Source organism: Streptopelia decaocto (genome assembly GCF_964273445.1).
Source record: "Streptopelia decaocto genome assembly, chromosome: 2".
NCBI classification, from domain to species: domain Eukaryota; kingdom Metazoa; phylum Chordata; class Aves; order Columbiformes; family Columbidae; genus Streptopelia; species Streptopelia decaocto.
In genome coordinates, this window is record NC_138655.1 from 35,755,995 (window position 1) to 36,721,943 (window position 965,949).

Below are 965,949 nucleotides of genomic sequence, written 5' to 3' on the forward strand. Positions count from 1 at the left end.
AGCAGTTTCAATGCTGGTTTGTGTTTCCAATATTCTAGTTATGATAAAATGTCTGTATTCTGCATGGAAAAGCATCTGAACTATTAAACTTCAGTATTTCATGATACAGTGTAAGCATGAATGAAGGTCCTTGAAGAGGTAATTTAGCCAATGACCACACTGGACTTCAGATAAACCTTTTTTATTAATTGGTAAGTTAGGATAGATACAGTTTTGATGTTTTTGTAAGCAAAAGTCATTAAAAATCTACCATGATCTCTGTGGGATTTCATTGATAATGAGTAGGAAAAGAAATAGTGCTGTAATCTAGCCAGGTTCCATGGAGAATTCAATAACATGGTTTTCAAAAATATTCCATACAGTGATTAATAATATAACTATTTTCAATAGTTTCTAGATGAACAATAACAGAGAGGCCACAAACTCTAACTATGTTGGATAAGCTTAAGAACAGCCTTTTTATCTATTATTCACTATTCAGATATTGTTATTATTCACTATTCAGATGTTGTTAATTAATAAAAGCTTAAATCACTAAACAGTTTAACATGAACAATGTGAAGCATGCTATGGTGTATATTGTCTACACAGTCTCTTCTTTAAAATCAAACAGGAATGCACAAATGCCTTGCAGTGAAGCTGGTTGCCATTCTCAGTACATTTTATGTTTAGATTTTGAATAGGAAAGTGTATTTGAAAACAGATCTCATTTAGGTCACTAATGCTTTCAAATTTTGGCATTTGAATGGACTGATTTGTCTCTGCTACAATGCTGATTTAATATAATCAGAAGTATAGAGCAAACTGATCGCAAGGCTCATCTTTTGCTTAGGTTACAAAAATACATTTAGTTTAGTTTAAGGTTATCCTGTTTTATGCCCCAAGGACACTGGTAATCAAAAGAAGGGAGCCCTTAAAATGAGGCAAGCTAAAAGCAGGAACTATTCTGCATTCTTTAAATCTCATGGCATTCATCTAGCGGTTATCCCCTTGGAATAAGATAGCACCAGCTGAGCCAACAGCACATACGGTATCAGATGATTTGACCTGTCAAAATATTCTAAATGTGTACAAAGAAAGGCTAAAATCTAATCATTAGCCTTAATGGAATTTAGTTAAGCATTTTAACATATTTAACTGAAGTAATATGCTAAGATAAAGCTTTTTGAAGTACTATTTTTCTTAGCATGGAACTGTTTTTAAATGTTACTTTAATTTTAAATGTTTTACATGTTTTTAAAACTTTGCATTAAACCATTCATTTTTATATGCTTTTTGGCAACACACGAATCCAAAAGAGATTTTTCCAATTGATAGATAAATATGCCAATGGAAGAGACTGCTATGAATTGCAACAGTACATCCAGTTGGGCTTCAACCTTAACTATTATTGAGGCCATACCACATTCCATATTTCATTTGATTCTACTTTATTATCAGCCATTCAAAGGCAAATATTTTCTACTATAAATATAAGTAGATGGAAGATACTATGAAGGATATGTATCAGATCTATTAATACTAAAACCAGATTTCAACAGGAACTGACTTTCTAGTGTTGTACACTAGTTAAAATCAGAGCAGATTAGTTGGGTGCTATACTCATAAGGAACAGAAAGGCCTTGTCATTAAATATATTCACACTCTTGGTTAAGGAGGAAAAGCATAAGTGAAATTTGATCAAGAGCCATTCTTAAAACATGCCTATGACAAGAAAATACTATTGCTACTGTGTATCTAAGATAACCTTTATTTAGTGTTGAGTTCTACTCCTTTACAGTGTTTAAAATCAATCAGCATATACACAAAAACAAAGGCACACATCCATCAAGAGTAAATAAGGGTAATACTGGATTGCTAATAAAAGTAATTTTATCAGATCATAACCTGTTTTCTCTGGATGCTCTTGATTAAAATCCAGTTTTATACAAGATAACTCATTACAGTATTATGTTGTGTCTACTTAATAGCATGTTCGTGAACAAGTGCTACTGGTAACCAAAGTCAAACCAGCCTGGGGAGGTTCCAAAGATGACTAATTATTATTTTCTTCATGTTGCAATTTGGATATGTATCCTTCAATATCCACACTGCACTAGTACAGATATTTCTGGAATTGCCACATGAATCAGATGAGTGTAAACTAAAAAAAAAAAAAATTAATAATAATAATAAAAAATTGTTTGCTGCTTTTTCCTCCATTTTAGAAAAAAATTTTCTTCAGTTCAAATCCAGCTCACATCACAGCCACTACAAACTGCTTTGCCCACAAAACTTGGAGGACAGCACACACCAGCAACAGCAAATCTATCAGGAGTGGACGAGGGGCATCAATAGTTCAACCAGTACTGCTGCAAGAACTTTTTAATTAATTTCTGATTATCAAGAAAAGTCTCATTTGATTCTTGTAATAGCAGAAGAGTCCTACAGAGAACTTGTGGCTGAAACTTATGTCCAGGCCACATTTTATTTACAAGACAGGTGCCCTTCTTCCTTGTGCAGGGAAGCCGCACTAACTGCATGCAGCTCCAGGAACAGACTAACAAGACTGTCATCTTTTCCTTTATTTCCAGGTCTCTTCTTAGTAAGCACACAGTCAACAGTGCCACTTAGACATAGAATCCTTGGATAGAGTTCCCACAGCCACCAGTGGAAGTCCTGCAAACCAGAAGCGCTCAGTACATTCATCTGACAGCGTTCTGAAGCAGCACATTTGAAAGTCAGGAACGTCAAAACAAGTGGAGAAAGATCAAAAAGCCAAATCTGAATATTTTATGTGAAACAAAATACTTCTTAGACATGCAACGTCTCTGACTATTTTTAAGAACCATTCTGGGACATGAGTTTACAACTCCCGAAGGACTACTTCAAAACATTTCTCACAGGGGACACAGTGCACTTAGAGCTTTCACATATGAGAAAGTGTTCTCAGTGTATCTCCTGACAGTGGGGCATAGCCCATTTATCACACCGGCTTCTGAACTCTCTTTGACTTCAATCTGACTATAGGCATGAGCAAGTATCTCCTTGACAGGGACATTAATGGGCACTTGGCAACCTAATGAGGAATAGCAGATGAAAAAAAATGAAAAGCTTGCATGTAGAATTACAGACCACAGCCCTGGAGGTATCTAAAAGATGTGTAGATGAGATTCTCAGGGACATAGTTTAGAGGTGGACTTGCAGTGCTAGGTTAATAATTAGACTCAAGGATATTAAAAGTCTTTTCCATCAAAAACAATTCTATGATCCACACCTGAAGGCAGACAATAGATGTAATCATAATGCATGCTTTACTTAAACAAGTGACCTGGTTTTGCCTTACGGTTTGTTTTTTACATCCTTTCCACCATACAGGTCCAGGCTCCAAAGGAGGCAAAGGCCTGAGCTGTAGCTAGGCCAAGAAATCCTTTTAGGATACCCACAAAGAAGCAGAAAGACACAGTGAACATCAATAACTTGTAGGCACAAAGAGTCTCGTGCATACTTTTCCCACTGGATGCAATTTGACTATGAGCCAACCACTTTATCCTATAAATATGACAGGCTAGGTGAGCCCACTTTGTGCTCTCTCTGCCAAACAAGCTGGCTGTACGGTGATGATTTTCACTACTCACAGAACAGTGGATGAGCCTGATTTATGCTTCATATCAATCATTTAGCTTAAGTGAATGAGTACTAAATAGAAGGAATCACTTAGAATTATAAGGTTGTGTGATTTTTAATATACTGTCTGCTTCAAGTTACTTTGTAAGCTAAACTTGCTGAAATCTTAAACTGTACATTGTGAAGTTCTGCTCATGTTTGCCAAACTTGCGTTTACTTAATGTAAACAAAACAGCTACAAACCAACAACAACACCTGCAAGATGAGGTATGCTTTGCATCTCATTGAGAAAAAACAGAATTTACTCAGGCAAAGTTAACACTTTCAAGATCAGCACAAAGGAGCTACAAAAGACCATCAACAATGCCTGTAGCTAGACAAAACAAAGGTGAAAGACTCCAATGAGAAGTGAGAAGACCCCAGACTCAAATATTGCTATTGGACTGAATCATGATGGGAGGGGTGGGCAAATAGTCTGTCAGGGTATAGAAACCCAGGGATTCCTATGTGTGCCTGAGACCTCTGTGAAGGCATCCAGCTCAAGCTGATCCTGCTGTTGTACTACTCCATTAAATTATTTATTTCATTGAACTTTGATGCCTGAGAGTTTACTTCAAGAGACCTGGGATCCAGACTTCGGAGTAACCTGACACCAGGCCCCTGGAGGGGAGGTGAGCAGGTTGAGATGCAGAATGATGAAGCTTTGAAATCCTAGCCAAGCGATACAAAGAATCAGGTATGTACATATAACCCTTTAGCCATGAATATATATATATAATCCCTTACCTGTTTTCCCTTACCCTCTACATCTCTTAAACCATTGATCAAGTCTGGGGCTAAGTTTGGATCCCGCTGCACCTAGGCTCCTATCTGAGAAGAAGTTTAGAAAGCAAGGGGATCCATTCTGAACCTCGTCACCCAACAGGAGGGTCTCCCTCTAACCTTTTGCATCTCCTGTCTCCACAGAAATCAGTCTAAAGCAACTCTCACCTGATTCTCATTGGTACATTCTTCCATGAAGTACATAATAGAGTGAACCTTGCCATTAAACTCTGCTAGGTCGCACTTTTCTTTAAGTGATCTAAACACGTCTCTGTGGCAAACAGAACCCTAAATCACTCATCTGCGACACCACAGACAATCAGTATGTTAGGGAATAGTTTTGATAACAGTTATTTCCTATTCCACAATCAGAACTGATAAAGTATGGGCAACACAATTTCATTTAGCACAATCCATTTCTCTACCAAGTCACTTGAAAAAGTTCTTATTTACAACCTCCTCTGGTAATAGCAAACTGGTGGGTGAAGGGGATCAGGACTCCCTTCCATCAGGGAAACACAAACAGAATCAGCTGCTTTTCTAGCTTGCTAATTGTAAAGAAGATAGTGCTGTGCCAAAATTTATTAAAAACAGATTGCATTAGCTTAAAAAAAAAAACTAACAACTTGGAAATTTTCCAGTGACCCTTTTAGCTAATCTTTCAATACACTGAGCGGTTGTACATCTAAGTGAGCTAAGTTATTCAGCTAACTGGCAACTACGTAAAGTAACTTCTCTCTTCCTTTCTGCATAAAGAAGGAAATGATTTTGGGAAGTCTATAAATGTTGAGTGAAACACGCATTATATCTGACTTCAGATGTTCAACTTAAACCTTTTTTAAAGACTTCTTATTCTGCTAGGAAGAGACATCAGCATGCTGTTGGTATCATTTTAATTTTCACAGCACAATTATTTAATTTAAGAGATTATATGCAATAAACAAATTGGCAATAATGGTATTAGTAGTTTATTCTCCTTTCTGTTACATTTGTGGTATTGTGACCAGCTTGCTTGGCATCTAAGAGAAGCATCACTCTTTTTAATTAGTCCCAGATCACTAACGAAATCTGAAAGCAAAAGGTGTGAAATCCCAGTATGGGAAAATCAATATCAAAGCTCTTAAAGTTTTAGTGCTATTGGTCTACAGCCTATAGCTTGAAGTTTCTCATAACTTCAGTCTAAGAACTGTATTTCTCTGATCAGTCATGTTCCCTTTTTACTCTGTCTTCATCAAAGGCACTAAAAAGTGGCACTACCTGATAATAAAATATAGATGATTGTAAAGAACTAGAAATAAAACTCACATTCCTTTATTTGTTCATTTTCATCACAGTATTGTCTGCTTCTGCACCCAGTAAACACTGATGTTCAACAAGGGAGTAGTCAGTATATGTTACACTTATAAAGCCCTACTTGGCATACTTGGGTAGAACTTAAGATTCTTTTTCTAAAAAAAAATTATTGCTGAAAAAGTATGCGTCAGGCAAGGACAATGAATTGCCATCAGAATTCTGCTGAGGAAACATTACATTCAGTATTATCATAATTAGGAGCAGCAGCATTTTCTACCTTCATGACAAACCAGATTGGAAAACCTATGCAAATAAAGGACTTTCCTGTGACAAAACTACACTGGCTTCTACCAAAAGTGGCTCTTTTTGTTATGTAAAGACACAAAAAATGCACCTCAAATCCAACTTCCCAAAATGTCAGCAGAACCCATTAAAAATCTTTGTCATTAATATGAAACAAAAAATGAGTAACACTTTAAACACTATACATTTACACGTCATATATTAAGGATTCTAAAGATACTGACAAGTTGACGACAGGACTGAGGTACTTTTAATGAAAATGCTCCATTTTTATCTATTTACTATATTTTTAGAATTACAGATAGTATTAGAGCAAATCATTGTGATTTGATGTGGCAGAAATGAAAACACAAACAATAGGGTGTATCTAAAGAAAGTACTTCACTGTGTTTAAACAAACAAACAAATAGAACAACAACAACAACACACCCCCCAAAAATCCACTCATGGAAGTTAGACACATAAATGTTCCGGAGAGATAAGGAGCAAAAGTCCAGGGAGGTGCCCCTCACATGACTTACTGGTATGCTGTCACAGTGTATTCCCACTGTGACATCCTGCAGGGTCATTCAGTAAGTTTTGATAAGACTCATCATAATGAAAACTTACTCAAACTCAAACTCCAGACCCTTGTGCATACAGTAATAGGGAGCTAGGTGTGCAGGACCTGCAAACAACTGAATGTCTGAAAAGGCTAGAGTGAGTCTCACTGAGAGCCAAGCAGCGTCCAGTCAATCTTCATTAGCATTCTTGAGCTTGAAGGAGCTGAACGTCATAATTTTTGTTCTATCAGGTTAGCTTATTCTCCTTCTTCTTCACTACAAAAATTATTGCTCTTGTCTTTCCCAGAACTTATTTTTTCTCCAATTCTATCATTGCGGCAATTCATCCTCGCCACAGATACAGTAAATGTATTTTGAGCTCTCTGTCTCTCTTATCACTTAATTCCATTTTCCATTATAGAAGCAATTCTGGGATCAGAAAGTACCTGACAGAACTCCTAGTAAAGTCAATAGACTTTCATAATTGATTGCAAGGGAGCTGGGACCAGATGAGAGGTTGCAATCTTAGAGAATGTGTACTGACCATCTTGTCCACATGTGGTTTTACATTTATATAGACTGTTTGTTTACATTGGATCAGCATTTCTCCCGGTCACCCCTCACCTTCCACCCTCCCAACCCACCTCCATTTGCCTATAGTGCAATCCTGAAATCTGTATCTTGGATCCAAGATAGGACTGAGGTTTATGGAAACCTGGAGCTAGTTCAAATGCAAATAGTAGTAGATTCAGGAACAAATCTAGCTGAATGCGATTGACAAAAGCCAGTGGTTTGTTTTGAGGTCATCACACAGCCAGCAAAACATTAGTCCTGACACAAGGGAAGGGGTAGTTTTACAGCACTAGCTGCTGTAGACCCCGTATCAACAGAAGAGGCCCTGACAACCTGAGGATGCATGTACCAGCCATTAGTCACACTGCAGAGCCAGATGCTATCCAGCCTCAGTGAAACTGTCATGTCTAGCTCACAAAGCTTTAGGTATTCAATAAATCATCCAGAGTCAGTCAGCTGAAGGGCAGAGATCTACACACACCTTCAGCAAAAAAAAGTTGTCAAATGGGGGACAAATATGTTGAGCAGCATGTCCTCACATAAAGATGTGTGGCATGTCTACAGCACTGTCGCTAGATGGAGCAAAGAACTTCCCTTTTCAACTAGCCACACAGAACCAGTATAAAAATAATGCAGGTACAGTGAGGTACCAAACTGAGGTCCTTCTCTTGCACCACAATGCCCTCCTACAGTCCCGCACGGCAGCAGAGTCACTGACCTCAATGAATTCCAACAATGGGTACTTCCACGAATAATTTAAAAAACTGTTTCCTCTCCAAATTCTAGGTTAAGTTTTCCTACCTTCAGTTTTGTTCCAGTATGTGGCGCAGCAATTAGAACTGTAAAAATAAAGATAAATTGCTAGGATGAAAACTTTCACTGTAAAAGATCTAGGATGTGCTCATCTGAAGATGTGAGCTACAGTGTCAAGGACTCCCAGTAATAACATTCCCCTCCCATCTCTTGCATAAATTAAAACCATATATTAATGTAAATTAAAATAAGACTGTGGGTTATATCACATAAACTTGCTACATGATACCTTTTTGTTATCATATATTTCAAACACACCATTTGAAAACAAGCTGGCAGATTTGATAATTCAGTAGTGTCAAAATAATGCACTAAGGTTCAAAAGCCCACAGCCCTCTTATAAATGATTCAGAGAGATCTAATTTTCACTGCTTTGTGCTATCAATCAATATGCCACAATGCAGCATCCTCTGTCTTAGTCAAATTGCCTGGGAATAAGGTTCACTGCTTTGTGTGCTTACTGACACAGGTCCTGAACAATGTAGGTGGTGAAAATTGCCATATGGTCAATATTAAATGAAAGTTGTGCTGCTATAAATCAAAGAATGGTGCTGGCTGTCATCACTGGAAATACGCAACCCCTTTCCAGAAGGGCCAAAGGCCACTTCTTGTTTTGGTTTTGCACTGGGCTGCATCTCAAAAACTGATTTCCCAACCCTCACACAAAAAAATATATTAAATCGTACAGTGGTAGATTAAACACTGTATCTATCTACTTACTCTAGCTGTTTCCATGGTCCTATATGTTAGCTCTAACTAAAACTCATTCCTCTGAAATATGCCAGTATGCCAGTCATGGAAAATTATTCCACAGAGCAGAAAACTTCATAATGACATGTAAAGAAAGGGAATATTTTATTAAATCAACAATTTCAACTTCAAGGCAATACAAGCAATAAAAAAAGTCTTCATATCCAAATATTTCACCATAGGAACCTTAAATCTTACCAAAAGGAGTTTTGACAATGCCAAAATTCAAAGTGTGCAATAAATTTAGAATCCTGTATAATGTATTGACGAGTGTTCCTCCTCTCTGTGACATAAATATTGCTTTCCACTGCCATCAATAAAATGATTTCCTCATTCTCTAAAGTCACAGGATCTCTCCCCAGATGAATAACTGTTGCCTCCCTCACAAAAGAGAAAAGTGGTACCTCTTTGTGCAAAATACACAAAGTAAAGGGCAGATTTGAGCACTCTGCAGGTCAAAACTAGCTGACAGTAAATACTGTCTGTAAGTCAGGTTGTGGGCTTGGGGAAGCACTTTCTGCAGTGTTTCAGCACATCAGCGTCAAATAGATGGTTTTCAGAAAGCATCTTTAAATGCCCTCTCACAGCCCTGCCCAGAGTCAGATAGCTGCATGGCAGCAGCATAAGCAACACTGAAGTGCATAATTTTAAGCATAAGAACAGCACCCTTCACTTGTGCATTTAAGCCTGTTCTCAAACCTGAGACAGGATCATTCATCTTGGGGCAGTAGCAAGGCACCCTCCTGATACACGAGTGTTGGATGAGCAGAAGACTCAAAGTGCTGCCAACAGGGCAAGGGAACTGTAAGAAGACAGAGGATTTGGAGTGCAACAAAGGATATCAACAAGGATCTCTTTGTTTCCCAAACTGATCTAGCAATCTGCTTACTTGGGGGGCTTCTATTCACAGCAATGAAGTAGCCTAGCAGTAGTGGCACGTGCCCTTCAGAAATGTATGCCCAAGCACTTGAGAAAGTCTGAAAGTTCATTGTGAGCAAGATGGAGAACTCCCAACATGGTACACAGAGATGCCCACCCAGTTCCACTTGTTCAGAAAGACAGTAATAGAGAGATGGACAGAAACGTCCATATCCACACACAGCCCATACAGCAGTACAGAAACACTCAGGTACAAACTCCCTTCGCTTCCCAATGCACACAAACATTTCCCTACACATTAGAGGCCATTCCCATACTCCACCAAGGAGAGCTGCAATGGCAACAGAACAACCCAGCCTACAGGCAAAAGAGCTTCATGTGGCAAGCCCCATACTGAAGACAGGTCAGGAAGAAGACAAAAAATGCACAGCATAAATGCCATTACAGCAGCTTTAATGGAAAGGAACTAAAAGAGCAAGGGAGGACGGGAGGACGGGAGGGAGGAAGGGAGGAAGGGAGGAAGGGAGGGAGGAAGGGAGGAAGGGAGGAAGGGAGGAAGGGAGGAAGGGAGGAAGGGAGGAAGGGAGGAAGGAAGGAAGGAAGGAAGGAAGGAAGGAAGGAAGGAAGGAAGGAAGGAAGGAAGGAAGGAAGGAAGGAAGGAAGGAAGGAAGGAAGGAAGGAAGGAAGGAAGGAAGGCAGGAAGGCGCACAACCTTGTGGAGCTTAGGGCAGAATTCACTGTCCTTCAGTCTTGTACACTTGGCAAATGCCCATGGTTGCCTCTACCCAAAGGGATTATGGACCTGTGAAAAACTATTAAACAGTTACAGGTTGTCATAATACTAGCTCACACTCAGCTACATACTCTCTGTGACTAAATGCTATGTCTTCACTCAACTAATTTTTAAAAAAGCAAACAAATGATACAAACAAGAAAAGAACAGAAAATGTATCTTGTCTTGCAGCATGTGATTTCCTACCAAGAAATAACAAACTGATACAAACTAAAATATAAGCGAGACTACTCATTTTTCACTGAGGAATTCCGTAAAAATTCTCACTAGCCTGGGAGAGTGTTAAATGTTAGTTTGCTATGGAGAAAACTAAATTTGACAGTAAAGTGAACTATAGTCAAACTTCTCCAACAGTGAAAAAGCATGAAGACCATAAAAGAGAACACTACAGTATTCATATGACTTCAGTGCTACCATAAAGACATTATATGATAGATGATAGATAGATAGATAGATAGATAGATAGATAGATAGATAGATAGATAGATGATTGATAGATAGACAGACAGACAGACATGCTGAGATAAAGCTTACAGTTACAAGCTTAAGATGAACCCTACCAAGCAGGCAAAGTTTTCCTAAAAGGCCCCACATTTCCTTGAAATGCTTTCAGTAAAACTGAAGAAATACAAAACCGTAAATAAAATTCCACAAATTCATGACTTTATCATACTGTATCAAAAAATAAATTTGAAAAAGTCGAGCCATTTATATTTAAATGGTAGTTTTTTCATAATATCCCCACAATTTTATTCTTGAAATCCCTACATATTTTTATGGAAATTGCTTTTCTCTAACACAAAAGCAGAGGTGTGTTTTGCTTCACCATCTTTTATGAAAAAATAAAAACAATTCAGACCATGCCATCACACACACATTATTCACATGGTTCCGTTCCAGTATCCCTTATCCGGTATCCAGTATCCACTTCAGAACTTACATAGTCGCATTGCCTGGCATCCCCTTGTTGTTCATAAGATAAGTGACTCCGTGTTGTGGCAGTGAACATATTAAAATTAGCAATTAGACTCTCCAGGTCAGAAAGGTAAGGAAGGAGATATATTAGGACCCTACTATGTTAATTTTATTTAGGCAGTCATTGATTTATGACAAGTTCAGTCACATGCCTGTGGCTCTCTCAAGGGTATTGCCATCCATCGAGCTTGAGCAACCACCTGAACTTAGAGCACTGTATCAGTACTGTCTGATGCAGATAGTTATCTTGCCATCTGATGGGTTTGATCTGTATTTTCCTAAATATCCTTCAGAATGAACAAATAGGGAAAATAATAACATACTACTCTAAATTGTACTGCATTGGTGGTATGATAGCTCAAATCTTAAAACGAATTAAATATTTTAAACATTCTTATAAACAGCCTGTCATAGCTGCATTCAGACCAAAACGTAATATTGGAAAGAAGGATCTCAGCTTCCTCTTGGAAAGAAACACCCTAGGGAGCAGAGGTGAGTATCTCCTCCTATGCTAAGGTACCGATGAAACATAAATCCATGAAGGCTTGTTCCTTGTGCTGAAAGAAACAAACAGCTGTGTTCCACCTCAGTAAGCAATCTATTAAAAGTGTTGGGGAGATAGGGGCTGGCAGAGGGATGACCTAAAGATGTCCCTTGCCCCTAGGCACTTTTGTAAATTAAGCCAACTTAAGTTTCAAGTCTGTCTCAGTTATCACCTTAACTCTCCCAAAATCCCACAGTAGTGGTATATCAAAATCACTAGGAGGAAAAACTAACATCACTTCCTAGAAACTCTCAAAAATGCTGTATTTGGATTTGAGTAGCTACCTCAATTAAGTACTTCAAACAGTATTTAGTGTGGAGGCAGTGGGAAGGAGGAGAACAGATATTCTTAATGGAAAAATTGTCGCCCTGTAATTAATCTATGTCAAAGTTCTCATACCCCCAAAAGAAATAATTTGGAAAGAATGATTAAAACTTTCAGATGATATTTAATAAATGCCCAAGAATAAAACTGGATGACTTCCAAGCTCATAAAACATAAGGACTGCAAGAGCTGGAATTTCACTGTACAGTGCAGAATCTGCTGGAAACAGCAGCAAGGATGCAAATGATCCTTCAGGGTGCCAAGAGGCTGGAGCTGCTGAGAGGCTGCTCTCTGCCCGGAGAAGTTTTCCCACCAAAGAACAGAACACCCCAGGTTAAAAAGATAACAGGGCAATTTGGATATGATGCTTTCCACAGTTCAGAAAGCAACTGACTTTCTGAACACAGAACTTATTAATGGTATAAATAACAGAACATCATTCTAATGAATGTAGCAAAAACCATGTCATGGAAGTGAATACCATATTTGCAAAGGTTAATGGTACCATTTCCTCTGTATCAGTAAGTACAAGATAAAACTTTATCTCACTGTCTCTTATAATAGACCAACATATAGAAATTTTATAACTAGACTAACCATAGAGCTGAAAAGTATCATGAGTCAGGTAAGCAATTTAGCCAAAAGCATAATACAACATGACCATCAGAGGTTGAAGTCAAGCAAAAATCCATGTTGATATCCCACGTTCTCTGTAGAGCTTATTCCTTAATATTGATAACATCTTATTGTATCTCTTGAACGACCACTTTGAATGACAGTTTCCAAGGTTTTCCAATTTCTGAATCAATAGCAAAGACAGAATTAATATTAAAAGTATTATGAAGGGTTGTTGAAGTGTATCTTACATACTTGAACGTGGTTCCAGGGGAATGGAGCAGAAAAGGAGATACTGCACATTTTTTATATTGAGATAGATCATGCCCCAAATAAAACATTCTGATGACAGACACTTCATCTGGACATGAGAATAAAAATTTCCACATTCCTGAATTCATTCTCTTAGACTTTTAAAATCTACACGGTACAACATTTACCTTTCTTAAATGAGTTAACCTCTTCTGACATGCCTGAAAGCTGAAAAAATCAGCATTCCAGCATTTGGACATGGGCTTATTCTCTAGAAACATTTAGCATACAGAAAAATCGACAGAAGATAATGCTTAATTTGTCACACTGAATTAATTGCTTTTAAAGAGAAATAGTGAGCATATATATATGGAGGTTCGGCCATGTTTTTACCTGAAGAGCTTTAGCCCTGTCTTTTAAATAGCTTACTGTCTTTGCATAGAGCAGACGCAGAATTATGGATGAGGTTGATGCTACAGTGTCTCTCAGAAGGCCTATGCATCACAGTACCCCAGGCAAGCCCATCAGATGTTTTCAACACATCCTCATAGGAAAATATTTTAAATTCTGTAAGATCTGTGTCCAGATGAAAAGTCAATAACAGATAATGTGTTGTGGACACAGAAATGTAGCATCACCAAGGGGGATAGGAAGTGTAAGCTGCTTTTTGGAATCTCAGCTAAAGGGCCCCACACTTTATTAAACCTGGAGCTGTGACTGTATAGGTGTTGGATTACACACATCAATAGCAAGAGAACGGTTTCTGGAGGCAGTTACGGAGAGATTTTTGAATTACGGTACTTATCAGGCCCCAGGGAGCATTTTGGCAGGTTTTAGAAATGCACTCATGAATTCCTCATGCGTTTTTTGGAGACAGCTACAATGACTGAAGCATGGAGGCTCAAATGACCCTTTGCTGTTTCATCACATGTGATTTCCAGTGCAAAAGCAAGAATTCTCAGAGCAACAACATGTGCACCCTGCAGAGCACAAGTCCTTGCTGTCAGTAGCTGACACATCCCATAGCCTGTAACTGTGTCTGTAACTCTGGGGTGAAATCCTGGCCACATTTAAACCATTGCAAGTATTTAAAAAAATTTACAGGACCAGTATTTCACTCTGTTGCTTTGGGTGGCATCTGAATGCAAAGTTAACCAAGCTGAAATGAGATAAAAACAATTAAGAAAAGATCTTGTTCTGAGAAACCACTGTCAAGCAAAAAGTAGAAGCATTTGGATACATGATTTCCTAAAGACAAGGTGAGGGATTCTTCATCTTCAGCCATTCTCAGAACAGATTAGGCAAACATCTGTCCAAAATGGTTTAGCTGCAGCTATGCTACCTCAGGGTTAGCAACTAAATGATATCTGGATGTCCTTCCCAGCCCCATTTCCTAGTACACTCCTCTGTAGGCAAACACATGTACATTTCTGGGGGAGGAGGTCCCTGGTGAGAATCAGCAGCTCAGCATTCAAGTAAGTCAAAGACGAACCATGTATGTTTGCTCTCCTGTGGTGTCTCTCTAGAGCTGTGCTGTAACTGGTTTTGGTGGGCAAAAAGATTCCTATTGTCTCACAATTCAGAACAATATTCCATGACTAAGCTCTCTCTCAAAAAAAATCATAGAATAGTTTGGGTTGGAAGGGACCTCCAAAGATCATCTAGTCCAACCCCCCTGCAATGGGCAGGAGCAGCTTCAACCAGATCAGGCTGCTCAGAGCTCCATCCCGTCTGGGTGTCTCCAGGGATGAGACATCTACCACCTCTCTGGGCAACCTGGGCCAGTGTTTCACCACCCTTATAGTAAGAAATTTCTGCCTCATGTCTAGCCTGAAGCTCCTATCTTTTAATTTAAAACCATTACCCCTTGTCCTATCACAACAGGTCCTGCTAAAATGTCTGCCCCTTTCAAGTACTGAAAGGCCACAATAAGGTCTCTCCAGAGCCTCCTCTTCTCCAGGCTGAATAATGCAAACTCTCACAGCCTTTCCTCATAGGAGGAAGACATCAGAGGTTCCATCTCTCTGATAATTTTTGTGGCCTCCTCTGGACCCTCTCCAACAGGTCCATGTCTTTCCTGTACTGAGGGCTCCAGAGTTGGACACAGTACTCCAGATGATTTCTCACCAGAGCAGAGGGGCAGAATCACCTCCCTCAACCTGCTGGCCGTGCTCCTTTTGATGCAGCCCAAGGTATGATTGGCCTTGTGGGCTGCAAATGCACATTCACAGAATCACAGAATGGCTGGGGTTGGAAGGGACCTCTGGAGATCACCTAGTGGAACTCACCTGCTAAGGCAGGCTCACCGAGAGGATATCACACAAGAATGCATCCAGGCAGGTTTTGAATGTCTCCATAGAAGGAGACACCACAACCTCTCTGGGCAGCCTGCTCCAGTGCTCTGACACCCTCAAAGTAAGGAAGTTTTTCCTTATATTCAGATGGAACCTCCTGTGCTTCAGTCTGTGCCCATTGTCCCTCATCCTATCACTGGGCACCACTGAAAGGAGTCTGGTCCCATCCTCTTGACATTCACCCTTGAGATATTTATAAGCATTGATGAGATCCCCTCTCAGCCTTCTCTTCTCCAGGTCGAACAGACCCAGCACTCTCAGTTTCTCCTCATAAGAGAGATGCTCCAAACCCCTAATCATCTTCGTAGCCCACTGCTGGACTCCATCCAGTAGTTCCTTGTCCTTCTTAAACTGGAGAGCCCAGAACTGGATGCAGTACTCCAGATGTGCCCTCACCAGGGCAGAGTAGAAGGGGAGGATAATCCCCCCTCAACCTGCTGGTCATACTTTTCCTAATGCAGCCCGGGATACCGTTGGCCTTCTTGGCCACCAGGGAACATTGCTGACCCATGGTCAAGCTGTTGTCAACCAGAACTCCCAGGTACTTCTCTGCAGTGCTGCTTTCCAGCAGGTCAACCCCTGTCCACCTCATGTCCAACCCTTCATCCACCAGTACCCCCAAGTCCTTCTCTGCAGGGCTGTTCTCAATCCCTTCATTCTCCAGCCTGTCCTGATACTGAGGGTTGCCCCAACCCAGGTGCAGGACCTTGCACTTGGCCTTGTTGAAACTCATGAGGTTCATATGGGCCCACAATGCACTATTTGGAGAGAGTGTCAAATTCTACAGTAGAATATCACCTAGAATAGCAGCTGGCATAACATTAATCAGTAAAGCACTGCCATCTTTGAACAACAGAGATACGTATGGAGTATTGTAGAATAAATTCCAGTTCTCAATGAAGTCAGATATATACATTTGTACCATGTTCTCTAAGTGAAAACACCACTAGTCTTCTTTGCTGATTGAACTGAACTTAAGGTCCAGTAGAGTGTTTTCACTTGACAGTGCACCTTGACAGGTCTAGAGGTATCATAGAGGAAACTTATTTTGATAGTACAGATTAAAATTTGTTGAATGTTCTCTTAAGCTGACAATTCATAGAAAAGAGTATCTGACTGTACTATCCAAAGGAAAAAAAAAAGCTATAAAACTAAATACTATTATATAACATCTCAGGAAAGAAAGCAGCAATTAAAATCATAAGGAACAGTAGGAACAGGAATGTAAGAATTCTAACTTATGAAGATGTGTATTCTTTTAACTGGCAACCTGGTTATTAAAAGTAACTTAAACTAATTTGACTAATATGTCAGCAACATACAGATGTTGAACCCGCGGACTGTTTAAATTTTACTGGATTAACCCCAAGCTTTTGCACTTTCAGGTGAAATTGTAAAGGGCAAAAAATCTACAAAACTGGATGCTTGCATTGCCTATCTAGCTGATGCCTAATCCAAACAAAGCAGAAGCCAGGGCCAAGAGCAAAGGGGCACCAAAGTTTTATAAGCACAGAAGAGCCATTTTCCTCTGAACACAGATTTTTGCACATCAGTTTTTTTGTTGGGAAGCTGCCTGGAACTAGCTATAGAAAGCTGCTAAAAGCACAGGCACTCCACAGTTAGCATATTTGCTGCAGACAAGTCCAGGTTGCTGTAAACTATCCCCAGCAGCTCTTCTGTATCTTACATTAATAGTTCATTGGATTAAGTGTAAAACATGTCCACATCTAGCCAGAGCAATGAAACAATAGCATAACATATGTGCATGTGAGTTGCCTTTCATTTAGTTCAAGTATCTCTATGAGTTTAGTTGTTGCAATATAGGCTTTCCCTCGCTCTTAGGTAGTTACCTCTCTAAGTGAAATGTAGACATACCTGAAGCAATACTCCAAGGAGTGGGAAACAAGTCTCTCTCTCTCTCTTTTGTAATTACTGACTCAGCAGAAAGAAACTTAAACTGTTAATAAAGCCATATTTTTAGGAAGCATACTCCAATGGGACCAAAAGCTGTTGTTAATACTAAATGTGCACAGTAGAGCTGGTTGCTATGTAAGTGCTTTTAAATTATTGCTTAGGTTCTCAAGATAACAGTTTTCTCAGAGAAATCTTCCACTGGATAATATTTCAAAATAAATTGTTTAATTTTAGTAATTTCGGCAAATAAAATTTCTTCCCTATTTCCCCCTCAGCCACACCTACAAATCCTGGAACTAGACAAAGGGGTAGCAAGAAATCACTCTTCCAAATCTGCCCAGTGATGAAGTTATTTGAAATGAGCAGTACAGAAGGGAACCTGTTAATATTATTGTGTCATTGAAATGAATAGAGATACTCTAATGTTGCTTGTAAGATGATTCAAATAAAGTATCAAGGGTGTGAAGGTCTTAGAAGGAAACAGCAGAAACTCACATGACAATAGAATCATAGAATGTCCTGAGTTGGAAAGGACTCACAAGGGTCAATAGAGCCCAACTCCTGTCCCTGCACAGGACAACCCCACAGTTCACACCATGTGTCTGAGGACGTTGCCCAGTCTCTTCTTGAACACTGTCAGGTTTGGGGCCATGGCACCTCCCTGGGGAGCCTGTTCCAGTGCTCCACCACCCTCTGGGTAAAGAACCTTTTCCTGATGTCCAGCCTAAGCCTCCCCTGGCTCATCTTCCTGACACTCCTTTGGGTCCCATCACTGGTCACCAGAGAGAAGAGACCAGCAACTGCCCCTCCTCTTCTCCAGGCTGAACAAGCCAAGTGACTTTAGCCGCTCCTCATACGGCTTCTCCCTCCAAACCCTTCACCAACTTTGCAGCCTCTGCTGGACACTCTCCGGTAGCTTCGTATCTTTTTTCATAGTGCAGCACCTAGAACTGCACACAGTGCTCCAAGTGAGGCCATTTTTTTATAAAAGGGCATTTGAAAGAAAGACAGCTGCTTATTAGACAAGCTACATGCATTTTTATTTACTGAGATGTATTTGTATTTTTGTCATTAACAAGTACTGTTGAGAATACTCTGTCCCTACATCATTGCATTAATAAATGCATCTAAAAGCTAAGATGTAAGCATATGGCTAGGGAAAAAATGTATCTGTTTATCATGGCTCTTTTTCCATCAAAAAGCAGTAATTGAAGAGCATCAACAATGATCCATGAAGTATCTTTCTGAAAAGCACTAAATCTACTCTGTTCTATGCAACTAGAGAGAAGCACATTTCTACATAGCTTACTCTGACTGAACTTTTTGTGATGTCTTTCAAGTGCCTGGTGCAGAGTCAAAACCAAACCAAAACAAATCCCACTGTGATACTCTTGCCAAGCTAACTAGTGTAGCATCAACAAGAAGAACTTGCACAGCTGACTCTCAATTCAATTAGGCACCAAGTAAGCAGAGTTTATTCCATAAGCAATTGACAAATGGAAAATGCTTCCCGAAGCCAAAAAGGTCAAACAAAATGAGTAAGGCTTCTCGCAGCCCAAAGGTGAAAACAAGTTTATCACACATGCCTTCTGCATGGCCTTCCCAGCTGCTGTTTATACTCCCCAGCTCCCTAAGCCCAGCTGCTTGTTGCCTATTAAGCGCATCTCAGCTCCTCCTCAGAGCTCTCCTGACTTGTTCCGCTTCATCACCAGCTTGTCCACAGTCAGGGTACCAGGTGGCTGCTTCTCCTCTCCATGCCAGCAGTGGTTGCTCGGCTGAATGCTACTATCAGCCAAGACTGCTGGCATACGCTTTAGAGGGAGTAGAGCCAACTGCGACATCCAAATCATGAGAACAAAAAAAAAAAAAAAAAAAAAAAGACACGGCATTTTCTCGATGTTTTAGTGTGAAAATAAAGTAATATTTTCTATGGTTTTAGCCTCTACCCTTCAGTTTAGAAAGCGTCCCAGAAAAATACTACTGTTTTGGCCAGTCCCAAGAAAAGCCAGATCTCAGGAGCCCAAGACTTCACAGCTTTTACAAACTGGACTACTCATGTCAAGCCATCCTATCACACTTCAAGACAGTTGCATACATTTCACGCTTGCTAAATTATTAATCATTCTAATGAGTATTGATGGTACCCACCGTATCTGTAACTGAAAAGCTTTTTGCCCTCTGAAGACCAGAAGCAGGATTTATATTCTGCCTCCTGCATAAAGCTTGTGTTTCTTCACATGTAATCAAAATATAAAACCAGACATGTCTCTGACCAAATCTCTCTGCACTACCCAGCCAAAACTGTATTCAAGTTCTTAGACATGCAAGAGCTTCTAGAATTAAGATGCTGCCAAATTCTAATTTCTTTCTCAGCTTGTTTTGGGTAATCTTAGTTCCACTGAAGTCAGAGAGATTTTTCCCAGGGATTAAATAGGGTCATAATTTCACTCAATAATGGCATGAAGCAGAAAGAATGGAACTTAACAGATGTTCAGTGAAGCAACTGGAAGAAAAAAAAAAGGCAAACCTACTTTACATTTTTCAGTAGTGTCAAGGTAAAGATGAAATGCAGGCCAATAAGGAAGAATAAAAGCCATGAAAAGGAGATATTTGTTTCACAAGAATGCTTTACAGAGCATAATAGACTAAAGACAGCATATCAGTGACAATATGCTCTCCTATGTGCAAATGACTCTTGAAGTACATTGCAAATATAGACAGCATAACAGATTTTCTTTACAGATGACAAATTAATGAAGCCCCTTCCTGAAATGAAGTTCAAGGGACTTTCCCCATGGGGTTTCAATATGCTAAACACTTTACATATAGCAAGTCTACACTATGATGATACATATAGCAAGCACTTATTCATCACAATGTTACCTTCCATTTTACTTGCTTCTGACTCAGACAGACCAAACACTTTTTGTGTATTTAGCACTGTATGTTTGTGAGACAGCAAAAAAAGTTCACACTATGAAACATTCATGACAGACAATTTTTATTTCTTAAACAAATAGATGGTTTGTTATACTGTATTTTTAATAGCTGCAAGCAATTTCATTATATCATTATGTCTAAGATACAAGAACCAAGCATACATAATTGAAGACAAGGGAAATTGAAAATGCTTGACAGAATTAACAGGTAAATGAAATCAGTAACTGCAACTGCCACTTCCCTTCATTTGATGTCTGTGCGAAAGCATCTTCTAAAGTTCCAAGCACACAGCATACACCAGTTAGCTTATTTTAAACAGCAAATTTGTTTCAGTAATCCATAGGGATAAGTATGCTTTATCATATATATGAAATTCCTTTAGGTGCTTTATTTTTGCATGCATGCTGCAGTCCTTATTGATATGTTCCCTTTTTAACAGAGTCTTTATTTGTTTTAAAGATCAAAATAGATAAACTCAATACACAGCTATGTGGCAGGGGCGACACCTGTTTTGGATACCCACACACATCCCCCTTCCCCCAGTCCCCCTCTCACCCGTCCCTGCAGGTGACTATGGGTGAACAGCCAATTCTCTGTGAGACCTGAATGGGACATACACACGGGCAGATGTGGGCAAACACTTGAATGTTTATTAATTTAAAAAGAGTAAAGATTACAAAAATATAAGGAGTAGAAAACCTTAGACGAGTTAAAATACATAAAATCTCTCGGTAAAGTTTATTTTGGTCAGGCAGAGCTTAGTTTATCAAATGTCAATCCAAAATAACAGGGGTATAAACTAAACAAAACATTATAGTAACTTTATACTAAAAGGCAACAGTTACCCTTCTTTCCTAAGGCCACTGTACCACAGTAAGTACTCTGATTCAGTGCATTACAGCGGTTCCACTTATGTACTGCTGATCCTAGAAAAATAACTTTATTTAAAATCATTATGTATAAACTAAAGCAAATTTTCAGGTGTAGTTTTGATCACCGTAATTCTGTTTTAATTAAATTGTTCTTCAACAATCCCACTGATTTCACAAACCTGTGAAATCAAAGAGAAAAACACAGAAATTAGGGCTAAAATTTAATGTACACAAAAATAGGATAAAACTGAAAATTAAACCTTCGTCGTGTTTGCATTTTGTAAAAGATTTCCATAATGCTGAACTCACAGTTAAATGAGCAACATCGATCAGTATTTTGACAAATCCCGATTTGGTTTTATTTCTAAAATACTGAGAAGCAAATCACAGCTTCTTTAGTTATATTATTTGTTACAATTATTCAGTGTTTTGGAGGGTTTTTCTGCTGGTAGTGGTTTGTTTTGTTTTGTTTGCTTTTTTCAATAGTAGTGATAGATTGCAAAAAATGAACGGCATTGGAAAAAGCATCAAACATAATAGGCAACTGTGATGAATCAGACAAGCTGAGATAGCAATGTTTTCATTTCTGATTGTGTTTAGGTTGAAAACCTTCCCTAAAGCATAATGTAAGTTTAGCTTTTACAAATATTTACATACACATATAGAAATATTTTTTCTCTCAAATGTTGCTGACTGTAACACAGCCTCCCCCCGCAGACGTAATGCTGGAACTGGACCTATTATATGGATCCAGTTAGAGAATCAGGGTTATTAACTGGAAACAAATACCACAACCACATTTAATTACACAGCTGAAGGTATAAAGGTCTGTATGTTACCTTATAAGCCTACACCTTCCCATTTTTAAACACCAAAGGAAATCAGGCACAGCAGCTTCATGTTTATTCACCCCTTTTGAACATTAAATATGCAACCTCACCTTGGGAGACTAAAGAAACTTGGCAGGAACAAACTATTCCCATTATCTCCAGCTAATCAATTAAATACAATTGGAACAAGATCTTTAAGTTTCACTTTGCCAGGTGATATGCCTGGGCTTTATATCTGATGCTGTACTGGCATTTAACACAAATGCACAAAAAGGAAAAAAAAAAGAAAAAAAAAAAAAAAAAGAAAGGCTGGGAACTCTTAATAACACTTCTTACCCCTTATATGGTTGTCGGTGTTTTTTTTGTCATTTATATCTAATGTTTAAGAACTGTTTTCCTTGGAGGTACTTCATTTAGCAGATGTTCAAGCATTGTCACAGACTGATTCTTTAGTAACAAATTTGTCTTATAGGGGGGGAAAAGCAAAGCAAATACATGAAAGCCTGTTTCATTTGCAGATTCTTCTTGTGACTGTTACCCACAAAAACTCCAGGGACTGTGTCTTCCTTCCGCAGAAGGGATACCAGCCAGAAAATATATTCTGTGCTACCCTATATCCATTATGGAATTCTCGACTGATGAGAAATGGTATTAACAAGATCAAATCAACTTTCAGCCAACATGAGACAGAGATTTGTCAAACGGGAGACACAAGAGATGAAGGACACCCTGATGGGGTGATAGAATTCAGTGTACCTGTCTCGGTCCCTGACAAGATAGCTGTCCTCTGAGTTCCCTTTGTTCCTCTCCTTACTTCAGAGAAAAAATAGCTTGGAATAGACTCCTTCATTTTTATATAGCTGAAGGTAGGTAAGACCGGTCACACCCTGACAGGCTGATTTCTCCAATATAAAAGGGAATGACAGTAACTTAGCAGGAAGCCACCGACTTACCTGGGGAAAACAACTGAAAATCTACAGCCATTTTAAAGTTAGTGAAGTCACACCAGAAGGAAATACAGATAGATATTAGAATTTGGGCCCAGACTCATGACACATTTTAGAAACATTAACTGGTGATTTCTCATAGCTTTGCTGTGAGTTATCACATTTTATCATCTCGCTTCATGGACCAGGGAAATAAGACACAGAGAAAATAAGTGTTGCCCAGATCCTGCTGTAACACTCACACTGGCACTTGTTTTTTAAACAAAATGAACACAAGTCACGCATCAAGGATCAACCCTCCTCTCCCCCAGTCTTCACATTCATGTACTTGTTCTCTGAGAGGGTCAAGAACAGTCACAGTAATAATGTCACAAAACCTTAACCTTTTCCACTATAGAGGTTTTCCTGCTTGAAACTGAAATCCTTCCTCTTCATGATAAAAGAGGAACTTCTACAGTTTTGGCTTAGAATAAATCCTGGCCTTGTAAAACACATTTACAGCAATAGGATAATAATGAGTGTTAATCTTTCTTGGAGCTTGGAGAATACTGGGCCAAAGAAAGAAAATGGGTTTCTTTCATAGATCGTTCAACTCCAGGTCAGTTTTGCACCTTGGGATTACAGTCAACCATTCTACCTGTTTTTCTTTTGCTCCAGTTTATGCATCAATCTGGCCCTTCTGCTGAATCAGTCACCTATGGAGCCAAAAGCCTTTCAAGGCCTTACTTAATGCAAAGGGGTGTACCCCCTGTTTGCTGGTCCATGGCTCTTGCACTTCACGGGGTCATTTCATTCGCTTTCAAACAAATTGAGTGAAAAGCAGGTGTAGAACATGACCAATGTACTTTGACAGTACTTCAGGGCTACTTCATGCTCTTTCCTCACTGCTGCAAATGACTAAACAAGGCATTGCTGAAAGATGACTGGGTTTGATAGCTCTTGAAAAAAGATGGGACAATTGAATGGAATGAAAAGCACAAATAAGTTTTTAGCAAGATCTTATCGAATCAAATAAGGGTTTGGATTGGAAGAGATCTTTAAAGATCTTCCAGTCCAACCCCCCTGCACTAGGCAGGGACATCTTCAACTAGATCAGGTTGCTCAGAGTCCCATCCAGCCTGGCCTTGAATGTCTGCAGAGATGGGGCATCTACGGCCTCTCGGGGCAACCTGTGCCAGTGTTTTACCACCCTCATCGTGAAAAATTTCTTCCTCTTGTCTAGTCTGAATCTCTCCTCTTTTAGTTTGAAATCATTACTCCTTGTCTTATCACAACAAGCCCTGTTAAGAAGTCTGTCTCCGTCTTTCTTGGCCTGTAGGGAAAGCACTCAGCCAGCATGGCAAATGAAGGAATCAAGAAAGGCAAAAAAGAATGAGCCCATCAGTGTAATTTGGTCCCTAGCTCTTTCCAAGAGGAAAGGACACATGAAATAGCCAGGTCCTTCCAAGTCTAGGCAGCAGTCCCTCAGTCCAACAGCTCATTGATATGCTGCTCTAAGGCCCGATCACTTTGCATCTCGGATTTTCATAGGGTAATAGACAGTTGTCTTTACTAAAACCCTAAGTGTATTGCTTCACAAGCATTTTCTGGTTGAAAGGCCAGCTGAAGCAGTTTCAGCTCACTGCTGTCAGACTCAGATATTCTCCATAGCTCCTCCTGATTCATGCAGGACAAGTGTTGGGCAGCCACAGGGCTGAGCAAAAACACAGGAGTGAATTCTCTGAGTAAAAATATTCTTTTACTCAGAGATTTTGCAATGAGATCAGTTCTCAGTTCACTACATGCCTTCACTAAAAGTTACATTTAAGTTACCTTTAATCAACAAGTGTTTTGGAAGAGCGAAGTCTACAAGGGGATGGATCAATCTGATATACTCAAAACTGAATCAAGTGTTTTATTTAAAGTTCCTTCATCAACATGCAGCAAAATAGGCTGCATTGCCATTAAAAAGTTACATTTCTTCGTTATAACAGCTAGCCTTGCTAACTGGTTGTCACTGATTACTTAGTAAAAAGCTTTATTTTATTCTCTGAAATTCTTTAATATTAGAGAAGAGCTTTACTTTCCCAGAAGTTTATTGTTTGCTATTACATCCTTTCAGACTGATCTTCTAACAGCACAATATTGAACAGCCTGTGTTTCAACATATATGCTGTACTTTGTGATTCAAAGCAAAGTTCTTGTACCAATATATAGCCTGCTATACCAATATACAGCTAGTGGAGTATTTTTATTGTGATGTATGTAAATCAATATGTTTATGTACTTATTTTGGAACAAAATTCTAATAAAGATTAGTACAGTTTTTTAGTGATGAGCACAGATGATTATCTGTTGAACTTACCTGTATATCTATTCAGGGTGGTTTATACAAGGCATAGAACTCTGTGGAATTCAAAAATTGAGGACAGACAATATTTTTCTGGTGAAAGCTTAGAACTCCACTTGCAAATGTTTTTTTGAATAAAAAACCCCCAATGTTTAAAAGCAAAATATTTATATAACTGCTATTATATACACCACCATCTAATACCTGACATTCACACAGATAAAATTAGCATTAACATATATTTTGTACTTTGAAATCTACAGACTTCTATCACTATCTAGAGCACACTGAAGTTCAACAGTATTTTATTAATATCTTTATTATGGTAAATATTAACCCAAACTGTCACGTATTTCCCAGGTGTATATTTTTGGATAACTAAGGACAGATGTTATTTTACGCAGAGGTATCCTGCCTTTACAACTAATTAACTTTTATATTCCAAGGACTAAATTATGAAAAACAACTATGGGGAGCTTTGCAGTTTAAAATCACTAGAATAAACCTTAGCATAAAAATCACAAAACTGTGTTTACATGTACATACAGTTATGCACATTTTCAAGCATTTCTAAGAAAACAGGTAGCATAAATGTACACTCACGATTACTATATCATTTGCATCTTTATGCACAAACATAGTGTCCAGGAAAGCAACTGAAATCACACATCCAGATTTCTTTTAATGAGAATGAGTAAGTATATTCATAGACACTATGACAAAAAAATCCTGCTGTGGTCATCCAGTTTGATCTCCTGTATATCAGTACAGAGCCCACAGAATCTCCTGCTGGATTATCTATCACCTGTCATCAGAAAGCCCTATCACCTCATGTTAATGACTCCAAGTTCATTGCCTCCCTTAACTTTTGCTTACAAAGGTTAAGGGTCCTGGTTGCTAGGACATAATTTCCTTTGTTACAGTTTGATGAGTTAAATCTTTTTATTTAAATATCTATCTACAGATATCAAGTCATCTCCAGAGTTCCTAGTTGAATGCCTTTAGGTGAGGTAAACTCCCAACAGGGTTTCCCAAACCCTGGGTTGTTTTTAATCATCTTCCGAAATTTCTCAAGTAATTCCAATCTTTCTAATGGCAAGACACCAAAACCACAGGGTTTTTTTGCTGATATGACGTGCAATAATTACTTTGCTACTTAACTTTTTAGGCATTCAAGGAAAAGTCTACCCTTTGTTGACAGCATTATGCTGAGAGCTTACACTGAGATGATCTACTATGATCACCCTAAATCCATTAGGTCACTGCTTTCCAGGACAGTCTCATTATTCTGCAGCAGAGACAGATATGTTTCTCCAGTGCCAGATATATTTCATTTGGTTCAAATATATTTCATCTGGTTATAATAAAGTGCATTTTACTGGAATGTGGCCATTATACCAGGGGATTCATATCATTTAATAACTTCAACTTGTTCTTCCCACCAGTTATCCAAACCTATCAGATCCTAATGAGCCCCATTTGTCTACATCTTGCCATTAGAAACTCTAGATTTTGATGCCTCAGTGAGACAGCTTTTAATTCACTTAATGTGTGCCCTGACAATCCTCTATGCCATTTTTAAAATTACAGTGTCATTTTTTATTACATTTAATGTCTTTGGGAATCCAAGTTTACTATAATAATGCAAGTTGCAGAAAAATATATCCTTAAGTTTGGAAGCTGTACTGAAAACAAATTTTGAGAATTTTTTTTCTCACCACAATGGAAAATTCCCTCCACCTCCCAAATATTTAGTTAAATGTGAACTTTTCCGAGATGAACCCAAACAATAGTCAGTAAAGTGACATGAGCTTAAGCCTTAATAGTATAAGGAGATAATGGCAGCTTTGGATTTAAGCACATGCATTCAAAAAATAGGAAGCCTGAGTCTAGTTTCAACTCTTCTTAACTGCATTTGATCTCTCCTCTCACTATGCAACAGTCATCTAACTTCTGGTAGAACTAATGTTAATCTCTACTTTTGTTTCACTATTTGTAAATAATGAAATGCAACTGCAAAAGTTTCCATGCTAGAAAACGGTTTTATCTCATTTACAGCAAAAAGCAGTTACATGAAATGGTACAGCTTCATCTATGGGTATTACAAGGTATCTGGTCAAGACCATCAAACAGGCCTGGCAAAAATCTGTTTAGAGGAACACAATCCTTACTGATATCCCATTTCTGAAGTGGAGATAGAACTGTCTCAAACTAAAATACCTAGCTAGCCACTGGTAGGGTGAATGAGAGACAACACATCTTCTTTAATATATATAAGTGTGCACTGGAGAAATTTGGAAAAAGACTCATATACCAAGCAGACAAAAGCTTTATGACACTCCTTAGAAAGGTTATGTGAGATGGAGAGAGATGACTTTTTAAGTCCAGTTTATATTACCACTCCTGAGATATCAAATGAAAGAAAGATACCAAAAGTTTCTCCAGAAGATTCACGAATCTGGAATTAAAGTCCCCCAGATGTTCAACCCAGATTCACTTTCTGGACAAAAAAGCATGCATTTCTGCGGAATTCACTGCTCACTGGGAAAAATGTCCAACTACAAATATTATGTTGCTATTAACCAGATATACAATTGGTTAATATGCTTGAGCAACGCCTCATAACTACCTTACTCCATAAAGAAACCAATCTTAGCCTTGCTCTAAACTCACACACATTGAAAAAGATGTTTCCAGTACTGCCATTCTCTATCAAGAGCACAACACAAATACTGAATTTGACCGACAGAAATTGAATGTTCTTGTGCTAATGTCATAAAGGTTGCAATCAACATTGGCTGCTCTAAGCCTGATTCTGTCATTCTCATTCGTACTGAGTAGTACCTGACTCTAGCAAAAGGAAACTTTCATAGCAAAAACATATTGTAGAAGTAAACCCCTCCTTATTATCAATTCTGATGAAGCTGTTCTCCAAATCTTAGGAACACTTATTTTCATGATTAATGAAAACTGTTTAGCCATGTGAATTTGCTCAGTGTAAGGAATTTTACACACTAACAAATATTGTACAGTTTGGAATTTTACAGGAACACAGTCTGAATTTCTTGATTCTACAAAAATCTGTTTTTTTCCAAGGGTGTACATTTGTGCAGAATGGGAAAACTAAGTTTTTCTTCAATACCTGTTGAAGGCATCAGCAGAATGTCTTTGACTGAAGAGTTTGAAGACCAGTACAAGAATGAAGAGGGTGGAAATCCCACTTTCTCTCAACAATTAGTTTTGATCTATCAGCAGCAGACCTTCCACTGCAAACCTTAGAAAAGACTTTGCAGATGCATAGTGGCAAAACATTTAAGTTTCTTGCCACAGGTCACTAGGGAAGAGTTCAAGCCTTGTCCCAGATCAGATGAGCTAGAAATGAGCACCTAGTGCTCCTGTTGGCAGGCTGAAGTTAGTGAAGTAATAGTAGCCACACCACTTAGTGTGCCATTGACTGCACAAACTGGCACACCTTAAGTGGATTACAGCAAAGGAATGTATATACACATACATCTATACTGAATATGGCTTAACTGAGTAGCAAGTTTGCTAATTGTCTAAGTTATTCGCCTGTCATGTACATCTGCCAAATGGACTGACTGCAGGTGGGGATCCTCTGTGTCCAAGGCTGTGAGACCTGTGGAAATTTGCTGAGTGGGTTAGTTGAGTTCGGCACTCCAGACAGCAGACTCGGGCTTTTGAGCACCAAGTCCGTGCCAGGACTACAGATAGGTCACATTACGCTAAATGTCTTTGTCTTTTCAAGGTTCTTGGAAGCTAGTGATGCACTAGAAATTTCCAACCAGCAGTATTTGTAGGACCTGTTCTCAAGAGAAAATTCAAGCTGACTCTTGTCAGTCCCCTGAAAAGCCAAATTTCTTCTCATAAAAGCTGGCTAAGAAATGCTTTTGTGGTTGTGAATGCAGGTCTTCTGTTTCCTAGCATAAGTACCCCATAAAGAAGAAAATTATTTTGCCAGCTCAGAGAACTCTCTCCTAAACTGGACTATTGTGGAAGTGGTAGATATTTTCTCCAGATCCCTCCTTTTTCCAATAACAATCTGTATGTATCCTTTGAAACCTCTCCACAGAGAATCAGCACACAAGGAAACTACTACAGGTAATACGGGGGAACTGTCTTCAGAATGACAGCTGAGGAAGACACATGAGGCCCTGTCAACAGATGTTTTAGTGATACTAAAATCACAAAAGAACCACAAACCCTGATTTTGGATCGTACTGCCTTGGCCATCTTCATTCCTCTTTGCTCAGTGTGTACAGAGTATCAAAGGAGAACACAGCCAGCAAGCAGAAGAGATTTAATTACTAAATGACAGTAGTTCCTAAAAAAGCATGTGTTGGCTCCTATTTTTTAATAACAAAAATTACATTATGAGAGGAAATAATTATACAGATTCTTTCTTTCTCTGAAATATAGTCACAAACTTAATTAAAGACATAAAGAGGAAGGAGAGGATGAGCTGAAAACATCAGCAATGCTTCTTTAAAATGTCTTTCCTTCTTTAACATAACAAATATTTTAAGCTGTAATAATTTATACTCTTTTAAATGAATACCTATTTGATTTCAAATTTTGTCGTAATTGGTATAAAGCTTTAAAAATTATTGGCTTCCAGTTATCTTTGGACCCTACTGATAAGGATAAATTTTTAAATGCTATTAGAGAACCTGAAGGATTTAGAAAGTAAAGTCTGATGTAAAAGACCTGAGAACCTAGATCTCATTTCTGTAAGACAAGATGTACACTGTCATATCTCTTCTGCAAATGATGTTTGTTGGGAGATGTTGAGATGCCAAAGCGACCAATTTTTTCTCAGATACTGTTGGCTTTGAAAATAGCCTCTTTAAAATCCTACATCTGACTACATTTGGAACTGTTACCCCCATTTCTTTTTTTCATTTTTTTCTTGTAGAATACCAACCAGAAGGTATTAATTTAAAAGAACTCAAGGTGACTCACATAGCTTCTCTTTTTGCATTGTTAGTTTTCCCACTACCAAAAACTAGCTTTACACCTGGCTGCTATTATCTCAAAGTAGTCAAAGGATGTGGTAAATATTATCCATGTATAATTTATTAAAAGCTGAGTCAAAGAACAGGTGTTGCTATTGTAAAGATTAATTTTGCAGCTCTTCTGCTCAGACTCATAAATTATGAACTCCTGGGCCCCCTCACCACTAAATCACACACACAACATCCACACACATTTATTAACTTTAGGGTGAAAAATGTTGTGCAATCCTGCCAGATGCTCTGCCTACAAGCACTGGCATCAGCAAGCATGCCAAGGGCCCCACTTTACAACTGGGAATCAGCAGCTTCTCTTTGTCAGCAGTGGCGGTTCTGCACTTTCTGCTTGCCAACAACACTAGCATATAACCACAGATGGGGGTGATACCATTATTATTGTTATTTTTAGTAATTATCATTGTTAGATTTCATATACAGAAAGTATTGCTTTGATCACACATTTCTGTTCTACTACTTTAGTTATATTAGTAAAAAGACTGACCTACTATAAAGGGTGCAGCAGTTAACTACACAGGCTTATAGACAATCTTAAAAGAGCATATTACAGCTGCAAATCCCTCTTTGCTACAGAAACTATAGCTTACAGCTACCTTCTTTCTCTTCTCCATTCTCAGTGCCACCATACTGAGGAAAACCAATTTTTATTAGTTAGGTAAATATAATCTCTACTGATCTGGGTGTCAGGATCAACACTTTTATCTACAATTTACCACTCTGTCACAATGAGCAGTGGCAATAATCTTCCAGGATTCTTGGAATCTTACAGCACAGAGTCTTGGATGCTCACAAGTCCCCACAGCTGTGCAATCCAGGTGTAGGAGCAATAAAAGAATCATGCTGTGTATCTGATGTGTCCTGAAGCATCAGTCTCCCTGATCACATAATCAGCACCAGGCCACGTGTGTGCAGCCAGCCCTACTAATGTTGGTGGGACTGTACATTCATCAGCAAAAATACAAAGGAAAATTCACATGCACAGAGGGGGCAGGTACCAGGCTCTGCCTCTGGCCACCACTGGTGAGCTTCAGCCTAAAGTGAAAGGTTCAGGTGCAAGTCAAAGTGGACTTACCCATTTGGACTAAAATCATTTGGACCCATAGAACTTCATTTTAACACCGTACTAGTGTTAAAAAACTAGCACATGCTCTTCAGTATCTCACTAAGAAAACTGAAATTTCATAGTCAAACCCTGGACTACGTATGGCCTTGTGAAACTAGTATATAAATAACAAAAAATATTTTTTAAGTAGAAAAATTTAAAAATACATTCTGTTTATCTGGCATGATTATTATTAACCATCAGTCTCTTACACAGCTGTTCCATTCTGTGAAGAAACTGGCTTTTTTATTTTAACTGCATATTTAAAGCAGTTTTAGTATAATGCATTATGTTTTCTACACATGCTGATTAAATTGCCTATTCTTTTTAAGCATATCTCCTAAAATATGTTAGGAAATACTTTGCATATCCACCCTTGCAGATCACAAAACTAATGTGAATTTTAAAAGAAAATGCAAAACATTTGTTTTCAGCAAGATCATTTACAGGTACCTTATAGGTACAACTTGCTACAGTTTGAATGTACTGCAATTTATAGCATGTTACTTGCTTTTACTTGTTCTGTCATTTAGGTTATGATCCTGCTGACCTTTACTTTCATAATTAGACAACTGCTTCAAAGAGTGTAGGATATTAAGGATTACTTGTGTCACTAAAAACTTTTTTCCTACAGAGGAATTCAAAGAACACAGGCAAAATAGAGGTAATGCAGTCAGGAGGAGTCAGGCTCAAACTTTCAGAGCTACTGGGGTGTGGGGGGTTTTTGGTGGTTTTGTTTGTTTGGTTTGATTTGTTTGGGGTTTTTTGGATTTTTGTTTGGGTTTTGTGTGTGTATGTGGTTTTTATTTTTGTGGTGTTTTTTTTTTTTTTTTTGCCAGTCAGTACAAATTTACTAAACAGACTATCTATTGAAACTTCATGCTTCTTTTCTGGAACAGCAACATACAAATTGTTTCACTTAGCTAAGTAAACTGTGGTCTGTGATCATTTTGTCAATGTTCAGTGAATGTAGGAAAGTGTATGTAAATCAATTCCATAAAGTTCAGACCTCGAACAAATGAATAATTGGTACTTACAAGAATAGCTCCTGTGAGCAGGCATGACATCTTCACATGATCTGATGATATGAAAAATTGTAAAAGTTGGAGGGTTTTTGACATATTATCTGGTCCTAACAAATATACTTACATTTGTCTTGGTCAGCTTCCACTCCTTCACTTTCTGTGTCACTCGGCAATATCCAAGGCTGATGAGCAAGCTGAAGCTGTTGTAAGAATTCATCCTGCCACAAACAGATCTATTTTAGATAAAATGACAGAGAATGGTTCTATATAAATGCAGACTGTAGCAAACACTCTAGCCTCAACTAATTAGAGAGGAGAGAGCCTTTAATAAAAAAATCTTGCTGTGAAATAAAACCAGAATGTAAGGAATACTCAGGCTCCATAGAACTTTTTTAATTGATTTCTTTTTTATTTATCTATTCTGAAATAAAAAGGCCTCTTTAGCTATCTATCTGCTATAGCCACAGATATACACACACTCATCCTAGAAATGCAGTGACATGGAACAAAATCTTAATGCAGATGTTCCATCTGTCCCTGAAGTTTTTGGATTATGCCTAGACATGCCATGCACAATTTGCTTAAGTAAGGCTTTGATTTTTCAGAACTTACATTGTCTCCAATCTAGTATGAACAAAGACCTGAAACTTGATTTAGAACCTATGGTTTTATTGGAGAAGGAGAAAGCCTAGGAAAGAAGAATACTATGGAAACTTTCGTCTCCAAGATACCATAAAACTGTAAGCATCAAAATGTAAACGTTTTGCACAGTTGAAAATCCATACACTGCTGAATACATGCTTTAAAAAATGTTTACAATTGTCTCCTTTTTTACATAATGTATATATGTATGTATATAAAAATATTTTTGACACACATACGTATGTGAGCATGTACATACACAGACATATAAAATACTTTGACAGGTTCCTTTGCAATATTCAAGGTGAGAGATGAGACTTGAATGCATAGTTGTATATTCAAAAGCCATTCAAACATGCAAGTCTAGTTTCTAAAAGAGAACTTAAACATTGGCCAGATATCATAAAATTACTGGCCAGATTCTTGCAAGCACCTGAAAGAAAAGGGGGACAATAGCCCTCTCTTCTTTTATACCAGCTGAAAAACAGAATCTACATATTCAAATTTAAATTGTAATGCACAGCACTACAGCATAATTTTTATTGTTAGGCTACCTGGTTTAAAAACAGAACTCAGGCTTGTTTAAATCCGTTCTTGGAAATCCGAGGCCGTTCAATCAAGATCTAGCTCACTGGGAGTAAATTATTAATTCCTTCAGTAATCTGTTAAAAAATCCACGACTGCTGCAATGGCCCAACACTAAGCTCAGGCAGGAGCTCCAGGCCTGCAGCACGCATTGCCATTTCAAGTGTGCTCAGTGTTTGAGAAAGTTGAACTGGGCAAAGTTTTTTGTTCCATGGAACAGGATTCTTGCAGTAGGAGCCAGTGGCTCTCACACAAATCAGCACACTTTCTAAGCTTCCAAAAACACAGAGCAAAAAACTGAGCCAGGCAACAGAACAGAACGGAATAACTGACCAAAAAGAGACTTCTTGACATCGAGTTGTGCTCTGTACACCAGTAAATGGGAGAAGAATTTCTGTTAATCAATGCTGTATTTAAATAAGCTGAAATTTCCCATTGTTGACAACGACAGACCAGTAAAGATTACTGAATACCACTTTAAACTATCTGGGCAAAGTGATTGTAAAATTCCAAGTGTTCAGAAAATGAAATGGCAAACAATGGAGTCAGCAGTATTTTCATCTCAACAGCTATTGATAATCATCACAGAATTGTGTCACTTTAATAAAATCCATCCTAAAGAGATAAGCAGGATTCAACATTCCTTTGTCAATTTATACAAAACACCAAAGGATAACGTAAATGCATAAAAGTATTCCTGCCAAAGGATTTGGAACCCTGATTTATTCATTTTATAGAGATAATAAAACTATTTCTCTAGGTAGCATTTCTTTGCTATAATTCAATTCAGCCTTGAACAGAGCTGATAATAAAACACATCTGTTAGAACTTTGTAAAATTATGTGTGCCAAGAGGCAGAAAGTCATCCACAAAATCTCAGATCATTATAAGTCTTGAGCATTAAGAAACCCCAAAACATTCTTAACAGCTGTTACGTTAAGCACTCGCCAAATTATTTAAGATTTGTGCTATAAAAAGATTAAACCATCCTGAGCTATAGCATGAACTTTCCTAAAACTTAAAAAGAACTCTGAATTGCATTTATCAGTAATATTTTTGTATTTTAGACTTCTGTTACTCAGAAATACATGACAAACTAGGAAGCACATACAAAACCTACAGTGAAAGTTGCAAAATAATTTACATTAATTTACATTATCAGCTTTGAGTTTTACACACTTGTGTTCTGTAAAAGCACACAGAAAGACAGAACTTTGTTGTTCTTCTCCTACCCAGGACGCCTTTGACCTTTTGTCTCCATGGTCAGAGAGAAGCTGTGACACAGAGAACGAAACCACATGGCAACAAATAGGGGGACACCTCTAACATGGCAAAAAACATCACTGAACAGAGATACTTCCTGGGTATGTTCTGTCTAAACCCACTTCTCTAAGTGACCAGGAACTTCAGTGGGCAAAGATAACTTAAAAGACCTCCCAGAATTTCCAGTACAACACTCCAAACATGGGGCTGGGAGTAGCAGATTGGCCAGACCTGTTAGCTACTTTCCGACATTCAAGAGCCTTTACAGCTTGAGAGAGGAAGGACTTCAGTATGAATGTGTCATTTTAGCAGTTTTCCCCTTGGAAGCAGAGCTAGTCCCAAGATGAGTTTTCATTAAGTCAAAGGTCACTTGTGCATGTCAGGAAAGGATAAATAGGGTTTGAGCCAGGTCACTAGCAGCCAAAGTGCTATTGTACCCAGAGAGCAGAGAGAAAGAAAAGAATTTGTCGCTTCTAGAAGGGATTATAACAGAGGATAAGATCCTGCATAGAAATGCTGAGATTTAACACCAGCTTTACAGTGGGCTTGCTGGATGAAACTGGACATGCTATTCTAAATGTAAAACAGGGTAATAATATTGCTCATTTCTTAAAGTTCTTGAGATGTATATGTCTATAGATTAGAAGCATAATATGATACTTTTTGTAAGAGCTATCAGCAAAGCTTGGGATTTGGCAAACAGACATAACAAATCCCAGCAGTTGGAATGGGACTCATGGTTATTAGTACTACAACTACAAAAAGGCTGTGGAAGGAAGCATTTTTAATTGCCTGCCTTGTTATAGGAAAGATCAGAAGTGTTGGACAGACTGGATGTTCCTTGGTGGAGATGCAGTGCCCATTGCAAGGTGCTTTTGGGAGGCCAGACAATAATTCTAGTTGACATAATGTGACTACATATAAGTTAAGAACAGGACTAGGAAGGAAGGAAGGAAGGAAGGGGAGCGAAGTGTTTAGTGAGAAACAATGAAACCATTTCTTCTGAACATTTTTAGTTAAAAATTAATTTCAATTTTTCTTTTCTGGTATGTGAGAAAATTCCATCACACAAGCACACCCACCCCTCAAAACAGGAGACAAAGGGCTTTTGTTTGTCAAAAAAGCAAAATTGTTACAATTACATATTTTTTTCCATGGAAAACTTGTGGTTTGAAAATGCGTCAACTGTCAGTGAAGATACTTTCAACAGAACTGTAGTCACCTTCAGTCCTCGTGTCTTAAGTTGGATATCCAGTTCTAGGCAAAGAAGTAGCTCGAGTTACAGGATTAGGACACTGCCATTCAAACACCAAATGAGGATTTTTTTCTACCACCAAATTTAAGTAAGATTTCCTCTCCAAATTCTTTAGTTTTAGAGTAATGTGTGCCTCATTTCCTTTCTTTCATACTAAATAATGGAGGCCATACACTTAATTGCAAGATTACACTAAGTATCAAATATCTGATTTTCCTACAAGCATCTCTAAGCGATATTAACAACATTTTTATTTTTTTAAAAAGTCATTAGACTGATAATACATTGTGTCAAGTGTCATACCCAACCGATTTTTGAAACAAATTATACTTCTGAGAAACAATTCTCTAAAGGTCTGACATTTTTGTCAGTCTTGGAATAAAGTTCTCCAGGCATTGACAAATGGATTACAAGAGATTGGTAATAAATAGTGGGAACTGACTTATTCTGTTATTAAAAAATTAGCAATCTAGACATACAGGTCCTTCTCAATACAATATAGAAAGACTGGCATTTCCTGAGGAAAAAAAAATCACCTTTGTAAGGCATGTAGCTGAGATAGACAGCAGGGCTATTCTTTCACAGACAGGTGCTTTTATTTCCACTGCCTACACCCTAAAGTTATCCTTAAGGCAGCTAACGTTAGCAGAGGAGAATCCCACTCAAAATTTACAAGGTACTTTAACTTTTTGTTTTGTTTTGTTTTAAACAGAAACTAATCCTGTAAAATCCATTAATATGGGACAGGAAGTTTTATGCTCTGAATCAGCCTAGTTAACATGCACATAGTACCAGACAGTGATTCAATGAGGCTGGACATTTTTTCATTGCTGTTCTGTTTTGTGCTTCAGAGATTTTGTCCATTCAGTGATGCCCAACTGATCATTCCAATGTGTTGAAAAAATTAAAGAAAAAGCAGAACAAGGAAATATTATGCACCACCAGCGCAGCAGGGAAAAAGATAACCTAGAATCATTAAGATAAGATAAAAGCTGTGTTTAATAATCCAGAGGTATGCAGCTCTTAGAAACTGTTAGGCTAATAGAACTGCTATGCATCATGCAGGTAAAGTCCTACAGAGCCCATGGAAAATTTGGGGGGCACGAGTGTTTCAGTATGGTTTCTGTAATAATCCTGATATTGTCTAATCAGTACCTCACAAAGCTGAGCAGTATTTCCTTGCTAATTTTCTCATCCTTATATTTCAAATTCTTTTCAGAGTGGTAAGTTACTTTAGGTATACTGATGTTACTTCAACATAGGACACAATCTAGTCTTCACATTATAGGAGCTCTTAAACATAGCAAAAACATTAAATCGAAAATCTTACTTCTGATAAACTGCTTCTCTGAGTAGTGACAGTTCCAACAATGTCTCCACTCATTTGCACAGAGAGCCCTGAAGCAGCGCTGAGGGTCCTCCCCATTTGGCTCTTAGATGTCAAAGATCTGCTTCTTTGCATACTAATGATTCCTTCCCTATTTCCTTGGTTGCTAGGGGTAAGAGGCCGTGACAGCAAGCTATTCGGGGTCACAGGTCTGCTCCCCGGAGCTGATGGAGTTGGTGGCCTGTTGGTTTGTGTCCCAGGTGTTGGAGGCCTACTGTTAGCAACGCTGGAGACCTGTGTTCTGCTGTTAGTGGGCAGCGGTGGTGATTTGCTTCCTTGAAGCTGAATGTTCTTCCCCGTCTGAGTTGGCACTTGAGGCCTCGGATTTTGGCCTTGTGTAGTTTGAAGATTGCCTTGATGGTCAGATGTAACTAAACCATGATGTTGGATACTAGGGCTTCTTGAGAGCCTTGCTTCTTCCCACAGCGCTAGGTCCTTCTCAATTTCTGTGCACACACACACAAACAAAAAAGGAAGAAACTCACTTTCTGTTTCTCTCTGGTTTAAAACTCCTACTGATTTTCTCCAACGTAAGTGACAACCTGAAGCTGTGTAGAGAGCATCTATTCACCCTTAAAATAGAAAGCATCAGAATTAACAGTTCAAATGTTTGACAAGCATTTCCTCAACATTTATTTACATTTGATTTACGGCAAACACAGCTATCCCACAGAAACAAAATATTACCATTTCATTGGCAGTCAATACAACCTATGGAAATCCTGCTCATTTCTTAAAAGCTACCTCTCTGTGGCTTTTGCAGTTTCTCATTACTATCAAACCAAGATGGAGCAGTGAGCTAAACTTGCCATCCTCAGCTGCAGTGCAGTGACTTTTGCTTCTGGCCTATCTGTCTATTGCCCAACCAAAACTCTGGGGGAAATGACCCTTGAACTCCCGCACATCTGGATCTGTGATCCTGTTTCAATCTGAATTTTGTGCTCTGTCCTGCTGTCAGTGCCACAGCAGGTGATGGGGTCAACAACATCTAGAATCCAAGGTGAAAAGATGGCCACCATTTCGTGGTCAAGTCCCTACACAGCCCTTAAACAGCCATAAGGAATAAGATCCTATTTAAAAACAGAACAGATCAGGATAGCGATGAAAAGTGTCTTCTGAATTCATTTAAATCATATTAACACTTCTAATGAATTAAATCAGACACATCCAACAAAGTTAGGCAAGGGTCGCTGGAATTTATGTTAGCATTGCTAACATATTGAAAGTCCTTGCAAGTAAAAAGTCAAGCTTAAGAACAGTTTACTCAAGTTTATTTTATCTTACACAATTGTCATGAATTTTCACTCTTGCTGGCATGTACTCTACCATAACTTGGTTTTTGATAGGGACAGTTGGTTATCGTTAGAACAGCAATGGCATTTCCCATTAAACTGTGTAAGCCACAGTCCCAGAAGCTGTAAATCAGCAAGGTTCTATTGATTTAAACATCTATTAAGTGAACTTACATAAAATTAGCATTTCATCTTTATAAATATATAAAAAATTTCAGGTTCTAGAAGTCCCCAAAGAAACAGATTCTAAATTGCATATTGGAAAAATCAAATTTTCTTTCATTTGTGTTTACCAGTAGGTATAAAAGGAATGCTGTATGTAAAATAAAGACAGGCCACCTTTAACACTAACTTATTTTGTAGTAACATCTTGAAACTGGAAAATAAGCTCCGTTAATTTCCTGTTACTAGTCTAATCCAAGATATTTCACACATTTCAATTGCTATTACTAGAAAAGCTGATAAAACTAAAATGTTTGTGAAAGCCTCAGTTAAAATTGTATCAATTCATTAAAGATTAATTTTTGTTAGCTGTTGCTGTTAGCAAATTTCAAAGCATAGCTATTATTTCGAGCACAGAGTTGGTAATATTTCCAATTGCTACCTTGCTGACCTCTTAAAATTCATTATTTCCATTCTGAAATAATTATGTCTTGAAGTACTCTTCCATTATGCTTTTAAAAAAATCGATACACATCACTTCGGAACTTGTAAGATGCCTGGAAAAAAATCAGGGGCCAATAAATGACAATGTGGGCTAGCTGACTTAAACCAAATGAGGAATATGTTATTTTAAAGATTCATCCTAGCCTATGTCTTTGCAAAATTACAGACATCTAACTTCCCCACGATGATTCAGTATGCTAAGAAATTATCTAAATATTGAATGATTTAATAAGAGTTAAATAAACACTTCATTCTGGTTCATGTTTCCTTAATTCCATGTAGTAATCAAGCCTGCGGATAAACCAATTATTGTAATCATTTCTCCACATATAATTAACATCTTTCCATAGTGCAATTATTCAGCTTTATTTAGCACACATCCTCTTTTTGATTTTGCTTCAATATCAGCTTTTCATCCAGAAGGAAAAGGAAAAAAACATCACACATCTCCAACTTTTCAGTATTATCTGATCCATAGTAAATACCAGAACTGAATTAAGACTAAGGAATTTTTAAATCCCTTGTCAATGCCATTTAAAGGAAAATAAAATGCAGGCAACAGAGCAACACAAAGATATTTTACTTTCATATGAGAAATACCAGAACAAGGATATGATTAATAATTTGCTTACAAACTGTTCATATATTCAACAGTTCTTCTTGTGACAAAATATATTCTAGAAGTATCCAGTGACCACAGAGTCAGTGTAACAAACCGAATTGGCAAGATACTGCAATTAACTATCAAAAAGAAAAATATATTCTCCACTTGTGTGTGATATGAAGCAGCCGCAGTAATATAAGAGACTGGACCTTAGAGAAAAGTATTACCGATCCATATGTAGAGAAGGAAAAGCAAACTGATTGCTTCAATACCTGATTTTATAATCAGGTATGTAAATATCAAATATCAAGATACTGAAGCAGTTGCTGGCAGTTGGTGCTAGTCCCTAATTTAGGCACAGGCACCAAACTATGCCTTATGTTAGGAGTGAGTTTTATCCAGCACATAGTCTATAAGAGAAAGCCAGGCTCCTTAAGAGCGTGTATCTGAGACAGGGGACCACACTTCAGGATTAGACAGGTCTTCTAAGTCATAATTCAGGCATCTAAATGACTGCCAACTATTGCATAGAATTAATAGGTTCCAGTGTGTTGGTAAGAGAACTGAAACAGGGAGTCTTGCTGATATAAGAGACACTTGAACTTTTGCAAATGTATCAGACAAATAAGGCTAAGCAAAACCAGAGCATTATGAGCTGATTTCTTCATGGAAATGGCGTTATCTTTGTCTGTGACAGGAATGATTGTATCAAGCAGCATTGGGGTTATAATGAGACATGAATTATTAGGAATACAAGAGTTCAATGTCTAATAATCAGGTTGTTTTCTTGTGAATTTCTCAGGCAGGAAAAAGTTACTGAACGGCAACCTCAGGTTACAGTGTTACTGAAATAATGGGCCGCAAGCCAAATGACAAGAACAGTATTGATGTGAGAGAGAAGACCTTGCAGGTCCCACAACAGCAGACAGAATCTCAGAGACTGCGTGAATGTCAGCTTACAGTCAATTCAGTATTTAAAATTCCATATTCTATTAAATATGGTAGTTATTACTGTCAGCTTTGTCAAGGGAGATCTGAAGGAACTGCATGTTTCAGAGCACAGTGCATACCAAAACACCCTGTACGACCATAGAAGTGTGAGCAGTCAGGACATAAATCAAAGCAGGCAGATCTTCACCAGACCCCTCCTGAGGGTCAACTGCAGCAACACAGGGGAAGGCAAGTGCTACCTCAGTGCAAGAGGCCCCTGGGGTACCCAGGTCCCTGGTCGGCCACAGAAACCTGATGCCCACAGCAGGGCCTGCTGGTCTCCTGGTTCCTACTAGATGTTCCTGGCAGTTTCAGCTTGGAGAGGGGGTTAATGGATTTTCAGTCTAGTGTGTTAGTGGCTGCATCTCTAATAGCTACAATGCCTTGAACCTGTCAAAAAAATGGAATGACAGTATCTCTGTTGTCAGAAACAAAACCCGCCTAAAATAGTTCTTGTTCCATTACAAGCAAACAAATTTTCTAATGAGCTTCCCTCATTGTGCCCGTAGCTTTGTCTTCTGCCTTGACTTTAGCTGCAACAGTCCCTACACAGAAGTACAACAGCTGTATCTCTCTTTACAGAGGATACAGCTCCCAAGCCTTTCACACTAGCATTATTGGCAGGGTAAATGTCCAAAGATTTTTAGAAAATCACACTGGAAGTGGGAAGTTCTCTGTCTCACTCTCTGAAATAAGGGTTAGATACATTTCACATTTCTCCCTCCACCTTATATATACAGTCTTTACGTTCCAGTTTTGCATTATTTTTCACAGAGTTGGCCCATGAAGCACAGCTTTTACCATATGATAAATAGCAAGCATAATACAGGACTACCACGCTATAGGTCTATGTCATACCTTATAACTGAAGCTGAAGATAGAAAAATGCTGATTACATAAAGCAACAAACTGCAAACTATATTTTAGGATATCCCTTACTAATTTTCACAGAGCTCTGAAACATATTTTCATTGAAAAATGGGGTTTTGTTTGACCTTTTAGAAATGGATACCCCACTACACACAACAGTCTTCACTTAGCCAGAAGTCTCATGAACAAGGTGGGCTTTTCCTGCAAAGCCATCTATTCTCAAGCTAAAGGTCCACTGCAGCCTCTTCTCAAGACTTTTCAACTGTAGGTGAAGCATCAGTATCTCCTTATTGCATAAGTGTTGGTGAAATGTGAAAACAACAAAGGTGCACTATTAAGCTGCCAAACTGCAGTATATTTAATGCAGTTTAATTACTGTTTAATTACTGTATTTACTGTAATTACAGCAAAGTTCGTTATGTCTACAAACACAACTGTGATGTTTCTCTTCATTCAAGAAAAAGGGAAGTTTAAAGTTTTTATCTGTTTTCATCAGCATGTGAGATAGATAATTTTTTCCTTTGTCTAAATATTGGCAGAGCTAGCTGGGTGACTACTACAAGCCGTTTCATTATCCCTTGCTACCATACATACCAGCCAGGTGTTTCTCCATGGTCTGAAGTTCTTTTGCTGCTAAGGAGTCCTTAAAGAGTTTCTGCCTTGGGGAACTTCCAGGTCTGACAACCATGGCATCCAGGGTCCAAACTGTCTGAGACTTTCACAGATAAAAAGAAAAGGCAACACTTTTAATCTAGTTTCAAATTTACATGTGAAACAACAATTTAAAAAAAATGTCCTAATTTAGAATAGTGAATCTGGTGCTTTTTATACAGAATATATAACAAATTGCAACAATATTGCAAAATATTACAAAATATCATGTCTTACCTTAAATAACTTAAATAGTAGGCATTACTTAAAATCAACAGTTCTAAAGTAATTAAAATATATGCCTTCACACAAGCTCTTGTTCCACACTGAGACATCGTAACAGGACAAATTCTTCAATTATTTACATTCTGCACAGTTCCAGTTATTTAGTGGGGGTTGCACTTTAAACTACCATAACATTTGGCAACACATCTCTGTAAAGCAGAACTTCTGGAAACATCACAGAAATTCCTAATCAAAGTTGCCAGTGCTGTTTTATCACTGCAAGAAGTTTTCCTTTCAGGAACAGCAACTAAATCACCAGGGCAACACAGCAGTTTGGAAGGGATGCCAGCAAACAGACCACCTCCACAGGCACCTCACTATTGAACACTGTGCTGTTCAAAATTATCTGCACTTTCTGGAACCCACTCAATACAGTTTCAATAAATTATTTCAAAATATACTATGAGGTGAACTTGATACTGTTTTTTTAATGTTTTTTTGAAGTATCCCCAAAATATATGACCAAGTGTGCAAGGCTTGGTCATAAAAACAACAAACGAAACCATTCTTTTTTGTCTTCCTTTTTAGAAAAGTAAGCATAATTCTACAGAATTAATATGTTATATGGGATATATTTTACATCATTTTAATATGTTCCAAATAAACACTGCCTTATATGCGACCCAACACTGTGAACCACACATGTTTAAAATATGTTATCATAGATTCATATTTATAAAGCAACAGCAATACTGTTATGCTGCATAAGGTTACATTAAAAAGCCTAGTCATATTTACCAGCATATGAAATAGTTCAAAGCTGCAGATAATTCTGTTGGTATTAACTCACAACACTTTTAGAACACTAATGACATTTTTTGATTTGCCAATTGTGTTTTACACTAGTTCTGCTCTGGGTGAAGTTACCCATATTCAATCCCAGGTAAATACAACGGAACAGCTAAATAAAACAGTAAGTTACTCAAAGTGGAACTGATCCTGCAAACACGTGTATGCCAGACATATCACTACACCTGATTCACCCATTCCCTCAAGAGATTTTGAGAATTCGTTACTTCAGTCCTCATTATGAATTCTCCATCCAAACCATAATCTGGCTTGTTAAGGTTTCTACAGAATATTAACCTGTATTAAATTACTGCCATGTCTAAATGTCTAATACATATTAGTTACCCAGCATCAATCTCTAGATGGAAGAATATTTTATTCTGTGAACAATCCCTCTGAAATAAATGAAATTCATAAGGGATGGGAAGGGTGAAGAGAACCTGTAACAAAACTCTAATATTTCAATTTTCAGCCTATTGTTAGATATACTCTAGTCCTCAGACTTTTATGGCAGAAAAAGACCATTCTTATATACATTTTATAGTGTATATTTTTGTACAGGAGAAAAAACAGCAGGACTTCAATAAAGACTATGGTGGAAAAAATCCACAACATTGTTAGGATGAATCCTTTTTGAATATACAATTTCATGTACAAATACAACTCCGATTAAATATAAAATAAAAAACTAGTCAGTACTCCATGGTAATACTGGAAGACCAGACTGCTCTTCTAATATTCTTCACACTGACTATTCAAGTTCATAATAATCAAATTATTATGGGTTTTCAATAACTCCCTAATGTCTTCAAAACACCGACTTCCAAATGTTAGCCTGGTGAGAGGCTCTCACCCTCTGTCTCCTATTTTCTGGAAGTGAAATGGCTGATCTTTCTCTTCTACAAACCCCTACTGTTTCTTCTTACCTTCTGCCTTTTCCTCTACTGTACTTCTTTCCTTTAAGCATAGCAATCACGTAAGACACAACTAAAGTGACTGTCTAGGCAAAGGCAGCTCCCTACTGCCTGTAGCAGAACTTAGAGATAAATGGAGAAAAATGATTCTTCAATTGTAATCATCATAGTGCTTTAGCTGCTTATAAAAACATAACCAACATTTCAATTAAATCACTTGCAATTACGAGACTCCAAATCACAAGGATCATCAAACACAGCAATATCTTTCTATGTTTCAATACAAGTTTTAAAATCTTGGATACGTTCATGTGAGACATATGCCTGTGCATAAGCACATACAGGCATGCAAAGTCAGGCATACACAGGCACTTAATAAATATTTGTGTCTGTCTTCATCCTGTTAACACACAGCTACAAAGACACACAGAGTTTGTGTTCAGTTCTGGATGTAGCACAGATATTTACATTCTTCCTAAGAATAAATATTAATCTTGTAAACGATTTAAAACAAATACATTTACATTTATTCAGTCTCTACCATTACATATTGTTATATGTTCAAATAACCTTTCAAACACACAGTTTCAACATGCTGTGAAATTAATGAGGTCATTTTGGACTAATTTTTTCCTGAATTTTGCAACTCTTCCTGTGCACTTTTCTGTTGTATGTAATATCATACGCTTATGGCATTTTGTTAGGCTATAACTTCATAAAAGCTTCATAAAATACCAGAACAGTATTGCAATACTAGCTAGAGAAGATGAGATATTCAATATTAACGATTTAATGTAATGATAAATTATGTGCTTGTAATAGTGTCTTTGCTCACTTGATAGAAAACAATAATGATCTGGAAGAAAATGGCACAAAAGTCTGTGACATTAAAACTGTAGTGTAATCATTTTTTGTTCCTTCTCTGAAGAAAAACATTTCAGGGCTAGAGCCAACAACATTTTTGGAGGCAGGGTCCGGTAACCATTTTTTCTATATATCTTAATAATGCTGAACATAAAAAAAATAATTCTTAGCAATTTGAGAGTATGAGTTCATCTAAGTGAATAATGCATAAACACAGACAGAGGTTCTCAGTGTTTCCAGCACACAATTTATGCAACAGCCTTATTCCTAAAAGATAAACGCAAGCTGAAAGTAGGGGATGTTATTAAGGAGGCTTTGGAAGCACATCAGTTCAAATGCAAGGATAAATGAAGTTGTACAGCTCTAGCACAATTCACTGGTACCCCCTCTCCACCGGATGGATGGCAGCAGTTCAGATACGTCACTTAAGAAAGAGATTCAGCCTTCCAATCCATTTATTTAAAACTTCTTATTTGTCTTCTCCAAAAACTGTCCTTTGTCTGCTGGTCAGGAATTGCAGAGATAACACATGAATGTCAATTAACTTGTACTTTAATAACAATTACAGTAGACTGAATGTAGTTGAAAAACATGGCATATATGTATGAAGACTGTGCATATAAGTAGTCCTTTGAATTCCTTCACTATCTTTCAAACTACAATTGCCCTTGATCATTCATTAAGCTCTATAAATATTAGCACAAAATTTATAAATGGCCTATTTATATTAACAAGATTAACAAGATCTGAATATGAGGATGTTCCTGAAAGACACCCTTGACTTTCTAACTTGTAGAAACAGCTCTGGTCGCCATTCATCACCTTCAAACTTTGAAGGTGAAGCAATGTCTCTTTGCACCAGAAATATGTTCAAACTAAGCTCTCAGGATACATTTGTCAACTTGGAAGGTCAACTGTGTGTGCATTTCTCAAGTGGTCTTCTTTACATATCATAACAATTCATACACAATACACTCATTAGTGCTTTCTTTACTTAGATCACTTAGACAAACTACTGCTAAAATTAAAAACTACAAACAATAAAGCCAAAGGTAATCTCCCTCATCACTGGTTCCCTGAACTTCTGCAAAATAGCATAATTGAGTGGGAATACCACAGTGGAACAGAAATACAATTAAGGAGGTCACAAATAAAAAAGTTTTTCCAAGATCATTATATGTGCCTCAATATGCAGCACAATCTTAGTTTGACAACATACATCAGCATAGCTTTTAGCCCTAAAAAAATGCAGTGTGGATGTGAAATGTCTTGATCTTGCCATCAAGGCAAGACGTGACACAGGCTGTGTAACACCCACTGACATCTGGGGAGTTCTACAGAGACGCAACATTTCAGAATGGCTAAGGACAAGAAGAAGGCCTCCAAATTACCTACAATATCATCTGGAAATCAACTGCTTGTCAGAAAATAAATTACTCTTTCTTGCTGACCACAAAAAGTGTTACTAAACTGCAGCAATACGTCATTCAGAGTAAAACATGCAAATATTCATGCCCATTGCCGCACACACAACATCTCTTTTCAGGTATGGAAAGAGTCCCCCACCTCACAAGTGAAAAGACTTTTTCATTTTTAAAGATTATATGAACAGTATGATCACGATGAAACACGGGAAAGGAGCTGAAACCCGATTAATTAGTTCTTGGCAAGCTGAAAATATATGCAATGCATTTTGATTGAACTTTTTCTTCTAGTTTTGCTAATCAACTGCAAATTTTATTGATAACTTCAGGAGACAGTACTGTAGGAAAGACAAGCACACTTAGCTTTCTAAGTATAACCTACCATTTCTATGCTGAATAGCTTAAATATCTTAAATAGATACATTTGAGTGATATCCCTCCAGTTACAAAAAAAATATCCCCTTTATTGAATAATTTATTTGCAAGCATCCCTTCTGTTCTGACCAAGCAGCTGGCAAGGACAGTTGTTATTCAGGCAGCGGAACTTTTTGTGCAATGTTTTGTTTGAAGGTTCTTCACACAACATTCATCTTCTTTAAGAGCTCACCAAATGCTTAATCTTTCAGCTTCCGCAGTCTGTCCAAGGACATAAGATGAGCTAGTCAACATGTTTTTTTGGTACTGTAAAAATAATAAACCTCCTCAGAGCTCTGTTGCAATATTGGCAGAAACCTCTAATCCCCACCTTCCACATTAGGGCCTGTTCTACTTGAAATGCCATGTAATTGAAATTACAAGCTTTCTGCTTCCCATGGCAGTCAGCCAGGCACATTTTACGCTAAACCTTACACTACAAAAATGGCACTTCGAGTTAACTTACACATAGTCTTTCTGTTTACAGGCAAGAGAGGAGGTAATATATGGACACTTGGGAATCACATTTGTTTCAGTTTCTGAAATGGAACATTTGTTTTTTTCAGTCCTGTTTTATTTACTGTTTATTTTTTGTCATGCCCCAGAAAAGAAAATTTCAGACAGGTAAACAGAAGGCACTCCTTGATTTTTTTTTTATTTACATATTTTTTTTAGAAGTTCAGAAAACCCTTTCCATTTAAAATTACATTTGAGAGGATTCCATATTTTCAATAAAGAGCATCCGCCCTTCCGTCTGCCCCATGAAAAATCTCCTTGGAAGCACTAACCACACGCTGGATGCAACACCTGCAAGGGGGTCTGAGGAACTGCACCTGTGGGGAGCGGGAGCCCTGCTGGAAGCAGCCCCTACCCCTGGGGCAGGGAGATGGGGCACCCCCCACATCACACCCGAGGGGGCACCCGAGGGGGCTGGAAGTTTGCAATATGCAACAATATATCAGCAAAAATAATACCAGCAAGTAAGGAGTGAAAAAATATTTAAGTACTCCAGGTGCTCTCTGAAGTAAAAGAGAATTTTAAAAGTAAGAAATAATTATTTTGCAGCTGTATGTACAAAATGCTGTATCTATTTTATGAAATTTGTTTTAAAATAGGGAAAGCCACAACCAAAGAAGTCCAAGGTATGTAATTCAAACTACTGGCTTAACTACTTGCAGGAAATACCACTTATGTCCCAAGAACCTTAATATTATGTTCTTCTACTATCTTGTAGTGTTAATTTAGCTAATAGTAAATAAATGTACACATTTTCAGGGATTTTTTTGACTAGCTGTGGAAGAGTTGCACTAATCTAATATTATTATTATTTTTACAGAAGATTTAATGTTAAAAGTTAAAATTAAAGATTTTAACTTTATGTGCCTGCACTTCCACATACTTGGATTTGAAAACTTCTGTATCAGAACACACTACTTTTGTGTGTAATATATAAATATGACCTTTAAAATTCATACTACCTCACAAGCACACTGCTGTTGTTCCTGATGTGGTAGTGGGACCTAAAAATACTTGTTTTAATAACTAAGCTGCTAAATGCTAAACAGTGATCCCAATCCAGAAAACAGTTTGTAGATTTAGTTAAATACTAAAATTAAATACTAAAAGTTTAGGTGATTTAGAGCTGCCAATTATACTCAAACACATACAAGTAATTAAGTTACTTCTCAGCATTGTTCCCAGGCAAAATAGTGGGAAAAGTAAAAAAATTTCTGACAACTACAATTTAAATCATGTATCACTGGAGTATAGCTGTATTTAACATACACTGATAGCAAGATCTACCATTAAGGAATTCTGTATTTATCACAGAAAATCCGTGTGTGTATTCCTCCGAGGAAAGCAACTGGAAATTTCCAAAGCAGTATGGAAAACAGGAAAAAACTTATTTAAAACAAAACACCTTTATGAAACAATTAATTAGAGTATTTTTTCCACAGTAATAAAGAGCAAAAACCCAAGGCAAATTCATGCAGAAATGCCTTTTGCAGTTGGACAACTTTTTTTTTTCCACAGTTTCTGTTACACTTGAATTGGTTTGCCTTAGATGGATAATCTGCGAAGAAAAATATACCTTTTTATGTGCACAAGCAAGGCGAGTGAATGCAAAGATTCTCATAAAACTAAACAAAAAGAACAAATCATAAGTCTTGTTAGATCCAGGTGGTAAAAGAAGCAACTCAGAGGGAAGGCAAAGGCTACTCAATGTGAATTGCCCAGTGCACATACCATCTTTTTTTCTGTTAGTCACTGTAATTTAGGTAAATTCCCCTGATACCTTACCTTTCCATTTCTGTCAGAATTCAAGCCCACCTAATTTTTTCCTAATATCCCTTCAGCATTTTCTTAAAGCTTGCTAGCCAAATATTTATAAAACTCCTTCACAGAAACATAAAGAAAACAGGACTCTGAGTTCACCACATTGCAAAAATCTCAAGAAAAAGCTTTGCATTTTGCCTAGCACTTTTTGTTACACTAAATATTTGTCAGAAAATGAGCCCTGCAGTAAACGAGGATCTCTAAGGACATTTTGAATGCTTGCTTCCACTTGGAATCCTTGCAAAACACTTGGGAAGAGTGCCGATTCCTGTAAATACTTCAAACTGCTTTTTCCTAGCTTTACTTGTTTATTCATTCAGTACGCCTTGTTTGGGATTGTGCAGCACTGGAAATGTAGGTTCATTTTTCAAATATCGGCTCTCTTTGTGAAAAATAAAGCATAGCAAAAGATTCTATTAAAAAAGGCTCAAAGTGAAAAGGTCTAATTACATAAGCTTCCAGATTCTTCAGCAATATAACAGTAAATATATACAATGTTAAAAGGAAATCATAATGTAAGCACTGTGTAAATTACAGGAACCACATTATAGCCATAGATGTTGCCTATCTCCTCTAAGTTTGGCATCCAGATTGCTTTAGTCTCCGTATCAAGGACCTTACATGTCGACTTACACATGGGACACAAAAAAAGAACCCGCACAGCTCTTTTCTAAAGATCCTTATGCGTAATTCTTGCTGCTTTATCCCACATTTTTTCTCAAAACGCTTCTCCTCTGAAGGCTGAGAGACTTTTAAAGAACATTTGCCAAATATACATAAGTAGAGAGAAATTTATGATAATGATCCATTTAAATAGCAACAGACTCAAATTACCCTATTGGAATGCAGCACCAGTATTAAACGTGGCACATCTTGAACCAGATCAGGAATTTTTACATGTAATATGCACATTTGTGTGAATGCCATGAACCAATTTATCCAATTTATGAGAAATGTCTGATCAACATCATAGTTATTTTATTTTTCCCTCATCTTGTATCTCATATAGTATCTCATATCTCATATAATATCTGAAAATCATTTCAAGTCACAAGAATGTATTTTGGTATCAATTCTGAAGTAATTTTTACAGGCATATTTCTTACTGTTTTTGAAGGATTTGTGGGAATCCATTGCAAGAATGTATTTATCTTCACAGCCTTCCTATGAGGAACCCCAGTTTTACCTCTATATTTTATATGTCACAATTGTCAAAGAATAAATTATTAGGGGACCTTCACTGGAGGTTATTAGGGGACCATGGAACAGATCTCTATTCCTACAGAGCCCTAAAAGGCAACAACATTTGGAACATTTTTCTCTTTTTGAAAAGATACAGTTGCAGTCAAAGAGACTGTTGGACAGATAAACCTTATTCTGAATAACAAGCCATTTCAAAGAGCTAAAAGCACACAATCGGCCAGCTACACACTATTTAAGCAAGAGTTTAAAGACATGAAATGCAAAATAAACCCCAAAGCAGATGGAGTAAGAGTGATGGGTTTACGGCTCCTCAGTAACTTAAGCAAAGGAATTCTCCAAGAGCTCAGGGAAGGGCCACCAGCTGCCTTGGCCCCGGGGAGAGGGGGATTGTGGGCAGAGCAATAGCTGCACTGGCCATGACAACGACAGCCCGTCTGGATTTCAGGGATTCAGGACAGTCAACCTGGCTGCCTCTGTCAGTCTGCTGCTCCAGACAACCTCACCTGTGCCGAGGACTAGCAGAGCATTAAATGATGCATGTGCATATGGTTTGTCCATCTGTAAGCAGGCACACACAGAGTGTATATCTCAAAATACTCAGTTGGAGGCTGTATACTTCTGTAGTGAGATTTTGCTAATAAATCTAGTGATCTTTTGTTCTCCTCATATCTTTATTTGTCTGTGTAATTCAATTTATTTGACACTCTTTCCCTATGCTACTTCTGCAAAACTGCTAAATCAAAGCTGGTAGCTGTGGGTCCAGATCAGTAAGAAAAACAAGACTCTAGAAAGTGCTGCAAAATTTATTACACCTTTCTGTTCACTGGTGTGAAGAAGAAAGGAGGTTCGAGAAAGAAGCTCAAAGCAATAGCAACTAAAGTTCTGCTCCTTACTCCTTTTGCCCAATATCCACAAATGCCCTGTGAAGTTCTCCAAATGCTCAAATAGCTTTAGGGATTGATCTGGAACTCCCTGTCTGCCAGCTGCTTTGATAACTCTAGTTGGAAATATGTTCAGTATTTAGCAGCTTTAGTAGTACCTAATCAGCTGCCTGAAAGACTGCAGGATCAGTCTGTATTATCATTTTTCTTCTTTCTTTAATGCTGCCGTTTTCTCCTTAGCTGACAAATACCGAGTCTTTCTTTTCACTATCAACAGTAAAGTGTGCTATAAACCAGTATTGCTATGGTTGAACATGAATTAACATAGCCTCGTACAGCTACCTACAATTTTGCAAAAACAAACAACTCTTGTCAAGTTATTTGCCTCAGAAAAAGAGCAAATCCCTTCTTTAACCTATATTCAAATTTCTTATGCAATATAACTAGAACCAAATTCTGATTAGATAATATTTCAAAAATTACTTTATTGCTGGTTATATTTTTCTGCAAACTGCAAATCCACAAAGATTTTCTTGAATTTCAAAATAAAAGAACTGATGAAAATATTACCAAGCATAATACTTCATTCTTTTTAAAGCATGTAAATTAGCCATAGACTTTAAGTAGACACCTCTTGTTTATTAGTTTCCAAGCAAAAGATACAAAAAAGCTAAATTATAGATGAGATATTATCATGTCATCTTTCATAAAGAAATTTAGAGCTTGAATTATTTTGTTCTCTTATTTTTTTTTAAATGGAATATTATCTGGTAAAATGGATATTTGACTAATACTTAAGAACATACAGACATAGTATAAAATGACTGCACTTTCAATGGGAGATATACATGTAAGTCCAATAACATATGATTTTGTATGAGATAATAATTTATTTCAAAATATCATCATTCCTAGAATGAAAAATTTAAACAGCCAGAGGTAAACAGATAAATTAAGTTTTCTTCTCTCTAGGATGACAGTGCTGGCAAGCACAACTTTTATCTTTATGCAAAATCTAAGTTTATCAAACTGTTTTTAAGAATCAGTTTATTGATAACAGAAGATACTTACAGAACCTGCCACTTGAGATGTACTCTGAAATTCATCAATAACTTCCGTAAGTGTTTCAACCCCGGGTACTTGAGCTGTTCCAAAGAGGTAGAAGAGAAGTAAATCACTCTAATTAAGTAAGCATTAAGTCACTTTGAAAATAAAATGCCTATAAATCAACTGCTGGGAACCTAAATGTGGGTACCGTAAACACGCTGCTTTTCAGTTACACTTCAATGGATCTTATTTATGTCTGATTTTATATCTGATTCTAATTTATCAGCTTAATGCAATGTGGAACAGTGTCTCTAACACAATTAGGGTGATAAGCAAGCTACCTTCATCTGCCAAGGTGTCCCACAGGTTATTCATTATTTTTACTATTAGAACTAAATACTGTTCACCCTTTACAAAAGCGACTATTGGATCTTCAGCTTTAATAAAATCAATACAATAAAATTTAATAAATTCTGCTAAAAATTATAATATCGCTAAAATCCTTGAAGTATGAAGTTCTGGTCACTTTAGGCAATGCTTCAAAGCCACGCAAGCTATCATTTTTGCCCATACTGCCACATTTACATCAACATTTCCCAATACACAGTTTTCTCTCAGTAGGGTCATTGGTACTGATAAGTAAAAGCAGAAAATAAATTCAAATAAACCCAGTAAATAAAGCATGTCAGTTACTTTTTCATGATATAATACATTCTAAAGAGGACATAACTAAAAGTTCAGTGCAACATGATGCCTTGGTTACTTAGGTTTTCTAACAATATCTTTAGGAGTCTCTTTTATCATCTTCTGCTCATACATAATATTTCTTGGAAATAAATATCAGATGCACAGAAAACAAGCAATGTGCTGCATTTATAGGAAAGACCGATAGAATGGGCAGGTACTCGAGTTCTGTGCCTGTTTCTAGTCTGTGCCTACTTGTAAAATCCACCTGTGCTTTTTTTCAAATCAAAATGCATTTCTAGCCAACATTTTAGGAAAAGAAAATATATTTTAAAAGACTGAATATTTCTGAGAGGGCCTCTTGACAGAATTTTGGCAGTACCTCCCTGTTGACCTCAGTTTTTTGCCTGAGCGGCTCTGCTATTTTCTAGCTCTATGACTAACAAGTTCATGGATATTCACAGACATAAGATAGACAGATCGATAGATCAGTAGATCGAAAGACAGATGTGTTTATAACAACATGAATGTCATTGCCGCACCTACCTAACTTTTACTCCCTATATTCTTATTGGAGGTGTATTTTTAGGGAAACCATTCTCCATCTTTTCTATATCCATACTGATTAGAAAATATCCAGAAGCATTTAAAGTGGTACAAGTTACAGGGGCTATAGCACTCTTGTGCTCCATGCCCTGTGACCATGAAAGATCCAGGTTCATGATTACACAGCATCCAGCACCTTCTGACAGTTTCACTTTCTTTAATCCTGGTGTCTCTGCCCCTTAGCAACAGCTTACCATTTTATTCAAGCCTACAGATTCAGAAGACAGCATGGCAAAGTGGGCTTATTTCTACTTCAAGAACAAGAGAACACAGGAAGGAAAAGGGAAGACAGAGATCTGTTGAAAACAAATTGTTTCAGGAACTGTAGAAGTTTTTCCTACACATATGTCTTACCTCTCTACTTGTTTCTGCTGCAATAACCTCATGCTTGCATACCCCCTTACCTATCCCAAACAAGTCACCACCACCTCACTTTCTGGGGATTACTCTCATAACAGAGGAATTCTCCTTTCCTTTCACAAGGCTTGAGTGCAGTCACCAGTCTGGGTCTTTCTTGCTGACAATATTAATCAAGCTTGTAAGAACATCATATTTTGAGATTCTGAGTCTCCTATTAGTTGCTTGGTTTTGGTTTTGGTTTTTTTTTTTTATAAAGTGATGAATGGCAGATGACAGAAAAAAGAAATGGCGTGACTGCATGGAGCCAGGTATTCTCACAAAAGCAGTTTGAAAAATTTATCTTTAAAGACATACTAGTTACTAATGTTGACATAAGTTGGTTTACAAATGAGGCAAGAGAAATGAGGGAAAGCTCAGATTGCACTCATACCTAATAGCACACCCAATAGTACTGAATAGCAGACAGTTAGTAGGATAATTACAAACAACAAAAGCGAGTTCCAATTTGTTTTGCATTAATTAATCAACCTAGTTAACTTGTCTGTAAATGCTGAAGACTAAACTGCAAATCAAATCTTCTCCAATTAAGAGACTTGGCTGGTTCTGGCCAACAGTAAGAGAATGGACTGAAAGATTTATCTTTGCAGATTCTCTGTCCAAACCTCTATTTCCTTCTGTCTCCACTCCAGTGACAGCTAAGATAAAGTTCATCTTCATCAGCTTAATCCTTCATAGGAAAGCATGGTGTTCTCTGGCAGTATATCCCTTAGGAAATACCTTTCCATTAGATTTCAGGTGTTATTCTGTTCAAAAACCTCACCAGAAATTGAAATAAGGCCGAGTGTCCTCTAGCAAGTAGTGCTTGAAGAGAAGCATTTCTGACAGTTTAAAAATGGCAGAAATTCTATAACTTTTTATTTTTACTGTATATTGTTGAAATCCTGTGGATATATTGGTAGTATTAAATATTTCAAAGACCATTCTTGGGCATAGAGGCCAATTGGCAATGAATAGCCCATGTCTACGTTATTAAGCTATTTTACATCCAAAAAAGTGTGCTAACACGCAAACTGTCTACTAAGAATGAAACCTGGCCCAAGACGGCTCCCAAAATAATCCTAGGAATTATTCTGGAGTGCAAATTTGCCATGACAAAAACCATGTTAGAGTCTCCTCTAAGAGATTTGAAGTGTAAATGACTTAGTTCAAATGCCCAGGAACACTCTCTGGAAGTTTTTAATCTTCATTTACAGATATAACCTCTAGTCTTAAATTCAAGTTGTTGGTGATTTTTCTATGAGCAGCAAATATTTATTTAACTTACCATCAGAGTCTGACACTGCTGGCTCAGATGTCTGAGATACCATAGAGATATCTTCAGGTCTTTCTGCCAAATTATCTCCTTGCAATCTAAATTGTGGAAAAACAGAATGTAAACATTTGCAATCATATTCCATAGATAAGACACAGAAGAGTGTTATCTCTGACTACACACCCTAGTCGCAACATTGTCTTAATTAAAAGAGTAGCTTTACTGAAAAGCCAACATCCATGGTTCAATTATTTCATTCCAGATGGTTGCTTAAAAGCTACTTTTGGTTACTAGACAATTAGCTGAATCCCAGCTTATATATTTTTGTAACATTTAACTACAGCGTGGCTTTGGTGGCATCATATGCATATGAAACTGCAAGCTTCCTTCACTACATTCAAAAATATTTTAATTGAAGAGGACTGTATTGGGTGTCTGTGACAAAGTGTTGGCAGTGGGGGAGCTGCAAGGGTGGCCTTGGAGAGGAGAGGAGGGGGGTGCCCTGTGCTGGACACAGGTGGTTCCATCCGGATCCAAAAGACCCATAGCAGGACACAGCCGAGCCCCTCAGCCAAAATGGTGGCCCTTGGAGAGAACACAGTCAAGAAGAGCAAACGATGCCACACAGGTAGAAAGGCAGGGAACAGAAAGAGCGTGAAACAGCAGAGGAGGTCAGAGGAGGAGCTGCTCCATGTTCCAGAGCAGATACCTCCCCACAGCCCATGGTGAAGAGCCCACACCAGAGCCAATATCCACTGCAGGCCATGGAAGACCCACATCAGAGCCAGTGGACTTGTCCTGGAGGGACTGTGGCCCGTGGACAACCCACAATGGACCAGATTTTTTTCCTGAAGGAATGCAGCCTGTGGGGAGAGCCCATGCTGGAGCAGAGGAAAAGTGTCAGGAGGAAGGAGAGGCAGAGAGGAGCCTTTGTGGAGTGACCACAAACCTCCATTCCCTGTCGCCTCTTGCACCGCTCAGGGTGGGGAGAGGTGTCTGATGTGGTCAGGTGAAGCTGGGCCTGGGAAAGGGGGGAGGAAAGGTATGGTTTTAAAGTTTGTCTTCTTGTTTCTTGTTATCTAAATCTATTTTAATTTGCCATAAATTAAACCAATTTTCCCCAAGTGAGGTCTGTTTTGACCACGGCAGTACCTGGTCGACAATTACCTTGCCTTTATCTCAATGATCCAGCTTTTTCATCCCATTTTCTCTCCTTGTCCTGCTCAGGGCAGAGAGGGAGTGAGCTGGGGGGGTGAGCCCTTAGCCAGTGTTCACCCCCACCCTCCGGGAAATACATGCAAGAACTTTTCCTCCTCCTTTGTTACTTTTTAAAGAAGAATACCGTAATTAGGGCAGTCTTCCTTTACAGGCTTTCCCCCTGCACCAGCTGACTGCAATGTCTTCACAGCAATTTAGGGAAATAGTCCTTGTATCTGTTCTTTTATATGAGCATCCCAAGAGTCCCACCTTTCTTCTCCAGGCTCTTATGAATCCTGAGTACAGATTCTGCTCTGAAGAAATGGTTTGTAGCTCTCAAAACAGCATAACTGCCATTTACATAAATGTTATCTTGCCTTGATTTTATTCAGACATGAAAAAAATAAGAAAAATGCAGTTCCATTTTGCAAAGCCCAGGATTCATAAAAATTAAAACCTTAGGGAAAGAAATAACTTATCTCTTTAAAAAAGTTCCTTTTAATTTCTATTCTCACACTTTGCAGCTGCTTTACACTAAATTTTGAATTAATCTTTGAAACCAAGCAGAATCCCCTATCTGCCCTATCTGAATTTCACATTTTAAGACTCTTGCAGTTATCTGATATATTTGGACCTTAAGTAATCTATTTGTACCTTCTCAAAACCATTCCCTGCCATAACTGTTTTATTCCTTTTATTGCCCCTGGGATGGTTTATTTATGACAGAAAGCTCAATGTAAACTTATAATGACTTACCTGAGGAGGCAGTTCCAGAGAACACAAAACTCCTCAAGGCAACAAAAGTGCAAAACTTAGAAGCTGTAAACCTAATTTTAAAAATTACTTCTATGAGTCCTTTATAGCTTTATACATGGTTTGTAAGGCCCTAGTTACCAATTCTTTAAAAGACTGGTTCTTCTAAAGATGACAGTCTAAGAGAAGCAAATAACTTTGCACCATTATCATTAATATACTCAAATGGAGAGAAAACAAACTGCAAATGAAGTAATCATGCAAAAAATGAAGTTCTCAAAAATCACATCATTTTCCTTTGCATTAAGATTTACCTGTCCTCCTTAATTTTATATATACACATTTACTGCAAGCATGTATTCAAGCTTATAAGGATATGCATGGAATCACAGGAACCAGAAGTGATGCATGCTTCTCCGCAGCAATGTTGATAGTTTAATTAAAAACAAAATTACTCTAACCTTCTCTGCCAATATTGCAGTCATAAAAAAATACCTCTAGAAGTAGGAACTGCTTCTTTTATCCCAACAGAATTCTCAAGATTTTATAACATGTTCCCATGCTGAGTTTTCATAAATCCAAACCAGGTATGAACAAATAAAATTATTCTCATCTTATTCTAGAAATGACATATATTTAAGTGGCCCATTGCCTCATGAAAAACATCCAAAAAATCCTTTTCAATGCATCTAGTCAGAAAAGCCATTTCATATGACTTCCCTTTGTAGGAGGAAATGGCGGGGTAAACTGGGTGGGTGGATGGGTGAATAAGATGTTTGACCTATCTGGACCTCATTTTCACACCCAATTTTCAACTTCTTTATGTATTTCTTGCACGTGCATTTGTACTGGAAAAGATTCTCACATGACTCAAGCAACAAAATAAGTCCCAAACACTATTGCTCACCAAATGTTGTTACTTGGACCATTCTGGTTTCTTCTTCAATAATAATACTATTGATAAGACATCTCCACAGTAAAATGAAAAAACTTGAAAATTCTTAAGCATTCTTCAGAATGCTTCAGAAGCTCATTATACAATAAGAGATTTATTTTCTAATCTGCCCTCGTTTATGCTACTTTCCTCCCTGCTTCATTCTTGCTGAAGGTCTTTCAAGAAAAGTGTGCTGCACCATGCCACAAGCAATACCCTAGAGAAGTATCAGATCCTAGTTCATATTCTAGTTCAATTTGTTGAAAAAAAAAAAAAAGTGAAATGAAGCAGACTAATGGCCATGTTTCAACTTATTTCCATTTTCAAGCTGACAGAATCTTTCAGGGGAGTTTTACAGGGATTAAATATACAGCATGTAAGTATCTGTATCATGAATTTAGTGACAGGGCCATTGTACACCAGGCAGGTGGGAGAAGGATTCGGCTCGGATCAGCCTTTCCTGCCCAGTAGATGAGCTCTGTTGAGTGCCTGTTTGGTGGAGTCCAGCTGGACGAGACTGGTCAAGCGCTACAAAGTCTCAAGCTTCTCTCATACCTAACCATTCCAAAAAAGCCATCCTAGCACTCGAAAAAAGACTCTTGAGCTTTCCTAATGGCACAACTTAATGAGGAAATGCCTTATGGACTAACTTTATTTCCCTTCTCAGCAACCTTCTCATCCTCCCACCCTGTTTTCAAAGCCACGATAACATCCCTGTGGCAATCCAATCATTACTATCAGGAGAAAACACTGAGTGCATCTTGATCTTTTTCTAGCGTTACTTAGCAGCTGGAAATAAATTTGCACAGTATGAGCAGTCATTCTGCAAGATCAGCTTTGTTTTGAGCTTGGGACGGTCATCCAGAATATAATTTGTTTTAGATTGTACTGTCTCTTTAAATCAGCTTATTGTCAGATTCTTCCATGTATTTGCACAAACTAAAGAATATTCTGTAAGTACTGAAGAAGGAATGAATACATAGTATGAATGAATACATGTTGCAAGGCTTTTTTAAAGTCAACAATGAGATTTCCATAGCAGCAACATATTCTCCATTTTATGACTTTGAAAAACCGTTTCCCTTGTAGTTTCTGAAACTTACCAGTTAATTCTTTTGATACTATAGCATGCTACTTAAATATGCCAAAAATATTACAGTTGGAGCTATCAACACAATTATCTAACTACGAATATCTCATTACAGGTATACAGAAGCAGGCACAAGAAAGGACTCTTACATAATGAAGGTGTGTTCTCTGCAATATGCAAACCTTTGAAATGACATCTACTTTTTCTAACACAGTTCACTAGGACATATTCCTTTGAGAACTTTTATTCTAATCAAACAGACGTTACTTAAGCAGACTGTATGGGGAAACTTGTCACTAATATCTGAAAGTCAGTCCTTCCCAAAACTTGACATTATTTGACAAGAAAATAAATGGTGACAGTATCCAAAGTCTAGTTGAGCTTTTTTGTTCTTTTTAATTGTAATCAGCTACACGGCACGTCATTATACTTGCCCTTTCTTTTTGTCTGGCAGAACTAGTGGTCTTGTTTTCAAATCTCTCTGATACCCATCAACATCCAATTTATGTGAGCTATTAAGAGGACAGCTTCTTGACATTGTGGTAATTGCTGCTTTAGTAAGATGTTAGACTGATAACCTCACTTACAAGCTTAAAGGAAAGAGACACAATGATCCTACAAAACCATTGCTTATATTAATCTAAAATCCATCTAACAGCATCCTAAAATGACTAATTATAACAGGCACCTAATAAAGTGTGGTTATAGTGGGGAAGGAAGGAGAGAGCAATGCTAGAGGAGCTGTGATTTCTGAAACAATGCAGTAGGCCTCATATAGGTGCAGAGTTTCTAGACAATAAGACAATTTTTTTGCCTCCACAATTTAAAGTTGGCATGCACTTTCAGATTTGAAATTTGTCGAAAGATTTACACTTGCGCGAGATGGATTTTTAAGAGGCAAAACAAAGTCCTGTTTTGAGGGCAACTACGGATATGTCTGTACTTGAGTGTGTACATGACTGCAAGTACAGGTGCAGGACAAATTCCTATCTAAGAACTTCTCCAGTGCACTAAATGTAGACTATGATTGCCTTCTCTGTCAACACCATTGTCCTATGATATTCTTAGAATCAGCAGTAAATGAAATTAAACTCCATATTATAACACAATACTACAAATTAAAAAAATAAATAAAAAGTTCACTGCTGAACTCCATTCTTGCAATATTTATGGACTAGAGGGGAAAAAAAGTTACTTTTCAAGGACTACATCAGGTTTATAAAAATAATTCTAAAAACTTAACCAGAAGGATACATCCTTTCTAACATCAGGGCCTAATAAGAAGGAATAAAGTATTCTGAAAAAAAAAAAAGAAATTAAGCTTTTTTTTTATACCTAATATTGAGGTATATGCTCTTTAGTATTGGTCCTCATGTAGACTACTAATTCAAAGTATGTGCATTATTATTTGCTTTGTGCTAGTGCATAGTAGAGCTGGTGCTTCAGGAAATTTTTGTGTCAAATCAAATACTAAACAAGCGAGGAAATTCACCTTCAAGGAGGGCAATTTTTCACTCACAGACAGAGTAATTTTGATTATATTTAGAATAATACTATTCTGACATAGTCCTCCAGAAATAAGTCTTGTAACTCAAATAACCAAATTCCCATTCTATTCCTCCCAAAAAATGAACCAAAAAACCCCAAACAGATGAAGGAATATCATTTTTGGACAAACTCTCCTTCAATCCCCAAATGAACAACTACGTGCAAGCGTTTTGTAATTACCGTGTACGTGGCTGGCCTTCAAATTCTGGTACATAACTATGGGACTTCTTTTCTCATTAAACACAGTGAACTAGAGGTGGATAAATCTGCTCAAATTCTGGTGTTCCCAGAGGTGAAAAACAACAGAAACTTTGAAATTCTACTTGAGAAGAAATCCTGAAAACCTGTTATTTCAAGACAATACAAAAGCTTCTGCTGGCTTTTTAGTAATAAAGAAAAATTCCTTCAGGTGCTCCGAGGCGGTCAAGGGCCTTCCCCAAGGAGGAGATGGGGAATTACATTTCTGAGAACTGCGGCTCTAGCCATTCTCTTTGCTCTGTCTTGTGTCAGCTAGATTTTGTTGAATCTGGATACTTTCTGTAAAACGTTTTGATTCCTGTGAATCATTATTTCCTAAACAACACACATTTCATTGGAAAATTCCTGATCTGCTTTGCTGAAGACTCAGGTGACTTCTTTCAGATAAAATGGTGAGAAGTAGAGGAAAGTTCAGCAAAGAATCCTTAAATTTTTCAGCAAAAGAGCAGTAAAGCTGTTTTCATGTTCACCCAAGATCAGTGTACATTGTTAAGGCTATAACCACAAAGAAAAGTTCTCAACTCTGAAAAGTAGAGGTAATGTCATGTTTGTCTTAGAATCTTAGTTAAGCAGATTTTGGCTTATTGAATCACTGATTTTGCCTAAATTATTTCAAAGCGAGTTGACAATACTCTTGGAAAAATTCTAACAAATACTTCACTAATTTACAGATAGTTTCTTTATGAAGTAGCTATCAAGTTGAATCCAAAACTGTAATATACATTTTGTAAGAATAATGAATATCATGAACTTATTAACAAAATAAACGTATTAAAAATGTCACACCATAATGTTTCTTTGGCAACTAAACTGAATTTCAGTCAGAGGTGAGGACAAGGATAAATTGGACTCATTGGATTTCCTCTTTTTTTTTCTTTTTTCATTTCCAAATAATAACTGCTTCCTTTCCATAATTTAAAACATTACATCTACATCTAACATCTCCTCTGATATCGCTGTAATACTGAGTTATAATTTCCCTAAAACAAATACATAACTCCAGAGAAGTTACAGCAACAGAGATCAGACAACAAAAGTCCCAAAAGCGCACACATGCTTTTAGGTTACATTGAATGTTTTCCTGCATCTTCCCCTAGCAACCTCATCACCACACCAGTAACAGCACTCCATGCTTTATAATCATTTGTCCTGACTTGCCTATAATATTCTGAGCTTACTTCATTCTTTATTCTCAAACATACTGATCCAAATTCTGATCTCATGTACCTTGACTTACTGTCTCCACAAGTTCTCCACTCCTTTATTCTGGTGTAAAATCCAAAGCTTCCCCAGCACCTAAACATAAAGCCAGGAATTTCTGACCTATTCAATTTGTTCTACTAATATCTTTTACAAGAAGAAAAATGTCAAAACTGTGCCAGCTAAATTCTTAGTTTATTCACAAGTACAAAAAAGGATGTCAGTTTTCCAGTATGGCAGTTAATATAATGGTAAAATTATATTAAGTAAATATTAAACAATACACAGGCAAAAGTGCTCTTTTGCTGGTAAAACTCTCCATCTGCTTTAGCAACATACGCAAGCTTCCTAATGAAGATTAGATTTTAAAAGAAGTTTCTACAAATTTCAGATCAATAAACTATAGAAGAAAAAGGTCTTAGATCTATGGGGGTAAACAGAGGATTGTGAACTCAGTGAGTAATGAGAGTGCCTGGCACCTCTCAAGTCTGAAGTAATAATGGGAAAACTCTGCAGCTTGTCACCTTGTTATATTAAAAAAGCAGAGTCATAGCTTCTGTTTTCACCACAGACCAAAATACAGGAAGCATCTGCATTGAAGGGAAATGAAGCATGAGGACTATTGGATTAGCCTGCAGAACATTACCCAGGAAGGGAGACATTACCAAAATTAAACTGTAAGACTACATGAATAAATACAGATATTTAACAGAATTTCTGAATAAAATGTAGGAATATAAACTTAGTGACATATTCAGCATGCTCCCCAGCAGAGATTTATTATAGTTCCTTTAAATCCATTTTAAAGAAATTGTGCACAGCTCTCAGGCAGGAGTATGTTGTTACTACCATCAATTCTATTTATATGAGACACACAGCATTCGTATTTTTTGAATTTCACCCTGATCTAAGGTACAGTTCATCTAAAATAACTCAATTTTCACTGATACTATTTGGATCACAGTCTGTTTCTTACTTTTGCACTCACTCCCTTAAGGACACTATTTCTCAGTGCTCACACACTAAAACACAGCAAATGATTTGAAAATTCATTAAAACTGTAGTTAAAATGGATTTTGGTTGAACTTCATTCTTTTTCTGCAAATTAAAAGCATTATATTCCACTCACTTTTGAAGACTTCTGTGCAAAGTTTCCATGTTACCAACATGTAATTCACATCCGTAATGTTTTCAGCTGGTAAAACTAAAATATCCATTTGCTGAGCAAAACTTACAGATTGACACAGCCTGCAAAATAATCTTTTCTATGTCCTGTTTGCCTTTTCAAAATGTCTGAATGCAGGTCTTTGTGCATTTAAATAAGTACACTCTGCAGCTATTTCTGAAGCGAACCAAAAGTGGAAATATATTTCCCAGAGCAAGGAATCCATAAAGAGACTGAATTATCTAATCCTTTTACAAGATGGGGAATTAAGCCATTCTTATGGCAATCTTTTATCTGCTGCTGGCTTCAAACCATTATCTCACAGGAGAAAAATTACAGTCTTTGTCAGTCTTTTCAGACTTAACACTCTTTCTTCCCCTGTGAACCATTTTTTCTAGGACTCGGGAAAGAGTTTTGTGTGTGTGTGTGTGTGTGCACGCATGTGTGCCTTTAAGAGCTATATCAAACTGTTATCCAGAGCCTCAAATTATGACCAACAAGCTCCCCCAAGCTTATGATCTCCTGACTTCCTCCCTATATCATTTGCATCCAGAAGCAACTGCTATTGCTGATGATATACATCACAGTGTAGCACCAAACAGAAAGAATCTATAAACATTGCAATAAAGAATTAGCTTGCAAAGCACACATCAAAGAGAACAAGGGAAAAGAAGGGGGAAAGGCTTGGGAAAGCACTTGTCTTTTTAAATTATTGAGAGGGCTAGATATGTTTTGTAAGGGAAAAGAGAAAGAGATGTCTTGACGAGATCTACAAATGAAAGACAGGATGAAATGGGTGTTACCTTCTATTAAATTGAGAGACAATACAATAATTTTCAGGATTAGACAAAAAAAATATTATTTTCAAATATGTTCCCGCTGCTTTCATTATTACAAATCAAGACTGATACTTTCAAAAGAACTAAAAAAATCCTTTAAGTCTTTCAACAGCATTTTTAAATGTTTACAAGTGTACTAACCTCCTCATACCAGTTTTCTCTTTTTACAGTCAGCTTGAGATAAAAAAATACAGCTACTGTTGAACAGTATTTCTTAGAAAAGATGTTCTAGTTACACATCATTCATTCACAGTGTCTTATACGGTATTCTTCCTTCATAACCAAACCCATATACTAATTCTCTGTCAGTAAAGTTACAGTAGGGCCATCTCCAAATGAACTCGGTGCACTGAGTGCCACACTTCCAAAACCAGTCCTATCATAAGAACAATATGTTAGTATGTATGTATGTATGTATGACAGGCAATTCACATTCAACTTTTCTGTACCAAGTGTAAATGTTTCAAATTTAAGTCTATCTTCACTAACATGCAAACACTTATCTTTCTTCAGAGTTCTTTTCTTTCTCTTATGCTGATTGACATTTATGTCAAAAACAACAAGTCTACACCACATGTGCAGCCTTTAAGGAAATAAAATAGCTGTTAAATCAAACTCAGAGGGAAATACTTTATCTCTGAAAATACTGCATAATGCAAGGACACAGACACACACTGTTCCGTTTAAAGAGATTTATGCTTCATCTGCAAATACTGGTTTCTTCACAGCTTACATAGTGTTTGATAACAGATGATGTTTTTATTATCACAGTATTTTCTGGAATTTCTGATAGGTCTGAAATTATTGCTTGGTGGATTTATCCAGTGGGAAATTCTGGTAAAAAACAGGGAGGTAAGAAGTCTGATCCTCCTGGGATTTCTGTCTGAGAACCAGATATAAATTTCCTGTCTTATACTGTTCCCTTCCCACGACACAGTTAAGATTTTGAAAATAGAGGGACCTTGGCCATTCTTTTAAAACACACATTTATTGGGAGTTTGCCATAAAACCAATAAAGGTCTGGGACTAAAAATAATATCTCGTGCATTTTAGAGGTCAAACTTAGATCCATGAACTCAAAAAAACACTTGAAATCACATAGATATTCTGTATTTTGCATATAGTCAGATGTTCAAAAGAAACACGGGTTGGTGAAAGAGAAGGCAAGCCAGTGTGTTCCTCTGACAGGTCAGCAAATCAACCTACTAACTCTTAAAATTAATTTATGTTCTCTGTCTCTGACAGCCACTAGGATCACTAAAACCATTTTCTGATTTTTTTCTTTAGTATTTTCCTATTTTTCCAAAAGAACAAGTAAGATGCAGAAGTGCTACACCACTCCAGAAAAGAAAATATAAAGTGGTTTATTCTAGCCATATTTAACACTTATAAAATTAAGAGAAGACACTTAAGGCACTATTGTGGTTATTTGTGCGTCAAAACTGGACAAATTCCAAAGTGAAAGGAGATTTTAAAATGTTATAAAGCACTGCTATACAGGCTTTCATTTGCTTGTTTGCCACTCTTAAAAGGAAAAAGATGCAAATAAAACACTTTCTTTTTAGGACAAAGTCTGTGAAACTAGCACAAGCAAACATGAGGAAAACTCAGCTCTTTGAAATAAGAGGTCCAATAAAACTAAGGTTACAAAAAAAATTTTTTTAAAAAATATATAAAAAAACCCCAAACAAGTCATCTGGAATTGAGCACTTTCTCCTCTATAAGAATAGCCACTTAGAAACAGTAAACAAACAGAAAGCTTATATGAAATGCAAGATGGGAAAGAAAAATATATGCATGTATAATCAAAAGGTTTGGTAACATCTGAAGACATAAACTTCCTAACATTTTTTTCCCCAAAATTATTTCTTCGCCAACCACTTTAGTTTCAAAACACTTTTTTCCTGTGGTACTTTGAAGTAATTTGTTCCCACATTGAGGAATATTAACAAACCAGAAGTTTCTGCCAGAAACTGAATCACTAAGCTGGCTTCACCACTCCTGGGCAAACATATCAAAAGTATTCTTTATGCAGATATATGTACCAAACCACACGTATACCTGTATCCATTCCCCAGTGTTACATCACAGTGTACAGAGCCAAACCAGGGACTGTATGGAGGATCTGAGAAGTTATTCTTCCTACCACATCCATATATTATTGATTACTTAGAAATACAAATTGTCTGACATGATATTCTCCTGTTTCCTACCTTTCTGCTGCATGATTATATAGAAATCAGCTGTTTCCTTTAAAAGATTACATGTTTCAAAGGTATCTGCACATAGATAATTTTATATTCCCAGTAATCAGGTTCTCTTCTATCTAATTCCGTCACAGTTCGGTTTATATTAACACTGCAGTTGAAGGGATGATTATAGTTCATATAAACATACCTGAAGTGCCTATAAATATTTTAACTGCCTTTGCATTAGCATCTGCAGATGCTATCACTGAATAGTTTTGACAATTCATGTAGCAGCTAAGGAATTTTTGCACAAGCAGCAATCTCCCTGCCAGATTTCACTGGAGGCATAGCTTTTTATCATCTCATCCAGACTTCACACACTGTTACATATGCTCAGGATAAGGGGAAAACAGTCCATGGAGTTTTAATGTGTTTTAGTCCTGCATGCATTTTCAAGGTTCTAATCCCTCTGGAGTGACTCGCATCAAAATGGCTCAGCCTGGGAAAGAAGACTTCACACTCAGACTTGAACAGCAGTCTGCTGAAAACAGAGAAGAAGCACCTACAGCGATGGCTTGGTCTACTTTGGCAGAACATAAACTTAGACCACCTGTTAAAAACCACACCAGCAGCAAACTCGGCACCCTCCCTTCTTCTAGGATCTATGGCAGCTGCACAGGATGTCAGAGGTTGCTCCTCTTCTTCACTCTACCTGATCAGACTCTATCTCAATGTTACATGGTGCAGCACCCATTTCCTGACACCTTCCCATCCCCAGCGGTGGAGTTAGTCTGCGATTACATACCTGCACAAGATAGGAGAACCTACCCCATTTCAAAAGACAAGTCAGCCATCCCCGTGGTTTCTGTGTAGAAAATGACAACGAGAACAGACTCGCCATAAACAATAAGAAAGGGATCTAGGGCACAGCTGAAGCTGAGGAAGGTCCCTAGGCTTCCTTCCTTCACTTGAGAAGATCTTCCAGGAGCCCATCATCTTTAACTGTTGTTTAAATGTAGTCTTTCATCAGTATTTATCATCCTCCTCACAGGGGTAATTAAATTCATTAATTTTACTCTTTTGTTGTCTGATGGAGAGGACATAGAGTAACATATTGTCAGTGGAGAGGACATAGAGTAACACAGCTTGTTTAACAGTAGTTTTTTCTCTGTTTACAGTCATCAGGTTTTCTGCTTCTGATAGTTAAGTGAGATCCATTAGTCAAGCTTAAGACACTATTCTCTGAACAGGTCATTATTAAATTTTCCACCAAATGCTTCTTAATTACCTCAAGTCTCATTAGTATTGTTATAGCTTTGTGATAATCAGATAAAGCATTGGCATACAAACTCTTGCTCTGTAAGAAACTAAAATGGTCAAAGCTAGATGAACACCAGAGAATTCCCTCACCAAACAATTAATTCTTGTTCTTTTCTAGAGAGATGTGTCATGGCCTATTAAAACAATAGTTCTATTCTTTCCACCATTATTCTGCACTTTATGACAAATTATAGCTGGTTCCTTCAATTCTCTTGTCTCCCCTTCTGACATGTTCATGGTTCTCATGATTCTATGTCATGAAGATCTGACTTAAGTCATAGAATTATTTTGGTTGGAAGAGGCCCTCAAGATCATTGAGTCCAACCATAACCTAAGACTGGCACTAAACCATGTCCCTAAGAACCTCATCTGTACATCCTTAAAACATCTCCAGGGAAGGTTAATCAACCACTTCCCTGGGCAGCTGTTCCAATGCCTGAAAACCCTTTCCCTGAAGAATTTTTTCCTAATATCCAATCTAAACCTCCCCTGCCACGATTTGAGGTCATTTCCTCTCCTCCAATCACTTGCTACTTGTGAGAAGAGACCAACACCCTCCATGCTACAACCTCCTTTCAGGTTGGTCTCCCCTCAGCCTCCTTTTCTCCAGGCTAAACAGCCCCAGTTACCTCAGTTGCTCCTCATCAGACTTGTGCTCCAGGCCCCTCACCAGCTTTGTTGCCTTCCTCTGAACTCTCTCCAGCACCTCAGTGTCTTTCCTGTAGTGAGGGGCCCAAAACTGAACACAGGATTCAAGTGGGGCCTCACCAGTGCTGGGTACAGTGGCACAATCACTTGCCTAGTCCTGCTGGCCACACTATTCCTGATACAAGCCACGACGCTGTTGGCCTTTTTGGCTACCTGGGCACGCTGCTGGCTCATGTTCAGCCGCTGTCCATCAACACCCCCAGATCCCTCTCTGCCAGGCAGCTTTCCAGACACTCTTCCCCAAGCCTGTAGCGCTGCCTGGGGTTGTTGTGACCCAAGTACAGGATCTAGCATTTGTCTTGTTTAACTGCATACAACTGGTCTCAGCCCAATGATCCGGCTGGTCCAGATCCCCCTGAAGAGCCTTCCTACCCTCAAGCAGATCAGCAGTCCCACCCAACTTGGTGTCATCTGCAAACTTAATGAGGGGGCACTCAATCCCTTTATCTGGACCATTAATAAAGAGCTTAAACAGAACTGGCCCCAGTACTGAACCCTGGGGAACACCACTCGTGACCGTGACTGGCTGCTAACTGGATTTAAATCCATTCACCACAACTCTTTGGGCCTGGCCATCCAGCCAGTTCTTTACCCAGCAAAGAGTACACCTATTCAGGCCAAGCGCTGCCAGCTTCTCCAGGAGAATGCTGTGGGATACAGTGTCAAACACTTTACTGAAGTCTACATATACAACACCCACAGCCTTTCCCTCCCTCACTAAGTGGGTCACCTTGTCATAGAAGAAGATTGGGTTGGTCAAGCATGACCTGCCTTTCATAAACTCATGCTAACCAGGCTTGAAAGTCAGTGGTGTGTTTAAGACAACCTACATGTGATTCTTAAATTTCACATAGTACCATGTAGTTTATGTGACTATGTTCCAAGTATATATGAAAGTGGTGGAAACCACACTGTAGAAAACCAAATATTGCAAAAATCCAGATGGTTAAACAAAAGTTAACTGGCCTTGGTAAATAAACAAGCTAACTTGAAGATTGTTTAGAAGACAAGACATCTTAAAGGATTCAGAGATACAGATGATGAGCAGGGCAACAACGAAGATTTCACAGGCAAGGCAAACTGACATGAGAATTATAGAGGTTTTTCCAAAACAAGTTTTTAGAGAGCATCTGTAAATGGCTGCATGCACAGAGCATCTCACTTATTCCACACTGGCAGCTCAAGAACACGAGTTACTACACTTGAACTGTACTCCACATCCCGATGGTGACAGTTAGAAAAGCCACAATTACTTTCTTAATGTACAAACATTTTTAATGTACAAACTTGGTTTGTCTACACCTATATTTTTGGTTCATCTAATGCTAAAAGGCCTTAGGACATTGTGCTTTTGCTCTAGCTAATCTTAAAATATTAACTAAAATACGGCATTTCAAGCCTACATTTGTATGCGACTACTGCTCCCTCCCAACATTCTTGTTCAGAAGCCTTCAAGCTTGTGGCACAGTATGTTTTCTATAATCCCATTTCTTTTTTAATCACATGCAACCCCTTTTTTGTATTCTATTGATGTTAAGAAGAATGAATGCAGCCCTTGCGCTATTAAAAACAAAAAGCTTCTTACTTCCAGGAATGCATTGGCAAGACTCCACAAGAACAAGATTTAACTTTTGAGCATGGCAGTGGGCATACAAGGCTAATGGGTGGTCCTTATAAAAAAAAAAGAAAAAAAAGAAAAAATAAAAAGTGCTGAAATTAAATCAATAGTACGTTAATATTATCTTATACCTTATGCCTGATTAAAATTTTGCAAAAAGCTTAATGTGCAAGTCACAGTACACGAGAAAATATGGAAGTGTTGTTTGGCTTTTACAAATTGTCAATGTAGATCTTTATTTAACCCATATAACTTTTGCTTATGTGTGAGGGTGTATTGTGATTCATCGGCCAAACCTGCAATTAATTTGTTTTGCCTGTATATGAGAAAGGATTCATAAAATCATGTTATAGAATGAGTCACTTTATTCTCTAAGTCAGGCTAATTGTGCCTTTAGATGAAGAAGGAATTCTTCTTATAATAATTTTTGTCAAATTATCTAAATCCAGATCAGTTGTACTAAAAGTGTCTTTGTTAATTTTCTGGACTGAATAGCAAAAGCAAACCTTCCAAGTACAGGTTTTTGGTAGCTTTTTTTCTGTATCTATAAACCCTGTTTTGTTCCACCTTGTGAATGATGTCACCCCTTTATTTAGATGACTTAATATGCTGCTTAACTTGCACTGTATTCCAAGAGCAGCTTTGGCAATAACATTGTTCTGCAGCTACTTTCCCATTTGAAAAACCTCTTAAAGCTGTTATCCATCTGCATTTCGCTCATCGTGTGTGAAACATCTACACAGAAAACAGTAAGCTCTCTGTTTCTTACAGCTATATTCCAGTCTACAAACCAATTTATTCTCCAGGAGAATTAACCCCTCCTTTTATTTCTCTTTCGCTCTCTTTCTTTTTGGTTTTTTTGGAGGGTGTTTTTTGTTTGGTTGGTTCTGGGGGGATTTTTTTTTAAATCATATGCTGTAGAAGTGAACTTAGTTTGATAGCTTGAAAGAATCCCCCATTTTCACCTCCTAGACGTCTGGGTAGAGAACTTTATCTTTTGTTAAAATTGCTCCTGGGCTGTGATAACTCTATTTAGCTATTATTTGAAGATGATTGGTGAAATTATCAGCACTGAAGCTTAGGTACCAGTTTCTAAAAAAAACAAAAAAACCAAAAACAACTTAAAAGTTTGGGGGTTTTACTCTAGTTCAAATTATGTCCATTCTCAGTCTCATTTCTTACGATTCATGAAAACACCCTTTTGTCTATGAAGACTTCAGGCAAGGGAGAACGCTTTGCCAAATGCAGCACCTCAAGAGCATTGCAGGTTTCCCACACAATACAAACTGCATTTAATTTGCCTTGTAACAAAGTAGATCTTTATCTCTAACTATAGTCACTCCCATCTGGCATTCTTTTTTAAGATCTCTGACACTGTGTCAGACACTGCATCAGAAATAGAATATGGGAGTTCAAAGGGAAGAACTATTACTGTGTAGAGTAACAGCCTAGTGGCAGTCAGAGAAAACCAGCTACACAGGACATTTAATACCAGCTTGAACTAAATGCCAGGTACTAGCAACAGGATAAGTCTGTACTGACAGAGATAAAGGGAACCAGAAGCTGATAGTGTTATCCTCTTAGCACTACAGGCCAAAATTTTGGGTCCTGATTTTCTCATCTATTTGAGTAATACAATAGTGAAATGGGAGGTTAATGGGAGGTTAATGAAGTCTGATGACAAATATTAATATCTCAACATGTGAGAAACAACTGGTTCAGTCCATTCTTCTCACAAGTCACCGTGCTCCCATGTTGGGCCCATTTGTAGGAAGTTATAGAAGCCATAGAAGAGATAAGACACCTTGCTGCACTGTACCCTTCTGCAGGTGCTCCGAGTGGGCACACAGAATTCAGTCAGCACTCCACTCAGGCACAGGTAACTTACATGTGGCCATTGACCTGTTCTCTCTAATTCTCAAATAATGAGAGAGCTGTAATATTCTAGAGCAAAAAAAAAAGGCAATCCCAGTAGCAGGAGGGTCTGAAAATACACATTATTTTAATTAAGAAGTTGGGTGGAACTTTGATAAGACTTTGTCCTTTCCAAGTGAGACCCAAATAATTAAGCCAAATTAAGTTAAAGCTGGTACCAAGGAACTCCTTCAATTGTTTAAATAAATCCCTCTCAGAAGAGCCCCAATATGCCCAAGGAAGTGAGGAAGCTTCTGGAGGAGGTATCATAGAATGTAAATTGACTGAAGGGTAATGAGAGCAGAGTATTTTTAAAAAAAATACAGCAAAGTGAAAGAACTGAATTATGAAAATGCAAGAGTAAAATGAAACTTTTTGTCTGAGCCAAGAAGCACATTTCCTAACATTTGGAACTCTGCCAATCAAATTGCAAGTAAAAAGATGTATTCTTCCTACAAACAGCCAAAATACCTTCAGCAAACCTGATTTGGTAATCTGATTTGACAAGTCGTATTATCTACAGAACGCCTGCTGCCATTAAGAGGTGCATTCATTTCAAATCACTTTACACAACCAAAAAATGGATAAAACGAGGAGGAAAGACACCTGCTTAATTGTAAGTATGCAAAACAACAACTTCCACTAACTTCTTTTCCAACTGTATTCAAGTGTGCTTACAATAAAATCCCATAGTATTTATATATACATAAAATCTGTGAAGTACACAAGACTACTTAGAGAAGAGAATACAGAAAAATAAAAATAACATTTCTAAAACAAATGAATAGACTAATAAGTTATGTATTATGATCTTACAATAAATACTAGGCTTTGTCATAACAATGGAGAGAAATGCCAACACTGAGAAACTTTCAATGAGACAACCCAAATACTCAGGCTGTGATTTTATAGCACAGTCTTTTGAATGCCTATATAACTGCATAACACAAAACTGAATTGCTCTTGGAACCAGACAGGAAAAAAATCCTTGTCTTTGTGTCCTTCAGACAAATTGCTTCATGCAACTCTCCATACCCACTAGTTCAGCTGCTGCAAGAACGCCCCAGACAAAACTGCTGTGGAAGTACTGAAAGAGAGAGCCAACCGCACTAATAACTGTCTTGAAGTAAGAGAGGCAAGGTGTCTTCAGACTCAGTGAGGTAGGAATGTTCCAAAAGAACAGACAGACTTCATAATCTTGAAGAATAAATGCTAGTTTCCTCACTACTGAATACAAAAGCAATAACCATTTCTCTCTTTTGACTTCCCTTGCTACTGATGAGAAGGTACATTTTCTTAATTCCTTCAAAGTTTAAAGAAATTGCTGAAGTGCAACAGAAGTGAAAAGAACCAGTCAAGCTGGTATCATCCAGTTCCTCACCAACTTCATTAAACAGGGTAGGGAATGAAACGAAGGTGTATAGGCTAAATAAAGCACTGCTTTGCATTCTCTGTAAGTGAAGTGACAAAAAGGGATTTTATGAGATCTTTCTCTCACAACTCATATTTTAGACTGCAGAATCATGCAGCACAGCCAGTTAAAGGACAATAACAATAGCCAAGGTTGCTAGGTTTGGCTCAAGATCTGAGCCGTTTGTTCCCTGGTGTGCAGGATTGGGAGAATATATAGCATCTTGGCACCTGCTGTTAGCAGCTACTTTAGGGAATTTAAAATTTAATTAACCTTCATGGTAATCCGTACAAGATTTTATGTAAATTCAAAAAGACCATGTAGATATCTTAGTATTTTTCTTACCTTTCTACTTGTTAATCCATGGACAACAAAACCCAGTTGAAAAAAGGTGCCACACTTTAATGTAACTAGTTGTTCAGAAATATTTTACAACATAAGCAATTTGTTTCTAGTGAATTGGGAAGAATCTCATGATTAGCATGTTTGCTCCTTTCTTAAACCATAAGGCCATGCTGCCGACAGCAAAACTCCCTAGAATTACAAGGCCATCCAGCCATTGCTGCTTTGGCAGTACTGTGAGCTGAAGTTCCCCCAGGTTCCACAACCCCGCTAAAGAGATGCTATTGCATGGGTGATTCACTATGCCTGTAGCTTTGCTCCTAGAGCAGCAGAAAATGTTTTGAAGCCCCTCTTCCTCCATAAGTGGCTTTTTAAAGCAGTAATTTACAAGGAAAATGGGAAAAAGTAGAAACGTAGGGTGGCATATGGCCAAACTTTTGACTTAATTTCACCACAGGTTGCTTTTTATTTACAAGCGGCTAATCCCCTCTCAATCTACACAATAGAGCAGCCACCAGCAAAGGCAGGCAGATAAAATTGGCATGCCTCTGTATTGTTCTTGCTAATCTGAACCATTAACAGAAGGGTGAGAAGGCTAGTTTTGTCATTTAAACAGGCTTAAATCCCTTCTCCAAACGTGCTTTTGTCTACCTAGAAGAATGCATCTACGAAATTTAAGGGGTTTCTGTTAGTGTTGCGTTCTCAAGTTGATTTGGCTACAGGAACACCAACCTGTTTATTTGGCCCTCTTACTGTAAATGCAAGAATTATTTCCAGCTGTCAAAACCAAAAGGGGTTCAAGCCGATTAAATTATTTCACAGAGGTGAGGCAGGATGAGATTATAAAGTGCTAAGAGGCAACTATTTGAAATCCTGGACTGCACCTGTGCAACTAGATCTCCATTTATACAGGTGCTTTTCAAATTGGATTTGAACATTTAAATTCCCCGATTCATCCCCCCAAAAACCACAGAAGCTCAAATAACTAATGAAATTCAGAGACAGAAAGGCTTAAAATAGTTTCAAGCTGTGAAGTAAAGGCCTAAGACTAACCATGTTCTTTGATTCATTGTTGATGCGACATATCAAGCACAAACACAAGTTGCACAACCCAAATGTCAGAGGTCATAGGGTAGCCAGTAGCTAAGTAATTATTTTTTCTTTAGCACTGGAGAGGTCATCACCTGGCCCATAAGCACAACACACAGCTGAAAACCTGTGGAACACAATGTATTGGTTAGCATGATCTGGTTTTGTTTTCCTTTTTACCTGGCACATCTTGCACAGATATTCAATGTGACCTTTGCTTGAGGTTCAGCCATATGAGCACTTCGAGTTTGATTGAATTTGCTCCCGGAAGACATCACACTTGTTACTCCTTCCATTCTTAGATCATCAAGATCCTCTGCAACAAGACAGAATGACTGGATGAACACGCTATTAAATTCTGTAGCAATAAAGGTGCTTCACTTGTAGAATCACTAAAGAATGGAACAACGCAAAAATCAGGAAGACAACACACAGTTACTTGTATAAGAATAGGAAAAGGCATTTGAGAGGATTTATATATATATTATCACCCTGTTGTCAGAGGTTCTTTGAAAAATATTCAGAATAATTTCCACTTCAAACAGTGCTGCATATTTTTCAATCTTTATTTTTCTGATTAATTTATAAAAAACTTGTCGTCAAGAGATGCTGTTGTCCAATAGCTTCATTTGACACAGGGCATATGAAAGAGAAAATTAATTTTTTTGACTGTATGCTCCTCCTCTGATTTTTTTCATCGCCTATTCACTTAGCGATGAGAAAATATTGCTAAGATAAAAGTGTTCTGCTAAACCCAGAAAATGTGAAATGGATACATATATCACATTGAAAGAGACCGTAACCTGCATACTTATACCCACCGTATTGTTGTAGTATTTCGGCAACTCAAAATAACAACTACATTTTCTACTACTATAAAATCATTCCCATTTTGCAGGAAGACAGCTGAGGCTCTGAGAGGATTTTTTGCCCAAGATCACATTGGAAGAGCATAGCTCAGTTATACAGTAAATGAATTCTCTTGGTTTAGAGTCAGGACATTCTTTAGGGTTAATCTGTGTAATGTTTGCTAATATATAATAGACAACTTCTGTATTCACAATGCATCCATAAAGCCCAATTTTCAGTTGTTTATGAGATGGTTAGGTTCTAACAAGGAAAACACTATCTGCTATTAAATGAGCACCAATCATTCCATGTACTGACTGCTGCGTGTGGCTTATGGCATATGGTATGTGACAATCTAATTAAGATATCTTTCAGATAATGTATACACATATATTTTCATATATTTCTATTTACAAAAGAAAGCTGATGTTAAAGGATTTGAGTTAAACAGAAAGCACATAAAGGTGGAGTTGAAATCCCAACATCAGATGGGCAAAAGTCACAGAGAACTTTAAAATCAGAAAAGTCAATGTTTAGTTAGAACTTAAAATACACAACTAGTCACCATAGATACACAGTGGAGCACCAGGCTCCTCTTCATACACAAAAAAGGGAAGATACAATTCCCCAAATCATTACCTGAACTGTTCCTGGTTGTCCTCTACAGTTCATAGACACTGCTCTTACTGCTGTGCTTCAAACTCTGGGCAGTAAGGTCAGATTGTTGGGATTATGCCATGTTAACAATGCTCTTTTTGGGAGACAACCGTTTTAATAAGCAACATCCAAGAACAACAAGGCTAAACATAAATGAAACTCTTGTTACTAAAGTCGTTGAACTAGATTTTCTTATGTGCAATGTTTCATTTTAGCGCTTCAGAAAACTCTCCTCACCCCCAAAATTTGTTGGCTTAGCAGTATAAATTGACAGCTACACTGAGGTTTCTGGCATCGATTTATAACATTTCCACACCTTTTTCTTTAAATTTCATCGAATATACAAACTAATTCAAAGGACTTGGAAGGCTATATGATAAAGAATTACGAAATCAATCACCCATGAGTCATTTCAGAAAAAGGTATTACATATTTGGAACACGTTATGTATTAAAATAACAACAGTCTAATTGTGCTTTAAAGAGGTGTGAAAAGTCCCATATTTTCTAACAGATGTAAACCACTGGATGGATTACAGTTTAAATGAAATTCAAGCATATGCCTCAGGTTGTTGTTTTTTTTTTTTTTCCCTAACAGATGTGATTTCTTTAAATGATGCTTTCAGCTGTTTTCTGCTTAATTAACTTTTGGCTCTTTGATGACTAAAACTGTTTCAATAGAACAATGACACAGGCTGCCCTCTATCAAACCTTCTGTATTTGAATCTGTATATCAAAAACATGCCTTCTTTCATTTTTAGTCAACTACCAACATTTTTCTCTGAAAATAAAATCAAGTGAAAATTTGTGCAAGAAACATGGATTTCAGGGGCAGCTGTAGTGGTAGCTAACAAAGAAGTAGGTACAATATTTTGCAGTATTGATCCATTGTCACATTCAGTTAGACAAATAGCAGTAGTATGCACGCTAATGTGCAGATTGAAAAAAATAAATAAAACCCTACATCATATACAATTGTTAATTTTTCTCAAGGAATTCTCATTGATCTAGTTCATCATTGGATAGAATTTTTCCATGGCAAACTATGAAGAGCTGCTAATATTCAAACTAGACAGAGAAGTATAACCCCACCTACAAATCCAAAGAATGACTACAGCATTTGCTTTCTCTTTGATTACTGCACTTCTGCCTTAGAATTGAATTATTTCAGTTTCTTCTGGATGCCTCAAATTTACAGTGCAGATACTGCACCTTCTTCTCACTAAAGCAACTGGGCTTTGAGAAGCTGCCTGGTTCCCAATACCCATAACTTTGGATGAGAATGATTGACCACATTCATTTTCAAAGGCCCTTAATTAAAAAAGAAATCATACAGTAATTTTAATATTAAGCTCTCTGTGTGTATGGATTGTTCAACAATTGATGCATGTTTTGCAGAAGGATATTTGTTCATAAGTAAGTATGTTATTAAAATAAATACAAACAGCTAGTGCAATTATGCATTTTAAGAGTAAAAAAAAAAAGGTTTACGAAGGTTCAGACATTTCTATGTAACATCCAAAAGAATCAGTCTTAGCAAAAAAGGATTTCATTGAGAAGTCAATTCAGTTACAGGGTCTGGAACACTGAATCTTCCTTTGCTAGACCAACTAGGGATGATACAGCTGAGCAGTTCAGTGATTTTATTGAGCAGCAATGAGGTAATTCACTGAGAAAAGAGAGAAAGAAAAGCCAAGTTGATGACTGCTTATGTGATGGAAGACAAGAATACTGTGAAACGTCTGAAATCCTTAGAAAATGGTTACCTATCTTTGTACAGGGATAGGCTGGAAGTTCACATAAACTAAACAATCTCACATTAACAAAAGTTTGTTATTTTAATGCATGACTGTGCACTGTATTTCTTTGATTTAATGTTATTTCTCTGCTATTCTGTACATGAATAGAGTATGGGAAGACCCTACCTTGGTCCTATAGCAATTTCCATTAAGTAAGTTCTGTGTAATAAAAAAACCTACTTATAAAACAAAGAAAAACACTTTACATTTTTCTCAAATCAGCAATTCACCAAAATAAATTCATATGGTTGCAATCATCATGCATTGCCATAACAACAATACACAAAAATACTTAGAAGTGAGATAAAGATCACAAGTGTAATACAGCACAGCACAGCACCGCACCAGATGTTTTCTATGTTAATAATAATGCTGCACTAAGCTAATTTTTGTGTGGTTTCTGCTGGTTTTTTTGTTGTGTTTTTTTTTTTTAACAGACAAATTTCATCAAAAAGGGAAGGCGAAAATGGGTATCTGCTTCAGATAAACAAGAACATAGACATGTAACCAGGTAATGTTTTTAAATAGGATGTTGTTTGTAATAATTTACTTCCTTTCTTTTTGGGGAGGAGGGGCTGGGGAGAGGGAAACGGGCACAAATGCCAAGTATTCTAGACACTGTGCAAGATTGATTCATATCTTGCAATGAGAGGGTGTGGAATCACCTTACAAACTCTGCTACACAACTCGCACACCCTTCACTTTAAGGGCAGACCTCTTCTTACGCAAAACTCCTATTAAATGCAGTGAAAGTTCAGTTGCACAGAAAGCTCATCTAATCAGGCTACGTGCTATGTTGTTTGATATGATCCAGTCACTTTTGTCTCCTTCCTCCACTATAAAACATGTAGCAATTTCCCAGGAGTAATTCAAGAAGTATAAGATGCAAAGCAAGAAGAATTCCTGGTTCATCTTTTGAGAGGTTATGACAGCTCAGAGTTTGCCTGTTCAGTCTAACACTAAGAAAAGCACTAAATGTTTTCATGTGAGAGTAACAAATTCAGATAATGAATTCTGATTTATGTTCTTGCAGGCCACCAGTCAATTCTGATGCATCGTAGAATAATGCTTCTTTCTTTGAAGCAATGAATTTCTCAGGGCAGTGTTCTTAATCATGATAGACATTGATGTATTCCATATACACAGCATTGATTTGTCAAAGATTGTTGACTGAAGCACAACTCTCAATATGCACTACTACTCTCATTAAAACAAACAAACAACCCCACACACACACCTTCCCCTCCCAATCAACCCAAAAAAAGCCAGACTAAAAAAACCCACTGCCAACAGCAGTTCTGCTTGCATTACAGGCATTTATGCTGCTTCATATGTCATACTTGTTAACTTACTATGTTAACGAAACTTCTCTGTTCCAGATACATTTTCTTACCAATATCAAGAGAGCCCAATAAAAATCCCACCTTAATTTAAAAGAAAAAAGTTACAACAAACAGGAATTAAGCTTCCAAAGAAGAACCATTAATCTAGTTCAACTGATGTTCCACTCCTTTAGGATGTTTAATCATTTACTTCAGCAGAAGCAAAACTGGAGTTATCTTCTGCAATATACTAGCTGCAGGACGTGTCACTTTGTTTCTTCTTATTCATCTTTGACTTCAGTGTCATGAAGAAGACAATGCTATTAGTCTGGTACATACGTTCTAATATGTATTCCTATTAACATCTTCAAATATTGGAATTTGGCCCAGTTCAGACCCGTGCCATAGACTATGATGCAAATATAATCCTAAGTAAATCCATCAAGAGACTTTTACTCCTTACAGCCATTTGAGATTCCTGAACCCAATGTTCTGAAGATGTCTTACTTTATAAGCATCTCAAACTGACAATAAATTCCCTAAATGTTTGTGCTTCCACTGATGGAGGCATACAAAACCAGTTGAAGCCTGATGCTGCTAAATCCTTGAGCTTGCATATCCACCTCTACTTGTATCATTTGTCAGAGCAAATCCAGCAAGAATTCCACCTCACAGTCAAAACTGCAAAACCAACGTGGGACTAGAGAAAGCAGCACTGCTCGCAGGTACAGAAACACCCAATGAGTCACTCATGTGAGCTCTTACTTTTAACCAGCAAGAGTGAGAGGAATCTGTCTTCAGTTTCTCCACCTTTCTACACATAGGAAGCCTTTTCTGACAAAGATGCTCTACTTTCATTAGAGCCCACTTCAGTATCTTAGACAACTACTGGCCCACAGGGCTCCTGCTTATTCTCCCTTTTCCCACTAGGTGGGAACTTTGTTTACTACAGAAAATAAAATACTTGCAGGAAAGACTGCACTGACTTAGGGGATGAGAGTGTCTCCAAGACGCAATGTCTGGGCTTCAGACCCTTGCTCCAAAATGGGCAGATGATATTTATAAAACAAGTCTTGGATAACCCAACTGCCCAAACCACTGACTGAATGCAACATTATAGTCGCATTTCATTTAAATGAGTCCGTATCTACTGTTGAAAAGAACTGGCATCATGGCCTCTTCCCATTCCCTACCGGTAATCCTAGGACAAATGATCTAATACCACCAAATAAGCGCCACTCGCCCACTAGTTCATCAACAATAACTGACTACATAACCACTGTTGCTGCACACCAATACTGATTTTTAACTCACTGGTCAACACTATCAACTAGGTAGTTTCATTCAGTGCTAAAGAATTATTTCAAACGCTTTATTTTTACAATAACAGGAATCTACTGTTGATTGGAGAACAATAATTAGTTCTACATTTCCAATAAAATAACATTTAGAATATTTCATTTGTTACATCACATTCTATAATGTATTACTGCAACTGCCATATTTGTACAAAAGTACTTGCACTTTAATAACAGTATAAAACCACAAAAGAGTCGTAATAAGAAAATCCACAAAACAACCAAAAATTCTGGACTTCAGAAGACACATAAAGCAATGTATTTTAATGTTTTTCCTTGGCAAACTTTTTCTTTTTTGCACTTTAGCCTTAAGTAAAACAACTTGTAAAATTAAAAGCAAATTTTGATCACTATTTCTTAATCAGCTCCAATTCTGATGTCATTTATTTATGCAACCACTATATGTCTTTGAATATGCAATTCAGACCTCAGTCCAACTCTGCATTATTAAAGAAAACCACCAAAAAAAGCTTTGTCATAATAACAGAATAAGCCATGTTTAAATCAGTAACTTTTTTTTCAAAAAAATCAAAGCATTACAAAGGAATGTATATATTAAAGGTTTCATTTTGTTTTTTATTTCAGTTTGCTTTTATATTTTCTAACAAAGAGGAGCCAGCCATAATATTTTTCAAGTGTATTTGGTTAACATAGTACAGATGTTCCTTACAGTATATATCCAAAATACTGAATTTCACATTACACTGTCGCTTACAGTTTTATGAAATCTATTTTGAATTAAACTGATAAATTTGCATGCTGTTTATATGAAGTTTTATAAAAATGAGCTAAGATGAATAATAATTCATTAATTCAGTAGTACACCTCACTAAACTGCAACCAACTACAGTGAATTTTCACCAAGTCAGAGAAGATATTAAACGGTTCAGCTTTCTACAAATCCATTTTTGCACTGAGGGCCACATTCATATTTCTTTGCATCCACCTAATCTACTCGAGCAGCCCATTGGAAGGATCAAGCTCAGCTGGCTTGTCAAGAGGCCAGTGGCAATTCATCCACCCTTTATTGAAATGAAAGTTGAGGCATAGCATAATAATTACAAATAATCTTATGGCAAATATTTCCGGTCACACTGAACCTTCCAACAGCTTTCTTTGGAAAAATTGTTGGTACAAGCATTTTCGGAGTGCCAGTTAGCAGAGCATCTGTATGCTTTCTTTCACAAACCTATCTAGAGCAAGGACTCCTCCAGTGGAAATATCTCTCTTTCCTTAACTACTTTTTTTTTTTTTAATTAAAACTATCAAAATTAAAACTACCAAATGTAGTCAACCACCTTACTTGCCCTTCAGAGAACCTTCTTCATGAAGGGAGGAAAACACTAAGAAAGAAGCAAGATGCTTGTAGAGATTAAATTTTCTATTGAGAAACTAGTGCAACTCTTATTTTTAAAAACGGGCTTTTCAGTCACGCACTATACCCAAACACACCCAGCTGCAGACCAAGCTGTTGTGGTAGCAAATTTCCAGATAATTTAGGGACTCATGTTTGAGTGATCTCAGACTGGACAGTTTGGGCAGGCAGAGAGAAAGCAAAGAAATCTTTAAACTCTCTGTGTGCACAAGTACAGTTAGCAAAGGATAGTGTGTTGTGTGTAAAAGTTCATAGTAAGCTCTAGGTGCACTGAAGTCCTGACTGAGACAGTAACATGTCACTAATTCTATCATAAACTCCAAAACTCTTAGATAATAAGCTAGACAGAACAAAGTGAGGACCTTTGTTATTGCTCCTCAAACTTCCACTTAGCTGCAAAGGGCAACTGCCCTCCTTACTATCTCTGCTAACTGTGAATCAAAAATAAGATGGCATCCAACAACTGAAGTTACATCATTTCTTCCAGTTCCATCCTTCTATCAGCTTGCATCAACTCTGCTTTGTCCCGAGACAAGACCATCTGTTTTGTATCACTATTCCTGTTTTGGCCAGACACTGGGACATCTGGAAGACTGCACTGTCTACACTTGGAGAAACAGACACTGAGCTGGATACCATCAGCATACCAATGGCATCACAGCTGACAGGACATGCTCTTCCTCACTCATTCATTAAATTCATACCCCTGATGTCTTTTGAGAGAGGGTAGAACAAAATTCTTACATATAATTTTATCTCTCCAGCTGGGTCTAGCAGATAAACTAGCGGGTATGTCAAAACTGTCCCACATATCCAAGAGATTAGCTAGGTAATAAAGTTTCAAATAAACAATACAGTTTTCCAATTTTTTTTTACTGAAGAGAAGTAAATGCTTTCTAAAGAAACCTATGGTTACTGAGAAGCCTGTGTAGTTGGGGGTGTTGTATAGGTGCTGCTATCTAATTTTATTAGATTGTTTCGTGTAACCTACCAGTTCAGTGCACCATTGGCTTATGTTTGCTCATACTTTTGGTTTGGATAAGAGAAAATTAGAAGTCAGTAGGTTTTGCCACGATGTTTGCACAAGCACACTGCAATAAAAGAGAGAGATGGCTGAAATGGAAAATAATCTAGTGGTACATCTAATACATGTGTTTGCTACACTTTCACTGAATGTTGCAGGACAAGATTATTGCCTAAATAATAAATCAGGCATTGCAGAATGCTGGTTCATGTAACATTAGCTCATGCCTACTATCTCATACATCACAGAGATGCATTTTTTTTTACTCAGCACCACTTCACCTTCTGGATATGAATTACAACCACACACTTCCCCAGAAGATCTCCTTTCAGAACTGTAAAACCATCTTGTAAACAAATCAGAGAATGTTACCTGATAATTCCACATTTCAAGACACAATAATGTTAATCATGACTCCACTGAACTTAAGTGGAATTTGTCATGACTCCACAGACTGAAAATTTATCTAAAATATTGCAAGTTCCTCTCTTTTGGGATTCATCTCCTTAATATGAGAGCTGTGAAACTCCTGTAGATCTCAAGATGGTTAAATGTGGAGTCCCCAGTAGTGGAAGAGAATGTGAACCACAGCCCCTGGTGTCCCCTGTATGTCATCCTCTGCAGAATACCCAAATGGCAGGCTAACCATTCAAAGCAATCCTATCAATTGGGAATGAGACAGAGATGCTAGAATGGAAAGCAAATTCAACATCAGATAGCAAATGTTCCTCAAAGAATTGTAAAAAAAAGTGGATGAAAGAAACACAAAAGCCTAGGAAGCACACACTTCATATGCTGGAAGGAGGCAGCAGAAGAGTACATAATATCACAGAAGATAAATTACTAATTCAGTATATTTTCCTTCTCAAAAAGAACCATCTGTACTAAATTCCTAGAATGCAGGTAGTGTGACTGATAACTTAAAAATGAAATGAGGTCAAACTTGCAGTACATACCATATCAACAGGAGGAAGAGAGGGGAAAAAAAAGAAGTCTAAACTGAAAGCACCTTCCACAATAAACAGCAGAGGAGATACATTTCAAGCAAAAAGAAAACAGGTAGCATTGGAGTGGAAGGAAAGTTAGGTCAACACAAAAAGGCCAAGTGATTCATGGCTTTTAGTCTTCGGGGGCACTAGCAAAGCTCACTGGCCCTGAAATACCATGAGTTCAGATGGCAGATGAATGAGGTCAGACTCCAAGGTGCTGACCAGCAGTCACCACGGTGCAGTTGTTCCCAGTGACAGAGAAAGTTTCTCTTATTTCTGTGCTCTCAGCCTTTTCCACCACTCCCAGTCATTTTGGTGCTTGACTCTGATCTGACCTTGGTGTGAGCTCATTCAGGGCAAAAAGATGATGCTATTGCTGGAATCTTCTGCACATGGCTTAGCGAGTCACATGGGCACACTGAGAATCATAGAGTCATAGAATCATTTCGGTTGGAAGAGACGCTCAGGATCATCGAGTCCAACCATAACCTAACCTAACTCTAGCACTAAACCATATCCCTGAGAACCTCATCTACAGATCTCTTAAACACGTCCAGGGATGGTGACTCCACCACTTCCCTGGGCAGCCTGTTCCATTGCCTGACAACCCTTTCCATGAAGAATTTTTTCCTAATATCCAATCTGAACCTCCCCTGGTGCAACTTGAGGCCATTTCCTCTTGTCCTATCACTTGCTGCTTGGGAGAAGAGACCAACACCCTCCATGCTACAACTTCCTTTCAGGGGTCATACAAGCAGTAAAATCAGTTTAAAGCAAAAAGAAGAGGATACAGACTTGCATGAAGGGACAGAGTAGGAAGTAGAGTCATCTTCTTTAATGAAATAAATCAATCATATTCAATTAGGCTCAGCTCATCTCTCAGAGCCATACCCTAGGGGGTAAAAGCATTAGGTATTTAAGAAATACTAACAATTCAGAATATGAACATGTTTCTACAGGACTAAAGCATCAGAAGAGGAAAAAAAAAAGAGATGTTTATCAAAGAATCAGAAATAAAAGTAAGCAAGACATCATTGTTACACTGATGGAAGGACACTCCATCTGCAACTCACCACTGCTGCTTTTAAGGACCTTAAAACTTAATGTAATTTTGCTCCTCTCAAGACATGAGAATCAAAGTTTTTCAAAAGTAGTATTATAGCAGAATATTCAAGTATGTATTCAGGAAAGTGTGCCTAATATATTATCAAAATATGATTCTTAATAGTATGTGTTAGCACATGATTTTGGATTTTTTTTTTTTTAAATATTACATTTGCCAAATAATCACTGCCTTTCTGTTTTTTTCTTATTTAACTGACTAATGCCAAGCTGAAATAAACGAATATGACTGAACTTGTAAATAAGTTTGAGCATGAGAAGCAGGTTAAGATTTTTTGCTATCAACACAATGTCTTGCCTTCTCATCTTTTCTTCATCTGTTTTAGAATTCTTGAAATACGGTAATGTACATGAATTAAATGAATTCTGACATTATTATATGACTATAAGGATCTTTTTAAGTGAATGCAGATTTAATGGATGAGTCTTGCTCTACCAATAGCTGAAAGAAAAACTGAAGTTGCAGCCACTTTGACAGTTATCACAAATGAGAGAGGTCATCGATGTGCTCAAAGAAATTTTCAAATCTTAGTAATTTATCAGTTTCATCATCATGGATACAAATATTATTCTGAAACTAATGTACAGAAACATTTGCTTATCCACAAAACAACATCAAACCAAGCCAACTGTATTCCTCCAAACACAACAGCCCTTGTTTCCCAAAACACAAGAAACAGTTTGTAACAGCTGATAATGGTTCAGCAGATCCACAGAAATACTTTTTGCAGCTCCCAAATGACATTTTCAGTTATTTATGTACACTCAGAGTTCACTTTCAGATGAGCACCCCAAAACAGCCCTAAGCAAGCAGCTCTCCCAGCTGTCAAAAACTCTTATTGTTTCCTGTCACCTGAGCAGCTTAGTTTGTAGTTCTCATAACCCTTTCAATAAGCACCCTGAGTAAATACCCATAGCAGTTAACATAACTTCCCATCACACCACTGAAAATCTCCCATCTGTTTAACGTTTTTTTTCAGGTATTATCTACTTCTGAAACATTTATCTATGTGAAGATCCAATATAATGTGAAATATTGCGAAATTATTGCCTATAGAAACAAACTAGACCAATATATAATAATCCAGTTCTGAAGAACAGGTTATCAGAAATTGAATACTCAAGGCACTGGTGGTATAATTGTGATGTTTATAGAATCTGGAAGTTTTAATAGAAAAGTTCTGATTCCTTAAGCAAATACATTATTCAAACTTTTCACCAATGCTTTTGAATACATCACTAGCCAATCAATATTCAAAGATGAAAAAATAACAACTGGTCAGCAGCCAGACCTTAACAATATTTTCTCTCTGGAAACTAGACAAATATTTAGAGCAAAGATCACAAAACAAGTATTATTTTTATCAGATCATGATGTGAGTATTCATAAAAAAAATCAAAACAATAAATTCAGTCTAATTATTTGTGACTGACATAACCCAGTTGCTATCAGTTTCCTGAAAAATGCCAGGAAAATGACTTCCTCTCAGAAATACTCCAATATGTCAAAACATTTTTCTCTCCCTCTAAGGGCTTCCAAGTAAGCATGAAAAACATTTGATAAAATCCCCTGCAAAGACACATTTCCCCATAGAGCCAAATGGAGAAATAGGTCTGCAAACTATTGTCAGACACTTTGCCAAGTCTCTTCTATCCTAAACATTACTTGGAGTACTTCTGCATTTAGGTGATTGGGATTGAATAATTAAATCTATGACATGCTAAGGAATTGTCTCCTCACAGTCATTAATTCACATTTGCCTATGGTCATATAAACACTAACAAACTGTTACTAACTGAGAGTCAGAAACACAAATGAAATGATACATAAAGTTCCTTTGTATATATAAAAATTACAACCATTCAATCAGCTTCTGAGTGTCCTAACTAAAACACACAGTAATCCATACATCAAGAGAAAGCGTTTGACTTTGATGAACTGGAGTTATTTTTAGAGATGTGGCTGGTGAGCTAGAGGAAACAATTCCACAAATAAGCATTAATTAGGAATGACCTAATTAGGAATCAGGTCTTCTCTATGTGTAGGAGAGAAATGAGGACTCTGCCCTGCAGGTTCAATGCCTGAAGAAGCAAATATATGTTCAGTTGCAGTTACTTTTACTGTAAGAGGGAACTACCACAGTGAACAGTATCTTCTCCGCAAGGCACATGCAGGAGATACCCCCAGCTCTATAGTGTTTTGTGGATGAAACCAGCTGATTTGCCTTCAAGTGCTCAGAAACCAATAAGCAATGAGGAATGTTTCTACATAAAAAACTGTAAAACCTGCACATGGCAAGTATGGCTTACTTTCTCAGTCTCCAAGATTTATATTTTCAGTTGAGTTTAGCTAAGCAAAAGATTATGTACGAGAACAAAATTTGCATTTGCATTTCAAATAAACTATAAATAATAATTTAAAACCAATAAAAATAAAGGCAAATTTTATATAATACAAATGTTACTTTTTCCAGCCTATGGGATAACACATAATTTCAAAAATAGGAAAACTTAGAAGTCAATAACATATAAAAGTTCTGCAATAACGTAGGAATGTTTTGGAGAAAAACCAAAGTATGTTCTTTAGTTGGAAAGGATAAATACATTACTATCACTTTTTTATTATGAACTATGCCTTTAAGAACAATTTTGTACTCTTGTTTCATTTACAACATCTTTTCAAGTTTTTATTCTCATCATATTGAAAAGAAAACAATCTCTTTGTAACTTCTGGTTTTGATAAAGTAAGGGGAGAAACCTTTTTGAAGCCACAATTGGATTTGTCTCTCTTTGCATCTGGTTAAAAAGCAAAACCGAAAAATCCTATTATTTGCATATTTATTTATATTTAATTATTCCCAGGACTGTAAACTTTCTCTGAAGAAAATTAAAAACAACGGGAAGAGTGTAAGTCTTTTTTTTTCTATTTTATTCCTTCATTATCGGATACTTCAAAGATACACCATTTCTTTACAGAGAAGAAACTTGTTACCCAAAAACCAGTAAGCCAATAGATGTAATCTTTTTGTATTCAAAACTCCTCCTTCTGTCAACAAGACATAGCATAACCTCAACTGTTCAGCGCAGGAATGTATAAACTTCATGCGTTTAACATCACATGCATACATATATATCCTATTAAATTTTCATTTCTTTTTCAGCTGCTCAATATCTCAATATTTTACTAACCACTTCCATCTTCATTTTTCTATGTTCTTCTAAAGGTGACTCACCACCTCTCTTCCTATGCTCATACTTCCCTCCCCATAGCAAAACCTTGGCTTTAAACGCATCAGTGGCCAAACTCATATTTCACTGCAGTGAAGCCTGGATTTAACTCTTTTAAGTGTGTTTCCCGTGCAGCTCATTCTTCCTAGACAGTGATGATTTAAGGTGCAGTTTCACGATCAGTTTAAGCTGAATGAAGTCTGTGCTGCCACTGAAAGAGTCAAACCTGCCTGTCTGCCACTTCAGCTGACTGACACTTCCCATCCTTACACCTGCAGCTCTGCTTGTGTGGCCACAGGGAGCCGGGCCAGGCAGCTTTGCTCTTTCTTACTGGGTTGATTTTTTTTGCCCAGCTCAGACTCACTGTTCGATATTTTCTTTGAGACTTCTGGCTTAGACATGGGCTTTTTTAAACAGGTGATCACAAGAGCTGATTTCAAAAGACAGCTTTTTTTCTTTCTCCCACTTTGGTGTCTGGGGATGTAAAACCAGTTAAAACAGGGTCATGAATGACTATTGAAGTTAAAATAGAGGATGCCACCAGGAAGGACCTTCATAGAAAATAATGACCCTATGTCACCTTGAAATATCATTTTTATTTTGCTTGGAATATGAACCTGAAATCCTGTAGGCTACAATTTGCGCAAAGATTCAGTAGATATTAGAAACAAGTTTTTAGGACTTATTTTAACACCTCTTGTTTTGGATTTAGTTTATGGCAAAAATATTTTATGTCCTATCTTGAGCTCACTGCAGTAGTACAGAGACAACATACAGAAACTGCCAAAATTTTCACAGCTCCAAAACAAATTGTTAGAAAATAAATTTGCTAAAAATAGATATTAAGCTTAAATCAATACTCCTTTATACTCATTTCTTCTATGGGGGGTGGGGGAGGGCAAGGAAGAAAAAAAAAAAACAACAACAACAACAAAAAAAACCACTACAATGATAATTGTCATAAGGACTCAGAATACAGAATTACATACAGCAGCTTCCAACTCCATAGACTTCAAATTATTTAATATCAAAGATAATTCAGATCCTTATATTTAAATCTAGCATCTTTCCTCTTCATTGTCCCATCTTTGTTGTCTCACCTTTGCCCAGAGGCACATTTTAGGGTTTTGGTTTTTTTTCAGATTTGATATTTGGACATATTCTTACTGTATCTGCTTTTATTTATTTTCCAGAACTCTTACTGTGTGATGGTATAAACTAATGATTACCCCCGATTCCCTGATTTCTCTTATTAATTCTCCTGTTTCTGAATTTCTCATATCCTGAATTCTTTTCAGTCTCCGTAGACTCCCACTCCACCACTTCTCTTGCAGTCAAAATGTCCTACATTCAATTATACTTACTGCCAGTGCATTCTCATACAAAGAACTATGTCTTCCTGAGTGCTGGGTCATTAACCGAAGGGAGAGAAGCTGGCAACGCTACATCTGATGCCAGCAGGTGCACTGCAGTTACTTCAGAGAGGTGTCTAAGCCAGCACTGAACATGCAAACTCAAGGTACCATGAGCCACAGTGACCCTGTGAATCACAGCAATGCCTAATGAGCTGCTCGGTCCACTCAAAATTGCTACATACACGTCACAGAAGCCGGCACTGCTGGAGGTACCTGATTTGGACTGCTTGAAGATGTCCTTTGCTTGCATGGTAGTGACAGCACTTACTGCAGTATTCATAATTTTTACCTGACGAAAGTTCGTGTCATTTGTTAAGACAGCAATCAAAGTAGACAAATGCAATACTAGAAATGATAGGTGGGCTGAACAGCTGTTTAGAGGCCCTTTTATTTATTTTTTTATTTTCAGTATCTTCATTTTATCAAGGCTTTCCAGAACACTCTCAGAATCTTTTCACTGGCAAAACACAATTAGAAAGAATGGCTGGCCAAGCAACAGCCTTTTAATATATGTTGAATCAACATTTTTCAAGTAAGAACAGGTAACAGAGTTTGGATTTTGTCATGTTATTTACTGTTTGCAGCATTTAAAATTACATTAATGAATTTTACATTCAATGTTGTACTGGATATCGTGTTCAACAGTAGGAGCACACACCTTGCAACAAACAATAAAATTAAAATTATGCCTGTTCAGGGAAAGAAGCACACACAAACAAAAAAAAGTAGAGGTAGTTATTTTGTAAGCAGCAAACCTAACGACTCTTGAATTCTTATGGATTTGTGTTACATCCCAAGAATTCCTTCACACTAATGTCAGCTGTTTACTTCCATGTTTCTTACAGTATCACTCCTTTTCCTCTCCCTCCTTAACTCAAACAGCTTGTCCAAATTGCTTGAACAAGTCAGCAGATGCTTTGTTTGATTCAGACCTATAATACTGATCAATCTGTGATAGTACCTCTTTACTTCGTACTGCAGCTTCATGGATGGTACTAATGAGATTGTTTTCTATCCAGATACCAATTTTTGGGACATTTGAAGGAATTTCACGTATTAGAGACCTGAAAAATTCTACTGAAATTTGTCAGTAGATTTAAAAGTGACTAGGACTAAAACTTAAAGAAAGAGGGACACACCGTACATAATCATGTAGGTGCATATAAAACCAGCCTCACAGGAATCCAGGGGCTGAAAACCTGGAGGTGGAAAAGTGGTATGTATACAAGGCATATCGCTACTGGTTTACAACACACTAAGCTCATGGCTTTGCAACTACGTTACTGTGAACATTTCCACCAGTTAAATACACACTGGATAAAACAAGTGTTTCCCCTTATATCAGATTTCAGTAGCTGCAGTTTTATAACCTTTTGTCCTTGAAATATCAAATGTATGAGGTCTCTGGCAGACTTACCCCACCTGATGTTTCTACCAACCGAAACCATCTTCCCCTCTGACAAACATCTCCTGGGCAGAAACAGGCTTCCCAAATGCACCCTGCTGAACACAATGGTGATCCACAAGCTGACTTAGGAACAGTTCAGATGTCTCTGCCCTGAGGGCTCCCGTATGTATTAAAGGTGCAGGGCAAGGCAGATGGCTGAGGGTGGCAATAACTCCAGCCAAAAATCTCCCACCGCAAGTCTGTCAGAAGCCAGACACGAACCAGTTTATACTCATTAATGGTTTTGCATGCGCTTTTGCATTTCTTCTCTAAACTGGAATACAGAAAACTCTTCACCTTTGGTCTGTCTCCAGTAATTTCCATCTCACATTTTCCAGTCTCCTTCCCTTCTGCTGTATCCACTGAGATCAGGGTGACCAGAACCAACAGTCTTTGTATCAGGGACAGCTCACTGGCTGCACATGGGGACAACCGAAAGAACCTTGAAATAAGTTAAACAGGTTTTGCAGTGCAGACAATGCCACATTTTTACTTAATAGCATGGGCCAAACATACCTGGCCTATCACAACCATTCATGTTAATTTAGTAGTTTGAAAATTGTAAGAAAGAACAATTTGAACTACAGCTACATGTCCCCCGACATTTCTCAAACACAAAATTCACCTACTGTCATGTTGTTAATTTTAGAAAATTCTTACACTTTTTCTGGTCTCGACAAACTTGGATATTTTTGTGTAATGCTGTAAATATCAGCTTACTTATTAACTACCCCCACAGCAGAGAATGAAAATATATTAAACTATAACATTCTCTAAAAGTTATTCCACTGCTACTGGATTGCTAAAATAATAAATATAGAAAAGTATCATGTATTTATTCATTACTATTAGCTGGCCACATGAGCAGCTTCTAATACATGACAGCATTTTATTTCTCACTTTCTTAATATTTGATTTCCTTAGTATCCATTTGTGAGAGGCTTTGACAAAGGCTTTTTTATGAAAGTCCAAGTAAGTCGTACCTAGTGGCACTCCTTAGCCCATATTTTGCCGACACCTTCATAGAATTACAATTACATACACAAAAATGGGAGAGACAGCTGCACTCAAGCCTAGTCACTAGAACAAGCCCTTTTTATAGCTTTCTAGAAAGAAAAATAAACCTGACATCACTATGCACGATCACCTTTAAAATGGGGGTAAAATCCCTCCATGCTAAAATGATTGGTTTTCTAAATATTGAGAGAAAAGAGAAAGCAAGGATTAAGTATTTAGTGTTTGAGCCCAATATTAACCTCAGAAGCAGTGTTACAAGCTCATACTCAAATGACCCCTTTCTCATCTGAAGCTGCGAAATATTTATACGGAAACCTCTCTGATGTCTTCTTTCTCAAAACTGGATCTAGGAACTAGCTAACTAAAAATTAAACTACATAGGTGAACTCACAGAAAAAATTAAATACCGATTTTTAAAGTGAGTCATACCACCTGAAGCAAGTTTTCTAATAAATTCAATTTTTATTGTTTTAATTTAAAATAGGCATTTACCTTTTTTTTTTTTGAAAAAAAGGGTATTTTCTACTTTTATTACACAAGATGTTGGTTAATAAATAAGCACTGGACTTTGTAATGTTTCAATTAAAGATATTTGTAGAAAGATATTCAGTGGGAGTTAATGCGACCAGGATATTACATACCAGCTGACAAATGAACCAAATGAACTTGTAATTTTCCATGTCACAAAACTGATGCTAGTAATATAAAGAAAACACTTATTTTTAATTCTTTACAATTCTCGGAATACCAGAGTGGAATAGAAGTGTTCTGATGTATGCTGATAAAATGTGTGGGACAGGGGAGGTTAACAAGCAGAACTTACCTATTTATTCCTAATGAGACACTGAACATGTTTACAAGCTCCTGAATAATCTTCACTAATCTTCACATAGAGGTGACCTGCAACACTGCACAAATGTAATGCTAAGCTACTAAAAGTCCAAGTCTAACTTACGGTTACAAACTTTCTGAAATTTCATTCTGTGGCAAATATACAAGTAAAGAAATGTGGTTTCGCCCTGCATTCACAATTCCATCAGCAAAACCTTTCCTTGTATTAAATGGTTTTGTAAAACCTGGAAGCTTCCATTTTGATGCAGCCTGATTGCACCAACCTCACCAGAAGTATTTTAGTGATAAATGTCTTCACACTAACAGTGGATGACTGATGTTCAGATGTCCACGTTAATCCTTTCAGCTATATTCAAGAGTATTGTGTAATTAAGCTTAAACATATTTAATTCAAAAAATAACAGGTTTCCTAAACTTCTACCCAATCCAGAAGAAATTTACTCCAGCTTTTTTATGCAGCAGTGATCATTTTGTTAGGTCAGTCTCAGAGACAGTGATGTTGGAACCTGCTTGTTGCTGTCTTGCAAGCCTGACAAAGCCTACCTGGCACCAGTCAGCATCTGCCTCTCCGAGCACAGGGCCTTGGAGCTCCCAAGCAGCTGGAAGCCTGCGGTTTAAAGAAGCTCCAGCTCTAACCAAAGATCAGGTTTAAATGCTACACAAAGTCAAAACATTATCCTAACCCTCTCCTAACACCAAAGCCTGGGCATCCCTCAATCATCAATCCTGAGATGGGTGGCCCGGTCTGTAATTGCTCAATACACATCGGGGCTGCTTCTGAGCCCCAGATCTGGCCAGTCCCACCTGGCTCCTCCTCCGTGAAATCCACATTCTTGTCGATTTCACAGCCCCTATTAGCAGGGAAACTGACAAGTATGTCAACTGCACCGGCCTGCAGCAGAGGAACTGGGCATTCTCAAAGAGAAAACTTTAAAATTCCTGTTTCGATCCTATGCAGAAAAAAACAATCCAAAAATAATTAAAATATCTGCTATCCAGTCCAATCTAATACTCACACTTTTTCTTTAAGGCATGTCTAAATAGCCATTTGAATTACAAATGTTGCAATTTCAGAACTAAAGTGCATTGAAAAAATCTGCCACTTTCAGTGATCCCCAGGGTACAAGGAAACACAGAAGAAAGATGTAACTACTTGTCTCAGGGACTGCTCCATCCTTTTATTAGCAAGGACAACAATGCCACAACATTCATTCTTAAACTGTAATTCCTGACTTCAAATTCAAAATCTTAGAGCAATCCTCCCCTCCAAGGCAACATCTCTATAAATAATACCCTCTTGTGAGTAATAGAGAACACCAACATATGTGTATATATATATATACATATATATACAAGCATATACATATATGTATATATGTGCATTACAGACTATTCTGATGGAGATAACTCGAGGTCATTCATCTAAATATACTGAACTTCAGGTGGAAGAAGTAATGTGTATTTTCTCAACAGAGACTGATTCTGCAAATTACTTCAGAAAATGAATGATCTCCAGATTACCCCTCCAGCCATCTCCTTTAAAAAGTTATTTAAAATACAGATATTTGTGACAAATACAGCTTTAAATGCTGAACAATTTCCAGTGTACAATTATTTTTCAGTTTCTTATGATATTAATAAAAAATTGCAATTTTAGCTCATTTGATCCATTTCTAAGAGTTAGGAACATATAAAAGTTCGTTTGCCCATGTTGAGGGAATTAGGTATCTATTTCACCACAGAGTTCTTAGACTTCAGACACTGAAGCAGGAATCCAAAATTTTGTGGCAAGTCCATAAGAACTTCCTTGTTATCAGGAATCTTATTGACACTTCCATGGAAAACCCAGCCAATGTGGCCCCCTTCTAATTGTCTCAAAAGTCCAAGCTATGCACAGTTAGTAAAAGCTCTTAAGGTTAACATCTTATTCTGTCTACAATATGGCGGCATGGACAGGTGTATCTTATCTGGTGAATATTCCATCTCCACATAATACCTTGTTCCCAAAGGATCCAGCACTGGACAATAAACCAGTTTTTCTGCTGGGTGCTTGTCAGCTTTGTTCTACCAGGCACCAGAACTGAGACCATGCCTCAGTCAGCACAGAAAAAAGAAAATGCAGCTAAAATAGTGAGAAAGTGAAGGATGACCTTAGCTAGAAACACACACCAAGAACAAGAAATAATGCAATAATGTGTTTAAAAATTACCTTGTGACACATATGCACAAGAAGTTCAAATGACAGGCAGCAGAACCCCAAGCCTAGTATTTCTGAATTTCTGATTAAATGTCCCACCATTTTACTTATATACATATTTTTAGTTACATGTTTGATAACCCACTTACTAATGGTAGAGCTCACATAGTTATTGCTCTTTGAGGTACCCCTGCAGGTGTAGTTTCACCACAAATTAAATTCCCTACAAATGCACTTTACTTTTTGCCTGTTAAGTTATAATTATGCCTTTCTTTTCTCTTGCATTCTTTTCTTGCACATTCTAACTCACTTCAGTTAATATATGGTGCGCCCTGACAAACTAATTCACACTGTTCTCCATTCTGCACCCTTCTCTCCAAGGAATTATGGTTGAATTGCAGCAAAAGATTCAGGTAAATACTTTATTCTCCACAGTAAAGTTTAAGTCAAGCTACTGATGGGTTTTGACAGTGTTTTCTACACAAGCTTGCACCTGTTTATAATGAACACCTTAGCTTAGTATATATAATCTCACTGAAGGTAAGACAGGCAATGCTTGTGCTGTAGAAATTGATACTATTTAAAAGCATATTTTTAATGGTATTAGCTTGTTCTTTCACCTAATCTTCCATGAGGATGTGATCACTCACACAAAAAAAATTCTATCAGCACTGGCTTTCACATTATAGACTGTTGAGCCTTCCACATTCATAGGTCAAAAGCTTTTATTAAGATTTTGTAGAAAGATCCCCTTGAAAAATAGGTAATTATATCTCAATGCTCTATTTCTTTTGAACAAAATAATTTGAGAAACAATCCTTTACCTTACAAGATAAAGGGAAGCATTAATTTTTTTTTTTCATTTAAACCACAAGTTCTCTGAACACTACCTTTTTTCAAGAGACTTGACTAACTCAGCCAATTGTTTAATATAGGCTTTTGTATGAGCAAATCAAACAACAAAACAATCCAGAAGCTAAAATAGTCACACCTTAACTCACCAGAAAAATAGTGGCAGGATTAGAACTATTTAAAAGACAATTTTTTGCACGATTCTAACAAAGGACCAGGTGAGCTACAAACTAGAAGTGTGAAGTAAAGTCTGAAAAGACAAAGCAATACATAGACAAAGAAAGATGTGCTTTGACAAAGAGATGGAAGCCCTTTAAACTCATTGGACCTACAACATCTTAGAAAAAAACAAATTACATAACAAGTTCTCTAGGAGAGGTTTGACAGCAGCTCTATCAGTAACTTCTTCGATTTTAGAGATCAACATAAAAATCATAAGCTAATTGCAAAAGTTGCACATACATCACTACTTTTAATCAAAATTACAAAAAAAAACACCTACCTGCCCCATTACCCCAATGCAGTCTGTCTCTTGAACACATTGACTGAGCACAAATTCTGTTAACAACAAAACCCATTCTATTTTTATGAGAAAATATTAAATTGGTTAAAATTCTAAAAAGCTGAAATTAAAGACACTGAACCAACTTTTAAATTTCTATGCACTTCTGTACATTCTTTCAAAGAGTTTATTTTTCTGGTCTCTACATAGAAACTAGTTTTAAACCTTATTCTGTGATAAGCATTTTATAGCAATAATATCAATTTCATACCGAGGAAATAGTCACTGTAGATAAACAGGGATGAATTAAATAAATTTTGCAGTAGAAAGATGAATCAAAGATGACCATTTTAATGACCATTTTGTGTTTCACATCTCCTTTGTCCCACAAATTATTTCATTTATTCTGATACAATTAACTGTACTTTTGTACTACATACTAACATATGCTTGATTAAGCATATGTTACACCATATACAATGTCAGCATTTTGTAAATATCTGTAAATAATTTTCCAGTACTATCTAAATGTCACAATTGGCAAGTCTAGCTTTACCTAGATGCTAAGCTAATTACAGATGCTATACAATTAAGTTCAAATGCATCACAACAAAGTTTATCTTGCAAAAATTTAAACTCATCATTCTTAGCTGAATACCAGCACTACTTCTCTATGTATTTATTCCCTCGCCTAATACTTAAGTAACTGCTTTGCCAGCAGGTTTACAAAATTTGGGATAATTTACAAATATAAGTGGACAGCAGCAATCTTTATGAGCAACAATGGCTGATATGATTCTGCCACATTTTGACAAGTGTTTCTCTCTGAGTTCATTTGCTTCTACATTAATCAAGATGACATAATCCAGATATTCATCATTTGTATGATTAGATGAGTCATGCAACAGGTTTACAGGATCACCAATCCAGACTTGGAAAATTTGGCAAAAAGAAATACATTTTGTTAAAATGGACAAACCTGGTTAGTTTCAAAGATAGCTGCTATAACATAGTCTATTATGGATGTTTGTAAAGCCTAACTTTTTGCTGCACATTACATCATTTCTTGATTATACAGAAGAATAAGATGTTTTCTCCCTCATACGAAAATGTTACTTTGTAATTCCAAGGAGAAAAAAAAACAAAAAACAAAAAAACCTATTTCTCATTTATTCTGCATGTTTCTTTTAAATGATGTACACATATCTACAATCCCAGGTTTGAAATTCATGTTCACTACAAAAAATAGTTAAAGATTTTGTTAGAGTTTACAACAGTGAGCTACAGAACATGAGCTAAAAATTGCTTAGCAGTTCTTGCAGACACATGCAGTCTGCAGTGTGAATTTGCATACATCTCTTACTAGAATAAAGCACCTATTTTATTTCTATAACCTTTGAAAAGAAAAATACCACTGGTTTACAGTAGAAAGACTTTTCCCGTTTTCTTGTATGTATGGTATTTTTCTCCTCCAACGTTAAGTGTTTTGTTCGCATTTTAAATAGATTTAATCTAAGTCTACATTTAGGTTAATCAACCCACACAGAAAAACGCCAGTGCCCCCTGGTGGGCACAGTTTCCTTCTGCTAGTGCAGGCCTCGCTAGCCAGGAGTTTGTTCATCCAGCCATAAAAAAAATAGTTCATCAATAATCATATTTAATTCCCTTGCTCCCCATTCATATTTTCTAATTATCCAATAGATGGTGGAACTAGATCTGTAAAGTGGAGAAGTATTGTCTTGTTTATCCCAAATATTCACATTTCCATCTATTTTTACCATAAAATGCATGAGACAGGTTTACGGAGAATAATCTGTAACTAACTTAGCTCTATTTTAGCTGCATGTTTAAAAGACAATCCCTTTGTAAACTAATTAGAACTAGTAAATAACATTTATTATGTTGGCTGGTTATTCTAAAATAAGTTGAAAACTGTTACAAACTCCAAATGAAAGAGTGAACACAAGAATGACAGGTTGAATCTGTTGGGGCCAATCCTATTGCAAATGGACATAATAGTCCATACAATGTATAGGAGCATTAATGCACCAAACTAGTCTCACTGTTTTAGTAAGGCTGTTTGCAGGGTCAAAGCCTGAGTTTGATCATAGCATTATTCACAGTAAATAGTTTTGCATGGCTTTTGACATTGAAGATTCATGTAGAATGTAAGGTTATCAGACAGGACTCTCACCTGAACATAATTCCTACTGATACCATTGGAATTTCAGAGTAAACCGCAATCACGGTATCCCACTTAGAATGTCTTCAGTGTATAAAATGTTTGGTGCAGGATAAAGGTATCATTTCATCACCAATGAGACATAGAGCGAGTTGCAAAAGTAGAGCAGCACCTGGAAGCAGGATGCCAAAAGCTGTTACCCCTGACTCAAGAACCACTTGGTGCACTCTAGAGCTGTGTGCAGAAACTGAGGTCACACGCCAGGGCTCTCAGTGGTGCATCAGACAAGTCATTCTGCCTGTTATTTCCAGTGTACCACAGGAAACTCCATCATGGAACTGGAAATAAACTCTTCCACATTGTCACAGGTGGGGAATTCACGTCATATTCTACCAAACTTCCCAGTTGTGCCTAAATAAATCCATATGCTCTCTATCAGTTATTCACTGTTTTTTTTTTTTAATTCGCCATTACTATTGTTCTACCTGGAGCACAGGTGTTGATACTCCACTTTCACCTAACCTGTAACAAGTCTTTGTTTCTTCTTGCTAAACCTGTATTTCTATCACACAGTCTGGGATGCCTTCAACTTTGTGCTCACAGTACTGACTTTTCCATCTATGTTGTCATTATCCTATTCCCCAAAAAGCTGTCAGTTAGGTGTGTTTTCAGAGCTCAATGGGTCAAATGTATTAGCTCTACTAATGTTTACTCACTGTACTTCACCTCCTCGTTTTAACTTCCTGTTATTGTCCTCACAGATACTAAGATACTTATTAACCTTTAAAACCTGCTAACATTTTTTAAAGCTACTTGCTCTGAAGAGAAAGAAAAGATTGTAAGCCATTCCCTAACACTTAATTAGATAATTTCAGACATTTCAGTCCACATTAAGGACTCAGAAGAAGAAAGCAAATGTAATGGGCTATAGTTACTTTTCTAGATTGTTCTATATTAACTTCCCATGTGTACAATTTTAATATTAACATTAATCACTTGGGTATCAACTTTTAAAACATGGCATAAAAATGTTTTCTTCTGAGTGTTTATCTGGACAGGACTCTTCAACTTTTTTCTCCTCTTCTTCTTTAATCTGTTTTTCTTTCTAAGCACAAATAAACATTTTGATTTTGAATAAGCTTGCATCTTTTTTCTCTCCCCACCACCCCGCTTCTGGATATAACCATGGGGTTTGACAAAATTTTGGCAGGACTAAGGAGCTAATAGAACACCCGTCAGGAAATGAATCTCACTTCTGGATGACAGAGCTTGTAATCAGCTACTGGTTAGTTAAAAGCTCAGCTTGCCCCTGTAACACTTGTTACCAGATCTGAAACTGGCTTTTTATGTTAAGTGATATAGATATATCATGAAAGGAATAAGGGAGTAGAGCAATCATTCATGCATGTTTGCATGACAGATATACTCCTTATAGAGGTTATCCAAACCATCTAATATTTTAAACTTTTCTGCATGTCTTCTAATCACACAGAAAGCATTCTATCTCTTTACCTATTTCACTTTCCTTCTGAAGCCTAGATTTAACACTGGTAAAACATTTATTTGCACAGTAGTTTACTGAGGTATAGACCAACATTAAGCTTCTAATGGTTTCATTTTCAGTGTTTTAAAAGTAGAGTACAAGAAAATTACATTTCAGAGGCCTATGGCCCTCCCTGTGCTAGCAATTCAGAGAATCATTCAGGAGGTCTCTGGCTCACTTTCCTGCCTAAAGTAGGGTCACCCAAGTTGCTCAGGGTTTTATCCAACTGAGTCTTGAAAACATCCAAGGTCAATGACTTCACAACCTCCCCTGAAAACCTGTTACAGCAGTTAAATATCCACATACTGATATTTTTTTCATTTTATATCTAATCAGAACCTTGCCTGTTTCAATTTATACCCAGTATCACTCATCCTCCTGCTGTGTACCTCAGTAAAGAGTGTGGCTCCTCCTTCTTAGGAGCCTCCACTTAGGCACTGGGATGCTGCTCTTGGTACTGGTTTTGATGGTAGTTATATTACAAAGTCATATGATTTGCTGCCTATAAATGTTGGAAGATGAAACATCAGGTGCTGTGTTATCACGTCACATGACAAAAAAGCACCCTGCAAACAGAGGTCAAGTGAATTTGAATGACAAAAAGCATTGCCTTGTAACAATGAAAAAACTCACCAAGAGGATAATGGATCAGTATCCACACAAATTTTACATCACCTTACCATTAACTAAAAGCAGCTGGGGTAGATGAGGTGGGAAATCCTGGAATCACAATATACAGACTGCTGGAATGAGCAAGAAGCAACCTCTTTCCTGCCCAGAGAAAAACCAAAAATATTCAGTCCATTTTCTTAAGAAAGAGAGACAGGGAACCAGCCCTCGGGGAATACATTTTAATTTTATTCTGTGTCATTTTCCCATACAATTGGCAGAGCAGGAATAATTAATTCAAGAATGAACTCACGAGTGATTTAGGGGCAAGCAGATATCTTACAAGTATCACCTAAACAGTAAATATAGAAAAGGCATCACTTGACTTCAGACAACATGAGAAATAACTACCATCTCAAGGCAAACCATGTGTTATTACTCCCTACGAAGTCCCAAATTTTATCTAGTACTTAGTGATCAAACCCTACAGTCCACATCAAAAGACATCAAAAGATTGTGTGAAGGAGTGAGAGGACAGCGATGTATCAGATACCTAGTTTCTCATGACTGTGATGGCATGCATAAAATCCTAGCCCATGGCCCCATTCTAGCACTATTAGACTGGAGATCAACTCCATTAAATACTTCACCTGATACAGAAACAAATGTGACTGATCTACTGACACGCAGAGAGAGAAAGGTGCAGGAAACAATTAAAGCAAAGTAAGAAAAAGTGACTCTTTCTCGTGCCGCTGAGTCTTCTGACCTGCTTGGGCCTCACACTATTTTGAGCACAGCTATATATTTCAACCACACATATTTAGCTTTCACAAGGTTTTTTAAAAAAGAGATTCAGGCAGACTGCGCCTTTTCATGGCTTATTGCTTAAAAGCTGACTCTGTCTTTGAGACTAGGACACAGTTCTGTGATTCCCAAGTTCTGTGACAACTTGAGGATATGATTTATCAAAATATCATTTGCTACCTTCCAGAATCTGTTCATATGTGGTAAATTAAGTGATAACTCTGCATCAGTGGTTCTCCCATCACAAGCAAAGTGATTTCAGAAGTGTACAACTGAGTAGTAAGGAAGCCTCACCAGAGCTCACGCAGTTCCATTTCTGCCTTCTGAATCTCCAAGAGAAAAAATCCTGTTATTTCTTACCAAAGTCCGAGCTTGACAGTTGTAACTGACTCTTTCTTCAGTGCTTCCCTTCCCTGCATGCTCCAAAAGAGAATGAGATTCCTCCAAACTGGCAGCATCTTAGCACACAGACCAGCTTATGAAGGCTAACATTCATATTTTGAGCTGCAGTATAAAACTAAAGAATAAGTATACACAGAGGTTACTGCATTATTACTGATACTGGAGAGTCAGCAGCCTCGCTAAGACACAGGCACAAAAGAAATTATATCCGTCATTGGATTTCCTTACATATTGCCACTAAAGGATTTCCCAGCAGTATGTCTAAACTAATCTTAAGACATCCTGAAGATGTAAAAGTAGTTTGGACACCCATTTATCCAGCATCCTAGGAATATCCCATTCCTAGGGATGAGTACAAGAACAGGGCAAGTACATAACAATAATTTACCAACATAATCCCGAGATGATTCATGGCCAGGGACTGTCTGAAGCAGAGGTAGTATCTATATCTCGCAGTCCTTGATGTATTTTTCTTCCACTCCTTTTCAGCATATGTAAATTTTTGGCATCCACAGCATCATTAGCAAAAAGGTCCATGGATTAACTGTGCAGTACATTAAAATATATGCCCTTTTATTTGTTTTGAACTTGTCTACAAACAGTTTCAACTGAAGGCCCATGATTCCTATATAGGAAGAAACGGTAATCAGTTGTACCTTGTTCGCCGTAGCTCTAGTACTGATTGTTCTAACTTCAGTAACCCACCACAGCAATGATTGTTCATTTATGCCCTGATTCAACACAGTAAAACAAATGTTTAGCTTCTACGTGTAACATGAGCTTTCTATCTTTCTACCAAACATGTTGTCTGTCTGAGACAATTCACTAGTACAGTTCATCTGATATTTTCCCAATGAAATATGCTTTTATTTGGAAAAAAATAACAGAATAATCTAGGGAATGTTTAGCCTTATGCAAAGAGCCTCAAAGCAAACAGCAAAGCAGAATGTGTGACGCTAAAGACAATCACTATGAATTCAGAACACAAGTGAGGTTGAAGTCCTTATTCTGCCCTTATCACAGATGCAAATAAAGACCTATTATACCTATCATTTTTCCTATCCCAGCTCTTCTATGCTGTAAAAATAATGATTGTTTATTTAAAATCCTTGGCCATTTTCAGCCACTAAAATTTCAAGAAAGGATCAAAATTATACAACATGCAATCCTCAAATATACAGATTGAGAATACATCAGTGTGATAGTTGTACTCCCTACCCCCCCAAACTGAGAACTGGTGTGACAGTTGCACAGGGTTGTTAGGAGAAGAGGGGGGATGCAGAGAAGCCAAGAAGCTTCTGGAATGTCCATAGCCAGATCTGATCAGACTATTTATATGGGGTTCCCGCCAAAGATTCCCTGTGTGTGATCTTCTTGGAGCTGTGGGCCTGTCAAGCTGAGAGTCCTCCCCTTAGACTGGGATGCCACCTAAGGAAACTTCCTGGGTTTGGAAGCGCCTCACCTCCTCGTTTGGGTGAGTGATAATTTAAGTCCTTGCCGAACCAGGCAAGTGTAGTCCTTGCCTAGCCAGGCAAGTGTAGTATCCTGGAGTCCCAGGGCTTTGGCTTTGTTTCTTGTAAGTGTGTGCATGCACGCTGTGGATCCTCATTATTCTCATTTGCTGCACCCCAATAATCTCCTCAACTGATATCCTAACCTTTATCTTATGTTATTGGAGTGCTAACTAATTGTATAAACCCTGTTTTGGTCGGTTCGTTGCTGTACTTTCCAGCCAGAATAAAGTCTGGTTTGGAACTTGCTTTGTCGCCTAAAACTGACTTTGGGGTCCCTCCATGACAATCAGGCCATCAAAAAGGCTGTGGTAATATAGACATTTAGGTATCTGATCTGCACAGTCACTGGGATTACTGGGTGTTCCTGCTCTGTTCTTCAGGTATAAGCTTAAAATACACTGTTTCCTTGTGTAAACTGTAAACAAATGATATTTTAGGCTCATGTACATCATAATATTCAGTACACATCTACTTCTTGAAAATGAATCATTATTTTGAAGCTTTTTATTAGCTCATTAACTCATTTCAACTTAAGAATCTAGTATGTCTAACTATAATTGATTTTCTCTCTCCATTTTCCCTTCAGCAATATGAAGCACAATCAACGTCAGTTTCAACCCATTTTATGCTTATCAAACCAGAAATAACTACGTAAGTGTTGCATTAAGTGACTAATTCCATTCATAATTTATTCTAACCTTAAAAACATCCTCTTAAACTATAGAACTTACTAAGCTTACTAGAAGTTATTGTCAGCTGAAAAATTTTATGTAAACATCAATGACCTGTAGCATTGCTGGCAGTAAATTCAAAAGCAGGATTCCATTATTTTAAGACTTTAAATACCAAATCCCTGTTCCTGAATACCCACTTCGAGCTTTGCTTAAATCCAGATAAACTAAAAGATTCTCACTGATGTCTTTTAGCACAGGACCACAAGATGATCTAAAACCAATGAATTCCACAAATGATAATAAACAGACCCGTGTGTCTCTCTTGCTTCACTGACTTCATATATTAGCAGAAATAGAAAAAAATATTGAATATGTTACATGTTAAACTTTTACACAGGTGTTCAGTGGCAAGTTCGAAACAGCACAAGTAGCCCACTGCTGCTATCACCGTCTTGTTCCCTTTTCCCACTGGCTACAACAAAAAGCTGAGGCAGTTTCTTCTCCTATCACCAAGGAAAATGTCACTCCCTTGCAAGAAGCCTGTTCTGTCTCTGGCCTTCCTGCCAGAACTCAATCCCATAAACAGGGCCCCACAATTTAAAGAGGATGGGAAGGTACTTGAACATGTCCTAAGGAGAGCACCAAAGCTGGTGAAGAGCTGGAAGGCATGTCCTCTGAGGAGTGGCCGACAATACAAATTCTGTCACATTTGGAGAGATGGAGGCTGAGGGGTGACTTCATTGCTTTCTGCAGCTTTGAGGAGGTTCTGTGCTCTTCTCCCTGGTGCCCAGCAGCAAGACACGTGGGAACGGTGAAAAGCTGCATCCCTCAGGGGAGCTTTGGACTTGACAGGAGGAAACATTTCTTTACTGAGAGGGTGGTCAAACCCTGGCACAGCTTTCCTGAAGCTATGGTCAATGCCTCAAGCCTGACAGTGTTTAAGAGACTTTTGGACAATGGCCTTAATACTATGTTTAAACTTTTGGTCAGCACTGAAGTGGTCAGGCAGTTGGACTAGACGATTGTTGTAGGTCCCTTTCAGCTGAACTATTCTGCCAGCAATGTATTTCAGCCACCTGCATGTCTGAACACATTTAGAGAGTTACCAGCATGTTCACATCCCTATGCATCTATGTCATAAATAAAGAGTGATAACTGAAATCAGAATGTAGCACCATAATATTATTTTTTCATCTTTGCACATTTATTTCTTTTGAAATGTATTCTTCAGAAGTATAACAGCTTAACTGTTTGTTCTATTTGGAATGTTTTGTTCTAACTAAACAATTCTGATGTGAGTACTAGAAGGGTTTGTTTTTTTTTTTAAAGAAAATATACCAATAGTCAGTTTCATGCTTTTAATACCTAGATAAATCAACCAAATTCTGAAAAAGATTCTCTTGAACACACATTAAGATAGAAATTTGTGTTCTGCAAAAACCTGCTTTATAAGTATGGTACATATTAAAATCATCTGCTATAAATAGCAAAACTAATTTTCCCAGAATTCTGACTTAAGAGCATGAGAGTTTGCAATTTTTTAAGAAAGGGCTGAATAAGCAACCACTACTGAACTCTAAAGCGAACAAGTCAAATAACTATATGCAACAGTGCCCTGCAATTCAGTGATGGCAGAAAGCCATGATTTGAAATTAGTTGTAGTGTATATAAGCAGTGTAAAACGCATCAAAGCAGTTAATGGATTAATGCAGTACATAGTAAAAAAATTCAATCCCAGTATCATACAATTACTGATCTGGAAAATACAGCAATGAAACATAGCTATGTTTGTTGACAGAAACCAAAGTTATTTATGTTACCTTCAAAAGAAAATAAAACACCCTTCCTGTGTAACACTTTATCTTATTCTCAAATTTTGAACTGTTCTGCAGGGTGTAATTTAACCATTACATCAAATATAAAACATATACTGTCAGCAAACTGCAAAATGAGTATTAAAATAAAAACCAGCCTTTTAGAAGAACAGCAATTTCAATACCAAGATGTGCATATTGAACTTTCTATCAGTGGTACTTATTATAACATGGCTATATTATAATCACTATAACCATGGACACCCATCAAATATGCCGTGATTATGCTTCAGAACTTTGGAAAAAAACTATATATCATCTACCCGAAACAGACATCCTGTTTGTAAACTTTCCGAGTTTTAAGTTGATTTTGTATAAACATTGCCAGTTTCAATGAAATGCACAATAGAAACCAGAATGAATTCTTACAATCAAGTCCTTATTAAAAAAAAAAAACAACCACCAACCAAGCAAACAAACAAAACACTTGTTTGTATACTGAACTGTACACAGTTCTGCCCGAAGATCAAGACACTAGAAAATAAAAACTGTCTTTCCGGTTCCAGATACTTTCGGGGATTCAAGTGTCTGGAAGGAAAGGCCTACACATCTGCTGGATATCTCTTCCTCGGTATCTCCACGGAAGTTAACAAACTACTCTATTCTGTATGTGATACATAATGAGGCCAATAACATCACACACACACACACTCACTTACCTATTGCACCTTCCAGATGCCACAGAATCCCAGAGGAGTCCTGTGGTTTATGCCAGCACAAGCCACTCATTCAACTTTCTTTTTATGTCACATTGATCAAGTTGTAAAGATCTGTAAATTGCAGGAGGAAATGAGGAGGTAACGCAGCTACAGACTAATTATGCCCTTCACTGGAATCCATGGATTCGTTCTGGAAATGTCACCTCATTCCATGAAGACTGCAAGCCCACAGTCGCAAACACTGTAACTTCCTTCAAACATGAAGAACTAATTGACACACTGTGACACCTGAGTGACCCAGCACATTATCTCTTCTTTCTTGTAAAAACAAATGTATGCATCAAGCTTAAAAATAAATTGTGTATTAATTCACAATTACTTAAGCAGAACAGAAAACCTTTTTTACCATGAGCATGCCCAAGCACTGGAACATGGTGCCCGGAGACGTTGCAGAGTTTCCATCTTTGGAGAGAGTCAAAACGCAACTGAACAATGTTCGGAGCAACCTGCTCTAGCTGGTTGTTTTGAGCAAGGGGCTGGGCTAGATACCTCCAGCTGCCCCCTACAACCTCAACAATTCTATGGAGACTGTAGTAAGGAAGCAACATAAATATAACAGAGTAGAACACCATGTTTTTCTGATTTTTAGACCAAGGTCCAATCTGAAACAAATAGCTTGTGACAGAATTCATAAATGTAAGAATGCTGAGCAATCCTGAGAGTCCATATTTCCCATGCTTTGATCCCACATAAAGTTCTACATAGCAAAAACTAGGGGAAAAAATTGAAATCTATGACTACATTTCAAAATGAAGATTTTTAAAATGGCAAAAAAGAGACTGTTAATTAACTTTTTTCAATCACTTCCCTCCTTTCACACCTAGTAATTGTAGGAAAAGGAGGAAGAAGTGAGCACAAAGCCTTCTGGAGTGAAATTTAACATACAATCAAGTCCATGGGAAAATTACAATCACATCATCTGGAGAGGTTACAAATTCACGTTGCATAAGCTATTTGTCGCTATTACGTCTCAAATAAAACCCACCAAAGTAAGAAGTGTGATATAGCTAAGAAAAAGAAGAACCAGATGAAAGCCAGTGTAGCCAATTCTTACTCCTTGTACATAAATACATTCTCAAAGTAGAACCTGCAAGTGATTCATGTAGGAAATCAAATTAACTACTTTAAACACCTGAAGCATTTGATATTTCATGAGATTTTGATGCAGCTGGCAGCTTATTCATACACATACACAGTCTTCATTACGTTCACTCCTTAAAGTTGCAAGCTGAAAATTCTATGAACCTCCACACAGCTGCTGGATACTTTAGCTTCAAACATAGGGAGCAGTTTCAAACTAACCTGTGTTTGATCAGATACTACACTTTTCAGATTAATCTACAATTTTAAAAGTATAAGAAAATACACATAATTTTTTCAGTTACCCAGCAGTTCCATTGCATCATCTTCATTGTCAATATCTTCTTCGGTTACAGAGGGAGCTGTGCTTTGAGCAGAATCAAAGGAATCCTGAGAAAGCATGGCAGCCAGCAGTTTCTTATGTTGCTGCTGTTGTTGTTTTAGGCCTTTCGTCTTTGGCTCCATTTTTAAGCTGTGAGGGAGGAAAGCACAACTTTCTCTTACTGATACTCTCTATGAAATATGTCACACATTTATCAAATTACTGTAGCCCACGATGTCCTCTAGATCTGAAGGCTAACACCATCAGATCACTCAAAAAACAGCTGGTTATCACTCATTCCCTGATCATTGGATGTTTTAAGGCAGTTTGTGTTTTCATTTCCTATCTAAAGTTTTGCTTGAATGAGGATGAGAAGTTTCCCCTTGACTTTATGGGCATTAATCAAGTCTAAATAAGCTACATATACAGAAAAACAGGATGTCAATTATTGATCAGTTTTGCTAGGGCATTGATCACACAGCAACAAAGCTGACAACAAAGAACTGCTCCCTTGAGTGGTTATGTTATCACGACCCCACCGGATCATAGAATCACTCTGGCTGGAAGAGACCCTCAGGATCATCGAGTCCAACCATAACCTCATCTATACATCTTTTAAACACCTTCAGGGATGGTGAATCCATCACTTCCCTGGGCAGCCTGTTCCAATGCCTGACAACCCTTCCTGTGAATAATTTTTTCCTAATATCCAACTGGAACCTTCCCTGGCACAACTTGAGGCCATTTGCTCTTGTCTTATCACTTGCTATCATTTGCTACTTGGGAGAAGATTAGGATTAAGTATTAGGATTAGGGATTATATAGATACAGCAATTCTCATTGTTTGTTGACTTGTGTCCCTGACCTAACTAACAGATAACTGGAACTGCACAGAAGTCACCAGAAGGATCTAAGGCAGGACTTGCTTCAGTTAGCAATTTCTGATTCCTTACAATATGAACAAAGATTCCTTACTATACAATAAAGACAACAGGACAGAACTTTGGTTCCCAACATAAGAGTATCAGCAACACCTCAGAATGTCTTACACTGTTGCAGGAAGGCAGATCTGTTGCAAATTTATGAAATTCAGTATAATCAATGATAGTTCATTTCCCACTACAAAGATAAACACTAATAAGACAAAGTAGAACCTGGAGGTGAAGAATGGGTTTGGAGTTTAAGACATCAGGTTATGATGGGGCCTCTACAAGCTCTGGTTTGTTTTGGTCTCTAGGAAATAAGAGCATCATATTAAAAATCACTCAAATTCTCCACTGTGTACATAAATCATCCCTTGAGGAAGTTTCCCAAGAGCCTTGCTTCTTCTCAGAATTTCTTCAGGAGATTTTTCATGTAAAAAACTACTAACAATGACTTGGAAATGAGTTTAATCCTATTTTCACTGTGTTCAAAATTCTGAAAGATGAGCGCAGTACCAGCAGGACTGCCATCAACACTTTTATACAGTCTGTTATCAGCTATTAATACCTTGCCTTCCTCCCTTATAGCAGCAATAGAGAGCAGTACAGAAGCAGTGACAAATGCACTCTTTCCTCTGTAGTCATCCAGAACATTAAGGGCAGAAAGGTGGCCTTTCATCAGTTTGACAAGACACCATTCATACAGCTGCCTCAGACTGGCTACACTATCTTTCCCAGTCAAAGTAGTAGTGAAACCTCTCCTTTCAGTTGCTCAAAATTAATTCTCCCATGTTTAAGCAACTGGGCCTGCGTTTCAGATATACAACATGTGTGCTTCCATTGCTCATCATCACAAGAGGAAATAGCAGGTTCTTCTTCCTGTCCACTACTAAATGGAGCAAAAAGCAAGGTTCATGGTTGCAAAGACAGAAAAAGCAGACAACTCAGAGATTCCAAAATATCATGTACTACATAATACACACTATTATCTGCTTTATGCTGAAAAGACCAATATTGAAAATGGGCATGTTATCAACAGACCAGTGGTCCACGGGAATATGCCGTTCTCTGCAGCCTACTCAGTCCCCTATAGAACGCTATGAATGCATAAGGACCCAGGGCTTCCCCTTCCACCAAACACAAAGTAACTTGTACGCTGTGGTCTGTGAGAACAACGCAGAGAGAGAGAGGAAGTCGCATGACACTGACAGCAATTAGTCTACCAGTGATCAATGCCTAATCCTCTGGATATTTATATAGTATTTAATTTATATAGCATTTCCTTACCTTTAGTGACAGGTAAAAGAAAACATTTTACCTGGAAATAATGTGAAGATTAAAGTTTTCACTTCCATGTTCTTACACTGTAACTGAAGATTAGCATTAGTTGTGAGGGTTTACTGGCTTATCACATAAATCTTGATAATTAGTGATCAATAAACGATCATTTTTTAATAAAAGCGTTGCTAAATCCAATTTAACAAGATATAATTGGAAATATTTAATGTGAATTTCAAATTGCTCACTCTTACAGTTGCCAGGTAAAAATGTAACTGAATTATTTTAGACTACATTAATTATGAAGTAGATGAACAAAAGGCAGATGAGGTAGCCCCAAATCCTTTACAACTGATAACAGCTTCACCCTCTTCCGAGTTTCATTTAATTCCATAGAACCCATACTACTCCCACTATTTCTGTATGTACTAGGTATACGCTGCATTAAAACTACATTATTATTATCTATTACTTGTCTCTTGCATTTGGTGTACAGTCAATTCCAAATTCTGCTAATAGTACTTTAATTCCCAGTAACACTGAATCAGACCTTGAAGAAAGTGCCTGTTATTAATGAAGTATTATTAAACATTCAGACTAAATTTGATCAATACAGGCCTTTTAAACTTGCGTAGATATATGTGGCATCAATTTTAGTATCACCGTTATCTTGAAGTTCGGCAATTTTATTATTATTTTGCAAGACTGCAAACATTCTTTTAATAAATGCATTACAAAAGCCAAAGAAATGCTAATGAAGCAAAGAATTATCTCAGACAAAGTCAGTCATCCAAATGTAAATCCATATGCTGTATGTAATTTAGTAGTTACCCATTTCCACTGAAAATCAGTATTCCCACTTAATGATACATATTTTTCAACAGGTTTTCAGCACTTACTGCACCTAAAAACTAGAAATATCAGTGTGCCATGACTCTTTCCTGGTATTGAGTACCCCATATTCTCCTTATTTCATATGCCAGGCAACATGACTCTGTCATGATACCCACCAAGACTTCTCAAATACTATTATGAAAGCCATTACTCACATTTTTAATTATAGCATTAGCTGTGAGGTTTCTCACATCTCGTACCATCCTCTACAAAGTGAAAAATATGCTGCTTTGAATCATCTTTGTTACTCAGAACTAAACCTCTTTGCTCCCTTCTCGAGATTAGACAGAGACGCTTATTTCTGCTCCTTCCTATTGAGAAAAGGGATATAATATCCTCAGTTTGGTCTGCAACGTGGAACAGCTCTTTACTCAGTGTCTTTATGGGACTGCTGAATAAGGAAAAAGAAACCCAGGCCCTTCCAATCATGCTGCAGTGTCAGTTGCTGACTCCATCACTTTCACAGGAATGGCACTGCAGAGACCCAGTGTCCGAGCTCTGTTGGTTCCAGTCCATCATCTGGCTGAGGGATCTTTGCTACATGCTGCTGCTGCTTTGAAATACTAGTACTTGAAGCTTCCCCCACAATAATCTAATTAAAAGAAGAAAGAAGTACTCATGGATAACAAACATTCCCGACATGTGAGGAAATTTAATGAATGCAGCCTGTGAGAGTACAACAAGGGACAGACAAGTGTCCTTGTGACAGAGAGGTGAATTCCAGTGTAGAAGGCACATGAAGGACATTGTGAAGAAATATCTTAGACCTTTCCAAAGGGAAAGCAGAGGGCTTCTGCCTTCTTAAAAAAAAAAAGGAAAAAGGTGTCTGCTGCAGTCAGAATACTGGTTATAACCAAAGAGAAAAGCTACAGGACTAAGACAGAACCATAGGTGTTTAAGCCAGTGCACAAGCACAAATTCCTTTTAAAGGAAGGCTGTGAATACTTCACTTTCTGTGATAAACAGATATCTTCAAATCATGGAAAATGGACTCCCTGTAAAAATAATATCTTCCATGTAGTTGAAGCACATCAACAAACATACTCCTTCGTCCTCACTCAAGCAGAATAAATAGTCCGAAGTTATTTACTGCAGAGAATACTATTTTCCCTTTGAGAAAGAATTATTATTAACACCAAAATGCTAAGTATAAGAACTGAAGATTAATTCAAGAAGGCCTGTTTAAATTAACATAGATACTGTTTCCCTTGTCTATCTTTCCATTAAATGAGAAAAATCAGATTTATCACTGACATGCCAAGAAGATTAACAGAGCTACTACCAACTGCTGAAAGACAGAAGGGTTTGAAGTATCTGAAAAAAGCCGTATATCACAAAATTATTACACCGTGGACCCCAATCATGTCAACATAAACTTAGCTTTATACATAGGAATTAAACCTTGTGATTGTAAATGTGTATAATTGTATGTAAAAGCATAAGAAAAAAGAGTCGAATATCAATGTCTCCCATTTATTCTGCATGCTGCCACACTATGGCATAAGAATTTTAAAGCCCTGTACTCTGTTCTCATAAATGGGATGCTACAAAGACAGTTCTGCTTCACAAATTACAAAATTTCTAGGACAAACCAAAATCCCACCTTCCTCCAGGACTGCTGCTATCTTCGCTGTCCCATTGCTCATTTTTATTTCTTGGTATTGGTGGCTGCAGCATCTCAGCAGCCAGCGGGTCTGCATCATTCTCTTCACGGCCAATCCACTCTCCAATTACACGAGGTCTGAGAAGGGGGGTGTTAAAGCCTGTTGACTCCTGAAGAGAAATAACCAAAAAAAAAAAAAAAAAAAAAAATAGAAACACTGCATTACTTGTTCAGAACCACACCTATAAATAAGGAAAGAAAATAAGAAATAGAAAATAAGACTATTCATTAAAAAAGTACAAAACCAGTTCAGTACATTACCATTTTAGAGTGCTACAAAATACCCAGAAATCACGGGCTAATGAAAAGATTCCCATTAACAAAATTCCAAGACAGATTTGCCTGCCCAAATGCCTCAAAACTCTCCTATTTCTTACTTTTCAATAGCAACACTAGAAACCTGTGGTATTGTATTGAAAAATTATACTTTTTGTTTATAAATGCACAACTCTTAAAACCAGCACTATGTCAGTCCTGTTAAGCAACTGATGAGGTCACTTGTATAATGAACATTCCAACCAAGAAACTGTTGTAGATTAACAGCATCACTCTTATTTGCATTATGAATTAATGTAAAACTAATAAAAACATCTGCATTTGGCACTTTAAAAATAACTCCGCTGGGACTTACTTAATATACCTTTCAATTCCGACAATGATATTAACATTTTAATAAAATGCATTTCTGAAACTAGTACTCATCTTTTTAACCACTTGCTGGAAAAAAGATAGGTGGAGAGGATTACAAGAAGGAAGCAAAATGCAACTGGAATATTCAGAACTATAGCAATTATTTGCATCATTTTATTAGGAATCTAGATTGAGAAAACAAATTGTCCTTAAAGACTGTACGAAAAAGCTGTTCTGAAGTTGTGAGTACCTCTGTTCTCAATGTTATTAGAAGAGTTGTAGATAAAGGATCATGTACAACAGTGCAGCCAATCTAAAAGCCACGTATGTATGCAAAAAAAAATAGATATGAAACTATGGGATATGAATATTTATTTTGTTTTAATTACACTCTTTTCTAGGCTAGCAAAGACACTTCAAATAGAGTGTTCCTAATTAGGAGAGATACATTCTATTCCTATCCTCTAATAAGAGAAAAATTTAGGAAAACAAATCCTTGGCTGTTACCTAACTCAGTGTCTCAAATATTCCTGCCATAAATCACTCCTTTCCAAACAAAGAGCATCTGGAAAAAGTATAGCACAGTGATTACTTAGTTTAGCAACCATATTTTCTCATCTTCCTAAAAACAAACCATTTTTAAATTCTCTTCCTAATTGACACAGACATGGTAAAAGCACGGTTTGAAGTAGAGGCCTCTCCTGAAATGAAGCAAAGCAAAACAAGCTTGCACATTTTTCATATTAATATATTTACCCCGCTTTGGCTAGATACTGTAATTTTGCTCAGCAGAAATCCAAGAGTCCATTTTGACAGAGCCAAATGTGACTCCGGCCCTGGCTTAGACACATTCGCCCTTGTTCTGCTGTTCTGCTGTGTAGCATGCCCGAGCGCATCACCGCACTCCGTGCGTCTCGCCAGAGCTCTCCATCACTTGACTAATTCACTTTTTACACAAGGTCTGTTTTCTGCAGGGCTGACGTGACACCAAGGACCACTATAAATGGAATGCAGCCAGTACAGAAGAGAGAAATTTGAGGAAAACACTACGGCTTCAGAGGTTTTAGAATATCCAACCACTGGTGCCTTTCTTTTAGGTACTTACAAATACACCTTGTGTACATCTGTCTGGTGCTGTGTCATAGGTAATGTAAACTAGATGACAGTGGCCTCTCGTTACTTGACAGGTGTAACCTGTCACAGCTGTGACTACCATCATATGCCTATGAGATAGGAGAAAAGATGATTCCACTGCCTGCAATGCCTTCATTACACAAGGTGCTTAACTAAGGACCATTTAGCCTCTTCTGAGGTTTATTCTTGCTATTCTAGCCATTTTCTCCCTTCCCTTTCTCCCTAGGATAATTTCTAATAATTAATAAAAATGGTTCCTGGAGCTAGTTAAACTTGCAACAACTTGCAGTGTCAATGTTGCTAAAAGCTTTCAGTCCCTGAAGTGGAAATGAAAAGCACCTGAAAATTTGCCCTTTTTCAGTATCCTAAGTTTTTCCTGACACTGCGCACGGCACCATCAGCATATGAATAGGTAAACCATGAATGTTGTGTCCATCCTTGTTATGCTGATTTCTTTTCTAGACACTTTAGGGATTGCAGTAGCAGTTTCATACACTACTTAATAGAAATGTAATTCACATTATATAGTCACGCTTTGCCTCACTTTATCACCTTGCTTTCCTTTTTGAATCTTGTTAGATTAGTACAACACAGTTTCAGTGACCTAATTCATTTTCCTCCTCTCAACTGTATAAGCAGCCACAGTGAAAACAGTAAAATGGAGAATCAGAGACAGATTTATTCAGAACACCAGGACGTTTATTTGGCACCTTATTTCAAAAGCTTCACTAAATTCCAGTGAAGTATTTTGTTCTCAAACACGTTTTCATAGTTTTGGTTTGGGCTTTTTTGATATATAAAGCTTAGCATCTTAACTAATTTCCAATTTGTATTTCCCTGTAAATAACAGAAGAAATTGACAGTGACATTAGTGCACAGAAAATATTTTCAGGATAGGTAGGTATTTAAATCTGCACTAAATGAACCTAGAAGATTATTTTATGGTGCAGTCCAGGTGTCATCCACTTATCATCCACATCAGTGGCTACCAACTTGACACACTCAAGCCTCCTGTCTGTGGAGGCCAGGAGCAGAAGCAAAAGCCTGGAGGACAGCTGAATCTCATCTTCAAGTTGGGCTGAGATGTGGGTGCAGTATGGAACCCCTACCAGGGAGTACAACATGAATGCATGGTTATTTAAGCATAGTTTTAAAAGGCCACTATTCCTCATTTCTGACATGGATTTTGAGAGTACCTCCACAGTGAGAAATATTTTGGGGTGAGCAGAAATTTGTTTATTTTTATGTCTTAGGAGTAGTTGTTTCCTCTATTTTATCAATTATAACCTGTGTTCGTTGTAGTAATACTACATATAAGAACCTATACCCTATACGCAGCACAGAAAAGATGTTTTAATATTAACATTGAGGGTCAAAAGTCTGTTAGGAATTATTAGACCCTTTTCAGCTGAGCCCGATTCTGGATCCCTGACACTTAGGTGCCTCCCATTATTAATGTTTAAAGTGACTGAACAACATTGTTGGGAATTCCAGTCAAACCTCACAATGTTATGACAGGTCTCATATTATCTGTGAGAGCTCCACTGCATGAGTCTAAAGTAAAGCACCAATCCATCGAATATTTGGATTACATTAAAATCTCATTTGTTTAAAAATAAAATATTTCCAGTCTCTGTATTTGTAGTTTTAAAAAAAGCTTGAAAAATATTCACTAAGTATTCTTCAGAAAAATCACAAGCCAAAAGATAAATAAACTTTCCACTATGTCCTTTAAAATTTCATTAAAATGACAATATTTTAGTCAGTCTCTCACTGTGGCATGAGGTAGAAGGCATAACTCCTTTTTTTGCATGTCTGGTTAAGAAACATTGCTGAAATGGGTACAAACATAGAAGCCCATTTTAAACGTATTTTTGCATTGTAGCATCCTGGCTACATTTTGCCTCAACATGTCTTACAATGCAGACATTCTACAGTGCAACATACGTCACAGTTTATTTTGTGACATATAGACAAGCAGCATCTTCCAACAGCAGCAGATTCTAGAGGAAGCACATCATCGGTAGCCCCATGGTCAGAGCACTCACCTAGGACACTAGAGTTTCAGTAGTATGGCTGTTCTACACTTCAGTGTGTATTTGAGCTTTCACCTCCCATGGAAGTGTCCAAAAAGACTCAGGAAAAAAAAAACCCTGAAATTCACAACTAACTCAGTTTTTTTTTCTCTCGAATTTTTTAGTCAGCCTAGAATTCTGTGAATTTTGCAGAAAGGGCAACATCCTAGCTCTTTTCCTTTGTTTACATGAAATTCTTCACATTATTGAGGAGCTTTAGGAAACCACACACTTCCATGCGTAGTTTCTGTTCTTTGGTAAGAAGGATGAGCTGATTCAGAAATTTCTATTATATTAACTCTGCACTTTAGCCTTAAAATCTGTGAGTCACAAGGCACCCCTTCTCATTTTCTTTCTTTACACACTGTACTTGCCGTGTCAGTTGCTGATTTTACATAGCTTCCGTGGCCTAGAGAGGTGGGCTGATTCATCAAGAGAGACAGAACATCAAACTCTGCAAGTCTGAATTAAATGAGATGAAAAAGGAGTGAATCTATACAACAAATCTGTTTTAATTGCAGTAATTTTAGGATTTTTTCTTCTCTTTTTTTTTTTCTTTGCAATGACACAATTGAACTCAGAAATCCAATTATACTACATCGAACTGAAAGCTTCCATTGTGACTGAAAGACTGACCTTCTCTGCTTGTATTTTCTCTACCTCTGTCTTGGACTGAAGCCCTAATTACTGGCACAAAGCTAATAATAGCTGATATTTGACCAGAATCCGCTTAAATGAAACACCCTTCCACGAAAGCGATTGTGATTCAGAGCAAACTGGTTTTCCAAATCCAAATGCTGGAGTAACTAAGCAACTAACTAATTAACTGGATTACTTGGAAGAGGAGTTACATCAACCAACAATACTGCCCAATTACTCTCCTGACAAAGACATCTACATGTTACTGGAGCAAGAAAGAAAGATTTTTAAAAAATAAAATACTTACATAATAGCAAACAAAATAAACATACACAGGCATTTTCTGTTTTCCCCAAGTTCATAATCTAAACCACAGAAAAAACAGCAGGATCATGGGCTCTGTCCTTATCTCCTAAAATGTTCCTGATTGTCAGGAAAATACAGCAAGGAAGAACACATAGGGGAAATTATTCTTTAGTTTTACGTCTCTCATGACACCTATGTAATGCCAAAGTTCTAACAGAATCCAATGCCAAGTCTGGGCATGCTGTTCTAGACCCATGCCATGAACCTGAAGGGTTGAATGGTTAATCCAAACCATGGATGAATGTGGTTTGAAAAATGATTCAGTGCTGCCACAGCCTAGATAAGGAATCTGTCATGTCAGCATGTATTTCTGGGAAAGGAATTACAATGAACTTGACATTTATACTTGAAAAATAAACATCGCCTGGGAACATTCTACCATTATCAGATAGTCTTTGGCTGCCTTTGGCCCATGCAAAATAATACACTTTGAAACAAGTCACAGGAACAAGAATTAGCTCATACAAGGGACCATTCCTAGGAGGCAGGATTTCTCAGGATGGTCCTGGCTATGCTCAATTTCTTAACACAGAACTAGCTTTTATGTCCACTAAGAATCCTTAAGGGGCAAAATAAGAAATAGAAAATAAGTTCACTAAATCCCATGGAGACAAAAAAAATTGTGCTGCTTCTGGAAATCTATCCTGGAAGCCTACTGAGCAATACAGCACAAATGAAGCATGGTAAGAGCTTTATCGTTTGATTTTTTTTTTATTTTACAAATAACTTTTGATTTCAAGAACATCAGAAAAAAATGTTAAAGCAGATACAGTATTGTAAAGATGTCAGGTAATGTATGCTACTGAATGTATATAACATGATATCAAGTTTTATTAAGAAAAACCTACCACCTTCCAATTTTAAACCATGAACAATAAAGTAGACAGTAACAAGAATAAAATTAACTCTTTGCTCAGACTGGATCCTGAGTAAATTCAACAATTATATTCTCCATCTCAATTTTCATACTGATTAATTAAATTTTAAAAACATGAATGTTTTTTAACAATAATATATCATCATTTTAAAAAATAAAACACAAATATCTCCTAAGTAATATGTTAAAAGTATGTGATAACAAGCTCTAGCCCAAAACATCTTTTTCCTCCCACAAACAGTATTACACAGGTTTTTTTCAACAAATAAAACCAAATGAAGAAGAGTTCTTCATAAGTATTCTCAAAGATAAGGGTTCTAATGGAAGGACTTTCTAATTGCATTTCTCATGACTTCTGAGCACGGTTGAGGAAATGATAGGAAGACTTCGATACTGTTATACTCTTAAAATGAGCAAAAAGATAAAGCAAGATCAAGGGAAAAATGATAAGTAAAGACCATGGTTTTGAAACGTCAGCCCCATATGCAAATGACTGCATGGTAACAGTGATCAATCTTGTCTAACTGGCCTTTCCCAGAGAACCCAGTGGAGCTATTTTATATGCACTTGTGTCAGAAAGCTTCACGCCTTCATTTTATCATGAGAAAGCAAAGATATTTTTTAAATTGCCTCCTCTATTAGGCATTATTCCTCTGTCTTATATACCTTTTGTCTTATTTCCCTGAGCAATGGTTTCTGACACCAAGAACACAACAAAAAATTCTTGGCACTACAAGTGTACTGCTGTTCACTGATGAGAACAGGGAAAATAAAGGTGTTCTGTTTCCTTTAGAACTTTGAAAAATGAGCTTGATTACTCTTTCAGCATAGAATTCATTACAGGTAAAACTAAAATTCATGTTAACTGTGTAATGTATCAAAAGGACCAAACCAGAAGAGATAATTGTTTGTTGCATTCAGAAAGGAAGTAAAGACTGATCTTTATGCCCTGTGCGTTCCTCATCAAATCTGAGGAACAAAAATTATTCCTAAATATTCTCAGAAATCATACCTGAGAATACAGAATTCATGACTTCATGAATAAAAGGTATGTAAAGCTAAATAATTCCAAAAGTACACAAAGTAACCCAACAGGCTATAATAAGTAAAGATGGTATCAAGATCAACAGCACTTATATGGCCCCACTGAGAGTCCCTTAAACTCAGTGAGATTTTTTTTTTTCCATATTTGAAAGTCCATCCTGGATCAAGCTCTTAATGTATCAATATATACAGTACTTACCTATATACCCTTCCATACCCAAACTTCCTCTGAACCCAACAGAACTGAAGTGTTGATGCCAGGACAGGGAGATGCAGCTCTCATCATCTAAATTATGACAGTAATCTGTCTTTTTGTACTTTTCATCAGGCATATAGTAAATCTTACCTTATCAAGTTCATCAGAAATAGCAATGCCTGAAAACAGAACAGATTAAAAAATAAATAATTGGAAAAATTCTTTCTACACATGTATTTTGCTACAGTAAGTAAAAGTAGAGTTCACTCCGAAAAGTTTATATTTTGTTCTCTGCACACTGCTGTGCCAGACAGTGTATCACACTTTGGTCCATTAGTGAAATTGCCTGAAAACAATATACTCTTAACTTTCATCAGCTCCAATATTATCAAAATGAGTTTTCAAAAAACTATGCAAATGAAAACAGATGCCAGTAAAGTGACAACAAGCTTAAGTACACTTTGTAAAATTAAACTAGCAACATAATATTTACATATGGACACATTATTATGCAAATCTCACCCTGATCAGCATGCATAACATCATGCTGCAACTACAGGGCAACATGGACATAACTCTCCTCTCTTCATGGTTCAATGTAGAAACAATTCTATGAAACAGACAGAATTTAAAGAGAGGAAAGCGTCAAAGTAAAATTTCACAATAGAATGCAAATGGTTTATCTGAATCCTCTAAAAAAGAATTTATTTGTTCTTGTCCTTTCTGCTGATGCCTGCCTGAGGCTTTCCTATGCTTGTTTCATCATGTCATTTCACTCCTTCTTTCAGTTATGACTATCTCATAGCACATTAAATACGTACAGCTGGCCTCAGAATTTTTAACAGAGCTACATGCTACATGCCTCAGTCATATCACATTGAGAGATCAAGTAATCATACATTTAATGCTATCATGTTAAAAATTCTGATACATTGAAAGCAAAGCACTTCCCAGGTTCCTATGAGGTTTGATAAGAGACCTATCCAGGTTAGAATTTCAATTCAAAAACCAACTACAAGCATTTCTTGGTGGTGAAAATTAAGTGGAGAAGAACACGCATAGGAAAAACACACACTTGAAAGTTGTTTTCTAATTCATATCATATTATCAAGACAACCTCTTCCAAAGAATGTTAGAGATGATATGGCAAAATAAGTAGCATCGGCTGCATGAAAAGTTATTCTTTCTAAAATCACACTAAAGATTATAGCAGTATAAGCTTATTTCCATGGCATTTTTATTTCCTACTGTTTGGTATACCATCATTACATGAATTCATTAGCTTTTTACTGTACTTTTAATCATTAACTCTATATTGCTAATTTTCAGTTTCGATGATTTCCTTAAATTGATCTTTGTTTTAAAAAACAGTCAAATGCTAGGAGAACCGCAATTGCATTTTTGAGACCTCATCAACACATAAGAAATACGCCAGGAGTTAACAGAATATTTTCAGTCATTCAATAGTTCTAACGCAAATTATTTTGAAAAAGAACCATTTTACCTAACCCTCTATCCCTCACAGCAAATAACCTGTTTAACTAACTTCAGACTTTAATTTAACTCAAACACTACAGTGATATCCATACAGTACAATCAGCAAGTTGCACCAACCTGAATCATTCAACAGGACTTTAATGTGTTATTAATTCCTTCAAGCCCCAAACTGTATTTCTTAGGTAAGCACACAGAGTGACAGCAGCCAAAATAGAATTTTAGAAGTTTAGAAAACTTCTACCTGTGCAATCACAGAATGAAACCCACCAACCCATTTAATCTCTCTCTGATGTGGTATTAAGAGAAAAGAAAAAGGATTATTCTTGGGAAGAAATTTCTTAAGGAGCTTGTTCCAGTAATCTTGGTATGGTGATTCTTCTGGAGGCGGGATTTACCATACTGTCAGTCATACTGATCTTTATTTTATGGCTTGAACCCCATTAACATTAACAAAACTCCATTAATTAGTGATAATACAACTTAAATAGCAAAGACCGGGATAAATTCACCCATAAAAAGGTGGGTGCAAAAAAGCTTCTCATTTTCCTCCAAGATACTAATGCACCACACACTTGGTGTGTGCCCACTCTTACTAATTTTCTTTTGCAGTTGCCAAACTGACAAAATATCATGGCTAAAGTCGAGTGAAGGGGGAACTTGCAAACCACCTGTGTGCAGTGGACAGAAAATTACAAGTGAGGTCATTTTTTGGGTGCAGTTCTCAGGTGGAATAATATGGACTCCAGTTCCTCAAAAAATTAAACCCACTGCATACTTACCTTAACAACAACAACAACAAAACAAAGAACAAAACAAAACAAAAAGAAACAAACAAACAAACAAACAAACAAACAAAAAAGACAAAACACACCCAAAACTTAATCCAGAATCCTGATAGCCATAATTATCACCCAGGAGTATTCAGAATGCTGTCATTCTCTTAAACCTTAGCACACTCATGACTTTTCAGCAGCCAAATAGGTTACTGTCATTTACTTTATTTTCAGGTAATACAATGACAATTTCAAATAATTGGATACTACAAAGTAATAGTAACAGTGGTCGCTACCTCTGCTGCATGTAATTGCTAATATCCAGAGACCGGTGTTTTTCAAAAAGAAAACCCTCTTCTCACTTATTTTGTATATTTGACAACAAATAATGAAACTACTCTAAATGGAAATAGCTATGTTTCAGGTTTAGGCAAAACATAGCCAGAATGTCCATGCACTAAACACTTCTTATCTAACAAATCAGTCACTTCCTCAAACTAGCATTTTTTCATCACAACTTAATCCAAATCACCAGAAAGCTCTAATACCAGAAAAATGCTGTTCAAGCTTGAATCCAATGGCTTTGTTAGAATTTAAGTTATTAGGAATGACTGTTTCTGACTTTCCTGAGTTTAAAGCATTTAAAGCCTGAATGCATGATGGTGAACACACAGAACGGAAGTATCAGGGCTGCTTCATGATTGCTCTGCCTCAAGTCACTGAGCAGCAAATAAAAAGAGGACTGTTGAAAAAGTTCTCCTGCCTTTGTTGGGCCAGGTCTTCTGATGTCAGAGGCAAATCCTTCAGAAATAAAGGAGTATGCTTTACCCTTTCTCTCATAGCAGCTGTTTCTCACGGACAACATTTGCTATAGTTTTAGATCAGACTATGACTGACAACTATACAAAAGTCCTACCATTCTGACTTTTTGCATTGAGAAAGTGCAGTGTTCCAACTAACGGGGTGAGAGGTTTGCTTGCCACCATCAGCTAAGGTCTATACCGGGAATTAGTTAGGTATCTACCTAACTGCCAATTTTATGTCTTTAAAAATCCTCCCTTTTACAAGTAATTAAGGGTGCTGAATTTTGATCAGGCATCACAAGTACCGAGCCCACTCAGCTGGCTGGTGAATTACACAGACAGATTGAGGGCACTCGTTTCTACTTTTGAGTGTAATGACTCTCTGTGCTGTAAGGAGGCTGAAACAATAAAGTAATTGGTCTGAATACACTTTCACAATCCTTTAGAAATGCTCCACAGCCACAACTACTGCCATCTCTGATCAGCAACCAACCTGAAGTGGGGTTGTTCATGCCAACACAGCCTCTCTCAACTGGAACACTTCCATCCTGTCAATAGCTGGGTTTTTGAAGAGAACTGGAAGAACAAGGTACTCTCTGATTGCAAGAAAGGCCTGGCACACTAGAATTAAATGAAACATGACTACCAGACAATGTGATAACAATGCAATTTATTAATACTTAATATATTTTAATTACTATTATCATGCCTACATTAAGCAGATTGCCCAAAAGCATATCTCACTGTATTAACAATGCACCTTGTGGCTTTTTTACACCTAAAATATTAAACCAGTTGTTTGACAGGCCTTTTTTTTTTAATTGGCATGGATTATTAGAACCATTCTTTATACAGTTATCTCAGATTTCTGTTCCAAACCTTCTACTCCTATGGTAATCTGCAGCAGCACAATGGTAAGAATGGAGAAATAAAGATTGTTATAATTACAGCATCAGAACGTCTTTGATGAAAATGCCACCTCCCAAAATGTATTTGCACCATGTTTTAATGAAATAAAATCCATTTGAGTCTAAAATGAGTATATTACACAGTAAAAAAAAAGACTTTCTGCTTAATTTCTAGTTTACCAGGAAATTAATTCTTCTAAAAGAAAAATTAACACTGTCAAAAATAATTCCATGAGTCTTAAAAATGCCTAGCTCTTTTATATGTAGCTCTTAGCAGAGGAGTTTTATTTGTTGCTACTCTCCTGCAGCAAGTACAATGAATCCAGTACCTAATATCTCTCCACTCAGTGATATTATTCCTCTTTGAAGAATGATTTTTAGACTTTGATGCTCTCAATTCAACAGCATAAAATTAATTTTCGAAACAGTAGGCAGCATACTAGTTTGGGTGCTTTTGAAATACCAAGTCATAAAGTCCTTATCCGCTGCATGATTCCTGATCAGCTTTACAGTAGCTTAAAAACTTGAAAGATCTTAATATGCTATACACACCTGAAATCACAGAACAGGTGTTCTGATAAGAATGCAAGTTGTGAAACTTCAGAGACATCTATTCATTTTTGCTTTTTTGTGGTCCCTAAATAATTATAGGAAGAGATAACAGAAAATAAGAATTTGTTGCGATTTTTTAAGACTTGCTTTTTTGCAAATGCACAACGTAGATCTGACTAGTCTAATGTGCATCCAGTAATAAGAAAATAAAATGCTCCTACTTTAATGTATGCCAGACTACCATTATTCAGTTCAATGGGATCAAATAGCTTATGCACTTTCCTAAACATCCAGAAGATGGCCACAGAGCTCCCAACAGCCAGTTTTGCTACTTGCCAAACAAAGCCTGCTGGATTTGACATACAGGTTTTAACAGAGTTTAGCCACGTTAAGACAACCCCAACATAACTGTGACTACTTGACAAAATTAATTCCCAGGATCGGTCTAGGCCAGGGAACTTGTGGATGGCTGGACTGTCAACCTCACAGTGCATCACAGGTTCTGTAACAAACTTCGGAACAGAAGTTATTATTCTATCATTGTTAGTACTGCAGCTCTGAGTATGAACACAGAAATACCGTATCATGCATCAACTGGCCAGCAGTTAACTGTCCCAATACATTCCCCTACCCACTGCAAACCAGGTGAAGCATGTGTTCCCTCACTGGTGGGTCAGGTCAACTCAGATGTACTTGCATTTCTCACAGCAAAACCTCGTGCCATACTGCAGCTGACAGCACAGTAAATTCTAGCCCCCATGCTTTTTTATGCCATGTATTAAACACAAAGTAAATTGAAATTATTTATTTCACATCATCCTTGGATTATAAAGGACACAACATGGTTGCTCTGGTTGCACCAAACAAAGCCTTTCCAACAGAAAATACATACACATGAATAAAACCAGATCAGTCATTTTTGTATACGAACTTCTAACAGAATTGTTATTTACTGTCATAATAGATATTCTTATTATTTCCTTTACTTACATTGAGTCATTTTATAGCTTTCAAAATTAGACATATTTGCTCCAGCAGTAACTCAGAGATTTTCTGTGAAGGCATACTGAATTCACAGCCTGCCAATGAGGGGCATATGTCCTTACATTATTAAACAACTATGTACCAAGTTTCTGTAGTGGCATCTATCTTGAATTAGGATAATATTCCTCCCAATGTCCAGCCATGTAAGAACAAAGGAAACAGTGTCATCTTCAAGGCACCACACAATAACACTATACATCAGTACAGCTGCTATCTAGGAAACAGAGATTTAATCTCTCCTACATTTGGTGTCTTCAATAAGCTAAAAACATTTAATCCCCAGCAAAAGTATCTGTGCTTTAGACTTGCTGCATTTCTATATAAAAATTTCTGAGTAGCTCCAGTAGAGAATACAGGTATCAGGATCAGGTTTGGTGAGTAACAAATCAGGTAAACAGAAAGAAACAAAATGCAAAGTACTTAGTAAATATTATCATAGAATAATAGATTCATAGAATCATTCAGGTGGGAAAGACCTTTGAGATCATGGACTCCAACCATCAAGCTAACACTGACAAGTCCAGCGCTTATCCATGTCCCTTAAGCGCCACATCTACAATTCTTTTAAATGCCATTAGAGATGGTAACTCAGCTACTTCCCTGGGCAGCCTGTTCTAATCTTCACAACACTTTCCATGAAGAATTGTTTCCTAATATCCAATCTAAAACTCCCCTGCCACTATCTGAGGTCATTTCCTCTCCTCCTATCACTTGCTACTTGGGAGAAGAGACCAAGCCCCTTCAGCGATAAGGTCTCCCCTCAGCCTCCTTTTCTCCAGCCTAAACAGCCCCAGTTCCCTCAGCTGCTCCTCATCAGACTTGTGCTCCAGGCCCCTCACCAGCTTTGTTGCCCTTCTCTGAACTCTCTGCAGCACCTCACTGTCTTTCCTGTAGTGAAGGGCCCAAAACTGAACACAGGATTCAAGGTGGGGCCTCACCAGTGCTGGGTACAGCAGGACAATCACTTCCCTAGTCCTGCTGGTCACAGTGTTCTTGATACAGGCCAGGATGCTGTTGGCCTTTTTGGACACCTGTGCACATTGCTGGCTCATGTTCAGCCAGCTGTTGGTCAACACCCTGTCATGGTTTAGCCCAAGCTACCAATGCAACCATGACAGCCAGTCACTCACACTCCTCTCTACCCCCCAAACAGGGGAGTGAATCAAAAGGGAAGAGAGAAACTTGGGTTGAGACAAACATAGTTTAATAAAATAACAAAATATTAATATACTACTCATATATATATATATAAAAATAAAATAGAATATAAAATAAAAGATAGTGCAATTCCTCGCGAACTCCGTGCACACTGAGCAGCCAGTCCCAGGAAGCAGCACCTCGTCCCAACAGCCGATCCTGAAGGGAGAAAAGAGGAAAAACGCAGAAAGGCCCAGAGGCCTCTGCAAAATGGCAGGATGGCAAAAGACTGAACTAAAGAAAGTCCCGAATAGAACTCCCCTGGCTCTGACAAAGAGAGTGAGGAAGGCCAAGAAGTGAGACAGAGAAACCAGAAGATGCTGACTCTCCTTAAATATGAAGCATGATGCTAATGGGATAGAATACTCTTGTTGATCAGTCTGGATGTCAGTCAAGCTCTGCCCCATCCATGCCCCTCTTCCTCGATGCCTCACACCTGTGGGCAGAGCACTCAGAACATCCTTGGCTCTCAGACCTGAGCAATAAAAAACATTAACTCTGTGCTGGGTTGTTATCTCTTGTTCCCAAACTAACTCCAAATAATGACCACACTAGCTATGAAAAATAAAGATTTCAAACTGTGTGAAGAAAATTAACTCACTTTCAGTCAAACCAGCACACACCCCTAGATCCTCTTCCTCTAGGTTGCTTTCCAGCTACTCATCCCTGAGCCTGTAGCATTGCCTGGCATTGTTGTGACCCAAGCGCAGGACCCAGATTTTGTCTTGTTTAACCACATACAATTGGTCTCAGCCCAGCAATCCAGCCAGTCCACATACCTCTGTATGGCCTTCCTACCCAAAAGCAGATCAACACTCCCACCCAACTTGGTGTCATCTGCAAACTTACTGAGGGTACACTCAATACCTTCATCTGGACCATTGATAAGGAGGTTAAACAGAACTGGCCCCAACACTGAGCCCTGGGGAACACCACTCGTGACCGGTTGCCAAGTGGATTTGACTCCATTCACCACAAGTACTTGGGCCTGGCCATCCACACAGTTCTTTACCCAGCACAGAGTACACCCATCCAGGCCATGGGCTGCCAGTTTCTCCAGGAAAATACTGTGGAAAACAGTGTCAAAGGCTTTACTGAAGTCTAGGTAGACAACATCCACCATCCACAGCCTTTCCCTCATCTACTAATCAGGTAACCTCATCATAGAAGATCAGGTTAGTCAAGAAGGACCTGTCTTTCACAAACCCATTATGTCCCAGAAACTCTCCTAGGCCAAGGTCATCTCAGAAGAAAATAATTAACACTGGAGAATCTTTCAGAACTCCTGATTTTAGGAAAAGGTGAAGACTGCAGTAAGTTTGTTAAGGTGGGTAGCCTACAACAGCCAGTAGCCAAGGACAGAGTCATAGTTCACCCTTCTACTGCCTGAATGCCAATCCCTTTCTTCTAAGAATTAGAAAGTACCATATCCAAGATGACAGTGACACAAACACAGTTCTGCAATAGTGTTAGGGAAACTTTTAGCTAGCCAAATACTTTCCAGAAAAGAACACCGCAACTGAAAAAGAGAATCTACTCCTGAAACTTAGAGTAGGCTAGATCAGAATGGCAAATACCTCCTCAAAGGTAACTAAAAATTTAACATCTGTTGTAGGAAACCAATACTTATAAGTGAAGTGGCAGTGATCTCCTGGCCATATAAGCCCTACTTCATAATCGAACAGCAATAATTATGTTCACATTGTTCCTGTTTCAATCACAGAAAATACCATTATTTTCTATTATTACTCACACATCACACTAAAAGCAAATGGATTTTATGTGCAAAGGCAGTATCAGATAACAGCTGCAGTACTGAGATAAAATTATCTTCCTTAAAGGTTTGATTGAGCTTATCTAAAAATGTCGATCTCGAAATAAATCACAAACATTGATCTCACACTAGAATAACACAAATTTAAAGTTCAGCCTGAACAGAAGAAAGGAAAAATCCTCTACAGCATACTGATGACTGGTTTTGTGGTTCAATTAGCATAACACATTTAGGACTAGATGCTCAACTGACCATGGATAAGTCATTTTTACAGACTGAAGTCCATTTCAGATCAACACCTGTGTGTGACTGAAAAAAACCCTGAAGTATTATGTCTTAAAACAATGCCCCTCATGAGGTGATTGATAAAAGTCTAGTTACATGCCATGCAGGTGTGCATTAACAGTTATATAATCATCATCAGAAATGCCTGGTTTCAACAGTAAAATTCAGAGCCCTCTGACAAATATTAGTGGCATTCCATTCAAGTACATCTTCAATAACCACAGTGTATATCATTAATTGTTTCCTATAGTGTAGAAGCTTCTAAATAAAACCCTGTTCTAATGCTTTTCAGAGAATGCTAAACGCATTCAAGTAGTTCATGATGTATATATTAAACTTCTCACATCCCACATACTCACAGGTTCATCCACAGAACAGACTACATGATTTTAGTGGTTTCTTCACATATTCTGTCTTCTTTTCAACTAGTTTTACCCTTATTATTACAAGAGTTCTACTCATGTTGCTTGTCTCTTTCCCCATCTTTTATGTTTCAGGATTTTGTCTTTTTCTTAAAATCACGCTTGTCCTTCCTAAACTATGCATAAACAACAACAGATTCTAACATTATGAGAAATAACTGTTTGAGATACTCCGAAGGAACTCACAGATCTTTAATTCTTGGAGATATTCAAGAGCCACGGGCATTGTCCTGGACAACTGGCTCTAGGTGGCCTTGCTTGAGCAGAAGGGTTGGACCATATGACCTCTAGAGGTCTCTTCCAACTCAGTCATTCCCTGATTCCACAGTTCTTTATGGTTTCCAGCAATATTTCCTACTAGATTGCAGATGGCTTTCTTATTTACTGATTATTTATTGATTACTCCCCTTTCAAATTAAGAAACAAGAGTATTTTTTTCCTATTGGTTATAGCTAGATATCATTATTTCTGGGATTCCCTTCAACCAACTGCCTTGGATTGGTTAGCAAATAATTAATGTTAATTTACTACCATTTTCTGTCTTTAGAATGTCCATTGAATTCAAACAATGATAAATTTGTTTCTTTGCCTCAATCTGTGGTATACACCTGGCCATAACAAGGATTCAAACATTACTAACAAAATGCTGGTTCTCTCTTTTGAAAGTCTCACAGTAGAACACATTGTCATAAAATGCTGCTACTGCATGTCAATTGAAACATCCAATATGTACACATTTTCAATATGTACTCTAAACCTTAGCTTTTCTTATAAAAGATGTAAAGTCATTCACAAAACAGGCAGACTTCACACCTACTTTGCAGCAAGCTCTTGCTGATTTAGTCCTCATATTTTCCACTCACAACACTCATAATTCACTGTTTTCCATCTGTTGTTATCTATTTTTCCATCCTCAGAGATGGGGGCTGAAGACAGGTAAACTACACAGGAGATTTAACTTTCTTTGCAAGACAAACAGGCCAGAAGGAGCACTCATTTCAAACAGCATGGAACTTTTATTACTTATGATCCACTGAGGAAGAAGGATGACACCAATAAAGATGAGAGACCTTACAATCAAAGAAAACAAAACATGGTCAAGCCAAATGCAGCATATTCCTGTATGTTGCTTCATAATCCAACATCTCCCCTAAATAATTGACTTGATAGTTCAAAATCCACTTCAATGACACACAGCTGATAAGAGAAACAAACAAAATCCAGGTTTTCCACATGGGTAGGCCCCTGGAAAACCGCATACTTAAATCACCAAGCTCCAACACACTTAGACCACGATTATGGGAATACTCTTGTCCAGTCTCTCAAAATTCATAAAACACTTTTAACATTGACTGTGAAGTCACTTTTGGTTTCTCAGATCTACTGCAGCACAAAATTACTAACATATTGTCTTGCTGGGGTTTTGGAGGAGGGGCCCAAATATAATTAAGTTCAGTTATAATTAGTAGGAGGTGCCTGAGTCTCACTTCCAAAGATTCCAGGCAGTTCTAATTTTGTGTGAATGGCACAAGTTTGTCTCAAAGCAGATATCTGGAATGCATAGTGAATGAAGCAATAGAAACTATAAACTAGATTTTAATTCACAGCATAGCAGGCAATGAAGTTCTGGAACTCACTCCAAGATCTGAAGCTTATCTTTAAAAATGGAAATGAATTCCAGGACTTGATGGAAAATTCATTTCATTTCAAACATCTGTTTTACATGGCACTCTTCCCTGTTAAAATACTGAAGAATGAAACAAGAGGGTGCTGTAAAAAGCCATTGATAGTACATTATGATCATTAACATACTCAACTATTTGTTGAGCCTGGTGTCTGTCCCATACTGCTTTGAAAAAAGATTACTATCAAATGTAGCGCTAGACTCATAGACTTTACAGAACCAAAACACTGATTACACTGCCCAAAACAAGCATTAACAGTGGACAAGGTAGCTACAGGACCTTGTCATGTTTTTTTGTAAAATTCACCACGTGGGATGCTTGTTTGGGTACAGCACAGAATGACTTTCATGTGTCTCATACTTTTAAAGTTCTAGACATGTCTATTCACTGAAACCCTCTAAGATATTTTATATGTACAATCCATATTCTACGTTTGGGAGAATAATAAAAACATATTTCTTTTCAAAATTACACCTGTTTTTTCCAAACCTTTCACATTTTTCATTTTGGATTTTTATATCATCCTAACACATAAGAAATCACAGCACAGAACACATTTATTTCCTGCAATTATCTGAAAATCAGGAGTACAAAAACTGGAAGCAAGGACATACATCTTAGGATTAATCTGATGTAAGTGTTTAAATGATAAGGCTAACAAGCAAAATGAGTAACAACTATCAAAGAACAAAAAAAGCCACAAATACACCAGGAAAGGAGGACAAAGTAAAATACAGAACTATTATGTTGAAGAGAAGGAAAGCAAATAACCAGTGATACAAAGAAATCCCAGGATTCAATACTTCCACTGCTTCGGTCTTTATGAAAAAAAAATTAACTGTGGCCAGATGCTTAACACTAATGATTTTAAGATGAAAAACTGCAAGCCAGATGACGGACAGTTGAAAGATATTCTGATGACCTAGATACATTCAAGTTGGTAAAATCTTGTGAAATTCACTCTAGAGCACTTAACTAACTAGCTGAAGAAACCTCTAACCCACTAGCAGCTGTGTTTCAGGAATGTAGAGGACAAAACAGGACAAATACTGTATCTTTCTTTAGAAAAGAAAAAGGGAAGACATGGGGAACTACTAACCAGTAAGCCTAAGTCTGACAGCAGCAAGAATATTTGACAAAATTGTTGAATAAACAATTTATCAGCATCTAATGGATAGGAAAGGTGATAAGAACCAGCTGACAGGAATATATCAAGAATGAATTGCATCAAATCAGTCTAATTGCTTTCTCAACTGGGAAACTTGCCTAGTGGATGAGAGGAGGAAGTAGATGTAAAATTCTTCAGCTATAAGACTTCATTTACTGTCCTATATGGTACTATGGTAAACAAATTACATTCTAGGTGTAATCACTGCCAGATAGATAAACATCTCTTGGGAAAAAGCACACTTACTGAGTAGTTTTCAAGGGCTAGCTGTCAGATCTGAAATGGAATCATGAAGAGGTCTGACAATATTTCCATTAATGATCTGGATGAGGAAACAGAGAGCACATTCATGAAAGTGAACTTAGCATCAGGCTGCGAGTTAAAGTACTCTGGGATACAGGACTAAAATTCCTTATTATCTTGCTAAATTATCAGAAAACATCAAGTACTAGAAAGAAATAGCGAAGAATGTATCATTTGTGAAGTATCTCTATGAAAACCTGCCTCCAACAACACTGACCCGGTCATTTACCTTCAGTCCAAGTGCAAGACCCAGAAAAGCTGCAGTGTTTTGCACTCCAGTTAGAAAACTATGTGACAAAGAGAGATACAGAAAGCTGCAAACTGTATCTAAGGTATAAGGAAGCCAGAGCTCAGTGGAACCTCCACAATATTAACAAGAAAAGACAAAGACGTAAGACTGAAGAGTGGATTTAGTCTTTTATTACTGAACTCTCACATCTGATTGGTTTGTATCTCCAGACAGAGAATAAATCAACCTTTCTGAGGAAAAAAAGTTGTTTCTGGATCTGTGTTAAGCTTGGTTACAAATCTCTAAAGGAGAAAAGTTTGAAAACGACACACACATCCATTACAGTAACATGGTCAGGCAATGGTGGGGCTGATTGGACCCTGATTGGAGCTGGTTTAGGTCCTTAGAGGCAGACAGACCAATTTACTAGAAGTGGATTTGAAAACAGCCCTGTAACTATACTACTATAATTACTATAAATATGAAAATTGCTCAGAATATAATTGCTGTGATCAACCTAAAACATTTGGGAGAGAGGGAATTTGGACAAACTAGTTTTGGATATTTGACACAATTCAGAAAAATTATGCATCTCAAAATTCTCCCCAAAACTGATCTTCCATTCTTCATTCTGCTGTTTCTGACCTCATCATCTCCAATTTCTCCCGTGAATCAAGAAATGTCACGGGTAAAATTTTATGAGAGATGAAAGAAAATACTCCTCATTCAAATGTCTCCCAGACATCTTCATGTACCATGGCAAACAGTATATTTCATACTTAGATAATTGTTAGTCCACCTTCTCGATATATACTTCCAAATTACAATTCAGGCTGCATGGCTACATTAAAAAACTAAAATCAATCAACTTACTGCGAGACAGATTCTCAAGGGCTTTTCCAAGTTTTTTGCTCTCTTGAAGAATATGATTTAGTTCATCAAAATCATGGTTCTCCGGTTTTGTCCTCCAATCCCATTTAGGATGTTCTATTGACCTTGGCACTAAATATACACAGATATATAGATGAAGTTTAGATTTGGTAGTTCAGAATCCTACAGTAGGAAAAAAGCTGTACAATGAGTTTACAAGCTCAAGTACCTTGAGTGGAAATCACTTAACTAGCCTCGTGTTTTAACAGCTGGAAATATTTTCTTTGGTCCGTGAGAAGTAAAAATGAAAACATCTATGAACAAATGCATACTTGGGATGATTCTTGTGACTGGATTCATTGGGAAACAGCAATAATTAAAATTAGCTATTCAAAATAATGAAAATAATGCAATAACATAAAAATGTAATAAAATATTGCATATGAAGATACTTCATTTACATCAAAATAGAATTGTGTGTCCCAGGGGCCAACAAGGAAAAATGTCAAAATGAAAATGGGTAACTGGTACTTTCAGCTTTGCTAGTCATTTTATCAAAAAAGAAAAAAATAAATATTTTAGATAAAACTTTCAAAACATGTACATACAATTCTTTAAAAAAAAAAATCACAAAGAGTAGATAACAGTTCATAAAAACAGTGAAACAAAATATGTCCCTATTGTTCATGCTGTACAGCCTATAATCTTTATTTGGATATTTAAACAAACTCAATCTTTGGGAAGCAATCCTGAACTTACTGTGTCCTACTCATTATCTATCACTAAAAGCCTTTGATTTAACTTTCAAATATCGGTGTCTCAGCTGCTGAGCTAACTTTACCTGCAACAGTAGGGAAGAAGAGAAGGAGTTTCTGAGATATGCCAGACCCACAATGAACAGAGCTGCACTGACCAATGTGAACATTTTGAACATTTGTAGAAATGAAAAACAAAAATGCTGTCTCGGGAACTACAGTTTAACATGTTCCTTTTGGCAGTGTTCTGAACGAAGTGGTCTGCTGCCTTCACCTACAAATGCAATTTTTGGGTTGTCTCCAAACACAGCATTACCATACTGAGAAGTGCACACGCTGGTGTGAAGATAACAATGGCTAATCCACAATCCCAACAGAAAGGAACAGTTGAATTTATCAGCGGTTGCTAACCTCTCACTTAAAAATAACTTCAAAAACAAAGCCTATAATATCCACTATATCCTGGCCAGCTTTTAAATTTTTATTTACTATTTTGACAGCTGTAAACTAATTTATGCTTATGAACTTCATTTTGACTACATGCTAAGAAGGAAACCTGCAGACTCCTAATACAAAAATGTGATATCTTATAATAATTTGAAATTTCAGAGTGCTTTTATGATGGTATGGGGAAATTATACTCAGACTTCAAGTTCTGGTGGCTAATACAAAATGTGTTAAATAACTGTTGCTTTTGAAATTTACCTTATTGCTGACTGCCCTCTGTGTGAAGATAGAATCTGTTCCACTTTGGATCAAGTCCACAAGGGAAAATTGAAGTTAGGTCAATAGCCATCCATCCCAGGTAAAGAAATGGGACAATGAAACATTTAAGTCCTTCTGTCACAAAGAACATGACTCCATCTCCCGTAGACATAAACCAAGCCACCTTCAAACTGGACATCTATACAGAATCTGACAACCCAGAGTATATTCTGATCTGTAACACCCACTCGGAAACCTGGGTAACCATTAAGGAAGTTAATGCATTTGACTGTAATTCTCAAAAACTGAAGACAAAGGAGAGATTGAAAAGGAACTATAAAGATAAGACTAGGAGGAAAGAGACACAGGAAGCCTCATAAGGACAAGGGAAGAGAAGGGTAACTTGGAGTGTCAGAGTCTGGTTCTACTTTGCGTTTGAAAAAGACAAGTCATGTGTTTCCTCCTGAGGACAATGGAAATAATGAGCTATGGTGGTTCCTAGTGAATAGATACAGGCCTTCAGGCATTAAGTTATCACTAGCCTCTACTCAGATGGACAGCTTATAACTTTTGTTGATACTGTTGAATGCCAATCATTTAATTTATAATTCCCTGTGTTTAGAACCACTAAGTACCTTAAAAGTTATCTAAATTTTTGTGTAACCAAGAATTGCCTCCATTCATAGACCCTAGAACAATTAACTTAAGTAGCACAGTTTCAGTAATTCTCATCCTTTCTTATTTACAGAAAACAAAATGTTCCATCTAGTATTTTTTCTAAACTTTTACTAACTGTAAATATATAGTAAACTATAAAAGAAGTTCTATGAGGACTCTATTTTTGTTCACCTTTGTTTTATATTGTGATCACATGCTCCTTTACTGCCTGCTTTTTCAGCCATTTCATTTTCTCCCTTCAGTGCATCAACATTATATTCTACAGCATCACTCACTGTAGTCTGCTAGCAGTTTGACAGACTTTCCTTTCCATGTTTATACTGAACTCATCACACCATAGAAATCTCATAGTACCAACAGATACAAACAGGTGATAATTTAAGATAGTTAAACCATGTACAAAGATGACTAAACCTTAGAGCCTCCAGGTTGCAAAAAATTTCAACAAGCTGGAATTTGATATCATTTTCAAAGTACCAAAGGACAGAACATTTAAGAATCCATACAATTTTGAAATAAAATTTGTCATGGGACAGCAGCCAAATGAAACAAACATAAGTTCTACTCAACAGCTGTGGAGCTTCCAGGATCAGCAACTGTCGAGTATACGGACCAACCTGCATCAGGAAAAATGAGAGAATCAAGACTCTATTCTTGGAAAGTAGGGCAACTTGCTTAAAAGACAATGGTCTGGTCCCTGGTTTCAGAGAACTGTCCCACAAACACAAGAAGCTTGGATGGTGGGAAACCAGTCAAAAACAGGGTGGAAAATTGCTCTGCATGCTGGTGTACTACAGTCTGTGTTTCAGTGAACCATTTCATACTTCAGTGAAAATGTATCAAAACAGATACACTGTCATGGAACATTTCTGAGTTTCAACAGCATTTGTTTCAACAAGTTTGGCTCATTCTATTGAACTAAAAGTGAAGTGGAAATTAAGCAGAATTAGAACTGATTGAAATTTTTATTACATCTAGGGAAGACATAATTCTTCAGTTCTTCTTACCTACTCTTCCAACTAATGAATGGATACTAAAACTAAAATTTACTTCATTACATCATGTGGCATGTGTCTCACAGTTCAAGGTTCATTTTCTGCTTGCTTACAAATGTTTTTAAAATATAAACTTGTATCTTCCCAACTACAGGATCAACAAGCACCAGCCATTTTCGAATGGATGGCTTTGTGTAAAGCATGCAGAACTACATAAAGATCATATGACCCTTCCTTGAGATCTTTTGAAATACACAATCTTCTTCTGTATGTATGAAGTCCTTCATATATAATTTCCACGCATATGTCACTACACACTTAGTAACATCCTTTCACAATATTCTGACCTTCCCCTTTCTTTATTATACTCACTCGTTCCTCAAAATCATCATATCAATAATTTAAATCCCTCATCACGTTATCTGCCTCAATCACATCTCTCTTATTTGAGAGATTTATATAACACTTTCTCTTGAAATTGTTTGGCTATAATTCAGAAGATTTATTACACCTACATCACAGCATTTGTATAGAAATATTTAGTTTTTTCCTTTATGGAACTGAGATTTCCCCATCACATCTTAGAAGACTGCAACAACATGCTTTCCAGTATTTCTGATTTTTCTGATTTCCCTCCTCCCCAAGCAAATGTACATCAGATTCATTCACATGTAAGTTATGAATTCTGCCACAAATGAGCAGACCTTTATTTTCTACTGGATTATGGTATAGGATCAGTACTGTTTTTATCTACGTACACGTGTCTTTTCAAGACGTGATTTGCAGACAGAATCAGACCAGTTGCTCATTAAATCCTACCTTTCAATAATACATTCTACAACCATATTACATCTCAAAAACAAAAATGTGTTGCTATTTAGTATAAAATTATTCATGTATTTAAGTCTCACAATACCATTCAGATTAGAGCTCTTTGATAAAACAGCCAAATGGGTTTACACAGTGCTTACACATTAAAAGGTTAAGAGAATGATGGCCTACAGTCCCAGACTGACCAAGGGCAATTACAAGTACACAGCATTGTAACAGTAAATGGGACATGGTGAGAATGGTGAACAGAAGCAGAGTGAAACAGTAATCAGTGGTGAAGAGATTAACCTACTTAGCCTAAAAGCAGCTAGCTGGGAAGCAGGAAGTCTTTCACAAACTATTTAGAAACTTCCAGATTTGTTCTTCTTCAAATACAGAATGTGGTCATCTAAGCATTTCATTAAATATAATCATATATTATACAAATACACACACACACTAGAAGCCCTAGCTTAAAGTCTCTTCCTTGCCAGACAACAACAGCAGCTTCTGCTTAATTCTGCTCTTGCACACCCCAAACAAGTAGTCAGATCCCCTAAGTACCAGGGTTTCTTATTTCTGTGGGGTTTTTTTCAGGTGCAACTGAGATCATAACAGACAGGAAGAGGGACAGGAGGAATCTTTCCAGTAAAAAAGTTGAATGCATAAAGAAGAGATAACATGCACACTGCAGTCAACATCTGCTCTACTGAAGGAAAAAAAAAATAATTCCTAATTAAATAAGTAAATTCTCCTGGTGTTTCCAAAGATTCCTATTAAATGACCATTTTCAGTTCTGAATAAACTTACAAGTTCAGGATCATTTGAACAAGACAGTCATAAGACAAAAGCTCTACAACAGAACATATTGCAGCTGATGGTCTCCATTAAATTTTGAGTATGTTTTGGCAGATTTGGGGGACTTTTTATGTTGTTGGGTGTGAGGGTTTGTTTGTTTGTTTTGAACACAAATCTGAGAGTAAATCTTTAGATATCAGCGGGTCCAAAACAATCTGTTTCTCAGATGAGTCCTCACTACCTCTTTGGAGAAGCTTTGGAAAAAAACATAGAGTGGTACCCAAAAATGTTTTGAGGGACAAGCTGAAAGCACAAAACAAATGAAATATGCTGTGCACATCTGGACAGAATAATAAATGCCTTCTGAACATGCTTGCTTTCTGCTCCTCTGAGTGGCTGAAGTAGCATATGGTACTCACTGATTTCACATAAACCCAGAAAAAAAAAAAAACTTCAAAAATGTCAGTATTAATTTGGCTGTTGGCAGAAAATAAGAGAAGCAAGATATGGCAAAAAGGCATATGGCTGAAACCAGACACTGTAATAGCAATTTAAAAAACGTAGTTCAAATACACAAGGTATTTTCAAAAAGTTGCAGAGACAAATATTTGCAAGGGTAAGTCATAAAAATAACAAGAGGAATCGAGGTTTAAAACAGTGGCATGGACAAAAAAAATAGGAAAGGGCATAAATAGAAAAATATGGAAACAGGATAATTAGGCTGGAAAAGACCTCTGAAAGTCTTCTAGTCCAACCTGCTGCTCAAAACCGGCCCACTGACGGCAGGTTGTTCAGACTATCCAGTTGAGTTTTGAGTATCCTCCAGGATGAAGATTCCACAGTCTCTCTTGACAACCTGTTTCCAGTGTTTGACTACCCTCTCAGTAGAATTTTGTTGCTTCTTGTTCTTTCACTACACACCTTGAAGAAGAATGTGGCTATGCTTTCTCTACCACCCTCCAGTGTCATCGTTTGTGGTGAGAATGACGTCTCCCCTTAAACTTCATTTCTTCAGGATTAACAAACTGATTTCCTTCAGTTTTTTCCTTGTCCATCGCATGTTCTAGCCCTCTCATCATCTTGGTGGACCTCCACTAAACTTGCTCCAGTACAACATCATCTATCATGACATACTCCAGATGCCATCTCAATAGTGCAAAATAAGCACTGCTGGCTATACTGATGTTAATGCAGCCTCGTACACATCTCACCCTTCAGCACTGCAGAAGCACAGTTGGTTCATATTCAAGTTCTTGTCCATCAGCACCCGAGGCCTTTTTCTGCAAAGTTACTGTCTAGCCATTCAGACCCCCACTATACTATTGCTCACAGCTATTCCATCCAAGATGTGGGATTTTACACTTGCTTGTATTGAACTTCATGAGGTTCCTCTCAGCTCATTCCTCAATCCTGTTGAGCTCCCTTTGAAAAGCAGCCTTGCTACCCTGAATACCAAACACTTCCCACGATTTGGTCTCACCCGCAAACCTGCTAAGAGAACATTCTACTCCATCATGCAGGACATTGAGAAAGACTTTTAAATGGTATTGGTCTCAGTACCAGTCCCTGAAGCATGCAGCTAGTGACAGGCTTTCCAAGAAGACTTCACATTGTCAGTCACAACCCCTTGAACCAACTTTCCACACAACTTGTTGTCCACTTGCCCAGTCCACATCTCACCAACTGAGTTAGAAGGACACTATGGGAGACTGAGAAAATACAAAATGGCAATGCAAACTGAAACATCAAATCATAATTGGTATCTGAACATAAAATTGTGGATGATACTTAGATATTATTCTGGGGATTTTTTTTATCTATCTAGCATTCTATTCTATCCTATCTATAGATGACAACATAGAGTATTATTAAGTATTCATAATTCAAGTGAAAGTAAAGCAAGAATCAAATTCTTCTAACATATATATCTAGACATTTTAACTGCTCATAGTTTGCTTTCTGTTTCAATCATAATTTAATAAAATAGCATACTGTGGGCTTGGAAGTATGTATGAATAATAATGTAGTGAAGCTTTCTTACATGACTTGGACTCCGGTGATGGTGGAGAAATGTTGGACACAGCAAGGTCGCTCTTTGACTTTTTAGGTTTTTTTGCATTTACCTGCCAAGGTTTATCATAACTTCTAAAATCTCTCCTTGTTCCTTTATTTTCTGTTAAAAGAATCGAATCAGGCAATTAAAACATTTGTAGAGACATTTTTCAAAGACTTAATAAACAATTAATCCAGAAAAAACAAGACCTTCCAGTCTAAACTAAAGTCAGTTCTTTTTGTTCTCCTATTTCTGATTTATGTTAAATGACATACATTTCTTCCATGTCCTACACATCAAAATTTAGAAATTCATTTATACGTTTTTCATTAAAAACATGACATCTGATTTTTTTGTTACCAAAAAGTCCTTAACCTCCATTTATTCACTTACATGTTTGAGTGCCTATGCTTAAAACTTTACATTTTATATAAATAAAAAGGTGTTTGTCAAGCAACTAACATTTTGACTATCAGCAGCTGTTCCAGACCTGTTATAATCTGAAACAGATCACTAGTCAGTTTTTACAAACAAAACCAACATTCTAATAGTAGCTTGTACCAGAATATTAAAGCTAAAATTTCTACTTTAGAATCAGAGCAGATATTATTTCAGAATTTTTTTATGCTTCTGAAGATCTACAATCATAAATTATTCACACTGGAGTTCATAAAGTAGTAATAGCATCTTCTCATTAAGTGTTGGAATGACGGGTTGTTAAAAATGTGTATTATTAAAGAAAATACCTCAACAGAGGCTAATCTCAGGAACAAATACACCATGGGAGGGAAAAGAAAAACAAAGCAAAGAAAAATGGAAAGCAAGAAAGACAGCAGGGGAATCAAGAGATCTTTATATGCACCTTCTTTCTCACTGAGGCTGTGATTGTTTCCACTCTAACTCTGACCCATACTCACATGGCATGTACATAGGCTGAGCTGATAGCCAATAATATATATTAAATTCAGTACCTATTGGACAAACAGGATTTACTGTGCATGCTCAAAATCACAGAGTAGTAGCTGTGCAGTAGGTACATGTGCATCCAGGCAATCAGGGACAAAAGTGTGGGAAGCTTACACCAGAGACTAGCCTTTTCCAGAATACAGAACATACCTGATGTTTCACTCTCTGCCCAAAGGGCAGCAGAGCCAGACAACGTTCTCTGAAGCTGACCACGGTTCCCCTGTTTGGACTGAAGGTGATCAATTAGAAATGGGATTGGCTGGTCAGGTGTCTCTGTTATCAGCTTGGTCATCAACTCCTTTAGAAAATTAAAACAAAACAAAAAATTAGTGGGATATTGCACTTAAACTCACCTTGCGTTTACCAAAAAAGAAGCATTTATAAAGGAAAAGTCTGTTCTCAACTTTAAGAAAACCGGCGGCAACACGCATCTCCTCAAACTACTGTTAGCTTTGTCCTATGAAGTGCTCATATCTGAAGTCCTCTTGTCGTATACAGTCACTTATCCATTGAAATTTACATCAAACAACACAAGCCCTGATACCTGCTCAAATTTACCTAAGCCATTCTGAATTCAGTTCATTTAACCAATCACAACAAGCGCCTTTTCAGAGCAGCAAGTAGCTCTTCTCTGACCCATACACCCAAATTTCTTCTCATCGCAAACTGGTTTATGAGGAGGGTTGGTGCATTCTTTATCTCACCCACACGTGGAACAACAATTTGGTTAGAATATGCATTAATATCTGGGAACTCCAAGGTCTGATCAAACAGGTAGGTTTTTAAGAGCAAGTCCTCCAAAATATTATTGTATAGACATGAGCAAATATTTTACTACACTGCTGCAGGCACCGATACAAACCCAATGCTAACAGGAAACCATCTCCTATGCCATGCATTGATACTAAAATTGCTGTCATATATCCTGGCCTTGCAGGGCTGCAGAAAGAGAAGCCCTCTCCGTACCGCTGCTGAGGTTCTTCCTGGCTCCCTACACATAAAGCATAGGTTAGGAATCCAGAAAGAAGCTGTGGCTCTGTGATGGGCACATGCCCTGAGAGGAAATCAATGACTAATGTGGGAGGTGACCCTGAGATACACATAGTTCCAGAGGAAATCTGTGGCTACTATACCCCTTCATTTAACAAATTATTTTTCAAATACTGGTAGTTACTTGGCATTACCATCAGTTAACTGCATTGGAAAAACATGCTTAAGAGGGAGTATAGCAAATAACAGTAAACACGAGTAAGAGCATGCAGGATTATTAGGACACAGCAAGTTATCTCTGTCCACTCCAAGATTTTCCATTATTTTTATTCAACCAGTGGTATAAACCATTAGGTAAAAGTGAAAGTGAGACAAAAACAAGCTTTCCATTTCAGAAAGAGAAATCTAACTTCAGAAAACAAAAAGGAGAAAACATGCTCAATTTCATGTCTTGTGAAGACACAATCATCTGTGACATGATATTTGGTAACCATCTACAGGGAACCAAAAAAAAAAGTCTTTGGTTTTGAAATGGAACTCCACAGGGAGAAATTAAGCTACTTACCAATCTTAGAAATGGTAAAGATATGAAGTGCACCTTCATATAGACTGTGTCTCACCAAGGTGGAAGAAACCCTCTGATATATATTATACAAGAAAAATCCAGAAATTAGAGTACATTCATATTTCGGTTGCTTGGCAACAGTCTAACAGCAAACCTTTCCTTTTTTTCCCTGCCAAAATGCAGAATTAGTGACAAGTGGAAAGATGTTATCTTGTGCTTATAACGGACCACAATAGCTGTAGGAATTCCACTGCAGAGGACTCTGTTACCAAAGGAAAAGTGCCTATCTGTAATAACAGTCTTAATTTAAATATTTTCTCTGAATCATGATTTGAAAATGATTTTTCTGTCTTAGACTAATAAAATAAGATGATGATAACTGAGATACATGCATTGATACTATTAATTTTTTTGAAGACATGCATGGGTGACAAGCTACTAATACTACATTACAAAATTAATCTAGCATTTAAAAAGATAATGTGGAGATGAAAAATTTCAGAATGCCTATGTGTCAATGTAAGACAAATACTACTTGATTGCTGCCATCACTGACTTGCCTGTCACAAGGCAAAATGGTCTTTAATTAACAGAAACAAAAACAAAAAGGTGCTGTTCTGAGGTGATGTGAAATTAGCTTCTATTCAAAAGGACCACTTTTTTTTATCTACTATTAACACATCGATAATAGGGCCTGAGTGATATAAAGTTCTGTGCTGTCCCAGCACACAATCACTTCTATTAAGTGATAGTAGTTAGAAAAGTTAAAAGAATTATAGATATAGGGTACCTTTATTTATCTGGAGTAACAAATGAGTTGTATCAGTCCTGTACATCTAAAGCAAAAAAGAACTAACACTGCTGGAATCCTCATAAACTGAAAACAGTATGCAGTTCAAATAAATACTACTTGTGTAATAAACCTCAAACCGATCTGCCTCAAGCACTTTCAGACATGTCATTAAAAGTAAATACAACTTCAAGTGAACACAAATGTGACTCAGATTATGAAGTCTACCATTTAAGGAAGACATAGCTCTTTACTATGAGCATTCCATTGCAAAAGGGGAGTGAAGAAGCTCTTAGGGATTTGCTTCTCAAACAGCTCCAAGCAAGGTGTGAAAGTGGGCTCCAACTTAGCACAGCTGGGTTCCTGAACTCTGCAGAATTTCCGAAGAAAACTTCCACACCAATCAGTGATAACAACAGCAGTGGTAACAGCTTCAGACATACGCTCTGTGTAAAACCACATTCACATGCAGGAGGTGGCATCTCCTTCAATTTCCTCCCCACGCACACACGCAAGTAGGATCACAACTCACTGCCTTTGCCCTTCTACCAAATTCCGTCACCCAATCCACCAAGGGACCCAAGTCCATTTGTTCAGCCTCCTGGCCATGCTCTTCTAGCTCATGCTTCCTTTAAGACTCATGTCATCCCGTGCAAATTGGCAATTACAAGGAAATGCGTTACCTGCCTGTGTTCTGTTGCTTGGTCATGTCATGGGGTGGTAGCGGCAGAAAAATAAACAAACAAAACAAAAAAAAAAAAAAAAAAAAAAAAAAGGGGTAAAAAAGTGCACTTCACTGAAAATGAAAAGACATGACAAATTAGGAATGCCTGTCATCTTAGCACCATCCCCCAGTAAACTTAAACCTTAAACTTCCAACGAAGTTACCAAATTTTATTTGATGCTCTAATCTGTTGCTCGGATGACATCTTAATAGACAGAAGGAACAACATACTATGTGGTACTCTAAATATGCTCTTACAAGTCTGAGATGTTTAAAAAAAAAAAGATGACAAAAGTGAAGGTATTCAATAAGAAAATTTGAAGTGTACAACAAGTTACAAAAATAAAATTCTTTTTTGGTTAGCAGCAGTCTGATCTGACTCACTATGTGCTAAGTAGGCAGGGTTTCACAAGAAAAACAGAAGAAAAAAGACCATCTAGTCTCAATGAAGCCGCCTCTGCATTAACAGCAGAATAAAAACGGCACTAGATCACTGAAACTGAGATTCATTTCTTGATGAAAAATTCAACAGGTAAGTTTCAACCGCATGAAAACATGAAATGCAGCCACTTAAATGTCTCTTAAAAATATTAACCGTACTTTTTTAGCTCAAATTCCAAAGTTTTCTACCTGTTCTCAATTTCACGTAATCCAAATAAGAAAAATAAAGGCTTTGTCTACTTTTATGACATGTTCTTCTGCGCACAGTGTGCTCTATAACATCAAATAAAAAGCCGTGGTGGATTGGGTCTCCATGCTGCCAAATGGAATGTTCACTACCCACAATCTCTCTCCTATCTTCCCCCCACTGCTATGTCTTCCTCTCACTCTCTGTCCTTTTTTCTATCAGCAGGGCTCCCCTCAGTCTTTCCCTTCCAGCAGCGTATCAAGCGAAGAAGCCTGTTCAGATGTCAGCAGCTATTAATTTGCTGTGCACCCACGAGTGACACTGCAGCACAGAAAAGGGGTGAAAGGGAACTTCCATCATTACTACACACTAGAGCACTAGGGTGAATACATTTATTTCTGCTGCTTCCCCAATTGCATTGCCCCAGATTAGGTTCTGCCAGGACTAAAATGAGAAGGAACAGGCAGAAAGGTGATTACAGAAAAAAAAAACAAAACAACCCACACACCATCAACCTGGCAATTAACTCCTCTAAGGATTTTACCTTGCACTGTGCAAACCAGAAATGAAACAAATTATTTCCACTTTCTTCTGTAATGGTATCTTCATATGCTTTTACGTTCACTAGTTTTATTAAACTTCGTAAGATAGGCTGTTTTAAAAGAAACTTGCAGAAGTTGATCTGTGGATGTTTCCAAGAGAGAAATTCATGTGCATATTGATAAGGCTGCTAAAGATCTTGAAAATAAATAAATAAATAAAGTAGCAACTTAATATATTAATTCTTTATAAAGAGAATAATCTTTCACTATTGTGCTGTCCTGAGGTCCGCTATTAGTTATTCACTGCAGGTCCAGATTTTAATTTCCTTGTGACTGTTCATGCATTTAATACAAATGAAACAGTCTTCACAGTCTATTAATCACAGGCCAAATTACAAGCAAGCTCTAATTAGCTATGTCTAAACGTACCTATCGGGTTATTAAGTTAATTAAGAGACATTCTATCTTGCCCTGTAATTGATAACAGTAACCGCACAACAATCACAGGTTTTGTTTTTAACTATGTAGACTTCTACAGACTATGGCAGACTGTGCACAGATCTTGGCTGTATTATGCTCTCATTTCACGGTTTAAATTCGATGTTTAAAGAGGTACAGTGAATTGCCCTCAGAAGATGTTGTCTCTCTTTCTTCAGACCAAACAAAGAGATTAAGTGGTTTAGCTTAAACTACAAGGTTTTGATGGGATGGAGTTCCATATTAAGACAATTAAATACAGCAGTCTTCACACCAATGTCAATGGTGATCTTGTCAATGAAGAAGTCAAGGGATCCTAGAGAGCTCCCAGTTGCCTAGCCAGCATATGGTCCATTTAGGATAAGAAGAATTGCTTTCCAGGCTCCACTGACTGTACTGGCTGTATATCTATTGACTACAATGAAGCTTAAGACACTTAGAAGACAGGGAGAGAACTGAATTTAGGTTTGCTAATGAATTCATACAGGCTGAAAGTGAACAAAGACAACATAAAATTGAGTAAAAACCTTGGAATTAAAGTAAGCTTAATAAACATTTTAGTGATTGACATATTTTATTTATTTAGAATTCCTTTCTGATTTCCGCAGTAATAAAGCAAGGATTTATTTAAAAAGCATATTTCAACATTATTCTTACTGGCTAAAATAAAAGTCTGCAATTCTTAAATGAGAGCAGAAGGGTGAGCATCTCTGCTTCTACCACAAAAGATTATTTTCTACGGAAATGAAGGAAAAATACCAGCGTCCTTCTTTTGGAAAATAGCTAGGATTTAAGTCTTTTTGAGCAGTTCAGAATTAAAATAAGAAAACCACATTATAGACTATAATCAAAATGGACTTCAGCATATTTTAACCGTTCATGAAATTATCACATCTGCCTATGAAATAAAGCATTCAACGCGAAGCAAATCTCCACATAAACACAATTCACATGTCTGCACCATACTAGCTGTTTCAGAGTAACCAAGGTAGAAAACCAGCTGAGAGCAAACCTCTATAGGGTTAGTTGTCCGTTTGTGAAAATATCCAGACTTTTACCTAGAACTTACTAAAAAATTTTCAACCAACTCTTTCTTTGTTCAAAGCCTCAACACTATTCACTGCCACCATTTCAGCTAGCTGTGCAGCTACTTTTAATATAATATCACAAAACTGCATTACACAGCATGGAACACATCTCAGAAAGAAACTACTTTGGGCACACAACTAAAGAGAAAGTACTAAGCTGATACAGTGGCCCTGCTATTATGATGCAAACAAAATTCCACTAAAAGGTGGCTCTGGTAGGGAAAGCTGCAATATGGGACTGGTGACACTGGTAACAATTTCAGACTTGGACTAGCACCATTCCAACTCCCAAACTGGTTGTTGTTTTTTTTTTCACATCTCAAATCAGTGTGATATCTATGACATACAGTGGTAAACTTTTGGTTCATACAATGAGAATAATAAGAGGGAGTCTGAAAACAAACATCACTGAGTAGATAAGAATCCTCCTTAAACATTTATCTATTAAATATCTGTACCAATTCAATAGCAGAATATTAATTTTGGGGGCTATGCTATTAACCATATGTTTAGGAAGACTCTAGAGAGCAGAATAGAAACAACCTATTCTTTCCACTACAATACCTTTGCAAATCATATAATCAGTTCCCTGAGTTGGATGAACTAGCCCTATCCGATATAAATTCAACTTGTGTCTGTAAGAGTTGATAAAATATGCATCATTGATCTTAGTTAGCGATCCAGAAACAAAAACCTTTTGTATAGTTGACGTCTGGTGGACAATTCCGAAGTTTCACTGAATGAGTTTGTGACAGTTTATCAAACTCCACCATGCACATCTAACATGCAGTATCTACCCAAACCTCTTGCTGTGCTTTTTCACTTATGTATCCCTTGAGGGTTTCTTCCTCTTATCTTATTCTTGATATTTTAAATATCTTTGTCTCAAATGCATTATACCACTTCTGAGTTGACAAAATAGTTTCAAATACCTTTGCTCTTTGGCTTATTACTGAAAGATTTCTTTTCTCCCATTCAATCATTTCAGACAAAAATGCTGTCAAAAGGGAGGTCACTGGCACTAGATTACTCTAAAATATTAACTACTTCTCAATACAGGAACAAAAGGTTAAAGACATGCTCTCAGATATACCAAGCATATCAATAGTTATCACATTTTCTCCCATGTTTTTTTCAAATCACAGATATTTTCTACAATAGGTTACGCTTCTTTCAGCAGTCCTATATCTCTGCATAACGATCTCACACTTGTGGAATTATGCCTGCCATATCACTATCTGAACTCAGCAAGGGTTTATCAAACAAAGGTACTTGATGTTATGGCAGAAACACCGCAAGGTTTCCCTAACTGTATTGCAGAAATCTTGCTCGGTTTCTACTCACTCTGTCAACCACTAGAAATCACACCCTGAAGGCGAGACACTTCACAGTTCAACCAAGAGAAAATGAAAACGACTGGTTTTCTGAAAGGTCTGTAGGATTTACATCTAAAGGAATAGCCATAGATAAAGGCTTGGAAAAACTATTACAGCCTGGACTGATTTCCTTAAATTACAGCCATAAAACACCACTGACTGCACATCACTGCCTTTCCTAAAAGCTAACTCAATAGGGTAGAGCTGATCTTTCTCAATCAGCTGAAGTAATCATATTCCAATTTCAAGGTCTACGGCGAAGCCACTTGTTCCTCTGTGTTCAATGATTCATTACTGCAACTGTTAAAAAAAAAAACGCATTATATTTCCAGTTTAAACTTCACTGACAGCTCACTCACTCCCGCCCCCAGCAAGATGGGGGAGAGAATGGGAAGAGCAAAAACAAGAGCAACTCATGGGTCAAGATAAAGACAGTTTAATAACCAAAGGGAATAGGGGTGAGGAAAAAAAAAAAAAAAAACTAACTAAAAAATAGGAAAAAAAAGGGGAAAATAACGCACCACCACACCACACAAACAAGTGAACAAGTGATGTCAAGGCAGTCACTCACCACCTCCCACTGCCCAGCCAGCCCCCAAGCAATAGGTACTCCAGAACCTTTACCCCCCAGGCTTTTGTTGCTGAGGATGACATTATCCGGTATGGAATATCTCTTTGCTCAGGCTGGGTCAGCTATGTAGCCTCCCAGCCTCTTGCCCACCCCAGTCTGCTTGCTGGTGGGCAGTGAGGAACAGAGAAGGCCCTGACTCAGGGACTGACTCAACAAAGAATTTAAGTTGAGGTATTTTTTGTGCATGAGAATTAAATAATTATAAATCCAGATGCATGCTTAAAATGCCTTGATGAATTAGATCACTGCTTTGTGACTGCAGAAATGCAAGCATTTCCTTCCTTCCAGGAGCCTAATCCCCCAAAAATAGCTCTTTTTTAGAATCTAACTATGCAAATGTTTTGAAGATTGATGGAAATCCTTTCAATTGCATCCCATGGAAAACTTGGACAAGATACATTTTCAAAATGTGTGCAGCAACCAACCACACCTGTCAGGTGCTTTTCTCCCCCCCACCCCAGATCACTTATCCCAGTAAAGTTAAATTATCACCAGAATAAAAACTTATCAGAAACACATGTTGCACATTTATTACTTCTCATGTTTTTTTCTAGTTCCTGTTCTCATACTTTAGTGGAATTAAACTGATTTATTTGTGAGTGCTCAAAGAAAATTACTACACGATACATTATTTAACACTTTTTTTCTTTCACAATTACAGTCATATTATGATATCTAAAAGTACAACACCAAAAGTATGACATTGATAAATCTGGTCTAGGAAATGAGTCCCAATTTCTTATTACTTAAAACCCCAGATTTCAACACAGTTACTCTTATTTTTTCCAGCAGAAGACAGAAGGACCTAAACCTGGGGTCGAGCAACAAGTGATGAGTTAGCCTAAAGCTGGTGAAAGTCCTAGTCCTACCTAAACTCACGAGCAAGACGCACACTGTCCCACCCACTGCCTGAAACCACATCACAACCAGCAAGAGAACAGTCCTGGCTGTAGTGCAGAAGCACCATCCCCTTAACCCCCTGCTTGCTAAAAGATGTGCACTGGGGTTTGTTCCACCAGCAGCAGCACGGCCTCAAAACCAGCACTGTCAAATCAACTTTTGCAGCAGGTCTTCAGAGCCAAAGTTTGACTGCCTGGTGCTGTGCTCCTCTCTCCTCCATTTCACATGGCTCACTACTACTCTTTGGTCTATTGTACACGTAAACCATATACAAGTGAACAATAAGACTACATTTTTGTAGATAACCATGAAGTACCTAGTGGCAGCATGAAATTAATACAGTTGTGCTAGAGAGTCACTGCCTCTGATTGCTCCCATAAACTTCTCATTTAGGTCAGCTGCCAAAACACTGCTACGAGCACAAACAACTGGAAGAAACTAAACTTCAAAAAAGCTTAGGGCTCAGCCACACCTTCATAGGATACATAAAAACTGTTTTCTAACACCAAGAGTTTCAGCACTGCTGAATTTCACATTATGGAAATTTACTAATACTGCAAGTATCAGGTTAACTGAGCAAATGGCCAGCGAAACATTTTAAAGCAATCTGAACAAAAACAGGTCTTAAATACAAAAACTAAAATTCCTTGTATGAATAGAAGTTCTGGTCTCATGCAGAAAAAATACATACATATGGGGACAAAACATGCATAGCTGGAAATACTAAATATATTCTTTTCTTTTTTTTTTAATTATGGGTGCATATGCCAAAAAAGAGTGAGAAGATTTTCCAGTATTATGCATATATTTAGGAGAATACATTCATTATCATTGTAATGACTGGAAAACTGAAGTGAATGGTAGTTCATATATTCATTAATGTATTCATAATATGCAATGCAATCTCTCCCTAAAACATAACAGCATTAATTCCTTCTGTCTGTAAAAGACATTTATTTACTGTAAAATTACATTAACATAAATCTGATGTTACAGGCTGTGGTGTATCTTAGTAGTCAGAAACGCACATAGTCCATGAATTGCCCATGCAGACCAGTCAAATTTATATTGCTTATATGTAACAAAATGGCTATTCACATACATGAAATACTGACATGCAAAATGAAAAATCTGAATTTTCTCCTCTTCATATTTCATCCTTTAAAAAAGTCTGTCAAAATTTTGCTACCAGTATAACAATAACTGTAGTCACATTAGAAGGCCTGATGTTCTACTCAGGCAAGTTCCCCTGTTGAGAGTAGTACTGGAGTAAAACAAAACCTACAATATGACATTTACACAGCAACAGTTAATGTTAACTTTTTTAAAAAATCATTTTTTCTACAACTTTTTTTTTTTTTTTTTTTACACTTCTAGTTTAAAAGCTACTAACTACATACAAAACCACAGTACCCAAGGCAGAACACCAGGAAGAACCAGAGCTCTTCCGAAGAGCAACTTCCAGAAGCCACTGCGAGTCATGTAAGAGCATGTACCACCAGAGGAACTTCCCCACTGGGAACCGGTTGGCAGTCACAGACACAGCAGGGGAGAAGGAAAAGAAAAAAAAGCAGGCCAACCGTGTCCTGGGGTGCATCAAGCACAGCATCGCCAGGCGGGCGAGGGAGGTGATGGCCTCACTCTGCTCTGCACTGGTGCGGCCTCACCTGGAGCACTGAGTGCAGTTCTGGGAGCCGCAGGATAAAAAAAGATACTAAGTTACTAGAGAGAGTCTAGCAAAGGGCTATGAAGTTTGGTGAAGGGTTTGGAGGGGAAGCCAAATGAGGAGCGGCTCAAGTCACTTGGCCTGTTCAACCTGGAGGAGACTGAGGGGAGACCTCATCACAGTCTGCAGCTTCCTCACAAGGTGAGGAGGACGGGCAGGTGCCAAACTCTTCTCTTTAATGTCCAACGACAGAACTCGAGGGAACAGCAGGAAGTTGTGCCAGGGGAGGTTTAGGTTGGACATAGGAAAAGGTTCTTCACCCAGAGGGTGCTGGAGCACTGGAACAGGCTCCCCAGGGAGGTGACACAGCCCCAAGCCTGACGGTGTTCAAGAAGAGACTGGACAACGTCCTCAGACACATGGTGTGAACTGTGCGGTTGTCCTGTGCAGGGACAGGAGCTGGACTCAATGATCCTTCTGAGTTGGAAGGGGCCCACGACATTCTATGATTCTATTTACACACTGAGGACTCCTGGGTGAGCTGTGGACACACATTTCCAAATCCTAGATCCTTCACTCAAGCTGGTCATGAAACTTTGCCTACTCACTAGTTTCAGCATAGCAGGTACACAAGCAGACACCAAATGTTTATCCACCAGCAGGCATGAGGGACACTCCTGAGGCTTATCTCACACATAAACAAAGGAGACAACAAAACAACAGAAAACCAAACCAGCATTAATATATCTAGCATAAATATAATTAACATAAATACAAATATTTGGAAGTCTAAGTAAAGAAAAATAAACTCTAAGGTCACAAACCAAAGGCTTTAAAACATCGAATCTGGCCAGTGATATCCCATGGGTGTATGTATGTATATAGATGAAGAGATTTTCAGTATTTAAGTGATTTGCAGTTCTAGAAACATTAATTTTATTGGAATGTCCACAGTACAGATTTCAGCATACCACATCAGACCTTCTGGGCCATTTTGAGGCTGTCACCCAGTTCAGGCCTTGGACTGAAGTTCAAATCCTATCACTTGCATAGTGCTACTTAGGTGGTAGCTTTAATACACAGACAGTTTTGAAATTACCCATTGAACAAAGATACAAGAATCATACACTGACCATAAATTTAGAATTAGAAATAATGTTTCTGTTCATTCAAATATCCACTTTCTTTAATGAGGTCCCTTAAATAAATTTACTTCCAAAGTATGAACACAATCTAATGGATGGTTTTAATCTAATGGATTCTTTTTTTAAAGTATGGCTTATTACAAAAGAGACTGAATGAATGTTTAATTTTCAGTTCAATCATATAAAATTAAATTCAAAGATTTTATTACCAGAGTTCAAATAATAATTTCAAGGATTGTGGGGTTTGCATTATTTTACTAGCAACACTACGGGCCAGTAAACGATTTCAGTATCTAAACTGAGAGGTACAGAAGTTACCCCAAGCTAAAACAGCATCCTGACAATCTCTGTAGTATTGATACAATCAGTTTGATTTGAAAATACTCCGGGTACATAAATGGTAAGTAAACCTTTGTGATCTGATGTACCTAAGGAACAGGCCTATTTTATCCAAAACCTTCAGGATCAAACAAAGCCAGCCATGGGGAAGTGACCACAATGCAAGATTACTTTTCCAAGAGCCATGTTACAGTCTGCTGACACTTACCTGCAAGGAGGTGGGAGCTGTGAGTCTAATCCCTGCAACTGGACAGTTTACTGAAAACAGGGTCCCTGAGCAAGTGAATAAACAGGGATTCTGTGGCCATCTCTTCTGACCAGATTTTAAATTTAAGATGAAAGCCTTTATCAGTGCATTTTAGAAAGACAGCAGATCCCAATCTTGTAGTGTGGATTAAGTGCTCACAAGAAAACAAAACAAAACAAAACAAAACAAAAAAACACCGAACACAAAACCCAAACACCAAAAAAACCCACGCCAACAGCAAACGATCTGAGTAAATAGAGTTTTGCCGCCTTAAAGTTTTGGGTAGTGCTTTCGGATGCAAATATAATGTGGTACCTGGAGCAAAATGCTATGAAGTATAATGAAAATAACAACTGTGAACAGGCAATGTTGGACTGCATGAAGCTGCAGCTGGGAAGCACCTCTGAGCATTACATTAACATGAACAAAGTCCATACTTTGGTTGCATAAAAAGTTGTGGCAAGAAGTTTCAGTTATAGAGATAAGAGGAACAAAAATCTTTTAGAAACCTTAGGCATAATGTAGCAAGACTAGGCCTAATGTAGCAAGGCCAGGCATAATGTAACAGAAACCTAATAGAGAAAAAATAGCTCTATAGAGACTGGACATGAAGCAAAGAGGGATGTCCTGGGCTTGCAAGCTGGGAAAGCAGAATGTTCCACTAAATGAAGAAAGAGCTGCATGACTTTTGCTGAGTAGAAGCCAAAAATCACAATATGCATCCTCAAGAAATTAGGTCAAGAAGCCAATACTGGGGGGGAGCACCAGGCTGCAAAGACCACCAGGAACCACTAGAGACCCTCGATGAAGACTCTCAAATACCAAACATGGACTGCCGGCAAAGGGCGGGGTTATGTAAATAATTTATGTCTAATGCATTAACTAAGCAGTAGAAACAAATGAATATGCAATAGGTATATGTAATAAATACCAAGAAGTGTGAATCATGCACACACTCAATTAGACGAGTGATCCTCCGAGTGTCTGGCGCATTGTAATAGAAGTGCCTGCTTTTTAACACTTCCAAAATGCTGTTTAGGAGTCATTTTACTGACTTTTCAGTATCAATAGGAAGAGAGGGGTAAAGATGACATTGGATTTCAGGTTTCTGAAAAGGACTAGATTCATGTAGATTAGTTAGAGGTCTGTTCAGCATAAAAGATTATAATTTTTAAAGACTTACAAAACACATTTACCATATTTAAATTTCACATTTAAAGCTAAAGATGTAACAACACAAAAAATAATTTAGAATATTGGTTTACAAGGTCACTATGGGATCACCTGTCCATATAATAGAGTCTTTGGATGTAAACAGTTGTAGAGATTGGTAACTCAGGTGCTAGAGAAGATAAAAGGATCTACAAGAGATTCCTAAGAAAATCACAGAACTTTCCCAGCAACAAGTCTTTCAGATCCTGCAAAACCTGATGAAGACTAGACAGATCCACACCTAAGATTCCTGAGAGGTCTGACTGAGTTGCTGTTCTCTGACCATGCGAACGAGTGACCAATATTAGACCCCTCACAAATATAGTACAGTCAATGCCTGCCAGCTGCGTATTAGCCATGGTGCTCACTCAGGATACTGGAACCTAGACACAGCATAAACCTACCATCAGCCTAACGCAATTAAACCCACATCCCTCACCACAAAGGATACTGTCTTAAACTCAAGGCTTTGCTGTATCAGGGGAAACTTTCTAAGCTGCCTGCTAAATCTGTGCTACTGCACAGCAAGATATATACAGACAGACAGATAGATAATTCAGGCAGTGACATAAGAGGGAGCCTGATTTCACAACCCAGTGGCTAGCATTAAACAGCATTTAGATAAAATATAGATACAGACCTTTGACACTGTGGAGAGCTACTTCACTTTTAACCATGGCTGAAGAGAAAACAGGGAACTGTTATCTCCCAAACACTACACAGCAACACCTGCTTTCAACTCCAGCTTGACACTGTACACCTGGCTAATATTTCAGACACCGCTTTGTGCTTTGACTGTACACCTGGCTAATATTTCAGACACTGCTTTGTGCTTTGGCATTTAGTACTATGGGTGAGTTCTTGCTTAGTATGTGGGGTTTCTGGATCACCATTTTGAGACACATACTACTGTCCATGTGGTGTTCAGACCTAACAACGTGACTAACAAATCCCAGACTCCAATGAAATTTCAGCAATTTGCCCTGTAACTAAATGTATGTCATTTCTTCAATCACACCCTCAATGATTTTTGTATTGTTGGCCTTATTTCAAAAAGGAGGTCTTGAGAAATCCTATAACTGCAATCACAGAAATATGAACGTTAGCGAACCTCTTTATCTTAGCCTCGCTTTTACATAATAAAATCCCATTTGGACATCAAAGCTTTACTTTCAGCAGAGCCTTGGCCTTGTGCTCATTCCCTAATGTCAAGTTTGCCCCTGGAAACCACCACTGAGGTGGTCTTTCAGAGGTTTCACCAGTGCATGCAACTAATGTGTAACATACAAGCCCCAGGATAACAAGACACCAGGAAGCTGCAGACAGTCAAGCACGTGTTGGCAGAAAAACTCTGAGCTCTCAGGTGTCCATTAGCAGGCACTCTGCTCTGACAGCTTTTGGAACAAGACACTGTAGCTCTTGCATTATCTGAAAAAGGCAAATCAATATTACTTCTCCTGTTGAAAAAGGATACCACTAACACTGCATTGCCACAACATTAAATTCACTCAAGCTATACAGAAAGATAAATATGAGATGATGTTTTAAAAAGTTCTGCTCTCCAGTGTGTTGAGCCAAAGTTATTAAATATTCTATACAAGTTCTACGTAATAAAATATTTATTAAAATTGCTTTTGTATTTTTTAAATTTTGACCAAGAATTTTTAAACTATTCACATGGAAGTTCAAATAATAACCAGCAATTACAGTGACATGAAATGGAGAATGTGAGTTACCAGAGTTCAGGTTGGGGAAGTTCTAACACAGAATTAATTCTCCTGACTTTAGCTGCCTACATAAATTAACCTTGAATTTGCTCAAGTACTGATCACTAAACAAATTCCAATGAAGTTAACAGATGCTCCCTGATTGTTAGAATTTACTTAAATCATGTCATTTGGAGATGTTCTTTTAGTTCAGCAGCTAAACAACTGTTAGTAATACTCAGTCTAATTACAAGTTTTATTCACACAGTTGGAACAGATGAATATCTATTCAGATATGCATCTTAATTTCCTTTTATTTACCTGTGAGAGACTGACTTGGTCTCATAAGTCTTCACACCAATGTTGTAATCAGCTTTTTAAATAGAACTAAATGTTTAATATGCACCAATAGAACAGAGATTTCTGAACTGGAAATGGCAGAAGTTGCTGCCATAGAAAAATCTGGAAATTCATGTTTACCACAGCAAAATACAAAGGGTTCTTTTATATCTGCAGAATTTATATATTGCAAATGTGGCTGCAGCTCCTTAAATAAGAATAATGAGTATTTTTTATATAGCATTTTAGGAAGACAATAGGTTATTTCTTATATAAGTAGTTGCTTGATTGACTTAAAGGTACTGTACCCCCACAGGAAAGGTCACTCTGATTTGCCTTTCACAGGTAACATAGGATGCACAGTATCTTGTCAGAATAACCACCAAAGCCACTGCAGACTATCTGCAAGCAGATACCTGAGAGCTCTCAACACCTATGAGAAAACACAGTCACTTTCACAGCTCATGTTCAGTGCTTTTCTAACTGCAAGTGGACATTATAAAAATCATCTCTTTTACTATTACAAGTAACGCTTTTATATTAGTGGTTATTTTAACCTGTGTTCATTTAGGACTATACAACGTTTTTGATTAATTATATACTTGAACTTTGCCATCAACAAAAAAATGCAAAACCCACACTGAAATGAGAATGAAAAGACTTGGTCTCTTTAAATGCAAGAATCTTTGCCATGCAGAAGCCATCAGCCCATAGATGTAACAATAAAATTTGATTAAAAATGCATTAATTTATAGTATTATAATAGGTAGCCTAATAACTACATTAACTAATAAAAACGCAATATTGATCTTTCTTTTCTATACTCTAGGGGACTTTCCAGCATTTTGTGTACTATTACGTATTACATGCATAATACATTAAAAAATTACATTATGATGACCACTATGTTGTTTTGGTTGGATATCAGTGTACCTGAATTTACCTTCAGCCCTAGCTGGGAAAACACATTAATAACTCCAGTTCAGTTGAAAGTAAAATCCACCTATGATTGCTTTCATATGCATTTTTATTATCCATCAGTTAAGCCAAAATTACTTGTATGATTCTCCCCATCAGCGAGCAAGATGACAGAGAAACTGCTTTAATGATATCTTTTTTTTTCTTAATATTATTTTCACAGTTCTGACAGATTTCTAACATGCTCTACCTTCATGCATAATGTCTTTATTTCAAGTCAAATTAAAATAGATACTTCTGTTGCTCGAAGTAGAGAAACTTCTGAGAATGACTATCCTCTATCATAGCCAAACTTAAAAAGAAAAAAAAAAAAAAAGAAAATCAGGCACACATAGACATGCAGGTGTCCATTTTGACCTGAAGAGTGCAGGCTTGAAGTATTGCAGCTTGGAGGGCAACACGAACCACGAAGAATCAGGTATGAGAGACGCAGTAGCAGAATTGCCAGGGGAAGGAAATGTTAACACTGAGCACAGAGCTACCCAGGGTCTACACATCTCCAGCCACTTTCTGGGGTTCCCAAACTGCTTCCCACTGGCACTGCCAGGTTCATGGCCCTCCCTGAGCCCCAAGAAGGCACCGTCACTGCCTCTGTCTCCACCTAAAAACAGCCCAGACTTGTGGAACAACCCCCAGGCTGCCATCAAAGATTCTCCAAAAAAGCAGGCCCTTCAGTTTCAAGGCTCGAACACACACAGACTTGGGAAGGTGGAGGTCTGAACCCAGGGGAACACAGAGCCTCCTGAGGATTAACAACAAGCTGCTGAACTGACTGCTCCTACGAAGGAAAACCTCTGCTTGCAAAGCAGGCACAAAGCTCAGCTTCCCAAAATGCACACTCGTACTACTGCTTCTCCAGTAATCCCCTCCACACATTCACTTCCTTACCTCATCTGCTGGCTTTGTGCTGCCTTGAAATAAGACTCAGAACTCAGCGGGCAGAAGTTCTCATTTGCAAGATGTCTGGACCATTTCCATCACAATAGGGTACCTTTTCTTTGTTGTACCAGCAGGTGAAAATACACTGTTAAGATAGTGGAGTTTTTCAGCAGATAATTGACTTAACTACATATAGGAAGGATAACCTACTGCATTCCTTTTGCACATCTTGAAACACACCCAGAAAAAAAGACACCACCATATTCCCTGAAAGGCACAAAAAGACAGGAAATGGCAGGCATTATTTGGTAGTCATATTAAGAACAGCACTGATATCCAAGTAACATTTAGCTTTGTTCATTTAAAAAATTATTTATTTTAATCCTGGAGGATGTACTTTCAGAGACTCAATCTAAACACTTGTATCAGGACACTCCTGCATTAATCAAGTTATTTCCACATTCAAATCACAATTACCTATGCCAAAACATTACTACAATGTCTTGTGTGGAACTGTAACTTGGATGATTTTTGTCACCCAGGTTTGGCTACTGGAATCACAAAGGCAAAAACATTCCTTCAACCAGTGCACAACTCCATTTACACAGGTGATGTTACAGAGTGAGACCAGATCACCATCAGAAGAGACAGAAGCCTCGCACCCTACTCCCATGCCTTCCAGACTTGGTATATTGCAAAGCGTGTCCCTTCCTCCAGAGCACCATGAGGAAGAACAGATCCCCATTCAGCTTCTGTACAGAAGGAGTCACTGGAAGACTTGCTTCAGAGAAGACACTTTCTCCTCAGAGGCTGGATGCCCTACAACTGTGCCCAGAAGAGGGCACCCCAGAAAATGACTCTTCAGCGAAAGACAACTGATCGGCAGAAGGGAAAGAACAGTGCATCTGTTGTACTCTAGAAAGGAAAATATCAAACTTTGTCATCAATATACAGAGAATATGAGATGCAGTGGATTACAGCCAGGCAAGTGTTTAGCAGAAGAGATGGTCCAATGCCAAATGCGTTATTTCTAAACACTCAGCACTATATAGCTGCACCAACACTGCAGGCTCCACTTGCGGCCAGTGCTGTTAGCTTTCCCTGGACTGTAACAGCACATAACTGGGTTTTGTTCTCTTCATTTTTGATTTGTATAAATTTCATGTTTGTTTATCAAATCTCAATTCCTATGTAATGACAAAAGTATGCTTCAAAGTTAAAAAAAAAAAAAAACACCACATTGAAAATTAGGTTTATAATTGCTCATACAAACTTACTGTGGTTCACTTTTATACATATCACAGTAACCACTCACATGGACCTTTAGAAACACATTCTATAACACTCACTCAGCTTGACTTTCAACTTGAATGTCAGTATTTGAACAGGTTTTGTATAAAATATAAAAATAATGCTCAAGTATTGGATCAAATGCAAAAATCATCCAGCTGGTGGGAAGCATAGAAAGCACTCCCCTTTCCCACAAATATATATACTATACTATACTATACTATACTATACTATACTATTCTATTCTATTCTATTCTTGATCTACATGGGGCCAGCAAAATCTTTTGATATCACAGGAAACTAGAAGAAATAAATTCAATGTTCCACTGAATGGAGGGCAAAAAGATGCTATGAGAAAGGCTTCTTGATTATTACAATGGTATGAGAGACGCAGTAGCAGAATTGCCAGGGGAAGGAAATGTTAACACTGAGCGCAGAGCTACCCAGGGTTTTATAAGGATTTAAGAAGATGGCAAGATCCCATTTTATGTAATACTATGGTAAATTTTCATATGCTCAAATATGAGACAAAAACACTTTATAAATAGTCATTAAAAAAAAATAATCAAGCACTTTTGCAGTGTAACAGCTACTATTTGCAACACCTTCAACTCAAATGCTTCCAAATATTTTTAAATTGGAAAAAGCCTCAAAATATCTAGGGTTTAATTACAGCTGAACCCAAATGGTATTGTGACAGAAATAAGATACAGAAGTATTTTTTCCAGTGAATAAATGTTCACCTATTCCCAAACCAAAAATTTGGCCAAACACTCTTCTGAAGATTCTGAGAATAGCCAATTGACTTAATAGTCCATCTTCAGAAGAAATACCATCACAGGCGTAACAGCCTATTCTCATGGGCTTCTTTTTCAAATCTAAGGCAATAATCTAACTTTACCAAATACTACTGCTCACTTTTTTATCCATCAGCAACGGACTTTTTTGACATTACTTCCGGAAAACAAAACCTAAATATCCTACTTTTGCAATCTTGTCTAGCGATTTAATTTTATATAGATGGCCTATATTTGTCATCACTATTGGTCAATATGAAAGAGAACCAGGAAGAGGGAGGACAGAATCAATGTAATTGATATTTAAGGCCTCTGTTTTCCACACAGGATTTATCAGTTTGTTCTCAGCATAGTCAAGCCGCAGAAAGAGCTTGTAGGAGCTTGAGCCATCCAAACTATAATTTCCATCAAGCAATTCAGACAAATGAGGAAGTTCAGCTGAAAGTCAACTCATCACAAAAATACTACAGGTTGCTTTAACAAAACACTTCAGTTTATCAAACTTAAAGGTTTAAAGGAGCTGTGTTTTTCAACAAGAATAAAAAAAAAGGAATAAGATATTTCTGCCCAGCCTTAAGTTGTACATTGCTGTCAATCCCTGTCTACCAAAAATGACGGCTATAAATTTTACATTCTCAGACCTACTCACAACTGCTTATCAATGAGTCATTATGAAGGAATCTAAGGTAGCAAAACTTGCATCCTGAGGACAAACACAAAATACAATATATGAATACTTAAGCTAAAGTATAAGTGAGCCAACTACTGTTAATTGTTATTTTTTTATCTCTTTCTTTTGTACCTCTCAGCATAATAACAGCACTTATGGCTGAAAACAAGATTCATTCAAATGCAGATTCATATGCAATGCTACCAGAAAAAAGGTGAAGTATGCGTACAGTTCACTTTCATGATCTGTGGCACGGATTACTCATTCCTTGTTCCATTAAATAGTTACTTGCATGCTCAAGTCCTTATACCTATACCCAAGTAAGTAATGTGAAAAACCTTCCTCATCCTCACTTTAAAGAGAAGCTGAAAACTTAGAACTATGTCAATAACAAACTGGAAAAAAAAAAAAAAAGCCTCTGAAATGAGAGTATATTGGACAGTTCCGTTTGGCCTCTGGGAGGACAAATGCATTGGTTGCACAGGCTGAAGGCTGACACTTATCATATCGTACCTACAAATAAATTAGGTCTGAGATAATGGCCACAGCTAAATAAATATCAGCTTACATAAGCAGGATACAGTTTCCACTCTATAACTTATAGATTAACTAAGTTACGTATATGATAACAATATTAAAGCCATTTTCACATAATGCAAAGCATAAATACGAAATGAAAAAAAAAATTAATCTTGGTCTCTGTGTAACAAAAATACAGGCTAGTGAACGAATATTTTTCCAAGAGAAAAAAAATAGCAGGAAAAATGGCTTTAAAAGTAGCCATCAAAAAAAACCAAATTCAAATAATTATATCATATGGATCAATTTATTAAAATCACTTTCTAGCCCAAACAAGGTAACTTCAACACATACACAAAACTGGTATATTTCTAAAAACTGTTATTTGCACTTTGACTGTCTCTTCCATGTAAACTGTTACCGCAGATCTAGTCAGCATGTCCTGGCAAACCTACCCAGGACATGACCTGCAACATCCACTAGCTGTCCTCTGGCTTAGGTTTTCAAAGAAAGGACTAAAAGAGTATATTTTACAAGCAAGCTAGAAGCTGAAGTGGATATTTAAGTAAGTACTATTGTACTAGTGATTGAAAATTTTAAATGGGTAGCAATGGTAATTTTTAAGGACAGATCATTGAATTGTATCTAGAACTGTAGTTAGATCCATCATTTCTCATTAGACACTTCTACCATCAAGACTGCAATGGCTTAAGCAACTGAGAATCACTTCATTTCTAGAAGAGGAGATCTACATAATTTTAGATGTGATAGGTTTTGGGGTTGTAGAGCTATTTTTAATAACAGCCAAAGCATTATTAATCTTATTTTCTAATGCTTTTTATTTACAAAGCAATGCCTGCAAATAACTGGTGTATGGTTTTGTTTGTTTCTGACACAGTGAAGTAACTTCCCAACCCTGACAATTCCTGATGATTTGATTGCTAGGCTTGATCTGCCTGGTGAGGAGTAAAGGCCTCACCACCAGCAGCAGGGCTCCCTGTGGGGACACAACGTGCTGTAGCCTGGAGACCTGTCAGTGCTCTGAACCACCACACTAAGCAGGGGAGAAGGGAGGAGAAATCAATTTTTTTTTTTTTTTTAACATGTGAGACAAATTAATGGGATTAATAGCACCACCCGGCACTGAGGCAGCACAAAGGAGAAAGAGGAAGCAGAAGGGCCATGATGAGCTCAGGGCCTTGCTGTGAAAACTTCTAAACCATGTGAAGACTGTAAGAGCCAGAGGGGTTTGCAGTCTCTGTGCAGATAAACACCACAAAGGCAGGAGAAACACAAACACAGAATAATATGTGATAATGCAGCGGGACAGCAGTAGCAGAAGTGGGAACAGGAGCCAGATAACTGCCTACCCATTTCCATACCCTAACTACTGTATATTTTATTTGCTCTCCTGACTTATTAACTTTTTCTTCAGTCTTTAAGTAAATGTTAAGTGAATCTTCATTTTGGCTAACTTCGTTCTTCTAATCTTCTTTCTATTATCATAGGAAAACACTGAATAAAATAAATTCTCTTGAGTTTCTTATTCACCTCTGTTCCTTTTTCTCCCCTGCTACCTATTTTTTTCAGGTATTCCTCCTTCACAGGATAAGAAACCAAAAGTAAATCTGTTACGCTAGCAATTTAGTCTTTTCTTTGTGTATCCTTTCTTTGCTCCATATTGCTAAGTCTCCATTCAGCTTTGCCTCCAAATAGCTCCACTATCTTAAACTTTGTAGTAGACTACTGGCATTATTCTAAACCAGGGCATACTTAGGAAGAGCTCTGAAACATCTGTGGTTTGTTTGTTTGTTTTCTCTGGGAGTCTACATTGTGCAAAAGGATGTGTCTTAAAAAGACAGTGACTTGCGGCCTGCTGCCTCTCCAAGGTTACTTCTGTGCAGAATTCATCCTCAGCACAATTATGGGTAGTGTTCCATGATGGCACACCCAGAGGAATTTCTGCATCTGCAAACCTTGGTTTTGCCCTCAGCTTTTGCTTCCCTGGACATCTCTGCTTTGTCTTGATTAGGTAGGAAGGACAAGATTATTCAGAATATTTAGGAAAATGAATACTCAGGTCACATTCAGGGTATCGAGAGTGTCACGCCCAACTGGCCTGGACACGTGTAGTTGATACGATCCATCTGAACAGGAACATACAGCACCTACTGCAGTTATACAGGATCTTTGTCCAGCACACGTGGAATTCTCAGGTGTGTCCCAATGCTTCAGAGCATTTATATGCATTGCATAGCATGCGCACATGCACACATACACATTTCAGTCTGAGAAATCCCAGTAAACCCAGTTATCCTGTCTCTCTCTTCTCTTCTCCTTACTTACTGTTGCGTTACTTACACCCATGCCCTCCATATCCACCTCTACAGAACTATTACAGAATTTACCTCATTAACCTTCTTTTCTTCCTAACTGCCCTAATTGTTTCCATGGGGTGTTTCCTAAGGCCATCTACAGATGAAACTACCCTTCCTTTTCAGTTCTATTACATGAACAATCCCCCAAGTCTAGAGAAGAGACAGCTTCCACTTATTCAGGCTTCTAGCAGCTTTTCTGCATTAGTGCACTATCATGGAACTTATCATTCAGAATTCTTCTATTTGAGATAGATACCTGATCAGAGAAGTCCTTCACAGTCATCAATTTACCTCTCCACTTATACAAACGTCAGCAGAGATGCAATGCCTATCAGAGTGTAATGCAATCTTGGTGAAGGAGTTTGTGGCACAGTACTCAGCGTTAATAGTAGTGCTAAGGATGCATTTAACTCCCTGGCAAATCTATACCCAAGCAGTGCTGCCAAATCAAGTACTAAAAGTATGAGTCAGACACTGCAAAACATATGAGAAAATATAACTTCTTATCATTTAAAGAAATGTTTATTTGCCCTGTGTCTCTCACCCTTCAGTCATACTCTCACAAACCACAAGCACTGGAACCTTTCTTTAATTAAAAAAAGTATAGATCCCAGGTAACCATTTCACCATAGGGACTCAGATTACAAGCAAAAAGAAAAGAAAGAAAAACTAGGCATTAGCAATGTAGCATTAATCTCTGTCATCCCATCCCCTTCCACTTCCTATCCATTCTCACTTTCACGCTCAGTGTATTCATATGGTCCATTTCCTCCTAATTCGTTAGGCCATGCTCCCTAATTATTCAATTCCTTCTTCAGCTCCTTCACAGAAGGGACTGGGCTGAGCTCCATGACATTCTCCTGATCTATGGGGAACTGCCCCTTTAGAAGGCAAGGTCCATATGAAGCTAACTTAAGCCCACAAGCTCCTGGTATACAGGGCTGAGCAGTTAGTTAAAACCCATGGAGTGATATGGAGACCACTTATGCCCATCTAGAAGCTTGCTACTGGAGAAAGAGGTGGCTGTGGTCCTCTCCCTCCTTTTACCCTCTGGCCACCTACATTTTCTCTCCTGAGTCAATGCCATGCTTCTCATCAGACCATGTGGTGACCCATCAAGCTAAACCAAGAATCTCCACTCTTTTGCAGACTTTTCTTCTGTTTCATCTTGCCAAACTGGGTGACTGTAGCATGAGACAACTGCCAGTTCCGGAATAAGAACAGCAGGAATGGGCAGCCAGCAAGGAAGATGAACGGGACCGAAAGCAACTGACTATTAGATCAGCCTCACAAGCTGCATTGCTGAGTACTAAACCGTCAGAGTGTATGGAGTAAAACACCAAATTATTCAGTTCAAAAGGCTCCAACACAGCTGAAAGACCCAAACCCTCATGATTCCTGCCCCAGAAAACAGTTCCTCCAGAAAGCCGACAAAAGAGCTTGATAAGCATATTGTTCCAGCTACTATAGAGAAATCTGATGCATGAATAGAGTGATTCTACTCATTTAATATTGCAGGGAGCTGCAAAATGAGGAGAAATAATACTTCAAGCAAAGAGACAAGAAGGTAACAATTTCCACTCTCCACATGGACAGAATTTTTATAAGAGGTGGCTAATGTAAAACTGCTTTTCACTTACCATGCATGGGTAAGGGAGTTCACATGCATGCTTCGTTTTGTGTGGGCATTTCCCATAATTGTAACACACTTCCTCGTGGTGCTATTCAAAGTTATGTTCAAAACTGAGGTGTTTCACTGGAAACTATGTTTAATGCAAAGATGATACTTGAATTTTATGTGACTAGGGAAAGAAAACTGCTCAAAACGACAGAAGACCAAAACCAGCGGGGCATCATACCTTCAGCCTAACACTCTGCCTGAACACTTTCAGATGGAATAGGTATTCAGTGAATCTCAGTAGCCAAAGAAGAAATTAACCCTGAATGGCATATGGTACCTGACATAAAAGTTAAGACCGTCAAAAATGAGTCTGTTGTAAGCTTTCTAAAGGTATATTACCCTCTATACTGAGAGCAGATATGGATGTTGGGTTGTCTTGCCATAGGTACACATTTCAAGTGATCACGCTCTTTTCCAGTGTCCTAGAATAAAACTCATGAATTCTTGTTCCTCCTGTCAAGTAAGTGCTGCTTTTCATCATCTTCAGTAATGTCTGAAACTGCACGCTGCGTTAGTCAGGAGGCCAACAGTTTCTGAACAATTCTACTTGAAAATTATTTTGCTTTCAGCTGGGTTTTAACTGTTTTTCATGGTTTCAGATAGAGAAGCATCTTCTCTTAACACAGAAGGTATCACTCTAATACTTCACAACTAGGAGAATAGGAAAGTATGCATCTGTGCAAGGGAGATTATAAAGTGTACAGGCAATAACAGCTCATTTTTATCTGGCTATTACAGCCATTAATGGGTTTAGGTAGTCTTTGTTCCAAAAGTTGGGGAATATAAAAGTGCCTGAAGCCACCTCTCAAGTGCAGAGACAGTGGCTCCATTACCCTTCACTCATATAAAAGCACATATGCTTCCCCCCCCCCAAAAAAAAAAGACAAAAACAAACAAAAAAAACACTATACAAAAACAACCAACAATCACTAGACAAATGAGAATGAGAAATTATCGGTCCCCACCTCTACATAAACAAGACAGAAAATGGAAAGGACCGAGCATTAAGAAAAGACATTGAAAAAAGGGAGAGAGTATTGCTTAGACCTTCAAAATTGAGGAAAACTGAAAAGAACATGTTTAAATGCTTCAGATATTATGTTTCTAATTCTATTTTAATGCTTCTGTTTACAAAGTAACACTTTGAAATAAGTAAACACTAATAACAGGTGTATTTTTAGCCAATGCCAAGATAGAGAAGCTAACTAAAAAACCTGCTTACTCCAGAAGAGTGTAGCAGTGCATCACACATGGCAGAAATGCTAGTTAAGGTATCAGCTGCCCCCTTCCCTCTCAGAAGCTCCAGAACCACCAGAAGGCTGAGACTGTGCTGACTCTGATGTACGGATGGCATCCAGCCCACTTGGGAAAGTATAAACCAGTAACAGCAAAGAACACATTAAAAAATAAATAAATAAATAAAGACTGAGTTAAAACCATTACAGATTTTTATTTAGTATTTGATATTTACATTTGTCCTTTGTACCAAAAGATTGGATTAATCAAAAGAAAATAAAACAGTTGAAGAGCTTACTTCAGGTTTAATTAACAGCATGCATTAAATATCATCCAGAACTTGGAAGAGACTTCATAATGTGATAAAACCCAAAGAAAAAAAAAAAAGCTGTAGTAATGGTCTTGTTTTGATTCAAACTGATTCATTACTACACGGGTTGCCAGACAAAAATTCAAAGTCATCATTGTCCCAGTGCATGTCCTGGAGTAAAGACATGAAACTCCTGGCATTTTATTTTATTTTAAACAGGAACATCTGCTAGCTCTCGACCTCAGCATTGAGCAGCGAGGCTCTGCTGGTACATGGTGAGAGCAACTCAATTGAGAACTACCTCATTTTCCCAGCTATTTTGTATGGCAAGCTAGTTATGCCTCCTGCTACTCCTCTCAAGAAACAGAGTAATTGTCATTTTTAGAGTTCAAAAACATTAAAAGTTAATGTAACAAAAGCAAGTTATTATGATTCCTTCATTTCATCCTTCCGTATTTTAGGTAAAATTCTTCAAATTTAATTACTATTACACAAAGAATATAACTTTGATTTTTATTTATTTGTGCATCTTGTGCCCAGAAAGGATTTTTTTTTTTTTTTTAAGCAATTAAGAAACCCCATATTTCCCTCTCAGGAAAGTAATGTTTTTGTTGTTGTGGAAACAAGGTTTATGTGATTATGGTCTACGTTTGTGATCACACAAATGCATAGCTGTATCTGTGATCTCTTTCACTGTCTCATTCCAGTATTTTTTAAGCCTTTGAGTAATTTCAGACAAACTCCCAGAGGAGCAGACACCACAAAAATGCCAGTTCTTTCAAATGCTGATAGATAACTAGTCAGGTAGCAAGACCCAAAGATGTGATTTTCCTTGTTCAGGAACAACCTCTTCTCTTAAGCCCAGATTCCACAGGAGATAACTATGAATGCCTCGTCCACAGGGAAGTTTCTGACAACTTTTGTATTCTGTTGGTCACCAAAAAACCCAGGCAAAAAAAGCATTAAGTCATTGCTCGTGGAACTATTTGTTAATGGAAAGAGGGTCTGTCTATAGTTTCACTTAGGATTTTCCACTTGTTTTCCCTTAAAGACAACTATACCAAGGCAACTATCAAAATGCACAGTGAATTCTCTGAAAAAGACATCTCTGCACTATTTTTGCCATTTGACTCTCATTCCCCTTAAGTAGGTCTTTTACTTCAGTGCACATCAAGGCCACCACAAAGTCCTACTGTAGCAGGCAGCAAAAAAATATTAGAACTTATATACATTTCCCCCACCACCACTATGTAACACTGTAGCATTTCCAGATCACTGCTGGTTTCCACATACCCTTTGAAAAACAGCTGGTATTTGCTTCTCTGAAAGATGGAGCCAATGTCACTGGCTAATCAGTATGTAAAATTATATTCATGATGCCTAACTACTGAAAAACTTGGTCTTCCAAAGGCTCCATCTAGCTGCCTGAAATCTAATGCTTCTCTCTATATATAAATTCACATCATCCAGAATACAGACCCTTTCATGCTAGCAATAGAATCTAACCAATTAAGCATAATACCAAAATAACATAAAAGAGGATTTTAGCAAGCTCAAAAGAATTCTTTGAGAGCATTCCTCTTATTCACTTGGCAGATATTGCAGCTTAATTTGATGCTATGAAGAATCTTAAACTGGTAAATGAGACACTCAAGTTGACTGTGTCTACATTTCTGTATTTAAGAACTGAGAGCAAACGTTGCTTCTGAAGACGGTGCAAACTCCAAAACTTACCCCCAAACTTTGATTAACTCAGTCACAAGGTGCACTATAAATAATGTTAGTCACCAAATAGGTGCATTAGGATGTGTTAAGGCCTAAGTTAGAAGCACAGTGATTTTAAATTACATAATGGAAGCCCAGTATATAATATACACTAACAATGCCACCTCATGTAGAAAAAAACCAACACAATAAACTAAAAAAAAAATTTAAAAAAATCCTATTATATTTGCTTCAGGAATTTTGTCTGCTAAAAGAAAACAAGGTAAGTGTGGTAATATGAATAGAGCTTTTATGTTGTTCAAAATAAAAGTTACAGTCCTAAACCCACATTAGTTCAAGAAAAATTCTTAAGTAACCAGGGTTTTGAGACGTTTATTTTGAGAAGAGTTATTTTGGCATTTTATAACTCAAAGAATTACAGAGTTCTGGTTTGCATAACAACAATGTACTTGCGGAAGCTTTTTACCTGCAGTTCTATAAATAAGAAAATTCCAAAACACTAAATTTATCGCAGAGCTCTTGAAGATTTATTGCAGTCTGCTCTTAAGAATGCTGATCCAGCTTTCAAATTCACAGAAACTGTCAGGTTGCCCAAATGAGAACACAACTGGATGCTGAAGAGATGCAGTCATACAGAAGTCTAGATGTATGGATACTCACAGGCATCAGGATTATTCATTGAGATTATTAGCACAGAAAAAGAATTTGTGGGATTGGATGCTTGAAATGCAAAGTGGGTCAATACTTCACTCAGACAGAAACGAGTGGGTGCTGATTCTGAATACTCTGTCCCAGCCAATTTTAGGCACACACCTCCTGTTCACATTTCAGAAAGATGGGAAAAAACAACAGTGAAGCCTCATCACAATTCATATTTAGAATCCTTGTTACATTCCAAGTTAAATGTAAAAAAAAAAAAAAAAAAGCTAAAAAAAATCATGTAGTGCTATACTACAAGTTACCACAAAAATATCAGAAGAGAGGTGTATCTAAAGGCATTCCTCAAATCTAAACTAGGTATTCAACCACAGTATTATTAGATGCTAAAAATCTCTTACAGGACGATGCCTAAGCTTTTCACAGTGAAAGAATAAGGGGGAAAAAAAACCAAAAGGAACACAGAACAGCATAAGCCAGCTCATGAAACCTGACAGAATTTAAGGGGTTAACTAAAGACCTTACTGTCAGCACTAACAACACATGCATGGTCTGGGGCATTTAAAAGCTGACCTATAGCTTCACAGGAATTTTACCTGCAAAAAACTTAGGCACATGTAAGATGAACTGGCAGCAAAGTAACATTTTTGAAAAAAAAACATTATTTGAGGACATACGTTCAACAGGGGGAAATGATGCCAAAGCACTGAAGTTGTTTTGCAGTCTGTCTTAAACCTCCAAATTGACATAGTCTCAGATGCACACACGAATTCACACTCACCTCCCTTCCCACCTCTAAGCCACAAATAAGAATTTAACTAGTAAAAATGCCTGGAAACAAGCAAATCTCTGTGTTACCATTCATAGCTGAGTGGAGAGGACTTTCTACTACCTGCTAACAGGTACTGGTGGTCAGTAGAAGACTGATGCCTGCTGAGTCAGTCTAACCACATCAATTCTTTCTTCAGAAGGCTACTCCTACCTTTATAGACATGGAAGCAACTTTTTAACCAAGGGTGGGCCTACAGTCTTCCTGCATCTCACAAATCAGCACTTCTCTTGAAGATTCCTCTTTTACACAAATTAGAAAGATAACTCAAGTGTCACACAACACAAAACTCCAGCAAAGAAATAAAACTGAATTCATCAGCATATACAGCATGTGCTGAAGGCAAGAAAAAAAAAAAAATGAAGTCCAAAAGAGCAGATGTTCTTAAGCACATACTGGCTGGTTAATGAAGTACAAAAAGCCCTCACCACAGTTAACAGAAGGCCACAAGTACAGAACAGAACGGAGAAATGAGACACTACCAGGATAACTGCAAACAATTGTCATGGAATGACCAGCTAGCGACAAACAGCACCTACTGCTCTTGACTGTAATTCAATTGCACTTCATCGTCAGGACACCATCAAGTGTTCCAGCCATCAGCTAACTGTGCCTACATAATTGTCTAAGATCTATGGTGTAAAGCCTTCCCGATCACTGATAATTCATTACGCAAGTATACAATAAAATCTGTGCATCACCTGCCCTGCCTTCATCTCAAAAAGCCTGCACATCCTCTCTCCACTTTTGTCTTTCCTGTGACTGCCTTCAATCACCCAATATTATTTTATGTACTCCCTAAAATGTTGGCTTGAAGCATAGATTGAGTAATTACAGTCACAACCTGCTCAGCAAATAACACTGCGGAAAATTGAATCTAAGTCTACTACTTTCTGACTTGGTATTAGAAAATTAATACTCACTGAAAAAAAAAAAGATGACTCTCATCCATGACAAGTGGTGATTAATTAGCATCAAAACCAGAAGGGGTATAAGAAAATGCTAGCTATTTCTGAATGAAAGATGAAGCACAGATCTCTCTCCTCAATGTGTCAGAACTTTTACAGACGTGAAAAACTGATGCATTAGTGAATACACCTGACTGTGAGTACATGGTACTCTTGATACACCACAATGCATATATAATAGTAAAGAGCACGAGCATCACCCTATGCATAGTCCTTGATCACTTCCCGTCAACTTCAAATACATTATCTTGCCCTTACTAAAGGCTACAAGATGAAACATAGGTTGTAGATCTTCTAAAAACTGTTGAGAACAACAACAAATACATCACCAAAATAAAATACATAAGCAGATTTTAAATGGCTAATCAGGAAGTGGAGGAGATAAGAATTATGATCCTCTTCCTCTCAGTGTTATAGATTCAAAAAACTTCCAACAGCTATATGAATGCTACAGCCCTATATCTTGAATCCACTCCCTAGTATTCAGGTCTATGTGGATTTCACAAAAAAATCTCTTGCTGGTACCCAGGAGTGCACTAATAACTTGTAGACAGTGAAGAGCTTTCCACAATGAAACTCCTACATTATAGTGATTAGTGAAATATTCAGTAATATATGAAATGCTGTAAGAAATACAACTTCATTTTTTTCCTCCACTATTGATAACTAAAGCATCCTCCTATTTAAATAGAGATGAGCGTCTTACACTGAGAAACTAGGTTAAAACACAATGACTCAGAATAGTGATGTCAAGCAGTTTGTTTGAATTCTAATGTGTGAAACAATGAGTTAAAAAAAATGTACAAGAAAACAACAGCTGTCAAAGGCCCAACTCCTCAAAAACCCTTAGTTCCTATTGAAATATACAGGTGTCAGTTACGTACATAGCCCTAGCAACTGTGTTGATTGAACAGTCTTTTATTGAGAAATTGGACTACACAAATGTTTCTGTTTCTATGAATTCTAGAACTAGAAAAAAATCACCTGCTGTTCACTAGTACCTAGTTACAGTTCCATCAAAAGGGGGTTTATTTATTGCATGAACATAGCACCTCTGACACTGAGCCAACATAATCTGTCACAACAGGCACAGCCTATACAAAATCTGAAAACTGACCCTTAGCGGACAGTTTTCTAACAAAATTTGAACCTCTCTTATGATGGTTGGCAAACGCTACCCATATGCTCCACCAGAATAAAAGAGATTTCATACACAGTACTGATTGAGAACAAGTGAAATACTGAAAAGGGGAGACTTTTATCTTGGGATAATACTGACAAAGTATAATGTATGTGCATTTAGATGTAAAAACGGTATGAGAAACAGAATGATTAAATTATAATCACGATTGCTCTAGTACTCTTTTAAATTCTAAGCATTCATAGCTTATGCACAGAAATAGTAAAATATGCACACTGTGCATGTATAAACCCAAGCAAGTGCATCCTTGTAGGACCAAGAAAAATATATAGCAAAAATACGGTTCCCAAGTGTATGACTGCAAATCCAAATTTCAGAAAACACCATCGACATGGACTTTTCGCAGGACAGATTTCATCTCAAGTGCCCGGTCCAGCGGGCAGGCGTCCCGGTGAGGGGGCATCCACCTCTCCCAGCCGGTCACGAAGGGACGGCGCCTCGGGTCTCGCCCACGGGCCGTGCGGGCGCCCACCCCCCGCGGCTCGCTGCTCAGCGCTGCCGCCCTGGACACCGGGGGGCTTGGGAGCGCCACCCCCCCGCACGGCGCACGGCAAGGGATCCGGTGCGCGGCTCCCCACGGCAGGGGCCGGGCGGCCGTCCCGCCACCGCGGGCTCCGCGGCCGACGAGGCGAGGCGGGCAGCTCACCGCGGGGCCGCCTCCAGGGACCGGGGCCGCGGGTGGGAGGGCGAAGGGGCACCTGTTTCACGGCCGCTGCATGTGAAGCGGAGGGCGGCGCGTCCGTGGCGGGGCGAGGAAGCGGGGCGCATCCACGGGGTGGCCGGGAAGGGCTGCGCGGAGGGACACGAGGAGACAAGCGTGGAGCGGCGCGCAGGGCTGGGGGTGCCGGCGCTGCCCTGCCCTCCCCAGCCGGGCAGACACTCAAGCGGCACCGCAAACTCGCCCTCGCCCCTGCGCTCACCTGCGCTGCGCGGGGAGCCGCGGCCGCCGTGGGAGCACCCCCGCCCCCACCGCAAGGAACCGGCCGGCAAGAGCGCACGTTACCTCGAAGAGGGGACCGATCTTGTTCTTCTCCAGGTAGGCTTGGATCCTGGTCTGCTGGTGAGACGCCATGAAGAGCTCCGGAGGCGGGGGCTGGAGCTCGTCTCCCCCGGCGGCGGCTGCAGTCCCTCCGGCTGCTCGCGGCTCACTCCCCCGCCGCCCAAGGGCTGCCACAGCGGGAGCGGGGGGAGGTGCTGCGAAGGGGCGGCAGCCCGAAGTCCCCGGGACGGAGCTAACTCAGGTGAGCGGGGGACAGCCGGGTGGGTGCTGGTCGCCCGCTCACCTCGGCGCGGGGCGGCGGCGGGCTGTGTTCTCTCAGGGAGCAGCGGGCGGGCTCTGCCTGGAGCGGAGCATAGTGCAGGGAGGAGAAGGGCTGCAAAAGCGGCTCCGTGTGTGTGTGTGTGAGCACCCGTGTGCCTGGCAGCGCCTTGGTTACGGGAACAGCCGCGGCTGGAGCTGCCGCCCTCGCCACAGCGCGGCTCCCGAAGCCAATGGCCGGGGGCTCCTGTCAGCGCCGCCGCCGTTGGCGCCCGTTAACGGCCGGGCTCCGGCGCACAAAAGGCGGGAGCGAGGGGAGGGGGAGGAGAAGGAGAGCCGGTGGGAGGCGGGGGCTGCTCTGCTTCCTGCCCCCCCGCCGCTTGCATGCCCACCCGGGAACGAGCTTACACGGCGATGGAGTCGAGTTCCTGCTTTCTGGCGTTTTTCCAGGGCCCCCACCCGGCTGCGCTGCCCCGGCTGGGAGTTCCCCGGCGTGCGGGCGTGATCGGCTCTCGCAAACTTCACCTGGCGGAGGGTCGCGGGGCAGCCAAACGAGTCGCTCAGCGAGCGGGGAATGGGGATGCCGTGACTACAGCCAGCTCTTTTGCTTCATTTTTCTTTAAATTGTGTTTTAAAATGCTAGGGTTTTTTTTATGATACTGGTGAAGTTCCCAGTTAGCGACACCAGGCATCTTAATACAATAATTCGAGTAGTTATGTAGGTGCACCGTGGCCGCTGGTTGCGTTGAGTTCCCTCAAGCAGCCAAGGGCTCTTGCCCAAAACCCGGTGGAAAAAATGATGAATTTCGAGCTGGCTTCGGGGAGCAGCGAGTTAATGGCTACATCAAAGCAGCAGTATTTATTCTTTCTCCACTTTAAGTAATTAGTTCCCCACCTTTTCTGGAAGCACGGTCATAAACATCTGTTTTTTCTCTCTTCATTTAGAAAAGAACAAAAGCATTCTCCTGATTTGACACTTCTGTTCTTCTGCAATAACTGGCTCTGCTGTACCAGTATTCACCTGTTTTAAAAAAAAAAAAAAAAAGTGGTTTTTTTTTTCCTAAGTTATTAAAAAAAAAAAGCTTTGAAGAATTGGGAACATTCAGTACATCTGCTGAATCAAGCAACCTACTCCCAATCAAGCAGGTTCTACAAATGAAAGAGTACAAGCCTGATCCAGAAACAGTTAAAGGATTAATTTTCTCAGGAGTAAAAAGATGGTGAGTTCTGCTTCCACAGCCATTGACTGTTGTTTGACTTCGAAGTCCTCCTTGCTGACCTAAAACTCATGCCTCTATCTGGAAGGAGGTTAGGTGTAACTGTGTTTTAAAGAGAGTTTGCAGTGCACCCTGTAACATAAACAATAGCTTGCAGAATTCTGTAATGGTTTTGCTGGAACATGCTCGGTTACATTGTTCATCATCGTGTCAGTGAGGCAGTGTTTATTTTCCATAGTAGCCCCTAAAAAATGGCCTTTTAATATCTGGGTTTGTAGTGTGATGGTATTCTTCTAAAATTCATATCAGCTCAGAGTTTTAGCATATCATCTCGAGCAAAGTACAGCTGCTTTGCCTTGTGCCACTTAAATAATATGATGCTAAGCTAGTTTAATCAGCCTAATGAGGATCATACAATCATAGACGTAATTGCCAGTGATGCAGGTTCTCTATAGTGGCTCTAATCATTCTCATCAGATGAGGATGTTCGTAAAATTTCACAAATCTCATCAGAACCCAGACTGCTCCAATAGATAAAAGACTCCCACTTTGCAAAATGATGCTTCCCTCCTATGATCCAAAAATGACAACATATGTTTCTATAGCCCTAGACAGCCTGACTTTTGAAAGCAGCAGTGCCTGTAGACCTGCTGGAACCTGACCACGCGGAGGACCTGCAAACTATCACTGCTCTATGTAGCACCAATAAGAAGACTGAAAAAAAGAAACTACTATCAGCAAAACAAATAAAAAAGATAACTTGTTAAAGAAGATTTTAAAGATAGCATAAATGTCTCTGGTTGCATTTTGTGCAATCAGCTGGATCTTAAAATCTCACTGTTAAAACCTCTAGAGTTTGGGGTTTTAGTTTTGATTTTTATTTGGTTTTGTTGTTTTTTGTTTGAATCACAAAATGCTGTTTCTAGACAGCTTTTGAATATCTCCAACAGTTCTCGATCTTTCTGGTATCTGTTGTCATTTTTGATTCCTATTTCCCTAGTCCTTCTTTTCCCCCTCTTAATTCTCACCCAGACATATAATCTAGGCTTTCCAGTTGGCTTGGAAGACAACCTAGCAATCCTTCTGCAGCTGGGAAAGCTTCCAAGACCATATGCAGAATTCACTTTCTAAACAGACTCACCTCATAATCCCACGGCTCCCATAACACTTAACTGACAGGTTATCCTTTGATGTGGATTAGGTACTTCAGAGAGACATGAGCACAGTTCCTTACCAAGAGCTTCATGTTACTGTTTCCTAGTGGAAGGTCTCCAGGAGCTCCCTGACAGAATGCTCTGAGTGCTAAAGTATGGGAGTGCAGGTGTCTCCTGCAGAGAGCATAGGCTCAGTGACATGATAGAGTAGGTAAAGGAACTGCCCTGCTAGCATTTTTTCCTCTTTTTCCAAGGAAAGCACAAAAAATGTTTCTAGATTTAACACAAGCACACTAAGATAGCGATCAATAAATACTTGTCATTTGCAAATAACCACAGAGGTCTGGGTATTTACATTCTGTTCTCTCAGGGGAAAAACATTTTTTTAAATGTAATTGAGATACTTTAAATTAGTTTTAAAAATTGGTATCAATACAGATCTTTCAAAGTGAACTTTCATTGTAATACTGAAGCATCACAGATTTAAAAAAAAAACCCTCTTGGATTAAAAATACTGATTGGGGACATGCATAAATTTATATTACTCTCAGCATTTTTTTCACATGAACAACTGAACACTAAATTATTTTACAACCCAAGTAATAAAATATAGTCTCTGTATTTTGCTGTGCTATCATTCCTGGTTCATTTTGTAGATATTTTCTTTAAAGAATAGCATACAGCATGCATTCTATGTAACACTCAGGACTGACCTACAAGAAGAGAAATGACTGCGAAAATTTGCACACAAGCATAAAAAAAAAAAAAAGGTGTCCCAATTTCAAATTATATGCACCAAAGTTAAAACAATAAGATTCCAAGAAAAGAACAGGGAGAGGGACAAAAGAACAGAGGTCATTTTAAGATGCTTATGAGCACATGCTATTCAGTTCTTATTCTGTGTCCGCACTCATGATATCTGAGCTCCATGCTTACTACCATTGTCTGTGGTTTTGCCATCTTTCACCCTTCTCACCAAAGGAGCGTGCATGTTTTGGTAGGTTGTTTCTGGTCTAACTTATTAGTTCAAGGACTTCACTGGAGTAGGGGCCCATTAAGTAATTCCATAGTATTCTACATAATTTCAGTCCTGTCACCCATTTTTCAGGAATAAGTTTGCTGCAGTTCCAGCACTGAGCACTGAATATTCAAAGGTGTGGGCACTTGCACTACACCTTTGTCATTGCTGCAGTTAAGACACCCAGGCTTTACATGCAAAGAAGGTGCTCTTCAGGAGTCAGAGCTGCCACTGCCGAGCAGAAAAGGAAACTGATGACTTGGCTGTCTGTAAAGGTACTCTGTGGGTCACAAATGCCTGGAGCCAAGTCAACAGTTTTCTCCCTGCTGGCTAAAATTTGATCCATATGCTCTGTAGGAAGTTTATTTTTTGAGATGGCATCTGGAGTGCAAAAGAAACATTAAGATCTGAGAGAAATCTATAGTGGCAATATATGAATTTATTACAGGCCTTCACATGGCTTTCTAGCTCCTATTAAGTGTTTTATGTTTCAGCTGTCAAAAAGTATCAGAAATTCTTTAATGAACCTTTCAAAAAACAATTAGGGGAAAAAAAAGTTCATCTAGCAGGCACATTTAAAGAGGTAGTATTCATCAAAACATGGTGATATTTTCTTTATAAAGCTTTCAATTTTGTGAATGTTTCCTTTGATGTAATAACTTAATAACAAAGAATTCTTCTTCCATTACTGTGGTCTGTTTCTATTGAGTCTGAGATTCTATGCAAAGTCATTATCTACTTCATGAAGAGCTAAGAGAGACATTTGTCAACAGCTGACTAAATGTAGTTCTTACAGTATGCTTGTACTTTAAAGAAAATGCAACTGGAGTTACCTTCAGGAAAATAAAACCCCTGAGTTCCTGCACTTTATACATGAGGCATTATTTTTTATTGCAAAAGCATAGCCTTGGAACTTTACAAACCCCTGTTGTAAAATTTTCTAGAACAGCACACTCACACACACACACACATATACACTGGCTGAATATTGCAGTGCTTCAAGCTATTTAAAATAATGGAGGTCTAACAGTTCCTGACCTAGAAAGCTGCCATCTAGCTTTTTATTTAGTATTTCCCCAAAAATGAATCTGCCCAGATAGCATGTTGTCAAAAGAAATTGCAGCATCTTAGTTCTTTGTACCGAAATACCCAATTTACCTCTTGTCCCCTATCCAGTTAGCAAGACAGAGTGGGGAATAACATCACTGGAGGGCTCATGCCAATGATTTGGTATATTCAATTTTGTTTGGTGTTTGGTTTGTTTGGTTCATTTTTTAACCTGCTCAGTGAAGGATAATATCCCCACAAGCATCAGCTTGAGTTCATACAACCTTGATTATCCTTTCTGTGGTTTTCTATTTGCACCAAGGGCTAGACTCAGATTCGTTGTGAAGAGCAAGAATTCCTCTGCATCCTCATTCTTCTAGAGAATTCAACCTAAGTTTTGGATATTTTGTCCTTTATACATTGTGATCTTGGCCACAAACACTCAGCCTTTGTGGTAGAACATTTCCCAATCCCTGCAGGGCAGGAGCCCTTGGGAACTTAAAAGCTTGCACTATATTCAGGCTTTCAATAAGGACAAGAACAAATCACTAGAAAATCCAAGATTCATAAACCACAATGTGCTTAAGGAGGATGAGTGACTACCTCTTCTACTCCTCTTATTCTCAGATGTATTGTGTAATTTGTTTTCATTCATCATGTTCACTTTCCTGTTTCCAATAGTCTGTTTGGGAATGCTCTTCTCTCATGCTATTCAAAGAAAAATCCATTTCAACTTGAAAAATTTAGTTAATGTCATATTACCAATCCAACCATTAATAGAAATCACTACTCTTTCAAGACTTTATTGCTGCTTATATCAATTTTTAGCACTTATAGTTGTTTTCTTTCTGTTTGGCTACACATAAACATAATATGGTAGTAAAAGGAAAAGTACCAATACTTAAGAGTGCACTGATAATAGAACAGGACCTGACTGTGTACATTAAATGTGTTTCAAGGACAAATCTGCTCTGACATGTCACAGTTTAAGTGCAGTACAGAAGACTAGAGACAGGCATTATTAGGAAGCCAACTATGACTACAATGAAGCTTTGCTAAGCAGAACTCCCAGTACCCTCTTGAAGATGGAGAGGTCAGATTCATATTCAGCTACACTAACACCCAAAGACTCAAATAATTAAATAAAAGAATTACCACACCAACTGACAGTTACAATTCTTCTTCCTTTCTGAAGGATACTAATATTAATTTAATTATTTGGTAGTGGCAGAGAGCATAAAAATACAAGCCTTAGGAAACTGTTCCTTTCCCCTCCTTCTATAGCACTGCCAGACCACAGAGCATTTGACTGTGCACTGTTGGCATCCTGGTAGCATGGATGGCAGTGGGGACTGAGACAAGTCCTGCTGTCCCCAGAGTCTGGTCTAGCTCTTCTAGCCCATGACTAGTAACTGTAATATTATGCAGACTATCCACTAGAGGGGAATAAAGAGTCACACGCTACTAATCTGGATTACTGCTTTATACGCTGCTTTGCAGAAGATCTCAGAGATGGCGAAGTGCTGTACCTGACTCAGCTGGCAGCCCTGGCGCGTGCTCTGGGCAAATACATTTGTGCATGTATATTGCATTCAGACAGTAAGGTTTACTTAAGGGTCTATAAGCCTGGACTAAATTCGTATACTCGCTGCATAATTATTCTAAATGTTTGTATGCTAACTGCATCCTAATTACTTGCAGTGATGAAGTCATGCAGGCTCTGAACCACCAAGCATTTCAGCGTATTCTTGAGCTCAAAACATAGATGTTATTTAGGCTGTCAGATGCTTAAGGTAAACAGATTTATAGTGCATTGCTAGATGATGACCTTTTTTACAATTATGACGACCTTTTTTACAATGAAGGTGGTAAAACAGGTCGCCAAGAGAGGTGGGAGATGCCCTGTCTCTGGAAACATTCAAGGCCAGGCTGGGCAGGGCTCTGAGAAACCTGATCTAGTTGAAGATGTCCCTGCTCACTGCAGGGAGGTTGGACTAGATGACCTTTGAAGGTCCTTTCCAACCCAAACTGTTCTCTGATTTTCAAGGGGGTGGGGACAGCAGAGATCAGTCCCAGCTAACTCTAGCCTAGGAGTGCTCTTAAGCCTTGGCTGCCTGTAAGACACTCCTCCAGGAAGCTACTGAAACCAGGTAACGTTACTAAAGCTGCTCAAGAGTGAACCAGTGCAGAAGCCAGTTGAGGCAGCGGAAGTTTAGGACAAGTGGTTTTCAGACACTCAAGTTAGCTTTTGTGTATACAACCTGGGCTCCTCTTCTCTTAACAACAGATGTTAACACTAGTCAAGGATTCTCCTTACTCATCTGGAATCCCCAAGATGCACAGGAGACTGTTTTCCAGGTTTCTTTTTAATATCAGAACACACCTAAGAATGAACGGGATTATGCTCCATGAGCATACCAGTAATGCCAACTTCCAACATTTAAAAATGGGAAGAAAAAAAAGGTTCTAAGCCAAAATCATCAAGAGAGATCTTGAAATAGATTTTAAACCTTTACATTTCACAGTTTCAAGGCGTCTGGGCCCCTCGCCTCCCCTGTCCCCTTCCCTGACACAAAGCTGTGATCTGTAGTAACTCTTTTTTATAGTGAAAGCAAAGATTCTGTTGTAGCCATTTTATTGTAGGAACTAGAAGTAGAAAAAAAAAAAACAACACTAAACATAAAAGGAGTAATGGTAAAAAATATATGAGTAGGCAATGCTGCTGTATCTTCTTTTCCAGGCTTAATGGAGCCAGATTTGAAGAAAATACCTGGGGACAAGAGCTTAAAGATTGAAAATTTACTGACCTAAAGATTGCTATCTTCACAAAAAATCCAGGCAAAGAGGTATGTGTTGCTTTTTAGTGAGAGGGAGCCTACCAATGATCCCATTTAATTTCCTGTAGTAGGAAGCTTAACAGCTCTTCAGTAATAATGTCTCCTTAGGTGTTTACTGCTTATACTCAGAGGGATGTGAAATTAGAGGAAGTCCTTGAAATATTAATGCCAATGCCCATTATAGTCCTTGAAGAGGAGGACAAGGACCTTGGACTGAATGTGCCATTGAACGTTTGCCCTTGGCAGCATTGCAGCCACCACACACACATCTGATTCTTTCTAAAGGGGAAAAATTCTTGGCTTGGGATCCATCCCCTTGGGTTTGTTTCTCATGGAAAATGCTGGACACAAGGTTACATCATCATGGCTGATTTGCTTAAATGGAAAGGGGGATTGATATTTCTGCCATGAAAGCAGCTGAAGTTTAACCTTTCTGCATCTATCTGCTTTCCTAAAGTTTCAACTGATTTTCTTAAATCATTGTTGTGCAGGTCTTCATAGGCTACTGCCTTGATAATGAGTTGCATTTTCTACCTGATACACCAAATCTTAGCTGTACAGCTGTCTCCCAGAAGCAATTACGAACTTGGAGCATTTAAAAGAGTATGCATTACAATAAGAACGTACACCAAACAATTAGCAAAAAGGTAATTGAATTTGTCTCCTGTCCCAAAGTAGAGGGAAAAACTTGGTTTGTTATTAGTAACATGACATCCCTAATAACATATTTAAATGTATTTTTAATATGGGATTAATTTTTGAGCACTTGATAAAGCAATTTACATTTCATAAGCTTCATTGTCCTAAACAATTTTGAAATAAAGGATTATCTTCTGTAGCAAAATTGAAAGGCTCATTTGGAGGCTGGCTTAGTTATGTGCCTGAGCTTTTTTGTGAAAAGATATAGACGGTTGTTTTGCTGGAAACTTTTTTCATGCAAATAGAGGAATGTATTGTCTATTTTAGAGAAATGTTTTAGGTTCAGTCATGTTTGTATCAGGAAATTTAAATTCCAAACTGTGCACATAAAAAATACATGAGTTGGTACTGACTTCCCCTCAAAAGAACAAAGCCTCAAAATATAGGCCACAACTATTAACTGTATTTTTAGGTCTTGTAGGAGTCAAGATTTTAATGTTTTAGTAATCATTGGCTGACCCGCTTTAAATCTTCTTACTAGTAGGTTTACATTAATTAGACCATAGTTGTTCTATTCCAGTTGGATTTGTAGACCAAGTCTTGAATGTTTTGTTCTGTGGGAAATATTCATGCCAACTGACCCATGTCGAATTATACTGTATTTCTAATAATGCACAATAGAAATTCAGTATAGTGGTTTTCTTTACAGCAAGAACTATTTCCTAATTGTTAGGAACGCATTAATACATTATATAAAATACTGTAATTTAGGGACATCAGTATATTATCAAAGATAAGAATTTTTTTACATTTGTCTGGCTTTTAAAGCTTTTTGGCAAATCCTGTAGGGGGCAGGTTTTTAAAAAGAAAAGGGGGTAGTCACGATTGTGGATTTACATAAGGACTTTTTTGATGATGTCTAAACAATGGCATGGAAGCTGAAAAGGCACAGAGAGAAGCACAAGGCCTCAGTGACTGGAAAAACAATTAAGGGAGGAAACTGTGCGAGTATCTAGATAAATAACATAAATAGTGGGAGTGAGCAAAGTACTAGAATCATGAAGTCTACAACATTAATTCTCCAGAGAATTTGAAAAGGATCATAGACCAGGTATGATGGTTCATTAGAAAATGGTATTTATCACACTCACTATACTATGCTATGCTACCACTTTTGTGCCAATGGCAAAGTAAATGGGGTATTTGTCTACTTGTACCTGAGAGGAAAAAATTCCAAGAGGTTTGGAATCACCTGCAAGATTGAGCCTATGCCTCTACATTTAGTGGGATCAGTATCAGGTCCACAGTAAGGATACAAGATAAAAAGAACAGAAAGCCTGAAGCTTTGAAAGGAATTTTGAAAAGTTAGATGATCTGCCAGATTTGTTGGTGCAGCCTTTTTCTGAAGTAGCAATATGCTGCACTTGAGAAAAAAAACACATGAATGAACAGTCTGTTCAAAACAGAAAATGTAAGAAAGATAACAGCATTGTCAGTATCACCAAAAGATTGTGAGCATGTACACAGGTTGCTATTAGTGATCTTTAGATAAAGTACACTAGTAATTGGAAGATTTTGAAAGGTTTGAAGAATTTGGACAATCAGTTTAGATGTTTATTGGAGATTAAGTTGGGAGCGAATATTGTCCTCAACAGTTAATCCACAAATGCATTCAGGAATATAGTATCCCTATTACTCAAATGTTTTTCCCATTTATTTTTCTCCTATTCACTTCCTATTTATCATTTACGATTGCTATGAAGAGGTATTCAAAATAGAAGAGTACATTATCTATCAAAGCCAATAAGCAGATTATCTACTTCTATTTTGTTTAATAGTAAGGTTGCTCTGTACATTGAATGTTAGCATGGGGAAAAAACAAACAAAGATGACTGTGGTTTGGTCCCTGGTACCTAAGCACATCACACAGAACAATCCAGATGTTCACTGACAATGCATTTTCCTACCATAACATCAGCATCTCTCTTTTCGTACTTTGCACTGAGTTTTCTCTGTCTAGTCTGTGAAGGCCTCTTATACACCTCACTTTCCTTCCTACCCCTTTCTTTAGCATAGGTAAAGCATTCCTGCCACTAAAAAAATTCTTCATCCCAGAATCTACCCTGGCTACTCTCAGATATTAACATGGGTTCCAAAGATGAGAATCTCAATTTTTTTTACTTTTTCGCCCTTCTCATCTGCCTATTCTGAAACATTTGTAGTAAAGATATGTCTGTTTAAGGTTGCAAATCTGATGTTTCAGTTCAATTACAAAGAAGGTAAACAGCTTCAGTACAACTTTGTTTCAATGATATTAAGAAATTGTACCTCAGGATTTAGCCTTCTGTCTCCACCAATGGTAAAGTCTTGCTCCAATAAATCACCATTTTAGTCTTCTACTCAAGCTTCTTGTGACAGAAAAATTATTATAGTTATCTAACACCAGCTCTGTAGAAAGAATTATTTCACTGCAGATGTTCTCCTCCATTATCAAGTTGCATTCACCTCTGCACTGAGACTGAAGTTGCACTGATTTTCAAAATTGTCAATCCCCCTTCCCCCCACCATTCTTCACAGTAATTTTTCAATCTCAGTCACTGCCCTTATGCACTGTTGGTGCCTTCTCTTACCTGATCCATAGTCTGCAATAGAGAAAACTTTATATTCTGTGTCATTTATTTGAATATTAATTTTTTGAATATTTCCCCAAATCATTTATTTGCTAGCATCACAACAAAATTTTTACTTCTTTTTAGTTTAAAAATGCGTATCAATTTGAGTCATTATGCATGACAGCAATGAAGATATGTACAAATATATTTCCTTGACAGAGTTATAACTGACTGGTCCAGATTGATGAGCTGTCTTCTACTGAACTGCATTTTGAAAGAAATTCAAGTAGGATATACACTGGTACTAGTTAATAAGTCTTTTCATTACAAAATTAACTCTCACAGAAACAAAATTTTCTTCTTACTTTAAAAGTAGGTTAACGATAATAAATATTAATCTTTTAGTTTGTTAATATTTCTCATAATCTGAATAAACTGATGTTTCAAATATGAATTCCCATTCCACTAAAACCAGCACCTTAAAACAGTACATTCCAGTCAAAAGCTGTTTCGGACATGGGCCTCTTCTTCAAATTTTGATTCAGTAAATTAAAGAAAATACATAATATTACAAAATTATCTGGTTCTGGTTTCTGAAAGATGTTGAAATTACTCGTGTCTCCCATGAGGATATTATCTAAGGAGAGCAGGAGAGAAAACGCTACCTAAGAATTAATTCTGAAACATTGCAAGTGTATCTTAAAGTGTTTTTAAAGTACTTTTAAATGTTCACAGAAAGCATTGCATGGACAAAGGAAGGAAATGGAAACAGTACAAGGAGACATTTTCCTTACAAGTACAGAACAGAGTGTAATTCAGTTTCTGTTCACATTCAAGAAGCTTGAAAAACAACATATCAGAAATGCAAATGTATACAATATGTTTAAAGATAAATATAATGCAATTGGTCTGGGTAGTATCTAAATCAGGAAGTTGACTGTAATTGTAGCTTATTTTATGAGAATATAATATAATTAGAAGGCTGTTGAAGGAGAAGCTTATATACATCAAAATTACTGAGTTAAGACATTATGTTCTTTACATGAAATTCTGCCCTCAGGCTCTGAGGGAAAGGATAAAGTGGCAGAGAGTGGCTGAGTGGAGTTAAGAGCCCCACAGGGCTCTAGAGCAAACCACACTGCCAGAAAAGTTCTGAGAGGGCGCAGGGAAGGAATCAGAGCACCATTTCAAAATTAAGTTATGCAAGAACATGGGAGAAAGAAACTGCTGAGGCTCCAAAACACACCCTTTCTTTTTAAGGGCTTCAGACCAGCCCACCCCTATGCCCACATGGAATGCAAGTAAAGAGTATGAGGACACACATAGCCTGCAGTGTCCAGCCTGGACCGGTGGGTAAAGTTACCAGTGCGCAACAGATGATCTCCCAACTGATTTGGAGCTTGGAGATGCAAAAGTAAGGCTGTTAGTGCTCAACCAGAATAAGATTCGCCACCATGTATTAACAGGGAACTAACACTGATCCCTGAGAGTAAGAAAAGTGATGCTTGTTGATTTGCTTGGACATTAAAGTGACCTGCAAAAGGATTAGTTCATAACTCCTACAGAATTTCCATTAGATTTGTAGAGTAAGTGAAATAAAAATTCTAGCATGACTAACAAAATTTATGTGGAATACAATGGTGGTGATGAGCTGTGTGATAAGATCAGATGTGTTTTCTCATATGGCCCACGGAACAATAAGATCAGAGACCATTTTGCATATAGTCTAAGGACCATGCCAAGCAGAGCAAAAAAAGATATGAGCTGAAGGAACATTAGGAAATGAGTGATTACAATAAAATCAGATATAAGATGTGTGCAAAATGCATGATGCAAGAAGAGGTAGTATGCTTTTAACAAGTGAACTGGAACTGGTGTTTGGGAAGATATGATTTGCAGTGGTTGATCTATCCTGATGACAAAAGTAATGTCACTTTGAATAAAATAAGAGTGAGAAATTGGGCCACAGAGATACAAAATACTGTATTAGCACACTAGGAATCAAATAGGTTTCATATACATTCTGTTCAATTAAGTTTTCCTAAAGCAGCTGGACTGTGATTATAATTTGCAGTCTGATATTAATATACCACCCAAAAGATTCTTAAAATGCTACCCAACACTTTGGCAAGGTGACAGCCACAGCAGAATCACATTTAAAACATTTGCAAAGCGTTTCAAAAGTGCAGTCCAGGTGAAAAAAAGCAATTGTTATTTTTTACAAAGACATTTCTCTGGCACTGTATTTTCTATCAGCACTTTTCTTATGTTTACTTGAACTTTATTCTACTCCTGGATAATGTAGAGAAGCTATTCAGCTGTAAGAAATATAAAATTTCTTAGGTCAAGATTCTAGAAAGAACAATTTTCCTGTTCTGTACCCAGGCCACAAGACTACCAGGCAGCAAGTCTTCAAAAGAGCTTTTCCACATAAATGTGTTACTTTTCACCAGTAGCTGAAAAAGGCATTCCCTTTTCCAGTTCAGAATTTCTACCAAGTGAGCTTACTAGAAATCTTCAAAAAAGCTATAATGTACTAGGGAAGGGAGAGGGTAGTCAAGATCTCTGCTATACACATTTCTCGTTATGCAAAAAAATTAGAATGGTAACGCTTAATGCATTACAAAGAGGTTTGTGATCCTTACACACACCCCAAAGTTTTAGCTCTTCTTATAAGTTAATATAGAGTGAATGTGGATACAACTGTGTAGGCTTGGCAAAGATACAGATGTTCAGTTTGCTTGGATTAGCCTTGTCTTACGCAGTTCTGCAATGGAGACATACATTATTGCTTGCAGTAGAAATACGAAAAAAACAAAACAAAAAAACCCTTAGTGTTTCAGTTATAGCCTAAAAATCCAAGAGTTTGCAGGCAGTACCGTTAATGCTAACTCTTTTTGTCTGTGCATGAGGACATTTATATGGTCATTGCACAGAGAGTGGCAGAAACTAGTCAGTAGGTAGGAAAGTGTTTGGCTTTCACAGGTGTAATTATCACTGGATAAAAAAATACCCTCTGCCCTACATCTCCATCTTCTCTCTCCTCCAGCTGGCACTCAGCATGAACTTTCATCTCACAGTAAACATCTATACTAACAATTTGTCATCATTTTCTACTCCAAATAAGTACTTGATTTTGCAGCTTTTAATTATTTAGATGCTATTGTGCATATGTTAATACTGAATTATTTTATGTAATTAGCAGGTCCTTATGGTTCTCCTTTCTATAATATGGTAATTGTATTCACTCTTTTTTTAAGTGATGGCAGGAATGAACAGTAGTTCTCATTGTTCTGTGATCTCATCAGCTCACACAAACTAATTTAGGTCAGGCTGCACCAGGTTTGGGTGCTCTTCCCACATAAAGGGACTTCAGTAGGCTGCATTAGTGATTTTCAACTTGACAATCTAGTGTAATTTAATGCCAAAGGAGCTAGGAGACACTGGATTGCTGCAGAAATTATTTGCAAGGTAAAGAGTGGATTCCAGCTCCTGACCAAATTTGGCTTCCTTCAGAAGGGTTTATCCAAGTAATATCATTACTATTAACATATATAATAAAAATTTTCATTTACACATATATCAAAAATACTTGCGGACAAAGATGCTATCTGAGATGAATAAAGGTAGAAGAATTTGTTCCAAAGATTTATTGGGATCCTCCTTCTAATCACGTAAATGAATAGTGGCTATTGGGTACACAGAACTCTCCAAAGAGCTTTAACTTACCCTCTATTGCAGGGTCAAAGTACTGAACAAGAACCCCTCATGTCTGCTCTCTGCATGTCAAAATCAGAAATTAAAAAACAAGGGAGGAGGAAGAGGTAGGAGGCCTACCTTTTCCCAAAATCCTCAGTTCCCTTGTCTATACTTATAATGACCCAAATTCTCCACTTCACTTCATGAAGGTTTTCTAAATTAATCTCTGGACCTTTACACTTGCTGTTTTTCTGCCTGTGTGTCACCTGGCAAATTTTTACTAACTGTTCAAAACTGGTCTTAAAAAGAAGAAGGTTTTTTGTGGTAAGAGTTGGGGTTTTGTTTGTTTTCCAGAAAAAATATTGTCATTTTCTTGGGCAGCAGGTTCACAAATGTAAAATCTGCTACCTAAATTCAGGAGTTCCTGCAAAGTTGCAATTGATATATTCAAATGAACATAATATAACAACAAGGAACCGATACATCTGTAAGTGAATTGCAGTCCATTTATAAGACATGCAGCTCTACAGATTGGTCAAATATTGTTGAGAAATGGTTAAAAAATGTGATTGCTCTTATGGCAGGAATTTAAGGAGTATGGGAGAGAATACAGTATAAACTTATCAGCAAAACAAGGACTAGCATATGAAATTTAGTGGGAGATTGTTCATAAATTATCAGAACTGGGAGGGTGAATCATAAGACAAATAAAAGGATTTTTCAATCGTATGGGATCAAAACTCCCAGCACAACATCTACTACATAGTTTCAGCGTCTCATTTGTGAAATGTTTTCAACAGGTAATATGGACCAATATCAAAACTACTTTTATTCTTTAACTTTGTTGGGAAATTATGCATGTCTTTTAATGTGTATATAGGTTAATTTAAAAACCTTTCAAATCTTTTGAGGTAAGATCTCTCTATTCAAGGAAAACATCATATTATTAAAAGAAATATAAAAGTACATATGTGACATATTTCAACAAAACTAATGCCTTTAGTGGCAATCAGATTTTGGGGTTGGTGAGTTTGTTGCATAGCAAAGCCAAACAAATGCTGCATCTGAAGAGCAAGTAATACTGAGAAAAAAACCTCACATCATAGAACATAGTAAAATCCAAAACATATATACAAATGAGAAGGAAAACTCAGTAATTAGATCATGGAATCACAGAATGTTAGGGATTGGAAGGGACCTTGAAAGATCATCTAGTCCAATCCCCCTGCTGGAGCAGGAACACCTACATGAGGTTACACAGGAAGGCATCCAGGTGGGTTTTGAATGTCTCCAGAGAAGGAGACTCCACAACCGCCCTGGGCAGCCTGTTCCAGTGTTCTGTTATCCTTACTGAGAAGAAGTTTGTTCTCATATTTCAGTGGAACCTCCTGTGTTCCAGTTTGTGCCCATTGCCCCTTGTCCTATCATTGGTTGTCACCGAGAGGAGCCTGGCTCCAGCCTTGTGACACTCACCCTTTACGTATTTATAAACATTAATGAGGTCACCCCTCAGTCTCTTCCAAACTAAAGAGACCCAGCTCCCTCAGCCTTCCCTCATACAGCAGATGCTCCACTCCCTAAATCATCTTCGTGGTACAATATTCCAGATGCAGTCTTGTGATGACTAATGGATTCACTGCACAATTCAGCATGGCTAGAAGGTCCTAGATAAAGAGGGGCAAGTCAAACCAGTAAAGCGCACAGATAGAAATTGCTTACCACAATTCAATGAAAATCCAGAGTCTGGAAAATGTACTATATAAGTATTCGCAATATCTAACCAGGGAGCCAGGGCCAGCAGGAGCTCATAGGCAATTAGGTTAGCCTTTTAAAGAAAGCCATAGAAAATGTAAGATCAAACAGAAGTGGTATCCAGATGCTTAAATGTAGGCATCTAGAGACAGCTGAGACCTTATTCCTGAAAGTGTTTATACATATGCTAAACTTTACAGATGTTAATACCCTGTTTTCCCAAAACTAAGACCTACCCCAAAAATAAACCCTAGCATGATTTTTCAGGATTTTTGAGGATGCTTGAAATATAAGCCACACTCCAAAACTAAGCTCTAGCTACAGTTCATAAAAAAAGTCAATTTAAATAGTGTCCAGGCAGCTATACATGTAAAAAAGTAAGCATCTTTTGGAGCAAAAATTAAATAAGACCCTGTCTTATCTGAGGGGAAACAAGGTAACTTCATGAGCACAGAGTCAACAGGAGCTGAGTGGTGTGTGTCTTGGGAAACATGAGATCAGTCCACAGAGGCAGACAGGACAAATGGGAAAATAAACCAACAGGGTGATGATAGCAAAAGAACAGAACATATTTAAATATGGGCATACATACATACATATATACATTGACATATGTATGTATGTATATATGTACATATGCGTGCATATGTATTGCATGAATGAAGAAGAAGAAATAAGTACAAGACTACACATCTGGTTGTAAGTGCCTTGAAAAAATAACACTAAAGCACAGTTGATTTGACAAGTCTCCAGATTCCACAGGCTGGGCCAACAATTATTGATGTTTGCTACAGAGTGCAGAATACTCTCTCCAGTTCCTTTTGGTCTCAGTTTCAGTTTTTGCACAGGTAGACCCCCACTCCCCCTACTTTTCTTCTAATCTACATTTTGCTGGATTTAGTTCTTACATACTACCAAATTTATTTAAAATCCATGTAAGTAAAATAGCAAGAATCTTCCCAAAAGCAGTGGCAGACAATAATTTTTACTTCCATAATGCACACAGTTGTGTAGCAAAATGCTTATGATCAGATAACTTTCTGGAGCAGGCAGACATGATTTAATTAATTTCAATAATGCCATTCTTATTTATAGCAGCTGCAAGTGGGTATATTCATGTTCAACTTCTATTTTGCATTATTTTACATTAACATAAAACAACATAACCTCACTCAAGTCTAAAATAGAAATTTTATGGTAATGGTTGCTTTTGAAGTAGTTTTATGCTTGTTCTAAATGATCAGATATCATCAGGTCCAACGTGTGACTTTGAACATTCAAAGTAAAGAAAGAGCTTTTTTTCTGTTGATGCCAGATGTGCAAAACCACAAATTATACAAAATGAACATTAACTGCGTTTCATTATCAGCCTGTGGGTCTGGGCAAGCTCAGGTCCATGCTAGAATGTATACAAACACTGAAAATTAGGGCTAAAAAGGTTTTTGAGAAGTCCCTTATTCCATTATTTGGTCCAAAGGCAAAATCAGTGTCATCTGTATCACTTGTGATGTATGTTTGTCAAATATACTCCTTAATACCTGCAGCAGGAGAGGCCACATCTATCCCACTTCTCCACATCATGAAAGAAATCATATCCCGATTTTCACTTGTTTTTCTTCTGCTATTTGACATCTCTTGCACGAGGGGGAAAAAAAAAGATCCCTATCCCCTTTGCAGCAGCATTCAGTATATGTGAAACTCAGTTCTATTAAAAACAAACAAATAAAACAAACAAAAAAAAACCACCTGTTTTCTGGTCAATAAAAAATGTTTCACAGAAAAAGTGTACTTAGAGTAAACTAACAGCATTCTATAGTCTATTTGGACAGCTAAGAAAACAATGCTGTTTCATTCTAAGCAAGCATGTTTATTCTTTGCTATTTCTCTCTCTAATGATTCTTGGCTCTCTAAATCTCATTGAATCATTGTGCTGTGATTGATGGCTACACTGTAGGGGTGAAAGCATGTATTCTTTATCACCACAATCTCTGTATTGTTACCAATTTTTCAATAGGTAACCAAGACCATTCCAAAAAGGGAGGAAGCAGAGTCTTCCAGTCCTCATGGGGAGGCTCTATTCTAGCCATATTTCCATCTCTGTGTTCCCCTGAGGAATACCATTCACTATTTTACATTGGCAGCAAAGAAAACTAAGTATTCAAATATTTCTCCTTTTTATAGGAGATTTTAAAGCTGCTTTTTAAGAGTCTCTTATCCTTCTCACATCCAGGCCCTAAAACTCTGAAGATGAGTTACAGCCTTTTTCTTGATATATTCTTGGATTGAAACTTTTTATTATAGCGAAGAAGTTCTGACTTCTTAATCAGAAAGTCACGTTATATTTGTGGTTCAGGTAACTTCAGTAGGCAACTATTTGATGGCACTTGACTGTAGTTTGTAGTCTGGGACTTCCTGTTTCTCCCACTTTTGCTCTTTGTTATACTTTTTCTAAGTCCCTTTACTACAGAAAATTAAATCTCTTAACTCCCATGCAGGTGTCCAGGGCTATTTGAGAAGAACTGAGAATATTTTTTTTTATTTCAAAATGGTATTTACCTTCCCATCATTTTTTGTCGTTGAGTAGTTTTATCCAGAAGTGACGAAGCATTCAATCTTTATCTTTCTTTGCCTTTCCTTTGACAGTCTAATTAATTTGTTGACACATCCACCACACATTTGAAGTCAACAGTAGTAATTGGGTAAGTGGTATGTAACAATGTTTTTGGCATGCAAAGAACCATAAATATGAGTCTCCACCCACAGAAGGCCAAAGAGGCCAACCACTTACGGTAGGGCCAGGTTCAAGACTTGCACTTTCTTGAGCACGCTGACCCCATCCGCATTGCCAAGTGGCTGCAGTGCAGCTTGGCATACCACTTACCCTGCATGTCTCCACACCTGCATATAGGCCTCTGGTGTCACATCTGGTAAAAGACCATGCAGTAGACACAGCCAGAAGTATCCACAGCTACCAACTTCAGTTCATAAGTAACTGCTGCCTGCTGTTTCCCTTTTTGCTCCTCCTCCTCAAGATTCTGTGCCATGTTAAGTGCATCTGGCTCTCCCTAGCCTCCAGCATTTGTAAGATGAGCCATTGCTATGTAGATAGTCAACTATCTGCAAGAACTGGTGTTTGAAAACTGGCAGAGATAGAGGAGACATTTCCATCAGCAGCTCAGGTCTCTGACCACTGGATCATTTGACATCATTCTAGCCAGGCTTCCCATCACAAAGGGGAAGTTTGAGTCCAGAAGATCAATGTCATTTGTTGAAGACAAATGGTTCAACACTCCAGATGTGACCAGGAAGCCTTTTCAGAATTTTCCAAGGCAGACTGCCATATATGAGAATGTGGCTCACCACATCTAGCACTTTCAGGAAGCCTGTGGAGCCTACAGGCCTTAGCTTGTACTGATCAGCTGGCAACCAGTTTGGGGTCACCATGTCTGGAAGGAACATGCTGGTGGCTGAGGCCTTCATCTAGTGGTAATTGATTCAGCAACCAGAGTAATTTAGGTCAGAGGGGACATGAAAGCCTTGCTAACTTCAAAGTTAGATCAGATAGCTTAAGGCATTTTCCAGCTGAGTGTTGAAAATCGCCAAGGATGAGGATGGATTTCACAGCCTGTCTGGAGCAAACTGTGCCAGTGCTTAAGGTGATGAATGTTCTTTCCCTTAACACTGGTCATGCTGCATTTCCCATGTTTTATCTTGTGACCATCACATCTTGTGCTTCAGTTCTGCATTTCTCAGAAGAATCTGGCTGTGTTTCTACAACACCCTTCTCTCCTATCCTGAGCAAGCTCAGATCCTTCACCCTCACCTTGTGTGCCGTGTGCTCCAGCCCTGTCTTCTTTCTGCTGCATTCTCTGCAGTTTGTAGATGTCTCTTGTACTAGTATGGCGGGAGGTTTTGAAATTGGACAGGGTACTCCAGCTGTGGTCTCCTGAGTGCCAAGTAGGTGGGACTGTTTATTTGATCTGCCATTTATGAGCAGATGGTCATGTATGAGAGGAAACTTAATAAGCTCCCAGAAGCATTGTTAGACATGTTCAAATGTCCCTTACCTCTAGCCCTTGTGTTCCTTACAGAGCTCCTCTGGTAGTCACTGCCTTTGTGGCCAGTCACTATGCTACATCAGGCCCAGTGATTCTAACTGTGGATTTGCTCCAGGATGGTCTCCAGTACCCACTGCTTGGACAACCTGAATTTCACAGTCCTAGGCCAAACAATTGGTGTGTCTGGAGATTAAGTCTTCTCCTTTCCTCTACTTGTTATTGGAAAAGTAAAGATATGAAGAATGCACAATCTTTCTGATTTCTGAGGGTACACAATATTTTATACTGCTGCATGTACCAACTGCTTACGAATCCAGTATTCTAGTTTTGCAGCTATTGTGAGCATGGCTGGGGTGGGCTCATTCATCAAAAGATACGACTTGCATCAAAGCTTTAAGGTATGGAAATTAAAGTATAGGTTTTCAAAGATTTCCATCACTTAACTGTCATACGAAGTCAGGCAAAGTTTGAAAATGCCAAGGTATTAAAAAAAAAATTCCAAACCAAAGCAAAACACTTTACAAAAAGTGTTTTCATTGGTTTTAAGTTTGACAGAGCTAACTTTCACGCTAGTTTGGTTCTGTCCCATTGTTGTCCTCAAATTTATAAGGCAGCAGTTTACTTCATGAAAGGTTTTTTGGAAAGCTTGGAACTAATTTTGGCAATATATTAAAAAAAAAACAAAAACCACAACACAACAGTTAGAGTTACTTCTTTACACAATACATTGTTCTCTATAGAGCTGTCCTTTATAGAAATCAATGTAATAACAGCTTATTGAGGGTTGTTCTGTAACAGAAAAATTTTATTTTGCAGGCGAGGATGAGTTTCTATGATTGCTTGATAGCAGGCTTCATTATTTGGATTTATTCTTCTATTGCACTTCTTTATTTTTTAAATGTTTTAATTACATTACTTTAAAAAAAATTCTTCCTGTAACAATTGAATTTCAAAGCCTCTCAATGAGCCAATAAGCCTTATATTTTCATGTTCATTGTTTCACCAAGATGGAACTGTCTGCTTCAGTGAACACACTGGGATCCTGGTGAAATAAGTGGAGATTCTGGTTTTTGGTACTACTGAAAATCTGGTTCTAATGAGCATGTGCAGCTGTCACGTAAGAGCTCTGGAATCTATGGCATTGCTCCAGAAAAGAGTATCAACCATAATAAAACTACATAAGTATATATTTTTTTCTACTGCTATGTATATTTTTCAGAAAAGGAAACTACCAAATTACAGCAGGTTTTGCTTAAGTATAATAGAAAATATAAATCTTCCCTGTCTTCTTGGTGTCACAAATCTAACAAAATTTTAGATTGTCGAAGAAAATTCTACCTTCTGTCTGGCAAAAAAAAAAGCCTTTACAGTGAGAGCATTTAAAGTGTTTTTTACATGATATACAGCAGAACACAGATGCAAGATGGGATGTTGACAGTGCCTCACTTTACCAGAAAAATATTGTAGAAATAGTTGTAGTTTGGTTCTATATTCATAGCCATGATGCTCCATGAAGCCTTTCCTCAGAAGCTTTTTTGCTACAAGCCTTAAACTTGAAGGCTTATAGTAAAATACTTAGGACTCCTTAAAACACAGCCCTGCAGAGATTTACCAATGCAGCTGATATGCCCTGTTTTCAAAAATAACTTAAGCATTTAACAGCCTGCAACTTACTATTCTTCACTCAAGGCTTAAATAGGTTTTGATGCAGTGATCGATTTAGATGTGCAAAACTACACGTCGTACTTCTGCGTCCAGTGAGAGGCCACGGACCATGCTGAAATCCAGATTCAGCTCTGTATCGTAACTTCCATCTGAAAGGAATATCTTGACATTCTGGATAAGTACCATCACTAGCATTTCAAAAAGGTGGAATAAAATTGGAGTTACTTGAGACTTTAGTGAGTCAGCCAGAGCCAAAATCACCTAGTCCTAAACTAACCACCCCTTTTCTCACTGTTTCAGTACAGCCAAGTAGAAACATCTTTGCTAACACATATATTGGAAACAGCACAAGAGGCAGATACATATAAAGATGGTGTTCATGCCTCTGGAACCACTGGACCAGCAAATTTGTAGTCTACTGATGCTCCAAATGCACTCTTTTCTTTTTCCTTTCCAAAGGCAATAACACTGGTCTAAATCAGATTGCTCAGCTGTCTCTACTGCAAAGAACAAAGCTCTAGTTTTCATTAACTGATGTTCAGCTCTAGATGACGCTCCCAAATGGAGTCTGAAAAGCTGGAACAATTGTTGCAGTTCCTATCTTATAGCTTTATGTAATTGCTTAGCAGGTCTTCTCAACTGCTAAGTCACAATGATTTTTTCAACCTTTTCACAGCATATAAAATGCCAGCCCTGAGTTGTTTCTGAGATAGGTTGCAAGAAACTTAACTAGTGCCACTTGCTTGAACATGTTTCCCTCCAAACTTCTCTAGGGATAAGGAGACGGGGCAGCTCAGCTGCTTCCATTGGAATGACTTCCTTTTGCAAACTTTGAAATGAAAAATGGTAAGAAGTAGATTTTTATCCCTGTGTTTGTTTAAAGTTAAGCTTGAGGTTTGAGCCCTGAAACATCCTTCAGAGAGAAGAATTTGTTGTAGGAGACATGTCTAAGAATTTTGAAAATGCCCTGCAACAACAAAAAGCATCGTGTTTTTTTTTTTTTTTTTCCTAGGAGCGGTGACCTCTGATATTTTAAATGCTTCACTAAAAATACAGGAATCCTCTCCAAATAATCAATACCAGTCCAACATACAGTTCTAGTGATTTCAGTCTCCGGTACTTAGTAATTCAAGTTTTCAGTTGTCAATAGTTCTTCTCTCCTAAGGAGACTCTTAATAACTTATTTATCAGAGAAAAAAAAAAAATCCACAGCAGATAAAGCTCTTTGGTGTTGCATAAATTCCAGTGGTGGGAAAAAAAGAGGAAGAAAACGTATCAGCAAAGCAGACCTCCCTCCCCCGCCGCCCTTCCTGGAATTAAAGTTTGATTTAGTACACAGAAGCTCCCTATTCTTCACATTTCTTGGTGATTCATTTGCTTTTGCTTACTGTAATCCAACTATATAGAGTTTTCTACCTAAGTATTGCAGGAGAGGGCTTGCAGTTGTTTTTATGTTTTACACATGTATTGTTTCCTCAGGCATGTGGCCTTCTACCTCACTTTTCTCATTGTGTATTATAGAATCATGGAATCATAGAATCATTTCGGTTGGAAGAGATCCTCAGGATCATCAAGTCCAACCATAACCTAACCCTAGTACTACACCATGTCCCTAAGAACCTCATCTTAATATTCTGAAGAACAGTGAAAAAAAAAAAAAAAAAAGCCAATTTTTTCTTTCTTTGGATACTAAACAGCTGTGTCAACAGACTTTCAGGAAGAATGAAATTAAACAGTCCTAAGAACATCACATTTATAGTATCTGTACTTTTTAAATTAGTTTTGGAAATTAATAGGTAATTAATTTATTAATGCAGTACTTTCCCAGTGAGTATTCTGCAGTAACATAAAAGCAAATGCATATTTGCAATATAGTCCTTTTACCAATTTCTATCCTGAATAATCTTTCATTGGGATGCAATATGAAACTTCTTTTCCCTGCTTCATAACTTTTATACACACACACAGTCTCTACACCTACAGAACCCTAAATACCTAGAAAGTAAAAAGAATGTTTTGTTCCAGGTACACTACCTGGAGACATTTTTTCCAAACAAATTAAAGGAATCACACACTTTAAGGCTCAGTCAAATCTAAATTTAAACCACTGTCAGCTTGGCCACTTGAGCCTGGAAGACACTTCTGCACGTTAAACAGAGGACTCTTCAAAATACTTGCCACCAACAAAATATGGCAGAAATTCTGAAACACATTTTCTTTTGTGATCATAGGTGTGAGCCTGCTCCCAGAAACCCCTGCAGCATTAACCCCACTATGGCAATCAACTATGTATTTTTAATGTCGCTTCTGAGCAATGTCAATGGTTAAAGCTTCCACATCCTTCTTTGCAGAATTACAATTTATACCACTTACTCAGCCCAGATCATAATAAGACTACAAAGTTATGTCATTATCTGAGCAAACTTTATGATGAAAAAAAATCACCCTGAATTTAATCCAATACCTATTCAAATCTACAGATCTATGAAAGATTTATCTGTTGCTCTAGTTCTTCAAAAGTTGTCTTTCCTCCATGTAACACATATATCATAGAGTCTATACTTTTCCTGAATATAAAATGCTCTGTGTCCTTGCCCAGCTTCCAACCCCCACATAATATGAGAACTCAGCTTCGCAATGTTTTATACTGCCATTCTGATAATTCTTTTAGTTTAATCTAGGAAGGAGAGAGCTTTCTCTCTCATTCAAATGAAGGCTCCTTCAAAGCTGCCTGAGGCCAAAAGAGGTTTTGCCATTAATGTTACTGGGGTTCCTATCTAAAGAGCTTACTCATCTTCCTCAGCTTCTCTCTTCTTACTCATGGAGTTAGGTAATTAGGAGGCACCTAAGCAAAAAAATGATTCTGTATGCTTAGAGGATGAGAACATGCTAAATAATTACTACACTGATGCAAAACTTACTTGCTTTGCTCACTATGTAGACAGAATGCAGAAATATTGCTGAACGTATTTTGTTGCGAACGTCCCATTTGTTAGAACATTTAGGACAAAGCGGAACTAATTATCACCAGCAGAATTATAGACTCAGCAAATTCTCTTTTGATAGCTTCAGAATAAATACCATCCCAGTAGTTAGCCTGAAGAGTATCGACAAGGGCCTGATTTGGCATGTCTGGCCTATGTAAGCCCTTATTATAGGAATAATCTATAGTTATGTGGTGAAATAATTAGGGTTCAGCTATTCCTGGAAGCCTCTGCCAGAACAGTATGATTCAGCAAGTGCTCCCCCTCTGAGTTGGTGCTTCTGAAAAGTTAATCAGTTCTCCAGAAAGTCCAGAGGATGTGGATCTTCATCTCCCAGTTTCATGTACCTGTATATAGTGTTTTACTGTTAGTAAAATCGATAAACACAGGCGGGCTGGACTCTCTATCTGCTGGAAGATGACCTGGCTATACCACCTCACTCTCAAGGTTGCGTGTGAGCTCTGATCTGACATTTGTGTCCTAAGAAAACTCCTGCTAGTGAAATATGCCGAAGAATATCTACGTGGTGTTTCCAATGAGGTTAAATCATTTGCTAGAAAACAAGAGAGACTTGTGGAGTTTTGGGGATGCCCCAAAGCAGGCAGGAAGGTAGGCAGTTGACTATAGAATTTTACTGGTGCAAATATAGTGACTTTAAATGTTGGTTGGCATTAAGAGCATCAAAAACTTGGGTAGAGATGCTCATAAGCAGCATTTGCATGCTTTTATATGGAGAAAGAGAGAACAGAAAGACCTTAGAGGCTGATGGAATAGTATTATTCACGTTTCACAGTAAATAGTTAAGTGCATGTTAGTGACTGGAAACAGATCCGAGACTTACTAATTCCTTGACATGGTTGTGAACTATCCTCTTTTTCTAAATTAGCTACATTCCTGCAATAGGACAGGGAGACTATATATAACATTTCCACATGGACCTCAGAATGGTGTGGTATCTAGAAGACTGAACAACAGCACAAATATGATGACTGTACAACAATCCTTTAAGATTATTATGGTGCCTTTCATTATCCTCAGGGAATACTTGTTAGGGCTTAGATCTATTCCTGCTGCTTCAACAGAAACACTGACTTACGCGAGTTCTGATCTTCCAGATTATGCAAAAATTTTTAAAATCTTTGAATAGTTGAGGTATCTGGGAAACCGGTGCTATAAATACACGAGTAGTAAGGTTTGCAGTGGGTGGGAGCCAGCCAGCCAGCCTGACATTAGGTGGTTAGCCAAGACATATATTCAAGGACATTTGGAAGGGAGATTAGAGGAGAGGAAGCTCTGAATATAAGCCAGAATCTGTGGATAACTGATCATTTTGCCAGTAAGAATTTAAATATAACTTGCCATATGCTGGGATTGGCAGTTACAGGGCAAGGTCTCTACAGCCAAATTAGACAAATACGCAGTGAATTGAACTACAAGTGAAAGGATGTTGCTTTGACAATATTAAATACTTGAACTTCATGTGTGTGTGAAAAAATGTGCACTGCTCTTCTGACTGGAAAATCGCAAATGAAAGATAAAATTTGTTTATAAGAATTGGTATTTCGCTTCTGTTCTGAAGGAAGTTTATGACACCACAAGTATTACCTCCTTCATCTTACATTTTACATGCATCTAGATGAGACTCTTAAAGCCACCTCTTTACAAATGGTACAGATAGCCTGGTGGGATTTTCAAAAGCATGGAAATTATTTGGATTAGGCTTTAGAAATCTTAACAAGTGGTTGTCTTCCTAATTAGGTATCCAAATACAAGTGTCTCATAAAAGGGATTTAAGACTTTTCTCGCCATTAAGTCAGAAGAATTTTTATGTTCACTTTAAATTTATCAGAGCTGACTAATGGAACAGGAGCATTAGTTCTGTTCTCAGAAGTGACTGATAAACTGGGACACTTAGCATTTATTGATACCAGTGACTAAATGCATTGATGCCAGGTTGCACGTCAGAATCCAAGTCCAAAGCCGGATTAATTCCTTTGATGCATATCTCAATGCCAGCTGAAAAAAAAAAAATAAATATATATATATATAAACATATATATATATATATATATTTATTCTGATAACCTGGACCTGGGTCACTTCTGAAAAATATGACATAATTTTGCATTTTACTTTTAGATAATTACAACTTCAGTGCCTATAACCAGGATGTCAATCACTAAGTCCAAAGATGTTACTCAAAATGGCCTGTGAGTCTGCCTAAACTTTCCAGATACCTCCCTTCTGGCTGAAGAATCCCTTGAGTGACTGTAGCTCTGCTCTGGGTATGTTGATAGGCAAATGGGCTGGAGCCGAACTCTTGACTAACTGCCTCTAGGATCGGGAAAAAAAGCAGGATTGATCCAAAGCATATACATTTATAACATCTAACACACACGAGACTGGGCCACATGCTGAAATGGTATAAAAGTCTTCTCAGAATTTTTTGCCTGGCAATCAAAAGTTTTTAGTCCAAACTAAACGTAGTCTCTTCTGCCTGAAAGCAGTTGATCATGCTTATCCCAGGACTGCACAGCAGTGGCCTGGCTGTGCTCTAGAAGAGGAGCAATTCTTTGTCTCTCCTGCTGAAGCTACACAAGATGCATCGGCCTAACAAGAGTGCAAGCCAGGGGAACCTTGACATCATCACTCTCGTGTCCTCCCACATCTTCACGCTGCTATCCAGTAGCTGACACACCACACAACTGTCACCTCAGGATGCAGATAGTATATTATTTTTCTGTAGACAGACTGTTAATGTGCAGGTTGACAAAAAGTCTTATTTCCCACAGCAGCATATATGAACAGCCCTGTATGTGATCCAAACAGCAAATTTCACAAGAAGAGGAATCACATTTTTCCATTTTGCCCCACCTTATTCAAAGCAGACCTACTTCCACCTATCCCATAATCTGCTCTGCCCCAACAGCCCTGCTCAGTGACAGACATCAGACCAGTGCTGAATGAGACAGAAAATGGTCTGTGATTTTCTTTCCTTTCAGCACGAGTCGAATCCATTTTCCATGCTGGTTTGTTCTTTGGCCTCCCCACTGAGTCTGCTCGAAGGAAGGTTCACAGGGATTCTAAGTGTTTGAAAACAGGGAAATAGGACTTGGAGAGTGGAAGAATAGTAGAATGATTTCATCAGTTTATACCAAGCTTTTTATTTCTTCAGAGAAAATTTTGAAATGCTTTGAATTTTATTGAAATCCTGATTATAACGGGGGATACTTCCTCACTCTTTTCATCTGCTGTGGCCTAAAGGAAATTTAAATATTAAGGATACCTAGGGACAAAGTAGGGTTTTCCCACTCTTTTTTCTGCCCTTCTCATTCGAGCTTTATTACCATTCTAAAACATGATATCAGCAGTTGTCCCACTTTTATTCTAACTGGTGCAGAATACCTGTTTCCCATTTTTCTACCAATCAGATATATGAAAGACCATCAGTAAGGCTCATATTTTATTTTCACTATACTTGAGTGTGGATTTTGTTATAAGCTCATTTAGATCATAGCTAAACTGCAATGGAAACAGGGTGCATTTTTACCACAATCTCAGCAGAAAGCACTTCCGTCACTCCTCCATCTTCGGAGTCCTTTCTTTGCCTGACTGCTCACCACTGGGACAAGTGCTGCTGCAGGGAGCTCCAAACAGACTGTGGCCTTCAAGAGAGATATTGAAGGTACAACAGGCCCATAACATCAGTGTGGCTGGAGTCTTAACTTCTACTGTTCCTCTGAAAGGTATCTCACCTGAATCACAGAATCACAGAATGTTAGGGATTGGAAGGGACCTCGAAAGGTCATCTCGTCCAATCCCTCTGCCAGAGCAGGGGGATAAATTAGTTTACTAAATGAAATTAAACGCGTTCATTAAATGAAACGGGAAAGGAAATATAAAATCTTAAAATCACTTTTAACACCTTGTTTTGTTGCTGTAGACAGTAAATAAAATTGGAGCTATGAGTAGGTAGGGAATGTGTGTTTCTTTAAAGATAAGGATTAAGTTCTCTTTCTCTTCATGACTGTATTGTGATGAATATCCCAATAATGCAGTTTAGTCCCACGTTACAGTTTCAAGTATTAATGCTTTCTCTTAGTCATGGGAACTAGTCCAGAAATGAAAGCCTACTGTCTGTTCTGTCTGTATCAGGCCCACAAATGTCCTTTAAAATTGGCACATGGTTGTAATTATTTCCCTATGTTTCCCAAGCTACCAGTTTTCCAGGGTGTGCTGTCAAACTTCCTAACACCTACCCAACTTTTTAATATATAAAAGCTTTATGTATTTTCCTATTTCGGAACAGCATGTAAGATACTGCTAAACATTTGGTCAAGCTTTACTTTGTCTTGAATTTGAATTCAACTGTCACTCAACATATTTTGAAATGTATTACAATATGAGCAAATAGCACTGATCAGGATCAGACATTATTTCTGTCCTAATCTGATTGATACTTTGTCATTAAGTTTTGTGATGACGCACTGACTTCAGTTAACGCAGTACGGATGTTCATTTGCTTGCAATCATGCCCTGTATTGGTTTGATTAGAACTACTGTACGGCTGGTTGATGACAAAACCCCATTGATTACATGTGGTCTGCTTCTCATTTCCAGCCAAGGTTTCTGTCTTGAGACATGAATAGATTCATTAATTAGGTGAACTAAACATGTTGACAAGCATTCAAGCTAGTCCTGTTCTGTCCTAGTATTATGGATTCATTCTCTGTAGTCAATGAAAATTTGGTTATTCATTTAAATGAAAGCAGAATCAAAACCTATTGGTGTTCCTTTTATTTGATTATGCTCCCAGAATATATCCAGTACAATTTCCTCCTACTTTTAGAGGCTGTTATGCTTCACGAGGAAAGACAACAATTATTTGTTCCAGATGTTAAAATCCCTCCTGCTCTGATAAAGAAATGTAAATAACAAGAACAAAACATGACTAGCTAAAACCTAGAGCTCTAAAAAAAGTTCTGGATATTAGTAAGAATATTAGGAATTTACACTGAGTCTCCTATAAAGGATGCAGTTTTTTAATGACATATCAACTGTGCTAAAAACTTGCAAAAACTGAAGTCAAATCTTCAGGACATGTAATTGCTGTGTTGACACTGCAATTATGTCTTATCTTGCACACCTTTCTCAGTAACCAATATTGTTTTTTCTCCCCCTGTCCTGTCATGTTCTGGAGATATATTTTGAAATATTTTTCATCAAATTAGGTTAAAGAGCATTTTTGGATGCTACCCTTAGTCCCAGGATAAAAATCAATGGAAGATGCCTCCCATCCATCTTGTGACTGGAAATGGGCTTTTTTTTGACACCAACAGCAATCTAATCCATTAATCTGCTTTAATGCAACACAAGCCAGTAATATGTTAGACATGGCAGAACCTGTACCAGCACTGGGTGTTCCTCTTGAGGAGCAGCAAGAGCAGATCCACGCCCCTGAAGGAGGACAAGCCAAGAGCTGTAGGTGACCACAGCGGCCTCCCCCTGGCAGGACCAGGACAACCACAGGCTCTGCTGGGAATGATCAGATAAGGCAGAATCAGGACCAGGGTCCATCCTGAAAATCCAGTCAGAAACAGCAGAAGATGGGACTAGAGACAAAGCTCCCCAGAACACACATTTCAGTGTCCACCCAGAAGATGAGGCTGGAGACAGGAGCTGCCCAGGCCTGAGCTGAAATGCTGCCCCAGATCCACGGCCAGTGGGTGCATGGGTGAGGCTGGCTGGAGCAATTAGGCCTTTTAGCTCTTCAGGACCCTGGCAACTCCACCGAGGAAAATGTAAACAGAAATGTCCAGGGGAGAGGAATCAAGGAACCTGGGAAAACAGTTTTAGAGAATTAAGATTTCTACAAGCAAGAATGAAGTAATTGTTAGCAATTCCACTTCTTTAGTATAGGCAAAACATGGGTATCATCTATCCTCTTTCTCCATGACATAATGAGCTATATTAAAAAAAGGGCAATCAAATACATAGTACGAGTAAGCTTATGAGTAAAGGAAGGGTCTTAACTTTCAAAGATTAGCTGACACATACTTTGATGTGAGGCAAAGATACATTATCAATTTTGAATTGTGGACTTACGCTATGTCTCATATGACCTCTGACATGTATGTGTAGCAAGTCCCTTTGCAGACATTTTGACATTCAAATCACAATGACAGCAATACTTTCTCATGGAAGACAAGAAGTTACTGGACACCCATCATAGTGTCATTGATATCTTTCTCAGAAGTTGTTACGAAGCACTATATATTCCCAGTGTGTACACTGATCAAGAAAATAATTCTTCAGACTTTATTTCTGATGTATTCATGGCAGCAAGTCAAGACTACAGAAATGAGGAGCAATAAAAAAAGAAACCACTTACGATGGTAGAAAAGCAGGTCATGTTTGAAATCATCTGGTCACTTCAGCTTCTCAATACTTCTCAAAAATTCCATGCTGCCTTCCTTCGCCAAACAATGGAAAGAGGAATACTTAGGACAGAAGGGGAGGGGGGGGAAGTAATTTATATCTTGAAATCTACTTATCCAGAAATACTTTCATCCTAACCCTCCTCCCTGCTAGCAGAAGACTGAAAACAAAAGGGATCTTACAAAACCATTGTAGCTGCTTTTAGTTCTACCTCCACTGTTCCTCTTGGTCTTCATCACAACAACCGTGCAGAAATCAGAACTCCCTTCATGTAGAGACAACTGCTCAGTGAGGCCTAATATTTCATCAGCTTTCAGTCCTATGAAAGAAACATTCAGTGCAACTCCTCAGACCCCTGGATCCCACCCGCAGCCAGAAGCTCTAAAAGATCAAGTGGGTTGTGGGTTTTTTTGGTGTTTGTTTTGGTTTGGTTTTTGTTTGGGATTTTTTTTTTGGGGGGGGAGGGGATGCAAGGTATGCGAGAAATGGTGAATGTTTTGGATCTTCTTGGGGCGGTAACAGCACCGGGGCCCAGAAAGGGATTTTAATGCCCATGTCTGTTCCAGCATTCACAAAATACAGCTGCCGAAAGCTGGGGACTACTGCTCATGCAGGCTTCAGTTTTCTACTGGTTATAAAGAAACACTTGTCAGCAATGAACCTAGACTGTGCCTGCGTTCTCAGCAGAGATTCTTATTATAAGCATTTATTTCTAGAAGTTTAATTTCTGTTGTCTTGCAGCAGAATACGTAGGGCAGCTGCACTAAAAGGGTCAAAGATGCCCAGCCCCCTCCTCCCCCATTTATTTCTTGCTTGCAATAAAGAGATTTGCAGTGGCCATATTATGAATGGTTTTATTGCTGTCTGACATTTTGTAATACATTGTTACCATTCCAGTCTTTAATATGTAGACTAAAAAAATAAACCATAGATCTAGAAGTACACAGTATTAGTTTAACCCATAATCAATATAGCAACTGATTCAAAGTATGCTACCCAGGCACTTTACAAAAAAAAGTAATTTAAATCTGTGTTTCAAGAATATTTAACATTAAATTCCAAAGGTTACTTCTATCTACCTACTCAACTATACACAGAGCTGTTAGTTTGTTTTCTAACAAAGATCATTGAGAGATTCTATGTATGGCTGTACTTATATGTAGTATTTCAAAGCAGTAATGTTCTCTTGTGCTTAATGAGACGTTACAAAGAATATATTCTTCATTTGAAAAAAAGTGTGCAATACTCAATGCAGAAATTAAGTTCATTTTTAAAGTGTAACACAAGTATAACCGCATACATACACTATATACAGGGTGTTAAAAAGTTAAAAAGTGTTAAATCTGGTGCATGGTACAGAGAGAAGACACACACCCACAGGAGATGTTGTGGATATTCCAATGAAAGTCCAAATCCAAGTACTTGGCAAAAATGTCCCAGCTACTTCGAATACTCCACTGGACTTTCAAATAGAAGCAGACATTATTTCTAAAGTAGTTCCACTCTAGCCATATAGGATTTCTAGCATGGAAGTGTTATTTCTGGAGAAGAATGTAAGAAATGACTCCTTGACTGGCCTCTGGACAATCTGAATTTCTTGCTGGAGTGAGCATCTGCATGACTGTGCATGCTGTATATTCATTTATACATACAGAACAAGAAAACATAAAAACACATCTTCTAGCAGGAAAAGGGAAACATTCCTAATAATACATTTATCTTGAGGAAAACTTGATTGATATATACAGTATATATATAAAAAACCCTACACAACTGTCAGCATATAAAAATATGAGTTCAGTATCTTTTTATACTTCAAAACCTAATGATGAAAAATCCAGGTATCCTGAGACAGGTATGTACTGTGCATCTAACTGATCAATGCCAGTGTGCTGCTGGAGTACAATTAGAAAAGCACTACCTGCATTTATCAACAAGTACAGAGATAAAATACATAAGGCAATGCATTAGCTTGAGAAACTCTCCTCTCTCCATAATGTTAAACAAAAATGGTGCAAAATATGCGTAAAATGCTGGCGGACATATGAAATAGCTGTAAAGGAAAGAGTATGGAACAATATGTATATATACTACAGCTACTGATTTCACAATTTAAATGAAAATAAATGAAAGATACTTTCCTTTTTTAGCATCATGCTTAACCATGATGTATATAGTCACACTCAGGCAATTGTCTTAAATATATATATACACACACTACATCTGACAATGAATTAATAAAACCAAAAAAATCACTGTTGTTTGCTTGTGAATTTCTCTGGGTAAAAACAGATCAATAAAACTCCTTCATTTCTTTCCATTAGGGGATTCTAACAAATGAAACAAAGTATGCTTACTATGAATTCTCATCAACTTAAGGCTAATTGTTTTGACTCTAAAACACAGAAGAGCAGCTCTGACCACTATTCACTGCATTAAAAAAACCAAAAACCAACCCAAAAATCTGATGCATTTGCTAAAATGCAGTGAAAATTATCTAAAAAGGCCAGTAAAAATTGCAGCTCTCTCAGTGGACGTAAAATTGGTTGGTTGGTTCAGCTGATAGCAGGAATATTTATTTTCAAATGGATCCCTAAACACAAAAATGTTGGACATTGAGAAACTAGAGTATATACATTTTTGTATTAATTTACATTTACAATCTACAAGCAAAATAAATGTTACAAAACACTTAATTTGGGGAACTGGACTGAATCAATGGCCATTTTCATAGACTAAAGACTGTTTAGCATCCTATTGTTCATAGATGACAGTTACAAAGACAGGCCAAACATCACCAGCTCTACCTTAAAATCAAAATCGAAGTTTTCTCCAAGTATGAACCCTATGGAAACTTCACTGTTTCTTGGCCCTTAACCCTCCCTTCCCAGCTGTTAGATCTCCTATACTTCCCCCACAGACCACCACTGAATCACAGTAGTCAGTATTTGGTAATGTATGTCTCTAAATCTTTGAATTTATTCCCAGAAGAATTACACCAATCTTGGATCGGAAAGTAGAAATTACATACAGAATGCTTTCCCTAAATGGGTACAACACATTGTCCTAAAACCAGGCTGCAAAATCTGTTGCTGTAGAAGCAAAGATTTAACAAGTTATGGGTGTCACAGTTCTTGTAAATCATCAGTCTTGGTCATCTCTTCTTGTCATCTGTCAGTCTAAAAATTTATGAGAGGATAAACATACTGTGGTGAGAATGGATTTTTTTTTCACTCTCTAAGTGCACCTTGAGTAAGGAACAAATACATCGTCTACATATACCAAACAAGATAAATAGCTTTAATACCGAACAGATGTAAGTTTATAATTTAAGAATGGGATTCTTAGAGGTCTATCTGATGTTATCAGAAGCCAGCTGTGTTAGAATGTGCTGTGCGCTCTGAAAACAGAGGGACGAGAAAAGCAGTTTGAAAAGCTGCATAATGTTTCAAGTGAACACTGTTTTTTGAAGGAAAGTTTGAGAAATTAGGCACCCACTTTCCATAGACTGTCAGTGGGATATTTATGCCCATTTTTCTCTGGAAATCCTATCTTTACATACTACTTGTGATCCCAGAAAACCAGGCCTTGAGCTTCTCAGCCCCTTTGATGCTTGGCGAAAGAGATACTTCAATTTGCAGTATGGGTCACCAAGCAAGCTCGTAGTGCTGAGCTAGTTTTTGAAAACTACCTCTAGGGGGTGAAAAAGAATAAAGAGCTAAAAATCAGATACAAAAACAAGAGGTCAAGATTTCTGATGCACAATCATGAAACAATAGCCAAAGAGTTTGGTTCAGTGATGAGCTCATAACTATTTGTTCTTCAGTGTTTATAAATGACTATTACGCCATGTTTTCGACAACAAAATTAATTGCAAATTACCATACTATACAGGGAGACAATTTGGCATATTTGCACTCCTACCGTTTTCAATGCAATTAAGAAAAAGTGATGACTAGTTGCGTGTGTGCACGCAAAAGATCTTGTCCTCTACTTTATATTTTACAGGATTAGCAGCTCCATGCAGCTGACTTGCCTTGTTAAAAACCAAAACTCATGTGGGCAAATCTCAGAGGAAGACGGGAGCTCGTGGCCGGGGCTGACACCAGCCCATCCTCAGCACAAAGAGGTTGTGGCTTCTCTGGGCTCCCAGCGTCCGAACAAGCAAAAATGAAACATTTTTGCTGCTTTTGGCTGGATTGGGAATGACCCTCATCAATACTGCCTCTCGGAATTAAACACATCCAGAAATATGAGATCCTGACTAGAAGACCAATTACAGAAATTCTGACTCTTTCTTAGGTACAGGAATTAGGTCATCCTAGACAAAAAGAGTAAGCTTCTAAAGAGTAAAGCTTCGTTTTCTAGGTTGGTTGTTTGTTTGTTTAATAAAAACATTGTAGTCCCACAGCTTCCAGTAACTATGAAAGAGTGTAAACTTCAAAGCACAAAGGCAAAACTGTTACTGAAGTGTTCATTACTGCATGTCTTCGTTATAGTTTAAGGCAAACGTTCTACATTTAAGGATGCACAGGTAATTGATTTGACTATATAAATATATACATATTGAAACTCACATATATGCACAGACATATGTATCTGTGGATATATAAAATATTTTTTTTCTTAGCAAAGTTAAAGTCTGTGTAAAAACATTAAGAATACTGAAAAAGGTAGGAGCTCTAATTCCTCCTTTGGAGAAAAGTAACAAGTCCCCTAAATTTCCTATATATGAACACTCTCTGCAAGAGTACAGCTCATTTTGAAGTCTCATGTATTTCATTGTGGATTGATATACTTGAAGATTTCATAAATAATTAGATAACATGCAACGATTATAGTGAGGTTTGAGTGCTACAACATAACTATAGGCTGCTGTTGTACAAAAAATACATTTTATTCAGACAGTGTATGTCCTGCTTTGATAGAATGTGTAGCTACTGCTACAAGTAGAATTATTTGAGAATAGTTTTTGTTTTCACGTGCTCATAAATGAAACCTCATTTGGGGGCATTTTCTGTGAGAATTCTTTGGCCAAAAGAACAGCCAAACGCAGACATATTTTCCCTGGGCCCTCTAAATACTCAATACAATGTCAAAATAAATCTATGACAATTACCACTCCACAGAACTGTGCTACATGAAACAATTCTGGCAAAATATGGGAAATGGTCACATAAAACATCAAACCCCAAACTGTGATGCAACTTAAACCACAGACATTTCCAGTTAAACATAACAATAGCGCCTCATCCTTGCCTTAAGTAGATTTGCTAGTATAGTGTTATACAGGAATATAAACAACTCTGGAAAACTCAAAAATGCAGACAAGCAGTAATATCCATTAGACAGAGTCTGAAATTCAGTCTAACTATGAAGATCAGACTTATACTTCTCCTTCATTATAACGGCAACTAAAAAGGGCAAAAACTTCATGTCATATGCCATATATTAATAGGTTCTTCTCTAACGAAATATGAGAGAGGTTGCTTAAGACACAGCTGAGTTTACTAATTACAAGCACAGGTTCATCACAGCAGTCTGCCTGCAGCCTCTAAACACAATTGAGATGAGCTTTCCACCTTTAAACCTCACTTATCATTGAAACAGTAAAGTCATCGTTCTGAGAAATTATCATGGTGACAGGAAAAAAGGGATTATCAGTGCAAAGGGCCCCATATGAAGTGCATGCTCATTTCTGAGCCTAGTTTGTCCTGCCTTTTATTCCTTCCACAAGAACGCATTCTGTAAAGTGTACAACTGAATTAATTCTCTCTGAACAAAATGTTTGTTTTCAAGCTGCTGTCTATAGCTATCGTGTGGCTGAACAAGATACATCAAATGAATCCGATTCCAGTGTAAAATTCCCAAGGAAGATTCCTGTCCTACTAGTGTAAGGCCAGAGTGCACAGATTCCAGAAATGCTTTTTGGAAGTCATTTCTCAGTGCCAATAGAGAACATTTATGGTATTTCTTTCTTTATCCTGAGTAAAGTGTTTTTTTTTTTTTTCTTTTTTTAATTTATCAAAGCCCAAGGCAGATGCTGCTATCGTGCAGTTCAATTTTGTCATATGGTCCCAGTATCCTAAAGGCCATTATTGGATTATTTTCTGGAGCAATTCTCCTCATTCTTCTCCAACAGGTGGTGGTGGCTGGCATAGCTTGTATAATCTGCCAATGACAAAAGAACAAAGCAATTGTTATACCGAGAGTTTGGTCATTATTAAAATGAGTAAACTTAAGAAACACAAACTAAATCTAAGTCTTTCTGCACTGCAAAACATGAGGCACTGAATTCGGTTTGATAACGTTGGTGTGAGCCCAGTAAAATCTTGTTCGTGAGCATGAATGTTTGCTTCGAAAGTGGTTATCATTAAAACACACATCTTTAAGTAATCTTATAAAGACATTCCATTTAGTCAAGATCTCACATTTCTGCACTGAAGACTCCATTCTGGAGAAAGTTAAGTCTCCATTAATCCAATTAAGAGTTGCTGCTCTGAATTTCTAAACTGGAAATGCTGCTTGAATGCAATTGCCTCCATTTTTGTTTTGTTTTTGCACAGTCTGACCTCATACTAACACAGTTCCCCGTAAAACTGATGCTGTTTGAAGAACCTAAGACAAATATCAGACATGTGACATGCCAGCATAAAGATTTACCCTCTCCCCCTGCCCCACTTCTACATGTATGAAGTCAAGATCAGCAAGATTAAGTTTAAATGACTACCTGACTGAAATAGCCACTCCTTCATTTAGAAAGGCTTTTGAACTCCTATTAAACACTTTTACATGGACTTGATAATTAGCAAGTGTTTGAAACTTTACTGTTAGGAATACTGAAAATGAGTGGCAATCATTCTGACCTCAGGTTTTCTCTTCAGTAAGTATGTCCAGCATACAGTATCTCCCCTGCAACCACAGCAATTAGAACCAGCAACAGACATGATCTCATTTGGAGATTACATATTTTCCTCTGTATCATTGAAGGAACAGCAAAGAGAAGAGACCAAGTGTGTCACGGGAAGGAGAAAAAGCATCAGAATCCAAAACTGAAGATTCACAGCATGTGCATCAGCAATTAACATGAAGAATCTCTGTTATTAAATACCAAAGCAATCGAGATGGCAGGTTTGGTAGGTCTGGCTACAGGCAGGGTGGTGAATCACCCAATGGCTTTGGTGCTAGGGATATATAAGGTGCTCAGGGTTTCTGAGTTCTCCAAGGGTATTTTGCAAATTTGCCTGCTAAACGTATTAATTTATATGACTCCATTTTAACTAATAGTAAATTTTGAAATCATACTGCAAGTAAACACAGGAAACAAAGCTCTGTAAATGTGGCTGGGCTCCACAAGCAATCCACAATCAATGGGCTGGTGCCTTCTTGGCACGATGCTCTGCTGCTGAAATTATGTGAGGCACAGTATATACAGCTGGCCATGTGTATTGAAAGCCTCTTCAACATCCAGGCACATCTTGTCAGAAAAAGTCTCCTGTGGCTACGCAAGAGCAGGGCAGGATCGCTGCTGTTCAGTTTTCAGTTCCCTTAGGAGTTAAAACCCATAGGACACTGACAACACAAAATGGCTGTGGGCTAAATAACTTTCTCTGAATCTCAACTGGAAGTGATTATGAAGCAGTAGGAACAGGGAGCATCAGTTCTGTCAGCCAAACAGCAAGTGTAAACCTGCTTTCAAACCTCCACCATAATGTCTTCTGAACATCACTGGGCTCTTCCACATTGTCATCTGGCAGATTCAGAAATGTGATCCTTTAAGGTCACATTGTGCAGACGCCATGTATTTCTTCGGAGCCATACATCAGCCAATACACACGTATCTCGTATTTGTATACCAACGAGAGAATAAGATGGCCTGATCTTTATACAGAAAAGTATGCAGAGAAAAATAATCAGGGACTATTTGAGTTATTTGATTCTGCTGGTGCAATAAAACAGTAATATTCAAAGCTGGCAAAAGGCAGATAAAATTACTGTCAGAATCTCATCTAAGAATTGCAGTGGGATTAGTTCTTGATGGTGTTTTAACAAAATCCAATTTCTATGGAACAATGAGTAGAAAAACTCAGCCCCAAGTACCAAGGTCTGTGTATTCTTCAGCATAAACGGTAACCATTGGATTACTTGTCTTGGCATTACTTGTCTGGGAATTCTGAAGCAAACTAACAACAAGGCTGCATAAACCCCAAAGGAGCTGCAGTTGCTGAAGACGGTACCGAGCAGAAGCAGCTCTGGGTCAACATATATGGAACATCTATTTGAGACGGTACGAACAGATCAGCTGAGAAAAGACAGAAAACAGTGGCAACTGCAGAGAACTAAGAACACTGCCAAGTGATGTTAAATGGAACCAAATGTAATGGTAAAATTATTTTCAAGGCAAAGAATTGAGCACCCACAGTATTGTTTACCTATACATCAAAAATATTGCTCCTGCTGATAACAATTCTGACTTACATGACTTATCTCTCCCATGGAACACCAAATGCCCTGAACACTGAGCTCAATGAGATATTCCTGTGACATTGCTGTGGCTGCAGACTGGCGAGCGTGCTGGGTGCATCTGGATGTCTATTCTATGTTCCAGGAGCTCTCCCATAACTTTTCTTTAGCTTTGAATTGCAATGTTGTAGGAGTGTCAACTGGAAAGAGGCAATCTTTTCTCAACTGGTACAAAGCCAAAAAAATCTCATGGCTATAAGAACTTGGATTTTTCCTATATCACAAAAGCTTTGAATCTAGATAAGTGCTTTCTCATTTAGAGGTGGGAGAAGCTTCATTTGCAACAGTTCTGTGTCTGTCTCCAGAATTATGTCATGAAATAGAAGCCCATTTAAGGCCAAAACCATACAGTTAAAAAATGAAAAGGCTTCTAACAGCTTTTACTGTAATAAAATGTTACTTTACTGTCACAGGTTCCCACAATGCAAGACAGTTGCTTGGGCAGTTTTGGTCCTGGATTTCCTCTAGGCTAATCATTACTGCGAGAAGGGATGATTTCATCGGCTGGTAAAAGCCAAGTCTTTGTTGCTGATGGGTTTACTCTAGACTCAGTACTTCAGTTGGATCTTATTTAATCTCCTTTATGAGGCATGCAAGATGCATATATGCTCCAACAAATGCTGCTACTCAGCAACCGAACAGCAGCTGCTACTCAGATTTACATCTTGTACACTTAAGGTACACACTTTTCTAGAGTGAGTTTGAGCATGGGCATGGAACAACATGCAGTGATTTGTCACAAATGATGAGCAGTAGCCTGACTCCCTACTGGGAGAAACTGGGACACCTGAGAAAAGGGGAACAAACAGTGTAAGAAGAAGTTCAGACTGTAAATGGTCAGAACCCAGCAGACAGACTCTCTGTGAGGCTACGGATAGCGTATGCGTTCATTCACATGGTTACCTCCATCAGGTATTACTAATTCACTGCTTCCCTTCTGAAATTTAAACACCACAGTGGGTCTGTTATGTATTCCACATAACTGTTTAGCATTCAATGTGTTATTGTTAGTCAACAAAAAACATTATGTTTTAAATTGGTTTTAAAAAGTTTAAATTAGAGCTAGATTAATAAAACCACTTCAAGATAAATCTGAGAACATTCTTGTTTATTTTCATTTATAAATACTGGGCTTGTTAAGAAACATTTCAGGTACCTGCAATCCATCACAGCATTAAGAAGCTGGATAAATATAGAACAGCTGCATTTTTCATTCCAATGGATGTTTCAGAAAGAGACAAAGAAAGGCTACATCATCTCTAAAAGCAACTAGAACATGATTTTGCTGAGATACTGCAGTACACTATTTCATTAAAATGGGGTTATTGATTTAGTTCCAAATATTTCCCCAAAACCACTAAACATCACAAGTGATAAAGGACTTACTCCAGTGTTTGCATAATTAACATGAACAAGGCTTCATTTTTCAAAACTGGGCACATTTTGAAGTGCTACAAAGCCTGAACTTCTGCAACTAATTAAGTAAAATTGTATGGCTAAAAACATAGTGGATTTTATATACATTAAAAGCCAAATCTTACCAGTTAGTGCAAAATACAGTCAATGTCTCCTGTTAGGTTTGGAGTAGCTAGGACAGAATTTGGCACAACTAGACAAAATCAAGCTCTAGGACACAAGCAATCAGTTACCTTGGGACAGACTGTGGCGTTCGATCTCTCACTCCTAAATTCTTGGCTGTGTTTTGCACTCTCGCACCCTGTGAAAGAAAAATAACAGTTTCACTTCATTTATTCCAACACAAGTTAGAAAGTTTTCTGAGCCTTCTAGATGAACAGAACTATGATTATAATTAATACATATGCTCCATGTTCCGAAACAACTCTCTTCTAAGGTGGGTAACAAGAGAGAAGCATGCAGAAGAGAGACAAAATCTTTCCACTTGTCTTTAAATAAATGCATATATGTAAATCTTATTAACATAAAAGACTTAATTTGAAAAAACACATTCAAGATTTAAAACAATTCAAACACATCTTGCTTCAATTTGTTTGATTTTTGTCACCATTCTTAGTAGATGACATGGATAATAAAGTTATTTTCTGAAATGTCACTTATTTCCTATGAACTTTTGAACAAACAAATATTACAGATTATTTCCTATGAACAGCTTTCTAGTTCAATCTAGAAAAATGGCCTAAATTGAGGCACTAAATTAGGATTATGAAAATGCAGGTCTTGATCTTCCTTTATAATCACAGGATCACAAAGAAGTCAGGTTGGTAGGAACCTCCTGAGATTGTTTAGCCCAGAGGTAATGGAACTACTCCTATATTTGTACAGTCATCAAAGTAATTCAGCCCTTTGAAGGCAACTGCGAGGCTGATGAGGCCCCCAGCGAAAAATAAGCTTGACACCCCGGTTTAGTCCAACACCCCTGCCTAAAGCAGGGTCAACTAGAACAGCTGGTCTCTTTGTACCTCAGTTGATCCTTTGAGAAGCAATAGTGAAAGCACTTTCACCTGACTCGGCCAATAAGGAGGAAGTTGATAAAACATGCACAATATTCATATACCATGATGGTGAAAAATACAGACTTCTGCAAACAAATTAACTTAGACATATGAAAGAACTTAGTAAAATTTGTTTTTAAATCATGAGGTCTAGCTTTTGAAGTGCAATTTTAGATTTACAATCTCTTTATGTTTTCTAACATTTTAAAGGAGATGGAAACTACTTGTTCAGTCTGTAATCCATACACTAACGCTCCCTTTATTTCTCCTTCTGGACTACCTAAATTCAGGACAAAGTAACAGAGAACAAAAAAAAGATAAACTCAGAATTCTTACTGTGAGATCTTAGATTGGTGTGAAACACCAAGGATCATCTACATTCTAAAGAGAGCTGCAATGGCAGCTGCACATGATGTAAAAATGAGGTATAATCATTGAATCAATAGGTAGAGTAAGTCTAGACCTTGCATTTGACTGAAATCTGGTACCCAGGTAATTTAGAAAGTATTAGCTCACTGTTCAGGGCTCAAACAAAAGATGAAACAGGCTGTTTGGTTACACACAGGTGAGTTCTTACAGTTCATGTAAATCAACATGTGCCACAAAAAATACTGTGTCCTTACATTTCTTTTAGGAATAAAACAGCGGTAAAGACAGAGAAAATAACTAGAGCACCTACAAAACCAAAGGCTAAATATAAAAGTGATTTTACTAGCTTTAAATCTAGCCCAGTAAGCTTGACTCCAACAATTGCAAAAGACACATGACTACAGACCATCACAAACATGTCTTTCCCTATAAAGTCCCCCAGAATTCTTTCATTAGTCACTTGATATTTCCTCTGTTTAGCAGCGAGTATGGATTCAATAAATTTCAGTGATTCTCTTCTTTCCCATCTCATCTTGAATCCCCTAATAACTTCCCATCACTAACCTTGTGGAAGGAGATCTACATCTTGGGTACAATCTTTGCTTGCTGTGTCAAGAACCACTATTTTCATTTGGTTTGAAACTGCCAGTTTCATTTGATGCCTTTACTTCTGCACTGGAGGACAATGGTCAGTCCCTATCCATGCCATATGTTCTTTAGATCTCTGTCATACCCTTCTTCACTCATGAAGCTGAACAAACCCGGAGTATTTTGTCCTGTCTATAAACCATTCCCAACCACTGACTATCCAACCACTGATTATTTTTTTTCTGACCTTCTCTGTACCTTTTCCATTATTCTATATCATTATTGAAGGGATCAAAACATCAGACAGTTCAAAATGAAGGGTCATAAACCATTATAACTTCTGATTTGCTTTCTTGATAGTTACTGAGAACTGAGCCGATGTTCTCTATCATGTCCTGAGGTCTTAAAGATGAGATGCAATGGCTGACTCACAGTCAATTATTTTGAATGTGAACTCAGAATTTGTTTTTTTCCCCCATGTACATCATTTAAGAGTTATCTGCACTGATTTTCATCTGCCATTTTATTGCTCAGTCATGAAGTTCTGTAAGATCCTTTAGTAAGTCTTCATAGTTACTTCTCCTCTTTAATAAAAACTTGAAAAGGGTTCAGAAGAGAATAGGGAGAATGATTAGGTAAGAAAACAAAACTGAAAAGATCAGATGAACTAATGTTCTTCTATCTACAAAAGTGATGGCTTACCAGGGAAATTCCCATAAATTTTGGGACAGACATTTTAGCAGGGCCTGTTGCAACAGGACGGGGTAATGGTTTTAAATTAAAAGCAGGTATATTCAGACTAGATATAAGGAAGAAATTTTTTACAATGAGGGTGGTGAAACACTAGAGCAGGTTTCCCAGAGAGATGGTAGATGCCCCATCTCTGGAAACTTTCAATATACTAAAAGTCTACTGCTAAAAAGAGAGCAAAATCTGGTCTGTAAGTCTTATACTGTAGACAGAAAATATGAAACTTAGATTTAAGGGGAAAAAAAAGAAAAAAATCTCAAATGAGGCATTAAGTAAAACATCCTCAAGAAAAGGTTAAGAAAACTGTGAAACAGCCCACTTGGGCAGCACTGTGCAGGAATCTCCACTGCTGGAGGTCTGAGAACAGATAAGACAAGTGTCTGTCATGAACTCCGTAAGGAGAGCTGATGTGTTGTTGGTTACAAAGTTAGACATGTTGAGTCCAGATCTTCATCACCTTCAGTGTCCTTTCTTCAGTGCCATTTTCTAAGATTTTATCATAATAAAGAAACCTCATCATGACAAGACTGCTGAGACTGACATGTGATTAATGTAACTGAGAGCAAGAATATGCATATACATGGGAAAACTACCTAAATTAATCACATGTAGATCCTGGATGTCAGTACTGTGATTACCTTTGAGAACAAAATCAGTCTATTTTTACTTGCATCACTCACTAGACAAATTAATTTTAGTACCTTGCTCACATAATAAATCAAATGCACTGATAGAAAAAGGAGTCTATCTTTGTACAAGCATGTAATTTATTGTTTAGCAGGAGAACAAATTAGACTTTACTTACAGGCACTAAATTCTTATTTCTTTTGAGGAAAAGCCCCCAAGAATTACTAGCAACTTGTTACATGACATCTCTTTGTCTCCCCTGAGCACCATTATGCTATTTCTATTTCAATATACTGTTAATTCATAGTTCTCCAACACTATTCTTAAAGCTATGGCAATGTAAATATTGACACTTTTTGTATCATGTAGGCCATAAGGAGCAGTTGTGCTACGCGGGTCTAGAATGCTTCCCCCTGCGTACCAGTACTGCCAGGGCACTGGAGAAAGATCCCAGCAGCTCTGAGGAGGCACCACCATCCATCTGGACTCTTATATATGAACTAGTATTCTCACTGCCATGAAGAAAAAAATGATAGGGTTATTTTCAAGCTACACGCTAATTTAAGGATAGCAAGAACCAGTCACATAAAGAAAACAGATTCTCTTTATGTCCTGCTCAAAGAGTTGTAAATCAGTACAATTCTTATGAGAATTATGCAAAATGTAGGGCTGTTATTACACTCATGAAAAGGCATGAAAAATGATTACTCAAAAGACAACACAAATTCTCTCCTAGCCTTTTCTGTTTAGCAGCTTGTTAGTTACGTTTCTTGCTTGGATCAGAGCTCTGTGCCCCCCTGCAGCTCCTGCCCCAGGCCTCTGTCCCCTCCACACTTTGCTGCATCCTGAAGACACACTCCTGTCACAATGCTTTACACAGCATTTTGTGGGTACAGAAGTTTATGTGAATAAACATATATGAGCAAGTAAAGTTACTGAAAGATAGTGGGGCATTTTCTCAAAATTTTCATTTGAAAAATCAATCTAGACTCGATTAGCAGATGAAAAACAGAAACCACTTAACTATAACCATCCTACAAACCCAAATTCATTCCAACTCTCACAGGTTGGTCTCTTTAGTTCTCAAAGAACAGGTGCTTGTGAATACCTAATTATAACTGACAGGGCAATTACTTTGAAAACTATTCCAACAATAGATTCAGGGCTATTATGAGGCTTGTTAAACATGATCATGACCTCATTCAATTGAAAACCCCACAACACTTCCTGGGGCCATCCATTCAATCGGGTGTCTGCAGTTACTCAGCACTGGTGCCCAAAGCTGGAGGAGGTGTCAGCTTCCAGATGATTTCTCCTCATGGAAAGCTGATACTGGTAGGAGACAACGTTCCTGGCTTCTCCATAAAAACAGGTGGAGTAGATGTCCTTTCATGTTCACCTCCCTGTGGCTACTATCTTTATTCCACAAAAGATTCAGGGTGTAAACAGGATAGTAAAGTTTTTGTTTGGTTGTTGGTTTTTTGTTGTTTTATATTAAGCCAGGTAAAAGATGCACTTATTGCCCTTAACTAAATGTTCTGCATCAAACTCCACTTTTTCTTTTTCCTCTCTAAGTTTTATGGCCTGCATTATGCTTCTCACAGTTAAATCCTGCAGATAATTTAAACATTTAAACCAGAACACGTTTCTAGGAAATACCATAGTGTGTTGTTGAAATTACTCCAAAACATTTAGAATTTAATGGAGGGTTATATTTCTACTACAGAACTTCAAGACTAATTTAAAATTACAACAAAAGATTATTACTCTATTAAATGCTGTACTGGTTTCCTGCAAGAGGAAAAATGTGTGAAAAAAGTCCAGCTTGATACACCAGCAGACTTTTTTGCAGTGTCTGTGGGTGGTATTGAGATATTGGTATCTTTAACAGCTATTGATCACCTGCTGTTTTACTTCAGAGAATGCAGCCTCACTCAAGGCTTTTTTCTACATCTCTATTTGAGCAAGTACAGGAACAGCTGCTCAAAACCATGCAAGGTACTTTCATTTTTGTCTTTCATTTTCATTTAAGAAACTGCAGAAGATCCACAAATGAATCAGCATTTTTGAAAAGGGTCTAGAACTGTAGATTGAAAACGTACCCTTTGACAGCATATATCGCACAAGCAGACCTATGTGAAACTCTACGTCCATGTTTTTCGATTGCAAAATGCCCAGATCTTCCTCTTGTCTAGAACTTCAGGAGCAGACATATCAACCCACACAAGCAGGATACTCCTTATACAGCAGTAGCTTTCTTTTCAGGTCGAGTAAAAGCTGTAATTTCTGTGCAAACCTACACGATCCAGTTCAGGAACCCTGAGGGTATCTATTCACCACATAAACTTAATTTATGCACTGAATAAAGTGAAATATGAAAAGGAATGAGACTAAGTACTCTCATGTATCCATGTTAGGCAGCAGCACTTACATGTAATTGATCAGAATCTATGGCTTGAGAATATCTACACACTTGCTTTAACAGACTAAAGGTTTGATCTATGTGTATTTTTATCTACAGCATGTTAGAAGTAAAGTACAGCTGCTTAATCATTTTCATAACTAAACTGTGATTGCTGAACAGAACATGTAGCAGAATTAATGAAAACAATAAAATTAGATGCAAACTAAAAACCAGAAATTACAAGCCTTGTCTTATCTGTGATAAATTGTTCCAATAATTCATTATCTTTTTTTCCATGTCAAGATTGAGTGCCTCCTGTGTCTTGTTTATGTTTTTGTCATAAGGTTGAAAACTTCCACAGGCTGGGATATATGTTCCACATGCACACAGAGTGATTAAGCCCCCCACTCAAACTCTCTTTGATCAAATGAATAGGTTGAGCTCTTTAATCTTCACTTCATGAGCCTTGTCTAACAACCTCTGGATCAGTCGTGCTCCTCCTTTGAACACCTTCCAACGTTCTGAACAGCCTTTTCAAAGTATTTATCTGATAACAAGATATTCTAGGAAAAGTTGTGCCAATAGATTGTATCCCCCATTTTCAGTTGTTACTGTCTTTTAATCCAGCATTTTTTTGTCATACCTTAGCACTAAGAGTACATGTTGAGATGGTTATCTATCCACAGCAGTCTCTAAATCCTAATATTCTAGTATGACCAAAGAGTAAAAAAACACCATTTTGAAATAAGTATATTGTCCTCAGGAATCTTGCCTGGAAAATTAAAAACCATGGTATTTATTTTTCCCTTTCCCTCCTACACATCCTGTTCATTCAGTGTATGAGTCACCTTTTATGAACAATAGTTAATAATCTTAAATTATTTTTATGGATACTATATATTAAAATAAAGATTGTCTTACTCAACAGACTATTCTGATGTGAGGTGATGCCACAGCAATTACTATACAAAAATCATTAAGTAAAATCTTAAAATCATACCCCTGTAAAAATTATGATCCATGCAGGGAAAGAAGTATCTGGTTAAAAACAGTCTGTCCATTATTTAAAAAAATGAGCAAACAAACAAAAACACAACAACAACAACAACAACAACCACAAAACCCACCACAAAAAAAAAAAAAAAAAAGAACACAAACCCAAACAAAAAAGTTAATGTAAGTAGCTTTTAAACAAGGAATCACAGAATGTTAGGGATTGGAAGGGACCTCAAAAGATCATCTAGTCCAATCCCCCTGCCAGAGCAGGAACACCTACATGAGGCTACACAGGAAGGTGTCCAGGTGGGTTCTGAATGTCTCTAGAGAAGGAGACTCCACAACCCCCCTGGGCAGCCTGTTCCAGTGTCTGTTACCCTCACTGAGAAGTTGTTTCTCCTCAAATTTAAGTGGAACCTCTTGTATTCCAGTTTGTACTCGTTGCCCCTTGTCCTGTCATTGGTTGTCACCGAGAAGAGCCTGGCTCCATCCTCGTGACACTCACCCTTTACATATTTGTAAACATTAATAAGGTCACCCCTCAGTCTCCTCCAAGCTAAAGAGCCCCAGCTCCCTCAGCCTTTCCTCATAACGGAGATGCTCCACTCCCTTAATCATCTTTGTTGCCCTGCGCTGGACTCTCTCCAGCAGTTCCCTGTCCTTCTGGAACTGAGGGGCCCAGAACTGGACACAATATTCCAGGTGTGGTCTCACCAGGGCAGAGTAGAGGGGAAGGAGGACCTCTCTCGACCTACTAACCACCCCCCTTCTAATACACCCCAGGATGCCATTGGTCTTCCTGGCCACAAGTGCACAGTGCTGGCTCATGGTCATCCTGGTGTCCACCAGGACCCACAGGTCCCTTTCCCCTATGCTACTCTCTAACAGGTCATTCCCCAACTTATACTGGAACCTGGGGTTGTTCCTGCTTAGATGCAAGACTCTACACTTGCCCTTGTTATAATTAATTAAATTTTTCCCCACCCAACTCTCCAGCCTGTCCAGGTCTCGCTGGATGGCAGCACAGCCTTCTGTCGTGTCAGCCACTCCTCCCAGCTTAGTGTCATCAGCAAACTTGCTGATAGTGCACTCTGTTCCCTCATCCAAATCATTGATGAATATATTGCATAGTACTCATCCCAGTACTGACCCTTGAGGCACTGCACTAGATACAGGCCTCAAAATACCACAAAACAACAATAAAAAAACCCCACACAACACCTTTCAGTCAAGAATAAAGGAAGAGAATTTAAAAAAAAAAAAACAAAAACGCAAAGAAAACTCACATAGACTTTACACAACATTAAGATGAAGGTTAAAAAATACTCAGTCAAGTCACTGTTGTTTGATGCTAACCCATCTTGTTAGGAAACATCCACCTTACCTGTTTGCGCATGACATCTGTGGCCTGCATGATGTACCGCGGGGGCAGCCCGTGGCTGCGAGCCAGAATGATCGCCTGCTCCAGGGTGACGCTCAGAGTGCAGCTGCAATGGAGGACGGAAGTCAGTGACCTGACAGCAGTCATTTCCTTAAAATAACTGGGTTTAGATCCATTATCTTTTTAAAAAATGTTATGAATAAAAAGATTACAGAATAGACCTGCCCCCATCCTTCTTATGCAGGCATCAGTCTGAACACTGGAATGTTTCTTAAGTAGAAAGATTTAAGGATTTTGAGTGTAACAAGTGTTCCTGCTGACTTACAATCAAATGCATTTGCCTTGTTTTGCTGGGGTTTTTTGTGGTTTGTTGTTGACAAGCGCAGAGAGAATGACAACTGAAGGACAATAATTTTTTTGTAATTATATGAATCCTTTCCCAGGTGGTTTCTGCAGATGTTATCTCTTGTCCTCCACTGCTAATGCAGACCCAAGCTTTGGTACCATTATCCTGACCACTTGCCATTAATTTAGCTTTGTTATTCTCATGGACCGTTAGTGCAGTTCAGTCCAAAATTTAGAGACATTTACTCCTTTCAAAAAAGAAAATAAATAGGCCATTCCTTCAAATAAACTGTCCTCCCCTTCTTTGCCAATCTTTTTCAAGTAAAACACTTGAGGATAAAAACTGATCATGGTACCACATCCTAATGAAAATGCTGTAATTGCTTTGTCAGAGCAACCAGGAAAGCTTCAGAGCTAAAGAACTTGCTGGAGGACAACCTGTCACCATAGCAGACAAGAAGTAGTAGAGAAAGTAATTTTGGACATGCCATCTGATTTCAGCTGTCATGGGGTGGACAAGGCTGGAGAGTTGGTTTCCCATACAATCAAGACCAAAGCTGTAGAAGGCTCATAGCCAAAGGTAACTGAGTAGAAAAAGGTACTTTTGGGAAGTACAACATGTTTGAGGGCTGCTATCATCCAAGAGGTGAGAGGGGCTCCATTCAGCACCAGTAAGCTGCTTGATGGTTTTTCTGTTCACAACCAAAGTACCGCAACATTCAAATCTCTTCAATCAGAAACATGAGGTGGACAGAAAATGACCCCACCTCAGCAGAACCTGACAAGAGCTGCCTATATCAAGTTCAAATAATTAAACTAAGAGACGTGGTTAAAATATACTTTTGAGTAGCCTTTTGGCAAAATCCTGACCAAAAGATTCTGTATAGTTTCTGTTAAGCGCACAGAACAGACAATGTGTTTCAATCAAACACTCATCTTGCTGAGAAGATCTGTAGGAGGAAAAACGTGTCTGCACTTATTTTCTTATGGGAAAAAAACCCAAACCCTGACACATTTTAAATACCGCTTAAGTAAATTTATGGACTGTAAAAGTTTCACACTGGTGAATGTAGAAGATATTAAATTTGATCTGTAGCTTTATTAATGGCCTTTCATTAAAAATTTATAAGCTAAGTGATTTTCCTTGGTAATGAAAAATTTTTTATTCCCCAGTTTCTTGTATACACTGACCTCAGAGTTAACTTGAAGCAAAAATCTATTGATCGTTTGTGTTATATGTTTGATTAAGGTGCATAAGAGTTAAATATTAGACTAGAAATTCCAAACACTGTGTTTTCATCTTGTCTTTGAAAGGTGAAATATTGCACAAATAAAGTACATGCTCATAATATTTGCCGGAATCAAAATCTAAACATCTAACCTTCAAGACCAGATTGCAAAGGCAGATTTGTTCCATTGACAATGGGAAAAAGCAAAAATATCTGAAATCTAATTTGACAAGTGTAACCTAAGCCAGAGAAAAAGGGTAAAAAGTCTCTCTGCAGGTATAACAGGTTAATGGGCTCAAAGTACAGCTTTCAACCAACTAGTTACTGAGCCAACTTTCCCATAAATCCCATCTGCCCGGAACTCAAAAGACCGAAAGAACAGAAAAATCATGTTGTGCACGCATGAATCAAAACTAACAAAAGATCCTCCTAAATGAAGGGCAGCTTGAAGAATTAGGTGCAAATGCTGATCTTGTGATTGGAAAAGACCGACAGACTGTTCTCTGTCCAGAAACGGAGGAAATGGCTGCTGATCATGAACACTATGAGCCGCCCACATTTTGACAACGCCAACTGTGATTCAGAAACAAGGTTGCCAAGTGTGTAGATAAAGACATAAGAACAGTGGAAAAAGCAGAGAGAAAAACAGCAGAATTAGGATTTCCTTAATAGGCTATTATGGAGGTAGGCAACAATGACAATACAATCCTGAATGGTATAAGCTAAAATTTAAGATTTCACCTCAAGGCAAAAAACAAGAGTAATCCTAAGGACAATATTTTTAACATATCCCTAGGAAACTAGTAGTAGAGACACTCAAGGTGACAGCAGTGATGATGTTAACTATTATCACACCTCTTAATAAAACATTTTACATTCAAGGTGAAGTCCTACAGTAATGCTGGTTAGATACATCCACTGTGTCTTTTAAAAAACATTCTTACTTATTAATGTATGTTAAAAAATGTTAAAAGAGTATCAGTAGCATGACTGAATTTCAATACAATATCACTAGATTTCAGGTTTCTCTTAAGGCATGTAAAAGGTCTGATGAATGGCAGAATTAAATGTAAGTCACTGCTATGGCTTTTGTCGTGTAATAATGAAATAAGGCTATTACTTTCTAAATACAAACAACAAAACCACTCAAATTGCTTCATTTTGGTTGAATACTGAATCAATGAGATGGCATGTCTAATAAAACTGATCATATAAACCTTCAACAGTCCTATGCTAAACTGACTCACTAGGAAAGACACATTTACATACTAGTGCTTTCTTCCAGCTCTTCAAATATAGTTTTTTAATTACTACATATTTGTTATCACAATCAAATTGCCCTGGAAACCAGCTGTGAAAGAAACAAATGCACACACAAAACATCAGATGGAAACACGGAAAAGCCATAACTGGAAGTACTTCAGCAACAGGACAGCCAAGAACAGAGAGATCAACCAAACACAAATTTAAACCAACACAAGTTGTACAGTTTTATGAAATGATACGAAAGCTGGGAATTCTTCATATGGTAAGACTGTTCTAATGGTCTGAGCAAGGTTCAATATCAAGGATTGTCAAGAAATATGAGCAAAATGTAATCATCCACTCTTCTTCCCCATTTTGAGAGCTGATAAGCAGATGGTATTAAAGTTCACAAAGCAATCTGGAAGTAGTTCTGACCACTGAAAGTATCTGGTCATTTGGATGCAATCAGCCCAGACAAACCAAACAAGGAAAATATTAGGGGAAAAACTCCTTCAGTTCTCTCATAACATTCTGTTATGGAAAACATAAACCCCAAATCCATGTATTTTACTGTGTAAACAAATAAAAATCTGTTCTCATTCCCTCTCTTTTACTCTCATCCCTCCTTTTAAGTCAGAAAAACAAAAGACCCAAATTCATCATCTCAGAATTTATGTCAGAATCACAAATTCCTTGCCTTGACAGATTACCACAGCAAGGCAGCACAGACGTTTGGCTTTCCCAGCACAACTGGGCTGAGAATTCCTCATTTCACCCAGCTGGTTTCCAAGGAACAGAAGGGGCTGCAGCTGCTCCCAGCCCCTGCCTGCTACCCCCAGTCTCCCATCAGTCATGACAGTATTGATGTGAAGATTAAATACACACTTTCAAACATTTTCTGCATCATACCACCCTGAACAAAAGAGGTTAAAATATTTTCTATCACCAGTAGCCCATTTGTTTCTGACTGGATGTAATTTTTACTAACGGGCAGCAAATCGTCTGGATAGACGTACATTGACACTGAAAAATGGAGTTGTGAAAGAGGAAAAGAGACTCAAATTTTCTATGAAATGGATTATTTTGTGACAGCTTATTTTATGTCACCTGAAAGGAAACATAAGCTGAGTTCATGAACACTACCTACAGAGCTGCCACTCAGTGAGCTGTACATCTATGTTACTAGCATAAGAAGAATATAAATGATTCAATTCATTCCCAGGTTTCAATTAGGACTCCAGCCATCCTGCATCCAGAGATGCATCAAAACATCCCTTAGAAAAATGCCCTGAACAGAAAAGATGAGGTGAAACAAATTGGTTTAGTAGTTACCACAGTAAGAGGTGTTGAAATGAATTATGTTCTGACTATGTGAATAGGATAAAAATATGAAAAGGATGCATGTACAGTTAGTCTAATTAAAATCTAAAACTTCTACTCAACAGGTAATTAAATGCTGTTGTCTTATTTTAATTACTTTTTTCCCATGCATCATAAGTTAATCATACCTACATTTGATCATCTTTTAAACAAATTACACTATTAAGTATTCATTTGTTTCTGCTGTCATTTAAATTAATGCTTATAGAGCAGCTATCATTTATGTCAGCATATGCGGCAATTAAAAACTTAGTACTAAGTTAAGTCACTTTGGGATAAAAAGTTTTTGGGGTATTTCTCTATAATTACAAGTGATGGCTGGGTAATAGGTACTGATTCTGGAGAGCAACCCAAAGAAGAAAGTAGGCTATGATAAACATAAAAAAGAGAGGAAATGTTGTTCAAGACTATAAAGAAATAAGCAATAAAAGTGTAGACAGGTCTGACTGAAGACTCTCCCCCACTTTCTAAGCTGTTCTCATTGTGGGAATATGTCTCCAGGCAATTAAATGGAAGTTTGCAGTCCCTGTGCCCATATACTGAAGACTTTGCTGAACAGAATTTCATCTCAAAGGGAGACGGAACTTGGGCTAGTCGATAGGTATTAGAGAGAAAATAAGCAAGAATTTTGTACATTAAACTACAGTATTGTATTTTACAATTATAACAAAACTCTAGTGGAGTTCAGGAGAGTTTCAGTTCCTTTATGAACCTTTGTGAAGCTGAGAAATTCCCAGTGTGCTTTAAAATTAGCATTGCGCTGAACCCATCCATGAAAGGTTAGTCCAAAACTTCTCTTATTTTTGCCAACATATAGCAAGCTGTTACTCTGCATGTGAAATATATTTATTCTATTATGATGGTTCAGTAATCATAAACAAGGCTTCAAAAGTTGACTGTGAAAGATATTAGACCACAACACAGAAATATAATAGATAGTCCATGGTTAAGGGGACTTCTGCCTTTTATCATCCATTAACCATCAGCAACAAGAGGTTTCCTTCATTAGAGGCACCACTGTGATTACACAGTTGTGCCAACCTCCAAGTCAGTATATCCCAACTCCTGTCCCCTGACAGGATGTTCAAACCCAGCCCTACCAGGTTTGAACACAAGCTACCAGCACAGTTCTGACTTGCTCAAGTAGATGGCACGATCTTCTCAAGCTAGAGAATCAGTCTTGGGAGCTAAGTATACATTAGCCATATTTCAGACCTAACCTTGGTTAATGACTTCTTTTGTAGTTTACAAACACAGTTTTAATCAGGTTTATTCAATTCAAAATTAGTAATTTTTAATCCTGAAGCATGCAACATGCAGTAGGTAATGATGATTTTTTTCTGTAGCTTATTTGGAAGATTACTATCATCCAATCTATTTCCAGAAATAAAAGGTGACTGTTCCCCCTTTTCCAAGACAGAGAGCTTTTCAAAGAATAATGAAAAAATAAACTTCTTTTCACCACACGTCTTCTGTAATTGTTAAAATACTGCACAGAGCATCTTTTCAGAAACATTCTTCCTGTAAGATCTTGCCACCTTTAATCAGCTGGAAATGTTGCAAGGAGACACTTCTACCATTAAATGTTCTCTTTTTTGGATGGAAGAACAGCATTTCCAAAAGGTTCAAAGTATCTCATGCCTTTTCACAGTATCACAGTATCACAGTATGTTTGGGATTGGAAGGGACCTCAAAAGATCATCTAGTCCAATCCCCCTGCTGGAGCAGGAGCGCCTAGGTGAGGTCGCACAGGGACATGTCCAGGCGGGTTTTGAATGTCTCCAGAGAAGGAGACTCCACAACCTCCTTGGGCAGCCTGTTCCAGTGCTCTGTCACCCTCACTGAGAAGAAGTTTCTTCTCAAATTTAAGTGGAACCTCTTGTGTTCCAGTTTGTACTCGTTGCCCCTTGTCCTGTCATTGGTTGCCACCGAGAAGAGCCTGGCTCCATCCTTGTGGCACTCACCCTTTATATATTTGTAAACATTAATAAGGTCATCCCTCAGTCTCCTATTCTCCAAACTAAAGAGACCCAGCTCCCTCAGCCTTTCTTCATAAGGGAGGTGCTCCACTCCCTTAATCATCTTCGTTGCCCTACGCTGGACCCTCTCCAGCAGTTCCCGGTCCTTCTTGAACTGAGGGGCCCAGAACTGGACACAATATTCTAGATGTGGTCTCACCAGGGCAGAGTAGAGGGGAAGGAGGACCTCTCTCGATCTACTAACCACCCCACTTCTAATACACCCCAGGGTGCCATTGGCATAGTGCTGGCTCATGGTCATCCTGTTGTCCACCAGGACCCACAGGTCCCTTTCCCCTACACTGCTTTCTAATATGTAATTTCCCCGCCTATACTGGAACCTGGGGTTGTTCCTGCCCAGATACAGGACTCTACACTTGCCCTTGTTAAATTTCATTAGGTTATTCCCCGCCCAACTCTCCAGCCTGTCCAGGTCTCGCTGGATGGCAGCACAGCCTTCTGGTGTGTCAGCCACTCCTCCCAGCTTGGTGTCATCAGCAAACTTGCTGACAGTGCACTCTATTCCCTCGTCTAAATCATTAATGAATATATTGAATAATATTGGCCCCAGCACTGACCCCTGAGGCACTCCACTAGATACTGGCCTCCAACTAGACTCCGCACCATTGACTACCACTCTCTGGCTTCTCTCCCTAAGCCAGTTTGCAACCCACCTCACTACTCTATTGTCTAGACCACACCTCCTCAACTTAGCTGTGAGGATGCTGTGGGAGACTGTGTCAAAGGCTTTACTGAAGTCAAGGTAGACCACATCCACCGCTCTGCCATCATCCATCCACCTTGTTACATTCTCATAAAAGGCTATGAGGTTGGTCAAGCATGACTTACCCTTGGTAGAGCCATGATGACTGCCCCTAATAACCCTCTTATCCTTGATATGCCTTGAGATGGCACCAAAGATAAGCTGTTCCATTACCTTCTCAGGGACAGAGGTGAGGCTGACCGGTCTATAATTACCCGGGTCCTCCTTCTTGCCCTTTTTTAAGACTGGAGTGACATTTGCTTTCCTCCAATCCTCGGGCACCTCTCCCGTTTCCCAAGACTTGGCAAAGATGATGGAGAGCGGTCCAGCAATGACTTCAGCCAGCTCGCTCAGCACCCGCGGATGCATCCCATCTGGACCCATGGATTTATGGATGTCCAGACTATTTAATTGCTCCCTAACCCAGTCCTCATCAACTAAAGCAAACTCCTCCATTGACCTTTGTTTGCTCATTCTCAGTCATACTTTCAAAACAAACAAACAAAAATCTAAAGTAATCTGAAAACCCAGCTTTGGCCATTATCTTTTGTTCAGTGCAGAAAGATTTTCACATTAAAGGCTTCTTCCCATTTAAGCAGGCAAGTAAATATGCTAGAAAATTGCAATTTATTTTCTGTCTAGTACTTGTTAAGGTTATTCAGGTAACTGTCTTCCACCTCAGAATTCAAAGAACATTTGGATAAGTTTTTAATGTTAGATTGTTCGAGAGGATCTATTCTATTTTTCTCACATTTTACCGAAGACCTGGACTGCAGATAAGGTAATACTTCAAGAACTGAAGCGTGAGAGAACGATTTTACATAGCAAGGTGATTGAGCTGTGTGTCAGCCTTGGTGCTAAATGTCTGTCCTGGTCCATTATGTTAAAAGGAATCCAAATAGGAAAAAAAGAACACGTTGAAATCCATACTAGCAACAAATTAGATCCATCTTATCTGTCTCAGTGCATTTTATGCACTTCTCTGCATTTTCAGATTGCATTTTAAGCAAAGTAAGTGTCTCAGAATTTAAAACACGCAAGAGAACTCTAAGACAATAATCCTTCACGCACATATTAGACATAAACAAAGCAAACATGTGCCAGATTGGCTATGAAAGGCAAACATAAATAAAACTATCATCACTGTAGAAATAACCTATTTGTGCTAAATGCCTTGTTTATATTGTTTTAACACAAATTATCACGTATTTTACAAGTAAATAACTGTTTGAGAACAGTAACCAGCACAGGAAGTATGCCAGTATCTTAAATTATTTTATGAAAACAGAAGTTTATGTCTCAGTAGGTAAGGTATCAGAAAAATACACTAACTGTAGACAGACACAAGAAAACTGTCATTAAGAAAAAAAAAGAAGGGAATCTTGACTAAATGGGAAGGTAGCAGGACTAAAAGCATGGTTTAGACCAGAAGGCTGGAGACGAGCAAGGCTTAGTCCTCCAGCCTGTGCTGACCTGCCTCCTAAAAGCTGTCCCATCAACCCCAGAAAGCCTTCGTACTTTGGAACTAATACTCAGCCCAAATACAGTTGCAAAACTTCAAGGAGACTTTTTTTTTTAAATTAATATCACACAGTCATTGAGCTCAGAACTAAATTCCTATAGAGACGTTTCTAAAATAATCTAAAAGGAAGAATTTTTACTATAAAATGTCTTAAATAGTCAGAATCCCTAATTTTCACCTGGTTTTATCTGATGCACAGACAGGCAGCTGGCCGTGCTGGACAGCTTATGGCGTTACTCTGCTTCGCTGTGTGGAAGATGGAGCAGGTTTAGCGGGATGGCAGGAGCGGTGCCAGCTCCAGGAGATGCATAATCAACCCTTGGCAGAACCTGCCTCATCATTCAGCCGAGCTCCTGCCAGCCAGAACCCCACTGCTGGAGGGATGGCCACACTAAGGAGAGACTTTTTGGAAGGGAAATTAAAATTCAGAAAAGAAAATAAGACAGCGATTTTTCTGGGGCTCATCAAGCTTATGAAAGACTTCTTTTCTCTCGATCCTCCAGGAAATACAAAATTTTAAATAAACTTGGGATTTGTTTCATTTGGATGCTTTAAATGATTGCTTTGAGCCTGTAAGGCCTATGGTCCCTGAATAGACTTCTGCAGCTGCTGCACCTAATTTCATTTTGGCATGGAAAGAGGCTAAGGCATGTCTGTGCAGTGCAGTCTCGCTCTTCTCCCTCAAGCAGGAGCAGCATCATGACTCAATAAAATTTAAAAGTGCCTTTCATCACCTACATTTGCGCAGAGTGATTGCAACTTCAAACAGAAAGAGCACAAGTAAAGAAAGCAGAACATTGTTTACAGGGTGACAGCTGAGTGGCAGGCAGAAATATAATTATGGATGATAAAAAGGGGAAAACAGAAATGCGAACTATTGATTTCTTGGATTAATTTAGAGCTCTGTTCCTGATGTTGATCAACAAGGCATGTTCACTTACGATAATCCAAAGGGAGTTTGTATTCACATATCACTTAGGACAGTGAAGGTTAAAGGGACTTATTTTTCCCCCATCCTTGTTTTTCTGGACATCAAAATATATTTGAAAAGAGCTGCTGTCTGAAATAGATATAGGATTTCAGGCTCTAAAGTAAATTGGTAAACATATTGTCATAATAAAAATCAAAGCAAAGCAATCACGAGCAACTCAAAATCCCCAGTATTATCTTGGATATAGGGATGAAAATATGAACTCTGTCAAGCTGTTTTAGCCTAGTGCAGTGTAAAAAGCAATTTAATATGGATCACAGAGAAGTCAGAAACCAAGACACTGCTGATCCAGAGATCAGCCATCACTGTCAAAGCAGACAAAGCTGCTGTTTCATAGTTCTTGGCCTCTTCTGCACTGGACTGCCAACCAAGCACCTCCCTCCCAAGATATATCTGGGATTTGCTCCTGCTTAGAAGGAGAGGAAAGGTGGCAGAAACCTCCCCACTCTGTCAACCTAAGTTGAGGAAACACAAAAAGGGCTCTCCAGGCAGTTCAGTGAAAGACAAAGAAATTCAGTGAGGGATGGTTCATCTACATTTCAATTATATTAATTATATCTAAATTCTGACAGATTAATGGTTTGCTTAGTTCCCACTCCCCAAGAACAAAAGGAAGATGCTGACCAGCAGAGCATCCTGTGCTCTTCCCCAGACTCAGGGAGTCTGTCCCAATAGACAAGCACAGAAATTAAGCAAAGACTAGTTAGTTTGTTTTTACAGAAAGCATACACAGACTTTTCTCTGAGTCAATTATTCTTCATTTGTAGGATGATAAGATGATAAACGAAGAATATGCTTTCAAAGTTTAACCTGCAAGCACAAATCACATCACATCGCCCGCATCACATCACCCCCATTTGCTTGTCTGGTAGTATCTGTAGATAATACCAGTTTTCAACTCATTTAATATCCATAACATAGTGTTTGAAAACAGTTACGGATCCTTGGGTCTGGGCCTCCAAAATGCTGATTTCTGCAACTGATCACAATAAAACACTTCATGGCATTTCATTTCTAAGAACAGAGGAGGCCAGATACAATGCTGAACGCAGAGATAAATATCCTCTCTTGCTGCAAATCAGTAGCTTGAACTCTACAGAACCGACTTACAACACATTTTGCATGAGAAAAACAAGCATTAGTTTGCATTTGCAAATGAGCAATACTTTGCATAATTATCTGCCCTGATTAAATAATATTCCATCCAACAAGCAGAAGAATTAAGCCTTCAAGATTGCAGGCAAGAGGCAAAATCATCCGTGTCTACAGGACTTGATCCAGCATCTTATTCTTCCCTCTTCTGTCCTCCTGACAGAATTTCATGGTGCTGCAAGACAGTTTCACTCTGCAGAGCAGCAAGGGGAGCAGGTTGACAAGAACACAGTAGAATTTGGCAGCAGAAATCTCAGGAACAAAATTCACCCAGCAAGCCTACTAGCAGGAGACAAAACATGCTTTTTACCTGCGCAAAAGCAATTTCAGAATGCCAAAAAGCAGAGTCTGCTTAGTGCTGGACTGTAGAGATGTGGTCTGGGAGGCCAGAAAGAGAAAACAGCACACAAAGTGACTTTATGTGACTTTTTATTAATTTGAATTCTAAGGAAAAACTTCCTTATGCATTGAGTTTGTATGCACAAAAGTAACTTCAGGAAAACGTTGTTAAAAAAACATCCTCAACTTCTTCCACTTCGAATAACAGTACAAGAACCCCTTCCAGTCTCCAAATGCATGAGTTTTCTTCTGAATTTATGGAATTCAGGGCAAAATGTCTTTGAGTACCTATAAAAATCTCAACTAATGCACTCCTTTTTCCTGAAGGGCCTATCTTAAAATGTTTCTGATAATGCCAAGAGTTGATGTTTCTTTCTCTGAGCAGATGGTACCCACAAAGGCAGTTTTAATACAAAAGTGAAGTAACAGTATCTTGTATAAAAGCTCCAATGGACTCTCTGTAGAGCAGAACTTTGGCTTGAGAGAAAAGTGGTTTGGACCTTTATGTAAATAGGTGATCTTGAATACTTTAACATCTAGATCAAAAAACACACATTTAAACACTACTCCTGTTGCTCTTAATATAGGCTTGAAATTCAATGTGTTGGTTTTCTACTGTTTTGGGAGGGTTTTTTTAGATATACTTAAACAGACATTCAATAGTTGATACCTGCCCTAGTTTTGTGCAGAAATGTGATGAAGAAATTACATTCATCTAAGAACAGCTCACATTCAGAATCAACTATACCAGCACACCACCTCTTACTCAGTCACCAAATTATTCTGAATACTTTGTGACCCACACACTGGGGGTAATAGTTTACTGCGGCTATTAAAGTTGCTCTGACTTTATTCTTAAACTACAAGAATTTTTTGCTCAAATATACTGGCAAATTCAGAACATAATCCATGAAATCAAAGTGAAACCCAGAGGTAGTCTTTTTCAGCTTTATAAAAAATGGCAAAATTAAGCCCAAAGTCTTTTCTGATCACACAAGATGTTAAACTGAAACTGAGACAAAGAGCCAGAGAAAAGCTCTATAGCTTCATGGTCTTCTGGAATGACAACTTCATGTCAGCCCATGCTATGTAGTATTTCCATCTCCACTTGATACAGTGACTAGTGTTCAGTACTACAGCCTTTTTCTGTTACTGCCTAAAAACAAGTACAGTATAGACCATGATATACAGTTGTATCAGTGACAGAGAGTAAAAAAATAGTCTGTTGCAAACTTTGTTAAGTCTGTTAACAAAGAAATAGCAAGCACTGTTTTTATACAACTTAATTGTGTTGGCTATATATGGAGCTTCTCCGTTTTTCGTGCTCGATAATCTGCATTGCAGCTATGCTGCTGCTTCCCCCCCCACCCCGCCTCCTTCTCAAACCTCTTTTAAAGAAAGGACATTACTTAAAGTGAGGAGAAAGTAATGCTCATTCTAACACAATGCACCAACCAGGTAACCAAGTCTGCTAAAATAAGGATTTGCATAGATCAGAAACTAAGCAGCATATTTTTAACACATTGCTACCTGTAATCCACAGTTTGGAAGAGCAGATATTTAGCATCAGATTCTTGGTTATGTTTATTTTTTATTTGTTGTGTTTTTTCTCCCGTCTCCAATTGTAGTTGTGCTTTTTTGGTAAAATGTACAAAAAATTATCTGCTCGGCTGGAACATAAACATATTGCTGCCTTTGATGAATATCACTAAGTACTAGAGAGGTCTATAATGACACTGTTGTCATATATACACATCTATTAAAATATCTTAGCATTGACAAAGATCGGTTGATTACAGCTCAGTTCACTTTTTTATATTATATTAATCACAGCAACTGTTCTATAGACCGAACTTCTACTTATCATAAGGTACACCTGCAAAAATTTGTATCTCTTCTGTTTCATTTTTCTCCTTGAAGCAAGCTCTTCTACAACTCCCCTTAGTATATGAAGCAGATAAAAATTTCAGCATTTTTTGCCTGTATTAGGAGTTTAATATAGTATGTTATTCACCTAGGAAACATTCCTTTTTCTGCTTCAGCAATTAAGATTTCTGCCTTTTACTGACTTGAATGAGGAACAATCCATTACAAGTGCACAAAACAAAACTGCGTTGCTCATTTCTGTCAGTCACTGCAAATACAATTCTACATTTTCCCTACAAATCATTCAAGTGTACTAGACATTTAGTCTAAGATTATTTAGTGTGAGACCTCTCTAGAAATAAAAAGCAGCGGTTTCCAACCTGCAATGACTGAATGAAACAAAGGGAGGGAAAGAAATGGTCATACCGGTGAACTCCGCTGTTGCACATAATGATGTGACAAGCTCCAAGCCTGCTGCAGAGCTCGGAAGACACGGAGAGCAATCCCACGCCGGAGGCGCTGCAGGCGGTGTAAGCGCAGGCAGCCGTGCGCTTCGATCGGATGAAGGACCCGATCAGTCGGTAAAGTTCATCCAAGCAGTTGAGAGGCCTCATCAGCTGCAAGAGAGGAAGAGAGATTTGAATATTTGGTACCGAGAGCACATGAAATGGTCTTTTAGGGCAGGTCCTCACAGACACAGATGGAACGGCAGGGCTGGCTGAGAAAGCAGAAGCCAAATTCCATAACAAATACAGAGCACACAATCTTCTGTTACATGACCTATGACAACTTTTTCAGACTTTTAAATTCTTACCATCACTGACTGTTTCATTCCCAGTCCTGCCTACAGAAATGTTTTGCACTTCAACAGACCCATCCATCATTGCCATTTCCATTACTGGCATCGACAAAGAAGGGAAGCCATGAAGAGGCAACCTAGTAACTCACTGAGAAAATCAGCTTATAATTAACGTAACACTGTCCTTTATTTATGCAAATGTCTAGTTCCTAATTCTGACTAACAACATGGAAAAGTAAAAATGAACAAAAGTGACAAATATATACTAAAAAACAAGAACAGTTAACTGTAGTGAGATTTAAAATAAACTCAGCAGTACTAGGGAAAATATATGATCCACCTAGTAAAGAAGGCAGCTTCAAGTGGAAGGCTGCTCTCAGAAGAGGAACCTTCAAGAGTGGTTCAGCAACAAAAAAGCACCATTTTATGGTGCTTTGTGTAAAGGAGACATTCACAAGACAGTTTTGCAGACCTCATAACTCCAAATTCTCTATTCTCTTTATTCCAAAAACACCTGAAGATTCCAACAAACCGCCCTGCTACTCAAAGAATTAATCTTCCGAAAGACAGATTCATTCTCTGAATAGAATTTTGACTATTTAGGGAAACGGCAGCCTGACTTGCTCCTATATGAAGGTTGCTTCATAGGAAAGCACAGAGTTCAGGTAAATCAACTATAACAACCAGGATATTTAAACCTGGGTGCAAACCAGCACGTGTCCTCCTCCCCTCCCATGCAGTCCAGCCTGGATCCAAGAAGCAGGAACTATCAGTTGGATAATATCGACATAAAATTTTAGTCTGTCATAGGGCGCAGCTGATGATCACAGTATTTCTCAAGCCACAGCAGCTCAATCGCTTTTGAAGTCAGTGTAGGCAAGACCCAAGGAACTTCTTTTTTCACCCACTGGGCTGCAATACAGGCATTAACTCTCCAACAATAGGAGAGAGCATTAAATGAATTTTCATAGCCCCTGGGATCTCTCAGTCCCAGAAGTTTTAAAGATAGATGAAAGCATTTGAAGAAAGCCTAAATGAGGTGGTTCAGAAGAAAGCCTTCTGAGCAGGATGCTGGAGGAGTATTTAATTTGGAACAGCGCTTCCAGTTTTCAGAACAAAGAATTTCTGCCTGCACCTGCTCTCCCCCCCCCTCTACCCTTCTGCCCCCCACATACTCCCAGCACAACTGCATTGCTCTGAAAGCACGGTGAAAAAGGACAGCTACGGTTACCCTTCTCCAGTACACTGATGCCCTTCAGCAACACTTTTTGATACAGAACTACATGGCACCACATGGCCCTAAACCACAGGTGGGACAAAATGCTGCAAGAGAGCTCCTCCTTCCCTGCTTCCCCCTAGCCCTGCGTTAATTCAAATTTTAGGTGGAATTAAGAAAGCCTCGGGAAAGGATTACAATGACACAGTGTATAACATGCAAAGTTTAATTAGGCACTTGACATTTTTATTTACCTTATCTATATAAGCCGCTTTGGATGTTGAATTTGGAGGCAAGTTGGACTTGTCCAGGTAGAATGCCCTGAAAAAACAAACAGAATAAGGCAAAAACTATTAATTGTTTAAACGCCTGAACAAAATGTATGCAAAGTGACTATTCTTAGACACTATCCCAAGGCTGGATTTTTTATTATTTTTTTTTTTTTTCCCACTATTTAACCCTAAGAGAGGATCAAAGAATAACACATGGGTAAACAGGCACTACCACACTTTCTTTCAAAGTCATAAGGAACATTTTTTGTTCTGGAGACAAAAACTGTCCCTTTGCCCTTTGACAGCACAGTGCAAAGTTTTCATGTCCAGATAGCAGAAACACTGGATCTGAAAGTGATTTTCACCAAAGCTATCCATGAAAAGGTTTGTGGCAACTGTCTGGATTTTAATAGTGACTTTGGGAACTTGGCATATAAATAGTGCCTGAGCCTCATGCAGCACAGCTTTTCTATATTAGCTGTATACAACTGCAATAACATGAAACCAGAATCCCAAACATGAAACACATACTGACAGAGGAAACATACACAAGCTCACAATATAAAAAGGAATTAAAAGGCAAAAACCCTGCAAGGGGCAAATATGCATTATACAAGCAAAACTGCATTTGGAATGTGTGTGCTCATGCATGTTCACGCAAATAAAAACCAAACTGCCTTCCTTTACAATTCCTGCACACTTCTTTGAAAATGAATTAGTGCATGAAAACAAAAAAGCCAAAGACAGCTCTCATTCACCTGCAGAACACAAACATGACAGAGCAAGCATACTTACTGTATCAAGATTATCTATTGTGTACTAAAGCTTAGCTACCCACATTCTCCCACTTCCTTCTACAACCTTCTACTTACCAATGAACAGTACTAGAAAAAGACTCTTAAAAATGGACAAAGGCAACATATTTTGTTTTAAAAGGAAAAGTTTGACTAATTTCTGTGTGGCACGACGGAGGCTGACATTTTGTACAGATGGCTTTCATGCTATCCTTCTCTCAGAACACATGTAAACTCTTTTTCAACCCCAGAAAGGAAGAGCTTTAGCAAGGAGCACCCATGAAGCACGGAGCCCTTCACACGTCTCCTTCAACTCAGGAACCCTAGAGGATTTTTTTTTCTTTCTATGTTATAAGAAAATTAATTGCTTACCACAGATGATCTATCATTAAACACCTCATAGGCAGATTAATTATCTTAAATATCTGTCCTGGTTTTGTTAAAAACAAGACCAGTTTCTCTTTTAGTGAATTTTTCTTTCAGTGAAGTTCTTCTAAGTAATTGCACTTTTCTGAATTTGGTTGCATGTTTTTTTCAGACACTGAGCTCCGGAGCTGATAACAGTAGCAATGGTACGCAGAAGAGGCCCAGGTTTAGACTTATTGCTATGGTAGCCAAGGTTACTGATAAATTTTGCACGTCTCATAAGTGAGAAGGGCGTATTTGTAAGGCGGGGTGGACAGAACAAGTGACTAAAATTGACCAAGTATTCCATCCCATACACCCTATAAAAGCGGGAGATCAGGAGGGTCTCTCTCTCTTTGACCATGGCCAGCATCTGAGGAGGTCCCTGCCTGTCGTCCCTGTGATCCGAAGCCTGGTTCCAGCCCCTGCATCCCTGAATCCAGTGCCGGTTTGCTGCGGAGTCCAGCCCAGGACTTCCAGGTACCTGTCCTGCAAACACAGGCAATGCTGTGCTATGCTGGGAAATTCAAGATCGGTTTTGTATATTTTGTATTATTTTCTCTATTTATTAGAAGCATTAGTGAAGCATTTTTAAATTTTCCAACTTGCAAGTCTCTCTCCCTTTTCCTCCTATTACCTTTCCTTACTGGGGAGGGTTAACAGAGAGCATCTGCCACAGCTTATTGTCACCCTGCAGTAAACGCTGACAATATCTCTCCAACAAGATCACAGTTCCTCTGCCACTGTGGCACCACTTACGACAAAAAAAATAATTGTCCTTGCCTATTGCAGGGGGGTTGGACCAGATGATCTTTAAAGATCCCTTCCAACCCAACCCATTCTGTGATTCTCTGATCACAAAACTCTCATTCTCTGCTGCTTGAAAAGCTCCTAAATCCTGCTGGGGCAGCTGAAAATAGAAACACCTGGTAGGCTTCCCTGCCTGGACGAGGCACCCAGTGAGAACCAGGCAACAGCTACTACTGCAGCAATTCTGGCCAAGGATAATATAAAACAAAACAAGAAAAAAACCTATGGAATGTGTTGAGGGAAAAGAAAAAAAAAGAGAAAAAAAAAGGTTTCTCCAGTGGAAACCTCAAAACACCACTATGATCCAGCTCCGCTGCCTGTGCACAAGGAGCAGACCTGACTGAACGTCACAGCTGTGCCACAGACCCAGGCTGGAACTATGGAGTGTGGTAACCAAATTTCATTTGCAATAAAATATAAACACTGGTAAGTATGCATTCTTGCATCCTAACTCTCAAAAGACAGGATCACCTGGATCCTCCAGTCATTAAAACATTGATTCATATAATATACATGGATAAAAACTGCTCTCCTCACTTTTTTATGGTTTTATCCATCATAGAAGGTATTCACGTTGTTGCACACTTGGAGAGCAGGGGTGTAGCCTGCAGATTTGAAGAGACTTTTATTCTTCAATAACATGGAATAACTGAGCTGATAAAAAGATCAAGCCACCTTTAATTCTAGTAGAATTTGCTTCCCATAGCTTTGCAGTTTTGAAAAGCATCTCCTCCCAAATTCAAGGTTTGAATTAATCCTCCCAGAAAGTACAGAAAAGCAAATCAGTTATTCCATTAAGCCTGTTGCATGATCCAGAATGTACTCGGTGTCAAAGGAAGCTGGCGACTACTGGAAGGAAAAGAGGTTTGCAGAGAAAATTACCTATAAATCACTTTGAGTGGCCACAGCACATAAAAGCTACATCAGCAGCATCAGACCAACCTTTTTCTTTGTTAGCCAAGCTAAAAAACAAAGCTTCACCCTGCCATCCACTGAACATTATCAGACTGAAAGCCTATACTGCTTTTTCCTGTCATGCCACAGGAAAATCTGCTTCATTCAGAGTCTGTTCAGCACTCCCATTCTCTTCGGACTGTTATTTCAGCAAATTCAGCTGCATTAAATGAAACCAGAAACCAAATATAGAACAGTACACACATTAATGGAGTACATGGAAAATAATCAACTCAGGGTACAAATTGAAGCAACATGGACACTAGAAATGGGATATACAATTATAGGAATTACTCCATTAATTCAGTCAATAATTCATTAACCTAAAGAACAAAGAAAAATCAGCTATACACAACATTAATTTTAAATATCAAAATACACTGTTAAAAATGAAACTATCCCCCCTCCAATCAGATTACACTCCCAGATGTTTCTCTAGTGCTTTATTTTTATTGCTTTTCATAAAAACTGTCTTCAGTATTTTACAGAACATGACAAACTGTGGACAGCATATAAATTTCCAAAGCACTTCACTTAATTACTAAATGCTTGTTAAGGTCCTTAATCATATTTTATGGGAAAAGTTAATGGCAATCTTGGCATGGTGCCCAATTTGGACAATATTTTATAATCCATTTGAAATGAACAAGAATGAAATCATAGTTCTTTGTCTGCATGTGTGATGGTGGGTTTGCTTCTAAAAGCTTTACAATTTCTATAAGCTGTAGCAGAAAAGCCTTTCTTAAAAAAGAAGGTAGAAAATCCAATAGGCATTCAAACTATGGGAGATTATTGCTGTGTTGAACTTCTGTAAAACATCCCATATGTAACAATATCAAATAATGGGTCAACTATCTCAGGGAAAGCTTATACTGGAACAAAGTAACAAACATCTTAGGGCTCCAAAAGAAAAATTTATCATAAAATGAATGCTTTCCCTAGATGTTTTCCCAGAACTCAAGTACAAAGGAGATGCAGAAGTACTGATGTTCTCTTAGTGAAGCATTTTAAAGGGTACCCTCCAAAATTGACCCGGACATATAAAATCCTGAAAATTTGAAATACTGAACCCTACGGAGGCTTCAAATCTGTGGGGAGACACATTCCTGCAAAACTTTGTACATGCAAATCATTCAAACAAAGTCAAATTTCTAGTCTTGCTCTCCATTTGTTGTTCCGGGAAGCCAACAGGGTTATCCTAGATGGTGATAATCTTTTCTTCAAAATACAAGGACAGTAAATTTGGAGTGGGGGAGAAGGAGGAGGGCAGGTTACCGGGTTATGGCATTAAATAAAGGCAAGTTAGCGGTTCTGCTCTAGAAAGGTTTTGCTTTGATATCATAGCAAAGAAGAATTTAGTCTTTTATAGTTTCTTCATCACTGTGGCATACATATAAATAAATTCATACTGTCCTCAATGGAAGGATGGAAATATATTTCAACTCTACTTGATTTTCAGCCCCTTGATCACGAGATATTCAATACGATGTAGATAAGCATGGTCAACAACACAGCAAAAAATACATCAGTACTGAGGCGCAGAGTCAGGAACTGTTAGAATCAGTGCCTCTAATTATCTTCTTCAGCTCAAACTAAAAAGCATGTATTTATGACTTAGATAAATAATATCTCTGTGTATCTGCATAACTACACATACACATTTTTGTATTTCTTTAATAACAAGTCTGTGTTCTGCCATTAGATTGTTAATTATACAGGTGAGCATGTGTTGTGTGTATATTATACATATGTATACACACATTTGGAAATACATTTATATATATGTATAACATATATCAATTCAATTGTTTCTGTAGTACAAAGTATCCTCAGCAAAAAAACTATTTGCTGTCACAGCAAACAATGTAAGTATTTTACATGTTATTTCCACTAAACAGTAAACCTCAATAAATGATCAATTACCAAGTATAATTAACCTTTCAGCCCATACTAAGACCTAGGGATTTTAAACAATGCGTCCTAACATCTTTGTCAGTGATATAATCCTATGTACACTGTCATTAGTAGTTAGAGAAACGTTTAATTATAAGAAAACTTCTATGACAGTATCATGACTTTAAATTTTCAAAGAGCATACATGGTAACATTTTGACCTTTCACAACTATTGTGCAAACTGAAGCGTAGAAAAGAAAGTTTTAACACCTTGCGGCTCTGAACTTACCATGGGTAATTCACATCTCATGTGTAACTATCACAGTAAGTTCTTCTTTTGAACTCAGCACTGGTGAGGCCCCACCTCAAATCCTGTGTTCAGTGTTGGGCCCCTCACCACAAGAAAGACATTGAGGTGCTGGAGAGAGTTCAGAGAAGGGCGATGAAGCTGGTGAGGGGTCTGGAGCACAATTCTGATGAGGAGCAGCTGAGGGAACTGGGGCTGTTCAGCCTGGAGAAAAGGAGGCTGAGGGGAGACCTGATCGCTGTCTACAACTACCTGAAAGCAGGTTGTAGCATGGAGGGTGTGTCTTCTCCCAGGTAACAAGAGATAGGAGGAGAGGCCTCAAATTGCACCAGAGGAGGCTCAGATTGGATATTAGGAAAAATTTATTCGCTAAAAGTGGTGTCAGCCATTGGAACAGGCTGCCCAGAGAAGTGGTTCAGTCACCATCTCTGGAGGTGTTTAAAAGACGTGTAGACGTGGCGCTTAGGGACATGGTTTAGTGGTGGACTTGGCAGTGTTAGGGTAATGGTTGGACTCCATGTTCTCAAGGGTCTTTTCCAACTAAAATGATTCTACAATTCCTGGCTTAGTCCAGGCACAAAGTGATAAACCAGCTTTTGTCAGTCTCTGCTGTAACTAAGCAAACAGCACTGTGTGAAACAGTGTGGTCTGTGGGAAGGAGGATGTGACTGTAAGGTGGGACAAGCAAAATACACGGAGAAAAGATAAGAACAGTTAGATTTAGTTATTCATAGAAATACCTACAAGTGGGGAGGGTTGTTAAGAAAATTTCAAAAAATGAAACTTAAGGGCTTTCTTGGCAACTGTTGGCTTTAGTGGAGTAGACTGGGAGCATAGCTGGGACACCGACTTGCAAAGGAACAGCCCTGCTACCCCAGCAGGCAAATCACAGCCTTCCTCTCAAATTTTTACAAACACACAAGCAGGGGACTGTAGAAATGTGAGCATAGATATGTGTTAAGACAGAAAGTCAAACATGACAAAAAATGAAAGAAAATTCCCTTTGCTATATGTAACACTGCCCACTTTTCACATGCTAGATCTTAGTCCCTGTTTTTCCATGAATCTAGTCTTCAGCAACTCTAGCTACTTCCAAGATCACTTGAAACCACCCTATTTCATAGAATCATAGAATGGTTTGGGTTGGAAGGGACTTTAAAGATGACCTAACTCCAAGCCCCCTGTCTAGGAGACACCTTCCACTAGACCAGGTTGCTCAAAGCCCCATCCAACCTGGCCTTGAACACTTCCAGGGATGGGGCATCCAAAACTTCTCTGGGAAGCCTGTTCCAGTGCCTCAGCACCATCATGGTGAAACGGAAGCTCTTGGGCCACAAACCAGTTACAGCTGCCTTATTGCTTCTCCCACCATTATCCAGACAGTCAAATCCACACTGAACCCATTAGTACTAACTAATTGCTTCCACATTTGCCTTTCAGACAGCACACGTCTCCTTTTTGGCTCCTGATATTCCAGACATGCAATACACTGTTAAAAAAGACAAGATGCCAAATAGTCATGGGTGGTCAGGGTTTCTACTACAGCCACAAGCTGTACCAGCTGCAGGCTTGGGCTGGATTCCTACCAGTGACCAGGGGCAAAGGAAAAGGCTCCACCTCTGATCATTGCAGATAAATGTTCTCTGCATTTGCAGAGGACAAAGGAAGCAGAAGGAACCAGATGTCCACCTCAGGGAGCAAAGACTCAGTACGTATAATCTATCAAGACATTATTTTCAATTTCAGAATACTACCTATAACAAATACTGATCATACTTTGTCAAAAGTCTAAAGAAACAATGAATTTACACTCACAGAAAGAGCATAGCACTGGAAGAAAAAAAAATTAAGCTAAATTCAAGCCAGCTGGCAGTATCTTTTAGACCAGCTAGACAAATTTAATTTACTTTGTCCGGGATCTCTCTATTCTCTCTCTGGTCTTGCTTCACTTAGATGCAATGAATCTTACTTTCTGTTCTACCTAAAATGCTTCTCATTAAGTTCATCAAGAGACAAATTTAGCTATTATTTCCTTGTTATGTCCTTCAGAGTAAATGCTTAATTTTCAATCGTTCCTTCATAAAGATTCTGCATTTAGTGGGAGTTCAGCCATGAGTATCTAGTTCATTTGGAACCACATCTTAAAAAATCTAAAAGGCATTAGATTTCCAGTTTTTTTAGTCATATAAAGTACCTGATAATTTTGTGTATGTAGCACTGCTGTCCAGTTTGACTGTTGCCTTTTTAAGCACAAAGCAACACATCAAATACCTAGTATTGAAAACAGGACAACAGTTTTTCACCTGCTTTATAAATATCCCACTGTACCAAAAAGAATGTATTTTCACGGAATCACTCTCTGAAACCTGAAACTCTCTGCAGGTTATCTTTTCTGAATTTGATGGCAATGACAAAAAGTGTTAACATTGTTCATTAACATAACGCTCACTGAAGTGGACAGACATGAGGCAAAGCAGAGCTAAGACTAAAATCATCAGAGGACAACAGTGGCACAAGGAGAAAGAGCATAAGCTGCTTAACCACACAAGCAATTTGGTTTGGAAAAGCTGGAAACACTGGGGGAAGAAATCTGCCAGTTTCAAGGTGGGTAATGCATTTATTACAGGAGCTGATATATGATCTGGTCTTTTTGATAATGCAGGTATCGTCTTGAGGACCCATGACTTTGTTCCTGAGACAGACAAGTTCTTCCTTTCATTGTAATTAACTGTCTCTATATGGATATGTCCTTTATGTCATTGCATCTCATTTATACCGAAGTAACTATTAGAGAATTTTAGTTCAGCCTGAAGCCACGAGTGCCATCACATCTATTTTCTGCCTTGACTAAATTATACAGGATACAGAAAACATCAGCCTGCCAAGAAGCCTGCAGCTTGAGAAGCTGCTGTGTGTGTGTATGTGTATAAATAAAAAAGATGTTATATTCCTCAGACAGATTTTGTTCTGTGCTTATACAAATTCTAGGGGCAGAAATAGTTTCCTTTTCTTGTCTTTTTAAAAATTAAAAGAAACAAAAAGAACAACAACATGAAAACCTCATGGATTATAACAAGTTGACTCTGAATAAAGAATTGTATTAAATTTGCCATCATTCTGTGGAGGGCTACTTATGCAATAAAATAAATATAGAAGGCTTCAAGACAGAGAAACTGTTTCAAGTTACATTGTAAATGAAACACTTTAAAACGACAAATATTACATCCAACATAATCAGATGTTCAATGTAATGAGGGTAGTTAGCTAAATCATTTGTCATTAGATTCACTGATTATAATTGCTTCCTTAGCGTAACAGACTTGCATTTACCTCCTAAAATGATAACCAAGAAAGCAGCAACATAGAGAAAAAAAAACACACCAAAAAATGGCCTTTTCCCTTTACTGCTTGCTTTAATTTGTTTTTCTATTACTGCTGTACAACAGGCTACAAAAGTGGCAATAATTGTGGACACAGCTGAGTTCAAATAGTTCCAAATCAGACAAAATGGCAGGAAGGAAATTTTTTTCCAGACCCTTCTTTGTCTATTGATGACCAGGCAAGTTAATTACTACACAGTGGTAATTAGCACCCACACCAGGGGCGGGGATGGATAGCAATCCTCAGTTGTCTTTTCCACAGCATGATCCTATCTTTGGAGTGAAGAACTGGGTCATCATATAGTCAGGGGTGTCACAAGAAAGTGCCATGCTGGGATAAAAGAAAAGTTATGGGAAAGTAGAGCTCTCCTCACCTTTCCTCTATTATCTTGCTGATTCCCCTCTGAATATTCCAAATCCAAGCCACCATAACATCGTGAACCAAATTTTACAAGTGTTTAGATGTCTAAATACAAGCATAAGTGCTGAAAAGGCATTTAAAATGCTTATTAATTTAAAAGCCAGTGATTTCCATAATTTCTCCTCAGCTAAAAATTAGCTGCATAGACAGCTTCATAAACCAAACGGGTACATTGATGTGCAGTTTTAGGCACCTGTATCCCTCTATAGTTTGCTCTTGCTGTCTGAACAATGTGCAGCGAAGCACACTGCAGAGACCCAGGAGCTGGCAGCACATTTGGCGCAGCCCCAGCCCTGCACCCCACGGAAAGACCCATGCCCTCAACATCCTCTCTGCCTTTGAGACGCACCGCTCATGCACACAGATGCATCCAGCAAAAAACTCTTCAGAGCAGATGTTCCTGGACTTTTCTGATTAAGAAGCTAACCAGCAGCACCTGTAGAAAAATGCATTTTAATAGTATGTCATAGGAGGGACCCAATTTTCTTTTTCCCAGAAAGAGAATTCACACACGCACACACAAAAAGACTGATCTGATAAAATGTCAAATATTCACAGAAAAAGGAAGACTGGAAGATCAACCTTCCTTATTACTGTAGACTGAAAGTCCCATGCTGGGCCATCAAGTCCAAATCTCTGATGACAATTTAAACAAACATTACAAAAGTTGTCATTCCTACACTCATCAATGACCATTTTAAAAAGGATTTTGCAGGAAGCTAATCCAAAACCTGATTTCTCTGAAGACAGAAACTGTTCTCATATGCAACCAAATGTTTTATCCTAAGGTCCCTATTCAGACCAAGAATTGTCTGAGTTATGGCCATTCCACTAACCTGTCTGCCAGGGCCTGTCCCACCTTCCAAAAGGCCTGCATTGCAATCCATTTGGTCACAGTAATAATCAAGATTTATTTCTGTGAGACATAATAACTACCATACTGAATCTCACCCTGCAGGAAAGAGAACTTTATGAAATACTAAAATCATATTCAAAGGACAGAATGTATTTTAACTACATTTTTAAACTTCAAAAACTACAATTAAAGTTCACCCTCATGCTTTCACAATTACCTGACTCAAGATTTGCAGGAAAATACTTAAAACCAAATAAGCAGTCCAAGTAAATACAGTTCATTCCTGAGTTCTTGTTATTCCTATTGGCATTTGTAGTAGTTACGGATTCAAACACCATTGCGCCCTGCACTGTTGAAGGAAAATGGTCTCTGGTATCTGTAAAAGCAAAAGGACTGATTTGAGATGGAAAAAGCCTGTTCAAATGGCAAGGACCACCAAAGGAAGAAGATGCGGAAAAGCAAGAGGAGGCAGGAGACAGGTAACATCAGCCTCTGTTCAGGTCAGATACAGAGGTTCTTTCTGGCCCTCTTCTGCATCAGAAGACAACCGCTGAGCTACAAACACACAGTAATAAAGATCTTAAAAATCTCTGCTGACTTAATTATTTTCATTTGGTTGTACTGCATATTTCTCATTAGCAAACAACTAGATGAGGTTAAACTTACATCACTGGCAACCACCAGCACCAGCCCAACTTGCAAACAGAATTTGAGTATAATTGTTTTTTTCCTTATCAGTGTCAGAGAAACAGAAGTGGCAAAATATAAAAATAAGCACAATCTGGCTGACTGTGAAAAACAAATCCAGCACCATTAAGAATAACTGTGGGCCAGATGTTGAAGATTTCCCAGCAGTTTCAGAAATTTCATAAACTAGGTGTTAGGTTTTTTAAAAAATAACATCTTTACACAGTTAAAGGACTTCCTACATACTGCTGGGGCAGGGCATGTTGCCTGAGGAATTTTAGAAAAACTCAACTTTAGCTGGCCTAAGAATAAAAGTTACCTTAGGGTTAAGTTCTCTTCATTCCATGTAAAAATCAAACTCTTTAACTGGTTTTCAACTGTCTTTCATACATTCTCATAAATAGTTGACATAGCATTTGCAAAAGCCCCAAAGCAAGAACCAGGAAAGACAGAAGTTCTTATGATGCCCAAATCAATGTTATGGAAAGCAACTTTACACTTGGATTTATTGTATCACTTCTGGTACTGTTGAAAAGCTGGTCAAAGTTCCATAGTAATGAATGAATTTCACAATAAAAGCAAGGATTCAGCTTCTTGACTTGATATCATGAAGGTTATCGTTCCTGAAATGCACTGAAAATTTACTATTATACCCCTCGATTCATTCAAATATATAATTTGAAAATGAATTATTTTAAGGCATACATCAGTATCAGATTTGTGACCCAAAAGACACCACATTCCTCATACACATTCTATGTATTCGAAACTTTAACAAGACTTTACCACAAGTAATTAAGAGAGAGCCGAGCAAATGGACTACTTATTTTTTAATTTTAGTGTCCTGCTTGGTTATATCCCAAGTCAGGCCAACATGGCTGTTTGTGTGATCATACACAACAAAATGGTCTCATTATTATCTGAATGTGTCAGGAATAAGAGAAGCTGAACTTGCATCAAGAGTTCTCATCAATGGATGACTGCACTTCAGTGTCACTGCCAACCAGTGGTTTCATTCCCACTAGTCCCATCTTCTTCTCACACTACTTTTTCCTTGCTGTTGCTCCCATCTACTTTTTGCTGCTGTAGCGATGGGCAGATTGTAACATGGTCATCAGATGGTGATTTCACAAGAAGGCAATGCATTCCTTTTCTATGGAGAAAGAATGGTTTGTGGATTGTGTCTTGAATGACTTGTTTTATTACTAATAAAGTGGTTCTGCACAGAAGATTTCTTCCATGTGAAGAGTTTAAGACAGTATTATTGCACTTGAATATGTTTCCAGGGAATATTCAATTTCACTTTTTTGTTCTTCTCTAGAGCAATTACCCAAATGTTAATAGTTTTTGCTGCTGTAGTTAATTTAGTAGATTCTCCTGGCTAAACACCTACACAGGCTAACAAATGGCAGAACATGAATGAAGCATCTGCTTTTCTGTTTTTCCTCTTCACATTATGTCAGTGAATTCCTGAAGCTGTTTGTGCCTTAGTTAAGAAATGGGTAGAGTTCACCAGAAACCAACCAACCAAACAAAAAAAATCAACTACTGAATGTTCTCATCAGACATTAGATGGCTGGAAAAAAATCCCAATTTTTTCTATGCTTGTGACTGGATAGAGCCACTCACATTAATTTCTGTTGAATGCTAACTTTTTCATACTAACTTCTTGCAAAACTAGGCCTCAGAGGTTAGCAACTGATCAGAGCTGTGGGTCATGACCTCGTAAGTGGAATGTACCTCATTAGAGCCACAGCACGAACAGAGGTCCTAACACACAAGGTAAGTGAGGTCAGGGAACACTAGAGCATAAAGTAAGGAAGAATTTATTTAAAGGATTTTCATGGGGACTAAATTGGGCCTATTCATAGGAAAAAAAACAGCACAGAAAGTCTTGCCTTGTCCAGCTGATGGAAATCTCTCTCCAACACTAGCTGACTTCATCTAGGCCAAATACTGACATGACCAAAGTTTTCTGTAAAGCTAATTTATAACATAAACCTTGTCAAATAAAAAGTCAGGAGGAACTTTTTTTCCAAATAGCAAGTACTAACAAAAGAAGGTGGAAAACAGACTGAAGAAATACTACATTTGTCATTAACATAGAAGTGCACTGATACAGATGGCACCAAAAAAATTAATTATACAGTACTCACTGAATACAACTGGCTTTAAAATAACTTTTGCTATAGTACAGCTTAGATTAAAACACAATTTTAATTGTGTCCACTGTGTTGATAATGTGTTAGAGAAATACCATTACAAGATCCATGAAGAAAACCTTCCAAAAACAGGAATGAGCCAACAGGTGAAGGAATTCGAAGAAGAGATCCCCATTTATCCTCTCCCCTTCTCCACTGTCCATAGCCCCTTTTTTTAAAAAAAAAATCTCTTTTTCTCTGCTGCTTTCAAAAGCTGCCTAACAGTTCTAATGAAATGATGACAGTGTTTCTACCTGATTCAAGAATTTTAAAAGTGAATAGATATGATTTTACTCCAGTCCTTTGCACTCTTTTTCTTCAACTAATTCACAAATACATGTACGTAAATAGGTGTTTTTCACAGATACAGTAAGATGCAGGAGTGGTCTATGTACACCTTATCATCATTTTACTTCATAACCAAGAGATTATTTTGTATACCAGAAATTCTGTCTCTTTCTGCAACATAAATACACACCTTTACATACACTGGCAAGTATGCACTCTGTAATTCACACCCAAAGTTGATCCAAATATGTTTATATTCCCATTAGTATGGGGGGGAAGAGAGGAAGATTCTCAGCTTGGAGGAAAACAACACTACTTTTTAAGTCATATTCTACAGACATTAGGTAAATATGGTCTGCAAAATCAGATCATAATGTTTAGCAATTCCAATACTCCATTTGTGATCAAGTAGACATTTCCCTTTCTATATGCATTAGTAAAACAACCTGGAGGCAATTACAGCTATAGTTTTCATGGGAAAACAATTTTTTTAAAAGTAATTTAACAGTGCAGATGTCAAAAAAGTCAGAACCATATTCAATCATGCACCAAAACCAATCACCATACTATGCATTTCAGTATAAAGATGTGTCACAGAAACTAAGCTGAAAAGCAGAACTTGGTAAACTAATCTCAAGAAAGTTGGTTTATTACCCACCGTAGTTTCTGGTTATACTGCTTGACTTTTTCTAGTGAGGCTGCATTAATCTGAGCTTGAAATTCTTCTACTGAGACACTGTCTCTGTAATAATATCCTTCCATGCTCTCCAATGCTGTAAAAAGAGAAAGGATAATGCAGCAGAGAAAAATCAGTATTAAATATTTAGCATTTCCCTTCTTTGTAGTTTTGTTCACAGACTAGTGAATTACTTTTTAACCTTGAGGCTGTGACCCCACTATGCATTGCTGAGCTGTTTCCATATGTCATCAAATCCATACAGATCCCTCTAAGATTTCATTTACAAGAAAAATTATATTTCTCGCCCTGTGGAAAATATAAAGGAGAGAGCTAGTCTGAGTTCTGTTGCCCTAATTAAAGTACTCCTGCCCTATGAATGTAAATGTGGCTTTCCGTTCTGGAAGAAAACAGTATAACAGAACAAGCTGGGGGTAGAGGAAAGAAAGGATTGATGTACCAGCTACTTTCACAGAGGGAGATCTAACAACTTGCGAAGCCTGATTTTGGGATATGTGGAGCACTTGAACCTCTAGTTATTTGCACTATTAATCTGAATGCTGCCTTCTGGATCAAGTAAAGCGAACTTCTCTCAGTCTCTGAAAATGCCCTTTTCAGGGATCAGGTAAGTTTCTGAAGTCAAATACTATGTCCACCTTTGTTGTATTCACTTCACCAAAGCAAGGACGAATATTGCTACCAAAATTCAGGAACTAAACAAAGAATTCCATTAAAGCAAGGATCACATGTCCTCCTTACATGAGCATTGCACAGAAATTAGAAGAAGAAAAAAATGAACGCGCAACCATTCCATTGTGGCACGCTCTTCCTAGCAATAGTTTTCATAAGAAGAAAGAAAAAAAAAGAGCATTCCCCCAGTCCCTCCAAGTTAGATACTCAGGGAAGTTTAATCTTTTCTTTAGCCAAGCCAAAATTAGTGTTTGAAAGGTTCTCAAGAAAACTTGGACTGGGAATATCAAGATCTTCATATTATAGCAGAAAACACAGGTTCTTGGTGAAATAGGTCATCTAGGGAGAAGCATTAAAGATTCTGCAGTTAGGAATACTGCCACCTTAATAATCCATACACATTCTAAGAATTCATCATTCTATCAGAAAATGCAAGCAATAAGCAGACTTCTAATGGAAACATGCTGCGGTCTTACAGCTTTGGCTGCACACAGAGTATTAATTCTGCTTGTACTGCTTAATATGACCAGTTAATAAATAATTCATTCATTGTGAAAGAACATGCAAATTGCACTCCCCTTCTGTGATTTCAGAGTTTGTAATTCTACTTCTGCGCAAAAAAAAAAAACCACAATAAATTTCAACAGTCATTCTTGCTTCTTAACTTCCTTGGTGCTAAGTCACACCAGAAAGCCCTCACAAAAATATCCACTGAACTCCATTTATAACAGTATTTTAGTCCAAACAAAGTTGGTAATCTTAGTTTACTGGCATAAAGCTGGTTTTATCCAATTAGACCACCCAGCCCAGAAACTCAGTGGTCTGCTGGGACTGGCTGGAGCAGAGAGTTCTGCCTCCACAGGCACTGCAGGGCCATGCTCAGGGGTGCTGGCAGGGAATCTCACTGTGGGATTTGGCTCCCCCCTTTATGAAAGGGTTTAACGTTTTTTTACCTAATATATTAGAAAGCTCTTTGGTAAGGAAGCTTTCCTTACAAACAGACACGTGTTCTACGGTGTTCTTGATTCAAAGTTGGAATATTATGGTCTGAATGCATGGGCAACTGAATGGGAGAAAAACCTGGGGGGATGGTGAAGGCTCACAGGATAGTAGCTAATGCAACGTGATCTACACAGGGGACCATTACAAGTAGAACACCACAGGGATCTATACTGTTCAACATCTTCACCACTGACCTGAAGGAAGCCCTCCAGGGGCACTGACAGAGTGCCCCCTTGTCTAGTTTGCAGCTGATACCGAAGTTGGGGAAGCAGTGGACTTAATCAAGTGCACGGCAACCTAGAGAGGGACCTGGACAGGCTGGAGGAATGGGCCAGCAGGAACCTTGTGAAACTGAACAAGGACAAATGTTAAGTCCTGTACCTGGGAAGGCAGAGCCTAAAGAGCAGCTCTGTTGAGAAGGAGCTCAGGGTCATGTTAGACAGCAAGCTGAAAAAGCACCTGCAGAGTTCTCTGGCAACTAAGAAGGCTGGGAGCATCCTAAACTGTATTAACATAAGCACAGCCAGTAGACTGAAATACTGCTTTGTCCTCATTTTACTCAACACTCATTAGATAGCATCTTGAATACCGTGTCTAGTTTTGGGCCCCACAGTACACGAAAGCTGCTGATCAAGTGGAAAGAGTTGAGTAGAGGGCCACAAAGATGGTCATGGGATGGAGCACATGCTCTCTGAGAAGAGGCTGAGGAGGGACCTGAGCTTATTCAGCCTGTATAAGTGATGGCTTCAGGGGGGACCTACTAGCTAGGTGCCACTAGTGACCAGGTCAACAAGAAGTCAGAGCCAGGTTCTTCACAATGGTGCATGGTAGTAGGACAAGAGGCAATGGACGTAAAATGAAACAAGAGATACTTCAACTCAATAGAAAGAAAACACTTTTTCACCATTAGGGCAGTCAAGCAGAGGAACACGTTACCCAGGAGGTTGTGCAGTTTCTGTCCTTAGGTGTTTTCAAGATCCTACTTGCTAAACATCTGGGCAACCTGGTCTGATGTCACAGCTGATGCTGTTGAGAAAAGGAGGTTGGACTAGAGACCTCTTGAGGTCCCTTCCAACCTGAATTATTCTAGGATTCCATGAAAAACTAAAAAAAAAATGAAAAACCCTACATAATTAAGAAACTAAGCAGCAAATTTAAATAAACTGTATTTTAATTTTAAATAAATTTTCTTCTAATTAAGCTTATTTATTGCTGAAATCTCAGTTCTAACAGAGGAAATAGAAAAAAGTGAATACCAACAGCAGTACCCCAACATTCTCAGACCCCAATCCTACAAATCGGGATTCTTTTGACTGTATACACTTAATTATGTGGTTGCACAAAACTGTTTGTAAAAGTGGAGTGATACATAACATAGTCTAGATAAACATTTTTGAACTGTGTAAAAAGTCTACAGTCCCAGTCCTGAAAATACAGACTTGTGATTTTAGGCATGGAGCTACACAACACAGCATAGAGCAACACAGAGATGAAAAGACTGAAGTGCTCTGACTGGTGCCTTTGATAAAGTGTTCCAAAAACATGATTTTCTAAATATTCCATTTGAAAATATCATAAACCATTGTATTTTAGGAAGGAAACAGCTTAGCTCTGTTAAGCTTGGGAAGCAAGAATTCACTTCACAGTGGAACTTACAGAAGATTTCTACATTTGCAGCTAATAAATCTCAGTTAAAGATGGGGATGTACCGAACGAGTTTGATGGCAGCTCAGCCAAACCTCATAGGAAAGAAATAAGAAATAGAATACCAATTCACTCATTAATGAAGAAAAAAAAAAATTAAACACTAGGATTTAACTTCTTATCCAGGACTTCTTATTCTTGGAGTCTAATGGAGTATTTTGGAGGGGGATCCTTGAAAATTAAAGAAATTTGGTATAATAAAGAAAGAAGAAATCTTCTACATTACTGAAAATTATTAAGCAGATGTAACACTTGAATGAACACACTTTTCCTTTAGCTGACTACAAAGCAGCTTATCCTAAGACTCAAATATTTTGGGCTTCTGGAAACAGAAAGGGAAAAAATTCTGCAAAATAAATTCTGCAGCACACTGAATCCCCCCCTGAATCTAAAAAAAACCAAACCAAAACAAAAAACCCCACAGTATTTCCAGGTTTTCATCAGAAACAAGGTATTTTCTGTTCTCTTTCATGTTTTTTTTTATCTGCTCAGTGCTCTCATTTTCCTTTATAACTGAAGTCGGTCTGCTCAACAGAGATACGCTGAAGCCTGTGTTTATTAGTTGGTTTCAAAATCAGGGATCTTATTTTTAAAATATCACATGTTTTAAGTGTACAGTAAGTTCAGCTATTTCTCCATGTATCTTACTGTTTGCTATTTCCTTTTACATCCTCCTTATCTATCAGAGACCAAACCCTCCTCGAAACCTTCATTGTATGCCTGACGTCTGCATGTTCCACAGAGACCCAGGCAGCCTTTCGCAAGGTACGCAGTTACTTTCAGCCCCTTCAGAAATCAAAGGCAGCTCAAGGCAATCAGCACCTCGCACTCTCCATTTCAGTGAATCAAACCCCACGCTCCTGATGAGTGTAATGACACCACGGCTGATTCAGGCTGCCTGCCAGTTCTGAACAGGCTGAACATCGGCGCCAGCATTCATCCCGCTGGTAACGTTTGCAGTGTCGTAACTACGAAAGCCTGAAAACCTTATTTAAGCGTTCCTAACATTTTAAAGAAACAAAATTATCGGGGGATAACAATCTAGTGCTTAAATTTGAAGTAACAGGAAAAGATTTCGCATTTGGAATGCAAAACACTTTTAAAAGCAAGCTGCATTACCTGACTATGGTCCACTAATGTCTACAAAGAACAAAACAATATTGATACAAAAGGATTCATTCTTTGGTGTTGGAATCATACAACATGTATAAACTTACAAGTGTATACCCATGCCTCTATATTTTTATCACAAATCCCAGCATTTCTTAAATTCACATTTTAATTCAAAGTTCTCGATAAATGCCCGCATTAAACAACATATTTAAATATAAGCATCATGTCCTTATAGTCACTAGGGTTTTGAAGCAAGTTAAATATTATGTGAAAGACTTCAGGCAGGGGGAGGAATTCAAGTGCAAATTACCTTGTGAAAAAAGTACTGGGTGGATTTTAAATCCCCCTCCATTCTTCAGCCTTTGAGGAAGCTGCTCAAAATGGTAACTGTCAAGGTAGAAGTAAACCTTCAGAGTTTGCCGGCTTCCTTCTGCTTGGTATGTGATTGGTACATCTAAGAATACAGTCAGTGTTACTATTTCATTAAAAGCAATTACACCTTTTCCAGAAGCTCTTGCACCAAAAATTCACACTGTTAGGTAAAAATCATGGCAGACACAAAACTAATACATGCAGTATTTTACATTATACTCAGCGTTGCTGTGGTCACTTTTGGCCTATCCATTATCAGGAAGTAGAGAAACAGTGACACTGACACCTTTAGCCGTATTTCACATGCCTCCCTCAGGTGCATGATGTTAAATGTCAGTGTGAGATATAGGGTCAGATTCTTCTCCAATTTGTGTGTGACAGAACACAAATAGATATACAGTAGCTACAGCATATTCATTAAACTATTATTAAAAATTAGGATTCAACTGGGAAAACAAAAGTATTATGGTAGAAGATATGAAACAGTAGGAGCACATTTCATTACACTTTGAGAAGCCAAGATCAATGTATCAATTGGTTTAGAGTTCAGGGCAACTAGAAGTATTGGTTTTCAGTTACAGTGATTCCATAACATATTCTGTGTGCATTATACCAGATGATCAGCATGTAATGACCATTAGCAAAAGTCAATGAAAATTTTCTATTTAGCTAAATTTCTCAGAGGCAGTCAGTTTAATTCAATTTGAGCTTTGTATGTATTTCTTGTTTAAGCATCGTTTTGATACATAAGTCTCCAAGTTGTAAAAAAAGTAACAATAAAATTTAGTAATTTGCATTAATATATTAATATGTAGTTTTGACACTAAGTGCATAAATTATTTCGTACCTAGATGTAAAACACTCCAAAGGAACATTTTTCACTATTTTTGCTAATAAGAAATTAAGACTTTTTTTTTTTAATTGATTCTGTAGAATCATAAAGGGAAGGAAAACCAAATTTGCCAGTTGTCTTCTGTAACCACAGTCAGGATGACCCTGGTGGCAGCACTTAAACCAACAGGAAACACAGAGTTTATCACAATCCTAGAACACACAGACTTTCCAGTTATTTCTGGTTTAGCACAGACACCTCAGCTGGAAGATACAGCAATACAAACAGTTCATAACATAGGCACGAGGTTAACTCCCCATCAGCAGGCCCTCCTCTAACTGCAGTTCCATGTTGTTACCTGGCGTGGCAAGGCTTCTTTTTAAAACAAACACTCTGAACATGGTCCTTACTTGAATTATACAGAAATAAATATGGTCTCATATAGGCTAATTCCTACTTGACTACCAGCCCTGTGCTACCGAATTCTTTAGAGCACAGGCAGCTTTGTGGAGGAGTTTTGTGTCTTCTGGATTTGGTTACTGCAGAAGTTCTCTCATGTGTGGTCTCGATCCGGCAAGGGAATTGTTTTAGCAAAGCATGATGTGAAGCAGACATGCTTTCCTCCCTTCCCAGGGGATTTATGAGACTTATGAAAGAATGGGAACTTTTTGCTCACTAAACAAAGTTCACTGCAGGAAAACCTCTACTGGCTGAAAACATATTAATAAAGGAGCGGCTGAAAATGAGAGAAGGGTATAAACAGCAGACTGAGAAGACAGCCCCTTCCTGCGAGCTGGGCGAGCACTGGGAGGGAGGGTTCAGGACCCTGATCGTCTGCACCCGCAGGTCTTGGAGGAAGTTTCTTGCACAATTTAAAGCCATCCTAACAGTTTTTGTGCCTCCTTTCAAGGAACCCTTCTGAGATCTACTTTGTCCTTCAGACAATAAAATGAAATTATTTTTATGCTTCTCCATGTTATCTCAGCTGCATTCCTCTATTAAGACCTTCATGCTTATTTTACACACGACTCTTCAATAACAACTGGTCTTCCAGGGACTTTCCTGATGTAGTCCACGGAAAATGCACTTAAGCAAATAGTTTTGCCCTCAAAGTTACTGACACTGCCAGATAATGATTCTGCATTGTTACTGATGGTAGCTGTATTTCAGGAAATCTAGGAATATTAGGAGAGCTACAGATCTACTAATTCTCCATCATCTCAAATCATATAATAATCCCCATGGGAGGTAACGTTCTAGGAAAGAAAAATGGTACAAATACAAAAAATGTTTCCGAACAGTAAAACCCAGATATTAATTATAATTACTCACTTGCGACTAGTGGTTCTGGCTCTGATTGTCTGAAATAAAAAGTAACTTTCTCCAAGTCAAACAGTGCAACCAACGTATCTTCTAGCATGGCTTGCTCATCAGCCTAAAAAAGGCAAAAGAAAAAGTGAAACGGTCATTTCAGACAGACTTTTTCCCTACCAGAAATAATACCAGAGCACGACATAAAAATAACTTCAGAATGTTGCACAACATTTCACTGGTGCAGTGCATAGCCTAATTAACTCCTAGATAATGTTTCTATTGGCACTTTCCCTTTTATTACTAGTCCAAGATTATTAAAATGAGTGTTATAATTTCACATAGTAAATTATTAGATAATTTATAGCTGCCACTACTTCTCAAAGCTTTTAATCTAACAATACTGCAGTTATTCTTTATGTAAGAGTACAGAGCTCAGGGTGATTTGCACCTTCACCTGCAAAACTCTAGATGTAAATCAAGTATGTAGATAGACCAATATTCTGATGTGCACCTATGGTTCACTCTGTGTACTCCTGAGCTAAAGGGATAGCTGAAGAGATCCAGCATAATTTACCAAAAAAGCTTCAGGAAGCAAATTACTAACTTCTCAGGACACTTTACAGAACCTTTAAAAAGGAAAATAGTCATCTACAAGTATAATTACCTTGAGTTAAATATGCAGAGCAATTATAGCAGAAATCAATAATCACTTAAAGTAATTCTATTCTTTAGACAACCCTTCCCCTAGCACCTTAAGCTAGCAAGAGACAAATGGAAATTTGAGGCATGCTTTTTACCTCCTCCTAAACAGTAGGAATTCAAAGAATAAACTAGCTGCCTATAAAATGAGGATAAACTTTAACTTACTGAATTATAGAAAGGAAAAAAAACAAAACAAAACAAAAACAAACTAACAAACCCCCCCATGATTTTCCCTGATCTATAATGAAAGGGCAATCTCCCTTGTATTTATGAAAAAACACAAAGATGCTAGAAATGCCTTGTCTCCTGGTTGAATTTATGAAGTCCCTAGGGACAGAGCAGTTTTATCAGCAGAACAGTCTGAAAACCATTCAGTGAACATGGGAAATCTTTGCACAACTGCTCATTCTTTACTGAACTGTGGCCATAATGAGAGTAATTTCCTTCAAATACCCTTGTTTAAAATAACACATATCATTTGTAAGCAAAATAGTGCTGAGATGGTATTGAAAAAGTTGCCTTTAAATACTTTTCCCTTGGTTAAGAACAGTTAGAAGAGAATGTATTTTCAATTCAACAATGCATACTGCTGGTATCTGATCATGTGAAAATAGCTAAGTAGAATGCATTTTCACTACAAAAGAAATCTCTACAATGTTGAAAGAAAAAAACAAAAGTATTCGGTGCTATAAAGACAACAGTTATTTTGTGCACATGAAAATACATAACACAGGTAGCAACTGAACTGACTCTTGAACTATGAGGACTCCAGCACCAGGACATGTTGGTGCTGGATGGTGCTAAAAAGCATCCAAGACTCAAGACACGAGCCTGAGTTCCCCCTACCATGTCTTCACATATTCATCCTGTTTCTCTCAAGCACTCACTTGATCTGTTTTTAAGCTGCTCGCCTCAACCTGATGTACCCTGTCCCACACAAGCTCAAGTCAACACTCTCCAACAATACCACAGACTAATACTTTATGATTGTGATTTAGAAATACCTTCATTTTTATTAAGCTTTAGAAGCAGAAGAGATTATCAGGTCAACTTGTCAGCAATTTGGTAACAAGAAAGACGAGGCAAGAAAATATGACCTTTGATACTAGGAACACTGTCTGTTATTTGTGTGGACTTTTATACAGTGTAATGTACCAAATCAGTTATTTTCAGTGAGCAACTCCAGAGGCTGAGAAGACTGCCATGGAGCAGACTGCTTCCCAGTTCTTCAGGTTAGCAGGAACCAGCCTGGTGTGAGAAGCAGCTTAAATAGCTGAAGAAGCACTTTGGATAACAGGGGATTACAGGACTACAAAGCCATGTCTCTTTTTTAAATTGTTTCCTAAGCCATGGCTCTTTGCCATGTCTTATGAAGAAACAGCAGAATTCCAATTATCCTGACAGGCCATGAGGATTTGCCCTTCAACAGGAGCAAAACAGACCACCATGTCTACTCCCACAACCACTAGAGACCTATTGGGTTGTTGGTTTTGTTTGTTTGTTGGGGGGCGGGCGGTGCTACTAAAATGATCCATACCAGGTATTTTATTTATTTTGCATTGCTGCTTATTGTAAACTGAAGTGGTGGTTATCACCTAATACAACATGCACTCCTAGGGAACAGCTATGATGGGGGTGGGGAGTCAAGGATAAGCTCACTATCTGCTAACTCAAAACAAACATCATACTGTCTATGTGGAAAACCTATTTCCCGTATCACACACAAACACTTCCCATATCACAAACAAACACTTCCCATATCTGTAATTATCTAAATGGCAAATTTTCCAAATAACAACTAATTAAGTAACAAGCTAAGCACGAAGGGCACAAAAGATCACATTTATAACTAAGACTGTTTAACTGTGCCCCTGGTTCAGAGAACAAAGACGGGCTGTGGCCAAGCATGTCACACGAGGAGTCTTACCAGGTTAGGTGAGAGCAGGGACTGGAAATGAAGGAGAAGACCCGCGCTGGCAATCTGTTCCAACCACCTTCTGCTGGCCTCCAGCGTCTCCATTTCATATTCCTTGTTGTTGTCAAACATCTGATTTAAGGCCACCATGAGTTGCTCTGAAAAAGCGCAGACCGTGGCCACTAGGCTCTGACAGAAGACCATGTCTCGCCTCAGCTGTATCTCACTATCTGTGATGGGTAAAAGCCCAAAGAGGAAAAACAAAAACGGAGCGGGAGATTAACAAACAGCAAAGGACTTGGGCTGGAATATCTTTCTCTGTTTTAAACCCACGGCATTTTAATGTAAAGTAAATGACAAGTTTACAGCCTAATGTTATTCCCAGTAAACAGCAACACTGCCATTTTCCACATTAAAATATTATTTTACAATTATAAAATGGTATAGGAATGTATTTAATATCTGGAATTTAAAGTGGTTCTTTATAAACAATGCATGTTTATCTTGTAGATTTTAATGTATATACCATCAATTCTATGTACTTTTGATGTTACAAGGTGACGGATGTGAGCCACATCTCTTTGCTGCAAGGTGAGAACCACCTGGGCACAAAAGCATTTACTTTCCCAGGAAAGCAAGGACAGGCAGAAGCTCTTAACACGACTGCAGTACTTGGTCAATTCCACAGCTACCAGCTGGGTAGGTTAGATGAAGACTGTCCACTGTGAACTGCAGACAAGGCACATAGGAGTGTTGCTACCAAAACACAATATATCCAAATACTATATAGATATATATATGAATATTAAAATTATTAGATGAGCACAGAGCAGCATCACATATCCAGGAAGGAGCAGAGACTTCTGGTGTCAGGGAAGTCCAAGGCAGGTCCCTAGGTAGAAGTCTATGGAACCATTAGCAGTTGATTTAAATTAGGGACTAGCTAACCTACCCATTTAGTCTGAAGGGCAGAGGCATTAGATTAACTAAAGGTCAAAAAAGTGAGAAAGGGAAACACACTCTCAGTAAAGCACAAAAGTGTGGTGATAAATATTCAGTGCTTCCTTCTTCTTCCCTTTTCTGAAGGTCTTCAAATATTTTTATCATTATGAGCTGTTAGACAAACATCAATCACAAATGGTACAGGTAGACTTAATCTTTCTTAGAGCAAGAGACGAAGATTAGGTGACACTGAGGTCTTTCCAAATCCTACAGTCTTGTCCACACTTTTAGATTCCTCTGCCTCTAAGAGGCTTAGCTCTTTGCCCACCTTTCTCTATGGAGCTGGCAAGACTTTAGATGACCAGATAAGTAAGCAGAAATAATTCTGTAGTCACAAAATTAATATTGACTTTAAAAATATGGTTTTTTAAGACTCCAAGTATTTCTCAATGTAACTTCATTCTGTCTGTTTCCCTTCTGAGATCTTCTTCAATCTTTTCCTCGACCATTGACAACAGTGACCACGCTTTTACTGTCATTTTTATTCCATTTGCCAGCCTCTCAGGACCTCATGAATGTTTTCCATAAATGGACTTCTGCACTGTGACTCCTTGCTTTTTGTTTCAATTATTAAAATTAAGCTCTCTCCTCGCCTCTCTCTCCAGTCTCTCAATCTGTGCAGATTCCAGAACAGACAGAACCTTCATCTTTAAGAACTCCACCCATCTCCAGCTTCAAAAATCCACTGGCTTCTGCATGGTCAAAAACCTTCCAATGTGACAGCAGCGCTCAGGGATTTGAGCCCAACACACATTCCCTCTCCTCGCTTTGCTCAAGTCTATCTCTGTTTGTCTAACAGCAGCTGACCCTCCGTGCCTTCCTCTGCACTGCCTGCTGCTGAAGCAGTCCTCTTGTGTCTCCAACACCTCATTTCCAGATCTCATTTAATACTACTTGAACATCACATACCGCATGCAAGAGCACTAAGGGCTCTTTTTACAAAAAGATTTTTTTTTAATACAAAATAAACCGCAGAATTTACAAACTTATGAAACCATGTAAATAGGGAAAACTGCTTCAGAAAAGTCAAGCCTGAAGCATTTCCTCAAATGCTAAAAACTTTTATAATATCTGGAAGAAATCTAACAAAGAAATGTTTTATTCCTCTTTATAAAACAGATGTTATGTGTCATTTAAAAATCATGACATAATAACACATTCATATAGTGCTGCAAGACGGCTAAAATAACGAGCCTTTACAGCAAAATGTGACCGCTTACCTGAAGGCTTAGGCACCTACAAACTGTAGAGAATCTTCTGCCGTAAGTATTGTTTTCTAAATACTGATTTACTGACATTCATTTCGCAGACACACATATTTATTTTGTGTATCTGAAACTGTACGCTGTATGGGGTCATGACTGAATAATACACAGAATAATCAGACCCCTTCCAAAAAGGAAGAACTTTTAAAAAGGCATCCTTTAAAACAGACAAAAGGAAAGGCATGGGTTAGAATAGTAAGGTAAGTCTGGAAATAGATGGAAATTAAAAGAAAAAACATAGCAAATAGGCAAAAACCCAAAAAGAGAAAGCAGAAGTACTGGGGAGAAGCTCAGTGATTTAGTAGTTACTTCATCTGGCAAGATCCAAAGTAAATGACCAGAGAAGGTATTTTGCATTTTAAAAAAAGAATGTGCAATGTTTGTTAGAAATGTCTTTGGAATAGCTGTGTTCTTCAGGAATCCTCACTGTAAACACTGGGGTAAAGTTGTTGATTACCAAGTTTTTGTATCTGACTTTCTTCCTCTTTCTCTAAACACAGTACTCTGTCCAAAAGCAAAAAAAAGCCCTCAAAACATCCACATTCAAATCCCCCACTCCCAAAACAAGCAAAATTACCTGTATACTCAAGAAGTGCCAAGAGTATTCGTGCCTTCACCTCTTAAAGAGAAAAGAAAATATATTAAGGTCATGGTTAAAAGTTTTTCACCAACATAATAATGCATTTTCAGTTTCTCATTTTATACCAGCTTAACTCCAACTTATTGTACAGGCAATCCTGATTTATATCTACAAAACGGTAATGAGTCTCAACTTCCAATAGGTTTGAAATTTAAATAGTTTGAAATATGAATACAACTTGGATGACAGAACAGACATTGGAGTCGACCGTAACAACAGCACAGTCTGGATTCTGTGTATACTTGAATATCTCTATGAAAAGCCAGAATCTTCCCCCAAGGTGACTATGCTCAAAAACGAAAACATTTCAAGCTGATCTCCATCCGTGCTGTACACTCACTGCAAAAAGAACTGGCAGTGCCTATGCTTCTGAAATGCATGCCCATGGTATCTCAAATACAAGCATCAAAACACTCAAAATTACTGGTTTTGCTTGAAAATTGCCTGAAGATAGGTCTTTGCCTTAGCCTTCTGTCTTCTGGAAAAAAACTTGCAGAGATTAATAACTTCACATCTTGGAGTCTGAAAGTAGCTTAGTAACTGAAAATACCATATAGGGAAATACAGCTTTTATCTGAAGAATTTAGATATATTGAGGCTACTACTTGCAGCTTGTTTGCTATGAGATTTGTTGAATCTCTGAATTCAAAAGCATTTCAGGTATCTATAAATAATTATTTCCTGTTTACGGGAAAAACACAGGACATTGCAACTCTCCTTTATCACTGCTGTAAGTCTGCATTTCAAAATACACCCACAGGCAGGAGAGTATTTTTAGGTTCTTTGTGTAAGTAGAGACTTACCTGGGGTTATAAGTGAACCTCGGATGTCAACCATTTGCTTTCCAACAAATTCCAAATGCTATGGAAGTTTCCACCCCTTCCTACTACATGGCATATGGAAGGGAATAACTCCCTTGCGATTTTGCTTTAGATTATATGGTTTGCAATGCAAGATACCTTCAACTTCTTTTATTCTTAGACATTCTTTTGTACTTTTTTTTTTTAAATCGTGCTATTCTGCCATTCTGACCTTTGCCAGTAAAGGCTGGATTTTTGTCTTGTTTCTCACATTTGAAAATATTTTTGAAATAAGACTGAGATTTGCACCGCATGGTTTATGTTCTAAGTTGAAATACATTTTTTATACCTTTGGCTGAAAGGCTCCTTCACTCTTCACTTGTAATTTATATTATAACAGATGTGAACTCTCTCAATTGTGTAATATCTCCTGTTTAAACTTAGAAGTATTATGCTAGCAAAACAACTGCACTTCCTCATGCAGTTATAGGACTAGCTGACTAGAAATCTGACTTGCTCTAAAATATTTCTTCTTTTGACCAAAAACCTTACTTTTTTTTTTCTTTAAGAACAAGCAACAACAGGAATTCCTCCTCCTCTTTGTTCTCTTTATATCCTTCTGTTGTTATGCTGGCTGGCTTTGGTTTTACTTTCCTTCTGAAGGGTCCCTTTCTTTCCATCCATCGTGTTGATTTTCCTGGTTCCTACTTAAGTCATCCCTCAGCTCTTCCTCTTGCGCTTTCTGATTCTCATGTTACATATCTCACATACACCTAGAATCCTGTACCTACATTATTCTCTATTCAACGACTGTTAATTCCTGTCCTGATAACTGCTCTCTCCTTCACGAAAATCAAGCACTCCATCTTCAAAGATAACTTCTCTTTATTGGTTTAACAATTTAGTAGGCTCAGTCACTCCAAGAAATATCTTTAATCTTTTCTTTAGTTACTTAGCTCCAGATAAACCCTCCTAGAATCCATGTACTATTTCAGAGAATTCTGCAATTCTATCAACTTACTTAGCCTTCTAGGGCTGCTTTTTACTGCAGCCATAGAAAACTTTTCTATCTCTAATGACATGGTAATGTCAAAGAAGGTCTGGTTGCTGTTTTTTTCCGGGGTGTGTGTTTGTTAGGGTTTTTTTTGGTTGGTTGGCTGTTGTTGTTTTTCTTCTCTTTTTTAATCTCTGCAAACCTTCACAGCTTTTAAAAATTGTTCACCCAATCCCCATACTAATAAAAGGAAAACTGACAGACCAGAACAATCATCCCCCAGGCATTCTAATTTTTCTTCATACTTATTTAAAAAGGTAAGAATCCTAAGATCCAGGACTTAGGTCTCATTTTTGTGGGGCTCGCATGTCACCTTTTGCTTTAAAGCACTAATCCATCTATCTAATACAATGTGGCCCCTTCCAACCTTGTATTCTACAATACAATGCAACAGAACAATGAGTAAAAAATTACAATAGCCTGTGATATTTTTATGAAAATGAGTTCGTTTTCAATAAGGAGATGCATTCACTGAAAGCATTGTTCATTCCTTTAGCATTCACCAATAATGGTTAAGTATGTTCATAACGATAGCAGGTTTTAAGTACAAGAATTGTTTTGCCATGGCGAACAAAGCTGTGCCTGTGGTCCCCTTTGACTACTTCCTCTAGAACCTGCTAGAAGAGACAAATAGATCTGCTTTCCTCAGTTATTAAAATACTGCCTAAACAAACACGAAGATTCTCCTAAAATCCCACAACTTTGTTCGATTTGTTCTCATATGCCCAACTAAGCAGTAAAAATAGGAGGCATGTTTTGTTTTTTTCTAAATCAAGTGAGTAAGAGGGAATCAGGGAGCTAAATCTCTGTACCCCATGTTAGGTTTTCAGCCAGAAATAGCTCAGGGTAGTACTAGTGTTTCTTCTACATATCCTGACCATTCGTGAACACAATACATAAAGACTAGACTAAAAGGTGAAAAAAAGAAATGAAGATATGAAGGGAAAATTTAGCCACTAAAGCATTTTTAACCCTGCTACGTGTTCATCTGATTTCAGTTAGATCCACTGCTGGTTGTGTCTCACATTTAATTTACACAGGCTTAAGCCTGTCTAAATCACAGCAGTCTCCCAAAACTGCCTAAGGGGCACATCTCTGCCCTGAATATGTTCAACACATATACCTGTCCAGACATGCCTTGGAGACTAAGGCTTGAGAAGCAATTACTCACTTCCATTTTCCTGTTTCTCCTTCATGCTATTTGTGCCAGGGAAGCCACAAGAACCTGGGCTTTCAGGTATCCTTTACGTCACACCAACTCCTTAGTTTCACAGGCAAATCAAAGTTATTATGAAGATGTGGATCACGATTCTCCAGAATACTTTTTGGAACAAGTATTAGTGATACCAGTTTGAGGGGTGGTGATGGTGGAATAGGAATCAAATTAAAGAAAAAAAACCCACAAGAGAATAGAACAATGTAAAGAGTAATGGTGAATAAAAAACCTAAGATGATAATTTTACATGTAAACTCATGTATTTGTTTATGAAGATGGCACAAAAGCCAGTTGTTGGAAATCTCTGACAAAAGCTCAGGTGCCGTAGAGGGAAAGGGAGAGCCAAGAATATTGAAAATGGGCAGACAACTTCTCAGACACAGTGATGAAAGAAAGTAAGGCAGACTGTGTGCTCTCCTTGAATGGCACAAGAATAATGCCTTTTACTATTTATCTCTCTGAACCACGCACCATTCACAAGCATGACAGCTGCAATAAAGTTAGTTACTATAATTTATTAACAGGGAAAACCGTTTTTAATCCTAATTTCTAAAATACTAGAAAATGCCAACAGTTTTATTGTTCTGTAAACAGTGAAATTCCTTCTGATAAATGTCACCATTACATTAGTGTAGCATTGTAAAAAGAGCAGTTTCATATCATAGAGAGGCAGTAAATCATTTGGACCTTGCTGAAGTCTCCCACAAAATTTTGTGGTAGATTTAAAACTAAATTTAGCTGAATAACAACTCAGTACTGAGGGTATGGGGCCAATGTTGAAATAAGTTAAGTCTATTAATTCTATTTATGGGTAAACAAGTTGTGTGAAAATGGTCTGTTAGGCTTGGCTTCAGAACAGGCGCAATGGACTGTTAAAGACACATTTTCATTCTTCTTGAACTGTGAAAGAAAATGTGATTAATACTTGAATATAATTTGATTTAGGCTGAAGACAGAGGTGTAGAAAAAAGGATCCAAAAATATTTATTCATATTTCACTCAGTGACAGCCATCAATAAATTAGAAGATGTACTCTTAGTATTGGAGAGTCAACCCACTATGACTGACTCCAAAACCAGGAGATATTTTTGTGGTTGTTTTTACAATTTTCTAACCGAGGGTCTGAAAAATGATTGTATCTGAAATGAGAAATACCAGAAGTCAGAGAAGGAGGAGTTTGTTTGCTTTGGCCAGTTGGTTTTTGGAGGTTTATCTTAATAAAATATTCACAAGGTTCTTTTCCAGTGATCTGAAATTCAGCAGTTGATGAGACACCATGGAAATTGGCCAACAAAATAAAAGAAGCTAAGCACAAGCACAAATCATTTAAAGCTTGATCGGACAAGTCTTTGTTCCTATGTAGATTCCTACTGCAAGTAGTTTCATACAAATAATTTTGCTTATTATTTCTATTTCTCTATCAAACAGCATGGGAAATAAAGCACGAGCTATACGCAAGATTTTCTGAAGTGAAAATCCCAGTTACTTTCTTATGAAGCCACGGAACAGAGCAGAAAACCGCAGCTCACATAGTCACTTGGTGGTGAAGAGGAGCAGAGTACTAGGGAACTTGTGATGGAGTCAGTAAGTGAAAAGTAGTAGAAGACATTTGGCTTCACAGCAGAAGAGGAAGCATGATTTTAGTTGGATAATTATTTCAGATCAACAACGGGTAAGAGCAAGACATAGGAGAAAAGCTGTCCTGCAGAGTCTTCATCTTTCCATTTAAGATGGTAGAAAAAAAGGGAGTTAATTTCAAGGACAGCCTCATTTTGGTCCCACAAAGTTCTGGGACAAATCAGTCAAGCCCACTGGACTTCAGCAGCAATTGAAATAACGCTGCACATGCAACATATGGCTCATCTGTTTTCACTTGTCAGAGAGATGATTTTCTCTTTGGTATCTGAAGTCAGCAGGGTGAACGTGAGACAGACGAGATATGCTCACCTAACTTTGTTACTAAGCAAACAAAGTCCTGAAATTCAAGCATAGACTACACGGTGTTCAGCAAACCTTGCCTTGCAACAATGTGAAGCAGTTATAACTTTCCCCTTCCCTCCCCCAGGCTCTCTATCATTAAAAAAGCGTTTATTTATGATCATATTGTTCTTACTAACCTTCAACAAATTTTCTGATATTCTGGGCAAGACCCCGGACACTGCTGGGGAGGTTCCAAGGGTCTTGCTTGATGTGGAGTCGTAGCCTCTTTGGACAGTTAAGCTTTGGTTCCATTTCCTGCTGAAATTCTAAGCAAGGACAAAAACAATATTTTTGTGCTTAAATCTCCTGAAAAAGCCACAGTAAGACATTATTTCTTCCTGAATGTTTTCACAGCTCAAGGAGGTGTCAACTTATTTAACTCTAAAGCTAGGGTGACAGTCTTCTAAGCAACCTATGTAGTCAAAGGAGAGAGAGAGAGAGCAGCATTCCCAGACATGATTCTTTGTGAAACAGGTATGTTGGATAGAAGGTACCTGTCTCTATAGAGTAAGCAGGACCCTGGAATTTTTAGAGGCCAAATTATTTAAATAAAAAAATTAAACTTAAAACAAAATTACTTATTGTTTAACCTTGAAGTGCTCCTTGTATACTTCATGAAGATGGTGCAGATCAAGAATAAAATATCTGACTTGTTCATATCTTGTGTCTAACTGAACATTTATTATACCACTGAAGGATAACATTTTGTTGTGCGAGTCTGGCAGGTACTTCAGGTTTTGCAAAACCAGATAATTGGGGTACAGTAATTATGCTGTGTTGACTTCAAGGGATTTTAGTCATTTATAAAAACAAAAGATCCACCCTCTGATCATCTAAAATTAGTTTTCTTTGCTAAAAGACATATGCAGGATCAATGCAATCATAATCAAACCTACTATACATATTAATACAACCTCAGTCTCCCACTGAGCTTTTTTCTTCTTCTTTTTTTTTTTTTTTAAATCAAGACTAGTCAGTTCACTGAAATAAGTCCTTTGCAGTTTTCATCGCAATCTTATGGTTCCCACCAGATATCCATTTACACACTTAGACTTCAGTAACTACATGTTAGCAGAGTATTTTAAATTACATACAGGATTGTTTTGAAAAAAATCAATAATGCTTATATAAGCACATATTTGGCATAAATATTACTGTGACTATAAATTTACATTTACAAATCATTTATAAATCAACTTCACAAATAAAATATCTATTAAAATACTAAAATTCTGGCATTAGTAATAAAATAGATCAGAAATGGCTTCAGTAGTTGAGACAAAAATGTAATAAAAACACCTGCAATATACAAAATCTGTTTCTTTCTTCATAAACCTTAGCGATCCTTCAGTCAGTTCAGAGTCTAAAATTTAAAGCTAACTTTCCAACAAACCTGAAATTTTCAGCTGTGCAATGACAGTTTAATAAGCCAATTTGCAACTAAGACCTACTTAAGATGAATTTCATCAATCATTGCAAATTATGCCAACATTAAGCAACATCTGTTCTTCAACATTCAGATCAAGGAGTAGATAGGAGACACATCCATGTAGTCTTCAAGCTGCTTTTTAATTCTTGTAGATAGAATTAAATTTTACCTTGGAGGCCTCGACCTGGTGTAAAGTATTTTGTCTGCTCAAAGGCCCTCATCACAGCTGGTCCTTTCAGAAGATTGACAATCGAATCAACCTGTTGGGATCAAGGTTTTCTGAGAAAGATGTTTTTTATAACCACAATTAGAAATTCTTTCCTGAAGAAATATGGCCTACAGAAAAGCAGCTTTGGATTCTTTCTTACATAATGGCTCTAGTTAAAGTAATAAGCTCAGGAATGTTAGACTAAATCTAAGGACCTGTTTAATTTGCAGTTTTGAACTGTTTACAGAAAACTGAAGGAGAATGAGTAAATACATACCATCCCAGTAAACAGTGGAAAGCAAAGGTAAAAAGAAAAAGAAGTATTTGCTAAAGACATCTTAGCTCAAGGATGGACATTAGTATCAAAGCCAAGAAAAGTAATCTCATACTTGACCAAAAAGATGCTCCAAACAACTATGGAGCTTGTCCTGTTTATCATGGGAGATTCGAACACTTATGGGAAGCTCATCACCTGAAAAATATTTTGAAATGAAAAATTGTTGAGAAGTTTCAGCATATTTTCCAAACCCTTTGTAGCTTAGATAATCTGCTTTGCACACAGACTGATGTGTTGGCTTTCAGGATCATAGTAACTGTTCTCCCTACATATTTTGCATTTAGTAGTCACTCGATAATACAGAAATCTCTTAGAGAAAGGACCATATTCAAAACCCAACTGGACACAGTCCTGGACAACCCAGCTCTAGATGATCCTGCTAAGCAGGGGCTTGGCTTGGATGTCCCTTCCAACCTTAAACATTCTGTGACCAGAAAACATGATTCTTCTATGCTGGAGAACACCCTAAACACCAGACTAAATGAAACTAATATAGCAAGACCACAAAGTCACTGAAAGGCATTCACCATAAAATTTTTATATGGACTCTATAGACAATTCACAATCTTAATGTTCTTACTAAATAAAACATTCTGAGAGTTTAGTAATTCAACAAAAATACAGCATCCAAACCCTGTATTTGATATGAAGCTTTTAGTCATTTCCTAAGAAAGTACAAAGAAGGACTCCCAGGTCACTGCCTTCAGTCTCTTGCTCTCTCAGACAACAAGTGATGCAACCTGAACTCTTGTAAAAGGTGTGAAAAATTGAGCTTAAAACTGGTTTTCTTCCTGCAGTGACAGATAAGAAGTAGCCCCTTGATAATTTATAAGCCACATTTATTCATGGTCAATCTAGACTCATTTTTCTTACGTCAGTGATACAATTAAATAGCACTTTTCTCTCCCTGACTTTTTTTTAAGCTCCTTTAGATGTCCTTACAGCCAGTAGTTATAACTCTTCACAGGATTCTAATTGTAATAGATGGAGCACGGTGCCAAAGAGCCTTGATCTGGAGTTAACCAGGTTAGCTTTGGAACTAGAAGAAAATTAAGTTGTCAGGAGAGTGGGAGTTTCACTGAGCAGCATTATTTATCAACTCAAGCGCTGTATCTGTGCTTGGCTAGCACTGATATGTTCTTTTAGGTACCTCAGCTTGATGCTGCACAAGTGCATATCAGTTCATTTATGCCTAAAGCTGAAGATACAGACCCTAGGTCTCCTCTTTTATTTATGGTTCTTTATGTCCTTCATCATTTTCCTCTGCATCTGCTCAGCTCTGTAAGTGCCTATCATTTCTGGAAAGTAGTTGCCTAGAATTGCATTATTCACAAGGCATCTCAGATACCTTGCATAATGTCTTTAATACCTTCCTGTCCCAATGGAAAACACAACCTGATACAACCAGCAATAAAATCTGCCTTTTTTATGGCCAAGTCTCACTGGTGGCTCATATTCAACTAATATGCCCGGCTCTTTCTTTTCCTAAATCATTCCCAAATGGTAAATTCTCAGCTCAGAGCAAATATTTTTTGTTATTAGTCCCTGAGTATATGACCTTCTACTCCAGGCAGTTAAATCCCATCTCATTCCTATTAGCAGCTGCATTTATTTAAATTCAATTTGTCATGGCATAAACAGGAATGTGCTTCTCTGTGGTCTCACATTCCTTCCTACAAACATACACAGCCGTATCCTACCGTCTGGGTGCTGACGCAGGCCTGGAGAGCATTCCACACTCACCTGAAATGCTCCCTACTCTGTGCAACACAACGCACTGTCAAGGTCAAGGCACCAGTGTGGTTAAAAGCAGGGACTCTAAGAGCTCTGACTAATTCAGGCTAGTCTCAGAGAAGCTGGAATGTCAGCTCTCTTTCACAGAAGGACTTAAGTGCATCACTAGCCAGGCAGAAGCAAAATGATACACTTCTGTTACCAAGGAGGAAGCTTTTTTTTTTAAATAACAAAACTGCCAGGCAAATGAAAAGAATAAAACAGGATAAAAGGAACATATGACAGATTCATAGCTGACTTTTCTAAACGTACCTGAATCCATTTCATCACTGTGAAAATAAGAACTGCATTGGCTGCTACAAATGCTGGTGAATGAGGCAATGGAGTTCCTATTGCTGTTGCAATCGCTTGGAAAAACAAAAACAAAAAACAAAACAAAACAAGAAATAAGGTCAGGTCCTTTAATTCAGGCTCTGTATCGAAGTTATGGAAATTCTTTCCCTTTTCCACTTTAAATTTAATTATGAGATGGTTTGTACAATTCTTCAGCAACAATAAAGATCCCTATACTTTGGGTATCATATAATTTGCAATCCTGGTAGGATGCAGAGGACCAGATTCCCAAAACAGGTGATTAAATTATCTCCCTCCCCCTTTCAAGCAAACAAGAACTTGCAGAATTATAAAATAGCCTTTCAATGCAAACCAACTAACTTTTCTTACACAAGGGACAGTTTTTGAAACTGTGGCATCAAATGTTTTAGCAACTCCACATTTAAATTCTGTATTCCTAGTCCATAGCTAACACAAATCATTAAATAGTCTGGTTAATTACTTACAAACTAGAGTCCATAACAGGTTTAGAATAGACTCGATCCATTTGAGTAGCAACAAAACTCAAACTAAAAACTTATTTCCCTGCCAGTCAGAATATTTATTATGACCAAGTCTCTTCCAGTTTTTCATTTTGTTAGAGGTGCACAGACATTTGTATCTGTAACTTCAGGAAAAACTTCTATGCATACAAAATGTCACATCAGTCTATAGTTAGGAGGTTTGGGGATTAAAATGTCTATTTTTCTTCTGCTCATTTCTCTGCTGTAGATATTACACTAATTCACCTCATCTTCGCCCTCAAAAATTAATTGTTCTGTACAGAAAATAGACAGAGAACGTACCTACTTCCAAAGCACAAACAGAATAAAACACAGCCTTTTGTACTAAAACTCCTATTACAATAATTTTGAATTCAAAGTCTTCAACAGAGTTATTTAGCCACTTCACAATGATTGCTTAGTTTCAATGCAGGAAACGCTTAAGTAATTATCCAGCAGAGGGAGACTTAAAAAAACAAGAGAATATGAGATAATGTACAAGTATACCTGAAGGATATTTATGTATTATGATCTGGTTTTTCTTTTATGAATCGAGTATACACATTCCCCAAGATACACACATCTATATTTTACATATTATGCTGCAGGTATACATGAACCCCCTACTTGTTTTCTTTATTTTTGTAAATACAGAAATGATCTTTTACCGGTTTTGGCATACTGACTTACATTTTCTGGCTAAGTTATATGTTTTGGACCTGTAGCCAACCACGTAAATGAATAGGGAAAATTTATAAATGAAGCAATATGATATATAGTTAGTCATATCCATTAAGACATCAGTAACAATGTGTTCCTAACAGAGGGTCAACACTCCCAAGGAGTATTAAAAATCTCTGGCTGGATATTAAGAAATGTTCTCTAACTCTATTCACTTATTAAAGTCTCCAAAGAGAAGATGAAGGTTATTTAAAACTGGATTGTGCAATACATGATAAAATAAAACACAGGAAAATGAGAAACAGATTAGATGTATTAGCTATATCATACTGCATTTTTGTTGTGTTATATTGTGAAGTTTATAATGAGACCATACAACACAAAATGAGAGCACTCTAATGGATTAAACCAGCCTACTAGCTCTAATAATAACCACAGCAGTACTATGGGATCTGGAGATTTTAAGTATTGCCTAATGTAATTATTTAGGCAAAGAAACAAAAAAATCCGGTCTCACTCCAACAATTGTTCTAAATTCACAGATTTTATTATTATTCTGCATATGGAACCCTGGATTTTATCACCCCTAAACAACCACAATGGACTATATATGACAAGAATCAGACTAAATAAAATATTTTAAACTAAGAGACGCTCATGTCTTAAGTCACACCTCCTTTCTCCATACACGAATCTTGTGGCAACTGGGTAACTTCCCAACTGGAGCAAGCACAGGCCACTGGAGCAGCCCCTGGACAGTCAGTTTGACACAGCAGGGCTGTACAGAAAACCCCAAACACACTTCAGCACTTCGCTTGTGTGCTCACCATGGTTAGAACAAGATGGACAGATTCTGTGCAAATCATCTCTGTATTTATTTCTGTTCAAATTTATACGTATATTTCTGTTTCTACTCTGACAAAGAGTTCCTATCTACCATGCTGCAGTAATCAATTATTAGCTTATGAAAGAGATCTCAGCAACAGAGCATTCTGCAGAAACATGATGACCCTACTGAGATTCTACTTTCTGAGCATAATAATGAAACACGATAATGAACAAATAATGAAGCCCTGGTTTTACTTGCAGCTAAAATTTTAATTTAGATTTTGTATCATGTAGTTAACCAATTCTCTTTAAGCAGCAGAAGAGAATCTTTGTAAGACCTATGCTTGCTACAACTACTCCTTCTTTTTAAAAATACTATCTCTTTATTCACCAGAAACATGATGCATTATGAATTCTAGAGATGAGATGATGCTACAATATTTAGAGTGGAAGAAGGTGCAGAATATCTGTTGAGAAGCAGGTGTTTTTTGTTATTTAGATAAGCAAGAGTGGTGGCTCTAGCATATTGCTTTCCATAGCAGATATTTGGTTTTTTTGGGGGGAACACAGTAACAGAAATGATTTCTGCTTTTTTTAAGATGGGTAACGTAAAGCAAAGCTTTACAGCCCTGGTTGTGATATCCTAGAAAGCTGAGGGACACTAAGATCTAATAACTAATCTCTACTCATTAAGGTGTTTATTTTACACATCTTGTAACACAGTTAGTTATCCTCTGTTAGAAATGTCAGATGTCAGAATCATATTCCGATAGTCTTCACAGCCACCTGACAGTGTAAAAACTCACAGGTTTCATTCAGTTGACAAAAATATTATTAGTAAAGTTACCTGTAAGAATCTCTGTTGCTGATGGTGTCATGACCAGAATCTTCTTGTTCATCACCGGTCACACTGAAACACACTTTCTTCCCATTCCTTTCCCCCTTTTCATTATCACTGTCCGCTGGCACTAAAGGCTCAGGTGTTTTACGTTCTGATTTGGGAGAATATGTTATTGAAGAAAGAAGGCTGCGAGACAAACAAACAAACAAACAAACAAAATCATGTCTTATACAGTGAGCTAAGAACAGGATAACGTTTCCCATCAACATCCTTCACCTATTATTCTACAATATGTGAAGGGAACATCTTAATTCAGTCCATACCTATTTGAAGGAAGGGAAGAAAGTGACACATTCCACTGTTAAAAACTGTAACAGTGAAACCCACTAGCATTACTAAATACTCAGTCTGGTATGAAGGCAATGATTCTGGCTGGGGAAGAACTAATAGCACATCCTTGAACACTTGGGGTCAAATTTTAAATTAACTGCTTCTAAACAAGAACCACGTACATCTCAGCACAAATCGAGAAAAAACAAAGAAACTGTATCTCTGTGAAAAGCCTGTGTTTTATCAATTACTACTGCACTAGACATGCCAGCCTGCAACACGAGCTATTTTATGACGACATTTTAAGAATATTTATTAACATATCTGTGTATTTCCTGATATTCAAAGCGTCTGAGCCACTTTCACTAGTAAACCTGATGATTAATGTACAAGCTTCTGTGACAAACACAAAAGTGAAATCCAGTCGAGAAGAGAGAGCAGTGCAGACTACTACATTTAGAACATACACAAGTACTGGAAGCAAAAGATGCATATTCTTGGGTGATTAACTCATTGAGATCTTCTAATTTACTTTCAAGATCAGAACAGCTATAATGGGCAATTGTCCTTTAATTCCTATTACTCAAACACGTCATTAGAATGACATTTTCAAACTAAAATTTGGATTTGAGAGGCAGCGTTTTTCTTGAAAAAACTACCTTCTAACTACCTGAAATAAGAAGACATTGAATTTAGGGTTTTTTCCCCTGTAAAGCACTTGGACATGATAGCAGGGTTTTACTGTAGGAACTGTCAGAATGGTCAGCTGGCAAACTTTATACCAAAGACATGGTAGGATTCAAACATGTTAGATCTTTTTGTTACACATAGTTCTTATTTCTGAAGGGAAACTAAAAGGAGATGCATATCTTTTGTGAACAAAAATGCTGCCCTAATTGTTTTTAAAGGGCTGCACTCGGAATTCCTTCCTTTACTCTTATTTCGTATTAGCACTGTTACATTATGCAAGGAAGGAATTCTGATTTTAAGTGATTTATAGCTCCATCTTAATTTTGTGGGGACCTGCCAGCTGAGGTAATTAATTCTTAATCCCAACAAAGTTACGTTTGCTCAGATACAGTTTCATCAGTACTGAGCTACCGAGTACTCTGCCAGAAAACAACCTGATCACCTTGAAAGCCGAAGTTTCTGGACTCAGAGCAGTGACTTCTTGCATACAAAAAACGTATTCAATACCATGTTCAATTATAATGTTTTTGAGTATATACAAATCATTTCCTGACTCTCAGGAATGGAAAGAGTTTTAAGAAAAAGATTAAGAAACCACGTACTTTGGAAATGCAATTGGGTAGATTATCCCTATAATGCTGTCCATTGAATATATAGCAATGAATAAATACCACAAATGGTTTATCAAGCTTGGTTTCATTGAATTTATGACCTGATAGATGTTAGCACAGGGTTTGACATTAACTTTAGGGAAATACGGATTGTAATCAAAAGCTTTTTAGCAAATCCTTTCATCATTTCTGCATAACTTCCTCTGGCTAAAATCTAACAGATATATATTTATCCTATATACAGGAAAAAGTACTGATCTGAACTGCAAATGAAATATAGAGAAACTGTACAGAATGTTGACCTCATAAATTTCAGTTCTTCGTACTTTTAAAACTTATTTTCTAAGTATGAAAAAATAAAAGGGGTTCAAAAAGGAATCAGACAAATTCACAGCACACCATTCTAACAGTGCTCTTAAAAGAAAAGGTCCATTCCAAGAAGACCTTGTAGCACTGCCTGCTGGAAGATGAGATAAGGACAAGGATTAATCAATTCTATTGATTTTTCTTGTGTTCCCATTATCATCCACATCTAGGAAAACAAAAATGGGCTATGGGTAGATCCATTCTGGTAGGTTCTTGTGGGGTTTTTTTTTTGTTTTGTTTTTTTTTGTTTGTTTGTTTTTTTTTTTTTTTTGTTGTTGTTGTTGCAAGAAAATAATCAAGAGCAAGAAACAAGCATAATGAACTACAATTTCAACTCCTGAAAATATCTTCCCCTGAGTAATTATTTGCAAAGACACAGACAGGCTATTATATCCTCTTCTTTTATGTGACTGTTTAGTCACTGCTGCCAAGATCTCAGTAAAAGACTGATGAAGGGAGCTGGAGCTTTTCCTAAGGGAGCTTTTCTGTTTCTCTCAGCAGGCAGCCTCTTTTTCTAAGGAAAATTTTTTTTGCTGAACTACCATGTACGAAAACTGGAACTTTGGATAACAGAGTTCTGGAGCTGGTAGTTCTTGAGGGCACTGAAGTGCTCTTAGAAACCTAGTTCGGGGAGTCTAAAACACACAAACCCAAACCTGGATGAAAAAAAAATGTTAAAAAAAAGCTTTTTCTTCATAAACACAGCACATGCACATTATGTCTTCTTTGGAGTTGGGTCTGCCCCAAACAAAATTATCTTAGATGCCTATCTCTCATAAGATAAATATGTGAATATGTGAATGAGTAGTCACTAACAGCTAGAAAGTCCCTGTAACTCTGAAGACAATATCCATGAAAACAGAAATTTGAGCCCTGACCAAAACAATCCTCACATGTGGAATTAATCCTATTTGTAACCCAAATCAAGACAATCCTAAAAGTATGTCAGAAACAAACACAACCTGCTACAGTCAGTCGAAGCATTAAAAACTGATAGCCACAGGCAGTAACAAAAAAACCTATGCAACCTGTAACTGCTTTGCTTTTTCCTTACCCCACAGAGGCTCGGAAAATTTTCCAGCCTCTTGTATACTCCCAACAGACATATTTCCAAAAAGCATCTGGGATGGAGGGAGCACACTGAGTGCATGTGAACCAAGAAACAGCAGAATCACCAGGGAGAAAAAAAACTTAAAGGACTTATCTCTGTATAACACCTGGAATCAATGGTTGGTATCTGGCAATGGAACTAAAGAGGTACTGGGATACTACTGAACTACTTGAATGAGGAGACAGTGGAACTTTGAAAGGCTGTGGAAAGGGGATGTGGGTATTTTTTTTTGCATCTCTCTCTCCATCTGTACTGTATTTCTTAAAAAACTCTATCTCATCAACAAACCATTACAAAAGTTACTATGAAGATAATGTTAGGAGTACACCTCTTAGCTCTTCCCATAATACTCAAGCTCTCACAGACCTGCTTCACCCGCAGACGAAGTGAAACACTTGCTTTTCAGTTCACTTTCATTCACTAACAGATGGGAGAGGTTGGGCAGATAACACTGCCCCCAGATTTCAGGAGCTGAGAGACCACTACTGACCTCAACATAGAGCAGAGACATCTATAATAGTGACATGAAAGAACAACAGGTTTTCAACAGTCCTGTTATACAGGGTACCAAACAGTCATTCAGTAGGCCAATTGTTCTATCACTCAATAACACATAAATTTAGAATTGTGACGTCATGTTCATATTTTCTGTCCTGAGAAAATCATCATAATGACGATTGCTCGTAATGACTAACGATTTTATTACTGTCTTTTGTTTCTTAATAGTCCTAACTTTTCTCTCAAGAGTTAATTAGCAGCTGTAACTATGTTCTAATAGAACACAACAAGTACTGCTGACCTGCTCACACCCAGCTTCCCTCTTCCCTGTTCAGCACTTCTAAGTACTATAGGTCCCTTGGCTGTCCCGTTTCCTGTACAGAACTGCTTTACTCCACAGTAATTACGCTCTGGCACTCCACTCAAAGTCCAGGAGGAATAAAGCCTGAAAAATCTCAGTCTTACAAACAGCAAAAGGTAAATTTTTGAAATGTATGAAGGGAAGAAAATAAGCGATCCCTTGTAGTTACTGACGCGACTGTGCAACTCAAAATTAATATCTGTGTATATATATATGTATACACCTGTACACACAGTAAATATGTGTGTGTATTTATGTATACATGTGCATGAAAAAAAAGGCTCAGAACTTCCTGTGGTTTTGCATCATGGGCTCTAGGGAGTGAAAAGGAAAGGTGTGGCAGAGTGGTAACTGGAACTTCCTGAAACATTGACTGAACTTCCATATATAATTTTCTGACTTCCTTGAGGAAAAGTGACAAGACAGGCTTTACAGACAGTCATTTTTAAGTGCATCCAAGCACTGCAATTATGTTCAATTTAATTAACATCTTCAGCATGATACTTAGCAGAACTGCGTAAAGGCACACAAAACATTTTCTTTAAAAAATCTGAGGCCACTCTTACTTTCATTCCTATTGCAGTATATAATATGACTTATTACTGTGTAATGATTACATTATTACGAGAAGAGCATGAAAAAATCCCCACTCTGAAATAGCTACGAAAGGACAAATCACAGTCATCAAAATAACAGGAGAAGCAATGATACACCACTTTTCCACACTGGAGATCACGAAACATTGGCTTTTAAACTCAAAAATTATGTTATTTGTATTTTCAAAATGAGTAATTTCTGACATTTGCATTACATATGGGATCTTTCGAAACTGAAAGACCTATCATCCTTCTTCATCTTCATCCCAGCACAGCAAATAGCCTAGCAGTCAACCCACTTAGCTCACAAATGGAAAAGCCAGTTTTAAATCTGTCTCCTGAATTAGGACAAACTGTGATGAGACCCTGGGTCTCCCACATTCAAGTTAAGTGTCCTAATCACTCAAGAGTAGCTCTCCCTAGATCCATAGTTCTTCATTAAGGCCAATTTGGTTTTGGAAAATGTCCAACAAATTAAAATTGTCCTATGCATGAAAATGCCTTACTTGCAAAGTCATCTCCCAACTATTCAGCAGTACCTGAAGAGTTCAATAAAAGCTGTTTTTATACCTCTGCCCTTTGTTTCCATTCCTAGTGAAATTTTAGATGACATGTGGGCCTCCTATTTCTCTCACCTCAAAATAATTAGCATTTCCACATTCAAGAGAAAAGCTACAAACTAAAGTGGGGAAAAAAAAATCAGGGACGCTAGGGGAAAAGAACATAATATAATATTAGCTACACCTAAGTTCTTTGCCTTAATTCTGTCTGAACCCAACACTGATCCTACACTGCACAAAAACAGTTCCCACATGCATCAGTATCTTCAATGGAAAAATTAAAGGCAGGTCCAGAAGGTAATATTTACTTACTCATCTATTTGACAGACACATGTTTCCATCTCTTTCAGTGCAGCTTGTAATTTGAACAGTAATTTTTGATAGACATCTTGTGTTTCTAAATCTTCTTCTTTTAAGAGGTACCTCAGACCATGGCCCTCTTGCTGGCCAAGAGACTGTCCTGAAGGAGCAGCCATAGTAGTAATGGTATGTTGGACATAGATCATGGGATTCAGTTTACCTGGGAATAATCCAAATACATTACATCATTATCTTTTTTTCAACATACATTTTGAAGTTCATAAAATACCCAACAGACAGTGAACTTTTTTCCTGCTTAAAGCTTCATGTAATGATTTAATTTTGTATTTTATTTTGCATATCAAACTCAAGCTATTTAAGGAAAAAGTTACTGTGAAATTATGACTAGTATTTATTATGCTTTAAAACAGAAGGATTTCATAAAGCCTTGTCCTTAATTCTAATATTTGGGACATAAACCTAAACCAGTTACCTTTTAAGACTCTGTATAAGAAGCACTGGAAGTAGTTCTTTCAAGTGCGATGGACTTACCTTGATCAGTGTTCTTATTTTCCTTTTCATGTGAAGAATGTTTTCTGCTGTCTAACTGTACACCAAAGGCACTACCGAGGGAAGTTGAGGTTTTAGGGTAAGACACTTCCATCACATTGATATGGCAATTGGTTGGACAGAAATCACTGCTGTGAAGTGGTGAAATCTTTGACTTAGCTTGTTTGAAGGTAGGCCAAGCTCTGTTTTTTAATACTCTTGAAAACTAGAAGGGGGAAAGAAAACAACATTTTTATTAACAGCTTTTGATGTGTCAGCAGTTGGCTGACAAAACTTGTGTACCTGACTAGAAAACAAAGTATAAAATATTTCAGGCAACCTTGACTTCAGACATCTTGACTTCATATTTCCATCTTTCTCTATAAGGGAAAGAAAAAATAGTTTTCATTTTATATTTCTGAGAGGTTGGGTTTTGAAGTAGATTATATTTATAATTGTAATTAGCCTTGTAACAAGGAAATATAATTTATTTTCATTGCACCATAGTAAAATATTAAGTGTTTTCCTGGGGAGAAAGTCTGGAAATGCTCTATGATCCAGTGCTGTACTACACAACATTTATAAACATCTGCTGACATAGATGTTTTCAAGTTAATGTCTCGCAAAAAAAATCTTAAATTTTTACCTGAGGCTATAATAAAAACAGGATTGGAAGCTATGAATTATGAATTTCATATTCAGGAAGGATTAAGTCCTTCCTAATGGTTTCCTGGGCTGCATTAGCAGAGCTGTTGTCAGCACGTGGAAGGAGGTGACCCTGCCCCTCTACTCAGCACTGATGAGGCCACACCTGGAGTGCTGGGTCCAGTTCTGGGCTCCCCAGAAATAGAGACACATGGGCATACTGGAGAGTCCAGCTAAGGGCCACCAAGATGGTTAAGGGACCAGATGATCTCTCCTGTGAGGAAAGGCTGAGAGAGCTGGGACTGTTCAGGCTGGAAAAGGCTCAGGGGGATCTCATCAATGTATTCAAACACCTGAGGGGAGGGTGCAAAGAGGATGGAGCTGGGTTCTTCTCAGCGGTGCCCAGTGACAGAGCCAGAAGCAATGGGCACAAACTGAAACACAGGAGGTTCCCTCTGAACATCAGGAAACACTTTTTCACTGTGAGGGTGACCAAGCACTGGCACAGGTTTCCCAGAGAGGTTGTTGGATTTCCCTCTTAAGAGATACTCAAGTGCCAACTGACACAGTTCTGGGGCAACCATCTCTAGGTGGCTCTGCTTGAGCAGGGGTTTTGGACAAGACCTTTGGAAGTCCCTCTCAACCTCAACCATTCTGTGATTTGAGTGATTCTGCGAAGCTAATAAATGTTAGAGCATAAAAACTGCAAATACCATATTTTACAGACTTTGCTACTCCACTACCTCTTTTCTCCCCCATATATCAGCTCAGCAATGATGAAAATGTTTTATGGTATAATTCTAATACAGTGCTTAGCCACATCTCCTTCACTATAACATCAGAAATTTTGTGCACATTCTTGAACAGCCTTAGATACATTTGTTTTTTTAAGGTGGGCCGACTGACTGAACTGTACCAAATTTGGACACTTAGAAAATACACCTATTTTAGAATCACAAAAGTCATGAGATCAAGCTTTCCCACCGGAGAAGAGACTTGTCAGTCACAAGTAGGATTTTTGTCAAAATATGTCCTTTCCACTGCATTTTGTTGTTAGGGGAAATTTTTTTTCTGGAAAAGACACAATCAGTTCCAAGTCCCTGGTATTTTAATCACAGTATTTGTCCAGTCGAAATATTGCGCAGACCTAGCGCAGGTATGGAGCATAGCTCACGTGTAAGATTATTTTCAAAGCTAATTTGCAAAGTTCCCTCTCTAATAAATATCAGTACAAATTCAATCAGTCAAGTTTTGCCTAACACTTGAGTTGAACAAAGGTATATCCCTTCTGAGTAACAACATGTTTTTGTGCTAGGATTTACATTTCTGCTTATTTTGGTGCCATATTACTTCAGCCTGATGAACATTTGACTGATTAGTAACTTTTAAATATTTATATCAGAATAAGATCTGGAAGGTTACAAGAAATCCAATTATGGAATTGTTTGAAGGCTGAAGAATGTACAAATAGTTAAGAAGGGCACTAAGGACATTCAGTGATGAAAATGTTCTTGCAAGCAGTACATATTTCACATCTCAATCTCCCACACATCCTGCTCCAGAGAGACCAAATGCCTGGCTACAATTTAATCAGGTCATAAGTCAGGCCTAAAATTCTTTTCATATATGTGTTCAGAAACATCTGGGACTCATGGCACTGGACTCGAGGTCTATTATGAGCAAAATGTTCTGATAATAATAATAGTAGGAACTGCAGAAATCTACAGGGTTTCTATTTATAGAACTCAAACTTTCACAGTGAAACCAGGAACCAAGCTGGGCTCAGGCGCTCTGAAAGTCTCCTGTAACTATGGTTACCCTTACCTTGCCAAGAAAACGACATATCTATTCCTGAAATTCATTGCATTACTAATTGTCATTAAAAGCTGTAACTGTGAAACTACTGATTTTTGAGCAGATGAGCTTGGAAGTGCAGTTTGTATCAGCAAGATCTGCTTCTAGACAGTATAAGCACTATGAAAACTTCCCTGAGGCTGTTTGTTTCATACCCAGTATAATATAATAAAATTTCATATATCATCTTGGCCTCCTGTAAAGAAACTGTACATCATGCTCAAATTTTTTGGCTATGGGAAAGTTAAACCACCTACACATTACTTGAACTCTAAATACACTATTATTAATGTTAAAGCTAATAATTTTTTAAAAATATATTTCGAATTTTAATTAAATAGAAAAAAACAGAGGAGTGTAATTCAGGCAAACAACTGACACATCAGATGTTTGGTACTGCAGTATTAGAATCCTTTTGATGTCTCCTTCTGTTACTCAGCTCCTCAGTTTATTCGATTTCTTGTCAGAGAGCACCCTGGAAAGTCTTTGGAAAACCACTTTTTGGCCTTCATCCTACTGAAGCTACAGATTTTCCTTACAGTTTTCCCTCCTTTTCTTTGAAAAACAAGAAAACATTATCTGTTCTTTTCCATGCAACTTTAAGAACTGTGTGAAGCTCCTACATTGAACCTCTTTTTCCTTTTTGTTTCCTTTCAATTTTTTGCGTATTAACTCTCAGAACAGAGCAGTTTGTAAATGTCCCAACTCAGACCCCAACTGAGATAAGACAGGGCAGAGCCAGTTCTTTGTTACCATTTTGGGCTTACTTCAAACTAGTTCCAACCCCCAAGAACTAGCTTGTATGGGAGAGGAACCAGAAGCCAAGATGAGAATGTAAGTTTGCATTAACAAACTGGCGAATGGTTGATTCATTTATGCCCTGCTTAGCAAAACAACTACAGAGAAATACACTGACTGCAACTAGAGGTCATACTTTATTCATTCGCATCTCATTAATTTAGATGTCAACTGTATGAAAATCAGCACTTTCTCCTTTTTTCTGTGCTACATGTTTTATTAACCCAAGTTAATCTAACAATTTACAGAGCTATTACTATTAAGAGTCTTGCTAGAAAAAGTCATACCAATTTGAAGGACATAGAAGATGAATAAAAGGGTAACAATTTGGTATTTAAAATTAAGATGGAAGATTAGAAGGAAAAAAGCCAATTCAGCTGTTATTGCCTCATTTTGGTTAACATCTGCAAATTCACTAGAGTACTGGTTTAAGGCATTTAGAAGAATGCTGGGCCTTCTGTGGAAAATATGCAGTTGATTGTATCTGCAACTGAAGACAGCAAACAAGTAAGGATATAATCCACACAGTGTCTAAATAAGGGGTAATAAAGAGCACAGTTTGAAAAGAATTTTTGCAGTTACTCAGTTTAGGTATTCACACCTCAAAATAGCTAAACTTTCAGCCATATTTTTGTCATTGCAATAGACATTTTTGAAGAGTTATTCAAACTGTACTACATTCCCTTGTTTTTCCCTTAAAAGAGAAATATCGCCAAGCTTAGGACATGCAGGTTGTACCTTTTTATAACTAGAGATTCTTCGATAGATATGCTCAATTTTCTCGCTGCAGATGACACTGAATTTACTTTGAAGCTCGGTGGGGATCACTTCATTTAAGGAATTGAGGCTGTTGCAATTCTGCACAAAATGTTCATCGCTTTTTGCCAGTGCTTCAAGAATCTAAGATAATAAAAACAAAAGCAGTATGTTATGAAATAAGATGGCTAAGATATCCCCTTACTTAATATCCCTTAGAATTAAAGCTGAAAAGCCTGATAATCAGTTGCCTTTTAACATTACAGGCAATGCTGCAGAACAACAATTAATGAAACTGGGGAAGCGGTTTCTTTAAATCTATCCCCTGCATAAATTATACCTATAATAAGCACTTTTATTTAACTTCTCGTGACATTGTCTGATAATGGATTTACTACTAATTTCCTACTAATGTAACCACTATGGCTCCTCTGAAATACATTATCTGCTGTATTTACTTGAACAGCACATACTATGCAAAGCTGATGAATGAATTCATTACTTGTAGCAAAACTTTGGTTTTGCAGTAAAAGTGACACTAACACATTGAAAAAGCATAGAACAAAACTGAGTACGATCCTCTTATATATCCTGCATATATAAATGGGAGATGGGGAACAGAAGAAGCTATATTGCCCAGCAAAGGCTCAAGTTTTCCTAGGACAGGAGTACCACCAGCAAATGATGGTGATAGAGAACTGAAAGAAAACGCACGTTGAAGAGGTGAGGGTAGGATACAGCCCTGGTTTTGGAGTCAGGGTTACATTTCAGGCATTGAAATTCCCTGTGTTACAGAACTTGGAAGATGTCTCCTGCTAGTTAGGTCCAACTCTGAAGACATGTTTGAAAAACACACCCAAAATAACTTTCTAAGAGAGGCACCCAAAATCCAGATTAAGGCCTCTAAAGAAGAAAAGAGCTACTCAAAGCAGTCTGGACAAACACCACATACAGTACGACTCCAGCATGGGACTTAGGTCTGTAATTCACTTCTGCTATAATTCATTATTATACTATCCACCATCACAGACGTAATATACGATTTATAAACTCCACCAAGGAGTTCAGAAAAACATGATAACATACAGAAATTTTGAAGTGCAAAACTGAAGTTTTTAAGAAGTCACAGATTAAAAAGTAGTAGATCCTGAGAGATTTTTTTCCTCAGGTCCCCAGCAGGATGAATTAAGCAAAGTCTTTAACTCTTCTGCTACAGTGTTTAATTACTGTATTAAAACATCCCAGTCTCTTTGGTCGTACGTCTAAGCTTCCTTTATGTCAGGTTTAATTAATAATAGAAATGAAAATAATTCAGGTGAGGTTTTTTGCAGCTGTATATTAAAATAAGTACATTCAAAACCAGTAACTTTTGCAGCACAACTTTGGATGCCTTCTCATCATAACAACTAGCACAAAGATTTGCACAATACAGGAAAGCAGTCTGGGATTACTTCACTCCCCTCCTACATATGATGCAAACTACAGATGTTTAAAAATGCAAAGTAACAATAAATACACAACAAAGAAAGAAGCGTATGGAGAGAAGGATAAGACCCCACTGAATGCACAGAGAAGTTTATGTTTAGAGTATTTAAAACCATTTGTAGACAGTTATATTTGATGAAACACCACTACAATTTGTACTATCACCTTTGAGCTAAGGGACCTTCTTTTTCTACCAGTGGACCTTTTGTAGCCATTTAGACCACTATCACTTGATATAAACTTTATATTATTCTAACATAGTCACATTACATTCCCTTCTTGTTTTTTAATAATTTCTAAGTATTTATTTAACCAGCCTAAACACTAAGAGTGATGACACTGCATTATTTAAGGCCAGAATCAGTGTGCTGAAAGTACTTCTTTACTTAACTACTCCATACAGAGCAATGGAAAAATGTTTCATAAGCCATTAGAAAACAATACATTAAACGTTTTACATGAAATTGTGATTACAACAGGAATTAATATCTTTCAGGCCTATGACCTGAAGCACTGACTAGAACAGATCTAGCAAATCTCATCATGTTGGTGCATGAAGTTACTCCCATGTCTGTCAACCTGACCTGCTCCAAAGTGAAGTCAGGGAAAAGAAACAGGTGCCCATGCCTAATTAATTTCAGTAAGTGATCAGTACTTTAGTTTATACTTCTGATGGAAGATCAGCAGAAAAAGAAATGTGCAGATACCAAGGCACTCCCCAAAATGTAGGCTTTCATACTTTTATTAAGTGTACTTTGTTAGCATGCATATGTGTGTGAAAAGATAAAAACAAACTTAGTAAAAGCTATATGACTACATTATTTGTCAGTTTGGCTCAAACAATGACCCAATATAGATATAAAAAAAAATCACATCCCCTTTAGAGCAATCACAGATTTTGCCATTTAGAAATATTCACAAAATAAAAATTCCAAAGTAAATTCTGAAGTTGCACTTGTATTTTTTTCTTCCTCTGTGATATCACCAATATATGCACAGGTTTATTTAACTTTCAGACATACAAAAGCCCAATGTTGCACTACTCCTTTCACATTTTGAAAGTTGTACACGCAGTTATGCTGAGATTAAGTAACTTTTGGAAACTACAGCCTACCTTCACCAAGTTATGACACTTCAGTGAGTCTTTGACTTTCTTTCCAGTTTTATTCAATAATTAAGAAAAAGGAGAGAGGGGCAGGAGGAATGGAAGACTTTCACATTCTTTAACATCTTTTCAGTTCAGAGGCTCAATTTATAACCTCACCATAACTTTGTTTGCCTCCTGAGTACACAATCATCCTTCAAAATGCCACAGGGATAAAGGTGACCCAATATAAGGTATTAAATACATATAATCCTAAGAATAAGCAAAAGACAGAAGTTGCTCCACAGGTATTAAGCATAGTAAGAATTAGTACATACAAAAACTGCTTCATACCTTTGCAGTCAAGCTGAAAAATCCCTTTGGTTCAATCATCTTCTCTAACACGTGGCACTTTATTCCAGCTGTGCTGTCATACTCATAAACTACTCCATACTCCAGATGAACATTGTCAACAGTCAAACTCACATGATCTTTCTTCCCATCAATTATTGCCATAGTGTTAAATTTGTCAATTACCTCTAGAATAAGGAAAAGAACACAAATCAGCTGAGGAGGGCTGGCCATTGAACTGAAAAGGACAAAGGCATACGTTCTAGAAACAGGTATTTCAAATCATTCTATTTAAAAAACACTCATCAAAAGCCGCAGCTACCAGCCAAATGACTTAATAATCAGAACACCAGTAGGTTTATGGATGCTAAAATACTAGATTGCTGAAGAGGCATGAGCAGACAAGTCACTGTAGTCTCTCTTTACAAATAGTTATTGAAGGGGACAAATTCAATTTCGTTTATAATCAAGAGAAATAAAAATCAACAAAAAAAAAAAGGAAAACTGAGAACTTCTAAATAAACTAGAATAAAATGACCATGAAAAGTGTCAACATTCAGAAATGAAAGCACAATATCAGCATTTACCCAGAGAACATAAATACGTTAAGTGTCTCTTTAATCACCATGATGCATATGAATGCAACTTTATCTAAATGTTAATTGTCTGAAAATAATCTGAAGGATAGCTGATTTCTCATGCAGTAGTGACTAACACATCTAATTTAGCCTTAAATTATTACTAGTGGTGAAAATAAATCAGGTAATTCCTAGTATTATCTATTCTATGAATGAAAATTGAACAGATTTTCCCTTAAGTGTACACAGCAGCTTTTTCTGAAAATGGGAAGTAAAATAATTTTCAGACAACAGCATGTTAAATTTATATCTTTAGAATACATAAAAAAACAACTCCTTATGTAAATCACATCTTACAGTCTGCTTGCAATTTCCTTGCTGAAAACAAAACCACTGCCTATATTTTCCTAGCTACTACACCAACGTTCTGAGCAACAACAAAATCAAAACAAGCATCATATACCTTCCACTTTGCAGTCAAAGGCATCTCCTCCATCATCTCCAGAGGGCTTGGTGGTTGTTTTCTGAAGATCTTCCTGTGCACTTTCAATGCTGTTGTAAACCCACTGTATAGAATCTTGCTAAATAACAACAGAAAAAAGGCAGCTAGGAAAAGCTTTGCAAGGGCAATAGATAACAACTTATTTCACTGCTATGAAACATGAAACAGATGTTTGAATTCCCTGATTATTATCAGCATTATTGCCTTCTGAACTCCAAGTTGAAAATAATATTTTGAAAACTACGGAGAATTTTGGCTGTGTCTAAAACCATCTGAAGCATTTTGTTAACTAATTTTTTTTTATTTCAGAGTATACTGTCACGAGACAGTATGAAATCTGTGACAGCATGACATCTCTCAGTTGCATGTCTCTGCCAAAAAAAATTTAAGACATTTCAAATCAACCTGTACCTTGAAAAATATCTGGGAGAAGAAAGAGTGAAAAAACAAAGACAACCAATTTTTGCATTGCTCCATCTGCTGTGCATCCACAAATTTACTGGCAAATACGGAATACCAACCAAAGACACAGTATCTCCAGTTAATCTGTCACCTACACATCACTGGCAAGAAGAAGATACACTGCAGCCTTCATTACCTATATCTGCCTTGACTACAGTTATTTTACAAGAAGTTTTTCCATCTATCAAACTGATTTTCAAAACCCTCAAAAAAGAAAGAATCACAGGTCCCAAAAGTCCAGCATCTTATGTGACTGACATGTGAGGACAGGAATCGTGGCTTTGCCATACAGCCTATGAAGAAGCCACGTGTACACCTTACATCTTGTTCTCCCCCCTCACTTACTCAGCCACATGCCCATCACATCCTTGTGGAAGGGTCTGTCAAGTATGGCATCTCCAGACTTCACCTTACACTTCAAAAGAAGCTTGACAGTCATTTAATCACTGTCTCTCTAACAGCTACAGTAGAATAAATGACACAATTATGACCAATCTGAATTCACAGATGTCCTGGTTTTGTTAAAAACAAGTTTCTCTTTTAGTGAATTTGCCTGTCAGCTAAAGCCTTCATATTAACTGCATTTTCCTGGAGAACCAGACACATGTTTTGGTAAACCTAGCAATGGAATGCGAACTTATTGATAAGCATGGATGGACATCTCGCGAGAGGGGCAACGAGAAACTGGTGACCAAGAAACTGACCAACTGTGTATAACATTCCATTCACGTGAATACTTCATATAAAAGTGGGAGATCACGAGGATCTCGTTGCTTCTGCTTATGGCCGACATTAGGAGAGGACCTTGCTAGTCGTCCCTGCGAACTGAGGTCTAGTGAGAGACTGAATCCAGCTCCGGTTGGCTGCAGAGTCTAATCCAGGACTTTGTGTGCCAGCTCTGCAGTTGCTGAGACTTTCAAGATTGGTTTTGTATATTTTGTATTATTTTCTCTATTCTTATGAGTAGCATTAGTAAAACATCTTTAATTTTTTCCAACTCTCTTCTCTCTGTCCTTCTTTCCCTCCCGATCGCCTGCCCTGAGTGGAAAGGGGGGAGAGGGAGGGGCAAAGGGGGAAGTGGGGGAGGGGAGAGGGGGTTAACAATATATCTGCCAGGGTTTTATTGTCACCCCGCAATCTTAACCCTCGACAACAGACTTTAAAAGTAAGTTTGTGGAACAATTCAAAGTTAAGGAAGGATACCAGCATTTAAGCTAAATATTACAATTTTCACACAAAATGCCAAGTACCTCTGATTATGCTTTGTTAATATACAACATCCAGCTGCTATCTTCAACCCATTAATCATAGATGACAGAATGTTTGAAAGATTAAGCTACTCCTTCTCTCTAGTTTTTCTAGATTTGTCTATGCCTTACTTTTCCCCAAAAGGCACTGAAATATTTTAATAAGGAAGCTTGACTTTCAGAGCTCTCTGTCAATTGTTGGAGGACACCTGTGCACAAGCTGATAGTCAGAAATGCTTCTGAAACCCACACCTCTTCACAGGTACACCTAAAATCCTGCTGCTTGTTGATGGAGTCCCACAGGTCTGCATGCCAGTATTAAGACTGACATGCCAATCTCTAATAGGAGATTTACATTATGTCAAAGGGTTCCTCCATTATGTAAATGTAACATGGCCTCATGGAAGGACTAACTACTTAAACTGGAAGCCCCTCTTTCAAAGTTAACACAAGATGTAACACAATATGATTTAGAGCGATGTTCTCCACAAGCACTGCAGAGGCACAAACTAAGCATAAATCTGTCACATCATGGTTAGCATCACTGCAAAGAAATTTTAATTCCAAGAAGTCAAATCTGCTTTCAATTTTCTTTATCCAGACAGGACAGAAAGAATAGAAACATTGTCCAACAGAAGTTACACAGTTATTCACAGTGCAAGAAGCTGAAATGAAACTTCACTCTCCAGACAAGCAGGAAGATTCCTCACCCTGAGAAGTGGAACATGCAGGAAATATAAAAAGACCCCTTTCAATTATGCAATTGTCAACCACAGGGGAGCCTGTAGTATTCATGTTAATTAAATGATAGGCTAATGCACTGTAGTTACAAAATAGGAGAAATCCATAGTCATCTTCCAAATAATTAAAAACTGAAATTTCTGAATAGGAAATGAAATTTTAGCTGCCTTGACACCAGTGGGAATACTGCCACTTATTTCAGTCTAGACAGGTCTCCCATAGTATTTGATAGCACTATATACTAAATGAAGTTTTACTTGTCTGTCTGAGGGATTTTAGTTATGATTTGCTGAATTATGATCAGCTACTTTTTAAGATTGAAATAAAAAACAGTTATGGACTCCAACATATTACACAAGTGGATTAAAAAAACAAACAAACACACAGTAATTTTGCACAGCAAGGCATTCATGCCAGACAACATTAATCAATCCTCTTTGGATGTCATTAATCTCTATAGGAACTCCATAGTTACACACAGAGAACACATCTGCTGTAAATAAATTAATTTATCTTTTATTCTAGGCAGTTTTGCTACTAGTGAACACAGCACCTTCTCTTTATTAGAGCTCATCTTCCTTTAAAGAATAGGCGAGCTTGATCTTGATGTGCTATGTAACAACTTCAATTCTGTATCAGAGTTTAAACACAAACATCCGGACAAACATTTTCATAAAGACTGTACTTGCATGACACAGTTCCAACTACCGTTTACTTGTAATTCTTATCTCATATCTATGCAGTAGGTGTGGGAGAAGGATTTCACTCTTGATTTTAATTGGATTTTTCTTCTCAATTAACATGCACTGGAAGTGTTTGTGAAGTTAATTAATTATACTGGTTCACAGTTTATGAAAAATTTGCAGGGACTTGGAAAAATTACATTATAGAATCCAGCTGGTTTTGGTTTTCTTCCTTAAATTTGTGTCTTGGAAACTTAAGATTTTCTCCTAAACTAATGTGAAAAAGGTAATAACAACTGCATGCTTACACTAAAAAAAGGGAAATTCTGAGTCCCTCAATGTATGTTTATTCCCAAGATTGGAATGCAATGGGAACACAGAGACTTTTATGGATGGAGTATGTGCATTGTGCTCTCTATGTGCTGAAGTGTTACAAAATTGTGGAAGAAGTTGAGCTTTTTGCATTGCACTTTCCTGTTGCTGAGCAGGCAGTGAGCTCTGTAAATCACTCTCCATCATGATGGGAATACACCTCAGAATGCCTTCTGCACAGAACTGCAGAAGCATTCAAAATAATCTTTCCAATGTTGCATATGCAAAAAAAATTGCTGCAAGCCTAGATGTACTTCAGTGCAGAAATTAAACAGACCTTGATCATGAGCAAAATATTGAGCAATCTTCAGCTTTTCTAATTCAACTGGTTTCCCTGCTCTTTTATTCACCACTCATTTCCCCTCATCCCACTCAAACACAACAGATATGTGGACAGAGATACACAACACAGTGTTTGCTCTGACCAAAAAAAAATTTTAAATAAAATCTGTAAGGGTACAAGGTTGAGACGCACCTGCATTGGCCGCCTGTACTTCCTGCATGCCGTGACATGCGCAATAACACTTGCATGAGTCTCTTTGCTGACATTAATACCATTCACTTTGATTATGCACTGGCCAGGGTGGAGACCTGCTGCAGCTGCTACTGTTCCTATTAAAAAACAAAACAAAACAAACTTAGTTAACCGACTTCATTTCCTGAACATCTCCTTTAAAACTTACAGTCCAAAGGCCTCATTTTTTAAATCAGAATCTGCTCCCACTGATTCCTGCATACTTCCCCAGATCACAGGGTGCTTCTGCACTCAGGTGGACTCCATAAAAAATAGTCTTCCCCAGCAGACAATTTCATGAAAAGGGACCAGACTACTTTCAAAAGGCTGTTTCATAAGACCAACATTGATTATTGATATGAAAATGTGGAAAATATGTCCTAAAGGATTTTAAAAGGATAAAAAAAGCCCTAGCTTGAAACTCACTAATTGTAACTTAGACCACTTCTACTTCAAATTCTTTTATATGCTCCAAGATTATGAGTTTCTTTACTACTTCAGGTGTCTCTGTCTTACATACAAAGCAGAACATACTAGAATTTCTTGTTAAACATTAAGTGAAATATCCAAACGCAAAGACATTTCCAAGGATCTTGTTTCTTATTTTAATATTTTTTACCAACTCAATTACAGCGGAGTGCCTTACAGCTTTAATCAGAGGATAATGAAGTAGGATATCTCAAATTTAATTATTTTTTTTGGGAAAAACAAAACATTCCCTTTGAGCAACGTAAAATATATGGTTCGGTGAATTTATCTTCACAATGAAATAACCACCTTGGGAAAATCTTCCGTCCACTGAATAGGTACTGCAAAAATAGCAGCTGTCTTCAAGTCTTTTCAATGTGACTCAAGCCTACTGCTGAAAGACAGCCTGCTGGAGTATGACCTTAGTTCCAGCTACCTGAACATTCACCTCCTTCATGTCTCTCTTGATACTGCCACAAAGGTGCCAGGGAAGTCAAAATGTATTGCCTGGAGACTGCAAGGCTGAGGTTCAGACGCCAGCCGCTATGCAAGAAAGGCCACACTGAATTTGCAGGGCTGACAAAGAGAAAAACTACATCATGACTTGTCAGCTGAGCATATCTGACAAGGAAATAACTTAAAAGAATAGACATGGATTTCCTCATTTTTGGTACTATCAGCTTAGATGATAGCTGCATTTTAAATCTAATATCAAAAAAATCTTTGGAAATGACACCAGTACAGCTATTTCAATCCTCCCCCCGCAAAATATTTTTAAAATCCATTTAAATAGGCCTCATTAAATTTCTCTCAACCAAAAAAAAAACAACCCTCTCTCCAAAAAATCCAAGGTCAATTTAGCAAAGTATTTAAGCATATGCTTAATATCTCTCAGGTTTAGTAAACCACACATGCAAGCACTTACACACTGTTGAGGCTAATTGGAATAAAGTATGTGCTTAATGAATAAGGATAGGCAGTTGAATTGAGATCCAGGTGCAGAAATAATTATCATATCAGCTCAACAGTCTGTAGTTTATTAGACTTTCTCTTGAAAATCTAATTTCTGGCACCACAGGCTAGAAAAAGAAGTAATCGAGCTCTGTCCCAATATGGCTGCTTTGCAGTTCTGTTCTCTCTAAATTCCTCAGCAACAAAGGGAAGAGGGGGTAAAAAGGACACAACTGCCACACAATAGCTGAAAATACAGTGTCAGTTTGCTCTACCATGAACAACATGCAACAGCAACAAAGAATGCTTCAACTTCTTTTATCGCTGGTGCACCAGTCAAGAACATAGTGAGTTATGGATGGCACGCATTTGACAATCACATCACGAAACAGACAAAAGAGTATTTAGAGGGAACATCTGCAATTACTAAGACAGACTGGGTCACTAGCACCGTTGAGAAGATTTGTGAAAAGTACATTCTCTGTAAAACGTTTTCAGAACATTGCAGAACCATATGGCCACCTAACAAATTAACGCTCAGGGAGAAGGTGATTTTGCATCCATCAGCTATTCCTCAGTCTGTGAAGAATGCATGGCCTTAACCTTATTTCATTTTATTTCATTGCTTGTTATTGGAGGGGGGGGGATCTGAGCTGAATCACTGGACCTAATTTTGATTTATCCCAGCCATGCCTTTTTGGTATTAAGTGTATATTTACCACTACAGCTCTTACGGCTTACCTCTCCCAACAGCATGGACGACTGATGGCCCAAAACCCCGAATCTGGAATCCAAGTCCATCTGCAGAGTCAGGAATCTTCACTGTCCTGATACAAGCAAAGATTCAATATGAATGGAGCAAAAGGTAGCATTTTGTTATTCAAGGTAAAAGTGGACAGCAATAATAGCTCACAAAGGTGTTAAAGAGTCCACACTTTGATCCAGTTCGCAGTTTCAGATACAGCACCATTCATATTCCAGATATTCTACACCACTGACATCAAGAAGAGCAGCAAGCTGAGGTACCAAAACCAATCAGAGGAAGTCAATACTTATTTGCAGGGAGATTCAATATGCCATTTATGACCAAAGCATCACCATAGCTTTAAAATTCCTCCCAAAGGGACTGTGATTTGGGTAAGTTGCCACAGCACAGCATCACTGAAAGCCCTGGGAAGGCAGCTGGTGTCTCAGCCAAGAGGACAGAGGCTGGGGACCACAGAGCACAGCAGGCCTGGTCAGATGAGCTGCTGAAGACTGCAGAGACTAGATCCGTATTACAATTTGTTAACATCTAAGTCAGGGTATCAAACTCATTTTCACTGGAGGCCACATCAGCCTCACAGTTGCCTTCAAAGGCAAGTAGGTAACTATTCCTACATTTACACAGTCCTAAAATTACATTTGACCCTTTGAAGGCAACCGCAAGGCTGATGTGGCCCCCGGTGAAAATTATTTTAACACCCCTGATTTAAGTGCCTGCTTGGTGAGTGTTATTGAAAAAATATTTTGTTGCATAGCTGCTCAGAAATACTGCAAAGTATTGAGGTTTGTAAAGCAAGAATCACCTACTACTGTTCATTAACTTGTGAGCACATTGTGCTATGCTCTCATTTGGTCTAAGTGCGACAGTAATAAACCAACTGACAAACATGACCAACAAAAACACAGTTCTGAGAATCAAAATTCACATCTGTTCCTAAAAATGAAGCCCTGAGCTCACCCAAAGTAAGCAAGCATGCCCACATGATATCAGCTCGGATTCCAGATAAAGCATAGCTCTTATCAGAGCTAGTCAGGTCGTGCATAACAGTGCGCTGATTTAACTTTGTAGCCTTTACTTCCAGAGACAGCTCCGTTATTAGTTGAGGGATCTTTGCCCTGAACTCCATTTGCCAGTGCAAAAGCAGAAAAAAACCCCAAATCGATGCTGAAAACCGATTTTTAAATACATTTGGACTGTAATAAACTTGATTCACAGCTAGTTTTGAATAACATCATTGCATCATTTCTTGTACTGTCATTTTTTTCTGGTATACATAATGTTCAGCATTTGATGACTACTATCAGTGAGGGGAGATCCAAAACCCATTGAAGCATATAATTTTTTTTAAATATTAGAACATTATTGAGATAAATAAATTTTCATGTGAAATATTTCATAATTATAGCATTATATACTACACTTACATATAAACTAAGGTTGATACTATCCACATGGTTTCATTCTGAAAATCCTTTGTGAACATGCTAATGAGCTATGGAAGACCATCACTGGCCGTTTAGGCTAAGAATTAGGCTAAGACCTGTCTCTTCTGCCAACACAGCTGTGCTAGCAGCAGCTCCTGACAAAAAGCAGGCAGCACTGAGAAAAGAACTCTTCAGCTCCTCGGAACTCCTCATTCACGAGATCATCTCCATCAACCTTGAAATTCACCCACATTTTCACTGGCAAGTTCTATCAGAAATTAAACCAAGATCTATACTAAAGAAAGGCCAAGATATGGTTTTTATGTTTGCTACAACATTAATATCTACTGGTGTGGGGGTTTGTTGTTGTTGTTTTTGCTTGTTTGGGGGGGTTTTTTGGAGTATCAGTCCAGATGATGAACTTTATGCCATTTTTCTTTCTTTACTCTTCTCCCATTTCCGGGTGCCATTGTATTTCTCAACACACCTTTGCTTATTAAGAGGAAAAATAGGTTGTCATTCTAGCGTTGAACCAGAGCCATTCCCAAGGCACCCCATGTGTCCTTGCTGGTAACACAGGGTGGCTCCTCCTTACCCTACAAAATTTTGTTAGAATTACTCCTGACCACTGTTTCTCACTCCCTTCTTTCTTCAGTATGTACAAACTAGTAACAACTGCACTACCTTTATTAATAGACCTATGCCCATTTACATACTTACTGAACCCAGCCAGTAGGCCTCACTTTTTATTTATTTCACCTAACAAAAAATGCATTCAGGTAGGAAAGGTCAAACCTGTGTACAGAAATGCATCTGTTAGATAAAGATGGGGAGCTCTTTACTTGCTCCTGCTGTTTACACAACCAGCACACAGGCTGAAGTGGCCCATTAGATCACAGAGTCTGACTTCTGCCAGACCAGCAACTAAGTCCCAGGCAGAGCAACTTGTTTAGTAAACACTGTGAGAGATAAGTGGTCAAAACTATTCACATAGTCAAGGAAATTTCATTTACACTTGCAGTTCCTGCATGTAGTTAGAGTGGCAGAGCTGATGGTCTAAAGCGCTTTTACTGACTTGACAAATGTAATAAAACAAATTCAAAGCAGACCAAATGGCTTGAATTTACAAAGTCAGATTAGATACAGCATTTAAAGTAACTTTAAAGCAGTGCTGTCTGAAGTTCCACTGGTCTTTTAAAATTCACTTCAACTGTAGTTTGTAAGAATTCCCCCAAAGGCACAACAACTTACTCCCGTGGCTTAGTGCTCACAAGAACCCGCAGGGGCTTTCTGCTGTTCAAACACGCTTTCAGGAAACAATCCACTTCACTGAAGGGGCGCAGAAAAACCAGGTCACCGTTAATGGCAAAGATTTTTTTCCCAACTTCCAAGCCTGCCATCTAGAAAACAGTAACAGTTGTGTGTATGTTTGCCTTTTAGAATCACTAACGTTATATTTTCTTCTGCTAGCACGCAGTAGGAATAATGACACCTCAGTAGGAATAATGACACGCACGCTTCCTTTACATTCTTCACGTCTCCTTCACAGATCACGCATGAAAGACTTACACCACAAAATGTTTCTAGAACTGGTTAAATTGACGTGAAGGTACAATAAACACTCATTCTGATGAGACATAAATATAAGACTTAGTCTTAATCAAGATTTTATGACAGTGCTACAATATCAGTTAATATTTGGAATATTTAACACAGTTTTCACTGGGCCCATTTATTTTTTTATGACGTTACCTAGTTTGTCCATCCATCAATCTTCAAAAAAAGTAAAGCCTTTTTTCGTAAGGATCAATGATTGATATTTTAGTAAGTGAGCATTTATTAAGTGCCAGAACAAATCAATATCCTTAAATGTTTCATGGCCTTTGAGCCAAAGGTATGGCAAGCCAAACTGGAAACAGTTTTTAAACTCTGGTCTAACATGAAAGGAACTGTAAGCAGTTGGATGGCAGGAGTACACAGAGTGGCTCAGGGCACAGGGTAAGCCTTAGCACCATCTGAGGTGATGGTAGAACCTGACTGCCAGAAATCACCCTTGACACAGCTCTGTGGCTGTATTATATTATTGATTCGCTGTATTTATTTTTATCTTAAATTTCTATTCCACCATGAGATTTACAAAGGCTTGAAATCTAGGTCTAAATTACTTCTCTTGTGGAACAGACTCATACTTTATGTTCACACGTATAGAGACTCCCATGCAGTTCAGCAGAACATGAATTTACCCAAAGAGTATCTAGAGCAATACTAACAAATGGAAAGGCTGTAATTTATTCATTCAGATTCCTAAATTCTAGAGTTCACCCAAAGCTTGATACATCCTTTATTATGAAATATATCAAGTGCAACTCATAGACTAGATTTATTGATTTCATGTTCTACCAAAAATGTTTATTCCACTGGAATAATATAAACTGTATAAAAATAAAATGATAAATTTTGTATCACCACTCAGTATAACAATTTACCTGAGCAGAAATTTATAATGGTGAGAGCAACATTGGAAAAAAAAAAAAAAAAAAAAAAAAAAAAAAAAGAAAAATATTCATAATCACAGCTTTCTTGGAAAGTTGTCATTGTTACCTTCTACTACTATAGATTTTCCTAGCTGATGTACAACACATAGACTTGTGATCAAGTGAATAAAACAGGGAAGATAATTTATTATACTTGATACCTCAGCATTTGATCCTTTTTCCACCACTTTAATAATTGGCACCTTATTTTTATCTTCTAAACCAAAACCATAGGTGCCCTCATTAGATTTAATCTGAAAAATAAAATTGTTAAAAATATTGTTCAGAAAGGCATTAGGACGAGCTAAAGTAAATCCCCATTATTAAATAACAATACGTAGTGCTAATTTATTGTCACTACAACCAATTTTTTTACTCAAAGCAGACAATCATTGAGTTTCACTCACCAGTAATGATTTGGCTATGACATTTTCCACAACTTTCAGATCATGTTTCATGAGTCTGTGCTTCATATTTGACCCTTCCATTTCTTCATCCGCATAGAAACGGAACAGCAGTGGTTCATCCTTAAATTCACTTTTCTCTAACACTATATGATACAAAACCACACATATTAATCCTTTTTCTTTTCTTTTAAACTTCTGAATATCTTTCATGAAACATAAAACACTGAACGTGCGTACACATATTGAATGCTAGCAAACTGTCTTTGTGTGTGAACCTACGTAAATCTTAATTTTTAACATAAACAAGGATTTTTATTTGGATCTATTACAAACAGGTATCACTGAGCTCATCTTCAACTACAACATCTGGATTCCACCAAGCTGAGGAAGACACATTAGCCTGAAACGGTTCTAGTAAAAATTCCAAACACAGGGATTTTTCCTAAAAATATTTTTAAAGATTATTTTGAAAAGTTCTGTTGGACAGCTGCTGGAGATGCTCACCACCAAGTTCTGGCACCCCCCAGCTGGTGAAGCATGCCAAGTTCAGTATTAGAAATTGGTTTGGTGGGATGTGGACGAAACTGGCAGACGGATGAAGTTTGCATGTTCAAAAGTCAAAAGAAAAAGAACAAAGAGTGCCGGAGAGGAAGTTAATTCTCCTTCTTTCTCTATACAAGTTGGTGAGAAAACCATTTCTTCCTCTTTTCATTTCAGCAAATGACCTACTGCTTCAACGCTTTCACTGAAATCTTCCCTCTGATGGTATTAAGAGTGACCTTGTTCACCCCATTTTTGGTACTGCACATATCTCTCCTTTCTTCTTTGTTTGCCACTGTCCTTATGATTTTCTCATTTTTCTACAATCCATTTTCTCCTATTGTCATCACATCACTTTTCTAAAGTTGTGCTCCATACTTTATTCACTTCCTCCAAAATGTCTCACTTCTTTTCTACATATTTCCTAATTTTTTAAAGTCTCATCTGTGCAAACATGTATTACCTACTTAAGAAATCTCTTTCAAAGTGTCTAATAAAACTGCCTCCCCTAAATCTTTTAGAAACTGAATTCTTCCGTACCTGCTATAAAATCAACTGAAAACGCATTCAGAGCATACAAGAGCTATTTTTTCTTGAAGACTGTAGCGCAGGTCTCTTCAGCAATACAGTGAAATGACTTCCTATCCCTTCTGTAGTATCTTTACCAGCCCGTGCATTTCCTTCCAAGTATGTAGACAGCATTAAATAAAAGGTAAGCATAGTTTGTACAGAATGTATTTACTTACCATGGTGCATAAACCCATTATCACAAAGAGCTACACCAAATATCATCGCTTCCTCCCTCGTCCGGCAATCCCCCTGTTAAAACATACCATATTTTTTAAAAATATTTTTCAATATAGCAGCAAAATGGATTCTGTGCATAATGGCATAACCTCACAGGTGCAGCAATGATTGTATATTTACCACCGCCATCTTTATATATGCACTTATAGCATACACATAAAACAGTATATACATGTTTATCATAGAACCATAGAACAGTCTGGGTTGGAAGGGACCTTTATGTAGTAATACCTCTTTATAGTTACAAATAAATACGTAAACATTTTAGTAACACTGAACATAATAGAATCTGAAAGTGTCCAAGGTTTTAACGTTCATTTTATAGAACTGGTGCATGGTGACTGAGTGAATAGGATACCCCGTTCTTGTTCCTAGTCCCGCTAAAATAACACAGAACTGATGACAACAAATTAGTACTGACTTTTATCCATCTAGTCAGTAGGAGTTTTTCAGAGCCCATCCATTTCATTTTAAGCCATAAATAATATTACATGTTGAATCACAAAGCTAAGTCCCATTAACACATTTAAAGTTCAACTGCAAATAAAGAAGATAAGCACAAAAGGCATGAACAGCATGGCTGCTGACGGCTGATTTCTCTTACTTTAAGAAGATTACACTCACACACGCTGTTCTAATAACCCTTACACAAAGTGTTTCCATGTTATTCTGCTTAATACATCACTACTTTTCAAATTAGAACTAAAATGCAAAATGGACATAAATCTGAAGGTTTATACTTGCCTGTGCAATCAACCAGTCTATGAGTTTGTTAGCCATGACAACAGATTTGTAGGTTCTCAAGTGATAATCTTTATCCCTTTTTAAATAAAAAAAAAAATTAAAATTTAAAAAAAAATCAAACAAAACCTCAAAAGAGCCTAACAGGAAAAAAAAAAAAAAGTGTATTTTATAAACAAGTTAGTGCAAGGAATGAAACATTTTTTAACAGTTCAGAAGTTGCCTCTGGAGTAAAAAAGCAAGTTGACCCTTTCAGTGTGGACAGAAAGGAGGCTGACCAGATCTTACTTGAGCGATAGTGTCACTGGAGTAAAAAGTCAGTTGTTTTGTTAAAGCTGGGATTCTCCAGATCAGGTAATGGAGTGTATTAATACATACAGTAAGCATACAGGCATATCCATCAGAACCTAGAAGGCTCTAAAATTCTGTTAAAAAAGGTCATATTGAATGGAGTTTGCAATCATTTAATGATTCAGTTATGCTTTTTGTCATGATAGCCCTTCAATCTTGTTTGATTACTCCCAAGAGACCAATCTTGAAAGGATGGATTAGGTTCCTACATTCAAACACAGCATCTTCAGATTATATACTTCTTCCAAATGACTCCTTATGGATTTCCCAAGTGGACTCACCTAATTACTGGGGTAAACAGACTGTGAAGGCGACAGTACAGTCGTACACCCTGTTACAGAGAAAGATGAGGTTAGTTAACAACATGTTCACACCACTGAGAATATAAGAGGAACGGACGCAGTAAGGAAGCCTATATGTTCTAAATGCCTTCATTTGGATAGTAAAAAAGGTCTGTTCAAATTTCTACATATTTTCATGTGCCAAGACTTAATATTTCGAGCTAACAATATTGATTAAGAAATTATCGAAAGAAAACATTTCCAATCTAATCAAAGCTTCACTGAGACACATGCAAAAAGGATGAACTTTAAGGCAGCACTAAAAAAATTCTGCAAGTACAGTACTTTCAAAGAAAAGTACACCAACCCTGAAAGATAAAGCAATGTTTCCATGTATTAAGGTTTTCCCAGTCACTGGTTGCTATTCTACACACAAAGTGAGTAATTAAAGTAAAAACCACTGCATTTGATTACATGCATGAATACTTCAGGTACAAATTGAAATTACAACTAATATTTTTTTTTAAAGCAAAAAGATTCAAAGATTCAAAATGTTTTCAATTAAAAACAAAAAATAAAATATTTGATGGAGTTTAAGAAACTACTATCAGAATATGTTATTTTAAAACGAGATATCACATTAGTATTCCTTAGCAGACTATCAAAAAATAATTAAGTTTTTAACATGTGAAAGAACTGTGGCTGACAATTATAAGCTGCAGCAAATTAGATTCCATCTTCCTTTGCTGTGCCTGTTAGTTCGGCGCTGAACGTTATTCTAGATATACCTTAAGAACTGAGTGCAGAAAAGTGGATAGTACCGTAATGGAATACCCAGCTCTGACATTTTCTCAAAATCATGAGAGGTTTGAATATAAAGGAGTTTAAAGGCAACTTTGTTCAATCATTTTGTTACGCTCAGTAGTGTAGTTGGACAGCACTACCTATCTGTGCTTAATCTACATGACTGCAGATCTACTGCCTTGTTAATGCATTACTAAGAGACACTCAGATTTAAGATGAAATTAAAAAGTTTTCTACATACAACTTCATATCTATTAAAATGGACTGAAAAATACATTAGACTGAAACATCAGCTTCAGAATCCTTCAGAATCACCCAGAAACACAGGGAATGCATCCTGCATATGAAACCATTAACAACAAAAATAACTAAAAAATAACAAACTTTAATTTTTTTATTTAAAACATATAACAAGCCAAAATCTTTCCTTACAAATGGAAAACTGAACTTGAGTAACTTAAATATAGAGATAAGCAAGTGTAATGAGAAATTATTTATCCTAGCATAATTCTTTACATTATTTTTCAAGCAATCTCCATCTGTGATATGTTCTCCCTAACAACAGCAACTATTCCATTCCGTACCTTAGAGATCACATCCTGCATCTCATTTCTGGGGTAGTATGTTCCATCGTCATATCGGAATCTGTACAGCATGTGTTCGGGTTTAAATTGGTGCTTATCTGTAACTGAATTAAAAAAAAATAATAAAAATAGGTGAATTTCTGAAGAAGTCGACAGGAGAGAAGAGGATCAGCATCATTTCTTCTAATAACAGCAATACGTAGATTTCAGATAGGGAGGGCAGGAAGCCAAATTAGATCATCTGCTCTCCTTTGTGTCACTAGTGACAATATTTCTCACAATATTTAAGTAGTCCAGAAGAAACCAAACAATTTCAAGTCACAGGGCAAAGAGTAAGAAAGGCAAACAGGCAGGGAACAGCCTGAAAAATAAAGCACTTAAATCTGTTCTAGTCATTAGCAGTTTTCAAAAGCTTGTGGACCAAATAGCCAAATTAAGCTTCTTTTGCAACTATTCATACTATCGTCGCACATTATTCTCTGTTCTAATTCTTGCAGAGGCCAATCTCAGATGAATCAACAAAGTTATGAGCCCTCTACAACACATCTGACCAGTCTTGCACTGGGGAGTAGAGGGAGAGGCAAAATCATCCCCTATACACATCCAGCTGAAGGTCTTCAGTGCAAGAGAGGCCATCATTACAAAGGTGTCGATAATCATTTCCCCAAAGAGCTATGAGAAAGGATCTTAACATGGATTTCCAGAATTTCACAAGATTCTAACGACAGCCTCACAACTTCAAATGTTTTGTCTAAACAGTCACATCGCATGATATAAAATTTCTGGCAATGGTACTACAGCAACTCTTTCTGAAAAACACCTGATTCATTTGACGGCTGAGGACAGCACCAGGAATTAGCACCATCCTAGGATAACCATCTTGTATTAATTACTGGCTTGCTTGCAGATGTAAGCTTTAATTTTGAAACTAAATTTCCATGTCCTTAACTGATAAAGGAGGCTACTGTAATGTCTTCATTAATCAGAGTAGCAGACCTGACAGCGTGAAGTAATTCTTCTGTACGTGCCTTCCTATCCCAAGTGACTGAACCATCATCCCTTATTCTCTTCAAAAAAATTTAGTTAGGCACCATAAACTTTGTATATTAAGGTGCCTTCTGTCTGCATAATTTTTCATGCCCCTTCAAGCTCTTCAGTACCTCCACACATCATCTGATACATGGACATAAAAACTGGACTTCATATATTAAGTGGTTTCACTAGTGCCATGTGTAAGAGCAAAATAACTTCTATGCCTGCATTTGATGTATCTACTAACAGTAAAGCCCAGGACACTATTCCAATTGCCTTGAACTGATGGTTCACGCTAAGATGATTATCCAAAATAACGCCTAAGCTCTTTTACGTATCATTGCTCCTCAATTCATCAAATGTAGGCTACACAATTTTCACATACAATGCCTAGTATAGCTATCTAAATGAATTTTAATTGATTGAGACAATTTAACTCAGAAAAAAAAAAAAAAAAAACCTTCTAGTTCTGCAATTAAAAATAATTCTCTACTGTTGGAGACAAAATATATTACACTAGATTAGCATACATTGAGAGTTTTTAAAACCATCAACTACAGAAAACAGAAAAACAACAGCACCTGGGCAGTATTCCTTAACAGCAAATTGTTCCTCACTGTTACAGAGATGCTCAGGGAGAGAACCAGGAGCACAAAGCACTCCTCCATCCTTGCGTGCCCACAAGCAACAGAGCAGGCTCTGCCCTCTGTGGAGCACAAGCACCGCGCTGGCTTTGCAGCCCCAAGCTCTGGGAAGCGAGGAAACCAGACAAGGATGCTTCCAGCTACAGTACTGTGTAAAATAGCACATTTATCCAGGGAATGCTCTGAGAGAAGCTGTAAATCAAGGAATAATGGCTCCCCCCACCCAGGGTTATTTTCTGTGGTACAGACCTGATTTGGCTTGTTCTACTCACGAGGAAGGACAGACGATCTATCAGCTACTATACTAACATGGAAAACTTAAAAAAATTATTAAAACATTTAGCTTTCTCTATAGCCTTCCTTTTAAATAGATTCACGTATATATTTGTAAGGCCAGAGTTTCAAACACTTAAAGCTGATAAAACGCTGCATCATCACTAAAATAAGGAACTCCAAGTTGTTTTGTACACTACCTCTGACAATGTACCTACACTTTGTGTTGAGATAGATATGTATATGGCACACATTAGAAAAGGGAATTGATCCAGGTTTATTCTGGTCTGGTCTTTATCTTTTTTTGCATGGGTAATTTTGACTCAGATCAGCATATCATCCCAGAATACTGCACAGCCACATAAATACCTATTGATTTTAAAACATATTCAGACTATTTTTGTAACCACAAAGCTCGTTACTGCCTTGAGAGCAGGTGTCAATCTCTAATCATCAACAGCAAGTGACTGGACAAACTATCTCAGCCTATTGGTTGATGTAAGTCATTCCATGTATTAGAGAATTACACTGGATGGATTTAAAACAGCAACATATAAACACATTTTTCCATTTTGCAAAATGGAAGAAAGAAAGAAAAAAGGAAAACCATAACTTTTGTGCTTGCAAGAGTTCACACAGCAGGAAGCACAACAATGCCCATCACAACATGGGTCTGGCATTGCTAGAATAAAGTGAAATAATGTCCGACACAGTGAATATGCAAAGTCTAACAAAGCCCTCTACAACATTTGCAATGTGAATAACAGCCAAACTTTCTTTCTCCCTTGCTCCCTCTGTGAAAACAGATGGTTCATTCAACTTTATTTTAAGAATTCTATTTTCACTGAACCACAGCTGGATCCACTATACAAAGTAGCATGTCTGGCTCACATTTCTATGCTCTAATATAATTACCCTTTTATCTCATGAAATTACACAATATTCATTTAACTCTGTATTGAGAAAGTCTACGAGTGTATTTGGGATATGAACTACAAGATCAGGAGAAGAATATTTGGCAACAGAATCATTCCATTGAAAACAATTCTGTGTGTGTAGTAAACATAATAGCATCTGACATTTGAATGATGGTGGAGGAAAATCATGTAGACTGCCATTAAAGAATTAAAGACTACATGACTACTGACGTATAATGTTTTTCCTCCTAATCTGTGCATGTTTCAAATGCACACAGCTAAGTGGCACCCTGTTACCCTAGCTTTCTTTCCAGACAAGGACACTGAAAACATAGTGGCAAAGAACTTATTATTAGTGGCAAAGAAATTATGTATTAAATTCACTACTGACTGAACTACCTAAGTAAGTTTTTAAATGTATATTATCAATAATTCCATCTAAATTTACACCCTGGATCTATGCTGGAACTGAAGCTAACTTCACAACTGTTTCACTATTTTTTTTAAGGGACTGTAGCTATTGTAAGCCAAATATGCCTTCAAAACCAGAAATTTCTCCAGTTTATTTGTATGGTCCTGTTGGCCTATACCTTGTAAAAGGGACAGAGTCGAGGACCTGCTCTGGTAAAAGAAAAAAGCTGCCAATGCAAACTATCTCCAGAAATCAAACCTTCTTATTGGCTTAAAAATCATTTCAGTGATACTTCTCTCCAGAATGAACTAAACACAGTTGACTGAAAGTTTCAGCATGAAAAGATCAATGTTAGTAACTACAGAATGCAGTGAAAAATAAGGTCTTAAATTTCAAAATATTAAACTGTTGTGTTCTAGGTTGGATTCTCCCAGTTCCACTTGTAATACCTAACAAATGAGTAAGCACACTTATCAACAGTCAACTGTGGCTCGCTCTCTTCTACAATTCTTAGTTAAACATGTATGCCTGAAAAAGCCTGGCCTTAATAAAAGGTTTAAATCCTTAAAAGCAGTCTGTGGTTCTCTGTTCCCCCAGAATTTATTTTTGCTTACAAGAGAATAGCAACATTTCTCTAGGTGCCTGCTTGCAATGTCATGATGCCAACAGCATAGATGTAATCTGATTAAATCAATGGAGCCTCTCTCAGTAAATCTGCTAGGCAGGGACAATGGCCCCATGAGGTCCATGCAAAGATACAATGCAGATTCAACAAGCTGTCTTGCATTGTCAAACAAAATTAAGGTCATTCTAATTACAACAATTACCTTGAAAACAAGTAAGGTAAAACTGATTATATTTACCATGATGGATAATACCATTCTCTAATAAAGCTTGGCCAAGATGAACACCTTCTTCAGATTTGTGTATCTCTCCGATTTCCAACAACCAGGACACAAATTCACTGTATTAAAAACAGACACACACACAAAAAACATTTAGATGTACCACCATATCTACTACATTTCCCTCTTAGTTACTTGTGTTTCTTACTAGCCTAGTAAGTGATTCTTAAGCCTAGCGATCTTCAGAATGCCATATCACCTTTAAAAAACCCACTCATTTAAACTTTCTAATTATTTCAACATAAACACATATGGTTTCCCTTGAGATGTCTTGCCTTTTTTGTTTAGAAGTTTCACCTTTGCACATGGTGCACCATTAGCAAGTTTGCTGATGATACCAAACTGGGAGGTGCTGATGACTCTCCTCAGGGACAAGAGGTCTTGCAGAATGATCTAGATAGATTTGAGCATTGGGTAATCATCAATGGCATGAAATTTAACAAGTCCAAATCCCAGATTCTGCATCTGGGATGGAGTAACACTGGGCACAAGTATAAACTGGGAGAGGAGTACCTAGGGAGCAGCCCTGCACAAAGGGATGTGGGGGTGCTGGTCAACAGCAGCTGAATAGGAGTCAGCAGTGTGAGCCCTGACAGCCAAGAGGACAAACCACATCCTGGGGCACTTACTACCTTCTCCTCCTCTTGCATTTAGTCTTCCTAAGCCATAGGTATAGTATGACATTCTGAAGATTCTCCTGACAATTTTTAAACATGTAACCTGCATTTTGTAACTCTGGACCAGACATTCAGGCAAGAGGAGGATGGAAACAGTTTTAGAGACAGATTTTTTAAGTGGAATAAAGCAAAACCCTAAACTAGGCATTTCAGAGACAAAAACGCATTAAGCAAGTTGGGAATTATTTCTTTAAAGAAACTATTTAATTCATTTTCATATTTGCAACATGTCTTTGCAGTCTTGTTCCTTTAAAAAGCTACTTTGGAATATGAGTACACATCCATAAATTTCAGGCAGATCAATTTCCATTTTGGCTAAATTCTGGGAGGCAAATAGGCCTAGCAGACATTACAAATAAAGCGTGGTTTCCACAGAATCCCAAAGAAGATTTAAAATGTGTTTTTAGCTGGTTAAAATTTATGCTATAAAATGCACATAATACCTTCCAAGAAAGCATTTGGGGAAAGTGGTTAATTTCCTCTTCCTGTCTTTGATGAGATTCCCTTGTTTGCACATCATTTTGTAAAGTCTTTCTCCTTGCTCAGAGATCATCACCCAGGTGTCCTGTTCCATGCCCAATTTTAAACCTGCCAAAAATGCATTAAAATTTTATGAAGTGATATTGCCATTATATTTCAATATCTTTCCCAAAAGGGAGATGCAGTATTGGTATTTTACATACAAAAATAGTAAAGCAATTGTTTTCCATTATTTTTTTCAAAATCAAGATTCGTCTGTGAACATCCAAGATTCATAAAACATAATCAAATTTTATCTATAATTTCCTCATAGTGAAGTTAAATTGTTGCTGAAAATGTACATCTGTACTGACATCACCATTGATACTGCAGTAATAAATGCTAACACTGATTTTCAAATTTCAGTATATGAACATTTGCAAGCAAGTAGTCATGTCTTTCACAAGTTTAAAAGAAAAGTGCCTTCATTTTTTTCTTACCATGTGGTAATAAAAATGGACAAGTTATCTGTTATACATTTGTTAGTTTCACAAAAGATTGATTCACCCCCTTTCCACGAAAGCATCTACACAATCTCATTTTATTTGCTTCAGAACATTCTCAACAACTGACAACTATCAAGGGTTTTAGTTCAGTATTTATTATTGATCTATTTTTTCCCATTTCTCTTCTTGATAAGATCATTATGTTTTCTGAATAATAGATGATGAAAACCAGTTTCTGTTGAATTATGCATCCTATTTGCTACTCACAGAAGCTTGTGCTTCCAAGGAATACCACAGACCTTCACATCCCATGCACTTTCTCCATAGGCAATTATTAAGTCTGGACAAATCACACATTTCTGGGATGTCTTATGTATGTGTTCTCTGTTTCTGTTCAGATTTTCACATTTTTAAAATTATAACTGTACATAATAGATCTGAGTAATAGTCTGCCACTTCTTTAATTCTGAAAAAATAGCCACAAAAAATGTACTTGTCATGAGAAAAAGCTAACAATGGTATTGGAAACTGATATCAGAGTGTCTCTCTGAACCTGATAGTGGTGATGCCACACAAACAGCTAAAACCCAATTTATTTCCAAGAAAGGAAAACTTAACCAAAATACTGCTTTTGGAGCTTACTGGATGTTAACGTTTTTTATTTGTATTGACCGCATCAGGCCATCACAGCATCCTCAGCCTTAAAGATTACCACCTTTTAAAAAAATTGCTAACTTGCTGAATGTCTCAGGTGGTTACAGGAAAGCCCCCCAAAAGACTTCCGAGCAAAAAGTTTCCAATTCAGCTTGATTTCTCCTAGCAGGAAAAAACAATCTATTAAGTGGTCCCAGATGATACTTCAATTACAACTGCTGAAATCTCTGCTGAAGTACGTCATTTAGTGCATTCTCTCCCTTTTGCTCTCCTTTTGCTCTACGGATTCCAAATGAAAGTGTAGGTTGGGCTTCCCTAAGTTCTCTGAATCGCAGGGTCTCCCAATATGAATGGCCCAGCAAGCCCCAGCTACACAGCACACTCGAGCTGGGTTTCCCTGTCTGGCTCCTGCTCCACATGCTGCATTTCCCTGGTCTGCAGCTCACTGCAATCCGGAGTCACTCACACGAGCCTCACTCCCAGCCCAACAGATCTGGCAAGTCTGTGCATTTAATTGAGTTGGTCTCGGACTTGCAAAGGAGATAAAACACAGTTCTCGCATGTGCAGTCACTCAGACTTCAGTGTAATTGCCTACGTAGATATATATACACACACGAAAAGGCTCCTTGTCTCATTAAGTAAATATATAATTAAAGCATCTGTATGTTCACAGTGAATGAGAAAGTGTTTATATCTACATTCAGAGTATTTGAATTCTAAAAAAATAGCTGTTTAATTCCCGAGTCATTTGGCAACCTGCATGCAATTTTAAGTTAATACATCCTGCATTACAAGAGGTATTAACACAGAGATGGATAAATTTATAAGTTGACAGACAAACTGAGATATTCAAGAATACTTTTGAAAACACTGCGTTCCAAACTGAGTCTAAGTTTGTACCAAATCTTCTCCTGCTCTGCCCTTTTCCTCTTTCGCGGTTGTCTCCTCGATGGCAAACCCACTGCAAACACCAGAATTTAAACAATTCCCCAAGTCACAGGATGATAAAATCCTAGGTCCTGGCTTGACTTTGGGAAGGTCAGCTCAGACCTCAAGCTTGGCAAGGTTTACCTCAAACTCACCTCTGCTACCAAATGCTCAATAGAGTAGTGTGAAGTGGTAAGAATACATCAACATAAACTACTCCCACTTTTTCTATTTCCTACCTAAAGGTATCAAGAGTCAAGAGAGCCAAGAAATTTAAGAATGAAGTGAGATTTGGTAAAAATCTTTGTAGCCAGGTTCAGACAAGGCCCTACACAGAAGCAGACAAACCTGGGTTTTGTTTAATTTGAAACCATTGCTAGCACATTGATTTTTCATTTCTCATTTTAAACTGTCAATATTTTAGTCCTCCAAAGCATCTTTTTAGCTTTTCTATTATTAATTCCCATTGGTACTGTTCATTAGGCAGTGCTCTGATACCCTAGTCAAAACTCTGGTCCTGTAGCAGGGATGTTCCACAAACATCCAGTATTCAACTTCAGACGATCAGATGAAGTATTGTTAGTTTCCATTTACAACAGGGGCACAAAACAACGGCCGCTAAAACAGGCCACAGGAAATCTGAGCCAACCAGAAAAAGAATCCCGTATCTAACTACAAGGTCACATCTTCTTTCAATACCAAGGCTCCAGACATTGTTATTGATTAGGATATTTTAGCTTGCAAATGAAATTAGCTCCAGAAGATGACAATGTGTCATCTTTCCCTGGTTCTACTTTGTGCTGGTTTCACCTTCAATGCATGAGGTTATTTGTGGTCACATTTGAGATCAAGATTATATTTCATCCAAGTATTCTTCCACCATAATTCAGTTATTCAAAAAGATAGTTGTTTGTGAATGGTGATTTCTTACTTTCTTGGGTAGGGGAGAATACATGAAGGATGGAGTTGTGGGTATATTCTGTACCATTTCCTAGTGGATCATCTGCATGGAGATCCAACATCAAAAACTTGCTCATGTCAGTGATTCAAATGTCCAGTCATAAAAGGGAATCTATACATACAAATCCCACAAGGCATTTAGGACAGTTTTTGCTGGTTTTACTTCCCCTCATATAACACAAATCATAATACTACAAAGACCTCAATGAAATTATTACAATTTATACTGGATGAAGATAAGCTGTAAAATCGTAGGTTAAATCATCAGCCCATTTCCAGAACAGCTTTCACTACCAGCATACACGATTCAAGCCATTATGCCTTTCCCAGTACAAGTTTGATTTATTTTTTCCAAGCTGGTAATCATAAACCTTCAGCTGAACCTGACACTACAAGTTGGCTGAGCAGCTGGTTTTGCTTTTCATCTCAACATAAAAAATACCAGCAAGGCTTTCTGGCAAAGCAACACAAGGCAGTTTATTAACCTACCTTTTCTTCTCTCTCGTTCTTTCAAAATAGCTTCCAGCCATTCTTGCTTCTCTTCAGGGGTTTTTGCCATGCACACAAACCATTTGTTCTTTGCTGTGTTGTGGATCTTCCAGCCATTAATGACAGTGTGGCCGCTGCTGTGATAGTCAGCTGGGAAGAGATAAAATGGCTTAAAGAGCAACAACTCTTAAAAAAGCAATAGTCGTTACAATTATTAAGAGCTCCTATCATGATAAGCAAAGCTCAGGAAATACAGAAGAATAAAAATGTACCACTTGTGAACTATAAGTTAATAAGGTGTACTTTTAACTTTTAGCACATAATGTCCATTTTAAAATGTAACAGAGAATTGCCTAGCATAAGGAAGAATGTAGAAACTCATTAATAAAACAGGCAGAGCCCCATTGAAAGAACAGATCACGGTACTTAGAGTACTTTTGTTTGTGTTAAACTGTAATAAATAATTCCTTAAAAAGCAGCGTCATGGTTTTGCTCCTTAAACTACTCAGAGCTGCTCTGCTGATTGAATGATTTACTATTAAATTTTTAAAAGGCTAAATATTCAGTTTGAAGAGTAAGCAAATCATATGTATTTGATGTATCGTTACTGGGTACCTGAATAAATATATATATACATTTACTTGTTTCCACAAAATGAAATATAATAAAAGATTCACTATGACCTTAAAAGGATGCACTAGCAAAATGCATATATTTATAAATATGTTCCTAACAAGCCTGTCTTCAGCGTGCACGTTATGGGGAAGAGGTAACGACTGCCAGTCTTAGATATCTTGACCTTCTGACTCTTAACTTTTAAACCACTATGCTATTAAAAAAAAGACAATTTACTCCTTATTACTCTGACTTTATTTACATAACATTCTGTTATAACATGCTAGGCCATACATGTTAGTCAGAAATCAGCTAAACAGACTCCTCTCCAAAACTAACACCCTTGAATATTCTCAATTAGTTTTATAGGCATTTCCAGGAGGGAAACTTGTAAGGCATAGTGTTCCATGACAACAAATAGAATTTTTTGCATAAAATACAGACTGAAACTAGAACTAGCAACTATAATACAAAACATTAAAAAAAATCAAAGGTCAACATTCTCTCATCATGAAACTTCATTAAAAGGCAAGAAAGTCCTAGGGCCAGCCCAGAATACTGTAATAACCACAGAGCTTTTTATTTTGTATATACTTTTTCATAATTCAGTACTGTTCTGTCTAATGAGATGGGATTTTCTGAAACTGAAACCCTTGCTGAAATGCTTGCTAAGGTTTATCATAAATCTCAGCAGACATGCTAGTATCCTTTCAATAACTCTGCATTTTAATTACATGGAAAGCAGCCAAGCTTTGTATACTGGGCTGGGAAATGTCAGGAACTACTCGAAAATCACGAGACTGATGGCTAATTTCTAAACCAATGAAACTTTCTTGTACTCAAAGTGTGTAAGAAAGTGCAAGCATGTCTATGACAGGGAAAAGATGAAGTTATTCTTCCAACATCATGTTTATAGCACTTAATTTTTATAGCACTTATAATATTTTTATTCACATAACCTATGCACAATAGTGTTTGTCCCTTTCAAAAACTTTCTTGAAAGCCAGTCACCATATCATTTATGCACTGTCAGAAAATCAGAGTCAGAAGTCAGGGAAAATAAAGTCTCAGACAGAAGCTTTCAGCTGACAGACTACAGCATTTTGGAGATCAGAGGCAGGAGAGCTACTGGAGGAAGGAAGGTTAAGGAGCCTTCGTATTATTTAAGCATATACTTGTAAAGCTTGCAATATGGCACTAGTTGTGCCTTTTTGTTTATTTATTAAGTTAGAGGTAAATACATATAAAAATACAGGGTGATATTTCTCCTGCAGTCTTTGTTACTGTACATCCATCATCGCAACACCCGTGGCTGGTATTGAAATATTACGATCTCTAAAGCAGTGAACCACAGCAGTTGAAATTGCAGCCAAAAAAAACAAAAAAGACAGCTCAGGCTCATAAATGAATTGAAATCCTCCCATGCCATGTCACTCTGGACAGAAATTTGGTGTCAACTTAGTGGTTTAATTCAGAAGAAACGGCTCATCCAGCCACTTCAATAACTCAATGGGGAGGTGACATTTTAAACATGCAGCTTCCTTGGCACCTGACTTTCTGTAACTGCAGGGCAATGAGCAGAGGCAGTTTGACATTTACTTCATACCACTACAAGCTCACCGAATTCTGTGAAAAGCCCAATCACCTAGCCAGGTACTGAGGCTGTATACAGATGGCAATGAGTTCAGGTAGAGGAAAACAGGTAGTATTCACCCAGTTTTGCAAAAAGAACCCACCATGGTGATGCCCAGCTGGACTTCAGCTGCAACAGCCCTGCTTTCACTGTTGCTCCTCACGATCCTCATGACTTCAATTTCCCAAGGCTCCCATGAGCAGTTTGTTCTCACCAGTACCCTTTTCAAGAGGCTATGGGCATGGATTTCAGCATTACACTATCATCCCATATAAACTCTAACCTTTTTCGGACTGGCTGCTGCACAAAATCTGGCCAAGAGATGCAGATGAGCAGCCAAGAGGTGTGCCTGTTCCAACAGGCCAGCTGCACAGGATATACACACAGTATTCACCAAAAGGCAACCACAGCTGCCAGTCAGGCTAAAAAACTTATTTGCAAACCTGACATAATAGTTAGAGAAGGAAGAAGAGCATGAGACTTCAAGTTGCTCCATACAAAGTATGAACAAGCATGCTTAACAAGTCATTAAGCCTCCAGCTTCCCAAGGTGATGAAAGATGACATCATCTTCTAAGGATACTTGGTAATACACTAAAGCTTGTGATTTGTTCTGTAATATATTGTTCAAAATTCGAGACTCAAACCTTTGAGAGATGCATAACAAGCAATTTGTTACAGCCATATACAACAGAATTCGTTGCTTCCCTTAAAAAACAAAGAGAAACCTCTGTACTGAAGTACTTCTAAGTTTCTCAGGTTTAAGGTTCTTAGGAGCACTGATGCTCAGAAATACCAAGGAAATAATAGCTGTATAATATCAATTCCCTTCCTCCTCTGTATACTTTGAGATGCAGTCTCTGGTTTCTATTGTTATGTAGTGTTTTCTCTATTTCATGCCTCATTTAATGAAAGCAGGCAACAGAACTAAGATACTATAAGCAACCATAAATCTGGTATTTCCTAAGTCTCAAGTGCTTGTCTTCATAAACTAAATAACATTCATTTAATGGCTGATGAGTGCCTTTAGAAATACACTTTTCTCTCAAAACTGAATTTTTAAAAATGAATAAAAACTATACCATCACAAAATATACACCTTTCTAATACTTCCAAGTGGTTGTATAGTCACATTGTTTTAAGAACACAAATAGTCTGCCCTGGTAAGTAATATGCATTCCACTTTAACCAGTGCAATCAGAAAAAGGCAGAGTGCTTCATGACCCTGAAACAAAAAAAGAAAGCTTCCACCAACTGTACTGCTCAGCCAAGACCTAATTTCATCAAAGAAAATTTGCTTTTCAGAAAAAGCTTTGTTAATTTCTGTAGGCACGTCATTAGCATAACAATAAACCACACTGAGAATCTGTTTTCCTACTTCCGTGCTTCTACTTACAAACAACGCAGACGACATTCCTGTATCTATCTACACCAAGAGCAAATGCTCTTGGTTACCCTGTTCCCTGCAGCCCTGTGGTTCCTTATACCAAGTGAGCAGACGATCCCAAAATCTATGGTAAAGAACTGTGGAAGTGTCATCTAGACTCAAGTCATTAATGCAGAGACCCATGAAGATTACGTGAGAAAAGTCACGCCTAGGTATGAAAGCAGAAGCACGCTGCACTCAGAGTTTGCACTCTCAATTAAGAATTATAGAAAATGATGGGGAACAGATGATTAAGGATAATAAAATAATACAATACCAAAAAAAGAACATGCAAAGCTAATGTGAATGATGCTCAGACGACCAGACTACTACACTTGGCAATGAGATGAGACAAAAAGAACGCAGAAGAATAGTACTGGGTCACAGTTCAAATGCAGATGACTAGAGAGGATGAGAAACAAGACATCTGGGTGCAACAAATGAGAACAGTACAGAAACTGAGACAGCGGAAGGTTAAAGAAGGGCATCAGGATCTGTGTGAAAGAAAAAGTATCAGTGTGACAACAGGGAATACACTTCTGACTATAAGGAAGGAAAACAGGTTTTTCTTTAGAAAAAGAGTGAGGCAGTGTCAAGAGAAGGACATAAAGGTGCCAGGTCATGGAAATAACAGATAAATTTCCATATTTCAAAGAGAACTATAGAAAGGAGGAATAATTATTTTAGGATATTGGCCAAACTGAAATGGAGAAGGTGGGAAATGCGGGGATATGATTAAAACAGAAAAAAATGGCAGGTAAGAATAAAATCAAAATAACCAATTAACTGATGTCTCAGAAATGTGAAAAGGATGGATTTTAGAAATGTTGCATACATAAAAGTGACAAGATTTGATATGGGCCAGGAGAGCAAGTGGGAAGGAAGCACAATAGCCTCCAGTGCTGTATGTGAGGCTATAGGAAATAGGGACGGTAGCAAAATTTCCTGCGGTTGGAGGAAATCGGACTCCTCATATCTGCAGTGGAGAGGAAGATGATTTGTGCTTAGTCAAATTATACTTGAAGATTCATTGAGGAAGAAAACAAGGAAGGAAAATGGACCGTGTGAAACAGATCAAGGACTAGATAGCTAGGACAAGCAAATGAAAAAAGCTACAACAGATTTGAGAAATACAGGAGAAACATGAAAGGAGGAAGGAAGAAATATTTGCTAAAGTCAACGCTAAAAGCATAGCAACATCTGGGATCGGAACCAGCAAAAGAAAAAAGTTAGAGAATCCTCGGAATATGAAAAAGATGGCTTGCATGAGTCTCTGTGGCCACAGTAATGTCGAGAGTTACAAGTAAAGAGATGCCATCTCAGAAAGCGACATAATGGAAAGAGGAAAACGTTTTGTTTTATTTCTAAAGCATATATAAGGAAGATGAAGGAAAATAAATGAAAGGTAGTCAAATAATACAGGACATAAAAGACTGAAACACCTGTCTTTTTAGCATAAACAAAGTGCTGAGATTTCACACAAATAAAGCCAATAATTGGGCAGAAATACAAGCAAGGGGAACAGCATAATATGGAATATTGGATAAATTATATTTAAGTCAACAAGGCTTGATGAAATTCACTATAGTGCACCCAGAGATATCTAAACCACTAACTAAATCAGTGGGTCTGGTGAAGAACGTAGCCCCAGACAGATGTCATGGAGTTCTTACAAAAAAGTCTAGCAAAGAGTATGAATCAAGTGTGACCCCACAGTGCTCTACCTTACATTTAGCATTTTCCGATAGCTTTATCAAGAGTTTAAATGGTTCAGTAATAACATAGTTTGTTCATGGAATCAAGGCAAGAAGCACTGCAAGAGCTTTGGGAACAAGACTTGAACTCCGAATGCTTAATGAATTGTGGAAAGACTAAGATAAAATTCAGTACAGAAAATAAAGTAATTATTAGCTCCTATCCTCAGACATTGACACACTGTAAGATATAATGGGAGAGTCACCAGTACTGCACAAAGTGACCTGGTGTGGTATTCTAGAACACAAACTAAAAGAGAAATAATGCTCTCAGAAAAGCCAAACAGTCCTGAGATTAGTAACAGACATCCCACATGCAGCAATACAGTAATTATGATGTGCTACTTGGCACCAGTGATGTTTCAGCTCTGGACACCTCATAATACAAAAGATTCAAACAAGTTTAAAAAACAAACAAAAAAAAACAAAAAACAAAAAACAAAGGACACAAAAAATAATAAAAACTTAGAAAATACGACCCATGACAAGAGGTTGAAAGCCTTATAAAGAAGAGATGGAGGAAAGACAAAAAGCCTTCCAATAAACTAGTTTGTTGTAATAAGAACAACAGTCAAATTGTTCTCCAAGTCTACCCAGTAGAACAAGAAGTGAACAAACTATTTTAAAATAAGGAATTCAAGTTTAGGAAAAAAAAAAAAAATCTTAATTTTTAAGAAATATTTAACTCTGTGAAGGACTTCTATGAAGCTTCCTTAAGCTGTACATCCTTGTTGTTAACGTTAAATTTTAGAAAGAAGTTATATTAAAAAATGCTTGGAATCATAGAATGGCCTGAGTTGGAAGGGACCCACAAGGACCATCAAGTCCAACTCCTGTCCCTGCACAGGACAACCCCACAGTTCACACCATGTGTCTGAGGGCGTTGTCCAGTCTCTTCTTGAACATCGTCAGGCTTGGGGCCGTGACACCTCCCTGGGGAGTCTGTTCCAGGGCTCCACCACCCTCTGCGTGAAGAACCTTTTCCTATGTCCAACCTGAACCTCCTCTGGCTCATCTTTCTGCCATTCCCTCTGGTTCTGCCATTGGTCACTAAAGAGAAGAGATCATCTCCTCCCCTTGTGAGGAAGCCGTTGACCACGATGAGGTCTCCCTCGGTCTCCTCTTCTCCAGGCTGAACAAATCAAGTGACTTTAGCCGCTCCTCATATGTCTCGTCCTCCAAACACTTCACCAACTTTGTAGCCCTCCTCTGGACACTCTCCAGTAGCTTTATATCCTTTTTATACTGTGGCACACAGAACTAATCCGTCATAGACGTAGGGCAAAGCTAATGTTATTTTAAAATCAAGAGAAGTAATACATAACTTCCAGAAATTGCCTCCAGACCTACGTATTTGCAATGCCACCCACTGCAGGTTTCCCATCACTTGTTTTTCAGTTCTACATTGAGAAGCCAAAAATAATTACTAATTGTAAGGAAAAAATAATTTTTATGCTCAAGGGTTAAACTCAAGGTCCCAAAACAAAAATTTACATTTGTAGAAATACTTTGGGTTTTCACCTTTCTAATGTAAGCAAAATTTCAAGTAATCATATGGATTACATCCCTAAAGGTGTTAAAAAAAAACCACTTCTTTTTCTTAAAAAGCTGTGTTACGATTTCAGCATTTATAGTGTTTGAGATTTTAGTCCAACAGAGGTAGCTCTTCTATTTGCTTTTATTAATACATCACGTACCTAGGGATACTTTATTTAGGAGTGCTGGAATGATGTAAAGTGAAGTTAAATACACAATTTCAGTTGAGCAATAAATGTCACCTTATTTTATTATTATGTTCATGTTAGTGTAAACTAGTCATCTATGACCGCCCAGCTAATAATGTACAAAAGCAATGTTGTGTCACAGAAGCCCAACTTTCATATGAGCAGACAGTCCTTCTAAAGGGGCATCTTACTCTAAGCACAAGGAGCACACACCATTCTCAAAGAAATCATGAAGCTTCATTTGATTCCAGCACCTCGAAAACACTGCTCTGTAAATGAGCAACACGAATATATTCACCTGTTCCATCATCTACATTCTCTACTTCCATCACTTCTGTGTTAATTCTGCCCCGAAAAAGGTAACGATGGCCATCTGTAGATGCTTTGCTGTTCTTCAGTCGCCTGATTAAAAAAAAAAACAACAGAGGAGCAGGTCACCCATCACTTTTGCACTGTTTCTGCAACGCTGCCTGTACACGTAGCATTTAAAGACTGCTGTAAGGTCCACAACCCATTTGTACTTGTGCAATTGAACAGCGGAGACCAACTGCTGAATGGGACACTGCTGATGCTAAAACAAAGGTGCTACCTCTGGTAAGAGTAAGCTGCAAATTGCTGGTTGATGTGAGAGTATATGAAGTCTCATTCTGTAAATGCCCTGTTCCAGCACTGGTACTTTGCGCTGCTGCCTGGCACCAAAGATGAATTACCACACTGGGAGGACCTTTCCTGCTAACCGGTTTAAGCCTCCGTATGCCAGTCAAGAAATTCAACATAAGGGTAGCATGACTGAAAAAATAAAATAAGAACAACTTTGGATATAAATCTTGACCTACACACATTAGCGTCATAATTGGGATTTATGCATGGAAGAACACGAAGACATATTTACTTCCTCACATAAGAGTTAACCAATAATTATAATTAAGAATTGCTGAAATTTTTATAAAGTTTCACAGTGACATAGTCCAAAGCACTTTGCATTGCTATAACTCTGTTCCCAGAGAAGTCAAGGCTTTTTAAGAATTCCAGTTCTAGGCAGCTTTTCCCACCTCAGATAAGCAAGGGGGAACATTTTCTGTCCATTCTGCCCTATAATGATAACTAATACCATATACCAAACAAAGGGCAGTTCCTGAGAACTAACGATCATCTGAATTCTGACCTTCACTCATTCCAGAGAGGTACTAGTTTCAGAAAATCACCTGCCTCTCAGTCATTACTGTCTAACAAGTAACTCTAAGCTCCTTATTCAGAAACTGAACAATATTTTTTAAGAAAAAACAAAACAGCAGTAAGCATAAAGGTTCAGTATCATGCTTTTTCTCTCTCAAGTGAGGTAAATCCAATAACTCCAGCAACCTTTATACCTATGCAATTTGTACCAAATGTAGCAATCCATGTTTATACAACTCAGCAGCAAAAGGATGCTTAAAAATTACATAAAATACCTTATACCATAAAAATATGAAAATTTTTGTAAAATTCCCAAAATACAAACCTCCAGTGAGCAACACACTCTTTACCTACTTACCAATCAATACCCAAAGTATCTTGCTAGTATATAATCAATACATTTGATTAATCTATCCAGTAATATATATTCAGTGGCTACTCAATAACAGTTTCTACATCGAAGAGATAAACTCAAGCAGTTTCAAGAGGGAAGTCTATATGTAGGAGAACCCTTATTTTTTAGATGCATAAAAGCACCAGACGTTAACTGCAGAAGCTTTTTGCCAAACTAAGGAATTGCTCCTTGCAAGCAACAGCTTTCTGGCTGTTTTCCCTCATTAGAAATACAAGGCTTGAAATTCTTCAATCTGTAGAAACTAATTTTATAAACATAAGCTACAATATCAATTTGTTTGAACTAAAAATTCAGTTTGTTTACTACTCCTAGAAAAGGGTGATAGCATCACATATAACCTGTTGTGGAAGACTGACAAAACAGATTCTTTCTCACTGTACTTCACTATTTGGATTCTGCATCCATGCAATTTTTTTCAAATGTTTGAATTAAAATCATTTCTCTTTGGATGACAGGTCTCCTCTAAAAATGCTAACTTTTATATTGCAATTAACTGCAGCAAACACTTCGGTGTTGTTCAGATATTGTTATGAAACAGCATACAGAGAATTAGCTCTACTGTGAGAAAAAACAGATTATATTTTGAAGTATAAATTAATCATTTACCTGTGCTTTTTTTTGCAGTAGACCAAAAGGTTATCAAAAAGAAAAAATATCCTCTCTTGGATATTTCCTGCTGAAATTTTCAGTAGTAGTCCACTTCGGAGCATTTCTGTGCACGTGTCTGTGATGTTGGACCCCTAAAAACAATTGTAAAGAGATATATATATATTTTATCTTTTTCTGTGAGAACTGAAAGAGTCTGCATCAATTAAGGAGAAGTTTCTTATACAAATTCAGAACTGTAATGATCTTCTGGCAACAGCAAAAATCAAACTCATGGTAATTATTACATGATAATTAAATAATACTATCTAATGTTTACTCAATGCTTAACACCAGCTTTATATTCATTTTATTGCCATTAACTGGGGTTATTTGAATGGATAAAGGTTAATCACAAATTATACTACATCTGTGCATAAGATGTCTCCTGAAAAATTAGGCCAACTTTATACAATTACTCTTTTCCTCAGTAACTTCACTATTTAGTCAGAAGTGTCAGAAAATGGGGATCTACAGATATAATCTATGTTAAAATGAATTTGCAAACTGAAGTAATCTGGAACTTGAACATCATCAAGAGTATACACTTCTATACTAAATTAAGCTTAACACAAAACTGAAAAACAGCAAGATTTAAATTCAGGCAAAGTAAATAGTGGCTCATACAACTACAACTGTTCAGTATACTTCTTAACATACTCTGAAGACATGAGATTTTTCCTAAGCTTGAAATGTGTGGGATGAAACTTCCCATGGCTCTTTTTCGCTTCAGGCAGATCATTCTTTCATGTGAAAAGAGGCAGGCATTTTCATAAAGGTTAATGTAAAAGAAGCAACTTTAACAAAAGATAACATTTTCCCCAAAATATTTCTGTGAAGAAATCCTGGCATTTCTATGCCTTATCAAGAGAAGTTTACCTCTCAAGGAACTCTGCCTTGAATTCAGAGGTGTATTTTGCCATTCTGAAAATCCCTGCTCCTGCGGGACAGAGCTCCTGTCCGTGCACTATACACATCCAGACACACAATCCTGTGGATAATTCTGTGTGCTGGCTGCACCCAGAGCTCCAGGAGCTTCCTAACCAGAGGCAGTCAACAGTCAGCTTGGAAACCTGCAGAAGCCAGGACTTTCCTTTCATCTGCAGATGTTATGAATGACTTACGCCTGCAATAGCTGTAGTTACTTCCTCTGCTTGATATAACCACAGTAGCCCGAAGAAAAATGCGTCCAATTAAGAGTCAAAAAGCAATCATGGGTTCTGCTCTTCATCTTACCCTTCATCCTTTGTACGTCACAACCCTGAATATTGGGCAATAGCTCAGAGAGTTGTAAAGAGAATGCAGACTGTTTACAGAGACGATAAGAGAGATTGCACCATCACACTGGAACATAATTCAGGTCTCCAAATAAAGCAGCTTCAGTATCAGCACTAACCACTTCTGTTCCCATTTATGTTCAAATGAGCCCAAAATGAATGTCATCTATAGCCACTATACCATACTGCCCTTCTTAAGACAGCATCAGCACCAGAAGCTGGCACACAAATTTAACAGTTTTATTTGAAACCAAACACTGAATTCCCTTAAAAGCACACACAGCATTATAAATTAAGCATAAATTAGGGCTGCACTTGAAGTTTGCTGACCACAACTACAGGAAAGCAGGTCACTTCTTTCCATTCAGTTTCTTTGCTTTTGTGCATTAAAAAGGGTAAATTTGCTTACCAATAACTTGCATTTTAAAAGGCTGGATTTTTTTTGAAGTTTGTTTTTACAGAGAACTTCAGCTTCGCTAGAATTTTTTTTTGGTAGGGAATCTAAAATATTTCAGGTTAAGGCTTCGAAACTGTATCAGCAGTTTCAGCTTTCTACAAAAGGGTGTATTTTTTCAGCGAAACGGTCTTATAAAAACATTTTGTCTGTTTTTATTTCTAGAAAAATACATCCTTTTCGCAACAGTACTAGAAAGATCTGTTCCTGTACCAGCATCATGTCACAAAATACCGTATTTTAAATGTATATAATTTGGGCTACCTGAATTATCAAGACTCACCTCATTAATGATTCAAGTTCAACATTACAATATGCCAGCGAGTATTATCTGTATCACACTACTGTGCTTTGTTATTGTTTTCCCCTTCGTTTTCCTCCTTTTCTAATATAAACTGCTGGATGATTAAAAAAACACCCCAGGGATACTTTTTTCCCCTAGAGACCTCCCATCCAAATACTGAACAGTGTTAACTTTACCTCTTGGATACCTTTTGACAAGATCATAACCCATGCTGGCATGGCCGCAGGTCAGTGAATTTTGTTATTGTTGTTTTAACATTTGCTGAAGTCCAAGGGAATAACATAACAGGATAAGAGGTCACATCTGGCTGTCCTACGTAACACTGCTAGTGCAGAAAAAGCCCCTGCCCACCCCCTTGCCTATGTAGTGCTGTTAGGGTCAGCCTGTTCCCGGACTTGGGGTGGGCATGGAAGTGAAAGGGAGAAAAGAGGAAGGCATCTTATGTGAAAGCACTGCTGTCCCTATGCCTGGGGTGAGCTCTCAATCACAGAATGGTTGGGGTTGGAAGAGACCTCTGGAGATCATCTAGTCCAACCTACCTGCTCAAGCTCCCCTAGAGCAGATCGCACAGGAAGGCGTCCTGGCAGGTTCTGAATGTCTCCAGAGAAGGAGACTCCACAGCCTCTCTGGGCAGCCTGTTCCAGTGCTCTGGCACCCTCAATGTAAAGACGTTTCTCCTCATATTCAGATGGAACCTCCTGTGCTTCAGCCTGTGCCCACTGCCCCTCATCCTATCGTTGGGCACCACTGAAAGGAGTCTGGTCCCATCCTCTTGACGCTCACCTTTCAGATACTTATTGATGAGATCGCCCCTCAGCCGAGTTCTCTTCTCCAGAATGAACAGGCCCAGCTCTCTCAGTCTCTTCTCATAAGAAAAGTGCTCTAGGCCCCTGATCATCTTTGCAGCCCGCTGCTGGACCCCCTCCAGTAATTCCTTGTCCTTCTTAAACTGGGGAGCCCAGAACAGGACACAGCACTCCAGATGTAGCCTCACCTGGGCAGAGTAGAGGGAGAGGATAACCCCCCTCAACCTGCTGGTCACACTTCCTAATGCACCCCAGGATATCATTGCCCTTCTTGGCCACAAGAGCACATTGCTGACTCGTGGTCAACTTATTGTCAACCATAAATCCCAGGCCCTTCTCTGCAGTGCTGCTTTCCAGCAGGTCAACCCCTAACCTACAAGCACTGCCATACCCACCATACAATTCAAAGGAGGACTGGCAACTGTAACATTTTCATGAAAGATGTGGCTACACCTTGAACCTCCACATGGGTTTAGAGCAGACCAACAAGCTACAGTTGATATCCAGTCCAGTAGGATAATTCATTTATCCAGCTCTGAGATGCTCCTCTCGTTTGATGCTGCAGTAACAGATGAGAGGTCACCCTTGTCCCAGAAGCAGGTGAGATTATCTACTGCACAGCTAAAACTGATCTACACTACCCACAAGCAATACTTTTGGAATAAATATTACCAAAATCTTCTGACACAAACTTGTTTTCATTAAATGTTTGAATCGAAACTACCAGGGAAATCTCAGATATAAGCAACTTGAACCTGAAAAGTAATTTTCTGTTTCGAAGCTTGCATGAATATATATATTTATACTCAGTGCCTGCAAGGGAAGATTGTATAGTTGCTCAACCTAAACATAGAAACACTACTACTATCCTACAATTCATACTTCTATACATTTAAAGTACCTGCAATTAGAGCTAATGGGTTATTTTCACTGAAACCAACATTTTTCTAATACGTCAATTTGAAAATGCCATGTATTGCAGAAACAAGCCTGGTTTAATCATCTTACAACAAAATATATAAAGGACTTCAGTGGAAAAAAAATGACCTGCAAAGCAGGCTTATACTGTGAATCTAGACTAGTTTTTCCTTCATCTATCCTACTGAGTCATTGAAGACTCCAGACCTCTAACACAGAGCAGCCCTCTCCTGTGGGTAGCACTGGGGCCAATGACAGTGGGTTTTTTTCAGGATAGCTAGTGTGGAAATTAAAAGCCCATAAGACCTCAGAGCCTGCAGGTTATTTGGGTAAAACTGGCTTCTAGCAAACTTTGGTTGCCAGTCAGTCACCTATCATCCCACTAAGGCAATAGCTGAGGCAAGAGGTCTGAAATGTCAGCTACCGTGACCATATCACAAAACAAATGCATTTAAAGTGCACTAGAAGGAGAGAGACCATATGCAAGAAATTGAAAACAATATCCCCCTCATCCTTACGTCAATGAATACCCACCTTTGACATTAAAAGATTACCTATATCACCTTGAGATGAAAAGCAGTATTTGTTGGTTTTAGTTGTTACAAAAGCTACTTATGTACATATTCTGGGCAAATTTCAGTCAAATGAGGAGGATCTGACCATACTGATTCAGTAGCCAGCATGTTAACAGTGAGAAAGGCCAGGCTGGACAGGGCTCTGAGCAATCTGATGCGGTTGAAGATGTCACTGCCCATTGCAGGGGGGCTGAACTAGGTGACCTGTGAAGGTCCCTTCCAACCCAAACTATTAATATTCTATGATAGGTCAGTAATTACAGATATTAACTTACTCTTCGGTACTTGCACATGGGCACAGGAAACAAAATAGTGGAAAGCGATGAAAATCCTGGAGTATGAACCAGAATCTCTATTAAAGTACTACTTGATGAAATGGCAGAATGGAAAGGAACATAATCCCCACGCTTTGTCACTACATTGGCCTGTGACTCAGACGGGGTTGTTCAGTTTCCAGCTTACAAGTAATACAATTTTATTTTTTCTTCTCTCACTGAAACATCCACGCAAATTTTACTGACAGACTCCTTCAGTTGCTGAGCCATTCTCCAGCTGAGACAGCCACCTACACAAGTTCTGAATTCTGGCCAATAAATCTAACCACTTAGGAAATTAAGTGAGAAAGTCATTATAGTCAAAATTTTATTTCTTGAAACAGATGTTCCATTTTTCCATGAATCTGTATTTTTATCATAATAAACACAAGCTTCATTTTATGACACTTATGTATAGGAATTCAAGCCATGCTTTGATCAGATTCTAAAAATAGTCTTTATTTTTTTCCCTTTCCTTCTAGTTGGGGCCAAGCAATGTGCTAAGCATTTCCTTCTGGAAGGAAATCTCCAACAAGTTTGTCTCTTTATTTTTAGGCGATTCAGAAAACCAGATGTTTCTTTAATTAAATCCACTCTCATACATTGTATTCAAAGATTTTTTGCATTGTTGTCGGGTATCATTCAAAATACTGTTAGGTCTTATATATGTTCTGGAGTTCTTACAATTTCAAAGACTAATCATACATTATGTTTGAAAAAGATGCGCAATTTTGCCAGATTGGGCACCCTGTGGTTGCCATATGATCACAAACCTGATCAGCTAAAGTACAATAAACACCACATAACTCTACTGAAAACATGGTATTTTAAGACAATTAATTACACCATTTCAGAGTTCAAGAAGAAGTGAAATCTTAAAATTAAATTGGGGGCATAACAACAACGACAAAACCCCAAGGCTGGAAGGAAATTACTGTGTTATGGTTCACAGAATACATTCTGAGCACAGAGAGAATAAGTCTGTTCCGCATGTTTCTCTCCATAGTGTTACCCTTCCTTGTTACCTTTGCTCATTAATATATTTTCAACTGCAAACATATTTACTACTGTATGTCATATTAAGAATTCGGGAGAAACTTAATGCAGCGAAGTGGATTCCGTTTTCACGGTCACACGTTTGAGAACAGTCAGTTCTTCAACAACTTATATGACTAATAATGCATGGAACTTTATACTTGAGTGTGTTCATTAAGATGGATTTGGCAAATATTTAGAAGACTCAGGCACTGCAAGCAAGGAGGAGAATTTTAACCATTGTACTGCAGTAGAAAACTTAATTGAAAAGTTGAAAATAAGAGGAGTAATGTCAGTGATAGGCAATAAGAATTATTTAACAAATTTCCTTGCCATAAAATATCCAGCAACATAAGCACTTAACTTTCTACTACTTCTATCATGTAGTTATTCCACAAGCATGTCTAATGCATTTTAATATACACATATCTAATCCTTCCAAGTTATTGCTGATGACAGCGAGTTCAAGCAAATTGAAACTTATTTTCACCTGTCTACACAAGCAGCTGTTAAGATATTTGCTTCTTTTGGAAAGTGTTAGGTCAACTAGACCTCCTCTGAATTTAGAGGTTTCCTTTATCTAAGCAGTCTTTTATTTTTTAAAATCCTACAAACAGTATCATGCAATGAGTACACACTGTCATCTGTCTTTAATGGTGCAGGTTTTTTTTGAGATTGAAGATTACAATTAAATGCAGAAAGGTTTGTCTGAATACAGACCAGCAATTATATAGCTTTTGTACTGCCTGAAACTCTTTTTCTTGAGGCACAGAGAATTACTGTGGAATGTGTTATCTTGACTGTAATGTACGAGAAGACTATAGTGCCCTGAACTCTGGCATAAGAGAATTTCTCTGCTCTAAATTATACCTGCCCCAATTACAGAAATGGAAGAGCAGTTCCTGAAAATGCTGCTACACAGGAAAAGGAAAAATGCCTTAAGCAATACATTTCAAGTCCCACAATGCACTGAAAAAACATGAAGAATTTTGATTAAAGTAAAATTAGTTGCTTAATCCACGTTTTGAATGAACCAAATCTTCCCACACTACTCCATTAACAACAAACCAAAGGTTTGCGCAAGTCCATGGATCAGGAGACTTCACGTGGAGCGGACTGGAAACAATTCTGCAGTGTCACCGGCAGTACTCAGGAGGTTCTTTGTTCAATGTGATTTTTATGCTCCTTTCAGACAGTGGCTTGTTCTGCTGAACCCTCCTGCAAGGCAGGGGGAGGCTGAAGCCTCTGCTGCAGAAACAGAGCAGGTTCAACAAACAGCAGGCCTGGTAAAGGCAGGAGATGCAGGGAGAAAATAGAGCTGTGTATGAATTATTTTGTGTTTCTGCTCTGTTACCCATTACTATGAATGTCTACTTAAAAGTCGACTCTTCTAGTCAATATTCTAATTTTTAGTTGTCAGACTTCTTGGGCAACTGTCAGTTAAAGTTCAGGTGGGTCTATCTCAAAGCTTTCTCTAATTCAGTGTCCCATCAGCATCCCTGAACTTTTATCTTCTCTACGCTGTACAAAGGCAATTCCCCACTACATAGCTGAAAGATCGGTCTCAGTCTATCAGCCTAACATGCAAAAATTAAATTTCTCTTGCTATCTTTTCCAGTCAGCAAGCCTTCCACAAAGCTTAAAGGGATAAAATCTCTTCTTCTAGTTCTTAAGCAGCTCTCTCAGGAACAGAAGTAGCACATCTCAGTAAAGTATTCAAAAGAGCAAAAAACTACTTCCATGTTGAAATCTGTCTCTTAAAAAAACCCCGTGTATCATATTCAAAACTCATTAAAAAGAAAGTTTATATTACTTGCTTTAGATTTCTTTTACACTTTCATATATGTTTCCTTCCCACCTCAGCCTGGGCAGCTCAGACATTTTCATACAAAACACCCAAGGCAATTTAAAGATACACGTGTCAACATCCACCTTTTTGTATAAAACAGTGCTCGAAATGATACAAAAGGAAGATTTTGGCGCTACAACTTCTCCATCATGTTGTTATCTAGGGGAAAGGGTGACTCTTCTGGTTACTCCTGAAGATTTAACTCAGGAACAGACCTATGGTTACTCCATAAAACTAAAGCATTAGAGCTCCTCCATTTGCAAACCAACAAAAAAATAGTCTTACACAAATTCTTTTGAATATATTTACGTTAAGCTCAGCCAATAGTAAGCGACTACCTATGAGCTGACAAAAACTAATGGACTCAGGGCTCAATCAATAATAAACAACCAGAATTTTTTTTCAACCAGGCAAAATGTTGTTTGGCAGTCATTGACAGCAGTTAAATGAGAGCAGCAGTTTCATGAGGATTTACAGATCCGTATCTGTGCGCGCATACATGTTGATATAAATTATCACTATTCTAAGCCAAACGGTAAACATTTGCATTGTTTCCTGGAAGTCTGCTATTTTATACAGCCATGCTCCATCATAGATAACAATTTACAGAGTAGATCCCAAATAAAAGCTGTGATTTCACAGAACTGAGGAGCTGACAGTATCCTCAGGATCACAAAAACAGTGCAATACATGCTTGTCAAAAATGTTACTCACTCCTCAATAAAGAAAGCAACAAATCTTATGACAGTACCTCCCATCCTTCAATATGAGACTGCCATTCTTCCAAAAACTCTAATTTTTCCATTTGTCTCTTGGCTTCATTTATGTTGGAACAGACAGCTTTCATGGCCTGGAGGGCTTCCATTAGTGCCGCATAGTCACTGTGCTTCTTTGGAGTCCGCTTCAGTAACTCCTATTTAAACATTAGAAAAACATTAAACATTAGAAAAAAAAATAAAGTAAAAAAAGAGAAACCTGTCTTTGATCTCTACATGTAAATTACAGGAGGCTTAAATTGAGTAGGATCCAAAAATCAAAAAGTAGCCAGACTTCTCTTTTACTGGGTGGAAAAGTAACAAACCCTCCAGCACTGTGTCCTATTAGGACACTAAAACTCAGAGAAATAAATTACTAACAATAAAAGTAATTACTACTTATGAATAAGTTTGCATTTCAGCTACTTTCTCCCCTCAACTACGTTTGTTGGGTTTTTGGGTTTGGTTTTGGTCTTTTGATGGTGGTTGTTGTTTTTTTATATTCCACAGGATGGAACTGTTCAATGGCAAAGATAACAATTCTGCTTAAAAATGTTAAGTTTACTGACGTCAAAATTAACACCTGCCTTTCCTGCAACTCAGGGCAAACCCCATGTTCCTTTAGCTCCACACTATTGTTTAATCTAGTGCAAAACACCAGAGCACTGAACAATAGCTTAGGTGACTCACTGAGTTCAGGTGGTTACTGGTAATGGCAGCCATACCAAAAAACAAAAGGGGAGTTGCCAGTATTCATCTGAGATTTCCCAACTCAAACCACCACCTCCCCATTTACAGCTGGACAGACTACAGCCAGCCTTCAGTGCATACCCTGACTGAGGAATGGGTATGCTCCTCCTGGAGCCCTAACCCTGCTGACACCACACCCTGTACTTAAATTTAACATAAATAGATTAATATAAATGTATCCATGAAGTAATTCATTAGTCATTTTCCCTTGTTTTGTCTGTAGAGCCTTCACTCAAAAAATAGAAGACAAAAATAATGTTAAAATAGGCCAAAGGAACTGTAAAACCACAGATATCTGGGGATGACTCAAACCTCACTGCAGTTATTATGTTCTTTAACTTGTTTTAAAAACGCTTATTTTAGCATCTTCACTTTAAGATTTTTGTCAGTGCAATGAGATGCGTATGCTTCATAACTGGCAGTGTTTCAAACCTAAACTCACACATGGGTGGTGAAAAACATTGTCCAATAATCAGGTTTCAAGTAGCTTCTAGAGCAGAATCTGTCCTGGCTTTTCTCTCACAGTTTGAAACAATTCACAATATTAAACCTTACTTTGTTAAACATAAATTTGTTTTAAATGTTTACTTTCCTGATGATTGTATTATTTGATTTCCTAACATGCAAAAAATGTCAGTAACTCAGAGGTTTGAATATCAAATGTTTATCAGCACATAAAACTTAATTTAAAAAGTTGTAACAGTAAGAAAAGAATAAACATATAAATGTGCATAGAACCACCTACAGCATCTTACTGTTACTCTACAGTTTTTCTTACAAATAATTTCCATAAACATTTTTAATTTACAGTTTGGTGATGGTAAGTGAGAATCATTAAAGCATGTCACTAACAAACCCTGCTACCCCAAGCATTTTAAGCAAGGACATGGTCAAATCCAGTTGAAATCAGTCTCATTAAACTCCCTCAAATTGCTCCCTTCTGTTCAACAATAGAGAGGCAACCTTAGAACTAGATGCAGAAGGGAGCTAATCATCTTTCCCCAGCCAAACTCCTCAGTCCTTTTAATACTGATGTCAGAAGACTTGCCATTGGCTTTAATGAGAGCAAGTCTGGGTCCAGTATCTAATAAAGAGATTATTCACTGTCTAGAGAGATTGTTCCTGCAGTTTGGAATTATGCTTAGCAACCAGTTTTATACAGAAGTATAAAGTCCCAGATAAAATCTTGTAAGTACCTTCAAAAGAAGGGGATACTTGCATATTCTCTGTATTGGCGTTACTAGATATCCCTCCAATGGTACATCTGTGTTCTTGCGTCCTCCAAGGAGCATGCAATTCTAGATTGGGAACAGTTTCAGAAATTAATACAAAAATCCCAATAAAATTATCATAAATAAAGACAAGGGCACATGCATGCAGCAATATTGGCTAAGCTGTACATCAATTAGATACGTATGTTAACTATGTGATAAGGGAGGTTTGCAGGAGTGTCTAAAGAATAGGCCTGAACACACGCATAGGCAGGTACATTCACTATCATATATGACATGGAAGCTTCAGTGGTGTTATGCAGGCGTAGGTATCCCCTTCATCCCATCAAAGAGTTGTCTTTTTTAAAGTTTAGAAATGAAATAATGTAAATAAAATGCTAAAAATATGCTTTTGCACTTCGGTGAACAAAAATAAAATCAATTCAGGGCGACTGCTATAGGTGCTGTTTGTTCCAAAAGGTCTGTTCGTGACAGTAAGTAGTACCAAAGATGTTTTGGATAGTTTTAATATGGCCATCTAATACACACACCAAGAAAGGCCTTCTGTTTACATACTTATATATTTAAATACAGTGTGCAATGAATAAAATATCCTCAGTTGTGAGCTAAAGAATATCGGAGTTTTGCAAGACATGCAACTATGGAAGCAGAGAATGAGATATTGAGTGGAAGCATCCATGAAAAAGCATCTGCAAGAGAGAAAAGGATAAGGGCCATTTGAGATAATGAAGACTGCAAGGGACACTACACCAAACATTTGAAATTGCTGGAATTCAAGTGTAAGTACATGGAGACCTAAAGTGATGACGGAAATTATTTTTTTGAGAGATCAGAAGGAATTGTGATGCAATGATATGAGATAATCTACCGCTTCAAAGAGCAAGATGTCTAAACTGAGAACACTAAACAAAAGTAGTTTAATGCAGCCAGATGGTATGTTGACACAGGCCACAAATCAGGATGCTGACACATTGTTGATGGAATGGAGGCTCCACAACTGGGTGGTTGTTCGGCTCAGCACGTAAATCAGAACGCACATACCCCAACACCAGCACTGCCAGAGGGATCTCTACACCCACGCTCAAGTCTCTGCTTTGTACTTCATGGTTAACCAACTTCTGTCTTGTCCTAAAGGATCCTTTATCCAAAGGAATCTCACTTAACCTTCCAACAAAAAAGCTTAACTGATAAAGACTGAGCAGGATAACAGCAATGCAGACTACAGGGTTATACAATGACTGTTTCTATATTTAAAGGCTCCAAAGTCTGGTTTCAGCTCCTGATTATTTACAGATAATCACATCTCAATTGTACTTCTGAATTGCATAGTCAGACCTCCTGTTCTCTAGGTTAGACTGTTGCCACTTATTCTACAGACAGGTCCTGACTCTAGGAGGAACCCAAAGCAAATGTGAGAGCCCTGTGCATGCACCCCAAGTACATGACACTGACACACCATGAACTGCCACAACTACATGCTTGTCTTCCTTTCTCACAAAACAAGTTCTTTGCAATCTTTCTCAAAGTATTTTGCTTTTTGTCTCTGTAGTCAGCATTCACCCTGTCTTCTTGAGTCTGGCCATGCTGCTCCAAATACAAGAACCATGTGGGGAAAGGTCCTCAACCTGGGACAAGGTGAAGGATACTGTGTCAACTGCTAAGGAAAAATAGGTCAACCTTGAAGCTGCTTTTAAAGATGAATGGAACACTGCTGAATAAGAGGCTCTTAGCAAGAAGGCAGATGGCACTTCACGTCACCCAGTACCCCCTACAATGAGGAAATTCCCATATTGCTCATTAACGTGGCTGTAAGTAAACGCAGTTAGGAAGGGAGTCAGACCCAGTATCTTACAAAAATGTAATGAGCTGCAATAGGACAATTTCATTAAGGACTTTGTCAACAGCAGTAATGAAAGCCTACTCGATGCTAAAAATAATTAATAAAACTAAATAAAACTTGTGATAGTGACAGCACTGGCATAATTTTTTTTTAATCACATCTGTTATGCTTTACTCTCCAGTCCTAAAATGCAATAATGAGTTCTGCTCAGTCTGAAATCAGATATCATATCTGAGGGTACCTTTTCCAGCATTTAAGTTCCAATAAGGCCCCCCATGTCAAAGCTGACCTTGTTCTCACAGACACCATGAAGGAAAATACAACAATCATTCCATACTGAATCCTTTTAGCAACCAATGTCAGCTATTACAAAACTCAGTATTTACATGGAAACTGGTCTTGCTGTGGGAAAATCATGAGAACTGTCATACTTAACATTTTAAAACCCCTCTTTATTTGTCTTATAAAGTGAAAAACTAATTATGTAGCTGTTTCTTTTGGCCCCAGATTAAGTCAGCGTCTGACATCAGGATGGCTACTCCATGATCCATAGCAAAACATTTTTCTCTCTGGTGCAGCTGTGACTACAGTACCAGAACGTGGACCTTCTCTTTAGAAGTTCTGACGAGCCCTTAAGCTTCCTTTCTCTGCCCCTCCTTATATATCTCACCCTACTCTTTTTCATTTCTACAGACACGGCTGGATTTACACCTTTGCCTCTTGGCCAGCAAGCTCAAGGCACACTCGCTAATGCTGTATTATGCACAGATCCACGCGCAGCAGTGAAAGTGTGATAAACACAACCCCTTCCTCTGGAAACACCACCCCCAGCTGAAACTGCCTACTAACCACTTGCACATGGTGGAGGTAATAGTGCTAACAATTCACTACCCAGTGGGGGAAAAAAAAAAAAAGTTAGAACAGCAGTTCAAAGTTTATTTACCAAAAGAAACGCCCGCACTGTTCTTATTTTGTTAAGGTCAAGCAGAACTTTCTGTGCCTTCTCGTGGTTACTGCAGTATTCATCATAGATACGGAATTTCTCTTTCTGCAGAAACAAAGAAATACATTGTTTTTCACTTGCCATTTTGATTTTTTTTAATTAATAAAACATGGAATTAACCCTTTTCAAAGCTGAATAGCTAATATAGGAAAGTCAGCTCTTCCTCCTCCATTTACTATTTGAGGTCCAGCTTTAAATTAGAATTATGAAGAGTTTGGAAGCATCACTTGGGAATTTCAATCATAGAATGCCAGGTTGGAAGGGACTTCAAGGATCATCTGGTCCAGCATTTCTTGGCAAAAGCACCGTCTAGACAAGATGGCCCAGTACCCTGTCCAGCTGAATCTTAAAAGTGTCCAATGCTGAGGAATCCACCACTTCCTTGGGGAGATTATTCCAATGGCTGATTGTTCTCATTGTGAAAAATGTCCCTCTTGTGTCCAGTCGGAATCTACCCAGAAGTAACCTGTATCCATTACACCTCATCTTGCCCATGTGACTCCTTGTAAAAAAGAGAGTCTCCATATTCTCTGTGGCCACCCTTTAAATACCGGAACATGGTGATGAGGTCTCCCCTAAACCACCTTTTCTCAAGGCTGAACAAACTCAGTTCTCTCAGCCTTTCCTCATGTGGAGACTGTCCAGTTCTTTGATCATCTTTGTGGCCCTTCTCTGAACCCTCTCGAGCCTGTCCACATCTTTTTTGTACAGCCGGGACCAAACCTGAACACAGTCTTCCAGGTGTGGCGTGACAAGCACTGAGTAGAGCAGGATAATGACTTCTTTGTCTCTGCTGGTGATGCCCTTGTTGATGCAGCCCAGCATCCCGTTGCCTTTCTTTGCCACAGCAGCACACTGGTCACTCATACTGAGCTTGTTGCCCACCAGGACCTCAGGTCCCTTTCCACAGAGCTGCTCCCCAGCTGGGTAGGTTCCAGCCTGTGCAGCACTCCTGGATTATGTTTCCCAGGTGCAAGACCTTACACTTGCCTTGTTGAACTTTGTAACGTTTTGCTGAATCATTTGAGAGGCTGTACTATCACAAAACACAGAATTAAAAAAATCAGGAAGAAAAAATGCATGAATGGGTTATTTGCTGACATCATTACCTATTTTGTCTGCAAACACTTGTTTGCAAATATGATCCATACTTTTGCACAGTCAAAAATTAATGTTACTGAACTACTGTAAAATGTTTCCATGAACCTTTAGTAATTTTCTTCTCCCAAAACAAATAAACAAAGATGTAGCAAATAAATGAGACTCTAACCAGAGAGAATGATGAAACATAGACTTTTTGTTAGGCCTACAACTGAAAGCAAACTAACTTGTGTTGATTTTGCAGACCTCTGTAACACTGACATCCTTGTTTTGCTCCAACAGGAAAAATAATACTCCTATAAAACCATTACTACAGGACATACAAACATACTCATGGAGGCATTGCAGTTGTGAGAAGTAAAATATCTTCACAGTCCAGAACCATGGAGATATTTTACCCAGAATATGCAATTCTTTGTTAAATATTCACATTTTTTGCCTAGTATCAAGAGGAAATAAAAATAAAGCAAATTATTACTTTTCTGGCTTCACGCAACCCTGATTATCGTACCTCCACCTCAGGTATAGGCACCAGCCTCACCCACTCTGCAGGGCTCAGTTTGTCAGCATGGGCTAATTTGGTGAATACAAAATTGATGAAACAACAAAAGTTTGCTAATTTGATATCTTCTTTCTTCATTTTCCTCTCCCTGCCCTCCCCCCGCCTTTTTTTTTTTAAATAACAGTAACCAAGAGATGACCTCAAAGTGCTCAACATTAAGCAATCAAGTTGTATTTTGTTGTCATGACTATATACACTCATCACAATGACAGTAATTCATAAAAGGAAAAAAGTGAAATAAGGCTATAATAAGAGCTAGCATACATAATGAAGAAAGCAGGTTCCAACTTCGTGCTGCGCATTAGGTTCCGGCTGTAAGCACTCCTCCACCAGGGACAGGAAGTTTTTGTGAACTGCAAGAATATCTTCAATATTTGAAAACAACATCTGCAAAAGAATAAAACATACATAAATAAAACATCAGATACGAAACAGAAGAAATATGCAATTAGGAGACCAACCTTAACTGTCTCTTCTGTGACATTTTTATCCACTTTGGCTGTAGCCCATTGGATCATTCGGTGAAGGAAAGCCTGCATGAAAAAAGACAAATAAGGAAAAAGTTATTTCAGGAAGACTTGAACAACTTTTGGCGTTTTGCACTTATAATTCGTTTCTTAAATTTCTTATGCTTTGGATATAGAGTCACATCAGGATATTATCTGGAACCTAAGGAAGTATTTTATTTACAAAAAACTCGGTAGTCCTGTTATCCTAACATGATATAAAACCCTATCCACATAGTGTTAAAAAGAGCTAAACAGTAAAATATTAATGAAGCTGAGAAATTGAACATTCTCTGAAGTACCACTTCCACCTTGCACTCATAATGTTCTCAAGCAAGAGCAAAATGAGTCATTTTCAAAATATCACTCTAGCACTTTACAAATTGACTATAAGACAAACCAAAATAAGCCACTCATTTCTAAATTAAAAGTAGTCAGGAGATACTATTATGAAATGTAACTTTTACCACAGTAACCACAAGTAAGATTTTTGATCTATTAATAATCAAATCCATTGTAAGTAAATTGGCTTAAACAACGGTCAGCTGCACCTGGTTTTGCTTAATAAAAATGTTCACTCTTCCCTTGCAAAAAAACACATTCTTGGGGATCGAATGAGAAGTTAGTAATCCCACAAATGAAATACCACAGGAGTAAGTTTTCATATATTTAACATTCAAGAACTGGAAACAGCAAGAAGAAGACAGGTACAGTAAATCATTCCAAAAGACATAAATTACATTTCAGGTACAAAGGGTATAATTAATTTTTATGAATTAATTCCACTACAAAGACTTGGGTACGTTCTGAAAATTTCTACAGATGGCAGACTAAAATCTTACACTGATAATTCTTCGCACAGACACTCATATTCTTTAGTCATTAAAAACTGGCACCACAAGTGCACAAATGTCATGTCTTTCCTAGCCATTTAGCTCCAAGTCATTGTGCATTGTACACTGTACACGAACTCATCTAAATTCTGGCGTGGTGCAAATTCCATAAAAGAGGCAATAAATAACCCCTGTGTGGAAGGACAGCAGTCACAGCATCCCTTTTTTTCTCTCTGCTGGGACTTCAACATTTTCCTTCCCAAGTGCAGTGATCTTTTCTCTGTTAAAGCAAGCTATGTAACTGGCATTACACATTTATTACTGAAGAGACAAATCTAGTTATTCAGGACATAAACAGGACCAAGTTTGGAATATTTCCAGCATATTGTATGTTTTATATAACTCTCTACAGTGATGTAGATTTTCTACTTCTTTAAACCCCTCTCTTCCCTATCTGTGCTTTCTTTCTAATGTTTTATTGGTGGTAAAAAATGTCATTAATTCATTTGCAGCAGTTTGCTGCTGGTGGACAACAGCCCTTTCTATCCTTCCTTGCTACAAATATCCCCAGGGGTTATGGCAAATTTGCTGTGTCCATTGCCTGTACGGTGTACAGCCAATCCCACCGAGAGTGAGAAAGCCTGTTTAACTGTGTGACTAAATTAATTTTTGAAAGTTTTCACTAAACCAGCCAACAGTATTAAATATACTTCAGAACTGAGAGGAACAAAAAACCAAACCAAAACAAAACACACAAGAACTACCTCTGAAGATCATGCTTGTTTTTGCTATCTGTAATCTCTGTTCCCATTATTTCCCCACAGACCAAACATACTGCTTGTCCACATTCATGTTATCCCAGAAGATCTTCATTTCCTGGAACTCTGAAGGAAGGTGAATGTTCATTTGGCTGAAGACGAAGCTGAGCGCGATCTGAGAGCTCGGGGCAGTAGTTATTCTCAAGTGATTCAAGGCACCAGCCAAGAGTCATGAGGTCAAGAGGAGTATACATCAGCTGCAGTAAACAGAGTTGTCCATGCAGCACTGCCCCAGAGCCCACATCTGCAGAGGTTATCAGAAACCGAACCCAGGAAAATCCCAGCTCTCACAGAACCCAGGCACAGGTCACTAACAAAGGCAGGGAGACCCAGGATGCCTTCAGCCCCTTCCAGCAACTTGGTGCAAGCCAAGCCAAACCATGTCATGTTGCTGTACTCATACTGCAGGGGTAGTGTAGTCACTACCAGTTTTTCCTAAAGATTTGCCATCTGTTGTCCCTAAACACGTATTTCCTTCCTGGAAAGAAATAAAAAAAAACAAAACAAAACAAAATCCCACATAATGCTATGTCCCACTAATCAATTAATGTGACCGTTTTAATATTTCAGGGCACTTACACGAGAGAACTATGAAGCCACAAATACCAAAATAATTGTAATAATCTCTCATTTCTAGAAGAGTGGTGTAAGATAATTCACGGGAGCGCAGGTAGGGATGAGGCTGTCTACCTCCATCCGCCTGCCACCAAGACCCATCCTTGATGGAGTTCACCCAGTGCGGTGTGAGCAATGCAAAGCAAAGATGAAACCCAGGTTTCCATGATGCAAATGCCCCCATCAACTCCCTTCCTGGAACACAGAGACACCACTGACTCCATACACACGTCTGCTCTGGGACTGTGCCAAATAGAACAGACAGCTATCATCAAGCAGGAGGATGGAGAAGTAATTGCTTTTGTTACAGTGTAAAATAACTTTAATCCAGCACTGTGACTATGGAAGGATAAATGTCTCTGAATTTGAATGAATATACAGTAGGCCTGAAACAGAGATGACTATTCAAGAGACTCCAAAAATCACTTGAACATCAACTGAGGACAACCGAGAACAGTTCTTCAAAATCAGTAAACAAAGGAAAAGCAAGCAATTTGTAGGTACAGCTTTAAGGAAGATCCCAACACAGAAATATCAGACCTTAAAAGGAAAATATATAAGAATGCTCAGAAAGTACGCGGGAGTTGACAGCTACTGAGCTAACAGAAAACAGTTTATTGAAGCTTTCGAAGGTACACTGCATAAACTATTACTAATGGTAGAAAAACACATCTGTAAAAAAATGAAAGAAAAGCAAAATGGACACCTCAGCCAATTTAGGATTCACTAAAGAACCAGACAACACCAAAAAAAAAAAAAAAGTCAGACGTTCCCCTGAAATAGCACTGAGTGGTTTCTAAAAATTCTACCATAACTTCAAGTCTTCTGCTCGAAGTCCAGACTTATTACTGAGCACCACACTACACAAAGGAGCAAAGCATTACAAACTGCAAGGACACAGCTCAATAACCCCTGCTCCTGGACTGAGGGAAAAACAAACACAAAAAAACTCCAAAGAACCAGCTCAAACCTAAAGCAACTTCACTTGTCATGCACACATGTCAGTAAAACACGACTCAGCTTTGGTTCCTGGAGTATCCTGAATGTCTCGCAGGGGTTCTTTCAAGTTTAATCTGCATTAGTGTAGATGTTTCTCAGCACATCAAGCACCTGAGAGTAAAACGTTATCTCTCTGCACTCTGGGATTCCAGACCTTTGTCAGCTGGATGGCGATCCTCAACTTCCTCAAAGCTTTTTAAGTGGATTCTTGAGTTTCTTTTATATTACCTTCAATTCTTATTTTTCTGAAGCATCAGTAAAGCCATATAGTTTAAACGTCACATAATTTTCCAAAATATGACCTTGTGCTACCAGCATTCTGTGTACATTGCTACAGTAGAGGGATTCACCCTTGCAGCGCTGCCCCAGCAATCTCTGCCAGCCAGACTCTTGCAGATTTCCTGAATTCAGAGTTAAAAGAAACCTCCATGAAACCTTTCAGACAAGCAAGTTGGCTGAGTACCATCAAAAATAGTCTAAATTTAAAAGATCAGATGAAGAGGAAAGATAAAAGAGAGGATGTTTGTTACTTACATTAAAAAATAATCCACTTCTGTTTGTCAGTTTTTAGACCTGTCTGTGGAAAACTTTGTCATTCTAGGAATATCCTTGAGTCATTCAGATTTCTACAACCCCTGTCTCTGCAAAGTTTAGAATTCAAATTAGAGATCTAGACTTCCTGAAGCATCCTTCTGCAAACTTCATTAACAGAAAATGGCATCTAAATGATCACTGTATAGCTACTTTGGAGAAGAAATGGCCAAAAATGCTGAGAAAATTCTAAACACATGCACATCTTTAGAAGTCCCATGATTTAGAAGTTCCAAGTTTGATGACCTCGCAGACCAGAACATGGGCTACTAACTGAGCCTTCTGGAATAGGGGAGCAGCTACATGTGAAATATATAACAGTTTAGGGCTACGGTACCCTAACTCTACTCGGGTCCTGCTGGGGACATAAAAACTCTATTTCTGGCTGTGACTCAGGGTCTTTGTACCATGCTGGTAAGGAGCTGGGTAATTCACCTCTACCTTTGAGAAACATGGCATTATATATGACTATATAGAATAATATAGAACATTTGGAGAGGTTTCCATACTAATGATACCAATGAAGATAACTAAATCATTTTTTCATGACTGGGTCATGATCTTGCGAGGTCCCTTCCAATCCCTAACATTCTGTGATTCTGTACTAGACCCTGTTGTAACTCTTTTACCCTTTACCTAACTCTGCTGTAACACATTACAGGAAACACCAGGACTGAAAATTCAAACATAAAGACTGAAAATCCAAATTTAAAGAATTATTAAGGAATCTGTTCATTATGGCAAATAAACACTAACGTGTCTGCCTGTCTGTTGATCTGCTGCCGTTTCGCGATGCTGCGTGTTTCACAGAGAACACACACTGAGTTCCTGTTCTGGGGATTTTACTTCTGGTCTTATCAAAATAAGAGTAGCGTTGTTGGGTTGTTTTTCTCCATAGTTGCTCTGTGTGTTGTTTAAAAAAAAAGTATCACTGCTACAGATAGCACAAGAAGCGGCCAACAGCACAAACGACTCCTCTGACATCTGGAATGAAATCAGGGAAGACAAAGAAGTCTGCCTGCAGAAGAGTCCCAGGGCACAAAGAGTTTTTGCCTTCACAACAGATAAGAAATTAACTCCTGAAATTATGTTAGAGCACCTGGATCACAAAGTATATGTAACTATTTTTCTGAAAGCAATCATCCTACTTTCCTGAGACCAGAAAAAAAAATATTCTTTTTCATTTGAAAAAAGAACTAAAGAACTTCATATTTCTTTTAACGTTGTTTCTACCCTTCATACTATAACAAACAAAACCAAGGTGGACTGCAAAAACATAAATATTTTTTATAAGGTCACTTCCTGTATGTTTTCACTTTAAGAAAAACAGTTCAACTGAAGCCCCTAACCTATCATATTGAAACCTGCCGAATAAAACTAGCAAGATGTCCATTAAAACTGAACAAAATTTTATTTTGCACAATGAAAAAAGACACAATCCTAGAAGAAACCCACAACAAGGAAAATGTTCATATATTACAGTTCTTATAACTGTCTATGAGAATGGGCTTATCTTCACAAATTTAGAAACACAAAGCTGAAATACTTGCAGGTTTTGTATTTTTTCTTTACATTCTCAGTATAGCTATAGGTATTTGGATGGCAGAAAATATTTTGCTCTTTTCACAATATTCCAAATGATCCTAGAGAGAACACAGAGACCTAAACTTGGGAAGAAAACTGCTCAAAATTATAGGTGACTAGCCAAATGCGATTTCTTATAATGACTAATTGAGCTCACAGACATCGATGCAGTATTTTCCACAGCAGCCTGAGGTTTTGCACGCTATAATTAAGGCACATCAGATTCCAAGTCCCAGGAGAACACCGTGTCGGTTTTGTCGAAGCGCTTTTCCTTGATTTTGCCCCAAAAAAACAATTTCGGCAGAGAAGTCTCCAGCAGCAATAGCAGCTGTGGTGAGCGTTGTGTTCTTCCCCTCCTCTCCCCATTAACCTGTGCCAGGAGCAGAGGCAGTGGCTGCTCAGACTGGCTTCAGCTGCTGAACAAAAGACTCTTCTTCCCTCTCCAGTAACTCACCAGCTGAGGCACCACCTGTTTCTCCCATCTTGCCTGCAGGACGGGATGAATCACAAGCAGCAGAGGCAGCATCAGCCAAGGTCAGATGTGTTCTTTCTCCCTACTGTACTTAGAGCCACTTTCAAAGCTAGGACAGGGGAATAGATGGACCACATCTGCAATATTTTCCATTCTAGTGCTCATTTCCTTTCACAACTGACCAAACTATTCCCTTCTCCATTCATCTGACCCAAAGCAGCATCAGTCTGCTGAAAAGAGCATCCCTGGCATCCTTCCTTCAAATAAACATAAACTCAGAAGTAAACACCCACACAAAAAATGAGTGCATTGAAGAAACATGTATCTTCATAACCTTCTCACACATTGTAAGTATGCTGCCACATTAAGGGATAATCTTAACCCTTTCTCCCTCACTTTTTTTTTTTCTTGTTTAAATATTCTGCTAAAGCTTTTCTCTATTGTATCAAAAAACTTCTGCCAAGAGAAGAAAACCTTTCCTCACCCTGTCCACTTTCTCAATCACCTTTTCTGCATTTCCCTAGTCACTGACAATATTTTTCAACTTTTCAGTGCACATTTTCTTCATCCTTTCATGCCCACTGAGACTCCCAACTCAGTTTCCTCCTTTGACAAGGAAGTGCTCCCTAAACTGATCTCCCCACCTCTAAGATCACCTGAGCTATGGCTGCGCTTTCACTTTTGATCCCTTCCTCCCTTTCAGCTCCATAGCAGATGAAAGCAAGAGATTTATAGTGAAAGTCCAGTACCCCTCAGCCAGGCGGGAAGTCTGATGTCTCCACCCTCTTCCTTGTACTGAAACTATTCTCAAAAAGATTTAGTACAAGGTTTTCCTGGCCCAGATCAGAAGATATCTGTTCCTTTTTCTTCCCTGATATCAAGAAACCTGTCACCCACATCTTCATTTTGGGTTTTCTGAGGACTAGCTATGGTCTTGCTGGTCAATACAAGTTTGGTTGAAGAATAACAATGGAGTTACTCACATGCTTACATTTAAGATCACGCCTAAGTAAATTCCCAAATCAGAGGCTGGATGTCAGGGTGGCTCACACATGCTGCTGCAATCTGAAGCTATGTGCAGAAAGCTGCTAGAAGATCACCTACATTTTTTCTTCCTTAAAATATAGCTTAACTAGAGCTTTAGAGAAAGGCCACACACTGGCGTAAGGGGTGAACCCCATCTGCAAGCTGAGCAGAAGGCAGAGTCTAATATCTTTGGCAAATATTTTATGCAACATTGGTTGCTGCTAATCCCACTAAAAATGCAAACAGGTTAGATTCTGGTCTCAGCATCACCAACAGAGATTTTTTGGCAAGGATAAAGAGCTATGTGCCTGTCTTATGTGATTTTTGGAACAATCTGCTGGGATTGTAACAGATAAACTAAGCAAATGAGGCATCCATTTCAATAAATGTTTCTAGCATGCTACTGAAGAAGTATAAGATTAACCCTTATTGTAGTTTTAAGATTTCCTGATGAAGAAAAATACACTCCAGATTGAAAAAAGTTCACATGTATGTGGAATTCCTTCTGGTAAGACATCACGTGGTACTGTTGGTGCATGTTACAAAGTGAACAATACACTGCTCATCATACAACTGATCTTGTATCACTCGGGTGGGAGTGGAAGAGAAATGACATCTACAAACCAAGTTTACCTCTCATAAAAGTCAGCTGTTTCCTGAATTTACAGAACATGAAGTTCTTACTGGGAAACCTCCATGAATTCAGCTGTGTCCACTACCAGCACATCAAAACAAGAAACTAGGAAACCTCAGAGCATGTGTCCACCCGGAAGTAACAGCATGTTCCCGTTAAATTGCAATCATAATTAGAAAACAATTCATATGTTTGAAACCTTTATACTCATACTACAGCTTTTCCTTCTTCTATACAGACATGTCTGCTTATTCTAATCAATTAAAAAAATCTTGAATTTTCATTTAATTTTTAGTCCCCAAATGATGATTTTTCTAAACTTTTTCTTTTTAGTAGAACACTGATTTGGAAGAATTCGACATTTCCAAAATATTTTGAGACAAATTTTAATTCTACAGAGCAAATTTCATTTCTTTTAGCAACTCATTAATTTCAGAAAGTGTAAAATGGTCAAGATGATAAATATATTTGTCACAAATTACACCTTTGAAAGAATCTTTTAGATTTTCTGATTCAATTTGAGAAATAATAGTTAGAAAACTCAAAAATATTACAAGTCACTCTCTGATAATCTTCTTTATCTTTCTAAAGTTCATTAACAAGTTTGAAAAGAATGTTTAGTCTTTTCTGACTCAAAAATATCAACCAGAATTAAGAGACCTATAATCTTCATTACTGATTATAAGAAAGAAACCAGAAATAACACATCACATCTCTGCCTTCAGAATTAAAATTTAAAGCTGAATTCCTATTGCATCTGAATAAGGGAGGAAAGCTGACCCAGTACTAATTAAAATGAATTATTAAGTCCATAATTATTAAGGCAGCTAATTAAAAAAAAAAACAACTGTTTTACCTATAAACTGAGAAAACTTGAAAGTACCAATAGGTGATCACAATGGAAGCCCACCAAACCCTTTTTACCTGCTCAGTTTTCAACACACAACCCATTTTTTTCTAATATTGGATTAAACAGTCCTTAATTGTGAGTTTAATGTTTAATATGGTTAGATGCTAATTAGGAATTAGCATGTTTGAGAGTTCTACAATTTTTATTGCCAGAGCTGTATAAATAAAGTGCACTTCTCAAACAGTATTCAGTGCCAATTCTGGCTGCCATTTGGATTTGCACACTTACGCCAAGAAAAACACAAAGCGGAGAAGAGTATGAAACAGCAGTTTTCTACCGCAGTTTTAATTCTTCACAAAACCTACAGGGAAGCTGTAGTGAGTGCAGTACTTCTAAAAAGTGCCCTCCTGATCACAGAAAAAGAAAAGCAGAACCATCCCATTTAAGTTCTTTTCCGATCAGCAGAAATCAGAACGCTTCCCTACATAAGGAAATCTCTCTCACGTCTGGGATACATGCCCCCAACTCCTATCACTTCTCGTTTAGACAGGACCCGGGATGATCAAACGGTACAAAGTTATCAAGCTCGTATCATGCAACAATCAAGTGCCCCATTTCTGAGTCTTAATAAGACAGACTTATTTTTGAAAAACTCCCAGACAACGACATGAACTCTGCGTTTTCCCACAAATATACCAAACTGGGAACACATTTGAATTCAGGTAGATAAACCAAGTAGAAGTCCTGGCCTGCCCTGGTAGAATTGCATGAGTTTGCAGTTTTAAATGTCGTCTTCCTTCCCCCTGCCTCCAACTTTTGTAAGCCTGTGAAGTTCTCAGAACTTCCTTGGAAAACTAGATCTTCTTTACAAGATAATTCTAACACAGAGAGCAGGATCTCTTTATAATTAGGTCAGAAAGCAGTTTCAGCTCTAATGTCTGTCTCCATCCAGCAATAAATTTAGTGACAGACTACTTTTGAAGACAGTGTTAGTGACAGTGGGTATTTAAGAAAACACAGAAACACACATGCTTACTCACATGTAAAAGAACAATTCAGACAGACAATTATGTCTATTCTTGCTGTACCATCATATAGTACACAAAAGGTCATCATCAGACAAATACACTCCCACTGCACTTGCATAAAACAACTTTAAATCTTTAATATTTGTTTAAACTCAAAGTTTTCCTAGTTTTCACACTCTGAAATTTTAAATGCAATGTAACACTGTGATATGTATGACCCCCTGCCATCTCAAACCAGGAAACTGCCAGTCTGCAAAACCCAATCTGCATTCACAGCTACCAAGAGTAACATACAGCACCTCCACCTTATAACGTATTTGTCAGATGTTGGAAAGGAAACCGAATTAAAGGATTTCTCAACAGTAACAGGATCTTCTCGTCAACCAGTCAATGAACCCTTCCCAGGATAGCACACAACACAGAATTGGCTCATATCTGGTAAGCAAGGCTGACCAAAGCAATTCTTTCCAGCAAGGCTGACCAAAGCCATGGTAATTAATTAAGGCATGAAGGTCTGGGGAAAAAAAAAAAAAAAAAAAATAATAATAATAATAATAATAATAATTTCAAAGGAGAAACACACAGCCTTATTATAAAAGCTGACAAACTCTGATTCTCTTCCTGGAATATTTTAGCTAAATTTTAACTTTTTTTGTTTTTCCTTGGGAAATGACCAAGAATAGATAGGTTGAACAAACTGAATGACAAGCCTACTCTGAGAAATCGAACTGGCTGCAAGAGTGAACTGAGGTTTGCTATTTGCAAGTACCAGCACATACACAGCTCCCAGATCTTCAGGGTCAGACACCCAGAGCTTCTGATTCCAGATCCCACAGGAACCAGTGACATTCAATGAAAAAACAAGACCCCATTCAACTGGACCTTACTACAGTGTTAAAGGATCAAACTACCACCAGGACTGATTGTCCATCAAAGATATTCTGATGACAAGAAATGGGCTTAAAATTCTCCTTGAAAAAACTAGAAGTATTTTAATTAAATACATCTTGTTACAATATTTAATAAACACTGAAGTGGCATATGTATACTTACATGATTTGTGACTTTAAAACCCCATTTCCAAATAAATATTTTCAAGTGTTCGGGAAAAAAAAAACAAATTTATTGCACAATCCATGGAAAAAGGTCTGATTATAGCTATGCAAGTCTTGCAACCTGGCTTGAAATACTGTTGTTTTTTTTTTTTTACTTTGAACCGGGACTGAAATACAAAGAACAAAATCGGTAAATGAAGAAACTATCAGCTTCTGAAGATTAGATGCCAGCGTTAGTTGTCTCAACTCCATTCCAACAAGAATACAACCATAACAAAAATTTAAATTATTTAATTTTACACACAGCTTCCTACAAACAAAAGATTGTCACATGCTGCTATTGCCTGCCATGGACTGGTCTCATGAATTTTCATCTGTCTATATGGTTTTGAGCCAATTTCCATGGAAATACAATCATTAATAATATATTTTTCTGGTTTATATTTGATTCATGAGATGCTTGAACTGTGCAAATGCAAAGCACAGTTTATCTTTTACTCCTTTATTGTCTTGATAACTATCAGAAAATGTATTTGATTAAAAAAAAATTCAGCTCTGACTTTTTTTCTTCATGCTACCATCTAAACATCTGCTGAACATTAATTATATCACAGGACATTTACATGCCAATCTCAGTTTACATCCATCAAGGAGGTTTCATTTCTTGAAGGATACAATGATCACCAAGGACATGATTTTAGAAAAATAAATGGACCGTATTCACATCCAGAAGAGAACTGCAGGAATAAAGCCATGCCATTTGAATTTATCCACAGTGTATGAATTGCCTTATTGTCAAATAAATTTGTAATTTCAAGAAATATGGACCTAGATTCTACATGTGTACTGGGGAGAAATAACCCCACACACACTCTCATAGGCTTTCCTTCTCTCACTGTTCCTTTCCCCTCTTTCTATTCAAGCACAGATTTTTTTTTAGGTTTGTTTTGGGGTGGGTTTTTTTTTAGGTCTTATGGTCTATGGTCTGCCTTTGGCTTTGATGAGTGCCCAGTATAATTGCACAATTTCACTGAACTGTCTGTGAAGCATGTGTTCTCCAGGAACACAAAGATTGCACGGCTGTTCTAGCTCCTTTCATTAATTTTTATAAGGGAACAGAAGACAAAACCTGATTAACAGTGCAATTTTCACTGCCTCCTTAATGAAATTTTTTGTTTGAATGCTGGGACCTTTAGATGAGAGTTCCTATTATTACCTTTTCCTGAAATAAGAGCCTCATTCTTCTAGGTTATAATCAAAAGCTTTAAACCATCCTTCATTTGAAGCAGAGAGGATTGAGGCTTTTTTTTTTTTTTTCCTCTTTATGATATTACATCTGTAAAAAATAGTACAAGGAAAACTGCCTCTCCCAATCAGTCTGCAGGGACAGTTTGTAAGAGCACTACTTAAATCATTCGCATCACCCTCCTCACCAAACCGTGTGCACTGCAACTGCAGACAGCTACAAGCAGAGCAAGCTGGTGTCAACTGCCATCTGCTAATACTCAACCAGAGTTTGACAGCACTGAATACTGCTCATTCCGGGACACACTGCTGCTTACCAAGACACCCACATCGATTACACAAACTCAAGTCTCACCGAGTCTTTCCACATAAGGTTACACAAGGATACGGAACATTTTTTTATTCTTATTATTTTTATTTCATTCATTAATTTGCTGTGAGGAACGTACTTTCAGTTGCTATCCTGCAAAGAAAAAAAATAATTGTCTAAACCATTCAAAACCCCAGACACCAGACTTCTAAGAACAACACAAGGGAACAATGGTGTTAGTGTGACCAGGAAATCAAGAAACTATAAATAAATATCAAGTATTGTTTTCCAGCATCTTCAATAGTTTTGGATCCTGCAGTCCTTCCTCTGGGTGAGGAAATGACGCTTCCACAAGTTTTTCTTATGTCCGTAACAGACCACTGCAGTTTGCCATACCTGGGCAAACCGAAGGCATCCAACTTGCTGATGGTGAGCCAGGGACAGGCCCATCTGCTGGGCAATACGAGCCGCTGTGACCACAGATTCATTTGTTGACTATGAGGTGCTGCTCTTCCACTACAAAGCCCGATTGCCCCCTTTTAGGGAACGGGGTACAGTTGCCTCAGAGATGACCAGTCCATCTGAGCCATGGCACTGCATGAATGTACTGATAGAGATAGCTTGAAAATGCAGGCAAAATGGCTTCAGGAGCAATTTCATGGCTATGGAGCAGCTTTCGGAGAAGAGCTGACGCCAAGATTGGGTCTTACAGTCTGCAGGTCTATACATGATCATAGAATCATAGAATAGTTTGGGTTGGAAGGGACCTTCAAAGCTCATCTAGTCCAACCCCCCTGCAATGAGCAGGGACATCTTCAACTAGATCAGGTTGCTCAGAGCCCCGTCCAGCCTGGCCTTGAATGTCTCCTGGGATGGGGCATCTACCACCTCTCTGGGTAACTTGTGCCAGTGTTTCACCAACATCATTGTAAAAAATTTCTTCCTCATGTCTGGCCTCAATCTCCCCTCTTTCAGTTTAAAACCATTACTCTGTGTCCTATTGTAACAGGCCCTGCTAAAAAGTCTGTCCCCATCTTTCTTTTAGGCCCCTTTTAAGTACTAAAAGGCCTCAACAGGGTCTCCCCAGAGCCTTCTCTTCTCCAGGCTGATCAACCCTAACTCTCACAGCCTTTTGTCACAGAAGAGGTGCTCCAAGCCCTCTGATCATCTTGGTGGCCTCCTCTGGACCCTCTCCAACAGGTCCATGTCTTTCCTGTGCTGAGGGCTCCAGAGCTGGATGCAGGACTCCAGGTGGGGTCTCACCAGAGTGGAGCTGAGGGGCAGAATCACCTCCTGGTCACACTCCTTCTCATGCAGCCCAAGATGTGGGTTGGCTTTCTGGGCTTCAAGTGTACATTGCCAGGTTATGTCCAGCTTCTCATCCACGCGTACCCCCAAGTCCTTCTCCACAGCGCTGCTCTCAATCCCTTCATCCCCCAGCCTGTATTGATATCGGGGGTTACCCTGATCCTGGCAGAAACATCTTCATCCTCCTTCTTCCCTTAGATCCTGCCTATAGGAAGGACCAGTGGCAAGGAAACACATAACACAGCAAGGCCAGGGCAAGACATTCTATACTAACATCATTCCATATGTGCAGTATTCACAATTATACCAAAAATGAAGGGAAAAAGAAGAAAAACTCATGGGAAAACAGGTTTGTTTAAAATTAGGAAATACAAGCCCAGAAGAATAACTAATACTTTGCACATGCAAATGAAGCAGACACTTCAGTAATGGGCTGAAATCCTGTCAGAAGGAAGCAAAAAGAAAAGCAGATTGCTTGGTCTTTCAGGTTTAATCATACTTTCCCCAAACTGCCTGTTAAAAAAAGTTGCTAATTGCTACACTTTGATTTTTTCCAGTGGCATGTGAAAGAAACTGGGACAAGCACAGAGGAGAGTTGCCAAATCCACAGAGTTAGAAACTTTCCACGAGCATTTTTTTAGAAGAGATGGAGTTTCATTTCAAAATATTTTTCTGGCCTCTTCTACTGTAAGGATTGCAGTGCAATGATTTACAGAAGGGATGCTATCTCTATAGATAAACAAAACCGTAATTCCCAAGAGATGTGACCTTCACCATCCATCCTAAAATAGTGTGGCCAATTACACAGCAGCAGCCCACATCCTTAAAATATGTTTGACTGAATTATGACACTAAGTGCTAGTCTTGAATCTTAAGTTTGCTACAGACTGCAACTAACGACAAGAATAAAATATACAACTAATCCAAACAGTTATGTTTGTCAGAAAACAAATTCCAGCAACTAAATGGTGACATGGTAGTATGTACTGTTGAATTTATTGTTCTTGTTTAAAAGAAGAGCTCAAAAAATGCATGAACTGACTTATTGTTACATCAACTTAAGCATTAAACTACATGCTTCCAGGAAGTTTATCATCCTGTTTGCTGATTATAATTTGGCTTGTTGTGTTTTGATATCATGTTCCTGTTCCTTCAACTCACATCCTCCAAACCAGGCAAGCATTGGAGTCTCACTGCCTGTACTCCAAACACTTAACGAGCTCATAAGCTTCCTCATCCCAAAGATGCTGTAAAGAAAGTTGTAGGGCAGAAACAGCTTCACATCTTCCCTCAAATCTGAGAGAAAGACCAGAACTGTGACTCATTTGGCTAAAGAAGAGTAACAAAAATGCACCTATGTGAAAAGGATCCTAAATATACTGGACATTTACTGACAAAACAGTGCAAATATTTAGGTAACAGGATGTTAATCTGATAAATTGTGATTTAAAGAGAAAAACACTGCAGGTCCAACAAACAAAAAGATTTAAAGTTTACAATTAGGCTCTATTGGTTGGATGTTATGTTATATTTTAATCCTATTTTTAATGTTATTTTTATGGAATTTCCTTTCTTATAATACACTACTTCACCAGAACAACTAGTAATAAATATGCATAAGCACAAATCCACAATACAGTCTCAGCTCTAATATTGCCAGTATAATTTCTGCCACAAAGATAAGTCTTTGATGACCCATATGGGATACTGCTCACTACATACTTGATATTTTTCTCTTCATTTAAGTGGTTTTCTGCAAATTCTGTTCTAAGTCTGGGATAATAGGATTAACTCTACCACACAAAAGCTAAGAAAAATTTAAATCCTTATCAGTGATTCTGTAAGCCCTCTCTCGATGACCATCTCAAAAGCAGCAACTTTTGAAATACAATAGCCATCAGAGAAAACTGAGCTCCTTTTTCAATAAGAAAATCAGCTGAACAACATGAGTTCAAATGTTAGCATGAGAGAAAAATAATTTGGTATTAAAGAACATTTCTTTCTCTCCTTTGTATTCTCTGCCATTACCCACAAAGCACAATTAGCATTTTACTTTCTGTGTAAAGAAACTCAGCATCCAGGACTAAGACAACTGAACAGAAATAAAATTTCAAGGAATTTTGATAATATGGCAAATACTGCGGGCTTTCCTTCTGAACCCTGAGTGGACAGGCATCCTGGTTAGAAATGCAACATCCATTGTAACAGAAAAGCCTTCAACAGAACACTACATGGAGGCGTAAGGACAATATGACAAGGCCTTAGCACAGAGAGTTGTCATCCATGAGGGTGGCCTCATTTTCTGAAGGGATGTGTGACATCCAGATATTGTTTCTCAGCTATCCTTTTAGACAACAAGGACACTTCTTTTTCATTGTCATCCAAAGAAATGGACCAAAGGAAAACAGCACAATTTCCTGCCTATTTTGAAAAATCAGAGTTCACCTAAGGAACAAAGCAGGGTGGAGACACAACACTACAGAGTCCTTCTGGATTAGAATAAGTGATCGGAAATAGGCAACACTCATAGCACACTGACTTAGAGCAACCAGATATGGGTCAAATAAATAAACCTAACAGACAAATTTAAGAAGTCTCCATGCACACAAGAGGTGGGACAAACTGAAGCCAAATACCCGGTGAACACAGAGCTGCTCTTGGCTGAGCATCAGCATGCTTTGCAAGGCAAGTGCATTGGAGGGTTTAGTGGCCAACGTACTTTTCCTGGTCATGTGATTATTCTCCAGCATTGAACTGTGCGTTTTCAGACAAAAATGGGCCTTTGCCGTGGGCCAAGGCAGGAAAAGGATCAGATTAGCAGCTAGATGGGACTGGGAAGGCAACCAAAAGTACAAATCCTCTCTGTCACACAGCTTGTAAACAGGTAACAGTGACTAGCATGGCGTTACATAAATATCTTTACATAAATGTGTTCAAAAAAGCAAAACTAAGTCATTCTGTAAATACCCCACAATATTCCGTATTTTTGGTTCTGCTTCCAAAACCAGAACATCAACTTGGAAAGATTTCATGACACGCTCCCATTTAGCAAATGGGATAGAATATTATAATTGCACAGCCAGCTTCTCCCACAATACCTATTTTTGTCAAGTTTCTTCTGCACATGAAAAATTCCAGCAGCAAAATTCTGGATGAGAGCACACTGTGAAACCAGAGGGTTTCTGAGTGCAACTTGCACAGATCTCTGTGCAAGGCTGTCAGTCTGGCATCCAACCTAATAGTTACTTGACATTCTTCATTTGAGCAGTATGCAAAGGTCTGGAAATTTCCCAAACTCAAGAACAAGCAAAGTTGTCCACAGACATGAGCCTCCCGCTCCTACACAATCCTATACTTACATGCTCCTCTCAGACCACTATTATCAGGGAAACCTCTGAGAAAACACAACAAAACAAATCCCTCTTCTTCCTGACGCATTCAGGATTTATTGGAACTGAAGGCATGTTTCCCCTCCCCACACAACAAGGCAAGAAAAAGGGGCCTGTTTGCTTCTTGTCTTCGCCTCAGTTCCTCCATCACCTACAACATGAACAAAACAGGGCAAAGTTCTGCAAGAGCCCTTTTTCTAGTTTTCTCCATGAATTCCATGATCTAGATGAAACTTTTAAAGTTTACATCTTGTGTCCCTCCTTCTTAGCAACTAAGTAGACCAGTGTTTTTCCAGTGGGTCATCACACAATGTAGTGTAGGACAGGCAGATGGAAGCTTCTTAAAAGTCCAAAACCTCCTCTGTATTCAGTGGGAAAAGTCAGTGCATACTGCTGTTTTTGAGAAAGGTGCTCCTGGTAATTCGTAGATAGTCAGCTCACTGAGCTATGGGCTATTTGCAACTTCTTTAGATTAGGTAGTTAAATTCATACAATTCAGATAAAGTAACAGTCTGAATGAGCTTGGCCCACAGTACTGGACCAGTGAGTGCAACGTTCATATGAAAGCTCCCATGATCACCACACAAGAACTATCAGCAGTTCCTTCAGGCTATCCAGTCTCACAATTTCCAGTTACGTGAAAATCTTCACAAAGGTCTGATGTGTCTCGTTTCTGAGATTCCTGGGCATTAAAGACAAGCCAAGTAGACACAATCCTCCCAGCTCCTGTGTTTAGACTATGTATGTGCCTTGCAATCCTTATGAATGCAAATGGATTAATCTTCGACCACAGGAAAACATCCCGGGCTTTACTGTTTGCCTCTGGTTGGAGCGAGCACAAAACTGAAACAGCTTTGATAGGAAGGAGGACCTACACTCACCTACTTTTGCCTTACTTCCATGAACCAAGTCTTGCTCTCAGAAAAGTGCTGCATGCCTAGTCACCGATTTTACTGAAAAAAATTACTGCAGAAAGGTTAACATTTATTCATCCGTTTCCAATGTTTATCCTGAGTTGATAAATTTTATTTATTGACCACTTTATGAATAACTTGCACCAGATTGTTCTAAAAGCTGACTTTCATTGTACCTCCAAAGTGTTTTGCTAGCAGCCTTCACACTCACAGAAGCTGATAGAAATGTATCAACTGTTATCAGATCTACTACCATGGTAAATAAAATCCTTTATCTCTATATAAAATATATCGACTTCCTCATCAATCATTTTGAATGAGCTTTCCAAAGAAGTAAATAGTACAGAAGGGGGAGAGCCAAGAGTGTTACATGGGACATAAGGATCTTAGCATAACGGCCTCTGTTATATAGCCTGAAATACCAAATTTGTTACAAAGAGGAGTAATTTCTCACTGACTAAAGCCACCCTACAGGGAGGCTAGACTGCCAGATAGTACAGATTTACAAATATGCTGTATCACATGAGGAGGCCCTACAGACGAAACCAGCCAGGATATCTTTACAATGACACATAATTGAGAAGATAGTCTGTTCTAGGCTATTGCGTTTTAGTTTTGTGGTACTGTTGCCATTGTAGATAGCTGATTTGTTCCTTTGGTTGGCCTTCCAAATGGTCTAGTCCTACCCCTGTTGTTCTCATGCTACAAGATGAACCTCAGGGGAAAATAACTGAATTCAGCCACATATTTTTAATAAATACATCATGTTACCCATTTAAAGTATGCTGTCTGTATGATGTTAAGCTAGGTTATGCTAAGTAAAAAATGAAGCAAAATGTCAGTGCTGGATTTTGTCAAGACATCATCACTTGCAGCACTCCATCACGCATGCCCAGAACAGTAACACTGTTTCACTTTTTTTAGAATTTTGGTTAGATGATTACAGCAATTTTATAACATGTTTTAAAGTCCTCTTGCATGACTCCCAAGTATCTGGGTTAGAACTTCAGGATCAAGTTATTTTGCTAACTGGGTATTTTAGAAAGCATAGACACTCTTAATGGAATATATTCTTCAAACATGAACTTTGAGTCAAAGCCTATGCAAGACAAAATCCAGCATCGACATTTTACTCTGTCTTTTTGCTTATCCATAGAGCTTATCCATATAAACATAGCAGATTCAAGTCTCAAAATCTCATAAAAGTGCTGGTTAATTAGATATTTGGGATGCAAAAAGAACTGCTTTTCCACATAATTTAATGCAGTATTTCAGAAAGGGAGTAATCCTTGACAGGCTGCATTAATTTAACTTGGAACCACTGGCATGTTCCTCTTTTTTCCCCATCACAACACAGTCAGATTGAGGAACTTTCAAGGTCCAACATTTTCTTCTAAGCTCCCGAAATCAAAGCCCCCAAGATCATTTCGCTCAACCTTAAAAAAAAAAAAAAAAAGCCAGAGAAAGCAGCCAGAACAATGAGGATGTGCTGATGCAAGCAGGAACTCAACTCTCTTTTTCATGTTAGAGGAACACCCCTCTCAAAGAGGCATTAGGTCAGAGACCTCAAAGGTAAGAAGCTAGCAGCTATCTCCAGGCTGAAACAATGTCAAGGACAGTCTCTCCTTACTGTACCACACCAGAGAACACCCAGAGCTAGTGATGCAACATCAGAGAATTAGTACTTCCATCTCCTTTCATGCATTAGTCAATTATCTTTGCAGTTTGCAGAAATGCAGAGTTCTGCATTAAGTCTTACAAAATACCCAGGTTACATCTTAAAAGGAAAATACCAACTCCTGTGGAAAAAAAAAAAAAAAAAAAGAATGTTTAAATTATTTAAGACTTAGAAGCCACGCTTTCAGAAGCATGTCCACAGCCCAGAGGACAGAACCTCAGGCTGTGCTTTCCCTGGGTTCTGCTACACCAGCCAGCCCAGCACAGCTGGCCAGGCAGCACAATGGGATGGGGGTCCCTTGGGGAGCTCTGCTAAGGTGTTCACAAAGACGAAAAGAGCTCTGTGGTTTCTGTTCTGAGTGGGCCCCAGTAACTGTTCAGACAGTGCTACATATATTTGTATCTATATACACACACTGTACTTAGTGTACGCTGCAGGCTTTTTTCCTCTCCTCTCCCCCCCCCTCCCCTCCTCTCTCTCTCCTCTCTCTCTCCTCTCCCTCTTTTTCTGTTTTTGTTTGGGTTTTTTGAGTTTGTTTCACTGGTCAGTTGGTTTTGTGGTTTTTGTTGTTATTGTGGGGTTTTGTTCTTTTTGAGTTTTTAAGATTACTGGCAACACAAGTGCAAAATACATCAGCTTCTCAATATTTGGAGAACAATAATTTTGCCTCTGTACTGAAGCAGCATCATCCAGGGGTATGGAAGCGCTTCACAAACGCAATGAGCTTCCACAACATACTTGTAACAAATAACTTTTTTTTACACATCATAGCTGTAGAAGCTAGAAGTGAAAAAGGGACATTACCACAAATTTGCAAAAAAGCACCACTTCTATATTTATAATCAACTTGCAAAGAAAAGTGAGTTCTGAAAAGATGCAATTAAAAGGCGTAATTTCAATGGAGGACTATCAATACTGAGAGGAATAAAGCCACATAATTCATTAAATCCATTTATGTTCAGATGGAAGACTTACTAGGTCTCATGTTCCCATAACAGATCTACATAACTGTAAATGCACCCCAAATCAAACCCTTCAGTGCCTCATAACTCCAATCAGTGCAGAACACTGACACAAATCTGCAGCAAAATAAGCTGGATATATCACACCTATTCACCTTCTCTACAGAATTTTAATATGGCTCCAAGGAAGCACACAGACAGGGCCTTGATGAAGTAACAGATTGTCAAACTTCAGCACAATGTTTATGATGGACACTTCTGCTCTCCCAGGCTGCATGCAGCTCTCTGCAAGTAATGCTCTAATTAATTCATGTAATAAAGAAGAAACTTAAGAGCATAGTCAGTCATTGTACAACATTCCCTGATCTTCTTACAGGAAATAAGACACATCACTGTCTGGATCACCTTCTGCTTCAAGTGTGGAACACATTCCTTTGATTTTGTCTTCCCTTAACAAAAACGTAGCAACGAGTATTTAAACAAAACAAACAAACAAGCAAAAGACCACCATAAAACCAACGAACATCCTGAAACAAAACACTCAACTGCACATGCCTACCCCCCAACACAGAAAATATGGAAAAACAAAGACCATATGACAAATGTTAGTCACATCACTTAGTATATAAATGGAAGACACTCACCATACTGTCCATGATACAAGAACTTACATAGGGCAAAAAGCTTGAGACCACTCTTACTATCCTACATGGATATGGTTTAGCAAATAGTTATACAACTGATTCACATATTGAATTTCCATTGGTGTCCAAGATTTTTAGAGGAATGGAGCTTTTAAAACAGTGTTTAAGGGTGTATGCATTAAGTCATGAACAATGCCCATTCTGGAAATCTCTTAATTCTTGCATAAGAATTCAGTTGTTTGTATCTGTTTTCTCTGTGTTATTTTTACAAAATTTGCTGCAAGTCTGAAATGCAAAAGTTGTCAGTATAGTTCTTACCAATTGCTAACTTTTTCCTTTAAACTGCATAAAGGACAAAAAAAAATGAAATATCCCAGATTTCAAATAGGTACTTCTGTGAGGTTTTAAAATGAATTTTTATATAAAGTTTTTTGCTTTAGAAATGAATAGATTTTTAAGCAAGGTTTTGAACTCTGGTGATTCTTATGTCATTAGTTTGGAAAGATCATAGTCTTCCCCCCACTTTTTTGTAAATAATTAGTAAGAAGTTACAATAAAATGCCACAGCTAAAAAAAAAAGAAGTCACGGCGTCATGAATATTAACCACACGACCAGTTAACTGCTTCCACGGAACTGTGGGAGCACTGGGCAAAATGGTCCACCCTTCCTGAATTTACAGATCAGTCCCATAGACACCAGACCACTCTGAATTACACTTAGCACATGGATACAGCAGAGAGAGACACTCTGTAGATCTGTATAATGAATAACCGCGGTAATAGTTTTCTCCATATATAACATATTTGATGTAGCAAGGTAGATTAACTTGCATTCATTTTTTTCCATCCATTCCTAATCTCAAGACCATAAGGCTGTGAAATACACCTTTCTGGAGACGGTAGCTGTGAGCAGCACTTCCGAGACTAGTGCTGAAGCCCATCTTCTTCCTATTAACAATTCAAAGTCTCCAGAAAAATATAATCTACTGCAATAGCAAATGAAATTGAGATGTGAATGTTTCCTTCCTTTAAGTGAGTTAAAAATCTAAAGAAAAATGAACTGCAACTACTCTCCCTGCAGACAACACCGCAGGTAAGGACATGTGGGAAACAGCCACCTTTGCAGCAGGAAGATCTTCCATTTGCTTTTTCCACACAATGCAGGAATTCGGCACCCTGAGAGAAAAGTGAAGATAGTTTAGGCTTGAACTCCACCTCCAACCCTGCGATCAGAGCCAGGGAGCCTGGCATCAGGTCAGTCCCAGCCTTTATATTTTTTAATAATAATAATAATAATAATAGGAACTCTAGAGTGGATTATTAGAGGGGTTTTTTCTTTCACTCCCAAAACATTAGTATGAATGAAATGCCACTTCTTCAAAAGTATGGACTTGCTTTCAATGGCCTTCTTAATCTGCACAAGGCTCTACTTCTAAGAGCAACGTTGAATGATGACTAGTATCATCATCTGCCCTATAAAGGGCCAGTATTTGAGAATTCTGTCAACCTGCTTCACAAAGGTTTCTGACCCACATAAACCAACCCCTTCAACGGGGATTAAAGAATTGGCTAAAGTGGTGGGTAGGTTGCCAGAGATGATCTTTAAGGTCTGAAGACAACAGCAGCTGCTTTGGGTTTTTTCAAGAGTAGCACAGTCAGCAACCACCTTTGACTTTTTACACCACTTACTAACACAGTCTAAAGTACTAATAGTTCCCACTTCCTTTTGATAACAACATGATCTTTTGCTATATGGTATTATCTCACACATATACCCCCTACAGAAAAGTCCACTGGCTGACAGTGGAAGGAAGACAGCTCTGCCAGGACATCTCTGTGACAGGGCTGCCACTGCTGCCTCCCACATCTTTTCGTAGCAGGTGGGGAAGTTGGTACAATAAAAGGAGGAGCTGAAGTATATTTCTGTTGCTTGCTTAAAACTACAGTAAGATAAGTTTTAGTTACTTATTTTTTTCATTAAACTATCATTTTCATGCTGTCTTGAAAGCTTACAAAAACTCACATGCACACTTATAAATTACTACCTCAGAACTGAGGGAATTCTTTAAAGAGCATTTTTATCAACAGCTACTACGTTGCCCTGTTTCCTAAGATCACCATCATCTGCTGTATCTACAGTTCATTGTTAATTAGCAAGCTCACAGAATGTTTGGGATTGGAAGGGACCTTTAAAGATCATCTAGTCCAATCCCCCTGCTGGAGCAGGAACACCTGGATGAGGTTACACATAAACCAGAAATTTCAGAGTCAGAAATGCACCACACATGCCTGGAACAGGCTACAAAAGTGAGTCAACCACTCAATTTAAGGAACTTTGTGGAAGAATTTACCCACTGAGCAGTGTACTTAAGAGCACTTCTGGTCAAAAAAAAAAACTGCAAGAGAAGTTACAGAAAGATTAGGACGGGAAATAAATACTTACGAATGTTAATACTCTGCCTACAGACCAAATTCCAACGTTTATTAAGTTTAACCATAAATTTGGACTTTCTTCATTTACTGTAGCATGAACTGATCCTTGAAATAAAAATAGAAATTCCTTTGAATTCTTTTTCAATTAACTGAGTTGATTAGAGTATTCTATTATGGAAGTACTTCTGCCTGTGTGCACGGCTTTACATCCTCAGAATCTGAAGATTCAAAACTATTCCTAGTTTTCACCTCTCTGACTGGACTGTCGTCTGATGCAAAAAATAGTGATGTAGAGCAATTACATAAACCAATCGAACACACCCCTACTACTGCCAAACTCTGTCTGATAACAATATTATGACAAGCAGAGTTTTTTGTTGTTTAAAATCACCTTAAAGCAGAGAACTTCATACTTAGCTGTGATCATCCTATCAGCCAGACAGTACAGGATGCACTTAAGGGCATCTGCATATCATCACCACATCTCACCACAGATTTCTACAAATTAATTACTTTTTAATAAAACTTAAGTATAATATTTGAACTGTAACTTCCTATTTGATTTTTTTAAAGAAATCCTTGTAGAAGCAAAATAAAGATTCAGCATGCTGGAGCATTATAGTGTTCTTGGCCTCTCCTCCATTTTCATAGGTATTTACAGTTCTGTGGAGTAGGATGAAAGAGAAACAGTTGAGGCTTTTGGTGTTTTGGTTTGTCTGGAAATATCATTACAATGAAGCCTGTATCTCAGACCACTGGGGTTTGGTGCTGCAAAGAGCAGGACGGGACCTCTGTGCTAGAGTAATTTGTTAACAACTTTGTTTAGATAACACACATGCCTGAAAGTTTTCCTGTTAGAAATGTCAAACCCCTCATGGATCTTATCTCCAGTTCACAATGAATTTCAGTGGGATACAGTCTTCAGACCCCCGTGACCACGTTCAGAAAACACCAGGCTTCATTCTAAACAAGTTTAGGAGTCAGAGTATTCCTTTTATAAAATACATACAGTCTCATCATCAAGAATAATTAATATATTCTCTTTAACAAATTCTTGGGTGCTCCACTGAATATTTCAGGGGTTGAAAAATTTTACAAATGTTGAAAATAGACAATTTTGTTCCCAAGTCTATATGTTAAGAAGCCAGACAATCTGTGCAGCATTAGAGGGATGAGTTGTCCCTTTTTGAAGCATAACTAGGAAAAAAATATTTTACTTTACATTTGTAACTGTCAAACTATATGGAAATGAAACAAAGGAAATAATTCTCCATGTGTAATGAAGCAATGGCAAAAATCTTCAATCTTTAGTGGAGCCTGATTTTTTGAAAATGTAAAAAATGGTGAAATTCCGCAACTGCCTGTTGGATTTTGTAACGATAAAGAATTCAAGTAATTCTGCTAATACACTGAGCTTCATAAGCCAATGAACATGGTTGCTGATATCTCTGACCTTCAATTCAGGACTCATGGAATCTCAAGCACAACACATTGCATTCTCAAATATATTAACATGTTGGAGACATCTTTAAAGCATCACATCTGAAAAAAAAAAGATAAGTCCAATTCATATCCTAAGCTTCAAGGGAGGGAATGGAGAATCACTGCAGCCCAAATCGTATTAGAAAGGAAAATGCCAGAGCATAATTATTTTTAATTGGGTCCCCACTAACAATGAGAACACTTCTTACCACTTGAAAAATAAGGCAGAAATATTAGTCTAATCATCATCATCCAGGCCAGAGTCGTAACCACTGTTTCATTTTCAAACACTTTCTGGGGGCTTTTCTCCTCAATATCTTTTTTATTGGGTGCAAATAATTTAAATATCACCTCTCAACTGTGCTTTAGTACAGTTGAGTGTGTTTAAGGACTAACTAACACAGCTACACAAATATTACAACTACAAAGACTTATTTCCATTTTTAAGCGTCAGAAGAAACTGCAGACAGCTTAGTGCAATAGAGGGGAAGAGGAATGTCCTCAGATGGCAATAATAAACAAACACCCTTTTATTCTGGTCAGACCTAGTAACGATTGGGCACGACAGTACTTAGCTCATCCTATGAATTTAGATCACTAAGATCTTTTATTCTGATTCATCATCATCTTTAATTCCATGAAATATTTAGTTTTTCTCATGCACTGAACCCATAACTGTATCACTACTTGAATATTTCTGACCATGTGGTTTGGAAGAAGTTTTAGTACCGTTTACCTATCAGCCAATAAGATGATCCAGTCTCATTCCATACACAAAAAATTAATCTGTTGTGGCTTTAATTTAATTTTACAAAACAACTGAGGCCTAGACTAACCCAAAACCTGACAGTATACATCACATCGGTCATACAAAACAAGCCACAAAACTATTATAGAAAATAGAAAAAGACAGCATTTCAAAAGTGACTGTTACTCAGGCATCTAGGTAACAATAGGGGAAAAAAATCTACTCAAATTTCTAGCACCGCAGACCTAATCAAACTCAGCAAAGCTATGACACTACAGGAGAAAATTATTTGCTCCATGTATTTCAAGAGCTGATAAGCAAATTCATTTTCTAAGGCACACAGACTACTTCCATCTTTAGAGCGCTAATAGTGAATAAGTAGGAATGCTTTTTGCAATTTTTTCAGCTACCCACAGAACTCTGTGACCTTACTGGAATCAGTTTTGTCTTCCAATTAACAGCTTTCATTCATTAATGTAACTTGGGGGCGGGGGGAAGACAACCAACCCACACATTAAAAATTACACATTTCTAATTAGAGACATACACAAAAACATGACATATGAAAACAGGTATGGATCGTTTTCGAGGTTAAAGAGACACTTGACAAAAAGCTGATTACAGTCACACTGATCATTACAGCTTTATTCTAAATTCTCCATAGAGCTTTTTTTGTCTTTACAAAAACAACAACAGCATCACCGCCCATCCTCCAAACTGAAATCCCATTAATTAGCTAGGCAGCAAAGTTTCAAAGCATACCAAATGATTACTAGAGCTCACTCTGCTATTGTGTTTAACTTTGAAAACAAGTCATGATGAGGGACATCTACATGGAAAGCATCCTTCAGCTACAGAGAAAAGGTTTTAATCTGCCTAGAAACTGGCAACTGCTCACTGTGTTTTCTATACTTTATGTTATGTTTCTCTGCCCACTGGAACGAATTGGCTGCTATGAATGAAAAGAAACCTTGCATCTAATCAGTGGCATGAATTTAGACTGAAAGCTGCTGTGCAGGACTTCTGTGAAGAGTCTGGGCCCTTTGCCATCCTTGTGCTTGTGAATGAAACGGCGTGAGCCACATGCCCTCCTCCTCCTCCTCCTCTCCCCCAGCTGGGGCCTTCACCCTTCCCTTTGCTGGGGGGACTGGGGAACCAACAACCCTTTGCTGGTGAAACGACCGTGACCCAGAAAGGCATTCGGTGCCATCAACGCGTTCGCTCGAGACATCTCAGCTGCGCTTTCCATCCTGCCGCTGTCACTCCAGGTTTCTAAATCAACTTGTGAACCAGCAGCGAGGCAGCGCTCCTGACTCGTTCCAGTGATAAATAGGCCCCTAAAGTGATCTCTGACCTCCCTGCATGCTTTTCCTACGTTACTGCTGACCCCGGAGACTCTGCACCCCGCTGCCCATACAGGTTTGACTTTGTTTTTGTATCAGGACGTACTGATCAAGAAGAAAAACCAAACAAACCAAAGAAAACTTTATTACCAGACAATTGCTCTAACAGCAAAGTCCCTATTCTTCTATTCATTCATAAGAACTACCATATGTTTTTGATTAAAGTACTACAGCCAGCAAGTTTTCAGGAGATACAAAATAATACAAAATCTATTTAGGCTAACAAAATTTCACATTTGTTTCAAAATCAGTGATAGGCATGCTACTTAACCAAAGAAGTTCATAACAGGCTAAATTTTAAATTTAAAATATTGCTGAATCTGAATAAAAAAACAGCTGCTGTCAAGTAACTCATTTAATTAACTTAAGAGCCAAGTCAGACTTGGAGAATGTGCTATTAAATATTTCAAAGAACAAACACAATGTCTGTTACAGATATGTATTTGTTTAGCTCTCTTCTATAGCTTTTAACCTATGTTCAAATACTACCTAGAACAAGTTCAACAATCAACTTTTAAAACAATTCTAAATACAAAGACTTGAAACAGTAGAAATATAAATCACCACCATTTTCCGCAGAATTACTATATTAATGGTTTTCTCTCATTTAAAACACAAATTTACTAAACTTCCTAGCATGTCATTCAAGTTTACCACTTCCATTTTCAGAAACTTTTTAATATAATATCCAAGTTTTTCCATTCCAGGAGAAAAGTTCTTTTCATATATCTACCCCCAAAAATTATGGATATGTTTCCATTCAAATAGTAAATATTATTAAACCCTTGGGCTTTTGCATTTTTCATTAATGAACACTCGTACTTTGCTAAACTACTTTGAAAAGTAGCTCATTTTACTAAAAAAGTATACTTTACTGCATCTCAAGTAACTTACAGCAATATGCAAAGACCACAACAAGCTGCTAAGGAAGCTTGTGGCTTCCAGTGCGAGGAAGGTCACTTATCTCCACCACACATGAGAAACCTTCTCCAAGAACAGGACCAGTAATAGTCCAGAGGCAGCTTCCTCAGCACCTCTCTCCATCCAACACACTTGGCATCTCTTTGTCCCCTAGTCAAAGATACAGCAGACACCAAAACTGCTGGTGAAGCATGAGGTATTATTATACTTTGTCAGAGCTGAGAGACAGGACTCAAAACTGTCTTCAGAGGAAGATTTCAGACCAGAGGATTCACTGTAAAAACAATGGACTTCTACTGTCATCATTCCCATTCCATGTCACATGACAGATCCTCAATGAAGCATATTCCCTGGCTGTTGCAAAAAATTGGGATTGGTCAAGCAAAGATATGATCGTGGCAGGAAGTAGAGTCAGGATTAATTTTTGACTAACCAAAAGAGCAGAGACTGGCCTAATTGTCCCCAATGTCATAACACTCTTGCAAAAATTATGTCTTTATCTACAACACCAACTTGATCTTATATGTAAAAAAAAAAAAAAGAAAAAAAGATTGGTCATATGATGACAGTGAAAACAACCAAGAGGAAGAGCAACAGGGTTCACAGAACTTCAACTGACACCAACCACTGGCACTGCAATGAAGAGTGATCATGTCCTGCTCCTCTCTGTCCAACTCACTTGACATGAGCAATGAAGTATGCTAACATCTACTAATTGTTTGAGTATTTCTAAGCTGAAAAACATATGTTCTGCCATGTAATCTGATACATACCTCTGCATAAGTCATTAGCCTTTACATTCGGAGCAGAAGTCTCTACTGCTTCAGCAGACTAACGGGTAATAATAATACATTATGTAATCCTCAGAGTTTCCCAGAGCAAGAAGCTGCACTTTCCTAGTGTTTCACAACCATTTCTAAACAGCCAAGGAACAAGCAGGAAGACCTGGGAACCCAGCTTTTCAGTCCAAGTTCTCTATGCAGAGTGCACTCAAGTGTTCTTATGTATTAATTTCTGCTTACAACTTTTAGCTTTTCCTGCCTGTCTTGCCTTGCTCACCATTTCCACTCCCAGCTCATAATTCTGTTGATCTCTCCTTTTGTGCTCCTTCTCCCTGATCCTGCATTAATCGACGCATTCATTGAGTGGGAGAAGAGGCACAAAGTCTTTCCCAACCCAGCTTTAAGGTTTGGTACTGAAAGGGTCCAGGCTATCAGAGACAAAACTGCTTGGAAAATCCTGCTCAGGCCAGTGTCTCTGGACTGGAATAGGCTCAGTGGCTGTAGAGAGACGGCAGATGAGAAGTTAAATCAGTGCAGTGGTGTGCAGGACGCCAAGAACATCGAGTGCAAACAGATTGTGTGGGCAGCGACGGTGGAGGCTTCTAATTAGCCTACACCAAGCACTTCAGAGCTTTTCACTTGGTTGAACTGACTGGATCCGCACACAAGAGTAAAAGCCAATTCTCCAACATTAGGAAAATAACCCCACCCCATCCTCCATGTGCCTCCCTCTCCTGTATGTTTAATAAAGTTCTACAAAATATCAAGGTGCCAGTTTCCTGACCAAACACATGCAGAGCTCTATTTTTGCATCTTATCTTTTTATTAAAAGCAAATGTAGTGTGCTTTACTGACTTGGCCATAAAACAATAAAGATATGCCTTTCATTTTTGCCAAGTGCTTAAATACATGCAGAATGAAGTTAGCACTCAGTGTGCTGTACGAAGTCAGTACCATCATATTTTCTCTATACTTTAAAATTATTAAAATATGAAAAAAGTTTACATACCTCTTTTCACCTTAAAAACGTTAAATACTACATGAGATCATTAAAAAAAAAATTAAATGAATAAAGCACTATCTAGCTACCTTTTGCTAATCTCAAGCACATACATATCACTGAAAGGCACCAGTTCATAAACTGTTAACACCTGAAGTGTGTCTTCTCTCATCCCATTGTTACGTTTTCCCTGTACTACCTTTGACTTAACCAGCCCTCTCCTTTATCCATTTCCAGAACAGTTATCTCACTGATGTTCCCAAAGCCTGCTGCTCTTTCCCCCAGCAGTACCGATGGCTATTCTCTCATACCGGTGATCCTGTTCAACAGGACAGCAGATCAGCTGCTCTCATCATGTTTTCTTGTACTACAGCAGGCCAGTCTACCTCACACAAAAGTAGCCAGAGGTTCAATATTTCAGACACATCACTAGGAGACAGCTAAATTTACCCTTCATACTGTTCCCCTAACCAAACCATGGAGATCCGTAAAAAGCTTCCAGCGTTCATCGGTGGACATTCAAAATTAAAGTTACCCGTAATTATCAAAATGCCTGAGCTAAGAAAGTAAAATTCCAGACACTCAAGTCTCTCCTTTTGCAACTCATTATTGGCAGGGCTCGCAGCTGCTGTAGCATTCGGGCTCTGTCTCTGGTCCTCCCCGTATTTCATTCAGCGTTGACTGCAGATGGCAGTCATCAGAATACCCACCCGCAGCAAGAAGTGGCACCGCTGACTGCAACAGCATGTTGAGTTGGTTTGAGTTCCAGCTCTTCCAAATAATGAAAGCCTGAATGTACCATAAATAACAAGCAAACCTCAGAATAACCATGGCATTTTGAGAATGCTTATCCATTATGTGTTATCCAGCACTACTATCAGAATACACAATCTACAATACAATCTACAATGTTAACTTCTTAGGGGTTTTTTTGTGCTACAAGTACATACAATAGCTCCTGTAAAAGCCTTTGGAAACACAGACACTAACTGCACTTCTGGAAACTTAAATATTTTATTAATGGTCACTCAACAAATTCATTTCTGTGGTTACCAAAGAGAGGTGACAAAAACTGTCATCTTTTATCCACATTAGGGACAGACAGAAAAGACTGAAAGTAAAAAAAATGGAATTCTTTCCAGCATAAGAACAATTTTCAAGGGAAATCTACAGCTGGAAATGTATAGACAAATCTGATGGAAATCTTGGCTGCCAATGTAACATCAATAAAGGGATCACAAAAGGAAAAAATCTATTGGCCAGCATTTAGGAAGGGTATTTGACTTAATATGGTAACTGAGGGAAAAAGAGACAGAAAGCCTCCTAACAAGGGTGCTCTGAATCAGTCCTTGAAGTATTTTCTTCTCCCCCATTAACTACCAGATAAACAACTCTTAAAATAGGCATCTCTAGTAGATGCCTCAGGTTTAGGATAGATGTCCATCCATACCTACATATATACATCTTAATATTACAAAACCATAAGTCCTTTATTATTCTTATTTAGCATTGCTTTGTCCACCTCTATCTAAAAAGAACCTGGAAATAAAACTGGTATTAGACAGACTGGAACCAACAGCCTGGTCCCTACCTCCCTCCAGAATTTAAGGTAAGTTTATCTTCCTGTAATTTCCAATTAACAGGACAATCATAAGTATGAGCATACACATTTAGAAGTTTATTGTGCAAAAACTTGTTTACAGAAAATTAGGGGCAATCAAGACGTATTTTCATTCTTCCATTATCAAAGTACTTACCACCAAAGCCATTCTTTCTCATTGAGAGAAAAACTTGACACAGGCTTTTTAATTAAAAAATCAGAGCAGCAGTATCCAATTTCCCAAGGTCAGGTGGCAAAGTCCTGAACAGTGGTAATTAAAAAAACATTACAAAAGCGATAAAATGATCAAGTGCAGGTACACAGAGAGGCTGAGATGAAGCACTTTGCCCAAGTCCTGTCCCCACATGAGCAGGTGGGAGCAGCACGAGTGCTGGCAGACGAACTCCTTCACTCTGCACCAGAAGCGCTGGAGATCTGAAAAGAATCTGAAATTCAGCCAGCAGTCTGGTTCCTCAGCCCTTTGTTTTAGCCTGGACATACCATCAGGCTACATCATCATTTATGTTAACTATTCTTTTTTTTTCCCCCATGATATTAATCATCCCCTAGAAAGAACAGATTCACGTGGAAAGCTGATTTTTCCCTCTCCATACCCTGGACACAACCTATGCACATACAGCTATAGAAACCCAGAGGCGTAAGGACAAGCAATGGCAGGTTGATGGCTGCTATGGACGTGCCCATCCAGGGGGATCACCTCGGGATTTCACAAGGATTTTGAAATCTCCTTACACCATTTATCAGGGAACATGCTCCCAATATTGGCTGCAGCCCTTAAATATTTTGAAGCACTACCTTTAGCTCTCAAGCTCAAGTAGATTAGTTACCATTAGTCTATAGTGCTTTTTGAACAATTTTATTGTACACTTTTAATCAAAAAGAGAAAAACTATAACACACTCTTCCCGTGGATTCAAAAGATGGGACCTGAATTAAAATGAGATGTTATTAAAGTCCATGGACCAAGCTTCTTTTTTTAAACAAAGGAAGAAAAAAAAGACAAGCTTCCAGAAAAGAAAATATGTATATAATATTAAACGGACATAAAATAAAGGGTGAAAATCAAAGGCTTAAAATTTGTTTTAGCAATATGTTTCTCTAATGAAATGTGGTAAACAACTATACTTATACATGAGGTCTGGTAATGACCCACCATGGCTTTACAATCCATGTAATATTTTGGGATGTGTGTGAATTAGAATTATAGACATGCTAGGAATGGTGGGCTAGATATATCTGTATATGACAGTCTACTGAAGTAGAAACCTATTTATATAGTGATTCGAAAAGCCTTTGCATAGAAGGTTGAGATTTGACAGCACCTGTGGTAGCCACTTTAAGCTTTTCCTGTTGTAATTTACTATTTCTAAATGCAAATACTGAAATGTAATCAAGACAGGTAGAACAAACAGTAAAATGCCTGTGAAAAGTTTAAGAGAGCAAAGCATGGGTCTTCAATGGAGATGACCGCAACATCACAAGTTAATGAAAACCAGTTCTTTGTGCACTCAGACTGAAGAAAGCTTTACCTTCCTTGGGGCCAAAGACCTCTTCGATATCTGCAGAAAACAGGAAACTTTCTTTCCCATTGTTTCTGTCTGGCCTGACTATTGTAACAGTTCAGTATAGCTAAACATGGGAAAAAGTCCCTTTATTTCCTGTGAGGACAACCTCACAGCATATGGGAAGAAATTAACACACTCGTAGAGAATATAACTGCCAACTTCCAGGCATTATTCTTAATAAACAGAGTCTCACGCAGTGTCAAAGAGAAAATGAATGAGGAGTAACCTTAAAGTAAACAAAAATAAAAGTTATTGCTATCAGGTCTTTACTCTCCTGCCCCTGCCCACATAAATAATGCTTCCAGGTATATTACAACATATTTAAATGTTGTAAACACATCCAATTATTTTTTTTTATTTCCATTCATTAATTGCAATATTATTATTAATGGTAGTTATGTGTTGTCTTGTGTAACTAACTACAGAACCAACATCTTACTAGAAAACAGACCTCCCTACTTAGAGAAAACAGCAGAAAATATCCTTCTATTTAAAAAGTCTCCTATGTAATTCTAACTCACAGGAAGATCTCAAATCTGCCAAAAATATTTCCAACATTATGAGGCAATCTAAAACCTATCACTTTCAAAATGTTAAATCAGTCATTTCACCTGAAAACCCGGAGGTCTCTTTTACTGGTAAGCTTGAGATCAGCCAAAGACAGCTAATGTTTTGCTCTCTTTAATGACAAAATTGTCAATTATCTCTTGATAATTATTGAAACTTACTATTTTATTGTAAAACAAATGAAAATAAACACACAAGAACCAAAGGCAAAGATGGTATTTTCACACCTCAAGCTGACTGCATTTGAAGATGCCTAAGCAACTGCATTTCTACCACCTTATTGCAGCCACACTCACTTCAACCATCCGACAACAGAGTTAACTTCTGGGACCACAAGTGGCACCTAATTTAACACTGCAAAAGCCAGTGGTGCCTGTCCTGTTAACACAAATACAATACCAGGAAATCTCATCACATACTTGACATGTTTCAAAGGGGTCTTTTGTGTGCTTTCTCATTTTTCAAAGAACCTTTAACCATTCCCTCTTCCTTTTCTACCGTGTTCATGCATTTTTTTCTTCAATTCCAATATTCTCACCCTCCTATTTCCAGAGCATAGTTTCTCCAGAAATCTCACACTTCTCATTCTTCATATTAATTAGTGTTGCTGACTACTGATATCCTTCACCGAGCGCTCTTTCCACACCTTTTTCCCCCACACACTGTTTCACGCTGCAAAACAGAATGGTGAGAAGGAACAAACAGCAGCTGCAACTCATACTTCAAGCATCTTCCCCAACCTCTAAAAATAGACTGGTTGGTGAAAAAGTAATTGCAGTTTCAGACTGTGAATTTTAAATCATTATAACTAGGTTCAAACACATCTTTATCAAAATAGGAACCGTTACAATCAACACATTTTTGCCAACAAGAAATAAATTTGTTTATTCCGGTATTGTAAAAATCCATGCTTCGGGATGCGACCAACTCTTGGAAAGTATTTTCTGCATCCTGCTGGTTGTGGAAGCGTTTCCTCTGCAAAAAGTTGTCGAGATCCTTGATGAAGTGGTAGTCAGTTGGTGAGAGGTCAGGTGAATATGGCACATAAGGCAAAACTTCAGAGCCCAATTTGTTCATCTTTTGAAGTGTTGGTTGTGCAATGTGAAGCTGGGCGTCGTCGTGGAGAAGAATTGGGACCTTTCCTTCGACCAATGCCAGGTGCAGGCATTGCAGATTTTGGTGCATCTCATCGACTTGCTGAGCATACTTCTCAGATGTCGTGGTTTCACCAGGATTCAGAAAACTGTAGGGGATCGGATCAGCAGCAGACCACCAAACAGTGACCATGACTTTTTTTTGGTGCACATTTGGCTTTGGGAAGCAATTTGGAGGTTCTTCTCTGCCAAGCCACTGAGCTGGTCATCACCAGTTGTCATATAAAATCCACTTTTCATTGCACATCACAATCCCATTGAGAAATGGTTTACTGTTGTGTAGAAGAAGATAAGACTTCAAAATGATGAGTTTTTTGACTTTCGGTCAGCTCATGAGGCACCGGCTCATCGAGCTTTTTCACCTTTCCAATTTGCTTCAAATGCTTAATGACCATAGGATGGTTGACATTGAGTTCTTCAGCAACTTACGTGGTTCTAAGAGGATCAGCTTTGACAATGGCTCTCAACTGGTCATTGTCAACTTCTGATGGCCCACCACTATGTTTCTCTTCTTCAAGGTTCTCGTCTCCTTCGTGAAACTTCTTGATTCACCATTGCACTGTATGTTCATCAGCAATTCCTGGGCCAAATGTGTGGTTGAGATTGCGAGTTGTTTCCACTGCTTTACAACTCATTTTGGACTTGACTAAGAAAATTGCTCGAATTTGCTCTTTGTCTAACATTGTTTCCATAGTCTAAAATAAATATAAACAGCAAGTAATCAGTAGCACAATAACATAAAGCAAGAAAAGTGCATTCAAATGATATATAACATAACCACATTTATTTAAGAATGTATTTCAATATCAAATAGCAAATTTCAACAATGCAAAAACTGCAATTACTTTTGCACCAACCTAATACCACTTTCAGTATTAAAAGGTAAACTAATAGAGGAAAGCAGGGTCTGAGTAAGGTGCTAAGTACACTTTGCAAAAGAAGGATAAGCAGAATTCTTTAACATCTTTTGGTACAATAAAAACCATAATTCAGTACCTCAAACATCTTTTACACACATTGGGGGGGTTAATTTTTACCCTCGGAAAACTGTTGTGCAAAAGATTAAGAACCAATCCAGGGTGATGATCAATGATACTGACACCACAAAAATTCATCCCAAAGGCATTTGAAAGATGATCGGAAGTATGAAAGGGGTTTCAAAACAGGAATAATTAGACTTCGACTTTTAGTAAGAAAAATAGTGACACAAGTACTTCGTGAATTTTTCAGGCAGGACATTTAAAAGAGCAAAATGAATTATTCTGTGGGAAACACATTCAGAAGTCACTGTTGCCAAGAAAATACAAACTGTACAAAAATACAGTAGGAAAACTCAGAAATTACTTAGTTTGTATCCAGACCCTACATCCACAATCTCCAATATAGACAGCACTAAAACAGTGGTGCCTCAAGCGCGCCCTCCTTAAGTAATACTACTAACCATCATTACAAAAAAAAAAAATTACGGTGATAGACCTGTTAGTAAATCTATCACAGCAATTCACAGGTTCACTGCAACATCTCTCATTTTACATCTTAAAAATGAACTTGTAGTATACGATAAACTGGTATTTTATAAGCTTTCAGGAACAAAAAGCAGCAGAAACTGGAAGGAAGGAAGCAGCTATCATTATAAATTTACAGTGGCCATTTTTACAAAGGCATTCTATGAATCAGGATGTATTTACTGTCTTCCTGCTTTAGATGGCTCCTGCAAAGTAACTCCCCACCAGACAATAAAAGGATAAATAGGAACTAATCAGCAATTAATATTTTAGAATTGATAAAACACTAACGCTATAGGTATGTGCCACTTTCCCGTGCCTCTACCTTATAATGCATTGGTATCTTTTAAACATCTTATACACTGTATCTGTTTAAGTCTCAAATGCCTCCATGACTCTTAAAGCAAACCTCCTTCACTGCGCTCACACTACAGAATCCAGGGATGTTGTCTCAAAGCATCCATCATGTGCTATTTCTTTGGCGCATCTGGATACACCATATGCTTTAATTTCTTGGGTAAGGTAACTTAGCACATAGTACGCAATAAAATGAAGTGATTTTCCAGTCTTGTTACATAAATTCATAGAATCCCAGAGATCAATAGTTTTGGTTATACAGTACATCATTCCAACTTTATAGCTTTGTGCTTTTAGTACTCTTTTTTTTTTAATGTCACAGTAGGGATTAAAAAACGTGGCCAGTTAAGTTTAGAGAGGAACTCAAGAACATTCTGAAAGTGTATTAAGGGCCAGGGAAGAGAAATCTTGCTTACCATTCTTCTATTTTGTATCTAGAACTTTTTATTTCAGTAAGAAATGGGAAGTTGATGATTCTTACGGTATCTTTTGTTAAAGAAAATACAAACTAATGAATTATTTCAGGGGTTGCTCCACTTTCACGGTGTTACCTACTAATCAGTATTTAATTTGGTTTGCAATCTGGAAATTTTAGCTGAGTAATAACAAAAAAACAGCTTTGTTTTAGATACACATTCATCATGTTTTGAACTATCATGCTTTGGGGGGCGAGGGGCAGTGAGGACACAAATATAGACGATTCAGGGTCTGCCACTGGATATGACTCAAAGTATCTTGTCTACTTCATCAATTTGTGCCCATCACAACGTAGTCTTTCCAAAACAGATACCTGGCTACCAATCCGCCCTGCACGGCTTGTCAGCAAACTCTTCCTACACAAGCCCCAAGATACACATCTCTGAAGGCTTTCTGTAAGCACAGCTTCGTCAAGTTAGCAAGGCTAAAAAATTAGGCTTTTCAAAAAACTGGACAACACGTATAAAAACAATCCCAGCCCAAGTGAGAAAACTCTCTTGCAGTTTAGCCTTTCTGACTTACAGTTCCTGAAATATGCCCAGCCGTTTCAGCTGGGGACTCAGAGGTCACAACCACACATGTATTCGAAGTGTTACCTTCAGATTTGTTTGTCATGCTGTCAAGTACATGACACTACTCACTGTCCCTCAGCCACACAGACCTGGCCAGCCTATAAGCTCTGACCAGCCACTACCTATCTGTATTTTCTCAATTACTTTTTGCGATGCAAATAAAAACATCCTTATTATCTACCAAGAGGCTGAAGTCCCAAGTACAGAGCATTTCCCACGGCCCAGCTCATACCTAACCAGCTACAATGAGGATTAACTACATAAATCTCGTGGATAGCCCTGCCTGGTCTAGATATTCTCTATGTTGGCAGCTTCTTTCTCCTTTTAAATTCAGCCTGCTAGCTGATTGCTCTGGCCTAAACCATGCTATTTCAATGATTTATATCCCTCATGAAGCTCTTAACACCTCACATTTAAATATTACAGAAGACACCATGCACACATCTCAAGCAATTTGGCCCTCCAATACACTGCCACGTTCCTGTGCAGACCACCTATAACATGTTCCTAAACACGGATATCCAAGTTATTGTCCAAGACTTATCTAAGAGCGCTCTGTCTCCACTGATGCTCCTCTATCACAGAGTGTTTGATTCAGGCATAAGGAGGCTGGGATTGCTCAGTCAACATGTGAGAACACATCTATCCCTCACTCTAGGAATGACTCAATTTAAACAGTCTGAGAAATTACCAGTATATTACACAGGGTAACTTAGAAAAATCTGATTTAATGTAAATTCACCTGTCACTTGATCTAGCTTTTATAATAGGCAAAACTGTATTTAGAAAGCAAACATAGCAATACATATAATGTATTTAAACTTCAGGTGCAAGTATCAGCAACTACAGCCAGATTTCATTTTAAAGCAAGAATGCATATAAAACTTCCCAAGGAAAGTCAAGGAGTGGATTATTTACTCTGCTCCATTCAGCATAATATTACCCATTTTTCAGGAGGCCTGCATAACACAAATGACATTGAAATAAAGAAAGCCACCCATCATATTACTGTTCTCTCTACCACTCTTCAGTTCTAGCTGTTTCTGCCACCCATTCTCTTCCATGAAAATGTTCTCCAGCCTTGAACTTGAAAAGCGTAGAGAGCCCATGAGGTATGCCAGATCACTTGGCAGTCAGGCTGCCAAAAGCCCTAAGGAGAATCAGGAGGTTTCATGGGAAGTAAAATAAGTGTCAGCCCTTAATACCTCAGTTCTGTCCCTACAACTAGATAAATTCAGCTGTGGACAGTCTATGAGAGAATCACAGGAGCAAAAACTCTTGCACAAAATGAAGCTGGCTTTGAAGAATTATCCTTGCAGTTTCCCAGACATTTTAAGTAGACACCCGTTCTTCTAGCATCAATTATATATAAAGGGAAAGGACTGCTTTGCTGACAGAGTACCGAACTAAAAATCAAGACATCAGATTATATTTCTGGCTCTATATTTCTGATTTATTAATTACAGCAAGGCACTGAGAGATCTCCAAATAGAAAATATTACAAAAGCACCACATTATGTTTCCTAACCAAATATAATACAGTGGGAAAAAAAAAAAAAAATCTGTATATCTGTGTTTCCTCTTGGATGTTGAATATTTGTTTGCTGAACAGTATAGCCTGGCCATTTGCGTGGCAATTGCAGAGGACAGAGGAAACAAAGTAGAAGTGCAACCCTGGAAAATGTGTTCTCCTACAGAGCTGAAACTCCAAGACAGCCTACCTTTCCTTCCCATATCAGTAAACTGAAAAATGGATGTGTCATGCAGTTGGAAGGGATCTGTAGAAGTCATCTAGCTCAAGCACTTAAGCGAAAGAGTGTCAACTCAACAGGTTTCCCAGTCTTGCCCAGTTGAGCTTTGAACAAGATATAAATATTCCACAGCCTCTGGGCAACTTGTTCCAGTTTTCGACCATCCTCATGGTAAAATATATTTTTCCCCACAGACTGAGTTGGAACTTCCTGTTCTCCAGTACCTGTCCTTCAACTGTGCACCTCTGTGAGGAGTATGGCTCCACGTGCTCTATATCCATCCACTAGGGAGTTACAGACAACAAAAAAAATTCCACTGAGCCTCCAAAAGGTTGAAGAAGCCTTGTTCTGCCAGCCTCTCTTTGCAGGTAATATGCTCTAGGCCCCTCCTCACCTTGCTCAACCTCCACTAGACTTGCTTCAGTAGCTGAATTTATTTCTTGAAGTAGGGAGCTCAAAATTTGAGTCACAAAGGTCTCACAACTGTGGAATACTGGTGACACCCTTGCCAAAATGACTTGGGATGCTGATTGTTTTCTGCACTGCAAGGGTGCACTGCTTGTTTCAGTTCTTGTCCACTACCACACCCAGAGCCCTTTCTGCAAAGCTGCTTCCCAGCCCCCAGTCCGTCCTGGTGCACAGCATTATTCCATCCCAGATGCAGAACTCCATGTTTGCCTTCACCGAACTTCACGATGCTGCTGACAAGGACTATGAGTACTGCAGCCTGTTCAGATCCCTCTGACTGCTGAAAGTGCAGCTTCCTATTCCACCATCATTACTGAAGACATAATACAGAATTGGTTCTTGAGGGACACAACCAATAACTGGCCAGCACTTGTACTTTGCAATGTTGACAGCTGTCTCTTGAGTCTAACAGTTCCACCAGTTTCCTATCCATCTTATTGTCTATTTATTCAGTCCAAATTGGTGAGATCTGGATTTAAGGATACGATGCAGGACTCATGTCAAAGGCTTTTGTTAAATCAAGGTAAACAATATCCACAGCTCTCACCAAGTTCACTGAGCCAGTCATCTCCTTATAGGCGGCAAACAGGTTGATCAGGCATGATTCGCCCTTGATAAATCCCCAGAGGTAGCTTCTAATCACTTTCATTTCCACCAGTTGCATGGCAACAATTTTGAAGATGATTCACTGCATCGCCTCTCTAAGGACTGAAAATCCTCTTCCTTGACCTGCTGAAGCTAAGTTTGGCATCTGTGTTTTCCTAGTCATTGGGAGCTTCCCACAATCACCATGACCATTCAAAGATGACAGACAGGCCTCACATTGCCACTGGCCAGCTTCCTCACGTGCATCCCATCTGATCTCATACTTGCGTATATCCAACTGCCTTAAGTACTTCGTGCTTTCATTCACTGTTGGCAATGACACAGTCTCACAAAATCTGCAAGTAAGCTTCAAGAGGCCTAAGGAAAACGCTTGTCAGTGAAAACTCTAGGAGAAAAGGCGTGGAGTACCTCAGCCTTTTCTGTGTCCCCTTTTCACAAGGCTCCCTGCCCCACCAAGCAACAGGCACACATTTTCCTTAGCCTTCTCTTTACTACCCAGGTACTTAGTGAAGTTATTTTTGTTGCCCTTCACATCCCTAATTTCAATGCCAGGTGAGCTTTGACTTTGCTATCTCCATTCTTGCATGTCTTTATTTTCCTCCTAAATAGCCTGTCCCTAAGCCATCTCGAGTTCCACACCAAATCACAATCTGTTCACCAAAGAGAGTGATAATCCCGGTCAGTTAAAAACAGAACTGAACCATTAGGCATAGAGTTTAGAATTAAAGCAAAAGTAGTTAATTCCTGAAAAAGAATATACATAAGTTCATAAGTATACAAAGTTACTTGTATTAAAAGGTAGAGCCTAAATTATTCTAATTATTAATCTAAACTATTGGGTAATCCAATTCCTTTCAAACATCGGCACATACACTTAACGTACAGACAAGGTTATACCCTTCTACAGACCGGCAAGTTGCCTCTACCAGTATCTTAGGTCAACTATAGCCAGTTTTAATTTGTTTATTTTGGCCAAAATACAGTTCCTTTTGGTTTCCAATGTGAAGAACTTCTCAGTTCCTCCTATAGCATAATACTGTTACTAACTTTGACTTCATCTTCTTTGACAGAATTGTTCTTCCTGCTAGCCCTACCAAAAAAATAAAAACCAACCCTGGAATGCATCGTTTCAAAGCACTTGGTGTTGTAAAATGGTGACAAAAATTACTATGTAAGAGGGATGAAAAATATGCCTCCATAAATATCTGAAATCACTGCAAACAGCATACTATTCAACAGTGTTAGGCTCCATGGAGTAACTTAAGTCTGGATGCATTGACTGATGGTCCCCTCTAAATAGTCTACTCTAAATCAGCAGCTCATACTATGAACTTATGAAATATATGTGGCAGGAGAGTTAGGACTGAGCCATAAGGCAGGGCAAAGGAATACCTGGAACACTGCAAATATGATGAATCACAATCAAGAAGCTGTACAACACCCTTAAGCATATAATGGCCTTCAGTATGTCTTAGCCTACAATAAGTCTTAGGAACAGAAGTTTCTTAAATGGTATGAAACAGAGATTTCTCCTTTCAGTATTTAGACTTTTCACTGACCAGCTAAACAAACCACCTTCTTCTTAAAGAGCAGCTTTTCACAATATAGTCTAAGTGCATCTGAGAGCATAAGAGAAAATCCATTAAAAGTATGAAACATCTGTGTACAATATAGTGCAGCATAAGACCCTACACTCCATATAAGATAAGACTGTGCTTGAAAATTTGTCTGAAATATTCTGCTTTTGGCCACCCCCATATCTTGCATGAACTCTGTGCTCTAGTTAGTAGAGATGCGAATGAGCTTTCTTGCTAATCCAGTCCATAAAGCAAGCGTTCAGACTTGGGGGCGGGGCTTACAAAGAAATAAACAGCTTTTAAGCAGTTACCCTTACTTTGATAAAGGCCACAGGTGGTGCTATCGATACAGCCAAGCAAAGTCAAAGAAGAATAGAATACCACATTCACATTTTTTGTAACGCTTAAGCAAGTTAAAAACAGCAGAAAATGGAAGTGAATGGAAAAGATATTGACTTTCTATGGTAATTGTGTCTGCACTTCCTTTTGACTTTTTCTGATGAAGCAGCCATAGAATGTTGTTTTTCTTTTCCTGAAAGAAAGGAAATCACATAACCTTATCAAAAAATGCAGCCAGCTAAAACCCTTCCCTTCCATTCATTTAAATCCCTTTAATAAAATATAAATGCAATTATGCAAACCATTATGAAGTCACCAATCATTACTGTAATTGAGATACACATGTAAGATATTTAGGGAGTTGGACTCAATGATGCTTATGGATACAGTCCAACTTGAGATATTCTATGATTCTGTGATATATACACACACACACAAAAAAACAACACACACATGTTGTTACTGTATCAAACTACAGCCATAAAAGGTAATTTAAAAGTGGCTCTTTTGTGAAAGGCCCAACACCTAATTTCATCATCTAACATAACCATTTGAGGAGTTTCAATTCAGGACACAAATACTTTATTGCTGGTCAGGGTTAGCAACACTGAATTTGACTAAAGTTTACCTGGAGTCTCAATTACTATTAATCACTCATCCAACTAATTAGGCTGCTCAACAATCAGAGAAATATCTACTGAGCCAGGAGAGAGGAAAGGCTCAGTGCAACAGGGAAATCCCAATCCTGAGGAGCCACACAGCCTCTGAGGAAGCTGAGCAACAAAACTTATAAACAACAATCTCTTTATGCCCACTGAAAAGCAAGGATTCGTCTTCCCTTAACAAGCCACACATTTAAAGAAAATGAACCCTTGTTGCACTCCAGTGTAAGCAGAAGAGAGGGGAGAAGATAGTGCAGTAGGATCTAACGGAATTAAACTCAGATTTGAGAGTTAACTGGCAGAAACGTATATACATTCACAGACAAGTCTCTGCAAACCACACTACAGTCTACATAATAACCTAGCTTTTTTTTCTCCTCCCCAGCTGCTTCAGGATCTAACCAGTCACCCCAGCTGAGGCCATGGGGTTTTGGAAGGCTTACACAAGTGCTAACATCTGCTTCTATTCCCATCAACGTCAAATTTGTCAGAACACGAAAACAGCACCAGAAAAACAATCCCTGTCATAGAAAAATAAACTCTACTTCCATGGATATCCCCTGAAGTACCAAGTGTAGCAGATCTATTAAATTTCCAATTGTATTCCAAAATAAAATTTCCTTCCCCCAAACCCACCCCCCAAAAAAAAAAAGAAAAAAAGTTATAAATTTACCTACTATTGTGCCTAGCCTATTTCCCTGCGGTGTACCTACATTCTAAAAGTTTTTCATAGTCTGGTTTACCTTTACTGGCCAGTCAGCATAAAGCACAATCATAAAAATTAAGCCTTACCCTAAGTTACAACGTGACAAATTAAGCCATTCACTTTTTAGCAAATCTTTACTATTAAATACTTTTTAATTTCTCAGCAACTTTTACCTTCAGTTTTACTGGTCTCTTTACTACTGCTATGTCGAGGGTTCAGGTGAACATTCTGATTTATGCAATGAATTAAACAGAACTTATTTTTTAAAACATTTATTAAAAAGTCAAGTATATTACCCAGCATAAAATCATGGACCAATGAGAATCTTGGAAAAGTTTATGTAGTTTTACTCTAGTTAGCTAACTGTGCTTACAGAGCAAAGTAAGAAATTTTCATTATGTTTACACAGAGCATATGAAATATAAACACTCATTTGCTGTAAAGAATGAAATAGATAGGGCACATATTTATAAAGTCACAAAATGTTTTTTAAAAGCGTCTTTACCATGAACACTCAAGGCAATAGTAATGATTCAGTTGGATAACGTAATTATTTTAGACAGAGTATCCACTAATTGTTGCTTTTTCTCCAGAAAGTGCATTTTGGTTAATCCATAAATAAACTGATTAATTAATTAATTCTCAAGATTCTCCTTTATCCCTGCAAGTACAGCTTCTCTTTCATTGGAAGACAAATATTTTGCCATAGGAAGATTATATGATCACCAGAGAGGTCATTCAGCAGCAGAAAAATCCCAATTGCTAATTTAGCCACTAAAGTATCAATAGTTTATAACAGAAACCTCATAGTGCAGCTCATTATAAACTCCATCTGTAGACAGAGTTTTCAAAGATGCTTTAGCACCTTGGGTAAATTCCTCCTTCATAATGTTTCTTTAAGAAATGTTAAATGCTAACAAGAAGAAAAGCTCTGGTGTTGCAATGACACACCAAATGTTATCGTGAAATGTCTGAAGGAAAAGTTTAAGCCTTTCTCCCTAATTTCCTGTGCACGGCTCCTCCCTCCAACATTGCTGTGACTACTGGTGGATTCAAGTTTATCCACCTCATGTATGTTTACATACCTCAATCAAATGGGCCCAAAGTTGTTATTGCTCAGTATTACTGATGTCTCAACATACTGTGCAACTACAGTTTACTACTGAAGATTCAGGAGATCCGAAAGAATAATATTAATACAACCAGACCTTTCCACTCAGATTTGATCTGTGATGAGCACAGATTAAAAACAATACACTGTTATTTACACGGCCTAAAGCCAAAAAGAAGAGGTGAATGAACTTCATGTGGGCTAACTACTCAGCTACATCCACCTAATAAAATAAAGAATATATTAAATCTTCTGCTTTGCACTTAAAAGCCTTGTAGACTTTTGACAGAGAACACAAACCAAACTGCTTTCCACACTGACGGTAACTGGATGATGACGAATCACAGAGTAGAGGAACAAAACTACTTTTAATAACCAACCAGAAATCTGTCCTCAGTGAGACGCTCTTTAATTCCAATATAAACTGAAGAATGTGAATACACCTAACATATAACATACATGTTTCCAGTGCATTTCTCATGTTGACAGACACCAGCAAAGTCACTGCCTCATCACGATCTCTTGATTCTCCAGGAGGCCGCAAACCATACCTGGCAAAGCCCCATTTCCCCAACATGACAGGGGTCTCCTCCTCCCACCACTCAAAAATCAGGGTTACACTTCACTTCCACTCCTGTCTGTGTTACATACTGCCCATTGCAACCATGTAACTTTTCCTCAGACAAAGGGGTCGTGCATGTTACCAATTCATGTCACAAGATCTTATGAAGTACTCAGGAAAATCATGTGTATGATGAACACCATACTTCCACACAAATCCCACTTTCCCACACAAGAACAACTGATTCAAGGAAACTGAATTTTTCTGTTCCTTAATTTACATGCCTCCTCAACGGGGCATGTAAATTTCCACAAAGTGGAAACTGCAGTCCAAATCGGTGAAGAGTTCACTCTCTTGCCCACCACTACTATGCAAGTGCTAACGTAATTTTACATATGAACCATACACATCATGAAAGACTACATTCTGTAACCCCACAGAAGAAATAGGCTCTAACCCTGAAACCACAGGTTTTTTTTCACTTATCTAAGTGAATACTCTGTTCCTATTACCTACAGTGAAAACTGCAGGTGCTCCATATGAACTGTTATGAAGACTATAAACGGCTCCAGCTTCTCAGTCATAAATGAAACACAGTTTCTACCACAATGGGCTCCACTGATGGCGTTGAGGCGACCTGGAAGCCTAACTCTTAACTTTCATTGGAACTTCAACCCCTCGGGCTGCCTCTACTTTAACAAGATGTCCTGGAAAACAGGACAGGGGTTGGGCAGAGAAACAGTCAACGCTAAGACCCCACACTGTTGTGGGTGGTGGGGTCACTTCAGACTACCTCTACTCTACTCCTAGGAACTGCACACTCATTAGCAGCTGGATGTGCTCCTACAGAAAACCTTCCAGTTCACAGATACCCTAAAGGAACCCAGGCTCTGTGTCCAAGACGACCTCATGAGGTGAATCAAAATAACCTGGGACAGTGTTTGTGTCTCAGAAGAGGTGGTCCTAGGTCTGACAATGGTTTTAAGAAAAAGAAAGGGAACCATAAGCCTAGGACACCTAAATGAGAGGATCTAGCCTCCGGACCAAGAAGTAACCATAAGAAAAAGTCCAATGATGGCTTTAATGGCTTATATAAAATAAATATGATGGTGTCCGTACTGGCCCTAGTCCACTGGCCCTCAGAAATCCACCACCACGGCTGCTCTCAACAGCAGTCTGAGTGGGCAGACCAAAAGAAAGCTCAGGAGCTGTTTCCTCAAACCAAGGCTGAGGTACAGTTAAAATGCATGACATTTCCCTGGGAAGGATTGACTTCTTGAACCCTGTTCACAACCATGAATATGCAAAAGTTCACATAGAACCAGGTATTTAACTCCAGGCCTCCTCCCCTTCTCCACATTATTTAGATCATCTTGATCCAAACTGCAAAAAGACTTATCACTAAATTCAGTATATGGATGCAACTTCAAATATGTACAGTCTGCTCTTCAGAAGGAGCTGAGCACTTACTGCTTGAACACCAGTATCTGTTATGCCTTAAACTGTTGAGTCCAAAATTAAAGATATTACAAATCTTTGAATTTTCTGAAATGATCTAAGACTCTGACATACACCAAACTTGGGGCTTAAGATAAAATATTGAAGAGCATTCCCTTAGGATAGGTATTTTTTTTACAACTGGTAAAATCTGATGGTTAAATGGAAGCAAGTAAAACATAATCGCGTGGCCACTTTCTCAAATGTACATGTTAAAACTTTTTTTTTTTTTAATAGAAAACACATTGGACCATTTACCATTTTCATGGTTCTGCTGAGGACAAACATATGGAGAAAATAAGCTACTCTGTAGATCTTATTTCACTCCAGTGTCTGTGCTTTTATTCTCCCTGTCACAGCCAAGTTGAGAATGTCCTCTTTCATGATAATAAGCAGAAAGTTCACAGATCTCAGGGCAGCAAAGCAGGAAGTTTGCAGTTCGAAGGATTCCCCCTCTTCAGTGAGACAGGGGAAAGAAAAGTTTGAGGAGGCTACTGTGGAACCTTTCTCAAACTTAAGCATCTGATTTAGACATAGTTATCTCAACAGGGTCCTAAAGGGATGCTACCACGGCCATGCACAAATGAAACCCTGCCAGCATTTCTGTAATACTATGTCACTTCGTTTTTTTGAGAGAGTGAAAACTCCTGCCTTTCTGACTAGAGTACTACCTGGCACAAATAATCCTATCAACACTGACAGACAGATGTAGAAAGATGCTAAAACTGCTGCAACTCAGCTCTCACCAGAACGCGCTACCTTCCCAGCTGACCCCGCATCACAAGACAGGAGGGAATGCCACATGTGGCTTTAATGCCAAGCAGCTGCTGCACTCCAGCACCCCCTCCGGCCTCCTCCTCACCCCCCGCACCGCTCTGCTTCAAGGACTATCCCAACTAAGGGGGCTGCGGCGCCCTGCCATGAACACGAGCCCACACACCCCCGGCAGACCTGAACCCAAACACACTATCCCTTTAGCCTCCGTGCCCGGACAAGTGAGATCAGGCTCTCCCAGGAGAGCACCTGGGCTGGTGGAACACACGACCCCTCTCCCCAGCCATCTCAAAACCTGTTCCTCTCCCTCCCTTCCAAGCGGCCGCCCCGCAGAGCTGGGGACGGACAAGCGTCTCCCGGCGGCGGGTCCCGCCGCAGCCCGCCCGCTCCCCGCCGTGGGCGCCGCCTTTCCCGGGGGCAAGCGCGGCCCCACGGGGCCGTGGGGCGAGGCGAGGCCCCCTCTCCGCTCCGCTCACCGACACCAGGAACTCCAGCGTTCCCACGTAGTCCCGCTCGGTCTTGAGCAGCTCGTTGAGGACGCAGACGCGCAGGCGAAGCTGCTTCTCCAAGTCCTTCCCGCTTTCCCCCTTGCCTTCCCCTTTGCTTTCCTCGGTCATGGTGCAGCGATGGGGAGCGGTGCTCCCAGCCCGGCGCCTTTCCCGGCTGCAGGCAGCGCTGCCCGAACGCCCCGGCACTGCGCTGCGGACAACAAAAGACCCCGCTAAGTTACATAGCGGGGCCGGGCTGCGGCCGGTCCCCAAGTGGCGCAGCAGCCTCAGCCCCTTCTCACCCAGCTCCGGCAGCGGCCCGAGGTCCGGAGGCGAGGAGCCAGCCCTGTCCGCGCTGCTTTCCCGTCAGGAAGGGGACACAGCCTGAAGGAAACGAGCGGTCACTGGTTCCCAGCTCGCCCTGTTAGCTGAGAGGTTGGAAAGCCTCCGCGGCAGCACAGACTTGGACATTAATCAAAAGCTTTGTATCCATGTGACTCCAACCCCTTCCCCCCCTTCGCTAAATCTCAGGAAAAAGGAAAGGAAACAACTTCAGGGAGGATTGCGTGCCAGCAGCTGCCTGTTTCACACACAAGCTGCGAGCTCCAGTTTGAGGCTAATTGGAGATCTCCAACAACAGAGCACAAGAATTATAAAAATGTCCCAGCAAGTTGGCTGGCCGGGGAATCAGCAGTTGTTTTTGTTTTGGTTTAATCATCAGCAAAAGAGCCGTTTCGACCGCCCCTCCCACACCTTCCCACGAGATGTACATTACAATGTATATCGTAACTGATGTGTATTTACAAACACGTGCTTCGATACCCTTCTGAGCAAACACACAGAGCTAAGCAGGTACAAAAAGTACACTTTGCAACAGGTACAGGAAAGTTCCTCTGAGACGGGAGGAGTATTTGTTTATTGAAATAAAGTGCTGTAAAATCCTCAGGTTATACTGTTTTCCTGTCTGCACTGGAAGTTTAGATTTGCACAATGCATTAAAAGAGTAAAAAGTAATTCAGTACCCTTTTCAAACAGTTAGCAAAAGGTATGTCGCTACTTTATACAGGAGGAACCGATTTCTTGAAGACTCAAATACATCAGGGCACTTCCATGTGTATTTTGTGACCACTGTTGAAAGCTGCAGGTTTCTCTGCCTAGCTCTTCAATCTGTGACTGGAAAGAAAATCTAAATCTTCAAGATTCCATATCAAAGTATCTTTCTAAACCTGCAACATCCTAAGAAGAAGGAGTAAAATGAAAACCAGAGTGTAAAACTCTTCTACAGCCACAGTACAAGCTGAGGCAGCGAGAAGAGTCCTTACTAGGAGAGAATAAGCAGAGATATTCATGTTCTGGTAACCAGACATCATCTAGCTATTTGCCTCAGACATCTTTTGGGAAATAGAGAATACAGCTCCCACAAGATGCTTCTCAAAGAGCAGAAATAGAAAAGGCTGTTTCTTTGAATGTGTCCTACTTTCCTGCATCCTCCCGTTCCTAAGCACACACACTCCCTTGCATAAACCCTAGTCAAGAAGCAGCAGTTGCTGGCACTGGCTCCACTACATGTGCCCTGCTCGGCCATTTCTGCATGTGCAGACTAGCCTGCAAACTTGCATACTGACCCCAATGTAGCTCTTTCTTCGGTGGGACACTAATGCTCAATGGGCATTCCAAAAACAGACACTGGTTTTCATGAAAATCAGAAATTCATGCTTTTAAGGACCTTACTCCCCTGCCAAATCTGGTTCAAATGGGCTGATGTGTTGAAGACAGACTGGGGCAGAAAAGCCAACACCATTCAATCATTGAAACTTGTTTCCATAGGAGACCTGTCTAAAATAGACAGCGTGTCTGATGATGAGCTCAAAATGTTTTCACCCTCTCAGGTGGACTTCACCAGCGAGGCACAGAACCGAAGTCCCAAAGCTCTATGGCATCTGCCCTGATCTTACAGAGGAGATTAAGTGTTTCACATTTGCTTGCACTAGCACCAAGAAGACTGATGCTGTGGTGAAAAGACAAAGAGTGATCCACTGAACCCCATGCTGAAGTTTTCTCAAGTGATAACCAGCAAAAGCATCTGAAACCACTGGAGTAGAACACCACACTCTTGCTTTCTCACTCCTGAATTCATGTGGGTGCCCTTTCTCCAGCAGTCATAGCCAGATGCCTCAAACTAGTTGAATCTCCTGTCAGCAAGCACCCTCTTTCTTTTAGGAGATGAGAAATAAGGGACCACTACAATTTCTGATTTTGTTCATTCCCCTTTGCTCTTGGCTTCAACCACATGCCATTAGTTGTTACAACCCACGTGCACACTCACAGACCAAGGTGAAGGCTGAAAGAGGCAGGACCAGCAGCCTACTGTCTTTTTCTTCCCCATCATCTATAGTGGTAAGAATTCCTTCATGTTTGTCATCTCATTGCCAGGAGACCTTAAAGCCAAAGTGATGCCTGTCCCAGTTTACTCTCCTGCTGCCCTCACACAGCTGATCCGTGCTCCTTCATTCACGCAGGCAGCTCCAGCTATTTGGACCAGCAAAAGTATTACTGATGACACAGTTTTGTTTGGGTTTTTTTGTTTTTTTTTTTATGACTCATTTAAGGCCACTGAACCCAGCAAAGCCCACAGCAGATGTGCAGTGATAGGAAAAGTATTTCTGAGTAGCAGACACAATCTGCAGAAAACACACGTGCACACAAGCTTAGCCAATTTTCCTGACAACCTGCTTAAAGTAGTATACTAAACAGAAGGGCAAATTACTCTTTTCCCCTAGTTTCAGGAAAAAGTTGAATTGCTCCAATTGTAGTTTTCACTACACCAAAATTACGAGGAAAAAGGAATAAAAAGAAAGGTAGAGCAAATACACATAATCAAAAGTTTCAGCCTGAACAAAATATTTTGAGCAACTGAAGAGCAGATTTTACACTGTGATGTATCAAGGAACCTGACTACTAGATAACACCACTTGTCTTAAACATAGAAACAAGTTATTTAAGACAGTATATTGATTATGCTAGCATGTGAGAGACAGCAATTCTTGCTCCCTATGGGGAAGCCACAGGTTTGGAGAAACTGCCAAAATCAGATTGTTCCCATGGGAATGCTATACCTCCAGAATGCAACAAGAGCTATTTTGGTCCAAGGGTACGTGATGACCAGATTTGAACTCTATTTAAAAAGTCCTGTTGAAAAAAAAAATAAGGCACCACACAACTTTAGGCCTATTCACAAAATTACATAACTGAGGATGGATGGGACTTCTTAAGATTATCTAGTCCAATCCCCCTGCTCAAGCAGAGTCACCTACAGAAGGCTCCCAGGACAACAGGACAGGTTGTCCAGCCAAGTTTTGAGTATCTCCACAGATGGAGATTCCACAGGCTCTCTGGGAAATCTGTGTCAGCGTTTGACCAGTGTTCTGTAGTCTTCTCTTGACTTCAAATAGTGTCATGGTTTTCAATTTGTGCCTATTGCCTCTTGTCCTGTCAGCAGGCACTACTGAGAAGAGCCTGACTCCTCCTCCTTCACTGCCTCCCATCAAGAGATATTGATTTTGCCCATGAACCTCCTCCTCTCCAGGATGAACAATCCCATCTCTCTCAGCCTCTCCTCATATGCGAGATCCCTTAATTCCCTTAATCACCTTCATGGTCCGTGGATGGGTTTCTATTAGATGGAGATCTGTTATTGAACTAGCCAGGCCCAAAGGAATTTCAAGGCTATCTTGGAAAGCTGAAAAGAGGATCTGCTGTGGAAGTAAAACAGTTTAGCAACTACACAACGTAAATCAACAGACCTATCAGCAGTGAGACTCAGGCACGTGGACAGTTCGTGAACATAGATGATATCCAATCAATTAATGCACACTTGGAGCATGGACACGTGATCAGGAAATAACTGCATATATAAGGAGGCTTGTTTCTGTAATAAATGGCTTTGCATGATTCACATTGAATCGGAATGCTGAGTCCTTTATTCGCTCCAACAATGGTCCTATCTGATGATCTGGAAGAAGTTTCCAGGTATTAAAACCCTTACGCATGACAGATGGTAGTAATTAAACTTCAACAATCTGCCATGACAGTTGCATGCTCCAAGGGAAAGCCACATAGATTTGTTTCTGTGTTGCTACTGAATGATGGCTATCAGTGCAAGACAGCTCCAATATCACATGTGAATGAAATCGAACATTCAGCAGGGCATACTATCTTGTATCACAGCACTGTAAAGGACTCTTCAGTCCAGCTGGAAATTTAAAATTGTCTTCTGCTCAGAGAAAGCTGAAATATGTTTCTAAAGCCATATCGATAGATGGAATGGCTTACTCTGCTGGCTGCTCACCAACACTGAAGACTCTTCTCTCTCCATGGTTAGTTTTCCATAAGTACAAAAACCAGGGACCAAGTAAGATACACCAGCCACTTCTATTCGCCTTGTAGAAAACACTTCTGGGGACTACTTTTCTCCAGGTAATACTGATAATGCAGCAATTTCTTCCACTCTAACCTTCATAAATGGTCCATGGAATGCAGAAATGGCTATCAAAGCTAAACTGGCCATTTTCCTGTAGCAATCTTCACTACCAGAATTTAAAAAAGAAAAAGCAAATAATTCTTAAGAGACCCATTCAAGAAATGTGATTAACAAACACTGAAAAAGTTCACCAGAATGAATAGTTTGTTTACAGGTGGCTATAATACCATAATTTACAATGAAAAGGTTAAATGTACAGGATGAGCTGTAAACTGTTACAAATTAGGTGTTGGAGGGTGGGTCAATCAAGGAGTTATCTTCTGACACATCGCTGTCTGCTCATTCACCACAGAGTTTACACTAAACCAGCTTTGCAGCCACAGATTTTAAAGAGAAGTTATTATTTGTACAGAATGGACCAAAATAATCAGTTCTGTAATCTTCCCTTACGGCATTTTTGAAGGAAGATGGAGTTAGTTTAACCACAAAGACATTTAAATGGCACCAAGCACTGTACGTTTGTGCAGACAACGTAATATAATCATCAACCCAATGCTTACAGTGAGCTCATACACTCAAAAGATTCCTCCTGCAGGTATTCTGAATACCACTTGCTCCCCTTAAAAACAGACTTTTTTTACCCCAAACTGCTACAATATTCCAAGTATGAATGCACTGAACTTCACACAGTTTTTCCACCAGCCTCTAATAATGGTGCATGTCTATCCAGAAGTCTTTTAACCATTTTATTCCCACCAGCACAAGGGACACAAGAAACATCTGCAGCAAACAAAATCTTAACATTCAGCTTTACTTAGCATGTAAAGAACGACTGCATGACCCAAAGCTGATATATCCAAAAACAAATCTAAAAGGATATATACAGATAACTCTTAATAAAAGGGGTTATATGTAATTCACTTAAAGGAGCGTATTTGACTTTCCCTATAAGAATCGATTGGGCCTTTAAGAAATCCTGCAGCAAGAAGCCACCGAAGTGTTACAATGGCAAGTGATCACTATAGATGTTTTTTCTTCAGAAGGCTATCTAGCATGAGCCAGCATGTCTCCAGAACCTCAAGACAGGAGCACAGTTCGTTCATATACCTTTTGAATTTAAATTGACATTAAAAGAACATGAACTAACACAAACGAATGGCAAGATCTCCTCAGGAAACTTTAATTAGCTCAGGAAGAAACTGACCTTACATGGAACCAACACAAAGAAGTAAAAATGATCTCCCCAAGGTTCAACATCAGCTTAGAGCACCTTGACAAAAGCTATTTAAACTTAAACCTCACCCTACGTGGTATCTAAACAGAGGGACAGAATAGAAGCTGTGGACAATTACTCCACCTCACTTTCAAGAGGATACCTGATTACAGCTTCTTCACACTAGACATTTAGCAACCCTTTTTAAAGCTGATAGGAAACAAAACCAACATTAATTATAAACCATGCAAGATGAAATAAGCTGAATACAATTTACACAAGTAATCTCAAAAAACCTCCTACATCTTAGCGAGAAATAAAACAAATTCATTTCAGAGTATACAAGGACTTTAATGTTGCTAGCCAGATTTATATCACTCTGGATTCTCCAAGGGAAAGAAAGAATAAATGATGAATTAAACCATCTTTTTTTAAACTGCTCATGGGAGCTCTGCAGAACAACCAGAGACTGAGCACCAGGGCTTTATGTGGAAACAGTAGCAGAAAAATGACCACTACTTTGACTTTTGGATAACAGGCAGTAAAACAAAATTTGATATCAAGGAAAGCATACTGAATTTCCATTTGGTTTACTTCAGGGTAAAAAGAAAAACAATCTTCTGATAAGAGGAACCTAATTATAAGCTTTCAGGATAAATGTTAACTGACATACAGTGAGTTCTCCAAAGACAATAGCACATTTGTTTGTTTATAGTTAATCAGAGGACAGTAACTCATACATAAGTTTCCAGCACTCATGGTTGAAATATTATCTAAACATGCCCATCTGTTCTGCAGTATTTAGAAGGTGGAAAGAACATTAGATTTGTCAGCTGGTCCAAGCTGTAAGACAGACATCTTGTATCTGACTTTCATAGGCAGCCTTTATACCTTAGCAAGTGCACGACATGTAGATCCACTTGAAGGCACTTTCCACTCTGCTTGAAATACCTTCGATACAAGAGGTCATTTTATCACATCTAAGAACGTTTGTCCATCAAAGTGCAAAGATTCATTACTGTTATTCAGAGGCTAATACATTAAATATTTTACTTAATAAAATCTTCCATTTGCTGTTCAAAAAGTTGAATTTTTGTCAAGTATTTCAGTGTTCTTACTTGTGTACAAAGACTTGGAAGACTTCATTTCATCTTTTTTCAAAGTGTAAAATTGGTCAGTGATCTCTCTAGTCATTGCATGCACAGTGTAAGGTACTGTCCATATTTGCTGAAAACCTTAATTTAAGCAAGGCTACTAACTGGGTTATTTTTTTTTCCATCTTGCTTAAATTGCTGGATGAAGTGATACAGGAGCCTCAAATATCAATTGAAAGCCCAAGACAAAAAAAATCCCAGACATCTCAGTTCCCACTTTATCAGAAATTATTTGTTATGTTCACAAATGTCTGACTGAGAGAGAGGGTGGGGAACAGACACATAGAGGTAACATGAAGCAGATGTCCAGAAGCAAGCTATACATACCTGTGAGCAGAACACAAGTCACACTAGTAATACCAGCACAAAACAAACATCATTTGACTGGTCTCAAGATTTCCATTTTGTTTTAAGTAATCAGTACTTGCACTCGATCTCTGTCTCTGCCAAAGCAAGAGTAAATACAGACTGTTCAAGTTATGATGTGCTGTAAGGTATGTGGCAGCTAAGCTGCTTTCTTCTCCTAGTTTCTTTTGCCATACAAAAACTTGCAGAGATAATAAAAAACATCTGAGACACTGAGTTCACTGGTTAAAGCTGAAAGTATGGAATAAACTGCCATTAAACTCCAGAGATTTAATGTTGATGATGCCCAAAGCAGATATTTTGTATTTCTAACCCTGCAGAGAGTACAAGAGTAGAGAAAGTAATACTTTGAAACCACAACAAATCAGGGGTTCTAACATGACCTATCAATCAAGAAAAAATGAACTTTAAACTAAACTGAAAAATTAATTTGAATTTTATTATGGTTGACACATTTTCTTTATTAAGGAGCTGAAAGAATGATAACTACTACAGAGAAATCTAAATATATTCTTCCCTAGGTAGAATTGTTACTGTCAGAAGATGGAACTTCTGCCAAAATGAATCCTTTAAAAATCTTTATGTATTAGAGGTCATTACCAGAAAAGCAGAGCACATACAGCAGAGTATTCATTAGCTATAAGTTTATGTGAAAAACTGAAACCATTCTGTTTGTAAAAGCAGGCATTAAGAAAAATCTGAATGATAAGTTTAACACTGTGGCAACTTACTATTTTATAGCAAGGCATTTCACAAACTAATTTATATGTTCTGATGTTCTCTCTTCGTTTGTGCAAACAAGGAGCAAGCCAAAGCTCCACAGTCCAAGCCATGTGCTTTAACCATGAAACAACATGACACAAGGTTAGATCATCAGCTGACATAAAACACCATAATTTCATTAATTTCACTGACCATTAAAGACACAAATGAAATATGGACTAGCCGTCTAACCCTACTCAAACGATCACCTATTTATTTTAGCTATGTATGTGAAAAAGAACAAACATATTACCATGGAGTTGTAGTAGTTATCTGGAAGCAGTAATGTGGCTATTTTACAGAGTGTTCCTAATATGAATATATGTTTCTCCTCTGGGAAGAAAAGGACAGAAAACATTAAAAACAAATAGAAAATCACTACCCAAAAAAATCTGTGAACTAAACAAAATCACACAGATTCCTTCGCAAATATACTTAGTTCTTCAACCATAAAAGGCTAACACATTAATTTTAAATATTTGTAGAAAACTTTAAATAAAACATGATCATTTGCTCTGAGTCACTTTCTTTATAATATTCCCTTTCACTTTTACCTATCATACATATATGACTTGATCAATATATTCATATCATTTGCCTCCAATGAGCTACAAAATGTCAGTCATACCAGTACTAACTGCTTTCAGGCAAGACTGATTGAACAAGGATGTATAACTTTTTATTAAAAGAGAGACAATCTTCTTTATTCAGCTCCTCTGTCTTCCAGGCTTTTGTTTCCATAAAACAACGATTGATATATCACTTTAAAAACTTGCTATTTACTTACAAAAATGAAGATTTAGGCTGGAAATACTGATTTTATAAAGTAAAAAGTGAAAAGATGCAGTATTATGCTTATTTCTACCAGAGTTTAACCTGAACATCTAGATGTTGCAGTCAAGTCGTACTGACAGAACTCTGAAGTTTCTTCAGATTTTTTTTTCCCAGTTTGCTCATATGTGACACTACGAAAGTAGGTTACGTTGGGGGTGGAAGTATTTCAACCTGTCAATTATCTCACCTTCCCTCCTTAGCTGATGTTCCTCCAGAAGCCTCTGATGCACACAACTATAGTATCTTTTGGCTGTAACTTTTCCATTTTTCCAGAGTCTTCTGCACTGACTAAACACTTCTGAGACTGCTGTGTTTATTTTTTAGAAGCTGCTTCTATGTAGATTTTTACCTGATCCTTGTGGGATGATCCAAGTGACTACCACTCAGGCATTAAGCAACATGACCGGGGTCTGGCACATGTTTATTCTCTTACCCTTCCTTTAAGGGAAAAGGCCTATGCTGTTAAGTTTGGGATTAAAAAAAAATAAATAAAAGTAAAAATCACATACCAACACACAAATATCGGTATTTATAACGGAGGAAGAATAGTCAAAGCAACATTCCTTGCAATTCAGGCAGAAGCTGGTTAAGACAACAACGGTCCTCAATTTTGGGCCAAGTTAATTGCAGCCCTTTAAGACAGTCTCTTTTTTTCACATATACAACTAATAATAGAAGTGTTTAAGAAATACTTTGCCTAGGTAAACCTAGACTTTGAGGCTATATCTCTTCTCCCTGTACCACGAGACCTGATAAGAAACAGTTCTGGATCCAGCCAAGTAAATCAGACAGGATTCCTCCAATCTGTATGTTTTTATCTGTAGCTCTAAAATTCCTTTTGCCTGGTCCCTCTACCAGGTGTCTGGAAGGAAGTACAGGAACTGTTACAGTAGCATATAACCAAAAACATCATATAGGTGGAAGGGATATCTGAAGCATTTCTAGATCAAACAACCTGCTCAAACACATACAGATAGAGCAAGCTACATAGATGAATTTTTAATACCTACTACTCTGGGCAACCTGCTGCAGTGTTTCACCACTCCTATGTTTTTTTAATTTTCCCTTGTAGAGTCAGCATTTTCCATCTTCTAACTTGTGTCTGTTGCCCCTCATCCTTCCACTGTACAACTCAGAGATTCTAGCTTCACCTAGCTTCACATGTGGCCATCAGAGCGTTACAGAGAGCAGCACCACCGCCACCTACTCTTCTAAAGGCTGAATAAACACAGCTGGTTCTCTCAGACCCTCTGCATACACCATGTTGTCCAGCCCTATAAGCTGTCTGCTGGACTCATTCCAATGTGTCAGTGTCTCTCTGGTGCTGGGGAGCCCACACTGGGTACAATGCTCCAGCAGCAGCTTCCGACGTGCCAGACACAGGGGAAGAATCACTTCCCTCAACCTGCTGGCTACATTCTTGTTCTTCTCAGCCCAGTATGACATCCCTCACCAAATAACTTCACCTTATGAAGGGAATGCAGAACTTGATGACTATGCTGATTTTAAACCACTTTTGTTCTGCCAAGAAGAAAGAAAACCTGAACCAGAGGCAAGTGGTGTCTTAGTATTAATCTCCTCTTGGTTATTAGCTAAGTTTAGCATCGTTCTATGGCTAACAGAAGTGTTAAAGATCAGCAGCAGTATAATGCTGCTCTGAGACAAAAGCTCACTAGATGCAGGATATAAATGTGTTTGCTGGTGACAGCACACTGATTTATGGGTGCTGAAAAATCAGTAATTTGAATAAAAGTTAGGTTCAGAACAGCAAACATTTATGCCCCCCCCATAAAGGCTGTGTAGCAATAAGTGCAGTAAGGCAGCCATGGGAATGGATGATTGGGAATTTCCTGTGGAAGTAGCATTTTTATTTTCCACAGTAAGAACTCCCACTCAGCCACTATGACATTGTTTGGAATCTATAAAGTTTCCTGTACAGATGTTCCATGAACGCTGGAAGGAACTGCAGAAATGTTTGTGTGGCTAAACAGCACACAAACGCATTCTGTCAACAACATGAAATCACAATTAAAAAAATGTTTCAATATACTGATGAAGGCACATGGCTTACTGGCCAGGAAGCAGTAAACTAAGAACTGAATCTGGAGTCTACCACTAAATTGTTGTGGAAGCACCATTAAGTCATTCCACTACGTGGACCTCTAGGTTCTTACCAGCTATTAGCTCCACTCACACATTTAACTACCACTGACCTCAAATCAATACAGACTTTTTTTTTTTTTGGACAGCTGTTATGTTTTCATACGCCTTCATAACTCTCACTTCCTTGGTCTCATAATGTGAAAAATATCTGGTGTGTTTACCATAAAGTACCTCCCACTGAAAAGAGACACAAATTTGCTGCTGTTGTAAACTGGAAGTATCAGTGAAGGACAGACAGTTAGTTCTCTTATACTAGGAGGAATTTCACCACAGGAGATTAAACAGTAACACCCATGCAAATCAGCGCAAATTTTAACATCTGATAGGCTTTCCCATCTAGGACAACAGAATTTATTCTGTTAGAGTAATAGCGTTGCCTCAATATTTATAATTTCCATTATTTTTCAAATGATGGCAATAGATAACATTTTATTTTTACTTTATGAAGGAGTTTATATACAACAGTAGCTCAGCAGTATGCTCGACTGTCCCAGCGAGTTACCACAGATTTGCTCACCCCATGCTAGAGCAGTTGGCTTCCCTGTGAGAGAGCAGCACACAGCTCTGGTACCTAACTCCATGAATGCTTAATAACAGTGGGTGCAGGATTTGGACTTCCCACAAGGACTGGTGAACTGAAGTGTATCCAGCAAATGACAAGAATGATTGCAGAGTTTGATTTGAGGAGCTGAGCAGCATAGTTATATTGAAAAGTCTTTCTGAGATTCTGAGTAAGAAGCCCTGGATAGTCATGTTGCACGTAAGACAAAGAAATTGAGCCACTTCCAATGTACAGCTTCAAAACCTAAGGCTTGCACTCCCCTTGGTAGAAAATACTGTTTTTATTTTGTCAGTCTTTGATAAACCATGACACATTCAGGAACATAAGAACTTTATCTGGTATCATTACTATATATATCTGGGACTGTTTAGCATAGACTGGAACTTGGGAGCCTGGAGAAGGCTCAAGTTAGAAGGAGGGGCAGATCTTGTCAATGTATACACATACCTGAAGGGAGGCTGTAAAGAAGAGGGAGCCAGGCTCTTTTCAGTGGTGCCCAGTGCCAGGACCAGAGGCAACAGGTACAAACTGAAACACAGGAGGTTCCCTCTGAACATCAGGAAAACAAGTTTTCACTGTGAGGGTGACCAAGCACTAGCACAGGTTGCCCACAGAGATTGTGGAGACTCCATCCTTGGACATGAATTCAAGAGCTGTCTGGACATGGTCCTGGGCAACCAGCTGTACGCAGCCCTGTAGGCACAGGGGGGTTGGACCAGATGATCTCCAGAGGTCCCTTCCCACCTCAGATGTTCTGTGATTCTCAAAACTGCCAGGTTCAGAGTGTTTTGATTACTGGCACAAAGTCCAGGTGGAGGTGAGTTACTAGGGACATACCTGAGGGCTAATACTGGGTCTAATACTATTCAACCACCTCATTAATGATCTGGATGATAGGACAGAGTGCATCCTTAGCAAGTTCACATATGACATAAAACCAGGAGGAGTGGCACCTCAACAGGCTCAAGAAAAAGGCAGAGAAGAAACCATGAAGTTCAATGAAGTCCTGCACCGAGGAAGAATAACTCCATGCATCATTATGCACTGGCAGCCAACCAGCTAGAACACAGCTTTGCAGAGAAGGACCTGGGATAGATGAGATAACAAGAGCCAACAAGATGCTGCAGCTCTATGGATAAGACCAGCACAGAGCAGAGGAAAAATGTAAGAAGAAAGAAGCAGCAAAAGAAAAGAAATAAGGAGCAGCAGAAGGAAACCCCTATACACAGACCCCAGCTGCCTGTGTCACCTATCACCTCACAAAATGGACTGGGAGTAACCCACAGCAGTAACAAGGGGAGTGAAGTCTTTAAATGTTTGTCTTCTTTCTCAATACCCACATCAGTAATTGTTTATGTTAATTGGCAATAAATTCTTCAACCGGAGTCTGTCTTGCCCATGACTGCCTTTTGACTCCTGCACAGCCATACACTACCAGCTCTCAAGCCTCCCCTTGACAATTCTCCTCATGTGCACACACACAGCATGGGCCCTCAGAGTCTCAGGAGTCTCACCCCACTGTTTCCTACAGACCATCAAAACTTGCCTTGAGCTGCTCGCAAACAGCACCTGCATTCCAACAACTAACAAACCCACCAGAATTCTATGCTGCCAGCAGTGCCCCTGATACCAAACACTAACCAAGTATATTAGACTCTCTAGTTGGAAAACCTGTTCTGCATGTTAAGTCCTTCTGTGTGGAATTCAATCTCAGGTTGTTACTCAAGTATGTAAAAGTTGCTTTCCTATCTGAGTCTTGTTTCACTTGTGTGTTGCCACATCATCTGTTGCAGCCCATCTGGCATTTAGCTGTGCAGAGCTGGAGCAGAGCTATTGCTCCAGATTATCTCTGCTACACTGTCCTGATCCTTCCTGTTCTCTCAGTCACCCACAAGAAAAAACAGAATCAGTAAGACAACATCAGCAAGCCACCAAAACCTAAATATACTTGCTCTGATTTTTACCTAGAATTTAGCTGTATTAACTGCAGCACTTCCACAACCCAAACCCTGCAGTTTCTGCTCAGTAAACTCAAACTAAATACAACACAGCTGCTGTGTGATCTACCAGTATGTCACCTAACTGAACAATTCCCCTATCTAAAACAACTAGAGGAAAAAAAATTATGAAGCAACTTTACTATGAAAGCAATCATCAGCCTTCAGAATAAAGTACAAGGTCTGGTGTCTTCCCCTAAAACCGCACATTAAAAAAAAAAAAAAAAAAAAAAAGTGGGATACAATCTATTCCACAAGAGAAAAGAGAAAAAAAAGAGATATATACATCAGGAAATCAATAATCTGATCTATATCCATTAGAGACTATATAGGAGATAATGACAGAAATGCAGTCAAAGTGCTGTCTCAATGCTCAAAAACAGACTGGTTAGTTACAGTAGTAAGCTCAGGATAACCAAGGCAAGACAAAACCGCACCCAATTTCCTTTCTCATTTGGAGGTAAGAAGAGAGGTTTAGTATCCTCTGTCTGGGTTTAGATGTCCGGATGTCATCCTGGACAGCTGGCTCTGGGTGGCCCTGTCTAGCCAGAGGGGATGGACCTGAGGACCTCCAGAGGTCCCTTCCCACCTCAGCCATTCTGTGATTCTGTGTTCTTGCCTTTGTATAAACTCATAGTGATGACCCTGCTTTGCCATTTAAATCTTCAAAAATTCACAGACAGCAAGTTCAGGTTAAAAGTATTGGAACAGATACATTTTCTGTCGAGTACAGACACAGATTACTTTCTTGAAGAGACCAGCCCTCCTGGACTCCTTTGCCCTTTAGGACTGCCTCCCAAGGGACTCTGCCAACCAGCCTCCTGAACAGATCAAAGTCTGCCCTTCACAAGTCCAAAGTAGCAGTTCTGCTGACCACCCTTCTAAATTCTCCAAGAATAGAAAACTCAATCATTTCATGGTTACTGTGCCCAAGGCGACCTCAAACTGACACATTGGCCATGGGTCCTTCTCTATTTACAAACAACAGATCGAGCAGGGCATCTTCCCTAGCAGGCTCACTAACCAGCTGTATCAGGAGCTTGTCTTCCATGCGCTGCAGGAGCCTCCTAGACTGCTTCCTCTCTAGAGGAGGCTCACTCTCTAGTGAGTGCAGAGGAGGGTGACAGAGCTGGTGAGGGGCCTGGAGCACAAGTCTGATGAGGAGCAGCTGAGGGAACTGCGGCTGTTTAGCCTGGAGAAAAGGATGCTGAGGGGAGACCTTATCGCTGTCTACAACTACCTGAAAGGAGATTGCAGCATGGAGCGTGTTGGTCTCTTCTCCCAAGTAGCAAACAATAAGACAAGAGGAAATAGGCTAAAATTGTGGCAGGGGAGGTTCAGATTGGATATTAGGAAAAAATTATTCATGGAAAGGGTTGTCAGGCATTGGAACAGGCTGCCCAGGCAAGTGGTGGTGTCACCATCCTTGTAGGTGTTTCAAAGGTGTTTAGATGAGGTTCTTAGGGACATGGCTTAGTGCTAGAGTTAGGTTATGGTTGGACTCGATCCTGAGAGTGTCTTCCAACCAAAATGATTCTGTGATTCTACATATACTTTTTCAGGGTCCTGAGGGCACCTACCAGCCTTGCCCCATCTCCCTGTGTCTTCCCCCACCCTGCCCATGGTACAGGAGGCATTTCAGCTCCCTGGGGCTCCCTCCACCCCACCCACAGGCCAGGACTCCTTGTGAGCCCCCTGGGCCCATCAACCCCTGCTCCAGCAATGCCACAGCCAGGCTGGCGTCCAGCTCCCCACAGCCCTACCCAGCCATGAGCCCTGCTGAGCCAGGCCTCACTGATGTCCCAGCCCAGCCTTTGCCCAGTCCCATCATCACAGCACTGCCCAGCCATGTCTGACCCCTGTTCTCCTCCTCACCATGCCTGATCCTGACTCCCAGCTGCAGGCCCATGTCCCAGCCTGGCCTCATCACCATGGGCCTGCCTGGTGGCTACTGGACCCAACTGCAGACTCTCCCTCCATCACCTTCTGTATTTTTATTCCTATGCTATCAAAACATTAGTGATGCTGCCACTGAACTGTGTTTTTCACATGCGAGTCCATGTTTTCTTGAAAAGCAATCGCTTCTTTTTATTCTGCCCTAAGTGATCTGCGTGTGCTTAACAGCACTGGTCCCGATCACAGCAATGAATGTAGAAACTGTTTAGGAGCCTGAAATAATGAACAGCATGGAAAGACTCTTGAGTTAAAAGGTTAGTTACGTGATTGCTTCTCTCCCAGAGCTTTTTGCTTTGGAAGTGAGAATTCTTTTTCTTTGACACTTTTCTCCCAGCCTGTTATTACATGAAGACTCTACTTTGCTGTTAACGATATTTCAACTCCTAGAAAACACGCTTTTTTCCCTTCATAATCATTGCTTTCTTCGCTACTCATGCATCTGCTAAAAACTGCAAGTTTCCCACTATAAAAATATAATTGTACCTTGTATTTATAAACAAAGGAAAATGTATTTGTCAAACATACACTGTGCTACAGCTATCCTGTGTACTACTCAGCTCATCCTCCAGCTCTCGATTTTCAAGTACTTAATAAAAAAGATAAAAATAAATCATACTAAAGAAAGAAACATACAACTTCTAAATCAGTACTTGTGTAATCTACCCAAACATAATTCTCTGAAGTCAGTAGGGACCAGTCACACAACCTGTCTTCCATTCACAGTGAGGTCAACAAGAGTGCTTTAAGTTAGATGTCTGTCATTCATACACCCATCACCATGCATGTAAGTAATTTCCCAAGTAAATTAAATATTAAATATATTCTTAGTTAGCATCACTGAATTTTACACATTTCTTTAAGTGCTTAGAGTCACTGCCTTCAAGGCAGAAGAAATGACAATATATACCTTGTTAGAGGGTAATTACAGAGTATTTATCACAGAATGACAGAATAAATAATTGGGTTTTTTTTAAGGCATTATCATGATAAATTTTTGCAGTCATCTTAGGGTTCCAGAGACCAGGCCATGCATTTTCCCTATGTAATCCACATTTACATATCCTGAGGATATTTCTAGGGAAGAAGCAAAATTCAACTCAAACACTGAATGTAATTTAAAGCTATATAAATTAGTCTACATTTTAATGTTATAAAATTGTGGTCTATATTATCACAGAGTTATGCTGAATACACTCACATGGATTCTGATGGAGTTTTTGTGTTTGGTTTGGATTTAGTGAGGGTGTGCAGGAGCAATATACTTTCACAGAATCACAGAACAGCTGAGGTGGGAAGGGACCTCTGAAGGTTATCTGGTGTGACCCCCCTGCTCCAGCGGGGCCACCTACAGTCAGTTGCCCAGGACCATGTCCAGACACCTCCTGAATATGTCCAAGGATGGCGTCAAGGGTTTTGATTGCGGGGTGACAATAAAACCGTGGCAGATGTATTGTTAACCCCCTCTCCCCCCCCTTCCCCCTCCAGCCCTTCCCTCTCCCCCATTCCCACTAAGGACAGGTGATTGGGAGGGAAAGAAGGACAGAGAGAAGAGAGTTGGAAAAATTAAAAATGTTTTACTAGTACTATTAATAAGAATAGAGAAAAATAATACAAAATATACAAAACCAATCTTGAAAAGCCCCAGCAACTGCAGAGCCGGCACCAGAAGTCCTGGATTGGACTCTGCAGCCAACCGGAGCTGGATTCAGTCTGCCACTAGGCCTTAGTTCACAGGGATGACTAGCAAGGTCCTCTCCTAATGTCAGCCATAAGGAAAAAAGGGACGAGGTCCTCGTGATCTCCAACTTTTATATGAAGTATTCACATGAATGGGATGTGACCACTCAGTTGGTCAGTTTCTTGGTCACCTGTTTCTCGTTGCCCCTCTTGCGAGATGTCCATCCATTCTTATCAATAACCTCGCATTCCATTGCTATGTTTACCAAAACATGTGTCTGGTTCTCCAGGAAAATGCAGCTACTATGAAGGCTTTAGCTGACAGGCAAATTCACTAAAAGAGAAACTTGTTTTTTTTAACAAAACCAGGACAGATGGATACTCTACAACCTCACTGGGCAACCTGTGCCAGTGCTCAGTACAGAAGTTTTAATATGGTGGATAGCAGAATAATTACTCTGAGTATTTTTCCATCACTATACAGCCTTTTTTTTTCTTCTATTCTATCAACTAACTGCCAAACAGCACTTCTGATAATGTTTTGGGTTTTTTTTTATGCTTATTGAAAGATTTAAATACAACTTCCTCGTGTGCAAAAATGTCTGGAAAAAAAAAAGCAAAAATTCAGAGATTCTAATGTGGCAGCAGAAAGTGAGAAAAAAGTAGCTCTGAAGCAGAAACAGTTGTCATGTTCACCAGCACAGTTCACAAAACTAAAAATATATGAGAACTATAAAAAATGTTCATGAGGAACATTTGAGTAAAGCACAGAACAAGCTGAGTCATTTTGTGGAACTCAGCTGAAGGAACAAGAGCTCATTGATATGCCACTGGAAAATATGTTTTAAATGTAGTCAATCCACTGCCAATATTGTAATATTGTTGTAGCAACTGTAATTAGGAGAGAATAACATTTAAGAGCATCTTACGTACTAAAAACAAGTGAAGTGGTGATGGTGCCTCTCTCTGGTCATTAGCTATCAGATGCTGTTTGATCATATTTTTCATAGCTTGCAGACTGATTTACACTGTGTAGGAACTTAACCCACAACATTTTAGATATCTATCATTACAGCTCTCCAAAATGCATTTTAACATGATTTGATTTCCCAGTAGAGTTACAGACACATTCAGCGTATTTATAGATCTTCCAGTGCTGTCTAGTCTGGGAAATGAACTGTCTATTTTTAAAATGTGTTTGTTTTGGTTATATTTCTAAACTGATGACTGAAACATTTTAAATACCTAAATAACAAATAAGCATTTTTTGACATTTTCTCACCAAAAAAACCCTTCTCTGAGTTGTGTATGAACACAAACTGATAGCACCAACAACTGAAGAGCAAGTAAGAATAGATGTGCAGATAAGAGAACTGCCCAAATATCATTTGCCATATTCACTAGGGAACATGGATTTTTATCTGCAATCTTGAATTAAGTCTCTAAGTCCACATTCTTTGTTACAGATAACAGTCAAATTTTCAACATAAACGCAAAATAAAAGCGTGAATATACATCTTCTCTTATTTATTTTCTTTTTAACTAGCTAGGCCATAGAATCCTTATCACATAAATGTAGGCGAGCCACAGTGTTCACAGCTCCGCCAGCTTTTACAGGTGTAATGGCTCTGGCCGGGACAGGGTTAATTTTCATCACAGCAGCCCGTATGGCTCAATGTTTTACATTGGTGACCAAAATAGTGTTGAGAGCAAACTAATGCTTTAGCTATCGCTGAGAAGTGCCTGCCCAGCATCAAGGCTTTCTCCATTTCTCACCCTGCCCCTGCTCACCCTGGTGAGCAAAAGGCTGGGAGGGGACACAGCTGGGACAGCTGAGCAAAGAGATATTTCATACCAGATAATATCACACCTGGCAATAAAACTGAGGGGGAGTTTTTCCAAAGTAGCCTTTGCTCAGGGACGGGCTGGGCATCAGTTTGTGTGGTGAGTGATTACTTTGCATCACTTGTTTTCTTTTTTCCAATCTTCACTTATTAAACTCTTTATCTCAACACAAGTCTTCATCTTGCCATTGCCATTCGGATTTTCTCTCCCATCTAGCTGCGGATGAAAGTATGCAAACAACTGGAGGCAGAAGCTTGCCTGCCAACCAGGGACAATCCACCACAGCAAGTTTCACAATATCTCATTTTATTTCTTTTTTAATTGTCCAGTGTTATCTACTGATGGAAAAATCCCAAATTGTACTTACATAGTTCAAGGCCATTCTTAAGTTTCAAAAACCCTGGAGATTTAGTTTCATATTGAGTTTCTTTCCCCAGCATTTCCATTTGAAGAGACCATTTCACTAGTTCTTGACTGTTCAGATGTTATAGTATGTCATGCAACATTGACTTTTTAAGTCTGCTTTCAGTCTGAGCTGGAGAAATGAACTTCTTTTTCTATGATTTTTCAACTGCCCTGTGTTGCCTTGGGTTCAGAGAACATCTGGAGACTGATGCTCTGATCTGGGGCATTTATACAGTTTTATCTCTAACAGCAGCACCATTGATCTTAAAACCAATAAAGTTAATCAGATACATACTTGGCAAACATTCAGTCTTCAAGAAGGGCAACAGGGATGACCCCAGCAACTACAGGCCCATGAGTCTCACTTCTGTGCCTGGCAAAATTACGGAGAAGATTATTTTGGGAGTTATTTAAAAACACCAGCATGGGTTCATGAGGGGAAAGTCTTGCTTAACAATCTTATTTCATTCTACAACAACGTTACCCACCCAGTTGACCAAGGGAAGCCAGACGATATGATCTTTTTGGATTTCAGTAAAGCCTTTGTTACTGTCTCTCACAGTGTCCTCCTGGACAAGATGTCCAGCATACAGCTGGATAAACACACAATGCAGTGGGTGGGCAACTAGCTGATGGGCTGGGCTTAAAAGGTTCTAGTAAATAGAGTTATGTTGGGCTGGTGACCAGTCACTAGTGGGGTTCCACAGGGATCAATCTTAGGGCCAGTGCTCTTCAATGTCTTCACAAATGAATTGGATGCAGGACTTGAGGGAACACTAAGTTCGCTGATAACACAAAATTGGGAGGAGCTGTCAACACTCTGGAGGGAGAGAGGATTTGCAGAGGGATCTGGATGAACTAGAGAACTGGGCAGTCACCAACTGCACGAAGTTCAACAAGGGCAAGTGCCCAATTTTGGACCTGGGACACAGCAACCCTGGCTGTACATACACACTGGGGGACGAGATGCTGGAGAGCAGCTCTGTGGAGAGGGATCTGAGGGTTCTGGTCAACAGCAAGTTGAGCATGAGCCAACAGTGTGCCCTGGCAGCCAAGAGGGCAATGGCGTACTGGGGTGCATCCAGCACAGCACTGCTGGCCAGGCAAGGGAGGTAACTGTCCTGCTCTGCTGCGGCCTCACCTGGAGCCCTGTGTGCAGTTCTGGGAGCCGCAGGATAAAAAAAGACAAAGCTACAGAAGAGAGCTATGAAGTTGGTGAAGGGTTTGGAGAGGAAGCCATATGAGGAACAGCTAAAGTCACTTGGTTTGTTCAGCCTGGAGGAGACTGAGCTACAGAGGAGGAGGAGGGGCAGGTGCTGATCTCTTCTCTGTGGCAGCCAATGACAGAACCCAAGGGAACATCAGGAAGATGAGCCAGGGGAGGTTCAGGTTGGACATCAGGAAAAGGTTCTTCACCCAAAGGGTGGTGGAGCACTGGAACAGGCTCCCCAGGGAGGTGTCACAGCCCCAAGCCTGACAGTGTTCAAGAAGAGAGTGCACAACATTCTCAGACACATGGTGTGAACTGTGGGGTTGTCCTGTGCAGGGACAGGAGCTGGACTCTATGACCCTTGTGAGTCCCTTCCAACTCAGGACATTCTATGAATCTATATGTTCAAAACAGTTAATTTACAGTAAGATATTTTTCTGTCTGTATATCTTAGACAGCTAATTGCACTCTTACACAAAGACACACCGCGAATTCTGAAAGCATTTGAAAACATTTCAATATACATTTTCCAGTACAGCATCTCAAGGAAAAAAAAAAAAGAAGTATTTACCTTGTAGAAAATCTAAAAAGTGTGAGAGCAAAGGGCTGGCAAGTATTGGATTCTCCATCACTAATAAAGAAGAAAATTATATTCTCCAGTAGTTTTGATTCTCCTATATTTCTATATTTTGTAAGCCTTTGATTAGTAAGGTTTGGGTCTTCCTGCTTAAAAGTTCAAGTAAGAGAAAAAAGATGATTTATAAACACATGCTTTCTGAAAGTAATCTTTTGGTAAAGTAACTCATCAAGAAAGAGAAAACCCTAAGGAAGGAAAACAAACTAATGAAAACAAGTAAGGCCAAACAGCCTATAACAAAACTCAGTTTTAGTAACTGTAGATGTTCACTATTGTCATGGAGGCACCCCAAAAAAACAATTTAGGCAGGAAAGAAACTCCCAACAGACTTTATTCTAACCAGGGCTGTTTAGCAGAAAAACAACTACAAACAGAGTTTATCCAAAATTACTCAGCACTCCAACATCATAAACCACAAGGTTCAGATACTGGTTTGGAGTAAAATTACTACACAGCTGATTCAAATTCAGGGGGATCAGACCCCAGAACTCCTGAGGGATTATTCAAAATGCACATCTTCCCACTCTGTGTCAAAGTGAGGGCTCTCAAGGGTCCCCAGATCACTTACCAAGCCAGTAAGGTGCTTCAGTTACCCATGAATGCCCTCAAAATAGCCAGTCTGAGAACAACATACCTTCACTGCACAGCCCTTTCTGCCAAAACAAGTTGTCCCAGCAGGCTCTAATTATACCTGAGCTGTGGTCATTTATGGGCATGGTCTATAGACAATCTCTCAACCAGGGCATCTCATTGGTCAAGGGCCCTGTCTGTCAACCAAGGGGTGTGTGCATGACCATAGTGGTCCGTCAGCCTAGAAGTTCCTGTTGCTTTTAGAGGAGGGTGCGGGGAGCTGTGTCTGGCACACCGATGTCTAATATGTTTTAATGATCTTTTTCAGCTTGTACCCTTTAATTATTTCAAAGGCACCATCAAAAGAGAAAGAACATGGCAGACTAGCTCATTTTTGCATTCTTTTAAGTTAGTCTCCTCACTCTTGTTTACAAGAATCATAAAATTAACATTTCTTGGCCAAAGATGGCATTCTACTGTCTGTTTGAGCCTAAGTTTTTAACTTCTTTTTTTTTTTAACTACTTTTCTTAGTATTCTAAAATGAAGTCCTAGAAAATTATGAAACAATGCAGATTCATATCTGACCAAGTAGCCTATTCTTCTATGTGCTGAATTTCTAGCCACTAGCAGTAAAAGGAGAACTCAGGGGGTTTTATGCTTTTGGGAAAGGATGTTAACCAACTACTGTGCTTATCTGTAAACACAGGGAACACAACGTATTCACAAAGTTCTTTGCTGACCACATTAAGAATTTTTTTTACCTTCGCATCTTTATTCTGAGGCAAGGATTCATTCATCCCTTCACTAGCATTCAGCCATTACATCAACAAAATAATCAGAGCTTATCCAGTAAGACAAAGCTCCACGCTGTGCACCTACCAGCACTAGCGGACTCAGCTACTTCATAGCCATTACATGCATCTGTGACCACAATATGGTGTCACCTGAGGTCCTTACATAGATTTATCACTTCAGTACTACTTTCAATCCAACATCTCTTACCTCAGGTGAAAAGGGTTCAACTTTACATCACAAACCACAAAAATAACAGGCAGGCCTTGATTTGTCATGCAGTTTTAAGACACTGCTGACTTTCAGAACCAGCAACAGAAACCTACACTCCAGATGTCCAGAAAGGCATATACAGATGTATCTGTATAACTGGAAAGACAACTCCATCCAGGAGATAAAAATCATTCTTTCACACATAGCTGGTGTAGGAACGATTTGTGTTATAAATCTGATGGGAAGGGTCTCCCTCCTTGGAGGGGGAAAAAAAAAAAAAGCAAGCAGCTTCTGTGTATCATTTAGTACAAGGGCCCCCAAGTAAAATTCCTCACTTACCTCACTCTGTACCCAGAAGGGAATGGACTTAATAGTTCACTGCTGTAATTAAGGTTTTACATTTTTAGCTAGAGATGCTGTTTCATTGACCACAGAACAAAACAGCTGAAAAAAGATCTGTGTGCCTAAAGAGAGAAGGTGATTTACTTTTTTCCAGCCATATCAGTTAGTCTAACCAAATACATTCTCTTTCTTTTCAGTCATTGCTTCATGATAACCTTGATAGTCATGGATGCAACGGTTACTAAGATTATGGCATCATGAGACTATGGCCTCACTCCTCTCCTGTCCTTGCTCCCAGCTCTACAAACATAGGATCTGCTTTGGTTTCATCTTGTTATTTTTCTGTTCTTCTGTTTTGCTCAATGTATCTCTTCCATATACAGAAACCATGATAAAAACAACACTGCCATCTCAACACATCCACCCCTAGATACTAATTTCTTTACTCATTTCAAATAGGAATGACTCAGAAAAAACTGTTTTTCTTCTGGAACATGTTCCATCCGTTCTACTTGTCCTGCCAATAATGATTAGGAGAATTATTTCCATCAATAGTCTGTAGCTTAAACTACGTGTATCAAACAATACATGTCCTACTTTCATATCTATTTTTATCTGATTTTCATTAGGACTTATATTAACTTATTTCTCCTTTAATGATACAAATGTCACTTATTTAATGTCACTTGCATAGTTACTGAGGAAAAGGAAAAAGAACTGAGTGTCGTACATAATTTACAATTTCTTTTGATTAATCATCTCATGTTGGCAGAACTGCTCATCTTTCATGTAAAAAGCTTGGGTACGTTGCGTGGTTCTGCTGGACTGACACCATATAAAAGCTACTGATCAATTATTCATACACAGATTAAAGTTAATTAAAACTGTAATCTTGGAACATCAGGAAAATATAAAATGACCAAGAATTATTAATATAAAAACCTTCAAAGAAGTTATAAAAGTCAAATTCTCAGCTACAAGCCTACTGTTACCTTTTTGGTCAAAAAAATCAAAGGGAAACTTATTTTCTGGGTTTTTTTATAAGGTCATTCATTCTTTTGCAGTTTCAATTAATTCTGCCAAAGATTTCAGAGAATCTTGTTCCTATTAAAAGAGACTATTTCAAGGGAAAAATTGCAAATGTAGTTCACAGGATCGATTCACAGTTTTATGCTGACCTCAAGCCCTGTGCAGTCCTCTCATGACTAAACAAGGCAGTCTGGAGCTAAACATTTCCTTCTCTGTTCATGGTGTTTAGGATCTGTAACATTTATCTCTTCAGTTCTGTCACCAACTTGGGGGGCGGGGGGAGAGGGAGAAAAAGCCTAGCATTGTGGAGCAACATCATTCTGTAATAAGAGCTCCAAAGAGTTGTCAGAGACTCCAGTCATTCCTTTCTCTATAAGTTTTGGCACTCATTTTGGTAAGGCTGAGGGTATAATTCAGGAAATCCAGGTAACGTGCAGCCAGTCTCTCACATGGCACCTTGTTTTCCACCAAGAGTCGATGGTCTGTTATGATCCCAGTAAGAAAGGCACTCAGACTCTGAAAGGTATAATTTAAAATTCTGTTTATTAGAGATAACACTATAATGAGAGAAAAGCAAAAGTAATCTTACGTCCCATTAGATGCTGGGAACTCCGAGTGGTGTAGCATCAAATGAGCCTCTGATCCATGCGTGGCACATCATGCAGACCCCATCCGTAGAATTTTGGCCATTTGAGCTATTATATGATTTTATTGCAAGAAAACAATTTCTATTTGTCACTTCTACTGTCAGATAGGGAGGATGTTGGCATGAGAACTTCTTGCTGTATTTTTAGATAACGGCAAGGCCACGCAGGTGGCTTGATCGCTGGTCCGCAGTGGTTGCTGCCTGCAGGTTCCCTGTTCACAGTGAGCTGGTGAAGTCCATCCCAAAGCCAAGGGACATGGGCAGCACAGCACCAGCCTGCAGGCAGAGCTCCAGGTGCAGCACAGCGCAGGTGAGCCCTGGGCCTGCTCAAGTTGACACTTTGTAGATCACTAACTCCCTAATGTACAATGGTCTTCTGGTCAGGGTCGCTACACACATCCTTCAGCCTGTTTCCCCTAAAACATTTGTGTGGCTGATGCTGTATTTTTTCCAAAGGGACAATGTAATTCTGAAAGGCATTTACTTTTTTCTCCAAAAGCCATCCTGAGGGCTCCCTCTCTCATGGTTACTGTACTTCTGCAAAAAGAGCACAGCTCTCTTCATGGAGCTCACATACAGCTACCAAAAATTCTGCTTCCACCATCCCTTCTCCTTTCGTGTAACTGTAAACCATTAAATACATCATGCATAAATAAGCATTAAGTCAATTTAATTGCACAAACACACAGGTTGTTTTTTTCCACACCTTCTTGTTCAGTTGTATTCAGCGCTTATGCACCCTGTGGCTTTTTACTCATTTTCAGCCTTTCCATTCACTCCTTTCGCAAACATGCTCCTTATTTCTTCCAGTCAGTTCTACTTGTATTCACCTCTGCTCATCCCAGCTGTGCAGAAAGTGTGCACGCGTGCACACTTCACGTGCTCACAGCCCCTCTGTCTGAACACCCATCCTTCTTTACTTCTATGAATATAGGCAAGACCAAATATAGAGAGTGAATATGACGTTGTATGAACATGTGTGTATCTATGTGCACGTGTGTGCTTTGGTGCATTATAATCCACAGGCACACGCACATATACACATGCACTTGCCTGGGTCCTGGAGTAGAAGAGGCCACAAGCTCAGCGTGATGCAAAACCGCATCCCCATAGGGAGAGAAGGAAACAGAATTATTGTTCCACCTGCAAGCTGTGACATGTAGGATCTTTATCACTGCTGTTCTCGGGGCTGAACAGAGCTTAAATTCAAGGATACATTAAGCCTTCTAACGGCATAATCAAAGTCTGAAAATAAGGAAGGCTGAAGTACTGTACCCAGAACTCCCTGTACCTGACCCCCAGGGAGGGTGAATTTGATGTCCTGCCCACACAAGTCGCTGTTTTCTCTACTAATATTCAAATTGTGGTGCACCAGAAGTAGCCATAGAGAATAAACACTGTTTACCTCTAAGCAGAGCACATATAAGCAACCAGGGCCATATTCCAGCTTTCCTTATGCTGGACAATTAGTGCTGTCATGGTGCCTACTGTGGCATTTGCAGGCAGGAGACCAGCACCCAGGTTACACTGGCCACAGCACAAGGCAGCCACGTGTTGGTCAGTGCATGGACAGAAGTTGTCAGAAAGCCTAGGGTTAGGAACCTCTGGTAGGTATCTGTAGAAATGTTTCCATACCTGTTCTCACTGAAAGTAAACTTCAAGCCTAAGGTGTGGCGAATGAGGTATGGCATCTTCTGCCATGGGAGAGAAAAGTGAGAGGGGCATACAAAGACACCTGTCGTGTCTGTGAGATGCTTGAAGGGCCACATGCCATTTTGGCTTAAAACTTTGTTTAGTTTCATTAGCTCATTAACTAAGTAATATTCAGAAAGTCAGTGTCTGTTAGGGAAGACAAATTCCACTCAATTAATACTCAGAATTAAAATAATTCGGTCACACAGGTATGCTGATTTTTTTGGTGCATCTAGTGCATCCTTTTCATCACCACCACACTTCAAAGCCAATGTACTAGTGTCATAAGCACTGATAATTTAATCACTAATTAATTAAATACTGCAATCAGAAACCTAGCATACCAAGCCTTTGAGTCTAAATGAGAAATTATAATCAGATTTAAATAGTTCAGTTGTTCAAGTTACTGCAACAATCTTTGAATTCATACATTTTTTAATAGGATGAGACAATCTGACTGTCAGAAATGCCATTGCCCAAGCACAAACCTATGCATACTGTAGGCACTTCTCAGTTGCCTAGTTCCATTTCAAGCCTTCAAACAGCTGTTGGGTTTGTTGTGATAATTCATCATCACTAATTTTCACAGTTTTTATTTCACTTTTTCCCCTCCCCCCCATATTACGGTCACAACACCTTTAGTATCATGGTTAATTTCTAAATCCAGCTTGCCTCCTCTTTTCCATAAATATACAGAACTTGTACTTGTGAAAACAGGAACCAAGTATAACAATAGATTCTGATGTTCAAAGACAAAGTTCACCTAAAATGACACTAAATATCATTAATTTCGCAGACTTGGTTCAGCAGGTTTTATTAATACCGTGAGAGATGCTGGGGACCAACCTCCTTATTCTTTCAGCCTGTCTGGGTGCTGTTTGAAGAAATTGGCAGGAAAATGCATCTGCCATTACTCTTGCTATGTAGTGCCCTCTTGTGGTTTTGTGTCAGAAAAGAAACCCGAAAAGAAATCCTTTGGAGTAAGAATATGCACCCACTAGGTTGTTTTTCTAAGCCCTGTGAAGGCTCTGTACATGCTTGAACTCGGTCACAGTGGGTCCACAGGAATTCACACTTAGGCATATATGTAAGCGTTTACAGAACTGATCTGCAGTTAAGCAGGAATAAATATATTAACACTTTGCACTGTGTTTACTTTAAATTCAAATTATAGCTCTTTACAACTTCAGGGAATACCTACTCATGTTTTTTACATCAAAATAGCTCATAGATTGGAATTTGATAATTTCAGCTACAAAACTGTATCTTTGTATCCATTATAATTGAAAACCACTTTAATTAATGAAAGCCTTAAGCTACTTCAGAATCAAGACACATGTTTTAAAAAGAAGCCAAAGTCTACAGAGGTCTTTAATAGGCATTTATAAGTAATGTAAATAATTCCGAACTCATGTAAATTTATGATACACATCTTTTTAGGACAAGAATGGTAAAACATGCAAATTTGACTAACAGAAGGAATGTTTTATACAAGCTGCAGAAAAGAGTCACTTCAATACAGCTGACACATTGAGCAAGACAGATCTGCAAATATTCTCAAAAAAGATTCCTTTTAGCATAAACACTGTTGTTCAGCCCATGTGAAAATATGAGTTTCTCTACAATTCAGGGTGCTCCTGAAATTCACAAACTCTTGGCTTTTTTTTTAAGCATTCAAGCTGGGTAACTAATTTATCTCTAGTTGGGGATTTCATAGTTGACTGATTCTTTTTTTAAAGGCAAAATCCAAAATCAGATGTAGTCAAAGGCATGCCACAGGAAGGGTCCTTCGGTCTATAAAGCATATGGCTAAAAGTCAGTGTCAATAACCACATTCAGCCCAGTCCAAAAAAATCCCACATTCCCTTCCAACTCCTTCCCCAATTAATTGATTTGCAACTAATTCTGAGAGTCGCAAGGAAAAAGATCAGAAGTTCTTAATTAGCATGGTTCACTACAGAATGATGAAACAAGCCCTGCCACTGATCAAGTAACATAATACATATGTTGTTTCCACCATATTTTAAATCAAGGCTTCAGAACAGGGTGAATTCTTCTTTATTTGTCCCCTATCAAAAAAGTCTGCATCCCACAATGCTCTCACGAGGAGCAGATGGACATTTGACAGGAAAATCAAATGCTGACGGATGGATTTTAATGCATGTAGTCATCTCTGTTATCACTCAAATCAAGTGATCTCGACCAACAACTTCGATGAGAATAAAATCAGGCCTGTATGGAGACGAACAGTTCCATTGCAGACATGACAAGGGATAAGACAGTTCAGAGTTCAGTGCTGTACTGAAACTGAAGATCCAGCCCACAGTCTGACTTTGTTGCCAACATCTAGGGGCAGATGAAGGGTATGGATTGCCCCATGCCAGCAGCATATTCTTCCTACGTGCTGGAAAAAGCTCTACCAGAGCTTTTCTGCTACCCAGTTGAGTCTGTGCTCCTTTCTTCCGACTCCCAGGAACCAGAATTTGCAGGGCTTTTCAATGGCTTCATTTAGGATTTAGCTTTTGTAGGATTGCCTGTTTTTTAAAAACACAATGGGGAACAGACGGATAGGATGACAATTTTGCATATCTGTGCAATATAATTCTTTATGGATCAAGCTCACAGACTTAAGTATTTCTAATTCACAAAAGTGCTTTTATACTTTTTATCAGCATCAGACACTGAAGCTAACTTTCAGAAGCAGCTAGAAGTAAATAGCTATAGATTTTAGAATGAGTAGAAGACAAATGCACTTTAGGGAATTTCAAATTCAACAGAAGGCTATTTGAGCTTTCAGTTCTTTTATCCAGGCATCCTTTAGAGCCAACTAGAAACACTACCGAATAAGTGCAGGAAAGTTTTCCCTCTCCGGTGATCCAATCAAACTGAGTAGGTCAGCTTTAGAAAGGTGTTCTTCTGTTTCCTTTTGAGACTCATACTTGTGCATTGATGTGATATTCTGGTTTGTGCCTACTCTTTTCTATTAGCACAAGAGGTTCCAGGCTCAAGAATACTGGTGTTTTTGTTTGATCTCCCTCACAGTAGTAAAATCAGAGCAAAACCAGGATTCAGCAGAAGAAAGAGTCCATAAAGAGCTTTACAGACTTGTGAATTCCAATGATTTCCATGGCAGTAGCAGAAAACAAAATCAGCCTCATTTAATGTCCTTCTATGGTGCATTGCTTCCTTCCTATGGTAGATGGCACTAGCAGCATCTATTATCAAGATTACCACTTTCCACCTAAAATGCTTGGTTTAGTTGTTTATAGCTTTGCCAATTATCAGTAGTTTGGCCTTAAATTTTGTTTCCAGGACAAGTATCATGTCAGCTCGAAATCTGAGGAGCAGGGGAGAGAGAATGAAAGGAACAGACTTCGATAAAAATAGTTCAGCTGGGTAGTCAGAATTGGCTGAGGCTGGTTTTGCCTGTGTTAGGGGGAAAAACAAAAAAGTTATCTTGTTTTGTTAAAAAATCTAGCAATTTGTTCTTTGAAGTAGGGACTTGAACTTCAAGTAGGAAAAGGATGGGAAGGGGGGGAATGCCAGCCACTGTATCGAGAATGAGGCTTTTCATCCTTTTGAAAAATCCACACGAATTTGTAGATTTTTAAGTTCACAAAGAACTTTATGTATTAAGATCCTGCGCAGAAGCTGAGATCCTAGCAGTATATTTTCCCCTCCAGTCCATCTGTACCCAAGCATGCTTTAACCCATCTGAGCAAAAAGCATTTTGGGCATGGCGGTGGTTGGCTGCTGCGGGCTGGGTCTGGTCTTGGTTCAGGTGTGTGCACAGAGGCTGGGATACCTATGGCCTGTGTGCTTTCGGGAGCACCCATCCTGGAATAATTTTCTGCAGGCCAGGAACACACACAGGTACAAACACAGAGCAGGATCAGCATCCAGACATGCCCTCAGGGAGGGCTTTGAAGGAGCTATGTGAGAAAGGGGGGAAAACCCAGAGGCAAAGGGAAGTGCATAAAGAATACAAGATTATGGGGTGACCTATCTGTGGGCAAAAGAAGAAACACAAATTCTGAGACCCAGAAGAGTCTGAAAGTGGGATTTAAACAAGCACATGTGCTGAGTGCAGAAGTATGTGCACAAATCTCAGGAGATGCAGACAGTTGTCACTCAGCATTAGAGAGATAAAAAAAGACCATTTAGTCATCCAAATGTTTGCTGCTATAGTAGAGCACTGAACAAATAAGGGCCTTATAACCCTTTTTTGATACATGGACAATGTCATCTTCATTCTTTCTCCCATAGTACCCTGTTACTGACTAGCTAACATTCACTGTCAGGAAACTTTTCCTCTGCAGGAGAGGAAGGATTAGCAAGGTGCACTCACCTAAAGCCTGTAGGCAAAAATCAGAACAGAGTGCTATCAAGAAGAAAAACAGCATTTGCCATACTATTTGAGATGGGTGAGCTACATAGGACAACTTAGTAACTTCTCTTAAGTTTAACATGGCACGAAGGTGAAGTGCCATGGTCAGAAACAATAGCTATTTTCATTTAAATCACACAGCTGAAAAACTTTAACCCTTCTTTCCAAGTACATGCTACTTATCAATACTGCTCACACCAATTTTAAGAAAGTTCCCCTGCTTAGAAGCTGCTTTTCAAACACTGTAGTCACTAGTACTAGTGAACTAATATTTCATTTTTTACAAGGAAAACTAGAGCATCTTCAGGGGAGGTTATATTAGTCACAGCGATCATGTAAATCTAACACGTTCTTTATTTAATTTAAAAATGTTTATCATATTATGTCCTGCTGGCACATAAAAATGAATGGGGCTCCCCTTTTTAAAAAGCTGTTAATCATCTGTTTTAAAAGTAACCAAGCCCTACATATTTGTCTGACAATATTGCTCGGAGCAATGAGATATGCAGCCTTGCACCTTCCACTGAGGTGAAAATATGGCAGGGTAAAAGTTATTGTTCAAGTGGGTCAATGGCTCAATGTCTGGATGGACACTGCTAACAAGTGGTGTCCTTCAGGGGTTGTGCTGGGACCAGTACTGTTTAATATCTTCATCAATGACACAGACAGTGGGATCGAGTGCACCTTCAGCAAGTTTGTGGATGACACCAAACTCAGTGGTGCAGCTGACACACCTGAGGGATGGGATGCCATCCAGAGGGTCCTGGACAAGCTCGAAAAGTGGGCCCATGTGAATCACATGAGGTTCAACAAGGCCAAATGCAAGGTCCTGCACCTGGGTTGGGGCAAGCCCCAGTGTCAATACAGGCTGGGGCATGAAGGGATTGAGAACAGCCCTGCAGAGAAGGACTTCAGGGTACTGGTGGATGAAAGATTGGACGTGAGCCAGCAATGTGCGCTTGCAGCTCAGAAGGCCAACTGTATCTTGGACTGCATCAAGAACAGTGTGACCAGCAAGTCAAGAGGTGATTCTGCCCCTCTACTCTGCTCTGTTGAGAACCCACCTGGAGTCCTGCATCCAGCTCTGGGGTCCTCAGCACAGGAAAGACATGGACCTGTTGGAGAGGATCCAGAGGAGACCACCAAGATGATCAGAGGGCTGGAGCACCTCTCCTATGAGGAAAGGCTGAGAGAGTGGAGGTTGTTCAGCCTGGAGAAGGCTCTGGGGAGACCTTGTTGCAGCCTTTCAGTACTTAAAAGGGGCCTATGAGAAAGATGGGGACAGACTTTTTAGCACAGCCTGTTGCACTAGGACGAGGGGTAATCATTTTAAAATCAAGGAGGGGACATTCAAACTAGACATGAAGAAGAAATTTTTTACAATGAGGGTGGTGAAACACTGGCCCAGAGAGGTGGTAGATACCCCATCCCTGGAGACGTTCAAGGCCAGGCTGGACAGGGCTTTGAGCAACCTGATCTAGTTGAAGATGTCCCTGCTCAGTGCAGGGGGTTTGGACTAGATGAGCTTTGAAGGTCCCTTCCAACCCAAACTACCCTATGATTCTATGAAGTGCCAGTAAATCAGCACCTATAAATGATAATCTGATAAGTGAAGTGTATTCAAAGGGGATATTTCACAAAAGTGATGGAATGGTGATCAGAAGAGAGTGTGATGTTCCCAGGAGTTTTGAGAAAAGCAGGCTGTGACAAAAATCTTGAGAGTGCTTTGCATAGGTGAGAGCTCCAAGCAATTTGGAAAGAGACAACCAAAATATGGAAAACCATGACTAAGCTGTTTTTTATGAAGAGAAACAAACAGGTGCATCAGAGAAATGAGGTCTGCAGATTTACTGAGATTTTCTGTGTTGCTGATCCTCTATTTCATGCCAGAAGACAGCTCTGCTCTGCTCTGAAATGCTAACTGGGAAGTTCTTTAGCAGCATTGTTAAAGCAGAAAAAAAAAAAAAAAAGGGTTCATACTGATGGCTTTTGAAAGTCAGGTAAAACCATCTAGGAAAGCTGCTGTCAGTTTCACAGAATCACACAATGATTGAGGTTGGAAGTGACCTCTGAAGGTCATCGGTTCCAGCCCCTCCACTAAAGAGCTGGTTACCCAGACATCTTTTAATATCTCCAAGGATGGAGACTCCACAGCCTCTCTGGGTAACCTGTGTCAGTGTTTGGTCACCCTCACAGTGAAAAAGTGTTTCCTGATGTTCAGAGGGAACCTCTTGTGTTTCAGTGTGTACCCGTTGCCTCTGCTCCTGTCACTGGGCAGTCACTGCGAAGAGCCTGGCTCCATCCTCTTTGCACCCTCCTTTCCAGTATTTATATACATTGATAAGATCTTCTCTGAGCTTTCTCTGCTCCAGGCTGAACAGTCCCAGCTCTTTCAGCCTTTCCTCATAGGAGATATGATCCAGTCCCTTTGTTGGACGTCTCTGTTGTGCTGGGGAGCCCAGACCTGGACACAGCACTCCAGTTGTGTGCTCACCAGTGTTGAGCAGAGGGGCAGGATCATAGCCCTTGACCTGCTGGCAACAGCACTGTAACATAGCCCAGGACACTAGCAGACTTCTCTGCTACAGGAACATATTGCTGCCTCACGGTCAACTTGGCATCCACCAGGAACCCAAGTGCTTTTCCTGCAGGTTATCTTTGGTTTCTCCCAGTAACACTTTTGCTATGCTCTCTATCTTTCACCAGCTGCTTCACCTCTTTTTCCTTTCCTTTCCTTTCCTTTCCTTTCCTTTCCTTTCCTTTCCTTTCCTTTCCTTTCCTTTCCTTTCCTTTCCTTTCCTTTCCTTTCCTTTCCTTTCCTTTCCTTTCCTTTCCTTTCCTTTCCTTTCCTTTCCTTTCCTTTCCTTCCCTTCCCTTCCCTTCCCTTCCCTTCCCTTCCCTTCCCTTCCCTTCCCTTCCCTTCCCTTCCCTTCCCTTCCCTTCCCTTCCCTTCCCCTCCCTTCCCTTCCCTTCCCTTCCCTTCCCTTCCCTTCCCTTCCCTTCCCTTCCCTTCCCTTCCCTTCCCTTCCCTTCCCCTTCCCTTCCCTTCCCTTCCCTTCCCTTCCCTTCCCTTCCCTTCCCTTCCCTTCCCTTCCCTTCCCTTCCCTTCCCTTCCCTTCCCTTCCCTTCCCTTCCTCCTTTCCTTTCCAACTGAGAGGCTTCTAAGAACTCCACAAATCTTCAGACAGAAGACAGAAAATTAACCATAGCTTGCCTGAGGAGACATGAGTTTTCAAAAGCTGAATTTTCAAATAACAGAATATTTAGATGAGTTTGGTTAACCTGAAGTTTAAGTTGTAAATGTAAATACAGTGGGAGAAATTTAAATGTGACCCAGCTCATAATCAAACAGCTGAAGATGTGAGTGATTTGAATTGGTAAGTTTAGTAGTGATCATAGTGGTAAAAACAGATGCTAGATCATTTAAAGGCTGTTGTTTAATTATGCACACTTAAATTTTCCACACCCTTCTGTTATTTTTTCTGTGCATCTGACATAAATCCTACTCAAAAGTACCATGCCAAAGGCACAGCTTTAGCTTTAGACAGGGTTTCCCAAGGGAGGAGAAAGCAGAGAAGCAGTAAGACAGGGTCCTGACTAGCTCCCCCTTGCTGATGCTGGGGCAGGGAAGTGGGGTACGCTCCCCAACACAGAGTCTGTCCCACTGGCCTGGATGCCCCTCTGTTGTTCAGGGCCCAGAACAAGAGCAGAGTGTGAGGGCAGTGAGACCTGGAGCTAGTCCCAGGCCAACACCTCCATTACCTGTTGGCCCAAGAGAGCCCCCTGTCCCCCTGACTGCTGCTACAGCTTTGCTGTGAAGCAGCCTTCACCTCCAGCTTTGCCCAGCCATGTTCCATGTTATTCCTCTAAACCTATCATCTCAGCCATGCTGATCTGCACCCCACAAGGACTAGGCGAATGGCAGCTACCCCATATGAGTATCACCAAATCACAGAGTGGTTGAGGTTGCTGAGTACAATAAGGCAGCCAATACTGTGTATTTTTTCCTAATGCTGATATTTTGTCTATAAATGTTGTCGATATTGGGGGAAAAAAAAGGAAAGGAACAATATAAAATTTTAACTTTGTTGTTCAGCTTCAGCTGAGAGTTAGAAAAAAACATAAATATAATATTTATGTTCTTTTAACATTTGGAGCAGGGTGCTCAGGCAGAACCTAGTGAGACAGGGAAATTAAAATTAAAGAAGAGCGTGATGTACATTTGCACATATTCTGTTGGGATTTAGATACCAGTGATTCAGCACACAGTGTGAATTTAAAAAGAGAACTTTGCCCAAAACGTATAAATAAGTTTTTCTTACAAGGAGCATTGCAGTTTAGTACATACCCCAGCTTATATTGTATGCTCCAGGTGTTGAAGTCTACAAGGTCAATGATTCAGCTACACTGCCAGAAGTCTCCCTTGTGACAAGTCACCTTGTTCCCACATGGTTATGAAACCGCATTGGCGGTCTGTCAGAAATCTGTTATTTTTTTTTTCTCTCAATGTTTAGTTAAGTTACAGCTACAGGCAAGTGTGTGAATATCAGCCCTGGTGTGAATTCACAAAGAGGTTCAGCTGGAGCAGAACTGGCATGAACCTCCCAACAGGGTCTTATCAACATCCATCAGCCCAGGCCTGCAGTGACCTCTTCCAGCGCTGAGCTTCCTTTAAACCCAGTTTAGGCATTGGTTTCTGTGATAGCCAAGGCTTGCAACGCTGACAGCTCTGTTGATGTGGCCAACTGAATCAAGATCACCAGCACATTTCACATAGTTCTCCAAACAGTAGGTAGATGCTTAAGTGTTGGTCATTATCTATCCAACCTGAAATGTGTTATTAACTGATGTCTATGTCCATAATGACTATTATTTGCATCTATATTATTACCTTATTAAAGACAGCTCAGGGAACTATTCCTAGCAAGATGTTCAGGCCTTGATATTAGTAGTTAAATTATTCTATAAACCACTGAAAACTCTGCAAACAGCAGGAAGAAATCCAAAGGGATTGCCTAAAAGCTAAAATTATTCTGTGAAGACTACTGTCTCCATGCTCCCTCAGTGTTCAGCAGTGAAAAATAAGTTTTCTTGGGCACGGTTCAACACAAGACCAACTTTAGTCACCCTTCATCTCCCTCCAGAAGAGCCCCAGGGGAATTGTATTGTATTGGATAACTCTCTGATTTTGTTATTTCGCCAGGCCTCTCTGACAACTGCCATTTCAGTCTGACAGCCCAACATATCTGCAGAGAAATGCAACAGCATGAGTTAGAGAAGAAGATAACACCTATTTTTACATGACTGCCATATAAAAATAAATGAATAAATAAAAGATCTGATGTCTGGTTATGGGCGTATGATGTATATAACTATGTAAACCTAAGGTTTGGGTGGGGAACAAAGGAAAGGAGGAAGGAAAAGCACTGCCTGCCTGCACTCACTAATTCCACAATTACACTGCAGGCACTGTTGGGATCCCCTGTTGCAGAGACACACACCCACCCGCCTTAACTTTGTCGCAGCTTACTGGTTTCAACTATTCCACTCTTTTCACTTATTCACAATAAACCTCTTATTAAACTTCAACAGCTTAGTCATTACAATATGTTGACTCAAACAGCATAACAATATTCTACCAATAGAACTACTATTCTTAGACTATCATAGTTATAGCATAGGAATTCCCATACATTTTGAGGCAAAAAAATTAGAAATTACCAATTTGAGATGTATGTAAAGAAATTGATCCATAGAAGGTTATTAATAAAATGCTTTACACTGCTAAAGTGAAATGTGCTAATTAAACCTCTCCGTATCTATTTCATAAGTAGACTGTCTATTATTCATAGTATTGTGATTATCGTAAATATCTGAGATATATTCCCCAAGCCTTACAATATTTTAAAAAATATTATAAAAGTCTATTTTTTTTGGTGCAAATGCTTGTAGGTAAAGAAAATAAGCAACTTATAGAAAACAAAACAGATATACGGATTGCGAAACACAAGCGCTTCCTATAGATAAGTGACAAAACTGTATGGAAACATCTATAAGAATGTGGTTAAACATTGGTTAAAACATAGGAGACCAGATCCTCATCCCACACACATTATCCACAGAAGGTGACCTGGATGGTATGCTAGCATGTTCTGATGATCCAGATCCAAGCCACGCACACACATCCTAAGGCACTTTAAATGCTTCCCATGAAGGAACCTGAAGTGACATAGAATCAAAATAGGTCTTGCTGCAAAGTAAACAGTGCAAGATATGTACATACACATCATACATTAGTCCTCCATGGAATGGAAGAATTTTTAGCTGTGGTCTGAGTGATTTTATTATAATGGCAGAGGTATTTACAGGAATATAAAATTGTTACATTCAGAGGATTGTCTTAAAATATTTCCATAATGCTTAGAATTCTTCCCATATATATCAGAGTTACGATATCTTGCACTTGTCGAACAACTGGAATGATAGTTTAATTGGTTCCTTATAGAGAAGGTTGCCTTCATATATAATTTGGGTTATAATTCACTGGAAGCAGCCTAAAGGAGATTTATCTGTTATTTTAATCACCATGAATACGTTCAGACAAAGCTTTCTTTCAGATCAAATTAATGATCCTATCTGGTAATATTCCATGCATTTCATCTAAACTTTCTAGACTACAGGGACTGCAAATTTGTAATGCCATTGCAGAGTTCTCCATGGCCATACCAGAACGGTACACTTTAGGCAACTTTTCCTTATTTGGGTACCTGCTTATCCTATTTACACAAGTGGATTCCTAGTATCTCTTATACACTGACTGCTTAATTTTTTCTTTCTGACAAGCATTCAGCAGGTGACAAGATCTGGCTGTTTGCTAGCTTGTTCTCTTTGTCAGATCTGTTGAAATGATTAAACATCTTAGCAAACTATTTTTCGTCACTTTCAAAGCTGAATCCTGCTCCATGACTTTACATCAAAGACGATAAGGTTACAAAGGTGCCAATACATTAGTGACCTCTGAAAAATCTCTTCTATTTCTACCTTTATCTGCTATTGTATTTCACATCTTCTCTGCAGATCTCTTACCTTCAGTGATAGTGCCATTTCTTCTGAAAAAAAAAATTACATGCAACCAATTATAGAGAATAAACTGATGCTAAGAAACACTGTGGTGTTTCACCGTGGCAAAACAGTTGTTTCAAACAACTGATAGGCCCCGTTCCAGCATCACTGATATTTCTTAAGTTAGAGTTTCAAGACCCATGGTTTCTGTAAAATTCCTATTCAAGTAACCTGAATATCCTGTTTAGAGACTATATAATTATATTAAATGGTGTTTCCCATAAAAAGATAATACAAATGAATAGAGATTAACGCAACCACTCTTTGGCAAAGCTTTTTAAGAAGCTAGCAAAAATTAATTTGACAGATGAAAGATTAGACATGAGCTGGCAATGTACACTTGCGGCTCAGAAGGACAGTTCTATCTTGGGCTGAATCAGAAGGACTGTGACCAGCAGGTCAAGACATGATTCTGTCCTTCTGTTTCACTCTGGTGAGACCCCACCTGCAGTCCCACATCCAGCTCTGGAACCCTCAGCACAAGAAAGACATGGACCTGTTGGAGCGGGTCTAGAGGAGGCCACCAAGATGATCAGAGGGCTGGAGCACTTCTCCTATGAAGACAGGCTGAGTGGGTTGGGGTTGTTCAGCCAGGAGAAGCGAAGGCTCTGGGGAGACCCTGTTGAGGCCTTTCAGTATTTAAATGGGGCCTATAAGAAGATGGGGACAGACTTTTTAGCAGGGCCTATTGCGATAAGACAAGAGGTAACAGTTTTAAACTCAAGGAGCGGAGATTCAGGCTAGATGTGAGGAGGAAACTTTTTACAATGAGGGTGGTGAAACACTGGCCCAGGTTGCCCAGAGTGGTGGTAGATGCCCCATCCCTGGAGACATTCAAGGCCAGACTGGACAAGTCTCTGAGTAACCTGATCTAGTTGAAGATGTCCCTGCTCAGTGCAGGGGGTTTGGACTAGATGAGCTTTGAAGGTCCCCTCCAACCCAAACTATTCTATGATATCCATGCTGTATAAAAGCACCATGATGCTGCTCCCTCCTCAGCACATCTTCTTAGATTCCTACAGCAGTTGACAACGTAGAAAAATTCCTTTTCCATGGAATTTGTCCAAGAGACTTATCCTGTTTCTAAATGCCAGACTCTATCTACATAACTAGTAGGTCACTGTGAATTTTAGTTTATGTAAACAAGTTGGCCAGAACATGCAGAAGGTATCAGCGTTCAGTCTGCCTGTTGCTAGACCAAGGAAATATACCAAGGGAAAGCTCATCCTGCTTTCATTTTCAATAGCCATCATGATTTTCAAGTTTCATTTGAACACACATGTTTATGCATTTGCGACTCAGTTGAAAGAATAGCTATGTGGCAAGTAGAGAATAAAAAGCACCTAAAAGAGTCGCAGTCTAGAAGTATCAGTCAGTGGTGATCTCGTTTTTCCTACAGTGTTTCTCCTAGTCTGTCTTTAGACAGCCTTAAGAAAGGAGATGAACATGAAATATATTGTCCAGCAGCAGCCTGGAAAAGACTGTGACTTAACTGACATAAACCTCTCCAATTTCCCCTTGCTAAACGGGAAGGAATAATTTGTAGTTGATCTTTGCCTGTTATATATCCCTTCTACAACAAGTGTCGGGAAGATCTGAGGCTCTATTTATTCTCTAATTTCCTTCCCACATGGCTTCCTTGACACAAAAGCGCATTGCCATCTGCCTACTCATCAGAAGAGTATTACTGGCTGGCATAAGTGTTAAAATGTAGTCTCGTTAAAATTGTCTCGTCACAATGCCGGGCTACCTTGGAACAAAATTAAAATGTATTCTTCAGGTCAATGCTATATCATGTTTTGACCTTGTACCCTTTGAGCTCAAAGCAGAATGAAACAGTGACAGCAAATTTGAAAGGACTGCCAATCCGAAGGCTAGCAAGTACACAAGAAGGAGAAATTTGGGCTGCCTTAATAGCAGTGTAGCTAGTAGATTATTCCAGTCTGCTTGGCACTTGTTAGATGGCATCTAGAATACTGTGTCTGTTTTGGGGGCCCCAATCCAGGAGAGACATCAGTTAAATCAGTGAACATCCAATGAAGGGCATCAAGATGCTTGGGGGCCAGAGCACTCCTGTGAGAAGAGGCTGAGATATCAGGGCCTTTGGCCTGGAGAAGAGACATCTTTGGGGGAGACTGAATAATCCCCTGCCCGTACCTATGAGATCACTGAAAAGACAGAGCCAGGCTAATACAGCAGTGCATGGTGGGAGCACAAGAAACAACAGGCACATTGAAACAAGAGAAGTTCAGATGACACATAAAGAAAAACTTTTCACTTTGAGGACAGTGACAGTGAAAGAGGTTGCCCAGAGGGGAAGCACAGGATTTGTTCTTAGAGGTTTTCAAGATCTGACTGGATAAAACCATATATATGGCCCTTTTGAGCAGGAGGTTGGGTTAGAGAACTACTGAAATCTTCCCCAACGTATATTTTGCCATGATCCTATGCAATACTCTTTAGAGAAGGGAGATTAATCTAGTTGACTGTCCTGTGTGTACACTTACTCAGGATATTAATTTTTTGCTGCTAAACTCAATGTCATTTATCAGTTCCATTAGTGAGAGGTTTGGACACATTATCACAGCTACAACTACCATGATCATACTATTGAGATTTTAGTGTTCCTTGGACATACCACCACTAACCTAAATTAACTGCTTCAGCTAATAGTTCCATTCTGGCTCAAGTCTGTAACTCCCAGAGGTGTCAGTGGGAAAAGACTATTTTGAAAACATAAGGTTTGCCATTCAAGATTGAAACCAGACAGTAACTTTACATACAGTTGTAGTGGGAATAGTTCAGATGACTCCACAGACAACTTTTTGCCCAACAAGTTTCTTAATCTATCCTGTAAATCCTTGCACAATTTATTGCTGTTTCATCTCACCTTCTTTGCTGTACTTGCTGTGTTATTTGCACAACAGGTCCCAGAAAAGATCAATACCCATTGCACTAGCAACTGTATCAACAAATATTAAAATAAAGAAGTTTGGGGGAGGAAAAGAGTGGAAAATATTATCATTCATATATTGTTTCTTCACATTGTTTTCCATTACGAAGTATTATGTTGAAACCCACCCACCATAAATAACTTCCTTGCATAAATGTTTATGGATCTGGATGGAGCCTGCAATTGAACAGTCCCTCCTCCCCAATAAAATAGATTTAAGGCAGTTGAATTGCCAGTAATCACTGAGACAGGACAATAAAAGATGACATTTTAAAAGCAGTAAGTCCTAACCTTTACTTGCTAAGATCAAAGGGTAATTTGAGTTACCGTACTTTCCAGTATACCTATTTCCCAAGTACATCGACAAAATTTTTTTAAACCTCAGATCTTCCCACTTTTTCAGTTTATAACGAAAAGCAAGGTGTGCATACCTGCAAAAAATCTGCATTTAACAATGCATATAAATGCTATTATATTAAATAATGTTAGTATTACTTAATGACAGTGTACATTATTATATTAAATGTTAATTAAAATGCAGCCAGATAATTAAGAAAAGGTAATCTTCATCTCTGCTAATGATGAATCTTCCCTCAGCCTTAGGTAAGGATAGAAAAGAAAAATTATCCTGTCCTACTTATTTTGTGTTTAAATTACCACTCAGGTTGCCAGAGGATACTCTGAAAACAATTTGTTGCTTATTTCCTGCACTAAGTAATCCATCCTTCAGAAGAATTTTGGACCACCAGCTAGAATGTGGCAAATTGACATGAGGAAAATTCAGGTGATTTTTTTTTTTCAAGAGACTTTTGCTGAACAAAAAGATCTTTTGAGGAACAGGTAAGAACATGAAAAGAACTAAGATGTAATATACGGCCAAAAAGGCCAACAGCATCCTGGCTTGTATGAGGAATAGTGTGGCCAGCAGGACTAGAGAAGTGATTGTCCCCCTGTACCCAGCACTGGTGAGGCCCCACCTTGAATCCTGTGTTCAGTTTTGGGCCCCTCACTACAGGAAAGACATTGAGGTGCTGGAGAGAGTTCAGAGAAGGGCAATGAAGCTGGTGAGGGGTCTGGAGCACAAGTCTGATGAGGAGCAGCTGAGGGAACTGGGGCTGTTTAGGATGGAGAAAAGGAGGCTGAGGGGAGACCTTATTGCTGCCTACAACTACCTGAAAGGAGGTTGTAGCATGGAGGGTGTTGGTCTTCCAAGTAGTAAGTGACAGAATAAGAGGAAATGGCCTCAAGTTGCACCAGAGGAAGTTCAGATTGGATATTAGGATAAATTTCTTCACAGAAAGGGTTGTCAGGCATTGGAACAGGCTGCCCAGGGAAGTGGTGGAGTCAACATCCCTGGAGGTGTTTAAAAGACATACAGAAAAGGTTTTTAGGGATATGGTTTAGTTCTAGAGTTAGGGTATAGTTGGACTAAATGATCTTGAGGGTCTTTTCCAACCAAAACAATTCTATGATTCTATGAATATGAGGGAACTAAATGGGAGGGGAGATGAAAGAAAGCGAGAAACTGTTGTGTTGAGGGAACATAATCACCTGAGGGTGAGAGCTCAGGATGCAATTGGAAAAGGCAGTTAGGGTAACAGACGAACTTGAAATGAATCTGGAAAAACAAACAAACAAACAAAACAAAGCACCAAACTGAAAAACATACACACAAACAAACACAAAAAAACCCACAAAAACACCACTGCAAAGAGTGAGGAAGAAACAGAAGAAGATACAGATAACTAGAAAACTAGAAGACCTGGAAACTGATGGACAAGTAGAATGAATGAATAGACTCAGGGATGGGAAATTCTAACAGGATTCACCTCACTCTAAAAGGAGCATTGGCCATACCAAAGTGCCTCGGGAAGGTCCTACTTGCCTCCCTTTCTTTCTGGCAGCCCAATCTTGCAGTGAGGGAGCCAGTCTACTATGAGCCGATGCAGAAGTCTTCCAAAACTTTCACCCAGGCTGCTACAACAGCAGACTGCCTCAAGATACCACAAAGTCAGTGAAGAAGTTGGCAAACTATGTTTCACTAGCCACTGGTTAATATATTTCATATTACCCCTACAAATAAATACAAAAGTATACATGCTTACTTGATAAATCGTATAGGGTTTTCTTAAGCTATGCTATGTTCAGGTACAAACCTGCACCTTGTTTCAATGCCAAACAAATCCCAAAGACTGAAAGCAAGATGTGAGTGCATACATCAGATTCCATAAATACAGAAAAGTTCACTTGTTTTATATACAAATATATATAGGTACACCTATTTTTATCATGCCACGGTGCTGAACACTGACAAAAAATTAACTCCACGATATTTTATGGCTTTTGTCATGCACAGTTTAAAGTTGCAAGAGCCTGGGTCAGCTGCAGGAGGTGTGAATGTGTTATTTCTGACACTAGATGGCAGGAGATTGAAGTAAATTATTTCCAGTGGGTCAGAGTAGCCTTCTCAATAAATCAGTTTAAAAAACAAATGCCTGCTGCTTTGTAAATTGGGTAATAGAATCAAATTGAAAGATAAAGTAAAGATTCTGAACTTAAGCACAACAGACTTTTATGTTTTTAAAGCTCAAATGTTTATTGGGGGATGACTGTTCAAATACACACATATAATCTCAGTAATTAGATGTAGTTCAGCATGGGTTAAAAAAATGGTGGAACTGATTCTACAAATTTGAAACCCCAGTGGAGTTTCCCCAGATGTGATTAGAAGCCGAAGGTGCATGTAGCAACTAAATTACATGTAAGAAAGTTGTGAGACCTCAAACCTCAGTGTCCATGTTTGTTAGAAAGAGAGATTGGGATGAAACCTAATGGGAGAGACTGACTATTCCACACCAAGTAAAGTCTTTTTGTATGTTCTACTAAAGTGCTACTTGGCGCAGTTAAAGGAAGGAAGCTGAACTAGAGGGACTGAGGTTCTGGTAGGCACTTTAGATATGTTCAGACTCACCCTTTTCTCCTCTCTGAAAGTTTATTCTTCACAGTGTCTGGCTTAAACTTTCACTAGTTTTGGACAGAAATCTTCAGTGTCATCAGTGCAAAGAGGGTCCTTAATGCAATTCTTACAAGTATCCCTTGAGATGCGTCACACAGTGTCATGTTGTCTGAGGGGGACAGAAGTGCTACAAGAGCTTTCCTGCAGCACTGACAGGCCCTTTGGGCTGCAGGGAGATGCTCACCCCTTACAGCAGCTCTTGCTTTAGCACTGGCCTTGCAAATAGTTAGTGCCCCCTCCAGCCCCTCAAGCCCATGAGGCTGATGTGCTGCAGGAAAGCTGGAGAATGAGAAGTACCAGGTATGCCTTATGCATGGGGGATCTTTTTTTTTTAATTGGCTTATTTTTAAAAAATAATAATTCTTGATAGGATTTGCTCTGTCAATTTTTATGACTTCTCCAGAGATGTTGCTGTTGATGGCAATTGAACCTCAGGACAATCAGAAGAGGTGCCTCCTCACACATGTTTAATATAAAAGAGATTGTAAGGAAGGCAATGTGACATTTTTACTGAGAATTTTTTATGGTCAGAGTAAGTAGTTCCTTGTCAGCTGGCCAAAAAAGACCCTGAAGCTTGGTCTGCCACAAGTGATCTGCACTAGCTAGAAAGACAGAGTATGTCTCCCCAGCTATATGGGGCTACTCTGCAAAAACAGTACAGTGAGCTGTGGTGATACACAGTCACACTGATTACTTGGGTTTAACAACTTTGAATGTAATTGAATTATTGGAAGGACACAGGACCCCAAAAGACAGCCTCACTTTTGCATTCTTTATTTTGTCAGTATGAAACAAGTTTTAGAGCAGTTACTAGCTGCATCCACCACACAACGCTATAGTTAAGATAATACAGAGCCAGTAAGACTAGCTGACACTTTTCATTTTTCAATAAGTGCTCTCTAAAAATGGTATAATTACACCTCTTTTCTAGACAGGGAAACTTAAGCTGAGGAATATGATGTAATTTATGCAGGGTCATCAGAAGGCTAGCAGCAAGGTCTAGTCAAAAAGTTAAGTCCCTCTGACTCCTGGCCCCAGATTCTAGCCACTGTCTCCCAACAGCATGGTAAATACCCATAAATAGGTTTTGGTTTCTTTTGACATCTAATAACTTTTGCCTTCATACTGATATTTTATATGTACTGGGTGAGTGGGAGGTCAAATAACCCCTGGCAGTGGTAACTGAAGTAGTCCCAATTTCCTACTAAACCACCTCATCTGATGATGATCCCTTCCACATTTAATGTATGTCCTATCAAATACAAGATATTTGTCTCAGATGTTATGAAATATCCATCTACAAACAGGAAAAATGGGTCATACTGAACTTAAATCACCCAAATGATTCTCTGTAACTCATTGCTCCTCTGCTTATTGCACTGGTTGAATTTGATTGTAAGTAAATGCTCTCCACTAGTGACTTTACATTTACTTCCAAATTGCAAATGAAGTCCTATATCAAACTTACTTATGTCTATGAAAACCCTGCTTGGATGGTTCCTATTAATTACCATTTCCTAATAACCACCACTTTCTGTATTTATCTGTCAGCTAGTTCTTAAACTGTGAATTTGTACTTCATTGATATTGCATAGAGCTATTTTTTATTTGTGCTATTCAGAACACCAGGCAATATGGAATCATGTACTGTACTTCTCAGACGTCTAAATAAATTGCACCCATACAGCAATCAACCCAACTGCCAGAGGGTAGCTTATACTTTGTGAACAAATGCCAAGCATACTTGATTTAAATCTTATGATGCAGTTTTTTTTTCACAAACCATACTGACTTCCATTCCAGCCCTCAGAATTTTTTTCTAAATGCACCCTGTATAAACCACTCCTCTGTCTTCTTTAGAATTTGTGTCAGACCAACAAGCTTATGCTTACCTGGATCAGCCATTTTACCTTTGTAATATGTAATGTGGAACAGCATTTGACTTTTCCAGAAACTTTTCAGAAATCCAGTATTTATAAAATCATCAGAGGCCAGGATACAGCTCTTCTCACCATTAGTAATTTTTTTGGCCCTTGTTAGCTGTTGTTCATGTTCCTGCTTGATTACTGCTGAAATTACTTCATGATTCTTGTGTGGTATAAGGATATCAGGCTGCTTCTTGCTTCTTTCCAGGTACAGATTTTCCCGTTGACCACTTCTGCTATGTCTGCATTATTGTTAACAGTTTTTCCATCAAGCAGTGGCTCTTTGCCACGGCTAAAATTTACACTGTGCACAATAGATTTAAATCCTCTTGTTCTTAGTCTTCCCAAACATGAATGTCTTTCTGATGGCTTTAGGTCCTCTTATAATTCAAAATTTATGAAGTGTAGAAAATGTATATCCTTTGCTATGTATTTCTCATTTTTCTTATTGTGTATTGCTTTTTTGTTGTTGTTTAATTGCTACACCTATTTCACTACTGAACCAGAATGGGCTTTTTGACAGTACTGTCCTGTTTCCTGCGAAATACAAATAATTTAATCGTGTCTTCAGGCCACAAAATAACTTATTCTCAAAGAACATTCAGTTCAATACAGTTTTTATTTCCATATATTAGAGTGGTATCTAGGAAATAACCCACCTTTTTCATTGAGCCTTTAACAAATCCCAACCAGTACACTTCCTGGGCTTTGTTAACATGTTGATCTGTAAGTATTTAAGATGCACAGTTCCTTCTTAATCAACCTTCAAACAGGTAACAGTGTATTTAATGTGAAAGATCTCACCCTTATATGCTTTTTACTCTCTCCGCCCTTGCTACCTGAGTTCAAAGCAGTTTGTCTGCAGCAAGCAAACTGGCCTTTTTGAAGTGTTACAGGCGAAGACTGTATTACAGCTGTTGTAGAGAGGGTTGTCATCATTTATCTGTATTTCTGGCAGGTAACTGAGAATATTGACAGAATGCGCAACTGCTTCTAAACCACCCGATGGCACTTTGAACATCAAAGGTGTGTGGAATGGAAGGAAACACCATGGCACTTCTCTTGCTCAGGAGGGTAAGAATATAGTCCAGTAGTGGAATAGCAAAACCTTCAGATAGCTGTGTGGCAATTTGCTCTGAAGTACTCACCTTCCCAGCTGTTAGAGAAAGCTCTAGATTGTCAGTCTGAATCCTTGGATTTAATGCAGAGAGAACTGTCTCTGAGCTAAGAGATTTTTGCTATGGAAACAGTTTCCATGGTGAATAGATTGTCTAATTCTGACTATCAGATATATCAACCAATATGACAAAATTTGATCAAAGTACATACCGATTTGTTTTCCATTTTCATGGAAACAACAGTATTCTCCACTGTAGTCACTTGTTTACCCCCAGTGATCACTGCACCACAGGAAGCAAAATGGGATTCTGCCCAATTACTTCCATATTAAGGAAGACATTACTTGGATAGACTATCCCTGACACTTCACATGGATCTTCACAACTAAGCTTTGCACTAATAGAGGGCAGCAAAGTGTCATTCATTCCCAATGAAAAAGTCCCACAGTTCTTCTTACTTGGTGTCTTAGAATAAGGAGAGTTTTCACTTTATGGAGCCCAGGTTCAAAAATGTTCATTGCTTACCTGGTATGTCAGGTCCACGTTGTGGGCAGGAAAGCAGGACAACAGCTGGGCTGGGAAAACAAACAAACAAACAAACAATTACTAACTTTTAAAGTTTAGCAAGATAGTTGAATTGATCATTGAATAATCGAATTGTTAATCGAATCTGAGTTGAGTTTTTTCACCTGGAGAACTTATCTACTGTACTTACTTAAGCTTCATGTATACCTGGGTTAAGTGCTATCATAAAGGATTATCCCACTTCTTCAGTCACACAGAGATTGAAGAATGCTATGTGAAACACTTTTAACAGTATTGAGGAACAGCAGAGAAGGGCATCACTTACAGAGGTAGCAAGTTGCCATCCACTAACTGACTACTTAGAGGAGTGAAAGATGGTTTATCAGGCTCCTAAGGCGTAAAGGTATCTTCAACTCTGCTTGGCTGTTACTGCTCAGTGTCTTCATGTGTTTATGTTTGTGGACAGTAACACGGCAGCTGACCTTTATTTTTATTTTAAATACATTTCTTTCTTTTTTTTTTCTTGCTCCTCCAGCAGTGAAGCAGCCTATCAAAAGACAAGTACATTTTTACATTTGCAGGGGGCGAGGAGGAGGCTGCCATTTGCTTATGCAGGAAAGTTTAATCAGTCCAAGTGAAAATAAAGTGGAAAAAACTCACATTCTTGTGTCCCAGGCACTTGCTGTTATGCCTAAAATCACCATGTTTAAGAGAGCAATGAGTGATGAAGACTGCCTGCTACTCATTACCAAAGCTTAAGTACTTTATCTAATGAAGAAAAAAAGATACTGCATCAGATCGCATATTATAAGGTCTAGCTTAGACGTCACACTCAGATAACTCTCCCCATCAACAGCAAAGAGGAAAAGCTAAAATGTAATCTAAAATGTTCTTTAACTATATCCTGTGTCCTTCCTGCACTGTAACTCTGCCTGAAATAGCATTAACAATGAGGATGTCAGGTGAAAACAACTCTTGGTCTGCCCTAGAGGAAAATATATTAATGAGCATCTTTAGCAATTTTTTCTTTCTTTCTACAAACTGTTTTAAATCCTTTCTCTTAGTAAAGAGTTAGAAACAGTTTTATAGGTTGTCCTTTAAAATTTTTGAAGGGATGGGCCACAACAGCAGATTCCTACAGATAACTTTTTAGGCATGTTCTAATCTTTCAGTTCACATTTCTGGATCCCACAACTTCCACCAGATGACTAAATGATGAAATTCTTATGATGAAATTCCTTCCTGCACCAAAATTACATAAAGTCAGCTCTTGTCAAGTCAGTGCAATATTTGTTAAATTAATTCAATGACTGTAAATTCAAGCTAATCAGAAATATGAGGGTTTTGGTTCAGATTATTTTTTTGGCATGGTATTTTCATATTTATGATTATGCTGCAACTTCTGATACCTGAAAGCTTCTGCCACATTGTCTCTTCTGCTTGTATAACCACTCGCCTCTGATTTGAACTGCAAAGCTGTGTGTGTGTTCACTGCTTCAGTTACCAAGAGGGAGAAAACAAATATCAATTTAATGTCAGAGAGCAGCAAAAGCCGGCAGCTACCGGGGTTGGGAGCATCAGGGGCTCCCTGGGGTGACAGGGCACTGCAGGGCAGCCCCAGCATCAGGCAGCTCCCTGGGCATGAAGACAGGCCCAGGCCACGACATTGCCCCATGGGTGGGCCTGGCTTGGTGGGGCCCATGACTGGGCAGGGCTGTGGAGAGCTGGAGACCGGCCCTGCTGTGGTGTCACTGGGGCAGGGGCTAGCATGGGGCCCTGGGCTGTGGGCAGTGTGGGGGAGCCAGGGGCAGGCAGGGCTGGTGGTGCCGGTGGGTCACTGACTCTTCTCTGTCTCACAATGGAAACCATTTCCTCTCATGGCAGAGCTTGTGCATCCAGAGCTTTTTTTAACAAGTTGATGACAGACAGGTGGTGTTGTCTCCTTGTAATGCTCTGTTTGTAAGACACAAGAATGTTTGCTTTAACTATGCTTTTGGGGGCCTTCTTGTTTTCCTCCTTTGTTCTCTTTTCTGGCATATTTCACAGGATCTAGTCTTATTCCCTGTCTTTTTAACATTTCAGAACTGGAATGACAGAATCCTGTAATACCAGTATTTTTTACTATTCATGTTTTCCAGTCTTTTCAACATTTTTCAGTATTCAAGTTGCATAAAGCTCTGAAGTACATGCTACGTAATTATATACAGTTTCAAGCTATTGAGGCATCCAAATTTGAAGGAGGTCAATCAAAATATCATTCCAGGCACAGATGGTAAAATGACCTGATAATTATTAGGCTATGTTAAGGGCGAGAAAGGGAGGAGGAGGAAAGACACTTTCCGTGCCAGTGCAGCTGACAGATAAATTAACAACTCATTAGTTTCTGCTTCACCTCCAGTACCATATTCTGTGTAATGTTCCCTCTCCTCCCAGAAGATATAATGATAGTCCACTGCAGAATGTCTGCAGCTGGGACTTGTTTGGGGACTCACACATCACACCATTGCACTGAACTTACTCTTTCCAAAGCACCTTTTCCTTCTAAATATTTTCATATATGCACATATGGTAAATGCTAGATGATATAAATAAAACCTTAGCACCTGTCATCTTTTGTGTGCAGTAGCTGCTATAGAGCAGTTATAAAAATAGTTCACTGGTTCAGAAGTCACTTAGATTTCTCACAGTGTTTCAAAATAAACATTGTTATCATTTTTCCTTTCTTCTCAACATTATAAAAAATCATTACTGGGTATCAAAAGATTGCAAGTAAAGTGTATATTAAAACTAGATACTAAACATAATCTTTCATTGTTAATGTGCTGCTCACCTTAGAATAAAAGAAGTGAAACTGTATCTAAGCGCGACTATGCTCAGGCAAGTTTGAGAGTCTGGGAACTAGTATGTTTGCCTCTTAAATTAAAAATACAATCTAATCAAATTCACTAATGGTCTGTGCTCCAGTGGTTATTGTTAGGAGGCTCAGACGCTAGATTTACAGCTACCAATGACTTGCTGTTTCACCTGGGGCAAATCATTCAGCCTCCCCATATCTTAGAATCTCCGTCTGCAAAACAGCTCAAAAATACTGGTTACGTGAAGTTGGAGGAAGGCTGACATCTTTAATGACTGCAGAGTACAGAAGTTCAGAGAGGGCTGGAGGAATGTGCAGTACAAGTTCAATGTATTGCTAGACACAGATCATTTGTACAGAAAGTAAATACACATGATAGGAGGTGCAAGAAAATTTTAAATTGCCATCCTTATATTTCCCAGTGTGAAATTTGCACCAGGACAGAAAAGATGATAGACAAACTGCTTGCCTAATGGAAGGCTGATTTTTCACTCAAATTAAAATCCTTTAGGTTGAGATGTAGGAAATCTTTTTAATGTTGTTTCTCTAGGAGTGCTAGCAAGGATAAAGAGACATCTGAGACAAGGTCTACATACAGTCACACTGCAATTTGTTTATGCAGTTATATACATCTCTCACTTAAGAAAAAAAGGTTTGAGCAATGTCATGAGCAATGCTTTTTTTCAGAATTCTTGGACAAAAGTTTAAAACCAAGTGGCCACATGTGTCTTAAGGCAGAATCTGAAGACAGAACAAGCTTTTCTTCACAATGTTCCCTGCTGTGGATCCTTCAAAGAATTTTTTTTCTCCTATGGGTAGTTTTAAGAAGGAATTCCATATGTATAAAGAAAACTATGAACACAAGTTCAGCAGCCTTTCTGAGACTAAAACCATGCTAAGAAACAGAATTCATCAGGTGCTGTAATACTGTCATCTGACGGTGTCTATCAGCATGGTTTCTAAAGACTCCTGTGGGAGGTTGATCTGTTCATGGTTTGTCTGTTACACATCTAATTTCCTTTAGCTGCTTCTAAAGCACATCCATATTTAAATGTCTCTAATTCCTACAAAACAGAAAAAAAAAAACAAAACACAAACAACTAACCTGTGTTCCTGCCCTTCCAATCCCTAACATTCTGTGATTCTGTGATTCTGTGAATAGTAGCAGAAGATGGAAATACTTTAAGTGAGAGAGTTTCATCCTTTCACTCTTTCACTCAATTAAATAATTTTTTAGTAGTTCAGTTCCATTGACACAAGTCCAAATAAAATGACTCAGTTAAAGTAATGCAGCATCCCCAAGTAGGCTGAAGACAGAGTGCCAACCTTCTTAATTGCAAAACTCACCCCTTTTAAAGACACTTGTAACTCATTATATAATAGAAAGCTAATTACATCTGAATACCCTCAAAGGCAATGCTCACCCGTGGTTTGTTGTTACAAAACTAGCTGATTCTTTCCTGTGCTGCCATGTCTTTGGCCACAGTGAAAGCAGCGTGATGGTGAAACCCTCCTGAGCTTCAAGTTGCCAGCAGAGCCAGGACGGACCACAGGGCTGTGTTAGCTGGCTGAGCAGGAGGCTGAAGCAGCTTAAAGGAGATGGGAGTGGGGATGGAGAAGAATGTGCTCCTGTATGCAGGAAGAAATCCTACATTCAGAAGCACAGACACCCTAAGTGTCCTGCCTCTGCAGTGGTCTAGTATCCCAGCTAACTTCAGACTAGCTCAGGTACCAACAGCAACTTGTCCCTGACAGTACAAAGCTCAGCACAACCTGAATAATCAGCTCTAGGAGTGGGTAAATCCTTGGGCTATCAGCTCTTTGTTGCCACAGTAACACCCTGACTTCTCAAAGTGGTTAAAGTTGACTCAGTCATGGCACTCATGCATGGATTGTATCGCTTTCCTGTTCTTTTAGAGCCCAAATCTAATCTAGCACAGAATCAGCAGGATCACTTTTGCTGTCCTTTATCCCTCAAGGTCTCTGCGTCTGTTAAAAGAAATGGAGGCCAGATCTTGAAAAGGACATTGCACTCAAGCAATCGCAATCTTTTTTAGCTAGTTATAGCACTATAAATGCCAGCATGAAAACGCTTCTTCCAATTTATTATTAGCTGATATGATTTAAACCAGAACAACATAAACCTTGTTTAAACTCCTGTTTCTGAACCATTATGGTGCTAACAAATGTGCAGCAAAGATTGTTTATTCAGGCTAATGCAACCTTCTCATGAAGGTGAGAGTTGGGACCACTCAAAGGTGTAAGACGTGCTTATAAGAAACTATTTCTCTTTTTCTGCTCTTCTGTACAATTACAGGCTTCTCAATAAATGACATATTCTCAAGTTCAGGTACCAAATGTAGGCTGCCTGCCCACTCAAGTGAAGTGTTTCATGTTTTCAAGCCATGTCGAATTGCCTGTTTCAGCAGCCTGTGCTCCTTGTAAAGTTTGGGACGCTGTGATAAATCCCCCATCTTGATTAATTAAGAGGGAAATCATATCCCATTCTTCTCTGTCCTGTTCCTTCACAGAGTTTCATCATCTCCAAGACAAAGACGCACACCAGAAACCTGGTATTGGCAATTCCTCTTTTCAGCTCCAAGAAGTGGAAGAAAAGAAACTCTTAGTTTATTCGTCCAAAATCCTTTGCTTATCTGGGTGCAATTTGTAGCCCCAGACTGTCTGGAAAGTAGGCTTAATACATATGTAACTCCCAGGCTTGACTACAGTGTTTTAATCCTTTCCTAGCTGCTAGCATGACAGAGTTCCAGCCCTCCCTCCAGTCTGCTCTGTTGCCTACTATGATTTAAACTGATGGAGAGAGAGAGACCAAGGGATCTTTATTCCCCTCACTATCCCTACCTCTATTAAAGACATTTTTGAAACTTTTAAAGCTATTTCTCTTTCCAGCATCTCCACAGCTCTAAAGATGTATTTTAAAATTAATTTTAAAATTTATTTTAAACAGACAGAAGTCGTACACGTGCCATGGTTTAACTCCAGCCAGCAACTAAGCCCCACACGGCTGCCCACTCACTCCCCTGCATTGGGATGCGGGTGAGAATCAGAAGGATAAAAGTGAGAAAACCCATGGGTTGAGATAAAGACAGTTTAATAAGTAGAGCAAAAGCCACACACGCAAGCAAAGCAAGGGATTCATTCACTACTTCCCATCGGCAGGTGGGTGTTCAGCCATCTCCAGGGCAGCAGGGCTCCATCATGTTTAGTGGTTGCTTGAGAAGACAAACACTATCACTCCAAACATCCCACTCTTCTTCTTCCCCCAATTTTATATGCTGAGCATGTCACCATATGGTATGGAATATCCCTTTTGTCACTTGGGGTCAGCTGTCCCAGCTGTGTCCCCTCCCATCTTGTGCACCCCCAGCCTGCTCACTGGTGGGGTGGTGTGAGAAACAGAAAAGGCTTTGATGCTATGTGAGCACTGGTCAGTGGTAACTAAAACGTCCTTGTGTTATCAACACTGTTTCCAGGACAAATTCAAACCACAGCCCCACACTAGCTATTGTGAAGAAAATTAACCCTACTCCAGCCCCAACCAGCACTACATATTAACAAAGATAGCAATACCTTTCTTTGAGTGTTCCACATTCTGTTATTTTTCTTTACTATTTGGTTTCGGTGCTTGACCTCCATTTCTTTCTCATATCTTCTTGCATTTTACTTTGAAGGAACGTTGCAAAAAGGTGGGATTTAAGACTGAAATCTGGAGCCAAAGAAGCCCATAATAAAATTCTCCCTAACTCAAATGGAGCCAAGTTTTCCTCTTGAAAGCAAAAATTTTAGAATAGTAGCCAAACTATTTTGCAAACAGAAGCCAATAGTAAAATTCTCCCTAACTCCAATGGAGCCAGGTGTTCATCCTGAAAGCAAATATTTTAGAATACTAGGCAAACTATATTTTGCAAATAATAGGCAAACTATATTTTGCAAACATTTCGATAAATTGGTGTATTACCTGATGCACTTCAAATGTAGCAAGGATACCCAGTAAGACCAGACCACAAATAGCATATGAAATAAAGCAGTGGGTTTTGTTCCAATATCATACTCGTGCCCTCCAAAAGTCAGTTACTCAACTTTGTGACAGCTGACTTTTAACCTTTGAAGTCACCTCTGAACATACAGTAGAGCTTCTATTAAATAGGTGTATGTAAACTTAAAGTGGCACTTATTACAAGACTGAAGACTTGAGGAAAAGGTTTTGGGTTTTGCCTGCAGAACATGGAAAGTGTTTTCAACATGAGATCAACAACACCTTATGCTGAATACACATCTGTGTATAGACACACACACAAATTCAGCTCTGCATAGCCTGACCAGAAGTGAATTTGCGTTTTTAAGCAGGATATGTTATGGGGGCATGGGCAGCTCAAGGGAGAGAGCACCAGTAACCAAACAGAAGGGAATAATCCTGCCCTGGACCAAGTCTTTTCCATCCCCAGACTCTATCACACAACTACTGTCAGATTTGGTGCCAGCACAGAAGAGACAAAGGAAAATGTTCACTTGCCTTTCAGCCACAGAATATGAAGTGTGTGTGGTTTAATACAGTCCTTTTTCAAAAAGTTCCCTCTGTCTCTGATACATTAGCAGGGATTTACAGTAGTTCTCACACATGGTCAAATGTCAGCTGGTTTTATTTGTCTACAGCCCACTCTTTGCTCTCAGAGAGGCTGAGAAACAGTCATTTTTTAAGCACTTTTTGCTCTTTTGTAATGAAAGTCAACATAGAAGTATCAAAGGGGCTACCAGTTTTTTTCAATATTGGCATTATTTTTTTACCTTTAACAAGTACTCCATATGTTTTCTATAAACTACAATTATTTGCAACAAAATTCACTCCATTTTCTTTCTGTCGGTCTTTCATCCTCACCAGTGTGGAAAAGAGACAGCAAATCCCCGGTTTAAAAAAAAAAAAAAAAAAAAAAAGCTGAGATTTTATTTTATTTTGTTTATTTCAATAGCAGCCTGTCTTCCCCTTTTGATTACTCAGTCCTGAGACTTTTGGCCAACCCTGGTAACTTGAAATCCCACTTTCTCCTTCTTTCGTGGTTCCTAACGCACCCGCCACCGCTGATGTTCTGTGGCGGTGTATCTCTGCCCTCCCATCAGACTCTTTTGCCCAACCGGGAAAATCACGGCGCTAATCCCCGCTGATGCCCCTTACCGCGTGTTAACCGGCCCCTGGCCGGCTGCCTTCCCGCAGCACCTGCAGTCGAAGCCCACCCGCGGCACGCCGGTTCTCCACAGCCCCGACGGAGCCGCCGTGCCCGCGGGGGGCTGCTCGCCGCCGCCCGGCCCTTGCCAGCCCCCGCACCCCCCGCCCAGGGCCGGGCGGCGGCGGGGCCGCGCACCCCCCAGCCCTCCCCGGCGGGCGGGCGTCTCCCCGCCCCGTCCCGTCCCCGTGCCCAGGCGCGGCGGGGCTTGCGGGCGACGTCCTCCACAGACTTTCTCCCCTCGCTGCTGGCGACCGGCGACACCTCCGACCGCCCCGCTCCTCCCGGCCCCCGCCTCCGCGCCGGCTTTGTGTGCGCGGCAGCCGCCACCTGGGGCGGCGGTGGCTGCAGGGTCCCCACCATGCCGCTCCGCGGGCGCCCCGCCGGGCTCCTGCCCCTTTGTCTGCTCTGCCTCCAGGCTGCGCTGCCGCTCCGCGGCCACCGCGGCCGCTACGCCGGGTAAGTCCGCCCGCCGCCCCGCTCTGCCCGCAGCCGCGCTCCCTCCGCTCGTTTCCCCAGCGCCGCCAGCGAGAACCGCTCGTCTGTGCGTGTTCAGGCTTTTCTTCCCGCTCCTGAGCTGTTTGTTTGCTTCTTTCCATTCGCGCTCCGGCGCTTTGCTGCGATAGATGCTCTGAGTCTGATACCAATAGGAGGGATGCTACACTGAGGTAAAAAAAAACAAAAACACAACAAACTTTTAGTGTCCTTGTAGAAAGAGAAACTGCGACTGTACAGGGGGAGGAAAAGTTTTAGAGGCTTCATCGTGCTCTGAAATGAATGAAGATTTCTATTTTCCCTTGTGAAACGTATTTAGTAGAACTTGATAGTGTTGGGTTTTTTTTAAAAAAGCTAGGCAATTACTGAATGCAAAAAAACCCAAACAGTAAGGGGACCTAATTAACCTTAACAGTAAGCAAACGAAAACTTTTACATGTATTTCAAACTAGGCGCTTTTTTCTTTCCTTTTTTTTTTTGTTTGTTTCCCATTTAAAGTTAAAATGTGTGTTAGAAAGGGAAACACTGAACTAAGTAGTAGTAAAAGGTGAACTGTAGTATCGTTACTAGGCTTTGCCACTGAAGTGTGTGTTCTTGCCTAGTTTAGAGACTTCGTTTTTAGCAAGTATTTAACAATATAGTATCTGCAAAAGATTTATGGTGTAAATGAGAAATCAGCCAAACGCAGGAGCATTAGAGATACCGGTAGCATCTTTTCACATGTAGTACAAAATTCATTTAAACTGACCAGCAAATTCTTCAGGATAAGCACACCTCCCTGTGGAAGGAGGAGCTCTATTATTCTTTTTTTAAAGTAGCCAAGCCAGGCATATAAATTCTGCTACTAAAGTGAAGTTTAAAAAAACATTCCCTGAGCTTCAAGGATTTGGTAATGTGATATGAAGCCGTTCACCCCTTGGGTCACTATTAGTGATATAAAGTAGTTAAACAATTGACAGCTGTTTCTCCATCTCTGTTCAGGTCCTCGGGTCCCAGTATTGATCTGCAGTGTGAAACCAAACCATCCACCCCAGTCAGGAGCCCTCCTCGCAGTGCTAGAAAGGAACAGGACAGAAAACTAAGCTGTCCTCCAAAGCCAGGGTCCTGTCATAAGTTTTGTGCAGGAGCACTGTTCTCTCTGTCTGGAGCCCATTGCACAGTCATGGTCTCAGTAAGACCCAATTTTTTAAAAATCAAGATTGTATTCAATTTGCTTCCAGGTGACATTGAGATTAATAACAAATTCCCAGTGTTGGTATATAGCTTTTTCTGAATATTATTTACATAAGCTATCTAATAATCAGTGTATGAGATGTCAAAATACACATTTTAATATCCTCTAGGTTTAAGTAAGATTGTCTAATTTATAATCAAGTCTTTAAAATAGAAGAAAATGCATGCAGATTGAATTATCATACCTCTGCTCGTTAATACAATTCACTGATTTTGTTAAAGTTTTTAAATAATTTTATTGTTTGAGAATTTTATGTGCCCTGTGTGGTGTGTGACAGACCCACACAACTTCTCCCTGTTCATCCTTGTCCTAGAAGCTTTTGTGTAGAGTCTAGCCCAGAAAAATTAGCTTCCAGAATTTGGGCAAGCACAACAAAAATCACTAATCAGAAAAGGGGCTAGAATTCATTTTAAAAACTCTTGGTCCATAGGCAATTGTGGTAGGGGGCCAAGATACCTTTACAAGCCTTGCTGAAAATGTGGTCACATTTGTAACACAAACCAGAATGTGTACCACATGTGTAATGCAAACTGGAAAAATAACCTGGTATTTTTCCCACTCTACTAATATTTTCCATTTCTGCTATTCTGCCATTATTTGTGTCAATAAAAGATGATGAAAAATTAGTTTGAAGCAGGATGAAGGTTTCTTGACAATTTTGAATATGTCTTGTCCCTTCTGAGGCATCTGTCATTAGCCCAGTGTTCTGGGCAGGATAATTTAATTTCCTCTGTCTGTGCAATCGATTAGAAATTGTTGAGCAGGTATAGCTGTCACTTTTGAACCCGGTCTTCACTCAGGGGGAAAATGTGTTTGTTAGGGACTTTTTTCAAGAAAGTCAGGAGGTAAATATAGTTTTCTGACGTTCATCATTGAAAGAGGTGTCCCAACCATCTGACTTCATTTTGTGCTAAAAAATATGTCTCAGTCCTAGTAGTTTCTATCATGTCAGAAGCTGTATCATATAGGTGAAAGACATAAATATAGTTAGGGCAAAAGGATGAGAGTAAACAAAAAATAACAAATAAAGCAATGTAAAACACTTCTTATAAACCCAGGCCAGCACTAGAAAGTACAGAGCAATTGTAGCTCTTTAGCTGAGAACTCGGACCTAAGACAATTAATTGGCATTGCACATGTTTCTCAGAACTAACTTCTCCAAACTGCATTCAGAGCAGGGCAGGTATGCCGTACGGACACATCTTTAAGCGTATGTGTTCCAGATACCTTTGGGAAGTCAACAGACAGTTGGGAAGCCTGAGCAAAGAGGCAGCGGCTCTCATGCCCACTGAGTTCTTGCAAAGACTGAGGCACAGGTGTATTTGTCTTCTGCTGCCTCACACAAGGCACCTCTGTGCTCTTGTGCCTCCAGGAGCTCCAAAGGAGCTCGGACCTACTGCCTTTGCCTCTAAAAGACACTGCTAATCAGCCACCTCACAGCAAACTCAAAACTATACTCTGATACACAGTGTTTCCTTCTCCCATTTGTGTGCTCTGTCCAAAGGCTTGGGAGTTTGACAAGGGGAGAACACATGAGGGTCTGGAGAGAGTAGATATGGTATATTCAGGAATATTTTCCAGGAGGCCATTACCAGAGGTTCAAACAGGGTCAACAAGGATAACCAAATATGTGGAACAAGTCAAGTGCCTGAAATGACCAAGTAAGCTAGGACTCTGGTCTCTAATAGAACCAATTTAGGGTGTACCATGTCTGCAAGCTTTGAGTGACATGGAGGTGGTGGGCAGAGATCAACTGCTCACTGTTTCTTCCAGTTACAATAAGTAGGAGGCTTAAACTGAATCTAGTAGGAGCCAAGTTGAAAAGAAACTTCTTCACCCCACAGGTCTGAGAGCTGTGGAAATCCTTGTTGACGGATGTGAAATTTTTACAAGGATTCAGGGGGTCTTGACAGGTCCATTGGAGAGAGAGTTCCTAGGGATGCTACTGAAATGACATCCAGCCCAAGAGGATCACTGAGTTGAAAGTAACTGTGGGTTGGGACAGTGCTTAGTGGTAATACCATACACTTTTGCCTTGTTACTCTTCCTTGGGTAGTTGTCTTTTGACAGATTTCCATTGTAGGGAGCTGGAGCAGATGGACTTTTTTGTGGGGTTTTTTTGACCAAATGCAGCAGTCTTCCTGCTTTTAGGAATCCTTTGAAGAATGAGATGGCTTCCCATTAGCAGGTCAAGATTTCTTAGGACAAAAAGCATCTCGCTCATTTGTTCTTTAAAAATCACTACTACGGTCTTTTTACTCTAGCTCATTGACCTCCACCTGCACAATTTCTGTCCCACTCCCTGTTCTTCCGAAGCCTTTTCAGAAATGTGCTTCATCTCACTTCTGCTCTCACCTCAAATAATCAAATGCAGGCAAAGCCTGAAAAATCTTGGCCAGTTCTTCCCTAAGGTTTTTGCTGGAGGTTTTAGAGTTTTTGTAAAATATTTGATCAAGATGTTAACTCCTCCAAAATGTTATTCTTCTGTGGGTTGCAGTCCTGCAGATAATTGTCATTTGTCTTGGTCAGGTGAAGGCTAAAGTGCATTCTTACATTATCGTGTAACAACCGCATAAAATGACCTGGGAGTGATGTTGAGGTGGATAACAAGGAAACTGAAAACAGTAAATAAATCTTCTGTAATCCTAGATATAATATGCTGCAACCACTGGGACATCACATCCTGAAAACTGCATATACCAACTGTTCATGTAGATAAGCACAGATATCAAATCTGAGAGCATTCAGCGAATTTCAAGTATTTTAATGCCCATTAATATCCCTACATACCACAGCTAAGTGCCTCTGATCCAACAATACCTTACACACAATAGCTGAGAATTGTTCTGTTGCATGGAAAAAACACATGGGAGTGTGACGAAAAATAGTTGCTGAGGGAATTGAGAAGTGGAAAAGAACTCCTTCTGTGCTGTTCCTCTCTGCAGATTTTTTCCAAATGTTTTAATCAGGGACTACAAGATCTGCTTTGCTGTCTAAAAAATGTTCTTTCTCTCTGCTGCTTGGCTCTCCTTCCCCACCCCCAAGTCAAAGTAAAATGTCATACAACTGGCAAAAAAAGCATTTGGAAGGCACACCACCAGCATTAGATCAAAGTCAATAATATTAATTCAGATGAAAACCATACTTAGTGCTTCTCTGGATGGTGTCAGGAAGCTTCTAAAAGGTAAAGGGCTGTGAGCTCTCTAGCACAAACAATTTTAAGTATCCTCTTTTCGAATGTAATCAAAGCACTACTGGTTCCTGAAAAGAGCACAGATCAGTGAATTCAACAACTCTGGCACCTCTATACCCTTTCTCATCCCAACACCGCAACTCTTAATTTTGTGTTTTCTCATCACCTGATATTCCCCCTGCACAATATCCTTTATGTTCTGCAAGAGGAAAAAACTATAACTGCCAAGTTTTTATTCTTTTTCTCCTCTAAGTCCAGACATGTTAAATTTACCTTTTAAAATGGCTCTGCCCTCCTCATTATAAATGAGAAATACAAAGTGTTTCAGTTGCTCTTTCTTTCCCTTTTTTAATTTAAAAGAAAAAAAAAAACACAACAAATTAGAACAAGAGTGCACATCCACATGGCACAGGCGAAGTGAATGGCAGGCGAGGACGTTCCCTGTTCATTATGGCTGTGTCTAAACGGATCTCCAGGTTCACGTCACCATGAGAGCCTGGTCCCACACGTGTCCACCTTGGGACCCCACTGGATGGTGGTGTGGTTCCTGTCTGGACTCTGCAGGTAGAAGAGAGGGGCAGAGAGCAGGGGGAGTAAGGAAAGACTTCAAAAGATCAGGACATGGGCAAAATTTGCACCCATAAATGGGAGCTCTGAGCTTTTCCTAGGTTTCCTATATTACAGTATCACAGTATCACAGTATGTTTGGGATTGGAAGGGACCTCAAAAGATCATCTAGTCCAATCCCCCTGCTGGAGCAGGAACACCTAGGTGAGGTCGCACAGGAACATGTCCAGGCGGGTTTTGAATGTCTCCAGAGAAGGAGACTCCACAACTTCCCTGGGCAGCCTGTTCCAGTGCTCTGTCACCCTCACTGTGAAGAAGTTTCTTCTCAAATTTAAGTGGAACCTCTTGTGTTCCAGCTTGATCCCATTACCCCTTGTCCTATCATTGTTTGCCACTGAGAAGAGTCTGGCTCCATCCTCATGGCACTCACCCTTTATATATTTATAAACATTAATAAGGTCCCCCCTTAGTCTCCTCTTCTCCAAACTAAAGAGACCCAGCTCCCTCAGCCTTTCTTCATAAGGGAGGTGCTCCACTCCCTTAATCATCTTCGTTGCCCTACGCTGGACCCTCTCCAGCAGTTCCCTGTCCTTCTTGAACTGAGGGGCCCAGAACTGGACACAATATTCCAGATGTGGTCTCACCAGGGCAGAGTAGAGGGGAAGGAGGACCTCTCTCGATCTACTAACCACCCCCCTTCTAATACACCCCAGGATGCCATTGGCCTTCCTGGCCACAAGGGCACAGTGCTGGCTCATGGTCATCCTGTTGTCCACCAGGACCCCCAGGTCCCTTTCCCCTACACTGCTCTCTAATATGTAATCTCCCAACCTATACTGGAACCTGGGGTTGTTCCTGCCCAGATGCAGGACTCTACACTTGTCCTTGTTAAATTTCATCAGGTTATTCCCTGCCCAGCTCTCCAGCCTGTCCAGGTCCCGCTGGATGGCAGCACAGCCCTCCGGCGTGTCAGCCACTCCTCCTAGCTTGGTGTCATCAGCAAACTTGCTGATAGTACACTCAATTCCCTCGTCCAAGTCGTTAATGAATATATTGAATAATATTGGCCCCAGCACTGACCCTTGGGGCACTCCACTAGATACTGGCCTCCAACTAGACTCCGCACCATTGACTACCACTCTCTGGCTTCTCTCCCTAAGCCAGTTTGCAACCCACCTCACTACTCTATTGTCTAGACCACACCTCCTCAACTTAGCTGTGAGGATGCTGTGGGAGACTGTGTCAAAGGCTTTACTGAAGTCAAGGTAGACAACATCCACCGCTCTGCCACCATCCATCCACCTTGTTACATTCTCATAAAAGGCTATGAGGTTGGTCAAGCATGACCTACCCTTGGTAAAGCCATGCTGACTGCCCCTAATAACCCTCTTATCCTTGATATGCCTTGAGATGGCACCAAGGACAAGCTGTTCCATTACTTTCCCAGGGACAGAGGTGAGGCTGACCAGTCTATAATTACCTGGGTCCTCCTTCTTGCCCTTTTTGAAGACTGGAGTGACATTTGCTTTCCTCCAATCCTCGGGCACCTCTCCCGTTTCCCAAGACTTGGCAAAGATGATGGAGAGCGGTCCAGCAATGACTTCAGCCAGCTCCCTCAGCACCCGCGGATGCATCCCATCTGGACCCATGGATTTATGGATGTCCAGACTATTTAATTGCTCCCTAACCCAGTCCTCATCGACTAAAGCAAACTCCTCCATTGACCTGGCTTCATCCGGGGTCTCAGGGGTACAGGGCTCCCCAGGACAGCCTCCGGCAGAGTAGACAGAGACAAAGAAGGCATTCAGTAATTCTGCCTTCTCTGTATCTTCTGCCACCAGGGCACCCACCCCATTCATCAGTGGGCCTACATTGCCTCTGGTGTTAGTTTTATCTGCTATGTATTTGAAAAAGTTCTTTTTGCTGTCCTTGACCCCTCTCGCCAGCTGTAATTCTAAGGAGGCCTTGGCTATCCTAGCTGCCTTCCTATATCCTCTAACAGCAGCCTTATATTCCTCCCAAGTGGCCAGCCCCTGCTTCCATGACCTGTAAACTCTCCTCTTCTGCTTGAGCATACCCAACAGCTCCCTATCCAACCACGCAGGCCTCCTGGCTCCCTTCCTTGACTTCCTACGTGTGGGGATGCTCTGATCCTGAGCGTGGAAGAAGCAATCTCTGAATGCCACCCAGCTATCTTGGGCCCCTTTTCCTTCAAGCAGTCTTGCCCATGGGATTTCCCCCAGCAATTGCTTGAAAAGGCCAAAGTTAGCCCTGCTGAAGTCCAGGGTTGCAATTCTACTTGCTATTCTGTTCCTGCCACATGAGATGCTGAACTCCACCATCTCGTGGTCACTGCAACCCAGGCAGCCCTCAACCTTTACTGCTTCGACCAGACCCTCCTTGTTAGTGAGGATGAGATCCAGCAGTGCACCTCTCCTAGTCGGCTCCTCCACCATCTGCATGAGGAAGTTATCATCAATGCACTGGAGGAACCTCCTGGACTGTGGCTGGCTGGCTGAATGGTCCTTCCAGCAAACATCAGGGAAGTTAAAATCACCCACAACAACCATGGCCTGTGACTGTGAGGCCACTCTCAGCTGCCCATAGAAGGCCTCATCAACTTCCTCAGCCTGATCTGGCGGCCTGTAGCAGACGCCCACAACAGTGTCAGCCCTGCCAGCCTGCCCCTTGATCCTGATCCATACACTCTCAACTCGCTCGTCATCCACTCCTGGGCAGAATTTAGTACATTGTAGTTGCTGTCTCACATAGAGAGCAACTCCACCACCACGCCTGGCTGGCCTGTCTTTCCTGAAAAGGGCATAGCCATCCATGACCACATTCCAGTCATGTGAACTGTCCCACCATGTTTCTGTAATTGCCACCAGATCATAATCTCCCGACCGAACATAGGATTCTAGCTCCTCCTGCTTATTCCCCATGCTGCGCGCATTGGTATACAGGCATTTCAGGGAGCGAGCAGAGCACACCAGTTTCTCCCTAGGGGCATAGGAGGCCACCCGGTCCTCATCAGTTTTAGATTGCAGCCCCACTGGGACAAGCCCAGCTACAACCCCATCCCCCTTCGAGCCTAGTTTAAAGCTCTCCAAATGAGCCCAGCTAATTCCTGCCCCAGCATCCTTTTGCCCCTACGAGATAAACCTTTCCCACGTGACAGTGTCCGGACTGGTGTCTTATAAAACCAACCATTATCAAAAAATCCAAAGCCCTGCCTGTAGCACCAGTCTTGGAGCCAACCATTTAGAGAGTGAATTTTCCTATTCCATCCCACATCATCACTTGAAGATGGAAGGAGTGAAGAGAAGATCACTTGAGCCCCTGAGTCTTTCACCATCCTTCCCAAGACCTTGAAATCATTCTTCATCCCCCTCAGACTACGGGAAGCAGCTTCCTCCCCATCTGTCTGGAAGACCAGCAGCGGGTAGTAGTCCGTCGGGTGCACCAGTTTGGGGAGCTCTCTAGCGATGTCCTTGATCCGGGCTCCAGGGAGACTACAAACTTCCCTAAGATGAGGGTCAACTCTGCATATTGGGCCCTCTGTTCCTTTCAGAAGGGAGTTTCCTATTACAATCACCCTTCTTTCTTTCTTATCAGAGGCAGTCTTAAGTTGTGAGGTCGACTGCCTCTTCCTACGTGATCTTGTAGGCTTGTTGGCTTGTAGGCTTGGCACCACCTCCTCACCTACCTCTTCTTCAAGATCCAGGGCCTCAAACCTATTACGGAGGGGCACCTGGGGAGGCAAAGCAGGCAGGGAGGGGGGCTGCCCGCGACGCCGAACCGGAATACGCTTCCAACCCTTGTCGTCCTTTCGGTCCCCTACCTCTGCCCGAGAGCAACAAGGGTGGGGCCGTCTCAGGACTTCTGCCTCTGTCCGAGAGGGCAGGAGGTCCATCTCCTTTTGGGAGGTACCTCCCTGTGACCTTTCCGACTGGCACGTCAGGGTGTTACTCCACCAGTCGATCTCCCTTTCACACTCCCTGATGGTCCTCAGCGTCTCAACCTCCTCCTTAAGTTTGACGACCATGTCGAGCAGATCTTGCACCTGCTCACACCTGACACAGGTGGAGTGCTGGCCTCCCTGCCCCGGCAGCAGCAGGCTCTGGCACTCTCTGCAGCCGGAGACCTGAACAGCCACCGTTCGGGACAGAGCCTCAGTCTGTGTAGCCACAGTCTGTTTGAGGCAAGCTCTCCTTCTGGAGGCGACCATGGTTGTCAGCAGTCTGGGGCGCTGGCAGTAAGCTAGAAGGGCTGACAAGCAACAAGTGCTCTCTGCACCCTGCTGCACGAGCTACCACACCCGCTGCTACAGCACAGTGTGGGTGGGACTCACCCGCTACACAAGCTGGTTGCTCCTCCCTACACCAGGTGGGCAGCGACTAGTCGCTGCCCTCCCAAAGGCTTTTTCAAGGTAAGGGGAAGGGGTGTGGTCGCCGTCACCGTGGGAACGCCCCCCGCCACGTCAGCCGCTCTCTCGCAATGGCTGCCGGGGCTTTGGCGATCGGGACCCGCCGGGAATCAGGCTGTCCCTGTACGTTTCCCTCTGAGCTTCCTAATCTCGGCTGAACCTCGTGGTCTGCTGAACCCCGCCGGCTCCGGCTCTCGCTGGGCTGGCTCCGATCAGCTGACTGACTATTAGGTGCAATCTATGTTCTTCCAATAAGAATAATTCTTTGGGAAGTGCAAAACCAATTCCAGTACACATTTATGCTTTCCTTGTTTTTAAAAGTAGATATGTTATGAATGGGAAGGTAGCGTATTATTAAAGAAAATTCATGTTCAGGCTTGGTTTTGACTCCAACAGTTATGCTCTGAAAAAAAATCCAGGATACATTTAAGGTGTACTAAGACAAAGATACTTTAAAAAAAAAAAATATTCATATATCATATCTATCTAGACCCTCAGTCTAAAGCTTCCACTTCGAATCCACCAACTTTCACTGTTTCATGGAAATAAGTGGTCAAAGAAATACACTTTTCCCAGAGTATCTGGTACTAGTTGCAGTGAACTCCAAAGCTTCCACTTCCACACTACGTCCACTTCTAGCTGCTGCTGCTGTGAATTCAGAGTCACTTGTGAGCTTCTTAAAATGATGTTCTCAACTCTGAATATTTTGTACAGGAGCTTAACAAGCACTTAACAGGGGACAAGATACTAGAGTAATTACATACATACTTTCTCATATTAAAAACAATGGGAATCTAAACTATGTAATTCACACAAAAGACAGTAGAACTTACTTGTAGTCCAGAAGGAAAATCACAGTTCTGGAAGGAGCAAATTTGCAAAAGGGAAGCTAAAAATCTGTTTTTCTTGAATACTTTGCTTATAATTTGTAGAGAACTCTTAATTTCATAAACTGCATGGGACTGTATCCCACACTGCATAATACACAGAATCGCAAGGTCTCCTGAAATTCTATATCTGTAAAAATGTCATCCTTATGTCTGAAATGGCCTTACATGGTCAAAATGCCGTAGGAAACGTTTATTGCTCTATCCAGTTGAAGGTGAATGGCCTCCATTAATCATTTCTCTCTATCTCCAGGAGGTAAACTCTGTCATCTCTGTTTTGCAGAACTGTCCTTCACTTACCTTTTCTCCTTGATTGTACCTCTGAATACATAACAGAAATTGTACTCCCTCTGCTATTGTAGGATGTAGTATTTAATGGGTGCACCATGTTCATGCAAAAAGTCGAGAAAGAGACAGATATTTTTATCATATATTGGGCATCTGTTCAGTAGTCTTGCAAGCAAAACCTGCTGTGAGTGTGCATATAGCAGTAAAAACTGAAAACAGGCAGTGTAGTTTACCATTCAGTATTTTTACTCTTCAAGCAGTATGATTTATTTTGTGGACAGGCAGGAGATAAGTAGAATTTTCCTGCAGTTTGACCCTCTACACAGAAAAAAAGTTAAAATAAACAGTATTGTTACTGTCCTCTGCCCAACTAGTTTACATATTCATGCTATAAATATTATTTTTCATGCAGAAAACAACCTTCAGTTGATCCTGTACTCTCCATTCTATTTACAATGATAAGCAGGTTTAGTTGCAAAATGAGAACCAATAATTATAATTGTACATTAGACCGCTCTCTAAAAACCCTGCTGCAGGCAAGACTCCTTACAGAACTTAACAAGACTTTTGCTGGTCTCAGATTTGCAGGAACAGACCTACAGTCAGCAAACTTCTGGAGACAATTAAGCCCAATCCTATTCTCTTTCAGTAAATTTTGATTCTGATTTAAAGGCTTTGTTCTTATGGTTGAGTAGAAAGATGTGGTTCTGATTTGATACTGGTGTTATGGCAAAAGTGCATAGATTTTAAGGGCGCTACTAGTTTATACCTCGATATATCAGATCACAATCAGATGTTTCACAGACACTGATTGTAAGGAAGGTATCTGCAAAGAAAACCATAAAACTGCTTTTTGTGCAAGGCACCAAAGGGTAGGTGGGCCAAAGTACTCTGAACTGAAAAGATATTTGGACCCACAAATGGATGGGGACAATACATTCCGTTCTTTCTGATACTTTGCACCTTTTGAGCTAACCAAATGAGGAGGAAGGCCAAGGACCTTACTGCTTTGTTATGGAACTAGAAGCCAGGCATTGCACATCACCCAGGAGGACAAGGACACCTGTATCTTCTCAAATCAAAGCATTTTTTATTTTCTTTATGTTCTGCAGCTCAGTTAAGGCCTCTGTGCAGGGGAGGCTATCAAAGCAGGTCTTTGAAAGTGCTGTTTGTAGACGATTTATTACAGTAAGGTTGTTCTAAGAGAAACTGTTTGCTATACAGTGTATCGGGTACCTCAGGAGAGTAATGGTACAGTTTGCAGCACCTCATGGTCAACTCAGAGAGAGAAAAAGAGGCTTTTTTAATTTTAAATTTAGATTTTTGTCTTGCATTTGTATAATAACTCATGATTACAGTATCCTATAGGTTTAAGAACCTCAGGTAAGCAGTATAAAGGGTGGCACATCTTAAATACAAAACAACATAACAGCTGCTTAGGCCAGAAGACTAGAAAACTTTTTTTTTTTTTTTGACAGGTAGCATATATGATAAAACTACATCCTGTAGATGGATTTTAAATGTGAATGTTTTGACAATTTTCATTTGTTTTCTCCCAAAGCACTGAAGGTATTAACTTAGTTGAAATAAATGAACAGGTTAATGCATTTAAGTCAGGCACTGGATTATATGAGTATGGGATAGGACCTTGAAAGAAAGTCAAGCCTCAAGGACAGATGTGAGAAATTACTTTAGCAGGCCTGATGAAAAACTGGTGCACTCTTTGATTTACTCTGCCGTACACCTACCAAGATTACCACCAGATGCTACTCTAAGGCTGCAAGGCAGCGATACAGCCAAACCCTGCTCACAGCCAGCTGCTGCCAGGGCAAGCAGTCATGCTCCTGCTGCTCCAGATGTGCAGCCCCTGCTCAGGGACTGGCACTCCTCTGCCTACAGTGAGCCAATTCCAAGAGGAAAAAAAAGCACTTTTCTTTTTTCTAAACTAACTTTCAGCTTGCCAGGCTGTGATCTGGCTGCTGCAGTGCCTCTGCAGTGGTAGGGTTGGCACAGGGAAGGGGCGGGAATGGCTGTTTTATTGGTACCTGCCTGCGTACCTCAAGCCTCTCAGTCTCCCTGTGCCCATATGCACTGGAGATAGTTGTCTGAAACCAGTTAATTCCAGGTGTGAACTCCAAGGAGCACACTGTGGTTTTACCTCAGCAGAATTTGGCTTCGTGATCGATCACGACTGCCAGATTCCTCTCCAGACCAATGGCAATGAAGCAATCTCAAAAGAATGTTTCAGGCTCACAGAGAGAATAGTGGGATGCTTATTTTCCAAGAAGGACCTTCCTAAAAGTGCAAAAAAAGTTAACCTTGGTACTAGCCATCATCACATGTGGGCTTTTGAAACAAGGGGACTTCATCCTTCCTAATGCCTGAAGAAGCTGTAAGTCCTTTGTGTAACAAACAAGACTAACGTGATAGTCTCTACAGAACAGTAATCTCTATATTTATTAAATAGGTTGATGTTAAGCAAACAATAACTATATTTGTCAAGGAAGCAGGGAAGACATTTAAATAAGGATGTTATAGTAAGAGCTGTGCCTTTTTTGTCACAGTGGGGTTTCAACAGGGAAATAAACCTTGGCTTCACTTGAACTGAATAGGACAAGAAGTCAAGAACATACTCTGCCTGACATTTGTACCAAATAACAAGACTCACCATTTAAGCACACTGCCAAGTCTGGGCTAATAAGCTGAGTGTCTCAGACGAATGAGCTTGTGTCTTTGCCAGCAGTACACAGTGTGAACATACCCTGTGGCACAATGAGCTTGTCGTGTCTTTATCTTACTCCATTATCAACAGACTGGATCCTAAATCCATCTGCCTATGATAGTGACAATGCTTAAAAATATATATGGGGATCGTTAATAGAACATAACAGTGAAGTAATTTGCCTTCTTTGTGAAAAATGAAGTCGTTTCACCTTCAGTCTTCTTGGCATGGGCTATGCAGTGTCTGAGCACATTTGGTGTATCATATATCTTAGAGGTCCCAGGCAAAGAAACGTCACGTGGTTGACATCATCAGCCTCTGTCAGACACGCACATGACAAAGGCACTGATCTACCCTTGGCGGATGGTTCTGAGCAGACATGGAGACAGAAACATGAGTATCACAGGCTCAGATTTGGTGAGGACAGAATGAGGGGCTTCAGCCTTTCCTCCCCTCTATGGTGTATGCTGTTTGTTGCATGAGGTAGTTACGTCTTTGAAGGTCTTACACCTATCCTCACCTGCCAAAAATGCATATCAAATTAGGAAATAGGTGTCCAGTGAGTTCAAGTGCTTTTGCAGTTCAGAAGCGTGTAAGCAGGTGTCACAGACCTGGAGTCTTCAGGACCATCCATCTCTCACCGTTGCACCCAGGCCCCTGTCTTTCCTGTATGCTTAGTCCATAGCCAGTGGGTGGCATACAGCCCACCAGCATGTCTTTTTTCCTATGTTCATCGCTCTTTCCTTTGACCTACCATCTCTTCCTCATAACTGGCACGTTTTGGCCCAGTGTTGAGTGATGGACAAAAAGGCACCCAAGAAATATAGAGTCAGCACATGCTGCCACTGCCTGACCAAAGCAGAGAATGATTTGCGATGATCAGCACACATCACACACAAACAGATAGGGAAACAGCACAAAACAACAGAAGAATTAATTAGCTTAAGTGTCTGGGAGGTGATGGAAAAGCTAAGTAAAGCCAGTCTCCTACACAGTAAAGAGTCAGTATAGACTAGTGTTTAAGGTGAATTAAGCCTTATGTCTCCTTTTTATGAGGGGCAACCTCTCCAAATAGTATAAAAGCTCCACTGAGGAAAGGTGGGTGAAGGGGTCCAGGGACCAGAAAAACTTGATCTTTTGCTTCTGCTGAATTAAACTGTAAGAGAGAGAAGACCTGAAGATTTACCTTGTCAGGCCAGATCAGGCCTACCAATTTGCAGACAGTGAGACAGTGCCATGAATCAGTTCAGGCTTACAGAATTGTAGAGAACAAGGGATCCACACTATGCTCTGTGAAATCTGATCTTTCTGCATTGTTTTTCTTTAATCCTGTGTCCATTATCTCTGCTGAAAAAATAGGCGTGAGCTTTTATGTATGGCAACTGCACTGGGGGTGGTCTTTGAATCAGAAGGCATTTACTCGCGGAGCCTGCAGCAAGTCAGGCCGGCTGCAGGCTGCATAGTTATAATGGAAAAAACAAATAAAAAAAGAAGCAAATAGGAGACAAGATGCATTCCCCTGCGTGGTTAGAAGACAAGAGTGTGAAAACTGGGAGGTCTTAAGAAACAGGTTTCTAATATTCAGGTGTATTTACTTTGAAGTGCCATAATTAACTGAGGGAAGCACCATACAACACTTCAAAAGTTTATTCTGCAGGTAGTGGGTCTATATCAGATTTCAGTTTTCATGTTAGAGCTAATGAAATACAGTCTTAATGATGGAGTAGCTAATAGCTGGCCAATTAACATGCTAAATAATAATTCTGTTAAAACGTATCAAATGAACAGAACAGAAGAAAGGACTTCATGCAGGAGGAAAGTGGAGGGATCTCACTGGGGTGTGTTTAGCAACTAACAGTCCCTCTGCCCCACTGGAAAATGTTACTTTTTTCATGATAAAAAATAACACAAACTTCAAGCAAAACAAAGAAGGAATTCTTAAATCAGCTGTTGTATAGAGAATTTTGTTGCTTACAAGAATAAATAAATGGGCGGATTTAAGGTAATATTTTTTAAGTTATCAAATTGCATGCAGAGTATTTATTTTTAAACTGCATGGCTATAAAACACCAGATGTTGTACAATGAAGTAATGTCAGAAGAAGACTGGGATCTGTTGTCTATGAGGAACAGACAGATGCTCGCTCTTAGCAGGGGCAACTTGCTCATAAAACAAGGAAGTTTGCTCTCAGTGCAAGGACACCAAACACTCTTCAGTGCATTCAAGACTTGTGTCCCCATTGCCTCTGGGGTTTCATTGTTTTAAACTTAATTATTACTCATGTGAAACAGGAATGGAGGAGTTCAAAATTCAAGTTTATGATGGAAGAAGTAAGAGTTGTCTTAATGATAGGGATTAAGCGAAGGAAACGTTGCCTGTGGGGTGAGCATGGCAGCCAAAGCCAAGAGGCTTTTGCTGTTTTGGCCGCACGTTGTCTTGATGTATGGCTTAGGTCACTCCACTCTCTGGTTTACAAAATAAAAATGGAAGTACAATGAAAAGATAAATTTTTCATTTGAGATGGGAAAAAAACAAAACAAAACAAATTCTGAGGTAAATGCAAAGTATCATATCATATATTACGTTGCCTCTTGCATAATTGAAGTTTTTGGCAGTTTATTCCTAGCCATGTAATATGCCAGCTTTATTTTCCATTAAACTTTATGTAAGGATAGCTGGGCACAAAAAAAATATAACAAGAAAGAAGCTACAGAAATATGGAGCTGACAATTTAATGGTTTTGTACAGCTCTAAATTTGGGTGGTATTAATTCACATAACATATCAACTGTAGCTCAGTGTGTGCATATTTTGCATATCACAGCTTTATAGATTGAAATAATTGCAAATGAAAATTAATTGACTTTATCAATTTATCTCTGTGTACAATGTAAAAAATACAATTTAAATTGTAAGTGCGTAATTGCATAAAAGGAGAAAATGTGATTCTAGCTGGATTTTTTAAAAATTAACCACAAAAGTGAACACAGCTGTGTATGTAGGTTCTGATTTTAGTATTTAGTGGACATGTATTGGTGCTGACAATTTCCAAAAAAAACCTCTTCCATTTATAATTTTGCTAAAACCCATTCCTTCAGGTATATCAAAGTAGCTGTCCTCTTCTAGGACAAAATATAGAGCAAGGCCGAGGTTCAATATTGATCGCAGGTTTCAAAATTTGTTCACTCAAGGTAAAAGAAGACAATACAAACATTCTGTATTTCTTCATGTGAAATTTAATCTCGCTCTGCTGGTCCACTTATCTACCAAAAACTCGGCAAAATTAAACAGACCAAACACATCTTTCTCTTCCCTCGCTCCGGCATTTTACCTTTAGGTGGGAAGCGAGTACATGAGAGGCTCTAGCTGATAAAATCAATGTGTGCTACAGCAGCAGAAGCAGATTTTTAGTGAAAACGATGCTTGGGGGACATATCTTGGCAAGCAACAGCTCCCTGATGGAAATAGCATTTGGCATCAAAAGTTCTTTCACAGAAGGCCTCTGTACATAGTTTCTCAGTTGTCGTTTTCAAAGGACTTTTCCTTTTGCTGGCTGTGCAGGTGCTGAGCTGAGATTACAGCCTGCTGTGTAAAAACCTGCCTCTCTGTTCTCACCCCCTGTGTCTGCTTCGTTGTCCTCATGTCTCGTTGTGATCGGCCTGCAGAAGCGTTCTGGGGAGGGACCGGCATTTTACCACTTGCTGGATCAGCAGATAACTCCAGGTCTTTGTTGTCTTGTGTCTGCAGTATAACCAAGTAACAGTAGTTTCAGGTCTAATACAGTTCTTTTGGACAGTGGACCCAGCCAGTATGATAAATAGCAGTCTTATACTGGTGAAAATGAGCTTAACAATTTTTTATTAGTATGAACACATTCAGTTTAGGGATTTGTTTTCAGTTGGACGGAAGGCAACAAATGCTGTACAAAATTGCTTATAACTATGGATGGAGATTATTTGTTTAAGGAGACAACAGCTCTCTGGCATTTCGTTTGTTTTTGTGAATTATGGTAGCAGGAAATGACCTAAATTGCATTCATGAAAAAAACTGATAGTTTTCATCAGTTATTAAGAGACAAAGCTCCATTTTTCACTGTGTCGAGTTGTTATGAGCAAGGCTGAGAAAAAACTGATATCCAAGTGCAAGACTCTACCGACAGACTCTGAACTCGGTATCTTGTTCTCCTGTATCGCTTTGGACTTTCTTGGTTTATTTGCTTGCTGTTAGTAGTTTTCTGGATGTGAGAGTTGGAAAACGTAAAGAGTAAATTAATTAAAAGACAAGCAAGCAGGAGGTCGTAAAAGATAGCTCCAGGAGACATTACCTACCCCATTCATTTCAGCCCAAGGTAACACATCCTGGATGAAGTTGATAGCAATGTCCCTTTTCACTAAAAATTATATCTATGTTTTTATACATTCACAGAAATGTATGCATTGATGTTTCTGAAATGGGAAAGGCATCCATTATACCTCCAAACCTGTTAAGTCAAGGCAAAACACACAAAGGTAACTGTCTTTCATAAAGAAAGTACAGATAGCATGATGTCATTCAGTAAGGTAGACTAAACAATCTGTCTTTTTAAGATAAAAACTATAAAACCTTTAGAAACATTTACTGTATCAGGTATCTGATGAAAATTACAGTAATAAATCTGAGATGTTTTAGAAACCATATTCCCAGGACAATTACAGAATGCCCCAGGCATTTGCTGTCTGCCTGCTGTTAGGCAGAACATGTTTGCACCATGTTTCCTAAATCCAGATTTTGCAGCAAGGAGTGTTTTCTTCTAACAGCACAGCAGTGAATTGTCTAAATATAATGAATGACAAAAAAAATCTCAAATTGAGAGTTTGGTATTTCAGTGGCAAAGACATAATAGTTAAAGAAGATGTCTGCATTTGCGCTTTTTCTTGGTTTAGCAAAGCAGATTCCAGATTGATGTTTAACAAATAACCAGTGTGGTACATGCTTTTTAGCAACCAATAAACAAATGTAGGCATGTCTGAGGAAATCAGCTGTAGGTTTTTAGAGCAGAGGCTATAACATCTGCTTGCTACCAGAGATGCCACAGGGCTCCAGCTCTGAGTGTGGTACGTGGCGGATTAACGGGCTTTGCTGTGTCAGTGGCCAAGCTTTTCCAACAGCCCCTTCACCATCTTCTGCTCTTTCTCCCAGTAGAAGAGCCAAACTCATCGCGTCACATTCAGCATGAATAGTCCAAGCCATAACTCAGCTATAAGCACATCTTGAACTTTAAAAACGCAGAGTTGCTGCTTTGCCAGTTAGAGTTTTGGGAGGGCAGCCAAGGTACTGCAGGGCAGTTTAGATGGAGTTACTGCAATTAAATCAGAATTCAACCAGAAATGAATCCTTCTTAATTCAAGGGAAGAGTGATTACCAGGGAGTAAGTGAGGTTTTCACTATTATCAGTTCAGACCATTAAGCCTTCTTTTTTACCTGCATGGAAACAAAAAGCTTAGCATCTAATAAGAGCTCTGCCTTTTTTCCTTAGCCGAGCTCCTCAAAATCAGATTATATTTTTTTTTCTTGGTAACATAAGGGGCTCCCAAACCCTAGTGCATTAATTGTCTGCTCAAATAATGTTTTTCAAGTCACACTTTTTCTTCAAGCATAAAACTTAATTGTTCCTTTAAATTAAATGAATAACACTGCCACCTTATTTTTGGACTTTTTAGTTACCTATTCAATTGCTGGAGAAAAATGCCAAGATCTCTTATCTATGCCAGGGACCATGGTACCTCACATCAGATTGTAAATGATGTTCTATGTTGTCCTTGTGGGATATCAATCACAAGACCCACAAGCAAAAAGTCAGTACAGTCTTCCAGGCGTGGGACATCTGGTTCTTTGGCAGCCTACACAGACTTTATATTGCCAGCTTTAAATTGGGCCTTTGAGTTTGCCACATGCTTTAGCTAACGATGGGCTGTCTGGACTCCCATGTGTTCCTGGTCGCAGGATCTTTAACATTTAATGCTTTGGCTTATTCCCCTCCCTACTCTCTTCTGAGAGGATCTCCACACAGGTAGAACATCACACTCAGCCCTTGTCTTTAGGGCTTACAACATTTCTCCTCTAAGCCTCTAAATATGCATTTCTGGTTGGTTTTCTAAGGACTGGGACAAATTTACTGAACTACAAGAATTACAATCCCAAATATTCTTGTGCATCACCCAAACTTCTACACTTGCAGACATTCAAAAGAAGCGATTAGAAGATTTCCCAACCACAAGGCCATGAATACATCCATTGATCTCTCAGAAACATCGCAATTGCTTAATTTACTAAACTGAGTCTGAAGTTTAAATAATAGTTTCTAGCTTGAAGTTGGTCTTGATTCTCATAAATCTATTACTAGAGGAAGTCAGATGGAGGAATTGTGTTTGTCAGTTGGGAAAATGAGGTCTAGGATCAAACTGGGCATGTCATCTGAAACACAGATTGTAAATAGTCTCATTTATGTGTATCTTCATCTAAAGTATTCTGCAAAGAAGCCCCCTACTGCTTTTAGAAGTAGATGGAAGCTGCTGTTACGGAGAAAAAGAATATTTCTTGGATATTAAACCCTAATAAAAACATTAAATTGCTTAAAAGGAGGATCAGTTTCCAAATTTAGTGCGCTAGGAAACAGAGGAATTGAGATAGTGCATTCTTAATCCATTCCATTTGTGTATTGATTACAGCTTCCTAGAACTCTTGCCCCTACAGATGACACTTCAATGTGGATACAACATATCTGCTCTCCTGAATGGTCCAGGGCCATTGCATTGTCAGGCCTTGTGGAGCCATGGAGCCAGTTATATTCATACTGGTGTTAAGAATTACCTTTTTTTTTTTCTTTCATCTCAGATGATGCCATCAAGAATGTCTGATAATCTGAAATGTCATGGAAAATGGGTCTCCACTGTGAACCTATATACTCAAAACCAGCAGATAATGCCTTTGTTTTTCTGTACTCATAATTCTTTACACTTCTCTGCACAAACTGTTTGAATACTTGAACTCAGCACTGACTGGGAAAGCAGAGAAGCGCGAGCCCCGGGGACTGCGGTTGGCACTTTGCTCTGGCTCTGTGCACTATTTATCACAGGCATCACTGACTTCTCCTGCACCCCAGAAAACCATTAAACACCAGTATGTTCTGCTGAGTGACAGTCAAGTATTTTCATACAAATGCCTTCTAACCTCTATAAACAGATGTTGTTCCCCAGTTGTATTCGCTATAAAGATGTTAAAACTCCTGTCTTTATGCCAGTGCCTCTGAATGCCCACCTCTTCATGTCCAGATTCCCATTTTCTACTTCTTCACGTCTCTTCCTGCTGAGCCCCATCACCAGCCTTTCCCCTCACAGCCTCTGTCTTCTTCAATACCTCCCTGCTCTTGGGATAATGGTGCTCCCACTTCTCTTCCAATTCAGTGCTCATTTAGAAATCACTACTGCCCTCTAACCTTAGACCAGTGATGGGCCACACAGCAAGTTTTAAATCTTTAAAAATCTGATATTAAAATATATTTCCATACTACTAAGTATGCTATTAAACTGACTTAAAAACCATTAAAATAGTTTCACTTATAATATTGCTACCAAAGGGAGCATAAATAAAAGAGCTTGTGCTTCTTCCAGTGTTTTCACTGTGAGCAGCAGTGGGACAAGAGGAGTCAGCAGCTACTCTGCTCTTTAGAAGATGCCCGGAAGCAAGTTTTAAGTGTTGCTCGTTAAGTGTGAGCATTAAGGAGACTTTAAAGCATCAGGAACCTCTTCACTTTCACATCCAAAGTGACAGCAAATGAGAAGCCGTGGATCTGGAGCATTTCTGTATTATACTGTATTTATCTGGTCATGCGTGAGAGCGCAGTCATTTACAACGGTCGTAACACAGCACCAGGATGCCACTTACTGCTGCGGCAAACTCTATCAAGCTCTAGCAGATTACCAGGCTTCCTGCGGACAAAGAGCACCCAAATATTCATCTACCCAGGGAATTAGGCATCTGCTCACTTTATCTATAGAGCACCCAAATATTCATCTACCCAGGGAATTAGGCATCTGCTCACTTTATCTACAGAACTGATCCTCTAAGATCTATCAAGTCACTTAGTAAAATCCATCACTTTTGGCTCAGACAAAGTACTTCCTAATTTAAGGCTGACATTTATGTTACTCGAAAATGGCTAAACATGAATACTGAGAAGAAGAAATAAGCTAAACGCGTCAGAATTAGTAGTTAAACTTTTACAGCACTTAATTTTAAAAGTTAGACTAGTGCCATGATATTCTAAAATCTATAAGAACAGAGAATTTATAGTTTTGCAGAAGACCTTTAGAAAACTATGTTCATATATAGCTGGATCATTAAAATATTTTATGGAGAAGTTTTGAAGAGGAGTGCTTCAGCTTCATCGGCACTTGCGTAAAACTGTAATATTTCATATGAGTATCTCATGTAGGACTGAGAAAGCTTATTTTACACATTTAAGCACGTGCTGACTTTGATAGCATTCAGATCTCAAAACTTGTGTAACATAGTGCCCCTGTAGGCAGAAAACATCTGTCAAGCAGAGCTGGTAAGAACAAAAGTTACTCTGGGTGTTTCTTGATGAAATTGGCCTTCAACAGAACAGAAATGTCTGGGGGAGTTTTTCCAGGCTTTCACTGACCCCAAAAAAGAGACAGCATAGATGTTTAATATATTAAACAAAAAATCTTCTGAAAGGTAAATAGGTTAACTTCTTTCTTATTATTTCTCTGGAAATAACTAAATGTTCTGAGTAGTTATTGGCAAATCAGGATTTACCTCAATTATGATGGAAGTCTGAAGGTGTAACTTTGCTCACCAGAAAACAGGATGAGTTGTAGCTCATGTGTTAATGTCATGGGTTTTAGTGGGAAAAAAGTTTTCTGTAAGCAGTAGTATAGAATATAGACCCTCAAAGACAGTGGTCTTCTGTGGGAAAAAATGCCCTCCAGTAGTTATAGTACCTTTGGTAAATTTAAAGTATGACTTGAGACGCTCTGATAAAAAAGATTATGACCTTCTGATCCATGCTATCATTCAGAGAATCTCAAAGCAAATTTATATTGCATATGTCTTCCAGAAGCACCTCAAGAAGTATTTAAGGAAATTAAAGTACTCGAGGTATTAAGGAAAGGGAAGGGAAAGTGTGCTGGACACCTCACAAGATCAGTACTGTGGTAATTATTCATTTAGTACTTCTTTATACATCATTTTGGTGTGAACGTTTCGATCTGCTTCTTCCTTGTATTGTCCGCTTTCACTGTGTCCTGTTGTGCAATTGGGTGATATTAAAAACCTTGGAAACTTACTACTATAAAAAGTCTAAATATTTTACAATTTAATATTTATTAATTTTAATATTGATATTATATTGGTGCTATTTAGGATACTAAAAAGATTTAATAACATCACCTTTGCTGTTCCTATAAAAAGATAATAAAAATCACGTGATGTGGAATTTATTTTCCTGTACAGCTTGCAAAGGTTTATTCTTACCCGAAAAGGATTTAGAAAAGACTAGCTTGACTTTTCACCATTTTCACAAAATCAAAATGCTAAATGTGCCAGATGAGAGAAATGTGAACAATGAACATTTGCTTGGGCAAATGGGCAGATCTGAACAGCTTTATTGCAGCACTTACTACAAGCAGTTTATGCCTGTATTAACAGACCGTATAAAATACTTAATTGCCATGTTACGCACAGCTATATGGATCTGCTAGGAACAGGCTAAAAGTAATTTGCATTAGTCCAACATTCATAGTATAACCTAATCATCACTACTTATCACTAATCTTGCTACAGCCTCTTTTATGAGGTTAGAAGGCTGTTACTCCATATTTCTTGCAGACTGCGTTAGTGCGGATCATTCCCAATCCAGAGCCCCTTTCTGCCACAGAGAAACAGTCCGTGATAAGTTTCAAACTAAAACTGAACAGTGAAAACAAACAAACAAAAGTCTTTGAAATACACTTTGAAATACAGACTTCTAAAAGTCTGATGAAATTTAACAAGGGAACGTGTAGAGTCCTGCATCTGGGCAGGAACAACCCCAGGTTCCAGTATAGGTTGGGAAATTACATATTAGAGAGCAGTGTAGGGGAAAGGGACCTGGGGGTCCTGGTGGACAGCAGGATGACCATGAGCCAGCACTGTGCCCTTGTGGCCAGGAAGGCCAATGGCATCCTGGGGTGTATTAGAAGGAAGGTGGTTAGTAGATTGAGAGAGGTCCTCCTTCCCCTCTACTCTGCCCTGGTGAGACCATATCTGGAATATTGTGTCCAGTTCTGAGCCCCTCAGTTCCAGAAGGACAGGGAACTGCTGGAGAGGGTCCAGGGTAGGGCAACAAAGATGATTAAGGGAGTGGAGCATCTCCCTTATGAAGAAAGGCTGAGGGAGCTGGGTCTCTTTAGTTTGGAGAAGAGGAGACTGAGGGGTGACCTTATTAATGTTTATAAATATATAAAGGGTGAGTGCCACGAGGATGGAGCCAGGCTCTTCTCGGTGGCAACCAATGACAGGACAAGGGGTAATGGGATCAAGCTGGAACACAAGAGGTTCCACTTAAATTTGAGAAAAAACTTCTTCTCAGTAAGGGTGACAGAGCACTGGAACAGGCTGCCCAAGGAGGTTGTGGAGTCTCCTTCTCTGGAGACATTCAAAACCCACCTGGACATGTTCCTGTGCGACCTCACCTAGGCGTTCCTGCTGTGGCAGGGGGATTGGACTAGATGATATTTGAGGTCCCTTCCAATCCCAAACATACTGTGATACTGTGATACACTGTACTGAGGATATTCCTGTGACATGGTGAACTCCCTTCACTATATCATTGAGACCCGGCACCTGAACAGGAGTTTTCACACACTGCCTGGCTCATATCCATGGTCTGGGCTGCTGAGTACTTCTATTGGATTTAAAATAGAAAAGTTTTAATTTTCTCTCCATGCAGAATGCGGAAGTTTCTGGAATCTCCCATCATTTCCTGCTCACCTGAAATTATCATTGTTGTCAAACGGTGTTTCAGGTGTACACTGTTATTCCAATGTGCTTCATCTCAGTGGACCTTGTGGTATCACGGGGAGGACCTTGGGGTTAGTGGCTTTATTGAATATTACATTCTAACTGGACAATCAACATTAAAAAAAAGGGTTAAAATGTTGCTGCAAGAGCTTCTATTGTAGGGAGATTTATTTGCCCGTGTAGGGTAGGTATCTTTTAAATGACTACCAATAATGGACTTACGAATTTCAGGGCAATAAACGTCATGCAATAAATATTTTGCCCTAACAACTGCACATCACAGATGTCAGCAGATGTGAAAACTCAAGACCAGAGTCTGAGTTTATGCAAGCAGATGTCACTCCATTGACTTGAATAGAACAATGTACTATATAGGAACACCAACGAAAAATAAAAGAACACCAAGTTCTTCTGGAATATAAATTAAGAAACAGTTTTCTTATTTAAATATGAAATATAAATCTTGCTTCTTACAGTCATAAACACAGATCGCCAAGAAATTACATATCAGCCTCAAAATTCAGATGTAATATTCAGGTGGCATTTATTCCTTGGTGAAGTATTTTACCTCACTTTGGTTAGGTAAATTACCTCACCAAGCACTGTTAATTGATTCATTGTCTATTAATCCTTATTTGTCATCCATATTTTAAAAATATGCATTTATTTTTGCTAATGAGGAACAGGAATGAAAGCCATTCTCAGCTGATTCAAGGCAGCACGTCAGAATGTGCAGAGTGGTTGGGTCAATATGCAAAGCTCAAAATAAAATGCTCAAAGCAATCATGTCCCTGGAAGCAGAGAACAATCAAGTTTGGGTTCCTTAAAGGGAGGAAAAGGGCGATAAAACAGCCCTAAGGTAAAGCCGCTAGAGGAAGAGGAGATAAAGTAGCTTAACTATATTGTCCTTGAGACTGCATTGGTTCTGCAAGTATTTCACTGTGTAGATGACGGAGAGAGGACTTCCAGAGGGTGAGTCGTACCTTTGGTGGTCTGAACAGTCTTGAGATAACCACCTCTTGTTATGGACTTTATGGTGTTGAGTGGCCTGGCACGATGTGGAATGGACCTGGGCCTGTAACACAGCTGTAAGACAGCTATTCAAGAGGTGCTTTGTAGAGATACCAGCCAAAGGTCATTCTTTTTACAAAGTACCTCCTCTCAGCAATTCAGATTTGGTTTTGTGGCTGGCCTGTTCATGAGACTGTCACGATACAAAAAAAGTGTTCTGTCTATTCTCAGCACTCTGCTAGAAGCTGAGGGAGTGTTACCGTACTGCTTAGGGAGGACCTAAGGAGTCGGTCTCATTTTCAATTGTACTGAAATTATTATAAGCTAGGTAGGTGCAGTTAAGCAAACATTATTATTGTAACCACAGCCAGACTTAAAATTTTTTTGCTTATAGAAGTCTTAGTATGGCATCCTCTAAGGTCAGGATATTTGTAAACTAAGAGGTACAGAAATTTATGTAGGATTCCACACCATCTGGCCCAAACAACTATTAATACAATAAAGAAGTAAATCCCACGATTTTACCTCCACAATTATGCAACATGTATCTTCAATATTCCCTTAAGTCAGAAGTGATTTTTTACGTAACTGACACAGCATTAATCTAGTGGAGAAAAAATATTTCTCAAGCAGCTTATGAAAATGGCAAAATATAATTGCCTTAATAGCTGGTGCAGCTGCCTTACAGGAACTGTCTTCAGAGAATAAAAAATTTCATTTCGACTGAAATATTTATTTCAGTTTGATTTTGTTTTTTCAATTTGTATTCTGTATTTGGTGTGCTTTGGTTCTCTTCAGCACTGTACGTTGGATTTTTCAATGATATTACAGGAAGGCATGTCAGTTTTGTGTGAGATACTCAGGACCAGTTTGTGCCATGAGGAAAAAGAATAAAAGAATTAGCTTTAGAAAATCAAAGGAGAGTCAGATTGCATATATGCATATCAAGACTAAGTTCAAAGATTTAGACGCATCAAATTATGCATAGCTATCTTGTTTGTATGTGTGACGGTGTTGTATGCTTCCTTCCCATTCCTTGCCTGCTGTTAAGTGAGACTGCAAACTCGTGAACCACTATAAACATGTTTAAATTTAGCACCCTGAAGTCTTTTTTATCGAGACACGTATTTAGGTATGTACAGGAACCGTGACGTGTATTACAACATCTTTAGAGCTTAAGACTGTCTTACAGAATCATGGAACAGTTTGGGTTGGAAGGGACCTTCAAAGCTCATCTAGTCCAACCCCCTGCAATGAGCAGGGACATCTTCAACTAGATCAGGTTGCTCAGAGCCCTGTCCAGCCTGGCCTTGAATGTCTCCTGGGATGGAGCATCTACCACGTCTCTTGGCAACCTGTGCCAGTGTTTATGTGCCTACACAGGACCTCTCACAAGAAAATACTGAATATGACTCGTAGGAATGCACAGCTCTGAGGAGTGTCTGCATTCATCTCCTAAGCAGAGCTCTCTTGGGTCACATTTCATTTTCTGAAAGGAGCCTGGCCAGGAAGCCCCGCTGTGCTAATTCTTCCCCACTACTCACTCTGTTACTTATCATTTCGTTTGGGGTGGGTTTTTTAAGCTTTTACTTTTGCTACTGAAAAACAAAACATGCTGGATCCAGCTGAATGAACAATAAAATCTATGTCAGCCCATCTTAACAAGTTAACTGGTCAGCACAAACATCAGTCCTACTCATTGCAGTGTTGTGTGGGTAGTCTGCCCCCGAGAAACATTGTGCCAGGCTGCAACTTAAATTTATGGCTATAAAAATGCACGAGAAGGGTAAATTGTAGTATCCCAGTGGGCTAGAAAAATGCAAACGCGCTGAGTCTTGCACAGCCATTATGAAGGGAGCGCCGTGTCCATCAGTGTGAGCCTGGGTGGCCTCCACACCCAAGCTCCTACATACAGCTGACCTGAGGCCCTTACTGATACTTAAAACTGTTTTACTTTAAAAAACAAACAAACAAGAACAACAAAAACTCACTTTCCCCCTCCCCTAAAAAAAAAACCAACCAAACAAAATCCATTATGTTCAAAATGGAGGTTTTCAAGACAAAGGCACTTCTGCATGGCTATTGTGTGGATTTTCACAGCCTGTAAAATGAGTAATGAAGAAGAAAACTTTCATGATGATGACATTAAACACACTTTTTGGCTGTTGTTTATTTAATCCACTGATACATACAAATACCTCTTAATGTTCAGACTCTACACACAAGTGTACTGTTAATTTTACTGGTGTGTAAGGTGACATATATATTTACATGCAGGCCCTAGATTTGGTTCTACTGGAACACCAACAAACATTTCTTATCTTTATTCTTATCTAATCTTATTTATGCTTTTGACAAAATATTGCTAGCAGTTCTGCAGGCAGTGACCCCTCCAGCCGCCGCTGTGAGCAGTGAGTGTGACAGGGAGGACTCCCTGCCCGCACTCAGGCCGGATGGCCGGTTCCTCCCTTTGGACAGATCATCACATAACTCCTATGGTATGAGAAACAAATGACATGAGGTATAAAAGGATGTAAAACTCATATTTCCAAACAGCTCAGGCAGTGGGTTGCAGAGCCTGCAACTAGATTAAATGGCTGCATAAACAAAAAGACTATATGCATCCATAAAGCTATGTGGAGCAGCTGGACAGGTGTTTTCTTGTTTGTGTGATAAAAATGTTCCACCGTGGAAGGTTTCTAAACCTCATCTCTAAATTCATCGCCAGGGACAAGTGGTCCTCAAGAGGGGACATGTTGTGAGTCACAAGGTTTCTCTTTGTTGTACTACATCTAGCTCTAAAATGTTCACATTAAAAAAAAAAAAATCTGATTTTATCCAAAAATTATGAAAATGTTAACATTAAAATCTGTTATAGTTAGTAAAACAACATATCATGCTGCAGGCACATGTACACCTAATTTGCCATCCCAGGTAATTGGATTGATTTCAGGAAGGAAAGATGGTTCAGTAAATACACTGCAAATTGAAGTATATATGGTGCAGAATTGGAGCTGCACTTTTTTGTGTGCAATTCTTCAAAGCTCTAGATTTCTGCGACACAACTAATTAGAAACTGAAAATTTTTCATGAAAATTACTTCTCTCTCCTCCTGCATCACACATGTGATTTCTGTGTTCATAGAAAGTCTAAGTAAACATTTTTATTTTAATGTTTATTTCAAAATTAGTTTTGAAAGTTGACTTAAAGAAAACCCATTACATAATGAAATGTCCAAAAACATTTCCAAATTTTTCAAATAATTTTATTGCATAAAACCTGACAATGCTAAATGGAAAGTGTATTTGGCGAGATTTGTGTATATTGGTTCCCCAACAACATAGGTTGCTCCTGGTGCACACACAGGCTCCAACTGGTGACGTGCACCTTGCGTCCTTTTGCAGGGAAACGATGGTTGAACACGTTGAGGTGCAGGCACTCGGGATTCAGCCTTAAGCCAAAACACATCCAGGTTGTACCTTAAACTGGGAAATACTCCCAGGTATAGCTGTAGCTTTTGCAGGCAGCTAAACTCACTGCTTGGTCTGTTTGTCTCATCAGTCTCTTTATTCAAGGCAGTTGGTAAAGAGCAAAAATGACACTGTGTACCAGGGGTCATGGAGACCAACCATCTGGTGTTTTTAATTCAAAGACCCTTATCTAACATCTCTGCTTTATATATATTTAATTCACTCCTTTCCTGCAGTATCATTTTCAGCTGATGTGAAGATATTCTGCCACAGAGACTGTTTGGGGACAAATTTGCAAAGACTGTTTCACCTTGCTGTACTTGTGCAGGGTTTCGCCGTGCTGAGAGACTCCTCTCATTTGTTTTACTCAGAGGCATTCTACCTGGGCACAAAGTTTTACTGTGCCAGGTCAGCATTGTCACCTTGTTGGTGTCCCTGTGGGGAAAACAAGAGAGCTCCCTGTGAGACTCAGTCATCTTCTGTTGTGCAGTTTAGCAGTTTACATCATGTTCCTGGGCTTAGTGCTTGCAAATTTATGATTTCTTCTTTGAAATAACATACTGAGATAATGAACAGTTCAGCACCCAAGTCTCTATTACACTTATCTCAAACACAGGAATAACTGATCATCCTGTCATGAAAAGGAAAAACAGACAAATGAACAAACAAAAGAAACAAAGAGGTAACTCCCTTGAAATCAATGCAATTCCACCAGCATACTGGCAAAAAGCGAAGCAGACCAAGGGTTTTCCTTACTACACTCAGTAAATTTGGTATTTTTCCCAGCTTTGTAATCTATGGATCCTGTCTTCCTGCAGAACTGTGGAGAGGCATGTCCTGTTTTTCCTTTATATGTATGGTGGCACTGAATGTGTGCTTTTGATGAATTAAAATACAAAATCACTCTGTGGAAGCAAACCGGGTAATAAGGCATTGCAGAATAGTTGGGGGAAATTTAGCATGCTGCAGACATCTCAATGCAACAGTATGTCATGCCATAACCTTTTTTTTTTTTTTACTCCATAAATATTTTCATCCTTCTTGCTGTAACTTGCATAAATGAATAAATACATAGAAAACACTAATGATAAGTCCTAAATTAAAACTAAGCTCACCATCTTGACTTTTATTTTTAAAATATGTATGAGACGATTCCTCTGATCTTTTTTTTATATGCTTACAAACTCACACACTACCAGTTATTTGTGTTTCTTTGGCAGTACAGTAATGAGTATAGAAATCCTCCTGCTAACGCTGAAAGCCTTTATAGATTCATGAGAGCGTGAGGATCAAGGTCTTAGATCGAGCTCAAGAGATTGCCTATCAGGAATATCCAAATACTTCCAGACCTTGTCTCATTCAGCAACAGGAATTGCTTTATGCTTTTATCCGTCATTCTATATGCCTGGAGTTATTATTACCCACAAAAATAAAAATACAGTCTATCCCCAAATTATTTCTCAATTTATTTATTCCAGGAAGCTTCTAGGAATGTATTAGAAAAACTTGATGGCCTTAAAAACTGAATTAAAAGAACTAGGATGAAATTCAATAGTTCAAATTTAGAGATCATACATAGAAGAATTTCTCCTACAATTGCAAATCCTTGGGTTGGATTAAGGAGAATAAAAAAATAGCAATGTAGCATTCAGCCATAGCATGACTGTGGTCTCCAGTGTGTTAGGACCATAAAACTAAGATGGTAGGAGGGGAGACTTTTCAAAGGAGTAACAAAGTTTACACAGCACTTTTGATCCATGTTCAAAAGTGGAGAAGCAGGAACAGGTACAGAGAAGTGTGTCTGTAAGAGAAAACTGCTTGAAGAAACCTGCTCCATTTCTTGGCGTGGTGCATGTCTGAGTGTATATGGTCCTCTCTGTAAGATCAAAGGCAAGCAGAGGAAACTGAGAACTGAATGGCAAATAAGACCTATGGACCTCTGGAGGTTTCATATCTTTTGAGGCTTAGAGATGATCTCTGACAGTGCTTGTTACATCATTGAATTCTATTGGGTAAAAGCACAATATTTCAAGACTTAAAAGGAGTTGCAGAATTTTGTTCTTTACCTTCTGTAGAATGTGTATTTGCTGCTTTACATCTGTGGTCCCTGCATTGCTCCCATTACTGTAGCCATCTGGAAGCTTAAAAGTTGTGAATGTATTTATTGTCTCACTACTCCCACAACTGGAACAGGCTGTCCAGGGCAGTGGTTCAGTCACCATCCTTGGAGGTATTTAAAAGACATGTGGTTGTGGCACTTAGGGACATGGTTTAGTGGTGGAGTTGGCAGTGCTAGGTTAATGGTTGGACTTGATCTTAAGGGTCTTTTCCAACCTAAATTACACTATTTTAAGTTTGAAAGATGCTATCAGCCCCATTTATAGGAGTGGGGAGTGGGGAGCTGAGCCACACTCTCAGCTAAGCACAGCTCTAAGCCTAAGCTTGTCCATCATGCTCTACGGGGAAGTATGGACTCAGCTACAGAGTCAGGCTGAATGCTTTGCTTTTGCAAGCACCCATGCCTCAAGCACATCCACCAGGACAGAGCCCAGACTTAGGCTCTTGCTCAGGCTGTTGGAATGGATGGAGCAGAGAGGGACCAAACAAACCAGTCCACCACCAGATATCTCTAGCCAAATACAGTGTGTAGTTTTTACAACTGAATGGCAGCCACCAATGTGGATATAAAGCCCATGGAGCTCAGTATAAGAAACCTTCTGCCAAGCCTGCACTTAACCTCATTTGTAGATACCTGTGATGTTTTGCTCACAGTCTTAAAGGAAGTTGGAGCATAAAAAGTCTCATGTAGAACTCTATCACCAAAGCATACACACCTTCAGCCTTTTGTTCTTGACACCTGAATTCTGTGACAACCCTCTTTCAGACTTGGTGTATCTTTGATTTCACTGAGGTCAAGGGCACATCTCCTGGATAGAATCCCGAGATACTTAACTTGGAAACTGTTGCTGCAATTGTCTGAAAACATACATGAAGCTTAGGATGAACTGAAGCAATTTTGAAGTTCAAAAAAGCTTCTGTGTGAACTTTTAGCATGGAGGAAGGTTGGGGCTGCTGGCAAATGCAGATTGTGGACTAGACCCTGGCTTAAGGTGAAGCTAACTGATCAGGACATGGACAAACTATGAGACATGACATGAGAAATTGCTGGATATGATAATGTGAGAAGCTGGCAAAAATTCCTGATAGCACAGTGAAGTATGGCTGAATCCTGCAGAAGGTGGAGGAGTTGTGTAAGAAATGGTTGAATTTTCCAGGATATTGAAGGGGTGCAGTGGGGGCATTTTGCGGTCAACAGTACCTAGGTAACCATATCAGTAATACCATGTGAGGCTGAGATTACCTATACATATTGAATTTGGGTACAGATGTAGCAGATCTGGGATCAATGAGGAAAAAATAATTAGTGGTGAATTGTTTATTTGAGAGGAGATGGATGGAGGAAGCAAGGTACAAGCATAGTGAAAGGGATAGTCAAGAATGGGACAAGAGATAAAAATACATACAGCTGATGTAATCAGGTCTGGCCAGGGGCACTGACTGGGCAGCTCCGTGCTTGATCACCACAACTTAGAGCAGTAAGCCAAATTCCTTGGGTCAAAATGGGCACATCCCACATTTTTGCATACTTTAATCCTGCACAGGTAGCTCCAGGCCTCCTTTTCAACTGCTTTCCTTCTTTGGCCAGTTTGTTTCTCTTACACATGTGTTTGTCTTGTTACGTCTTATTTTATTTTCTGCCTGGAGTAACTGCCTTCTTTCCCTGTTCTGTTGCATACAACTGGGTGATGTTTGGTGACAGAAGATGGTATCATTATCACACACACACTTTTTTTTCCTGAGACAGTGACATACACTGAAGCAACTGGTTCCCACATTCCATGTGTGATCTAGACTACCATATAGGTAACATTCATGAGTCATTGGGGGCCAGCTTTGCTTGGAAAAGCATTGTCCCTTACTTGGAACTTAAACTGGAATTTTGGTAGACGTTGACCTTTCTGGACCATCTGTCTCCTGAACGAAGCTGTTTAAAGGATGAGTTCGAGTAATCTAGTATTAGTTTAGTCCCTAAAGTTTCCTGCATGGGTAAAGCAGGAAAACTTTTTTGTACTTAAAAAACATCTATCAAACTCAGATGTACTATGCCTGGAAATTAGTGGGCATCTTGCATATAAATTCACTTTTCAGATAAGTCGCCTGTGCTATACTGATGAATATCATGCAATAACATATTTTGCTTCCTCAGCATGTTTGCCTACGTTACCAAGGCAAATCTTTTTCATTCACAATTATCAATAAACTAGCTCTTCCTTATACCAGGAATAACATCAGTTTTCCTGTCTTAATAACTAAAAGGCAGAAACTATGTATAATGCTATCTAGAAAATACAAGTGCTGTACTCTTCTGTTTGAGTCAGCATAAAACACCAAACCAAAAAAATAACCAAAACACCACATTTGAATATTTCCTAACATTTGGACTAGAAGAAGAATTTAGCAGAGAAGAGGGAATGAAGCAATCAATCTTTCATCACAAGTGATATCTGATGGCACACTGGGAATTGACAAGAGGCTTTCATGCTGCAACATTTTTCAGATGTGTCTTTCAGTGTGTAACTAGTTCCCAAGACCTAATGAACCACTTAAGTGCAGCAGCTATGGCTGTTCTCAAGAACTATAATCCCTCCTCTACCATTAGGAATGGATGCTTGTAAGTGGGGATTTAGTTTCTTTCAGATTTTTCCTATAGGTATTTGATTTATAACATCTCATTCCTCAAACTGTGTTTAAAATACTTGTAAAGCCTTTGTAAACATACTTTTATTGAATTCCATGGAAGAGGAGAGAGCTGATTAAGGTTCACATTAGTCAGGAAAATAAAACAATAAGAAGGATTTTCCTGAAGGAAATGAGGAATTTACATAAATGCAGTTCGTGCATGTGACTTCAGCAGGGATGTTTCATGAGAGAGAACTACTGATTCCATCAGGAAAGAAGTTGTATATGTGCTGCAGAATGGCTTCATTGAATCCATCTGGTCTGTTCAGAGATGAGCTAAAATTACGAAGTAAATAGAAAAAAAGTAAATGAAAAGAGCCAAAGAAGTAAGCCCATGGGTTTTATTCTGCAGTGGAGGTAGGAATATCACCCTTCACAAGCCCAAGTAGCATATTCTGTGTTTCAAAAGCATCTGTGTAATTTTTCATGCTGTTCTTGAAAATATAAGGGAATAATGGAGGAAACAAAGATCATTGCATGCCAGTGCCAGCCAGCAGCTGGTCATCCACGTTGCTCAGAGACCAGGCTGTCCCTGGGGACACCAGCGGTCTGGCTTCTACTCTTTGCTCACCAGTCTCATCTGGTCAGTTAATTTCGTATAGCTGTGTATTGCTCTTTGCAAAGGCTTTCAACTGTGTTTACGCAAAATTCAAATAATCTTGCTAAATCCTAGCTTTAAATTCCATTAGCCAAGTTGCTAGTGGTAAATTGAAAGCTTGTCCTGGTTGATGTAAAGTTCTATATTCATTTCTACAAAATAGATCTCGTCTTGCTGTTTGTTTAGAAATATATATATATTTTTAAAAGGTTTAGAGCCATTATGGTTAGAAAAATAATCTTGCTTGTATAAACCAGCAGAGTGCTGACATATGTCTGCAGGCAAGACAATATGAATCAACTTTCCCTAGACATATACATGATGACTTGATTCTTCCTCCTCAACAGCTAGACATGAGGGACAGCAGGGACCTCACTGGGGTGGTTCTGAGTGTTTGGGGTACAGTTGCCATTTATCAGCCACAGTAGTCTGTGACCTGGTAGATTTTGTTGTTGGCTCTTAACTACTGGATAGGCTGTTGGGTTTCTACCCTAAATTCAATGGGTATGCATAGTGTTTAAGGTAATAGTTTGATTTCTTCAGTGTGAAATGTAACTAGGAAAGCTGAAAAGCTAAAAAATAACTTTAGGACTATGTTCTTTGACTGGTACGTATCAGGAGTAAAGGCAGATTTGGTATCTGTGCTTTTCTGAAGAATGTATAATGATTATCCACTGACTGGCTAGCCTACAGAAATATGTTAGCAGATAGTTCTCAGGAATTCAGTGTATTCCTGCATCTTGCATGCACAAAAAATAAAATTGCCTTGTCATAATGGCTTAACCGTCTTTTATAAAATAGTAACAACACTAGGTATGCTAAACTGCTTGCTATGAGCTCTCTAGCAGCAGACCCAGCCACAGCTTGAGGCATTTCCCAACAATGTGTCAAGTGATCAATCTGTCACAGCACCCATATTTTCTTCTTCGAGGTCTTTTCATCACATTGGAAATGACAGAAGTGCTGAGCTAAGCCAAGGCAGTTTAGAGTCATGTGTATTAATTCAAGACTGTACCTAAGTGATATCTATTCCTTCATAATTCCATTTTAGCCACGTAACACATGCTTAGCTATTTATTTCATTACAGTCTGGTTTTCATATGTCGGTTGTCCCGATCCGTCCAGAAATGTCCAATGAATATTTATTAGTTACTTCACCTTCACATGTCCTGGGCAATTGTTAGTTCTGTTTATTCGTTTTCTTCTTAATAGCAATTTAATATTCTGAAAGAAATGAGTAATGGAAAATAATGTCACTGTTGTATGTATGGTCAATTAAAAGCATTTATTTTCCTTTAAAAGATGCAGTAGTTGTAGTATTCTAGTACTCTAAGGGACTTATTCCTTTCTGTGTAAATTCCTATACAGGAGGTTAAACTTGGCTCAGAAGCATAGCAATTTCCCCTAAAATTTTAGAGCTGCCAAATTATAACAAGAGTGGCTCAGAAATCTTCTTTCTTATGCATAGACCATTTGTCAAGTAAGATCAACAGCAGCCAAGCAGAATGGACTGAGGTCCACATCTCTGGGTACATCAGTGTTACTGCAGCCATAACCTAGAGCCTAACTGGACCAAAAACTTTAAGGCCCTGAAGTTGTCAAAAGACTTAGGAGTTTTAAGGCTTAGAACCTGTCTGCAAGGAAAGCTCAGCAGGGGTGAGAACCAGAAGTGAAGAGCTTAGACAGAAGGATCAGAGGCTAACCAGAGGGAGCAGATGTTGACTGGAGAAAAAAGACTGAAGAAGAATCGGGGAAGGGAAAATGGCTGCTAGAAAGAGGCAGAGTAAGCTATTTCAGAATTCAGTATTTTTTAGTAGTACTGAACCCAACAACCAGTGCATTCTTCCGAACCACTTACTGACAATATTTAGTGCTTACCTATATATGCATTAAGGATTCTTGCAACAAAGGTGAGTCCTACCAGAGCTGTAGCTGCAGTACACCAAAGGCAAGACCTGGTGCCTGCTTGCTGAGAATAACAGCAGCTTCGAAGCCTTTCTGAAACAGTGAGGCCAGCAAATGCACCTTCAGCAGTGTTGCTTTTAGGTAGCCCAGTATCTTCTGAGTAGACTCAGAAGCTTCAGGAAAATAGGAGAGTTTTAAGGGACAAACTGCCCTCAATGCCAAGGGAAATTCTACTGCATAAAACTCCCAGATAATGAGGAAACTGGAGATAAAGAATTTTTTTAAAGGAGATTCTGGCTAGTGGGTGGAACTGTAGAAATAAAGATATGCATGATCTCCAAGGGCTCTTGGAAGAGAAGTAGTGATTATCAACAGTAGCGATCCAAAAACTCATAATGTAGGAAAATGATGGAATTAGCCTTGGCCACACAAATTTATTTCAGCCCTCTTGTTTATGGACTGTGATGGTGATGTCTTAGTTACGTTATCACCCCCTATATTTTCTATGGTCTCCAACCTCCCATAGTTGGCTGGTGGTCATTGAATGGACAGCTCTTCAGTTTTTTGTTTCCCATTTCAAAGTTATGTCTGTTGAGATCTGCTAAAGGAAGTGCATAAAATGAGCTGCTATTAACTACTACCTTGTGAGCATGTGTGAACAGCGATTTACTTCACAAAATTTGTTCAAGCTTTAATAGGTAAAGTATAAGGCATATCCCTGATGTGAAGGTCATCTCTATTCTAAATTCAAGTCCTCTCTTTAATACATGAAAACACTGGACTCTTCAAAGCCCATTAAATGTCTAAGCATGCAAAACCAATGTATCTTACCTAATCTTGTCCTCAGAAACAGATTAGTTGTTCTGGGAAAAAAAAAACAAAACTGTTTTGATCTGAGGCAGATCTTCAATATGGAAGATGTCAGCTTGAACGGCTTAAATTAGAAGGAATGAACAACAGCATTTACATAGAAATGGAGGGTAAGGTGACACCCTAATCTGGAAAGGGCAAATCATTTCTATGAAAGTGTGTATTCCAGGGAGCAGGTTTAAAAGCAGAGCTCTGGTTTGCCCAACATTCTGCAGATGCTGAAAAGAGCACGAGTACAGTAGCTATCTGAACGTTGTTTATTGTTGCATTTTGCTGCTGCAAAGAGCCTTAAAGTGTCAATTCAATGTTCTGTTATTGGCAGTGATAAAGTCATACGAATTGTTCCTGAGAGTGAGAGGGAAACACAAATCCTGAGGGCTGCATTTAACAGGCTTAAGGTGAGTTTGATTATTTTAATCTTCTTTTTCTGATCTGTGTTGAAGACTGTAGTGGGTTAACTGACATGCCTTTCATTTGGCACTTTAAGCTATTTTATACTCTGGAAAGCAACCTTTGCCTATTAAATTCCTAATTTCCCAATAAAATAGTGCAGGATTTATTTTCATTATGCCTGACAATTTTAACAAGAAACACTTATTGCCTTAAAATAATATAGGTGCCATACTTGCAATTTGCTTTTTTTGCTCTTCTATTTCTTGCTAGCATACATAGTTGCATGCTTCATTATCTAGCCAATGGTTTTATTTAAAAGGCTGAGTTAATTTAAGATGTGGACACACACAGGAATCAGATAAAGGAGGTGGCTTCAGCTTGAGAATCTCCCTGTCAAAATAACAGAGGCAGTTGAGAGAGCGTCTGCAAGACTCAATAGCAAGACAAATGGCCTTTTCCTGCAGATATAAGGGAAAAGCAGTGGTGCCACTGTAGCAGCACAGCCCTCTGCAGCATGCTGCTTTGCCAGCAGGGACAGTCTTTCCTCAGCAGGGTGTCCCATGACCTCAGAGGAGAATGGGGAGCACCCATAAGCCAGGCCTCTGGCATGGGAAGGACTGCACTACACACATGTGCTGACCTCAGTCCCTGGGATGGGGACAGATGTCATTAGTAGTCTCCAAAACATGGCCTAACCAAAGCAGAACCAGGGAGGTACCAACTTCATCACCATGTTGAGTTCGTTCCAGGAGCTGAACGCGAGTCCCAGGCTGTGCTTCTTCACCTGTGTTAGCTCATACTCCACTTCAGCCTGGCGGGCAATGGTTGACTTCTCCCTGTACTTGTGGAGTTTGATGGGCAGCCTTGCAGGCAGCAGGAACAGAAGCTGAAGTTGTTTGGCCCAAGCCTTCGTTTGTGTGTCGCTGGAAAGAGCTGTATGGACATACACAAAGGAACATGGTGGTAACTTTGGCAGTCCCGTGTTATGACTCAGTTTTGGGTCACAGCAGAACACCAGTGGTACCACAGTGTTGGGAGCATATGCAAAACCTCTGGGCTGCTCACTGCCCTCAGGTCCAGCAAACTCTTGAGCAGTCTGTGTGTTCCTCTGTCTTCCATGTTGAAACCTCATGTAAATTATTTTGGTCTCACTGATGCAAATAATGAAGGTGCGTCTAATTTTCTTATCCAATAGTTAACATCTGGATGCAAGTAAGTAAAACTTCAGTCCCCATACCAGATCAAACAAAATGAAGATCTTAGAAGAGCTCTTACACCCTCCCAAAAAGCATTCCATCTTTTAGTTATGATCAAGCTTTTTTGCTACCATTTTTTAAGAAAGTGGACAGAGCTACCTTAGGTTCCTCAGCCCAGGAGAAGGCTCACCGCTGCAAATACTCCAGCAGTCAAGACGTTGGTGCCTTCCTAGCTTTAAGTAGGAAAGCTGAGGCTCTCTTCATCACCTCTTAACGATGTGTTCAGTTAGTTCTCCACTCAAGATCCTACCTGTTGTAAATCCCGTTCTCAAGACATCCAACCTATGTACATGTTGCATGAGGAATTTCAATGTTCAGCAGAGGCTGTGTCTCAGTGCTATGTATTATAGCATTTTCTACTGTAATGCCCAGCTCTCCTAAAGAATATTGTCATATATTTGTTTCTGCAGTGCTTACTAAGGGGCTGAGCCTCAACTGTGAATGTTACTGTAATACACCGAAAAGGATAATTGTTTTACTCCTAATTAGGAAAAAAATCTTACCATAAACCCAAGAAATACCTGTGGAAGCTGGTTTTTGCATTAATTTCTTCCCCCTGGATGCAGGAACATAAAGAGAGAGCACATGTGTTTTTTCCTTTCTCCTCATATTGCAAGCCCTGCAAAGCAAAAGGGTTACTCACCTTCCTGCAACTGTTTCTCATTACAGAGCTCCCTTAGGCTCCCAGAAAGAGATTCCTTCACCCAATTCCATCAAAGTGGGAGCAGCAGAAACTTAAATAAATAATTGCATGCTGTAGCTCTGAGAGTAGGATAATAAAATTTTGGCAAACTACATCGGAATCTGAGTAGTTAATTAGAAAGTGATTGATTTTGATGAGGTAGTAAGCAGAGAAGATTGAAGGAAAGGCTAAAAAAAAGAGGGAGTATTGACACCCAGTTTCATGAAAACAGGCTGGATTTGGCTGCGTTTCAGGTCATTTGGCTGCGTTTCAGGTCTTGGGGCTCTTCCATGTGCAGCTGCTTCACTGCCCATCTACATGGGGTCAGACAGAAAGAGACACCTGGGGAGCTAACAAGTAATGGGTATGTTTAACATTAATTTCTCATTGTCTTCCCCCCGCTCTTGCCCCCTCCCACCCCCCCAAATAAATCTCAGGTTATTCACTCATGACAAAGTGGATTGACAGCGGCACTTCTCAGAAGTGCCAGGTACTCACAATACCAACCACAGGCAGTAGCAGCTGCAAGTCACCAACCCCTCTGAAGAACCATGTATTTACAGTTGTGCAACGTTTTCAGTCTCTGTGTCAGTCTCTCCTGTCCTTCCCCTGAGCTCAGACTTCCAGAGTTGGAAACAAAGCCGACACTGGACTTAGATTAAAATTTTTAAATATGAGTCTCTAAGCACAATGCTGATAATGTGCTTGGGAGAAAACTGAAGACAGTACTCCAAAAAAACCCCCACCAATAATGGAAAAAAATGCTGTGAACAAAGCCCAGCTATAGTCCTGCTGCTGTCTGAACACAGTATGCCTGACGAACAACAGAGATATGAACAGCGGGGTCAACGGGGATATACAAATTGCTATAATTACAAGTAATGGGCTTTGGCTTTTTACATTTTAGAGACAGAAAACCCAGAACTGGTTTAAGACACATCTCCTTTGAATCCATTTTGGTTTGAGCAGTAAATTAATACCAACCTGTTATATTGCTCACATGTTCTGTTCCTGAAGGGAAAAATAAAGCCAGAATCAGGATCCTTTGAAGACACAACAGTTTTGTATCTACATAACCATCAAATAGCACTGTTTGTTTGTTTTTTTCCAATGAAGTATTTTTGGATTAACTTCAAGTAGTTGGTCTATTGAAGAATGTTAATGTTTTATTTACAGCCATTTCAGGAGTTCCACTGAACCTGAGTTATGACATGGCCTGGTAGTATTCTCCAGCATTGTCAGGTTTAGAAGAACAAGAAAAGCCAGTGAAAATAAAAGTTACATCACTTTTTGTTCTCAGAGTGAGAGGGATGTGTGCACTTGGGTGTAAATTCAGACATATGTTTCTCTACCCTGGCAAGTTGGTCTATTATAGATGAGTTATATTTCAAAGGTACCAAACCTTATGCTCCATAGTGATGTCAGGATTAATCCCCCATTAGTCAACCTGAAGGATCACAGAAACTGGAGTGCAAAAGTCAAGTTTGGGGAGCACAGTTTGCCCCCAGCGTGATCCATGTTCAATGTTTTGAATAAATTCCCAGGAGAGTGCAAACACAAATGGATCATATTCTTGTTGCAGGATTTCCTCGCCTACCACAGACCATCTATTCTGGCAAGAGAAAGAGGAGACAATTCTGCCTTCCCCAGGTTCCCTCTTCACTGTGTCTGGTGCAGGGAGCTTTACTATAAACTCTTGGTGTTCTGTGTTTTTCCAGCCACTTCCTTCTGCCTTCAAGATCTAATCTCGTAATGCAGAGGTAGTTAGCCTTTGCCTCTGGCATATCTTTCATAATCCAGAGTATTAAAAGGAAAACTCATCTCTCTCCAGTTTAAATGAGCATATCCTTCTGAGGGCCTTTATCACAGAGAGGTCTGAGAAAATTATTCTGGTTGTCCGAATATAATACAAAGCAGTGTATTTCAGTGTCAAACAGAGAATAACGCAAATGCAAAGATACCTCTTCTTATCTTCCACTGATTTGGACAAAGGGAAAACAATCAGGAAGAAAATAAACAAGCACTAGAAAGAGTGGCAATGTATCTTTTCACTCATTTTGTTTTATATACCTATTTCTTAATGACTGCCCTCATCACTGATTTTTCCTGAGTAGACTTCGTCATTTACAGTCTAGTGTAGGTGCTTTATTTCTGTGGCCTGCTTGACATTTAGGGGCATTATATTTCATGGGAATAATATAAAGTGATCCCACTGCTGACAGATTTGCTTAAGGAAAACGCATGTCAGATTACAATTTTTAAATGCCCCATGTAGGAAAGTGGTGGGAAGGTACCAATCTGTTACATCCTTCTGGAATTAAGTGAGCTGTTGTTTGCCTCACCTGATTTGGCGAAAAGAAAGAAGCACCAGGGTAACGGGGAAAGAAGTGGGGAGAGCTTTATCTTCTGCTGTGCTGAAGTCAGTGCCATAGAGATCAGCAGGTTGCAAGGTCCGTCCCTTTTGGGAAGGGGATGAGACACAAAAGGAGTCCTTTCTTGAAGGATCATCTTGGAACTGACTGTATGGCTTGATGTATGTGAAGTATCTTAGCATATGCCCCCAGTGATTACCATGGGCAGCAGTGGCAGCCTTGCCACGGAGTAAGTGCAAAACTCACAGAAGCTGGATGAATACCTAGGGGCTTTAGTCCACATGGAAACCTTTTGCTCTCAAACAGGTCTGCTCTGGTACCAATACCTGAGCTGTAAGGCTAACTCATACACATTTACAGAAGATGTAGTCCCTTTGGACTATTTTAAACTTAGCATCTGGAGCTCCTTAGGAGGGTTATTTGCTCCTCTTTTTTTTAAGAAAAAAAAAAAAAAGCCCATATAATGCTTAGTGTAATAAACCCCTGAAACATGCATGAAATGTATAGGCTCTGCTTCAATACAAATGCCATTGCCTATACTGAGGGAATAATGGATAATGAATGTTTCATTCCACACATTTAACTTTTGGTTCATGAATTGCCCAAAGGCAAATCACATTAGTCATAATCACTTGCTGAGTAATTTCCACAAATTAGTTTTGGTCTGTAGCTCCATTGCCCACAGTTCTTTGTTATTAATCATTATTATAAATTGATTCCTTCATTGACTGGTTCAGTTAACTCGCAGGTGACAAAACATTGCTTTTTTCCTGATGGGGTGAACATAGCATGTAGACCTGCACCGCCAGTAAAAATAGCCTTACAGATGACAATTTGTCTGCTGTAAGTTCTGTAAAGTTGCTTAAACTTGCATGTATTCAACCAATAAACTCCTGCACAGTAACCAAGCAAGAAGAAAGTTGATCGACCACCATCGCAGCCTGCAGAGCCACTGCCTCTGACCACTCTTGTCCCTGCCAGGCAAAGCAGTGTCCCCTGCGTTCCTCCCCCACCAGCCCCCACTCTAGGGCCACAGTACCACCATCTTTCCAGAGCGAGTTCTTAGAAAGCTCTTAGGCTCATGCGGTGCCATGTCTGCACCTCCTTCTCAGAGCAATATGTGTCTGATGTCGTAAGAAATGAGGCAGGTGGGGAACAGAGAGTCGTGTTCTCTTCTGAGGTAGGAGATGCGAGTTTCTGGTTTTCACTAAGTGACAAAGGCAGTGGCAGCTGGGAGGTGCCATCAATATGTATACAGTCATATGGATCTCTTGTCTCCAGCATGTTCCTACATCACATTGCTTGCAGTTTTTCTGGAGAAGAACAATAAGAGCCTGGTAACTCTGCTTCCCACCAGCTGCCCCAGACCCTTGAACACCTTTCGCACAGTTCCTGTGCCAAAGACAACTGAAGCAGATATGATGGTGAGTGTGACAGGGGTAAATGATGATGGAGCTCTTCCTCCAGCTTTCATGTAAGATGACAAATATGTTGCATGGCAATGCTAAGGAACATTTTCATATGGTTGTGATAGACTAAAATGCAGCAAACTCTTCAGCAGTTGAAGTGCAGACTTGTGGAGTTCTTTGTTTTTCTAGCTGTAAATCACTGTCACAGTTTCTGGATTGGCTGCTGCTCTAACACAACTGCAGGCCCCGATCCTAAGTCTCAAATGTTCTGCTGCAGCCTTTTGCTTTTAAATATACTATCTCTTTTTATAGATACAGTACAAATCTATATTCCTGACCTAGTGTTTAAGACCAGAAATACCTTTTTGCAGGGTAACTGTTTTCACACTAATAATTTGCAAATGGTTACAGTAGTCAATACACAAAAGAGAATTATTTAGAAGGATAGCACCACAGTGACCCAAATATTACAGAGCTGCCCACTCTCTGTACCCCAGCACTTCTCTTGTCCATCCATTGTCCTTCTGCCTCATACGCCTCTCCAATGATTTTTTATTGTCTCCTGCTCGCTCTTGTTCAGGAGACAATTTGAGGAGCCTGTTGTTGATTTATGAGTCTTTTCAAGTTTTTTATTCTGTTGGACCCGACTGACACAAACAAATGTCACATTCCCAAGTGCTTTGCAAAGAAACCAGGATTTGCTCAGGCCCTCATACCCAGCAGATGCTGTTTATCTGCCCTGGAATTTTCTTTTGTAAGCGTTAGTTTTGAAGCACTACTTGATTTGAGCCTTGACTGATAATTTCTACTCCATCGGTGGTCTACAAGCCCTTTTATCATACACGGCTGACTGGTATCAGGCTGTTTGTATAGGCAGCAAAGAAGCTACTGCTCTGTGAGCATTCCTGGCATAATGGAGTTAGATCACTCATTCTTCAGTAGCTTTTTTTAAAAGAAATTCCTGGGCACAGCCAGGCACTTCTTTAACTTTGGGAGAAGCCAGACTTGGAGGCCTTGAAGCCACAATGCCAGTTGCCTTTTGTGTGTTTTCTAGCCTCTACAGCAGCTGCTTATCCGTTGTAATCCCTGAATTGATCCTGTCATTGCAGTTCAGGGAATCAGAAAAATATCTCATGGGGAAAAGGATCACTTGGCTATAAATCTGATAGTTTACAAATGCTGAAAAGGGCTTCAGAGAACAAAAGCCCATCTGAAAAAGCAGTAAAAAAAGCCTATCAGCCCAAATGGAGCCATTCCTGCTTTGCAGAAGGAAAGAATTAGTTCAGTGTCCAGGGCTGTGTACATTTTACTTTGCACACACAGCAAATATATCTAAATAGCCAGATGCTTTAGTCATCAGTCCAGATTTCACCCTAACTCATAGTTAGGGTTCCAGTCAGATGTGCATACAGTATTTCAGATGCAGAGGGAACTTCAGGTGACAACAGAGGTTATTCATCAATCTATCAGAATACATGTCTGTAAATCTCTTGTCAGGCTCAGAAGAAAAATATTGTTCCAGGAAAATGTTAGTAGGAAGGTGCAAGATGAAACAGGAGAGCCCAGGTAATGAGTGTATCACTCCCATGAGACACCGAAAGCCTGGACTTTCTGAGATGGAAGGAATCTGCTTCCTCTCTTTCTGGTGAGCGAGCCTGGATCCAGGCTCAGCAAAGCCATCAGCACAGCCCTATTGCTTCAGTGAGAGCAGGATCAGACCCAGGGCTTATTATCCCATTTCTCATGCAGTGCAGCAACAACTACAAAATGAACCAAGACGTATTTAGTTTAATAAGAAACAAAATAGGGTTTTGGTTGAGTTTTTTTAATGAGTCTGTTAAAGACTGTTTCACATCTTTCACATATACTTAGCCCAGTGGCATCTGTACTTGTAAGAACGGATATTCAATTACCGTATAATTGTGTATGAGTTTTTCCTCAGTGACTCTCTTGAGGAATAGCCTATGAGTTCTTTTCTGCAGTGTAAAATTATACTAGTGGAAGTAGAGTGGCAAGACCATTACTGTGTTACAGTTCCACAAAGACCCGCAAAACTCAAAACTTCAAGCTGTGCATTGTTCGCATTCTGTTCCTGCCAGTGTTATGGCTACTGCAATCCCATGAATCAATCCCAATTTATTGGCACAATTATTCTTACCATTCTCACTGAAAAGCAAATAAATACTGAAAAGTTAGAGCCAATAAAATGTCTAGTGTGCTCAATCAGAAACTTAAATTACTTTGCACCAGCAACTAGGGCTACCCTGTTAGTTGTTTTAGAATGCACAGGGAGTCCCACATTTAATTTGCAGTCAAGACTGTCAATTAAGTTCCTTCATTGACAGGAGAAAGTGAGGATGAAATCAGTCCTAATCCTGAAAATATTTGCAAGGGTGAGGACATTAGAGGTGAACAGCTATAATCATCCACCAGTGTCAGTGCCAACAGGAGTCTGTCTTCATTCATTTCTTTGTGAATGTACCAAAAGAAGCCTAAAATGTCATCTTGTTGCACCTTATACGTGTACATGTGAGGGCTGTTTGTGTATATACATATATGTAACTATGTTTCTCGCGTTTTATGTGATGAAGCCCTTGACAGTCAGACCGCTGACAACGTTATTGAGACTAGAGTGGTTTCCGCATCTATTCCTTGTGTTCTCCTATCAGATTTCTAATTGAAAACATATCTAATGAGTTTCAGCACTGCTTAGTTTGTTCACATGTTTATACACACACATGTGAATGTAAATGGAAAACCTATACAACCTGAGAGAGCTCATGACATGCTTCTGGAGCCCATGAGCAAAGAGCACCATAGCATGCATTACTGACTGTACATTCCCTTTTACAAGAGGCTCAAAAATGCCAAGCCAATTCAACTGATGGCATCATAAAATAATTATAGGTGGAACTTTACAGCTGACAACATTTCTCAAAGAAGTCTTTTTGTAGTGATGTGAATGGCAAGGCCAGTTTTGGCACATGTATTGCTGTGTACAACTCACTAAGTATAAAAACATGAATTGCAAGGTAAATAAAGCATATCAAAATTGCTGTCTTCATGGAGTATAACACAGATAAATCATAGAAGCAATTTTGTCCAGATACTAAGTGTAAAGTATGGCAGAATTATTCTAGCTGTTTTCAGTGACAAGCACGAGTCATGTCTTTTGATTGATACACGATCGCAGACTTGATGAGAGTGCTAAGCATCTTCCTTTCAGGCTAAATGGAAGAGGAAATTAAACACCCATTTATGAAAGGGTAGTGAGGAACAACTGGAGGCTACTGCTGAGCAAATGGCTTTTAATTACAAAGCGTGAGCTGGGCTAAGCCTTATGGTCTGAAGAAGCTGAGGATTTCTTTCAGTGACTTGAAGAAAGGAGTGTGGGATTTATGTAGCCATGAGTCTGTCTATTCCTGGGGAAAAGCAAGGAGACTTGTGTCCTCTTGGTCTCCCTTTCCACAGGCACAAAACAAGCTGGAGGAAAACCTGGAACTAGTGAAGAAAAAAACTCCCTGCTCTGGTTTCTGTCTTGGCAGGGCAACAGAGCTTTGTGTACACCATTTGTGATATGTGGGATTACACCAAGGAAATGTTTGTCTTTTTGGAAAATTACTTGTATCATTTTTAATTTCGGAAGAAATTCTGAATTATCTTAGCTCAGCACCCAAATCTTTTAAAATTAATTGTCCCCTTGCCTTGTGTTTACTTTTCATCACCACGCTGACCAAAATCCACAGACATGACTGATGAGTTCAGGGTTGGTGTAGTTTGGAAGGTGTCCAGGTAAGAGCTGATACATTTGTACTCTTCAGCTGACTTTAACACCTCAGTTTAAAAAGAAACTGCCTACAAGAAAACAAAGAGTGTTGGCTTTCCTAAGCACAAGTGGAATCCCAGAGACTTTTATAGGACGAGTGGGGTTGAAAAAGGAATGTGTGATTAAAAAAGCATATTTACTGTGGAGTCACGATCAATTATCTCTTATATTTGCCTTGTTAAATAAAGTGATAATGTGTTTATATCCTCTGGGAAAAGGGAGGTGTCTCTATACCATTTATTCTCATAGAAAGTGGGTCTGGATGTTCATGTTTCCAGTGAGATTCTGGGAAAGAGCATTCTCTAGGCAACTCCAGAGCCACCACTGTCCCCAAGAGCAGGTACCTGGAGTCCCACCTGAGTGCAGTAGCCAGTGCCAAGTAATTGGTGTTCAGGTCCCAAGTCTGAGCCTGCTGAATATCCTGCCTGGGCTCTGCTTATTCTCCAGAGATTTAAATCATCCCAAGCCACTCTAAAGGTAACCTGCGCCTGACAGGTAGGAAAGGACATCAAAAGGAGACAGTTCTGCAAGGCCCAGTCAAAGGAAATGAGAATATTTACATTTGCAGACATACTCTAAAACATATCTCCTTTCCTCTAGCCTCAAGATTGCAGGTGCATTTTGAAGTTCAAATATTTGGCTGTGTGCTCAGGATGTTCTGTAAGATTTCTGCATCTGTTGGTTTTGGTAGCTAGATAGTTTTCCCCCACCTAGCACATCCCACCACCCACACAGCAAATAAATGTCTTTTGGCACTGACAGGTACACCGTCCATAGAATACCTAATGTGTAATATGTGAGGATAACAACATCCCATTACAGATAGGAAGGAGAATAAGAGAACAATTGTTATCACTACCACTCGCTATCCAGCGGAGCCCAGCGTGGAAATCCAAGGCATGCTTGCCATAGGAACGATGCTGAAAGAAGAGTGATGACTCCGACAGAGCCCTCAGTATCCATGAGAAATGCAATGATGAAGTCTCCTAAAGTTGACAGTGAGTAAAGGAAAGCTGGACTTGCTCAGTCCAAACATGCCTGCTCTGAAATCCATCTTCTGTTTGTCAGTTTTCGTGCGCTGTCTCTGTGTCACGCCAAGGACAGGCTGAAAGCTGCAATATAAATAAGATGTCTGTTGGATAAATGTGCTGCTTCTTATATGCTTTATAAAGTAAAATCAAGTCAGCAATTGAAGTGGTGCTTTGGAAAGCACAGGTAACATCTCCCAGATGAGCACCGAATGCTTTGTTTACATTGCAAAGGATAAGAAGCGGGAGTCAAATGAAACCAAACTACCCAAATAGGGAACTGAATTGAAGAGCAGTGATTCATACTCTAAAAATGGGATTTTTTTGTCTCACTTCCAGGACAATGCCAGCAGTGAAATATTGCATTTTTGCCAGAAGAGGATAGCAGTGTGCAATATACAGCTGATTTCATTAGTTAAAAGAAGATTACTTCTGCTTTTGATATTCCCTTGAACCAGTATTGTGAGTGACAATTACAATACCTCCAAAATTAAAAAGCTCTGTGATGCTGTAGCCAGTAGTGTGAATATTGGTTGGTTTATCCCCTCCACAATGATGGAGAAATTCAACCAAAATAAATTATTATCAAGAATGAAGACAATTATCAGATATATCTCGGTTGTGATTTTTTTCATTTTTGTAGCTTTTATTTCCAGTTTTTCCTGCTTAGATAATGCAGTTGGCTAGGAGACACTTCACTTCTGTTGCCCTTAATTAGTGTATAACAATTTGTTGTTATTTTTATAAAGATGTCTTAGGCTGAGTTGATTGATACGCTGTTAAACCAAGAGCAACAAATATACCCTCTGTGATGTGTACTTTTAGGGGTAAATCTTAAAAAGTCAAATACACATTTCTAATTGACCATATGTGAAATCAACTGTGTTGAATTAGAGGGGAATTTCAGTGGATGCCTGTAATTAATCAAAATATGAAAGATAGATAAACTAACAAACATAAGGTGTTAGTGCAGTGAGAGGATCTTTATTTATAAGCTGCATTTAGCACCATTTAATTCATGAGTTCGGTTTCTGCTGACCATCTGTCATAGCTGCTCTCGGCCTCACGAGCCTCCTGAACTTTGCCAGTCCTTGTGTTAGACTTCAAAAGATGCTGCGCCAACCCACCACCCTCACATGGAGCCACAGACAATATTTTGGCTGCATGAAACAAAGAGTGGTTTTGACAGAAGCAGAAGAGGCTGCCCCTGCGTTTTGGTTTTTCTCCATCCAACATAGTAGGCATTTAATTGGATTAACTGGACTAAAGTCACTGCTGCTTGAAGAGGTAGCATCAGGTTCGGTGTCAGATGCCGTCTTGGTAATCAGAATGTTCTTACTCAGGGCCTCTCAAATGAGGTTCATAGCAAGACCAGGTGAAATGCATTAGATATTTCCAAAACAGTTTGTATGGCGTAGAAGAAGTCAGGAGCTTTTAAAATACAGATTATAAAAGCCTTCTTAGAAACCTGGACAGCAAGTAAGGCAAGGGACGCTCATGAGCTGTATCCATGACTTTCATAGGTGCGGCCTGGCACAGCTGTTTCAAATAAACTTCAGAAGATGATTATCAATTATTAATTCTTTCAAAATTCTCTTTAAGAAATGTGGGGACATGGTAGTCCCCACCAATTCACCTCTTTGTATTCATCTCACAAACATATTTTTAAGGCCTGTGCATCTTGACATGTATATTTGTCACATTGACACAGAGCTTGTTGCTGAGACTCCTTTCCATAGTCTCCTGTGACTATTCAGCAGCTCTGGGAAGAGGTTTCTTTGACTTGAGTTCTTGCCACTGTCCTCACACTGTGTGAGGAAGAACTGTTCTCACCTCTGGTGAACAGTATCTGCAGCGGTTGTTGGTGTGGCTGAGAGGTACACCACCATTTTGCTACAGTGTGCAGGACACTGGCCACCAAAACCTTGTTTGCAAAATTTCTTGCTTTCTTAAAAATTCATATTCTGCGCTAAAATTTCCAAGTGTATTTCGGTGGGCAAGAAGCATCCCTTAGGTGTGCTCAGATAGAGATAGCACATTAATAATTGTGCTATCATGTAGTAGCTGTTGTTTTTTACAAGATTGTAATCATTTTATCATCTTAATCCTGCTATTTTTTCATTTCATATAAAATTATTGGGTAGATCACAGCTTTCTTCAGAATATTGGTGACCTTCTCTTACCGAGCTCTGATCTCTTTATTATTAAGAATAAAACTTGAGTACACTTTGCAAACAACACTGGTGTATGCCACGCTTTCTACCTCTCTTTAGTGTTCAAAATACCTTTTGAAATAAAAAAGAGTCATGAACTCCATTGGAGCTAATACACAGGGATGCATAGTAGTGTGGGGAGGTGCATGAAGGTGGAGGTAGCTTTTGTTCCAAGCTGTTTGAGACTGTCCAAGCATTCTTGAGACTGTGCTCTCTTCCCGTTGGCAAGTCTCCCATGAGAGGTGTGGTAAGCTGGACACAATCATTCCTCAAAATCTGCTCCATTAGCGTAGATGTTGAGCTGGACCAGACAATGCAGTTTTATCGTCTGTACCATGCCTAGAGTGTTTGCCTACATAGGCTGAAGCGTGCCATCTCCTGGATTTCCCCACCTACACTGAATGCATATGAATTACAGGTTGGTTCCTGCACTACAGGTGGACCTGTGGCAGCCCAGCAGCCCCTTCCACATCGTTGAAGGTATGGTCACCGACGTGCGTGTACCACGGAACGCGTCCCGAAGTCTGCTGCCCTACCTCCAGCAAGCAAACATCCCATACACGTAAGACTGTGCTTCCCTTTCTGTGCCTCGCTCCAGAGACTGGGCCTCCAAGGCAGGGCTGTGGCTACCACACCAAGTGCACTTGAAAATACGTTCCACATCATAGCAATTAGACTGGCAGACAGCGAGACATTGCCAGGCAAACAACCTTTTTAATGGGAGAACAGAAAATCTCCCACAGGCAGGCAGTTTTAATTAAATGTCCTCCTTTGGAGTCAAGCTGAAGTGTTTTCAATGTATATGAAATCACATCTGTTAAGAGAGGGATGGTAATTACTAATTCTACCGCCTGGTTTGCCTCTCTCTGTATTTAACAGGAGCTGGGTTTGTTTACAAGTGTGCTGCACACACGGAGACAAGCCTTCTGCGGGAATTATACAGGAATGTACAAGTTCTGTTTTATAACTCTCCGTTGTGACCCAGCACAAGTCATACAGAACAAATACATGCTCAGGATCACATATCATTTATAGCATTTCTTAAAAGCATTCAAGACAGTTTTTGGAATATACTTCATATTTATTGATATGATCATACTAGACAGAGTAATGACCTTGTCATTAAAGCCTTTTCAGTGAGATGCTGACACATCTGAGTAATCAGCTGAGGAGTTATTTGAATTCTCAAACATTTGCTGAATAAAGCCCTATATGAAGCTATTTATACTTATTTCTCAGTGAGAAAAGAATGGCGCAAAGCACATTTTATATTATATGTACTATTATCAGAATTCCATTTTTATAATAGCAATGGTCTCTTTGTAATTTGTCATTCTAAAAATACAAAACCAAACATTAGAAATTTAATTAAGCAGGCCTGGTAGCCAAATTTCAGAGCAACTTTCATGTCAGCTCTACACTGCTTCAGGTTTTTTTGCATTTAGAAAGTAGATGGGGGTTTCTCTAATTGTTTTCCTGTGCTTATACAAAATAAAGTCCCCCTAATTACTATGCCCTGACAGTTGTACTCATGTCTGCTGCTGTTCCTGCTCACAGTAATCACCTTTCATGGAATGACAGAAGGTCACTTTATATGTGTTATAAATGCTCCCTGTAGCTGAAGACGTTTGCTTAGGTTGCAAGGCAGAGCATGCGAGGGCAAGAACTGCGAGAGCGAAGGGTCTCTGCAGTTTGCCTGAAACAGCGCGCTACAAATAGACGGACAACACTACATTCATTTTCCAAGGGAAAACGTCCTTTTGACACACAAGTCGTGTGTACCTAGAAGGAAACAGGGCAGCATTTTGTCAGCTCCAGAGCTACTTTGCCCTCCTCTTCGCCTCCCTGCTGCACGTTTCGGACTTCTTGCCTGCTGGGTCCCAGCCATCAGAAGCAAAACCCTGCAAAGCTTCAGATGAGCGTGTGCTTGTTCTGACAAGGCCTGAGATCTGTGACTCCGCAAGAGCTGGCAGGATTCACGTTTTCTTTTTTTTTTAATTTTATATTTTGACACACTGTTTGCAAAGGGGTTAAGTTGCTACATCCCTTTTGGAACCAGAAAATCTGAGGCAAACGCCATGTGAAGCTTCAGCCTGAGGGAGTGACGCTTACCTAAATTACGAAAAATATCTAAAGACAGGAAGCATTAAGCGGGTCTAATAATGAACAAGGTGGCCAGCCCTTGCCTGTAAGACAGGCGTATCTGTCCCAGTGTTTGACTTTATGACAAGAAGACAGTCATTAAAACAAGCCAGGCATCAGATAAACTCTTACCGCACCAAATTGCCTCAGTTTTATTAATAAGTTCTCTGGCAACAAAGCCACTTAGGTTGTATTCAGACCTGAGGCATTTAAGAGCCTTTGTATTATAAGCACACAAAGTACACAGTCATTTAAGAGTAAAGAAAGATTATCAAATCTCATTTGGAGTACAGATGCATAAACAATCTGGAATTGTGAAATTAAATCTATTATTGTAGAAGTGAATAAACAGAGCTTGATCCTGGTAGGTACTTAGACTAATCAGAATTCAGCAAAGCAGGCAATTATTTTTTTAACATATTAGATGTCCTAATGACTTCAATAAAACCACTGGTTTAATCTAACTACAGGCTTAAATGCTTTATACTGCTGGTCTTAGAGTTTATAGCACTTTGCAAGTCAAGACTACACACCCTTAGTTTGCTTAATGAAAGTTGCTGATGTAGAACAATGTAATTCCTAATTATACAATTACTTCACTAATACATTTGGAGATAGGAATAACATTTACTTCGATATTATATGTGGGTAGACCTAATATCTTTGAGGTATCTGTTGCACAGTTGAGCTGGGATCACAGTGAATGCAGTTTCTTTCCATCTTTTTCCAATCATTGCAGCTAATGCTTAATAAAACTTTAAAAGGTTGAATGTGACCATTGTTTTACAGGAATGATGAATTAGTGCTATGGTGATTACACATTGCCATGCTTTAGGAAAAGGTGGTGCACAAGGTTTACTCTCAGTTTTACAGTGGTGGTGTTACTGATGTCAGTGACGATATTCCCAGCTCCTGCCACTGTGTGATGGAAAGGATGGATGCTCCAGCTTCTTCAATATAGTTCTTTTTAGTTGTTTTCTATATTATATTTTTATAGTTGTGTCACTATTAGGTTTTGTCATAAAGGAGTAAAGTTTTCAGCTTACACCACTCTCTCCGCATTTTGCTCTTAACGTGAAGAACCTCTCACTTTTAATGCAAGCATATTTAATTTTCACTTAGTATCATTTCATATTTTTCCTGAGTTATTTTAAAATATCTGGCACAAAACTGTTACAGAATAGATAATGCAAATAACAAACCACACTTAAGATTTTTTCTTTGTTTGTTGTGTTTCAGATAAAAAGATAATGCCACCAAGTTCTTCATATTTTTGTTTTGCCTCTACAGCCTGTAGGTATACATAATGTCCCATGCCAGTAAAATAACTGCTGAGAGGAAGTATGTACATGTTCTTCTAAGCCTAAAAAGATTTTTATTTATGGTTTTGAAATCAATTTTTGAAGATTCTTAATTATGTAGTATAACAGGGTTATAAGACGAGCAAATGCTGCTCCGTAAACAGATTTCTTCTTCACATTGGCTATGTTATTTACATAATTCTTTTTTATTTGCTTAACAAGCTCTTTGTGTTTTTTGAAGGCAGTGTTACATGTCAAAGCAGCTGGAGTATTTATTTGGCAGCATATATTCAAGTAAGCCTTAAGCACTCTATTGTCAAAATATAACAGATGAAGTAATGTCAGGATAGTTTAAATTCTGCTGTATTTCCTCTAACAATGATTATTGTTCTGCTTATCCTCTGTGTTCTACTAGTTTTACAATTACACCACTATCTTTTTTTTCACCTAGGATTCTCATATCAGACCTACAGAAAGCAATAGAAAACCAAACTGGACAGAGGCCATACAGGAATAGAAGGTCCCTCTCTGCGTATAACTACGAAGTGTATCACTCTCTGGAAGAAGTACGTGAAAATTCATATTATTCCTCTTATCTGCTACACCGTTGTTTTTAATAAGATTAAAATTGCACTCTTTCTACAAGTTATGGTTACCTGTTCATCTTCAAAAGTGTTTTAAGTGTTTCTTCTTCAAAAATAGGCACCTTCTTGAAAATATATATATTTTTTTTATATTTATATTCAAGGTTTATCTTTACATTTAACAGTCTTGGACAACTTCTGAGTTTTGTTTTTTAAAGTACGTGTTCAATGGAATAAGAGATTTCAGTGAGTGATTAGTCTGGTAGTTCAAGCATGACAACAAAAAGAAAAACTACAGGAAAATCCAAAAATATACAGAGGACTCAGAGCTGAGATTAACAAATGTGTTACAATTGCGTCCCATGAAATGCGAAGATTGAAGCAACAATTTTATTTCTGTATTTTCAGATCCAGGATTGGATGGATCATCTGAATAAAACTCATTCAGATCTAGTTCACATGTTCTCTGTTGGAGAATCCTATGAAGGGAGACCACTGTTTGTACTGAAGGTAAAGATGAAATAGTCATTAACCAGACTAAAGTCTGGAATCAGGGACAAACACTTTGTTACTTTTGTTAGTGCATGAACACTGGAAATGCAGGTTATCAGTGTTTCCTGAGCACGAGTTGCTAAGATCTAAGTATCTCTCTGAATATCATCTTTAATAAACAAAAACATTAAAAGCTGGAAAACTAAAAGCCAAGTCCTGTTTATTTGGATTGGATATGCCTGGAGATAGATTTCAGGAGAAGTTCTATTGCCAGGATTTGGATTTAAGGGAAGTGGATTTTTTTTGTGTTTATAGACAAAATGGAAAGCAGTTATACTGTAGAGGGACCCCAGAGAACTGCGGAGCCCTTCTCAGCATGTGCCACATACGGTTCCTCTTTAGTTACTGACAAAATTTCAGGGCTGTGCACTCTCAACTCACTTTATTAGAACCACAAATTACAGGGTGTCAGCAAGACGCAAAAAAAAAATTACTTTCAATGTACTTCCTTTTCATCTGCTATTGCAGAGTTCTGAAGATTTGATTCTGCATCAAGCTATTCCTCTAGCATCATTTTTCTTTACCCAGCTCCGTGTGATGTTTAATGATATCATTCCTCATAATGAGGAACTGACAGATTCCACTTTTCTTGTAGTTTTTTTTAGTAGATCAGCTTCATTATCTTGTCATACCTGCATATCATTATCTTGGCCATACCTTTGAAAACAATAAATTTGTGTTCCTTCATACAGGGAAATTCAAAACGGCTTAGTGTTTCTAGTGTTGTATTATTTTGTCATTATTATGTCTCACTAATGTCATGAGATCTATTGTTATTTCTATGAATATTAACACGTCAAGTTAGGTAAAAGATCACGGCCCTACAAGAAAGCTGTGTGGATAGACTGTGGGATTCATGCAAGAGAGTGGATTGGCCCTGCCTTTTGCCAGTGGTTCGTGAAAGAAGTAAGTGTTTAATGATTTACAGTATGCAGTTCCTTCCGTTCAGTAAACATTTCATTTTTGCTATAACCAATCTAACATATTATTAGTGAGAAAAATAACCAGCTGTTATACTGGTTTGTGGGTTTTTTTTCATTTGTAGAACACTTAAGTGCTTGATAAACAAAGCTAATAGCACCAGCCAGACGCAGTTAGGCACAGGACAAAAATATGTGAGACATGTATTGGCAGAGATATGAAGTAGGGTTTTATTCCAAGACCTGAAAACATGAAGATTGTAATGCTGGTGATGGTCCAGGTAAATCACTGCCAGTGTGTACTACTTCACATCAGTTCAGCAACACCTTTGCTTTAAGGACTGAGATTATGAAAGACATTTCTCTTTCGTGCAATGCAAACTAAAATCATAGACAGATTTCGTCTAAAATTATGGATTTCTTATTCTCTGAATATCAAGTGGTTCCCCCAATGTTTCTTTGATCCTATCTTATTGGATTAATGCTGCCTTTATCTTCAACATCTAGGGTCTAGCCTTACATATCCATTCATTTGCCATTTTTCAAATGATAGTGAAATCAAAGCAATTGGAATTTTGTTTTCCACTTGTCCAGTACATATTTTTTTTTAATATCAGCACTTAATGTCTTCTGATTTCAGATTCATTTCAAATGCACAATAAATTCGCAGGATTTTGACATTTCCCCTTAACCAAAAAATTTTTGTTCAAGACAAGTTATTAGCTGCACAGTGGAGACTATTTTGCAATGCAATTTACAGAAGTCAAAGAAGGCTTCAAAAAAACCCTACAGATGTGCTTTGAGTATTTTGCATACCTTTTTTTTTTCCTCAAAATAACTGATACAAAATCTTTGTTTGCAAGGTTCTTCCTATAAACACACAATTTTCTCACTTCTCTCCTACCCCATCACTGTGGAATTCTACAATGTGTTAATGCCTCCTCTGATTTAAAGGATCTGCCTCTGGTTTTCTGGGATCTCTCTATTCAGCAGAATCATCCCATCCCTTTAAGTCACTTTTTGAGAGTAAACATCTACACTATCAACACACATTAGCTGAGATTATCACATAGCCACATGTGAACTTTCCTCAGAAGTCACAGCAGCCTATGGGGCAGGTACAGAATTGTATAGAAGAGGTGCAGCAGTGTATAGGGCAGGTGCAGAAATACGGAGGCCACTATGGTTTGGGTGAACCTGCCAGCACAGCTGCTGATGCATGGGCAGGCTAAACCAGATCCAGGAGCTGATCTCCAAGGTTCAGTGTAAAATGATGGTGTGTCTTCATATTATGACTTGTGGTAGTGTAAAGGCGAACAAACTTGCAACTATTTCTGAGCAGCTTTCCTACCCAGGAGAAGAGGCTGCAGTGAGGAAGGAAGAAATTTGGGTCAGGCAGGCACTGGTGGGAAAGCTGATTGCTCAGGTACATCTTCCTTACAAAGGTTTTCCCATCAATCTGGGAGACAGGTAAAAGTCACAAGGTTTTTATGTAGAGCTTATGGCAGAATACAGTCTGTGTATGTGTATATAAAAACCTCCTGGTTGTTATGTGAGATCCTCGAAGAGTAGCTTGCTAGTAAGACTGTTTTGCTAACTATGTAAAAGCATTTTCCTAGATTAAAAGAAGTTTCTGCAGAGCTCCTTGAGACTACAGGAGTGCACCGCCTTTGCACATCTTGGTCATGCATTGTCTTTGTTCACAAATGACATACATATTTCAATCCAGCATTAAAGCAAAAAGCATCAGGATAAGAATACAGTATTCTCATAGTCGCCATCATTATGCTAAAAATGGCTGGGAGAGGAGGAAACACAAGATTATTAGAGTGTGTGGTTTAGGATATTGCTTTTCTCATTAAATTAATTAGACTTTTTTTGTAAGAACTCAGGGAAAACTGAAGGTCTCTCCATGCTTTAAACTCTGCAATTCTCTTTTGCTGGCAAACTCTTCCCTTCAGCACCTCTGCAGCCTGGCAGCCCACTTTCCATCCTCCCTGGCACTTATGGGTAGCTCTGAGAAAGCAGTCAGCTTGGAAACAGATTTTTCCTGGCATGTTTGTTGACTTTAAGGAATAGCATCACAAACCCATTGATTTAAGGCAAGCAAAAGGAAATGTTGGATTTATGCTATGTTAGCTACTTTTCCAGCAGGAACAATATATGTGCATCTCTTTACTGTGCAGGCAGCCTGAAATACTTTATTGAGCTTTCACTTCACCCTGTGATCTCTGTCACTTGCTTTTTATTGAAATACCTGTACTCTTGTGTACAACTAGGCTTTTCAAGTGATTTAGCTTAGAAAGCAACCTCTGTGTGTGAATGTTGCTTAACATTCAAGCTCAAGACTGGGTGCTGCAAACTTGACCAGATATTCCCACCCAGCTTGGGAAGCCTTCGGTATCTCGCTTGCACCTCTGGAAGCGGTGGGTTTGGGGTGCCAGTGGCTTTGCTGCGAGCCATGGGGGACACCACCGAGCAGCTGGCTGCTGCTGTGGCTTGCTGGGGTATGGGCTCCCCGCTTTCTACAAAGCATCTGGAGTTACGCGGCTGAGAAGGACCCAGCTCCCATGTATCCAGAAATGCAAAGTGAACAAAGGCAGATCAGACTTGGGAAGTGAGGATGTGAGACGAGAGTGTGGGAAGGCAAGAGGCTGCCTGCTCCGCAGGCTTAGTGTGTCTATTGCAAATGCAGTAGTCAGAGAAAAAGAACAGATGAACTAGAGAAAAAGGGAGAAAGGTAGAGAAGTGTAAGTTAAGGATTTAAAAGGGGAAGAGAATGCACAGGAAAGAGTTTTGCATTATGTGATAATGTATGACTGAAAGTACAAAACCAGCCTACTCACAATTTTGAAACAAACAAAAGGAGAGCGAAGACTATTGTTTGGTTTGGGGGATTGGGGTTTCTGTGTGTTTTTTGGGGTTTTTTTGTTTTGTTTTATTACAATCTACTCCAGTGTGATCTCTAGCCATGGCTCTGTGTTCCATCGGTCTGGAGTTAATAACAACGTCACTGTTTCTGCAGAAGGCGCCTCTGAATGCCTGTAGTCTCTCAGCTAAAGATAATCAGCTGTTCTACCAGAGTTAGCAATACTGGTGGCCTCTGACAAACCCTACCTCAGGATCACTGAATTTCAACTCAAGAAAGGGGACACCTGTGCACACAGAATCAGAATTTTAGGTACCAGCTAACAAGCCACAGAGAAGTGTCGGCACCTGTTTTGTAGCGGAATACCAGCCAGGTGACAGTGGGGTCACACCAACTTCAAGCCTTACTCAGCTGGAAAGGGGTGGAAAAAGGGCCCTGACAGTAGGAAAATTAAGAGGCCTGTGGTGGAGTAGGGAAGCAAGAGGAACTCTAAAAGGAAACAGAACTGATTATGCATGGACAACTTTGAAGGGAAACTGCAATGACATGTGAATCTAATGTAAACCAGAATTTCTGTCCACAGCAAAAGATTTAGGGGAAAAAAAGAAGTTTTCTTAGCTTAGATTTTTATAAAGACTGCACAGGATCTAATGATACATTAAAAGGTGTTGGTAAATATTACAAACTGGAAAGAAAGGGACTTTATTATGTGTTATTATTTTGTAGAAAGCAATAGACTTCAGAAATAAAAGATGTTTATCAGACATAACATGTATTTATCCAAAATGAAATAGCTGTCATAGAAACAAAAAAACAAAACCTATAGACTTCTTGCAAAAGTACATCTATATATGTGTATGTGTTATATAAGAACATTTAACTCCTCTTCATTGGGTGTGCAATTGTGAGAGGAGAAGGAGAGTTCAGATATCAAATTATCCAGACCTCAAATTTAGGACTTTACCATTGTTTTAAAAATCTGAAATACGGTTCACAGGCTGCTATTCAAATTAACATCAAAACTAGACTCTGTTTCAGTTTTAGTGGAAGCAGATGAGGATTTCCATTGCATCTGGTTTGACTTTCTTCCCTCTAATAAATACTGCTATTTGATCCACGTCAATTATGTATAACCTTGAAATGTCATTCATTTTCAGAAAACAACACACAAGAGATGTGACTTTAAGATGCACTATTCTTTGTTTCCAGTGCAGGAATTTGTATTTCAAGAACGGAAAATTCAAGAAATGTAGTTAAAAACCTTTATGAAGCAAGCATTGATTGTACTTCTTGTTGACAAAATGTTCTAAGAATCCAATGGCAACTGTAAGGGAAATGTCCATAAAGAACAAGCACATCCCCTTAAGGGAGCAGCCTCGTTGGGGCCTCACGTGAAGGTGCAAATAGCTTTACACTTTGGAAATGCAGTAACCTCCATCATCACCTTCTCTCCTACCCTCAAAAGTGGGCCTTTTTAGGAAAAAAGGAAAACTGGCATATGTTGACCAGTTTCAGTATATCTGCATCTCAAAAGTGAACTGTGGCACGTGCTTCCGTAGACTCCGTAGGTTCCTATATTTTTCAAATGTTTCAAATTTTGAGGACTTTCCTGAAAGTAATATAATTATTCTTTGAATGTGGGTCAGCTTACATTGCATTGCATTGCACATAGCAACTTTTCTTTAATGTGAGACTGTTGTGGATTTTTTTCCTGGGTGAGCAGTGCTACTGTCTACTTCTGGGACAGAACCCAGCCAGTATCTATGGTCTTTGCTGAAAAAATGTTCAGAACTACTTCTGAGCTTTCTGGATTTGATAAAGGTGACTTGATAAGTCTGTTCAGGCGTTGACCTTGATAGACTACCCATGAATGTTCCCCCCTATCCATGGTCCCACAGGGAAGGAGCTGTATAGTGGGGGAATCCAAATCCACAGCTCCAAAGCCCCTGCAGCACTGTGTCATCCCTTAAAGATGGGCCATAATAGCTGATTCATCTCAGAAGAATCCCAAATCTGAAAATATTTGCAGTACACTCTGTATACTTCAATTTGTGATATGCATGGTCAAAATTCCAAATTCTGAAATGTGAGTGTTCTGTGATCCCAATTATGATGTGTTTGTGCTTCATCCTCCACCCAGGGAGCAGATAGGTAACCCCAGACAAAGAAGCTAAAGGCTGGGGCCAGATTTTTTTTTAAATGCTGACATTGGTATTGATTGCTGCCAAAATCAGGCCTGAAGCCCATCTTTTCACTCCATAATAATGAGCTAAGAGAGACACACAGACTGTCCAAGATGCAAAATGGCAACAGCTGCCCCCGCTATTCTAAGCTTGAGACTGATTTATGAGTCACCTTGTGGGTTGCACATGGGATGCGTACTGCCGGTTAGCCAGCCATTAGGCTTGTGGATCAGGCCCCAGAGACCAGTCTTTACCAGGAATTTTGCAGGGTTCAAGACCTCAGATTCTTCCTCAGGAATGCTTATGAAGTGCTTGTCTGTAAAGACAGGATACCTTAAATAACAGCACATACAGATATACAGAACTGAATAAGAACTAAAGTGTGATCAGATGCAGGTCCATGCAGGAGGCCCAGACAGCATCAGTGTTAAAAAGGGTTGGCTCTTCTTCTGCGCTGTGCAGGCCATGTGGTGAGAAGGCCATAAAGCTATAAGTATTCCTACTTTAAGGTCTGCTGAAAGCCAGTGTAGCACTTATTCTGCAAAATTCCATAGTCTGTGTCCTGATGGACAAAACATCTGCAGTGTGCTACATCAACACTCAGAGCAGCACTCAGTCATTCATTCCAGTGCTGAAGTCCATCCACACTGTCAGGAAAACAGCTTTGCATTCTGGATCATTTCTGGGTCTTGCTGAGCTCCATCAAAACTGGCAAACCTTTAGGGGTCAGGAAATTTATTTCCCCTTGCTATCCATAACTACCAGAGCCTCAAAATTACTGTCTGATTATAGAATTCAGATACCAGTTTTTCACCCCCTTCAGAAATAGTCTGATTTGGGGGTGCGCAAGATAGTTATGTGAAACGACACACTAATGTTTGTTAAAGATTATACACTTGACCTGTCACTTGTCAACAGACTTAAGTCTTTTGAACAGGTACAGCTGAAATGCCACATTCCCACTACCCAGGATTTCAAACTAATATTCATTTGAAGGATGCTTATTACACCTGCATTTAGTTATTCTTTGAGACAATGTAGATAGTTCACCCCTCACAATATGCTTTCCATTTTTTGGAGTTCTCCAATAAGAAGTTTTGAACCATAGAGGAAAGAAAGGATGGTCCTGACTGCCTCACCCTCTGCGCCATACATTTGTGCCACTCCTATTCCTGGGGACAGATATGCCACTCTTCTTAACATATCTTTGAGTGCTGGCTCTCAGAAACCTGAAGAGCTTTCGAAATAATTTGAAATATTCCAAAGTGAATCAGAGGCATGCAAGGCCAAAACAAATACGGTACCTGCAGCTTTTTCCTTTCACCCTTTAGCTGGATACATTCCTTTTTCCTGAGGCCCATCCCCTTCAGCCAAGGCTCTTCAGCTCATATTGGTTTGACTTGAATTTTTTTGTTGCTCTTTAAACCATCACGTCTTCTTGCTCTATGGAATCTTCCTATCTGGGTTTTCCTCCTGTTCATCAATTTTTAGTTCACCATTGTTTTAGGAAGGCCAGAAGCTTCTAATGGCTGTATATTGGCCCCCTGCAGCCTCCTTCACAGCTGCCAGCGAGGATCGCACCATGAAGACTGGGCTTTCTCCACCTTGAAGGACCAGTCACCTGGTGACAGATCTCTCCCCAAGCACTCCGCAGCTCTTTCAGTAAATGCAATACAATCATTGGAGCTTAAATTTTATTGTTTGCCAGACTCAGGTCTCCCCAGCCATCTTTTTAGTTGCCTAACCTCAGGAAAAAAATTGACTTCTCTGAGTGCTCCCTATATATCCATTATCTGGAGGAAAAATCCATCTGTTTCATCCTGCAGCATCTGTATTTGAAACATTCTGCCTTACTTATCTTTAGCTAATTCATTCTTCTCTGTCAGGAGCTTCTGCCTGAAACGTTATTTGTTTTTTCTCCATCAGAGAGATCGCCTCTTCCAGCCTCTTCACTCAGTACTTCATTCATCAGCCTTTCAACAGCAAGAGGCACTGGTACAAATGCAGAATCTGTTTTATCCTCTTAATTTTTTTCATCCTCAAATGTCAGTTGAAGTTTCTGTGCAGTAAACACATGTGTGTACGTAGTTTCTGCTTCTACTCAACGTCTCCCCTTTGCTCCAGGGCCGGTCCAGTTCTGCGTGAGTTCGGTTATTTCCGCAGGATGTATTTCTTACATCCCACTTCGCTCTGAGCATCTGTATCTCCCCAGCACGTCCCTGCTACTGAAAACCAAGGTTACTAATGTGCACCACTTCTGAGGGAAGGAAAATAATGTAGCAGTGAACACTATCAACAAGTTTCCCAGAATAGGCTCTCAGTTGTGATGCCTTTTCTTTATTTTTTTTTTAGTTGCTAAAATCTAAGCCAATGCCAAAAAGATGGAGTGCAGTACTGTAGTATCACCACAATGAGGCATGTGATGCATTGTTTTAAAAGCAGCTGTGGCAAACCATTTTTGTACTGTGCAGTATTTCTTTCTCCTTTTGTCCACAGTGGATTTTCCCAGGTTCTGTTCCACAGTAAGACAGTTTAGAGAAGGTCCTTTATTTTTCTGTGACATCTTCATAATGGAAAAAAACAACAGTTAAAATGGTTTCCAGTTCTCCTCTTCCAAAAGCAACTAGGTACTGTATTATTTCTTATGTGCACTTTCAGCTTCTCAGCTGCATCCTCCTGCCTACCCATGATCTTAAGAAGTTAAAAATTACTTTCATTTTACTTGCAGTTATTCATTTTTCACAATGCGAATACATCTTCATAAAATAAAGGTAACCCTGCAGCTGTGTTGTGCCTGTAGTAAGAATTCTTCAAAGACGCTTGCAAGTGCAAACTCTTAAAAGTATTAATCACTAACACATTCAAATGCTACTCTGCGAAAGTTTTTAAGGGGTTGAGTATGTTGTTCTTCAAGGCATGAAGAGAATTCACATTGTTGTTCCAACTTATTACTTGCCCTAGGGAAGAAATTCTGCTTTATATTTTAGCAATTCACTTCTGCATAATGATGCTGAATAATTAGGGCCTCAGTAAAATTACTGATGTGCAGAAACACTACTGACCATGAGAAAGGACTGTGAAAAAAGGTTCTGTGTGTTGAACAATTTACTTGTTCCAGAAATCAAATTACGAGGAATTATTTGCATCTTCATTATTTAACTGTGTCTCAACAATTTAACAGAACAATTTATTCAAGCAAGTTCTGTTGGGTTGCCCTCAATGGGTACTAACCTGGCCCAACATAACTAGGACATAAAATTCAAGAATTACATTTTTCTGTGGTAGATATCTCAGGGAAGGTCTCCACCAACTTGGTGGGCCTTAGTTTCATACAATTACTAGTAGAGAAATTTATGTTGCCCTTTTCAGAGTATTCACAGTGCTTCAGAATAACTCAGGCCCTTCTTTTCCCTGCTGGGCAGCCTTGACTTATTTGGGACCTATTAGGTTTTTTTTAATGTACTGTTTCTCTAAGTGGAACCAAAAAGTTACGTCTCCTGTTTCCATTAAGATCTGTGTAACTCTATCCAGCTTCTTCCCCACAAGATCCTACATTTGCTTGGGTGGTCCCAGGCATGTGCAAGCTTCCTGGAACTGCTGTTTGCTTCTCTAACCTGTCAATCATGCCGTTGTCCCTCTGCTTCAGCATCTTCTCCATTTGCATCCTTAAGTAGCAGCATAAGCAAACCTTTGGGGATCTTGCAGGTCCTTCTTTTCAGACTTTTCATGGGCTCTCTTCTGAGTCTTGTGGAGTAGTTGCAGTACACAGTCATCTTTCTCAGTGGTTTGTTTTGGGTTCCTCCTGCAGGATGTGCTTCCAAAGAAGAGGATTTTACCTGGTGGGAAAAAAAAGGCTTCAGCCTTAAAAGTTTGACTCTTTGTTTTAAGACATTTTAGATACTCAGTTGTATCTTACATTTAATAATGGGTTTACCACTCTGCTTGTGATTTGAGTGCAAAAGCAGGACACTAACAGTAAAAGGGAAAATGGAGATTAAAAGATGTATTGCTTCCAAGTACAGAGCCAGAGCTAACTACTAAATTGCCAAAAGGGTATAGTGGTGATGAAGGCCTGAATGGCAGATCACAGTGTTACCCTGCTAAAATGTAAGATATATAGACAATAGTAAAACATTCTCTGTTGCCATCAGAGAGGATGTTTCAACTGATATCTTAACAATTGCATGGAAGAGTTAGTCATGTTTTGTTGGAAGCAGTTTTATGTGATTTCTGGTAGAGCAGCAATGGAGTCAATTCCCCGTGCTAAAATAGTAACTGTTTAATTCAGTGTAATTGTTGAATTCAAAAATGGAAACAGCAAAAGCTGATTGTTACCTGAAATGTAATAATAATTAATTGTGGGACAGCAAATTGTTATTAAGCTTAACTGCAATTTTAGAGTTTCTCTCAGCCCTGTCTCCTTGCTTTGTCCTTCTCAGTCAATCTCTTTACTTTATAAAAAGCTCAGCTGCATCCTAAATCCATTTTAAACTCTTGCCTTTTATCGCCTTGGCAGTTTACAATATAGCTCTTTTGTTCACTTCAGCCCCCGAATTAAATTTACCATGGACCAGATCCTCAGCCATCCTATGCTGGCATAGCTGTCAACAACCACCCCTCTGCTGATCCAGATGATCGAGCCCTCTCCTATTAATCATTGGTCCTTTCCCCATCCCCCACGCAGATTGCTTGCACGGTGTTGGCAGGGTTCCTGCATCATCTGTTCATTCACTAATAACACTATTCAGCATTTATTGGGGCAGTCTGGTGCTCTGCACACTCAGCAGCAAAGCTGCTATTGATTGCATGATGGGGAAGCAGAATCAAGCCGTATAAAGTCGCATTGCTTTGTATTCTGAGGCCTCTGGGTACACTACAATGCAGTTAATTCACTAATGGTTTATATTCATCTTGCTTGTGCCATAGTAAAGAGAAAATGTTTCAGCACTGCTGGGGGGGGTTGTGGTTCACGTGATCATTGTTCGGAGGATTTCAGAGTCACGTCACAAAAGGCAAGTCATGGGTGATGCTCCAGCAAGGACACACCTTAGTAACTGTAGGGCACATTGCCAAAGACCTCCCTGATCAGGGAGGTAAGATTATACTGTCTGTGTTGCGTGATTACATATTTCAAATTGCCAGATAAAAACAGCATGAAAGACAAAATACTTTCAGCAGAAAAAAATTAATATGATATCGCTTACAACACATTACACCATCTACACTTTTGCTTTCCATGAAGCAGAAAGCCACATCAAGTCCATTACATTTTAAATTAAATGGTACTCTAAAAGGGTAACCAAATTATTAAGATAAACCATATATGCTTTAAAAAACACAATTGAATGGTTGCCATATTTGGCTCTAAATCAACTTTAAGACTTAAAATTTTGAAGAGTATTACTGGGGACTATAATGCTTTTCAAAGTCTCTCATGGCATTTTGTCAAAGACAGCAGTCATTAAAATAACAGAGTAGCTTTAAAAAGTGAAGGGGTACTTGACATTTTGCAGTCCATGTGTTGTTTCGTTTTTTAAATGGTGGTGCTTTTACCTAAGAAGAAAAACATATTATTCACTGGATTTAAAACATACTGACCATTAAAAATTATTAATTAAATTATTAATTAAACTATTTTCATTTTGTCACTTTTTGCAAATTTGGAAAGGTTCTAAAAATTTGTAATGCTCATCCATGCAATTTCTAAGGAATGTATTAGCTTAATTTGATTAATTATCTGTAGTTATTTTAATGAGATTATTTTTAAAATGTTTTAAAGAGTTTAATCTTATAGCATTGCACTTTATGATACACTACACTGTAACAAAATGAGTAATTACAGATGTAACTGACAGCAGAAGAGTGGCATACATAAATACAGATACAAGCAAATATGGCAATCTCATTATCACTGATAAGTAAAAACCCACCACGGAGACACAACTTGAGCTTAGTTGTTAATACTGTCTAAAAGGAGAAAAGCATTAAAAAGTCAAGGAAGTGGTATGTGGTGCCTTTTTTCCTCCCCAGTCAAATTACTTCTCCCTCAAATAAGCATGGGAATAATGTTCATTTTCCTCGACTCACATTTTGGAGCACAACTTCGTTCTGTTTCCACCGTAAGAACAGTCTTACAGATTCTGCATTCCTACTTACCAGATAGGCTCTCAGTCCTGTGAAGATTTAAGTGCAGGGCTAGCTTAATGCACAGAGTAGCCCTAGTTTCTTTAGTTGGTGTTTTCTGCATATGGAACATCAATGAAACAGAGCCCTTGTTTTCATGGTCATTGTTTTTGAGCAACCATTGCGTTGTTTTGACAAAATTACTTTTTACTATTTACTATAGCTGCAATTCCCTAAATGCCCATATTTTTATCCAGAAGTATTTGTAGCCTTGATACGGCTTCCTAATACAAGTATATTGAATTTAAATGCCATACCACTACAGCGAAGAATCTTTGGGGGATTTCTGGTACATAGGCCAGGGAACCTGTGACCTCTGCATTGGCTGGGGACTTTTTCCCAGGCAGCCCACAGCTCCACAAAGCTTCCCCTCAAAATCCCGCTGTCATCCTCTTCTACCCCGCGGTAGCTCTGTCTTCTTTCAGCATCTGTCCCAGCTGCTGCCCAGGTCTCATTGTGTTCTGTGCGGTGCCTCCTTCACCCTCTCTTGCGCCATCTCCTCTCGTCTTGTCAGGCTGAAAGAGAAGAGGAGCTCAGTGTGGAGTGGCACTGGGTGCCTCGGTGGCTTTGCACAGGGGTGACATGCTGCTTTGGATGCGCAGGTGAGGCTGAAGGACCTGCAGGTGCAGAGCACTGCTGGGTGGGAAGCTGAGGCTGGGTGAGGTGAAAGCACTACACAGCAGAGAGCTGAATGAACAGCCTAGGAAAAGCATTGAGAAATCTTAAAAAAAAAAGTGCAAACTCCTCCATGAGTAAATTTAAGCCCCAGGTATGTCCATTTGTATGGGGTTTTCATGCAGGTATTCCTCAAAAATTATCCATCAGCTCCTGTGGAAGCTTCAATAATCCAAACAGCTGCATGGTTAGGAGCGTGGAAGTAGCGGATTCCCATACTTCACACTGTTCCCTGGTATTTGTCAACTGAAAAGCTTTTAGCTTAGTTTATTTCAGAGCAAACATTCCCCTTTGTCCCCCAAACACGTTCCTTCTTGGATCTGGAAGGCCAGGAATACTGCAGAGCAGAAGGCTGTAGTTGCAGCACCAGGAGGAGAGGAGCCAGGCTCGGGCATCCCTCCGAACCCAGCGCCAGTGTGAAACGTGTTCTGCCTGCCAGGTGACACACTTGATTTCTCACCGTACAGAATCAAGGCTTAAAACTTGAAGGATGCCCAGCTATGGCAAGGGGCAGGTTTTGCTACAGCATGTGGAGTCCAAGCTTCCCAAAACTGGTAAAGGAGCATCTGTGGCATCAGCAAACAGAACTGCTGAGGAGCCTCTGGTTTGCTGCGCTTTTCTAAGATGTAGAATGGAAAAAAAATACTTTCCCTACTTAGACTTCCTCTACTAAACTTTATACTTGAGGTTCTCCAAAAGTAGAGGGTTTTTTAAATGATAAAGGAATATGCTGCATGTATTGGTGACTGTGCGCATAGTAAATTACTTCGACTACAACAAAAGCTTACATAATGTGAACCTTAAACACTTTGAGACACGCTCTGACCTCACCAAATCATCACCTGGTGGAAACAACAGCCCTTGATTATCTTACAGGAGCTAAACGTGTTTCCTCAACTAAAAATCAATTCCACTGACTTTCAGTTCCTGTGTCAAGAAACACTTTTGTATGCATTTGCTTTTCGGTAATATGGGTTGTATTTTCTTGGCTATTGAAAGTAACTGAGAAGCAGAGAATAGGCTCTTTTGAACATCCTTTTCACACATTCACGTGCTGCCTTTAACCACATTTGCAGGAGGATGTCAGCCTTTCAAGTACAGCTCTCAGGATGTCAGTGGTGCCAAAGGCCATGTGACTGTCTTAGCCTGTCACAATACTTAACAGGGAAATTATTTTTATTATGGAAACTACTTACTTTGTTTTTTCTGCTTTAGGCTCTTCAGACATACCAGACCGATCCTGCGATGAGAAAGATGCTAATTCAGCTGTATTTCTATATCATGCCTGTATTTAATGTGGATGGATATCATTTTAGCTGGACAAATGTAAGTAGTATCAGTAGTATTACTCAAAATATTGTTGAGACAGGAAAGATCAAATGGTGGCTACACCATTCAAAGATGACTTTCTGTATAAGCTGGTCCATCACTCAGTGGCAGGCAAAACGGAATTAAATTAGTCCAGTTAAAATTTAATACTGAATCTGTTTGCCAGTGTTGGTTTGTTATATGTACAAATAGATTTTTGCCAAAATATAGTAATATTGCTGTTTAACTATTTTGTAACTTATGTTAGGATCGATTTTGGAGGAAAACAAGGTCAAAGAACACAAGGTTTCGGTGTCATGGTGTTGATGCTAATCGCAACTGGAAAGTGAAATGGTGTGGTAAGTGTGGAGATACTTTGGTCCACCAGGTCAGATTACTCTTGTATTTAATTATCCAACAGAGTAAGTAGGTTAGGTCGCATCCATTGTGAAGTATTCTCTTTTCTATTTTTAAAGTTGAAGCTACTTTCCCGTAAAGCCACAGGCCAGGGCTCAAATCTTTAGCTTATAAAAGAGTAGCAGTCCTGAACTTTGGAAAAACACATCATCTCATGACAAGTAAAAAGTTTTCACGGCGAGTGTGGCAAAGTAAAAAAAAAAAGCACATACAGCAATTCTGTATTTCTGCAATCATGTAAAAAATTTGAAGCACAGTATTGAGCCTGGCCCATCATATTTAGGAATGTACTGGTCTACAGCTTTAGGAAACATTTCAAACTTAATTTTATTTAATTTGTCATTTCTTTGAAATGGCTGTAGCTTTGGAAATGTCAGACTTGCTTTGTTGGCCTCACAGAGAAATGTCTGATACTATTTTAAGGCCATTATTACTAGTGGTTTGATAAAGAAAGAAGGTGCTTATAAATGCATGAAGATCCAATTTTAAACTCCCAGCACTTCTGTAAATACTTTCATAAAAATTGACCTCAGTTTTGCATTGAGAATGCAGCAGTAATGAAATACTACCAGGAGATTTGGAATGGGGCCACTAAAGAAGAAATGGTATTTTATTAAATCTTATAGCAAGACTCACACAGGAGTAAGCTGCCGTGCCAGTTCTGGTGCAGCAGAAAGCAATAACACTTTGTTGTGAAATACAGCGATATATATCTCGTTCTTCTGATGACCTGTTTTCCAACCTTGAGCAACTTCCTTTGCCTCTCTGTGCAGCTGTTCTCCAGCATTCGGCCACCTTCCTTATTTACCTGATAAACTTATAAAGACAGAAATTGTGTTTGCGTAGCGCTAGTGCAACAGCCCTCCCTTCAGCCCATCCCTCTTCCCCTGGAAGTCTCTAGATGTTCCCACAATACTCCAATGGCTGCAGCGGGAGTGAGCACTGTACAGTCTGGCTTGTGGCGACTGGGTTCTTTAAGGAGATTTTTGAGAACTGTAAGGATAAAAGAGCGTAAATAATCTGCTAGGGTGTGTACCAATGAGGTGAGAGTGAACAGAAGCATACACTCAATGTATTACAGATTTGTGAAATATGCTTCCAGTTTTTCTGGACTCTAGTTGCAGTAAGGAGAGGACTGACACAGAAGCAGTTACAGAAAGCCTGTGTTAGTTGAGAATCCCTCCACTACAAAAGATGGTCCCAGGGCTGCTATCATGATCTTTAAGGCAATTTGATGCTGCAAAAATAATGTAAAAATGAACCAGAGTCCTGCATCACTGTTAACATCTTGTAAGAGAGTAAGTCACAACTGCAGGCATTTTGGGGACATACATTTATTGTTCAGAAGATAGCCACCAGCATGGTTGGAATGAACCGTTGTCTTACAAAGTCTTCAGAGCCATGTTATAGTTACCTCTCAGTGCAACATTATATAGTTACTCACAAAGTGCATTTTCTTTCTAGTCCTAATGAATCTTTCTTTGGTTCAAATTGCTCTGTCCTCCCTCTTCTTGCTCCCCAGCCACTGTATCAAAGCACAGTTTTCACTCAGTCCTGAAAATGTTTGCTTAGTTTTCAGTAAAAAACATTTTTTCTTGGCTGAGTGAGACTATAACAAAACACATGCACATCATGTGTTGTAATCCACTACTAGTTGCACTTCTCTCCTGCACTGAACATTAAAAGACAGGTCCCGCCCTAAGTTTAAAAAATAAAATTGATTCAAGGTTGCTCATCATCCCACCATGCACATGCTCTGCTTCCTACACTGGACCCAAACTCCATCTGATTATTTTGCCAGAGAATAAAGAGCTCTTTCATTAACTGGGCTGACTGGTGTTCAGAAGATCCTCACCTGGCACCCCATATTCTCATTAATCTGACACTAAATGAAGCAGAGAAGAATGTGGATCATATCACACTTTGAGGCTTGTATAATCATGGTCTGTTTAACATTTAATACTGCATCTGCTTATAACAACCTTTTAATTCAGTTCAGTTGCACTTACAGTTTGCGGACAAAGTTTGAACTTCACCGTGGGGCTTCCAGGCAGGCATGGTGTGGCAGAATCCAGCCCCAGCAAAGCCACTAAATGTGAGCTGCAGGGTAAAGATAACACAGCATCTGCTTTCCTCTTCCTTTCTAGTGTAGGACTTTGATGTAAGCTTTATGATGTTGCTTCTGTATTCTCTAGAGACCGAGAAAAGGGCCACATCACTGATGGTGGTAGATGTCGCTTTGCAGTGCGCCCTGTACCCAAAACAGTGCACAGAAATTGCACACAGCCCCAGGTGAATACTGACTGCAAGATCTCTGGGCCAAAATGCTCCTTGCAATATATATTTAGGTGCAATAACTGGCACAACAGTTTAATGTTCATTAAATAAACTATTGGCAAGTTTAAAGCAAATGAGATACTTAGAACTAAATTATGTCCTAGGGCAAATGCAGTTCAAATGGGTTGGATCCAAAGCCCCCAAGACAGCAGCAGTGGGAGTTAAAATTCCCATTGCATCCCAATTTCCAGTGCACCCCACTGCTCACTGAGAACAGTCCCACATACTGGCAGAAGAAATTACTGCAAGGAAGTCTGAGAATCATGCACCAGCTCATCCATCCTCACAGTCTACATTTTGTACCAAAGTATTAGTTTTATTAGTCTCTGCACACATTTCCTTTGTACATTTGACCTCATGATGGATGTTGGAGGGTACTTGTTCTCCTCCAGTATGCTATCAGGTAGAAAAATAAGGCAGCTGGGTGACATTTTGTGCAGTTCCATTTTTTTCTCGTGACTGTAACTCAGAAATTTCACAGGAGTTGATACCCACTGTATTTTTTTTTTTCTTCTGTGTTACTTTAAAAGAACTTCCAGTATGAAAATTGAGGGTATCCTTACATTATCCATGGAAACCCTCTCTTTTTGCTACCACCAAGCGTCACTTAAGGAAAAGCATTAACTGCAGCTGGGAGTGCAAATGGCTCACTACAATAGGCCAGACAGTTTAGAGAGTTTTTTCCTCATTGGAAGTCACTAAGCTGAGTCATATTTTACCAGTGGGTCATTTTACCATTAGCTTGTAGGATTCTGTTGTGTGTTAACAGTGATGTCCATTTTCATGATTCAATAGACAACACTGTTACAGGAGATGAAGTATCCATAAAAAAAGCAAAGACTCCTGAGGCTCTGTTAAATAGCTCTGCTTTAGCTATATTGCCTGACAAGACATCGAGGCAGAGCCCTCTTGGGATTTGGATGATTTGGTGGCCATCTGTTCTGCAGGGAGGAGACCATCTGCCCTCTATATAACCCTTCCATATCCACTGCAATCTAAGCACTAATACCTTTTGAAATCCTCACCTGTGGCCATTGCATGGTAGCCTCAATTTCTGTATTACAAATGAAGCTGCAGCATGAGATTCTTCCACTATATAATTTTGGGGGCATTAGGTTGATTGCATAACTCTGCTTTAATTCATATTATTATGCCTTCTGACACACTGCTCTTATTATTTGAAGAAGGCAGTACTTACTATACAAAGGAAAACTAATAAAACACTGCTTTTGTAATTCCCTGATGACACCAGGGAATGTAGTAAACAAAGTATTATTATTCTGTGGGTCAGTGTAAAACATGTGGCATTTTGAAATCACAGTGGATAAAAGAGCAGTAGGCATTTGCATAAATATTGTTCTTTTTAGATCCAGGCCCTAAGGTGTAAATGAGACGGTGGCTCAGATGCAGAATTGCTAAATGATCAAGGAGCCACTGCCACATCTCCTTTTCTGAGTTTCATCTTTCAGTGCCTCATGGGATATTACATGCAGGCTACACTTCTACAACTTACTGCCACCTAAGCAGGTTGATGTGGTGAAAGATGTCCCCACAACTGAACCCGTGCCCTAAACTCGAAGGAAAAATAAGCCCTGTGCAAAGTGAGATGATTTCAGTTTTAGCTAAGTCTGTGATCATTCCATGTGGCTTGTCATTTTTTTCCATAAAGTTTGCAAGAGTAAAAGTAGGCAGAAGTCAGGGACAATTCTCATGTTTTAAACCAGTCTCTAAGATAATGCCCGTTGAGGTTATCTACCTACCATTGTAACCATCACTGTAGTAGCTAGTAGGTTAATATGCTCCTAAAGGCTAGATTTGTCTTGGTAGTGACTAGTAAAAGAGGTATGGAATATATAGTAAAAGAAGTATGGTATGCAGAAAGCCAGGGAACAAAATACAATCAAGTCAGACTTTTTCTGTTGGGTTAAAAATATGTCCTCCAGGGACAACTGCATGTAGCTGGCCAGTTGGCAATTTGGTGTATCTACTAGATGATCGACCAGATCACTGTGCTGAGGTCCCACTGGCTCTTGCCCATCAGTCACAAGAAAGCAATTTGTTTATTGCTTTCCACACTTCTGTGCGCAGGCCCACACAGGCTGAGCCGGAAGTTGACCCTGAGAAATTTTCCGTGATCGCTTGCCATCAACTTTCTCTTTCAATCTCTAGATGAAGGTGCTTCACTTCACCCGTGCGATGACACCTACTGTGGCCCCTTTCCTGAGTCTGAGCCTGAAGTAAAGGCTGTTGCTCATTTTCTCCGCAAACATCGGAAACAAATAAAAGCCTATTTGTCCTTCCACGCATATGCACAGATGCTGCTGTACCCTTACTCTTACAAGTACGCAACTATTCCAAACTTCAGCTGTGTGGTAAGTTCCTTAAAACCTGGGATAATATGCTTCCCTGTGTATTACTTTTTGGTACTTCTTGTTTTGAGAGGAGACTTGTTCCTTCAGTACTTTGCACATATTTAATATTGAGCGGTATTTATTCAGGATCCGCTTGCAATCTCATTTCTGGTTACATAACCTTCACTCAAAGTGAGTCAGCAGTACCTTGATTAAAATGGTATAATGCCTTCCATCCATCAGTCCCTTTAAATTACTTTATAGGATAAATCCCTGGATTTTAATTATAGTTATTATCATTTTATTCAATTAACTGTAATGGGAATTATGTAGTTAAGTCCTTGGGCGTCTAGCTGAAATTCTGTCCCTTCAATGCTCAGAACTTAAACACAGAAGCACAAAGAAGATCATCTTCCATTTTATGAACAAACTAAAATCAAAATGGTTTATCAATCAGAGGAGGAATATCATAGATTTCAACAAAAGTAAAGCTTCTATTGCTTTACTTGTCATCCTGCTCAGATACAGTGGTTTTACCCTTTTAAGACAAGTTGTTACTTAACATCAGGTGCTTTGCAGTTTTTGTCTATTAGAAGAATAAATTAATAAGAGTATGGTTTTTTGATGCAAGCCTATTGATTTACAAATATGTACATTTAATATATTCCATGCTCATCCAAATGCAGGAGAACTATTCCGTCTGCGCACAGTTTGAAGTCTGTTTTTAGCCAGCCTCCTGTACATAAAACCCTCCCTGTGGCTTATTCTCTTAGGGAAATGAGTCTTAGGCTTCACTTTCTGTTTGCCCTTGCTCACAGACACACATTGCACCAACCAGTAGCAAGCCTCTTTCTTTCACCCTCAGTCCCTGGTAAAATTGTGTTGTCCATATATCTCCCATTTTGGCCTTGGAAGTTGCAGTGACACTTCACTTACTAGTTTAATCTAGTTTACTCCAAAAGGAGCTGAACTGCACCTTAGATTTTTCCTGTGCAGAATAAATGATGTTGTTAGACCTTGGAGCTTCACTGAAGTTTCACTCAGCTGCCCTCTTGGGGGCTGAGCAGCCAGTGCTCCACAGACTGAACTCTGTTTGTGCCTTTATTTCTCTTAAGACACTTAATTTCAGCAGGTACTAAAAGTTCTCCTGTCTGATGTCATTCTTGGGAAACAGAGAAAATTAACAGTTACCTAAGCAGCCAGAAGAGCTACAAATATGAGACTTGTGAGGGCTGGCCACCCAGCCTTGCATTGACTGTGAATAAATCCATGGGCCTTCTTTTTGTTCTAACTTCTCCACCCTCTTTGGAGCATGGCAAAGGGAAAGAAGAGCTCCCCAAGTGAATTGGTGACTGCTATTTACCAAAACACATAGACTGGGAATTGAAAACCACAGGATCTCATTCCTTTGAAGACCAGCAGGTGTGAGTATATTTTTTTAAGAACAGACAAGACAGCAGAAGTTAAAGACATGGTGTTAGGAAGAATGAGCATCAGCTCTGCAAGAATATGACTGTTGGGTGTCTTGATGAAAATACCCAGAGTAACATCAGGCAACAGCAGGAAATTCACTGTAAGGAAAAGGACTCTCTGAGAGTTTTCACACATACTGGTAAATCTTCAGTACATGTTGTTCTTGTTGCTCAAGGGCTATTTCCATTCTGAGACAGGGAGTAACCTCCCCTGAGCACACACACTCAACCTTTCCATCCACAGCTTTTAGATCAAAGGAATCCAGTTTTTGATGAGTAGTAGGTGTTCCCCAGGTCTGTGAGACCTTGGATCAGGCTTCTCATAAGAGGGAGGGGAGCACAGACCTACAGGGACAAAGACAGACACTGTTTTAGACAATGGCTCTGGACAAATGGAAGCCAAATCCCAATTCCAAATATTTTGCCAGTATTTGGACTCCATATTTCTTTGTATTGCAGCGTGCCAAAAAGAACAGGGAGGTTGTAATAAGAAACTGAAGTAATTTCCTGTTATTTAGAAAGCTCGTTATGGGGATCATAGTGAAAATGAATGGAATATTGTTGCTTATTTATTTGTATTTTTTAATATTTGCCTATGGCCAAAGGCTCCATTCCCTGGTGGTTCTGAAATTAATAGTCTTTAATATTTGAAGTGTCTAAAATGGTGACTTAGGCTGAGGTTTCAGATTCTCCAGTTCTCTTGGAGAATTACAGTGAGCTGGAAAGCAGCAGATCTCTATTTCCTGCTGCTGATGGAACAAACTTTGTTGGTCTACACGGACTGTGTACAGTGGACAACTGCAGGACTCCACGTGCATAGCAGATAAATAACATTTATCAAATAACATTTGAGGCCACAATTAATCTTAAGAAAGGATGTTTCTGTCTGGGTCGTATCATTCTAGTGAGCTGTCAGTTACCATTTTGATTAAAGTGTTCAATTATTCAGAGTTGCTTTGAAATTGGAGAGCTGTGTACTGATCACAACATGCATATTCTATTCTAATTTAGGCACAACTCTCTTATTAACACTCCTCTGAAATCTGTTCTTTTAAGATACTTAAAATGAAAGTGCACTTCTAGATTGAAAAAAAACCAGCAGAAACATTCATCCACCTCAAGAGTTCTAAATTTCACCTACTTTTCATACCTTTTCTTCCTGTACAGTAGTTTGCCTTAGTGTTTGCAATGAACTTACATGACATGACTGAGTTTGTTTATGTCTTTGTAAAAACCTGGTAATTCTATGTGAAGCTTTCTCCTTGAGGATGTTCGAAGACTGGTTGCTTGGATTTATTCAAGATCTGACCTGCATGGTATGATGCAGTTGAGAACTGTCCCCTTCTTTGGGCATGTAACCGTGGAAGCCAGCAGCACCCCTCAGTGCTAAGAGCATTGAGCTTACAGTGCCCAGGGACACCTGCTTGCATGGTGGACGTGGACTTGGGTCACTCCCGGGCCTTCAGACAGTTGCTGCCTCTGCACAGAACCCACTACTGTTGTGCTGGTTTCAAATGGGCATTACCAAACTATTTCTTCAGATATATTTCAACAGGGCTTGCTCCTGTTGTCTCATTGCTGTACAATGAGTAACTTGTGCATGGAAAGTCATCTTCTTTGTGGCTACGTTCTCATTTCCATGGTGTGTTTATTAGGGTGTTGCTCTGCACCCATCGCAGCTCCCCCAGCTGAGCCCTGCCTCCCACCCCCCGGTGTCAGGCCTGTTGTCAGGCTGTCCCAGCCCCACACCATAGCCCTGAGATGGTAAGCACAGCTGCTTGACATATTTCTGTTGAGCATCTGAGCCTGGCGCTTGGGACTTCAGTGCAGGCACCCGACAACAGCCCTGGGCTGCAGCTGGAGCTCCCCCCTCCCCAAAGCCCTGCGAGTTCCCACTGGCCTTCACTGCCCTCGTGGGGTACAACACCTCCAACCCCATCATGGGTCTTGTGTGTCATGACTCATGGAAGTTGAGGCATCTATAAGAGGAGGAAGAGTCCTAAGTGATACCTCTTCCCTCTTCCTCAGACATCCTCCCACCTCCTCATCTCTGGTGTTAGGGTGACTCAGAGGTTGCCCCTCTGCACCATCTGGCGACCACATCCCAACCCAGCAGAAGTTCCTGGCAATGCTGGCTGTAGCAATCCCTGCCTCCATACACTCTCTTCTGGAGGTGGCAAGAGGAAGAGAAGGGGCAAGCTGAAAATTCCAGTCTTGGGCACTATCATGGCTGTGCTGAGAAACAAACAAAAAATCGAGTTATGCCTAACAGATATTTATAATGGAGTAAAAAATTGCTCTTCCATTTGCTAAGAGCAGTTCTTGGTGTAAAATAAACTCTCCAAAGCCCTACTTGCTGGCCAGTAAGTGAAAATGGTTGTAGTTTGATTTTGTTTTTTTCTGGAATGTCATTTTAAGGCAGTTTTCTCTGGTTTATCCTGTGGTTCAAAGTCTAGCAGTTTGTAGCTCCAGTGGTGTTCATTTCTTGCTCTCTGGAAGATGGCTCTCTGGATGGCTCTAGATATTCCCAGCCTTCACTGTACCTTCTCCAAGATCCTTTTCTTCGGGATCATAATATTCCTTTTTCTTTTGAATACATGCATCTTTTCTCTGTGTTTGGATGCACTACCCATGTGTGACCCTTGGAATGTGCCATGGGCCAGGCCTTCCGTATCCAGTTTCACAGGATCCCATGAACCTCCTCCACAGACTGCATCCATGTGTATGATACAATGCAGGTGCAGATTTTCCCCATACAGTACTAAAATCACATTTCTGCAAGAGTTCTCTAAGCCTACATCATCTGACCCCAGAGAAAGTTAGACCAGCAGTGAACATTCATCCATCTGTCCATTAGAGATTCAGGAGTGGAATTTGTATCCCTCCTTCTTCCCACTCGGCTTACTGAACCACTGTAGAGTGTCACCAAGAGATAATTTCTCCTTCATAAGCCCAGCAGAGATGAGGTTTAGTGGACTGGGCAATGCATCCACGGGTACTGGCAGAAAATTCATGCATGGCTTTTAAACTGGATGAAAACAAGATTATTTCATCTCGTGGTCTCACATGTTTCCTGAATTTGTTGTGTCACTAAATTGGTATATATCCTTAGGATTAAAAATACTTAATGGCTGATCATTCACAGTGCAGTGAGCTTTTTTATGCCATGAAAATATAAAATCAAGTTTTTCAGGGGATTAGAGAATTGCTGAAAAAAAAAAAAAAGGCATTTATCCTTTAAAATAATTTTAAATTAGCTGTCACAGACTCATGGAACAGCATTGTGCCAGAAGTCGATGATCCATAGCTGGTAGGTTCCAATCCCATTACAGTATTTAATTCAAAGTCTAATTTATGTATTTGTTTTCTCTCTCACACAGGAATTAGCAGCCTATAATGCTGTTAATGCTCTTCAGTCAGCATATGGTATAAGATACAGATATGGCCCTGCGTCTACCACTTTGTGTAAGTTTTCCTTTGGCACAGGTTTGTGACTTTGACCTACCTATAGTAAGATGGAGATTACCCTTATTACAACAAAGAGAACAAACACTGTTTAAAGTGAACTTTGTTCCAGTTGTGGATGGTGAGGAAGGCGGAAGATGAAGTTTTGTAAATGATTCAGTCAGTTGATTGCAGCAAGATTAACTCAGTTGATGCAATAGAAGAGATTAAAATGCAATGCATTTGAGAGGTGAAATCCAGCAAATAACACATAAAACCAGATTTTTTTAAAAAGAAAGATAAAACAAAATCTTTAAAAGCATATCTTTATCAGATAATGCACTGCTAAGTGATAAAATATTTGGGAGGAAGTAATTCAAAGTAGGTTTCATTCTTCACCATTACTTTGCCTCTCCTCTGCAATTGCGGTAGGTACAGCTACTCATAGATACCATTCTAAAATTTAGGATGATCTCTTTAAAAGCTAGGTTTCTAATGTCTTTGTGTCTAGATGATGATAAATGACAGCAAGAGTATCTTTATCTGGACATCTTCCATTTTTTAGAGAGAGATTTAAAATACATTTTTCTCTATAACAAAATATCTTTGAAATATGCATTTTAAATATGTAACAACATTTGTCAGGCAAGCTCTCCACATAGACAGGTAAGGAAAAAGAAATTGAGTAGGCTTCAATGGGACACTTTTTTTAAAACTGAAACTATGAGGCCTGAATGTTCTCGGTAATTGTAACAGACATCAAAGGAGTGCGAACCTTAAGTAAATAGCAAGATTTTTCACAAAACCCCCTGCATCTCTTCTGCTGTTGCTGTGTTTTGGTTAGAGCTCCTCTTTATAGTGGGCCTCCATCTCACAGCATGGTCGTCATCTTGTGCTCGTTACAGTGCAGTCAGTTGCTGTGTCAAAGGACAAGCAGAGTGAATTAATTGCCAGAATTGCACAGAAGACAGCAGGCCACATGAGAGACAGATCTTTATATAAATATAAATGTCTTGGGTAATCAACATACAGAGATAACGAAAGCATAAGAAACACACTTCCTCGGGAAGGTTTGTTAATATTAGACACTACCTATGCAAATGCTCTCATGCTGTAAGGAAATGGTGAGAAAACAAGACAGAAATGAAGAGAAATAATTTTAAAAGCACTTGGAAAAGGAGAATGCAGATTGCCTTATCAACTTTCTCCCTTTTCTATGCAAAAGAATTGCCAAAAAACCCAAGTTAAACCTAGGAGCATGCAGAACTGTAGTCCAGCTGGGAGAACTTTGTGGAAGCAAAGCCTTAAACTGCACTCACCTGGGAACAAGAAGAGTTTGAGGCTTTATTCTAAATGTTCTCTTTCATAAAGTTTTGCTTTACACAAAAAAAAAAAAAGTCAGTTATTAATTTTTCTTTTTCTGTGAAAAGCAAAGGTCTAATCCCCTGGTGTTGAGCACCATTCACTGGGTGCCCACGCCCTTCTCTGAAGAGTGTTCAGGATCAGGGCAAGCAACAGCTGGAGTTGTATTCCCTAAGTTCTGGAGACAAAATGCCATGAGAACCCTCTAGTGCTTTCAACATGACCTGCATTTAACATTTTTAAAATTTTTCTCTGAATTCCCTCTTTCAGATGTGAGTTCTGGCAGCTCTATGGACTGGGCCTACAAAAATGGCATCCCCTACGCATTTGCATTTGAGCTGCGTGACACCGGCCATTTTGGATTTTTACTTCCCGAGACGCTCATCAAACCAACCTGCACAGAGACCATGCTTGCAGTTAAAAATATAACTCTTCATCTGCTGAAGAAATGTCATTGAGAGCTATTTCTAGGAGCTGGAAGTGAGCATTTTACTTCCAGTGCTGATGCCTTTCAGTGCGTCCAGTTACCATTCTAAGCTTGGCCACTTCAAAATCATAGAAGCTAATTGAAAATATGGTATTGTTTCTACCAGATTTACTTGGTGGGAAATGGAAAAAAGTAGTTTAATATCTACTCTACAAAAGTGCATAAAGTTTATATACTAACTTGGTTACCAGTTCAGTGTGAGATAGTCTGTTCTTTTTGCAATAAAGCTTTGATTCTGCAACTTCAGTAGGGCAGGTCCAGGTCCACATACAGGTGTCTGAAATAAAACTCCACTTCCAGACAGTACCTGGCCTTACTCCCTTCCCTAACAGGAAGACTTCCCTTACTAGAGTCTCTCAAACCAAGGGATAATGTTTACATTAATGTATATGTGTGACCCAACACAGGCCTGTACCTATAGCAGTTAATGGCATATAGCTGCAGCTGGCCATGCTGCAAGTGGCAATGTGGCTTCCTTCTGCATGTATACATACCTACATATATGCACTTTTGTGATTTTTTTTTTTTGTTGTTGTTCATGTAGTGCAAGAACTTGACCCAAGGTTTCCTTTAACTGTTCAGAGAAACCTATTTTCAAATGTATATATTGGGGTGGACTCAAAAATCAACATATTGCCTTTGAAATTGTAACTTCCCTAGAGATGTGTAAGAAATATAATGAAATATTATTGAGATACACAATATTCTGCTTTATGGAGAGACAAAGCAACTTGCCATGACTTGGAACTTGGAAGCCAGCAGTGGACTGGTGCATCTGGGTTCTGCTGTAGTTAGTGCCTGCCCGTTTCCACCAGCCGAGGATCTAGCCTTAAACCATAATTAACTGGTGTTAACTGATGTTGTATTTATCAGTATTCTTGCAGTGAGTTCCATAGCTCTGTGGCTATGTGGCTGTTCTTCTTGGAAGTTGTATTTTTTGCATGTTTTAAAGGAATTCATAATAGATTCTTAAGTTAGATGGAGGTGAAAGCAGAAGCTTTACAGCTGAAATACAGTGAATAAGCACCATGTTTGAAAGAATAATAATGAAAGCACAGAGGGGTTTTTTTGTATTTTTAAAAGAATATTTTTTGATCTTATTGTAAGTGCAAAAGCATATATTTTACTTTATTATTTTTGAGTTTAATCTTATGCCATGTTAAATAAAACGTATTTGTTAATAAAATCATTGAAGGCTTTTGAAGTACTCTTCATATTTCATTTAATTGTTAAAGCTTTAGTTCAAGGATTTGAAAATTTTACCTATCTGTAAAGCATTACTAACACTAAGGATGTGATATTTAAAAAAAATTACATCCTCTCTAAAGAAGTACTTGAACTTAGCAAATGGACAACCCTTTATGAGACTAGGGAGCACTGTATTTAATTAAGAATACCATTGCCTTTTGCAGTCTTGAAAACAATCAGTGAGGAAAGTTGACAGAATTGCATTCTATTTGTTTAACATTTTGTTAATAAAAAGTATTTATTTTAAACAAACTTTCTGAAAGTTTGTTCAGATTTGATTAGTTCAGACTTGTTTGAGTAATGCAACTTTCTATTCTGTTTAAAAAAAAAATCTAGGGGACAAAAGCTCTCAAAATATCTATCCAGTAGTCATTTCCAATTGCTTATGACCATAATCATTAAATATTTTGAAGACAGCAATAACCACATTTTGCTCTGCACAGATTCTTGACCAACAGTCTTGATAGTGGTGTAAATTAAATATTAGCACCAATTGTTGTGAGTTATTTTGCATTTAGGTGACAAGATTGAATAACTGCAAGGACATAAGAGACTGAAGTGAAGGACAGAAGGTGTGAGAGATTGCTAATCAACATGAGGCAAATTAACCTGTCGATTGCTACAGTACAAACCTTTCCAAGTGTGGGCCAGGAGAAACCAGATTCAGATGTGATTCCTGCTTATAGTCCAATAGTTTGTCATATGAAACATCTCAGTTTTATCTTCCTACCATCACATCTCCCCTGGTACTGAAAAGTATTTGAACTCTTGGAGCAAGAAAGAAAAAAAACAAACAACAACAACAAAACACAACCCAGAAAACAAACAAACAAAACCACAAAAAACCAACCACACACACACACAAAAACAAAACCAACCTCTTTTAGTTACCAAAAGGACCTAACATCGTAGATCTAGATGACCTCCTTGGACAGGAATAATTGCAAGCATTCTTACAGTTATCCAAGAAGCTTTGACATTTAGAAGTACTTGACATCAAAGCTACATCCTGGCACCTGGATGGACTCAGCCTGAATACTATGTGTTATGTGCAACTGAGAACTCTGAGCTGCTTTTTGAAGACCTATGAAGGGTAATTTAGTGCCCCATAGCTGAATACAAGCGTAAACAGTCTCCAAGCCCTTTAACTTCAGGGTCACTAAAGCTGATCAGAAAGACAGTCACTAGAAAAGAGCAAACTCTATTTCCCGAATTAAGAATTTGTAAGACAATTTAGCAGCAAGAGTGATTCTAAATAGAGTAGTTTACCCTAAGGAAAGAACTACTGGAAATCAGCTACTTGGATATGGAACAACAGCCTTTGTCACTTACGAATGTTACTTGTCTGAACAGCTCTTTTTTATCTCCGTAATCACTTACTTCTCTTCCCTTTGTACTTCTCTTCAGCAGCCTTTATTGCCTACAGGACAGAAGAATCAATAACTGGTTTTGAGAAAAGTGAATTTATTTTATGATTGTAGATAATATTTATCATTCAACACAATAAAAAAGACACTAACAGGAAAACACTGATTATTAACCCAGCAGTCAAAATCACATATATAATGATTATGTGAAATCCAAGAGTTACACTTTCCATTGACTATTGATAGAATAATTATAACCGCTTCCATAACTTAGAAAAAGCGCTCAGGCAAGCTTTTATGAACATCTGTTCTTTTTTTTTTTTGGTGTATAGCTTTTATGTTTTATAAACAAAACCTTGAGACTAATTAACATGAAGCAAAGAGGCCTATGCCTCTTCAAGTCACTCTTCTCAACAACAAAACAATAATCTCAAATTACCTTGAATCGTAATCTGTAAATTGATAAAGACTGGCCTTTAAATGTCAAAAAAGGTATTGAGTTTGGTTGCAAACCTTGAGGAAAGAGCACGGCTGATGGGTGAAAATCCCCATGCCTTTTCCAGAACTTGCTTCAAAAAGGTCAATGTATTTGTTCACTCAGGTAATGCATAAAGCCTATGGAAAAACTACAACTATTTTTTGTAATTTCTGAAGTTTGAATAGAAAGAGTCCAAACAACCTTGAACACCAACAGGCATTTACTTGGAAACATCCAGCGCCAGCCCACTTGCCTGTAAAGAACTGCAACATGCAGATTGTGCTGCCTACTCCAGGACTGCACTGCATCCAACTCTTAAAGTAGGAAAACAAAGCATTATATTTCCTACCAAAAATAGGCTACTAATCAACTATTCCAGTTTATTCATGTTAAGCAATCCTTTCCCTTTTTATGTTTCAGTTCACTTTAATGGTACCACTCAACAAGATATTTGGTAGCGTGGGTAGACTAATAAGTATTTTTGTAAGCCCTTTGACCTTTCCTTTGGCTTTGTTAACTGCTATATAATTTCCATAGTTCGCTATTATTAATATGTAGCAGTAACACTCATTGTTAAAAAATGTTAGTCTCACGCGTAGTGATTTCATGGTTTAGATTTCTGTGCCTAAAAGCCATATGTTACCGTTGTCATTAAGTAGTTAAGCGATGGTAAAACACCAGAATAATGTCTCACATGTGTAGAGATACAACTATCCCTCTGCTGTAGAAAATGGAACAAGAAAACAGAAATTCAAATAAATTACAGAGAGACTTTTAAAATATAAATCCTGTGACATTAGTTATACTTATTTAAAAAACATTTTAAAATGCTTACCACACAAAATACCTTCTGAGTTGCGAATCAAAAATCTTCTGTCCACTGAAAATGTAGACCATTTGGGATGCTTAATTTGTGCTCGATTCTCATATGCATTCTGGATAAAAAATTAAGGCCCAAAGAGCTGTAAGTGCATCCTCTTTCAGGGGCGCAGGAGGAAGGGAGGGTGGGGAGAGGGCTGGGTACACCCCAAGGCTTTCAAGCACCATGAAGCCAGGAGAACTAATGCTACTGGTGGGTCTGTCTTGGATGAAGGTGAACCACTCTAGCATGGTTTTCCCAGTCTTTGGCTGAACGTGCCTGTTGCCCTAAGCACAATGCACGGGGCGAGCAGCTTATCAGAAATCCACAGCCTTGGGCTGCATGTGCTGCCAAAAGGTCCTGCTGTTAATATCTGCAAATTTTGGATAACCAGAGTCAGCTCAGAGTAATGAGCTAACCATGGTTCTCCTTAGCAAATGATGTTTGGGGCAAGGACATTGAGAACAGGTGAATCTTTCACCCCTGAAAGCTTGTCCTTGGCTGACAGGCAGGAGCGGTCAAGCAGAAAGTCTGGGCTCTCTCTGCTTGCAGATCCTGTCGAGCCGTTTCCTAAAAGACCGAATCAAGCATGCCAGGGCTTGCCCTTGGATTTAGACATCAGGGAATACACTCATAAATAATAGATTCAAATGTTAATTAAAAAAAAAATCTACCACTGTCCCCAGCCATGCAGAAAGCGCACTTTGCCTGCAACAAAGAAAATCCATCCATTGCCATGAAGACATGTGGTAATAGATTTAATCCGTCCTGCCCGCGCTGAGACACCAGCCACCTTAGAACTGCTTGGCGATATTGAAAAAGACGTGCAGCAGAACAGCCATAACAATGAAATATTTTAATCTACCCCCAGGCCTGTAGGAGCACATACTTTATCTGAAGTAATAGATAACCACTTCTGAAATAAATATTGTGGTACAACTGCGAGCAGGTGTTTTAGTCTTTTGTGCTGACTACTATTAATATGTGCCAGGCTATTCCTCTGCATACCAGGATGGCTTGAAATAATGAATCTTTTATTTTAAACCAGTTCTGGGCAGAACATCAAGTTAGGCCTGAAGACATACATATATACACAAAAGAGTCTGAGAAAGTTTCATTTTATAACAGAATTTTCAATTATCTTGAAAATAATGCATCTGTTAAAATCACAGCCAGTGTTTTCAAGTGGCTTATTGTTTTCAGCATGTGATAATTGAAAAAAACAGTATAGCAGCCTGAAAAGCTGAGCAGAAATGACTGATCTGCTTACTGTTTCATTTCACTTTGTTTCTAGATTGAAAAAATCGGGGTTGATAGGGCTGGATTGAAGCAGTGCAGTCAAAAGCTGAGTGTAAAGGGTGCTTCTGTGCTTAATGAGATAGAAATAGCTACTTTGAAAAAAAAATAAAAAGGCAACTTGTTATATTTTAAATTCTTTATACAGACTAATTGCTTTACTTTGAATTAAATTATCACATTCACAGAACCTAGTATGGTTTAGAATGATGTATTGTTATTTTCCTAGGAGCCGGCCAGTTTTCTAAGGGTTAAATGAGTTAAATGTCTGCTAGTGTGATAGGGTAACCGGAGCTGCTCTTCAGCCTTGTTAGCACAGCATCTGTCAAAAAGGCAAAATGTACTTGAGCTGTCTCTACCAGGATAAATTTGCTATATCATGCTGCACGCATTTCCATTTCTTTTCCTCCATTTCAAAAAATAGGTGAATGCTGTCTGTCAGTGATGACTTTAGGCTATCAAATAGCCTAATTTTTGGTGCTAAATTTAAATCATGAACCCCGTTAAAATGTGTGAACTTCCCCACATACCTAGGCAGACCCATTCACACACAAACAAGATGTCTGTCTGCACAACGTGTACTGTGTGATGGTTTACGTCATGGTGTAGCTGCAGTTCTTGGCAACCACAGAGCTGCTGATGGCAGGCAGCATGTCTTTGGCATCTTCCCTCTGCTTGCTGTAGCTACGAGCAACTTCAGCTGGTTTGGCCAGAACCCAAAAAGCCCCTGACACTGTTTCACCAGTGCAACACTAGAAAGTCTCTTCCTGGGGTTGCTGCGGTGTATTTCACTGGACTGCACAGCACCTGCAAGCTTAGAGAGTGGGCAAGGCCCTTTGTGTGTTGCACTGTACAGAATTATTCACTATTGCGAATGCTTAGGGCAGAGGCCTTAAGAATCATAGAATGTCCTGAGTTGGAAGGGACCCACAAGGATCATCAAGTCCAACTCCTGTCCCTGCATATGACAACCTCACAGTTCACACCATGTGTCTGAGGCCGTTGTCCAGTCTCTTCTTGATCACTGTCAGGCTTGGGGCTGTTACACCTCCCTGGGGAGCCTGTTCCAGTGCTCCAGCACCCTCTGGGTGAAGAACCTTTTCCTAATGTCCAACCTGAACTTCCCCTGGCACATCTTCCTGCTGTTCCCTCTGCTCCTAAAGAAGATGTTACACCCTCAACTCCCAGTGCCGGCTGCATGCCAGAAAGCCTTCATTACCTTGTGGGTTACGAAGAAGGTCTTATATTGCTGCCCAGAGTGACCAAAGGGGTGTCTGAGGCTGTTCCTTTGAAGTCTGGTAGCACTAAGGAGAGCACTGGAGATCCTACAGGCTCACACCAGCTGCCACCAGGGTTTTCGGACTGCTTCAGCCCATGAGTAGTTCTTCTATATAAGAGTCACTTTCAGGAATACATTCGTAAAACAATAATTTTAGGAAAAAAAAACAAACAACAAACCCAACAAACAAAACAAAACATTTTCTTCTACATTTTAAAGTTTTTCTATTAAAGCTATTGTGATTATTTTAATGAGGTTTCTTTTCTGAGAAACAAGGTTTCTTTTCTGAGAAGCTGAAGTAGAAATAACATGAAGTTGCTGTCATGCTGAAGGCTGTTTAGGGAGTCAGTGGATGCAGTTCACTACATGTCAAACACACACCTACCAACACTGTGGATAATAAGTGCAACCTTCAGGAGATGTCTCAGCAGAGACCTCGCAGCAAACATGTCTGAAGACCAAGCTGCTCTTCAGAGAGCAGATTTGATGTGGACTGGCTAATGAATGTAGGGAAGCTCATCTCCTCTTGAGCTGAGAGCAGGAACATCACATTTCCACAGCTGTCAGGACTGCACTTTTCAAAAAATGCATTAAAGGCTGTATCAGAGTTTTAACAGAGAAAGGAAGGTCCCCATTCATTTCACACTTCTCTGCACGGCGCCAGGGGAAGGGCTCCTTCCCCAGTCTGCCTGGCTGCAGGTGTGCTGACACCCAGCCCACCAGAAACAGCATTATTTAAAATTGCTGGAATCACCGTCTTGTCTTTCTTTTGCCTTTATGAGAATTTTCAACAATCCATCAGTGCTAAAGCCTGAATATGCGCAAGAATAACTCCTATTTAGGTGTCTATTGAAGGACACGCAAAAAAGCTGATTTCCTAAAAATTCCTTTTTGGATTCACTGATTTCCATTCTTCTGAAAACTAACAGTTTCAGGGGGAGAAGGAGCAGAAATAATCCTGGAAGACAAATTATTTATGAAAAGTTTTATCCAAAACCATACTAAGTACATTATCTATCATCTTCATACTCTAATTCTGAACACACAGACAAAGGTGGAACATTCAGAGGATGTTTTCCATTTGTACTCGGTGTCAGGACTGAAAATAAAGACAAAGGACAGAAGTCCAGTAGAGGAAAAAGTCCAAATTAAATAGCAAGACTCTAGACCCCAAAAGCAGCAGAGATTACTTGGAATAGTATAAAAAGGCTTTTTTTTTCCTTAAACCAGGAATAAAATCACTGGAGCACCAATACTTAAAGATGAAAGGAAATAATATTGAATTATGTTAATATGTTGAATAATTAGAGGGCTGTGGGGTCCAATGGTCTACTGGGGAGAGTGACCCAACTATCTGTGACTAAACAAACAGATGGAAGAACAAAAGTTAGGAGAAAAATGGCAAATAAGCAGCGACTAATCATTTTAGATTGAATGACACTCTGTGGGAAGTATAAAAATATCTTCATCTCAAGTAAGTAAAGTAAGCAGATACTGCTGGGGTTATTGCTTAAAGTAACAAGCAGAGAAGACCAAAGGGACACTAAAATCAAGAGCATCATTTCTCCATTCATCTGATGGTGGTCAGAGCCCACAGTCAAGTTTCTCGTACCTAAAAAATTACCTGCCTTTGGGGTACTCTCATGCAACAATATTAAGTAATATTCAGGAATCCTGTGACATAATTAATTTTCAGTATAAAAGGATACTAGCAAAGAGGTAAAGGTGTCTAGTAATTCTTAATACCTTCCCTGGCAATTACACTGTTTCCCACTCCATGCAAGCTGGCACCTTTATCTCCACCTCTCCAGCTATACATGTGGATAAAGCCTAACACAGCAAAACCAGATGGTACCTGCTATGTGAAGAAGCAGAGCATGGAATACAAAACAGAGGTAGCAGAAGTCATCTGCACTATATTTGGGTCGTATTTCCAGAAGGGAACAGGTATACATGTATAAAGCACATGTATCTGCTACAAAATACTGGAGAAAAAAGGTAAAGAGGGTTAAGATCAGCTTCCTCTGTGCAAAGCTTCGCTTGTCATAAAATTAATCAAAATATTGATCCCATTGAATGGTAGAAGTGCACTTCTTCCACTTTTCATGAGACATCCATCATGCCACACGATGATTTTTCTCTGTTCTTCTGCATTGCAGTACATTTTCATAAGTATATGGTTTTTCAAGTATATTGATACCACGGCTGAAAAGGATAAAGTTGCAGCACAACCAATGAACAGTACAAAATTAAAGACATGCAATAAATTCCAATCAAAATGCAGCACTGGAACCTAGGAGATGAGACTTTTATGAGAATGTTTCCAAGGAAGGCTCTCTTAGGCTTCACTAAATCTTGACAATGTGTATCTATTTAAACCACACTATACTCAAATTCACTGGAGTACAGAAGTCAAGGCTGCAATGAAAGGGAAAACTATTGGATATGTATCATTTTACTTGCCATTCAGTGTGGGAAATTATTTTTTAACAGCCAGAGTCAGTCTACTTGCCTAGGATACTCTTTTTTTTTTATTGTTGTTGTTGTTAAAGGAACTATAAATAAATAATAATCTTTACACTCTGAAAATTTCTCTGTTATACAAAAGACTATTACTTGTCAAGGCTCACACACATTAATCACAAATGTGCTTTGCCTTAGGGTGTTCCCTGACAATTCTATACATCACCATGAAAAAGATCCAAACTTTTAACAGCCCATTCATTCACTATTATTCAGCATATTGACTACAACTGCCAGTAATCCTACAGCCAAAAGTGTCACTTGAGATTTCTGAGATATCTCAGTTAAATCCTTTCATTCTTTCGTGGCTGGGAAAACCCGGCAGCCCTTGTAACTCCTCCTGGCGGACAGTAATGCAGGTGCTGAGGAACAAGAAGGTGTGAGAGTTACACGTTTACTGACGCAGCCAGCCACCCCACCTGTTCTTTTTGTTCTGTATTCATCCCCTGGGGTGACAGGCCACAGCTTTCACCTGCCTGGGAGGAGAATTTCACAGTCCTGCTTTGAAGGTAGGATTTCACAGAATCACAGAACGTTAGGGATTGGAAGGGACCTCGAAAGATCATCTAGTCCAATCCCCCTGCTGGAGCCAGGAACACCCAGATGAGGTTACACAGGAAGGTGTCCAGGCGGGTTTTGAATGTCTCCAGAGAAGGAGACTCCACAACCCCCCTGGGCAGCCCGTTCCAGTGCTCTGTCACCCTCACTGAGAAGTTTATTTTCATATTTAAGTGGAACCTCCTGTGTTCCAGTTTGTACCCACTGCCCCTTGTCTTACCATTGGTTGTCATCGAGAAGAGCCTGGCTCCATCCTCGTGACACTCACCCTTTATGTATTTGTAAACATTAATAAGGTCACCCCTCAGTCTCCTCCAGGCTAAAGAGACCCAGCTCCCTCAGCCTTTCCTCATAAGGGAGATGCTCCACTCCCTTAATCATCTTTGTTGCCCTACACTGGACTCTCTCCAGCAGCTCCCTGTCCTTCTGGAACTGAGGGGCCCAGAACTGGACACAATATTCCAGGTGTGGTCTCACCAGGGCAGAGTAGAGGGGAAGGAGAACCTCTCTCCACCTACTAACCACCCCCCTTCTAATACACCCCAGGATGCCATTGGTCTTCCTGGCCACAAGGGCACAGTGCTGGCTCATGGTCATTCTGCTGTCCACCAAGACCCCCAGGTCCCTTTCCCCTATGCTGCTCTCTAACAGGTCGTTCCCCAACTTATACTGGAACCTGGGTTTGTTCCTACCCAGATGCAAGACTCTACACTTTTCTTTGTTATATTTAATTACATTTTTCCCCACCCAACTCTCCAGCCTGTCCAGGTCCCGCTGGATGGCAGCACAGCCTTCTGGCGTGTCAGACACTCCTCCCAGCTTGGTGTCATCAGCAAACTTGCTGATAGTACTCTCTGTTCCCTCATCCAAATCACTGATGAATATATTGAATAATACCGGCCCCAGTACTGACCCCTGAGGCACTCCACTAAATACAGGCCTCCAACTAGACTCTGCCCCATTGACCTCCACTCTCTGGCTTCTTTCCTCATTTAACTCATCCAACTCCAGCTCTGTGCAAGCTACTCATCTAGACTAAATGGACTTGGGTTCCTCTGTAGTAAGTAAAGGAAAACAAAGGATATAGAGGATGACAGGTCACATCTATCTTAGACTTGGTACCATCAGTACTGCATGAGCTATTCATTAGATGGTAAGTCTTTTTGCATATCAAGAGCCCAGATAACAGCTTAGACTAGGTGCCTAGCTTTTGTACCTGTTAAAATTAATGAAGACAAATTCCACCCTAGGATGAGACACATCCTTCAACTTCCAGCACTTCAACCTTGCTTACATACCAGTTCTGGCTGAATTCAGATGCCTGAAGTTCTTTCTCTCAAGGTTGCCCATGGCACATGAGACATTCAGGTCTTCTTAAAAAGAACAGTCTTCTTAAAAACCAATGTTATTTATTTTATCTGTAAATATTTGTCTTATAGAAAATAATGTACACATAATCAGCAAACTGTCTACATATATTTCTGCCATGTAACTTCAACTATAATTCAGGCAGACCTAATTTCTTCGGCCACCGCAAGTAAAGCCTGGCATTTTTCAGGTGCTGTGGACCATGAACGCTTCTCCCCTTCTGTCTCTCTCATGTCTCTTTTAATCCCACCAGTTATTTTTGTTACTCTACATTCACATTTCTCTTCTTGTCCTTGCAGTTTGCGGGAGAGGCAGCCAAACATGTAGGAGCCCCATTAATAACAACTAGCTGTCTAGCTTCAAGTTAGGTGCTTGATGCATTCTTTTTCTTCTTTTTTTTCCTGCACTGATTCTTTACTAGTTAAGCAAATGCTACTATACAGCATGCAGAAAATAGCAAAGACACACAACATACCAGTACATGAACAATCAAGCGATGTAAAGTATTCAAAACCTATCCTAGGGCAGTTCCAACTCTGTCACTGAAAGCAGCAAATTGCAGGGTTGGTGAGACCCTGTGGGTTTTCCCCCAGCAGCTGACCAGCTGCCAGCTGCATCCATAGGAGACACCCCTCTTGGCAGTCAGGCTTCTCTGTTAATTATCTCTTTTTCCTGCTTCTGGCAGGCGCCATAGGATATTTAAAGGCTCCTAAGTTTGAAGTGCTCCCTGAATTTAAAGTGAAAATGTTATCTTAATTTTATAAGAATGTATAAGAACTTCATGTTCATGCAGATGATCAGTAATTGAGACTAGCAAATGAATATTCAAAGTAAGCTATAGCCTCTTCAGCCTCCCACTGCAGAAACCAATCTTGTTCTTGCAAAAGCCAATACCTTCATTAGAAAGAAATCCGCTCTGAGCTTTTTACAGGCAAGAAAAATAAAAGCCAGTCATAGCTTCATGGTAAAACATTTATTGCAATTGTATCAGTGGATTAAATGCTTTCTAGCAAACAACATAGTAAAAACAACCTCAGAATTTATGCATAGAAATAGTGACTGCAGATTTCTGTGTTCTCTGAGTTTTTAAAATAAATTAATATTTGCAATTATTGCAACAACATTTACATTTGCAAATACACTAGAATGTTTTTTATTTCACACAGCAACGACGTTTACCAAATGTGTACAAATGTGCAAAGCCTGGTTATAAGACATTGCTATTACCTCTTGGATTTTTAAAACAGAGCACAGTCAGCTTTCATAGAGGGCTCACACCTACTTCAAAGGACACAACCTCATTCTTATATGGTACACTGTGAATTTAAAGCCAATTTGGATTTTATTCTTAGACCTTTGATCCAGCACTACAATGAAAGGAAGCGAAACCATTAATTTAAACCTCCACAAACCTGGGGAAAATTCTGGTGGGGTCTCACATTTTGAGACATGAATGCCTCAAATAACTATTTTAAAACGATGTAGAATTGTCTACCCTCCTTTATGTATTCTCCATGGACTATTATGCCTTAAGATTAAGGAAGCTATCTTGCAGGTGCTATACATGGTGCTGCACCAAAAGAGGCAGAAATTCCAGTTGCCTGTGCTGACTGTTCTGGTTTCTAAGTACCCAGATTCCTCAGATACCTCATCCATGTGAGAGAGTCTACTGCCAGCACACTCAGTTTCAAAAACCCGTAACATATTGTTTTCTTCTTACCTCTGTGTTCATGCCATTTGCATGCGATAATATCACATGTATTGTTTCTGTTCTAAAATGGTGGGCAAATGAAAAGCAATGTGCTGACAATAGTTTAATCCAAGATAAGATAAAGAACAAACTAATGAATAGAAGTTGTTTCGTAAGTGAGTATTTTAAGGGCAACACCTGCAGCTATCCAGAGGTGTGACCTCCATCCCATGCATATACAAGTAGACCAAATTGAGCTCCACTGCCATAACCTGCTATTAAATTCATGTAAGCTTTTATTGCAAAATGTATCTAGTCCCAGTGCTATCCAAGGAAGCATGTTTGGTTCAAGCACATATAAAACACTGTAAGAATTGTTATTGTTGACTGTATATTGTTATGTATCCATGATAAGAGCCCTGCACAAAGCCTACTCTTTACAGATCCATTGTTTAAGCAAGGGTTGCAGTTCTGGAAAGCACAACTTACCTCAAATCACGTTTGTCAGGAACCAAGAAGAGAAGCAGTCACAAAACTCAGCAGTGGCTCTATGGATTCGGAGGAACTTGGCCGTGTAGACCGTATGTCTCATAAATTATGATAAATGAAATTTTCACCAGCCCAAAAGCATTTGTTCTGTTTGGCCTTCTCAGCTACAAACAGTTATAAACTGCACCTCAACAGTCCCACCTGCAATATTTCCTCATAGCCGCTGTCTTTACTCCCCTGGGTGGAGGTCTAAAATTATAAAGCTTTTAGCTAGAAAAAGCACACAACACACCCTTTGAGATATCGAAACTAAACACTCCAGGTCTGCCTGGATGTGAATCCAGACAGCAGCAGCTTCGAATGTCACGAGAAACCATCCATCGTACATGTTGTGAACCAGTCAGTCCAGTTTTTAATGATCCAGATTGCACATCAGCTCTGACACCCGACTTGAAACTAGAAATATCTTTGAAGTCTAATCAAAACTGTTGTAGGTATCTCAAATGTCTCGTAAAGATATCTGAGTGAATACCTATCTAGTAAATGCTTAGTGAGTTAACTGTGATACTAGGATGAATCACTCCAGTGCTTCTTTAATGTCTCTGTTCCAGGCAAGCATATCCATAACTCCCATTCAATTTTAGCTTTCTAGTTATTCATATTCAAAATTTTTCCTTCCTGCCATGAAGCCCACAGTTTATAACGTACATGCTGAAATATCAGTTATTGCATTTTTGACAGGAAATAACCCGCTGTAGTTGCTAGAGGAAACAATCAGGCAGATTCAAAGATCACTTCATAGCAGTTAAAAGTGGTTATTGCTCCAGTCTCATTGCTTCTAACCTTAATTCACATGACTTTTATGACCTCTCTGTCTAAGCTTTTCAACACAGATATTAAAATACCTGGAAACCATCCTTGTTATTCATTTGACTTACCCTACCCACAGATTAAAGAGATATTTTTCTCCAGCTGAATTCCATTCAACTTTTCTCAGTTCCTTTTCATTTTCAAACCTTCTTTTGTTATTATCAGCTTACTAAAAGAGATCTGCATAAACCTTTGAAAACGCACAAGTTCTAAAATGATACGCTGAATTCACCTCAGATCAAGGGCAAGAGAGTCATTCAGCTTCTAAAAACTAGGTTAAAACTAGCACTTCATGCTCTCAATATATAGGATATTTAATGCCTAATCTGTAAGACACCGCAGCATGCATTTCGCTGGTCACGTCACATCAGTTACAAAAACCTGCAGGAGTCTGAAGCTAGGATATAAAGGTAGGAGAGTCATCATTTTCAGGAAATTTGTTACTCTTCTAATTTGTCACAAGTCAGAATATTCCCCTTTTGTAAACTGAAACTGGAGATTAAGAATTCGGGATAACCATACACTATAGTAGTCCTTCCTATTACAAATGTTTGGGCAGATAACTAACTAGCCAGGCTCACAACCACAGGGTAATCTAGGAAAGCTGTAACAGTAGGGACAGCATCTCCCAGGAAAGAGGGCAATAATCTTGTGCCTCCCCCCCTTCAATAGTTTCTCCTTAAAATCCAATCACAGTTCCTTGGCAATTTTATTAATATCTGCTGGAGGTGGCTAGGAGAAGCAATAAATCAGTGGATCTTACTGCTACCTTTGCCATACATCCTCCACATGTCTTCTTTAGCTGTGCAAGGCTCTCAGGAAATTGCCAGAACTTTGTATTTTTGGTACTCAGAGACAGAAATATTTGCCATTATGAAGGAGTCAAGATACTGGCTTGGATTTACCTTTGCACTTGCATAGCCTCACATACAACAGGAACTGTATAGTTGGTTCCTGGTTCAGGGTGAAGATACGCTATTTATTTCTATGTTCCCCAAAAGAAACACTCTATCTTTTCTCAAACAGGGTATCTCAGAAAATCACCTTCTCAGACAGTTATGGCTGATACATCCATAATCGGGTCCTCCAGATTGAAAAATTACTGAAGAAACGTTAAAAAACCCTGTATAACTAATTTTTAACAAATATATTTCCTTCTGTCTTTCAGATGGATACTTCTATTTCTTCTTCATTCACAATATTAAGGAATAGTATGCTGAGGTGCCATGGAAGCTGGGAACCAAATTATTAATCTATTAGCAGGAGCAAAATGCTGAAGAAAGAAGTTGGAAACTCCTGTAGGAATGCTAGAAGAAAATGTATTCCCACAGAAAAAGTCCTAGCAAAAAGGGATCGCATACCAGCAAATGCACTGGTGTAACTTCCAGTGCATAAATGCAAGTTATGGCCAGGATCGTTTGATATCCTCCACAGTGTCCAGCCACAATTCAAAACTTTAATCCATCAACCACAAGAGGTGGGTTTTTTTTCTTCACTGTTATCTGACATTTGTTCTGCAACTGTCACAAACTGACAAATATCATACTTTAATAGGAGTCCGTATGCTCGCTTAACTGTAGTATGCAGACTAAATTTCAACACAAGAACCCGTACTTTTCAGCTTTAAGGAATAAATTTGTCACCTTGCAAGAGCCTCCTCAAAGTGATGGATGTTTATTTTGTTATTGGTCACTCCAGAGTGTCATATGCTTTTGTACAAACATTTGGAAGCAACCTAGGAATTACCAATTGATTAATATTCCCTGTGCTAATAAACATTTGCATTTTGTTCTTTCAGTGCAGCAGTGGATATACTGCAGCCTGTTTTAACCTCTTAAAATACTCTTCAAACAAACTATGAACTCTTTATTTCAGTTCCTGAATTTATCTAAAAAAAACCTCCTCTTAAAAATATTAAAGTACATTTACAGTGAGTGTATCACTTGCAGTTTGGTTGACAGATTGGGATCCTTTGCATAATGGATACAGTATTTTGAATTATGCTTCATTTATTTTTAAAAGGGTGGCAGGCCTAGGACTCCACAAAGTAATAGAGGAAAGTTCCTTCTTTGTACCTCAGTCTTACATGACCAAGCACCACCAGCAGACCTGTCAAATCTTATGCATTCATTAAAAGACTCAGAAACTTCTCTATGAAGGTGCCTGCAATTGCAGAACACAATCTCAGTTTCTCTCCTGTTCCAGGTTCCCATCTGCCAGATCCATCTGGACCTTGTTCCATCACACACTGATTATCTGCATCTGGTACATAAAACCAGAAGGGGAGCGAATGCGAAGTACTATACTGCAGCTAAAGAAGGCGCCAACAAGTGAGCCACCACATTTAAAGGATCATATACACTGGCACTTAACACACTCATCCCCATCCATCCTATATACAGGGTCACATAACAGAGACTGGGCTGAGTGGTCTCTTGCACAATGGAAATACTGAAGAAAATGTATATCAAACCCAGTAGTTTAAACAATACTTAAAATTGTCATAAACTGGTACTGTTGCTAAAAAAATGCAAGCCTGCTCTCTTCTTGCCTGTTTTCTTGTTTCTGCCTTTGTGTTATCCCCTCCCTTGAGCTAACACAAGCATTTGTGAGGTTGCCTGATGTATCAGGATATGGAATGTATCTGGATTAAAAATCCTCTGTTTCTTGTTAGGTCAATTTCTACCTAATTAAATTCTGAATATAATTCAGCATATAATTCACATGACAATGCAAATGCTTATGCTGACCAAGGATGCAGGAAACATATAGGTAGTAGCAGGAAGAAGGATTGCTTGTTTTAAAGGCAGTTCTGTTTTATTCTAGCTTGAAGTGATCACAATCTAACCATTACTGTGCTGTTTCAAAGCTCACCAAGATGACTGAAGACGACACTGCCCTCATGGTCCTCCTCATCACCCTGACCACATTTCCCCACTCCCTTTCTTGTGTAGGAATTATTGAGTATTCAGGTAAGCCTGATCAATTCACTGATCTCACTGAAAACTAACTTTCTTGTAAGGCTGATTTTTGGCTGGACCACTGAATTGACTCACTGCCCAGCTGCAAAGCAGCACCAACACAAGAAAGGGGGTGCAAGCTCATAGAGGTGCAAGAGTCCTTTTCCACATCTTCAGGACTTCACCAGCAACCAAACAGGGGTCTCTGCAGCTACAATTACAGTCCTTGGGTCAGCCATTGACTGATGCAAATTATCAGGAAAGCAGAAATCTGTGTGTTGAAACTAATCCAATACAGGCTTGGGTCAGCCATTGACTGATGCAAATTATCAGGAAAGCAGAAATCTGTGTGTTGAAACTAATCCAATACAGGCATTGGAATCATTGTACCTAACACGCATTTGGAATTCTTTGCAAAACGCTGCTGTTGTATGGTGCCATCTGTTCCCCAGGGCTCAGTATTGGGGCTAGTTCTGTTTAATCTCTTTATCAACGACAGGATGAGGGAATCAAGTGCACCCTCAGTAAGTTTGCAGATGACACCAAGTTGGGTGGGAGTGTTGATCTGCTGGAGGATAGGAAGGCCATAGAGAGGGATCTGAACAGGCTGGATTAATGAGCTGTGGCTCATGGGTGTTGATTGACAAACAGCTGAACAAGAGTCAGCAGTGTGCCCAGGTGGCCCAAAAGGCCAACAGCATCCTGGCTTGTATCAGGAATAGTCTAGCCAGCAGGACTAGAGAAGTGATTGTCTTGCTGTACCCAGCACTGGTGAGGCCCCACCTTGAATCCTGTGTTCAGTTTTGGGCCCCTCACTACAGGAAAGACATTGAGGTGCTGGAGAGAGTTCAGAGAAGGGCAATGAAGCTGGTGAGGGGTCTGGAGCACAAGTCTGATGAGACGCAGCTGAGGGAACTGGGGCTGTTCAGCCTGGAGAAAAGGAGGCTGAGGGGAGACCTTATCACTATCTACAGCTACCTGAAAGGAGGTTGTAGCATGGAGGGTGTTGGTCTCTTCTCTCAAGTAACAAGTGATAGGACAAGGGGAAATGGCCTCAAGTTACGCCAGGGGAGGTTTAGATTGGATTTTAGGGAAAATTTATTCATGGAAAGGCTTACCAAGCATTGGGACAGGCTGCCCAGGGAAGTGGTTGAGTCACCATCCCTGGAGGTGTTTAAAAGACATGTAGATGAGGCTTTTAGGGATATGGCTTAGTGCCAGAGTTAGGTTAATGGTTGGACTCCATGACCTTAAATGCCTTTTCCAACCTAAATGATTCCATGATTCTACCTTTAGTTAGGAACCCATGTACGATAGAAATATTCTAAATGTTCAGCCCTTCTTTCTTGTGAGTTTTCTTATTCTCCTTTCCATAGAAGCCTAGCTTTTAAAGTAACCAGCAAAGAGCTAAGCATGTTCCTTATGGTCTGTAGCCTCTGAAGCAAAAGCGACCCTCAAAATGCTTCCTCAATTCCGTAAATTCTTCATAATTGACCAAACATTATTTTAATACATGGCTTCCCTAGTAAATAAAGCTGACATAACACCTGGCTCTACTCAAAGCACTGGGACCCAGTGCAGAAGCTGACAGTCATTCATATCTTGGCCCTATGGAAGGCACTGGACTGTCTTTTCATCTCCAATGCTTATATCATTGATTTCCAGCCTTATTGGCTCAGGTCTTGGAGGGAAACATCAGATCAACCTGCTGGACAAATGATTTACAGTAAGATCTTCCCATGCAATTTCAGAAGCAGTCCTTCAGTAACCTACAGGCTCCACACTCTTGCAGGGTTTAAGCACGGCTTGCCTTGTGACAAACATGTATATGTAGAGAACCAGCTGTGCCAAGCTATAAACTTGGTGAGCTGGTGAACTGAGCAGCAGTTGTTTGAACCTGAGAACAGAAATTGAAGATTCAAACCATATGAAAAAAAAAAGACAAAACAAGAAGTTTAATCTATTCACATCAGAGCAGGAATGAAAGACAAGGAACCAAGTGTCTTTTTGACAGGTCTTTTCCTCCAGTAGCTTCAGTAATTCTACGTGTAAAATCATCTTGTGTACAGCATATGAAAACAGACATTAATATGAACAAAACAGATAACTGCAGTTCTCAATGCTCTTTACATACAGATACCCATTGTCTTCATGATGTTGCAATTGCAAGTCTATTTCTGCCAAATGGACTGTGAAAATCAATAGCAAACTCCATTTGCTAAATAACACTTGCAAGCTCTGACTTGGCTAAGGATATTTGGACTCAGGTGGTTTGTGCAAAACTACCAGCAAGAACTCCATGGATATTCTTACTCTTGCCATGTGGTCACTAGCAGGCAGTTTTGAAAAACTGAAGTCTTTTTGACATCAGAATTTCTGGACTTGCACCTGTGTATTAAAAAAAAAAATGAGATTAAATCAACAGGTGAAAAGTTTTTCCCTACATAAATTACTAAAAATAATTAAATTATGCTTAGTAATTGTGCTGCTGAAGATGCAGTCTTTTGAATAAACCAACCCAACCTGAATACAGTCATTTAAAAAAAAAAAAAAAAAAAAAAGCCTGTGTATTTTTTTTCAAAAATCAATTGGCTTGGTGATGACTTCTAACTCTCTCCCAAAGCTGTCATAAGGTGAAAATCAGGTGTACCCCCTTGATATTTTCAGTAATCAGTTGGGTGACAGAACACTAGGTGGGTTCTAACTGATGGTGACCAGAAAATGTCCCTGGTTTCCAGGACTACCTCTGCTTTCTGCACAGTGATGCTGTAGCCCTGTCCCACGCTGCCTGAAAGGTACATCTAGAAATTCAGTGCTTTCCAGATTCATTTTTAATTAACATTTTCTGTTTAAAGTAAAAATATTCTAAACCAGACCCGGCTTCAGTTAGTGCCATAGTCTACTTTTAAATACTGGTGTGCCACCTCTGAGCGCTAAGACTTGCTCTATCTTGTTTTCACTACTTACCAGTAAGCTGGAGTGAAGACCAAGAGCTTTTCTTGCCCCAGAACCCAATCTTGAGGAAATCGCTCCATAGCACTCCAGCAAGGAAAAAGGCCAAAGAACACAAGAGGAAAAACAAACAAACAAACAAAAACCCACCAACCAACCAAACCACCAAAAAACCAACACAAATTTGTAGCAACAAAATAACAAACCACACAAGTCACTTTTTAGTTGTAAGTGAAGGTGCCTTTTTTTTTTTTTTTTAAATGCTTTGTACTCCGAGCGCATGCACGATGGGGAAGAAGTTTGGGATAACTGTATTTGAAGGGCAGAGGATGAAGGCGACAGGGAAAAGGCACCCGAGCAGCAAGGGCACCGTGAACACGCTAAGGGGACCCGTCCGTCACGTCCCGGGCAGGGCCAGCACTGCCCAGGGCAGGCGGCTGCCGCAGCCGCGCCGGACGCCCCTCCCGGCAGGCGCTGCCCCCGTGTCGGGGAGAGGCGGGGACGGGGCTGAGGGAGTGCCGGCGGGGCGGGCACCGCGCTGCCCGGGAAGGCCACGGGGAGCCCGGTCACGTCCTGCACTCTAACGCGCTCCTTCCGCGCTCGGCGCCGCAGTGCTGCTCTGCGCCCGCTCCTCCCGTGGGGCAGAGCCCCGGGGGCTTCTTGTCAGGGGAGGCCGCGGCCGGGGAAGGGACAGCAGCTGCTCCACAAAGGAACCTCCAGCGAGCTCCCCCTCAGGGACAGGTGGCGCTTCCCGGAGGAGCCATCCTCCCTCTCCTAGTGCTGGTGGCCCGGAAGGGAAGCCCTGCCCCTCCTTCTCCTCAGCCAGCTCCCAGGTGGCAGCGGCCATCTCCGTACCTCCCTCCCCGCTGCCCCCCGCCGGGCTGCTCCACCTGTAGCGCGCCCGCGGGGGCGGGCAGAAGGCGAGCGCCCCCCCTCCGCCCGCCCGGCCGGGGCACGGCCGCCGCTTCCTCCCGCTCCGCAGCCGTGCGGCCGCAGCCTTGACGTCGTTTCCTTCCAACATGGCGAGGGCAGGTTGTTGCTGCAGCCGCTGCCACCACCGCTACTGCCGCCGCCGCTGCTAATGGAGGCGGGCGCGGGCCGGGGACGGCTCAGGGACTGAGCGCGTCGCGGGCGCCGTCCGCGTACACACGCAGCGGGGCGGGGGGTGCCGGAGAAGGAAGGAGAAGGCTTCGTCCTCCCTCAGCCGCGGGGGTTGGCTGTCGCCGCCGCCTGGGCCCATCCCAGCCTCCCCTCGCGGGGAGCCTGCGAGCGGGCGTCGGGACGCCGCGGCCCGCCCTCCCTCCCTCTCTCCCTCCGCGGGAGCCCTTCCCCCGCGCCTGCCTCGGCCCGGCCCCGTGGCCTCGCCGCCTGCCCCGGGCCCTCGCAGCCCTCCCCCGGCGGGAGCGGCCGGTGCCCCGCTCTCCCTTCCCCACCCCACCCCTCCTCCTCCTCTCCCGGCTTGATTGCGCTCATGTATGAAGGGAAGAAGACGAAAAACATGTTCCTGACCCGGGCCCTGGAGAAGATCCTGGCCGACAAGGAGGTGAAGAAGGCGCATCACTCCCAGCTGCGCAAAGCCTGCGAGGTGGCCTTAGGTGAGGCGCAGCCCGGGGTGGGAAGCGGGGGCCGGGGCGCGCTCCGGGGCCCCCTTTCCCTATTGCCTGGTGTGCGTTCGTGCCGCGGGGCGGGAGGGGGAAGGGAGAGAGGCGCTTCGGGGCTCCTCTGGGGAAAAGAAGCGGAGGGGGCTGTCCGGAGGGGAAGGGCCGGGGGAGGTGGGGCTGCAGGCTGTGCCGTGGCAGAGGTTTTGGGATGGAGTGGAGGATCTGTTGAGTTGTATGAGACTCGGGGTCGGGGCGCAGAGGGGCCGAGGCCTGTTGTCGCCTGACAGCAGAGCCCTCTGGGTTGAGGGCAGAGCTTCGCCCCCGGCCGAGAGCGGCCCCTCCGCGCACTGCCCTGGCTGACAGGGGCGGTGAGGGCGCTGCGGCGCCCGGCGGGCTCTCCTCCTCCTCGCTCGCAGGATGAATAGGCAGAGAGACGGAGGCACCGAGCTGAGCTGACCTGGAAGCAGACGGCCGGCGGGGAGGGAGCAGGTGACAGGCAGCGGTGAGGGTGGAGGGAGGGGCGGGGGTGGCGGAAGGCGAGAGACAATGACACCAGGCCCCGTCTGGAGCTGGTGGCCCTTTGGAGTCGGGACGCTGTCCTGTAGGGAGGAAGTATAGAGAGGGAGAGGATGGCCCGGGGGATGTGCCAGGGAGAGCTTTATGCGTGTGGAGAAACAGCCTATGGGGAAGGGGGCTCCCTCTGTGCGTGGCAGAGTCGGTGCAGCCACAGAAGGTGCGGGAATGTTTCCCAGTTTCGGGCTGAGGAGCGGGGTCTGGTTTTAGTGCAGCTGTGTCAACACCACCTCGTCTAGAAGCCTGATGGAAGTACTGGGGCTGGACAGTGCAAAACATCCGTATACATGCAATAACAGGCGGCATAAAAGGAGAGCTTGGGCTTTAAAATTCTGGCGTGATAGGTACAGACAGGGTTTGAATCTTTGTGGCAAGACATTGACGTATTTACTGAGAGACTTCTGGAGAAGGGCCTGCTGTATTTAAATAATACATAAATGGATTATGTCCCTCCCATTCTTGTGTAATTGTTTCTGGGTTTGGAGATAATTGTCTTGATTTTGTACAGTAATATTGTCAGTTTAAATGGATTTTTCTGAAGAGATAGTATTAAACTGAAACTTGCTTGTTTTAAAAATGAATATAGGTGATTTCAAGCTGTTCTTTCGTCATTCCGTTAATTTGTCTTTTATAATACTTTTCATTTTTTCTTAAATAGAACAATTCTCTTACTGTTTTCTTTGTCTGTGAAAGGCCCTGTCAAATGGAGGGGGATAAATGGTAGTAGTTCAACTATGTATTTCTTAATAATTGAAATAGATTGGAAAGAGTTTTTTTCTTACATTACTCATTTATCAGTGGAATTATTAATAAGAATCCTATGACTTAGGCAGATGGGATTAAGCTGGTAACCCGTTGGCCTTTCCATTGACTTTAGACTGCGTGTTCAAGTTAGAAATAAAAGAGAGAAATGTTTTCTTATTATTACACTGAATTTATACCCAGCCTGTGTGTCATCCATAGAATTAGACACTGGTATTAGTCTTGTGTTTCTGCTGTACTTTATTTATGTAGCTTGATCTGTCTTTAGTATTATCCAGCTCCCTCCAAGCATGACTCCATTGTGTTACACAGATTATAAGGCGAGCTCTCTAGACTGTACAGTCTGCATCTTTTATCTTGTAAACTGATTTGTGCAAGGAGACCCGCAAGCACACATCCTCATGTGTTCTGTGCTGCAGCTTCATGGAAACCTTTTCCTGTGGATCCGATCGCGTGGTTGGGGCTTAAATAAGAAAACGATACGGTGTGTGGGTATAAAAGCCAGTGAAGCAGGAAAAGATAAATATAAAATTGTGTGGATTAGCTGATGTATATAGAAGGGCTTCATGAACTTGAAATATATCAGATGTGATGTTAATTACCATAAAATCTTACTGAAATAAATTTTTTTAGATTGCGGCACAATGAAATACAGTTGGCGATTGTAAATGTAGTATGGTCCATTGTCTGGTTTTGTGTGAGATAGACTCCTAATTCAAAAGTGGCAATATGTAACTCTTGAATAGAGTAGTGCTCATGTCTGACTATAGAAAGCTTTTCAGAGAAACGTGAATATCCTCCTTATTTCACATGTGGGCCAACTCGGTGTTTAAGCTGAGCTGTGATTTTTCATAGTAAAATTGGAAATGGGATTTATGTATAGTGCTCTCTCCATCTAGCTCTTCTTCATCTGTTGGAGAATACTCTTCAAGTAGTTGTTTCTTTGCCATTTTAGGCAAGGGGTACATACTTCTTATTCCTGAGAAATAGCTTTATTTTAGAGAGCAACAACATTAGTTCTAAAACATTAGTAAAATAGTAATTTCGAGTTAAGTTCAAGTTAGAGCTAACTCTGGCAAAGTCTAAAGTTTTATTGGAATTTAAAAAAATGGTTGTTAAATGGTAGCTTTTACAAGTCATGACAGTAATTACATATCCTCAGGTCTCCATCATGTTTTCTTCAGTCTGAATATTAATTGATTAGTCTTCAGTGAAATTATCTGATGTAATACAACACTCTGCCATTAAGATCTTTTTTTTCCAACTTCATTACTGTAGTGAAATGATGCTTACTATATAAAATATTCTGACTAGTATTTGTTACTAATCCAGACTCTCTTTTTTTGTTTTTTTCTAAGTCGAGTATTTACATTGTTTTACATTTTTATACATGACCAGCCACTATTGAAGTATTTCAGAAACAAGCAAGTAATAACCAGAAATACGGTATTTTTGTACAATAGGCAAACAAAACTCTAGTTTTTAGACTGCAGTTAACCAGCAGTATTTTAAGAGTGTTTAAGAATATCCCTTTAATCCCTGTATATTTTCTTACAAACCTGTGGTATTACATTTCATTAAGATTATACTTCATCTATTTTTGATTTGTGAATTGTGAGGGAGAAAAAATGCAGAGCATTCCTGGTATATGTTACTGTGGCAGTCTGACCTCTGAACAGGTGTTAAGATGAGGTCACTCTAGTATGACCATTTTTCTGGGATATTCAAAGATAAAAAAGCAAAATATGAATTAAATAATGCAACTCGAATTACAGATATTCTTTGGTGTTTAACAAAAAAAAGCCTGATACTCACATGCCGTATCTAATGATTCACCAGGTTGTGTCTGGATTAATACAGAATAGTTGACTCTAAGTTTAAGGTATTTTTTCATGTAATGTCCTTTTGGAAAGACATTCTTTGTATGTAAAATATGTAACATTTTTTTGTCTACTCTAGTCACCTAATGAAATACAGCTAATTTAGAACTTCATGTCATTTACTTGCATAGCAGCTACTCTTAATCTGTGTAAGGAGTGAGTTTATCTTTAAAATTGTCTACTTGCAGAGAGCATGAGGCAGCAAGCTGACAGAAGGATTAGATTTAGAGGTTCCCTTCCCAGTCAGTTCCCTGCACTGCTGTTTCTGTATCGCTTTTCAGCCATATTACAGTCTGGGAAACTTTACAATAAACATACTGCATTATGCATAGTCCACAAAAGATCTTGGGGGAAAAAATATTCATCTAAATATAAAGTCTTCAATAGACTGAACAAAACTGTCAGTGCTTTGTGTTAAAATCTAGGATTTGTCTGCCTGGACTGGTGGTTTATAGAAGGGCCAAGCTGAGCAAATCAGAATTCCCTGCTTGAATAAAGGCTGCTTAATTCAACTGCAAGTCAGGAGTCAAGCAACACTTCTGTAAAACTCCAAACCGCAAATAATGCAAAATGATACGGATGTGTACCTGGTATGTACTTTACAAAGAAAAGTGTGTGTACCTGGTATGTACTTTACAAAGAAAAGTGTGCATGTGCTGCTTGGAATTCTGGAAGTACCAACTGAAGAGGTTTGAAACTTGTTTCTAAAAGGTTCTTCAGTGATCCTTGGATTGCTTAGTCTGTCATGCAAAGATCCTGCTGGATGATGTAGGTCGCGTGAAATGTGAAAGTAACAGCTCCATTCAGATTGTGCTGCCATTACATGCATACATAGGATGGTGAAGGAGCAGGGTATAATTAAGCACTGAATCTTATTTTTTCTCAAAACAGGTAATGTTTGGAGTAGAACTCACCCCAGAGATGGGAAGATTCATCTGTATTTTTACCTATGCATGTGTATAAATGGCCTGGGAAAGTCTCAACCTGCATGCATTTTTCTTTCTTTTTACCCTTCCTAGTTTCATTTTCTCATTTCCTTTGCATATATAGATAATCGTGTTATATTTTTAGAATCAGCTAGGTTAACAATCAATACAGAAATGTGCGTACATGTTGCAAACGCTGGGTGCATTGAAAAAACCTTCCTAAACCTAGAGTAAACTGTTAAAAAATCATTTTGAAGACTGCTATCGTGTTACTCCTCTGGAATTAATTTTACTGTACAAGTGTTGGATGAGCTAAATTTATGTTTGTATTTTTGGATAATGCGGTTCTCAGTAGACTATCTTCCATCTTTCATCAAAATTAATTGTCCTTTTTTAGAAGCCAAACCCCAGAATTTTTAGTGTCTTTTCTGTGCTGAATACAGAGAGATTGGTATTGTGCCATTGTCTGTTGTCTGCATGTGCTATAGGCATTTATTTTCACAATATACAAGTCACCATTGTCTGTACAGTATTTATTTTCTGGTTTTAATTGTTCTTCTGAAACATGTATTTTAAAGTAAGCAAGCAGGATAAATGGTGATTTTTTTTTTTGCTGTTACAAACAAAGATTTATTAAAACAGAAAAAACAAAAACAAAAACACAAGCTGAAGGTTGCAGCAGCATTTCCCTCCTTTTTGCTCGCTTTGCTGAACTTCGACTTTACCTAGCAGGGTTTCAGTGTGGTTAAGATCTCATCTTGTTTTGCAAAGATCATAGAATCATTTTGGTTGGAAGAGACCCTCAGGATCATCAAGTCCAACCATGAAGATGTAAAACTTGACTTGATAACAGTAAGGTTTGGTTGGGCCTGTGAACTGCTTTCCAGGTTGCCTTCTGCATTGGAGATAACAAGTGTCATTTATGTCAAATTTATGGGGCTAATTTAAGAGAAGTTGTGTATAGTAGGAATTTTTATTGTTTAAATGTAATAAGTTATTGGCTGCGTAGAATGGCAACATTGATGAGCTTTAATATCCTTTGAGAAAGGGGGTGGTTGGCAGGGTGCACATCTAAACACTTTTATAGAAAAGTGTGTAGTATTTAGGTCTGAAAAATGTTAATGGAGAATGGGTATCAAATATTTGCTTTTTGTCTTGATAGGAAAAAAAAAACCTTTTTTTTTTTTTTTTTTCAGGTGGAACTTTGACTTTATCCTGAAACATGTCCTTACTCAAAGCTTTACATATTTTGAAAGTTTTAACATTGATTTTCAGTATTTTAAAAAATCTAATCTTGAAAGACTTCAGGACATCTTCGTGACACAAGGCAGCTTTTAAATACCTTTGTTCTGCTGTGTATGCTAGAGCACTGATTGTTAGGCTGAAGCATAAAATGAGAAGTTGTTGCCTTGTGACCAGAGTGCATTTATGTCTTATAATGAAATATCTTTACTGTTCTGTGGGTTTTTGTTCTAGTTGATCATTTTCTCTACCCTCTTCCAGTTATTGTTCCTCTCATTGTTATCTTTTTCTCTCTTCTTATCTCCAGTTAGCCATTGTTTCATTTTTTTCAGGATAACAACAGTACCCATTCTTAAGCATTTTCTTCATATACAATTGAAAATAAATTGGCTTGGTCATTGACGTCAGATGTACATTCCAGACCTTCTCTGGAGTCTTTCAGAGAATAATAGATATTGAGCTAGCATGTTGGTAATATGTTGATAAATATGCTAACTTGTTTAGTTGTCAGGGAGAATTATCACATGGGTGTTTACAGAAAAGGAAGCATCAGCCAGTGGTGGTCTAGTCATTCTCTCTGCCCTGTTCTTGGCAAAACTCCTAGCTGAAATCATGGACTCACAAAGCCTTCTTTGGTGGCATCTACCTGTCAGTTTTGGGCTTTTTGTTGGTGTGGATATTTTTATCAAGTTGCTGATTAGTTACTACTTCAAAGCAAACAGAGGCTGCCAGGAGCCTGGGAAGCAAGACCAGCAAACTTGCATGTGCCTCTCATTCAGTTCTGTGACAGGCAGCAGTAGCTCAGTGACTCAAATAAGCAGGGGGAAGGGAGTTTCATGTTTTCTGCATCAAGCCAGAGAGCTTTCCTGTGTGATGTGTAAATTGGTGGTTTGACAGGAGAAAATATTTTTTGCAAAGGAAAGACAGCTACGGCCACTGGAGCATCAGAGGCTGAAGTGACTTGGGAAACAACTCTGCAGATATGGAGGAAGATATCAAGGAAATAGAACTGAATAAGAAGCTTGATAGTTTGTATCTGTTAGAGAAGGCAGAACTGTAGTGTGCATGTCTGAAAGCCAAAAGTATTGTGATTTAACCGTGCTAGTCATTGATACAGACCAGGAAATAGTCCGTGTGTAGTTTGCAGGTATCACTGTGTCCTTTTGATGAGTAACTAGTAGAAGAAACTATAGGTTACTGTTAGGCAAACCAAACCTTTAAGAAAAATCACACACTTACAAAAAGTCTCCAAACAACCAGGGAAAACATAAAATACTTCTGTGGAATTTTACAGAAAGATAATATTGTACAAGGGCAATTGAACAAATGGTAGCTGGTGTGTTTAGTTTCTGTGAAAAACACCTAATGTCAGAATTTAAGAAAAACCTACCTGTCCAAAAAAAAAAAACAAACCACCCAGGATATATATTATATAGATATCTTAATGGAATGTAGGGAAGTGTTAAATAAAAATATCTGTTTTAAGGGAAAAGGTAGATGATACTTGTTATATGGTACTTCCCATTTTGAGTATAAAGGTAAAAGCTGCTAAAAATAGGCCTGACAAGTCCAAAGAGTTTGAAATACCTGGCAGTACTCCCTTATTGATTTCTAATCAATCTTAGGACACTGAGAAAATTCCAAACAACTGGAAGACATCAGCTACTGTGCCAACATTGTTACAAGGATGAATGGGATGACATAGTGTATTGACTAAATGTTGATCCCAGGCAAGGTAGTGGAGTAGCTGATACATGATGTGAGTGAGAACAGAAGTGCCAGTCAGCAAGGATTTGAGAAAGATTTATTTATTTATTAAAGCAAGCCCTCTACCAGTTTCAGGTTTTGGGATAGATTGTAAGGCATTTTCCCAACATTTTAGTCTTTTGTAACTCCTGTGTTCTTCAGTTCTTAATTTTACACAATTGGAAGCAAAAACTGCCAAACAGGTAGGAAAGGCTTGATAAAATTTCATTTGAACTGATGAATATTAAGGTTTTTTTTTCTCCCTGTTTTTCATGTTGCTTCTTTCTACTGTATCCATGGTCTTAGCTTTTGTGTGTTCTTGGTGTTGCAGATTTTGCTTGGCTTTCCTTGGGGGTTTCTGGGTTTGATTTTGTTTGGTGATTTTCTTTAACTTGAAGTTTTACAGTTTACTTTTCAGTGTGGACATATGAGTATTATGGACGGTGAGATTTAAGTTGGGAAGCGGGAGCTTCTAAAAGAACTTGAAGTCTTGAGGAATATGAGGTCTTAATATGATGGTGAAGTCAAGAGCCGCTTTGAAGCTTGGGTAGGGAATGTGGAGGTTATACTAACTGTGTAACTGATGCAACATTCAGAGTAATGCTATCCCTGGTTTCAGCAGTGTGTGGGTTTTATTATCAGTGAGATATGCTTGAAGAGCCATATGAATTAGAGAATGAAAAATATAGCACAAGAATCTGTATTAAGTCTGTTGTTTTTGTTTAGATGCAGCTACGAAAACAGTGGGTTGGTTTTATTCTCTGATGTTGCAAATCTTTGTATCATTCATTCTTTTCCAAAACTGTGCTATAATACAAGCAGAAGTTGTTTCAAATATGTCTTATATCTGGCTGTGCTTTTCAGGAGTTTGTGAAAGGCAGTTACACTGGATGCTTTTTCTTAAAGTGCAAAAGGATGATTCTATTTTGGAAATTCCTTTCTCTTAAATAAAAGAGTCACATTTGATTTTACGGGAATTGTAAGTGAAACTGTGCTTGCACTTTAAAACATTATACCAAGAATCTTGTGTACATAGTGTGTTGTGGAAGTGCTGTTTGTGTGTGTGTGAAACTCAAAAATGACAAGTAGAGCTTTGATTTTGAGGGGAATTTCACTTCTTCTGCCTTGATCACCTGTCCTTTTTTTTTTTTTTTCCTTGTGTCCTTTCCCTCTTCAGGAATGATGAATCTCAAAAACTTCCTGAAGTGAGTGATCATTGCTGCATTCTGATGGTGTTTATTCTCTGAAGGGGCTACGTGTAGCTTTTCTTTAAGCTGTGATCAAATGTAGTTATGCTCGTGAAGGATTCCAAAGCAGTAATGCATTTGGTTGTGGTGTTTGATTTGATACACAAGATATCTGTTGTTTTAGTCTTTTTTTTTTTTCCCCTCCTATTGTTATTGTTTGTTTTTTTACCTTGAACAAAGAACAATTTTTCAGTAGCATCTCAGCATTTCTATTTTAAATTAAAAAGACTAACCCAAGCCTGAAAAGCAGATTTACACTTGATCAATGTCATGGATGGTAGCCCCTGTCTAATTTGATAAACTCACACAGCTGCCTGTTTTCACCAGCTCACATTCTGTTTTTTGCAGGTATGTTGTTCTTGTTCTGTTGTAGTATTATTTACTTTTTCTGCTAAACAGGTTTCGTTCTAATTGCATTATCTAACCAGTGTTTTTGTTATGTTAGGTTGTTTTTTTGTCCTTTTTATTTTAGAGTTGTATATACACTCTGACAGCTTAACTAAATTTTATCAAAACCGGGAGAGTCTTTTAGTAAGACATCTAGAGCATGCTTGCTGATCGCCTTTTTTTATTATTGTGGATTTTGGTTTGGAATGTTTTATTAACTTCTGTTTTTTCCCCTCTTAAAATTTCTGGTACTCTATGTATCTTGTTTGCTAATGTGGTATGAGATTACATGGTTATTGATGTTATGCTATTTAATACTTGTTTTTGTTCAAATGGGTAATGTCTGCTGCCCAGTGCTCTTCAATCTTTTAAATTTCATTTATTTCTTGTGTCAGGAAAATAATTAAGTTATTGTTAAGATAATTGAGAATACCCTTAAGATAAGTGGGTTTATTCACACCCTCTTTTGTGTCTGCTCATAAACACGGAGGGATATAAGTTTAAAAAAGACGATCCAGTAATAATACAAATTCTGCACTCACTATCTGTAGCGCTTGCTGTTCTAGTAATCTTAACAGGTCTTGTAATGTTATTCCTTCTTTTCACTTAGAAATAAAAGTATAGTTAGGTTTGTAAGTATTTAATGTCAAGAGATGTTAGTCAGTGCCGGATACAGGTGTGTTTTATGGCTTTCTGTTTTTAATTGACTTAAATGTGGGACTCTTGAGTGTCAATTTGCGTTGCATTTGGTTGTCAGGAATATTTGATGACCAACGTACTTCAGCATTGCAATGTGCAGCTTTGCAGTTTGAGAGAAACTCAGGGGAAGATATTTGTAGAGTTTCAAATTGAGATTGAAATGTTGGAGTTTGTTAAAGGTGTTAAATACTATTTTATTATACAGGACTCATCTGTCCACTTGAATAGTATGAGGTACACTTACAAAGCTTCCAATATGTGAATTAAATATAAGTAGCATGGCACTGGTTTCATATATATATATTTTTTTTTTTTTTCCTGGCTTCCTATCATACTTTAATTTTAAAACTGTGCTACAAATTAACATAGATAGATGCTCTTTCAAATGCAGATGTTTTGTGCAAAGGTGTGGTTCTGTTGCATGTAAAACTAGTGCCCTGTGCATGCCTGGCAAGCAAACTTGCAGGTTGTAGCGGTGTATATAAAGCTCTGCATGGTGGTATTGCATGGACTGCAGCAGCTGGCATAAAATCACAGGGTTTTTTTCTGCAACTCGGGAAAGCCGGAAAATGCGGAGTCTTAGCTTGCTTCATTTGGCTAATGGACTGTGATATCTGCAAGAATGCTGTTCTGGATCTTGTGCAGCGGATGAGAAAGTGGATAGGAATAAATTAACCTCTGTTTTCATTATCCTGAAATGGAAATAGAGCTTTATAACTGCAGTAAGTAAAATTGCAAGAATAGGACAGCTGCATTTGCATAAAAGTTTGAAAGCTGGATAAAGACTGCCTAAGTGCCTGAAAAGTATGATTAAAATTTTCATCACCTGCAGTGAAATGAGACACTTGGATGTTTTCTCTTTGTGATTTAAGACATGACACTTTATTTTCTGTGATTATGTGTGCATAATTATGCATATAAATAGATCTCAAATGCTTAGAAATTTTGCTACAAAGAGAAATAGTTTTTTCCTTTGAAATTGTCTAACACTGTGGGGAAAATCAACTGATGGTTAGCGATGTTTGGAAGAGCCTTAGTTATGTCTTAGATGCAGAAAGAAAGAGAAGCGGGGATGAGTTTGACCTCCATCCCTAAATCTTACGTTGTATGCTTAAGCTCAAGACAAAATTCTGTGTTCAAATTATTAACATTGCCTTATACATTGAAGGTAAAGCAGCACTTGGGCCATTCTTTCCTGGTCGCCTCCTTTTCACATGAAAGCAGAAGCCGCTGTGTGTCTGCTTTGTTGCGCTCCAGGCCTTTCAATGATGAACTTGAGGCAGGTGACATGGCACTAAGACTTTTCTTACCTTCGCCCTTTGGGTGATTGGTTCATTTACACTTTGGCGTAGGAGTTCACTTTAATAACATTCCCACCCTGCCCTCCAAATCAAAAATCTCCCTTTCCCATGCCCACACTGCTCTCGGTAACTCAGAGAGGGTGGGCTGGGTCAGGGTGAAACACCCTCACAAGGAGAGGAACATTTTAAAATGTCTGTTTTAAAGAACAATAAAGTTTAATTTTGAGGACCTTTTAAAGCAAAGTTAGAGACTCTTCTGCTATTTATTGCCAATATCTTTAAAATGTAAGGGAAATGTGCAACTTCATAGGTTTATTTTTGTATACAGCTTGTACCTGTGGCAGTACATACACTAACTCTTAACTTACATAAAAGATTTCTGACTCTGACCTCTGTAGTGGTAGATATGGCCAATTTTATATACCAATGACTTAAATAAAATAAGTTATAATTTTAAAAAGCCTTGAATAGCACAGATAAGGTGTATTAGATGTAACCAAATAGATTCCTGATGGGCACTAGGTGGTGGTGGAAGATGGAAGAGTTATACACTTGCTTCTGAAATATGAAGAAACTTACAGTATTTTAATAACAGTTAGAAAGACCAAGTATCTTTTTGTAACAGAGGTGGTTGTGAAAGTTCTTTGAATGTTGTAGTTTATAACAAAGTTTATTTAATCACAAACAAAAAATGTCCTAAAATGGTCTTAACGAACAAATAGGAGGGGCACAGTTTTAGTGCAGTACAAAGTGTGATTACTGTTGAATAAAAATTGTGTATATGTGTATCTATATAAACCATTTGTGCAGTCAGTGCAAGTAAACTTTTTCATAATAGTTTATTATGAACTTGTGGATCCAGTAAATACTGAACTGAATACCTTAATTATCTTGTTCTCCGCAGCTTTGGTAAGCAATGGTAAAAAAAGCACTTCCTTAAAACACAGTGTGCAGCAAAGGTGGAGTTAACAATATTGTGTAGTGGTGACCTTTCTAAGTAGTCTTTTGCTGATGAGTATCTGAGAAAAGAAAGAGTAGTTGTTTTATGAGTGGTTGTCTTAATTTAAGCAATCTGAACTTTCAAAAATATTTCTTTTGGATGTAAATAAAAGATAGAAGATGGAAAAGAGTTTTCGTTGTATTAGTAACATAATGCATGTGTGCTGTACTGAAGGCAGCCACACTGGAGCTTTCAGAGTACTGTGATGCTAATATTCTTTCTTCTTGTGTTCATTCACACATCTTAGTCTGAGCTGCTTCCTGTATCAGAATCTAATGAAGAAATCAGGACTTTAATAACAGTGTGATCACCTTGAAAACTTCATTTGAAAGTTCTTACATCAGGACTTCTGATTTAAAGTTTGAGCTTTCTATTCCAAATATAAATTATAGTTTGAGTGAAAATTACAAAGCTGATATGGTTGTAACCTTTTGGGGAGGGCATAGCACAGACATAAAAATAAGCCCATACGTTTTTGTTATCCAGTATTTTTTTTTCCTCTGTCAAATGTGGCTCGATGAATTTTATAGACAATCATTAAATTGTAGTCTCCTGGCTATCTGGCTATCTCCTGGTTTGTATCTGGAAAAGATTATTATTTTCTGTGATTGAGAGCTATGGCAAGAGGGAAGTGGCATAATGCTTTTCTAATGAGAAGGTTACCAGTAGTATAATTCATATATAGACTTACATGTGACCTTTGAAGCTCTAGTGCTTGAAATGGGTAAGAGTCTTGCAGTGTCATGTGTTTTGCTTCTTGTTTTTTCATCCCTACTTGCAAATTGCTTTTGAAGTTACTGTAGTGAGTGGGCTACTTAATGGGTATATGTTTGGGGTTTTTTGCCATTTCTCAAGGTATCCTGAACTCATAAGGATCTTGTATTTAAGGCTGAAATAAAGCTTAGTATTTTTAACTTCTAAATTGTCTTTTAAACTGCCCATTTTCAAAAGGACAAAAAATAATTGCAGTCAGATATCTACAGCAAAAATGGAGGTTAAAAATAAAATGTAGATTTTCCCATATTACAAAGGGATCTTTTAATTTGATTCCAGTTGTTCTTAGAACTTCATACTGTGTAAGGGCTTGTTGTCCTCAGCTGCATCTAGTCTTTGACAATTCATGGGATTGATTGCTTAACAAAAAGGTGTATGAAACCTTCTCCATCAAAAATTATGAAGCAAATGATTGCCTCTGCCATCAGGATGATAATGAAAAAGCATGAAGTTCCCTTTTTGCAGGAAGTGGGAGGGGTTACCACAAACATTGTTTGATCAGTTTTAACTCTGGATTGTATTTAAGGAAGATAAAAAAAAAAGATTCTAGCAGTCAAAGTAACCACCTACTTTGAGATAAATATGCTCACACGCCTGGCTTAGAATAAGCACCATTAAATGCCAGAATTTATTTTATTCTATGAGTCTGTATGTGTATGACACCTATTTAATATGCTGTATGCTTGTGTTCATGGAGGGAATATTAGAGGTGTAGCTTTTTCTTATCTTGAATAAACTGTGAAATTTGAATTACATCAATCTATGTAATAATAGTTTGTCACAATTGGTTATGCTTTAAAACGTACGGTATATGGATGCATCATCATTGCTATGCATGTGTGCTTACTCCTGAAAAAAAACTTCTAAGAAAAAATAAAGTTTGAAGGGTCACATTACATGACAAATTATTACTGAAGAGGTGGGCCGTGCAAAAAGTGGATGTGTAGCTTTCGTTCATACAACCAAATGGTATGGAAGCAAGACTGAGAAATATAGTGACGGTCTTGTTCTGTGGCAGCAGCCTGTCCTTGCCAGGATGAATATAAAACATTAGTAAAACATTTATTTCAGTCTTCAGTTGTCACCAACCAAGCAAATGAGCAAGTACAACGTAGTAGAAAATAACAGGGTCTCAATAAATAGTTTCACCAGTAGGTAACTATGTCAAAACCAAATGGATCCTTGCTTATAGATGAACGCTGGAAGTCTTTACACATGGTCAGCTGAAGTATCAGTGGTTTTAAAATGAGAATGCTGTTTTAACAAGCCAGGAATGAGGAGGGATAATGTGTGGAAAAGTCTTAATTCCACAGCATTAATTAGGTAGGTATGGATGTTTAATTTGCTGTGCTATACAGAAAGCTTAGTCATGTTAGGTAAATAAATCAACTGCATTGACAGCTAACATGCAATTAGGATGTACTGAGCAGCTCTTGAGTCCTTCTCAAGCACTACCCAGGAGTTGGCTTAAGATGTAGCAATTGAAGAGCTGGTCTTGTAATAGTGCTCTAACATATGCTCAAATTCAGCTTCATAGTAGTCATGAAAAAGACTCATTAAAGCACATTTTTTTTCAAAAGGAGTAATACAGGATTGAGGACTCTTTGAAGGGAGCAAAATGCTTAGACCTAATGTGGTGATTCTTTGTCACATGTCTTATCAGTTAGAGTAAGTGTTTACCAGCTATCGATAAAACCTTATGAAAACCCTGTGATAAAGTTGGTATGAACAAATAGCAAAGAAGAGAACACACCCATATCTGTATGGCTTGTAGATGATAATGGTATCACAGAAGCATTAGGGGAATATAAAAGTGTTAAAGGAGACCAAAAAAAACCATTATTTGCCTTGCTGTTATCTATGGAAGCTGAGGAAATTTCCTATAGTAGAACTACAAGGAATGAGTCAGGAAAAAAAAAATCCTGATTTGAAGTTTAAACCAGAGTCCATATTAACTCATAAGAATTAGGAGTTTTTAAAGGGTCTCTAATCTGAAATTGCTGAACTGCTTAACAGAGCACGTAATATTAAAATGTTATTGTCTGCTAACAAAGTAATGGGAGGTACTAAATGTGTGAGTAGTGTTGGTCTTTGTTTTTGTTTTGTTTGGTTTTTTTTGTTTCATTTTGTTTAGTTGTTTTGTTTTTATTTTATTTTTTCAAAAGTGCCAAGGCTATAAGGGATGGAGAAACCTTGAGAACTTCAGAGTGGCAAGTCTGATCTGTAGCAAATAATAAAGCTGGTAGAGAACAGAATGGATGCAAGTGCCGCAGTGAGGAAGAATCAGCGCGGGCTTTGCAGAGGGGAAGCTTACCATTACAAATCCGTAAGGCAAAGTCGATGAGTGTGTAGATAGATGTATGGTAATACAATTTTATAGTAAACCTCAACCAGATTGCTTACCCAAGGCTCCTGAAGGTACTGAGCTTTCAAGGAGTACATGTTCTGCTTTCCCAACCAAGAGTTATTTCAGTTCTGTAAAGGTTCATGGTGGTCTGGAGTGAATGGTGAGGTGACAAAGGCTGACAAAAGAAAATATTTAAAAGAGTGAAAACAACCTATCAAAGCCCACAGTTGTGGTATACTGGCCCACTTCTTGACAAATGGCAGAAGTTGAGTGTTGATAAAGGCTTCTATCCATCAAGGGGGGAAGAATTGGAGTTACAGTTAATGATTCCATCAAAATATTGATTCTTTTGTCAAAAAGAAAAGTATGAAAACAATAGAGAAAAAAATGAAGCTCTTGCACCACTTTAGAAAGACACCATGTATTTCATGTGTAGTTCTGTTCTCTGCTGCCTCCGAAAGAAACTGTGGGCTTTGAAAGAGATGCATGGGAAGTAAACAATAATGATTGAAAGCATAGAATGTCTTCCAGAAAAGATCAAGCAGACTATGCTTCCTGCTCCCTGGAGGGGAAAAAATGAGGAAGATTAATGTAAAGGAAGCTGGTAAGATTTTAAGTGGCATACACATGAAGAAAGAATAGTGGATTGTAATTTCTCAAAATGCAGATCTGTAGATCTTGTAAAGACCTCAGTTTATTTAATTAAAGCAAAAAAAAAAAAAAACAAATCCTGCAGCTTGTAATCATATTGATTCCAAAAGTTTAAATGGTTTAAAAGTGATTAAATGAAAGCAAGGGTTGTCAAACCAGCAGGAAGAGTCTGTCTGTAGGAAGAGTGTAAGCCACAGATGGCTCGATGCTGGTAGGAGGGGACTATTGCAGCATTCTTGCCCTGCTTTTATAATCTGCATTTACTTAAGCATATGCTGTTGGCCACTTGTGGAAGCAAAATACAGGATACATATCAAGGCTTTAAGAAAAAACTGTCTTTCTTGTATCTTTTTGTGCAATACAGTCTGGTGGGTTTAGGTGTGATTTCTGGGTTGGTTCCCCAGTTCTCGAAGTCTGCATGAAATTTATTTAAAAATCTGGGATAGGGCTGCTTTGTTTCTGCTTGCATCTTTGGACACTGATCTGCTTATGTATTTCATGAAACATTCATTGTCTGTCAAGCTTGATTAGTTGCTTTTGTTCTTTCTGTTTGAAATTTATTTTCGTTTAGTTCCATTATGTCTACAGTCCGTGGTGAAACAGCTTTTGAGCTGGCTAGTGCAAAAGTTCAGAAATGTTTATGCTAAATTATTTGGTTTTTATTTTATGTATTAAAATGCATGTTTAACTAAAAAGGAGAAAGAAATTTGTTTTCTTAAGTAAATGAACTACAGCTACCGCATGCAAATCCCTGTCTTGTGACATGAAATGATGATGCAAATACTGGTTTTCTGGGAGTGGCATAATGAACTGAAGATACACTAATTCTGGAATCAAACTTTGCATGTAGGTGTAAAAAGCTGTGTTGTAGCTGAAGTAGGAAGAACAGAATGCTTGTATAACACAAGGAGAGTTCAAGTGCTGAAAAATATGCTGCAGCCTGATTTTCTAAGTAATGTTTGCTTAGGCCTTAAAAATTTGATTCATAGCTAACCCAAATACTTAAGTGAAAATATAGTCTTTTTTCTTTGTTTGGATGTCTGTAAAAGTTTATGTAAATACAGTGCTTTATGTTTACAACTGTAATACTTGTTGTTAAAATATGAGAGTATTGGTGCTGAGGAAAAATTGAGAAACTGGCTTTGCAACTTAAATTCATGGTATCCGTCACTTGTTCTTCTGTTACTAGGTTGTTGGTTCTGTCATTGGAGCATAAATTCTTGAAGCGGGACTCAGAGTAATATACTTAAGGTTAGAGGACTTCATATATATCACATCTCTTACATTCCACTGGTTATATTGATCATCTCTCTGCTGGCTTGGGGGATGCTTGGGCAAGTCCTGAAGCACCTCCTGGCTGAGCCACTGCACCGTGTCCTCTGCTGCTGGTGGCGTTCACCACTGGCACACATGAGAGGTCAGGCAGCACATGTGAAAACGCGCAGGGTGAAACATCTCACATATCAAACCAAATCCTACCTCGAATGTGACATCATCTGTTTCTAGATGTCTTGAATGTTTGGGAGGGTTTTTCAGTTGTCAGTGCAAACAATTGAAAATGTTAAATAAATTTTAAGAGAGTTATACAGATACTTGTAACATTTTTCTGTTAAGCCTTTTATTTATCACGTTGTTTGGCTGCAAGTGAATACTGAAGAGATGTTCTTGTGCAACAGAAGTCTTTTGAAAATGTGTAGAGTCAAGTCATAGAGAAGTCTAGATTGATGGGACCTGTGGAGATCATCTTTTAAAAGCCAGGCCTTTGCTTAGGTTGAGAGCCCTGTCGAGCCGTAGTGTGGGTGGTTCCAGTGAGGCAGACTCTACCACTTATCTCGGTGGCCTGTTCATTTTTTACGTATTACAACAGGTAGTAAATAGGCAACAGCACATCAGACTGTGCAGAAATTTCTCTCTTGCAGGGATGGATATGGTGGAAGAATCCAGCAATTACACTGCAGGGGGATGAGATAATTTTTTACTATCAGGTCTTTGTTTTTTTGTTGAGTCAGGCTGCTCGTGTTTGCCTGCTTTGAACTTAAAGGTCAGACCTAAAGATGATCTTCAGAAAGAAGCTCATTGTGTCCTTTCACATGAGTTACAAATTGCAGGATTTTGTTCTGGATATATTTAATTTCAGATATGCTTTTTCAGACAGATGGAAATGATTTGATTGAAAATGCTTTCCCTGTTTCAAAGATAATTTTGTGTCTGCAAAATTCGTTTCTGCTACTGTCATCTTTGGCAGAAACTCATACTTTTCCAAGCAGAGTGTGATGGATGTGCTTGAGTTTCTGATCTTAAAAGTGAGGGAAAGTAACCTAGTCTGTTTAGGGGAGGGAGAAGGCCCAACTTGACATGAAGAGGAGCAACGTGTGTTCCACAAGCTTGCCTTCTTTGTGAGAAATCATACTACACTTTTTTCATATCTGATAATTTTCACCAGAAATACATAATCAAGTCTTTTATTTGCCTGTATTAATGAGCTTCGATTTTAACTTTTCAAAATAAAAAAGAATAATCTATGTTGTGTTTGAGTAGGTAAGAGTACTTCTTATGAAACGTTTATCAGGATGTCTGAAACCAGTGGTAGAGGCTGGAAGTGTATTTGTGTTCTGACTGTTGTTTTGGTCATGACCTGGCTTCTGATTCAAACTATTAGTGAAATGCTTGTGGTTCTTTCCTGTGTTCTACTCAGTTAAAACTTCTTCTTCAAGTTAGATTAGATCTAGGGAGTAAAAATCACATTATATATGGAGATGTTCTGTCTGTGCACGTAGATATGTATAAAAAAAATCAACATTTTTGGGATACATAGTCCTATATTTCTACTTTCTACTATGAATCTGAAATAGCTATGTTATATTCAGTCCTCAAAGGGAGAAATATAAAGACCTAGATCCAAGTTAATTTCTTGAATGTTGCAGTAGAAGAACTGAGGCTGCTTTTGACTTCTCTCAGTTTCAGAGGACAATATATCAAGCTGCTGTAGCCAATTAAGAGTGATTGATGATTCATCATCTGTAGAACTAAGCAAACACATTTCACAATCTTAAATAACAGATCTACTGGTTTCCTTGTGGCTTTGAGGAAGTGTAAACCCACCATACTTGGAGAGTGTCTGCAGTCCTGCTCTTACGTGCAGTACCAGCTGCAGTTCTGCTGGCTGAAGCAAATATTCACTCAAATGAACTAGTGACTAATTGAGAAAATTGACAGAGAACTGGATGAATTGAGTCTCTCCTCAATATATCCTATTGAGAACTTATGTCTGTCCTGATTTTTTGCTCTGTTTTCTTTTTGGTGGATATGCTGATAAGCTGATGTGTCCCATCAGTTGAATCAGGTAAACAATATGGGGGGGAGGGAGAAGTCCAGTTATCTCGCTCAAACTATTCTAGAGAAACCAGAGGAGTAATGTATTATTCCAAACCGTAAAACTTTGTCATCCCTTAAGGCTTACCTTCCCCCCATCCCTTAAATTTGAAACCTAATTCAGTTAGTAGATTCCTAACTGTTTCTAGTGAAGTTACAGGAATTTCATGCACATAGAGTGCTTTGTAATGTTGAATTGCAATGACAAAGGGGATGAAAATATAAAGTCTCACTTCTATAAAGAATTATGATGATTATAATCCCTATATCCTGGAATTTGTAATTGGCAATTAGTTTCTTTTAACTTGTTTTGGGTTACTTAGATGGCAGTCGTGATTCTTGGCAAGAATATTTGGAAAATCCATTATTGAAGCAGAAAAGCTCAGGGTTTTTTTGTAACCAAAGACTTGCAGTGCTTTTCTTAGTCCAACATGTTGGTATTTTCATGAGAGACAGTTGGTAACAACCTTTTTATACACAGGTCTGTATACCGTTGCATTCCGTAGGTAAAATTGGTTTTTTTTCCTGTAAATTACGGTTATTCTGATCTGAGTAATTGTAGTATATCCTTTGATTAGATTCTTCTAGGGGATCTGTCTTAATTTTGTTGTTTCTCTTCAGTGTTTTGTCCTCCCACATTCTTTACTAAAGAAATAAATAAATGACCTGCCTCGACACACATTTTCATGTTTCCATATTGGATTTAATTTTCTGTTCTTTCTGTGATTTCAGTCTGTTATAATTAACACCCCGTATTTCTCCAGCAGTAGCAGTAATCCTGGCTAAAGCATTTGTTTTCTTCCTTATCCTACCCTTGGCCTTGTGGTAAAACTAGCTAAAAGAACTGATCCATATTTTTTAAAAGATCTTTTAAGCTTTAAGTTAAAAACGTCAGCTTTTACTTTCATAGTCCAGTGTAAACGTCCCTCTGCAAATTTATAGCAGATACATCCAGACAGTTGTACTGGTGTAGTATAGATAGATGATGCAGGAAGGAGGAAAGGGTTGTTCAGTAGCAAAAATATTTGTGCCATTTAACTCATAGAATAACTATGAGTTTTTCTTGCTGGGTAGTCTTTCTTTGTTCTGTGTAGTAGTTGACTCTCCTGTCTGCATAAGGTATATATGTTGCTTACTTTCTTTAAGCAGCACAAAATGCAAAAAGAAAGAAATATATCTGAGTCGTTAGTTTATGCTGTTTTCAAAATGTTGTGCTACCTGCCTCTTTATTTGGATAACTGTTGCTGTGTTTAAGTGCTGGGGTTGTAGCCTATAGAATCAGGATTTATACAAGTCACAAGAATTTTGACATGAGAAAGAAGGGTCAAAAACACTATACACATTGTGAATATGAAAAATAATATACAGCTGCAGGCTTCCCCCCTTCACCTGATAAAGAAATGTTGTTGTCCTTGCTAAACTTTAGTACAAAAAATACTAATGCTAATGAAACATAGTGGGTAAACTTCATATGGTTTTGCAGTATATTTATTCCAGTGTACCTGTGGGCATCCCCTGGCATGGGTAGTTCTGTTCCAGCTCTTCTTTCCTGAAATATGTGACATGAGATGTGGCGACTCATGATCATGAAGTTCTACAGTGTGTTGAAATGGCTCACTGACCCAATGAAAATGGAGATTATCAAGCTATTGAAAATTTGTGCCTTGGCAGTGATTGTGTAAGGGGTGTGCAAATAAATACAAAGAGATACATGAAATAGGAGGAACCATGTTTTTCAGTGATCACCCTCAGTTGGGTTGGATTAAAGCATGTTGGAAAACTGTACCTCTAGGCAAGATCCTTTCTATCATGTGGTTAGGTGACTATGTATTTGATAAGTAACCAAGTTCCTTGTATGCTAACGCACCTTTTCAGCAACTTGTGCCACGAGTTTTGAGCGTGAAACCAATATATGGCCGTAGGGGGAGGATGCCTCAAAAAAGGCTGGAACAAGGTGTTTGAAAGGTATGCCCTGCTTGATTAAAATAAACATACGTGACTATCCTCTTCTTGTAACTGTGTTTAAACATGTAAATAAAAAGTCTATTTCCATTCTCTGATTTTGATCTAAGCATAAGAAATTTCTTTAAAGGGTGAAAACACAAGTTTGGATACTGCTGGGAGTTTGCTGTACATTTAATAATGGGTGGAGACCCATGTAATATTGAGGGAAAGCAGAAGGTTTTACTGCTGCAGAAAATGAGCTTTTCAGCCACATGTTAAAATATAAATGCTACTAATAATGACTACAGTTCAGTTGTCCTTGGCAATGTGTGGCCTAAATGTGTGTCAGCTCTTCTTCAGTAAAGCAACTTGACAGGAGTCTCAACTTGGTTGAGCAAGTATAGAGTTTATTACAGAAAATATGGTTGTAACAACCCATTCGATTGAATTATTCTGAATTAATTTTAAGCAGAGTGAGGCCACTAGAGTAGTTTCTTCTTTTGAGTAGATTTGCCAGGGATTATCAATTTGAAAATAACACAGCTAATGAGCTGAACGAGCAGGCAGTGAGGTTGGCTGAGTGGAGACAGTTTGTACCTTCAAGTTTCTGAATTTCTGCAGCTCAGTTTCAGAGCTGCATATTCACAAATAATATTATATTGTGAGCAGGGTGGGGAGAAACTGTAGCTCTCTATGAATGACTGTCAATAAAGAAAATTAAGAGTGAGAATATTGCTCCACAGATAAAAAGCCCAGTAGGGACCATCAGACATATAGTTATTGGCTTTTGAATTGCAGATATAAAAGCAGAGAAATACTTCAATAGCATGTACTGCAAAGCTTTAGCAAATCAGAAAATATTGGATGGGAAGTAACAACATACAATGTTTCTTTCCTATATTAGCGCTATCTTCAGAGGATTAGTGTCATCTAAACTAGAAGCACCTCTACTGTACAAAGTCTGTGTTTGTGGCTTGTTGGTTGGTTGGTTTGGTTTTTTACTTTGTGTGTATGTACACGCAAATATTTCTGTTTGCTTCAAAGGTTACTACTCTGTGTTTTTCTAAGCTAAGGAAACATGACTTAGTGTTTCAGTCGATTAGAGGGTTTCAGCATTTTGCAGAGCACAATGAGGAGGATCTACACAGAATTTCATCAAGAGTTGTCAGGTTTAAAATATAACTTCTGTTTGTCTGGAACACTTCTTAAATAGTGTGATTAATCTGTGCCTCCTTAGTTGTTTCTTCAATACCTGTAAATGTGAACTTGAAGCATCATAATACATTGGAATGGAAAGCAAGTGTTCTTAAGGTTATTTTGTTTGTCTGTACAAGAATTATTTGCTATTATGTAAATGCCGTGTGAAGACCATAGCAATGACTTTCTTAAATCTGCGCAGAGTTTTGCTCTTTTTTTTGTCTGTGCCATAGCTGTGTGATCTCTAATCTTGCAGACAGAGGAAACTAAGTAGAATGAAAGGTTAATTGACCCCAGCAAATAACAGCAGTTGTAAAAACAAATGTGTAAACAAACTATAACTGAGGGTCTATGCTAGAATCTAGACTCAGGAATTTTGAGGGGAAGGACGTGTGTTGTTGTTGGGAATATAGCTGATTAAAGTTGTTTTCAAATAAGTACTGAATTTCTAGTTTTTTATTATTTACAGTCTTGCTAACTTTATCTTATAGTTTTAAGTTGACAAGTACCTTTAGTCTGCTGGGTCACAGAGAACTTCTGTATACATTGTACTGTTAATTGTTAGAGCGAGATAAGGACTTAGCAAAACCAGTCGATTAAATGTGAATCACGCTAAGCCATTTATTACAGAAACAAGTCTGCTTATATACGTAACTATATTCTAATCACGCGTCCACGCTCCAAGCATGGATTCGCTAAATGAGTATCGTGGGCTGTCCATGCTCTGGAGTCTCACTGATGATAGGTCCAATGATTCACGCCACGCCAGGACCCCAGTGATTGTGGAACGCCCCTCTTTCTCACAGCAGACTCTGATCTCAGCTTCTCGAAGAGACCTTGAGATTCCTTTGAGCCTGACTAATTCAGCAACAGGTCTTTATCTATCAAGACCCATCCACAGTTAATGATGAAAAATTTGGGGGTTTTAATGCATTTATTGCCATAGTGTTTTGTATGATATTGGAGACAGTCAGTAGAATACTTGGATGGAAGGCAGCAAACCAAATCAATTCAAGCAAAACCTTTAATGTTCTAATAGGATTTCACTTTCTTTTTCCAAATGTAGATATTGATATAATTTAAATTCCTCTTCAATGCGTGTTCCTTAGATCTCATCCACCTGCTTTGACTCAAAAGAATTGAATTAAAATTGCTTCCTCTCACAGTCTTCTATGGCATAAGTAATGTAAGCTCCAAACATTGACTTGTTTCCTTGGAATACTACATCCTATGCTACTTAGGCTGGTTCTACCTTCTGATTATCCAGGATTGTTGAAATTATTTAAAAGGCCCCTGCTCACTATCTTTAATTTTAATTAATGTTCATTATTTTTAGTTACCTCCATACATTTTTGGCATTAAGTAGAGTTCTGGAAAATGCAAATTTTTTTTTTAATACTAAGTGGAAGAGTAGCTTCTTCTGGCATATACATTTTGTGTGTAATTTTTATAAGGTAATTCTTTTTTTTTCCAGTGAAAATTCAGGATGTTTTCTGTTCCAATAGTCCTACTTTCTATTAGGTAAATAAATTTTAAGATGTTTATACTGACCATTAGTCTTCAGATACGCAGATACTCAAAGAGTTGAGACTTATGCATGTGCCTCTCTGACAGGCAATGCCAGTTGTTTGGAATACAGTATTCTAGAAATATAATACTCTTGAGTTTTAGTACAATTCTGATGTGAGAATAGAATAATATAATATGAGATCTGTTTTAGGTGCCCTTAAGTGTGTGGGGTTTTTTTTTCTAGCATCATGCTATGTAATGAACTTGTAAAATATTTTTCCCTATTAGGGTAAATAGTTTGCCCTTTTCCCAATAGCAAGTTCCATAAGAATTCTTTTTCATGTAATATAATGTGTGACCTGATGTTGAGTTGAAACAGTAGAACTTAGCTTTGTGTACCATTCCTGAAGGTAACCCTGGAGTTATCCCATACTTGATGAGAAGGTTATCCTTTACTTCTGCCCAAGTATAAATGTAGAATATTTATACTTTACATGATATTACAGCATATTTAGATAAGCAGAAGAAAATATTGCCTGAAGATAACCTAGAGGAGAGGGTCTCTTTCACATGTAGGGGGATGTTGGCATGGAAGCCAAGGGAATAAACAGGCATAAACAAGTTTAAAGTGGGAATTAGACATACCCTTCAGTGTAGTGAAGGTTTAAATCATCCTTTGAATCAGATTAGTGGGGCAAACAGTGAATTAGTTCTAACTTGGGGTTTGATCCACATTAGAGACCAGTTAAGACAGTATCGCCCACAGCACCTGCTGACCTACTTGGCCAATTTTGACCTTGCTGCTTGGGTGTTCTGTTGTTGTTACAGAGACAATTGTTAACTCTGTAGTCTCAAGTGAGATTAGCTGGTTGTAAATGTTAAAGGGAGAAAAGGAAAACTAGAAAGTAGCTTGTTTTTTTAATGCTAGAAACTACGAGTAGTCTGAAGACAGCAAGGAAAAACGTTCAAATGACATGCTGAAATAGTGAAGTGTGAGAGGTGAGAATGGAATTATGGGCACCTGTTGTGGTGGTTTACCTGTGGCTGACAGCGAAGCAAGTGGCTATGAGGAGCTGACTCATATCAGGGAGAGAACTGGAAGGGTAAAAGTGCAAAAACATTGGCTCAAGACAAAGACAGGTTAATAACGAAAAAAAAAGGGGGGGATTGGGTGTTAGGGAAGGGCGACAACAAAGGAAATACAAAACAAACACAAATGATGCAAAAAAAAGCTCATCACCAGGCAACCCATGCCCAGCCATTCCTCAATCAACAGCAAGAAAACTCCCCCTTTCCAAGTTTTTATTGCTGAGCATGATGTCCTGTGGTGTGGAATATCCCTTCGGTCGCTTGGGGTCAGCTGTCCCAATTGTGTCCTCTCCCAACCCCTTGTGTACCCCCAGATTGCTTGCTGTTGGGGAGTGTGAGGAGCAGAAAAGGCTCTGATGCTGTGTGAGACTGCTCAGCAGTAACTAAAATATACCTAAAGTATAGACTCTCTTCAGCACAAACCTAAACCACAGTAACATACAAGCTACTATGAAGAAAATTAACTCTGTCCCAATTGAAACCAGTACACTCATATAAAAATGTCTTTACCATTGTAAAATTAGAAAATAATACATCTCTTTGAGCTCTATCTTCTGTGTGCAAAAGCCACATATATTTCCATTTACTCCGTGACAGAACTGTATAAACAGGAGGGATTTATTTTTTTATTTCTGCTGTGCTTTATTTAAGGGTACTAAATATATCCCAGTTAGTTACATTTTAGGTTACATCATCCTTTCAGTACCATAGAATAATCTGAGCTATTTTCCATAGTAGTTTTGTGATTACATGCTAGGTATTATATCATAGAGGAAGACTCTGCGAGCTGTAGTCTTTTTCTACAGTCTTCTTCCCCGTTCCAGCTTCTTACATCCTCTGTTACTCTTCCTCCCAAATTGAATCATAATGCCGAGATGAAAAGCTTTTCCAGCTCTTGCATCCTCTCCTTTGTGGTTTTGGGTGTGTGTTTAGGAAAGCAGTGTATGTTTTCAAGCCTGGCTGCTTCTCCCCCTTTTAACTAATCTTTAGTTTTGCACGGATTACTCTCTCCATTTAAAAGAATGTATCAGTCAGTGTTTTGGTTCATCGTCTTTAACAGATTCTTTATCCATCATGAGAATTGTTAGTTACCTTTATTATAATCCGTTTTTTTCTGATAATGCTTCTTGAATTTTTATATGCTTCTTGCTGGGTGTGGTTGTGACATGACCATGAAATTGTAATGTGATTAACTTGTGTTTTGGCGTGGAGAGCAGAGGGAGCAATCAGTGACTGAAATTAGCTTTTCTCTGTTATAAAGGGTAAAAGTAAAGTTTAAGTCTGCTGTCTATCTCATTTATAGTAATCATATACTATCATGTGCTTATCTGCAATTTAAAATATTTTAGTCTTCTAAAATAATTTATTTCAGCCACTGTAAGAACCTTTCTTTTTATTTAACAAAGGTTATAAACCCCATACTTTCACATTAATAGACTGATGCAGTGCTGCTTGAAATGGTAGTAACATTTCATTAGATTGACCCTTGTATAAGCTCTTCCCTTTTAATTGTAGTGTACTTCCTTTAATTAGAAACATTTCCATTTTCTGATGTGAACTGTTGTGACCTTTCTTGTAGTATTTTAAGAAAGAATAGTGATATTTTTTTAGAATATCAGTAGCTCAGTGAGGCCTCTGAGCAGCTCTGATTGGATTTTTTTTATTACTTCGGTAATCTTTGCAAGTACTGTTACAGTTTACAAAGCAGAGAATAAATTCAGAGATAATCTCACCTAGCATCAAGATGACTCCTGACTGGATTAGATATATTGTTTTAGTTCAGGAGTAAAATGAGTTAGTGCAAAGCAGAACCACTGTTTCTAATCTTTATTTTCTTGAATGCTATTGCATGTTTGTCTGTTTGCCAGGTACTGTCCTTGTTCATGCAGCTGAAGAAATTTGTTTAACCACTGTCTTGGAACCTGTAAAGTTGACCAAGGTGTCTGAACACTCACTTGCTGTCACATCTGCTTTAAGTAGTGCTGGAAGAATATTTGCACTTGGAACATGTGATTTACTGGAAAAATAGTTGTTCATGGTGAAAGGGAGAGGGTGGGGAGCTGAGAACTGGCTAACTTGTACTTCCTTCAGCAATTTTCACAATAATTCAATGCTCACAACTGTTTCTATTCTAAACAATGTGCAGATTCCACTAGAATTTGCACGTTCCCTTGTAGGGAGTAGTTAGCCTCAGGGGACTGGTGTTCCAGTGGCGTAGTTCTGGCTGAGAAGGGCAACCAGAATTGGACACGAAGTGGAGCTTTGTATTCTGTTGGTTTACTTACAGCAATAGTCTGAAATAATTATTTTTCCAGATTTGTTTGGTTTGTTTTGTTTTTTCCCCAGCCAAAGTATAAAATAACTTCTAACTGCACAAATCTTTGTGTTGTCAATAGAGTAGTTGACTCCTGTTCCTAAGTGATCTTAAGTAAAACTGTTAAATAAGCCATTGTGTTTGTTTCAGGTTATTAAAATGTGATAAAACTGTAAACTGAAATTCATGTTTTAACAAGTTGACATTGTTTTATCTTGTAGTAAAATATCATCTTTCTTCATATTAAATACCATAAAGTGGGTTATGACCTTGAATTATAATTTAAATATAAACCAGTAGAAATGTTTGTTAGCATGACTTAAGTTCAGATATTATAACGAAGTGGTTTCTAAGTTTGTGTGTTAATCATTTTAAACAAGAACTTCATATATATAAAAAAGAGGATTTAAAGGAGTCACTCAAGCTAATCCAAATTCAGTAAGACACGATTTCTGCTTTTGTATAGTGTGTCTGTCTGCCTCCCACCTTTCTGACACTATTCTCACACCTTGCGTCATTTTACAGGCAAAATTTGTTAATATTTCATTGCTGCTATTAGTGGAATTACTATCTGAGCAGAGATTTAGGACTCCCTTAGTTTCTGTAGTATACTGTGTTTCATTCTGTGTTCAAAGTAGTTGGGTATTGGGTGAGAATCTGCTCAGTTTTGTTGCTTTAGTTGGAAGCTTTGACCTCAGAAGCCATTCTGCAATTGTACATGTTGGTTGGTGTTGTTTGTTGGGCAGACTTGAGGGCATCTCAGGGAAGAGAGTTGTGTGTGAATGCTAAGGGCGTGAATGCTAAGTTGGGAGGTAAAATAGTCAAAGACATGAAGATGCTGGAAGGGAGAAAAAGAGTTTATTCTCCTTGCTATTGGTCAGCAATTTGTCTTCAAGTGAGTACATGGATCAAGCATCATAGGAAGGCACACCTTCCTGAAACACTGCTGACTGTAAGCCAACTTCTTGTTGCTGTTACTTACTGAGGAGTATTCAGTATCTGGAATATGGAATTATTTTCATGTTTTGACTAGTACTGGGTAACACAGGTATGAACCACTTCTAGCCAGCTGTTTCTCAGATGAACCACTGACCTGCTAAACTGGGTTTTACTGGGCATAAACAGGAACATCAGTTGTATCAGAAACAGGACTTCGATTTTAGATTGATGTGCACTCCTAATGTTCACTTCTCTTGATGTTGAGCAAGTCTATTAGTAAGCATACTTGATACTAGTGATTTCTGATAAAATATCAAACTTAGAAACCTCTGCTATGTAAGTGAATCAGTATTACTGTGTAAAAAGGTAAATGAGGGATAGGACACAGAGTGTACTTCTGCTGCATGGGAGCTTAGTTAGAAATATTAAATTCTTTTTTTTTTTTTTTTCTTTTTTTGGTCAGAATCAATCCATTCCAGTAGTTTAAAGTTTAGATACAAAAATCAAAGTAAAGTGTTGGTTTTGGTCGATTGTGGTTTTGATGTAGTTTGGATTTCCTGACATGATTTCTTAAAACGTGTATATATTCATATTGATCCTGTACATCTTATTTCAAGGATGTATTCCTACAATATTGGAAATCCTAGTCTTTATGGAATTTCTTATGATTTAACTGTGCTATTTAGCTAAAGACTGCAGACATAAGCACTCTTGAAACTGAAGATGTTTCCTAAATCTAGTTTGTAATTTAGGATCACTTTTTAAATGTATTGTAAAAAGTTACTTAGAAGGTCTTGTCATCAACATTAAACTATTAAGTCTTTCTGGTTTAATATATTTTAAAATAGCATGAAATAGAGGCACTACAGGCTTTTTTTTCCTCCCCTCTAGTCATTACTGTTGTGTCTGTTTAAAAGCAAAGTTAATTCTTAGTCATCAAGGTTTCATGTAACAGTCAGCAATAGTGGATTCTTTGTTGTTTTTTGTATAACCCAAATATAACAGGCAGTATATCCTTTATTGATAGATTCATAGTTCTAATAATATTTGTGTTTTCCTTGTTACTCCTATGTACCTGAGCTGTGAAAAGGGCTTGCCACTGTCTTGGCAAAAACATTCTACAGATTTGATGTTTAGCTGGTGGCCTGATTTCGACTTGGATAGAGTTTATTTTCTTTCAAGTAGCTGTTATAGGGCTGTGTTTTGAATGTAGGATGAGAAGAATGTTGATAATGCACTGATGTTTTGGCTTTTGCTTGGTAGTCAAGGACTTTTCAGCTTCCCATGCTCTGCCAGGGCACAAGAAGCTGGGATGGAGCAAAGCCAGGAGCGCTGACCCAGACTGGCCAAAGGGCTGTTCCTTGTCATGGGACGCCATGCTCAGAACATCAGCTGGATTTGGGTGGGGGGCAAATTCCACTGCTTGGGAACAGATGGGCCATTGGTGTCACAGGTGGTGAGCAACTGCATTGTGAACCACTTGTTCTGTATATTATTATTGTTGTTGTTATTACTATTATTATCTCTTTTCTGTCCTGTTAAACTGTTATCTCAACCCACAAGTTTTTTTGCCCCTTTCAGTTATCTCCTCAGTCCCACTTGGGGATTGGAAAGTGAGCAAGTGGCCGTGTGGTCCTAGTTGCCATCTGGGATTAAACCACAACAGCTGGGATGACTGGATGCAAATATAAATATTAAATTTTGAATGTAGATTTCTAAAGTGATTTTGATACAGGTTGCAGCTGATACAGGTGAAGGGTGAAAGCTTTTATGAAACTGCTTATAAACATGTATTTTTTGTTTTAAACTAATCCTGGTTTCAAATGTTTGCCTAAATAGTTTTGCTTTCCAATCATTTCAGTTATTTAATGTTATATTTGTGGTTATGATACCATTTCCGTAACTATGCCTTTGTTTCATTTTACAGAGGAAATAAAGGCTGAAACAGAAAAGCAAAGGTATGTTGTAGTTCATCATATTGAGCAATAGTGCTTTTAACTACTTAAAATGTGTACCAAGCTTTTTCTGCATTGGGAGTATGGGCTTTCTCTGAAAAGCATTTTCAATGTATTTTGTAAGGTGGGTGGTATCTGGAAATGAGCTAAACGTGCTCCTTCTCTGACTGGCTATTACAGTGCAAGGCATAGGGCCTGGGAGTATAGGCAGAAGGTAGGTTAGAGGGAGCGGGCTGATATTTTCTGGCCAGGGAGGGTAGGAATGAGGATCAAGATTAGAAAAGGTCTTTGTAGGTGTCACAGAAAATATTCGTGGAGGGGCCTGAGCTTAAAAGGCTCTCTGGGTGGGTTCAGAGGAGGGGAAGAGCCAGGAAGGCAAATAAAATACTTGAACCGTGAGTGAGCAAGGGGAGGAGGTTGGGGTGAGGAGGTGGGAATGGGTAGAGAAAACAAGTGTAATTTGAAAAGATAGTGTCTGGAAAGGACCTTGTTGGGGAATAGGTGTACATTTTTGGAAGCAATTCCTCCGCAAGTGAAGGTAGAAGCCATAATTGACATTCAGCACTCTTCCACTATCTACAAGTACGTTTTTGAGTATTGGTAAACTGTGGAATCCATTATCAGTATTTAATTACACGTTCCACAGGATCTTCCTTGTTTAGCGTATGTTGCTAGCCATGAGTCAGGGCTGTGTGGTGAAGACTGTTTATACCGCTTGTTGAAAGAATTGCATCAGTGGTGAAACTGATGATCAAAGTGTTCTTATGGCTTAAGCAAATGAGTGCTGGTTGGAGACCTGTGTTCTGCCCTGTAACTGAATTTCTGGTTTAGGCACAGCCATCAAAACTGGCTGCTAATGATTTCCGCTTCATCTCCTGGGTATTTGAGTTGAAATCTACAAGTTTTGCTTTGGAAAATTTAAACACTTCTACCTGGAAAGGAAGCCAGTGGGAACTTTGTTTCCAAAGATGTAAAGGAAAATTTAATACCAAATATGCTGATCAATTTAGTCTTGTGGCCTACCAAGTTTCGCAGTTAAAAAATAGATGCATCTGACTGAGTCACTGTGCTTCAGTTTCCACCAACAAAATAAAATCAGTACCATCAGCTCATAGTAAGGTTGTAAAAGTGAATTTAATGATTGTATAGTGTTCAGAAAACTTTGCACCAAGCACCACGAGACAAGTCTCAGGCAGAAAGTAATAATGTGGTTTTATAACAGGTTTTACTTAGAGTAGTATAAATAAAGCAGAAGTCCACATTGTGAAGCATCATATGAAAAAGATATTTAATGTTACATGTTCAGTAAGGGATATTTGTTCTGGGCACTGAATAAGGAAAAAGTAATATCTGATCCTGTAGCTAAATACCATGATAAAACTAATGAGAACCCTGAATTATGATGATTTATACAAGTAGGGTTCAGCCATTTCTGATCTTTGGGTGCTTAAATTCTGCCCTATGAGTACCTGAAGTTGTGATTTTTGGGGGTATGAGTATGTCTTGCCTGCCTATGTACATTTTCTAAATAGATTTTGCTTTCTTCGGTGCTGTCTTTATTTTGAAAGTAGCCTTTTGCTGCTATTAAGGCATTGCTGGACTTGGAAACTGTGAATGGATTTGCCCTATTCTTACTGTAAAATAATATTTTTTAGATGCAGTACAAAATACTGTTTTTTTCCAGGCCTTATAATTGAGAAACCTCTTAGTTATCAAATTATTTTCAGCTTTTTATTTCTGTGATTGAGGTATGAATATCATGACAAGGGACTTTTAATGATAATTCTTTAACTTTTTCAAGACCCTGTTCAAGGAAATTGATCTCACAGTGAACCTGGAGTGCACTGAAAAATAGATCATTTCTACCTCCCAGAAATTTTGCATAGAAGACTGCTTTTTAAAACAAACAAACAAACAAAACAACAACAACAAAAAAAAACAACAAAACCAAAACCAGAACTGGTGTTCGGTAGCGAGGTGGAGGGAAATGGAATAGAAAAGGAAAGGCTGATTTGTGTAACCCTTACCTAGCAAATGCTTCCAAAATAGTTTTTGAAATTAATGGTTTGATACATACCTTAGCCTGTTTCTATGGCTGATACATAAGTATCAGCATACTTCATAGTTTTCATGCTTGGTAGATCAAAGCTTTGTTCGAGACAGTTTCTGGTTCCACAGTCTGCTGGAAAAAACAAAACAGCTCAAGTAATTTCTTCACTGACATTAAGAAGAGAAGATCTTTTGGGCTGCTTTTCTCCCCTCTTGTTGCTATCCCCTTCCATCATCAGCAAGGTGATGAGCTTATTGAATTATCTTTTTGGAGACAAATGGAGCATCATCTTCTATATTTATTATTTGAGGCATTTTTTAAATAGCTTTCAATTAAGAAAAGCTTCCGGCTTCTGCAGTGGCTTGCTGTGATATGGGTTCTTCATTTTTGTAATCACATCATGGACTGCTTGTTACTGAAAAATCCTGATTTTATTTCAAGAGTTCTTTTTTTTTAAAACTTAATTTTAATGGTTTCAATAGACATAATCACTAGATGAAGAACAATCTTGTCATAAGATATAAAGAAGAGATACCACCCTTCCATTCCTCAGAGAAAAGCTTTTGTAGGAATTTCAGAGCAGTTTAAGAACGTAGAAGAATCTTGTACTTCCTCTGCAACTTATCTGATTTGGGCTTTATCCAAAAGAGCTCTGTTTTTAGCATAACAATATTGAGCGGTAAGTAAGATTATGCATCCAACAGAAAAACCTTTGCTCTTCTTCAGGAAAAAAGAGTATGTATTGGTAAATCCTTAAACCTCCGAAAGGGAGGTTATTTAGGGCAAAGTAGAATCTTAACACTAATTATTCACTATTAATACTTAAAATTCAGGTCTTCTTAAGCAGCCTAGACAAAGAGGACTGTTTTAATGTGGTACCAAACATCTGAAGGAGTATCCAGCATGCTTCTTGAAAAGCTGAAATTCATAATGTATCATACTGATTTGTTTAAGGCTCTCTCCATGGTGCATGGGGCTGCATTCAGTCTTGGGATTTATAGTAAACTCTTAGCAGTTCATTGTTGTACTTCAGCAACCTGGAAAATATATATTTTCTACTATCTGCATTCCATGAAGCATCTGATTTAACTTGCAACAAAAGTTTGGATTTGAAAGTAGTTGTTCTGTAAAGATCTATTCAAATTACTGCAAGAATTTTTGATTCTTCACTACAGAATATGAAGTAAAGCTCTTTTTTTAATACCACCTATCAAGTCCCTGTAAGACGGTGTAGTTTACCTTTTATGTAAAGACATGTATATGTGCGTAATAAAGGTCAAGAATGATTTATGTAAAGGTGATGAGGTATTCTGTGAAATGAAAGATCTGACCTTCTTGCTTCAAGTCAAAGGCAAACTGCATTGATGCACACAAATTAGTGAAAAATCACCCATTTTTAATTGTCCTTTTTAGCTGAGCATTGTTGAGTATGCCCTTTCTAAAGGCACCATAAGCAATAAGACTTCAAGAGCAAATAATTTTCTCAAATTTTGTAACATTAGTTGTTTGAGATACGTTGCATGAGTGAGATACATTGGTAAGCACTCAACTCTTAGATGCCGTGGTGTCATCTGAAGCACAGATAGACCAAAGTTTTGGGGTTTTTTTAGACTGATTTTTTTGTTTGTTTTTCCCTGAGGATGTCCAGGATTGACGTTCTGATATGATTTAATCTCCAGAATAGATATACATTCTCTAAAGTACTGAATCTAAGTCATGTCATAATACAGTAGTTAGGTAGTTTTTAACTTCCAGGGTCATTAAAATTTTTGGCAAGTTGTATTTTTGTCTGTTCTAGTATAATAGTGACAGAGTAGACTTCTCTGAGTTATCACTTAATGTGGAAATGATACTGAAGAGATTTCCCTTCTTCTCCTCTGCCTATACCAACCATAGAGTCTTTTCCTGTGTTCAGAGGAAACAAGTCTTTATGCGTTCAAACAAATAGGGACTGCTGAATATCTGTTTAGTGTGCAGTGTGTCAATTTACCTGGTCCATAAACGAGACAGGTGAAGCAGAAAAGCTGTTTATACAACGATATTGCTGTGGTGTTAACTTCATAGAAGTTACTGTTTCCTAGTGTTAATTTTCTTGATATTTTATTTCATTCGTAAACGTTGCAGTGGTGAGAACTATTTGCGTGATCACTTACAACAATCTAATGCGATCATTCTGTTTAGTCCCCCTCATGGAGAAGCAAAGCCTGGTTCAAGCACTCTTCCACCTGTGAAATCAAAGACGAGCTTCATTGAAGCGGACAAATACTTCCTCCCATTTGAGTTGGCATGCCAGTCAAAGTGCCCCAGGATTGTCAGCACATCTCTAGATTGTTTACAGGTCTGTATGAAGACGAGCTTTAACTGTCAGCTATAAAATTCTGTTGGTTTGGAGGGGAAGTGCAGTTGTATGCAACAAATAATGCCAGTGTTTTTCTATTATTTTACTTCATTGCACACACAACCAAATTTAAATATATTTCTCACAAAAGGTGAATGTATGTCTTATTTATTATGCAGTGCATGTATGTGTTTATTTGTGTATATACGTATTGGCACAATTACATGTTTGAATCAGTTTTATAATGCTAGTGTACAACTACCTATTTTCATGTGTATATGTGTTGAACTAACAGAGCAGGTGTAGCATTATCAAATTGATGTTATGCTTTTTGTGATTGCAGTAAAATATTTTTCAATTTGAGATGTCTGGTCTCTCTAAACTCATAGGCTCCTGTAATGTTTTCAAAACAAATTCTACAGTGTGAAGCTTAGCCATTTGCTACTCTGTGTGTTTTTTAAGTAGGTGGGCCATGCAGATTTACAAATACTGTAATGCTTGAAGTGCTCAGAAGAGGATTTTATTAATTTTGTAATAAATTCCATTTCAAAGTATCGAAGATGTAGAGAGAGAAAAGGATAATAGAACACTTGAAAACAGAAGAATAGCCAGTGGCTTAAATAGAAACCATTTGCAGCTGGTTTATCTGGTGTATTAAAAACAATTCTGTGTTGACTACATATGAAGACTTGTGTGATGTGAATTAATTTCAGAATCCTGTTTGTTTTAAAACATTGTTAACTGATGAACAAAAGCATTAATGTTAAGCTTGCTGACAAACCTTGCACTGCAGTTGCTGAGTGAAAATTGAATAAATCTGGAAGACACTTTAAAAAAATCCTTGATGTTTTATGAGTCTTGGGGTAAAATGTACTGTTTTAATTATTCTGTGCAAGTTAGAGCTAGCAAGTGAATTTATTTATTATAACAAGAAGCGGAGTTATTTTTAAGTTCTTATTTATGTGATTTTTTTTTTCTTCCTCTTCTCCAGAAACTTATAGCATATGGGCACTTGACAGGGAATGCTCCAGACAGCACAGCTCCAGGCAAAAAATTAATTGATAGAATTATTGAGACAATATGTGGCTGTTTTCAAGGCCCTCAAACAGACGAAGGGGTTCAACTACAAATAATAAAGGTAATATGATTAATACTTACAGTATTTATAGTGGTGACATCAGGAAGACATTCATGGCCCCTGAGTTCAAAAGCAGAAGTGTTTAATTTGTAAATGTGATGGTAATTTTAAAACATTTTCTTGATCCTGTTTGAGATGGAAACTCCTTATCTTACTTTCCCCACTCTCTCCCATTGCATTTTGGGTGAATTTGTGGTTGTGACCTGAAGTTTTGTGCACAGACCCACGGGTTAAAATTTCATTCACAGCAGACCAGTGAAGCTCTCTAATTGTAAGGAATTACTATGAAATAATCCTGCACTCCCAGTGGGGAAGATGGTAATTAAGCAGCAGATTTTTAAATCCGTTTTGGAATTATGTTATGAAACGCAATTAGACCTGGCAGTCAGGCGTTACCATGGCAGCTTTGTGCTGCTCTCTCATGGACTTTTGCTTGAAGGAGATCTAGGGTTTCTTTCCATAGCTTATGTAAACATTGCATGTGGAGTTTGTACAAATAAGTGTTTCTGGGGAACCTTAGCAGTTTTTTTTATTTCACCCATTAATTATGGGCATTTATTACAGGAAATTATTATGCCAACTGGTAGAAGTTAGCCACCTAGTGGAAATACCATACCCTACTCATGTAACAGTAGTCTTTGAATGGTTGTGATGATGAGCAGTGCTGACGAATCCAATTAAAGTTAGTTATGAGGAATGAAGTGTTTGTTACTTTATATTCCTGTGTATATGTGTCCTGAGGTGTTGACATTTCTTGCAGATTGCGTTTACTTGTTTTACTGCAAAGAAGGTAATTTGTTCTCCTGCTCCTTTTCATAGCTCAGATCTTCATTCTTCTTGACACTCCACTTCTCCAGCAGATAGATGTTACAAATGTTGGTTTTATGCTGCTGTTGTCTAAATTTGTTGTGTTGTTTTGCCCAAGCATTTTAAGACATTTTTTATCTTGCAAAGGAAGTTTTTGTTGATGTAAAATTTCATTGGCTGAAACTATTATATCTCCCTCTCGCTGTAATAGCTTCTCTCTGAATGGTTTCTTATTCCTGTGCTCCCTGCCAGAAGGGGTTTATCTGTGAGCTGGTATTTCTTCTGTCCAAGAAAATAGTTGAGAAAGTAAATTCTTCAACAATTGTAATAGGTATTAAATATGTTAATTCATTTAGTGCCTTCATTTTCTAACTGTTTAGACTTGGCTAATTGCCACGTTGGAATGTCTGAGAAAGTGGAGGGTACTGTTCTGGCTATGATTTCATGTTGTCCAGTACGCTGGACACCATAAAAGCATCAAAACCAGAAATAACCTTAGCAAAGACCAGACCTTTTGATTTCCTTTGGGAGAATAATGAAACTACCAAGTCAGTTGTATTCCCTTAGGCTTCATAACTCCTCAGTCTGGGCTGTGTGTGGACGCCACTTTTCCAGTATGATTTGAAGGGTGGATCATGTGTCTTTTTAGACTCTTCTGTGGTCCTGGCGATTAGTATGTTCTCTGAAGAATTTTAATTCCATCAGGGAAACAGAAGGCAGGGCACCTGGGTCTCCTGCTTTCTACGCTGGTATTCCCAGGCTAATATTCAGAACATGAGCAGTGCTCCTGCAGGGCAGCCACATCACCAACACCACAGGAAAATGTGAGAGTGTCACTCAGACACCTTCCTCCCTGGAGGGCTGTCTGGGCCCTGCGTGCAGAGTGGCCAGCCCCGCAGTACTGTGCCGCCCTTGCTCTGAGATCTGGGAGCCGCCCTTGAGTAAGAGTTAGCATGTGGTGCTGTTTACTGGTTACTCTAGAGGTGGCTTTCCAGTGGTGGGTGGAGTCATCTTCAGCAGGTTCCCAACAACCAGAGTTGCTTAGTCGTTCTGAAAATACCTTTCTTTTGACTACCAAGGAAGCAATCTTGTTGCGTCTGAGGAGTGTTATTTGTCTCAATTTAAGTGTCTAAGCTTAGAGACATGTCTGCTGGTAGTTCTGACAGTTGGCGGCCAGTTTAACTTTTCTGCCCATGTTTCTGCTTACATGTTCTCATCTCTGTAATCCCTTCGTTCTTCATCTGCAGACTCCATGACGAACCAGACTGGGAAACTCCCTTTCCCTTTCCACCTTTTCTCTCCCCCTCCTTGTAGTTCAGTTTGATTTGATGTAGTTTTGATGGGAAGCCATGCAAATTCTTGTTCAGTTGTTACGGTGGGGATTGCTGGGGCAGAAAAAAACCTTATGTAATTACGCTACTGCTGCCTTTGAGAATTGTTTATTCAAATTATATTTGAAACAGCCTCCCTTGCTTGAGCCTTTTTGCCTTCAGACTTGCTCTGCTTAGGGCTGCTAGGGCATTTGGGGTATGGGGGTGTGTGTGCAAACTTCCTGTTGACAGCTGCAGAAGTTTTAGTTGAAGTTCTGTTTACATTTCTGTCTGGCCTTTTTGTTCCTGAAGAATTACAATTATGGCAAAAATTGTGTTAGTTTTTTTTTTTTAATCCATAAAGAAAGAATAGGGATGAGGAAGAAGTGTGGGACATGAGATCAACTGTTCATCCTCATCTGTTTTGTCTTTCCTTGGTCTGCTGTATAGTATTTGTTATTATCTAGATACTTTTACAGCTTAACTTGCTCACGTTTGGCAAAGAAAAATTTTTGTGTGCGCTTGATAGCTGTAGTTTGAAAGGTTGAATGTTATTTTAGCAACTGCTTTCTGAGTTTTCTGTGTGCCATAGACTGTTCGTAAGGTCAATTCCTGTATGGGTCTTTCTACAACTAGTCACACTGTTGGTATAACTGTTGTCCATGGAGGAAGGGAAGTTGAATCAAACATTGCTTGCACAAGTTGCCTTTTGAAACTAACTAAAAATACTGGATGACTCATTGTTGGATAACAGAATAGGAGGACTAAAAGCTAACAAATTCTGAGGAATAAGGAGAATTATGATAGGGTTGAAAGAATTTTAACAAAATCTATGTGAAACAGATTCCAAATTGAGAAGGCCCTTAAAAAAATTCTCCAGATCCATATCCTGTTGTGTTTCAGTAGTGTGGAATGCTATCTAAGTGACTTAATAATCGACAATATCATGTAGTAGTGTACTTACTTTTTCCTATAAAAAGATCATAGAAAGATTAGTTCTTCCTGCTGAGATTAAAAGGAGCTGTGGATTATGGAATTATTTGAAATGGGATCATTATGGAATGATTTATCAAGATAATGATGCAGGAGGTTTTATTTCTGATTCTTTGTATTGTGGGGCTTTCATCTTGGTTAATGGTTAGGATTGGTTACTTAACGAGAAAATGCTGTCCTGTCAGCTTGCAATTTTATTTTTTAGAGAAGAGTTACATTTTCAGAGTTGACTGTGAGATACTTCTGTTTTGCAAAATATGTGTCTGTTTAGTTCCATATTGGATTCTAGTTCATTTTGAACACCTAACTTTCTGATGATAAAACTAATTAAAACTTTATATTCTTGTATAATTCACGTTCTGTATATTATCCTCCAGAGGAGAAGCTGGAACATAGTTATTTCTGCAGTCTCTACAGTCATAATCCTTCACTGTTTTACAGGGCTAGTAACTGACCACATGCTTGTGAATATGGATTATTTTTTCTTAAAATTTATGTTAAGTAGGAAAAAATACTAGTTTTATTCACATACTGTTAATTAATGACCTGTTATTACTGAAATGTGCTGCAGATTCTAGGAAATGACACTGTTAATTTAAATCACTGTCTTGACTGTGAAAGCTTGCTGGAAGGAAATACTGTATTTTTCTATTTTTCATACCCTTACAGTGTATTTCCATAGGTCTTCAAAGTTGGTGAACTAAATTAGGTAAACATAAGTCTTTTAAAGCTATGACAAATGTGTAACATAAATGGCTGAATAATTTGGAAAAGGTAAAAAGCAAGAGATAATCTTATCACTTGCTCACAAAGAAGATGTTACTTGGAAAACTATATAACTGCACTCTCTAAGATTTTATCTTTTAGTGTCACTCATACAGAAAAATTATGTATCTAGGAAGGTTATTTGATATACCAGTCGCTCTATGGTTTAAAGACTTCAGTCTCCTGCATTTTTCCAAAAGTCAGTCCATATTAACACATTATTTCATGAGAAGTTAATGTTTGGACTTCAAGGTGACTTCTAAAAAAAATTTATTATAAAAAATAACCCTGTAGCCCTTCTCAAAGAAAACAGAAAGATGTGGTTCCAGTAGCTAATGCACTAGAGAGAGGAGTTGGGGCCGCTGTGTTTTATGTGCTGTCTCAAGTTCTCAAGAGCTCCAGACAAGTGAATTATCAGTATTTTGCCCAAAGTAAACCTGTGCTGATCAGATGACAGCTATACTGTGTCATAAATCTTCCAAAGATAAGATGATCAGAGCTGTCTGAGAGGAAGAAAAGAATGACCCTGAGTTGAAAACCAGGCTTCCTAGCAAGTCTGTGTGTAGTTGCATCTGCCTCTTCTGCATTCTTAAATTATTCTGGTAGTTACTTTCTTTCACTGTAAACATTTTGTTCTTGTAGAATATTCAGTGTGAGACAAACGGAAAGTTTACAGGTACAGATAGGCGCTGAATATTTTTAGTAGAGAATTGATGTTAATTTAATTTAGTTTTTAAACTAGATTCATTTTGCCTCACAAATCACAGTGCTTCCTCTACTGTTCTAATACACTCACTTCACTTCATAGGGAATTCAGTGAAGAGGCAAACATGCCTCTGGCTAAATGAAAAAGTACTACGGGTGTCATGCAAAGATATGATAATCAGTAACTCAAGAAATTATCCTGAAAAATTTTCTCCTTTCCCATCAAATGGTTGTTTATAAAAATGAATAAGTTTTATATAGAGTATCTAGGTAGAAGCAGAGAATAATAGGGTCCTTCTCAAATACAGAATAATAGATGTGAAGGACAGGAAGGAAAGCGTAAGGAAACAACCTCCCAGTCAGGATGATAGCCAGTAGTTTCAGGACAAGGAAAGTTCGATGGCTGTTAGTACTTTTGCAGGCTTTGTGACAAAAAAAGCTTTTGTGGAAGGACCTGAAGTATAATGAACGAATGCTAATGATTTTTTTACAAAGGTTTCCTTGTGCCTAAGGGGAGGAATACAGTAAAGCAGACTTTTTTTATCATCTTTCCATAGCTCACACAGGAGATACCGGATGAAAACAGATGAGCTAAGTGTGAGCAGAAGGGAACTCGGCTGCAAAAAGCCTTGAGCAGCAAATCTTTACCATGATAGGAAAGAGCAACCTAATGCTGTGACTCCATAGTTGGTAGAGCCACTGCAGCATCTTGCTGTTGTGACCTCTGCAGAGGGGCTTGCTGCTCTCCAGGCTTTGCTCCCAGATCTTGTCCTGCCACATCCTTTGTCCTGGAATGCGTTTAGTACTCTGAATCAACTAAAATCACTTTGAAAACAGACAAAATACCCCAAACCAAACACCGTGGCTTTTTTGTCGTGTCTTGTTTTTAATTGTGTGAATGTGTTGCCCTCAAAATAGCACAGGTGGCTTCATGCCACAGAATGCAAAGTAAGCAGTAAGAGTTGCAAAGTAAGCAGAAAGAGTGTACAGCTGAGGGGAAGGCAGAGCTCAAGGACATGCATTGCCCTGTACCATTTTGGGATTTTGTGTCATCCTGCCTGACTGGGGACTGTTGCTGAGGTGATTGTGTTCTACTCATCTGATTCCCCTCTGTTCCTCCTTGCATTGGACCCAGTAGCCATTTGACCACAGAGTTAATTTTGGGGAGTAATCTGAAAAAAAAAAAGTGATAAAGGGAAGGATTAGTTTTCTAATATCTGGGTTGACAAGGGTTTGGAGGAGCAGGACTGCTGCTCCTGATCATAACCTGTGGTTTCTCGGGGTTAGCTGTCACACCAGTTGTGGTAATGATGTATTCTTTTATGATACAGAATAAGATGTGACATGGTTTAGGGCATGCTGTCAGATTGAGCCTTAAATGGAAGCTGCCAAGAGGGAGGGACGTTGTCAGAAAGTGATTGCAAAATACTTCCTGTCTCATGTTCGTTCTTATTTCTGCTAGATTTTGATAGAAGAGGAAGAGAAGAGGCATTGAGACATGAAGTGGGCATGACTAATAGCCTGAGGATGGCTCTAAATTGGAAGGAATATGAAAGATCTTAGCAAAAGATCAAAGTTAAAATGCTTATCATTTTATAAGCATGTATTGTACTCATCAGGGTTCATTGTCTCTAGTGCCTGAGAAGGAAAGAATCCCAAAGAAGTGACTGTCAGGACCTCTGTAGCCAAGTTGGACTCGTTTAATAGTTAGGTATCTTCAAGGAGATCCCTTGCTGGAAAGACAGATTTCTCAGTCTGCAGAGAAGATGCAGTTATTCAGTGAATTTGGATTAATATGTTAAGGAGGTATGTCTGTGTGTGTGTGTTTGTTAACATTTCTTCACCTCCACATCCCCTTATCAAGTGGTGTGAAAAGAACCGAGCTTTAGTGGTCATAACAAGCATACTGAAGAAACTTAGGAAGTTCAGGCTGTTAAGCCAATTAAAACAAAAGAGCACAGAATCCGTCTGTAGCCTTGTCACCTTTTTATGCTAACAGACATTGTCTCCTATTATTGAAAGTTGGGGAAAAAAACCCAAAACCCAAAGACTTTACTGAACTGAGATGGAAATGAAAATTGGACTTTCAAATATCAAATTCTTAATCACACAAATTAAACAGGGAGACTGAAAGTAACACAGAGGAGTAACTTGATGAATGACATAGCTAGAACAAAAGAGATGGAGACTTGATTCCCCTGCCCCTTTCCATTAGTGTCCTAAATGCTACGCAGCAAGAGACCTTCTCTTTCCAAGTGAGAAATTGTAGGTGATTCTTAAACTGGTGTATTTAAGTGTGTGTGTCTCAGTGTTACATTTTGGAATTGAGTGAAAGAAGTCTTAAGTCTAAATATTTACTGTACTGGGCTGAAACAGTAGTGCTTTGGAAAAAAATATCTGTCTGTTTATGTCTGGGCTCCGATTGTTTGTTTTGTGTTCAAGAGTTACTGATTGTATTTTTTCAGACTAGTGTAGACAAGGTTCTCCAAGGTTAATTCTGTTACAGAATTATTAGTGAAAGATTAAGGGAGCTTTCTGGTTTGGCGTTTCATGACTTCATGACACAGAAAACTTGAAAAAGTAGAATACTAAAATATGTGCAGGTGTGCAGCCTTTCCAGCCGGATCAGAGAGTGCAGAATCTAATCACTGGGAGTTACCTGCCTTCAGGGTGATAGTGTTTGCTCCTGAAATGTGTAGGAAAGAGTTGGAGAAGTCAGCAGAGCTGTACTTTGGGGATAAATGTTGGAGTGTGAAAGTAATGTGGTATAGGGGATGTAGGTATGTTACCTAATCAGAAGGGATGTGCAGCTCTGATGGGGTTCAGGGTGCTTTAACTCAGTATCTGCAGATCTCCCCCCCCACCCCGGAATTCCTAGCAGTAAGGTAGAGGTGGAAATGTACAACACTTAATGAAAGACAAGTGAAAATATGACACACAAAATTGCATGTGTGGACCACTGTAGAAGGTGTTTGCATTAAGGGAACAGGTGATGAATGGTTCAAATATGTGTCTGATGAGCAGCTAAGGGAACTTGGGCTGTTCAGCTTGGAGGAAAGGAGGCTGAGGGGAGACCTTATCGCTGTCTACAACTACCTGAAAGCAGGTTGTAGCATGGGGTGTTGGTCTCTTCTCCCAAATAACAAGTGATCGGACAAGGGGAAGTGGCCTCAAGTTGCACCAGGGGAGGTTTAGACTGGATATTAGGAAAAAATTCTTCACAGAAAGGGTTGTCAGGTGTTGGAACAGGCTGCCCAGGGAAGTGGTGAAGTCACCATCCCTGGAGGTGTTTAAAAGGTGTTTAGACAAGGTTCTTAGGGGCATGGTTTAGTGCTAGGTCAAGGTTATGGTTGAACTCAATGATCCTGACCGTCTCTTCCAACTGAAATGATTCCATGATTCTATGTATTTCCTAGATATGTTGATTAAAAACACTGAGTATAACTGTATGTATGATGTCCTGGTATAGCTGCAAGAGTACATGGGGAAACTTAATTAAACTGCAGTTCAACATATGTACTTAGTTATATTTTTAAAGTAATCCTATTTTGATATTTATTCATTTACAAACTATTTGACTGACAAGAAAAGTTTTGACTGGAAAATATGTATGTGTTTATTTATTTTAGGCTTTGCTCACTGCAGTAACATCTCAACACATAGAAATCCACGAAGGAACAGTGCTACAGGCTGTGAGAACATGTTACAATATCTATCTAGCAAGCAAAAATCTCATAAATCAAACCACAGCCAAGGCCACTCTAACACAAATGCTGAATGTCATTTTTGCACGTATGGAAAATCAAGCAGTGAGTATCTCACTATCTTTATATAGAAACTAGTTCTTAACAGCAAACCAGCTTGCAAGACTTTTGTCATTATTATTAAAGCTTTTTGACTTTCCTAACTTATGTACTTTGGAAAAAAAAAAAAAGAAAAAAGAAAGAACCTGGTATCTTAAATTGTTCTTTTTGTGTTTTACAGTCTGAAATAGGTGTGAAATGTGTTTGGAAGGATGGGGACGGTGTACAGGATTTAAACTTCTCATAGCAATCTTCTATATTTAATGGATGTATTCAACTTCAGTTTCTATTGTCAGACTGTTAAGAGGTGCCGCGCTGCCTGTGTACGAGTACATCTGGAGTCACATGAGTGTTAGTGAAATGCTCTAGTATAGTGATGGTTAACACTGCAGAACTAATCCATGAATAAAACAAAACAAAACCAAACAAAGGAAAAACCCAAACCCAACACACCTTTCCAGTCATGCAATCATTTACACTTTTTAACATTTGAATGTGTAGTAGTCACTAACAGATATGTGTATGTCACTGAAATTGCTGTTGTGTGTTGTCAGCAGGGACCCCAGCATATGCCCTGTGCCTTCCACTGCTGATAATAAAGATCAACACAGCAAAGTAATTTGCCTAATTCTTATAAAAAAAAAATAGAAAGGCAGATGCCCAGACTAGAGAACTAGTGGAATTCCTAGCTACTTCTAAAAGAAATTTAGAAGAAATTCTGCTGTATTAATACAAACTCTTCAATTTTTCTTCAAGAATATGTAGTATTTACTTTCATCTTGGAAGCAACTGCATATTGGTACATGGTAACATCACACTCAAAGATTTATGAGACATCTTATTTATGATAAATCATAGCAGAATTCATGCAGTGAATGCTTTTGAGAAATCTATGCAGTTATTGTCCTTTTAAGCATCTTACTACAGAAGAGGATTATTATTATTTTACAATGGAAGTCTTCATTTTTACCAGACTATAACTCTAGTCTTTATGCAAGTTGAAAAGTAGTTTTGCTTGTTTTGCACACTCAGGGAAGTTATTTTAATATGATAACTGGCAAATACTAGAAGGTGTTATCTGAGCTGTAATTTGAAAGGTAATATCTGCTTGGATATCTATAGTACCCCAAAAGATGCAGAATAGAAAGCTTTAAGTGGAAGAGTAAAGAATTGAGATCATAGTAGCCAAAATAACAATATGAAAAGTTACAAAACTTTTGATAAAAGGTGGGCTCTGCAGAGACAGAAAGCCAGTTTGTAGAGCATCACCTCAAAGGACACCCTGCTTTGGTTTGACTTTAATGACTGTTGTCTTAATCCCTTAGACAAATTACAGAAATACCTCCCTTATGGGGGAAGATTCCAGATCAAGGAACCATGACACTAAAGTAGTCTTTGTCTTACAGTTTTAAGTATGATGATTTCTTCCTGAGGATCTGTCTTCTGTAGTGTTTTGGAAGTGCTGCTCTTTTCATTTGTAACTCTTGGTTTGGGTTTTTTTTGTTTTTTTCCCTGGAATGTTTTTAGTCTTTCCCTTAATACCATGTGTTTGTAGGATAACAGAAGATGCATAAGTTCTCCAATGTATTTCACTTTGTGAGAGCTTTCAAAAAAGAAAAAAAAAACTGCCTTCATGTTTCTCCATACAGTCCTTGTATATTGTCACATCTACAGGCTGAAATTCCTTATAGGGTAGGCAGACTGCTCTTGGTCCTATACTACATGTAGTTTAGTCATCCCTCTTTCTCAGTGAAGATAGAGTTAAGTCTAATGTGCATAGTTGGGAAGCAACCCTCTTGCAAAGGTGTATCCCATGATATTTAAATTATTTATAATAATACAAAGGATGCATTTTCTTAAATTGTTAGAGCTTTATGAAGGCTCTGTTTAAGCAGAGACATTAGAGGGTTCATGTTTATAAAATTATGTATAAAATATGTATACAGCTCATTGTTTTATTTTGATAGTGAAATTCTTGTGTGATTGCAATGTTTTTGTAGCTTCAGGAAGCCAAACAGATGGAAAAGGAAAGACACAGACAGCAACACCATTTACAGCAGTCTCCAGTAAGCCATCATGAGCCTGAATCACCTCAGTTGAGACATATTCCAACGCAGACTGATCAGCTGTCCAAAGAGCATGAGAGAGAGCTTGACCACAGCACGAATGATGTGGACAAGAACCTTCAAGAAGATATAGAGGCAGAAAACGGATCTGATATTTCTAGTGCTGAAAATGAACAGACAGAAGCCGACCAAGCCACGGCAGCAGAAAGTAATCAGTGTGTATTTCTGTTTCATGGAGGGAGGGAAAAGGTCTGTTAAAAGAAATGCTTGAGGATTGTCTTTTTTTCCACCTCTCCCAAATCGGGAGTCAGGCATATATTTTCAAATAGTTGACTAATGCAAAATGCCTGTTGTCCTTGTTACCACTGTTAAACTCTGTCAGGAGTATCCTTTGGTCCTACACACTGCCGTGGTCACTGTAGCAAAGATTCCTCTTTGTACCTATGTAATATTGTGGAAGTTTTGGGGAATAAAATCTCAAAACCAGTAAGTTTTCAGTTTTTAATGTACATGAAAATAGAAAATTGATGTCTTTTGTTGGCATAGGCCTGTTGATTACCATTTACAGGTTGTATGCTGGAATGCTTATGTTCTGTGAATACTGTTTGCAAAGCATTGAAACAGAGCTTTTTTAATGTAGACTCTCCTATTAATAGATTTCTAATTGAATTTTTAAATACTAAATGCAAGTGAAATATCTTATTCATTTATTCGTTTCTCATTAATATTTGTTTGGGTTTGTTTTTCTCTTTAAAGGTCTTTCTAAAGCTGATGGAGAAACATATGATGGTGAAACCAATGAGTGTGAAGAGAAGGCACAAGAAATTGTAGAAAGTATTGTGCAGGAAATGGTGAACATAGTAGTTGGAGGTATGATATTAATATCTGTCTAGTCAATAGAGACCAGTCTGAATCTTGACATTAAGAATTATTTTAACACTTCTGAATATTTAACTAAAATGACATTTAATTAGCACTTAACATGCTGAAGAAAACAGTTTGTTGTCTGACCTTAGCCGTGCATTATTTACCCTTAAAATGAACAAGATTTCATACATTTATTTACACTCTATATTGGAGACTAATGTTATTTTAAAAATACAGGTTCTTGTTTATTTTTTTTCTGTTTTGATTCCACAAACTCTTCACAAATGGGCCTGTGGCTGTAGTAGCAGTGTAGCACTATATTTTTCAGTTTGTTGGAAAGTGTATATCAAATCAGGGACGTTTTCTTCCCAGTGCTTCTTGGAAACTCGGTAAAATGCTTCACGTGGCAATGTAAAGTTGGAAGTCGTTTTTTCAGTGTAATTTTCATTAGTGGGAATTAAGAGTATTTGGATTTTTTTGTAGTTATGTAATGCCGTGTAAACTCTGCCTTAAGCGGCTCTTTATGATACTTTGCTTATGATTGTTTTAGTATTTAAATTTTGGATTAAAAGGCTCTTTTTAATTTGCATTCTTGTATAACATTTGTTTATAATTCTTCTTTTCTGATAGATGTGGAAGGGACTGCTGAAAGTGCAGGAGGTGATGGCACAATTGTAACATTAGAAGATGGCAGTGACAGTGAAAACATTCAGGCAAATGGAATTCCAGGGACTCCAATTTCTGTTGCTTATACACCATCTTTACCTGATGACAGATTATCTGTCTCTTCCAACGATACTCAGGTACAGGCAGTTATAAATTAGGAAATACTGGAAAAAGTAATATATTTTAATTGTTGTCCAACACTTGTGCAGTGTGTTTAATATAATTCCATAAAATAAGTTACTCAGATGCATTTCAGCTGTTGTGTTCTAGGCATTATTCTGTTTCAATGCACTATTTAAATTAAATTTTTGTCAAGTAAATTTTGCGTGTGCTGCCTTTTTTTATCCTAGTATTTTTAGCTGCCCTATAGAGTACACTGTTCCAAGATTCAAGAAGCCTGTTCCGCTGTTTTTTGAAGTGCCCCTGTGAAACTATAAAACTAGCATTCAGTACACATAGTGAAGAATATAGCCAATTATAGACATACCTGTATAATTTCAGTGTGCTCTTTTCAAATTAAAAATAGAAATTTCAAGCCTGTAGCATGACCTTACTGCAGTGGTTTCAGATTAAAAGTTTTATGTCTGAGAGGACTGTATTTTCGTTAACTAAAAAGATGTGAAAATACTCCCTCTGTAACAAATACCGGCATGTATGCAGTATCAGCTGACAGAGTGTATCTGCTATCAAAGTGTACTGCATAATTAGGTTTGGGAACAGTAGATTTTAAGCTTAAAAAATTTACAGTCACATGTGCTATAGAAAAGAAAAGATTAACATTAAACAAGTTTCTTATATAAGGAACAATAATACATAATTGCAAGAACTTAGTAACGGGGATGATTATTGTACTTTAGAAATTTTACGAAATCTTGGCACAGATACGTAACTCCTTGCATTCTATTAAAATGTCTAGGTGGCTTTTTTTAAAAAAAAAAAAAAACTAGTTATCTACAGAAAATATCTGAGGGGAATTCATTGCATGTTACCTTACTTAAACTTGACCTACCTAATTTCACAATAGTCTTTAATTAATTCTGACTTTTAATGATCTGGCAATTTTTATTAGTAAGTTTGTTCATTTTAACTGGACTGCAGAATATTTTCATTTGGTTTAGTCCTGAGACCATAAAGCTATGGTGAATTGGTTATATTTGTATAATGTCTTAACTTCTTGTTGCTAGGAAGTGGGGATTTCCCTACACACCCTGCTAATGCAAAATGGGATACTGAAATATGTTAACTTCTTTAGGAATCTGGAAACTCTTCAGGACCTACCCCTGGTGCTAAGTTTTCCCACATTTTACAAAAGGATGCCTTCCTTGTGTTCAGGTCACTGTGTAAACTCTCCATGAAGCCTCTGTCAGATGGACCTCCAGATCCAAAGTAAGTAGAATTTAGAGTTCTTATAATTAATCTTCTCTATTTGAAAATAAAAATAAATCATTTAAATATTTTTGAGAGTCCTTGGTTATTCAGAAAAAATAATTATATGGTAAAAAGAACTTAGAAGCTTTGAAAAGGTACTTTTAATGTTTTAATGCCTCTTTTGTGTGTTAAATGAAAGCAACTGTTGCTACCCATCTACTTGTTTAGAAGCTTCTTAAGAACACCTACGCTTCCTGTAATTGCATCATGTTGTTCCTAGTTGCTCTTTATATCAATTTTCAGAAGGGTTTGTAAAGAGAGTCTTCAGGTACTTTTGGTCTTGGAAAATGTTGCTCTGCTTTTAAGTAATACCTGGGTTTGTAACCGTTGTTGTTTAGGCCCCACAATTTCTTATATCTCTTGCATATTGGGTATCCAGTACACATACCCAACTCCATCTTAATACGAGCTCCTCACTTTGAGCTGATAACTGTGTTTCATTCTTTTGCTCAGGGTGGACACTTTTGACAGGCTCCTTAATCAAAACACAAATGTTTTGAAAACAGTCTTTATTTGGGTGTTTTTGAAATCTTGTCCTCTGACTGAAGAGATTGTGTTTTCAGTTTGGCTTAGAGAATTGTTTGTTGTAAACCAAAAATATTTTCCTTTATGGATGTGTGCCAGTATTAGCTGGTTGTGTTGGCAATGAACTTTGCCTTTTGGATCTTGGCTAGAATTTATATGAACATTTATTTTGCACATTAGGAGCAATTGGTGATCATTTTCAAGAGGAGTGCTTTTTTGTTCCTCAGATAGTAAAACTGTAGTATGACCTCTGATGACCATCAAAGGTCCAGTATTCTTCAAAATAAAACAAGCTTTACTGTTTCAAGGTCTAACTTTTTAAGCAGGTAACTTAAAGACAGTTTAATTTAATCACTGCTATTTGTTGTGGATTTACTAAGCTGAAAAAATGTATGATTTAGTAGAAAGGGTTTTGAAGGGTTAGTCTAGAACCATTTTCAAATGGTTATCTAGTGATTCACTGTGGAAAGTCAAGACATCCAAGAACGAAGACTGAAGCATGAAGTTTTTCTTCACTGTTTTTCAGAATTTGTCTTCCAGGAAATGCCATGACAATCCTGTGGTTTTAGTCAGTTCTCTGAGACTAAGACTGTCTAGTTATTAAAATGGATTAACTCTCTGGAAGAGCAGCATTAGCTATTGAGGCACTTGGAGCATATCTGAATCTGTGGAGTCCTTGACGGTCATATTAGAACTGATTAAGCTCTTCACGTAGAACAAATTGGAGGAAATGGCATTTAGGGCAACAAGAATTAGCTGTAAAGGCATTCGAAGACATCCTGTGTTTGGAGAAGTGCCTAGAATTCATCAGTGATTCTGAGGCATTCATGGCTTTTTGAACTATTACAAACATGCTGTAATTGGAAGAGAAGGCGTAGGATATCTACAGCATTTAAAAAAAAAAAGGGTTTAGCTGCCTCTAAGAAACATCTTGCCAGTGAAAGTATCTATGAAGTCTTTAATGAAAATATTTTTAAATTGTAAGTAACTGGACATGGAGCTTTAGCTTAAAAATCACAAGACTGGGAGTTGAGATCAAGGTTGTGCTTCTTACCTGGAATGTGCTTTTTATGTGCTTTTTACCTGGCATGAAATAAGATGGGGGAGAAATATCTTGAAGGTTTACTTCTTATAATATTAGTCCTTAAATTTGTTTTAAATTAAGTGGGCTTTACACATCATACAGAATTGGTAAGGCCAGCAAGTTAGGACTTCAGTGCTGAGCTGACACTTGCTGGAAGTAGGCAATATTGAATATTTTATTTATAATTGAACTTCATATTTAAATTCTTATGTTTCATATCAAAGTATGGTATGTTCATGTGCTGTCTGCACACTTGATAGAACATGATGCAAAAATCAAGCCTTTTGCATCAAAGGAGAGTCTCAGGTTATGTTCTGTGAGGTTGTGCTGTCCCCAGAGCCAGACATCTTCTTGAAGAACTACAGAGTTTGGAGTGTTTACTTTGACTTTCAGCGCATTAGGAGGCATGGGAGGAACATGTTCCTCACCCAACTTGGCCGATTACATTTTGCTTCTCAAAAGTGTCATCAGACTAAAAGTCTGAGCTTGGGATTATATTCTGTGAGTTCGAAATGGTTGCAGATTGACACCCCCCCATCCCACTTTGTTTCCAGTGTGCAGAAATAATTGAGTTTATTTGCAGCACACTTGCATTTTTGTTTTGAGCTAGATTGGAATGACTTTTTTAAATTAAGCTTTTATTTTCACAATATACAGCAAATATCCAGCTATTGTGTGTGTCACATGTTGGCTTGAAGCGCCCCTTACCCTGTCTGGGCTGTACTGTATGAGAACCTTCCTGTTGTTCCTTATGTTTCATAAGTGTCTTCTGTCAGTGGGTGGTTGTTCAGTGAAAGCTGTGGACCGTCTTGTTGGGAAAGCCATTTGTCTCTGTACCTGCTCTTCAGAAGAGCTGTGGGCTTTTTTGAGATGATCCGAAGTGGGAAGGAGCATCAGGAGACTAGGAAAGAATGCTTTCACCCAGAATGATATTTAAATTGCATGATATTTTCATAGATGCAGATTTCCTATAAACTTGGGGATGTGTGTGGTTTGGGGGTTTTTTGACAACACTAAAGTTGCCTGACTTTGCTATTGCCATGTTTAAAATAGGCGTGTTATATATCTTAGCTGCTCGTGGAGTGGGATGGGACCAATGACTGATAAACAATATAAAATACTATATTTGAGAAAAGATTTCAGTGTTTGGAGGAAACAGGTCAGGCAGAGCAGGTGTTGTCTTCATCGTCCTTCAGCTCTTTTTGGGTGCTGGTGGAAATGCGGGAGGAGGAATTTCCACCTTTTAGTAGTTGGGGTTCTGTAGATGGGGTGGATATTTTAGATAGGATCTTCCAAAAATCCTTTAAAAGGAAATAGTGCTCCCTTCATCCTCTGACTGAGCATTGCCTACTGTTGCTGCTGTTCTGTGATGCTGTGCTGCTGAGACAGTGGCTAAACAATAATGGAGAAAAACAGTAACTGGGGAAGGTTGTTCTTGCCCACCTCTTGACTGAAGAGTGACCTCTTCATCAAAAGACATGGAGATAATTTTGTGATTCTTTGCACAGCAGGTTGCGTCAAATTTTAGTTGATTTCATTAACATTCCACATACAAAATCATTGTGGTGTATTGACTTTACAAGAGACTTTTCTTTTTTATGAAGTACACTGGAATGATCTGTTGTATTTCTTTTTTATTCTAGATCTCATGAACTGCGATCAAAGATCCTTTCATTGCAGTTGCTTCTGTCCATTCTGCAAAATGCAGGACCTGTCTTCAGGACAAATGAGATGTTTATTAATGCTATTAAGCAGTACCTTTGTGTTGCATTGTCAAAAAATGGAGTCTCATCAGTTCCAGAAGTTTTTGAACTTTCACTTTCAATATTTCTTACCCTCCTCTCAAACTTCAAGACTCATCTAAAGATGCAGATTGAGGTACATACTTGAATTTCTAAGGGGTGGAGGAGTGTCAAGTGAACATTTCTTTATATTTGTGAGTAGCTTGGTGTTGCTTAGAGAAATTAGTTTTCTTTTCTGAATCTCAGCTTTTGCATAAGACTTGCCAGATCTCCTTGTGCACAGAAGCTCTTTTTCACCCAGTGGCAATGGACTTGCGTGCAACAATGCTCTTGAAACTCCCTTCAAATGAAAGAGCAGCATTTCCTTTGGAATACTTACCAATTAGCTAAAATTTGCTTTGTAACATCAGGAGTAATGTGACAGTTGTGGTAGTGCTGTTTGTTGAAGTGGAAAGTGATGGGAAAACTTTTTTAGGGCTGTTTAAAAAAGATTACATAATATTTTAACTACAACATGCAATGAAATACCTAATAAAGAAGTAAGCCATTTCATCACTTAATAATAGATATTAACCTAAACTAAGAAATTTTACAGTGTAAAAGATGCTTTGATTTACTCTGTGATTGAGATGAATTTTTACAATGATAACTTACTATGCTCATACTCTCTGTTGCTACTTGAGTTAGTTTCCTTAAGAGTTTCCTGGTTTTTGTGGTACGGTATTATCACAGAATGATGCTCAAACTCAGAAATTAGTAGATTTGTGGATAAGCTCGGTCAACTACTGTTCAATAATACGGTTAGGAGGTTTTAGTTCTGCAGTACATAGTACAAATTAAGAAAATGGGTACACTTACGAAAAGGCTAGTCAAGGCATGATTTTGCAAAGGAATTTTAGGATAAAAATTAGTGACTTGAAATGCATTTTGGATTTTCTTTGAGGTCACTTGAACAGATTTCTTTCTCTAGGGGAATCCCAACTATTTGATTATTGTAGCCACCTCCCTTTGTATATCAGGGCCTACATCAATATATGGTTCTGAACATGATAATCTTAATTTCCTCAGTTCTCAACAGGTGTATGCATGATTTAACTGCTTAGGCCATGTGTAGCAATAAATACATATTATTAGCGATAAGAGTTATCCATATCCTGACAGACATTGTGAATTTTCTCACTGGATGGATATAACTCATAGGGGAAAGCAAGATGTATAACATCTAGAGCCTTTGTTCTTTACTTCTAATTCTTATACCATAGGGTATGAGCAGCTTATTGGAAAGATTCTGTCCATTTGAACCACATGGGTACTCTCTTGTGTATCCCATGTGTAAAACATCTTAACTCCATGGTGAATAAAGTAGTAGTGTGCCAGTGTGTTCCTGCTGTTCATTTTGATAATTTTATGTTTTGGGGAGTTTACGTGAATACTGAGACCCAGAGATTGCCCCATAAGTGTGGACATTAGGTATGTGAAAAGATGCTGGGAAGTGTTGAAAATGTTGCTCCTGTAAGGACCTTGCATTCAGGGATTTCTTCATCTCTGGGATGTCATTGCATAAGTTGATATATTGTGGCATTTTTGGAGGAAGAACCTCATTTTGCCGGTACCATGTCAGGAGGGTATTGTATTCTGATCACTTTCCAGGTTACTTTGGTGCCTTTTGGGGAAGAAACAATAGGATTTCCAGTATTTCTTTGAGTATAGCTTGGAAAGCAATACATGTTTGGTGATTGCCTTGAGAAGATGATGCATTTTGAAGACAAACTGTGTGTGTCCAACCAGACTGTGGTGCATGTGCAGTGCTCAGCACATCAGACGGATGGGGCCGACCCGCCTGCTGCCTAGAATGTGTTGGACTCGCTGGGTGCTCACAGAGCTTACAAGTCAGCGTGTAGGTGGTAAATGCATCACGATTGAACTTCCCTGACAGAAATTTGATGAGCTTCCATCACTGCCATCCTTTCCTCAAATTCCAAACAGAAAATGAAAACTGGAGAGGTTGCCCTACACTATTGTAGCAGCTTCTAGAATATGCTAAATTAGGACCATCGCCACATAGCAGGGCTGCATTTCCTCCTCACACGTATTAAAGCCAAAAGCTTGATGCTGCCAAAGTATCCATCTATTACAAAGTACAGGGGACAGCAGTTTCTAGAAACTTTCTTTTTTTTCTGGTTGTGAGCTAAGAAATCCTCTTCTTTCAGCTACTGATCCTAAAGGTTATTCAGAAGATGTGGGTAGACAAGTAGACAACTTCACATCCCGTTTGTGTCTTGGAGCTGTAAGGAGAGCCATATGCTCTGATTTATAATACGAAAAATCTATATATTTTGGGATTGAGGCCGCATTCTTCATCTGTGTAAGAATTTTTTTGCATATTTTAAAATAATAGTTTCAGATTCTGTGGAAAGTGGCCTTCCCTTTGGTCCTTGGACTTAAATATTCAGCTAGCACTACCCTCTGACAGTTAAAATATTTTGAGTTGTGCCTTAATTGTATTTTAACTGTATTTCTAAATGGATCAATCAATATATTTGTAGGAAGTCAAGTCCTAGTTATCAGGGGACTTGGGGTGTCATGTATCTATAATTATATTACCACCCTTTCATAGCTGTGAATAAGCTGTCTTAAAACACTTATTTTTAGTTGAGCAAACTAAACAATGAGCTTTTTTTCTGGTTTACTTTTCCAGTACACTAGGAATAAAGTCTCAGCTCTGTGACATGAATTGCAATAAGTCACATAGTGATAAACAGAATTTTTAAATATCTGAAATGTAAATAGTCGATACGGTTTCGAGAAGCTGTTCATTCCAAGATATGCTTGTCCAAAGTTGACACCAGAAGGAAAAAGTGAGCTCTGTCTCAGAAGTGTAGAGATCTAAAGTGTTTTTGTAGTATGCAGACCTTCCAGATAACTTCCTTTCTAGCTTAGTTTTGGGTTTAATTTTTGTACGTGAAACTTTTTCCTATGCCCCATCTGTGACTTTTTAAAAGTTCCCTACCAGAAAAAAAAAATCTGATTCCAGAGCGTATATAACATTACTGTCATTCAGTAAAAAAATGAGAAAACAGCAAACATGTAACTAAGGATTGCTTATAACATGACTTTTATTAAAATTTTATGTCTTCCTCTGTTTGGAGTAGGTAAAATTGTGGCTAAAATCAGTCTAGTACTCTTGAGTATATTTAAGCACTTGAGAGTCTTTGATCTGTCATGTGTTGAAGTCCTTATGTTTTGTAGAGATGCTTTCCTTATTAAAAATAGTAACTGGGATTGTGCTGTGTGCCTCTCTCTGAAGCGGCTAATAAAATGGAAATATCGTTAGCACATTTTGCTTGAGGAAACAGTTTGCCATCGAAGCTGGTTCAAGTCAATGTTGCTGCTTTTCCCCGAATATGCGAGTTAAAGTGAAATTAGCTTTATGCTCTACGTGGCTAATAGCGTAAAATCACTGTGGTATGAGGGAATATCTGATATTAAAAACAAGGGCAGTTAGATATTTGAATGTTTGTGTGCTGCTGTCAGAGGAGAGGAGCTTGACAGCCTGGACTATTGGCAGCATTCCAGAAAAAGCAAATGTTTTTGGATTTGGTAGCCACAAGTGGCTGTGGAGCAGTGAGCTCTGAGCAGTGCAGAGTGGTTATGTCACGCTGTGTGGGATGGTGATGTCACACCACGTAGCAGGTCACATTTTGAGTTCACATGCTCTTGCAGCAATTGCTGCTGCTTAGGAAGAAGTGGGAAAAGGCTGCCCTGGCTGCTAAGCATGCTCCGCTGAAATAGTAAGCCTTTAATAGAAATGGATCCGATGAGGAAATCATTGAGAGGGGATACAACAGCCTCTGTTCCAAACAAAAGCATCTGTACTGCAGCAGTTTCAGGGAAAACTAATATCTCTTTTAGGGAAGAGTGGCTTGCCTGTCAATGGACCTGCTCCGTTTTTTATGCCATGCCTGACCAGTATCCACCTTCCAGTAATTTTATACCGTAGAGTGATTGTTTTGGGTCAAGATGTTTCTCTTCTAACGAAGGTCCAATACTTTTCATTTGCCTAAGTGCCTATGGCAGTTATGCCATAATGATCATTGTCTCATAGAGAAATATTTTGTGGTGAGGTAATATCTCCCCTTTCAGAATCCCAGATGGTTTTGAACTCTAACAGCAGCTTAGACTTCTTGTTAGGCTAAATTGTCATTCAGGATTTCACATCATTCCCAGTTCTTGTGGTTTTGAGTGACTGGAATATAAAACAAAATTTTGCAGCTAGACAGAACTCCAGAAGTACATAATAATTCAGATTCCTAATGTGAATGTATCAAGCATAAGCTCTGTTTCCTTATTTCCTCTGTTTTTGTTTTTTTTCTTGTCTCCTGTACCTCTGAAGTGCTGCTTTCAGAATTATGTATGTCAAAATATTGGCCATCAACATTAGTGACTGTGTTTGTAATAGATTTTATTTTCCCCCCTTCTTCCTGGAATATTTGTTAGGTTTTCTTCAAAGAAATTTTCCTGTATATCTTGGAAACTTCTACTAGCTCGTTTGATCATAAATGGATGGTTATCCAAACGCTGACAAGGATATGTGCAGGTATTAAGGACCATTTGTTTCTAGTTTTTACATTTTTATGCTAAATAACAGAATTGTACTTGCCTTGCATTGAATGGTCTAGTTTTTTTTGCCAAGTTTGACAATGTCACTTTGTTTATAGATGCCCAGAGCGTAGTGGACATATACGTGAACTATGATTGTGATTTAAATGCAGCAAATATATTTGAAAGGCTGGTTAATGACCTGTCAAAGATTGCTCAAGGAAGGGGTAGCCAAGAACTTGGCATGTCCAATGTTCAGGTAAAAGTTCTACCCAACTTTATGAAGCTTCATGTTTCTTGGCATGATATGTTAAGACTAGACTCTCAATTTCTCTAATGTATTCCTCTTTAAATCTTTTCTAGGAATTAAGTTTGAGAAAAAAAGGACTGGAATGCTTAGTATCTATCTTGAAGTGCATGGTGGAGTGGAGTAAGGATCAATATGTAAATCCCAATTCTCAAACAACACTTGGTAAGATATGAGCCATTGCTTTTGGCTTCAGTAAAGAGGTGCTGCAGGAATTCAGTGCGTTTTTCCAGTGTTTTGGTACTGTCAGTGTCCAGACTGGAAAAACCTCCTGCATGAAAAAAAGAGAATAAACTTTTTTTTATCCTCTTTGGTAGAAATACTGGTAATTTTGGATTGGTGTCATTTGAACAAGTTATCAAAGTTGTCTTTTCCTAATTGTTTGAATTCCTGTAAGGCTACTACACTAAAAGTTACTAAATCCTGTTATTTTCTGTATTTCTTTTTTTAAAAGGATCACAAAACTCACTTTAAAGCTTCCTAAATTTCATCAAATTTCATATTGATTAAATTACTACTAAAGCAAGCCGAATGGAGAGCATTTTTAAATTTTATTAATATATAGCTATAGAACTTCCAGTGTTGTAACCTGTGAAGAAAATAAATCATTGCGTGTTTTAATCTTGTTTCCATCTGACCTGAGATGAAAAGAGCTAAGGTTATGCCAGAATTTTCAGGTAAAGCACTCAAAGTTGGTAGGTGAAGTAATAACCTTTTTAGAGGTGGTTAGCATGGCTGTTTTGTGAACTGAGAGCACCAGCTCCTTGGCCTGGCTGATCATGAACACTTTTAGATAATTTATTTCCAAAACCTAGAATTAGAGTGATTCACTTCAGGTCAAAGCTAACACCAGACTTGAAAATGAAAGGAAAGATCTGTAATTTGGTTTCTGAATTTTCTACATTTTTTTCCGAATGCCTACAAATTATAGTTGTAACTTAAGATTTAGCGCGAATAGCTGAAAGAATCCTCCTTGATGTGTTGTAGTTTCGGGGCTTTTTGTTATTTTCCCAACCAAAACAAAAGCAGAATATTTATATAAAAGTAAATAGATAATTGATGATAACCCTAGTAAATTTTAGAAGCTTTCAGAGAGGATTTGAAGAATAACCTGTGATTTTAATTTCTTTTCACTGTATGTATTTTGTATGTATGTAACCCTTTCCAAATTTATAGGCCAAGAAAAACCAACAGAACAGGACAGCAATGAAACCAAACACCCTGAGACAATTAACAGATATGGAAGCTTAAATTCCTTGGATTCTACTGCTTCGTCAGGAATTGGCAGTTACAGCACACAGATGTCTGGCACTGACAACCCAGAGCAGTTTGAGGTCCTAAAGCAACAAAAGGAAATAATAGAACAAGGAATTGACTTGTGAGTGCCCTTTTCTCACCCATGGGAGGGTGGATTCTTTTGGAGCTATGAAGATTCCTGGGTTTTTCTTCCTTCTCCTCATAGATACTCATCTTGTGTTAGGAAAAAAACTCTGGATGTAACAGCACTTCCTCTGGTGAAAGAGTGCTGAATGGTGTCCCCTTTGGAGCCTGTCAACAGTGTTTTGTGTTAACCTAATTCCTCACAGCTAGAAGATGAGTACTCTGAATGTTTGTTTTTTTTTTCCAGACCTGCTTGTCTGAAAATAAGATTTTTATATTTGGATAAAAAGAACATTGAACTCATGTGATCAGTTGAATATGACCTGTTTTAGTTTACACATTATTGATGAAGGTGCCTATATGCTTAAGCTGGTGCTTCCTTTGGATTTATTAACTTGTCATATTTAGAACTGGAGGATAGTATAATTTCTCAGTGCAGTCTGACATGAATCTTCTGGGTGATTTCAGCCTTGTCACCTTACCTCCTCAGTGAGGTCACTTTATGTAAAAATAAGTCTTCTGTAGTATAGTTCTCAGACCCCAAACAAACATGTCTTAGTCCTTTAGCATTTCAGTTTCTTTCAGTTACCTGCCCCCCTGTCTCGTACATTACTGTTCTTACAGGCAACTCATGGATTTCTTGATTGTTTCATAGAGATTAAAACGAAAAGCCACAAAGCATAATTGTTTCTTTCCAAGACAAGACTTTGCTATTTTTGTGGAATATTTTTTTCTTCAAGAGTTCCAGAGTAGATGATAGTGTTTAGCTCTCCTTACTGGGAGCTGCTTACATGCCAACCTGGCAGTGATGTAGCAAAGAAAAAGAGGCGGGTCTTTACAGGGCGGGGGAAATATAAAATCATCCAACGATGAAGGGAATAGCTCATTCCTGTCTAATGCATAGTTTGATAAAGGAAAAGTGTTTAATACATAGATTTTCAGTATCTCATACAAAATTATTGAATCTTTTTTACTTAAGGGGGTAAGGTCTTGTGCATGAATAAAAGGGTTAACTCTCACTCAGTCCATCTTGATCTTGATTGTACAGATTCAATAAGAAACCAAAGAGAGGAATTCAGTACCTGCAAGAACAAGGAATGCTTGGCACTACCCCTGAAGACATTGCTCAGTTCTTGCATCAAGAGGAAAGATTAGATTCAGTAAGAAAATTGTTTTCCTGCTGGTTGTTTTTGCTCATGCTGATGTTTTTGTACCAATTGCAAATCATATGGTATTTTAAAGTTTTAAAGTGTATGACTTTGCAGTTCAGTAAAGTGTAAGAAAAAGACTGACTTACGTGAGCTGACTCAAGACTTGCACCTAGTTGCTAGTACAACTATGAGCAACTTACTAAACTGTATTTACTTCAGCCCAATATGGTACTATCAGAAGTAACTGTCCTTCAGAGACTGCTAAAAAATAGCGTGGTGGAACAACATGAAAAGCATTTTTTGCTGTATCCCAAAGGAAAGCTATTTTATCTGAATTAGTTATTTGATCTTATTTTATTTACAGCTAGCAGCTATTGCAATATCTGGTGGAGGGTGGGAATTTCAGTTTACTGTGTTGTGTTGACAGTGATCAGCTGGATGTATTTGAGTACCAGCTATTTATATTTGAGCATCACTTGAATCTATTTGAGGTCTGTACTCTAGTGGGAATAAAGTTGAGTTTAGCAAGGTTTTCATTCCTACAGTAAAATTCTTAATTATAAAAATCAATACAGCAGAGGACAATCAATCGTTGGTAATATTAACTTTGTCTTGTGCACATGTGGAATTCATCTAATAGAAAAAAATGGTATGTGAGTAAAACCAAAAGGAGGAAAGTAGGCAGGTATCAGCATGTAAGAGAGCATTATGAATATATTGCCAAAATACTTTGCTCTAGAGAGTAGAGAAGAAGCAGAATATGTCATACTTAACTACGTACAAGCCTCTGTTTTTGTGAGACATATGGTCAATATGACTGTTGTTCTTATTTACCATTTTTTTCCATTGTAAATACACTAGTTTCTCTTTTCTATTTTTATTTTAGACTCAGGTTGGGGAGTTCCTGGGAGACAATGATAAATTTAACAAAGAAGTCATGTATGCATATGTAGACCAACACGACTTTTCAGGAAAGGATTTTGTTTCAGCTCTGCGCATGTTTCTAGAGGGATTTCGTCTTCCAGGAGAGGCTCAAAAAATTGATCGCCTCATGGAGAAATTTGCTGCTAGATATTTAGAATGTAACCAAGGGTAAGCCATACTCTTATCTTCAGAAATCTGGAAAGCTGAATAATAAGTCAAAAATCATAGTATGTTAAATTTGCTGTTCTTTTTCTCCTTTCCCAATACAGGCAAACTCTTTTTGCTAGTGCAGATACTGCATATGTCTTAGCTTACTCAATTATCATGTTGACAACAGATCTTCACAGTCCACAGGTATGTTGCTAGAAAAATAATTTTACACAATTCATAGACATCCACCTTTCAGGCTTTGTGACGATCTAGTTGTAAAAGCTTGGTGTTAAATTTAACATCTATATGTGTGTAAGAAATATGATGGATTAAGTTTGTGCATCTTTTAAGTAAGAGTATTGTGTTTTATAGGTGTTGAGATTTTTAAGTTGCTTTGGTTAGACCTTTCTGTAAGGTATAACTTCACTGCTCTGTGTTGAACAGGAATCATGTGGATTTGCTTTCATATTGAGGCACTCACAGTAGTGATCAAATCTACAGTCAAAGCCAGAATTTGTGTAATTACGTAACTGTTGATATTAACACAGATCTGCTCCTGATTTTAGTCTGTTTATAAAAAACAATGCAGTTTTATTTTGACAAATACAGCTCACTTCTGCTGTGCAAAATATTCAAAGTTGCAGTGATTAGCTGTCATCATTTATTTAAGCAAAATTTGGGAAGAGTATTGAATTCTTATGAGATTATATAATTATGTTTAAAATAGCTTGGTCTGTATGACAAGATAGAGCACTTTTTTTTGGTAATGTTATATCTAATTCACATGCAGATCCTACTGAATGTTTATGACTGTTGTAATGTTCACGTGGCCTTGCGTTGTTTTGTAGATTTGACAATGTAGTCTTGCATACGCTGGATACTTTAAAATATTTTCTGAATCAGCAGGTTTGACCTTGATGGTATTTTTTCTTCAGTTTGTCTGCTTTTAGAGGCAGCATTGTAACTGCTATGAACTTGCCTCATTTGTTGATATGAATGACTTCTTTCTCGGTTTCAGGTTAAGAATAAAATGACAAAAGAACAGTATATTAAAATGAATAGAGGTATCAATGATAGTAAAGATCTCCCCGAAGAATATTTGTCTGCTATATATAATGAAATAGCTGGAAAGAAGATTTCAATGAAAGAAACAAAGGAATTAACAATACCCACAAAATCCAGTAAACAAAGTAAGTAGTTGCAGTGTTAGCTTTCTACAGAGTGTTGGCTCTTCAGTTTCATGACACTATCTCCATTTTAAAATGAGAGGTAAATCAAGTGAGCACCACTTAGTTAACTCTAAACGAGTCCTAACTTCTAATTTTGTATCGTTTTCCTTTTAACATAAAGGCATGATGCTACCTTCAAACCTGTGTTAAATGCAACTGCTTATTTTCACTTCCCTTTGCATGTGAATTCTTGGTGTTCGGTGCATTGGCCATGGAGAGCACAGGTTTTGCCTTTGAACAGCAATACAGGGGAATGCATTTGAGAGCTTTGCGAAGTACCAGTGTTGCTGTGAGGCATGGTGCAGAACACACAGTACTTGTGCCTTCTATTTCAAAGGCTAACCATTGTGTTTTCCTGTAATAACCAGTCTGTCATCTTCAAAAATTTTGCATAGTTTTGTTTGTAGAGTCACAATATATGCACTTATAAAATTAATTATCTTCTCTGAAATACCAGAAAATCTTTTCTGTATTTTGCACAACGTGAAGATTCAGAGGTTATACATTCTAGGTTTTCTACAGAGAACATGTAGAGAGACCTGAGTTTTTCCCAGCAAAGTCAAATTTGTATGCTTTCAAATCCTATGCGAGCCATATGAACAGATTACAGGAAATTTGCATCAGCAAAAAAGTCTCCTTTTTTTTTTTCCAATATTCATTCAAGTAACATGATGTTTTTACTGTAATTTTAAAGAAGCTGCTTATTACGTTCTACTTGGGCTTCACTTTCTTGATGAGATGGAGGTTCCATTACTGAAATGAAAAGTTAATTAATGTACTTCTCCCTCAGAAAAAGGATGTCCACTTATCTTTATTGTTATTTTCTGTGCTGATGGATTGCTATGAAATTTCTGTTCACTTTAAATTTAGCTTAGTGGATGTGATAGTTATGCTGTCAGTTGAGGTGATGGAGGAGAAATGTTTGTTGTACAAATCTAAGAATTTTCTAGAGGCTTAAAGTGAGGTTACATTTCATATCTAAGTTTACCTTAAGTTAAATTTTATCTATATTCTAAAAGAAATGGTGTGGTAATTTCAGAAAGTAAAGACATTACAAAAAATACATCGGAGTATGGCACTAAATGAAAAAATTGAAATGATATTACTGAAGACACTTCTGCTAAAGATGCACAAATGAGAGGAAAAAATGTGTTTGTTTACAGGTGTTGCTAGTGAAAAGCAGAGAAGACTCCTATATAATTTGGAAATGGAACAAATGGCTAAAACAGCTAAAGCTCTTATGGAGGCGGTGAGCCATGTTCAGGCACCTTTTACTAGTGCAACACACCTGGAGCATGTGAGACCCATGTTTAAGGTGAGTGACGTGTTTTGGTGTTTACCTAGAATATCACTTAGCTCTTGATGCAAAATACTGACTGACAGGATTTGTTGAAAATACTAAAGATTAGTGTCTGCTATGTTTTGATCATTTTTTAAGTTACCTAACTTGCCACAGGAAAGAAGGGATTTTGAGCCTTTTACTCCAGTTTCATTTACCCTGAGATATAAGAAGTTTCTCTGCTGATAGAAGCAGCGTCATGATACAATGCAGCAGTTATGAGAAGTGTGTTGAGGGAACAAAAGTATAAAGAGTAGTCAAAAACTTGATAGGATTTTTATTTTAGATATAGAGCAATAGTCAAAACAACAGATTTATAAAAGTGACAAGTGACTAATGCCAGTTCATTGTTTGAGTCCCTCCTGCTGTTTCTAAGGGAGATGACTTCATTGCAGTTTGGAGGTGCAATTATCAGAATAAACTTCTGTCTGATGTCTGTTGCAAATGTGTCAGAAGGACTAGGAGTGTCATCTAGTTTTGGAGGAGGTAACTGGACCATCATTCTGTGTGTTCTCATTTGCTGCCTTGTGCAAGCAGTGGTGCTTGTGTGACCCTTTGGTGATCTGCTCCAGGCAGGTGAAGTCTCAGGCCACTACCATAACAATCAACAAAGTGTTCACTAGAGTCTTGTGCTGTGAGGTCAGGTTGAGCTCCAAGCCCAGGCTCAAGAATTATAGAATCATTTAGGGTGGAAAAGACCCTTAAGGTCACTGAGTCCAACCCTTAATGTAACACTGCAAAGTCCACTGCTAAACCGTGTCCCTGAGCACTACATCTACACATCTTTTAAACATCTCCATGGATGGTGATTGAACTACTTCCCTCGGCAGCCTGTTCCAATGCCTGACAACCCTTTCTGTGAATAAATTTTTCTTAATATCCAAGCTGAACCTCCCCTGCTGCAACTTGAGGCCATTTGCTCTTGTCCTGTCAGTTGCTATTTGGGAGAAGAGAACAACCCACTCCTTGCTCCTTTTCTCCATCCTAAACAGCCCCAGTTCCCTCAGCTGCTCCTCATCAGACTTGTGCTCCAGACCCCTCACCAGCTTCGTTGCCCTTCTCCGCACTTTCTCCAGCACCTCAATGTCTTTCCTGTAGTGAGGGGCCCAAAACTGAACACAGGATTCGAACTGGGGCCTCACCAGTGCTGGGTACAGGGGGTCAATCACTTCTGTAGTCCTGCTGGACACACTATTTCTGATACAAGCCAGAATGGTGTTGGCCTTCTTGGCCACCTGGGCACACTGGGGATCTAGCTGTTAGATTGCTGTCCATGAGTAAAACTGAGTTCTTTATCGCCCTATTAATAAAAGTTGGTTAGTGCTCTGTTGGTACAGAGTAATATTTAATGAAGCTCTTGTTTGATATCTGCTTTCAGGGTGCCATTTAATAGATCTCTTTGACTTCTCTAAGGCTGAAATGAAATAACTTGCATGCAGACATCTGTAAAATTAATAGAATATTTTTCCTCAAAATACCAGCCCTGTTACTCTGATACATTCCTAGCCTTTAGTATCTGAAAAGTACATTTGCAAAATCCATTTTCAAAGGAGCAATATATGGAGCAACAGGATACATTAACACCTTAAACAACTTTTGTGAAGGTGCTAAGAAGTAGAAGTCCTCCTACTTGAGGATGTTAATAAACTAATTAAAGTAATGAGGACAATGTGATGTGTTGAACAGAGAACTATGAAATTTAAATATTTAATTTCACTTTTTTATTTAGACTTTTGAATTTTTGTTTCATTAAAACTTAATAAACTTCTGGGTATGTCTTTCACCCATTGATGCCGGTGTAAAATGTATCATTGTAACTATATTTACAGATAGATTGGCTAAATGATTAAAACAGAACAAAAATTCATATACCCACCTAAGCAGCACAAAACTCATTGTCTATCTTAGAGGCTTTATTTTCACTTTTAGTGACAAACCTGTTTATTATAAATAACAGTGTTAATCTAGTTATAAAGCATACTGTGCAGTTGTCTAGATAGTCCTTAAGAAAGTATTTCAGTTGTGTGATTTTTAAGATTAGTTTTGGTTTCAGTAGGAATGAAAAATTAGAAAAAGCATGGGGAAAGAAGAAACATACACTTCTGGAACATAGAATAATTTGGGTTGGAAGGGACCTTTAAAGGTCATGCAATAGGGAATTAAGTCCTGGATCTATGAATTAACCTGATGCCTTTAATACTCTCTCAGAGTTATCATTTGGTGTGTGCAAGTGTTAAACTCTTTTTTGAGATAGCGCTTTTGGAATTGCTGGCTTAAATGGAACAACAGCTCTGTGGTGCATCATTTTATTATGAAATTAGGCGTGAAATCTATTGCTCCCTGCTGTGCGCGCGTTGACTGTATTTCGTAGGGGGTGACTTCAGGTAAAATTATTTCTAAAATCGGTCTGGGTGCCCTGAGGTTTCCTCTCCATAACCACATGCAGTTACAGCAGGATCCTCTGCATTTTCTGTTTGGTTTTTCTGCCTGTGGGAGAGGGACCTTTGACCACAAGAACAGGACCATGTGGACCCTGCTGCAATAACTTTCAGTTGAGTGTGTTACACTCTGTCCCTATTAACGCAATAGGAATGGGAAACATTGACAGTGGCTTAGATACAAAAAGATGGAGGGCCAAGGGCAATAAAGTGAAGAGCAGAGACGTCAAGAAGAGGGTCCTGTCCTGTCTCTTATGGTTGTGGTCTTATCATAACTTTAGTGGAATTAATAAAAATTGCTGCCCTATTTTACCCTACCCTTTTGTTTTCCGTCTGGTATTATCAGGACAAATGTCTCATTTAAGTACATAGTTTTCATCATAGAGGAATCTGTCATAACCACATTGGTTCTTGCAATAACTATTGACTCTATCTGTCTCTCACTCTGCAAAGATAAAGGTTATCCTGGGAATACCAAAACTCCAATAGACATCTAAATGACATGGTTTGGGGGTTTGTTTTATCTGAAGATAGCTGGATGTGTGGGTTTGCTTTTTTCCAGCTGTCAGTAGATGGTTGTGTGTGATGTTTTCTGAGGAAGAGAGAGGGTGCTTCTGAGGGGAGCATCAATCTGCATTACTTCTATGCTATTCTATGTCTCATGTCTATTTTATTCCATTTCCTTTTTGCCAAAAGGCAACTTGAAGGTTAATTGTGTGAGTCAAGGACGAAATTTACGCTTTAGCAAGATGCTGAAACTGTAATGTTCCCTTCAAATACTAACAGCTGGTGATGTAACTTTTATTTTGCATACATTCCAGTTGGCGTGGACACCTTTTCTAGCTGCATTCAGCGTGGGTCTGCAGGACTGTGATGACACAGAAGTTGCCTCGCTTTGTTTGGAGGGTATACGATGTGCAATCAGGATTGCTTGCATTTTCAACATTCAGGTAAAAAAAAATTAAGATTGAGACAATACTTTGATTTAGGTACGAGCAAAATGTTAGTGGGGTTCTAAGAGTCCTTGTTGCTGAGGCTGTGCACTGCAGTACCTACCTGCCTGCTTCTGCAATTACTACTTCATCTGGTACGTGACAAAGTGTTTTAGATGAAGTGACCTTTATTTTTCCTGGTGTTTTGTGGTAAGTGCTGCCATGCCCATGTACTGAAGTTTTGTTTCCCTGCAAGTTGACTACTTGTATTTCAAAGTTCGTTCTTTCTTTGTTATAAAGCTCTTTAGCGTTGTTGTGATGTTTCATAAAATGAGTCTTTTCTATCCTGTTTCATAAGTAGAACTAATATCTCTGTGAACTGTGTTTCAAATATTGTTCTCAATTTCAGAGAGATTATACTAATCTGAGACGGCTATAATTGGATACTGTTCTAACAGTTATGGCACTGGAAATGTCATTCCTGATGTAATGCATGAATGTATCTTGCATTAAGCACCGTGCCAAGAATTCCAGGCTCTCTGGCTCCAGAGGATAATTCTGATTAAGCTTTGGTGCCATTTTTTGCCTTTTTTGTTTCCATTTTAAAATCATCAATAGTGAATGTACTATTATGTTATTGTAGACTATTAGTTAATAAATGGAGTACTAGTCTGCCATAAGTCAGCGACAGCTGAAGAGAGAGGCCAGCAGAATTAATGTTTGATGTTGCGTTATTTCATGTCTACATAGTAAATGTTTTTTAAAAAAAAAAAAAAAAAAAAGAAAAAACCACCACCTTGTAAAACTAACTTTAAGTAAAAACTGATGAACTATGATATAACAGTGAATGCTTTGCTTCCCTCTCCCATTGCACTTGCATTTAGTGAATTAGATAGCTCTCTATCACTAATGTGAAAAGGTGCGTTGGGGCCTCTGATACAGCTGCTTTTGAAAGCTCCATTGAGATCATGTAGGCTTTCCTTCCTCTGTCTTTCTACTTCATTTTTCTTCTCCCCTCCCTGAACAGACTTAAAAATTTGATTAACAAACCTTCCCTGGAGCCTGCAGCTGCTCAGTGAAATTCACATTCCTGGTTGGGTTTTTTTTTTTTGTTCCTAAGCTGCAAAAGTGGAACAGGTAGGAATATCAGTTTGGGGAGCTGCAGAGGGTAGGTAGTTCCCAGCCCTGCAGTGGTCTCCCTTGGGTGGGAGGGCAAGGGCATGTTTGCTCGAAGATGCTCGTGCTCCCAAGAATGTACCAGAATCAGTTGTCCTCTTCCATGGTCATGGGACAATCTTGATTGAATGGAGGTGTTTCAAAAACAACACTTCTTATTTCCTGCAGTTTAAAAACTTTTTTTTGGTGCATTTTCAATAGATATTTGTTCATGGCTTCCTATGGGAATTCTGTTTTGCTGATATCATTAAAACCAATACTGATGTGTTGATGATTTCAGTGCATTACAGGATGTTTCCATTGCACAAGGTTCTGATGAGATGGCAGCCTTGTCTGACTTCGTTTGCCAGATAGCTCTGGTGGTTCAAAGGTGACTGGCAAATCTGCACTTGAGTTGACTTTTCTGTTGGAAGCAGATTTTTTCCCTCTTGCACTGAAATGATGCTGGCAATTTGTTTTATTTCATTGAATAAACATACAGAAGATTGGCGTCTAAGAACAGTTAGCATTTGTTTACACACTTTGAGAGATAATGGAGGGAGCTGGAGGCTTTTAGGTTTAAGAAAATTCTCAAAGTACGCAATATAGTTTAAACTTATCATGTGCACCTCTAAGATATCAATTAGATATTCTGGTTTTCATTATTTATGCTTTTTATCTTAGATTGTCACATAGTCTGACTTTTGTCTCTAAGCATCTGGGACAAGATATGCATGAAAAAGTTGTACCTAGTTTGCTTATATCATATCTTTTTACTTTCTCATTGGTGGACATAATGTTTAGCTGTTTTTCTCCTGCTTTGATGGCTTATAAAAAGGGACAGAGGGAGAACGTATGGAGCAGAGAGGGAATGTAGGACTGAAAACATTTTCCTTTTACAGAAGATACACAGTTTGTAGACTATAAGCTTCTTTCCTTAGTATTCTTTCCATGAAACTTCCTTTTTTCTGTGCTTATCCATCATTTGCTGTACGTTTGGCAGCGTACCCTGGAGGAGTGGTTGGATTTGAACGCGGCAGCCATCCTGTGTGGCTCTGTGAGACTCCGTCCCTTCTGTCATTCCCCACTGTTGTGGCGTTCATGTTTTCTCTGTGAAACAGCTGTTCTTACAGGGATTTTAAAAAAATATATTTTATATTTGGTTATACGATGTGCTCAATGATTTTATTTCAAAACAGTCTTAAGTATCCAAACATTTAAATACATTTCATAGTTGTCATTTGTTTATCTGATGTACAGCTAGTTCACTTTATGGCCTTTGGATCTTACATAACAGGAGAGTAAAATGCATTTGTGAGCTCTCCTTCTCACCATTGTAATCAGTTCATAAGAGACCTGAGGAGTTTTCTTTGGTGTTTATGCACAAAAATTGGGTACCTACATGTGGAACATTCTCTTTTGTGAGATTTATTTCATCTGCCTAGATTATAGGTCGCTTGCCATTTACCCACCCATGACAGTCTCACTCCACAAGCTTCTGAGGTGCTTCAAACTGTGTACATTGAATCAAATACATTTTGAGCAGTTTTGTGGCATTGGCAAAACATGCTTTTTGGATATATTATATAGATTCTGTTGAGAGTAAAAAAAAAAAATTCTACAAATTGAATCTGCTAAGGCAGCATTTTCAGAGTAGGTCCAGGTGTAGTACAAGAATAATAAAAGCTTAGCTAGGAAGCCGTGTTTCTGCTGAAAGAGTATCCTGTTTCCCCCAAGAAGCACTCCCAAAAATGCAAAGTAGACCAAACCCAGAAGCCTAACAGCAACCTATGTGTTCTGTGCTATCAGACAGGACACTTCATGGTCCTGAATGGAGGGAGCCTGATTTTGTCCTACAGCTTACTACAGAAAAACATGAGATATTTTCACTATGTAGAATGCTTTAGGAGTTCAGTCCCAGGAAGAGAAAGGTGGATGATGTAGTCGCTGAAATCACATAGAATGAGAAACTGAGAAAATACAAGACTTTTTTGACCTTGGTTTTTGTTTTTTTGTAGCTTGAAAGAGATGCCTATGTCCAAGCATTAGCAAGATTTACGTTACTTACAGTGAGTTCTGGTATTACTGAAATGAAGCAGAAGAATATCGACACCATTAAAACTCTCATTACGGTGGCTCATACAGATGGAAACTATTTAGGAAATTCCTGGCATGAGGTATAAAAGTCATTTGCACTTAAACTGTAAGAAAGCGCATGTACTGATTTTGAACATAGTAGTGTACTTGTTTATGCAGAAAGAGTATTTTTTAAATAAGTTACAAGTATATACTTTTGTACATATATTATGTAGAATTGCACATTATGCAGCCAGTTAAAGTAGCAAAACATGTCCACATGAGAAATAAAATTGTGAGACTAATCCAACAGTATTTAAATTAGTATTTGTTTTAGACAGAAGAACAGAAATACTTGTCTGACCTTGAGTGTTTAGAATCCTTTTCTTCTAAAGATCTGCCTAAATATTTGTATTTATTTATTTTTTACTATTTCAAACTGGATTTTGTTGATAAACAACTTCTTCATTCTCTGGAACAGATTCTGAAATGCATCAGTCAACTTGAACTGGCACAGTTAATAGGAACTGGAGTAAAACCTCGCTACATCTCAGGGACAGTGCGTGGCAGGGAAGGTTCTTTTACTGGAACAAAAGATCAGGCACCTGATGAATTTGTGGGGCTTGGACTGGGTAAGTAATGCAGATATGAAGTCTTTTCATTTAACTGGCTTGGTTCAGACACATATTAAAGTTTGTCCTTTGTTTTCATTATTGTTGACTATGAGGTTTGGAGAGGAGACCATGAAGTAGTCCTTGTAAAACTGTTTTAGGCTTTCAATAGACCCATTCCTATTTCTGGGATATTTGTTTTGCTCTGTTAAGCGTTATTGCTAGAATAGGAGAGTGGGAAAGGTAAGCAAAAGATACATCATTCATTTCTATTAAAGTAAGAATGGATTGCTGATGACATGGCCAGATCTAATACTATTGCAACGTTAGTGCACCAACTGTTTTACCAAACAGGCAAGTTAGTATGTGTAGGGTAAGCATCCCGTTATGAAACTTTGTGAGAATGCACAGTATTAAACCAAGTGGGAGATTAGTTTAAATTCTGAAGTTCTCTCTTCTTCTCTTTTGGTTACTTTGGTACTCAATAAGTGCCTTTTTTTAGGTTGGCCTGAGAGCCAAAATTTACTTCATAAATGAGATCTTGTTTCCTGTTCTCCTAGAATTATATAGCTTTCGTATCATAAATTATCTTTAAAAGATTTTTTTTTTCAGCAGGAACACAGTTAAATACATATGGGTGTAGGGTTTATAGGAAAATATGGGAGCATCAAATAAGTATTTATAACTCAATTTGAATGTTAGAAAGTTTCTGGTTTAGTGTGATGCTTGGTATATCCTGCCTTTTGAACAACTTCACTTACAGCCAAGCAAAAGCTTTGTTTCACCTCAATTTTTCATGTAACTTAGAGATTTTTATTAAGCAGTAATGTTTATTTTACTAGTTTTCCTGATATTTGTGCTCAACTAGTCCTAATCGTCTGGCTTTGTATTCTCCTCATACAGCTCATCTTATTCTGTAGTCAGTCCTTTTCTTTGCACTGTGCTCTCCCTCACCTTGCCAGGAGTTGCTGAAGGGAAACCTTATTCCTGGAAACGAATGCGTCTGCCAATGTCTCATATACTGAGCTTCTTCCTGCCTTTCTAATATGCATCCTCCAGTTCAGTGTTCCCTGATGACCTCTCCAGCTTTGCTATTTCCAAATGCTGGCAGTTTCTCTACCCTGAAGTGATTGGCCTTTAAAGTCCTAATAGCTGAAGAATGTAAACTGTAGTCCAGCGTCTCTAAATCATACTTGCTAGTCATTAGTGTATATCCAACTCATAAAGATTTTTTTCCCTCTGTTAACTACATTTCCAAGGAAAATACTGTATGGCCAAATGCATTTAATGTTTCTCTCTGAATTGAATTTCTGGAATGCTTGTTACAGTGCACATATGGAAACTTAAAGATATTTTTTTTTAATAATAATACCACTTCAGTCGTATGGGAAAATACCTAACTCAAAGGAGCTTAGTTTTTCATACACTTAGGGGCTGTTAGAACATAGTAAATTTCTCAACTGTTTCAGTTTTTCGCTCTACGAATCTTATGTTGTAAATATTTTAATTTTCTTTCTGTGATCACTCTGAAGTATCTTTTGGAACTGTGGCTTTCTAGAAGTCTTCCTATAAACTTACATTCCTGCGAAGAATAGGGTACATATGCTCATACATAGAGACACATATTTAACAGGAAAATACTTGTTTAATTGAGTGAATTTAAGTGAAGCTGCAGTTGGGTGACACACAAACTTCATGCAGACGTGCATAAGCAGCAGCATTCACTCTTCTTGCTGAAGTAGTGTGTATGTTTAAAATAAAAAATCCTTTTCACATTTACTGCCCAAACCAGGATTCAGGTGTGCGCTCTTCAGGTGTCTACATTTGAATGCCTTCATCACTCTTGCATTATCTTCCTGCTGTGGCACTTTTTTGTTTTACTTGAAAATTCAAGGCATCACAGGCACTTCTGTTGTAAAAGAAAAGAAATTAGCATCTATTTCTTTGCTTCTTTGTAAGAGTGTGGGCTTACTTGGAGTTGTAACTGTGAAGTTCAGCTTTCTTCTACTCTAGTTTCTATGCACATAGTCAGAAGACAAAACCTACTGCTGTGTGAAGGTCATAGCCAAAGCACATTGCCTAGCTAACCAGAAATCTTCTTTGAACAATGGGAATCTGAGGGATCAGTTTGTTCATACAGGTGACTCTGTGTTTCATTGTAAAATATCTCATAACTGTTAGAGTATAAATCTACCAAGTCTTCCAGCATGGATTACGATACTATAGCAGTAAGGAATTCTCATGCAAACTGGCAGGGTTGGGCAGGGCTACCTGACTTCTTGGAAGTGGCCCTTCAAATTCACCTCACCAAGCTTCAAGTTTATTGATCCTGGCAGCTTGTGTGCTGAGAAGTTTTGATCAAACCCAAGAGTATAACAGGTTGCTGAAATACCAGTGTAAGGCTATGTATGTATGTATGGACGGAAAGGTTACTCCATAAATGCCCGAGAAAAATCCTTCAGATGCATCAGTTTACATTTGACAGCCAGTCATCTGCAGCTGCCTGTGAGTGCGGAGCACAGCGTGACTTGAGCAGGCTTTGGCAAGCAGTCTGAAACATGAGAAATGTTTCTCTGCGAAGCTCAGAGAATAAAACTGCTGGCCTTTGAGTCTCATGTTCTCCACTGTCTTTCTGATAGGCTGCCTAAGAAAAAAACCCTAAATACAGGGTAGGTGGAATTACACAGAATGATTGTAAGATTCCTGCTCTTTTTTTTTTTTTTTAACAGGGTGAGGGGTTAGCATAGAGATTGCTGCAAATTTCAGAGATTTACTCACTGTGAAGTTCTTAACCTGAGCTTTCTCAGGTGTGGACTACAGTTTCTGGCTTCCAAAACAAATATTGCTGGTTTTATCTAAAGATTTTTTTTTCTTATTGTTGTTACGTGGTAATTTTGTTGTACTTGAGATGTAGCTTTAGGATGGACTTTTGATGAGAACTCTTCTCTGTGAATGATTAAGAAGAAAACCTATCAGGATGGATATACTCATTCACTGCTAATTAAGTGTGAAAATTCTCCGTTGTGTGGTGGTGTCTGTCATATGTTATGTATTTTCAGTAGCAGAATTACCAAAGGTCCATTTAAATATGCAGAGGAAAAGCTGCATTTTGTGCTTTTGAATTTTTTCACTTTCATCTATTCATAGAGGTGTTCCAAATGTGGACAATTTTCTGCAACTAATACAGTTTATAGACTGATAGAGAATCTAGAGAATTAGAACTTAGATGAACATACAACTGTTCACTGTTGTGTCCAGCTCATGCAAAGAAAATTAATAACGTACTTCTCTTTTTTGTGAATTAAAAATATATTTAATTATACTGGTAGTGGCATGATTTCTCTTCCTCTTTCTTCCCAGCCCTTTCTGTGTTCTCTCTTACCCATTTTTTAAATTTTGTTTACTTGTAGTTGGTGGAAATGTGGATTGGAAGCAGATAGCAAGTATACAGGAATCCATTGGTGAAACTAGCTCCCAAAGCGTTGTCGTTGCTGTAGACAGGTATTGTATTATATTTGCTGTTGCCACCTCAAGCTTTTTAAACAATGTTTGAATACCCTGTGCTAATAATAGGACTTCTGTTTGGAAAAACTAGATAAATACTACCACATTAAAGGGCTTTTTGGTTTGTGGGTTTTTTCCTTTTTTTTTACAAAGCATAAGTATTTTTGCCAGACAGAACAGAATGAAGATTAGGCAAGAAGCCTTTTTACTGATATAAAATTATTATAGGACTGTTACAGAGTGAAGACTGCTGTACTGTCCAGTGAATTCGGATTTGCTCTGTGTAACATATAGCAAATCTCATTTTGTCTTAGTACAGGGAGCATTATTGACAGACCTTTTTTCCCATAAATGTGATTACTGACTCCCCACTTTCCTCTAGGTTATGTAGATGTTGTCTGAAATTACCAAAATTGCTATTCCAGTCTTCCTTTCTATGAATCTTATTTATCCTAACTGGATTTCATCAGGCATAATACATATCATAAACATTCCCTGGTTATATTGTACTGATCAGACGGAAGTGTTAATGCATCTTGCTCTCTCAGTGTACAAGAAATCAGAAAACATCATTTTCTTAATGGTTTTCAAAATTGACAGTCTCAAAGTGGAATCATTCCCGAAGTTTACAAGCATTTCTGGGATTGAGTGTAGGCAGCAAGATCAATGTCAGTTCAATGAAAGTTGTCTTGCAGTAAAATCACATCAAGCGAACGGGAGGCCTAATGTCAAACACATACTAGCTCTTTAGTTTTGCAGCATTTCTCCCCACTCCATAATGGGAAGTGTTTCAAGTATCTATTTGTCACAGCAGATAGGAATTCTGCACTCTGGAGAAGTTTTGCTTCTGTATTTGGAGCAGGGCTGAATAGTTTATAAAATACTGACATTGTTCATCAGTCTCTGTCAATGAACGGATAGTGGTAGAAACAATGCTCACCTCCCACTCTCCGCACTTGCTTCTGGGAATTATTTTTAAATAATAGAAGCCATTGAAATATTTCTGATTTTATTTTTAAAGTTCAGTATTTTTCCACATTTACTAATTGTTTATTTTAATAAATTAAAGTAGTTGGGATATCCATCTACATATTTTTTAATATTGAATACATATTTAATAGATGCTTTCTTCAGAAATTTTAATGATGTCTTAAACTGCACTTTACAGAATATTTACTGGATCTACAAGGTTGGATGGAAATGCTATTGGTAGGTTTTATCTTCCCCCCCCGCACTTCTCACCCCCATAAAATACAAAGCAACTTTGTCTTAAACCTTGGAAAAATACTGCATTAAATTCTGTGGTCATTTAACAGTGGATTTCGTTCGCTGGCTTTGTGCTGTATCTATGGATGAACTGCTCTCTGCTACCCACCCTCGAATGTTTAGTCTGCAGAAGATTGTAGAGATTTCTTACTACAACATGGGTCGGATAAGGCTACAGTGGTCTAGAATCTGGGAAGTTATTGGAGATCATTTTAATAAGGTATCCCTGTTAATGATTAGACATCATACTCCTTTTGAATTATCAATACAAATAAATTTTATTTAGAGATTTCTTGGAAAAGCATGTGCTCATCTGGATTAGAGAGGGTTTTTTCTGTACTTCTGTATAAGTAGCTTAAAACAAAAACATATTGTAAACCTGGAAAGGCCTGCAAGAAGGCTGAGGTACACAACATAATAAATGTAAAAGTAGGAGTATACTTGAAGTTACTTATCATGAGCTAGGTCTAGAACTGTCTGTGTTTAGTTATGTGTTGTAATTTTTGGGAGTGTTTCATGAAGCTTGGGGTAAGAGATTGTTTTCTGTTCAAGTCTAAATTGACTATTTATCAGGTGAATGTTTGACATGCATTTTTAATATGACTTGTTGAAGTCTTTCTAGACAACTTGCTTATTTTTATGAAGTTTTTAATACTAGGATAGATAATGTAGAAAACAGCTGGAATTGCTTAGGGATTATTGAATTGCATTAACAATGTGGTTTATGGAATAGGCTACTGTTCAGTTTTGTTAATTTTCTAGTACTGCTTAGTTCTCCATTATCAAATGTAAAGGTAGCTTGGTCTGAATCCATAAGAATTCTGATGCAAGCTTACTGTGCATTTCTGTTCTACGTTACCAGGTTGGCTGCAATCCCAATGAAGATGTAGCTATTTTTGCAGTGGACTCATTAAGGCAGTTATCAATGAAGTTCTTAGAAAAAGGAGAACTTGCTAATTTCCGATTCCAGAAGGACTTCCTAAGACCGTTTGAACATATCATGAAGAGAAACAGGTAATAATATAGAATTAACTGAATCACCTGGGATCATAAGCACCAACTTTTGCAGTTAATGTTTCAGATCGCTTTTGTAAAATCAGTTGCTGGAGAACTATACTGTTCTAATTTATTATGTCATTTAATTTAAACAATTATTGTTTATTCTCTTAATTTAGGTCTCCTACTATCCGAGACATGGTTGTACGGTGTATTGCACAGATGGTAAATTCCCAGGCTGCTAATATTCGTTCTGGCTGGAAAAACATATTCTCAGTATTTCATCTGGCAGCCTCAGATCAGGATGAAAGTATAGTGGAACTTGCATTCCAGACAACAGGACACATTGTCAGTGAGTACTGGTGATGCTCAAACATCATGAAAGGTCTATGTGACTCCAGAGAATGAGCAGCTTTGTTTATCTGTTGGCTCTACAGCCTGCACAGTAAAGTCCACTTCATGGTTTAGAACTAAATGCATAGTCACTTTACTCTAATGTTGTTTGCTTATCTTTTTCCTTGTTTCTGAATTTACTTATCTATGGTCCTGTTTAGGAGAAAGTGCTGAGCTAGCTGACACTATGATTTCCACCCCCCCTTCCCATTCTAATAATCTAGATCCCAGGCTTTAAGTGCCAAAAGGGATCTCTTTATTCTGTCTCAACCTCTGCAAGTTCCTGAAACTTTTTCAACATTGATGAAGAATGATTTATTTTTTTTCCCTCAAAAGTGATTATTTAAAATCAAGGCAACAGGACCGTATTGCTGAGGGAAGTCCTTTTGTGGATGTAACCGTGCTTTATATAGCCCTCCTAAGCTCTGGTCACACAGACCTATTGCTGTGTTCTTGCTTAACTGTTAAATTTCCCTCCTTTGGACTAGATGCTACCTTGATTTTAGACACTTATTTACTGTTAAAATAGAGTGCCCTCTAGGTGATTTTTTTTTTTGAGCATTCATTTTTTAGTTTTTATTACTACTCAAGCATTTGACAGCACCAATCGATGAGCCAGTCTCTCATGACTTCTGTTACAATCAGTTCAAATTAGAATTAATGGATTTTAAAGTATGACACTTTTTTTCTTTCTTCTGTTCACACTTTTCTCCCAGCAATTGTGTTTGAAAAACACTTCCCAGCAACCATAGATTCTTTCCAGGATGCAGTAAAGTGCTTGTCTGAATTTGCCTGCAATGCAGCATTTCCAGATACCAGTATGGAAGCGATCCGCCTCATTCGCCACTGTGCAAAATACGTATCTGATAGACCTCAGGTACAGTCTGTATTAACTAAGTGATAAGTGCTTTAATCAACAAGGCTTTTATAAAGAAAAAAATTACTCACGCTATCCTTATTGGCTTCCCTTCTAGTTTCAGAGATGAGAAATGTACTTTATTCAGAAGCAATAGGAGTGTAAAATGCTGCAGGCTTTGAAAGTATCAGTGATTTTTTTTCTCGCTTTATTCTCCCTGCCTATCCCCATCCACCCAGTTCAACTGGTAGCTACCTTTCCTGGGAGCTGCTGGAAATCAGCATATCTCAGGATCTGCTCTCTGCTGAGAAGTGTTGTGAAAAATGGGTAATACTTGATATCCTCAAAATATTATGGTAGATCCTCACTTTCAGTGCTGTCTCTATAAATTGTAAAGAGTAAGAAACTCAGACCGAACTGCAAGCAAAACCTGATGCTTGGATGTATCATGTAATTTATTTTTTTAGTTTATTTTTCATAATATACTAAGCATTACTTTGAAAAACACTTGACCTTCTCAGTATTATTGTTGTTATTATTTTGATTGCCAACTCACCTGAGGTATCAGGGTGTAATACTAGTACAGCAGAGATTGTTATTTATAGTCCAAAATGTGTTTTGAAGAATCTAACTCTTACGGCTCTGTATAACCCTGTGTTTTCTTCTAAAGGCGTTGAAGGAATACACAAGTGATGACATGAATGTAGCTCCTGAAGACAGAGTGTGGGTCCGAGGATGGTTCCCAATTCTGTTTGAGTTGTCCTGTATCATCAATAGATGCAAATTAGATGTAAGAACCAGGTAACAATGAGTATTTGTAATTCAAATTTTAAAAGGCTTTATTTTACACTTTTAAAATAGAAACAACTCTCTTAGTAAACATAACCATCATAAAATGACTTACATATTTAATTTAGGTGCTATCACTGCAGGAACATGAGATTCTTTAAAAACACATTTTAAACAGGTGCTAAAATGCAGAAATTAGATCTGTGTTCTTTACATATGAAATTTTTATCTTCCATTGTAATAAATAACAAGTGGTTGTAATTGGATTATGTTAAAAGAAAGATATTACATTTCCTTTAAGTTAAATATTCAAACAGTGCCTGTTTAGGATGAATAGCCATGAAATCACAAAGGTAAGAACTATTTAAATAATTCCTTTGAAAATAAATAAAAGCTTAAGTAAATTAAAACACAGTGACTGTTTTTCGTTTATTATGGAACCTATAAACTATTTAAAACAGCTCAGCTCAATCATATGGATTGGAGGCATCTTATGCATAGAAAACAGTAAAATGTAAAAGTCAACTTTTAACTTTCGTAACATAGAACAAGCAAGCATTTTTTTAACATGGAAGGTCAACTCTAAATGGTCAATATTCATTAAAGCCCCCTACTTTTATTTTCGTTTAAATAAGGTATTGCATTGGATTAATATCTGTATTTTTCCAGTGGCAATACTGATGTTCTCTATTCATTAGTAAATATAAATGTGTGATATTTGATTCCATGATGGATGCTTCTGTTACTTATTCCATTTTAGTGATTTGTCATAGTTGACCTGGGTATGTTACATTTTTGCTCAGTTTAAACAAATGTAAAATGCTTCATGCAATGATTAGGATTTGTTTCAGTAGACTCCAACTGCAACATTCTGTTGAAATCTTTTTGCTTTTAATTAAAACTCATTACCCCAGTCCTGACTTTCTGTGTCTTACCCATCATACTTACCTTGGGGATTTTAAAACTGTTTTTATACCATGATTCATTAACTGGTTGAGGGTTACAGAAACAGTTGGGAAAACAGAGCTGTACTTTCATTTCATGTAAAACCTGCTTATTTTCCTTGATTATGGCTTTTCACTTATGAATTGTATCCTGTAAAGTGTTTTTGTTGCAGTTCTGATGCTAAATATGAGGGGTTGTATACAAGTAATTTTAAGTTTACACATATACATGTGAGCTGTGCACCTGGGTTCCCTTTATAGCTGGTGAAGATTGATACTCATTTCCAGACCTCTGTATTACTTACCTGGAAATACCTGTTCCTTTAATTTTGTGACCCTTTCTAAAGAAGTTGTTTTCCTGTTTTAATTCTAAATTACCACAATTCTCAAAAGTATTTTCTGGCTATTGCCTGTGACTTTTAAAGTCCTTTTTAAAGAAGCTGATTTTTGATGCTGATTTTTGTACTGGCATGACTGATCCATATCAGATCAATATATAATGTTCTTAATAGTATTTGAGTTTGTTAAGGCTGTTGCACCTGGAGATACTTGGTCTAGTGCATTTCTTTTTGTAACTCTTAATATATGTTGGTTGTTCTTCATTTCAGGGGCTTAACAGTAATGTTTGAAATAATGAAGACATATGGCCATACTTACGAAAAACACTGGTGGCAGGATTTGTTTCGGATTGTCTTCAGGATATTTGACAACATGAAATTGCCAGAACAGCAGACTGAGGTGAAAAAAAGTGGGGCAAGATAATGTACATGAGATCTATATTTACAGTAGAAAACCTGATTAATAATATCGCTTATCAGGGAATGTCAGGCAAACCTCAACACTTCAGTGGTTGACCTGTGATTCTTGTAGCCTTATTTTGTTTTATTAGTGTTCTGTTGGACCTATTGTCACTCTTCTCATTTATTTTAAACTGTGTGTGTAAAAGGCCTAGTCGTTTACAGTATAGACAGTAGAAGAATAACATATAGTGCAACATATGTGGGGCTTGTAAGAAGAGCTGGAGCTTTTACAGGTGATGTCTGGAATCTGAGCTGCACATCATTTTGTGGCAGTGTGCTCCATGGAATGAGGCTCGTAATCAGCAGTGAAGTCACACTTAGAAGAAATAAGTTCTGCTAGTTCAAAACTTTTTGATGACTAGGGGAAAAAAGAAATTGTAATTAATTAAACAAATAAATTACAAGCACTAACTAACAAGCAAACAACCAAGCCCAAAAAACAGCACTGTGCTTTCACTGCACCCTTTTGACCAGTCAAACAGGTTTTGACCTCCCAGACCAAGACCAGGAACTGTTCTGACAAAGAAGTGTAACAGAAATGGACTTATTAATGTAAATTGCATATAAATGATTAATAGTATAAGTTTGATGAAAATTGTGAACTGTTTGGGAGGCTCTGACTATTTGTAGAAGGACGCAGCTCACTTCCTAAACTTTTATTCCCTGGAAAATATTTAGAAGAAAAATAGAACACTTAGCTTGGCCTTAAACTATTGAGCTCAGGTTAGACACCGAGTTAAGTGTCAAACTCAGTATATCACAATGCTTGTCAGTCCAATAATCTGTTCTCCGAGCAGCCTTAAACTAAGTTGTGACCTTTTTTTTTCCCTCCTCCTAGAAAGCTGAATGGATGACAACTACTTGCAACCATGCACTTTATGCAATATGTGATGTATTCACACAGTATTTAGAAGTACTTAGTGATGTTCTTTTGGATGATATATTTGCACAGCTGTACTGGTGTGTGCAACAAGGTAGGACTGTACCAAATTATGTTAAAAAATGTTAACATTTTACTATGCTGAATGTGAATAAACAAATGCTCTGTTTGTCTTTTCCAGACAATGAACAACTGGCACGGTCTGGCACAAACTGTTTGGAGAATGTTGTAATCCTAAATGGTGAAAAGTTTACCCTAGAAATCTGGGATAAAACTTGTACTTGTATGCTGGATATTTTCAAAACTACAATCCCTCATGCGTAAGATGACTGTTAATACGTATACTTTGTAAAATAGTTCAGCTAGATGACTTCTGATTTGAAGCTCTTAGATATCTAATAGGTGGGGTGAACAAAAAGCTGTTACGTGTGGACTAAAGAGAAGCAGACTTTCTTGGAACATAATGATAGATTATGTGCCAGATACACTACTTTTGTTTTGTAAATGATAAACTGTTAAAAACTTGAAAATACCATATGTGATTTTAAAAAAAAAGTTACCTGATTAGATTTTTAAATGTTGGATTTTTTGAGAAGTACTATCTGATTTTTTGGTCCTTTTCATTCCTTAACAGAAGAATGCTATTCATAGGCAAACCTTGCAATTTGTAATTACATTTGAAGCTTTTTCCACAAAATACTAAAATACTGCAACAGTCTTGCAGATTTAGGTCTCTGTGGTTGATGGTGAACGTGCATCATAGTTTCTATGAATCCTAATCTTCTCATGAAAATTATCTTGCATATTTGATAGATGCCTTTCCCTTCATGTTATAACTCTATGTGAAGTTTCTTGGAACAAGGCTGGGTTGTTCTGAGTAGGATGTTATTCACTTACATCATAGAGCAGAATAACAAGAAGTCATGACCAGCATTATATCAAAGATGAGGTTTTTCTTCCCTACCAACAGTGAGGTGAAACGCCACTTGTTTTCAAATCTTGTAGTCTTAATGTTAAACTTAATGTTAAATTGTTGTATTATTACTTGTCCTATGTCTGTCATCTAGTTTGTAGGATTTACTTCTGGGTGTCACCTAGTTCAGGTCTCAAGAAAACATCAGTCTTTCTTTGAGAGTTCTATATCAGCACTGTAAGAGAGCTTCATTCATGCTTAAAGGATAAGTTTATCCATATGTCACTATCTCACCTGCTTTTCTGTGTGAGTAGGTATGAATTGCATCTAAAAATAATGCTAAAGTAAAGACGAAACATCTGGGACCTAGCAAGTTTTTTTTTTTTCTTTGCACTTTGGTAACTGTTCGGGTTTCCACATAGGATCAAAATTTAGGTTTCTGGGTATTCTTTCAGTTGAATATTAGAAATCCTTCTAGAGCAGCATTTTGAATATCTTAATCTTTAGACACATCCAACATATTCTTATTGCCTTTAGCTATATCTGGTTTGAAGTATATGCATTATTCCCTTTGATGTTTATGGCATTCTGCTTTTCAAATGGGTTATTTTTCTTAGGAGGGTACCTGACTCCTTCCATAGATTTCCATTCTTTATTTCCCATCTCCTTTTTTAATCTTTCTATGCCTTCTTTGAGAACTTAATTATGTTATTCCTTCTTACATTTCTGGGAGGTTCCCAGCTTTTGCAGGGTGAGGTTAAACTTACTGGGATTTTCTACGTGAGTAATCCCTTGAGGGTATGTAATCATTCTCCTGTCCCATGGTGAAGGTACCACCTGCTCTTTTCCAAACAGTTGTTGGGGGACACAAAACTGCTCAAAACAGTCTTTTCACTTTGACCATATTTGATTAAAACTGAAGCTTTTTGGATGGGTAAGAAAAAACTATGATAACAGTATGCAAGTATTTGTTTGTATTTTTAATGGAGATGTTCTTCTTTTTTTATTTTCTTCTTCTCCATCTGAGCCCTAGGAGGATACATCTTCTTCCTTCTGTACACCTCCTTATTTTTTTTCCTCTCTTTATGGGATCTAGTTCTTTTTCTGTGACTCTGGGTCTGGCTGGCATTTCGTATCTGTATTTCTTTTTCCTCTGTCAGCCCTATTTTTGTGGTGGAGCTTTTTCTGCACTCCCAGCCTTTCTTTTTTTTTTTTTTTTTTTGACAGCACAGCTTTAATACCCAGCTTGCTGTGGAGGCTGCCCCGCTACTTAGAGAAGGTGGCAAATGCCCCTTTTACCTTTGCTTTCCCATGTTGGAAGTAACAGAGTAGTTATCATTGAAATGAGATAAATTGCACAGTGGTATACATGCAGGTTTTATGGGCAAATGCTTTATTGCTAGTTGTCTGGAACTAGTCAGATGCTATGAATCTCTGGAGTGTAAAGTATCTTCTGGCACAGGTTTTTATTAATCTGATCAGGTAGGATCATGTCTGTTCTCTTTTAGCATTCATATAAAACATCTTCCAGGTACTTGGTAACTTACTTCTTCAATTTAAGAGTTGCAGCATTGTCTGCAGGAGTTCTTATTTGCAGTACTAGCTTCTGCCGGTTCTTGGCAAGTCACCTTTTTGCAAAGAGAGGTGATCATATTATTTCCTTGTTTGGAAAATTAGTACTACAATATTTAGTCAGCTACCAAATTCAGCAAGAGTCACTTACTAGATAAGCCCAATCTGTACTCCTGTCAATCTTCCATAAAATCATTGAGGTGTTAATAGCTGAAGCTACTAACACAGAATCACATAGAATGGCTGAGATGGGAAGGGACCTCCGGAGGTCATTCCATCTGATAGCCCCTACTCAAGCAAGGCCACCCAGAGCAGTTTCCCCAGGACCGTGTCCTTTTTTTTTTAATATCTCCAAGGGTGGAAACTCCACAGCCCCCCTGGGCAACCTGTGCAGTGCTTGGTCACTCTCACAGTGAAAAATTGTTTCTTGATGTTCAGAGTGAACCTCTTGTGTTTCAGTTTGTGCCCATTGCCCCTCATCCTGGCACTGGGAACCACTGAAAAGAGCCTGGCTCCCTCTTCTTTTCATTTCCCCTTCAGGTATTTACATATACTGATGAGGTCTTCTGAGCCTTCTCTGCTCCAGGCTGAACAGTCCCAGCTGTCACAGCCTTTCCTCAAAGGGGAGATGCTCCAGTCCCATAATGGTCTTTGTGGCTTTTTGCTGGACTCTCTGATCTGTCCATGGACACAGTGCTGAGCAGAGGGGCAGGATCACCTCATGTAGCCCAGGGTACCATCCTCTTTCTTTGCAGCAGGAGTTCAGCTGTTGTCGAGGGTTAAGATTGCGGGGTGACAATAAAACCCTGGCAGATGTATTGTTAACCTCCTCTCCCCCCCCACTTCCCCCTTTTTGCCCCTCCCTCTCCCCCCTTCCCACTAAGGATAGGCGATCGGGAGGGAAAGAAGGACAGAGAGAAGAGAGTTGGAAAAAATTAAAGATGTTTTACTAATGCTACTAATAAGAATAGAGAAAATAATACAAAATATACAAAACCAATCTTGAAAGTCTCAGCAACTGCAGAGCCGGCCACCAAAGTCCAGGATTAGACTCTGCAGCCAAGTGGAGCTGGATTCAGTCTCTCACTAGGCCTCAGTTCTCAGGGACAACCAGCGAGATCCTCTCCTAAGGTCGGCCATAAGCAGAAGGGAAAAGGGACGAGATCCTCATGATCTCCCACTTTTATATGAAGTATTCACGTGAATGGAATGTTATACACAGTTGGTCAGTTTCTTGGTCACTTGTTTCTCGTCGCCCCTCTCGCGAGATGTCCATCCATGCTTATCAATATGTTTGCATTCCATTGCTAGGTTTACCAAAACATGTGTCTGGTTCTCCAGGAAAATGCAGTTAATATGAAGGCTTTAGCTGACAGGCAAAATTCACTGAAAGAGAAACTTGTTTTTTAGCAAAACCAGGACATTCCACCCCTTATAATATGCCATTCGCTGAATACTTAAACCTTATCAATACAATCTATCAACACAATCTAATTAATCACTACTACTATATATATATATACATATATACACAGGAGTAATTAATCAGTGGACCATCCTTTAAAAAGTTCATTAAGTTCATTTTGTCACGACAGTCTCCCAGGGCAGGAAAAATGGTGCAAGTGCATCTCATGACCACTGTTTGTAGGTTAAAGACATCAACTTCGAGGAATTTGTCAGGCGCCACTCGAAGAAGCTAGCTCTGGTTTCATCATCACTGTCTTGATCTGAAAGACACTTATTAAATGCTGTTAGTATGGTAATTCACAACATGCAGTTCAGTATTGAATATTTTCACCTAAACTCAAGTCCCCTTGAGGTACACACCGAACTTCTCCATCCTTAAGCATCACCCACCAGGTGCTGCCAGGTCCCTGGGCAAAAACAATCCCACGAATGGGCTTGCCTTTGCCTGAGGCAGGAGTAACCCAGACTGCCTTTCCTAGCATGTTTTTCATGTGTACTACAGGGACTTTATCTCCTTCTACAGTCCGTAGAATTTCTGGTTGGGCAGGCCCGGCTCGATTGGTTGATCCCCTGGTGTTGACAAACCAAGTGGCTTTTGCTAAATGTGAATCCCAGTTTTTAAAGGTTCCACCACCAAGTGCCTTTAGTGTAGTTTTTAGCAAACCATTGTACCTTTCAATTTTCCCAGAGGCTGGTGCATGATATGGAATATGATATACCCACTCAATGCCATGTTCTTTGGCCCAATTGTCTATAATACTGTTTTTGAAATGAGTACCATTGTCTGATTCAATTCTTTCTGGCGTACCATGTCGCCAAAGGACTTGCTTTTCAAGGCCCAAGATAGTATTTCGGGCTGTAGCATGAGGTACGGCATATGTTTCCAACCATCCAGTGGTTGCTTCCACCATTGTAAGTACATAACGCTTACCTTGACGTGTTTGTGGAAGTGTAATATAATCAATCTGCCAAGCTTCTCCATACTTATACTTTAACCATCGCCCCCCATACCATACAGGTTTTAACCGTTTTGCTTGTTTGATTTCGGCGCAAGTTTCACATTCATGAATAACCTGTGAAATAGTGTCCATAGTTAAATCCACCCCTCGATCGCGAGCCCATTTATATGTTGCATCTCTACCTTGATGCCCTGAAGCATCATGGGCCCACCGAGCTAGGAAAAGTTCACCTTTATGTTGCCAGTCCAAGTCCACCTCAGCTACTTTAATCTTAGCAGCTTGATCTGCTTGTTGGTTGTTTAGATGTTCCTCGGTGGCTCGACTTTTAGGCACATGAGCATCTACATGCCGAACTTTCACAGGCAGGCTCTCTAGCCGAGCAGCAATGTCTTGCCACAGTGTGGCAGCCCAAATGGGTTTACCTCTGCGCTGCCAGTTGTTTTTCTTCCATTGCTGTAGCCACCCCCACAAGGCATTTGCTACCATCCATGAGTCAGTATAGAGATAAAGTATTGGCCACTTCTCTCGTTCAGCAATGTCCAAAGCCAGCTGGATGGCTTTCACTTCTGCAAACTGACTCGATTCACCTTGTCCTTCAGTGGCTTCTGTAACTTGTCGTGTGGGACTCCACACAGCAGCTTTCCACCTTCGATGTTTTCCTACAAGACGACAGGATCCATCTGTGAACAGTGCATACTGCTTATCAGTCTCTGAAAGAGTATTATACGGTGGTGCTTCTTCAGCACGTTTTACTTCCTCCTCATCTGGAGACATCCCAAAGTCTTTACTTTCTGGCCAGTCTGTAATCACTTCTAAGATCCCTGGGCGATTGGGACTTCCAATTCGAGCTCGTTGTGTGATCAATGCAATCCATTTACTCCACATAACTTCGGTTGCATGATGTGGAGAGGGAACCGTCCCTTTGAACATCCAACTCAGCACCGGCAGTCGAGGTGCCAGGAGGAGCTGTGCTTCAGTACCGATCACTTCTGAAGCAGCTCGAACTCCTTCATATGCTGCTAGTATCTCTTTTTCAGTTGGAGTATAATTGGCCTCAGATCCTTTGTATCCTCGACTCCAAAAACCTAAGGGTCGACCTCGGGTTTCTCCTAGTGCTTTCTGCCAGAGGCTCCAGGTAAGTCCATTATCTCCGGCTGCGGTGTAAAGCACATTTTTAACATCTAGTCCAGTCCGAACTGGTCCAAGGGCCACCGCATGAGTTATCTCACGCTTAATTTGTTCAAAGGCTTGTCGTTGTTCCGGGCCCCACTCAAATTGGTTCTTTTTACGAGTCACTCGATAGAGAGGGCTCACAATGTGGCTGTAGTCAGGGATATGCATTCTCCAAAAACCTACAACGCCCAAGAAAGTCTGTGTCTCCTTTTTATTAGTAGGTGGAGACATTGCAGCAATTTTGTTGATCACATCCATTGGGATCTGACGACGGCCATCTTGCCATTTTATTCCTAAAAACTGGATCTCTCGTGCAGGTCCCTTGACCTTGCTTCGTTTTATGGCAAAACCAGCATCCAAAAGAATCTGAATTATTCTCTCACCTTTCTCGAAGACTTCTTTCGCTGTGTCGCCCCATACGATGATGTCATCAATATATTGCAAGTGTTCTGGAGCTTTACCTTGTTCCAGCATGGTCTGGATCAGTCCATGGCAGATGGTAGGACTGTGTTTCCACCCCTGGGGCAAGCGATTCCACGTGTACTGGATGCCTCTCCAGGTGAAAGCAAACTGCGGCCTGCACTCTGCTGCTACAGGAATAGAGAAAAATGCATTAGCAATGTCAATTGTAGCATACCACTTAGCTGCCTTTGACTCCAGTTCAAATTGCAGTTCTAGCATGTCAGGCACAGCAGCACTCAGTGGTGGCGTAACTTCATTCAGGCCACGATAGTCCACAGTTAGTCTCCACTCATCACTAGACTTACGCACTGGCCAGATTGGGCTGTTAAAGGGTGAGCGAGTCTTACTGATCACACCCTGGCTTTCCAATTGACGGATCAACTTCTGGATAGGAATCAAAGAGTCTCGATTGGTGCGATATTGCCGGCGATGCACCGTCGTGGTAGCAATTGGCACCTGCCGATCGTCAACCATCAGCAGTCCTACAACAGAAGGATCATCTGAAAGACCAGGCAAATCAGACAGCTGTTCAATTTTCTCAGTGTCCACAGCTGCTATACCAAATGCCCACCTATACCCTTTTGGGTCCTTAAAATACCCTCTCTTGAGGTAGTCTATGCCAAGGATGCACGGAGCATCTGGACCAGTCACAATAGGATGCTGTTCAGCTGCTTTTCAATCCATCTCACTGTTTGCTCATCCAGGCCATACATTTAATAATTTGATTCTTCTTTTTATTTAATTTGTGGGCTGTTTATATTTTATTTAATTTAAATTTTCTGAAGCTTCATGAGAGCAAATCTTGGCTCACTGGCACTGAGATAGCCAGGGTGAATGCCCTCTTGTCCTTGGGAAATTCAAGAATTAGAATCAGTTCCTTGCACAAATTAGGATGATCTGGCCTCTACTGGCTCGATAATGGCTCATTATTCCAATGCCTCCTTTGGCAGATGGAAGTTTACGACTTTATAGCCCCAAATAAATTACACTGTATTTAGCAACCTCTAATCCAGAATAATCTACAGTTTGTGTCCTGGTAGCTTTCAAAAATCGGTTCTCTGATTTACTTTATTTGTTGTCTCATTATATGCCTCAAGATTTCATCTTTTCTTATCTCCAGTTTGTCTTTTGAGTTACATGGTCTTCAGTTGTCTGGAGATCAGTGATATGTTAATTTAGGATCCTTAACACAGTAGGAAAGATCTCATATGCAGATACAAAAGTCCATCAAGTGATGCCTCACACAGATTGAGGCTAAATACTTGAGATCTTAACCACAACAAATAACTTTAATCTTACTTTATAGCAATAGATTTGATAGAACGAGAAACTCTGGGAGCACTTAATCCAATTTCCCTCAATTCTTGTCAGCCATAGCCAACCTCAGTAAGATGCAGTTAATGTAAAAGTTCTTCAGTGCTTAAGGTGAAGATCCTCAGGACAGCAACGTGCTAGAGGAAAACAGCAGGGAAGGGATCAGGAGAATTGTCAGTGGCTTGGTGCCTCGTAACAGCCATGACTCCTTGGTGAAAGTGTTGAATTCAAGGTGGAAATAGAACTACAATTGTGGAACATATCCCAGACAGAGAATGCAAAACATCTCCACAAGTTCATGCTGATTTGTCCTGGGGTAGATTCATTCCTTACTCCAGGTGAAGCTTGAGGCAGTGTGAGAGACCAAGGCCCGCTAATGGCACCAGAGCGCTGCCTAAACCAAATCCAGTATTTCTGCCAAAATTTAATCCACCTCCACATAATCCAGTTGTCTGTCCAAACAATTGGCACAAACGTTGAAGTTCAAAAAACGCAATACTTAAATTTTTTAGTATGTGTGAAAGAATAAAATATATACTGTAAACTGAAATTAGTTAGTTAATTTGTGGAAGTATCTACATCCGATTCTTCCATTAATTGGTTTCCATTAATTTAAGTTGAAATAAACAAAAAAGCCACCATGTTAAGGTGGCCTTTAAGAATATCAGTTCTAATTTGTATTTCAAACTTCCTAAATTGCGTGCCGGTTTTGTGTTTTCAAGGCTGCTGACTTGGCGACCAGTGGGTGGGGAGCTTTGCTCTGGATCTCCCTCTGATGCAAAAGAAAAACTGGTAAGCTCCTGAAATTAAAAAAAATATGATAAAACCTGCAAGAGTGTGGTACAATTGTGTTGTGATGTAGAGTAAATTAAAAGTGTACTCAATTTAAAACTGTTTTTGTTTACTTGAAAAAGTGTTTTTTCCAGATAAAGTGCTATTTAATGCCAAAAAATGGCAAGGAATTGAGAAAGATAAGTATGTATTTGTTGGCAGCAAAGTTGGCTTCCAGAAGTTGGCAGTTAGCTGTTGTCTCTGTATATTTTAGGTAGTGTCCTGTGTCTGGCAGGTCTCTGTAATACTACACTGTTTTCTGATTTGGAGTGTGGGTTTTGTTTCATTTTGCTCAATATTCTCTTCGATATATTAGCATGACGAGAAAATGCTGGAGGTGGAAAGGCTGCCAGGTAGATTGACTTTTTATTCCTTCAAATTTTCTCTGGTAACAGGAGCTTAGTCATCAGTACTTAAAATAGAAGATTTGTATAACCGTTGGATTTCTTAGAACTGATTGAATAAACTGATGTAAAATTTGGATTTACCTACAAGTGGCAACCCCGTAGCTACTTTACTACTGAAGAGAATTAGTTTGGCTTTGGACATTCTCACGAGATTGCTACATGAAGTTCTTCATAGATTAATGAAGCATTTGATAACAATTGTTCAAGGATATGGTCCCAGATGAGTTCTACTAAGAGCAGCCAAAAAAACGGTGTGCAGAATACTACTCATTGACTTTGCTGTGCAATTGAGTATTTGTTGCTTCTTGAATTTTCAATGCTTTCTTAGTAGCTCATCTCCTTAGTGCATCTTTCTTGAATGCTAATAGCAAATATGACCGAAGTGAATGAAATAGAGCAGTGTCTGAAGCTATGAGAGCACAACACTATTGACGATTACCTCGCAGAAATCTTCTGTAGGTTAATGGGGTTTTTTTGGCTTTCTTTTCAGGATACAATCTCACAGAAGTCAGTAGATATTCATGATTCTGTTCAGCCGAGATCTTCAGATGGGCGTCCGTATCAACCCAGCGCAGGGCCCACCGCAGGTGAAGAAATGAGTAAAACCAGGCCGACAGCAAGTGCGTGTTTTGTACTGATTCGACATTTTGTATCTGTTCATGGTAGTATTTAGCAGATGTTTGATATCTTCAGTTATAACCTCAGCTATAACTTTAGAAACATGATGTGGAGAAAATTACATTGACTAATTTTTTGTCTTTATGTACTATGACAGAATTCTGTTGGATTCTTGTGAGTCCACATTTTTGACCTGTGCTTTAAAAATCTAGAGTTCAGCTGCTGACTTGCAAAATATTAAAACTAGTACTCTCCTTATAATGCTGTGCAAATGAGTCATTTTTTACATAAGAGCAAGGTTCTTTCTGTGCAAAATGCAACAGAAGCAATAGCTAAAAAAAAAAAGGCGCTTATTTAGACTGATTTGAAGAGAGTATATAAAACTATAAAACCTTTAAGATACTTGTGCAAAGTTACGTGTTGGTGCTTTAAATGCTCATGCCTGGTGGCGTTAGAATTTGCCACAAGCACAAAAAAGCAGCAGTGATAGCGGTGCTGTCCTGAGCCACCTCTGGCTCTTGCCATTGCAATGGTGCCAACAACAAGGTCACTAATTTGGGGTATTTTTAGGTAACACTGAAAATTTGTCCAATACATGGCAGGTGACTTGAAAGTTAGGAAATAACTTTTTTAAAACCTGCCAGTTGTTAACATGGTGATCAGTCCTGGCTTTAGATAAATAATTCACATGGTGCATTCTAGGTATGGTTTATTAATGTGCTTGAAGTTAAGCTGTTGTTCAACTTACGCCCAAAACAACTCAAAAAAGAAAGTATTGCAGTGCTTTAGTTAACAAGCAATTTTCTTTTTCTTTTCTTTAAAGAGTTTCCAGAACAGAAGTTATTTGCTGCTCTTTTGATCAAGTGCGTTGTACAACTGGAACTCATTCAGACTATCGACAATATTGTGTTCTTCCCAGCAACTAGCAAAAAGGAGGATGCAGAGAATCTAGCAGCAGCACAAGTAAGTACAACTGATCAGTACCTCTCTTTTTAACAGCTTTTTCTCTAGTGGATAACATTTTCATAAACTCCTGTGACTTCTTCTAATTTACACTTTATAGAAGCACTTGAGAACTTCCAGCAGACTGTTGAGATCTTTTACATCTTGCATTAAATTGTATTTGCTGTGCTGGGGCAGCACCCTGTGGAGATGAAAACATGAGTAGTTCAAAGGGATTTATGTAACTGGGATTTGGATACAACTTCTAGTACAGTTTTAAGTGTAAATACAAATGCAGATGAAAACAGGGTAGGATTGATTTATCACAGGAGCCTGCTGAAGGCAATTATGCATTTTTACTTGAAATCCCTTTTTTTTCTTTTTTAATAGAGAGATGCCGTAGACTTCGATGTCCATGTGGATACACAAGATCAAGGGATGTACCGTTTTCTAACATCACAGCAGCTTTTCAAACTTCTCGATTGTCTGCTAGAATCTCACAGGTTTGCTAAAGCATTTAATTCAAACAATGAACAAAGAACTGCCCTCTGGAAAGCAGGTGAGTCAGTCACCTTGGAGAAATATGTTGCGAGAATTTGTTAGTGTGCTTTGAATTGACCCAAAAATAGGTCAGAAGTACTTTGATGCTGAATGTAGAATTGAATATCAGGCTGTAACTTTATAACCCTAGAATCCCTAAGGGAAGGAGAGACATCTGTGTGGGTGCGAAGATCTTTTTGATTTCCTAAAATGTTAAGGTTTCACAGGGCTGTGGCTGCCGAGCTGATCCCTGACTGGAAGTGTGAGTCCTGTGCTTGGAAGCTGCCAGCACAAAACCCCAAAACTCGCTAGCGGGGTTGTTTTGCCTACCACTATATGAGTGAAATATATGAAATTTTCTGTAATAGAAGAAAAATAGACTGTCTGTAGTGCTGTGTTTAATCTGCTTTTTGCACATAAGTTAGCTGTATTAGTATTTTGAATGGTGAATGCACACTGTGAATATGTGGCAAGCTGGTTTGAGCATTGGTGTTTGGTTACAAAGAACCACTTCTGCTTGAAGTGAGGTAGTGTTAATATCTATGGCTATGCTTTTTGCTAGTACAGACCTCCACTAGCAAACTGAGTTTAGTTATACAATAACAGCTTTGGAAACAGTAGTATTGTACATATTTTTATCAAAAACAAGCAATAAAACAGTATGCCCTGTAGATATCTGATTGAGACAAAATGGTCCATTGTTCAGGTGGTTAGAATGCACTGTAATCATACACCCAGCTTTCACTTCTGCCTGGAAGCTTAGATATAAAAACAGGTGCCAAACCCTATTCTGGTGTATATGCCTAGGTTAATTTTTAGCAGTACTCCGTTGTACTGAATGGCGTGAGCAATGAATCGCATAAGGTGGTTCTTCTGAATGTCCGCGTGCAAGAGACACTTAGAAGGAAAAGTGGGGGGCTGTAAAGAAAAGGTCAGCTGGAACAAAAATCTGAATGGCTGCTTGGAATTTCTCTAGGTTTCAAAGGGAAATCAAAGCCCAATCTTCTGAAACAGGAGACCAGCAGTCTCGCCTGTGGGTTGCGCATTCTCTTCCGCATGTACATGGACGAAAGCCGAACCAGCGCCTGGGAGGAAGTCCAGCACAGGCTACTGAAGTAAGGTCCACGTAGCTGAACCTCTCGCTGTGATTCTGATAGAGCTCCTCTGTTTGCAGTAAACTTCCCAGTGCTAGCACAGCGTGGTGGGGGTCACAGCTAATAGTAAAGAGTTTTTATGTTGTGTGGAGAGTGCTGGGTCTCCAGCTACTAATGCCGCCTCTGCCTTTTGTTCTCATTACGTGTTTTGCAGGAGAGAACAAAAGTTTTGTCTCACCTTTTTTTCTGTAGCATGTGGGTAGGTGGGGGATTGTTATAGCTCCTCTTGAAAAGCAACTATCACCTAAACCCTGCTTTTTTCTTTCAGTAACCCCAGATATTTTAGGGAAGTGATGCTGTTTGTGCTCATCTGCACCAATCGGCCCTGGGCTTGTGGAGCCTACGGGCACACAAAAGCTTTTGGTTTTTTGCTTATTCTTTACTGTGAATACTAAGGTTCGCCTACATTTTTTTAGTTTACAAAGTTGTTCAAGCGAGTGTTGGAATAACAGCGGGTTTAAAACCATGGCAGTAACACAGTGAAAATATGTTAAGGTTTATAGACCAAGGAGCAGAGCTGAAAACTACCCTGGTTACATTGGCATGAGATTAATTTTTTAAGGTCTATATATCATTTTGTCACGTGCCTTTTAATACCTCTCAAAGAGCACTTGATACACTTCAAATATGTGCACAAAAGCACAATAGTGTTTTTTCAGCATATTTAATTACAGAAGTCCCAGGATTTGGGGTTTGAGTTGAACAAAGCCTCTGCTTTCTATCACTAATGAAGCTCACAGTAGGTTTCATAAAAGGATGTTGTTCTACGCCGGTATAGTTGCAAAGCTGAAACTCCCTCTCTGCAGTAGGGTTCAAAATAGAATGTTAGTTACTAGCTTTTGTGGTTTTTCTCTCTAGTGTCTGCAGTGAGGCTCTGAGTTATTTCCTCACTCTCACATCAGAAAGTCACCGGGAAGCCTGGACTAATCTATTACTCTTGTTTTTGACTAAAGTCCTGAAGATAAGTGACGAGAGGGTAAGTAACTGGAATGGTATTTAAGACAATGTTTCCAGGTAAGAAGTAGTTGCAGACCGGTTCTTCACACACAGTTACATACTTGACTTTAAAAGCTCCTGCTGCTCTGCAGACACTCTTTGTTGAGGAAATGTGTGTTAAAACTGACAGTAGTAACGCAAAATGAGGGTGCAGTGAGTGACAAAATGTGTCTGAGAAAATTTAAAATATGCTAAAATCCATGAGAAGCGTGTGTTAAGCTGCTTTTACTTCTCTCCTGCTGAGGAAGAGGATGAGTGGCTGATATTTTAGTCAAAGAAATAGCTCCTGTTTCTGCTTTCAGTGCTACATGAACATCACCTTGACCTTCTCCAAAGCAATTCTCCAGTAAATAAATCCATATCTGGATCTCCCTCTACTTCTAACATAATTTGGCTGAAATATTAAGTGAAATGGGCCAACCACAACAAAAAAATTAACTTAAAAGAGAAAAATTCTTCATCCTGGATAACAAGTATCAGTGAGGATCTGTGTGTAGGGAGTGAGCATCTGTCTGGGTCCATCTCAGCTGCCTCAGCCTTTTCCAGCACTGCCAGCTTTAGTTCTGCAGGTGTTTCTGCGTGTCCCTTTGTGGCTTTCTCACATGGGCTTGGGAGAACATTTAAAATTCTTCATTTGCAAGATGCTTTTTGAGGTGTGTTGATGCGTAATAGAGCAATTTCTTCTGTGTGTTTCCTCCTCAGTTCAAGGCTCATGCCTCCTTCTACTATCCTCTGTTGTGTGAAATTATGCAGTTTGATCTCATTCCTGAACTTCGAGCTGTTCTACGAAGGTTTTTCCTGCGGATCGGTGTGGTTTTCCAGATATCCCAACCGCCAGAACAAGAGTCTGGAATAAGCAAGCAGTAGCAGATGGTGACCGAGTGTTGCTCTGTTCAAAAGTTTCTGTTCCTCAGCTAAATTAAAGGACCAGGTAGCTGAGCCACTCTCTGGATTTCCATAAAAACGGTTTGTTTGCACGGCAGCGTGTAGCCAAGGGTTAACGGTACAGATGCTCACAGCTGTAATTAAGGCTCGCGACACTCCGGCCCCTTCTTTCCAGGTGGATTCTCTCCATCGGTTCCTGTCCCCTGGCCCGTGCCGAGCACAGCGCCAGTTCTTAGCACAGTCCTCTGGTCAGCACGGGCCGCGGTTCCTCCCCTGTCCTCGGCAGCAGAGCAGCCACGGGCGCCTGTGGCAGGTGTGGAAGTCAAGTGTACCCAAAGAACTATATGTGTAAAGGTTTGAGCTTCTGCAAGAAGTACAACTCAGGAGAGGTGTATTTTGAAGGATAAGATGTTTATAGTGAAAAGCAAATGGAGATTATTGTTCATGGTAAAAGATATTTAGCAACTATGTCTGATATTCTAAGATTTTTGCACACTCAGGCTGTCTGAGACATTGGTAATCATCCTTCTGTGAAAAATGTACAGAGATGCAGGTCTGTAATATAAACTCTTTAACACTATACAGTTCTTCCTGAATTGTTTTATTTCTGTATTATTGATTTGCTGAAAACCCATAACACTTCCTTGTTTACCAAATGCACTAGAAGTTTGGGTTTATTTTTTTGGGTTCTGGGTTTTTTTTTTCCTTTTTCTCTTTGTTTTTTTTTGGTTTCGTTGTAGCCCATAAGTTAGTGTTGCTGACTTTTGTCAAGAACAGAGGTAGAAATATCACGACTGACATAACTACCTGTAATATACTTGGTTTAGGGCTTTTAAATATAATGAGCCATTGAAATGATGATTCTTCAAGGACTGGAACTTGAATCACTGCAAACAAGTCTAGGTTGTGTCTGCTGTCACATGTTTTTTGTTTGATGTAGATTTCACTCTTATGTACAGAATTTAATGTTGAATATATTAAAGTAAAAATCTGGCATGGTTTGGGGCTGGTTAAATTTATTGGAAATGTATTCATACTGTGAATTGTGCTCTGATGGATAAAAGACAAGATTGTCAAGCATTCTGTATTACAATGGATGTAGAAATTTTTTTCAGATGGACAAAATGTATATGGTACAGATATGTAAAGTTTTCTATGTAAAAAAAATTCTGTACAACTTTCTGTACAATATTTGGTTCTCATCTGGCATATTCTAATCAGGTTATAGGTCAATAAAGTTTTTGAACTCTTTCATCAGTGCAATCAAAACCCGTCTAATCCACAGCTACTTGTTGTACAGTTTCCTTGGACTCTCATGCAAACCCCAGCGCTTGGGGCAGAGGGGTTGGTGCCTTTTGCTTGACTGGGGTGGGTCTTCCCACTCTTGGGCAAATACAGGTTGAAAAAGAGTGTTAAGTTTTAAAGGAAAAAAAAAAAAAGGTGGGAAGAGTAAAACTGCTTGGAGGTGAACTAGTCAAATGAACCCTGTAGTGCTGCCCAAATAGAAACTCAGATACTGTGTTTTGCTTTCTGGGAATCAAAATACTAATACGAAAGAGACTGGAGTAAGGGTGGATGGGAGGGAAAGGCTGGGAGGACAGTTCCTCAGAATACATCAGCCAGCTCAGCCGTGTCCGTGTCTTTGCTTTTGTCAGGAAAAGTGGAGTTGGATTGTTCCCCAGTTCTCACAATTTGCAGAGAAGATGGAGGACTGAGAAAGTGACGATGGAGCCCAATCTCGCAGAGGAATCGATCGGCCGGTAGCTGTTCTCAGGCTCCAAAACTAAGCGTGAGCAGTTCGATTAAATGAAATAAGCTATGAAAAAGCCAGGGAAGGGAATTAAAAGGCATGACCTGAGACTAGGAGGCTTCCTAATGTTAATTGGGGTGGAGCAAAATCAAATTGCATTTATCAAAGACAGGAGGGGGATAATTGAGGTTATTTTGATTAATTGCAGTTGTACAGCCTTTCTTCTTGGGCTGCATTTCATTTTTTCAGCTTGTTGTGTGATGTTTAAATTTTAAACCACTGTACTAGGCCAGGCCTGAGGTCTTTCTTGCCTGTTAGTGATCAGTAATAATTCTTAGGGTAAGTATAACATGTATTTTTCCTGTTTATTTGAAACAGGAAAACATCCAAGTTTGTTTGTGAATAATGTAAGCTGAAGCAAATGATAAGAAAATTTAAGTCCTGCTTTTACATGTTTAGTAGCAAAATAATTTATTAACTCTTTAATCAGAACCATAAATTAAATATATGCAACTATATATGTATTTCCAGCACACAACAGGTTAGGGAACATAAGAGACATTGCTAATAGTCATTTTTCCATGAAACTGCTGAGCTTTCATGCAGAATAGCACTCATCACTGTGTGAAATGCAAGTGCCCTTCTCCAAGTCATTTACTGTTTTGGTAAAAGCTTAAAATGCACCTCTGCTGTTGGGTTGCTCTGTTTCCAGACAGTTTTGGAGTTTGACTATAAACAAAGCTAAAAATTAATTTTGATTTAATATCAAATACACACACACACACACACACTCGTTGTGGTAAGTCCAGCTCTGAGGCTGAAACTTGTATAAAAAGTGCAAAAAACGCGCAGGTGTTGCTCCCACTGCCCACATCCCTGCTCTACACCTCCATGACACTGCAGCTTCTGTTATCTCATTATTGCTACTGCAAATGCACACAGTCTGTACAGGGAAGCGCAGGATCCCCTGACGGACCCTGGAAAGTGCGGTAGTGCTGCGCGGCGCCGCCTGTCAGCCGTGGGCCGTGGAGAGGCCCTGCCAGCCCAGCGGGATTTCGGGTGACAGCTTTGCTGGGCTTGGCTGATCAGCCATGAGCCTGCGCAGCGTCTCTGACGTTCCCGGCCGCAGCCAGGGCTCTGTTGCAACCGTGTCGACGGAGCTGGGACGTCTGCCCTGGTGAGATGGAACGCGCTTCAGGAGATCATCCGCTGCTCCCAGGGAAAGAGAATCGCCTGAGGGAGACAGACAGCAACACAGGGATGGTAAAGGGGACAAAAGCTTTTCACAGCTTAGCACATTTTGTTGTATTGAACATTTTTCATGTTCTGGGGAACTGGGCCCATCTCAAGGCAACAGCTAAAGACTCCAAGTCTTTGATGTCTGAGGCCAGCAGCTCCTCCTCCTGCAGATCAACAAGGGGCTGACACGGGCAATTCTGGATGGGCTCAGCAGAAGGCTCTTGCTTTCCCAAAGCCTCCAGCTACAGGGAGAAGTCAAATCTGTCAGTGCCTATATGCATAGCAACCACATTTAAAAATAAGGCCATTAAATTTCACTGTTACAGCTAAACACTCCAGTAGAGACAGTCTCGAACTCAGCAAGAATTATTTTAGTGCCGGTGAAGAGTGCAAACGCAAACAAGCCTGGACATCACAGTCCAGCACAGCTCATAACCTCAAAGCAATGTCACTGGGAAATGCGTGCTGGGGCAGTTGCCACCTTCTAGCGACAAAACAAACTACACGCATTTCAAAAACAAACAAGCAAGCAAAGAAAACCAACCACCACAGCCAGCCTTGCCTTTCAACTCGGGGTTGTAACCACTCTGAGCTCTACTATTCCTTGTTTCAATTCAGTCAGCAATTGTACCTACCTGATACCTTTGACAGGTAGTTTTAAGTGAGGATTATGAAACAACATGAATTTTTATTGTATATAAAAATATAAAAGGATATAAGTGTATCATTTCTCTGCACTGTTCATTTTTTAGATTTGCAACATTTATTTTTTACATATATAAAATAAAAAATAGTGCAAAACCCCCATGCCTATAGCAACTGAAAACAGTAGTTTTCTTCTTTAAAGCTGAGTCATGTAAATGAGGAGGTTCTGGGTTGTTGGACTTTTTTAAGCTGGGCTGAAAAATGCTTGGAGACTCTGCATTGGGAAAAAAAATCACAACATTTTTTCAGAAACATACTAATTCCAGTAAAACGTAACAGAATTATATATTCTTTAGTGATTAAATATGTCACTTAAGCAATTCATAAATGTCATGTAAGTATTTGGATGACCTTTCCAAAGTGCAGGTTTTTATTTTGCACAAAAATGATGATTATTTAAAATTTGATTTTAAAACAAAGTTTCTCTGAAGTTCTCATTATAACTTGAAAGCCAATGGTCTCAGCATGGCTGTGAGAACCCGAGGCCCACAGGGGCAGCAGCCTGGTCTGTAGACGTGAAGGGCAGGACAGAAACCACATAATCCCACAGCCATCAGGAGCAAAGGCTCGGGTTTGGTGCCTAAGGCGGGATGCAGGTTCTAAAACAAAATGCCAAACACTTTTTGTTCCAAAAAAGAATTTGGCACTGAATCCACACGTTCTGTCACATCACAGACATCTGATCATCCTCCAAGCTTTCTCAGTCTGGTTAAAACAGAACCTCTCTGTAACACTTGGAAAAGCAAGCAGAGCTCTCCCTCTCTCAGGCCTGTCACCTCTGCGTGACGCTGGGTGTAAAGCTGGGTGTAAAGCTGGCAGAGGGAACCTCTTTGTCTCCTAAATCCTGGGTCAGATGAACTTGCCTATGGGCTGGAACCCACTGTTTTTACATACATAAGTTACGGTGGGATTAACAACAAGACACAGCGGGAAAAATAATACCTAAAAAGAAAATTAATTTTCTCTTTGCCACCTTTTCAAGAGATTTAGAAACAATAAAAATAAGGTAATGGATTTGTTTTGAGACAAACTGTGGGCTTTAAGGCCAGAAGCCTGCATTTCCACAAGTTCAACTATTGCTGCCTTCAAAGACGAAGCCATTCCACCTTCCAGCAATCAGAGGGAAGAACAACTCTTGTGTCAGGGATAAGATCACAGTGCTCATCACCATATCAGGCTCATTCCGTCCCGCTTTTAGAAAGCACAACAGATGGGCTACAGTACAAAGCTTGCTTCATCGTGGATTTCAACACTTTCGATCCTCCATTAAAAACTGTTCTTAATTGGGCCACATGTAAAGAATTTTCTTTGGAGTTGCCACTGATAATTCACTGTTTGTATCATAAAATCATAGAGTACTTTGGGTTGGAAGGGACCTTCAAAGCTCATCTAGTCCAAACCCCCTGCACTGGGCAGGGACATCTTCAACTAGATCAGGTTGCTCAGAGCCCCGTCCAGCCTGGCCTGGAATGTCTCCAGGGATGGGGCATCTACCACCTCTCTGGGCAACCTGGGCCAGTGTTTCACCACCCTCATTGTGAAAAATTTCTTCCTCATGTCTGGTCTGAACTCCACTCTTTTGGTTTAAAACCATTACCCCTTGTCCTGTCGTAACAGCCTCTTCTAGACAGTCGGTCCCCATCCTTCTTATAGGCCCCTGTTAAGTACAGAAAGGCCACGGTAATGTCTCCCCAGAGCCTTCTGTTCCGCACCTGCAGGCTGGGGATAAGCAGACCTCTTTCCTTCACATGAAATACTGATTGAGAAACCGAGTGGTGTCTGGACTGCTGCTAAACACTGACTGCACCACCCCCCAAACACAGCCCGCAGCACATCCTGTCCCCAGATGAGAACAAAGTCCTGCAGCATAATGGCTAAAAAGTCTCAAGCAATTTAGGCAACTTCTCTTACATACAGCAGAGTTTCAGCCACATACCTGATGTGCTCAAAGCTGTGAGAATTCTCTTCTGTATCTGAGCCTGCTCTTGTTTACACGGTTAGGAACATGCACACATTGCCTGCTGGAGAAAGGAGCTGCTGGCTTGCAGAGACTTAATTGCCTGAAGTAGTCACCAAGTCTACGTTGATGGGAATGCTTTGGATGGTTGCAAACAGAGGAGGAGGCCTGGCTCCAGTATGCACTAATTTTCCAATTAGGAAAACAATTCTAGGGTGGCCTTAGGATTCCCAGGTCAGTCCCATAAACTGCTGTGAACAGAGGCTCCTTACTGTGCCAACAGGATCAGCTCTTAATGTTTATCAAAGCTGGTAAATGGCCAATTCCCGGTCATTTAAAGGGAAGATAAGCAGTTCTCTAGTTATATATTTGACAGAATTGTTTTCTCGCCACAGTGCCTCTGAGGATGGAGGAGAAATAACAGCCCAAGCTGTTAGGAAAGCAAGAGGATGCCACAGGGCTTCTATCAAACTCCTCAGGAAAAGGAATAAAAACACATATACTGAGGGATGATTGATGGTGCCCATGTATTCCAAAGAAAAAGTTACATACAGACATAAATATATACGTGTACACACACACATAAAAATTATATCTATCTAATGGCCAAAGCTCTGGAGACCATGACAAACACAAGGCAAACAAAGTTAAAAGTGTAGTTCACATGACATGAGGTGAAATTATAAAAGGTGAGATAGAACAAGGGCAGACAAGTAGAAGTTCACATGGCAAAAATGTTTGGATGGAGTAAAATCAGTAAAGCATTAGTTTAGATCAGGTAACTACTCCTGCATTTATACAGTCCTAAAATTACATTCAGCCCTTTGAAAGCAACCATGAGGCTGACGTGGCCACCAGTGAAAATGAGTTTGACACCCCTGGTTTAGATTAGAGAAGAAATGAATATGAATGGGGATTTTTTTAGTGATTTAAAAATCACAGTGAGGCAGTTAAAACAAAGAAAAAAACAAAGATGAAGTGCTTGTAAGAGAACCCACGGCAGCAGAATCAGAAAAACTGTCAGCACGTGTACTCTAAGTTTATAAAAAGGATCCTGATACCGTTATTGCCTAGACAACATAGCAATAGCATCCTAAAAAAAGGGAGATTTCAGGCTCATATGAAAGAATGAATAGCACAAAGTATTCAACTAGGTCATAATCCCTTTGAGAAATTAAAGGCCATTAATGGTTGCCGTAACTGGTACCTCATACACAGTGTATCTACATCAGTCAGCCTGTGGAGAAGCTCTGAGATAACTCCCAGAGTTTGATGCATTATATGGTCACAAGATGTACACCATAAATTCAAGTGCATGTATTGTGAAAGAGGTATCAATATCAGCCTCAAATACTGAATGATCATTTACGTTAACAAAACAGTAGAAAATCCAAATTAACTAGAAACTGATTTACTTCTTTATACACCATTTTCTGGCATATCTTCATGCCAGCTGGACCAGACATCTGGCTCTCAGGAATGCCCATCAACTCACAGCACATCACCATTATCCACTCAGGAGTTCCATTTCTTGCCACTAACACTGCAGCTGTGCAGCTGGATCTCCACATCTCCCTGCCAGCGGTGACACGTCGCAGGGTTAGAAGTGGTACAGACAGGACAAGCATGAGTGGCTTAGGAATTAGAGCATCTTTTCCTGTTATCCTCCTCTAAACTTTTACTCTAAAAACTTGTGCTGAAGTTTGCTGAGGAACCTCCTGCACCAGCTACAGAGCTCTGTAAATAACTCCTATGTTTGAGCCAGCTGCTCACTGTTCAACTACAAGCAGTCTATTAATATTTGTTCCTTTAATTATTGTAATTACGTTGTATTCACCACACCATCTCTGCTACACAGAGCATACCTGAGTAAGCAGATTTCTGCTGGAGCTCAGTCAGCCTGTGCAATCGTTCTTCATTCTTGCCTTTCAGCTGATCAACATCCAGGCTGAAGCTGGAGTGCAAAGAGAAGCTGTCGGGCTGCAGCGGCGGTGTCTGGCCCGCTGGAACATCCTCCTGTAGAAAATCCAAAAATGCACAAATCCTCCAGCTAAACAGCATCCTTTTAGAAAGGGCAAATAGCTACATAAGCTATAAATGTACACTCTCGGTCTCCATCTGATCTAGCCACTAAGGTACCACAGGAACTGTCTGGTGTTAGATCTGTGGCCCACCTTCATATTTAAGCCAATCCAGTTATCATACGTACAGCGCACTCCAAAGCTTTCTGCCTCATTCGTCTCCTCTCCCTTGCAGAAGGTGGAAGCTGTGGTGAAAAATCAACTTCTCTTAAGGCAGGAAACGTTTCCCCATTAGCACCTGGAAAAACAGGAGAAATCATTTGCAAAGGAATCAAAACACTAGACCCTGCTCAAACCTGTTAATGTTTTTAAATGAGCCAATACACTGTCCTTGATTTAAGCACAGGAAGCAAAGGAATGTATTCATTAGGACATCTTGCATGGTCAGTAATAATCCCGAAGCAGATAGAACAAGGTACCACAACAGCAGCAAGGGATGAACTTCAAGCAAAAGCAAGGCACATCTTGAGATATTCTCAATATCTTGAGATCTCTCTTACATAGAGGATACGACATCTCACATCCTGCAAATCCTTCCTTCACCATATCTTGTTTATTTCTAGACCTTTAAAGGAAATGAGTACTCAAAATAGTATCTGTGCTTGAAAGAGAGAATCTAGGCAAATCGGAGGCATAAGAAGATGAAATAATGTAATAAATTATGTGAGTAAATATGCTACATGGGATATATGTTACATGGAATGATAATGTTACATGGAATATAACATAATCAATGCCTTAATCACATATCCTTAGTCATATTTTAGCCTTTTCATGTAAGAAAATATTAGAATCTGTTAATACAAAAATAAATCACTAAATACATTGTTTATCGTACCTCTATCACGTTAAAGTTGAGGGAGTTTAATGTATTTCTATAATAGAAATGACCCTTAAGGTGATGTCTTTGCTTCACACTTGTTTTGTGTTTCCCTTTCCTTTGCTAATTCTGAAAACAACTTAAAATAAAACTGTTTCAAACAGATAATTTTTTTTTCTCTCCAGGACCGGTAACTTGGGGGCTGGTTCATGGTTCTGCCACTGCTGGGTGGGAACAGCGGGATCTGGTTTCCAGTTCAGCTCCCTCCAAAGATGGAGCCTCCCAGATACAGAAAAGACTCCACTTAACCAGTATGAAATCCATTACAACCAGTTACTGTTTGTCACAACAAAGCCACCTTTTGGAAAGGCTCCTTAGTCTAGTATGACACATTAAGTTAAATATATATATATTAAAATGTGTGTAAACATACCTACAAACACATACAAACACAAAGTGCTGAACAATTCTGCAGCATTTGTCTGAAATGACAGACTGTGAGATGCAACATAAACCACAACCGTGGAAAGAATAAGTTTTTCATTTCCTAGCAATCTGAAAATAAATTTGAATTTTATATTGTTCACAAGTTTCAAAGATCTCCACAGGAAACTTTAAAAGTAAGAGTTAAGAATTATTTTGGTTGAAAACTGAAATGTTTAGGTTTGACAAATAAATTAAATTGATATCAAGGAAGTTCAGATAAACAGATATTTTTTAAAAATTCTTCCATATTACCAGTTGTTTTTTCCCTAGAAATAAAATCTGTATTGCACTCTCCCAGCTCCACCAAAGGCACTCACACTCTTATCCCAAATGTTTCAAGTAAAAAAATCAAAGCATAATTTTGAAATGGTATATGGCTAACAAGCCACTTATCATAATTCCAATTACAAGATCAGTTGAACTTTATTATATTCAAAACAGCGCTATTACTCAGAGCACTAAAAAATTGTTTAATCATGGGAATTTATCACAACAAAGTCCAAGTTAAAGAAGAATTTATTTGCACCTTTAGTGTAAGATGCCACCTGTTCCTCTAAGCATTGATCACTCAGATCCCGCTACGCAGACGCGCTTTCAAATCACTGCATTAACACTAACAAACTCTGGGGTTCCAAGTGAGGCAAAGAAAATGAAAAATAAGTTAATAAACCTCTTTATTCCTAAGTGTCTCAAATTTCTGAGCCCCAGGAGATGAATTCATTTGTAATGTTAACATCTATTAAAAAATTGAGTTACATTTTAAACCCACATCAAAAAAAAAGGTAGTCTTATGCTCTTCTTAGCAAATGAAAAATATTGTTAAAATATACCACAAGCATTTCACAAAAGAGTCTCAGACAGTGTGAGCAGCACAATTCACAGAGAAGGCAGCCCGCAGATAATGAGAGTTCTTATTTTTCATTTCAGGGATGGAAGTCACCAGATTCATATTCAGAATTTTAACAGCTATTTATAAAGTCCAAATACTGCAAAAGGTAACAATGTTATAGTTGGTGCCTACAGCTCATATTGGGGAACATGCTTTTCACCACAGTCACAAATGAAAAGGGGAAAAAAAGAAAAAGAAAAAAAGGGGGGGTTGAATACAATCATAAACTCACTCCATTACTTCAATGAGCAGCAAGAATCAGCTGGATGGGGAGAAGACAACAGGAGAGAGGACTATAAATGTCATGAACCTTGTGAAAGTGTTGAATAAAACCAAGGAGCACCCCATTACACAGGCGGCAGCTTCAGAGCAGATGACAGGAGACGGTTCACAGAAGGGGTAGGGTGGAAATCCGTCCACACAATACTGCTGATGGTAAACAACTAGAGGCATTAAAAAATGCTGATTCCGATTCTGATTCCTGAAAGACAAGCTGATAGAGACCCAGCGTAGCAAGACTTACTAAATGCAAACCGCAGCTTGTGAGCCAGGAAGCCCCCGAGCTGGAAGCTGCTGGAGGCTGGGAGAGCCCTGGCAGTGCCGCTCCACGCTGTGCTGCTGCTCATCCTCTGCCTCGTGTGCCTGTTCTGGTGACTATTAGACACCGGGTTTTTGGCCAGACTGTAGCCTGATGGACTCTCATTAAGCATCCTTTCATTATTTGGGCAGTTTACAAGCAATAGTGTTTTCTAACCTGAGGAAGAATGTATTGCAGACTACAGAGGGTACCAAAACATAGAATCATTTCAGTTGGAAGAGATCATCAAGATCATTGAGTCCAACCATTAACCTAATTCTGGTACTAAACCATGTCTCTAAAAGCCTCATCTATACATCTTTAAACACCTCCAGGCACAGTGACTCCACCACTTCCCTGGGCAGCCTGTTCCAATGCCTGACAACCTTTTCCATGAAGAATTTTTTCCTGATATCCAATCTAAACCTCCCCTGGCGCAACTTGAGGCCATTTCCCCTTGTCCTATCACTTGTTACTTGGGAGAAGAGACTGACACCCTCCATGCTACAACCTCCTTTCATGTAGCTGTAGACAACAATAAGGTCTGCCCTCAGCCTCCTCTTCTCCAGGCTGAACAGCCCCAGTTCCTTCAGCTGCTCCTCATCAGACTTGTGCTCCAGACCCCTCACCAGCTTCGTTGCCCTTCTCTGAACTCTCTCCAGCACCCAATTCAAATGCACTGAACAGCCTGAAAGGCCCATTCTGTGCCTTCCCCTGCCTGGTTCTACCCTGTGCTGCTGGACTTGCATGGTAACAGAATCAGCTTGAATACATTTCCAATTTTGCTTTTGAATAAAGCCAGAGATAACAATCATCAGTACACAGAAACACAACTAGTTTCATTAAAAAGCACTTGCAGGAATCTACTGCATCTCCCCTACAGAGAAGAATAAAACCTTGTAAGATTATTTCCCATAGATGACTGAAGAGATTTTCAAGGCACTGCAATGCCTGCTAATGGAAAATCAATGCGTACAGGCCTGAGTTGGTTGGGGTTTTTTTAAAAAAAAAAAAAGCGTTAAAGTTCTGACCTTATTATTTCTAGTGACTGGAAACAAAACACATCTGAAACAGCACTTTACATACATGCATATAAAGGTTGAATAAAGGGACAAAAGACAATAAGATATATAGTGCTCTATGTAAAAATCTTAAGAAAACTAAAAATCATCTGCTTCACGTGATTAAGAAGTGATAACTTTTACAAGTACAAAGTTGCAAGTTATGTGAAATGAAGCAATGTGTGAACAGCAGAAAAGTGAGTAGTTGCAAATGAATCACTATTTTATACCTATATTATCATATTTAAAAATCAAGCATGCTTGTAAAACAAATCAAAAATTCAATGAATTGCTGGCTCTTAACACCTTTACATTTCACAGTGGACAGCTCATAACTGTAAGCTGTGATTGCTAATAATTATTTTGTTTGTTGCAGAACAACAAAAGAGCATTGGACATTCTACCACTGCAACGCATTTGCTGAACAAATATTTGCTTTTCCTTATCTAAAGCTGGCAAGATGTCAAAAAGGGTTCCCTGACAAGGCCACCATCCCCACCAGAGCACCAAGTGCACAGAAAGATGCTTTCTCATGGAAAACGTGAAGTGATGTAAGGCAAGTATTGCAGTACGATTCCATAAAAGATTTGCATTTTCATTTGAGGCCATAATTTTCTAACACTTTAAAACAATCACTATAATTATACCCACTGCAACTTTTAAAACAGCAATAATCATTTTAGAGACACATCATTAGATTCAATGACATGTTTGTACACTCATAATGTGGTTAAAGGGAGGTATAAACTCACCAATAAAAGCGCTATCCGACTCCAACAGTGAGTTTTTCAAGAATTCATTAGATGCATTCCTGAACTACAAAAATGAAGCAGAAAACATGCAAATTCAGATGCCTCAATATATTTCTGGGGCCAAATTATAATTAAAGTAAATTAATTGCCAGACTTCTGCAAAGCAAACAGCAGCTCTACAGTTTTCTTTGCTATTCGTTATGACTATTAAAAAGCCCACATTTTAAAATACTTCATGTTTTCTTTAAGCATTAGCGTTTGTTGGGTTTTTTTTTTACTTTCCTGTAGTAATCCCATTTGATGAAATTGCCTTCACATAGCAACTGTTGTGGCAAAGTAACATAATAAACAAGAACTGCTTTATTCTTACCAGTCTCATGGTTTGTGGGTTATGGCCAGAAGCAGAATCATCTTGATCAACAAGAACCACACAGACAACGGACAAAAATTGACATAAAACCAGTTAATTGTAAAACATATTAAAGTTTGATCAGCATATTATTACAAAAAAGTAAGACTACTACACATTACTACTTTAAAATTACACATTTTTTAATGAATAATTTAAAAATATTTGCATGCAATGTTAATTCCAGTTCCTTTATGTCAATTTAAGTAGAATCAGAGAAATCAAACAGAATTCAGCAGTATATTATTTCTAAGAACACTGAGCATGTGCAAGCCCTTCTTAAGGCTGGATTCACCAATCTCTTCAGAAGTGCAAACATACTTTTCACAGTAGAACTATATTGTTCATCGCTAATAAAAATCAACCGCTTTCCCTCTTGTTCATAACCTGATTTATTACCCCACAAAAAGGAAGCATAACTATTTTTGTGGCTACTGAAACCCAGTTTTTTTTTAATAAGGTAAAAATCACCCTTCATTAAATGCTCAAATTGCACTAAATTGTGCTGAATTCTGAAAAGTTCTCTATATTGCAACAGTCAGAACTACTTTTGTGCTACGTTTACAACAATATTGTAAACACTCATTATAGAAAGGTCACGTCCAAGTGTTGACTGATTAATGTGAAAAGCAGCAGTTTGCGGGAAGGCAGCACGGTTTAAGCCATCAAAGCAACACATTAGGGCACGCTTTCTTTCATTTACCCTCTTACGTTTCATTTGTTGATACCCCAAGATTTTTTTTATTTGACTTAACGCATCCTAAACAAGATCCAGTCACACAGCTAGCAAGAATTTTTTTCATTATATATTCTACACACAACTGGAACATGGTACTAAGAAAACACACCAGATGTAACTTCAGATGACAAAGCACTTAAACAGAACCTGCTTTCCAAAGCATAACCAAGAACCCGAAGTCAATGGCCTTCTAACTATAATAAAGATTGTCCTCTCTTCCCTAGCATAGGCATTTTGGTTTTCTTGCCATCATCTTCACATATTAAATTTTATATGTCACATATTTTCCTTATATTAAAAACATTTGTGATTAAAAAAGAGTGGAAGCTAATGGTATTCAACATCCCAGTAATTGCAGGTGCTAAACTGCAATATTTAAACTCCATCTAAACTCCAAATCTAGGACACAAAAAAACCCAATACTGGCAAGAAAGCTCTCTAATTTACCAATTTCTGTTTAAACCTGGTATGATCCAAGTAGAACAAACCAATACTGTACCAAATTTCAAAACTTTGAGAGCTAAAAATAAGTTATATCTTCCATAGTTAGGGATCACCTGAGTCCTGTATTTTCTGACCCCCGTTTTAGTTTTCACCATTATTTTCAGTGGTCTGTCAAGAGCTAGACAAAGGGAGTCAGGAGTCTCATTAATACATAGATAAGCTAAACATGTCAACCGTTTTGTAGTTAAAACCCACGGATACTCAAAAAATATTTATTCTATATTCCAAAGACCTGTTTGCCAGGAACAGGCATGTTTGTGCAGCAGTATTTGTATCAACAGAACTCCAGACTAATGATGTTCTCCCCTAAGTGGGATGTCTCACCAGCCAGACTGACTGGCACGAAGGATGCGGTGTCAAAACAAACTCTGTCAGGTGAAATCAGTTCTCTTGGCTCCTGTCAGGGTGTAACAATCCCAGCAGGAGGCTGCAGAAAGCCCCAAGCGTCAATGTAGACTGAGCACAGCGCGGCTGCAGCTTTCAAAGAGGTTGAGAGGTTCAACTAGACAGTTATCACTTCACAGAGGAAAGTACTTGTCTATGGGTAAAAACCACCACCCCTGGAGAGTACTGAGAACCATTCTGAATGTTAATCTAATATGACCCACGCACGCTGGGGTCAATAAAACCACTCATCTATCTTCTGTGAGAGAAAGACGATGAACATGTCTCTGAGGAAAATAAACTGGAAACAGAGATGTACATAGCAACTAATTCTCTTGCTCAGTACACAGTGATAGACTATAAAGTTAAATGATGTTGTAAAACAGTAGAAGAGAGAAAGAGAGAGGAAAAGCTGCAAGGATCCTTTATAAGCACCAGTGGGAAATAACTTTAAAAATCAGTTGCTTATCTACCAACTAATCTAAATTGTCAAAGGAAATGCCTCATTAGGTTGTCACCATGTAAGCCTGCATTATACATTAAGCATTGGCATATATCTAAAATGACTGCTTATCCTTAAAATCAATGAAAAAAGGCAAATTTGCTTTCTAGCTGGTGGAGGCTCCTCTCCAGACAACATTAAATTAAAGCCTTCTCAGATGGGCCTATTGAAAAATATTCTAGTGGCGGAAAACTGAACCCAAAACCAAACCCCACACAGATCTCAGCTGAAGACAGTGAATTACTTTTCATCATTTCAGTCAATCTCACAAGGAAGACAACCCTATATATTCAATTTAGACATAAAATGGTATTTAGGAAATTGTAATTAACACAGAAGGTGGTACAGATATGCTTCCTGCCAACCGCAATGTTAGGTATCCATAAGCAATGCCGTACACATGGCTTGAAGACCAGCACATTGGTCCAGGATGGAGTAGGAATCATCTTCAGCACTCACCAGGTTACCAAACAAAACACCCTACAAGTATAATAACTCTCCCCCTTCTCATCTTGGTATCAATTTTGTTTATCTTACTCATGTACGTGTCTATTAACATGTAATGCAAACAAGCTTCAAAGGACAAACAGTGATAAGAAGAGGCATTCACTTTTCCTAAAGCACTATGGAAAGGTGTCACTATTTTCCTTCCATATGTATTTGGGTTTTTCAAAATTTCACCTCATCTCTAAGGTTAAAAAGGTCTAAGGAGCAATCTGAAGTTGTGCTGAGTGTCTGTGGCAAGGAGGGCTGCAAGGATGGCCGTTGTGAGAATCACAGAATAATTTGAGTTGGAAGGGACCTTCAAAGGTCATCTAGTCCAACCCCCCTGCAATGAGCAGGGACATCTTCAACTAGATCAGGTTGCTCAGAGCCTTGTCCAGCCTGGCCTGGAATGTCTCCAGGGATGGGGCATCTACCACCTCTCTGGGCCACCTATGGGCTGCCCTGTGCTGGACAGAGCTGGTACCACAACTGACCCACCACAGGACACAGCTGAGCCCACCAGACAAACTTGTGGTGCCTCTGTGAAAACGTATTTAAGAAAGGGCAAAACAAAGTACAACAGTGAGGACAGAAGTGTGAGAAATTGTCCTGTAGACACTGAGGTCAGAGAAGACAGAGGGGAAGGAGGAGCTCCAGGTGCTGAAGCAGTTTCCCCTGCAGCCCTGGAGGAGCCCATCATGGAGCAGATGGAATAGTGGAAGACGACAGAAGCAGCAAAGAGAAACTGCTGTGTCCTGACGGTAATTCCCCCCTATCCTGGCCTGACATCACTCATCGCTTCACTGAAGGGACTGAGCATAACCTGGGCTGGTATCAAGGAAGGGGAGCAGGGGTGTTGGCAGAAAAAGAATGAAGCTGGGCACAGGGAATGGGGTAGAAAAGGTGTGGTTTAGATGTTTGTTGTTTGTTTCTCACTACTCAAAATCAGTAATTATTTATTTAAATTGATAATAATGAGGTTAATTTTCCCCAAGTCAAGCCTGTTTTGCCCACAGCAGCAACAGGTAAGCAATCTCCTTGTCTACACCTTGGCCAACAAGCTTTATTGCTGTTTCCCCAACATTTTCCCCCATTCTCACCAAGGAGCATGAGTGAGGGGGTGTGAGTACAGGATCAGCTGGATGGGAGTCTGGCTGCGAGCCCAGGCTAAGCCCCCACACAAATAAAGTTCCCTTCTCTTCAAAAGTTCATTAGGCCAGGCTGAATTACAGTGACAAACACTTCTCTGAGAAATGTGTATCTTGCACTCAGAACTGAGTTCATGTGTATAGCTGCATCTGCAACTTTCGGCAAGGCTGAAGCAACTCTCATGATACTTTTGAATAACATCTAAAATAACTCAAGATACTGCTCTTTCATCACTGTTCATAAAAGATATCTGAATGAACATCACATTTGGAGTTAAGTGCAGCATAAGACCCAGGGGTATTACATTTGTTTTTCACTGCTTCTGCAATACACAGCAAAAATAGTGTGCTATGTTAAGATGTTAATATTTCACTATATTAGCATGATCTCTATCAGGCAATACAAGCAACATTTCATTCTAGAACCTCAAGCTAGTGATGATATCCTACATGTGGTTTCTAAAGCAAAGCCTGTTTATGGATACAGATTTCTGAAACTTTGAAATAGTCAACTCACGACTATGGAAATAAAATAAATTGAATCCATTACAAGGAGATCAAGGTGAAGACACAGTAGCTGTAATTTAACTAGCTCACAGTTTCACAGTCATCAGCTTCCTCAGTGAGAACCAAAGCAATGCCACGAGGAACTTACCTGCTAACACTTCTATCACAAATCAGCTGAAGATTTTTACGGCTCTGTAGTTTTCTTTAAGAAACAGTAACCAAACTACTTTTCTCTTCCATTTGTCTCAAGCATGAAGAACTCGTTAAGTTACTTTCAGGGAACCAAAGGGAAACAGTCACAGTAATTTACAAAAAAAAAGATTAAAAAAAAACAAACCAAACCAATTTTTTTTATGCTTTCCCTTATGAACGAATTTCAGCATTTTGGTATTTTACTATTTTGTACTGCAGTGCTGACACTGAACTTGATGGAAGTAAATCTGGAGTTGGTGTTTTTAACTCTTATCAAATAGAAAAACAAACAAACAAAAATCATTTCAATTATCTCGGACCATTCATTCCTTACCTTCTGTTTCTCTCCTCATTCTCATTCTGTCAAGTTTCTTCTGCTGCTCCCTCAACAGTGCCTGCTGTTGAATCTCTAGGGTCTGGTCATCTTTTGGAGGATCAGGATACATGTGTCTCAAGCCCATACGTGTTTCAGAATCTACAGCAAAGATATGAAATTTAAATTTTTCCCTAAACTAACATTTCTGAAAAACATTTTTGAAGAACCAGCTACACACACAAAGTCATTAAAAAAAAATTGCAATGATGGCCAAGAGGATGAGCCACTTTAGCAATGATTATACAGTTTTCTATATTAAAAAAATACATTTTCTGGAAAGGAGAAACAGAAACAGATACAGAATCATATTTTGTTGGTGGGTAAGAAAATCAAATTCACTGTACTTTCAGTAACATCATAATATCAAATGTAATGAAGTTTAAGCAGCAAGGACTGAAAGCTAGAGGAGTCCTCTGGGTGATAACAGCATTACAATTGTGTCCACTTGTGGAAATGGCCACACAGAGACACAGACACACATACACAATGTTGTCCACAGAATATGGTGTGTGTGGGTAACAGCTGTGAAGAGGCTGAGTTTTATTTTTAAGTCCCAGGTGGTGTGGAAGATGGAGGAAAAGACGTTTCACTGCCTTTATTCATTAATAACAATACCTGCCTTTGTATTTAAGTTCATTAAAGTCCCAAATATTCTGTATATTGACGGGATCTTGTGCCTCCTTTGATGAAGGTCGCCTTACTGGAGCCTGCATACGAAGCCTGGCCATCTCAAATATGTCCTTTGGATTTTTCTCTCTCCTCACACTTGAGAAGTTTGTAAAACAAGCAGAATATAATTTAACACTGTAATATTAAGGAGTTGGATGGAAATACAAATACTGATAAAGCTCACATCTTTTATCCTTAAATAAAGCTATCAAAGCAGGAAAATAAATTTGAAAGTTATCACACTGCATATTGTGTTATAAAAAGGGATAACCTACTTAAAATCAAAAAAAACCCTCATACTTTATGGAGTGGAACTAAGACTGATGATCTGATGAGACTTTTCCAACTAACTGGTATGATTAACTAATACATTTTGGAAGTAAACCAATTTCTTTTAAGTAAAAAGGACATGAATTTCAATAAGAAAGTACTACCACAGCACTATGCTATTCATAAGCATATACGTCAGCAGTAGCACGGCAGTTTACAGGTGCAAATTATGCCCTAGGAAAAAAGGCAATGAGATAAAATTCTGCCTTAGACATCTGTTTTGGACCACTGTCCAAGACAGAGTATTGCAACTTCCAACCTTACCAGTTCAGTCATTCTTACACTAAACGTTAGTAAGATTCTTGGAAAAAACCCCATACACATTAGAAAAAATGAAGAAAATTTTATGTACAAGTTCTATCTTTATATTTTCATTTCACTTATGTATATTTGCCAACTAATACTGGCTACTAATACACATTGAGTTCCTGTGCAAAATCTAACTTTTAAAACTGAAGATTAAATTCTTACCGGGTAACGGGTATATCATCATCACTGGCCACATTTAGCAACTGTTCTTGCAGTCGCTTCTCTTCACTACGAAGCTGTTTTCTCATCTCTGATAATTCATTTATCACATTCTTTCTTTCCTCTGGAATTTAACACAAATAATTTTAAAATAAAGAGCGTCACAGACACTTCTCTACCTCGCTTATAAATCTAAGGTGGAAAAAAGAAAAGAGAGATGACTAACTGTTAATTAAAACCAGGGTTATACAATCACAAGAATCGCAGCATTTCATACACTAGATATTAGGCCAGAGTTGTATTTTGAGACAGCACAAGGACCAGATCCCTTGAACAGCAGAAAGCATCCAAGCTTCAATGGAAATGTTTTGCCGTATTTAAAAAAGGAAAAGCTATGAAATACCAGCACTGCTAGCAAACAGCCTTATTTTGCAATTAGCCAATCTACACAGTCCTGGGAGTCCCAGAGGCAGATAACAGGAATCAAGGTGGTATCAGCAGGCACACAACCTCATTTCTTTTTCCTGACTCAAAAGTAGGATATCTGTCTGCTCAGTGCAGACTCTTAAGTGTTCAAGAGTTCTAACTTCAACACTTATTTTTGGTATGTGCTTGTGTTGACTTTTTAGACCTACTTTGGGTCTAAGCTGTTTTTTCTGCGGTGAGGACAGCATTCCTTCACAAGTTAAAACAGTTTCGTAAATTCCTTATTTTCCAAATAACACAATAATAATTTGCTATTTTACTGACTTTTAGTCTGAGTCCAGAACCTAGCAGGCAAGCAAGTTTTACTAGCTTAAATCTTCAAACACCAGATCTAATGCATACGTCTTCATTTCTGCCATAGCAGCTGGTCATGAGACCAAAAAAAGAAGAAAAATTACTGCTTTCCACCCACATATTGCCAAGATAACTAACATATCAAGAGCAGAATAGACCCTCCCAGCATGTCTGAGTTTTAAAACCACCAGTGAAAGCTAAGAGGAATGAGCAGAGGATCAGACAGATTAACAAAGGAAAGTAGAATTTAAGAGTTAGGACTGCAATGCTCTACACATTGTTGGTCCAACCCATTACTCAGCCAACACAAAACTCTCCCGTTCTGCAATGTTCTGGTCACAGTGGTCACCGCTGTCCTGACTGAAAGATCGGCACTTCCCATGTGGACTCTTCCATTATGAGAGTTTTTACAAAAGTATTTCCTGATGAAGACTCATAAGAAATGCATTTTTGCTTTGTATTAATACTTCAGGCATACCATTCTAATCCACTGATAATATTAAGACAGAGAGAATGCTCACATAGAAATGCAAACTTTATAAGACATTCCTTCGCAGGCAAGAAAGAGAACTGTAATTGAGAACGATTTTGTTGTAACACAAAGTGAGCTTGCAATAAAGACAACACCTACCAAATGCACGCAACTGATTTCTTCTAGCAGGGACCGGAGGAGAGGGAACCCTTGGTCGTGGAGGATCCTAGTGGTCATAACGAATAGGAAATGTTTATATGTCAAAGGAAGAAAATGTAGCAGACATAAGTACATTTTATTTCCTTATTTTATGTCCAATTTAAATTAACTACCAATACTACTGGAACACAGAATAGTAACCTTACAGGTTGTTAATGCCTGAGGTTATTTTAAATCTGATCTTTAAATGCGTAATCCAAATTACTATTCTAACTATCATGCGCTATTCAGAGATCTAGACAAAGCTACACCAAGTACTGCAAAGATACAGAAATAAACTGACCTTCCTCCAGATCATTCTTAACATTTAGGGAAAGCAATAGGTTTAAATACGGTTTAAAGTTTACTGGACGTTTTCTGAAATTGCACTCTAAAGTATTTTGCTGAATTATCCTTTTCATGTTAAATTCATTTTTTAAATTTTTAGCCCAGTTCATACAGATAGTTGGTAAAAAAAATATTTCAAATAAAAAGTCAGAAGTGTAGCCTGAGATTCAAATACCATCAACAATTATTTCATCTACTCTCCACAGGAGATATTTATTTTTTTTTTAAAATCACCCCAGGGAAGATTAAATCAAGTGAAAGAAATGAGTGGTCTTGGGGCCACCACTGTAACTCATTCATGATGCAAAGAAGAAAATGAAGTGTGTTAGGAGTTATAATCTTTTTGTACCTTCAAAAACATAAAACAATAACGTCTGTAGGTAGGAATCAACATGAAACTTCATGTCTGATTTAAGTTCTTCTCTGAGTGCACACAATGAGTTTCTAGATTAGATGTAAACTTTCTTATCTTAAACCTTGAGATTGCTTACCCTTGGTAAACTGGAGTCTACGTGCAAAACTGAGGTGCTCATCTCTACAGAAAACGTGCATGTGGGAAAAAAAATTAAAATGACACACCCCCAAAATTGTCTTCAATACTTTGAATAAAATTGAACATTAAATTTCAGAGCCACAAGACTGGCTTGCATAAAGAGTGTCTGCAAGTATTCATGGTATTCTAGTAATAAACAGGCAAACATTAAAAACCAGGTAGGATTTCATACACTGCACTGTTTTAAATAATTCAGTAAATGTTGACTATAAAAATCATACCTGTGCATAATAAGAGATATGGCTCTCAGCAGAGGGATTCCTTTCTTCTTTTCTTATTGATTTGTTCTGAAGAGCAGGAACGATGGGAGATGGCTGCCTTGAAAACTGCAAGGAGGAAAGCAAGACTGAAACTACATTCCTGGAGATTCTGAATAAAGCAGTATTTTGCACAGGAAGAGTTTAGCTACTATTTTTCATTTGACAGAAAAAATGCCTTTTATGTCTTAATTGAATTATTTTTGTATTTAATTTGTTTTCAACTCTTAATCACATAAAATTATTGCAAAAATTATTTCATATTATTTTATTTTCTACCTACCGTAATTTTAATACTTATTTTCTACAATGTAGTTTTTAGAATCTATGGTTATGTTACATAGCTTTTTTTCCTCTAGACACTTCCATTGTATCTGTCTATTTTAGAGAAATGACATGCAAAATTTCTAGAAGGGGAACAGTTCTGTAATTTACTTAGATTTTGGCCATCAGAATTCTATGTGATGGACTTCTTACACCATCCAGGTTCAATGAAAATCATTAAATTACAAAGAACATCATTGTTAAATAGGAACAGACCTGCAGTCCTCTAAATTATATAACTTTATTTGTATTTGGACCTCAGGAAAAGCAAGCCACGGTACTTCACAGCAGATACGAAAATCAACTACTGAGTGCAGCTTGCTCTCATTTATCTTGTTTTTATTATTTTTTAATGGAAATTTGATCAGCAAGATAAGTTTCCACTGAAGTATATCTGATTTTTCAATCAGCTGTTCTCTGTGTGGGGGATAAGCATACTGCAGATTGATAAACTAAGGAGAACAACACTGAAGGTAGAGGACTAAGGAATCATGCCATTTCTCTAAAATTCAGTTATTTTTAAAAGTTAGGAAGCAGTATTTGTATCTTAGAAAGTCACTGAAACATACCATTTTTTCCTCTTCCATCTTTTCTTTCTCAAAATATTGTCGAAGTTGTTCATCTTGCTTTTCTTCTTTTTCTTTTCTTCTTTTTTCTGCCTCTTTTTGCCTCTCTTCATCTAATCGAATTATTTCTTTATTTTTCAATCTTCGCTGTAACATAAACATTATTAGTACATAAAAAAGACTCAGCATTATTAAAGTTTAGCTTTGTTTTTCTTTGAGACGTTAAAATTACACATCAAAGTGATTAGGATGAAATGAAAAGCATATCTCATTAGGCTGACTTCAAATATTCCAATTAAAAACTATGCCATGCAAATTTTAAACATCTGCAGTACTGGCTCTGCTAAAATCATTTAACAGAATTCCTAATAACTTCAGTAAACACCATTTTGTGACCCCAAATCTGCTGCCAGTTAAGGCAAAACTGTAGGAGTCATTTCCAAAAATTCAGGTTCAAACAAAACATACTGCACTCATGCACCACAGTGAAAAGCATCATTCAGTTTCAATTTTAGTCTCATGCCTGAGAAAAGTGCTGATACCAGTTAGCTTCATAATATATACTAGACCAGCTCTAGCATCCAGAAGACAAGACTCACTCAACTAACTTACAGAATCACAGAACAGTTTGGGTTGGAAGGGACCTTCAAAGGTCATCTAGTCCAACTCCCTGCAATGAGCAGGGACATCATCAACTAGATCAGGTTGCTCAGAGCCCCGTCCAGCCTGGCCTTGAATGTCTCCAGGGATGGGGCATCTACCACCTCTCTGGGCAATCTGAGCCAGTGTTTCAACACCTGCATTGTAAAAAATTTCTTCTTCATCTCCCTACTTTTAGTTTAAAACCATGACCCCTTGTCCTGTCATAATATGTGCTGCTAAAAAGTCTGTCCCCATTCTTCTTATAAGCCCCTTTTAAGTACTGAAAGGCTACAACAAGGTCTCCCCAGAGCCTTCTCCAGGCTGAACAACCCCTACTCTCTCAGCCTGTCCTCACAGGAGAAGTGTTCCAGTCCTCTGATAATTTTTGTGGCATCCTCTGGCCCCTCTCCAATAGGTCCATGTCTTTCCTGTACTGAGGACCCCAGAGCTGGACACAAGACTCCGGGTGGAGTCTCAGCAGAGTGGAACAGAGGGACAGAATCACCTCTCTTGACCTGCTGGCCACGCTGCTTTTGATACAGCCCAGGATACAAATGGCCTTGTGGGCTGCAAGTGCACATTGCCAGCTCACGTCCAGTCTTTCATCCTCCAGTACCCTGAAGTCCTTCTCCACAGCGCTGCTCTCAATCGCTTCATCCCCCAGCCTGCACTGATATTGGGGGTTGCACCAACCCAGGTGCAGGACCTTCCATTTGGCCTTGCTGAACCTCATGAGGTTTGCACAGGCCTACTTCTCAAGCTTGCTAGAATCTAAACTAAGTGCTGTCATAGAAATCCTGAACTCCTACATCCTGAAGTGATCTTTCATAATCCCACAGGGTACTGAAACATTTTTCCATCTCTGATGGTCTTGAGTCCTTTTCCTACAATTATTCATGAGACTCTGGATTATGCAAATTCATTCAATTTTCCAAACATGATAAATAAAGCTTTTGGCTTTGAATTAAATCACAAGTTTGCCTCCATGAAAAGTATTCACTAGATTTGCTTGGCATTCTTCCAAAACAAGCAACATTCCTATCTATATATACTGGCCAATTCAAAGAAAAGGCTTTAAGAAATCTTCCTGCTCAGCTACATTCAGAATACAAATAATTCCATGAGAGCTAGACTTAAAAGGCTGAAAAAAAAAGACTCTCTTTTTTTTTAATTCACCAGTTTGAGAATGCTTGTTATTGGCCCCACAAACATTTCCTTTAGAAAGGAGAGCACCACTGTAAATTATAAAACCATACAATTTTTCTTAGAAGAATTAACAGTACTTCAAGTTGGCAGTATACCACAAATAGTAAGAAGAATGTACTACTTAATACTGTCAATTTTCTACCTCTCCTCTGGCTAACATAGAGCCATTTGTAAAACAAAGACCAATTCACAGGCCACTTCTCAGCTTACCTTCTTAACCTAGAAGACAAATATTACAAAGGGCTAGTTAGTTTAGGATGAAAAAAGTCAAGGCATCAAAATACCACACCTCCTCCTCTTTCTTTCTTCTCTCTTCTTGCTCATCTTCATACGCTTTTTTAATTCTCATCCTCTGCTCAGCTAGTCGTTTTTCTTCTCTTTCTTCTTCCATTCTAAGTTTTTCTCGCTCTGCTTCTTCCCTACGTCTCTTTTCTTCAATCTAGAAAATAAAGCAAAGTATTCAACTGTCAATAGCCATCATTAGTCTGATAAACAACATTTACCATTGTGACCTTCTACAGACGTTTGCAGTACCTACTTAGGCAATCGAAGATTACATGTGAAACTGAAATAACCCCAGGCCCGGACTTATATTTGAGCCTCAGAATTCCTTTAAAATGAGATGATATTTTACTACTTCTTTTTGGCTGCTCTTTACTGAATCAGCCTCCACTGAGAACACTAATTCTAAATGCTACTAATAAAACCTGAATATTTCCGAAAGCTTGCTCTACTCCGGATGTGCTGGAATAACACTTTTCTTCACCGATTAAATAATGGAAGATGAGAAACCAAAAGAAAAAAGACATGGCAATTATATTTTTCCTTTCCAAAATTATACTGTTTTTAGAAACAGCACTGACTTACTAAAGCCAAAAGTCTGCCCATTCTTTATTCTTTTTGGCAGCACTATACATGGAAAAAGCCTTGATCTTTTATTTTTAAGAGATCCACATCAAACTACCGCAGACGTGTACTCTTTTAATTACCTAGGACTTCATGAAATCACAGAATGATTTGGGTTGGAAGGAACCTTAAAGATCATCTAGTTCCATCTAGTTCCCTGCCCATGGCAGGGTCACCTTCCACTAGACCAGGTTGCTCAAAGCCCCATCCAACCTGTCCCTGAACACTTCCAGGGATGGGCCATCCACAACTTTCTCTGGGCAACCTGTTCCAGTGCCTCACCACCCTCATGGTGAAGAATTTCTTCCTTATATCTAATCTAAACTTATGCTCTTTCAGTTTAAAGCCTTTACCCCTTGTCCTATCACTACATGCCCTTGTAAAAAGTCCCTCTCCAGCTTTCTTGTAGTCTCTTTTAGGTACTGGAAGGCCGCAATAAGGTCTCCCCAGAGCTTTCTCCAGGCTGAACAATCCCAACTCTCTCAGCCTTTCTTCATCTGATAATCTTTGTGGCCCTCCTCCAGACTCACTCCAACAGGTCCATGTCCTTCTTATGCTGGAGGCCCCAGAGCTGAACACAATACTCCAGGTCAGGTGTCATAAGAGCAGAGTAGAGGGGAATCACCTCTCTCATACCTGCTGGTCATGCTTCTTGTGATGCAGCCCAGGATAGATACGGTTGGATTTCTGGGCTGCAAGTGCTCATTGCCAGCTCAAGTTTAGCTTCTCATCAACCAACACCCCGAACTACTCCTCCTCAGAGCTGCTCTCAATCCATTCTCTGCCCAGGCCCTATTTGCGCTTGGGACTGCCCCAACCCATGTGCAGGACCTTCTTGAACATCATGAGGTTCACACAGGACAATCTCTCAAGCCTGTCAAGGTCCCTCTGGATGGCATCCCTTCCCTCCAGCATGTCGACCACAGCACACAGTCTGGTGTTGTCAGCAAACTTGCTGAGGATGCACCCCATCCCACTGTCCATGTTGCCAAAAATATTAGAGAGTGCCGGGCCCAATACCAACCCCTAAGGAATGTCACTCATCACTGGTCTCCACTTAGACATCAAGCCTTTGACCACAACTATCTGAGAGCAACCATCCAGACAATTCCTTATCTACCAAGTGGTCAATCTATAAAATCTATGTCTCTCCAATTTAGAGACAAGGATGTTGTGCAGGACAGTGTCAAATGCTTTGCACAAGTCCAGGTAGATAATGTCAGTTGCTCTTCCTTTATCCACCTCATTGCAGAAAGCCACCAAATTTGTCAGGCAAGTTTGCCCTTAGTGAAGCCATGTTGGCTGTCACTAATAATTTCCTTATTTTCCATGTGCCTTAGCACAGCTTCCAGTAGGATCTGCTCCATGGTCTTGCCAGCACAGAGGTGAGACTGAACGGCCTCTAGTTCCCCAGGTCTTCCTTTTTTCCCTTTTTAAAAATGAGGGTTGTGTTTCCCCTCTCCCAGTCAGTGGGAATTTTGCTGGACTGCCACAACTTCTCAGTTGTGACAGATAGTGGTGTAGCAACCTCATCTGCCATTTCCCTCAGGACCAGTGGATGCATCTCATCAGGCCTCACAGACTTCGGCACCTTCAAGTTCCTTAGATAGTCTGAAAGCTGATCTTCTCCTACAATGGGTGGTTCTTCATTGTTCCAGTCCCTGCCTTCACCTTCTGTGACTTGGGCAGCATGGCTAGAGCGCTTGCCAGTGAAGACTGAGACAAAAAAGTTGTTGAGTACCTCAGCCTTCTCCATATGCTGGGTAACCACGTTTCTCATTTCCTTCTGGAGATGGCCCATATTTTCCCTAGTCTTCCTTTTATCATCAACATACCTATAAAAGCTTTTCTTGTTGCCCTTGACATCCTTAGCCAGATTTAATTCTACTGCAGCTTTAGCCTTCCTAACCTGATCCCTGGCTGCTCAGATTTCTTGGCCACAAGGACACTTTGCTGGTCATAGTCAGCCCGTTGTCTACCAGGACTCCCAGACTGGTGCCTGGGGTTGCTCCTCCCCAGGTGCAGCACCTTGTGATTTTTGTGATGTAAGATTATATGCAAGGTATTATGGACAGAAGACAGAAACTAGCAGAACAATTTTATATACCCATCAATAAATAACTACATTACTATTATCTTACTGATCACCATTTCATTCTGACAAGCATGCATTTGTACCATGTAGCATTCCAAAGGCAAACATCTTTGTTTCTTTACATATTTACGTATACAAACTTGTACTGTATGCCCACTTTGAGAGCTCAGTACTCTATTTAGAGAGCTGTACTCAGGAAAAAAAAAAAAGACAGAATCTAGATTAATGAAGCCAGCTATTAATAGCATCACTTTTATATGCATTTCTTATGTAAGGCAAAAATCTGAGACTCAAAAATATATAGTCCTCTGTAGACACCCCATGTACAGAATGGGCTATGACTGGATAAGGTCTTTGGTCAGCAGTGCTGATTTGCTTTTACTGTAATCACTCTTTTTTAAAATGTATTTAACAAGATGATAACTGGTGTGTACATTCACCTGTAGACGAAGGAAGTTCTTGTATGACTCCTGTCGCTTAAGATGCTGTGGAGATGGTGGTTCACCAAATACATTACCTCGAGCAAAAGGAGAGGTCTGTGCAAATGTAAAACCTAAGGGGGAGAGGGGAAAACCAATAAAATTACAGATAAAAATCAAAGCAAATTCAAGACAGCAAGCCAGAGTGAAGAAGCAGGAATGAGATACTTGTTTCAAAAGGTAGTTTATGACAGCCATAATTCAAGGCTATAGCTGGAAACAATAGCTGTGATTAAAAGTTCTTACAATGTCTGCCTAGAATACTGTCAGGTTCTAACTGGTCAATGATCAATGTCCAAGCCAGCTGCCTTGTAAAAGTAATATATTCTACTGTTCAATCTACCATTTAATATCTAAAAATGTTACCTGTAAATTAATTACAAGAGCAAAGCTTTTACATCTCATAATTGTACTGCTTTCAATTACTCTGACTTAGCACACACAGTTCTGTTCCTTAGGTTTATTCACTCCTTAAGAGCAAAACACCCTAACAGAACAAATGTTTAAGTAAAATAGCAATGGATGCTACAAAAACCAAAGCCCCAAACTGGTAAATAAAATTCTAAGCAGTCAGAAAATTTAATTCCGCCAGTATAAGGTGCCTTCCACACTATGAAGTTCAAAGTGTCAGGTCTCTTTCAGCTCAAGAACTTCTTCCCCTATACTGGAAGCGACACCAATGGGGAAAGCTTACAAAGTTTTTCTCAGCCCTGAGTCATGAAGGCATCATAACCATACAGTCCCAAAAGCTCCAGAAAGGATTATTAACTCAGATACCACACCGGACAGATTTGCAGAACAGGATCACTATAAAAAGTAGAGCAGAAAGGAAGGAAGTGCAGGAAGAGTGAGTTGTGTTCACTTTTCACCTGACACAACACATTCATTCGTACCATGTCTGCTTCAAAGGACTGTGCAAAGATGTGCAAGAGCCACAGCTCCACTGAGCTGAGATGAAACAGCTGCAGCTGTTCACGTGTTTCTGCTTTACTCTTCCCTATTTAGTGATGTACCACGTAGGCCAGATTAAAGCAGAAATAAAACACACACCTATTCCCATAGAAATGCACATGCTTACTGCTACAACCTGGCTCTAAGAGCATGTGCATGCAAACCAAGGAGTACACATAGAGGTTAGCATTATTTTTCCTGACAAGGAATCACTATTTGAATCCTTCTAAAGTATAACTGAATTTATATGTGGCTCTTGCAGAATGGATTTACTTCACTTGGGATATATTCCATGCAGAAAGTCAGAATAAAGTTTACGTACCATCTAAAAGGCATGAACACAAGACAGACATGTTACTATGGAATGCATCAAGGAACGAACTTACTGTTTACCAGCTACTAATCTGCAAGTTCCTCTTTAAGGGGATGGTGTAAAAAAACAAAAATAAACAAACAATCCCCCCGCTCCCAACACCAAAACCTACACAAAGCCACTTTACTGCCTAGATAATCAACTGAAAGGTGCAAGACTATGAAATTCCCATTGCTGATCTGCACCTCCTTTGGATCCCAAAACAGGTGACCTAAGCAGGGGACTCTTTGCTCTTCTGCATTATTACTTTATCAACTTCGCCTGTTTCACTTCTTACTATATGGTTAAATATACAGTGCACTGGGGAGAAAGAGCAAGAGGGAGAACAGAGGGAACAAAAAAACCTCATTCTGCGGCCAGAGGTCAGGATACTGAATTGCAATCTTAGGAAGTAGATCCATGCCACAAATACCATGGAATTCTTTATACAGAAGTATAACAGTTCAGACAGGAGAAAGAAAAGCAGCACCTAAGGTGACTTGAGGAGACCATCACCAATCCTGACCCAAGTACCACAGTTCTCTCATTTGAATGTCTCACAAAACATAAGAAGAATGAAAAAGATGCACTAGTTTTTAAATAGAAAAATAAAACAAAATCTCTCTACAACCTGGAGGCAGTGCACAGGGCTGCATGTGTACCCAATTTACCTGTAATTTTTGAGAACTTGTTAGCCTAGTTCCTGTATCAATTTCAACTTAAACTATAACGTCACACATCTGCAGACCCTCCACCTGTTTTATTTCATCTTCTTTCCTACTACATTCTTATATTTTACCGTATCATTTAAAACAAACGTGTACAAAGATTTGATTATATAACATGCAACCTAGAAAACTAATGTAGCAATCCTGACTGTTCAATGCTAAAACAATTATTATCTATCATAACTGACAAGGCAGAGAAGAAAATACATGATCAATTCACACAGTGACAGCAATGAAGAAGTTTGGGAAAGAAGCGTAATACCGACTTCGCAATACCGACAGCACTAACACTGTCACAGGACTACAAGAAAGGAGTAAAGGAACTAGAGAATTTTGATCACTAAGACCTAAAAATAGAGCTGTAATATGGTATTCTTAAAAACCTGCTATTTTATTTGTAGATGCTTCTGTGTTCTCAGGTCTCGGGGAGGCCAAACTTAGGTCAACAGACACAACAGCCCTTTTATCTTCATATAGTCTTGCCACTGGTTTATGAAATGCATCTTCATTTTGCTTGTGCATCATATTCAAGTCCGCTAAAGGAAAGGGGAAATAACTGTTTATAATGTTTTGTTCTCACAAAAGGCATGTTCACCATAGATTCTCAAAAATACAGGTATTTTTGAGAAGATTCCACTTTTTCTGGGCGTACCAACTATGGGAACAAAATCTTTAAGTAAATAGAAGAATTTAGAAGCTATAGGTAAAATACTAGTCATCAGGAATTCACTGATTAAAAGATTTATTTTTGTTGGTTTTCTTTTGCCAGGAATGATTCTTCACAACAAACCTCCCCTTCTCTCCCACACAAAATGCTATGAAATGGAAAGATTAAGAGCTCAAAGAAAAACAAAAAATACTGACAAGTCTGCATTAACATGTACTTAGAAACTACCCCTTCTTTTATTTCCTTAAAACTGCAAAATACTTTTGAGTTTAGTATTAGCATTTTAAGCACTGAATCTCAATTTGATTGCTATTAAGGGCGATAACAACAATGAACCATTAAAGTGTATTTTGGTCTTCCTGTCTTCAGTAATAATGCAGGTGCAGATTTCTGTATGTAAGCAAAACGTCATCCAGCATTTTCACCAGTTTATATAGTGCCTCTCAATTACCATAAAAATCCTGATCAAAGATGTTAATCTCAGCTCATTTTGAAGTGTTCACCACAGTACACCTAGAAGGCCAGTTTCAAAACAAAAAAGTACTACACAATTTTCAGATTATTTTTAAATAGTGTTCCTTATAATTATGAATGACTGTTGTCATTAAAGCACACAGACTCCAAGAAGTTTAAATTATATCCCTCTCACAGAGGATAAAAGGACAAGTCACACTGCATAAGAGAGACATGGTAGAAACAGCATGTTATGTTTCACGACATTTGACTCATAGCTTATCTATAATTCTGCTAAACTATGGTGGGAAAAATAACTTTACATATGTAACTTGAGAAAACAGGCTAAGACTCTTCTTCCTCTTGGTTTCTCATTTATAGACAGAGATGAGCTTCTCGAGCTCAGGCTAATGTAAGTGACCTACACTTTCCTCTGGCCCGCTCCACTCACCATGATAAAGCTCACTACAGTCCCATCTTGTATAATACAGCACTCAAAAAAATATAAATCTTAAAAAACATTACTGCTGTCTGATTGCTATTTATACAGCCATTTACTAGCAGTTTTACTTGGAGAAATGTAAATATTCAACTTAGCTTTATATCTTTATTTAAACATACTTCCATTTTCCATGTCACAAGTAGAGCTTTCTAAGCCTAGAAATTATTTTTAAAAATAAAAACAATTTAAAAACCTGATCTTGAAAATGTTTAAATAAAAGTCTTCACAACAGACTTTACCATATTTGTATTGCAGCTGATTTTAACAGCTTTTTTTCCTCCTTCTCCTGTTTACTATTGCATTTTGAATTCATTTATAGTTGACATATCCTCTATTTCCCATTTGTTCAACTTGTACATTTTGAACAGTTCTACTGAAATAAAAATAATTACTCACTTAAATATTCCTACAGTGCATCTGCTTGAAACAAGTACTTCTATTTGTCAAGAAAGGGCTACCAATGTAGCTGTAACACATCTGAATAACAAGGAGTAACATATCTGGATGGAGCCTTTACAAGAGCAAGAAAACACCAGTCTTAAAAAGACAACCCATAATTTTGGCAAACATACTTATCAGATTTCCTTTGACATCTCTGAGAGGAGCTCCACCACCTCCTTTTCCCCAGGGGTTGTAATTCCTCATTTCTGCTTCTAACTTGGCTTCGTAACGTTCCTTCTCCTCCCTCTCTTGCCTGCGTCGTTCCTCTCGCTCTCTTATCTAAAGCCAAACAAACCAGTCAGTTGCATAAAAACATCACATTAAGTCTAATTTTAATAAAAAAGTTAATGAAGCAAGCTGAACGCTATCATTACCCACTCCCCCATCCATATCAAGTAAATAACAAACATTTCACTGCCTATACTGCTGACAGTGCGCTGAATACTGCTGTCAAAATGTGCACGTCCAGTTGTGCATGATCACAGAAAAACATGCAAGTACACATAATGAGACATCCAAGTTCCAGAAAATGTTCACATCTGACACCTGCAGTAGACCAAAACTCCTGTATCCTTGGATCTTTGATACAGAAGTTTATACTGCTTGAAAATTAAACTGACAGAATTCTGCACTACTACTGTACATCTGGTATACTTTGTTTAATCAAAACCTAGACTAGAGATGACATGAGATAAAGCAAGACTCCTAGCAATAAATACCTCAATAGAATGCTACACAATTCTATAACCATTCACAAAACTGTTTTCTGCAGTAATACAATGATGTATGCAAATAACACAGAATTGTTCATATGGTTTGTTCTTCCTTTTCTTCAAAATCAGGTTAAATTTACATAAGTAAGTCTCCTAATAACTTAACGTAGCATTTATAAAGAGAATAGCTGTTAAAAAAGATCATCTTCTATCCAAAGCTTTTAAAACATCAGCTACTATTTATGTAACTCGAATATATTAATGTATTTTTCTTCAGTTGTTTCTTCTGAGCATTAGATAAACATTTCCCTTTATCAAGTAGTCAGACAATTGCATAAGAGATACAGATCAACACAAAGACCCAACCAGCCCTGTCAAGTGTTTACAAAAATGGCCAGCCAGGTTTGCCTGTAGGAAAACAAAAGCAGGATACATTCTATTCACTTTCAGCCATCAGCATCGCAACTTTGAAACATGCTACATTTATTAGACTTTTATGTCAAATTGTGTAGTCTCTCATATGGTAGAATAAAATTTACTTCTTAAGACTATAGTGAAAAAATGCCTTTGGAGAAGCCTAAGTGCAACATCAGACACTATTCCTCAATGCTTATTTTATTCTTAATTTGGCCTTGATTGGCAGCCTCACCATTATCCCTATGCGCCATCATAATTAAAACTAAAATATTTTTATAGGAATTATTTACCTCCACTGAAGAAATGCATGAAGACAAATAAAACAAGAAAGCGTTAGTGCCACTGAACTGCGTTCTAGCAAAATCTGTTCTGAAATAACATGTCCTAGCATGGTCAAATACACTTTATAAATATAAACTCCCACGAGGTCCAGCAGTGAAAGGCCACTAAAATGAGTAGGGGACTAGGACATCTACTGCAACACACCAGACTCAAGAAATTTGTCTAATCTATCGAACAGGAAGCTTAAAAAAAATAGGACACCATCCACAAACATGAGGCAAGCTTTTGAATTAGGATCCAAATGATCATGAAGAACTTAAAGAAATTAGTGTGTGCCTAGTAATTAGAGCACTAATGCTCAAAAGCACTCTTTCCATTGGAATATCAGAGCAATACAACTCATTGCTTTTACAATGTAGGTTCTTATGTTTATAAGTATAATTTATATAAAGCTCCATGCCTGCAACTAATCTGCTTGCTGTCAGTGCTAACATTGTCTCTACCTCTGACCAAAAAAAAAAAAATACGGAAGAGTTTGCTGTCCACCTGAAGAGCTAAAATAATTAAAGGAGGATCAGAGGAATGGGAGGAAGGAAGTGATAAAGGGAGACAGAGTTAAGAAAGCTTTTACTTTTAAACTAAATAAAGATGTTTGAAAGAGTGCTACAGTTACAACTATTATACCTTAAAAATTCAGAGAAGAAAGCAACAGAAGCTTTATCACTCAGTACCTGCTGTTGTAATTCTTTTTGATAAGATAATGTTGCTTCTTTGGAAGGTTTTCTGTTTTCTTCAGAAAATACTGCTGTGCTTCTTTGTCTGTCTGCTGTATTCCTCTGTCCAGTGTTACTTCTGAATTAGAAAACCACACATATAAAACCAAAATATCTAAGAGTCCAGAAGGGTGGGAGTTTAAAAAAACCCACAACCCTGCCGGAAATATTTAAGAGCCGTTGTTTTCCACAGCCTGGCAGTTTATAATCTCAAACATTTTCATAAATCCACATAAAACCAGAAGTTCAATGAATTATTTTTAGCAAGATATTCTTAATTAGAATCTTGAAGAGTTGTCTTTAACTCAATTTATTTCAAAGGTATATCTGCTGTCAGCAAAATACTCCAAACATAAAAGCGTATCAATACAGATGAATACTAACAAAGATTATGAATACAGATAATACTTACACAGATTGCTCTACTGGTGCCTGATCTAAAGGAGGGTCCTGATTAGGTGTGGGCTGCACTCCCATCATACCTGTACCATCTACAGAGTAAAAAAAAAATGCTATTCTAAATTTTGAATGCTCAAAAATAAACAGAGCTCACTGATCAAACTGTGACTGCAGAATTACAAACAAGACTCTAAACTTCTATAACAGTCTCAGCTAATCCTTAATGCCACCCCTCATACAAGAAACACAATGCCAAGGTATAAATTTACTTCTTGAATTCAACTAAATCCCTTTAAGACAACAAATGTTTCATTAGCATACTGCACAATGAACTAACAAAAAGAAAAAAACTCATTTAATGTAACACTTGCTTTCCAAACTTGTCCTCTACTGTGAGGAGAATCCCATCATCTCCTGCAGAACTACAGAGCATTTGGCATCTGCATTTTCACACTGAAATACAACCTGCAGCGTCCTGACACAGCAGGGCTTGAACTTACTGTGCACACTGCTGCTTGTGTTCAAGTGTTCAAGACAGTGAGAGACGCATCTCTCAAACAAGCTTTTATACCATCTCTCATACATGAATTTTAAATATTAGGTTTATTAATACCCTAAACTGCAAACCAATTGACCCTAGAGGTTATATCAACAGAATAGTAAAAACAAACAAACAGCAAAACAAACACACAAAAAAACCCCACACCAAACAACCCCCCAAATAACCCCAAAACTTCTGTGAGTTAAAACTTTGGTCTGAAAATAAGTTTACAAAGAAAAAGTAAAATAGGTGCCTGGACCTTTAAAACCAAAATAAAATTTTGTGTATATATATATATTTATCAAACCATAAACTATTACGTTTCAAGACAGGGAGACGTTTACACTGGAGAAAAAAACAAAAACTTTTGCTGTTAAATCTCTATCACTCCTGAAATTACCCAATGGACACAAATATCATTCAAATTAATCAGTAAAAGACTTATTCTTTTTCTCCTTTAACTTTTCCATGAAGATAGCACAACAACTTTTAAAACGTATTTCTAGTTTTTCCTCTAAAAATGAAAAGGAAAAAAAAGAAACACCACATAATCCAGTCCCTCCCCACACACATCACAGTTGTTTCACTTGTGAAATTTTCATGAAGCAGTCAAAGGGTAAATAAAACAGGAGTTCTTAAAATAAAAAGTTTGATTACTTCATACAGTTCCTTTAAAAATATTTAAAATTACATCTGAAATCGTACTGACACCTAAACCTGTAATCAATTATAATATGATTTAGGCAATTTTAGAAAATTAGTTTTGATAATCAAAATATTAAAGAAATTATCGAGGAGTAGCAATGGCTAAGTAGCTGAGACTAGAGCCTGTTGAAGTGATGAAAAAGATTCCTGGAAGCTGTAGCCCCTTTTGTAATTGGAGAAAACAACTTAAACCAAAACCAGTATTGAAAAAAAGTCTACTTTTCATTCAATACACATCTAAGAAATGGGTTGAAGTTGTTGTTACTAGTTCTATATCATTCATCATTTAACTAGACAAAAAGCAGTCATCTGAATCACCCCCACAACCAATCCACCTAAAATCATCAACTCACAATATGCAAGATTGGGATCCAAAGGATTCCTAGCGCCATAAAAGTAATATGCATCATCGTAAGGCGTTCTGTAGTTGTCTGTCAAAACTGGTGGTAGAGGTGGTGGCATCGGTACAACCCTTAAAGAAAAAAGGAACACAACTTTTTGTTTTGTTAGAATCATAGAATCATTTCAGTTGGAAGAGACACTCAGGATCATCAAATTGAACCATAACCTAACTCTAGCACTAAACCATGTCCCTGATAACCTTGTCTAAACACCTTTTAAACACGTCCAGGGATGGTGACTCCACCACTTCCCTGGGCAGCCTGTTCCAATGCCTGACAACCGTTTCCATGAAGAATTTTTTCCTAATATCCAACCTGAACCTCCCCTGGTGCAACTTGAGGCCATTTCCTCTTGTCCTATCACTTGCTACTTGGGAGAAGAGACCAACACCCTCCGTGCTACAACCTCCTTAAGGTAGTTGTACAACTGAAAAGACAAGGAAGAGAGAGAAAGAATTAATTCACTATGGGAAAATTCTAGACTTAGCTCAGCCCAAGACCTCTTATCAGTACCATGCAGGAACAAGACACAATAAGCCTCAGTAGGGAATTAAACTTCCCTTAGGGAGTAGTGCACGAAACCACACTATTACAGAGATCTGAAGAACTTAAAACAAGCACACCTTCTTTAACTGGTTAATGATACTTACTGTTACATCAGTAACAGTAAATAAAACAAGCCAAGGATTAGTCTCTGGTCAAAGGGCAAGTGGCACAGCACAGCTTCAGCCACATGCCTGAAGCTCCTTCTCTATCCCTAGACAGTTTAGTGTCAGTCTCAGGGTCTAGTGGAAGCTGTCCTTGTCTTCACTGCACTCCTGAGCTTAGGCCTGGGAGACTGCTTAACTGACAGGGGCCACGCTTACACCACACCAGCCTCCTAACAATATGGACACTGCTGGGCAGGTGCCCTCACAACATGGTTCCATATACAGCACAACCCTTATTCTACACAAACATCCATTAAAACAGAGGTGTCTTCACAGATAATCCAGCCTCCCCAGATTTTTCAAAATCAACTCTGAAGAAACAGACATTAAAAGTTTATTTCAGTGCGAAGCAGTTTAGTTTTCTGGTACTCATCTAAATATTATTTCTACCTCCATTAGTTCCTTGGAAAAGGATCCACAGCACCACTGACCTCAGCACTAGTAACGTGCTTGCCCACAATCTTAATATGCAAAATGAACACAATGGTGAAGCACCTGGGAGCTGCTATTTCACCAAGAGTGCTGGACAGTCCCCTGTGAAAGTCTTCGTTCAGTGGAGAGGCCGAAGGGACAGGCACTGGAGTTTGGAAAGCCACCCTAGGCCTTTCAGGAGGTACTTTCTCTTCAGAAGCTCCCGCTGTCACGCCAAACTGCTTCAATCTATTTGGCTGAAGGGAGAAAAAAAAAGGGGGGGGGGGGGCGGGGAACAAACCAAAACAGTTATCTTGTTATTACTAAGAAATATTCCAAACCTCTATTTAAGTTGCATTAAACACTTCTCTGGGTCTGAACTAGCTGTATAGATTTCTAGTAAACTGCATTTTTTTTCTTCCAAGGAATTACTGGAAATCTAATACTACCAGGAAATCTAGCATCTTTACCACAGATTTATAAAAACCAACCTCTATGACAGGTTTCAGGAAGCATATGGTTCTAGCTATAGTCCAGAAAAAAATAAGTCTTTCCACAGTTGTCTGTAGTACAGGTTATCTACAGCTGCCAGTTTCCTACACAGACTTATATTATGCATGGGAAAAGTTTCTGAAATCCCCCCCACCCCCAAATTATAATAGCTCATTAACAGTAAAACCTAAAAAACAAACACATACTGAGACTATTTCCAATAAACATTTCCGTGCAATACCATTATTTTATTTTTTAAGTTCCTTTGATTTTATTACATTTTTCAACCAGAATTAGAAAATTTGGGGGGGTTCTTTTTAAAATAAAAGTATCAAATGTTTATTGACAACTGGCAGCCCCAGCAGAAAGTCAAAGGCAACATGCAAATAATGCAAAGGCATGCAAGTTTCAGAACTACACTATCGTGCCCAGAAAAGCCCTTACACCAGCTGCTATATATATTTTGTGATTGTTTAAATGAGTCAGTACAACGTAATACCAGAAAAAAAAATCCATATATTGTATAAGTACAATGGATTTTGTTTCTGAATTCACTAGTCCTAACATTGTAGTGCTTCAATTAACATGCATTCAGACAAAACCAATACCAGCATACAGCTAAATATTAAATATCTAACAGCAAACCATATACCCTACAATATAGAATTATTTCAGCAAAATATTAAATGTTTACCTCCTCATCACTTAGCTGCAAGACAGTATATACAAGGCAGTTAGTACTCACCAATCATGAACTACAGGATTAAAATTCTGAAAATCTACTAGACATTAATGTTTTTAATAACATCAAATTTCAGATTTCTAGATGTGAATACAAAATTAGAAAATAGGTATGAGCTACAGTAACTAAAAATTATAAAGCTGTCTACAGATTTTTTTTTTAACTTCTCTTTTCAAATCCGGTGTCTGGAGCAGGAGAACATTTAAAACAGCCTTTCTAAATAACAAGTTTAATGTAAACTGCTCTCAAAGTGCCCCAGATTTCAGCTCTGTAGCTAATTTCAGATGTTACTATGGTACTCGGTTCATCCTGGGGATTGTTTTCTTTTAAACAAGCAGTATATATGGCAGTCTACATTTACAGATTCTTAATCAAGCGCTGCTATTTAACCAACCTGTAATTAGTCAAGAAATCCACCTAATTAGAATCTTTCCCTGAGAGGCAATTTAAAGCTAACAGTGACTGATACTTAATGAATGTAGCAATTCAACTTAATTGAAGGCTTTCGGATAAATTAATGGGTTTAAAACATCCATATATGCCCTGGACTTGCTCTGGATATAATTTTCTTCCTACAACAGGCACTTTTCAGTCTCTGACTGAGATGCACACGGTATATAGAGTGCAACAGCACAGCATGCTTCTGCCTAGTCAGCTTTGATTAGACAAAACTGTTTACAGTGACTTACAGCCTGCTGTGCCAGAAGAGCCAGCATCCTCTTGCTCAGTTTTCCCTCTTTCCCTGCCTGGCTCCCAGCTCTACAATCCATCCCTCTCCCTTTCACCACCTGAATCCCTGGTGAACCAACCGACAACTCTAAGTCAACTCAAGCAGCAAAAAAAGGTCCAGATAACCAGGTAACCAGGCTGAATCAGTCTGCAAAAGGGATCACGCAAGCCCCACAGATACTTCAGGCAGGGAGGGCAGGAATATGCAACCAGACCATTCGTCAGTGTTCTCCCTCCCCATTCAGAAGTAACAATTTTGATTTAGCTTCACGCTTATCTACATCTCCTGCCTCATATGCTGACTAATATCTCCAGAAAATAACAGCTCCTTCCACCTCTGCTGAACTCTCCAGAAATGCCACGAGTTTCTTTCTGTGTTGTGGCTTCCCTGCAAAACCAGCACCATTGATAATTTAAACTGGTAACCAGTTAAATTAATATCCAGTTTATTCTTGCTTGAGAAAGTTACCCAGCCTGCGCCTCCAGCAGCACATCTCTGCTGCACCCAAGATGCAATGGCTTTGGGCACGTGGCAAACACACGCAAGTCACACCAGCTGTGTGACAATCAGTCTGCTGCCAGCGGTACCAGTGCTGATGACCTGCTCCTTCAGACGTGCTCACCAAAACTCTTCGTGCAACAATCACCTTACCAAGGAAGTGGAGAGAGTAGTAACTCTGCACCAAGTCTTACAAGCAATACAATATTAAACACATTGCTTTTTAAAAAATCCTATTAAAATGCTTGTAATCCTGAACGCTACATTGGATAGTTTAAAAAATAATTACAAATGCAAAATTAAACATTGCTACAATGAGATCCACTGGGCTGCCAAACAACTGGATTTACTTTTTTAATTGAAAAAGAGCAAAAACTTTCTACAGCGTACTTTACGTTCCAAAAGAAAGGTTACTAATGTGTACATGTACGGGCTACCACTGGACACTAAGTATTTTTGCCGTGATACCCACTGCTTGTACAAAATTTCCACTTGGCCACAGCAAAAGAAAATGGTTGACAACTTCGGTGAAAATATTTTCCTCTAAAGCTGACAGCATGTTTAATGAGTTACATCCTTATTATGCCTGACTTTAATTTTATTTTGTGCTAATGCTCTATTAGGATAAAAACACAACAGTTATCATTCTATGAAAGCCCTATGGAGTTTTGATATTGAGCAACCATAGTGTACATCTAATAACAAAAAAGTCCACATAGGTGAAAAAAAATCCAAGTTTCTTTACCTTCTTTTCTGGGTCTTGAGCTCCAGAAGCAGCAACTGAGAGCTCAAGTTCCTTCTCACTGTTTTAAAAAATAAATAATTTTTTAAAAGGATAAAATCAGAAAGCAGTAACAACTATATTAATTCTTTAAAAGCACAGACATCGCAACCCCATAGTTAAAATAACTCCGAAAATATAGGATAACAAAGGACATTATTCCACTTGATTTCTTCTGGAATCAGGGAAGAAGGATACTGTCTATTATTTGCAAATACACAGAACTCTCAAGAAGTACCTGGCTACCATCTATTTCACCTAATAAAAATCCAACTACCATAAAAGCACAAACCACCACATTGCTTTTTACTACAACCTTTCTTAAACATTTCTTAAAAACAGATCTTTAGTCATGCTACAGCAAGAATTTTATAATAAACATATTGACATGAATTATTCAAAAGTAGAGGAATAAGTACTACATTGTAATTTCAGGGTGCAGGCTTGTTCAGCATATACAATTTTTCATCACACAGAAACTGTCAATAGTAACTTATTTTTCATTCCTTATCCCTTTGCTAATATCACTGTGTGTTTTTATGTATCCATGCTATTATTGAACAGGAGCTACTAGTAAATAAGCAAGAAATTCTTGTTTTATTATTCTGCATAAGGCAGATGGTCACGTGCTTTGAAAGTTAAAGGTTACATACCCAAACTGGAAGGCAAAACAAGATTAATGTTCAACTTTGCAAAGTAATTAGACACTCCTCTACCAGCAAAAAAGACAACTTCATTTAGAGCTTCTTTACAGTGAAGGAACTAAAAATCTTCTTTTTTAGATGAAAAAAACACCCTGTTTTTTCCTTTATTCCATTGAAAGCTGATTAATTTGTTTATTAAAAACTAAAGCTCACATACCAATGAGTTTAATTGGATGCAATATTACTGAGCCAGCCGGAATTCCTTAGTTATGAAAATTATTCTTACCACATTGAATTAATGAAATTCATTTAAGTTTCAGCCATTATATTTTAAAAATATAGTAACTTTCCATTACCGTCTCTTATTTCGCTGTTGCTCAGCCATCTGTTCTATTAGTTCTTGCCTGTATTTCTCTTTCTTCCTTTGGAGAAGTTCTCGGTCCTGATCACCTAATGGCAATGACCACACATTTGCATAAATGCTCCTTTAAATACTGGACAAAAACATTGCATTTCAGTCAATTTAAAACATGAAACATAGCATACTACCTGGGAATGTGCATAAGAACATTGGATGTTTACTGACTAAAAAAAAAAATAAAGCTAGTTTTAATATGCAGTTTCTTTGGAATCTGATGATCAAAACTACTAAAATTTTCATTATTATTTTCCTAGTTAGCCTGGTTTTGTATAATCAGGAAGCTACAAATTTCAAAGCTATGTGATATAATAGCAATTTTAAAAAGTTACTTCTTTTTTTTTTTCTCCCCTAATGCTCAACTAAGGAAGACACACTATGGCACTCCAAAATTATAGGGCACTGCTCTGGAAAAAAATGGAAGTTAAAACTAAAGAGAGTCAAACCCACAGGAAGGAAAGCAAATTGTTCCACTTTTAGGATGGTTCCCAGGACTACTAAGAATTAACAAAGTATTGTTAGATTTGTATATGTAATAACATCTCACGTGGATTTTACAGAACTCAAAAAACTTCCGATGTGTGGTAGTTCCCCACAATACACACAGAGTCTTCTATTATTTTTAAAACAAAACAAAAAACACATCGTCACCACTTTCTATATAGTATGACTATCAGACACAAGGACTCCTAACATATTTCCATACACAAAATCATTGTGGAACTCCAGTGAAGTAGACCTGAACAATAAACTGAAGGAAGAGGCAAGGAAACAACAAAACCAAAACCCACCACAAACATGATGCATGACTGACTGAATTTTTTATTCAGTTATTGTGCCAGGATGATGAAGTGGTCAAAGTATGCACGAGAACCTCACAGTTTGTGATTCTGGGGGAGTCTGAAATCACTTTCCGAAAATTTCAAATTTTAATTGACTTAATCCTTATGTAACATAGTTAACAATATTCTCCTAGCCAGGACTGCTAGGAATACTAATTCACAACTTTGTGTATCCCAGTTACTACAAATGAGATGACTGACCAGATCAGAGTGACTGACCATTGCAACACCACTCTTTTAAAAGTTCCAAAAAATTGACCTGCCACACATAACACCGAAGATCAAGTAAGCTCAAATGTAAAAATAAATTAAGTTATTCTGACAACTGTTTGTCAATTTTTCCACAATTCAAACCTAGCTCGCCTTCAAAGGCACCCATGTGAAGAACTACTACAGTTCTCCTATTCTTGCCTTATCATTTTCTGAATTTAGCTAGGAATGCTATATTCTCAAAAGTATTTTTCTCTACTATACTCAATAATAATGCTTCCTGCTAAATTTTATGGCTACATTTAAGCACTAAGATTATCAGAAACATTTGTTCTTCCACAAGGTTGTGAACATTACTGTTTCCCATGTTTCTGCAACTAAAATTCAATACCAATTTGTGTCTTTACCAATAATTAATAATTCTCCTATACTTCATTTCATTTTAAAAAATTAACAACATATCTGGACCTTAAGCTGTTAAAGAAGTCTACGAAGAAACTCAGCCTCTTCAAAATTAATTAGAAAGCCCTGTTACATTAAGGAGGAAAAGGAACTTTCTTTTTTCTCCATGTAAATAATACTTATTTACTAGTCCTGGGGACAATTAGCACAAAGAAAGCTAATTTTTCTAGTTTTTAATTATTCCCAAAGAAAAATAAAATATGCAAAGAAAGGTTAACTCGGTGTCATTAGTCAGGTTTTTCATACATACCAAGAACGAGGCCTGTTGCACACGGCGTTTCAGCTGCAGACTTGGCCTGTTCATTAGCTGAAGAACTAATTTGTACCTGATTTCTGGCAAAGACAAAAAAAAAAGCAAATGTGAAAATCAAACTTGAGAATTTACTTGCAGTCTGTGTGAAACATGATAGATGCACTTAGATCACTATGTGATACATTTATGACAAACAGTTTTCCTAAAATCCAAAGAAATACCACAAGCAAGAGAGGAAAACGCCTGGCAAAAAGGCGTTTCTCAAGTTCTCGTTTGCCTGTGTGTGTGAAACCATCAGAAACGCGGACTCAGTTGAGCAGTTCAACAATGCTGACAGACTGAGTGGTGCCAGCCAAGAGTTGATGGGCTTTACAAGTGTTCTGCTTCTGCCTCATCCACTTAGGTCACTTCAGGACTTGAAAAACCAAGACAAGTGGAAAAAACGCATTTTAAAACTACTATCAAAAAAGGATTCCATGTTATTCTAACAATTAAAAGACTTTGGTTGGAGAACACATGATCTATTGTTTCAAAAAGAAAACTGGCATGCAAGCTTCAATAGTTGTTCTGAAAGGAAACATATTTTTTGTGTTCTATTATATCCTAGCTGCAGGAAAAACTATCTTCCATTTCAGACAACACATTAGGGATTTTAAGGAAATATTTTCCTTTCGCCATGATTTTGCAGTGCAATTATCAGAAAAACAGACTGTATACCACACCTAGAATTTCCAGCTCTTGAGCTCTGCTGCACACGTGGTCTCTCCTTTAATTCGTCTTCATAATCTGCAGGAAGATCTCTTATTATTCCATCCAGATAGGGCCTTAAAGAAATAGAAAATATTCAGCTATGTTTGCCCAAAAACGTCAAATCTGAAATGGAAGGTCGAGCAGTTTTGTGCAAATGGATCCTCAGCCTGATTGCACACTGTTCTGAAAATATCACACAAAATTTCTAGAAATAATTCACTTTGCTAGCATTGTCAAGACAGCTCTCTGTCTGGAGTCTGAATTTCCAAGTGTCCCTTCATGCAACCTTTATCTGTTGAGCCTGGTTAAGAATTTTCAGAGCTGAAGAGCATTCAGTATGCACACTGCACTAATTGAAACAGATCTTGCTGCTCTTAATCCCCAGCAGCCAACAATGTCTACAACAGATTTCAGCACACAGCTGTTGCACAAGTCTGGTGAAATAGTCAACTGAGATATGAAAAGCTTCTTCAGTGACAACCTATCCTTCACTATGCACCTGATACCATTTAAAAGAGGTGACTTTTGATCAAGGTAAAGGACAGGTAACATGGTGAATACAAAAGTTCAGGAGCTAAAATCTGAATTATCTTATATGCGAAGTGAAGTAGTGTAATTCAAACTTCAAATAAAGCCAAAGATGCCAAAATTTGTATGGACACAAGGGAGCTTTTCCAGAAAAGGTCTGGGGTAGTTGAATTTACAGGCTCTTCTTGCCTTGCAAATTAACTACTCTCTAATGAGGACTTCAAGTTACCTTGATAAAATAAGGCAAGAATAAGCATTCAATGAAAAATAAAGTACCCAACAGATGCTAGGAAAGTTATGTATTTTCCAAGCTGGACAGAACCATGGATTTCCTATTAAGCAAACAAACAAACAAAAACCTAGATAAACAGTAAAAAACCTCATAATCTTATTCTTTTATTTAAAAAGATCCACAGCTCTGCTCATCTCTGTAATTTAAATAAAAGCCAGTAATCAAAGGCAAAAGGATGCAAGCAGATTATTAAACACAACCCACAAGAACAACAAGAAAGAACAACATCCATCCTCTTGGCACAACATGATCTTTTTTCATGATCATCTTTTTGATAATGATCAATCTGCTGCTTACAAGGCTGGTCACATAAGACCGAAACACGGGCAGTTCAGAGAAAGCTTTGTCTATAGAGCGATGAGAGGGTGCAGGGAGGGAGCAAAGAAACAAACCTTGGGATTCAACAGGCAACCTTTTTTGTAAAAAGCAGCAAGTTTAGCATGGCAGGGCCAGCCATGTGGGCCCAATGCCATCAAGAAGCTCTTGTATCATGTTTATAGGGCAGAGCTGGCTGCTGGGGATGGACTAAAGCATTTTGCTCATCAGAACCAGAGCATTTTGCAATCCTCTCGTTCTCCTGTCACCATTTCTGTTTGTTGCAACATGCCACAGTCCTTGTGCCTCTGTCAAAACAGAAACCTTTCTGAAAGGTCCCGTTACAAACACCTGCCTCTCCAAATCAATAAAGACCATTTAAAAACATAAAAAGTTTAGTACAGCAAATAAAAATATTACTCCTTATGAATTTAGTTTCTGTCATGAATCAAATGTGTTCTGGGAAAATCAACTTTGCCTGAAATATATAAAAAACAAAAAGCTAACTTTTCAGAAGCAGAGCCATCAGTAACGAATAGAGGTGTTTCTCCTTGAAGAGAGACTGATGTGGCAAAGGACAAAAAAATACTGGATTGCAACGCACATCTAATTTTTTAAAAACTAATTTTCAATTAAAAAAATCAGCAAAGTAGAAATTAGACACACCAAAAAAACCCAAACCTTAATTTCATGTACAAATTTCAGTTCAGGCAATTCAGGTGATGGTTCAGCAACTTCTTTTAAGAAGATGCACCAAGTTTGCCAATAAGAAAGATAACACTATTGTCTGTACTTTATTTTAAAAGAAAACTGGAACTAAAACTGTTTCAGAGACCTCTCCAAATAAGCAATGAATCGCCTATGATATACTGGTCACATTTGTTTATACAAGCACCATCGGTGTTTTCTGGAATAACTAAGAACCAGCATATTTCTATTCAACATGATACCGTCTACTATTGGTTCAAACATCATCCTTGCTAATATTCTACATATCTAATTCTGTGTATATTCTTTGAGAAACTAAATAAACCCTTAAACTTTATCAAATGGTCATTTTTATTTAAATATTTGACTTTGTGCCAATTGCATTACATAGTGGCAAACAGCTACCTAGTAAAAAGAGAACCTTAATCCTTCTAGGTGTTAATTACCAGAGGATTAACGTTGCCATTAGTCTCAAAAATATGGACATTTTGATTATCTTTGTTAGACACCAAGTCAAGCTCCTAATATTTTTCTTTCTGAAAAGCTGTAGGATGAGAAGACTCTACCCTAAACTCCCCTTTGCTCACTTCTATTAATATTACGCTACAGGATGGAACAAACTTTTGTATTTGCATGCTCTTCTTTGAATCTCATTCAGCAGGAAATGGGCAATCTTGTTCCTGCTATCTATTTAACCACTGTTTCCATTTCCTAGTCCTTTTCAGAAACATTGCATGAATAAATGCATGGTTTTAGAACCACATCTGAACATACAATCTGAAACTCTGAAATAATCCATTTATTTAGTCTGTATCTCCCAAATACTTCCAGGCATTTCATTTTCTCCACAGCTACTTAATTCCCCTATGATTTTTTTTTAAAAGGCTGAGAAAGAATACCAACAGTTATTTTTGTAGAGAAGTTATTCTAACTCTGTTGGCATTTGAAACTGGAAAAGGAACATGACTTCATTCAATTTAGAAAATGTTTTTGCAGTAGAAGAGCATTTTGGGATTTGTTTTTGCTCATTATTAATTTGCAGTACTATCCAGAAAATTATCCCTGCAAACAATGACTCAAAAGATCATTTAACCAGTCCGCCAGCAATTAACAACAAAACATGATTGTAATATTTAACACTGTTGAGAGTGATACAATTTGCCTTCTGTTTTTTCTAAAAGTGCTAATTCTAGGAGAAAAAAAAAAAAAGAGATATTTTGCTTAAAAAGGGAAAGACTCTGGTGTTTCCTTCACTGAAGCAACTGCAGTAAAATAATTCTGGCAACAGGCTTAACACAAAGACCAAACAAACAAACAACAACAAACCCCCCCCCACACACAAAAATACACACCAAAAAATGTATCTACAATACTCAGGTTCCCAAGATCTGTAGTTGAACAAATGAACACTCTTCAAGCACCTTTTAAAAATTTATTTACAAGAAACTTTACTGCTTCATTCCACTTGACTGTAGCTGTATAAAACACATCTGTTTAAAGTTTGGTACTACTTCACACCACAACCCATTTGTTTTTGAAAGCAACCGGTTCTTGCAATGGAATACGAGCAGATGACCAGATTGCCAAAGCGTGAATGATTGAGATGGTTATGCTTTTTGTTTGTTTGTTTGTTTTTTCCGTTTTAAATGAGGGAGCTAGAAGAGAAAGATTAACGCTTTATGCCAAAGTAACTAACCTGGTTTATCAGTTAACACAGTAAAGACTATTTAATAATTAACTGTACATATATCAGTTTTCCTCCTGAATGATTTGTCTAAAACACTTTTTGTTTGGTTTGGGTTTTCTTAAATTTTTATTCAAATTGTGTAGTTATTACTGAGATGAGCACCTACTAACACCATCAGGATTTGGTTCAACTATACATATGTTTAAAGTCTGCCATTTAGCAAGACAAAGATTATTTTTTAAAATATATTTTTACATTTTTAACACATAGTGGCATGTACCAAAAATTGAAGTTCAAATCAATTTTGGAATCTAAACTAAAAATTGACTTGCTATAAGTATTACAGGTTAAGAAAATACATTGCAATCTTGGGTTCCCAGAGCAGGGCTTTGCTCTCAAATACAACATGCTTTCCAGAAATCTACTTTTCATGAAAAAATAATTGTGGTGTTCTTTTTCTGGGGTAATTTCTCTAGTATCCTTGCTTTGCCATAATATATAAAACGCTCCCTTAACATATGATGTGTAGTCTTAGGTACTGGTCCATCTTTATAGTATTTCTTCTAAAAATTATTGCAAAGTTCCTTTTTAAAGTAAGTGCAAAAATCCTGCTCTCATATGTGTATCCTGTCTAATTTTCAATGAGCAAACCATAGGTGTCAGTCAACAAGCACTACAGAAATCAAGGAGAAAACAGAAATAAGAATACCTTTCAGCATAAAAAACCCGGGGAGTTTTTCTGTCATAAGTGCTTTCACATCTAAATCTAGGGTCCATTTCTTCACTTATCTCAGGATCATAGTCCATTCTGTAGTATCTTCTACCAAAATCACGATCCTCATCAAATCTGTGATGCTTCCTCACAGGAATTACAGATTGGCTAGCAAATCCACGATATCTTCGACTGGGAACATCTAAATCTTCATCAAGTCTTTTACTGAATAGTCGACTTCTTAATTCAACCTCATCATCTAACCTATGATACCTGTCTTCCTCCAGCCATCTCTTATTTAGCAGCTCTTCATAACCTTCTGTAGAAGTAAAGGCATCCTTCTTGGGAGGTTCTGCACCTGTATTACAGGGCTGTACTTCTGTTTGTAGTTCTGGCTGGGGCCTGGCAACAGCAATAGGGTTTTTATTCCTGTCCATCCTATTCTGTTTAATGGGAAAAAAAAAAAAAAAGTATTAAAAAATCTGAATAGAAACAAATCACATTGAGCAAAACTTGATTATGCATTTCTTTAAACAATCCCTAAACAGATAGTGGAGAAAAGGTAGCAGGTGAGCATGAAAAATACTTCAAGGAAGGCTTCAAAGCTAGGGATTTTTTTTTTTTCTTGAGGAAAAAAGAAAGCACTCTTTCTCTTACATAATGTTTTTCAGAAGAATGGCTATCAATCCTGAACAGGCCTTTTACAAACTCCAATTTGACCTTCAGATTCAGAGGTGCAAAGCATCAAAAAACACTCTGAACTTTATACCTCATCAAGAGACTTGGTATCTTTATTCTAACCAGATTCAGGCAAGTCTGTAATACTACTTGGCTTTGAGCACCACACTTTAACCTGATCATTTCTTAATCTATTTCTTTGTTCCCCAGGAGATGTCTCTACGAGAAAGGACAGCTTAGTGGATAAAAGAACAACCCTATGACACACTGGACCACTGTTCAATACACATTTCTACCAAACAACATGTTTTTGGGATAAATCCTGTAGCATTTCTGTGCACTAATCTCTCATCTGTGGAATAAAGACAACAGCAACTCATAATTTACAAAATGTAATGAAAAATAAAGATGCAAATGACACCAAAGTGGGAAGAGGGATCAATATACTAGAGGGTATGACTGCCACTCAGAAGGGGTTTAACAAACTGGAGAAACATGCTGACAAAAAGCTCATGGAGATCAACAAAGGGAAATGCAGAATTCTGCATCTGAGACAGAATAATACCATAAAATAATAATAACATAAAAGTTCAATGGGATGACAAACAAAGAAGAAATAAAAAAATTTTGGCTCCTTAAATAGAATTGATTAGAAAAGTCAGCTGAGGAAACATAAATGCCTATAAAACTCTCAAGATTTTTCTATGTGTTTAGATTCAGTTTCATAAACATAAGCTGCATTTTTGCCATGTAATTCCTAGGGATCACTGCTGTGCTGCACTCCAATCCTTGAAGAAGCCAATAAGAATCAGATATTGAATTCCAACATCTAAAGGATGCCTGAATACTGCCTTATAGCTGTCTTCATAGATTAAAATAGTTTTCAACTACATTATACTCCAATGCACTTGGAGGAAAAGATCATCTTCTCACAAGAAAACAGCCTTTCTGAAGACAGACAAGAAACAATCTTCTAGACAGAACTTAAAAATACATGGGTATTTGCACTTGCTGACTGCTGTAAGAAAGACAATAAACTTCCAGTTGTTGTGAGTACAAATACAAGTCCCTTCATATAATAACCTAGCTTTCACAGTACGGTACTCTTAAGAATTTCCATATCACAAAAAATGGAAGGCCTTCTTAAACCAAACTCGCATGAGATGAGAGTTCCAAACTATTGCAGTTCATCACTGAAGTAAGGCAGCTCTGCTTACACAGGGCCAAGGCCTTTTCTGCTCCTCACACTGCTCCACTAGCTAGAAGTCTGAGGGTGCACAAGGAACTGGGAAGGGACATAGTTGGGACAGCTGACCCCAACTAACCAAAGGGATATTCCACACCATATGACATCATGCTCAGCAATAAAAGTTGGGGGAAGAAGGAAGCAGGGGAGGTTCAGGTTTGTGGTGTTTGTCTTCCTAAGTAACCCTTACTTGTGATGGAGCCCAGCTCTCCTGCAGATGGCTGAACACCTGCCTGCTCATGGGAAGCAGTGAATTAATACCTCATTTTGGTTTGTTTGTGTGCATGGCTTTTGCTTTACCAATTAAACTCCTCATCCTACCGTGGAGGGGGAGTGAGTGAGCGGCTGGGTGGTGCTTAGCTGCCTAGAGCCACACAAATCAAAGGGCACAGCTCAGAATCTAACTGCAATTATGCATGTCTCTAGCTCATTTTCAGTACTAAAGACTTTTTTTTTTTTTAGTTCACAATTGCACAGCACCATACACTGGATAGCTAGCACTGAGGAAAAAGCAGCTACAAATAAAAGTGAAGGAGCACTGTGTGGAGCTCAACATTTTGTCCAAAGAGTCAGCTTTTTTGGCCACCACTTTTACCACCGAGAACAATCCAGGGACTTGCTTAAGACACATAGAAGAATGAATGCATCTTTCTACCAGACAGACACGGCTGAGGAAGGAATCGAGAACTGTACTGTATGACTCACAACCAGGACTTGCTAGATATATTAATAAAACTATGGCCTAATTAAACAACATGTTTTGCTTATTTTGTCTTGCTTTGTATGTCTTCATCAATGATAACACTATTGACAACACCATTTATATTCTTCTTTGTATCAGCTTCGGTAAAACTGCATTACCTCTGTGTTTTTCTTCCCTAATTTCCTTAGCCTTTCGTTCCATTCTTCTTTATCCCTGAGGTATTGATTGTACTCCTTGTTTCTTTCAAGCCGTAGTTTCTCCTAAAACAGGCATTGAAAAGGGCATAAAAAAACTGCATTTTTGAGGAGTGGCTTTTAACTTCATAAAACTGCAGTATTAAATTAATATATGTGAGCTGTGTGTTTGCACCCTCCTTCTTTGCAATATATATAAGTCTTAAATTCTTTGAGGTTTTGGTTCATTCTTAAACATAGTACTTTTTCTTAATCTGAAATCTGTAAGTAGAAGTCAGCTTCTCGGGCATAAAGTCTAGTCCCCAGTAACACTAATGGATATCAAGTTCGTTCTTAAAACCAGCTAGGTTTCCTCCTGCTGAAACTATTGAAAATTGTTCCAAAGATTCACCCCTTTGACAATTAGAAATCACCTTCTGATTTCCAATCTGAAGGTATTTATAGATGACTTTTTAACATTTTGTGTGTGTATGTTAAAGTTAGTTGTGACATGCTCCACTCACAATAAAAATAGGACAACAAATACATGTATAAAAAAGCTGTGTCAGTTGTAGCCTAGGATATTAACTTGAACTGTCAAATTCGAATGAGCAGTTAAACTGACTGCAAAAAGGGTCAGAAGTACAATGAATGCAAGAAAAACTAAAAAAACATTATCTATCCACCTTGTCCTAGCTACTTTTGCAAGGTGACATTTATAACCAGCTTGCTCAGGTCTGTACATCAACAGCCTAATCATATAATAAGAAAAACAAAAATCTCCAGGTAAAGCAAACTCTAATTTGCATTATTTCCTGATATTATTACTTTAGGCTTAGAGCTTGGGGCATCTCTTATACGACCTCATTCCAACCATCATATAAATGAAAAAGATTTATATTACAATATTACGAATCATGCTCTTCATTGCAGTGCTTTCCAATAAAAAAACCCAAAAGGTATTAAAAAAATCTGCACATCATATATAAATTTACTTTCCCATGAATAAATTTCAAACAAAAATAATTTATACATCAATCACCATGGAAATACCAGCTTAGTGATAGTTTTGCAAATGAGACCAATGCTCCCTAAAAATTATTTTTTTAGTAAAATTTGCGTCTACAGGTTTTATGACAGTGACAACATAAAACCTGCAGATATCTATGAAAACTGCCTGAGGGGTATTTTCCAAATCTGAGAAACTAGCACTGTCTTTAACAGGTGGCAAAACACAGCAGAAAATTCAATATGCTGTGTGACTGCACATTTTAGCTAATAGAGGAAACCAAAATGCAAATGTTAACCTCTAATCATTATCTTTTTAGAGGCTAACCATTTAGCAGGACACAGTGTGACATCTTCTGGTAGCTTTTAGGTTCTACAACAGCAATAAATAAATGAGTAAAAGGGATTCAGCATACTTGTACAGAAAATGTCAACAAAATTGAGCTACTATGATATAAAACCATCAATGATCAGACATGCTCCCAGTCCAGATGTCTTTAATTTCCACAGAATTACTCAAAGATACTTTATCCTTCAGTGTTTCAGCACAAATACTCACAAGTGCTAACACTAAGTTGATGAGAACTTGAACATAAACTCAGCACAAATGCTGCCACTGAGGAGGATCCTTTCCCCTTCCTGGGCATTCCATTCTTTCTGCCTCCCTTTTTTTTAACACTAGTATAATTTGGAGTTTGGGGCTTTTTTTTAATAACAGCAATTTTCACTTATTGAAGTTTTCACCTGTCTCCTCATATGGTCAAACATTATTGCCAGCACAAGAGAGGCAGAAAGTGTAAGTAAGCACAGCAAGGGCAAGACCAACACATTCCACAGCAGAAGTCTTGCTCCAGATTACAGTGACAACATAGTCCCAAGCACAGAGCAACAATGTAACTCCAAAGCAACAGAGGTTTAAAAAAACTAAAAAAAAACAAACAACCCAAACAAACAAAAACAACAAAACAAACAAACAGTGACAAACCAAACCAACCAACCAAAGAAACAAAAAAACAACCCTAAGAGTGCAACAGTCCAGTCCTCCTCCAGCAACAGTTTCTCACATCTCTGCTTGGGTTTGACCGATCCTACCAGCCAGTGGTGTTCATTGAGTCAGAACAAATATTTGCAAAATTACAGTGCTTCTGCTGGTTCAACTTCTTGGATCAATTTAGAAACAAACAGAATCACAGAATGTTAGGGATTGGAAGGGACCTCAAAAGATCATCTAGCCCAGTCCCCCTGCTGGAGCAGGAACACCCAGATGAGGTTACACAGGAACATGTCCAGGTCGGTTTTCAATGTCTCCAGAGAAGGAGACTCCACAACCCCCCTGAGCAGCCTGTTCCAGTGCTCTGTCACTCTCACTGAGAAGAAGTTTCTTCTCATATTTAAACAGAACCTCCTGTGTTCCAGTTGGTACCCATTGCCCCTTGTCCTATCATTCTTTGTCACTGAGAAGAGCCTGGCTCCATCCTCATGTCACTCACCCTTTATATATTTGTAAACATTCATAAGGTCACCCCTCAGTCTCCTCCAAGCTAAAGAGACCCAGCTCCCTCAGCCTTTCCTCATAAGGGAGATGCTCCACTCCCGTAATCATCTTTGTGGCTCTGCACTGGACTCTCTCCAGCAGTTCCCTGTCCTTCTTGAACTGAGGGCAAGAACTGGACACAAGAAAGGAACTGAGAATATAAAGCCGACAGCCTGAGGGCAGGAGGAGATGCAACCCCTGTACGGCTAATTCAGGCTTTCATAGAATCATACTATGCATCAGAGGAATGGATCAGAGGTTAAGGAAATCCATATATGCATGTTGCATCTTCATAGTCTAACTTCCATGAACCTCCAACAGCAGAGCCCAATAGGGGCTGGTACCTCTCTCCAACATAGGAAAGCAAGACCACAAAATGCTAAGAGATCTCAGGGAGATCAAAGGGGCTAAACACAGAGAGACAATGTGTTCTTTCAAAAAACACATTAGTATCTGTACTCTCAAAGGAACTTGGGAAGATTCCTGTATTAACAGCAGGCAATACATGAAATACCAGATCAGCTTTTATTCAGACTCCTGGATTCATCCAGTCAAACAAAAAAATATCACATGATGATAAGCAGGTCGGTTAAATGTACACAAAGACTTCAAATCAAATTGTGTACAGCAGAAAGCAAACTTTCTTTATTTCTGACAGGAACTGATAAGAATATCACTGTAGAAACAACTACAAACAAATATTTTTAAAATTATCCCCAGGCTGCAGTAAGAAGAGTAATAAATTAGAAAAGTATACCTAATAATAAGAAAAACAATGTTCCTTATTAGATCAGTACTTATTGCTGAACAAAACCCAAGCACAACCAGTAGAGCTTTTGAACACACCAAGTGCCCTGCGGGTGCGAATGAGAAGAAGTAAACCTCAAACTACCATCAGTATAGAATTACACATCTAATTGTATACAAATTAAGAGTACTGGTAACCTAGAATTAAAAATTTTAAAACAATAACAACAAAATATAAATATTTTATTTTTTGAAAATTATTCTAATGGCCACCTCTAAAAATGTTCCTTTTTAAAGACTGTGGGGAAAAAAAAACAAAAACAAAACCAAACCAAAACGAAACCCCAGACAAATAAACAAAAAACCTTAAGCGGAAATAATTTTGCCACAACAGGATAATTTTCAAGTTACACATCACTTACTTAATTTCCAGATATTTACCTTGGCAGACCTTCGCTCATCAATAGGAAGAGATAATCCCTGAGTATATGGATCTACTTCACCAGTAGTCAGATAATTTTTCTACATTTAAAACAAAAAAAAAACAACATTCAATATGTTTTAAAATATCAAATCTTACTTCCTAAATAGTTGCTAGGAATTCTATTTTCTGAAATAAATCTGATCAATGTAATGAAACAGACCAAAGACAACCTTCACATTTTGCAAATGTAGATGTTCTTGGAACACACAAATGAAGTGAAGTCAAGGAATGCAGAAAGTACAGGTCTTTGTCATGCTTTAAAAGCTTGAGTTTTAAAGTGTTAATCACTTCTTCCCTGTTACACTGTTTCAAGAATTACATAATTTAGTCTCTGCATACATTAAAAAAATGTGCTTTTTTATTCAAAACAACCCCACCACCCACCATTACTCAATTATCCTGTAAGCAAGAAGCACAGCACAAGCATCTGTACAAGCATAAGAGGAATTTCCCAACACACTACCTCATGATGAAAAACTGTTTTTTCTAACTGCAGAAAACTTACATCTACCTCTCATTTTAACAAATGGAACTCATGCTCACGCTAGCACAGTCACCACTCTGCATCTCAACACTATCTGTTTTCTACAACAGCAGTCCCTGGACCTTTCAGGATAATGACCCATCACCAAATCTTGTCATTCCAAATCTTGATCATCAGTCACTTTCAGAACAAAACTTTCAATTGAGAACATGGTGGTGTTGCTCCATGTATTAATAGCTCTCTGGGTTGCAGGTCAGGAACCGGGCCACACAGCAAGTCAAAGTACCAGCCCTTCAAACCAAACACCAGTGCTGGAACAGACCCTTGGCTTCCAGGCCTAGTGGTTTCTTCATACATCACTCATTTACTAAGAGCATCCCCTGGCCATTTTCAGTCAATCAACTATGTTTTATAAATCCAATTATCTTTAATAAAAAGATCACCTATTTGTGTGGCACAGGCTGATGAGGGGAATGTGTTAGATACACTATTTCACCAGCACTGTTTCCCTCCATTATCTATGTTGTAACGTAGCTTAAGAGCTTAGAGGCATGTCAACAGATAAGAGCTCTACCTGTTGCAGTACAAAACCACATCATTATGAATTATATTTCACAACTACAGGTTAAAAGATATAAGGAATTTCATAACCACGCAAATATTCAGGTACTGAGACAACTAGCTTAATATGGAGAACTAAGTTGTTATTTTTTTAAAATAAATTGTAATCCTCATTCTTACATAATTCTTTTCACTTTATGAACACATCTGTAGAGTTTACCTCTGATCTTAAAAAGGGATTTGCTAAAAATCAGAAGCCAATAAGGAAATTGCATATTCTACATAAGTGAGACTAAGTGAGTTATTAATAAAAATATTACCACTATGAGAGCTGCTAAAAGTTGCATTCTCTCTTTATGAAGGGAAAATAGAGATTGTTGTCCTATCTCTTCCTCAGGCTTTACAAGCTTAATATAGCTAACACGTATTGCATTTAAAAAACCAACAACAATAAAACCCACCATGTAAACCTAACTTTGTAAAACTGAATTTCAATTGATAGTAAAACACAAGAAGTTAATGTAAAAATACACATTATTTGGGTACTTTGCTGAGAATTATGAAACATGAACACTATTCTAATTTTGAAAATAATCTGAAGTTTAAGATTAAACAAGAAGCAACAATTATATAAGCATTATTTTGGTCAGAGGTTAAGCAGCCAGTTAATTCTACTGTTGCTATTGTTACTCAGGAATTCTAGTGCATGCTAGTATAGTTAATTTGTATTATATGCATGTTATTCAAAGCCCCCCCAAAACCAGAATGTTGTGTTTCTACTGTGTTACCTCCTGGCCTGTTACTGAAGTTGTTTAATTTGAACAATCTGGATGGACAGTGTTAAATTTGAAAATTATATATACATGACAGTATAATGATAAAAATAATTTAAAATTACTGTAATTGTACAAAGCTTGCAAAGATGTGCCTCTGGTATTCTTTTTTCCTCAAAATACTTGTAGGCTTCCATTCTGGCCACTAGGTGCTAAATAACTGGCTCTACTGCTTTCCTAAGCACCACTGATGAGATTTCACAGTGGTAGGGAAGAAAAAAGCCCTGACTCTCGTTCTGATGACTTATTATAATATTTCAGAGCTTACTATCTTATTCCAGCTTTCTAAAATGTGTGTATCAAGAATAAAAAAACAGAACTCATAACATCTATGTCACTGATAAGTCTTTAAGCAAATGCCTACTGAAAAACTTCCGTGAAGTCAGCGTTAGGCAGCAACAACAGCAATTGCAAAGAAAAAAACAGAAATCAACAAGTGTCCATATTAATAGAAAATAATAAATACAAGCAATCATTTTGCACAAACCAAACAATGCTGTTAATCACAACTAATCACTACAGCATGCACAAACACACAAAGCACAAAAAATAGCAATGATTTGTTTTAATTCAAAGAGCATAAAGCTTTCAAACAAAGCAAAAAGCAACTAATTTGAAGAAAAAAAAAAAAAAGGTATTGCAGGCACCCTACCTTTCTTTTTGCCTGTGAAATACCCTAAAAGTCAGGGAAAAGATACTATTCAAAATGAGCCTTTCATTCAAAAATATTTGACTTGACAAAAGAGACTTGTTTTCTTAAAGTCTATCCATTCTTTCATTTTAAGAAATACAGAAACTGATAATTAGCATTTTGAGACAACACAAATTATTTGGTTCCTGATTTTTTTTTTCCATTTGACTAAGAAGAGAGACAGAATATTCCCAAGATTATGACATTTCATACCTATAATTTCAATTTAACATTTAGTGTGACATTTAATAAATCACACTAAGCAGCACATTAAAGGTAGTTTTTATTTCTGAAGTGGAAAGAAACTGTCAAATAGAGTCACAATAATTATAGATATATTTTTACCTGAATTACGGACCACAGAATACATAAGTATTTAAGGAAGTAACAGACTGTGTTTTAAGAAGAAAATAAGAAAGAATCAGAGTCAAATAAACAAAACTATTCAGAGTAAAATGTACCAAGTAATATGTAGTCTCACGGCAATTAAATCTGTAGAAGCATAAAACCCTTCCCAGTGATGACATTTTGAAATTAGTTTTACTTGAATCTTCAAAATCAGCCATTGCTCATAGCAAATGTCTTCTTATAAAGATTTTCTGCAGATTTGATTAATTCTCATTCAATTAAAATGAGAGTAATTTTAAAAGACTCACTAAACTCAGGCAACCAGACAAGAAGCTTTACCTGAGAAAGATATCGCCTATAATCTTGTCGAAGTTCCTCTTTGAGCTTATGTTTTTTTCGTTCATATTCTTCTCCAAGGGGTAAACTCAAGCCATAGTCACCTGAAAGTTTAACGTCATTAAGTATTATTATCATTCCACTATTTTGTATCAAGACAAAGCACATCCTTCAAAGGCTACATCTGGATGCTTATTAGACATCAGTAACAAAAAAAAATGCAACCAGTAATTACAAAACAGCTGAAATAAAAAACCTTCTCTATATGAGTAGTTGAGTTGAAAGCATTCTAGAAAAAAAAATGGATGCTAGTTTTCCTCTAGTCCTTGTGCTTTTTCTCCCGACTAGAAAAAAAAAAAAAAAGGAACAAAAACTGATTTGATTTTGATAGTTTGATGAACACATACAATATTTAGGTTCTTTTGTACTATTTATTTTGTCAATGTATGTTTCAAAGGAAATCTCCTTTGACAAGTTAGTTTCTAAATTACTCTGATATTTTAAGTTGAGCTTATCACACAACAGAAAACATACTTCACACTAGAAAGCAACAAGCTATTTATTCAGCACAAAGCATGTGAAAAATGTTGGCTTCCACACAACTAGAAGGAACCTGACCATATTGTAATAATTATTATTTTTTTCCTTCCACCTCAGTGTTTTTAATTATCGTAGGCCCAAAACACACATTAAGTACTTTTCCAAGATTACTGTCATGTCTCATAACAGCTGTACTGGTAAAATATAATGCTATGCAAATTGTTTGTTATTCCCCAAATACATATTAAAGTACATTATAAGAAATATTCTCCAGCCCAGAAGCCCAGCTCTGCAGCCATTTTCACCACTCTCCATAGAAAGCTAATGAATTCCACAAAGCCACACAACAAGCGACATACATTGCAGCTGTTTGGGTTTTTTTTATTTCCTATTGTTTCTCTGAAAGCATCTCTAAATCTTGTGGTCTATATAAAATGAGTAGCATGGAGTAAGAGGGCAGAGGGAGGTTTACAAGATTTACTCTTATATCAGCCCCGATTTATTGCATGGTAATTTGTTTGACTCCTGTATTTTAAATGTTTAGGCCATCTATTGGTGTCCATACAGTAAAAATGACATTCTATAAATGCTGAAAAAGGTTAACTTGGGAATCACTCTGATCCTGAAACTGGTACACTTAGCTGAAACTACCTCGAGCCAAGCCAGCTAAGTCAGAATGTGTCCCCATGAGACAAAACAAGAGTCAGGCAGCTGTTCTGCAGAACCAAAGGACCTAATACCTGATTAAATATGTCATACGCTATTTTGAAACAGCTTGCAGAGCTCAACTACTAAAGAAAATCTGCATGGGAGGTTCTTCTCCAACTTGAAAGTTACTTTTCTCCTAATTCACACACAAGGTAAGTGTGAGTTCCATTAAAAAATACTGCATCACTTCAACCCTCAAAAAACAGGTAAGTGTAAAGAGGAATAGAATACAGAAGAAGAAATAGTTTTGCAGCTACTTGTTCTTGCCTTTCATTTCCACACAAAATTATTTCTGGATTAACTATAGGGAACAAAGAAAAAAAATAAAAGCAACTAACACATCAGAGTGAAGATTCATTCAATAATTTCACAGGAGCCAGTAAAATTCAGTACAGAAAAAAAACAACAAAAACAAAACAAAACAAAAGACTACACAAAACAACAACAACAGTGAGAATCATAAAATCATTTTGGTTGGAAGAGACCCTCAAGATCTTCGAGTCCAACCATAACCTAACTCTGGTACTAAACCATGTCCCTAAGAACCTCTTCTATATGTCTTGTAAACACCTTCAGGGATGGTGACTCGACCACTTCCCTGGACAAACCTCCTTTCAGGTAGCTGTAGACAGCGATAAGGTCTCGCCTCAGCCTCCTTTTCTCCAGGCTAAACAGCCCCAGTTCCCTCAGCTGCTCCTCATCAGACTTGTGCTCCAGACCCCTCACCAGCTTCATTGCCCTTCTCTGAACTCTCTGCAGCACCTCAATGTCTTTCCTGTAGTGAGGGGCCCAAAACTGAACACAGGATTCGAGGTGGGGCCTCACCAGTGCTGGGTATAGCAAGACAATCACTGCCCTGGTCCTGCTGGCCACACTATTCCTGATACAAGCCAGGATGCTGTTGGCCTTTTTGGCCACCTGGGCACACTGCTGGCTAATGTTCAGCTGGTTGTCAATCAACACACCCTCCCTGTCTGCCAGGCAGCTTTCCAGGCACTCTTCCCTGAGCCTGTAGCACTGCCTGGGGTTGTTACAACCAGAGTGCAGGACCAGGTGCTTGGCCTTGTTGAACCTCATACAATTGGCCTCAGCCCAATGATCCAGCCAGTCCATATACCTTTCTAGAGCCTAAATCAAGTGCTTTCATTCAAATACATAAAGTATTCAAACAAAAGAGGGATTAATTTCATTACAGAAGACCTCTTTTTGGCCACCAGAAAGCACTGAGAGAACAATTACAGGTAGTGATATCAAAAATATTTCAAAACTACCTACTTCAAAAACTTGCTTTAGGAGAGCCTAGCAGGGCAAAAATACTCCAGTTAACATAGATTCATGCTATTTTTGTCTGAATTCTTTTGTTGGAACAAGAGATACACTCTTTTTCATTGGTTTTCTATTCTGTATTTGCTGTATTTATTTGACAATTCGCATTCTTAATCACACACAATCACATTGTAAAAATGCATTTAAAAATCTTAACCTTTTACTAAGAAGAAAATTATCAAAATTTGCTTGCATTTAATATGTTGAGAAATAACTGTAACTTCATGCAGCCTGGTCCTCAACACTGCTGCTAGAACTATAGAATATACTGAGCAGCTAACAAGGAACAAGTCCCTGTCTGACTTAATCCAAAGGAAATTACATTGCTTTAGAGCAGAACCAGCCAAATGTGTCAGTGCCCAAATTATTATTATAGAAATACCTATTTGTGGCTTTTCACTTAAAGCCACCTGAATGCCCCCTTCTGCGATACTTCATTATATGTGTATTACTATATTTGGGTGTCAACAGTAAGTCCAAATTATAATAATACACAATGAAATGTGCTATTATAGCTGTCCAATGAGAGATAAAATTATTTTTACATTAAAATAGCATAATTGTTATGTAGTAGTCAGTCAAAGCCATTGGGATACTACCATGGACTGTATTGTGTGTTTCCAGTTAAACAAAGAAACATCAACACCAGGACGAACCTGCTGATCAAAGTGCCAAAAATGGAAGGTAGATACTTATTCAAGTGCTGTCCTCTAACCAAGTTTATCTATTATGACTTCTGGCAGCAAGCAATGTTGTAATCAACATCAAATATCTATTGACATATCTTCTTTAAAGTAAAAGGACAGCTTTTACTCCCACTGAAAGCTGCAGATTAGAGAATTACAGTAAGCACAGTATGAAAACCAATGAGGTACAAAACTGAAGTGCCTACACATTAAAAGAGTTACCTACTGACAAGAAATAGGATACAGAAAAGCTCTAAAGCTGTCAAGACACAAGTGTAACTATGGAAAAACAGCAGTGCCGACAGAGAGGAGATCGTAAGACAAGTAAGGAAAGCTAGCACATTACATTCTGCTCCACCCAAATACAACAGGAAAGGACAGATAATCTATCATGGACTGGCAAACTGCTTTTTCATTTGGTTTTTATTTTTGTTTTGTTTTAAATTGAGCTACTTTTACAAGAAGAAAAATAAAGTGGAGGGCATATTTTCCTTACTAAAAAAAGCATAACTACAAAAAAGAATTCCACACAATCCCAAAACATTTGGAAAACTTAAGAATTTGTATGCACTTGAATTATAATTACCTTCTTATAATTAAAAATCCAAACCAGTAATTCCCTTTCAAAAATTCTCTAAGGTAATTAAATGCTACTTAAATCTAGAAGACATATAAGCAAATATACTGTACCTGAAGGATAGTTCTGTTGACTATTTGGAGGTATATTTTCTTTAGACATGGAGATTAACATTTTGCTAGTCTCAGAAAGCTTCTCTGATTCCTTTTTCTGAAAATAAAACAAAATGTTTTGCTCCATCACAAAGTAAAAGAAATATCACATAAAAGAACAACATCATTAACATAATTATTATATTAGCACTGGACAATAGAGAGATTGAAGGTGATGCTGGATTAACACATTAAGCAGGTTACACACTTCACTAATACTACCAAAAAAGTAGTACTCCTCTACAACACAGGAATTATTAGTTCAATATATTCAATATATTCCATGTCATAAACAAGAATATCCATCGTCAACATATTTAATCTTATAAAGCACGTCATAATCCACAATTGTTTCATAGTTTACACATATCATCTCTGTTTTTTTTATGTGAGCTGATTTGAGGTACTGCACCCGGCTTCAAACTATGGAAGAATTATGGGGTATTACAGGGCAAGTTTAAACACACATGTTCCCTGTAACTATCCTTTACACCACACAGCTTAGGACTTTTTCAAATTATAGGCTGGAAAAATTCTCCTCTTTAGACTTGCTCTGAGCAGAGGAGGCAAAACTAAATAAAGCTCGACTCCTCATAGTTCCCTAAGAATTAAATTTCTGGAGTGAATTAATAAAACTTTCCAGATATAATCATTGTAACTAGGTAAAAATACTTATATTACCCACAGAAGGGAGTGAAAACTCAATATTATAATTGCTTGTTAAAAGCTCAAGCTGTTTGGGACTTTGTAAGTCAAACAACAGACAAATCAAACCTCCTTTTTTTTACTGAGGATTTTTTTTAGTTACCACATTACTAAGCTAGTTTGAATTATTTAGATAGAGCTTCTTGCCAGGTACTGGCACTATTAAACAACTTAATGAAGATCTGCAAATTATAAAATCTTTATAGCTTCTGAATCAGGTAATAAAATTTCTAATAGGAAAACTGCGATAAGAACAGATTTTGTTTCATTGATTAGATTACTTAATTAGTCTTTTATATTTCTTAGTTTCCCTAACAGCAATTTTGAGGATATTTACACCTTCTATCCCCATCCTAACACTCTGGAGTGGGAAGAGAACAGATCCCTGCTAAGCAGCTTCCCTAGGGAGTGGGCAAGGAACAATAATAAGAGCACAGTAAAAGCAAGCTTAAATCAAGACCCTAGCAACATAAATGTTTAAATTCAGGAAACCTATTAAATACTCTTACCTTTATTTCCATGTAAGGTGGATCATTTTCAAGTTCTGCCTTATCTTGTGCCAACTTGGCCTTCTGATCTTCAATAAATTTGTCTAAATCATCCGCCATAATTTCTAAGGTTATAGAAAAGACACAGAACATTTCCTCTACATCAGAACCTCAAAAACTTAAAGCTCAATTGCAGTTGCTTAAGACAGTAGTTTAGTAATATTCAAGTTTCTCCCTCAGAACTACAAGCCTTAAGATGTTTGCTGGGTCAATGAAACACCTGACTCAGGAAACCCACTCATGGAGGACATTAGTTGATGTTTTGCCATAGAGAAAATGCAAAGATTCCAGATTATAAAACTGAAGGTATTTCTCTAATCTTTTTTTCTAACTTGGTTAAAGTGTTTTAGGGCCATTTTAGCTGGAACTATACCAATGGCCCTTCACTACACACTAACACAAGCTATTGTTAGTGAATTATAATATAAAAAATGGACAACAGAAAAAAAAATAAATGGAATAAAGGAATAATAAAGTACAAAAAGTGTAAAATATATATATAGTCTGAAAAGACCAAATCATACAATCAATTCTGTGCTCAACTTACTACCACAAGAAATCTTAAAAAAACATCAAATGTATTCAAAGAAAAAAAAAACAGAACACCGACCCCATAAAACACAAAAATACATGCATAGTGTTTCTGGAATATATTTCAGTGTATCATTATCTCCTGTACCAATAAAATAGCAGAGGCAGTAAGAACAGCTACAATTCTGCAATAATTGTCAATATCAGGCAGCCCTGAGTTACAATCAGACATGCCACTCATCTGTAAGAAAACAGCAGATTACATCTCTTCCATTAGTTGTGCATCTTGCATATTTAACTGAAAGCCCTTCAGAGCAGAAATTTTATCATCTTATTTATGCCATTTACTGTATATTGCTTCTCCTAGATAACCTCAGAGTAAAAATTAAAGTGGATCAAATTCATTACAGTGGAACTGTACAGAAGTTAAGGCACACACTCAGACTTTGAATATTCTTTGTTCAGATAATCTTACCAAAAATAAAAATACTGCAAAACTGCATAGTAAGTAACCATGGAAAGAAGAAAGAGGAAAATAAAAGAACAGCTGCATACAAGCCTACTCATCCTAATCTTCGCTCAGCGCTTTTACCAACTTCACTGGAGAAGTTTTGCAAAACCAAGCATACGGATAAAAAAAAGCCTCCATATGTTATGTTCCACACTTAAAGAAAGCATGAAACGGAGAAGAAAATTATGACCCTCAAACGCTACCCACACAACTTAAGCAATGGGATTGCTCGTGCAGGTTCCTAGACAATCCCATCACATCCAGTATCTAAACTCAGGCTGTACAGCAGTTTTGTGGAGGCTAATTCACTGTCTTTCAAAAGCCCACAGATTGTATGAAGCAAACAACAGGCCAATGATAAAAGTATATTACAAAACATTTTCAGGAAGAGCATCAAGAATTAAAAAAAAAAAAAAAGTCATCAAAGACCAGCAGAATAAGATACTACAGGGGTAAACAAAAATTAATGTGTCCAGAGAGATTGTGATAAATGCTTACTAGAAGTAAGATGAAGAGAAAAAAGTCAAAATTCCACCAGATGAATTCAAGTAATTGCATGCTAACTTAATTTAAGGAATATATATACTTGATGTATTCCTTAGAATGTTTTCCTTTAAACTGTTTCTCTTACATTAATGCCATAGTTGGATTCCTAATATAAAATTATAATATTGTTTAAAAGGAGGCAGAACTAGGACAACCTATTTACAACTCCTAGTGGTAATACAGGACAATCAACTCCAAAAATAAATTCCCCCATCTGATTTGCCCTAAATCTTTAATCTCATTAGTTTTGCACACTGATAAAGGATAAAAGAAATCTAAAAGAGGCTAAGTTTCCAGGCACTGATAAATTTTATTTAGCCTATTAGGTTACATAAGAATAATGAAAAAAATGTTCTGAATGGATGAAACAACTTGTCATGCTAAAGAATTTAAAAGTTGGCTGCAGGGCCACCAAGAGCAAAATGACCACACGCAGAAGGAGGCGCTGTGAGAAGTCTTCCCAAAAGCTTCTAACATCTGCATTTCTTACCTCTATTTACAATAACATTTATAAACTCTAGAACTGTTTCCAAATCACTGTATTGAAATGGTACCAGACCCATTCTGGGAGAGGATACAAGTGAAGGAATATTCGCAGTATTTTTTCTATCTAGCACAAGGAACACAATGAATATTCTAGCATTTTGCATTCCTATCATATTTCTCAAAAAAGCAACATAATAATTTAAAAAACAAAGACAAAACAGTTACAGTTGAACTACACAGGCGATTCAATTGGTGTGAAGAAAGCTCATAACTCCAAGCCTTGGAGAACACTAAAACCACTAATGCTAGAGTACTGTTGATTCAGCATACCTTTAATACAGATAAATAGCCAGGAAATGTGGCAAAATGCCCCTCAGAAAAAAGCTAGATATTTTATGTCTTACACCCTTCTGCTTGAGTTGATCTGCTTAAAATATGCAAGGGTACAAACTTTATAAGATAAGCAAAAAAAGGTATATTACACTGAAAGAGAATGGAAAAAAAAAAAAAAGTTACATATCCTAGGCAAAGGACTGACAATTTGAATGTAAGGCATACACAAATACCTTACTGAATATTAACCAATTTTATCATCTGTATCAAGTAAAGAGATAGTGACTAATTACAACAAAAATAAAGAAACAATACATTTATATCTAAAAAGAGTGCTACTGCAGTCCCCAGTTAGGCAGCAAACTCTCTCGGAGGTGACAGCACTAAACTCACAGCAAACCATTAACTTCAGACTGGCTTCACATTACTGCATAAACGTACCCAGGTAAAGCCTGCCACTATAAAACCACTTCAATTCAAAATAAAATAATCTATTTTCAGTTTAGCAATGTGTCTGAATGCATTTTGTGCATTTCTAGAGCCTTGCAATTATTACATTTACTAAGTGACAGATTCAAAACTAAGCTTGGAGACATGGCTCCATGGGCACATGCACAGAGCAAAAGGGCAAGTCAGGATGTGCTGTAAACATTTGAAAACCCAAGAATAAACCATAAGGCCCCAAAATTACAAGGTGCAACACCATATTTTTCATGTTTGTTTGTTTTAACACAATATTATGTAAATACTAATAAAAAAAATGTTTTGTAGCATAGATCTATCAATCCTCCCTTTAGCTCTAGTATCTTTAAATCTTGGAAGTATTTGTATTCCCAAAACACTATATTATTCAAAGTGAAATTGCATTAAACATACTGCTACCATATACCAAACTACTGCCTGAAAGCATCCCATAAAATATATTTAAGAGATTCTCACTTTTGAGAAGACTTTAGTGTTTCATAACCTTTTTTTCTTTTGAACTGGGAGTTTTCACAAAAGCAACTCTGAGTAATTAGAGTCAGCCAGGCAGACTACAACTTAACCAAATTCACCAGGCAACAGAAAGGATATAGATATTCAACACAATAAGTAAAGTTTGAACATTATCTTTTTATTAGATCTATACTCAAATTGATTTAATAATGCACGTCTCTGTATTCAAGATATTCAAAACACCTATTTGCATGTGTTGTAGTGTGTGTACTATATTTGCATATTGTGTATCACCCAAAGGAACACTTACTGCATTCCTTTTTATTCTTTCCCTCCTATTTGCTCAAGAAAACAGAGCACAAAATTTAAAGTCAGCAGATGTTAAGTAGACTGATTTCATCTATTCTGTGCTACAATAACACTAAAATGGCACCAGAGAAACTGGCAAAATGGCAATTCACAGTCATATAAACTGCAGCGGGAGTGGCAAGGATGGAAGTGCTTTAAAAAAAGCAACTATATGAATATTAGGAAACATTTCTTAACGGAAGGGTTGTCAGGCACTGGAACAGGCTGTCCAGGGAGGTGGTTGAGTCACTATCCCTGGAGGTGTTGAAAAAATGTGTAGATAGGTCTCTTGGGACCATGGTTTAGTGCCCGAGTTCGGTTATGGCTGGACTCAACGATCTTAAAAGTCTCTTCCAACCAAAACGATTCTGTTTTGTAATTGTACTTACAGATTATATGGCCCCATAATTGCGTCACTAAGAAATACTTTTCAAAGTTTCACTCAAACTTCCTAAGGTCTTGTAACAGCTGCTTCCCTGTCCCTTTGAATGGCATTTAGAATAAGCTCATGCTGCCAGAGACGTATCTCCTGTACCTTTCACCTTACTTTCTTTTCAATTCTTTCCTGAAAAAACACAATAAAATCCAGGGCCTGGATATTCACAATCGATAAACTCTGACTAAAACTAACAGACTGCGAGGACAATTAACCCTCAGAACAACCAACAAGTTTGGGGAATCACTTCCCCTCGCCATGTGGGTGTATTTACTCTTCCAGAACACAGACTCTGACCCAAACCCGCGTTAATGTCGGAAAACTTTCAGGGCCAGGAGATCAAGTCCATTTCTCCAAGCGTGACAGCCCGGGGAAGCGCCTCTCCCCGAGCTCCGGCCGGGCCTCCCACCCTCCCTCGTGGGCAGCATTTCTCCGCCGGCCCCGGAAGCACCGACCCCCTCGGCCAGGTGTGAGGAGCCGGCGGCCGCGGGCCGGCCGGGGAGGCGGCACTTGGGACTCGGCCCCTTTAAGGAACACGGCGCCGTTGTCAGGCAACGGCCGCACAACAAACGGCTCCCACCGGAAGGCCTGGCAGAGCCCTGCTGCCCCCCACCCTCCCGGGGATACCCAGTGACCCGCCACCATGGCCCGAGCCCCGCCCGCCGCCCCCCAACGCGCTGCCCGCGCCGCCCCCCGTCCCGCCCGCCGCAGGGGAGAACGGGAGCGCGCCCCGGGCTGGGAAGCGGCCGGGCGTTCGGGCCCCGCGCGGCGGACCGGGCTGGGCGGAGCGGGGTCCCGGGCTCCATCCCCACCACACCGCTCACCGGCGCCGGCAGCCGCTGCTCGCTCCGCGTCCCGCGCGCGTTACCGCCTCCCCGGAAACCGGCGGGCGGCGCCGAGCAGCGCCCCCTGCTGCTCCGGAGGGGGGCGGGACGCGATACGGCCCGTAGCCGCCCGTGACTCGCCACCTCCCCGGGCGGGGGCAGCGCCGGGCTCGCACTAGCGCGGCTTCAACCAGCGGCAGGGAGCGGGAAGGCAGGCGGCGGCAGCAGCAGTCTCCCCTCAGCCGGAGCCTTCGCGGGCCGCTGGCTGTGAAACACTGCTTGGCTGGCCGACCGGCGCGGAGGGAGAAGGCACCGCGGCCCGCGAACGGCTCTGCAGGGCCGCCGCATGCTGTGACCGGAGCGGCCCCGTAGGACCCGCAGGCTCCAGCAGCCGCTGCACGGACCCGGCCGGGACACAGAGCCCAGCGCTCCCGCTGGGGGGCGCAGCGCTGCGTGCCCCGCGCCTGCGCGGACTGTACCACCTTTCCCCGCGCCCCCCGCCGCTGTTGGTTCCGCCGGCGACTCGGTGAGGCGGGCCAGGGCCCGGCCCGGGGCGGCGGGGGGCGATGGCGGCGGCGGGGAGCGGCCCCTCCGGGAGCGGGATGGCGCAGAAGACTTGGGAGTTGGCCAACAACATGCAGGAGGCGCAGAGCATCGACGAGATCTACAAGTACGACCGCAAACAGCAGCAGGAGATCCTGGCGGCCAAGCCCTGGACCAAAGAGTGAGTGAGAACCGGGCCGGGCGGGCGGCGAGGGCCGGGCGGCGGGGCCAGCCCTGACGGCCTGCTCGGCCTCTCTCTTGCAGCCATCATTACTTCAAGTACTGCAAGATCTCTGCGCTGGCGCTGCTGAAGATGGTGATGCACGCCAGGTCCGGGGGCAACCTGGAGGTGATGGGGCTGATGCTGGGCAAGGTGGACGGGGAAACCATGATCATCATGGACAGCTTCGCCCTGCCCGTGGAGGGCACCGAGACTCGCGTCAACGCTCAGGCGGCCGCCTACGAGTACATGGCTGCCTACATTGAAAACGCGAAGCAGGTAAGGGGAGGTGGCAGGGAGTGTTTCTCTCCCCCCGTGAGGAGGCTGCGGATCCGGTAATCGCACAGGAACATGCTGTGGGGCTGGCAGGTTTTCCTGCTGCCCCTCCTCCCACTGTGGGAAACTGGCTGTCCAGTTTCTTTTCAAACGTGGCTAAGAGGATTTGTGTCAGCAGCAAGGAGCACAGGCTCCTTTAAACATTCTCACGTATATATTTTGATGTTTTACAGGAGGTCATCAAGTACTCCTTTATAAACATTTTCATTGCTCAGGAAGTGTTTTTGTGGCTGCAGCTAATGGCTTGTGGATGGAACAAGGGCTGAGCGTGTTTCTAAAATTACCAATAGAATACACATTTCCAAAATCAGTATGCAAAACTAAATACAAAATATGTATGCGTCAAAGATACTATTTGTAGATAAGAAATATGACGTTTATTCTTCTTGCTTTTTGAAGTCTTACTGCATAGCCATGCTGCTGTTTTTCATAAAAATAAAGATAAAACATTTGCAAAGAAAATGCCCATGAAGGAATAAGTTTCAGTGCCACTTAATTATTCATATTTGTAATCTGGAAATTCAGATGAACTGACTCAAATGTCTGTTCCCCCTCTTTGTCACCTTTTATTCAGAGATCCGTGTCATATTAAGCCCAACTATGCAGTAGAATTCTCATATGCAGAAGAATAACACAAATATGAATCTGCTCTGTGGCTGATAAAGAAACTAGCATGGCACATCAGAGCACCTGCTGACATGCTGCTTTCAATACAGGGCAATCCTACACTATGTATAAGCATTGAATTAACTCTAACTCTCCAAGCTCAAGTAGTTTTGAGGCCCAGCTTACTCTTTGATTTTTCTTTAATCCTTTAAGTATTTTACACCCACCCAAATTAGAGGCCACTTACTTATTCACTGGAGATAAAAAAGAGCTGTATTTGGGTTATTTTGGAGAGGGGTACTTGTATTCACATCCTTATATACAGATGGAGACATTTAAATAGATGTGAATTAGGTGGGATCATAACATCAGAAAAGAATAAACTTAATCTAGAAGTAGGTATATTCTGAGACTTTTTAGTAATACACGTCTGTTTATTATAAAATTTAGAAAGAATTTATTTAGTTCCTTTTATCTGGATAGGAGTACTCATATGATAGGTGATGTTTTTTCTGGTTGTTTATATTGTACAGTTTTGTCTATAGTTGGTTTCACAATTTTGAAATGGAACTTGTTTGCAAATATAATAGCTCAGCTTTACTGGTGCTCTGGCAGAATTTGCATGCTGGTGGTTCCACATTTGATTTTGGCAAGCAGTTGTTCCTGGATTAACTTTTTGTAATATTAGATTGCAAGTTGATATATACCCCTGCTTAAGTGCTTTACAGATGCCAACATTACACTTTTTTGCTTCTTCATGGGCAGGATCTGGTGTTAATACAGTCAAAAAGTGTTATTTGACTTTGAAATACAACACGTGTTCTTTAGTGTTTGGTTGGTCTCTCTGTCTCTATTATGGGAGTTTTAAAGAAAATAAAAATATTATTCACCAATTCAAAAAGAAAGTAAGTGTTCCATTCAGTAGGCAGTTTGTGTGTTCTGTCTCGTCTTGTAATTTTTCTGATTTAACCTTCCTGGCATATTCGGCATTCAGCAAAACCAAGCAGGTGATGAATCCCAACACACAACTCTCAGTTAAGAACTGGCATATAGAGTTCTACCAAAATTACTGAAATCAATACAGAGCAGCCAGTAAGCAATTCCTGAGAGAGGATAACAAAATTAGGTGCAATGAGTGTGCATCCTCCTATGTTTTTTGTTAAGTTTGTTGGTTTTTCTTCCAGTATTTATGGAGATAGCCCAGGGATATTATTAGGAAACTCTTATTTTGAGTTTTTCTGATCGTAAAAATCTAAAAATATAAAATTATCTTTTGGCTTTCACAGCATGCACTGATAATAAATTCTGTCACTTCTTGTGTTCAAAAACTTGCCTCTCTGAAGTTATTTTTTAGACTTGCTTATAATCTCTTGCTATGTCTCTGAGATGTGTTACTGTACTAAATAATTTTCTAGTGACATACCATACATTAAGTGAGATTATATATGCTTATGTCATATCCACACTAAGATGCTGAAGAGTCCCAGCTTAGGTACCATCTCACCACATGGAATCTCCTCTGCACTTCACCTGTCATTGACGAAGGAGCTTCTGGCTCCTTGAAGTTCTTAGTTCTGTGGTAGTAGCTGCAACAGAGAATGCTAGTACTACAGATTGCATGATTTCTAGAAAATAGTTTAGCAAAATGTTTAGTATTTTGTTTAGTATTAGCAAGTTAGCATTGCAGGCTGTAGTATTTTTTTATCCTCTTGCCATGTTGTAGTAATGCTGGAAAGCCCAATAGAGGGCAACTGATACTTTGAGAATAGAGATTAACACTTGGTTTGTTTTCTTCTGCTGCTGGTAGGTTGGTCGTCTAGAAAATGCAATTGGGTGGTATCACAGTCACCCTGGCTATGGCTGCTGGCTCTCTGGGATCGACGTCAGTACCCAGATGCTTAATCAGCAATTTCAAGAACCTTTTGTAGCAGTGGTTGTAAGTACTCTTGGTCGTTGATAAAACCGCATAGCAAATGATGTTGGGAGGACAGGAGGAAATTTTTTCATTTCTGTCTGTTAACATTATACTAGTGTGTATTTTGCGTGATGGAAGTGTTAGATCCAAATTTTAAATTGGTATTGCTCCTTTTGCTTTGCTGGCCACATAGTGGTTGAACCAGTAGTATTGCTTACAGAGGCCATTTTCACGACATTGTTCCAGGTATGAATAGTTCTGTACAACTCCATTCATTACTCTTAAAGTTCTGCTTGGTACTTTTGCAAAAAATTGTTTTGAGCAGTCTGTATTCAACCTTCTGCAATAGAACAAAAATCTGTTTCTTTTGTTCTCCTCATTGTTGCTTCTGTCGAAACAGAGCAAAGCGTATTCACAGACTTCTGTTACTTTGCATCTAAATGACTTTTAAATTAAATCAGTGGCACAGTACAAGGTAAAATACACTAGAAAATCTGTCTTTGAAGAAAAAATCTGAGGAAATTCTCTGGGCCCTTCAGGGTCTACTTGGCTTCAAATCACATCTGAAATCAAAAGTAAACCTCATTTTAGATACTACTTGTATAACCATTGCTACTGAAGGAAATAAAGAAAAAAAGACTGAAATTACCCAAAAAGAAGGAATATACCTATGATGGTAGAACTGCATCAGGAAAGGATAAATCACCATTAAGAAGTATTTTCACCATGTGAGTTCTGTCTTATGGCACAATTTCACAGAACACTTTCCTTGGGGCTACTTTTTTTTTTTCCCCCAATTATTTTTAAAATTGAACAGAGCATTAGTAAATATGTTAGCAAGGAGATTCCTTCATCAGTTTCCTGTATTTTCCACCAAAATACATCAGATCACATAATACTGTTTCTTACTTTTAGTGGCTATAATATTAAAATACTGATTTTTTTTTTTAATTAAGGTTTATTGTAGCTCTGAAGTGCAATTTCTTTAAAGTATTTGGCAAATGAGGAAAATGAGTTTGAAAAAATGGTCCATAGAAGGCTATTGTTATTCCCATATTTTTAGAGAGTCTTATACCAACAGACACCAACTGAAAAAGTACTGTTTGTGACAAAACTAATACAATTTGCACTAATAATGTTTCTGAAATCAAATTATTGTAAGGCTAATTAATGCCTGTAATAATTTATGAAATGCATATACCAAGCATTACCTGTATTTCAACAGATTGATCCAACAAGAACAATATCTGCAGGAAAAGTAAATCTTGGAGCATTTAGGACATATCCTAAGGTAAATAGTTAAAATTATCTAGTGTGTGATCACTAGATTGTCTTTACATTAATAGATTGGTTCTAAAGATTACTGCAGTTTGATCATCTGACAGTTCAATCTGTTGTGCTGTATTGTATGTCACTGTTCATTCTAAAAGAAGGACATGCTGATATGCTGGTTATTTTGTGTCTTTGAATATTGATTATGTTTACAAAGGTTGACTGCTAGTTTGTTTTTCATAGATTTTTAGCAGTGTTAAATCAAACAGACTGTCTAGATAGTGGAGCTGTCCTAAAATTAAATAGCTGGATGTAGCTGTTTTTTAATGGATATAGTTGTTGATAGCATTTATCAAAATAGATTTATGTTAATTCTTCTCTATAATTTTTCGGAATTAAAATGTTAATAGTGTGTTTTATATGTTGTAATCTGCTTTTCATTCTTTCTTTGATATAAGAAATTATATAATTGTATCTTAGCATCTTGTTTGAAAAATCTCAACTATGACCATTAGTTTGCTTCCAACATGCTTTTTGATAGACCTGCAAATGTAATGACTGCTAATGAACCCACATGTAAATCTCAGATCCAAGAAAATTCAAAATTTCAGGCTACCAAGGGAAATTTCATTTTCCCTAGCAATTTTTGTCAAGTGCTTTCAAAGAGCTTAAACATTTTTAGAAAGTCTCAAAATTACTGTGTCGTCTTTGCCCTTTGAATTTTTAGGGCTATAAACCTCCAGATGAAGGTCCCTCTGAATACCAGACTATTCCACTTAATAAAATAGAAGACTTTGGTGTACATTGTAAACAGTAAGTAACATAAAAACTACTAACTCTAGCACGAATTCTCAGGTTTTGTGTTTAGGTTAGTGATTCAGTGCAGAAAAGTGCATTTCTCGGGGTGTTTCAAATCTTGAAGTTCTTTGTTGATTCAGCGCTGTTGGTTTGGTGAAAAGGTTTTACTGTCATTTATCTGGAGATATTTTCTGTTATGAAGATTAAGATGAAGATGGTTAAAAGCTTTTGCACTTGATTCCTCAACGCCTTTAAGTAGTGGTGCTTTCTTAGGGCAGGGGGGAAAGGGTCAGATGTAGATTTAGCAGCAGGGCTAATTGAATTAGAGGTGATACATGCAAAACTGCAGTCATCTGTAAGTAACAACTACAGTATTGAAGATCCCAGCCATGGAATGGGGCATCGTTGCATTGCACGCGAAGTTGTTAAGAGAATAATTTCAAAAACTTTCAATCTCATTAAATAGAACACAGCAGTGTGTGTGGGTTTTAGGTATGCCTGTATGAAAGCTATATATTAAATACTTACTGAAAATCTTTTTAGAGTTGGAACTGGAGGTAACTTTATTGTTCAGTGCTTTGAAGGTATTTGCCATTCATAAGGAATTTTTGAGATGCATGTACTTTGGGTGTCACAGCCGTACAACATATTTAGATGGAAGCTTATTTTGTTTGCATGTTTTTTTTAAAAGGTATTATGCTTTAGAAGTCTCATACTTTAAATCATCTTTGGATCGTAAATTGCTTGAGCTTCTGTGGAACAAGTACTGGGTCAACACTCTCAGTTCTTCTAGTTTGCTTACTGTAAGTACCATAATATGCTATCATGTACATATATTAATTCATTATTGCTGAAAGCCAGACCCTCTACTGTAAAATGCTTATTGGGACACTGATAGATACAGATCCCACATTCAGAATCTACTTGTCAGATTAAACAGCAGGGGAAGATTTTCCTAATCATTACCGAAATGTTCCTTATATCTGCTCTTTAAAAGTAGAAGGTAGGGAAAACTTATACTTAATTTTACAGAGTTCTCTATATGCTTAGATTTTGTCCTAAACACCTCTTAGCCTTATATATCTTTACAGCACTGTAATCAGTAGTGTGCCTTAAAATAACAGTATTGATTAAGTAAACGCGTAAAAGACCTAATGGAACTGTTAAAATGGCGTTGCAACAGAAATACTGCAGGTAGACCTTCAGTGTAACAGCTTAACATCAAAACCTGTTTTGTGCAAAAGCCAATTTTATACCTTTTCTCTTAGTCAAAATCAACTGACTTTTACTCTTTCATAACTTAGGGCATGGGTGTAAAGTAACAATGAGTGCCCATTTTAGCCTTTAGGTATTTGTCAGATGGTCAGCTTCTCTCAGCAACTCATGTGTCACTCATGTTCTGTATCACTTCAATTGCAGATACAGGTTAAAATGTGCAGTACTACAGTCTTAAGGGCTTTCTCAGATTGTTTGTTTTGTGTATAAAGGCTTGAGCTTATAGCTTTGCATTCCGTATGTTTATTGCCGTCTTTCTCTTAAGAATGCTGACTACACCACTGGCCAAGTCTTTGATTTGTCTGAAAAATTAGAACAGTCAGAAGCTCAGCTTGGAAGGGGCAGTTTCATGCTGGGTTTAGAGACTCATGATAAGAAATCAGAAGACAAACTTGCAAAAGCAACAAGAGACAGGTAAGATAAGACATACTTGTGTTCTTCCCTCTAAAAGGTGTTACTTTGTTTTAAACTTTTGTCATACCTTTAATTGTAACCTAACAATTAAATTGTAACCTACCAAGATTACAGATAAGAAGGATTAGATTATAGATAGGAATGAGAGACTCCACTAGTTATTTTTTAGAGTTTAAGAAAATCTTGCCTTTATTAAACCTACAGTGGCTTTTCAATCCTTGTTTCTGGGATAAATTCAGCTCTAGTACATTTATTAAACAAAAAATCCCTGTTAAATTCCACGGCAAATAAAAAAAAGATGTTTCGCAGTAAGCAGTGGGGGGGATACCTGCAAATATAATACGGTCTTTTTAAATAGAATCAGCTTTACTCTTGTGCCAGTGTCTTCTGTGCATTTGTTTCCTTGTTATGAAAAGTTAACAGCTAGAGAAACATGATGGAGTTGGGGGGGTTGACGTTATACAAGTTGATACCCATTTAGACTATTGTAGTTGCAGAACACGTTTGTCATGGAGTTAAGCCTGTTCCTAACTCAACAAGAGCGAGGTTGAGTGATATCTCCCAGGTCCTGTAGTGAAGCAGTTACAATAGCAATGCTTTAAAGACATGAGAAGGGTGGAGTTGCTGACAAGTTTGATTTTGATTCCTGTTTGGTGTCGTGTAATACTGACTGTGTTTTATGTTCACATTACTCTCACTTATAGTTATTCTAAGAAATAATTCAGTCTTTGGTCATCCTACTATATTATTTCTTGCAGTGTTCCTAGAGATAATTCTTTTCTGTTTTTATTTAGTCATCATTAGTAGTTAGTTTATAAATGGTTAGACTGGAGAGGATTTTTGTTGTCATCAGTTCTGTTTTCCTGTGTAACAGACGCTACTGCAGTTCCCAAAATGGATTGTAACACTAATACAGATGCATGTTCTTCTTCAACTAATCATCTTTCCTAAGGATAGAGAAAGGAAAGTGCAGACACCAGGACAATTTATTCAGTGACACCTAAATTACTTTCAATAAATAAGGTTGCAAAGTTTGCTAAGGGATTATTTGGTGTACCTGTTTTAGGAAAAACAATGCTGTAAGACATTAGCATAAAGGTGCTTACACTTGGCTATATGATATCTTCTGTTACTCCAAGAGCCATCTTCTAAGAGTACATATGCAATAGCCAAGCTCTGCTCCAAGCCAGCTTCCTTTGCCTCGGATTCCTTTCTCTGTGTAGTAGTAATTTGTCCCTATTCTCCATGCCTTCAGGGCTGATGGAGATCTTGCATTTGTATGTTCTCTTTGAGACATTTCTTATTTGTTAGTTTTACACTACACCCCTATAAGCCAGGCACACTGGATGAAATTTGGATCAGTAGGAATCCTCTCAGCTGTTTGGGGCTTTTACATATGTTAGCTATTTTGGCTAATAACTGTCTAGCTCTAGAAACTCTTTCTTTAATGTTCTCTGTTTCTCAGAGGAGCTGTGGTTACTGTGTGTAGCACTGGCCTGGGGTTGGGCAAAGGACATGAGGTAGAGAACAGTGAGAGTCTTCAGGTATTGGTAACAACTGGTAGCTCCGTTCCCTCTGGAATTTTTTTTTTTTGGTTCAGATGACCAGAGAGCTCACTTTTTATTGTTAATGTAAGATGTCCTGAATTGCCAGACAAATAAGTTTTCTGGAATTGGACTTTGTGTGTATAGTGCTCCTCAGCTTTTAAGCAACAAAAAGCTGTTGGCAACAATGGCTAAATTGCTGTGTTTGACTTTTCCTTTTTGGACAGTTTTTAAGATTCATGGGGTTATGGGCACCCTGAACTTCCAAAACAGCTGAATATCTTCAAATAAAATGACAGTTCAGTTCACTGTTGGGCCAACATTGAATTTATGCTTGTTTTTCAGCTGCAAGACCACCATAGAAGCTATACATGGATTGATGTCTCAAGTTATTAAGGATAAACTTTTTAATCAAATTAATATAGCTTGAAGTGCATCGCAGCTGATATGCATCTCCAAAACAGAAAAAGTCATGGTTTCTTTCGCTTGGACTTGCTCAATTTGGGAAATGAAGCTGGAGTGGAAAATTATTCATTTAATTTGTAGTACTTTAATATTTCCCACCTGTCTGACCAGTTTTAAGGAACAAAATGTCCTGAAATGTAGTGCAACTTTTTGTTCTTTGTCATAAAACACAACCAGTTTGGAGAATTGTTCCAAAAAACAAATGTGACATCCTTAATTTTGGTCTTAGGTATTTATCTCTGTTATCCAACTGCAATAAAACAAATTTGAAAGCGAGTGTTTTGGAGCTTTATTTTTTTGGCAAACATTCATCTCCTCATACTCTTTTTCTTATTGTTCTGTTGAAAAATTTTGTCCACTCAGGTAACCTATGCAGCATAAGAAGTTTTACTCAGATTTTCACTTCTGTGTTTAATTTTAAGAATTGAAATCCCCTTTGCTTGTCTTTTAACAAGTTATTAAATCTAATGGAGCCTTTCCTGATTTACTGGCCTAGCCAGAAATGGTTTCTTCTCACAGTGATGAAATAATTCATGCATGATACAACAATATTGTTCTGGTAGCTTCATACTTATGATGGATGTTTCATATTTCTGAGTAGCCAAGTAACAACCAGTTCCACAGTGAAACTAATAATATGGTTATATGCCATTATTTTCCTCCTGTTCACCTTCTGTTGCTTGTCATAGTCACTTCTTGCATGCAGAGGGACAAAATGAAAAATTATTATCTCTGAAAATACACAGTAGGCTAATTTAGGGCCAGAGATACTAAACTGCATTAATCATAATTGCTGGCTTACAACATGGTGCTGCTGCAGGGCAGATCTAAGTTTGTTTTGGAGGCTTTCATGCTGCATTTCAATAATGCAAGATGTTTGGATTTCTCTTAAGTTTTTATCCTTAATCCTGAGTTTCCTGGGGTTTTTGGAATGTTTACTTTTGGGATAATTTATAACATGCTTTATACAGTATGCCTTTACACTTTATACCTTGAAGTAACTGATATTCCTTTTCAACTTTAATTCTGCCTTGATGTGGGTTTTGTTTTTGTTTTGGTCTGGAAATTTTAATAGCCATTACTCATTTGGGGCTTTTCATCCAAATGGATTTCAATGTATTTGAAGCCAAGATGCAAGTTATACAATGGAAACTTATCATTCAGCTGGAAAATGCAGATACTCTGAAGCAGAAATTCATCAAGAGTGTTAAAGCAGCAGCATCCAACAGTATAGGAAAAATACATTTGATTTGAACTAGTAAAGTTGTGATAATTATCAGATGTGCAGTTTGATAGAGAACAATTTTAGGCAGATGTAGGACTTGTGCATGCACAATTCATTTATCTTGCATATACCTGTCATTTATCTGTCTGATATATAGATATATATAAATGAAAATAAGCACTTCAGAAACTTGTGAAGTTGTATTCCTGGATTATTTTAAAAGTAACTAATGGAAATAGAAACACCTCAAGTTTATATGTATATGGTATATGTATCTGAGGTAGAAATACCTCCAGATCTCAGGTTTTATATGTAGCCAAGACACTTAAAGTACTGAAATTTTGCTTTGAAGTCCAATGTAAACACCTAGATTACCTAGTCAGTAGATATATTCTTAACTAATCTGTGAAATGTAACATCTTTACTCTGGCTGCATTTTCTTTAGCAATGTCTATGGATAGTATTTAACAAAACTCTAAAAAGCTAAACTAGGTGATCAGGCTATTAGGGCCATCTTTTTTTTTCTAAATAATTGTGCATCCAGCAGCCCCCAGTTGTACCACTAAGCACTCAGATTTTCAAGAACTCAGCACTTACTCAGAGGGAAATGGAAGTTATTAGATGTTAAGACTTTCCCTAAGTCTCTTACATTAGATGTTTACCAGAGACTAAGCCTTTCTGAAGGATTACCCCTAATTGGGAGTTTCAAGCAATAATTTCAATACACTGAAGAAAACCAAATTTTAGAAAATGTTTTGGTCCCCAAAACTGCCACTGTTAGCCATCAGTATCTGGATTTTGTTACCAACTCTGTAATCTTTACTCTTATAAGCAATCTTTGTATGAACATCCTCACTGAAGTCAAGAAATATTTTTGCTTTAGAAAAAGCTAATAAAAAGACTAACCTTTTGCTTTTGAGCAGAGTCTGAGGTTCTTCAGTCATCCCTTACCTGACATTCACACCAGGCCAGAAGAAATATTCCTTGAGCTTTTCATAAATGATCTTTGATTCTCGTACTGGAATTACAGGCAGCTGTGAGCTGGCTACCACAGCTCTGTTCACTGCCTATCTTTGATATTCCCTGGAAAACTCACCTCACAGTGTCTCTGTTCAGACCCTATTTTACAAGGGACTCTGTTTTTCCTTGCCTTTGGAGGCAGTTTGTGCACCGGAGCTCAGACTAAGTAGAATGAGCTCTTTTTAATTTGCTATTTAGTAAATGAAGCATAATTTTTTTGCATTTCTATCACTTGTGCCTTTATAAAGCCTCGACTGCATCTGGGCTTGGATATTTTGTTTTGACCATTAACTTGTCTAGTGTTTCATGAAACTTAAGCGCAGCAGGCTGTTCCTGCAGATAAAGTAGCTTTACAAGGTGTAAGGTTGCCTTGAGCTTGGGTAGTGGATCATTCCTGCAAACTGCAGAGCATGGCCCCCAGGTATACACTGTTTCTGTATTACTTCTCGATTCATTATGAACTGTAAGGTCAGTTGATTATTTAATGTTGATTATTAAAAATGTCAGAATCCAAGTTGTAAAGCTAATTACTGACATGTTACTATTTTGTTCATAAGGTTAAAAATATACTAAATATAATTAAACACTATTTTACTTATTTTCTCCACTTTGCTAAATTTTGGAGGGTTTTTTAATCTTAGGTCTGTGTTTTACAATAAGCTTAGTATGTTACTTTCTCTTTGATAAACGTGCTATTTATTTTATCTATTTGCTGCACCCCAAAAAGTCCAAATCAGAAATGGACTCTCATTATGCTACTAACATATAATAAACATCGTATGTTTATTTACAATATTTAAAGTATTTCAAAGTATTTATCGAAATCCCAATATAAAAGGTTTTGTATATCATAAACTAGGTTAAGATAAAACGATAAAAACAAACACTTTGAAAAGTATAAAACCAGACAAAATTTAAATACTACAGAGTTGAGCTAGCATCATTTTAAGGGTGCAAGGCCCTAAGATGTGAAAATTTTTAGAATACGGGGTGATAATACATAAGATTAATTGCATGCATGTAACTTTTTTTTCTTGTGTCAAGTCTTGAAGAACTGGCATCAGAGAGTCTCCAGTTAGTTGAAGGATTATTCTGGTAAAAACAATTACACTAAGCCTTTAAGGAATTAATGAAGTATCTTGTTCCTCAGGGTGTATTTTTTTTATGAGCTGTAGTTTTACTTTTCAGAACCTAAGAATAATATCCACAAGGAAATATGTAATTTAGGAAGGTTAATTTTGACCCTCAAATGAAACTTCTAACATAGGAAATATTTGCTGTGACATTTGGTTTGTTTTTAATTATGAAAAACTGCTTCATACAGGGCTTTCTGAAAACTACAGTATTCTGGGAAGTAGCATGGTCCAGTGGATAGGTCACAGGACTGCATCTCGGGAGACCTGAGTTCTCTTCCTGGCTTTTCACAAACCAGGAGTGCAGAAACTTTAGCAAGGCATTTTTGCCAGAGCTAGTGTCTGTTTTCCTCTATGAAATAATAAGATTGATCTTTAGCCTTTTAAAAATACAGATGAGAAAGGATATGTATTAGCATTTTTATGCCCTAAAGGTCATAGCTACATTTCCAGTTTGTCAGACATTACCACCTTAAACAACAATATTTTTAATAATGCTGTTAGTGAAGAATGCTTACTCTTTCGTGTAGTCTGCCTGTTTACATCATCCCAGATAGGAAATGCCCAAGCCCTTTGAGGAGATTATAAATGAATTAGTTTAGGAAAACTTCATTTTCAGCTGAAACATGCATTCAACTCCTATGTAATTTGTCCATCATTTCCTGTGTGAATTTCTGTTTGGCTTAGACCCAATTACCTTGGGGCTTGTGTATAACTGCAGTGGCACTACTTTATTATAAAAGGAAATTAATTTATGTGCCTGCTTCTAATGACATGCAATCTTTAGTAATTACAACCATCTGAACTTTCTTCTTCAGCTGAAGACACATTGCATTTGCTTACGATGTCATTTGAGGTTGGAATTAAGCTTATTTTTTCAGTCTGAATTCCATGAAGCTGGAGATAGATCTGGAGAAACCCAGAGTTACTAATATGGCAGATATTCTTAAACAAGGTGTATGTATTCTCTATGGTGATACAAACTCCAAACTAGCTCCTCGTTATACCAAGTTTTTGTTGCACGTCTCCCTTTTCCTCTTTAAATATTCTTATGACAACTAGGTAAAATTCTGAAAGTGGCAAAAATGGTTTAACACAAACATCAGCCAGGGACAAATAACATGTAAATAACATCTTACATGTATTTAAGAACAAAGAATGGCTGTGTGAATACTCAGATTTGCTCTCCGTACAGTATTTGACAAAATAATGCTGAGATACTAGTACATTCTCTGACTTTCTGAATAATAGCAGCATATAATAGTTTTTATTTTCTCTTCTTCGTTCATCTGTCGAAGTTCATTACAATATTTGGAAAGCTGTTCTTTTCTCTATGATGAAAATTGTAAAAGCGTGTTTTGAATTATTTCTTATCACTCATATTTGGAGACAATCTTGCGTTTCCCAAATCAACACTGTAGTCTCTGCTGGAGGTAAGATACAGTGATTGTTAAAAAAATGTTATAAACACTATAAAGATAAAATGTTTGTTCTAACAAACAGATAGCTTTCTAATCACTTTTACTTCCAGGCTCTAACAGATTTTAATGCTGAGAGATGGAGAAAGACTATTTCACCTTTTTGGCATCTGTCAGTAATATTAATGATGATAACCGTTTGTACTAATAACAGACCTTAAAGTTTTGTAATAATAATTATCCATATTGGGCTTCAGGTGTTGTCTGGTATTGGACATATTTTAACTTGATTTTAGTTGTATTTGAAGCATATTATTTATCTCAATTACATTAGTGGTTTTCTGTCTTAGCTCCAGTTTTGCTAAGGCTTGCACAGCTCTATTGGTATCAACAGTCAGTATGAGCAAGTGTTAATGCAGTGAGAGAAGCAGCAATGAGGTATAACCAGTGAAACAGCAATAGCACAAGACACGAACTGTGCGTGATCAGCAAGGAGAAGGCAGCACTGCAGGGACAGAACTCCAGTCCAGCACTTCTCCAGCACAGGGAAAAAAAGTAGCTTAGCTTTGAATGTGTCTTCTGTTACTCGTGCGTGCATGAGGTCCTGCTAAAATCTAATCAAGAGTTGTTGTGATGCAACAGAACGAGTCCAAGAACTTGAAATGCTGCTTGCAAAGTTAGGGCTTTACATAATTATTCCAGGTACCTATGTAACCTAACCCACTTCCAGGATAAAAATATAAACATAGAGTTCTGGTGCTATACGCCTATTTCAGAGTAAGTTTGACACGTGGACAAAACTGAGGAAGCTACATATTTACCGTAATTATTATTCATGAGCAGCAAAAATACCGATGCCCTGTCTTCTGCGTTGTCTTATTCCCTGTTGACTGTAACCAAAAAGTTAGTGGGTCACAGTTGGTGCTGCCCTCCCCACATCTGTAACAGCCCCTCTGTGCTGCACCAGCTCTCCTGTCTGCCTGCAGGGCTGTGGTTGAGTGAAGGCTGCCACATTTCTGATGGAGACAAGTTACTGTTGAGCTCACACTTGGGCCCCTCCCTTAAATGCGGATGCTAGGCTGGGCATCTTTTTTTCCAAGTAGCTGTTGAATTTTGTTTAAAAAAGTAGAATTTACTGACATCCTATGCCTGTCCCCTTTGTCAGTTTTGGTCAGAGTTGGCTTGATGGGTTTAAAAGTTACTGGGAAGTATATAGACATGAAGGATGGATAAGCACTATGTCCTTAAGAAACGGGGCTGACAACATCAGACTTAATGGATTATAGCGTGATTTTTCAGACAAAGGCGTTTCAATACAGCTCTCTGCAAGTTTATTGAAATTTAAAAAAGCTGTTTCAGACATATTTTATGCATTAAAAAGACTATATAGAAGCAACTATGCTGAGTCTCTTTTATGTAGCTGTCTAGCCACAAAAGAGGAAGGCAAGAGACACTCAGGAAAAAGCTTGACTGAATCCAAAATTTGAAACCTGACCCTGAAAAAGTTTGTCAGAAATTGTTAGGCTTGAATTTAATGTTTTACAAATAGAAGTGTGCGTATCTTCTAAGGGTATTTGTCATATTCGTTATGACAAATAGAATCCATATACGCAGAAATAGCTCTATGCAAAATCCATGATAGTGTTTAGGCAAGGGAGACTCTTAAGATGTTTTATGTCCTTAGAAGTAAATTTCAGTTCAATTTTCCAATCTGGAACTGTAAGAAATATAGCCATCAATGATTTTACACAGGTATTTCCAAAAGCTTTTCTGAAGACAAGGACTTCTTGTACTCAGCCAAATTACTGCCATCCTGGAGAGTACACAGATGATTGTTTAATACTCTGTGCCACCAGATGAGAATCCTATTTCAAATCTTAATGAATAAATACTCTCTCTGAAACTTCCCATAGCTTTTTCTGCCTTTAAATCAAATTACTAACAGACAGCCCCAGACACCTGCAAGATCTACAGACATGAGGGAGAACAAACTAAGTCCAAAATTAACTTTCAGAATATTAACACAGTTTTTTTACAGAAACATTTCCCAGAACAAGCAGCTGCAGGGCATGCTCAGTTTGGATTCTACCACAGAAATAAGGACATCTTATGATCTCTCATATCCTCAGAGAGAAGGATATAGGAAATTTGAGGTAGGAGGGATGGGACTCTTTATACCTTGTCTGTGTTTCTAACAAAGGTCAAAGTGGAACATGCTTACTTGTAACAACATTTCGTGTCATTTTTCCAATGAGAAAAATAAAGTCCTAATCTTGGTTTCATTGGAAGCAATGTATTTTGTCAGCAAGCACATAACAAGTATAAAGTTTTGTTGACTTGTTATTCATATGTTTAATTGTTAGAATCACAGAATGGCCAAGGTGGGAAGGGATCTCTGGAGGTCATCTGGTCCAACATACCCACTCACACAGGGCCTCCTAGAGCCAGTTGCCCAGGACCATGTACAGTTGGCTTTTGAATATATTCAAGGACAGGGACTCCACAGCCTCTCTGGGCAACCTGTGCCAGGTCACCCTCACAGTGAAAAAGTGTTTCCTGATGTTCAGAGGGAACCTCCCATGTCTCAGTGTGTGTCCATTGCCTCTGCTCCTGTCACTGGGCACCACTGAAAAGAGCCTGGCTCGGTCCTCTTTGCACCCTCCCGTCAGGTATTTATATGCATTGATGAGATCCCTCTGAGCCTTCTCTGCTCCAGGCTGAACAGTCCCAGCTCTCTCAGCCTCTCCTCAAAAGAAGGAAGCTCCAGTCCCTTCATTATCTTAATGGCTTTTAGCTGAAGTCTTTCTGGTATATCCATGTCTCTCTCGTACTGGAGATCCCAGAACCGGACACAGTACTTCGTGTGTGGCCTCACGGGTGATGAATAAAGGGGCAGGATCACCTCCTTCCACAGCTGGCAGTACCCCTCTAATGCAGCCCAGGGTACCACTCACATTCTTTGCAGCAGGGACACACTGATGGCTCATGTCCAACCTGGTCTCCACCAGGACCCCCAGGACCTTCTCTGCAAAGCTGCTTTCCAGCTGGTCAGTCCCCAGCCTGTGCTGGTGCCTGGGGTTGTTCCAGCCCAGGGGCAGGACTTTGCACTTCCCCTTGTTGAAGTCCTCAGGAATCCCATCGGCCCATTTCTCCAGCCTGTCAAGGTGCCTCTGGATGGCAGCACAACCCCCTGGTGTATCAGCCACTCCTCACAGTTTTGTGGCATCAGTAATAAATTCATTTTAAAAGGCACCAAATGGGTTGATATATTAAAAACAAAACAAAACCACACCACACCACACATGACTAATCCCAAATTGGAATAATTTTTCAACATAGGAAAAATTATTAAACATTTGCTAACCTTTCTTATAGAACATTACTGTTAAATACAGTATCAACTGAATTTATTAAACTATTAATACTTCTAATTTAAGCATGTGGGACATAAACCATATCATTTTGGTTGCCAGTAATTCATGCTCACAAAAATGCCTGGCATGCAGGAAGAAGGGGTAACACCAAATGGAAAACGTTCAAGCAAATAAAATTTATGAACACATAGCATTATTAAGATATTTAAAAGGCAATGACCTCTTCTTAAGGGAGATGTTGTTCAAAGTCGATTTCCATCGTCAGGTTTCCAAGTTTTCTTCCAGGAAACTCCCCTGTTGCATTTGCTCTTCTCCAGACTCCTGAGGTGGGCTGACAGGCCCCAGCTTGCCCAGGGAGCACCCACACTGCCGTCCATGCCTGTGCCCCTGGCCTGTGCCACAGTGACACTGTTTTGCCTCAGCGGCATAGCCAGGCCCATGACTGCGGGCTAAAAAGCAACACCCGGTCCCTGACACCTGGGGACACACCAGGGGTCTGGCAAGGGGAAGCACAGCCACTAGCGAGCCCAAGCAGCGCCTTTCGAGGGTGACAAAGTTGGTGAGGGGTCTGGAGCACAAGTCTGATGAGAAGCAGCTGAGGGAACTGGGGCTGTTCAGCCTGGAGAAAAGGAGGCTGAGGGGAGACCTTATCGCTGTCTACAGCTACATGAAAGGAGGTTGTAGCATGGAGGGTGTTGGTCTCTTCTCCCAAGTAGCAAGTGATAGGACAAGAGGAAATGGCCTCAAGTTGTGCCAGGAGTGGTTTAGATTGGATATTACGAAAAAATTATTAACGGAAACAGTTGTCAGGCATTGGAACAGGCTGCCCAGGGAAGTGGTTGAGTCACCATTCCTGGAGGTGTTTAAAGGATGTATAGACAAGGTTCTTACGGACATGGTTTAGTACTAGAGTCCGACTCGATGATCCTAAGCGTCTCTTTCCACCGAAACGATTCTACGATTCTCTGACACGCCACACAGCACCTCAGGCCACCGAAAAACTCCCCCGCCCCGCGTGCCCTCCGCGATACCGCGCGGTGGCCGCAGCTGCGCACGCGCAGTCCCCGCCCTCTCCGCGCCCGTGCTCTCTCCTCAACGCTGATTGGCTGGGAACGGCCCTGCGCCGCGGCCGACGGCGGGACGTGGTTCCTGGGTGGCTGCTGGCGTGCGGTTGCCGTGGCAACCAGGGGCGGTGGCTGCGTCCCGGGAGGTGAGGGGAGAGCGGCGCCGGGCCGGACCGAACCGGGACCCTTCCTTTCGGGGATGGGCGTTCGGGGCGCATCCTGCCTCTTACCTGTCCCGCTTCGTTTACGGGCAGGGACCTCAAAGCCGCCTTCCCACGGGCTGTGCTTGGGGGCGGTGGGTCCCGGGCGTCCTCAGGCCGCCTGCTGTGTGCGCTGGGGCGAGGGGCCGGGGCCGTGCCGGGGCCTAGAGGGTGAAATGACAGGGCTCTGGGAGCCGGGGATGGAGGGAGACCTGCCGCAGGGACAGCCCCAAAGCTGGCAGAGCGGCTTCTCTGCTGCTACTGCTTCTTTGGGAAGAAGGTCTAAGAAGGGACTGCGAAAGGTATTTTTAATTAAAAAAGCAGAAAAAAACCACACTTCTCAGTTAAAACAAACAAACAAACGCACACACACAAAACCCACATGGATAAGGGGAACTACTGAGTTTCAGCCTTGCTTAGTATGTAAGGAAGTTTCTTCTGTCTTCACAGTTTCAATCTTTGCTTTCCCTGGGTTTCTTACAAATGTAGTACAAAGAGGAATCTCTGTGCTTTGGTTGAGCGTGAGTTTTAGGATTGAAATGCTTTTTGCTGTCTCCTCCATTTTTTTGATACATTAATGTGGGGGTATTATGTGTTGGCTAAAATACCTAATGTACATTCTATTATGTACAGCCAACCTTTTTATTTTGAGTTGTTGTTATATTTGTTAGGGTATTTTTATCCCCACATCCAGTTCAAACAATGTGTCTTGCATCTTCCCTCCTCTCTCCTTCCATTCTCCAGTTCATAAGCTCATTTGGGAACAATGGCCAGAATTAAAAAAAAAAAAAAAAAAAAAAAAAAGTTGGTATTGTTGTGAAAGCCTCTACAATATGTGTAAAACTCACAGTTTTTGACTGTACGTAACAAATGTACATGCAGTTGTGTGCGTGGTAAAAGGGCTCTGCACACATACAAAGAGTACTGTAGCTTTCTGCCACTTTTCATGGCCTGTAAAACCTGCTACAGAGAGTGATGTATTTTCTAACTTATAATTAAGCTATGAGCTGACATTAGTTATTTATTTATGTGTATTAATTACTTCTGCTGTGGACCACTGTGCTCATATTTCTATATGAAAAAGATGAAGACTGGGTCCAACCTTCTTAAGCACCCTGAAAAAAAAATCAAATATTAAAATGTTTTCCAAATGTTAGTTAATACACTAAAAATTTGAAAAAATGGCTGCAAGAAAGGGATAAGTTTTTATAAGCAGCAAAGACTATACATAAACGTGTGGCTAAGCAAAAAGGGAACTGTTGGGGAAACATCAGATCTGAAATATGCATGTCAGCTTTGTTGAAAACCTAGGGTACAAGCAGTATGATATTCTGATATTTTCCTTTCTGTTTTTAAGGTGTTTTATTAAACTACTTAAAAGAGCATGTGGAATACACTATTAAAAGAAGCAGTAGAGCAGTTTGGCCTATTACAGAATTATGGTTCGACTAACAAAGGACCTAATTGCTAAGAGTGTCAGTCACAAGAATCGCAATGAAGAGGACTTTGGACAGTATCTGCGGAAAATAACTCATCTGAATTTATCAGATAAAAATATAGACACAATTGTAAGATTTATTTTTCTTTATTCCTTTTAACCTGGCTACTCAGTTGTTTTGTAGTTACTCTTATGATTAATTGTTTATAGTTGGAGAGACAAACTAGCAAAGCCAAGTTTCTGTTTTATAACAGCTATAGTATGTTTCAACATTTGTATTGATTTGCAAGTAAGCGTTAATAATACATCTGTTTGGAAAACTGCTTCAACATTCACTGCTGTGTGGAACACTGCTTGTATGTAAAAATGCTTAAATGGATTTTAAATGTGTGGCATTTGAAATGTGAAAATCTTTCAACTGTAACTTTTCATATAAAACATCAAAGCGGGTGACTGTAACTCCAACAGTCTGCAGAGTTTCTTATTATTGACCTGATATTTTTTCTTCATGTGGCAAAAATCTTGTTGAAGCATTTTGCTTACCTGAAACTGTGGAAATATATATAATCTGTGTAGTGGACAAGAAGGATATTATCAGTACACCTCTATTTTTGTAATTAATTAAAATAGAAAACCCATGTAAGCAATTGCACAAGACAGATGAATTGAAGTGTTGAAGTGAAATATTCTTTGCAGTATTTCACAGAACTATTATAAAAATCTGCAGCTCTAAAAAAAACTCAAAACAATTTGCTATTTTGATTATTTCGTACAGTTGCTACATTGTAAAGGATCTTTCAGGAATTCACCAGAATGGAAGTGATAACTCTGTTTGCTTACCTCTTTCGCCACTTAATAAAGAGAATATTTCAAATTAATCATTTAGATCTGACACTTTTCCTATAGAATGGAGCCAGGCTGTTGCCATTGAATCAGTACCTGCAGGGCTTTGACAGCAGCGCTCTAGCCCCGTTGAAATCCAGCTATAGTGATCTTGGAGACTTTAGGTCTGAAGTTAAAAACCAAAGTTAATACTTTCAGCAGCAGTTTGGTGTTTTATTTAAAGTCTAGTGTTTATTGATGTGTTTATTCCACGCAAACTGTGGAACAGAAAATGAGGACATAATTTTGCAGATCAGATTTTTGTGTTAAAGGAAGCAGTAATTATATTACATACTATTAAGTGCAACGCTTATTTTATTCTCATTAATGCAAATTTTTTTGTAGTCTTGGGGAATTTTACAAAAAGTTGTTAACTCACAGCACAATCTTTTCAATCTATCTGTGATTTATTTCTTAGATTTCAGAGGAAGTCTGAGAAAGGAAAGGGGATTTCAGGAACAGGATATAAGCCAAGTGAGGTTAACAAATTTGGACTGGTATAGTGGCTTTTTCACATTAGTCAGGTTAAAATCTTCTTTTTTTTTTTTTAATTGCTCCCTGGGGCTTATTCATATAAAAAATAATCCACGACCTTTTCATTTTCAAAGGCTAAACCTGCAAACTTAACCTAGTCCTCCTTCCTTTGACTTTAATAATAGGAAATTTATACAGGTTTCAATAAGACCTGAGTAACTTCGAATCCCCTCAAGATACTGAGCACATTTTGAAATTGCTAAACCCTGAACAACGGAATTGTTGTACGTGGTGGATTTCTGCTTTAAAAGTGTGATTTCAGTCAAGAAGATTAAATAGCTTGTTCTATGTGAATGCGTCCGTGCAAGCAAATGGGTTTATTCAGCCCAGTCCTAGGAATGTGCACAGCCGTAGCGAGTCACTAATTTGATCAGTCCATTTGATTAGGACTGGTTCGTCAGATGCCATAGAGAAGTTTTACCGAAACCCTCATGAGAATATGTGTCCTTTCAGTTATTTAAGAGAAACACATTCAAAGAAACTTGACATTTGAGTGGAATCGCAGACTTGGAAGTGTATTAAAAATCTCCGAACTGCAAGTTTTTGTATAAATCAGGATTCCTTTACCGAGAACTAGTTCCATTACATCACTGAGGTTTGATGGAGATGACTACACTAATAATTGTGATTTTCTGAAATCCACGTCATCAAGACAGGGAAGGGAATGAAGTCACACAGGTTCTGATGTGCCTGCTGGTGATGGCTGTAGTCCTCAGCTTCAGTGTGGCAGAATAGTAATGACAGATTTCAGTCTTAAATTTGATTATTACTGACACTAACTCAGCTTTTCTAAGAAAAACAGTTGTGAAAAGTTTTTGTTAAAGGTAAAAATGTATAAATCCTGCAGCAGAAATTAAATTAAAAACGATCAACAGCTTCCAGAAGCAGCCAATGAGTTAAATCTATGTAGCATTAATTTGTTATTGTTTATTTCAGGGTCACCTCTCTTTGTGTAAAAATCTTCGAGTTCTGTATTTATATGATAATCAAATCCGTCAGATCCAGAACTTGGACTTTGCTTCAAATATAACACACCTTTACCTTCAGAACAATCGTATTTCATGTATAGAAAATCTCTCATTGCTGAAAAACCTTGAAAAACTGTAAGTTTGAAATTATGTATTTATTTCACTAAAAGAATAATTATTACACTAAGAAATTTTTTAAAATATGTAGCCATTAAGGTCCTCTCAGCTCTTAAATTTTACTTTTCAAATAAAAGTAATTGCTTATGATTTTTTAATGAAGCATTCTATGATATAAGTAATGACTTATCATCTTAACATACTTATTTGCATTTAAATTATTTTTTTGCCAATAATAATAATAATAATAATAATAATAATAATAATAATAATAATAATAATAATAATAATAATAATAACTGCCAGAAAAATCTTGGAACTGTCAGCTGTATGTTCTACTCGCATGCTAGGTTATTTTTTCTATTATAATTTCTAGGTATTATTCAATAATACTTAATACTTTTTTAAATATCTTGAGGCCTTGTGCTTGCTCTTACTTTCAAAGGATATTTAATCTATTTTGTGTTCTATACTGCAGGTATTTGGGGGGCAACTCCATCACTGTAGTGGAGGGTTTGGATAAAATAGAAAAAATAAGGGAGCTACATATTGAAAATCAACATCTCCCTCTTGGTGAAAAGCTTCTATTTGATCCAAGATCTCTTAGGTCCCTGGCAGTAAGTACATTTTGAGAATTTCCATGAGCCGTTAATCAGTAGATCAGTATTTTTAAGTTAAGTTATTAGGGCTTGATCACTGCATGTTTTCCTTTTCTGCCAATTGGTGGCATTTTTTCAAATCTACCAAGGGACTCCTGCCCCAGTTCTCATATAAGCACAGAGTCCAGCAGGTTCTACTTCATTTACTTTTCTGCGAAGGATGGAAATGAGGATAAAGAGAGAACGGAAGTAAGGAAATGTGTGGATGCCCTATACCAACAGAATGTGAATAAACTAAAAAAGGGGTAGGAATTCATCACTGTTAGTTATCTTAGTCTACTTAGTTTGTAGTGAATTCATTTCTTAGTATTTCTCTGATTTGATTGTTACATTAGTTTATTTACTGCCTTTTGTATTTCTCTAGAGAATGCAATGGCAACAGAAAAGAAAAATATGCCAACAGCATTTTTTCTGGATCTTAAGAACAAAATCAAAAGCATTCAGTTTTAGTTCTGCAAGATTTCTGTGTTGTGGTATGTCAAGATTTCAGGAAAACCAGCTTTTGAAATTTTCTTCCAATATGTTAATTGTTCAGTGAACATCAAATGTATTGTCGAAGTGGTTAAATAAATAGACTTTTTTTACTAATGGATGTAGTTCTATACTAAAAAAAAAGAAAAGAAATCATCTTGCTTTGTCTCCCAAAGTGTAGTCGGGGCTTGATGAGCTTTTCTTGTGAAGCTACAGAACTCACTGAAAAGCAAGTTCTTTTGTTCATGTGTATATCATAAACATTTGACCCAGCTCTAATTATTTCTGGTTTGAGATTTGTATTACCTAATACATTAGGAAAATGTATTGCCATTTTCCTTTAAAAGAAATGAGCCATTCCTGTGAGAGCATTTTTACTTTCCTCTTTCTGTATTAGATAAATGATGAAAGTAGAGGGAGATCAAATAACTTTATTATTCCCAGGATGATAACTCGTGTACTTCAGTGTTTTTCAGCATCCTGGCCTAGAGTCAGTAGCATTTTGTTCTTTGTGGCTTTTATTTAAGGTGTTTTGGTGTAGGTTTGGTTTGGTTTGTAAGAAATCCTTTGCATTATTGACCATGTAACATCTTTGTGGAAGCTACATGTAAAACATTCTATTTTTACCCTTTGGATGCTAAGTGTTTGGTCCCTCTTCAAGACATCACTTCTTACTTCATCTTCTGTGTCTTGCTCTTAATGCTGTCATAGAGGAAAGAGCCAAAAAGATGGGACCATATAGCTCCCTGTGTGCCACAAGCAAATGTTTTGATGATCACATCATCATTAATCTTTTGATTGAGGAGATTAAGTTTATGCTCTGTGTGTACCAGGATGATACTAGTCATTTCTGCCTGCAATGTTGGTCTTTGTCAGGTTTTAGAAGGGGGTTAGATGTCCTGTATACACCACTGAAATAGGCATTTTCTAACTAATGGTAATTGCCATATCTGGTATGGCACTGGATTAGGTGTCCTTTTTCATCTTCTAGAGATATAAGCTTCTTGGTCCTTTTACATGAAACTACATTAAGTATTTCCTGAGATAAACACCTGAAACTTATTTACTTTTTATCTAGAATGTAAGGATCTTTCTAAGCAGTGTCTTTTACAAATGGCAAAGTTCATTATATGTCTCACTAGTGTTTCAAAGAAGCTTCAAGGAATACAGGCATGTATAGCAAGAGGTTTGTAGGATCAAACCAGAAAGAAGAACAGCATAGTGCAGCTGTCAAATGGGACTACTGGGTATCAGATATGGATTTCAGCTCAAGGCAGGTCAGATGTAACCTTGGAAAAGGCAGTCAGTTTCTGTGGCTGATTCACACTTCAAATGTAGAGTTAGTGGCACTTGCAGAACTCTCTAAGGCATTTGAACACATTTAGAGAAAAACAACAATTCTGTATTTACTAAGAATTACTGAAATAGTTAAGAAATTATCTTTGGTTTTACTTCAAAACCAAAATAAACAGCATTTTAGGACAAGATGGAAAGCCAACATAAAACAACATATGAGGTACATGGTAGTTATATTTGCATTTGCATGATTCTGCTTCATATGCTTGTTCTTCCTTTAAGAGAATTTTCTGTAAGAATTTACAACTTGACTCATTCATGGCACAAAAAAAAAAAAAAAAACAACAAAACTTTTTCTGCTTTTCTTCCTTCAGAAATCTTTGTCTGTATTGAATATCAGCAATAACAACATTGATGCATTAGAAGAACTGGCAATTTTGGAAAATCTTTCTTATCTTATAGCAGCTGACAATCAACTTCAACGTATGAAGGTATTAAAATAAGTATTTGTTCTAGTAGTATGGGTGATAAGAAATTAGTCAATTCATCTTTATCACTAAATAGATGAGTAAAACAAAACTTTACTTCTACAGTTATTGAACCTCTGACTTTCCACGCATGCTGTCTTTTCTCATCCGAAAATTGTCTTGAGATTAAAAATGGAGAACCATTTATCTAGTACGTCTAAATGTCCTTTAATCCTATGTAAAGTGGCAGTTGTGCATACATCTGTTAACTGAGTAGTAAATGCACGGAAGTTATAACTACAACATAATATGTTCAATATGTAAAATTAGTGTGTATGTTTTGGCCATCCGAGTGACTATCAGTGGCTTAATTTACAAAGGTGACATAGCCATTGTTTTTTAACTCTCAACATTTTACCACATTACAGTTTTTAGTTCTCTGTTTTAACGTAAAAGCTGCTTCTTGGATATCAGATCATCTGGCTGATTTTGCTGCCGTTCTAATATCAAAATGACTGTGACTGGTGTTGCTGGAGTAGCATAACAAGTATTCATCGTGAAAGTATATATTGAATTTCATAATTTTCTGCTAAGGACAGACATCTTCATAGGCAGGAGCTCTAACTTCCACAGTAAAAAACTAAAATAAAAATAAAATAAAATAAAATAAAATAAAATAAAATAAAATAAAATAAAATAAAATAAAATAAAATAAAATAAAATAAAATAAAATATTTAAAATAAATTTTAAAATAAATTTTAAAATTAAATAAATGTGGTTTTGCTTTTCCTTTTGCAGTAGTGAATGTAGTTCACACAGAATGTTCTAGATTTACAATTTCTGGCTTCTCAAAACAAACAGTATTGGCCTTGTCACTTCTCATTATTTTTATAAGTTATGATGTCTTCTACTTCTTGACATAAGGAGCAGTTAAAAAATAATTTTAGTGTCATGCTAGGAACTGATTATCAAATTTATGTTGAACAGTATGCTGACACCATTACTGCACAGTGAAGGCATGGAACAAACTTTATATATTACTTAATAAGCACTGTTTCTATTTAATGTAAACCATAGGCATTAGTGTTCTGCTTTAAAAAAAAAAATCTATATTTCTGTTAATAAATAGTAAAATTAATTGGCTTCAATCATAATCCAAATCACCAAAGCAAAGCCTTGATTAAAATAAACTCTTTCATTACTGGTTTGCAGATACATTCCTTTTCCTTAGAAAAGGTAATTTTCTCTGGTTAGTAATTATTAAAATAATTATTCTTATTAATTCTAAGAACACTTAATACCTTATTTTTAATTTGGCTGTTCATTTACTAATGAGGATATTCTAGTATTTTGTGTGCATAACCTATCAATTATCTAGGTCAATATACTTTATGTGGACTCTTATTTTTTATTTTTTAATATTAAAAAATCTTGAATGATGCATTTTTTACTAGACAATTATTAGTGTATTGTATTTCACATTGTGTTTCTGTCTGGCAGTTGTGATTGAATTAATATCAAAATACAATTCATGTTGGCTTTTGCTGGGTAATTAAAACCATATTGACTGTGTTGGTTACATCAAAATAGCGGTAAGATTTTTTAAATAGTTAGTGTCTCCAAAGCTTCTCTTTTGAAAAGGGTTCATTTTCTAAATAAAACTTGTTACAGTGATTATTTTTGTCTTTTTTCTTTCTTATAAATACAAAATACTTCCGTTGTGATGATCTAAAAAGAAGATTGTCTTAGCCAAAGAATGAATTATTTTTAAGAATGGGGATGCCAGTTCAGAGACAGCGTTTTCAATGTCTCAGAGGAAAAAACAGTATCTTCTGAAACAGAATAAGGAGAGGACAAAAATACCGCATTATTCAGTAACTGTGTATATATTATCTAATAGTTATTAAATGTCGTTGTTTCATCATCAAGAAGACCAGAGTTAATATTTACCCGAATCAATTAGATATTTAGATTTCCCTGTTACATGGTCACAGCTTTTGAAGAAGTATGTGGTTAGCATTTGAATTTCCTGCTGCTGCTGCTGTCAGTTACACTTGCATCAAGCTCTGGTAAATTCTGAAAGTGACTGTCCTGTGTGTTTTCGAAACAATCTCCAGGTTTGGAAAATATGAAACAGATAGGATGTTTCTATTCGTATCTTTGCTGACCTGTAAAATTGATGACCAAATTGAATGCGTCTAACATATTGTGTAATGCAGCTGGATGTCCAACTTCCCAGCTACAATTACTGTGTTTTAGAGATTACATTTTAGTAGGCTTTACTTATTGCTAATATAAATTCTTATTTTAATAATGAAAAAAAAAAACAAAACAAAACACTGTTGAAAAAGCAGTGAACCATGTAAAGTATTTAAAAAAAAAGTCAGGTTTTGCTCTGTTTAAGAAGCTTTAACTTACAGTGGACATCTGGCAGAACAATCTCATGCATCCACTAACCATTTAAAAAAAATAGCTGACAGAAAGTTTGAGTGTGTTTCAGTTTTTTTACAACCCTGAATTTCATGATTCCTTGGCTAACATGATTCTACAACTGTGACAGCTGAAAGGATTTTAAGGGATATACAGTTATACTACATATATATATATACATATATATATATATACACATATAGAATTGCCTCTGCTAAGTGAACTTGTTACACGCAGCAAAGGCTCTTTCATTCCTACACCAGCTGCTTCCATTCTTCTCCCTCTTTCCCCTCTGTTTTCAAAACTCTGATGTGTACCTCTTTTTCATGCCATGGACCTCTTTTTCTATGTCCCCTGTTTTCCCATTCCTGCTTCCCCATCACTGCCATCAAGAACATCCCCAGGAATGTCTGGCCTTGATCAGAGACTGTGGTGCTGCTGCACAACAGAGAAGTGTTGGAGAGCTCTGTACCCAGTTGGGCTTCACCCGCTGGGAAGAGAAGCTGTAGAGAAGCAGGGCTGGTCACCACCAGTGAGCTGTGTAGCAGAGGTAGATGGCAGCAGGAATAACGTCAAAGGCACAAGAAATGCGTGAAGTACAATCTTCTCATGCAGGCTTTTCTCACTTTTGTATAACCAGTATAATTCTTTTATGGCTAAACATTTATCTCGATTTTTCCCGGTATTACGAAAACCCATATTCGCTTTTCAACAATGCCACGTTGATTTTGGCGTAGTTGCAAATTAGGGCTAGTAAATGGAAGCACTTAAGGTTCTGGATAATTTGCTGCATTGTTAGCATAATTAACAGACATCAAGGCATATGACCTCATTTCACATGACTAAAGTTTATATAACACAGTCTCAACAGTAGACAGAACAAAATTAAGTAATTTTTCTCACTTCATGCACAACAACTTACTATGACTAGCTACCACACATAAAAAGCATGTCGTAGGTCTATTATCAAGAACATAATTGATTTTAATAGGATTTGCTTTTCTTTGTTTTCTGTTGCTTGCTACTTCATTTATTTATCGTTTTGAGCTTCTGATTGACTTTAGTCAGGTTCACAAGGACTTTTAGGCAGTTTATTAGGGTTGGAATACTAAAAGATTTTTTTAAAAATACTATGCCTCTTAAAAAAACCCAAACACAACAACAACCAACAACACAACTGTTCCTGTTTACAAAAAGCCAGGATATTGTTTGTTTATTAATGACCTTCATTTTGGGAAGATTATGACTTGTGTATTTGGATAGATAGAGAAAATATAGCTAGAAATACCTACAAAAAATCTGTATTTCCTAAGTATTTTAATTTATTCAACCTCTGCCCAGTATTGATTATGACAAGAGGATATCACGAAAGATGAATTCATTCGCTTCAGAATTGAGTCAGGAACAAGAGAAAAAGTATAGATTTTCTCAAACAGATTATGACAGGTAGTCAAAGCTGTGACAAATTGCTGTCTGTAGATGTAGTTAGGGCAGTTGGACTAGACGTTTCCAATAAAAACTGGAGCATACTGGTCAAATACCAATTCTTAAATGGCCATCGTTAATTGGTAAGAACGTTCTTCCCAGTGCTACAGCTGCCTACTAAGGCACTTGCCCTTCCCCACTCCCCACCCCGATGGAATATAATTTGCTCGTCAGTATTTTGTAGCAGACCTCAAAGTGATAGCATGACATGATCATTTATCAAACGGAGACTGCCCAGAAGAGTGTCTGGTCCCCTTAGTACAGCTTATTGAAAGGCTGGGAAGTGAAAGCACTTTATTAGAGACAGGAAGGCAATGAACAACCAGAGCGTATCGAAAGGGTAATCATATTTCAGCACAGGATTAGTGTGCTCTTAGATAAACATACACTGGAGTAAGCATGTTCTGGGTCATTTATCAAGTAAGTAACAGCTAGCAAAAATCTACAGGACTCTTTGTATACATTCATCAATGTTAAACTGTATACATTTTATTTCAGTAACAGACAATTTCTTGTTGCCAAACTATTACTTGAAAAAATTATTTCTAGTGAAATCTAGAACACGTTCAAATTAAATGACAATGCCTAAATGGTTAAGTAAGAATAAATAAATACCCTTGCTAAATGCTATTTCTTTTCTAATGAGCCTGACCTAAAGCATTTTCCCCTAAATTGTTGTGTTTGTGATTAAATGTTAGCACCTAAGCTGTGGGGGTTATCATATTGCTATTCTGAGACATGCCGATGAAGCTTTGCTGTGTGACATTCTGAGATTTCTTCATGTGGACTGGTCCTCAGAGTTTCTTGTGTTGTTTTATCAGTCTTGCTTCTCACAGTACCAGACTTTTACTCTCTATTTTTCTAAAAAGATGTTATCATCACTGGATAACAATAGATGATAGTTGATATCACCATCATCATCAATAAAAAATGATATGGTTTGGAGGTGTGAGGCAGCGCTGCCACTTCCACATGACTTTTTAAAACATGTATTATATAACCCATAGAATATTCCCAGGAGGATTTTCTATCAAAGGTGCAGAGCCTGGAAAACCAGAATTCTATCTGCTTGTGTTACCCAGTTGATTTTCTAAATTTGAAGCAGCTAAGAGATATCTACATCACTAGATGCTTTATTATTGTCATAAACTACAAAATTCTACAGACTTTGCAGGTTAGAATCCATCACATCATGATTAGTAGATTTTTTCCAAATTATTACAACTGTAGAACATAAATTCTCCTTTTGTATTCATACAAATTGCTTTGAAACCTACCTTAAGTTTTTCACACATATAAGGAAGCCTATCAAGAATGAGAGTTAAATGAAATTTTGAAAAGAAAGTATTTCAGAAAGTAGGGTATCTGAGTGTAAAGGACCAATCTGCTAAGCTTTGCATCCTTTTAACTTGAATTTATTGTATTTAAAAGACAGAAGAAGTTTTATCCAGGTCATACTGCCCTTGGGTAACCAGGCAAAAAAAACAGATGAAGAAAGGTGTATTTCAAAAATTTCACTATTTGGGCCAATACTATAACTGACCACCCACAGTTCTCTAGGGGGGGATTACTGTTTCTCCTGTAAAATACAGTTACATATATATAAAGAGAGAGGCAGTCTACTGTGATTTGCACAATTTTTAGTTTTTTTTTTAGTGTGGTCTTTCTCTGTAAAGTACTGATTCTTCCAGAATTTTTTCAAAATCTATTCAGACACTGATATTCTAAGGGCTCTGTGAGACCATGGGGATGCATTAGCAGACATTACATATCACACAAAGTTTTTGGCTGGTAATTCCTCAGCTTTAGGTGCTTATAAGTGGGATTGTAGTGGTAATATTCTATAGCTGGCATTACTGTGTCCTTAAAAATGCAGAGTTTTCCAACTACATCACCATTTCTTCTGTGCAATTATCATATATTCAGGGAATGCTATGCACCACTCTGTTTGAAAATGCACATTCTTAATGTGCGTATTAATATATGAATAGTCTCATTGAAGTTATTTCTGTGTGCAGGATGTGGGCCTGGCTGAACAAATCACATTACTGTTGAATTTTACTCTGGAGAAGGAAAAATAATCACAATGTTCTGTCCTTGTATCAATTGCAGGATTTGGAGGTTGCATTAAAGAAATGGACGAAGCTACGCAGAATGGATCTCACAGGAAACCCCATCTGCCACAAACCGAAGTACAGGGACAGGATTGTAGTACAGTCACAAACTTTAGGTAAAAATAAACCAAATAGCCAGCCCCCGAAACCCACCCGTCACCCTCACAGTTTTAAAAAATAACTGATAGGTTAACCGTTCTTGAATTGCACTATGTATGTAAACACAACTACTGCCATAGGTATTTATGTCAAATAATATGTTTTTAATTTATGTAAAGATAATGTAGCTAAAACTGCTTATGAATCAACTACACATACTCTGTTGCTTATCTTTTGCTATTAAGAGTTGTAATTATTTGTTTTATAATAGATGATTGGTGAGACTGTTCTAAGACAAGACCTTGCTGTATTCACATTCCAGATGTTGTGAAACTGATTTTCACATTTAAGTTCAGTCTACTATTCCCCTATCAGCCTGTAGTATTTAGGTGTTTCAGTTGTACAGTTACAGTTGCACGGGTCATACCTTACCGTATTTGGAATTTGTTATATAACATTTGTCCTTAAAAGCAGTTTACACTTATGTTGTGAATGTATTTGTTAATCTTATCCTTACTGTGATGCAGTTTAAATTATTATTTTGAGATCATTTTAACATAAAAGGAAGGAACTTATTCTTCTATATCTAAGTATTCATACTGTAGAAAGAAGTAAAAAATATCTGATCGTTTTTCACTTTTTTGGATAAAGATGGCAATTATCATAAAAGCTGTAATTACAGAACTTGTCTTCAGTTTTTCTGAGAGTATAAAATGTTGGCCATTAAAAAAAAAGAAAAAGCCTGTCTGCACAATGAAAATAACAGTGCCTTAGGACACTTCTAACGCAACCTAAATTTGTGGCCAAATGAGGTACTTCATTTGGTCTGGCTCAGAAATGCAGATGCAACCAAGGAAACCCAGAGCATAAGCTTTATGGCACCTGAGAAAAGTTAACCTTAAAGAGCCAGATCTGTCTGTCTGTCTGTCTGTCTTCATGATCAGTAGGGTTCTTTGATTGGTAAGACATGCGGTCTCTCTCTCTTAACCTGAATTTCTGCACCTATATATATCTTGTGTAAGGGTATAGTTTTTCTTCAAAACATTCCATAAGGTGCTGCATGTTAACTATATGTGAAATACATGTATTTCCCTTGAAAGTTATAAAAAGAATAGATGCTTTCTTTTGTAATTAAGATGTGTCAACTCACTCTTGCTTCTTGAATGTGAACATCAAGCTGTATTGAGGGTGTTATTTTTAACAAAAGACTAAAAAGAGAAAAAAATATTTGAGGAGAGCAAATATAGAACCAGCAGACTTTATATACAGATTTGTACAGCCTGTTAGTTAACTTGGGGTATCACAGAAAGTGTTCTCTTCTCTTTGACAGAATCCCTCGATGGGAAAGAAATTAAAGAAATGGAAAGACAGTTCCTAATGAACTGGAAAGCCTCCAAAGCTGCCAGGAAACAACACAAAGAAAGAATGACAAATGAACATGCAGCCTATCTACATTTTTGTAAGCAAACTAATCAATTACTTCATGCTTATTTGCAATACTATAGAAACAATAAAATAGCAGCTAACAGTAAATATATGAGCAATGAGACTTGTGGTAGTGGTGAGATCAAAACACAGGAGTAGAAATTGAACTTTTCCAATATAATTTTTAACACTAGTTCATGTGCTGCTTTTTTCTCCCATTCTAATCTCCCAGAATTATGGAAAGGAGTAACTAATACATTTGGAATGTTTGTAAATATCCATTATTATTTTCCATATTAAAAACAAAAAGTGTTGGGCACTCTAGAATAAATATGCATGAAATACATCAGACTTTTAAAATCTATTTGTTGATACTTATTTGACCTATGTAAATTCCTAGTCCTTTTAAAGGCCTTCACAAGATCCATGTCTAGCAGAAGTAAAAGTTTTAAACTTGGAAAGAAGAAAAAAAAAAAGTCTTGAAGGAAAAAAAAAAGGCTCTTGCAACAGGTTCTTGCAAGCAGGAAAACAAATTAGTTTTGAAATTCAAGTACAACCCAAAGTAAACTTCAAGGTTTTTAAAAATTGATGGGGTGGGGGTTGTTGTTGTAGAGTTGACTGCAGGTTAAGACATAAGTGACTTGACAGCATGTCTTGCCATCTTGCAGAATTTGGAAATGGACATTAGACTTCAAATTACTCAAAATAGTTTGAATAACCATATCTATGAAATAAAATAAAATTGGTGGCAGTTCCGCTGTTGTTTTCAGAACATAAACCGCGATATATAACATGGGGGAGAGAGCATGTTCTTTATAGCCATGCTGTCTCAAATTATTAATTCATGACATCTCGTGAAGATCAGTTATTTTTAAAGACAAGAAGTGAAAAGCGCTCGGCCCATGAAGTTCAGCCCCAGTAATGTTGCAGTCTGCTCAGTGTTTGGAAGCCATATATGAATGGCAATGATTCTGAAAGTAATATTCTGTCATCTGAATAACTACTGAGACAAGGAGGTGCTATGAAATTGAATGTACTCCCTTTCAAATAACTCTACCTGAATATGAATACCAGCTTTAATATTCACCTTCATCAGTGTTTGCAGCACTTCCCATATTTTCATACAAAGTTTTCCATTCTCGATTATCAAATTGGAGGCATTTTACCTTAAGGCTTATTACACTGTTCTTATAGATAACAGTATAAATATCTTGTTATAGATATGTTGGAACCTGTGATCAATCATACTGAATATTAAAATAGATATGGTTTGACTTGAGATATTGAATTAATCCTTCTTTGTTTTCTTCAGCTGTCTCTGAAACATCTTATCCTCGACTTCCCTTTTACCACATTCCCTCTGTGAAAGAAAAAACAAATTTTTTAGTTTTGTCTGAGATGCCCAAAGTTAAAAGAAAACCTCTGCCTAGAATCCTGGGGAAAAAAAATCAGATGATAACTCAGGTATGTTCTTCAGACATCTTCCTCTTAGTTCTCTTAGTTATTGCTTTTACAGCCCTTACTCAATCAGTTGGAAAACAAGTACATGAAGGTACAATTTCATCTAAAATCAGTTCCAGGTTGTTTTAACCATGTTAATTTGTTTGAAAGGCAGGATAATAGACTTCAGTTTCTGGTTATAAATCAGTAGACTCACTAACAGTAGTAAGTGTACTCCAGTGTTACTAGTTTCTGTCATATGCATTTGACTGTAATCTTCCACAAAGGTAAGACAATATAGAGATTAATTCTTGGAAATACAGTTACTGTCAACAACATTGGTGAAGATTGAACCCATGCACATAGTAACATGCAGAAGGAGAAACAATCACTTTTCGTCTTACAGTTTACTCCTAATAGACACGTTCTGGTGAATTGTATACCTGAGTAGCATTTTCCTGTAGCATCAGCTCAAGATCATCAAGATAATCAAGAAAGAAGATCTCAGGTGTGTGCCTTACAGACGTGTAGGCGTTAGATGAATTTGAACAATTCAGAGTTTAGCATATGTATTTCTCATTCACATAAACAGCCTTGTGAACTCTAATGCAACTGTTTGTGGAAATAAAAACTGCTTATAGTGATTTGCAGTTTGGAACCTATAGTTTTTCCAGTTTTACGCATAATAACAGTTTAATTCAATATCTGGGACCTAATATCATTTCTTCCACATTTTTAATGCTACTTCTAGCCTCATTGGCCAACAAAAAAAAATCATTTATGCAATGCTGTAGATAAAATAAATAAATGTAGGTATTCTTTTGTAACTAAATTACTATATTTTGTAACTAAATTACTGTAAAATTAGAATTTATTAGTATGTTTGAAACTTTAACAAAATTACATTTAATACTATTTTGTTCTTGACAACTTACTACTCTCTAGTCCATCCATTTTGTCCCTACTTATTATTTGTTCGTTCTGACTAGAAATAGCTGCCTTTGCCTTGAGAAAGGAAAAAGAATTACAAATCAGAGAGCTCCTCTCTTCAAAAGTATTATTTTTGTTCTTCATATGACAATGGATATATTCTGGCCTAAAAAGAAACTGAGCTCATTGTGTGTGTGCCCATTTTTGATTTTTTGTCTTGCTGCAAGAACTGCAGGATCAATGCACTAGTTATCACAAAATAGTACTACTATGCAGTTATTTTCCAGTGAATAGTCCAGGCTTGTGAAATTTAGAGGGGTACAGCCCAATACTCAGGCCATACAAACATGCTTTTTTTTCTTTTAATTCCATTGTAAAATGAGTTTACCCCCATGCTCAGTGTTCTGCCAGCCTGCTTTTCATCTTTATTAGTATTCTGTCTTTTGGGACCGGCTGAACAAAACTACACTTTTCATTTACCATTCCCCTTAGTTCTAATAAAGGATGGACCATGTGTGTACAGCAACTCCCAAAAAGTTATTTTCCTCAGTGTTAAGAACTTCTGCTATCTCCTTGGAGATAAAGCATTCCAATTCTACTTTACCATGTTAAAAAGCTGTCCAATTGTTAAGCTGCTTTCCTTGACAAAAATTTTCCCAGTATTAAGAAGCCAGAGTACAATCCTGGCCCTGTTGAAATCCCTTTCGACCCCAGAAAGGCAAAGATTGCATCTTCCATACTTGATTGGAATAAAATGTCTATATTTATCTTAATTTGCATTAGCAAATTAAACAATTTGAGTGATTTTTATTTGTTTGTTTTTACTATTAGTCTAGAAGATTTTACTCTGACTCACATAAAGGGTAGAATAAAATACAATCAGATTACTTGCATTTAATATTTAAAACAAAATTTTAAGCAGGGCTTCTATCTTGGATGCTGAAGGTTGCCGTACATTACCATTTCATATGTAATCACTGATCTTGAGACATGTTCTAATCTTGTTACTAGTTGAATTCCATGGAAATCAAAGAGTCTTGGGAATTAGTTAAAGGTTTGTGAATTCTTTAAAATGTTTTTGGTTTGGTTTTTTTTGTTTGTTTGTTTTGGTTTGGTTTTATATTTGTTTTATTTGCTGTTTTTTTGTTGTTGGTGGTTTGGTTTGGGTTTTTTTAACTCAAAATCCATAAATATTAATTCTCAGAGTATATGCAAATATGAAAAGATGACAAATCACAGTATTCTCTTGCCAGATCCAGTAGCCAGGGATATGCATAAATGTGCCCACATGTAAGGCAAGGAAATTTTGTCAAACTGAACAAATACCTGCATTGTTTAATTTAAATTCAGTGTCAGACCAAAGAAATTAGTGAAGTTTAAACCTATCCCCTGTGTTAGTCAAATAAGTTATTCCAACAGATGTTTCCTCTTTCCCTGTACATGCTGGTGAAGTCTGACCTTGGCAACTGAAAAACAGGCATTAAATACCTTTTTAACTTACATTTAAGATCCACTGAGGATTACATACAGCTTGAGCAATGAAAAAAGCCAGTTATTACTAGATTACTGAAATATGTGATTAATCTTTCTTTTTTGATGATATAAAAACAATAGCAATTTTATATTGGATTTTAAGTTAGTTTTGAACATTTAAAGAGAATTATGGATATTGGCAGGAAGTAATTAAAAGAAAACAAATCACTTAACCATTTTAAAGATACCTAATACCTTCCAATGGGATACACTGTTATTAATTTTCCCCAAGTAGAGAAGTTGTTGAAATGTTGATGTTGTAAACTTAACCTGTAACCAGCAGTTTCTGCCCACATTTCCTTAATTATGGAATTAAATATCCTAGCAGGTATTCATAGCAATACCACAGCAATTCAGAATTTGGTGGGAAAATCACCTTTTGTCTCTCCAGTGTATGTTATGTGATTAGCAATAAGGTAATATCTTTAAATTATATAGTCAGCATATAATAAGTACACTGGATTGTGTCAGCTATTCATAAGCCACTCCCATAGCCACCATGCACAGCCTGGATAGTCCAAGTTCAAGGTCAAAGGGAAGGCCCTTGCAGAGAGCAATATTAGTTCTCCCTCTTCTTAGCTCTTTGGCAGGTGCTCCTAGCAACATTGCATTTATCTGTTTAAATATTTATAAATGCCTTGAACTGAGATGATTTATGTGGTCTGAAATCTATACAGAGTAATGTGTATTTGATAACAGGTAAGAAAGTACACGTTCTGCGTGTATACTGGGCTTTTGTTTATAGACTCTACCTGGCATTATAATAAATAGAATTATTAAGGCCTGTTATATGACAGTTGTTTGGGGAGGGCTGATACTGAGATTATAATGATTATATAACCAAAATATAACATTTACAATCATATGGTTATTTCGTATTACAGAATATAGTGCTCTTATTTGAGAGGGTGGTAGGGGAATATGTTACCTCCAGGTAACCTAAATCATGTTATCTTACTGAATAGAAATTTCTGCAAACTTCTGAAAATTCAAAACTAAAAAACTATTTTCAGCCTTGGCTTCAGAAAAAAGGAGAAATACAGAATTGAGATACAAACCAGTGCAATTTTAGCTGTGCACCCTAGAGCTGGTTTTAGCCACTGAATAGCCTACAAGCACTCCAACTGTATTCAGGATCATAGAATCATAGAATAATTTGGGTTGGAAGGGACCTTCAAAGGTCATCTAGTCCAACCCCCTGCAATGAGCAGAGACATCTTCAACTACATCAGGTTGCTCAGACCTGTCCAGCCTGGCCTTGAATGTCTCAAATTCACTTCCAGTACCCTGGGATCCCATCCAGTTACAAAGACTTGGATGTGACAGATTTGCCTTTGTGGTTCCCAATTTGATCATCATCTACTGCTGGTGGTATTTCTTCCCAACAAAAACTGTTCCTAGGACCTAGGAGGTGTGAGCCCAGGCCTTGCCAGTAAGGATGCTGGTGCTTTCAGAGCAATCCACAGTACTGCTGTAGACTTTCAGTATGTTAGAAGTACCAAAAGGGAAAAAAAATAAGGCATCGGTGCCTGAACACATCCCCTTGGCACTGCTCTGACCCTAATCAGAATATATATATAGATATATAAGCTTTGTAATCACTGTGTACACACACAGTGTTTGAGTTACTGAGCTACAGTTCACATGTGAACTTTAGATCAGTAACTGATGAAAAATTCCTTTTTTTCTTAAATGTCATATTAAAAATAGTGCAAGGCGTAAGTTAATTTATTGCCATATTATTTATTTACATGTGTAGGTATGAAACAGTGCATAGAACTGCCTGTGCTACACCTATAAAAGCCACACAATCCAAAAGTTCTGAGATTGGGGCAGAAAGGGAAAAAATAGCCAAAAAAAGAGAGTCAGTGTTCAAGATATGCCCATTGTTCTTTCAGGATAAGGATTCAGATGTGTGATCTGTTAATATGGACAAGTATGTGATCATAATTCAGAGTGTAACTAATAAAAATAAGGGGATCAGAAAGTCTCTTCCTTGTTTTTCTTATGATTTTTTATCTCAGTGCATTATGCAAAGCGGGTGTCCTGACTAACAGAGCTCTGAGTGGAATCAATTAATATGTGAACCTGCTTATTTACAGTCACTAAGTCGTAAATGTTATATATTGTGACTGTAACAAATTTTACCTTGCTGGGAAAAAACAACCAACCAAACCAACAGTGACTTTTTACTTTGTCTTGTGGCCTTGAAGGATTCTAGGAGTTCACTGCTAAAAAGAAATGTATTTGAACCTTACCTCTTCAATCAAATACCTCTGTAAACAGACACTGCAGAAATGACTGACTACATCTTTCTGTTCTCTTAATTCGGAGCAGAATTAATTGCTGCATCCAAACCAAGATGAATCAGAGCCAGCTGTGAAATGATCCATATAATAGACTAATACTTTAATTCAAAAATAGATTTGGAGCAATAGGATCTTCCTTTCTTGGAGATGTAATATATTAGACTGTCATAGTAATCACTAATTACATGTTCAGTAAAGTTGGGTAGAATCAGTTACATGTAGTTTGTAGAAAAATGGTTTGGAATAAAAGATGGAGTCTTATCTGATTTCATTTATACAAGAAAATGTTTTGATTATTGCTAAGGTTTTGTTTCTTATAGAACTTGAAAACTATTGGTATTCGATATAAATTTACGTGGAAAAAATTATTAACTGTAACCATTTTTGTGTGTGGAAATAGTTGATCAGCTTTGTAGTAAGTATAATACCCCAATAGATTGTGTCAATTAAGATTAGTTTGGCCCCAGGTTTGGCACTGGGGAGAAAAGGGCTTTCACTGCATCAGTCGATATCCTCGCAATAGGTAAAGACCTTTTTTTTTTCTGTCTGCATCTTTTGATAACACAGATTACAAATTTTGTAGAAATGTTGTGTGGCCCTGGAAGCGATAATGAAGACGGGAGCAATGGGGGCCTTGGTGTGGGTCTGACATGAAGATCTCACCTGTCTTCTCTAATCTCTCTGATGTAGGCTGATGAGGAATCTGAAGTTACGGCAGAAGTTGAATTCTAAAAGCCAGAAGTTACAGGATGTGAAGATTTGGCTATTATTGGATTTTTTTTTTCCCTCAAAGCTAACAAAGAAAGGTACCGACATCTCTTTGGATATCTGTGTTTTTGCAATCTCAAAACCAGACAGAATGAAAGATGTTGCACTTAACACCACCTTTAAGAGCATTCAGAAAAATACAAGAACTGCCTCTTTATTTAGAAGCAAAGCTGTATATTAAAAGCATGTAAAAACAACGGCATGTGGTAGGCTTAACTGGTTGCCTATTTCTTGAGCTTCCTCAAGAAAGGAATTGGTTTTAACCTGCGTCTAGTTTGTGACCTGACTACCCGAGTAGCGGCTTCATTCCATATATTATACTCTTAGCAATTATGCAGAGGCGTTCTTACAGTCTCTTACTTCAAGAAGAAAGATGCTATTAGCTCATGATTTGTGAGATCTGTAGTTCTAAAAAATAATTTCCATCATTTAGATTTTTCCAGGTTCTGGTGAATAATGGGGAATAGTTAGGAAAGAAGGCATAAGAAGATTCATGATATCTGTGCTGATTAATTTGGGATTACACATTAATTTTACTCCAAATTCTGCCAGGACTTCGGTTTGGCTGCTTTGCACTAGTTTGAGTAATTAAATGAACACTCAAGACTTCAGATATAGGGAAATTCCAAACATAGACATAAGGAAAGAAAAAACCCAGAATGTAAATTGCCCCCGGAATAAAACCTTTCTTGATGGAGTTTGTGTGAACATCAGCTCAGCATCTTATGTTTGAGACCCTCTCTGAGATAAGGAATTTTTCCTGAGTAAGGAAATGAGGACCTGGTTTTTTGCATGCAATGTTTTGTGTATTTTGATATGGTTTTTATTTTATTGCCCTTTGATAAAAATTCAAATAAATCATCAGTGATATTCAGGTTGAGGAAGACAGAAGAGCATAAATGTAAAAAGTTGCTTCTTGTTTAAACAATTCCCGGAGAGGAATGTCAATACTTTTGGTGAACGTGTTTGACGTAGCAGCTCCTGGATTCCTGACTCAATGCTGTGCATTAGGAAGTCACCTCCTGATTTTTATAGCACGGTGTTTTCTGAGGAAGCCTTTCCACACTTACCCTTCCCTCTGCTTTGCACACACCCACTTAAAGCCATTTAACAGATCTTTAGCATTTCTCAGTGTTTGTTATGCCAGTAAAGCCAGTAAAGCATTAGTTACTTTTCATAGGTTCTGAATATTTCCAGCTTTAAGATTTTAGTTTATTGTGCATTACATAAAATATTTCAGACCCAAATTAAGTATTCCCTGTATGGCATTTCACACAGATTCCTGCAACCAAGCAACTCACGTGTAGCTAAAGCAAACCCCCTGTATTCCACTGGTGAAACAGCAAAGTGGGTTTCAGTCTCTCTGGCTCTGATCTCCCTCTCGCTTTTCCTGTTCTGTAATAGTTTGGCTGCATTCCAGCTGTATACATGTATGTTGGGTGCCTTTCTTTGGCCTGCTCTAAACCCCTGCATTTTAAGCCTGCACTTCCCCTCGAGTGCAATCATCCACGCTGTCTTTTGATGCAGAAACATTCACACTCGGCAGCTCCAGCAGAGCCAGTTCGCCTCCCACTGCACTCGCCCGTGCTGCCCGTAACACCCGCACTGCTCACGTGGCTGCTGGCGACGGGAAACCAGCCAGATCTCCTGGGGTTCTCATCCTGCACCCTGTTTTCCCTTCTCTTCTCCTAGTGTGAGAGCGGCTCAGCTCACCTTCCAAACTGGACACCTTTCTTATGATCTAGAATGGAACAGTTCTGAAGTATTTCCTTAAATGTCTCTGGGTGTGAAATGGAATTATGGTGGGATCTCAGTATCCAAGTCTTTTAAAAGACTTAAGTCTTCTTAAGTAATGTAAGACTGGCTTAGTATTAAGCTCCAAAACTTATGCACACACACACACATTAGAATGGAGCCCTTCTGATGTGTATTTTAGATATATTTTAAAAGTAACTATCACTGAGAGAAATGGACATCTGCTTCTTAGTGGTAGTTGGGAGAATGGAATATTAAGCTCACTTAAGCTTCCTCTTTGCAACTTGCCTCTGCAAATTTTATTGCTTAAAAAAAACCCAACACATTTATTTTAAAATATTTGGATTTATGACTCTGGATGGTAATATCTAGAGGGGAGGACAATTAAAAAGGGGGGTAGGGAGCATATTTTAACCTTTTTTATTGTTTTAGGGTTATTAAGGAAAATGTTCATCAAAAGACTGTGATTTAAAAAGGAGTTTTGATTAAGACAGCATTTTTGGAAGCTAAACTACTTTGAGCAGCAAGTTCGAAAGGAGAGTTGAAATCAAAAATGTTCATCCTATTTTCTTTTCCAATGTTAACATCTTTCTTACAGCATACTGGTGAGGCACTGATGTGTCCTAGTAGTACAGTTTTAAGAAGCAGCTACCTTTAATAATTTAGAAAATACAAAAAAAAAATTGCTACATTGTAATGTGATGTATTTGACATAACTGCAGAAAATGCTGTGGTCCTACAATACACTAACAACATGGCATGTGAAGCAAGGAAAAAGTATTTGGTAATTTTCAAAATACCGATTTGGAATTAGAATGCACTCCCATTAGGAAATGTTGAGTTTTCCCCATGAAGCAGCTGCTCTGAATTTCAACCTATTTTGACTCTCCCGTGGTTTTGTCTCATCTTTGATTTGCTCCCAAGCTACAGCTGGAGCCAGTGGGACCTGGCCAGGTACAGCCCGTGTGTGGCTTTGCACGGTAACCATGTCACTCAGACGAGTGACATTTCTGCTCGTCCATCACCAGTACCGACATCCACACGCCACTTTACCAGTATACAAACCTACTCGTTAAATCCATATACAGAAATGAACAAATTGGAAAGAAACACCGTGAATGTTCATGCTGAATTGTAGCTGTAAAACCAGAAAATAATTTGACATGAAGGGAGCAGAGTGTACCTGGAAAAGCATCACTCTGTCTCTGGTAGAACTTTTTCTTACCTAAATCACGCTGGAAATCTGGCTCTTCTGCGACTCTGGTGTTTCTCAGATTTGAAATATACTGTGGAAGGTAAGGCAAGAAAGCAATTCTCAGACATTTATCTGGGAGAGAAGAAGAAGAAACAGCTGCAGCAGCTTATTACAGCTTTAGACTTAAATAGTGGGTTGATACAAGAAAATAATCACTGGATCTTTCTGGAGGAGTAAAAGCTTTATGATGGGAGAAAGTCTTGATGGGGCAAAGAGCAACGTTACCTTCATCGCTGTTTGGTTTTTTGGGTTTTTTATGTATCTAAAGCACCTCTTTGGTATCAGTGTGAGCAGCCAGGGTGGTCTCTCCAAACCCTGCTCACAGATCTCACTATGCAATCTCTCTCACCACACTCTGCAGCAAGCTGCATTTGGAGTTGTCCTTTCCAACTGCTTCTGCTGAATTTCCTGCACTGAGGCTGAACACAGTGTGTGTACAACAGGAAAGTCAAAAACCAGATCATTTTGTGTAATTAATTACATTAGAGCAGAGAAGAGCACAGAAATCGTGACCTGCCAACCTAGGGTGGCTGGGAAGTCTTGGGCAGTTAGGACACCTACCCTTAAGTCCTCTGACCATCACTGACCCATATTAACCATATTAACATTGCTGAGGGTTCCACAGTGCAGTTAAAAGTCCTTTTGGAGTGGACGGTGCTTGGGCAGTCCTAGGACACCTCCCTGGAACGTGGGCAGCTGATCCCCAGACCTGCGTGGCAGGCCCAGCCAGCGCACACCCGGCGGTCACAGAACCAGAGGCCAGGGGAGCCGGGGCAGGCAGGTGAGTGTCCCCGGGGAGCCTACGCTCGGTTCTGCCACATCACCCCACAGTGTCAGCCAGGGTGCTCACAGTGCGAGCTAAAGGATGTGTTCGAGAGCTGCTTGTCTGAGCCCCAGAGGCCGGCTGAGTGGATTTCAAAGGGGTTGCAGAAAGGTTTCGGCGGCACTCACTTGTGCTGCAGGCAGAGCTGGAAGCGTCGGGGCTGACGCGTGGGCCGGGACGAGGCTGGCTCAGCAGGGCTGCTTGGACGGGCCTCCACCAACCTCCCGGGAGCCGCAGACTCTGTTCTTCTGGGCACCAGGAGGCTGAAGGACGGGCCGTGGTGGACGTGAAGCCCGTAATCACGGCCTTGTAAATACCGACCGAGTAGCGTTTGTCAAGTAACTCCGGGTGGCAGAGGGAAGCAGCTACCGAGACAGCCAGCCCCAGGCAAAGGTAAATGTTGAGCCACAGCGTGGGGTTCAGTAATTAAATTAATCTCTCTTAGAACAACCCCATGGCATCCCTCTCCGCCCTGGTGGAGGCAGCTCCGCGGGCTGCGGGTCCCGTCCCGAGGGCAGGAAGAGCCCCGGCGGGGCGGTGGGGGCTGTTGGGGCCGGGCAGGGGCTGCTGCCCGCGGGCAGCGCCTGCTCGTCCCCTTTAGTGATGGTTGTGAAATACTCGAGCCGGAGCGTTTTGCTCGGACGGGCTCGGCCCCTTCGTACCGCCCCGAGGGGAAGCGGCTGCGGCGGCCGCTCAGCGAGTTTGGGCCGGGCAGCGGCGGGGGTGGGACCCCGCGGGAGGGACTCGGGCCCCGCCGGGGGGTCTGCAGGCAAGTGTCCGGCTGCCTGTGCGTCGCCACGGCCGCCCCCGCGGGTCCTCACCAGGTGCGTCCCGCCTGCCCCTAAATCGTCCCTTCCCGGGACTTCCAGTGACCGGTAAAGATTAAGTCCTTAATTTTCTTGGCTGCAAACCCGGTAACGAATCGCTCAGACTTTGTTATTCTACTGCTCCCGAGGCTTGATTTATTGTGTCTCCGTTATCGCACAATCGTTGAAAATGTTTTTCTGGGCTAATTCTATACTCCCGGTATTTATTTTGACTGTCCCTTCTCATTAACGTTACTAATTTTTAATCGCTCCCCGTTCACTTTTAAATCAAAATCACTGCTCTGCCCGCCCGGTCGTGCCTCATACCCCGTGTTTCCACCCCGCGTTTGGACCCACGCGTGTGGGTCGGTCCCCACGGGAGACGCCCGGGCAGCCACGACCCTCTGTCCCTCTCCCGGGAGACGCCCCCCCAGCCACGGGAACATCCGCGGCCCAGAGCGGCGACCACGGAGTGGGGAGAAAGGACCCGCTTCTAACAAACCATCTCCTCCGCTCCCAGCCCAGCGATTGAATTACTCTCCTCCAGCAAAACCCGTCACTTTATCCTAAGAAAAACAGCGTGTACGGGGCGAGCGGCAGCGCGGCGGGTTCCCTGCGCCCGGCCCCCCGGTGCGGCGGGGACCGCACGGACCCGGGGGCGCCCCGCGGGCTCTGCCGGTGCCGCTCGGGGGGGAGGCGGGCGGGAGCGTGAGGCGACACCGCCCCCCGACAGCTCCGTGATTAATGACCCGACCGTCCAGGAAGGGGCGGTCACTGCCGCCCGGGCTGGGGGGGGGAGCCCAGCGGGCAGGTGCGACCCGACCCTGCCGCACCCACCGGCCGCCCCGACTTATAAGCGGCGCCGCGGGGCCGGACGGGACGGGCAGAGCCGCTCCGGGCCGGAACGGTGAGTTCATCCCCGGGCCGGGGACCATGGGGCCCATCTGGTCGCGGCGTTGGGTGGCCCCAGGGCGGCGGGGATCCGGGTTCACCCTCCGGGGCTGCGGAACGGGCGCAGCAGCCGCGGTCGCGCATCCCTGTGCAGGCGGCGGGGTGAGCGCCGGTGCTGCCTTCACACACGCAAGTTCTCTTTCACTGCCTCAGCGAAAGTATTTTCGTCAACGATTAGCGCAGTTACACAAAGGGTAAGGTCTTTTTAAAAACGAAGTAAGATAATCGAGATTCGCTATTTTTTTTTTTCACCCAAGGAACGACTGAAAAGGCTGCGAACGAGTTTTTCAAAGTTCTCACCTATATCTTTTCAGTTCGTGTGCTCTGCTCTGGCGTTTTCGATCTTTTCCGTGTCCGTGTGGGCAGGTTGCCTTCATCGGCTTTTTATTCACACGGATACAAGAGTAAAATAAGACTTGCACTGTTTTATTTGGTAAACTAATTCGATTTCAAGCCTATTTTGTATTTGTAATGTCATGTAATGACACGAATGCATCTGCCTGCATCCAAAATACCGCAATGGAAACGCTTTAGAAATAATAGAAATACTTCGTCTGACTTTCACAGCCCCGTTTCCAGGTCTCTCCATGTGCCGGGCAGCAAGTGGGTGTTTGCAGAAATTGTCGCCATGATCTTAAAAAACAAAACCGAACAAAACACTAAGCAAACAAACAAAACCTCTTTCTTGAAAAACATTGAAGGAGATGACACAAAAACCGACTGTTTGTGCAGAGGCAGTTTGTTTACTTTAATTTTCAGCAACACTTTGTTGAATTCAGAGGGAAATCTCTTATTTCCACAACTGAAATTTTGCCTTTTGCCTCCGTAGGCTCAGGATTTAATCTGATGTAGATGTGAAGCTCCTAAAGCCGAAACTTCTACTTCAAGGTGCGCCCAAGGAAATGAGGTTTTGGGGTACGTGCATTTCTATGTACTGTATGTGACGCAAAGTCATTTTGGTGCTAAATTGTGTTACACACGAACACAGCAAAATCCAAACTGCATGTAAAGCAGCTCCAGACCTGTGTTTCAGTAGATGAGCAAATATTTATACTGACCAGTCTGCCCGTGTCCTTGTGTAATTCAGACTTTTGCAGTAATCTTCCTCGGGGTATTTGTATGTGATGTCAAATAAAAAATCCTGCTGGTAAATGCAAAATGGTAGAGACTCTTCTGCCGGTTGTCGTGATTGTCCTGACTCTGCAGTAGCAATAGAGATTATTTTTTGTCCCACTAAAATGTATCCAGATCTGACTGTGCCTTAACATAGTGAGAAAATACTAAGAAAAAAAGCACATGGGACCCTTTTTATATTTTAACTTAAAGGAAATAGCCAAATTAAGGACTGTTTTTCAACCCTCACTCTAGACAGGCTTATGCAGACTTAAGGTGAATTTTATATTGGTCATAAATATTACAATAAAAAAGAATAATGAGATTTTTTCCTTTGCTTTACAGCTATACACACACAGAGTATTTCACAAATAATTTCCGTCTAAACCATACTAATATTTAAGAGAACATTACCTGAGAAAACTCTTTAAGCCAGATTAACAGCAAATTAATCACAATGAGGTACCCAAAATAAAAATGTCTTCTAAATACCATCAAATTAGAGCATTGCAAAAAGGATTGTTTAGAAATTTTTCCTCTTCACTGCCATAAATCTTTGACTTGGTTCATTGTGTTTTTTTTTTTCCATTATCAGCCACAATTACACAGGGGCTCCAGTGGGACTTCAGCATGTGGTTGAAATGCTTTGCAAAATAAGGGTTAATTTTTGTAAATGTAGATCTTCAGTCCTTCGCACGCATCGATTTCATTTAAAATTCTTAAATTACATTGTATTTTAATGCAATTAAAAGTTGTGATGACTTGTCCTTGCCCTTGTTGTGCAGCTGGGCCATCACAGGAACAGCAGCTCCTGACCCAAAGCCGGGATCTGTCTGAGACACCCGCAGCGGCGGCCTGACTGGGGACAAAAGGATCAGGTACCGTCCCGGCCAAGATGTGCTGCGCTTCGGGGAGTATTGATGGAATTGCATTTGGCTGTGGGACTGAATGAATTCTAGGCTGTGAGTTTTATTACAGGCAGAGCTGACTGACTGTCTTCTCTGGGAGGTGGGGAAAGGCCTTGTGGTCATTGTTTTCAGCTTTGCTCAGAAGTTTTTGGCTGTTGCTCTCAAAGGGTTCTCTTACCCCTCCCTATCCCCCAATGGCCAAAATCCAGTTTACAAGATGCTTCTTTCATTTGAAAATACAGAAACTACAGGATAAGCACAGAAATTCCTGAGTAGCGTTAGGGGCAGGAGGACAGAAGTCAGTTCCTGATCCTTTAAATTTGCAGACTAAGCTTCTCCCTTCAGAACCTCAGTACTGAGCTCTGTGGCTCCATTCGCCACTGCATCTGAAAATAATATTTTTGTTTCTGTAATCCATGGAGCAATGATCGCTTAAAAGACCAGCAATAAAATGATGGCATGTAAACGGAAAATACATACACAATCCCACATCCCAAATTACACAAATAATAGGTTTTAAAAAATTGCATCTAAACTAGTTTTTGGTTGGTTGTCAGTGGAAACTGCTGTGGCAGTGCTGCTCAGTGTTGCCGGTTGGGCTTTCTCAGAAAAGATGTGTAGCCTCATCTAAGTGTTCCTGCCCCGGCAGGGGGATTGGACTAGATGATCTTTCGAGGTCCCTTGCAATCCCCAACACTCTGTGATTCTGTGATCTTTGGGCTACAAGTGATTCAAAGGAATTGCTCTGCATAATACTGTCCCCAGAAAATTAAATCTTTGTGAAGAGCTTAACTTCTGTTTCTGCACCTCTGTGTGAAATCAGATTTATAAGCAGCAAGCAGAAAAGCAGCTCTCACAGCGGCATGCTGGCCTCTCTGGGCACGGGCAGCACTTGCACTTCTGATAATCTTTGTTTTCAGAAAGCGTTGGGTTCGGCCCAACGCGGCGGCTGCTTTTAGAGGTGCTCTTGTTGGTTGCAGGGGAAGTCACCCATGGACTGTGGACACTTGGCCGAGAGCAGCCAGGAGATCTCCGGCCCAGGCGTGGAGCCTGATCCCCCACCACCTTCTGCTGCCAGCGGCAGCTCCTGCCCGCCCTCGGTGCCCGGGCCGCGGGCTGGGGCCGCCCCGGGCCGCCCCGCCGCCGCCAACGCCGCCCGCGAGCGCAGCCGGGTCCAAACCCTGCGCCATGCCTTCCTCCAGCTGCAGAAGACTCTGCCCTCGGTGCCGCCCGACACCAAGCTCTCCAAGCTGGATGTGCTTCTCCTGGCCACCACATACATCGCGCACCTCACTCGCAGCCTTCAGGATGAGGAAGAGTCGCCGGGAGAGGGCTTGGGGACCCTCCGAGGGGATGGATACCTCCACCCTGTCAAGGTAGGGGAGCTGAGGAGTGGCTGCCACCTCCTCTCAGTGAATAAGTAAACGGGTGATACAGATACTTAGATGAAACTAGTGATTTCAAGCTTATTTACCTTGCCAGAGTTAAAACATGAAAAGCCTGCCTAGACTGACCATTGCATCTGCATGCCAGGGGCCTGACAGAAATGTCCTGGAGCTTTATCCCTCCAGCTTCAGGGATTTGCACAAAAATATCAAATATAGCGTAGGTCCAAAGCTAGCGGGACTTGGTCCCTGGGAAGTGAAAGCAGAGGGCAGCACCAGAGGAGCACCAGCACCTCATCAGTCCCCCACCAAACCCATCAAACAGCTGCAGTCCCCCACCAAACCCATCAAACAGCTGCAGGGATCTCAGAGGTGACGGGCTGTCCCACAGCGGTGACACCAGCCCCGGCAGGGCCTGCTTTGGCTCTCCTGCCGAGGCAGCCGAGGTATGAAAGGTGACATTAATTACTGGCCAGGTGTTAATTCCTTCTATGAAAGTGCTTTTCTGAAGCATTTATTTTGTCTAGTTGGCACAGGCTGTCGTTGCTCTTCCCTTCATCAAAAATTCACGGGGACATGGAAGGGGAACTGCTCCTGGAGAGCACCTGGGGCTGGAAACTGGTTTCAGATGCATTGCCCCGTCTCTGACAGGAATCTTAAATACCACGGTGTATTTTCTTTGGCTCTGGTCACAGGGACTGAGTTAGAGCACTGGAGTGGCTTTTTTGTTTTTTTCTTTTAAAGACTGCTGAATTCAGAATGATTTAATTAAGATTAATTTGTGAAGTAATCTCTAATTCATATAAAGTGACTAATTCACAGAGAGTTTCTTGTTCACAGTCTTGGTTGCTGTAAAAAGCGTGATGTGAACGTAGCTTCTGAGGCCATTTAAATGATTAGCAGGCTCATTAAGAAAGGAAAACCTTTACATCAATTAGAAGATGGCTATAATTTAAGAAAAAAAAATACTGTGATGTATTTCCAAATAAGTTTGAAGTAGCTTCCGTTAGTTCCCTTGGTCAGAGTGAAAGGACACAGGTCTCGTAAGGTACTTTTTATCAGCTGCCAGCTATTACGGGCAGAAAAATACTTTTAAATAGTTATAACAGCAGTTAAATGATCCAGATGCACATATTTCCCAGGCTACTGGAATACAGCAAGAGTGGACTCATCTAGCAATTATTTTTTATAATCTTATTTATGTGCCATTTACCTGTATTTGGTTTTGTAACGATTCTACAAGTCTAACCAATCTTTCAAATATTCCTGGTAGTAAATTAGTATTTTAGTTGGCACTAGAACAAAAGTGTCACAGACAACTCATAGTATGTGCTTCAAAAAAACCCCCAAAGTGCAGGATATGAGGCAGCCAGTGCAGATAAGGACTTTAATGACACTCATATATCAAGCATACTAAATAAAAATAGTGAGGAAAGTAAAATATCCATGCACAGTTGTCTGTACACTGAACAAAAAAAATGGTTAGTGACTTTAAACTCAGATGTTTAATTGGTGACAAATTCAGAACATCGTGCTTGAAATAAAAATACTGAATGAGAGCATATGGTCTTTCCAAGTGAGAATATGCTGCTGCTTTATGTCTTTAAACAGAAGAGCTGAGATTTAACTGTAGTATCAAGCTCCTTTAGATTTTAGAGCTCTCTTTCATTACCCAGCCTGTTCCCAAAAGTGTCTTAACCCTGTGTCTTAAAAGTGTCTTAACTTAGGAACAACATGCTGGCTGCATCTCAGGTATTTTTGCATCCGACGTGTTTGACAAGTTGTCTTTTCAAACATCCACCTTTCTAATAATGAACTTAGCGTGTCACACTGGAGCTGAACGCTTCCTCCCAGGAGAAGCTGCCGTCACCCTTACTTACCCAGTGCATAACTTGCTTGGGTTAAGGAACTGGAGCTATAAGAATGAATATTTAACACTAGTGTAACTGATTATTCCAATAATCAATTAATGGAAAGATGAGTTGTCTCATCTGAGGTGGTTGGAGCTGACAAAGAACAGGAGTTGTCAGTGCTGAGGACCGCCAAGGAGCAGTTACACTAAATTTCATCAAATGGAGCCTTTACCAGAGAAAATACTCGGTCTGGCATTCCCCTACCCAGCTTCTAATGACATTTTCCAAGAAATGACAAAACGGGAACTTTCTGGTGATAGCAACAGTTCCCTATATTCTCATATTGTGACTCCATGGGCACTTAGAGCTGTGCCAAGAGCCGCGTTCAGGCTGCAGCAATGCCAGGTGTCTCAGCGCTGTGCTTGTCTTTTCTCTTGCAGAAGTGGCCAATGCGTTCCAGGTTGTACATTGGAGCTACGGGACAGTTTTTGACTCACTCGGCACAAGGAGACAGCGCAAACCAAGGAGAGACATCGACAGCTTCGCAAATTTAATCTCCCTTCTCAATTATTAAAAAAAAAGAAAGTTATTTATTACACCATATATATATTTAAGTTAAAAAATAATATCTACAGACAAACTGTAATTCCTGAAATACTGTTTGTAGAAGAGAAGGAGTTTATTCTTAAACATAATTAATACCTCATTAAGTTAATGCGATGTATGGTTGGTTTCTGTCATTGAGGACGCTGCTGGGATCTGCCCTGGGGATGAGGAGAAAGGGACTGTGGCGGGTGCCGCCAGGACAGTCATAGGATGTCACCGTGTCCCCGCGGGACCCACCGTGGGAGAGGGAGCGGGTTGCAGCTCCTCCTGCCCGTGACCTCACACGTGCGCTGTTGCTCCTGAGAACGCAGCTGTGTGTTCACCTCAAGTCAAAACGCGCTGAAATCGATGCTGGGTGCCACAGACACGACCTGCTCCGGGCATTACGCGTGGCTTATATCGATCCGTGCGGTTGTGTTGCATGTTATGGGGTTGGAAGTGTGTTCAGTATCGAGTTGTTTGTCTTGTCTTTTAGAGGGCTTCTTGCCTTGAAGCAAATGAGCCCAAAGAGTTGGCTTGTTCATGGCACGTTTTCCACTTAAATATCTTCTATATTTAGGCAAGAAAAGACGAAACTAAATGCACAAACACCATCTAATGTATCTGTTCTGTAAAACACCGTACTTCTTACATAGTGTGTTGTTGCTGAGGTAAACATTTTATTAAATATTATTCAGTGGACATTTTATCTTTACTGATTTGCAAAACCTGTATCAGTTTCTTATTGTACAGGACTGATAGTTTCTAATAGAACAATTCTGCATTTACAGTAACATCCTTCTAAAGACTTCTTCGCAATTTATATTTTTAAGTTGCATTTGGCAGAAAAGGAAAACACAAATATTAGCAAGACAAACCTTTATAAAAAAAGAAATACTGCTCTCATTCTTGAGTCAAACTTGCGATGTCTTTCAGAGGCACCGAGCACATCACTGGCAGTTGAGTGTCCAGTGTCACAGAAAATCAGGCCTCCTGTATATGCAAATGTGTACATATCTGAAAATATGTACATATATGAAAATTAGCAGAGACATTAACAAAGAGTTGGAGAAACCACCCACGATATGTGAGAGCTGTAAAGTATGATAAAATCTGCAACCCAAATCCACCCCCTGCAGCATTCTGAGCTTTCAATAAGATTATTCTTTTAAAAACTAACATACTTTACGTATTTTTAAATGTCATTTTCTTCTTAAACTCTTTAAGGCCTATATTTCTTATTTACAATTACAAGTGGTTTCTTAAAAGATGAGCATTACATAGGCAGAGCACCATTCAGTCACACAAGCTACTGTATTTTGTGATAAAATACAAAAGGAGAGTTTTGCACAGACAAGAATCTGCTCTTAGATAAGAGCCTTTTAAAGATCTGTAATCACCTTCCATAGTAGTAAAATGTGACTTAGCACAATCTCTTATTATTGGGACGGCTATTTGTATTTAGAGATAGTAGTGAGGAGATGCAAAGGAATTGTACAGGTGGTGACAGTTCAGCAGGATGAGGAGTGACAGACCAGTGAGGGTTTCCAGGGGTACGTGGCTGCATGAGGTGAAGGTGTGAGACAGGTTACACTTGGATGAAAAGCCAAGTAGCAGCAGAGAAGCACAGAGAATTCAGACTGGTTTTGTACGTAACTAAGGGTGAAATCACAGCCAGGAGTCAACGCCAACCTCAGGCTGCTGCTGTGGAGCAGCGGCCTGATAGTAAAAACAAAACCCGTATGAAATGGCGTGGGGAAAACAAGCACTTACCTAGTACTTTACTTAGCACTTCACACGCTCTTAAAGAATATACCGGGTAGGGACAGAATTCAAGAAAGAAAAAAGAAAACACCACCCCAGTTTAAAGGCTTCTTCAGTTAAATGTAATTGAAAAGTTCTGCCCACTTATTCATGAAGGAAGCATGAAAACCTGATAGGAATAAGGGGTAGAAATATGGAAAGTCATGAATGGATGGCTTGGAGAAGACCTCTCTACTCTGACTTTTACTACAATAAAGGTGGAGTATCTACCATGCTCAGAAAACAGCCAGAGAGATGGAGCAGCAAACATAGGAGCTACTTTATACCTGCAACGTTTGTATAAATTGTGGCCACACACATTGCAGTGCAAAGACCTCAACAGCATTTTATAGACTTATTAAACACCAGTAAGAATATGCAGAATTACAACAGCAGGTTTTACTTGCGAACACCTCATACTTATTATGAGTTTGCTTTTTTTTTTTTTTTCTTTTTTCTGAGACAGATTGTTCTGCATCAGCTGCAAATTTTTACACCTTTTCTTCCAGGGTCAAGAAAAACCCACTTCTGACCAGTGCAAGAGCTCCTGTCCTCCAGAGGTTTACACCACGATCAAAACTGATCCTCTGAACCTGTTTGCTTCAAACCTGATGTTTGGATCGAACATTACCTTTCTTAGGAATAGTTTGTGTCCTTGTATACTGAAATGTAACAGTTTGGCATTCAGCACTGGAAATACACATGTGTTTAGGAATATAATTCTACAACGCTCACACCCTGCTACCAAAAGGAACCAGTTTTCATGGAGCAACTTAAAAGATCTTGGCAGACCTGAGTTATTGTCATCAGCTTTTCTTTCAGAGATGGGACCAATAAACTCCACGCAGCCCTATGCAAATAACCTGCCCATGCAAAAGCAGCTCATACAGATGTTTTTTTCCTCATATGCACAGCTGTAGCTACAATACCGTGCCCCCCAGCCATATATTGCTTTAACATATACCCTGCCAATCACTCCTTTTCCCCTTAGAGACCTTTAGGACAACACAGTCATTGTTCTCGTGTAAATGACAACACCGAAAAGGTGAATTTTCCATGACTTTGACGTCTGAAAGACCCAGTATTCCGTGAGAAAGGAAGCATTTTAAGGTTGAAAACGCTGAGCTTCATTACAAATACTGTTGTATAGAGAACACAACAAAAACAAAGCGAGCGTCCTTTCTCATCAGATATTCCACTCCTAACGCACCTGGGGCAAACTCTTCCATGTTTCAGCCAAACCGCGGCGCCACCAGTTGCCCGGCGCTGCGGGCTGGCTGCCAGCTCCCCGCACCCGCCGGCCCGGGGCTGCAGGGCTCAGCTTCGCGGCTCCTCCGCCCGCAGCCCGGGCTGTGCCCCAGCGAGCCGCTGCGGGGCTCCCGCTGCCCGAATCCCCGGGGAAGCGCCGTTTCAGCGGCTGTCACGGGTACGAACGGCCCAGGCCGCCCCGCAGGGCTCCCGGCCGGGCACAAGCGCCGCTGCGGCAGCCCGGGGCTGCAGGACACGACCGTGGCGGGCTGACGACCAACCCCCCAGCGGCTGCCGCGGCTCCGGACTCAGCCCCGGACTCAGGGGAACGGACACAGCCCCGCCTCCCGCGAGCCCGCCTCGCGTGCGCGCGCGCGCATGCAGCCACGCCCAAGGTCACCACAGGCACCGCCCCGCCGGAAAGCGCCGCGGTGCTGCGCGCTTTCCCCGCCCCTGGCGCGCGGCCTATTTAACGGGAACCCGCCCGACGGCCGCTCTCTCTGCGTGCCCCGCGGCACTGAGGAGCCGGGTGTGGCTGCAGCAGCGCGGCCGCGCCGGTACCGAGCGGGGTCTGGGGGGAAGGGCACGGGGACGCTGTGTGTGTGGGAGCTCCTCTTGTAAAGGCGAGAAGCGCCCGGGCGCCTCCGGCAGCATCTGGCGGGACTGGGTCATTGTGTGCGCGGGGCCGCGGGCGCTTCGCCGCGTGGCTGGCCTGGTGGCTGCCGGTAGCTGCGCGGCTTGTGAGCGGCTCGTGAGCGGCTCGTGAGCGGTTCCGTGCGTGCCTCGGCCTCCGGTAGCGGCGCGGTAGCTTAGGCCGCTGAGTGTGACCTTGCTGCAGCGGGAGCGGCTATCGCTGCCCGGGGGGCGCCGGAAGCGGCCGAACCACCCAGGCACTGACTTGCTGCTGCCGCTTTAGAGAGGGTCGGTAGTCCCAGCACATGCTCGTCTGAACAGTAGTGGGATTTATAACTTTTTGGAGAGATTAGAAACGTTCTGAACCCTTTAGTGTAGGAAATAAAATTCTGACAATTCGAAACAACGAAGCCTAATCTTCAGAATTGAAGGATGGGTTGCTGGCACTGTTTTCCAATCAGCGTAACCCAGCGTTTGAAAGATGAGCGACTGTCACACAGTTGTAACTCTGTCCTGGGTTTGGTTGCCGCAGCAGTGCACTAACCACTCCATGTAGTCTGGATGCCAGAGGTGACTAATTCCAGCTAATGCTCACTAGCCACACAGGCTTCCCAGGCATGTCTGTATGTCTTGTGAGGCTAAAATGAGTTAATTAGTATGTGCCACTCCACTGGTGAGCTGTATTTGTTACTTTGAATTATCTCTTGGTTCATCAAGTATTCAGAGGAATGACAGGTTGGACATCCAGAGAGACTTGGTTTTGCTGATAAATCATTTTCATTGGCAAATGCCTGTCCTAAGTCCAAAGATAAATTAGCATTTTTTTCCTTTGGGGAATTTGGCAAGTTTGGTGGGGTGACCCTTACCATGCCCTTTTTGTGTTGTAGGCACAGATCCAAAGTGGTGAGTTCTGGCAGGGGCAGGGCCCCAGGGCTTTTGGCCATCCCTGTGGTAATGCTCTCCTTGCCAGGGCCGTAGTGCGGGTGCTGACCTTAATTCAACTGACAGCAAAAACATGCAAGTTCCCAAGAACATAGCACATGAGCTAGGGTTAAAGGCTGTACCCTGCTGGGGTACACCCACATCCCCCGCCCCCCAGTGATGGCTGCTCCTTAGGAGCAGCCTAATAGCTCTGCAATCAGTCTTCATACTGGAGTTTGTTCTTGGTAAAATGGTTGTGCCTCTGTCTGACCGTGATCTCAGCTGATGGTGTCTGTAGTTTGCTCCCCAGGTAATGATAAAACCAGCAATGAGGTTGCCCAGTAGGTTGGTATTTGTTTGACTGGTTTACTTTCCTCAAGGAAATGCTGATGTTTGCTGCTAGTGGCTCAGCAGCAGAATTCTCTGAATCTGACATATTTTATCTCATCTTTGTTTTAGGCAGCAAGTGAAGAGATGGGTTCGTTACTGTCCGTGGGAATCTCCAGTCTGGACTCTGCCATGCTGTCACCTTGCAAGCAGAAAGGTGTCACGTGAATTCTGGAGCTACAGAAGTAATTATTTCTTACTGTACTCAAAAACATTGAGGAAAGCCTCCTGAAATCTAGATCTGGATCTCTGAAGCTGTTTAATGGCATGTAAATTATCTTATGGATGGAACAAGGAGGAATATGATTGTTTGCCTGTAGGGTTAAAAGGTTGAAATTCTAACAAAAGGTATTATGACAGCTACAAACCCCTAAGACTTGCTCCCTAGAACAAAGCAGGTATAATCCAAGTATCCCAAAGGAGTCAGGAGAGAGGTGTGTAGTAGTATCAGAGAATCTAGTTGGGGAGAGAAATGAGATTCCTGCTTTGAAGAGTTAACAGATGCTACTTGGAAGTGAGAGTGAAGAACAGTGTGTTCAGTTGCCATCCTTGCTGGCATTTAAACACATTGGTGTGCTGGAATGTATTCCAAAGGGCAAGGTGACCATGGCAGTGAACTTTACCTCTACAGAGATAATTGCTATCTGGGGATTGAATGTAACAACATTTTTTCCCTCTTGCTCCTGGCTATTCTGGATCTGTTCTGCGCATAACAGTTAAAACCAAGGTTTTATGTTGATTTATTGAAGTGCATCTCTTGAGACAAACTTAACAAATCCCCTTTGATTAAAATCTGGAAAAAGTTGCACCAGTCTTATCACAGGTAGAAACCTGTTTGCTGGCATAATGATGATGACTCTTTGCCGTTTACCCAGCTGAATTCTGTGATGAGCAATGTTGTATCTGAAGTGCCAGTAATTAGTAGGAATTTTCCAGTTTGATTTGCTACCATAATTTCTGATTTATTTATTCTTTTAAAGGTGCTATGATTTCAGATGACCTTGTCTGCAGTCTTCAAGCCTTGTGTATGCACACACAGTAGATTTCACCCACTCCTAGAAGTACGAGTGTTTAAGAACGTAAGTTTTATCACTGTGATACTACAGTATTCAGGCTCCAGTAAGCTGCACTGGTAGCTGGTGGCATTTGCTGCTGTCTCAAGCTGTGCTGCATTACATCAGCTGGACTGCTGACTGGCTATGCTGTCCTTTACATGTGGTGCTGCTACTAGTCTTTAATTTGTGCTTAAAACATCATGGCAGAAGCTGGGGAGAGGCAAGGATCAGAAGTTGTGCTAATTTTGCCTTTTTTTTTTTTTTTTAAGAATATACATTCCTTGATATGGCTTGTCAAAAGTAGTGATTTGTAAAGGAATTCTGTTTAAGTCTATCCTAGAAGTAATTTTGCTGGCATAGTGATGATATCTTTGCCGTTTACCCATCTGACTGGTTTTTGATGTGTACCTTTTAATCTGAAATGCCAGTTAAGTTAATAACTTAGTATAAGATTGATTAAGCATACAGAAAACTTACTTTGATTTTTTATTTTTTTGTTTTTAGCTTGAAAACAGTCTGAAATGTGGAGTTCTAATGCACTTGGAAATGCTTTCGTGGCCCTTCTTGCTCCTCAGAAATACTGCTTGATTCAATAGTAAGGCACAAGAGTAGCTGTTAAGTGAAATGTGTGAATAAGTCTCGAAGTTCAGGTGAGAGTGTTACTCCAGAAAGGGAAATGACTTTGTGGACACTCTTAGAACTTGGTATGAATATTTAAAGGTACTGAATAAATTGAACAAAATCTAATAAATCGATGGTCAAAACATGTAGTAAACTTATGTTTTCTTGTCTAAATGAGAGTGTTTACAATGTTAGTGGTGGCAGTCCCAAGGCAATGTGTGTACAGAAATCCAAGATTTGATTCAATTTCCAGTGACTCCAGGGTTTTTGCGTCTATGTGAGCAGTAGCACCATGATCCTGCTGGATGACATCTTGGGTAGGAGGCAAACCAAGCCTCCTATATTCAGCTTGTCCAGATTTGACAGGAAGCCTGTATAATTTTTATGCTGCCTTTTTTTTAATGTAGATCTCTTAGATATAAAACTTGCTCAGTGTTATGTCTGCTGCCATATTCTTACTAGGAGGATAAAATACAGGGAAGTCCATAGTTGGAGAAGCATGATGCGTCTCAGACACCTCATCTTCTACACACCACTCTTTACACTTGTTTTTGCAGTGAGGTAGAGTCAAACTTATTGAGCTGTCTACCTACCAAGTAATCTTTTTTTTCTTTTTTCACTTTACTGCAGGGTTCTACTATCCCTTGTAGCCTATGTAAAGTGTAATGTGGAAGAACTATGTGGGTTTTTTGTTGGTTGTGGTATGTGGTTCTTTTGGTATGTTGTAGTGTTTTGTTTTGGTTTTTTTCTCTCCGGATTGCAGGGCCACACCAGAAACCTGGTCTAATATTATGTTGCTGTGATGTAAAACTGAGAACATTAAACAGTATGGTGGTACTTTTATACCTTCTAAAATTTATAGAACATGAGTCATAATTTAAGAAAGTTGACTTACACTGGAAAGTTTTAATGTACTTAAAACTATTTATCCCTCATTGGGTGACACATTTTAAAAGAACAAGAAGAAAAACTGCAGAGAGTTCATGTAGTTGAAATGAAACACTAGAAATTAAAAACCTTGCTTTACTCCTGTAACTGAACTGTGGATGAACAGTGGTAACCAGGAAGATAAGTTCAGGTTGTGGCTTTATTCCGAAAGCCTCCTTGGATGAAGACATCACTCCTGACTTCAAACAGCACTGTCACAAAACTTGTAATTGAATCCTGTCAGCTATGCTTTATTCCTTAGCAAAATAGTACTGAACTGTCTTATAAAAATAATAAAACCCTTATTAGTTGTGTATTTCTAATTGCAGTCTCTCAAAAAGCTAAAGTAGAAGCTTCAGGCATCACTTACTGAGTGGAGTTTTTACTCTTCATTAGGGTTAATGTGAATTCCTGGGCCATAGGCAGCAATAAACTTCAGCAGCTGCTGGTGACACTGCATGAGGTAACTATCTCTCTGTTGCAAGGAGTTTTCATCACTGAGGTCAAATGGAAATACAGGATTTGGTGCAATGCATAATGCAGACTTGCCTAAGCAAAGACCAAAAAAAACCAAAAAACCAATCAAGATTTTTGCCAAAAGACTTTATAATCTTGCCAGGACTTTGAAGGAAAAGCATCTGTGACACAGATTAAAAGCCAGCATAAAGGACGGAGCCGCAGTGTGGGCCTGCGGCTTAACCATGTACATCACTGAGGCTCTCTGCCTTCTCTTCCACTGTCTTCCACAGTGGAAATTCTGGACTTTGATGTGAAATGACAATTATTTCAAACAATTGATAAAACCTTCTGTCAAATAGACAAAGTATCAACACTGTTACCAAGACTAAAGACTGAGTTACGTTATTTACCATGTTTTAGGGTAAGAGATGATTCAAGTAACAAGATGGCAATCAATGCATCTTCCTCAAGTACTTTGTTTCTCAAACTTAGTTTAGTGTGAGCCTTAGACAGTGAAATCCTAAAAGATGAATACAAGCATATCAGAAATAAAAAACAGTGCACACATGAATGCAATATGTATTGCCCTTTTGTAAATTGAAAGTTAACACTTGAGTGTTTGTTTCTATACTTAAGCTGTGTAAACGTCCCACAAATAACTGTGCAGTTGTACTTGTCACTAACAAAGTATGTATTATTGTGTGACTTTCTTGCGCTATGAAAGTTGTGGAACTTGGCACATTATCTAAAGATTTTTTTTTTTACTTGCACAACACAAAGCTGTGATAATTTAAGTCTCTTTTCTGTTTTTCTAGATAGCTTCAGCAGTGATAATTGTTTCTTAAATCACTGGGGTTTGCCTGGCAAAGTTCTTTACTTTTTTTTTTTTTAACATCAATATATAAATTAAATAGTATTCATAAATAATAAATAAGATTATGCTTGAGCTTTTCAAAACTTAAGTGTCTTGTCTAAATTTTTATTTATCAAGCTCTTGAGCAGGTTAGGAGAATTTCTATTTGCAACATAGATGTGTTTACTTTAAAAAGTAGGACATACAGAATTCTTAGCGCAGATGCTGATAATGTTGGTCTATTAAGAGAATCTCTTCTCACTCTGCGACTTGCAAGATAGTAGCCCTGAATGAGGTTTTCTGCTTCTGAGCTCAGTTCAACGTGAAGATTCCTAGCAAACAAAATAAACTGGAGAGAGGGTATACATTTTAAATACTTAACTGGAAAAAAAAGAATTTACATTTTTCACACATTTTAATATACCAGTACCACAGTAATAAGAGTTTGGACAATAAATTCTACCAGTAGTTTTTAAAGAGACAGCTGTCACTATTCAGGTATGCGTAAGGATAGATCTCAGATACTAAACAGAATCACCCATTGATTATACTAGCGATATTGACTGTTTAGAATGGAATATTAACTTTTACTACTGATTATAAACTGGTCAAAAGTAGGTATTGGAGACCTGTTCTCACATGAATGTTAACCTATGCTTTTCAGAAACAATATTGAACTGAATTTATTATGTTGGCTCTTTTAAAGAACTGAAGCTAATGTATCGATGATCCTATTAGCACTAGTGGGAGTATGGTGGGGGGGAATGGATAGGAAGTGAGTATTAACAGATTTTAAAATAAGCAATGTGAATGTGTGAAGAGAACCTTCTGATTCCAGCAATAGTATGAAATTCCCAAGTATAATGCACTTCTAAATGCTTGGGCATTATCTGTTACCTCCTCAAAATCCTGCATTTGGAACTGCTGTGAGACTTTGTACAGCTTGGCTTCAGGACTGATAGCTTTTTTCAAGATATGATGCACAAGAGGAGAAGACAGTCGACATGAAGGAAATTCATTGTATATCAGAAGCCCAAAAACATCTAGAAGATTAGGTGGAATCAAACTCACATCCTAAAGAAAAGATCCAGAGAAAGAAAATAATTATTTCAACTTTTTGACTTGTAGGAACATTGCAATTTTTTCAATCTGAAATGTTCAATATCCATATATACTGAGTCCTGAAAGACAAATTACCTATAATAAATGCAATAAAATTTTGTTTCAATAGTAGTTGTCAAAAGCTATTCTGAATAATAAATGATACCTACTTCTGGGAAAGCTAGCTCATTTTAGAAGATATCTGATTTAAAGTCACTTAAGTTGTGACTTTTTGGGAAATACTAACAAAATTGATTGTTTTCATTATTTTGTATGTTGAAATAACTATAAACACAAATGACTGCTATAGTACCGTTACTGTCATAACAAGGCATGTGCTTTACCATCTGTCCAATTAAAAAGTTTTCCTTTTGTATATGTTTCTTTGAGGAAGAATCCACATCTACAAAAGACCAAAAGTTGGTTTGAACTGAAATAGTGACTTGTTGGTCAGCCTGTTCTCCATACTTCTTTCCAGGAATGAATACTGTTGTCATTCTGCTTTCCAGCACTAGGATAGGACAAAATATGTCAATTCTGTAATTGGTGTAGTTTAACTATAATTTCTAGTCCCATACAAACGATCTGAAACCAGTCACTATCATGTATTTAATAGAATTGTCAACATCAATGGATCTCTGCAGTGGAGCCTGTGTAGTATATGTAAGCTTATAGGACCTTGGCTTTTTTGTCCTTTTCTTACACAGACACATTAAAAATAGTGTTATAGATTTTCACAGCATTTGAGGGCCATGAGCTGGGGAACAAACGTAGCCATTAATTTGTATGTTGGTTTTGTTCTGTCCCCTCATTTGTTAGCATGTGTGAGATTACCAGACTGTAGAAGTTCAAGTTTATCCTTTTTGTATGAAGATAAGTCTCCTAAGTAACAGACACCACCCTTAGCCAGGACAGCACTGCAAGCTTGGATACTGGCACTTCCAGTTCCGTGCTTATCTTTGGACACAGAAGGAAAAATGTCACTAGAAGGTGGGTGTCGGATGCCACGAGGCAGAAGACATAAGCTGTAATTCAGAAGCCTAGGGGATTAAATAATTTTCAGTCATAAATTGTTAAATTATTCAGTTTTTCAAAACAATACTACACTTAATACTGTATAATGGTATTTATATATATTAATACTCACTTAGAAACAACAACAACAAACCTTAACATAAAACCAGTGTCAAAACAAAATTGGAGTGTTTTGTTTTGTTTTGTCAAAACCATTGTCAAAACAAAAATTTTGTCAAAACAAAAAATTTTGTTTTGTCAAAACAAAATCAAACAAAAAATGCCATTATTAATAGGTGGGAAGTGGTGATGAAAAAGCTCAAGATTTGAAAAGTAGAGCCATTTGCTTTTATTATATCATCACCAGCTTCTGGGACAGTCTTCAGTTTTGGTTTTAGAAGAATGTTTTGTTTGAGTTCTGCTAAACAGTGCTTATTGAGAACATTATGAGGGTGTTAACGGGTTTTATTATTAGTGAAGTTGTGACCTAGATTTATCGCATAAAATAAATAAGTGTATTTGGGTATTTTTACTAAGTTGGAGCCCTGCAAATTCTTTTAAAATACAGTCTCTTTAACCTTTCATGTAAGGCCAATCCTATTATCTTTAAAAATACTCATGTTTTTAATTCCAATTTACGTGAATAATAAGGAATCTTTACCTATCAATTACTAGCGTGTCGCTTGTCACAATCAACAGATCCAGATAATCTGCATTTTCTTTTTCACATGTCTGTACTAGGCTCAGCAGTATTGTGAGTTTGAGAGTATTGCAAGTGCCTGGTGGGACAATTTGAGAAGCAAAGATATTGGCAAGGATGGCTGTAAACTTCCAGCATGAGCTTGATGTCAGTGAGAGCAGATACTTAAAATTGTCACCGACAAAAGAAGGACCTAAATATAACAAAGTACAGGTTAACAAACACTTCACATGAAAGCTATGCAGATACATTAGAATAAGTCATCATTCGAGCCTTGATACAAAACTTACAAAGAACAAATGTTTATGTGTTGAGCACAAATTCAGAATGTAAACATCTGACACTATTAATTTTACTAAAAAGGTAGCAGCATGTCCTGCTAAAACTGATGGAATAAGAAAGGAGTAACAAACTGAAATATCACATTCATTTAATGTATCATTTCAAAGTACCTTCCAAAGGACAGGAAATGTTGGAAACAGGAGTTGAAGAACTGAAGGAAAGAATGGTGTAGCTTTTCAATGCATGGAAATGGGGCAAAAGGTGATATTCTCGAAGAACAGTAAGCATACATTTCAGACTGCAAGGGAAGTGGTTTTGTAATCTGGACCTCTAGGTCACAGAAAACTGTACCACTTCTCATGATTTTGTTCTATAAGGTTTCCCAACTTTTAAAGTCAATTTTTAATGGAACTCTTTTACCATTTGGTTTACAGAGCTGTACACTATTGACTTCTATACATGCTGTAGCTTGTAAGCCATTTTGCACACAAGCTGGAATTCCTATAATCTTGTAGTGGTTTCCTATCTTCATTTTATTGACCAGTTCATCTAGAAATTTGGAAAAAAAAAAAGAGGGTGGTGATGAGAGGAATCTGAAGATGTGTTAGGGTGTAAAGACAGTTTTAGAGATATGGTCAGAAAACTTAAAATTGAACCATTCAGAATGTTAATATTTAATTGCAGAAAACAACAGTTGGGTGCCAGGTTCACTGTAATGGACTAGAATAAAATGATGCATACAATTCTAATTAGTTAGTGCAAAAGGTAAGGAAGACACAGTAGGTGAGGAAAGGCAGATTCCTGATTAAAAGATAAAAAAAGATAACGCATTTAATTCTGCATTGACAAGAAAATGAATAGTTGTTTGCAAGTATGCATTCCTACTCTGAAATTTGTGGTTACACCACTATTAGTTACTGTCCTATAAAATGTCAAACAAGAAAAACCACAATAAAAAGGAAATCCAGTAGCTTTGTGACCCTTTGTATTTCTGCGCATCTTTAAAAAAAAATCACATTTATTTTTTGAAAATGAGAGTTAGGTCCAACCAAACACAAGTCTCAGCTCTGAGACCCTGTCCAATCTCATCAATCACTGAAGCCAGTAGAAATTCAATGCATGCAAAACTCACAATATCTGACCCACAGATTGTGTTTTATAACAATACACGCACAGCATCGTTTTTTAAGTGTATCTCACGATCCTGGAGCTATTTAGTTTTCCAGAAATGGACAATATAATTCCATAGACTTTTGGAATAATGTTGGCTTGGGAGTTTGGTTGTTGTTTTACGAGAATTAATGGAAGTATGTTGGTGAGTTGTGATTCTAGTTGGATATTCTCATTAGAAATCATTTAATAATTGCAGTGGTAAGTAGTGGTAGTAGAAGCCAAAAGTCCTGATGGAATGCAGAAAACAGCTAGACTGAGGGTGTTAAAACACATGCAGTTAGTACAAAACAGTATGGACAGAGGAAGTAGAAAGCAGAAAAAAAACCCCATCTACAGTTAGTATGTGATACGGTGAAACTGGTCAAGAGATTTTATTTATATGAAGGTACAGAAGTGAACATAACAGTTTTGCCATGTGTACTCTTCAATCACCTGTGTATACTGTTTAATCATCTATCTAATTTTATGTATTTTCACCCCTAATTTTATTGAAGAACTGCAATATGAGTTATTACTTTAACTTTATCCAGATAAATGGACCTATAAGGAAAATGCAAGTGAATACTACAGTTCAATTCTAAAACATTTTTTTTACAAATCTCCAAAATTCAGCTTACCTCTCAAGAAAACTGTAAATGTCTGAATCATAAAATGTGATTTGTCGTCGGAATATCCTTTCAACGCATTAAGAACTTTTGCATCAATCATTTCAACTACTTGTTTATCTTTCAAAGTAAAGGCAAATAAAAGGTTAGTTCTCTTGAAAACAGTACAGCTTTTTTTTTTTTTTTTTTTTCTTTTAAATGACTGGTACATTTGGGGGCTTTTTCCACTTAACCATCTTGTTTACTTATTATGTAACACAAGTAGGAAAGTAACAGATCTAAAAATAAAACTACATAGATCCTACCACCAAGTACTCTATATTTCATGTCTTCCCGCAGTGGCGAAGAACACAAGCTACACACAAAATCATTCCTCACTGTGGCAGATTCTGTAGCTCCAGGCAGATGCACTCTTATATAGCTAAACCCTAAAAAGAAAAAAAATTGTCAAGGAGGAAACGCCTTTCATTTAAAATTTCCCATTATGAAGAGACTAAAATACTGGACAGTGAAATTCCAAATTTATCATGCATTTCTTCGTATGAGCACCTGTTGGTATACTGTGGTTCCACTGAAACGATCTGAATAATTTATTCCAGGTTGACCACAGGATGGCAGAATTTCCCTTGGCACCCCCCCAAGCGGCACAGCTCGGCCTTTCCGAGCGGGAACGAGCGGCTGCCGCTGGTGCCTGGCGGGCAAATGACACGGGAGACGGATACTCATTATTAGAGGTATGTGCCTTCAGAAAGACATCATTATGATTTATTCTGCAGTCGCTAACTTTGGGATTTCACTTCTCTTTCGTAATTTTATGGTCTCTTACAGGAAGAAGCAAATGAAACAGCCTTAAAAGTACTTAAGGCCTAAAACTGCAACAATAGAAGCAGTTCAGTAATATTACTCAAATAAGTGGTTCCACAGAATTCATCTCCCCATTAAAGCAAACCTATTCTATGCTAGATGCTTTTGCCAGTCACTTAAGCATACTGTTCTGTGATATTTTCTATAAAGAAAAACACAGTTTCCAAGGGAAAAAAATACTACTTTATCTTTTTTCTTTCAGAAAATTTAATTATATTTGCAACGTATCTTTTCTCTTATGAACTACCTTCAGCATTAGGAAAATGGAGTGCTGGCACAGCTATGCTTCCAAAACCTTTAATTACGCTGAGCCACTGGCAGGGCCCACTTTCCATTAATAAAAATCATCCTGTGCTCATTACAAAAATGTCTGCATAATAAGACTGCATAGAAATGCCTTTTCCATGCTAGGTTTTTAATTTCTGTAAATTATCAAGTTTATTAAAAAACTTTTGAAATAGTACTGAGATTTTTTTTTTATTACCTTCAGAAAATGGACAGGTTTCCTCAGTACAAAGAAATCTTGCTCCTTGTGTATATTTTGTTACTGTTCCCATTGCAGTCGCTATTCCTTCAGACATATAAAATCTTTGAGATGTGTAATTAAAGGGAAATGCAGAAAGACTGAAGACATAACTTGGTAAAGGTGGCAAATGTGTTGGTTTCAGCAGTATACTAACCTAACAAGAGATACAATTATATTAACACTGTAAAAAAACTTTATTTAAAACTGCTTTACTTACAAACAATGATTAGAAATTAGCTACTAGAAAAAAGTTAGAAGCACGTGAGGTGTAATTCAATTTCACATTAATTATCTCAAAATTCTTGCAGTATGGTTGGGTGACATTTCCAGCTACTTTTAATTACAAATAATACTACAACCAAAGGGAAAATGAAAACTGAAAAGTTAATACAAAAGTATTATTTTTTGACACTTCACTATACTCAAATGATTTAAGATCTAAATGGAGAACAGTGCAGACTCACCTGAGCTTCTGTCTGCAATTGTTCAATTAATGATAATGTCTTAATAGCTATGAAACATACCTGTGATTGAAAAAGAACTTCATTTTAGAAAGGAAAATCTAGTTCAGGTATAGATTATGTACTTTTGTCTACTCTTGTCTATATATACATACTTACTGACTGAAAAATCTGTGCAGCTTGTATAGGATTATGAAGAATGTAGTTTCCAAGAACTGCATCTAATTCAGTAATATCAGAAGGATTTATTGAAATAATGAAACGATAAACAGCATAACTCTGTTTTGAGTCTGTAGAAAAAGTATGTTTAATAAAAATAACAGAGGTTTGTGTAACATTATGTATCAATTTAACAGAATATGTATTGAGTAATACCATTATATTTTTTGCAGTCATGCACGAATTTCTGAAGGCCACCACTTCTGTCAAGGTAAACAAGGGAAATTTCCCTCATTTTCTGTATTTCATGATGCATTCTCCAAGAAAGATCTTCGCATTCTTTATCAAAATGTTGGAATAAACTGTGAAGAAACAACATTAGAACTGGCCATGCAACAATAATAATGAAGGTATGTATTAAACAAGCCATAAAAATGAAAATAAATAGTCTCTTTTTCAAACTTTGCGATTCTTTAAGGATTTTTAAACTACTACAATTCAGTGGAAAGTTCTTTCTAATGGCTGAAGCATACTACATTCCCAAAGTAAATTCCTGAATGATGCTCTAGTCCTTTCTTTTCTCAGTTAGTTATTTTGCTGCCCAATTCCCTAACCCATGAAATTAAAGCCTGCATTTAATTTAACCTCTCCTGTGTATTTTATAGGTATAGTAAGCCTACTGAAAGTAAGATTTAAATATCTGCCTCATCTGAGAAGCCTGTCATAGCTGTGAAGTTTGAAACTGGGCAACATCTTTTCCCTTTTTAAAATCTGATTCCCTGCTCTGCTGTTACCACCTTTAGCACCCACTTACGGTGTCAATCTTGCAAACACTTATTTCCAGCACATACACAGAAAAATCAGTTCTCAAAGACAAAACCTTCACAACAGTTTTGGTTTGGAGGCTGACCATGCTCTTCAGTGCTGTTTTCATTGTGTACTACCCACATCTCCACGTATTTTTCGAGTAAAATCTCATACCGTGAAGCAGTACTTGCTGAATTTAGAAGGAGAATCACACTACAGCCGAAATAGGGTATTTTGTATATACGTATCTGGTTTACTGTCTTAGAGATTTTCTTCTACAAAGTGTCCTTTGTCCTCTCTGTAGATGACCAAAATTAAACACCACTTAAATCTTCAAAAGTAGATTTTGCTGCCTGGTAAAGGACAAGACACAGAATTATTGGGCTGATGGGGATGCAAAGCTCATAGCATCTGAAGGATGTCCTGTGGGAGTTCACAGAACTGCCTTCATCCAAGAGACGAGTAACTGGATACCAGTGCAACCTGAGCGTGGCAGCAGTGTAAATCCTGTCGTCTGAGAATTGCATGCTCTGGGCTGGTAGATGTGTTTAGTGGCCTGAAGTATCAAATTTTAAGAACAAGTTGAAAAATAATTTGTAGTAGGGACTTGGGTTTTTTTTCTCAGGATTTTCTTTAGGATTGCTCCTACATGACTACTGCTCCGTCCCTTGAAACCTTCAGCAAGAAGGGATTAAAGAAACACACACAGATCCACTGTATTTCCCCAGACCCTGTGTTCTCCTGGCTAGGACACCAGACACGACTAGGAAGGACTAAGCGACGGCCTAGGTCATTCTGCACTAACCACTGTCACGTCCTAACCTTCACAGAATAAAGTCTCACCAGTCCCACAGCCGGGGTGCCCACGTTCATCCGTTCCCCCACAGCCGGGTAACCGCACTCAGCTGCACTCCAGTGTGTGCCAGGGCACGATGCGCAAAGCCTCCCCGCGGCAGCGAGGGGCCTGACGGCCGCAGGACGGGGCTGCCGGTACCGCTCCCGCACCCCTCAGGCGGCAGCCGTTGGCGCGCTCGGGGACGGCCGTTAGCCCGCGCGGCGCGGGCGGGCAACGCGCCACAGCTCCCCCTCCGCCCGGCAGCCGCAGCCCTCACGGACACCGCTACCAGTGCCGAAACGGCTCCTCTCCCCTCCCCCTCCCCCACCGCTGCATAAGCGCACCCGCCCCATTGAACGTACAGTCACCGTGAAGCCTTCTCTTTGCTGCGGGCACAGGCTTAGGCACGTCACTAGAAAAGGGACATGTACTGACAGGGTAGCAAGTACTGAAACACAACGTATTTATAAAAACCTTCTCTCCCTTTTATTAATAAATATTGCGTATTTAACTGTTGCCTTCAGTATGCCAGCCATTTGTAAACTTACCTCTCAGGACAGCACCTCTGAACTCTCTTTCTGTTGTATTTCAGTTTGTATTTTTACAACTGCCATGCCCTTCTGCCCCGTTCCTTTGCTTCCACAGCTCCAGGAGAGAAGGCTGCTGCTCACAGGGTTCAGCTGCACCTCTGAAGGGGAGGAACAATCCCCTTTCACCATGGTCAGGCAAACCCCCCTGCATTAGTCACAAAAAGACAAATTCTACCTCCTTTCATTACATATCTACCAAAACAGGAAAGGAATACCACAGGTGTTTCCTGTGTAGGTTCTTCCACAATCTCCTGCCACAACTGGTGCATCAGATTTCACTTTTCAGCTTAGCATCAGGTGAAGGGGCTACTCTACACGGTGAGCAGCGTCATCTTACTTTGACAACCAGCATCATGAAATGCAGAATAAGAGCACTAGATGCGAAAGTGTTGTGAGGCTTCATTGCCTGATGTTGCACACAGAGTCTGTTATCTTTACAAGTCCTGATCTGACCCAGGCATTTCACAACGTGAACTTACAGCAGAAGGAAAAAAGCGAACAGAAGTATTGCAAGTGTGATATGTTTAACACATTCACATTTCACCAAAAAGGCAGAGCCTGCTGAAAGAAAAAGCTTAATAAGCAATTAAGGCGCTCTCCCAGAAATAACTTCAACTACCATTGCCATATTTTTTTGTATTAGGAAAAAAAACCAAAACAAAAAACCACCAAATTTCTGAGCAAAAAAAGGCCAAAACCCAAACCCCTTCACCCAGTCAGGCAGCTAGGTATAGATATCTTTGAAATACAAGACAAAAACTAAAAAGGGTGCTAGCTCCCACAGCAACAACTTCACAAGTATCCCTCTTCCTCCCCATCTCCCTACAGTATTGTACCTCCTCCTGGGAGAAGCAGAAAGCAGCTTGAGTATGTGTTTCCTTGCCATAAAGAAAAGGTAGTTACAGTAGCCCACATTTCAGACCTACACAGTAAAAATTCAGTATAAGAATGGATACTTGCTATCTTATCATCAATTTAAAAAAAAGTAAAAAAAAAAAAAAAGTGAGGCTATTGCTTCCAAATGATTATAACTGCAAGCACAAGATGCATGTAGTTGTTGCACCGCTATTTCCAAACATCTCAAAATTTCAGAGCAGCACTACGGAAAATGAGCACCAAGGCACCACTCTGCTCCCACAAACGATACAGTTCCTTCCTCCCTTACACGCCAATGGCAATTCTTACTTCTTTTACCCAGCCACTGCTTCCAACACCCCTTGTAGCAACTGCTCTGCTCCACTTAAGCACTATGCAGGAGACAGTGGTATAGAAGGTATTTCCTGAGATAAGCAAGGAATCCTGTTTTAGTTTCCACTTGTCTAATGTTTCGCTATTGACACAAGATAAATTTCAGAAGAATTATGATTTGATACACTTTTCCCCAATATTCCCAGTTTGTAAGTGATATATCTTAGCTAGTTCTTATTTTGTCAAAGATGAGATGATTTTGATATTAGATACTGAAATTTATCTAACATTTAACTCTGGCTACTCCTCAGTGTCTTATCAGACCTCTCACAAATCAAGGCATTTAGCTGAATGTATTTATGAACAAAAAACACAGAACATTTTTGAAGTAACAGACAAAAATAAGTTGTTATTTACAAGTAATATATATATATAATAAAACTATTACCATGATAGGCTTTTATACACTGTAACTGCAGTCAATTTTTGCATTGTTTAAAAAAAATTTCCTTAAACAGAAATTGTTCAGAATTATCAGTTTGTCCATACATGTGTATGTTATCAGAAATACAACAGCTTTTCACATTTTTTAAATTATCAGCAAAACTTAGGTTTTTTTTTTTCCCTCCCCCCTAATATCAAGAGCAGATTTAAAAATGGTGCAAACTGGAACACAAAGACAAGTAGCTAAGAATACTGAAAGACAATCAATTTGGAACATTAGTGTTTCAAAGTATAAATCTGTGAGAAAAATCCCTAATATTTGGCATGATCCCCTCACCACCCACCTCCAAAAGGTCAAAGCAAGATAGCCTTTTAAAGTAACAGTAATTATTGCATGTTATATCTTTGGAAAAGCAGTGTTTTAACCAAATACATTTTAAATGTAGCTGAAATATAGACTTATTTATCTCACGGAGGAAAGAAAAGTAGAACACATGATCAGTAATGTTATCAAATCAATCCAGTTAATTTGTTCCATTCCAGTTTTGAGTAATCTCCCACACCTCAGATAATCCTGTTGAGTGAATGCGTATGCTTCAGCAAGCGCAAGAGCAACAATCCAGTTTTACGTGACCAACTTCTCGTTCTGTAGAAGTCCTTTAGGAATCTTGGTCTTAACTTATATTAACCCCTCATTTAAGTGCTGATAGGTAAATTAACATACATTTCAAACTGATACAACAGGGAAAACATTTACCTTTTTAAACCAGGATATACAAAAGACAATTTGCATAGTTACAATTCAAGCACAAAGTCACTGTAAATAGGTACAAAAGCATTTATAAATTTTACTAAATTTGCTGCTGTTTGTGCCAGCCAAATCTTAGATAGGTAAGAATGTAAACTTGAAGGGACTGAGGAGAACAGTCAGTGTTTTTGCTTACAAAATATGTAGATAATGCTTCTTAAAGGTTTTAAAAAAATATTTTCTGCAGCAGGAACAAACAGTTCAAACCCCAAAGAAAGCCATCCAAAATGCCCAAATTCCTCCTATACAGCAGAGAAAGTTTGTTCATAGGTTTCAAACCTACATACAAAACGAGGCACTAGTTTACACTATTTTGGAATGTGTCCGTAACTCTAACATTTCAGATTACCCCAAGTCTTCCAAAACACTGTTGGCTTCTAACTTCCTAGGAAAACATATCTTCACAAGGTGGTGCATAAGAAAATCCAACAAATGCATCATCTGCCTCTAGGACACTGGCATTAACAATGTTGTAATCAGAAGAAACGCAAACTGAGTATGGGACCATTTCTTCTGTAAACACTGCATCAAAATTCCCAATATCATCTGGTCCAACCTAGAAAACAAAGATCAATCAGTTGTTATATTAATACTGTGTTTTAAACTTGTGCTTGTCCTTTAGATGTAAAATTTAACTCTTGAGTCTATCTACTTCACATTGTTCCTTCCTATTTAAGTGTAGCAAATTTAAAGAAGCACATTACAGCATCCCTTAAAACAGTTATTAAAAGCTTGTTTCTTTTAGGCTGGAGGTCCAGCCAAAGCCTACACACCTTTATGATCTGACAAATCTAAGAAATCTCTCTTAAATGCCTGCTAGGGAGATGCAGAAACTACAACCCCTCCTGCTGCAAGAAAACCAAACCACCAAAAAAAACACCCCCAAAACCACCAAAAAAAAACATCACCAAAACCCACATCAACAAACACCACCCACTTATCTTTCTCTCTTGTCCATCAATAAATACTTCGTTAAATTTTACAGTGGTACTGTTATGATGGATCACCTTCCCAGTAACACGCTAAGAACTAAAGCACAGTAATATTAGGTCACAGAAGGGGAGACATGACAGCTGAGGCTTCTTCACCGAACAGACATAGACTCAACAAAAGGTGATGCTCTGAAGTGACTTCAGGAAGGACTCCCTCCTTACCACCCCACCACATCCCAAGCTTTTTGGACAAGCAGTCACAGGTTGACATAGTTTAAACTGATGGGAGAACAGAGAAAAGCTGCAACTAAGGCTTAAAAACTACAAAAAAAGCAGGAAAGCAGTAATGTGGAAAGTCTTCAAATAAAGAGGCCATCTGTATTTTCTTCTTTGGTCTTCTGACCCCACAAAAATTGGTAGTACTTTGAGAGGAATATGCAGAGGAAACAGTGATTTGTCAAACGGAGTTTTAAGTAAGAAAAGGCAGCATCACTGCTCAGAAGTTTCACTGCTCAAAAGGCCAGTCAGCACTGGGAGGTTCCCATTCTTCACCATCCTGAAACAAACATTCTTAGCGAACAGGTAAGCCCTCAACAGCAGGAATTTGGCGGGTATGAACTGAAACAGCACCAGGCACCTACCACATTAGGATTAAATGGTGGTGGAATCTTCTTCTGAAGAAGATCAGTCCAGCTGAGAGATTCAAAAAATGGGTGCTTTTGAATTTCAAGCTGCAGTAAGGAATAAAGATTTTATATATTTCAGAAATCCATCCTATGCATTATAGTAAATACTACTTCAGACTGCATGCACATAAGGAAGTCCTTCATCAGTTTATTTATTCGCAGTTTACTTTGCAATAAAAGCTGTAGTTGGTAAAAACAGCAAATAAAATTTGTTAGCCTGCCTCTACAAACTGGTTTCCTTTTAAGATCATATTTTCTCCTTTTAAGCCTTAAAATCAACCACCTTGAAGTCTACCACAGAGCAAGATTGTTTTCTGTTAGTCTCTCTGCTCGTGCCTTAAAGTTTTGTTAGTTTTGGTAAAGTAGATAATTATCTGAGAAGCGGCTGCTTTTACTTTCTCACATCACCTTATTGCAAACAAAGATTTTGCTGTTACACTGCATAAACATTTGCCATGATTTCAGGGCAAGAGCTGTTGTTTGCACGGTACTAGTGTTCTTCTTTATCTGAAGACTGGTTTTCATGTAGTTAAAATGTCATTACCGGGAAACAGCTTTTTCTTTTGATTATTTCCCAGTTTCACTATGAATAGTGAAACCTACTTTAGTACAGCTTAGTCACTACTACACCAGGAATTGTGTTTCCTTTACTGGAAGGTGCAGCAGCAACCAAACTCAAAATATTAATATCCCACAACAATCACCTCTCTCCTACCCCCAAAAACTTTCATGAAGTAATCACACTGGTGTCTTTAACCAAGAAATAAAAAGGAGGAACACAGATTGCTGTGTTATGTCTGTCTCTATCTCCAACTATTAAACCTGTGCTGTGCACATAAATTTGATGTCTCTTTAAATGAAGTAGGACTTGATAAATTAGGATATTACATACAAAATCTTCCCTTGCTCCAAGCCTGCTTTGCCGATCTTTCTCCAAAAGTTCTTCCAGAATAGACCAGGCTGTAAGACTGATTCCTGGGCGCAAAACTAAGGGCTTATGAAGAATATTCTCATACATCTCAGCAACATCACGGCAGTAAAAAGGTGGCTAAAAAAATAAAAGTTATACATGAATTTGAAGCTACATGCAACTTTTTTTTCATGTGTATTGAACACTAAGTAATTCTATAAGAACTACAAACTACAGTGAAATCTACCTCTTCTTACACACTGCTAACATGTAATTCCATCATCACCATTGACAGATCTTTACACTTTGACAGCTTCCCTACTAACCTCCTCCTAACATGCTCTCACACTCCTAAGTAGCCACAGATGCCATCCAGCTTCAAAGCTCCCATTGAATTTGGCTGAAAAGAACATGAGAGTGGAAAAACAAATCTGTCTCCCTATTTAAGGTCTTACAGAAGGAGAAAAAACTCAAGAAAACTAAGGGAACAGATTGTTACTGGAATGAATACATATGACTAGAAGCAGAAGAGCAACATTTTTTGTTTGTTTGTTTTAATGCTGCATTAGGAAGTGGAAAAGTTAGGAAACCTACGTAAAAAAAAAGTATTTTAATTCTATTTATTCCAGTATTTGGCAAAATTTCATTTCTAAGTTGGGTTTTTTTTGGGGGGGTATTATCACTGTTGATGCAGTCCACTCTCACATTCCCTCAAAGTGATGGCTGCTTGTCTACATCTGAGTTGATGTCCAGCAATTCACTGGAAAGCAAAACTTTAGACATCAAGAGGCAATGCAAAATCCAAAAAACAGGTGTTATGTTAAGACAAATTGTTCATCCACTTAATTGAAGCATCTCAACATTTTTCAAAAGTTAGCATCTTTAACAACACTCTTGCACATAAAGGTGGAGGAGGTGGGGAAGCAACCCCTGTCCTCCACATATTAAGTACCTACCAGCCCATAAAGCATTTCATAAAGAACTGCACCAAGGCACCACCAGTCTACTGTGTTGTCATAGGGCTGCTTTTTAATGACTTCCGGTGCAAGATACTAAAAAAAAAAAAATTTAGAGAATTAGGCTAGCAAGAATAAAACCTAGTTTTTAGTCACACCACAGTAAACACCTTCAAGAAAAGTTGCTTCATAGCAATTTTAAGACTGTTAAGCGTTTATCTTGGCCTCCGACAAACCTGGCAAATATTAATCACCATCTGGTTATTTACCAAGTAGGACAGCTGTTTTCCCAGCTGAAACAATACTTCCCACACACTACTGTTTTGCCAAACTCCTTTGCCACCTCTATTATGAAACTTCTGCATTTCAGACAGGTTGCTGCACTGTTGCAGAGACAACATCCCTCAGCAAGCTGGCTACCAGCTATGCCTGTTCTGCCATCCTCAGCCTGTATGCTTCCCAGTCAGTACAGAAAAACGAAAGAAGACCTTAATTCTGCTTCAGACTTATCATTATTGAGAAATTGTAGGACCTATATTAAGTTCCACTGTAAATCATGATGAGGGCATGAGTTGTGAGTTGCTCAAGATTCTTGTCAAATAGGTGTCCCTTGACTGATTTGTGGTAAACATCTGATACCAAACACTGAATGACAATGCTAACTGGTTTCCATCTACCTTGCAAGAAATCTGCTCCACATCTCAGAACTTACTAACACTACAGCACAAGGACAGACACTACATAATACGATGCTGTTCTTTGTGAATATGTGAATTCTATTCTATGTCAATATTGGATCATCATCTCGGTCCCCATCTACAGCGCACATGGTTTCTAACCTCTCAAAACAAGAGAATGCTCACTTCTGTCATTCCAGTATCCAAATTCTGAAACTGAATTTACAAATAGATGATAGCATTATCTGACAAGGCACAGACTGAAACTCACAGTTTAATTACATCAGTATTTCTCAAACTTTCTGTATGTGTGAGGGCCCTGTAGCTCTTTTGTCTATGGATGACCCTGCAAAAGCATGAAAAATAGTTGAAGTACTCAAAGAACTCAACTACTTAAGCTTCTTCTAACCTTTCACAACTTCCTTTGAGCTTTTTAGGAGCTGGTACTCAACAAGTCATTCGAACTCAGTGTTTAGAAACAGTGATAAGAGCATTACACTTTTAGCAAGATTATGAAAGACTTGAATCTAAATCTTGGATTAGAAAGGCTAATACACAACTGCTATGTTTAGTCTTGATATTTTTAAGAACTCATATGAAGCAACAGCATTAGCATCCTCTTATGTTGCAATTCATGTGAGTCCAAGGTAAGTGTGAAGACTAATCCTCTGAACACAAGAAAAAAAACACAGAGCTTTTCTCAAATAGATCCAGAGTTACCAGTGTTCTATACACTCACATTTACTACTCAGCTTTATGGACTCCTACTACGATCATAAGGAGGATAAGTTGTCGCCTGCCTTTTTTGACTTCCAGTGTTTCAGCTAATACTACTCCCTCATCCTTCACTGCCTTAAAAGGCCTTTTCTGTAATTTAAAGTATGTTAATCGAATTATCAAAGCCACTAATCCTGGCATTTCAGAGAATCCCTCATATATGTTCAAGACTTCCAGATTCTGAGTTTTCCAGCCTAGTTTTCTTAGTAAAAAGAGACAACAGAGTTGAATAAACTCAGTCAGCAAGTTCGGTTTCACACATATGCAAAATTTACTCAAGAGTCACAGATAGTAAGTCCTTATAAACTTACTAAAAATCAGTAGCAGGATATGGAAAGTAGATTCATATTGGCAGATCTGTTGCAGCTGTTACACTAGCTGTGTCTAGCTAGCAGTCTGGAGACATGAGGAACAGAATGTTTGAAGAGAGTTGTAAAATAGGAGGAAGAGATGAGTTAGGGAGTTGTGGGTAGTAAGAAAGAGACACGGCATATTAGTAAAAAGAATAAAGAACAGATCTGCAGGAAGCTTATCTGTGGTCTGGTTTCATGGAAGAGCTTTGTTGAAAGAATGCAAATCTCCAACAGTACAAAATGGAGTATTTGATCTTCCAGTTACACAAATACTAATAATAGTCATTAATCACTAGTCAAAAACGATGAAAGTTGTTAACATACTTCTGGTGTCCCACAAAAAGTTGCAGTGGTATCAGAACTTGCAATCCCTTCTTTACAAAGTCCGAAGTCGGTCAACACAACATGACCCTGTTTAAGAGAGAGTGGTATTTTAAAAACAGAACATGCTAAACATGTGGATACACATAAGTGTAAATTTTTTGAGAGAATATAGGAAATCAAGAATAATGTCGCACACTTACTAGTGAATCTAGGAGAATGTTCTCTGGCTTTAAATCCCTGTATTTAAAAAAAAAAAATCACATTACTTCAAAACAGCAGTCACTAATGCAACAGTTTCAGAGGCAAGGGCTTCTATTCTTCAGCTGAAAGCTGAATATTATGTTAAAATTTCCCATAAGATGATTTAATGTAGTGGTTTGTATTCAGTAATCTGTCCTATTTTTAACCTCTGAAGGACAAGAATACACTTCAGAAACTTACCTGTACACTATATTTATGGAGTGTAAGTAGCCCAATGCACTGGCTATTTCAGCAGCATAAAATCTGGCTCTGTGCTCAGGAAAGGAACGCTCTCTTTGTAAGTGAAAGAACAGCTGTAAATATGCAAACAGTATAATAAATAAGAACATTGCACACAAAAAAAATCAGGTTGGTAACATGTAAGTTTAACAGTAAGAAGTAATTTTATTTAGCTGTCCACTTAGGAAAAAAAAAAAAACAAACAACAAAACAAAAAAATCACAATGACGTAAACCAAAATAAAATTGGTTTTGCTGCCTGACTTTGTCATTCCTTTACTTTCTTCCTTTCTTCTCTTTTGTAGCTCAGAAATGGATAGGTAATTCAAACACTAACTAACAAACCTGTGAATACAGGTTAGCAAGACTAAATAATGCAAAATAGCCTCCTAACAGAATATAACCTCGTGTGTCACACAAGTAATCTTCCACTTCTGTATGTGCTTGTATTCAAAGTTTTGTATATAAGTATTTATATAATTGTGTTCTGAAATCATCTAGACAGATCACCTTGAGAGACGTGTATTTTCCAAGTTGATGCACAAATTTTCTCAACTGCCACTGTCTGGCTTCAAACAGTTTGAGCAGATACAGAAGTGTAGCCAAGGATTAAATCATAAACATAAAGATAAAACTATACTACCCATTCAACTTCTGGTTTTTTAAATTTTTTTAGATTTTTTTCTGTTTTCCACATACAAAGTTTGGGAAAAAAATAAAAAGTCATCAGAGCTTACCAAGAGCTTCATTCAAATTTGAAAGCTGTTTTGAACTGTATTTTAGTTTGCCTGGGAGAATGACAAACGAAGTTGTGTCCAGGAACTGAGAGCAGAGCAAACCAGGAATTCGCTCATACCTTTTAAGTAAGATGACAGTACACTAGAGAAGAGAAAGGCCTATCTTATCCCAACTCTGACACTTAAAAAGGTCAGTTCACCAGCTCTAGCTGTATCATAAATACTGACAGTAAGCCATATGAATTTGACCTAGTGCATACCCCAGTTCACATCTCATACTAGTTTATTCAACATACTTTACACTTGTCTGTGTATACGCAGCTGCAGTGACACAATAGGAAGGCTTGAGATATGCCAAAACAAACTACTACTCCTCCTGTGCTTTTTCAGATACCAGAGTTTTATCATCTACAACAGGATCCTGTCTCACCCTTCTTTCCTGTTCTGCTTTCAGCACCTCTAAGACCTTCTGAAATGTGTACATTTTACACCAATAAATTACCAAATTGAAAACACAGCAAGTGACGTGACATACAGCTCTTCTTTAAAACATGTATGTTGGATATTGAATAGTTCCTTTCATACAAAAAATTTTCACTACACTGCTTCAATCACAATTCATTTCCAAGATAGGTCCACGTATTATTAGTCTACAAGACCCTTGATTTTCCACAAAATCTTTTGAATGAACGGAAGCAACATTTATACCTTCTTATGTGTACTGGCTATTCAATCAGTTTATACATTAATTTCTTGAGCACTCCTGGAAGTACTGTGTACTTCAAAAAGCAGCAGGTCCCTAGCTGAAGACAAACTGCTCCAGAAGTATATTTAAACATCTACAGACTTTCTCCCTTTCTTTCTCAAGTTTTCCCTCAAGTTACTTAATGGCTTCTCAGATAGCATCACTTCAAGGCAAAGAATCCTGACAATAAGGCTATTTAGCAATTAGTAATTAAACTACATGAAGCTACAGAATAATCCCAAGACTGCCAATAGTATCAATGTAGTAAATTCAGTTGACGGTTTCCTTTCTTCCTTCTGCTTTTGAAGTACTAGCATGTCAGCTAATGCAGATACAAGCGGAAAAGACAGTCTGACATGGTGAAAAATGTCAACAATGCAATTTGTAATAAAGGTACATTTATGTAACTGTATAATAAAAGTTTGTATCTGACAACCATGAATTTGGGATTAAAGTTGACGACAAGAAGAGGAAGCTATAGAAGTCAGTAGTTAAACAGCAGATAACAAGAGGATTTTCAAAACTGGGAGAATACCGACCACAGCCCATAATAGAGATAACTTCATTCCTCCCACTTAGAATTAGCAAACTAGAGGGACTGAAATCCAAACACAACCACCACATACCTCTCCTCCATTAACAAAATCCAGGACAAAGTAAAGCTTTTCCGTTGTTTGGAACGAGTAATGTAATCCAACCAAAAATGGATGTTTCACATTTTTCAAAAGCACATTACGTTCAGCCATAATATGTTTTTGCTGTAAGGAAGTAAAAGATCAATAAGTAAACAGCAATTATTTTGTAATTGAGGGGAAAAGGAAGGGAAGTGGGTGGAGAAAGAATATTTCTCTTCACCTCTTTCCTATTAAGAACAATTTTTTTCTGCAGCACTTTGACAGCATAGTATTTCCCATCCAGTTTTCGTTTTGCAAGAAGAACCTGTGAAATTCAAAATAAATGAAGAAATGTGATTGTTGCAGTTCACATTCTATTAGTAATATTTTCATAATTTCACCATAACTGGAAAGTATTCATCCCCTTCTTTGCAGTTAAGTTTCTCTGATTTTAATATAGTCCGTTAGCAATATAGTCACCAATAGAGTGAGTTTACAGTTCAGTAAAATCTGTCATGATAGTGACATCATTAAAGTCTGAGTTATAACATTCATTTTCCAGGACCTGCTGAATCTCTATCAAGATCAATTTCAGCTGGTTCTCTAATCTTTAAAGATAATTTAATGGAAAACAAAAACTTGAAAAGTAACGTGAAAACAAAAATTTCAAGAGGGATTCTCTGTTGCACCTTTGTAGAATATCAACATTTAAGTAACTTTTCAATAGGCTGTTGCTCACGCTGCTCCACAGCATTAAGGGTTTGACAAAACAGTCTGTGCCAACAAAGGGAAATGCACAATTTGTCCTCCAGCTGCTGCATAAGCACAGGGTACCTCCCTTCCTCCCTGGGGGAAACAGAGGATCCCTATGGCTTGTAACAAGAAAGGGAAACGCTCCATTTTATTATTCCCAACAAGTGACTGATGGTGCCAACGATTGCCACACGAGGGAAGAAATGGCAGGACTATAACGAAGCAGCAAGTTCCAAGGATCCAGTATGACAGTTTTTATTCCATCCCAGACTAAGACCACTTCCAAAACCTCTGGCCAAGTCTAACCACCAGTCACAGTGCACAAGACACCAGCTAGCATCCTTGCACTGTGGTAAGACAGGGTGATAAGCAAGCTTACCTTGCCAAAGCTGCCTTTCCCAATAACTTTCAGGAAATCAAAGTCTGTTGGTTTAGCACTGAAAGATATTTAGGAAGGAGACAGGTCACCTGGGTAGAAATTACAAGCTTTACAGGTATAGAGCAGTCTAGTGTAGCACTTGAGTTGTAATGTGAGAAAAACCGTCTGTATAGCATCCTCCTTCATTCTACCCAACGCCTGGACTTCTGCAGACCTTCCCTCTGAGATGATAATTCCCCTTCATTTTGCAATTCCATTTTCCTCCAGAGAAAGTGTTCAAGTTACATCCTTTGCGCTTATTTTATTTTGTAAGTTTAAGATGTTAAGGGGGAGCAAGACCACTCTTTTATTCTCCATGGTCTAGTTTCTTATAATTTTTAAGTCTCTAATTCCCCAGGACTTTTCCTGGAGCTTATTTCTCAGAGGGCCAAATGGATTCTCAATCTTACAGGAGGGAAGGAAGGACTGTTTGTTATCCATTCTCCTTTTGCTTATCCCATCCTTCCCTCCAGCCATTCCCCTCTCACTTTAAATTACAACACGAGGATGGAGGCCCTAGCACCTTCCTCTTCTGTGTGTACATATGAACTCGCTCTCAGTTTTTCCATTTCCCACATTACCTCTCCTTTCAGTTATTTCCCAGGATTCCCTCATTTTTTCCTAAATACAATGCAGAGATATTTTTGTCAGCAAAACAATTATCCATGTTTTCAAATTCCAAAACAACAGTTACATCACCATACACCTCTCTATTCATTGCCCCTGAAGGGAAGTACTCTTGAATTTCATTTCTTACTGCAATCTATTAAGCATTTCCTCCTGTTAGCCCAGAACAAATCTGTGATGAAAGCAAAACCAAAATAGCTGTCATCTCATAAATGAGAAAAGCACAGATTCACACAGAACTGAGAACAGAAACTCTACAGAAGACACCAAATAGAAAAGCAAGTTATGACTGCAGTAACTAGCTTCGGAGTATCAACAAGATACGCTGCTCCTTCGCCATGCATTAAACCCAACTTGTTTTCAGAAACTGCTCGTATTCTTTAGAGTTGTGTGACCACTCCCAATACAGAGAGGTCATCTTTGCTGTAAGATCCTTAAGCAAAAGAATAGCAGACTAACGAAATCCAAAGGTGAAAAGGAAAAAGTATTTTAGAAGTGGTTGTTTATGTAGCACAGGATTCAATGTTTTGCTTCCTCCCGAGCAGTGCAAATCAACAAATAAAGGCATATATCCAAATAACTTTTCATATTATTAATAATTATGCTCGGTCTAATTTGACAGGTTTTAAAATCAATCTTAATACAATTTAATTAATTACATTTCAATTAAATTTAATTGATACCTACTGAGGATTTCCAGATGGTCCCAAATTGATATTCTGTGAGGTAGAGTTTAACTGTTGGGAGAAACAAAGAGGTTTATTTTTAGTGGGTTTATTTATTTAATTCTCTCTTACATTTCAACCAATATTAATTCCAAAATACTCTACTAATTTGCTCAATCTGTAACTTCACATTTGTTACAGAGATCTAACATCCATACTGGGAACTTTCTAAGTTGAAATAGCTGTCTATCATCACCTTGTCACAAATCATTTCTATATACATCATATTAAAGGATGAAGATAATAAAATAATTGTGTCCAGACACAGAGGACAAGATTAGGAAGAAAAATTTAAGCTTGTTTCAACAAACAGCTTGCTCCTGATCCAGAACTTTTCTGTATTTGCTCTAGGAATGTATTTTTTATCTCTTATTCTAAATTTTCCAAGATCTTACCAATAAAATAATTTTAAACCCACACTGTTTATGCAAGAATAATTAATGAAAGACTGTGCTTTAAAAAAAAAGAAAAAAACAAAAGTGAACATTCTCCCCACCCCACGAAAAACATTACCAACCTTTTATACCCTGATATTAAAGGTTAACTAACCCAGTTCCAGGAATGGCATGAATCTTACCAGTACACACCCAGACAGAACTTTTAATTACAGGGAGAGGAGGAAGGCACTGCCATTTATGTAATTTTCTCCATTTTGTTTTTGATTAAAAAAAAAAAATAGTATTTGTACCCTCATTGTGGCTTTGGACTTTATTAGAGAATAATAAACTGCCTTCAAACACAAGTTACCTGCGGACAGGCTAGCAGGCATCACAAAACCAGTACTCTTACACAATCCCTGACAGCAGCGCAGGATGCTGCTATTCACTAATAAGAGCCAATCACGCAATAGCACTGAACAGTTTTTAAAAAGCTATTATTGAAGTTTTAAGATTTTCCTTTTCTTGAGGGCTTATTTTTGTTCCTTATTCTCCAGCTTCATCACTTACTGTAACTATGAGAAGGTGAATTTGGTATCAAAAAGTATGCTTCAGGTCACTAAGCATCTTTGAAATGACACTTTGAGAAAACTCTCAATCTGCTGTGGATCACACAAACCAAAATGACAACTCATATCTTTGACAGGGTCTGAATAAGAACAGAAGTACTAAGATTACATTTGTATATCCAGAAGTAAGCCACAGAGAAAGCAAGCTTAAATATGGCACTTCTGCCTTCCTAGAAGTACTCCTTTTTTCAAGCAGCACTGTTTCTGAAGGGTGTAAATTAATTTTCAGAGAATACATTTAGCTATGTAGTGAGTGGCTTGTGTGACAAAAGAGACTTGAGACCTCACACAGTGCTATATGTAAAATGAAATCAAATCCATCTTTGTTCCTGAGTGACTTTTAGAAAGACTGCATTTTCTCCTCCAAATTATATTTCTCTCCCTGTTTAAAAAAAAACCAAACCCAAACAACGAAACAACACACAAGCAACAAAAAGACAAACATTCAATCTGCCCTGCTCCTTGCCAGATGTTCTTAGCAAGAGCCTTTGAAGAGACTGTAAAAACTGTGACAGCTAAGCTATGACTAAACCTGTATTTCTTTAACCCATACAGCAAGTGGGGAAGAAGCAGGACAAAGCTAGTGATCACTTTTACCCTCTCTGCAGTTCCACATATGACAGAAAAATATCTTACAGCCCACAGTGGCACACATTTGCTTAAAATAACATGGAGGGGATTTATTGCAAAACCAACCAGTAATTTCAGTAAATAGTATACCTATGATTGCCCTCAAGCAGCTTAAATTTAGAAAACTCTACTACTTCTTTTTTATTACCTTCCGACCACTCCTTTCATCTTCATCTTCAGATGGATCCGACTGGTGTTTTGGGTTATCCATCTGAAGAAATGCTCTGACATCTGGGCTAAAAACACAGTTAACTTCATTAGCACACCAATAATCTGCATGATTTTCAGCCATAACCACAGGAAGCATAGGATTAAACAGCAGCCTACAGAGATGCTACTCATCATGAAGTTTTATATTTAAATTCTGGTAATTAAGGACTGTGTACATGCCTTTATAGCAACATAATTCAACTGCTGAATGTGTTACATAGAGTACATAAAATTATCCACTTGCAAAAACCTGACATGTTAAAGTATATATACATGAAGACTTCATAAGGAAACACTCTGCAGAACTGCATTAAAAGGTAATTATTAGAAGAAGATATGAGTTTTAACTGGCTAGCAACCACCAGGAAAACAATTTTCTTTCAAAAAAATGAAGAATTTAAAACCACTTTTACATTTCCAAATTAATGAAATAGTCCAACACAATACAGAATTAAATACGTAGCCCGTATCCCAAAGAGAGAGACATGTTCCAAGAGGTACGTGGCAGTAACATTCCTATCCCCATTTGCTTTAAAGCAGAAGACAGCGATTTTGTATTCAGAGTGCATTCTAGCTGGGCACTGACAAGACAATGCCAGGAATCCTTCCAGTGAGCTGCATGACACAAATGCTACCCTTCAGGAACCAGCAAGAGAGACTACAAGCTTCCCACAGTACCTAAGCAGGTGCATTTTAACTTCAGCATTGGTTTCTAGCTCTGTCTTGGTGGGGGCTGGGGGAAGAAGACTGGAAGAAAAGAAGGAAGAGAGGGGAATTCTGAGAAGCTGCTCCAGGAAGCAAGACTAACCAATTCTAAGTTAAAAAGAATGTAATGGCTTTCTTAACCACAGTACAGTGAGGGAGTAAAGAATAATTAATACAAGTGAGGCAAAACTAATTCCTAAGCAAATGGGTATCAGGTATAGCCTGTATACCACTTGAAGAGTTGATTTGAATCTTTCACGTTCCTTCAGTTCACTAAAAGGCAACCTGCTTATCAAGGAAAAAAAATCTTACCTAAATTTCTGAGATAAAGTTATTTGAAAAGGTCTCAGGGTAGTCATTGATTGGAAACTCTGCATGAGCCTTTCAGTACAGGAAAAGCACTAACTTACTATGCAGCTGCTCTTTTAACCCTAGTATATATAAAACAGAGTAATTTTATATCAGAAGTAGATATACATGCTTTGCTATTTTCAAGCCATTTCACCCTCAGCACTTCTCTAAAGTCAGGATCAGAAGAGATGAGCTGTTTCTGACATTGCTCCAGCTCCTGTATTTCATACTAGCATTACCGAACCTAATTCCTGTGCCATACTACCTAAGGCTCCCAGTGTCCATCGCTTACCTTCTGTATTCCTAAACCCTATTTGAAATCTGCTTCAGTGACCATCAGCCTTTCAGGTTTAGAATGCAGCAAAAAGACTGGTCATACGACTTCCTACCATCATTTCAGTTTAATTCTTCCCATCTTACGTGAACTCTAAATTCTGATCTGCTTCAGAGTCTGTCTTGTATCCTGAGTCTCAAGAAGACAAAAATCACTATGGTTTGAATATTATAGTAACGTTGGCTCATGATGCAACAATTTAAGTTTCAGAATCTCTGGATATGATAACATCAAGAATAAAAAGTTATGGTCAATGCTTTTCACTAGACAGAATAATGAAATCAGACCTTAATTACCTTTCAGCATTAACTATTCTGGACAACTGACTGATTAAATAGAGCATGTTGTAATACATCTCAGACAGTTACTATAGTAACTTTGTCCATGACTGAATTCACAGCAGGGAAACAAACACAACAACAACAAAACAAAACGAACAAAAACCCCCAACAAAACCAAACCAAACCAAAACTCAAACCAACAAAAAAACCAATCCCAAACAACAAAAAAACTCCGTTCACAGTAAAAGGCTGCTGTACGGTTGCAGGGTATTCAACAATCTCCACAATACATGGCAGCCAGAAGCACAAGTGATCAATGTTATATTGTTCACATTCGTAATTTTAAAAGTACTGCAAAGAAGTAGTAACTAAAAATAAAAAGGTTAATGTAGCAATTTCTTAGGCAAGATTGCAGCACGTTATGCAAAATGCTATATAGCAGTGGGTCTTCTATGCTGTATTAGCTCACATGCATTAACTCAAGGTATTTTAAAATACACTGAAACTATTCCTAAAATACCTTCAAAATATCAAATTAGAAGGATCAAGAAAAGAGTTTAAAAAAGGATGCTCAACACCGTCATCTTTAGAATCATAGAATCATTTTGGTTGGAAGAGACCCTCAAAATCATTGAGTCCAACCATTAACCTAATTCTGGCACTAAACCATGTCCCTAAGAACCTAATCTACATGTCTTTTGAAGATCTCCAGGGATGGTGACTCAACCACTTCCCTGGGCGGCCTGTTCCAATGCCTGACAACCCTTGCTGTGAAGAAATTTTTCCTAATATCCAATTTAAACCTCCCCAGGCACAACTTGAGGCCTTTCCCCTTGTCCTATCACTTGTTACTTGGGAAAAGAGACCAGCACCCTCCATGCTACAACCTGCTTTCAGGTAGCTGTAGACAGTGATAATGTCTCCCCTCAGCCTCCTTTTCTTCAGGCTAAACAGCCCCAGTTCCCTCAGCTGCTTCTCATCAGACTTGTGCTCCAGGCCCCTCACCAGCTTCACTGCCCTTCTCTGAACTCTCTCCAGCACCTCAATATCTTTTCTGTAGTGAGGGGCCCAAAACTGAACACAGGATTTGAAGCTGGGCCTCACCAGTGCTGAGTACAGTGAGACAATCACTTCTCTAGTCCTGCTGGTCACACAGTTTCTGATACAAGCCAGGATGCTGTTGGCCTTTTTGGTCACCTGGGCACACTGCTGACTCACGCTCTTACAGAAAGCAGAGGCTCAAAAAGCCATCAGGTACAGTAAGATTTTAAAAGATCATAACTAATGTAATGCAAGGTTTGCTTTCCCTGACACAAACTGCAATATGTTACAATCCAGGGGTTTCATATTCATTTTTATATTCATCCCACTTCAAAACCAGAAAAATCTAGTCACTCTTTCTTCAAGGGAACAAATGCAGAACCCCGCTTCTCACTTAAAGAACTGATAACTCATTTCCCCACAGAGGTTGCAGGGTATTGTCATCCTCAAGTTCTTCAAGTGTTATGCAAATGTTCTCATTTTCATTAAGGAGCTACTTTGGACTATCTAAAAATAACTACATCTTTAATGCATCCTCTATTATACATTTGGATTCAAACAGATTTTCTTTGTACATGTTCTGAGAGACAATTAAATGTGTTACTTTTTCAGTGAAGACCTACGTTTGAGGGGGCGAGCAGTCCAATTTGAGTAGTTGCTCAGTGATTTAGGGAGCCTCACAGTGCTCACAAGTAGCCAACTCCCAGCTACTACTCAGGCAGCAAGGGGAATGCATTATCAAACTTCTATCCCTTCTGACATTTTTTTTGCAACATCTGCATTTTACCTGTGAGAATGAATTCTCTATCAAATACAGTTAACTGAGTAAATGCACCTGGAAGTCAGTCCATTTAACTCCCAACTGGGTCTAAGCCACTGATCCGTCTCACCCCTATTCCACCTGACAGCAGGAAAATCTTTATCAACCATTATAGGGTCTCTCTAATCACCCTAACGCACTTCAGCTTTTTGTTTGGTTTGTTTTTGAGCAGAAAGGTTTGGCTTTGATACAATATTCAATAAACATGTCAGGCTCAAGAACAAAGAAGAACACAATGCTGCATGTTTCAGAGAATAATGTAAACATTACCATCTTTGGACACACAAGTCTGACATTTCTGCTTTTCACCTTAGATGTTCAGGTGCCTTCCCTTGCAGAAATGAGGATATCATTATGAACCATCCTTAAGCTTTCGTGAAACCGTTTTCCTAGGTAGGACTTAAAAATATGACATCTTGATATTGGTTTTAATGCTTAAAAGATGTAATGGAAGGTGGCCTGCCTTAAAGTTCTGTGAGAATGCATAACCCGCAAAGTCTTCCTTGTATATTACTAGCTTTACAGAAGTTATTTTACCTAATATCAAATTTAATTAGCACATTAAAGCAAAATGGTCTAAGAAAGCAAAGATGTGAACTACCTGTGAAGACTCAGCCACCACACATTCCTTGAGTAGTTTCTAGCAGATTTTCCAAAAACAACACCAAACTCCCCCAAAAAACCACACCAAAACAAAGTCATAACATTTTCACATTTCTTCACTAATAAAATTAATTGGCACACAGAAAAGGTGACAGGTTTTGTAATTATTAATATGACTTGTTGCAATGGAGCACTGCAAAAAGTAAAAGTTCACTCCAGAAAAACAAAGTACCTTGCAGTAATTAAAAGAAAAACAACACAGAAATTACTTTAAAATTAAATGCTTTTGCACTGAACTGTGAACTAAAGGCTTGCCTTTTCTACTACATAAATCACTGTTACATAAAGGCTGGGGAATAGGAGAACAGCACATGACAAACTTCAGTCTCTATTTTGTTTTTATTGTAGAGCTATGTCTAATAAACTTGATTTAAAACACTTTCGACAGCACCAAAACACTTGAAGACCTGTTTCTTAATAGTATTTTAAGTTAGTTTGGATGGATCAGACAGGCTAAGTGCCTTGTTAAAGAACGTGGATTCAGCTACAGATGCATTTCAGTGTAAAACCATTTTAAAAGCTCACAAAAATCTAAAAGACAAGTGGATTTGAGGTTTGCCTTTTTTTTTTTTTTAGCACACACTTTTGTGATGTGCATAAAAAGGTACCATTTCACCTTTCGAGAACAAGTACAGTATGTTTTGAGACACAGTATTTGGTACTTGGACACACCGACAATCACGTAGGGGGGGAGATTGTGCTAAATACCACCAGTGTCCTTTCCTAATATAACAAAACAGATTAGCTTTCAGTAATTATTTAAAATGCTTTCTGTTCTTTCCCTCAGAAGAAGCTGACTATGACCACAAACCTGGTGGAAAACTCTTCCACTGTAAATACTTTGTTTCAAAATTTTTTCCACTTATAATAAGGAAGTACATATAAAATGCTCTTTTTTTTTCCAAAAAAAAGGAAGGAAGTACATATTTCAATTTAACAGGACATTAAATAGTTCATTTGTTGGGAAAAAAAAAAATCTGATTACACTCTGCAGCAACATTCTGTTAGACATTTTTCTTCCTGTGGAAAATGGGCAGTTTCACAGGTTGTACAGATAGGCTAAGTAAACAAAGCATACATATTAAAGACATTTACTCAACACTAAAACGAAACACAGAGCTTTACCATTTCACTAGTTCAAGCAACATAGAAAACCGCATGGATTTGGTTTAAACTGATTAGGTATAGATTTAAACTGGAAGAAACATGCTGTTTACTTGCCCAAATTAGTTCACACACAGAAGCACCATCCTCCAGTTTTAACTGGAGCTGACTCTAGCACATCATCTCTCATTCATCACTGTCCCACCGGTGAGGTTAACACACCCACATTTCTTCTGATGGAAGAGTTTATGTGCAAATTTAGTCACTTGCTTTAGGCAGGTCAGCTTGGTTATCCCAAACCACCTAGGCAAGCTACTTGGTTCAAGTTCACACACGAACTGCTCTAACCAAAGGATGCAGGCAGTGACTTACTCCCAGCAATGTAGTAGCAAGTGACAGCAGAGCCCTCAAACACTAAAGCTATCAACAAAACAAACACCTGCCTTACAGCAACAGAGTTCACACTGGAATCTGCACCCTTTCAACTAAGATCAGTTAACTGCCTGCAAGTTTATTTGTAGATCAATTTTCAGAAAACGAAAGTATTTTTATACTGTTCATCTGTAGATTTTTCCTGAATGAATGAACAGTCATATTGAAGTTTATTTATTATACTTAAGGGCACTGAACAGGTATAACACATTTGCTGGTTAAAAGTACTTAATTTGCATTTTTTTTATTTGACATCTCATGTCTTTTAAATAGTCCTTATAAAACAGAAATGAAACTACTTACTGGTTGCATAGCTCTGGCTGTCTAACTAAATTTTGAATGAATTCATTCAGTCCTGCTCTTCTCTGCTTAATAAAGTCTAGGAAAAAAAAAAAAGAGGTAGATTTATTAGAATGATCAGACATCCTGCAAAAAAGACTTATTTTCCAATTTAGGTTTTTTTTTTTAATGACTTAAACAGTAGTTAAAAAGAGATTGGTTTATGACTGGTGCAGAATAGGATTGGTTTTACATATGAAAATCACAAGTTTAAAACATTCAGGTGAGGTAAGAGAACAATTTTCAGTTTCTTCTGCAACACTACTTGAACATGTAGAAAGCCAGGTGGATTAAAAGTGCACCGAAGGGCTTCAAGAACAGTGTGCAACCACCATGGGCTAACCTGTGCAGCCTTCGTTGCATGGGTGAGCCCTTCAGGACTCGATTCTACTCAAAAAAAACCAAAGCCACAGGCAAAACTTGGTATCAGTTGCACAAGTTTTCACATGAACAGTCCCACCAAGCAGCATATTTCTGTAATACAGGTATGGCAGCATACAAGTTGCTCAATTCATCCAGCCAGGAGGCACTTGGATGTAACCATTAAAGATAACCAAGTAAAGTGCTTTTGCTTCGATTTTGAACACCATCTCCAATTAAAAAACAAACAAACAAACAAACAAACAAACAAAAAAAATCCTCAGAATCTCCACATTCATCCAAAGCTTAAAACACATAACTCTTTTTTCAGCAATATGGAATGACACACAAGGGGGATGAAATAGAAAGAGAGCTCTAACACAACAAGTGTAAACCAGAGTAATGTTGCCTTTCACTACTCGTGTCAACAATAATTTGTATGGAAAAAGAAAATTTAACTTGTTTATTAACTTTCAATATACTCCAATTTCACAAGACTCTGTCACATATAGATTACTGACAACTATTAAAATTTAAAAATTGAATTTCAAATAAAATCTGTATTTAAAATATTAAGAAAAATGCTCATATTTTTTCACAGATATAATCCCTCAATGCTTCTTAAGGGTATTTAATAACCCCAAATTACTGACATCAAACAGGAAAGTAAATTTGCATGAAGATGCTACAGGAGTCACCAACATCAGCAGTTTCAGTGCAGAAGATGTATAATGCCATCAGCCACTCAAAGCCTACAGAGCTGTCCACATTGTTGAGGATAAAACACCTGCATCACGTCAGCTCAAACGTATTCTGTAATTTTCTAGTTCTGCATTTTGACTGTTTTTTATGATCTCCCTCTGTCCCTTTTTTTGAAGTTAAAACAAGATTAATTTTGAAGTTACCTAAGTGACAATAAAAATGGAGCATTTAATGACAATTTAGGTTATGAAGGTATTTTTGGTAGATTTTGGGAAAAGGGATATCTAAGTTTCACTCTGCTGCACCTACGACTCCAATGCAATAGTACAATATTGCATACCTAAGCATGGATTGACAGAAGTAAAATATCTTTTCAAGATCTGTAAAATAAGCTACTTATTTCAGAAGCCAGCAGAAACATTACAAAGCTTCAATAAATCACTGTTAAGATACAGAATTATTAAATGAACATCATGGCTCCATCTCCACCTTGCCCCCCAGCAAGAAACATCTTGAGAACTATTGTTTCTCATGCTTCAAGGATTTCAGCATAGTTTGTAGAAATTTAAAACAAGTCTGAGAACATCCTTTTACATATGTAGTTTCAATAAAGTTTTAGGGGGGTTTTGTTTGTTTTTGGTTTGGGTCTTTTTCTTCCATATTTAAATTCCAGTTTCCTAAATTTGCCTCCAAGAAATCCACTGGTACATTTGGTTGTACAGCAGATCAGCTCTGAAAACCTCAAGGTACTAGAAAACGAAAGAAACTAAATGAAACAAGAAGTCCCTATAGACACAACACATTTAGAACTTTTGGCAATCATTTACATTTTCACCAGAAGAGGACATCAGTGCTCAGACACCTGCATTTGATAATTTTAATAAAAAAAATAAAAGGGAGCTTCACATCAGGATCCAGATGATTAACAGTAGCTGCCAAAAATTAATGTTTGAAAGAACTTTAAAACACACCAAACAACATGTCCCAAGAGTTCAACACCTTTGGATTCACTTGTTCTTCAGCAAAGGAGAAAAATTACATGCTGGAAACAGGTGCAGGAGGAGGTGAAACTACACAGAGTCTGATCACATCAGCAAGCCCGGGGAGGGTGAGAGGTGCCCAGTGACCATCAGAAAAACCCTGAAGTAAAAAGGGCCTGAATGAAGGGTACAAACACACAGAGCAAAGGCCTTGCCTCCTCATTTGCTTTTTTTATTTATTCATCGGTGGTGCCACCTAGGTTGATTCAATACACATTTCCATTAGTATTTTGATGTGGGCAGAGCAAGCTTAACTGGGACCCATCACTGCTAACTGGATCACATCATGTTCACATCAGACAGGCTTCTGTAAGTGGAACAACAGGAAGAGGTTCAGTTTCATCTAAACTGCAGAAGGAAGCACACTTAGATATAGAGAGTTCAAAAGTCATTGAAGATAAATCCTGTAGTTTCATTTTTCAGAGAGGAAAAAAAAAAAGTCACACAAAGGAAGTTTAAATTTTACTAGGCATACATTCAGAAGACTCTGGGTTTTGGCTTTTGCTTTTATAGAAGGCAAATCACACCTGACAGTTGAAAATCTCTCACAATCCTGAACACAGGAGGGTTGGGAGAAGCTACAGCCTTCGGCACAAGAAAGGCCCTGGGCCACTAAGTGTTACTTTGTTCACAATCCCAAGGTAGAATACCTACCTACGCCAGCTCCTGCTCTTGACTGAAGCATGACTAAACTTGGGTTTAGTCATTGTTTTGAGAACTGGTGTAAAACTCATCTAAGATAGCTTCTTGTAGGCTGGAATAGATCAATTTTCATATAAAGAAACTGACAAAATGAGTAATAAGATGATAACTTACCGGGATCAAAATTATCTCCAAATATTCTTTTAGCTGGAATCTTCAGGTTCATGGTGGGAAATTGCTTCTTTAGCTGAAAACAAAACACATACAATTAGATTGTGCTTAGACAAAGTGCCTAGAAATAATTGCATTTTGTTTGTGTTCTGATTAACAGTTGGAACATCTGATTCTTAGTAATTCTGTTCCTCTCTGCCATCTTCTCTAATCATACAATTGGGGAAAAAAAACAAACCCCAAACAATCTGTACTCAGCTTGTTTGCACCAGTCATACTCTTTTAAATTCAAAGGCCATCTCACTTTAGAAAGCTATGGACTATTGCAGCTGTCTTCTGCAATACTGCCAAAACAGTTTTCCACTTGTGCTAGATTAAAAAAGTAGGCTAGAATTTCAATGTGGGTTTTATTTTCCTGTTTACTTTCTTGCTCCATCAATTCTCTATCTCTCTTGGGTTTGTTGTTTTCTTGTTTGCTTGCACAGGGGTGAGTCTTAAGATGGGCTGGGGATACAGGCCTCTGGGTTTTGCCCAAACATTCTTAAAGCTTTAGAAACCACAGGTAGTCTACCCCTAAGTCAAAATTGTAAAAGGATGAAAAGCCTACTTCATGATACTGCATTTGATAATTTGATTATATTTGACACTTGATAAACTGCCCAGAGGATTGTATACAATAGCACTGAATTGATTAAAAAAAAAAAAAAAGACACAAGCCAATCCATGATTACATTTGCTTCATCTTCAAGCACTCCAGAAGAACAATTCTACTCTCATCCTCCTTAAGATAGCAGTTTTCTAATACAGTAGCTGGCAATTCTTCTTTCCTTAAAAACATCAGTATCTCTTCCAGTTGGCAGCACAAGTTCTTTCTGGTGTACTATGCTATACAAATTACACTGAATAGAAACTGTACTAAAAGTCCTCTGGGTTATGCTTCCCCAGGACCTCCACCCCTACATGCATTAGAAAAACCAGTCCTGAACAAACCGCAGAGCAACGTGAAACTGAATGGCAAGAGACAGTGGCAAGGGAACAGCATTGCCAACAGGCACTCTGCAGGTATGGGAAAAGGGACACTGTTTCCGCATCACTTGCAAGTCTATCCCAAGAGGCAGGCAAACACAGCATGGTGTATCCAACAGCTCCAAGCTCACTGCGCGCATATGCGTACCACTGCCACATACAAACCCGTGTTCGGTGAGGCAGAGGGAGAAAAGCCTGACTGCTTCTCATAGAGGCAATGGAAGGGAAACAGAGGCAGAGGGAAGCAGCTGGCAATCTTATGTGGATCATAGAGGAATTATTTCTTCTTTTGTTAAAGCAGAAATTGTGGGCTCTAAACACAAAGAACTGGAGGAGGGTATGACACGGACACATAACAGACCGCATGGCTGAGCAAGTATTTGCACCACTTGCCCACTATGTAAAAGGGGAAAAGTCCTCTTCTAGTTAAAAAAACCCAATAAATCCACACTTATTTGCTGAAGAGGCCTATTTTATTTGGACCACTGCCACAAAATTTGGCTATGAAACTGCAGGTAGGAATTGCCATGACTGACTTATCAATACATTTATATTAAGAAACAAGGGTCTGTTCACTGCCTTCAATACTTCAAAGTAAACTACTGATTTTAAGAGAAATTTATCTATGTCGATGTTTTAAGTTTTGCAGTGATTTTTACCATAATGAACAAACGCAAATTTCAGATGTTTTGGCAACCAGTAAATGGGAAGTTTCTCTCATTACACGATGATCCCAAGCAACAATTAAAAAACCAAAAGTTTCAGATAAGTGGATTTTGAGTTTGAAATTCAAGCAAACCCAAGTTTAAAAAAAGAAACACCCTGTAATTCTCTTTAATCAGGCTCTGATGGTTATTGAATGTTGATTCAAACTCCTCAATAAGGGAATTAACTGAAACCATACCACTGCAAACAAGTGTTACTCTGTGTGCTATTCTGGCATGATTCCATAGCTTGCATTTTTGCTTACCGTGTTGTAGAGTTTATCAAACTCTGCATACCGTCTGAAGACAAACCATTCATTTCTGCCAACTGAGACCAACACTTTGTAAACCTGCAGTAACAAAGATGAAGTTATTGCCAACAGTAAAGTTTAATAAAACCTCCCAGGTTTAATCCTGTGGTGGAAATAAGGAGAGGTTGTTAAATGTATTATGTAAATGTACTTTGTTAACCTATATATTTGTTACAGACACACAGACATCAACACAAATCATTAAAAGAAAATTTAGAAGAGTGCAGTATTTTACAGAAATAGTTTTTGATTACCTGGTGTAAAAAAAAAACCACAAAAACAAACAAAAAACAAACCAACAACAACAAAAAACAACCAACACCACACTTATTTAATGGAGTTTCATAAATTAGTTCATATCTAACAAGAACACCTGGCCACTAGATATTATAGTAGTCCATAAATATTTGCTATGAAGTTTGTTAGCAATTTGATAAGCTGTAATAAAGACTAATATTAAGGAAGTAAAGCATTTAAACACTGATTATTATCTTCACAAAACCTAAAGAGAAAGCACATATGGAAGGCAGTTACAAAGATAACTGTTTCTTGCAACATCTTGAATACATATTATAGTCAGGATCCTGGCAGATGGCCTGGGACTTAAACACAATTGTTTGGGGGCGGGAAACTGTTGCTATGGCTGAAAGACAGCGTAGGTTACATAATACATAGCATTGGGATCAAGGCGGGCGTAGCTGGAACCTGCTGCACAGTTCTGGCCATTCAGAAACCATGGCAGCAGTGGACTCCAGCAACTAGACAGACTGTCAATCCCTGCCTTCATAAATCTGGTTCACAGACAAGTGTTCAACAGGCTTCTCCTCTTTTATGCAACTAGCTGACCTCCCTTCTCCACCTTCTCGTACTTCCAGAGGGAGCCCGGATATTCCTGCAGGGGAGAGGATGGACACAGCAAGGGAATAAGCACAGAAGGCTGCAAATTCCTGATGTAGGAAACTGGACCAATATCCCAGCCTCTCTTCTGTCCTACAATAGCATCTTACCTCTCTAATTCCATCTGTGGAAGCAGCAGCCACCACCATCAGTTCCTTAGCCTGGCATTTGCATTTATGCTATTTTAACTGCTCAGATAAGCTGCTCTCAGTCTTCCCTGGGAAACACAAGAGGCTCGATAGAAGTGTCTAGCAGGACGCTGGTGAGACTCTAATTAGAAATCTAGACTTCCCTTATACTGCTAAACCTAGCTATGTACCTTCTATAGCCTCCCTAGACTGTAAAGAGGGAAAGCTTCAGCTGCAAAGACTCATGTACTGTCCTCCTGAGCTAGGTATCTTATACCAGCAACCAAGTCCTGCAAATAATGCTCGAACACAAAAGCTATTCCTGGAAAATATCTCCTCTCCTCACAACTACATGGCAGATCAATGCCAACAAGCCTCAGAAGTAAGCCATGGACAACTTCTTAAATTAGCAGACTGCAAAGTGCACAGGAGAGCGTAACTTAGGATACAAGATGATATTCACCTCCTTGGCAACCTCAAAATTAGAAGAGTTATGTTCTTGGAAAAGCTAGATGCAGAAAAATGACACAGTCAACATTTTCTACCTCAGAGAACATAAAAAAAAATTATATGAGGTCATCTAGTTCACACCATCATTGAAGTTCTTGCATGCCCAACAAAGCAGAAACTGCAAGTTCAACAGTTACAGAAGCACTGTGAGAACACGGTAAGAACACATACGATATCTACAAAGAATTCAGTAAAACTCCAAAACGTAACATATCTTTGGGCTATATTACTACTCTCAGCTCCAGCTATGTAATGATTTAGAGAAATGTGCAATGCCTGTTTCTAGAAAGGCAGGAGGCAAGAATTAAATATTAATTAGATAATAACCTTTTCAAATCTAATTACTCCTAAATCAAAACTAGTCTTAGAAAACTGCTAAAACATAGATAAGATGCATCTTGTAATATGTGAATAAATAATGCAAAGCTTTGAGAAAGGAAAAAGGAAGAAAAAAAAACAGAATTCCTGAAAACATCACCATCACAATTATTACCACAAAGTATCTTCCCAGGTACAGATAGGATAGGGTCTAGCTATTTCTGGATGCAATAGGATGTCTTCTCAAAAGAAGTAACTGAAATTTAAAAGGCTTCAACTGTTTTGATAGCTCATGCTTCTGGATTAAATATGCAATTTGCATTAAACAAAGATAAGTAGAAAGGTAGGCTGGTCTCCAATTTCAAGAAAGGAAGCCTTGAGAAAGTAAGGAAACTAATAAGTGTCAACAAAATAAAAAAAACAATTCCACAATTTCCACGGGTCTGGGGATTAGTATTATACGTCACAGGTCTAAGCCAAAGTTTCCAGATTTAATCAAACAGCACCCTTGAAAGAGATTTCTTAATAAGCCTGTATATGATGGGGGTGTGAAGGGAAATGAGAATAGGTCAGAAGAGAAAATCAAGCCTCAGACATCAAACAGCATAGGGATAAAAGCAAGAAACCCAAAACAAAGCTATTTGGCAAAACAAGCAAAAGAATAGCCCAGTATGCAGCAAGGAGAGAGTAGCAATTAATATAGCCTAGATATGGTCCAAAATGATCAAGTATTTTTCTCTTTTTATGAAGAACATGAATGCTGCATCTTCAGGAAAAGGCAGGACAGTCAACTACAGCAGATATACATAGAGGCTGGTTACCACAAATTAAGTGGAAGTAAAAAAGCTTCCCTGACAGAACACCTGAAAAATTCAAACATGAAATTATTTGTCATGAAAAAAATACTGGTGGTAAATATATCAAATGTACACAGTATCTAACAAAACCAAAACAAATATTCAATAAAAGGTTATGAAAATGCTCAGTAGGAATGCAGAGTTCATTTCCAAAGACAAAACTGAAAAGCTGGACTCATTACCAGAATGAGGACTGCACAGAGACATGATTATTTTTAAAAATGCTTCATTGGGGCAAGTGTGAGAGGAAAAAGAGAGCTAATAAAATCTAAGTTGCACATACTTATCTTGTTTCCATGCCAGCATTAAGTGAGCCACTGTGAGATTTGAGCTGGAATTTATCATTTCTATTCAGACCATTAAGATTCTAGAATATTCTCAGAAGCAGTAGTGATACATATTGCAAGCAACAGTAAGGTGAAGATTACACAAAATAGTTACCTGAAGTCCTTCCTAGCCTTTATCACTTTAACCTTTCCTTTCACCCTAAGGTTCTAACTGCAGTCTACAGAAACAGCACTAACATTGCCATCAGAAACAGCTATGCCTACTACAAACTTGTTAATAACTGTTTCTCCCTGCACCTCTCTCACTCCCCTCCAAAAGCAGTACTAATGGGCTCTAGTCATTACAATGCAGCTACGAAAGAGGATACACAGTAAAAGCACTAACAGACACACAAGCCAGAATTCACAGTTCCTACCATCAAGTATAGTATGACCCTCACTGCTGTTATCAGATCCTAAAATATACGCGATAATACTCAAGAGCTTGGTTGTGAAGAGTAGTTCTTGTCAGGCTGCTAATTATTCTCTTCTGCAGAAAGCAGAAGCTGCCAAGACAAAGTGCACCTCCATGGAATGCAAGCTGGGTTGGATCCCTTCCTCCCCCAACTCAATCCTCAGCTTCTGAAGTTTCCTACTCTTGCTTGTACAGCTTTCTAAAGGACATATCCAAAGAAAGTGCCTTTAGGTTACTACGGTAGTCACACAGATCTTTATGTAAGATGGCAAAACAAGTATGTACCACAAATGTACCCACTGGCACATTTTAACAACAGGACTGGAAACACTGAGATGATAGAACAAATCTGTTTTACTCAAGTTTAGACTTTCATGAAGTTTTTCCTGCTCATTTGAGCTTCACATGCATGCAGCAGTTTTAAGTAAAGTTCTCCTTAGCTTGCTTCCTTTACCAGCACACTCTCTCCTCAAAGTACATCTTGATATACTTGTAGAATCAAACAACATTATTCATCTCTGAGGAAGAGAGGTGAAGAGGAGAGATATATAACTCAAAGTAAATCTTTGTTTCGTCGTATTCTTCAGACAGCAATTCAGTTCAAGGATGTTTACATTCCACATCTGAAGAATGACTAATTCACTCAAGGAAAAAAAAAGCTTAGAGGAAATTGCACAAGAGCAATGAAATAGTTCGAGCTTTTTAAAGGAAGTATTATGATGCTGTCTTTAAAACCTACCATACATATAAGCGAAACAAAAAATCCATGCCACAAAACTTGATTTTTCAATATGCAATTCAAGAGCTTCCCCACAGAACGGGAAGACTTTACTTCCAAAAAACAAGTCAAATTGGAAGGCCAAAAAAGGAAGAGGGAGAGGAATGACAAGGAGTGGAAATGGGAACAGAATAAGAAAAAAACACATAGGCATTAGAATCAGAAAACAGGACGGAAGACAAAAAAAATATCTTTCAAAACTTTGATGGTTTATATTTTTGTTTCTTTTACACAAAAATTTATAGAAGTCTAATAGGATATCTATGAATAAACTGGCCACTTAACCAAAACAACCATTAAAACCAAAGCCACACTTTACTCCGTTACAAAACAAATGTTTTCACAAAAAAATCATGTAGGATGCCAGCTGCTAATGTGATGTGGTACCAAAATGTTATCCTTACATTCGGACACTTAGGTATTTTATATGAGAAAATGCTGCTATTTGGGGATAAAAATATCAGAACTTCGTAAAGCCAAATTCTTTTTTCAGAAAGAAATGGTTCAACATTTAAACATTCACAACTTCTAACACTGGACTATGGCCAGTACTGTGAACAGATTTCCATAAACCTGTTGAAAATAATACCAAGTGTACTAGTTTTTAAAAAAAAAAAAAAAAGTAGCACTTCTAGGCACTAATAGCCTATGCACTTGCTTACAGTGCTTACACCTTACATACTTACAGTAAACCGTTTTTTCTTCTCTCTGTGTTCATCAGAGCTCGGAATGCTAACACTTGGGCAGCTTTCTTTGAGATCCATTGTATGTGGTGTTTTGACAAATTTGTTACAGGACCCTGCTTCAGGTGTTGCAATCAGAAGATATCTTCAACAGTATTGATCCAAGATATGCAGCTTCTCTTGAGAAAATGTGAATTCCATCCTGTAAGCTTAAAATGAACATAAAAGGAAAATTAAGTACGGGCAACACTCAATTCACAGTGCTAAAACCTACATGACAAAAACTTTTCCTGGCTGGAAATGCACTTAATGTGCATATATACAGCCATAATAATTATTATTTAGCAAACCATTTCGTGCTTGTGCTCCTTTGCTCTTTCACTGAAATCACTCGCATTCTCTAAGTACACAAGTGCACTCAAAAGAAAAAACAAAGTTGCACAGACATACTGGAAACAGATTTGGGCCCACTACAGACAATACGTTGAAGGAAAAAAGATAGAACACAAAGAAATAATTAAAGATGACAACCTGGTATGAGACATCTGATAAAAGCCACTAACATGTACATTCAGAGCAGTTTATTTCAAAACCAACATTTTTCAACTGCATGAGTCTTTACCAGAGGGCATTTCAGATTTGTCAGAACATGCTGAGTATATTATCACATCAGAGATAAAAGATGACATGAGAAAAAAAAAAAAATTGTGTGAATTTTAGAAAGGGACACAGGTAGTATCATGTGTCTGTTGGAATATTTACCTTCTCTTGCCCCATACTTGACACACTTTGTGTTTAGCAGAACAGTAAGGTTGTGCATTCCCTTCAGTAGAACAGTTAGATTCCCAGCAGAACTTGAGAAGAGCACAAGGCAACAGAGAGTATAAAGCCACCAAAGGCAGAAAACTTATTATTAAGTACATGCCTCTTCCCTCCCTAAAAGACAGTATTCTCCACATGTGCCTTGAGCACAAGCAAATTGTTGACTGGACATCACTGCAAACAACAGGAACTTCAGCACTGCCTAAGAGCAGCTGAAATTAATGCTACATAGCTACAACCCTCTGTTCCTGCCTGCACGGCCATTTGAAGTGTTTTAGTGAATGCAGCTCAGCTTTTAGAACACTATGTGTCTGACCAACTTACAAACATGAGAAAAATCTTTTACAAAGTGGAGACCTGAGTTCTTTTCAAAACAGCAAGAGGAAAAAGGAATACTCAGTTCAACATTTAACTCCCTATTTTCTTAAAACAAGGAAGTATAAAAGTGAAGTCTATATTTCATTTTACAAATTTCCAAAAAGCAAAAACTAATCCAATGCAATTCTGCTATTAGAGAGACACCCATATTTATGTTGGCAAGAAGGCCAAAGCCCCTGGAATCCTGTGCAAAGATTTGTTCTTGATAGCCGACTAGTCTCAGTCAGTCAGTTGACTATGTTTTTTGTTCTCAAAAGCCAGATCATCTCTCTGGTCCAAACTTCATGTTATTATTCCTCCTGTAGCCATTTAAATTGTAGCCATCATGTAATTTTCAAAGATCTATCTGGTGACCTTAAATAAAAAAGAGTGGTTGAAACCACTGTAATCACAGCTAAGTGATAGATCACCCATACTGCAACATATTCAGATAATTATTTTCAGTTACATCTGCATTTACCTTAGTTTGATTGTTCCCTACTGCACTGATTAGGTAATTACAGGGTTCAGCAGGGTTAAGCTCCCCCCTGCCTTTATTTTACTATAACACAGCTCATCCAAGCCAGTTACACAGACTTTGAGTTTTAAATCAGTTTCTTTTCCTTTGGCAAGCCACTGTTAAAAGCTTTATTACAACAAGGCACAGTTCCCATTTTCCACAATTTTATAGTGACCTAGGATTAAAACTGTTCTTCATCCATTACCACACACCAAAATTAAGCTCTAAAGGTTAACTGTGCTCTTCTCCCTCTTAAGAGGTCCACTAAAATAGTCAATAGGCACCACTTTCAGTAAGTGTTTCACTACGCTTAGACTTTACTAAGCACTTATGTCAATCTTTAGCCACTTCAGCACCAGGAACTGAGCACAAGTCCCTGTGTTTATCTGTCTTCCTGCTCATCACAGAAAAACAAATAAAGCTTTAAAATGGATTAGGTGTTCACTGACTAATATCACTCACTGGCTCTCTCATAAACTGACAGTCATTACAAAGGTTCATAACATACTTGCTGTCATTCTCACAATATAGGCTGTACTTCTCTCATCCCTTTCACTTTTTATCCTTGCTGTCCTAGTTTTAAATACCAGTACAGAAGCAGTATGGATTAAAAGCTGTAGCCCAAAGAATAATCACTTGGAAGACTGAGCTTTACTCCAGATCTAAAGGTGAAAAATCTACAGAAAACAAAAGGAGGAAATGTCACCCAGATTAATTCAGGAAGAGTTTATTCATCATACTGGGGAGAAGAAGAATAAATCATCTGAGAAGCTGAAACTGCAAGGTTCAGATCTCTTTCTTCAAGCTGCCTAGAAGATCACTAGCTGTGATTATTTTCTCTCTCTGAGGCATGTCCTCTGAATTGTGCGGGTCACTAACACTAAGCTGAACTGCCAAACTCGGAAGAAATGCATTTTCAGTTTGCCACTAAGCTCTAGAGGATCAGAGCTTTCTTTCAATTTCTATTTGCCAAGAGCTTATCAGCTCTTGAGAGCTTCTTACATCTGGTTTGTAGGCTTGACTGTAGAAATAGGGATAGATTTGCCTTAATCTTTGCCATGCTGTTGTTTAGGAACTCAGCTGTAGTTTCAGTAGCAGGTAAAACTACTAATGCTGTGGTAACTACATGAAGCAATAACAGAGAACAAACAGTAGAAATGTATTTTCACGCACAGCTTCGAAAGTGAGAACTGCAGTGTCTTGAGTGTTTCCAGATATGAGTTAATTCAACAGCTGAGAACTCTTTGTCTCTGGTTATAGCTTTTCCTGTAACTAAGAACAAGTATCCCATAGCCTCAACTTTGTTAACTGGCAGAAAGGAGAAGGACTTCAGAAAACTGGATAGCAAAATAAATCCCCTTAAAATCATACTTGGGCACTAGTGAAAGAGCATGTAGATAATGCAAGACAGGTTAACACTGAGACTAGTGCTACCCAGAAACAGCTAGAACTCTTAAGTTGCTACAGTATCTAAGCCTGGAACAGAAGGCACAGACAATGCATCAGAAGAACAGAAATCAGGCATCTTCCTGGCAAAGTTTCAACCCTACCAACAGCCACACTGTGCATTCTCTTCACAGTGGCTGTCAAAAAGCAAGCAGTATTTTCACAGTTTCCTGCAGGAAGCCACAGCAATGTCAAATTTCAGGCCGACCTTTGGCTCTGGTGAAGTAAGAGCACGGCAATAACTCTTTGAGTAATACAAGTGAAGTGGAGTCAAGAACAGTCAAAAAACCCCCAAAAAAGACAGTCTACCTGCAAGCACACTTGAAGAATCACCAGGATCCATACTCACTCATTGGAACAGAAGAGGCGTTTCCCTATGCACTAATCACCTGCCTAGAAAGACTTACTCCAGGACTGAGTCACCAGTAAAACCAGCTGCTGAAAATCCCACCTGAACATGATTCCAATTACAGAAGCAACCTACATATTCAGAAACAAAAAGGAAGATGCAGGACACAGTCCTATTATTTGCTATAAACATTATTTCCTCTTACTTTAAAGAAAGTATAATCTTTGGCATACTTTCCAACACTTCCTCTGTCCTCCCCACAAATATCCTGATAATGACTCAACATATCACTGGATATTACACAATCTTTCTGAAAGCCCCGAAAGTCAACTTCTCCTCAACCACTTTATGATGAAACAGAGAGTCCCACTCTCTTCTTACCAGACAAGCAGCTGACACAGAGGAAATGGGAGACAAGATGTTCGGAATTCAGTACAACAGAAATACAGGATGAGGAGAGACAGAGACTGCAGAAATCACATGCTTCAGAGCCAATGCAAAACACAGATTGCTAATCTGTGAGGAGAGATTGATGGCCAGAAGCTGTTGAGTAACCAAGCTGTGAAGAAAACAGGTTTCACACAGGCCATCCTTCTGAATACCACATACATATGATTTTTAATACAAGAACACTAAACACCAGCATAGACCTCTAGAAATAGTACAGCTGAAATGAGAGCACTAACCAAAATATTCTGGCCACTCCTTGGTTTATCTCTATACCACTTCCAACCACAATTTGAGAGGAGAATTGAGAATTCAGCCCTTTGTATAAAGGAAAAAGCCTGCTCCCTGTTGATACATCCACCCACTACATTGCATTTTTAAAAATCTCTAGTAGCACCACTATGGAAAGCAAATGACTACTCTGCAGCAATGTGCGCAAAGTCCAATTCATCTGATTCTTTCTACTTGTAGAAAAATACAGCAGGTAAAGTGCAAATGCAGTCAAGGCAAAGAAATAACTAACTCCTCTTTTTTTTGTCTCTATCAAATTTACTCTGGAGAGGTCAGGCAAACATTTACTTCCCATGATTCCACTGTACCCAAGAACATCCCTTCTGCCCCACCTCCCAAAATAAGCTCCACTAAATTACTCCAACTGGCATATAACAAGATTCGTGGTTTGGACTAGATCTATTTGTATTTATGTTCTCTGCATGACAGAATACAGGTTCTTTGCTGTGGTAAGCATACCCCAAGTAATAAAATCGGTCTAAAGAACAAATACTGCCAATAAAATGCAGTTGCCTTTTAATCCTGAACACAGGTCCATAATAATTTCATCTTCAGCTTGTGTCCATAGTATCCAAAAAGGTCACTACATGCCTCAGATGCTAAAACTTACACAAACAGCACAGTACATAAAAGAAAAATTTTTAAAAAATTAAAAAAAAAAAAAAAAAAAAATCAAGCTTGCATTGCACTTGCTACCTGTATTTCCTACATACCTGGTGCAATTTCAGTTAAATGTAGATTCTTAAGGACAGCACAGATCAAAATTTCTAGCAACAGCACTGTGAGCTACTTTCAAGAGGTCTTAACAGACACTGATACCAGCCACTTGTAACATAGTCAGTTCTACGTAAGAGGGCAGTCAGGCTTCAGTAAACACAAAGCGCACAATCCCAGCTTCATTTTGCCCCTCTTAATCAAGATTAAGCAAGAGGGCCCCTCATTTCTATTCCAGATATACTGCCCATTTTTTTACATGATCTTAAAACAAAAGTCACCAACTGTCCTCCCTCTGTTTTACTACATAAACACAGGAGAATTCTTATCTGTTTAAAATTTATGTTATTTCTAATGCATCAACCATGGAGAAAATTACTAGATTTTATGTACTATAACTGGCAAAAGGGTAAAATCCATACAACGGAATATATCTGGATTTTAAAATACTTCAACATGTAAGTCCAAGCAACACTTCACAATCCAGAAAACACACATTTGAAGTCTGTGCTCTGAAGAATTCATATCTGCCTAAGAACCATAAAGCTGTTGGATAATGTAAAGGCCACAACCTAAATAGTGGAATATAAAATGCAAGTAAGATAAAGAGCCTTTAACAATATCCAAATCGCATGCCCAATTCACCACTACTTGATTCCTCATGCTACAGTAGTGCAACAACAGCTAGTACTTTACATCTGTTCTTCAAGGATACTTTACAAACTCCTGCAGGTAAGAGCGTACATTGACCTCTCACATATTTCAGTGTTGCACAGAGAATACGAAGGTGTTTCAATTCTGTAAGAATTCAGAGAACAGTTGTTTATACATGTATAACAGAATTTGGTGCAATAGTGTCAGATGTGGTGAGGCTGTAATTTACAATCAAAGGTGGGAATTAAGATTGGAAAGCAATTTAACACAATTCATCATCATCACGTAACCACTAGTGACTACTTCTTCAACTTTAAAATTGTCAAAACAATTTAACAAAACTGTTAAAACAATCGGTACTTCTCACCAACATGTGCAAGTTAAACATGCTGTATTTCTGACCTAAACGAGTATCTCAAAATATCTTTTAGAAATAGGTCTATTTTCTAGATTTAAGTTATTAAAAATACCATGCATGAACACTACCTTAACAATATTAACAGTGAACTTTCCAAAATGCTTTCCAAAAGCTAGTAACATTTTTTCCTGAAATCTAAAGTATATTACAGCCCTCAGGAAAATGCTCCTCCATACACACCTTTCTTTTTTATCATTAACTCATATTACGGTCATTGAAGACTAAAAAAATAAAACAATCAGAGCTATATTTAGACATTCATTCTGCATGAATCTATAAACACACTTAATATATGTGTGAAAGAAGTTATAAAAAAACCTCAGCTACAAGAATACAGCAGCAAGTGATATTCACAGTCATCTTCAGTGCCAAGTAACTGGAAGAACCACAACGGTTTTCAAGTGACATTACTGTGTTGAAATGAAGTACCGGCACAGAAATGTACCTGAAGTTTAAAGGGGAATAAGAAATGAAAATTCCATACCGCCAAATTACTGCATGTCTAGAAGAAAAACAGTTACACCTTTAAGAGTTGCTAGAGGAGAAAAATTCACATAAATATTAAAAAAAAGACGAGCTGTCAAAACAGCTTTAGCATTAATACAACTACCTTTTAATTAACCTCCACAAAATTAAATTCCTCAAGGGTACCTGAATCCCTGCAAGACAGCATTGCCTAAAAAGCTTTAGTTTTTCAGGACAAGACCTCAGTGCTACTCCCCCTCCGGTTCGCTGCGCTCTTCCGAACCCCCGGCTGCAAACACCGGGAGCCCGAGCGAGTCCGGTGCGGATCCCGCCCTCAGGCGCGGCCCCTCGCCCACCGCCGGACCCGCACCCACCCACCGCGCCAGCGAGAACGGCAGCTCCGCTCCCTTCCCGCGGCTCGGGGACGAACCCGAGCCGCTCCCCCCGCCCCGACAGCGATTTCTCGGCACCCTGATTTCTAGGAAGTTGCACGTTTCTCACATTCCCGGTCCGCTGCCGCCGCCGCTCCCCCGCGCGGCCGCCTCCCGCCCGGCAGCGCGCCGCGGCTCTCAGCGCGGGGAGGAGGCCGAGCGGCGCCGCGGGAAGGGCGCACGGCAGCGCCCGGCGCCAACGGCCGCGCACGCGGCCCCCCCACCCCCCGCAGCCGCCGCGTCCCTCCGCCCACCCGCCCACGCACCCCGCACGTGCGGCCGCCGCTCCGCAGGGGGCGGGATAGAGGAGCGGGAGCCGCGTTAACCCACCCGTTCGCCTCCTCCCGGGGAGGGCGGGCGCGGGGCCCGGCCGCGGGTGGCGTGCGGGGGTGAGCGGGCCGCTCCGCTCCGGCCCACCCACGGACGCGGCCAGCGCCCGGCCGCCCTCACGGCGCCAGGCTGCGGCCCGGGCGTGGCGCGGTGCAGCCCAGGCTGCCCGCCCGCCAGCCAGCGCTGCCCGGGGGCCCTCCGCGGGGCCCACACCCTGGCTTGCCCCGGGCTGTAGGCCCGCGCCGGGAGGCGAGCTGTACCCCCCACCCTATTTAACCCATCTCCCCGGGGATGCTCCCACCTCCCCACAGAAACGCCTGAAAATCCGTGGTGAAGCTGCCACTCTGGTAAAAATAATAATTAAAAATATAATTTTGCATAAGAGAGGTTTCAGTTTAACTCTTCAGTGCGCTTAGGGTGTCCACGATCCACTGGGAAGCCCGTCATTAAGCCAACCAGCCGCTGCAATGAAAGCTTCCCTCCCTCTGTACATGCAGAAGGAATGATGCAGAAAACTGAGACAGACTTGTATAGTATCTATTCAGGGGACTATTTCTGCACCCACTGAAATTAGAGGGTAAGTTTCAATATCCCAGTTAAAATCCAACTAGACTTAAAGTGTAACATGGTAAGTTTTTCCTGAGCAGATGGAAGCCAGAAACAGTTCCAAAAATACAAATCCCAGGAAAAAAAAAAAAAAAAAAAAGTTTTTTCAATGGCAGTATCACTTCTGCTTTATTTTGTTAACTAGATCTAGAAGTGCAGGGCAGGCAGGAGTTACTGTAGATTCAGTTCAACAGAACAAACCACCACAGCCATTAAGTTACAACCCCTGTGTTTCTTGAGGATCTGCTGTGGTCTCTAAACGTGCATGTTCATCACAAGGCTTGAGAGGCAAAGAATATCTAATGCAAATGGTTAACGCTGAGGGTGGGGTAAAAGCTGATGCCATTTTAGCTTCCCCCATATAAATATTAACACCTGAAATGATTCTCAGGTTTTCAACTGCGGTGTAAAGAATGAGCAAGTGTGAAAACACTGTGGGCCATTCCACTGTCTTAACTGATGTAACACCACAGTGCCCCAAAACCCCACAGGCTTTCAGGAAATTGATTTTGGAGAAGCCCCATGTTCCGGGAGCGTGTCTTTACACGACTTGTATTTGGGCCTGACGAGACATGATGATGCTCGTTTCCACAGTCGCAGGTATTGGCAAGTATCTGGCAAGCGGTGATCGTAGAGATCCTGTTCCTGCTACGGGAGGATTCCTGCATCGTGCTACGCTCATGTGTCAGACACTGACACTCATCCAAGCTCTCTCCAAAAACAAACCAGAGAAGCAGCCTGGCGTTATTTAAAATAGGTCAGTGTTCGGATTAGGGTGTTGCAACTGTGTACACACAAGCTACAAGTCAATTGGATCACAAGCTTCCGCTTTAGAGTCCACGCAGGAAGAAATTAGGAATTTTCCCATCCCTTCCTGATTCTGGAGTTTCGTATTTTTGGGTAGGCACTGCACAATCCAGAGACTCCGCATGGTAGCAACAGCCTTCTCTGGCATGTTCAGATCAGAGAAGGTATTTGGCTTACATTCACAGAGAGGTTTTAAAGAAACTTTGTTAGCACTTCTCCTTGTGAACCCCAGAGCAGAACGCTTTTGAACTTCAGTCAGTTAGAATAACATGGGCAAATAATTTAATCAGGTAATCTGTATTCAAGAGTTAATTTACTTTACAGTTGTTTATCAGTGTTCACCTTCTGTCTGGTTGATAGTTTTAGTTAATCATTCACTTGTCAGTAAATCAGTTGAACGGAGCCACTAGACGCATTTACAGTGAGTAGAAGGGCCTCAACCCAGGAAAGCTGAGATGACCCAGGCCTACAAATAATTTAGCTTTGTCTACCTGGACACACAGTCTAACCCCTAAACCTTTGACTAAAAAGTGCCTATTTGTCCATCCTCACCGTTAAAGACTCCCTGAAGACTGGGCTGTCAACTGCTTAATTTTATGCTGTTCCTCTCACTATTCTGGAGCTGTGTTCAATCTTAAGTAATTAGAGAGCAGCAACATGGGGAGCAGCACAATCCTTAAATTGTAATTTGCGTGAATGAATTCCACAGCATGTTAATCTGCCTAGTGCATCATACTATGCAAAACACTGTTAAGGTCCTAAAATTTAAATAAATCTTAATTTACAGATTTGCTCAATGAGCTTTTAAAGGCTAATATTCTAATGTCAATGTGCATACCTGGTGGTTAACTGTGTAGCACACACAGAAACACACACAACTCGCCTTTCAAGTGAAGTTAAAGGTCAGCATTTGTTCTGACATTTTTGTCCCTGGGAACTCCCCTGCATTCCCCATTTATGTTTCCTGGGCAAGTAATACACACAAAGAATCTTGCTTCCACTGCTTTGCAGTACTTTTTCTAAAGAATGTTACAAATCCGTGTACTGCGCTGTCATCCCAACTATTTGGTATTTGCTAAGGAATACTGAGCGGTGGGGGTGGAAGAGAAGAAAAAAGGGAAGAGAAATGAAGGACCCATTTCAACCCACTGCAAATACAAGAGGTCACAGAAATGCAGGGTACCTTGTAAGATGTTTCTTCAAGCCAGTATGAGCAAGAAGCAACAATGTGAGCTGTTAGGTTCTGTTTTTACTGAAAATGTCCTTAAATTAGTATGAAAACCTTGTCCCTGACCAAAGATCAAGTATCTAATTTTGCAAGATCAAGAGAACTCTACAAACAAAAATATAGCATAAAAAACGTTGTAAGACAAAGACAAGCATGAATGCAGATGACTTGTTTAAACATAGCCAGGAGCTTTGCTAGTGAACACTGTTCTGTATGTGTATTCTGTGATACCTCAGTATATATTCAAATATTCACATAACAAGCACGGTCCAAACCACGTGACAAGCATAATCCAATATTTTTAGTTACTGCTAAAGCATGGTGGGTCAATTGAGAAACACCTGGAAATAATTACCTCGCTATCAGCCTCAAACACCAACACCACAGCTTTCTGTTTTAGTTCCTGCATCTTTGAGTATCTTAGCCTATTAACACCAAGCTTTCTATCCTACTCCTCATGCTCAGGAACAACACAAACTCCTTGCCCCAGAAAGGACTATTAATAGTGTCATCAGGTTTGGACACTGAGATGAGATGGTGTTTGGAATTTAAAACTCTTCTGTGACAGTAACTCGCATAACCTACAACTCCAGTTAATCCCAATGCATGTCTGTTTATAATAAAACCCTCCAAAAGGCATTAATGTGACACTGCAATATATATGAAGTGATCTTTTAAATAATTATTGTTAGCCTTTAGCCTATAAAGCCCTAAATTTAGACTTTGCTCAGGAAACAACTGAAGGCCATTGTAGTTAACTTTGCAGGTGCCAATTGTTTTAATCGAAGAACCTGACTCCAAGCGGGTTGTATCCACCTACACAGCACTGAGCAGCCTGAGGAGATCACCATTTGGAAAGATGCAATGGATGGGCCTTGGAATGATGCAGACACAGTAACTCTGGGCAAATACCGTCTAACACCTGGGATTCTGGCAGCCACAAAGACCCCATCAAAAGTAAGAAGACAAATATGCACCCACCCTTTTCAATCTCACCCTGCTTCCTAGCCTCTCATTTGGAGGCTAATTAATCCATGTTCATACCCCACTGCCCGCTTAGGAACAGGACTTGGAAGAGGATTGGGAATAGTCCAGTTGGGACCAGGCATTCAGCACTGCAAACTGTCACACCCACGAGTCATGTACTGGAGAAAACAGTCTTCTGGTAGGCTCCCTGGACACATAAGATTACCAGAAAATACTGGCTACCAAGTACAAAATCAAATAAGAGAAGGCCTGCACTGGGAAAGTGATCTAGCTGAAAGCCTGAGAGTTAAAACTGTGGAAGAAACACCAGCTGGACAAGATTTAAACCTCACAGTGCACGTGCAAGCAACAGTGTCACCAGGTAACTGTTCTTTACCAAAGCTGGTTTTGTAACACTTAATCCATGTATGCATATTAATAGCTTTCATTTAACTCATTTTCATAGTTGCATGCCTGTGCTTATTAGACAAGTCTGAATAATGGTTCAGTTTTACATGAGCTGCGTGGGGGAATTTTTTTTCTTTTCCCTACTTTGTTTTTATACACTAGATCAACTACAAAATGTCTTCAGATTACAGAGACAGTCTTTCAGTTTGAAAGAATGAAATTAATACTTAAAAGACCAATTTGCTGCGTACATATACTTCAACCCCTTCTCCCAAACAAACCATCTGACCCACTCGAAACTACCACAAGTCACCTAAGCAAGTACGACTGAAAGATTCGGTATTATCTCTTGGCAAAGCCTAAGGATTTGGCAAGTAAGAGGGGGCCTTCCACCCCTGTACAACATGCACAGTGAACTGACAGTTTTCCAGTACTCCAGACACAAAGAAGACAATCCATGTATTACAAGAAGAATGTCCTGGAGCACAGAGGCTGTGAAGATAAAAACCAGGATATGCAACACTACACGGCCTCACACTTGGTATAGCAAACAACACGAACCAAAATAATGGAAAACTATAGAAAAACTGTAATAAATTGTGTCATTTCACAAACATCACAGAGCAGGAGTAACAAGAACCAGTAGAATGACAGCAGCACCACATCAAAGAAATTCTTCACAGAAGCAAAGAAGAAAACTGGTTTAAATCAATTCAAGCATATACTTAAAATGAACACTAGTACACAAACAAGAATTGTGCCAGAAGCAGCAGTGCCACACAGAATTAAGGAAAAATTGATAAAGCTGGAAGATTAATAAGGTGAGTTTATCCCTACCTAGAGGAACTTGTATGCCAAGTATGTTGTTGCATATCTTGGAAATGAAGATTCCCTGCCAGTGCTCTTCAGAGCAATTATGCTTTTTGTTAAAAATACATTAAGCTTTCAGTCTATTCAGCAATGCATTTACATGCTGAGATGATGAAGCCAACAGCTGAGTTTCTCTGGGCATGAATAACTGTAATAAACAGCAAGTACTCTCAGTCACATGGAAAAGTCCCACTAAAGAGTGTGCCCAGTGGCACCTCTGTCTTAAGTGTGCTGATATTTACACTGGTCAATGCTACAGCACATAGATCTGGTCCTTCTTAGAAGCAGTATCTGCACTCTGAACATTCAGTAGACCTATCTGGGACTTCTTAACATCTACAGTCTGAGCTGAATGGTAACTCTTGTCTGCTGGGTATCGAGAGCTCCAAAACAAATGCAAATAATTCAGGTTCTGTCCTGGCAGAAGAGAGGAGGTATCTCTGGAGAAAATTAAATGTATAGGAAGTTTTGCAGACTCCACCTCACTCCAAGCATAGCCCTCGTTCCTCGCACAGTACCAGATACTTTACCAAGAGATAACTCCCCTTCCTCTCACAAAGGCCACTTTCATATCCTAGATTTTACTCCACTTCAAAGAATTTTCATTCCCTGAGATGCAGGGATCGCTATATTCTGAGCTGCTTTCTTACAAACCAGGGATTTCTACCTGTAGTTCTTATACTTCATGTTTGGTTCCATCACATACGATCTTTTATAATGAGAAGGAACCTGTTTCAAGCAACGACTATGAACAAACTATGGACCAGGCAACCACCTCGTTATGGGGAAGTACCTGATATGCATAAAGATCTGGAGGTACCAAACGGAGCACGGTGGTGGTGGGGAGGAAAGCTGAGCAATTCATTCCAGTAGCAATGCTATGTGTACCTCAGACGTGGCACAGACGTCCCTCATCAGCTTGATACCAACGTATAATCAACACCATAACCAGTTTTGCATTTTAACTAAATACATGAGTATTAGAGAACGCACACACATGCAAACCAATTTACTGCCACAAGCATTAGACAGGCTTTTAAAAGATGGAAAACAAATTGAAAACATGAAAACAAGGCCATGGGTTACCCTTTTTTCCTTTAAGAGTTCTGCCTGTTTACGTTTTGTGATTACTTGAAGCCTCTGCATATTTTCATAAATGTATTTAGGAAAAATAATTCATTTTGTATAACACTATGTTGTAACTAACAACCCCTAGGTAATTTGATATAGGCAAGTAATTTTTGGTAGAAACTTTGTAAATGCATGATGGAATTTCAAGATAAAAAGCAGTATCAGGCAGTGAAATATCGTATCTGCATTTTCAATATATGCATCTCTGTTTTCTTCACTTCATCCTCCTCAAGTTCTCTATTTCCCTCATGCATACACCAAAATGTATTATTATTGCCATATGAGTCATTTTGGAATACTTTTTCAAGTTAGGTCAAGTTGAACAACGTATTTTGTCATCAAGCAAACAACGTAAGCTTAGTTTCTAAAAACTACTCATCACATAAGACATTTGAAGTGAACACTCTGACCCGAACCCTGCTGTTCACATCCTGCTCACCTGTTGGTGCAATGGCTGGAGGAGACGTCACCAAACTATGGCCACGTCGGTAGGAGAGGCACCACTAACTGAGGGCATGTGCCCTCACACCAGTATCCATTGCCCACTGGGCCCAGGTCTCTTTTTGCATTGCACCTGCCCTCACTCACTGCAAGTGTGCAATCCGGAGCCGGTACCCCAGTGACATCTCCGCAAATGAGTTCAGCTACCAGAACCAGAATAATAAATAGTAGGAATGATAAACTCCTGATAGCATAGTTTACCTTAGTTTTCAGTTATCTTAGAGACACACAGTATAGATACTGCCTCAAGCCACCTCTGCTTGCTTACCATGGGAGCATGGAATATTTACATGAGTTCCAAGAATATGAGGGAAAAGAAGTTCATTAGATGTGACTTATCACCAAGTCCTACAAGGCTGAATACATATACAACAAAAGGACAAAGGTAACTGGCTGCTTTATGGATATATAGCAACATATGAGCTTGACGTCAAATATGGTATATGGCTTACTGGTATATGCTAACATGGTCTGGGACTAGTTTCAGCTGACGTGCATACAAGGCAGTAATAAACTACTGCACCGTTAAACACTGTGAAGCTTAAGTTATCCAATACAGCTCATAAAGTAGAAGTTGTTAAAAACCTCTCAACTGATAGTACTGTAAGACCTGCATTTTGCTCTTAACAAAGACTCTTTGGAATTCAGCTTATAAATACAGTTCTGTAAAATGGGTCAAGTATCTGAGTTTGCAGGAGATCTGAGCAGTTTGTGCAGGAAGCCATACTGAAGCTAAGTATAAAAGAAAAAAAGCTTTCTAGGCAGTAATTCTGTATGGATGTTTCTTAATTCAGTCTCCTGAATCCCAGCTACAGCACGTTCTACTAGAATTTCAAATAGAGGCTGGGGGAGTGAACAAACATGCTTTGGTAAACAAGTGCTCTGGCACATAGTGATATGTAGGTGGGGTCTACCCAGAATGTCAAGAGTTCTTCCTCAAATTGTAGAGATGAGCAAGAACACAAACACCATATTTGCATTTTCAGGCTATTTACTGGTATTCTATTAAAATGAAACTAAACAAGAGCATTGGGGGAGGGGGGGGGCGTGTCTCCTCACAAAACATTCACAGCCTTCTTCCAAAATATCAGCATTTTAGAGGCAGCCTAAAATCTACAGAATAGACCAGATTTGTGTTTGCTCTTCAATTAATACTCCTAACAAACTGCTTATGTCAAAAGACACATACATTCCACTAGAGCACCGTTACGCACCAACATGGAGTAGAAAAAAGGCAGCAACAACTAAAAAACTCCACTACCAAAGCAAGAAGCTGAATCTCATAACTCAAAAAGGACAGAAATTTATGCAAGATATTCTAAGAGTTGTTTATTTGCTGTCCTTACTGTGTTCACTTGTTCACCAAGCTGTTTCCTCATGCTTCCCAGATACCCAACCTATTCCTGACCCACAGAGATGTATTTCTACCAAATATAGAGCTTGGGTTTTGTTCTCCAAGTACAAATGCTGTCATTGTTAGTCCTGGGAGCTGTGGGTCAGTGTTTTAAGGTGTTACATGGGTCTGAACTATTAAGCGGATTTCAGCAACAGATTTATATAAAGATACATCCTGTCCTCTTAGACCAGGTAAAACCAATACAACACAGTATGTTCAAGAACAAGCAGGGACAGAGGACTATTGTTCAACTTTTGGAGTCTACTAAACTAATTTTTTCTTTAACTTAACTTTCTTTTTATAATCTGGCAACCTAGCAGAAGCCAGTTAATGGAATATTGTAAATTTGAGTATGAAGCTTATGCAGCAATTAAATGAATCCCTGTAATCTCAGTATTAACTCAAGACCAATGTTCCATTATACAGTTTTTTAAAGGAACATGACAGTATTTAATCTTTCAGGTCAGCAATTTTTTGATGTTAGCTATTATGATGTTGGGTGATAAGGACCACAGGGAACAAAGACACATATTGCAAGTCACAGCATGGAATGTGAATACTAAGTAGAAGTTATCATAAAATTCTATCTATTGACATTTAGCTTTGATGTACACACCATAATTTTAAAGGGACAATAAGAACCAGATTATTTAAGAGACATGGTATTTTCTTGCAGTCATTGTTCAAATTAGTCAAATGTTTCATACAAAAATGTTCCTGCACACAAATCCAAGCTACTCTGTTTTCCTTCTATAAGGCATGAGATCAAGAATAAGTCTTATTCCAACTCCAACAATGCTGTACAAATTAAAGTAATTTTGTAGATGACAGTGCAATGTTAATCTTGCATAAGAACACAAAAGAGCAAAATGCCAAAGTTTTCTAATTACATGGCAATCTATTTTCTCAATCCAATTCATTAAATGTTTTTACAAATCCTCAAACTAAGCAAAGAAAAAATTTTGTTCTAGAAAGCAGATAAAGAATTTTGCAAAGCCCTAAGAACTCAAGACGTTAGACATCTCATGAACTGAAGCACTTGATAAATACGTTGTTACTGCATTGGTAGTGAAGTAGCTGTGCAGAATCTGTACAATGTTCAGGAAACTACCTATAATCAGCTGCTGTTTGGATGCAATTGCAACAGTGATGAGGATACACAAACTGGAATGTGCACCACACTATGGATGGTAATACGAGCGGTGTTTGAGGAAGGTGCTAATGTCTTGGATTAACTGATGAAAATGTCACTTCAGTCTGAAGCAGATGCCATGCAAGTGCTCAAAAACCTCCCTGTGCCGCACTAGCTCCATTTCCCTTCAGGTTTGGGATGAGTCACTCGAAGGTTTCTACACCAAATTGCTTCCGATTCAAATGTACCTTTCATTTATATAAAAAGTGTTGCGGTAACAGCCCTTCAAAATACACACTTCAGAAATAATGTTTCATAGTTCACCTTTATGTAACCGCGGTTCTCCCAAGCCTACGCTGCTCATTTTTTCGCTTTGTTTGCCACCAATCTGTGGCACCCACCCACAGCTGTTAGCAAACCAGAACCCCAGGGAAGGGTCACCTCCCCTACAGAGCCCCAGGTGGGGGGCAGATGTCCAGCCAAGGGGTCCTCACCACGTACCTCCGCTAAAATAAAGTCAGGGTAATTATGGGTATTTTCATTCCTTCACCCACCTGCTTCCACTGATTGATTCAGAAGGGTCTTCAAAATAAGAAAATACAAGCACTCTTTTATTTCCCACTCTTATGACAACAATGCCTAATTTGGAGAAGAGAAACACAGAAGTACTGAGGACAAAAACATTTTTTACTTTAATCCTTTTAAAGTCAGAGCAAGCAAGCACAATGGCTGTTTATACTGCTGACTCCTGGCTCCAGTGTCCCTACATGCGTAATTGCTCAATAAAGCTTTTAATATACATTTTATTGCACTAATTGTGAACTTGCACGGTTAAACTAGTACTACATATAAAAATCTGGTTTATGGGAAGGATGCCTCCAGTCACGCAAGCCAGAACAGCTTAACACTTCTATGGGATCATGGAGTGACAGTACAGTTTCTGTCAGCTAACAAAAGGACCAGAGGTCGAGGGAGACGAAAAGAGAACAAATAAAATGTTAACACTGAAAAGAAAGATGTTTCGAACATTTGACATAAATGCAAGCTTGAAAGCATTGATACGATAGGCAGGTACAGAGTCCAACTATACCAGTGTGGATGCTAGAATTATGGAAGTATGAAAATGGGAAGTTGTGACGATTAGTTATTTAATTTACATAGGATAATAGGAAGTCTGGTTTTATTGCATGTCCAGGGAAGTTGAGAGCAGAGCCATGACTTCTTGTAGTGTCTGGGGAAGAGAGAGGAAAACATGCAGAACTCCTACTCCTTTACTTTATAACCACTCCCCGCCACCCAAAAGATATTTTCTTTTGTAAGAGAAAAAAAATAAAAATCTATATACACACATGCATATATTGGGGGTTCTGAGTTTACTAAGAAGGAAAGTAAATCAGACAGTAACAAAAAGTTATTTCAGAGAATACTTGTCGATATCTTCTGAACACATAAACGGTGGGATTTGTGTCTTACACTTTAAAAGAAAGTTTTTGAATCCTGCTGGATAATCTGCCCAGACCTGAAAAGTTAAGCATTCATTTTACTGTAGAGCCTTAAAAAGAAAATAGGTCTGTCACTAGTCTGTGATTATTTCTGTAGTGTACTGGCACAGAGTATAACACAACTTTGGAAGGAAGTCACATTAAAGAAACAAACAAAATCTCATGTATTGGCTAAGGAGAAAAAAATAATTAAGGTCTGAATCCAAATAAATAGATTAAGGCATATTTTCTTTCCAGTAGCAGCATTTTCTCAGGTAAGCCTATTCAGCTGCTGCTGAACAGTACAATTAAGACCTGCTACATTGTAAAACACTAAACCAACAATAAAAAAGTGCCTGCAATGCAGACTCAAACATTCAAACAAGGCACACGGTAAGTTTTTTCAGTGGAATGAGGAAGAGATCCTGAGTGTTCCAAACTCCCACTACATCTTATTAATTATCCCACAGTGGAGGGAGATTACTTGCAAAGGACAGGGCAAAAAAAAAAAAAAGCCAAGCAGTCTGCTTCCTACTTTCTTCTCAAAGCATCCCAGCCCTGGTTCTCCAGCACCTCGTAACACTGATTGCTCATCTGTGCAGAGCAACAGCAGAACCCACAGTTTACATATGGATGTTCACCAACCCTGGCAAGATCAGAGCTCCCCAGGAGTACCTGGGTACATGTGTCAATATGCTCAGTGAATTAGTTAGCTAAAACTAATCTCTAATTAGGAACGGGATAGGAAGGGCTGCCAATAAATTAACATCAAAATCCCTGTAAGTCTTATTGGGCTGGTGATATTAGTGCAAACAGGAGAAAAGGAGACAGAAGCCTACAAAACCATTTTGTGATCAGGACAAATGGAAAAAAGCCTTCCCTACTTAGTTGTTGTATTAAGCCCTAAATAGTGTTTTATTTTGGGCACCTTCTTCACCAGCACAGATGTAAGTTTGCAGGCAATTAAGCGCACTCTGCAAACAATAATAATAAATAAGAGGCAACTAAGAAAACTCCTTCCCATTTTTCCATTGTAGCATCCTTCTCATTTACCTTCACTGGGAGGGTAATGCCTGCCTACCATGTTAGGTGCTGCCTCTCCACCTCCCCGTGTTCTGTAACCCGGCCTCACCGGAGGAAACCCCCAGGGTTTCAGCCCTCTGGAGGTGCAGTTCTGTGGACAACCTGCCTCTCCCTGCTCCCTCCACACCCAGATGCCACTATTAGCCACTCTGTTCAGCATCCTTGTCACGCTGCAGCTGTGGCGTGTCTCATCTCACCACCTAGGAATAAAAGCCGCAACAGAGTCCTTTGGAAAAAGAGGTCATCTTTATTAATTTTGTGCGAGATATCCAGCATAATGTGGGCTTGATGCAGCTTTGAGTGCCTGCTGGCTGCTTATGACCATGACAACTACATAAACTTGTACATACAGATATGTATTGCTACACACACCGCTCTTACCATGCTCAGCCAACTACACAATAATCCTTAAAAGTTTCAAAATCTTTCTGTTCCTAGCTCTTAAAACCCTGGTCAGGACAACCAGAACCCTTTCTGTTGAACAAGCATCAACACTAAGCTTTTAGGACCATTACTGTGGCAATGGTGAACGTGCAAAGGCTTGGTTCTCTCGTGGGACTGGAGAGCAAAAACAGTAAGGGGAGGCATTTTACAGTTAATTGCCTAGGTCACTGAAGTCACACAACTGTTTATTATAACAAAGTGGGTTTGTTAAAAGTTTTGCATTTTATTGCTGGAACAAGCAGTGGAAATATATCTTGGGCCTAAATCCACAGTTGGAAGAGCCTGGGTCCAGCATCTGGGCTTTGCATGGTATATCAACAACTTGTGAATAATAATAATTATAGAAATATAATGTAAATTTAAAAAATGGCTAGCAACAAAAAATAATCTTTATTATCAATATGTTTATAGCTTAAGAGCAAGAAAAACTTCACTACCCTAGTCAACACAGAGAAATTCTGCTGAGAGATGACATCCAGAAGGCTGTCATGTTTAGGACATCAGTCTTCACCAAGAGAGTCAAATGCAAGCAGTGATTAGCATAAATAATAGCGGTGACAGATAAGATTTCAGGGAAAGAGAAGAAAGAGAGAAAGAATGTGAATGAAAGTGTGCACACAATTGAAAAAAAAAAAAACAAAAACAAAAAACAAACAAGTAAACACACCAAAACAACAAAAACCAACACGTAAGAATATTAGAGACCAAATGAGTCAGTTTAACTTCGCATTCCTGGGGAAAACAATTCAGAACAAAGTAATTAGCAGCACCTGCAAGATAATCTTAACTAGTAGCCAAAAGAGATTTATTAAATCCCATGGCTAACTTCCTTTGACAGGCAGAAGAGAAACCACAGGTGTCACATCTTTCCTTCCGCAAGGCTTTGAAACTGCCTTGAGATACTTCAACAATCAGACTACAGATGTAAGAAGCAGAAATATTAGTTCAGGGTGTGAGAAACAAAGGTTAATATATCATCATCGGGATAGAGTCGTGATCTGGAAGGACGGAGTGAAATGTAGCAGCTTATGTACAAGATACTGCCCGCAGGCAGGAAACATCAAATACAGAAATACAGGATAAGAAACAACAAGGCAGCAGACCACAGCACATCACAAGAAACAAGTATCATGCTGTTGTGAGAAAGACACACATTGATATAAGATATAAAATTTTAAAAGTGTTGGAGTGCAAAGCGTGAGCATAATCTACTGAACTAAAAAAAAATCGTGCTACTTTACTCTGTGTCTGAATTCCTGGCAAGGATGTGGATCTACCTGAGAGGGTCTAGGGAACAGTAATGAGAGTGCAAAGTAGTCTAGAAAACGTGACTTATGGGGAGGTGGAATGGACAAGCTAGTTGTTAGTACAGGGAAAAAACAAGCAAAACAACACTAAAGCAATAGCTGTTGCATTGGAAGATTACTACAAAGAGAAGGGAATTGTCTCTTCAGTCAGCTATGGAGAGGACAAGTCCTAATGAGCTTAAAATGAGCACAGGAAAAGTTGAGGATAAACACTGGAGCATTATTTATTTAAAAATAAATAATGGAAGGGTAGTGAAGCACGGGAAGAGATTCCACTGGGAAACAGATTTAAGAAGAGCCGAGGCAAACACTTCTAAGAGACAGACTGTACCTTTGGGGCAAAGACAGTTAAATGACCTCTGGAGACTGAGACCTTACAGCTGGGAGCAACGTCCTAGGAGAGAGATGGTGGCAAACAAGAAGTGAGGGGAAGGAAAAGTAGCTTGAAAGCACACAGAAGAGAAGCACTGAGGGAAGTGAAGTGACAGGCAGGAAACTGAGGAAAAGAAAGATGAAAAATGAGACTGCCATTTGCAGGGAGAGCCAGTGCAGAGGTGTGTTACACACTCACGAGCAACTACTGTCCTGTGGGAAGGACACCTGCTCGTGGTCAGCAGGTGTTGTAGGCGCTCCTGCCCAACATCTTCAGCTCTGCATTCACCTGAAAGGAATCCAGCTCGTGTTCCCCAAGATCACCCAGCAAAGCGATCCAAAATGTGGTGAGTGGGATGCAGGGTCCTGGACTGAACGGACATGGTAACACAGGCGCACCCTCAGCCAGCGCAGAGGAACCCAGGGACCAGCCCCGGCATCCACCAGACAGCAAACCAGAACAACACTGCTTGTCTCAACTGTTACAATACATAGATCTAAATACTTCACAGAAACAAGCATCACTGGAGTGACTGCATTAAGTGTCTGGCTGTTTCGAGACAGCATATTGACCATTTTAACTGACATCTGATGTGACATATGGACATCTTTGGTAGGTCTGTAAATAAACTGTTGCAAAGTATCACGATGTTTTCATTTAACAACTGCATTTGCTTTAAAATACCATTACTAATAATCTGGCTCTTTTTTTTTCTTTTTTCTTTAAATGAGGACCTACGTCTAGGGGCTTTCTGACTCATATAAATTAGAATAGCAGAACCAAAACAAAAGGCCAAGCACCCAACCCATCAATCTTTTCCAGCCGCCGAGTCCCAGAGCAGTAACCAAGACAAAGACCGTTCCAGTTTCTCATTGCCAGTTCCCAATGTCTTATCAACATATTTTCATTTCATGATGCAACTTTTTTTCCCTAAGAAGGGTCACATGGTGAACATGTCTGTGCATATACCTGTCTTTGAAAACCCGCTGTTTAGATTCTGAGCTGCAAGAGCATCCTCTGTTCCTTATGAGACCATCACTCTGTAGCTTCTGAAATATTTGGCCCCTACAGATTCCTTGTCAAGGACTGTTGTGTTTCTTACTCTGTGCACATCATGCATCCAGCATGGTTCCCTGAATAATTATCCGGGCTTTGATGACAAAATTTCTTTCAGGTCACTTCAAGTGATGCTCCCACATAAAACAGCAAACAGATTTTTGCACAGATTGACAAGTTTACAGTTACATTTCTGAGTAAAACCCTCTAAGTGTTATGCCATTCCTCCTCCTATTTTAATTCTTTGTAAACAAACACACACGAAACATGGGGGGGGGGAAAAGCCGACCTCAACTAATATCAACAAAAATTTAAATGTTTGCATAGAAATTCTAGATACCTTTCAATACATGACAGAAGATACAGAATTCAGGTTTTATTCCCAGATAATTAAACGCTGGGGAAAATGGCTGAGGGCATCAAACATAAGAATATCTTAACTGATGATCCTGGCCAGCTCACAGTGCAAAGCTATGTTTGCAAGACAGGCATTATTTACACATTCTGGTGAATTACTCTTCAAGTGTAACATTTTAAGACAGTTTGAGAATTTCTAATAGTCACTGTCAATTCACATAAAATGTGCTTAAACCCCCAGGTGCTATGGCCAAAACCAAATGAATCATAAATTTGAAGTTCATTTGAATCATTGAGGTTAGATCATGCTTGTAGTTTAAACTTACATTGCCTTGGATGTATAAATCAACATCCAAGCAACAAAATTTACTTTTAATTGGCTTAGATGGCAGACCAACTCTTTCCTTTTCAGTCTGCCTTCTAATATTAAACGTGTAAAAAACTACTGTAAATATTTCCTCTCTCACCCCTTCTTCCCAAGGTTTTTTACAAACAAGTGAGGTATTGTTTAGCTGCTATGCACTATACTCCACACATCCCAAACCAAAACAGAAAAAAGCACGTGTTCAGATTGCTACGGAGCACTCATGATATTACAGATTTTTTTTATCACACACCACAGAATAATTCTGCATACCTTAAAAAAAACCAAACAAACAGAGTAGTGCAACTTACAGCATCTTTTTAGCTTTGCTTTTCATTATTTGAATAAGGAGAGAAAAGTAGGCTTGTAAACTTCGGCAAGTGAACCTAGAAAGATTTGCTCAGCGGTCTCCCAGTCTCTGGTCAACAGTTCTGTGCTGTTCAAAGCCCAAGTACAAGTGCGTCACTGTTCTCTCATTTAAATGTAGAATAATTCTAGGATTCATGGCAATGCCAGCTTAAACTTAGCTCTAAAGAAACCCTTTGTTTCCAAATAAATCAGTGCCTGGTTTTAGATAATTCTATAAAGAATCCTATTCATCCACCACATAACATATTAGTTAACATGAAAAGAGCACCAAAGAGGCAGCCAACCTCCACAAAATTCTGAAGAAAAGTGAAGTTAAACCAATCTATCTGGCATATGCCTTTACAGTTACATATAATGTGTGTGGACACATACACAAGATGTAAAACCTCACTGGAAACAGCAGTTTGTTCTTGATATAAACACTTTACACTAAGACATCTGAAAATTTCAGAGCACACTGGCCACGCTGTCTTGCCAGAGCAATGTGTTTGCTCAGGTTTTCTGTGACTGCTGCAAGTACCACGGGGTTTATAAGGGACAAAACCAAGGGATGGTTTTGTGGTCCCCTCACAGAGAAAGCCCATATGTTTTCAATCAGGGCTCTGAACACAGAAGGATGGCAGAAAAGAGACACAACAATTCCAAAGACAATAGATACTCTTTTACCAAGGGCTGATTTGGGAGGGCTGGGGTGAACTATAGATGTTTTAATATTAAAACGCCACTTAAGTATTTCCGTGATAGTCTGGAAATCCAGAACCCCTTGTAAGAGCAATTGATCAAGCTGTATTACTTACTTACAAGACATTTACTGTGAGTACCAGGAGATTAGATTAACACCATTAGATGTATTATTTAAATTAAACACTTGAATGAAAACAGGGGGCCTAGTAATTGGGAGAAAAAAAAAATCAGGAGGTAAACTGGATTCTAGGCTGTCAGCACCTACTAACTCCCTTCTGTTTCACTTTTTAACTCTCATAAAACAGTGCTATGTACTCTTCAATGCTACATGCTTTTTACTTACCTTTTATGAAAACATAGTTTTTTTTTTTCTATAATATAATCAAGATGCGCCATTACTACTGCAGCAAGGAAGCAGAAGTCCCTTAGTTCTTTGATGCACTTGTCTTCAGGCATTTGACAGTCTGGGCACTTTTGCCTGGTAGCTTTTATTTCTGAACTGTTCTAAGTTTGGCCCGTTCTGCAGTTTTTGATAGCATTCCAAACTCAGAGACTTAATGCATCTTGCTTTTACAAGGTATGGTTAAATCCCATCCACAGGAGCACAAAAGTTATTTTTTCTTTAGTTGCCTCCTATCCATATTCCATGCTCTTCCCAACATTAAAGCAAAACACATACCATAAACTGGAAACTCCACAGCACTCAAGTAAAAACATTCATCTTGTGAATGCTCAGTCCTTACTTATTTACTAAACTTAGTATAAGACAGATTTTAGGGCTTGATAGTGATCCCGGTTTATAAATAACTAAGATGCCAAAACAAAAAAAGAGAGTCTAAACCTAAACTAGCATAATCTAAATACATGGTTGTCCTGTCAGAGTCCTGTGGACTGAGCACACTCGCATTTAAGTACATGTTTGACATTCCTGCACTTACGCAGGAGCTACACAGTGCACGGAAGAGGCCAGAAGACGAATGGCCAAGGGCTGCAGCGACCAGGCTCATTCAGCCTTGAGAAGAGGATGCTTCACGGGGACCCAACTGCAGCCTTTGAGAAGTTTACCCAGAATACAGACTCTTTGCTGTGGTGCACTGCATGAGTTATTGTGTTGATAACTGACCACCAGGACAGGTTGCCCAGAGGGGCTGTGGAGCCTCTGTCTTTGGAGGTCTTCATAACCCAGCTCGACATAGCCCTGAGCAACCTGGTCTGAACCCAGGGTTAACCCTGTTTTGAGCAGGAGGTCGCACTCAACACCTCCCAAGGTTCCTCCTAACCCGAACTGCAAGATTTAAAGGCATTTAGCCCTAAGCAGCACTCACCCTGTCAGTGTATCGTCCTGGCTGAATCCAGAAATGTCACTGTAATGCAATGTTACATGCAACATCACAGGACAATAATCCTCACAAGTCTCCCAAACAAAATTTCTCGTTAAAATATCAGAGCAAAGATTAATGGTGCAAAGCCCTGAAATATCCATCAAGATAGTTTCTGAAAAATAAGAACTGTGTTTCCAACCAGTGCCTTATTTTAACAGCAAACAGAGAAGTTACAAGACCTCAAAAATTGACCCATAGTTTGCATATATTTAGATATCAGATTTTGTATTCCCTATTAATTAGATTAATATAAGTACTTTTGAGTGACCTCAATTCCACAGTTGTTCAATAAACACTCAAATATGAGCTATAACTCCACAGGGCACTGCAAACCTCTTCTGATGCACCTGCTACGATAGCATTGAGTTCAGAACCAGAGGCAAAGCTTTCCTTGGTCTGTCGCCTGTTCCAAAATACTTTGCAATTAACAATACAATGAAGAAGTTTAAATAGTTTTGTTTCACCAGTTATTTCACAACAGCGAAGAAGAGACAGAGAAGTGCTGTTGAAGGAAAATTTGCTGCAAGAGCTAGAAGAGATGGCAGCAGCAAAGCAGCACGTTGGTGCCTTGGAAGCTGCTGGAAACTTGTTGGTCGTGCTTCTCAATAGAGGCGAAGGATCAGAAGCTGGTACCCCTTTGGTTTACTCCAAGAGAAACATAAGGGTCTGTAAAGTTACGCAACTTCTGCAGTGGCAGTATTTTGAAACAGTTATTTGGCAAGGCACTTAGATCTAGCAGCTTGCCAGTCGCCCTCAGAGTTTCAAACGACTGCCAAAAAATGTGATATCTCTTTGAATACAGGAGCTTTCAAATAAATTTAGACACCAATTTTGCTTATCCATCTTCCCCCCTGCAACAAGGTGCTTTCCTGCCCTAGAACAAAGAAATGCTGTAGTGGCAAAGCAAAGCTTTTCAAATATTAGGGAATGAGGAACTTCTCTCTCCTTGTCAGATGATGCTCGTGGGGTGTCTGAAAGGACCAAGTTAAAAGATCACGTGAAGACACAACCTTACTTCTTCCTTTGCTAAAGGCTGGGAAGGTGACTCTTAACACCGAGCTGGGTGAGGGAATGGAGTTACAGGTCACAGACACCCCAACCCGTGGACTGGATCGGTTATAGCAAGAACTGAACCGCTGTGTAACACAAAACTGCCAGGCTGGCACCCACCGCCACACAGATACAACGTGACAGAGAAGTGGCCCAGGGTGGAGATTTCTGCACTGGAAATGGGGGTTTCTGGTAGGAAATACTGGGTGCTTTCCCCAGCTCAACTTCAGGGCTTAAACTCCTAAGCCAGGACTACAAACAGGTGTCACCACCTACTACAGATATCAGAACCCATTCTTCTCTTGGACCCAGTTTTCTCCTAGAGCAACTAGCGAAGTGTTGCTCCTCTCTTGAAACACAGAGGATGCCATGGAAATTCTGATAACAGCCTAATCATCAGCGACCAAGCACTAGATCCCAGCCCTCCTCCCAGGGGAACACACAAAGTGCTGCAACAGAGTCAGGTTCCTGCTGGCACTGCTTCACGTCAGCCTTGGGCAACCTGCTGCATCTTCCAGGAGATGGCCCAGGTGAGACACAGGGGGAGAAGTGGGACATCCCACTCACTTCAGCCAGTGCGACCACCACAGAGGTGGGGGAAGCTGTGGGCTTGAACCCCTTGGGCACGGGGACCAGAAGCCCAGGTTTCAACTCCAAGAACACAGTCTGCTCTTCCGACAAGTCCCACCACCACCAGGTCTCAGGGAAAGGTGAGCAGTGGCTCCTCTTCTGGCCATGTTTTAAAAAACAAGCCCATTACAACTGCATTTCAGGACACAACCAGTGTGTGTTTACAGTGTGCTTGCCAGGTGTCCCAGATTCTTGATCTCCTAAGGGCTTTAATGCTCAACTACAGCAGCTCTAGATAAGGCGCTTAAGAACTTTCTGCATAAAGAGGGAGATCCAACGTGTTTAAGACACTTTCAGAGTCAGGCAGACACTGTGTTAGGTGGTTTGGAAGACTTAGGAGGATAAATTCTGTTTGGGAATTAGGAATGCAAGCAGGAACCTGATTAACACATTTTTAAATGTTCTCGCAGTATGCTCAAGCCCTTCAGTTCTACTTTGGAAAGCTTAAGTGTTTGCTTAGCAGGTTATTTCAGCATATGGATACTAGTTAAACCAGAACAAAATGAATCCTTCAATATAAACACCCAAAGTGCTAACTTCAAATAAAAACAACATATTGCTTTACTATAGCTCAGTCTATATAAATACATAGATTACTTATGCTAGTTTCTAGTTCCTTGGTCTACAGTAGAAAAAGCAATTCATGGCAGTATAAGTCTTCAGTGACTTAGGAACATCCAACAATCAAGTCACAAAAACAACCAGTAGTGACTTTCCTTTTGGGAAGTGCCCATTCCTTGAAAATAACTTTTTCTAAATGACAAATTAGACAGCAATAAATAAATATTCATTTACAACTACAAATATGTGCAATCTGATCTCAATTTACATGCAGAAATGCTGGGCACTTGTGTACAAAATGGCTCTAGCCGTAGGACAAAAATGCCCTAGTACTTGCATGCAAATTATAAAACTAAAACCATCTGGAAAATGATCTGGGATAACCCAGGGGAGAGCTGCTTGTGTGAATGTGGCTAAAGGATCACAGCTTATTAGAAGCTTATCCTCTATGGATGGGATGGAAAATAAGATGTGGCATACCCTCTTATAAAGTGATGATTAACATGAACCTGCAATTAGCATGCATGGCATTATAAAATGACAGGTGATTTCCATCATAAATCCTAGATCCCAGGGGAGACAAGAGTTGCTTTGCATTTATTGTTATTTGCTAATAACCGTGACATTTTATTTAATATACTTTATTTTTGGCTCTCAGCACAGCCTTCTGAAATATCTTGTTGCAGGGTCAAGTCAGCTTTGGAGGCTTGCAGCTACTCCAGCTAGCTGAAATAATTCTGCATATTAAAAACCAGCAATAACTATTTTAAACACATGCCATTACAGTAAAATTATCCACCTACTTGCGCACTGACTTTAAACAAGTAAAAAAGTGAACAGACTAGTAATTTTAAACTGCCCACATCTTAAAAGTTGAACTACTAGCTCCCTGCAATACATTATTTTATAAGTAGAGTGGGCCAGGAGCCGCCCATCTCATGTCCCCTGTAGGTTCTTTGAACCTCTGTTCAACGAGACTTGAACATCCAGCTTTGTCAGGCTTCTTAGAAAGCTGCCTGTCCTGAGAGAATGAAAATGCAGAGAGCAATAATAAAAAGCAACAGCTCCTATCAGTTGTGGATTATCAGAGTGAAGATCCCCTCAGAACAACGTAACCAATGAATCACAAGTCTTGCAGCACTCTGATACAGCCCACGTATACATTAGTCCACATAACTCTCTTTGCCCTCAGGAAATGTTTAATGCCCTTTTAAGATAACAATAGGTACTGAATTTATTAGATTAGCATGCAAGAAATTAAATGCAAGGGCTGTCAGCATCTATTTTGAGTGTCCAATATAAATTTCAATGCTATTGCAACACTCAGAGCATGTAACAAAGAGGCTGTAGCACTTACTAGAGAGAAGCACAGAGACTGCACACTGTTTTTTTCCTGCCAACGAGCGTGTATTCCTGCTCTTCATACACTCTCCAAAATTAAAGGAAAGAGCCTGGCAGAATTCAGACCAAAAAAAAGCTCTGCAGGAGAACCTAAGTCTCAGCAAGGGAAAGCCAAGGAGTAGTAACCAATGCTCATGAAAGAACTGAGCCCAAGACGTTCTGCAAATACAAAATCACGCAGGTGAATGGTGTGGGATACTCCTTCGAGCTCCACCAGTCCTCCCCCTAGCGCAAATCCTCCAAGTTTGCATCAAAATTTTATCTTTTCTATAAGAGATCTGTCCAGAAAGTACCGACACTTCCCAAGTCCCTCCGCATGCAAGGAGAAAACAATTATTTTAATTTTCTCCCTGCCTGCAATCGTCTCTCATATTTAAGGTGTTTAAAGGGGTAAAGAGGCAATTCCAGCCCTTGCCTCTCCGGCACAGAGAGCAATAGAGACCGCAGACCTGAACTGTGTTCACCTCTGTGAGGCACAAAGCGAAGTGAACCAGGGTCTCGGAAAAGGGCTCTTTCAACTGCTCTAAATGTAAACGCCAAGCTATTTCTTACCTCTGAAATGTCTGCTTCCAGTTTGGCATCACTGTCTGTATGGAATTAAGTAGTGGAACTGAAATGGAGTTTGGTGGTGTCCGTAGTTGTAACCCAGAAATCAAACCCTCCCAAACACAGCCAGCTATGCAAAATGTAACATAATATGTAAAACTACACATAGAGTAATGCAGAAAAATGTGAGGGCAGGAGTACTAGCAGGAGCAAGTAGCACTGCTAGAGAAGGGTGGGAATAAAAAAAAGGGAATGTGAAATGCAGAATGACTTTGCAACTTCTTTGCAAATACGGCATCTAAAAATGTACCAGCTGGGAGAAAAAAAAAAAGGAAAAAAAAAAAAAGGCAGAAGTTTCTCCATGTTTGCTTGCAGCACTTTGCCCCCAGTCCGCAACTGGATCCCTGAGCCGCACGCCCACGCGGGTCCGCGTTTTCCTGCGAGAACAGTTTCGGTTCGAACCCCCGCCCCACACTAAACACGCTGCACAGAAACGACTGGGGAGATCGGAAAAGCACGCACACATTTCGGGCTGCAACAGGAGGGTGGCAAACCGGCCCCTGTCCCGCGTCCCGGCCCGTGATCCCCCGTGGCTCCGGACTCTTTAAAACGCCCCAGTCGCTGCCACCGGCACCCGGACCCCGCGTACCTGCCTCCCTCCCGCCGGCCGGGGTGGGCCGGGGGGGTGTCCGTCTGTTTGTCCGTCTGTCCGTCCGTCTGTCCGCCCGTCTGTCCGCCGGCGCTGGCTTCTTCCTGCTACCTCAGCCGCGCTCCTCCCGCCGCAGCCCGGCCCAAGGGGCTCCCCCCGCCGCGCCGCAGGGCCCGGGCGGCCACACGCCACCGCTGTCGGTGTCGCCGTCGCAGCCGCCCGCGCCGACCAGCGCCCCCCCGGGCGGAGCGAGCGGCGCCCAGCGCGGGGTCAGGCGGGGACTCGCGGCCGCAGCCCCGGCCCCCGCCCCGGCCCCCGTCCGCTCCGCCCAGGCCCGGCCCCGGCCCGCTGCCGCGGGGGCCCCGGGTGCCCCGGGTGCCCGAGGGAGAGGCACGGGCAGAGCTGCGCCTGCTGCCCGCAACCAGCGGGACGTGGGATTCAAGGCCAGATTACCGGGCTCCTCCGGTTAAACCGGTGGATAATCCAGGGCGGCGGGGTCTAGCCGCAGCCGGCACACAGCGGGCAGCACACGCTGCGCCGCGGGAGCGGGTGTCGGGAGGTGCCGGAGCCCCGGAGCAGCGCCCGCGGCGCTTGCTACGGCCCTTCGCACGGACACTGGGCGGGTTATTCCCCGCCAGGTAGACAGGCGCACCCCGTATAACACCGGAGCGCTCCGCCAGCTGCGAGGCTGTGACGCCCTGGCACGGAAAGCGGAGATGGGTTTTCGATGCCGGGATTTCATTCATCTGGCCAGCAGAAATAATTAATCAGGCTGGATGGAGGAAAGACATCGGGGACATTAGCTATGGTGCATAAACACCCTTCCCCTTCTATCTTCTAGGCATTATTTTGCCTTTTTTTCTTGAACAGTCACTTTCAGTGCTCATTTCGCATGGCAGGATGTGGTAAAAATAGAGTTATCAGTCTCCCAGGCAACATTTTTTGTCTCTTTTCTGGCTGCTTCTTCTGTGCTTCCTGCCACACTTTATTCTCCACCTATATACCACAGGATGCTGTACAGAAATGCCCACCCCACCCTTAATTTGCACACTCCTGCTTCAAAAAACTTCTGTGTATCAGATTAATGGTTCTGAGAATGGCCATCTACGTGGCACACCTAAGAAGATGGTATCAGCTTGGAGGCTTCACAAAACAAGCAGAATTTCAGGAAGGCCTCAGAGTTGGGACACAAAGTGGAAGAGGTTGTTCCAAGCACGGATGGGGCACGGGTGGAATTTCTGAGTGGCAAAAAAGAGGAAGGCAAGAGACTACTGAAAAAGGCAACAGCTCTTGCATCCTGGAATGCAAGGAAGAAAACAGAGACTATAATATGGGCAAAAGTGAGTCCTGCACAGAGCTCAACCTGATTGTCTGATACGGTTAATCTGATGTCCTAGTGTATCTTAAAAGAATGATCACTACATTACAGCATCTCTTCAATACAGTTTGAATAGTTCCTTCCCTGCTTCTAATTTAGCAAAGGAGTGAGATGAAAAGGTACAACTAAAAGCCACGTCTTTGAGGAAAGATAGGAGTAAGCAGTTCTTGCCAAGATGGTATGATTTAATGCAATCTTCCTCTTTTGCTCACTCCATTTATGGATTTTGCTGACACATTTTTTAGTAGGAATGCTGGTTTAGCCCATTATTATATCTTTCACCCATGCACCTAAGTAGTTATTCCCCTGTACCCAGCACTGGTGAGGCCCCACCTCGAATCCTGTATTCAGTGTTGAGCCCCTCACCACAAGAAAGACATTGAGGTGCTGGAGAGAGTTCAGAGAAGGACAGCAAAGCTGGTGAGGGGTCTGGAGCACAAGTCTGATGAGGAGCAGCTGAGGGAACTGGGGCTGTTTAGGCTGGAGAAAAGGAGGCTGAGGGGAGACCTTATCACTGTCTACAACTACCTGAAAGGAGGTTGTAGCATGGAGGGTGCTGGTCTCTTCTCCCAAGTAGCAAGTAGCAAGTGATAGGACAAGAGGAAATGGCCTCAATTTGCACCAGAGGAGGTTCAGATTGGATATTAGGAAAAAATTCTTCACGGAAAGGGTTGTCAGTCATTGAAACAGGCTGCCCAGGGAAGTGGCTGAGTCCCATCCTTGGTGGTGTTTAAAAGACATATAGATGAGGCTCTTAGGGACATAATTTAGTGCTAGAGTTAGGTTGATGGTTGGATTCAATGATCTTGAGGGTCTCTTCCAACCAAAATGATTCTATGATTTATTCCCTTGCTAGCACATAGTTGGGGGGGATCTAACTAGCCTGAGCGTGTACTGCCAGGTCTGCTGAACAGACAGTCCTAGGACCTTATATAACGTCCTGCTCTCTAGTTATAAACTTCCTTAACTTCTTTTGTTCCACTTGTCCTCAGTCTGTCTCTATTTCTTTTCTGCCTGCTTTGGCTCATAGCCAATAGTGCTAGAACGCTCGCTACCATTCTACATCAGCTAACAACCATTTGTCTTTGCAATTTTCTCCCTAAGGTTCAGCCTGCACAATTACAGAGTTCTTGATGTGGGAGGAGGCAGAAGTAGGATATATGGAGGCAGAGTTGCTATGGGGAAAGAAGTGCAAGGGGAAGAAAGGTGGAGACATGCAAATAGGTGTAGCAATAAAGAAAATGGGAGAAGGAATAGCAAAATGACAGAAGTAATTGTGACCTCGCAAAAGATGTGTCCCCACTTTGTTTGGTCTCTCGCAATAAGGTGGAGAATACATAATCTCTACAACTACTCAGTTACTGCACAAAGGGTTTACTCTGACCTCAGTCTGCGCACCAGACTGTTGATACTGATAGGAGTTTTGTTATGCTTTAAAAACACTATGTCATCATCTCTTTTCCCCCATTTTCTCTTTCTGTCTTGCTGGTGCTCCTAGGTGAGCTGTTCAGACATTGACCTGTGTGTAGATAAACAGATCAACCTGTCTGCAAGGATATGTGTAAGAAAAGAAAACAAACGATGGAGCAAACAGATGAGGGAACAAATGAGGCATGTCTGTTAGCTCTGTTTGTTCAGTAGCAGGGCTGAGATCGACCTTTTAGAGATTTTCTTGGTTTAGTGCTTCCTATATATGGATGATGTAGCATTAGGGACATTGAGTGTGTACTTATGTCCTCACAGCAGAATACCAGAGCAAGAGGAAAACACGCTGTTCTTACAGGGCAGTTATGATGGAAGACAAGAAAAGGGTGACTGTAGTGGCAAGTAATTTTTCCCTTTGTTCTTTTTTTTTCTTTCCTAAGGGGCTTTCACCTTAGGTGAACTTTATTTGAAGGGGGAGAGTGGTTAAGATTCTCGCTGGTATTTAGGTCTTGCACTGTGGCTGTACAGGAGCTCAATAGCCAGAGTAGCAACAGAAGAGTCTCTGCTGCAGAGAACTGAACTTGGGAAGAATGTGGATTTACAGCTGCCCAGGGGCTCCACCACCACAGCAATGTCACGGAGGGGCCAGGGCTGTGTATGCAGGTTGTGGGCTAGACTGGAAGCTTTTCCCAGGCTGTCAGCAAGCCAACCCATCACTTGCAGGAGAAACATGTCTTTCGCAAAGCTGCCTAGTTTATGTCAAACTGCATGTGAAGCAGGAAAAATGGATTCTATCAGCTCAAAGAAAGATTTGTAGTGTTTTAACACACACACACACACACACACATGCAAAAAAAAGGACTAGAAGAGACCTCCAGTGGTTCAGCCTCCTCAGCTGTTAAAAGCTGCTGTTTATGGCTGTCCTTTTGTTATTCTTCCTACTAGCTATCTGTTCTTTTCAAGTGGCAGAAAAACTCTAGAAATGGTTGCATATTATTGTTAGATAACTGAGGTGGGTTTCACTTAAAATGGATGCTTTTTACCATTTTAAATTTCAGACAAGGAACAAAGAATACAAGAATACCTTGCTAGAGCTTTGTCCATGTTCATGAGCAGGTTTCTGTCTCCAGGCACACAAATTCCCATTTTTTCAAACCAAGTTCCTGAAGGAATGATAAGGTTTGTCTTCAGGGTACTAGCTAAGCATTAATATTTTTAATAAGTGTAGGGCTTTACAAGGTATAAGTATTGAATTTACTTTCTTCCAGTAAAGTACAGTAGCACTTAGAAGTTTTATTGAACATTTGAAACATGGACCAACAGCAATTAAGATGAAGGTTCAACACAAATGCTAAAGAAAAAGAATCTTAAATGCTTTATTGAAGACCTGGAACTTGGTGGCCAGATCACATCTGAGGATCCCTGTCTAACTACCATTGTGCCTCCAAGGAAAAATAATCTTCTCCAAAGCATTGCCATTAGGCTTTCATATCAATACCTAAATCAGAACAGGCAGGGGAGAGTGGAAGTCACCCTTCCCACAGCCACCATTTTAAGTTGGTTTCACTTGGTTATATTTCCTACAGTGTTGGATGCTTTGAATTTCGTACTTTAGTTTGTACTTGTCAGTGTCATGAGTAAATCTAAATCAGATTTTGCAGAATTGGAGCCCACCATACACAGATATTCAGGTGAGGTGCCCACCCGCAGAGTGTAAACAGAGACATGTTCTCTCCCTCCTTCCAAAAAGTAAATTGGTTATTCTTTTATCATATCCTCTTACTCAACTGCTGTGGCAAATAATGCTACTGTTAAAGGTTTAAGTATGTTCTCTGTAAAGTTCAAGGTTAATTAGACCAGAAGGTTCGCTGCCCTTCAGGTTTTGTTACTAGATACGCTGTGAGGTTCATCCATTCACACCACAAGTCTGTTTATGGTTTGCTTGCAAAGCAGAGCCCATTTCTGCATTCAGGATCCCTGCTGCTATGATCTGCTCATCATATGGTCACCAGTCACGTTGGCTACAGCATCTAAAAGTCAACCTCTGCAAGCAGAATTAACTAAAATAATGGATATTCTTTAAATCAGTAAAAACTTATTTTAAAATAATAAAACTATCTTTAACATGTTAAATAACAATTTTCAAACATACAGCCCAGAATTAGAATCTATTTCTCTACAAAAAGATGCAAGAAAAAAGGCAGTATGGCAAGTATTACAAGGGTGCTACATAATTATTACATCTAGATACCTTCAAACAGAAAACCAAAGGTTACAGCAAAGAAAACATGAGAGGATGTATAGTCATCCTACTCACTGCAACATGTAATAATTAAGCAGATCATAAGTTAGAGGCCCTAAGCAAAACCTTAAGTCTTCCTGTGCTTCTTAAGATAGCTTTATAAAAGGGAATTGGGATTAAATTTTAGTGGTGTAAGAAAAACATGCATCATGTGATATAGCAATGAAAGTCTCCAAGAAGTTAAAATTGAATTAACTTACCAAAGTTTCAGTCTAAGAAAACATCAAACTTAGAAAATAGATATATTTAATGAAGTGGGGGGTTTTTGGTTCTTCTCTCTTTTAATTTTCATTCCTGCTGTGGTTGCTGTTTTGGGGAACAAGAAAGTCCCTGCCTCAGATGTTTTCCATGAGTTATCAGGAAGTACCAAAGATGAGGCAATAGCTTTCCCAAAAATAAAATCTCAAAACATACCACAAATTCATGGAGGTGTTCTTATTTGCCTTAATATAGGAGTGTAATTTTTAAAAATAAGAGCATAAGCCTTTTGAGTGAGCAAGAGTAGAAGGAGGGATTAAGTGTGAAGTGAGGGGTTAATAAAGTTTGTATAAGTGAAGTCTTTTTTATATATGCATAAATCGGAAGTGTTGTTGCTTAATGCTCACTCTTCATTAACACAGGCACTCTTTTGAGCCCTGCTGATAGTAAGAGTACAACTTAAAAATTAAAATATTTTTAGAATTTTCCTTCTGCTTTCTCATCTTTACTGTCTCCTGTTCTATGAACTTTTCTTCACGGTAATGCAATACAGATGAAACCAGATTAAGGATGATGAAGTCTCTTCTGTAGGGTAAACTGGGAAAGACCTGAAGTTACTAATATTTTTTGTTTGCTTGTTTGTTTGTTTTAAATAAATGTGCACACAGAAATAAACATAGTGAAATACAACGGGCATACAATTAAAGGATAACTGGACTGGGCAAGTGAAGGAGAGATACTCAAGTTATTAAGCCCTGGGGTGTGCAACATGCTGTAACTCCATTCTGAAAAACATCTGGTTTTCATCAACTCTTGCAGAGCTCCAGCAGGAAGGACAGAGGGAGTGTCCCAGATGTGCCAACCACCTGGTACATGGATCTGCTCTCAGCAGAGTGTGCTTCAAGCACCGGTAGTTACCTGCATCTGAGGTGGCTTCTCTGCTGGTTGGAACTGCTGGAAATTTATCAGAAATCCTTTTGCACACGATAGGAGGTAACTGCTCACAAAAGCTCTATTTGAGAAGTGTCTGGGGTCCTAGGAAGTCACTGAGGCACAATATTTGAACTAGGGATTAGATAAACCTAAACCTATGTTAAACCAGTAGTAAAAATGCCATGGTCTCCACTCTAGAATGTTTTCAGACCCTATCTGTTTTTAAAGAGTTATTTGAAGAAACTATGCACTGTCTCTCCTACACCTAGACTTCAACGGGAAAGTTGTAGGCACAGTTACGTATCCTCTAGTTTCTTCTCCATTTTATTCAGACAACTGTAGTACAAGTCCCTGCCTGAGGCCTTCTTCCAGGGTTCTGGTGGTGTGCAACAAGGAAGAGGGATTGCTTGGACTCCCCTTCTGTGGAGCTGGGGTTTCCTACCTTGCCAGAGGCTGCTTGTGTTGTCTGTCCCACATCCATCTCTTTCCCCCTCCACTATCCCATTGGTTCACTGAATCTCTTTAGGCCCCTGATACTTCAATTCATTTTTCCTTCATGGATGTCAGAGAGCCAGTGAAGTGCTTTGGAAGAGCTGAGTTGGGAGAAACAATGTTGGGAGGGGTAATGGCTTCAGTCAAATATTCTTTGATCTGTAGGTTATTATAAAACTAGCTGAAACTCTCAGCTCTGCTAACCCACGTACAAGAAGGTGAGCTCTTCTTCTCAAATTCTCATTTTGCTTTTTTCTAGTTTCCAACACAGTCAGCACGTCTTTGTTTGTCTTTGTCAGGAACATTCCGCTGAATTTCACCGTTCACCTTGAGCGCTGGTCTGCCTGCTCATGGTGCAAACAGGCAAACAAAACTTAACTTTCACAGGGCTGGACTTCGCAGTCATAGACACAAACAGAAGGATAGCGAAGGGTTGGGAGTCAAGCAGATTATTTGAAGCAATATAATTTCTGACATGTTTTTTCTCGTATCCTCTAATTTTGTGTCATCTTTCTTTACTGAGATCTTGACTCTTACTTCCAGTCTGTATGTGACTCAGTTACCATGCTCTTGCATGCTTAGATGAGCACACCCACTCTTTCATTCTTTCTCTCACATCTTCTTTTTTTGTTTCTAGACCATGATTATTTTTGGTTCATCTAGCTTGGACATCTCCCTGTTGGTTCACATGCTTCTTGAAATGAGGTACCAACACACACTGTGCTCGCTGCAAGCTGACATGTCTTACCTGTGATACTCATGCTCTGAATCCTTTAAAGGGCTTTGCTTTTTCGTAACAATATGACATGGCTGATTCACAGTTTGTGATTCAGTGTATGCCCTGATCCTTTCTGAGGAACATTTCCAATAAATTCTCTCCCTTATCTTGTGATTATAAGTGGGAATAAAGTATTATATATGCTAATTTCTAATCCTGTTTATTTCACCAGATAATTTCAAGATAATTTTGAACTATAATTTTCTCCCTCAAAGTGCTTGCAACTCTTTCCAGCTTAGTGTTTCCCATGCGTTCGAGAAGTATAAACTTACATGTAATTAATTAACAGACTGAGGACAGATGCCCACATAACCTCATTTTGATATGCTTTTACAGTTTGGTAGTGACCAGCTGCTCTGCGTATGCCATAGTTACATAAGTATGCTATAATCATGGCTTTTCTATCTAGCACAGCTGTAGTCTATCGGTGTGTTTTCTGCTAGCTTGGTCATAAGGTGTAATGTGAGAGGATACCCAAACCCACGGATGCCAAGATAACACCACTAGCACTCATGCGTATGGCCTGCTCTCACTGAGGGAAAACAGGTTGCTGTAATGGGCTGCCATTGTCAACCCTATAGTAATAACCTGTTTGCAGAATGTCCTTCTTATATCCTTTTACTTGTGTTTTACTTTCTGCTTTGGCACTGTTGGATTTTTTTTTACCGTACTGGGTTATTTGATTTAGGTTTTTTTATTTTTGATATGGTTTTTTCTGAGTTTTGGTGACAATGTCATTGTTTAACCAAGTTGATTTTTCTGCACTTTACTGTTCCTTGGACTGAGATGGTTTGGGCACATCTAACCTCTGATTTTTTTCAGAATTATTTTTACTTGTACTTTTTTCCCATTAAATCTCGCCTAGCAATGTGGAAAGTTTAAACACGTTTTATTAAAGTCCATTGTCTTTCTTTATTGCTCTTGTCATTCCATGAACAGTTATGCAACTTGTTTGCTGCTTTTGTTCACTCAGCTAGATTTGCGCAGATTCAAACCTAGAAAGCCTTCCCTATATGATGTCTTATATCTTCTATGTCAACAGCATCTCTCCCAAACATTCTACCTGTTAGCCAGCTTTCTCACGTTGCACCCATTTACCAGCAGATACCTGTTAATTTGAGTAGTGAACTTGGACATAATGATGGACCTTAGCGGGATGGTATTTGAAATCCTCCCCTTAAAATTACATCCCCTGTATTTTCCTTATGCAGTGCTCTGCAGTAAAGTCATACCACAGCGGGCTCTTCCCTCTGCTTTCTCTTCACCCACATTTTGTAGCATGGTAGCGTATAATCATCACCACTCATCAGCTGGACTCTCGGCTTTGCTTTTATTTGCTTAGTCAGATAAAAGGCAGCAGAGTGACGAAGCAGTTGTGCCTTGTGGCACTAATTTATCCCTCGTGTGGCCTGGCAGCTCCTGGGCTCGGGGAGCAAATTCCCTTGGTGAGCTGAGCTGCTGCTGACACCTACTGCCAGAGCTGAGTGCAGCAAACAGCCCAGGAGAAGGCTCTGACACCAAACCCCATGGTTCAAGGGATGGAGCTTTGCATTCAGACTACCAGTATTGTACGTAAAGGGAAAAATATCATCCATAGTTTTATAGAAATAAGAGTAATACAGATAAAAATTGGCAAAGTCTCCAGGAGAAATCTGGGGGGTTTGTTGCTGGTTTTCTTGTAAAATTAGTTAAGAGTTAATTGAAAGTCACTTAATGCATTTTCCATGGTGGAAGCTATTGACTTTATGGCTAGAAGTAAATACTTCTCAAAGGCAAAAAAGTTGCAATTTTTTTTTAATAGATAATACATCTTCATTGTGACTATGAAGGGGTTTATATCAGGTTCAAGAAAAAGCTCCACAAAGCAATTCTTGCCCAGTAGTAGGGACCTGCTTGTTTGTCTTTGCAAACCTCCTTTCCACTTATTTCAATACCTAGAAATCACATACAGGATGAGGAACTGTGGTAGAAGATCCCACTTACTGGAGGGTAGGTAGTTTTTGTGAACCGCAATGAATGAATTCATTACACTTAAGAGCTGTAGTTTAGAACTTTATAGGTGTAAAAAGGATTAAGAACCAAGCTTCTGAGCTATCAGAAAACTAGAAATTATTATAACATCTGGCCACTGGTGTTTGTGTATTTTGAAAGATGGGATATTATGTTCAGTTGCTAAAGGACAGGGCAACAAACCAGTTTGAAGGGTTCATCTAGTTTATATTTGAACTGTAATTACATCTAGGTTAAAACCCTCAGGAGAAAAATCTGAGGATATAATAGATTTGTTTGGTTTTCCTTTTTTCAGACCATTGATCCACCATTTCATATTTGTGTACCGGGTCCTCTCATGTGTCTTCAACTCTGAAAAATACAGGCTCTCAACCAGGCAAATGCTTGAAGCATAATCCCAAGCCAGGCATCCCTGCTATATGTTTTCTGTAAGAAGCATTCAATGTCTTTGTCACCCCTTTACATTCTTGACTTGGGAATTTTTCTGTACTGAAAATGGCTGCTCATTCTTCTCTACCAAACTTGGTATTTGAGGAGAGAATTTCACTGAGAACCAGACAGTAAATTGGGATGCTTAAATACATGTGAATGTCATATAGATTTAAGTAGAGCTTTAACAGATCAGTGACTGCGCATATGCTGCCAACATATAAATCAATACGGGAGTGTGTTAGTTGCTCAACCTATTTTATTTTGAGGCATTTATCTTTTAGTCTAATAGGATTGTACTGTTCCTTCAATTTGTATTTGACAGAGCACTATGGAAAACAGATACATATTCACAGTAATTGCCATTGAGACTTCCATGCAATCAGGTTATACATCTAAACTAATAACACTTACATTCTCCTCTTTTTTAACGGTCTGTCGCCCTAAAGATTGATTTTCTATTGACAGTTGCTGGACACTGACAGTCCTGATGAATCCATTTTGTTTGCCAGTTGTGCTGGGATCAACTCTCAAAGAGGTGTTCAGAATAAGAAATGTGGGGCCTTAATTTTGCAGAGGAATTTACATACAAAATCTATTTAAGTTGCTTGCAAGATAGGGCCTCAGAACCCTTTTGAGCCAAGAAATAAAAGGAAAGCACAGGTAAAAAACCAACAGTGCATCCGTTGAGCAGCTTGTCTTGGATGCTGAGATTGTCCCTGCATGGGATTCAGCTGTAGAGCTGTTCTTACCAGACAAGGCTGTACCCGAACAAACACTGGGAACACTGGCTTTGCAGCAGCAAAGCTTTTGAGCAGGTTATTTGGATAGTTGTAATTAGTATTAGAGCCTCTGCCCTTTTCATGTTGTTTTCCTAATGTGCTGATGTTTTGCTGACACACATACCACATTTTGAGCAGCCCAAATTTGGCCTTGTGTGTAGGAATGACATCAGTGTTAACAAAGCGCAGCTATTAGTGGTGTGAAATGCAGAACGTGTTGCAATGGCAGCAGTTCAAGCTCCGACTCTTTGAAAGCACTGAAGGAAAACAGTTTTTCATTTTGGAGATCATTGTAAAGCAGCAGAAGAGGGACATGGGAATTACTCAGTGGGACGTATCCAGGAGAATAAGCCAGATGCTGTTTTCTAACCATCAACTAACTATTAGTTAACCCAAAGGTTTATGAAATCTGCACTGAGGTTGCTCAGTGGTGATCCCTGTCCTTCCAGAACACTGTGCTGGGCGCACGCTGCCTCTGAGGACAAGGACCCAAGGAGGTCTGTGACCAACATCATAACTTTGGCACACAGCAGTGAGCCTGCTGGTTGGTGCTCAGGGTTTAGCAACAGCTGGTCGAGTAAAGGGCAATGAAATATGTACAGTTCTGCAGCAGCTTGGAAGTCAGTGCAGGATGGGTTTAACATGAGTGATAAATACAGAAGTCTTCACTGCATGGAACTCAAAGCTGCTGTGTGCGGTGAAGCACATACTGTTGTTGACTCCTTGTAGACAGCTGGTACTACTAATAGTATTTATGACATTTTAAGTACTATCCCATTGGGGGCCTACCTGTGCTTTTTAGGCACTAGGGTGTCACATCTAAATAGAAAAAACCTGCATTCATTGTGGGTTGTGATGGTAGTGCCATCTTCCCTCTAGCTCACACTTGTGTTTTTTCTCTCCTCTTTCTCTAGTGTAAGACTGAAATATAAAGTGCTTTTAAGGCCAGGTCAGGCAAAACTGCTAGTCTTGCAGGCTAGGCAGGATCAGCTCTGCTAGGGATCCAATGCAGATAATGCAGATAACTTCCTTTCTCCCTAACGCATGGTATGGAGAGCACACTGAGCTGTAGCTGGAGGCTGATGATAACTTTCACTTCTTAACAAAATAGAGTATCTTCTGCTTTATCATGACCTGGTCTTCCGCACGCTGCACAAGTCTTTTGTTTCTGTTCAGCTGGAAACTTCTGTCATCGCTCTTCCAAAGAAATGAGTCCCTCTGAAAAATAATTGCTTTTCACCTGCGAATGACCCATTTCCTAAGGGTGAATGACAAAGAAGAGAGGCAATAGCACTGAGTGAAGATCAAACTTAACATTTTAGATCTTGTATCCTGGGCCTGAAATGAATGCCTGGTATTCTGCCTGGCAGTGCTCAGTTCTCATGAACAAAGCAGCATGGGTGCAGTTATATCCTGTTGCTGACAATTACTCTTCTGACAATCTACTCTTATGAGTAGATTTAACTTTGTAATCAGTGTGATCTTCAAGTACGTAGTAGATTTGAAGGTAATCTTACTTCTCTGACTGTGAAGTTGCTGCTTGCATTGCCTGTGAAAACAGTGCAGTTATTGCACGATCTCTGGCAGGATCATTGCTGCATCTCTGCAGCATAAGCTACTCACAAGGCAGACACTGGATTTCCCAAACTTTCCTTTAAGGCTGCTTAAAGATTTAGCTACTTGTATGACCTGTATTCAGTGATATAACACAAAATTTTCTTATCCTGTTTGCCAGGTACAGTGTATAAAGCTTGTAAATAAATATGCATTTAATTTGCATAAATTATTAGCTTGCCAGAGAATTGTGATTTTTATCGACGTTTCTGTAATGGAAGTTTATTGTTGCAGAAATTGCTTGGGCAATCAATCATGATGATAAGTCTGCATATAGCTGGAATGCTTGCAAATATCATTCATTAAAAAAAATCATGTTAATTAGGGTCAAGTCATCATAGAAGATAGATTTCTCTATTGAATTTAATTTATCAGTGAAATTAATGTAGGGAATAAGAAGGAGAAATACTTTTGACTTTACAGTTATAGTTTATCAAGTGTTTTCATAAAAACATCTGGCTTGAGAAGTAAAGAAAACATCAAAATTTCTGTCGGTTTTGACAGTAAAAAGCTAATTATTTCACCAGGGTGCTACCTATTATTTAACACAAAGTACAATTAAACAATGACAGAATGTTTATCTCCCGTAAGTGAAGAAATGGATTGCTCCAGAGGCTGGCAGTGTTACAGAAAAATTATTTGATGTTCCTTCAAAACACAGGCTGGGTTAGCACAGGATTGTCACCATCTGATGCCCTGAATGGTGCCCATTCTCAGGAGCTTCCACACAGTTTCACAGAGGACAGAAGGTCCCCTATGCACATTTTTACTGCGTTCCCGCTACTTATGAAGGGAAGAAAGGAATGAATGGGCAAAGACTGCTGATTTATCCCCAAGTACAAGGCACATTGGCAGGATTATGTGGCTGCTGCTGCTGCTACCACCTTACTGTCATATACATAAAAAAGAATTAGTAGCAGGCAAGAATGAAAATCAGTCTCATAATTTTCACCTTTTCCTCTTCAAACCTGTCCCAGATTTTGAAAGATCAGATTAAAGATCATGCTGTGGCATACATACATTTACACACACATATGTATTTTCTGTGCTGGACAACTTACTGTAACCGAGAGGGAATGAGCATGCACAGCTCGGCTGCTGTCACTGGAAGGTGGCAGTGCTCAGTCTGTTGCAGGGCCAGGCCTGGAGCCATTTTTTTCCTCAAGCCTGTGATGAAGCACACAAACAGTATTTTTCTGCATGTATTAATCATCGGAATCTTTGTAACTTAAATGTCAGCTGCATAAATGGCTTTTCACAGATTAATGAAAATGAAGCATACTCTTTATATTGGAAAGTACAAGCACAGTATGTTCTCTATGATTTTCATTATAATTTTGAAACTTTTGGGTGACTATAGAATAGGTAAGTCCTTGGGATGTAAATGCCAGGTGTTTGCTGGAACTGGGATGATTGAGGAGGGAGGAAGCCGTCATTTTTGCCCTTTTATTTGTAGGGCTGGGTCACTTTGGTACTTGGCAATACCCATTGAAGTGCCACCTTGTCCTCCATAAGTTCAGCTTTTGTTTTCCTTTATTAGAGAATAAACCGCTGCCTGGAGAGACTTCCAGGCAACTTAAAAAACCCCATGTGCTGGAAGTAACCCTCCTTGAGCTCTCGGCATGAATATGCTGCCAGCCCACTATAATTAGGCTGGAAGTTGTGAACATTATTCCCTTTCATTTTTGTGAAGTATCATTTCAGACGGCCACTGGAGATAACATAAGTGTCATTCCCTCATTATCTCCTGTAGCACCAGCAGGAGGGATCACTTGTGTTAACAACTTGCTCTTGCGTCTCCTTGTGTGTGTTTCCCGCTATCAGCAGCCAGCAGCTGGGGAACACCTCTGTTTAGATAGCTCACCTCCCGCAGTACCGGCCTGGAGAGCAAAACCCCACTGAGCGTGTCTCAAGCTCCAGAAAGCCCGGGGAGTTCACAGAGCAGGCAGAGCGCTGCGACCAACACCATCCCCGGCTGCGGTGATCGCCTGGGCAGACACTGGATGCTGGAGCCCGCTGCATCCATGGCTGCCCAGGAGGACACGCTGCCAGCCGTGCTGTTAGCAAACCTCCGTGCCCAGAGAGCCAGGCGCTCAGCCCTGGACACTCAAACACCCCTGTGCAGCAGCGAGGGGCAGGCTGGGGCCCGGCCACCAGCTGTGCCCCGTTCTGTCAGCCCCTCGCTGGTGACAACCTGTTGGAGCTCGGGCAGGCAGCGCTGCGAGGAGACAGGGCTGAAGCCGGGGGACAAGGCCCAGCAGCAAGCACCGAGCTCCCAATGCCCAGGCAGGACGAGCAGCCTCCCTCCGGTGCCTGCCCAGAGGGACAGGTGACACGGGGGGAGCCTTGAGCCAGTGTTGGTGCTGGGGAGTGGCAGGAGAGGAGTGTTCATGTCGCGTTGTCACCTCAAACATAGCAGCCTGCCCCTCCCCCACACCCCTCAGCGGGAAGCGCAACAAGCGCTTGCAGAGCGCCCTAAGTGTGTCCCTGCCGGCTCCCCTCCCTCCTCCGCGGCCCGCCCGGGAGAACACTACACTTCCCAGAAACCCCGCGGGGCGGCGCAGCCGGCACGGCGCGCCCCGCCCCCGCCCTCCCCGTATCGCAAGGCATCACGGTCCTTGTAGTCTTCGCGCTCTCCCTGCTCCCTTCCCCCGCCGGGTCTTGGCGGCGGAGCGGACTACCGCTCCCGGGCGCCCGCGCGGCGCCGCGCCTGCGTCGTTGGCGTGGAAGTGCGAGAGGCCGTTGCGTTGCGGGCAACGGCTCAGGCAGCGAAGAGGCAGTGAGCGGCGGCGCCGGCGGCTTCCGTGTTTGCCGGTGGGGGGGCAGGCGGGGGTGGGGGAGCGGAGCGGCGGCGGCGACGACGGGAGGGCGCTCGGTGGATGGGCGGCGGGTGGACGGCAGCGGCGGCATCTGTCAGGTGGCGGACGTTACCCGGGGCGTAGGGGATGAGCCTGTGAGGGCGGAGGAGCGCGGGTGGGGGTGCAGCCCGGCCGGAGCAGAGCCATGTCTCAGCCGCAGCAGCAACAGCAGCCACCGCCGCCGCCGCCGCCGTCTCCTCAGCAGCAGCCGCAGCCGCCGCCTCCGGCCGCCTCCAAGAAGCGGGACCGACGCATCTTCTCGGGCACCTGCCCCGACCCCAAATGCCAGGCGCGGCTTTTCTTCCCGGCCCACGGGCCGCAGAGCAGCGGCAGCATCGAGTGCACGGACTGCGGGCAGCGCCACGACCAGCGGCAGCTGCTGGCAGTGGAGGAGGTGACGGACCCCGACCTGGTGCTGCACAACCTGCTGCGGAATGCGCTGTTGGGCGTCAGCGGTGCCGGGCCCCCCCGCAGGAACACCGAGCTCGTCAAAGTCATGGGCCTCTCCAACTACCACTGCAAGCTTCTGGCCCCCATCCTGGCCCGCTACGGCATGGATAAGCAAACTGGCAAAGCCAAGCTCCTCACGGAGATGAACCAGGGGGACATCTTTGACTGCTCCCTCTTGGGTGACCGTGCTTTCCTCATTGAGCCGGAGCACGTCGAAACCATTGGTTACGGAAAGGACCGCTCTGGCAGCCTCCTCTACCTGCATGACACCCTGGAAGACATCAAGAAGGCAAACAACAGTCAGGAGTGCCTCATTCCTGTCCACGTGGATGGGGACGGCCACTGCCTCGTCCACGCTGTCTCGCGGGCACTTGTTGGCAGGGAACTGTTCTGGCATGCTCTGCGAGAGAACCTAAAGAAGCATTTTGAGGAGAATCTGAGTCACTACAAGGCGCTTTTCCATGACTTTATTGATGCAGCAGAGTGGGAGGACATCATCAACGAATGTGACCCTTTGTTTGTTCCTCCAGAAGGTGTGCCAATGGGCCTTAGGAATATTCACATCTTTGGTCTGGCCAACGTGCTTCACCGGCCTATCATCCTGTTAGACTCCTTGAGCGGAATGCGAAGCTCCGGTGATTATTCAGCAACGTTCCTCCCTGGTCTGGTACCTCTAGAAAAATGCATGGGAAAAGATGGCATGTTGAACAAGCCAATCTGCATTGCATGGAGTAGCTCAGGACGTAACCATTATATTCCTCTAGTTGGAATAAAAGGTGCTGCTTTACCTAAACTGCCTAGGAAGCTGCTTCCAAAAGCCTGGGGAGTTCCTCAAGACCTCATCAAAAAGTACATCAAGTTAGAGGAGGATGGTGGTTGTATTATTGGAGGAGACAGAAGTTTGCAAGATAAATACTTGATGAGGCTTGTTGCTGCCATGGAGGAGGTTTTCATGAGTAAACATGGGATCCATCCCAGTCTTGTGGCTGATGTACATCAGTATTTCTACAGAAGGACTGGTGTAATAGGAGTCCAGCCTGAAGAAGTCACCGCAGCTGCCAAAAAAGCAGTGATGGACAACCGCCTTCACCGGTGCCTCATCTGTGGGGCCCTTTCAGAGCATCATGTTCCTCTGGAGTGGCTGGCTCCTGGGGGGAAACTCTATAACCTGGCAAAAAGTACTCATGGCCAGCTGAGGCCTGACAAAAATTACAGTTTTCCCCTGAACAGTTTGGTGTGTTCTTACAACCCCGCAAAGGATGTCCTGGTACCAGACTACAGCCTGAGTAGTTTGACTGCTTGTAACTGGTGTCACAGTAACTTAGTGCGTCGTGTCAGAGAAGATGGATCCGTTTCATATTTGGATGGAGACAGAACTAATACTCGGTCTGCCGGTGGCAAATGTGGCTGTGGATTCAAGCACTACTGGGAAGGTAAAGAATACGATAATCTCCCTGAAGCTTTTCCTATTACTCTAGAGTGGGGTGGAAGAGTGGTGAGAGAGACAGTCTACTGGTTCCAGTATGAAAGTGACACATCTCTGAACAGCAATGTGTATGACGTAGCCATGAAACTCGTTACCAAGCACTTCCCTGGTGAATTTGGTAGTGAGATTCTTGTTCAGAAAGTTGTCAACACAATATTGCATCAAACTGCCAAAAAGAACCCTGATGATTATACTCCTGTAAATATTGATGGTGCTCATGCCCAAAGAGCTGATGATGTACAGCAAGGACAAGAATTAGAGTCACAACTTCCAACCAAAATTATTTTGACTGGACAGAAGACAAAAACTTTGCACAAGGAGGAGTTGAATATGAGCAAAGCTGAAAGAACTGTTCAGCAGAACATTACAGACCAGGCTTCCATAATGCAAAAACGGAAAAGTGAAAAATTGAAACAAGAGCATAAAGGGCAGCCTAGGACTGCATCTCCTGGGGCTGTTCGTGAGGGGCCATCATCCGCACCTGCTACACCAACAAAAACCCCGTATTCTCCAACATCTACAAAGGAAAAGAAAATTCGAATAACCACAAATGATGGGAGGCAGTCAATGCTTACCCTGAAGTGCACTACCACCTTCTTGGAACTACAGGAAAGCATAGCGAGAGAATTTAATATTCCTCCGTATTTGCAATGTATTCGCTATGGCTTTCCTCCTAAAGAGCTTCTGCCTCCCAAAGAAGGCATGGAAAACGAGCCTGTTCCTTTGCAGCATGGTGACAGGGTCGCGATAGAAATCCTGAAAGGTAAGGAGGAAGGCAGGCAGTCTGCCTCAGCACACTCAGCCCACGCCATGAAGCATGAAGATGTTGCTGTGACCAGTAAAATCTCATCGAAGGAACTGCAAGAGCAAGTCGATAAGGAGATGTATTCTCTCTGTCTTCTAGCAACACTAATGGGTAAGGTTGACTTCAAGTTATACTTTAAAATTGTATTTTTAAGTAGAAGATAAGATTTTACAAACTGTAGTTACACGTGTCTCTTTTTGCCTTAAATTTAATGGTGGAGAAGGTTAGTTCCTTTATTCCTCTATTAGAAGAACATTTAATATGTTGTCAGTGATTCATTGAGTGCTGTGACTTTTTAAAATGTGTATATGAGATATATGTTCTTTCTTTGGTATGAAGGCCTCTTTTAAAAATTGCTGTTTAGAAGTTGTTGCATTTCCTCTTCTTTCTCTCTATTGTTTCTCCTGTCTCTCATTAAGCACACACATCTGATGTGTATGTGTGTGAGCTACATACTCTCTTTTTTCCCTACATCTCCCTCAGGTTTCAGGAAATAAATTTAGAGCAGAGGTGAGCAGGGAACGCTGAATATCTGCTCACCTTTATAATGAGATAAAATCCTAGCATTTCTCCCCACAGGTAGTTGCATTGGTTTAAGCATATCATCACAACATTGTATCCTTAGCTAATCAGCTAATTTTAAGTGAAGATCTGGTCTTTTTAAAGAGCGGTGAGAAGTATTGTTGCAGAATGTAAGCAGAAGAGAAACTGAAAGAAGCCAAGCACAGATTTGAATCCCAAAGGTAGACAACAGGGGGGTTGCAAAGCTATGCTTATGAATTGTCAGTCATATAAATCTGACTAACTGTTAATAATTGAAGACGAAAGGACTTTTCTCAGGTGCCTGTGGTTTCTGTTTTTGTATTTAGACTCAGGAGACCTGGACCTTCATTTGTGTACTCTCTTCATCAGGTTTCATAGTTCTTGCTGTTTACTGGCAGGAAGTAGGACAGTAATTATACATTAAGCCCTATGAACTAGTTGAATAGTAATGCTTACAGGTTGTTTTTTATTTTTTGTGGGAGCCTTCTCTTTTGCTGGAGGGATTTGGTGTGGCTGAAGCATGTGATGTTTTAGAAACAAAATAATTACATAATCACAGACTGGTATAATATGTCAGAAGTTCATAATGCAGAACTTTGCTTCTTTTCCACACCTGATTGTTAACTCCCATGTCTCTTGCAAGATAGTGTGCTGAATCACTAGCCAACTTGTCACCCTGACATTTACACCGCAGTTCCAAAGTGCAGCAAGAGGTTAGGTTTAAAAGCTGTCTTAATTGTGAGATGAAGCTTAAAAGAGTGCTTTCCTGTTTTCAGAAAATGCTCCTGAAAATGTAGTTATTGGCTTACAGAAATCTCTGAGGTGCTTTAAAAGTATCTCAGTGACTTCAGCATTAAGGTGTCTTTTTTTTTTTTTTTTTTTTACAAGTATTTATCTATGAACTGTGAGCTGAGCATGTATTCAAGAATCATTTTTTGTCTTTCACTCTTGTTACTGTTAGACTCTGCTTTCAAAGCACAGGTTAGAATAGAATTTACCTCACTGTTCTCTGACTGCATCCTTTTTGCATTACTAATAGAAGTAAAAGTGTCAGCAAATGATAAACCAACCACTTACAACAGCTTTATGCAGCTACTGAATAAGATGCTATTTTTATATAATCACTTTTCTCATCAAGGCTTCACTTTCTTTCAAAGATACTTATGGAAAAAATCTAGACAGTTGACTACTTAAAATTGTGATTTTTTTCAATGGGGAAATGAACTCTAAGAAACTTCTTAAGTCTTTGCACTTTGTTAAGAGTGTTGGGGTGGCAGTTTCTCAAGGTGGCATATTCAGCCTTTCTGGGACAAGAAGCCTCAGCATTTCTCAGTTATGTTTCTGTACTGCTAAAAACCAACGCTGCGAAGTTCTGAGAGTCAGCTTATCCTGAGTGTTTCTGCTGTAACTTTGTTCTGCTGAAAGCATTCATCTAATACAGTTAGATTAGAATGCGTAGAGGCAAGATGCTATTGAAATAGCTCTCTCAGCCAGATATGTTTTGTTTTTTTCAAATGCCCATAGTGAAAGTGTGTCTTCCAACATCTATAATTATTCATTCTGGATGCTTAAAAGTTTTTCTTTCATACAAGGTCTCCTGTAGGCTGACTTGATGCTTCTTTATTTCAGTTATTAGAATCTTTCTTTTCTGGTCTCAGCTAGTTAACATATTAAAAATTTAGACCATGTTCTTTAATTTTTATGTATACAACTTAAAAATAAGCCTTGGGAAATTAGAAACTGTAATTTCTGGACTACATAGCTTTACAAAAAATCATGCATAATATGCTTTCTCCCCTATTTTTGTTTAGCTCCAAATACATAATTCAACAAAGAAATGACTAAAGGAATTTTAATTTTACATTTACATTAACGTAATTAAAACACTACATTTCTAAACTGATTTTTATATACACCCATGCAGAAGCACTCCAGATACATGCAAGCCACGTACAAATCTATTTTGATTGGTTTGCTTTGCATTGATGAATATGTCAGTACACAAGAAATCAAAATAGCCAGATATAAATTAAATTTATTAATTGAAACCAGGTTTTGCTTGGATTTAAACAATTTGTTTTTAAGCCAGTTGTATTTCCCTGTGTTTATCAACTGAGCTTTTGATTTGTTTTGCACTTCTCTGTGTCCTCTCTGCTGTACAAAGCGGTGGTCTTGGGCTTCCCCTGCCGTAGGTTAGTCTGCACCTGTGGTTTTTCAGCAGTGTATGAGGTGTGCGGTTGGGTAGGATGGGCTTCATTTGTTGCTGTACCTTAATGTTGTGGGGCTGAGGTCTGGTCTGGGGGAGTGTGTACAGCTGTGGGAGTAGCATGGAGAACATTATCTCTTTGATAAATTTAGTGTCTTGAGTGAGATTTTAATCTAAATGATCACCAAAATTAACTTGTGACCTATAAACATCTTACATCTTGTGATAAACAAACAGTAAAACCTAACTAGCAATAAAAATGTACAAACCTCAGATGTAATTTGGTTGAATCAAACATGTTAATTCCTGTGGTCTGGGAAAGTCCAGTTGTAATTGTGGGTTTTTTTTGGTGTTCCAATCTGAGATCTCTTTATGAAAACAGCATTGTTAGTTTGTATTTCTTTCAGTGGCTGATGCTTTTGTTTTGTGAGCCCTGCTCTCCACACTTCTCTGCATGTAGTCCTTGCTTAGGTTGCATAAAAGCCTCTAAGCAGCAATGCTGCTCTGGTGCAAGGCTTGAAATATCATGCTCTGAGTGAACAGGGAGTGCCATGGATGTGTAAAACTGGGCTTCTTCTAGAAGCCTGTGGTTGTCTTGTGGGAGGAAAGGGGACTCCTTCACCCGAGAATGGGTTGCTGGGTGCAGCAGTATGGGAGCCCTTCATACGGAGCCAGATGCTGTGTGGCTGTGGCATCCCCAGGCCTCAGCCAACTGATGACCATATTCTGTTAGTTATCAGTGTAGTGGTTATTTTGATTCCTGTGGGCAGTATTTAAACCATCAGGAAGACTTCAGCTTGCTGCTGCTGGGGGGGAAATAAGGAGTCACAGCTGGGATGCTCTGGAGCCATGGACTATAGGGATGTGTGTGTCAAAATGTAAATGAGAATAGGGATGTGGGGATAGCAGTGAACCTTTTGAAATAGGAAAAATGTGAGAGTGTTATCAACTGTAATTGTCCTCCCTCCATGGATCTGTTTGAAGAAGAGGGAAAGCACAACAGCGGGGAGATTTGTGCTGGTTTGACTGAGAACGAGTTCATTTTCTTCATGCAGTTAGAAACCTTTCTTTTTCATAGCTAGCACAGTCTTTATTTGGAGTTAGTTTGAGAACAAGAGAGAACACCCCAGCACAGAGTTAATGTTTTTTATTGCTCAGGTCTGAGAGCCCAGGGCGTTCTGAGTGCTCTGCCCACAGGTGTGAGGCATTGAGGAAGGAGGCCATGGATGGGGCAGAGCTTGACTGACATCCAGACTGATCAATAAGAGTATTCCATCCCATTAGCTTCATGCTTCATATCTGAGAAAAGTCAGGACCTTCCGGGTCTCTGGCTCGCGCTCTCTCTTGCTCTTTTTGGGCGTTCTTGCTTGCTCTGGGGTGCAGCTGGGGGAATTTGGCTCAGGACGTTTAGTTCAGCCTTTTTCTGTTTTGCAGAGGCTTCTGGCCTTTCTGCCTTTTTTCTCTCTGAAATCAGCTGTGGGACCAGGTGCTGTTTCCTGGGTCTGGCTGCTCAGTGTGTTCATGAGGCATTGCCTTGAGTATCTTTTATTTCTATTTCATATATATATATGTATATTTACTAGTAGTGTATTAGTATTTTGTTATTTTATTAAACTGTGTTTATCTTAATCCAAGTTTCTCCCTTCCCTTTTGATTATTTCCCCTATTGGGGGTGGGTGAGAGAGGGGGTGAGTGAGCGGCTATCATTGTATTGCTAGCTCAGGTTAAACCATGACAACATTTTTTTTTTTAGTGGATCAGTGAAAGATGGAGAGGAGCTCCAAATTTATTAGCAAGTCAGTAGAGAGGAGTTATCAGGATAAAGTCAAAAGAGAAGACCTCCTTCTTCAGTAGATCATGGAAAATAAGAAAGACCAGTGATTGGTTTTACCTGGATGTTCTTACTGGGAAGTGAAAGCCAAATCTGTGAGCTCAATGTGCAAATGAATACAATGAATCAGAGCATATATGGTTCAAGGGAATGCATTTAAAATGAATCAGGTTATGTAGGTCTCCTGTCTTTAAAGTATCTAAAGGCAAAACACGATGAAGATGCACTGCACCTTTTTGTAGAGAATGGAGACTTAAATAACACCTGAAGTGGAGAGGTGAGCGACAGAACCATGTGGTGGGGGGACAGATGAGCAGGGGAGTGTGCGGGGTCCTGTGTGTGTCGGGAGGGGAAACAGAAAAGTTGGCGAGTGGCTGGAAGGGTTTCAAAGCCTGACATGGCCCATAATGCCACTGTCACAAGGGTGAAACCCACAGGGTGGGATTTAGATGTGCCATATATTCAGTACGTGGAAACTGTTAAAAACAACTATTTACTTTTATTTTGCTGTCAACAGCAAGCAAAGAAATATCGGTAGGTAATATTTTATAGCCTTGCATATTCCAGCCATCTCTATTCCAAACAGTAAGTGCATCCAGTTGATTTTAGTTAATGATTTACATTCTCCAATTTTAATAGAAAATTGAGAGACATGGTTATTGAGATTTCAATGCCTAAAGAAGGATGTGATTTCTATTTGAAGCATCTCAGTATATTCCCTGAGTGTTTGATATAAGGTGGGAAAAGCAATTTTATATGAAAATGTATACACTCAGTAGCTGTTTCTGCATCAGGAGAATGGAATTTATCAGTGCTTTTTGTTTGTACTACTTTGACAGCTACATCACACGTCTTCTCCAAAGCAGGTAAGTGGTCAGCAAAATAAGGAAAAGGGTGCAGGTAAAAATAGAGATTTAGCAGATGCTGTTAGGTCACTGATATTCTGTCTTTGTAACACAATTTTTTAATTCTTTTTATTCCTTTCCTTATATACTCTTGGTTTTTTGTTTTGTTTTGTTTCTTTCTTCTCAATGGCATTTAAAGTTGTCATATTTCAATGCCATTTTTGGCATCTTTGAAAAATGCCCGTTACACAGAACTGCTGGGCCCTCACAGTTGGCATTTTGTTTGTAGCTGTGAAGCAAAGCAAGGTGCAGACACAGCTTCTGCAGAGCTGCCTGCCTGGACATTTGTATCACAGCTACAATATAAAGTCTCTTGTATGGCAGCTGTGAAGTGGAGATTTTTGAGAAGGTGTAGGGATATAGAATAGAGGTTTCAATGTGCAAGGGTACTTGCTTGAATCTTGGAAGTGTGTTAGTAATTTCCTAGTTTTATGTTGAAAGCATAGGCTAGGAGGGGAGTGGAGACTTGTGCGTCAGGCCTGGCAAAGAACCAGGAGCTGCAGCTTGGTTCAAATCAGATTCAGGAAACTTTGTACTAAGAAATGTAGGGTATTTGACTGCAGACGGTGGTTATGTTTTCCTGAAAGTTTCTCAATATCCTGGGCTCCTCTTCTGTAAATTTGCAATAAAAATTCAAATTCTTAATTGCATAGAAGAGAGTAAAGATTCATCTTTTAATTCAAGAAGTTACATTTTCAGTCATTGTCTATAATGTTCAAATATGTCTGTTTAATTCTAATGATTGTGTTTGATTTCTACAGGAGAAGATGTTTGGTCTTACGCAAAGGGGCTTCCTCAATTGTTTCAGCAGGGTGGAGTATTCTACAGCATAATGAAGAAAACCACAGGTATTTTTTGGTTTTGTTTTTATTCTTTTCTTCCTCTGTTTTCAAACCTTTAAAGTGGAAAATTTATATTAAGTCACTTGTAAGCATGAATATATATTTATTTTATTACCATGGTACATTTTCATAATATTGTAGAACTCCTTATGCTCCCTCAGAGAGCTTAAGACTGGGGAATCCGACCAAGACTAGTTAGTTAAGTTTAAATGTCGTCTTTTCTGAAATTTTCTCTACAACCATACATCTCCATTTAAACTTATTGAAGTTGTTCGTACAATTCAGTAAGTCAACTGATTTTTTAAAATATTTTATTTCCCACCCCCTGGAAAGATCAAACAGAAGATCATAGGACCTATTTCTGTTATACTGTAAAACACTTACTGGAGAAGCAGTTCATCTTTCTAGTGTGCTTCTTAGGAGATATTTCATACAGGGGTACTGCAGGTTTTAAAGTTAAATGTTTGGTTAATTTTGTCTTTCATATTCCTAATACTGTTGTTCAAAAGCAAAGCTACCCCCTTCCTGCATTACTAAATGTCGCAGCTTGGACTATGTGTGGGATAACCAAGCAAGCAGTTAGAGCGTATCTGATTTTTAGACAGGTGTACAAATACTACCTGCAAAGAATAACATCTGTTTCTTTAGAGAAAAAAGTACTATTCAGTTATTTTTCTCATTTAAAATTTATTTTCTTATTGAAGTCTTTGCATTCATAGTTTAGCTTTTGTGGTTTCATGTGTAATAATGATTCCTTTGCTGCTTTCTTACCGTTTGTTTTTTTCCTAGGCAATTTTATCAAACTTAATCTTGATTATTTCTGGAAACAGTTACTTTACCACGTAATTTCTACTCTGTTTGCAGTAACTGAAGTGCATGGTATACTCAGTGCCTACTATCTCTCACTGAATTATTAGCCTGGGTAATAGAATTAGCATGCAAGTGTCCTATAGCAGATCTGTTTCCTTTTGGTTTTCTTGCTTTTACTATGCTTGTGCAGTGAAGACTGGTGTATTGTTTGTGGCAAGTGAATTAGCTTAAGCAGTGCCTGATGGAAAGGACATTTTGCCTGATTAATGACTGGCCAGAATGGAGAACCTGAAATTAATCCAAGGGATGTTAACACACCTGGTCATTAGCTCACAGAAAAAGCCTGACTTAAAAGTCATTTCTACCAACTGACAATGTAAGAACTGAGACTGAGGGAGATGATATTCTGTATTTAAACATATTGCATTTCTGTGTGTGCAGGTATTTTTTGCTACACTGGTAGGTAGAATTACTTTTTTAGCATTAACATACTTGTATGATTTTAACGTTTTATGAACTACTGAATTTCCACATTAAACAATTAGAGTGTGCAACATTTTTTTTCCACTTAAAGAAGCTCCTTACGTATTTGTAATATTTTAATTAATGTAATAACTATTATACTGGACTTCTGGAACAAAGCTTTCTTTCAAGCCTAGGTACTGTTAATCAGTTGAAATTTGATTTAGTAGATCTCATTTAAGATCTTATTTTGAGATTTCAGGATTGCAATTTCTGAGGCATTTTTGGTCTATCCTAGAAGCTGTTGCAGCGCTCTCTTGTGAATGAAGGTTGAGCTGGTAAATTATGTATTTGAAATATATTCTTCAGGCTAAGTTAGACAGATAGGTGTGTGGGGTTAAATTTTGTTCTGTGTGTGTATTGGCTGTTTGGTTATTGGTTCCCATCGACATGTAAAGAAAGGAGCTACATGTCTGAAGTCAAAATAAAATCTCGTCTGTAGATTCTCTTTAACTGTAGAAGTACGTGGAGGATGAGAGAGATTGGTCAGTTGGTTCATTAGTATAAAACCAGTTTACTAATGTTTGAAACTGTTTGAGTGACCTTATTGATGCTCAGGATACTTGTTTTGACAGCATTGTATTTGATAACACAAATAGGATTTGCTTGTTGTGTTTCTTCCATTCTGCACAATTTCTGGTGTTTTTCTTCAAGAATGATAAGAAAATATGAAGAAAAAAATCCCATTAATTTATCTATTCCTGGCACTTAAAAAAAAAGTGTTTTCTTTTTAATTGTAGCTCTCCTTGCATAACTGAAAGGAGCTGAAGCAAAGCGAGTTGTTGCAGCCAAGTTTTCATCTGCAAATAGATTTAACTCATAGAAACTTGTCATCACTTAAGCAATACCTTACTGATTTTAGTGCAGCCTGTATGGGATAGAGTTGAAAGAGTTATTTTGTATTTTATGATGGTAAACTGGAAAACCAGATGTTGCTCACTTTTGACACAGAGCAGCCTCAGAACTTAAATTTGTTTGTGAAGTCTCAGTTTTAGCAGACAATGGGACAGTGGGAGAAGTAGCAGACAGTGGGACAATGAAACAGCAGATCAGAAATATTATACCTCATGTTTGTTTTATAGTGGTTAATAGTTATAATGTCTGGGGGACTACTGAGCACAGTAAGCTTGAAACACTTTTGCTTGTCTAGCAACTGTTCTTCTCTGAGAAGAAGACAAATAGCAAATTTGAAATTCCTCAGGCTTAGCAGCAGTTGTACACCCAGAAATCCTGCTACAGTTCTAACTAGTATGGAAGTGGCCTTTAATAGTACTGCTCCAGTTAGACGTTGATTTGAAATGTGCCCTTTGGCAGTTTTCTGGGGGTTTGTTTGGTTTTGTGTGGGTTTGGGGGGTGATGGTAGTGATGGGGTTTTGCTTGTTTTATGTTACTGCAAACATATACTATTTCTTTAACTTCTGTTGGATTATAACTTCAAGTCTCGGCAAAGTGGTTATTTTATGTAGTGAAGAGACAGTCCTGTCTCTTCATTAGAATCACTGTAGAAAGCAGCAGCCTCTTAGAGGTATCCTGTGACTGCTGTTGTATGGCATAGAAGCCTAAATTGTTTTCCTCCCATGGCAGTAAGTTTCAGTGTGTTTGTTTTTACAAACTTGCTGCAATAAGTTGAAATACAACAATTACTGTGTATTCAGAGCATGCCTTAAAAGATGTTAGCACTTTGAATAACTTTTTCTGTCTTTATAGGTTTGGCTGATGGCAAGCACTGTACCTTTCCACATCTGCCTGGTAAAAACTTTGTGTACAATGCAGCAGAAGACAGGCTGGAGCTGTGTGTGGATGCTGCCGGGCACTTCCCTATTGGTCCTGACGTCGAAGAGTTGGTTAAAGAGGCCTTAAGTCAAGTGCGAGCAGAAGCTACTTCCAGAAGCAGGGAAGCGAGCCCTTCACACGGAATGCTGAAGCTGGGTAGTGGTGGAGTAGTGAAAAAGAAATCGGAACAACTGCATAATGTAACTGCGTTTCAAGGAAAGGGCCATTCCCTAGGAACTGCATCTGGTAGTCAGCAACACGATCAAAGAGCCAGGGAAACACCACTTTTAAGAAAGCATAGCACAGAAACGGACTTCAGTCCTTCTGCTAAAATTGAGCCTTCTGTATTTACAGCTGTTTCTGGTCACAGTGAGCTTATCCGAATCGCGCCGGGAGTTGTGACAATGAGAGACAGCAGGCAGCTTGACCCCACTTTGATTGAGGCGCAGAGAAAAAAGTTGCAGGAAATGGTCTCTTCTATTCAGGCTTCAATGGACAGACATTTGCGGGATCAGAATGCAGAGCAGTCAGCATCAGGTGATTTATCTCAGAGAAAAGTAGAGGCAGTGAGTTCAACTGCTACAACTGGGAGCTTTCAGGCTGGCTTACCCGAACCGTTTTCTGCACCAGGTGGCACTGAACACTTGAATACCGAATCAACTGATGGTAATGTGGTGAATTCTGTGGGATCAACATTCCCTGCAAGGTCTAAAGCACAAAAGGGAAATTCTGTTGAGGAGCTTGAGGAGATGGATAGTCAAGATGCAGGAATCACTAATGCAACTGAGCCAATGGATCACTCTTGATAGGTTAAAATCTAATAAGGATAGAAGAAATTACTGTTCAAATGTAATGTTTATTGGCTGGGCCACACAAAGTGATTAGTTATTAAATCTTGTATGTATGTCAAAGATTATATCATCTTATTCAGTGCATGATAAGCGTGTGATTGGCAATAGCTTTCAATATTACCATACTGCTGCCCAGGCTGGCTCTGTTACCTGTAAATTAGTTATTAGGAAATGCACTGAAATGAATATCTGCTGTAAATGTGGGTTCTTGAAAATTCTTTTTAGTTCCTTAAAAGTCTTAAAATTTAAGCCCATGTAAAGTTCTTACCGTGCTAGTTTAAGGTTACTGGAAATGCTAGAACAGGTGAAACTAGAAAAGTGACAAAGTTAATCCTGTCCCGGGTACTTAATTCCACACAAAAATACACTATAAACATGAATTATACATAAATTTCAAAAAGCAACTGAAACTAAACTAAATTCGATAATGCAGCATATACAGTAATTTAATTGCATTGTGCTGGCACGTCCTCTCATTTAAAAACTTTTTCATTCATACAGCAGGATAAACTTGTCAGAAATTTCAGAGTAAGTGTAACTTTAGTAAACTCTCTAATCCCTGCATATTGTCAGTTTAGGCAAGTTAGGAAAAAGGCCACTTAGTGTAGGATGAAGACAAAGTGAATGTGATGTGGTTGTGCATTGCTGGCTGAGCCAACACAACCATTTTGGTGCTCTGTTACTGAGTGATAGCGTGGTTTTATTTCCTCCCAAATACCGAGCTAGTCAGATGTTGTGCAACTTTTCATACAACTACATGAGAGAAGCTGGCAATTGCCGGAAACAACAAAAGTTCAATGGCAAATCCGTTGCTTTTAAGAGACTTTGATTACTAGTGTTGGTTAGTAATGGCAAAAATTAAATAACAGCTGTACTCTTCAGAGCAAATTAACAATTTATTGGAAAGAAATGACTCTCTAACATACATTATCCTAAAGTGTTCAGTGATAATTGAGCTTTTGGAAGCTCGCTGTTGCCTCCATGGAAACAAGGAATACATGCTGTTTCAGTGTCTGTAGGACTACCCACCCCTGTTAGCCTCACTTCAGCTGGTGATGCAGGTTTCCACTTCAGTAGCGTGTTCATCAGACCTGCAGTGCTAGTTTTTAAGAAGCAGCCGTTGTGCTTGCTCCCTAAGGATGGAATGTGTCTCTGATACTGCACTTTGCTTCCTATCTTCATAGTCATATTTAAGTGCACTATTGTTGCTTCCTCTAATGGTAAAATAACATTGAATGGATGAAAGATGTTAATACAGCTTCCAAGGAATGAAGAGCATCTAAATAGTGAAGTCTGTGTTTGTGCACTTGTGGGTTTCTACCAGTTCACAACTGTTGCTTGCATTGTATATGTTTGTATTCAGAAAAGCCTCCTCACTTTTTATATTTCTAATCACTTCAACAGTTCTAAGCACTAGTATGATAAAATGTCCCATGAGACTGAGAGTGGATTTATTTTTGTATGTAAAAATTAACTGAAGCAAGCCACTTAAAGAATAGCTCCCGTTTTGTCAAAGAAAATTAAAACACCTCTGATCATTAAGGTTTTATGTAGGGGGAAAAACATTTTACGATTTAGTACACTACTTATAGGTAAAAATAAGAATAATCACCTTTTTACAAATAAATGAAACACTTTAAGATCTCAAATTGCTAACCTGTAAGTTACCATTTTGGAAGCTTGGAATGTATGAAGTACTTTGGCTGAGCAGAACTGACCTTGCTGAGGCACTGATGAACTGGCAGGGCTTATTCAATGAGAAACAGGTTGCACATGCAGTGGCTGGAAGCCTGCCATGACTGAAACGGAAAACACTTAGTCTCCTGTGAATCAGCCTGGCTCTCTGAAGGCTGCTTCTATGTAGAAAATGTTGAGTAGAGGCTTGTGCTTTGTCACAGTGTGAGGTTTAGGGAAGTGTAGCAGCGGCGTGTTCCTGGGAAGGAGTTTAAGTCAGGAGGGGCTACGGGGGAGGAATGTCCTGGGTCTCTTACATTTTAGACAACGTAACTATCACTTAGACGTTTTTAACCTTTTATTTAGAAAAAGTGTCTTCCTAGGCTGAAAAAAATATGGGCAGTATATATGAGAGAATTTTAAGTTTGAAATAAATGGAAATCTTTATTGCACATCATCTTTATTTCAAGGGAAGATGCTCACTTCTTTCATGCCTTTCTGGTAAGACTACAGAAGTTTGTGTGCCTTTTACTGTGCAAAGAGGAAGGCTTGGTTTAATTTTGACACAATTCCCATTTCAGCAGTAATTTGACATTTTCCCTCTTACCTAAACAGAAATAGACAGAGATAATAGATCTGTTTGACTCACCCTTTGTGTCATCTCAGGTCCACTCAAGTCATGTAGATCAGAACTCTCTAGTTCCCAAAACAAAATGGTCACAAAAAGGAATGGTAAAGTGATGTCAAAATCACAAGATCCACTGATTTATTTCCTCTGGTGTAAAGCAGGATCGTGCATATTTCTTTGCAGTGTTCTTATTTCACGTCGCTTTCTCATGCATCTAAATATCAATGTTTCTGAGAAAGATGGCTTTGATACTCTCAAGTGAAGCTGAACTTCATCTACATGCTGGTGAGATGTGTAACTGTACAGAAGTGAAATAAAGAACACTGAAGTGTAAGTTTGAACAGATCTTTCATTTGATCGCTGGCAGTGGGTGCAAATGTAAATTGAGGCAACTCTGTGTTTCTATCTTGGGAGCACCCCTGTGCTTGTTAGATGCCCCTGTTAGAGTCAGGAAGATGGTGGTGGGGCTCCAGGGCAGGGAGGACTTTGACTCATTGTGGATGTGAAGCTGTGTCAGTGGAACTTCTCAAATGACATGAGGAGTGTCCTTTCTCAAACCAAAACAAAACAACAAAACCTAACAAAAAAACCCCACAATTTCTTTGTGCTTAATTGCCTGGGGACAGAGGCTGTGGTTCTAAATTATTTTTGAGTACCTGCCTTGATTGTTTTCTTGTCTAGGGGCCAACTACCTTCTACACAGTGTCTCCTGGCAACGAAGTCTTAATCATTTGAAAATCTGAAACTTTACTATGACTAAGCCCAGTTGAAAACAAACAAACAAACAACCCCAACTAGATTGCTGATGAGCATACAGGAAAACTCAAGAGAACAGATCAGTTTTCCAGGCAAATGCAAGATTTTTACTACTTCAAATGGCTGCTGAGTAAGGTTGACTTTTTGATACTGCCATTTCTCTGGGAATTGTTTGCACTGCGTTGAGAGAACATAAATAGCAGCTTTTCAAATAAGTTAGTATAAATATATTTGGGATGCTTGCACTGTTCTGATCATAGAACAGCAATGTATATTGTTGTTTTTGTGAATTCCATATAGTTTACTTCTGATAGATATAAAATGTGAGCTAGACGTTACCTCCAACAGAACACTGCTGCAGCTTCCCAGAGGCGCAAGACTGTGTGCTAACAACCGGCACGCTTCCAACACCAAAACACTTAATTTACAGTCTTTCAAAAAGTAGAATGTATTGTCACTGTCACAAGGTGAGCGCAGTCACTTGCTACTTTTTCAGTGCACTGAAAATGCTGGGTAATAAAATTCAAAGTATGTTTACAATTGGGAGAGTGATGCTTGATCTGAAATGTAGGTGAAAGGAATGACTGAAGAAGATGCCACTGTTACCTCTACATTTGTTTGGCTCCTGTTTTCAAATAGCAGAATCTACATGCTGTTGTAAAATAATCATAATATTAAGTTGATCCTTATGTTAAAAAAAAAACAAAACAAAAAAAACACAACAGAACACAACCAGTAAGTGGTTTATTTGTTTTGCTTGTGGATATCAGTTTAGCTTCTTACAATTGAAGAAGTTGCTTAGGATCCTTAGATGCAGGATTCCCTCTGAGCCCTTATGCCTGCGGTTGAGCAATAAAAGGTTGAAACAAGAGTGGTATTTTCAGAATTATTTTATGTTTAATGAGGATTATTGCCAAGAAATGAAAGAGTGCACTTTTAGGAGGGAATGCTATTTAAAATGTATAAATAAGAATTAAAATAGTGTATATATTTAGGAAACAAATCTTTTTAAACAGTAAGTGCTTTACATGTTGAATTAAAAATAAATTAGCATAGAAACTATACCATCTTCACAGCACTAGCTGTTATCCAGCACAGTTTGATTTGTTTTATTTGTGATTGCTGTACTAATTATATTTGATTTTTTTATCTGTAATGTAACAATAGTGTATTATAACAGTATATAGTGTACTATACTACACTTCACTGTACAGTATTTGGAATTTTCTTTGATTGCTATATTAAAACTATAAGTTAAAACATCTACTTTGGCTTTATAAGGTGCAACTTTTATCTAGCCTTTCACACATTAGCCTGTTTAATTAACACTGATTTGGCTACAAAATAATGAGTTGTAATTATATTAACTTCTGCATTCTACATATAAATTGCATTGTACTTACATACACGAATGCTAGTAGTTGAAAAACTGGTATGAATCTGAAAAAAGTAAACTCTCTCATCTGTTTTGCTTTAGTTCTGTTGCTGTTTAACAGAAACTTTTTTGAAAGAAAAACGCTTTATGGAAAAGCTTTTTGACCTCATACATGTTCTGAATATTTCATGAAACAAAAATTTGACAGATTTTTATAAAAAGCCAGGTTTTTAGATATTTGAGACCAAAATGTGAGGTCTGGATATTTTTTCAAAGGTGGCACCAAGAAGGAGGTGTAGGAAAATGCTGACCAAATTATACATGACATTTAAGGTATCTCGCAATCTGTGGTTTGAAACGTTGGTCGAGATGTATTTCAAAGTAAAATTTTAATGCATGCATGTAGTATGCAAGTATGAATAGCATAATTTGGAAGAACTAAGCTTTTGAAGATTTGGCAATACTGAAAGGTGAACATATTGGCAACTACTTAAATTATCTCTCTGCTTTTTCCACCAGCTACACGTGGCACTTTGTGTCAAAAATTGGCTGTAATCATAACTTTTGAGCCTAAAAAGAAGGCATAAAACCCATCTACAAAACTGCGTTACTTCTTCCTGTATTTATTGAAAGACTTTAATTGAAAGTGTGCTAGCAGTAAAGCATTCTTTAAAATGATGGGTTTAAATACATAGAGTTAATTTTGATTGCATGTCATATGATGAAGAATTGAAAATTATACTTTGGAAGATTTGTATTTCAAAGGCTTAAATGCTTAATGCTAAGCTAGAAATTTTCTCATCCTTAGTAATCGTAGTGTTTATAATCTGAGTCAAACCCAGTACTGAATGTGTGTAGCAACCAAATTGAGCACTTTTAAAGTATTTTTCATTTATCTTCTGCTATTAATTGTACAGCCTTAATATCTATTTTTTTATTATTTTAGACTGGAGTTGTTTGGTTTGGTTTCTTTTTTTTAAGGTACATCCATAGTAAATCTGTTCTGACATCCCTGGAAAACCCACCTTCCTTCCAGAACGAGGCCTCTAAATACCATCATTTTCTCCCTAGGATCAGGGTGTGGGTGAACCTTGGATGTTCATGAGCATGTAGAGCGAGTTGTGGAAGATGCTTTTGGTGTTATGAAGAGTCAATTCAGACACATATCTTGATGCAGAAGTTAATAGAAACTGTGTCACTTTACTAGATGTGGAGTTTATTGAGGCTTTCATACATGTTGGCTTCTACTGATTTGTGATGTTTTCAATATTTACTTCTTGAGGAAAAATAGTAGTGTTTGGATCCACAGTGGACTTGATGGCTAAGCTGACCTTAGAGAAACCTGGTTGCCACAACTGATTTGAAATGGGGTATTCTGATCTGAATTCTTTAAACTGAGGTACACTGGGTGATTCTGAACATTTATTAATATCGTCAAAGGCATCAGGCTTCAGTGTAAGCATGACATCTGTTGCAGTAACTTGCAGACACTCTAAGAAGCTTCAGAAAATACTGTTATTCTTTGTTCTGTTAATGAAAGACATTGATTTGATGATTAAGAGATAGCTGCACAGACTTGGTTTTGGACTTTATCCACCTCTGGTTTTTTAAATGACTACCTAATTTTGTTTTCTGCTGGAAATAATACTTCTAGTGGCCTGTCTTGCTGGTAGCAAATCTAATTTCACTTCTAAAGTGATCCTGTAGATCTGGACTGGGTCTGTGCTGCTTGGAAACTTGCATTCAATAAGTGAAAAATTAAAAGAAACATGGCAGGTGGAAGGAAGTGACCAGAAATTAGAAGAAGGTTTAGAAGGTGCTGTGGTTCTTATTAGTCAATAGTCTGTGGAGGCTGGCTGCGTGGAATGCACAGTCATTTCTTGCAGACCTTTAACCTGTAGTTCAAGCGGCTTCTTTCAGAATAAAAAAACTTGATTTTATAGGCTATTTTGTCAGCTCGGTATGCAAGATTTTCTTGAAAATTGCGCTTCTTCAGATTGTCACATTATTGTGTGAATGTGAAGAGCTACTTGCCAGACATTACCTCCTAATCCTGACCTCTCCCTTCTTTCCCGTATGCATTTGTGCAGACTCTGCAAACCCTAAAGGGGTCTCTTCTGATCTGCTGGCTTTCCTGTTTGCTTTTTGGCTGCCATTTGGACTTATATACCGAATCATTTTTACCATGGACATTTTCTTAAGCTTATTGTCCTCTGTTTATACTGCTGCTCTTAGAGACAGTAAGAGAGAGTCATAAATAATCCAATTTCACACAAATGAGACTCATAGAAATGAAAACCTTGTTTGACTTCCTCAGAGATCCATATGTATGGGGCAGAAAGGCATGAACAGAGATTCCTCAGAGAGCAGAAGACTTGTGGGCACACCTAGGAGAGAGTAGATACGTAAGGATTTATCATTTATTCTAAGGATCACCTAGTAGTTCTGCAGGGCAACTGTGTTTTGTGTTGCTCCACCTCCAGGGTGATAAGTTTGAGAAGCTGCAGTGGCTCACTCTAAATCTGGGGAGTTCCCTGAGATCCACCTTTCTTTTTTCCTAGGAGTAAAAGCTGCCCAATACAAATTTTTTCACCCAGTGAGAGAGAAGAGGTGAGACCTCACCAGTTTGTGCCACATGATGGTGTATGGTTTGTGGCAGCAACAAGAAAGCCAAAACACACAGAAAAGACAAGGGTAGGATATGAAATAACTCCTAACTATTTGTATGTTCAAATCTGCTCAGTTATTGCTCAGTACATACCCAAGTTCTACATGTGAACATTGCACATACAAGAATACTACTTTTTCCCCCACTATGTCCTTCTTAAAATAAGGTCCTTTTCAGCTTCTGAAGACAGATGCTGGAAGGAGCAGCTATTTTTGCAGACAGCAGGAGGGATGCAGGAAAAAAGGCTCAGGAGTACCTGCTTCCTTTTACTTTCAAAATGAGAAAATTCAAGGCATGGTACAATGGAAGAAACTAAATACCAGTATTTATTTCTTTGCTCCCTCTGTTTCTCCTCACCTAAACTTCTTATTTAACCTTCCATATTCACTAATTTTTTTTTTTTTTTTGTTTTCTTCCCTGCATTTGAAGTCAACTGAGATAGTTTTCCAGCTAAGAAGGGAATGGGCTTTGAGCCATCTCAGGTCTCTAGTAAGCCAGCAGCCCAAATACCCCCAGTTATTTATTGTCTTCTCTGAAAGTCATCTTTTTAGCATTTTGGGTCTTTCCAACCCTAACCCTGGGGTTCTACATTTGATACTCTCACACACTCGCATCCTTGCACAAACTCAGAAAATACATTTGCAATAACTAAGGAACTTTCATGGGTGCTCATTGCGGAGGTGGAGCCAGGATGGAGGTGTGCAGGCTTTTGCATCTCCAAGCCCTCTCTGCGTTCTCCTCTCCTCCTGCTGGAATTCTGCAGGGCACAGGAGCAACACCACCTTGGAAAAAGAGCTAAACCGCAGTTGTGCAAACAGCCAGCGGCTCTGGGATCGCAGGTTGTGATACTGGCAGATTAGTTGCTGTGACTCCTGTTACGGTAATCAGTGTTAGGAGTGGGAGGGAGAGAGTCATGTGGGTTCTTTTTATAGTCATTTTCATTTTGGGGGTAGACACTCAGGCCAGAGATTTCCATTTATCACCAGGACACTATCAAACAGACTGTTTGGTTGAACCTAGCTCAGGCTGCTCCTGGGACATGATCACTGCTGCCTGACTGCTGTTTACCCACCTGAGCGTTGGGTTATCTCAGTCTGGCTCCAGCTGCTCCACAAAGCCCTTGCATTAGGGCCAATTGTTTGCTCCTGGGGTTGTGGAAATGTAAGGATTAAGGACTTCTCTTGTATTTGTAGCGATGACTTTCTAGGGCATAATTCCAGAACAGCGTGTGAAAATGTGTACTGCTAATATGCAATTACCAGGCGACTTCCAAATGATCTCTTTGGTCTCCAAACGGTATGCATGCTTGTGAAAGGAGTAAATCTATTTTTAAAAAACATTTGCATGGCTGACTAGAGCTACAACAATCATCCCTGCCTGATTTCCAAAATAAACAAGTTGCATTTGAGAAATTAGTGAAGCCTGTTAATTGAGATTAATATTATAATCTAATCTTGCAGCAGCAGCATTATTATTTATTGGGAGAATTAACAGCGAGATCATAGGTCATGTCTGAGTGTTAATTTGGGAATGTTTTTTCCCCCTTTTGATTGATTCAAAGCTGTTCTACTTTTAGCCCCTGAAATAATCTGTTTGCCTATATAGTGCCTCATGTGAAACCACAGGTGAAGTGGTTGCCAGCCTGAAATTTGTCTCTTTAGAGCAGTGCTACCAGTGCAGCTGCCACTGTACTTGTGTAAGCAGCTGATGTGAGGCTTCAGACTTGGTTTCTAAGCGACGGGGCCCATCAGAGTTGTGCACTGACACCGGTTCCTCACGCTCTGTGCAGAGACACTGTGAGCTCAGTGTGGACCCCAGTTTCTTCTCAGCTGAGGATTGCCAGAGCGGGGATACAGAGCAGCTCATGGGATCTGAAATATAATCTCATCCCTGAGAACTATGATTGTTCTAGAGTAACCGACTTGTTCTTTGTGTACGTGCCTGAGTGGATCCCAGTGTAGGTCTCTGGCAGGGCTATATCCCTGGAGCTGCTTTATTGATCTTTTTAGGAGAACTCGGAGACTGTGGTTGTTTTGTTCGGTCTAAGGCTTTATCCAAAGGCCACCTCTGAATTCTTTGAGCAGTCGTACAGCCTCCTTGAGAAGTTGATAGAGGCTGCTTTGGGAATGTGCAAGAGGATATTTTTTGTGCACAGTTGTCACAGAGGTTAACGTACTAGTTAATTCTAAGCCCATCCGGAGATATTCATTTATATTGATACTTTTGTGATAAGGTAGCCTTTAGCCCTTACATTTCCACCCCCCTACACTAGCCTGAACAAAGTAGACCTATCAATATAGGAAAGTGAAATTCATGAAATCACAAAGCACATACAATTCTTCTCTGTCACAGTTAACAGAACACAGGCTAATTGAGTTACGCAGAAGTATCAGCACTTTTTCCCCTCTCTGAAAGGCTGTATGAATAGACTGAGTCAAAGTGTGCAGTGCTTGCTAACTCTTCAGGGTGAAGTGATTGATCCAATAAAATGTAGCATCTCAGGAAAATGTTGTAAGGAGTGTTTAGAGAGAATTTCAGCAAAAGCAGATAATTTTCAAAAGCCATGAATAGAATATCGCCCTTCAGAAACTTTGATACCAATAAGTTTAAAAAAAGAAAAAGACCAAAAAGAAGGTTAAGTATGACTCTGAAGGCACACAGGAAGCTGAGATTGCTCTGAACTGCAGCTTCACTGAACTGACTGTGACATGACTCAAGTACGGACTTTCAGTACTGAGACATGGAGCAGATGCAGATAATAATGTGCTGTCCATATGGAGAACTATTTTAATTTAAGAGTATCTGGTGAGTATCCTTGTGCTCTTCATTGGGAACGTCTCCAAACACAGGGAAGAAGCTCAGCCCCCACAGGGCTGATGCAAGCAGGATCACTTTGGGCAGTGCTGAATGAGTGATGCCGTGACATTGAACCTAGGCAAGTCAAGTAGCTGGGCTGAAGACTTGATGGATGCATGTGGTTTCGATTGACATTTTGATGTTTCTGCCAGTGTAGAGCTCTGAAGCTTACAGTCACTAGAGGAACAGGTGATAAGGCATTGAAGGCTACTAAAAGGAAAATATCTGGTAAAAAGCTGTAAGCTTGCCTGTGCTGCTTGAAGTTAGTGATCATTACGTGTTTCTTTTACTTTAGAGACCTTAGTTCTGTGAGACTGGCAGCAGTTGCTTTTGAGTTGGGAAACTGTTTGCTGAGGAAATAAGCCACTTGTTTTCCACAATTCAAAAACTAATTCCTGAGTTAATCTTGTAGGAATTTTGCTAGATTCAAAGGTAGCAAGAAGTCAGTTGCATGCCTTGTTGATTGATTGTGCTGAGAGTCATCTTCACAAATACTCTGGGTTCCTCCATTGAAAGGTTTCCAAACATCTTACAGGGAGATCATTTAGGATAGACTGATTATTCTTAACTTCATGTCAGTGGTGTTAAGCCTTGTGCCTTCCAGGGAATATCCTTGTACTGGTTAGTTGTCCAGATAAATGTTGAACTGGCTGCCTGAATGCACAATGAGATTCTGATGAGCACATCAGCAAAGAATTACAAACTTCTGCACATGACATCAGAGTTTTTCCATCATTTCAGCTCTGTGACAGTATGAAATGGGATCATGACTGGTGCTTTTTTATTTGTTAAAGGCTTTGCCAGGGAATAGATGGAACTCCCACAGAATTGGAGCAGTAACAAATGATTCTGGTAATACACATATGGACTTAACATATGGCCTAATAGTGTGGTACCTCTATGTCAGTGCAGCTGGGTGAAATTTTTTGAAGTATCAGCATTGCACAGAAGGGGACCTGTTTCCACGCAGGAACAGTTGCTCATCTGTCGTTGATCAGGGGCATAATGAACGCCTCATAGGTATTTTTTTCCTTCCTCCTCACCCCCGCAGATCAGCAGGAAGCTTAGCAAGGAGGAATAAATAACAGGGCAAATTACAGGATCATCGCTGTCTCTTCCAGGGTACTTGACCCATCAGGTCATCTGGGTAAGGGTGTGAGTGTCCCATCTTTGGAACTGGGATGTCCACTGCTGCTGGCACTTGGGGAACACCACAAAAACCAGGCAGGATCCAAATGACAATAGGTGGTTCTAGTGATGTTTGGTTTTTATTTTTTTAGGAGGCCCAATGAAGCAGTCCTAAGGCAATGGGGAAGTGGTAGAGTGCCACTGGAAGTCTGCCCCCTGTCACACAACATCCGTGAGCTCGGAGTGATGGTGACACTGTCCTCATCCTGCCACCCTGAACCTGCAGCACTGTCTTCAGGTCTAGGCTGGAACTGAGTTCTCTTTTGTCACAAGGGAGTCTTGAGAAGGACAAGCAAATGTGGAAAACAGGTCTCCCATGGTGGGACTCACATTGCAGGCTGCTGAGTGTCCTACCTGAGCTCTGTTGCAGCTGAGCCTGCTGGCTTGTGGGACCTGACAGCCTGGATGGGACATGGTGGGATGGGATGGTCCTTGAAAATGGTGGCATTTGGGGGAGATGTTCTGTATCCCACTACAGAAATAAACTGCTGGTTTGTGCCTTCTGTCTTAGGGATGCTCTTAAATGGAAAAAATATCTTGTTGTAAGGTCTCTGAAGACAAGAGTAGCTAGACCTCTGGCTTAGTTTTGTGAAGATGCTAGAATCTGAGAAGAGGTGGAGTGGGAATGCACCTCCAGCCTCTTTTTGTCATGTAGGGGCACAAGAAACTTGGAACATTAGACCTTGTCACATGGGACAGTAATACATACAGAATTAAAAAAAAAAAAGTGAGTCACATATGTGCTTACTGATGCATTCCAAGGAGAATGTTTACTGGATCTCATAACAAACTGCATCTTTAGTGTTGTGGGTTTTTTGTTTGTTTGTTTGTTTGTTTTTTAACAATGGGACCATCAGTGCTTATTAATTTAGTAGTTTGACTCAGCTAATGCTTTCAGGATCTATTTCCTACAAATTAAGAACACATATGTTACTACAGAACTGTAGAAGAAGGTACTTATTTAAACAACAAAATTTTTATTCCAGACTCCTTTCACTTTGAATTAAATATAAATGAATGCTGAAAGATGACATTTCATGCCATGTGAGGCTGACAACACAAATCCTGTCTCAGGGTGGTTTTTATTCCACATACTTTCTGATTACAGCTTTTGTAGTTCAAAGACTCCTGTCAGAGCTTTGATGCGGGGAAACCTGCTGTGTTGTCATCGCTGGGTTCACTGAAAGCGAATCACAGTGAATGCAGGTTGGTGCTGAACACCTGTTAGTAAACACAGACTTCTTGTTAAGAAACAAATGAAAACCCCAAGGAATTAGATTTTTTTTTTTTTTCTGTGAAAGATACAACAATAGGAGTTCTCTCTTGTAATAATAGGTTTGTAATGCAGGTAAACTGGGATTTTGTGCCTTTTTTCTCCTCTTATGCCAGGGCCTGGGGTCCCTGTGTGCCTACGCAGAGGGCGCTGCAAGCCAAGCGTGCTCCCTCGCAGGCTGTACATCTATGAACATATGTATGTGCGTGTATGTATGTGCAAACTCTATACGTACAAGTCTTCAGTTGTACAAATAACTTCTGGCTTAAGACTTTCGTCTAGGACAGGGGCGTCAAACTCATTTTCACCGGGGGCCACATCAGCCTTCAAAGGGCCGAATGTCATTCGGCCCTTTGAAGGCTGATGTGGCCCCCGGTGAAAATGAGTTTGACGCCCCTGTCCTAGAAGCTCTGCAGAGCTCATGCGTTTGTCAGAGCAGCCACACGAGGATGGGCTGCCATGTCTGGGGTGCTTTTTTAAAAAATCTAACAATGTAGTGGCCATAACGGGTGCCCCACGGCGGGCTGGTGGGGTGCGATGAGACCGGCGCTTCTGGAGCATCACAGGGGATGGGTGTTTTGGAGCCGGGCAGGAGGGCAGGACAGCGGCGTGAGGGGCTGCGGGCACTGTCCCCGCCCCTGCGCTACCGGCCCGCCGGTAGCGGGGAGGAGGCCCAGGGCGCGGGAATCCCCATCTGGGCGCTCGCCCTGTCACCCCCCAGCTGCCTGCGACTTCAGAGCTCGGTCTGACCCGAGTCTTTACGACCGGGCTCTTCTCGGGGAAAGGGGCACCGGCTGAAGCCGCCGTGCGGGACAGAAGGCTGTGTGCCGCGGGATGGCTGCTGTTCGCAGCTCCCTTCGATAGCTCAGCTGGTAGAGCGGAGGACTGTAGAGGCGCGGCCCGCGGGAATCCTTAGGTCGCTGGTTCGATTCCGGCTCGAAGGAGACGCTCAGTTTTGCCGCGCGGCCGCCGGTTTTTTTCTCGTCGGGAGCCCCGCCCCCGTTGCCGCTGGCGCTGGCGGCGCGCGGGTGCTCGCGCCGGGGCGTTACGGGGCGGGGGGGCGGCAGAGAGCCGGGGTACCCCCCCCCGCCCCGCCGGCCGGGAAACTCGCTCCCCCGTCATGCCTCGCCCCTCCGCCCCTCCCCCTGCCCGCCCGCGGCTGGCGCGAGGCCCCGCCCCCCGCCCGGGTCGCGTGCGGCGGCGGCGGCCAATGGGGCGGCAGTCCGCCTGCGCAGATTCAAACGGTGGCTCTGGAAGGAGGCTGGGCGCGAGATTCGGCGGTACCGACCGAGCCCGCGAGCGCGGCGGTGGCGGCGCAGCCGGGGCGGCGGTGGCCGGGCCGGCAGCCGGGGCAGCCGGGCGGGGCAGCGCAGGGCAGCGCGGCAGCACAGCTGCCCAGGGGAGGAAGGCGCCGCCGGAGCCCGCGGCAGCTCTGACAGGAGGGGGGAGGCACAGCTGGGCGAGAAAGGGGCCGCTGCGCGCTCCGTCCTGCGGGCAGGGGCCAGGCCGAGCCATGCCTGACGCGCCGGGGGCCGGGCCGGGCCGCGGCTGAGGGCGGCCGCCGGGGCGCTGTGGGGACCGCGAACCTCCGCGGGAGGAGGGGGCTGTCAAAGGAGCCCTGTCCGCCTCAAGCCTTCCCGAGACGCCAGTGCCCCTGTCCGCCCCCCGCCCGCCCTGCCACGCCGCCCGGCTGTGAGAGAAGGAGCCCGGGCGAGGGCTCCGCGCTGCGCCCCGCTGCCGTGGCGGTTTCCCCTTATGGTGCGCCCCGAGGATGGCGAAGAGACTGCGCAGGTGAGTGTGGCCGCGGGCCCGCGCCGGGATCTCTGCGCGTTCTGCCCGCCGCCCCGTCCCGGGCAGCCGCTCGCTGCCTCCCACGCCGCTGTCCCGCGCCCAGGTTCCCCCCCGCGCCCCGGGATCCCTGCCAGGTGCCGCCGCCGGCCCGCCCCGCCCCGGCCCCGCCGCCACGCACCCCCCGCCGAGCTGTGCTGGCGCTGCCCTCGGCCTCGGGTGTCACTGCCCACCGCCCTCCCTCCCTCCGCCCTCTGATTCCTCCCTCGGCCGGCACCCGCACAGGTATCTGTCTTCCCTCCGGCTTGCGAGCTCCAGCGCTCCGGTATAAATCTCGCCTCTTAGTTTGAAGCTGCTCTCACTTCTGTGCTTTCCCTCGGACAATCGTTGTTGTAGCTTACCTAGGCAACTTTCTGCTTTGCTTTTCTGTGGCCACTGAGCCTGTCAGTGATAAGTGCATTGCCTCCGCCGTAGCTTTTCCTGCTGGTTACTTTTCCTGTTGCTGGAGTAATGCTTCTTGCTTTTCTACTCCCGAGTGGCTTTGGCACAGCCTTGCTGTAAGGTTTCAGGCTGTTTTGTTAATGTTCAGCCTTGCTGATGCTTCCAATATCTTAAATGCACCTACTTTCTCTGATTTGGCATGTTCTTTGATCGAGGATGCTGTAATCTGGCCTGAAATCTTCCTGAGAGCAAGTGTCTTCCTCAAGAGCTTCAGCAGCAGCCCCATATGGTTTAGATACGTCTTTTGTTTTATTGATATGAAAATGGGTGTGTCTTTACTTTGTATTCAGAAGGTGTGTCTTGGAGAACTGTTGCTGCTATGGTTATTTTTGTTCTAAATAGAAAATCAGTTTCTGGAAAGTGATGAAGAAATGTAAAAGAAGGATTAGGATTGAGAAAGGAAAGGATGCTCAGTGAGTAATTTTTGATGTGTGAGTTACCTATGACACCAGGGGTTTACTGTGGCTACTTAACTTTTCATGAAATTTGGGGTGGTTTCACAGTTACGGATATTAAAACTGCTTCTGGATTTTCCTCTGATATGGAAGGAGTTATTTTTTTTGTTTGTTTGTTTCGGCAAAACTGCAACTAAAACAAGAAAGCAATGCTTTGGGGTTCTTATGTAGGAAGCAAAAATTAACTGAGGGGCTTTGCTTGCAGAGGCTGACTGCTGGAGCTGTCTATACTTACCTATCTGCAAGAATCAGCTCAGAGAGAATGTTTCTTGTTACTCCGAAGCGGCACTTTGTAATTGAAGATACTTTCATCTGTGGTATTGCAAACAGTAATTTCATCTTTGCAAAGCTTTAGCTTGTATTATATCTCATGGCTAAGGAGTGCTTTGATGTTGTAATTGAAAATATAATGGGTTGTAGATAGCGGGGGAACATTTAGTTAGAGATCAGTTGCCCTAGATGAATGCTGTGTCAGTGTGTGGTGATGATATCTCTAAAACGAAATCATTATAGTTACGAGTTTACTTAAAGGTGATTTCAGGATTGTTAATCTAGTTGCAAAATACGGAGAAAGTATAGTTGTTTTGCACCAAGTACGATTAAGCTTAATTTCATTAAACTGCTCTTTTTCTTTTTTTTTTTTTTTTTTTGCATTTGGAAGCCTAATTTTTTCCTTTAATGATTGTCTACTCAGAATTACAAAGACAGTTATCACAGAAGTAATGAAATACTTCCTTTATTGTTCCAGATTTCTTATTTGATGAAATTTGGTGGCCACTTTCCACTTCTGTGCAGTATTTTAGCACAATTTCCTAACTGTAGAAGAATTGACAAATGAACTATAACAACCCAACATGTTTGAAAATATTTTCTTTTTAATCAAAAACTTAAGTTAGTAGTCCCAGCCACTCACGTGTATTTAATTTATAGTCTGCTGGTGTACAATTCTACACAAGACCAAAGACTGGACGGTTATTCATGTGGAATCAAGTGCAAGAGAGCTTGTTGCCTGCTCGGCTGGCCCTTGTGCCTGTGAAGTGCATGGATGTGGCTGGTGGCTGTGCTGGTTTGGCCATGGGTCACATGTGCCACTGGAGAGCTCTGGGTGCAGGGTTCTTAACCAGCGCTGCTGGCTAGGGCCGATGTTGTCTAGTACCTGCGCTCTCATCAGCATCACTGCTGTGTACATGGAGCCCTTCCTCTCTTTTAAAATCCCCATTACTCTTCACATAGCTGAAGACTCTGTTCTTGAACTAGTGTGCTGTGCAGTGGGTGAGTAGGGAGCCTGTGCTGACAAACAGCTTAATCACAGGACTAGATTGTGTGGCTTGTTTGGTATGAAGTAGAGTTATAATATCAAGATATACTCCTTATAATACCAAGATATACTCCTGAAATTTGCTGAGAACCTGTGTATAAGAGACAAAAAAAAAAAAAAAAAAGGTAGGAGCAGAAGAGAGAACTCTTGGTTAACTGTGAGTTTAAGTCCTGTTTTCTGAAGTCCTAAGCCACTTAATGCAAAACTCTTAAAATCATTGTGTTTGCAGCTTATTTTTTTTGTAAGTACTGTGAAGAACTTGCTGTTGACCTTTAGACAAGCTTACTGCTTTGTATTTCACTGGCTCCAAAAAGTTTTAGTATGTTAATGTGTTACTATTTCTACTGCATCATGAAGTAGAGCAAATCCAGATGTGCTGTAGGATGTAAAAGCAATGTGAAATACACTGGGTCTGCAAGAGCTGGGTACATACTGTCTTGCAGTAATGGTTTCAGTGAAGTAGTGCTCTTCTTGTATGACCATGTATTTGTGTTAGCCACAGAGGATATACTTCATGGGAAATAACAAATGTACATACATGGTTGATCAGCATGCTGTGTGGGTAATTTGCATGTTCTGGAAAATAATGTAGACATCTGACATCTGATTGGTTCTGAGGACACCAGCACAGGTTCATTCCATTACTGGGAGAAAGGATGTTTTTTACCTTGGGTTGAAAAAAGGAAGTAATTTTCAAGGCTAAACAGAACTAATACATAGTTTTGAACATGAATTTATGATATTTATATCCTGCTTTATACTGATAATGGCAAAAGTAAAGACTGCAGTGTGAAACTGCTTTTAATTAAAGATGTGTATTTGGATGGGAGTCCTTTCTTTGTGTCTTTGCTATCACTAATGCAGAGGAACTGCTCATCTTGTTGTTGGGCCTAGGTTTCCACGTGTTTGAATTTATGCCGTCGACCATGAGTCACTGACATACAAGTTGCAGTGTTATTTCCATGAAACGTTTCCCCGTGGTGCTGGTTTGTAAGGCGGTTTGTCAAGGCCGTGCAGTTCGATTTTCCCCAGTAGATGGAGTGTGATCTACACGGAGTCACAGAAGTTACCTGCCTTCCCGCCCCTCCAACTCTTAACTTACAGACCCAGCACTGATCTGCTAGTCATTTCTTGCTGGAGTACGTCTGTTTTTGAAGATTTGTATCTTATTCCTGTAACATTTAGGCGGCACTTTTATTCAAGGCAGGAGCTCGGTGAAGTTCTCAAGTTGGCACTAAATTATTTGGCACACTCATATTTGTTGTTTGAGTTATAGAGGTGGAACATGAATGTATTTTTCAGACTAGAAAACCACTTTATCTCACAAGCTTATCTGTGTACAATAAAGATTCATAAATTTGTTACAAACCCATGATCTTAAACAATAGCTATTGCTTCAAATTAAGTCTTGATTTGGGATGAATTATCTGTGTCCCAGTACATGGCCTTGAAATTAAAATTAATTCTGTTCCTTTGACATGGTGAATGTAGGCCACTGCTGGAGGCAGATCTTATGTTCATGCAAATTCCATATATCATTTTAGAACAATATGTACAATTGGAAAAAAGATACAAGTAGTTAGAAAAAAAGTTATTCAGAGTTATTTTAAACTCTATCTTTTTCACTCTTCTGTTGGACTCTGCAGTGAGGAAGATGATGACCTTCAATATGTGGATCATGACTATGAAGTACCACAGCAAAAAGGTTTGAAGAAGATATGTAACAGGGTGAAATGGACACGTGATGAGGTAATACTTTTTTTTTTTGGTTTGCTTTAGTTTCATTCCTATATGATATTGGTAGCACATGAAATATGGTATTATTTAGTATCGTATTGGGATAGTGTGTAACATTTATTGGCTGGCTATGTCTTAACAGGATGAAAGGCTAAAGAAGCTGGTGGAACAAAATGGTACAGATGATTGGGCTTTCATTGCTAGTCATCTACAAGTAAGTTGAATCTCAGTTTCAGTTAAGTTCCTTTTTAATATTTATTTACTTTTGTCATGTCTAGTTTATAAATGAGGTAAAACAGAAATTGGAAAGGTGTAATAGTAAAAAATATTTTGAAATGCTTGGAAATTGGACTTGAGATGTAGCTTAGACCTTGGAGAATCTTATCACCTTAGACTGAGGCTCACGTGATGGTCTGAAATAACCAAGAATAATCAATGCCTTCTGTCCACATTTGCTATTTGTTTTCATTCTAGAATGTATTCCTGCTTTCTATTAATTGTACCACTTGTGGTGGTTACATCTGCAGTTCATGGGTTGCTTTTGAAGCAGTTAGGAGAGGTGTTCATTGGGCTTTTTGTTGTTGTTGTTTTAAGTTGTTTTGTTTGTTTGTTTTACAGTCATATCTGCTTCGCTAAAATATGTAATTTTTTCCACTCTTCTGTTGCAACAAATAGAACCTTAGCAAGTTTCTAAGAAAGTTTCCTACTAACAATTAAAGTTTCTTGTTCTATTCCAGTGATCAGGTGGAATGAATAAAGGAGCTGTTGGTTCAGACATTAAATAACTCCTCAGCTGTATGAGCTGCACTGGTAGAAAATACCTACAACTAGAGTTGATGATGATTGTTTCTTTTCTGATTAAATGCTTTAAAATGCCTACTATAAAAACATGGCTAAGATCTAAGGCTGAACTCACTACCTAGAAGTGGAATTGAATACTCAAATGTTAGAAATAAAAAAAAATTACGCTCCCCTTCCTCCACCTTAGTGGTTCTCATAATATTGAGTGGGATGATATGGTTGTCTGAAATACCTGTGTAACTAGGTAAAAATAGACTTGAGTTCTAAATGCTCAACAACTGTAACTTTTCATTGTTCTTACCATATTTGTGCAACTGTGGTACTTCTGATTTTTTTTACAGGTGGCAAAGTATAAATATCAGGGAACGAGCTCAAAGCTTTGAAATTTAAGGACTGCATAAGCAAATCATTATTCCTTATATGTGCATTATCCTCTTCCAAAAGCCGGTGAATGGCAGAGGAGTAAGAGATAATATAAAAAAGCTTTTGTATAAAACTGTTTAAAAATGCAATGCTTGGTGATACTGATCTGCAGGTGTAGTATGGAGTTGCATTTAACAAATCTGGCAGTTTAATAAAAACATTCTCCAGCTGAAAACAAATGCTTCTGGAGACAGAAAGCTATTTGTCAGCTAGGCCCAAGTGAGGCTGAAAAGAGGCTCCCCAGCTATCATGGGAAACATGCATGGAGGATCAGGCTGCTCATTGCAGAAGGAACCTCTTGACATCAGCTAGTCTGAGTGCCCTGTTCAAGTAAGGGCAGCTGGAACAGGCTGCCTGGGACGGTGTCCAGTTTGGTTTTGAATATCTCTATTGATGGAGACTGCACAGCCTCTTTGGGTGACCTACTGCAGTGTTCAAATTACAAAGCCAAATATTAGAGGCTGTTGTAATTAGCACTTACCTTGTTGCTGATTGTCTTTTGGTAGGAAAATCAAGCATATCTTGAGTAGCTAACATGTAAAGACACTCAAACTGCCATGTTTTCAGAACCCCATTTCACTATTGGGCTGGGCACAAGTAAACCCGCCCTCTATTCTGCCCCAAAAAGTGAAGATGGCTTAAAAGTAACTCTGGAGAGGGAACACAGCTTCTGTTCTATTTCAACTTATTGTGGCTAAGGCTATCTGAAATTATTTTACTGTTCCCATCATTTGTTTTGTTCTTCTATGCCAAATATGTCATGACTTGAGAAATGTCTGAAAGGTAAAAACACTAAAAGGCCACAATTTTAAAATTTCATAGAAAATGGCAACAGCTGTCCTGTATCGAGTCTGTATTTTACAGCGTATCGCCTCCAGGAAATGATGATTTGTAACAAACTCTAGTGTGCTTTTAATTATACAATGTCTACTTGTGATTAACTTGAAGGTACTGTGATCAATGTAATTTTAGATGTAACAGTGTTTTTTGGGTGTTTTTTCTGTTGTGCAGGCTTTTTCTTGTTTAACTTCATCTGAATGCAGGAACACCATTACTTGGTAGACGAGCCCAGCAAAACCTTGAAATCAGTACCTGCTATCTAGCAGCTTGCACTGAAGAAAGTAAATCATTGTGTCCCAGTGTTATAAAAGGTGTACTAGTATGCGATGCTGTGACAAGCTCTTCTCTGTGTATTTCTGAGGACTGAACCAACTACCCCGAGAGTCCCAAACTTTCGTACAGACAGTTTTTAGGAGGCAAAGTGAAAGCTTACTTCTCCTTCATAACTGGGAACAGTATTTGAAAAGATCCTTCGTGAAGCTTCAGAAAAGCACCATCTGTCCTGATCAGAAAAAGCATTGTTGTTTAATTAGTGTGTGTTAGCTAAACTTGATAATAGTTTTCTTTAACGCTCTAGTAAAGAGCTGCAATTATATTCGAGACTTCAAAAAAAGCTTATTCTTTTATTTGAAAGAAAAAATAAATGTCTTTCCTTATATAGGTTATTGATAATGTCAAAAGCATGTCAATGCTATAAAGTTCAAAGAAAGTATGGAGTAATGAGGACAAAAATAATTCTAAGTTTTTCTCTAAAGAAGAGTAAGTTCTGATTTTGATTATCAAGTAAGAACATTGAAGTCAATTAGAACTTTCTGTGAGGCTGCTTTTTCTGGAGTTTTTGTAAGCAAATGGAAGAAGAAATGATAAGGGAGAATTTAACTGTTAGAACAAAGGTCTGAATAAGTATTTTAATTTGAAATAAGCTAATAATTCTGGCTAGTTAATATCTACAGTTTTATGTGTTCAAGAGTTTAACACCTACACTGGTCTTCTAAAACTATTTCAGAATCGTTCAGATTTTCAGTGCCAGCATCGATGGCAGAAGGTACTAAACCCAGAACTCATTAAAGGTCCCTGGACTAAAGAAGAAGATCAGAGGGTAATAAAAACTAATTGATACTGTACTGTTTTACTGTAATAAAACTGGCATATGACTGCTAAGAATGTGTACTTTTTCTTAGGTTTCATCCCCACAAAGGTGATGTCTGATGCATCTTCTGACATAGATAATTTCTCACACAGCATAATGTAATGTAGAAAAAAAAAAAGCAGCTACTCTTATGTAAATGGAATGTCTGGTCTGCTCAAGCATTTCATTTCCCTTTGCTCAGATTGCTAACTGAACTACTCTAGCTTACCATGTAGAGATCTCTTTACAGCACTAAAGATCAAAGGTCTCATTTGCATCTTTTGTTCCTCAAACCCACTAGACTTAAAGAGGTTGTGAATAAGGGAAGTGATTTCATACTTTACTGTTAACGAAGCTAGCAATGGTGTTTTAGACTCCTTTTCCCTGTCTCTGTTAATCCACATGGCAGCTTTTTGCCTGCAAAACCTGGCCTGTCCTGTAGGGAGGTGCATGTATAGCTCTCACATATGTTATTTCAAATCAACTGCTTATTCCCCCTGTTTAAAACTGTTTAAGATGTTTAAAACTAATATTTGTCCATTTGTGAATATGGTCTTCCTAATCAATTATTTTACAGTTCTCATCAGTCTTTTAAGAAAAATCTTCTAATGTATAAAAGCATGTAGAAATGGGATGAAGGTTGGGAGTAGAAGTGTGGGGTTTTTCTCATATGTATGTTGTTGAAGAATGTCAAACCAAGCATCTATACCAGCTTCTTTTTTGGTCTTTCCTAATGTCAGCTTATGCAATGGGTGACCAAAAGGAAACTTGCAAATTTATGTTATATTCTAAACACTGTGAATCTGGAGTTAATAAGCAATGTTTTGATTTCTTGTTTTTAAAAGTCCAAGTCACTGTCTGATTCCTTAGGTCTAGTATCTTATCAACTTGACTATTAGAATACTGTCCTAAAATGTGAGTTTATCAGTGTTCTCGGTCTTTGATGAGGAAAATTAGGTTTTGGAATTATAATGTGCTTTCATCTGTGTTCCAGGTTATTGAATTAGTTCAGAAGTATGGTCCAAAGCGCTGGTCTCTAATTGCAAAACACCTGAAAGGAAGAATAGGCAAGCAATGCAGAGAGAGATGGCATAACCATCTCAATCCTGAGGTAAAAAAGTCTTCATGGACAGAAGAAGAGGACAGAATAATCTATGAAGCTCACAAGCGTTTGGGAAACCGATGGGCTGAAATAGCAAAACTTCTTCCTGGAAGGTGCTTTTCAACTCTATTTGTGTTAAATATTGGAATATTGAAAGTGCACAACTCTTTCAATTGTAATTTGTTAGTCAGAGAGCATCTGTTGAAACCTATGTCACATCTTTATCTTGATAGATACTGACATTTTGAAGATCTTTTGCCTTTGATTATGTATTCTTAAAAAGCCATCAAACCAATAAAGACCTCTAATGCTCTGCAGGTTCCTTCAAAAATCTTCTTGTTACTTAGAAAAAACTGTAGTAGAGCAGAAGAGTAGCTGCAAGTAATAGTGGAAGTATGCATTAACATCCTGTGACTTGATACCGAAGTGTCATCATTAATATGCAGTTGGTAGTGACTTTCTTTTTGGTTTTAGATCAGATTTTTTTTTTTTTTTAATATATTCTTTGTAGAACACTTCTTGTTAAACAGAACACTCGAAAGAGTCTTAGTAACCTTTGACAGTCCAGGCTTAGGAGTCATGCATTGCAAAGGTAGTTGGTTACCATGTAGTCTCTAAGTTAAGAATGAATTGTATGCATTGTTCTCGTTATCTTTGTTTCAAGTGTAAATGCCAACCTGCATGCTTGTGGAAAACAAAATACTAGTGTATAAAGAGTTTAATGAAATAAATTTTTTACCTTGTACTGTTAATTGAAGTTCAATGTTAAACTGTCCCTCTCTGAATTCAATCTGTGTGGTCAGGAGGTGACTGTCTAGCTATGCCCAAGGAATGTCAGACTTCTTAATGCTGGGAGAATGAGTCCTTAGACATGTGTGTTTAAAAAAACTTGATGTTTTGAATAAGTACACAATCCATGAATCACAGGAAAGCCTTTGTAGGAATGAGAAGGAAATAGGTTGCATCTTAATAGAATTTCAGAGTGGAGAAGAGTTTGTAAGGACAGAGGCATTTCTAATTCACTAACTTATTTCTTGAAATAAATCCAAGATGAGACTCTGAGCTAAAGATTGTATCCTAGACTTAGAAGTTTTGTAAGGAGCCTGACACTAGTGGGATGAAAAAAGGGAATACTTCTTGGAGTTAGGCTTAAATGAAGAATGGGCCTTCAGGCAGTTTTTATTTCTATGTACCTCTCTCTAAAGCTAGTAATAATATTGCTAGTGTTTCAGACTGTAATACTCTTCTCTGTAATACTCTGCTCTTGCCTTAATGCTTGTCTAGTGTTAAAAGTGATTTCAGCCTGCTTGTCAAATTGCAGGCGTTTTCTGTCCAAGGGGGGGTAACAGTGGACACTGGTCTCCTGCCAGGCCTGCTTTCCCATACAAGATGAAGGGCACCAAGGGGTAGTGGGATATTCTTCCACAAAGCTGCACATCAAACTCAGAGCTGGGAATGCAGGCTGTCACTTGTGTTAAAGAGATGTCTGCCAGTGGCAAGCACTACCCACAGTGCCCGTAGGCTGATTGTTTTAGCTTTATGTTCTGCAAATTTGTAGCAGGGGGTAAATAATGTAGTGACAGAGAACACATGGTTGTTCCAAGTGTCCAAGAAAAAGGGTTCTCATACATGATAATAGCCAGAACCAAGGCTTTCTCTTTTGCCACTTTTAATTTCCTGTGGAGTTGAAGCTTAGTAGAAGGACATTTTGAAAAGAATAGCTTTCTGGCTATTGTGCCAAAACACCACTGATGATAAAACTTTCTGTCCAAGATGCTGGAGCTTTCTGGATTTGCAGCTTTGGGTGAACCTACTGTACAAACCCTCTAAATCATGCTGTATATTAAGCTCTGAGATGTGGAAATGAGTCACTGTTGTACATTTTCATTTTAGGACTGATAATTCGATTAAAAATCACTGGAATTCAACAATGCGAAGAAAGGTGGAACAGGAAGGGTATTTACAAGACGGTATAAAGTCTGAAAGAGATAGTTCATCCAAACTTCAGCCCCAACCTTGTCTGACTATGGAACACTTGCACACTCAGAATCAATTTTACATACCTGTTCAGACACATGTAAGTTCAAAATTTAGAATAACTAGTATTTACTAGTTTCAAATAATTTATTTGGTTTGGACTGAGAAACAAATCTGAAAGAATGAAGATCTCTTGAGTATTTTTGTGATTTTTATGATAACTGAGAATTTGTAAACCATAATAAATAGTTTATGTGTGATCAACTAGTGATCATTTTATAGCCTCATTTTCTTTAGGGTTTGTAAAATGATTTATGTCTTTTTAGATTCCAGCATACCAGTATGCCTCACCAGAAGGCAGCTATTTAGAACATGTTTCAGCTTCTTCCAACTTAGTTCAGGTAAATTGTTAACCAGCATTGTAAATGAAGATAATGTACTGTGTATTATGCTGTAGAACGAAGAGTTTAAAAACCTGTAACTTCAAAATCTCTAAGTCTTTATCATTTGCTTAAATTCCTGGAAGTGTTCCTCTGTAAGCAGGCTTGCTAGCTTAATGGGTCTAGGTAGGAGGAAAGGAGCTGTCTTCATACATCCCAGAAACAAAATGTTGTCCTTATTTCTGATGGAAACATGGCTTAAAACATAGACTGCTAGTTAAATCTTTAGGTTAAAATTGTGACCTATTAGTATTACCTAGCTTCTGAGAAATTTAAATACAAGATTTTACTACTTTATATATGTAATAAATATAACCCTATCTGAAATACTATGTTCAAATAACTTATGTGACTGATACTTAGGGTGTGCTTTTTTGTTCTCAAGAAGTTCTAGTTTTTTCTGGCTGATAAACATCTGTCAATCAGTTGAAGATGCTTTTTTGGAACATTCTAAATGCTGAAGTATGGAGAAACTTTAAAACAAACAAAAACGGATGTGTTTATTTTCTTTTGCTCCTTTGGGCTCACTTAGAATATATCTGGAATTCCTCTTGTGTTGCAGACTGAATGTAGCTCTTGGTTTGTAATATGACTTCCTGGAATAATTATTGTGAATTTGAAATTAGTAAAAAAAATTATTTTGACACCTATTTTGTTTGTGCTAGATGTGCTAGAGGCACTCTGCAGAACTCTGTTCCTAAACTTAAGTTTCCCTGTGTGGGTCATCTGTTTGATGTTGCATTTTCTTCCCTGATCTCAGTATAAGAATACAAATCATAACAAAGCCTCACATGGCCTTTGGCACTCAGGATTGCCCTATACAGAAAAGTATAAGATACTCTCTGCTCCTCGAAGTCCTTCCTAAATTGAGGAGTATAACTAGTTTTGAAACTCGTGGCATATGCCCTCACCTATATTTATAACAATAATAAAAAGTTTTAAGGAGGTTAAAACTCAACCAACCAAAGCCAGTAGTTAATTTTCTTTTCTATTAGTAGTGGTAGAATTGCTTCTGTAGACACTGTCAGCAAATGCTGATTTGAAACACTTTTCTTGCACACTTAGTAGGGATAAATAACTCAAAATTCTAGAGAACACGTGAAAACACAAACACATCTAGCAAGGTGCCAACATTGTTGCTTCTATTAAAGACAGAACTGAGTGACTTTTGGTTAAAAAGTGCTATAGTCTACTGAGCAATTATGGGCCATACTAGAAACCTGGTAAAATATTAGCTTGTTTACCACTTTAACATTGGATCCATCTCCTGGTAATGGCTGGAGTTGTTTCACTTGTGGCCACTGTATTACAGAATAAGATACATCTTGAACAGCTCTGTTCCCACTTGGTGTGGATTTCTGTTCAAAATGTAGCTGTATTATAATGTAGAATCTTTACTGTGGAGGGGTGGTAGAAGTGGAAAATAGTAATGTCTTCTTTCTTAATTTTTTTCAGCAGTCATTTATTGATGATGATCCTGATAAAGAGCAGAAAATAAAGGAACTTGAGTTGCTGCTGATGTCAGCAGAGAATGAAATCAGAAGAAAGAGAGTGTCTTCTGTAAGGACTGTAGATCTCTGTAAATACTTGGATATGCTTTACTGAGACTGATCCTCAGCAATTTAGAAGTGGATGTTTGGTTTTGTGTGGTGTTTTTTTCACCTGATTTTCTAAAATCAAACCTGTGGCTGTTGGGTTGTAAAACAAAATCTACATATTAGAATTGAGGCAAATTATTTTTAGTGTCATTTCCTAATCTGTGAAAACAGCAGAAATATGACCTTCGATTTGGCAGTTCCTAAAACCTATCATTTTAATAGTCTTCAAAAAGTAGCACATTTGTTGATATCACTGCCATTCAGTTTTATAGATCAGCAATGCTGATCATCTGTTCAACAGAGAAAGGAGAAAAATACATAGGTTTTGCCCTATTTGATTTCAAAACATCCTGTAGATTATATTTTTATGAAACTTTTTTGCAAGTGCTTGCAATACTTAATATCCTCATTTGGACAGGACAAACAGTATATAAATTTGCACTGTACAAAATCTACACATATATAAGTGGAATGAAGGAAACTTGCAGATGACAGTCACTTATTTCCTCATGAACAAAGGGCTGTGAACATCAGACAACTAACCAGATACCTAACCAACCAAACCATATTGATCACTAATTTAGATTACAGGTGAACTTCCAGTTTTCTGTGATGGGGCTGTTCGTAGCATTCTCTTGAAACAGTGCAATGCTCTGTTTATCTAGTGGAATCTGCTTTGCTTTTCAATTTCAAGTGGAAATTAAAATCTGTTTCTTGAGTACTAAACAGTGTACTAAAATAGGATAAGCATTTAGAAGTCAAGTAAACTATCAATGCAGAATCTGCATTAAAAAAAATCAGATCAAACTTTCTAGAAACAGTTTCTAGTCTTCAAATGTACCTGTGTTCTGTAGTGAAGATGACTTTGTAATATACTGATGTTCAGGAACACAGGAAACTTGGATCAGAGATGGCATCCAATACAACTCAAAATTATCTAAGTTATAAGCATGTGTAAGATATGAATGAGAGGTAAGATAAAAATTTTACACAATTCGAGAATTTTGAGTATGTTAATGTAAGAAGAAGACTAACTGCATTAATGCAAACAAATAATTAGGATTTGAAAAAGCAAAAATGAATAGTTATGCTTAGTCTTTCCACATGCTACCTTTTTTGTTTTTTTTCTTCCCCATGGTCACATAATTGACTCTTTTCAACTTCTAGGTTGAATAAGATAAATATGTTTTTTCATACCTTATAGCAAGCTGCAAACTTACCTTGTTGGCCTGGAAGTTTTGTCACAGAAGATTGTGTGTCTAATGCACTAAATAGCCTTGGGGAACAAACGAGTGAATTCTACAGCATGGATGAGACCCATGGCACATCTGTTCAGCAAAATTCACCACCTAAGTATTTGGCTGTGGAAGCAAATACAGTACTATCATCTCTACAAACTATTCCAGAATTTGCAGAGACACTAGAGCTTATTGAATCTGTAAGTCTGTATTTATTCTAAAAAAAACCCAAAAAAGTTTATTTAGGAACATAAATTTATGCAATATGTGCAAAATATTATTAAAATCACCTTATTCTGTACTTGTCTGTAGTTTCACCCATATTGAGTGAGTTGGCTTATTGCCTGTTTTAAAATAACTGACTTTTAAATTATTCAGTGTTTTAGGATTGCATGAAAGATATAGGGAGATTAATTCAACATATGGCTTCTGGAGGCAGAGAGCTGTCAGATTGGCTTGGATGTTGTGAAATAATCTTGGGTAAGCCGGCTAGTGTTTGAGTGTTTTGCATCTTGCCTCATAGGATCCTGTAGCATGGAGTGATGTCACCAGTTTTGAGCTTTCAGAGGCAGTTGCATCTCCTGTCAAGCCAGCTCCAGTAAAACTAATGCGGATTCAACACGACGAAGGGGCTGCTGAGTGCCCGTATAATGTCAGCGTTGTGCTCGATGGCCAAAAACACAGTAGCATCAGTGCCGAGGAAGAAGCAGTTTTTCCAACAACCTCAAACGTAACTAAATTCAGCACTCCACCAACTATCCTAAGAAAGAAAAAGAGACTGCGTGTTGGGCAATCGCCAGTTAATGAACTGAATGATGGCTTGTGTAACGATGCCATCAGTGTTGCACTAAAGCATACCCCAGTGAAAACACTACCATTTTCTCCATCACAGGTGAGTTTAAATAGGGCTAAACTATGAAGACTGCAGTGGGTGGATTATAAATTATGAGTGCTTCCATCCCTAGTCATACATTATAGCCTAAACAAATATGTCCAGAAGATTTTTTTAAACATCTGCATAAGGGTAGATATATTAAAAATAAATAGTTAAATAACCTATTTCCTCTGGTTTGGATACTAACTGGGAGGGAAGGGCGTGGCAACTTAAGTCCCAGTTCATGCTTTCTCATGCAAATAATTGTTGATAGAGACCCATTGTCTCTGTGGTCTAATTAAGCAGTAGGGATTTTAAGGTAAAAAGGTTTCAGCGATAAATATCACAAACGTATTGGAGTATAAGTCAGGAATAGATTACTGGGGTTTGTCAGTAAAAGCCCTTCAGATATATACGTATAACTTTTTTACTGCTCAGTACTGTGGCGAGTTTTTGTACTTTAAGGTTTCTTAGATTTTTTGTGTTTTGTGTTTTTTTTTTTTCCTCGTGCTTAGTTTTTCAACACTTGCTCTGGAAATGAACAATTTAACCTTGAAAATCCTGCATTTACTTCGACTCCAATCTGTGGGCAGAAAGTTCTTATTACGACTCCCCTACACAAGGATATGACACCAAAAGATCAAAAGGAAAATGTGGGGTAGGATTATTACATTAAATATCTGGTAGTTTTGCTTTAATAATAAAAAAAAAATAAATCCAAACATTGAAAAATTAGTCTACCTGTATGCATACCGTGAATGAGTTTTACTCTCCAGCATCTAAATACTTGTGTACAAACAAACCAGCTTTCTGTTTTTAATTTAAAAGAAAGTGACTTGTACTCAGTTAAATTTTTTCCTTTTTTAAAATGCTGAACAAAATCCAGTTAAAGTTTAATATATTTGGGGTAATGCTGTGGTGATCTTAATACCTTCAGATTCATGGTGGCGATATCTGTTGTGTAAAATAAGGTATATTCAAATGTTTCTTAGATTCATTTTATTACATTACTGTTGATAGAGTAAAATATTAAAATGCACGTGTGAACAATTTTCTATGCTTGAATAGTTTTAGAACTCCCACAATTAGAAGATCTCTTTTGGGCTCAACACCAAGGACTCCAACTCCTTTTAAAAATGCTTTGGCTGCTCAGGAAAAGAAGTATGGTCCCCTCAAACTTACGGTATGTGATGACATTGTTTATTTTCTTCTTTGTTAAAGTCTAAATACACTCTTGTTTTTGAGATATTCCATATAATCCTAGAGAACAGCTGTAATGTGAATAAAAATGATTCAGATTTTGTATTTTAAACTAGAATCCTTCAGTGTAGTACAGAGGCATTGCCTTTTTCGAATGCTATTCAGTACATATAACCATTTGATGCATAGTAATCTCAAACATGTTGATTCTGCATTTGTGAGTTGTTTTAAATTTGTGTAGCCTTGCTAACACTGGACCTGTTGCAAGGTGGTAACATCATTGTCTGAGATATTAATATTTCAGCATTATGTTTTCTCAAAAGAAAAAGTGAGAGACTGAATGGGGCTGGGTCCTCCAATGGATAATCTAGTAAGAGCAAACTAGTGCACACAAATGTGACAAACTTTGTTATTTTAAGTAGCTTTCACATTTGACTTGAAAAACTGCATTCTTTGAATCCTCTGGACTATGTAAGAACCAAGTTGTTTTCTGGTTTTGGTTCCTCTACACTGCTAAGACTGAAACTAGGTGTTTACCCCAGCATGGTAGTATTCTGAGCATTTTTCTGATGCAAAGATTTGGAAGTGTTTTATCCTTCGTAGGGGTTTATTTGAATGAAATCTACAATTTTTTTTTTTAATCCTGAAAACCAAAATGTTAATATACCAATTGATGATTCGTCCGATTCTTCTGGCTGTCACAGGAGACTTTTTTTGGGTTGACTATGGATTATGTTACTTGTTTGTTTGTTCCAACTGAATTTAATTTTTGCTCTCTTCCTAGCCTAGCTAAGGTATGTTAATGCGTAATAACTTTTGGAATTCAGTAGACATATGCTTTTCAAGTTCTGAACAAATTCCAGCCAATATATATTGACTACTTCTTTTCTGCAAACACAGAAGGTAGCTCAGACTTTGCCACAGGGCTTGGCACCATCTGTGTTACCCTATGGATTCACAGTCTCTCACTATGCAAATGGAGTGGTTTGGCATTCCTGTTTCTGTCCACTATTAACCTCCTGTTCAAAATCAAATTTTGAGGGCTTAGGGGAATTCTTCTCCTGTTGGTACATAAAGGAGCCATCTGTATGGCTTCTGTGAAATTCAGTACTGTACTTAGGACTATCAATGTCTTATTCAAAGACTTGCGTTAAGATTGATATAAATTCCTTCCCCAACAACAGTCATACTTTTATAGTACAGGTTTTTAGTATGTTTGTATGCGTGTACATATACATGTATGTGTTTAGTACATATAAAGTATTTCTATCCCTTTTGCCAGTGGATAATCATGGCTAATGAATAAAAACAAGTAGGTTGCATGTCTTTTTCAATGCTGCCTTGCATTTTTTGAAGCTCTGTGTGCATGTATATATTTTATCTGGCTAGAAATAATCTGGAGTAAGATGAGTTAAAAAATCTCATACCCTTGAAATGTTGATCTGTAGTTGTTAACTACAATAGCTTAAATCCTTTTATCTGTTGCTATATTTTGCAAGATCTATTTTTCTGTCCTACATTAGCTGAAAGTAGAATATGGTAAAAACTAGCAACTAATAGACTTCCTGTATTTTCTCCTCCAATTTTAATTAACTCAGTCACAACCACTTGCCTTCTTGGAGGAAGACATTAGGGAAGTTTTGAAAGAGGAAACTGGAACAGATATATTTCTCAAGGAGGAAGATGACACTGTGTATAAAAGCTGCAAGCAGGAGGTAACATTACAATAATAATTTCAAATACAAAATAACTGCTTTTAAGTAATATTTTACAATTTTTCTCTGCAAAATGTTCATTGCAGCACAGCACTTCTAAAAAAGTCAGAAAATCACTGGTCCTAGATCCATGGGAAAAAGAAGAGGTTGGTGCCCAGGTCTTCACAGAAGATAATAGTTTAGATGTACAGGTAAGTATTAAACTACTTAAGAGCATCACTGGGAGCAATATTAATATAGAAGTGAGCATCTTTCACTCTATCAATGCAAATAAAGTGCTTGGATTGAAGCTAGATTAATAAATCTAGAAAGTGAAAATCATCCTCAGTTTAAAAGTCTACTTGAAGTGCTTAAGCAATACTTGAATATTGGGCTTGAATTCATGCATGAATTCTTCCTTTCAAGCCTTCAGAGCAGGACTGGTAAAGTAATGTGGATGCTTTGCAGATTTGCTCTTATAGCAAAGCTGCTTCCATGCTGATTACCTGTAAACTTTAGCATATAATGGCACGCTGAAGCTCTCTATAATACACCAGGAAGATGGCATTTGCCCTGGTGTTTTGCATGTTTGACAGTCTGGCAGGTGCGTTTTGAAGATACCTAATTGCATATTGGGCAGCATGTTTTCCCTTTTCCTGCTTCACATAGTAGGGAAATACTTTAAGAAAAAGCAAGCATGTAGAAGTTGAGGTTTGTGGCCTTCCTCGGCCTGAAGGAATTTGAATACTTCTGCCTCAAAAACCAAGACATTGAGAGTTCAGAGATGGGGCTGTTTTGGTCCTTCATTCCCAATATTTTTCCAGCTGAATGATTGTATTGGTTAATCTTTAGTCTTGTAGTTTTCAGGAAAACTTTATTCTAATCTGGTTCTTAAAATGATGTATGTACGTGTTTAATTCTGAAAGAGCAAATGTCTGTGACTCTCGATCAGGTATAAAGCTATATTCAAGACACAGGAGCCAAAATCCTTAAAAAGAACAGGTGATTAAGTCATACCCCTTTCTGTTTATTGTAGCTGTTTTTCTAAATTCCCTTCAACGCCTCCTAGACTCCATGCCAAGCCTAACTCTCTGCCACCTCATGGAATCTCCCCACTTCTCCAAGAACATCTCTGTCTCATGAGGAGCAGCATTGCTGCAGCCATTCAAAACAGATGCCCAGTGTTCTCTTGATAATGTCTTGTTATGACATGGTATATTGTGCGTCACTGATGTTCAGTTGATTAAACCAAAGTCAAGATACACTGTCCATGGTCTTGTGGTACACTGAAGGCAGTGGAGTGGGAAAAAAGTGCTTTTCCTCCATTTTAATGAGGGATGCTGGTGCAACAGGAACATTGCCTCTTGGCAAGAGACATAGTGGTAGTGTCTGATTTAAAAATGAAAAATGTACCAATCCTTGAGTAGAAATTGTGTGTCCATGTGGTGGTAAATTAGGAGTAAGGTCCAAGGTAGAATAAATATGTAAAGGCAGTTCAACACAATGTAATGGGGTGTTTTTGTAAGGAAGCAAGTACATATGCTGCTGTTACTCATCTAATTTTGCTCTCTAAAATTGCTATATACCTTTCTTCTACTTTGCTATAGTGAAGCTGAATTAATTTCTTTTTATTTCTAGAAACATTATCAGCATATAAAACTCTTCTGGAGTGATCAATTCAGTGTTTATTTCAGTTCTTAAATCAGTTCCTCCACCTGATACTGAAGTGATCTTAATTTTGTCACTCCTGTCTCCTTGTGCTTACTTTCACGAGGCTTGTACTGTTATAGAAGCGAATTGCAAGCCTATTTCTTTAAAACTGTTCTGTAGTTGCCACTTGATAAAGTCTTGTTCTTAACAAACGTAATCAGCTGCGGCCTGGCTTTGTATAAAAGGAACTTGCTTCTCAGTAATACCCACATCATGCAAACAGCTTTTTGTTTCACTGTGCTCAGTATTGACTATGAATCCCAGTATAGACCAGGCTAGTTCTTCGTACACTGTTCATTACTTTTTCTTTTCAGATTCTTCCCTAGGGTTTTTTCTGCTACTATTTGCTTTGTTTGCATTTTTCTCTGATCACAGCAGTTGAAGACTTTTAAAAAATTAAATACTAATTATTATTCCTGTTCCCTACCCTCTTTTTTGTCAATAGTCAGAAAATGCATATACCACATCTTTATTAATGCTACCGTTGTTGGAAATACATGACAACAGATGTAACCTGACATCAGAAAACCAGGATACAAATCCAGCAAACAAATCAAATGCAGTAATTAAGAAGAAACTGAATGCATGTGCTTCAAAAAATGTCAAAACGGAGAAGGCTCTTCAGGTCTGGATGCAAATAATTCTGTTAGTTTTGTTAGCAGATTAACAAAGAATTTCTTTTTGGTTTCTGTCTTGTACTAATGTCTAGAATTGTTTGATTTGGTGATCTGGTTTTGGTCAGAGTGTCCATGATGCTTATTTCTTCTAAGTTGGTCATTTGTCCACCAAGTGTTCATTCATAGCTAAGTTCTTTAAATACAACCCTGATGTTTCACTGAGTGGCCTCTAAGATTTAAATGTGGAGGAAAGACAAAACAAAACAAACAGGGTAGGGTAGACCTATGAAACAGGTTTGGGTACCGAAATCTAGCAGTAAGAAAACCTGACTTGTTGCAAACTAAACCTCTATAGCAATTAAGTTTCTCAAATTTCGCTGGTGCTTACTTCATAATAAGCCCAGTGGGATTCATTAAGCAGAGGTCATCCACAGGCTCTGTTTGGTAATTGTTCTTGTAACATGCCTGTTCTTGTACATCTGTATATTTTCCATACGGTTAAAACTGTGGAACCTAGTTTTCTTTCTGTGTGTCTTGACCACCTGGTTTAGAGAGAGATTCTCTTTGGCCTGACTTGGTACCTGTTCCAGTTTGCCCCACAGGGAGTTAATGTATAAAGTTTTTGTGTCTTCTGAGAACATCTACAGCTTTGCATTAATTAAAAAAAAAAAAAAGGCAGGGCACCTGGAGCCTGATTTTCCATGTCCCACTTAATTGCTTTAATGATGATGTGTTTTGAAGTTCAGAGACAACAGTATTACTTTCTGATCCTTTCTTATGAGAAGAAAGAACAAACCTCATTTAATTGTAATATTCCAAAAAAATAATTAAGTGCTGTGAATTGGAACAAAAGTGAATGTATCAATCTGGCCCAGAACTACGATCTTAAGAATACTTTAAAGGGGAGCTTAGTCATACTATACTCACAAATATTCTCATTGAACCATCTTTATCTTTTGCTCTTTCCCCTGAGAAATTCCCTCTTAGTTTAGTGGCCTTTCTAACTGCAAATGCCTTCCATGAATCAAGTCCTGCTAAATTTATAGAGAAACTCAAATGGCAAACTTCCTCTGTGCATCTCTGTGTGGAAGTGATCCTTTGGATCCATTTCTAGCTCCATGTGGGAGGGAAAGAATCTTGCATTCTTCATTATGCTACAATCTGCTAGTGTCAGGTCCAATTTAGAGCTGCTGCAAATCAACTGGAGTTTCAATAAATCATGTGAATGTGCAGGGTTTGCTTCATGGAAGAAGCAGGACTAGTGGCTTAATTATTCTTCCATTCATTTTTATTTCTAATTCCTTTGCCATTTGTAATATATTCCCAAAACATCTGACCGTTCTTCCACAGCTGCCACTTTGGTTCAGTGAAGTCCCTCACAATATTCTTTTTCAGCTGCCAAACCACTTTGCCTTTCTTGGTGTTTCCAGACAGCTGTCAATAATGTATTTTTCTGCTTCTTGAACATAGCGCATTTAAAGGGGAAGATATCCAAAGAGAAGATGACTTAATTAACTTTCCCTTTATGTATCAATTGTTGAACTAGTCTTTTCTTAAGAGTGTTTTTCACTTTGTGTGTTAGAACTTAAAGCGTAACACAGATGCACTGCTGGGGAGCGGGATTAAGGGGTGGAGAGGGAACTTTGTCACAGGTTTTAGGTATTGTATTGTAGAACTGAATCCTTCTCAGTAAATACAGTATTGCTAGACTTTGATAATTTATTATTATTCTGAAAGGCTGGATGAGAATCGCTTAAATATTGTATTTAGTTAAAAGAACCTTTTGAACTGAATTTTGTTTTATGCAGTCAAATTGTGAATGGGAGGCAGTCGTTTACGGAAAAACAGAAGACCAGCTTATCATGACTGAGCAAGCAAGAAGATATCTGAGCACATACACAGCTACCAACAGCACTTCAAGGGCTCTGATACTGTGATGGTCACTGCAACTGACAACCATCTCCTTCCATTGAAGCTGACACAATGTTGAAGGCGATTTCAGCACAATACTTGTGAATTAAGTCTTTACTTTGAGACAGCCTGCCAAGGGAAACCTTAAAGCTACCTTAAAGCTTCCTTTCTTCTTTTGACTGACAATGAACAGACATGAAACTCTCAGATTCTCTACAAAGGGATAGTACAGAGTTCTGCAATGAATGTCTTAAATATTAAAAAAGCAACACCCTAAAATATGATAAAGAATGGTAAAATACATTGCAGTACTGACAACATAGAGTTTTTAGGTCTATTTTTCATATTTATTCTTTTGACTTGCATTGCTTTTTTCTGTTAGTGCATTTTCAATATAGAGTAGGTTCATAGGTTGTTACTGGTTTCCAAATGAGCAACATACATGACTGAATGTGCTTTTGCTTATGTAGCATTTTTCTAGTATATAAAGAAACACAATGGAAAGGAGTACAAAGGAAGGATAGAAAGTTGCACTACTAATTTTTTGGTATGCTGCAAAACAATGAAATTAACTACAGTGTTAAATATATTTATTTGCAAATGGTACTAGAAGTAGGCAGAGGGGGGTGAATTAGGTTTTAGTGTAAAGCATCAGTATTTTCTTCAGAAATCTCAAAATGAGATGATTGTTGAATGTATTGTACAGTATGTAGGAACAGGGAAAATTTTGTAAATTGGAAAGGAGTCTGTTTTTATAATTTATTTTCATTTTAAAGCTTAAATGTAGATATTTATATGTATGCAGGTTGTCTAGAAGCCAATGTTGTTTCCTGTTAAAACAGCTAAAATGAAAAAAGGACAAGTTTAAAGTATGGAGTAGCAGAAGAATTACAGTGGTGAAGCATACCAATCTATACTGTGTGTTACATCTACAAAGAGATTGCACTATAACCCTTAAATCATGTTGGTCTACAAAATAATTACAAGGTATACCTGTACTATACAGCAACTGTTCGTGTACCTTGTTTAAATATATTTAGAAAGGAATGGTGGGGTCCTGTATGTGACCCAGGAGTACTTTGTCCTGCATAGGAACTAAAAACTAATGCATTTTAAATATATATTTATATTTTATTAAAAAAAAAAAGAAACTTGGCACCTTGGATCTCAAACCAATTGTATCTGCACTTAAGTTTGACCATTATATACTTACTAAATATTTGAAGAGCACAGAGAACATTCTTTTATTTATGAAAAATCTTTGTCCTTATTTAAAGGTATACAGGTCACAACAGTTGCTTTAGTTGCCTATTTTAGGTATTTGCACTTATTTTATATCTTTTTTTTTTTTTTCTGAAGGAATGTTTTGGTTTGCTTGTGTTGTAGAGATTTTTATGTAGTTAATTTCGAGCAGGTTATAATGGTGTGCCATCAACAAATACTGACAGGTAAATAGAATTGTACACTGTAGTTGTAGTTATTTATAATTCAGACACTCTTCCTCTCCACTCCCGGGTGTGCTGCTACAGATAGTGGCAGAATCGGCTTGCTGCTATGAGAGATGGAAAGAGCGAGCATCATATGCACTGTATGTAAAATTACAAAAATGAGGTCAGGTTCTCTAGTTAACTTTATGAGATCAACCAGTACTATGCAGGGTGTGGAAAGTATTTCTATCACTTTAATATCAAAGATGGTAGAGAATAATTTATTAATGGAGAATTTTAACACATGGTGAGCGGCACAAGGAAGGTCATGGGTTATTCAACCTTTTTAAACATCTCAAAGCTTATACAATCTTTATTTTTAAGAGTTATTTGATAATTTGCCTGGCTATGATAGTAGTAGGCATAAACATTTTTAGCAGCTTTTAATTCACATCAAAATTTTAAGGGGGGGAATCCTATATAAGCCAAGGGGATCAGAAAATACCCATCATGCCAGGATTACTCCTCACCTGTGAAAACTGAGAGAAGGCAGTTGGAATGCTTGGCAGTACTAGATTTAGGTGTGTGTTACCAGAATGGATTTAACGACAACACTTAACACTGGGGACAGGATTTAATTCCCTAAAAAAATGAAATAAGACATTGAGAGAGAATAAATATCTATAATCTGGATGATCTATTTCAGTAGAAGTGGTATCACCAGAACTGCCTATACCAAGTTTAAGCATAGATTTGTGCTAAGTAGTATTAATTTGTTTTGGTATTGGTTGGATCGTTTAGTTAACTCCTACTTTGTTGCTTTAGCTGAAAGGTTTTAATCTTTCATATGTCAGGCATCTTTGTTACTTTTTGAATGTTGTGTGCATTTGCATTTCTTTCAGTTTTTAAGTAGATTGTACATGCAGCCGCCAAACTTGCATGAAACCTAAACACATTACTCCATATTTTTGTTTTAAGGTTTGACATAATGTGCAACAAATGCCTTGTTTATCTTAGTTTTTGTTGTACTACAAACTTTTCCTTTATGTAAGAGAATCTCACATACAATACAGACCATATTAATGTCAGAAATAAAGCATCTATGTACCAGGTTACTGTAAGTGCATTTTATTTGAGAACTTAAACACTTGTTGCTCCTTGAAGCAACATGTATGCATGTGTGCCTGTGAAACTGCAGGAAACGTGCCTGTTCTGGAGTGGGCAGACACAAACGGCAGGAGTGGGAGTGGGTGGGTCACACAGCGGGATGGAGTCCTTCAACAACACCTGCTTCAGCCCATCCGGCTTCTATTTGATTAACAGCTTGTATTTGACTTTCAAAGCTTTAACACCTATACCTATAGGAGACGATTTGAGGGATGAAGAATGTTGCTAGTGGAAAGCTTTTTTATGTTCCTTTCTTTTGTATGGTAGAAGTGATATTTTAGTATGTTTGCCTGGGTAAGTGTTAGGCTTCAACTCTCATTTTGCTAGAAACATGGGTGTTCAATAGATAATATCTATTGCCTTTCCCAGTTTTGTAACAAAATCTAAATGGCAAACAATTAAAATAAGATAATCTGTTGAAGGAAAAGGACAAGAGGGGCTAGCACAAGCCAGTTCTTCAGAAATATGTCCTGGTCACTTGTATCATCCAGGTTTAAGCTTGGCAAACTGACTGCTACAGGGGCTTCGCTGGGGTTCTGGCTGTTGTAGCCAGACTGCTGTACGCATCCTGCAGATCTCCTCGTGTTTGCGTGTGTGAAGATTTCCATCACTTGGGACAAGTGAGGTGGGCTGACTGGGGGGCATTGGTTCCTGTCACGGCTGGCTGCTGATGTCTGAGATCCAGACGAAGTGCAGGCAGGTGCAAGTGAAGTCTCTGATGATGCAACTAGTTCATTATTCTGAACTGAGCTTTGCTCAGTGAGAGAAAGCAGAGCTGATGGACATCCAGGAGGAACTACAGCCCTAAGTTTGATTATATGAATATTCTGGAACTCATGGGACTGGCTTTGACTTGGAAGAAATGGTGTTTAAGGAATTGGTTGGTGAGAATAAGCCCAGTTCCTACTACTATTCTGGTTTTACATGAGAGTAACTCTACTGTAGAGTTGCAACAAACTAAACCTGATGCAAGGCTGTGAGTGAATCAAGCTTCATGAAATAAGGGTTTTAACACTGAATATTAACTGACCACTGTTGCACCACACCTGTGACCAGGGTCCAACACTATGCAAACAACAAAAATTCTGAAATGAATTGATTCTTGCATTTGGTTCTGTGACAAACAGTTAAAGTTCAGTACCTAAGCAGAAAATACACAAATGTCTTCTAATGCTAGACCTAATTTAATTTTTTTTTTTTTAATAATTTTCCTTCACCTTGGATAAGCTGAAGCTTTACAGGCTTAAATGCTGACTTTCATGAGGAAGCTGTGGATTCCTGTTTCTGTGCCAGCTGAGCCAAAAGATTGGTCCCTCTTGAAGCTGCAGCATGCTGGTCTGTGTAGCTTCCCCTGGAGACAGCCAGCTTAGCCCTGCAGTGGGCTGGATTCTTGCCCTGCAGCTGAAGGGAACAATGGGATCCTTGTAGTTGTGCCAGCTTGATGTGTTGGAAGAACAGGTAAGCTTTGGACATTCGTACATAATCTTGCATTTTTGTATAAAGTAAAAATTTGAATACTCATATCCACTGTATTCCACCTTAATGATGATGAAGAAACCTCAACAGTGAAGCTTCTGTTTGCATCTGGAGTAAGAGATGTGCAATATGGCACTTTTCAGCATCAACTCATGTTGGTGGTTTGGTTTTCTTTTTTAATCTCATTTTCTCTTCTGCTTCATTGCTGTGTGTGTTTTTTGTGAAGTATAGAACTGGAAGGAGTCCTCTGAGGATGCCTGCTGTTGGACTGCCTGACCCCAGTGATACAGTTGCTATTGCAAAGAGAATTCTGTCTACCTGCTGGTTTTAAACACATTTGGAGTTGTTATTTGGGTTTATTTTTAGAGAGTCCTCTGGATTCTTTACCTGACTTATGACTGTCTGTGTCGTCACACCCTCTGACTTCAGAGAAGACAGATGTTAATGGCCTTAGCACATACAAGATGGGAATGGGCTGTGTACTGGCTGGCAGGATGTATGTCTGTGGCCGTCCTGTGTCACACTGAGGGGAAAGGGTGTTTTGTCTCTTGGGCTGGTAGAATTCTTCTTACGCAGCACTTACTTCTTTGCTGACTGTTGGCCAGTTGCTTGATCTTAATTACTCCTTGTTAAAGTGATGTTTGGTTGTTGCGCAACCAACAGAACTTTAGTAGTGCGTATTGTGCGCTCTGGTTTAAAATGGTCTGTCCCATAGGTTAAGAAGTATTTCCTCAGTTTTGTGAGGGTATGAAGACCTTACTACAGTAGGCATTAAATATATATATATAAAGAAAAAAACATCAATAGAACAAATCCATAAAGCAGACAAAGCAAGCTGCTCATTGAAAGACCATGCTTACAAGCTGTGATATGAAGCGCCTCAGAAGTCTTTGCAGGAGCTACATGAACAAAATGAGCTATGCACATACATTAGATGGAAAGACAAATTTTGGAAAAGCGATCAAATTTGTAAATCAGAGCAGCTGAGGATGCTTCTTCATGTATGGGTAGGGATGAATTAGCCTGACGTGCCCATCTTAAAACTGAGTGTTGTGTGGGTGGACGGCTTCCTTGTTTGCCCACTTCTCACCCTGGCAAGTGTGTGTTTGTGGCAACTGGGTGCCCAGGAGGACTCGCCCCACCACCGGGGCTCAGGCTGTGCCACGCAGCAAAGGGGAAGCGCAAGAGCTGGGCTGAGCAGCGCCCAAATCGCCGGATAAATCAGCCGCTGGCAATTTACAAATGAATGCCACGTCCTCCTCAGCCATACGGAAACGAGCGGCTCAGCGGTGTCTGGAGGGCCTGTGTCACCAGAATTAGGCCAGTTTGTGCGTCGTCCTGCCCTGGCAAACGGCCAGGCTTTGTGTGCTCCAGACACCAGATGGGAAGCAATTATGAGTGTGACAAGCAGGTCATCTGGCAGACACTCTGTGGGCCTGCTGCCGCATAATTTTTGGCGGGAAGAGGAGAGCTTTTTCTTTTCTTTCCCCCTCTTTTTTGTTTTTCTCCTTTCTCTCTGTTGTTTTTAATGCAACCTCTCCTTTAGCAAACTTGCAGTGACTGGGTATGGAGCACCCTGCATTCACTGAATTTATGCTCCTTTTGTGCCCTTGCTGGTGCTTACCAGAATGCACGTGTTTTTCCTTGGCCAGCAGTAATCTATGGTTACACTTGTGTTTGTATGTTGTGTAGTTTGCAAATACTGGCCTGCAGTGCTGGCACGGATGTTTTAGCAACTTGGCAAACCAGGCTGGAGTGGGAGACCTCCAGCCCAGGATGGGAGATGAGGGAGCCTGGAAACTACTCCAGCATGGACCTGGTTGTCCAACAGGGAGCCCAAGGGAGAAAGAAACCCAGTGCTTTTCAAAACATCCCACCTCCCTGTAGGGCCAGGTGGAGGGGGTGGACCTTTCAGCAGCTGGGGCCAAGATGGGACCTTGTCAGTTCGTCCTTTGACCGTAGTCACTGGCCTGTGAAAGGGAAGTTTTGCGAGCCTGGACAAATCAGCTTAGCTGGCTCCAGCTGAGTGTGACAATACAGCCCCTCGACCGAGAGCCTGTCGCTAATTGCATTGGGCAAATGTGTAAAATGTATTACATCTTCCATTGCTTTTGTCCAGCCAGCTGGGGAAAAATGGCAGACGTGGCCTGGGTCGCCCGAGGTCGCGCTTTGGGGGCGCAGCTGGAGATGGCAAAGGTCAGAGTCGGTGCGGGGGCTCCGTTGGGCTGACCCCGGGGAGCAGAGCGGGGCGGCTGCCGTGCAGGGCTGCCTGGCAGCAGCTGCTCCTGTCCCTGCAGAGCTCCTGACACGCTGGGTGACAGTGAGTGGCATCCGACCCCCTCCCCCCCCCAGCAGGGTCTCAGTAGCAAACATGGGTATAAATACATGACGAGGGGAATTTCTCTGCACGTGAGGTATTCCTGTCTCATGCTTATAGTGAATGGCCCTCAGCAATGTGGCTGTAAATAGCTTCAGAGTTTGAATCCGCCTCTGGAATTCATGTTCAAAAGAGTTTTTAGGTCCAGAGCTTCAGTTCAGCTCATGACAGACAATGTCAGTAGCTCTGCATCTAATGCTTTCAGCTGGTAAATGTTTGGCCAGAACTCATCAGGGCCTGTGTTTATAACCCAGCCTGGCTCTGCATGGGATAGCATTGCATTCCTTGCCCTTGGGGAAGGCGGGAGTAAGCATGTGTGCTTCTCTCATTTCCAGCTTTAAATGAGCAAGTAACAGCAAGTTAAGCAGAGAAATGTTACCTTTATGGGAATTAGTGGTTGCAAGAGCAATTTCAGTGAGAAGCACCTGCAGCCTCTGATCCTGCTCAGCTTCCCACTTCCCGCGGTTCGGTGACAAGCTCTGTGACAAGGGCGGCTTGAGCACCCCCCTTCCAGCCCACGTCCCTGCCCCGTGGCAGCTCAGCTCTGCAGGTGGAAAAGCCAGCAGCAGGTCCAGCTCTTGGCAGCAGTCCTGGTCTACCTTGTCCTTCTACCTCCTCCAAACTCTTGCTAGAGACTGTTTTTATATGTACCAAAGGCATGTTCTGCGAAGGTACTTGGAGCCAGCCCTGCTTAAATATTCAAAAATGCAGATAAATAAAAGTGTTGGAAAAATTCACTATGATTGTGCAAGGTCTGACTATGACATGATGGAGGGAAAAGATAACATTAATTTAGTTAAAATCTCTAGAGCTAAGCGAGCAGGACCAGTGGCAGCCTAAAGTGCTTGCCTCTCTGTGTGCCTCCCAAGCGCTGGTATCAGCAGGACTCTCAGTCTGCTTGTTTAGGAGAGATGTCGTGAGCTTCAAGGCTGAATCTACATGCACAGACCCCTAAAGTTCAGATGGTGGCTGCGCCAAAGTACTTGCTACCGTACCCTGGTATAACTTTTTTTTCTACTCCCCCTTTTTCTTCTTTTCTTTCCCTGACACTTTGTTGTTGTTGTTGTTGGGTTTTTGGTTTTTGTTTTGTTGATTCTGAGAGGGCAGTTTGGAGATACAGAGTTTTTTGGCTGGGAGACTATGGACAGAATATTTTGCAGGCAGTGCTTGTTGCAGATTTTTCATTTGCAAAGTGTGTTATAGATGGGAGGACAGACATGATCACGTTGCAGTAAGGATTATGTACCTCATTTTTTTTTCTATGAAAAACCTCAGAACAAAAAGCCTCTCTGACTGAACATGACTAAAACTATCAGCTACCAATTTACTTAAGCAACATGACAGCTGCAAAGCAGGTGGAATGTAGATCTTGAAAAAAATGACCTTCAGCCACCTCAAAACCTTTACAGCATTGACTTTCATTCGATAGGTTGGTTGCCAGGCGTGTTTCCAGCTCAGGATGTCTTGCTGTGGAAATTCCCGCTCTGTGCCTTCCCCCTCCTACTCAGTAGTAGTCAGGTGGTGATGCTAAAAACTCCGCTTGGGTTTGATGCAGGTTAGAAAGGAGGATTTCGGTCCAAAAAGGCTGGTGAAGGGTTGGAATGAACTGGGGAGCCGCGGGGTGCAGGCACTGCCCCGGCTCTGCGCTGCCCAGCCTGTCCAAGTGTGCTCAGGGGCACTGCCCGGCACGGCCCGCAGCCTGGGCAGGACGAAACTCAGACACATCTAGTTTTCACCGTTTAGAGCAGATTAAATCCACAACTGCATGCCTTACGACGCTGAAAAATGTTAAAGCATTCAGAGGGAAGGGGAATATTTTCCTCTTCATGCCTTGCCACGTGAAATGGTGTTTCCCATGGGGAGTGTGCATATCTGGAGTGTGCAATGAGAACCAGCCGAGGTTTGTGTCACCTGAATTAAATATAGCCAGAGCCTCCGATCTGGCTGTTTGCAGACACAGGGTTTTTTTTGGCTTGCTTTCCCTCACCTGCAGCATGCAGTACATGAGCGACCCTGCTGCCCTGAGGTGGTGTGCTGGCTGTGGGTCACCATGCAGTCAGTGCGTGATGCTGGTGGTGAGGGACACCCTCTTCCTCAGCCTTGTGCGATGTAAGGTGACATGTGTCCAGCTATCCTGTCAGGATATTTATGAAACAACAACAGTGTCACCTCACAGAACACTATTTCCAACGTGGGAGGGAAATCCTTTAGCTTCCCAATGTGTGGCATCTCCCGGGTACCCATGTCAGTACTGGTTATCAAGATGCAGTAAAACTTAATAATAGCTGTGTGCATTTGTCCTGATAAAATGGACTTTATGCTGTTTTCTCATGGTAAGTAAAAGGAAATAAAGTAATTTCTTTTGCAGCAGGTGACAGTGGCTTGGTGGCAGGGACTGAAGCCAGGCACCCCCTAGCTCCGTGGCCCAGGGAGACTCCACCAGCTTTTTGGCCTGCGCTGTATGGGATTGGGTGTTGGGCATGTCAATGGGTGGTTTAGTACAACACATACCTCCTGCGTAGCAAGCGTGAGGCAAGAAGGTTTCCTCGATCATGTGAAGTGTTTCTCTTAAGTGCTACCTGTGCCCATCTATGAGGCAGTTGTTCTGTTCGGTATTGCAGAAATCTGTTGCAGGGTTCACACAAATGCTACTTTCTCTCTGAAATATTCTGCTTAAACTAAAAACCCCCCAGCTGGGAGCACAACTGGATGTGAAGAAGATGACTTGGGAGTTTTCCTTCTGTTCTGGGTCACATGGGAGAATTACCAAAGGGGTTTTGCTGTTGACCTGATGGGACAAAAGTGACTGCTGTAACTGGCTGACCTGACTCTTGCATAAAACTGGCTCCATAACTTCATGTATCTCCAACTTCACCGCAAACATCAGTTCAAGATTTTCTTCTGGTGCATCAAACAGGAGGGCAGAGGGTTTAGCTTTTTTGTGTTTGTTAGATCCTGGGGGAGCTGCCTTGAGGTTCTTAAAAAAATATTGGTTCTCATGGAAGGTGCCAGAAGCACCAGTTCCAAAACTAAATGCAGACTGTGCTGAGGTTTGCACCGCTGACCCCCTTTGTGAAGACTTCTCCTTTGGCATGAGGGTGCCCGCCTCCCCTGGAGCCTGTGGAGGGGGCTTCCAGGACAACAGGGACAGTCCCAGAGGTCTGCACTGCCCAGAGCCTCTGTCAGCGCTTCGATGACTGCATCCTGTGCTGGCTTTGCACTTCAGGGGAACTACAGAAAGCTGAGCAGTCAATGGGCCATTGGGAGCTGTGTGTAAACTTTTATACCTGTTCTATCAACTTTGAACCTAACTTTTCTCTGTCTTCCTGTAATAATTGAAGGCTTCAGCTCAGTGGCTGAGATGCAGTTCATGCCTATGACTTTATAAAGGCAGTGAGGTTTATCACAGTGGAGCAATTTTTCTACCCTATTTTTAGGCACTTGGAGTAGCTGGAGTATATTTTTCTTTTGTTGAAATCTGCTTTTGCTGAGCCTCTAGCTGTCTTGTAGAACAGCCATTTGCAAGCCTGCTAGTACCAACACTCTTCTAACGAAAATGCAGCAATCTACAAGGCAGAAGGTGGTGGTGCCAGCCGGGTTAGCCAGTGACGTAGGAAGAGACTTGAGGATGGAGCCTGTGTCTTAGTAAAGCAGCATTTACCTCTGCATACCTGTGTGGTTGCCTGCCTCTCTTCTCTATTTGAGGATTCCCAGGGAGGGCAAAGATTTCTGGGCAGAGCATCCAGCACCCTCCTGCATCCTTACAGGGTTGCTGGGGGGTAACACACCCCAAAATGCTGGATTTGAACCTAGACAGCCCAGTGCTGTGACCTAAAGGCTCCTGAAGGCTCCCATGTGTGTCAGCAGCTATAGGTGAAAAACTCTTCTCCCTGCTGAAATGTGGTGTTATAGTGTAGAGCTAAGCAAACCTGTGTGAAGCTGACCTGGTCTCAGAGCCGTGTGCTGGGTCAGTGTGATGCTGGCATGTGGTGGTTGAACTGGTAATTCATACAGTATTTTGGATGCCTACTGGGGGCTGTTGTGTAGTGGCAAGGCTGGCATAAGCCAGCTGGTTGCACCAAAAAATGAGAGTTGTGTGAATAAGCTCTTTCTCTTGCTTTTGCAGAAAGGTCATTATCAGCCTGAACGTGTAGTCTTCCTCCTCGCCATGCTGTCTACATGGAGCTGCTGGCTCCTGCTTTAGTGGCTGGACCAGCTGAGGAAGGGTTTTATTGACCCTCTATGGGGCTGAGGCTGCAGACCCCTGTGCTTTTTGGATTCAGAGGGCTTCTGATTTCCATCTTTGCTGATTATAGAATCATGGAATAGTTTGGGTTGGAAGGGACCTTCAAAACTCATCTAGTCCAACCCACCTGCAATGAGCAGGAACATCTTCAACTAGATCAGGTTGCTCAGAGCCCCGTCCAGCCTGGCCTTGAATGTCTCCAGGGATGGGGCATCTACCACCTCTCTGGGCAACCTGGCTCAGTGTTTCATTACTCCTTGTCCTGTTGTAGCAGGCCCTGCTAAAAAGTCTGTCCTCATCTTTCTTATTGGCCCCCTTCAGGTACTGAAAGGCTGCAATAAAGTCTCCTTGGAGTCTTCTCCAAGCTGATCAACCCCAACTCTCTCAGCCTGTCCTCATAGCAGAGCTGTTCTAGCCCTCTGATCATTTTTGTGTCCCTCCTCTGGACCCTCTCCAACAGGTCCCTGTCTTTCCTGTGCTGGGGTCTCCAGAGCTGGTTGAGCTTTCATTACACGTATGTCCAGCCCAGCAGTGATCACATGCAGTAAGAAGGTATTTTTAACCCTGGGAGATGATGCTGAGGTGCTGGTCTGCGGGGAGGCCATTGATGTGTCCAGCTGCTATGCAAATCGGGCCAGATCCTGTTCTGCATGCTTGCACTGACAGATGAGTGAGCACTGCACACACATCCTCCCCTGCACAAGGAGGCACATGGGGCCAGCCGCGGCACAGCTGGGAATGTTGTTGGCTGTGGAAGAAGCAGCCTGGGCTGAGCCCTCCTGCTCCCCAGCTTCCTGGCAAGGGCTGGTTCCTGCTCCTTGCCCACAGGCAGGACTGACTTGAGGCAAAACAGGTGGCGAAGTGGTGGCAACCAGACCGTAGCTGTTTTGCACATGTGGGGTGGCTCCTCTGTCACGCCGGTGGAGTTTGTCTCATTTTTTTAGGAGGCAAAGGTCAGGGAAGAAAGGGCACCACCTGAGGCACCACATAGTTACTGAGCATCTCTGCTTTCCACATGGAGACCCCATGTCTGCCAAGGGCCTTGTGGGTGGCTGCAAAAGGAACAACTACCTCAGCACGTGTCAGTCGGGTGTCAGCTGTGCAATGGTCACAAAAATTAAAGCTTCTTTGCAAAACCCCAGGCTGAATGATGGCACCATGTGTTCACACCCTTGCGTACTCCCTGGCAGCTTTTGATGGACCTTTGCTGTGTGTGGCTGGTGCACTGAGGCACCGGAGCCCAGTGTGTTGGCCGCTGGTGGCTTCTGCATTGAAAGGTCTGTTCATGGAGGAAAATGATCAGAGACTTGTTCTGTACTCTTTTTTTTCCCTAGAATATTTGCATCTCTTCCACTAATGGGTTAACCCACTTCAAGCATATGATAGTCAGCTAAGTAACTTGATATTTCTATTTATAATGTAAACAATTAAAAAAATTATTAGCCTGGCTTGGCTTTTAGATGTTTTACCATCATGATTAAAAGAATAGACATGGCAAGAGTCTGAGTGTTGATGAACCCCATTTACAAGGGCTCATTACAGATAAATCTTTATCCAACTTGCTTCAAATCTGATAAAAAATCTGTTTGCTTCCTAACTTACAAGGACAGATGTTAGATATCCGGTATCACGAGGACTCTGGGACATAGTTATAAAGAAGTTATAGGGTTGCAGTTTTCACTTGCAGGACTTTCTGTACAGCCCAGCAACTAAACACAGTCTTGCTGGGCTTGTCACTGCACTCCCAGGATAAAGCAGCCTGTAACTTCTGAAGCTTTTGCTGTGTGTTTCGTGGTCTTCGTTACCTGGACAACTGCTTTGACAACGATGCTGGTGCTTCCTGAACCCACTTTTGCTTTTGCTGGCAGGAGCAGGCGATACCTCAGCAGAGCAGCTGGTTTTGCAGTGTCAGCTCCCGACACGGTTGCGCCGAGGGCTCGCTGCACCAAAAATGCTTCGTCAGTAGTGGGTGCACACTGCGGGACCCTTTGCATGTCTCTTCTGCTTTATGGTCCAGCGCACGCCCCCCCTCCCAAAAAAAGGAAGCATCAAGCAAATAGAGGGTGTGTTGCCTCTCACTGTTTCACTGCTATGCAAACTGTGGCAGTGCAGTAGGAAAATGTTGGTCTAAAATAAACAGAGTAAACTGTTTTGGCAGGTGAATCTGTGGGGCGGGAGGTCTGACAGGGCGAGACACCTGGGGCTGGAGCTGCCAGCCAGTGTCTGCCTGGGTCTCCTGCCTTGGGGTTCACTGTGGAGCCCATGGCTGCTCCATGGGGCTTATGAGTAAGGCTGATAAGAACGATGCCTTTTTAGTTTTAGTGAATCAAACCTGATGGCTGAGAAGAGGACCATCATTCACATGTGCTTCCACTTCATGTTCTCCTTTGAACTCAGCTGCTTGTTTCTTCTGGGCCTTCATCTAACTTTATTAAATATTCAACTATCTTTTTTCCTTCTAAATGCTTTGCTTTGTGTTTTAGGGATCCGTGTGCCCATTCCTTTAAGCAATAGTTTTGCCACTTAAAAAGTTTTCAATATCATCTAGTGTTGAGCTGCTCACTCGTGGATAATCTGTGGAGTTAACACTGAGATTTTAAAAATCTCTCATAAAATATTCATGGCTATTTGAAATCTGCATTGTTTGTAGAGTTCGCATACAGTGTTTCATCTGAGAAATCTGGCTTGGTTTTATTTGTATATGCAAGTCCTGATATTGCAACTTTTCTGGCTGGGTAACTCTCAGATGTGAAATTATTCTGCAAATGCCAATGTTTGAATTAGGTATGTTTTCTGTAAAAAGTGTGTCGTATTCCCCCAAGCAGTGATGTGTCTGTGAACAACTCTTCTGGCAAACCTGTTTGCTACAGGGTCTGTAAAGCTGGGTGCAAAAGGGGAAGAAAGGCAGGCAAAGCATATCTGAGATTTTATTTTTTCATGCATCAGTAAGAATTATTTTATATAGTAGCTTACCTTTAAATTTAGTACAGTTTATTTAAATAAAGCAGTATGCAAAGAAATGATGGGTATTTAAATGAGTAGCTCTGCCACAAAGGTGTTTTTGAACTGGTGGCAAGAAATTAGAAACCTTTTTTTGGAAATGAAACATAAATTCCTGTAAGTGGGATGGCCTGTCATCAGGCAGTCTGTTTCAGTCAGGTCAGTGCCCAAGTTAGTCTCTAGTTCCAGGCAACACAAAAGTGTAAAACGACATTAAATGCATCTGAAAAATGCATCTTCTTATAGATGTTATAAAGTATGACAATATTCACGGGTCAGGCAGTGCCAGGCAGCTGCACAGTTAGAAGCTTTTCTGTCTTTGAAAAAATGTTTTTTTTAATCACTATTTTACATTATTCTTATGGTGCACCGAAGTCAACCCAATGTTGCTTTCTGAACATTTTCATCTGGAAAATGTCTTGCATATCCATGTCCTGTTCCATACTCATGTTGACATTTTTAACACATGACTGAGGGTCTGGTATCTGCAGAGGAGCTCCTACCAAACACCAGGGTATTACCCCACATCCCAGAAGAAAAATCTGTCCCACGTCCTGTAGTGTTGACACTTATCAAAGGGACACTCATCCTTTGCTCATTTTAAACATAGACACTGTCTGTAATGAAAGGACCAAAAATGATGCACCTTTTCACCAGAGCTGTGTGGGGTATAGGCCATGCGGCAAGCAGGGGGACAAACCATCATCTAACAGATAGGTTGGTGAAAGATGTCGACACTATACATTTTCTTTCCTTGTTGTATCTTAAAGACTCTCCCCTTGCAGTCCTGTGTCAGCTGCCCTGACCTGGGCTCCTGAGTCCCTGTGCAACCCACCTCGTGTAGGGCCACGGTTCAGTGTACAGTCTCCGAAGACCACATTTTGTTTGAGGTAAGTGACTTTGTTGTCAGCTGGTAGGGCTGAAGATGGGGAGCTCTTGGTTTTATTCTCTGCCAGAGCCTTATCTACCCTTGAGGAGTCTCTGTCTTGATGCTCTATTTTGATGGGAGGGAGGTGGCACTGCTTACCTCACAGGGCCATAGTGAGACTAAATGTTGTGTCTGTAATGCACTTGAGGTCAGGTGTGTAAATTAAGGGTTTAGAGGGGAAGCCATACGAGGAGAGGCTAAAGTCACTGGGTTTGTTCAGCCTGGAGAAGAGGAGACTGAGGGGAGACCTCATCATGGCTACAGCTACACAAGGGGAGGCAGAAGGGTTGGTGCTGATGTCTTTTCTCTGGTGATAAATGGCAGGAAGATGTGCCAGGGGAGGTTTAGGTTGGACATTAGGAAAAGGTTCTTCACCCAGAGGGCGGTGGGGCACTGGAACAGGCTCTGCAAGGAGATGTCACGGCCCCAAGCCTGACAGTGTTCAAGAAGAGACTGGACAATGCCCTCAGACAGGTGGTGTGAACTGTGGGGTTGTCATATGCAGGGACAGGAGTTGGACTCAATGATCCTTGAGTGTCCCTTCCAACTCAGGACATCCTATGATTCTATGTGTATCTAACATCTAACCTCTTTTGGCAGTGCCACCACCCATAAAATATTGGAGCCGCTCACAAACATGCACTTCCAAGTCTCTCCCTGTGGGGAGCAAAATTTGGGTTCTTTGTCATGAGGTGTTCATGTTCTTCAGTATCACAGACCCTGTCCTTACTTTCCACTAAATGCTTTCCACAAGTCACCAACACCTGTATGCTACCACATGCTACTTGCTCCTTTATTTTTTTTTTTTCTTAACGAACGGAACATATTTTATTTGAATCGATAAAATAAGTATCTACTACAATACAAGAAATATCCACGGAAGTTCCTGGAATACAAAGAAAATAAATATGCTGCTTGTAAATCTCTCCTTCTCTTGTAGATCCAAATTATAAATTAAATAAATAAGAAAATAATAAATACACATTTCAAGATACAGAAATTAGGTAGAAACATGAATCGTCTCTTCTCCTCCTTCATCCTCATACTGCTTAAAGCTATCAATTAACAAACTAAATGCTATGATACAGTTCTCGTGACAGACAAAACTCTTGCTGCCCTGGCCTCTGTGTTGGGTGCTCTATGGGTCAAGTTCACTACAAGGGCAGGTACCGCAAACACTCACTGTCAATTACCCCAAATGCAGCAAATGGACTTTTCTCAGCGTTTGTCCATCTTTTTTGTTTTTGCTCTGCCGAGGTAACTAGACTAAAAAAGGGAACTGGTGATTACTCTTCTCCTTACTCCTTGAACGTATGCATTGCTGTGCGAGAAAGTAGTCCCACTGAATTTACCAGGTTTACCTCTATGTGTAAAAATAGCATGTGTGTACGAGGCCAAGGCTTGTGGCAGGATTTCTACGGGCTGGGGAGTGGGAGGGAGTAGTGTGCTTGGTGACACTTGTGAAAGACATTTCAGGACAAACTCAGCCATGGCTGCAGCTTGGTTCAGTCATGGAAGACCTGACGTTGGCAGGGTTACAGTGTCTGGGCTGTTGTGCAGGGGCAGCATCTCAGGCGTGTTGGACCCCTGTGAGAAAGCTCCTCTGGTGCTGTTCAGGTGTGCAGCCTTCAGCAGGCATCGGCATGGCTCCCACACACCGTGGCTGGTGACACATGGTCCATGCCAGCCCGCCATTGCCTCTTCTCTCCTTGCCAGCAGCCGAGGCCTTTCAGCGCATGGTTAATGATGAGCTGTGTGCTCGTCCTTTCCCAGGAGGAAGAAACAAAAGCAGAGGAGGAAATCAGCCCCCTGTCAGGCTGCTGGGCCACAGAAGGACTTTGGTCTTGGGTAAGGAGGAGGGGAGAGTCTGTGTGACTTCTAGCTCTAAGGGTGTCCTCTGTGAGTTGTTGACCACCTCTGAAGGAGAAGCCTGTGACAGAAGCAGTGGTGGACAGCTGAACGTGAAGGCTGACAGAAGTATTTTATGGAGGTCTAGTGCCTCTCCCCTCCTTGGCAGACTCTGGACTGGCTTGGCTCTGGCCATATGAAAAGCCATATTACTCTTTAAAATATACACTTCCATCTCCATCCCACCACCTTCTTTAGCAGGTCCAGCCCATGCAGGTGTCACCTGCCACCTTCTTTGGAGGCACCAGGGACATTTACTCTATAAAGCAAGTTGGTTACTGGGCTGCTCCAGTTGTTTTCCCATCTTGTGGACTTTGGTTGCTCAGGTTGTCGAAGTGAGAACCTGTGAACCCAAAGAGAGAGGACCTGGCTGCTTCAGCAGCATTTCCCGCCCTCCCAGGAGGTAGCCTGGTACCTCTGAGCTGGGGGCTCCTGAGCCCGCAGCTCTGCAGACTGTAATTCAAGGCTCCTTCAGTCCCGTGCTGCAAGAGAAATTAGGACTATACTTTTTTCTAAGTCCAGGCTGAAGATGAGCTTAACACATGCAGTGGCTGAAGTCAGAGGTAGCCCAAGTGCAGAAGTTGCCCAGGTGGTTGTGGCAGGAGGGGAAGGAGCTGTACCCACTGTTAACACTACTGATGTATGGTTCAGACCTTTGGTGGGTTCACGGCTCTGGAGCTTCCTCATCTCAGTACCCTGCCACTGTATGATGGCAAATCAGTAGTTTCAGTACACTGGCTGCAGGTAAGCAAGTTTCCGATGAGAGCTTTTTTCCTCTGCTTCTGTCATGCAGTGCAACTTTGATTTTTCATTTATGCTTTGGGGAACTGGCAGTTAGATTAGAGACAATTGTCATTACTATGAGCTGTTGGAGACATGCTTCCTCCAATTTTGTATTTCAAGGTCTGTGTTTAGGCAAACTGAAATGTTTTATAATAACCAGGGGAGCACTCATATGAGGCAAATATTGTTCACGACTAATATTGTCTGTATTACTGGTGAAATATTTTTTATAAAACTTTTTTTCTTTGAGAGGAAAAACCAAAGAACCGTGATCAGCAATTTCTAAATTGAAAAAAAAGAAAAATTTTGAACTAACTTCTAAATTGAAAAAAGAGAAAATTTTTGAGCTAATTCCATTAAATGCATCAGTTCGTAAACACAGGTCTCCTATATGCAAATATCTCATGCTTAGTTGCCCCATTTACATATCTTCTTTCCTCCTAGTGTTTTATGCACTTAGTGAACTATCCTATACCACATAGGTAGAGAGTAAGTTGCTGACTATTCCATAACATACAAGCAGGTTCTACAGAAAAAAAGTATCTCTTGAGGTTAGCTAGTCGCTCACAGTTTGATCTGGCAGGACACTTTCAAATACCAATCACTTGTCACATAGCAGAGTTTGGTAAATGTGTGTTTGCAAACTTGCTCAGTTCTGGCTCACCCATTCTCTTAGAATTATTACATCTTTTGCCCCTGTCTTGAAACATCGAAACTGAAGAAAAAAAGGTGTTAAGCACATGTCATTCAACCAAGCATATAGTATGATGCGGTTTTTATCTCATGATATGAGAGAAGGAAGAGGACAAGCAGTGGTACACAATGAGCAGAGCCCTGGGATTTAATGGCACCCTGAACCTGATTTGTTGCCTTGCAGGAGCACACAAACCTCTTGGTAGGCTTTTCTTGTTGTGTGTCTGAGCTGATTCAGACAGGACACGTAAAATGTTGAGTGGGCCAGCAGTAGTTTCAGCATCATTGACTCAAGATGTAAATCTGGTTAGGTACTTGGTATTTTAGTATATCACAACAAAGAAAGGCCAGTGAGTTGCATTACGTTCACCATTTACCTTAGTTAGCCTTTCTCCCACCGTTCTGAGGCAACGGCATCAAGTAATAAAAAGGATATTGTCTTCCTGGATGAGCTATACTGTGCCTGTTTCCTCAGTGATCCTAGAGCACCTTGTCCTGGCCAAAGGACCTTGGGTCTTTCTGAGTGATGCTGAGCCTTATCAGTCCGCCTCAAAGGCACTGTTTGTTGCTCCCAGGTACTCTGACTTCTTCTTGTGCTTCATCCACATCTTCCTCAGGAGGCTGGGTGTCCCACACAGGTGGCCTCCTGTCAGTGGCAGGGAAGCTTCTGCTGCTGGTGGCAGGCTCAGGTCGTACTCTGCTGTCTTCCTCCAGCGCTGCCTGTGGCTACCAAACAAAGCATGGATGTGTCAAGCATTCAGTTCTGTGCCCTTCTTCCCTGCTTGCGACTGGGAACCAAGGGCTGCCCATTCCACAGAATCAGAGAATGTCCTGAGTTAGAAGGGACCCACAAGTCCAACTCCTGCCCCTGCACAGGACAATCCCACCATGTGTCTGAGGGTGTTGTCCGGTCTCTTCTTGAACACTGTTAGGCTTGGGGCCGTGACACCTCCCTGGGGAGCCTGTTCCAGTGCTCTAGCACCCTCTGGGTGAAGAACCTTTTCCTAATGTCCAACCTAAACCTCCCCTGGCACATCTTCCTGACATTCCCTTGGGTTCTGTTGTTTGTCACCAGAGGGAAGAGTTTGGCGCCCACCCCTCCTCCTCCCCTTGTGAGGAAGCTCTCCCCTTGTCTCTTCTTCTCCAGGCTGAAAAAAACAAGTGACTTCAGCCGCTCCTTCACCAAACCCTTCACCAACCTCATGGTCCCTATTTGAAAAGGTACGTTTGTGCCTGACCCATCCCTGTGAGGAGAAGATGGGCTGCAATGAGGGACTGCTACTCCTGACAAAGCCCCAGGAACTGTGCAGCAGCACCCAGGTGGGTTGAGCTCCTCCTGATCCAGGGGGATGTGCTGACGGACACCGGCTGAGGGAGATCCTATGGAGTGCAAGGCCACGGTGGCAATGAGCTTGTTACTGTCCCTCAGGTGGCAATGGTGACATCTCAAATATCACCTGGATCTGTGTCTGGGTTAACTGCCTACTGATGAATGCACTTGTACTATGGCCAAGATGTTCCTTAATTACACTTAAAGACAATAAAGCTTTGTTTTAAAAAAATATTTAATAACATTTTTCTAGGCTGTCTTAGGGCAAATATTATAGACCTCTACTGGGAAAATACTTAAATTTTGAATTTAGATGCTTTTTTTCCTAGTGATAAAACAGAGTTACAACTGGTACCAGGGCATCTGTATGAACAGCCACGGCTGACAGGATAACCAGCATATCCTTCAGCTACTCTTTGCCTGTCTCCGGGAAGCAAGTGGCATGGCTTTACTGTAAACCACTGAGGTTTTACAGCTCCAGTTCAGAGGAAATCTGTGGCTGAGCACTTCTTTGTGTTCCTGGTGGGAGGGTGCCCTGTGGCCGAGGTGCCCTGTCCCCTTCCCGCCCAGAACCACCCCACATGCAGCCCCCAGCTCGGCTGGAGGGATGGGAAGGGACTTACTCATCTGTAGAAGTACCGTCACCTGCGGGAGGGTCTGTGACAGGCGCTGCTTTTGCTGTGATATGGGTAACTGGCGATGGTGGGAACTGCCAGAGGAAAAAAGCATGTCATTAGGAAATGCCATTGATGAGTAGGGGCCCCAGGTTCCTCTGAGGAAAGAGGCTTGTTTAGAAAAATTAATAAACACTGTAAATCTCTTAACAAGAGAAAGCAGGTAGAGGACTTGACTGCACAACTCTTAGCCACGCATACGAGCCACAGGGCTCATATGAGCAAAAATTACACATCCCATTGAAAGAAGGAGGCTTCCAGATCTTTTTATTCTCTAGTGTTTTATGTCTGGCTTCCCAAGGAGGTGAGGTTTTCTTCAGGCTGGACAGCCTCTTGCACCTCTTCACAGGCCCCTTCTACCTCTGGCTAAGGAGCAGTTGTCCCAGCCATTGCTGCTTTTTGGGCATTCAGAAATGTTCATCTGTTTTGCTGGGTGCTGGTCTGTGCCATGGGGGAACCTGGTTCATACCCCAGGTCTGTCACAGCTCCAAAAGTGCCTAGTCATCAACTTCCTCCTTGTTTTATTTGACCATGGATCACCTGCCAGAGCTGAGTCATGTTTTCCCACGAACAGGCTGCTGAGACAGGCATATCCTCCAAGATGTTAAGCTAACGTGTGAGCTGCCCAGAATAGAAAAAAAGGTCAAAAAATTTGACATGCTTTCATCATTTCAGGCAATAAAGAGAATTACTGTTTTTATTGGAAACACTGAAAATTTTCTTCATATTCTTGTCACTACTATAACTGGTCTTAAGCTGTCTAGGGCTGTTACCCTTGGGATTAGCCGGAGACTGGATATGTTTAGGTGTGCTCTGCAAGTACCCCAACACTTAAAGATGCTTGAAATCACTTTTGCAAGCATCCTCTTGAATTTAACTGGGTTAATTATTGGTAGGGGCAATTAGATTTATTACACTGAATAAAATTAATTTTGACCACACTTCAGTATTGGGCAGTCAGTTTTCTCAAGTGTAGCCCAGCTACCAGCTAGCAAGTGTATTTCAGCCATGCAAAAGAACATTTTAAGCCACAAAGTTTCTATAGCATGGTCTGGTGTTGGTCAGAAACTTTTCAAAGGACTATTTGCTGTTTGAAAAATCCAGTTTTTATAAAATGTAGGGACTGTTTTTTGCTAAGAGACAGTAGAGGGGAAAAATATTTTAGTAAAGCTGAATAATTCTTAACCAAAGTATTTTGTGTCTCTATTACAGAAAAAAATTTCAGGGTTTGTATGATGATTTTCCCATCAGGTCTTTATTGACATTTTTTATTGATCTGATTGTCTTGTCAGGATGGCATTCTGCCAAATATGAATTATTTGACGCTTGTTCCATTTTAGAAATACATTTTTTCCCAGTTTGTGAAATTCTCTGAGAAACAAGAGGCTAATTCTTCCCAGGTCTTGCATGGGATTCTCTGTGCAGGTGGCTGAGCATCCAGCACCGGGATCCTGCCTGTTCCCATCCTGCAACACCTCCTCGGTTCCCTGACAGGCAGCCATCGTGCGCCAGCCTCTGCTCCCAGCTAAATCATGGCATAAATCATGTCTCAAAGCCTTAACGAAGACTGTGAAATCTGCACATACTGTGGCAGGATGACATGCTGTTGATGTGGGACACGTTGACAGATGCTGGGTTTTAAGATGCATTAGACAGTGGTACTTGGTCTTGCTGTATTTACTTACCAAAGATTTTCCATCCAACAGGTGATTACAGGACTTGGATGATTCTTGTTCAGTAATTCCCACTGCAAAGCATCAGAAACATGGCATTTTCAGTAATTATTCCATTGGCACAGCTTATATTAAAAGCCTTCTTCCATGAAGTTAAACCCAGATACGAACAGGGCCCAAATTCAGGTTATGATCCCTCTAGATTTGATTACAGCCAAAAATGCAGAAGTTTCTTTATTATGATCATCTACTGTGATGTCAAAATAAGTGAATTTGGAATTGCTTAAGTCATTCTGGGAAGTCACTCAACTGCTTGCTCCTGGAATTTTCCAGTGGCATGATGAACTGTCCTTAGCAGACCAAGCTCAGTGGGAGCCCTTCTCCTCTGTGAACACTCATGTCTATGTATATAAATAGAGCGGTCCCATCTGCTGCTCCTCAGCAGAGGCTGGGTAACAGTTTTTGTGCCTCTTGGAGCCCCCACTGCCAGGTTTGTCCTGCCTAGGAGATTGTCCTGCTTTCTGGCTTGCCTGGGGTATTTTTACCTGGGCAGAGCTGTGTGCTACCTTCACTCCATCACAGGGAGGGATTTCAACCTTTCTGTCTGCCTGTGGCTGGATGGAACCTCTCTCTGCTGTCCTCAAACCTGGAGGTTACCTTTCAGTTACAAGTGAGTGCTTGGCTGATAACTTATCCACGGATAAACACTCACTGACATTCCTGCCAGTTGTGTTGGGGAAAGAAATACATGAGGGATTCCAGATTTCTTTCTCATGAAGCCAAATCCTCCCATTTTATTGTGGGAATGTGGATATCTTTTTTGTCTTCTTTCTTTCTGTTCATGGCCATTTTCAGTTGTCTGCTGTTTTTTTAAAGGGTATTCAGGTAAGCAAAGAGTAAGGATCTATAGAAGTACCAGGATTCACAAAGACAGAGGACAGAATATAATTCATAGCTGCTGTGACCAATGGAATCTATTAATAAATAACACCAGCAAGCATTAGAAATACCTAAGGTGCTGCTTATAGTACTGTCTCCAGCATGAGTTTCCAGTCAGAACTGTGTTCTCCTTCTGGGGGCAACATTTGACCATGATAAATATCTTAACTAGCCTCTCTCTTCCCGCTTCCCCTCACAGTAATTCCATTAGGTACCCAACTGTATCCCTCATGTCAAAGTTTAATTCAATTACCTCCTCTCATCTTGCATATTAGGTACTAACAGCATTCGGCAAGTGGCTCCAGGCATCAGTGCTTCAGCTAATGTCCATAATTTTCTTTTTTTTTTTCTTTTTGCTTGCTCTTGTATTGTCTTGATTCTTCTCTTCAGCCTGTCTCTCTTCTTTTTAGATATAGAAAATATTCTAGCAAAGTTTCAGCAAAAGAAAGTCCTCACGACTTCAGGTTCACAAGTTGTGCTTTACCAAAACTGAAGTCTCTTTAATGTTGCACAGTGCTTGTCTGTGGAGCAAGCACAGAAAACATTGCAGACCTCTCCAGGCTCTCTCATGGCACCCTGTTCTCTGGGTAGGTAGTATTAGTAACAGCGCGTACTGAAACTGGAAGGTGCAGCACATCACAGCAAAGAGCTATTTTTATTTTCATACAAATATTTGCAAACACTCCTACTTTCCTGCCCTTAAAATGCCACATTTGTGAACTCAGGCACTCAAAAGTTATGAAACACCAGGATTGGACTGAAGTTATTTCATCCCCCAAGGATACAGACATTGAGATTCAGTCTCTAATTTGTGACCAGAAACCATTTTCCGGCAGGCTTTCTGCCTCACTTGTATAGACAGCATTCACTCAGAAAGCAGCTGTCTATCCTTAGCTCAGCACATAGTCCTACACCTACTTTCCAAACCAGTGAAACCGCTGAAGACAGAAGTATCAATATTTTCTCTTGCTTTTCTATATTGCTGTTCGCTGTGCTCATCATCTGCACAAATGTTTTAAAAAAGCAGCTTCATCACCTCCTGGAGGACAAAGAGTTAAACCAGGGAAGCAGAGCTAGGTACTGAGTTTAAGACTAGGAGTTCCTGGGACCCAGTTTTCCAGAGGCTTGAGCAGGATACGGCACCGTTTGCAGTCTGCACAGTTTTTAGTGGTGGCAAGAACGAGCGGTCCTGGTGTCAAAGTCAGGGGTGTGAAGCAGGCACCCACAAAAGGGGGAGACACCACTGTGTGAGATTACAGGCATCACCAAGGAGCCCGGTGACAGTGATGGACAGACTTCAGGGAGCTATTGCAGGGGACATGCCACTGGGGTCCCCGAGCACCCTCTGTGCTGGGGGAAGAGGGATCCCACGTGCAACCCGCCTGGTTGCACAAGCTCTGTTGTTTTGTCCAGATCCTCCTGCTGAATTTGTCCTGTCCCACTCTCCTCCCTCCCTCCTTCAGTCCCTTTGGTCTCTCTTTTGTTTTCAGTTCTCTTTCTCCAAGCACTGTCAAATCTAATTTCTGTTTCTCCCTCTTTCCCACTCAGCATCCCAGTTTCTTTGCTCCCTTTCTCCCCTTACAAGAACTATTTCCCCCTCTTCTGCTCGTCTTTTTGGATTCCTACACCTTTTCTCCTGTTCACACCTATCTGTCATCCTTTACCGCTTGTTTCCCCTAACAGCAGAGACCAGCAGTCCCTCCTTCCTTCCCCCCTGTCCGTCTGCCAGCCCCTGCCCCACAGCAGGTCCCAGCCACTCTTCCTCCTCTCCTCACTCCATCCCCTAAGCTCCAGCTCCTTGTTCAGCCACTTCTTGGCTCTGATGCTGGTTTGAGAACTTTCCCTACAGTCCCAAGCTAAGTTTGTTCCTTCCCAGTTTCCAAGGCCTCTCTCTTGCCTGGTCGGTGTTCCAAGGGGATGGCTTACGAGCAGTGCAGTTGCAGACTGATGCCTTCGTGATAGTGTCTGTTCTACAGATTTAGCAACTTTTAACAGCTCAACATCCAGTGTATCTACCAAACACGTACCACATGGGATTTTTTCAAAGGCTTATGACTTGATCGCATCTGGGTGTTTTTTCAAGGGAGAGCAAAAGATGCATTTTTGATTATAAGGCCATCCCTTGCCAAACTGCATGGCCCTGCTCCAGCTTTGGCCTTCTAGACATAACACTCCAGTGCTGAAAGAGCTGAATGACCAGTCAGTTATATTTACTCATTACCTTGGTTTTTCATTGGCAAACTCTATTTTTCCTTCCTTGCTGAACAAGTTTTGGTTGAAAAAAAAAAAAATCATGTCTGTGGCTGACATCCAGAATCTAAAATTTCATCCCATGTAATTATGTTCTGGCAAGTTCTAAGCAACTGAGCAGGGATCTTATATAATAAGATGACTCAGGCGGACTTGGTAATGTGCAATCTATCTTCTCAAAAATATTGTCAGCCTTCGGAAAGGGAGCCACTATGACTCTGAGTAAAGAGAGCTGATGAGTCTGAGTAGAGCGAGTTTATGATTCTGCAGTGCCACGGTCGTTATATCATTAATCCCACCAGACATTTTAAGCATGGAAGTGTCCTTCAGATACCTAGCAAAGCACCTCCTTCACTGCAGACTGGAGGGCTGCAATATCCGAAAATATCCTGAAGCCACAGAGGAATGAAGCCACTCCTGGGGACTCACCGTGCTGGGCAGCCCCTTTGGCTGGGGAGGGTCCCCGCTGCACGCTCTGCAGGTGGCCCAAGCCCCGCACCTCGTCTTCGCTGTACAGCACCTGGAGGAGGTCACCCTGATGGGGACGACGGTCGGATACGGCTACCACCTACGGGGAAAAGGCAAAACCACCCTGTTACACCCGGTTGTGGAGATCAAGTGGTCTGTCAAGGTCCCCGTGGAGCAGTATGGTGCCTGTTCTTCCTGCTGCTTTACTGTCATCCACAGGGGGTTTTGCTGGATGGGGACTGTGGGATTTGAAGGGTTTGTTTTGTTTGGGTCCTGCCTCTGTGCATGAGATGTATAAAAGTACAGGAAAATAATTTGTGGTTTCTCTGAGACCCAGCTGCTTAGTTGCACCTGTCTGTATTCTCCTCAGGAGACTGAAATGTGGTTGAAGATCTACTGAATAGGATATGCCTTTGAGACAGCTCAAATTTAATTTCTTATTGCATCACATCTTGGGCAATCAGTTAAACTTATGCAATGTGAATTACAAATGCTATTTCTTCATGGCCTCCCCTGTCTTTTGGACTTTTGGATCTTGAGGGTCTCTTCCAACTGAAATTATTCTATCATTCTGTGAAATTTACATTTTATACCTGGTAAATGACTGCAGAATATACAAGGCAGTGAACAACTGTGCTCCTAGAGATGAACTTTCACAAACACTAGATCACACAAACAAAAGTCACCGAGGGCTGCATTTTTTAAAGTTAGGCCCCTGCATCTTGAACAGAGTCCTTGAAAATGAGCATGAACAAAATCAAGTTCTTTTCTACATCTGTCAGGACTAAGTCACGGCGCTCACTGCGCTGCCACAGGCAGGTGGGGAGGCCAGAGCTAACGTGAGCTTTAAAAGCAGGCATGGGCTCCAAGCAGGTGGATCCATCAGTATTGTTACCTAGGATGGTCCAGAAACAAGAATCTTCTCAAGAAGATTCAAGTCCTGACAGCAGGGAAAAAATGTTTCGTACTTTTTTTTTTTTTTTAAATAATAAAGTTTTCCTGAAGTCTTGCTACTGTCACACAGGGAACAAGTTAAACAGGGCAAAGATCCAAACCAGCAAGGAAACAAGATGTGGCAACTATTGCGACTCTTTCCTATTAGACTTACTTATGTTAACCTTATGTTGGAAGACTGGGAGAAAAGCAGTTACTTGCATCTAAGTGATGACTGCTAGTTGCCAGTTATGTGTTTTTTATGTAAATACAGTCATTTCGTCTCAAGACTGAGACCAGCAACTGACCAGCCAGCTATTTGCATAGAAAAAACCTTAATTCCATCTATTGCTTAGCCTTCTAACGTACACTCAAGATAAAAACAAGACTGTGTTCAGGCACATCCCCTCACACAAAATTATCCATTTTCTTCAAGTAAGATTTAATTCAGTTTGCCATTAATGTGCAATATTTTGTGTATGTGAATATAAAAACACATGCAAACCAGTGTTTTCTAAAAAAGAAAAACCCCAACCTGACCACTTTTTACTCTTTTGACTTCAGGTACCCTCAGGAGTCTGGAGGTGGCTACATGACATAGATCCTACTGACCAGCAGGACAAGGAGCAGAAACTGTTCAACAGCAGGCAAAAATACTGCTGGAAAGGGCTGGTGAGGCAACCAAAGCCTAATCCAAGACCCAAGAGAGGTTTCCTCTTAGTTCCTAGGATTTTGGCACATGGCCCAACATAGTCCCTGCTCTGTAATCTACTTATGGACATGCCCAGTGTTAAGTTGAAGTCAAAGGGTCCACTGGTGTCCTTGAAGACAAACACGTGCTAATGGAGGATGCGGCTGGGGCCCAGCTCTGCTGACCGTGAATCCGATGCTGCCAGGCAGACCTGAGCCTCAATAATTCAGAAACGAGGGTGATGTTGGTGGTGAGAGACCTCCTGTTGCTACTTAAGCAGTTGGCGCTGGCTCCCCCCCAGCTGTCCCTGGACCAGTTCCAGGACGTCCCCACCCCTCTGCAGCATCTTCTCACAGGCTGCAGGCTCCCGTGACGTGCCCTGACCGCCCAAACCTTGCAAGCTTCTTACCAGGGGCATGACTCCCCCATCACCACAGTGACATTGCTGGAGACACGTGTCTGTCTTCAACACGATGAAGCTGCGGCTGGCAGGGGTTTCTCATGACAGCCCTTGGGGTCTGCCTCACATGAACTGAGCTCTTCTGGCTTTCAAGGAACACTACAGCGCTTACCCTTCCCACCAGCTCCGGGAATATGCGCAGTGCTCTTCGTCATGCTCGGTTGTCTTTGGTGTCTGGCAGAAAATGTTTGCAAGCCTCTGCTCATGAGACACCCAAGGCCGTTTCTTTTGCATGGTCAAGGAAAGAGCATTTTTGGTAAGTAGGATGCTGCCTGCAGTCATCCCTAATCCTGAAAGTGGCATAAACCACCACTGACTTGCAATTTAACAATCTGCCTGTGTGTTACAAAGGAGGAAATATAACCTGGGGAAAGGAAGCAGGATTTTTAACTTCGTGAATAGCAGAAATTATTTAGCTGTGTTGTTTGTGTTTTCGGGATTCCTTGTTACATGTTGGATCAGTAACAACAAAATGCCTTCAAACAGAAGGATCTATATAAAAAAGTTACAACGCCGTTTGCTGCTACAGCTGGAGACAACAGTGCAATCTCTATAAGCACATCTTCAGTTAACATCTTTTTTTTGGAGCATTTGGCTGTAGCACACTTTTGGAGTTTCTTATCTCCTAATTCAAGATTTCACTGTGACTTTGGCTACCTCACCCATTACTGTAATATGCAAAGACTTATCTAGGTCAGGAAACTAAACCTGCTGTAGCACAGTTTTGATCGAAACTGGAGCTGACATTTCTCTAGGGTACCTAGGGTAAGGCAGAAAGATCAGCTGGAAGTCACTTTTCTTTTCTAGATGTACCAGGAAATTTACATCTGTGTGAATGGCGGAGTCACCCAAACTATGCAGAATTAGTAAACAGCTCTCTAAAAAACTACTGGTTTTAAAACCTGTAAGTCCCTTGACCAGCTCAGTCTGTTTGCAGGATGCTGACCCTGAATTCAGAGCTCAGCAAAGTCACTTTTTTATGCACTTTACTGTGCACTTGAGAGCACTGAGTCCCTGCATACCTGCTGCTGGAATCAGCTGTGTTAAGCAGGGGGCATGGAGGATGCAGGAGGGTTGCAGAGCACCACGGAGGCCATTCCAACAACCCTGCTCCTGGACTCAAAATCCCACTGCCAAAGCAACAACCAGCCAGAAAAGGTGACAATTAAACATCTGGCTTTGGATAAAACTTTGAAGCTTAGAGGCTGAACAATGAAATGCTTGTTAGTGGAAGAAATGCCACATTTGTGGAGTTAAGCTCTTTTTGATGGTCTAATGCTGATGTAATATTTAATGTGGCAGAACAAGCATACATGGAGGGATTTGCCATTTTTCTGCAAAGTAGCCAGGTACTGGTGTCTGAACTGGTTTTAGAGTTCTAACCAAAGGATTCTTGGGCTGGTAGAGTGAGGGAAGAGAAGGGAAGAATCTAGTATCCCTGGAAATAACTCTTAATATGGCAATAGGAACTGCAAAAAATGCATGTTTGTGAAATGCTCAATTAAGAAAAATAAGGTGTTTCACCCTTTCTCTCACCCTTCCACAGTCATGATCGTGCTTTTGGGGTGGGTTCTTGAATGGGACGGAAGTTGCTCCCCAGGGTCAGTCATTTGAATGTTAAATCACTTAATGCTGCACTGCTTGAGTATTTCTGCCACAAAAAAAAAGGTCTGGCAGATGTCCACGTTGTTTGCTATTTTTGCCCTTGCCGAGGATTAAAGTTGTGCGTCCACTGCAGACACCAGAGCAGAAGATTTCATGTTAGCTGAGGCATTTCTGCAGCACTGGCTGCAGGTGCAGAAATAAAAGTGAAAAAAATCAATCATCATTTTGCTACTTTTGTGCGGGTCTAGAAATTGGCAATCACAACTTCCTCACAGGCACGTATGTTCCAGTATGTGCTATTTATTTGAACGCTTGCCCACGAGCTGTGAGCAGCTGCATCGCACTGAGGAAGGGGAATGCGCAAGTCTGAGAGGTGACTGTGCCAGTGGCTTTGGTTCCAGAGCCTTGCTTGGTTTCTCAGCTGGAGCTGCAGAACATTCCTCAGGCTCGGTGCTCCCACCACTAATATGATGCTGCCTGCATTGTGACTACAGGCCAATCAAAGGACATCTTTAATCGGGGTCGGGAAAGCCCCAAAGGAAAAAAAACCCAAAAACCCACACAACAAAAAGACCTAAACCTCTAAAAATACAGCAAAAAAACAGGGACTTTCTTATCTTATTTTCTTAGACCATTGTGAGTATAGTGCTGCTACAGCAGCTGATCCAATCCAAATTAAATATTAGAGGCTCCCACTCAGCAGAAACAACAACTAACTGCTGAGATTTGTAACATGATAACAGACATACAGTTGCCCTAGATTTCAATGAAAATTTTCCAGCAGAATAGTTTTATGAGAAAATTCTGGTTAGAAATCTGGGTATTTTATTGGAAAACTATCTATCTTGTAAAAAAAAAAAAAAAAAAGTGAAAAATTATCTGAGTATTCTGTTTTATTACATCACAATAGTTCACTTTTTGTTTGGACTTTTCTGCTATTTTTAAATTACATGGAAAACAGAATACACTAAAGGCATAACAAATGAAAAAGGGGTATCTCAAAATGGCTTATTTTAATTAACACTCCGGCACCCTGACTTTCATCCTCATTTGGAATGAAGAGTCATTTTGAAACCTCAGCCTGAGTTAATCAGACAAAACTAAGATCCTCACCATTTGAGAAAATACACAGATACAGTGTGTTATGCACCCTTCCTGGGGACCACTTCAGGCACCCTGTGGAGTGTTTGGACTAATTCACCAAGAGAAGGGCTGGGAGTGAATGTGGTGAGGTTTTTCCCAGTGCATAGATGAGTGTGGTAAGCAGGGGGAACCTACGGTGCTGTGGAGAGATCAGGGAATTGGGAATATGAAGATGAGGCTATTTACAAATGAGAATTGGGCTGGGAAGTGAGATAGGGCATGGAAAAAGGAAAGGCCACATAGCAAAATAGTTCAACAAAGTGCTGGAGAACAGATAGGTCTGTAGTGAGAAGAAACGCTTTGGCAGAAGAGTCTTACAGCTTGTAAAAAGTGCTTTGATATGCACAAGAGAAATGACTGTTGCAAGTCAGAGCTGCGATAAAAGGATTGTGGAAAGGGCTGTGAACGGGCCAAGTGGATTTGAGGAGGGAAAACTGGCTCTGAAGACAAGACAACTCATGCCGAAACCAATGTGTCAAAGTGTCCAAACCTGGAAAACATTTTCTTAGAGCATGAAAAATGTTCAGTTCTTTATTACTGCTGTTACTATTATTTGTTTAGTCATAATAATTGGAGGCAAAAATATTTACAGACCTATTGAAGAGGACTGCAGGGAACGAGGGTCCCTCATACAGTGAAGGGAAAATGGGAAGGGAGGAGAAAAAAGCTAAAGCTTCGCAGCACAGCGCTGCGGGTGAGAGGGCCGGGAGGAGAGGACCATGTCCCTGCCCATGCCCAGCTGCAACCTGCCACCCTGCTCTTCAGCTGCAAGGCAGCCCCGTGCTGTTCCTCTGGACTCCTTCGCACAAGGGCCGTGAAAATGGCTTGTGCGGCTGCAGCAAAGAATTTCTGCCTGGGGGACACTGAGGGGAGACCTCATCGCGGAGGAGGGACAGGCATTGATCTCTTCTCTCTGGTGACCAGTGATGGTATTGGAGAGAATGGCAGGAAGATGTGCCAGGGGAGGTTTAGGCTGGACATCAGGAAAAGGTTCTTCACCCAGAGGGTGGTGGAGCACTGGAACAGGCTCCCCAGGGAGGTGTCACGGCCCCAAGCCTGACAGTGTTCAAGAAGAGACTGGACAATACCATCAGACACATGGTGTGAACTGTGGGGTTGTCCTGTGCAGGGACAGGAGTTGGACTCAATGATCCTTTGTGTCCCTTCTAACTCAGGACATTCTATGATTCTATGATTCTTCAAGGGCTTTGCACACCTCGCCTCCAGGATTAAAAATATCAGACCACTCACCAAGAGCTCAGTTCCTAGTTTTAATCTGCATTTGTGAAGGGCAGACAGAGTAGAAAATGGAGTCAAGGATGCTTCCAGATGGGAGCTCAGCTTTTCGAATTTGGGGGGCACCTCACTGGTAGGGAGTGGGGAAAGCTCTGGCTGTGCCCTCCGTGCAGTGCACGGGGGTGAGTCGAGGACAGGCAAGAGCTGCTGGGATCACAAGACAAGCATCCTCCTGTGCCTCTCTCAGAGTCATCTTTTAGAGTCATGGTTGCAGTCCATTGCTGGGTGTTTTTCTCCCAGATTCTCTGGAGAAAGGGATACAGGCTCCTTGATTAATGTATGTATTGATATAATTTGTTTGCTTTTCATTCCTGTTTTGTCCCTCTGGCACTTTATGGATAAAAGTTAAGTCTGTGATTCCCTCAGATGACCCATGTTGATACACTGCGATGTTCTTTTTGACTGACTCTGCACAGCAAGACCGTATTTTTTGAAGTTTCAAAATGCTTCTGTAAATAAACTCTAGCTTTACAGAAACTCCCCTTTCTGTTTCTCACCTCACTCCCTGCATCAGACACCAATGCACTTCTTTGCCCTGAAAGATCAGCTTCCCAGGTATCCACCACATTTTTAAGGATAAGTTTAGCCAACTAGAATTAAAAAAAAACCACCAACCAACCAACCGAAACAAACAAACATACAAAACGGAGAGGGAGAGAAAAGGAGATTTTTCTTACACTCTTTGTTAGGATGTGCTGTGTAGTTTTGGCTCGTCTTCGGGCAGGACTACATGCTGCGAAAAGAAGAACAGGAGCACAATGAGGGTGCAGTGGAGGCCGACAAGCCCAACCAACAACATCAGTAGAGGTCCCCACTGAGAACAGTGGTCAGGATGAAACTTTTGGGAGACGATAAGTAGACCTTCATGTGGGTGGCAAGGAAGGAGGGCTTAGGAGTAGCTTTTTTAATGTCACCTCAGAGAATATGTCCTAGCTATACAATGCAGATATCCATGGGGGCAGGACAACAGCCTTCCCCAAGTGTCAGCACCTTTCCCATAAGCTTCAGGAGGATCTGTCGTCCTTCCTGAGTTTTGATCTGCCCTCACACCTGCTGATGTTTCAGAAGGAAATGAGCTTCTTGTTCCATCCAGTCACCTTCCAACATGACTAGTGTATACATTAACTTTGGAGAGGACTAACATTTTATCTACATGTCTTTATTTTCAGTAAGCTCAAACTGTTTCATGACACCATTTCATTTATGCTGCATGATGTCCAAAGCACAACACCTGCACTAACACTAGTCTTTTTTAATCCTCAAAATGACCCGTTTGGTTCTTGAACTTGGGGCATTTTTGCTTGAAGTCTGTTTCTCAGTTTTATTTCTCAGACCCATGCAGACACCAAAATCACAGGTGAAATAACATTGCTAGCCACAAGACTCAAGATACCAGGACCATAAGCCAAGCTTTTGACTGGACTGAAGCAATTCGTTTCGGGTGATTTTTTTGTGTGTGGTTTGTTGTTGTTATTGTTTGTTTGTTTGTTGTTGCTGTGTTTTGTTTTTTTTTTTTAACAAAGTGAAGGTTGTTTAAACACCTGTTCCAGTTTGACTTGAAACAGGCCTGAAAGACTCTGTGATACTTCCAGTGCTCCCTCTCATCATATCTTCCCTTTGCTCTTGAAAATAACTACTCTCCCCTGTGTTCAGGCTACAGGAGTCATGACTACAGGATTTAGCAGCCAGTGACAGAAACAGGCCTGCAAAAACCTGCCAAATTCAGAGAATTAACTCCAGTTCTAAAGGCTGACCCTGAGGGCAAGGCACGTGAATGGGGCTTTCCTATTCAGGCTCCAGGTATAATCCAAAGGCTTGGAAGGGCTAAGAAGGTTTGTTAAGGTATGATGGGTGACTCCTAACTCTCCAGGTGAGCTTTCCTTTACATTTTGGCATACATTCAACTCCAGGAGTTTCAGTGCTTATCTCTGCTATATATTAAGGTTTGCAAAGAGCTTTGAAGCTGTGGAAGCAGCTGGAGGTCATCCAAGGCTGCTTGTTACCACAGCCAAACTCCTCTCATCTGACAGCCGGAATAAGAAGTGCCTGCGCTTTCCAGGGCTGCAGAGCTGGCAGCAGGACCAAAGCTACTCAACACCTTGTGTTTGTCTAAAATCTGCCCTTCGATACCCCGGTGAGGATACAAGTGATGGGCATTAGAATCCCACTGGCTAAAAAGGAAGTTTTAGCCAATGCTCTGCCCACAGTGAACCAGGACAGTGACAAGGGAGGTGATAAATATTGTCCAGGGTCCCTGCCAGCCAGCCGGTGCAGCACAAGGAACTTCCACACCGAGCTCATCACAAGTAAGTTATCTGCCTGCACCGAGCCTGAGAGCGTGCTAAGCTGTCAGTTTGATTAGGGCCTGTTTTTCATGGCATGATATCCTCAGGGATCCCTACTGCCTTCTGCAGGACATGCTTTATGTATTAAACCACAGTGAGTGTGAGATGAAAAACAAACAAACATAATGAAGGTGGCTTTTTTTATTTTAGGTTTAGTTTTAGTTTGTTTGGGTGTTTTTTTGTTTGTTTGTTTGTTTTGTCTTTGTTTTTGTTTTCCATAGGAATATGTTTTAATTTGCTTTTGAAGCTGCTGCAATCACCTTTACTCTGTGAATTTCATGTGAGGACAAAACTAATTGCTCATGAGCAAAACACTCAAGTGCAGAAATTTTTACTGATGCAAGGAATCATCTTCTTGTCTCTCTAGTATTGTATTTACTGGACAGTGTGAGGAGCGCAGTTTATATAGATTTCTACCATAAGCAAGTACCATTGTGCTGTTATTGGTACCCAGGCTAGTGCACAAGGAATAAATGTGCTCAGGTAATAAATCTGTGTATTTAATATTATGTATGACCCACAGTCCAACTCACTGTCTGTCATCTGCCAGCGCTAGTGGCAAATGGCTTACAGGGGCTGAAGAAAGGCAAGGCATGAAAGGGAAGCCCCAGCACCAGCAAACACGCAATTACTTGAATAGCCATTGAAAGAAGAGAATTGCGGAGGTAGACAGAAGTGACCCACTTGTGCTGGAGCACAATGGCAGCAATGCAAACAGTGGGGCTGCAGGGCTCCCCCTGCAAACATGATTTTCTGCAGGGAGTGGGAGTAGGAAGGGAAGACTGAATCCTCACAGGGGATGTTTCTGGCTTTGCCTGCAAAATGATGTTTTTATGTACAGCCCAGCTTTCAGGCAACAAAAACAATTACAGTGATGTTTCACTTTGTCATTTCCACTTATATTCTGAAATAAAGCAGCTGAGAGCTCATGCTCCCAGCTTGCAAATAAAGATCCGATCTGGCCCCACAATTTGTTTTCCCTGCTTTTACCTGCTTTCTTTTTCTTATTGATGAAATATGCAGCTATTGAGTTTAAACTAATTTGTTCAATCAAATGCAGACTGGGCTTTGTCCGGTTCTTGCTCTTCATTACAAGCAATTAATGTTAATCATGCATTCATTTCCAGGGCATGGCTTTGGAAATGTTCCACTTATTGAGCCAGCAGACTTAAATTCAACATTCGCGCAGTTCACCCGGTTCATCTGAGCTGCTAACTGCTCGCAGAACTTCATTTTCTTTTCTGTTACATAGAATAGCCACACAGTTGCAAGCTGTCACTTCAGCAATTACCTCATAGGTATATCATCAACACCATTTCCAGATTTCCCAAATTTGCCAGCGTAAAGATCTTACGCAGCCACAATATCAAGGCACCTGCACAGATCGTCTCCAGCAAGCAGCAGAGAGCACGGCAGAGCAGAGGAGCTGCTCACTTCAGAGATTTCCCTGATGCTGAAACACCCCGCCTGTCTAAAACACAACAAACACCATAGCGGTTGTTAACAGTTTTTCTGTACTCACATTTGGATGAAATCACGGTAGTGAAAACTTCTAAATTTTCGTCGCTGCAGCTGTAAATCTGGTGCATTTTCCACCTCTCCCTCCTGACTGCCTTTCTGCTTCATGCAATCGCTCTGAACTTCTGGTAAATAGGTTTCACTAATCCAATCTGGCTCTGTGATCATTGTCCAGATCTACAAAGGACAGACTGATGCTGTGATCTCATCTCATTCCATATTCTTCATCGCAACATTTTCTGCTCCCATCTGCCTTTCTATGAATACTATTAATGCAAAGATTTAATTTAGTTGTTACTTAAGCCTTTACTCAGATTGAAGCATTTTATTTTACATCTCCTTTTACCAGTTTGGAGAATCCTCTACAATAAATGGCTAATAAAGTCTGTTCTGTGCAGCCATTGTATAGGCAAATAAATGTTTACAGAAATACTCCAATGATGTTTAAAATAAGTTGGGTTAATACTTTGGATATTTTAACACATTTATTTTAAAAATTTGCTCCTCCCATATAATGAGGAGCTGATTCCAGGTGTATTAGAAAAAGCACTTTGTGCTTTACCTTTTAAGTTCATAAACTAGTAGCTGAATCCAGGGCACTTTGGTGCAAAATTTCAAAGGCAGATGACTAAAGAAGGGCATGTCAGACAGACGTACACATGTCTGTGGTCGCAGAGGGGGCCAGGTGGCTCATAGATGGGTTCCTACATGACTTGATGGTTCTGGGGCCTAATTCCATATTTCTGCACTTTGATAAAGGGTCTTCTTGCCAAAGCTTTTCATTCCTTAATGCTCCCATCAGAAACTGTCCCTTTCCACATCTATGAAAAACAGCCCTCTTGACTTTTGGTGACTTAACTGCTGCCATGGACATCTGAGCTCAAAAATTTTGGCTTGCCGGCTCCAGCAACTGATGCAGCAGAAGCACTTTCAAGTGTGAATAATGATATTAAATTATATCAGTCTAATGAATAGCCTTCATTACTAGCACGTGTGTGTAATTAACACAAAAACTATTGCTGTCTTCTCCTATAGATGCCTGCCACCAGCAGTCCCAGATGGAAAGTGTCAGCAAACACGGGCTGTCACTGTCATATCCATGTAATGTTTCTCCTTTGAAATAATAAATATTGGTCAAATCCACATCCCAAGCCTGGAAGCTTTTCGGTTGAGTGGAAGGTGTCACTGTTTCAAGAAACAAATGAGAGAAGAGAAGCTGGTGCCACTTGTCACCTCCCGGGGCAGCCTCCTGCTGTCCAAGGGCAGCACAGCCACTGCGGGGCTGGGGCCACTGTCCCAGGACACCGTGTCACATTTGAAACGGGCGGTGGGATGGCGATCTAATCAAGCAAAAGTTCAATTAGTTTTTGATTTATTGCGCCACATGTTCTGCTTGTATGACTGATGTCATTAACATCAGGCTTGGCTGGCACGTTCATCTGTCCCTGCATGGCTCTCTCTGAAGGCGAACACACTCAACAGATGGGGAGCTGCACGGGCGTGAAGGCGATTGTTTATCCCCCTATTGTTCCTCTGTCAAGCAATCAAACCAAATCCATTACCCACCGAGAAAAAGATCAGCGCACCGTCCATTCAGCGGTGAATGGAGCAGAGGCGGTTAGGCAGGGAGGCTTTAAAGCTTTCAAAAGGATGAAAAAAAAATAATGAAGAGCAACACTGAATTCTTGACCAAAAAAAAAAAAAAGCTATAAATCTAACCCACCCTTTAGTTCACCTTTAAATATTCAGAGTCCCATGAGAAGAGGCAATTATGGATCTGAGTCATTATTTTCCTAGTTATAGATATGACATAAAGATATTTTAACATCACAGCTGGGGGTCACATTAGAACAAATATTTGGTATTTCCTCATGTTGAGACATGGTGGGGATGTGGAAACTTAGGTGAGACTCAAGAGCTGGTTATCAGCTGCTATTTGCTGCATTAAGGGTCGGGTTTGGAACAGGTAGGCTCTGAGTACCTATTATCTACACAAGGGGCGTGATGCTCTGGGGATGAGTCACTTTGCAGAGAGAACAAAAGGCTCTCACATCACTTTCAGGCAGAATAACAGGGCTCGGGATGGCCAATATAACCTGTCTCTTCTGGGAATGAATTTTCATGAAAGGGAGTTTGCTGCTTCATTCTTCTCAGATCTCACAGGACAGTTGGGTGCTATGAATGCCCAGGGTTTTGCAGGAAATATTAACATGGCTTCAAAAGAAGGACTGCACATATTGGGCTACTTTTTTTCTAGCTGTCTGTGAGTTACTTTGGACAAGTGTCTTGGTTTATCTAGCTACAAAATAGGTGTGATATGACCTGCCAAGGAAGTGTACTATAAAGCTCAACTGCATGCCACCTGCTGAAGAAGAGCAGGACTTGAGGAAGATGCTCTGCACTGTGTCCAACTTAGGGACTGTCTGCAGAGCCACATCAGACAATTTCACCATAGTATCTCCCTTTGGCTCCCTACTGTCCTAGCAAGAGCCCAGTCTGTGGTGGGAGCAGAAAACCAAACGCTGATTCTGTGAATAATTTTTTGTTCCCCAAATTATTACCTAGAAATCAAGCTCAAATTTTCCTTGCTTCTAAACACGATTAATAACCTATTAACTTAATTCAAGTGGTGCCACTGCAGCCAAGAGAAGACCCAAAAAAGTTTTTTCAGCAGGATATACCTTTGACTGAAGACTTCCAAGCCAACATGTGGAATCAAAATGCTACACTGTGAGCTGTGATATGGCTGCTCACCAAATTCCTGAACTCCCGGTGTAGTCAGTAAAGTATCAAAACATTTGCTGGTGGAAGAACTTGGTGAGCAAAGGTGAATGGGGACAACTGAGGAGGAGGAGGAGGACAGCTCAGGACACAGGAATAGACAGATGGTGTCCGACAAAACATCCATCTAACCTGAATTGCAGGTCTGGGACAGGGAAGGTATTTGATTTTTAGGAACGTGGGCAGAAAGGAGAGGTGGAAAAAGGGAAGAGACGTATACTGTGGCTGAGGCAAAAACAACTGGTGAAAAAAACATAAGGACCAGTGGATCTTGTCAACATGGCAGAAAATCTCAGAAGTTGGCAAAACGTCCCTCTGGGGAGGCAGTGAAGGTGCTTTTCCCATGGGCTGGATCTGTCCAGCCACATTTGGAAGAAACAAGGGCATATCCTTGTCCTGTTTACCAAGTGCACCAGAGCTGGTAAGCTTAAAAGGAATCCAGTAAAAACAAATTTGAATTATGATTACAAAAAATGTAATTAAAACTTTGAGTGATTTAAGAGAACTATCAGAAACCTTATTTGACCCTGGTCTTTTTAAAGAAATTAATGCCTTTCCAGCCCCGCATTCTTTGAGTGAAGTCGGTGGCAACCATCCCAGTACTCTTAGCATATGCAAGGGGCATTGCCAAGGGATTCCCTGGTCTGCAGAGGACACAGCTCTTCCCAGGGCAAGTCTCTGGCTTCTCCCTGGATCTCGTACCCTGTTGCGTAAGAGGCGAATGTAATCTGTACTGAGCTACTCGAGCCTATTTCTTACTGTTAGCTGGGCAACATGATAAGGATAAACCACAGGTATTTTTGGAATAGGATTGTGAACTTAGAGGTATGCACTATTAACCATTTAAAAATAAAATGGGATAAAACTGCACATGCCTGCTGCAGGCATTTACTCTAGAACACTTCCGCGTGATGTAATGCAAGCGGCGTTTTTTTGGAAAGAGAATCACTTTTTTAATTTTAGGGCCACAGAATTGCAACTGCCAATGACAGTAAAACCAACAGCAAATACAAAAGATAAAGTGTGCTTATCATATCCAGTCTGTTATTTTCCTTTAGACTTTAAATTCACTATAGGTGATCAGGAGAGTGGGATGCAAGTGTTGTGCTGTTTGAAAGGGCTAGTGCACAGACTTCTCTGCTAATCAGGAAAGGAAGTACCAGCCAGACCCGGAAGCCAAGCTGAGGCATCCCCCTACTAGTTACAGAAAGATACTGCAGGATTCTGAGAAAAAAGAAAAAACAAAACAAAACAAAACACAACAAACCAAGCCTGGTTGGCTCCTCTTTAAAAAGTTACATATAGATAATTGGACATTCACAAATTTGCCTTAAGCTTGTAAAACACACTTGAGTAAGTCCACACAATGATTAGTGAGAAGCACAATGCCCAGTGCTGCGAGGTCCGGGTCCTGCAGGGCTGGTGCCAGCAGCGGGGATTGCACTGAGCCAGCACTAAAGCCAGGGCCAGGGTGAGCACGTGGAGGCTTAATGAGCTTTCATACACTGGTCATGTCCTGGTAATCCACAGAAAGCATTCAAAATGTCAACAAATGAGTGATATGTCCAAATTAGGCTGTGACAACAACAGCTTATTAAGATGCCAAACTTTAATTACATTTTTCCTTCATTTATTAATTTCTCAAGATAATTGATCAGTGATGTCTTTATTCCCCTGATAAAGCACAATAATTTTTTGGATGGTGCTTTTTCAATCCTGATTTTTTCCTCTAAAACACTTTAAGATTATTTTGACTATTGGTTCCTGTTGTGAAAATAACCATTTCTGGGCAAAGCAGCATATTAATTAAAGCTTGACTTGAGCTTCCTGGATTTGTTCGGTGGTAGCCCTCTCGCTGCAACTGCGCACTATGTCTCACATCATACGAAGGAAAATCCCTTGCCTGGGTAACCAGGCACAAACTGCTTAGGATTCCTCCCATGGATAAGTCTCAAGGGTGAGGCAACCTGAACTGTCACCTTACTTGTCTCTAGCATGTCCTCATGGAGCCGTCAAGCTCCTTTTACTGCATGCAACACATGCGCTCTGTGGGATGAAGGTCTTTGGAGGGTATCAGATGGCATTGCCTCCTCTGGCTTAAGCTCTGTGTGAAAATGAGATTAAATTTAAAACAAGGACCACCATTATTGTCACTCAGAGACCCCAGTGCCAGAAACTTAGAAATATAGGAAGTAGGAAAAGCTGCATCACATGCACAGAAGCAGGATCGAATTCGTGAGTTCCCTTTTGATCCAGGTTTAAGTTACGTTGCCTTTGTGAAGCAGAGAGATAGTGCAGGAGATGGCACTGTGACAGAGGAGGTTTTTGGATAGAGTGGGAACAGTGGTGTGCAATAGCTGTGTCTTGGAAATGTGAGACATTTGAGGTAGCTTTTGTGTGACAAGAATGTTAAATGGCCATACAGTGTATGGCTATGAGCCTGGGTGGGGAAACTGGGGGATTTCTTCTAATTATCCTAAAAAGTGGTTTGGAGAGCTGCAATGGGTTATCTTGTTTTGCCTGCTGGTTTGGTCTCTCTACTGACGCTGCCAGCAGGGGTGACAAAGTTCTTCTCCTTTAAGTACCTGACTTGTTTCTAGGAATCTGATTAAAGTAGATCACCTCAGATAACAAGAGGAATTAATGCTGCAAATACATAGGAGAGGATTTTAAAGCTCATAAGCTACATAGAGGTCAATTCTCTCAAAGTCATGCAGCCTCTGAGATCTTTGATTTTCACAGAACTGATGATCTTTACTTGCCCTTTTCCTCTGTCTTATCAGCTTTCACCCTTCAACACTTACCTTCATTAATTCAGTTCTGGTTGTAATTCGTTCAGTTGAGGGAAGCCTGGGAGAGAGAAAATGAAAAGGGAACAGGAAAGAGTTTTTGGGGCTTTGCAATAGACATGTCACATTCTCCTTAATAACTAGGTAGTTTTAGATTCTACATCCTGCAGGTTTTTACAATGTTTTATAAAATGCATGTTCTCAGATGTTCCTTTGAAGTCTGCCTTTGCCATATTCTCTCAACTTGGTCAGCCAACAAGAGGTTGACTCCTAGATCCTAGCTCTTCAACTTTTTATACTGTCTAGCCTGTAACTATGTTATAAATTCAGGCTCAGTGTCTCAGCTGTAAGCAACGGTATGCAGATGTCTACATACATCAATTTTTTTTACCAATGCCTCGTTTGCTGTGCAGATGTCTCTGGTGAAGGACACGCTCAGACCTTTAGCAGCCACCAGCCGACCCTGCGCTGCCCTTGTTCAGCGAGTTGGTGTTTTTAGCTCAGCTCTGCTGGGCAGGTCCCTGAATCTGCTTTACAGTTGGTGACATTATCATTTCTGACATGAGAAGTCACAAGCTGTTACTTTACTATCAAAACCTGCCCCCCAGCTCTGTGCTTGGTTTTACTGAGTAGTCCTAATTTTAGGGCTTCCATTTAAAACACAAATATAGTGGTTATGAAGTATCTCAGCTTGTCCATGCCAGGAACTGAACTTGGGAGATGGCTCCATGGGATGTGTTCAGGCTGTGGGATGTGTTCTTCTAGGATGTCCCAACTTTCAGAAATGCAAGTGGTGCCACCGTGAGTGTGTCTGAATGGGACTCGGGTGCTCCTGAATTGGGAGCAGAGGCTGCTCCAGGAGGGAATGCTGAAGTGCCACCGCTTGCTGCACAGCTCTGACACTGCTTCAACCCTTCCTGGCTTGGAAAGACGACTCTGGAGAAGGAATGATCTACTGAAACAAGCCTTGAAGGGACCCTGTGGTTTTAGTTGTGCAAGGCAATTGCAATTCAGGCTCTGTTCGTGTTAATTCCCATTTCTTGCTGCTCAGATAAGCATGTAGTGACAGCTTTCACGAGGCAGGGACCTGTCCATTGGAAAATGGATTATGCCCACCAACTCTCACACATCAAATACTGAGCAACCACCTAATGGTCACTAGAGAGACACCACCAGTCTGTGCTGGTGACCCAGAGGTGAAAAGACTTTGTCTGTCTGAATCCCCAAAGCTTTCAGACCCCTGATCAGGGGGGAAGTTCTGATCTAAATGACCATTAATCTTCCTTAAGGTGAAAAGGTCAGAAGAGCAAGTTATTCAATGCTAACTGCTTTTTGTTTATGCCAGCAAAAAAACATCTTTATTTCCAATGCTGTCTTAAAACATGCAGCAGCACATAAACATCCAGACTTTCAGAGAGATTTTTCAAAAGTGATGTCAGCTTTTTGATAGATGACAAAGTCCGCGCACAGCATCACCCCCCACAGCTGTGTCCATAGCCATCCCAACAATGCCACACAATGGTGGCCTTAAATCCCATAAAGACAAGTGACAATGCCACAGAATGAAGCGATAACATATTGGGGCCACTCACAATCAGTCTTTAAAATGTGTTATCCATTTGACTGCAGGTGTAAATCAGCATTTCAATGTCAAGTCACTAAATTAAGGCTGTATGGTCAAACATCCAAATCGCGTACTCCAGGAAAAGCAGAAGTGCATTGTTAAAGTAGGTCAAAGTCACCACAAGTCAGGGAACACAGGGGAAAAATTACACATCAATAAACCAGAGTTTTGTGCTATGATATCTATATTTCATGATACAGTAGTATTAGATTAAATTAAACATTTACCGGAGCTCAGACTACAGTGTGGGCACAGCCATAGTTCTGTTGCTGCTTGGTTGACTTTGGTGGCATATGTGCCACCTGCATACGTGGTCACAGGACCAAACTCTGCAGCGTGACATGAATTAACACAGATCTCCAAAGGACACTTGCCACCTTCCCTCTGCTGTCACTTCACTGTGACACCTCATGGATGTGCCTTAACTTTTCCCCATTTAATTCCCATGTTCAGAGACATAAGGAAAATATCTACTGCCATTTGTTGCATATAGGCTTCTCTGAAAACCAGGTAATGTAATTTTTCAAAAGAAAGCAAAGACTAAAACTATTTTTTTTCATTGTCTCTCCAATTAGTAGGAAAGTAGTTAACTTAAGACCCTGATTAACATTCCACTGAGGTGTGTCAAATGCTTCTTCCTCTTACTATTATTATTTGGCTGCAGAACATTTTCTGCCGACTCATTCATGGCAGCTGTTCTGGTACAATGAGCAAAAAAGAAATTAAATGGTATTTTTGGTTTTTTTTAATGAGAATCTATAATTGGCAAAATATAAAACTGAATTCTGAAATGTTGCATCTAAGGAAACTGCAGCCTTTTTTGTGTGTGTGTGTGTGCTTTTTTGTTGGTTTTGTTTTTTTGTTTTGTTTTGTCTCAGTTTCACTAAGAAATTCAGAGCTCCTCCTGCTTATTGTCATGTACAACTACACGACCACAACCACTATTGTGGATGCACATCAAAAATACACGCTCAACTTTTTGTAAGAAACTGCGCCTGCGTGATTTCACAGGCACACGGTGAAGGTTAAGTACCAAGGTACCTGCACATGGAAAAACCACATAGGCAAAGGGAGCTGAGACCCCTGCAAATTCAGTCACTAACAGTCCATCAAACCCCTGCTCAAAGAGCAACTTCTATTTCTGCAGGTGTCCTGGTGACGAGTCAAAGATGGAAGCAGGTTTTGAGGGAGGATTAGCAGGGGTGGGTAGGTGTGGAATAGAACCATAGAATAATTTAGGTTGGAATGGACCCTTAAGATCATCAAGTCCAACTATAACCTAATTCTAGCACTAAACCATGTCCCTAAGAACCTCACGTACACACCTTTTAAACACCTCCAGGGATGGCGACTCCACCACTTCCCTGGGCAGCCTGTTCCCAGTGCCTGACAACCCTTGCTGTGAAGAAATTTTTCCTAATATCCAATCTGAACCTCCCCTGGTGCAACTTGAGGCCTTTTGCTCTTGTCCTATCACTTGTTTACTTGGGAGGAGAGACCAACACCCTCCATGCTACAACCTCCTTTCATGTAGCTGTAGATAGTGATAAGGTCTCCCCTCAGCCTCCTTTTCTTCAGGCTAAACAGCCCCAGTTCCCTCAGCTGCTCCTCATCAGACTTGTGCTCCAGGCCCCTCACCAGCTTCATTGCCCTTCTCTGAACTCTCTCCAGCACCTCACTGTCTTTCCTGTAGTGAGGGGCCCAAAACTGAACACAGGATTCGAGGTGGGGCCTCACCAGTGCTGGGTGCAGGGGGACAATCACTTCTCTAGTCCTGTTGGCCACAGCATTGTTGATTCATGCCAGGATGCTGTTGGGAAGACCCTGTTCTCAGTGCTGGGGGTTGGCACTGCACAGACAAGCAGGCTCTTCACCCCTGCCTAAGCTACAGCTCCTGGAGAGATCAGGAAAACAGTCATATCGCTCTCTGAATTCACTAGCTGCTGTTTGAATTTAAATTAAGATCCTTTTTATTTAGGAAGCACACAGAGATGGTCTGTGGAAAAATGAAGTCCATACCTTTAGGCCTTCTGCTACATTGCCTCAAGTTGCCCTTGTCCCTTCTCCACAGACACACTTAAGGCAGTGACAGATTTGTGAGGCTGTTAAACCCAAGGCGTACCGCACGTGTCCGGGAGCTCGCTGATGCTTAAGCAGATTTAGTCGGGGGTTATGGAAAGTGCCCAGACATAGCTTGGCTATGTCTTTGAACCATCACTCCTCTTTCTCATCCATTTTTCAGGTGGCAGGGATGGAAAGCCAACCACATGACAGAAGATGACAGCCTTGGCACATTGCCTTAAAGTGAAGACAATGCAACAAGGAATGAACATGCACACTAACCTACGGGTGACTTCTTCTAAATTTATTCACACAGGATGATGGTGAGAGTTTTTGCAGATTTAGGCACGCTAGTTACATATTTTTTGCTTCATTCTCTTTTTGCTTTAACTGCTGGGAAAATCAGCACTGGAATGGGAAGAGCCAAGGGAAAAGAGGGGCTGGACAAACTGTTGTACCAGCTGCCCTCAGTTCTATGGATGCCAAGCAGCAACCCAGCACGCTCCCAGCACCTTGTGAGGAGAGAAGGCTTTCCATTTGTAGTCCAGGTAAAACTACACCCACTGTAAAATTATTTTCACCAGCACTGCATATGCACTGATTCATATTTGCTCCCAAAGCTAAGCTTATGACTGCAGATGGACTGAGTAACCAGATGGGCCAGGGTTTGGTTCGTGTTTGCCTGAATAGAACTTGGAGAATACAGGACCTGGGGAGAGAAGCAGCAGGTCAACGTCCACAGCAAGAATCATGAACGTGATAACTTCTACTCTATTAAGAGTTGCTAGGGTTTCTCATTCTTCTGTCATGACTGAATAGCTGCCACTTATGCTCACCAGAAATGTATTAAAAAAACATGGTCTAGATAAAACGGGTATTTGTTCTTCTTTATATAAATACTGACAAATCCTTTTATATAGTTATAGCTGTTTAAGGCAGAAATTAAGTGTCTGACTCCACAATGAAGAGGAGGGACTCAGTCAAGCCCTGCTGCTAACAAGCGTGACCTACAAGTACTGTAATGAAATATGTAATAATACTTATAACTCTGTACCGATTATGCAGAACCAGGTGGTCAGAAACTGTCTTAAATGTTCACAGAAACACAGCAGCAGTTTGGATGCCTTTATTTCTGGAATGCCCCTACTATTGCTCTCAGTTGTCACCCACAATATGAGCACCAAGCTCACCAGGGAACAAGGAGGAATCATTATGATCTGTGAAGCCAGAGAAAGCCTACTTTCTTTGAGGGGTGTTGGTTCACAGTGACTTTATAGGATTGAAGTTAACATGAAAGAGTTAAACACTGTTCTCAAACACTTTCAATCATGCTTATATTTACAGCAAGTACAATATTATTTGTTTTTTGCATTCCAGTATCATGTAAAGGCAATAACAGATCCATCATGGAGGGCTGGAGTAATAGGGCAGTAAGAGGAGCCACAAGAACAAGCCACCCAGATTTCACACATGTGCACAACCACTGCCAGGCACTCACAACTACAGCATCACCCCAGCTCCCTACCAGAATGCCAGGCTCCTGTGCACAAAACAGGCTTGTTCAAAGGCACAGCTATATTTGACCAACTAGGTTGTCTCAGTACAGAGCAATTTAGTAGGATAATACAGGAAAAAAACTCATTAACTCTTTAGTTGTGAATAAAACTTCCACCACCTGGGATCCAGGGCGTGCCTCCCTGTCACACCATCACTGTCTGATAGACAGGACAGTGGGGTGGCCTGAGCTCCCTTGATTTTTCCTCAGAGAATTTCCACTAGTAGCTAATAAGTGGTGGTGGGAAAACACTCCCACAGCTGATGTCTGGGAGTGAGATTTGACAATCAGTTTAAGCCAAAGACCCTGATGCTGCCAAAGGGATGTGAGAAAGAGAAATGGCCTTTCTTACAGCACCACCTGCATGTGTTGGGTTAGGTATTATATCAAAACTGTTGTCTCATCTACAAAATTACCGTATCAGAGTGGCGTGTGAAGCTCAGCTAAAAACTAGCAAGAGCTCTGGGTTACCTGGTATGGGAAGTTAAGTGCGGAGTTTTGTGAGTTGAAAAAGCAGCCTGCTCATCACAGCCATACTGGCGTAAATGGCAAATATAAGATGTGTGCTGGAAGGAAACACCCTATATTGCTGCCTGTCAAAGTCCTCTGCTGCAGTGGTGAAACTCACATGCTGATCCATTCCCCAGAAAAGTATATTCTCCCCAAACACAGCACGGCTGCCATGAATTAGGCTCCTGGAAAAAATATTCTCTCTTCAGAACTCTGTACTGTTACTACAGCCTGGAGAAAGACAGGAGTGGAAAGACAAACAGGCAATAAAAATCATATACAAGAAGGTTTGACAATTTCTTTTGGTCAAACAGGGTAGCTTTGCACAATATAACAAAATTAATCCCTTGCCCCTTGCTATTACAACATCAGCCCTTGTGACAGAGGGTCTTGTGGGCAATTTCAGCAGAGGACAAGATTCAAAAAGACATGGAAATCAAATGTGTGTCCCAGCACCAGCTGAGGCACACTGGCAGTGCAGCCCCCACAGACAATAAACCCATTCTGTGGTTAAAAAGAAAATCTCCAGTCTTTAACCAGTACTCATCCACCTACTTTAACTGAGAATTAAAATAGATTCCATGTCAATATCCAGTATACATCTGCCCTTAGATTCTAGGACAGCACTAGCTTTATCAGGTAAACACAAGAATGCAAAGTATAAGTAGAGAGCCTCCTACTCCAACAGAGTGACTGGAAAGTGTTCCCTCCCTAGGAGAAAAAAAATAAGCACACCAGTGGTTATAGGTTTCTTCTCTTGTGTGTCTTGTGCTGTGGTAGCTGCATGAATCACATGCTGAAAGGGTCCAACATGAAGCAGAATCTGATTTAAATGAACTGTACACACAACCATGTGCACTTTTTAAAAAAAGAAGAGTAGTATTAAAATTTTAGTTTCATTTCTCCCTTTCCCACTTCCCTTTCTCAGCTGACAGTCACCCAGCCGGTTAACTGCTCTGAACGTGCACACTCACTCCCATGTCCGACCAGCGCTCCCAGCGGGGCACAGTGCAGCCATACGCCACACCACCGCTTCTTAATATTCAACCACAGCACACTGCCACCTCCTGAAGCTGGTGGCTGTGCCCTGAGTGACAGCACCTGCAGGAGCTCAGCAGAAGCAATTGCTTCACAGAGATGCAGCTGATGTCTTCTTTCCACAGAACACAGCAGAAAAAGGGAGCTGTTGCCTCCACAGAGACAAAATGTTCATGATGGATATTGTGTTGCTGTTACATGGTTCCTGTAGAGTCTGATCACACTTTATGCTCGTTTTGCTCCTCCTATACACTTCATACAGATCTTAAAAGGGAAGATAAATATCTGACAATACACATCAACATTTTAACCCAAAGCAAACCTTCAAGAAGCGTTTTCCAAACACGTATGAAGGGTGTAGGTTTTTTCTTACCCAAACAACAAAAAGTACCCCAGTTCAATAGCTGCCTTAGTGAAGCCAGACAGTAATATAATAATAGAATTATTTTGGTTGGAAGAGACCCTGAAGAACACAGAGACCAACATAACCTAACTCTGGCACAAAAAACTATGTCCCTAAGGATCTCGTCTACGTGTCTTTCAAACATCTCCAGGGATGGTGACTCAACAGCTTCCCTGGGCAGCCTGTTCCAATGCCTGACAACCCTTTCCGTGAAGAAACTTTTCCTAATGTCCAATCTGAACCTCCCCTGATGCAACCTGAGGCCATGCACTCTTGTACTGTTACCTGGGAGGAGAGAACAACACCCTCCATGCTACAACCTCCTTTCAGGTAGCTGTAGAGAGTGAGAAGGTCTCCCCTCAGCCTCCTTTTCTCCAGGCTAAACAGCCCCAGTTCCCTCAGCCACTCCTCATCAGACTTGTGCTCCAGACCCCTCACCAGCTTTGTTGCCCTTCTCTGAACTCTCTCCAGCATCTCAGTGTCTTTCCTGTAGTGAGGGGCCTGAAACTGAACACAGGATTCGAGGTGGGGCCTCACCAGTGCTGGGTACAGTGGAATGATCACTTCCCTAGTCCTGCTGGCCAGACTGCTCCTGATGATAAAGTGGAACAGAATATAGCAAGCTGACATTTTCTGTAAGGTAACTGCCCTTCCCAATTTACAAATGCCCCAAATTATTTCTTAAATAGTACAGCTTTTTAAAACAAAATCTCAAACAATTGTAGCAAAAAACATAATTTGTAAAATGTTTTGGAATATTCCTTCAAACATTTTTTCACTTTTGACCACTTGTAAAGCACAAGCCTTCAGTAAAGCAAGAAGTCTGCTCCAACTTTTATGCAACTCAATACCACTGACCCCTGAGCAAGAAAAAAAAAAACAGAGTCAAGCCTTCACTTCAGAGTGTTATTTAATTAAAGATGAATTACTTGACCTTTTGCCAGGGTACAATGGAACAGAAGTCAAAGACACACAAGTTCTTCCATTCTCTAAACAAATTCAACCCCCATACCTATAAGAAATTACCTTTGTGTTAGAACAGAGCGTGCTTTTCAGAACAATATGCTTAAGCTAATAAATTTTCATGGAAGCCTCAAAGAGGGAAGATAAGTCTTCTTCTGTTTGGGGACGCGGTGATAGTTTAGTCACTCTCTCCTGCAAGATTAAAGAAAAACTGGATTACAGAAGGTTGCCAATTAAATTAATCAAACAGTAGCTGAACTATGTACGTTTGTACTAATGTCCTTCACAGAGAATAACAAGGTTTTGCAAATAAGTAATCAAGTAATTAAGATTGAAGCATCATCAACTGTACAGTACTTCCAAGAATATATTAGTTTAAATTGCCTATAATCAAATACACAGAGCAAGGTTAAAATGCAGCTTAGTTGCAAAGTCAAGTACTTCAAACATGGGTCTTGTCAGTCACAGATGTCAGTGGGTAGTATCCCGGGAATACAGTCCAGTTTAAAATACATTGGTCAGCACTGGAACTAGAACAGTTTTTAGGGACCAATATTTTCAAAATGCAACATCTCTCAAAGACCAAGAACTGCCACAGATGGGGAAAATAAGCAGTGCTTGCAACTCAGACTCCAAAAACAGAGACACAGCATGGGATGGTAGTGAAACTGCTTAATAAATAGCCTGACACCTTGGAACTGGAATAAAACAGTTGTGCTTGGTCGTCATTTGGACAGTGATTCAGCAGAATTTTCAGGCGCTGAAGTCCCCCTGACTGAAATGAAACTCGGGTATATGCTTCACTACTCTGCTCAACCAAAATAACCACACAGGCAAGGATGGCAACTCAGAGAAGCAACACGCTGCTGAGGATGAGGAGCTGTATTAGTGCAGGTCATCGGCTACTGCAGAGACACTCCGCTGAAAGTGTACTCATACTGGTTATGATTAGTACCTTCATGCTTTCAATAATCAGTGATTTTAACATTTATTGAAAGATTAGGGAAAGTTACAAACATTTGCAAAGACAGAGGCCAGGCCTACACCAGGAACGCATTATCCTTAGACAAATGTGGTGTATTTTGGCAAGATGGAGCTTCTTCTGCTACAACATCTTTCAACATCTCCCCTGTGGAAGAGGCAGTCCCCGTAAACATCCCTCCCCCACCCATTTTTTCACATGTGAGACAGTGGATATCATTTGCTAGGGGCCTTGCCTCCGGCACCAAGCGGTGTGCTGGAGCCTGGGGGATCCATTCCCCTGCCTGGGGGACGCTCAGCTCAGCGGCCTCCCCAGCAGAGCCCAGGCCACCGCCGCAGCTGGGTGCCACAGAGCAATGCTGTAGCCGCCCCACTTCCCCCTCCAGCCACGGGGCTGCAATTTGCGGACAGGCTGGATGTGGTTACGCAGCCAGAGAGGCCACCGTGCTGCGAACTTCACATGCGAAATGCTGGTCTGGCATGGTGAGGAAGTCAGCTGGGAGGCATTCACAGCTCATAACCGTGCTCAGCAGGGTTAGCACAGCTTGTGATGGGTCTGAAAGTGCAGCGGTGTGTGCGTAACTTTACCTACACGAGAAGCTTTGCTGGTGCAGCAGTAGCAATGCAATGATACCTCTTTCCCCATGCCTGACCAGCGCTGCTACACACACAGACCCAGTCTAAGAAAAGACTAAGCTCCTTCTCCACAGTTGTGAAACCAAAAGGCAAATTCAAAAGCACTACTGCAAAAATATGTTGTTTTTTTCAGACTCACAATGTGCAAAATGTAACTGCTGAAGTTACTGTGCTGAAGTACTCATGAAATTTTTTAGGCTTATATTAGGACCCTCTGGGCTAAACTACCGTTTTGCAGCCTTGTGCACCAAGATGTAAAGTCACACAGGGTAACAGCAGACGATCACAATGACAGACTGCAGCGTTTCCCAGCTGTATCAACAGAAGGCTGCAAACGGATGCTGCTCCTGTCTGCCTCAGCACAGAGGCAGCAGCGCTCCCTCTGCACAAACCTGCTGATATTTGCTGGTGCCCAGACACCAAGGTCCAGTTCACCCTGGTCTGACTCAGTGCATTCTGGTAAAATGCCAAAAATGAGCAGCTCCTGCATCCCCAGCAGTTCAGCCTCACTGTAGCTGCCTCTGGGACGTCTGCAGAGGCAGGGTGGGCTAGAGAACAGGCCTTGCACCATCTCTCATTTTCAGTTCTCCCCATCTCCCCTCAAACACCGTCACAGAGCCAGCCGCAGAATCACAGAATTACAAAATCACAGAATGGCTGGGGTTGGAAGGGACCTCTGGAGATCATCTAGTCCAATCCACCTGCTGAAGTGGGTTTGCCTAGAGTAGATTGCACAGGAATGTGTCCAGCTGGTTTTTAAATGTCTACAGAGAAGGAGACTCCACGACCTCTCTAGGCAGCCTGTTCCAGTGCTCTGGCACCCTCAGAGTAAAGAAGTTTCTCCTCAGGTTTAGATGGAACCTCCTGTGCTTCAGTCTGTGCCTGTTGCCCCTCATCCTATCGTTGGGCATCACTGAAAGGAGTCTGGTCCCATCCTCTTGACATCCACCCTTGAGATATTTACAAACATTGAGATCCCCTCTGAGCTTTCTCTTCTCCAGGCTGAACAGACCCAGCTCTCTCAGTCTCTCCTCATAAGAAAGGTGCTCCAGCCCCCTAAACAACTTTGTAGCCCGCTGCTGGACGCCCTCCAGTAATTCCTTGTCCTTCCACCTTAGACCTTGGGACAGCATCTTCTTTGCTAGACTCACTGCTGTCTGTAAATATGATAAATTTCAATAGACTCAGAAAGGAAAAGTAAATTCTGTTTTAACTTCTAGTATAAATGTTCATCCCAGCAGAGTTCCCACCCCAAACCTCAGCAGCTAGAGTAGATTAGTTTTGTTTTCCCTTCAGAGTGTAGAATATGCCCTGTACAGTTACTAGTGCTGTCACCACTGCACCACGCTGCCTTGCCAACACGAAAGGGTCAGTGCTGTATTTCAAAGAAAACCTACAGCAAGATGAAAAGAAAAAAACATACCAAAGATTAAACTGTATGGACTACCTCTGTTGGTAATAATGGACTGTTAAGGAACACTAATACATTTTCATTGTGCTACATCTCATATACAAAAAAGAGGTTTGAGAAACTGTTAGGTTACCTCATTTTACACAGTACAATTAATATTCAATGCCTTGAGATGGCAGTAAGTGAATTAAGTCAATTTGAGCAAAGCTAACAAACAAAAAACCCCTTCAACATCTTTTGGTGAAGAACCTTTCCCCGTCTCCAGCTATGTAAAACATGCCTTCAATGAGATGTTGTGCTTGTGATGACCCAAACCCAATTGTTTAAAGGAACATATTCATCAAAACAAGCCTCCAAAACACCTGACAACAATTTACATTCATAACCTATTTGATGGGTGCTCAGAGACCTCAGTTTTCTTCCTCTGTTGTGTGTGATCCTAAATAGTTGCACATTTGTATAATTTTCTCAGGTATAAAATAGCAACATTATCAGTAATTAAATATTAATCAAATATGAATAATATATTAATAATATTTACCCTCTGTTATAAGTTGCTCTGAGATTTATGAATGAGAAGAACCAGACATGGTAAGAGGTACTGCTGTGAATAACCTTTCAGCCTACAAAAGTTTCATTTCCTCTATAGTATTTCTTTTCCTTGCTACTTGGTGGAAATACATCCTAAGTAGACAGAACAGTCTATAGCATATGAATCAAAGTTCCCTTTTACAAGGAAGATACTGGATTTTGCCTTTGGAGTGATGTGTTGCTTTTTGCAGTGTCTTTGTGAGCACTGAAACAATAAAGAGTATTAACAGTTTAATCTATGTCATCCCAGGAGACCTTATTTCAAATTCTGATGGGGGTCAATGTAACAAAAAAGCCATCTGGGAAGAAAAGTGCAACTTGTCAATATGGAAAAGTTTAATGCAAAGTGAGTTTGGTCATTTTTACCAGACAGAACTTGATATTAAGGCTTTATCTATAACTCATCCTGCATACATAATTAACAAAGATAGTTATGAAAAGCAGCATCTTCTACAAAGATCAAAGGTCTATGAAAAACATCCTCTTTTTCAAAAATGTGACGTTTAAGAAAAAAAAAAAAAAACAAGCATCTAGCCATTCTTTCTGAATCCATGTGAGTAACAGATTGTCGTATGTGTCCCGTCTCACTGAAAAGAAAAATCTAAACTGTGCAGAGAAACAACGTACAGTTGACTATCCGTAATTTTCTCCATTTTAATTGTTTTCATGTGGGACTAGAAATAACATTTGCTTGAAAAGAAACACTTCATATTTTTTTCAAAAATCTGTTCTATTTTATTTGACAAGAAAAACTGTTTTGCTTTTTCTGTCTTACCTGCGGCAGAGTGCCTTTGACTAACGCAGGGATGTCTGCTTTGGAATAACCAATTGCAGCTAAGCCATCATCAACATTCAGATCAAATAGGAATTTCCGGAGCGTGTCTGCCAAAATAAACCCCGCATCTTTGATTCTGACAGTGCGGATGTCAGCTCCTAAAATAAGACATAATGCCTTGACTGTAGGGTGGAGAGAGCGGAGGAAGCCTGTTCTGGACTTAATTTAATCATAATATCAGCTGAATACATATCCATACATAACAGTCACTGCCCTAAAAGCAACACGCAGCAAAAAGAGGAATCGGTCTTCATTTTACGGTTGGAATAGTTTGCAGAAGCTGAAATAAAACAAGGTCAGAAGCAGGGAACTGCTGCCAGAAAGACAGATTGCCACATGAGGTGAACTCCCCTTCCCTCTGCACTCACAAGGAGAAGCACTTTTCAGGCTGACTAACTACTGGGAGGAAAGATGCTAACGCATGAACGTCAATGGTATTTTGGTATTTATTTTTATGGAAGGAGAGCCAAATGGTAACTTTATTTTAAGGCCTTGAGTTTGCTGACATCTAGAGGAGATGGAAAACACTCACTGTTCTGTTCAATTGCACATTCCAGACAGAACTAGAGTGCGTAGGCTGAGGAAGACAGGAGATGGCAAGGCAGTGTTCAAGGGGTTAAGTAAATCCTAAACTTAATGCTGTTTGAATACGTGCTGACTTGTGTAGGATAATGTAAAAATGAAGAGGAGGAACTGGTATCTTTGAAACATCTACTGAATAGCAATGAGAGCATCAATATAAAATGGAAGATTACCAATATTTCTTACAGAATAGCTTGCTTCTCCTTCTTCAATAAATCGTCAGGACTTCCTTAAAAGTAATAATAAAAACATCTCCAGATAGATGACAGAGGTTTCTCCATATGATTTCTTTTCAAAGTAAGCCGAGCTAAATTTGTTCTCTCTGTAACCTCAATGATGTTACACCAGAACTATGTTAGGTCCGAGGGCCACACCGAGAGATGAGTAAGAGCACAACGTAGCTACAGGAAAAATATTTTCTGTGATCCTCACACAATCCAGTGTAACATTCAAAGGGTGCTAAGTGAACAGGGGACCAGCAAGCTCATTTGAGGAGCTCAGATATTCAGGTCGTAAGACTGGCAGTACTGTAGTAGATAATGTCTGGGAGAAACTGATAAATAAGGTATGACAGAGTCTTGTATGAAGTCTTATGCTATCAGGATTATGCCATGCAGTCTGAGTTCATCCTGGAGTTTGCTGTAAAGGAGTAACCAGGAAATAAATCCAGTATCTTCAGACAGTAAAGTAAAATGGAAAGGGAAGAGGGAAAAAAAAGGACAGTAAATGGGCAGTTTTAAAGGTGGGGCAGTTTTAAAATATTGCTATAGTTCTAGTAATTTCTTTTTGCTCAACCTAAAGGATACATCAGTTTTTGAAAACTTCTATCCACATACACACCTATTTCAACTCTTTGAGAATCCAGGGAGGTATAAAGCTGTTTCTGCCTGTACCTAAATCCACAGCTGTACATACACATAACATAACTACTTAGTAATCTGCTTCGTGTCACAAAATACCTTCTTAGTCACTGCATTTGGCAATGTGACAGATTTGAATCAGCTACTGCAGTCAGTTGGACTCTGAACTGGAATCAGAAGTAAACACTCCAGGTGGAAATTAACAAATTAAAAATTCCACATAACATGTTTTCAGCAGAATCTCTTTACAGCAAAGCAGACAATAACATGGCTTATATTTCTATTGAGAAAATTAACAGAGCTCTCTGAAACAGAATTTATGGCAGCAGTTCATACCACAAAACCTAAAGGAACTGCTTTTCAACCACTTGTTTTAAAATCAAGGAGCCAGAGTTAAAAATTCTCTGATATGTTGTGCTGGCCAGTTATCCAGAAACATTTTCTTAGTCTACTTTGAGTTGTGTGTTATTGCTGTAAGGACACAGATATTTTGTAGCTTAGTACATGATTTCAACTAGGTTTGTGTTCTGGTTTGGATCATAGGCAGGACCGCATACTTGGGAGGAAGGCTGAACAAACATCACAGCCAACATTTATAAAACAAATGGAATTTTCCCCAGTGTAGTTTTTCTGACCATGTTGTTTTACGTCCTCTTTAAAATATTGTGATATTTTCATAGTCTATATAAACCTGCCACTCTTTCTTGAAGCCCACAATGCTTTCAGATGACTTATATAAGGAAGTCACACATGTGACCGGATTGCTGTGACTCGCATACAGAAGCCTGACCATACAAGGGACTGAACACAAATTTCCCAAATACCAGGAGAGTTGCCCTAACCACTTTCTCTTTGCACTGCTGCGCATGTGGCTGTGATTGCTCATTAGTGAGCATGGGTGTTAGCAGCAGTTTAGCTACAACACAGAGTCTAGCACAGACAAAGAAAAAAAAATGACCTTATATATAAATAAATTAGCCCACCATAGAGTCATACTGTCACAGGCTGCTAACAGCTCTGAGATGACACACAGCCATGCTGGGGGTGCAGTGAGGAGGTACCCTTTCTCTAGGACACCTTCTGGTGATGGGTTGCACAGATAACAAAGCACTGTATGAAAAGGTAACCTTTAAAAGAGCTGCCAGCTTGCAGCATTCACCTTAATTCTGCTAAGAAGCAGAAAAGGCCACTTTGTTCATTAACCCACTTCTGAGCCATCACAGATGTGCTCACAAAATAGCTGCTCCATGCTTGCCCTTGACATCAGCCACTGAGAAATCACAACACCTACAAACAAGCTTAGGCCTACATTAGAAAGACCAAAATGCACAGTTGTGTGACGCGGAAAAAGAGCAGGAGTGATTCTGAACATCACTCAGTCCTAATTCATTGCCACAGCAGAAAATTTGTCAGGCAAGATGCTTCCTTTTAGCTAACAGATGCATCTGAGTACTGGTTTGCTTTATGGTATCTACCATAAAGTAACTACTCTCCATAAAGCACCAAAAGATATGCCAATCACAGCTACTCTCTCCTGATTCATAACAGACCTACAGTTAATTTCAGCTGTCCATGTTTCTAGCCAAGAAGCAGATATCTCCAGTTTGCTTCTCTAACTACATCATCCAATACAAAAATTTAGCATTATTCTACATAAGTTTGCATTATATGTGACTCAGCCAGACTCTAGAATCTTGTTTTTAAACTTAAAATCCCCAGAACAACCAACTACGGCTTGCACATTTTTTTTTTCTTTCCCTCCTGAAAAGACATTTTGGGAAGAATTCCATTTGTATTAATAAGCTGTATCCGTAGAGATTCCTACCTAGTATCTCTGCAGCTTCCAGGTGTCGCTCAGGATATATCTGTGCCGTGAAGGTGAACACTGCTGGGGATGTCAGCACCACAGAAAGGCCATGTGGCTGGAAGGGGGTGGGGAGGGGAAGAGAAAGAAAATAAAATAAAATCACATGCATTTTCAACTCCAATGTGCTTTAATGCTTGTTAATGTGAGGTAACAGAGAATTGAAAGGTGTGATTAAAAAAAAAATAAACTAAGTTTTACCACTAGAGAGTGATCCACATTATAATCCTTTGGTTTATAAGTTTTCACCAAACCAGAAATAGGGTAAGACATTCCATGGCTGGAACAGAGAGTAGAGGGAAAGTGGTTAGGGCAGCTCTCCTGGTATTTGGAAAATTCGTGTTCAGTCACTTGTGCGGCCAGTCTTCTGTATACAAGTCTCTTAGGTACAGGTACTCAAAAGGTATTTAGGTACAGATATGGTATGGATATCAGGTACAGACTACCCTCATTCTGCTACACCTTAGGGACCTAGCTGTAAAAAAACCAGCACCTCCTTACTTTGTGAATGTGAAGTTACATTGCTCCACTGACTGGACTGAAAGATACTCAGTTACTGAAGTAAGATAGATATGCCAAAACCAGCATAATCTGCATCCCTACCTGATCACACTGCCTGAGAAAAATAAACATTAATCTTAAAGTATAATTAAAGAGTGGATTTGCTCAAACAAAAGGAATGAAAGGAAGGTCTCTGAAGAGAATGACTGCTAATAACTTCTCCACACATTTCAGGCTTAGGCTTTGCTTCTCTGAGATCTTCACCCAGATGAAACTACATTGCTCTGCAATATTAATTACAGTTCATTTCAGTCTGCTGAATGCCTTCCCCACAGACAAACTTACAGACAATTGCATCAGTTCAGGAATGGCACAAGATTGCCTCATTGCTGCCTCACTGCAGAACAGCTAGCATGAAATTCAACATGTTAAATAGCATAGATTTTTTTCTTCTTTCACTACCACGGTAAGTAAGGAAGGCCACATTTTGGAATTTTCATACTATTGGATTTGAGAAGCAAGAACCAGAACACACAGTCCTCATACATGTAAATTCCAAGAGTCCATCAATTTCCCACAAAACACAGCTCCCCTTGCATCACAGGCCAGGCTACAATGTGTTATTGTACACTCAGCAACAAAGGCAGCGATGTCTTTGGCAATCTGAAACAAACACCAGCTAGAAGCTGACCTGGGGTAGGGCTGAAGTTTTTCTGTACTCACCAGAGATGGACACCAGCATTGCCAAAGCCAATACCAGCAAAAGCACTTGCCAGATGCATGTTGGCTCTTGCTTCACGGTCTTCAGGGTTTCTGATGGCTCTGCACATGATCGAGAAAATGGTATCAGTGAATTCACAAATGGACTGGTAATGCAGGATGGAGAAGGGAGGGCGGCTTCTTTATGGAGAGATACACAAAAACCTCAAAGATAAACTGAGATTTAGATGCTGGAAACAGAATCAAGTCACACTTCAGTCAGAGAACAATCCTGCTTCTGGATCAGTAAGTAGATCAAACTGGTTCAGTGAAGGGCACGTTTACTTTAACTTTTCCAAAAACAATTAAATAGAGTGAATTAGCCATATTCACCCCAGTGGTGATTTAAATAATTGTATTTAGAAGCTTTGGCTAGCCTACGTACTGCTCCAAGATTACTCCAGCTTTCTCACCATCTCATTAGATGGTGGTCTGGACCTCAGCATCTGTGCAGGGGGAGGACAGGGCTCCTCACCTTCCTGCACATCAGACTGCTTGTATAGTCTGACAACATGGAGAAAAAGTCTGGTGAATAGATTCCACAAGAACAATAAACAACCACATTGACTAGCCAGGTATTGTAAAAAGTTTTTTAGAAAAAAACCTCACAACATTGATCTTTAATAGAAGTACGTATGGTATACAAAAGCTGTATACAGGCTAAAACTTTATTGGTAGGGATCAAAACCAACTCCCAGTTAACTCAAAACTTAATCTAAATTGAAGGTGTTTTAACTATGAACTAGTTTTCAGCAAATGCATTTATCATAAGTGCATTTGGTTAGCTTCTTGATGGCAGTAAAAGTATCCTAATTTACAGTGATGGTCACAGAAATTACACCTGCAGTATTTCATTCAATTTGTTGCATATTCCCCTCATACTGCCACAGAAAGAGGATTCTTGAAGAAGACATGTGAACGCTGCTCCCATATTAGCTGAGCAGCTTGAAATACCTTTAACTGAGGACATAAATCCACAGAAGCATTAAAAAGCTAACTGAACACAGCCTAGTAACCCTAATTTTACTTTTACTTGAAAAACTTTTAGCTTTATTTACGATAAATCCTGGGTACAAAACAAAGGTTTAATGTAGTAGTTCACCTTATATTCATTTTTTTTCTAAGCATCCCTTTTTGGGTACTGAATACTGAAGACACTGCAAGGGAGTTGTCTGTTGAAAGTGTTACCTTTTCAAATACTTAGCCACAATGCGCAGAGCATGAAGAGCCCAGACGTCACTGATGGGGTTGCTGCCTTGGTAAGCTGGTCGGTTGATTGGATTGGAAGGGCAGGGACTGCGCATGTTGTAAGGAAGGGCAGTGTAGGATTCTAGAGCATGGCTAAAAGAAATATTAAAAATGAATTATTCAAGTGGGAGAGCTCCATTTTACTGCTCTGCTGTCCTCTGGATGCAGGTTATTCTTATTTACTTCCACTGCCAAAAACAGAAATACAATCTCATAGCCAACTGGGAGATGCCGGGCAGGCACCTGCAGGCACTTCGCTCTCCAACAGACAGGTGGAAGTCAATCCCAAATCCAAACACAGTCACCACCTGTCAGCTCACACCATCCTTAAGGCAGGTTGGATGAACTGGCATCTTGGGGTGTGATGCTTTTCACTGAAGAGCACTGCGCAGCTGCAATGGGTGCATTTCTTTCTGTAGGACAGGAACTGTGAGAGGCTTTGGCACTGGAAGCATTGTAAGCTACTTTTCTTTTTAAAAGTATTGACCTTTAAAAAAATAGGAGTATGATATTTAAGCTAAGTGGAACTGCCAACAGCCTCATCTCTCAGGTACTCATGCATCTGACTACATAAAGAACGGGCACAGCCTACAATGCTACATTTAGATGTACAAAACTACAGACAAACCATATTCATTTATGAACAAATGCCTCAATTCCATCACAGATGTTTAGTTCAGGATACTTCACCATGCTTAAGAAATCACACCATTTCATTATACATTTATTACTTTAATATACACAGCACCCAGAAGCAAAGTCAGCTCTGACCCTCTGAAGAGAAACTTCCATGCATTTTGTGCAGTTAAAACCTGTAGGCTTAGGATAAAGAAAATTTCATGCCATATGAAAAGCACATTATGGGAGAGGTTCTGAAGATGGTCCCAGCTGAGCTAAGACCTGCCAGCATCCCACAAGCCTTCACAAATTTTTGTTGACACATTGTGGCTTTCATTAGAAAATCCTTCTTCTCTATTCCCTGCCATGTCTGTGAGAAATGCCCTGTTGCAACTGTGATTAATCACCTACTTGATCTCTTAAAAAGGGACACCTGGACTCTCTTCCCTGACAAGAATCATCCTGGAAGCAAACAGTTTCTCCAGTGCACTGCAAAAACAAAATTGCTGCAAATAAGTGATTGGTTTTCATACATTCTGGGGGAGGCAGTGAAAATAAGCTAGAGGAAGGTATAATAGAGGCCATCTTAACAAGAACCGGAAAGGGATAAAAAAGAAGATAATCCTTTCTGCTTCTAAAATATATTTTTTCTACAATCATCAAAGTAAAAATACAAAATTGGAATAAATTCTAGTAGCGGCCTACACAGAAAACTCACCAAAGCACATCGAAGCCACTGTTGGCCACTATTCGCTCAGGCATAGACAGTGTGTGTAAAGGATCAATGATGCCTAATGTTGGCTTAATGGCTCTTGAAGCAATACCTGCAATATGTGAGGAAAATTACTTAAAGATTTTTTTGCAGCAAAATAGAACAAGACAAGCTTAAGGTCCAAACTGTAAGAATAATGAGGGAAAATGATTTTAAACTACGAAGATAAAAGAGAGCGAAGGGAGAGTATCTATGAATCTAAGTCTTACTGATATATATGATTTGAGACTGTCACCTGAAGTGACATTTGTCACTTCACTTGTTACAATCTCCATTTGTAACCCTCCTCAGCAGCCTACACTTTCAAAATTTCTGCGCTGAATGGCATCTGCAATATTATTCTTATATTTGTATCTTCTGTGAGCAATTAGAGGGCAAGACGGGTTTGTGTCCACAGTCAATTGCTATTGCTAATTGCTGTCTTCAGCATCTGTAACAACCATGCCTTCATATTTTGGTTAAGGGGACACAGATGTAGATTTGAGAGAGACAGACACACAGACACAGACTGATAGACTAGAAAACTCTGGTCAGAGCTCCTCAGCAGACCCATTTGGGTACAAAGTACCATTGACTGTGTGGCATACAAAATTCACACAATCAGAAATAAAACCTCAAAACAGCTATGAAGCATAAGATGACATTTTAGCCTTAATCTTTATTTGCCAGGGATGAAAAGGCCCAAGGAAGACAGTGCCCCTCACTTGCACAGCATCTCAGGCCTGATGTTTCAAAAGTCAGGAAAAGGAACATTTGGTTGCAATTACACAACAAAGAAACAAAAGTCTTAAAAGCAGAAAGAAAAATACAGAGGAAATAAGGAACAGTTGGTTGACCATGAACGTAAATAGAAATTTCCTTTGCAATTAACATTTTCTGCCATTTAAGAACTTGAAAGATTTCGGTTTCCTGTTTTGCCTTCAAAATATAATCCACTGTATTACATAGGCATT

General features: G+C 39.2%; 14 protein-coding genes and 2 long non-coding RNA genes across 36 annotated transcripts in view; 9 read left to right on the forward strand and 7 right to left on the reverse strand.

Moving 5' to 3' along the window:
• Positions 1-32,453: 32,453 nt before the first annotated feature.
• On the reverse strand, positions 32,454-174,616 carry LOC309435810 (uncharacterized protein C8orf34 homolog; the record flags this gene model as incomplete). The annotated part of the gene is given in 15 exon segments (XM_082044554.1): positions 32,454-32,489; positions 32,493-32,552; positions 32,556-32,663; positions 37,521-38,023; positions 42,594-42,714; positions 52,833-52,906; positions 55,783-55,868; positions 75,526-75,661; positions 109,056-109,222; positions 113,771-113,940; positions 120,942-120,970; positions 134,305-134,433; positions 141,084-141,215; positions 142,212-142,359; positions 174,548-174,616. Coding segments are annotated over 15 exon segments (1,968 nt in total).
• Positions 174,617-206,759: 32,143 nt separating this feature from the next.
• PREX2 (phosphatidylinositol-3,4,5-trisphosphate dependent Rac exchange factor 2) lies at positions 206,760-388,064 on the reverse strand. 3 transcript variants are annotated; one of them, XM_082046898.1, is made up of 41 exons: positions 387,986-388,064; positions 387,672-387,894; positions 339,557-339,628; positions 339,360-339,482; positions 337,373-337,477; positions 334,554-334,655; positions 332,604-332,765; positions 324,282-324,415; positions 322,383-322,486; positions 314,934-315,083; positions 311,381-311,525; positions 310,219-310,319; positions 306,078-306,181; positions 304,690-304,739; positions 304,061-304,136; positions 303,256-303,328; positions 301,970-302,112; positions 301,724-301,816; positions 300,280-300,428; positions 297,580-297,665; positions 295,381-295,517; positions 291,362-291,479; positions 290,324-290,508; positions 287,383-287,544; positions 283,351-283,573; positions 282,811-283,018; positions 277,382-277,561; positions 274,463-274,557; positions 272,469-272,551; positions 272,041-272,131; positions 270,580-270,708; positions 265,330-265,371; positions 262,498-262,715; positions 259,887-259,989; positions 257,661-257,804; positions 252,824-252,938; positions 239,151-239,217; positions 237,308-237,498; positions 224,035-224,137; positions 216,095-216,162; positions 206,760-212,093 (listed from the first exon to the last, which is right to left on the reverse strand). In XM_082046898.1, exons 2-41 carry the CDS (start codon positions 387,810-387,812, stop codon positions 212,048-212,050), a joined length of 4,821 nt encoding a protein of 1,606 aa, XP_081903024.1. In that variant the 5' UTR covers positions 387,813-387,894; positions 387,986-388,064; the 3' UTR covers positions 206,760-212,047. The 3 variants fall into 3 exon arrangements, with proteins under 3 accessions (XP_081903024.1, XP_081903025.1, XP_081903026.1); XM_082046899.1 differs by lacking the exon at positions 257,661-257,804; XM_082046900.1 differs by lacking the exons at positions 206,760-212,093; positions 216,095-216,162; positions 224,035-224,137; positions 252,824-252,938 and having other exon boundaries at positions 237,362-237,498.
• A 55,666-nt stretch (positions 388,065-443,730) lies between these two features.
• CPA6 (carboxypeptidase A6) lies at positions 443,731-525,828 on the forward strand (the record flags this gene model as incomplete). Its single annotated transcript, XM_082045162.1, has 11 exons — positions 443,731-443,828; positions 481,221-481,296; positions 494,515-494,639; positions 497,972-498,086; positions 498,513-498,614; positions 499,458-499,562; positions 512,702-512,812; positions 513,063-513,153; positions 517,718-517,920; positions 522,752-522,836; positions 524,448-525,828. 11 exons carry the CDS (start codon positions 443,731-443,733, stop codon positions 524,633-524,635), a joined length of 1,299 nt encoding a protein of 432 aa, XP_081901288.1. The 3' UTR covers positions 524,636-525,828.
• A 19,024-nt stretch (positions 525,829-544,852) lies between these two features.
• On the forward strand, positions 544,853-642,579 carry ARFGEF1 (ARF guanine nucleotide exchange factor 1). Its single transcript, XM_082044731.1, has 39 exons — positions 544,853-546,196; positions 576,029-576,059; positions 580,288-580,444; positions 581,436-581,582; positions 589,792-589,971; positions 591,966-592,239; positions 592,788-592,901; positions 593,529-593,701; positions 594,817-594,950; positions 598,245-598,479; positions 602,841-602,940; positions 603,062-603,201; positions 603,306-603,414; positions 604,426-604,627; positions 605,678-605,789; positions 606,667-606,872; positions 606,974-607,058; positions 607,873-608,044; positions 609,247-609,398; positions 612,682-612,810; positions 615,966-616,124; positions 616,505-616,655; positions 620,045-620,135; positions 621,307-621,347; positions 621,455-621,624; positions 622,267-622,418; positions 622,580-622,752; positions 623,510-623,670; positions 624,320-624,450; positions 625,991-626,120; positions 627,021-627,156; positions 627,244-627,382; positions 635,645-635,714; positions 636,651-636,780; positions 637,602-637,741; positions 638,111-638,279; positions 639,237-639,375; positions 640,273-640,390; positions 641,113-642,579. Exons 1-39 carry the CDS (start codon positions 546,073-546,075, stop codon positions 641,275-641,277), a joined length of 5,541 nt encoding a protein of 1,846 aa, XP_081900857.1. The 5' UTR covers positions 544,853-546,072; the 3' UTR covers positions 641,278-642,579.
• A 128-nt stretch (positions 642,580-642,707) lies between these two features.
• CSPP1 (centrosome and spindle pole associated protein 1) lies at positions 642,708-709,796 on the reverse strand. Of its 5 annotated transcripts, XM_082044732.1 has the most exons (31): positions 709,682-709,796; positions 704,692-704,795; positions 703,439-703,535; positions 699,492-699,592; positions 698,766-698,789; positions 696,193-696,273; positions 692,448-692,549; positions 689,660-690,105; positions 685,393-685,494; positions 684,668-684,750; positions 682,842-682,935; positions 681,806-681,863; positions 678,683-678,855; positions 677,430-677,548; positions 675,844-675,922; positions 675,390-675,510; positions 673,378-673,525; positions 671,567-671,719; positions 669,114-669,226; positions 665,962-666,111; positions 663,828-663,971; positions 662,899-663,003; positions 661,738-661,804; positions 660,330-660,450; positions 659,479-659,624; positions 658,818-658,958; positions 653,983-654,023; positions 653,613-653,676; positions 649,156-649,265; positions 648,812-648,962; positions 642,708-644,278 (listed from the first exon to the last, which is right to left on the reverse strand). In XM_082044732.1, the coding sequence occupies exons 2-31, from the start codon at positions 704,788-704,790 to the stop codon at positions 644,058-644,060; spliced, it is 3,654 nt and encodes a 1,217-aa protein (XP_081900858.1). In that variant the 5' UTR covers positions 704,791-704,795; positions 709,682-709,796; the 3' UTR covers positions 642,708-644,057. The 5 variants fall into 5 exon arrangements, with proteins under 5 accessions (XP_081900858.1, XP_081900859.1, XP_081900860.1 ...); XM_082044733.1 differs by lacking the exon at positions 698,766-698,789; XM_082044734.1 differs by lacking the exon at positions 692,448-692,549.
• Positions 709,797-710,107: 311 nt separating this feature from the next.
• Positions 710,108-719,345, forward strand: COPS5 (COP9 signalosome subunit 5). Its single transcript, XM_082044737.1, has 8 exons — positions 710,108-710,405; positions 710,489-710,723; positions 713,194-713,322; positions 714,527-714,592; positions 715,301-715,386; positions 716,063-716,174; positions 716,912-717,060; positions 718,950-719,345. The coding sequence occupies exons 1-8, from the start codon at positions 710,248-710,250 to the stop codon at positions 719,032-719,034; spliced, it is 1,020 nt and encodes a 339-aa protein (XP_081900863.1). The 5' UTR covers positions 710,108-710,247; the 3' UTR covers positions 719,035-719,345.
• Positions 719,346-728,362: 9,017 nt separating this feature from the next.
• On the forward strand, positions 728,363-751,017 carry PPP1R42 (protein phosphatase 1 regulatory subunit 42). The gene is made up of 9 exons (XM_082045587.1): positions 728,363-728,449; positions 729,861-730,071; positions 732,294-732,460; positions 732,921-733,059; positions 735,243-735,359; positions 741,364-741,481; positions 742,795-742,923; positions 744,202-744,353; positions 749,792-751,017. The coding sequence occupies exons 2-9, from the start codon at positions 729,943-729,945 to the stop codon at positions 749,831-749,833; spliced, it is 993 nt and encodes a 330-aa protein (XP_081901713.1). The 5' UTR covers positions 728,363-728,449; positions 729,861-729,942; the 3' UTR covers positions 749,834-751,017.
• A 6,477-nt stretch (positions 751,018-757,494) lies between these two features.
• Positions 757,495-761,333, forward strand: TCF24 (transcription factor 24). Its single transcript, XM_082045539.1, has 3 exons — positions 757,495-757,534; positions 758,461-758,856; positions 761,159-761,333. Exons 2-3 carry the CDS (start codon positions 758,473-758,475, stop codon positions 761,270-761,272), a joined length of 498 nt encoding a protein of 165 aa, XP_081901665.1. The 5' UTR covers positions 757,495-757,534; positions 758,461-758,472; the 3' UTR covers positions 761,273-761,333.
• A 3,440-nt stretch (positions 761,334-764,773) lies between these two features.
• Positions 764,774-768,105, forward strand: LOC309436468. Its single transcript, XR_014183348.1, has 4 exons — positions 764,774-764,911; positions 766,368-766,480; positions 767,276-767,374; positions 767,855-768,105. It is a non-coding gene; the product is annotated as an uncharacterized lncRNA (long non-coding RNA).
• Positions 768,106-768,276: 171 nt separating this feature from the next.
• MCMDC2 (minichromosome maintenance domain containing 2) lies at positions 768,277-777,474 on the reverse strand (the record flags this gene model as incomplete). Of its 3 annotated transcripts, XM_082045665.1 has the most annotated exons (14): positions 768,277-769,447; positions 769,768-769,877; positions 770,417-770,559; positions 771,108-771,284; positions 771,656-771,822; positions 772,146-772,351; positions 772,987-773,218; positions 773,728-773,856; positions 775,098-775,205; positions 775,391-775,513; positions 776,434-776,629; positions 776,940-776,999; positions 777,096-777,226; positions 777,312-777,474. In XM_082045665.1, the coding sequence occupies 14 exons, from the start codon at positions 777,472-777,474 to the stop codon at positions 769,281-769,283; spliced, it is 2,112 nt and encodes a 703-aa protein (XP_081901791.1). In that variant the 3' UTR covers positions 768,277-769,280. The 3 variants fall into 3 exon arrangements, 2 of the variants coding, with proteins under 2 accessions (XP_081901791.1, XP_081901792.1); XR_014183347.1 differs by lacking the exon at positions 768,277-769,447 and having other exon boundaries at positions 769,775-769,877; positions 770,417-770,542; XM_082045666.1 differs by lacking the exons at positions 768,277-769,447; positions 769,768-769,877 and having other exon boundaries at positions 770,398-770,542.
• On the forward strand, positions 775,427-802,200 carry LOC309436469. Of its 2 annotated transcripts, none has more exons than XR_014183349.1 (3): positions 775,427-775,819; positions 777,329-777,505; positions 801,358-802,200. It is a non-coding gene; the product is annotated as an uncharacterized lncRNA (long non-coding RNA). The 2 variants fall into 2 exon arrangements; XR_014183350.1 differs by lacking the exon at positions 801,358-802,200 and adding an exon at positions 777,761-778,251.
• Positions 780,905-840,562, reverse strand: LOC309436467 (serine/threonine-protein kinase Sgk3). 6 transcript variants are annotated; one of them, XM_082045667.1, is made up of 17 exons: positions 840,291-840,562; positions 810,268-810,473; positions 805,308-805,391; positions 803,315-803,387; positions 800,361-800,436; positions 794,265-794,352; positions 792,443-792,492; positions 791,090-791,147; positions 790,199-790,282; positions 789,970-790,101; positions 787,824-787,936; positions 787,583-787,619; positions 787,383-787,469; positions 785,252-785,347; positions 784,278-784,433; positions 783,341-783,430; positions 780,905-782,323 (listed from the first exon to the last, which is right to left on the reverse strand). In XM_082045667.1, exons 2-17 carry the CDS (start codon positions 810,343-810,345, stop codon positions 782,153-782,155), a joined length of 1,473 nt encoding a protein of 490 aa, XP_081901793.1. In that variant the 5' UTR covers positions 810,346-810,473; positions 840,291-840,562; the 3' UTR covers positions 780,905-782,152. The 6 variants fall into 6 exon arrangements, with proteins under 6 accessions (XP_081901793.1, XP_081901794.1, XP_081901796.1 ...); XM_082045668.1 differs by lacking the exon at positions 840,291-840,562 and adding an exon at positions 839,052-839,201; XM_082045670.1 differs by lacking the exon at positions 840,291-840,562 and adding an exon at positions 817,445-817,542.
• Positions 840,563-855,548: 14,986 nt separating this feature from the next.
• VCPIP1 (valosin containing protein interacting protein 1) lies at positions 855,549-872,837 on the forward strand. Its single transcript, XM_082044244.1, has 3 exons — positions 855,549-858,341; positions 864,477-864,563; positions 867,597-872,837. Exons 1-3 carry the CDS (start codon positions 855,635-855,637, stop codon positions 868,466-868,468), a joined length of 3,666 nt encoding a protein of 1,221 aa, XP_081900370.1. The 5' UTR covers positions 855,549-855,634; the 3' UTR covers positions 868,469-872,837.
• Positions 872,838-882,151: 9,314 nt separating this feature from the next.
• On the forward strand, positions 882,152-906,826 carry MYBL1 (MYB proto-oncogene like 1). 4 transcript variants are annotated; one of them, XM_082047113.1, is made up of 16 exons: positions 882,152-882,722; positions 886,640-886,742; positions 886,873-886,944; positions 889,801-889,893; positions 890,918-891,138; positions 892,919-893,102; positions 893,329-893,403; positions 894,898-895,002; positions 896,245-896,478; positions 896,802-897,170; positions 897,668-897,810; positions 898,221-898,335; positions 899,951-900,067; positions 900,154-900,258; positions 902,202-902,381; positions 904,182-906,826. In XM_082047113.1, the coding sequence occupies exons 1-16, from the start codon at positions 882,703-882,705 to the stop codon at positions 904,308-904,310; spliced, it is 2,265 nt and encodes a 754-aa protein (XP_081903239.1). In that variant the 5' UTR covers positions 882,152-882,702; the 3' UTR covers positions 904,311-906,826. The 4 variants fall into 4 exon arrangements, with proteins under 4 accessions (XP_081903239.1, XP_081903240.1, XP_081903241.1 ...); XM_082047114.1 differs by having other exon boundaries at positions 894,901-895,002; XM_082047115.1 differs by lacking the exon at positions 893,329-893,403.
• Positions 906,827-922,828: 16,002 nt separating this feature from the next.
• VXN (vexin) lies at positions 922,829-939,685 on the reverse strand (the record flags this gene model as incomplete). The annotated part of the gene is made up of 6 exons (XM_082044555.1): positions 922,829-923,015; positions 924,243-924,328; positions 925,979-926,040; positions 929,585-929,723; positions 936,429-936,484; positions 939,619-939,685. The coding sequence occupies 6 exons, from the start codon at positions 939,683-939,685 to the stop codon at positions 922,829-922,831; spliced, it is 597 nt and encodes a 198-aa protein (XP_081900681.1).
• Positions 939,686-953,267: 13,582 nt separating this feature from the next.
• ADHFE1 (alcohol dehydrogenase iron containing 1) overlaps positions 953,268-965,949 on the reverse strand; it is an 18,185-nt gene continuing 5,503 nt past the window's right edge. For 2 of the 4 annotated variants that reach the window (XM_082043948.1, XM_082043950.1), the window contains 7 exons: positions 964,943-965,048; positions 963,547-963,699; positions 962,323-962,421; positions 961,300-961,378; positions 961,060-961,156; positions 957,733-957,890; positions 953,268-953,530 (listed from right to left, as the gene is read on the reverse strand). In XM_082043948.1, the coding sequence (XP_081900074.1) occupies positions 953,447-953,530; positions 957,733-957,890; positions 961,060-961,156; positions 961,300-961,378; positions 962,323-962,421; positions 963,547-963,699; positions 964,943-965,048 (776 nt within the window). In that variant the 3' untranslated portion in view covers positions 953,268-953,446. Of the gene's footprint in view, positions 953,531-957,732; positions 957,891-960,417; positions 960,522-961,059; positions 961,157-961,299; positions 961,379-962,322; positions 962,422-963,546; positions 963,700-964,942; positions 965,049-965,949 lie in introns of those variants that run through there. The other 2 variants (XM_082043949.1, XM_082043951.1) reach the window with 2 other exon arrangements.

Excerpts from the sequence above, each read along its gene's own strand:
- TCF24 (XM_082045539.1), top strand. The coding sequence starts at position 758,473 with ATGGACTGTGGACACTTGGCCGAGAGCAGCCAGGAGATCTCCGGCCCA. Across the intron at positions 758,857-761,158 it reads GATACCTCCACCCTGTCAAG|AAGTGGCCAATGCGTTCCAG; the intron begins GTAGGGGAGCTG and ends TTTCTCTTGCAG.
- VCPIP1 (XM_082044244.1), top strand. The coding sequence starts at position 855,635 with ATGTCTCAGCCGCAGCAGCAACAGCAGCCACCGCCGCCGCCGCCGCCG. Across the intron at positions 858,342-864,476 it reads TCTTCTAGCAACACTAATGG|GAGAAGATGTTTGGTCTTAC; the intron begins GTAAGGTTGACT and ends TGATTTCTACAG. Across the intron at positions 864,564-867,596 it reads CATAATGAAGAAAACCACAG|GTTTGGCTGATGGCAAGCAC; the intron begins GTATTTTTTGGT and ends CTGTCTTTATAG.
- MYBL1 (XM_082047113.1), top strand. The coding sequence starts at position 882,703 with ATGGCGAAGAGACTGCGCAG. Across the intron at positions 900,068-900,153 it reads ATAAAAGCTGCAAGCAGGAG|CACAGCACTTCTAAAAAAGT; the intron begins GTAACATTACAA and ends TGTTCATTGCAG. Across the intron at positions 900,259-902,201 it reads ATAATAGTTTAGATGTACAG|TCAGAAAATGCATATACCAC; the intron begins GTAAGTATTAAA and ends TTTTGTCAATAG.
- ARFGEF1 (XM_082044731.1), top strand. The coding sequence starts at position 546,073 with ATGTATGAAGGGAAGAAGACGAAAAACATGTTCCTGACCCGGGCCCTG. Across the intron at positions 621,625-622,266 it reads TTGGAGATCATTTTAATAAG|GTTGGCTGCAATCCCAATGA; the intron begins GTATCCCTGTTA and ends CTACGTTACCAG. Across the intron at positions 622,753-623,509 it reads GACAACAGGACACATTGTCA|CAATTGTGTTTGAAAAACAC; the intron begins GTGAGTACTGGT and ends CTTTTCTCCCAG.
- LOC309436467 (XM_082045667.1), bottom strand. The coding sequence starts at position 810,345 with ATGGATCTCAAAGAAAGCTGCCCAAGTGTTAGCATTCCGAGCTCTGAT. Across the intron at positions 790,283-791,089 it reads GGAAAGGCAGCTTTGGCAAG|GTTCTTCTTGCAAAACGAAA; the intron begins GTAAGCTTGCTT and ends TGAATTTCACAG. Across the intron at positions 782,324-783,340 it reads CACCATTTAATCCTAATGTG|GTTGGACCAGATGATATTGG; the intron begins GTAGGTGCCTGG and ends TTTGTTTTCTAG.
- PPP1R42 (XM_082045587.1), top strand. The coding sequence starts at position 729,943 with ATGGTTCGACTAACAAAGGACCTAATTGCTAAGAGTGTCAGTCACAAG. Across the intron at positions 741,482-742,794 it reads AGTACAGTCACAAACTTTAG|AATCCCTCGATGGGAAAGAA; the intron begins GTAAAAATAAAC and ends TCTCTTTGACAG. Across the intron at positions 744,354-749,791 it reads AAAATCAGATGATAACTCAG|GCTGATGAGGAATCTGAAGT; the intron begins GTATGTTCTTCA and ends TCTCTGATGTAG.
- CSPP1 (XM_082044732.1), bottom strand. The coding sequence starts at position 704,790 with ATGGCGGATGATTTAGACAAATTTATTGAAGATCAGAAGGCCAAGTTG. Across the intron at positions 696,274-698,765 it reads TTTCACAGGCAAAAAGAAAG|AAAAATTATCTGACTACTGG; the intron begins GTAGGGTGCCTG and ends TTTTAAATGTAG. Across the intron at positions 678,856-681,805 it reads CTCAAGACCCAGAAAAGAAG|CCAAATAGATTGAAGCAGTT; the intron begins GTAAAGAAACTT and ends TTCTCCCTTCAG.
- PREX2 (XM_082046898.1), bottom strand. The coding sequence starts at position 387,812 with ATGACCGAGGAAAGCAAAGGGGAAGGCAAGGGGGAAAGCGGGAAGGAC. Across the intron at positions 315,084-322,382 it reads GAATGTAGATGATGGAACAG|CTGACTATCACAGCAGCGGC; the intron begins GTGAATATATTC and ends ATCTCTTCCCAG. Across the intron at positions 262,716-265,329 it reads GGCACTTCTTGAGTATACAG|ATAGTGAGATACAGCTGAGG; the intron begins GTAATTTTGCTT and ends TACCCATCACAG.
- COPS5 (XM_082044737.1), top strand. The coding sequence starts at position 710,248 with ATGGCGGCGGCGGGGAGCGGCCCCTCCGGGAGCGGGATGGCGCAGAAG. Across the intron at positions 710,724-713,193 it reads ACATTGAAAACGCGAAGCAG|GTTGGTCGTCTAGAAAATGC; the intron begins GTAAGGGGAGGT and ends TGCTGCTGGTAG. Across the intron at positions 713,323-714,526 it reads AACCTTTTGTAGCAGTGGTT|ATTGATCCAACAAGAACAAT; the intron begins GTAAGTACTCTT and ends GTATTTCAACAG.